At 39.1% G+C, this 1136332-nt stretch overlaps 115 protein-coding genes and 10 long non-coding RNA genes across 216 annotated transcripts; 60 read left to right on the forward strand and 65 right to left on the reverse strand.

Moving 5' to 3' along the window:
- Positions 1 to 16619: 16619 nt before the first annotated feature.
- LOC6575757 (Down syndrome cell adhesion molecule-like protein Dscam2) lies at positions 16620 to 79934 on the forward strand (the record flags this gene model as incomplete). Its single annotated transcript, XM_002001725.4, has 7 exons — positions 16620 to 16834; positions 22933 to 23193; positions 24010 to 24206; positions 53320 to 55518; positions 56752 to 57258; positions 68778 to 69146; positions 78794 to 79934. Coding segments are annotated over 7 exons (3933 nt in total), but the record flags the coding sequence as incomplete, so codon positions are not given.
- Positions 79935 to 87565: 7631 nt separating this feature from the next.
- LOC6575760 (MAM and LDL-receptor class A domain-containing protein 1) lies at positions 87566 to 90431 on the forward strand. 2 transcript variants are annotated; one of them, XM_044008809.1, is made up of 4 exons: positions 87566 to 87845; positions 87933 to 88473; positions 88554 to 89272; positions 89904 to 90431. In XM_044008809.1, the coding sequence occupies exons 1-4, from the start codon at positions 87593 to 87595 to the stop codon at positions 90254 to 90256; spliced, it is 1866 nt and encodes a 621-aa protein (XP_043864744.1). In that variant the 5' UTR covers positions 87566 to 87592; the 3' UTR covers positions 90257 to 90431. The 2 variants fall into 2 exon arrangements, with proteins under 2 accessions (XP_043864744.1, XP_043864745.1); XM_044008810.1 differs by having other exon boundaries at positions 89907 to 90431.
- Positions 90432 to 149534: 59103 nt separating this feature from the next.
- LOC6575762 (odorant receptor 24a) lies at positions 149535 to 151358 on the reverse strand. Its single transcript, XM_044008793.1, has 4 exons — positions 150723 to 151358; positions 150259 to 150631; positions 150089 to 150187; positions 149535 to 149877 (listed from the first exon to the last, which is right to left on the reverse strand). The coding sequence occupies exons 1-4, from the start codon at positions 151241 to 151243 to the stop codon at positions 149713 to 149715; spliced, it is 1158 nt and encodes a 385-aa protein (XP_043864728.1). The 5' UTR covers positions 151244 to 151358; the 3' UTR covers positions 149535 to 149712.
- Positions 151359 to 177715: 26357 nt separating this feature from the next.
- Positions 177716 to 179535, reverse strand: LOC6575763 (tubulin-specific chaperone C). 4 transcript variants are annotated; one of them, XM_015164800.3, is made up of 3 exons: positions 179376 to 179535; positions 179148 to 179256; positions 177716 to 179006 (listed from the first exon to the last, which is right to left on the reverse strand). In XM_015164800.3, the coding sequence occupies exon 3, from the start codon at positions 178993 to 178995 to the stop codon at positions 177904 to 177906; it is 1092 nt and encodes a 363-aa protein (XP_015020286.1). In that variant the 5' UTR covers positions 178996 to 179006; positions 179148 to 179256; positions 179376 to 179535; the 3' UTR covers positions 177716 to 177903. The 4 variants fall into 4 exon arrangements, with proteins under 4 accessions (XP_015020286.1, XP_032584925.1, XP_032584926.1 ...); XM_032729034.2 differs by lacking the exon at positions 179376 to 179535 and having other exon boundaries at positions 179148 to 179369; XM_032729035.2 differs by lacking the exon at positions 179376 to 179535 and having other exon boundaries at positions 179141 to 179369.
- A 457-nt stretch (positions 179536 to 179992) lies between these two features.
- On the reverse strand, positions 179993 to 182709 carry LOC6575764 (zinc finger protein Xfin). Its single transcript, XM_002001732.4, has 3 exons — positions 182322 to 182709; positions 181219 to 182256; positions 179993 to 180951 (listed from the first exon to the last, which is right to left on the reverse strand). Exons 1-3 carry the CDS (start codon positions 182594 to 182596, stop codon positions 180357 to 180359), a joined length of 1908 nt encoding a protein of 635 aa, XP_002001768.2. The 5' UTR covers positions 182597 to 182709; the 3' UTR covers positions 179993 to 180356.
- A 321-nt stretch (positions 182710 to 183030) lies between these two features.
- LOC6575765 (nicotinate phosphoribosyltransferase) lies at positions 183031 to 193852 on the reverse strand. Of its 6 annotated transcripts, none has more exons than XM_032728786.2 (12): positions 193717 to 193852; positions 192171 to 192396; positions 190489 to 190659; positions 190302 to 190428; positions 189525 to 189608; positions 189315 to 189442; positions 187911 to 188051; positions 187678 to 187849; positions 186959 to 187303; positions 184404 to 184669; positions 183910 to 184319; positions 183031 to 183844 (listed from the first exon to the last, which is right to left on the reverse strand). In XM_032728786.2, the coding sequence occupies exons 2-12, from the start codon at positions 192262 to 192264 to the stop codon at positions 183767 to 183769; spliced, it is 2016 nt and encodes a 671-aa protein (XP_032584677.1). In that variant the 5' UTR covers positions 192265 to 192396; positions 193717 to 193852; the 3' UTR covers positions 183031 to 183766. The 6 variants fall into 6 exon arrangements, with proteins under 6 accessions (XP_032584677.1, XP_015020290.1, XP_032584676.1 ...); XM_015164804.3 differs by having other exon boundaries at positions 192171 to 192410; XM_032728785.2 differs by lacking the exon at positions 193717 to 193852 and adding an exon at positions 193475 to 193609 and having other exon boundaries at positions 192171 to 192410.
- Positions 193853 to 194476: 624 nt separating this feature from the next.
- Positions 194477 to 196148, reverse strand: LOC6575766 (putative tRNA pseudouridine synthase Pus10). Its single transcript, XM_002001734.4, has 2 exons — positions 195933 to 196148; positions 194477 to 195870 (listed from the first exon to the last, which is right to left on the reverse strand). Exons 1-2 carry the CDS (start codon positions 196050 to 196052, stop codon positions 194497 to 194499), a joined length of 1494 nt encoding a protein of 497 aa, XP_002001770.1. The 5' UTR covers positions 196053 to 196148; the 3' UTR covers positions 194477 to 194496.
- A 72-nt stretch (positions 196149 to 196220) lies between these two features.
- On the forward strand, positions 196221 to 196955 carry LOC6575767 (NADH dehydrogenase [ubiquinone] iron-sulfur protein 5). The gene is made up of 3 exons (XM_002001735.4): positions 196221 to 196326; positions 196515 to 196738; positions 196804 to 196955. The coding sequence occupies exons 2-3, from the start codon at positions 196526 to 196528 to the stop codon at positions 196894 to 196896; spliced, it is 306 nt and encodes a 101-aa protein (XP_002001771.1). The 5' UTR covers positions 196221 to 196326; positions 196515 to 196525; the 3' UTR covers positions 196897 to 196955.
- A 94-nt stretch (positions 196956 to 197049) lies between these two features.
- LOC6575768 (U5 small nuclear ribonucleoprotein 40 kDa protein) lies at positions 197050 to 199045 on the forward strand. The gene is made up of 3 exons (XM_002001736.4): positions 197050 to 197244; positions 197565 to 197694; positions 197757 to 199045. The coding sequence occupies exons 1-3, from the start codon at positions 197137 to 197139 to the stop codon at positions 198560 to 198562; spliced, it is 1044 nt and encodes a 347-aa protein (XP_002001772.1). The 5' UTR covers positions 197050 to 197136; the 3' UTR covers positions 198563 to 199045.
- LOC6575769 (protein transport protein SFT2) lies at positions 199021 to 199843 on the reverse strand. Its single transcript, XM_002001737.4, has 2 exons — positions 199569 to 199843; positions 199021 to 199508 (listed from the first exon to the last, which is right to left on the reverse strand). Exons 1-2 carry the CDS (start codon positions 199752 to 199754, stop codon positions 199080 to 199082), a joined length of 615 nt encoding a protein of 204 aa, XP_002001773.1. The 5' UTR covers positions 199755 to 199843; the 3' UTR covers positions 199021 to 199079.
- Positions 199844 to 200998: 1155 nt separating this feature from the next.
- LOC6575770 (protein split ends) lies at positions 200999 to 284469 on the forward strand. Its single transcript, XM_044008750.1, has 14 exons — positions 200999 to 201295; positions 201403 to 201417; positions 205519 to 206040; positions 263895 to 265336; positions 265408 to 266415; positions 266478 to 267089; positions 267147 to 267256; positions 267323 to 280412; positions 280477 to 280583; positions 280732 to 280812; positions 280947 to 281133; positions 281205 to 281543; positions 281613 to 281935; positions 282001 to 284469. The coding sequence occupies exons 3-14, from the start codon at positions 205865 to 205867 to the stop codon at positions 282286 to 282288; spliced, it is 17763 nt and encodes a 5920-aa protein (XP_043864685.1). The 5' UTR covers positions 200999 to 201295; positions 201403 to 201417; positions 205519 to 205864; the 3' UTR covers positions 282289 to 284469.
- Positions 284470 to 285078: 609 nt separating this feature from the next.
- LOC6575771 (39S ribosomal protein L10, mitochondrial) lies at positions 285079 to 286112 on the forward strand. Its single transcript, XM_002001739.4, has 2 exons — positions 285079 to 285231; positions 285322 to 286112. The coding sequence occupies exons 1-2, from the start codon at positions 285210 to 285212 to the stop codon at positions 286068 to 286070; spliced, it is 771 nt and encodes a 256-aa protein (XP_002001775.1). The 5' UTR covers positions 285079 to 285209; the 3' UTR covers positions 286071 to 286112.
- On the reverse strand, positions 286098 to 288281 carry LOC6575772 (putative iroquois-class homeodomain protein irx-1). The gene is made up of 4 exons (XM_002001740.4): positions 288152 to 288281; positions 287256 to 287308; positions 286451 to 287185; positions 286098 to 286389 (listed from the first exon to the last, which is right to left on the reverse strand). The coding sequence occupies exons 2-4, from the start codon at positions 287297 to 287299 to the stop codon at positions 286194 to 286196; spliced, it is 975 nt and encodes a 324-aa protein (XP_002001776.1). The 5' UTR covers positions 287300 to 287308; positions 288152 to 288281; the 3' UTR covers positions 286098 to 286193.
- A 927-nt stretch (positions 288282 to 289208) lies between these two features.
- Positions 289209 to 292080, forward strand: LOC6575773 (TBC1 domain family member 15). The gene is made up of 3 exons (XM_002001741.4): positions 289209 to 289446; positions 289542 to 290436; positions 290497 to 292080. Exons 1-3 carry the CDS (start codon positions 289333 to 289335, stop codon positions 291609 to 291611), a joined length of 2124 nt encoding a protein of 707 aa, XP_002001777.1. The 5' UTR covers positions 289209 to 289332; the 3' UTR covers positions 291612 to 292080.
- Positions 292081 to 294030: 1950 nt separating this feature from the next.
- On the reverse strand, positions 294031 to 329370 carry LOC6575774. Of its 13 annotated transcripts, none has more exons than XM_044008747.1 (18): positions 328939 to 329118; positions 319552 to 328067; positions 319312 to 319489; positions 317117 to 317204; positions 316736 to 316889; positions 315331 to 315646; positions 315077 to 315166; positions 313996 to 314034; positions 313030 to 313236; positions 312161 to 312306; positions 311283 to 311458; positions 309588 to 310103; positions 299112 to 301530; positions 298796 to 299042; positions 298501 to 298702; positions 298200 to 298434; positions 297377 to 298088; positions 294031 to 297300 (listed from the first exon to the last, which is right to left on the reverse strand). In XM_044008747.1, the coding sequence occupies exons 1-18, from the start codon at positions 328980 to 328982 to the stop codon at positions 294516 to 294518; spliced, it is 17070 nt and encodes a 5689-aa protein (XP_043864682.1). In that variant the 5' UTR covers positions 328983 to 329118; the 3' UTR covers positions 294031 to 294515. The 13 variants fall into 13 exon arrangements, with proteins under 13 accessions (XP_043864682.1, XP_043864676.1, XP_043864681.1 ...); XM_044008741.1 differs by having other exon boundaries at positions 298501 to 298705; XM_044008746.1 differs by lacking the exon at positions 313996 to 314034 and having other exon boundaries at positions 316751 to 316889; positions 328939 to 329369.
- On the forward strand, positions 317382 to 319316 carry LOC6575775. Its single transcript, XM_002001743.4, has 2 exons — positions 317382 to 318163; positions 318540 to 319316. Exons 1-2 carry the CDS (start codon positions 317596 to 317598, stop codon positions 319286 to 319288), a joined length of 1317 nt encoding a protein of 438 aa, XP_002001779.1. The 5' UTR covers positions 317382 to 317595; the 3' UTR covers positions 319289 to 319316.
- Positions 329371 to 329395: 25 nt separating the features above from the next.
- LOC6575777 (ribonuclease P protein subunit p30) lies at positions 329396 to 340782 on the reverse strand. Its single transcript, XM_002001745.4, has 5 exons — positions 340447 to 340782; positions 340318 to 340386; positions 339590 to 339864; positions 338726 to 339435; positions 329396 to 329515 (listed from the first exon to the last, which is right to left on the reverse strand). The coding sequence occupies exons 1-4, from the start codon at positions 340723 to 340725 to the stop codon at positions 339165 to 339167; spliced, it is 894 nt and encodes a 297-aa protein (XP_002001781.1). The 5' UTR covers positions 340726 to 340782; the 3' UTR covers positions 329396 to 329515; positions 338726 to 339164.
- Positions 340783 to 341259: 477 nt separating this feature from the next.
- On the reverse strand, positions 341260 to 372994 carry LOC6575779 (tRNA-dihydrouridine(16/17) synthase [NAD(P)(+)]-like). The gene is made up of 8 exons (XM_015164805.3): positions 372840 to 372994; positions 344347 to 344764; positions 343841 to 344285; positions 343605 to 343782; positions 342123 to 343537; positions 341890 to 342063; positions 341523 to 341644; positions 341260 to 341458 (listed from the first exon to the last, which is right to left on the reverse strand). The coding sequence occupies exons 2-5, from the start codon at positions 344753 to 344755 to the stop codon at positions 343037 to 343039; spliced, it is 1533 nt and encodes a 510-aa protein (XP_015020291.2). The 5' UTR covers positions 344756 to 344764; positions 372840 to 372994; the 3' UTR covers positions 341260 to 341458; positions 341523 to 341644; positions 341890 to 342063; positions 342123 to 343036.
- Positions 364157 to 368067, reverse strand: LOC6575780. The gene has a single exon (XM_032728535.2). The coding sequence runs from the start codon at positions 367399 to 367401 to the stop codon at positions 364474 to 364476; it is 2928 nt and encodes a 975-aa protein (XP_032584426.2). The 5' UTR covers positions 367402 to 368067; the 3' UTR covers positions 364157 to 364473.
- On the forward strand, positions 370268 to 372852 carry LOC6575781. Its single transcript, XM_002001749.4, has 3 exons — positions 370268 to 370726; positions 370800 to 371969; positions 372045 to 372852. The coding sequence occupies exons 1-3, from the start codon at positions 370532 to 370534 to the stop codon at positions 372708 to 372710; spliced, it is 2031 nt and encodes a 676-aa protein (XP_002001785.1). The 5' UTR covers positions 370268 to 370531; the 3' UTR covers positions 372711 to 372852.
- Positions 372995 to 373252: 258 nt separating the features above from the next.
- On the reverse strand, positions 373253 to 375049 carry LOC6575782 (protein mushroom body miniature). The gene is made up of 2 exons (XM_002001750.4): positions 374037 to 375049; positions 373253 to 373982 (listed from the first exon to the last, which is right to left on the reverse strand). Exons 1-2 carry the CDS (start codon positions 374826 to 374828, stop codon positions 373404 to 373406), a joined length of 1371 nt encoding a protein of 456 aa, XP_002001786.2. The 5' UTR covers positions 374829 to 375049; the 3' UTR covers positions 373253 to 373403.
- A 767-nt stretch (positions 375050 to 375816) lies between these two features.
- LOC6575783 lies at positions 375817 to 376532 on the forward strand. The gene has a single exon (XM_002001751.4). The coding sequence runs from the start codon at positions 375849 to 375851 to the stop codon at positions 376371 to 376373; it is 525 nt and encodes a 174-aa protein (XP_002001787.1). The 5' UTR covers positions 375817 to 375848; the 3' UTR covers positions 376374 to 376532.
- LOC6575784 lies at positions 376381 to 378721 on the reverse strand. Its single transcript, XM_002001752.4, has 4 exons — positions 378430 to 378721; positions 378180 to 378338; positions 376932 to 378116; positions 376381 to 376868 (listed from the first exon to the last, which is right to left on the reverse strand). The coding sequence occupies exons 1-4, from the start codon at positions 378581 to 378583 to the stop codon at positions 376567 to 376569; spliced, it is 1800 nt and encodes a 599-aa protein (XP_002001788.1). The 5' UTR covers positions 378584 to 378721; the 3' UTR covers positions 376381 to 376566.
- A 60-nt stretch (positions 378722 to 378781) lies between these two features.
- Positions 378782 to 382963, forward strand: LOC6575785 (protein smoothened). The gene is made up of 6 exons (XM_002001753.4): positions 378782 to 379107; positions 379219 to 379612; positions 379668 to 380149; positions 380206 to 380826; positions 380883 to 381053; positions 381118 to 382963. Exons 1-6 carry the CDS (start codon positions 379100 to 379102, stop codon positions 382598 to 382600), a joined length of 3159 nt encoding a protein of 1052 aa, XP_002001789.1. The 5' UTR covers positions 378782 to 379099; the 3' UTR covers positions 382601 to 382963.
- A 643-nt stretch (positions 382964 to 383606) lies between these two features.
- Positions 383607 to 384253, reverse strand: LOC122757261. Its single transcript, XR_006357227.1, has 2 exons — positions 383810 to 384253; positions 383607 to 383750 (listed from the first exon to the last, which is right to left on the reverse strand). It is a non-coding gene; the product is annotated as an uncharacterized LOC122757261 (long non-coding RNA).
- Positions 384254 to 384354: 101 nt separating this feature from the next.
- On the reverse strand, positions 384355 to 393406 carry LOC6575786 (androgen-induced gene 1 protein). Of its 3 annotated transcripts, XM_015164806.3 has the most exons (4): positions 393206 to 393406; positions 392220 to 392428; positions 385028 to 385248; positions 384355 to 384954 (listed from the first exon to the last, which is right to left on the reverse strand). In XM_015164806.3, the coding sequence occupies exons 2-4, from the start codon at positions 392415 to 392417 to the stop codon at positions 384630 to 384632; spliced, it is 744 nt and encodes a 247-aa protein (XP_015020292.1). In that variant the 5' UTR covers positions 392418 to 392428; positions 393206 to 393406; the 3' UTR covers positions 384355 to 384629. The 3 variants fall into 3 exon arrangements, with proteins under 3 accessions (XP_015020292.1, XP_015020293.1, XP_002001790.1); XM_015164807.3 differs by lacking the exons at positions 392220 to 392428; positions 393206 to 393406 and adding an exon at positions 386855 to 387064; XM_002001754.4 differs by lacking the exons at positions 392220 to 392428; positions 393206 to 393406 and adding an exon at positions 385460 to 385765.
- On the reverse strand, positions 387767 to 389829 carry LOC6575787 (protein amnionless). The gene has a single exon (XM_002001755.4). It carries the CDS (start codon positions 389375 to 389377, stop codon positions 387812 to 387814), a length of 1566 nt encoding a protein of 521 aa, XP_002001791.1. The 5' UTR covers positions 389378 to 389829; the 3' UTR covers positions 387767 to 387811.
- Positions 393407 to 393846: 440 nt separating the features above from the next.
- On the forward strand, positions 393847 to 394558 carry LOC6575788 (protein PET117 homolog, mitochondrial). Its single transcript, XM_002001756.4, has 2 exons — positions 393847 to 394233; positions 394292 to 394558. Exons 1-2 carry the CDS (start codon positions 394142 to 394144, stop codon positions 394449 to 394451), a joined length of 252 nt encoding a protein of 83 aa, XP_002001792.1. The 5' UTR covers positions 393847 to 394141; the 3' UTR covers positions 394452 to 394558.
- A 26-nt stretch (positions 394559 to 394584) lies between these two features.
- LOC6575789 (splicing factor U2af 38 kDa subunit) lies at positions 394585 to 395976 on the reverse strand. Its single transcript, XM_002001757.4, has 2 exons — positions 395754 to 395976; positions 394585 to 395642 (listed from the first exon to the last, which is right to left on the reverse strand). Exons 1-2 carry the CDS (start codon positions 395795 to 395797, stop codon positions 394862 to 394864), a joined length of 825 nt encoding a protein of 274 aa, XP_002001793.1. The 5' UTR covers positions 395798 to 395976; the 3' UTR covers positions 394585 to 394861.
- Positions 395977 to 396251: 275 nt separating this feature from the next.
- On the forward strand, positions 396252 to 398791 carry LOC6575790 (stress-induced-phosphoprotein 1). The gene is made up of 5 exons (XM_002001758.4): positions 396252 to 396456; positions 396531 to 396813; positions 396896 to 397770; positions 397840 to 398072; positions 398141 to 398791. Exons 1-5 carry the CDS (start codon positions 396448 to 396450, stop codon positions 398211 to 398213), a joined length of 1473 nt encoding a protein of 490 aa, XP_002001794.2. The 5' UTR covers positions 396252 to 396447; the 3' UTR covers positions 398214 to 398791.
- Positions 398792 to 399071: 280 nt separating this feature from the next.
- On the forward strand, positions 399072 to 407414 carry LOC6575791 (phosphatidylinositol 3-kinase regulatory subunit gamma). The gene is made up of 4 exons (XM_002001759.4): positions 399072 to 399532; positions 399805 to 399992; positions 400068 to 400756; positions 405784 to 407414. Coding segments are annotated over exons 1-4 (1545 nt in total). The 5' UTR covers positions 399072 to 399531; the 3' UTR covers positions 406451 to 407414.
- A 3170-nt stretch (positions 407415 to 410584) lies between these two features.
- Positions 410585 to 411608, reverse strand: LOC6575792 (eukaryotic translation initiation factor 4E-binding protein). Its single transcript, XM_002001760.4, has 2 exons — positions 411290 to 411608; positions 410585 to 411090 (listed from the first exon to the last, which is right to left on the reverse strand). Exons 1-2 carry the CDS (start codon positions 411441 to 411443, stop codon positions 410882 to 410884), a joined length of 363 nt encoding a protein of 120 aa, XP_002001796.1. The 5' UTR covers positions 411444 to 411608; the 3' UTR covers positions 410585 to 410881.
- Positions 411609 to 413440: 1832 nt separating this feature from the next.
- On the reverse strand, positions 413441 to 414435 carry LOC6575793 (eukaryotic translation initiation factor 4E-binding protein). Its single transcript, XM_002001761.4, has 2 exons — positions 414099 to 414435; positions 413441 to 413898 (listed from the first exon to the last, which is right to left on the reverse strand). Exons 1-2 carry the CDS (start codon positions 414250 to 414252, stop codon positions 413690 to 413692), a joined length of 363 nt encoding a protein of 120 aa, XP_002001797.1. The 5' UTR covers positions 414253 to 414435; the 3' UTR covers positions 413441 to 413689.
- A 4391-nt stretch (positions 414436 to 418826) lies between these two features.
- LOC6575794 (ATP-dependent DNA helicase PIF1) lies at positions 418827 to 421728 on the forward strand. Its single transcript, XM_002001762.4, has 2 exons — positions 418827 to 419887; positions 420026 to 421728. Exons 1-2 carry the CDS (start codon positions 418934 to 418936, stop codon positions 421049 to 421051), a joined length of 1980 nt encoding a protein of 659 aa, XP_002001798.1. The 5' UTR covers positions 418827 to 418933; the 3' UTR covers positions 421052 to 421728.
- An 870-nt stretch (positions 421729 to 422598) lies between these two features.
- On the reverse strand, positions 422599 to 423722 carry LOC6575795 (NADH dehydrogenase [ubiquinone] 1 beta subcomplex subunit 10). Its single transcript, XM_002001763.4, has 4 exons — positions 423617 to 423722; positions 423428 to 423526; positions 422978 to 423253; positions 422599 to 422900 (listed from the first exon to the last, which is right to left on the reverse strand). The coding sequence occupies exons 2-4, from the start codon at positions 423507 to 423509 to the stop codon at positions 422770 to 422772; spliced, it is 489 nt and encodes a 162-aa protein (XP_002001799.1). The 5' UTR covers positions 423510 to 423526; positions 423617 to 423722; the 3' UTR covers positions 422599 to 422769.
- Positions 423723 to 424382: 660 nt separating this feature from the next.
- LOC6575797 (putative uncharacterized protein DDB_G0271606) lies at positions 424383 to 536698 on the forward strand. Its single transcript, XM_032729242.2, has 2 exons — positions 424383 to 426581; positions 533128 to 536698. Exons 1-2 carry the CDS (start codon positions 425649 to 425651, stop codon positions 535720 to 535722), a joined length of 3528 nt encoding a protein of 1175 aa, XP_032585133.1. The 5' UTR covers positions 424383 to 425648; the 3' UTR covers positions 535723 to 536698.
- LOC116803952 lies at positions 453570 to 540295 on the reverse strand. Its single transcript, XR_006357265.1, has 4 exons — positions 539868 to 540295; positions 521490 to 521699; positions 481433 to 481543; positions 453570 to 455799 (listed from the first exon to the last, which is right to left on the reverse strand). It is a non-coding gene; the product is annotated as an uncharacterized LOC116803952 (long non-coding RNA).
- A 12-nt stretch (positions 540296 to 540307) lies between these two features.
- On the forward strand, positions 540308 to 544100 carry LOC6575798. Its single transcript, XM_002001766.4, has 6 exons — positions 540308 to 540639; positions 540993 to 541161; positions 541225 to 541387; positions 542799 to 542932; positions 542989 to 543656; positions 543724 to 544100. The coding sequence occupies exons 1-6, from the start codon at positions 540476 to 540478 to the stop codon at positions 544010 to 544012; spliced, it is 1587 nt and encodes a 528-aa protein (XP_002001802.3). The 5' UTR covers positions 540308 to 540475; the 3' UTR covers positions 544013 to 544100.
- On the reverse strand, positions 541631 to 542162 carry LOC6575799 (mitochondrial import inner membrane translocase subunit Tim13). Its single transcript, XM_002001767.4, has 2 exons — positions 541920 to 542162; positions 541631 to 541844 (listed from the first exon to the last, which is right to left on the reverse strand). The coding sequence occupies exons 1-2, from the start codon at positions 542073 to 542075 to the stop codon at positions 541746 to 541748; spliced, it is 255 nt and encodes an 84-aa protein (XP_002001803.1). The 5' UTR covers positions 542076 to 542162; the 3' UTR covers positions 541631 to 541745.
- Positions 542209 to 542717, forward strand: LOC26528683 (probable small nuclear ribonucleoprotein E). Its single transcript, XM_015164810.3, has one exon. The coding sequence runs from the start codon at positions 542328 to 542330 to the stop codon at positions 542610 to 542612; it is 285 nt and encodes a 94-aa protein (XP_015020296.1). The 5' UTR covers positions 542209 to 542327; the 3' UTR covers positions 542613 to 542717.
- A 4628-nt stretch (positions 544101 to 548728) lies between the features above and the next one.
- LOC6575800 (protein spaetzle 3) lies at positions 548729 to 555913 on the forward strand. The gene is made up of 5 exons (XM_002001768.4): positions 548729 to 550140; positions 552721 to 552854; positions 554223 to 554347; positions 554913 to 555386; positions 555467 to 555913. Exons 1-5 carry the CDS (start codon positions 549180 to 549182, stop codon positions 555621 to 555623), a joined length of 1851 nt encoding a protein of 616 aa, XP_002001804.1. The 5' UTR covers positions 548729 to 549179; the 3' UTR covers positions 555624 to 555913.
- A 3067-nt stretch (positions 555914 to 558980) lies between these two features.
- Positions 558981 to 568095, forward strand: LOC6575801. Its single transcript, XM_044008773.1, has 3 exons — positions 558981 to 559158; positions 559835 to 560146; positions 566318 to 568095. The coding sequence occupies exons 2-3, from the start codon at positions 559892 to 559894 to the stop codon at positions 566513 to 566515; spliced, it is 453 nt and encodes a 150-aa protein (XP_043864708.1). The 5' UTR covers positions 558981 to 559158; positions 559835 to 559891; the 3' UTR covers positions 566516 to 568095.
- A 5615-nt stretch (positions 568096 to 573710) lies between these two features.
- Positions 573711 to 577521, forward strand: LOC116803887 (proline-rich extensin-like protein EPR1). The gene is made up of 3 exons (XM_032729008.2): positions 573711 to 573869; positions 574392 to 574612; positions 576661 to 577521. Exons 1-3 carry the CDS (start codon positions 573852 to 573854, stop codon positions 577010 to 577012), a joined length of 591 nt encoding a protein of 196 aa, XP_032584899.1. The 5' UTR covers positions 573711 to 573851; the 3' UTR covers positions 577013 to 577521.
- Positions 577522 to 578742: 1221 nt separating this feature from the next.
- LOC6575803 (kinesin-like protein GA13060) lies at positions 578743 to 587376 on the forward strand. The gene is made up of 7 exons (XM_032729007.2): positions 578743 to 578975; positions 580911 to 581338; positions 582453 to 582747; positions 583118 to 583345; positions 583575 to 584180; positions 585041 to 586148; positions 586272 to 587376. The coding sequence occupies exons 2-7, from the start codon at positions 580964 to 580966 to the stop codon at positions 587056 to 587058; spliced, it is 3399 nt and encodes a 1132-aa protein (XP_032584898.1). The 5' UTR covers positions 578743 to 578975; positions 580911 to 580963; the 3' UTR covers positions 587059 to 587376.
- Positions 587377 to 592176: 4800 nt separating this feature from the next.
- Positions 592177 to 593168, forward strand: LOC6575804. Its single transcript, XM_002001772.3, has one exon. It carries the CDS (start codon positions 592256 to 592258, stop codon positions 592898 to 592900), a length of 645 nt encoding a protein of 214 aa, XP_002001808.1. The 5' UTR covers positions 592177 to 592255; the 3' UTR covers positions 592901 to 593168.
- A 9677-nt stretch (positions 593169 to 602845) lies between these two features.
- Positions 602846 to 606550, reverse strand: LOC6575805 (serine/threonine-protein phosphatase PP2A). The gene is made up of 4 exons (XM_002001773.4): positions 606191 to 606550; positions 604039 to 604602; positions 603776 to 603966; positions 602846 to 603701 (listed from the first exon to the last, which is right to left on the reverse strand). The coding sequence occupies exons 1-4, from the start codon at positions 606290 to 606292 to the stop codon at positions 603629 to 603631; spliced, it is 930 nt and encodes a 309-aa protein (XP_002001809.1). The 5' UTR covers positions 606293 to 606550; the 3' UTR covers positions 602846 to 603628.
- A 386-nt stretch (positions 606551 to 606936) lies between these two features.
- LOC6575806 (probable proteasome subunit beta type-2) lies at positions 606937 to 607877 on the forward strand. The gene is made up of 3 exons (XM_002001774.4): positions 606937 to 607126; positions 607204 to 607429; positions 607492 to 607877. The coding sequence occupies exons 1-3, from the start codon at positions 607036 to 607038 to the stop codon at positions 607793 to 607795; spliced, it is 621 nt and encodes a 206-aa protein (XP_002001810.1). The 5' UTR covers positions 606937 to 607035; the 3' UTR covers positions 607796 to 607877.
- Positions 607878 to 608168: 291 nt separating this feature from the next.
- Positions 608169 to 609232, forward strand: LOC6575807 (cytosolic Fe-S cluster assembly factor NUBP1 homolog). The gene has a single exon (XM_002001775.4). It carries the CDS (start codon positions 608252 to 608254, stop codon positions 609182 to 609184), a length of 933 nt encoding a protein of 310 aa, XP_002001811.1. The 5' UTR covers positions 608169 to 608251; the 3' UTR covers positions 609185 to 609232.
- LOC6575808 (structural maintenance of chromosomes protein 4) lies at positions 609188 to 613820 on the reverse strand. The gene is made up of 5 exons (XM_002001776.4): positions 612610 to 613820; positions 611915 to 612539; positions 611536 to 611846; positions 609797 to 611477; positions 609188 to 609724 (listed from the first exon to the last, which is right to left on the reverse strand). Exons 1-5 carry the CDS (start codon positions 613722 to 613724, stop codon positions 609266 to 609268), a joined length of 4191 nt encoding a protein of 1396 aa, XP_002001812.1. The 5' UTR covers positions 613725 to 613820; the 3' UTR covers positions 609188 to 609265.
- A 581-nt stretch (positions 613821 to 614401) lies between these two features.
- On the forward strand, positions 614402 to 617887 carry LOC6575809 (chitin deacetylase 1). Its single transcript, XM_002001777.4, has 4 exons — positions 614402 to 614725; positions 616222 to 616969; positions 617022 to 617550; positions 617609 to 617887. The coding sequence occupies exons 1-4, from the start codon at positions 614524 to 614526 to the stop codon at positions 617885 to 617887; spliced, it is 1758 nt and encodes a 585-aa protein (XP_002001813.4). The 5' UTR covers positions 614402 to 614523.
- Positions 617888 to 617894: 7 nt separating this feature from the next.
- On the reverse strand, positions 617895 to 618507 carry LOC6575810 (U6 snRNA-associated Sm-like protein LSm7). Its single transcript, XM_002001778.4, has 2 exons — positions 618393 to 618507; positions 617895 to 618340 (listed from the first exon to the last, which is right to left on the reverse strand). Exons 1-2 carry the CDS (start codon positions 618405 to 618407, stop codon positions 618023 to 618025), a joined length of 333 nt encoding a protein of 110 aa, XP_002001814.1. The 5' UTR covers positions 618408 to 618507; the 3' UTR covers positions 617895 to 618022.
- A 370-nt stretch (positions 618508 to 618877) lies between these two features.
- On the forward strand, positions 618878 to 629913 carry LOC6575811 (BUB3-interacting and GLEBS motif-containing protein ZNF207). 3 transcript variants are annotated; one of them, XM_002001779.4, is made up of 7 exons: positions 618878 to 619069; positions 619331 to 619638; positions 619775 to 620075; positions 620135 to 620600; positions 621411 to 621800; positions 625689 to 625815; positions 625879 to 629913. In XM_002001779.4, exons 1-7 carry the CDS (start codon positions 619029 to 619031, stop codon positions 626004 to 626006), a joined length of 1761 nt encoding a protein of 586 aa, XP_002001815.3. In that variant the 5' UTR covers positions 618878 to 619028; the 3' UTR covers positions 626007 to 629913. The 3 variants fall into 3 exon arrangements, with proteins under 3 accessions (XP_002001815.3, XP_032584411.1, XP_032584410.1); XM_032728520.2 differs by lacking the exons at positions 625689 to 625815; positions 625879 to 629913 and adding an exon at positions 622645 to 624313 and having other exon boundaries at positions 618879 to 619069; XM_032728519.2 differs by lacking the exons at positions 625689 to 625815; positions 625879 to 629913 and having other exon boundaries at positions 618879 to 619069; positions 621411 to 622284.
- Positions 629914 to 631406: 1493 nt separating this feature from the next.
- LOC6575812 (protein yellow) lies at positions 631407 to 637668 on the forward strand. The gene is made up of 3 exons (XM_002001780.4): positions 631407 to 631510; positions 633715 to 633990; positions 636461 to 637668. The coding sequence occupies exons 2-3, from the start codon at positions 633723 to 633725 to the stop codon at positions 637555 to 637557; spliced, it is 1365 nt and encodes a 454-aa protein (XP_002001816.1). The 5' UTR covers positions 631407 to 631510; positions 633715 to 633722; the 3' UTR covers positions 637558 to 637668.
- LOC6575813 (acid-sensing ion channel 4-A) lies at positions 637581 to 648686 on the reverse strand. Of its 2 annotated transcripts, none has more exons than XM_044008839.1 (8): positions 648274 to 648686; positions 639227 to 639380; positions 638964 to 639167; positions 638757 to 638905; positions 638563 to 638693; positions 638350 to 638500; positions 637898 to 638011; positions 637581 to 637841 (listed from the first exon to the last, which is right to left on the reverse strand). In XM_044008839.1, exons 1-8 carry the CDS (start codon positions 648340 to 648342, stop codon positions 637677 to 637679), a joined length of 1137 nt encoding a protein of 378 aa, XP_043864774.1. In that variant the 5' UTR covers positions 648343 to 648686; the 3' UTR covers positions 637581 to 637676. The 2 variants fall into 2 exon arrangements, with proteins under 2 accessions (XP_043864774.1, XP_002001817.1); XM_002001781.4 differs by lacking the exon at positions 648274 to 648686 and adding an exon at positions 640165 to 640550.
- A 2162-nt stretch (positions 648687 to 650848) lies between these two features.
- LOC6575814 (myosin heavy chain, muscle) lies at positions 650849 to 672246 on the forward strand. 31 transcript variants are annotated; one of them, XM_015164819.3, is made up of 18 exons: positions 650849 to 651151; positions 651695 to 651838; positions 652692 to 653072; positions 653136 to 653199; positions 653267 to 653365; positions 653638 to 653741; positions 657073 to 657480; positions 658510 to 658680; positions 659708 to 660297; positions 662138 to 662255; positions 663734 to 663997; positions 665555 to 665764; positions 666092 to 666978; positions 667604 to 667682; positions 668016 to 669191; positions 669264 to 670169; positions 671049 to 671115; positions 672050 to 672186. In XM_015164819.3, the coding sequence occupies exons 1-17, from the start codon at positions 650948 to 650950 to the stop codon at positions 671073 to 671075; spliced, it is 5832 nt and encodes a 1943-aa protein (XP_015020305.1). In that variant the 5' UTR covers positions 650849 to 650947; the 3' UTR covers positions 671076 to 671115; positions 672050 to 672186. The 31 variants fall into 31 exon arrangements, with proteins under 31 accessions (XP_015020305.1, XP_015020318.1, XP_032584552.1 ...); XM_015164832.3 differs by lacking the exon at positions 662138 to 662255 and adding an exon at positions 662822 to 662939; XM_032728661.2 differs by lacking the exons at positions 653638 to 653741; positions 662138 to 662255; positions 667604 to 667682 and adding exons at positions 655818 to 655921; positions 661331 to 661448; positions 667166 to 667244.
- An 853-nt stretch (positions 672247 to 673099) lies between these two features.
- On the reverse strand, positions 673100 to 674715 carry LOC6575815 (cytochrome b5-related protein). The gene is made up of 3 exons (XM_002001783.4): positions 674234 to 674715; positions 673784 to 674166; positions 673100 to 673718 (listed from the first exon to the last, which is right to left on the reverse strand). Exons 1-3 carry the CDS (start codon positions 674645 to 674647, stop codon positions 673205 to 673207), a joined length of 1311 nt encoding a protein of 436 aa, XP_002001819.1. The 5' UTR covers positions 674648 to 674715; the 3' UTR covers positions 673100 to 673204.
- An 8154-nt stretch (positions 674716 to 682869) lies between these two features.
- LOC6575816 (cytochrome b5-related protein) lies at positions 682870 to 685748 on the forward strand. The gene is made up of 4 exons (XM_002001784.4): positions 682870 to 683151; positions 683211 to 683541; positions 684180 to 684562; positions 684623 to 685748. The coding sequence occupies exons 1-4, from the start codon at positions 683048 to 683050 to the stop codon at positions 685134 to 685136; spliced, it is 1332 nt and encodes a 443-aa protein (XP_002001820.1). The 5' UTR covers positions 682870 to 683047; the 3' UTR covers positions 685137 to 685748.
- Positions 685749 to 686345: 597 nt separating this feature from the next.
- Positions 686346 to 688114, forward strand: LOC116803942 (UDP-glycosyltransferase UGT5). Its single transcript, XM_032729194.2, has one exon. It carries the CDS (start codon positions 686409 to 686411, stop codon positions 687984 to 687986), a length of 1578 nt encoding a protein of 525 aa, XP_032585085.1. The 5' UTR covers positions 686346 to 686408; the 3' UTR covers positions 687987 to 688114.
- Positions 688115 to 689866: 1752 nt separating this feature from the next.
- On the forward strand, positions 689867 to 691688 carry LOC6575818 (UDP-glucosyltransferase 2). Its single transcript, XM_032729199.2, has 2 exons — positions 689867 to 690616; positions 690684 to 691688. Exons 1-2 carry the CDS (start codon positions 689916 to 689918, stop codon positions 691591 to 691593), a joined length of 1611 nt encoding a protein of 536 aa, XP_032585090.1. The 5' UTR covers positions 689867 to 689915; the 3' UTR covers positions 691594 to 691688.
- Positions 691689 to 692766: 1078 nt separating this feature from the next.
- LOC6575819 (UDP-glycosyltransferase UGT4) lies at positions 692767 to 695890 on the forward strand. Its single transcript, XM_002001787.4, has 3 exons — positions 692767 to 692864; positions 693948 to 694801; positions 694861 to 695890. The coding sequence occupies exons 2-3, from the start codon at positions 694101 to 694103 to the stop codon at positions 695786 to 695788; spliced, it is 1629 nt and encodes a 542-aa protein (XP_002001823.1). The 5' UTR covers positions 692767 to 692864; positions 693948 to 694100; the 3' UTR covers positions 695789 to 695890.
- Positions 695891 to 696065: 175 nt separating this feature from the next.
- Positions 696066 to 698053, reverse strand: LOC6575820 (endoplasmic reticulum lectin 1). Its single transcript, XM_002001788.4, has 4 exons — positions 697799 to 698053; positions 697620 to 697734; positions 696737 to 697554; positions 696066 to 696680 (listed from the first exon to the last, which is right to left on the reverse strand). The coding sequence occupies exons 1-4, from the start codon at positions 697922 to 697924 to the stop codon at positions 696195 to 696197; spliced, it is 1545 nt and encodes a 514-aa protein (XP_002001824.1). The 5' UTR covers positions 697925 to 698053; the 3' UTR covers positions 696066 to 696194.
- A 343-nt stretch (positions 698054 to 698396) lies between these two features.
- Positions 698397 to 700905, reverse strand: LOC6575821. Its single transcript, XM_002001789.4, has 4 exons — positions 700382 to 700905; positions 699591 to 700307; positions 698836 to 699520; positions 698397 to 698779 (listed from the first exon to the last, which is right to left on the reverse strand). The coding sequence occupies exons 2-4, from the start codon at positions 700166 to 700168 to the stop codon at positions 698450 to 698452; spliced, it is 1593 nt and encodes a 530-aa protein (XP_002001825.3). The 5' UTR covers positions 700169 to 700307; positions 700382 to 700905; the 3' UTR covers positions 698397 to 698449.
- Positions 700906 to 702201: 1296 nt separating this feature from the next.
- On the reverse strand, positions 702202 to 702730 carry LOC6575822 (nuclear protein 1). The gene has a single exon (XM_002001790.4). It carries the CDS (start codon positions 702618 to 702620, stop codon positions 702414 to 702416), a length of 207 nt encoding a protein of 68 aa, XP_002001826.1. The 5' UTR covers positions 702621 to 702730; the 3' UTR covers positions 702202 to 702413.
- Positions 702731 to 702885: 155 nt separating this feature from the next.
- Positions 702886 to 704852, reverse strand: LOC6575823 (zinc finger protein Xfin). Its single transcript, XM_002001791.4, has 2 exons — positions 704260 to 704852; positions 702886 to 704198 (listed from the first exon to the last, which is right to left on the reverse strand). The coding sequence occupies exons 1-2, from the start codon at positions 704776 to 704778 to the stop codon at positions 703266 to 703268; spliced, it is 1452 nt and encodes a 483-aa protein (XP_002001827.1). The 5' UTR covers positions 704779 to 704852; the 3' UTR covers positions 702886 to 703265.
- A 453-nt stretch (positions 704853 to 705305) lies between these two features.
- On the forward strand, positions 705306 to 708066 carry LOC6575824. The gene is made up of 4 exons (XM_002001792.4): positions 705306 to 705440; positions 705496 to 705587; positions 705999 to 706287; positions 706345 to 708066. Exons 1-4 carry the CDS (start codon positions 705433 to 705435, stop codon positions 708026 to 708028), a joined length of 2073 nt encoding a protein of 690 aa, XP_002001828.2. The 5' UTR covers positions 705306 to 705432; the 3' UTR covers positions 708029 to 708066.
- A 193-nt stretch (positions 708067 to 708259) lies between these two features.
- On the forward strand, positions 708260 to 711022 carry LOC6575825 (PI-PLC X domain-containing protein 1). 4 transcript variants are annotated; one of them, XM_044008969.1, is made up of 4 exons: positions 708260 to 708501; positions 709016 to 710283; positions 710351 to 710624; positions 710685 to 711022. In XM_044008969.1, exons 2-4 carry the CDS (start codon positions 709320 to 709322, stop codon positions 710920 to 710922), a joined length of 1476 nt encoding a protein of 491 aa, XP_043864904.1. In that variant the 5' UTR covers positions 708260 to 708501; positions 709016 to 709319; the 3' UTR covers positions 710923 to 711022. The 4 variants fall into 4 exon arrangements, with proteins under 4 accessions (XP_043864904.1, XP_043864903.1, XP_043864906.1 ...); XM_044008968.1 differs by having other exon boundaries at positions 709106 to 710283; XM_044008971.1 differs by having other exon boundaries at positions 709208 to 710283.
- LOC6575826 (large neutral amino acids transporter small subunit 1) lies at positions 710975 to 716089 on the reverse strand. 2 transcript variants are annotated; one of them, XM_002001794.4, is made up of 8 exons: positions 715985 to 716089; positions 714685 to 715019; positions 713813 to 714008; positions 713131 to 713233; positions 712786 to 713053; positions 711970 to 712294; positions 711779 to 711903; positions 710975 to 711715 (listed from the first exon to the last, which is right to left on the reverse strand). In XM_002001794.4, exons 2-8 carry the CDS (start codon positions 714900 to 714902, stop codon positions 711442 to 711444), a joined length of 1509 nt encoding a protein of 502 aa, XP_002001830.1. In that variant the 5' UTR covers positions 714903 to 715019; positions 715985 to 716089; the 3' UTR covers positions 710975 to 711441. The 2 variants fall into 2 exon arrangements, with proteins under 2 accessions (XP_002001830.1, XP_015020332.1); XM_015164846.3 differs by having other exon boundaries at positions 714685 to 715039; positions 715985 to 716073.
- A 481-nt stretch (positions 716090 to 716570) lies between these two features.
- LOC6575827 (60S ribosomal protein L7-2) lies at positions 716571 to 717676 on the forward strand. Its single transcript, XM_002001795.4, has 3 exons — positions 716571 to 716679; positions 716745 to 717393; positions 717455 to 717676. The coding sequence occupies exons 1-3, from the start codon at positions 716669 to 716671 to the stop codon at positions 717566 to 717568; spliced, it is 774 nt and encodes a 257-aa protein (XP_002001831.1). The 5' UTR covers positions 716571 to 716668; the 3' UTR covers positions 717569 to 717676.
- Positions 717677 to 717707: 31 nt separating this feature from the next.
- Positions 717708 to 722370, forward strand: LOC6575829 (WD repeat-containing protein on Y chromosome). The gene is made up of 5 exons (XM_002001797.4): positions 717708 to 718317; positions 718392 to 719631; positions 719700 to 720329; positions 720955 to 721155; positions 721212 to 722370. The coding sequence occupies exons 1-5, from the start codon at positions 717708 to 717710 to the stop codon at positions 722338 to 722340; spliced, it is 3810 nt and encodes a 1269-aa protein (XP_002001833.2). The 3' UTR covers positions 722341 to 722370.
- LOC6575830 (rab3 GTPase-activating protein regulatory subunit) lies at positions 722343 to 726853 on the reverse strand. The gene is made up of 7 exons (XM_032729270.2): positions 726731 to 726853; positions 726371 to 726668; positions 724558 to 726306; positions 724147 to 724488; positions 722955 to 724077; positions 722697 to 722894; positions 722343 to 722620 (listed from the first exon to the last, which is right to left on the reverse strand). The coding sequence occupies exons 1-7, from the start codon at positions 726804 to 726806 to the stop codon at positions 722444 to 722446; spliced, it is 3963 nt and encodes a 1320-aa protein (XP_032585161.1). The 5' UTR covers positions 726807 to 726853; the 3' UTR covers positions 722343 to 722443.
- A 136-nt stretch (positions 726854 to 726989) lies between these two features.
- LOC6575831 (short-chain dehydrogenase/reductase family 16C member 6) lies at positions 726990 to 728249 on the reverse strand. 2 transcript variants are annotated; one of them, XM_032729272.2, is made up of 4 exons: positions 727999 to 728249; positions 727787 to 727941; positions 727370 to 727730; positions 726990 to 727310 (listed from the first exon to the last, which is right to left on the reverse strand). In XM_032729272.2, exons 1-4 carry the CDS (start codon positions 728164 to 728166, stop codon positions 727047 to 727049), a joined length of 948 nt encoding a protein of 315 aa, XP_032585163.1. In that variant the 5' UTR covers positions 728167 to 728249; the 3' UTR covers positions 726990 to 727046. The 2 variants fall into 2 exon arrangements, with proteins under 2 accessions (XP_032585163.1, XP_032585162.1); XM_032729271.2 differs by having other exon boundaries at positions 727787 to 728248.
- Positions 728250 to 728766: 517 nt separating this feature from the next.
- Positions 728767 to 731465, reverse strand: LOC6575832 (epidermal retinol dehydrogenase 2). The gene is made up of 6 exons (XM_002001800.4): positions 731349 to 731465; positions 730761 to 730812; positions 729787 to 729940; positions 729565 to 729719; positions 729148 to 729508; positions 728767 to 729089 (listed from the first exon to the last, which is right to left on the reverse strand). The coding sequence occupies exons 2-6, from the start codon at positions 730781 to 730783 to the stop codon at positions 728826 to 728828; spliced, it is 957 nt and encodes a 318-aa protein (XP_002001836.2). The 5' UTR covers positions 730784 to 730812; positions 731349 to 731465; the 3' UTR covers positions 728767 to 728825.
- A 2781-nt stretch (positions 731466 to 734246) lies between these two features.
- Positions 734247 to 736162, forward strand: LOC6575833. The gene is made up of 2 exons (XM_002001801.4): positions 734247 to 734314; positions 735004 to 736162. The coding sequence occupies exon 2, from the start codon at positions 735037 to 735039 to the stop codon at positions 736024 to 736026; it is 990 nt and encodes a 329-aa protein (XP_002001837.1). The 5' UTR covers positions 734247 to 734314; positions 735004 to 735036; the 3' UTR covers positions 736027 to 736162.
- Positions 736163 to 737503: 1341 nt separating this feature from the next.
- On the reverse strand, positions 737504 to 738075 carry LOC122757268. The gene is made up of 2 exons (XR_006357239.1): positions 737831 to 738075; positions 737504 to 737690 (listed from the first exon to the last, which is right to left on the reverse strand). It is a non-coding gene; the product is annotated as an uncharacterized LOC122757268 (long non-coding RNA).
- A 7024-nt stretch (positions 738076 to 745099) lies between these two features.
- Positions 745100 to 747781, reverse strand: LOC6575834 (segmentation protein paired). The gene is made up of 2 exons (XM_002001802.4): positions 747421 to 747781; positions 745100 to 747193 (listed from the first exon to the last, which is right to left on the reverse strand). Exons 1-2 carry the CDS (start codon positions 747485 to 747487, stop codon positions 745407 to 745409), a joined length of 1854 nt encoding a protein of 617 aa, XP_002001838.1. The 5' UTR covers positions 747488 to 747781; the 3' UTR covers positions 745100 to 745406.
- An 8051-nt stretch (positions 747782 to 755832) lies between these two features.
- Positions 755833 to 757885, forward strand: LOC6575836 (peroxisomal biogenesis factor 19). 2 transcript variants are annotated; one of them, XM_002001804.4, is made up of 6 exons: positions 755833 to 756038; positions 756112 to 756232; positions 756293 to 756509; positions 756574 to 756657; positions 756715 to 756878; positions 757411 to 757885. In XM_002001804.4, exons 1-6 carry the CDS (start codon positions 755984 to 755986, stop codon positions 757646 to 757648), a joined length of 879 nt encoding a protein of 292 aa, XP_002001840.1. In that variant the 5' UTR covers positions 755833 to 755983; the 3' UTR covers positions 757649 to 757885. The 2 variants fall into 2 exon arrangements, with proteins under 2 accessions (XP_002001840.1, XP_015020333.1); XM_015164847.3 differs by having other exon boundaries at positions 756034 to 756052.
- On the reverse strand, positions 757781 to 759223 carry LOC6575837 (probable ribosome production factor 1). Its single transcript, XM_002001805.3, has one exon. It carries the CDS (start codon positions 759129 to 759131, stop codon positions 757908 to 757910), a length of 1224 nt encoding a protein of 407 aa, XP_002001841.1. The 5' UTR covers positions 759132 to 759223; the 3' UTR covers positions 757781 to 757907.
- An 80-nt stretch (positions 759224 to 759303) lies between these two features.
- LOC6575838 (tRNA (cytosine(38)-C(5))-methyltransferase) lies at positions 759304 to 760845 on the forward strand. 3 transcript variants are annotated; one of them, XM_032728428.2, is made up of 2 exons: positions 759304 to 759401; positions 759571 to 760845. In XM_032728428.2, the coding sequence occupies exon 2, from the start codon at positions 759618 to 759620 to the stop codon at positions 760560 to 760562; it is 945 nt and encodes a 314-aa protein (XP_032584319.1). In that variant the 5' UTR covers positions 759304 to 759401; positions 759571 to 759617; the 3' UTR covers positions 760563 to 760845. The 3 variants fall into 3 exon arrangements, with proteins under 3 accessions (XP_032584319.1, XP_002001842.2, XP_032584320.1); XM_002001806.4 differs by lacking the exon at positions 759304 to 759401 and adding an exon at positions 759420 to 759529 and having other exon boundaries at positions 759586 to 760845; XM_032728429.2 differs by lacking the exon at positions 759304 to 759401 and adding an exon at positions 759440 to 759529.
- On the forward strand, positions 760808 to 763961 carry LOC6575839 (engulfment and cell motility protein 1). The gene is made up of 4 exons (XM_002001807.4): positions 760808 to 760923; positions 761412 to 762440; positions 762511 to 763062; positions 763123 to 763961. The coding sequence occupies exons 1-4, from the start codon at positions 760812 to 760814 to the stop codon at positions 763620 to 763622; spliced, it is 2193 nt and encodes a 730-aa protein (XP_002001843.1). The 5' UTR covers positions 760808 to 760811; the 3' UTR covers positions 763623 to 763961.
- Positions 763962 to 764196: 235 nt separating this feature from the next.
- Positions 764197 to 766355, reverse strand: LOC6575840 (probable protein S-acyltransferase 23; the record flags this gene model as incomplete). The annotated part of the gene is made up of 2 exons (XM_002001808.4): positions 764197 to 764609; positions 764670 to 766355. Coding segments are annotated over 2 exons (1878 nt in total), but the record flags the coding sequence as incomplete, so codon positions are not given.
- A 254-nt stretch (positions 766356 to 766609) lies between these two features.
- Positions 766610 to 768116, reverse strand: LOC26527220. Its single transcript, XM_015164848.3, has 3 exons — positions 767907 to 768116; positions 766807 to 767808; positions 766610 to 766749 (listed from the first exon to the last, which is right to left on the reverse strand). The coding sequence occupies exons 2-3, from the start codon at positions 767803 to 767805 to the stop codon at positions 766651 to 766653; spliced, it is 1098 nt and encodes a 365-aa protein (XP_015020334.1). The 5' UTR covers positions 767806 to 767808; positions 767907 to 768116; the 3' UTR covers positions 766610 to 766650.
- Positions 768117 to 768506: 390 nt separating this feature from the next.
- LOC6575841 lies at positions 768507 to 770147 on the reverse strand. Its single transcript, XM_002001809.4, has 2 exons — positions 768876 to 770147; positions 768507 to 768810 (listed from the first exon to the last, which is right to left on the reverse strand). The coding sequence occupies exons 1-2, from the start codon at positions 769959 to 769961 to the stop codon at positions 768706 to 768708; spliced, it is 1191 nt and encodes a 396-aa protein (XP_002001845.3). The 5' UTR covers positions 769962 to 770147; the 3' UTR covers positions 768507 to 768705.
- Positions 770148 to 770255: 108 nt separating this feature from the next.
- Positions 770256 to 774105, forward strand: LOC6575842 (GATOR complex protein Wdr59). The gene is made up of 6 exons (XM_002001810.4): positions 770256 to 770707; positions 770788 to 770998; positions 771069 to 771352; positions 771413 to 771586; positions 771645 to 773525; positions 773619 to 774105. The coding sequence occupies exons 1-6, from the start codon at positions 770402 to 770404 to the stop codon at positions 773694 to 773696; spliced, it is 2934 nt and encodes a 977-aa protein (XP_002001846.1). The 5' UTR covers positions 770256 to 770401; the 3' UTR covers positions 773697 to 774105.
- A 409-nt stretch (positions 774106 to 774514) lies between these two features.
- Positions 774515 to 780605, reverse strand: LOC6575843 (enhancer of mRNA-decapping protein 4 homolog). 2 transcript variants are annotated; one of them, XM_015164849.3, is made up of 12 exons: positions 780380 to 780605; positions 779975 to 780292; positions 779707 to 779915; positions 779224 to 779648; positions 778905 to 779158; positions 777517 to 778842; positions 777131 to 777441; positions 776825 to 777068; positions 776093 to 776333; positions 775865 to 776030; positions 775291 to 775801; positions 774515 to 775222 (listed from the first exon to the last, which is right to left on the reverse strand). In XM_015164849.3, exons 2-12 carry the CDS (start codon positions 780274 to 780276, stop codon positions 775030 to 775032), a joined length of 4182 nt encoding a protein of 1393 aa, XP_015020335.3. In that variant the 5' UTR covers positions 780277 to 780292; positions 780380 to 780605; the 3' UTR covers positions 774515 to 775029. The 2 variants fall into 2 exon arrangements, with proteins under 2 accessions (XP_015020335.3, XP_043864442.1); XM_044008507.1 differs by having other exon boundaries at positions 779975 to 780114; positions 780380 to 780604.
- Positions 780606 to 781366: 761 nt separating this feature from the next.
- LOC6575844 (ralBP1-associated Eps domain-containing protein 1) lies at positions 781367 to 786746 on the reverse strand. 2 transcript variants are annotated; one of them, XM_002001812.4, is made up of 7 exons: positions 786158 to 786746; positions 785673 to 786098; positions 785301 to 785602; positions 784465 to 785231; positions 783911 to 784395; positions 782835 to 782915; positions 781367 to 782656 (listed from the first exon to the last, which is right to left on the reverse strand). In XM_002001812.4, the coding sequence occupies exons 1-7, from the start codon at positions 786305 to 786307 to the stop codon at positions 782030 to 782032; spliced, it is 2838 nt and encodes a 945-aa protein (XP_002001848.1). In that variant the 5' UTR covers positions 786308 to 786746; the 3' UTR covers positions 781367 to 782029. The 2 variants fall into 2 exon arrangements, with proteins under 2 accessions (XP_002001848.1, XP_015020336.1); XM_015164850.3 differs by lacking the exon at positions 782835 to 782915.
- A 147-nt stretch (positions 786747 to 786893) lies between these two features.
- Positions 786894 to 791128, forward strand: LOC6575845 (coiled-coil and C2 domain-containing protein 1-like). 3 transcript variants are annotated; one of them, XM_044008910.1, is made up of 7 exons: positions 786894 to 787242; positions 787330 to 788355; positions 788392 to 788988; positions 789052 to 789483; positions 789548 to 789699; positions 790698 to 790842; positions 790900 to 791128. In XM_044008910.1, exons 1-7 carry the CDS (start codon positions 787186 to 787188, stop codon positions 791023 to 791025), a joined length of 2535 nt encoding a protein of 844 aa, XP_043864845.1. In that variant the 5' UTR covers positions 786894 to 787185; the 3' UTR covers positions 791026 to 791128. The 3 variants fall into 3 exon arrangements, with proteins under 3 accessions (XP_043864845.1, XP_015020337.1, XP_002001849.1); XM_015164851.3 differs by having other exon boundaries at positions 787330 to 788988; XM_002001813.4 differs by having other exon boundaries at positions 786897 to 787242; positions 787330 to 788988; positions 790752 to 790842.
- Positions 791129 to 791450: 322 nt separating this feature from the next.
- LOC6575846 (alpha-L-iduronidase) lies at positions 791451 to 794557 on the reverse strand. Its single transcript, XM_002001814.4, has 5 exons — positions 794079 to 794557; positions 793606 to 794011; positions 793355 to 793546; positions 791862 to 792607; positions 791451 to 791802 (listed from the first exon to the last, which is right to left on the reverse strand). Exons 1-5 carry the CDS (start codon positions 794536 to 794538, stop codon positions 791723 to 791725), a joined length of 1884 nt encoding a protein of 627 aa, XP_002001850.1. The 5' UTR covers positions 794539 to 794557; the 3' UTR covers positions 791451 to 791722.
- Positions 794558 to 794576: 19 nt separating this feature from the next.
- Positions 794577 to 799382, forward strand: LOC6575847 (gustatory and pheromone receptor 32a). 3 transcript variants are annotated; one of them, XM_044008911.1, is made up of 6 exons: positions 794577 to 795252; positions 795652 to 795810; positions 795899 to 796833; positions 799007 to 799069; positions 799136 to 799225; positions 799293 to 799382. In XM_044008911.1, the coding sequence occupies exons 2-6, from the start codon at positions 795732 to 795734 to the stop codon at positions 799380 to 799382; spliced, it is 1257 nt and encodes a 418-aa protein (XP_043864846.1). In that variant the 5' UTR covers positions 794577 to 795252; positions 795652 to 795731. The 3 variants fall into 3 exon arrangements, with proteins under 3 accessions (XP_043864846.1, XP_043864847.1, XP_002001851.2); XM_044008912.1 differs by having other exon boundaries at positions 794577 to 795174; XM_002001815.4 differs by lacking the exons at positions 794577 to 795252; positions 795652 to 795810; positions 795899 to 796833 and adding exons at positions 797555 to 797996; positions 798072 to 798739.
- On the reverse strand, positions 799378 to 804127 carry LOC6575848 (endoplasmic reticulum transmembrane helix translocase). Its single transcript, XM_002001816.4, has 7 exons — positions 801938 to 804127; positions 800962 to 801868; positions 800697 to 800893; positions 800490 to 800632; positions 800277 to 800409; positions 799960 to 800103; positions 799378 to 799897 (listed from the first exon to the last, which is right to left on the reverse strand). The coding sequence occupies exons 1-7, from the start codon at positions 803936 to 803938 to the stop codon at positions 799778 to 799780; spliced, it is 3645 nt and encodes a 1214-aa protein (XP_002001852.1). The 5' UTR covers positions 803939 to 804127; the 3' UTR covers positions 799378 to 799777.
- A 73-nt stretch (positions 804128 to 804200) lies between these two features.
- On the forward strand, positions 804201 to 807250 carry LOC6575849 (A-kinase anchor protein 10, mitochondrial). The gene is made up of 3 exons (XM_002001817.4): positions 804201 to 804362; positions 804481 to 804693; positions 804973 to 807250. Exons 1-3 carry the CDS (start codon positions 804335 to 804337, stop codon positions 806523 to 806525), a joined length of 1794 nt encoding a protein of 597 aa, XP_002001853.1. The 5' UTR covers positions 804201 to 804334; the 3' UTR covers positions 806526 to 807250.
- A 118-nt stretch (positions 807251 to 807368) lies between these two features.
- On the reverse strand, positions 807369 to 809279 carry LOC6575850. Its single transcript, XM_002001818.4, has 2 exons — positions 808583 to 809279; positions 807369 to 808150 (listed from the first exon to the last, which is right to left on the reverse strand). The coding sequence occupies exons 1-2, from the start codon at positions 808591 to 808593 to the stop codon at positions 807547 to 807549; spliced, it is 615 nt and encodes a 204-aa protein (XP_002001854.1). The 5' UTR covers positions 808594 to 809279; the 3' UTR covers positions 807369 to 807546.
- Positions 809280 to 809662: 383 nt separating this feature from the next.
- On the forward strand, positions 809663 to 812075 carry LOC6575851 (probable cytochrome P450 303a1). 2 transcript variants are annotated; one of them, XM_002001819.4, is made up of 2 exons: positions 809663 to 810073; positions 810428 to 812075. In XM_002001819.4, exons 1-2 carry the CDS (start codon positions 809989 to 809991, stop codon positions 811840 to 811842), a joined length of 1500 nt encoding a protein of 499 aa, XP_002001855.1. In that variant the 5' UTR covers positions 809663 to 809988; the 3' UTR covers positions 811843 to 812075. The 2 variants fall into 2 exon arrangements, with proteins under 2 accessions (XP_002001855.1, XP_043864808.1); XM_044008873.1 differs by lacking the exon at positions 809663 to 810073 and adding an exon at positions 810100 to 810254.
- A 577-nt stretch (positions 812076 to 812652) lies between these two features.
- On the reverse strand, positions 812653 to 815186 carry LOC6575852 (ubiA prenyltransferase domain-containing protein 1 homolog). The gene is made up of 2 exons (XM_002001820.4): positions 814248 to 815186; positions 812653 to 814163 (listed from the first exon to the last, which is right to left on the reverse strand). The coding sequence occupies exons 1-2, from the start codon at positions 814665 to 814667 to the stop codon at positions 813525 to 813527; spliced, it is 1059 nt and encodes a 352-aa protein (XP_002001856.1). The 5' UTR covers positions 814668 to 815186; the 3' UTR covers positions 812653 to 813524.
- Positions 815187 to 815244: 58 nt separating this feature from the next.
- On the forward strand, positions 815245 to 817366 carry LOC6575853 (zinc finger protein 32). Its single transcript, XM_002001821.4, has 2 exons — positions 815245 to 815680; positions 815740 to 817366. Exons 1-2 carry the CDS (start codon positions 815549 to 815551, stop codon positions 816925 to 816927), a joined length of 1320 nt encoding a protein of 439 aa, XP_002001857.1. The 5' UTR covers positions 815245 to 815548; the 3' UTR covers positions 816928 to 817366.
- LOC6575854 (glia maturation factor beta) lies at positions 817187 to 818498 on the reverse strand. Its single transcript, XM_002001822.4, has 3 exons — positions 818346 to 818498; positions 818084 to 818177; positions 817187 to 817960 (listed from the first exon to the last, which is right to left on the reverse strand). Exons 1-3 carry the CDS (start codon positions 818346 to 818348, stop codon positions 817641 to 817643), a joined length of 417 nt encoding a protein of 138 aa, XP_002001858.2. The 5' UTR covers positions 818349 to 818498; the 3' UTR covers positions 817187 to 817640.
- A 211-nt stretch (positions 818499 to 818709) lies between these two features.
- On the forward strand, positions 818710 to 821094 carry LOC6575855. 2 transcript variants are annotated; one of them, XM_002001823.4, is made up of 8 exons: positions 818710 to 818976; positions 819052 to 819212; positions 819279 to 819538; positions 819606 to 819777; positions 819829 to 820198; positions 820255 to 820556; positions 820626 to 820760; positions 820816 to 821094. In XM_002001823.4, the coding sequence occupies exons 1-8, from the start codon at positions 818825 to 818827 to the stop codon at positions 820950 to 820952; spliced, it is 1689 nt and encodes a 562-aa protein (XP_002001859.1). In that variant the 5' UTR covers positions 818710 to 818824; the 3' UTR covers positions 820953 to 821094. The 2 variants fall into 2 exon arrangements, with proteins under 2 accessions (XP_002001859.1, XP_015020339.1); XM_015164853.3 differs by lacking the exons at positions 818710 to 818976; positions 819052 to 819212; positions 819279 to 819538 and having other exon boundaries at positions 819689 to 819777; positions 819834 to 820198.
- LOC6575856 (transmembrane protein 147) lies at positions 820963 to 822219 on the reverse strand. Its single transcript, XM_002001824.4, has 4 exons — positions 822024 to 822219; positions 821796 to 821934; positions 821625 to 821733; positions 820963 to 821562 (listed from the first exon to the last, which is right to left on the reverse strand). The coding sequence occupies exons 1-4, from the start codon at positions 822095 to 822097 to the stop codon at positions 821201 to 821203; spliced, it is 684 nt and encodes a 227-aa protein (XP_002001860.1). The 5' UTR covers positions 822098 to 822219; the 3' UTR covers positions 820963 to 821200.
- A 268-nt stretch (positions 822220 to 822487) lies between these two features.
- LOC6575857 (syntaxin-5) lies at positions 822488 to 824472 on the forward strand. Its single transcript, XM_002001825.4, has 2 exons — positions 822488 to 823491; positions 823559 to 824472. Exons 1-2 carry the CDS (start codon positions 822837 to 822839, stop codon positions 824308 to 824310), a joined length of 1407 nt encoding a protein of 468 aa, XP_002001861.1. The 5' UTR covers positions 822488 to 822836; the 3' UTR covers positions 824311 to 824472.
- A 570-nt stretch (positions 824473 to 825042) lies between these two features.
- Positions 825043 to 826259, reverse strand: LOC6575858 (protein cornichon). Of its 3 annotated transcripts, none has more exons than XM_015164855.3 (5): positions 826151 to 826259; positions 825897 to 826094; positions 825693 to 825805; positions 825486 to 825629; positions 825043 to 825412 (listed from the first exon to the last, which is right to left on the reverse strand). In XM_015164855.3, exons 2-5 carry the CDS (start codon positions 826044 to 826046, stop codon positions 825385 to 825387), a joined length of 435 nt encoding a protein of 144 aa, XP_015020341.1. In that variant the 5' UTR covers positions 826047 to 826094; positions 826151 to 826259; the 3' UTR covers positions 825043 to 825384. The 3 variants fall into 3 exon arrangements, with proteins under 3 accessions (XP_015020341.1, XP_002001862.1, XP_032585006.1); XM_002001826.4 differs by having other exon boundaries at positions 825897 to 826065; positions 826151 to 826244; XM_032729115.2 differs by having other exon boundaries at positions 826147 to 826237.
- Positions 826260 to 826612: 353 nt separating this feature from the next.
- Positions 826613 to 828993, forward strand: LOC6575859 (cell division cycle protein 20 homolog). The gene is made up of 3 exons (XM_002001827.4): positions 826613 to 827154; positions 827219 to 827540; positions 827596 to 828993. The coding sequence occupies exons 1-3, from the start codon at positions 826843 to 826845 to the stop codon at positions 828543 to 828545; spliced, it is 1584 nt and encodes a 527-aa protein (XP_002001863.1). The 5' UTR covers positions 826613 to 826842; the 3' UTR covers positions 828546 to 828993.
- LOC6575860 (NF-kappa-B inhibitor cactus) lies at positions 828957 to 845135 on the reverse strand. Of its 3 annotated transcripts, none has more exons than XM_015164857.3 (7): positions 844983 to 845135; positions 843365 to 844334; positions 842265 to 842442; positions 841960 to 842170; positions 831199 to 831287; positions 830750 to 831007; positions 828957 to 829379 (listed from the first exon to the last, which is right to left on the reverse strand). In XM_015164857.3, exons 2-7 carry the CDS (start codon positions 844195 to 844197, stop codon positions 829317 to 829319), a joined length of 1632 nt encoding a protein of 543 aa, XP_015020343.1. In that variant the 5' UTR covers positions 844198 to 844334; positions 844983 to 845135; the 3' UTR covers positions 828957 to 829316. The 3 variants fall into 3 exon arrangements, with proteins under 3 accessions (XP_015020343.1, XP_032585005.1, XP_002001864.1); XM_032729114.2 differs by having other exon boundaries at positions 845094 to 845111; XM_002001828.4 differs by lacking the exon at positions 844983 to 845135 and adding an exon at positions 844823 to 844867.
- A 1445-nt stretch (positions 845136 to 846580) lies between these two features.
- Positions 846581 to 847668, forward strand: LOC6575861 (NIF3-like protein 1). Its single transcript, XM_002001829.4, has 2 exons — positions 846581 to 846808; positions 846870 to 847668. The coding sequence occupies exons 1-2, from the start codon at positions 846656 to 846658 to the stop codon at positions 847593 to 847595; spliced, it is 879 nt and encodes a 292-aa protein (XP_002001865.2). The 5' UTR covers positions 846581 to 846655; the 3' UTR covers positions 847596 to 847668.
- Positions 847593 to 848687, reverse strand: LOC6575862 (39S ribosomal protein L4, mitochondrial). Its single transcript, XM_015164858.3, has 2 exons — positions 847943 to 848687; positions 847593 to 847883 (listed from the first exon to the last, which is right to left on the reverse strand). Exons 1-2 carry the CDS (start codon positions 848617 to 848619, stop codon positions 847664 to 847666), a joined length of 897 nt encoding a protein of 298 aa, XP_015020344.1. The 5' UTR covers positions 848620 to 848687; the 3' UTR covers positions 847593 to 847663.
- An 84-nt stretch (positions 848688 to 848771) lies between these two features.
- LOC6575863 lies at positions 848772 to 856193 on the reverse strand. Of its 2 annotated transcripts, XM_002001831.4 has the most exons (5): positions 855808 to 856193; positions 855662 to 855748; positions 855373 to 855447; positions 854321 to 855316; positions 848772 to 854259 (listed from the first exon to the last, which is right to left on the reverse strand). In XM_002001831.4, the coding sequence occupies exons 1-4, from the start codon at positions 856191 to 856193 to the stop codon at positions 854764 to 854766; spliced, it is 1101 nt and encodes a 366-aa protein (XP_002001867.2). In that variant the 3' UTR covers positions 848772 to 854259; positions 854321 to 854763. The 2 variants fall into 2 exon arrangements, with proteins under 2 accessions (XP_002001867.2, XP_032585004.1); XM_032729113.2 differs by lacking the exons at positions 855373 to 855447; positions 855662 to 855748; positions 855808 to 856193 and having other exon boundaries at positions 854321 to 854761.
- A 94-nt stretch (positions 856194 to 856287) lies between these two features.
- On the reverse strand, positions 856288 to 859180 carry LOC6575864. The gene is made up of 2 exons (XM_002001832.4): positions 857708 to 859180; positions 856288 to 857635 (listed from the first exon to the last, which is right to left on the reverse strand). Exons 1-2 carry the CDS (start codon positions 858660 to 858662, stop codon positions 856296 to 856298), a joined length of 2295 nt encoding a protein of 764 aa, XP_002001868.1. The 5' UTR covers positions 858663 to 859180; the 3' UTR covers positions 856288 to 856295.
- A 91-nt stretch (positions 859181 to 859271) lies between these two features.
- On the reverse strand, positions 859272 to 867210 carry LOC6575865 (glycogen phosphorylase). Its single transcript, XM_002001833.4, has 4 exons — positions 866746 to 867210; positions 861343 to 861871; positions 859669 to 861275; positions 859272 to 859604 (listed from the first exon to the last, which is right to left on the reverse strand). The coding sequence occupies exons 1-4, from the start codon at positions 866986 to 866988 to the stop codon at positions 859455 to 859457; spliced, it is 2529 nt and encodes an 842-aa protein (XP_002001869.1). The 5' UTR covers positions 866989 to 867210; the 3' UTR covers positions 859272 to 859454.
- A 2480-nt stretch (positions 867211 to 869690) lies between these two features.
- LOC6575866 (reticulon-1-A) lies at positions 869691 to 891095 on the reverse strand. 9 transcript variants are annotated; one of them, XM_032729117.2, is made up of 7 exons: positions 886146 to 886520; positions 884373 to 884528; positions 883968 to 884003; positions 870889 to 871096; positions 870608 to 870816; positions 870438 to 870543; positions 869949 to 870369 (listed from the first exon to the last, which is right to left on the reverse strand). In XM_032729117.2, the coding sequence occupies exons 2-7, from the start codon at positions 884446 to 884448 to the stop codon at positions 870300 to 870302; spliced, it is 705 nt and encodes a 234-aa protein (XP_032585008.1). In that variant the 5' UTR covers positions 884449 to 884528; positions 886146 to 886520; the 3' UTR covers positions 869949 to 870299. The 9 variants fall into 9 exon arrangements, with proteins under 9 accessions (XP_015020348.1, XP_015020346.1, XP_032585008.1 ...); XM_032729116.2 differs by having other exon boundaries at positions 884373 to 884623; positions 886347 to 886490; XM_002001834.4 differs by having other exon boundaries at positions 884373 to 884724; positions 886347 to 886373.
- Positions 875206 to 876080, forward strand: LOC122757202. The gene is made up of 2 exons (XR_006357139.1): positions 875206 to 875689; positions 875767 to 876080. It is a non-coding gene; the product is annotated as an uncharacterized LOC122757202 (long non-coding RNA).
- On the forward strand, positions 887207 to 889176 carry LOC122757203. The gene is made up of 2 exons (XR_006357140.1): positions 887207 to 887491; positions 887646 to 889176. It is a non-coding gene; the product is annotated as an uncharacterized LOC122757203 (long non-coding RNA).
- Positions 891096 to 891407: 312 nt separating the features above from the next.
- On the reverse strand, positions 891408 to 891941 carry LOC6575868 (zinc finger HIT domain-containing protein 1). Its single transcript, XM_002001836.3, has one exon. The coding sequence runs from the start codon at positions 891939 to 891941 to the stop codon at positions 891489 to 891491; it is 453 nt and encodes a 150-aa protein (XP_002001872.1). The 3' UTR covers positions 891408 to 891488.
- Positions 891942 to 891974: 33 nt separating this feature from the next.
- Positions 891975 to 892333, reverse strand: LOC6575869 (general transcription factor IIH subunit 5). Its single transcript, XM_002001837.4, has 2 exons — positions 892216 to 892333; positions 891975 to 892162 (listed from the first exon to the last, which is right to left on the reverse strand). Exons 1-2 carry the CDS (start codon positions 892248 to 892250, stop codon positions 891976 to 891978), a joined length of 222 nt encoding a protein of 73 aa, XP_002001873.1. The 5' UTR covers positions 892251 to 892333; the 3' UTR covers position 891975.
- A 92-nt stretch (positions 892334 to 892425) lies between these two features.
- LOC6575870 (transmembrane protein 87A) lies at positions 892426 to 896502 on the forward strand. The gene is made up of 9 exons (XM_002001838.4): positions 892426 to 892818; positions 892886 to 892946; positions 893083 to 893165; positions 893238 to 893420; positions 894233 to 894394; positions 894457 to 894740; positions 894810 to 895146; positions 895202 to 895355; positions 895420 to 896502. The coding sequence occupies exons 1-9, from the start codon at positions 892714 to 892716 to the stop codon at positions 895650 to 895652; spliced, it is 1602 nt and encodes a 533-aa protein (XP_002001874.2). The 5' UTR covers positions 892426 to 892713; the 3' UTR covers positions 895653 to 896502.
- An 812-nt stretch (positions 896503 to 897314) lies between these two features.
- Positions 897315 to 899298, reverse strand: LOC6575871 (F-actin-capping protein subunit beta). Of its 2 annotated transcripts, none has more exons than XM_002001839.4 (3): positions 899193 to 899298; positions 899005 to 899115; positions 897315 to 898688 (listed from the first exon to the last, which is right to left on the reverse strand). In XM_002001839.4, exons 2-3 carry the CDS (start codon positions 899005 to 899007, stop codon positions 897867 to 897869), a joined length of 825 nt encoding a protein of 274 aa, XP_002001875.1. In that variant the 5' UTR covers positions 899008 to 899115; positions 899193 to 899298; the 3' UTR covers positions 897315 to 897866. The 2 variants fall into 2 exon arrangements, with proteins under 2 accessions (XP_002001875.1, XP_032584875.1); XM_032728984.2 differs by having other exon boundaries at positions 899005 to 899138; positions 899193 to 899257.
- Positions 899299 to 906466: 7168 nt separating this feature from the next.
- LOC6575873 (zinc finger protein chinmo) lies at positions 906467 to 966767 on the reverse strand. The gene is given in 6 exon segments (XM_032728947.2): positions 906467 to 908453; positions 908550 to 908697; positions 909188 to 910059; positions 910119 to 910336; positions 916783 to 917384; positions 966628 to 966767. Coding segments are annotated over 5 exon segments (2610 nt in total). The 5' UTR covers positions 916901 to 917384; positions 966628 to 966767; the 3' UTR covers positions 906467 to 907199.
- LOC122757141 lies at positions 945583 to 947077 on the forward strand. Its single transcript, XR_006357060.1, has 3 exons — positions 945583 to 945801; positions 945889 to 946981; positions 947040 to 947077. It is a non-coding gene; the product is annotated as an uncharacterized LOC122757141 (long non-coding RNA).
- Positions 966768 to 967312: 545 nt separating the features above from the next.
- LOC122757248 lies at positions 967313 to 970138 on the reverse strand. The gene is made up of 2 exons (XR_006357208.1): positions 969805 to 970138; positions 967313 to 967613 (listed from the first exon to the last, which is right to left on the reverse strand). It is a non-coding gene; the product is annotated as an uncharacterized LOC122757248 (long non-coding RNA).
- A 33140-nt stretch (positions 970139 to 1003278) lies between these two features.
- On the forward strand, positions 1003279 to 1004823 carry LOC122757218. The gene is made up of 3 exons (XR_006357164.1): positions 1003279 to 1003535; positions 1003626 to 1003868; positions 1004449 to 1004823. It is a non-coding gene; the product is annotated as an uncharacterized LOC122757218 (long non-coding RNA).
- Positions 1004824 to 1032589: 27766 nt separating this feature from the next.
- Positions 1032590 to 1034331, forward strand: LOC6575874 (protein disulfide-isomerase A6 homolog). The gene is made up of 2 exons (XM_002001842.4): positions 1032590 to 1032698; positions 1032767 to 1034331. Exon 2 carries the CDS (start codon positions 1032786 to 1032788, stop codon positions 1034118 to 1034120), a length of 1335 nt encoding a protein of 444 aa, XP_002001878.1. The 5' UTR covers positions 1032590 to 1032698; positions 1032767 to 1032785; the 3' UTR covers positions 1034121 to 1034331.
- A 4527-nt stretch (positions 1034332 to 1038858) lies between these two features.
- Positions 1038859 to 1040247, forward strand: LOC6575875 (cytochrome b-c1 complex subunit Rieske, mitochondrial). The gene is made up of 3 exons (XM_002001843.4): positions 1038859 to 1039061; positions 1039354 to 1039733; positions 1039798 to 1040247. The coding sequence occupies exons 1-3, from the start codon at positions 1038977 to 1038979 to the stop codon at positions 1040014 to 1040016; spliced, it is 684 nt and encodes a 227-aa protein (XP_002001879.1). The 5' UTR covers positions 1038859 to 1038976; the 3' UTR covers positions 1040017 to 1040247.
- A 677-nt stretch (positions 1040248 to 1040924) lies between these two features.
- On the reverse strand, positions 1040925 to 1041983 carry LOC6575876. The gene is made up of 4 exons (XM_002001844.4): positions 1041873 to 1041983; positions 1041598 to 1041802; positions 1041415 to 1041539; positions 1040925 to 1041350 (listed from the first exon to the last, which is right to left on the reverse strand). The coding sequence occupies exons 1-4, from the start codon at positions 1041967 to 1041969 to the stop codon at positions 1041007 to 1041009; spliced, it is 771 nt and encodes a 256-aa protein (XP_002001880.3). The 5' UTR covers positions 1041970 to 1041983; the 3' UTR covers positions 1040925 to 1041006.
- Positions 1041984 to 1042189: 206 nt separating this feature from the next.
- Positions 1042190 to 1066188, forward strand: LOC6575877 (rab3 GTPase-activating protein catalytic subunit). Of its 2 annotated transcripts, XM_002001845.4 has the most exons (5): positions 1042195 to 1043601; positions 1043657 to 1043829; positions 1064394 to 1064947; positions 1065012 to 1065241; positions 1065309 to 1066188. In XM_002001845.4, the coding sequence occupies exons 1-5, from the start codon at positions 1042219 to 1042221 to the stop codon at positions 1065822 to 1065824; spliced, it is 2856 nt and encodes a 951-aa protein (XP_002001881.2). In that variant the 5' UTR covers positions 1042195 to 1042218; the 3' UTR covers positions 1065825 to 1066188. The 2 variants fall into 2 exon arrangements, with proteins under 2 accessions (XP_043864989.1, XP_002001881.2); XM_044009054.1 differs by lacking the exons at positions 1064394 to 1064947; positions 1065012 to 1065241; positions 1065309 to 1066188 and adding an exon at positions 1044150 to 1044304 and having other exon boundaries at positions 1042190 to 1043601.
- LOC6575878 (leucine-rich repeat and fibronectin type-III domain-containing protein 3) lies at positions 1047684 to 1119772 on the reverse strand. Of its 4 annotated transcripts, none has more exons than XM_015164867.3 (9): positions 1119431 to 1119772; positions 1055992 to 1056204; positions 1054240 to 1055190; positions 1053826 to 1054161; positions 1052019 to 1052668; positions 1051702 to 1051840; positions 1050183 to 1050307; positions 1049554 to 1049928; positions 1047684 to 1047964 (listed from the first exon to the last, which is right to left on the reverse strand). In XM_015164867.3, exons 2-9 carry the CDS (start codon positions 1056184 to 1056186, stop codon positions 1047835 to 1047837), a joined length of 2901 nt encoding a protein of 966 aa, XP_015020353.1. In that variant the 5' UTR covers positions 1056187 to 1056204; positions 1119431 to 1119772; the 3' UTR covers positions 1047684 to 1047834. The 4 variants fall into 4 exon arrangements, with proteins under 4 accessions (XP_015020353.1, XP_002001882.2, XP_032585330.1 ...); XM_002001846.4 differs by having other exon boundaries at positions 1049554 to 1049931; XM_032729439.2 differs by lacking the exon at positions 1119431 to 1119772 and adding an exon at positions 1102927 to 1102966 and having other exon boundaries at positions 1049554 to 1049931.
- On the reverse strand, positions 1060052 to 1061549 carry LOC6575879 (peritrophin-48). The gene is made up of 2 exons (XM_002001847.4): positions 1061471 to 1061549; positions 1060052 to 1061412 (listed from the first exon to the last, which is right to left on the reverse strand). The coding sequence occupies exons 1-2, from the start codon at positions 1061475 to 1061477 to the stop codon at positions 1060427 to 1060429; spliced, it is 993 nt and encodes a 330-aa protein (XP_002001883.2). The 5' UTR covers positions 1061478 to 1061549; the 3' UTR covers positions 1060052 to 1060426.
- Positions 1070588 to 1071776, forward strand: LOC122757288. Its single transcript, XR_006357268.1, has 3 exons — positions 1070588 to 1070719; positions 1070794 to 1070918; positions 1071158 to 1071776. It is a non-coding gene; the product is annotated as an uncharacterized LOC122757288 (long non-coding RNA).
- An 89-nt stretch (positions 1119773 to 1119861) lies between the features above and the next one.
- LOC122757287 lies at positions 1119862 to 1122094 on the reverse strand. Of its 2 annotated transcripts, none has more exons than XR_006357266.1 (2): positions 1121956 to 1122094; positions 1119862 to 1120004 (listed from the first exon to the last, which is right to left on the reverse strand). It is a non-coding gene; the product is annotated as an uncharacterized LOC122757287 (long non-coding RNA). The 2 variants fall into 2 exon arrangements; XR_006357267.1 differs by having other exon boundaries at positions 1121896 to 1122094.
- Between the last annotated feature and the right edge of the window lie 14238 nt (positions 1122095 to 1136332).

Raw genomic sequence — 1136332 nt, forward strand, 5'->3', positions numbered from 1 at the left:
GTGAGCTTCAAGCTTGCGCTGCTTCATGCTGTGGCGAACAGCAGTCGAGCAGGCATTCGAAATGCCTTTTGCCGTGCTCTAAGCTCTTGAGGTGGGCGTGGTGTGGTGTGTGCAGGAGGCCCAACGCAGTCAGCCTGATGGTCGACTTAAGCCGTTAGCATTGTCCATTTGTTCGTGCTGACTGCCCGGGGGCAGATTTACGCATGAAATGCGCTCGGCTGCTGCTGCTGCTGCTTCTTCCTCTTCTAGTTGTTGCTGTTGCAAACATCCATCCAGTCCATCAGAGGAGTAGCAACAACAGAATGGGGATTTCGACTTGCTAAAACTGCAGCTGGGGAATTAGTTTGGGACGAGGCGGCAGGCCAGGCAGGCGAGTGGGCCATTTCTTGGCAGCGGCTGCCTGCAATCTGAGCACAAGTTGATTATTTTTCTTAAAGCATATTTCCGCAACAACTGTGCCACGCCCCCGACAGCCTCCCACCTAGTTGGCGTGCTGCTGCACGCCGTGTCATTTCTCTTGCAGTTGCTTTGCGTTTGTAAGTCTCAGCGCTAAGTTGGCGCTAAATTAAAAACTTTTGCTTTGCATATATTGCGCGAGGGAGCGGAAGCGTGTGAGAGTGAGAGTGAGAGAGGCGAAGGGAGTTCTAGTCCCAGCTGAGCGTTGTAATGCAACAGCGAAAGATTGGGCGGATGGGGCGTGGCATACTGTTGCATTTTTTACATGAGGGAAAAAAAAAGCAGGAGCAGCGAATGAGCGGAGAAAAGTTTTTTTTTTTGCTTGTTTTGGCTCGAAAGTTTTTTAACTTGGCTTTTGCTGCTTGTAAAACCAATTCCAAGGAAAATGAAAGTAATTTTCCTCCTTCCCCATCTAACATTAAAATATTGTACAATATAATAAAAGTCAAGAGAGTGTGAGAAAGAGGGAGACAGAGAGAGCGAGAGAGTGGAGCCTGGGGGCTCTAGTTGAGCAGTTTTACAGTACTTCGCTGACAGCTGCACAATGTTTGCCATTTGAAAACAGCTATGCAATAATATTACTAGAAAATTATCATAAAAGTAGTGGATGGAGTGAGAGTTGGGGCTAGCTTACCCAGTGCACTGCAGTGGCTAGTTTGATGACGCAACGTTGCGTATACGCAATGTGAGTCAATCGAAATTTTCGTTTTCATTAAGTCTGGCTAAAAGCAGTCTGTACCTTCTTTATTTCCTCTGAGCTCTAAAGCCATGAACTAAGCCGAATTTAACTAGTTCAATTGAACTGAGTGCAATGTGAATTCGCTTTGATTTGCCTTTAGAAATACAAAACTCTTCAGTTATTTAAATGAAAGGTTTAGCGGCTTGTTGCTTTTAATGCTGCTCTGAAATTGAACTAGTTCGTGAGCTAAACTTTTGTTCAACTTCTGTGGTGGACTAAACTGAACTAGTTTTTCAGCTGAATGAAAAGTAATCATTAGCTATGCTATTTGCTGTATGCGCTCTTTGTTATATTTCTTGTTGCTCCGCAAATAGAAACAAATGAACTAGTTCCCTGAACAAATTCGAACTAATTCGTGGAATAAACTATTTTCGACTCCATTTTTGATGCAACATTCATTGATAAATTCCGCAAAAATTTGATTAGTTTCTATTTGGAACTAGTTCTTGAGCTGAACTAATTTTACGTCATTTCCCTGTGTAAAGTTGCTTTAAAAATCTCTTTAGGCATTAATTCCAAGTGACTTCAACCTGGCAAGTCTGGCGCGCTATGAGCCCAGCCAAACTGCACCACACTGTGCCACGCCCACTCGGCCAAACTCAGCAGCCGCTGCGGCGACTCACTTGAAAAGTTTTTCAACTGGCAACTGGCGAATTGTTATGCAATTTGCAAATCGAAAGGCTGCAAACGAATGCAACTGCAACTGCAATTTTCCCTTTCGCTTCGCTTCCTGCCTCGCGTCCAAATGCTGCGTTCTTTGTCAGCCGCATTTTGAGACTTTGTAATTGTTTAGCCAGAATCGCGAGCTGGAGCACCGTGTTAAGCTGCACCGCGTTGCATGAGTAACAAGCGTGTAATTCCAAACCAGCTGCAGTTGAGTGGCAGTCAAAACGTTGTGCAGATAGTGAGAAAGAGAGAGAGAGAGGGAGAGCGAGACAGTTGGATAAACAGAGAGGGAGATAGAGGTCCAACTCATGACACATGAGAGCTAGTCCACATGTCGAGCTTTTTGCCATGTCCAGTGTCAGAGTCAGAGCTTAGGTGAGCGAATGAATGAATGCTGTGAAAAATGTTAACAAAACTTCATGGGGGCGCATATAGAAATTAAAAAAGAGCTGGCAAAACCGCAAAACAAATGAATGAAATGTTCAGCGACACGACTCAAAGTGAACAACGGCGGACACTCAGTTTATAAAAGCTGTTGCAAAGCATATTTCATTGGCGGGGGGAAAAAAGAGAAGAGCGGGCGAAAGGGACAGTGAGAGCTGTAAGACAAGCAGATGGACAGTTGCTGAGAGTTTGAGTTGCTTTTCTCATCTTGCCCCTTTTTTTTTTATACTTTTTGTTGGTATTTCTTGCTTTTGCTGACATATTTTTAGTGTCATTTCTTGCCAAGATGCCGCCGCAGCAGCAGGAGCAGCTGAACAACAATTGCTGCAGCCATACTGTAAACTAAGCTGCTAAGTCCTCGCCACGACCCAAATCAAGAGCAGCATATCGCAATGAGCTAACTTGTTGTTTTTGTTGCTGCTCCTTTTTGTGGCCGACTTCTTTGCTGCTTCTTTTTCTCCAATCTCGATGCTCGACTTTATTTTAGCTATACGTTTATTTCCATGAATTATATTTACGCCGCCGCTGCCGGAGAGCAGCAGCTGCTGCTGCTTCGTCTGCTTCGTCTGCTGCTGCTTGTAATGCTCTTTTCAGCAACTGTGACTCCCGGTTCGGTTCCTACAGTATTTGTTTGTGGGCGAACGCTTGTTTTTTACAAAATACCCTGTACTTGAGCCATGAAAGTGTAGATATAATGGGATACAATTATATATAGGAAATTAAAACTGAATTTTTAAAATTTATACAGTAATGCTTGGCTTAGTTTACGATCTTAAGTTGTAGACATAAAGTTATTATTATAGATCTCACTGAAATTCTAAAATGAGAAAACACGAATTTATTGATATTAAAAAATTTAACAAATAATAAACCTACAAAAATAACATTTAAACAAATTTATGCAAATAAAAATTTTGTTGAGAAACGTATAAACTTTTTAAATTTAAAATATGTATACTAAAAAAATATATTTAAAAACCATATTAAAAAAAAAATATATAAAAAAATATTTTTAAAAAATTATTTTAAAAAATATTTAAAAAAAATATATAAAAAAAAAAATATTTTAAACAAATATTGAAAATATATATTAATTATAAAATCGTAACAAATGTATTATAACCGAAAATAACATATAGGCTTAATAATGTTTTACAAGACACATTAGAAATCAATAAAAATAAAATAAAAATTCTAAAATTGAAATATGATTGGTATAAAAATTAAATGATAAAGATCTAAATTTATTATTTGTGGAGTAGCTCAACACTCAAAAGACGAGTTTCTTATTATAACTAAACTTTTAAATATATAGCAAGTTCTAAGTGCACTTGTAAGTCAACATATCAAGCTATAACTACTAAAAGATATCGCGACTAAATATGTATACACACACGCACGCTCACACACACTTGAGCGCAGTACTGAGTATCTCTTGGGGTAACACTTCAACAAAAGTTAAGCAGCTCAAGCATTGCTTGCTTCTTTTTATTGCATACTTTGCGGCATTTCGTTTGTGTAACTCATTTTTTTGCGGCTTGGTCGCATTCGGCAAAGGCATATACACATACACATACACATATATATGTATATGTATATGTATATATTCGTTGGTTGGGTCACAAATTTGAATGCAAACATTTGGCGTGTGTGCGAGTGGAAGCCACATGAAATATGATAATTCATTACACGAGCGTACAAAGGCAAAATAATGTGCACGAAAATATATGTACATGTACATATATCTAGAAACGAAAAAGAAAAACAAGCAAAAGAAAATGAAAAGAAAAACGCCGACGACACTCACTCAATTGTATCTTATGCAAATTGCCAGTGATTTTTCCTTTTTCCGGTTTCCTGTGATGCTGCTTAGCACACGATGCGAGTCGTGTCCTTTGTGGCCGACAAAGCATAAAGAGAAAAGCTTGTGAAAAAGACCCAAACACAAAGCAGCTAAATCAAAAACAAAAAAGAAATGAGGAGGTATGCAAGAGTGCGGTGGATGGAAGTGCTCGACTAAGAGATACCCTGAACTATAAGCAGAGCACAGAATTACAGGCGTAATTTGTAAATCTATGGAAGATTTTCATTGGGATCTGTGAATCTAGAGTCCTAGAAAAAAAACTTGATGCCTCAAAATCTCGTTTATTTAGCCGACTCTCAGGGTATACAATGAATATGCTCCAGTTACATGCGCAAATTTTGTTGTTGATTTTGCAATATGCGAAAGAAAAGGGCGATAAAAAATTTGAAAATTATTATAATATTAACAGCTGCAAATTTTCGAGCACATTTTAATTGGCAATGGAAAAAAATCTGTTACCAAGCGTAAATAATCAAAATGTACATACATATTATTATTTGCATGCAAATAATTTATTTGCAAAACATTTTTCAAATTTATGCGTGGCAAAGAAGAAGAAGAATAACAGATGTACCAAATGCCCAGCGAACCAGATAAATGCATTTATTATTATTATTACACGAGATGAACTCCAAAAGGCAAAATAATAATTATGGCTGAAAAACGTAGAGATATGCATACATATATATTTCATATATCACTTAACTAGTTTGATTGCAGCGCTTTGAATATCGAGGAAAAAAAAAATCAAAATAAATATATTGAGTGTCTGATTAAAATAGAAGAGTTTCGGCTTATGGTTTTTAAATAAAAAAAAGTAAATAATGTTGTCAAATTTAGTATATTTTATTAAGGTAGTAAAACTCAATGTAAGCCAATCGTTGCTTAATTAATGAACAAATAAACATATAAGTGCATTTATTATAGTATTTTTTTTTTCAATCAATGAGTTTTTGAAAATGTAAACAATACCGACAAATATTTGTTGAAGCAAATAAATAAAATGCATAAAATTTGATAGTTGCGGGCGTGTAAAAAGCTAGAGATAAAATCGTTAATTGGGATAAAGCTGTGGTATCAAGTGATTGATAGCGTTGTATGGGGCGTTGAGTAAGGGCATTCTCATTGGGATAAATCTTATAGGCTTTAATATTTTTATTTATTTAATGATTTTACAGTTTTAGTTTAATTAATAAATTATTTTAATTACATCCGTTTCATAATTTTAATAATCAACTTTACGTTCTTAATAAACCTTAATTTGTATAATATAGTATTTATATTATATACATATATATGTGTCGAATGAATCAATGAGAGAAAATACAGCTATTTTACAGGGATTACGTTAATCAATTTTGGGCTAGAATATAAAGTGGAATCTACGTATCTTTGAAATTTATGTGACACAGATGCAGACGGCTGTAGACTCAACTATTAGCTCACATCCAGCATACATACATACATACATACATACATACATACATACATACATACATACATACATACATACATACATACATACATACATACATACATACATATATTTAGATTTACATATCCCGCTTTGACACTTTACGTCCTCCTTCTGCCTCAACACTCCGCCGCCCTGCCCTGGCGCTCTTCCAATTCACTTACCTTCCCACATTGATGACTTGCGCCGTGGCTCAGCTTCGTCGAGCATTCGAAGTTCTTAAACTATTTAGTTGCTTTTAACTCTTAACTCTTAGTATTATAAATGTCATTTGCTTTCTCGTTCATTAAGTTTCGCTAGTTGCTGCTGCTGCTGCTTCCGAAGAGGAAGAAGAAGCAGAAGAAGATTCTGCTGCTTTTCGCTTAGCTCGCTGACAGCTAAGCTGAGCTGCAGCTGAGCTCATCTTCTCGCATTTGGCTTTGGCTGCCAATTAACAGCATGCCCCATTGAGCATATGAAAAATGAAGTTGCAAGCGCGTGTGGCAAGCGCTTTTACAGCTCAGCTGCAGCAAATTGCTTGTGAAGCACGCAAAATATTCAATTTTCATCAGTTTTTTATATAGTTTTAAATTTTAATATTTATATTTTATAAATTTATTAATTAAGTTAGTGAAATTCGCAATATTTTTATTACGTTAATTTTTTATTATTTGTTTTGTTGTTGTAATTTTACGTTTTTTCTATAATATATTAATGCAAAATTATTAAATTTAACATGTGAATATTTTTATTATTTAATTATTTACTTAATTTTTTTTTAACTTAATACTTTTAACATGTAATTGAATTTCTGACATAACCTGGCTCAGATGAATATTTATTTTTATTAAGCAATTTATATATAATGTTTTTATTTCTTTTAATGCCCATGTATATATATATATATTTTAATCATTCGAATGCCTGTCTTGTTCGCTGCTAATGGGAAAATTGTCTGCCACGCCCATTGAGGCCGCCCGCATCAATTGGCTTGCTATCAGTCGCCCATTGCGCCTCACACACTCACACACACACACATACATACACACGCGTGCCGTCAATGCTGTCAACAAATGTGTGGCCAAATGGTGGAAGCTGGTCGTAAACTTGGGCCTGGTCAGCCCAACGAGTTTAGCAGCCCACTTCGGCTGGGCTCTGTCTCTCAGCTGTTCAGTGGCTCAGCTAGGTTTCGTGCTGTGGCTTTTTATCGCTTTGCCCGCTGCACTTGGGCAAACAAAAGTTTTTAGCCACGACGCCGACGACAGCAGCGGGGAGGGGGCGGCTGGTTCGGCCAGCTCTGTGGTTTATTTGTTTGGGCAGCAAACTTTGCTACCTTTTGCGCACTCGTTTCTATCTGGCAGATACTTTACGGGCTGCTGCTGCTGCTTTTTCACCGTCTTTCTCTCTGTGTCTTAACCGGGCGCAACTTGGTCCGCAATCGATGAAGCGTAAATGTTCAAATGCTCGGATATTTCCTCTCAAGTGGCCAACGGGCGTAAAAAACAACAGCAGCAGTAGCAGCAGCAGCAGCAGCAGGAGTAGGAGTAGGAGTAGGCGTAGGAGCAGGAGCAACAACAGCAACTAACTTGTTTTATTTTTTTGTGTAGCTCGTGCTTTGGTCATTACTTTTGCCCAGTTCGAGGCAGCAATGCGTCGCCGCAGCTGGCAAAAGATACTTTTGTATCTTACAGATTGCCTTTGGGTGTTTTCACTGAGTAAATTTGTCTCCACTTCTTTCACTGCTTGCTGCTCCTGCTGCTGCTGCTGCTGCATGCACCAGGGGACTTGCAACGCCAGCAGCAGCACATTGTAATAAACTGTGAAGGCCTTCAACCTCTTGCCCCACTGCCATTGCCACTGCCACTCCCACCACTCCCAGTCGCCTCAATTTTAACCCGCCTTTCCTTTTTGCTGGTTAATTTTGCGCTTTGTGCAGCTTCTGCAATGCAATTTTTTAAATGAAATTTCGACGCGCGGTTCTCGGTCTTAAAGACCAAAAGTTTATTGAGGCAAAAAGTTTCGCACCACCTGCTTAGCGGGCCAACAGCCCCGTTTGTGTGCGGGTGGCCCGGGTGGTCCGGGTGGCTCGGGCAATTCGAATATGATAAGCGATGTGCCCCACCGAAAAGTCAAAAGTTTTTTGCGTGCCAAAAGTGAAATTGAATTTTGCACTGTTGATCAAGTGATACAGCTGTGGAGCTGAGGAGGTGCACAGGGGGCGTGGCACATGAGTTTGTGTAAGCGTTTGCAAGAGCAAAGAACGCTAGAAAAAAGTTCTTTCAGCTGCGTTTTTTATAGTTTTCCTTTGGCGGCCACGTCGAGTGCAAAACTTTGGACTGCTGGGAGGGACGATCTCTGGGGTGTGGACTGTGTGGTTGATGCAGGCTGACGGGTGGTGCAGTGTGGTGGGTTGCAAGCCGCAAGCATGTGTTTGGTGGAAGAAATCGATTGAGATGCCAGACTGTCAAATACGCTAGAAATGGTTAATAAAAATAAGGGGTATAGAGGAGTGAAGCTGGAAAATGACAAATAGAAGATGGAGGATGGAAAATGGAAGATTGAAGATGGAAGAAGATAGAATATGGATAGGATGAAGGACAGCAGATAGAAGATAGAAAACGGCCGATGGAAGATTAATAATAAGAGATGGATGAAAGAAGAAGACAGAAAGTAGGTGTACTATGAAACATAGATGATCCTTTAACATAAATAAGGCTAGGAATAAGTCAAATATCATCAACTTTCAATATATGCCTTAAAGTACTCTATGAAATATGATATGTCATTACTGAGCTTTCGTTATTATGTCAAATACTCAAGCACATGGAACTTCCGTTGTCTCGAAAAGAAAAACAATATCAAGGAGAACAAACTTCAAGTAAACTCAGAACTCCCACGATATCATATCTCAGCGCTGCAGTCAGCTGTTAATTCATAAAGATTTCGGTGTTAGTTTTTTTCTTCTCACTCAACAAGTGTTGCATACACAAACTTTTCGGCACAAAAATGAAGAAGAAGTAGCTGAGAAAAAAGTGCATTTGCCTTGCCGTTGTTGTTGCAACGTAAAAGAGGGCATCCTGTAAACATGACACAAAAAAAAAAAAAAAAAAGAAGAAAAGGAAAATAAAGAATGAAGCGAAATGTAAACGCAAAAAACAACAATTCGAAAATGTAAAGAAAACAGAAAACATTTTTGGAGGCAAGTTTTGAAAGTTGCAACTTATCTGTTGTTGCAATTCGGGCGGCCAACAGCAAAAACAACAACAATAGGCGAAGCGAAAAAAAAAAATTGTAAAACTTTGCCGCAAAAGTTTCTTAAGCCATGTTAACCGCATACATTCGCACTATCAACATGTGGGAGAGAGGGTAGGAGAGGGCGTGGCTCATATGTGTATGTGTGTATCTTAGCTTGCAACTTGAACCGGTTTTTCCACTTTTGCCAAAGCATTTTTGGCCCGTTTCGCCGTTGCATGAAAAGAAAAAAACATGCGCTGCAGCAATGTTGCAAAGTTTTCAACTCGACTCGACTCGACTCTTGACTCGAGGGTCGCACTCTCTCTGTCTTTCCCTCTCTCTCGCTCCATCTCGCTCTCACCTTGCCTTGTCTCTTTTTGTGCATTGTCATGCTAAACTGATAATGAAATAACGGTACCTTAGCTAGCACACTTACCCTCAGCATTCGGAGGCAAAAAAAAAAATATAATAATAGTAATAAAGAAGAAGAAGAACCGACTCGCATCCCAAAGATCTGTGATTTCTCCAACTTCAACTCGCTTAACCCATTGAGTGCGCGTGTGCGAAATTTTCGCCCAGTTGCGGAAAACTTCTGTTTGTTTACACTTGCAAAATAGTTTTGATAATGCAAGAGTCGCACACACTCACACATAGACGCACCCATGCACGCACAGTAAAATTCCTCAGTTGCTTTTGTCAGCTAAAAATCAAACTAAAAGTTCTGCTCTCAAATACAGCAGCTGCTGTTGTTGTTGCAGTTGTTGTTGTTGTCTTAACCGAATTAATTAAAGTTTTAAAGTTGTTGCCTCCGCAAACAAACTATGATATGAGTCTCTTCCTCTGCCTCTAGCTCTGCTTCACTAAATTTTTGTAATATTTGAGTTGTGAATTTCCAAATTAAACTTGAGCTTTGGCTTTGCATTTGCAATCGCTCAAGTTCAATGTTTTGTGATTGATTGTTGAGTGGAATTTGCCGAATTTTAGCAAATTTATAACATAATAAAATGTTCGTATATAAGTAAATAGTTGGCAAATGCCAGTTAGTCAGCTTTATTTTATCTATTTTGTTGTTGGGAAATTTATTTGCTTAAATGCCTGATTCATTTATATAATTTTATGAAGTATTTTCTAGATTTCTATCTCTGAATTTCTTAATATTTATTTCTCTTTCTAGTTGTTATTTAGTAAGGTTTTGGGCAACTCAGATCTCTGCTTCTCATTTGTTCTGTGCTATCTCTATCTCTGTCTTTGTCAGTTCTCGTTGTTTTATGCATTTCAGTATTTTTTTCTCTTCTCTCCCGGTTCGTCGCTCATTCTACTTAGTTTCTAGTTTACATCTATTTCACTTGCACTCTGTCTCTCTCTATTACTCCCAGTATGGTTCCCACTTTAGCTCTGTCTTTTCCATTCATCTATAATCCTTTTCATTATATTATATATCATTTACTCAATTTTTCCACACTATCAAGTCTTATTCCTTTAGTCATTTCACATCATAAGTGCTTAACTCAAATCATTTATATATTTTTTTCTTCTTGCAATAAATAGTTCTAATATGACATTTCATATATTTTTATATGATACATAATGATATTATATTTCACATTGATAACCTTAAATTTGTCTCTCGAGCAGACGACTTTATATACCTGTATATTCCCCTTCGAGCTTGTTGGCTAATGGGTTAAGCTGCCGTTCGCTGGCATCTCACGTTCTTCTGCTTTCTCAACTGCATTCCCTCCACTACCCCCTCGCTCCCCTCCTCCTCACTCAGCTTAACTCTTTTTAAGTTGGTTTCAGTCGCACCTTTAGCCTTCTTGACTTTTACTGTGCACAAAGCGAACTTACAACAGGGCCATCAATATTTTTGCTGCTGTCTTTACAGATGCTGCTGCTGCTGCTGCTGCACACAGAGAAAATGGGCGAAAAAAAAAAAACACGTTTACTGCACCCTCAAAAAAAAAAGAAGATACTTCTCTGCTTCTTCTCTCTTGCTGCGCTGGCCCCTTAAATTGCAATCTTCTTCCGTTTCGTTGACTTTTGCTGCCTCGGCAGACAGCAGCTCCCAGTGTCTGCGACTGCTGCTAGGATAAACGAGGCGCAGCTTAAGCAGATAACATTCATTGTTACACCCACACACACACACACACACACACCTGTATCTGCGTGTGTGTGTTTGTGAGTCATAAGAAAATTATGTTGCATTTTATGTGCGCGCCATTGCAGTGCGAGTTTTTCTTTTTTTGTGCAGCTCTTTTGGCCTGTTTGCCATGCATATATAAAGACATTAAAGACACACCAAGCACACACATAAGATAGAAAGAGAGGGTGGGGGAGGGAGAGTGAGCTGGTGAGATTTTGAATTGGCAAAGTTTTTGGTGCATTGCCAGCCGAAGAGATTTGTTGCCGCTGGCTAAATAATAACACATAATCTTATTTGCCTTTTGTTGGAGTCTATCTCTCGCTCTCTGTTTTTATCTATCTGTCTCTCTCTCTCTCTGGTCTATATTATGTTAGCATTACTTTGCATACGCTTAGACAGACAGGCGTCCAACAACTTTAGCCTGGCCATTGATTGGGCTTAGATCAAAAGACAAAGACTACGTCTCTCTCTGTGTATGTGTGTGTGTGTGTGGCCATTAAAAAGGCACAAAATCCATACGAAATTACATTGTAATAGAGCGAAGCTGTAACAGATACCACACACACACGCACACACACATACAGACAACGGTTTGGTGTGTTCTTACAGCCAAATTCAATGCTGGTAATTAACTTTGAAAATCCAATTATGGCAAAACTTTTACCAGACTTTGTCTGTGTGTGTGTATAAACTTGCAAGTGTGTTGCCACAGCGCGTGTGTGACTGTGTGTGTGTGTGTGCGAGTGCATTTATAAGTGATATGCAGAACATGCAATTAACAAGAGCAAATTCAGTCGACTCCTGCACTGCTGCCTCGCTCTCTCTCACACGCCCTCTCTCTCTCTCTCTCTCTCTCACACTCTCTATCGCTCTGTGTGTGTGTTTTACAAGCTTCTGCCTGACTGCCCTTGCTTCAGCTCGTGTCGTGTTGCCTTCTACACTTTTTCCCTGCAGGCAGTTACACACACACACACACACACAAGCGGCTGCTGCTACTGCTGCTGGCAATCTTCTTGGCAGCTGCAATTTGGTTAGCCTGGCCACACCCCTCGCCACCGGCCCCACGCGCCATTGTTACCAATTTTGATATAATTCTCACGTAATAATTGCGTTGGAGCTGTGTCAAACTATGCCAACAAAAAGCGGACGTGTGAAAGGAAGACTTAACCCGAGTCGACCCGCCGCAAACAATTGTCTGCTGCAGCGCCGACTTGAGCTGACCGACTTAGCCAAATGCCAACGAGCATGGAAATGCATTCAGAGAAATCAAAAGACTTGTTTAATTTTGAATATTGAATTGTTTGCCTTGGATATTGGCTGACTTTATGAGCTGCATATTGATTAAGCATTTGATGTTAAGCAAAACGAAAAATAAATACAAGCAGAAAGCTGAAATTAAGTAGAAAATGCTTTTTTGCACTCCCTCGAGTCTCTACCTAAATATAAAGCAGGTTGTTCCTATGGGGCTCATTTGATATGCTTTGCTGGAAAATGGCCAGAGTAGAAAATATAACGTAAACTCAATTTTCTGCAAGCTCAAATGTTTGCTGATCTAATTTGGGCGAAACCTCAGCTTACGAACACCTAAAAGTATGCAATCGATGATTTTCTTGAAGAACATAAAGGTCCTTAAAGCAGTTTGTATACGTAATAATAGAAAACTGGAAATGTTAATATGGGACGCAATTTTGTTAATAAAGCCAACAGAAGAATGAAATAAAAAAATGCACATATATAAAAAGATATTTATATATCAAATTTATAATAAAAAAAAAAAAATAAATAAAAATAAATAAATAAAAAAAAAAAATAAAAATAAATAAATAACAAAAAATAAAAATAAATAAATAAAAAAAAATAAAAATAAATTCAAATAAGAAAAGATTTGTTTCAATATTAAAAAAATACATATATAATATTTAAGAAGTTGGTCATCTAATATTTAAACTTTTTTTTTTTAATATATGTTTATTATAATTTTTTATATTCCTTCCGGTTTTTTTTTTTTTTTTTTTTTTTTTTTTTTTTTTTTTTTTTTTTGGCTTCTTTACATTTATATTCCTAGAAATCTTTTGTAAAATCGCCCCTTTTTCATTTTCCACACGGTTTCTTTGTTTGCTTAGCAGGAGCATCTTACTGTTCTAGCTTTTTCTGTAGAAATCTTGCTTTATTATTTATTTTTATTTTTATTTTTTTTTTAAATATGTGTATCTATTATTATTAGATTTGATTTTCTGTTCGATATATTAGAATATTTTGCATAGCATTGCTTCGATACGTGGAATCAATGTTTGTGTAATTCGATTCGCTTCCTACATTTGTTTGCTTCACTTCAGCTTGTTTTTCCTGCCTCGCGTTTCTGTGTAATTTCTTTACATAGAAGCCAAAGTAAACCCATAAGAGGAGCAATGTCTGCCTTGAGTTTTACGTGCAAAAGGGGAATATTTTTTTTTGCGTTTCTATTTTTTATTTCCATTAGCGTTTCCAGTTTATGAGAATTTAGCAAATTTGCAACGGAAATTGAATTTTTCATTGGCTCAAACAAAATTTTTGTTCGTCTAGCTTCTTTGGCTGGCGCCTGTTGGCTGTATTTTTTATGATTTTAATTTCCCGTTCAGCAATTATAAGAAAATTTTCTTTGACTTCATTCAGTCGCTTCGCCCGCTTTCAGTATTTTTTTTTATTTTTTTTTTATTTTTTATGTGTAATGATAATTTAATTAGCTGCAAGTGCCCTTTTGCACCGTTTGCCAGCTCATTAACTGCAGTTAACTGCCGCCCGTTGACGACTTTTCCTGCATTTTTAATGTCAAGCAGGTCTCGCCTCGCCTTGCCGTCATTCATTCATTCATTCAAGCATCCGTGCTGCCAGCCAGCATTCAGCCATCATTCATTCACCTCAGGTCCTTTTCGCTGCGGCATCTTTCCCTGTTCCCGCCCTCACTCTCTCTCTCTCTCTCTCTCTGTCTGTGACATGTCTCAATAGCTGGGCCGACATTTTGTATCGTTTTATATGTACATGTCAATTAATGTGATATTGATAGCATTCGGGGAATTTGCTTTTATTTTTGCATATGTCAATATTTGCATACCAAACTGCAGTGAGCCGCAAAATTTATGCGCAAACAGTTATCTCTCCCGGCGAGTGTGTGTGTGTGTCTTAGTTGTGCCTTTTTTTTTGTTGTGAAACAAATTAGTTATATGTGCGTACACGTGGCGTATGCGCAATCAATCAAGTGTGCACTCAAAGCCATCGATTGTGAATGTATATAATTAAGAAGCGAGTAAAATAAGTAGTGTATGTTAGGTTAAAGAGCAGGAGGAGAGTGAGAAAGAGAAGAAGAGAGAGTAAGACTAGAAGAAAGAAGGGAGAATCGAGTGAGTAGCCAGTGTGAAGAGTGTTGATCTCTCTTTCTCTCTTTAATCGTTACTTACACTCGCCTAGAAGTCACGAGTAATGAAAGCCAAGTTGCGGCTGCTAAGCAGAGAAATAATACTCAAGTAGCGAGTATCGCAAAACCTAACTAACCTCATCTGAAAACAAAAGAGAAAGGTAATATGAACTCGCAGGACAAAGAACTAGAGCGAGAGAGAGGGAGAGGGAGAGGGAGACAGAGATAGTGGTAGAGAGAGAATTCGTTGACGTTTGCAATTCTGGCAATTTGCCTAAGTGCTAGCGAATGGACGAACGCCTGGCTGGCCGCTGTCGACTTGAAAGTTTTAATTAGAAACGCAACTGCAAAAATGGAAAGACTAAAAAGGACTAAAGCGCGTGCAGCAAGAGCAGCAGCAGCAGTAGCAGAGGCAGCGGCAGCAGCAGCAGCAGCAGCAGCAGCAGTTGAGGCAGTCAAGCGAAATGAGCAGACAAAATGCGTTGACAGACGACGATGTGAAATGGCAAAAGGAAGCGAATGCTGCGAGGCCAGCGCCAAAAAGTAACTTTAATGGCAATGGCTAAGAAATAAATGAATGAGAGCAACAACAACAACAACCAAGAGAAGAGAGAGAGAAAGAGAGAGATGGAGAGCGTGTGAGAGTGGGAAAACTTTTGACATAAATTCGGCAAGAAAATGAGAACTGATGCGTCCAGCTAGATAGCACTCTCCCGAAAAGAAGAGAGTGTGTGTGTGAACGAGAAATCCATTTGCCACCTTCCTTCGTGTCGTCGTAGTCTGGTATTACTTAAATACAATTCGGTAAGACTGCCTGCCAGACGACTGTCAAATTAATTTTAATGCGATTTTCATGGCTGCTTCACGCATAACTTTTCGTTTCTTTCGTTTTTTTTTTTTTTGTTTTTTTTTCTGTTTTTTGCGCTTTGGATTTTAACGATTATTGGGCCCTAATGTGAATAGCTGAAAACTCAACTCGAGTCGCTCCCGCACCGATAGGCTAGGTCTGAAATTGTGAAACAATCTTTAAATTTAGCACATGGCAGCGACAGTCGGCAGCCAAATGCACAAATTTATTGCCGCATGCTTTCGGGCAGCTCGGGAAATTGGAACTTGGAAACTGGCTTAAACGCTGGCTCATGCATATTTGATGCCAAATATAAAGCGGCCATAAATTCTACTCGAAATTTACGCAGCAAAGTAAAAGTAATGCCTCGACCGAGTTGGGGCCCGGTGATGGGGCTGGGGCTGGGGTTGGGGTTGGGGCTGGGACTGGGTCTGGGACTGGCACTGCAAGCGACAGCCTGAGAGAGCTACGCACGCACCTATGCCAAGTTCTTGAGGACTTGAGAACTTTGTCGTTTGATTTCACATTTTTTTTTCTTCTTCTGCTTCTTAATGTGAGGGACAACGGCTCAGGCAACTTGCACCGAAAATGGCTGTTGTTGTTGTTGTTTTCTTCTTGTCTGAATTTTTATTTTTCTTTTCACTTATTTTTATTGTATTTTTACCTTGACAGCATTGATAAGTTGAAGCGACTGCGTTTGAGGCTTACCTATAATGGTTTATTAAAAATTAAATAAATACTGCGGTTCGCCAAGAGGCAACAGCCCGGAACGAAAGCTTCTTATGTTTCATCAAAATTGAAAAGTTGTCAATCTCCCAGCTTGCTGTGGCGCACATCAAAAAAAAACAAAATGATATAAAAAATCGCATATAAAAGTTTCAAATATGCATAAGAAATGTGCTCATGAACAGGTGAAATAATTTATGAAATCAAGTTACGAAATAATATTGTATATAAAGTGCGAAATTGTTGATGAAGAAAATGAGGCTGTCAATAGTAATATATTCATGAAAAATTAAATATAATTTCAAAGAATATTTTTTATTGGTTAAAAATTATATATAATAATATAATATATATTTACATGTAATTAATTTTTATTATTTAAAATATGATAAATATATTATATTTCATTTATATATACATTTAAAAAAGAGTGTGTTGCTAAAAAACTGTATTTGTATAAATTTAAAATATTTTAAATGACATTCATTGAATAAAATATTATAAAATTAAACTGTAAAATAATATATATTTGAAGATGTCAAATATTTCTGCATACAATTTTTTGTTCAGCAAAAATATTAATATTATTTTTTATGTTCATGTGCATTGTTAAACAACGTTATTAATTTTATATTTCCCTTTTCCATTTTTCTTCTTTTGCAGTTCTTTTAACAACATTGAGCAGCTGCTGCTTGGTGCTGGGCGACGAATCGATTGACACACGCGAGAATGCGGATCTCGTGCTGAAGTGTCGCTTCACCGAGAAATATGAGGCAAACGATTTTTCATTCTTCTGGACGCGCTCGATATCAAATCCGGCGCAGTTTGACAACGTGGCCATTGGCGAAGTGCAATTGAGTTCGGGCTACAGGTGAGTTAAATGTGTCACAGGTGCAATTAAATCATGATGATGATGAAAATGCGTGTGTGGGGCTGGATGGAAGTTGTTATGACAGTAGCTGTTCCTCTGATGCTATTTGCAGTTATATTGTTATGTCAGTCCTTGCTGGCCATTTGTTAAGTTAATTAAATGTTGCACACATCTGAGATTTATGCGTTTATGCTTGTATGTGTGGGTTGGTTGTGCAACTTAATTAAAATCAAGTTCTTGGCGATTGAAACGAGTCCGGCCAACTGTGCTCCTGCTCCTGCTCCTGCTCCCAGCTCCTGCTGTTGCTGCTGGTCATATATATGCTTAATCCTTAATGTCAATGCCGGCGCGTGTTAAACATTCACACAATTATGAGCAACGCAGCCACACACATGCACACACACAGATGCACGAATGTCTCTTGCTGTTTATGTTTCATTTTCATTGCCTTTACTCACTCGCGCCATTTTGCAATTGTGTTTTTTTATTATTTGCTTCGTGCCTTGTGACTTCCGTTTCCGGCGCTCGTTGTGTGCTCACTCGGCCTGTTTTTAATGTTTCGCCTGGCTTGACTCGTTTGCCGTTTCTTTCCTCTTTTTTTTCCTGCTTTCTTTATGTGTGGCAACGCATAAATTTTAAGTGCCCAGTCGAGGCCACAAAATGCATTCGCGTTTGTGCCAGCCAAATGAAATGCCCAGCAGGAATGGGAGCGGGAGCAGGAGCAGCTATCCCAGGCTGTCCAACATGTGTGTGTGTGCGCGAGTGTGTAAAAGCAAATCAACAAAACAGCAAATAGAAATTCCAAAAGAATAAAAAAAAAAAAAACGAAGCAAAAGTAAGAGCTTTTCAATTGGTAGTTGACGACTTGTATGATACTCGCTCAGCAGTCATGAAGATAAACACGATCGATGATGGAAGAAGCTTGAGAATGTCGGGCACTGTTTTAGCGGGAAAATGCTGAATTTTGGTATCAAAACTGAGTAGGAAATGAAAATTCCTTTCGATCGATCTTCTATAGAGTTTTAGTCCACGTATTTAAGACTGAGGAATAAATAATGTTGCTCGATTTGCAATGAGAGCAGATATATTTACTGTATATTTTTCGACTTGCTCTCTATAAATGCCAAATCTGAAGACTTTGGTCAAGATAGCGCCATCATAATCGACCTTTTACTAGCAAAAACAAAGTCATTGCATTCCTACATACAAACGAATTTGACAATAGAACTAATATACCCTTTTAACCAGTCGTTGGCTCGAGCCGAGGCCCAGTTCCCAGCGAAATTGTAAAAAACATTTTTACTGCAATTTGTGCCGAAAGCTAACAAGCAGCGAACAACGAACGGCAACAATATTGTAGTAGCCTAGGCATAGACGCTCTGTATACCTACTATATTCATATACATGCACACATACATATGTATATCTAAATGTATCTGTATCTGTATCTGTTTGGCATATCTGTATCTTTGTGGCTGCGGTCATAGCTGTCGCTGCAAAAGTGAAATTACGGCGTATTTTGGACGCTGCGATTTTTTTTTTTTTTTTTTTTTGGTTCATCGAAATCCACAAAATGAAGACCCAGAGGCGCGCAGAGAATCACAACTGAGGAGCACAGCAGAGCAAAGTAGATTGCAGGGGAGAAGGGGCAGCGCCTGCAGCTAATATATCGTTAAACATTTCATTTAACGAGCCAGACACAGACTGAACATTCGAGGAATGCAAGCGGAATGCGAGGCAATAGGCGATTCTTAGTTTGGGCATTGAGCGAAAATCTTTGAGAAATCTAGTTGAAAACGAAGAGAATTTGTTGATAATTGAATAGATTTCAAAAAATAAAATTTATAAATAAATATTATTAAGTAAATTCACTGATAAAAGTTTGAAAATTAGAGAGAACAGTAAAGATTGGAATGAGATTTACTTTTGATTAGATATTGTCTGGAGTTGGATCAAAAGGAATTCACGTTCAAGTTTCTTAACTTTCATATACCTCTTTATATGATGTATCTATTCATTTCTCTACTTACATTCTAAACGATTTTCAAATGCTGGAACAGCCTTTGCAATGCAGTGCCAAAAAGTAGACTACACACAAGCATAGACAGACACACACACACTTACACACATACACAGGCAGACAGACACATTGAAAATGGAGTTGAAAACTGAAACCAAAACATGTACCGGAATGTCCCCATAACCAAATAATTGGCTGCGGCAATGGCCGTTTAACGTTTAGCGCCAGATTGAAGGCGACAAAGGCAGACAGATATTAAATACATATAAAGATATACACATGTATAGGTGTACACATATATATATATATATATTATATATACTTAGAATGTGCATTGGCATCTGCTAAACGAATCGAATTCCAAGCACAACGAACCGAAACGTCGACACGCGCCTTCGGCTCCGGCATGCGAGCAAATTGCAGTTGGCAGCAGCAGCAGCCTGAGACGTGTAGCTTAAAAATAGATAGGCTAGTCTAATTGGACAAAGTAGAATGTTTAAATATAGGTTCAGGATAGAAAGTATTTCAATTGCGAGAATTTGCTACCAAGAATGGGGAATTTCTACTTGTAGACTTGCTCGACTCTGAATCAACTGCTAAGCGTGATTATGGCAGCTCTCAAAATATATAAAAATAAGTTTTGGATGGATTAGGAAATCGAGATGGAATTTCAAATCTGATTGAGACAAATCTGCAGAGGAAATCGAGAAAGATCTGTAGAGGAGATCGACAGAGATCTGTAAAGGAAATGGAGAGGGATCCTTAGAGGAAAGTGAGGGAGAGAAGGTCAGAATGAATCTGCAGAGCATATTGAAAGAGATCTGTAGAAGATCTATAGAGATCCACAGAACAAATTGAGGAACAGAGTGGGAGAGAGGGATCTTCAGAAGAGTTCGAGAAAGTGAGAGATCTGTATCTGTATTGAGGAGGCAGGTCTATAGTAAAACAGACTATACTTGTGCCAAACTGCAACTTCCTCTCCCTCTCTCGCTCTCCTTTGCTTTCTTTTTCGATTTCACTAATAAATCTCGTATACTCATGCTCTTAGAATATATAAGAACACAATGACTATAGCCGAAATCTGAACGAATGGGATTTGCGATATACACTCTAGGGCAGACAATATACTCCCAGTCTCCCTCTCAGCCAATAGACTCGCCTTTCACTCGGCTTGAGCGAGTATTAAGCAACACAGTGGCTATAGGACAAGTCCCGCAGGAACTTTTGTCGCTCAAGGGCTTGCGACACGCGCGTCCTCTGTCCGCTGTCCGCTGTCCGCTCACACCCAGCTGCTGTTTGAATGCTTTAAGCGAACGCTTGCTGCATTCCAGAGAAAAGGACAAACAACAGGAAAAAAGATTCGCGTTTTCCCCAAGCGCCAGGCGATGAGTGGAGCCCAGTGCGCTTTGCCAGCAATTTTTATAATTTGCACCGCGCGCGCTCCCGTTTTATTTTGTGCCGTGTATTTTGGGCTGGTCCCCGAGCGCCGTCTGCAAATGAGCAGCTACGTTCGGCCGCCGGAGACAACGCGGCCAAATAGAAAAATAATAATAGAGAAGGAAAATACTGCAAATAGCAAAGAGAATGAAAAAGTTGAAATAAAAACTAGAAATTTTCAACTAGACGAAGGACACAGAGCCTGCAGAGAATTGACTCAATTTGCCTGGCTACAATAATTTTTTTGCCTCCATCTTTTTTCTCATTTTTGTGGGTCAACTACGTTGTCTGGGCGTAGAGATTGACCAAGTTCGTTTGCGGTTTTACTGTACATTTAACGTGCTCGTCGGACAAATTAAATTCAGTCTGTTTTTTGCACTGTGGCAATTAGCAAAGGGATAAGGAATGAGCTCAGAGGAAGGAGTGAACGAAAGAGAGAGAGAGAGACGGATTAAAGCTGTTGACTGAACGCTGTCAATGAGCATAATAAAATGCGTCTAGACGCCAAATGTAGTTTTTCTGATGTGTGTGTGTGTGAGTTTCGCTCGCGTTCTTATCGAGTACCTACTCCATGTCCTGTCACGCCTTGGCATTTTGGCTCTGGACTTGACAAATGAACTTGAGCCATGTGTGTGGAAATGTGGGTATGTGTGGGTGTGTGGGTGTGTGGGTGTCAACTTGCTTGACAATTTAATAAACCGATGTTGCTGCTGCTGGCTGTTATGTTCTATTCCTATCGATCCACTGACCAGCCAAGTGGACAAGCCAGCAAAAGCTCGGCATCAATTTTCACTAGTTGTCCAGGACAACCGACGAGCAATAATAATCACTGAATGACGAAGGAAATTGTAAAAAATTGCCAAAAATCTATTTTTATTTGAGATAAAAAACTGTGAAGAGAAAAAAAAAAACAGTGGAGGAGCAGAAATCATAGACGAAGTATAAATATGCTTTCAGTTGTTGGAGCCTAATGGGAGCTGAAGGAAATAGTTGAGAAAGCAAAAGAAGACATTGAGAATGGGAATCAAGGCTACATTTATTCGTCTTAATGTCTTATTAAGTTAAAAGTAGTTGAGAATAGAGAGAAACTTTTAGCTTCTCAGAGCGAACCTCAATCATGGAATCCTTTGATAACAGAAACCACATGGACTACAGACTATGAATAACATAAAGTACATAATACTGCTTACAGATTATATATCTCACATACATACATTACAATATGTATATCAACTCACAACCATAAATGTTCCCATTAAAATCAAGGTGTTCAAAAATACAAATAAACTAACAAATAGCAACTGTGATGCACAGCTTGCTGCTGCTGCTGCTGCTGCTGGTATATGGTGGTGGTGCTGCTGGTGGTGCAGCTTAAAATTGAGATCCAATTTTTGTATTGATTATCTGGCGAATGGGGAATTCGTTACTGGCCTGAGCCTTGCGCAAATATAGAAAATTCAATTAAGAAAAGTTTTTGCAAAATTTTCTACAATTAAAACTGGGGAATTACACACAATTTCTGGTATTTCCATTGTTGTTGTTGCTGTTGTAATTGTTGTATTTCATCGGCTCACATCCAATTAAATTTGCACAGCAATAAGGAAACTCTTGGAACTGAATAACTGTAAGGTAGTAATGCGAATACCTGACTACGTCATGCTCGCCTAAACAAATGAAAAATAATTGTGTATAAGTGAAAGTAGGCTTGGATTTAGATCAATTAGCATTTATGGGTTTATTTGAAGAGGAGTTCAGTTAGAAATATTGAGAGAAACTATAGAGGAGATGAGGAAAAAAGATCGTATTTTGCAGCTGAGAGTAGAAAGGGAAGCGAGCTGAAAGAGAAATGAGGACTAAAGGTAAAGAGTAGAGAGATGAAAGTAGTAAATAAAGAGAGTAAAGAAGAAGAGAGAGAAGAGTAAAGAAAGAAGATAGCTTAGGGAGAAGAGATTAGACAGTAGAGAGTAGAGACTAAAGACTAGACTGAAAAAAAAGAAAAACGATTTTTATTATATAGATAGCTAGCTAGAAACCGAGTATACTCTCTGTGCACTCACGCTAACGGGAATCGAAAAATGTTGACATTTTGTTTGCCAATCGGTTGCTAGCGTCTGGCCGAACGCCGCTCGCCCGCCTCGGCGTTGTCATCGTTATCGTCAATCGAAGTTCACGTCTAGCAAAAATATGCAAACATTTATTGAACGTTGATTTTATTTATGTTGCTGTCACACAACAGCGCAGACCCGTCGCCCTCACCTTTATACATATATGTACGTGTATATACCCTCTTTTTTTTGCACCTGCTCAAATATTAACATTTGCTATTTATTTATATTGCGAATCGTTTAAAGTTGAACCACCTGCGGGTGTCGTACCAACGGCAACAGCAAAGGCAACGGCAACGGCAGCAGCAGCAGCGCTGCCAGCAGCCAGAACCCGCAGCAGGACATCGCCGTAAAACTTCAATATTAGCACAATTAGTGTTTGGGTCGCACTGCGTTGGGGGGGGCGTCGAATGGAGTCGCATATTAAATAAAATAAATTGGAATTCTTTGTTAAACTTAATTAGCATAAATATGTTGATAACAATTGATGTATACATTTTAATTAATACTCCCCCAATTTGCTTGGCTCTTTGCAGACTCGACTTTCAGCCGGAGCGCGGCATTTATGATCTGCAGATTAAGAATGTCTCCTACAATCGGGACAATGGGCGCTTCGAGTGCCGCATTAAGGCCAAAGGCACCGGCGCCGATGTTCATCAGGAATTCCATAATCTAACTGTGCTCACACCCCCACATCCACCTGTCATCTCGCCTGGCAACATTGCCGTGGCAACCGAGGATAAGCCCATGGAGCTGACATGCAGCAGCATTGGCGGCTCACCGGATCCAACCATTACGTAAGTCGCGCACTTCATGTCTCTAATAAACTTGGCTCACTATGAAAGAAGAGCAATGCCATTTAGCAGCAACAACAACTCTCTCATAATCTAATTTAGCTGGATACTTGATGTAGCCAGACTTTCTATAAACCAGTCTCGATTTGAAAGATAATCTGTATAAAATTCTATGCCTGCTGTGGAGTCTCTATAAATTGTTCAGAGTGTTCATAGGCTTCTCCTTTTATAAACTTCGTTTCCTTTGTGTTTTTTTCATTTTAAGTTATTGTTTCATAATTTCAATTATATTTTGCCTCTCTCTCTCTCTCTCTCTCTCTCTCTGAAGGCTTTTTTTCTCTTATGAGCTTATCAAGTTCTTAAAACTCTAATCTGAGCTGTTATTTGTTAAATTGCTCTCTATCGCTTCGTCTTATCTCTAGAAGCTGTGCCGTATATTTTCTATAATATATATTTCTTTAACTTTTATTTCAATTAGAAAGTCTTACTATAAGTTTTCTTCTCTCTATATGCAACTGTCTTTCTGTAAGCTGGTTGATATTTATGAACTATTCACTTCCTACTCTAATCATTCTCTCTGTTAATCAGTCTCTACATTCTATTCATTATGTTGCATATTTTCTCTATATGAGATGCTCTCTCATAACTATCTTTTCTCTTTAATTATTACTTTATTTGCTAGTCTCTCTCTCCGTCTCTCTTCGTCTCTCTCTCTTTCTCTATCTTTAAGATACTGCCTTTATAAGTTCATCTCTCTTCAAGTGCTACAATATGCAATATATTTTGACACTCTCTCTTTCTCGCTTTCTCCCTCTTCAGCTGGTATCGCGAAGGCTCAAATACCCAACTGCCTGCCACAATATTGCGTGGCGGCACCAAGGATCAACCCACCAATGCGACGCTCACGATTACACCTCGCCGCGAGGACGATGGCGCCAAGTACAGGTGTGTCGTGCGCAATCGCGCGATGAACGAGGGCAAACGGCTGGAGGCAGTGACCACATTGAATGTCAACTGTGAGTACCAAATCAATATTATAAAAGATCTATAAACAAGAAGTACTATATGATCTATACACAAGTCTGGCTTAGGATTAGGCTTGCAATTGCTAAAGATTGAAGAAAACACATGGTTTAATTGAATGATTCTCGCTCAGATGATTAATTTCCCTACGCCCTTGGGTGTTCATTAATTATTTCCACTTTTTCCCACAACTGATGCTGACAAATGTGTTTGACATTATTTGTTAGCCACTTGAACTCCGCTTTTGCAATTGTCGTCGACTCGTAGCAATTGTGGGCGTGGCACATTAGTTGACCTCGATGGCCAATGTCTAATTAGCATAGCTCGGCAATTACACTGGGCAACAAACTAAATAAATAGCTGCATAATGAAGTGACCAGACATGACCGCAGCTCTGTCACGCCCCCCACACACCCCTTTACCGCTTGCTCATTCATTATGGCTGCAACCGAGAGCTGCTTAACAAATGTGCTGACACATTCCTTAAAACGCTGCTCAAATTGCCCAGCGCAAGTGCAAGGGCAGGCAAAACAGCATCCATTCAAAAACAGAGACCCTACAACAACGACAGGCGACAAGCGAGACCGAGGTCCAATATTTGCATAGAGTATGGAGTAGAGTATGCATATATGTATATGCACTGAAAAAAGAGCTGAATAATTAGTAGTTTACACTGGAGTTTCATTTGTGAACTCTATAAACGATTTTAGTGACATTTTCTAACTAGAAGTAAATTATAATATTATAATATTTTTATAATTTTTTAAATTTTTAAATCCAGTTTTAATTCCATCATTTTCAATTCACATTATAATCTGTATTTTGAAAACTCGACCTTTGTGTTAAATATATATTGAGCTGGTATTTAGATATTTGATTTTACGAAATTAAAAAAAAATATATATAAAAAATTATTTGTTATATAAATATTAATCAAATTAAATTTTAAAAATTAATTTTAAAAAATTAATTTAAAATAAATATAAATAATTCCAATTAATACTCCAATTTGATTTAAAATTTTCCAAATTTAATTTCTGCTACTTTTTTCGCTCAGTGTCGTATATTTTTGTATAGCTAAAATATTTAAATAACAGACTCAACGCAAATAATTAGTATAGAAATTGGTGTGTGGCCAAGCAGCGTAGTCAATGTCATTGATGATGATGTTGTTTTTATTGTTGTTGTTGCAGTTGCAACAAGTTGCAGTTAAATGTTGGGCTAAGCGTTGCATTACACGCCCATGGCACATTAGCGCATGTGGCTATTAGAGCTAATCAAAAGTCAAACAAATGCTAAAACCCAAAATATGGCTAACGGCAATTGCTCAGTCAGCTACAGCAGTCAACGACAATGCCAGCAACAGCAGCAACAACAACAACAGTTGAGGTCAACCATCAAATGCGTAATTAATTCAAATAGAAAACCACAAGAACATCGCACATGGTAATTAGCAGTTAGCCAGGTCGAAAAGCTGTCCAAATGCAACTGCTGCTGTTGCCTGACACACACACACACACATTCTCTCTCTCTCTACCTCTCTCACTCTCTGTTTCTCTCTCTTATTGTCTCTCTGTCTGGGCACCCACACTAATTGCATTTGCATCCATTTTGAGGCATGAGCCAGAGCCGACAGAGTCGCAACCGTTGATTAATTCAGTGAGTGCGAACCAATCATTGACTGGCTAAAAGCTTCAATGACTCTGAAAAAAGGGAAAAGAAAAAACTTGGCTTTTGACCATATTTGAATAGTTGCGAGGGTAGAAAGAAAAGATGAGAGTGAGAAGAAAATATATATGAAATAAATACATTACATTCACTTAATCTAAATAGTAAATAATAAATGCCTAGCCAGCTTTAAGTTCCAACATTGTTTTCTCTCTTTCAACTGACAAGCTATATTCCATCTATCTACACACACAACCAAAGCTCGTCAGACATACTCAAACCTACCTACATCATTCAATTAGCATAATCATAAAAGACAAAGCATTTTTGCATTGGCAATGAAATTATATAATTTATTATACAATACAAAATGCAGCAATAAATTAGCTGCATATTTGCTTGTTGATGTCATAGACAGACGGTTCGCTCATAGAATAAGCGAACATTTGGTAACAACAAGCGAAACACACAATAAAATACCGAATATAATATAGGCGAAATACGCTAAAAATACTGTAAAGTATATTTGAGCTGGGCCGAAGACTTGAATTGGAAATATAGAATAATGTCCAAGCGAACTATTTAATATTTGACAAGAGCGAATTTACTCGAGAGACTAGAGATAAGATAAATCAGATAATCTAAAATCTATATAATGCTGCTATTTGATATACATATGGATAGTAAACTATGGTTTACTGTAAATAAAAATAAAACTTTTAGTATAGAAGCCACACAAGAATATAAGCTTAATATTTCATGCCTTTAGCTTTGATCGGCAAAGATCGTAGTAAAGACACTAACAAATCAGCTTAGTGCTCTTATTAAGAATAGATAGATACATCATAGGCTCTGAGTATACCCCTCCATTAATGGTTATAACAGACAGCAGAAATTGTCAGTTCAGTTTCACACCTGGAGCTTAAGCAATTTTTTTAATGTCTCATAATTGCCAAAGAGAATTCATTTGCTATGCACGCCCTTTTTAGATCTCGCTTAAGATTTTGAATAGAGTTTTTAGCTGTTGTCAATATGCTTTCCACATGCTTTGTCAACACGCAATGCTCACATATTGTGGCCAACTCCCACGTGGCGTATGCGCAATGTCATATAAAACAAATGTCGAACTGTCTGAACTGTAGCTAATTAGACGCCCCAACATGCACAGCTCTTTTATATGAGATTTCGAAAAAAAGGAGAAAAAAAACTGAATAAACACACGGTCACACAGTGTGAGCCACGCCCACACATTGATTGAGCTAATTGAAGCATATGAGTTGATATAAAAATGAATAAATATGTAAAATGAATTCGAATTGTGCGCTCCGATTAAATGATTCGACTGCGGTTTAATTAAAATACAAACAGGGCCCATTTATTCACATACCACGCCCACCAGCCGCCAGGCAGCCAGAATCTAATTTGCATTTATAAGCGGCATTAAAATTAATATTTGTTGTTTGTTTAATTGCAAATAGTTTGCACTAAACGCGACAAACCGCAAAATAAACGCAACGATTTCTAATTGTCATGTTTATTAATTGTCATTCAAGAATGGCGTAGCTCAAAGTTAAGCTGGAGCTGGAAAAAAAAAAATGTGAAGGAAGTGTGAGTGTGAAAGGCGTGGCATGACTGACAGCAAAATACTCTACCTTGAGCAAAAGGTCAAATTGAGATTTTTAAATTTAATAAGGAGATAAAAGTTTGTAAGGTTAAAAATTAAACTAGAGCTGGAAAAAGAGAAAGAAGTAGGAGTGTGACTGACTACAGAATACTCGTACATTGAGGAAAAGTTGTTAAAATTAAGACAAGACCTAATATTTTTGATTGAATATAAAAAAAAAATGTTTCCTAGTGTTGAGACGAGACTTTATAGAATAGATTTAATACGTATATATAATTGTTTTGAAATCAGTAAAAATAGTTAATGTAAAGAATATTAGTTTTCATTCATGACCCAGCTAGAGTTCTGTAGTTCAAACAGTAAAAGAACAAATGGCAGCAAAAACCAATATGCCCCTTTTGTAGCTCTCGAGCAAGTATGAAAACAGGCCACGTATCAAGTAAAATAAAGTAAAAGCTTAGCCAAACGCTGACAGAGACAAACCGCAGAGACGCTCTACAAGTAATTGCAGCTGAGACGTGGTCAGCAGCAGCAGCACATGGCATGGGCAGCAGGGGCAGTGGGGGTCGTTGCGATATGTGTGCAAGCATTTGCCAGCTGCGGTTAAATGTGACTCCAGAAGGTCTGGCACGGACTGAACTCAGCTGAACTGAACTGAACTGGCCAGGCTAAATGCGTTTTTAAGCAACGCTCGAGCCTGTTGATCGAAGGCAAAAGAGTTGAGTGGAAGTGGCACTGACCAAAGCAGAAGGGGCCAGCAGTTGTGGTTGCTCACTTGCTGCGGGCCAAAAGGCAACACACACACACAGACATTCAACCTGGCAGGGGTTTGTTTTGCTCTGTGCTGCTGACAGAGGCAAGAGTAGCAGCAGCTGCCTTCGTTTGCCTGGCAAATGAAATCAAAAACAAATTTAATTGTCTCTGTTTGAGGCGGAAATGTTTAGACGATTTTCCGATTTTCCAATTTGCCAATTCAACAATTTTCCCACATTTAATTCATTTTTGCCTCACACACACACGCACACAAATTTAACAGTTGGCAATTCTCTGATTTACGGCCAACAATAAAAATTCACTTAGGCTTTCGCTCGCTCCCATTGACACCTACAAATTAATCAGCTGCCCCAAACAGCCGTACCTACATCAAATCAGCCTTTCTCTCTCTCTTTCGCTCTCACTCCCTTCTGCCGTTGGCATAATCTGGCAACGCCAGCGGCTTTCAGCTCCTTTGTCTAATCGTCTTCAATAAGTCATTGCCAAATTGCGGGCAATAAATTGCAGGCCCTTCGTCCAGGACAAATCATCTAGGCAACGCGCTGCTAATAACCACAAAATGACAAAATGTCACAAAAATTACCAAAATTTTAAAGACTTTTAAATGGGGTGGATGCACTATTGTCAATGGGGTTGTCGAGAGGGGGATTTTAATTAGAGTTTGTGAGTTTATCAAGTCTATAGGGCAATGGTAACAATATTATTAGGATATGCCTATGACTGAGGAGGGGTTCATGCAAGTATATTTTGTACTATTTAAAGGAACTCCTTGTACTCCACTCTAAAGTCGAGGCAGTCCTCTATATAGAAATTGTAAGATGAGATGAGAGAAGATGGTTGAAAATTTATTTTGGGATATTTGGGATTTGGATAGTAAAATATTCTGTAAGATATATCAACATTGTTGTCTCTCTCGCATTGCTCTTTCTCTGTATTACCCTCACTCTTTGCTCTATTTTCTCTTGATCGCCCTTTTGTTAGTGAATTGAACTCTTGTTCTCTCTGTATGCTTCTCTCTCTCTCTCTCTCTCTCTCTCTCTCTCTCTCTCTCTCTCTCCTTTTCTTTGTCTGTCCCCTTTTTCTGCCTTTCTTTCTCTCACCCTTTTCCGCGCTCTCTTTCTCTTTCCTGTCTCAATATTTTTTTTTTTTTTTTTCATATTTTCTTCTTCTCCCTCCCTTTTCGTTCTACCTTCGTTTTTTTAATACATTAAGTATTATTTAAACAAGTCCCGTTAAGACTCACCTTTTACACCGCTGCTTCTCGTTCTCTCACTCCTCTTATCCACTTATGAGTCACTTACAAATTCTGAGTCCTACACCCCTTTTGCTCCGCACATTCGTAAACATTACTCCAGGCGCTGCCAGCATTCCCCTAATGCCCATTTGCCGCACAAATTGAACTTGATTTGTTGCGCTTAGCCAAGGCTTGCCTCGAATCGGCTCGACTCGACTTGGCACGGCTACAGCTCAGGCCAAACAATATATGATTCCAAATATATATATGTATATAACTTGAATTCGGGCTAAATCTGCAATTGGCAACAGGGTCACCGCGCCAGGCCCGAGATGGCAACTCAATTGGGTGCGAGCTGAGAGTCAGACGTGTTTGCCCGCTGGCTTTGCGAGTGCTTGGCCCCAAATGCATTTGATCAAGTTTTAAGCTGGAACCCTAATTTATTGGGCTGCCCTCGCGTGTGCTGCTGCTCCTGCTGCTCCTGCTGTTGCTGATGAGCCTAATCGGATCTCACCTGGGCGCCCCACTCAGGCAGGCAGGCAGCCAGACAGACAGCTGCTGGCGAGGATTGCGGCTGGAATTGGAATTAGAATTGGTGGCGGGCTCTGACTGCTGCCTGACTTTAGATTTGATTCTAAGCCGACAACCCTGACACTGCTTTACGCTGCTGCTGCTGCTGCTGCTGCCGTTGCTGTCAAATGTTTTTGGTTTTTATTTTGCAAAGGGGATTTCGAGGTGCTTAAGTCGCGCGCAGCTTAGCACGGGGCAAAAATTTTTACAGTCGAGACACACTCTCATACTCACACAGTCACACACGGAGGCAAAATATTGATAATGCGTGCGTGTGCGTGTGCGTGTGCACTCCCGCAGGACATGTTCTCTATATGTCCTGTGTGTCCTGTGTGCGTCCTGGCGCCTATCATTTTCATAGTTTAATGTCAGGCAATTAACTTTTGTCTGGCCTTTCAAAAGACCAGAGAGCGAGAGAGAGACAGAGTGAGATAGAGAGAGACGGAGAGAGAGGGAGAACGAGCGAGAGGGAACTCAAAAGCAGTTACAGCCGGATAAGGCCTAAAGCAAAAGAGATATGTCGAACGTTCTGTAGCATGCTGCCACGCCTCCTGCCCGCTCACTCCTCTTTGGCTGCCAGTCAGCGATGAGATCATGCATAAAAAGGCAACAGCAACAGCAGCAGCAGCAGGAGGTGGAGCAGGAGCAGCATCAGCCCGAGCACGTTCCGGATGGAGATGGAAATGGAACTCTGTAGAGCGGGCAATGGAAATGTAAATGTAAATGTTGCCCGCTTCGGTTGGCTGAAACGACCTTGCGCCATGTTTGAACCTTAACACCAGCCTCAGCAGCAATGAATGAAAGAGAACAGAGAGGAGAGGAGAGCGGGCAGAGGACAGGCTAGGGATGGCCAACTAGGCAAATAGGCACAGCATGTTGTGGAAAATCAACGAAGCAAATGCCAATACACATGTGCCAATAGACAGGGTGACAGTCAGATGAGAGAGTGATGGCAACGGGGGTGAGTGGGGGGTTAGCGATGTCCTCTGGCATTAGGGATTCCAGGGCTTAACATGGCGTAAACACAAAAGCCTCTAAAGGCATCAACTGCGGCATATAAAGTGGCATTACATAGAGTACAAAAAAAAAAAAAACAGAGAAGAGAAGTGAAGAGAAGTGAAGCGAAGCTGAAGAAGTAGCAGAAGCAGAATAGTAGTAGAAGTCGTAGCAGGAGCAGGCAAATGGCAGGAAGTGACTGCCAGGACCAAAGCCACAAAAACAAAGCGATGCAGCAAAGGCAAAAGCAAAAGCAAAAGAGAAGAAAAAATTGTCGAGTGCTCGCCGTCCGTCTGGCACGCATTAAATTGAAGATAATGATGATAATGCGAGCAGATAAGAGCCGGCGACCAGGCGGCAGCAGCAGCAAAAGCACCAACGACTCCATTGTTGTAGCCGGGTTCATAGGTAACAGGCAACTTAACGCCAATAATATGGCAAAATAGTCAGCAACAAGCCATGAAATGACTCCCAGCGAAAAGACAAAGGCAGTTGGAAGGAGACAGAGTGCACAGAGAGAGAGAGAGAGAGGGGAAGAGAGTGCGACGTGTGTGTAGCCAACAAACTTAACCGCAAGCAACTGGCCTCCAGCCTCATTTGTGGTATGAGCTAAACAACAACAACAAGAACCAGAAAAAAAGGAAACAATGGAACGCAATGCCCCAAACCCTCTTAATGTCAATGCCCATCTAAGCATGACTCTCTTATGTTCATATCTCTGTTACTCTCTGTATTTCTCTGAGTGTGTGTGTGTGTTTACTATTTACTTGCCATTAAGCAACCTTCAAATAAAAAAAAAGGATAACGAGACACGCAAGCCACCACACTTGACTGGTTATAGGAAAAACAGATGTTTGATCAGACCAAAATAAAGAAGAAAACTTTAGAAGAAGCGCTCATCGTTTTCTATAAATAACCCAAAAAAAATTTAGAAATAGAAATCATAAATATTTAACACTTGATAAAGAAAGAAGAGAACATCAAATGTGTTTAAATTGAATGAAATATTGAGTAGTTCAATGCATTAAAAATAGATTACGAATTTAGAGAAGTGTTTAGACAAAAACTCAATCAAAATAGTCTGGCAACGCTGTTGCATATGTTATCGATAATGGTTAAAAATTCTATGAAGCATGATTTTACTTTGCCTAGCTACATATTCATTAGGCTGAAATCGAAAAGATCCCTTTTGTCAAGTAAAAGGTCTGAATGAAAACTCAAGAGTTTCTTTGAAAAGAATATCGAATAATTTATATATCGGCTATTTTCGTGACACGATAATAAAAGACTCAAGTTAAAATAAACAGATGGAAGAAATTTTAAAAATTTTTTTTAAACATATTTACATAAATGATATATGTTTAATATATTATTATTATTTATTTATTAGATAATATAAAAAATATAAATCCAAAAATTATTAAACGTGCTAGCTACGAGGGCCATCGACGTGAATGTTGGAAGTTAAATTGGGTTTAATATATTATATCATAGAAGATAAGCATAAGGAATAGTATTATTGCCTCATTGTTCCGCCTTAACTCTCTAATATACTGCAGTTCCAGGAATTTCTTATTAATTCCCTAAACATTTGCCATGAAGTTGGTCTTTCCACTGCAGTTTCAGCAGACTTTGTCTATATCACGATTCAGTCTGCATCTATATCTGTCTGTATCTGTGTCCGTATGCACAAACTCCCATAACAAAGCTCTCCAAGTCAACATGCTCACTGATTAACAGCCGTATCTCAAAAGAGTACTTGGAAAAAAAAGAGGAAAAACCAAGTAAACAGCCAGATACGAAATGAACATCAAGAAGCAACAAAGACAACAACAGCAACAGCAACGATAACAATAGCAACAACAATAACAGCATCTTCTATACCAGAAGCAGGAAACAGTAAGGCACATTTTGGCAAAGGGTTCGGGGCTTGAACTTGCCAGGGTTTTGCTGTGAAATGCGTCCCACTGCCTGAAAGCCGAAGGCGGTTGGCTGTAAGCTCGAGTCTGAAGGCACGACAATTGCACACAATTTTCATTTATTGTTTGGCTACACACATTTGGTCACATTATGTGAGCAGCTGAAACCGAGCAGCAGCCGCAGCCGGCAGAGGCAGCCGCAGAGGCAGCCACGGCTGAAACAAAAGGATGCCAGAAAACCCTTAGCATAGCCATAATCGTGCATTGGCCCCGAAGCCTTTTGGGGCATATTAGTGGGGCGTGTTGGCATGGCAGCGCCATTCAGAGCCGTCCAACCGTCTCTGCCTCTGTCTCTACCTCTGCCTCTGCCTGCCTGTCACATTCTAAAGATTCGAGCATTGGCATTCGCATGCGAGCCTCGAGTGAAACAAAATGCGACAAGCAGCAGGAATCGAGAAGATACGCCCTACGCCGTACGCCTGACGCCTTGGCGCAAGACATTTTGCGTGCTGAGGTCAGTTTGGGTCGTATTGCGGTTCGCATGTCGGATATTCGTCATTAGCTAGTCAAAGGCGAGTGCGAGCGTGGGAGGGGGAGAGAGGGTTGCGTGATCTAAATGGACATGTCGATAACAGCTACGCAGCATTCGGGGCTTCAGTGCCTTAGCCAAGGCAAATTAATTGAAATACAATAATTATGCGCATTAGCCGAACTGTGGCACCTGAGGCGGGCCCTAATTTCGATATTACCTTGGGTTACCTGAGTGTGGCGTGGGAGGTGCGATAACAGGAATTTGCTTGATTGACGCCGCAAGCAAGCGATTTACGAACGGGTCAAGGCTATTGAGCGAAGAAATTAGTATTAACAAAAAGCAAGTCATTGTCTTGCTAACGAGTCTTCACTGTAGTGCTTAACAAAGGATTTATATTTAGTTAGCTGTAAAAATAGCTAGAAGAGATTTTATTACATATAAATGAGCGAGCAATAGCCAAGCATAGGCTGTTGCTTTCATGACATCGACACACACACACGCACACACACACGCACACACTGATAAATATATGCAGTCAAGCCATGAACAAACTTTGCATTGTTGAACATGGCCAGCGTTTTAAGCTCTATTGTTATTGACTGATATGATGAGGATTGAGCTGTATGATGATGTGCCCCGATGATGATGATGATGTTGCTATTGTTGTTGTTGTTGTTGCTGCTGGTGCTGATGATGCTGTCAATAGTGTAAATAACAGCAACAATGCATCGCCTGCTGCTGGTGCTGGTGCTGCGACGACCCTAACAATAACTCGGCATTGTTTCAATTGACTAAACAAACTTGTCAGCTGCCACGCCCACTCAAAGCACACACAGTGAGAGAGAGAGGGAGGGAGAGCAAACCTTGTCCCATATTGCTTGTGCATATATATTTAGACATTCCGCTGCTTCATATCAGCTGCTAATTAAAGTAAATTTCGAGATTCAATGATATTTGCGAATTGTTTGTCCGAACACAAGAATATATTAGTTGGAATTTGATAAAGGGGAAAATTTGTGGAGATTGTGAAAGTTCCTTAACAGTAAATGCTGCTCTATGCAACATTGCATTGGATCTACTGCTCATTAGATACCCTACAGTTGCTATGGATGACTGCAGCCCTGGATGCTCTATACTTTGCAATAAAGCTAGACTTTATACTAGCTATAATGCCCTATTAAACTCTACTGCATGAGTGCAAATTATTTCTTATAGAACAAGTCATTTCTTCTCACCTTTCTTATAGCCTACGGTCCATATCTCTTTATCTCTCTATACCCCACATTCCATATAGATTCCCTTACAGAGATACTTAATGCATAGAATTACTATAAGCTCTTCCAAAACACTCTATGTCCCATAGAGTCACTCTACGCTTCAACTCTATATACCCTACACTCATACGACTCCCTCCTATGCATTACATTCATCAGGCAGGCCTCCACTCAATTCGCACCGCATAAACATGTCAATAATATGTCAAATTTGTAATGTCAAAATGCTAATTTTGCACATTTGTTTGATTTAAGCAGCGCCGGCTGTAGAACGGGCGCATCTGAGGGGGCTTCACTGTGTTTGCGTCCCGCGTTGAGCGCAATGCAATTTGGCGCAATCTGCACAAATTTGCACAAGCCGCACAAAAATTTCCTTATTTACAAAAATTTTCAGCCACATTTGACTTCGCACACGGACACACACACATACACACACAGAGCCAGAAATGGTTCTCTTTTTGAATTTAGAGTTGGTTTTCTACTCTTTTTTCTGTCATTTGTGAATTTGTGCCTAATGAAACGCAGCAGCGCATCAACATGAACCGCCGCGAAAGCGTGCTGCAACTTGAGAGGCAACCAAAAAAAAAACTGAAAACAAATTTGATATGACCGCATATGTGCGTGGCCCTTGTGCTGCCACGCCCCTGGCTGACATTTTGCTTTTGGCCTCGTTTGCAGTTGAAATTATGTGCGAGTGGCAAATTCGAGTGTGCATGGAGCCTGATTTCTGTTTGGGCAAAAGTTCCCAATTGGGGGTTGAATTATAGCTCCTAAAATTTAAAGCTTCAAATGTGACCTGGGGAAACTTTACTGAGCTCTATAGCAAATCGTTGTCTATTTTATTGCAAGTGTGAAACTGTATGTCACAGGCAGAAGAAGGCGTGGCTGTGTCTTTAAAGTATAGATATTGTTGATGGAGAAGCTGAGCTGAGCGGATCTTAGTATGTTCCTCTATATATTTATTTATTTATTTATTTATTTATTTATTTATTTTCTTAAAGCTATTGACAAAAATGAGAGTCAATTTTAATTTAAAAAAGCCTATACAAAGTACACGATATAATTTCAATAGTAACACCAACCCGATGGGGGTATTTTATTTGCCAGTCCGGCCGGCTATGCCCACGTCTCACAGCCAAATATGGTCAGTGATACTATTGAAGCTATGAAAAGAAAGTGTTAGTAAGAAAACTTAAAAAAATAAAATATTAAAATGTAGGTTATTAAACAATATTTAGCATACTTAAAATAATTCTTAAAATAATAATAAAAAATAAAAAAATAATAATAATATTAAAAAAAAAATAAAATAAAATAAATAAATAAATAAAAGGAGTTAAAAAAAAAAACAATAATAAAAAAAGAATAAAATAAGAAGAGGTAAAGTATAGAAAAAGAAAAAGGCCGGTAATAAGAGAAGTTGCAAGAAAAGTTAATAAAAAGAATAAGAAATAATAATAAAAAGAAAAGAGTAATGGAAGAGCCAAAAATAGAGTATAAGAATAGAATTGAGAAATCACTAACACAACATTAGCACAAAGCGTATGCCAATGCTTATGCCTGGGCATTGTGAGTGATTTCCCTAAGATAAGCTGATAGTACACTTTTTATTTTAGGAGGAGAGAGCTCTAAGGAAAAAACGTGATAATATTTATTAAAATTAACACAAAGAACATGAAACGCACTGTGCAAAGAATAATCCCTAGTGCACACAGGTAAATGAAGCGGACGATAGTGTCTAGTTGCTCGGGACGGAACCAAAAAATTTAGACGACCCAACAAAGAGGACGAATCAATATCACCACTAATCAATTTATGCAGAAAAACAATTCCTAAAATTGTTCTGCGATTGGTTAGCGATGGAAGATCAATTAGCTGGAGCCTACTATGATAAGACGGTAATCGTAAATTACTGTCCCATCTAAGGTCTCTTAAGGCAAAGAGAAGAAACTGTTTTTGGACCGATTCGATACGATCCTGATACAGTTTATGTTGCGGAGACCATACGACAGAACAATACTCTAGGATAGGACGCACAAGCGAAGTAAATAAGCGCTTGGTAATAAAAGGATCTTTAAATTCCTTAGACCAACGTTTAATAAAGCCAAGCGCACTTTTGGCTTCATTAATTATGGTAGAAATATGAAGATTAAAGTTAAGTTTACAGTCAAAGAATACACCAAGATCTTTGACTGTAAAGATGCGTCGTAAGGAATTATTGCTAATTTTATAATCAACAATTAGAGGAACGGTACGAGTGAAGGTCATTGTCATACACTTTGAGCAATTTAGGTCAAGCTGGTTTGCCACACACCAAAGTTGAAATGCATTTAGGTCATCTTGAAGGTGAAGATGTCCATTTGCCCTGGAGTATGGAAGGCAAAGTTTTACATCATCAGCATACATAAATATAGTGGAATACGAGATACAACTAGGAAGGTCATTTATAAAAAGGGAAAAGAGCAATGGGCCCAAATGGCTACCCTGAGGTACACCAGACGAAACAAAGATAAGTTTAGACATAGCTGTTCTCAGCAAGACTCTTTGGGTTCTACCCGTTAAATAGGATGAAATCCAAGAGACAAGACTGGGTGAAAATCCTAAGCGTTCAAGCTTAAGAATTAGTATGTAATGATGTACTGAGTCAAATGCTTTACTGAAGTCCGTATAAATAACATCGGTTTGCATTTTTTGGAAAAGCTGTCATTAACAAGCGACGTGAACTCAAGTAAATTAGAGGACGTAGATCGATTTTGAACAAAACCATGTTGAGATGGTTGAATAATCGATTTGCAAAAATGCTGCAAGGCCGATGTTATGATTTTCTCAAATAACTTCGGAATAGCAGATAATTTCGCGATGCCTCTATAATTGGAAATATCAGATCTTCCACCTTTTTATATAAGGGAATGATGAAAGATTCTTTCCAAATTGAAGGGAACACAGAAGTATCCAAGGACAAGTTAAACAATTTTAGTAATTGTGACTGAAGAGAAACACTGCACTCTTTAATCACACAACTAGGAATATTATCAGCACCAGGAGAGAAAGATGATTTCAATGTCTTAATGGCTGCAGCCAGAGAGGATGCAGTAACTTTGGGAGTATTTATAGATCCATATTCAGGAAGAGAATAAGGATATGAGTTGCTGTAGAGATCAGCAGAAGAATAAGTGGATTGAAAAAAATCAGCAAATAGATCAGAGGAATCCTGATCATTGCATGTTTTTTCACCTCCAAGGACAAATGAGGACGGCAAACCAGAGGATTTACGCTTCGAGTTTACAAATGAGAAAAATTGTTTGGGATCACGAGTAAACTGACGTTTGCAACGTGTAAGATAATTCTCATAACAGCTAGAATTTAAAAGATTGAAGTTTGACTTGGCAATGGAATATTTGGACCAGTCAATACTTGAACCAGACTTTTTTGTAATTTTTAAAACATTTAGTTTTAATGTTTCTTAAGTTCGAAAGAGTATTGGTGAACCAAGGTGGCTTATTTGAAACTGGCGAAATACGGCGGAGAGGGACACAAACATCCAGAATAGAGTTTAAGGTAGAATAAAAAAACGATGATGCTAAATTAATATCAACCGACTCATATAAAATAGACCAGTCTGTTGAATTAATAAGTTCGTTGAGCAAAACAAAATTGCATTTACGATAACAGCGACGAAGTTTAGAAGGCATTGGAGTAGTAGAGGGAGGATTATCGATAGTTAATAAAACCTCTAAAGTGGGGTGATATATATCCTCAGGTAAGGAGAAAGGAGTTGATCTCGCGACATTAATGAGCGAATCATGATTAACAAACACAAGATCAAGAGTGCGATTAAGATGGTTTGAAATAGAGTTCATCTGAAACATAGACATCTGAATAAAGTAATTTGCATTACAAGTTGAAGACCAAGAAGTGTTCGGAATATTAAAATCACCCAACACATGAAGACAATCTCTATCATTTACATGTTCATTAACTTGTTTAATACAATTTATGTGGTGAGCATAAACTTGTACATCAGAAGAGGGAGGGATATAAGAACATGTGATGTATAATGAGCACGATGGGAGAGTTAATTTAACCGCTATAATCTCCACATCATGAAGGGACGAAAAGGTAAACAATTCAGAGTGGATAATGGACTTAACCGCAATTAACACCCCACCACCTCTGCGCGACGAACGGTCGAGTCTATAAATAGTGAAATTACTTGAAAGAATTTCACTATTATGAATATTACTACTTAGCCATGTTTCAGTGAAAGCGATAATATCATATTGTACACTGAAACTATGCAAGAAAAGACTTTTAAGTTTTGAGTTTAAGCCACGTACATTTTGATAAATCAGGGACAGCTGAGAAGAGGTTTGTAAGTAATTTAGTTTTTTGGTACAACGTTTGATGAAGATTGCACCGAAGGTAAATTTACTGAAATAGGCATCGATCTGTTACGATTTTTGGGTTTAAATTCATGAACAACTACATGAGGTGGCCAGAAATTAGGGTCACAAAGGGTTTTAAAGTGTTCTACAGGCACATTGATTTTGAACGAAGCAATTTCACGCGGTGTCGCGAAACTAAACTTCGATATAAAAACATTAACCGGAATCTTATTTGAGATAAAAGCCGATACTGCCTCAATGGTAGTGTCAGATGAAAGCCTAGATAAGAAAACTTGCTTTCTAGGAGAGACAACAGATAAGGTAATGCTATGAGAGGCTGACTTATTGTCACTCTTTGTTTGAGCAACAATAGAAGTAGCATCCAAATTTGGGACAGGGGCTTGAGTTTCAATAGAAGCGTCAATAGGAGAAACAGATATGGGACAAGGTGAAGGAGGATCTAGAGAATTGGGAGCCGACGACAAAACAGAAGCGCAAGGTGAGGGAGGAGCAAGCGAATTAGGTGACGGTACTATTACAGAAGGAGTTACCGACAACAAAGGAGTATCCAATTGAGAGAGAGGACTTTCAAAGCCGTACTGATTTAAGATTTCCTCAGCAGCAGCCATGTCACTGGTCAACTGCATAGAAATCTTCTTCAGTTTTAAAAACTGAGACCTCACAGCACTATACATTTTAGAAAAGTTTATTTGTTTTTCCAAACAAATCGGACAAGACCAGCGTATGCCTCCACTACCAGTTTTAGTAGTAGACATAATCTTGTCATATTCACGCCCAGTAAGACCTGCACACTTAGTATGCATCATGTTATCACACAGCCAGCAACTTATAAATTGCGCTTGTGCAGAATCAACTGTTTGCCTGAAAGTGCAAGCTTTTTTGCAGCAACTCATATTGGCAATCGGGATAGATCACAAAATTACTGAATGTAAACAGAAATGTCACAACAAAGAGAGGTATAAATGTGTTGAGAGCGAGTCCAACAACAAACAGCCGTTACAGAGCGCAACGAAAATATATGTTGAGAGAGCGAGTCAACAACAAAAACAGCCGTTACGGAGCAGATCAAAAGTCCTCAGCGAGAGAGTATACTTGCACACCACAAAAATCAAAGATTCAAGAGAGGCAAATACAACAACCGTAGATAGTGAGAGCAACTTATGCACACACTCACACAAACTTAGAAAGAGTGAACTGGGGAGAGCGCCAACAAATAGAAACACTAAAGCAAAAATGCAAATAATGAAACTAATGAACACTGCACACAAAGCTTCACAAATTAAAAAAGCAAATTATTAAAAACGCAGTGAACAACGGATCAAACCTTGCACAGGATAATATAGATATTTGCTATATACAACCGAACCGCAATTATGTGAAATTTAATAAAAATAATTAACTAAGAAAACAAGAATAATTGAAGAGCACAATAGTAAACACGTCTGTTAACTCTCACTGAGAACTCTCTCCTGATCTACAATAAACTGAGATTTGTGATTTTGCACATATATTCCTATATGTATATATTATAAACAGATCATTTTTATATTTTTATTATATATCACAATTTCGAATTATCGATAATAATCGATTGTAAATTTTAAGTGGAATATGAATCGGATAAGTCTATGATATAGATATAGATTTTGAACATATATTCCTATATGTATATATTATAAACAGATCATATTTATATCATCACAATTTCGAATTATCGATAATAATCGATTGTACATTTTAAGCGGAATATGAATCGGATAAGTCTCGGATATAGATATAGATATCTATAGACTTCACTTTGGTTTTTGTATACATTCCTTATATTTTCCTCATTATTAAAGACTTCCTTCTTTATCTGCCTGTTATTCCCATACTTCATGCGCTCAGCTTGATTTACCTTTATTATGATTGAATTACAATCACATTTTATTGCTCACAATAGAAATTTAAGCAATATGTAGGCTTTTCCTCATGCTATAATTTAATTTAAATTGCCAGCAAATCTTTTGCTAAATTTCCAACAATTGCAAACTTTTCCTCAACTTTTTGGCACTCGTATGAAAATTGTATTTCCATCAGCATTTGTTAACATAATTTCAATCTATGCTGCGATCAATGAATGCGCTTTACAAATGTTCATTGACTTCTTTGCCTTGGCCATAATGTTTCGGAAAAACTTTTCAAGAGAACTGAAAAATGTTTTTGTAAACAACTCGAAACGAGTCGATAAGTGATCTAAAATAAATTGCTCCATATATAAACTGCAGCTGTTTAGATTTATATTTACTCGATAATTCTGTTCGTTTAAGTCAAATTCCTGTTGCTTTAATTTGGCGCCTTTGTTTGTTTGCTTTCCACACATTTTACTGTTTGCATTTGAATGCGCTTTTCCCACTTTTCCCCAACTTTCTGGCTCTCTTAAATTTTAAATGAATTTTCGTAAATTCCTTTTTGATTTTTTTTTTTTTTTTTTTTTTGTGTTTGATTCGCATTTGCAATTCTGTTAATTGCATAATTATAATTGCATTTGAACTGGTTGGTCGACTAATTTCAACTTTTGTGCATATTCAAACTTATTTGCAACTGTTTCATTTCATTTTCATTTGCGCAAATATCAAAAATATTTGCCCAGCCGAAACTTTGAAAAGTGAAACTCATACCAAATGTGATATAGAGCAATGTGAATATATATATATATGTATATATATATCTATATCTATATTCTAGCTTTGTTGTTGGCAAAGTGGAAATATATTTACAGCACAGCAGCGTCTGTATATGAATTTATTGTGCTGCTTGGCCAGGAACATGAGCACATGAAACACTACGCCCCTTGCCTCAATTTTCCATTTTTTCTTTGTTTTATTTAATTTTTCTCTTTTTGTGCTGTAAAGTTTTTACGGCACACATGTTGCTTGCCTTGCACGGTTATATGAACTCGCAGCATCCATTTCCTCTCCGTCTGTATGCCTTACGCTAGGCTCCAGCAGCTGCCGAGTGCATAGATAGCAGAGCGAAACCAATAAAATGATATAGATTGCTCTGTATGAGATGCTATACGAATTGAGAATGCTCTCTCACTTTACAGATTTGTGGGTGCTACTATAGGAATTGAAAATGGTTTCCCACTATATTAATTTTTGTGTGCTATATATGAAACCATACTCCCTCCTGTCTACATTATATGATGCTATCTGTCTCTATATAGCTCTCTCTGACTCGCCCCTTGTCTATATGATTCTATACGAACTGGCAATACTCTCTCTACCTCTATATAGATTTATATGTAAGCAGATGGGTCATAATCTCCCTACTTCTCCATCTCTCTATATATGATTATATACGCTGCTGTACGTATTGGCAATGCTCTATCCATCTCACTTTCTCTATTGATTTTATTGACTCTAATATACCGATTGGCAATGCTCTGTCTTTGCCTCTCAGTAAGGAATCAGCCCATTACAGGATTCATACTATCACGCATATTTCATTATTATTATGCCTCTCAAAATAGTTAATCTGATATGAGCTGACATGCAACCTTGATTGAAATGATGCTTGACAACACAGTTTGCTTATCCTAGAATCTAATCATTCTCCAAGGAATCTTTGTGTGAGTAATGTATACCAAATGAAGCTTTAGGCAAAGAAAACCAAGTTTCTTATGCAAGTATTTCTATACAAACTCTCTCGGGGGATTCTCAGACACAAGTTTATATTCTTATATTCGGTTACGATCCATGCACTTCTTCTCATATTATACTCTGCCCACACTTAACACACTCCACTCGCCCTTTAAGTAGCTGTTTAGGTCAAATGCAATCAGTTAGCCACAGTATCTGTGCTCAGCGACTGACAACAGACCAAAGTCGCACGCATTTGGCCATTTGGCATTCCGCTTACATTGGACCTAAGTACTGGCCATATAACGACTATAGAGCCACTAAAGTCCTCCTCAACTCATGCGGGCAAAGAAAGGAACATAAAAGCGAAGCAAGCGGCAAATGTGGCAGAACGAAACTCGCAACAAAACTATTGACGAGGATGCAACATCAGCGGCAGCAGCAGAAGCAGAAGCAGCAGCAGCTGTAGTTGTAGTTGTAGTTGAGTTTTCCCATTCGGAAAAGCCAAAAAGAAAATGTGAATGCGAAAACTACGGCAAGAGTGCAGAACAAATGGAACAAGTTACAAAAGCTAAAATGGCAAACAAACAGAAGCAACAACGGCAGCAGCAGCAATTGCAACAGCAGCAGCATCAGCATCAGAACCAGCAGCAGCAACTCGGCCCTGGCAGCAATATGAACAACAATCTTGAATATTGTACGCTACATATGTAGATACATTTCCTGCAGTTCACCGAAAAAAGCTGAGAGGTGGAGGGCGGGGGCGTGGCCACTGGGCATGTGTGTTGGTGCCACGTGGCTGGCAGTTAATTTAAAAAAAATTTTATTTACATTTCGCCTGCTGGCGAGCGGCTGTTGCTGTTGTTGTTGTTGTTGTTGTTGTTGCTGCTGCTGTTGCTGCCGTTTGCATTGTTTACATTTGCAGCAGCTTCTACTTGACTTACAGCAACAGCAACGGCAGCAGCTACAACTATGACTACAACAATAACATTGAGCAGCAGCTGACGCCGCCTGTGGGGCCATGCGTGTGGGGCTGGGCGGTGGCTTTTGCTCGACTGCCGCTGGGGGCAGTCGCTGCTGCTGCTGTTGTTGCTGTTGCTGTTGCTGTTGCTGTTGCTGCCATAACAACGAGCCAACCTGCGATGTGTTTTTTATTGTTTAGCCCTCCGGCTTGCCACACATGTCGCTCGATGATGATAACAGTTTGATCATCATCATCTTGTTGTTGTTCACGATGATGATTGCCAGTGCCTAGAGTGATGCAGCAACAACAACAACAACAACAACAGCTACAGGCAGCCAGTCAGTCAGTCGCTTTAACCCATGATAAAGCCAAAGAGAGAATTCAAATTCAAAATGAAAATATTTGCTGAATTTGTTCATTTGCATAAAAAAGTGTATTTGCGAATAGTTCTGTTTGAATAGCTCAAATGCATTTGATAAAGGATCGAGGTTAGATGTTTTTTGCGCTAAATATTGGTAAAAGTTGTTGAAGGCTAAAAAAGAGAAATAGAAAAAGTAGAAAGTGAAGAAGAATGAAAAAGAAATAAAATTTTTTGGCATTCAGTTTATTTTCTGAAAATTGAATGGAGTATAATCTATAAAATTATATGTAAACTTAATATATAATGATAGAATTTATAATCAAAATTTTATATTACACATACAATTTAATTTATATATAAAAATATTTCTTGAATATTTTCTATTAGGCCCATTAGGCTTTGAATGATTTGGCCAAGAAACTGTTTAAGCTGTCTGACGTATTAAGCTCCGCAGCGCCTGAGCAAACTTTGTTAAACACTGAATGATAAATAGCTTGCCAATCAGTTTATATTCTTAGGACTTGGTTGCGTAACTGCTTAGCAATGGCCATGCCCTGAACTGACTATTAGCTGTCTTGCTGTCTGCTGTCTGCCGTCTGCTGTCGCTGCTGTACAAAGCTGAAAATTGAAGACAGCTAGCTAAAAATCTCTTCAAATTAACTAAATATTTACAAAGGCAATGAAATCTGCATAAAGTGCTTCGGTTGTTGCAGTTGCTGCAACTCGCTCGCTCTCGCCCCTTCGCCCTGCCTCGACGAGCTGCTGCAATGGAGCAAATTAATTTAACATCAAATTAAATGAAATGCACTGCTGCAAAAAGGAGCAGCAGCAGCTGGAGCAGCTGGAGCTCTGATGGCATAGATCTGGTTGCCAGGCACAGGCCGGCAGTCAGGCAGCAGCTGCTGCACAAGTTTAGCTCTCTCAAGGACTCCAAGGACAGCGCAAGTTGCTGCTAAAAAGCAAAGTTTTCTTTTGCTGTTTCTCTTTTTGCTTCTGTTGTCTTCCTCTAGCTCTACTGAATTTAATTATTTAGGTCAAAGGACGCGCTGTCGCGCCAGTTGCCAAGACAATGCCACTTAGTGTTTGCCCAGACCGCGCCTACGCACTCTAACTTGGCCAGAAGCAGAAGCAGCAGCAGCAGCAGCAGGAGGCAGGCAACGCAGGCCCAACAAAATAAAAATGAAAACGAAAATGAAAATGAAAAGCGAATCGAGTTTATTATAGAAGTATATAGGCATAGGCTGGTATAAGCTAGTATAGGTCACACGCTCGCTCTCTTTCTCTCTCACTCTAGCCCGCCTCCTCCTCCTTCTCTTCTCCTCCCTCTCATCAAACTCTCTGGAGGCACGTTGAAAAAGTTTTACTTGTTTTATTTGTTTTATTTTCTGCAAGTAATTCCGTATTGCGCCTAATGCTGTGCTACGTCTTTTTATATCCCATCTCTGTCTATCTCTGTCTCTTTCGCTCTTTCGGTCTTTCGCTTTGCCTGTAGCCCACATGCGAAAGTTAAACAAAGCATCCAAAATAAAATTGGTGCTGTTGCAATTGCTCAACTGTTTCAACCGTTTCAGCTATTTGCAGCATCTGTGTGGCTTCCCAGCTGCCATGCCCTCCCCATCACCCTACCCGCCCCGCCATGCTACACGTCTCGTTTCGCTAGCAAATTACACCATTCAAAAATTTGCTTTACGTGTTGCCCGAGTTTTTGTATTTTTATTTTATTTATTTATTTTTTATTATTTTCTAGTTCAGGCTCTGCTAGATTCGTTTGGCCCATTTTTATTTATTTATTTTTTTTTATTCGACTTTGGGGTCATGTTAAATATTTGTTGTTTTTTTTTATTTTTTATTTTTTGCTTTTGTCATTCAGTTTACGATTTGCTTGATGCGCAACGTTTTTCATTCTATTAACATTGATTTTGCTTGCCATTTTCAACTAGTTTTTGTCTATAACTCAAAAAGAGTTGAAATAAAATTTAAAAAAAAAGAAAAAAAAAATGAAATAAACAAATAAATAAAATAAAAAAAATAAAAACAACTGAAACAAATATAAGAAATATAGAACAACTTAAAAATTGAAATTAAAAAATAAATAAATAAGTAAAAATAAATATACAAGTAAATACCAATAAAAGTATAAGTATATGTACATATACAATATAAAATATTTTTCTATAATTTATATTTTTTGCATTTATTTTTTAATTTTATACAAATTTAAAAATATATATATTGGGTAGAAAATGCGTTTGTTTTTATCGCTGAGTATTTTTGTAATTGTTTTTATACATTGTGGCTATATTGGAGATTTGCTTCAATATTCGCGGCTTTCTTAAAGAAGTAGCTTGCAGCAATGAAAATAGTTACGACAACGATACCAAGAACAATTATGAATAATAGATGGCTAAGATCTGGGTCTTTGAGGAAGCTATATTTCATGTCCAGTGGTCAAATGTGATTTCGTGAGGTCTACAATAAAAGATTTTTTGACGTCAAATGAAATAGAAGTTGTGGGCGCAGCGGATTCTCCTATTTTTCCTGGGCTTTTTTTTTTCTTCCTATTAAAATTCCGGCCGGACAATATAAAATTTTGTTGTTTTTTAAAAAGCGTGGGGCAGCAACAGCTTTTTTCTTTCTTTCTTCAGCTGCTATTCTAAAATTAATTTGGGGCAGCTTTGATTGCAATGACTGCTGCAGCGGCTGCTGTTGCTGTTGTTGCTGCTATTTTGTTTTCCATTCTCTCGTTAACTGAAATTTGTAAAATTGTTTATGCTTTTAACATGACCGAAAAAGCGAAGCACATAAAATTAGTTTTTGTCAAAAAGTTGTTGCTTTTTTTCTACTTCTATCCCCCTCTCTCGCCCTCTGTCTCCCTCTCATTTCTTTTTTCATTGATTTGCCACAAATTGTGGCATAAAAATAAACTGGCCAACGCAATTTGTGCCGCTCGTATATTTATTTATTTGTCGAGAGGCCAGTTGCTGCGAGTTGTTTAATGTTCATATGTTTCTTGTTGTTTTTTTCCTTCTTTATGGATTTTTGTTTTGTGACCTGAACCAACGAGCGAAAAAAAAAGTAAATAAATTCATGTCCATATGCAAAACATTTCATAAATCATTTTGTGTTGGCAAAATATTTGGCTAAAATCTTTTGATTTCCATTTTATGACTGCCCATTCGACCATTGTCGCCTATATCTAACCATATCAATGGCGCTCGATCTGCATCTGTGGCTAATAAAAATACAAATTTCGTTCGCATTTTGCTGCGTTTATCTAAATTTTTGTTGGCTTCTCTCGGGCAATTTTTAAGAGCTTTGTGCGTATTTCGATTAAAATGAAATTTTCTTTATTCTAATATGAGTTTTTTGTTTTATTTGGATTTGGATTTTTATATTTATATATTTGTGCACTTTAAGCGATTCGTCTGCGGTGCTTAAAGATAGAAATCTCTATTAGCTTGAGGGTTTTTATTTATTTTTTTTTTATTTTTGGTAAAATGTTTTTTGCTTTGCTTTGTAGTTTTTGGGGCTCTTCAGTTGAGCAGCGGCAGCAGCTGTTTGTTTTTCTCAAGAATCTTAATTTGCTCTATACTGGCGTAGATATTGTCTCAAAAAGGCCAAAAGCTGTTCAACAATTAATTAAGTGTCTCTATTTGTTTTCATTTTTATGGTAGATGTGAAACGAGATTAAGTAAGTTGCTTATGCTTTGACTAACTATGGAAATGAAAGGCTCTAAACCATAGAAATTGGCAAATCAAGCAAGTTGGATGAGTTGTATAAAAGCTTGAAGATTTTCCTAACTTAATCCAGATACCCTCAAATACTTCTCTTAAGACAAACTCAGATATTTAAGATATTTATTTTAAAGCCAGCTTACCTTAATCAGCTCAGTGAAACCATAAAGCCATGCACTTAAAACTTAACTGCGTCAGCACTGGCGCACACAGTTCAAGCTCTTATAGCAATCAGCTTTTAGCAGCTGCTTCTCAACTATAATTCCCAAGCAGTTTTAGTGCTCAGCTACGCTTAATATCGTCCAAGGTCTGCTCTGTTCTATTTTGACTTTTTGCCGCTTATCTGTCATCAAGTTGTCTTTTGCCGTTGTTTTCGTGTTTTATGTGCTTGGTAAACACTATTGAAATGGCCACACACACACACACACACACACATACACAGTCAGCAGCTCAGTCGCTTGTTTATTTGTCCCGCTGCTGTAACATGTTTTGCTGCTGTAATTTATGAGCTGCAAAATCAACTAGTTTCCTTTATATATTTTATTTTTTTCGTTCTTTATTTCTTTCTACTACTGCTGCTGCTCTTGATTTTTGGTTTTAGTTTATGCGCTCAATTTAGTAACTAGTTAGCCTGAAATGGTGGGGTGGACATGAGACTGACCCATGGCCGCCGCCTAGTCGTAGAGCAGCTGCAGGCCTAGCGGGGCAAGTTCCAAAACCACTTGCGACATGTCCAGAGCAGGGAAGGAAGGAAAACCAACAAGAAACTAATAAAAAGCCAAAGCAGAAACCACAAGAGCTCATAGCTCAAATGCGCTGACAGCAGGCACGAGTTATGCGTACGTACATATCTTTGGAATGACAGAGGGATAGAGCGATGGAGGTGGTGTGGGGGTGTGGACAAGGGCATCGTTACGGTAGCAGGGGTAAAAAATATGTTGAGCTTTTCCAACTAAATGCTATAAAAATTCTTGACTTAATAGGAAAACAAGACAAGAACATGAGGAGAGCTGAAACTTGTGGATGGGCACTAAAGAAAACTAACAAGTTACAAAAGCCAAAGAGCTGTGCATAGGTAGGCGAGTGGCTGTTGAGGCGCTGAAGGATGAAGAGGGCGAGAAAGAGGAGGAGGAGGAAGAGCAGAGGCAAGCAGAAACCAGCAAAATGGCAAAACAAGCTGGCGAACACACAATCACACACACACACACACACACAACGAGACACACACTCACAGTCGAGAAGAACTTGAAAGCCAAGAAAAACATTTAGTAGATGATGAAAATCATGGCGCAACACATATCAACTAAAAGCAGTAGCATGAAAAGCACGAAAGCGACGGATATAGAGTGAGTGAGTTAGAGGGAGAGGGAAACGTAACATTGCGATGCGTTGACGACCGATTTGGCCATGATAGTAAGGAATCGCAGCCAACAGCTATGCGGCCAAGGAATGGAATGGAATCAAGGCAGCCAGGCAACCAGCCAACTGTCAGCCTCTAGCCAGCAGGTCAATAACATTTTAGTGAGGCAAACGCACGCAGCTGCCAAGCGCAAAACGTATTAAAGCATTAATTGTGTATTGTTGTTGTTGTTGTTGTTGTTGTTGTTGTTGCTATGGCTCTTGTTGTCTTGAAAGTTCTTCGAGTGCTTTTTGAATGCCCTGTAAATGCATCGAAGTGGGCAATAGACGAAGAGCAGAACATAATGTGCATATAGTATATATATAGGATAGGAAAAGTAGTATAGAAATTCGATTGAATATTTATATAGTATATATACCATTAAAAGTATAGAAATTCGATTTAACGTACAATCAATTAAGATTGATATCCTGTTTTCTGATTCATTAATAATATATATATCGATACGTCCTTTTGAAAGATAGTTCTATTTCATTATCTTTGGTTTTAGTCAATCTTCATAACTCAACAAATATCGAAATATATTACACTTTAGATTTTATTTTACCCTCAAATACAGGCTTCATTCAATTTAATGCCCATTCGTTAAATGTCGATATGATTTTTTTTTTTTTTTTTTTTTTTTATAGATAACTAATGTTCTCACTTTAGGCCCCTTAAAACTATAAATAAATATTTATCTATATAAAACTCTGTTGCCAGTTAACTCCTTCATCGTTGCCAATTTTGAAAGTTTGGCTGGCTACAGGATACGTGCCAGTCGAATTAGCCAAGTTGTAATTTGTTTAGGTTTTTGTGTGTTTTGGTTTGGTTAATGCTGAAATTGGATTGTGTGGTTCTATAATTTATTGTATTTCCGCTACGTTTCCGGCTTAGTTCAGTACTTTTTAATTTCGCATTCATTAGTTACAAGTGAGCGCCGAGCCGAGCTGAGCTCACACACTCACACACTCACACACATACACACGCACATTAGCTCTCATTTGCCTTATCATTTATCTTAAGTTGGCCAAGTTTGGCTTTGGTCTGGATTTGGTTTCTTGCCACTTGGCCATATCAATTCATTCGCTTTCAAGTTCGCAGCGACTTTCGCATTTCTGTGGCCTGTGGCGCTCATTAAAAAAAGATATTTTGGCATTTGGGATTCGGTTGGCGTTGGCTGGCGCAGCTGTAAGCCAAGTTAATGCATTTTATAGCCGAAGCGCGCCGTTCTAATTAAAATTAAAATTAATATTAAAAAAAATTAATATTGGTGCTAATTTTGATTGCACTTTTCATTGTTTTAAACTTGACTCTCCTTTCATTATTACGTTCAACCTGCTTTGTATTAAATTAATTGCCCGAAATCAACTGAAGCTGCCTTCAAAGCTGGCTTAAAACGTGGCCCTTTTTGGCCCCTTTTTTCGGAGTGTTTGTGTGTGTGTGTGTGTGTTAAAACGTTGCGCGTGGCCATAACGAAATTAGAGAAGATGAAAAAAAGGAGGAGGAGCCAACAGCTACTGCGCTCAATAACTAATTGTTGCTTAGCAGCAGCAGCAGCAGCAGCAGCAGCAGCAGCAGCAGCAGCAGCGGCGGCAGCGGCAGTCGACGGGCTATAAATTGCGTTAGTATTAAGTGGCCAGAACTGAGTTGAAAATTGAGTTAGTGTTAGTATATAGCGAGTGAAAATTGAAAATTTCATTTACCAGTTTGCCATTGAACGAACGTGCGGATTAGCCATAAACTGTTTTATAATGCACAGCGACGGCAATGGCGGCTCAAATTGTTAATTTCGCTGGCGATTGGCGATTGGCGAACGTAAAGCGCCATCTATGGCACATTAGCGGCATTAGGCGCTGGATATTTATTGTTGCCGACTTTTAGGCGAGCTACTTAAAGCCATCGTGAGAGGAAGCTGAACCTAACAATTGATTGGGAAAGAAGAAGAAAAAATATTTGTAACACGATTTGGCACATTCCAGAATGAATGTAAAACTAATTCAATTATTTGCGCGCATAATTTGGGGGGCTCGAAAGCAGCGAAAGCATGAAATTTATATGCAAAACACGCATAAAATTGTTTTCCCTGACCATCAGCTATTTCTATTTGTGTGTTGTGTATTTTTTTTTCTGCTTCTGCTTCTACTTTTTGCTTTTGCTTTTCTGCGTTCATTATTTATGAACACGAAAAGTGGCTATACGGAAAAATAATTGAAGCCCGCTCGCCGCCCATTTTAAAGTAATCAACGGGCGCGCTGCGATTCGGTATGCGACTCAGACGACTTTGGTCTTTTTTTTAGGTCATTTGGCTGGGGTAATGTTGGCAGAACATGAGGCTTGGAATGCAATTGAGCCTGAAAGTTATTTGAGACGGCGGGTAGAGCAGGAGGAGGTGGGGGGCTTGAGTCAATGTGTAAAACATGGTTCACAAAGTGACAATTAAGCCAATTTGAAGCCATTTACCGCAGGCCACGCAGAACGCGTCAATTTCCAGCAAGAACAATTTCTAGGCTACTCCAATTCTCAAGAGAGAGTGTGAAGTGTGGAGAGGGAGGCCAGAAAAGGTAGACAATCAAATGTAATTACACGCACATAAACACGCAAAGCGAGCGAGGCAAGCGGCAAAGAAACGGCTGAGCCTGAGCCAAGGCAAAGTCTAACCCTTAAACCTCCTAGACGGCAAAGCAAAAGGTAGCCGAGAATCACGCAATTTACTATAATTTTTGCACAAGCTGGGCCAGAGGCGGGCGTCTGCGGGTACATTTGCTCCACTTTCTTGAGATTGCGGCTTGTCAATGCGACAAGCGAGTCGGCGACTCGGCAACTCGGCGACTTTATGGATAGTCATTAGGCAGACGGCAGTCGACACTTAGCCGGCTCAGTTAATTACAAAGTGTAGAGCTAAGTGAGGTTAACTCCAAAGGCAACTGTTGGCCAGCAGGCAGACAGAGAGACAGAGACAGAGAGAGTGAGAGAGAGAGAGAGAGAGAGAGAGAAAGGCTGACAGAGAACACCTCAAACCACAAAATTTAATAGCATTTGCGGTGCATAAGAGCCGCTAATGCAAAAGGGACGTTGACTTGCACTGGAGTCGTAATGACACTCAAGTGCATGGCAGAGATTAGATGGCAGATGAAGCAGCAGCTTAGAAAATGTCAGGAAATTACAATGAATAGTGTTGTAAAGTGCGTAATTTACTTGACTCGAGTGTGGCAAAACTCGTTTAAATTATGACAAGTCAAGGATTTATGAGCTTGGCATAACTGCTACAGACAGCCAATAGAAGTCTCTATATATATTAATTTACATTTTCCTTTTGGGTGCACACAATATACCTGCAGTGTTGGTTAACGGAGGCATATGTGAAATGCACGATAAGGATTAGCTATAAGCTTATGCAAAACAAATTGAAAAAGATTTGCAATATATGAAATCTAGTGTTGCAAAGTGTAGAGTTTACTGCAATTCAGTGCTGTAAATGATCTAGATAACTGTGGTCTATTCTTGTCAAAATCCCTAATAAGCCCAATCTCAACATGCAGACCTCAATTTGAGCGCTGATTAACGCCTACGCCAAGGAGCGTATCCATTCCGCTCTACTTTACGTAATTAATGCCAGAGCTCAGATACTGTGGAGCTGCTAATGCGCTGATACACAGCGAAACACTTGATTAGCTTTAATTAATAATTGACAAATTTCTTATGTCTAATCAGAGCCTAAGAATTGCCTAATGTCTATGGCCTAACCCGCTGCCATTGCCTCCTCCCTTGGACTAATTCAATTACAAGTTTCTGGCTGGCGCTGATTAAGCCCCCGCTGTGTACGCAAAATGCTTTGTGTTTATTAATTTTCATCATTTGCAACGCCGCCGTCTCCACGGCCTTAGCCGTGATTTATGCCAGCAACAAACCCAAAAAAAAAAAAAAGAAAACCCCAGAAAAAAGAAAAGCCCTTACCAACCCAATACAGAGGGAAAAGAAAAACAGAATATTCTTGCTAATTTCAACATCCTGTTTTTGTTCACAGACTATGCCCGCGTCGAGGTTGGACCAGAGAATCCGCTGCGGGTCGAACGTGACCGCACTGCCAAATTGGAATGTAATGTGGATGCGAAGCCGAAAGCGCCAAATGTTCGCTGGACACGCAACGGCAGCTTCATTAGCTCCTCGCAGGTGCACACCATCCATCGGGTGAGCGTGCAGGATGCGGGCAAGTATACGTGCAGTGCCGATAATGGTCTAGGCAAGCCCGGCGAACAGGAGCTAATACTGGACATACTCTATCCACCCACCGTGGTCATTGAGTCGAAGACGCGCGAGGCCGAGGAGGGTGAGACCGTCAAGATACGCTGCAACGTCACCTCGAATCCGGCTCCTATCACAATCGAGTGGCTGAAGGAGGGCGCCGCCGACTTTCGCTACAACGGCGACGTGCTGACCCTCAACTCGGTGCGCGCCGAGCATGCGGGCAATTATATATGCCGCGCTGTCAACATTATGCAAAGTCAGGGTCAGGAGCGCAGCGAGCGTGTGGGTAACTCCACAGTCGCGCTGCTCGTTCGTCATCGTCCCGGCCAGGCTTACATAACACCCAACAAACCTGTGGTGCATGTGGGCAACGGCGTTACCCTGACCTGCTCGGCCAATCCACCGGGCTGGCCGGTGCCACAGTATCGCTGGTTCCGCGACATGGAGGGCGAGTTCTCGAGCCGTCAGAAGATACTGGCCCAGGGACCACAATATTCCATACCCAAGGCACATCTGGGCAACGAGGGCAAATACCACTGTCATGCGGTCAACGAGCTGGGCATTGGAAAGATGGCAACGATTGTGCTGGAGATTCATCAGCCGCCCCAGTTCTTGGCCAAGCTGCAGCAGCATATGACACGGCGGGTGGCCGACAACGATTATGCGGTTACGTGCAGTGCCAAGGGTAAGCCGGCGCCGAGCATTACCTGGCTGAAGGATGGCGTTGAAATCCTGCCCGAGCTCAACTTGTATGAGGTGAAGACGAATCCGGACCAGGGACCCAACGGCATGGTCACCGTGCAGAGCATGCTGAAGTTCCGCGGCACAGCCAGGCCAGGCGGCAATCAGCTTGTGCCCGGCGATCGTGGCCTCTACACCTGCCTCTACCAGAACGAGGTCAACTCGGCCAACTCATCCATGCAGCTGCGCATCGAACACGAGCCGATTGTCCTGCATCAGTACAACAAGGTCGCATTTGATATACGTGAAACCGCAGAGGTTGTTTGCAAGGTCCAGGCATATCCCAAGCCCGAATTCCAATGGCAATTCGGCAACAATCCCTCCCCACTGACCATGTCCTCGGACGGACACTATGAGATCAGCACCACGACGGACAACAATGATATTTACACTTCGGTCTTGCGCATCAACTCGCTCACCCACTCGGATTACGGAGAGTATACGTGCCGTGTGGTGAACGCCCTCAACACCATTCGTGCCCCGATTCGCCTGCAGCAGAAGGGTCCGCCAGAGAAGCCGACGAACTTGCGTGCTGTCGATGTGGGTCACAACTATGTGACGCTCAGCTGGGATCCGGGCTTCGATGGTGGCTTGAGCAAGACCAAATTCTTTGTGAACTACCGACGCGTTGCCATGCCCAGGGAGGAGCAACTGATACCCGATTGTGCAACACTGGCGAATGCCAATTCCGACTGGGTCGAGGTGGACTGTCAGCGTGATATACCCTGCAAGGTCAACTCGCTGGATCAGCATCAGAGCTATGCATTCAAGGTGAAGGCGCTGAATCCCAAGAACCATTCACCCTACTCCAACGAGATTACGGTAACAACGAAAGTCAGCCGCATACCGCCGCCCCTCCAGGTCACCTACGAGCCGAGCACCAGGACCCTGGGCATCGATGTAGGTGCCACGTGCCTCAATCTAGTGGCCGTTGTGGAGACAATGCTGCACGGTGATACGCCCATGGCCTCCTGGGATCTAGTTGACATTGTGGATAATCTGCAACTGTCTGGCAATGGACCCACGCACAAGGAGAAGGTCATCGATCGTCTGTTGACGCCACGTCGCAGCGGCGGAGGACGTGCTCTAGGCCACACCATTAACGAGGACGATGATGATCATGAGACTGCTTTGAATAATCTGGCCATGGAACAGGATGACAATAGTCCCGTGGTGCGCGTCAAGTTGTGCCTGCGCAACAATCGCGAACATTGTGGCGACTACACGGATGCTGAGAGTGAGTATTGAAGAGGGTTTATGGGGTGGATAAAGATGATGGGGGTAAAGATGGTACGAGTGATTGATATAAAGCTTGGCATAAGGATTAAGTGAGGGTGAAGAAGAGAAGTAGAGCAGTAGAAGAGGAGAACAGTAGAGGAGTAGAGTAGCTGTGAAGTAGAGGAGTAGAGGTGTAGACCTGTACAGGTGTAGAGGAGTAGAAGAGTAGGGAAGTAGAGGAGTAGAAATATAGAGGTGTAGATGGGTAGAGGACTAGAGGGCTAATGGGCTATAAAAGTAGAGGGGTAGAAGAGTAGAACATTAGAAAAGCAGAACAGCTGAGGAGTAGAGCAGTAAAGGAGTAGAGGGGTGGAAGAGTAGAGTGGAGTAGGAGAGTAGAAGAGTAGAATGCTAAAGGAGTAGAGTAGTAGAGCTATACAGAAGTGGAGGTGTAGAACAATAGAGGAATAGAGGAGGAGCAGAGTAGAGGAGTCGAGGTGTACAGGAGTCGATGGGTAGAAGAGTAGAGACTTAGAGGACTAGTGGACTAGTGCACTCATAGGAGTAGAGGGCTAGAAGAGTAGAGAGCAGAGTAGATGTTAGGTTTGTGGCGAGATATGAGGGGTAGAACAAGAGTCGCAAGCCAAGCAATATAGACTCCACTCCAATTTCTTAGAATTTCTATTATAAGTTTAAACCCCTAAAGCTTCTCTGATTTACAATCATACAACACTAAGGTCCAGTGTTGTGTAGTGGCACGAATATGTCAAGGTTTGAGCGCAGTTAATTGAGGCAGATGAAATACGAGGCAAATCATTTATCTTAGCTAATGTAGCAATGGTCAAGCGAACTGTCCATTGTGTGCGCCTGAGCCATTCACAATTGTGTGCACAGTTCACAGTGGTTCCGTGGTTCCGTGTAGAGGCTACTCAAGATCGTGAGGCATAATGATGCGCGAGCTGAAACGCACTGATTTCCATTATATGCAAAGCCATTACGAGCAATTGCGCCACTTGAATAGCTGGACAATCAATCACTCGTCCATCAAGCCCAGGAAAACCTGGCTGGCCATCTGTCCAGCCGTCCATCCGTCCAATCCGACCATCCATCCAGCCATCCATCCATCTAGCCGAAGCATTCAAGCAACCATCCATTCTCTTGAGTGGCGTTGCGTTTTTCATAGCTTCATTTCATTCAACTCAACTCGTTCCCTTTCGCTCACTCCATCTCTCTCTCCCTCTCTCTGTTTCAGTTGGACGTCCGTATATCGCGGAGGCAAGCGCACTGGCCACGCCCACATTGATTGCGATAATCGTATCGTGCATTGTATTCACACTATTCGCTGGCCTGCTGCTCATGTTCTGCCGCTGCAAGCGCAATCAGTCGAAGAAGAGCGCCGCCGCCAAGGACTACGAAATGGACTCAGTGCGTCCTTCGATTGTTGCCGCCCAGCAGAACCAGGCGCCGCCGCCCTACTATCCGGCCAGCGGTCTCGACAACAAGGCTCTCGAGCACTCCATGGATCTGGCCCTCAATATGGAGGACCAAAAGACAGCCCTCTATGCGACACAGAATGGCTATAGTTATCATCCGGGCAGCGGTGTCGTTGGCATCGTCGGCGGTGTGGGCGGCGGTGTCGGCGGTGGTGTTGGCAGTCTCGTTGGCGGCAACGCTGGTGGTAATGGCGGCAACGGCGGCGGCGTTGTTGGTGTGACCGGCATACCCGGTTTGACAGGACACACGTTGCCAGGAAATGAATGTAAGTACACACACACATACAGAGACATAGTCTCATATATACGTAGCCAGTAAGCTGTGGAGTGGTGAGTGGGGCTAAAGCGGGTCGGGGCAGCTGTGCTGCTGCACATATTGATGGATAGCCCAGAGTGCACTTCTCTTACAAAGCGCTTGGACTCTATTCTTATGGAAATTTTCCGATTTTCACATTTTCACATTTTTTATGGCCACATTTCTTTCAATATAAATATTCAGTGTAAAAACTCTCAACTGCTTAAAAAAAATTATGTTAAAAATCTATTGAGCGTTAATAAATATTGAAAATATTTAAATAAAATAAAATAAATAAGTATATGAAATATATGAAAGAAAACATTAACTAAAATTAATAATTACATAAAAAAATAAAATAAAAAAATTACATCAATAAATATATTAAATGAAATAAAATAAATATTAAAAATATAAATAAATAATAAATATTTAAATATCCCCATTCTCTTATTAATATTTAAATTTCACAAATAATATCCACCAGTTTCAATTAATCGACACTGAATAATTCTCACTTCACATATAATTTATAATAATGAATACAATTTTTTTAAATTTTCGATTCCAAAATTCTTTGAATTGATGAAAAAATTCTTCATACCCTTTGAACACTCAGTAAAGAGAGAGTATTGCCTGGATGTTGGGTTAGCTAGACCTAAGCACAACGAAAAGTGCGAAATACTTCCGGGCCATGTCGGTCACTCGCTTCCCACTCTTGCCCTTTACTCCCCCTCTCTCTCACACTCTCTCTTAGCCTCTCTCTCTCTCTGTCTTTGGCATTCTCAGGCAATCCCTGAATGCTGATGGCAAAATGTTTTGGGTGATTTTTCATTGTCCACCACAAAACACATCAGAAAACAAAATGAAATCCGTGCTGACGCGCACAGCTCCGTTCGACTGATGGAAGCATGTTGTGTAGTGTGCTGGGTGGGTGCACGATGGTGCCGTGTGGTGCCTTGCGGTGTGTGCACCACACAAATTATGTAGCCCATGAAATGTGAAAGTGCAAAATGGAGTTGAGTGCAAATCGATGGCCATGCGCATTCATCACGCGCCGCCCTCACGGACTTCCAATTGTCAGGGTGGGGCAGAGGTGTGCAAGCCACAAACACACACAGTCACACACACACACCTGCGGCGCACACACACACACACACAACGGCAAAACACTTCAACTTCCGTTGTAAATTTGTTGAAACAGCAATTTTTTCCCTAAACGTTTACGTCCTCGCCAAAGCATTTTGTAATATACTTGCCATTTATTGTTGTTGTTGTTTTTGTTGTTGCTGCTTGACGCTCACGTCCATTCATGCTAGCGGCGCGTCCTTGTCGTCCTTTCGAGTGACGTCCGCCTCAACCATATCCACGCTTCACAAAATGAAAATTGCGCACAAAATGAATGCGTAAGCTGGACCCACAACAGTTTGTCCGCCCCCCTCCGAACCCTGCCCCGCCCTCTCCACACCCCAGCTCCAAACTTCCTCCGCTGGCACGCCCCTCTGCGGTTTCACACAGTACGCAATACAATTCATTATTAATTGTTGTTCTGGTTTACTTCTATTTTTATTTTTTATTCTTTTGCTTTTTACACACACACACACACACATCCGCTCCTGTGACTCGTCTGCTCTTATTATTTTTTTTTTTTTTTTGGCAATGGGGACTTTGGTCAGCATAAGAGGTATTAACCTTTAACATGGTGGGCGCACAAATTGGAGATATTCTCTGACATTTTATAGCCTTACGTGTGGGTATATTGCATATGTGATGGGAGAGAACTGTATGGAGAAGAGTGCAGTGTAGAAGGGATCAGATTAAGGCATATAGGATCTGAGCATTGAAAGGCATATAGACATGTTGGGAAAAGCTGTCAGTTAAATATTCCAATGAATGAATGTAATATTTGAATATTAATATTTATATAAATATTAATAATTTAATATAAATTTATCAGATTATTCTCCATCAATTTCTGATAATTATTTTTATAATATTATTTATTTTCATGTTCCTTCTTTATCTCGGTATCTTACTTCCATGATACATCTCTCAGAGCTTCGCTCGCCACTTTTTCTCTGATCCCCATCGTCTATGCCTGCTGTTCTAATTCTCTCCCGTTCCATATCTCTACTATTCTATCTATAGATGCCTGTCACTTTATACGCACTGACCACCTCTCTCTCTGTCTCACGCTTTCTATCTGTCTCTCTTTCACTTCAGTCATAGATCATCTGCTGTTCCACTCCTCTCCCTCTCTCTCTGTATATCTGTCAGCCTCTCGCCCCTTCTCACTTTCCCTAATAAGATCTGTGATATATCATCCTTCATCATCATCCTTCGCTTTTTAAGCCACCTTCAAAGAGAATATTCTGCCCATTTCAATTTTCAGCGTATGCGCGACTCGTCTATGCCCAGATATTCAATTTCTTTTGTTGTGCCATTTCTTTTTTGTTGTTGTTGTTTTTTTTTTTGTAATGACGTGCAAATTAAAAATGTTTTTTTTTTTGTGTGTGTTTTTTGTTTCTTTTATTACTGTTGTTGTTGCTGCTGTTGCTGTTGCTCTCTGCTAAATGGCAATAGAATTTTAAGCTGCTGGACAAAAATTTAATTGCAATATTTTCTGGTTTGCTATGGGACGTACAACAAGTGCGCCTGCTGCGAATAGTTGGCAATTGCTAAACAGAGATGGCGGCGAGAGTGAGTGTGGGGGAAGGGGAGGGGGAGGGGGATAGGATGGCAGCTTTGGGGTTGCTGCAAATGGCAGCTATTGTGTGGGCTCATTCCGACAAAAAAAAAAAATAAATAAATAAAAGTTGCCGAGTTTCAAGTGTTTGCCGAATGCCAATTAAAATTTTCAAGTGAATATAGCCCAAAAGCAGGGGAGTGTGTGAGTGTGGGTGTTTGTACTTGTGTCTGAGTGTGCCTGTGTGTGTGTGTGTGTGTGTGTGTGCCTGCTGGCGAACATTGGCACTTAATTGCATTTTAAAAGAAAAGCGCGAACGGCTAATTTGGCTAGTGAAAGTGGAAGCCAGCGAAATGGCATGAATATTAAAATGAGAGAGCGTGCAGACAGGTAACAGCTGTGCCACACACACACACACACACACACACACCCACCAACACACACTGAGATTTGCTTGCAGCTGAATGTATGCGCTAATTGTTGCATAAAAATCCAAGCCTTTGGCTCATGCTCTTGCTTTCCCTCCTCTCCCCCCCCCTCTCTCCCTCGCACTGTGTTCTCTCTACCTGCAAATGCCATTTAAATGTGTGTTTCCAGTTGTTCTTGCTGTCGTTAAAAGCTTCAGCAAAAAAAGATTGCATAGGCCAAATACCTAATGAACTTTGCATGTTCACAATAAAAAACAATGGCTGCAGCTGCATTGAGTCTGAGTCTGAGTGGAGTTGAGTTGAGTCGAGTGCATAGCTAATTGCAAATTGCACGAGTCACGCGCAGGCAATTGGCTTCGCTTTGATAACAATTGTTTTTGCCTGCGATTGCAGTTATTTGATTATATTTTTATTAAGTTAACATTCTGTCAAATTACAACATTTTTACAATAATTTATTGTGCGAGGTATGAAAGGGGAATTATATTTTCTTGTTGCAAAGGGGTTATAAATATGAAACAGTATGTGTATTAGTATTGGAAGAAAATAATTTTATATTGTTCAAGAACTACTTAATTTTTCCTAAAACAGCTTTGTTTCCTTCCATATTTTCTATTTACTCCATTAATATTCCTTTACTCCTAGTGCCAGTCCTATATATAAGCTCTAGATCACTCTCTGTCTCTTTCACACAGTATCTCGCTCACAAAAATCCTCTCTCTCTCTCTCTCTTTCTGTCACATACACATACTCTTTCTAAATTTCCCTCTCATTCTTATATTCTATTGCGTCTCATGCGCTATGCCTCTCTTGCTCTCTCTGCTCTCTCTGCTCTCTCTTTCATAGATCATATGTGGCTCTTTCATTCATATTGCATATATCATATATAGTTGACCCGCTCTTTGACTCAATAAATATTGCAACTTATTTCCAATTAGTTTTGCTTGCGCTAGTCATAGATTTTAGTGCCAGTTGGAATTGTTTTTATTATGCTAGCCTAGTTTTAGTTTTAGTTTTAGCCGTTGTTGTTGTTGTTTTCTGCCACTATTCTAGCACGCCAGCAATATTTGCACACCATTTCTATACTTGCATATATATGTGGGTTAAGGCTCTCATATATTGTTGTGCATTAGATGCAGTCCGGCCGGGTCGTTCAATGAACCTGTGCTGCAATCTGTGCCATGTCAGCAGCAGTGTGTTTAGATTTTAAAGCCAATTAGTTGGTCAGCGCCGGCACAGAGCACACAGCACACAGCACACACAGGGCAACACGAGAGAGGCGAAAACAAATAGGCGAAATGGCACAGTTCATAGATATTTGTCATTGAACTCAGTCAGCTGGCCAAGGCTCGACAGCAATGCTCTCTATGTGGAATGCTCGCTCGCTTTTAACAAAAGCCAAAATAGCTAAACTATATTATCTTGCAAAAATATTTTCTTTTCCATTACAAAAACTGGGAAATTTGTTGGCCTTAGGGCAAGAGAATAACAACAACAAAAAATGGGAGGAAAAAAAAATAATTTAAACCTTGTTGCACAGTGTTGCGGCCAGCCAGAAACATTGGCTGGGAACGCGCCTAAAACGCTGCAGCATAAATGTTGTTCGAATCGGGTTTGTGGTTGCGTTTTTTAGCGAGAGGGAGAGAGAGAAAGAGAGAGCGGGCGAGCGAGAGCGCGAGGGAGAAACTGTGTAAAACTATTTTGCGGCTGTTTGCTTTGCGGGGCTCGAGCTGCAAACACAAAGGGCGAGCGAGCCAGCAGACAACATTTGTAGCATCGAGTTCATGGCTTTATTTATTTAGCGCATAAATTTTCAGCGCGCAAAAGATTTTTTTTTCCACTCTCTTGGCTTTTTTTCAGCTTGTTTCGCTGCCTTTTTGGGCTTTGGTTTCGGCGAGTCGACGACAGCGACATTTGTTTGCATTTATTTGGCTTTGGTTTCTTTTTTTTTTTTTTTTGGTCGCCTTTTGGAGTACATGTCCTCTGGACATGTTAGTTGTTGTTCATGTTGTCTAGCCGTAGGCGTTAGCTGAAAATAAAAACAACTAAAAATGGAGATAAAAAATTGCGAGCATTTCGTTTCTCTGCTCTGCAGCAGCTGACCAGCTCAGCAAAGCATTCTTTTTTTTTTCTTCTTCTTCTTCTGAATTTAACTCTTAGCAAATATGAAAAATAAACTTTCACTTGACTGACTCTCTCTCTCTCTCTCTCTCTCTGTCTTACTCTCAGCTTTTCTCTACTCCCTTCGTCTTTGCCTCGGCTCACTTCAAAGCTGCCAATTTGTATTAGAGTCCAACAGATTTGGGGATTTGAGCTCAAGCTCAGTTCAGTCTATTAAAAATGTATTTATTCTTGATTTACAAATTTTAAATTTCTAATTCACAATTTTCTGTTTGACCTTTTGTTAAAGCAAAGTCTTTTATAAATTTTCCCAAAACTATGAGACTTTTCCTCTGTTGAGGAAATGTTCTGTTGGAAAGCTTTCGGCTTTTGGCAAATGATTATTAAGTTTTACATTTGAAATGCTTGTGAGCGAGGGATTATCAGCTTATGTGAGGGAGCAACATAATCGCCTTGCAGTCGAAATTCCTAGAAATTTGTTAGATTAATTCTCTTGACTTATGAACTTAATTGAAGGACCATCAAAAATAAATACCATATATGTATTATATACCCTGTAATTAGTGAGAAAAATAATGTAGGGTATATTGGAGCAATAGAAGGAGGCGTGACAGAGCAGAAAAAGCTAGGGACTTGAAACATTTAATCTTAAATAAGTAGGAGTTTATTATGATAATTATGGATAATAATAATTCGTGATAGCTTTTTAAATGTAGCTTAAAAATCTGCCCTTGGTAGTGCCAGGTATCTACTAGTCGTGCAAACCCCTCTTTAAATTGTTTTTGTTTTGTTGTTTTGTTTGTCGCACTTGAAAGTAAACAAAATTTAAGTAAAACAAAAAATAAATACATAAAATATAAATTATTAGAGCTCGTGGCTGCTGAGAGTTCATATTATTTGCTAAATAATATATAAATATAAAATATATTCCCATCTGCATTGATAAGCCGCGTAAATACGCGTGTGATGCGCGCTCTCCCCCTCTCTCTCTCTCTCCCTCTCTCTCTCTCTCTCTCCCTCTTATCAGTCTATAGACTTATAAAAACGAGAAGACCTAGACCTTCATTTGGATTGAATTCGCAATCTGAAGATTCAGTTCAATTTGAGTGCTCAGCAGGAAAGTTTGAATCGTTTGTCACTCCACAATGAATAAGTTCCTGGCTCTGCTCCTGGTTTGCTGCTCGGTTGGCTGTGTCCTGGCGGGCAACCACCGCAAGAGCAGCGAGAGCAATGAGAGCAATGATAGCAACGATAGCAGCGATAGCAGTGAACACAAGCAGAAGCATAAATATAATAATCCTGTCTATCCGACTTATCCGCCTTATCCATATCAACCGTATCCGAATGCGCCCTATGCATATAATCCGCCCGCATATCCGCTCAACTATGGAGCGGGCGCACCTGTACCACCAGCTGGCTACCCAGTCTATCCACCTCCACAACAGCAGCCTCCACCACCGGGCTATGCGCCACTGCCACAGCAGGCGTCGTCTGTTATCAACCACTCGCTCAAGGTGAACAAGGAGTATGAAGAGGATGTTAGAAACAATGCCGATAATAGAATATAAAAAATGTCGAGAAAAAAAATGCAATTAATAAAATAAATTTCGATGAAAAATTTTTCGAAAATTGAAAGCGATGCACGTGGAGGGGGATGAGAGAGAGAGAGAGAGAGAGAGAGAGGGAGAGAGAAATTAAAAACGATAAAGGAAATAGAAGAGAACAACTTAAATAGAGAGTGAAAGCAATAGAGATTAAAATAATTGAGACGAACTGTATAAAGAGAGAGAGAGAGAAAGAGAGAAAACTAGAAGTTGAGCGAATTAATTACTTTTAAAGCACGAGCTTGAGAAAAGTGAAATTTATAAATATACTTTTAAATACGTCGAAAAGCTAGCTCTTATCGCTTTGCGGTATAAGTATATATATATTTTTTTTTATTGGACATAATAAATTTCTATAATCTAATGCACTTCATAAACAATTCTCAGAATATTTATTTCGTAATTATTAGAATTATGAGAACGTTTTATAACAAAGCAAACAAACAGTTTTCTATGAAGGCCACGTATATATGTACACGCATGATTCAACAATTAATAAATATAAATAAATAGTTAGTTGGCATAAAAATGTTCTCAGGAAAAAGAAACTCTATAAAGAGCCTTTACCCCATAATTTAATACTAAATATTTTTGCATTCGAATTAAATATTTTTAATGTATGTTTTGCAAAGTTTAGCCAAACATTTTTAAAATAATTAATTTTATTTTATTTATTTTTTTTTAAATATATTTATTATTATCTATTTATATATATTTATATATAAATATTCAGACAAATCAAAATTTGTTGATTGATTTTTTGTTGCTTCTTTCAAAGTTCTTTAATAAAATACCCGTTAGAGAAATTCATGTTTTATGCAAGTTCCAAGCATTCTTCTGCTCCTTCTTCTTCTACATTTGTTGCTGTATCCAAAGTGTATTAAAAGTGCATTTGATAATCTTTGTTGTGAATAACGGCGCAAAGTTGAAGATGCAAGTGAAAACTTTTCGCCGCTCAACTTGACCTCGTTTGTTGTGCGAATGAGCAGCGCTGGCCGTATTATTATTCTTATTATTATTATTATTTCTTACTATTTTTTATATTTTTTTCTTTCGTGAATCTGCTGCGAAAAGTTGTGAAGCTCAGCGCAGCAACACACACAAAAATGCAGCTACCCCCAAAAAAAACTTTCGCTTTTCTTTTTTGTGTTGTCGACCAAAGTTGAGGCCGGGTGCAACAAGAGCAGCAAAAAGGCCGCCAGCAAGAGAAAATTGCGATACAGCGCAAGTGGAGGAAGTTTGAGGTGGGGCCAGCTGAGTGGGAGAGGGGGAGAGTGGGAGCAGGCATTGCTAGCGGTAGGTGTAGAGGCAGGCCATACTACAACAAGTGCTCTAAACTAGTACACAGGCTCTCTGCCTTCTGCCTGCATCCTGCTGCCCTCTACCTGCATCCTGCTGCCTGCCCGCTGCCTACTTCCAACTCCAACAGTCGCTTTTTCAATCTCTACAGACTGCGCCCAGTTCTTAACATTTAAGCGCATTTGGGCCAAATGTCGAGCAGCAGCCGTTGACTGCGTCGCGACGCTAATTAAAAGTGCAACAAGGCGCAGCCAAAAGGTCGTTCCGGAGTTGAGGACAGAGCGAGCAGCCTGGCTGGCTGGCTGGCTGCTTCTTGTGGAGTGGAGAGAGTGTGGAGTGTGGAGTGTGGAGCATGGAGTGCGGCATCATTTAACACCGCATGTTGCAGGTGCAAAGCGACTGCACTTGCTCTAACTGTTGCTACTTGGCTGCGTTGCTAGCTACTGCTGCTGCTGCTGCTGCTGCTGCTGCCGTCTACTGCCTGCTGCCGTTTAGTTAACCGTTAATGGCATTTGAAACTGTTTTTATTGTGCGGCTGCTGCACAAAAATGTTGCATAATTATAAGCGCGCTGCTGCTAGTAAACTTTGTCTAGAGAGCGAATGGGCGAGTGGGGGTGGGAATGAATGGAAGCTGGGCAGCTGCAACTTTGCCAAGAGTCGTTAACATGCCAAAGCGCAAATTGTGAACGCGTTTAATAAGCCCCGCCAAAGGCAGCCGCAACTAAGCCTCAAATCAATGTGGCAAACTTTTTGCATTGAGCACAAAACTTTAATTGCGCGCCAAAGTAGGCAATATACAAACTGCCACGCCCACACAGCCCTGCACCCGTCCATTAGCATGGCGGGGGCATGCATTAAAATTCTTGTATAGACGACGAATATTTTTTGGCCAAAGATTTGCTATTTTGTATTTGGGCGGCTCGGCCGAAAAACTTGCGCAATCAAAAGTTGAGCCAACAGATTTGATGCTTATCAAATTGAAAAGTTTCCCCCGATATATATACACACACATATAAAATATATATATAAATATATTCTTGCATAAAATTACAATTGGAAATATGCAAAGAATGTTACGACTAGCTCTCTATATAATGGAAATGGAAATGAAAATGGCAATGGGTATGAAGTTAATATTATTACTGTTTTTAGTTTTATGGCTAATCATAAAAATTATCACGCCCACCATGTCCCATAAAAGCAAGTCACGAGACACGAGGCACGCAACCAAAGAAACGGCGGACACGAAACGCGGAACAGCTGGCAAATGGAACAACAGTTGAGCCTGCCATACGCGGGCGATATCCAAAATTGTTTGTTTGCCTCTTGTCGTTAAATTTGTGGAGCATGAGGAGCATGAGTGAGGGAATTTCGTTAACTTTAAGCTAAGGGTGGGAGGAGTGGTAGGAAAAGCGAGGAGTGAGTCGACTTGGAATGTGGAAGAGGAAGAGTAAATGAGTTATGGAGCATATGATAGATGAGCACTCATATGAGAGCTATTCGTGGAGGTGCCAGCAATAGGCCTCAGATATTGCAGAGAAATTGCTGGAAAATGTTGCATATTTCTGGATCCTGAAGTAGTAATAAACATTTTAAGTCTATAAATAATTATTTTTATAATAAAAACTAAACTTCCACTATTTAATTTAATAAAAAAAAAAAGTGATAATAATATAAAAATATTAATTAAAATATTTATTATACTTTGAATAAAAAAAATGTTTCTATTTCATATTCATATGCTGTTGACTATATACTTTGATATTGGTAATATATAGACATATTTGGTAAACATTTTATAAGCTCAAAATTTATTATTAGAAAGGGTATTAGAAAGATATTAAACATTTTATATTTGTAAAAATTATGATTTATTTTTACCTACTTTAAGCAAATGAATATTTTACAAAAATTGAGCTCTAATTTAAACTTTTAAAAATCCATTTGCCTTGTTCCACTTTTTATTTGATAAAAAAAAAAAAACAAGAGGCGAAAGCGCTTTGCAGCACAACCCGCAATTATTCGGTTTGAAAATTCCAAAAACTTTGTTGTTTATTTTGTTGAATTTTTGTATTTTGTTGTTGTTGCTGTTGTTGTTTTTTGTTTTGCTGTGTGTTCAAGCAAGCGTGCGTTTAATATTTATGAGTGATTTATCACGATATAAAAATAATAATAAATGCGAGGCAACAAAGGCTCCACTCGCACGCACCCAAAGTCCGTCCAGAAGCTCCCAAGTCCCGAAAGCGAAAGGCAAATGGCAAAAGGCATAAGGCAGGCACGATTCGGGCACTGTTTTGGCCGTAATAAGGCGCGGGCTCATTGCTGTCGCCGCTGCTCCTGCTGCTTCTGGTGCTTGTCAACGCCTTTGTTCTGTCGCGTAACAAGCACCGCAAGGACATAATGCGACCACGCCCCCAACCAACAATTGAGCTGCTTCAGCTGCTGCTGCCTTTTGCCTCTGTTTCGCGTAGCTCGTAAAAAGAATTTGTCAGTCAACTTTGTGAAGAACTACAAAAAGCAACGCAGTTAAGAAGTTGAAGTGAGCGGTGGGCGGAGGGAGGGGCGTCTGAAAGTGCGCGACATAGATTTGTATATTTATGATGGGCTTACGGCGTAGTTTTTAAGTGGCGTATACACAATATGCCTGCCATTAATTACGCCCTGTTGATTTGAGCACAGTTCGTAAATTGATTTTATTTGATTTGACTTTTGCTTGTGCGTTTGCCTTTCCCTTACTCTCACTTTTGCTGTAATTTTTATGCGTTAATCAATATCAAGTTGGAGATATAGATGTGGATAAACTTTCCACTTTTAAAGAGGGTTGAGCAGGAGCAGGAGGAGGACGAGACGTTGCCTGCTCCATTTGAAATGTGAAGCGATTAAGTGTAATTGATAACTGGTTTTAATTCTTATATAAAAAATAATTCTAATACACATAGATCGTCTCAGCTTGTCCTTCAGATCAAGATATACTCTATATACATACTCTTTATCGGTTATGATGAGATGAGACTTATGTGTGGGATTCAAGTCAGCATAAAAATTTTTTATAATGAATACAAAAATTTGGATTATGTCCGATTTCGTATATCTTTACCTTGATCCTACAGCTGCTCTGCATAGCCAATGCAAGGTATCTCCTAGTCGAGCACTGCCAACAGCGAACACGTGCTGAATTGGGTTTTCTGTTTTTTTTTTTTTTTTTTTTTTTTTTTATAAAGGCGCCAAAAATCTATCTGTCGATAGAATTATGGATTTGCCGAGCTGATTTATGCGACACTTGTTCGATTTCAGTTGGGTTCGCTGTCGACAATTCAATAACTTTGTTCGCTTCTTTCTTTTGTGCTTGCAGGGGTCAACATGGGCTACATGGAGAATAATTATTCGAATTCGAACAATGGCGGCAGCGTCAACTCGCAGGACTCGCTGTGGCAGGTGAAAATGTCGGCGGCCGCCGTTAGCAATCAGCAGACTTTGGTGCAGGCGCCACTCAATCAGTATGTGGAACAGCAGCCCACCTACGGCTATGATCCGTTGACGCATGGCGGCTATGGGGCTGTCGACGATTATGCACCATATCCACATTTGACGGCCACGCCCAGCCAGGTGGGCGATGAATATCACAATTTGCGCAATAGTCAAAATCCGTCCCGGCAGGATTACTGCAGTGATCCCTATGCATCTGTACAGAAGCCCAAGAAGCGTGTCGATCAGCATTTAGGTAAGTCGAAATGATCAATTGATTTATGTGTTATCGATAAGTTATCGAAGTGTATATGTATGATATGTGAGACTGGAAAGTGTTGGAAAGAGCTGTGAATAGATCGGATTGAATGCTCGAGGGATGAAAGCGAAACTTAACAGGACTGAAAGATTTAAAGAGATAGCGGATATATCGTCCATAAGAATTTAAATAATGGAACAAATGGAATTTTGGAACAGACTTATAAAGACAGTTTTTTCTAAGCTAGAAAGTGAAGGGGGAGAGGATGAGAGAAATAATGGATGAACAACTGAAGGACGATATTATATTATGATCCCCCCTAAAACCATTAAAAGCAATTGCTTGAAAAGCAAGGCCGACGTTACGCTTGAGAAAAATCATGCTGGAAACTATGAATGGAATGGCGAATAAAGCAGTAAATGAATGAGTAAAGAAACAGCATATGAATGAAGGAATACAGAACTTCTTGAATAAGGGAAATCATGATGTCAAGTCAATAAATGAAGGGAACTGTTGAATGAGTACGTAAAGAAATAAGTAGAAAAGAGTATAAAAGAAGAGGGGTGGGAAATTGGCAGAAGGCGGAGTATTTCGTGAGAAAGAATGAATCATTGAATGAATGTTATGGTTAATTGAGAAGCAGACGACAGAAAACAAATTTTAGTTAGACGGCAATTGAATGGAATGAAATGGACATTAAGAGTGAACAGAGAAGATATTTCAACCTGTTTGTCATGTAGAATTATTTGCAAAAAAGTTAGGGCCAAAGAAGGTCTTAACCATATTTATTTCAGATAAATATTGAAATATTCCAAGTTTAATAAAGGACTCACTGAGCACATATTTATCGAACTACTTACATACCAAATCCAGTTGCCTAAAATAGAAAACACATGTGTATTATATAATAAGCGAGGGATATTTGCAACTTAAATGCCAAAGAGCTGGAGTTGGAGTGAGAGGGAGAGGTATAGAGGGAGCGAGAGGTAGGATTGGGAAAATGAAAAGGGAAAGCGCAAATAAATCTGACAACTTTCATCGCTCGCAGTTCTTTTCTACTTATGACACATTAAGCACGAGGGTCGGACGCTCGAGTCGTCGTCTTCCAGCTCCCTGGCAAAGCGTATTGCAAAGTTACCAGAAAAACTGGCAAAGTTTTTACCAGACGTTGTCGGTGAAAGGGGTTCAGCTAAAGGGTCGCCTACACATCTTGGCCTGCGCCTGTCAGAGCTGGCCAACTGTTGTGTGTATGTGTTGGTGCGTGTGTGTGTGTGTGTGTGTGTGTATTTTCGCTCGGACTTTCGGTTATGACAAGTTAAGCACTTTGGATATCAACGATGTCGACCCGACTCGCCCGACAGCCAAGCTCATGCTAATTATGTATGTGTAGAGCAAGCTATCTCTATCTCTCTCTCCTACTTTCTCCCTCTGTCTGCCCTCTGCCCCCCTCGGTCTGCAGCCTTGAAGCATGACACAATGTTAGGCTTTGGCTCTGGGTTCCAACTTGGCTTTTTTTTTTCCCTCTTGTTTTTCAGTCTGCTGCACAACTGACGCTCTTGGCTTAAAGTCTTTGAGCCAACTTTTTGCTTAAAGTTCAGCAAGCAAAACAACAATAAATATTTATATTTTTTGACGAGCCATTGGTTGGGCTGGGCCTTTGTCCTGTGCAAGTGTTTTAAAATATTTGGTAATACTAAAAGAGAAATAGGGCATCGAAAATCAAAAACAAAATGTGCCCAGCACAGAGATATGCTGTAAAATTAATTGATATTGAAATTGTCTTGCTGAAGTTCTGTTGGAGCACTGTCTCAGCCAACATGTTTTGAAGAAGATAAGAAAAGAAAGATTAATTATCTAGCAAATACAAATTCAAATTTCAAATGATTTTCTAGATATTTAATGTTAATGTTTAGTAATAAATTGAATTGTGCTCGATCGCACTACTATTTTCATGAACACAGAGATTTGTTTGATTGACATTAAATGTTAGCATATAACATTATTAAGAGGAACTGTTAAGTAGCATTATGTTATGAGAGACAACAGAATATCAATTTTAACGATTAGACTCTATATGAAATAAATGCAGAAGAAGAGAAATTTATTCAAAAATTTTCCTCTCTACTATTTTCAGCTAGATCAGAGATTTCTATGATTAGCAGTAAATGTTAATATAACTTAAGTTTGAGAGACTGTTAAACAACATTATGTTATGACAATGTGCTAATGACAAGGGCATTTAGTAATTTTATAGAATTGTGAGTCATGGAAGTAGCAATGTTTGAGTTCGAGAGAGTCGCGAAGATGATCCATGGGTAGAGAAGCTGTGAGAGAGGGAGAGGTGGCAATTGCCTGCCCAAAGAAAAGGAGAGCCACAATATAAAATTGAAAATGAGAGTGCTCTAAGCATAATTAAGCAAATTCAAGCTGAAATAGATCCCGCGGCTTCAACTGAGCCTGTATCACAATCGGCGCAAGCTCTGACATGCACTTAATACTCGGAGTGCTGATGATGGATCGTTGTCGAGTGCTGTGCGCTTTCGGTCTACCCCTTTTTGTGGGGCACTTAAGTGCAGGGCATCGCAAAACAAGGGCCAACGGGCCGTATGCGTGATGATATTGCTCTGGCTATGCGTGTGTGTGTGTGTGCGTGTGTGGGTGTGTGTAAGCCGCATGTGTGCTGTATTTGTGTTATCTTTACGGTTTATGAGCGAGCACAGCCGAAAGAATATATATGTATAAACAAAAACAAAAAAAAATGGCATTTTTTCGACATGTTGCGGGTTTTTATTGCCCGACTGCGGCAGGACGAAAAACAGGACTCACAAACAGGATGTGGCAGACGCGCTATGCTTATTGCTATTGTTGCTATTGTTGTTGTTGTTGTTGTTGTTGCCTTGGTGTCCATGCTTAAAATTTTGTTATTTGTAATGCGTGTCTGGCCCGCTCCATGTCTGTCTGTGTGCGTGTGTGTGTGTGCGTTCGTGCGTATGTATAAAATGCAAAAGCAAAACACAAATACAACAATTTTGTGGCTGCTGTTGCATAACAAAACACTGACCACGCCCACTCGCTACACTCTCAGCGGCTAAACGCAAAAAAAAATTCAAAATTTTTATTTTGTTTTTGTTGTGCGCCGAAACTAAGAAATGCGCAACAACAATAACAATAACAACAGTTGGCAAATGTCAAACTGCCATATAAGCAGCGTCCCAGTTGTTCACACACACACACACAGGCACACTCACACACACACATATTTGGAGAGAGGGAGAACCACATGCATGTCAATAAAATGCAGCAGGAAACGCCCCACGAGTGCCGTCAAAAGCAACTAAAAGCTGTATGTGTGTGTGTGTGTGTGTGTGTGTATGTATGTGCATGTGCGTGTGTGTGCAGTAAGTCAGGAAGTTAGTAAAAGTAGGTGGTATCGAAGAGAGGCGTTGGGGCGTGGAGCGTGGAGCACATTGACAGTGCTACAATATGCAAATACATCTTCATTACATTGATGTGTCAGCTTATGCACAGCTGCGTATATGTGTGTGCATGTGCGTGTGTGTGTGCGTATGTGTGTGTATGGCAACATGTTTAAAAGCTTTTACACTTGCCAAGTGAAGCTGCAAAGCTGCAGCACAGCTGAACTGACTTTTGTGCCAGAGCAAAAGCAGCTGCTGCATTAAGAGCTGCAGCGAGCACAGGGTGCGGGGTAAATGGATGGAGGGGCACAGAGGCGGGGCACAGAACGAGGCGAGAGCAAATCTGCGGCAGCAAAAGACGACGTAAAAAAAAAAAAAAAAAAAATTGAAATGTTTTTTTCTTCTATTTTGTGGGTAAGATAAACTGAAGAGTCCAGCGGGGGACGGGAAAAGGCGGCAGTGCGGCTGTGGGGGTGGAGGTGGTTAACTGATTGATTATGCAGACTTTTGTGTCAGTTGCTGGCGAATTTTCGCACATGAAGCTTAATTCATCATTAAATCAGTGAGAGCGAAAAAAAATGAGGGAAACGGGGAGGCAAGCGAAAGGGAGACGAAATAAATTGACGAATGTGGGACGATGAAAGATGATGGCAGCACATACATATATACATATATATATTCTTTTTGGTATGAAAATGATGGGAGGAAACTTGAGCTTAACAGTTTTTGTGCAATATTTATGGGAGATTATTAAAGTTGACTACCAAAAAAAAAAAAAATTATTGAAACAACCATTAGCTTGAAAATTAAAAAAAAGACAAAAAAAAAAAAAGAATAGATGGGATAGTTCAACTTTCATAGTAAAATTCTTGATCAGAACAATTTCCATATGCTCCAAAAGTGTGGGCTTTAAGCAATCACTTAAACAATTTATCAACTGCAACAGGAAAGAGATTTGAAAATTGAGACGCATAAAGGCAGCACACTTGCTCTTGTCTCTCTTTCAGTTTATAAAAGCACATGCAGAGTTTATATTACAGAGCATACAGAGAGAGTAACAGTAGTAGTAGAAGAAGAAGTTAAAACATTCTCTAAAAGCTGGTAAAACAAAAGAATTTCAGTCTGTGAGTGTGTGTAAACAGTGTGTGTGCATAGATTGAGCAACAACATTTTTTTTTTTTCATCAAGTAGATATGCATTTAAGCTGTGAAATAACATTTTTGCTTGAGATCGAACGTTGGCATGATTTTTATGAAAAATCTGAGTAGTGAGAGGCTGAGAGCGAGAAAAATTTGGAATATCTTAAGTCGAAGTTAACGGAGAACTAAAAGATGTGACACAGTAGAGTTAAAGAGAACTATGAGCTGGGAAGCTACTTTGCTTTATTTAGAAATCAATTTTGATATGTGATATACCTATAGAATAGATTTGACCTATACAGAGAGTAATATTGCTACACGTGTAGTCAATCATAAATGTCAATCGATCAACTAAGACTCCCATTTCTACTCTATAAAAAGTAGTTTCAAATCTCCTCAACTCCTCAACTGTACAGTAGCTTGTCGATAAAGAGTCTCTTACCTACTCAAGCTTCCATGCCACATTTCAAGAGTCACGATATATTGCCCACTCTAAGCATAAACGAGTCATTGAAATTGTTTTCGAGTCAAGTTAAGGCCCTCTAATCATGCTAATCGTATGGCCAATAACTCTTGACTTTATGTGCCCAAAGACGGTGCAGGAGGCCCTTGGATAGTGGCCGTAAAATAGTGCATTTGGCTTTTAGGCCAGAGCCAATAAATGTTGCCAACGACGAGTGACGCACAACTTATTCAAAGCGCCATAAAATCACGTTGCTGCGGGGAGAGAGTCTAGAGTGGGGAGTGAGGAGTGGGGAGTGGGGGGAGCCCTTGGTTAAGCTCGCATAAATCATGAGTTGGCGAAAGACCCGGAGCCGAGACTGTGAGCCAAGGGTACTAAACACACACTAAGTGGATTTGAGAGTGAAAAAAAAAAGATATGAAATGAAAAGGAGTCGAAGAGGCAACAATGATAAGCGACTCGCCTAGACTCTGCTTTGCTCTGTGTATGTGTGTGTGTGTGTGTGTGTGCTTGTGTTTGTGTTTGTGTTTGTCTTGTGGCTAAACTCTGCTGCAATTTGTTTACTTTCGACATTTTTTGAAAAATCTACTCATACGAATGGCAGGAAAAAACGGGTTATTACGAGCTTAGAGTCCAGTAACAGAGAGACGGACGCACGGACAGACAGACAGACAGACAGACGGACACCAGGGCCCAGGGCCCAGGGCGGGCAGCAAAATTTGCATGAAGAAGTCAAATATAAGCGAATGCAGAATAAAACAGTTGCTAACTGAGTGCCAATTGGAGTTTTACAGCCGTGCTAAGAGATACCCTATAAACTATTTTCATATAAGTACTATATAACCAGGAAACTCTTTTAGTGAAATGTATATAAATATATTTAATACTAAATGAAGAGGTAGATTTACTTGCAGTCAATCAAAGTATTGATGCGAAGATATAGTAATAGTAAATACTAAAAAAATACTATACCATAAATAGATTGTTGATGAAAGGGCTGAGTATTAAATACAAAATAAACACTTGAAAAAAATAATTTAAAAATTTTATAATAAATATATATATTCGACAGGAAATTTTACTATAAGCCAACCAAAATGTTACAAACTGATTGATAAGCATACCCCATATACCCCATTGCAAGTGCTGTGCAGGGCATAACAAGATAGACAAACTGTCCAGCAGTGCGTATACTTAACGCAAAAACGATTAAGTTGTTTCAACTCGATTCGATTTCAGAATTCCAAATTGAAAAACAGCAAAAAAGGGAGAAAATGTAGTCGGAAAAGCCCAGCATCACTATATCTGGTATGCGTGTGTGAGTAGGCGTGGCATGCATAAAGTTATGCGCATAATACGCACAGCTCACGTATTGGCCATAAAATACGATGGCAGAAAGCGCCGGCAACAAAAAAAAAAAAAAAAAAAAAAAACTGAGGGGAAATCCTAAAGAGTTGAAAAATCTAAAGAAAATTCTTAGAGAAAAAAGCAAAAGCAAATGGGAAATGTAAAATGAAATGAAAAACATCGAAACGAAAAGCGGATTCACTTTTTCCTCTCTTTCTTTGGGCTGACTTTTTGGCCTGCTTTCGCTTGCAGCCTTTTAGCTTCTCTTCTGGCCATTTGAGCTGCTGCTTCTGCTGCTGCTGCTGCTGGTTTTTTGGGTCAAGTTTATGCAGATGCCGACAAGCGCGCTTAGAAATTTTCGCACGCCCCGCGCAGGGGGCGGGGTAGCGGCTGGCACTGTTTGGGCATGTTAAAGAGCAGTTGTTAAAAAGGATTTACCGTTTTATATTTGTATGGGCGGCATGAGAGTCTCTGTGTATATGTGTGTGTCAGTTTGGCAAGCCGAAAAACGCCAACACACATTGGTATGTGGCCAAAAGAGAGGGATAGAGAGAGAGAGAGAGAGAGAGAGAGAGAGAGAGAGAGGAAGAGAGGGTGGCGACACATTTCAATGCGGCGATTTCGTTTTTGAAATTCAAATTCCAATAAATTTTCCAGCGATTTGCCAAAGAGAAAGAGATAGGCATAGAGAGAGGGTGATCGGGTGAGGGCGGGGGGGGGGGGGGGATAGAAAACCTTTTTGGCTCGCATTTACAATCTGATTTAAACATTTGAAACAGCGCCACTGCGTCCTGCTTAAATATGCAACAATTTGTAGACAAAGATGTCGTTGTCTCTGTGACTCTTGTGATTCGAAATTAATGCGCTGTTTACACACGCACACACACACACACACTTGTGCAATCCCCGAGGAGCGAGAGCTGAACCGTGTTCCGGTTTACGGTCAATAGCCTGCGGCATATGTATATTTGCAGCTGCACTTTAGGCCTCTGCCGCTGCTCTGACCCTGAGGATTGAAAATGTAATTTTGAGCTGTGGTTGAGCCACGCTGCGCCAACGCCCCCGCCCCGCCCCTATGTTGACATTCAATTCCAATTTGCAGCTCAAAGAACAACAACAACAACGGCATTGGATTGTAATTAATTTTATAACAAGCGCTGCTCGCTAACAGCCACCAGACGGACGGACGGACAGACGGACAGGCTCATCTGGCAAATAAAAAGAATTGTCCCAGGCTAGTCAGCGCCGCAGGCAAGAAGCCACAGGCAACATGCTACATGCAACATGCAACATGCAACGCAGCAACTGCCAAAGGCAATCAGCTGACAATTTTAAGCTGCTTTTAAAAAAGTGCCACAAAAATAAAATCGAACGCCAAAGGGAGGCGCAAACAAAAGGCAGCTTATGCAAAGCCTCGCGGTAGCCACACGAAAATATCTTGTTGTCAGTTCAGCAGCGGCAGCAGCAGCAGCAGCAGCAGGATGAGCCGGTTAGCCGCAGCGCCATTTTCGAGAACATTTTATTCAATTAAAGTTCAGAGTAAATATCTGTATGGAACATAAAATATAAAACATAAAATATAAAATATAAAATAACAAAATAACAAAATATAAAATATAAAATATAAAATATAAAATAAAAATATATAAAATAAAAAAATATAAAATATAAAATATAAAATAAAAAAATATAAAATAAAAAAAATATAAAATATGAAATATGAAATATGAACTGTGAAATATAAAATGTAAAACATAAAATATAAACTATAAAATATAGAATCGATTGTTTCCGCAAATAGCTCAGTCTGCCTCCCTCTTCAGCTCTTGCAACATTTGATCTATTCACATAAAGCTTTTCATTCCGACTGACTTCAGCAAATGAATAAGAAGTGAATGAATGACTGAATGGCTAAATGACTAACAGCATTCAATTACTCTTTGATTGATTAATGAATGGAACTCCTAATGACAGTTCACTTGAAATAATTCCCTTCAGATAATTCCATGAAATGGTATTTGGATTCCATTCCATTCGATTGTCTTTAAATTGTAATTCATGATTGATTAAGGCACGAGTCGCTTACTACTCACACAATCCATACAGGCCCAGCAGTGCTCAAGTATGGCTATTGTTTTTAGCCAAGTGCCAAGTATTGCTGCCCTTTGACATCTTTGGCCAGTTGGCGTAATTTTCATTGAAATATTAAGTATACGCCACGTGTTGCCGTTCCTCTAATTGTAATGCGAGCTATTTTTGTCGCTAAACAGCTCCAGAAGGAAACAAACTTTGAAGTATTCCTGTTAAGTGCAGGTCTCAGCTTCTGTGAATCTCTTTGAATATTAAGTATACGCATTGTTCTAATCAATTAAAATGTGGATATTAAGTATACGGCATGTGCATTCATACCACCAATCGGAATTCGAGCTAATTTCGAACGAACTCGGAGTTCTGCGTAATTCTAAAGCTGACTTTTTGGAAGTGCCTTCTTGATATTAAGCATACGCCCCGTTTTTAATTAACTGCAAATAAAGTCTGTTTGAATTGAGTGAGTGAGTGCGTGTGAGTGTGTGTGTGTGCTTGAGCTCATTCTAGGCTAACAACTCACACTTGTAGTCAATAAGTGAACACATGAAAAGACCCTCTCACTCACACATCAGAGACATTCTCACACACACACACACACATACACACGCACCCACAGCCAACTGCCTATTTAGACATAAGTTAAGCTATGCTAATGAAACGAATTTCGCTAACCATTTTCGGCTTTCTCTCTTCTCACACACATGTCTTTGCCTCTCTCATATTATAAACGAAATATTAAACATTAAAAAACGCACAGCGGACATCATTCAGGATGTTACGCTCTAACGGAGCGCGCAGGCTGAAGTAAGTTTTAATGCCAAGGACACGAGCGAGCTGGCAGCGAATCCTTGCTCAATGATGCCCATGATGATGTTCCGTTTTATTTTCTCTGCTTTCTACTTTCTCCTTTCGTTTTCATTTTCATTTTCTTCTCTTTCTTTTTTTGCCTGCTAACACGCCCACACAGCCGCCCACAGTTCCACACAGTTCATCGTGTGTTTGTTTACAGTTTTTGATTAGCATTTGCTGCTTTCTCTGCCCTTTACGCTCCTCCTCCCTCCCTCGTTTTTTTCTTATAATTTTGTATTTGATTTTGGTTTCCAGTTGGTTTTTAATTGTTTGCGCATGAGTCTTAAGTTTGCGTCGAGTTTGAAGTTTGTGAAACTAATTTAAAACCAATTTTGATTACAGATTCACCATATCACGACGTAAGCGGCCTGCCCAACCCCTACAACATGGAGCACATGGTGGAACAGGACGAGGTGCTGCCACCGCAACAGCATATGTCCCTCAGCTACGATGACAGCTTCGAGGGTGAATATTCGACAACGCCAAATGCCCGAAATCGCCGTGTCATACGCGAAATTATTGTCTAAGCTTAACTCGAAATACACAAGGCAGCAACAACAACAGCAACAGCTACAATAACAACAACAACAAGGCACTCTTATCTAACTCTATTAACACATGAACTGCACACACTCACACACACACACACACTCATACACACACATACACACCATCTCCCCATCAGCATTGCAACGAAATCTCAATATTTAATTTACTCAATTTTTGAGCAGTGGCCATTTTTTACTTGGATTATTATTTGTTATGGATATATCGATAAATGCTAGTTAACGTGTGTTGAGTTTTATTGGCAACGAATTGATATATATATATAGATATATATGTATGCTACGATAATTAAGGCATCGAGTTCTCATTCACTAGTTAAGGCAACATACACACACACACAGTCTCCCACAACCACACACACACACACACACACACATCTGCACTAAATGTTAAATACGAACTACTTATATAGATAGAGAGAGACAGAGTGAGGCAGTGGGAGTGGGAGAGCGGCAGAGCGAATGGGGAGCGCAGTTAAGTACAGTAATACCTATGCTATGAGGTCCCAGTCGCATACGCAAGATATCGTACGAAATTTAATTGTAAGCCATCAAATGTTGAAATGAGCAAATTTCAAAATAAGAAAAACGAAAAGAAATTTACAAAAAAAAATATAGAAAATAATAATAATAAAAATAAAAGAAGGAATTATATATCTCACGCATGTTTTCACGTAAGGCAGCTGCAACAACCGTTCACCATAGTCGTGTAAGCATTAAACGTATAAGAGTATATTTGTGGCCGCGTATAAGAGTTGCTCGCTTCGAGTCTCGCGGCGCATAAGAAATGGGAAATTTTTATGGCCAGCTGCGACTCACGGCAGGACTCGCGCGCATTTCCAACACATGTTTTTTAGTTAAAAATAATATAAAATAAATAAATATTACGTATTAAAAGTAAAAAGTGAAAAGGGAAAAAAAACAGAAAATAACAGTACGACCTGCCACAAAACAACTTAAACCTAAATTAATTTACTTTACAAATTAATTTTAACATATTAAACTGATAAAAAAAAAAGAAGGTATAAAAGAGTAAAATAAAATATTGCTTTAAGTAAATTATGAAACATAAAATAAAAACGAAAATAAAACTTTACAAAAATTATTAAAAATAATTCAAAAATTAAAAATTACAAAAACAACAACTCTGTGCAGCTTGACAACTTTAAATTAATTTTAAAAATTAACAAAAACAAAAAAGAAAAACTTTAATTGATTTAATTTCTATGAGCTTTCCGTTAAAATTCAAAATTTTTAAAAAGTTGTATTTATCAGTTACAAAATGTTATTAACATATTTTTTAATTATAGAAAATATATTTTTATATGTATATTAAATTAAGTATATTTACATTCTTTTATGTAACTCTTTTTTTTTTTTTTTTCGAACTTTGTTTCGTTGTTTGTTTGTTTTTTCTTGCAACTATTTGACGCTAGCACACGAAATGCAAAAAAGAATGAAAATGAAAGTGAAGAAGAAAACGATAAAGTTAAAGAGAGGCGCGATTGACAGAGAGTTTTTTGTAGCTAAGAATTAATTGTAAATACATGTGTAATTTGTATATATTTACTTGATATACAAAGTAAATAAGCAGCGTGCAGCAACAACAACTTAAATATATAAATTGTAGTTAATTTTAAACAATTTCAAAAACATGAATTTAACTAGTAAGCTAATTAAGTAAGCGAAACATGTTTAAAGCAAATGCCACAACAAAAACTACAAATAAATAAAAATCTACAAAAAAAAAAAAAAAAACACGCATCACAAGTGAAAACCCATCTCTCGACAAGAATCTTGAATTATATATATATGACATATATATATATATAAATATACAATTAAATCTACTTATTATTTGTAAATAAGTGAAACATAAATATATATATTTTAATTTCAAAAACAAGAAACAAAAATCGATTAAAAATATATTTCCAAAAAAAAAAAAAAAGTTTAAATTCTTTTTATTTTTACAAACAAATTCAACTTAAAATATATTTATTTATATATTTTGTAGACGAATCAACTCATGCAATTCATTTCAAATCACTGATCTTATGAATATAAGATAAGGTAAGTTCGGGTAATGTATTATAATCTTTCCTATTTGTAGTATATCAAAATATTTGAGAACAAGATCAAATTCGTTATAAAACTTACAGAAAGGTAAAATAGATTAGCTTTTGACTATCTATTTGAATTTATAAAAGAAAAAAATTGGAATGGAGTTTGAATAGTTTTGTCGGCTTCCAAAATTAGTTCTAGCTCTAGTTTTACGTTTAACTAAAGAATTACCAAGAGCTTGCTTGATTTCTTTGGGACCATAACGGCTTTAATAAACCCGGGTGACAGCAGCAGCAGTATCAGCCGCAGGAGTAGCAGGAGTAGCACCGACAGCAACAGCAGCAGCATTTGCTTTTGCTGCATAATGTGCCAAGGCTCATTTGATTGGCATAAAATTTATAGCATGCAATTTGACTTGAAAGCTGGCAGCACCCAGTGGCGGCAAGTATGGCAACGCTGGCTGGCGCCCGGAAGTAACACGACACTTGACATTTTAATTTAATGCCCAGCGCAGACGTCGCTGACAACGCAACAGCAACAGCAACAGCAGCAGCAACAACAACAACAGCGACAGCAACAACAACAAGCTGACAGGCCAAACTGGGAGCAGTATCTTTGTCTTCGGCTCACGTGTACGCAAAATCGATAACTATTATGGGCATACCAGGTGTATTGCGACATATCCGAGCATATTAATTACAGATGCACAGCAATTTGCTCATGAGCAATGCAAAATGTACGAAATTCATTAAAGCATTTGCGACTACTTGAGCATTTGCCTTGTCGCAGCAATGCCAGCAAATATTATCCCAACTGGAATCTCATAAGCAAATAACGCCACAATTCAGTAAGGCAAACACTGGAGGATACCAAGGAGAATATGTCAATCAGGCAGCGTTCAACTTATTCATCTGACAGTAAACTAACAATTTATTTATTTATTTACTGTCACTCAGTCAGCAGCAATTGATATTTTGGGCTGACAAAGCTAAACATGAAATTCCATTTATTAACAAAATCACAACTAATGATTTATTTTTTTGTTATTTGATATCAGAAAATTTCAACAATTGCCCTTGTAAGAGTTTATCCATCAAATTTTAGTGAGCCAACTGCTATTGACCCAATTCTAGGCATGTCTAATGGATCGACAGCAGCTTCTGTTGCTTTTGCTTTTGAGTGCTTAAAGAGGTTTTTTGCAATAAAATCTAAAAAAAAAAAAAAAAAGACTTATAGTGTTGTTAAATTATATCGACCAAAAAATAAAATAAGATTTGTTGAACAAGTAAAGTTCAACAATCGGTTGCTTGAAGTAAAATAATAATGTCATGTATAAAAAATTTAATTGTGAATCTAATTTTTGCACAACTAACAAAGTTTGAATGCCAAACTAACTAAACTAATTAAAGTTGACGTAAAAACTCTTTCAAGGTATTTGCATAAAGTTGGCCGATAACTTTGGCAAGTTAACGGCCTGCAATTCCTCATAACTGTGGCAAATATTTCAAATATTAATTCTGTTTCATATTTATTGGAATTATGTTCAAATATATATTTTTTCATATATGAAAAAAAAAAAGTTTTAAATAAATATATTTCTATAGAAACAAATAATGCATGCAAAAATAAATTTTACATTTAATTTCACGCCCACATAATAAATATTTGCATAGAATTACAAAAGTAAATCAGCAAAATATATAATAATCATATAAAATATGTGTATTTTCAACTTAGTTTCGTTAATTTTAGCTTTAAATATATTATTGAAAATTACTCAACTGCAGCCGTAAAATTCGAAATTTTTAATCAACGCAGCCGCAAAAATTTAAGCCACGAAAAAAGAGACTAAAAATGAGTTGCCAAATATTTTGGTAAATAAAATACGTGCTGGTCCGAGCATATGTCAGGGATCTAGGCCACTGGCTGCATTATACACACACGCACACCCATATGTCTTTGCATGTGTATGGATCTAGCTGTGCGTTGTTGTAAAGCAGGTGAACTGCTGACCCAACGACCTGGCAACCCATTCATTCAAATGCCAGCTAGAGACAGAGAGAGAGAGAGAGAGAGAGAGTGAAAACAAAAGCCTACATATGCAATTCATTTACTGCCATTCAGAAGACGAACTGGCACGCCCACACACCAACACACACGCACACACACAGCTGTGCAGACAGGTGTATGTCAATTAAAGCGCTGCCTGTGCCGCCTAATTGGATTTATGCCACATTTATGTGTAGGTGCAAATTCGTGGAATTGCGAGGCATCGCTTGGTTTATGCTACAAAAATCACAAGCATAATGAGCGTGGCGGAGGCGTGGCAAGCGAGGCCATTAGTCGTGCCACAAAACTCGACTCGAAACGTGGACGAAAAACAATTGCAACTTGTTGTTGTTGCTGCTGCTGCTGCTGCTGCTTCTACTGCTGCTACGAGTACTAACAACTTTGGAGGACTTAAAATGAAATTACGCGAAAACTTTCGGACGCAGCGGCAATGGCAACTTTTTGAAGAGATCAGCCAGCAGAGAGGCTGGCAGGCAGGCAGGCAGGCAGGGAGGAGCTGTGGCTCTTGGCCACTTCTATTGCGGCTTTTGTGGCTCGTGGCACGCACAACTTGCGCAACTTGTGGCCACGGGTGGCCACATAATGAGTTTCATAAATTAACACAAATTAAAGATGCGAACAAGTAATTTACCTATACGAACTCTAACTGGATGCCCAACAAATAGCCAACCATTGTGTGTCTCTTTCTTTCACAAACGCACACACACACACACAAACACAGAGAGAGATACTGACTCGCATGGCCAGTGCAAGTTTTGCGGCCATTGGTTTGTAATTAATGCGACCGGCAGCTGACCGAACGAGGCTGCCCTGCCTTGCCTGCGGTTCCCTAATGTTGGTCAACCAATTGCCCTCGATGCTCCGATTCGCAGTCACAGTCACAGTCACAGTCACAGTGACTGTCGCTGTCACTGTGACCCTCACTGCTGGCAGCGTTGAGTGCTTTTTCTGTTTAATTTTATTAATTATCTGTGTAATCTTTGAAGTTGTCTGCCAGCATCTGAGTGTGAGTATGTGTGTGTGTGTGTGTGTGTGTGTGTGTGTGTGATGGTGCGTGCTTCCACATATGCGTAAGAGTTTGCAGCACGGTTTTTGCGTTTGCTCCTAATCGCATCAGGCAACACTGCCTGTCTGTCTGTCCGTCTGTCCGTCTGTCTGTCTGCACATTGACTGGCAGTCGAAAAGTTTGTAGCAAGTTTGAGGAAACAGCCGCGGGGCATTTAGTCAAAAGACTTGGAGCAAACGAATTAGACAGTGAATGGAGAGCATCAAACAGCAATAGAAAATAAATAACACGATTAGATAGTCAAGGAAAACTGTCTAAACTTTATTGAAGTTACTTATGGATGTGCAAAAGAAATGCTGAGCATAATGCCAAATAACAACAATTATATTAAAGGCAAATATAAGAATTTTCAAGAAAGTAATGAATTAACGAAAAGTTTTGATAAAAATTAAAGAAAAATTTCAATTTATCATTGAGAGAACAATTACCAATGAATCCGCAGACTGTCAGTATCCGAAGCATATATTCATTATAAATGGCATACATTCATATATAAATACATACATATGTATATGCCTTCTAATTGGATGACTCAAGACATCATTACTAGTCGCGTTCTCTTCAGCCATCTGCCATCAACGCGAGCCTGTGTCTATATAGCCATCTCGCTTTCACTCAACGGCAGCATGATCTACATACGTTCAGGAACAGCTGTATTTGTCTTTCCTTATCTCTCTCTCTCTCTCTCTAATGCTTCATCTCTCGGATAACATTTTTACAGCAACACCTTCCAGACTCTCAGTCACTCACTAATACTAGTACAACAGCAGCAGCCAATCGCGGTTAAATTGAACAGAATTAAGAATATGTAAACAGATTCTGCAAAAATACAATTTTTTTAAACATCATTTTTACCAAAGAATATATAAATCTAAATAAATACACATGTAAATATAATTATATAGAGAGTTAGTAAGTATTTTAATACCATAAGCCCATTGATTGGATATGTTCTATGTTCAATATGTTCTAGATATTATATGAAATTCAGATACATTTCTTATCTGGCTAAATTTTTTTTTTTTTTTTTTTTATTTTAATAATTAATTTTAAGCAATATTATGTAATAAATAGAATTTTTATTTTATATATACTTTTTTATCTTTATTTTGATATAACTTAAGTATTTTTGTATGGACTGTGCATTTATTAACTTATATGTACAAAGTAATTGATCTATTATTATCAATTTGTCATCTTTTTAACAAGCCAAATAATAAATGTATATATTATTAATATTTTGTTGCCATTTAACAACATACTTGTAAATAAAATGTAAACAGTTGTAATTTCTGCGAACCTGCGAGGTGTTAAGCGGGATTTGCTCTTTTCAGACTATGTAACTTAGCAATGCGGCCAATTAGGCGAACTTTTGACCCAGAGAGCTGGGCTCAAGGGCCGAGAGATAGCAACAGTAGCAGCAGCTGCTGCTCAACAAGGAGCAGAGTCTAATCCTAGCCGCTGATTGGGCTTATGGAGTTGGTCGTCTGGCAACCACGGCTGAGTGCAGCCGCACTTTGGGAAGGGCTACGAAAATGAGCCTGGGCAATGGAAATGGAAATGGGAATGGGAATGGGAATGGAGGTAGCAATGGGGAAATGCTAAAATGGGGTGTTATATCTAGCCAGCACGCGCTGCGAGGTGTTTTATGGGCCTTATCAGAGCCGCGGACGCCGTGGAGGCCATTGCCAAAGATCTTTTCCCAGCGGCGTAATTTGACGCGCAAATATTGAAGTTTAAAACCAGCAGCGCTAATAAATGTTATAATCATAATGAGCAAATGTTTAAAGAGGGAGTGAAGAGCCGGGGGAAAACACACACACACACTCGTGAACTCCCGTTGCATAAGTTGAGCCCGTGCCGGAAAGCGAGAACGTTGATAAGCTCAAAGCCCTCACAGTGGCAACCCTCGTAATCGCGATTGCAATTATGAATGAAATTTGAATTGCAAGCGAGGCAAGGGCAAGCACAGCAACTGCTACCCACGCCACGTGCCGGGGCCGGGCTGCAGCTGGGCCAGCCGGGAGGAGGCTGGGCGCTGAGCGCTGGGGCGACACGACGGGCAGCGCCTGGTCACGTGTCGCCATTGGCAACGGCGGCTGTCGCGGCCGAGAGGCAGCTGCGGGGCCTGCAACGGAAGTGCCAATAAGTAGTTGTCAATATTGACTGATTATCTCAACACGGCGAAAAGTGAGCGCCGGGGCGGTTCAGACAGTCGTGATTGCGAATCGAACGGAAGTCAACATAAATCACCGTCGAACCGGGGTAGAGCAATAACCAAGCACGAAGGCACCGCTGGGCAATGCAATTATGCAGCTTCAGTTGGCAGCATAATTCAAGCCAGCCGACAGGAAGAAGCTGCTGCCATTTAGCTGCACTAGCACAGGAGACGCGCATAATTGCATCTGATATCAATACAAAAACCCAAACACAATCAAAGTCCTAGAAACCATGTCTATCCCCATAAATAAAGTTGTCCTTTAGCGGACGAGCGCTCGAGTGCTGCTCGCTGACAGCCGAGCGGAAGTTTCGGAAGTGCACTGTAAGTAGTACGTAAATCGATATATCTGTATATCGATTCTAGAGGGGAGAGTAATCGGGGTTAAAACTAGGAAAAATATATTGAAAAATTATAATAGAATTTCTGTTATTATTTTACGTGCTTAGCAAGATTATTTTATATTTTTAGTTCAATATCAATAAATAATAAATAATTTGTAGATGCTGTAATTATTAAATATTTAAATAAAACTAATCGATATATATATATAAAATAAAGATTAAGTCTAATGCAAAAGTATTACCATTACCTTTGCTAGAGAAATGTCTAAGATAATTTATTGAAGAATAGTAATCGCTACTACTATTGGTATGTCTTCTTTTCTCCACTCTTTCGCTCTGCCTCTCATCTCATCTCATCTCTCTCTATATAGAAATAAATTATGTAATAATTATTCTGATGAAGCGAGGGTTATTTAAATATAATATATATAAATAAAAAATATTACGTAAGCCTTTACATCTTACAGTTATATATAAATATTGATAAACTCTTAAATGTATTTAAATATATATATTTTTAAACTTTTGAATTATTTGTATCGCATTATCTGGTTTTTATTAAATTAAAATATAGTTCATAAATAACATAATGAGTGTATATACACATAAATTATAATAAATATATTCCATTGTAAATAAACAATGAGTAAATTCCATAAGTGACTGAGAGTCGAAGAAGTGGAATTCTGGAACCTCTGGATAAAGGTCTTATCGCTGACGACTTATCATCCCAGCGAGAGAGGCAAGCGAATAACAATGAGCAGGCAGGCTTAGAGCCAGAGAGCTCGACTTCAGTCATAGTTCAGATCTAGAATGTTGCGCAGCTCTCGGACAAATATCGGTTGGGCCTTGTGGCTGCTGCTGCTGCTGCTGGCGCTGGCGCTGCAGCAGGAGTCGGTGAATGGTGCACGCTGCATAAAGCCCGATAATCTGGAAAATGGAAGCGTTTGGCAACGACGGAACTTTATTCGCTTTCGCTGTTTGCCCACCTTTATGCTGATGGGCAACGCGATGCTCACTTGCGGCCTCAGCGGGCGTCTGAGCGGCGAGCGACCCTTCTGTGCCAGTGAGTACCAAGCGCGATGTCTGGAGACAGACAAGGCGCTCTATACATGTGCATGTATGCACTGCTCTGATATCTGTTCTCGCGCAGAGTCTGGCTGCCGACAGCCGCCCGATCCGGATAATGGCCGCATCGAGACGCAGCGCGGCCTGATCGCAGCTGTCATGTGCCACGACGACTATGTTGTGGCAGGAAATGGTGTGGCCTATTGCAACGGCCGCGTCTGGGATCGCACGCTGGGTAGCTGTCGGCATCGCAATCATACGCAGAGTCACGCCTGCGACTTCGAGACCGAGGATCTGTGCGGCTGGCAGCCGAGCTACTCCCTGGTGCAGCCCTGGCGACGAGTCGCCACCGTGAGTCACTTCCACTCGTATCGCACGGGTCCGCGCCACGATCACACCCTGCAGAATGCCTACGGCGGCCACTACATGCTGATGGAGACGTCTGTCTTCTCCACCGGCGTTCACCACTTGGTGTCGCCCATCTATCCGCGCGAGCTGAGCCTGAAGACCGCCTGCTGCTTCCGCTTTCATTACTTCATGTACGGCTCGGACGTTGGCGATCTGGTGGTCTCGGTCAAGCCGCAAGACTTGCGTGTGGAGCAGATGTGGACGCAGTACCGCAAGCAGTATGTGCTCGCAAAGCGGATGTTGTGATAAGGCATTTAAAACTACCCGCTCTCTCTCTCTCTCTCTCCCTCTTATTTAGATATACAAAGTTCACAGTGTCGGGCAATCAGGGCAACCAGTGGCTGGAGCATACGATCTCCATTAATGAAATGCCGAGCGACTTTCAAGTGATCTTCACGGCAACCGATTCGTCGGCTCACTTCGGCGACATCGCCATCGACGATGTGCGTCTGATGACGGGCAGCCAGCTGTGCGGCGGCTGGTCCTACACCACGACGTCGGAGCAGCCAGTGGCCCAGACCTTCGAGCCGGTGATCTATGACACAATGAACTGCACCAACCGCTGCAACACGCCAGCCCCGTTGGACGACGAAGTGCGCGACGATGGCAAGTTGATAAAAGCTTGCGGCTGTGATGCCGGCTGCGTGGATCAGGAGAACTGTTGCCCCGACTATGTCCAGACGTGTGTTGAAACTGACAAGGACTCCACAACAGAGACTGCAATTTCAGAAACACCCGAATGGGGTACAACACCAACAACAACAACACGCAAAACAACGTCAACAACGCCAACAACAACAACAACACGCAAAACAACAACAACACGTAAAGCAACAACCACACGTAAAACAACAACAACAACAACGCGTAAAACAACAACAACAACGCGAAAAACAACAACACCAACAACTACAACTACGAGCACCACCACACCGCGAACAACAACAAAGCCCACAACAACAACTCCAACAACGACACCGACGACATCGAGCACTGCTGGGAAAACTGAAACATCTGGTATGTTCTTTCTCTTAATAAATAAATCAAATAAATAGTTATATTGCAGGAGAGTTAGGTAGACAAAACATTCAATATTACATATTTTTTATTTTATTGAAAATTAAGTTTGCTGATAAAAATTTGTTTTATCTGAGATATATTCGAAATAGTTTAATTTGACTGAAACTTTTATTTTTTATTGTTTCAATTGTTAAAAATCTTGTGATCGACTATAGAGTTTTTAAGCATTTTGTTATACAATAACTGTATATTAACTATACAAGGTCTAGTTCGAAGTCAAGTCCATTATTTGTTTTCGATCTCTTAATTTTGAGCTCCTTTAGCTCCTCTAGCTTCAAGGTTTCATTATTGTTTATTATGATTATTATATTATTATTATTATTATTAATATTATTTTATTATCGTTTATTATAATTTATTTTATTTTAATAAGCAAACTCCACGTTGAATACAAAAGTTAGAGCTTGTATGTAAAGAACTTTCCTAAACTTGCTTACTCACTTAACAAAATAAATAATAATAATTAAATAATAATAATAATATTTTATAGAAATTTAAGTATAATTCGTCTATTCTTCGCTTAATTCGAAATTAAACTTTTATATAATTCTCATTATATTCCATTTAGCAGCACATCCCACAAAATCTCATCGTGGCGTCATTTCCTGGACCGTGCTGCCGGATGAGATCAAGAGCGAGAATGACAGACGGAGTGCCTCGAATCCGGCACGTTTCATATGGTTCCTAATGCTGGCCGTTATGCTGATCGTGATCGTTGCCAGCGTCACGTACCGCTGGCGGAGGCCCAACGGCGCCAGCAACGAGAAGGCCGTCAGCTTCCAGAAGACCTTCGCCAGGCTGAAGAACGCCTCCATTTTAGGAGGACGCCGCCACGAGGATACAGCCGCCCTTGTCAGCGACGGCGATGATGTTCAGTTCGAGGAAATGGGCGTGGACATACGCAATGTGTCAGAGCTCTAGCTCGAATTGAAATTGTGTACAGACACCTAACTATAGATAACTGTAGCACCTCCTCCACAACTCTACTCTACTTATCTTAAGCCAAACTAATTGTTTATCTATGGGTTGATGAAAATTTATTTTATTGTTATTACTATATGTAAAATACAATTTAAATCATAATCTAAACAAGTAAGAAGGCTCCAGTCGAGACTGCTCGACTAGGAGATACCCTGAACCCTCCAAGCTGATATTCTAATCAGTCTGGACTTCTTTTATGCACACATACATACACATGCACGCGCTCTGCTGACTGCGCAGTTAGCAGCGACTGCGCTTGGGCTGCGCTGCAATGTGGGCAATATTATGAGAATTTATTTGTTGAATAATTTCTTTTGTAGACATACGATCTTAATGAAACTTTTAGAGCGTAATCATATGGTTAAAATATGTGTACATTCCAAAGCACAAGTCTCTAGTACTTGAAATGCGTTTTTTACAAATTGGGGGCGAAATGGGCGTGGTATCCAAAATCTGTAAATTACAAAATCTTTGTGTCTATTAACTCTATATACAACCCAAATTTGAAGTCTCCAGGTCTAAAAGTGTTCAAACTAGGCTGAAAAAACCAAGTCGATTTTTCGATTATTCTCGATAAAAAAGTTATCGGACGAGTTATCGAAAAAATAAAGCAAACTTGTACTGCCTATGGTATACACGAGTATGCATGCCAAATTTCAGCTCTCTAGCTCTTATATCTTCTGAGATTCTTTTGCTCATACGGACGGACGGACGGACGGACGGACAGACGGACAGGGCTATATCGACTCAGCTCGTCGTCCTGATCAAGAATATATATACTTTATGGGGTCTGCGATGATTCCTTCTGCCTGTTACATACTTTTCACAAAACCATTATACCCTGATTTCCCATTTTCAATGGGTTCAGGGTATAAAAAATATACAATAAAATAGGTTTACCATACAAAATAAATTTTTGATTAAAGTAAAATTTCCTTACCTTGTCAAATAATATATATAAATAAAAGAAAATGGTTTAAAAAAAAAAATTTTAAATTGAAAAATTTCATTCTAACATTTTTTATTAAACAGTTGGAAAATGAAAAAAATGAATTTAATTTGCCTGCAGTCAAAATTAAAAACAAAAACAAAAAATTAATGTCTTTTCTTTTTTTTTTTTTTTTAATAAAATGTTCAAGTTATCTTGACATATAAATTGCTTAAAAATCGTTAATAATATTGGCAATATTTTTGAGTTATGAGAAAACTAACGCCATTATTATGAAAATCTTCCTTGAAATTATATGAAAATCTCCCTTAAAATCACATCAATCGAATTTTCCGGCTATTTGTGCATGTTTATTGTATCAGCTGCGCATATCGATTGAGTTTCATAGATTCAGATTAAGATTAAATAATGAATGAGCATCGGCCCCGGTTAACGAGCACTCTGAGCTACTTGCTGCGATCCCCTAATGAAATCTCTCTCTCTCTCTATCCGTATCAGTTGCCATAGCTCTGGGCTATGTGTGCTGCACGTGTCCTGCTGCTGCGGCTGCAACCAGCAGCCCTTTGGCAACCACCAAGCCAATCCGACTCCTGCTGCTGCTGCTGCTGCTGCTGCTTCGGCTTCTGCTGGTGCTGTGCTGGCTTTAGTGCCATCGTTTCTCAACCACCCATTACGGGGCTGGCTCATGTTTTAACAGCGGCTTTTGGTTGTGATTTAGTGGCTGGCCAAAGCGACAGCAGCAACAGCGATGCCCCGGCTTAGCGTCTGGCCAGACCAGATTCCAGTCCTTATTTATCCCCCACACTCCAGCTTGGAAAACCGTTTTGTGCGGCACTCAGCACAAATTTTGGGCATTTCGTGCAATTATTGCCGGGCAGCAGACACCCATAGTGAAGGCCGGAGTGGAGGGTGAGCTGCCGAAACCCAAACCAAAAACCAACCACCAGCAGTTTGCACGCTCAACAAATTTTCACAAGATTTTCACAGTGCTTGGAAAAGCGTTTGCACGATTGCGCGGATTTTTGCATTTCCTTTCACGTTTTTTTTTTTTTTTTTTTTTTTTTTTTTAATTCAAACACCCCCCTAACCCTTGTCATGCCTGCTGCTGTTTATCCTGTTTGGCTTTGTGATTTAGCGCCCGCTGCTCTATCGACTTCTCACACATCATTTGACGAACTTTTCTTCATTTTTTCCGTTTTAATTAAAATGGCATTTTGATGTGGATGCACAGCCTGGTGGGGGCCGGGGGGGTGCGCAACAGACTGAAGGGCCGTGCCTCGGGGCACTTTTGGGGCATTTTCTTAATGCGCATTGAGCCCTAATTAAATGTGAAGTACGATGAGTGCTGCTTAGCAGCTTAGCATGTGGGGCAGGGGTCTGGCAGGTCTGGCAGGTCTGGCAAGGGGCGTGGCGTCGTTAATTTCAAGTCACTTGATGGAAGGCACGCACAACATTTTTGCATGCCACCCAAGCGACTCTTATCTGTGGGCAAGCCCACACATGAAGACACAACTGCCGACCACCCTCTCGAAACCCACCCCGCCCAGCGGCCTCCCCTGAGGCCATATCCGTTTACAGTTTCATTCGGCGCTTATCGCCGCAATAAATCGCATTAATTTATTGTCCTTGCCGCATATTTTGCCCACTGAGCCGCGGCTCCAGCGCCAACCAGTTACAATTTAATGGGCTTGTCCATAGGGTGCCCATCCCTCTCTACCCCACCCACCGACCATTTCTCATAGTGTTATTATTGTTTTCCATTTAACACTTTTTGGCTTTGGCTACCTGAAAGAATGCCCAATGCAGAATGACCAGCAGGAGAGGAGAATTGTCAGGGAATACAAAATACAAAAGTTTCTGAAAATATTGTAGATGAGAACAGCAGCTTAACCCCAGGCTTTTTATAGAGATGATGTAGGTAATATCATAGTCGTTGTCATTGTCATTGTCATTGTCATTGTCATTGTCATTGTCATTGTCATTGTCATTGTCATTGTCATTGTCATTGTCATTGTCATTGTCATTGTCATTGTCATTGTCATTGTCATTGTCATTGTCATTGTCATTGTCATTGTCATTGTCCTTGTCATTGTCATTGTCATTGTCATTGTCATTGTCATTGTCATTGTCATTGTCATTGTCATTGTCATTGTCATTGTCATTGTCATTGTCATTGTCATTGTCATTGTCATTGTCATTGTCATTGTCATTGTCATTGTCATTGTCATTGTCATTGTCATTGTCATTGTCATTGTCATTGTCATTGTCATTGTCATTGTCATTGTCATTGTCATTGTCATTGTCATTGTCATTGTCATTGTCATTGTCATTGTCATTGTCATTGTCATTGTCATTGTCATTGTCATTGTCATTGTCATTGTCATTGTCATTGTCATTGTCATTGTCATTGTCATTGTCATTGTCATTGTCATTGTCATTGTCATTGTCATTTTCATTTTCATTTTCATTTTCATTGTCATTTTCATTGTCATTGTCATTGTCATTGTCATTGTCATTGTCATTGTCATTGTCATTGTCATTGTCATTGTCATTGTCATTGTCATTGTCATTGTCATTGTCATTGTCATTGTCATTGTCATTGTCATTGTCATTGTCATTGTCATTGTCATTGTCATTGTCATTGTCATTGTCATCGTCATTGTCATTGTCATTGTCATTGTCATTGTCATTGTCATTGTCATTGTCATTGTCATTGTCATTGTCATTGTCATTGTCATTGTCATTGTCATCATTAGAATAGAATTCGAATTACTGCGTAATTTATCACAGAGTGTGTCACTATTTGACTTCTTCAGGGCAGTTCAACTGCGACTACTTAATTCAAATTCTCAGACACATTTCATTTTTTATTTTCAGCTCGGCGCTAGTCCGTTTTTTATCTGTGTCAGCATTTCAGTTAGCAGTTGTAATCTTCATGCATTGGTCATGTGCGAAATTGTTGCCCAGATGCTTATCAACAGACGCCAGCGCGCTGCGTTACTCACTGACCAAGGGTCGACCAAATAGGGGCTGGGGCGGGTCGTGGCTGGGCGAGCAGCTGCGTGTGGGCAGCTGGAATATTTATAACGCCATGGCTGCAATTTATTATGCAGTGCTGCAGGCTAGCTGTCTGGTATCTGGACGTGGTTTTGCTTCAGTCGCCAGTCGCCAGTCGCCAGTTGAACGTCACCAAAGATGTCACCTAGGGCTGCAGTCGCCTAACCGAAAAAGCCCCATTCAAGATTTATGCAACCGAGTTATGGCGCAGCAGACGACAGACGGCAAAGGCAACTTTATCGTTCGACAAGGTTTTTGTGTCGCACCCCAGGTTTTGCGGCATTGAAGAGGCCTTACCCCAGGCCTGATTCACTGCACTTCTCTCCTTTGTCGTTGCTGCTGCAGTTGCTGTTGCTGTTGCTGTTCGTCTTCCTCTTTCACACTGGAGACTGAGCCGGACATTTCCTGCTGCCGTTGCACGTTATCAGCACAAAAGTTCTTGTCGTTGCCGGGCTTCTAGTTTTTTGTGTGTTCATTTATAACTGGATATGTATGTATGTATGTGTGAAAGTATTTTTGCAAGGGATTTGCATGAGCTAAGCTGTGACTAAAGTTATTCGTAATTCGAATATAAACCATAAACAAGATAACACAGCTTTGAGCTTAGCTTAACAGACATAGGAATGCCCTAAGCGAGAAGGCGGGGAGAAGGCTGATAAGTTGGCTGATGCATTGATGTACTGCGCATCATCAGAATAGCGCACACTCAATGGGCTAGAGTTTTAAAACTTTATTCTAATGGATTGTGTTGACGTCGATTCAAGTTCTAAAATTATTTTATCATTCAACAACTTTTTTATTTAAGACCGTTTTGTACACAAATTAAAATTATGCATAAAGAAAATTTTTGTGATAAACTTGATTTCTTTATTTTTCAACATTATTTTTGTTTTCATTTTGGTATTTTTTAAATTCATTTCATTCAAGTCGAAACTACATTTGTTTCTCATTTCGTTATCTAAATCGAAATGCGATTTATTTGAGTGAGGCTAAGCCAAGCTAAATTTCTATAGAGTAGAGATTATTTTGCTAAAAACAGTTTATCTAAAATTCATACACCCACACAAACACACACACAACTCATTTTTATCATGTTAGATATGGCGCCAGCTGTTAATATGAGAAAAAAGAAACAAGCAGCAGCAACAATATTGAAATGGCATAAATTTGAGTGATAAGAGCCCGCTTAAAGCGCCAGCTAAGAATTTATGAATGTCTGTCTCTGTCTTTTTCTCTCGTTCTCTCTTTCTCGCTCTCTCTTTCGCCCTAATGCTGGTCAGGACGTGAGCTAAGCAAAAGTCATCGTCCGTTGTCTGCGTCATCATTATAATCATTGGGATTGGAAGCGAGCAGCAGCAAAACTAATTAAGCATCGCATTTCATTTCATTTCCAATTCGGTTGCTCTGGGGAACCCAAAGGAAAACACACAAAATTGAGCAAAGAAAACTCGCAAGCGGAAAAAAACAAAAGCAACTGAAAATACGGAAACCAAAATCGAAATCGAAACATAAGCCAAATAAATTTCCGTTAGCAATGCGCTTTCATAATTAATGTGAACCAATTACAGCAGAGCGAGCGAAGCAAACAAGACAAACCTGGTCAAAAATTCGGCTAGCGCTACAGCTACAGCTGCCGCCTTCAGATTGATGTATGAGAGTGTATGTGTGTGTGTGTGTATGTGTGTGTGTGCATTACATAAGCACTAATCCGCATTCGTATTCGCATTCACATTCGCATTGGCTTCCGCAACTGCCTGCCCCTTTTAGCAAATTCCAAATGTAAGACAAACAGCAAAATGCGAAATGAATGAAAAGTGCAGCGACAGCAAAAAATGGTTCGAACCCAATCCGAACGCAACCCAACATCATCATCTGCTTCATCATCATAATGGCAGCAGTGCAGTGCAACGAAAACATATCGAAAATCAAACAATTGTCTTTAGCACAATGGAACACTGAATGCATTGTGCCTGGAACACCCAGCAATTGATGTATTCCTCCCGTCCGACTGACGGCCAGTGAGGCAGCATCCCAGACCAGCTTTTACCGTCTCATCCAGTTGCTGCAGCTTTGCTTGGTTTAATCAGCAGCTTACAAGAGTCAACAATGAGGGAAAAGGAGGTGAACCAGCAGCCAGGCGACATGGCATTGCCGTGTAGTCCACAGTGCCACGCCCACCCTCGCTAAAGTCAGAAACCAAAAGGCAGTATGAGGAGTTTACGGGAATGACCTTGCACGAATATTATTGTATTTATCCTGAAAAACGATTTAAAGAATTTATTACCTATATTTCTAAAAAAAAAAAAAATAAAGAAAGTGAAATATTTAAATTGGATATCTTATGTTGAGATTTCTGATATTAATTTGAATACTGTATAAATATTTTTCAAATATTGACAAATATTCCCAAGTTTCAAGTGAAAACATAATTCAAAAATATTTTATAAAATTTGTATATATTTACTATGGTTTTATGAGTAAAACACGAATAGAAATATAAGTATATTAAGTTAAATATTTCAGTATATGTTTAATAGGGTATCTCCGAGAATATCATATAGTAGATATGTTTTTATGGCAATGCAAAGTGCGATCTATCAAAATGAAATTGAAATCTTTTGCTCATTTTTGAGTTGGCAGAAAAGATTGCAATTGGTATTGGCATTGGTATTGGTATTAGTATTGGTATTGGTATTGGTATTGGCATTCGTATTGGCATTGGTATTGTGTGTATAAGGATTGGTATTAAGGATTGCCATTGCTATTGGCATTGGCATTGCTGTTTGTCTTTTGGCTTGGCTTGACTTGTCGATGCTGCTGCTCCTGCTGCTCCTGCTGCTGCTGCAGCTGCTGTTGCTGCTGTCCCAAATACAACGCCTTGCCTCACTGTCGTGTCAATCAATGTCAATAAAACAATTACTGTCACTTGCAACTGGCGGACGCTGCTGCGACACTGTGGGCGTAGATCGAGGGTTGACGGCCACAGCAGGGAGCTAGCTGGTGGACGGTGTCATGTTCGCTCGCTCAGCTGCAGTTCGAGTTGGAGTTGAAGCTGAAGCTGGAGCTGGAGTTGAAGTTGAAGTTGAACATGAAAGGCTGACTCAATACACACGCCCACTTACACTTACACAGAGAGGACTCTCTACTTTCTTGCTTGGCTTTGTTGTCTCTCTCACACCCTCGGAGTGCCTCACTTGTGCTCGTTCGCCCGCATTTTGGGCAAATGTTTGCGGTTCGAGGCAAATACCCTTCGCTGGCAATAAAACTCAACTTGTTGTTGCTGTTGTTCTTGTTGCTGTGACAAATCGTTTGTTTTAGACGTCGCTGCCATTGGCATAATCGCACAGTCATTGCAGCTTGTGTGCCCCACCCGCCACTCCACTCCGCACCACCCACACCACTTCACTCGACTCGACTCAACTCACTCAGTCAGCCGTTGCACACGCCGCAATGTTGCACAACTCGAGGCCATTTGTTGCAGTTGCAGTTGTCGCTGTTGTTGTTGCTACTGTTGTTGTTGCTGCTGCCCCTGGTAAAGTTACAATGTATCTACTTTTGAGTTACATTGTCTCGGCATCGAAGTTGCGCTGACAGCCAGCGTTGCCTCGGCGCCGCGCTGCAGCGCTCCTGCTCCTCCATCAGTGTCCTTTGCAATCGTCACTGCATTTGCGGATTTTGGCCACATTTCGAGCACATGCATTATACATGGCCAAAAGACTTCCAGCAACCCCATCCGCCCACCATGATTGTAGGCAGCCTTTGGCAAATTGCAACACATGACAAACTTTGTGTTTAGCCAACAGTGGAAATTACAACTGGAGCAAAGCGCTCAATGGGTGCCAATTGGTTTGTTGGGATTGGGAGTTGAAAGTGCTTGTCGGAGAGACGACCTGTACATATATATATATATATATATATATATATACATAGACAGAGTGGAAGAGACAGAGAGCAGTTGGAGAGTTGGGCTAAAGTAGTGCAAAAAGTTGTCTACGGTTATCGGAGCAATTCAGTTAAAATGCTTGTGTGACAGCGATTGCCACAATCTCGCTCTGTCGAACTTTCTTTCAGCTCTCAAGTTGACAGTTGCACAGCAAATGGAAATTGTAGTGCATTCATAATTCGCTGAGTGAGTTAGGCGGAAGTAAGAGCAGTTGTTGGAGAGGAGTTAGAGAAAGTAAATATATTGTCTATACTATTATTTAGATCAATTTACTTATGCTCATATGAGTGGGAAGTTTTCATATTATAAAATATCATAAAAGGGTGTAGTAAATGCTATTCGAGGCTTGCAAAAAATGAAGCATGAAAAAAGATAAATTCTGGAACAAATAAAACAAGACAAAATTTAAAAATAATAATAATAATAAAAAAAAATCTAACAAAATTCCTAACTGATTTCGATTAGAACTTGTTCAATTGAATTACTTTATTTTTACACCATACAATTATTTCTTATAATAATATTCCACAAACTTCCCTTGATCGATTTCATACAATTCAATATGCATGAACAAGTTGTAAAATAAATAAAATTAAAATAAAATAAAATAATTGTGAAATGAGTCGCACTTTGTTCAGCTATCTCTAAAGAGCGTAGATATATAGTCACTTCCTCTCAGTCTCCTGGAGCTGAACAACTGCAAATAAAATATGCGAACTGTTAGTTGTAACTGAATTGTCATTTATGCCACCAAAAAGTTGCTGCATAATTCATCGCTGCATTTAGTAGTGTGAAACGAGCTGCACAATTTGCGACCAGCTCATGAAATATGCAGGATATTGATATCGAAATTCGCTGAAGCAATTCCAAATGAATTATAAATTGGTGCAATGTTAGCGAAAGCCAAAGCAAACAACTGAAGATGACGAAAAGGAGGAAATTGAGAAGAAGCATTTGAAGGTGAGATGATATTGGAACATTGTTATAGCTAAAGTGAAAATAAATTTTAAATGGAATTTCATCAAAAATAAAAAGTTACCAATTTCCCCATCCTCTTAAATTTAATTATGATTGGCTGATGCCGTTGCAGTGGTGTTAGTGAGGTGCGGGCTTCACACTCCTGTAGCAAGAGCGGGACAAAGATAGCTGCTGCTCAGCTGAACATAGTAGCGCGTGTTGCTGAGTAAGAGCGAGACGGCTGCTTAACGTCCACTTACACTTCACACATGAATGCAGAGAGCGCCATTAAAAATATGGAGTCTAAGCTAGCAACAACAGTAGCCACATGATCTGTCCAGCTTATGTTAACAGCAGCCACATGATCTGTCCAGCTTATGTTAAAGGAATGAACGGCATTATCTATGCAGGAAATCAACTAAGCCAGAATCAAACTGAGCTCGGCTCACAAAAATATCTAAACAAAATCTAAACAAGTTTTCTTTTTATTATAAAATGGAATAAATCACATTTTCTTTATAGAGTCCGCATCAAGTTGATGTATTTTTGGCAGCAAACAAACTAATTTTAGTGCAGTGCCACCTGCTGACTACAAATATGCAGCTCGTTGACTAGAAAGAGGAAGAGAGAGTGGCAGAGAGGGACGGAGGGAAGGAGAGACGGTAAACCAAAATCTAATGCCAAGAGAATTTCTGCTGCAGCTGTCGACTCTTGAGTGAAAGTCATATTTATTTAGCAACAAAGTTGAAAATCGAAAATTTTGTGATGACAAAGTCGATGCGAATGCAGAGGCAACAAAGTCGGCTACCTTTGAGTGGGGCAAGGGATGGGTGACGAGTGGGTGGCTGTGCTTTGGCTTTGCCGTTGGCATGCTAAGCAAAAACTTGCCATCGAAATGTGGACAATACGAATAGCATCCGCGCAGCTGCCAACTGATATGAAGTCTGGCTTGGAGTCGCGTGGCGCCTGACACGTAAACCATTTGGCACGCAGTGCATCCACTTGCTGCCTCCCTGTGTTGATGTTGACGCACATAAAATGCGAATTGCTGCAGCAGCAGCGGCAGCAGTAGGAGCAGCGGGGGCATGCAACAGCAGACGCCAAGCAATTTGCCAGCTTGCTGAAGTCTGTCTTTGGCAGCGTAATGCGATTTGGGAATTGATTCCGCCGCAGGCCAATAGACCGCAGCAGCTGCAAATCAAACATAGACAGAGACAGTGACAGATGGAGAGAGGGAGAGAGTGAGAGGCACACACACACGAATACAGTCATTTTACGCAAATTACAATTTTAACTCAAAATAAATATGAGGCAACATTTTGCTTAGACCTTTTTAATATACGCTCATTCATCAAACGCTGCAGTCGACTGACTGCGGCTGAGCAGGTCTGTCATTTATTGTAATACCCCATTGCGAGCGTAAAAGCAGGGTATATTGGGCCTTCTGCTTAAGGAATGAGGAACAAGCAGATTTGCATCAGCTCAGCTCTCCAAGAGTAAATTATTGTAATATATAATACACGTTTATTATATCTTTCGATAAGCTATCGATAAAAATCGATAGATTAAGTTGGTTCTTGGAGCACTCTTATAGGCTTTTGCATAATTCATAGTGGAAAGAGGGTATCTCCTAGTCAGTCACTGCCGGCTCACGCACTTCTGCAGCTTTTGACTTTATTGACATGGCAGCCAGAGTTGCGCATCGAATCAGTCGGCGTTTTGCTTCTTCCCCGTCTGGTCACGTGCTTCGCACAATTCAATTTGAAACATGCCACGTTTAAGGGGCGCTCACACACACACACACGCACACACACACACTTACATGGACACACTCGTACGCATATTTACATGCCTTACAGAAAGCCCACTTCTGTCGACCACTAACAACAACAACAACTGTCGCTGATTGCGTTGACAACATTCTGCCATTGTGCGTCATTCGCGTGGCAGCAAATCCCTTGCTCGCCCACCTCCACCTCCACCTCCACCTCCAGCTCCAGCAACCTCGCGACAGCTCGTAAATCTCGTAAATGTATGCACCCCACTGGCCGCTTGCCACGCCTACCACCGCCACGCACTCTTGACAACGCTCGCTTTTCAGCCGCTGCCTTTGACAGGCCAAAATTTTAGTTTGGCAACCCTTCGCAGTTGCCGCCGTCTGCCTTCCTGCTCAATTCCAATTTCGGGCACATCATTTGGCATTGTGCTTATGGAATGCGCCGTATCCAGGCAGGCACTCGCTCTCATTGTCCTCTGCCTAGTGCTGTGTAATTGCAACAATATTGGAGTCGCTCGCTCGAACGGTCGCTCGGTTACAGCTGATTTAGTTGTTTGGGCCTTGATTTCGAATCCTTTGACAGGGGCTGTGTGGACTCTCGAGCGAACGACTTAATAAATGTACGCCAGACGAATCAAATGCACAATTAAATAAAGTCTATATGTACATATCTATATATTTACATATGTATTCTCTACATAGGGTTTCTTTAAAATATTTCAATTTTCACAACAATAGACGAGACATGAAGCCAGCTTAATTATGCACTGCCTGGCAGCCTGGCAACGCAAGCAGGCGTGCTGACACGCCCACTGTCTGATAGATTTCTGTTTTCGGTTTTCATTTTTCTTTTCGCACAAAAACGCATTTACAAGTGTTCAACAATCAAGAAGGAAAACTGAGAATAAAACTGAAAGCAAAGCAAAAACCAGTTGGAACAATGGCAGACATAATTGAGTGAAGAGCCAAAGGTTCATAGAATGACTCGGAGATGCCCTCTAGATATGCATGTACATATATGTATATATAAAATATACATAATTGGTTGATAGCATTAAGAGTTCAAACTGTAAATATTTCGATTGCAAGTCAAATTGTTTTAGCTAAGAAAAAAATGGATAAATATTTAGTTCGAAAAGAAAATGTAAAGGGAACTAAATTAGATTAAAGCACAAAATATAATAAATAAAATAAAATTGTTAAAGGTGATGCAAAATAATGATTAGAAATATTGAAGTGTAAGAAAAAACGATCGTTGAGCGACTAAGCGATACTCCTTACTTTTGACTTTTTAGTTTGAATGACTGCTCGAGAATATTGAGTGAAAATTATTTGAAGATTTTATTACAGTTTCATTTTAGCGATAAATGTAAAAAATTTACTAACTTAAAAAAAAAAAAAAAAAAAAAAAAAAAAAGAAACTATCAAGGAAAAATCTGATTTTTTAAATAATATTCATATTTATAATATAATTAATATTTATAAATATAATCTGTAAAAGTGATAAACATTTGTCCATTTGATTTCTAGCCATTAATAACGATTAAAAAATATATAGATTAGATAAAGATCTTTTGATCTGCTATAGACTATTTTATAAATATTTCATCATTGAATATCAAATTAAAAAAACAAAAAAAAATAAGTAGTTACGTATTCTATTTGCCTGAGACTCAGATATCACTCCACGCAGCTCATTCGCAATGTGAACCGCAATTACAGCTTCAATTTGTGCCAGGCAACGAGAAGTCATTAGTGATGAGTACCTGCTCATATGGCTGCCATCGTTAAATGGAAACACATTTCCCAATAAGAACTCTGCAAAGTTCCCTTTGACACACTCGCAGCGCACACGAATATGCTCCCAGAAATATTCCAATATTCGATAACCGGGCACCTCCAGCGTTGCTCTAGCTATAACCAGATGTAATTACGTTTCCAGAGTCCATATACCCCACAGATGCCAGCTCCAGTGCTGCTCTGCGAGTGTGGCGCAACAATTTCTGAGGGGTTGCTGGCAACAGCAAGCGCCTTGCTCCTTCAGCCCCATTCTAGTTCCCAGCCCCGTCTCGATGCTGAATGCAAAATGAAGCAGCCGTGAGTGAGTGAGTGAGGGTGTGAGTCGGTGCTCGTAGATTTCTCTCACATTCTCCAAGTTGGCATCGCTGGCGTTTTCCATAAGGACTTTATTACTTTTTCATTTCGTTTCATTTCGTTTTAATTTTATTATGAGCCAAAAGTGGCAAAGCGTCTGCCACAGCCACAGCCACTACCAATGGGCCAGGATCACAGCATAAGGACTGGCTGAGGGCGGGTTATACACAAAAGAGATACAACAGTCCAAGCAACGACAAGGATAACAATAGTAAGGCCAAGGGTTCCCCAGCTGCTCGGATTGAGTGTCTGCTCTGTATTCAGCGCTGGGGCGAAACAATTTTTAATTAAATTCTCTGTGTATTTTATACAAATATGAATAATTATTTATGGCAACAGCAACAGCAGCAACAACAACAACAAAAACATGCGTAGGCAGTTAATGCCAAGCTCTTCGAGTAATATGATATTATCTCTCCAACCTATTATGAAATAGAAAATGAGCAGCATTTGGCATATTTTCAGTCTCGATGTCGACGCCGACGTCGATTAATTGTCGAGGGGCTTTCGGGCTTGCCGAAAGTGTTGTGCTCTGCATTTAAATTGCAGATGATTATTTAAATTTCGCCTGCAATTTACATAATGAAGGTCGGCACTCAACTCTGCCCATAGCCCTCCCCTTCCCTCCCCCCATCCACCCATTCCCCGAGCTGAACTCCAGCGACTCGAGCCTCTCAAATTAATCAAACAAATTGCTTTGAGGCTCAACAGCATATGAAAGTCCATTTCGACTTCGCATTTCAAACACTCAGCTGCAGGCATTCTCATCTTTCTATTAGAGTCTCCCAAAACATATTTACTTTCAATAGAGCGCAGTGGAATCTCTTCTTCTTTTTTCACTTCTATAAAGATTATGTTTGGGCGCTGGATAGTTTGTGCCGGCTAAGCAGTTCAATTGGAGCAAATAGAGTGGATGGATGTACCCAAATACAAAGGCGTGTTCCAAAATACAAAGTCACCTGAACATCACAAAAAATAAAAAAGTAAATAAAATAAAAAAATTTCAATTATATAAATCTTATATCATAATCTTTTGTATATTTAAAAGAAGTCCAACTTCCGGGAGTATAAGAAAAATTTATTATTAAAAGAAATATCTTTTAAATTGAATTTTATAATGTTGTTTTCTGATTAAAAATTTAAGTTAAATATTTTAATATTTCTGTTCTAAACTTTTTTTTTTGCTTCAACTCCCACTATATTTCTATATCTCTGCAATTTTTAAATCAAAAATAAAATGTTAAATATATTTTGTTTTTGTATTTGAACGTATTGGAAGATTTATATCTTTTTTCACACATTTTTATTCATTTTAAATTTTATTATTTTTTGTTGTTTATCAAAATAAAATGTAAAATAATATTTTTCGGGTAAAGGAAATATTTTTTAAATTTTAGCTTTATTTTCTGAGAAAATCATAAAAACTGCATATATTTAAAACACTTGTTTACATTTTATAGAAAAAGAATTCCACATAGAAATGAAATCGAAATATTTTTGTGGAACGTCAATTCAGCTGTGTTTTCCCTGGCCTAGCCGACCATATGTATGTATATGTATGTGTATGAATTATTAGCATATTCATTTTGAATCAATTTTCAATCAGTTTTTGCTCGAATTTTCATTTCGGCATTGGCCGTGGAATGATTTGGCGGACATTGAGGCGCGCTTTTCATAGGGCAATTAGTTTAATTCGATTAAAATGCGCTGCGGCTGCCCTCAGCAGAAGAGCAGAAAGCATGAGCGCAATTTGTCAATGTTTATATACATATATAGAAAGAGAGTGAGAGAGATGCTGAGCGAGAGAGAGAGAGAGATGTAGATAGACATATTTAATTCATGGGGCTTTGTGCGGTTGCGGCTATTGTATTACATTATTATGTAATATGGCGAATAATGTGAATTCAATGAATGCAAATATCAATTTACTTTTAGTATAATAATTGAATTTTTGTATTTGTGCTTGTGTCTATTTTTGGCCACACACATACACATACAGAGACACAGTAATTGAAATATTTATTTTTCATCTCAATTGCAATAATAAAACCGCACAGGACATTTGCTGAACTCGCGATAACCGCCAGGCAAACACCGAAAACAACACACGCAATGATTACCCAATGTAAAATGCCAGTGGCATCTGTACACACACCCACACGCACACAAACAAACAAACACACACACACAAATATACAAAGGTAATTGTCTGCTTTGTCATTTTGTCATTTTGTCCCGCTGTCTGTTTGCCAATTTGCCGAAACTTTTGCGTTAATTATGAGCCAAAATCAACGCGTTGCAAAACTCCTTTTGTTAACATAGAGTGTCCGTGTGTGTGTGTGTGTGTGTCTGTGTGTGTGCGATGCTTTTTGTACATTTGTTTTCGATTAGCTGCAAGCGCTAAAGTCAACAAATCAATGCAGCTCAAAATAATGAAAATGTTTATGAAGAGAGAGAGAGAGAGAGAGCGAGAGGCAGTGTGAGTGGCAGAGGGAGAGCACAAAAGAGATAGCTGGAAAGCGCGAATAATGTGTTTCTAGTTTTGTGCCCACGAGCGATGGCAAATTGCAATGAGCGTGCGAAACGAAAATTTGCAATTAATTATAAAGCGTTCAAGAAATGTTTTTCCAATTCAGAATGCTAAATACACAAATATCACAATATCACACAGAGAGAGAGAGCGAGAGAGATAGCTGACAGATTGTTGCCCATCAAAGCAGAACATGAATTATTTCTGTGACACAGCCCCGAGCTGAACTCTCACATTTGAAGCTCATTTAGCAAAAACTCTTCGCAATTCGAATCAAGTTTAAGCACCGGCTGTAGGCATCAATTTTTTATGGCCCAGCGATTGCAGAGACAATAAGCCAACAGTGTTCGTCGCTAAGAGTCTAGACAGTTTCAAAGAACATGAAATTATTGCCAAGTTGCTTAATCTAAGTAATCTATAATTGTAGTTGCAAATTTTTGTTTTCTTCATACTTATTTTCGTATCAGCTGCAATGATAGCTGCGGGGGAGTACCTAAGATGTGCTATCAATTTTTAATGTCCTCAAGGTTCATTGATAATAAGTTTTTCGGTTGAGTGCTGTTAAGACTAAGACTAAAGACGAATGGAATCGACGGAGGTAAAGGGGTAGGGATACATAGAGATAATGAGGGAAAGAAAGAGGCTGAAGTAGCATGAAGAAAGGAAGTGGAGAGGTAGACAAACAGTGAGATAAAATGGAAGAGATAAGGAGAGAGAGAGAGAGATAATATATTAGTTATAGGGAGAGAGGAAATTGAGATACAGACAGGCAGAGAGATATAGAGAGAACGAAAGACAGTTAGAGAGACAGACAGATCATGTGAGAAATAGTCGAAATTACAATAAAAGTCAGGTTGATAAAAAGACAAAGCGGCAGAGACAGACAGAGAGAAAGCCGAAAGAATAGAGAGAGAGGAAGAGGGAGAGAGAGGGAGATGTGTAGAGAGTTTATTCTGTAATAAAACAAAACTGGAGCGAATGAGAAACGAGCATAGTCGAAACATTTCTACGCCTATATTACCAACTGTAGTTCTCAATTCAATTCCGCCATGGAAGGACTTTAATATATAAGGCTTGAGATTTATTATAATAAATGGTAAATTAAGAGCCGTATATTTAAGAAAAACAAACTTAACACTAATTGTTGCAACTCAACTCCCCATAAATATAAAGTACTGTTAAATGTTCAACTGTTTTCAAATTCACAAATCCTTTGCCCAACAGCTCCGTAGATTTCCCCAGATGCTGTTTAAGTTTAAGCAGGCAGACAGCAGTTAGGCCGCGCATGAATAAATTGTGGAAACAAATATGCAGACGAGCATAAAAATGTCATCAAAAGCGTTTAGAAATTGCAAACACAAAACTCTACCTACCCTCATCCTGCTGCTCCTCCTCTTCCTCTTCGTCTAAGCAGCTAAAGTCTCTGGAGAAATGCAGCCGAGATAAAGTCTGACGGCTAGGCCGAGATTTGCGTTTAAGAGCGATTATAACGATTAGATTATTACGCATTCTTGGCAATTTATGCGATTACCAGAAAGAATATGAAAACCAAGCTAAATGCAATTGAGGGGTTCGCCAAAAAAGGGGAGTTCTCTGGCATGCTAGAAATTTTGTTATTGTTGCTGCTGGTGGAAAACAGCAGCAGCAGGAGCAGCAGGAGCAGGAGCAACATCAAAGCCATGAGCGATGAGCTCAGCTGCTACAGTTCCACTTTTACGGCTTATATAACCCAAAAAGAAATGGTCTAGCAAGAACAACAACAACAACAACAACAAATGTCCAAGTCATACGATATTAAAAAATGCCATCCGAAACGCCGAGGCAACCGGCAAATCATCTACGGAATTGTCATCAAATTGAATGCTTCGTCTTTTTAGCTCTTGCCTCTTTCCTCCCTCCTTTCCACAGCCTGTAAGCTGCAACGCGTGGCTGACTCTCATTTTCTTTCTCTCTTTTTATTATCCGCCTTTATGGCATCTCAAATGCTTTGAAACTGTTCAAATGAAGCGAGAGGGGCGTCTGGCTAAAGGCTTGTGGAAGGGTTATCTTCTGCTGCCCATCAGTCGAAAATCCTTCACTCAAAGGGAAAAGAAAATCAATCGCAGTTAGGTCAGCAGCTACAAACAGGCCAAAACGGGGTCAACTTTCTGCTGAGCTCATGTAATTAGCCTCAACATTCAATTTTCAATTCAAAATGCATCTTTGGCTGCTCAAGGCAAAGACAATTTTCGTATTTAAATAAAATTTGAAATTTCTTTTGGCTAAATAGACTAGAACAAAACTTAGAGAAAAACATCTTGATGTGATTTCGATTGAAACATACAAAAATATATGAATATCGAATAGTTATTATACTCAATCACAAAAGTGAAATGAGTGTATTGGCTTTGTGCAATGTCCTCTATCGATGAACTAAAAATAAATTATACGCCTCATTGGGGCGTCGCATATCGAAAAATCCCCTGTAATTTTCACATTTTTGGAGCTAAATCAAAATTAAATTAAATATCTTTAATAATATCAGCACAAATGTGTGAAGTGCCTAAAGTCATTTCCCAATCATTTTTATACTTTCTTAATTACTTGGGGTGCGTAACAATTACCCAGACAACCTCCAGACGATTTCGTATTAATGTAAAAATGTTTTTAAGTACTTAATTGTTAATGCTCCATAATTGCCCAAAATGGATTGCCAATGCGTTCATTGCACCCAAATATATGAAAATAACAGATTCGCTTTCAAATTTGAGCAAGACTTAAGAAAATCGACTTTGTTTGGCTTCTGCTTCGGTCAGAAATCGGTCAACGACTATTTGACTTTTGCCAAAGCCAATGACTTTTCGATTTTCGCTTTTTAACCAACTCTCTCCACCAAATTCGCTCAGGCTGCTAATTTTCATGTGCTCGGCTTTGGCTCGACTCAACTTTGTCTGCTTTGCATTTAAATTATTGCCGTTTTTGTGTTGCTGTGGGCGTGTGAATATATCGAGTGGCTCTCATATGGCAATAATTACGCCATTGATTGCTTAATTACAATGCATATGGATCGCGATTGCTCTGCCATCCGTCGCCTCCTGTGCGACCTTAAAGCACTCAACATTGCGCTGCCTGGCACTTTGCATGCATTTCATGTTAATTTAATTTCAGCTGCCTTTTTTGTTTTTTGCTTTGCTTTCATGTCGCAGGCCTGCAGAGTACACTTAGCTGGCCGACTCGCTGGCGTTCACTCGAGTGTCATTTGCGGCATGTGCAACAACTTGAATTATGTACATGAGCTCAACGGGACACGAGTCGAAGCGGCGACACGACACAGCTGAAGCACTCAGTGGGGGCTGAGCAGCTGCGCAGCCGAGTCGAGCCACAGCCTGATGTCTCTCATGTGTCGAGGCCTTACCAAAAAGTGCCCGAGAAGTGTGCGCGACCTTCAACAATTGCATCAATTATAGTAAAAAGTGATGGAAAAAAGGCTAAATTGAATTAAGCAAAACAGGCGAGGCAATGAAAGGAGAAAATTAATAATTATTGGAAGAAAAACTCGATTAGTTAGTTATATATTATAGATAGCTAAGATCTAATAATCATTTCAAGTATGTGTATTCAGAGAGCAGATGGCACATCTAATTGATCAAATTTAATTCATCTGCTTTTCTTATGCATATTTAACTAGTCGAAATCTAAAAGATCTAAATAATTTTTGTAGATTTTTTGTTCTCTTTTTTTATAAAGTTAATATAGAAGGAAAAAAAACGCAAATCAATCAGAATAACTTACGAGTAATACAGTCAGATTTATATACATACATATACATACATTCATTTGTATGCCATTTCGTTCTGTCATTATGACTTAACGAATAGCAAAGTCTGCTTACAGTTTCTTAACCCTGATCCACGTTGTCCTGATTGGCTGCGGCTGAGAAATATTCTGCGAGTGCGTTCGCGGTTTCTTGGCAAAAGCTTTCACTCATCAAGCGAGAAAGGGACAAAGATAGCTGTCGCTGATCGTAGCTGCGGTTATTGCCAAGTGAGAACGAGATGGCTACTTAGACGCTTCGCCTCTTTATGATTTCAACAGAACGCGACTAGCACGCGATTGGGCAGCTGGAGAAAACGCTTGCTAAGAATAATAAATATGTATTTAAAATAATAATATCTTTAGATAAATAATTTAGACCCACACGTTAATTATTGTTAATTTAGTAAATTTGTTTTCACTATATTTGTGCTTAAGCCTCGAATAAATATATTTGAAGTCAAAGATATTTGAGCACAGACAACAACTACATATACAGTTGAAAATCCCATGTTGAAACAGGTATAACAATAATTTATGCAATTCTCGTAATGGCAACATAACCCAAAGCACAAATTCGAGACCAAGCAGACACATATTAAACATACATATATACATTAATCATCTGACCCCATTAGCTGTACGCTATAGTTGGGGCTGCAACTTAATTTGTGCGGAAGCTGCTCGTTTATGAATTTGTGCCAGTGCCAAATGGAATATTGCATCGATGCACCAGCATAGTAGCCCTTGTATCGGTATGCTCGTTTGGATCGACAACAACGCCATTCGTATCATTCATATCACTCATGAATGATATTCACATTTGCCGTTGCACGCTTGACGCCATTTGGCCAACAACTAAACATTTACAGAATTTAATTAAGCAAACAAACGCGTCGCTCACCAACCGATAGCAGTACCCCAGCAGCGTTACATACACGTACACTTACACACACACGCGTTCGCCATTTTGAGCACATTTGTCGGGCAAATGCTTTATCATTTAGTTTCATTCGATGGCTGTTCAATAATTTCCACCTGCTCATTGGCAGCTCATTCATTCATTTCATTCGTTGACTTTTTGACACACACACACACACACACCACATACACACACTAGCGCATGCTCAGCATATTTGGTTTATTAAATAATTACGCTCTAATTGCAAAAGTGTCTGCGGTTGCCACTCAGCAATAGAATCACAAACCCACACACAGCCACACGCAGCCTCCCACACACGCACGGCCTCTCACTCACGCCCACTCCAAATGAATGTCAACCGTTGAGAAATGAGGCCCGCCGAGCGGTTACGTTAAGTGGCAGTCGAATTTCTGGTCGAGCAGCGGGACGAAGTAGAATTTCACGTGGACCTCATCTGATTTGGCTGCAACCAATCAACTTGATTGAGTGTGCCCCACTAAAAGAGAAGGAAAAAAAATCAAGTGAAATGAAAACAACAAAAATAGCAAACGCTGCTGATCAACTGTGAATGCAATGAAACAGTAAAGCTGCCCAGGAAGGAACCGACCAAGTTAAAGCTGAGCACAGTTTCAGACTTAAGAATTTTTCGATAGAAGTTGAGGGAGACAGAGAGAGTGAGAAAGTGAGATAGAGAGAGAGAGAGAAAGAGAGAATAAAATTAAAGTCTTATACTATATAATATAAATAAAATGAGAATGAAAATTTAATTCCTAAAAACTAAAAAACTACCCAACAGCACAATATTAGCAGCCTTCTAACTATGAAAAGAGCTTTCCATTATCAAGTTAAAGCTCCATCAGACGAGTACATGTTCTCGCAATAAAAAATTCCACACTAGAGTTCTCTCAACTTTTTGCCACTTATAAAAGAAAACTCCTCGAATAACTTTTGACTAAGTTGAGCGATTATTGAGTTGAAAATGAAAAACTAAAGCTTTAAGCAACAAAATAATTTAGATATGAATTATATATATCTATAAATATATATAAATATGTCTATAAAAATATATATATATATATATGTATATATATATATATATGTAAAAATATTTAATCTTTAATTTTAATTTAAGCTGATCAACCAACTAAATTCTACTCAAATCATTCACTCGCACATATCAAATCAAATAAAATGCAGCAAAATAATAAACCGTTCGTTTCAGTCAGACAAAGCACAAAACTTTTGTGAATTTTACGATAAAATTGTACAATCAAATTTGAGTGCAGTTCAATGGAATCGAACATTTATTCATCTGCTGCATTTTGTCTATTTTTTTCTTTTATATAAATATATATACATTCCTATATGGGTAAGCACACTGCATTCACTGCATGGAATTTGCAATAGAATTTCAAAATTAACAAATATTTCTAATTGCAATTCATAGCAGAACAACAACAAATGCGAATTTCAAATAAAACTGGAGTACGTAAATTCAAGTAGAATAAAATCAGTCAAGTCGCTTCTAGACAATCTTTACTGTACTTTGCTGCGCACAGCATTTGCGTTCCTCGTTTCGCTTGGCCTTGTCAGCTGCTACCCTGGAGGCTGCCAGTGCCCCGCCCCCATCATCAGTCGCTCGGGCACTTGGCGGACAGTTACGTGGCCATAATTAAATGTCGACATGCAACGAGCGCTGCAAGGTTCACAGCATCACAGCAGCAGCGGCAGCTGCAGCAGCTGCAGCAGCAGTAACTGTGATTTTCTGCGCAGCGAAATTGCCAACTGGACAGCTGAGTGGAGTGAAGGTCGATGAGTGGGGGTGTGTGTGTGTGCTTGATTTTTTTGTTGTTTTCTTTTTTTTTTTGCGCCTCTGCACGTAATGATGTAATAAAATCATTTCACACCTCATGAAATGTCGGCAATTTCCGTTGAAATTCGATTGAACTTCCGGCCAGCAGAGCGGACTAGTCACGAGAGGGCACTGGGATGATGCATGTACGTGGCGTGTATATCATTATATATTGCTGCATGGCAACTCACACTCTCACACACACACACACACATAGATACTAGCTCACACACACATTAGCAAACTGGCGCACATGCTGACGTTTTAATTTTATTCCAATGTCTGTTGCCTCAGAGAGTGCGAGCGAAATGCTTGACTTGAAATTGATTGAAATGATATTGCAAAGGCGTGCTGGCAATGGGCAGCGCGTGCGTGGGCGATACATGCGCCAGCTCCAGCTACAGGTCCAACTGTGTGGAGCTCTGACTCCTCTGGCTTTCACTCTGGCTTTGGCTTCAGCTTTGGCTGCCGCATTCTGGCTTTTCCGTTGGCACCGCCAAGCCTCGTCGCATCTCGTAAAAACACAGGAAATCATTTCGTCATTCCATAAATTGTTATGTCGTAAATCTTTGCAATCAAATGGGCATACACACATCACACACATACTCACACACACACACATACATGAGTGTGTGTGCAGACTGCAAAAGCAGTCGCTCGCTTTGTCTACTGCTTTCTCTACTTTTCTGGAGCTGTGTCCTTGAGGCCTTTTCACTTTTCTCTCTCTCTGTGTGTGTGTGTGTGTGTGTGTGTGTAACAAATTGTTGCCATGACGGCGCAGCTCAACTCGACTCGACTCAAGTTCATTGTATCTCACTGTGAGCAGTGATTTGGCCAACTAGCCAACCCTCTTGACGGTCTGACTGACTGCCTGACAGAAAGCGTCTATTAACCCCATCGACAGCAACTGGGCTACATTGTGACCCAGCTGCCAATCAATCGTTGAGGTGAATGCGTTGCTGGGCAACTGAACAGGCTCGAAGAGTTATCGCTGACTGGTAATACTTCATCATTTTGCTAAAGACCTATCTGATTGTGATTGAAAGCAGTTAGACTACTTCACACACTCGCGAAAGGTTTCTTCTGTCTAGTCTCAATAATTATTAAATGGTTTATTGTTTATTGTTTTAATGAACAATGAAAAATCGATGAGGTTTTACTAATATTGCATATCCCCTCTCTCTCTCTCTCTCTCTCTCTCTCTTGCGTTCTATCTCTAACTAACTTTCAATCTCTTCTCTCTTTTTCTCTGTCTCTCTCTCTCTCTCTCTTTCTTAATTATCATCTCTAGTCTCTTAATTATCATTCTATCGATCTTTTTCTCTGTCACTTGGGCCTCTTCATCAATTACTCTCAATTTTGCTCCCCTCTCAGTCAATCTTTTCATCTATCTCTCCTAGTCTTTACGCTTCTCACTCTCTGAATCCTCTCATTCATTTAAGTTCTTAATGTTATTATTTTGTTTTCTCTACCACACTCTCCCTCTGTCTCTCTTTCTTTCTGTTAAGTATTTTCCTTCCATACAATGAACTCACATAAATATGATTATCCCCAAAAAGTAGGCAACACTTTTTCAGCTATTATCTTCAATATACTCTGCCCCCACCTAAATTATTCTTATATATTAAAAGCTTACCCTTAGAGCAATCTATGGCAAATTTAGAGACATTCATTTCGAGTCACCATATTTTGTGCTCACTAAATGTTGTTTGTGCCAAGGGTTAAGGCAGCGTCGGGATACGAACAATAAACTAAACGCTAGTGTAGTCAACCTTTGCAGGGCAGGTGTCAACAGGCGCCGCATTTCGATTTTGGCATTTGGAGCACGTGCTGGGCAACCTCAAATTGTGGCCATGACGACGACGACGACGACGCCGACGACGCCGACAACGTCAATGGCGCTGAGGCCGGAAGCTGCAGCCCAAGTAAACAGCAAGGCGGCGAAAACGGATGTGTAGTTCATAAATTTCGTCAACTGCCATAATAACAAACTTGAAGCAGACACGCAGAGCAACGGCACAACGAAAATAAAAAACAACAGCAACGACAACAACAACGAAAATTGACTTGTCGCCCGCCCATAGATCACACAACATATCATTTTGAATAAGGGCAAAAGCAGAAACAAAAAATAAATCTAAGGATCGTTTGCTTTGAAGCGTTGAGCAAGCTGAGAGCTGCGATTGAGAGACTTGAAGATGTCTCTATTCGGGCAGAAGTAGTTGATGCAGTCATTCTAGGTCTTTTGCATAGATGTATCCCAGAATCTAGAAGCATATGCTCTGACAAGCATAAGGACTCTAGCTACCTAGTGAAATTCGAAGAGTGAGCTGTGATAATATTCAAATATTTATATCTTGTAGAGCAAGAGATGAATGTATCATTATATTCAAGTGCTTTATATGTGCAACACCTATGACTCCTGCCAGGCTTCACATCCCACAGCTATCCTCTGAAAGACCTATCTTAGCCCCCCACAATTCTAGCGATCGTATAAACACCTACACCCACACACAATCACAAGGTTGTCTGTGCATGTCTGTGAGTACGCACATGCCTCTCATCCCATATCAGTGTTATGCCAAGGCACTGACAGGTTCTGAGAATCGCAGAAATTAATAGAACAGAGCTCAATGAAATAGAAAAAGTAAGCCGATAGCTGTAACTCTTTGATGAATTCACAGAAATTGTAAGACGCAAAATGTTTAGACTGAAATCATTTGAATAAAATGGCCGTGTTAATGATTTTAGGATGAAATACAAGCAGAGATTTATGTAAATACCTAAAAAAATATCAAATTAAATGAGATACCATCTATGCCATTTTCGAAGAGCAACAGATTTTTAGTTTAGTTTTTGCCCATGAGCAACATTGAACCGTTTTTTTCTTACAACTAGCTTAGTTAAGTATATATCGAGCTCTGGCTGATCAAGAACACGTATACTTAAAGAGCTTCGCCATGCCCACATTTACCTATACTCCGCACAGTTATAAGGAAATCTCATTCTCAATGAGCTCAGCGGTTATCGATGGGCAGTAAAAGTTTTGCTGGCAGACCAAGTCAACATCCTCCTGCGCTCGAGGTCTAATCATAAATATTGACAAGACGCTGGTACGTTTGACAGGTGAATTTGTCACGTCCAAAGCGAGACAGAAAGGGAGGGGGAGAGTGACAGAGAGGGAGAGATGGTTGGCCATTAGTCAAAACTGAGACGAACGAGGCGCCGCAGCCAAAGGCAAACACAAACAACAGCATCCAGACAGCTGTGGACTGGGCTTTGGCTTTGGTTTGGGCTTGGGTTTGGGCTTGGGCTTGGGCTTGGGCTGCGGCCATTAGTTGGGCTCAGGATTTATTGACCTTTTTGTACAATTTTCAATCGAACGGAACTATTAAGCAGTTAAATGATAAATTATGCGCCACACAATGAGCGAGCAGCCGTGAAAGCTTTTATGATGACGCACTTCCGCACTTTGCTAGCCATCGCCCCGTTTTAACCAGCTCTGTCTCTGCTTCTTCCTCCCTCTCTCTCTCTCTCTCATCATCCCTCTCTGTTGCGCCGATGTGTGTGTCTGGACTGGTCTGGTCACTGCGGGCGTGCGCTTCAATTGCGACTTTTATGGCACATCAATCGTGAGCTGCCGGCTGCCGGCTGCCGGCGGAGTATATCCCAGGCACAGGCCGTTAACTTTTATTGATTTCAATGGCCAGGATTTGTTCAGTGATTGCCTTGCTGCTGACCAAACGAGCAGCCAACCAGTCAGACAGTCACCCAGGAAGCCAGCCAGCTCATAAAGTGCCCTCAACGCCTTTGACTCAACAATTCGCTTTGTCTCTTTTGGCCTTGTGGGTGGCCAGAAACTGTAACTGTAACTGTAACTGTAACTCAAACTGAAACTGAAACTGAAACTCAAACTGGCCGCGCAGCACTGTAAGTGTGAGCCTCTTTATGGAGCGGGGATCATTAAGTCAAGCTCTGCCCATAAATAAAATGGAAAGTTTTTTCCTCTGCAGCACTTTAAGAACTCAGCGAATCAGGTGAAAACAGTTGGCCTTGCAGCGGGCAGGCAAAAGTGAAAAAAAAGTGAGAATATTTTATGTAGTTTGGTCAAGTTCGTTGGCTATGACGTAATTATTATGCCGGCTTTTCATGCGGCTATTAATAATGGCGAAATGGTTAAGCGTAAGGCGGAACATAGCTTATAAAGTGTTATTATTATTACGAGGCAGATCGTATATACTATAAAAACCCATAATAAGCCCAATTAAGCCAATTCAAACTGAGATTAATTTAATTAAGGCGTAGGTAATAGATTTTTTTACACAGATATACGAGCATTATTATATATCTGTGTAAATATCCAAAAATATACATTTCAATTATTGGTTTGATTCATAGTATTTATTAGTATTATTATTTTATTTATTTTTTTTTTTTTTTAATATAAAAAAGTTTCTTTTAAATATATATAAAAAAAATAAAAATAAAATAAAATATATATTTTTTGTATAAAATCTTTTGCCCTATCTTCTTAGCAATCTTACATTAAAATTCTATCACATAATATATTTTACTTATAAAAATTAGTATAGCTCGGGCTTCATATGCTTACATGTTACTTAGGGTTTCCTAAAACGTCTAGCAAATAAGACTTTTTATTTATTTATTTTATTTTTTATTTATTTATTTTTTATTTATTTATTTATTTTTTTTTCATTGAAAACTTTTTCCTTAAATTCACATCAATCTCACATAAAAATTCCTTCACCTACATTTTTTCTCATAATTTCTCAAATTTTAAAAATTCTACCAAACAGTTGCAAGTAGAGACAAATATTCAGAAATTAAAAACAAATTAGATTGATGTTTACTTTTATTCATTGTTCATATTTGAGCTCCGAGCTCATATTTGATTCACATTTGAATATTGAAATGCGTTTCATTCCTGTCTTATCAACTGTCTCTTGCAGCTGTCTCTTTCCATGGAAATCAAAGTTGACATGAGACCTCAAAAGATTTATTTATATTAAGAGTTTCAGCTCGACTTGACAGAATGCTCTTGAGTGACTAACAAAAGTGCATATTGTGTAAATGTATGTATGTGTGTGTGTGTGTGCATATAAATTTTTATGGTTATGGAACTAGCATTGCCCAACAACAACTGGCAATTGTCTAGGAATTAAGTCCACACACAGAGCGGGGGGGAAAGAGTGAGAGAGGGAGAGCTTTAGAGACTAAGCAGTCTTTTAATAACTGTTGATTTCTAGAGCAGCTCGTCGTACTAGAACAGCCTTGCATTCAGTGTAAAACCTATAAACATTATGGAGAGTATGGCAGTGCCTTCCCCTGCTGAATGCGCAAATCCCACTGCAGCTGCAGCTGCCTAGTGCAACAGCTTATTGCAGCTGCTGCTGCTGCTGCTGCTGCTCTGCCTCTGCTGCATGAAAGCAAAGGAGCTGCCACCCATCTCTGGTCGGCTCTGCCTGTAATTAACATGGCATTCAAAGGCAAATCTCTGCCTGACTTGCCACATATGGCTGCAAATGCCGCAACAATTGTGCCCCGAGTGCCGAGCTCTACCGAGTCTTGAACAACAATTTTAAACAGTATTTTTTGTGTGTGTGTTTCTTTTTGTAATTCTTCAACTCTGATGAAATTGATTTAGTTTTTGGGCATATATGCAACACATGCAGCACATGTCAATTAGAAAGCTAGAAAAAATGGAAGCTTGGCTGCCAAATTTAATTTTCACATGTATGCCAACAGTCAACCTGCTGCTCCTGCTCCTGCCCCTGCTCCTGCTGCTGCTGCGTCTCTTGAGCTGTTCGTCTCGTTGAATGGATTCAAAGCATTTTCATGTCACAAAAACGAAGCGAAAACTTTTCAACATGTGTTGGCAGCTTTCGGAGCTGGTCGAAAGTAAAAAGGAAAAAAGGAAAAAATGAAAAAAAGAAATGTGAAGTGACTGAAAATCGTGAAAAACTCGTGCAAAGTTCTGGGAAACGAAAAAAAAAGAAAAGTAGAAAAAACCAGGTGCCAAGTGGCAAGTGGCAGGTAATAATCTATGCATGTATGTCTACCTACACATGTGCATATGTATGTATATGTGTGTGTGTGTCTATAGCCAACACTTGGCAGCACTTTACATTTATTGTGGCAGTCGTATGAGTGAACGAGGCGCGCCAGCCGGAGGCGGGGCGGGAGGAGGCTGCTTGCATTCGAAAGTGCCTGTCATGGCAGAGCAAAACGCAAAGCTAGCTGTGCAAACAGTTGGGCGACTTGGCCACAAGTTCTAAGCTGTCTTAGTTGCTTATTATACAGGCAACAGCCCCACACCCACACCCATGCTCACGCCCACGTTCACGCCCACGCCCACGCTCAGCCTCAGTCCTTAGGAGCCCACCCACAAGCAAGTTCCTGTCATGTCATTGCCAGCCAGGGGCCGTGCGGAAATGAGCAGCTGTCTTGAGCTGTGACTTCTCCATCTGTGCAGAGTAACTCACACGAATGGACACACACACATACGCAGCGTGCACAACATGAGCAGCATTCAAGTTAAAGCCACGCCCACTCTGTGCGCCTTGCTGTTGCCTTTGGGGGCCACTTGTGCTAAGTAGTCGCTGCAGCTGAGTGCAATGAAATTTTAGCTCGCCTCTAGCGCCCAGCTACTAAGTCAAACTGAAAGCACATACACGCACACACACGCACACACATGTCAGCAGCTGCAGCTGTGGCAGCCATTTTTTATCATCATTTCCGTAACTCGTTGACAAACGGAAGCGTCGAGCCGTTCAGGCAATGCCAACTGAAAAAAATGAAGAAGAAGAAGAAAACGAAAGAAAGCACAACACATCAAGACAAGTTGCACACACACACACACTCACACTTATCTCTAGAGATACACTAGGCATTGCCTGCCACTAGGAAATGACCGTAATGGCAGCCCTTGCCATTGCCATTGCTTATGATAGAAGAAGCCTTCCTAAAAATAAAAAATAAAAAACTACACTTTTTCATATTTATTTTCGCCTCCTTCTTCCTCTACTCCGCAGAGTTTTCCCCGAAGTTTTGCGTGTTAGCAACATCTGAAGCACACTTTGCGGCAGCTGTTGAAATGATCGGAATGTGCCTACAGGTAAATGGCTCCTGTTGTTGTTGTTGTTGTTGCTGCCACACAAAAACCATAACGTAAAGTGTCTGACTATGAAGCGTTCGCCATGCCATAAGTAAGAGACCTATTTATTTGATGTGTCTAAAAATAACTTTAGTCAACTTCAAGCAATTGCCCCTTAGCAGCATCAAGTTTTGCGGAGTTAAAGCAGAAACAGGCCTCAATATTTTTACAGAATTTAAGACAATTTTCTGGGGGAATTTATTTTTAGCTATATATGTATTATAGCTAAATGTATACCATAAATAGACATATCCATCATTTCTATGCATACCTATTTCAGTATGTAATATTGACGTATCACATTACATCTGTGTCTCTAACTCCAATTTTATTGCTCCTTGTTTACACATTATCCATTATATATGATATATACTAATGTATTCCACCTTCCATGACCTATAGCACTTTACCCAATTATTAAACTCAATATATATCTTTCTTAATATAAATTTTGCCCTTTCGCTCTGATCCTCATTTTGTCTATATCTGCCTATCCATAGCTCTCATTCCAAATATCTCTCTCTCCCCCTCTCTCTCTCACTCTATCTGCTTTTCTGACTCTCTCGCTCTGTCTCCCTCAGTCTCTCTTTTCTTTTCCTTTTCCTTTCTGTCTCTCTCTCTCTCTCTCTTTCCCTTTCTAACTCTATCACTCTTTCTGCCACACAAAAACCATAACGTAAAGTGTCTGACTATGAAGCGTTCGCCATGCCATAAGTAAGAGACCTATTTATTTGATGTGTCTAAAAATAACTTTAGTCAACTTCAAGCAATTGCCCCTTAGCAGCATCAAGTTTTGCGGAGTTAAAGCAGAAACAGGCCTCAATATTTTTACAGAATTTAAGACAATTTTCTGGGGGAATTTATTTTTAGCTATATATGTATTATAGCTAAATGTATACCATAAATAGACATATCCATCATTTCTATGCATACCTATTTCAGTATGTAATATTGACGTATCACATTACATCTGTGTCTCTAACTCCAATTTTATTGCTCCTTGTTTACACATTATCCATTATATATGATATATACTAATGTATTCCACCTTCCATGACCTATAGCACTTTACCCAATTATTAAACTCAATATATATCTTTCTTAATATAAATTTTGCCCTTTCGCTCTGATCCTCATTTTGTCTATATCTGCCTATCCATAGCTCTCATTCCAAATATCTCTCTCTCCCCCTCTCTCTCTCACTCTATCTGCTTTTCTGACTCTCTCGCTCTGTCTCCCTCAGTCTCTCTTTTCTTTTCCTTTTCCTTTCTGTCTCTCTCTCTCTCTCTCTTTCCCTTTCTAACTCTATCACTCTTTCTGCCTCTCAATTTTTCTTCCTCTTTCTCTTTCCCTTCTCTCGCCCTTCTTCAACCTCTCGCTCTGTCTCTTTCTCTCTATATCTGCTCCGTCACTTATTAACTTTTGTTTTCATATCTAACATTTCATTTCAGAACCCCTCCCTCTCTCCCTATATATCTTAATCTGTTCCTCTTTTCTTTCTCATTTTCAATAAAAAGGATATTGCTTTCTTTTCTTTCTCAGTCTCTATTTATGCATCGTTCTGTCTCTTTCACTTTCTGCATTTCACATTGTCTTTCAATTCACTATCAATTTGTGTCTCTATGCTACTCCATTTCTCCCCATGTCTCTCTCTTCCTCTTCATATTTTACTAGCCTTTACTTTTCGCCTTAACTCGATTCCCATTTCCATCTGTTAACTTAGTATATTTTTCTCCCTCTCTCCCATTCACTCCATTCTCATTGAAAATCTTACCTTGCACTAAAATTTATGAATATATTTTTTTGGCTCACATTCCATTTTTATTGCCCTTCTATAGCTGAGCACCTCCCGTATCTGTAGTTCTTATTAAATTTCCCCCAGCCACTGCTCTGCTCTCTATTGGCTTTCGCTTCGGTTTCTGCTCCGTCACTGGGTTTTGCTGAGTCCTTAAAGCCATTTCACACATTTATACAGCTACTTTGCTGGCCATCCGTATATTGCTCCCCCACCTCTGCCGCTCTCAAATACTGCCCCTGGCCCTTGCTCGATGCTTGGCATCGGTATTCCCCAATTTTTTTCGCATTGACAGCAAAATTCGAAATATATATATATGAGAGGAGACATACTCTCACTCTCTCTCTCTCTCTCACTCTATATCTGTGTCTCTCTCTCTCTCTCTCTGTCGTTCTCTTTCGGGTCTGTGGCTAAAGTGTTGTCCTGGCTGGCCAGAGCTGTGGTGCTGTTTGCTTTACAGCTTGGCACGTTGTGAGAGGCTCTTGGAATGTTTTTACTGCTGAATGGGTAATTTAGTATTTGGCAATTAGCTTTTGCTTTCGGCTCAGTGTTGGACAACGAGTGTTTTCTCTTTCTTTTTTTTTTTTTCGTTTCCTTTCCGATGTTGTTGTTTGCTTCTCCTTCTCCAGTGAGCTCAGCTCCTGCTCGAATGCAATCGCCAACTCGTTTGTTTGTTTATCTGTTAAATTATGCAGTCGTCTATTAAGTGAATGAGATTTATGGTAGCAGCCGGCAATTGGAATCCTTTTTTGCTTGGCTAGTTCTCTTATGGCTATATGATAGAGCGACGTCGAGAGTCGGGGCCATGTTTTTGTTGCCTCTTGCCACATTTGTAATTAGTTTTCATGTCCTTCATGTCGTGGCAATTGGCCACATTTCTGTTGTTATTTCATTTTGTTTGCGCTTCATTAAATATTATTGAAATGTTGCAATTAATTGCGTAATTGTTATTTTATGTTACAGCATCAGCAACAACAACAGCAACAACGCCACAGCACAACAACAACATCAGCTCGTGGTCCACACTTAAAGCACTTGACACAACAACAACAAGAACAAAAACAACAACGGGCAACAACTGCATTTACAGATAGCCTGCGGTCTGCGGCTCTTTTAGGTCCTGCGGCCATGTGACGTCCTGCAATTTGCCCGCATTCAAATTAAACGCAAATAACTCGCCATCAGCCACGCAGCAACAGCCCACACAAAAGATAACCCGAAAAGCCGAGATTCTCATAATTAGGCAAATATATTCAAATATAACAAATACATACATATACATATATTTTAATTCCAGTTTTAATTACAAAATTATTACAAATATTGTGCCGTTATTTTTAGGCAAACATTTTTGCATACACAAATTGCAAATGTCAATCAAAGAGATATAGAAATAGTTATTTTTGTATAATATTTGAGGCAAGTTCGGGAAACATATTGATGAAAAAGGTAGGTAAATATGTAAGGATATACGTAAAAAAAAGCCATTAGGATAAACATGGGAAAAAACGTAAGGAGAAACGGAAGAAAACACGTAAGGTGAAACGTAAGAAGAAACGTAAAGTAAAACGTAAAGAGTAACGTAAGAAAAAACGTAAGCTTATACGTAAGAAGAAACGTAAATAAAAACGTAAAGAGTAACGTAAGAAAAGACGCAAGGTGAAACGTAAGAAAAAAACGTAAGGAGAAACGGAAGAAAACACGTAAGGTGAAACGTAAAGAAAAACGTAAAGAGTAACGTAAGAAAAAACACAAGGTGAAAGGAAGAAAACACGTAAGGTGAAACGTAAAGAAAAACGTAAAGAGTAACGTAAGAAAAAACGTAGGGTGAAACGTAAGAAAAAGCGTAACGTGAAACGTAAGAAAAAACATAAGGTGAAACGTAAGAAAAAATGTAGGAAAAAACGTAAGGTGAAACGTAAGAAAAAATGTAGGAAAAAACGTAAGGTGAATCGTAAGAAAAAACGTAAGCATAAGGAGTAACGGAAGAAAAAAGTAAGTGTAGATAACAAAGTTAGCAATAATGTAATAACTTAGGATACACGTATATTAAAACGTAAGAAATTTCGTAGGTAGAAGGAATAACGTATGTAATAACGTATGAAGCTACGTATGTAATAACGTATGAAGTTACGTATGTAATAACTTAAAGAATCGCGTAAAACGCAATAAATTGTTTTAGCGATTCTGAGATATATGAACGGACAGGCTTATTAGAAACAATTCGGCAGGTGATTATCATCCAGAACAGAATTAAGTAGTAAATAGATAAAATTAGTCAATAAAAATAAGTAAAGAAAAACCAAACTCAAAACGTGATATAAGTAATTGCAATTACATATGAAGCTTGCAATATTATTTAAAGCATATGCTTTACTTCAACTTAGTAATATATTTCTGGAGAACAATACTAAATCACTCCAAGCTATTGACTTATATCATTTTGCTTCACATACATAGGTCGCATTGAGTCATAGGAATTGTGCACGAATTTACCTCAAAATCTGAAGCACTTCAAGCTCTAAACACAACCCAATCTAAGCCTATTAGAATAAATACGCATACGCCGCGTAAGCCTGGTATATTTTTGCCTTGAGCTGAAGTCCTTTCAATTAGAAGTGAAATAATTTGCCCGGACATTTCGCTTCAGCTCGAAGTTAGTTTTAGTTTTACGTAAACGCTTTGTTGTTTGCTAATTCTTGTTGCGCAACAATAATGCGAGCTAAGTGCTCTATATAAATATATATATATATATATGTGTGTGTGTGTGTCTGTACACAGCAAACGGTAAGTAAGTCAAAGTGTGGTTCATTGTGCACTGGCGGCGCAGTAAATCAAAGCGAAAAGCAGCTGAAGAAGTTGCCCGTTGTGGACCTGGCGCCCATTTGTCAAAAGTCAACAGGCGCGTTGACAACTGAGTTGTTGCTCCTGCTACGGCTCCTGCTCCTGCTCCTGCTACTGCTACTGGCGGTCGGGTGTGGCCCGGGCTATTTAATTTCATTATTAAACAATGGGCGACAAACTGGCAGCAGATTTCATTTATGGTCAAAACGTCACACGCGATGGCCACTCTGAGCCACATATGGAAGCGGCACGCAAATTTATGATGTTGATGCATTGCCCAGGAATTTGGTAATTAAACAAATATGACAGAAATATTGCAGCCACTTGGACTCACTTGATTGATGGCCTCCAGCAGAGCGGGCAGACGGGCAGACGGGCAGTCGGCCAGGTGAAAAGATGGCCAAGTTCAATTTGGCCAATTAGCAAAATCTAATTGCGACTCTGCAATCGCAAAATGAAACATGAAGTCACGCCTCTGATTTATGCGGCAACATTTTAAAATGTCCGGCGGCTTAAGCCGTTTACATAATTTATTGGCAACACCTTTAGGGTGGACCCAAACCCTGCGAGCCGTAAAATAAATAATAATCCAAATAAATGTGGCACGTGGTGCCTGAGCAGGAGCCGACCCCGGGGCCTGAGCCTGCGCCCTTCTGGCTCGCCCAGGCGTTAATTCAAAGTAATTTTATTAGGTAAATGAAGCTGCGCACACGGCGGCCGCTAGATGGCGCCACATTTAACAGCATCGTAAATATTTAACAAATTATACGCTTTTAATGAGCTGGAAAAGTGCAAATCACTGACGGCTTTTCCCAATGCCCAGCTCTGGTTTCGGTTAGCTCTGGTTTGGTTTTGCTCGGGCTCGGCTTTGCCTTTATCAATTTTAAAATCAAAGTGACAAATGCAATAATTAAAGGCGGTTTCACTGCGCATGCAATTGACCCAGTTGCCCAGAGATCTGCGAATGTTTTATGCAAATTTCAATATAAATATATTTATTCTTTAAATATCTCTAGAGCATTTGACTTTAAAATGAAGTGCATTCATTTAAGCGCAAATGTTATTATAATAATATTTAATTGCATTGCTGTTCATATTGTTGCTGTTTATCATTATTTTAATTTCCTTTTTTTTCACTCAGCTGTCCGAGATGACAATGAGCTGACATATGCTGCTTCTATTCGTATAATATAATAATTGATATATGTCCAATTTATGTTCTGGAAACTTTCACAAAATCTGCTTTATGAATTTCTCTCAATGCAGTTGCAAATTTGACGTGGACTTTCTCGTTTGGGCACACAAAAGACCTATTCAGGCAGTCACATAATAATAAATCTCTACAAATTCGGGCAGCTGCCTAATAATTTGTTAGAACAGGGAATAAATAGGTCAAATTAATAATTAGATTTGTAAATAAATTTCATATTCAATACATCGCATACTTACATATTATATATATATTATATCATATATCGCTTACGACCAGCATCGCCTTAATTCAGGTCACTTCGGCTTTGTCTGTTGCTGGTTAAACAACAACATTTTGGCCAACAAGCAACAGCCAAACAACAGTCGAGAAGGGTTTCCATATTGTAACGGGCTTTTGGCCGGTAGCTTGAGGGACTTTGGCTCTGACTAATGAAACCTGTGATTCAGTCCTGCACACCTGGGGAGATATGAAGCTGCTGCGAGCGCTGCTTTAATTTTCAAGAGATATTTCAAGTGTCAAACGCAGTCAAAGGCAAAGTCTTTCTCTCTGTCTCTTTCTGCGCTCTTCTCTCACATCCATCCACACATACACATCTATTCTCTGCCTCACTCGCTCTTTAATGTAATTAATATATTTGTCCGGCTGTCTCTTCATTCTCACACTTTCTCCCTCGCACCCATATTTCACAATGCTGTAACTTTCTTTTTAGGTCTCACTGCACTCTCTGTCTCTCTCTCTCACACGCCCGCACTACCTATATTTCTATTTTGTCCAATACGTATTTGAGAAAAGGAGAGACCTTTTCTCTCTCAGTCTTTAGCATAGAATCTCCTATCTTCCTCTCTCTTCTCCACGCTTTCTTGGTATCTCTCCATATCTCCGTACCTCCTTCAATCTCCATCTCTCTCGTTATTTATTCTTCTCCTCCACTTTCTCTCACTTTTATTTTCTAACTCATACTCTCTCTCTCTCTCTCTCTCTCACTTACACACTCCCTTTCTCTCTCTCTCTCTCTTTCCTTTTCTCTCTTTCATTCTCCTTATCTCTCTCACACACTCCCTTTTCTTCTAGCCCTCTCTCTCGCTGTCTCCCTCTCCCTCTTACTCTTTCTCTCCCCCTTCTCCATACATCTGTTATCTAACAGCACACACCCACTTATCAAGCAGCCCGCTTCCTGCTAGAAGTGAAAACAATTTGAAGCGCTCCTTCAACTATTTCTTCTCCTTCAACTTCTTAACTACCGCTATTATTGTTCATATATGCTTTAGTTGTTTACTGTTCATGCTTGCTTAACTTTATTGCTGCAGCTTTTATTGCCGTCTACTGAGTGCAGTCACTGCTCTTAACTGAGCTTTTATATTAACTGCAACTGCAGCTGCTATTGGGACCGTTTTTAGAGGCATCTTTGCTTTAAAGCGAATGCACTTTTAGCCCAGTTTAGTTCCCATTTCAGATAAGACTCTGCTCTGCGCTCTACACTACTCAATGATTCAAATCAGAATTCCTCTCTCTCTCTCTCTCTCTCTCTCTGTCTAACTCTATCTCTCTCTAACTCTATCTCCCTCTCTGTCTGGCTATGAAAACGTTTGCCAACTGCTTGGGCTGCCATTTGCAATTGTTGTCAGACATTTTCATGCGAGCTCATAACATTTTATGCAGCAAATAAATTTGCATGTTGCACTTTTGAATAATCGTCGCCGTTGACAAACAACTGGCAGCCAAGTCGCTCGCCTGGAAATGTAAACCGATTCTTCAGATACCCCTCTACCCCTGCGCACCCTCCCTTTGCCCACCCCTCACAAGCTAGTAGCAAAAATCGAGATGTGCTACTGGAGCTGGAGCTGGAGCTGGAGCAACGCCAGCTGGCACTCGCGCCAAGCAGCTTAGGGGCGTGGCATGGGCAACGCCTCCCACTTGCATGCAAATTGCTCAGACACGTAAATTTTGGTGGCCGGCGACGAGTCGAGTCGAGTCGAGTCGAGTCGAGCCGAGCCGGATCGAGTCGCGTCGAGTCGCACGATGACGACATCCTTGCATGAATGAAGCGCCCAAATGAAATGCCATTAATTTGGCAAATGAATGCGGTTGCGTCTCCAGTGTAGCCTCGACACGACTCGACTCTCGCCTCGACCCTCAGCAAGCCGCGCCTCAACCGCAGCCATGCAGATTGCTCGAGCGCCCAGACGAGGGACTGGCACAGCCAGCCGGCCTTGGTAGCCAGCTGCCATTTAACAGTTACCCAGGCACAGGCAGAGGCACAGAGCCACCCGGCTAACAGTCAAGCACTTGGCGATTGCCACTTGGCAGCAATTACCCAACAAGTGTAAGCAAAAATTCACTCTCGTTTCTGCAACACTTTTGTCTCTCCCTCTGTCTCTCTTTCTCTCTCCTTCTCGCTCTGCCTCTCAATTTATACGTTGATTCGTGAAAAGAACAAAAAGATTCACAAAACCTTAAAACGTTAATCCTTTTAGCATTCAGCTCTGTGTCGGTAATGCGGTTCGCGGTTAGCAGAAGAGACCAAAAGCGAATATAGCTATAGAAGATAACAGTGAATAAATGCTAACCATCCCAACAGTTGCTAAGGAGTAGCATATATCCCTATAATATTATCGCTTTTAGCATATTCAGAGGTACATTATAAATAATCTTTAAAATTCCAGTTAATATTACGATATATTAAGTTCTTATAAATAATCGTTATCGATAATCGATAAATCTCTTGATGTGTAAAAGTAATAGAACTGTAAATGATGTTTAATATATAAATTAATCTCTCTGATATAGGAAAAAGGTAGAGAGAGGACTATATAAACTTGGTATCGGTAAGCATGACAACGATATCAAAAGCATCGATTTCGATTTAAAAATATTTTATAATTTTTGTTTAATATAAATTGTCTCTTATTAATTTATTTATACACAATATCAATAACAGCTATAATGTTCTGTGGAACTATTTTAAAATAATCGATAATCGATATTAAATGGGTTGTATCTTATACCTGTTTGAATATGATTTCACTCTATAATATCAAATAACTTTCATGACATACAAGTCTCTCCAAAATAAATATGCATTTCCAAATAAATTTCAGATTCAGTCTTACTTAAATCGATAGTTACATATTTTAGGCCATTAACATGTTAAAATAAATCAGATATGTATTGTTTTTAGCAATCGTTATCGATATTACCTTAGTCGATAAACTCTTTCTTAAACCTATGCACTTATAATATTAATATAAAAACCTCACCCCACTTCTATTATATGTACAGCAGAGGGAATCCATAAAAAATTCTCTTAGTTCTCATGCCCTACGGCTTCACCCCCATCTAATCGAAACTTAATAGTATAACCGCATTTGGATCAGCTTTAATGCACGAATTTCATTAAGCAGCAGCGAAAACATCAAATTAATTTGTTTCGTTTTCTCTCTTTCTCTCTCTCTCTCACACACACTGTTTTCTTTTTTTAGTTTCCTTAATCGAATTGGTTGATTCGAACTCAAAAAAAATATCTGCAGCGTTGTCAAATGGAAGAAAAAATCGTTCAAGACGCGCCCATAAAATTTTAACAAAAAAAATACATAAAGCTGACGGATTTACGAACTAAAAGACAGAGAGTGCGAGAGAGAGAGAGGGAGACGGAGAGAGAGAGGCACTCACTACAGCTGGTAGCTGAGTGGTTCTGGGAGGCTGTGGGTGGTTGTGGGGCTGGGCTGAGTGCTGAATTGGTGGGTGCCAAATAATAATAGTTTTTCACTTGTGCCGCTGACCGCCAGCAGTCGAGCGTTGAGTTTATGTGACAAACGTGACTCAGGCGACAATTGCTCGGCTTTTCGGTGTCAAAGCACAGTCAGTCCTCACTATAACTAACACTCGGCCTCTCTCCGTCTCTCCCTCCCTCTCTCTCCCTCTCTCTCGCTCTCTGAGCTTGGCCAGGCTTTGGCTTTTTTATGGCCGCACAATAAAGCGAGCAATTGAGCGTCTTAAAGTGTCGCCCAAGTGCATTTAAATCACACACTTTGCGACCATTTGCCGTAATTTGACTTTAAATGTTATGACCCCCGAGATGTCTCAAAGACGTTCTCTAGCCCCAGCGAGAGAGAGGGAGAGAGAGAGAGAAAGAGAGAGGCACCCCACTTACTGTTAGTTTCCTTTAGTTGGTAAACCATTTTATGGTCATGTCTGGCGCTTACAACTGCTGCCACATAAATTTGATGGACATGTCGATTATGTGCTAGAAACGACCCAGTCAGCAGCTATTCCGCCTCCTGCCAAGCTGACCTTGATTTGATATACCGAAATGTCAAATGGAAGCAAAAGGAAAATATTTAAAACATTTCACATTTCGCATTTCTGTTTTATTTTTTATGTTTTTAAATTGCTGCGAAATTGATTTTTGCATTTCAGCCAAAAAAGTAAAAAGCAATGCGAATGGCCATAAAAATATAAAATATGGAACAAATGCGCATGTATTACACTTCAACGATTTATTTAAACATACATATATATTACGTAAATATATGTTAAAATACCTCCTAGGCAAGTGTGTCAAAAGGTATTTGCTGCGACACAGATCCAGTTGTGAAGAGCTGAAGCTAATGCTTGGAGAAAACTCAACATAATCGATAAACGTTCTCAGCAGCCATAGTCGATATTTATCGACTACAAGCGGAATGAATGAGAAATGATCGACGTTGCTTAGGTTGTTTTACACAATTTTAATTTTTGATAATATATTCTAGTCTACTTATAATTAATGTCAATATAGGGAAGTAATCGATAACATGATTCAACAACATGAAAGACGTATATTTTTCCTCTAAGTAGCTGTAGTTTGATCAGCAAATCTATAAATATTTAAGCACATTTTAAGAGTATCCTACCTAGCTAAAACAGATTATCGATATATCGTTATCGATAACACCAATATCATTGCAACCACACATAAGTCCAAATCATGATTTCCTTCAAATGTTTCCATATAAATCTTAAATAAGGATTTCTGTTAAGCATCAACCCATATTTCGTTAATGGTTATCGATAAAGTTAGTATTGCGCTAACAAACTTAGGTCCTTTCGGAAGTAGTTAAGAGTACTTCATATATGCCAGAAAAATATCTATTCAGAAGAAAGTAATCAAGTAATACTATTTGGTAGCAAATCCTCTGTTCGATAAGTTCATCTTGAGTTTCATACTTTCAAGACCCACAATTGTTTGCTAGCAATATATATCTGGTAGTTACGCAGTTGCAAAGCTTTAGTTTTATTGTTTTTATTTTATATATGATTTTATATTCATTTTATAGAGCATCTCTCTGTCCTTCATGGCCCAGCTGACTGGTTTTTATTGCTGCATGTGCTGCAGCATATTCAGCAGCATTACACGGCGAAATCGTTGGCTTAATATGCTAGTTATAAAATAGCACGCACACACTCACACACACACACACACAGAGAGCGACGAACACGCACGAGGAATATGCCAGGGACACACAAAAAGCAGTTGCAGATACGCAAGGCAAATAAAACCGGGGAGGGCCAAGCATCGCAAACGATGAACATGGAAGAGAGAGAGAAAAAATATTAATAATTACCAGCGAATATAATAAAGCACGATAGAAGACTTATTTTCAGCGTGTCGAAGCTTAAATGCTCTGGGAAAAACGCAAAAAGAAATTGCTAAATGAAATAAGACTTAAGCCGTAGTAAGCTGAAAGTAAACATTTAATATTCATTTATAAATAATTAAAATATATATATAGAGAGAAATATAACAAAAATTACATGGAAATTAGATAATCGTATCTAAGCTTTGCCCATTATAAACTCCAAAAATTTATTTCTCATTTTTAATTAGAGAATTTTTCTCGCTGCTTTCTTTCGTATATATTTTAATAGGCATACAAAAATATGCCCAACGAAGAGTGTATAAAAATAAAACCGAAAATAATTTCAAAATATACAAATAAAAGAAAATCGTATATATTAAATAGCTGCTGGACATGAAAACCATTGACCATGGCTATAAGAAATATGGCCCACACAATGCAGAATGCCTGCAGCATTAAGGCCAGCCCATGTGAAGGCCGCCCCCATTGCGAATAACAATTGCAAGTCGAAAATTAGCAACTGGGCAGAGAATGAGGACAGCCATAAGCCAAATTTCTTAATCAGTCGAAGGCAGAGGACGATTTATCTACTTTTTAAAGACGTTTGTTTTCAGTTTCGAGCAGCTGCAGCTAATTTGGCAGCCCTTGAAATGAGCTGCGCATTAAGCTGAACGTCAAAGCGAAGAGCTGAGCAAGCCAAAAAAAAAGAGAGAAAAAATAGAGTAGGAAATAAAAAATAAATCCAAAACCAAAAGCTGAAGCGCCGGCTGCCTCTGTCACAGCGGATGTGAATGCGGATGCGGCCGCTTAAGTGCTTGCCATGGCTATAACAATATACAACAACATTAACAACAGCAGCAACAATAACAACAACAACAGCAGCAAGTAGCTGTAGCTGTAGCAAGCGCAGCAACAAAAGCCGCTGCTGATATGCCGCTTATTATTTATGTATTTTAATAACAAGCAGACGAACGCCATTGCCCATTGCCCATTGCCACAGACAATGGCGGACAGGCAACAAAATGGCCGACGGTTAATGCGACAGCTGCTGTGGCCAGCCAGCCAGAGCGAGCGAGCGAGCGAGAGAGAGCGAGAGAGAGCAACCGAGAGAGCAGCCGCCCAACGGATAGCCACAGCCGCCCAGGCAAGTAAAAAAAGAATCCAGCTGCAACAGACAGCCGCCGCCTTTAAAATAATAAACAAAAAGTGCGGAACGTGATCCAAGTGAGAAGTGCTGCCAGACTTGAAGATGCTCTGTTAATCGATGGGAATGAATTTAAATTGATGTTTATGTTCAGAGAGAAAGAGGGAGAAATAACGTAAAAGTTGGTAAAAAGTCAGAGAGCACCAGAGAATTAGACAGAAAGAGAGAACAATAAAAAGAAGGAGAAACTGAGGGAGAGAGAGGCAGAGAGAGAGGAAAGAATGTGGAAGACAGGGAGAAGGATAATAAAAGTTAGTAAAAAGTCAGAGAACATCACAGCAGAGAAAGAGAAAATTCACAAGATACATGGAGAGAGAGAAAGAGAGATAGCTAGAAAGACAGAGAGAGAGAAGAAAAATCAAGAAAGAGAAGAATAAATGCAGACAACTATAGAAAAAGAGAATAAGGGAAAAAGAAAGAGAAAAACAGAAAATGAAACTTATCGAGGTAATGAAAGAAGCAGAAAGAAATAGCAAGACAAATCAAAGACAAGCACGCAGAGAAGAAATACGCGTAAAGGAATGAGATAGAAAACGATTTGATACGAAAATAGGTTACAGAAAGAAATAAAGAAATGGTCTACATAATCTTTTTCTTTCTCTCTGAAACCTCTTATCACTCTTTTCTCTCTAAGTGAAAAAAAACGAGGAAAGAGTAAGATAAAGGCTACGAATAAGGGGAATAAAAACAAATAAAATATTTAGAGTTACAGAGAAACCAAGGAATCCCTGAACTGCAGTATGCCAAATATTCGAATGTACTCCAATGCACAGAAATATTTTAAGTTATTCTAATACAGAGTAGGAGTCCTTTATTTCTTCACTTTATTTGTAGATCTCTTGTTTTCTTAAAATCAAACTTAACTCTCTCAGTTTCTAATTAGCACTGCCGATCTTTCTCTTCTTCTGCTATTGCTCATAATGGCACGCCAAGCATCCACCTCCTCAGCCATCGATATGGCTAACTATCGATAGATGTGTGACTATCGATGGTTAACCATAGTGCCAGTCCCTCAAATATTAAACTGGCCTGCTACAAACGCTACTTCAGGTTATAATATAATAATACAAGATAAACAAATTATAAGGCAAAGCTCACACACAAACACGTATATACGAGTTTCCCTCTCAGCTCTCGGCTCTCGGATCTCTCAATGTCAATTCATTTGAGGCTTAAGCTAAGCTTTAGAGCAACTTCAATCAGTCAGAGTACAGGGTACACTAGATGGCGAAGTTAAATTGACGGCAATGATTACGTCAACCGCTCGCCGTACAACAAGTCGTATGCTTAATGCGAGTCGCCTGGCTTCAGCAGGCATTTACAGTTTAAGCTCTGCTGCGGTCGCTACTTGAAAATCTGGCTAGCTCGCTCTTACGCCGGCTTTCCGCGCGGCTCAACGGCACTCTTATCCAGTTAAGACCCCATTATAATCATGACCATACAGAGGCATTTAAAAGTATTTAATATACATAAATGTTGAGATACTTGTGCGCAAATACACAGCCATACATGCATACAGATATGTGTGTGTGTGTGTGTGCGTGTGTGTGTATGAAAGAGCTGTAGCTGAGCCACTCGTTGCATAATTAATGCGTCGAGTTTTACATTTACATTTACAATGCGAACATTGTACGCAACCAACGAGGCTGATGATGCGCATTAAGTGGGCGTGCCCGAAAGGCCAATGCGACCGACGCGACGTGCAGTCAAGTAAAGCAGGTAAAATTGATGCACCATATCAGTTGGCAAGAAATACGTACACAATATGCATATATATATTGGAAATGCATACATGTATAATCGTATATACATATGCACACACATACATATACATATATGAAGTGAGCTGCGCACGTGAGTCACTGATGCTGCCTTCTGGCTTAATGAAATTATCATTTTAATTTCGGTTTCGTTGTCTTGCGGCCAAATGAAATTTTCAACAAAAATTAACAAGCAGCAGGCAAATTCTTGAACGGCAGCAAATGATTCGAAGCCAACGACGTTGGAATACGCTCAGTGATGGAGCACAGCTGGAGATAAATCAAATTACTGTGAGTCTATGCCTTCATTTAGATACATATAGGAATTCCTGAAGCAAGCGTACAAGTTACAGTAACTAAGAATAATACATATAATAAGAGAGGATTGCATATAGGTTAGATATCTCTTTCTATCCCATAGAGTATAATTATATTATATATTAAGTAAAATTAGCTTAAATCAAATATATATACATATATATATTCCTGAAGCATGCGTACTAGTTAAAGTAACTAAGAATAATATATGTATATAATAAGAGAGGATAGCCTGTAGGTTATCTATCTCTTTCTATCCCATAGAGTATACTAAAAATTAACTAATGTGATTTTCCACAAATGAAATTTTAATATAAAATATTGACAATATAATATCAATACAAAAATAATAATAATAAAACTATATTTAAAAAAAAATAAATAAATAAATAAAAATAAAAATAAAGACTAAAATATTGAGAATAATCTAAATGAATTTTGTTTTATAAGCTGAATTAGGGCATTTATTAAGAAATATATTTTATAAAATTAATACAAAATTATAAAATATTCTATTCTAAAATATAATAAAATTTTTTCCAATTTTCTCAAGAATTCTCATTTTCATTCTTAAATATATGTATACGTATATGTATATCTATATATATATATATATATATGTATATATCTCTTAGTATTCCCTATCGACGGCAACCACGATGCATCATAAATTTAACTCGTAAAATAAAAATATGGAAGCCAAAATCTCTGGCGCTAGAAATTTGTGCACTTGCAGCTCATTAAAAGACGCGCTCGAAAGTAGGCAACGATTTTGCTCGATGTTTTATTTCGACTGCTGCGTACGCAGCTCTTTAACCAAATAAATGAGCAGCAGCCGAGTGAGCGCTGCTCCGGCTGCTGCTGCTGGCGTTGACGTTGACGTTGACGTTGAGGCACGCACGTGGCTGGCAATGAGTTTATAAGTAACCAAGCTCCACCCCTTGCTGGCGCCACCTTAAAAAAAAACGCATGCAAATTAAGCATACGCAGCGTGTGGCGGATTTGTTGCTGCTCTACAGTTGCAGTTGCAGGCTGCAGTAGGAGGCGGAGTGGAGGAGTAGTTGCTGCTGTTGCTGTTGTTGGTTTTAGTGTAGTTGCAGCTGCTATTGCAATTTCAGCAGATGCCTTGGCGTTTTTAATGAGCGGCATAGCTATGTAACTACACAGAATGCTCATAAAAAATGTTGAACGACATAAACGACTGTCACATGCTCTATAAAAAATAAGATTGTTCGTTGCTTAATTCTGGTATTTACGCTATTATTTGCCAGCAGTAAGGCCGGGTTGGATTGAATGTTTTATTGCATGCCTGTCCATGAACTATTATACATGCTCACCTATTATTCTTCTATTTAAACTGCATCCATTTCAACAATTTTAATTAATACTCTATAATTATTGTCAAATATAAATATGCATATATACTATTTAATTTAAAATATAATAAATATTAATTTTTTTGTCAAATATATAAATACATATATACTTTTTAATTTTGAATATAATGAATATTCATATTAATCTATTTTTTATTTTTGTAGAGCATGTCTAACAAGATATATGAAATTATTTACTCTAATACTATAATTTTTATATCATAATATAGGTTCAGAACCATTTTATGAGATATCTAGAAAAAAAACTATTTTTTCATAAGCTACAAGCTTAAAGCCTGTTTTCTTCTTTAAATCGTAAGATTCCATAATTCCATAATTGTTTAAAATCAAGCAAACAGGTAAGTAGAAATAAAAATCTTTTTATTATTCGTCAATAAATATAAAATATTTAAGTGTTGTTTGTTTATTATTATTTTTTTTTTTTTTTTTTTTTTTTTTTTACTGTTTCACTTTTATGTGAAATTATTTTATTTTTTACAAAATATTTCGGACAATATTATTTTTTACCGTTTGCTTGAGGAAATTGTTTTTACTATTATATACCTGAAAACATTTATTTAAAATTATTTATTGTTTTATTTATTATTTATTGTTTGGAATAAATTTGATCACTAGGTAAAATTATTTAAAATTATTTATTGTTTGATAAAAATCTGATCAAAATTAAGTATAATATTATCCATCGGCTTAAAACAATTTGTCATTGTATTTATAAACCTTGTTTTTTTTTTAATATTATTATTAATGATGCTGCAGTTTTTGCTATAGACCCGTTATAATTTAATGTGCAGAGTATCAACTGCTTACAGCATGCAACAACAAATCTCATGCATAAACATCGGCGATGCTGTTGTTGTTGTTGTAGGCGTGGCATGTATTTTTAGTTACTAGAAGCTGCAGCTGCCTCCTGATTGCATGTGCTCTATAGTATGTAAGTGTGTGTGTGTGTGTGATTGGGAGTGCGAGCGTGTTTGGCAGCGTTGCCATATCATTAATTTTGTTAATTAAAAGTGTTGCACGGCTTTAAAGTTTACTGCCTGCTAGCAGTACATACATATGTGTGTGTGTCTGTGTTGTTGTTGTTGTTGTTGTTCCAGTTGTCAACTGTTGGCCTTGTAACACTCGCTGGCAGCGCATCTGCATATGTGTCAGTCAGTCAGAGAGTCAGTCAGTGAGTCAGTTTGACATTCAGTCAGTTAGTCAGTTTTGCACCTGGAACAACCTGCTTGCTCTATTCCACCCACTGCAACTGCCACTGCCACTCCCACTTCTACGCCCACTCCCTGGCCTGAGTTCTGCTGCTGGCGAGTTTTTGGTTTTGTTTGACCAAAATGCAAAGCAAAAACAACTTTTGCTTGCCCCCTTTGGCGCCTAACAAAACTTTTGCCAGCGGCACACACTGCTTGTTATTTTGATTGTTGTTGTAGTTGTTAATGCAGTTGGTGTTGCAGTCGTAGCTGTTGTTGTTGCTGTTGCTGTTGTTGCTGCTGTTATACCCACAAATCTGTAAAATGTTTTGTGCACATTTCAAGTGTTTGCACAGCCGCAAGTTTGTGGCTTTATGCAAACGGCAACTGTTGATCATGTGTAGGCGGAGATGCAAATGGCGAAGGCGTTGCCATTGGGACTAAGAAGGGGGCTGGGCTTGGGGCTGGGATTGGGGTTGAGGTTGAGCTTGAGGTTTGGCTCACATGAATTAATTAAAAATGCATTGCATTCATTAAATTTCGTCAATTATAAATGCTGTCTGCTATATTTTCGAGGCGACGTGCTTCTGGTTGCTATAGCAAGTTGCGCTCCAATCCAGTTGAGGCTAAAAACGATTTGCTATATTTATAATAAAATTTATTAGACTCCAATTTTAGTTAATTGCATTGATTTGCATTGCAAACAAATTAAACAGATTCAGATTCATCTGAAATGAAAAGTAAGAATATTTAAGAAATAGTAAAAATAAACTAAACTAAAATAGTAAATAAACTAAACTAGCAAACTACGAATTCAGCATAAATCGTAAAAGATATGCCCCAAACTGGACGACTATGCAGACGCGTCTGGCAGTCAAATTGCTGCAATAGATCAAAAAGTTTGTAGCTAACGGAACTAACAACCCTTGCCTTCATAGAAAACTAAAAGGTTTATATCATGAAATTATAGAAATTCACGTTGTTTTAATATAGTATTTAAAATTAATTACTATTTTGTTTTAGCCTTACATTTTTTTATTTAATATAATTTTGCTACATAATTCAATAGAATTGTATTCCACTTATTTATTTTACAATTTTTTTTTTTTTTTTTTTTTTTTTTTTTGTCATAACTGTTTTATTTTTGAATATTCATTTTATTGTATTCAAATTGTAATTATTAAATGAAATGAATTTTTTTTTAAATTTATTTTACACTTTTTTTAGTCAATAAATTAACCCTCCGAAAAATATACTGCTGAAAAATAATTTTAATTACAAGCTGATAAATTTTCCAGAATTTTAAAAATAATAAATTATGCAAATAATCATAATAATAAAATATTGGCCTTAGCGCAAAATATGTATCAGCTGCATTTCTTCAAGCCATGAGGCTCGATATATTTATTCAGCAAGCGTCATATGCGCTCAAATTCTATTTAGGATAAGAATTTTGCATTAAGATTAAAGAGAACTTTGGCTTATTGCAGACAAATATCATGACATGAGTTTGCATAAACGTTGAAATAATTGTTGTTGTTGTTATTGTTGCTGTTGTCGGTGTAGTTGTTATTGTGAGTGTTTATTGCCTTTGACATCGTTACAAAGCCATTGACAGCTTCCGTTTTGGGTAACTCGCATTTTCATTTTTTCTTTTTTTTTTCAAATTTTGGCTGGCTTGCCACAAAAAAAATAATAATAATATAAAAAAAAAAAATTGCGATGTTTGGCTTTGTTGTTGGTAACTACTTAATATATATACACATATAATACATATATATACTTGTGTATACATGTATATGTGTAGGCTATATGTTATATATTTGCAAGGATATTTTATGAGCTCCTTTTTGGCACTCTGATGGCCCAGTCATTTGCACAAGTCGTGACATACTGGCGCACAGCCTGAAGCCAGAGCGGACGACAGGGCCGAGCGCCCTTGGAGCAGTAGTGGAGCGAAGTGGAGCGAGTGGAGCCAGCCACTTCGTGTGTGTTTTTGATATTGAATGGAGCTGTTTCTGGTGTCGCGCTCCATTTTATACTCAAGCATGTTTATATGCAAAGCGGCCATAAAATTTGCAAAACTTTTAATGGTTCATAAAATATTTAACGTAATGGCGGCGGCGCTGTCGCTGGCCAACCAAAAAAAAAAAAAGCCAGCCCAGTTAAAGACAGGGCCAAAAAAAAAAGGAACGAGAGGCGCGACAAGGACAACGCAAACGTGGGCCACGAACGTGGCCAAGTGTCAGAGGACGAGACCAAGTGAGATTTGTTGGCTGCCAACAAGCCGCAAACGAGCGAGCCAAGCGATAAAGCCACACACACACATACACCCAGACAGAGGCATACTCACACACACACACACAGGCAGACAGTCAACACTAGCAGCAATTGCAGTTGCTCCTCTAGCTTCCTGCCTGTTGCCTGCCCTTTAGCATACTCGTTCAAGTGAGTGCATAGAGAGTATATTGGCTCTCTCGGCTCGTTCGTCCAGCACGCTGTCTGTGGCTGAAGGTTCTTTACCTTCTTCCTCTTCCTCTTCTGTTAAGTTGAGAAAATGGACTGCTCACTAAAGGATACAGCTGGAATGAAAGCAGTAGAGCGATCAAGGATTAACATTATAATATAATATTAATTATTTATATATATATAAATATTAGATTAAAAAAAAAAAAAATAAATATATAAAATTTAAATCAAAAATATATATGTATATAATTTAAATTTAAAATAAAAATCATATATATGTAAATATAAATTGGATCCATATATTAAACAGTATATCGATCGTGTTTTACCTTCCCTATGAATCAGCTTTAAGTCATTTATAGACTCTTCTTTTATCAAAATATAATATAAATATATATATAATGTAAAAATATATAATAACAAAAAAAGAATATATATAATATACATATATAAATATAATAAAAATAAATAATATAAATCTAAATATAAATTGGAATAGTCCATATATTAAAGAGTTTATGGCTCGTGATTTACCTCCCCTATGAATCAGCTTTAACTCATTTATAGACTCTTCTTTTAACAAATTATAATTGCTTAAACATTAAAACAAATGAATTTATTCATTAAGTCATGTGCGCGTATTAAGCAGTTGGTTAAGCTCGACTGCAAAGCTTTTACTTGTGCCATATACATATAGAAAAGGCCTCACATTTTAGTTACTGCTGTAGGGACTCCTGCTGCTGCTCCTGCTCCTGCCGCTCCTGCTGCTCCTGCTGCTGGTGTTAGTCGTTGTTGCTGCTGCTTCGGCTTTTGCCCCACCTAATTGCAAATTATCGCCTGAGCCATTGCTGTTAACTGACCTGTGAACCGCAGCGATTCGCCGCTGACCGAACAACGTCCTGTTGCTCCAGTGTTGCTGCTGCTGCTGCTGCTGCTGCTGGGATTTATGCATTTTTGGCCAAAAGGTGTCGCTTAATTATGCCACGTGCATGTTTTAATTGCATCGCTGATTCTCCATATTTAGCTGGCCAATAAATTTCGAAATTTCCATCACTGGGAAAACTTCAATTCGATAATCACATAATGCATTAGGGAGCTTGAGTAGAGAATTCGCAGCAAATTGAAAGAGAAAGAGGAAGAGAGAGGGAGACAGAAATATAAAGTCTTGTCTATGCTGCTGCCATCAATTTATGAGCTATTTCTGTTATGCAGCCGCGAAAGCAAGCGGTTCAATGCGAGCAATCCACAGCGAGAGGAGCTTAAACAGTTCCGAAATATATATATTTAAAATATGATTTTGGCGGAGTAACGGAATCACAGATAGAACGTTTAAGCAGAGCAAGTAAGTTCTTTGTAAATTAATATATGTATAATACAAACAAAAAGTAATATAATAGTATAATAGAAAATTAGATATGGACTATTATCGCATGGAATTGGTTAAAAACTAAAACCAAAATATTTTTCCGGCTCATTATCATCACTCAGCAGATTCCCCAAGGTATATGGGACTCTCTAATCCTCCCAAATCAAATTAAGATGAATCGGGCTCTGCAGAATATAATATTAAGATATTAAACTAGAGCGCAAACTATATCAATTTGTGTTCCTATAAAATGCTTATTAAATTCAATCAACATCCATATTTAATTAAGCACTTGCAGAATATGTTAGCAATATTTTGTAGTAGACATTTATCTTGACAAACTCTCTTAACTACATTTATAGCGACCCTCGCGCCGGCATAAAATTGTAATTACCGCCTCGACTCGTTGCTGTAATTTGCGCGGGGCAACAACAACAACAACAACAAATCGTCGCCAAAAGTAGACAAAGCAGAAGCAAAAGCAACAGCAGCAGCAGCAGCAGCAGAGGCAATGGAGAGCAGCAGCGGCAAATTCATAGCGGAAGTCAGGGACTAGAGGAGGGCAAGCGAGCGGAAGCGGAAATGCGAAAATGTTACGGGGCAGCAAATGAAAATGGCTCCCCGAGCGTCGTTTATCAGAAACAGTGGCGCGAATTTTGAGCGTAAATCGAAGTGACAGCTAAAGGAAAATGTGAATTTTTGCCACCAAATAACATGGCCAAAAGGATTCCGTTAACTTCTATTGTGTAGCACAAAGGACATAGCAGCAGCGAGCGAGTTGTGAATGATGTGTGTGGGGGGCAGATTGGACAGGGCTGAGCTACAGACAGACAGCAGAGACGGCAAAGACAGCACGTGCCACGTGACGCAAACACATCGAAGACATTTTCAATGTCAGCGTCTGTATCATTATAGGCCATATGTGACGAGGCGGGAGGCGGAGAAATAGAGTGGGGGCAATGAGAAGGAGAAATGGGCAGAGTAAAAGTTGGAGCAGAGCTTTAAGAATCAATAAAGTAAAGACGTCAACATAGCATAAGGAAATGCAAGCCTGCAAACATTTTGATGAAACCCAGGGACAAGAGAAATTTCAAGAAAAACCCATTAAATACCCTAGCATTTGATGTAAACATTAATGCTATAAATACTCTACAGCACTGAGTAAAAGGTAAAATAATTAACAGAGTCTGTTGGAGAGAGTGAGACGGTAAGATGTTGCTTAAAGCTCTTTTGCATTTTCTTTGCGCGTTCAGAGAGTGAAGGAGACAACAATAGTTGCAGTTAACGTAGTCCCGGCTGTTGCTGAGTGAGAATGAGATAGCAACAAAGGCTATCGAGACGCTATGATTTCATTAGACGAAAAAAAAGGCGAATAGAAATGAGCTGTCTGAAAGAGCATTAAATTAGAGAAGCTTGAGACGAGTTTTAGTTTTAAATTAAGTTTGATGTCTAGCAAATAAATGAATAAACAAGCGATTTAAGTGTATAAACTTTCTATAGTTTTAAATTGAACGCCAAGACCAAAGACGTTTATTATTAAATTGAAAAATTCTACGGCCTACAGCTAGTCAACAATATACAAAAGTTTGTAACAGTATTTAATAAAAACGTATTTTTTTTTTATTTTAAACATATATTTTTAAACTTAAACAATATTGGAAGGCTTCGGCTTTCTATACTTGATTTATCTGTTTACCTCTATATATGCTATATGATATTCCTATACCCTCGCATACAGGGTATCCGCACTGTACTCGCATGGCAATTTCAATCATCTTCTTCTTCTTCGCTTTCTTCTGCTTTTGCTGCCCTGACACAATAAAAGCTGTTATGAAAATGCCATGGAAAAACATTTTCATGCAAATGCAAAACATTGTTAAACATACGCCCCCTTCACATACCCCGCCTCCCACATCCCGCGAGCCCCTTTCTTCGTACAGCGCTCCATATAGCGCCAATTACCCTGACTCCCAGCGCTCGGCTCCTCCTCACATTCTGTGCAGCACGTACGCTTCGTTCGATGTTGGCAGCGACGCCTTCGCCTTCTGACGTATCGTCTTCTCGTCGTCGTCGTCGTCGTCGTCGTTTGGCAGCTTTTAATTTTAATGCGTGTTGCACGCTCGCTTCCAAAAATTAAACGCCGGCTTATTTTCCGTTTCTCCAACTGGCCCCCCACTCTCTCTTTCTCTTTCTATTTCCCGCTCTCCCTCCCTCTGCCTCTCTGATAATTTCACATCTAAACATGGCGCAAAAGTTTCGCTGGCGCTTTTTAGACCGTACAAATAGGCGTCGATTAGGCAAATCAACGCATTTGTATGCAGATTATGTGCCAGCGGGCAGCAGCAGCAACAGCACGAAAAAAACATGGCCTAGAAGCAGACGAGAGAGAGAGAGAGTGACAGAGAGAGAGAGAGAGAAAGAGAGTGGGACAACAACAGTTGTTTTTGTTTTTCTTGTCTCTAATTGCGCATAGTCCGTCAGCTTGCCAACTAGGCGAATACATAATAAATACAAATAAAATAAAATCCCAGACAAGCACTCAAAGTTGAACTCTTTAAAGCTGCCAGACGGAATGTGCCTATGCTTGAGATAGGGCAGGAATTACGGGCATGATGGAAGTAAATTTACATTATTATTCATATTTATTTTATTAATTATATTACAATTATTATTATTATTATTATATTATTATTATTGCTAAAGATAAAAATTAATTTAACAAATATTTCTATGTTTTATATTTTTAAAACATAGAGCTTTGTGCATATATAAATCATATGATATTATATTATATATGATATCTTAAGTTAACCTATCAGATTTTATATCAGAGAAAATCTCGACAGGTTATGCATGCATTTTTTGTTTTTTAAGTAAAGCAATATCAAATAAAGTAAATTTAAAAATTAAATTTGATATAAATTATGTAAATTAAGATTGCATATTGTCCAGAAAATTCGCATGCGACACTATGAACTTCAATCAATTTTTACTTAAGAAAAATTTTTTGTCGCCATGCTAAAACAAATTAATATTGCAACAGACAAAACTTGATTTAAGCCTAAAATAAAAAGATTTCATTCTCATTTAAAACTAAAATTAAATAGCCAACATGGGAGTATTAAGTTTTTTATTTTAGTTAATCGCAAAAGTCTAATTCCAACTGAAATAGCTCATGAAACTTAAATTTACATATTTAAACTATTTACTGCACTTTATTTAATATAAGCTATGTCAACTTTCCTTAAGCAGGAGCACATCATCAAATCAAATTTTGTGTAGCTTCTGCTTCTATTGCAATAATAATTTAAACAAAATTGCCTATAAAAATAAACACTTTATATACATCACTATCTCTGCCAACCTATTATTATGTAGCTCCCCTATCACTTCGAGTAAGTAATTTATTTGACATTCAGCTCATTCGTGTCCTCACACGGATGCTGATGCGGCATGCGTGTATCGCTTTAAACAGTCAGAGATCTTACGCTAATTTTAAGCGGCTCTTAGCTCTCACACCTAGGCAGGGGGTGGGGTGGTACACGCAGCGACAAACAGACGTGCAGACAGTCGGACAAGCAGACAGTTGGACTGCCAGACACCCTCAAGCTCTGGCAATCTCATGCACGCGAGCAACGGCTCCCACGCTGCGTGTTGAATTTCAATGCATACTTTTAGGCTCAACATCACAGAGCGAACAACAACAATAACAAAGGAAAACGTAGAAAATTGCCGAAAATACATTCGTTTGCCATTTCGCATATCACAAGCTCTAACAAAAGAGAGCGAAGGAGAGAGAGAGAGGGGGGTGGGAGAGGGGGGAGTGGGGACGTTGGTAACTAGGAATCACATGCGATTGGCATTTGATGCCAAAATGCTGACGTTGAAGAGTTTTTTCACATCTTTTTTTTAGAGTTTTTGTTTCCTTTTCGGATTTTTTTTTTCATGTTGTTTTTTTTTTTTTTTGCAGCACTTGCAAGTGGATTTATTTTGCAATGGCCCCAACAGAATTTTAATGGATCGTTTGTTGCTACCAGCCCCTCTCCCGAATACCCCTCTCTCTCTCTCTACCTCCTCCCTCTCTCTCTCTCTCTCTCTCTCATTCGCGGTTGCGGCACGCACGTGTCTTTTGCTTTCAGCACCAACAACAATAACAACAAGCAACAAATTGTGCCAAGTTTTTTTTTTCGCTTCCTTCGTTTGTCTGCTTAAAATTTTACTCATGCTGTCGCGTTTCAATTCCACTCGTTTCATTCCACACGTCGCCTTGCGTTTCACTTTGACTTTGCTGCATTTCATTCGACGTTTTACAGCTGCTCGTGTTTGTTTTCATTAATTTGCTTACCGCTACTTTTTTTGCTGTTATTTACGTTTACATTTCTACACCTCTTATGCTTATTCTCTGGCTCGCTCCCTCTTCCTCTCCCGCTCTTACGCGTGCCCATAAAATGCGCAAATTTAATTAGTCGTATATGTAAAAATTACATTAAAATTTATTTTTGCTTTGCACCCACACGTTGTTTGCATTTTACGTAACGTTACGTCACGTAAGACCTTGCAACGTAGCATGCTTTGATGCTCTGTGATTTTTATTGTCAACAACTTTAGCTATATTTGCATTTTTATTGCTCGCATAAAGTTTTTAATATTATTTATTGTCAAACTCTTTGAGTCGCAAAATAAAAAAATCTTTTTTATAGTTAGCAATGAAAATAGATAAATTTGTTTGATTAATTGCTTAACTAGACTTTTGCTAATTGAAAACTTTTAGTTCTTTGGCGAAATATTTCATTTAATGCGAATATTATGGGAGAAGAGTTGAAAGAGATGGAAACTTGAGTTTGCACTAACTTAAGAAATTGCAGATTTAATTTAATATTTTAAATAATTTAAAAATAAGAATATTTTCAGCTGTCTTTGAGAAATTTGATATTATTTTTTTAAGTATAAAATTGTAATTTATAATTTAAGATTAAGGACATTTTTTTAAGAGATATTCATTTAAGTAAAATTCTAATAAATGTTAATTACATATTTTTTCTCAAATTATTTATAATTTTTCAATCAGCTGATCAAAGTAAAAAATTGAATAACTGAAGCTTACAAGTTAGTTAGTTTGTGAAGTTATCCATTGTAATTATAAAAGAGAGATTACGTAAAATATTTTACAGAGTGTTTACACAGTTCAATAAGCTCTTCTTACCTCTGACTATCTCTCTCTCTCTCTCTCTCTCTCTCTCTCTCTCTCTCTCTCTCTCTCTCTCTCTCTCTCTCTCTGTCTGTCTATCCATCTCAATCACAATCTCTCCCTCTACCTCCTCCCTCTCTCTCGCTCTTCTCTTACCTTGTTGCTATTTTGAGCTGTTTGATTTAATTTTTTATTTTCTCTCGTAGCATTTAATTAAGCACACGTCTGTGGGTGTGTGTGGGTGTGTGTATGTCTCTAGGGGCATTGCCTTACAGTTTATATAGACATTGAATGTGCCTTGGTAACAAATTGTGCTTGGTTTTTCTCTTTAATTTGACAAATTTTCTGGAGGTTTTCAATTGATTTCAAACTGAATGCAAACATGAGGCATGCGATTGGAGTATTTATTTAAGTTATTTAAGCATTCTATTTGACGATTTAATGCGCTCGCACTAAGGGCCAGAGGTTAAGCTAACCCTAACCCATTGAGCAGCACTCACACACGCGCACACACACGCACGCACCCACACATAGCTAAGCGCACCTAAATACACTTTTGCTAGAATAAACAAGCAACCTTGGTATGTTTACCATAAAAAGTAGGTAAACTTGAGTGCAAAAAATTGCGTATGGAGCGAGTAAGTAAGTGTGCGTGGGCCTCACTCTATGTGTGTGTGAGTGTGTGTGTGTGTGCAAGTTCAGCAACCAAACACACATACACACATAAACACATATCAGCACTAGCATACGAAATGGCAAAATAAATGCACATACAAAAATGTAAAGCAGTCCAAGAGGCGAGACGACACGAGTGAGTGAGCGAGACAGCGAGTGAGTGAGTGAGGGAACTGAATAAAACGAAGCAAGAAGTGATCTAGCCGAAAGTGAATGAATAGTAGATACTCAGCATTGATTGAGAGACAGAAAAATCTAGAAAAATCCAAGCAAAAACTAAATAAATAAAAATAAAATTAAAAATTAATTATTGTAACTAAAAATCTAAAAAAAATCTAAAATAAATAAAATATTTATATTCATAAAAAAATAAAATACAGTAATAATTATTAGAATGTAAGGCTAAAGTTATTAATAAAAAAATTATGTAGATAATTTTTTTATGGAAAGAAACTAATTTTATTTTTTTGTTAATTCAAAAATTGTAATTTTTTCCCTTAAGCAATTTTAAGATAAAGGCAAAACTAGTATATATCTATAATCCTAATCGATCCGCATCTACAATCAATGAAGAGATTCTACTCTGTCATAACTCAACTCAACTGTATCATGCCCATCTCCGCAACAGTTACAGGGTATGCATAAAAATAAAAATAACAAGCAACATAAGGAATGAAAATGAACAGAAACAGAAACAGAAACAGAAACCGAACACTAAAGGGCTGCAACAGTGGCAACAGCAGCAGCAAGTGGGCCAAGAGGAATTATGTTGAGCTGGCGGGGGCTTGGGGGCGTGACAAGAGCTGCTTGCGGTCCAATGTCGAACACATTACAAGCAAAAACACTTTTGACAAAAGGAGGCGCCAGCGAAAATAAACAAACAAATGGCAAACGAAACAAAGACAGACAAATGATAAAGACAGCAAAGGCCGGACTAGGGGAAGAGCGGCCGGGCGAGGGGAGTGGAGGAGGAGGAGTAGGGCAGAGAGCACCAGAGATTGCGTGGCAGATAGGCGCGCGCTCTCATGATGCGTGTGGGCTAAAGGCTTTCAAGGACTACAACATTAAGCAAAAGAATTTGTGCATGAACAATGCCCGAAAAAATAAAGAAGAAAACCGAGGGAGAAGAAAGAGAAAAGCTCAGTTAAGAGGAGCTCGACTTTCATAGAAGGTGAACAACAATAATAACAAAAGTTAGGCTATCAACGACCGAGCAATACTCTTGAGGCTTAAATACATTTCGGATTTCTAGGAATTTTCTCACTCGAGTTGATTTGATCAGTCAAGTGGCTCAAAGCCTCAGGAATGGTAGCTCAAGAAGATATATAAACTTTCAGGCGCTTATTACTAAATTGGAATATTCAAAGAAAATGAATGAATGAATTGATATGAAAAATTCATATGAGTGCTCAGATATCGTGGCATTAGAGTACTGTCTCTATTGGCGATTATTTAAGCAATTTTTATCGATCGACTAGCAACTATCGTCTAGCGACAATGAATATCAGCTGTAACTTGATTTATGACAGTTGCTTATCGACAATCGGCTCTTAGCTATTTTAGCTATCGACTGGGCGTATTGACTATGAAATTTGGAAATCAGATTTAGGTTACCAATTATGGGATATAGATTACTAGCTATGGCTTCAGCTATGTAACATATGGGAAATTGACTATCGGCTATCGATTATGGGCTATCGACAATAAATATATCGAATTAGGATTTTAGCTAATGAATATCAGAATGAGTCATCGACTCTCCTCATTCGACTATCGGCTTGCATGTATCTGCTATCGGTCATGGGACATCAACTTGAAGCTACTACTCCTATTATGGATTACAGTCAACTATGGGTTGCCAGCTATGGACTATTTACAAGCTATGTATTACAGGGTTTCAGCTATAACTAATGAGCAATCAGCCATGAGCTATACGTTTCGAATTAACGGTTATCGCATTTAAGATATAATATAAATATTACTATAATATAAATTTTATATATTATTACCAATAGATTAACAATAATAAACAATGGATTATCAACTTCAGACTATGAACTTACCAGCTAGAAACTATCAACTATCCCCTCTATCGCCCATTGATTATGGGGCTATTGAATAACCTCTAAGAACGAACGAGTATATTATAAACTCACAGAGTCAGAAAGCTTCCAAAGTTTGTCTAGACAGATAGTTGGATGAGCTTAACAGTCAGTGCCCATATACTCCTCAAACGGCTTGTGTAGAGAGCATAACAAGTGCACACACACAGACGCACACACGGATATGAAGAGGGACAGCAAGCGCCGCTTTCAAACGGATGTCATTAAGGTGTGCGTGTGAGTGAGGCTGTATGTGTGTGTGTGTGAGTGTGCGAGTGTGCATGAAAATGAACTTCTGCAGGCGGAAGTTGATGCAGATGCAGATGCAGCATGCAGCAGCAGTTGTAGATGCAGCTGAAAAGTATGCAGCACAAATGCACAGTTCGATGCGTATAAAAGTGAAAGGGGGGCAAGTGGGGCAAGTGGGGCAAGTTCGAGCAAAGGAAACGAAGGCACAGATGGATTTTTTGCTGGTTGCAACGTGCCAGACGGCATGCTGATGATGAGTTCCGGGTAAAAGAAACCAATTTGCCAGAGCTGTTAAGCACTGAGAGCACAGACTTTTAGCCAACAACAACAACAGCAACAGCAACAACAATAACAATAACAACTACAAAGGGAACTGCAAACAGGAAGGTCAATGAAAACAGCGCGAAAATAAACAAAGGAAAATGAGAAGCAGCAGCAAATGAAGAGCAAAAAGCACAACACAGATAAACAGAGAAGATTGTGCAAGTGCAATTAACGAAATGTCAGAAATGAACAACGAACAGCTGAACAAAAATATAAACAGCAAACCAGCAAAAGGTTCAATGAAAAGATATCACAAAGACAAACAAAATATGAAATTACAAGAAAGAGTGAAAGTAAGAGAGATATTTGTATGCTAAATGAAACTTTTAATTAAAATTATAAAATATTAAATTGTTGTTAAGATTTTGCTCCCAGCAGCAGAAACCGCCGATCGATATTTTTTTTTTTTTTTTTTTTTTTTGTGTAACACTTTATTTTATTTATTTTAAAATAATATCCATGAAAAGGTTTATCTAATCACCGACGTAGCCAGCGCAATAAGCGATCCCGTAAATCGCAAAATCTGTTCAATAAATAAATATATAGAATTGAGAATCTAATCAATACATAAAATACTCAATTATTGGCCTACCGAAGTCAGCGTCTCTAGCGAAGGCGAAAAGAACGGTACTTTGACAATCAGCACACGTTGAGATCTCGCTATCATTAGCAACGTCATCTTTTGCACACGAACGCTATGATAATACCATTGGCTGGCAAAGGTGCTTCTAGCCAGATCTAAGCACTAGTGAAAAAAAACAGAATATACATATATAAAAAAAAATATAATAGTATGAATTTAGAATATATAAGACATACTGAAATATATTTTTTTGAATTGTAGTTAAATTAAAAATAGATTTACAAAAAATAATAAAATAAAATTTTTTTCTTTCATTATTGTAAGTTGTTTAGTTCAATTAAACTTCACAATATAAATAGTCGGGAATACGCACCGCCTCCGTAATAAAAGTACCGCCCACGCAGTAGAGAAAAACTTCCATTACCACAGCACAGGTGTACACTAAATAGACAATAATACCTGCGCCTGAGAACTGATCAAGAGAGAGAAGTAAGAGATATGGGATATATGAATATACTCTCAACTCCTTTACTCTCAACTCACCAGCAACATGTCAACCACACTGCTACCTATAATCAAGCTGGAGGTTACAAAGTGTCCCAGCGTTATCTCAACCATAACTCCGGACAAGCGTTCCGTCAGTACGGCAATCTCATTATGACGGTCGACTAGGCGCTCCAATTTGCGCACAATGCGCTCATCCTTCCAAGCCGTAGACTTCGTTTTGATGCTCTTTACGGCCAGCAAATCGACAACATCATCACGCAACGAATTAAGCAGCACACTTAGATATAGACAGAAGCCGAGAAAGAAGCCATCGGCGCCCACGAAACATGCGACGGTAATGTAGCCATGCCAATGGACCAGCGCATAGATGAGCGGGTAGAGCGGCAGACGTAGCAACGGCTCAGGAAAGCTTAAGCAACATGAGAAGAATAGGAACCAAAGAAAGTAGATAAATAAAATATTTACAATGGAACCATTAAGGATAATTGGAGTACACTCACATCATTTTGAACGGCGTCTCATAGATCCAATCCAAGCCATGCGCACGCCTTAGCATATTATCCAGCAGATGGCGAACCGAGTACGAGGTGCTGGTGCAGAAGCCGCAGCAAAGGAGAAAAAATGTCAGCCGCGTAGCCAGCGTATAGCACCTCCGCTTGTACTCTAACTTTCGGTCCGATTGCTGCTGTTCGGTTAGTTTTCGCACCCGCTGTATGAGAAACTTGAGCTCATCGCGATAGTACCAAATGGAACTCATTTTGAGCAGCGACAAAATGCTCGATGCAACTGGACAGAGGGCATCCAGGGCTAGTACAATATTATTTGGTATCTGGAGGATGCCATAGGCCGCCTCCGCGTAGCAGCCATAGGCGAGTATGAAGAAGTTGAAGAAACTCCAGGCACGCACCGGCCAGCTCTTCTCCTGCTCCGGATAGAAACCAATCAAGGTCAATGCAAATTTCGGAATCAGAAAGTAATGACGATTCATTGGAAACGAACGGGTCAGAAAGCGAGGCCACATCTTCGCAAGGCGGCCAACTGTCGACTTTCTGGAGGCATCCAGTTCAATCCTTTGCTTTTATAGCCTGTCCAACCGTTGCGCCCATAATTGATGAGTTAGGCGTTGTACTAACAGTTCTAACAGTGAGCTAACAGTTCACCAGTTTTGCCACGGAAGCCAAGGAAAAAATATTATTATAACCCACAATTAGACAATTAGGCGTGCATTGAGTTCGTGATTGTAATTAATAAGCAGTTATTAAATGGGCCATTAGGAGAGTTGGATGTTACTATAATTATTTAGTGGGGCATGTCGAATTATTTTGAAAGTATTTTAAAATCCAATTTCATGCCATAATTTACAATCGAAAATGTGACGTTGATTCCGATCAACAGCTCTTTATATTTGGCTTTCGCACCCTTTCTCTTTTTCTCCAATAATGCCGAAATTTGATTGGCTCAAAGCCATAATTTGAAATCGACCCCATTTTATTTTTAGTTTTTGATCACCTTTTTCGCTCCATCAAAAAGTTAAGTTGCCTCCGCAACCGCCGCCATTTGATTGGCTATTACAATTAGCACGCTCTTCCCCTCACACTCACACATTGCTTGGCGCGCTCTGTCGTGCTAGCCCGTTTGCACACATATTCAAAATGCAGGTTCAAGGAAAGCTTTGTGTGCAAATGCAAATGCAAATGCAAATCAATGAGAGCTTTGTGTTTGTGCATTTTATTTTAATTTACTATAGTGTATGTCTTTGCAAGTATTTCCGAGATGTTTGTATTGTGTGTGAATGTAATATAGCTGACTAGTTTCTAATGCACAATATTGATGTCAATATTAATATTAATTTGCCTGACTTACAACTAAAGGTAGCTCACCAGTGATGAATATAGCTGTACCCTTCTCGCCCCTTTGATGACCTATTCCAACCAGTTCTCTTTGTCATTGCTTATTATGATATATTTGCTAGAGTGAGCAAACAAAATGAACACAGCACAAATATTCGGACAGCTGAGGCTTGGGTAAGTCTCTGGCTGCAGCTCAATTGCAAGTGTTGCTAGCCAACTTGCAGTTTGAATAAATATTTTATAAGCTCTGCATGTCCATGTGTGTGTGTGCGAGTGTGAGCGGGTGCGTGTGTTGCCGTGATTATGCAAGCTGCACTTATTTGGCGTTGTATGTGAGAAGGCCAATAAATTAATTTGGCCAGCTCCCCATGGCTAACTGAATGAGTCGCATAACTGAAGAGAGGCCGGCGAGGCGGTGCTGGGCGTAGCCGGCATTAACGATGGCGTTGACGGCGCCTCCTGCTGTTTGCCAGGTGCCAGAATGCCAGTTGAACCAAAAGCCACAGCCCATAGACCGAGTCCTGCCCAGCTCTGGCCGTAGCTTCATAGCTGCTCTTTGCATAATTGATGGCTGCAGGTGTATTTGCGCTCAAATGAGGCATGCTAAACACATGCCTTTGACACTTATATACACACACAGCACACACAAATATACTACATATACACATACACGTACGCCTACCTACTCATATGGCAATAAAACTAAAGCTTAGCCGTGCCACATTGTTAACCAAATAAAAAGAACTGCAAATTTCGTGCGCCCCTGTGTGTGTGGGCGTGTGTATTGGTGTTGAGATTTCGAGTCTAAGCGATAAATATAAATCAAACGGCATAGACGACACAAACAGAGGCCTTGCTGGCCACGAATACATAATAAATGAGAAAATACTCAACAAATTTGACATAATCTATAAAATAATTATGAATGGAGAGGTTTATATGCTTATAGAAAGAGGAATACTCAAGGAAACCATATAATGCCTCAATTTCCAAAATAAGCTCATATTAGACTTAATATATAAAAGCTGTAGAAAGGAAGGGAAATGCAAAATGCTTCTACTCTTGCAGTTGTATTTGTGACAGGCTGAGATTTTATATGCAACCGAATGAGCCATTCCAGGCTTTTATGCGCTACTACTCCGAGATAGACAGAGACAAATATAGCTTTTGCTGAACGTAGTCCCTACTGATGCAGTGTGGGAGCGAGATGGCTAGTCTTAGGCTTTTTCATTGGACGAAGAGATCGCCATCGAATGAAATAAAGAGTCCAAAAAGCGCAGGCTGAAAGGCAGACTAAAATGATATATTATGTAATTTAGTAACCAAAGAAAAGTTTGAAGGAAAACCAAGAAAATCTTAGTTTATTTCGAAATTAATGGAAATGAAATTGAAGTTTTCAAACTATAGAATATTTTATATGCATAACAATAGATCTCTTAACCATATTTTGGCCAAAACCCCAAACCTAAGCCTAGATCATTAATACACTCAACGGTGGCCCGAGCAGAGCAACCCATAAAGGTCTCCTTTTTTGTGGTGCACGTTTCGACAATGCGCGTTCGCCTATACAAATTGAAAAATTTACGTGGAAAACATGCAAATTTATGCCATAAACACAATGAGTTTAATGTGCCCAAAGGCAGGGACAGCGACAGCAAAAAATAAAGTGGGGGAAATTGGGAAAATTATGTAGAATAAAAAGAGCCAACTTATGGCCTCGCAGCGACAGCCACATTGATGACTCGATTTGTGGCAGCAAAGCTAAAAAAGAACATGAAAAAACAGGCAAGAATTTTGAAGCAGTAACGATTGCCTAATGCTCGCTTATGATCTTGATGATAGTTTTAATTTATTTCTATAAAGAGAGGGATCAACTGTGTAATACAATTCCTCTAGAGACTAACCTTCTGACTCTACGACTTATTCCGAGCTATCATATCCCCTTGTGAAATTTGGAAATCTATCTATAAAGCACATATACTCTTGTTTTCCCACCATCAGCGAGCATATATACAATGGGCGTAACTTTTTGCCTTTTGTGTGAGTGTGTATGTATGTGTGTGCGGCCCATGCAACAAATCGTGACAAAAATTATTGACAAAATTATTGAGAGGGCGTTGACGACAAATCAGGCACAGCGAGTGAAATGTCCATCAAACGGTTGTTGCCCACCTACGCCACACACACACACGCCCATCAACATACCAGCACACACATCAAAGCTCACCTGAAAAGGTAGCACACGAGAAACTAAACTCTTTTGTTCGCCACAAAACGAGCGCACAATGGTGCGTGGGCGTGGCCATGTGTTTAGGGCGGGCCACGGCCTGACATGTAGTTGAAAAGTTTATGAATTTATAATTAAATATTAAACAAAGTTATTTGCTCAATGAATAAGCCGAACCAAAAGGCTCGGGATATGTACAATAATTTATGCGGCTTATGAAGCTAGCTAAATCATAATAAAAACGTATTTTATTATTATTTATTGAAGTGAGTAGTAAGTTGAAGTAATTTAATTGAATTGAATGAACAATATGAATGAACATATGCACTTATACGAATAAAATAAATCTCTTTGAGAACTGGTCAAAAAGTCTTCAAGCATGAACATGCATAAGCTCCGATAATCCATCATCTCACAAACACAGCTCCAAGCTATCGAATTGTTATTCCTTTGGTGAAGCGATAAAATCATCTGAGACGATAAGGCGATATCCTAAAGATGGGCTTATAAAGTAAAACTGGTTAAGCGGGCAAATAAGAATCATCCTATAAGTTTAGGCACTGCGAAGATTCTCATAGAGAATATATATAATTAGAATTCATCTTGGTTTTGGTGAGTTCTGCAGGGTTGTTTCAATACTAAGTTCAAATGAAACATCCCATTGAATATTTCAGTAACTTCATATAATCGATAACTTAAAGAGTTATCGACTATAAGACCTGTCAAAAATGTTCTGAAATTTCCAAATAATATTTGATATAGGAAATGTATGTAAATAAATTTAAGCTTAGCGGAATATACGACGTAAAGCTCAAAATGAATTTCAACTATTTTTGGGTATAAATAATTTGTAAATTTTCAGCTGCAAATTTGAACAATTTGTGCTATGGCAAATGTGCGAGACGACAAATATATATGCATGTATATATATATGCAAATTATTTGCCATCAAATATTTGGGGAAATATTTCAAGAGATATTTCGAATGCAATATTTTTGGACCGAAAACAGGTTTCAAATCGCAATGTAAAATTCATTTTTGATAGCATGCAATTTGTCCAGTGTGTGTAAGTGTGTGTGTCGGTATGTAAGTGTATGTGTGAGCTAATTTGCTTATGCTTTAGTAGGGGTAATATGTCACACACACACACACACACATGTGCATAGAAGTGTGCGTGGCTATCAAATTTATTGTCTGTCCTGGCTTTCGCCTCTCAACCTGCCACGCCCATCAATAAAACAAACAAGGCAAAATGATGCCGAGCGCCAAGCTGAATGCATTTGCGCGCGCCTTTGTTCACGATAAACTTAATTTGAATAATAAATTACGTTGATATTTAATCAGCGCGTCGCACAGCGATAAAATGCAATGGGCGCTACCAGAGAGAGAGAGAGAGAGAGAGAAAGGGGCCGATAGAGATGGGGAACGAGATATCTATATAATATATATGTACATATACATATAATGTGTCATGCAGCCGATAATGTTTAAGCTGCTCGGCTGTCTGAATGGCTACGCCCACCTGATTGAACAGCCTCACTCACCCTTACCCCCGCCCCTCCCCCTCACTCCCTCAGCTCATTGCATGTGTCCGGCACGCCACGCCACGCCACGGCATGGCACGGCATGGCATATCCATAAACTGCATAAAGTCATTAACGTTAAGCGGAATTTGTGTTAATCAGATAACAAAATTATGAACAATTAAGTCATTGCATGCGAATTGAAAATTTAAAGCACCCGCCAAGCAACATTAATGACTGCCATAAACAATGCATACATGTATACATATGTATATGTATGACCGACTTCATGATAGGCTGTGGCATGTGGCAGCTATCGGACGCAACGCCGCATGCAGCAAGACAAATGCAAGCGAATCAACTCAAACAATTGACAATTGAAACCAGCAAAAAAACAAAGACAAACGAAAACGTACTTAACATTATTATTATTATGTTTTTAAATAAATTCAACTATTTATAAATATTGAAAGTGGTAAAAAACAAATGTTAAATATGCGTTTATTTTTACGTATGAGTGCACACAATTAGATTTGTTTACATATTTACTAAATATTTATGTAGTTGTGCTAACAAAAATAAATAAGCTTAGTTAATCTCAATTACTTTTTGGCTTAAAATATATATTAATAAGGAAAGAAGAGTCCTCTAGAGCTCCAGGACTATTCGAGCTGATGAGCCAGATGTGCATTAATTGATATAATAATACATTAACATATATTTTTATATTTGCATTATTTTATAGCAACGTAGAGCTCTGCCTGCTTTCCTCTTTATCAATTTATTTATTTGATTTTTTTGTATTTAACTGTGATAATTCTTTTCTTGTTTTTGGCATCATTTGCAGTGAGCCAATAAATTTCAAGGGACAATCACAGTTAACAGCCAACAATGACACACAACAAATGCGATGCAGCTGCAATACAACAACAGTCACAAATAAAACAACTATTTGTTTAGCTAGGGTCGGAGAGGAAGAGAGGAAGTGCTTGACAAAGGCATTCCCTTTAGATGGGCTTTGAGTCTGCAGAGTATTTGAGACTTTCATATCAAAAATAATATATTAAAATGTTTAATGCTATGTATGAAAAAGTAAAAATAGAAAGCTTTTAAAATAGATAATAATGATATGAGATGTATTGATATATATTATTAGATGTATGTAAACATAAAAATTTAAAAAAAATTAAATTAAAATTAAAACTATAACCTTAAATGATATAAATCTATATACCTAAAAGACTTTGCATAGATATATTTTAGCTCTCTTCTTCTGCCTCTCTGCCTCTCCCTCTCTCACTCTTTCTCTATCTCGCTCTCTGATTCTTCGCTCGTTTTACGTAATGTAACAGAAATTGTCGTAAGACTAAATAAAATTGTTAATAAAAAAATTCAAAGGATTTATTTGAGTGGCACTTGAGCTGAACTTCCTCTCGTATGCATCCTTAATGACTACAGGGTATATAGAACAACAAACAACACATTTTTTGGCCAAAACAAGTGCACAACGAAGTCATTAGAAGTCAAGTGCAAACAGCAGCAACAGCAATGCCAATCAAAGCAACAACAACAACAGCAATATGGCAACAGCTGCAGCTGCTGCTGCTGCTCTGCCAACGTGGCCCAAATAAGTATGCAACACAATTTTTGGCTCGAACATATGTTTAATATGCATTTCATTAAATAAACACAACAGAAATGGCGAAATGGCAAAAGCGAAAACATTTGAAACAGCTTGTTAGACAGGGGCAGGGCAGAGCTGTGTGTGTGTGTGTGTGTGTACGTGTGTGTGCCACACACTTTTTCCGGCGGAAATCGCGCAAAAGTTGTCACTTGCCAACTGCGGCCAGAAACATAAACCAAAACCAAAACCAAAACAACCAAAAAAAGTGAAATAAAATAGAATAAAAATGTCAAATAGAAAGGGAGAAAGAGAGAGCGACAGAGAGAGAAAAACCGAGAAAAAAATAAAAGAAAGTGGGTAAAATTGTAACCAAAAGCATTAAAAACTAATGAGATTTAAATGCAAATGCAAGCTGAAGTGGCAAGCCAACACACACAGACACACGGCCACACGTGTGTGAGTGTGTGTGATTGTTGTGATTGTTGTGGCAAATGACTACATTTGCATGCAATTTACAAACGCAGTTGCAACTCATACAAAACTTTAGACTTGCTCAGGTGCATCTGGTTGTACCCTAGCCTCATGCTATAAAGAGATTCCAAGTCATTATGGGCTTTTTCAATCAGTTTAAGCTGCACATCAATCATTAGAAAAGTCTCATCAATCAACTCCCATTTCAATACGAATCATATGAGTAATATTTCTGTTACAACTAACTACGAAATCGACTAAAACGTGTAAAATATTTTATTTATATGATATAGCAAATATATATGTTCATCAATCTGCATCAATCATCCATAGATAATTAAAATTTAATTGAAAAATAATACTATATTATTGCATTTAAATTTAATGTAACTTTCCCATGATCAGGCAAAGATTATTTTCTTTACTAATTATTTTATTTGATGTAACTAAAAACAGAGGGTATTTTCAATTCGTGATTCCCTATGTTTGTTCGTAAATTCCATTTCACTTTTTTTTAATTTATTCTCATTCTTTTTTCGCTTTCAGTGCACTTGAGAGTATTTGGCCATTTGGCAAATGTTTGTAAACGAGCAAGAGCTCATTGCCATTGTTTGCCATTTGGCCAATGTTCATGTTGCTGTTGCTGTTGTTGTTCTTGTTGTTATTTAAACATTTTTAATTTGAACGGCAATCAAATTTGCATCGCTGTAAATAAGTAATTTAAACGAATAGCCAGCGTCGAGTGGGCTGGAGCATTTGGAGCCAGTTATCAGGCACGCCAACTAATTGCGTCTAATGAGCAGAACGAAAGGCATTCGAGAGGGCAGTTTTAGCAGTTCTTGAGAGCTTCGCTCATGTGTTTGTGACAATGGAAACTGTTTATGAGCAACTGACACACGTTGCCAGCGACACTTTTTATCGTAGCCAAGGTAAACGATGCCGTCGTCTGCTGTTTAAAATTGCTGCGACGTGTAAATGTCGCTAATGTGATGAGCAGTTGGGTGGCTGGAACAGGGACACGACGATGATACTGACAGAATGTGTATGCGTGCGTGTGTGTGTGTGTGTGTGTCGTGTGGGTGTCTGTCAGTGTATGTGTGTGTGTGTGGCCGTTCGTGGACAGGTGTTTTGTAGCCAAAGCCAATGCCAGAGGCGACGCGCTGGCAACACATTATGGCACACATCGTTGGCCATAAGGTTAAGCTGTTTTCATAACATCCACACATTCACACACACAGACACACATGCTGAAAAGTGCTGCAAATTAGATTTTTATGTTAATTAAAAAGGCACGCACAACATGTTGCAAATGCGTCGCTGGGCCTGCAGCCGATTTAAAGCTGCCTCTCCCTTCCCTATCCTTCGCTTCATAGCTCTTCTTTCTCTCTTCTTTTTTCTGTCGCACAGTGCGGTGCTTGGCCCAGTTTTTTAGCACGGTTCTTTGTTGACATTTGTATATTTTTTTTATATTATTATTCTATATTTTACATTGACATTGCTTTGGTAAGTAACACAGCCTCACTGATTTTCTATAATTTAAGCTCATGTAGAGAGCTGGCTCGATAAAAAGCTGTTCAATCAAAGCATTTTTCGTGGTATAGAATCTATAATTAAGCTATTAAGCTCTTTGTACATTCATATGCCAATGAGCATTTACAGTTATTTTGTTAAAAAGAGTTATTAAAATATTATCCGAGTCAGTTTGTGTTTTAGCTCTTGCTTGTATCCGCTGCTAATCGAGCGAGTGGGCGGGAAAGAGGCGACGATAGCTAATAGCTCATGTTAATCGCAGAGCCTGCAATGGCTGTGAGAAAGCGAGATAGCTACTTATGCTCTTCGAATTCGCTGTTTGCTGTCTCTTAGCTTATATCCTCTTATGCTGAGAGACAGCAAACAGCGAAGTCGTTTTTGGATGAGGTTCTAAAATTGTCGAATTGGAGAGCCAATAAAATATGAAATAAACCAGATATATATGCGAATATATTTATTTTATTTTTACCCTTTGCCAAGTTTAACTTTCAAACGTAAAATAACAATTGGCACTAGAGCATATCGAACAAAAAAAATAATAGAAATTCCCTTCGCATATCACGAAAGTGCAAAATGCAGACAATAGCGATAAATGCGACTGGAAATCATTGAAAACTTTCAATGTGCGCTGTCTGCATACTCATTTTGCGACCACCAATCGAAAAGAAAGAAAAAATACAGAAGAACATCTGGGAATGTCATCGCAGAGAAAACTGCACGCATAGTGAATACCCTGTAAAGAGACAGTTATACAATTGGTTTATCGGATTGGAATACATAATACATATGTAAAATAGAGAATTTCAATTATAAAAAATGGAGATTAAATTACTCCAAAAAATTTAAATTTAAAAAATATATATATTTAAAGTATAATATTTTATTGAATAACTAATTAAAATAAACTAAAATTATTTATAATTGTTTTATTTTTTACAATTTTGAATTATATTTTTTATAATTGAGCATTAATGTTTTCCATAGTAAATGCAATATCTTTACAGGGTATTAAGCCCCCATTGCATACCTTTTGGTTGCTTAACCAGACACACACTCAAATGTATATATAGATATATATGCATTTGGACAGCCATGGATAAGATAGATGGTAAGCAATGCGAGTATTTTGCGTAATAAATAAAATGTTTAAGCACACATTTCAACCCATTTTCCGAGCATTCTATAGATTTGACTTTGAACGGTACCCTCTCTCTCTGTCTCTCTCTCTCTCTCTTACTCTCTCTCTCTCTCTCTATTTGTTGTTGTTGCATGTGCGACGTGACGACATCGCAGATGAAGTTGAAGCAGTTGAAGTTGATGTTGCAGTTGCTTCACTTGTTCCAGTTGCAGATTTCCGCCCCAATTGTGCTTATATAGATGCTCATGACCAGAGTTGTTTATAGTATATCCTTTTTGTCAGCGCAATCTTCCAGCAAGTTTTGCCGCATTTGCTGCTTTTGACACGCGCGACTTCAGCCTGTGCATCCAAATAGTTTTAATAGCACTTCATATCAGCTGTGAATGGAATGCAAAGGGTATACTTGATGTTGGAGCAACTAAAACCTCGACATATTTTAAATAATATGAAAAGGTATTTGCATAAATATACGGAAGTATATTCTAGGCTTATAGAAGGCCAAATCACTTTGTATATCTACTCAAAACAATAAGTCTGTAGCTGATGCTTGCATGTACTCGCAACCATGTGACCGATATCAAGTGCGAGTGCGAGTGCGAGTGCAAGCGTGTGCTAATTTAATCAGCCAATTAAACGCCTCTGCTTCCGATGGCAGCATGATGAGAAAATGAGTGAAAGAGTGAGATAGAGACAGTGCTATAAATATAAATCACTTACATCTGCGTGCTGAGCCGGCAAAAGAGCTGTGCTGTGTCAGTGTATGTGTGTGTGCAGTTGGAGTCGACTGCTTGGCAGCGCACGAGTCGGTGATCGTGTAAAGCACACGAGCCGATTATGAATAAGAGCAGCAGTGTGAGAGAATAGAGCAGCAGCAGTGTGAGTATGGGAGCTAGGCTCACTACAGTGCGTACTTATTATAGGTGTGTGTAAGCTTAACTATTTACGAGTGAGAGAGTGAGACAATTTGAAAAGATATGATTGGTGAGTTATATTTTAAGTATGCGTATGAAGAGTTTAGCGATCATGAGATGAGGAATTACTTAGCTTGAACAGGGTAATGTGATTGGTTGGAAAATGATCATTAGTGTATGTTAAATTTAATTTCGATATTCAATATATTCAGTTCATAATGCACACGATTGCGAAATTCCTTTTATATGTATATAGTACGTACATTTTCGGTATATACAAGTCAGTCACATTAACTTGATTTATTTTATGCTTTTTTGAAGGCCAGCTGCTGTAGCCCGTGGCACACTCTTTGTCTCACACACACACATACGCCCACGCACAGCCACACACGCACACGCAGTCCCATATCGCAACGCTAATGAGGAAAATAATTAATGATGCCGGTTCTTCTCATATCTCTCGAAACATTTTCCATGCCATTTGGTAAAACTTTCACTTGACGACTTGAAGTAGTCGCCGCCGCACACAGCTCACACCGCGCACCGCAAACCTACCAAACACCCACCGCCCACCGCTAGCTGCCTTAATAAGCAGTTAATTTCATAGTTGTGCAAACAGTTGCGTCCTTGCTGGCTGCTCCTTGAGCTGCTTTCTGCATGCATAAAAGTTGCAAAATAACATTGCAAACAACATGAGTAACTGTGCTCCTGGTTAGCGGATATAGCGTGGGCACAGTGGCTCGTTGGTTGGCGGCTTGGGTGGTTGGGTGTTTGGCTGATGCAGCCTGCTCTATGACTATGTGGATTGTATTTACAGCATGCTCACTGCTCTGTAACTCTTCATTCGTTCAACTTAATTTACGTTTTATAACTTTTGCAATCATTACATGTAACATTTATTTCACTCACGTTTCATTTCTATATTTTCTTTTTCTCGTTTTTTTTTTTTTTTAATTTTTCATGTGTGCATAAACCATTTAGCAACAGTTTTGCTTTGGCAAAGTTTTTCCCATATAGTGAACTGAACACGGGCACCTACAACAGTTACTAACTGATGAACTGCGTAATACCCTAACAAAACTGTATAGTATGTTAATATATTATTATATAGCATTCAATATGATAAACTATTAGAATAAATAAAATAATAGTTATATATATTAATTTTAAATATTTATATTTACATGTTAGTAAAACTAAAAAAAAAAAAATTAGGATAAATTTAGATCTGATATTTGATTGCCATCAAACTTATAGGAAATATTTTTAAATATTTAATTAATTATTAGTACTATATTTGTTTTAATTAATTTAGTTGAAATAAAATCATTAAAAATATGTAATTTTAATCAACACTCACTAAACAGCTTTTCATCATTTCAATTAAATATCGCACATAAACATACTTCAAGTAAATATAATATATAGTCGAACCGATTCATATTATAAATTTTCCATTTGAGATTTACTGTGCGGCGTTTGATGCAAAAATGTTTTAATTCATCAACAATTGTTAAGCATAAAAACCCATTGGAATAATGGCAAAAATATATCTCGCTGACTGCGTGCGCATAACTTATTACATGGTAGAAATGAAATTAAACGTGTATAGCACAGCAAATGCTCGAAACACAGCTACCCTATAAAAAGGCATTATCGATTAAGCTTTGAAATTTTCAATTGATAATTGTTATATTATCTTCTATCTCCGAATGATTGTCTATAAGCAGAAACCGAACTAAGAATCATCGTTAAAATAATTTTAATTTTATTTTTGTTATATTTTTTATGGGAAAACCTAACTTTAATTTAAATAAAGTTACAAAATACTTCACTTGTAGATACCCTGTACATAGAAATTAATGAACGCTGCTTAAAAGAGTGAATACCAAGAAAAAATGTAAATTGGCATTCATACCAAAGATTAAATTAACTATGAATGATGAAGATGTTCGACTATCAGTTACCCTGTAACAACCATGGCACATAAATATTAGGTCTTCAAATCGCGATTTATCAAAACACTCTCAGTACAAATTTCACATTTGAAATGGGTCTAAAAATGCTTGACTAGGAGTTACCCTCTAGCTGAAAATCGACGAACAAACGATGACAGTTAAATCAAAATAATACAAAGCCGAAATATTTTTTAGGAAGATCGAAGTAGATTAAAAATTGCTCAGCTACCAAGTACTCTGTAGTGAAAATAGATTAAACTTGAATGAATAAAATACACGAGACTAACAGTTACTCAAATGAACAACGAGGCCTAAGATTTGAATCTAAATCGATTCACTAAAGAATAGTGATCTACCATAGAATATTTCCATTAACATTTCCTGCATTTTTCTGCTTTTCTAGTCCTATAGACCCCCTTATATTATTAGTATTAATGCTGGGTATAGAAATGTATAGCTACACATGTGCACATTAGCTCAACTTGAAGCGAGATGTTGGCATGTGGATTAAAAGCTGGAAGAGGAGCATGAGCAGTGGCAACAGCAACAGCAACAGCAACAGGAGGAGCAGGAGCAGGAACAGTAGCGCAGTAGCTCAGTAGCAAGAGCCGCAACTGAAGCAGGAAGTGGAGACGATGAAGGACCTACGAGCTTTTCATATGGCAAGTGTAAGTAAGTCAGTTGGTAAACGCGTCACTTGTTAGCCAAGCTTATCGCACACACGTAAATGTGACAGTCATACATCAGAGAGACGCACAACACCCACACACACATACAGACACACCAACACACGTCCTTGAGGCTAAAGCGTTGTGAAGAGCTTTGCTTAAAGACAGCCAATCTGCAGACTAGACGCCAGCACTTGATAATGAGCGTACAGCCAGCACTTACGTATAACGTAACGTAAGACGGGTAACGTAATCGCAACATGACAACAAGTAATGAGTTGCATCCCCCCTCCTCTGCCATCAGCTCCTGTATCACCGCTCGTGTAAATTCGTTCGCATTTGTCATTTTTTTGACACCTGCTTCGCTTCAATCAGTGTACAAGCTACCTCACTATCTCCCCCTCTCTCTCCCTCCCTTTCTCTGGGGATATTTTCTGATAAGCATCTGCACTTCATTTTTGCACTTTTCTTGCAAAACTCTTGAGTCCTGCGGATGCAATTTTATTACAAGAAACTTAAAACTCATCCGTAGCCAAATCCCTGTGCGAGTTTTTCCCTCATTCCAATCAGGCAACAGCTCGGTCTGCCCTCGCTCTCGCCCTCGCCCTCGCCCACAGCCCCCGCCTTCACAACTTTGTTCTCTTAGTCCTTTGCACGTTGTCGTCCTTGCAGCTTGCCGCTTGCTTCTTATTCTTATTTATTTGCAATTGGAATGACGACAACGACGCCGTCTTCATCATCCGGCTACAACTACAGCTGTAGCTGCTGCTGTTGCTGCCCTTCATCCTGCTGGCATTTATTCAAGTGTAAGCATCAGGCTCTCTCCTGGTCCCGGCTGCGTCCTCGCTGTGTTCCGTGTCCTGTATCCTGGCGAATGCGATTTAAACTACTTACACACACATTTTCAATGGCTAAGTTGCAAAGTGCCAAGTCCATTACGAGCGCTGGCCAGGATAACGCCTGACACTCGGCTCAGTCCCACGCCCCCTCTCACGCCCACCCTCCTGCATTATGCAACCTGTCTGCCAATCGGCATTAAAATCACAAAACATCCCATGCAAGGCGCCAGGTGCCAGGTGCTAGATGCCAGGTGCCAGGAGCCAGGGCCTGCTTTCAGCTGCCAGCCGAGAGAACGGAGCTCCTTCAAGTGCCCAATGCCCATCATTTGCACAATCCTTTCTCCAAGTAAACATTACATGGGCTGTTCAATAAGTTGCGAAGATTCGTTTGCAACTTTAAGAGGCAATCAACACCAAGCTGGTAAGTGAATTATCGAATTAGATAAGTCGAGTTCCTGAACGATATTTATACATGAAGTGAACTTTTGGACTTAAATTTTGAGTTAATTTTATTGAAAATTACATTAAAGTTATCAAAAATCATATATGATATAAATCTCATTCTACCTTTTCTTATCTTTTTTGATATCTCTCCCTTTCTCTTAGTCTCCATGTATCTTTAGGTCTCTCTTGCTCATTATTTGTCTCTCTCACTGCCTCTTGCTATATTTCTCTCTCTTTATCTCTCCCTCTCTATCGCTTGCATTCACTCGCTCACTCTTGAACATACACTTTCTCTCTCTCTCTCTCTCTCTCTCTCTCTCTCTCTTTATTTAACTCCTTTCATACCCTCTATGCTGTTTTCAGCCATTCTTTATCTGCTTCCCTATTTCGATCTCTCTGTGTCTCGTTCACACTCATGCTCTTTCTATCTCTTTCTATCTCTCTTGCTCTTTCCATCTCTCTCTTTTTCTCTCTCTCTCTCCCTTGCTGATTCATTGTCTCTCTCGCTTCCTCTCTTCATCCATTTCTTTACGCTCTGTGTTATTTTCTGTTTCTCTTTATCTGCTTACCGATCTCCATCTCTCTCTCTCTCTCTCTCTCTTTGTATTGCTGCATTCCTTTCATTCTACTTCCATATGTACAAATGGAAGAACAGCGCTCGGCAACTCAGTTATTATTATAGAACCTTAGGCTCAATCATACAGAGAACCTCATGCTATATATATTAACAATTTATTGAAGGACCCTCGCAATAACAGCGAGCAACGAAAAATAAGTTGAAGTGGACAGCGATGCTCAAAGCAAAATTGTAGCAAAATTGCAATAGCTCAACTCACTGAATGATTGACTGCCTCGACTAACTGACTAGGTGTCTAACTGACTCAATGACTGACTGAATGACAGACGAATGGATAGGCGGATAGACGGACGGAGGGACGGACTGACTGCTTGACGAGCTGGCTGCGCGAGCCTTAAATGATAAATAGCAGCTCGGCACAGGTCGTCAGCCACTCACATACTTGAAGATTTATGTGGCGCATCAATTGATGCGAGCGCCTGTCTAAGGCTCCAGCAAAGGGCGGCCGGCGGCTGCCTGACTGCGGGATGCCGCACACTGAATACTTCTATCTGCGCTTTTAATGCCTGCGTAATTTATAAATGAAGTATGGCTGGCCCATTGTACGAGGCGAATTGAGACTCGAGTACTTTTTGGTTTGATGCATTCAGGAGAAAGAAACAAATCTGTTGTGGCTGTTGCAGTCGGGAGTAAACGACTGCATAATACGCGCTCAGGCTCAGTTTATAGATGTGAAAGGTGAAATAAGTTAAAGAAGCTGAGCGGACGTAAAGTGCGGTGAGTTGATATGAGGTGGAATGAGATGAAGTGAGGTGATGTGATGTGAGTTGAGTTTAGTTGAGTTGAGTTGAGTAGAGCTGAGTTGAGGTGAGGTGAGTAGAGGCTTGCTGAGGTAAAGTGGGGTAAATCGAGCTGAGATGAGGTGGGATTAAATGAGGTGCGGTAAGGCGAAGTAAGGTGAGTTGAATTGAGCTCATTGGAGAAAAGTAAGTAGAAGTGAGGTGAGTAAAGATGAGCTGAGGTGAATTGAGTGATTGAGTTAAATATATATACAATTTTTCCCCAATTTATATTCCAAATGCCATGTCCCAAGCCTTAGGGGTAATATTTTATTTCTCTGTAAACCTATTTAAAATATCTTAATATTTATATTGTAAGACTAGACTTTACATACATACATACATATACATATATAAAATTCCATATAATTCGAATTTTCATTTAATCCAGCTACGCTTTCCCAAAACTAATACACTCTTCTCATTTTAACATTTTTCTTCTCATTTGAAAACATAAAAAACAGAAAACTTTTCAGTTTACTCAACTCCGATTTAGCAAATGATTTAACGGTAAGGGTAAGATTCTGCTTGGCTGCTGCTGCTGCTGCTGCTGCTGCCTCTGCTTCGGCTGTATTCAAAAGCAGTTACACTTGACATTTGACAGTACTTGGGATATACGCGGCTTAGACTGTCTATGAGCTGTAAACTCAACAATTTTCAGGGACGTTTTCACTGAAGCAGACGACGGAATTGAAACTCGATTTGTGTTCACAATTTAAAGTTGAATTCATTTGATGAAATTCTAAAAAATATATTTAAAACTTATTTATATATAATTTAAATATTTTAGTATTATTATTTCAGAAAATAAATGTACAACAACAAATTATTTATAGCTTAAGTTAATGCTTGATGTAGTTAAATTTTTAACTAAAACAACTAAAGACTATGTGACCCCTCTCTCTCTTACTCTCTGCCTCTCTCTCTTTCTTTCTCTCTCTAATAGTTATATAGCTCACTCTCTCAATTTAACTTCGTTTAATCTAAAGCATAATGTAACTAAATCAAAATCGAATAAAAGCCAATTAAATTCAATCAAAGCTCAGTCGACTTTAAGCAGCATTTTCGTTATTATGAGCTGGGAAATTGCGAGCAGCAACTAGAAATGAAATTAAATGCAATGAAGCATTAAAAGGCGTGGATAATCGTTGATCTTTTAATCAATTTGCCATTGCCCCCCAATAAAAAAAAAAGAACATGGGAGCCTCAAACAGATTTAACGGTTAGAGCCATAAAACATTAAGCCAACTTTTGCCGTTGGCCCCGTTGCAGATTAGCCCAACTTTTTAAATGCTTTTAATGTGGTTTTTATGGCTGCACACCTGGCAATAAGGGGAGGGCCTGAGGGGCGATAGGGCGACCTGCCTGGCTGGCTTGTAGGGGCTTGGCGTGGCAGCGGCTCCTAACGTTCCATATGAGTAATGAGCGTTTAGTGCGCCGCATTGATTTTTAAGTTTCCTTTTTTTTGGCTGGCCTGCGTTCTTCTCTCTCTCTTTCTCTCTCCCTCTCTCTCTCTCTCTTTCTCTCTGTCTCTCTTGAATAACCTTAATTACAGACTACTTAGGCGCCTGTCAAGATTAGAGCACAAAACTTTGCTAACTTCCTTCGATAGAATTTTCAGCTTCAGTTTTTTTTCTGTTACATTTGAATACTCGCTCACGCAAGGGTAAAGAGAGTATATATGTTTTCAGTGATTAATTGACTGCAGCTAAGGACTTGAGATTTCACTTTGAGCTTATTAAGTTTTTCAATATCATCTACTAAAGACCTGACTATGCCCCAAATCTGAATTGACTTAAGCGTTGCTCTCCAGAGCTGAATCAAAACTGTTATACATATCGAATCGGAAACACTATCGCACAATTTTAAAGCTAGAATCGCTGTTTCATTCTGTTCTACAGACAGTAATATAATCGTTTCTGTCTATCTCTTTCCTCATCCCCGTTAACAAGTATTATGCAGTCAGCTGTGCCTTATTTTTAGCCTCTCCTTTTTAGCATTCTGTGCTCTTGGTGCTTGGCCTCTGACACTGACTCTGACTCGGTTATGACATGAAAGCGCGATAACCGAAATTGTCAGGGCCAGAAGGGTCAGAAGGACAGGCAACAGGAGCCGAGCGCCGTGCGCCTCATTGCACTGGCCGCCATTTGTCATTTCAATTTTTCTTATTCTGCGAAAGGGCACAAACGGAAGAAGAAGAAACCGAAGCAGAAGGCAAATGTCACAAGACAAGAAAATTTTTGATAATAAGGAAGTCGAAATACTCTAGTAAAAACTTTGTGTTGAGAGAGATGAGAAGAGTTTGTTAAGGCACAGACAGTCTAATCAACTATTTAAATAGATGATATAGGAAATGACAAATTTAGTATATGAATATTAAAATGACTTTCTTCTATTTCATATATTCTAAATTCACTTTATTTTAAGACAAAACAGCAAAAACCAACCAAAAAGTCTTGTGGCATTCAATCTACGTTTAATATATACCATTTTCGTTCAGTATCGATAAGTATCGATAACAAGGAAGTCTCTAACTTATATAAAGTTCGGGATACAAAAGACTCGGCCAGATAATTTAAGTCGTCTACATTATAGACACACTTTATCAGCAGCTTCTGCCTCCCCTCCTCCTGCCTGTCACATACAGCTCCACACAGCCCATATACCCGGCGCTGCCATTTGCAATGGTAAAGTAAAACTGCAAAACACATTATGAACATCATTTCTATTTCGCGCCGCGGCCTCTGACATTGGAGCTGTTTCCTTGAAGTCGTTGTCCTGGCATATTTGCATGGGTTTTCGCTAACAACATTTGTGTTTTTCTTTGGCCTTTTCTTTTCTATTTTGGTTTTTATCTGCTTAAGCGTTGCTCAGGCGGCTTTCATGGGTTACGAATCGGTTTCTGTTTCGCCCAAAAAAGGAAGAGGAAAAAAGTTGAAGTGAAAAAGTTAAGCAATTAACAGGCTGATAACTTTTGGGGCCAGTTCGCAGTACTCGATGGGAGCAGCACTAAACAGGCACCCACAGTCTCCAGCCCTCAGTCCTCAGCCCTCAGCCCTCGGCTCTGGCGGGCACAAACCCAACCCCGCAGAGAGGCTGCCTTTAATGCTCGGCTAAGAGTTTTATGGCCAAAGGGTCGTTGTGCTCTACATAAAAGGCGAGCCCTAAACAGCGAAACTCCAACTCTTTACCCACTCCCCCTCTCTCTCTCTCTCTCGCTCCCTCTTTCAGCTGGGCATCCTCTTTTATGTGCTCATATGACATAATTGCGGCACGTAATTGGCCTGACAATTGCTGCAAGAAGTGCTTCAAAAATGCCTCGCTGCCCGCCAAAGTATGCTAGGAGAATGGACGCCGACATTTGCAACGCATTGTTGGACGCCAACCAGCCACACACACACACACACACACACACACACTCACAGTCGTACTCGCACTCGCACTCATTCCCACCTACCACCACCTGAATGACAATGAAAATATAAAACAGCCAACACTCAGCATGGAACACACAACAACAACAACAACATGCTCTCGATTCAACTGAGTTTTTAGCTGCTTTTGCTCCAAAAAGCTTTTACCGCGACTTTTTGTTTTGTTGACCCGCTCATTGCATTTAATTTAGCTAAAAAAAATAAATAAATAAAAATTCAAAATTAGGAACTTAAATTTACATAAGAATTATAATTAAATCTTCAGTATTTTTATTTTTATAATTTTAAAAATTATTTTGCATATAACAAATATTTACATAAATATATATATAAAATATTTTCATACACCCAATCAAGATTAAATAATGTCATTTTGAGATCAAAGTCAAATTAGCAATTATGATTTGTAGAAATAAATTCTAACAAGAATAGAGTATATATAATACATATTATGTATAAGTTTATAGCCTTAGGCTAAAAAAAAAATTTATAAATTTATAAAAATTTTATGTGGATCTTTTAAGACTAAAGTCAAATATATAAACATTTTATTCTACTATATTTATTTATTTTATTTTTCTTAACGCTTTCTGCTCAAGTGCTTCTGGTGCTTCCTAATGAATAAAGAAAAAAAAAACGCTTTCTTTCGATTCTCTCACCAGCTCTCATAGTCCGTCAAACAGTATTAACAGTTTATTAGGTTTGTATCTAAATTCAGTTCATAGCAATGCAGGCAACAGTAAGCCGTATATCCCAGATTAATATTGCATTAAAATTTCGTTTTAAAACAATTTTAACAACTTGTTATTCCCTAAGTGGTTTAAAAAGGGCTAAAAACGGGTACATGGATTATATGCAAATGTATGTAGCAGACAGAAAAAAAAAAATTCACTAAAAATCAATAAAACTTCCCAATGCAAAAAACTTAAAGCATTGCCTCATTTTCTTAATATACATAATTTCAATTGTAATCCATATTAAAATGTATTCGACTATAAGGAGTGCTCATCGACTTGAATAAGCTAAGTACAATATACACTAGGGTATCTCCTAGTCGGTCAGCCCCTTCAAGAGTACTCTGTTAGTTATTCTAGTACATTTGAATAACAAATGCTTAACATTTTGCGTATTCAATATATTGTAAAGGGTATCTCCTAGTCTGCCACTCCCTGCCAGAGCACTCTTACTTGTTTTTTTTAGTATATTCCATAGCTTGTTACTGCACATCCTTTCAATTCATCCAATTGCAATTAATTTTGCAGCTGTTGTAATCCATAGACTCAATTTTTTTGCACAGTTTTATTTCTTTTTTCTTTTTGGTCTGTCATACTGTAGCGCATAACTGTACATACATACATATATTTCTATAGAAACGTGCAAATAAATAAATATATATATAAATATATATCTACTGACCCATAATTGTCCAAAGAGATTATGTACAGCTTATCTGGCTTTTTGCACAGTTTTTTTCCATGCTATTTTCTTTTTTTTTCTTTTTTCTGTGTAAATGTCGCTGCATATCTTCGAGGACGACAGGAATAAAGTGAAGTTGGTCATAAATTTGGCGCGTTACGCCAAGATGACTTCATAAAGCGACAATACGCAAAGCATAATGCCAAATGCAATGGACAGCTGCTTGGGGGCGGAAGGCGAGGCCGGCTGCTGGCTCACGGTTGCTGAATGGGCGTCGCAATGCAGAGAAGCAAAGGCAAAAATTGTTGTGTTTTGTGTCGTCGCCGTCGCCGTCGTCGTCGTCGTCGTCGTCGTCGTCCGCTTGGCATTGTCCTACCAGACGACGCTGATTTATGCATGGCAGAGCACCAAGAGCAAAAGAGAGAGAGGTAGAGGGAAGAGTAGAGAGAGCTGTGCTAGGTGTGTGTGTGTGTGTGCATGTTTGGGTGTATTTTCGATTTTGCATTGCAATATTTTTGGCTGAACGCTTTTTGGGCGAATTTTCGCTTTGAACACAAATATTGAACGTTAACATTACGCTCGCCCACCCTCCATTGCTCAGCTCGGTTCTGCTGTCCAAACGCTGTTGCACGCATGAAGAGCATTGCAAGTCAGCAGAGCGAGCGAAAGCAACGAAGAAAAATTGCCAAAAAGAAAACAAAAACAAACAAAAACAAAAAGAAAGAGGAAAACAGTAAAAGCAAAAGCAAGCAAACGGCACACACATACACACACACACACACACACTAGCGCCAAGGGTAACAACAACAAAGCCGTCATGCAAAAAGATAGCAGCGGATGTGCAAAAAACAAAAAAAAAAGCTCAGACCAAAGAAACGGACGAAGTCGACCTACCACACGCCCCCTCTCCACCTCTCTTTCACTCACTCTCCCACTCTTTCTCACCCGCGAAAAAAGTAGCGTAGCAGAGCGCGTAACTTACAAGCGCATTTCGATTATTGTTGATGTAATCATAATTTTTCATTTCCAAAGTAAACGATATGGCGTCCCACCCGCCTCGCCTCATTCTCTCTCTCCCTCACTCGACAGACACCGCCCGCAACGTAAAGAATCGCCGAGAATTAAACGAACTTTTCATTTATTTACGCGAAACGCACGAGTCGCGGCATAACGGTTCTTTTTTCGCTTTTGCTTTTTAAATGCGTCGCGTCGCGTCGCGTCGATGATTAAAGCAAACAAACAACGCCAAAGAGTAACAAGAACAACAACAATAACGGCAACTCTGTCAAACTGTCCCGCTCTCGCTCTCGCTCTCGCTGCTGCTCTCCCTCCCTCCTTCGCGCTGTGCATGTCATGGCGTAGCAAAGCTTCGCAGCTCAGCCACTGAGATTCCACTGGCGGCTGAGCTCGGCGAATGCGACTGCGGTTGAGAGCCCGGCTCGGCTTGGACCTCTCTGCCTTGCATCATTAATTACAATTTGAGCAGCGCACACGCCGCCGCTGACCTGCCAACAACAAAAGCAATGACAACAATAAATATAAAGCGAGAAAACAAAAACCGAATTCATGGAACGGCCAATCGGCCAATTGGGCGGCTGCGCTGACATTTTAATTGCACTGCATGATTGTGTAATGCGCTTAATTAATCAACACTTGCTCGTCTTGTTATTGTTGCGTCTCTTATTTTTCTTATCAATATGTCGAAAAGGTTTTACAGCAATCATCAATAAAGGCAATAAATAAAACACAATTGAAACGTGATCAAATTAATGTTCCACAGACTTAGCTGAAAGCTGAAAACATATGAAAATATATAAAATATATATTCTATTTTATTATTTATACAACCAGCGTTTATTTAACTTCTATACGAAAGGAAAATAAATTTCAACTGAAGTTCGTCGAAAGGCTGTGAACGCCATTTTATCTCTTTCTCTTTTCGTGCTCAACTGCACAAGCTCTACTCGCATGCACACACACACACACACACAAACATGTGTGTATATGTATGAATGCATTTATTGTCTGTCACCAGTGTTGCCAGATTAGCTAGTTAATAGCATTTTTAGCTATTTTTGAACCCTAAATGCTATGAAAATTTTGAAAATGCTATTAGCTATAAATTAAGCTATTTTACAAACGAATATTTTGAATTTGATTTTAGTATTTAAAGCAAAAAAAAAAAAACATTTTTCGATTAAGTCCCAAATTGTACGTAATGATCTGCGCGATACTACCACCACGACTTTGTCGTAATTATACCATCACTAGTTGTGAATTTATACCATCGCTAATTCTTCTTGCGCAGCAATGGCAAATGCTGCCATGATTATACCGTGCCTTCCAAATATTTAAAAATGATTCCAGTTAATCAAAAATATAATTCTGATGATGATTTGGATGTGGACCAAATTGTAACATTATTAAATAACATTTAAAAATAAAATTTAAAGTAAATGCATAATGCATAAAGGTTTCAGCTATTTTGTAAGCTATTTTAAAATTTGTTTAGCTATTTTCAGCTATTTTTTAGAGACGATTTTGCTATTTTTATGTCTCAAAACCTGGCAACACTGTCTGTCACTGCGCCGAACCATAAAATCTGCACACAGACGCAATTTGACGAACTGGAAAGGGGAGGAGTGAGAGGGACAGAGAGAGGGACAAACGGCGATTGGACAATTTCGTGGGACAGTAATTGAAACCGTTAAAGCTTAGCTTAATGTAATTTGTGCAGAGCAGTATGTGACTGTGTGTGTGTGTGTCTGTGTTTGTGTTTGTGTCAGTGTGTACGCGTGTTAGCAGTAAGATGAATGGCCCACAAACACACACAATGACACACTCACACTCACTCACACATGCAAAAGCTGGCCAGCACTTGGTTGCTTATCTCAAATGTTGCGAATATTATCTGCGATAATGAGAAACCTAATTGTGAGCTATGCAAATGTGCGCACATAACCGCTAAGCGCATGTATGTATACGTGTGTGCGCGTGTGTTGGCTGACTAAGTGTTAAAGCAATTAAATTTGATAGTTTATCGAGACTAATTTAAATAAACGGAAATTAGACACCTGCAAACAAGCTGGCAGCGCTGTGCTCACTTTTTCGCAATGCACTCTCACACACGCACACACACACACACAACAATTAAAGCTAAGCAAACAGAGTTACTGAAAATGCGAATGGCAATGGAAAAATTTCAAATACAGCGTAAAATGCGCGGAGCTCTCTTTATCCCTGTCTCGCTCACTCTATTGTTGAAAATTGGCAGCTTAATTAGACTGTCAGCGTCTGATCTTTGCGCCCCTAATATCCAGCACACACACACACACACACACGTTGCCAACTGCAGGTACAATATGCTGCCTGTGTGTGATAACTGATTATGGCCGTAAGCCACAAGCATAGTTCTGACATGTCTTGCCGACAGCACATAAATGGCTGCATGTTAATTAATTTTGGCTTATATTTTCCTTAATATTCGAAAATGCAAGAAATGCCATAGGCTTGCTAAGCCCACACAGTTTGACAGTCATTGCAGCAAAGAGCTGCAACTGGGCTGCTTAACATTTGCCTTGAGCTGTTAAGTTGTAATAACAGCGGAGCGACGCTGTCGACTGTTATAAAAGTTCAGCCTAAAAGTATGCAGATAAATTTTTAAGCCTCTGCGTGCATAGTACAATTTTTAAATAATCTGTATATTAAATATTTAATTATAATATTTAATTACATAGAGTTTGCTTAGTTATTTATAAAGCATGTGCTTTGAAAAGCTGCTTCATTTGTTTTGCTTTAAAAACTTGCTTTGTAAAAGTTGCGCTGTGACTTAAACTTTCTACAAAGTTGCAGCCGCAGTCACGATTAAGCGTCTCTGTTGGTAATCCCCAGAAATGCTTTAACCACAATTTTGATTAGCTCTGTACACGCAGCAAGAGCAGCAACAGCAGCTACTGCTGCACTGCCAACCGCCTCCATTACTGCCACACCCCCTGCGCTTGCATTTCATTTAATTGCTCGAGTCAGCCAAAGGCAAAGCCGAAACCAAAGCCAAAGCCAAAACGAAAGCCCAAGTCTCTAGCCAAGTTTGCTAGCCCGTATGTGCTGGCTCTTTAATTGACGGTTTTCAAATGTTTTCGGACTTCCAACTGTGCTCCTATCTGGCCTTTTGTCTTGGCTCCACACAGCAGCTGCAACACCTGCCAAACTGTTTGCCTTGTACCTTTTATTGTCCTCTTCTTCTTTAACGTCTTCATCTTGAATTTGCTTCTGGTTTTTTTTAAATTTTTTAGAGTTTAGCTTTATCAATGGCAACGCTTTGGGCAATACAAAGGCCAGCCGTGAACGGTTTTATAATGATTATCTAACAAATACCCTATATGAAGCTTTGTTAGAAGTTAAGGGCTGTGAATAGTTGCAAATCTCTCTGTTCAGAAACGGGCAGAGGAGAGAGAAAGAGAGAGGGAGACAGTGAGAGAGAGAGACAGGAATGTGGATAAACATATAGATATCGTTAGATGGTTCCTAGTCCATCAATATTTGACGAAACAATAAATAATATTTGAAATTATCAGTACTTCTATTATCTTCGACATCTCAAAAAAGTAACGAATCAATTAATCAAACTTCTAACATCTTCCCTCCCTATCATATACAACAATTATGTGTAGGTAAACAGCTATATAAATTAGAATATGTACGCATTAGTGTGTGTGTGTGTGTGTATGTGTGTGTGTGTAAACCTAATGCTGACAACTGTTACCACTGACAGCTTATTACATAACCTCACTTCACACACATTTACAGTCACAGCCACACACCCACACACCCACAACACACCCACGCAGACTTACAAACTCCTCTCTCCCTCTCCCACACAGTTGAGCCTCTTGTGTAATTTGCAGTTCAATTACCCCCGCTAATGCGTTGACTTACAGCGCCTCAGCGGTGGCTCCACTCCCCCACCCAACCGCACAACCACCCACCATCTTCGAGCGGCGCACCTAACTACCCAATTACTTGGCATGTAAGTCGAATTCGTTAATTATTTTGACAGTTGGATACGTTGACAAGAACTATAACAACAACAACAACAACAACAAGTGGAGTGAAATACATATGCTAAAACATATGTCAATTGCAGCATGGGAACGATTTGATACCCTTTCCACTTCAATTGAAACTTGGAGTATGAGAAGTTTGTATGAATTACTTGAGATTGTAATGAAAGTAGTAATTGTTGTGGTTAGGACTAAACAAGCAGATAGATGGGAAAATAAAGAATGAGATAGGATATATAAGTTAATTGATGATAATGGAAATAATATAATTAGTTGATTGGATTAAGAATTTAATAGCTTTCACACTTACATCAATTAGATAAGAGAATGCTTAAACAATGACAATGACAATGACAATGACAATGACAATGACAATGACAATGACAATGACAATGACAATGACAATGACAATGACAATGACAATGACAATGACAATGACAATGACAATGACAATGACAATGACAATGACAATGACAATGACAATGACAATGACAATGACAATGACAATGACAATGACAATGACAATGACAATGACAATAATACTATTAATACTATTAATACTAATAATACTAATACTAATCCTAATAATAATATACATAATATCAATGCGGTCAAGCTCTCTCACATAGTCCACAGCCCCGTCGAAAAGCAGACACATCTCTATTTTGGATAAGCAGACCCATTTGGGATTGGTCCCCGTTTGCCACACGAATTTCGCATGAATCGGCCCGTCAAACTGTCTCCAGCTGCCCCAGCGAGCGCCTGACCACAGCTGCTTGCCGTTGTAACGGTAATTTGTGTGACAGTCGCCGTCACAGAGCCAACAGTTTGGGGCTGGCCGCTGATTAGGCCAGCCAAATGGACATGTCAAATGAGCGGATGATGAGTTGAGTTGAGTTGAGTCGAGTTGATGGAGCCGCCCGCAGAGCAGACACAAATATGAAGACATGCTTGAGTCATATATATATAAGTATGTATGTATGTATGTAAGTATATATCAACATTAACTTGGGATTATTTATTTATGTGGGGCTTACGAGCTAGTCTACACAGTACAGTTTAAATTGCTAGGCAGCGGCAACAGCAGCTCCATGAGCAGCCAGCCCAATGGGAAGGCGTAGGCGAGCAGCGTGACAAGCAAGAGAAAGAGCCGCCTGCGCCGATGCCAGCACTATATAATGCTGCCATCATCCTTGACATCAGCCTCGCTGCTGTTTCGATTGAGAAAGTCGCGGCGGACCGCGCTCCAGTTGGGCGCTGCGTGATCCTTGAGCAGCTGCCAATTGGGTGAGTGGACATCGGGCGACAGCCAATTGAAGTCGGCAATGTCTGTGTAATTATTCTGTGACTTATTCAATCCGGATTGCTCGAAGTCCGACTCCAGCTCGGCATAGTCGTAGTTGTAGACGTCGATTTCGATTTGCCGGCAATCCTCAATGATGGCTCTGCAGGTGACGTGCAAATAGATCCGCGTGGACTGCGACGAATGCAAGCGCAGCTGCTGGCAGGCGATGGCCACGGTGCAGCGTTCCAAATGCTCTGCAAAGAACGAACGAGACACGGGACCACAGAGGATCGTGCATTGACTGGCGTTCGAGATCTGTACAGAGCCGGCGTGTCCTTGCAGCTCCACCAGACACTTGTGCACATTGGATATGGTGATATCCTTTCCGTTCACCTGCTCGGCCCGTAGCACAATGTGGGCATTGTTTCGATTGGCTATGGTCCAGATGAAGGCGCTGTCTGAAGCCGTCTTCTGTGTCTTTTCCTGTCCGTCCACTTTGCTCAGAGCGGGCGGCAACTTCTTAACCAACGTCTTCTTGCCACTAAAGCCGAATTTCTTCTTGGGTAGCAAGCGCTGACGAGCTTCATCACAGGCGCTGGTCAACGAATTCAGGACATTTTGACAAGATTTGATTTTGAAGTCCGACAGAAACATTGTCGAGGCTGTCAAATAATTCTGCAGCTCTTGGATTTGCCGAGTGATGTCGCCGAATACCTTGGTGAGATCGGGCAGCGGTGCGTCTCCGCTGTCCAGCTGCAGTGTGCTAATCCTCTGCTCAATCTCACAAGCGCGCTCCCCAAACGACTGGGCAAAGAAGTCGACGCCCTCGTTCAAGGCGGTCTCCTTGTTGCGCTGCTCCAGCTTAATATCCAAATAGTTTTGGCGATCCTTGTTGCGCTTGTTCAATCGCTCCAGCAGGTAGTCCTTGCGTGGACAAGCGTCCACAGTATCATCCAGTTGTTTTTCCGTTTCCGCCATTTCCGGTTCACCTGCAATCGAAGAAGTGTTAAAAATCAATGCACTCTTCAGATGACCGAAAAGCCGTATTCAATATATATATAGATATATACATGTATATATATATGCATGCACTCATATGGGTGTGCGTGTGTGTTTGTGTCACCTCTCACCAACAATTCCCGTTGTCTGAATCGAAATGTCGTCTGCGCGCAGCTGCAGCAAAATGTGTCCCAATTTTCGCACGTCTATAGCCAATTGTATAACTCCTTGAATCGCTTACTTGAGGTTTATGCAAAATATGGAATTTGTCATAAATTAAATCAATTATTTCAATTTTACAGGCTGCTGATGGCAAAGTGTAGTTAAGTGGAAGTTCAATAAACAATCAGCTTACTCACTTTGGCACGTTACTCTTGCACTGCGGGCATGCCAACTCGCTTGAATCGCGTTGCGATTACAGGAACCAGTTCGCGGCGAATGGCAAATGTACAAAAGGAATAGCAACTAACTTTGGAGTTTTAAAAATGTTGGAAATATGTAGTTTTGTTTTTGTTATATATGTGAAAAACATAACATTGAAACAAAACAATTTGAAATGAAAAAATGTATGATTTGCTTTAAGTACAAAATTTCAAAAAATCAAAATTTATAAAAATAGTAAAACCCAAAAAAAAACTACTGCTTTAAATATTTCATATTATATATAAAAATTATTTTATGCAAATTCAGCATTATTTTTAACTTAATTCATGTTATATGTTTATAATGCTTATTTTCATCCACTAAAGTGAAATGAATATATTGTTTTTATTTATTTATTAGCAAATCAATCATTTTAATTAATTATTTAATTATTAATTAATTAACTAAACTAAGCACATATATATGTTTTATATATATATCATATATGTATATGTCATTTATATTATTTATCTTGTTATAGTTATTTATCTATAACTATTTGACAATTTAAATACTTTATGCTTTATTTAAAGTATTCTCGAAATAAACGATCTGAGTTTTAGGCAGGCCAACTTTATTACTCTTGCTGACAGACAACTATGATTAAGTAGTTTTTAATTATATACATATGTATATGATCGGTCGCTTTATCTACGCGGCTGTTAATCAAATATATTTTATATTATAAAATGCTCTGATGACCCTCAACTGTTAATATCAATCAGAAATATATGCCTAATACACAAGAGAATGAGGAAAAAGAATTTCCCTAAATAGTTCTCCCATAGGAGTATAGCATTTCTTCTCTAAACACTATGCTCATAGAATCTTTCTTCCGACATCAGTAGAGAATATTTCCCATAATACATTAATTTTACATTTTTCATGTCATTTCCTATGCATTTCTGTGGGCATTTTCATGATTTTCCGCCCGTATGAGTGCGCAGATGTAATTTGTAGCTAACGGCTTTAAGGAAGAGCCGCGTGCAATGTGGACACTTGTATGGCATTTCGTTGGCATGTTTTTGTAGATGCTCATGGAAGTGCGAGCTCTGCGCAAAGGTTTGCAGGCAGTGCAGACATAGGTACGGACGATCGCCCCTATGATTGCGCAGATGTTTCTTCAGAACGTGGCTGTGTTTGAAGACCTTCATGCAGTAGGTGCACTGATAAGGACGCTCGTCCGTGTGTCCGCGCAAGTGCGCCAGAAAGTTCGACTTCTGCTGATAGGTCCTTGCACAATGCAGACACTTGTAGGAATAATTGCTCTGGGCCTGATGGATTTGCAAATGGTTTTTCCGATTCAAAGTGCTGTCAAAGGTGCACGCACAGTGCGGACACTTAAATGGCTTCTTGACTGGGCGCACAGGAGGCGGGGATTTATCTGGAAGTGTCGCCACATGACTGAGTTTGTGCTCCGTGAGGCTGGACAACTGGGCGAACTTCCTCAAGCAATGCTCACATTCATAAGGACTTGATTCTTTGCCTGGCCTGCCCGACGAGGCGCAGCATCTGAAAGGTGAATTTGAAAGGAATTAGCGAATATTTTGCGATGTTTAAGTTGAGTTATGGAGAGGTATATATAAAGATAAAAATTCCTTTAAAGCAAAGATCAAATATTATATATATATAGTCCCTAGTTTAAGAGAGCTCTAGTTGAGACTGCCCAACTGGAGGCTCGAGACTATGGAGAAAACTTCAGGTATATATATAATCTTCAGTCTCATCACTCTATCTTATATGTTTAACACTCCTTCGGCAGGATTTATGGTAACTCACTTTTCATGCATTTGCAGTTCCTGGATTGTTGGGTATTCCTTGCTGCATACATTGCATGTATGCGTGCGCAGCCTCTTAATTCTTACAACCGGCTGCTCCATAGGTTTCCTGGCTTTGAGTCTTGAGTTAAAATTTAACGGCTGCTGCTTGGGCGTGCTCTGCTCCTCTTCCTCCTGCGGCTCAGTTTTGAAAGAGGTCGGCTTTGAATCGTTTTTACTGCTCAGGTTCGCAAAGGTACTGTCTTTTTGTATGGATTCCTGCGGCTCCTGCTGCTTCTCTTGCCTCGGTTCTTGTATGCTCCCTGCTGTTGTCAATTCCTTTTCAGGCCTTTTGACTCTTGGACTGCTCCTTCTTTCAACCTGACTCTTAACTGGCTCCTTTTTTAGCAGCGCTTCATGTTGCTCCACTGGCTCCACACCCTCCTTATCAATGCCACTTTTTTTCCTTTTGTTCGTCCTGCTTGGAGTATTCCACCCTTCGCAATTGTGCTTAATCAAATCAGTGCGCTTCATAAATCCTTTCGGACAATTCGGGCATTTATGAGGAAACTGGCCCGTATGCTCGCGAACGTGGGCTATAAAATTCGATTTGTGGGCAAAACTGATCGGACAATGTGGGCACTTGTAGGGCAGCTTGTTGCTGTGGATCTGCAGATGGATTTCCAATTCGAAGCCTTTGGCAAAGACGCGTGGGCATTCCGGGCATTGGAGAAAACTCTTGCCCTTATGTATGCAATTCTTGGGACACAAAGGACACCGGTTCAAATCCTTGATAATGTGCGTGCGTTGGTGCTTCATCAGATCCGCATATTTCATATATCCCTGAGGACAGTCGGGGCACTGATGTGGAAATTTCCCCGTATGTCCATACATGTGGCTTGTATAGATGGATTTGTGCGAAAAGCTGCACGGGCAGTAGGAACACTTGTAGGATAGATTATGTGTGTGTATTAGCAGATGGATGCTCAGCTCATCGCTGCGTTCGAAATGCCGTGGACAATGTGGGCATTGATAGTGTTTCTTGGCATCAGTAGGAGGACTAAAAATGAGAGGGCAAATATACTTTACAAATTTTCAAGCTGTCGTTAAAACCATGTGGCTTACACAGCAACTGCTGCTGCAGCAGCTCTCTTCTTCTTGCGAGTCCTCGGAGACTCATTTCTTTGTTTAATCTGCCCCTTGCCTGCTGGCTCCTCTTTCAATCCATCCGGATCTACTTTAACAGGTCCTATGTCCATCTCTAAGAAAGGCAATTCACTTTTTAGTTGAGCACTGTTGGCGTTCTCCAAGATTCCATAGAATTCCTGCTGCTGCTCCAGCTCCTGGTCTCGCTCAATTTTCACACAGGACAGGTCAATTATACCACTCATGATTCGCATATATTGCAGCCAGTGCAAAAGTATTTGAGCTTTAAAAAACGTTTTTCAGTTAATTTATTTTAATAAAAGTAAACAAACAATTCACACGCAGCAACAGCTGTGAACAGAACTGCTAACTCGCTGCAAAGTCTGTTAACAGAGCGCTTTACATGGAAAGAAAATACGAGAAAGCTGTTAATGTTAAAAATTGCGCGAAATTCAAATGTGTTTAACAGAGACGTTTGAGATGATGAGTTTGAAATATAATTAAAATGTTTATTATTTATTGTATTGATTCAAAATATTTCACATGTCATCAATTTTAATTCAATGTTTTCTAAATTTAAATTTACTTTACCTCGACTTTGTGCAAAGTTTTGCCTAATAAACATTTGCCTTACAGTTCCTATTATATATTATTCAAATTTGTTTTTTAATGAAAACAATTTTTCAAATTTGTTGAAGCGCTCTTTTAATAAACGTGGGTGTGTGTGTTTTTGTGTACATTGTGTATTGCTTTCTGGCTTACATTTATAAAATTGAACATATTTACACTTGATTATTAATTAAACATAAGCATTTAGATAATATGTTAATTATTTAAATATTTTATTTAAGTGTGTTCCATGTGTGTGTGTGCATTTCTTGTGTCCGCCTAAACATGCAAACTAATTAGCAAAACATTTGTACTTTCAACTGATTCTAGTTTTTCATTTTGTTTTTGTTTTTCTTTTTGTTTTGTGTTAGCAACATACAACACTTAATGACTAAAAATATTAAATACATCCAGATTTTGTTGTTCTCTTCGTCGTCGTCGATTCTTTCCTCTTAAGTATTTGGTTACAGTTTACGATGATTTCTCCTCTTTGTAGTTGTGGTGTAAGGCACATGACACATTCCTGATTAATATGTGCGTGTATATTAAAGATATATAGAATATAGTTTATATATACAAACGTATATATATATATTGTTAAGATTCGTTCTAATGATGAGCAGCTCTATTTGTTTATATATATAGTTTGTGCTAACAAAAACACATTTTTGCACATTGAAGTTTTCCTGTTTTCCTGTTAATGCATATGACCAGCAAATGACTAAACAAATTATAAATTTATTGCGGAATTGTTGTTTTCAATTATTATTTGTTTGTTGCTTCGTAGGGCGGCCAAGCTAGGCTCTTTATATAGATCATGAGAGCTCTCCGATGGGCGCATTCTGCAGCCACAGATCGTGTATGAAGTTGTATAAATTATCGCTGACGGCGACCTAGGGAGAGATTGAAGGAATTCTTTATAATATATGTATTTAATAATATCCAAAGCTAGACCCACCTTATAGGGCGTTGGATTGAGCGTGCGTTTGTGATCGTTGCGCAAAGTTTTTAGCGATATTTGCACCTTCTCGCGCACCTGCTCTAGCGTCGGCAGCTGTTGGCATATCTTGCCCGCCTTCCAGTACACCTTGTAGAGGGACTCGACGTGCGAGGGTATGACATAGGCGCGCTTCGATTCCTGGAACGGATGACGACACAACACCTTCTGGCCCACAGCCGGCGGAAGCTCCGAATCCTTTTGCAGCAGATCAATTAGAGCATGGCCATCGGCGCTATAGAGACGGTAGGCATTCTTATTGCCCGGCATGGTCACCTTTTCCACATCCTGGCTCAGCTTAATGCGCGCCTGCCCATTGATCTCCACCAGCTTGTAAACGCAGCCAAGCGCAGGCTGCCGCTGACAGGTGACTGAGAATGAATTTTCAATTAAAAATTAAATTAAATTTATATTTATTTTCTATTTTGTATTTTTGATTAGCTTCAGCTGCTCACCCAAGTGCGTGCCAATGCCAAAGCAATCGATCTTGTGCCCCTGCTCATTCAGGCTCAAGATGGTGTCCTCGTTGATGTCATTGGAGGCGACGATGGTTAGCTTGTTGAACCAGGGCACCTTGAAGCGATCCGCCACCTTCTCGAAAGCCTCGCGCGCCAGGCAGGACAAATAGGCCAAGTCGCCAGAGTCGATGCGTATGCCCAGGGCATGGTAGCCCAAATCATTGAGTGCCAGGGCCACAGCGCTAAAGTTTAGCAGGCCACTTCTGCACAGGGCGCGAAAGAGATAGAGCAGGAGAGAGTGGGAGAGAGAGAGAGAGAGAGAGCAAAGTGAGCGTGCATTAAAACAAGCTGTTAACATTAATCCAAACAAGCTTTAAGTGCAGCTTGAGTTTTCGATTTTCGAATTCAAATCAATTTTAACTAATTTCAAAAAGCGACTTGGGGAGGGCGGTGTTTTTGGTTGTATGGGCGTGGCACAGTTCTAGAAAAAAAATGCAGAGAGTGCAAAGCGTGTTTTTTTTTTTGGGGTGGGGGAGGAGTAAAAGTAGATATTAGAACTTTAATGCAGGTGTTTTAGCTTTGACTTTGCATAGATTTTTTTTTTTTTTTTTTTGTAGACACAACTTTTGAAAGCTTCATTTACTGAAAGCCATGCAGTGTGCTCTCTCGGACGCTTTTCTATCAAATGTAATATATTTTTATATGTATAGAAACGATAAGTATAAAACAGACACACACACACACACATGAAATCAATTAACAATTAACAAATTGAACAAAACTAAAATCTCTTTCAATTTTCCATAATCAATATTAAAGTAAACAAAAAATTTATGAAATTAATTGAACAGACATTAAAAAAATTATATATTTATAATGTATGTAGTATGTAGCATTAGGGTGATTCAATGTTTTCATTTATCGCAGCTGAAAAAGTTTCATTTCTCATTAGAGTTGTGTGAGTGTTAAATGATTTTCATGTAGTTTGTTTCATTCTTTTGTTGTTGTATTTTGAAGACGTGTTTTACATACCTCTGCCAAAATAGTGCCGGGAAGTCATTTTTACTATGTTAGATGGAAGTAATTTCTATTTTTTTATATATATATTTGATCGGTTTCAGGTTTAATTAAGGCGACTTTTCTGGTTATACGTTATTTGGTTTTATCACACGTTTAATGTCACATTTAACGAAGAGCAAAAAAAAATAGTTGTTTAAATTATGTAAATGTGAATGAAATGAAAAAGTTTGTTAGTTTAATTAAATTAAATAAGCAATTCAAATTGTGGCCCAGCATTCACCTCAACTTATTTTCTTATTACATAGACAGTCTTAAACGTTCATTAACATTCTGGTGTTATTTAACATAACCGGCATACTGAGTCGCCGTTAGCTAACATTTTATGCTTACAATGTAACCTGTTATTAACATTATCATATTAGAGAGCTGCAAACAACTGCTTGAAGTAAATACTAGGCGGAAATTCAAGGAATGTACATAGAAGCTATATATTTTAATATAAATAAACATAACTTTACAAAATAAAAAAAAATATATACACATATCACTTGTACAAAACTAATATATTACAAAATTATAAATTAAAGCATGAATGAACTGAAAAATAGTAAATAAAATAACAACAAAAACACTGTGCAAATAAAGAAAAAGCAAGTAAGCTTAAAACAATTATAATTTATATCAATTCATTATTTTTATGATTAAGGCCACTTGCCAATTGATTAATTATAATGCATCAATGCAAAACATATGTATACACAAATAAAAAATTTTGAAACGGGCTTAAACTTTTTACAAAATTAAACTTAAGTTTTTTTTTAAATAGAAGATGAAATAAAATACTAAGAAATATAATACATTTAAGGGGAGAGAAGACATTTATATTTTTAAAGTTAGCAAATGAGCTATAAAATTAAAAATTAAAAATTAAATAAATAAAATATATTTTTTCGTTTAAATAAAATATATTTTTTCGTTTAACAAAAAAATATAGGGCACATCACCTGTTTGACATATTGAGCTGGCCTAATTGAGTTAGCAATACCGTTAGCGCCTGGGCATTCAGACCAATACATATAGCACATATACACATACATACATATATATATTAAAGGATGTTACATGTGTGTATATATATGCATAAATTTGGAATTTAGCAGTAATTTATATTAAATTTTATTTCGCATGATATGACAATGTGTAGTAATTGGGGATATGGCCGATATATAAATATATGCAATTCGATGAATATATATATTTATATTTGAGTGAGTGTATGGTGTAGTAGTATTAGTAATAGTAATAGGGGCACTCATGCTAGCACCAGACAAGAAAAAAATATAATACAAAAAATGTGTAAGTACAGAGAGATTAGTTTCGAAATAAGATATATTAAATATATAGAGAGAAAGAAGAAAAACAAAAAATCGATAACGAAAAAGTAATGATAATGAAAAGGAGTTATTTATCTCTTAATTTGTTTTTATTGTTTAGGTTAAATGCTTTTGGTAGTTCCGTTACGTGACATTTACCTGAATGACTTCTCGACATATTTTGGTAGGTACGCCGTCGCATTGGACGTTGAAGTGTTGATAGTTGGAGTTGTTGTAGTTGTTGATGTTGTTGTTGTTGCATTGACTATATCTGTTTGAGCTGGCTCTGTGCTACTTGATTGACCATTTGTTAGCTCAGTTTGGCTCAGACTGTTCTTGCGTCCATTGAGCTGGCCATTTGCTGCTGCAGCTTGCGGCGTCGCTGGCGGCGTTGGCGGCAAGCCATTCGTTATTGTTGTTGTTGTTGCTGTTGTGGCTGTTGTTGTTCTTGATTTGTTATCAGTTTGTACGTATGAGACTTGTGTGACTTGTTCTGTAACTCGGCTGTTGGGGAATACTTGAATTATTACGACGATCAACAAGGCGCACAAAATGAAAGTTAACGCAAAATATCGAGCGAGGGGCGGCTAGCATATATGAATGTATGCACATATCATGGGCATGGTCACAGTTGAGCACACGAAACGCATTTGTTAGATTCGAATGATTGGGAACTGCATTTGCTGCCTCATACTTTGTTGATATCATTTGGTAGAGTAAACTTGTTTGATAATGAAATAGAAAAACAATCGAGCAACAAACTAAAACTCAAATAACTCAAAACTGAATGAATTACTAAATATATATATATATATAGATATAGATATGGAGACACAACCAAAAACCGTTCCGAGAGAATCTGCCTAAAAGCGAAATACCTCTTAACATCGTACGTGTCGACAAGCGCCATAAAGCCATCCGGAAAGGCAATGGCATACGAGACCATAGCAGCTAGTTCGCCCTCACTCGACTCCTCCGTGGATACATCCAGCACATGGGAAAGCATTTGACGATGCCGTATAGCATGCTCCAGCAAGTCCTCCATAATGCCTGAACAGATATCGATATATATTATTCAATTTATAAATTTATTATTATTTGAAGTACTCACCCGTTTGCTTGTGCTTCAGCAACCGCGTCTTCAGCTCGCCCACACTGCTGAAGCTTGTGATATAGGCATGCGCATGCGTGCCCTTCACGGGTATGTTAAACAGTTTGCCAGCCAGCACATTGGAGGTGCCATCAAAGCCACCTTGAAGAGGAAATGAATGTACATAACATGTTATTTAATTCTAGCAGACCGATAACAGTCAAATAAGGCAGCTTCTCGATTAATAAAATGTGCATTAACATTCATTCTCATGTTAAATCAAGACCGCATACAATTATGTAAGTTAGCATGTCGCAGTCGTTTAAGGAGCTACTCTGTTATGTTAACATAAGTAAATGCATTTACTCTAAATGGTATCCGCTGTTATGTTAAGCTTGATGAACAGGATATCAAGCTGCTACTAGTATAAAAGACGTTTAAATATTTTCATAGCATCACACTCACTGTTAACTAACTAACTTAGTATGTTAAGAGTTTGATTAAATAGTCAGCTCAGCTTCTCATATGGCTTTCAGTTAACTGTCAAATTCTCTTGTCTTATTAAACATTTCAATCAGATTTGACATTGCCCAACATCCACTGTTAATATTTGATTTAGATTTGAAGGCGCTGTTGTTTCATGGCTGAACGGCTGTGAAGACCTTGGACGCGTGAGTCACGCGTCACGCGAATATATCGATTGGGAATCGGGTGAAAACCCAGATTGAACCCATCATAATTAAACGCATTACAAAATTTAAGCCAAACTGCCAGGCAAACGGCAATTTTTATGATGGCCAAAAGAGTTGTAAAACTACAAAAAAAAAAAAAAAAAAAGGTAAAAGGAAGCGAAGTTACGATGTGTGAGCGCCTATTGAAATTTAGGTGCCAGGCGGCGATAGGTACGTATAGGTCCTCTCTTCCCTGCCTCCTTCTGCTCCTCCCCGCACACACACACACACACACACACATGGAACAATGAAAAAGTTTGTGTAGTTGGCCTGCGGCGTTGCGTGTGCCACCCACTTTTGAACACATGGCGAAGTTCTTGAACTTTACAGTGTGAATGGAAGCGAGACAAAAAGGAAAAACTGTTTAGCGTTATAACAAGGCAAAAAGGCCGGAGCCCACATCGAGTGACAGTGACACGTGCTTTGCATGCAAGCACATCATAAAATAAAAAAAAACGACCAAAAAGCCAAATATGAAATTTCAACTCCTGCCACTGCTGCTCCTGCTGCTGCCCCTGCTGCTTCTGCTGCATCGATCAATGGCAATCCAGGCGCTAGTTTCATGGGGTATTTGCTTTTTAATTGATTACGACCCAGCTGCATGCAATTTGGCAATGCCGAACACAAGCCAAATGTGATATATCTTTTCGCACACGTTTGACCTTAGTTGTCACGGCGAATTCGGCATATGTACCTGTATAGGAATACTTGGATGCGGATAGTCCGCCGTCCGGTCCCTGCGCACGGCGCAGTCCAAACTCCAGCAGCTTAACGTGTTTGCCCGCCACCATGCGATAACGCGCTGCATTTGTCGCCATTAAGCTGCGTCAATAAAAGCGAAAGAGAAATAAATGCTCGCTTTATTAATATGCTCCCATTCCACTTATCACACGTTCCCGCTCACCTGGCATAGTTGACGAGCGTGAGCAGCGTTGTCTCCAGCAGCTGCACGATTATCAAGGGTCCTTCTAGCTTTATGATCGGCACGCTGTAAAAACGACAGATCAAATATGAGAATATGTGGGTGAATGTTCTAGACATAGCTAATATTGACGTAGACATCATGTTTATATAACGGTAAATACATGAGTTATATGGTATATTTTTATCATCACTGTTAATTGCTTTAACAATTTTCTTTTTTATTTTCATATATCTTTTTATGACTTGTTTAATAAAAATATTTTTAAATAAAAAATAAAATCGTTTTCTAACTAATTATTTGGTAAGACCCTAGTGCTATATAAACTGTGTGACCACTGTAAACTCATCTAACGTTTGCTTATAAATTTTAAAAATTAAAAATGCTTTAATTACATATATATAAGTCTACCATATCAACAATGATGTATAGTCAAGACAACTGCTGAAATTTTACATGCATGTTAATCATTTAACAACTATGTTAAAACCATTTTAAAATTTCGCCAGACGAGTCAAATTAGTTATATAAATGTACAACATTTAATTATTTATTGAAACCATTTGAATATGAGTTTCTTAAATTTTTAACATGCATATTCAATTTTTTTTACAGTCATCCTTAGTTTTCTATTCTTCAACATGCAACATATATAATCTTTAAACAGTCATGTTAACTCTTCTATCCTATAGTCTTTGAATCCCTACTTAAAGTCCCAGTTGAAGTCTTCTCTTAAGCCTAGCTTATAGCTCAACTCACCGAGGAAAAGCCACCGTGCCCTCATCTATAGCATAGAGCGTAACATCATGAGCTGTCAGGTTGCCCAAGTACTCGAAGAATTCGTTCTCAATGCCCTCGGGCAATGTTTGACGCAGGTATTCAATATCTGTAAGCAAAGAAAATTTATTCAAAACCTATTACATTATAATAAGTTTAGCACACTTACCGCTCTGCGAATAATGAAAGCTATCCAAAAACTTGAGACACTCCTCCAGCCCCGCGAATATGGTAAACTCTCCATGGAATGGATTATTGCGAAAGAATAGATCAAACACGGCTTGATCATCCGTTTTGTCCGATTTCCAGTAGGCATAGGCCATTGTTATTTGATATAAATCTGCGATGAAGTAAAAGTAATAAAGTACATGCAGATAATGCCGATAAGCCGACAAGCGATAGACTCCATTTTAGACTAGTTCAAATGATATGAGACTATTTATTGACTCGGTGGTTAACCAACGGCGTAAATCGTTAAATGAACCCGTGCGATAAGATGCGCTCAAAGTTCAAAATTTGTGCATAATTACACAGACAGAAATGCAAATACAACAAGATACAGAGATCATGACAATCTTCCTATCTCTATATAATATAGACGGAAATAGATAAAGCTAAAAATGTAAATGCCAAACGGGAGTTGATACGACTTTAAATAGCTTATTGAATGAATTGAACTATTACAAATAATCTACAAAAATAAACAATTAAAAACAAAACTAAATAAAAGAGTTGTATAAGAAAACAAAATTACAACACAAAAATTAAACATATATATGTATGTAAATATTTAATCTATCAATCAATATATATATATATATATATATATCTCACCCAATCTCAACATCTACATATATATCAATCTATTTAACTTGAAGTCTATGCACGTATACCTCTTTATATTTGTCTGAGTATTCATATAAAAATATATATGTATATATCGATATCGGTACATGTCAATGTAAGTACAGCTATTAAATATTTGTATACTCTAAAGGCAAGGGTAGCCCTATGGAAGATAGAAATTCAGCTGAATTTTTTATGAAAATATGTATAATAAGCAGAAGGAAGAGATATTCTTGATCGAAACGACAAGAGTGTAAGATCCTTAAGTAAGATCTCAAAGGCTACACAGGCTAGATCCTTGCAATTTTGTATATTAAAAGATATGTTGTTTGTTTTTATGGTTGTTGTTATGTTTTTATGATAAAGAGATAAGAATAAAAAGAGCAAATTATACAATTGACAATGCGAATCAGAGCTAATAAAATTTCACAATAGATAGTGGAATTGCGAAATTCCTAAACATAGAATAAAATTTAATTATAATTTCAATAAGAATGTTTGATCTATTTTAATCAATTTTTAAACTAAAATACATAACAGCTTTTTCTGAAATTATGAAAGAAAGCCTGTTTAAATAGAATGTATTTTGTTATTCATACGTAAAAAAGCAAAAGTAATGGGATTTTATTGCATTTTTTTTTATTTTTATTCTAAACAAAAAGTTGACCTATTTTTTTTTACTACAGCACTTTTACTTTCATGAACATATAAACACTTATAAAAATTCTATCAATATCAGTATCCCAATAGCTGCATACGTATATATCAATGTCTGTATGCCTTCATATAATATGTAGATCTTAAAAATAATTTCGCATTAAATATTAAATATTTTAAAAAATACGAATACATTTTGTTTTTAATTGGGATATGTTTCGTTTATTAAAATGTTTCTATTTCAAAGCAAGTACTTTATAAATATAATCAAATTTGTTCTGTTTACATTATATGTATATTAAAAGGAGATAAACAGTTAAAATTTGAGTAAGTGTTGTTGTAGCTCACCAGTTAATAGGGGCTGGACAACTCCATTCTGGTTCATGCGTCCGCGATCCATAAATTGGCCGCCCGTATTGCAGCTCATTTCACGGTCATTCATGATCAAAAGTTTATATATTTTCTGTCTTTCGTTGTTGCTGTTGTTTATTGTTGTTTGTGGTATTTTGTTTGATATTTACGACGGCACGTTTATAGGTCATTCACATACACAAATCGTGCCCACTGAATGAGACTTAATTAAATATTCTTGAAAATTTAATTTAAAAAATATTGCTGAGATTAAAAGTCTGCAGTAAATATACATATATATACAATAAGCATATACTTATATATATATTTTAAGATATTTTAAAATTTAAAGCTTTGAAAAACTGTTTCGAGCCTCGTTCAATGACGTAAGCACAGCTTGCATTTAAATACTGGGTTAATTAAGTGCGAAAAAAAAAACATTTTAAATATATAGTATAAGAATTACGAATGAAAAAATAGTAAGACAACAACAACGAAATTGCCAGTTATCAATTAGTTTCTTGTTTTAATCTTTTTCTTTTTTTTTTTTTTTTTTTTTTTTGCATACGTCTTTCTTATCAATTGGTTTATCACTGCGAGCGAATGGAAGGAGGAAGGCCTAGGGTGCAATGACTATTAAGAAAACAAACACGTTTGAAATTGAAATCACTTTTTTGCCATTCAGAATTTATCGCGCGAGCTAAACTTTTTCGCTAAGCGTTTCAAGCTCAACTGAAAACACACAAATCGCGACCAAGTTGAAAAATGCGAAGAAAAAAAACATCAACAGAAAAATGTTAGCTGCGCGCAGAGAAGAGCGCGCGTTAAGCGTTTGTTGGGTTGCAGCATACGAAATGTGCTGGAAAATTTGTTTGCTGGGTGAATTTGTTGATTGTTGTTACTTAGCAGCCGGGCCAGTGTGCGAGAGGGAGGCAGCGCATTGAGAGCAGTCAGAGTGAGTGGGATGAATGGGATGAGTAAATGAGCGTTTGGCGGGCTGTTTTTTGCTTTTTTTTTTTTTTTGTATGTGCATTGAGCTTGTTTATTTCGGCTGCTGCTGCTGCTGCTGCGGAAATCTATTGATTACACACGTGAGGTGAAGAGGCGCTACTGTAGTTTGTCTTTGGTTCATAACATGTTGCACACAGGCAGCCGTCGCAGCAGCGCAGGCATTAGCCAGTGAAGGTTGCCTGAAGGTCGGCGGGGCGTACTCTCACACACCCAAAACCGCGCGCGCGGACAAGTCAAGAGACGTGCTCAAAGGAAAAAGGCAATCAAATAATAAAAAAAAAAACACACACCAATTGTGCGTACATTTTTGCAGTCACTGTGCGATAGCAAAGGATCTAATGCAATGACTGCAACAGCTACAACACGCACTTTCACTTTTTGCGCACGTTTCAATTCATAATTTATCAAATTTACGGCGCTGAACTTTTTTTCTTTTTTTTTTTGTTACTAGAGAATGCGCATAGAACGCGGCCAGCTGTACACAATTGTATTTTCTGAACTGTTTTTAACATTAAAGCATTCGCCTAGGTACAGTTATCAGTTGCCTGAGGCACAGACAGCAGCTCGTCGTTCTTGTCTGTGTAGTTTTATTAAACTTTACTGCAAGAGTTAAAATAACTAAACAAATCCGTATGCGACTTGCAAGCGCTCTCAGCTGATAAGAGAGCGGAACTGCCAACTTGTTGAAATGCGCTCTTATAGGTCAGATAAAACAATGCGCTGAGATGTGCTCCACTGTCACAGCTGTTAGCGTTGCATGGGTGCTGCAAGTGAATTAAAAATATTGTAAGATAAAAAAATAATATTTGAAATTCTGACTGTTTAGCTATTAAAAAAATGTAATAAACAAAAATTGTGTATTCATTTACATTTGTTTATAAACTTATGCATCCTCATTCTTGAATCGGGCTAAATATTGTGACGTCACATTACTTGGATATACTCGCCTTTTGCTTGTAAATAACATTCAATGATGAAAAATATTTTATTTATTTCATCATTTTGCGCTATATATAGATTTTGTTTTATTTTATTGTCCTTTTTTTGGCTAAAATAAGTGTGAATTCAGACAATATAAAATTCTATACATCTTTTCGACTTAAATTCTTCTCAAGTTCGTAACATAATTTTAAAGGTTATTTAAACCGAATATAAAATCACTAGTCATGTAACATGCATGGTTACAGATAGAATGCAACAGCTGTGACGTCACATTTTACACATTTTTTCAGATCCGCACCATTTTAAACATTGAGCCCATTGCTATCAGTGTTGTAAAAAGCTAAAAAAGCTACAGTAAATAAACCGCCTTTTATTCAACCTCAATTTCCGCATTATTTACATCTGCTGGCCAATCCAAATCAATGCCAACAACATCTAAAGCTAATATATCAATGGGTTTGCCTATGATGGAGGATATGGAGGGCGTTGTACGTCCGAATTCGCCATGAACCAGCTCCTTGATGTATGTGCCCGCCTGGCTGACCACATCGATGATGAGCAAACGCCGATTCTCCCGGCTCACACACGCCTTGACGCTATATATGGAACGAGGTCGAGTGTGGAGCGGCCTGCGATGTAGGACTCGAATGGGCGTCTTTTGTTGTATGATAAAACTCTCCGAGATTTGTAGCTTCTTCAAAATGTCCACTGTCACCGGCTCGTCAAGCACGCAGAGAGCACGATAATACTTCCGCTTTTGCTCCTCGCCCGTCTTGATGTGCGTCAATTGCTCGCGCGGCACCACTTGCAGATTATGTATGGACACCTTGCCGGACATATCCACAGCCACCTCCATTTGACGGGCTTGCTGCCGACTCAAACTGCTTCGCTTCGCATCCATTATTTCCAAGACAAATGGCCGCCCTTTGCCCAAGCAGCGCACGTCCACATCCTCTCGCCCACTGGACATGAAAGTAACCTTGCACACCGTATCAGTGAAATGTGGCGCCACCTGTTTCGCAATGATCTCCTCAATGCTCTCCTCCATAATCCGTTTGCCCTGCAGCACCCACGGCGTATGCGAAAGCTCCCGACTCAATTTTCGATATCTGCCAGCGACACAGACAATGGGGCCCATTAGGTCGATGGACTGCAGCTGCAGGGGTTCCTCGACAGCAGCCGGTGGTATGGGTAGATATTTCTCGAAGATATCAGCCTTAATGCGTGCCGGTTGGTATTGTTTCTCCAGCAATCCTCGCGAGATCTCGGTGCGTTTCTTGACCGGAAATGCGACTCGATTCAGCTCGGTCAGCTGGTCCACCTCCTCGGATTCAACGCTGTGCCGTACATCAATGTTGATCATCAGCCCGTTTGCATCGTATTCCCTGCCCAGCTTCGAGCACACAATGGGATGCAGAATCAGTTTGACGGCCTCCTTGATGGGCACATCCGGGGCAGAGTTATCATTGAAGGAGCTCTTGCCAAATTTCCGCTGTAGGGCGAACCACATGGACAGCTGGCGCAGCTGTAGTGTCAGCGGCAGCGTTATAGCCAGGACAATTCCCGCGCTATCATATTTGCCGAAATCCGATTTGGAAATGCCCTCAATTAACTGACTTTGAAACTCCTCCGAGAACAAACCCAAACAAGTTGAGCAAATGGTTAAGCGGGGCTTTTTTGGTGGCTGCTCATTCGGCTCATCCTCTGACGGCTTCAAATCACTGTCATCTACTTTAACATCCAGCTAGAATTAAAATCTTCTGTACTTTTTAAGCCGCTTGAATTTCTTGAAATGTTTTTTCTCACGCGCTGAAAGGTCTGCTGCATGTCGCGATATTCGTTGCCGCGTGCTTTCAAATAGCGCAACTGACAGACGCGACAGACGCCACAGCTTGCCAAATAATCAACAAGCTCCTGATTCTTCATTTTCCTTTAATACTTAATTCAATTCAAATTCAATTTAAACAATTATAACTTCAACTTTGCGATGTAAACAAAACGTGCTAGCAAAGCATCGTTTGTGAACACTGTTTAAAATACTAGACTCGATATATTTTGGCGCTATTTGTGTTTAGCTATCATAAAATACTGCAGTGTAGCGGATCGACAGCTGGTTTTTAAGTGTGACCAGTTGTGCTGCCCCAAATTATCGGCTGTCTATTGTCAAATATTTCTATTTTTCTTTTGATTGCGATTTAAGGTGCGTTTTATCTGTTATAATTACTTTATGCGACGTAATAACACCTAAAGCATCGCTCAAGCAACTGCAAGTGAAATAAATTGCTTCTATAAGCAAGTGAAAAGCATTGTTATTGTTACGTCACAGAGTGGCAAAATAATACTCCAATTGGAATGTGCGAATAATATAAATATTCATTATATATTTAGGAGCTGCCGAGATGTCGCTGTCGCCCTTCCTGCGTCTGCCACTCACCGATTTGACCGGTTGCCTGATCAACCATCAGACCTACGACAAATGCGGCAAATTCGAAATGAAAATGATGGAATGCCTGGAAGCCTACGGCATGGAACGCGGCAAAAAGCAATGCGCCGATCTGATTGCCGACTTCCAGGAGTGCGTGGGCATGCAGAAGCAGCTGCTGCGCTTCCATGTAAGCTTGCAATATTCCAAATGGAAAGTTGAATATTTATTTAAGCCTTTTATGTTTTCCTTCAGGCTATGCGCACGGAGCGCTACAAACAGTGGCTGGCCGGTGAGCGCAAGCGGGAGGAACTGTTTGCCGAACCACCACGTGTTGATGCTTATTAAAGGAATCATTGCTTATATGTAGCTGAAATATGTTTTAAATAAAAGAAAATTGAAAACTATGCTAATATGTAAAAAGATAAAATTGGTTTAGTTTTGTTGTTTTGGTATTTTGCCAGTGTTGCTTAAACTATATTTTGCAGCACTGCTAATTGTTACTTTTCAGCGAGTTGGCAGCCCTGGCATTTGTTTTTGCGGCTGAAGAGTCGCTCGCTTACGTTTAAGTAAATTTTCTTAAATAAAATGGCCACAAAACGACCCAATAATAGTGTGATGCTGGCGCAAGAGCCTAAGCGCAGCAAAAATGACATTGTGGCATATACAAATCGGGATAAAGCGCTGCTGGAGTCGGTAAGCTGAATGAAGCTCTTGAAGAAGAAGAGGAAGCAGCGTGTTTTGGTGTGGAAGATTTTTAGAGGCTTGCGGAGATTGTTAGAGAAATGAATAAAATGGAAAGGTGGTAGTGGAAGAACACAACTCTGGAAAAATGAAGAACGCCTTGAATATGAGCTGTGAATGGATACTCCCAGTGAAACCTATATAAAGATGGACGACTGTCGGCTGTCGCCTTTCCTTGGCTCTGCTTCCGCTCTAAACAATCTTCCTGATGTCAATCCCAACTCTTCTTTCGCATTGTTTCTTCGCTTTCTTCTAATCCAACGCAATTTCAGGGCGTGCGACGCACCTCCAATCTGCAGGCGCCCATCATGCAGCTGGAGGGCCATGAAGGCGAAATATTTACGACAGAATTTCATCCGGAAGGCGAAATGCTGCTCTCCTCCGGCTTCGACAGGCAGCTGTGTAAATGAGCATCATCATATATTTATATATTTCAGTTAGACTAAACTATATTCCACTTCTAGATATCTGGCAGGTGTATGGCGACTGTGAGAACATAATGGCCATGTCGGGTCACAGTGGTGCCGTCATGGAGGCGCATTTTACGCCGGATGGCTCGCATATATTCACCTGCTCCACAGACAAAACGCTGGCCATTTGGGACATTGTTACGGGTCAGAGAGTGCGACGTCTGAAGGGCCATACGAACTTTGTGAACAGTGTGCAGGGCTCGAGGCGTGGCCAGCAGCTGTTGTGCTCCGGCAGCGACGATCGCACCATACGCATTTGGGACGCACGCAAGAAGCAGCCGGTGCACGTCCTGGAATCACCTTACCAAGTGACAGCCGTCTGCTTTGGCGACACCAGCGAGCAGGTCATCAGCGGCGGCATCGACAACGAGCTGAAGATCTGGGACATACGCAAGCAGCAGGTGCTGCACCATCTGCGTGGCCACACGGACACAATCACAGCGGTTGCCCTGTCCCCGGAGGGCGACTTTGTCCTGACCAATGCCATGGATAACACGCTGCGCGTGTGGGATGTGCGCGCCTATGCGCCCGGCGAGCGTTGCGTCAAGGTCTTCCAGGGACATCAGCATAACTTTGAGAAGAATCTGCTACGCTGCGCCTGGGCGCCGGGTGGCGATAAGATCAGCGCCGGCTCAGCGGATCGACATGTCTACGTGTGGGACGTGAATACGCGGAGAATACTGTACAAGCTGCCTGGACACAATGGCAGCGTGAACGATGTGGACTTCAGTCCGAAGGAACCTCTCATATTGTCCGGCTCAAGCGATAAGACCTTGTATCTGGGCGAGATTGAGGATTAGCTACGGTAGAGGATTTCATAATCAGTGAGATTGAGAAGGAGATGCTGATGTTTTGTTCTGAGGATTGAGCTGGGATTTGAGACTAGCTGAATGATTCATACTTAAGCGATATTCGATCGTAGAGAAGCTTCAAGATTAACAACTAGATTATAACTCAAGTGAGATTTGATCGGTTAGCTCTTTAAAAAATCTCTTCCTGTATTCCTTGCTTCATTGATCGAGGCAAGCTTCAACTTCTGATCTATTTTTAAGCAGGCAGGATCAAAGGCCCCATCTCTAGTTTTAAGAACTAGTTCTTCATGCACCCATCTAAGACTAGCTACTAGACTCTTGCTATACCTCAGCTAGCTTGAACTACTTCCAGCTAATTCTTAGATCTCATCTGAACAACTTACAGTCTTAAGCAATCCTCGGCTTCTATCACAAATAAGTTTTATTTTTCTGCATTGTCATAACGATTAATAAATAATTTGTATTGTATAATTTGTAAAATTGTTTTTGATTTCTTGGTACGAGCTCAAACGGGCAGTGCACTGGACGAGCTGGAGACGCTGCTCTTGAAGAGCTGACCAAAGAACTTGAGGCCCGTCGCACCGCCCGGCACCATGCCCAGCAGCATGAAGAGCAGCGTGATGATCTGGCCGACGGCGAAGAGAACCGTGAAGGCGGTGCTCTTGGCCACCAGCGCAAAGTAAAGCGTTGAGGTAAGGCACGCGCTGTAGGAGATGGAGGTGACGAGGCGTGGGCGCGAGAACATTTGCTTGAAGAATGCCTGAAAGCCGATGAGGAAGCAGAAGCTCAAGATGAAGAAGAGACTGCCCAGAGTGAAGAGCAGCGCAAACTTCGGCTTGAGCATCAAGACTGGAATATAGAGCGTGGAGAGCGTCATGCAGAGGCAACCCATGCCCAGGCAAGCGACGAAGCCAACAATGCGCTGCAGGCGGGACTGTGAAGCGAAATGGCATTTATGTATGGCCAGTGAATTAGTCAATTCATCGTCATTTACCAGCTTGGGGCAGCAAGAGTCCTGTGTGTCCTTTAGCCAACTGTTTGCCTCGGGCTGTTCGCTTGTGCGCGAAAAGATTTGCGCCAGCCCGGGCACTTTAATCTGTGGCAGCTTGACATTGAAGTTCTTCTTTTGGTCGCTCTGCAGCAGTAAATACTCATCGAGATCCTGCTTTAAATTACTCATTGAATCGAATGCCACCGCATAAATATTTTTAATAATCGTCAATGTTTTTTGTTTACTGCCAACCCGACAATCAAGCAGCTGTAAAATAGATTGGCAGCGCTGACTAGTGTTGGAATACACAAACGTAAATGGCGCGAAATATTCCGAAATTCGAATACACAATAGATTGTTTATATTATTATTGTATTTACTGTCAACGCGACAAATGAATATCTATAAAGCAACTTGGCAGCACTGGCAACGGCTCTTGTTTTGTACCAACATGTACTAAGGCACTGGTTAGTGACTAAGGCCTTAAAACAAACTGCATATAAAATAATATGCTTCAACATTTTCTTGCTTATATTTACATTTGCATTTAGGTACAATACACTTTAACGCCATTGACTACTTCTATTATTTGTGTATTAACATATCAACTTTTTCACCGTCTGACGTCACAAATGCAATAAGCCATAGCCGCACAGCACTCGTGCTGTGCTGCCAGCGCAGCTCCATTCAAAAATACACCATTTCTGCCCCTCTCAAGTCGTTGGCGTTGCCACATGGCAGTAAATGCCAGCCCTCACCATTCAAATCTGGCAACCCGCTAATTCTTTCAGTTTCAGTTGAATTTTTGTCGTGGTCGGTTCGTTGTCGCTGCGCGCGCGGCAAATATGTAATTAAACTGAAATAAATTACAAGCCAGAAATTGATAATATTCAAAACGCCGAACACACGCCGAAATTAAATATTAAATTGAATTAATTCGCATTATAATATTGATCAAAGTAAATCGCACCCTCCGCTGCCCCCGCCCTTGTCGCAAATACAAAACGTCGCGATTCCATGCAAACGGCTCTTTGGCTCTTCTATTTATGCAAATTGTATAAATGCATATATGAGAGTGTGTGCGGTTTCGGAGCGTACGCGCGCTTATGTGTGAGTGTGTGTGCGCGATTGTGTGTGCGTGTGCGTATGTTGATGCATGTGTATGCGTGTAGGCGATTGTGTTTATTTGGGAAAACGCATTAATTACACAAATACAAATGCAAATGCGAATGCGAGTGCAAATACAAATACAACAACAAATGTAAATACAAATAAAAATACAATCAAACACAAACAAAAACAGTACGTAAAAGCAGCACCAGCCGCCGACAAAAGCAAAAAAGTATTTTCAAACGCAATCGAAATACAAAAGATAAATACAAAAATAATTCTAATACGAAAAAGAAGAAAAAAAAGCTGAGCAGCAAATTTTTTATTGTTTTTTGCGCAAATTTGGGAGAAATTAAATACAAAAAAAAAAAATGCATTTGTGTTGGGTTTTTTGTTGTTGAATCGGATTCAACAAATTGCCCAAATTTCAAGTGAAAATCGTCGATAAATGAAAATTCACGTAAATTATTGAAAATATTTTGACTCCCGGCTCGCAGCGAACGTTAAAACGGGATCGTTTGGAGGTCTTTGAAATTTGAAAAGAGAAAAGAAAATGTTAAAATTTCAAATACAGTCCAAAACGATTGGAAAATAAGCGACGATCGCCAACTGGAAATGGTGTAAGTATGGAAGACTGGAAAGCTGTCGTACTGGAGGCAATGCAATGCTGATTGTACTTAAAATTCAAAAATAACACTAATACGGCATATTATCTTATTCTTTGCAGCTCTCAATGCAATTGGTAAGGAAATAAATCAGCAACTGGAATCAAAAATTTATAAAATATGAAAAATAGTGTCAATACAATAAAATGAAAATGTTAAATTGGCAAAGCCAAAAGGAAAGTGTTGCAATGTGTTTAAAAAAGAGCAAATTGTCTGTTTTAAAGTGTAATAAAAAGAGTTGAAACTAAATTTAAAGTCAGCCACACAAAGCTTATGCTAATTTTTCTAATTAAACAAAGAGCACAACTAAAATTATACAGAATGTTATATATATATATGTATAATATACATATAATTGTATATAAGCATGTATGTGTTTGTGTGTGTGTGTAAGAGTGTTTGTGCATACGCCCAGGACTCGATTCGTTGGTTTCTGTGGAGCCGATCTACAAAGCTGCGCAGCACAAAGAAAAATGGCACAACGATTGGGACAGAGGCAGAGGCAGCTCCAGTTTTGGGGCCTGGGGGCGCTGCGGTCGCTGTCGCTGCCGACGTCGTCGTCATCGTTGTTGTAGCAGCAACAACAGCAATTAACTCGAAAGCAAAGAATTTCATCAGAAATTCAAAGCACATAAGGCGAACGGATGACGTGCAACGGGCTGAAAAATAACGAGGCAGCGGCAGAAGCAGCGACAGCGACAGCGGCAGTGACGCCAGCAGCGGCTACAACAGCGACGTTTAAATTGTTGTAGCAAAAATCCAGGCTGACAGCTCCCCCTCAACGAGTTGGCAGCAGCAACAGCAACAACAACAACAACTAACTAACTAAAAGTAACATGGCGCTGCCTCAGCATATGTATTAGTGTATATATATGTGTATATGTATGTGTGTATATATTTGAGCCCCAACAGCGAACAACGCAAATAAAGCAGTGAGAGCGAGTGCGCAGATATGCGCTGTGTGTGTGCAAACGAGATGGCGCTATGGTATGGAGAGAAATTGTCGTGTCGCGTTTTGCTGTAGCGTCGTTGTCGCTCGACGTCGTTTGTCGCTCGTTCAAAAATCGATTCAGCTGCACGAAACGAGAACGCGCGCGTGCGAGCGAGAGATCCAACTATGACTATGAGTGCGAGCGAGCTGCCGGATGCAGTAAAACAACAACCAACAAGAAAAAAAAACTTATTTAACCCGTTTCGTGTGCGTGCGCGTGCGCCTGTATAGATGTGTGTTTATATACGTGTGTATGTGGTGTGTGTGAGCTGCTAGAAACTACGTTGTACGACAAAAACTACAAAAGTTTCTGTATTGTTGGCGTTGGAAGCGTCGCGGCGTGTGGTGGCATCCGCAGCCGCCCCGCATCGTTCTGCCCCCCTCCTCTGGGACAACATTGCAAATGCGGTCGTCGCACGACTATGTATATGTGTGAATGCGTGCGTGTGTGTGTCTGCTTGTATGTGTGGTCACGTAGCAGCGCTACAAAAATGACTGCATAGTTCGCTGACTACAAAGACGAAGAAGAAGAACAAACAGAAAACTGGTTTGGTAGCTTCTTCTTCTGCCGCAGGCAGAGCAGCGGCAGAGGCAGAGGCAGCGACAGCAGCTGCTGGCATATTAATGAAATTCGAATTCTAACTGAAGCTGAAGCCAAAGCCAAAGCCGCCTCTTTTAATGGGATTTTGCAAAATGTTGTCTATAAATGGCCACAGCTTTTAGCCATAAATGTCGTAGTTGCTGTAATATTTAAGCCAAATACGTTTTTCAAACGGCCACAAAAAAACAAAATGGCTGCCAGACAAAGGCGAAGCAACGAAACGGACAGAGAGGGAGAGAGATATACGACAGAGACGCACAAATTGAACAGAATTTGAATTTAGTTTTTTTCGGGTTTGTTTTCGATTTTTTTTCCTTCTGATTATAAATGTATTTTCGAAAATCTTTGGTAGATAGATTTTTGCACACGTCGACAAAGGCGGAAAAAAGCTCTAGCCCAAAGCAAACAACAACAGCAGCAGCTGTAGCAGCAGCAGAATTAGCAACAACAAAAATAATAAAGCGATTTTGAACCGCACCCCACCAGGCATACAAAGCGACTGATGCGCAGCAGAGACGATGCTTTAGTACAGCCAGGCAGGCAGCGCCAGAAACTTTCACGATCGATGCGACGTCGACGTCGCCACAGCAATCAGCAATGGCCGCCGCCATAAGCTCTCCAACTGGGGCCTCTCTCTGCATGGGTGTGAATGCAGCGGCAATAGCGGTGTTGTGTGTGCCAAAGTGAGAAAGGGAGAGCGCTCAACGCCCGCTAGCGTCTGCGCGTTTTGTACAGGCAGCAGCAGCGACGGCAGCGCACGCATGCAAACAAACACACATAATGTAGGTTTAGCACACACGAACGAACACAAACACATACACTTGAACATAAAGTATTTTTATGGGCTTCATTTTGCGTGTAGTTGTGATTTCCTGCTGCGCCCCAAACGTCGTACAAAGGGCCCCCAAAAACGTAGCAAATGACAAAAGCAACAACAACAACAATAGGAGCTACAAAACTACATTTTATGCATGGCCATATCACAACGTCGTCATCGTCGTTGGTTGAAAAAAAAAAAAACGTGAAATAACAACGCGCGTTCCCAAAGCACCCCTCACACACACATACATACAAACTGTATGTACACATGACTACATAACCATTTAAAAATACACAGCAGCAGCAGCAGCGACGGACAACAACAACAATGACGAATGAACGGCAAAAACAAACTTAGAAGATACTCGTTTTTCCATGCCATGCCCAGGCAGAGGCAGAGACAGCAGCAGCAGCACAAAAAGTACCAGCTATAAATTCTTTATGTACATAAAAGTACATAACAGACACTCACATTCATGCTCACTTACAGAAATACGTTTATGTGTATGCGTGTGTGTGCGCACTGAAGCAGCAACAACGGGCCATTAAAACCTGTCGCTCTATCTCGCTCGCACAACAGGCACCCCACTTTGCGCTGTGTGTGTGTGTGTGTGTGTGTGTGTGTATGTCAGCATGTGTGCCTGTGTGAGTAGTAGCTATAACAACCACGTCAGACAGCGCTGGCAGCGACAGCAGCGCAGCAGTTCAGTGCAAACGTCAATTATAAGCAAACACACACAAATGGCAACGTTGCCAAACTTCACACACACATACGCTACGCAGCGTGTACAAGCATAGAGCGAGTGAGAGAGAGGGAGGACGCTTGCGTCTCGCATAGTCAGATAGTGTGAGCGAGAGCTGCTGCTGCTGCGGCGACGGCGACGTTGCCAAACTTCACACCATCAACAAAAGGCAGCATGAATGTTGTTCTTGTATTTCCATGTTGCCTGCTTTTTGGAATTTTAACATGCGCCCCGCTTGGCTTGGCTCGGGCTGGATTTCTTTTTTTTTTTTTTTCGTTTTCCTTATTTATTTTGTTGCTGTTGTTGTTTTTGGCCGGTTTGTGGATTGATGGCGTTGTGGTTCTTGGACCCGGTCCGGCTGCCTGCTTCACTGTAACGTTGACTGGATTATAATAACTCGCTGTCGCTGTCGCAGTCGACGTTGACGTCGCTGCTAGCATTTTCCACCTTATACTGTGCTTGTTGTTGCTGTTTGTACAGAAAGGAAATGCGCGCTGCAGAGCAGTACCCCAGACCCTATTACTTATATAGATGGATATATCCATAAATATACATATACATACATATATATATGCATGACTGTATATAGAGACTACACGCGATAGTCTTTATATGCAGCCCCTGTCCAGCGCCTTGCCTTGCCTTTTAAATTGAGCGCAAAGATCTTGCGTATCTCATAGATACAATTTATATATATATATATACGAACAAATATGTATATTCTTGCTGACCGCCCCTATTGAAATTTCAATAAATTTAAATTGCTCTCTAGTTGAATTAAATTAAAACATTTCTGTATATTTTTAGTGCTAAATTAACATAAATTGGCAAAAGCTTTTGTTGCTGCGCTCACATAAAATGAAAAAAAGAAAGAAAAATTAAGATAAAAAGTGCTTAAATTAATGTTGAAAAAGTGCGAAAAGTGTCTTCAGAAATAATTAAAATAATATATATTTGATAATTTAATATATTTAATAATAATAATACCATATGTTTCCCCCACTCAATCTTGATCTATTTACAGCCCATGCTAAATAAGCAGTTAATTCAATCTAACGATCGATTAATCGATCTGTTGTGTGTGCGAAAAAGCAAGAAAAAAGCAAAGAAAATGCAAGAAATCTAATTGAAAATAAAAAAAATTCAGTATCTAGTAAGAAAATTGAAAAAGAAAAAAAGTATCACGAAAATGTGCTAGTGAACGAGTTGAAGATATCTATTAAAATCCGCCGTTAAGCAAAAGCTATAGAGTTAATGCTCTCTCACAAATCGGGATATTTGTTCAATGGGAGGAGCGCGCCCATTTAAAATTATGCGCCTCCACAACGGCATACGAGAAATGCTATATAGATCGTGATCGTAAACGAAACATGGTACGCGACAGCAGCCGTAACATTTGTTTTGGAAAATTAGCCGAAACTACGCAGCAGCAACAACAACAAATCGCCGTGGATAGTAGCAGCAGCAACAGCAGCACCAACACCAATAACAACAACAATAATAATAATAATAACAATAATCAGAAACTACGCGATACATTAAAAAGGTAAGCAAAAGGATCTAAAGATAAAATACTAATAGAAATGTTAGATAATGGAAGTGAAAATGTTTTACTGACATTCATTAGAAGAGGCTGGAAAGCGTGTTTCATTGGAACATATTGGAATGAACTAGAAAGCGCTCCGGTAGACTATATTATGATTTCTACTGTCCCTATCTACTATCTAGCGAAACCACAGCCAAGGGAACGGGCTTGGAATAATTAGCGGGGAAAGAAGACCCTTTTGAGCTTGACTCTAATCTGGCAGTGTAAAAATAGATAGATCTCCGTTAAAAGTAGAAAGAAACATTCTAGACTAAATTGAGAAACTAAAAGAAATATCTTATAAGGTAAAATAGATTAAGGTAAAATTGTAATAGAAGTTTAAGCAAAATAAAAGAGAATTCAGAAAGAAAGCGAAAATTTAAATATTATTAAATATACGTGAAAGGTTTATATATTTTATTTATTTTTAATCCAGAATTTGTGAACAACTATAAAAATTGTAAGCAACGATTCTCTAGTATTGAAATATACATTTAGTTATTGTAAATATTGTGAGAATATATTTATGGTTATATATATGTCTGTAAAATATGTATATAATATTTTCCCATCGTTTAAATACTTTGTAAGATTTTTACATATATTATAAAGAACATTTAAGATACTCCGATGTATCTCAGATACCTAGGCAGACAGTTAGCTAGAAGTTGTAGTAACTAACAATGGATACTTTTCAATATATATGATACCTTGATAAACTACAGATACTTTTAATAATAACTGCAGATACATTTGTGTATGTTATTATTAAAACATATAAAAAGTTCTTAGGTACATTTAATGTGTACCACCTACTGTCACAAGATGCATTTATATATGCATCTCAAATATGATTATTAGATACTTTCAGCTACTGCCATAAGATACATCTAAATATCTACTCCAGATACTTTAATCCCTAAAAGATACTTTCAGATACAGTTGATATTCTAATATTTGATACAACTATACACTGAAATAATGCAACTGCACTCAGATATATTCATGCATCCCAGCTCAGATACATTCCCCCCATTTACCAGGAATATTCAAGATACTTTGGAATTTTTCCGACTGTGTAAATCTCTCTCGCAGTTAGCTGGAAGTTTTCATACGTGGAAGCAGCAAGAGATGCGTGTCTAAAATGCAACTCAGCCTAGCTGCAGCTGCGTAGGCCCTAAAGCCAACTAACGGTTGACACAAAGCCAAAAAAAAAAAAAAAAACACACACAAATAGAAGAGAGAAGAATATAAGAAAAAAATAAATATAAATGAAATGCAAAGTATCTCGAGTGGCTGCGCGTGGGTCTTGGCGCGACTCGAGACTCGAGATTTGAACCTCGAGCTACTTGCAGCGCCCACTGGCCACAGTGAGTTGTTGTTGTTGTTGTTGTTGTTCTTGGGCTTATCCGTCACGGGGATCTGTGACACGTTGACTGCCTGGCTGCCCAAAAGTATCTCAAGATGCAGCTTAGCTGCACTCGTATCTGTGAGATAAAGCCGTGCGTGTAAGTGGCCCAGCCTAAAGAGCCAAACGCGTAACTTTTTACCTTGACTTGTCGTCGCATCTCGCGCTGCTGCTGCTGCTGCTGCTCTTACCTGCCTGCCTGCCTGTCTCTGTGTGTCTTGGCCAACTGTGTGGCGACGTGTACAGTAAAATCGACACGAGACGGACATGTGGCCACTGTCGTCGTCTATTTTGCGTTATTACGTAATTTCGTACACAATTTTTTGTTGTTTTGCTTCTTATATTTTTCTTTTGGGCAACACTAGAATTGTATGTGCGTGTGTGTGTGTGTGTGGCTCTTAGACGCCTCTGTCTGCCTTTCATTTGTGTTCGTGTTTGTTCTCTTGGCCAAAACAAGTTTTGTGGCCATTTGTTGTTGTTTCTGCCTCTCTATATAGACACGTATATATTTATTTATTTATTTATTTTGTATACCCTGCCTGCACGGCGAGCCCAGAGAGACTCTGCAGGTGTATACCAATTAGATAATAATATTAATATTGAATATTTTCAATTTAATATAAGCTCTTGGATAGATATAGATATAGGGTAACTGGCTAGTCGTGCACACACCACTCTTGTAAAACACAAATTCTGTTTCTTTTATTTAATTTTTCGTTTCTTTTGTTTTTCCCCTTAATTTTTGTTAGGTGCAAAAGTCGCCGTCTAATTGCTTCATTAGCCAACAAAAATAATAAAAATAAGAAATAAAAGAAATAAATAAAAGAAGCGAAATATATGTTTTCGGCTGGCCAAGTCATTAAAGCGGTGCATTAAACCCGCATCAATGTCAGCACAAAACAACAACCGCAAAACAACAAGACCAACAACAACAACAATAACAATTGCTAGTTGTCGGTTAATTACAAGACAATCAACAGCAACAACAGCATAGCAAAGAAAAAGTAACAAAAAAAAACCAGTCGACAGCTTTTTGACATTGACAATGAACTGCAGAGAGTGTCGAGCAACAACAACAACAACAGCAACATACAACAACCAGGCAACAACCACTAGATAACCAGAAAATAGTTATTATTGTTGGCCAAAAAAAAAAAAAGAAAAGAAAAGAAAAGAAAAATTGTGCCTAGGCAGATTACGCAGACAACTTTATAGAGAATTCGTATGTTTGTATCTGCGGGATACAACAAAACACAGGAGTTACAAATTAGCCGGTTGTTCGGGCATGTGCTGACACGCGAGGGAGATACCCTGTAAAGGCATGAAATGTGCAGAATATCTTGAAGATATGAAATAAATGTGAATATGGAAGAGAAGAAAGACTCAACAATCAAGCTCGTATAGCTCTGCCAGGGTATTTAATATTCGAGCTGGGCTTTCATTACACAATTTTAATATATCAAATAATTTACCGGGGCCTATCAAGCTGCTTAAATCAATAAAGGTCTAAATGCTTAAGAGAAAAACTTGTAGGCCAAAGTAAAAATTTTTAAAAAATTTCCTATTTATTTTATATTAAATAAATTTCAAAATTCAGTAGAAAAAAAAATATATATAATAAAACTATAAAAAAATACATTTGTTGATGTATCTCAAGTGCTTTTAATGTTACACGTTACTTTCATAATAATGCAACAAATACACCATAATATGTTTTCATATAATATAAATTCCCTCAGATATTTTGATATCTTCCAGCTATTTACATTAAAGTAATGTTATTTATCTTTCCCAGATATTGCCACAAGATTTTGTCATATAATCTACCTTTTTATAAAAAAATTCTAGCAAATACAAATTCGAAATAAATATTGAATTTAAATTGAAATGAATATTAATCTAAAAATACATGTATGTAGGTAATATATTTATAATTATAATTTATTTATTTATATGTAATTAAAAATTATAATTATAAATTCTTTTTAATGAATTTTCACTGTACTTATATTTAATAGAGTTTATATAAACATATCTAAATCATTTCATTTTTTTTTTTTTTTTGCAGTTTAAACAGGTTATGGTTTATTTTAGTGATAATAAGAGAGTGATCCAACTAGTTTTCATGCTCTACTGTCATAATAAAATAAATACAAATAATACAAAAATGATTATATAATCACAGCAATTTTTTTTTTAAATAATTACAAATGTCATAATATAAGCAACAATTTTTGTACTTGATTCAAATTCACTTTTTGCTAAACAAGTTTTCATTTTACATATCTAATATTTATTTGTTATTTTTTTTTTTTTTTTTTTTCAAAATTTAATTAACTGAAAATCGTGTTTGGCTCTTTAACACACATGAAATAAAAATCTTGAAAATTTGTTACAATACGAAAAAAAAAAAAAAAAAAAAAAACAATAACAAAAGGTATCAGATTTTGCCTGATTGTTGTTGTTGTTGTTGTTTTGCGAGCATTTGACTTGTTTCAATGTCATGTTACATTTTATTTGTTGCACATGTATATATATATATATATATATATTTGTATATATGTATGAATATATATATGTACGATCTATTTGCTTGTGTTTTTGTTTTTGCTTTCAATGTTCTTTTTGGCATTGAGAATGTTTTGTCGGTGGGGCAAAGCCAAAAAAGTAGATTAGATAGAGAAAACGAAATGAAACGACACAAAACGAAACGAAATGAAAATGAAACGTAGCTACTAGCTACAATATTATAGAATATAGAATTTAGACAGCGGTGACGTCGTCGACGCTGGGGAGGGGTCGAATGGGCAGCTGCATTTGTAATTGCGTTCGCACGCAGATACAATTCCATTTTTATTATGCTCTACTTTGTTGCTATTTTTTGAGAACACAAAAAAAAAGAAGAAAACTAAAGTATAAATAAAAAAGAAAAACTCTTATCTTTGGCCAGGCCTTAGTAAAGTTATATAAAAATAGAAACAAAACAGAAAATGGAAAATACAAATTAAAATCATTTTGTGATTTCATATTGATTTTGTAGAATATTTTTGATCAAGTGCATGAAAAAGGTTGGAAGCGTTGCCATAGAAATATATGTTCTTGGTCGAGAGATCGCTAGCAGAGAGCTATCGAACATTGTGTTCTGTTTGAAGGCCGTAAGGAGCCAAAGAGAATCTGTCCAATTTGCTATCGATAATTCATCGATAACTACGAACAAATTTGGGACTTTCAGTTTCATTTTCATTAAATCGATAAATCGCACACTTTGCTTAAGATTACAATCGATAGATATATATATTTCCAAGTCGATTAATATGGATTTGAAAATTCTAATATAAAATAAAGCTATAGACGCTCGAAGTCAATTTGAAACTTTTAGTTATTATATATATAGGATATTATAAGTTATATATATGTATATATCGCATTTTGGGTACCTCATAGCAATAGAATGCCAAAAAGAGAAATCCAATTGGCTTAAACGCTGCTCGTTACATTTTGCAGGGTATCTGCTAGTCTTACATGCTAGATAATGATTGTAATCTAATGTTGAATGGTTCATTTATTTATATATGATGTGGGCTCATTATGCTGAGTCACGGCATTTCTCTTACTCATATTTCATTGAACCCCGAAGAGTTGTTAGAGAATTGCAATGTATTTAATTTTAATAATCTTTTTATGTAATAAACTATTTGCCATGATTTAACTGAAATAAAATAAAAGGCTGATATAGAATATATTATAAATATATTTTGTACAATAATATTATTATGGATATATTTCTATATATTTTTAAAATATTTAGTTGCTTCTAGTTATTAAATGTTGTTTAAATTTGTCATGAAAAAAAATGTATATATGTATTATAAAATTAAAATAAAAGTTAATTATATATAGAATCCAATTAAGGTGCGATGCAGTCATCAAAGGTTTCTATTTTTAGTTAAAGAACTTAAACTTTTTAAATGTTTTATATTATTTAATTATACTGCGAACTGATGCATTATGTACATGCATATATACATATGTGTGTGTACGGATACATATATAGATATACCTATATATCTACTGTGGGAGCAACAGCTAAGCGGCTTAGTCATCGCAACTATTTTTCCAATTTGTGTTGCCGATAAGAAAAAATTAAATAATAAAATCAGTAAAAACGTAAAAAAAAAATGCAAAAATATTTCCGACTTTTGCCTTTGTTATGAACATGTGCAAATGTATCTATGAAGTACGTTCAGGAACGTTTCATAGCGGTTGTTGTTGTTGTTACTATTGCTGTTGCATTTTGAGTACAGCCTTTTGGTTGTTGTTGTTGTATTTTGCAAGTCGTGCAATTATTTGATTATTATTTGCATTGTTATTGTTTCCCATAGTTGTTATTGTGTTTCGTAATTCCATATGTCGACGACGACGACATCGCCAGCAGAAGGGAACGTGACAACGTCGCGTCGCAGTCGACGTCGTCGTCGTCGTCGTTGTCTGGCAGCGATGCGATAACTCAATTTTGTATGGGAAATTAGAAAATTCCCAAATAATTTCACACTCGAGTTGAGAGGGCTCAGCATTCAGAATGTGTGTGTGTGTGTGTGTGTGTGTGTGCGTGTGTGTGAGTGTGAGCGAGAGGTGTTGGGGACATTTGAGCACAACGTTGCCGCACTTCACAAAAGGTGCTAACAGAGACAACAAACTAAGCAACAACAAAGAAGAAGATTAACATGGAAGAGCAAAAGCAGAGACTGAGGCAGCAGCAGCAGCAGCAAATCGATTAATATACCAAAAGAGCTGGATATATGTTATTACCTGTTACCAATGAAACCAGTTGCTGGCCATAATATTGTTGTCGCTGTGACGTTTGCCGTGCTAAGAAGAAGAACCGGTTTGTAGCATTGTTGTTTGTTGGCTATCATTAAACAGCGATCAGGTGCATACACACACCTGCACTCACAACAACAAAAATGTATTTTAAAGGCAAGCATACATAAATTAGCCATGCGGAGGACTTTTTAACGCACAAACTATGGCTTCAAAGATACATCGCACACACATACGCCCAAAAGCTATTCAAGTAGACAGACAAAGCAACACACACACGGATACGTATTCAGTTAGCTCTCTGCTCGCTGCTGTAGCTGCTGCTAAGGCGGCTGCTGCAAAGCGACAGCGACAAATGTGTGCTGCTGAAATTTGACAACGCCGCATATAAGCGCAGCGGCAGCGCCAGCTGTAGACGCGCGATGTAGCTTGTTTTTTTCGCACAGACACACACACACACACTCATACGCTTAGGTCGTGTCTTTGCTTGTTTTCAATTAGAGTTGACTACAGCAAAAGAAGAGAAGAGCAACAAAAAAAGCAGCAAAAAAAATATAAAATACAAGCACACCATAGCTGTACACATTGTTGTTGTTGTTGTTGCTGCTGCTGTTTTGCGCGCAACTTGCGAATACGCCGCGCCGCACGTTGTGTAAACATCAGTCGCTGTCGACGCTGGCGTTGGCGTTGGCGTTAGCGCTAGCGTCAACGCTCGCCTGAGCCAATTTGAATTTGCAGCCACGCATACACACACAGGCATACACATTCACACATACAATTATTTGCTTGCGTGCGCGCTCTCTCTCTTTGTCCCTCTCTCGCTCTCGCTCACTACCTTCGCTGTTTTGGTTTTGTGGTCGCTGCTGCTGCTGCTGCTGCTTTTGTAGGTTTTCTTCTTTTGGCGCAGCGTTTACTTTATTTTTATGCTGGCATTTTTGCGGCACTTGAATTCTGCTCATGTTTGCGTGTTTGTATATATGTATCTGTGTATGTATGCATGTGTGTGTGTGTGTGCGTGCGTGAGTGAGTTTCGCTGTTTGCTGCTGCCTTTTGTCGCTTAATTGCAAATGAGTCATGCACACGTACACACATACACACACACACTCACAGACACAGGCACGCATACGCACTCACATATACATGCGCATAATACAAAGTCCGCCTGGCTCAGGCTCAGGCTCAGGCGCTTCTCACTCACTCTTTTTTAACTGTGTGCTTCTGTTTGTTACTTTAATCAATTGGACTTTTGCTTTATGAGCCGCGGCAACCCCTCCCTTCTATGCCGCACTCTCTCTCCCTCTGCCTGTCCCTCTCTTTGTCACTCCATCCATTCATAGCTCTGATGTTTGGCGACCCCTGCAGGAAACAGACGCTTAATGGCGGCTCCTCGCGATAATAAATAAATAAATAGCCGAGCAAAGTAAATCGCGTCAATGGCGTCTGCTGCTTTTAGCCAGATTAGCTAGACCCCATAGATACATACATATACAGATGTATAAATATATATGCTACTTCTTTTCCTCTCCTTTTGTTTTCTTCTTTTCACCATCATTATTTTGTTGCTTTTTATTTTCCTGTTTTTGTTTTTCTGACCCATGCAAAACAAAATCTGAAGTGGAGAGATCAAAAGCCCAGGCACAGAATTTGTTTCGGGGCCAAGCATTCGCCAAATGTCAAGTTGTTTGGCATAGTTTAAAACCTAAGAAGGCAACAAAGACAAAAACCTGAGTGGGAAAAAAATAAAATAAATAAACAAGAATGAAAAGAAAATATAGTGAAATTTGAATATAAATTAATTTTGTTATTGTTTGCAAAAGGTAAATAGATATAAAAAGTTGCAACTGAACAAATAATAGGAAACTAAAAAATGTTTCTATAATATTGCATAGAAAAATATAATGGATATTCGCAGTTACCGATAAATAAATTAATCCATAATTTTGCTGTTGAAGATAAATATTTTATAATGTGGAACATGCATAAATCGTGTAATACTTTTTTATAGGAAAAAATAATTAACTTTAAAAATATATATTTAGTTTCGTAGAGTAGAACTTTTTGTCGTGTCTATGAGTTATTACCAGATATAGATACTTTGTACTACAAATAATATACTACAAATAATAATATAATATATATATCTAGTTTTATATTCATTACATAGAATGATTTTTATTACGGATTTTTTTTAGGGGATTTTAAATTCAGCTCTCGTATTTAATATTTGACTCATTTATCTGCGGATTTTTTTTCCCAATAATCAAGCACATGTGCTTACTCACTCAGTCTGTTCTCCCTTTCTCTCTCTCTTTCTCTCTCTCTGTTCTCTGCCTCTCTCTCATTTGTCATTTATTTGATACTTTTGATTGGATTTGTCGATGCGTGCAACCAATTTTACATGTTTCATTGCATTCGACGGCTTTTCTTATATCTATCAGCGTTGTTTCGCTTCTTTTGCCAGCAATTAAAATGCTTAATTAAAAATGAATATTTTTGCCTTAAAATGAATAAATAATAATAACAATAATACAGCTGACAAGTGCATATAAACTGAGAACAATTAAATGAAAAAGAAAAAGAAAAACAAAATATTTAAAAAAATTATTACGTAAAGCGCATAATAAAAATATTCACGTTTCGTTCATATTGTTTATTACATTTTTTTAAAATATAAAATATTGTGAAATAACAGCAAAAACATTGCATTGAATGCGATGATTGACTGGCAAATACTCTGTAAACAGTTCTCGTTCTAAATCCATTCAAAAGCAGCTAAGAGGCAATTTGATACTTTTATTTAGCTACTTAACTATTCTACTTAATTTTTATAGCCATATTCCATGTATGTTATAGCTGTATCGTAGCTAAAATTCCATATATAAGATCATTTCTTCAGGTTAAAAATAATGAAATTCTACCTTGGCTTAAGCCCATTTCATAAGCCATTAAAAACTATTTCACCAATGGTTATAAACGGGAATTAATTTTAATGGCTTTTTTCCATTATTTATTGTGTTCCAATTTGATCAAAATACGTATATATATACCCAAAGCCCCCTTTTGTCTATATACTCTCTGGGCTGAAATAAGCTTCAGCTGCGATAAAACGTTGACGATTCGTGTGACGCCCCCGCAACTGCAATTGCAATAATTGACAATAATTTAAGTAATTACTGTGTGAAATTACTTTGATTTTTTTCTTTCGATTTTTATTTTTCGATTTTATTTTTTATAGCCCTCCCCCCTTTGGAGTCGCCCTCACAGGCTTTGAACTTCCGCTGCAATAGGTTTTCGATAGGCAATCACAGCGTATAATTAATAATGGGCATCGGTGTGTGTAATGATATAAGCACATGTACAGTAAGCTCTCGACAGAGAGAACCAATATAAAAGATGTAGTGTATAGACAGACTCGCTCGATAGAATTATTCATATAATAAATTAAGATATGTTTGATCCAGCTGAAATTTGATACTAAGCAACAGAACTTGAGCATTATGAGAGATAATCTGATTATAGAACTGGAGATTTGACTCGAATTCTACTAAAAAACCTTTTGATTATATATGCCCAAAAATATTTCTACCAATAATAATAAAATGGAAAATTTCGCAATTATAAATATGAATATATTTTTATGTATTTCCCCCATAGACACCAGCCATACGTAATGCTTCTCGGTCTATGCCAATTTCTCCGGGCAATTGAAAGGCCCATCACGTGCATCGTGGCAACATTGTACGTGAACAATTCGGTGCGACATCATGACATCGCAACATCCATATACTCGCGCTCTCTCTCTCTCTATAATGTATATGTCTATATATTCACATTCATATGTCTATCGTTTGAGGGCTCTTCGCGTCCTATTGCTAATTGGTTTTGATTAGTTGAGGGCGTGCTATGAGCGACCCGCATTTGTCTCTTCTCTCTTACCTAGGCCACTTTTCATGTACTCAAATCGAGTTCAATGCACTCGCAAGCAGCTACTGTTATTTTTGGGAGCACACACACACACCTATACACTCCCACAAACACACTCACACTCGAGTATTGCTGCAAGCGCCATAAAATGCCTAAAATGGCAGCAACTCGTGCCTGAGCCTCACCTCTGGCTTGGTCAATCGTTGCAGCCCACTGGGCAGAGTTCCTCAATATCCGCATCTTTCTAAACTTTTGTGTGGAGTATCTATATATATAAATATGTGTATGTATATTAGTAGATGGCATATGCATCATAAATAGTCATGAAATACATCGTTTATATATTATAGATACATATCTTAGCTGCAGTTGCATCTTATATTGATTTTATTCTATATAAGCACAGAAATCCATCAGATACATTCAATATTGACTTCAAATATATCTAATATAGCCGTCAGATGCAACGAAGTTGTATTAAAGAGACATCTCTAGGTTAAAGATACATCATACATGAGATACAATGAGTATAGAATAGAGATGCATCTCGTGCAGCTTACAGATATATGTTTAATAGGGTTCTAGATACATGTAGACATGACATACATCTACTATATCCATGATATCTATTGCCAGCAGTTACCCATTTATATATACACATTCATTTTCTCAAACTTTTATTCTCTCACATCTCTAAAATCAGGTGATTGTCGCTGACTCAGCGATTTTCGAGATACAATTGTGTGTACGTGCGCTGTCCATTTCCTGCATTGTACCCCTCGACGAGGTGGCCGGCTCTGGTCTGGCATTTAGTGCATGTGTAGGTCTAGGGTCCAGTTCATAATGCATCGGCCGAGCGTAAATAGAGAGAGAGGGAGAGAGTGAGAGGGTTTAGTGAGGCCTTTCGCTTTCATATAGAACAAAGCTTTAAATGATGATTAAACACAAAATATAATGAACAGCAGCAGAATAAAACTCGGAAAACCTCTGTCTAGCCAAAAGATACAATATCTATAGAATGCATGAATCATAAAATTGCAAGCGACGCTATGCTGATAAGGGCAATAATGATAGGAAGATGTGGATAATGATGATAACGACAAGGATGATAATGAGAAGGAGGATAAGACTACATAGATATGCAGAAAAAAGATATGATAATAATAATGACTATGATGAGGTTAAGTATGTCAAAAATGAGATAGATAATAGGGATTTCATTAGATAGATAATGAGGATTGGGATAAGTATGTAGAGGATAAAGTAAAAGATACGAATATCCTCGACATTCTTAGTTTGAATGTCACATCCTTGTGGCATGATGATTCTCTTGTGACAATTATAATAGGAGAATGTGGATAATGACGATGTGACTTATGGGCAATGATGTGGATGACTTGAAGGATGATAGGGATGGTGAGGATTAGGCTAAGACTGCGTATATAAGGAGGACAATGAAGTTAGCAATGATGATGATGGGATAAAAAAAGATCTCTTACTCTCTTTCTAACTCGTTTTCTTTCCTGCCCTACTCTTTCTATCTCTTTTGATCTCCCTCTCTTTGTCTCTGTCTGTTAAGCTCACGTTTTCTATCCTTCACACTCTCCATTTCTTTTTCTCACACGCTCTTTATCGCTCCCTCTATTCATCTTCCTCTCGTTATCTCTGTATCTCGATTACCCCTCTCTCCCTAGTTCTTAGTGTGCGCATCCTTAAAGCCGCCTTTTGTTATTTGCATCTTTAACTTGACATTCAAATATGGTTGCCTTTATTCTATTCACTTTTTTATTCCTACCATTATTTTGTTGTTGTCTGCCGCAACATTTTTGACATGCCAAACGGAAATTCGCTGCGTTCAGCAGCAGGAAGAAAAATTCAGAAAGAAGAAACTTAGATAAGCGGGCAAAGCCAAGGGTGTTGGCCCGACTCTTGCGCAGGCAGCTGCTGTACAGCACACACGTACAGTTGTGTATGTGTGTGTGTTTGTGTAAGGGTATTCTACATGAAATTTGCATATGTATGTGTATTTTGCTCGCATCTGCATTTGCATTCAATGAATGAAACGTTTTACTTTTTGCGTTTTCCCGACATAAATTCTCAAGGCGTCGCTTTTTTATTTAACCCCTCGACTTTTTTTTTCCCCTTTCTTGGTTTTGTTTGTGTCGCTTCCTTGATTTATGCGCGTTTCTACGTTTCACAAATACTCGGGTTAAGTTATGCAAATGCAGTGCAAACCTTTTCTTTTTGTTCTGCACAATTTCTGTCATTTGACTTGCGCTATAATTGCCGTCAAATGAGCTGAAATGATTCATTCACATATATCATGGCCATTGACTGTGTCCACTTGCAAATATTGAAAATGACTAGACAGGTTGTAGAGGGAGAGTGATTGATAGAGAGAGAGAGAGAGAGAGAGAGAGCGAGGTGAGAGATACAAGGAACCATTTACGAGTTCATAAAGTAGATATGTATATGTTTTATAAGGAGGGCGTGAATAATTTTAAGGAGAAACTGTACGAGACGACTCTTAATTATCCCATATTATTTCGCTTTGGATGAATCTGCAATACTATACTAGATGACAGTTAATCCTATATCCTATATCGTTCCTTTTCGTATAAATCTCGAAAACTCTAGGAACTAGACATCTGAAATTTGTTATTTAGACGCTCAAATATTTCAGCCTTCTTAAAACTTATTGGATATTTATCTGTTCTTACATATAAAGAGTTCAGGATATCGAATTTGTTATATAAATTGTACTTTCTAATGAGTAATAAACATAAAAAGACAATAATATTTATTAAATTTTATTTATATTTATTAAATTTTAGCTAAATCATATTTGTCGTATATATCTTTCTTCTATATCCCGCTTTTTGAAGCACAGTTGAGATAAAAACTTAAAAATGTCTTACATTTAGTATACAGATGCAATTCAAAGTACATCTCTGGAATAGATATAGATATAGATATCATATCATGCCTATTTTGCTTCTTAACAGTGTATCTGTTAGCTGTGCATGCCCGTTTTGCCTTGCGCATTTTCCGACTGTGGGCGGGGTTAATAACTGCCAGCTCTTAGCGTTAGTTTGAACTGTTCGCAACGACCGATTTAGACACCCGGAAATTGGCTACACGACAACTCGTCAATACGTTTCAATATACATATATATAGCTGTCTATGTACGCATAGTCAAAGCCGATCAGCAGAGACGGAGCGAACAACCTTCACGGATTCGTAATAGCAAGATTTTATTTAGCTTTTTGCATATTTGAGAAACTAATTCGATGTAATTGCCGGTTGTCTGGGCCGGCTTTTTTTTATAGGCACAGTCTATAAACTAGAAAATTAAATTATATGTGTGTACACATTATATTGACGTCTTTATAATTGTTAAATATGAAATGTCTGAAATGGGTATATAATAAATAAATACAACATTTTTAGAGTAATTCAAAAATGTTTTAGTACAATATTTATAATAAAGAATATTTTAGCTAACTTACAGTTGCGAAAAATAAAATAGCACCACTTGCAAACGCAAAGTTTAAGAAGTTCTCCTAGGTGCATTTATCAATGTATTGATCTAATTTTTTCTTGTATATAAGCAGAAAACAATTAATAATCGCAACAAGCAAGAATTATCCCAAAAATATTTATCGTTTTTATATAATTCAAAAAATTCTCAAAAAAGTCGTAAAAATGCCGAAAAAAATAATAGCACCACTAACCCTTTTCGAGTGAAAATCTATATTTTTCGCAGATTTGAATATCTTCAAAAGCACTAATTGATGAGATTTGTTGTTTATATATCTATTTTGATTAAAAAATTTTCAGAATTTGTGAAAATTTTCAAAAAAATGGGTCGTGAAGAGCATTACACCACCGAACAACCCAATCTCATCAAAAAGTTGATTTCGGCTCAAAATTTTCACAGGAAAGTTGGTCATTTGATGGGTTGTTCAAATAAAATGATCCACAATGCATTATTCCATAAAAAAATTAATGAAAAGCGCGGATTTCGTTGAGTTCTGACCCAAAATCATGTCACTCGTCTCATTTACGAGAGTAAAAGGATCCTTTTAAGCCGGCTACTCAACTGAAAAAGGACCTAAACATATCAGCAATGGACCAAACAGTACGGAAATATTTAAGACATCTCGATTTGAACACTTTCCGTTCAAGAAAAGTACCATATTTGAATATAAAACACATTTCCAAACGGATGGCGTTTGCAAAAAAAGCAGTCTCATACTAATACACTTGATCCGCTATGTTTAAGGGTTTTTTTTGTATATCTAGGACCGAATTCTAAGTTCTGTGGATGTCTCACGTAGGACCGCGATCCTTTTCCACTAAAAATTAGCATCTTACTTTCATTATTCAAAAGTATGTTTCTCCATTCCTGCGTAGACCAATTTTTGTGTTTCCCTTGCAAACGCCATCCGTTTGGAAATGTGTTTTATATTCAAATATGGTACTTTTCTTGAACGGAAAGTGTTCAAATCGAGATGTCTTAAATATTTCCGTACTGTTTGGTCCATTGCTGATATGTTTAGGTCCTTTTTCAGTTGAGTAGCCGGCTTAAAAGGATCCTTTTACTCTCGTAAATGAGACGAGTGACATGATTTTGGGTCAGAACTCAACGAAATCCGCGCTTTTCATTAATTTTTTTTATGGAATAATGCATTGTGGATCATTTTATTTGAACAACCCATCAAATGACCAACTTTCCTGTGAAAATTTTGAGCCGAAATCAACTTTTTGATGAGATTGGGTTGTTCGGTGGTGTAATGCTCTTCACGACCCATTTTTTTGAAAATTTTCACAAATTCTGAAAATTTTTTAATCAAAATAGATATATAAACAACAAATCTCATCAATTAGTGCTTTTGAAGATATTCAAATCTGCGAAAAATATAGATTTTCACTCGAAAAGGGTTAGTGGTGCTATTATTTTTTTCGGCATTTTTACGACTTTTTTGAGAATTTTTTGAATTATATAAAAACGATAAATATTTTTGGGATAATTCTTGCTTGTTGCGATTATTAATTTTTTTCTGCTTATATACAAGAAAAAATTAGATCAATACATTGATAAATGCACCTAGGAGAACTTCTTAAACTTTGCGTTTGCAAGTGGTGCTATTTTATTTTTCGCAGCTGTAAATCTATACATGTTCCTATTTATTAATTAAAAATGCAAAAGCTAGTAAATATAAAAAAGACGTAATTACTAAAATTATTAACATATAAAATAAAATAAATACATAAGAATATATAGAGATAAATATCTATATAAAACATTAAAAAAAAAAAACTAACATATAGTTAGGTAAAAAATTATTTAACAATTTTAAAAAATCTATAAATTAATAACAAATAAATAAAAACAAATTTAAAAAAAAGTAATGTAACCCAAAGAGAATGTTTGTTATACTTCATTAATTATTAATTTAAAAAATAAATAAAATTGAGAAAAATTGTTTGATATTTTGTTATATGCAAATTCATTAAAAACTGAAAATATTAATCAAAAATAAAAAAATAAATAAATTTCGATGTTTAATGGGCCCAAGATCTAAGACATTATAATTAAAAATAAAAAATATATATTTTAATTTATAATAATATTAGTGAACACTTATTAGAAAGTCTATAAAATACTGTAACTAATTAAAACTAAACAATAAATACTTCATAATGATATGTATGTATCACTGGGACCAACTTTATAATCAACACATCTTATTATTAGCTAGCAAATAATATGTTTGCTCTAGAGTCTAGACAAATATATGTTTTTGCAACTAGAAATCAATGTAGATTTTCATGTGAAAAAATTTGAATTTTAATGAAATATGGCTTAGCATTATTTACAAGGAAAAACTTAAGTTGAGGTTCTTTTGAAATTGAACTATCACATAATGCGATCGTATTTCAGCTGGAAATGGCTTTAAATGGATTTCTGTGTAAATATCATTATGTATGTATCTCTATGTGTGTGTGTGTGTGTGTGTGTGTGTGTATCGAAAATCGGAGCAGCAGTCAATCAATTTAATGAGCTTAGTTAGGCAGGCGGCTTATGCGGGCAGGCGATCAAGAAAAGAAATACGTATCTAAGAGATACTTTTGTCTGCCATGCTGGCAGCTGGCAGCAGCAGCAACAACAGCAACATCAGCAACATCAGCAACATCAGCAACATCGGCAGCAGCAGCAGCAGCTTAAAGGCTGACTCTGTCTCTTATGTGGCATTCTTTCTCACAGCAGTTGCAGTTAGAGTCTCACTGCACTCACCCACACACTCGAGTGCAACAATTTTGTTGCATGCTACGGGCAACGCCTTCCCAGGCAGCAAACGAGTTTTTGTTGTTGTTGTAGTTGATATTATTGCTGTTGCAGTTGCACTAGTTGCAACTAGTTTTCTCATTGTTGCTGCTGCTGCTGCTGCTGCTGCAGCTGGCCAAACGTATCGCGTATCTTAGCGGCTGTATCTGTATCTCAAGAATGAGCTCAGCGCGAATGCCGAGTTCGTGAACTGTCAACGTCGCTCGCCTCCATCTTCATTGCAATACAGCTCGCATACACTCACTCCCAGTGTCTGTGCATTGTGTTATCAAACTTGCAACGCTTTGATAGCTAAACGTAACTGACAGAGTTGATATATGATACACGTTAGTTAGTGTGGCTGAAGAGTGGATTGAATGAAATTCCTCGCTCAGTAATGAATTTTCTCACTCTTTAGGGTTTTCAAATCGGATCAATTATATTTCACTCATATATACCCCATATTCCTGAGGGCTTCATATTTTTGAGGGCTTTTCAGTATATCCAGTAGACGAGTCAGGGCTTGCCCTGTATTTCTTCAAGCTTTTGCTGATACCACTCAAATTAGGTATATAAATCTGTGATCTTCAGATCATATAAAAAATACAATAAATCTATCTTATATTTAATTAAAATAAAAGTCTTAAAATATATATATATATAAAATCATGTATAGTAACATATGCATAAGATAAGGAAAATATAAATATTTTGCTGATTTACAAAATTAAATATGATAGTAAAACTTAGACATTATTTGAAGTGAAATTTTATTACAAAATATATTTAATAGGAATATACATTTACTATATATTATACATTTTCGAAAGTTGTTTACTAAAGATTGCTAATGGTCGGTGTCTATGTGATTGAAGTCTATGTTTCTGTAGCTATTAAAAAAAAAAAAAAAAAAAAAAAAAAAAAAAAATTAACAATTTTTGACCATATTCTAAACTAAAGTTAATAAACAATGAAGCTAAAGTCTTTTCAAGTGTGTCACAAATCATGTAAATATGTTTACACATATCTATAGCAATATTATATTGTGCATCTGTCATATGTCTGTCTGTCTATCTGTCTGCCAGCTAGGGTATTTTATGTTCGTTAGCTTAAAGATAACTGTTCTTGCTGTTTGTTTAGTTATTTTTTCTCTATCTCTCTTGGTTTTTTGCTATACTTTTTTGCTCTTTAAGTGCAGCTGTCACTCAAAAGCGTCTAAATGTCTCCCAAGTTGCTGTTGTTGTTGTTGTGGTTGCATGTGGTTTTGTGTTCGCTGTGTGTGCAAATGAGGTCGCTTAATTGTTAGCGCTGTGCGAGGTGCGACGTGGCGTATGCGCAATGTACACATAATATAACCCCTATGATTTGTGCTGACTCGCTCTTAATATATATATATATAGTAGTTGCGTATATAAACACGTTATATATATATATATCCATATATCCCTTTTATTATTAGTTCATCCTGCTGCTGCTGCTGCTTGGCTGGCCCTGGCTGGCGTAATTTGATATTTTTGCAACCTTGTCCCTCGCGGTTTTTGTCTTTGCCTTTCGCCTTTTGCCATCTACAGCGACCGCAACGCTTGAAAGGCTTGCCCCTAGCTTCTGCCTACACAATGAGCCTACTATATATAATGTAATATGCACGTATAGATACATATATATATATATATACAAGTATATACTATATATATTTTTAGTTGAAAGACAATGCGCTGCCATTCAGTGGCTGCGTTTACGCTGTAGGGTTGGGGTTGCCGCTGCTGCCTCTGCCTCGGTCTCTGCCTCTGCTTCTGCTTTTGTCAAATGTTGCGTGAAGATAAAAAAAAAAAACATTTCAGCTCTATTCTGCTTTGTGAAACGACAAAAAACAAGCTAAACTCATTGTTGTTGTACTCCATAATGGCGTTCTCCCTAATGAGCTTCAGATTTAAATGCATAAAGGCGAAATATTCTATGAAACATTAACACCTCAGCACAATGATTAATAGCTATTTTTAGAAAGACTCTAGAGGGCAGCAGGTAAAAAGCTAACATACTAGAAAACAAAACATTTTAAAATAATTAAAAAAATTGTTTTTCTTGTCTTGTTTGTATATATATTTATTTCCTTAATTATGAATAATATACATAATTTATTTAAGAATGTATTTCTATAGGAGTAAAATTCGCTAACTATAAAATATTTTTCTTCAATCATTTATATGATTTTTAATTATTAGAAATCCGTGATTTTTATTTATTATTATAATTAATTAATTATTTTTAATATATATCTAATAATTTTCAGTATCTCTAAATGTATTAAACTTTAATATATAAATAAAAAGAACAAACTGTATTTGAATATTTTTTATAAATAAACTTTCGAAACATACATATTTATTTGAAAATACTATTTATTTTTTAACATTCAATTTTTCATTTTTCTATTTTTTCCTTTTTTTTTTTTTTTTTTTTTTAATCTAAATGACAAGTATTAATATATTAATTATTTAATTTTTAGGAATTATATTTAGAATTTTGAAAATATATTGTTGTAAATTTAAAAAATAGTGAAATATTTTAGTTTAAAATAAAGTATATAAATAAAATATATTTTAAAAGATATGTAAATCTTAAAAGATATCTAAAATAAATAATCTAAAAATTAATATAATTATTATAAAATATATGATATTTCGAAATCTAAAGCACAGTTTTCTCAATATCTCCCTTTTACCTATTTGTTCATATCATAAGCAACTAATTAACTGTATACCACATACTAATTAACGCTTTCGTTCTCTTTTTGTGTCTTGCAGGTATGTTTCGTAACTCGAGCAAAGCAATAAAAATTCCATTTTATATTGGGCTGGTAAATAAGTGTACGATATGTATATACATTTCAGATTTGATTTTCATGTGTGTTTTCTAAATGTTTTCGTTTTTCCTTTACATCTCTTCTGAAATTGAAAGCTGGCCATGTGCGCCATAATTCATGGCTTTTGCAATGGGCCGAACGAATTTTACAATTATTTTCAATATTGCAGTTGCCAAAAAAAAAAAAAAAAAGAAACAAAGAAAATTTTTGTAGACCCTTCCCCCTCTCACTGCCCTGATTCTTGGCAACATCCGTTGCATTCATATTTGATTTTCATATTTGACGCACGCAAAATAAGCAAACGTAAAAGATTTTAAGCTGATTCGTATTCGCATCTATGAATGCAGGGTTATTCGTAGTGCTAAAGAATCATTTTTTAGAATATAAACAGAAGTGAAATAGAAATATAAAATCTTCAAGCGATTCGTTTTCTAATGGAAAGCGATTTTGTTCTTAGATTAAAGACAAGTTGAGGTGATAATTAAAGTAATTATATAAGCATTTCATAGGAAATGTAACTGAAGGAAGCCTGTAAAACGTTTACGAAAGCCATAGAAAATATAAAAAATAGATATAATCGATTTAGCTGTAATTGGTTATATTTATTCTTACGATTTCTTAATTTTCGCACTGGCAAAGAAGCCAGTAAAACGTTTACGAAAGCCATAGAAAATATAAAAAATAGATATAATCGATTTAGCTGTAATTGGTTATATTTATTCTTACGATTAAAGACAAGTTGAGGTGATAATTAAAGTAATTATATAAGCATTTCATAGGAAATGTAACTGAAGGAAGCCTGTAAAACGTTTACGAAAGCCATAGAAAATATAAAAAATAGATATAATCGATTTAGCTGTAATTGGTTATATTTATTCTTACGATTTCTTAATTTTCGCACTGGCAAAGAAGCCAGTAAAACGTTTACGAATGCAGAATTAAGTAAAAAGATATTATAGAGGCTGCCTACATGATATCTTTACATCAAGCAACGTTCTAGCATGCCAGATAAGGGAATTTAAGATATCAACTGTATTCAGGATCTCAGTTTCATGGTCTCAGATTCTCATTCATAGAGCAAAACGATTCTCCAACGTCACACAGCAGAAATATGAGTTCATTCGAAATTCACAATCCCCAATTAATTTTGTTGCTTTCCCTTCCATGCTTAACGAAAATTGATCGCAATTCGTATAGGTCAGGGTTCCTGAGTTCTACGTTCATTTGTGCTTATGCAAGCAATTAATAAGTTGAAATTATTCGATTGTGTTGGACATTCAAATGTGCGCCGACAGCGTTCATATTCTAGATTATGATGTGAATATGGATATAGATATAAATATATGTACATTAGTCTTGCTGATCTATGACTAATTTATATTTCAAAGAACTAGCAGAACTAATTGCCTAAATAATAGATTTGATTGATAAATCAATAATGTCAGCGAGTTGAATAACTCAACATGTTCCGTTATTTAAGTATTAATACTCAATTAAAGCAAGAGCAGAAGTTAAGGAAATAACTCAACGATTTGTTGCGTGCGATTATAAATGATTTTGTTAATCGTTTTATATAATTATCGATTAATTGATATCAATTTTGAATATTTTTGATTGATGATCTTCGTTTTTTTTTAAATATTATTTCGGACATACTCTCAATATTTGTTGCCTGCAATTATTAATTGCTTTGAAAACTCTACTATAAAATGTGAGTAAGACGGAGAGCTTGTTTAGTAATTGTCTAAAGTTCATTAATCAAATGTTGCAGATATTTGAACTGATATAGCTTGAAGTGTTTTGTTAGCACCTCTGCCACGATAAGATTTAAGTTAGTGCATGTCATTTGGCTAGGTTTAAAGTTTGAATGGTGTGGTCGGGAGTGCTCGACTGGCAAATACCCTGCACAGTTGATTCTTCTGTTATACTGGGCATAATTATAAATTTTCTAGACTTATTCTTCCTGTTATATTTGAATATTTGTTTGCAATTTAGATTTTTATCGATTATTAAGTGGATGAGTTATTGAAGAGAGGCATACAGGAATCTATATATAAATTTGCGGAGCTCTAGTTCTTGTAACTCTCGAGATCAACGCTTTCAGATATGGGATAGTTCCTCTTGTTCTTTATATATATACTTCTACCTTCAAGCATTTGCACAAAAACTATATTTCATTTTCTATTTCCATTTCTATTTCTATAATGTCAATAAATTCAGGCTAGAAAAATTGATGCAATATTTCCTCAAAGGCTCATTAACCCAAATCGTATATGATATGTATGCATATATAACTATATATTATGCATACACACAGATTATCTCTGCACATTTATCTGCATAATATCTGTAGCTAAGCTTTTCATATTTTAGTTTGCTTCATTCCATTTTGTACCGTACGCTCCTCTTGCTAGTCATTCTTATTGATTTCTCGTGGTATACGACGCGCCCTCACTCACAGAGAGGTTTTCGATTTATTACATATATGTGTGTGTATATATGTGTAAAATTTTTGCCGTATATGCGTTAATTTTCATTTGCCATATTGAGTTTTTTTTTTTTTTGTGCTTTGCTCTGTTTCTTGACGTCAATGGGAAATAATTTTGTGTGTTTGTGTGTGTGCAGTTTATTTTAGCCAAATGTTGCGCATATGGTCAAAAGCAGATCTGTTGAGGATGGCTCACAGATATCAGTCATGCCATATGCACACATACAGTCATAAACACACACACACACACACACACACACACACACATGTTGTATATACATCAACGTGGTGTATTTTTCTCCACGTGGCCTGCGCTATCAGCTTTTTCTTCTTCCTTTATTCGACTTCTGCATTCGTTATCTCTGATTCGTTTTGTTATTGTTGTATTTGATATTGTTGTCTAATTACGTACGCCGCTTGTTACGTGGTTTTATGTGCACATGAAGCAGAAATATGTGTGCCAATTTGATAAAAAGAAACATATATATAAATATGTAGCACATATATATGTATATATATAAATATTTATAGCATGTGTTCGAATTAGAGGTATGCTCGATAGAGCTGGAAAGTTAATTGATGATTGTGATTTTGTTTATGGAAAATTTGCGTGTGCTTCTAAACTTTCCTTTAAGCTTATAAGATAATACAAATTATATAGCTAAATGGCCAGCTAAAGGATACCCTGTAGATTATACCAGAAGGTGATAGAGAAGGGTGTAGGTACTCTATGTGGTTGTAACTGACTATCGATAAATATACATTTTCTAACACGCTGTGTTATCGATATATATCGATTATATAAATCGTAGCTATTCACTTTCTTCTGTATTCATTTAGTATAACTTTCGCATATTTTAAAATAAATTACAATGAAGTACAGGGTATATGTATTAATTTCTAATAGTTAACTACAATAATACAGGGTATATTTGCTTTAATCTGATAGGGTATGATTAGCTTTCCTCCGTAATAACTGATAAGCACCTGACTAGGTGGTTAAATAGGGTATATAACTTATGACTAACAGCTGAACCAATTGAGAACCTGCCTATGTCTCATTTCTAGGCTGATAAGATCTTTCCAGCTTTTTTCGTTTCTATTCTTTGTATGCAGAAATAACGCTTTAGACTTGCCCAATTTCTAATTTCTGCAACAAATTGCGACGGCCTTAAAATGAAATCGATTGTCCTACGGGTATATAGGTTTTTTCTATACAGATACATATTTCTATTTCTTATCTTATCGGGCCAACCAAGTTCTAACTGCAATACAATTCGAGCATTTTGAGCATTCGCCCTCGCATTTGATAACACATTGCCATAGTTTATACCTTATACACAAACATATATATGTATATGTGTATGTATATATTCATATATATATATTTGATTATCAAATGCGTTTTGGTGTGATAAGATAAGCTAAAGAGCCTCTCTAGCTTGGCTTCAATGCGGCATATGTTTGCATATCAGCAAAATTCCTTTGTGAGTCTATACAAAAAACCCATGTATATACATATATATATATATACTATATATATATACTCCACTTGGACAGTTACGATAAAGCAAAAAGGGCAAAGAGCTTTATTTTCAAATGTGGAACACATTTTCGTCTTTCGTCTTCTCAGCTTGACTCATCACGTAAAAAGGTTCACAAATTTCGAGCAGTTCGTAATCTTTGAATCTCTGCTCTCATTTAGACTTTAGTCGTTGCATTGTTGTTGGTTCAAGTAGGGTATTTATAGGGGCTGCTAAGCCCGTATTATGCTAGCGTTATGTGGGCTTACTGTGCCTGTCAGCTACGTAATTGTAGAAGTAGTTTTCAGATTGCTAATAATAGAGCATTGTTGAAGGCTTAAGAACTGATGGACTTGAGTTCGATAAAGCCTTGAATGGAATCAGATGAAACGTGATATCTAATGGAATAGAAGGAATTAGGTATTGTATGAAAAAAAAAAAAAAGAAATGGAATGAGATTTACTTGCTTAAGGTTAAATTTAATGAAATTAAGAATGATAGAAAGAGAACTAAAGATAAATAAATTTAAATGAAATATATTCAATGGAAAATGGAACATGAAATGAAACTGAAAGATATGAAATTTTACATTAATTAATGTACAACATAAAATCGAATGATATATCAATTATTAAATTGAAAAGGAATTATTAATTGAATAAAATGAATGAATTGTGTAATGATAAGATAGAAATTATGAAATGACATCAGACATGGAAAGATGTGAGGAAAATTATGAAATGGATTGAAATGAAATGAAAAGACGCCGAAATGCAACAAAAAATCAAAATATGAATAAAGAATATAAAAAATAAATATACAAATCAAATTCCAAATTCTAAAATAAAACGAATCGGAATGTAGCGCACTTTCATAACCTAAACAAGTTCAATTTTAATAAATATTTTTCAAAGACTTATTTCACTTCAGTTCATAAATATATTCAAGACGGAAATTTATAAACATTTTATAGAATCAAACGAATGGTGTTTACCCTGCTCTCTTTCTCACACACACTCTCTCTCTCACTCTCTCTGTCATTCTCTGCCGTTGCCTATGTGGCGTCTATTTAACTAGTTATTAACTGAATCTCGATCTTACGATTCGTTCCAAGTGAAAGCAATGTCATGCCCACTGCCCGCCTGCCGCCTCCCGCCCCTCTAATAGGAGGTCGTGCTCATTTATATGTTTCAGCTGGAGAGGTTCCTCAATTGATCTGCTTATTTCTAGTTGTTTCATTTTTGTACGCTAGTTCGCTTCCATTCCATTCTATTTACGCTCGCTATTTGTCTTGACTCGGGTTTTCCCCTTAGTTTTAGAATTCGCTTTGGCATAACAAAAAAAAAAAAAAAAAAAAAAAAAAAAAAAAATACTAATAAATAAATAAAATAAAAAATAAAAGTAAAGGCAAACTATAAGAACTGGTAACTGTTGGTGCCTAGCACGAACTCTTCAATTCTATTTATATATCTCGTACTGAAGTCAGCTTTGCGCGTATATCTCTTCGATCTTTTATCTCCTTTAGAATCGAAAAGAACGTAATTAATCAAAATATTGCTCATAATTAGCCAAGGGCAATCCACTGTTTTAGAAAAAAAATTGATAAAAAGTAATTAATAATCAATAATTGAAATATAATATATAATATGTTCTTTAGCTAAAATGAAGCTGTAATGCTTTAGTTATAAATATTTCCATTTATCATTAATTTAAATTTACTGCAATTTCACTTTAACGTTTTATATATATTTAGTTTATATTTACAAAATTATTCTTAAAAATTCAACTTCAAGTGTAAGCAGGAAATCTGGCTTTTGTTTTAATTTAAGTCGAACTAATTATATTTGACATTTATATATTTCGCAATAAACAAACATAATTTTAAAAGAGTTAACGATCTCCAGAGTTCAAAAACTTTTCAGTCAATAAATAAAAATATATTGGCAATAAATCAATAAATAACAAAATTAAATAATTAAAGATCGAATTCTACTGAATGAGGAGTTTATATATGGAAATAAATATTTTTTTTTACATATTTTAATTTAATTTATTTGATAGTATTTTGAAAAGCTATTGGGTTTTAAGTTATGGATCTATTAGAAATTTCGCATTATATTATATTATATTATATTATATTTCATAATATTTCAAAATATATATTTAGTATAATGGTATCTATCATATATCTATTTCTATTTTATACCAGTAATGTCAAGTTGTAAGGAGCAACAAATGGATTAAGAAGAATTAAGAGAATTCAATGAATCAGGAATTTGACAATTAATATAAATTGGACAAATTTATTTACCATTGCTAGCTCAGAATTTTCTCTTTTCAATTTCATTGTGAGTTGAAGCCGACATTTTAAACTTAGGTAGAAATACATGAAACATCTGGAAATATTTTGGACTCTTGAAGTATTCTTCTATTTCATGCGTTACTTTCTCGCATATTCTAAATGTATGTTGCAGATGCATCTGTATCTCCATGTGAAAGTTGTGTTTCCTATCATGAATTTTCTAGATACATGGGCTTCAAAATATAGCCAACAGTAGATGATTTAACTTGTAGATACATTTATATCTGTGAGCTAAAAGTCAGTTATGATGCATCTATATCTTTATAATTATTTAGCTGTTCTGTGTATTGTATCTTCATATCAAGAACTAGTTATTATAATAGAGATACAATTGTATTTTCGGGAAATTGTTTTGTTTTGCAGTTACTATAAATCCTATAGATTTCTTTTGTATCTATGTGTTAACAGTTATTTATTATTTCTCAGATACATTTGCATTTGTAGGCTCATTCTTGCTTTCGATGTAGATACATATGTATCTTTAGTCCTAAGGAACAATGTATCTGGTAGATACATTCATATCTTTAAGCGAGCATTTAAAACCTGCTTTATGGATATCGAGCAATGTTTCTATATGTAAATTTGCAACATGATCTTTTCCTTTATTACAAGTGGTCGAGTCTTATTACATATACATGAGTATATCTTCAACAGGTCTTTAGAATATATTGTATTCTCGACTTAGTGTCAACTTCTAAGAAGAAAAAATACGATTATAAATTATGTATACGACATTTTAAATACATGCTATAATAGACCTTGTTATTGTTGAGAATATTAGCATAAGCTCTGTAAGATTAACCCCCTCGCTCAGTGTATAGGGTGTGCTTCAGGGAGGGGAAGAGAGGGGAGAGAAAAGGAGAGAGAGCATATTGCCGGGCATACAAAGAAAGCTTTGTGTAGAGAACTTTGTGTACAAGTGTGCGTGTGTGTGTGTGTGTGTGTGCGTGTGTGTGCTCTGTTCATAAAAGGCACAAATCAGCATAACAAACAAGCGCATCTTAAGAGCCTTATATACAACACACACACATATGTACATACATATGTAAATGTATATATGAAAGGGTATAATATATGGTATATCATATGTATATTGTATTTATGAGCACAAACAGTCGCAAAGACACATGACAAAGCAAATTCTCAAATGCTGTTTGCTTGAGTTATTCTTTTTGGCTTTCTACCAATACAAATGTAGCGGCGATTGTTGTTGCTGCTGTTGTTGTTGTCGCTGCAAAGAAGAGCCGAGAAACGACCAAGGCAGACAGAACAGACAAACGCAGGCAGAGGCAGCACAAAAGACACAGAGGAGAAGCAGCAGCAGCAGCAGCAGCAGCAGCAGCCGCTGCAGACCCCCACATATACATCATGTATATGCATATCACACACACACACACACACACACATGCAAGCAACAACAAATGTACCTGTTGTGCGCATGAAAATGTTATTCAAGTTGTGTAGACTTTGCTGTCGAGTTTTGTAGAGTTTGCCTGCTGAGCAGCAAATCAAAGCGGAAACCGGTTTCGGCCAACGCGCTCGACACGTAGGAGCTGCCAACTCTTTTCTGTCTGGCAGTTGTTGTGCTATTGTTGTTGTTGTACCATTGTTGTTGTTGTTGTTGCTGTATATGCGAACCGGTTTGCAGCTTAAGCGACATTTATGCCTTTAGTTTTCTTGTATTATCAAGAGTTGCTGCTGCTGCTGCTGCTGCTGCTGCTGCTGCTGCTGTTGGTCTCACCAGGTCTCATTAAATTTGTAGCAAGCGATCCGCTTACTCACAGCATCGAGGAAGCGGCTCATCAAGGTTTTTCTATGCCCTGTACTCTAGAGTGCGGGGCATTTTTTTTGTGAATGGACAGAATGCAACGCATTCTAAGGCTCTCGAATGCTTTTCTTAGGAGGTATATTTCATATATAATGCTGAAGCTCTTATCATATATTGTGTGATATATCCATTGGAACATTGATTGTATAGGAAATTCTTATATGAATACCTCTCCTACTAATGGAAAATAACAATTGATCTGATTTTGAAGCAGTTTTCTAACTGTATTCATTCTAGCAAAAATATACTATGTATAAATTTGATTTAAGATCTATCTGAATTACCGAGTTTCTTAGGTCCATGAATATTATAAAAGAAAATGTTATTTATTTAAACAATTATTTAATATTTTATTAACATTTTTTATTTATTTTATTAACATTTATTAATAAAGAAAATTGATAAAAAAAAAACAAAATTAATATATATTTACTCATAGCTTAAAAATTAAATTTCCGAAATAAAAAAAAAAAATAAATAAATAAATAAATACAAAATAAAAAAAAAATAGTGTAATACATTAAAAATTTGTGTATTTAAAAATTAATTATATCATATTTATATATAGTAAATATTGTGGTTAATACTAGCCTCTCCTTGGCATAATATATACACATAGTTATATATATATATATATAATATATAGCTATAGCTAAAGTCTATCTCTACGAAAGGCATTAAAATTTCAACTCCATGCACTTAACTCTCTTCCCCCCTTTTTTTAAGGCTATATATTCACAGATTCTCTATCAAATTCGGGGACCTTGAAAACATTTTTGTTTCCCGTTTCCCATTCTATGGTCTCTGTGGCATGCCACTTGAGTCCCCCAAAAAGAATTAAGGAAGACGCAGAGTAAACAACAATAACAACAACAACAATAATCATCTTTTATTTGAGTGTTCCCAAGGTTTCTGTTGTCTACCTACTTGCTGAGAGTGTTCTCCCTCTCTGTCGCTCAAGTGCCGCATGTTGCATGCCACAGCCAGCATAATTTATGCATCAAGCATTTTGATCTCAGTGAGTCCCAAAATAAATACAACAACAACAGCAGCAACAAAAATACTTTAATTTCTGTATAGTTTTTTTTTCCTTTTTCTGCGCGTTCGTTAATCAAATTTAATTGTTGTTGATTGTTGTTGGCCCCCGAGTTGCCGCCTTTTTGACCCGCCCCACCCCACGACAAGCCGTTCAGCATTTCCGCTTGCCAAAAAAAAGAAACTACAACAATTTGCAACACTTACCCCTTCCACACCCCTCTTGCGTCCTGTTCCCCGATCTTCTCTTTTGCCTCTGATTGTGTTTAATATGCATGATATGCAACAATGTTGTTGACGGTTGTTCGTTGTTCGTTGTTCATTGTTCATTGTGATGGTTGCTGTTGTTGTTGTTGTTGTTGGTTCTGCCACCAATTTTACATAACCGGTTGGCAATGCATCAACAACTCTTTTGTAGAGCTCTTCCTACTCCTCTGCTTCAGCTGTGTGCTTTGTCCTCTTTCGCCTTTTCTTCGCGTCTTTCTCCTCCTCCTACACCACACTTCGTCATTTGCTAGTCCTCTTTCTATCTTCTTTTGACTCTACTTCTAAGAATCATGCTCTTCTAACCTCTTCTTCCTTATCGCATCCTTTTCACCTAGCTCCTCTCTTTCTCCCCTTATTCCTGCTTCTCCCATTGCTACTACTCTTCATTCTCTTCTTATTCCTTCTTCTCCTAGTTATCGTTCTTGTTTTCCTCTACCTTGTCACCTTAGTCTAACTCCTCTTCCTCTTCCACTTCCACCCTCTCTTCAGCCCCTTTAGTCTCCTTCTTTTTGTGCTCTTCCCCATTCGACTTCTAATCATTCTCTCATTTTTCACCTTTTCCTGCTACACCTCACTTCTTCACCTGATTCTCCCTCCCCTCATCCTACTCCTACTAATTGTCCTCCTGCTGCTTCATCTCTTACTCCTGCTACTTCCCATTCGCTGTTTGTGTTGTTGCCACTTTGCCACTTTGCCACCTGCTGCACTGATTGCTGCCACAAACGAACCGGTTCCGCTGCGAATAGGACCACAACAACAGCAGCTACTACAACAACAACAGCAACAACAACAACAACAACTGCATAACTTATGACTTATTCAATTGATTTGTGCTTGTTTTTTTGTTTTCGTTTCGGCCAAAAAGGGTGGCCAACGCAATCAATGGCGCAGCTTCTTCTCATGCCCCATTGCCAATTCCCATTCCCACATAAATCTTGGCCAACAGCAACAACAACAGCAACAGCATTTAACATTATTGCTGCCTTGTCAAGTGGCCACAACTCAATTGAGTTTTTTTTTTCTCTTTACTTAAATTTATTGTTCAATTTGCTGGCATTTTTTTTGCTGAAATTATTTAGAAATGAATTTATTGAATATTTTGAGAATGGTTCAATCTTGATATATGTTATTCAATTTGGAAATCCAATGTACATAATCATATATATGGTTCAATAAGACTTGCAATGCAAATAAAAAAAACAAATTTCATTTTACAGTTAAATGTAATAAATTGATTTATGGATAGACTTACATATAAATTATATAGTTATATTATATATCATAAATTATAAATTATATGAGCTGTTGATGGCGGCATATCGAGTCTGAAAATATATGATTTTGGTATACATTTAATGGGTTTGGGATGTGTAACCCAGTGTTAGGTCAATTGCTTAGCTCACTTTAAGCCCAATTGCTGGTTTGAGCTGTTTGAGCCAGTACAGTGACCCATTCACCTCGTCTCCAAGCAATTTGACCCATTATAATTGCAGCTTCCCTCTAGCCAAACTCTTCATTGATCATGTTGTTTAATAAATGCAATTGGCAGCGCTATAATTGCAATGCGAGTGTGTGTGTTACTGTGTGTGTGTGTGTGTTGACTATGTGTGTGTTTTATGGTTGTTCGCTTTCACCCGTTCGAGTAGCAGCTCCCTCGCCCGTTATCCCTCGCTAGATAAGCGTGCCACACACACGCATGCACACACACACTCTTGCACACACGCATGCACACACACACACTTTGGAGTGCATTGCACCCGCTTGCAAAAATATGATTTTTAGCCAGTGAAACAACAATTATGAAAAACATGACTCGCACAACGTAAAAGTAGCATAAAAAAAAAAAAAAAAAAAAAAAAAAAAAAAAAAAAAAAAAAAAAAAAAAAAAGAAGAAACAGAAAAAAAAAGAGATAATAATAGCTACAATAAAAATATATGTGCGTGGAGATTTTTGAAGCAAATTGTTATGACGGCTGCCAGCGTTGAGCATTGAACTAATTGTGCGCTCAACAGAGAAGCGAAACGGATTTCAATAACAGCAACAAAGCGAATAATAACAACAAAAATGATCAGCAACGATAAAAACACAAATATATTATGGGCGGGTGTGTGTGTGTGTGTGTGAGTGTAGCAAATGCACATATGCAGAAGCTGGGAATACCCTATAGAGAAAAAAAGAGAGATATGTACAAATCTGTTGAGCTGGGAACTGCAAAAAATTCGAGAATAATTGATGAGGAATTGAGACTAGGTTTGAATAAAAAAAAAATACATTGAAAATAACTAAAAAACATTCATAAAAAAATTCTTATTTTTTAATAAAATATTTATTTTTTTAATAAAATAATACAAAATAAAAAGATCTAAAAAAAATAATAATAATAAAAAAAATAAACAGTAAATTAATTAAAAAAAAAAAAAAAAAAAAAAAAAAAAAAAAAAAACGGAAAAACATTTATAAAAAAAAATATATATGAAAATAAAAATTGAAAATATATATTAAAATAATAATATATATAAATAATAAAAATAAAATGTGTCAATAATAAAAATCTCTATAAATAATTATATTATTATATATGTACATATAAAAAATAACAATATTTATTAGTAATAATGATTAAATATAATATGCATAACAATAATTTATGGTTAAATAAACAAAAATGCTAAAATGCATTTATAATAGGGAAAATAAAAAAATAATTTGTTTTTAAAAGGTTCGAAATTGCATTCTTTTATTTAAATCAGCAATGATGTCAAAAAATCAAATAAAATTGATTTTATTGATATTATATAAAGCTTTTGCTTAGATTAAATAAATTCAAATGAATCTAAAGCAAAGGAACCTATGTTAGGCACTGAATAGAACATTGTCTTTCCTAAGCATTATAAGCACAACCCAAACGGTTTCTTTTAGTAAATATTATTTGTTGAAATTTCGTTTGTATTCTAAAAAAAAAAAGACTTTTTATGGAAAAATATATAAAAAATATTTTTTTAATTTAAATTGTGATTTCCAACTAACAAATCGAATACGATGTATTTATATAAATTGTGTATATTCTTTACTTTAAAACTTATCATCCAGCTGCAATAAAGAAGAAAAATGGTTTCTTCTTTAAATTACCCCAGTGGAAAATTCCATGTGAAATGATAAAAAAGTTGCGTTTCTTTTGTTTCATGAGGCTGCACGACAAAACAAAGTTTAGTCGAGCGACGATCATAATAATAATAATAAAGACTAATAATAAAAGCAACAGACGCAACAATAATAATATGCAAATAAAAGAGGCGTTGACCTGACCCCAGAGTCAAACCGAACCAAACCAAACCAAACCGAATGGCGCTCAAGTGTCGGCTGCAGCCCACGGAAACTTTTATATGCAGATGCATATATTTGTATATATATATATGTGTGTATATGTGTGTATCAGCCCAACCCACCTGGCCTCACATGTCTGGCAAAGCCTATTATATATGTATGCATATATCTATAAAAAAGCAATCTGTGCAACATATTTATGTTAATTTCGAAGAGACGTGGGCAACCCGTCAAAAAAATGCTTCAATGATATCTGAAGTGGGCTGCATGACGGAAATGAAGTCAAATGCCGTTGCACTATGGAACGGAAAACCAAGTTATTAAAATGAAAAATGTACTACTTGCTAAAATTAAAGAGTAAGTAATAAGTAATCAAAAAATTTGTGAAGCAGCACAATTTTGTGGATTTTCAAGAAAATATAAAAATTAAGTAAATAAAAAATAAATAAAAATTAAATAAATTAAAAAAATAAACTAAAATAAAATAATAAATGAAAAAAACATACCAAATAAAATTAAAATAAATAAATAAAGAACAAAAAATAAATAGAAAACAAGATAAAAAAAAAATAATAAAACAATAATAAATAAATAAAAAATATATGATTAAAGAAATAAAAAAAAAATAATAAAAATAATAATAATAAAAAATAAAATAAAACAAAAAAATAATAAAAAATAAAAAACAATAAAAAAAATAAAAATAAAAAATTAAAAAATAAAAATAAAAATAAAATAAAATAATAAATAATAAAAATATTAATAAAATCCCCTATAAAAACAGTAAGCCCTGTGCTTTGAACGCCCTGTATATGCCATTTAAGCAATAATTAACTTGAATCACCCCGTGTGCATTCAATTTTCTTAAATCAAAGACTCAAAATCTTCCACTGTGCAGTCATTGTCAAAGTGATTATTGTTGTTGTTGTTGTTTTCGGCTCTTGTTTGTTGTCATTTGACTGCAGTCGATTCGTTTTTATGCCCGAAATTGGTTTATCAATCAATTAATGAGAAACAGAAATAATAGAGAAAAGCATAAAAGAAAACGTTTTCATTGTTGTTGTTGCTGCTGCTGTTTTTAAGGGGGCGTTGCTCGCCATTGTTGTTGTTGTTGTTGCTGTTTGCTGTTCATATGGTCCAATATAACGGTTGAGCGTGTATATAGAAGCTGAGCAGAACGAATTCAATGTGGAATGCATAATTAAACATGATTGCAATTGCTTAACAGCAGCGGCAGCAGCTGTTGCTGCTGCTGTAGCTGCGACAGCAATTGTTGCAACAACAACAACAACAACAACATCTATAACAGCAATTGCAACTGCTTTGAGTTGGAGGCCAACAAACTGTAACTAGAACGTGGGTGGGTGTTCAAATTGAGCACTAAACCCAATTTCACCAAAAACAAAAACACGTTGCAGTTATTGTTGTTGTTGTTGTTGTTGCAGTTGTTGCTGCCGCCGCACGCGACATGGCCGCTGCATGCCGCATGCCGCATGCACACAAATTGCATAAGCCACCCAAATACAACGAATATTTATTTTACGCGCGACATGAAAGTTGAACTCGAATTCGATGTACCCTACCTTTATTTCTACTGCCTACTTTGTTCATTTTGTAGTATTTCAATTTGATAATATTTATGCTTTTTAGAAATTCATATATGTATTTTTTTTTTAAATATTTTTAATATAATACAAAATTTTTTAAATTATTTTTAAAATATTTACAAAAATATTTTTTTATTTATTTTTTAAATATTAAAAAAAATATTTTTGATATATTTTTTAAATATTTAAAAAAATGCTTTTTTTTTATTTATTTTAGATATTTTTATATAATTTAAATATTCTTATATATTTTTGATTGTTTTCACACTCTAGGTTTTGTATTCTCCTTGCTCGTTTCTTACGCCACCCATATTCTGCCTTTCTCTCTCTGCCATTGCTCTCCCCATGTGTGTCTTTGTTTTACATTTCTCACTCTTTCTCGTTTAATTGTTATCTTTTTTTCTCTCTCTCTCTCCTTTCATATATATTATATATATTATATATTTCTTTCTCTCCTGTCTAAGGCTCACTTTTTCAGAGCCATGCTCTTGTCTCGTCTCTCTCTCTCTCTCACTCTCTTCCCCCACTTTGCTCGTCTGCTCTTCTCTTTCTCTGTCTCACTCTGTTATTATTCCTCTCTCACGCTCTCTATTTCCTTCAGAATCTCCACCCTCCCTTTTTCTCTTTCTCACAAACAACCTCTCTTCCTCCTTAACCATCTCTATGTTGTATTCTCTCCCTCTCTCCCCCTTCGTGATTTACCTGCACTACAAAAAGCTTTCTTCTATCAGAGCACTCTGATTATACCCTAGCTCAGTCTGTGCGAAATTATAAAGCCCGCTTTTCTCAGTGATTATTATACCCTGAACCCATTTTCAATGGGAAATCAGGGTATAATGGTTTTGTTGAAATGTATGTAACAGGGAGAAGGAGGCGTGGCAGACCCCACAAAGTATATATATTCTTGATCAGGGTGACGAGCTGAGTTGATTTGGCCCTGTCCGTCTGTCTGTCCGTCTGTCCGTCTGTCCGTCTGTCCGTATGTATGAACGCGTCGATTTCAGAAGATATAAGAGCTAGAGACTTCAATTTTTTTTAAAATGTCCGTAATTACAGCGCGCATATCAAGTTTATCATTAAAAATCGATAACTCATCTCGATCTTTTTTTATCGATAAAAAACCTTATCGAAACCCAGTTATAAAATTATATCTTCTACACCTTTATTGCTAAAGTCTCCAAATTTTTAATGTATGCTTATATGCAATTTATACAATTTCGGTTTTTGTTAAAATTTACCCCCCACCTCTAAATTCACCCCCTCACCCTCACTTTTGTAAAAAGCGTATTTCAAATACTAGAGACTTGTGCTTTGGCAATTACATGCATATTCATGTTATAATCATAATCTAAAAGTTTCATGAAGATCGTACGTCCATAAAAAAAGTTATTAAACAATTAAGTTCTCATAGTAAGCGCACACTGCAGCCCATGCGTGTTTATGCGTGGTTGCTTGTGTGTGTTTGTGTTTGTGTATGTGTGTGTGTATGCGTTTGTGTATGTATGCGTGTGTGTGTGTATGTGTGTCTGTATGCGTGTGTTTGTATGTATGCCTGTGTGTGTATGTATGCCTGTGTGTGCGTACGTGCGTGTGTGTGTGTGTGTGCGTGTTTCTTGTGTAAGCTGAAAGACGCGAAAAATTATTGAAATATCTATTGCTCCAAGGGTTCAGGGGATCTCGTAGTCGAGCAGTCTCGACTAGAGCTTTCTTACTTGTTGTTTTTACTGTTGCTGCTTTCTTCGTGACGCCAGAGACCGAAAGGCGTCAACAGCGAACTGCAAATGCCAATGCATGCGACAACAGCTGCAGCAACTCAATTGAATGCGCTTTGCAGTGTGGCGGGCTGATCGAAGGGGGCTGGCTGGCTAGGCATTTAGTGGGCGTGGGCGTGGCTCAGTTGGCTGGCCAAAAAGTTTTAATAATGCGAAAACAAAGTTTTCAATTGTTATTGCCGTTGTTGTTGTTGTTGTTGTTGTTGTTGTTGTGCACTTTGCGTATAGCAGAAAAACTTTTCAAATTGTCACGAACTTCGCTGGCACTGCTGGCCGACAGGTGGCGCTTTGTCTAATTGCATATGTGCGCGCGCTTCTATGCGGAAGTTGCTTATAGCACAGACAGAGAAAGAGAGAGAGAGAGGGAGAGGTAGGGAGGGAGGGAGAGAGCATGAAAATTATTTGCATCTCTTGAAGTTTTTGTATCATTCTTCAGTTTCTTCTTCTTCACTTAAGTTTTGCCTTTTGTATTTGTTGTGTTTTTTTGGTGTCAATGACTTGGTTTGGTCTCTTGCAAGTTTCTTTTTTTGGGGCGGCCGTCGCGACGCTCTCTTTTCCATTTCTTGCTGACTAATGCAGCCGGCAGCGACGTCAGCGGCAGCAGCAGCAGCGACGTCAGCTTCGTCGGCTGACCGAGACGCGTGTGCATTTAAATTTTTAATGTTTTGGTGTTTTAATACCCATCAAATGTGTTGCTATAAAAGACGGGCATATATCAGAGTTGATGATGTTGATTGATGTCGAGTTGCCATGTGGAAACTATATAGAACGATATTTGTGGAAACTATGTGCAAACTGTGTAGAACGATATTTGTGTGCCTGAGCATGATTGATTAAAGTTGTTCGCTGAAAAAGTAAACACTGGTATACACTATATGTTCTAAATTTTAAGTCTGTAGCTTCAATAAGGTCGAAAGAAACTGCATTCAGATGGACGGAGAGCAGGACAGACATTGCATAAAACCAATATACTCATTTCAGTTTCGTGAATGAGTTTAAAAATTATCGCAGCATATCATGAATGTTAGCTCTAGCTCAGTTCTAGCCCTGAAACGTGCGAAACGTGGCTAAAAAGGTGTATGATTCACTTGTTAGCCGCAAGGAGCAAAATATTAACTGCAATTTTGGTAAAGTAATGGTCGAACAGAAATGAGAAGTAGGGAGGTCTTAAGAAACTAAATTAAATGTTAGTTAACAGTGTGTTGTATGTTAAACAACAGTGAATCTACAGTGCTACAGTTCTTAAGCGCCTATCATAATTCTGTGTATCTGACATGAATTTAAGCAGTATCTGTTAGTCGTAGACTTCCTAATTGTGTGCAGCTATGCTTGTTTAGTCTTTTGTCTTGCTGTTTCTCTTGATGATTTCTCTGTGAAACCAAACTTCATTTGCATATTTGTTGCACTCGCTGTTGTTATTGTTATTGTTGTAAATGTTGTTTTTAATACTCGTTCGTTAAATTGTAATGAAAGAGCATATGGAAATGGAATATGCATGTGGAAATCGAGATCATTAGTATTCAAGAGAATACTCTATGTCCAAGTTAAATATAAGAATTGGTCTTTAGGTACTCGACTTCGGGGCTTTTTAAAATGTTTCAGATTCAGAATCCAAATAACATAAAAATAGAAAATGATTTTATAGTTGTTTCAGTTTCATGTTGAATTCAAGCGTATCATTGATATGCACTTAAAGCTCTTGGCGCTGATTCATTGTTAATCAGCTGTACAGTTCGACCCGTGAACTATATGTGCGAGCCCTTGACAAATAAGAGAGCGAGAGAGAGGAAGATAGAAGATGAAAGTTGTTTCTGGAACCACAGTGTGTATTCTGCAGTCGGTGCTTGCTTGTTTCATTTTGTTAATTTGTTTGTTTGTTCTTTTCTTTTCCTCGTTTGTTTTTTGTTTTTTTTTTCGGTTGCAGCAACTGATTAGTGGGTCATATTATGCTAGAACTTTCAGTCGGAGAACGACTAACTGATTGCTGTTGTCTTTTCCACTTGCCTAAAAACATTTTCCAATTTGTTTTTGAATTTTTAAACATTTTTTGTTGTATTGATATTTCGTCTTAATGGACAACAACAGCTGTTGGCTCAGCGGCTTTTTTTTTTTTTTTTTTTTTTTTGTTTACACTGTCATAAATTTGGTGGGACTCGTGCTTAAATTGTCTATTTATGATTTGCTGCTCGCTGCCATATGCAATCTTTCACTGGCAGCTGCCGCGCCCTCCCTGCCCCCAGCACCGCCCACCTCCATCGCTTTCCGGCTTGCGTAAAGTTTTTTTTATTTATAATTTGTTTTTATTTATTTATTTATATGTTTTTTGTGCTTGCGGCATATTTTTGGCATTGCCCTTGGAATATTTGACATGAATTTTTTCGTGATTATTGTTGTTGTATTTGTTGTATTGCTCGTAAATTGAACAAAGAAAATGCGAAAGTTGTTTTGCCGCATGGGAAAAATACAGCACAGACAATTCTATATGTATGCCCCTCTCGCTCGCACCGCCGCACTGAATGTCGCTGAGCAGAGATCAATAAACTTTTGGCAAACAACAAGAAAATGGAAGCGCAAAGAAAACAAATTAAAGCGCATAACAAAAAAAAAAAAAATAATAATAATAATAATAAAAAGTAAAGAAAAGAAAAGATTACAGCTGAGCAACAAAGTGGAGAAACTGCGAGAGAAACAGAGATAGGAGAAATAAAATATAGTTTGCAAAAGCAGAACAGCAAAAGGAAGAGCGAGTGCGCGAGAGGGAGAGAGAGAGAGAGAGAGAGTGATAGGTGAGGTGTGGGGAGGGGAAAGACTGCATAGCGAAAGCCAGAGCGGAACAGAAGGGGAGTGAATATATGTGTGTGTGCGTGTGTGTGTCATTGGCAGTGAACGCCGGGCGCTTGTCATGGAAGTTGTTGAAGTCGAAGTCGAATTCGAATTCGAATTCGCAGTCAGCGTCTCGTCTGGCCTGGCCAAGGCAAATATGCATTCTATCCCCCTCGCCCCTGTCAGGTTTATTTATATAATCGCAGACAATAAGCCTGCACACACGCACTTGTTGTGGCAGTCTATGTGTGTGTGTGTACTTCTTTTTTTTTTTGGCACAGCAATAGCTGCGTCATCATCATTAAAGTTGCCGGCTTGAGTTCGTCTGAGACACTGAGACTTTCAGTTTTTTTGTATCTCTTTCTCTTTTGCTCTTTCTCTTTGAACTCAGTGACGCACCGCGCAGCGGATCGTTAGACAGGGTTGTTTACTTCCTAGGAGCAACTGAATCAACCTACACATGTCACATAAAATATATATTTGATCATTTTGTTATGCTTAAAATGTAGTCTATAAAAAAAATAAATAAAAAAAACTATGCAAGATGTAATATAATTAGAAATATATATATATATATAAATATAAAAAAATATATAAATATATATATAAAAAATATTAATATATATAAAAAAATACATAAATATAAAAAATAAATAAATATAAATATATAAAAAATACATAGATATAAAAAATTAATAAATATAAATATAAAAAAAAATATAAAATAAAAAAATTAAATTTAATGTAAAACAAACAAAAAATTGAGAAATAATAATTATTTTAAAAAATTATTAAATCTAGTAAATAATAAAAAAAAATATTTATAACCGCTAAAAATGTTTGTAGCTATCCATTCATTGACATATAATACAAAAATATATAAGAAATTCCAAAAGAAGTTAAATTTCCTAGAGGGTATCTATGCGTTGTGCATTTTGCTGTAGACACGCATCCATCCTCAGTTTTCTTTTTCTTCTGTGTTTGGCAAACGTAATAAACAAGCGAATATCATTTATTTTTATCAGCTTTTTCTGCTGTTTTGCGTGCGTTTTTTTTCCGCGTTTCTATTTGATTTCCTTTTTTTATTTCTTATTTTTTGCTTCTTGTTGGTTTTTTCATTTCTGCCATTTGGTGGTTGGCAACGTTTTTAACATTATGAACTTTTTGCACTTTGCAAATAGACAAAAGCTGCTCCGAGCAGGTGTGCCAGGGGGTGTGGCATAGGTGTTTCTATTTGGTCTTTCATATGCAAATGCCAGCACACGCAACTTATTCCATTTAGACACAAACTACAAATGTCAAATGTGAAAGCCGAATTTCTATATACAGTATATATGTATGTGTTATTAATTTCCTCTCTCTTTCTCTCTCTCTCTCTTGCAGGTGCGTATCCCGATGTTCGATGTCTGCCTCAAGTCCTGGATTATTGAGGCAGCCATACGAGTTACATAAAGTATACTATATATTGAGATAAATATGTATATAAGCTGTAAATATGTAAGTTAATGTGTCACAGTGAGTGACATTAGTCAAGCTACAAACACGCATACACACACACACACACACCCACACCGACACACATTCTGGCGCTAATCAAGTTGACCTTTTGCATTAGGTTTTCTCTCTTTTGTTATTATTTGCCGCTCGAATTAGACAAATCAAATAAATAGCGTACAAACACACACTAGATATATTATATATATATACTATATATAGCATATATCAGCGGCACACAGTTCTCACAGTTATCTCAACAGGGAAGATATTTTCTCTCTTATGAAAGCAAAGCTGATTGTGCAAACCCTTAATGCAGCTAAATCTAATCTTACGATTAATTGGGGAAAAGCAAGCAAACACCCTTGACAGAGGGTAAAAACAGCTGACGGCAAAAGATTTGAGATTCGTTTGTGTTTTTGTCGCCGTGCAACGCGTCGTATGCGCGATATTGCATTGAATTTACCGACTCTCTTGCTCTCGCTTCTTTCCATGCCCGTTCCGCACTCTCTCTCTCGCACTCACTAACCAACTCAATTGCTTTCAATTGAGCGCAATTCATTGACTTTTATTGCACTTGAGGCCTGCTCTGCGATCAGCTGTTTGTCAATTAAAGCCAAGCATTTTGGGCACAGTGCGCGCTAACAGTTGACGGCCAGCCAAAGCTGTTAATCTCCCAAGTGTCAAACAGTGTGACCCAGTTAAGATCGATCGATTGATCGCTCGTTCGATGCGCCATAACTGGTTATAATGAGGAAATCAAATACAAATTAAAAAGTCAACATTAACAGCAAACGACGACGACGACGACGACGATGACAACGCCCCTGTCGTAAAACTTGGGTAAACAGATTTTGGTATACCCTAGATCTATTAAAAGTGTTTATGGTGGCTAGAGTGAATCAATGGGAATGTGTTTTATAGACCTGAACCATTGTATAGAATATATTTGAGAGCAATAATCGAATCATGCATGTCTATACCAGTTGGAGATTAGGAATCTTTTATGAAGATCCATCCTGCTAATCGATAAGTATTATCGTTTTCAGAAAACCAATGGGAAGAGCTTTAGTTTTTCATTGGAAATTCAACATTAAAATGTTTCAAGGCACGATCAGAATTTTGTATAAAATAATCGATAACTTGTACATGAAATCGATTAACAGCTTCAGCTTTTCATTTGAAATCTTTGGGAGATGAATCGAATGGAAGGAATCAAGAATATTTAAATTGATTTATTGAATCTAATTGATTAATTGAATCTATATTTCATTACGCTCATTTCAAAAAATACTGAATTTAGTTTTATTTCGATTGTTAAAATTTTAATTAAATTATATTAAATTAAATTATAAATTAAATATTTTGAATTCCTGTTAAAAATTTGATAAAAATCAATTGAATCAAAGTTCAGTTGAGTTTATCGAAAATTCGTTGTCAATATTTCAACTTTTTGTTTTATGCCACATATTCCATAGAACATATCGATTATCTGCTAAAACTTCCATTTCAATTCGTTAAGTAAAACAAGAGTTACCAAACAAAAACAAGCATCGCCTTTGAGTAAACTTTAAGCATAATTATGAAGCAGCTATTTGCCACTCTAAAGTTTTGCATTTCCTAGAGTATTCCACTTCTTTAATACACACCTAATCTACCCTTTAGTGGACTTTTATTTCGATCTGTTGTTTGTTTTTCAATTTGTGGCTTCTCTTTGTTTGCTCTGAATTAGCATAAGTCAATAAATTAGTCAACGTGTTAGGGACGCAGTTTCAAAAGCTAGCTTCATTTTTTTTTTTTCAAGGTACATTTGGACGTGATGCTGCGGTTGCTGTGGCTGCTGCTGCTGTTGCTACTTCTTCTTCTTCTTCCTATATATGATATATGTTTTTGATTGCTTTGCCTTCGGGGCTAAAGTCATAAAAAACTAAATTTTTTGTCGTCTGGGTCAATAGACTTTTGGGATTGATTGTAAATGTTGTGGTTGTGGTTTTGTTGTCTCTTATGTTTTATGATTTGGCTTTTGTTATAATTTCTAACGGAAGATTTTGTTGTTGTTGTTGTTTTGTTTTGTTTTGTTTTGTTTTGTTTGCTGTTTGTGACCCGCAGCAGCCATAAAAAGGTCATCAAGTTAAACACAAAGTTCGTTGTTTCACTCACAAATTATATACATATATTTTGTGTGTATCTTTTGCAGGTGCTAACAGAAAATTGTATAAAAATGGAGCAACAGCAGCAACAATTGCCGCCAGCAGCAGCAGCAGCAGCAGCAACACAAATTACTAATGAAAATGCAACAAGTTCCATGGCCATGCACTAAAACAAAAATCTGTTATCTTTCTATCTCTGTCTCTCTCCCTCTCTCGTTCTTCCTAAAAAAAATATATATATATATATATATTCAAATGAGAAAACCAAAGTAAGCAAAATATTTGAATACGTGACAAGTGCAAAGCAAACATTGAATAATCGAAAAACAAAAAATTCCAATAATAGACATTAACTTTAAAAAAAAACTTGCATAAGAAGAGGAAAAAGAAGAAGAAGTTGAGATAACAGCAAGAGGAAACGAAACTGCGGCAAGAATTGAAATTTGATTTGAGCAATTGTGATGTAAGTTGAGAAAAACAAAAAAAAACAAAAAACACAAATACAATTACTTAATTGTAGTCTATAAGAAAATAACTGAAAAAGTAACTGGAAACCAGAGACTGTAGATTGGAGACTGCAAACTATAGCATTATATCATTCAATAGTGAATGCCACTTGGGTGAGAGCCAGAGCTCTATTGAACAAAAACTATTATACATTTTCAAGATCTGCCAAAAAATAATAAAAACACGTGAAAGGGGCCAAAGCTGTGTCAAGAAAAATATCTTAAAAATTTTTTTTCATATCTAAAAAATATAATTATTTGAGATATTTCATTATGTGTTTATTTTGACAAAAATTTTTTTTTTTTTTTTGTAATGTAAGAATATATTTGATAAAAAAAAACAATTATTTGAATGCAATTAAAGTTGAGTAAAAAATTTTAAGAAGCTTTTAATGTGTTTCTGAAAGATCATTCGAAAGCTTTAGAACAGGAATTTAGTACTGACATACTTATATAACTTTATTATATGAGCTTTAATCTGCTTTTCATAAAAGTACAACTTTTTAAGCAGTCAAAAGTTAAATGAGCTTCTTAAATAACAGATTTGTATCCTTAAAGCTCTATAATGAAAGCTTCACTTTTAGTGAAAGCTTTTGAAACTTGTAAACCTAATTTCACATGGCTTTCATATAGTTTTAAGGTTTAAACAAAAGTATTATACACAGATTTTCCATTATTAATGGGCTCAAAGCATTTGTTAGCTTTTTAATAGCAGCTAAAATAATATTTTTCTAATTAATCAAACTTGCAAATCAAGCTTCAGCCTACTAAAACTAATTAGAGCTCTAATATGCAGCCACAGCGCTTAGTATGAACTTTCAAATAAATTTTTATTTTTCATAAAAAGTTTGCGATTCATGATTAGATTCGGGACTACAATATAAGTATTAAGGAGCCTAAACTTTGTCAATAAATAGTAGAATTAGTCTTTCTATATATTATTTAAAGCACGCCCAGGTAAAGCTCGCATCAGCTTCAGATTCTTCTGGCAGTTACCGCATTAATTATACGCCTCATTGGTCAGCACAGCGCAGCTGATTGGCCCCGTCTGACGGTTTGTCCGTCTGTCTGTCTGTCTGTCAGCCTCAACACCTGCACAATTTGAGCTACTGCATTCCCTGCGGCATTGAGTTAGGCCAATCAGTGCACACACATTGCTTCATCCTATTGATGATGATGATGTCTTCTCTCTCTCTCTCTCTCTTTCTGCTCCTGCCGTTGCCTTTCTAAGCCAATTTGCGTGCCATTCGGGCTTTTTTTTTTCCCCTTCCTTGCACAAGCTAACGAAGCTGTCTTCGATGTCCCCTGGGTTGCTAAAGCTCCACTGCCACGCCCAGCTTATTAGCGTAGGCGTTAATGCTGATGCTGCTGCTGCTGCTGCTGCTGCTGCTGCTGTTGATTACGTGCTGCATTGCTCAATCGATGGCGTGGCATAACCCTAGGGTCGATCGGAGGGGGACAGAGCAGACTCAGCTCATCATCAGCCATTTGTTTGCATTATGAAATTCACAGACACTTGTCGAGCTGACATTTCGCCAGTTACCAACTCGGTAGCAGCTGCGGCCACCCAATGCAGCTATATAGCTATATCAGATATGCTAGATGGATGTATCTATATTGTGTTCTCTTAGCTTTTCAATGCGTGTCGCCCGCGTGATTAATAGCAGCAGTTCGCATTAATTATAGCGACTCAACTCAACTGTAGTTCGCTCATTTTCCACTGCCTGCCACAACTGCTGCGGCTGCTGCTGCTGCTGCTGCACATTCGCTCATTAGTCTTTTATATATAGAGGTTTCTTGCTCAACTTGCAGTAAAAGTTTGTGTTAGCTGCCGCTGCAACTGCTACGAAATATCATCCAAAACCCAGCTCTGATGAATTGTTATTTGGGGTTAATTAAATTGCAGGCAGTCAAACGAAGGAACGTGTAATTATAGCTGGGTATATCAAATAGGGTGACAGATGAAGAAGGAGAAGGGGTAGGGGTAGGGAATGCGGAAGAAGCTTAAAAGACGCTTTATTTTCAACCTAATCGAGCTAATAAATAAATAATAATAATAAGGATAATCACAAATGACAAATGGGATTCATTAATATAAAGACAAGATTATGAATAATGGAAAGGATAATAACCAAATAAATTATAAGAATTGTAAAGATTATGACAATACCAATGTTAATGACAGTCATAATGACAATGAAGATGGAAAGACTAATGCAAATAAAAGTTGCTTATAAGAATCATATCTATAATGACGAGGATAATGATAAAAGAAAGAATAATGAGAATCAAAACTATAATAGTAATGATAATAACAATGATATTGATAATGAGAATGGTAATGAATATAATAATCATGAATGAATGAATAAGAATTATAAATAAGAATAATGCTAAGCTTGATGTCAATGATAATAATCTACATTTTCATTGTAATATAATATAATATAATATAATATAATATAATATAATGTTAGTAATAATGATAATGAGAATCACATTGATAATGGCAATGGGGAATAACAGCTACTGATGAAAAACCTTTGAAAAAGCTTTTAATGATATTAGTGAAACTAGCAATGATTATGATAATGATAATGTCAATGACAATGATAAAGGCAATAATGAAATGAATGTTCGAAATAATGAAATTGCCAATGTTGATGATATCATAAAAATAAAAATATCAATAATAATAACAATAAAATATATTAATAATAATAATTATAGGTCAGTTTAGTATATAGTGTTCACACTTAACACATATATTAATTAAGCAAAGAAATCCTTGAGTCAATAGCAATTGGTCAACAAAATGCGCCCACAACACCAATTGGAGATGTTAACGGGAAAATATTGTTTATAAATTGTTAAATATTATTTTTGTTGCCTTGATAATCGAGCTGAAAGTGAGCGCAGCTTACTTGAATACTTTTGTTTGGTGTGTGGGTGGGTCTCTTTGTGGCTGAAATGCAATTGAAACAACACTCGATTCTCTTTAAGCAGCGGCTACAAAGCGCAGCTGCTGCAGTTTGTTGAGTTGTTGCACAGGTGAGGAGCAGGTGATGTTGCCGCGCCTCTCTACTTGTCCCTGTGTTTGAGCAGCTAGCAAATGGACTAAAACAAACGAATCAATAAGTGAATGAATGCGACTCAGCGAATGAATGAATGAGTCGTTCACTGTGAATGTGAATAATTGACAAGTGCGAGCGCCAATAGTTGCAAATATATATATATATAGAAATTGCAACAACAAATTGTGTTGGCGATCAGACAGATGCGGGGGCTGTCTGTCTGCAGCTGAAAGCAAAAGCAAAAGCAACAACAGCAACATAGACAACAACAACAACAGCAACAACTGTTAGCCACATTGCAGCTTTGCTGAGCAAACATTTCGCAAAGAGAAACTTGGAGAAGAAGGTGGGCTTATTGGGCAGGTGTAGGCGCTGCAGGCAGACATAACTTATGTAATGCTTGTGCCTAATTAAAATGCTCAACAACAACAACAACAGCAGCAACAGCAACGGCAGCAATATTGTCTAGCGCAGAGTTACAGCTGCAACTGCATTAACAAACGCGAGTGCATTCGAAAATTGCATTAACCCAAAAATGTCAAGAGTATACACTGAGCGAAAAAAGAAATGATGCCGATAACATTGTTGTACAGTGAGAAAATATGTCAAAAATAAACCTGTAATATAACTAACCAAAATATGTTGCAGAGAACTAAAATAATTAAGGGAATTCGATTAGTAAAAACAACAGAATTATGGGAAAATAAATTTGTAAACAGTTAATATATGTAGCAAAATGAAGTACTCGACTAAAAATCGGTATATTTTATTTATTTTTTTTTTTATTAATATAAACCAAATTTTAATTAATTAATGTTAAGAATGTTTTCTGAAATTGACTTAAAATTTGTTTCAATCTAATATCATCTAATATCATTTTTTTTTGTTATTCTTATCCCCGCCACAACAATTTCTCTCAGTGCATTGCAAATTTGCCCAAATTGCAAACTGTGTGAATTTATAGATTGAAATTTTCGGCTGACGCGCAAAAAATGTCAATTGCAAATTGCAATGATGCGTTGCTAATGGACGGCCAACTAGACAGCTGGCAATATCGCTAGCAGTATGCAACTATATATAATGGAGGCAGAAACTGATTTTATACAGAGCCCATGGGGCGTATGCGTTATGTTTATGGTTGCAGATTGCGCATACGCCGCATAAACAGCATGCATATGCTCTCTCTCTCTCTCTCTCTCTCTCTCTCTCTCTCTCTCTCTCTCTCAAGCAAATTGCAATTTGAATAAGGAAAACAATGCAACAGAATAACAAACACAAACTGGCGAGCTTGATCGACTACCTAATACTCGCTCGCTGTGAACTTGAGTGGTAACTCTATAGTTATGCCACGCCCCAGGTAGGCGAGTGTTTAAGTTGTTATGGCCCATTCCTATTCGCTCACACCCAATATACTCTCTTTTTATTGTTCCCGAGCGAGCAGACAAAAATGTCACATTCAATTAACTGCGCGCAACAACAAAATGTTTGGCAGCCATGTCACGCCCCATATACCCATTTTACATGCATGTTCCCGCATATAGGTACACAGATGCAATATCTAGCAGAATCTGCAGCCGAGGGGGAAAACAATTTTCATTTTAGCTAGCGGCAACTGCTGCTCGGGCTGCCTGTGTGAGGCATTTGCCATATATTTCTGGCTGCTGCTCTGCTCGTAAAAAATGCATTTTCAATTTTTATGTTTGCTCGGGCATTGAGTAATGGCCATAAATATATGCGCATCTCTGTGTGTGTGTGTGTGTGTGTGTGTGTGGCCCCACAACTCAAACAACAACCAAAAAAAATTGTATTGTTTCATGTTGCATGTTTTCTCTTCTCATGCTGCCCCATCTCTCTTCTCTCAGTTGACAAGTTTCCTCTCTGCATAGCTCTGAGTGCTTTCCTTACCGCAACACATTCAGTGTGTGGTTAGCATTTGGCTTGCTTCTCGTGTGGTCAGGTCAAGCCGCGAGTTTGGTATTTTTAGCCAGCTTAAATGAGAGCCAGAGCATCTATATTGTCTATATAGATTGGCCGATACTTGGACTTTATGAAAAACTGAAATTGAATCGATCTAGGTATGATATAGATATATTTAACGTTAATTCAGTAATGAATGATAAAGACATTCTTATTATGGCTCTCACAATACAGAGAGAATATTTCAAGTTTAAAATAGGTAAAAAAATAATGGACAAAAACTGCTTATTTAATGAGTTTTTTGTAGTGCAATAAACCCGTTATTTTAGACTATAAGACTTCGCTTGATGATTCCTTAATGAATCATACTCAATGGCAAAAAAGTCTGTGAAAAGTAAACAGTCTGGCTTAACTTGACAAAAAAGAAACACAAAGCATAAATAGCGATTGTAAAATATTGTTTTTAATTATTATCTTGAAGTAACATAAAGATATATGCACACAGATAAGATATACAATATAACATAATAGATTGTTGTGCTGTCATTGTTGACATTGAATTTAAGAGGCAATAAAAGATAAAGATGTATTTATATAATATATGTGGAGATATATGGATAGATACATGTTAAATTTTGTTCCTATGAATTTTAAGGAAGTAGATAAAAATAATTGAAAAGTTTTACAAAATTCTGAAATATAAACCAAGTTTTCGAACCCCCACAAATTTAATTGAATATAATAATAATTCAATAATAATAATATAATTTAATTATCAAGAATTGCGCTCAGAATAATTTCAAATATTCTTGTCATCACGTTAAGACTTATTTAGATACATTTTGGATATCAACAGAGTATCTAGAGTAGCCTAGCTAAAAAATCTACTTATAGATAAATGATAAATAGATAGATAAATGATATAGATACTATAAATAAATAAGAACATAAATTACATTCGCCATAAACCGCTCCCAATTGAAATTCCATGACAGCCATAAGGATATCAATAATTATTACTACAATCGATTCAATTGCATATCCTTGGCATAAGCTCCTGCTGCTGCTGCTGCTGCTCTGCTGCTCTGCTGCTGCGCTGCCCACAACTGTGTAATCAAAATGTGTGTGCTCACTGTGGCATGTCGATGCTCTCCAACTGTATTTATCTCTATGTTCAACAACTGCAAGCATATATCACAAGGCTATCTCGCTCGCACTGCCACAGGCAGCGACAGCGGCAGCAGCGGCAGTTGCTCTTGCCATCCCTTTTGCGCTGCCTGGGATGCATTGATATAAATGGCAAAACGCATTAAAAACTTGAGCCATAATCAATCTTCATATGGCAATGCTTCATTGCCTGCCGATAGAGATAGAGGTAGAGAGAGAGTGAGAGAGAGGGAGGGAGGGAGGGAGAGAGTAGGAGTGTGACAGACAGGCTATGGGTTAGCCAGAGTTATTGCTCATTAAATTTGAGGTTGACGTTTTTGGGGGTTGCAAATTGTGAAATATTTATCGCCAGGCAATTAAATGATGCACAACAAATCAAATATAGCAACTGCTTATATAACAGTTGTATAACAGTGGCACAGCTGCCTCTCTCTCTCTCTCTCTCTCTCACACACACACACACACTCATATAGCAATCGCTGTGCATTTGCCTGGCAAATATCGAACGGAAAATCAATTCTAATTAAATTGTCAACGTTTTGCTGCTGCTGCTGCGAAAGCTGATTATGCACCTGTGTGCGAATGCGAGTGTACATCTGTGTGTGTGTGTGTGTGTGTGTGTGTGTGTGCGTATCTGTGTGTAATTGCATTGGCCGTCAATCGTGTTTTCACTTGATTCGCCGTGCAGTAAACCAAGTTACCAGAGAACGCACTTCCATCCGCTGGTTTGCCCCCCGAACCAAATTGAATTCCACGTTTTAAATGCGTTGCAGCGAATTGAAGCAAAAACAAGATGTTGATTAAATCAATGAATGGGCGCATAAATGGCTAAATGAATGATGCATAAATTGCAAATGGCAAATGGCTAAGTGGAAAGTATGTGAAACCTAACTAGCCCAATTTTCAATTGACCATTTCGCATTGGGCACTTAGCAATTTGCATATTCAAGTTGATTTCGTATGGGAAATAATCAGTGCATGTTAAGTGGTTTGTCCTTCGTCCTGGCCAAATGGAACCCAATATACGTGTGTGTGCTGAATGCAATTAGCTGGCAAAATAATATCAGCTTTATATAGATGGAATATAATTTTTAATGCATAGAGACAATTATTGGCCTATAAATTTATTATATATGTACAAGGTCTCTCTGCTGCAAAGTAATTCCCATTAAGTGTATGCATAGTGTTGTCCTTTAAGGGGTCTTAAAAATTTTGGTAGACATCGTGGACAGTATTCGAGAATATAACCTCCTTAAGGTGCTGCCCTATTCCGAAAATGTATGACTCAATTTTTTAGAATACTCAAAAATCGAATATGCTCTAAAACTTAACTGAACATTTAAAATTGAATATAATTGAGGCATATGATGACCAATATAATGCCAACTAATGAATCTTTTATATTCCCAAAGAATTCTGATATGCTCAATCAGAATCTGACGTTAAAATATCATCATTTTTTATACTTGAGTTAGGAGCTATCTGCACTGACTTATGATTTCATTAAAAATGATTTAAAAAATATTATAATAAATTATATCTTTTCCAGAATTCCCTTTTAGCCATTTTTGCTGTAACAAAATTTCTATCATCAGATATATGAAATTTCTTTCAGACCAAGAACATCATTTATGAGAGTAAAATATGTTTTAACTCTAATCAAATTGATAAAAGAAATTTATATAGATTTTTGTCATCACATGAGAATTTAACTAACATCTAAATAAAATTCATAAAAAATAGTAAAATTAGAATTTAGTAAAATTCCATTGCAAAATGTATAGCTGCTGTTAAAATCCTTTAAATAAAATCGTTCGTATAACGATTTTTCAATTAAATTTGACGTCGACGCGCAGCTGCTTTAACTAAATATTTAACTATACACAAAACTCACATAATAACTAAACTGGAATGTATGTACACATGCATATATAAATATTCACTTGTGTGTGTGTGTTTTATTTATGTATGCGAGCTTTGGGAGTGGCCATCATAGTTGGTCCTGCAGTTAATATTTGGCCAGCGCTGGAATGTAGGCAATGAAAATATTTTGCCATTGTACTCGAAAAAATGATGTCGTTGCTGTTGTTGTCGTTTGTTGTTCCTCCTCCTGCAAGCTCAATCTCTGCTCGCTCTTCAGTCTGCTCATGTATGCATGTGTGTGTGTGTGCGTGTCTGTGTATTTTAAAGCCACTCCCCAGCTGCACATGATACACATGAAAAATGTACTGCAGCAGCAGTAGCAAAGTCAGTTTGTTATTGTTATTGTTGCTGCTACTGCTGCTGCTGCTGCTGCTGCTGCTGCGTCCGGCTGCTTCATTACATTTTGCACATGCTCAAAAAAGACAGCAACATGAAATTTATTTTTTTTTTTTGCCGGCATTACCTCGAAAGTTCTACAAACGCTGAGCTGAGCGTAAGACAAGAGCAAAAGAGGACGAGAAATTTGGGGTTGCTGTCGCTGTTCGCTGTCCGCTGCCTCTGTCATTGCCTTTGCCTGTTTCTGCCTGGGACTTTGGCTGGTACCGTTACTATTGACTTTGCCTGCCATGTCGCTGCTCCTATTTCCATTTCCTTTATCTCTGCTTCTACTTCGGCCTCAGTTGCAACTGTTTTTGTTGCTGTTGATATTTCCCTTTGCCTCTGCTAGTTCGCTCTCACTCTCTCTGTCTCTCTGCTGATTCTAAGGCTTTGCTATTGTCTTTCTCTGAAGCTTTGCCTAGGACTCTGCTCGAGCTCCGTTAGCGTCTCTGCTGCTGCCATTGATATTTCCTTTGCCTTTAGCTCTTCCCATTCCGCTGCTAATGCTGTCGCTGCCTTTACCTCTGCCTCAGTCGCTGCTGCTGGCTGACTCTCCTGCTGCTGCTGCTTCGTACACTGACTCTGCTAGGGTCTCTGCTGCTGCAGCCGCTGCCATTAGCTCTGCTTTTAATACTGCTATCTCCGCTGTTTCTGCTGCCATTGCATATATCTATGCTACTGCTGCTGCCTCTGCCGCTGCCTCTGCTGCTGCTCTGTCGACATCTCTAGAACTGCTTTCATTTTCCATTTCCACGACCTCATTTTAGCCGCAGCAGCAGCGATTCCTGCTGCAGCCACGCCTGTTGTTGTTGCTTTTCTCGTTCGTGTTGTTGTTGTTTTTTATGGCTGTTGTTTAGTCGGCTGCATAACATTTTTTAGTAATTTTCGGTTAGGTCTATTTTGGTGTGATTTTGCCTCCGCTGCAATTTATGCGCTACTGCTGCCGCTGCTGCTGCTGCTGCTTTTCCCTGCGGCTGTGGGTGGCTAAACAGACACAAACACACACACACACACACTATATACTTGTCTTGTATATAATGCCACAGTTAGCAGAGCGCATGCGCTTTATTTAACAGCCGTCGATTTTCACAACACGAATTATTTCTGTTTCCTTCTACAACAATGGGCTTTTGGGCCCCGGCGCAAGTTTCATTCAATAGACTAAAGCCGGGACCTGGCTTAGGCAAAAAACACACACACATACACGCAGACCCATCAGCATGCACACTCATACACGCATATATAAATAGCGCCTCATCTGCTTCCGGTTGCGTCACTTGGCACTGCGTCATATTTCTGTTGTTGTTTGTATGTTTGATGTCCTGGCTTCAACTTTTATTCAACTTTGCCCTCTGAATTGGTCGAGCCACCCCACCACCCACTCTGCTAGCTGCACAGCGCACGCAGCTCCACGTTTATTTTGCAGCAGCCGCAAAAGCTTTAATTGAGGTCGTCCATTTAAGCTGCGAGGGCACGAGGGGTGGCTGGAGGATAGCAGGAATTGTTGGAGGAGGCTGCGACTGCATTCTTTAGCGCCCAGGGCTCGTTGAGCCACGCCCACTCGACTCGAGCTTTATGTAATTTTAAAGCCAGTTGCAGCAGTAGTTGCCGTTAGCTATGCGCATTAAATGCGCATTACTTTATATAAAATTGAATTCAGTTTAATGCAATTTATATTTCTTTGAATGAAACAATGTTAATTATTATTCATACATATCATTTGAAACATGTTAATATATCAATTGATGAAAATTTCTATACAAATATAGAAATTTCGATTCCTATTCAAACAAATAAATCTCTTAAGCCATAAAAGCTAAAAACACAAACTTCATAAATCTGGAGTGTTAACTTATCTATTATTCTATATATCATATATATCTATATATATCATATATATGTATATACACATATGTATCTATATATGTCATTGTTTGGTTAACAAATTAATCTTTAATTTCGATAACTTTCTCATTTCACCCGAAGAGCGATCAACTTCGATCTTATCTTATGCTTAACTTTGAGTAAAGAAAGCGATTATAAACTATATGAAAAGTGAGAGCGTTTAAGAGTTGTTTGTTTTTGAGAATGTCAACGAATATTATAGGTTTTTCTAGAAGAGTTTAGTTCGATTTAATGTAAATTAACGTAATTATTCTAGTTATTTTAACCTAAATCATGGACTAATCATATTCGCGATAAATATCTGAAGTTAAGCTAAGCTAGTTTGAGATGAACTAGATCCATGGCCACCTAATTTGAATAATAATAGTAGCCCTTAATAATTATATAAAGGTTGTTCTTGTATTATATTTAGTTGTTCTATCAATATATCATTTTAATTGTGTAGAAAAAAGCTTCATATAATTTGATTAATTTTTTTTTTATTTAAATACTACATTTATTTAGAAATCTATGTGTACAATATTTTACCTTGTAATCTTTGGTATTTATATAGGTTAGTTTTTTTTTGTATTTTTTTTTTTTAAATTCCCAGGGCACATAAAACTTTAGCTGCGAAGTTTCGTTTACATATTTTTTATACAGAACCTTATCTTGGAGCTGTCATGTTTTATGGATCTCAATTTGGGCTCAACTATATTTAGAAATGTATATATATAGTGTGTATATTTATGTATGTATATGTGTATGTATGAAACATGCTATTCCCACGTAAATTGCTTGTTTACATGTGATGTATGCTTATATGAGTGTGTACTGTAAGTATGTATGTGAGTGTGTGTTGGCATGCATGTGTGTGTGTATAGGATTGGAATGCCTATGAACGTATGAGTATGTACATATGTAAATACATAAATAGTCACGTATTTATATCCTCATGTTAGTATGTGCGTGTGTGTGTGTGTGTATGCATACATGCATACATGCATACAAAAATATGCATATAGCCCGTGCCTCTGTATGCATCTGTGAGCTGTCATTCCCGTGTCCTTCAACTTGCCAGCAACAGCAACTGCAACTGCTGCTGCTGCTGCTGCATCTACCTCGTATGTTGATCAATTTGCGCTGTGGCAGAATCCCTTAAAATTACTTTTGACTGCAGTGCGAAAATTCACGTATTTGATGCTCAGAGGGTTGAGCTGGGCTGGGCAGGGCTGGGTCGCAATGTCTGCCCCGGCAATGATTGAATGAAAGGCTAAAAGGGGATTTCAGGAATTTCAACTTGCACAAAAAAAGTTGCACACTCAAACCCACACACACACAGACACACATGCACACACAGCCAGCACATACTATATACAGAAATAACCTCAAACAAGGACGTTTGCTGTGTGCGAGCAACATTTCGCCCAGGCTCAATTTGTGGGCGGCATCCATTTACCGTATATACATATACATATATTACATAAGCGCAGCATACATAGTCAAACACGCACACACACATACACATGTAGAGTGAACGTCACAGTAATGCAATTTACAGCTTTGCCCAAACGCCCGAAAATGTGCTCGCCCAGCTCTCGTTGTCTCTCGCAATTACTTTACTCTGCTGACTGCGACTGCGGCTGCGACTGAGACAGCGGCAGCGGCTGCTGCTGCTTCTACTGCTACTGCTGTTGTTTACTATTACTTCTCGTTCTCTCTCACTGCTGTCGCTCGCTCTCTTCGCCGTTTGGCGCAACAAATGTTGCCATTGCTCTTCTCGCTGTTGTTGTTGGTTTTGCTTTCCTGCTTGGCTCTCTGCACTTCCCTAACCGGGGCGCAGTTTTAGCTGGATTGATTTTTCGGGCCCGCCTCACTGCGCATGCCGGGCATCTGGCGAGCCGCTCTTGGCAAATGCAATTGCTGCTCACCATGTATATACATATATACAGTCCCTACACACACACAGATGGACATACATAGATACTATATGCTCTGTGTTGTTTTTTGTGCCTGAGTCATGCGCCCACCCACAGCCAGCAACATAATTTCCAGCCATAGCTGGAAACTGCAGCATTACCTTATATACATGTACATGTATATATAACTGTTATATACCTATTCATATATACTTAGTGTATGTTCTACATGGCCATATTTTAAGTGCTTTGGGCTCGTTGCGTTGTTCTCTGGGCGCTTAAAGCGCTTAATGCGGCTTTAAAAAAAAAAAAAAAATGAATATCTTTTGGCAAACGGATGACAGAGCATTGGGGCTTCAATTCATCAAAGCTGACTGGGATAGACGCGCACAAACACACACATACACATGTGAATGTAAAGCTTTTTTTGAAATCCAATTAAAGCCAAATTCTGATAACATTATTATTAGTATTACTATTGTTATTATTGTTAACTGGAATTGGCAATGTGAACCAAATTCTTAGATTTCCACTAAAAAAAAAACGAAACTAGTCTAGACTAAAAATATGTATGTATATCAGGTATACTTTATCGAAATTATAGTTTGATAGATCGATTGTCTGGATTCTTGCTTAAGTAAATTATATAGGAACTTGTTGGAACATGTTTTTTCGCATGTGCGTTAGTTGCCATGAATAAAATATATTCCTTAAAAAGTATAAAATTATAGTATATGAGTGTTACTTGTCTGAATGTGTATTGTTGTATATACATATATCGAAATTGTGGCTGAGGTCCGTCTTTTTCTAAATCGTTGATCCATATATCTATAATGCATAAGGTTCTTGTCTCATAAGAGGACACGTAGAACATATTTCATATATTACATTCAAAAACAGAAAATGTTTAAATATTAAGAGGACAACTCGAGAAAATACATTTACATACCACCACCTATATATTACATACACAGTATTTGTGGATTCCTGTCATTTCCAATAACTAATAACGTGCCCTTAGCATATTCGTGGCATATTTCGAAAGCGGTTTCTCTTCCTCTTCTTCGCACAAAAGGAATGTCGTGAACAGTTTTAACTAAAGGTCGTCGCGCCTGTATTTTCCCCTGTTGGATAGAAAATAGGCCTGTCATTTGTTTCACCTTCTTCTGGGCCTTTTTGCGTCGCATGTTAATTTATGGCTGGGGTTGATTTTTCATGCCAGGTAGCGCGAAACACCAAGTTTTTACCTGAGTATTGCGTCGTTACATTTTCTTTTGTTGGTGTCCACCCTAATGATAACAGCGAGCAATAACATAAACAAACATTTGCTGACACTGTTAGTAACAGTTTGCTGTTATTAGCTGCTTGAAGAGTAACGCTACTATTAGTTATCTGTAGCTGCATCAATTATTGTTATTGTACTTATATATTTTAAATTGAATATTTATATATTTTAGTATAATATTGATTAATTGCAATGTGCTTGCACTCATTTGGCGCTGTTAATAAAAATAATACAACTTGGCAGCCCGCACATGCTTGGTGATCTGGCAACATTGTGCTGCGATCGCCGCTCGTGTTTGGTTACGCGAATATCGGCATGAAAACGGATTGAGCAATTAGTAGAAGCGACAACGCGATCAGCGAAACTGTATAAAATAAAATCCGCAAAATAAAGAGCAATATTAAAAAAATAGATGTAATAAAAAATTTTCTGTATCAAACAAATAACAACAAATACTGTGTGTGTGCATGTGTGTAAATATTAAGAAGAAACCGGTTTTGATATATTTTTTTTTTGCTTTGCGCTCTCTACTGTCCAGGCACCGGCTACAGCTACAACTACAGCTTCAGCGCCAGCTCTTGTTTATGTGTGTGCGTGCGTTTGTGTGTTCGCAAATAAAATACAAAAAAAAAAATTAAATACAAGAAAAAAGTTCTGCCGCGTAAACAGACGACGACGTCGGCAGACGTTGAAAAATTTGGCGCCGTTTCTTTCTTTTATATATATATAATTTTTTTCGCCGGTGAAATTTTTGCTCGCGTGTGTGTTTGTTTCATATACATATTTTGTTGTTGAAGAAATTAAATATTGCATATAAATATTTCTTTAAAATACAATTGGCCCGATTTCATTTGCGCCCATGTTAGAAAACAAAAGGCGCCCATTTGGCGCTGCTGAGAAAAAGCCGATCCTTCCACGGATACCCTTTCCATACAGCACCTGTAGCAGCAGCCGCCGAAAATTGACAAGGTTTTTTGTATAAAAACTATTATGCGGAGGTGTGTGTGTGTGTCTGTGCTTGTGGGTGGTGGTGGTTTCATTATATAAATATTAATTATGTCAAAAGCAATTCCAGAATACGCTGCATTTGGTTTACAGTGTTAAAAAACAGCGCGAAGAAAACGTTTGCTTGCTGATCTTGTGACTGCTAGACTGTAAATGCTCAAAACAATGAATGTCAAACGGTGACCGAAACGATTGGAAACTGTTTTGCAGTGGGTTAGAGTAGGTCAACACAATAGGCTATCGCTATAAAAAACGGTTCTTATATAAAATTATGATTTTAATTTTTGTGCCAATATAAACGCAATGTTTGCCAAACGGTGAACAGCCCATGGATGAGCTGCAAAATTGTTTTGGCTTTATCTTTAGAGTAGGTCAATAGCTGGCCATCTCGCTCACACGCGCTGTTAATGTCAAACAGTGACTGTCAAACGGTGTTTGTGTGTGTGTTAAAGCAAAAGACTAGCTGAAAACTTAGAGATGTTAATCAAGGACTCTGAAACTGTGTTGATAACAATTTTGTGCTCTATTTAAAATGTACTTTTAATTTTACCGGTGTTCAAGTGATATATGATACACATATACATTGTAAAGACATGCATATATATAGCTTAAATAACAGACATTCTACCCATATACAACAACTTCATTCGCATTATGAATAGAATAACAAACATTATACACAAGTTGTCAACTGTTTTGCTTATCCGCTTTCAACGATTTCTTCTGTTATTGCAGGTCTACAGAAGAACCACCGACAAACAGCTTCGAAAGGAACTATTACGATCGCAGCCGCTTAGTCTATCAAGCCAGCAACGCAGCAGCAGCAGTAGCGACAACTGCCAACAGCAACACAAACAGCAACAGCAACAGCAGCAGCGATAGATCGCGCGCCCGAGATCGTCTTTACAGGAATGGTTCAGCAGCAGCCGCAGCAGCAGCAACAGCAGCAGTTGGTGCGTCAGCTACAAGTAGCAACAGCAACACGACGACAACGACAGCAGCAACAGCAGCAGCTGCAGCGGGAGTGGGCGCGGTTGCAATTGCAGCTGGAGCAGCGACAGCAGCAGGAGCAGGACAAGCAACTGGTGGTGCCGGATTCGGAGTGGGTGGATTTGGTGGTGGTGGTGGGCCACCATTGGGCGATCGGAGCAACAACAACAACATCATTAACCAAAACACACGCGTACCGCAGTCATGGTACGAAGCTGCGGCTACTGCGACAGCGCATCTGAAAAGTCCTGGTGGCAGTGGCAATGCCGGCGTCTCAGCAGCTGGCAGCATAATGAGCTCACCGATCAATCATCATTCACATCCACATCCACATCAGCATCAGCATCATCACTACAACAACACATCCGCCTCGTATTCATCACCCGCCCACTCGCATACGATAGCAGCAGCGGCGGCGGCAGCCGCAGCAGCAGCGGCGTCCATTACGACGGCCATGCACCGGAGTGTGGCGTATGCGGGCAGTGCTGCGGATGAAGCAACAACCACTTTAAATTCTGCCCGCAAAATTCACCTGCACCACAACAACAACAGCAGCAGTGGCAGCAGCAGCAGCAGTAGAAGTCCCGCTGCTGGTGGTGTCAGCAAACTAAATAAGCTGCTCAAAACGACGGCAGCAGCGCGCTGCGGCTCCGAGTCGCCTTTGAGTGGTGCAGCGGCAGTGGCAGCGGCAGCGGCAGCGGCAGCAGCGACGACAAGTACAATCACAAACAATAGTTTTAGTAGTAATAGTTTAAATAATACAATAAACACGGCCACTCCAACGATGCCAATTGCAACAACAGCAACATCTACAAGTGGCAACAGTAATAGCAACAGCAACAGCAACAGCAACAGTGGCGACATTTTAAATGTTGCCGCTGCCGCGTTGGCCGCCGTCGTGGACAATGGCAATGCGACAACACAGAATGTGAACGATGGTCGAGCACCGCGACATCATTTGCATGGACGTAGCACCACCTCGTCCAGTCGCTCCCATTCACGATCGCCGAGCAGTTATAGTAGCTCGCACAGCTCATCGTCGGCCTCATCGCACACATCGTCGCATTCGCACGCGTCCAGCCCGATATCGGGCAATTGTGCCGATGCACTCGTTGGTGGCGTTGGTGGCATTGCAGGAACAGCGCACCGCAGCTCACGCAGTTTGCAGTCCTGTGTGACAGTTGGCAGTAAGTAGACGACAGAGCTGATTGATACCGACTCTATATTAGATTGACTCAAATTCTTTAATTTATCGCAGGCAACTCTTCAAATCCCAGTGGCAATGTGGGCGGCGGGTGTGGCTCCAGTAGCAGCAGCAGCAGCAGTTCTAGCAGCAGCAGCAGCTCCTGTTTGGCCGCCAATCCGGTGGTTCATTCCGAAGATAATCGTCCGTTGGCGATACGAGTCCGTAACCTGCCCGCCCGTTCCTCGGACACATCCCTCAAGGATGGTCTCTTTCACGAGTACAAAAAGCATGGCAAAGTCACGTGGGTCAAGGTTGTGGGCCAGAATTCGGAACGCTATGCGCTCGTCTGCTTTAAGAAACCGGACGATGTGGAGAAGGCACTGGAAGTGTCCCATGATAAACATTTCTTTGGCTGTAAAATCGAAGTGGAGCCCTATCAGGGCTACGATGTGGAGGACAATGAGTTTCGACCCTATGAGGCCGAACTGGACGAATACCATCCCAAGTCCACACGAACGCTATTCATTGGCAATCTGGAGAAGGATATTACGGCGAGTGAGCTGCGTGTCCACTTCGAAAGCTTTGGCGAAATCATCGAGATCGACATCAAGAAGCAAGGACTCAATGCCTACGCCTTTTGTCAGTATTCGGACATTGTGTCTGTGGTGAAAGCGATGCGGAAAATGGATGGCGAGCATTTGGGCAGCAATCGCATCAAGCTCGGCTTTGGCAAGTCCATGCCAACGAATTGCGTATGGATTGATGGCGTGGGCGAGAAGGTGTCCGAGTCGTTTTTGCAATCGCAATTCACGCGCTTTGGCACTGTGACCAAGGTGAGCATCGATCGCATGCGGCAATTAGCTTTGGTGTTGTACGATCAGGTGCAGAACGCTCAGGCGGCTGTCAAGGAAATGCGCGGCACGATAATGCGTGGACGCAAGCTCCAAGTGGACTTTGCGTCGCACGAGTGCCAGGACGCCTTCTATGACAAGCTGGAGAAGCAGCAGCAACAGCAGCAACAACAGCAGCAGCTGCAACCTCAACCGCAGCCACAACAGCCAGCACAACAGCCCAATGCGGGTAAGTAACTGCAGCTGGAGTTAAATAGAGATGATTCCAATTGATATCTTTTACGCCTTTAGCATCTGCCTCCTCGCGCTTTAATCGCTACGAGTCATCACAGTCACGTTCGCGAGCCTCGTCCTTCAGTCGGCATCAGAACTCGAACGATGGTTGTTCGCCGGGCGGCAATACGCCGGGCAGCAGCACCGCCTCCACCGCCACCGCCAGCAGCAGCAGCAGCAGCGGGAGCATCTCGGCTAGCAATGCGATGCCAGCGCCGAGTCTTGCTTCGGCAGTTGTGAGCGGAAACAGTGGAGGAGCAACCGCAGCGTTGTCCTCGACTGCGGGTTGCCCACAGAATGCCATGCCCATGTCGCCGGCGGCGATGGTGCAGGCGCGTATGCGTATGGCGCGCAATGCGAGGCACACCATCGACTTTGACTTCAACGATACGGGTCGACGGTTTCGCAACTTTGACGAGCACGCGAGCAACAACAACGGCAGCAGTGGCAACAATCAAATGCAGGACGAGGAGGCGAACGCGGCGGTGCGCTCAGATTCGCCCGTCATTGCACGCCTCGGACCCGCTGTCAATAGCAGCAGCGCCAGTGGGAGCGGGAGTGGCACTCCGATCAGCGACACGCTCGAGGGGACGCTGAACAGCAGCGGAAGCAACAGTCGTCGGCGTTGTGGTAAGACATCTGTAGATTTGCGCCATCAAGTGCACAATCCACGTTTCCAATTGCCAGAACAACAACAACTTGACGAGTGCCCGTCCAGTGGTGATGAGGGCGTGGTCAGTCCGCGCAAGCGCATCAAAATGGATTACCATCATCATCATCATTCCAATGCCAGTGCGGTGAGTCTAAGCGATAATTCCATACCATCAAATATACAAATAATTCAATGATGTTTCCTGTCTTAGCAACTGCATATGCTGGATCAGAACAGCGACTCGTTGGCCTCTGGTCATGGCAGCAGCAGCAACAGCAACAACAACAACAAGCCCAGTCCGCTGTCCAACTGTGATGTAATACATGATCCTCTCAATCGCAAAAGCGAAATTCGTCGCGTCTCGGAGGCGAATAAATTTTCAGCGATTGCACCACCGCCCACACAACACCACAATATGATGCTCAGCAGCCGGCGGCCATCGATTGATGTTGGCGCCTTGACAGCGCTGTCCAATTCGTCGGCCTTTCGCCACGGCCTGGTCGGCGCGAGCAGCATGGATCAGCAGCATCTGATGAATGCATCGCTGGCAGCGAAACGACGTCGAGTTACAGCTAGCACGCTGCAGCTCTCGCAGCCGCAGCCGCTGCAACAGCAGCAGTCAACGTCGTCGTCGTCGTCGTCATCGATGTTGTTGTCCTCCTCATCCGCCGCAGCCGCCGCCAACAGCAATAGCAGCAGCAACAGCTGTGGATTACCACCTACGCTGGCAGCGCCCATGCCCAATGATGACTATCATCATCATGCGTCGCGTGGCCGGGGCCATCAGCTACATTCCCATCACTCACACGAGGCCAGCGGGGGCGAGAGCGCCGACGGCTCACGGCCGGGCACGCCGCTGTGCGATGAACGGCCAGAGGTGTTGCCCACCGAGCCGCGTCGTCTGCCGCCGGCAAGGGAACGGACACGGGAGCGCGTGCGCGAGGTAATGTGGCTGCCGTTGCCCAAATTCGGCGTGCTCTTCTTTCAACAGCAGCGGAGTGCTGGCAGCAGTGGCAGTGGCGCGGGTAGCGGCGTGTCCAGCTACCTGCAGCAGCTGACGACGACAGCATCGTTGCTCAACAATAACTCTAGTCTAAGTGCAGGAGCTGCGACGACAACCTCAGCATCATCATCGTCAGCAACTGCGTCCAGTTTATCGTTTCTGCCCTCACCCACGTTACGCTATTGGCGCTCCTCCAATCACCACCATCACCAGCACCACCATCACCATCAGCAGCAGCAGCAGCAGCAGCAGCAACAACAGCAGCAGCAACAACAACAGCTGCAGCAATCCTCGTCGTCCTCCTCATCGATTGGCCTAATGGCCAGTCCGGCGCGTCCTCGCTCGCTGAGCTCCAACTCAAGCGACTCGGATGTGCCCAGTGGCCAGACGGGTGGCAGCCCCTCGTTGGATGAGCGACTGCGCAACTTTGAGGAGAACTACGAGCGCTGGTCCGGTGGCAGCAGCAGCACCAATCCCAACCATGGCCATGGCAGTCATGGGCATAGCAGCAGCAGCAGCCAGTCGAATGCGCTGCCCTCGTGGCAGCTGTCGATGCACTCGACGAACCTCAGTGGTCTCAGCTCGTCGCATCAGGCTGGTTCCGGCAACAGCAACAGCTCCAGCGGCACTGTCTCCAGTTCGACGAGCAATTCGCGTCACAAATTTCTTGACATTGACGAGCTGCAGCCGTCGGACATTGTCAAGTCGCTGTTGGCCAAGAAGTCCGTCTTCGACGATGACTTTCAGCGCCTCAAGAAGAACCAATGGTACGAGCCGGCAAGCACTGATTTCGGCACGGGCTCCACAAGCTCGGCGAATGCGCGGCATGGTGGCCTATGCAGTGGTAACACCTCGCCAGCTTTGCCCAATTTAGCGGCAACGAAGACAACGCCCATCATAGCCAACTGCAGCAGCAGCAACAGCAGCAATCTGGGCGGCAACAGCACCGGCAGCAGCAGCAGCTGCAAGACAGGCGGTCTGCTGCAGCGTTTGAGCAGCTTGTCGCCCATGAATTCGCCGCAAGCGTCCATGTCGCCTTACAACAGCCCGTCGCCGTCGCCCTCGGTCGTTGGTGTTCAGTTGGCCAAGCCCAGCTTGAGCAGCAGCTGCAACAGCAGCAGCAGTACAACAACAGCAGCAGCAACGACAGCGGCTGCAACAGCAACGGCGGCAGCAGCAGCAGCTGCCACCAAGGGATTGCAGTATCCATTTCCCAGTCACCCGCCATTGCCAAACACGGCTGCTCCGCCGCCGGCGATACAACCAGCGCCGCCACCGCCACCGGAGGTGCCCAAGACGAAGCCAACCACGTCCTCCTCTGCGGCCAGTCAATCGCTCAGCAAGAGTCTCAGTGTGCCAGGGGCAACGACAGAGGCGCGATCTGTGCTGCAGAAGTCCGTCTCAGTGCCGGGAAGCACGAATGTGGGCACCACTGGAAGCAGCAGTGCATCCTCTAACGGTAACAGTTCCTCAACAGCAACAGCAACAGCCACACACGTACAAAAGCAAACGCCAAACCATTCAATGGATGAAGTGGAGTCCAAAGGCAATGCCAAAAGCTCAAGCTCAAGTGCAGCAACCGCGACGAGCTCCTCGACGTCCAAGAAGAACAGCAGCAGCAGCGATAAGTCGCACAGCAGCAAACACAATAATCGCTCCGATTCGGAAAAGAAGTCCAAGAAGTCTTCCTCCTCCTCCTCATCGTCCGCAAATGCGACTAGTTCGGAGAAGCGCAAGAATTCGGCCACATCGCAATCCTCCAAGTCGGCAACGCCCAAAGTGGACGATGAGTCCAGCGATTCGGATGAGCCACTGGAGAAGCCTGACAAGGAGCAATCACAGCAACGTCTGGAGCGCGAGAAGGAGAAGGAGAAGGCGCAGCATAAGGAGAGACAGGAGCGTGAGAAACGTGAGAAGGAGCTGCGCAAGCAACAGGAGCGTGAGGAAAAAGAGCGCAAAGCCCAAGAGGAACGTGAGCGTGAAGAGCGCAAAGCCAAAGAAGAAAAGGAAAAGGAGCGAGAGCGTGAACGAGAACGTGAACGTGAAAGGGAACGTGAACGTGAACGGGAACGTGAAAGAAAAGCTCAAGAGGAGCGTGAGCAAAAGGAGCGCGAGGAGCTACGCGAGAAGGAGCAGCGCGAAAAGGAGCTACGCGAAAAGGAACAGCGCGAGAAGGAGCAGCGTGAGCAGGAGGCACGGCATGCACGCATGCGTGACATGTGCGCCTATCACAAAAACAAATCCGATGCGAGTTCCGAGGCGAGCAGCTTCTACGCCCACAATGCAGCCACGCCCAGTGAGAACAATAAAGAAAATGCTGCAGCTACTGATATGGCAACACAGCCAACAACAACAACAACAGCAGCAGCTGGAGCTGGTGCAGGAGCAGCAACTGTTGCTAGCTCAGCCCCAACTGAGAGCAACAGCAACAAGGATCGTTCACGCAAATCCTCGCGGAATTCACCAACGCCCAGCAGTGGACGACAGCACAAGCGACGCCTCAGCTCGCAGGACAGCAACCACAGCGGTGGCGGCGGTGCTGGTGGTGGACAGAATCATGAGGATTATGTGAAACGCATACGCATGGAAAACCCGAACAGCACTACGAGCAATCCTCATCAGCGGCTCAGCGATCGTCGTGACTCCAAGGAGCACAAGAACAGCAGCAGCAGCGGCGGCTGCAAGGAGGAGAAGACCAGCTCCTCGTCCAAGTCGCATGGCAACAGCAGCAGCAACAGCAGTTCCAAGCACCATCGGCGCGACAAGCATCACAGCAAAAGCACCAGCAGCACTGAGATCAATCATACCGAATTGGATAACAAGCAGCAACAGCAACAGCAACAACAGCTGCAACAGCAGCAGCAGCAGCAGCAGCAGCAACAACAGCAGCAGTTGCACACGCTCAACACCAGCGAGGAGGAGCAACAGCAGCCCTCCCAGTCGCAGCAGCAACAGCAGCAGCAATCGCAGTTGCTGCATAAGCAACGGGAGCATCATCATCATGGCAGCTCCTCGTCGTCGTCGCGGCACAAAAGCAAACGAGATCACCATCATCATCGCGAGAAGAAGCGGCATTCGGTGGCCGAGTCCACCAATACGGATGAGGAGCCCAGCCACAATCCACACAGACGCATCTCAGCAGCGGGTAGCTCGGCAGGCGAGCTTAGCTCGAACACAAATACCTCCAGCAGCAAGTTGCAGCAGCACCATCAGCAGCAGCAGCAGCAGCAACAGCATCAACAACAACAGGCGCAGCAGCAGCAGCAGCAGCAATCGCATCATCATCATCATCATCGGCGCAGCGTGGACCGCAAATCGTCACGCGGCTCTGATGAGGGCGGCGCCTCCTCGAAGAGCGCTTCGCAGCCGCGCAAGATGATGCTCAGCTCCGCGGATTCAGATGACACAGACGATGCATCCAAGAAGCATTCCATATTTGATATACCCGACGATTGTCCCAACGTATCAATGTACGATAAAGTGAAGGCGCGCAGCTGCAAGAATATGCAGCGCCAAGCCGAGGAGAAGAAGATCAAAGCCAAGTTCTCACAGCTGAAGCAGTCGCGTGCGAAAAAGAAACGATCCACCAGCTACGACGGAGACAGCGATACGGAGTTCGAGGATCGCATGCATCATCGGCTCAGCGGCAGCAGCAGCTTCCATGGGCGCAATCATGGGGGCCTGAGCAGCAGCGACGATGACATGGATGATGCCGATGGCTTTCGCAAGATGTCGCACAGTCGCATATTCTCCGACTCGGATGCAGATGGCGAGGTGGATGCGGAGACTGACGATCTCAATGCTAGTCGCATGCGCCAGCAAATGCAACAGAATCTACGACGTCTGTGCGATGGCGACGATAGCTCCGAGGATGAGATTCGTCGCAATGTGATCAGCCACGCGGGCAAACGGAATTGCCTTTCGACGCGTATTGCCTCCGATTCGGAGTCGCAGTCGCAGCCGGCACCGGAACTGATCAACACTAGCATCAAACAGGAGCCGGACATCAAGCAGGAACAGATCTCCGATAACGAAATAAAGTATTCCAAATCACGTCACAATTCGCACTCCTCCAACGAGGAGCGCAAGCTGAAGACGGACTTTAAGAAGGAGTATAACGAGTTCTTCAACACCGGCTACACGAACTATGTGGGCGACAGCAGCTCGGCCAAGATCAAGGATTACTCTCCGGAGACGCGCAAGAAGCACAAGAAGAGCAAGAAGCGTCTCAAGTCCTCAGCCGAGAGCAGCTCCACCATTACCGTTGCTCCTGCCCCTGCTGCAACGAGCAGCATCTTCGATGTGACCGAATGCAAGCCCAACAAATTCGACAGCTTCGATGAGCTGAAAACGGAGCCGGTGACAATCGCAGCTGCTCTGGAGGTGAACGCAAGCTCGGTGGCGGCCAGCGAGCGACGGAAGCACAAGGAGCGCAAAGAGAAGAAACGCGAGAAGCTGCGCAACATGAGCGAAACCAATGCTGCCGGCGGCTCTGTGGAGCAACTGAGCGAGAAGCTGTCCAAGGAGGAGCGTCATCGGCTGAAAAAGTCGAAGAAGTCCAAGAGCTTGGATACATCTGCCCGATTGTACAATGTGAATGCGTCCAATGCCTCCCCACCGACGCCCACCACGTTGAGCACACCGGCTCGAGACTCTGCCAAGCGCAGTGAGGACAAAATGGAGGACATCTTCGGTATTATCTCCGATGAGGAAGAGGACGAGGAGGAATCGCAGTTGACCGACGATCAGCCCGACACGACTAAGGCACAGCTCTCCACCACTGGACCCATGGTGTCCGCTGCACTGCAAACGTACAAGCAGGAGCCGCCTCTGCTCAGCCACAACAGCAGCAACAAGGAGCCGGCGATACAGCAACAGCAGCAGCAGCAGCAGCAACTGCAACAGCTGCAGCATGAGGAGCTCGAAGTGGAGCGGAGTGAACGCGAGCGACATCGCAAAGAGAAGCGCGAAAAGAAGCGACGCGAGAAGTCAGCACGCGAGCCAAAGCAGCAGCAGCAACAGCAACTACAACAGCAGCAGCAGCAGCAGCAACAACAAAATGCCAGCAAACTGGACGACGACAATAGCGTCGATATGGATGAGGCGGGCCGTGCGTTGGAGGCGCAGCTTATGGACGACTTTGATAGCAACAAGATGCCCGAGGATGCCACGCCCTCCACAGCAACCACCTACCGCAGCGATATGACGGACGTTTTCCGTTTCTCGGATAACGAGGACAACAACTCCGTCGAGCAGCAGCAACAACAGTTGCAGCTGCACTCGCACTCGAGCGAGAAGCAGTTGGAGTCCAAGGAATCGGTGCACAAGAGCAAGGACAAGAAGAAGAAGAAGAAGCGCTCCAAAGAGGAGAAACAAGAGAAACTCGACAAGCAGCAACAACAACAATTGCAGCTGCGTCGTGAATCAGCTTGTTTGCCACCAGCAACAGCTGCTGCACCAACAGCAGCTGCCGGTTCCTCGACTAGCTCGCTGACTATCAATGTGCAGGCCGCCTCGAAGCATGCCGAGGAGCAGCTGGAGAAGGAATCGAAGCACAGTTCTCCACTCTGCAAGCCGTCGCCCAGTTTGCCCTGTCTCATTGGCGACGATGATGATGAGGAGCCGCCAATAACGACGATGCCCGTCATCAAGCCCTCGTCAGCTAGCAGCAGCAGCAGCAACACGAACAGCAAGAGCAATCGGTTGAACTCCTCCGATGCCCTCTCGCCGGCTCGTGAGAAGCCACGCCTGATCAGCCCCATACCAAAGACGCCCACCATTAGCCAGAGCAACAGCTCCATGCTGTCCACACAGTCAGCGGAAACGCCTGTCAGCAGTGGTGCTGCGCCACTGGTCACCACGCCCACATCCTCAACAGCGGCTGCTGCTGTCGAGTCGAAGAACGCCATAGAGAGCAGCTCACCCACCAGTGCAGCCCTGAATAAGAAGAAGGAGGTCTTCATACCCGGCTTCGATGGTCAGCTGGACTATAAAATAAGCGAGTCGGCGGTGCAATCCATATCGGCAGAGTTGAATAGTGGACTGCTCGACGTATTGGCCAATGAGCCCAAGATACCAGTTGCCTCGCCACCTGGAGCTATCAAGACGCTGGACAAGCTGGAGGACAGCAAATCCCGAGTTACCATCTCACAGGAGGAGACTGAGAGCGCTGTGTCCGCACTGCTCGGTGAAAGCTTTGGCACATCCTCAACGGCAGACTACTCGCTGGATGGCATGGATGATATGACCCCAACGGTTTCGGAGGTGGCTGTCGCCGAGCCCGATGAGGAGGCAGCACTCGCTGCCAAGGCGATCGAGGCAGCTGTCGAAGAGGCTGCCACAGAACCAGAACCTGAACCAGAGCCTGAACCCGAACCCGAAGCTGAACCTGAACCTGAACCGGAGCCAGTTGTCGTCTCCGTGGGCGTAGTGCTCGATGCCGAGGAAGTGAACAAGGCGGTGCAGAGTTTGCGCAACGAGGACATGGACATCAAGGCGGACACGCCACAATCCGAGCGCGATCTGCAAATCGACACAGACACCGAGGAGAATGCCGACGAGGCGGACAGCAGCGGACCCAGTCTGAAGATCGACGAGACCGCACCACAGAACAGTGGCTCCGACAAGTCAACGTCGAGTGGTGCTGACAAGTCCCCTGAGCCGAGCAGCGAGTCCAGTACACGGTCCAGGCAGACAGTCGAGACTGCGCAGCCCACCGTCATAACCAAGCTGCCGACTGCAGTGCCAGTGCCGACAACAGTTGCAGCCGCATTGCTGCCCAATGCCAGCAACAGCAGCAGCAGCAGCAGCAGCACTCCAACCAAGTCGACTGCGCAGCAGCTGCTGAAGATTGAGCCGCCAACCATTAGCAAGTTGCAACAGCCACTCGTGCAGCCAGTGCAAACGGTGCTCCCAGCACCGACAGTATCACCATCGGCAGCACCAGCACCAGCACCAGCAGTGGCATCAGCAGCAACAACAACTACAGCAGTAGCAGCAGCAGCAACAACAACAACATCAACTACTGCTGCAGCAACAGCTGTGCGACCGGCAACGCCCGTCATCAACTTGGATCTGTCCAATGTGATGGCCAACTGCTCCAATGCAACAAGCAGCAACAGCTCGGCCTCGCTGTCCTTTGGCAGTCCAACAACGACGCAGAAAGCAATGCCACTGGCCTCCACGCCCAAGCAAACGCCAGCAACAACCCAGCAACAGCAACAGCATCAGGCAATGCCGCAGCGCACGCAATCGCTCATCATGCAGCCGCCGACAATATCTATACCGGATCAAACGCCTCATTTTGTGGTGCCGCATTTGATATTGTCGCCGCAGCAGCAGCACCACCAACAACAACAACAGCAACAGCAGCAACAACACCAACAGCAAGCGCCTCCTGGCACCTATCTAATGGGCATACGAGCGCCGTCGCCGCATAGTCCGCTGTTGTCTCCGGGACGCGGCACGCCCAATCGCCAGCATAGTCCAGCCGCCCGCCAAATAGCGCCAGCACAGCAGCAACATCCGCTGGCTTCGCCTACAGGCAACAGCAACATGAACATGAGTCCGTTGCCCAGTCCCACAGCGCGTGGAGTTGCCACAACCACGACGACATCGCCCACAACCAGCGGCAAGATGCCAACACCTAACAGTTACCTTCCACGCCCACCGATGCATCAGCAACAACAACAGCAGCTGCAGCAGCAGCAACAACACCAGCAACAATCTTCACCGGGCAGCATGCCCAAGTCTGTCATTGAGCTGCAATCAGGCGCAGGAGTTGCTGCTGGCCAGGGGCCACAATTGCTGCCGATGCCGTTGCAGAAAATGCCGCCATTGCCCGTGCCGCATCACCCGACAATCATTAGCAAGGTTGTCACCGTGCAGCCACAGCAGGCGATACAGACACAAGTGGCCAGCTCGCCGCCCATGGGTAGCCTGCCGCCGCATAAGAATTTGCATGTGAATGCCCAACAACATCAGCAGCAGCAGCAACAACAACAACAACAGCAGCAGCAGCAGCAGCAACAACTGTCTCCACAAATGTTGTCTAAGATGAACGTGCATCAGCAACAGCAACAGCAGCAGCAGCAGCATCAACAACAGCAACAACAACATCAGCAACAGATGCAGAAGTTCATCCATGCACATCAACAACAACAAATGCTAGACCGCAAGCAACAGCGACAACAGCATATGCAGCCACAGCACCAACAGTTGCACCAGCAACAGCAGCCGCAACAACAACACCAGCAGCAGCAAGGACATCCACAACAACAACACTTGCAGCAGCAAATGCAACATCCGCCATTGTCACCGGGTCATCATCATGCACATCCTACGCAACAGCAACAGCAGCAGCAACATCAAGCACGCCAGCAATATCAGGCGCAACAGCAGCAACATCAACAGCAGATGCAACACCAACATCAGCAGCACCAGATGCATCAACAACAACAACAACAACAGCAGCAGCAACAGCAGCAATTGCACATACAAAAGCTGCAACAGCAATTGCATACAGCGCATCAGCAACAGCATCAGTCGTTGACGCATTTGACACCGCAGCCGCCTGTGTTTACACAACAACAACAACAGCAGCAACTGCCACGCAACGTGCAACAACAACTGAGCCCAACGGGCATCAATCCCAGTGCACACAGCTCGCACAGTCCACAGGCGCAGCAACAGCAGCAACAGCAGCAGCTGCATACCGCTGCCATTCTGGTACGTGCGCCCACTCAACAACAGCAACAACAACAACAGCAGCAACAGCCGCAGCAGCAACACCAACAACCACAGCAGCAACAACAACAGTCGCTCAATGTTATACAGAGCGCGCCAGCAGCACAAAAAATAATTGTGCAGCAGCAAATTGTGCCTGCACCAACATCGATGCACTATCCGCCGCCACCGAAGGAGACGGCGCCTGCTGTAGAGTCGCCCGTGCTGCCGGTGAAGACTTCGGAGAGCGTTTCCGTAATACGTACGCCCACGCCCACCATCAGCCTGGCCAACTCGCCGCAGGCAACAAAGGTTGCAGCAGCAGCAGCGGCGGCAGCAGCAGCAGCTGCTTCTCTGCTGACCGAGGAGAATGTCATCAAGATCTCCCAGCCCAAGCAGGATGAGCTAATCGAGCAGGACTCGAAGGAGGTGGACAGCGACTACTGGTCCGCCAAGGAGGTGAACATTGACAGCGTCATCAAGAAGCTTGATCCGGCAACAGCTGCTGCAGCAGCAGCGGCCGCAGCTGTCAAGGACGACAACCAGAACAAACGAGCAGCAACACAAATGCAGCAGCAGCAACAGCAGCAGCAGCAGCAACAACAGCAACAGCAACCACCTGTAACTGAATTGGCCTCAGCTGAAGCAACACCTTCGTTGCCCAGTGAGCCGCCAGCAACTGCAACAGCTGTAACTGCAGCAACAACAGCACCAACAGTTGCTGCCAATGTCAGCTCCAATGATCATGATACCGAGGATGAAACCGAGACGCGTCAACTCACGGTGAAAGCTCTCAAGCAACTAGGTCGACCGCCAAGCGCGCGTGGCACGGCAGCCAAACGTGGACGTCAGCCACGTGGCGCCAAGGCCAAGCAAGCTGCCGGACTGCCAGCAACAGTTACGGAGCCCAGTCCGTTGCTGACGCCGGGCGACAACGGCGTGCACACACGCCTGCGGAAGCCTGTGGCGGCGCCAGTGACGCGCGGACGCAAGGGTAGACCGCCGCGGAACTTGTTGCTGCAGCAACAGCAGCTGCAACAGCAACAGCTGGCCCAACAGCAGCAGCTTGCACAGCAGCAACAGCAGCAGAAGGAGCCTGTGCCGCCTGCACTTTTGACAATGCCTGTGCCCACAGCCGCTGAGAAGAAGGCCAGGAATCAGGCATTGACACAAGCCAGCGGATCCAGTCAGGATATATACGAGTTCCATGACGATGTTGGCGATGCTGAGCCAAAGATAAAGGCAACTCCAGTTGTTGCCACAGCGGCAGCACCTGCTGCCGATGACCCGCGACCGCGACTCATACTGACCATCAACAAGCTGAAGAATAGCAGCGAACTGGAGAGTCAAGCGGAAGCGACGCAGCCACAACAACAACAGCAGCCGCAGCAGCAGCAACCACAGCTGGAGCACAACACGGACAGCTCGGAGTCGTGCAATACGCGTAAGTCGCGCCGTCTGCAAGAGAAGGAGGATCGCAGCACTGTGGACGATATCATCGAGGATGTAGTGCGCAACACTAATACACAACAGCAGCAACAACTTCAGCAGCAATTGCAACAACAGCAGCAGCAACAGCCGCAACAACAACAGCAGGCGCAGCAACAACAGCAACAGCCGCAGCAACAATTGCCCAAAGGAGCGCAAACGCCACCGCGACGCTCCGGTCGCCATGCGCAGGCTAAGAAACCGGATGCTGTACAAACGCCGAATGCGGTGGGCAGACCTCGACGCTCCAAGGAACGGAAGACCATATGTGAGCCACCAGCTGGCTTGCAGGAGGAGGCGCAGCCACTGTTGCTGCCGCCACCTGTGGCCCCAGCACCAGCAGCAGCGCCAGCCCCAGCACCAGCAACTGCACCACCAGCAGCAGCAGCAGCTGTTGTTGAACCACCAGCAGCCACACCTATGCAGCTGCAACAGCAACAGCAGCCACCACAGTCAGTCGCTCCGCCGCACATTACCCATGTGCCCGAGGTTAAGGAAACACCGCCAGCTCCTCCTGTCCAGGCAATTGCACCACCACCCGCAGAGCCGCTGCCACTGCCTCCTGTTGTGGTGTCGAAGCCAACGCCGCAGCATCCCAAGAAGAAGGCGATTGCAGCAGCCGAAATCGAGTCCTATCAGGCCATCAATTCGTCCATGCCGCCCATGCATCAAACGGCCGCTCCGGCGGCCACACAGAAGATCACAGGCGGCGCCGCAGATGCGGTGAGCAAGGCGCTGATTGATCCGGTTACGGGCGTCATTACGGCGGGCATGCCGCAGGGCAAGGAGGGCAATTTGCCGGCTGCCAATGCAGCGGCGCCAGCTAACAGCAGCAATGAGGTGACGCCACTGCAGCAACAGCAGCAGCAACATCAACAGCAGCAGCTGCAACAGCAACAACAGCAGCAACAGCTGCAGATCAGCGCCACAGTCATAGCGCCAGCCACGCCCATAACAACGCTGAGCAAGCCTGTGCAGTTGCAAGTGCAGGAGGCAGCGGCAACATTGCTCAACAAGCCGGTCAGTGTGCTGGTCAAGAGTAATGCACCGCCCACCCAGCCTACGCAAATCATACTGCAGCAACAGCAGCAGCAGCAGCAACAACAACAACAACAGCAGCTGCAGCAGTTACCTCCGCAGCCACAACAACAACATGTTGCGCCCAACAAGCAGCCGCTGGTGATGACAACTGTGCTGCAACACGCACAGCACACAACAGTGCGTCCACCGCAACCACTGAAAGCGCACGTGCTCAATCGCGAAAAGAATCTGCAACAGCAACAACAGCAGCAGCAGCAGCAACAACAACAGCAGCAGCAGCAGCAATTGACACCCAGCAAACAGCATCAGCAACCGCCTCATCCCGGTCACATGTTGCTCACAGATGCAGCCGGCAATCAACAATTGTTGCAGCCAAATCTCATAGCGCGCCACATGCTTGGCCAACAGCAGCAGGCGCAGCAGCAGCAGCAGGGACAACAGCAACAACAACACTTGCTGGTCAATATACCACCACCCACAGCGCATTCGCCCCACTCGCCACGCATTACAGCAGCACAACACGTGCAGCAGTCGCAGCAGCAGCCACCCAATGGACCACAGCAGCAACAGCAACAGACGCTGGTCATCAAGCAGGCCACAGCAACAGCATCAACTGTGCATCCACAAATACTGCATGTGGTAAGCTCGAAGGCTTCAGTGTTGCCCGCACAACAGCAGCAGCAGCAGCAGCAACAACAACAACAACAGCCGCCGCAGCTACTGGCGAAACAGAACTTTGGCTATGCGCAGCAGGCGCCAGCACAGCAGCAGCAACCACAGCAACTGTACAAGCAGAAGGCGCCGCAGCCGGTGGTGCAGATGCCACCGCACAATCTACTGCTACCCGCACATGCTAATCTGCTGTTGCAGCCAAAGCCAGCCGCGCATTTGCAGCCACAGCAACATCAGCTGACTCCATCGCCACCGCCGAACAAGCCCATTTCAGTGGTGCACAGTCTGCAGGCGGTGAGCCAGATGCTGCCCGGCAGCGTGGGCAGTCCGCCGCCAATGAAACCAGGCCAACAACAGCCCAATGCGGCAGCAGGTAAGCTAAGCTATGCCATTCACTGGACTCTCGACTCTTTACTCATCAAATCCTTTGCTTGCAGTTTTGCGCACGGCCATTCCGAACATCAGTCCGCAGGGACAGCCGCGCGTTCCGCCGCTGGTATTGCCATCAGGCATGCCAGGCGTGCCACCCTTCGACGCCAGCATGGTAAGCATGGCTTTTAATATGCTAGATATAATGATATGATACACTGTATATATATTTGTACTTAACCTATAAACTAAACATTGATGGTGCTAGCTTAACGATTTACTAACATTTTGCTAATCCTTAATCCTGCCATAAATGGACGCAGCATGACTTGGGCGCCTATGTCAGCGGTCGGCGCACACAGAGTCCTCCGCCAGCGCATCAGCAGGCATCGCCCATAACACCGGTAATGCACAAGTTTTACTTGCGGAGCTTTGAAGTAGCGTAACCCAAAACGGCGACTCAATACATTATACAAAATAATCATGCCCTGTAGCATATACTAATCCCTCATATTTCCCTTACCACTTGCATTTGCAGAACGACACGGCCTATCGTGGTATGACTGCCATGCTATACCAGCATCACATGATGCGCAGCGGGGACTATGATGACAAGATGATCAGCAGCAGCCCGCCATTGGAGCTGCGTCGTCCAGGCAGTGGCCCGCCACGCACCATTGCCGTGCCGCACAGTCTACAAAGTCCACAGGATCGCACCGCAGCGGGTACGTCTATATATACACATACACATTTCAATACAGATATAGTTATTAACATCATATTTACATCTATGCAGACTCCCCGCAAATGGCCCAAGTCTATGTGCACAATACTCGGATACCCCACGCCCACTTCAGCGAGATGGCTACACGTGGCGGGTACTACGAGAGTAGCGGTATACAGTTGGAGCCACCGCCGGCGCATCGTGCTGCCGCTTCGATAAGTGTGGTGGTGCCACCACCGCCGAACGTCGCGAGCGCCAGTCCGTACATCAGTGGCGGTGCCTCTGTCTCCGTGTCCGTGCAGCCAGGTCCACATAGTCTACATCCCAGCCAGGCCAAGCTATTGGAGCGTGAGCGCGAGCAGCGTGAACGCGAAAGGGAGAACGAACGCCTGTCCATGGTGGCAGCAGTTGGTACGTATACAAAAGCCAAACTACTTGATAGACCCATGACTCACTTCGTCTCTCTACGGTATATTGCAGCCAAACAACAGCAGGAACACTTGTCAGCCTCGGTTATGCACGGCGGCATGGAGCTGCCTGCTCAGCCACCGCCGGCAGCAATGGCACCACCGCCGGGTGACTCACTGGTCACGCTGTTGCAGCGGTATCCGGTCATGTGGCAAGGCCTGTTGGCTCTGAAGACAGATCAGGCGGCTGTCCAGATGCACTTTGTGCACGGCAATCCAAACGTGGCGCGCGCTTCGCTGCCCAGCATGGCGGAGAGCACCACGCCCCAATTGCGCATTGCGCAGCGTATGCGACTCGAACAGACTCAGCTGGAGGGCGTGGCCAAGAAGATGCAGGTGCGTACACTAAACACATTAAACCACGTAGAGCAGTTCATAACTAATCATTGCTTTATGCACAGGTGGACAAAGAGCATTGCATGCTATTGGCGTTGCCTTGTGGGCGCGATCATGCGGATGTGCTGCAGCACTCGCGGAATCTGCAGACCGGCTTCATTACATATCTGCAGCAAAAGATGGCCGCTGGAATTGTGAATATACCCATGCCGGGAAGCGATCAGGCAGCATATGTGGTGCACATATTCCCCGCCTGCGATTTTGCCAATGAGAATCTGGAGCGTGCTGCGCCCGATCTCAAAAATCGTGTTGCCGAACTGGCTCATCTATTGATTGTCATTGCCACCGTATAAAAATGCGAAGGCATACACCCTCTGATCTACAAAAATCAACACGAATGTGACTATTAGAAAAACTATCTGCCATGTCTCTGTAAAAATAACTGCTAGAACAACAACAACAACTGAAAAGAGAAAAACACATGTAAAGTAAACAACCAACCAATACAACAACAAATAACTACCAACTACAACAAAGCAAAAACAAGTTACGCTCTTCTAGTATATTAAGTAATTTTAAATAGCGTTTAAACAAAACAAAAGTTTAAAAAAAAAGCAAAACTAAAATCTAAAAAAAAGTAAAAAGAAGATGAACACAAAATGCAAACTTTATTGAATTCAAATGCAAGAGAGAGAGTAAAGGGCGCAATCAATCAATCAAGTTTGGTTGATTGGCCACTAACAAAAACCAATGTAAATCCGTTATACAAAAAATACCCAGAAAAACTCCTCATATACCCTCACATATAATATATAAAAACAAAGAGAAAAAACGCACTTAAATTGCATAAAACTATGTTTGTCAAAATTCTCGTTTCTTTTCTTTTCATTAACATAATACATATAAATAATTTTAACAACATTTTTGAAAGCTTGCAAAGTATCGTTAAGTTTGATCTCAAGAAAGTGTTTATATATTTTTTTTTTGCATATAATTTAAAATGAATATGAAAACAAAACGAAAAGTAAATGTGAAAAGAAAAGAAAGCTTAAGCAAAATACCTAACTGTTTACTGTACTACATACTACTTACTATCCATACATACCCACATAAAAGCATATATACCTACTATCCCTATTCGAAAGGATGATATAAAACAAGACACGTTTAAGTTTTCGATTGGTGAACAACATTTCACACACACACAGAGACAGATAAAGACAAACACACATGTATACACTCACCGCTCGCAATTTACAAAGTTTCAATGCTCTTAATTAAGTTTCGTTTCTATTTTTATGTCTTAATCAATTTCAATTTAAATTTCAATTTTGTTCCTCGGCTCCATGTGTTGCGCGCCTTAGCCGCCCGTGTCGCATTGACCCGAAGAACGCCGCAAGCGCCACCTGTCGCCAACTGCTGTTAAGCACAATTAGGTTTAAAGATGCGCCCAGAGGCTTTTTCCTAAAATTACAAACATAATAAAAAGTAGATTAACCCACATACATACACACACACACATGCAAACACACATTTATATACGAGCACATTTATACACATACAACTACATATATATAAATTACACTTATGAAATATCTATTTAATTATAAACAAATATGTGTTAAGCCAAATATTTTAATGTCTAGAGACAAGATTTGTTGCTTCAATTTTTAGCTTTTGCACGGGGCACGAGGCGACGTTGTCCTTTGTGCCGCCTGTTTCCCTATTTACACTCTCTCTCAACAGATTTGCTTGAAAAATTACAGTCAAACAGAAACAGCGACAACTATTACAACAACAACACCATCACTGCCACAACACTGTACAAGAAACTAGTTCAAGCAAAGTTGGGTGTTCTTTTTATATTTCTTCAATGTTTAGTTCTCTAGCATGAAACTTTGTAAATTGCCAGACAGGTAGAGCGTATATATACATCTATAGAAACAACACACATATATACTTGTATATATATATTCATATAGATATATATAAACATATATATATATATCAATATATATAAATGAAAATGTCCCCTCTGTACACTCCTTAAACTTAAACGTTTTCACACCCAATTGTAAATTATGTGACGATGAAAAAAGAAAACAAGAGAAATAAGAAAAGAAAATGAAAGAATTATACAAGTAAAAGCAAAAAGAAATTTGTAAAATATTTAAATTATTTAGCGTCTAATCAATAATTCATGTACATGTAAATACAGTTTAATTAGTGTTTAGCGCGTATTTAGTTGTATGTTTTAAAACTAAACTCTGTACATTATATAACACGATAAACAAACAAAAATATATATATATATAAATATTACGATTATGAGAAAGAGATCAGAGAAGTAAAAAAAATCGCAAGAATAAGAGAAAAAAGTAAAACCATTTTTGTCAGTAAACACAAGAACAGAAGAAACGCTATTGTTTTAAGACATTTTTAGTTATTTTTAAGTTAATTAATGAAAAAACGATAAAATTACACTTATTTCTAAGTGAATTAATAAACCAATTCAATAAACTTTTTCTGTTAAATGATTTGTTTTATTTATTTTTTCAACTAATTCAACGTTAACCCAACGTCCAAATCGAGTTCGTTCACAATAGTTGTTGGTTGATCGATGATAGACCGTTATCAGCCCACAAGATCCACTAACGAAATGCAACTTATAGTATATATACATATATAAAACAAGACACAAATATATATATATAGATACATATATATATATATAGATGTTAATGTTATACCTGTAATTAAATAAATTCTATACCTATGCATTATATGTGAAAGTTTTGTTGATATTTGGTTGGCGGCTAATGGAAAGGCGACTTCTTGGCATATCAAAAAGTAAGTGGAATTCAAAAACTAACTCATATTCGAACAGTTTGATTATTTTGGGTATTATATTTTCGATTTAAGCAGAAATAACATCAAAACGAGGAAGTGAGTTCAATATATTAATAATACATTACATTCGTTAAAGTACATATATTATTTGAAATCAAACTACTGTTCTCTTTTTAGGAACACATTTAACTTTTAATTTTTGGGAACAGTTTGATGCACTGTTTGAGTCTTTTAACAGTTGGCTGTTACTGCTATTGAAAATTAACAGCAACAGCTGTCCTGCACACATTTCATGTTATCGATATACAATCGAAATAATCAAAGCAAAAAACTTTGGGCTCACTGATTATTAAGATTATTATTGTTAATAATTAGATAATAGTAAATAAACCTAGTTGTATCTTCAAGCAAGTTGCATTCAAGAATGTCCAGTCTACTTCAGCAAGGTAAATGCTCGTGTTTCCCGCACGATTGATGGCAGCAGCAACAGCTGTATGATTATACAATTCACTCATTTATGCGCCACCCATTTGCAGGCCTGCCTCTCACATCGGCTCGTGGGCCGCTATTGCAGTTTATGCGTTTTCGCGGAAAAATAAATATACAACGTCCAAAGCAGCCGCATTATGAGCGTGCCCGCGTCATGGCCGTCACACAACCCAAATATCCAGAGGCGCCAAAGGCTCTTACCTGTTTTCAGTCACGAGCAGACCGGACGGGCGCTCAGGTGGAGAATCCCTACAATGCGATCATAGCACGTGAGGTGCGCAACTGGCTAGATCACTCCAAGCTGGTGGCGATCTTCCACTTGAACTCCATAACGGCAGACGAGATCTTTCGGGTTCGCGTGCAGCTGTACAAGCAGAACTTGCACCTCAAAGCCTACGGTCGGAAGATCATTGCACAAGCTGTAGCCGACAGCCAATACGAGGCTATTTTGCCACTGTTCCACTCCAACCATTGTATTGTGTTCTCGCCCGATCAACAGCGAGTGGGTGCACTGCTTCGAATCACACGGAAAGTGCCACAAATGGTGTTGCTGGGCGGCATTGTGGAGCAGAAACTGCTCAGTCGCAACGAGCTGGTGCACTTTGCACAGATGCCTGGACTGCAGGCGGCACAGGCGCAGCTGGTGCAGACTCTGAACATGGCGGCGACCAACGTGGTGCAGCAGCTCCAAGCACATCAATGCAATCTAATCAAAGTGCTGGACGTGCACGCCAAGGGCGATACAACAGAAAAGCAGGAGCCGGAGCAGGCAAAGGAAGAGGAAAAGCAGACATAAGTTACACGTTTAATTAACAATAACAGCGAAAAGAAAATAATATTCCTCATTTGTCTTTCATACTACATATAAATTAAAGCTTATCAACTAGATTGCACTTTTCCAACGGCCTGGAATGTCGTCCTAGGAGCTTATTGTGGCTGCCATATGATGTTGCCAACGCTGTCTGCAGTTAAAGGCCAAGTTAGCTAACGCTTCGGCGGCATCCAGTTCGTCCTTGTGATGCAGCAGCCAACGTTCGCCACGTGCCGCAGCAGTGGCCTCGCTAGTGAACAGCATCTGGCTCTGCACGGGCCGCTCCTGCCCAGCGCATTTGTGCCTAAAGATAGATAATATGTTGAGTATAGATCAGCAATCAATGTACTATCTCGATGGTTTACCTGCTCGTATTCCACTCGAAATGATAATTGTGCCTGTCCGGCGTGAATCTGGCCGCACTCTCCAGCCACTTGTTTAGCTGGTTGCCAGTGCTGTCACTGGGAGCCGTCGACCCACTCGAGTCCAGGGCGTTGCTGTCCCGCAGATATTTCTCCATCATCTGCTGCTTGTACTTTGCCTTGCCAGCCGGAACAGTGGGCAACATGGGCACGCGCTCACTTTGCTGCTGATGGACCTGCTGGTGCTGCATCTCGGATTCCACATAGAAGTTGGGCTTGTATGGCGGCGAGGAGTAGCTGGAGGTGGCATTATTGCCATTGCCGTCGCTGCCTGTGCTGCGGCTGGACAACTCGTCGTCCTCGTCATCGCCCTCGTCATCTTCGGCTGCACACACACGCATGTCCTCCTCCCAAATGCTATCCTCGGACGAGATGCTGAACTGCTCCACATTGCCCCGTGCATTGTGATTGTAGTTCTTGATCAAATGTCCCCAGGATTTTTTCGCCTTTTCACGCTCCGAGTTTTTTAGTTTGCGCCGCCAGTTGGCAAACCAATTGCAGATCTGTGTGTACGTCAAGCCCGTCTCTCCGGCCAGCTGCTTCTTCTCCTCCCGACTTGGATACGGATTCTCGCGTCGTCGTATCAGCCAATCCTTCAGCATGCGCTTGATGTCGGGCGTGAAGAGGCGTTTCGCAGTTCGCGGCAAATGCAAATCATCCTCTGGTGGCCAGGCACGTCTGAAATTTCAATTGTTCGACATAAGCTGCGATAGAATTCTTTTTTACTCATCTCTTCTCCCCCACTCACCTGCTGTGCCGACGATTACGCTTGGGGCGACACGATTTCTCCATGGCTACGGGCTGTAATTAGAAGATGTATATTTAAAATAAATGATCATGCTCATCGTAAACAATTCCCCTGCCCCAGGCTATTGCTCATCCATAATTAAGCCAATCGACCCGAAATACGCTGTAAGGCGAATTTCAGTTTCAAAACTTTTTCTGTTTTTGGGTGGGTGGCGCTATTTCTGTCCACGAATGCCGAACAGAATTTTCATGTTTTTTGCCGTTGTTTTCACTCGATAAAAAAAAAAAAATAAAATAAGAAACGATTTGACAGTGTCAGAGTAAAATTTTGAGAGCCAATGTGTGTGTGGGAGAGCTGAGAGATGGCGTTGGATATCACACGATCGAATGAGCATGATCTCTATAAAGGGCGTAATGTCGTGTAAATAGTTGGCATGCGAATCAAGAACCGATTCGTATTCAATTTGCATGCTCTGAGCACAATAGCTCGTATCACTTTTTGTTGTTTTTCATTGATAAAACTCGGTGGCCATGTTTTTCCGTAGATAGATCAGCATATATATATACATCTGTTATGTACTATTTCTAAAGATGAAAAAAACTATATAAAATGTTGCTGCACAGCCAATGCTGAAGTGCAGAGATCATTTTCGAGTTCCATCATCGCTGGCATTTGGTGTAAGTTTTGTTGACATTATTGGGTATTATATAATCCCAGCATAACACAGAGGAACAATAGATTTGTTTCCTCTCTTTTTATAGTTTATTGTCTGTTTGCACTAATTTGATCTTTGGCTGCTTTCAATGGCATTTCGTATTTGAGATTTGCCAAATTTAATTTAAGACCTTGAGGCATTAGGTCAGCAGCCAGCGGGCGACATGGATAAATTCACCCACCTGTGAATATTCAATTTCAATTGTCCTAAAATGCTTTTTCTTCCCTCTTTTCCTGAACAGCGCGAAAAGTTTTGAAAACGTTTTGAACGTCGAACTCGCAGATTGCACACTGAACGCTCGTCCAAAATTTGTTCAAAAACTGCCAGAAGATTGTTTTCGAATGTTCGTACGAATTTCGATTCGGGCGCCATTCGGGAAAAACGAAACGGAAAAACTTGCACTTATCACACACACACACATGAACGCACAGCGCAAACGAATGGGGCACTTTTAATCTATTTACAAAACTCGAGAAAAATATGTGTGGTACATACATACATACATACATACATAATACCGCCGATTTTCGAAGAATCATCGAACGTGCCTATTCCGGCATACACTACCAGGCTATCAACCAAAAGTTGTTGACGCGATCATTAGCGATTGAGTGTCATATGGCCCAATTGTGTAGAGTGTAGAGTGCACAAATTTACTTTCGCTCTCGATCAATTGGTAGCGAGCAGTTGGCCATGATGTGACTTAAATTAAATTGTGTTGCAAGTTATTTCAAAACATTTATAAATATGCACAATAAAAATGTGAGGCATATTATGTCAATGAAAGATTTCTGTTCAGAATGCAAATAACAAGCTGTGATAATGGACAATAACAAAACCAAATTAATAGAATATGTAAATGTAAAAGATTTACGTTCAGAATGCAATAAGCTGTGACAATAATAATAGAAAATTATCTACAAAAATATATATGCCCCAAGAATAGAATTTAATAATAAATACAATTTCAATTTAGAGTGTCAATTGCAATAAAACGAATTTTCGTTTTGAATTTTAGTGCGATAAAATATAAATATTAAAACAAAATTAATGCCTTAAGATCTTTTAGGTTCATGTAAAACAATGCATACCGTCAAAATTTGAAAAAAAAAAAAAAAAAAAAAAAAAAAACGGAACAGGAAACTAGAGCTGCCACTGCACTTCAATAAATACCAAATAATTGCTTACATTAATCTGGCGACTATCGCTAAAAACTTTTCATGAAGTTGGCAGCTCCGCAATTATGCAGTGTGTACACACAATATTTCGACTAAAATTCAATTGTTTATATCTAGAACGTAATAATTCGCTGAAAAATTTTTATTGCGACTCTTTGCAACTAAATCGAAACGGCTGGCCGCTATGAACGAATCGGTGCGCTATGAGCGCTGCCAGCAAATACAGCTGGGCGTGCTAACCGAGTCCCAAGAGGGTATCAGAGCCTCCGAATCGGATGTACCACAGGGCATTGGTAACGTAAGTTAAACGTCTCTGCCCCTGAAAGTCTTTGTTCATTAACACTGACTCATTTAATCGTATTAACTGCTCTCGTATTTGTCAATTGTGTGCAGGTGCTGTGCACCCACGATGGTGTGCTGCTGAAGAAAGCCAATGCCGAGCACATTGCCGAGCTGAACACCAGCGGCTCCTTGTCCTTGGTGGAGTACAGCCAGCCAAGGCGTCGTCTATATCTGGAGTGGCAGCCGAACGATAGCATAATGATAGCCGACGATAGCCAGGATCAGGGCGATTGGGCGCTAGTTGACAGAATCTCGGGTCGCACACGCACCACATCCGAGTGCAGCGCCTTCAACACAAAGCCTGCAGAGATTGGCAGCAATGGGAATGCGGGAACTGCGCGCGCCCGGATAATGCGCGCACTATTAGATGATTTGGCTGCCGTTGAGGTGCGGCATCGGGGTCAGACAATACGATTTATGCGTAAATCCGATCACGGCGTACACTGCGAGTTCTTCTTTCAGCATGGAAACGCAGATCTATTTGTACGATCCATGCGGCAGCAGCATTTCATCGAGAGCTCCGAGACGAGTCGCAGTGGCAGCGAGGAGTATGCCATACTCAACACGGAAAATCAGAAGCTCAAAAAGACCTTCGCCGAATTGGACATTGGCGAAATCAAGGCTAGCCAGCTGCCCCGGGAGAGCTGGCTGCCCAATAAGCTGGCCGGCTTTCTGGGCACCATACCGGACTATGTGCAGCCATCGTTTCAGCGATCCCCGAAATCGCGTCCTGGTGCGTTAGTGCACAACGATCGGCAGACCTCGCCCTCGGACAACTATCAGTTCATCAAGCTCAGTGGCAGCACGAATAGCGCCTGCTCCTCGAACAGCCAGAGTCGTGGTGAGAGCGCCGACAAATCGCCAGCGGACAGTGAACTGGAGAACCTAAATGCACAGGATGAGAAAATAGTTAACAACCTGCCAGCACGCCAGAGCGTGCATCGCGGTACGCAGTCGCTAGTTAATGTCGAGATCCAACTGAATTGACAATGATTTTCCATTTTAGGTCAACCGCTCAATGAAGCTCAGTGGCGGGAATTTCAAACCCGTGATGGCTGCATCTCGGATAGCCAACGCATCAAGGAGATCATCTTCCGAGGTGGCATTGTGCCCAGCCTGCGTGCCGAGGTCTGGAAATACTTACTCAACTATTATCAATGGTCTGACACGGAAGTGGAACGCATTGAACGGCGCAAACTAAAATCGTTGGAATACTACAAAATGAAGGCTCAATGGCTTTCGATGTCCACGGCTCAAGAAGCCAACTTTAGCGGCTATCGCGATCGCAAGTGCCAAATCGAGAAGGACGTAAAGCGCACGGACCGAACCCAATCGTTCTTTGCCGGCGAAGATAATCCAAATTTGTTGCTACTGCAGGGCATACTAATGACCTATGTTATGTACAACTTCGATTTGGGCTATGTCCAGGGTATGTCTGACCTGTTGGCGCCCATACTCGAGATTCAAGTGAATGAGGTGGATGCCTTTTGGTGTTTCGTCGGCTTCATGAACATGGTGTTCACTAACTTTGACATTGATCAGGCCGGCATGAAGACACAATTCGCGCAACTGCGCCGATTGCTCGAGGTGGCCAATGCGCCGCTCTTCAACTACATGTGCAGTCACGAATCGGACAACATGTACTTCTGTTTCCGCTGGCTGCTCGTCTGGTACAAGCGGGAGCTGGACAACGAGGACGTACTCAAACTGTGGGAGTGCCTGTGGACACGTCTGCCTTGTCCCAACTTCCATTTGCTATTCTCGGTGGCCATACTCGATCAGGAGACGAACGTGATTATCGATAGGAAATACGAATTCACCGAAATCCTTAAGCATGTCAACGAACTAACCGGCACCATCGACTTGAAACGCACTCTGGAAACAGCGGAGGCCATCTATTTGCAACTAAAAGGATCTGAGGCGTTGCCCAACGATATACGCCACATCATTGGCGAACCATTGCTGCCGCCAGTGGATGGCGAGGTGCGGCCGGAGGAGGAGCCTGCCTACTCGGACGATGGCTTCGATGAGCTGGGCGAGCTAACGCCTGAGGAGAAGCGTCGCAATGATGAGCTGCTCGAGGAGGCGTTAGAGCGATCCTTATATTTAAATTATATGTAGGAACGAAGCCAAAACTAAGCCGAGGGCTACCATATGCGCAAATTTGATATATATGTATATTCATATATATAGCCTTTAAGACTCAAAGTTTACTATCGTGTCGAGGTGATGTACCCCTCTTTGTGTCGAGGCGGGGGACGCCACTGTTAAAGTGCTTTAACTGCTAATGCACCGATTTATATATTGTATATTATACATGCATATATTTGTACGTTTTTTGTATTTATTGTAAGTTCTTATCCCCTCATCCCCACATCCCCATTGGCTTAAGCGATCGGCATAATTGAAACGATATTTGAACAGCGAAATTAGAATTAGACCCATGTCTGTATGTCAATTTCTAAATTGAAATTTTGATTTAACGCAATGCTAAAAGCAGCTTTTGTTGCCTCTAATTAAGTTTAACTCAATTACTGTGAATATACAAACAAGCATATATAAATCTATCAATTGCGTAGTAAACAACCAACTGATGTCTCATTCTTTCGAGGGTTACTTAAATGGGGCGGCAATCAATTTGTTCTGGCAGCGATACGGGGGATATAGAGTTTACAAATATTTGAACTCTTCTCGATTGTTACTCAATTTCGAATTTGAAATTGATGCTACTGTAATTGAAAATCCAAAATAGCCAATACTTTCCAAAATATGATTTAATACTTTAAAAACTCGAGTTTGCATAACTCCGAACTTGGCTCAAAAAATTCAAGTAAAATGTCTTCAAATCAAATTTGAAAACAGACTTCGGTTCTCAATGAAAAAGTCAAAATATTTTTGTAATTTTGGAAATTTATTTTTCATATATTTATCTTGTTGTTGCTGTAGTTGTGTTTGTTTAATTATCATACTTTAATTAAGATTTATACTTAGCATCTCTAATTTAAATTGTTATTTGCTCTTGTCTGTTGGTGCAACTGCTTTTTTTTTTTTGTTTTTTTTGTTTCGTTTATTAAATATTTTTGTTTTGTTTAGTTTAATGGATCGAAGTGCAAACAAAAAAATGTACTTCCATTTAATTTATATATATAAATACATATATATATCATGAAAATGCAATACATGTACGCATAAATATTGTATTTCAAATTGTTAAACATCCTTTTTTTTTTTCTTTTATATATCAATTTTGTTTGCTGATTTGTTGTTGTTGCTTTGTTTCAATTCATTTTTAAAAACATACAAAATACAAATTAAAAACTTACACAATATAAAATTGTTTTACTAATTACATAAAATTAAAATTAATAAAAATTAAAAGCGATTTGACGACAATGTCAATATATATATGTATGTATATATATGTGTATAAATATTCATATATATAAATGTGAATATGCATGTGTATATACATACATAAATATATATATAGAACATGCAGAGTACATAGAATAGTTTAACATAGGCATAGGACGATATCAAGTTAAAAAAAAAACATAGTTTGGATTTAGGTCACATACACACACACATATTCATTGCAAAATATATATATAAATTGGAAACAAATTGGTTGAGAAATACATGAATTGGGACACTGATACAATCCGACTTGATACGATTAAAGATCCATTAAAGATACTAAAATATGTACAGGTTGTTTTTTTTTTTTCTTTTTTGTTGTTTTTGTTTTTGTGATTAAGTTTAACTCTTGTGAAGGACGACAGCATTGAACCCAATTAAACTATATCTATATATATATATATAAATATGTATATATGCGTGTGTATACATCAGAATAGGTGTGTATGTATGTGTGTGTCTCTTGTTAATCAATCAATCTGCTTTTAAGTTAGTTTTCTTGTTTAAACATGTTTTTTTTTTTTTTTTCATTTGCTTAACCTTTTATCAATAATAATTTGCAATAATTTAAACCGGTATTTATCTGCTTGTGTTGTGTGGGCCGTGGCTTGGGGGCGTGGCAGCCGGTGTGGCAGCAGCAAGCCTCTCCTGGACACGCACCACCCACCTGAGCCCACCGCCACGTTGTTACAATTAAATTATAAGCGCTTTTTTTAATATACTCGCACAGCAAAGGTCGCGCCATCCAGCCACGCCTATCGTCCCCTGGCCACGCCAATGTTGCAGCAGGGCGTGGTCGATGGGGAGTGTTAGGCGTGGCTGGGCATAACAACAATTGCCAGGCTACTTCTTCGTGATCTTAGCCAAGTTGGGGAGGATGCATAAACAGGTGTCTGTCCGGCGTGTGATTGCCCCAATTGTCCCGCCACAAGCAGCAATTGTGGCAGGCAGAAGCACTCAGCACTCCAGTCCCGTTGCAGCAGCTGCATCCAAACACTCCACCTATGCTCGCTAGCTCTACTCTATCATACATATATATATATATATATAAATATATATATATACATGTATATATATCATATTTATATATATATATATATATTTATTTATTTTTATGTGTGTGTGTGTTGGGGATTTACTTATATTTTACACAACTTTAAGCTTAAGTGTTCTACTACTTCTATTCGCACTAATGCGCGCTCTTGTTCTGGTTCTCGCTGTGGAACTAGTTCGCGTGCATCTGCTTGTTACATTTAGCCTTGAGTTCAATTTGCGTGCGCTTCTTGTCTCAGCTTTAGCCGCTGCTCGTCCGTTTCCGTTTCCGTTACCGTTACTGCTACCGTTACCGTTGCTGTTGCCATTCGCATTTCTCGTTCGGCTCAGTCTAGTGGCCTTTTTGAGCTGTTGCTGTTGTTGTTGTTGTTGTTGTTGTGGCTTTTGCTTTTGCTTCTGATTGTTTTTGTTTTTAACGTTTTTAGCTTTAGGTTTGTTACTTATATTCTTCTTGTTGTTGTTGATGCTCTTGTTGCTTTTACTGTTCCTGTTGCCCTGTCTGGTTCGGACGCCCACTCTTGGGGCGCTGTCGTGTTGCTACGCGCTTCGCTCTACTCATTCATTCCGGTCTTCAGACTCGCTGCCCGCCGATAGATTTAGAGTGGCAGCATCCGCCGATTGACGCGTGTGGCGCGTGGAACGCAGCTCGCGTCGCTTCTCTGGGGGCTGCTGTTCGGTTTCGTTGCCGGAACGCGGACGCTTCAGACGATTGGAAGAGCGGCGATTCTCTTCGGCTGCAGCCGCTGCTGCCGCGGCGGCGGCCACGGAGGAGCTACTGCTGCTGGAACCACTCAAATTGGCCGCTGAATTGTTGGCTGCTCCACTGGCATCCAGATCCTCAACGCTGCCGCCGTGACTGCTGCCCGGCGCCGCTGGCTTCTTCAGTATGGGCTGTATGATCAGCTCGTCGGCCTCCTCGTAGGGCGGCGGCAGCTTGGCGGCATCCGCAGCATTCGTGATGGTCAACGAGATGCGCGACTCACTGCGCTCCGACCGCTCGCTGCTGGTGCTGGCGCCGCTGCTGATGGGCGGCGCAATTGTGATCGTTGTCTGGGATGGCAGATTGGCCGCAATCGCCGCATTGGCTGCACTCGAGGCGCTCGCGTTCAACGGCGTCAGGGTCACTTTGTCCTGCTCGGGCGTGGGCGTGGGCGGCGCTGGCGTCGAGGAGCTGCTGGAGCCACCACGCAAACTCTTCTCGATGCTGGCGCCCAGATTCAGCGGCAGACCAGCAGCTAGAGCAGCAGCTGCCAGCTCATCCTTCGTGGGATGCAGCTCGCTGCGTGCGCGTTTCGATTTGTGTTGCTGCTGCTGTTGCTGCTGCTGCTGCTGCTGCTGCAGGTGCTCTGCATCCAGAGCGGCTGCATAGGCGGCGGCAGCATTCAGGCTGCTACTGCTGCCCGACGACGAGGTGGGTATCAGCGAGATGCCCGAGCCCAGGCCCAACGACTTTGTGTAGAAGTCCATTTGCTGTTTGAATGCATCCTGTTCCCGCTGTCGCTTGGCAGCCGAGCTGCTGCTGCTGCTTCCGCCGCCGCCACCTCCACCTCCAGCTGAGGAGGACGAGCCGCCTGTCAGGCCAGCTAAGCTGGCCAGCGAACCGGGCCCACTCAGTGGCAGCGAGCCGCCGGCGGCAGCCATTGCCTGGGCGGCCATCTCGGCGAGAAGTGCCTGAGAGAAGTCACTGGACATGCCTGGGATCTGAGGCATTTGGGCAGCTGCGGCTGCGGCTGCTGCGGCGGCAGCTGCTGCAGACTTGGAGCTCTTGCTGGCCGAGCTGGAGCCGCCGCCGCTGTTCGAACTGACGGAGGAGGTGCTCGGCATCTTGCCCTGCGAGAAGGCCTGCAGCGCGGCCAGATCCGTGGGCAACGCACCACGCGCAATGCTCTCGAACCACTTCTGTTGCTCCTTGGCGGATGCCTCATTGGCAGCGGCTGCTGCTGCGGCACGTTTGCTGGCGGCACTGGAGCTGCTGGTGCTGTTGCTGTTCGAGCTGCTGGGCGTGGGCAGCGGCGGCATGCCCAAGGAGCTCATGAGACGGGTGGCTTGGGCCAGATCCATGCTGCTCATGCGACTGAGCGACTCGAGCAGATGTGGATCAGCACCAGGCATCAGTAGACTGGAGAGCTGCGCCATGTCCGCAGCACTGGGCGTGGCCGAGGCAGCGGAGTTGCGCTGGCTGCTGCTCTGGCGGCTGCGACTGGAGCTCGAGCTGGATGGAGTGGTCACCGTGTTGGCGCTCATGCTGGCCATGGCATTCATTAGATTCGCTGCCGAATTCGCCGCCGAGTTGGAGGCGCTGCGTGAATTGCTCGACTTGCTCGACTGCGACTGATGCGACTTGCCCGACTGCGTGGATCCGGTGACAGCGGCCGATGAGGTGGCCACGCCATTCAGCAGATTATATTGCTGTGCCAGCTGATCGTATGCGGAGCCCAGGCCACTGCTGCCCAGCGAGTAGGGGTTGAGTCCGCCCAGGCCCATGGGCGGATACAGCAGCGAGGGATTCGGGAAGAGGAACGGAAAGCCGGCTGCCAACTGCGATGCCGAGGCGTTCGAGTTCTTGCCGCCTCCCGAGGAGCTGCCGGCTCCGCTGTTGTTGACTGCAGCGGCGGCAGCCACGGCTGCCAGTTGGGCGGCTTCGTTCTGCTGCTGTTGCTTCTTCTTGCTGGCCGCCGACGAGGAGGAGGTGCTGGAGGAGTTGCCGCCACCACTGGACTGCGACTGGCTCTTGCCGGTGCCCGCGTTTGTGCTGCCTGTGAGGCCGCCAAGCGTTGGTCCAGCAGCAGCCATGAGCGCAGCCAGTGACTGGGCATCCATGCCGGCCAGATTACCCAAGCCGCCCATGCCGGCCAGACTGGCGAACAGATTCATATTGTTGAGATTGCCCAACCCGGGCAGATTGCTCATGCCAGGCATGCCGCCAAATGGCATTGAGAGCAGCGGATTCTTCGGATCGAAGGCGGCGAGCGGATTCTTCGGATCGAAGGCGCCCAAGCCGGGCAGATTGGCCAGCAAACTGGGATTGAGGCCAGCCAGCGAACCGAACTGCAGCGCCGCCTGATCCAAGGCCGCTGCCGATTGGCTCTGCCTCGACGACTTCTTCGACGAGCCGCTCGAATTGCCAGCCGGCGACTGGGCAGCACTCGGCTGTTGGGTGTGGCTGCTGGAAGAGGCGTTGCTCGAATTGGACGAGGGTCGTCCACCGTGCGATTTGGAGACGCCGTAGCTGCTGTTGTCCATGGTGTTGACACTGGGTTTGGGTGAGGGCGCCGACATGGGATTCTGCATCTGTTCGAGCCATTTGGGATCCACCTCATAGTTGGGATTCTCGGTGAGCCTGTTAAGCACAAAGAATGGAAACATGTTATTAAGAGTATGCTACTTGTATTCCATCCCAGTCGATTTCCACTTACCACTGCATCAGACGCTTCAGTTGTGGCGCCTTATTGCCACCCAGTCGTTTGCCCGTCTGCTTGTTGATCACCGGCACGGGCTCCTCTCCGGTCAGACCTTGCGGGCCAGCCATCGATTGTTGCTGCTGTTGCTGTTGCTGCTGTTGTTGCTGTTGCTGCTGTTGTTGTTGCTGTTGTTGTTGCTGCTGTTGTTGCTGTTGCTGTTGTTGCTGCTGCTGCTGTTGCTTTTGCAACTGCGCCGCATTGGCCGCCTGCTGCGCACTCGAGCTGCTCTGTTGACCTCGATTGCCGCGACGGCTGTTGCTGCTGCCAGCTCCGCTTCCGCCGCCTCCCGCTCCAACGTAGTCAATGCTCAGCTGATCGCCCAGCGGGCTGGTCATATCCGAGAGCCACTTGTTGACCTTGACATCGTGTGAGGAGTTGTACTTGCAGCTCAGCTTCATTGCCTGCTCCATTTCGGCGAGCATGTTCTCGTAGGCCTTGCGCTGCGACGGCGGCAGGAACTGCATCATCTTCTGCTGTTGCTTGAGGAACGATTGCGGATCGGTTGCCATTGTCTGGGCGAGCAGCGCGTTCAGACTGTCCTTGCTGGACAGGCCGCCCATGGCCATGTTTTGCAGGGCGCTCAGGCCGCTGCCCGAGGAGCTGCTGGCGCCGGCTCCAGCGCCGCTGCCGCTGCCGCTGCCGCTGCTCTGGCCGCCGCTCTTGGACTCTACAATGGACAAAGAGAAGAGAGAGTTGCACAAGTTAGTTTTTGTTGGTTTGGTGAGACGCCTCCGGCTTGGGCTATTTAGAGTATGAAAGCGCAGAGACTCCAACTCACTTCCGGGCACTGTCGTCACAGTGATGGTAAATGGTTTCTGATTGGACTGCTGCTGGCTGGGCGCCTGGAGATTAGCCGGCGTCACCGACACACTGGGCGGTATCTGTGGCTTCTTCGACGAGGGCAACGAGGGATCGGGGAAGGTCTTCTGCTCCTTGGCAGCCGACAGACCCAAGACAATTTCATCCAGCTTCTTGCGTTTCTTCTCCTTGCCAATGACGGGCTCCTCAATGGTCTGCAAAAGGTTTTATATAATTATAATTTACCGTTTCTTCACATTTCATATCAATTTCAAACTTACGCAATTGTTTTTCTTCATTAGCTTGTTGAGCGTATCATCCAGCTTGCTTTTGCTGCCGCCCATCGAGGGGAAAGCGGAACTGAGCGCTGCATGCACGCTCGACTTCTTGGAGGGCATCGAAAAGTCCTGCACCTCACTCAGATCAATGGCGCCCGAGCTGGAGGCTGACTTTAGCATTTCTGTCATATTCATCTTGGGCAGGCTGCTGTGTAGAGTTGATAATGGGCGGGTTAATATGTGAAGTGGATTGGATTGGATGGAATGGAATATCTCCTGGTAGTCAAGTCTTACGCACCTTGAGGACAAATCCATTGGCGCGCCCATTGATGGCGGCGGCGTCTTCATGGCCGGCACAGCAGGCTTATTGAACTGACCGGAGGACTGACGCGACAGCGAGGCATGCTGATGCGCTGGCGGTGGTTGCATGCCACTCAATGCGGCCGCAGAGGCCGCAGCCGAGCTTGAGCTGCCTCCACGACGAGCTGCAGCTCCAGTTAGAGCCTCCATATTGGCTATTTCGCTTTCCCAATCTTTGGGAGCCACTGGAAATGAGGAATGCAGAATACATGAGTTGTGGTTCAATGATTGATTATCCATTATCATCCACTTACTTGACGAACTATTGAGCAGCGCATGCAGCTTGGCACGCTCCGTCTCCACATCGATGGCAATGTGACGCTTGCGCTTCTTGCCCGCATTCGAGCCCAGGGTTCCAGCACTGGGCACATTCAGACCAGCTGCGCCGACAGCTGCAGCCGCTGCTGCACTTGCGCCCGCAGTGGCCGCACTCAGCGACATGCCCGGCAGCAGAGCTGACAGAGATGTGGCATTGCCGCCACTGGCTGCCGCTGCGACAGCAGCTGCCACAGCCGCATTGATGCTGTTCGCATCCAAACCAGGCAGCGTTGTTGGCGCTGTTATCTGGGGCTTGGGCAACGCCGGTACGTTGCTGGCGGCAGGGACGACGCCGGCACTGCTGGCCACCTGTTGCATCTGCGAGGCCTGCAAATGCTTCGTCACACCCTGGTCTGTGGTAATGGTTATCACGTCGGGCGTCGTCGAGCGGCGCTCGCTGCTATTCAGATGGGGTATGGACTCATGCAGGGCGATGTTCAGATCCGTGTTGCCCTTCAGGCCGGCAAAGGCACTGTAGTTCTTGTCCACTGGCCACTTGTTGGTCTCCACGCACACCACAATGTGAGCGATGCGTCGCTCTAGGGCAAAATCCTTGAACCAACGGATCATGCACATCTCCAGCTTCGGTTTCTCCAGCTTTTGCTGTTTCACAGCCGCCGGCTGAATGACCTCGAGGTCGGGAAAGCGCGCCTTGAGTTCAGCTGCTTGCTTCTTGCATTCCTCCTCGACTGCCTTCTCCTTCTCCTTCATGACCTCATCGTCATCCGGATCACTGGGTCCAGCCACCAGATCGAGTATCTCCTGCTCCGCTGCGGGCTTGTCTCCACTGCTCGAAATCTTGGACTCATCTGCCTTGCTGACTTCTGCCTCGGCTTCAACTTTCTTCGTTTCAGTTTCAGTTTCAGTTGTTTCAGCTGCAGTTGCTTCCTTCTCATTCTCGTCCTCCTTCTGCTTCTCCTTCTCCTTCTCCGGGGTCTCTTTGACAGCCTCTGCGACAGCTTCGTCGCCTTTTTCGCTTTCTGCTTTGGCAGCTGCATCGTCATCTTTTTCTGTAGCTGACGTTTCAGTGGATTCCTTTTCCTCGGCAGCAGTCGACTTTATGGATTCTGTTTCCATCTTCGAGTCGTCTTCCTCTTGCTTATCACTTGACTTCTTCTCATCGTCTTTTTCTGCTGCTTCGTCCTTGAGGCTCTCAGCTGGTTTCTCAGCTTCGGCAGTGGCAACGTCTTCCGTTTTAGCTTCCTTTTCATTGCCATTCTCTGCAATTGGCTCGGCATCCACATCCATTTTCTCCTCGGTCTGCTCCTTGGATTTGGACTCCGCCTCGGCTTCAGCTGGAGTCTCAGCCTCAGCTTCACTTGCCTTGGCCGCGGGCAGCTCTTCAGCGTCTTCAGCGGTTTCTGTGCTTGGCTTGGCTTCATCCTGCGGCGTTTGCTTGTCTGCCGGCTTCTCTTCAACGTTCTCCTCGTCCACTTTATCAGCTGTTGCTTTCTCTTCGCTCGCCTCCTCGACTTCAGCTTTGTCTGCACTCTGTTCTGGCTTCACTTCCGCTTTCACAGGTGACTCCTTCTTGATGACGCTCTCCTTGGTCAACAGCTCATCGTCCAGATCGATGATCTCATGCTTAACTGCCGCTGCAGCTGCGGCGGCGGCTGCTGTTGCTGCTGCAGCTTTTTCGGCTGCTGCAGCTTTCTCAGCTGCGGCCGCCTTCTCCGCATTGAAAGCCTCCAGTTTGATGGTGCGCTGTATCTGGGCCTCCAGTTCCCTAATGAAGCGTTTTTCCGACTCGCAGAAACTGAAGTTGGGATCATTGAAGATGAAGGTCTCGGAGCGATAGAGACCGTGCTTCAACACGGCTGCAATCAGCTCCTTATCATGCCGACCCGGCTCCCACCAATCGGGCGTATCCGCATTCATCATGCACAGTTTCAGTCTCTCCTCCAGCTGGGGATGGCGCGCTACTTCGCGCAGCTTGGACAGCAGCTCAAGCCGATCGAGAATGAGCTTCGCGTGCTCCTTCTCCACCTCCTCGACAATGCCTTCGAGTCCACGCTCATTCTCGCTGAGCTTCAGTCCAGCCTGTCTTCGGCACATGGCCACAAAGACTTTGTAGTAATCACTCAATGTTTCATCGCTCTTCCGCTCCAGATGTGCCATCTGCTTGAACTTGGTCCAGTCGGGCGTCTGGCTACCGCCACTGCTGTTCGTGATGCTGATGCTGCTGTTGCTGTTGCCGCCCATGGGCGTGTTCAGCTGCATATCCACACCATAGCCTGTGAGCACGCGCAGGAATTCGTATTCCTCGCGACGATTCCATTTCTTGGGTATTAGCTGTAGACGCTGCGACTCCCGCTCCTTGGCCGCCAGCTCCATCTTACCCTGACGCTCCATTTTCTGTATGAAACAAATATGGGTATCAGTTAGCAAAGAAATATGTAATAATAAATATAAATGTAATGCATATAAATTAAATGTATATATTATAGATTAAGGTGGATGCTCTAGGCTCTGTACTTATTATTTTTTTAGCATTGTTAGTAATTTACATTTGGATAATTATTAGTATAATTAAATATCAGTTGCTTTTTATATATATTAAAACGTCGTAATAATCTAATACTTCTTCTAATACATCTCTGGAACTTATCAGCTTCTTCCTCTAATATTTTATATATGCTCTTTATTCTCTTCAATTGCATACAATTTCGATTTAATAGTTTAATTCTTTTATCACTTCCCGATTAAAATATGTAAAATATGCATTTTTGTTTCATATATTATCTATTACCATTCTTTCTAAAAATTCTCCATAAATATTTGTCATTTAGTGTTAATTAATTAAATTTTTGTTAGCTGTCTCTTTCTCTCTATGAATTTATAATCTTAATTGTATGCATGTGTATTCAATCAAATGCTGACTCAACATGGAGACTCGTTAATAGATTAAAGAGGAAGACCTCATAATCTCAGCTACTTTTACAAGCGTTACCCATTCATGGCTACACTAAAAGTCAGGCAGGCCCAGTAAAGCCAAAGATAAGATAAGACGAAAAGACATGCGAATACAGAGAGAGACAGGCAGAGAGGAAGAGAGAGAGTCATCCAATGTGATTACCGATTTCCAGTTCATATTAAGAAAGGCGCAAAAAATATATCAAAATGAAAGATATATTTGTCTGATTAAATAACTTTGCGAAATTTTTTGCTACACAAAAACTCTTTAAGTTTAATGATTTCATTGATATGTGATATGGAGTAGTACTATCTGACATATTTGTATTCAATAATACACAGAGAAGGAAACGATTTTTACTGTCAAATTTAAATGCCTTAGCTAGGTTAGGGTATCCCACGGCAAATGCAGTTCAAATTCATTACGAATATTTACACAATTTGAAAAAGAATTAAAAGCACAACCCCTCCTGCTCACCCTCACTCTCACCCTCCACCACCTACAGCTCCCCTCATCATCATCCACAGAAACAACATGATGGGGTGCATAAGGGGTGGGTGCTGCCTCTCTACTATATATACCATACATCTGTATATATGTATGCTTGGGTAGGGGGTTGGTAGACGGGGCGAGCCTTTCAAAAATTACAAAAATGTTTGCGAAAAGTACAAAATGCGAATGGCAAGCCCAAAGCAAAGGGGCAAAATGAGAGACAATAGCTACGACGACGACGTCGACTATGTCGACTATATACGAACGAACAGAAACTGAAACTGGAAATACAATAAAATCATAATAATAAAAGTAAAAAAAAAAAAATCCATTTTACACCCCTATTAGAGCGGTCGACACAGAGCGCGGGCCGAGGGCACAGGACACAGCACATAGGGCAAAGGCTACGGCGAATGTTGAGAAAAGAGGACGTAGCGTAGGCAGAGTCGGAGACAAAAACAAATGAATCCTGCGAGACCAATTGCACGGGCTAGCAGCGAAAAGAAGCTCTCTTCACACTCGTGCGTGTAGTTAGTTATGATAATAATAATAATAATGTTGAAGAGGCCCCCCTAAAATGTGGCTGTCAGTCGGCAACTGCTTAGACAGCGTTGCCAGGTGGTTGCAAATAAAAACACACAGTCGCACACACCCACACAATACAAAACATACACATATATGTATTTAAATGTGTGTGTGTGTGTTTCTGAATGCAAATCAAAACAACAACAAAACTGCAAACGACGCTTGCAGTCAAACTCCTGAAAAACGGAAGGGGGCTGCTCTCGCAGTCATGTTGGCAAGTCTGGCCTCAAGGATGCCAATTGGCGCAGGTTGGCAGCACTCTAAGTATGTGTGTGTGTTTATATATATTATATATACATATATATATATTTATATATACGTGTGGAGGCTAACGGCTTTTCGCTATACAAATTTCATGCACAAAAAAAATAATGAAAGAGAGCGGGGGAAGGAGACAAACAAAAACAAACGACAAAGCAACCGAAGCTAAGGAGATTCAACGAACGACCTCTTCTACTACTACGACGCCCCCTACTACTATCCGACTCTATCCTATTTGTATCTTATACCATCTTGTATCTCGCTTGCGCAAACGACAAGCCACGCCACGCCGCGCGACGCGAGGCAACGCGACGCCTTCGCATTCGCCCCTGTTCTGCTCTTCGTGCATTTCCACGATACAAGTGCGAGCGATTGATTATGATTATTAGTAAGTAGCAAAGCAATGGCAATGGCAACGACAACGGCAACGGCTTGACTTGCGGCGAAATGGGGTAGAAGAGACAGAGGCGGCAAAAACGAATTTAAATGAGCGCACAGACACAAACACACTCATATAATACTCGCACACACATACACTGAGCCATCCCAACTGGTTAACGTGTGTTTGTTTATTTGCTTGTCCCTGTGTGCGTGTATGTGAGAGAGTTTTGAGAGAGTAACTTACACGGGCCGTGTAAGTGGGCAACGATTGTACATGTGAAATCTATAGGCATAAATTTATTGTTTTGTATTTCGTTTTAACTTTGCGGCTCGACTGACTACTTGGTGCTGCTGCTGCGTGTCTACCTCTGTCTCTGACTCTGCCACTGCCACAGCCGGAGCCGCCACAGCCACGGCTGCCGTTGGTTGTTACTTTTATTTCGCTTCTGCTTGTTCTTCGCTTGCTTTTGCGCTTTTTTTTTCTGCACGCATTCTTTGCATTCACATTTATTTCGTTTGCCAATTTGCCTTCATTTTAATTAAATTTTTATTTCTTTTTCTGCATATTTAATGCAGTAAATTGTCATCGCATTGTTGTTGTAGTTTTACCTCCAAATAAATGCCATTGCTTAACGTTGTTGTTGTTGTTGTCGCTGTTGTTACTGCTGCTGTTGATTTATTGAGGTGCTCGCAGAAGGCGGAGAAGCTGCTAAAATCCATGGGTTTAATAACCTCCATTTTGTATTAGACAATAGGCACATATATAGAAACACATGTACACACACACACATGCACACACTCACGAGCACTCAATTTCGATATGCAATTGCATTACAATTACAATTACAATTATAATACATATATGTATTTATATACATATATAAGTATGCATATATGCTATATCACAAATATTGAAATGGTTTTCGATTTCGACATTATTGATTTTAATTAAGCACTAATTATCATTCATTGCGGCGACATATTTGCCATTTGCACGTTGCTTGGTGTTGTTGTTGCGGCGACGTCTGCACTCGCCACTCTTCACTCTTAGCTCTTCACTCGCGCTCGCACTCGTCTCGTCGTCTACTTTTGCTTCAGCAATTACATTTTTCCATTCGTTTGATTATTATTTCTTCTATACTCTGACTATATACACACACACACACAAAATCACACAGAGGCACATGCATTAAGCGGGAGAGACGAAGAGAGGGAGAGATACGAAAAGCCCCGACACGATGTTGTTTTGGATATGGATGCGTTTGCTGCTCAAGCACTTGGACTTTTTACAACTTTACACCGCGGCGCTCAAACAAATAATGAGCGAGCGCATTGCGGACTAAATACAAGAAACACTCCTCACACACAAGCAAACACACACACACACATATAGATATATACACAGAGACCACAACGGGGACGCATACGCGCACGGAAGCAGCGACAGCGGCAGCGGCTGCGGCACTAGCAGCTAAAATCGAATGCGAATCAGCCAGCAACAGCGACGGCAACGGCAACGGCAATGTCGACGTAGAGAACGGGGGAGAGGGCTAGTCAAACCAACAACAACAGCAACAGCCAAGCAACTACTATTGAGCGAGGGAGCAGAGCAGAGCAAAACAACAAAACTGAGCTGAGCTGAGCTGAGCAGAGCTGAACCAGTGCCAGAGCCAGAACCAGAGCAGAAAAACCAAACGAAACCAAACAATCGTGAGATTAAGCCAAACGCCGTTTTGGGTGAATGTGAATATGAATGAGATGGGCAGGCAGAAAGGCAGTCACAGCCTGTCGTCCATCCACTGAGGTGAATGAGCGCGGCGAAGGCGAAGGAACAGGCACAAGGCACAGGCAAAACGTCACTTGCAGTGCCAAGAGAGACAGACAGCGTGAGAGAGAGAGAGAAAGAGAGCGCATTGGACGCGAGAGCGCCGCTAGCGAGAGCGCGTATGTATTTATTCTGTGTCTGTGTGCACTAGATGGACGAGTTGAAGAAGAATGAGAAGGCAGCGCACATTGTGTCAACTGTGTGTAATGTAAGCAAAAGGCAATGGCAAAGCCAGAGCCTGTCACACACATATTCACATTCACACACTAGCGCACACATGTGTACATCTAGATATGGAGTAAGGGGGGTGGGGGGCAAAAAAGCCAAGCAATGAAACAAATGTACCACAAAAACTGTTGACGACAGAGCAGAAGGTAGAAGCAGAGGAGTCAGCAGAGGTAGCGGCAGCGACTGAGCAAAGGACACACAGCGTAAAAGGGATAAAATAAAATAATGGATTAAAATTTCAGGTACAAAATGAGCGCACACACACATCAATACACGTAACAGAAAATACTTCTAGAATGTCTATAGACAATTCTTGACCCTTGTTATAGTTTAATTAATACGACCTTTGGGCATGAACAACAAATCTACATATATGAATACATATACATATTTACTTGTATATTTAAATGAATCTACATGTACTGTACAAATATATTGCGAAAGATAGAAACTGCACTAAAGTGCGATAAGCACGTAGCCAGCCACTGCCAAAGCAACGAGCGAAAGAGCGCTCTGTCGTGTATAAAAACGAGATTATTAATCAATCTGTAAGATACAGATACACATCCAACAATCCCACCACCAACACCAATACCAGTACCATCGGCACTAACAGCAGCCGAAGCCGTAGCAGCAGCACAAAGCGAGCTGCCAATCGACGGCGACAGCGACACATCTTCAGAAAATGCATATGACTAAACACACACATACACACATGCATGTAAAAACATGATCGGCCGGTAAGAGAACAAGAGAGGAAGAGTGAGAGAAGCAAATGCACAACTGCACGTGAGAGTTAACGACTACAGATGTATAGGTGTGTCTGCGTGTGTGTATAAGCGTGTGACGTTTTGTATGCATGTGTGGTCGTAAATTTGACTAAAGCGTAACGCAAAACTAAATCAAAAAGCAGGTAGATAACAACAGCGACTCATTCGTACACGTATCCCAACATATGTATGTATGCGTATGTGTGCAACTTTTATTGATGAACTGACCATTGCACACTGGTCAGGTTTTCTTAAAATGAGAAAGAAAAAAAAAACATTTTTCTTAATAATTTATGGCCGACAGGTGTGAAGCGAATGCGCAGCTGCAACAGCTACACGTGAGACGCACGCGTATAGTGGTCAAACTGGCTCCAAACATATTTATTAATATGTATGTTTATAAAAACAATTGCACCACTGTGCAACAAATGCTAATAAAATAATAAATCGAATAGCGGTCAGCAAGGTGAGCATCCGAGCAAATCGTACACTAGAAAGATAGCATAAAAAGAATGGCAAACATCCATACACACACATGCCCTTACCCACACATCAGCTTCTACACATATACATATGTACATCTCGTTCCCATTTCTATACACATATGCAAGCTTTATTGTGTGCTTGTGTTCTAGAAGGAAACAAGAAAAATCTCTTAAGCTGCTGCTGGTGCAAGTGGCAAAAACAGAACAACGAACGAACAGTGGAGCTAAAGGAGCAGACAACAACAACTATGAGCTCAAATGAGCACAATTAGGCTTTGGCTTTATTGACGCGCCGCGGGCCTGTAAGCAAAAGCAGGAGCGGAACAGGTCACCATACCAAGTCACATATTCGCCATCTCGTCTCGCTCAATAATTCGCCCCGTGAGAGCGACGACACGGATACGCGGCCTGGCCTGCCTGAGAGCAACATAGCGACGACAACAGTATTTGGGTGGGCAGGCAATGAAGGCAAAAAATTAAACATTGGATAAATCCAGAAAATGTAAAATTACACACACACACACACAAGCCTCGTCATGAAAAACTAATACAAACAACGGCGCACAAGTACAGCCAACGTAGCAGCAGCAGCAACCACCCGATACCGATACCGATACCAATACCAATACCCAACAGTCGGAGACCAGCGACGTCCGCTGCCGTTGCCGCTGCCGCTTCCACCGCAGCAACAATCATCGTCACCAAAGAAGAACTTCGTCAATACAACAACAACAATGTGGCTTTGCCTTTGCCTGTGAGACGGTTATGCTTGCTCTTCTCACTACTGCTAGGCTCTGCTTGCGTCGACGCTGCCTTCGGTATTGCTGATGTTGTTGTTGTTGTTGCTTCAGCTTTGATTGATGGCGCTGGCGTTCGCTTCGCCTTTTGATAATGGCGTCGTCGTAGTCGCGCTGCTCTGTCGTCGTCGTTGTTGTTGCTACAGTAAAATGCGCGTCAGGTTGTACAATTGACTCCCATCTCCAAGTCGCATCTCATAATTTGACCCAAGAGCCGTGTTGGCCAACATGTCTGTGGTTTTACTGTTTGCCTCCACATTTTGGGGCGGCTGGTTGGTTTGACATTTTCCTCGTTTGCTCGTTTGGCTGCTCATTCGCGCCTGAGCATCTCGTGTGCACCACATTTCGGGCCTGGCTTCGCCCTCTCTCGGTGTATATTTTTCCTCTTCTTTCTTTATTTTGCATAAATTAAGCATAAGTGTATTTTGTATTTTGCATTTGTATTTGTATTTGTATTTTCGCCGCCTCCGCCGTTGCTGCTGCTGCTGCTGCTGTTCTGCTTCACTCGGCATGTCTTGCGTCTCGTTTTGTCACCGTTGTCGCCGTTGCTTTTGTTTGAACATTCGGAAGTACACACATACAAACACACGCACTCATACAGTTGTACGAGACAGTTATACAGTCGCATGTAGTTGACAGAAATCAGCGACGGCCACCACCTCGCACGGTGGGTGTAACTTATTTTATTTTATTATGCCTCTTTCGCTGTCGTTGCTGCTGCTGCTTGCCAGATTTCCTCTTTTGACTTTTCACACACTTCATTTATTCTCACTCCACATTGAAATTCGCTTTTTGAATGCACGCGAGCAAAAGGGGTTTATCGATATGTACAGATAGCAATCGAAACGTGAGAAGACAACGGTAATTTAGCAATAAATAAAAATGGCTGACTTAAATAGCGCAAAACTTATGGAATGCAAAGTAGTGAATAGCTCTAAACCGGTTTCTGATTAGAGATGGTCTTTTGACTCGTTAATGGCCAGCGTTGCTGTCATTACAGTTCAGATAATCTATCTTAATTTTTGAATAGAGAATTGCGGTTTTAAAATATTTCAAAATGCTGAAAACGTCGATTTTTGGAATCGCAATATAAATTGATATCAATTAGAAAAATGTCTTAAAAACTAATTAAAATTTGTAAATATATCAAGTATTTCAATTATGTACAGAAAAATTTTCTATGTATATCTATAATTATTGATCATGCTAATTAGTATGCACTCAAATACAACTGTATCAAAGGGTTAGTTAGATCAACATGGTTAACATGACTGTTAGTAATTTTATGTATGTATGTTTGCAGGTTTGTATGTGTGTTTGTGTGGTAAGTTATTGTCAGTGTATGTGGTGGGTTGTTGAGGAGGAGATGGGGCACTGAGTATTTTCGAGTGGTGATTGGGTGGATGGGTCATGGTCTATTTAACGCCCCATGTGGGCCGATTTAACAGAGAGCGAGAGAGTGAGAGAGAGAGTAAGGGTGTGTTAAGTTCTGCATGATGTTGACGATTTGCGGGTTAAATTTGTGGGTGAGTAAGTGGTGGTAAGTTCTGCCGGGTATATGGGGTTCATTTTTGTTTTGTTTTTGAGTATTTGAGTTTTTCATTGTGTAATATTGTAATATTAAGTAAGAGTGAGAGAGAGAGAGAATGGTACTCATCAGGTTGTTTCACGTACATTGTTCATACTAACCAAATACATGGCCAGTTTGCTGATATCCAAATTGGCCAATTGGCTGACATCGGTGGTGTTGAGGATGCTCAGCATAAGGCTGATATCTGCGGCGGTGGGCATGGCCGGCACCTGTGTTCCGCCCACCTGCTGTTGCTGCTGCTGCTGTTGTTGTTGCTGCTGTTGCTGCTGTTGCTGTTGTTGCTGCTGCTGCTGCTGTTGTTGATGCTGACCCACCAATCCGTGCGATGAACCAGGGCCACCGGCGGCGGCGGCAGCGGCAGCCGCTGCAGCAGCCGAGGTGCTGGCACCTTGTGACTGCATCAACGCCTGCAGGCTGCGATTGCTCGAGTCGAGCTGCTGCTGCAGCTGGCTAACGGACCCGCCGCCGACGCCGACGCCAACGTTGGCGACCGCATTGCCGCCAACGCCAGTGCCGCCCTGCATCTGCATTTGCATCGACTGCAGGGTGGGGGTGGTTGGCACCGATAGCGGTGGCGTTGATGAGACCAAAGCCTGTAGCTGTTGAGGCAGAGGAGGAGTTGTAGTTGTAAACAACAGTAACAAGCGAACGTTTCATGAGAGAAAGATAGATAGAGAGAGAGAAAGAGAGCATGTGTGTGTTTGTGAGAGAGCGAGTGAGTGTAAACAGGGAATAGATTAGGGCATCGTTCAATTCGTTCACTAGCGACTCGATCATTTTATACACTAGTTCACTTCAGTCCAGCACTTTGTTCACGAACGAAGATTCACTGGCTCCGTTTTATGAACAGTAAGTACAACACAACTCTAATGGAGTAGATTGAGCAACAGAGACGGCTCACATCTGCAGGGTTGTCGCCTCTCGCTTTGCTTTAGCAGATAGTTTTATTGATCAGCTGTTGGTCGTTGTCGCCAGATAGGTGTTTGTGGTCCTTTTACAGTCCGTCCGCGGTTTTAGTTATCGGTTCTCAAATCTACTTTAACTACAATTTACAAATCGACAATTTTTGTGTTCGCTAATCTAAAGCAACGTCTACGGCCAACAGCTAAGCAACAAAACTACTACATACTTCAATATCTTCTTTTCAATCTACGAATTTTGATTGATTTTTAGTGTTATTTGCAAATTACAAAACGATAAACACAAATTCCATAGGTAATACAACGAGACATGGCAAGACTGATGGAAACATATATACAAATTATTAATTAACACATTTATTGAAATAATTTATCGATAGCTCTGACAATAATAATTTTCTTTTTACTTTTTATCGAATGGATAATCAATAAAAACATCGATAACTCCAGTGGTATCTACCGCTACCGACACGTTATCGATTACTTTATAGACTATTAAACTTTACATATAACGAAAATATTAAAATATGTTAGAATTCGTTTCTATTTTTTAGTCACGCCACATAGTATCGATCATTTATTATCGATCAATGTTTCTTATAATCAAAAATTCAATCATAATTCGATAAATCCGTTAAGTAATTGAATATTCAAAATGTTTCCATAATTCTTGCTAGGAATATTTCGGATTATTTTTTGTGTGAATAGTTTGAGACTTGGAAGTGCTGGGAAATTGTATATAACAACTTCGATAGTTTCACTCGATATGTAATCGATATGTTTGCTTAACAGGAGTGGGAACGTAATGAGGCACTGATGGAATGATTGTAATGTGGGCATTTCAAAAGAAGGACTTACCTTGGCCTTTTGCTGTTGCTTGAGCTCCTCCTTTTTGTAGTTGCGCTGGTAGGCGGTGATGACGCGGCGCAAGCGCGTATTCAGATCCTGCATCGATGGCCACATGGTGGCATCCTCGGCGGCAGCCAGGGTCGATGGTGGATAGCTGCCAGCGACACTTTCCTCCTCGTCCAAGCCTAAATTTGAGTTGGAGTTAGCATTTTCGCAGTTTTGACCCGCTGGCTCAGAGGCAGACGCAGTCGTAGTCGTTGTTGATGGATTGGTAATGGTGGTTATAGTGGTGGTGGTGGTGGTGGTGATATTTGTGGTTGTGGTAGTGGTGGTGGTGGTTGTGTTGGCGTTAGTGCATGATTGAGAACCAGACTCGGCTGTTGCAATGTCAGCGGCATCAACGGCTTCGCCAGCGGCTGATGCTGTCGCTGCAGCGGCTCCATTGGCCAGGGCTTCGCTCTTAGCCACATCCTGATCAGTGTCCAATGCGCTGGCCGCAGCGGCTGTCTCAGCGTCGACGTCAACAGCAGCTGCTGCCGAGCTTGTTGAATCGGCATCAGCAACTGCCTCAGCGTCAGCGACTGCCACAGCCTCTGCTTTGCCTTCTGCTTTTTCATTACTTTTCTCAATTTCTTTATCAATTTCGTTTTCTTTTTCGTTTGCTTTATCGTTTTGATTCGGATTTTGAGTTTCTTTTTCTTTTTCTTTTTCTTTTTGTTTATCAATTTCTTTTTCTTTTTCTTTTTCTTTTGGTGCCAATTCATTTGGTGCCGCTGGTTCCGCCTCGACGGCGCTGCCATTGCCCACAACCGAGCCAAGTTCGGCGTTGGCCGCTTTTTGTACAATCGATCCATTGTTATCGCTGTTATCGCACTTATCGCTCTTACCCGACGAACTGGGACGCTCTGGATCTAGTGAGTCCTTGTTGTCGCCAGCTGTTAGCTTCGTGGAGTCTGAGTCTTTGGTTGTGGTGGTGCCATCATCGTCCACCTCATCGCCGTCATCGTGCTTCGAATTTGCATCGTCCTCATTTCTGTGAAATTAATAAATTAATTATCGACTTAGTTATCGGCAACTATTTATCGATATGCACAATTTACATTTATAGACATTCTTATCTATAAAAGTATTTGCGTGTTCAGTGTGACCGTATTACGGCTGGCCAATCATAAGGTATTCTAGTATTAAAAGCTCTGTTGTTTCTTTTCCTATAGTTTCAAAAAACATCCATATGAGCAATCCACATATTTTCTGGGCTTTCTAAATATTCTTCATTTTTATTTATATGGTCACATCTTTTAGTTTATCTAGGTTTCAATTAAAAACCCTCTAATTTTCGCTAGAAAATCTATATTTACTCTCATTTAAGCAACAAAAATTTCTAAATACGGTCACACTGATTTACTTCATACAGCACATCCTATTTAACTCTTAAGCTAAATGTGTTTTCATGAGCTAGTTTAGGCATAATAACTCTTAGTTACATAGAGTCTCAGTTCTCTATACTTCTTATAATCCACTATATCTTATATATCTTAAGTCTCTACCAGTTGCTTCCACATATAGGGCTAGAGTCTGGTCTGAAGGCTTTTGTGATTAATATTAGTACTTGTGGCTTATGTGATATTACGAGAAATGGTCACCTATTTATGCGTAGCTCAATATGGAGGGAGGGGATATAGTGTGTATGTGTGTGTGTGTGTTTTGTTAATATTGATAAATATGGTATGGCAGATATTGAGATGTTTGTACTTACATTGGCAAACTCGCGACGGCCAAATCGTCACCGGCACCGGCGCCCACATGGGTAACAAAGCAAAGATTTGGATCGGCTCTCATTTGGCGATACATTTCACAGCCGTGCTTATACGTTCCGACCAATAGACTCTTATCACAACAAATGGGGTTCCACCATGACGATGGCACTTGATCGGGCGTTGGTGGCGGCCGAATAGGTAGCTCGCTGCATGATTCGATAGATATGCACACACATACGATATGTATATATTTATATACATATATTTATATATATAATATATATATATATATATATATATAGATATACATATATTTGGAGATGAGGGGAAATAGAAATGAGTTGTTTAGTATAAATTTTAAATTAAAATGTCGTTTTATTTTTAATATGTCAATTTTTTTTTGTTATGATTAAATAAAATTTGGAAAAAAGTTATACAAAATTAAAATAATTTCAAAAATTTTAGAAATAAGTAAAAAAAAAAAACAAATAGAAAATAAAATTGTGATTATAAGTTTTTTGTTAATTTGCCAATTTGTGCTACGGATTAAAAACAGTTGAAAACAAATTACATTGGAGAGATTTTCAAGTACAAAAACTACAAAATGCAACTTAAGTAAATTTCGAGTTAGCTTTTGGAAGACTGAAAAATGATAGACGAGAGTGAGCTGAAATATTTCAAAGCTAAATACATATATTTTTTAATGAAATCAATTTTTTTTTCAAAGATTTTCATAAAAATTTCGGGAAGTTCTTAAATTTTTCAAGCCACCCTCGTATGGAAATTTTTTCTTTGCTTGATGTCATGTTTATTGGAACAATTCGTTGATCGATACGATATGACGCATAAAATGAGTTTTTCCTCAGTATTTTTTGCGTAGCGAGAGAGTACGATCGGGCGAGCGAACGGGCGAGAGAGAGCGAGATGTGTGTGTTTGTGTGTGTGTGTGTGTGCATAGATATTACCTTTCCAGATTGGGTGCTAGTAGTTGCTTTGCTTTCGAACTGCAGCAGTTGTTGTTGTAGTGGTAGAAGTTGTTGTTGTTGTAGTTCCAAAAGTAGTCAGTATATATAGAGTATATACATACATAATACACACACACATATACATATATATATATATATATATATAGATATTCGTATTCAAATTAGCAAATTAGAAAATTCGTCAAAAGAAATTTTTCAAGTGCAACAAACAAAACACAGCGAGAGAGAGAGAGAGACAGAGAGATTGAGAAAAGTTTTTGGAGCTTACGATGCGAGTACCATTTTTTTTTTATATTATTATTATTTTTTTGATTAAAGATTGGATTTATACAAAATGTATTTTAATAAATAGTTGCATAGAACAAATATTTGGGAAATGAACGAACTTCTAAACATGGAGCGAGAGTTTTTAGTAACGAGCGAGAGAGAGAGAGAGGAGAGTTTAGTAACGAGTGAAGGAGTGTGTGTGTGTGAGAGAGAGCGAGCGAGCGAGCGAGCGAGAGAGAAAGAGCAGTTAGAGAGCGAGCGCAACACTCACACAAAAGCGATCAAACACCCAAATTTGGATAGAGTTGCGATCCTTAGTTCAATTTCAATTCAATCAGTTCAATTTCAATGAATTTTCAGTTCAATTTCAATTTGAAACTAAAGAGCACAGTTCCATCCCATTAAATTTTCCATAGAGCAGAAATATTAATCGCGAGCTTAAGTAACAGAATCGAATGTTTAGTTAAAGAGTTTAAGGCTAATTAACATTAAAAACAAATTGGCATTTTTGTTTAAATTTGTAAAATACAATTAACAAGTTAAATAATAAAATAAAAATAAATAAAAAATATATGAATGAATATAGATGTATATATATAGAGAGAAAGATATAATTGTCAGAAGATATTTATAGAAAAGAAAAACGAACGAATGCCTTGGCACGCTTGATTAGAGCGCAACAACAACAATCAGTCAATCAATCAATCAATCAACGACAACAATCATGATGTGATGTGTGTTCAATGATCTACTACTATGTTTATAGATATATGTCTATCATTTGATTGCCTACCTGATGGGCGTGTTATCCTTAATCTGCTGCACGAATTCGCCAATGACCTCGTGCTGTATATAATAGAGCATGCGCACGCGCAGCAATACCCTGTAAAAATGTGATCACGAAATTAACACAAACGAAACAAAACAAAAACGTAAAGAGAGTGGGAGAGGGAGAGAGAGAGAGAGTTTTTGTTGTTGTTAGCAAATGTTAGTTTGGCCCACGAGTTGGTTGATTAGTTTAAACAAATTCGATTCCACACGACTCACTTATTGGCGTGTCTGCCCAGGTGCTTCTTATAGGCGCCCTCCAGATACGCATCCGCATCGTATTTCTCCTTCTTGCTCCAGTGATTCGGATCGTGGATGCTGGTGGGCGGTGCGGGCGCTGGCGTTGGCACAACAACAGCCGCAGCCGCTGCCACAGCACTGGCACTGACGCCGCCCACCTGATCCTTGTCCGATTCCAACGAGCTTGACTTGTGGGCGGGCGTCGTGTTGCCACTATTGCTGCCCGAAGCAGTACCCGGCGCAGGAGTGGAGCTGCCACAGGCCATCTCTTTGTTGGATTTGCCACCATTGCGTCCTGTCGATGAAAAAATATAGACAAATTTAGTTGCAAATTCTTCCCATCGGTTGAGCTATCCTGTCCAACAGGAGCTCAACTTCTTGCTTGATATGTGAGTGATGCATGAGTTGAACTACTTTCAAATACTTCATTTCTAATTATGTACAAAGGCGATTATGATACAATATGATAGATGATATATGATATTATAAATGTGAATTAAAGAAAATCATATATGTGAAATACAAAATAGATAAAATTTGGAATGGAGCTTCGACTCGCCAAAGGCAAGTTCAACTTGCAATGTGATATTGGATCTTCAGTTAAATATTTTAAAAAGTTTTGACTCTTTTTCTTTACGCTATAAAATCGTTTGTCACTTTGCAAGTAAATAAGGTTTTCAGAACATGAAGATGTTTTACATATAAAGAAAATAAATAAATATAAAATATAATGTAATATATAAACCGTTAATTATGATTATGTACAAATAGTGTTATATATATGGTTATATAAATATATGTATATGTATATATAAATGCTTATGTAGCTATTATATAAATCATAAAAAGGTTATAGTAAAAGGCATACAATTGCATGGCAACAAAACATACACACACTTTTCTTTATCTTTTTTTTCCAATTCAGTTCTTGACGTACGTCTGGTCGCGGTCAAAGTCGAGTCAGTTACTAAATTCTACATAGAGTAGTTGGTGTACATATATATATATATTTGTATATGTAAAACTGTTATTTGAACTTTTTTTTTAGTGAAGTTGACAAAAGTTGAAGTTGGGCAACAGTTAAGACATGGTGGAAAACACAGGAACCCAGTTAGAAATATAGATCCATTGAATAATTTTATGTATATATGGTACATATATAGGTCAAGTAGCGTAAATTAGCTGCCAGCTGAAGATTTAGAATAATTAGCTAGTTAGAGTTAAGGTAGTCCAGCCCACAGGTATATAGTGTGTAAAATTCATTTTGGTTTGTACAATACGAGTAAAAATTTCTAGTTCGAGGCAGCTCGTTTTTTTTTTTTTTTTTTATAACTCTCTACGTCCGTGCAGCAGTTGGAGTGCGTGAATGTATCTTTTACCATACCTTTGGCATTCCTACCTCGTGGCACCAAATTGTGTAGGCCACTATGATCCCTGCTGATCTTCTGCACCTCGCCATCCTCGGTCGGTGTAATCAGATCCCAGATGAACGTCTTGATCTTCTCGTCACCCTTGTACACCTGCAGGCAGTACAGCAGCTAAAAGAGAGCAAGAAACCAGATTAGCTTCAGATTCAATCAATATTATAGTAGATGGGGAAAAACTCATTTGTTTTGTTTGTTCAGCATGTTGAGAAGTTGTGTTTTTACTCAGCGAAAACCTAAAGTTTTCTCAATATTAGCATGATAGTCATCATTAAACAAGTCTCATATGTGGTATACATATATATACTTTATCTCTTTGCGATTCATCAGTGGTCACTTACTATAATGCGCGCACAGTCCTCGATGTCCACTTCGCGCCAGCCGCGCTTAAATTGACCCAGTTCCAAGAGTTCCGTCCAACGACCCCAACTGCGAAAGGTAAAGGAAAAAAGTGAGTAAATATAGATAAGGAATACGTAATGTTCTTCTATATGTATTCAAACTAGAAATTATGATAATGACTCAAAATGTATTTCTGATATCTCGTGTCTGGATTAAGGGAAATGATCATAGTAGATAGATTTAGTAGACAGCATAGAAGGCTTAGTAGGAGTATTCTCTGTATTGTAAACAGTTCTGCCATACACAATCAACTTCATGCACATCTACGTTCAAACCACAAGGCATTATTCCTTTCGGCTATCAAATTTCTATATTGAGCGAGAGATAGAAGGCGGCAATAAACGTTGCATTTTGTCCTTGTGAATCTCAGCATATTTACATATATATTTTGTTGTTTATTGTTGTACAAGTAGCCATCATGTTTAGCATATCAGAGAAGAGCATCGGCACCATCGAATCCAAATTCAATGTCAATCGATCCCAATCGCAAGCGCCCGCCACTATCGAGCCGGAGACTTATGAATTGGATATTGCGGCCATATCGCATAAATATCATTTAGATGATTATTTGCAAATGACGGAGGAGGAGCGTCGAATCCTATTAGTGCAAATGGATTCATTGGACATGCTTAGAACAGTTGAGGAAATTCAAAAGGAATTGGCCATATATAAGCTGGAGAACTACATAATGGTTGACTTTCTGGAGAAGAACGATCCGAAGCTTTTAGTTGGCCTGCGTCAGCGTCGCACTTCGATGGTGAAGCGCATGCAGTCAAAGATCCGGCCACAGGACAACCTGGCACAATCCAGTCGTCACTCTAGCTCCAAACGCTCCATGAGCCTATCCATACACATGGGCGCAATGAGCCAGATGGGCGAACGACGCAAACAGATTGAGCACAAATTGAATTTCAAGGCCAAAGCCGAACTGGCCGAAAAGGCGGCAGCGGAGGTGGAGAAGCGAGTGGTCGATATTGAAAGGAATGGTATGTTGATTAGTCAGATTAGGTGACACTTATACGTTGTATGGTATCTATAGTACTATCAATACATAGACCAATCTTAGGGCATATTGTGTTGTATAGGTATTCATAGAGCTTTAGAATATTACATTGAATAGTATATGTATTTGTATTCATATAGTATATATATAATAGAATCTATCGTACTATGCATACATATACCAACTTAAGGAATATTATGTTATATAGGTGTTCAGAGCTTCAGTATATAGTATAGAGAAGCTAGCAAAGAAGACTGTATAGATTTCATATAGAGTATACATAGCCGATACAGATAGCAGTATAGATAGGACTCATATATCTAATATCTTATACAGTATCCAATTCAATTCTCCTGCAGCTATGGTCGAGGTCAAGCAGTTGCGCGCTAAAATCGAGGAGCTGCATTATCGCAGCGAGGAGACCATTGAAACGGAAAAGAATTTCCTGCTCCACTTTTTGCGCGACAATAATGATATAGCATTTCTGGAGAGCGCTACGGAACGGCAGGTGGAACGCAAACTGCGTAAATTTACGGCCAACTGGTTTAAGAACGCGCGCGCTCTGCTGGGCACGATGCGGTTGACAATCGTATCGTTGCAGGAGACGTGTCAACAGCATCGCGCTGATCTGATAACCAAAGCCGATTTGAGTGGCATTTTGACAGCTGTCGATTTCGAGAAGCTGATTATCAAACGCACCGAGTTGACCAACGAGCTGGAGGAGAAGAACACCCACATGGCGGGACTGAAGGGTGTTACGGGCAAAACATCGCTGGCCATGACTGAGGAGAAGCAGGCCATGATGAACTTGGAGACAGAAATGCGCAATGTCCTCAATCGTACCGAGGAGATATCGCGCACGATAATCAAACTGGAGAAGGAGGTGGCCATGGTGCGTATCAACAATGAAAAGGATAATGTTGTCTTGAATGAGCTGCGTGCCCAGCTGGAGGAATACGATGCTCCAAGTATTACCGAATATATTGAAAAGAAGGAAGAGGCTCTACTTTTGGAAAAGGAGGAGAAGATGCTGCAGCGTAAGATCTATATACTTAATATGAAACTGAACAATGTGATGAGACGTTGCAGATATCGTGACGATATATAGAAAGAAAGAAATGATTGCCTTACCCAAATGAAAGTAGTCCTTTCTCCACTTTGAAGCATTCCGACTTGGCCCAGTTGCCATACTGAATCTCCTCTAGACCCAAGGCAGCCAGGGCATCACGCTCCCTGGGTATATATTCATCGTGTCCCTTCTTTTCGCGGTTGCGATCGCGCTTCTCCTTGCGCCGTCTCGAGCGTAGACCTAGATTAAATCAGTTAAAATATGTATAGCTGTTTCTATGATAAGGTATTTCTGACACCCACCTATGCCGCCCTCTTCATCGCTGTTCTCATTCGACGAATCCTCCGAGTTGATTTCCATGACATCCTCGTGTCCATAACGTTTGATCTGTGTTCGTCTTCTGGGCTCTGATAGCACCAGATCTTCGGTCTCATCACGTTCACAGGCATCTGGATCGATATCCACTCGTTTGGCCCACTTGGTCCAAAAGTCGGGATCGTCAATTGTAATATCTGAGCGATTGCCAGAGGCGGCAAATGAAGCCTTTGAGAAGGTGGAACCCTTCTCCGACTCCATAGTTATGACTTGTGTACGTCGCTTCAAAATCGAGTCGATGTCCTCTTCGCAGAACTTATCGCCCGCATTATCGTCATCCATGACAGCGCCATAGGCGCCCTTTTTGAGCAAATCCTCGATCTCCTTCTTGGACAACTGCTTGTTGTTGCCATCCTTGGAGCCATGCGTGTTCATGGACTGCAGCACAGCCTTGTCCAGGCCCAGTTTCATTGAGGCCTTGTCGAACATCTCTCGCTCGTAGGTATTCCTACACAATAAACGATAGATCTTAACCATTTTGCGTTGGCCAATGCGATGGCAACGGGCTTGGGCCTGCAAATCGTTCTGGGGATTCCAATCGGAATCATAGATGATCACCGTATCGGCGGCTGTCAGATTAATGCCCAATCCTCCAGCCTTGGTGCAGAGCAGAAAGACAAAACGATCCGATCCGGGCTTCGAATAACGATCAATCGCCTCTTGACGCAAATTGCCACGAATGCGTCCATCAATCCGTTCGAACGGATATTTGCGGTACACCAAATAATCCTCGAGTATGTCCAGGCACCGTACCATCTGACTGAAGATCAACACGCGATGCCCATTCGCCTTCAGTTTGGGCAACAGCTTATCAATCAGCACCATTTTACCCGCCGAGAGTATAAGATTCTTGTAGTAGGACTCGGGATCGTCGCCGTGCTGTGCTTTAAAGTCATATTGGATCTGCTCCTCGGCGCCATTGAGCAAATATGGATGTATGCAGCACTTACGCAACTCCATCATTGTGTTCATTAGATTGGGTATGTTCGCCGAGGTCGTGCCCTTTTTGAGGAAGCTAAAGTTTTGCTCCAATATGCCGCGATAGTATTTCTTCTGTATATTCGTCAACTCCACCTCAATGATGGTCTCCTCTTTCGGTGCTAGGGATTTCTCGACATCGTCTTTGAGACGTCGCAGCATCATCGGCTTGAGTAGCACTTGCAGCTTATTGACTTCCTCCTCGGTGCGCAGACTGCCGAATTCCGACATAAACTCCTCCTGCGACGAGAATTGACTTGGCTCCAAGAAGTTGAGCAAGGAGAAGAGTTCGCTTATGTTGTTCTGCAAGGGTGTGCCCGATAGCAGAACACGATGTTCGAGATTGAGCTGTCGTAATCCCTCAAGCAGCTTGCAGTTGCGATTCTTCAGGCGATGCGCCTCGTCGATCACACACAGCCGCCAGTTGAAGGCTTTCAGATCCATATAGTCAGTGACAATCATTTCGAATGTGGTGATAAGGACATTAAATTTAATCGGCTCCTTAAGCACTTTGCCGCTATCTGTCTTGTAGTAGAACTCGTAGTCCTGGATCATTTGTTTGCTGGTCACCGAGCCGTGGTAGACAACCACATTCATGTCGGTCCAGCCCTCGAATTCACGCTGCCAATTGGGTATGGTCGACAGAGGAGCTATGACCAAAAATGGTCCTCTTATGCCGTATTCGTAGACCGAGTGAACAAAGGTCAGACTCTGTATGGTCTTGCCCAGACCCATTTCATCGGCCAAAATGCAATTGTGTGAATTATACCAGGAGAATTTTAACCAATTCAAACCCTCCAGCTGATAGGGTCGCAAGCTATTCCCACCCTTATAGATGGGCGTCTTCTCCAGCTTCTTCCATTGCTCCGGATGTGGACGCTTACGACTCTTCCACTCACATCTCAATGGTATTTTGTTGAAGCGCAAGTATTGCTCAATTTTATCATTATCTACATCCTCTTCCAGCTCCCAGGTGCAATCCTCATATGGCAATGATTTCCATTTAACCAAATAATGCTTGGTCGTCTCTCCGGTATTCTCATCCGTATGGACAGACATATCCAGCACTCGATCCACCTCCACAAAATCGGGATTGAAGGGCTCCTCTTCGATGTTCTCGAATATGTTGATTTGCTGTGCCTGCTTCTGCTGGAAGCGACGTATCTTTGCAGCCACACGGCGATCTCCTTTGAGGAGTTCCTCTTCCGTGCGCCATTCGCAGTGCAGATAACTGAAATTTCGGTACTTCACAAAGTATTCCTCGACATCGATGAAGACTGGTTCCGGCTTATCATCCTTTGTGGTCGTGGACGATTTGTCGTCTCCTTCCTCTGCATCGTCTTCAGTCTGTTTTGTTGTCTCCTTGTCTTCGCCATCTTTCTCTTTGTCTGCTTCTGTCTTTGCTTCAGTTGTTTCATCTTCTGTTTTCACGTTCTTCTCATCTTTCTTAGCTTCAGCCGCTGTGTCGTCGTCTACTTCCATTTTCTCTGTCGCTTCGTCTTCAGCATCTTTTTCTTTTTCCGTTTCTTTCTCTTTGTCACTTTCTGTATCTGCTTCGGTTTCTTTTTCTTTAAGTTCCTCCTCTTTCACTTCTTCTTTCTTTGGCTCAGCTGGCTTTTCTGTTGCTTCATCAGTCTTGGCCTCTGCTTCTTGCTCATCTTCTGCTTTCTCTTCATTTTCTTTTTGATCTGCGTCTTCAGCTGCTTTTTCCGGTTCTACAGCCTCGTCAGTTTCCATTTTCTCCGCCTCCTTCTCGGGCGTCTCTTCATCACTCTTTTCTGTTTTGACTGTGTCCAGCTGTTCATTGACTTCCATTTTGCTCTCGGCTTCAGCTTTCGTCTCCTCCGTTGATTTATCCACTTCTTCTTTGTTATCTTCATCCATTTTCTTGACTTCTTCGTCCGCCTTTTCGGTTTTGTCTTCGGCTTTCTCAGCAGTTTCTTTATCCTCTGCCTTTTCTGTTTCAGCCTCTGCTGCTGCGGCTTCCGCTTTGATCTCTGTCTCCGTCTTAGGCTCTGGTGTCTTCACTTTGGGTGGCTCGGGTATCAGCTCCCGCTTGCCCATGCGCAGGGCTAAGACAAACTGCACCACCATGCTGTCCTCGTCGCCCGTATTGATGTACACATAGTTGGGTTTCGAGGACATGGCTGATGCAGCCGACTCGTTAGCACTTTGCCTTTCGGCCTTCTCAGCGGCTGAGGTGCTGGAGCTGGCCTCCAGCTGGCTGTTGGTGTCATCTGCTGCCACCGAGGGTTTCTCTTCGCCCGCAGAGCTACCAGCCTCGCCTTCGGCACCCGATTGTGGCTCTGCCTTCTCCACATCGCTGCCAGCATTCGAGTTGGCCGCATTGGCCGACGAAGACTTCTTTTCCTTCTTCACGGGGGAAGCTATCAGCAGGGAGTTCTCATCATCCGAGAAACGCAGCATTACGTCGTCTATATACTTCTTGCGCTGTGTGTTTCTCGACGAGCGTCGCTTATTCGAGTCGAGTTCTGAATCCGGCGGCGGCGATGGCGGCGGCGTACGATCCATCGTATCATCCTCGCCATCCGATTCGGGCACAATGCGTCCACGATTGCGTCGCTTCTTCAGGGCTTTGGCACTCAACGAGCCTCGATTCCGTCGTGCACTGCCGCCCTCTTCGGACGTGGCATTGCGACGACTGCGCGCCGTCGAGCGCTTGCGATCTCGACGACTCGGCGTGCTGGCTGCATCGCCGGCTGAGTCGGGCACCGAGTCCACTGTCTCATCGCCCACTTCGGCGTCTTTGTTGTCGTCGTCGTTCGCACCTCTCGGTATCTTCGAGACGGGTATGTCATCATAGTCAGGTGACTCACCATCGACGCCTCCAGCTCCGCCGCTGGTCTCTGCCTCGCCTTCGCTGGACTTGGGCAACAGTGGCTTGTTATCCTCCTGCTCACTGCCCTCGCCCGTTTGCTCGGCTCCATCTTCTCCAAACTGTTTGCGTCGCTTGCTAACACTCGCTCGCTTGCGTCCGCCTCCAGGAGATTCTGTAGAGTTCGGATCATTGGGATCCCGCGGCTTTTTCACCTTCGGCGTGCGATCACGTGGTGGCTTATTCGGATCTTTAGGTGCGCGTGGCTTGCGCGGCTTCTTCTTCTTGCCACTGCCATCGGTGGAGGTGTCCAGCTCATTGGCCGAATGCACATCCTGCGATAGATCACCCATGCTCTCGCTATATTCGAGTAGACCCACAACGCTCGTATCGCCCGCTCCCTGGGTAACACAGTCCTCGGAGACAGGCAACTGAGTGGTGGGTATGGGAATGATGCTGCCACTGCTGCTGCTCGCACTGGCTGCAGCCACAACCACATTGCCACTAATGTCCATTAGTTCCTGCTGCTGTTGTTGCTGCAATGCAGCAGCTGCTGCCGCCGCCTTGTCACCCTTTTTGGCACGTGGCTTGCGCGGTTTGTTGGCCCCCTTGCCACGACCACGCCCCGTTGTGCTGGAGACCTGTGGGCTCTCGACCATCTGATTGTGCAACGCACTGCTGCCATAGAGCGGTGGCATGTTCTGATACAGCAAACACTGCGGTCCGCCCGCACACTGCTCGGTCAGTTCGTGTTGCTGCAGTAGCTGGAGGCGCTCCTGCATGCGGATGAGCTTGTCCTGATGCTGATGCTCGTGTCCGGGCGGCATGCAATAGAGCTCTTGTATTTGCTGTTGCAGCGCGGCAATTTCCTGCTGATGCAGCATCGGATATGGTGGATACATGGCACCTGTTGCGCCTGGATACGGCGGCAACATGGGCTGCATGTGCGTCGGCGGCGGGGGTGGCGGCACTGCCGCAGCTGTCTGCGCTGTCAGCCCCGGCTGCTGCTGCGGCTGCTGCGGCTGCTGAGGCTGCTGTCCCTCGTAGCCGGTTAGCGGGTGCATGCCACTCACACCCAAAGGTGTTTGTCCCAGTGGCTGTTGCTGCTGTTGTTGCTGCTGCTGCTGCTGCTGCTGCGGTTGGCTGAGCGTGGTGTTGTCCATTTGCGTTTGGCTCTTGTCTTCGCTGATCTCTTCAGCGGATTTCGTTTCGTCAGCCAACTCGCTTAAGCTCTGCTCCGCCAGCAGCTCCTCTGTCTGCTGCTGTTGCTTGTTGCCGCTGTCCAGCTCCTCCGGCAACGTTGTCTCACTTAGAGTTTCGGGCTGCGTCTTCGAGACACTATTCTCGTCCTGTGCCAGCTGGGCGCACAAGTCATCAGCACCTGTTGCCGGCTGCTGCTGCTGCTGTTGTTGCTGGTGTTGTGGTTGCTGTTGCTCTGGCTGCTCGCTCTTCGAGCTCTCGAATTCCGCATTCGATGATTGGGAATTGCTGTCGAGCAGTGCTGCCGCTGCATTGGCCGCATTTGAGGCAGCTGCAACGGCAGCAGCGCTTGTCGAGCTCATTGAATTGTTGTCGAAGAGACCAACATCCACGCCACTCACATGGTGGTGCGTGGTGTGCGTCGAGTCCGAGTTGCTGTTCAGCATGCCTCCGCTGCCAACAGTGTCCATGTTCGAGAGCAACGGCTGCTGGTTGTTGCTGTTGATGCTGCTCTGCGAGTTGCTGTCGTGCACCGAGGTGGGCTGGTTGTTGACAATGCTGTTGGTGCTGCTGTTGCTGCTGCTGTTGTTGCTGTCGTTGGCCGCGACAGCCAGCGTTGACGAATCATTCGAATTGGCTGTTTCGTTCAGTATGCTGCTCAGATGATGCGAGGGTGTTGGCGGTGTGGGCGTGGCTGGTTGCTGTTGCAACTGCGCCTGCTGTTGAGCCTGCTGCTGCTGCTGCTGTTGTTGTTGCTGATGTTGCTGCTGCTGTTGCAGCTGTGGTATGGGCGAACTAACATGCGCTGGCGACATTGTTTGCTGTGTTGCAGCTGCAGTTGCTGCTACTGCAGCAGCTGTTGGTGCTTGCTGTGTATCTCCCAGTATATTGGCAAATGCATCAAATTGCTGCTGATGCTGCTGCTGTTGTTGCTGCTGCTGTTGTTGTTGCTGCTGCTGCTGTTGCTGCTGCTGATTGCTGCTCTGTTGCTGCGCATAGTTGGGCAAATGTTGCTGCTGCAGCGGCGACTGTTGCTGATGTATGGGTGATTGATGCTGCAGCTGCTGTGGCTGCTGTGCCTGCAACTGTTGCTGCTGTGGCTGCTGAGCTGTGCTGGCCTCCAGCGAAGGCTGCTGCTGCTGCTGCTGCTGGTGATGCGCCGCAGAGCTCAGATGATGCATGCTGGGCAGACTCTGCTGATGCAGCGGGGAGGACGCCATCTGTGCGCTCAGTTGCGCCTGCTGCTGATTGCCACCGACAATATCGTTGATGGAATGCTGCAGTTGCTCATTCAGTTGCTGCTGCTGCTGCTGTTGTTGTTGCTGCTGCTGCTGTTGTTGCTGTTGCAGCACTGGTGCTGGCGGTTGTGGGGGCGGTGCAGTGGGCGCTGTTTGCTGTGGTTGCTGAGTGGGCACAGAGACCGGCACGGGCACGGAGACAGGCACCGGCACGGGCACGGGCACCTGTTGCCCCATACTCTGTCCGTACATGCTCAGCTGGTGCTGATGCTGCTGGGCTGCAGCCGCCGCTGCTGCTGCTGCAGCTGCCGCCTGTTGTTGCTGCTGTTGTTGTTGTTGCTGTTGCTGTTGCTGCTGCAGCAGCGCGTTCGCTTGTGCCTGTTGTTGCGCCTGCTGCTGCGCCGCCTGCTGTTGCGCTTGAGCTTGCTGCTGCGCTGCCTGTTGCTGAGCCGCCGCCTGCTGCTGCTGTTGTTGCTGCTGCTGCTGCTGCTGCTGTTGTTGCTGCTGCTGCTGTGGCGGTGGCTGTTGTGGCGCCTGCTGTTGCATTGCCGCCATGTGCGGCGCGCCCCATTGCTGATGGTGCTGTGGAGAGGGTGAGGCGGGCATGCGTGGTCCTCCCATGACCGCAGCGCTGCGATACGATGAGGGATAGTCCATGGGCGGCAGCCCATGCGCCTGTGTGGGCATAACCATTTGTTCGAGTGCTTGCAGCGTGTTGACCACAGGCGGAACAACGCCGCCGGCTGCCACACTGCTGACTGGGACCTTGGCATTGCCGACTGTGGCTGAGCTCGGTGGCTGCGCTCTGGGCGAGGGCAGACCCACCATGCCTTGGATGCTATGCTGGCTAGGCGAATTGACCTGCTGCTGCTGCTGTTGCACCTGCTGCTGCTGCTGCTGCTGGGCTGTTTGTGGTGGCTTGGCGGGCGATACGCCGGGCCGCGGCGACATTTGCGGATGCGGCGACATTGTCGGCGGGCGCGGCGACATTTGTGGCGAAAGCTGTGGAAATGGTGCACGATATTGGGGCGAGGAGTTGAGCTGAGCGCTGCCCTGATGCTTGCTGCTGGACATGTAGGGCGGCGCACTCTGCTGCTGTTGCTGCTGTGCCTGTTGCTGCTGCTGTTGTTGTTGTGCCTGCTGTTGCTGCTGTGCCTGCTGCTGCTGCTGATGATGGCTGCCATAGCTGGGCGGCATGCCCATGTGCGGCGGCGGCAACACAGCGCCTGGCAGCTGCTGCTGCTGCATTAGGCTCACGTGGTTCGGTTGCTGCTGCTGTTGCTGCGCCTGCTGCTGCTGCTGGGTCTGCAACTGTTGCTGCTGTGCACTGGCTATATGTGAGCTGGGATGCGCACCCAACTGCGCAGCCTGCTGCTGCTGCGCGGTTAGATGATGCGACGGCGGCGCTGCTCCGGGCACGTGTTGTCCATAGGCGCTCGCCTGATCCAGTGCCGCATGGCCGTAGCCCACATGCTGCGGAGCGCCGCGACCCGGCTGATGTTGCATCGGACTGCCGTAGGGACTGTGCGCGTATGCCTGAGGTGCCGCCGGCTGTGCTGCTTGAGCCGGCGCACCTGGATACAGCGGATGCTGCCCGGGCGCTTGTGGATAGTGCTGCGGCAGTCGAGCCTGCTGCTGGCTCTGCTGCTGCTGCTGTTGTTGCTGCTGCTGTTGCTGTGGCGTGGATGGCTGCTGTTGTTGCTGCTGCTGCTGTTGCTGTTGTGGTGCCAGGCTGCCGTAACCACTGGCGCCCAGGGCACCCATCATGTTCTGCTGTGCCCCGTACGGCACCAGCTTCTGCTGCTCCTGTTGTCCATAGGCGGGCATATGTTGGCGATAGGCGCTGGCATTGCTCTGACGCTGCTGCTGCGTCGGCGGCGCTGCCTGCGGATGTCCGTAGGCGCCTAGACCGGCACCGGGATATGCGGCCGCTTGACCCGGCACAGATGGCGCTGCACCCCAGCCGCTTAGATCAGCCATGCCGACGCCCATGGCCGCGTGCTGATCGGTGGGCCCCAGCCCGTAGAGATTCTCCGCCGTTGGCTGGTACGATGGATATTGTGGCTGCTGCTGTAGCGGATGCGGCGCCCGATGACGCGGCGGATAGCCACCGGGCGGGCCCATGGCTCGAGGATTTGCCGCTGCGGCAACGGCTGCTGCGGCGGCCGCATCATAACGGTAATAGGGATCTCTGTAAGCGGATAATGAAATTATTTGAATTTAGCATTAGTTGAAAATGAACAAATGTGGCGCAAGAATTTAAAGAAATTAATTATTAATAATATTATTTACATCTAAGCTAATTCTTTATCTCTAATCTAATTCTTAATCTCTAATCAATTATCTTTAAAACTACATTTGAGGAATAATTCATTAATTCAAATATTGTGATAAATCATTATAAGCAGTTACTGCATTCGTATTCATTATTACATTCATAATAATTATCGTTTTAAATATACATATGAATTCTAATATTGCATTATTCTAATTATTATAATTGCCTATAGTCTATCATCTACAACATTGTCGCTAGTATTAAAATAATTATTTGCATAATGAAATAATTCTGAAATTGATCTCATTATCAATATTATTATCATCATTTTGTAGCCTTTTTTTTATCATTATTAATAACACAATTTTATTTTGTATAATAATTTGTTAGATGTTGGGTGGTAATGCATCATTATTATTACGATGATTATTAAAATAATTATTAATACTATAACAAAATTGATTTAAATAATATATTATTAAATATGTATTATAATAGTTAAATATTTAACAACCAAAATACTAATGATAATACAAAATTCTTATTCAAGAAAATAAAATATAAATCTAATAGCACTAACAAAAAAGAATTTGTTTATAGATAGATAAATAGATATAATAGATACATATTATTGTAATTAATTATTTGCGTACTTTTCCGATTTATTCTATTTAGTGTATTTGACCCTCACCCACAACTAACATACCCCATTTTCATAGAAACAAACATTTTCTAGCTCCCACATATACATACATGTGGAGAAAAAACTCGATGAAAAACTCACCCTTGATGATTGCCGTGAAACATATTTTGTGCATTTCCATCCATCAGATTTTTGAAACGCAGCGCACACAGAAATGTCCCGTTACGTGCGTCAAAGGACGCAACGCTGCGTTTTAGGTTTGGTCGTCGATTGGCTTAATTTTGATGCCGATCTCTGCGCGTGGCAAGGCTATACCTGATGGGAGGGGTTGTGCTGGTGTTGTTGGGGGTATGTCTACGGTCTCGCAGGTTGTGGTGCGTCCTGCTGCGATGACGTTGACTCATTTAACCACAATGCACTGTGAGAAAAACCTCTGTCTAAATGTCAACTTGAAATTATTGGTCGGGTTTTTCTTCGTTCTCTTCTTTTGATTTGTTGTTAAGTTTGTTTTCTAACTACTAAACTTAATTACAGCTTTTAGATTTTTGTTGTTGTGGAACGTCTTCCGTTATATTTATAAATATCTATATATATTAATATATGTTATTATCTTTTGTTTTCTTTTATAGTGTATACACATTTGTGTTTGTCCTTTTTGTTGTTTCGCACACTTCATGGCCGACCTTTGACATATTCGCAGTGAAACGTTCGCTCACAGCTGTAGAGATAACAAAATGTTCGATTAAATATAAAAAAGGCTTGGTAACATAACCTAAAAATGCCTAATGCCTAAACTTTTGCGTAAAACGGTAAATTAACGGGCTATATGTATATGTATTGAGCGTATTTCTATAAATGCAGAATCTGTAATGAAAAGAGACAAGGATAAGCGGTAATTAGTAAATAGTTTTTTTTAATGAAGATTTTACATTTTATATATACTATATATAGTAGCTATGCTTAAATTGCTGTTGATTCCACTTCAACTTTTAAGGGGAAAAGCTATACGCTTATGGATTTCATTGTTTACACATACAACGTACAGTTTGACCCCCTAAACATTTGAGTGTTTTGTTCACATTTGTTAAAATATCTTGTGAATCTTAAAAGCTAGGCTGTACCCAAATACCATCCCCCAAAAGACGTAAGACATAAGCCGTGAAACGTAAGACGTAACAAAAGAAGCTGCTAACGAAACTGAGCTGTGAAAAGTGTTGACGAAAAAGGGACACAAAAAGGGAGAATGAAGAGAGTGTTGGCAATTAATGAGGCGTGGATTAAGACTAGTTGTTCGCCTCAAAGTCCCCACCCCCACCCACCTCAAATCTTTTTTGGATGCTGTTACGAATTTTATATGATTTCGTTGTTGTTGCTGTTGTCCTTGTGTTGGTGGTGGCGACATCTTTGCTGTGAGAAAAAACAATGCCAACTCTATCGATTTTTCGCATTGTCTGCAAAGGTTTAGCCCCAAAAAAAAAAAATCCAAGCAACCTAAAGTACCAGCGCAGCAGCAGCAGCAGCAAAGAGCATGACGAAAAAAAGTAAAACAACATAAAATAAAGCACACCAAAAAAAGGTAATGCGGGTGTTGCCCGTTGAGCAGCGCGTTTTTTTGAGGGGTTGAGCAGCAATGCCCAAAAGATATGCAAATGTTGCAAACAGCAGCCAGCTAAAAGGAGCGGGGCATCTGTACAACTGTATGTGTAATATATATATATATATATGTGTGTGTGAGTGTAAATGGAAAGTGTATGCCAAGTGGAGAGATACAGCGAGACAAAACTACAGTTAACGGAATAGTACATACGAGAGATATGCAAGCAAGTCAAACGCATGCTAAGCTACAGTGGTTGCTAGTTAATGAAACTAGAGTGAAACTAGACTTGAAATATTACTATATTTGAGATGAGCACACCAAATATTGCATTTAACTGAAAAAAATACATCAATAGACAAGGCTTCCGTTGTTTTTGAATTTATTAATTATTATTACTGCAAATTCGCATTCACTAAGCAAATAAATTAATAAATTTGATTGAATGTGAATTTTATTATTATTATTATCATTACAAATGAAACGTTTAACTCTACAAATAAAATGTTGCATTTAAATTAGCAAGCAACCACTGTGCAAAATATGCAGTTAGCAAGTCAAGCACACACACATGCACACATATAGAGGTACCAAATTGCGCTCTATGTGTACTGTTATAAATACGTGCGCACATATTTCGCTTGCCAGACAGTCAGTCAGCCAACCACAGTGGCAGCACTAACTCACTCACACTCACACACACGCATGCACATATACAAATATCAACAGCCATCACACAACACACACATGCATCTGAAAACTTATGTAGAGTGCATGACATGAGCGCTAAGCGCGCTTAGCCCATGCCTTCAGCTCACTCTCCCACTACCAAATGCCTGCGCCTCCTTCGCCACCTCCTCTTTCCTGCTCGAACAACACCAGCTCGCGCCCTCTCTCTTTTACCCTCTCTTGGCTTCTTCGCACTCGCACTCGCGCTCATTGGGCAATCATTTAGTCAGTCGTCGTCGTCGTTGTTGTTTGTTGTTGTTGTTTGTAATCAATTACATTTTGCTTTTGCAATTTCAGCTATTTATTTATTTAGTTTCAGCTTTTTTTTTCTCCATTATTATTAGTCGAGCTACTTGTGTATGTGTGTACAAAGTTTGTATCTAGCAGATAGCTATGTCTATACGTACGTGTGTATATGTCTCTGTATACATGTATATGTCATTGAATTTACGTTTCAAACTGTTTTTTTTTTTTTTTTTGCCTCTTCTTTTGCTACGTTTTCGGCGTCGCCAAGTAAATGCAAAAACAATAAACTAAAAGCAATAGTAATATGTAAAGCAACAACAACAACGACAAAGCATCTGAAAACATTTTTTTTTGTTTTCTGTGAAATTATGTGTGTGTATTGGCGGCTATGCGCGCACAACTGTACTTTTGTTTTAAATAAGCGAAAAATCGATTAAAGGTGATAATAGACAAGCAAATTTCTGTGTGTGTCCAACTCTTGGTGACGACAAACGTCGCCGCTGACCCGACGCAGCCGCGACGCGACGCGCGCTGCTGCTTCTACTTTGCCCTACTGTTGTTGTTGTTAGAGACTGAGACGTAAGCAGCAGCATTAGCTTTGGCTATGTTTTATTTTTATTGCGGGGCATTTCATTTGCGGCGAGTGTTCCAAGTGTTGATATTGTCAACCATCGATAGTCAAATTATGCTTGCTATCGATAACGGAATGCAAATCGTATCAAATCTTGATCTCAATTAGAGAAGAGCAGCTCAAAACATAAGCAGCAATTGAAGAATCTTCAACACTCTTCAATCAACAACAAAAACTAGCTATCAAATTATATGATTAAACATTTTGCAACAACAATGCGAGCGCACAGGCAACCAAAGTTCATTCACCTTTACCAAAAAATAATAAAAATAAAAGAAACAACAAAACAAAAACCAAAAAACTTTGTGTAGTTAAAGCTTTGCTTTTGCCTTTGCTTTGGCTTTGGCTTAAAGCTTGCGGCATTCGTGTTTTGAAATGTAACCAACATTTGACCCATAATAAATAATAATGGCATGAGAATGGAATGTGCAGAGTGTTTGTTTGTTGTGTCATTCCGGCAGAATGGAAAGAAATGCGCCTCATACATATGTATGTATATGCCTGTGTGTGAATGTTTGTGTGTGTGTGCACATATTGCTCTCTAATGGCAATCAAGTCAAGTAGTCAAGTGGCTTTTGGCTTGTACGCCGCGCACTAACAGTAACTAAAAAGTACAGTTGGTTTTTGTAAGAAAAGCAACAACAAGCAGCAACAGCAACAGCAGCCAGTCAGCCAAAGAGGCAGATGATGGGTGCTGCGCGCATATACACGCACACATGCATACATAAAAATGGTAATAAAATAGGTAAAGTTACAGCCACACACAGTTGTTTCTTCTTTGCTTCGTCTCTTATTTTGGTTGAGCTAAAGAGCAGCAAATACAGTAACGTATATTACAGCACGTCGCAGCTTTTTGAATATGTAACGGTGCATTTATGACGTGCCTGAGCCTGTGCCTGGGCAATAATTGGGTGGCAACACCGATTGTGCTGGCGTTGCGATTCGTCATGAATAGAGCAAGAAATATCAAAACCTCAAGTTTTGACGCCATGTTTCCCGCTAGAATTTGCCGAAAAAGACAAAAAAAAAAAACGTGTAGAACAAATGACCATAGCCTGACCCGATTATCGAGTTAAACTGTTGTATAAAATTTGCACCTGGACCTAAACCGGATAGTGCCATTGTGTATGCAATAACAACAACAACAACACTAAACACATCCGAACTGAAACAAACTTGCAAACCCACAAGAGAGCGCTACGCTACAAAACGAGAGACCGAGCGAGCGAGAGAGCGCGCGAACGAGAGGCAATGGACGAGAGCATGTTAGCTGAGCGCCGGCTGAATGAGAGCGAAGACGAGAGAGAGGGAGAGCAGAAACAGAAAGCAATAGCGGCGAGTAAAAAGAAGAAAACAAAGAAGGAAAAGAAAAAACAGCCCAACAAGTGAAAAAAACGTAACAACAAAAACATGTGGCAAAAGCATAGCGTGCGCTAAAGAGCCAGCCAAAAGCGAAATTACAAAAGCAAAGCGAGTATATCACGTGCTGCCGCTACCGCTGCCGCTGCCGCTGCCACAGCCGATGGCACAGGCCGAACAGAATGGGCAGAGACAGCAGCAGACGTGGGTTGGGGTGGGTTTTTGGAGCAACAGCAACGGCAACGGCAACGTGTGCCGGCCTTTGGCGGCAGAGACTGAGCGAGCGAGCAGCGACGCAAACTGAGGCGCCAGCCTCATGTTAGACAGATGGCCGGCAATGTTGGAGGCGACTGAACGACAGACTGCGCCGTCGGCGTCAGTAGAGTCGGCGGCGGCTTTCGTATAGAATGAGCGTTGAAAAGAGACGACCAGTTGACAAGAGCAGTCAAAACAAAAATGCGAATGAACTGAACGAAAAGCAGGGCACAATAGACGAGACGATTACTTTTTGGAGTTGGTAGAAGAAATTGTTGCTGTTGTTGTTGTTGTTGTAGTTGCTATTACTGTGAATGCTTGTTAGTTTGATAAGTTGGGTGGTGCTGCAGATGGTGACATGGAAAAGGAGGCGGGTGGGTTGAAAAGCGAAATCTGGCAAAACGCCTGCGACCGTCTGTGAAATGTAACGAACGCGCGTCGCGTAGATACAACAAAAAGAGTGTATAGAGCAGCAGCAGCAGCAGCAGCCATGATGGCGAGAATGGCCAGCGACAGCGATGATGACGAAGACGGCGACAAGTACAAAACACGTATTAAGTATGCATGTGCATGTGTATGGGTGTATGGGTGTATAAGACTGGCTGTGTTTCTCGCTGTGTGTGTGTATTGGAGATTCGCATGATTCGTGCAAATTCGCCGCATAGTTGCCCTGCTGCGGCGGCGGCTGCCGTTGGTATGTTGTTTGCTCTTGTTGTTGCTGTTGCTATTTTATTCGCATATCGTTTAAGTACGCGCGCGTATGAGTGTGTGTGTGAGTATCGTATCTCTGTGCTCTGTCATGGGCATGGGCTGCGCGTGTATTTGCCTGCGAATGGGTATGCGTACACGTATATGTGTGTGTTTGTGTGTTGGTGCGTTGGGGTCGTCGTCGTTCATATGTTTTTGCTTGTTGTTTGGTCGGTTTTGATTCGGTTTTGGATGGATGATATGCTTTGGCTTTGGATCGCCGCCTGCTTGCCTTCTGCTGTTGCTGCCTTTCATCCATCTATTCGCGCTCTCCATTTGCCGTTTTGGCTCTCGCGAACGACGACCGGTCATGCATGAGTGTGGACTGTAAGTGCATGTGTGTGTGTGTCGCTGCGCTCTTGCCGTGTTTCGATGAATTGTTTGCTTCAGTTTATGCCGTTGTCGCCATAGTCCAAGTGATGCGACGTCATCATCGCCCCGTCGCTCTCATTTGCACGTTAAGCTAAGCGAGTTGTAGTCTTTTTTTTTATTATTACTTTAATTTTTCGCCGCAGCAGTGATACCCAAAAACTCAAATGCCAGGCCGGCCTTTGCTCACTCGCTCTCTGTCTTCCTTCACTATTTCTTTCTCGCTCGTTCAGATGCAGTCGCTGTTGCTGTTGTTGTATCACGTTGTTTTGGGGGCGCGTGTGACGTTTATTTTATTATTCTTTTTTTTTTTACAACTTTTTTTTGGTCGGCCGTCCAAGCAAAGAGTTGATTGAAATTGTTTCAGCTTGCCTGTATGTGTGAGTGTTCGTTTTCGCTCAATTCGTTTACTTGTGTGTGTGCGTCTGTGTGGGTTTGCTCGTTCATTTTTATTTGCTGGCTGAGTGACTGACTGCTGGCAACGGCCGGCTTGTGTGTGTGTATATGTGTGTGCTTGTGCTTGTGTGTATCTGCTTTTGGTTAAAGATACATAATTATTTCTAAAAAGCATTTTCTGCCTTGCCATTGTTGTAAATTTCTCGAAATTTCACGTTTCGCCTGTGCATATCATTCGCATTCGTATTTGAAATTTCATTACCGCACCCAACTTAATTAGTTATAATTATAATATAAAAAGTACCCGTGCCTAGGTATAGGCTGTTTGTATGTATGTAAATATTTATATATATGTGTACGTATCTATGTATGTGTACGTATAGATTTGTATATTTGCTGTTTCACTCACCTCTTTGTATCTGCTTCTGGGGGCTGCTAATCCGTTGGACTTTTTGCGTGTTTATTGCTTTGTAGTACACATTGAATACTTTTTTGATTATGCATTCGTTTCTGGTTGTTTTTTTTTTTTTGTTTGCGTTTGAGTGTTTGCCCGATTGACAGACCGCGGCGTCGAACCTATCGATAGTTATGCATGCAGCGCCATTTGCCTTTTACGCGACATCGACAACTTTGAAATGTGAATGATGACGAACAATGACGGATGGCGAATGCGAATGCGAGCAACAACAAGAACAACAATGCTAATTCGAGTGTAGATACACACATATATATATATAAGAAGCAACACATGCGAAATAATAATTGTAGCACAATTGCACCAACAACAACTATGACTGCTACTACTACTACAACAATAACAAAGTGAGCAGAAGAGAAAGAAAAAACCGACGGCAATAGCAGAAGTAGTAACTGAAACGGACGCGGCGAAAACTACAAAAGCGCAACGACTGAGCTGAAGCTGCTGCCCATTGCTGTTACTTCTTCTTCTTTGTGCTGCTGCTGCTGTGACTTGAGCAAATAGCACACACACACACACACATACATACATACATACATACCAATGCAATCACTCGCACACGTACTCACACTCACGCTCGATAATTACAATTAAACATGATATACGCACAGCACTCGGCTATTGGGGCCGGCCTTCTGTCACCGCCGCTGCCAGAGCTAAACACAAAGAAATCGATAGATATTGCTGAAAAGAAATAATAGGCGTATGAGCGGCAGACGTGAAAACGTTTGTGTAATTGGAAAAGGAAAAGCAGCCGTGGCAACGGATTGGGGCACAGAAAGAAGTCATGAAGAGCACATTTTTTTACAGCCGCCACAGACGAGGCGACTGCTGCTGTCATCAGTGTTGCCACCTTGTGAGAGAAGACAAAACAAACAACAAAAAGAAGCTAATTTTTAGTGAAAAAAATAAATGATTTTGATTTAGATGTACGTAAACAAATGCTTGATTTTTTCTGCTATCACTTTGCAATATATTTAATATATATTTGCATATTTTTAAAGTAAATTTATTTATTTATTTTTTTTGGGTGGTCAATTGGCTAATCCTTAACTATTAATAACATCCCAATGTGTGTAAACAAATGCTTTAGCTCTTGCTGCTGCTTTCATTTTGCAATATATGCAATATATTTTGGCATATTTATATTTTATAATATAACAATGCAAGGTTTGAAAATTGACCGTAATAGTCGCAGCCTTCTTACTGTTACAGTTTTATCGCTCATCAGTCAGATTTTGGCGTTAAATAAGCGCAATCGGCAGCACCGCTGCTTGTCGCTGCTGATGGCGCCCGTGAGCGCAATGAAAATTTTCGCTCTCATCAATTGCGCGTAGTGCGAGAGATAGAGAGCGCGCGGATATAAACAGCGAGTGCCCCGGCTAGAAAAACGTGTGGCTGCCGCTACTGCTAGCCTATGCGTGTGTGTGTGCAAAGGAGGTAGACAAATGACAAACGGCCACAGAGCTGAGACAAATCAAATGTAGAAAATACAAATACAATGCTAAGCCCATATTAAGGGCCGGCAACAAATTCTGCTTTGTCATTGCCCACTCATACAAACACACATACACACATGGATACCGTTGCATGCAGATGTTCTCTGTTTGTCCTGCAACTGTTCAAACGCGTAAATCAGTGAAAATATATATACACGTACACATCTACACAAGCACATGAGGCACGCACTTACACACAAAGCACGAAATATGAATAGAGCCCAAAGGAACAGCAACAACAACACGGAAAATGTACGCAGCGGGGGCGCGCAGCAGCCGAACGACATGCGACACGAAAACGACGACTCGAACAAGCCAGCAGCGCACATTTGCACAGGTGTGTGCATCTGCATGCGATTGTGTGGCAACGCTGCAGCGGCGAGAGACCAATACATACACATTTCAAATGTATGCTGGCTGCGAAAATCAGTTTTTTTTTCTCTTTTCTGGGTGCTTGCAAAATCAACGCGGGACACACGCCACTCACACTAAATACAACTACAACAACAGAGTTCAGATACAAAACAAATGTAGCAAGAAGCAGCGGGCACAAAGAAATGAAAATGTAAATGGCGAACTCGCTACGGCAAATAATTACAAGCACAAATATAAGACATTTTATTGCAGTCGCACTTACACAAACACACACACGCATATAAATGCCATAAGCCCACTAAATATCTGTGAAAATGGGCGCAAATCATTAACAAGACGCCGCAAGCTGCTCTGCTCTGTCGCGGTAGAGATGCAGCGACAGCAATTACAATTTTTTGAAAATAGAAACAATAAAAATAAATTAAATAAAATTAAATAGCACCACCCTCACAAGTTAATTGTTAGCCGAAGCACACACACACACACACTCACACTCATATGCAATTGCACAAGAAAGACAAAAAGACAGGGAGGCAATAATCATTATTATAATCAAACATCATCATCAAGCGAAAATCGAGCATCGCCATCACACTCACACACACACATGCATACACGTATATACATACAACTGCACAAAACTCACACAGCGACAGATAGCGAGGTCCATTTTTAATTATACAAAAAGGTAACGAAAAAGAAGCCACTTCATTGCGAACGCATTTTAATTCACGCTTTTAACTGTATATATATTCATATATATATTCTTTTTACTTTGATTTCAATTTTTTTTTTGTCTAGCTATGCCAATTAATTAACACATACACGACACACACATATATATATATATACATATACATATATATACACATGCACTTGGCCATAATTCGGAAAAAACAATTGAACGTTGACTGCGACTGCGGCTGCTGCTGCTGCGGTCGTCGTCTCGCGAAATACATATTTCTTTTGCCGTTTTTCTCGTCGTTTGGGTTGTCGTTGTCGCCGTCGTCTTGTACTCTCGCTCTCTACTTCTTTCACATTTTTTTCTTCGTTCGAGTGTCTGGTTTTCGTTTCGTCGATTTTGAAAATCATATAACATTTGAAATACGCTCAATACTCGTTTCGTTTTTAGCGCAAATTGTTGCCGGCAACTTTATTTGCATTTTGTTATTACATTTAATTAATTAATCAACTTATTTTTGCCGTTTTACGCAAATTTTTCAGCAGCACTTTGTCAGACATGTACGCACCACATCAAAGACCTCCATTTTGTTTAGCAGCGATTAGAGATGACCGATATACGGTAGGCAGCTAAAAAGTCAAGTATTTTTTAAGTAACGATTAATCGCATTAACATGTACTTGGAAATACGTGCTACTTCTGTGCAAATTTCTGCGTGGATAGAGAAAATTGGTTGCAATTAAAGCCTATTTTATTATAGATTTAATATTCTTGTTTGGCATCTAAGGTCTAAACAGTTAAATATAAAAAATGTGCGGAAAAACGCTTCCGATAACATACTATCGATATGATAGCTGGAATTTCAAGTGCGCGCACTATGTATGACCGTATAAATTTTGAAATTCGAGAATAAACTTTGCAGCTTCGAGAATTGTATGGAAGTGTTTTTCATGTTTTAAAGATTTCATCCATTTCAATTGTTTATACGAAATAAATATACACTTTTGTTTATGCTACTTTCAGTCTTTTATTGGCTTGACTACTTTCTCTTTCTTCTGATTCTTCTTCGCTTGCTGTTTCCTTCACTAAAGTATCCATTTCATCAGCCAATTCCTCGTCACTCTCATCAGAACTGTCGGAAAATACAATTGGTCCTTTATTCTTAACAAACATGATTGTTTTGCCCAAACGGCGTGATTCGGCGCGTAAGAAAAGTTGCCGACAAAACCGATCGATTGCATTTTTGCCCTGATTTTCAGAGAGTCCAAATATGTAGGACCTGTTGAGATATAGGATATAATAGTTATGACAACTAAATAATATTATAGAGTACAGCGAAGACTTGCTTGAGAGGACTGCGTATAAGTGGGAGGACTGGTTGAGGGTAATTCATATAGTCTTCACTGTACGCTATACATATATTATATTCTTACAAATTCGCCACATCGTATGGCCCGCGTAGTTGAAATTCATGCAATGCACCGCTACTGAAGATAATATTTCTCGATTTGCCTTTGGTGCAATAGTTCTGTGCCACCTTAATCATATCCTTGCGATTATTTGAGTCTGCTATAGCCGGTGCATACTTTATCTCGAAGTACATGCCTCTTCGCACCGCAATGAGATAAGGTTTACGCTGGATAAGCAAACGAGAGCCGGCAGTTGGATCAAAGGTAATGATATCGCCATTAAAGGACGTGCAGCAGTGCTGTTAGAAGAAAACACAGACTAAATATATATAATAATAAACATTGATTTCAAACTAGATTTTCATTCAAGACTGTGTGAATTTTAAACCTGATTTGTGCTACGGCGTCTAAGCCGCCGTGTATATTCATCAGCTGTTTCAATAAATAGGGATGACAGTAGATTTGAAGTCTTATCGAAAATTGTTATTTTTCATTTATCTCAATTTAAAGTTATTTAACAAATAATAACAATAACTTCAGCTTCTGCTTGTGTTTCGAAATTTTAGCTGTAGTTTAAAATAATTATTTGAATACATTTACTATCGAGTAAGCAACATGTAAACAAAGCTTATCGATACAAAATTGCAATTTCTAAAGTGCATGGAAACCGCGACATGTGAAAAACAAGTTGCAAAGAAAGAGAAGGTAAATCAAATAAAAACACAATTCCGAGATGTAGTTGATCCACTTACCGTTAGCGCTGCTTCCGTTTTGGGTTGTCCAGCGATTAGGTTAAACTTGCGAAGATTCAACGAAACGCTCTAAAAATTGGATCATTTAAAATTATAGAATACACACAAAAAGTTAATCTCATAGCTTACCATTGCGTGCGCCACGTTTGCATCTACATATAATATAGTTATTCGCTGCAATATCTTTAACTTGTTGGCAAACTCCTTGCGTATACTGTCTATGTTGTGTGGCTCGGGAAACATTTCGGAACCACGTTTACCAGGCTCCTTTTTGCTGTGATCGAAGCTCTGGTCAATTGCTATCGTCTTGTAACCCAGTTCGACCAATTCATTGAGTATGCCACGCAATATCTTGTCATCTTTGTTGTAGGGAATGCAGAAATCGTAAAATCCATTTGTTTGCTCCATTTTCTGTTTAAGCAACAGCTGCAACCGCAAAACGTGCCCACAGCTAGAGTGGCTAACCAAAATTATCGATATTTTTCTATATCGTAAAACGAAACTTATCTTAGTCTTGCCGCTAAATTCAAAATTACGCAGTTTTATATATGGGAATGAAGCCGCTTTAAGTTAGTTTGTTGAATAACTATAAAAACAAATTTGCCCGGAAAGAAAATAGGATGATATTATTTTTAAAATAAAGCATATTATCTTTTTTATTTCACACTATTTATTATGAACATTTTCTTTTTTGTATATTGGTAGCCTTTTTTTTATTAGTAATCAGTATAATCAATTATAAATCGAAATTTACTGAGCGATGAAGCTTCACTCATTCGTTAGATTCAATTACTACCTCCACTTACTCTAGATGAAAAATGTAAATTCTTAAATAAAATAATTTATAATTTTATCCACGACTTCCACCAACTGTTGACAAATGCGAAGATATATCAAAAATCCAATCATCCGCTCGCTTTTCATGGATTGAATAACAATTACTTACAATTTAAATATGATTTATAAAGTTGAACTTAACGATAAGAACATGCATTTTTACAATGGTTAAGAAATTTTTATATATTATCTCTTTTATTTCTTTTTTTATTGAGCATATTTACCCAAAGCTTCAATTTTATGGTAAGAAATTTGTATTTCAAATGCTGTTTAGCCTTCTTAATTTCTAACGCCTTTTGCCAACCTGAAAATATGTTTTCAGATTTAAGTTATGAAATTGTAGAGAATTTCAGATGTTTTATGCTCACTTGCTTCTTTTTACTCTCAGACCGAAGAGCCCACAGATCTGTGCTTGGCGAGAACAGAGTTTAATCTAGTTTGGTTTTGCTTCGATGTACTTTCGGCTGCTTGGGCCTTCCGTGTATGAATGCTATAGAAAAGGGAGGAAATGATTAAGGATAACATGAAAAGGATGACAACTTTGACAATGTCACACTATAAAAACACTATAGTTGAAAAGCCCCGACTGACAAAATATGGCGAATATACATATACGCCCATGGGGGGCGTGGTAAACCGCAAAAGCTTATATCTCCCACAGTTTAATTGACAGCACTCTTTAACCAAATCAAAGCTCCTGATGTGAATGCCATTTACAGTTGTTTCTACACTCACACTTTGTGCCTTGTCAGTGCGTCCTTGCGGGCAAAGGACTTTCCGCAGGTGTCGCAACAATGCTTATTGTCTTCATGCGAGGCCGTATGACGCGTCAAATTATCCTTGCGCTGAAACATCTGGTTGCAGCCTTCATATTGACAGGGATAGACATTGACAGAGCCATGGGCAGTTCTGGAAGGGGAATATCGATTAGCGCCTCCACACTTTATTTCAGTGATTCATTTACTTACTTGAAATGCCGTCGGAGCGATTCGACTGTTGTGAACATTTTCGTGCAATTGTTGCAGCCCCACGAAACAATGGGTGCATCGGGATCGTTCTCCTTGTGCGTGTTTAAATGTCGTTTCAATGCCGCCTTATACCAGAAAGCCTTACCACAGCCGGGCTCGTTGCATTTGAAGCTCTTATTTGCATCCATTTGAAAATTCTTTGCATTTATTTTGCGTTTCTCAGCAGCAAATGCCAAGTCCAGTTCCACGTAAAGAAAAGTAAAACTAGCTTATGCTGCACGTTATTTGGAATCACTCAATAGCAGGATTTGTCGCTAGCTCTATTGCCGTTTTTGATTATTATTTAAAATTGGTTACAATTTAATGAATAAATTCATTTGTTATTTTTTTTTGTCTTGACACAGATGTGTTGATTGATTGAATACAAAATTGTTCAGTCGGAATTGGTTCACGAGCCTGAACCACTGATTATTTAACAGAGGTGATTTGTATTACGTTATCGGTAAATTATCGAAAAATACTAAAAATACTATGTACTAAAATATTTCATGAAATAACGAAGATAATAAATAAAAATACTAATTAATGTATACTGAGCAGAATTCAAATTTAACGAAAGTACCGGCGATACGATTAGTTCAAGTTAAAATAAACACAATATGAGAATTGCAATAAAACATTATAATGAAGAATGACTAAATGAATGAAACAATTTAATTATAAATGAATGCCAGTTTAACTAAGTACTTGTTTAAGTACTTTTTGAATGAATGAGAAACTTTTAATATTTTGTTTTTGGTTTTGTTTTTTGTTATGTTTTTGTATTTTTATGTGCACAGCAAGGCATAGGAACAAGAGCACGCATAATTTCCTACATTAGACAGTACAAATTCACTACGATCCCTATTCCGATATCAAGAAACACTATCAGCTAATGGTGGGTCGTCACTTTCCATTATTGTTGGACTCGCAGCTGAAACAATGGAGACGGAATCATTGTTATTTTCTTGCTTGCAATGGGCTTCGAACTGCTTAGCCTTGGCGCGTCGTGATTTGATGAGTATGCCATGTCCGGGACAATCACAATCATCCGCATAGCATTTGTCTCGGCAGCAAATTCGGCACAGACGAAATTCACACTTGGAGCCCAGTGGATTGGCGCACTGCTCGCAATATTCGAGGTGTCGTTCGTGGCGCAGCTGGCACTGTGCATCCGTTTTGATAGGGCGTCGCTGGCGACGTCTCAGCTTCTTCATGCGCTTCCTGGATATTTCATTGCCAGCATTGTCAAAATATTGTCGCTTGATGCGATTCGGATCGACGGCTTCGCGTTGTTTTTCAGCGATTTTCTGGCGATGTGATTCAGGTGAGGCGCGGATATAGGGCTGGCACAACCATGGCTGCAGCATGGGCAACTGTAAGCCCAGAGAAGGGATCAGTAATTCGATAGCTCGTAAGTGATACTAATAATTGATATCTTACCTCTTCTATTCCCCCCGCACTCATATTCAGTTCCATTTCTTCCGGTTCATATTTTGCCATTCCCGTATGATATGGCTCATATTTCTCCTGCACCTTGGCCACAACGGCATGGAATTGAGTGAGCTGATTGCCTGTTGCCAGCTGTTCCCTCAATTGGGAATTGGAACGTATATTCATGCTGCAAGGGATAACGATTAGAATAAAATCTATTTACAGTCGACATTATTTATGCTTACATATGATGAAACAGCTTGAAGAGATGTCCGCGTATATAAGACGTGGGACAGGGATATTGATCAACGAATTCTAAGTACTCCTTGGCCATTTGCCAGACAGGTGGTGCAATGCCCTGAAAGATTGCTGGATTATGCAGATTGCCCTCAGCGCTCATTACCCCATCAACGCCCGTCTCGTCCAGACAGCGATGCACATCATCCAAGCCCAAAATATTGCCATTGGCAAACATGGGTATCTTAATATGCTCTCGCACATCCTTGATGTAGCTCCAATCAGCAATGCCTGTCAGAGGTCCTTTCTGCTCACGAGTCCGTCCGTGGATGGTCAGCAACTGACAGCCGGCAGCCTCCAGCATTTTGGCATATTGAATTGTCTTCTCGCGATCCTCGAATCGGCGTATTTTACAAGTCACCGGCACAGAGAGTTTCTCATGCAGCGTTCGCACTGCAATTGAATTGAATTTAAATATAATGGTTTCTAATACATGTATTCATAATATACTTACCAATGTCTGTGAGCAGCTCCCATTCGTCCTGCAGAAAGGAGCCGTAGTGTCCACGCTTGGCAATCGCCTGTGGACAGCCTAGATTGATGTCCACAGCATCGCAATGATCTTGTGCAGCTAAAGCAGCCTCCAATATTTGCTGTGGATCGTTACCGCAGAATTGTATAATCAATGGTCGATCCTCGGGACAGGTTTGCAGGGCATCCTTGCGATACTTCAGATCGGTGGCAAACAGATTCGCATGATACATGGGTGAATAGCAGAGCTGTGCCCCGTAACGCCGGCAGAGCATACGCCAGGCCAATTCACTTTGATCCACCATTGGAGCAACCACATAGCGTGGTGAGCCCAACACCCGGTGATAGAAATCATAGCCAGCCAGCTTGGGCTCATGGATTTCATTTACCATTTCCGGTTGCTGCAATTTCAATGCAATGAGAAAAACATTCTGATTTGAAAATCAAAGACACATTTTAAAGCTATTTAAGATATTCTTAATACAATTTTGCCACATATCTGGGAGAGCTTGTATATTGAAGTCAATTATGTTTCTAAAAATTAAGTTTCCCTATTTAAATGAATTTGTTTAAGTACATCGATAAACGATAGCACTTACTTGCACATCTCTCACATTCTCATTTGGAGCGAACTTTCATATCGATCCTTTGAGCAATTATCACACATGCTGCTCACATACTTGTTATTGCCCGCGGCGAATTCATTTTTTACTGTTCTTTGACATATGAAGCGGCGTAATTGACAAGCTTTTGCACTGCTGCGCGCAATTGTGAACAAGCCGCTGGGAGTAATTTTTTTCCAACTGCTACACACAAGCTAATTAGCGGCACATTAGCTTTTTGCTAAAATATATAAAAATGGAAGAGAAAAACCTAGGTGCGGCCGTGCGGCAGCAGTTATACAAAGCGTCAAGCCAAATAAATTTACAAGGGCCACCAACTGTGGGCGGTTTTGACGAATTACTTTAAGTTCGCTCCAATTACGAGTGCATGTATGTATGTGTAAGAATGTATGTACATACATACATATGTACGTTTCTCTGTGTGTGCGCGTGTGTAACAGTGCCCCGAACAGAGGCCGGCTTGTATTTTCACTTTCCACACGATGAATTCGCTTTCGAGCGAACCGCGTGCAGAGCAGCGTTAACAAAATGCGCTTAAATTCAGTTACGAGGCAAATGCAACAATAACTAACAATGAAGCACTAATTGAGTTATGCTACGAGTTGCATGCACTTGCAAGTTGCAACGCGCTACGCAGCTTAACGAATTTTCGATTCAGCCATCGAAACCCATCAGCAGACACCGCGGCAAAGTTCGTTTAAGCCGCTTAAAGTAGTTACACAAATATGCACTGTAGCAAATTTTAAGATTATTAATTTTTTTATTGCAAATAAACATGAAAAATAAAAATTTTACATTATCACAAATCTAGGTTTTTATTTGTATATATTAAATTTTGAACAAAATCCCAATTTATGACAGCGTACAGAGAACTTGCATAACTGTAAATCTGTTACGCCGTGCTACATGCACACACAACAAGAAAAACTTTTTATATTGAAAGTTTACTGACCGGAATTGGCATTGCAATATTATCAATGGCAGCAGCAAGTTCTGCTCATCCTTTGCCGCCACTCTGCGCGTTAGAGCGGAGACTTTTCGTTCAATAAGCCCAAATGAACAGAAGCTCCAGTTCCTGAACAACTACTAATATGCTGCGTTCAGCTTGAAATGAACCTGTTGTGAACGCAGCGACTCAACTCTAATGCGTGCCAAAGCTTGTTCGTCTTTTGCAACTTCTAGAAATTTTCGCAAGTTGAAAAGTTTTTCTTTTTTCTATTTTTATTTATTTTTCGCTGACAATGCAAGGCATTTGCGTGTAATTAAAGTTCTTAAATGTAGCAAAAAGTTTTCGCTTTCGGCCGGAAATGTAAATTGCATAAATATTGCGAATAGGCGGCGCTGGGCGTGCCGTGGCAGCCATGACAGATGTTGGCTGTGTCATAATTATGCCCAAATTACGAGAAACTTGCCCAGAGGCAACGACAACATTTAGCCTAAGGGGGCGGCGGCATTGTTGTCTGTCTGTGCTGCACAAATGGGCATTTCGCAATTAAAAACTTTTCCGAAAAGCCAGACGCTACAGAGGGAAAGAAGAAGAAGCGAAAGAGAGAGAGGGAGTACAACTGCAACAAGAGGAAACTTGTAAAACATTGTTTTCAAAGGAGCAATCGCAGGCTGAAATCATTCAAAACTTTTTCTTGAATGCTCTCTCGCTGGGTTGGAAGAGCAGACTATGTGAATATAATCAATATACATATAATAAATTTAATCGATAAAAGTTGAAAGTGTAGAGAAGAGAGACAAGCTTATAGATTGAAGCCTAGAGTATAAAAAATATATATATTCAAAGTTTCATATATTATTTTAATGTAAAACCCCTAACCAAGATTTTCCATAGTCTGGATAAGAAAAGATTTAGTTTATTTCATAGATCTTTTACCTTTGTTTCAACTCTTTTTAACCAAAAACAAAAGAAATCCTCCTCAACTTCCCACAAAGCACTTCTGAAGCACAACATAACCTCACTCCTCTATAGAGTATCTGCAGCAATGTAATTGCTTGAACCGCAAAAAGTAACCAAAACAAAAACCCGTAATGCACTTTACTTGAGTAATTAGAAGACCGCAGATGAAGCCAGCCAAGAGCCAAGTTTATTTATTATAGCCAAAGTTTTTTAAGTCGATTCCTTTCGATTTCCGACGCATCAAACATGAAAACTCAAATCGAGAGCAGACAGCAGCATCGAGATAATTAATAATTTCCGCACTAATTAAGACGAAAATCAATATCAAATATATAACTAGAGAGAATATATATACTTGTATTTGTAGCTACATTCAGAGAGCGTGCCTGGCTTTCACTCGATAACAAATGGACAAGCCACATACATACACACACACACACACAGCCACACTGTGTTTGGGCAGTCAACCATGGACATTGGATGCTTTATCATGACCATATAGCCACGCCCACTTTAGCTCCCCTAAACAATTCGTTGCAACTGCTGTTGCTTTTGTACAGCTATTCCCAGACTGCACAAAAAAAAAAAACTCCCCTTTACACCCGCTGCAAATCATATTTATACTTCACTTACACAGTGCAGAAGAGTATATTTGATTACGATTTTGAATTATATTTTTGGGACAGTGTATAAACTGGACTTGAGCTCAAATTATTATTATTACAAAAATCTTTGATATTATATCTGGGAAAGAAATTACAAGGAAATTACAATAATAATATACTCAAAGAGTGATTCGTCTTCAGTCAGCACTCTCAATTTATAAACAAACATATTTTTAATTTATTATGGCACGCGTTCGTTCTGCAATTTTAAAAATGGTCTCAACTCGCTAATCGCAGCGGGCCACAGCATTGTTAATTCAATGCTCACCTTTCGCTCACCTTTCGCTCACCTTTCCATAAAATATGTAAAGGAAAAACCAAAGGCGAATTGGAAAAGCAAACAGCGTTGGCCAAGTGCTGAATCAATTTTTTTCAATCATCATAAAATGTAGGAAAAAATACAGTGTTGGCTGTCGTAAAAAACAGTGTTGCTCAAGGCTTTTGAGCGCTGCTTAAACAAAGCTTCAATAATTCTCTAATTTACAGCTGCAGTGGGACATAAGCAACAAAGTATGGACAAACCTAAAAGTAAAACGAAATGAGATAGAAAAAAAAAACTTTAAGGCACGACCAACATATATCCTGTAGGCTTACAATCTCATTAAAGATATTTGATGCCAAAAATAAATAAAACTTATTAAGTTTAATGTACAATAGAGTACTTTTACTACTTTGAGAGAGGCTTGCTGTACTATAAGATACCCTAGAAATATATTAAAATATTAAGCTGACTTTATGCCCATACAAAAGATAAATATTGAATTATAGAACTACTGCTTAGAGACTATTCTGAAACAGAGTATGCTCGACGGCATGACACCCTGGAAGAACATAAAGAATATACTTAAGCAAAGTAACTCAATTACAAAATACCTCGAGGTACTTTGAGGTACATTGAGGTATTTACTAAATAGTTCAAGTCTTTTAGGGTATGTTGGGATACATTGAACTTGCATGAAAGTCTATATTTTTGCTTCACATAGATTGCTCAATTACAAGTATATTGTTTATACATAGAGCCATTCATCATGCGTTGATTGCACTGCTAAATACCCTCGAAATATATGTATAGAAAATGCTCAAAAATAAATCCCTTCTGCCAACACTTTCAACTATCGATAACTATCGTTGCAATCAGTATACTCTCGTTTGAGGAATATGAATTACGGGATATTCGCATTACTGTGGCTTTCAACCAAAGGCTTGACCGTCTCAATCGCTGCTGCCACGCCCAGTACGCCTTAAACGTAGCCCACTCGAAAGCCAAATAAAAATTATAGCAAATGCGCAGCAAAAATGGTGAATTAACTGAATTGCAATCAACGAGGCGTTAAATCCTTTGAAGGCGCTGTGTATATATGTATGTGTACGTTTATATATATGTGTGTACATTTTCTTTATGTATACATGCAAACATACAGTTGACATTTCAACTGCTGTCGAGGGGAGTCCCCCAGCATTAAGCACTGAGCAAAGGACCCCTAAAATTGCTTCAAAGATTGCCCGCAATTTGGCTGCTGTTTTATTGGCGCTCGTTCGCTGGCGTCTGTTTATCTTGCTAGCAGACTGAGCCAAAAGATGACGCCAAAATATGACCTCATTTCGGGCAGTAAACACACACATACACACACACAATGGCTCTTGGTCGCGCCCATTGAGAGCTCAGGCAAACATTACGCATACGCCATGTGGCACGGGTTGAGAAAATTGTTCTTACACCACAGAAGCTCGAAAGCAATAACAAAATGCAACGAGCGTGTGGTAAATGAAAAACTTTAACTAGTTTGTGTTTTTGTTTTCCATTTTGTTGTTTTTGTATTTTCTCGGGTTTTTTTTTTCAGCCAATGACATTTCAAGTGTTCTTTGAAGTGGGCGTGTGAGCGGCCCTCTTTGCGTGCTACCACAAAGCCAAAAGCAATGGCCAAGCATGGCCGAGCACCGAGTCAGGCCATATAGAAGCAGAAAATGTCCATTATTTCATTCCATTGTGCTGCAGGTGGAAATTGCGATTAACCTATTAAAAAAAGGGGCAACAGCTCACAAAGTGAATTAACTTGTCGTCGGTCTAGCGATACCTGCTGGAATTTCCAATTTCCCATTTCCATTTCCATTGCCATTACCTACAGTTGATTTTCATTGCCTGATATTGTTTGGGAATAAGTTGAGTCGTGTCTAGGCTCTATGCGCATTCATTTATTATTAATATTAATTGAAATTCGGGTTCAAGAACTTAAACAAGCGCTTTTATTTGTATATGTGGATTGGTTTGTTTCATATTTTAATTGACGAAGGGGGATTAAACCCAAGTTAATTTTTTTACTTTAGCAGCATCACAATGTCGGCTGTCATATAGGACATGTGCTGAACATGTGACCTATCGATATTTATCGATTTTGTACAAACTGTAACCCAACCCAGCGTAGCATAGGAAGACTTGTTTATATCTTATCTCTCATAAGTTTGTCAAAGTGAATATTACTAGGGTAGATATTTATGGCAGTTCCTAAAGCATGTTTCTCCAACTGAATGTTATCGACATCTTAAGCAACAGCTACACAAGGAACTATCGGAAGTAGCATCACTCTCGTTTGGTCAACAATTGAGTTAGAGTTAGTTACAAAAGGCCATCTCAATTGCCTCTCACACTCTTAGGCACTTAATAATCTGGCCACAATTGAAATAAAAGACAGTTTCGAAATGTGTTCAAGATGCTGTCTAATGGGGTTAACTGTGGAGGCTGTGTCAGCAGCAGCAGCAGCAGTTGCCGCAGTAGTTTCTCTCAATGCGGTTGCAACTGTCAGCAGTTGACTTCGCTTGGCTTTCTGCAATTGGCGTTTGTCTTTGGTTATGCAACGAGGTCAAAGTCAGGGCGCTCTGCCAGCTGGCAGGCAGGCGAGGGGGTGAGGGGGGCATACGGGCCGGCAAACAGTTTCTGCTCCTGCAAGCCGCGCTGACGCAATAAACCATAATAAAAGACCGCATTGTGCACAGGGCTCAAGGACAATGCCGGGTCAGAGCCCAAAAGCTGTAAGACAACAACAAGAGGAGGTAGAAGAAGAAGACGATGAACAAAGGTTGCGCCCAATTTGGCGATGCTTTGCAAAGGGGCGTTACTCTAGTATTCTCAGCTAAATTGATGCATTACGAGAGCAGATGGAGAGCAGAGGGGAAGCCGAGGGGGAGCCATGGGGCATCTCATATAACCGCCCATTGAATGGAGTTAAGTAATCACAGCTGCAGCATCCACTCAAGCCTCCAGGCAATTGAAATTTTGCTGTTTATTAATTATTTTCGCAAACCCCCAAAAATGTTGTTTTTGCACAATTTTTGATGGAATTTTTCGTTGTTGTTATTGTGTTTGTTTTTATCACACAGCTCATTAGAACTAATGATGCTTGTTCAGGCTGTCAGGGCTCACACAACCTGACTGCCAGCCTGTCAGACCAGCGGCAGAGTTGGAACCAAAGCCTAGCAACAAACGCCGGCAGACAAATTAAAAGCGCAAATCAGGTGAAGGCTGAGAGAGTTTTGGACTAGTAGATAGCCTGTAAAAGGCGAATGGAGTAATAGATAGATGGATAAATCGTAGAATTCCAGAGAAGGAATGAAGGAGAGTGATACATAAGGAAAATGAAAGACAGAGGGATATATAGAAAAATAAACATTGAGGGAGAGAGAGAGAGAGAGAGAGAGAGAGAGAGAGAGAGAGAGAGAGAGAGAGAGAGAGAGAGAAAGCAGAGAGAAAGCAGAGAAAAAGATATGACGAAGAGAATGAAAGGGGGAAAAATATGAAGATGAACATGAAGAACAGACAGAGGAGAGGGAAATTGAAAGTGGGAAATAGAAGCAGAGATAAAGTAAATCCTGGTAGAGGCCGAACTCTAGAGAGAGACAGATAACGAGAGCAAGAGAAATAGAGACACACAGAGTGAGAAAGAGAGAGGGAGAGTGAGAAAGAGATAGAGAGTGATAGTCAGAGTGAGAGATATATAGTCAGAGAGAGAAGAGAGAGAGAGAGAGAGAGAGAGACATACAAAGAGAGAGAGAGACATACAGAGAGAGAGAGAGACATAGAGAGAGAGAGAGAGATACAGAGAGAGAGAGAGACATACAGAGAGAGAGAGACATACAGAGAGAGAGAGAGACATACAGAGAGAGAGAGAGAGACATACAGAGAGAGAGAGAGAGAGAGAGACATACAGAGAGAGAGAGAGAGAGAGACATCCAGAGAGAGAGAGAGAGAGGGAGACAGAGATGATCAGCGAGAGAGAGAGAGAGAGAGAGAGAGATTATTCTGAGCTCACGATAGTTGAACAATATTAATTCTAATTATTATTACTATTTGAAAGAGTTTCACAACTTAATTGTTTTAAGGGTTCCCTATTCTATAGGGATTCTTTGTTACACACATCCACTCAAACTTAATCTACCCCTATGGCACACATTTCTAATGGGTGTTTTGGTATAAAAAAGTCAAGCGCTGCGCAAACTTGAGACTTGGACTGACGCGGCGGCCAGAGAGGTAAACGAGGCGTTAATGAAGCAACTGCCAGGACCAGCGTCTGGCTCAGCTACTCATATATATATGTGTGTATGTATATGTGTGCCTATGTATCTATGTGTGTCTGAGCATGAGCTAGCGTGTTATCCTGGCACTTAATTATATTTGTACTCGCATGGCCCAGACAACGACGCCTGATGAGTCCAACAAGCAAATTGAACGTGAAATCCACTGATTGACTACAAGCCGACTAAGAAACAGACACACACAGGCAGTTGGAGCATGTGTGCGTGTGAGAGGGAGAGAGAGTGCAGGAAAGTTGAGGTGTGAACTAAGTGCGCTGAGGTGTTCAAGTTCTGAGCACTTGAAAATGGGCAGTTCAAAGCTGCATTCCTTGAGGTGAAAAGCAAAAGAAAACTGAAAAAACTAGGAGAGAAAGATCCAACAAATGGAAATACAAATTGTTATACCAAGGCGAGCATTAGGTGCGCTGCCAGCCGATTAAGCTAATATATGTATGTATATAAATAAATAAGAGATAAATCCAAATTTCCACATGAGTTGCAAACAATTTTAGAGCTAATAAATTCTAAACTAACAAATATTTGATTAGGTGACTAGGTAGCTGCTTTACAAACCCCATTCATTAGCTAATATGCCTTAGATACTAGCGCATTTATCTATGAACAGAAATCGCTTTGGCTGCCACGAAAAGGCGATTCACAGTTGAAGTGAGCGTTAAATGAATGCGAGAAGTTTGCTTGTTAAATTTGTTTATTTGTTATTTGCCTGCCAGCTGCCTATGTGTGTGTGTGGGTATATGCTTATATGTGTGTGCATGCGTCGCACAAGGAACAAACGGGCCAAATGACACGTTCCCATAAATCCTCGACGTTTTATTGCCGAGTACGCGGCTTAAGTCGAAGCAAATGTGAAAATGTGTGGAATATAGGCATGTATACATACATACATATGTGCTATATATACAGACATGTATATACATAGGCATGTATGTATATATGTGCCCTGTCACATTTGTGTGATTTGTTTGGCCGGCACAAACATATGACGTCTCCAAGCCCCAAATGCCAAACGGCTAAAGGCAGACAGCAAATCATACACACACACGCACACTGAGCCACAAACATATCTATACACACACCTATAAAAGCTGCAAAACAAAAACAATTTACTTTGTTAATTTACGCAAGTATTTGCATAAATAATGCATCAAGCCGAGGCCCTATCAACACTGCGCCATGCGGCGTATACGCAATATTTATTTATTAAATACTTCAAACAAAAATTGCAGAGCCAATTAACGTCAGAATTTATCATATCAATAATCTATACAATATATATGCAGAGCTGTATGTATACCTATTCATTCCAATTGATTGCATACTTGGAATATAATTGTTAGTTGTTAGGGAAATTGGGAGAAACAAATGCGAAGCTAAAGCAAAAGTCAATTCAATTAAATGGAAATTAAGTGCGATTAAGATTAATATTGTAGAAAATCGAATAATATTAACAGCGAATATATGTATAATAGTTGAAGAGTTTGCAGCTTTTTTGTGGTAATTTATTCATAGTTATTTATATAGCTCAATCGAATTTTGTTTGTCTGGCAGCAGCAGGAGGCAAGGCGAGCCACATAAAGTCTATATAATCTAGATCAAGAAGATGAGCTGAGTTGATAGTAGACAAGTTTATTTGCCTGTCTATCCCATAAGATTTGTAAAAACTAGATAAAGATACGTCTGACTTTTCACACAGATCTATCTGTTCATCCGTCTGTCCCGCGTGTAGACAGTCTATATCAGTCTATATATCAGCGTTCTAGATTTTATATAATTTTATATATATGTAACATATATCATATCATGACTCCTGCTGTCTCTGTCTTTCTATCTGCATACGTGTCTCTCCGACAGTATGCCTATCTATATATATGTCTCTCTCTGTCTTTATCCCTTTTTCTCTCTCTCTCTCTGTCTTTCTGTTCCTCTCTCTATCTCTATCTCTAGAATTTTCAATCAGAGAAAAATATATATGTATATATATTTTTGTGATATAAAATGATATATACTTTAGTTTAGGCAGTTCAGTATTCTTTCGTGCTCGATAGTTTATTTCAATACTTTCTTACCGATAAGAATCGATAATTTAATGCAAATTTCCTAAGGTGTTATCGGACAACTGAAAAGCCTTGAGACTTTAAACTTACAACGACTGCTATCAATATACAAATGAATATATAATTGTTAATATAACCGACTTTGAATACCTCAAACCGTTCGACTTTCAAATTACTATACTATTATATATGAATGTAAATATTTTCCACTTTGAATACCTCGACTCGCCCGCCACTATATTGAAAGTAAACTAAACCCATTTCAACTAAAAGTTGGTGTTTGCTTGCATTAGGAAGCATTAAAAATTGCATTCAAAATGTAGAACTAAAGCGGAAGTTATTCAATAATTAATTTCCCATAGTGTGCGGGTTGTTCAAACTAAAACTGTGGGTGCAAGCATGTGGATATGTATATATGTGTGTGTGTGTATATATAGGAGTAGATGTACACTAAGTATAGAGGTAAATAAGGTATGTAGGTATTCCGGGTATAGAGGTAGGTATACAAGACAGTTTCAACGAATCAGGTAAGGATATCTCTTAGACAGGCATTGCTAAAATTTTCTTTAAATTTTGGCATGCACTAAAAGGAGCTATAATGAATATCAGAAATTATGTAAAAAATATATATCTCAATATATGATCTCACAATTTAGACACAATTTAAACAGAAAATAAATCCAATTTACAACTTTTTATAGCACATAAAATCGTAGCTCATAATTTCGTGCAAGCAATTGTAAATCGCCAAGCCCAAAAACAGAGTCAAGAACTATAAGCTAAATGTGATACGTTTGCAAATATGTGGCTAAGTAGCCACGCCTGCTGCTAGCCAAAGGACCGAAAGACAAACTTTTATGGCCAACTTTGATGGCTATAAAGTGCAGAAACTGTGCGCCTCATCTAACAGCTCAAGTCAAATGTTTGAGTTTGGCAGTTAATCGAGGCCACAATCCTTTTGGCAAACACCAGGACGAGCTGGCTCTGCTCCTGCTCCTGCTCCGGCTCCTTCACCATGGCACCGCTCTGGTGCCATAATGTTAGCCATGATGACCACAGAGTCGCCTTGTGCCCTGCTGCTGACCACATCAATGGAATTGTCAACAACTGTGCGCCAACTGGGCTGGTAAATATTTAAAAGGCCATCAAGGCATTGAAGCTGGCAGCGAGCAAATCGTGTGCAGCGCCATCTAGCGGGCAATCGATGTGCTAAAGTGTTGAAATTGAATTTGCTTAGGCAGTTGCCTATTTCCTTTTTGCACATAAATAAACTATTTTTGTTTAAATTATTTTAGAGTTTTATTACATTTTAAATATCAGCAAATACACAAAATAAAATGAAAATGCATTAGCACATTGATAAAGCATAAAAAATATATGCATATTTAAATTATACAAATTGCATAAAAAGCTTTATAATAAATATGTATCTTTAATTTTGTATTCATATTTATATGTTTTTGAATTAATCTATTTTTTTCGTTTTATTTTTAATTTTTTTACATTTATTAATTTAATTTTCGCTTGCCTAGTTTCAACATTTTTTTATTTTAATTTAAGCATTGTTTTATGTATATTGCTATCACAATATAATTTATTATAATTTTCTTTATTTATGTATTTTCGTTTTTTTTTTTTTCTTTTTGCATGCCCAAATAATTTTTATATAAATTATTTTGCATTTTTTTGCTTTTAATTAATGTAAATATTTGCTTCTCTCTCTTTCTCTGCTTCGCATTTTTAAACGCTTTTCCGCTGCAATTTTCCAGTCTCATACACTTGGTGTTTGTTTTTACTCTTTTTTCCTATAGCTTATTATAGACAACAACAAGAAAAACTCTTTTATAAACACGTAAAGCCCATCTCTAGTTACATTGCTTTGAATGGAGCCTAAACTGAAAAGTCATTAACTTAATTGAAAACCATATTAAAAGTTGTTAAATATGTTTAGCGAGTGAGGGGCAGTGGGGGTAACGCATGTGTGTGTCAGCTAGCTGCCTATGCAGTGCTTAGAAACAAAACCCCAAAAGGTTCATTGAACCAACAAAAACAAAAAACAAACAAAAATTAAAAAAGGCAAAGTAAAGGAGTCAAGGGAGAAGCGTGGCAAGCAAAGCAAAAATTGTCGTGGCACGCTTCCGGGCCATGCAGACAGGTGAGTGCCTACCAAGCAGGTGGGTTAAATAGTAGAAAAAATCAACAATGAAAAAGAGCGTCAAACAATGGCACTGGGCAACCAAATTGGGGAGCAGCAGGAGGAGAGGCAGAAGGAGGCAGCAGGAGGAGAAAATGGCAAGGGAGAGGCATCATGAGGAGAGACAGCAGAGGGAGTAGAACGATAAACTGACAACTAGAAGGGAACAACAAGTAGAAGAAGCAGCAGTAATAGAGGCAGGAGAGGAGTTGCAGAAGAGGCAGCAGAAGGAGTCAGAGCAGAGGCAGGAATCAGCAAACGGCGAAGCAGGAGAAAATGCAGCCTGAGCAGCAGCAGTAGTAAGTGCAGGAGGAGAAACTGCAAAAAGAGACGCAGCAGGAGGAAGTCGAGGCGGAACACCAGCAGCCGGCAGTTCCAAGTCGAGTTCAGGCTCTGGGTTAAAAACCTTCATATCCCGTTACCATTTTGATGGGCCAGCCCAATGACAGAAGCAGCAGAAGGCGAAGGAGGACTCGCAAAGGATTTAACTCCAAGTCGAGTTCACGCTCTTGGTTACAGACCCTCGTATACCTCATATCCCGTTGCAGTGGAGACAGCCAAGCCTAATGGTAACGCCCCCAACGGCTATTGCTAATGACAACCAGTTATTTTAAGTGGGCGTACTAGCTGTTGTGGGCGTGCCAGCTATAGGCAGCAGTTCACTGCCTCAGTCTGTCCCTTTGTCTGCCTGACTGCGACTGTTGACTGCCAACAGCGGCACCCATTTCCCAGTAAATCAATCATAACCCAAGCACAACTAGCTAGTATCCTATATATCAGGTGAAGGGACACTGTGTAGACGGACGCTCCTTGAAATGTTGTCGGCATAGATACGGTGAGGACTCTGCTAAGAGCAGCAGGGAATTTCAAACAAATCAGCAAGCTAGGATTTCATATAAACTAAGATCATTTTTCCTTTTGATATATGTAGTAATCATATATGTACATATAACATTTATCCATATATGTTAATCAAATCAAGTGAATTTTTAAGAAAACTAAATAATTTTATAAAATATAATTAATGAACTAATAACTCTAATTGAGTTGTAATTCGCAAGCTATATTCAGCACTCAAGAAGGAGATCTAGATTTCGTTTCTAACTTCTTTTTATACCCTGAACCCATTGAAAATGGGAAATCAGGGTATAATGGTTTTGTGAAAAGTATGTAACAGGCAGAAGGAATCATCGCAGACCCCATAAAGTATATATATTCTTGATCAGAACGACGAGCTGAGTCGATATAGCCCTGTCCGTCTGTCCGTCCGTCCGTCCCTCCGTCCGTCCGTCCGTCCGTCCGTCCGTCCGTATGAGCAAAAGGATCTCAGAAGATATAAGAGCTAGAGAGCTGAAATTTGGCATGCATACTCGTGTATACCATAGGCAGTACGAGTTTGCTTTATTTTTTCGATAACTCATCCGATAATTTTTTTATCGAGAATAATCGAAAAATCGACTTGGTTTCTTCAGCCTAGTTTGAACACTTTTAAGCCTGGAAACTTCAAATTCGCGTTGTATGTAAAGTTATCCGATACAAAAATTTTGTAATTTACAGATTTTGGATACCACGCCCCCTACTCCCCCAATTTGTAAAAAACGCATTTCAAATACTAGAGACTTGTGCTTTGTAATGTACACACATATTTACCATATGATTACGCTCTGAAAGTTTCATTAAGATCGAAGGTCTACAAAAGAAATTATTCAACAAATAAATTCTCATAATATTGCCCACACTGCAGCGCAACCCAAGCGCAGTCGCTGCTTACTGCGCAGTTAGCAGTGGGCAGGCTTATGCGTGCGTGTGGATGCATGTGTATGTATGTGTGCATAAAAGAAGTGCAGAATGATTAATATCAGCTTGGAGGGTTCAGGGTATCTCCTAGTCGAGCAGTCTCGACTGGAGCCTTCTTACTTGTTATAAATGATCAAGAATTAATTCATTTCTACATATTTCCAGGACTCTCTTCTTATTTCACAAGAAACTTCCATTGCTATCATCAGCAATCATCCCTCTCTCTCTTCCTCTATCTCTCTCTCTTTCTCTATCTCTCTCTCTCTCTCTCCCTCTCTCTCTCTCTTTCTCTATCTCTCTCTCTTTCTCATCTATATCTATCTATCTCTCTCTCTTTCTCATCTTTCTCTATCTCTCTCTCTCTCTCTCTAAATATATATATATTCCCTTACTCCAAGCACATGCTAGCTTTACTTACTACCTCTTTTTAAAGGGCTTCAATCATGAAATTCTCAAATGTTTACAGCTTAGCAAGAGTGTGGCAAAACTAAGGCGATACATAGAGCTAAGAAGCTCTTGATATAGCTGCCTCTGGTAATCCTAAGAGTAAAAAGCCTACAGAATGTATTTATAAATTTTAAATTTATATCTATAAATTGTATTTCTTTGGATCCTTGAAGATGGTGCAACTGCAATTGATATTAAGTTTTCGCTCTAGGCGGCTTTCACTGTGGACAAGAAACACTCAGACTGATGGCTATACATCATAAATACAATATATATGTATATACACATACATCATAAGCATATATACAGATATATATGTATATATTTTCGGGGCTAGTTCATTCAATTGTTTGCACTGACACGCCCACAACAGCGCCCCCGCCCCGCCCCGCTCCACACCTCGGCGAGCGATTTATGCAAATTGTGTCTGCGCTTGTTGCGTGTCCGTGGCAAATGAAGGCGCAACGTTGAGTTTATAATTGATGCGGCTGCAACAACAACAACAACAACAATAATAGCAACAACAACTGGAACATCAAGTGGTCATGACAATAACAACAATGACTAGAAGTTACTATGGAGTCAGGCTTTGATGCGTGGGTGTCCATTGAGCACTCTACGAACAACATAAACAAACTTTAACGAGAAGGCAGAGGCAGGGGCAGGGGCAGGGGCAGGGGCAGGCGCAGAGGCAAACGAGGGCGTTGCCAGGCAAAGACTCCAAAAGTCTTGCAAAACATGCACACGGCATGAGCATTGCATTCAACTCCGAAATGTTTATCAACATAATAAAAAATAAATAAATAAACACTGAAATTATATGCATTTTTGTTGCCTGTCAACTGGCGCAGGCTCGAAACCCAAAAGGGAAAATCCTTGGCATTTTGAAAGGTTTTTTTCGCTTTACTTTTGGTCACTGCACGCAGCGTGGCTGGACAGAATGAAATGCAGGGCGCAAATGGTCAGAGCATTGCTATTTTGTACACGTGCGACCAGTCAGGTGAACCGAGGGAGGGAGGGGTAAGGCAGAAGTAACCGCGATGGCAATCGTATATTGCATTGCAAATGCTGACAGCTGAAAAATGTTGGGGACAAATATGCAACAAGGCATGAATATTTCTTGAATTTCATGAAATTTAAAGAGATACACAATTTATATCTATTTAAGTTAAGTAAGGAAAACTGATAATTTTCAGTCAAAATTAAATTGATTTGGAGAGATTTAATTTTTTATTTAGCATAACAATAGAGATAGGATCATAGAAATACTAGCTTTATAGTTTTAAAAAAGTATAAACAAAATCTGCTAATATTTCCTATATATTCTAAATATTATTTTAGTTTTCATATATAATTTATATGTAGTCTTTTCAGATTTTCATGCCAAGCGCCGTCTATATATCTATTATGAAATTCAATTTTCTCTTCTATATAAAGGGTATTACGTGGCAAGCGATGAAAATAATGCCCGATAAAATGAGGTTCTCATGAAACTCTCATAACTTTTGGATTGACGCATAACCAAAAAGGAATTCATGTATTTCGCTTTAAGCACGAAAAAATAGCAAAAATGCTGCCAGAGATCAGCTGCATAACAAATTAGCCCTAAAAAAAAGCTATAAAAACCGCTAAAAAATGAGAAACGCTCGCTCATACGAAAACTAAAATATTTAACACCTCATGCCAGCAGCTAGAGAGTAACGTAAAGGAGAATGTCTATGTGGGTGTGTGAATGTGTGAGTATGTGGGAGTGTGAATGCATGTGTGAGTGTGAGTGTGAATGGCAGGCAGCAGGTGCAGTGGTAAATTGTTAATGTCAAGTGTCATCAAATTAAACATTTTACAACGCAAATAAACACACACATACACAGACACACACACATGCACACACACGTCTGCATTTAAAAGCGCATACACCCACACATTCGCAGTTGATTGCGCCTCGAAGTATGCAGCAATTTCTTTCCATTTGCTTCGGCTTAATCGAACGGAAATGCTTCTGACTTTAGCCCAGTGCAAAACAAAAGCTAATTCAGCTAAGAATATTTGTTATTTGATTTTATTGTTGAACACGTTTTTCACACGAAATGCTCAATTCGTGGAATTCATGTCAGAGCGAAGAGCGGAAGAGCGAAGAGCGGTAAAGGAGCCAAACCAAGTTACCTCAAGAACCACAGCAACAATCCAAGTATATATAGCAGCCATATAGTCACCTGTGTGGGTGTGTGTGTGTGTGTGCAGGTGTGAGCTAGAAACTTTAATGAACTTTCCAGCACTGTGGCACAATTGTCAATTGTTAGCGTTATCAGACATTTTGAGAGCATAAATACAGGACTAAGTGGAGGTACAGTAAACAGGCAATACAAAGACTGGATGTAGAAATGTTAGTTGCACAGAAAATTAAAGTAGATTGAAGTTGAGAAAAATGTAGTTTTAATATGTTTATGAGATGATATATAAACGAGAAGACAGTCGTATCTTTAGAGAACTGTACTTAATCTGACTTTAGCTGAGGCTCTAATTCAGCTTGTCTTAAAATCTAAATTATTCTTGAACATACAAAAAAAAATTTGTCAATATGAAATTATAAATAAGTCATATCAAATCGTGTTAAATAAAGCTAAACTTCCATTTGAAACTTAATTTTTAGAATTAGTCATCTATTTCTTCTCTATATACTCGCTTGAATGTTCAATGTTCAATTTCGCGAGTGCACACTGTAGTACATAGAGTGCATTCAACTATGGCAAATAATCTGCTATCAAATGGACTTTGCTCTTTCTCTCCCTCTCGCTCTCTCTACTTATCTGATTCTCTCTCTCTCTCTCCCCCTTTCTCTTTCTTCTGTCGAACTTTTGCCATTGCCTTTTTGCCCAACTGTCTGTCAGACTCAATAACACGAACTGCAGTTTCCCTCCTTCCTTCATTCAAGTGAAATCTGTCTGTCTGTCTGTCGCTTCTATATCTAGCTATCCATTTGGTCGCAGTCAGGTTGCTCGTCTGTTTCTCTGCTCACCCTGTCAGGGCCGGCTCAATCACACAGTTTTTTTGACGCGTTTCCATTTGTAGCTGTCGCATTAGTAAACACACACACACACACACACACACACATAGACCCATACACACTTGGCAGTGTATTAATTATTCAGTTTTTAATATTTAATGGGAATTTTTGGGCTATATTGCTGCATTTTTTCCTTCCAATTTCCATTTGCCTTTTGACAATGACAGTGCGAAATGAGTTGGCCAAGAGGGTATATTGGTTTTCTTTAAAGTATGCCTATCTCTACTGAGGTGAGCCGTCAGATCCGGATATATTAGTTTTTGAATGAATATAACTGTAAATGTAGACGTGTATTAATTAGTCAGACACACCCGTCTTGCAATCTTAGTTCTACCTATTAATTGTCAAGTGACAAAAGGGGGTCTGCCTACCTTTATCTCTCTTTTTTTCATAAATTTTTCTCTATCTTTCTTTCTAAATTTTCCTCTATCTATCTTTCTAAATTTTCCTCTATCTTTCTCTCTCTTTTTTTCACTAAATTTTTCTCTATCTTTCTCTCTCTTTTTATATTGCATTTAAATACACTCAGAGAATAAACTTCCTAAGTTTTATTGCCATTCTGTATTTCATCAACATTTACTTTTAATGAAATTTGAAGCGAATAAAACGTTTTATTTCGAGTTTTTTTCCAAGTTCCAAGTAAAGAGCTCTCTAACTGCCTCAAATAGTTTGTGATGAAAAACTATGAAATAAGTAGCAACCAATTTTAAAGTAGAGAGCTCTACACTGTGATCTTAAAGCAAGCTCGTTTAAATAACAACTTTTCAAATAAATATAAAATAAAGTAAATAAATGATAGAAATACTTTGCTTTACTTTACTTTACTTTCTCTAAAATTATAATTAGAAAAGCAAATGGAACAAAAATAGAACGTACAAACTAAATATTTTCTCTCTGTGTATCACGTGCGTATTACGCAATTTTCTTTACTCTCAAACCGACTGCAAATGTTGTTCGAGTTGGCAAAGCCTTGTCAGAGCCAATTGAATTGAGTTGGAATCAAAACATTTGCGTAACAATTTTGGCAGCTGCAGCATGGACCAACCCAGCCTTAGCCATTATTCAGCTTCCTCTTTCCCTCCGCCTTCCTCTTCCGGCTTGCACACATGTGGCTGTTGTTGTTAGCGCAAATGTTGCAAAAGTCGGAACAAGCTGCAAGCTCAACTGCAGATACGCAACTACAGATACAGATACAGACACAGCGACAGATATATGCATATAGTAGATACAGATACATTTGCAGATACGTAAGCACCTCCTTCCAACGAAAGTTTTCAAAACGAAAATCAATATCGAAAAGGGGCTAAGCGTTAGAACCTCCATACTTACATACATACAGTAAGTAAATATTTACATACATATATACACTTGCAACTGCAGCAGTTAGTACCAAACCCCCGCCCCCCTCCCACAGCACCACCCCTTCGCCGTGTCGATTGTAAATGTCATGCTGTTGCATATTTAACGCGTTTACGAAGCCATCCAACAACAAGATACAACTACAATCCGTTAGCGGGCGGTGGGGGGCGTGTCAACGTGTTTAATGTGCAAATCACGCTTTGAATGGCAATACCTGAACAAGCGAAAGACATGCGAAATTCTATGAAACCGAATTGAAAGGATATGCAACGAGCATTCGCAAGGAGCATTGGAGGAAACAAAAACTGTGCAACACTTAGCGAGCAGACATGGCTTGAACAAAGGCATAAACCAGGGGGTCAAGAGGGAGGGGAGGCGCAAACTTTAGTAGAGAAATAACAGCATTTGACACTAAATAAATGGGATTTGAACCAGCAATTCTATTGCAAGAGACATTGGATTCGATTTTATTGTACAACCTGAAGCATTCGCAAGAGGAATCTAAGGGTTAATGGATCATATACAGGCAGAAAGTGGGGCGTGGCTAATCTCATTTATATTACTTGTCGAGTCGATCTAGCCCTTCCAGTCTGCCTGTCCATATCCTTATATAGCTCAAACTGAGCTGAATTCAAATAATGAAAATTAAAATAAATAGAAATGAAATTTTTTATAAATTAATTAAAATTTATTTTCGTTGATAGTCGAACTCACGAACCTTTGTATCTCTCAATTAACCCAACCAAATAATTAACTTTGAAGTAACTCAATAGCAAAATCTTTAACCGAATAAAGATATTCCATTAGCTCTTCAGATATATAAGAAATATCAGATCTGTATACAAGATCTATAATTATAGATTATACAAGATCTTAAACTAAAGATTATAGAATCAGTAATTGGATAATATGAAATATATAATATTCTATGAGATCTAACAATACTGAAGCTCATATTAAATATAGAAATTAAAATATTCCACAAGATCTCCGAATACTACATTATACCATACCATTATATCATAAATAAGACATTAAAAATTCAATCAGATAATGAACATCCCTTGAGATCTGCATAGAAAACAAACAAATTGGCGTATTATCATTTCAGCATATTTAATTTCTCATCAAGCGCATCCATTTCAATGGGGTTTACAAGTTACATGTGGTAATATTCATATAAATCCTCCATTCGAAACAAAATCCTAAAACAAGTTTAACTAAATTAAAACTAAAATTGGGCTTTAACTTTATCTCTTGGAATTGGATGGATAACGGCGTCTATGACTAACCTAAGGACTAGGCAGAAACCAATTCAAGGAACTCTTCCACAATCTCCTGCTCACTCTCACTCTCTCACTCTCTCTCCCTCTCTATCTCTCTATTGACTGCCTCTCTCGGTCTTCCTTTTGTATTAGGTGCTGCTTGAGTTGGAGCTGATGCTCTGCAACGAGCTATTGGATGCAGATTTCCTTAGAGCTTCGCCGGCTAGACCACACAGATTCTGGACGAGTGTCGCGGAGGAGCGTGTCACATCCGGAGAGCACTTGGCATTGGCATTGGAGCTGGAGTTGGAGTTGGAGTTGGCCAAGCTATGGCGCAACGGTTGCGGCGATGTTGGATTGGATAGCCCGGATTCGTGTATGGGCGACAAAGTGGGCGATCGAGTGCGCAGGAAATGTTTTCTACGCTGTCGCCTGTACACATTGCCCAGACTCGGCAGCTGGCGACTGTTGGAGCCGGCAGCTCCATGAGTTCCGCTCGAGACGAAGCCCAGGGTCTCGGCCAGCTCAGCCAACTCGCTGGGATTGGGCATCTTGCGACGCGTGGGCGGCGGCAAAGCAGGCGGCAGGGTCAGTGTGTAGCTAGTGGTGACACTATCGTCCCGGATGACGCTGGTGGGCAGCAGCATCACCTCCTTGTTGCCAGTGCCGTTGCTGATGCTGCTCAGATCGCTGCTGCTGCTGGCGCTGTGGCTGGGCGAGCTCATGGGCGGCGGTGGCGTCGCTTGCGTCATGCTCGTGCCACTGTCATAGCCTCGATCCGGCTGCAGTTGCAGTGGACGTATTTGATTCTGCTTAATGGTGGCCACCTGCTGCTCGGCCACGCCCACGCCGTGGCCATGGCCACGCTGGCAGCGTGCGCGTCGATAGCGTCCGAGCAGACGCAGCATGTGGCGCAACCTGGAGCTGCGCGTCGTCTTCAGTGTGGGCAGTTCAGTGGGTGTGGCAGTTGGCAGCATTCCCCCGCCCGGGCCCTGTGGCATCTCCAGGCCACCATTCAGACTTCTGATGAACTGCACCGGCAGCTCGCTGGCATTCATTTTGCTGGCCGAGAGTGCGGCCAGCAAATCATTGGGCACATCCGGACTGTCTGGCACGCTGGCACAGCAGTTCCATTTTCGTCGCCAGCGCTGATGCTTCGATATATTCCCTGCTGCCGACGCCGTCGATGTGGGCGTGGCCGTTTGGCTAGCCAAGGTGCGAGTGCTGCTGCTGCTGCGCCCGGCGCTATTTCTGTTGCTGTTGCTCTGGCCGCCGCGCAGCGGACTGCGCAGCTGAAAGGTGCAGAGGGTGCACTGCTCTGTGTATTGCAGATACGATGCAGCTGCTCCTGCACTCGATCTCAGTGGACGCTGGCGTGGCTCCAGCGCCGCCTTGGCACTCGCTGCGGCGCTCACCCTGCGCTGCATCGAGGCAGCCGCATAGCTGGAACAGCAGTGAAAGGAACGTAGCGGAGCTGCCTCGGTGTCCAGATCCAATTGCAGTCGATCGCTGCGACGCTCCTGCAGCAAGGAGCACAAATAGATGGATTGGCTGGCCTGATGGAACTCCCGCGAGCTGGCACAGCAATGCAACGCAGCGCCAGGAGTTATCTGCTCGTGCTGCTGATTCGGATGCGGCACATTGGAGCAGCAATAGAGCTTGGACGGATGCTGGTGTTGTTGCTGCTGATGATGGTGCAGTGTGGGTAGATTGGGATTGAAATGGACACCGTTCTTGCCCTGCTCGAGCAACTGCTTAGCCTTTGCCTCCTGCGCCTGCCGATGATTCCGGATGTACTCGTACGTCGTCAGGCCCAGAAACGAGATGTAAATGTGAAAAAAGCAGAGATGCAGGAGGAGACCAGCACTGATTGCTGCCAGCAGTCCGAGCACGCCCAGCAGCAGCAAGTACATCGTCTCATGGACACCGATGCCGGCGACCAGAGGTGTTACTGTATGATTCAGAAGCTGTGGCTTCTGCTCCGGCTGCAACGTGCTCTGATCCAGCAGAGCCGTAAAGTTTTGCAGCAGCGTGGGCATGGTGGAGATTGTGAGATTATTGAGATCCTGCTCCTGCGACTGATCCTGTTCCATCTGTTGATCCTGTTCCATCAGCATCATGGTGCCGTTGCTCAAGCTCAGCGTTAAATTGATATAATCAGTTGACTCCAGGGGCAATTCCATTTGATTGCTGCACCAATAGAAGCTCAGCCAATCCGGCTGCACGTAGTAGAGCACGATCTGCCCCACAACGGCAGCCACAATGACCAGCGTGGCCACCACAGCACTGACGACGCACATTAGAAAGGCGACATAGTTCCGGGAGCCGATGCAATGATTCAGCCACTTGCAGTGATGATCGAATTTACCCACGCACTTGTTGCACACCGAACAGTGTTTGGTCCTGGGCGACGATGTCTTTATGTTGCACAGATGACAGCGTCCGTTCTCGATGACATGGCCGTGTTTACTGCGATCAAACTCGGGCACAATGCGATCGTTGCGATGCACGCGTCGCAGCTCCTTGTCAGCGGGATCGGTCAACAATGCAGTCAAATGGGCCACAATATGCACCACATACAGGCCGGAGATCAGGCCATAGAGTGGCCCTTGGATGGGCGCATGAAAGGCGGGTATCAGTATCCAATAGCTGGCCAAACCGAACAGGAGTAACACGAGCCAACCGAATAGCTGCAGTGGATGCAACGGCAGCTGGAGTCCATGTAAGCGTCGGCCACGTCTATGTTGGACATCAGCTATGTTATTCTGGTAGCTAATCAGTTGACAGAGGACGGAGTTGTTAGTTGGTGCAGGATTCGCAGCAACTCCTGATGCTGCAGCTGTTCCAGCGGCTGCACTTGCTCCACTTGCAGTGGTTGCTGTTGCTGCTGCTGCTGGTGCTGTTGCAGGTGTTGCTGTAGTTGCTGTTGCTTGTTGTGCGTAGTGCTTGACGGGCGGCTCCTGTTGTTCTGTAAGGCTGGCAGTGCTGATGGTTATTATGTGATCCTGTTGCTGCTCCTGCCGCTCCTTCTGCTGCTGCTGCTCTGCTAATGGCGTCGCTTTGGCAGCGTTTCGCATGTTGTTAAAGATGATGAAAATGTGTTGGATGATTGAGTGATGTGAAATGCTAACAACAACTGGCACATTACAAATGTTGTTGCTGTTATTGTTGCTGTTGTTGCTGCTGCTGCCACGCCCACACTGGCGCCTATTTATATAAGCCACATGCAATTATCCTGCGCGTTATGCACTTCATTCAATGTTATTAACTTTTGGTTATGTTCACTATTGTTTACCGTTGCCTTTTTGTTCAATGTCTGTGTGCTTATGTGTGTGTATGTGTGTGTGTGAAGCAATGGCGCAGTTAATAATCACGCATAAAAACACGTTTACAAGGGGGTGGTGCTTCTAGGGTTGTCTGTTGTCAGGCTGCCACCCCCATACACCAAGGACTCTTGCTGAATGATTATCCTTTTGTTGTTTATTTTATTTTTTCTTTTTATTGGACTACTACTACTTTTTAACGTATTTGTTTTGGGCTAGCCACACAACACACAGACACAGGCACACTAGCAATATGGGCGCACACACGTTCTCACGCACACGCACGCAGAGTAATCAGAACGAAGAGAGCGGAGTGAAAGATAGAGTGAGAGCTGTAAAGTAGCTGGTAGTAAAACCAAAAACACAACGCAACGCAACGCAGACGCACCAACTCGCTAGACGGACGCGAAGCAACTGAGCTGTGTTATGTGCGCAAAGCTTTGCCAAAGGCTGCAATTGAAAGCACACGATGCGGCGAGGCGAAACCGAAGCCGAAAATCAGTTTGAAGTTGAAAGCGAATTGAAAGTGTGCGCTCCAAGCTTTGAGCAATTGAAAGCAGCCATCGTATATATGTTTGTTTGGATGGGTGGTTGGGAGATGTCAATGGTAATAGAGTCAGAGAGCGAGAGAGAAAGAGAGCGACATGTCACAGCTGTCTGGTTGCCGGCAAAGCGTTTTTTCGACTTAAAGACAGGCCAGGGACGACTGCACACACACACATAAACGAACTATCTCGATATTTGTTTGTAGGTGTGGGTGTGTGTGTGTGTGTGTGTGTTTATGATTGTGTTGGGCATTTCTTTGAGGGTAGATTTTACAGTGTGTGTGAAAGTTAGTGTGGGTGGCTGCTCATATTTTGGAGATGACCGTGTGAGTGCTAAACAATTTGGAGTAAGTGTGAGTGAAATGGTGAGTCCTTTAGTTAAACTAATATAGAATGATTGTAAATAAGACCTAGTTTTTCAATAAATTGTGTTCTGATAAGTTCAACTCTGACTTAGCTTTGAAGTTTCATTTATAAGCTATTATTCTCTATTACCATTAACTTACATCTTTTGTAATTAATATAATTTTGTAATTAATATATACTTTTTCGTTTACTTTTGGCCTATATACAAAATATACGCCAAAAAAGTTACGAATAGATGACTTAAAAAATTACATACGATATATATTGAAAACCACTCACGACTCACGCGCACAGTTCTGATTCACCTGCCAACAGGAAGTAACTATTATATAACGGTAAATGGGTCAGGCTAGGCAAGAACTTATCACCACAGATTGGCACGCACCTATGTTATTTTACTTTTTTTATATGTTCTCCTTTTTTAGGATGCTAGGCATCATTTTTTATTTATATCAACGGCCGCCCAGGTGCGGACTGGAAAGAGGCGACGCCGTTTTCGACTGTTTGTTGAAATGGAAAGGCACAGACGAGAGCGTATTTGGAGCACGTACACTTAGTACTTGATGTGATTTTATTTTTTATGACAGCCGTGAGTAGAATTTCTCTCACACACACACACACACACATATAGAGATAAACTTATCGACGACCCACTCACTCAAAGACCGTCAGACAGTCGAAGCTATTTGGCAAATATTTATGCTGATGCTGAAACTCTCTGTAAAACAGGCACTTATATAAGATATAAATATATATTTGTCTGTATGTATACAAAAATGCCCATTGTTTGGCGTCTTAGGACAATTCCAAATCAAGCGAGACTAATAGCTGACAGGACCAAATCGTGAAATTCTAATGCAAATTACCAATACCAGCGCACATACTGACGCACACATACGCAAGCTCAACAATATGTATCAATAAATAAAAGAAACATAAACAACTTTGTTTATATCATAAAAAGGAATTTGTGGTATTTCAGAGAGAATCTTATACAGTTGTTGCTGTTATACAGTGGCATACAATTATTGAATAATTTCCTATTCAATACTAATTTCATATTATCTTATCTGAACAAATAGACACATCAAATAAATGGAAACCGTTTAAAAAAATATTAGTGCTCAGGTTAAAAACAAAAAACAAAAAACAAATTGAAATCGTAGAGAACAAATTATTAAAATTATAAAATATTATAAATAAAAAAAGTCGATCAGCTTTTGATTTCTTATATCATTTGTATTGGCTGATATTTAAGCTCAATGAAGCAACAATATTATTAAATCATAAACAACAAAGAAAGGAGCAATATACAAAAGCTTTTATTTAGCAAAATTTGATTGAATTATAGTTGAATGAAATTGCATTCTTTGTAGCTTTTTTTTTTTTTTCAATGTGCGACCCTAGGCAACGATAATAACAAGAACAATGACAAGCACGATTGAGAGAGAGGGGGAGAGCGGTAGCGCACTCAAGTGAAGTGACAACAACGAAAGCTTTGATAAGCAAAAAGAAGAAGAAGCGCCACAAGCCAAACAACAGAAAACAACAATAAACAAACAAAACGGTAAAAGTAACAAGTAAAAAGGACTAACGGAAGCTGTTAGTTTGCTGAGAGCAGAGAGAGCGAGTCACTGAGAGAGTGAGAGCAAATGAAAGCTCGCACAGTAGGCTTTGCCCAGAGATTCAAGCAATAAAATAGGTAGTCAGACTAAATTTATAATTTAGTTCAGTTCAATTTTGTTCTTTGTTTATTAAGAATGTTATTCCATCGCAAAAAATAAATAAAATCAAACTAAATATTTCTACTTATATCTACACAACAACACGATTCTTTCGAATGAATTTCTGCACGAATCGATATACTACAAAATTCCATTGGTCCTAAAATTTGGCCACTTGTATTAGCGTTTGTCTGACATAGTGCAATATATACATACATACAGATATATGTATGTACACTGTAAGCAATCATGATTGATATATTATCATTGCCTCGGCGGAACAATGTGACCAGCCAAATGATGACCAAGCAGCCCAGCTATAAGACTGGGCTGCCCATTAACAGTTTACCCGGTTGGGAGCTAATACCGTTAAACTGTAAATTGCCTATGCTCAAGTGTCCTGGTAATCAGGTGATATTCTCAAAGGATAAAATCGGAAACTCGGTAAGATTTTAATTGAGATATGAAGAAGTACTGCCCAATGAAACTTCATATATGGCTTTCCTTTTGATTCCAGTTCAAATGTAGCATGCAGGAATTCGATTCATCGGTAACGGTTCATATACCCGAATATAACCCGTTGCACGATTCAAATCTGAAGACCTTCTACTCGAACGAGCGTAATTTGAAACGATTACGCGAGAATGGCGAGATAACCGATAACAATGAAGTGATATGCAATCTAAAGGACTTCAATCAATATCGTGAGGAACTTCATAAGTCGCAGCTCTACTATGTGCTGCAAGCGTATAGGCAAAGGGAGGCAGAAAGACACGATCGCATGTTGATTGCCAATGCGGAGGGCATCTCGCGGAGGGATAACTTACAAACGGGTGTACGTCATCAGAGTCAGGAAGAAGTGATGGCTAGGAAACAACAAATTGAAGAGGAGAAGCATGAAAGAAAAGTGAGAATCTATAATATAACAGAGGAGAAATTCAAGAGAATGGAGAGCATGTTAGCTATGCAGCAGATGCTTCTCGAACATCGCAAAATGTTGACCAATATGCGAGTCCAGGCCCACATCAGTTTGCATCAGGATTTGCAGCGTAAGCACCTGATTAAGCTGAAGAAACTGTTCCAGTTCAAGAAGGATCGATATAACAAGAATATGCGTAATTTGCACAAGCAGCGTTTGACCAAACACACTGAGGGCCAAATACAATCGTGGCATAAACGCCTGCACGAACGTATTGCCAATCAGCGAAGAATCGATCAGCTGCTTAAAGAAGTTAAAGAGGAACGCGAATTATTCATTGAGTCGCACAAGGAGAAATATCGCGAGAAATGGAGACGGATTCAGGAGCAAATCAAGCAGCGTTCCCACAACATCAAGGAAGAGAAGAAGTCTAAAGGACGCAAGAAGAAAAGGAAGAGCAAGAAGAAGAGTAAGGCCGTTGACGTCTCGAAGAAGGCGACACCTTCATTCTGTGATGAATATCAAGCAAGCTTTGAAGGTCTCCTCGATAGCGAGCTTTGTTATGCATTGAATGCAGCTATTGCAATGGGTGGAAATGCTCCATTGACCTTCGACACCGATGATCCCATCTACAAGGCAGCACAGTACATCCTCAATCACATACTGCTCGGCTTTGATTTGGATTTGAGTGAGGATCCGTGTGCGATGCACGTTCTATCCGATCGCATTGCGAACTTCTTATGCGATGCTAAGAAATATGTAAACTATGTAAGTTGTGTGATAATGCGGGCAATATCCTCTTATATCTATATCTTCCACCAATTTTTCCTCTCCCACCCTCAGAAAGCCATTCAGATCATTGGCTTTGCCCATGATAACAAGGCCATGGAGCTGCCATCAACACCAACACACAAATCTGGTATGTCTGGCAAGAATCATGCACGTACCTCACATGTCTCGTTCAATGGTATTGCTTGCACCATTGGCGTGGGTAGCTATGAGATACATCCATTTGTGGACGTGCGTCCTTGCGGGGATCGTCGGCCCACGCCGGCGGGCTCGTTGACCTCGTTGGTAGTCAGCCAAATTGGGGACCAGGTCATACAGGAGAAGGTGCGCCTGCCGCACCTGAATCGCAAGGAGGTCATCTTCATCGAGCACTATTTGGTCAAGTTCAAGCGGGAGCTGCTCGTTGGCCTCGATAAGCAAGTATTTGCTGCCATTCAGTGCCACTATGAGAATCGCATTATGGAGGTGCGCGAGGAGCTGCTCGAGCTGGACAAGGACTTCTTGAACAATCAAATATCTGTGGGCATACTCAGTTACGCTGTGAATCCACTTAACTATGAGACGGCTTTAATGCTGGCAGTCAATGTGATTGCGAATCAAGTGATTTGGGGCCTTCAGCAGACGCTGCTTAAGCCAGGCGCCGAGCCTTCGGTCATGCCTCATCCGGTCAGCTGCGGCACCGAACGCGAACGAGAACAGCGCGCCCTCTGTACTAACTAGTTAACCACTCTGCCTTTCTCCCTCTCATTATCCCATAATCACTACGAACAGAATCCACAGGTCTATGGACACTCTAGTTCTGTGTGCACATAAATTTTATGTAGAAAATAAATATATGTTGTGACTTACCGTGTTGAGCGTATCTCTTATGCGTTTTTCTGTATTGATATTTAACGCGTAACTGCACTTTGCTTCACAAATTGCGAGAAACTCGGGTTTCTTGTAAACATTAAACAAATTGCAGCATGGCACGCAACAGCTGTGAGTTTGCCAGGGCTGCAATACAATCGGTAATTTGACAGTCACCGGAAACGCAGACAACCGCCTGGTGCGACGATTTTTAAATGAATCCTGACAGTAATATAATATTACAATGAGTAAACTAATATACACATGCATATTAAACACGTCATAGTAATTATACTTTTCTTGGCATATTCAATATTTATGTATACAAGAAATCATATTAAAAATTTGTTGCTTAATCACAGATCGAAGCCATCAGCTATGCTGTGCTCCAGGAGTAAATGGTAGCCAAAATCTGACAAAGGAAAACGTTGATTTAATTTCATAATCAATGATTTGATATGATCAAAATTAACTTAAGTTTACACATGCTTTTTCTATTTAATAATAATTTTATGCTTATATCTAAACATATATACAAAGAAAACTTGTATACAAAATTAAAAATTATTTAGGAAAACTAAACTGAGCTCCATATGGATACATTATCGGATTATATGGTGCACCAGGAGCCAGCAACGGAAAAGGATATGCTGCGGGACCAGTTGGCAAGTTCTTAGAAGATTGCTTGGAGGTGCGTTTCCTTTTGATTTTAGTTGCTGGCTTAGCCTCAGCGCTGGAATCACTTGATTCTGTGTCAGTGGGATCTGCTTCTTCTAACTCATCCTCATCATCCTCGTCATCGTCGTCGTCATCCTCGTCGTCGCTTTGCTTTGCCTCTATTTTGATTTTCTTCTTAGGCATTTTCTTTGCCTTTTTATTCAGAGTTCGTTTATCCTTTTTAGTCTTGTTCACTGTTGGAGTTTGTAGCTGGGCAGCTGGTAACTGTTGAGGTGGCGCTGGGACTACGTTACCAGGAAATGTGAAACGTTTATCCATATTAAAGACGGCCAATTGTTGCATGCTAAACTCCATGAAAGCCTGCAGCGCAATATTCAAATTAGGAGGCTGCGGACAGTTCTTCAAACTGTGATAGGGCGCCGAGCAATTCCTGCAGATCATCTGGCACTCAAATGAAGTGTGCCCCTATGTAAGTAACCATCTTTAGTATAGTACAGATGCGATATATGATTGACCTACCTTCTTATCGCAAATGCCGCATATGTGAGACGTCTTGTCTTTGCCTTTTTCTTCCGTCTCCACAACTTTGTCCTCCTCATCGGTGCTGGCCTTGGCTTCATCTTCATCCTCATCCTCATCATCATCCTCATCTGGAATTGTGTATTTGCGACTTTCGTTTCCCATACAAACAACATCATCTTCGGATGCACTTTTGTTGGCACTTTTTGGCGATTTCTGTGGAGTATCTTTGACTGATGTTTTTCCCTTAACCGCTGGGTTTTCATCACTTGAATCATCCTCGGACGATGAGGAAGAAGAGGATGATGGCGGTGCTTTAGAAACTGGCTCGGCTTTAACCTTTACTTTGGCGGCATCAGCTTTATCCTTAACTTTAGCCGCTTCAACTTTAACCTTCACTTTAGCCGCTTCAGTCTTAACAACTGTTGTCTTTTTGACTACCTCACCGGCTTCGACACTTTCATCGGAGCTGCTGGAGGAGCTGTCTTCGCTGCTTTCCGCTGGTTTGGCCGGCGGCTTGACTGACGCCTCTTTCTTTTCCTTCTTGATGTTAGCTGGACTAATTAGAGGCGTTTGATTTATAGCTGCAATTGGTGGGGTTGCAGCAATGGCTGGGGTTGCTGCAATTGCTGGGGTCGCTGCAATTGCTGGGGTTGCTGCAACCACAGGCGTTGCTTCTTTCGTCGGCTCGGCTGTAGGCGTTGCAACTGCTGGTGCTTCTGTAGGAGTCGGAATTTTAGTATTTTCATTTTTGTGTTTTCCATTAGAAAAGTAGAATACATCATTGGGCATTTTGTCCTGGTACCAGGGACTAGACTGATTGCCTCCATGGTTTTGTTTGTTTCGTAAGCCGCTTCTGCCTCCATCACCTCCGCCGGCTCCACCTCCGCCTCCATCATGTCCATATCGCGTTCTTCTTCCGTCTCTGCCACATCGATCTCCTCTGTGATTGTCCCTTCTTCTGTCTGGACGTCCTCTGCCACCACCTCCACCACCACCACCACCACCTCCCTCCCTCCTCCTCCTCCATTACCACGTCCTCCTCCTCCACCATGTCTACCTCCTCCACTACGTCCACCTCCTCCTCCTCCACCGCCGCCGCCGCCGCCACCGCCACCGCCTCCACCTCTGCCACCTCCACCTCCACCACCTCCACCACCACCACCGCCAGCGCGACCATTCATTACAGACTGACGAGTCTGAAATTGCTTTTGCGGTTGGTTTTGATCACGAAACTTTTTAAATGAATCGTCGTTGTGTCCTCGACCATGAGCCTCGCGGTTTAAGTTATTCTGCTCGTATCTTTTGTCGCTCCATTGACCAGATTGTTGGTCGCCACTATTATTCATATAATGATAATCGTTATGACCTGAATTATCATGCCAATTGCCACCAGAATTAGGCTCCATGTCGTCGATTTCGGATCCGCCGCTTAAAAAACCATTCAGATCACCGCACGTGTTAGATAAGTATCGATGTTCTGCAGGTTAATAGCTAGCATCGATAACGTATAGCTGTTGTCGATATTTAAAAATTATTCGATTAAGATTAACGAATAAACATTGTAATTAAACTTTTCATTCAGTTATGCGGTAGGCGAGTCTTAATCAATAATTTAAAAACTTAAATAAATAAATGTTTAATTTATCTAAACATTCAAGCTTGTTTCCAAAACAAAATATGCCAATTCTATATCACTGCTCAACCATCGCATATTAAATATCGTAAGAATCGATAGAAATGATTTAACCAATTGTTTATATTGATAACTTTTTATTAGCGTGCTGTTTACATCGTACAAACTTTGTCAAAATGTTTAGATCCGATTTGAAAAAGCTTGAGCGTAATTCCTATAAATTTAAAAGAGAAGTGACTGAGCGCTCTAAGAATTGGGGCAAACAAAAGTTTAAGCCAAAACCATTTGGACACGCAGCACCAGCGCCCATTGAACAGGAGGCCAAACCATGGCATCATGTGAAAAACGAAATTCTAGATGATGAACGAACTACCGGTCGCTTTGATATGCATAGCCAGAACGCTAAAGAAATGGTAAAGCAACGGGAGCAAAATTACCGTCGCAATATAATCGAAACAGGTCGTAGCGAAAAGCCCAAATGGGAATCGTTCGACGACAACGAAACGACGACCAAGACGCTTAATACTGCCGACAGAATAATGCAAGATCCCAAAAATTTGTCCTTTAAAGAACGCAATTTCTTGCGTAGGAAATTAACAAAAGCCGTGATGAACGAGAAAACGTCCAGTCTAAAAAACGCCATAGAGGACCTACAACATAATTCAAGACTTGTAAGGTCGACAAATAAATTTAGAAAGTAATCGAAAATTGTATGAAAAAGTTTTGTTTGAAATGAGAAAAATTGTACAATACACAACATAAGTACACTACACACTTTATATAAATCATCTTAAAAATTAGAAAGGAGTATAATGTGAAATGGGGTCTGCAAAATAAATATATATATGTATGTAAACTAATTAGTATGCGATGTCCTCTCCTCGGTCTTCCAGCTCAACCATTTGCATTTGCCAATTTCGAAATTAGCTGATTGTATTTACTATTCGAAGTAATGCTCTTTTTGGAGTTGCGCACCTGTTCCGGCGTATGTTGTAAAAAGTAGATGACAATAAATTCGAGTGTTTGATTGGCTTCCTTGGGGTACATCATGTTAAAGGTATAATAGTAGCAGATCAATTGGGCAATTATATCTGGTATATCAGCATCTGAAGCTGGAAACGTGCTCATTATTTGTCCCTCAATGTAGACCATTGCATCAGTATGGGCACCCTCATCGCCAACAGATATGGGCGTATCTAATAAAGTGAATACATATTAATACAAAACAAAAGCGTTGATCGGGCATCGAAAAAACTTACTGACTAGTGCCACCCAAGGCGCATTGGTTGGATTGATGTGCTGTAGCACATCATCGGGCAAAGGTCCATGATCGTATTGCTTGAATATATAGTCAGGATCCTCATTGAAATAGTATGCCAGTCCACGCACCATATTCGCGTTGTTCTCCTCCAGGGCGTTCACTTTCTTATTTTTGGACATTTTAAAGAATTTGAACAATCGTTCCTTTTCACTGGTAAAACGCTTCTCTAATACACGCGGATCAATAGACATGAGCAATTCGAAATGCTGATAGAGCAGTGGCTTGTTGAAGATATACGGCCAATTATCCTTGATGGCCGTAATGTCTGGTATCTTTTCGCTATTGTTGAAGAAGGCGCGCTGCAACGGAAAGCATTCCTTCATATAATCGTCTATGGTACTTTGCTCCACTTTGGCAGCACCACGATAGCTGGATATCAGCAAATCTTTCTTCTCTTCAAGATCACGATTCAATGCTAAAGATTTGGCATTTCCATTAGATGCCACGGCTCCACCATTTCCCGATTTACGTTTCTTACTGCTGCTACTGCTGGTAATGTGTAGATCAGCTGTGCTCGAGCTGGCTCGTTTTTGTGGACGATTTAGCGCATTGTTACGATTGATCATTTTGGAGATGAGAGACTGTGGCGTCGTGGCAATTTGTTGGCCCTCCCGATCCTTTTCCAGCAATGAATCGGGATACTTTTCAGCCGCCTGCTGTGCGACCTCTCGAAATACAAGTATAGGTATGTGTGAGGAGCGTTCGCGTAGTGCATCGACCAAGAGATTGGCCAACGCATTGAGACGCTTGCCCAGGCTCGTTTTGCCACGCAACAACTTCATAATATCATTTGGTACCTTACTCCAAGGTATCGAAAACTCCTTAAACGGCGCTGTAGATAACTTTGAATTGCTTGGCGTGACACTAGCCAGCGATAGAGTCTCGTCATTCGATACTGTTGAGTCATTGGCATTCGATACAAAACTGGGATCCAATGAGCTGCCCGCACGCTCTGAACGATTCAAAGGCGAGGGCGGAGGTAGTATAACATATTCATCGCTTTCCGCAAGCAGCATTAACAAAATCTTCTCCTTGGCTGCGAAGAGCAACACCTCATCTTCACATATCTCGCAGCCATTGCTTTCCAGTACTATGGTACTTCCAGCCAAGCCGTATTTGTGTGCTATGAAAAAGTATACAAAAATAATTATAAATAAAATATTAGTAACGATTCATGCACACTTACCTTTTTCAATAACATCCTTTCTGCTGGGCAATGACATGAATGTCTTTTTAATTTTACGATCGGCACTGCATATTGTTATTAAAACCATTTCACTGTTCATTTCCGATTTCGTTTTTTGCGCCTCGAGCACTTTTCCAGTGTCAACGTTGGAATGCATTTCTGTGTGTGAGAGAAACAACAATAATAAACAAATTGAAGTTGTGTGTATGTTAGTGCCGAATGTGTACACACACTCATATATACTACGTACCGGAGCCTGTGGCTGTGCCCGTCGCTGTTTCAGATTTTTTTGCTGCTGTTTGTACACCATTTTCGTTTGGCGCAGCGGCCGCCGGGGCCGGGGGTTGTGGCTGTGGCTTTGCCTCATTTGCAGCATGCGGCGCTACAGCTGGAGCGGCATCCATGGCTAACAATTATTATTAAAACCCAAAATGCACACACAGCTTTCAATTTCAAATCGAGGCTTCTTCTTTTCTTTTTTTGTATAATGCCCGTGTATAAATTTGCACAAGCCAAACTGTGGCCAGGGATGTAATAAAACGCCACACGTCGATAACTTTAGCGCGACTTTGGTCGCTGGCTATCGATAGCCGATAGCAGCACAGCGTAGTGGGTGGTCTGCGGCAACAGCAATCAAACGCTCATTTGTTGCTTTCGTCTGTTCGCGGCGCGTTTACTTTTTATTTTCACTTCTGGCATTTATTTTTGAATTAAATAGTTTGTAAATTTAAATAAAACCAACGCGTTACTTAACGAGCATTGGCAACGCACACACAAAAACGACGGCAAAATGCACTGATTGCAAGATTTCGTTTGGTAGGCCAAACAAGGCGCGACCGTCTAGACATTAATATTCACAAAAGGCTGCGCTTAATATATATATTATTAGAAAAAAATAAATCGCTTGCGACAAATACAAAATGCAGACGTAAGTATGCAAAAGGTGTCACAGCCAATTATTATCTTTTGGAATATATATACTCGTATGTATATACATATCTATCTATATTGAAATCTTCGTCTGTTTTCTTTTTACTAGGAGCTGTCTCACTCTTTGTTGCCTGCTGCTGTCCAGCTGGCTGCCTGGCAGTTTGGGTAGCTTTAGTGCCACTAAATTGAATGCGGGTTCAGCTACAGTTAGCTCCATAGATTTGGAGCCTATCAATGGAACCATGAATTATCGATTGTATGGCAAGAAGGGCAAGGACGATAAGCCCTGGTTCGATGGCCTCGACAATCGCCATATACAGTGTGTGCGTCGTGGACGTTGCCTGGAAGTGAATGGAACGCATAACACATGCTTCGGCTCCAAGCTTCCCTATGCACTGACCAGTCTCAGCTTGACTGACTATCGTAAGGAAAAGGAGTTGAACGAGGCTTTGGGTAGTTATTATGCTCTGCGACATGTACCCAAATGCTGGGCTGTTATTCAGGTAAGATAATCTGCGAGTTACCTGTATATGAGAAACTAATGCTTCGCTTTTGCAGCCATTTTTATGCGCAGTCTTCAAACCGAAATGTGAGGAAATTAATGGCCAGGATATGGTCTACCTGCCTTCATATGAAATGTGCCGGATTACCCTTGAGCCATGTCGTGTGCTATATAATACAACATTTTTCCCAAAATTTATGCGCTGCAACGAAACGCTCTTTCCTATGAAATGCAGCAACGATGCGCGAGAGATGAAATTCAATGTAACAGGCAAATGCTTGACGCCTCTTGTGCCGGCTGATAATTCAGCGAGCTATTATCCTGACATTGAGGGCTGTGGCGTGCAATGCAAAGATCCGTTGTATACGGATGATGAACATCGTCAGATACATAAGCTTATAGGGTATGGAGGTACGCTCTGTCTACTCTCGAATCTGTTTGTGGTTGCTACATTTCTCATCGACTGGCAGAATGCCAACAAATATCCTGCTGTGATTGTGTTCTATATTAATCTATGCTTTCTTATCTCCTGCTTCGGGTGAGTGGACTCAAATTAAATTTCTATTATATGAACTAACATATATTTCCCTCCAGTTGGCTGGTGCAATTCACATCTGGATCTCGCGAGGATATTGTCTGCCGAAAAGATGGAACATTGCGTCACTCGGAGCCTGCAGCTGGCGAGAATCTCTCTTGCGTTGTCATCTTTGTGCTGGTCTATTACTTCCTAACCGCCTGCATGGTTTGGTTTGTCTTTCTTACCTACGCTTGGCATTGGCGTGCCATGGGCCATGTACAAGATCGCATCGACAAGAAAGGCTCGTACTTCCATTTGGTTGCCTGGTCACTGCCTCTGGTGCTCACCATTACCACAATGGCGCTCAGTGAGGTCGATGCCAATGGCATTGTGGGCATTTGTTTTGTTGGCTATATCAATCATCCGATGAGAGCTGGCCTGCTTCTGGGTCCACTGTGTGGCGTCATCCTAATCGGTGGCTATTTCATTACCCGCGGCATGATTATGTTGTTCGGTCTAAAGCATTTTGCCAACGACATCAAGTCAACTTCAGCGAGCAACAAAATCCATTTGATTATTATGCGCATGGGCGTTTGTGCTTTATTAACATTGATTTTTATACTAGTTGCAATCGCGTGCCATGTCACCGAATTTCGACATTCGAATGAATGGACAGAGAGCTTTAGGGAGTATATAATGTGAGTATTTTAACAAAATATCCTATATTCAAACTTAATAACATTAATTCTTGCAGTTGCCGCATCAGCTCTGTTTTTGATGAGAACAGCGTCTGTAAGATCGAGAATCGTCCAAGTGTGGGCATTTTGCAGCTGCATTTGCTTTGTCTATTCAGCTCTGGGATACTTATGTCCACCTGGTGCTGGACGCCATCCTCCATAGAGACCTGGAAGCGCTATATTAAAAAGTGAGTAGCCTCTCAAGCAAGTAGTTCTATAATATAGTAATACATCTTCATTTTCCTTTACTAGAAAGTGCGGCCAGGAGGTTGTCGAGGAAGTCAAAATGCCGAAACACAAGGTCATTGCCCAAACATGGGCCAAGCGCAAGGATTTTGAGGACAAGGGTAGACTCTCTATAACGCTCTACAACACGCATACCGATCCAGTTGGCCTGAATTTCGATGTAAATGACTTGAACTCGTCGGAAACGAATGAGATTAGCTCAACTTGGGTGCACTATTTGCCACAGTGTGTTAAACGTCGCATGGCTTTGACTGGAGTCACGGCTGGCAACACGAACTCCTCCAGTCAGGGTCATCAGGCTGGTCGCAAGAACTCACTAGACTCGGAGATTAGCGTTAGCGTGCGACATGTGTCTGTTGAATCGCGACGCAATTCTGTGGACTCTCAAGTTTCTGTTAAGATAGCTGAGATGAAGACAAAGGTGGCATCGCGCAGTCGTCAACATGGCAAGCACGGCTACGCGAGCAGCAGCAATAAGCGTACGCAACGACGTAGAGATTTCATTGCGGCCAGCAATGGACGTGGACGTGGACGCCGCGAGAGCAGCACCTCGGTGGAGTCACAGGTGATTGCTCTGAAGAAGACCACCTATCCGAATGCTAGTCACAAGGTGGGCATGTTTGCCCACAGCACCAAAAAGCACAACAGTAGCAGGCGCCGCAATGCAGGACTAGATCCGAGCATCATCAACGATTTCATACAGAAGAATGGGCAATTCATATTGCCATTCTTACAGAATCAAGGCATGACGACCTCATCAGATGAGGAGGAGAATTCGCGTGCCTCGTTCAAGATACAAGATCTCAATGTGGTTGTCAAGCAGGAGGAAGAGGAGGATGACGACAATGATGATGGACCTAAAATACAAGAGTTGCCCAACAATGGCAACAACTCCAAAGCCTTGGAGCACTTTTTGAAACACATGCAAAAGTCCAACGAATCCAATTGCAATGGCAATAGGCAGTCGCGCAATTCTCAACGCAGTCGCAAATCACGCAAGGAGAGCAGCAAATCACATCGCGAACCGGAATTGGATGTCGACTCAAATAGCGATTTTAAGCAGAATTATGCTAGGCAGCTGGCCGCAGCTCTGGATGTCAATGGGGACTCGCTGAGCTGTTCCTCTGTGGAGCTGGACTTACCGGGTCTGGGATTGGGTGGCATGCTGCATAGTTCCTACTCGGGCAAGTCGAATTCACGCAATAGCAAAACTAGCTGTGACGTGGGCATACAAGCGAATCCCTTTGAGATAGCCAATCATACGCTGCCCACCTATGGCAACGAGGAGCTGCAGCAAGCGATGCGATTGCTCAATGCAGCAAGTCGGCAGCGCAACGAGATTAACTGCGACGATGCGACCGAAATGCAAACGCTGCTCAATCCGCGACACCATCATGGCCATCATCATCATCATCATCACCATCAGAAGGAAGCTACGTTGTTGAGTGAATCGGATAAACTTAAAATGTTGCTGCTGCCATCCAAGTAGGGCAATTAATCGAAATGCATTTACTTAAATTTATAAACAACAACGAAATGAAAACAGAATCTTCCATAAGTTTACGAATACTCATAGCAACTAAGTTTACAAACTGCAAATTTTACAAAAACTCAGAGCACAATGCATTATGTGCCTTGTATCAATGTATAATGACTGTTTCCTTAAACTAGTTTATAGTTTTATATAGTTTTTATATATATCTATATTTAAATGTATGTTGTTTTAAATGTACAAACTGTCGCCCCTTTTGGGACAACGCACAAATCGAAAGCGAACGAAATTGTATTACAAAGTGCCTAAAAACGTTTATATTTAAGCATTTGTAACTAATAAAACGATTTTAAATCCAAATACATTCTTTATTTTCGTTTGACTTATATTATAGCTGCAGAGGCAAGGCGTACTTCGACTTGGGACAGTGACTGCAATTAGAATTTCTATGCATCTATTTTCTTGTATCTAGAAATAAATTCAATATGAATTAAATTGCGAACTTTTATGCTTGGAAAAGTGAATAGGGCAAAACAAGAATTCAAATTAATCTACTTTGTCTTTGAGCTAAATCAACTAAGCTAACTAAAATATTTCATTGGTGAAACTTTGAATATTGTTAAATAAATATTGATTGTTGAATTTTAAAAATTAAAAAAAAAAATTTTTTTTTTGTGTCAAATATTTCGTTCACTTTCAATTTAAATACATATATATTAACAATTCAATAAATTGAATTATTATTAATATTTTGTAATGCAAAGCTTATAAAATTAATCACGTGAAAAGTGCAAACTACTATGAACTAAAATGAAACCTAAATCTATGTATGTATGTGTAGAGTATTACATTTTCGACTAGCCCGAGACTCTCAATTAATTCAGCCTAGCTCACGTAACCATCGATATTATATGGATAGCGAAAACTGTGCTCAGAATAATAATAACAATAATAATTCAAAACATATATTTATGAAAAAATAAACAAAAACCAAATGGAACTCTATTTTGGTTGACTCTGTAAAGTTTCGATATTTATTATTTGTATACATATGTATATGTATTTACATACGTATGTATATAGATAGAATACATCCCGCAGGGCTATATAAATAGAATACGAAACTGTAAACAGTCGTAATGCGTGACTATAAAAAAATGAGCAGACTTAGAAAACTTAGCGTACATAGAAATTGTTAGTTAGTACCTCAGGTTGAATGAGCTGAAACTCGCTCAGCAGGTAGCTTAAACCAGCCAAGGGTCAGTTTTGTTACAGGTGAGAAATTACCTGTGAACAAGACTAGAACGATTTTAGAGAGAAGTCACACTTGGTTGGCAATTAAAGGCACATCCGCTGCGGAAGAAGATATTGCAAAGAGTTTTTTGGAAACTGTAAATTTCAACTGGAAGGCTAACAGCAGGTTATTTGCATTCCAGTAAACACACGCATACAGACACACCTGCATATGTAATTCATGTAATTGCTGAGTAGCGATCATAACAGAGGTGGAGTTAGCGAACAGCTGCTCATCACGTACCAGGGCTACATTATAAGCTTTTTTTGTTGGGTGTGGCGGAGCACCCTCGCAGCATCCAACAATTGCGTTGTACTTTCGTAATTGATTTACTCTAATTTCAACTGACATTTAAGGCGCCAATATTTGAATGTATGCAAAAAGATATTTACAAAATTAAGTTCAATTGTTTTTATTTAGAGAGATACTAGAATTAAAATTTACAATTTAACGCAGGTAAGTTTTAAGTTATTTATTTTGCAGTGCTTCATTTGCATTTGATATGAATTATTAGGCAATTGATAAATTAATGATGCTCATCTAATATAAACAACGCATACTCGAACTTGAAATTTGCAAATGTGCAATCTAATACTTCAAACGCTATTTAGTCAATTTACTAAAGAGTTTACGTGTAGCATTAGATATCAGCAATTTAATTAAGTTTTCAATTGGTGTAAAATTCATTATTTTTATTGACTACTTGAGGGGATTCTGTAAGACATACACAGCCTACTTGGATTTGCGCAGCGATAGTTTGACTTCCTTGGCCCAAACAACATTGTTGATGAACTCTCCGAGCAGATAGAGAGCAAAGGTGAAGCCCAACACAGCGGCGAAGAATAGAATACGCTGTGGCAGCTGCAGGACCTCCAAGACAGGATATACCCAGACATTGGAGTAGTGTTTGATAATATGTATCCAGACCAGATAGCTGCCCATAAAGATGGTGAGACCAGTTAATCCCTTGCTGCGTGTTGGATAAGCACGGTATGATGTAAACATCTCCAAGACAATGAAGACAACAATATTTGTATGCAATACATGATTGAGCCAGCTGCGAAAGTACATGACATAAAATAAATTAATAATTCATATAAATAGACAAAATGCAATTCTTTTTCACTCACCTGGGGAAGACAGGATCCAGCACCTTAGGAAAGACTAATTCACGATCGATGGCGTAGAGGGTCCAGAACGTTATGCCCACATTCAGAGCGACCGGAAAGGCCAGTGTAGATAGCAACCAATCCTTGAATTTCCGTATAGCGGGCGCTCGCCGTGGAACCAGCTCATTTGTGCCCACAAAATCATTCACGAGGGAGACAACGTAATACAGGGCTTGTATTATCTGTAAGTGCAAAGAGATAGGCATGTTATTCTGATAGCTCAAAAGGGGGTTGATTAGCTGACAATTGAAGTGGAATGAATTGCAAACCGCTAAATCACTGAAGCTTGACAACAACAACAAAAAATAACTCAAACCGGTTGTCATTACATGTTTAAATTCAAATTGGCCTAATGAGCTATAATAGCTGCCATTTAGACTCTCGGTACCTTACCGCATTCAGAAACGTAAGATATTTGAACTTTCCACCAAAGGGATGATAGATTAATTTTGAATTGGGATCTGTTTGGGCTGGAAATTCAACGAATTTATAATCATAATATATGCCATAGGTGAATTGTACGGCAGCTGTCAAATGCAGCAATGTACGCAGTGCGCCAAAAACACTTTTGAACAGCGAGTTCGTTGCAGGAGAGCTTGTGGCCATTTTTATCAATTATATGTTTCTTTATTGCAATTAATTGATTTTTCACAACCGCAACAACAGCATCAACAGCAACCGGCGAGCAAAAAATTTATACTGAAGACGGTTGTACTGATGTGTGACCGTGGCACCCGAAATGATAAATTATCGATACTTTACAAGGATTTTTGTATCGTTTTTTGCCGCATTTTGTGTGGCTGGTCACATTTGTAGTCTTTGGCGCTTCTTATTGAAACAAACTCACTTAAAGTAAATTGATGATTAAGAAACATGCTAATACTTGAGTGATAACTTAAAATATTAATTTATTATCAAATAAATAATAACAAATTACCTATTGCTTTTATGTGTTATCTATGCTGAGACCACAAATCAGTATTAAATTGTTATCAAGTTGCAATAGGTGAAAGCTTTTATGTCATGGTGACTAAGCGATTGTGATTAGAGATATGCTTTTAACATGAATTTTTAAAATGTTTACTGAATAATTTCTCTATAAATAAGATTTTTTACAGACTGCAATTTTATAGCAAAATTACCTGTCTTTTGAACTAGCACTTGCACTTACCGCACAGAGAAATGTTAAGAATTTAAATTGCCCACCGAATGGAATAGAATTTGGTAATTCTAGGGTATGCAAATAGTAAATAGCATAATTTAATTGAATGGCAGCTGTTAAATGTAAAAGAAATTGCAATAGACGATAAAAAACTAGAAACGTGGAACGCTCATTCTTGGACTTGGATCTGGCCATGCTTAACACACAAAAGTTCACAATCTACTGATTTGTTGGTAGGTGAAAAACCAGCGACAATCAATATATATATGTATCTGTATACATATATGTATATACATGTTTATTTTTTATTTAATTATTTTTATTTTTTTTAATAAACATTAAATATTAATTCGTGCTATGTGGGTGACTCATAAAGTTCCTTATCAGCAAGGCAATAGTAATAAGTTAGCATAAAACTGTAATTCAATCTTATTGGATGTAGATGCAGCTAATCAGCTATATATGTATACTTTCATATCAGTTACGTCTAAATATTTGTTAGTAGGTGACTTAAAGCACATAAAAGCCGTTGAGATAAGCCGCTTTTGTAATTTAACAGACTGCACTCTAACAGCAAAGCTGTTATGTTAGCAACAAACGCAAACCAGGGCTGCAATTTCACTCACCGCACAGATAAAGGTTAAGAATTTGAATTTGCCAGCGTATGGATGAAAAACTGATCTTGGCATTTCCAAATTATAGAAATAGTAGACGCCATAGTTGAATTGTATGACAGCCGTAGTGTGTAGAAGTAATTGTACAGCACGATTGAAACCTGGGGACGTGGAGCCCTTATTTTTGGGCTTGGATCTTGCCATGTTTCACACTCAAAAGTCAATTTTATACTGATTAGCCGCAAATGCAAGCAACAATCTAAGAATATATTTTATATATATGTACATACAGTTCAACATGTGCATATGAGCGAACCGCTGATAACGTTGCTTATCAGTGGGGCAATAAAAACAAAATAGTGTTCAGAGAGCAAATTTTAATTGAAGCAGAATTTGAGTGAAAATTAAATTTACTTTCGCCTCTTTAGCATTAAGGCGACCACTTTAACTGTCATTCATGTTTACAAGTGGGTGGGGATATGCTATATATAGATATGTCTAGTTGAACAAAAGCTATTGAATATGCGGTTGTCGCAACTAATGCGAACTATCGATTGAATTTCGAGCTCGTTGGAAAGCGTGAAGGTCAAGGGACAGACCCAAGCGATGTGACGCACCACTAACATGTATATTTAATCGCTATCCATTATTTAGATAAGCAATATATTTAAATTTATGTGAGCATCGTGAGCATAATTAAGCTTAACGGAAATTTCAATAAATACTTTTTTTTTTTTTTTTTTTTTTTTATTTATTTGTTAAAGCCATACGAGGTTTTCCAAAAACCCTTTTGTGAGCTTCATAAATACTGTTGAAGGAAGAATTGAACTAAATTTAATACTCATTCACGAAAGTGAATGCTAGATTTGATTGATTCAAATATATAAACATATTTATTATTCAATATAATTTCTACAAACCTACTGGTGTTTCATTCATTTATTAGGAGTAGACATATTATATATATATTTATTCCTTGGTTTCCGCCTCGTTCTCACTCTCGCCGTCAGAGGACTCCAAATTGATTTCAGTGAGCTCCTGCTCCTCCACGCTGCAGCTGTCCAGTTCTCCAGTTTCAACCTTGGCTGCCATTGCAGTTGTCTCCGCCTGCTCTTCAATGACTGCCACCTGCTCGGCTTGCTCGAACATGGGATTATCAAAGGCACGTTCACGCACCTCTTCATTCTCCGCATCATAGCCAATGACAGCCAGGCGTTCCACTGCACTACCACCTGCTCCACCCGTTCCCATTCCAGCTGTCACATTATCAAATCGATTGAAGAGCAAATGCTGCGGCAAACGCAAATCCATGTGATGCCAACGCCAGCGCCTCGGATTGTGTATCCATTGCGGTATGCGATTGAGATACGGATTCTGTGGCATGAAGTGAGCGAGCCCAATCAACGAGACAACGCCCACAAGCACAATACAGAACAATATGAGCAGCACCGAGGCAAAGCTCACATTGGGATTATATGGATGGCCGGCATAGAAGATTTTCAGATTTTTCTGCTGAGCCAGAAATTTGCTTTGATTCCGTTGCGCAGCGAAACGTCTCATAAACTCCACACTCCGTTCGCTATAGCCATTTCGATCCACAACAATCGCCTGCAAGGCATTGCCAAATGCTCTGGAGCCCACATAGTTCACATGCAACTGCAGCTCGTCCTGCAGCTGCTCCTTGACCATAAAACTATTGATGAGGCCAGTCAAGGTCTTGCGATCCTCCTCTACGCAGTGCTCGCTTTTCACATGCATCATGGCGCCACAGACCAAGCAGCAGCCGTCATTCGTGCGCAACGGGGAGACGCAATGCGGCACCTCACACAGCGGCTCCACATGGGAGCAGACCAGCTCCAGCAAGTTTTCATAGTCTATGTGGCAGCCACAGAGCTCACCTCTGTAGTACTCCACAAACACATTCTGGGCATTATGGAAGAGCAATTGGCCCAGATCTCTGCTTAGCAGCTCCTGCAGATAGTTGCGCGATATGGAGGAGCCCGCTAGGATGAGCTGACCCAAGCGAAGATACTCCACATTCTCCAGGTCAAAGGAGAGCGGACCGCTATTGCCACTGATCACCACATGCTCATCATCGCAGGGCACGCGATCCAGGTCGAAGTAGCTATCGATGGCTGAGCTGGAGGAGGAGGCGCTGTTGGGCTGGCCACTCCAGCTACTGGGATCAAACCATTTGCTCGTCTTGGCTGGTTTTAAGTAGGCGCGTTTCTCATCACTCTCACAATCTCTATTCAATCCCGAGCCCACGCCGAGTTGTATGGTGGCATCCTCTGCCAGCAGCAAGCCACCCAGACGGGGCAGTAGGAATCCTCCCACTGCCAACTCCTTGGGCAATGGCAGCACAGCCGGATAATAGCTGGGAAAGACAACCTTATCCTGGGCACAGGGCAAGTAACCATCCAGCCAGGCATCGGCATTATCGAATGCTGCTCCAGCACTATGCCACTTGATGTTGGTCGTCTCCGCCTCCAGAGCGAGCAAAGCGAACAGCACTACAGAGATCCATTCCATCATTTTGACTGCTGGGCAAATTGTAGACTGAAGACCGACAATATGGACTGATGCTATGACAGAGCTGTCATTAGTTTTGGGGGCGTTACTTCAGCTTCAACACAATCCGCAACAGACATTTACACTAGCCAACAAAATTTGATAAGAATTTTATAGCTCTAATACATAATATAGATATTCCAGAAACTTTTCATATCCTAAATTCTAATATTTAATTACGAAATCTTGAATTTTATATATTTTTGTAATGTAGGTATTTATCCTGCCCTCCGTTAGCCAGTGTTATCAATTAAGCAGTTTGTCATTCAAGCAGTCAGTCAGTCAATTTATCAGTCTTGCTACACATTAATTTAGACACACAGCTATGAAAACCTAAACAAAATTTCAATTTCACATTTTTCAATTCCAGACGAAAATGAACTACAAAATTTTGGACATTAAAGAAATTTTAAACATTTTGAATATTTGATTTCCAACTGAGAATATGTATAAATCGATAAAAATATAGATAAATAAAATTGGAAATTGGGTATTCGGATTTCGATAACTACCTGAAGACTAATTAACATTTTATAAGCATTTTAATGGATAATAAAAATGTTTTCAAATAAAACAAGTAAAATCAAGAGTTTCTTAAAGCTTATATAGATAAATGCAAAGACAGTTATATAATAGAAATTATTCTATATGCTGTAATAATAAATTTCATATGGAATTTAAATACATTTAATATCCTAATTATGGTAGTTCAAAAAATCGTCGACTAAATTTCATTTCTATTTTTAAATCCATAGATGAATTTTAATAAATTTGTTCAAGTAATAAATTGTTCAAAGCTAGCGAATGAGACGAACGTGTGCCCATTGCAATATCTATACACACATATACACTGAATTATAGTATAGCTGCTTTGCTACACATTCATTCCGTATTAGAAGAATAGCGTTTATTTTCATTTTGATATAAACAATTGAAGTAAAGGAGAGGAAGGTATGCCAAAACAATAGAAGAATAGCAAAAATTAAAGCCGGATGGTAATCGTGCGTGTGCATGGCCCGGCAATGCGATGTGCCACGGGTTCCACATGAAAGCCATTTGCTAAAAAAAAAAAAAAAACAAAAAACACAACGAAACAAATAGCAAACAAACAAAATCCGAGTCCAAATCCGCATCCGAATCCACGTGCAGAGATATCTGCGAGTAGATGGAAAGCACTCTTTCTCGTTTGTTTTTTGTGTTGAAGATCAAAGAATTTATTGAGATTATAAATCAAGGGCGGCCAAGGTCGAACAAAATTAAAGATAAGCCTTAAAAAACTTAAGAAAAGTTTCTTTGTTTGGAAAATCCTTGAACTTAAGTAGTGTAAAAGATGTTTGCGAGGAAGAACTAAGTCTTATGGAGAAGTTGAGAAAGAAAATTTTGAACAAAGAGATGGGCAGGTTCATGTTCGTTATCGGCTAATGATTAAGTAACGATTCACGATTTCAGTATCGATTGGCCAATGGACTGAATCAGTAGCAATTTCAGTCAATCAGTTAAGTAACTATCAATCACGGATCAATCCATCAGTGAAGTAGCTAGTCAATCAAGGATCGCAAAAAACGCTGCTGTATATTTAGATTGACTTGCTCATACAATTCAAATACTCTACTCGATAGTAAATGTTATAGTCAATCAGAAGCAAGCCATCAATCACAGACGTAAACAAACACCATAATGAAAAATGTCTAATAGATATTATCAAACATTGCCGATTTATTTGCTTTCGTTTGCCATATCATCTGCGAAAACTCAAATCGATGATCGAATCGTATGCCCAAACTATTTCACGACATGTAAATGAGTTACTCCCGGGCAACACGCCCCAGAACGCCTCCCACAGCGCAGTGGGGCTGCCAGATAATCTGGCATCTATCAACGCCAATAAAATCGGCCACGAAGATGCTGGAGGCCTTTTGTTTTTGGACCAATTTGATTTGTGGCCAACTTTACAATTCAATAAAAATGAAAATTAAAAAAAAAAATCTTTTTCTCTTTGTGCTTTTACGGAAATTTCGCGCAATGAAAATAAATATTGCGAATTCTTTGCGAGTGTGTGCGTGTGTGAGGGTAACACTTTGCAGCGACAACAACTGAATGGCCGGATAATGGAATGAATGGCATTTAAAATGTATCTGTAAGACATGGGCATGGAAAATGTATCTGCAAAATACGCCAACTGCCCGCTTACAAATTGCAGCCAGTTGTTGACCCCTCAGCGCGAGAGGTGATTAAAAGAAACACAGGAAAAAAAGTAAAACGAAAATCGACACAGCAGGCAAATAAACAAACATATGGCAGACATAAATGGGAGACAATAATAAAAATCTGATTATACCCTATAAACATTTGTGAAAGCGGAACAAGGGCAATCGGAATATTGGCTATCATAAATTGTCGTTGTTTCTTTGTTTTTAAAGGAGACAACCGACTTTAAATTTGAGAACTATGGGAATTAAGATAATATAATTGCATATTATATGCATATTTTGCATTATATTTGCTAATATCGATAAATATCGACTTTGAAAAGATGTCACAAGCGATTCGATTTTAATAGGACACCATTGACATAAAGATATATAGATGGAATAGTGGCTAAAGTACGAATTTAATCATAGTAACTAGATATAGGTCATATTCTCGTCGTATATTCTCTGTTCCTGCAGCTCTACTTGTTTCTGTATAAATGAGCTGGAACACACTTGAAACGAATTGTGGCTGCGGTCGTCGTATTTCCGTCATTTCATAATGACCACGATTTATATATACATTTTTGATCATAATCTTGTGTTCTTTAACTTACCAGCGACCAATAGCTGAGAAATCGTAATTTTTGTGGAAAAGTTTCGGGCACCAGGCGACGACTGAAGCTCGTCTTTAATTTGTAGCTGCGTTGCACCTCAAAGCTACTGTAATACAGTCCATAAGCGAATTGGCCCAGCGCACACAGGTGAATGATTGTCACAAAGACACGCGATTTATAAAGCTCCACTTTGGTCATCTTGTATAGCTCTGAATATATATAGTATATACAGAATTTTACTTAACTTTACTTCAACAAAGGTTTGGTTATTTTTGGCCAAATATCCAGCAAACACTTCAATTTTTGTGGCTTGAATGAAAACTGAAGATAAAAATTGTAAGCAAACTTTAGTCGGGACTGTCAGACTACGAGCTACCCTGTGCCCATAGGATGTATAATTAAGCATATATTTATGAGCTGAATCTGCATAGAGATTTGTGTGATTCTTAGTCCTCAAGGAAGAAAAAATGATTGAAACGTGGTCAACTGAATGAAATTTCATATGATTTGAATAACAGTTCCAAGGTTAAATCTTCCCAGAAACATTTTTACATACTTTAGCAAACAGCCTCAAGTACAAACATATCTTGCTCTAGAATATATGAGCTTCATGATTCCTATTAAACTTTCCTATGTCTATCGCATGCATTTTATTTGAAGCATACCCTGTGTAAGCATTTCCCATGGGTACAACTGTTTGCGAACCACAAAAAAACTGAGCAAATAAAGCAAAGGTGGTCAAAGGTGTCGTAAAAGCTAAATGTCTAAGCGTTAGGCTTCTTAAAGCTTGGCTGCATAAAAATTTGAAATCAATATTTGACATAAATATTTAAAAACGAACAATAAGAATAACATATAAAAAAAAGTTTAATTGGTCTAATGGAAAAAAAAAGACCTGAAAAGTGGAATTTCAAAATGCATAAACAAATGCTTAGCAAGCCACATAAATTGATGAGAATTTGCTGGGCGATGTTTATAATTTTTACATATGTTAATAAGTTAATGGATTCTAGGGCTAGTTGTTGATTGTTTCAATCGTTTGAATTTCGAAACAAATCTTTTTTTGCGCACACGACAGACAACACGCACGTAAATTTGGATTTTCTATATAGTTCACTTTTTATTCTTTTTTTTTTTTTTTTTTAATTTTTTATTTTGGCTGGTTTTCTAGTTTATTTGTTACGCGCAAAGAACTGCGCGTATGGAAAACTGGAGTCGTACTGGCAGATTGTATGAAAATGTTGCTCATTCGCCGCATTGGCTCGATGTTGCTTTTACTTGCGTCCACACACACGCTCACACACAACCCACACACATGTGTACTTGTGCTGTTGCTTCGCATTGCGTGCAACTGATGCGCATGTCCAAAAATTGTATATATTTCAGTTGTGTTACCCGTGGCAGTCGCCCAGCATTTGTTTGACCAAACATAACAGTTATGTGGTATCCATGTATAGACTAAACAATCAAAACCATACGCAATACTGCGTCAAAAATCACATTTTGTCCCGCAGATAACGGCTTGTGCAAACAAACATATTTAAATCGATAAGCAAATGCGCGCCCTTCGCAATATCGTTATCGCAGACTGTTATCAAAGCAGCTGTTTTATGCTGCAGCCCTGGTCGTTTGTTATGTCTATCGACAATTTTGAGCAGAATTTGTATCATTTACTGAATTAACTCATATTTCTTAATGGAAACAAAACCATAGTATTTATATAAATAAGCCGCAAAGTACTCATATAAGTAGAGTGTTTCAAGAACCTCACAATATATAAATCTGTCGGGTTTTCTTCATTTCTCTATTTCTCGAGAAGTTACAATACATCAGAAAGTCATGTCGTAACAACTACTTAGACGTATTGAATAAAATTTGTATCAAAATTAAATAGCCAACAATTAGATAATCAATCAACAAAAATGTCGTTAGCATCTAAAGTGACATTAGGTTTAGCTGTTTGCGTTTCCACCGCCATTATAGGTTATGTTCACTATAAACAATCGGACGACCGGCAAGTATAAAGAATTCTTCAATGAAATTAAGAATTAATCGTAATAATTGGTTTACAGTAACAAACTACATGAGGGTGTTTTACGTGACGTAGAGCAGCAACAACGACGCAAGCACGAAAACCGTTATGCACTGCAGCAACAAATCGACATGACCAAACAGTTAAAAGCAGCGCGAGAAACGGAGACGAAGAAAAATCCGGACGTATTAGATACATAAACAACGGAAATGCCGGAGGCATCGAATCCAGGCTCAAAGCTGGCGTCACTTGTGTTACAGCAATGAATATGTGAAGCGCGGCAAATACAGCATTTTTATACACACAATATCTGTTTGTTATTCTTTGTCTATATAATCTTTATAATTAGTACTCAATTTTATTATTACGAATGTGTGTATAAGTAATTACAATTCTAATGGGCGCTCGATAAAATAATTCACATTGTGTCACGGTTGGTTTGTACATATGTGGTGGACACCCCTTACTAAATCATAAAAAAAAACAAAAAAGGAGACTTTGCAGAGCTTTGAAATACACGTTAGTTGGCGTTCTGTGTCCGTCCTCTCTCACTTTGCCACCAATAATGTAGTTGATAGAACCGTCCGAAGTCCAAACAGAGTTTGGACCATTAATATCGACCTCCTCCTTTACGTCTATCGCGATCGTTCCCATCACGATCGTTATTACGATCGCCTCGATCCGTGCCACCTCCGATGCCACGCTCGCCACCACGATCCGTGCCACCAACAATGCCGCGCTCGCCGCCACGATCAGTGCCGCCGCCGATGCCACGATCTTCGCGTCGACGGCGCGGCGACCGGCTTCGTGATCGTCGTCGCGGTCCACCGGAACGGGATCGAGAACGCGAACGATTGCGTCGCCGGCGCGAATAAAGGTACCTCCGCAACTCTCTAGATATGGGCTTCAGGTGCATAAAATTGCAAAAGCCGGAACGTGTGCATTCACCCATTTCGTATTGTCTGCAGCAGGCCTCACGGAAATCGGTAACCGGCGACAATTCCGAATAAACAGGTCGTCCGCCAAACCAGCGATTGTTCAAATCATTTGCCGCCTTTTCGGCGTCGGCCTCATTGCGGAATTTGATGTACACATTGCCAACTAAATGGTCACCCAAATTATCGCAAACGTTCATCTCCTCAATTTCTCCATATTTGTCCTCGCACTCAACGAAAACATCCTCAAAGAAATTGTCATAATGCTCCTGCATTTCCTCATCGGACACATTCGCTACCAAATGTGAACCGTCCGCCGATTTCGCTGAATTTTGAGGATTTACGTAGAGATTTTGCAGCAACACCGTTTGCGAAAATGTCGGCTTATTGTGTATGCGTGAGCAGCGGTCGCCATGCCGGCACGCTCCGATTTTAAAGTAAAACGAGCAGTTGACTCTGCAATATGTAAATCGTTTGTTATTAATGTGCCGGAAAATGTACAGAAGGTACAACTGCAAAACATGCGGACCACTGTTTTTTTTTTTTTTTTTTTTTTTTATTACTTACTTGTCCTTTTCTGTGCCAAAAATAGATGCCAAATATTCGGCCATCACGTTGATACGGTATTGAGCTGCTGTTTAAAACGATTAGCCTTCCTTGCGTGCCGTTTGCAGCGAAATTTGTTTAATGCCGTATTTTGTATATATTTTGACAAATTTGTAATATAAATTTTTCCAGGCGCACGCAAAAAGCAGCGTCTGTCGTATTCTGCTACAGCGTTGCCAGCTTCAAAATTAATTCAAGCAAGTCGTTCGGCGCTGCCAACTGAGTTTTCAAGGGAAATTTAATAACAAATTATTGACAGGAAATTCAATTTTAAATAATTCACATATATATTTAGTTTTGATTTCTTAAATAACTATAAGCATTGAACAATTCCGACTGTATTCCCTTAATTAATATATATTGTATTTTCTTACCAAAATAATATCCGGCAGCGCGCGACCTGTTACAGAGAGTGTTGGCAACGTTGCGCGTCTGACATTTGTGTGTGAGAGAGCAAGTGCGAGAGTGCGAGAGCACGAGAACTGAGCGAATATTCACGACTCATGCATTTCTAGAAAAGTCCGACAGCGGCATTTTTGCATTTTCATAAGCTCACAACTTTGTGCGGTAAACGGCGTGTTTTTAACGACATTAAATACTTAACACAGTTAAAAAGCTCTTAATTAAAAATAAAAAGAAGATAATTGAAGAAAAAATGGATAAGGTGCGTATTAAAATAGTTAACAAACAAGCAAAACGATTCTCATATATGAACGTTTCCTCGGTGGTCAACTGCAGGTGAACGAACTGAAGGAAAAGGGCAACACAGCGCTAAATGCTGAGAAATTTGATGACGCTATTGCAGCCTATACAGAAGCAATCGCGCTGGACGCCAACAATCATGTGCTCTACAGTAATCGTTCTGCGGCCTTCGCCAAGGCCGGAAAATTTAAAGAAGCTCTCGAGGATGCTGAGAAGACGATCTCTTTGAATCCGACTTGGCCCAAGGGCTATTCACGCAAGGGTGTTGCGGCCGCTGGTCTGCGCGACTATATGAAGGCTCTAGAAGCCTACAACGAGGGTAAGTTGTGTTACATATGGTGATTTACTTTGACCTCTCCCCAACATAACCTCACTTGTTTCTTTGTGTGTTCCTCAACAAGGTCTGAAGTATGATCCGCAAAATGCGATTCTTTTGCAAGGTTGCCAGGAGATCACGGCAGCTGTGCTGAATATGATGCAGTCTCGCGGTGATATTCCCATGGACGTTGATCCTCAATCGGGCAGCTCGCCTTTTGAGAGGAAATCGCAACCGTCCAAGCCGGCAGAGCCACCCAAGCCGGCTGAGCCGCGTGTGGAGGACATGACCGAGGAAGAGCGTAAAAAGTACTTTGCCAAGAAGGAAAAGGAGCTAGGCAATGCTGCTTATAAGAAGAAAGATTTTGAAACTGCCCTCAAACACTATCATGCAGCCATTGAGCACGATCCGACTGACATCACGTTCCATAACAATATTGCGGCTGTTTACTTTGAACGAAAGCAGTATGAAGAGTGCATCAAGCAGTGCGAGAAGGGTATCGAGGTGGGACGTGAAAATCGTGCTGACTTTAAGCTAATTGCTAAATCCTTGGCTCGTATCGGCAACACCTATCGCAAAATGGAAAACTATAAGCAAGCCAAATTCTATTATGAAAAGGCCATGTCTGAGCATCGTACCCCGGAGATAAAGACATCGCTCAGCGAAGTTGAAGCCAAAATTAAGGAAGAAGAGCGACGTGCATACATTGATCCAGTTAAGGCAGAAGAAGAGAAGGAAAAAGGCAACGAGTACTTCAAGAAGGGTGACTACAGCACTGCTGTTAAGCATTATTCGGAAGCCATCAAACGTAATCCGGATGATCCCAAGTTGTATAGCAATCGTGCAGCATGCTATACAAAATTGGCTGCATTTGATTTGGGCTTGAAGGATTGTGATACTTGCATTAAGCTCGATGAGAAATTCATCAAGGGTTATATACGAAAGGGCAAGATTCTGCAAGTAAGTGTACCTCAAATACATAGCTTGGGCACCATTCATGATTATATTACTCGATGTTTGTTGTAACAGGGCATGCAACAGACCTCTAAGGCTTCAGCCGCGTATCAAAAGGCCCTAGAATTGGATCCAAATAATGCTGAGGCAATCGATGGCTATCGTCAATGCTCAATGAATTTCCAACGTAATCCACAAGAGGTGCTTAAGAATGCCATGTCCGATCCGGAAATACAACAAATTCTCAAGGATCCGGCCATGCGCATGATACTCGAACAGATGCAGAACGATCCAAATGCTGTTAAGGAGTAAGTTTTCAATTTGAAAAAAAAAAAAATGAAATGTTATTAAACCCTATTTCTCCTCTCACTTGCAGACATTTACAAAATCCGGCTATAGCAGACAAGATAATGAAGCTACTGGAATCAGGCATCATACAAATACATTAGATTACAGAAATGAGAAGAAAAGAAAGTAACACAGAAAAGCGTTCAGGATATACATAAAACTAAACAATATGCATAACGAAGTAAAACTAATGCCCTGCCACAAAAAAATCTAAACATGTTGAACCTTAAAATATAATGTAAGAAATTACCTTAAATATCACCGCTAACGCTGACATGACTATAAACTAAACTAAAGCAGACAAAAGAAAACTATTTGAAAAAAAAAAAAAAACCGTTTAAATGCAAAAGAAAATTCACTTTTGTTTTAGAATATATATATTTAACACATATGTATGTACATCTGTTTAGTTGATTTACGCAGGTTCTGCTCTGGTTCTTTTTTTCATACTACATAAAAATGCTGTAGCTTAGACATCTAAATAAATAAGTTTCTGAATGTAAAATAAAATACAAGTCAAGGAATGGAAATTGTATGTTAGAATATCTCGCATGCTCAGAAGCTTCCTAACTCGCAATTTTTCTGCATCTCCACGTGCAGCACCTCCTTTAAGATTATATACATATAGTCGGGAAACAGACGGTACGTTCCAAAGTAAATAAGAATTTTTCAAACTAAACACAATTAAGTTTTTCATTTGTATAAATTTGTATATGGATATAATTTCATATCTATAGAGAATTTACTTAAATAAAGTTGCAGTCGTACAACCAAATGCAACAATTTTTAACGGACTAAAAATATAATTTTTATTTTAAGTACAAGTAGCGATGACCGTTACAAACTCAAAATATACCCACAAAATATACTAAATTGGAAATGCGGTCAGCAATCCGCATAGCTCGCGGTATTATTTAGTGCGTTTCTCAAAAAGGTGTTGAAAAGCGTATAATGCCCGCAACATGCTATTCAGTGCCAGTGCCAAGCAGTGTTGAGGACGATTTCTTCCACAAAAAAAAGAAATGGTGTGCTTGCTGATTGTGATTTCAATATAATAAATAATAAGAAAATACAAGTAATACAACAATACAAATTAAAACGATTTGATTACAACGAATAAGAAGAAAAGTGAAGGCCTTTTTTAACTACCGATTCCTGCACGCTGTTAATTGTTTTAACTATAGTTTATATGTATATATTGTGTGCATGTGTGAATTCGATTGTGAGCGTGTGTGTGTAGAAGTGTGTGTTTGCCTGCGAGTTTCTCAGTTGATTCGCGAAATTGAGAATAGAAAGATGGTGCTCGCTAAATTGTAAGCGTGAAATAAGTAATATATATAAATATATAAAAAAAAAAAATACACTGTTTTGGGCAACAAAAAATCTTCAATTAATTGTGGGCAACAACGCAAATTCAAAAGTGAGTATAGAAGAAAAACAACAACATAATAAAAAGGGCTGATGCCTAACGTATTCGCTTTTCAAATGCGTTTCGGGGGCGCTTGGCAACAAGCAAAAGCCGCTACACGCACACATACATCCATACGCAAGCATGTAATACTTGTCCGTGTGTGTGTAAAAGTGTAAAAATATGCATGTGTGCGTGTGTGTTGGTTTTAAGCAAACTAAAATATGATTTCGCCCTACCCCAATTTTGAATGTGTTTTCGCTTTTATTTTATAATTTTTTTAGTGCATCCCTCGCCGCTGCATTATTCAACGATGAGGCCACAGGCGCCGGCGTCTATGGCAAGAGATTCAAAAAAGGATGAACTGCGCTCGGCTCCCTGGTATTGGGGCAGCATATCGCGCGAGCAGGCAAAAAACAAATTATTTGGCCAACCGGATGGAAGTTTTCTAGTGCGCGATGCGCAAGCAAAGGTAGCTTATAAATACAAATGTGCACGTTACTATATTAAAAAAATATTAATAAAAATATAATTAATGAAATTGCAGAAGGGCGAATATACGCTGACTTTGATGAAGGATGGCAACGAGAAGCTTATTAAAATTTGCCAAATCAATGACAATTATGGTTTTGTTGAGAAATTTCAATTCAGCTCTGTAGTTGAAATGATCAATCATTATATGACCAATTCACTGAAAATGTACAACAAAACGTTGGATATAACGCTCAGTAATCCAATCGTTTGTCCCTTCTATGAAGATTCACAGCCTCAAGGCGATTTACGCTTATTATGCGATGCATTTGTACGCTGCTCTCAATTGCTGTTGCAACAGGAGCAGGCGCTCGATCAAAAGAAGAAATCATTTAATGCCATACGCGAAGAGTTAGCCGAGAAGAAGCTGCATCAGAGCGTTTTTGGCAATGCGGAAAATATGTTTCGCAGTCAAATCGCATCGATAGAATCGTTTATGAATAAACCACCTGTAAATGCAACGGGCATTGGAACAGGCGCCGGTGGAGCAGGCGGCGCGCAATGTTCGCGGCAAGAGGTGGAACAGCATATGCGTGAAAATTTGCTAAGGATGAACACACACCTGAAGGTGATGCATGCAAAAATGGAACGTCTCAATCAGGAAATTAAGATGCGCAAAGAGGAGGAACAGTTGCTCGAACGTCAAATAAATGCCAGCAAGCCGGAGCTACAGGAATTGCAATTATGCAAGGACAAACACATTGAGTAAGTGCACATAGCTGACGTCATATACGTACAGATATATACATATAATATAATAATACCAACATCAGACAAATATTCATATACATATGTATATCTATATCATACTACTGCGTCAGCGAAATAGACAAAATAAAAAAGAAATAACTGCAGCTGAACGAGCCAAGAGGTTTAGTCAGTCGCTCAACCACTCGTTCATTACATGCTCAACAGCTATATATATATATACATATATATATATATATGCATATATACTGTATAAATATATATATTTCCATATTATATTTGTCCAATGCATTTTATGCCAGACAAGGAATTTTAATGCCTCTGGGTTCTGGCTCATTTTTCACGCGGCTCGCTTGTTGGCCATTTTACTGTCTTCTTCTTCTTCAGCTGTTCTGTTTGGAGCTGCATTTGACTTTGAGTTTTGCCGTTTCCTTTGCCTTTGCCTTTGCCTTGCCTTGCCCTGCCCTGCCCTGCCCTGCCGTTTTTGACCGATAATAATAGAAAATTTAACTCGGCGCTCGTCTGGTTTCGGCTTGCAAATTCGCCACGCTGACTGGGCTACGTGCAACCCGTATGCAATATATAATACGCTATATAGTATACATCGAGCATTTGTTATCGCCCCCAACCACTCCGTCCTGTTGCCCTGCCCCCTTTGGCTGGCAACTGCAAGATATGTTCGTCCATAAAGCCAATGACAATGCTCGATAAGCTGCTTGCCCAAGCAATTGAGGCAGGTAACAAGACAATGAATGCATTGTCTAAATACGATATATATGATAAACGATAGATATGCGATATTCAAAATAGAAGTGTACAATGGTAGAACTCTGATTTATATTTATCCTAAGCTAGGGCAGGATTTACTTTTTGAAACAAGGAATTCTTTTATCGTTAACACTCTTGAATATATCAGAAAAAAACTATTCTCTAAATTCGTTATGTGACAAATTGGATTCTATAGACGAATTCGATATACGAGTATGAATATGTGAAAGTGAAAGCTTCATTGAATAGCTTTTAGGCAGACTTCTCTGCTTTAGCTATGTACTCATCTTGAGAGGATTACCATTGGAATCAATTTTTGAATATTCCATAGAATATCTATCCACAAAGTGTTGGGAATGCTGCTTAAGTTATATATCTATCTATATATACATATCATACTATCATATATTACCATTTTTGCACATATTTTATACCATTTTATCAGAACATTTATTATATGGAATCATAGAAAATAGTGTTGGAATATGTTTGCTGTACTTCAATATCCCGAAACAAATATTAAAATAGAAAACATTTTCTATTTTTATCGTAAACATTCTTGATAGCAAGATTTAAGCATTTAACGCATAGTTTGTATATCTATATGAACAGGTAAATATTGGGACAATTATATAAATGTATATATAGTGCTCGTATTTGACAGACTTTCTGGAGCTAAGCGTATTTCTATCCACGGATGTATCTAAATATATATAATAAATACATGTATATGTTTTCTATATATATTCAATTCATATCAAATAATTCAAAGCTTTCCGTTGAAAGTATTACAAAATTTCTAAGAAAAAATGTTTATATTGTACGCCAAGTGAATTAATCAGAGACAAAAATATTTTATATCGTTCATGCAGTAATCTATAATAAGGCTATCTATATATATCAAGCACATCTGAATGTCTGCCTTAAAGCTCAGCTCTAGCTTAATCATAAGCTTTACGTTAAACTTATGTCAGTCGTTGTGCTAATCAAACTTCAGATTCGTCATCGATGGTAGTAATGATAATGCTTATTATGACGTTGATGATAATGATGATAACGGTAATTAGTGAAACCTTGAACCATATTAGAACTTTGACTCAACTCCACATATATATATATATTTTAGCAACAGTTTGTCTACGCTTTTATCAACGCGTAGATTAAATCTTTTTTTTTTTTTTTCTATTATTATTTTATTTCTTTTGTGTAGAACCAAAAATACCCACTAAGCTTACGTTTTATCAGTCTTACGACACATCTGTTCCTTATCTGCTTCGGAATTATATATTTACTGCTAAATGAAAAGAAAATCTTGCCGGGGGGTTTATAGATATATACAAGCATATATACAAATACAACCAGAAGAGTCAGCTTAGTCAACTGATCCCTAGATATTAATAGAATTCCTATATTTTTATGTGAAAGCCGTATTTAGGTACATATTCCCAATCAGAAAAGAGAAACGACGTTAGCTAGTATTTAGACTATTCGATTGGCAAATTCCATCTAGGTATAGCTTATAGAAACATTAAATTAGGAATTAGTTACGTTCATGCTTTAAATGAAATCCATTAAATCGTATTATATTCTACAAGAACTTTTGAAATACTGCACAATAGTAACGCCATGTATGTGTCTATATATGCATATCGAATAGACCTTATGAGATGGGATTGTTCTATCAATAATAATATGATCAGTTGACCTTTATAACTTACACAAACTTCTAGAGGTTGGCAATACGAAATATCTCTTCACATATCAGAGAAAAAAAAGTTAAAATTTCGACAAAAGCTAGATATATTATAACTTTTATGCCTCGTTATAAAAGATTGTAAATCTTTTATTTTTTTTTTATGGTCTCCCCATAAATACTTATATATAGATTTATCTTTATATATAGATGTCTATCGTAAAGCCTCAAATAAACTTTACTTATTACCAAAGATAATAGATTTCTTTTTTTCTCTGTTCATACATTATCTCTTATATGTGAAACTGAGCATTATTTCCAGTACTACCTAAACATCTGTCTCTTATCTTATATAGACGAGTCTTACAAGCTTTTCTTGAATGTATTTTTGTAGTCTAGTAACTAGGGCTCATATATCGCACTACTTATCTGAAGGAACAAAGCGCTTAGCAACTAAATATATGATTTCTCACCCTCTCTCTCTCTCTCTCTCCCTGAAGGCTTTTGTCATTGCTAATTGTTGCGGAAAGGCGGCTATAGTTCGTCTATAATTCGACTCTATATACATATATATGCCCCTCTAGTTGTCTGTCTCTATTGGCTTGTTGCGCATTGTAGCAGATAAGGCACTATAACGTTATCTTCGGCTGACCAGCATTTTTTGTTTGCCAAATACTTAAAATGTTGTTGTTCTTTTTCGCTTTTTCCCCTAGCTTATATATGTACACACATATATATGTATGTACATATATAATATATATTCGCAAACCTTTACTTTGTTGAATGTCTCTATTTTGGTTTAGATTAGAAAGAAGCGAAATCTCTGAACTGGCATACATGCGAGTAAGCATGTAGTTTGCCTTGTTCTCTATACACTATGGTATACCGAAAGTATTGTTCTACGAGGGGTATGTGTCCCACTCTCTCTCTCTCTCTCTTTGTGTCTCTGTCTCTCTGGAATTCGAAATTCTTCATTTCATTCGCGTCACAATTCCCTGTATAGAGGCGTAGGTCATACGTTGAGATGACAAACAGCAATTCGCTATCATCACATCACGCACTAAGACCAGATAAGAGACATTTGGGAAGGTCGTCGAACAGTTTGGGTGATCCTTTTAAAATAAAATTGTTCTGACATGTTTGTTCACTTTTAAAAATTCATTTAAATTTTATTTATAAAGTATTCTAAATTTGTGAACAAGCTTTTATTTTTAGTTTTTTGTTCTTTAAGCAATAAAGCAACAAAATATGAAAACGCATATTCACTACAATTTTATTCGTCAAGTTCACTAGCACCGAAATATGAAAACCACATGCAAAGACATAATGGCTGTTGCTATAGAAGAATTATCAGAAATTAGCCATATTTCCGCTAGAAAAGTTAATAATCTTACCTATACTATGTATATATATTTATTTGTAGGAAATGTGATGAGAGTACGAATGTTTCATAATCAAAAATCGTATAGAAATTATTGCAAACCCGGATATGAAATTTAAGATAACAGCTGAAATAGGAATAGATATATGTATATATATAATTCTATCATATGCTTATACTATCTGTATGTAGTATATAGTATGCTGAAGTTGAATTTTCACATTAATATTGAAAAAAGAAATAAAAATAAAAATCTATTAGCTATCAATTAGCTAAATATTTCCATTTCGCACCCCTTCCTTAAGTGAATACTTAAACTAACAGTCCTTCGCAGTACTTAAATTTTCCTGTATAAACTATCATTAATTAAGGAAAGCTGCTTATTTATTTTAATTGTGGGAATGAGCAATTTTATAAGGAGTATTGTTGCATAACACTGCAATGGTGACGGTTTCGCAATCGATTAGCTGATTGATCAGGTGATTTACTTTCCACACTAAGAAAGTTGAATATGTGAACATTTTAATTTCAGCTTGTCTTTTTTTTTTTGCAATTCCATGAGAAGTCGTTTTAATATATATTTTCTTAGTTAACTAAGAAGTGCGTAGTATAAGATTTACATTATAATTAAGAATCTCGGAAATTTTAGGATATTTACATGAAATTAGAAGAAATACCTTTCCGTATGCTTAATTAAAATATTTGTAACTAGTTTAGAGGTAATACCTATTACTTATTTATATTGATTGTATGTATATGGTCTGCATATGCACAAGGTATTTCATAATAAGACTAAATCTAAACGACGCACTTAATTTGTATTACTAATCATTAAGTCAATCGCGCACAACTTTCGCCAGTTATAGGTGTATATATATATATATATATACATCATATATAAATATATATATCATGTATATGAACATGTAGACGATAAGACCAATGTCCATTAGGCAATTTGAGCTGGCTTTGTCTTATGTTTAATACAATTTAATTGTATGTATTATGGGTAGAGACCGATGACATCATACGAGCAGTTTCTGATAAGAATCAATATAAATATCTATTATATTTGTATGTACAAAACTCAAATATAATATTCTTTGATTTATATCGAAGTAGACTGTTGGTCTCGTTGGTTAATTCGTTGCTAAAGATGATGTCGTTGTTTCAATATTACAGGCGCCTGAAAGGTTTTGGTCTAACCGACGACGATTTGAATGTTATATTGGAGAAGGGCTTCGACGAGCTGCAGCAGAACTATGAGAAGGCCTCGAATCAGCCGCATCGCAACGAGGCACTGTGGCTGATCAAGGAAGCCAAGCGACAGGATGCCGAGGAGATGCTCAGTGGAGCGCCCACGGGCACATTCCTGATACGAGCTCGAGACGCGGGCCACTATGCGCTATCCATAGTCTGCAAATCGGTTATACATCACTGTATTATCTATGAGACGGAGAGCGGGCTGGGCTTTGCGGCGCCGTACAACATCTATCCCACGCTAAAGAAGCTGGTCGACCACTATGCCACCAACTCGCTGGAGGAGCACAATGACAAGCTGACCACTGTGTTGCGCATACCCGTGCGATATTGGTTGCAGAACAAGCAGCAGCTAATGGAGCAGCTGCAGGAGGAGCTGGAGTTGGAGCAGGAGCAGGAGCGCTTGGCCCAAGAGGCGGCTCTGATGCCACCGCCGCTGCCACCACAAGCGACGGCAAGCAGCGCACCAATACCCACAACCAGATCCAGGGAACATCGTGGCCATGATTCAATTGATGCAGCATTTAGTATTGAGACGGAAACACCGCCAGCTTCCATATCGCCATCAAATTTTAGTACATCGCAATAGGCAAACACGCACACAATCTCTCTCACACACATACCCTCACATACATGTCCGCACACACACACACATACGAGTACCCAATCTCCTACTCACAGACATACACAATGGCCAATGGCTAGGTAACTCTCATAGATATCCAGACCTGCAGCAACGCCCCTTCCCCCCAAATATGTATATCTCTCTTAACTATTATAATATTTAAAGAAAAAGTGTCGTTCACACTGTAAAGCGAAAAAACAAGTAATTTGGTGATTCATGTTGATGTTCAAATATCTCTGTATATATATATACATATATACTATATGCTATATATACGTATGTATATGTATATGTAACTATGTACGTATTTCTGTCATTGTTTTTGCATTTTGCTTGATTACAAGTGATAAAAGAAAAAGAAGTTAAAAAGGTCAAGCCAATTGCTATGTGAGTTTTGTTGGTACGTAAGCCACAATCTATATACATATATATAAAACTTAAATTAAGAAGCTATAATTATATACATATGCATATTTATCAATATATATATATATATATTGGTTTTTAGCTCGCACGCTGCGCGTTATCGAGTCATAAAAGCCAATTTGAACAGTTAAAAAATCATCTTAAAATACAAGTTCTTTGTAAATAAAAACACATATATACGATATGTATGTATATATATAGCTTCACTTTGAAAATTGTTTGAATTGTTTTGTGCTGCATTTTGATAATACAGCTGGCAAAACGAAAACAATTCGACCACCAAATTATTTGTTGTTAAAAAGAGTCTTAAATGATTTTGAATTAGTTATTAAGTACAATTTACGAAATATGTACGTTTATGCGCGATCAGTGATCAGCGGTCAAGCTGTAGTTCTATAACAATTTTTGTTTGTTTCTATTTTTTTACAATATTAAGCTTAGTGTTTCTAAATACCTTAAAAGCAACAACAATTACACACACACACACACACACACACACACAGCAACAGCAACAAAAGTGCAATTGGCAAAACGAAACAAAACAAGAAAGAAAAAAAAAGAAAAAGCAAAAATGAAACTTTTTACATTTGTTAAAAATTTATGCTCTATAAAAAAAGACAAAAAAAAAAGCAAAAAAAAATTATATATATATATACATACTTATATATATATACATATATGGAATCTGCTGCAATATGCAATAAACAAAAGAAGCTTCAGTTCAGTTAAGTTGATAAATTAAACCAATAATATATGCCCACCTGCTAAGAGGTTTTTTATATGTTCTTCTACGAAAAGGCCTAACAAAAAACTAACATTTAATATTTGATAAGTTTTGTGCAATTTGTGTTTATTGAAAGAGCAACAAGAAAATAATAATATTAACAATTATGGAACAATGTATAAAGAGTATGCAAAGGGCAAACAGAATTCGCTAAAAAAATTTCCCTTTTTATGCACCAACACACAAACAACAACAGCAACACTCAATGTTTTTTTTTTTTTATAATTTCTGTAATGTTAATGTAAATCTTAATTTAATATATATATATAAATATTTAACTTGTAATATCTATAATTTCACGTGTTTATACTTTATATATATCAACTAATTAGTTATATATATAAACATATTTTTTATTTTCTATTTGCTATGAGATTTCGTTGGATCTCGTACGTTTTGTAGTATTTTATAAGTTTTAAACATTTAGTGTGTAAAAAAGAAAAAAAAATATGCGAAGAAACAACTAAAGTTGCAGATTTTTTGAGTTTTGTTAATGAATTTTTTTCAGCCATACTTCAATGAATGAGAAACAAAACAAAATTAAATATATGTATGACGATCGATATATGATAACAAATTACAAATTTGTTATATTTTTTATATGAAATATATATATATAATATATATATATAGTTAGATATGTGTGTATATGCTATATGTTGTAGTTCTTAAGCGCTAACCTGCCACAAATTGGTTCAAAAAACAAAGTGTTTTTTTGTAGTAGATTTTAAAGAATTGAAAGAAAAACTGAGAAAAATTAAAAATATTTGTATCTATTTGTATTTTGTGTCTAAAAAGCAAACAGCAAGAAAAACAATGTTCGTAAATAACAAAAAGTGAAAATAAAATGAAACAAGTAAAAGAAAAACAATATATATATAGATGTATATGCATATACATATATATATATTGACGATGATGTTGAAGAAAACAAAAAGAAGAGTTGATTTTACTTTTGGTTGGGTTTCTGCTTTCAATGGAAGCGTTCGCCCCGAAAGCTTTTCTGCTGAGCTGGTTGAAACGCGACCCGAACTCAGGGAATACAGTGGAAATCACGCGGCTCACTCCACACAGCGAATGGCAAACGGTTTGGTTTGGCAGCAAACGGGCGCACGAGATCAGCTCATGATACGACGTGGTCCAACATCAAAAATATAATAATTTTTATAAATCCAAAGGAATGTCCGTGATAAAACAATTCGGACGGCGTCAATTTCTCTGCCTGCTGGAACCGTGGACTTGCGTAAGTTTATTTTTATACAGAAAAGTGAAAAGGAATATGAGCTATTGTGCAATAAAGTTGTAATTTATCGTATGATTTGATTACAATTTATATGGTTGCACATTTCATTAGCTGAAAGCCGTAAATTTTGGTGAATGTACGCAAATTTGTAATCAATTTAAGCGGTGTTTAGTTTTTAGTACATTTACGTACTAAATTTCCCTGGTATGAGTGGACATTAAATATACAAGTATCATATTTGCTTTTGAGGATATTTGCACAAAAATTGCCTAGCTCGATTCTTCATTCGCGTAGCTAATTAACATTCAATTTATTTTAAGAAGCAATTTAGCTCAAGAACTTAACGACTTTTAGTCTTTAATGAAATAACATTAAGAGTCCTTGACAAGCTATAAATCCCTAGTCTACAGTAAATTTAGTTCGTACCTTTTATTGCCAATTGATCATGCTTCTAGTGCCTATTTGTATCAACCAATTAACCACAAAATTCCTTAACTACAATTGTCATAAATTCCACTAATCCCACTAAATTCGCGCTGATGAAAAGTCAACAGTAATTAAATTTCCCCAATAAAACTCTGATATGAAAATGTAGAACATAAAATTTTAATTCGAATAGCTTTATGATTTATGCATGTATACTAGTACACTAGCACTCGTATATACACTTAATTTATTTTTACGCAACATGTACATACATATATTTATTTATGTATACATGTATGTATGTATATGATATGAACATGTGCATATCTATAATTTTATACGCGGTAGTTGAGCTTTGAAAGTCTGATTGGCACGAAAACTAGTACTTTCAAATAGGAAAAAGTAATGTAAGCGCGTGTTAAATAAACTATTTTTATAAATATCTTATGACTAACAAACAAGAATTACAATGTCCAACATGTAAAATAAAAATATCGCGCTTAAAAGTATGCCACGAGTTAAATCCCGCCAATAGCCAGGGCTGCACAGTCAAAGCAAGCAAGCAGCAAAAACAAATACAGCATGCCAAACGTTTGCAGCAAACATAGAGTACACACATGCACGCATGTATGTGTGTACATATGCTTGTGGTTATTTATGAGCTTATACATGTGCATGTGCTCATTGTTAAGCAAATAGTTGATATCACTCTGTTTGAATAAAATTGTATGCGCAATACACGAGGCGTTGGTTTGTTGTTGTTTAAATCCCAAGCGCCTCGCCGCCAACAACAAAATGCGTGCTGCGGCGAATGCTGAGGGGGCGAATTGCGCTAACTGCGCAGTTGTTTAAAAATCTATTTTTTGCCGGGCTGCTGGTAGCTTAAGCGTGTGTGTGTGTGTGTTTATATATTTAAGTATGTATGTGTATATGTATGCTTATGTGTGCCTAAGTCTGTTGGCATAGACACAATGTGGGTTATGAGCCTCTGACACGCGCATAGTTTGAGAGGGGCAGCTAAACTTGTTGTTCGTGTTTCTTGTTATTGTTTTTGTTTACAGTTTAAATAATAGGCGGCGCCTCCGCCAACATGTGCCGGCCGGCATTTGGTATTTCCAGCAGTTCAACAAACCCCAAATAATAGATTCACAAAAAATACCTCAAGGTGAATCGCAAGAATTCGCAACAAACATTTCTTATCATTGACGGAGTCGATTAATTGAAAATCCTTTCAAGGTTCAACAACTGATAAAATAATCAAAATCAATCGTTACTATATTATTTAATGTTTATTGCATTTGATTCTTAACAACTAGAACTATAAATATTTAGTCAATGTGACTTAAAAAATAACAACAAACAACTATGTATGTATGTATATCTAGACAAACAGCTGAGTGGAAACTAAATATCAGTATTAATTAGTTGGTAAAGGTAGGGACTAAAGGTTGTTAACTAATAATGAGTTTTGGCAGTTGTTACTTGGAATAGGGTTAGTAGGGTTAGTAGACTCCATTTACAAGTCCAGTTGGAACTGTTCTTGTTCCTCAATTTTCAGCGATTGAGTTTTCTTGACCAGGTCGGTGGGCACGGGCACACACTTGCGGAAGGGAGTTCGAGGAGTGCCGCGCATCAGGCAGCTGGGGATGTTGCTGGGCGGAGTTTGACTCAGAGGAGAGCTACGCAGATTCTTCATGAAAGTACGTTCATAGATCAGCTTAGTGCCTGCAAGAAAAAAAGACCAGAGTGAACTATTAGGCGACATTAAAATGAGACTTGCATCAGACTCGTCCAGTACAGGTGATAAGGCTCATAGAAATTCTCATGAGTCACGGACGTGTGCGAGTGATCAGACTGAGGGTGATACTCTCTTATCACAATTCTTCAGCTGATTCAAAAAAACTGAAATATTTCATCAACTTACCGCCAGGTGTAGTGGAGTAGAGGGTGCCACCGGGCGTAGATGAATAGACCTCTGGCATCTGGATGGGGTCTGATATGACGATCTTCTTGGTCTTTGTCATCGCCATGGGCTCCGCATGAGATATGGCTTGACGAGCAGTAGGTGATGCAGACATTTTTATCTTATTGTTTTTTAAACTTTTAGTTTGTAGTAATAACGGTTGTAAATCGTAATCGAACGATTTTTGTTTGTTTACAAGAAATTGCGTTGCAGCTTTCTAGCTGTTGCTATCCCTTTCTCCTACGTTCCTAGTTCGCTTTGCGAGTCCAATTGACAGCAGACTTTGATGTGGGGTGCTATTTATACTGTGCGCTCTTCGCCTTTCAATCGTATCGCACGTAAACAAAGCAGAGAAACAGCGGCAAACACACGTTCCATTGAACGTCATTGCGCGAGCGCTCACCGCTCTCTCTTGCTACTCTTTCTACTCTCGCACGCTTACGCTCTCTCATTCTGGCTGTCCCGCTCTGCTTGCTCTTTCTGTTATGCTGTGTTCTACTTGCTCAAGCGTGCTAGCGCGTGTTGAATGAATTTAGTTGGAAATATTTTGTTGTTGTTGCTTGTTTTGTACAACGAAAGTGCTTAGTTTTGTGGTCTGTTTTTCAAAGGACGTTTGAAAACATATCTTGGTTAGGTGCTTAGGCTTCTCGCGAACAATCTTTATCTATGCGATACTTTGTTTACACATTCTTTGCTGTTTACTGTTATGTTAGCCATTAGCCGGTGTTGTTGGTCTTTTGTTTACAATTTCTTGCATAATAATTTAAATGCTGTTCTTTTATTGGGATTTAATTAGGCTGTTTAGCAAAGTGAATGAGGTTTGCTTAATTGTTTTACAGACAAACAAATTGCGAAAGCTGAAGTTATTAATTATTTTTATGCGATTATTAGAGTAGGATGAGAAATTTCAGAATATCCAAAATGCATATGCAGTATATCTTTTTGCAAACGAAATTTTTGATTGAATTCGTTAAAAAAAAGTTTTTAAAATATTTTTTGCTGTCTACAAAGATATACAATTATGTAAAGTTATATCCTGTAATTATTTTTATACACCTGTATGTATTTATTATATATCATAGACCTCTTAAGCATATTTTATAGTACAGATACTTCCTCGAAAGTTCGCGAAGACAGATATGTTATGTATGTATATAGTATGTACGCATATCTAATTAGGTGCAAAATATTTTATAGATCCTATAATTGAATTAACAAAATGTTTAAGCAACTTTATACACATCAAAGATAATATACATGTATGTATACATATACATACATACATAGGTGCACTATAAACTATATACACATGTATGTATGTATGTACACTGATTGCCATGATATATCTTCTACATATATGTATAGCATCTTCAAATTGAGCTTTTGATCTATATATCATATATTGATGTAATTGCAGGTCTGTATTTCTAGCCTCGCCACGTTTTATCACATTTCAGATATTCGGAAGAAATTACATTAAAAACATATCTTATCTAGCATATAAATTTAGATTCTTAATACATATCAGATAAATTTAAGTTTCTAATAGATAGCAGATAAGAGATGTGGCGTGTGGCATATGGCGAGCACTACACGCCTGTCTACATGAATGTGCGACTGATCTATGATGCTGATTTTGAATTCTCATATCTTTCAGAGTTTTATATTATTTTCACTACAAAATAGTACTAAATAAACTGAATTGATTTCAGTCAGATATACATATTTCTACTCTGGAAGATATAAAGATTATATATAGATCGTCATTTGACATTTCCTCTAAACATGTTGTCATCGTCTGTTTTTATGCATTTTGGTCACATGTGACTGGATCCGAGAAACTGGCTATAAACTGCGCAGTAGTTTCTCTACATCTTATGCCGGCCGGTAATATCGAAAGAAAGTTCAACAAACCCCCAATAAAATGTGATATATATATTCAATAATATATATATGAATATATGTACATATGTGCACAAAGCGCTGGTATATTAGCATCAAGGTGAAATAAGAAGTACTCAAGTGGCTTATAGATAACTTGATTAGTCAGCTTATGAGCCAAGTGCCTCAAGGTTTCACCAACTGATAAAAGAAATATAAATCATTCTTTGATTTCAATAATTTAAAATGTTTATTTTTATATTGCTTAGTGACTACAGTTATTAAATATATTACGTAAACAAATTCAATCAATATGACTGAGAATTAAACGAAGAACTTAGATATACGTGATGAGAGCTAACACTATAGCAGATCATTGATCTAGTGAGGTAATACGAGCTAGGTGAATGTGGCTAACTGATAGAAACATGAATTTTGGCAGTTGCTGCTTGGAATCAGGTGGCTCCATATGGAGACGGTTTACAGCTCCAGTTGGAACTGTTCTTGTTCCTCAATTTTCAGCGATTGAGTTTTCTTGACCAGGTCGGTGGGCACGGGCACACACTTGCGGAAGGGAGTGCGAGGAGTGCCGCGCATCAGGCAGCTGGGGATGTTGCTGGGCGGAGTTTGACTCAGAGGAGAGCCACGCAGATTCTTCATGAAAGCACGTTCATAGATCAGCTTAGTGCCTGCAATAAACAAAGTACAAAGTGAGCCATTATGCGACATTCAAACGAGACTTGCATCAGACAGGCGATAAGACAGCAGCACGAGCTCACAGAAGTTCCCATGAGTCACGGACATGTGCGAGTGATCGGACAGAGGGTGATACTCTCTTATCACAATTCTTCAGCTGATTCAAAAAAACCGAAATATTTCATCAACTTACCGCCAGGTGTAGTGGAGTAGAGGGTGCCACCGGGCGTAGATGAGTAGACCTCTGGCATCTGGATGGGATCTGATATGATGACCTTCTTGGTCTTTGTCATGGCCATGGGCAGCGCATGAGAAATGGCTTGACGAGCAGTAGGTGATGCAGACATGTTTTTATTGTTTAAAAACTTTCCGTTATTTTATTACAGTTGCACTTGTAAATCGTAATCGAACGACTTTTGTTTGTTTACACGAAATTGCGTTGTAGCTTTACAGCTGTTGCTAGCTTCGTCTTTCACTCTATGTTCTCCGTACTACGTCTTTGGTTCGCTTCGCGAGTCCAATTGACACCAAACAGCAATGGGCGCTGTATTTATACTGCTTGCGCTTCCTCTTTCCACACAGCTAGCGCGCAAACAAAACAAACTCACACACTCGCACACGATTACACATATACACAGTGCACGTTGTGCGCTCTCTCTCTGCTTCTGCTCTCTTCTCGCACTCTCACTACGGGAACGGGATAGCCGTCTGCTGATATTTGCTTCTGCTTCTGTTTCTGCTTTTGTTGTTTTTTGCCCGTTTTGTTTTCTACAAAATTTCTGCGTAGTACAGGTCGCATGTGGTTGTTGTTATTCTTTTGCATATACCGTTCAGTTGTTATTGTTTTTTTTTGTTTAATTCTATATCTTGCCAATTCAGACCAGACTGTTCGATTCGGTTAAGCAGCCTTGATCGAACGGAGGTGTGCTGACCGGTTCTAATCTGTTTATCATTGCTGTTTGTTTATGAGTATTTATTGGTCAAGAGTTATGTATGACTGTAGAAATGTGGAGATACATAAGAAAAAACTCGTCTTTGAAATAGCCAATATCGATATCGTCGCCATGACTCACGTTAAAAAAGAGCATGAAAATGCATACGTAACTACTTTGCATAAAGACACGTTGCCGGTATAATTGGCTGACGTATTAAAGGTAATATAACAATTAAATTCGGAGGCACGAGCCGGCGAAAAACAACATAACAACAACAACAACAGTTTGCGGGGGCGCCATTGACGACATTTTTAGACAGAAGCATGTAAATATTGTGCCAATGAATTCGACGTAGTTTGCCATTTTGGCCATTAGCCATAGGTAGGGAGAGATCATGTAATGGCGCCACGTGTAGGACCTCGGCTATAATGTGGGCCACATTCGCCTCCCACGATCATGCACAAGGTTAATGCTTAATCCACGTGCTCTTATTTATGTTCTCATCGGACATATCTGTGGCAAAGCACGCACTCACTTTCCCAGCTGACCTCGTTCTAAACATAGCTGAGGAAAATTTTGAATATTTTTTTTCCCCCGCCCCACAGTTTTCTGCACCTGTGCAATTAACCTCATTCGTTGCTCTTTACGGGGCAGTTCTATCCAACCATATCTATGCCTGAAAGTTGACCCCCAAAAAATTCAGGCGATAAACGCATTACATAGAATGAGAACGACAAAACTTGCCGTGTCATCCCGCACGTAGACCCCAGCATAACTGACAAAAAACCGCCTTACGTGCGGGTGTGGGCCTACAACAGATTATAGTGGCCTCTCTTTCTCTCCAATGTCAGAATATCGCATACTCTCCCTTTTACTTATTGCGAGCATAAGTCGTTCTCTCTTGCGCCTTATCAACCCTTGTGGCTCAACGAGTTTTTCGAGTTTCTCAGTTTGTTTGTACCTGCGCAGTAGCTAAGGAAAATTGCGTCGTGCGTCGCGCCCACAGGTAGGATGTGTTTAGGCTAATCCCTCGTAGCCACGCCATAGACATACGAAATGTGTTTATTTTGTTGTCGCCAAAATTCGGTATGGCTGATGAAATTGCGCGATGTCATTTCAGCAGCTCTCTTAAGTACAATCTAGACAAACACACGAATATATACATATATATTAGTATATATTCGTACATATATATTTATACATGTGTATGTGTACAGAATTAGCATCTTAATTTAGCTATTTCTATTCAATGATAGTTTCTCATGAATGAAGCGCGAGCGAGCTCTCGCCTTAGCCTAGGGTCGAGTGCGTTTGAGAGGCATCTGAGCAGCAACAAGTGTCGGGTATGATAGAATTTTGTGTACCCTATATTAAGTAGCTTTTGGCGTTATTAATGATTTACTCAATAATACCCAACATTACCCAATAATAACAATTATTATTTATGATATGGGCTTTTCTTTAACGTTATTTTTGTAGACATTTTCTTTTTGCCTTAATTTCTTATTTATTTTCTGATTCCAGTTACTCTATCATTCAGACTGCACTTCAACTTATCAATTTAGATGAAATTTAACATTTATGTTTGTGTGTCTGGTCTATTCATTCCAGTCACATTTGTCATAATGGTATTTTTTCAGCCGAAACTCTGATAAGAATTGTAAACAACAAATATGAATATGAATCTATATTAGACTATTGTCAGATAATATTTATAAAGTAAATGACTTTTTCATATTTTTCGCTAACAATTTTAAAATACTTTGGGATTGATAATCATAATAAATTATTATTATTTTTTGTTTTTGCATATTTCAAAATATTTTATGTTACGAAAAAATTATTTAGAAAAATAAGAATAAGCGAACAAGTAAATTGAAAATATGGATTAGCTCATATAAATGGCTTTAACTATGCTTCAAATATAGGGTATACGAAAATGCTGTTTCTCTGCTCTCTACCAACGTCGATGACCCAGAAAAATAAATGTGCTTAAATACATACATATTTATATATACAGACATATATGCATATTCATGCGATATAAATATACAAACGTCTAGAAACCAGAAAAAACATCTGCATTTGCTTATATTTTGAATGTGTATTTAATTTTGAAAACAACAAACCGAATCAGTTGACTTTGTTTATGCGAAGTAAGAAAAACAAAGGTAGAAATAAAACCAAATAGGAAAAATATCGTAAACAAGAGTCCCGAAAAATATACACAATGCAATAGGCCTATAAATCAGTTCTGGTTATCAGCGGAGCTTTCGAATTTCGGCGCCAAGTGAAACGATCTAATCGAGGCTTAACGCCGCATTCAGACTGCATGGCACGTATTTTTTTTTTTCTCTCCTTTTCAAATTGCGCCAATTTAATTGAAAATAATCTGCGCAATGACGAGCTCATAATTTCAGATGCAGTTCAATAGCCCAAAGTTGAGATAACTCAAAACTGATGTACATATTTTTCTAAAGAATTGTTATAAAATAATTTGAAGTGCATCGAAATAACAAGTTCAAACTTTGCATATATGTATGTATAATCTTTATATTTCAATCTGAGGGGAGGAAGAGGAGGAGAAATAATTCTTGATTAACCACGCCCCAAGTGAGTGTAGTTTTAATATTTTCATTAATCTTAAATATTAATCTTTATGTATATTCATCTCAAATTCAATTCACATCCAGCTTGACGTAAGACAGACAAACCTTGCACAGCTGCCCAGTAAACCCGTTGGTATCGTATATAAACGAATATAAAAAATTAAATAAAACTATATTCTTTATTTTTCTATCTCGCTTTCATCTTTGCATAGATCAATAATGCATTCGAAAATTTGTAAAAACAAAAGCAAAAGTAAAATGCTAAAGAAACTATGGAAATTTTCGCATCTCGATGTTGAAACCTTCGAAACGATCAATGAACTTTTTCTCTTTTTCTCTTTTCTTGTTTTTTCTTTTTCTCTTATACTTTTAAAAAATTTTTTTTTTTTTTTTTCTTTTCAGGCGAGTTTCATGAACTTATTGGATGAACTGTTTTATTGCCTTCCTAGAATCGATGACGATGTCTGACAAAAAAAGTAAATAAATAATAGTAATTCTTTTTCTTTATTGTTTAAGCTTCCTTTACGTTCTTTTCAATATTCACTTAGAGCTAAACTTAATGAAAGTTTAATGAAAAGAATTATAATTGTTGCTCCATTTCCTGTTTAAACTAAAGTGATTAAAGTACGGATGCATGAAATGTTGAAAATTTTTGGTTTTGTTGGACTGTATGTATTCAAACATATGGTAAAAAATGTATTTTCCTACATCTGATGCGATGCTGTTATTCACACAAGCAATACGCCCTATTGACTCATTTGCATTCTACTTACTTGTATTGCATATTTGTGACACTAGACCTATACCTTAATTAATCAGCTAGCAGATCTTACATTAATCACATTACCATTTGTATTTCAATTGTGCAAAAAGTAATCGCCGCTCAGACCCCTTATCGCATATTGTTTGCGCGAGTCTAAGCCAGGCAGCAGTACTTCAACGCTTTACATAAGATGCTTAACTGAATGTTAACTGTTCCTAAATGATAAATGCATTATTTTTAATTACGTCGTAGTATTAAGAAATATTTGTGTTTGACATGAATTCGATTTTCTCTTTCGATCGGCTCATTTGTAAGAAGATAAGATATAGAGATGAAATATGTACATATGTGTAACAAAATATTCTTTGTTACGAATGAAGAGGAAAGAGAAACAAGTTCAAAAAATTGTGGTGAATAACGTGCTTCATTACCAACTGATATATAATGCATTAAATACATAAGTTGCATTTAAAATTCTGAAATACTTTTTATGCCTAATAAAATTAATTTAAAATAAGCAAAGCGGGCTGCTGCTAGCGCCATCTAGTGCTATAAACGAACAATGTAGCGATTCTATCGATAACACAGCGTGGCATAGCATACACATCGATCGCATAATCGGTAGTTAATTTTTTTTGGCGGGAGGTGTGCACACTCTTTTGCTTTGCGCTGGGATTTGTAAAAATTTCGTTTAAATAAAATATTTTAAAAGAAATAAGTAATGGATCTGAACGATGCCGTGTTAACATGCGCGGTGAACATACACTGGACGAATGCGGTGGGCATAACGGGCCGTAAGCTGGCCTACCGCACAGCGACGTTGCGTCTGGTGCGCAACGATTTGCGCGAAATGTTTGTTGAAGTGACGCCCGAGAAGCTGAAGCCGCTCAAGTTTAAGCTAAAGGACATAATGGTGCACAAGAAATTCATGGCCGAGGGCAAGGCGACGTTCAACTTCAAGGCGGAGAAGTGTGCTATTTATCTGTCGAATGCGCCTCCCGGCACCTTGATGCTCTTCCTGCGCACGATTTTCATCAAAATGAACGGCGAGACGACGCCACAGGACGACGCAGCCATGCAAAAGAAGCTGCGCGAGCATATGCTGAGCTCACGGCCCAGCACCTTTGAGGAGATCTCCCCAGTGACCACCGCCGAAATGGTTTTGGCGCGCAAAAAGGCGGGGCTTATAACGCGTGGCAGCACGACGACGCCCTCGCCCCAGGCCACCAAGAAGCGACGCTACGACGAGCTGAAGGAGGACAAGAGTGGTGTGCCAGCTGCCAAAAAACTGTATCAGCCCTCACCTCTGGCCAACAACACGGAGTCGGAGGATTCGCTACGTCTCAGCGCCGAGCAAATGGAAGTGCTGCGCGCTTGCACCTCGGGCAAGAACGTTTTCTTCACCGGCTCAGCGGGCACGGGAAAAAGTTTTCTGCTACGCAAGATCATCTCGGCGCTGCCGCCAGATGGCACCGTGGCCACTGCATCAACAGGCGTGGCCGCTTGCCTCATAGGTGGTACCACGCTGCACGCCTTTGCTGGCATAGCTGGCGGCGATGGCACCTTGCAACGCTGCATTGAGTTGGCGTCTCGTCCTGCAGCAGCGCAAACCTGGCGCAAATGCAAGCGACTGATCATAGACGAGATCTCCATGGTGGATGGACAGTATTTCGAGGTGAGTTATGCTAAATATATGTAACTAATTATACTTTATGCATGCAGAACACATTCTTTGCAATTCCATTTTCCATTGATTTCTGACAAACATAATTTTGCATTAGATTTGATATATTTGAATCCTTAATTCTTGCAGAAAATCGAGGCTGTTGCTCGTCATGTGCGCCGCAACGAGCGACCCTTTGGTGGCATTCAGCTCATACTTTGTGGAGATTTCTTGCAGCTGCCACCTGTAATCAAAGGGGAGACAGGTGTGCAACGCTTCTGCTTCCAGTCGAGCGCCTGGGAGAGTTGCATTCAATGCGTCTACGAGCTGAAGCAAGTGCATCGCCAATCGGATCCGGAGTTTGTGCAAATACTCAATCATCTGCGCATTGGACATGTGAATGAGAGCATCTCGGCGAGATTGGTGTCCACGTCCAAGCAGAAGATCGAAGGCAATGGGATTTTGGCCACACAGCTCTGCTCACACACGAACGATGCGAACTCCATAAATGAATCGAAGCTGGAGAACTTGAGCGGGGAAAAAGTGCTCTTCCGTGCAGAGGATTCGGATGCATATATGAGCAAGCAACTGGATCAGCAGGTGCAGGCGCCGGCTCAGCTCTATCTGAAAGTCAACGCTCAGGTCATGCTGCTCAAGAATATCAACATAGCCAATGGTTTGGTCAACGGTGCACGCGGCGTCGTTGTGCGCATTGAGAAGGGTTTGCCCGTGGTGCGCTTTAAGAACAATCAGGAGTACATATGCCGGCAGGAGAAGTGGATCATTAAGACAGCGACAGGTGGACTGGTGACACGTCGCCAAATACCGCTGAAGCTCGCTTGGGCCTTCTCCATACACAAAAGTCAAGGATTGACGCTTGATTGTGTGGAGATGTCACTGTCCAAGGTCTTCGAAGCTGGCCAGGCTTATGTAGCACTATCCAGAGCTAAATCGTTGCAGTCTGTGCGAATTCTGGACTTTGATGCCAAGCAGGTGTGGGCCAATCCGCAGGTGTTGCAATTCTACAAGAACTTCCGCAGGCGCCTGATCGACACCAATATGATACCGCTTGGACCCAGGAACAAGGATAAAAAACCTGGCGAAAGGGAAGCAAACAGCGCTTTGGCCAAGCTCAAAAAGAGCTTAATGAACAAGCCACTCGTCTCAATTAGCTAATTTAAGTTAGGAATTAATCTAGTTAAAACTATTTCATTGAGCGCAAGGGTTTCGATTTTGAGGGAGCTAAAGGCTAAGGGCTTCCTTAAGATCCGAATCCTTGCTATATGTTTAACTTATTTATGAGGTTGGTCTGAAAATGATGCGACCTTAACATAAATAGCAAGATTGATAGTTAATTAATCATTTCTTATGGAAAGAGCCAGCATTGTTTCAGCCTACTCTCGTATGATACTGCCACAGCTCTTAAGACTTAAACAAACCTTGACTATATTTTGTTTTAAGACAACCCAATCCTTACTTTAGCTATATTCCTTTCATAACGCTGTACTTAATCTTAACATATCCAAGAACGTTTATTGAACATTTTGGAATGTTTAAGATTGAATAATATTGAGACTGTAATCAAGAAGCAGTAAATTTGCTATCTAGAATTAATGCTAACCAGATAACGAAAGTTCTAGATGTCTAAAAAATTGTGCATGTTTAATTTAAGTTGTCCTGACTAGCAAATATCTTTTACTATATCTATACAACAATATATATCTATATAGAACAATACGAATATATTTCGAATCTAAGCTCTATAAACGGCGATCGCATAACTTAACTATATAAACGAAGATTTCAAGAACAAAGCAAGAAGTGTATGGAAATATATTATTAATTTCGTTCTATGCCACGATGAATTTTCTAAATTCCGTCCTTAAATTTCCACCCGTTCGTGTGAGGGACCAAAATGTCCTTTTATGAAGGTCAACAGAAATTGATATATATTCTATACATATTCTTGTAAAATAGTTGTAAAATTGTAATTTATTTAAAATATAAATTATATAAAACAGAAACAAATAAACTTTGATGGCAATAAACAACAAATTTTTATAAAACTTAAAAATTGGTTTAATTTCTTCAGGAGAAAAAACCTCTCATATGGTATGCAAATGTGTCATAATAACTGCTGTTAAAGTTACAAGAAAAAAATATTTTTCTCAAATTTTGCTTCGGCCGCTGCAAGATTTTTATAAAAATTTCAGCTGAAGTACCAGGCGAACAGAAATCGCAGAAGGCAACTGCAAAATTTGCTATGGCAATTTTTTGTTGCATACTTTTAGTTGCCGGCGAAATTGCGAGCGCGTAAAATTCCATTGCGTGCAACTAGGCATAAATAAATTCGAATGTGGAAAATTTCCATTGCATACTTTTAGCTGCTTCGATATTAGACAGTAGTGAATATTGTGTGCAAATTTAAAAGATTACTGCTTTTTACTCTCTGGGTATATATCTGAACTATCTGCATATATTTTTTTATTAAATTATTTCTCATGAGTGATCAAAGAGGCTGTTCTGAGCAGTTTCGACTAATTACAAAAATATTCGCGAACTAGAACTAATGCAACTATTTTGGCAGATTTTTGTTTGAAAGACTTATGTATGGCTCGATAAAAGCTTTGTGGACTACATAGTTTGTATTATAGACGTGTTAGCTAGATATCCATGCCTCTGCGAGCATATTTAAGGGTTGGCTTTGTAAAATACATTCCAGCTTGCTTTTATATACACCAATTCTATTTTCATGTGGCATTCCAGAAGTGCACCATTTACGACATATATATATTAGCCTCAATTTTTCTACATTTTTCAGGTGTGTATATTTGATGTAAATCCACGAACATTTGCTTGGTGTGTTGGAAAATTGTTGCACGAAATATTTCTATTTAGTGGGCAGGTATTTGCTCGTCATCCTTCATGCCGCTGCCAACGGGTCCGTGGCGACGCTCCCAGATCAAACGATGCTTCTGCTTCATTAAAGCGGTCTTGGCATTGGCATAGCCGCCCAAATCGCCATCTGCAAGGATATAGACAAAATGTGAGCAAAGATTAAAGATTCACTCTTTAGCTCTCTCAATGTGATATGATTCCTACACTTGATAAACCAATTCTCGGCAGCTTGCTGGTACTGATCCATCAGCGGCTTGCACTTGACCATGTGATCGGGTGCCTCGTACAAGGTGCAATCCTCGAAGCGTTGCCGCAGGATATTCAAAATCTCATTGTCCACCATGCGATCGCGCCGGAATTGCTGATCCGCCTCGAAGCGACAGACGGCATCGTCTGTGTAGCACTCATCGATGGTAGGCACGCGGCGAAAGCGCTGATGATACCAGTTCGATTTCTGTTGGTTCGGCTCCACAATTGTCTCTTCGCATGTAAACAAAAACAAAGCCGACATTAAATTTGAGGTTATGTCATTATGTAATTTCATAAATTGCATATTAAAAAGTATTCAATTGTCAATTGCTTGTATTTTCTATTGCCTGCTTTCTGCACTCACTGCAAATGCAATTTGCATAATAATTTTGTATTTTTATTTACCGCGAAACCAGGTAATTGGTCCATCGATAGCATTTTGCACGGATTGTACAAAGCTGGCCATTGGGCTGCGTGGCTCCGGCATTTTGTTGCGTCTTCTAACTGCAAGTGTCGGAAAACACAATTAGTACTGCTTTTGTATTTTATTTCTCAGTAATTTATGCTTTTTCATGCATTTTCTTCGAGATTTACCCAAATTTCAATCAGCAGCTAAAAACAAGAAACAGCTGTTCGCAGCGCAGAGAGTTGAGCACTAGTGTGCGAAGAGTGTAACACTATATGTTTTTCACTAGCTGGCAGCACCAATTTTGCGCGCAACCAACTTTAAGTGGCTCAATTTTGCGTCCGATAGTCATGTTCGATTTCTGTCGATTTGTAGTTGTCGATGAATCGCAAGTTGCCCTGTTGCTATTTGTATAGACACATGTTGCTGCGAGATGACAGCATGTGCAGCATGGTGCAACATTCTAGATTGCATAGCAACATTACTCTTAACGAGGGCTAAAATGAAAGTTGTAAGAACCTTTTTTGCAATTTATTTATAAATATTTTATTTTCTGCAAATTAAAGCTAGTTTGATTGATTTTTTTTATATCAATCAAATAATATTCAGTGTCGCTGTCATACATTAAACTTGACCAATATTCAATAATTAATGCAACGATCATTTTAAAAGCTTCTATACAGAACCAAGAATGTGTCTGTGTTATTGTTTTTTGGCTTTGCAAATTCGCCTCTGAGATGGAAGAGAGTGGCCGCCAAATGCTGCAGAGCAAATGGTGGTTGGCTGTGCTTTGCCAGAGAGACCAGCCGTCTGTCTTTTGTATCTGCAAGTTTAAAGAGCGAACGAGTGGGAGAGCAATGCGAGAGAGTGCGCGCGAAAAAAGATACGTCTGCGGTGCGCTCTTTGCAATTGCCGCTACGCAGCGAATACATTTCAACAGTTTTGTGGCGGTCGTCAGAAAGCTCGCACGTGCGAACGCGTAACGGCAAGTTCGGTATTAGCACAACTATAACGACACAGCAGCAGCAGCAACAACAACAATAAAAGCGTTGAGCGCAGCAGCAACAACAACAAATCAAAGAAACAAAACGAAAACGTAAACGCCGTGTATTTTGAGTGCGCGGCTGCAGAGTGCAGGCTTTATATACATATATTTGCGTGTGCGTGTGCGTGCGCGCGTTTTAGTGTGCGTGAGTGTGATAGTTCGTGTTGTTTTTATGGTGGCAGAGGAGCCAGCCCAAAGAGCAAAAATTCCTAAATAAATATTCCAATAGAAGCATGCAAAAATAAGAATTAATTAAGATACGACAACAGCAAGAAGAAATAAAGAAAAGAAAAAATTAAATAAATTCAAATAGTTTATAAATAGTGCACAAACAAGGCGGCTCGCAATTCACAATTGTCAGGCGGCGGCGTCGGCGTCGCAGTCGAAGTCAACGCACGCCTGTGTGAGTGCCGCTCAGCCAATCTATCTCAGTGTGCGTGTGTGTGTCTGTGTGCGCGCGTCAGTGTGTGTGCGGCCGGTGTGCGTCCGTGTCTGCCGGCCTGCGTTTTCGTCTGTGCCAGCGTCTGCTCTGCTCTGCTCTGTATCTCCGTATCCGTCTCGGCAGCGTCGCCATGCGTCGTGCGGTTAAATATTAAGCATACGAAGTGGAAATTAATTTATGGCAAAATTTAATAATAAGTGAGTGCCACAACAACAACAACAGCAACAACAAGAGCAACCAAAGTCATAGCAGCAGCAGCAACGACAGCAGCAGAAAATATATTAAGACAACAATTTCGAAAATATTGTGCACGTCGCCTACAGCGACGTCAGCGTCGACGTTGACAGAGCGCAACACGCGCGCCTTCAAAACATACTCACACACACATAGGCAAATATACATATGCAAATGCATGTAAAAGCTAGCGGCGCATAAAGCGCCAAGCAGCGCAGCGCCGTCGGCAAATGCAGCAGCGCCTAATTTGAAAGAAAGAGAAAGATAGTGAAAATAAAAACCGGAAAAATGCGCGAAATAAAATGAAGTTCAACAAATTGTGCCAAATTGTTAAAGTTCTAAACAAATAAAACGAAAAAAAAAAAAATATTGGTAAAAATTTAATTGTAATATTGAACGAAAATGTAAAAGCTCGCCCGACAGTTTATTGTAGCAGCAGAAGAAACAACGTCAATAAAACATAGAGTGAACTATCGAGCGTGTTATCGATAACTGTGCGATGACCGAATACGTAACGCCGATGATCAGCAGCGTGCTGAAAAAGTACCAAACGAGCGCTACGAAAAGTTTGCAGGGCCCCGCCGTGGCGCTAATCAAAAAGGAAATAAGCAGCTCACCGGAACCACATGACCTGCACACGCATGAGCCGGCAAACGCCACAGCTAGTTCCGCAGCTCACAGCGAACGGAACCAACAGATATACGCAGCGCCGCTGCCGCTGCCGCCAGAACTGTCACAGCCCATCCTAACGCAGCCGGACACCGACTGCGGCGAATTGTATGAGACGCGCTTGGAGGGCAAGGCGATTGGCTGCTTCTCGATGGGCGGCGAAATGCGTTTGTGCTTGCCGCAATTTCTGAACAATGTGCTCAGCGATTTCACTTTAGATCAGATCAATGGCATTTTCGAGGATCTGGGCATCTCCTGTTCGCAGTGCACGCCCGAACAACTGGTCGAGTTCAAGGCCGCCAAGATTTTGCCATCGGATGTGAAGGGCAGCGGCCTGATCACACGCACCGATGCGGAACGCCTCTGCGCCGCTCTCCTGCATCGCTCCGATCGGAACAGCTATGTGCCCGTCGAGAGCCTGGGCAAGGGCGCCCTCAGCTTTCAGGTGTATCACAAGTGCTTTGGCAAGTGCGAGGGCATCTGTACGCCGGATATGTATTCGTATCAAAAACCGACGTGCATTCAGTGTCTGGAATGCAATTGCTGGTTTTCGCCGCAGAAATTCGTGGGTCATGTGCATCGCAAGGTGGAGAATCGCACCTGCCATTGGGGCTTCGACTCAAGGAATTGGCATGATTACCTTCATGTGGCGCTCGATGTCGAGAATCGAGAGAAATATCAACGTATTTTGGATCAGCTCAAGGAGGTGGAACTCAAGGAAATGCACAAGGCGCAATGTGAACTGGATCACAAGAAACGAAAGGTAAGAGCAAAAGCGAGTCAATTAGATAATAATACAATAGATAAGTGAACTTGTTCACTATCTTCTTATACAAGCAGTTGAATTTGAGAAGAGCTTCAATTCTAATCAGTTCGAATTCAAGCAAATTTCTAATATGAATACAAGCTTTATAGCTGCCAAATTGGGAAAGTCTTATTGGCAAAAAAAAAAAAAAGATTGCAAATTTTACACAACACGCGCATTCGCTCTAAATACAAATGTTTCACGCATTTTCGCATTTCACGCATTTTAATACCGTTAAAGCTTTGACAAGAAAAAATAAATAAAATTAGGTTGGCCGCTGTTCCTCTAATTATGTTTCAGGTTGGGCTCTCAATTCGCTCGCCTCCAATCAGAAATGAAAAGCGCCGTCGCTTGCTTCACACCTTCGGCTACTGCAGCGCCCACTGGCGGCGTTTGAGGCGGCGCCATATTTGGTTGTCATTGCTGCTGTTCTTCTTCTTCTTCTTCTTCTGCTTCTCGTTGTTGTTGTTCTTTTATTCTCATTCACATTTCGCATTCAATTCGATCTTCTTTAACGACATTTCGTCGCTTGCGCGCCCGTTAAAAACTCATAAAAATACAAAAGGCGAAGTCAAATGCTGTGTGAGAGTGATAGCAATATCGTATTTGCGGCAGCGTGACTGAGTAGCACACACATATAAATGCGCAGCATTTAAAATTATGCAAATATTATAATATAGTATGAGTGTGTGAATGCGAGTGAGTGTTTTTTTTTCTTAAATGTATTCTTATATATGTATATATTTAAATGCCAGTGCAATGTGCTATCTCTTTCTCTACTTCACTGCAAAAAAAAAATTGCTGTTGATCCGGCCACGTTCGTTTTTTTTTTTTTGTTGTGTTTATTTATTTAAACTACTTAATTTTATGCTTAAACAGCGCACTCGATTTTTTTGTTGGATTACAATAAATACCAGAGTTTTTTTAGCTGTTGGTTTGGCCCAAAGTTATTTTTTTTTGTCTTACTGCTGCTTGCAGCCAGCGCGTCTGCTGTGGCCGTGGCGGTGACGGCAACGACGTCGACGTCGGCGCTCTGCAGCGACGACAAGTTGTCTCTGCTGCTGACGTCTGTTTGCTGGCAAACAGCAAAGAACAATGACGAACGTTGATTATTTTTAGTATGTGCGGCGACAATTGAGTTGTCAATTTAGTTGAATCGATCAAAATAGCGTAGAGCAGAAATTAAGAGCAAACGAGAGAGCGGAAGAGAGCGAAGGCGCATGCAGCTTCTGAGGTCCTCTCTCCCTCTCTCTCTCTCTCTCTCTCTCTGTTGCTCTCTTTGTATTTAGCCAATTAACTCCTTAGGAACAGCATATTCTTATGAATTTAAACTCGATAGCAAATTGATCGATACTCAATTTTGGTTTGCACTGATTGTGCTTTTGAGTAGCTGTTTTTTATGTTTTGCTTTATTTATTTATTTATTTTTTTTTGCTTGTCATTGTTGACTGTGCTTTTTTCGATTCGCACCAGACTCAATGTTAAATATTCAGCAAATATGTAATAATAACTAGCAAAAGGGTTAACTGAAAGAGCCGGCGGCATAGCGCAGTGCAGGGATAGCAAGGGCAAAAATAAATCGCAAACCGGTTGACGATTGTCTGCTGCTGTTCGCTCTCTTTGCCGGTCTCCCGCTCTCCCGCTCTCCCTCTCTCTATTCGACTTTGTTGGGCTGCCTCTGCTGCTGCTGCTGCTCTTGTCTGGGCCGCCGCGCAGTCGCAGCAATGCCAATAGCCAGCGGCGTTTCGTTGCGCAAAAAAGGAATACGCAAACATTTTGTTTGTATGTATGCAACAATAACAAGCAAAAGCAAAGGCAGAAGACGCGGCGGCAGACAGCGCTGGCTGTAGTTACCGCAGAGCGCCCCCAAACGGGCGCAGCATGCAAACAAAGTTGCTTTCAAATGCCAATGAACGTGATAGACGACGATGACAGCAGCAGCAGCAGCAGCAGCAGCAACAACAACTACAAAGACAATAACGACGCCTCTGACGTTGTCACGAGGCGCAGACATTGACTGAGCAGTCGGCAGACCTTTTTATACATGTGTATGTAATTGTGTTTTGTTTTTCTTTTTCGCCCTTCGCAGAGTTGCGGCTGAGCTTTTGATTTTTTTTTGGTTTTTGGTTTGTATTGGCGCCTATGTGTGACTAATCAAGTTGGCAGCCCTCGCAGTCGCAGTCGCAGTTGCGTCGCCTGTTGACTTTCGCTGCCTGCCTCTGTCTCTCTCACTGTATTTCTTTCGCTCCGCTACTGCTTCTGCTGCTGCTGCTGCTGCTTACATAACCGCCAAAGTGTTTTTGCACTCAAGAATCTTGAAATGCGCAAAAAAATATTATTTTTGGGAGCAAATTTCATGTTTTTAAATTCAGTTCCAACTGGTTTTGCTGTTGTTGATGCTTGTCATAAAAATAATCAAAATTTACATACAATTTAATCTTTAAATATATGTATATATGTAAATGTGTGAGTTCTCGTGCTGTTTATTTTGTATACAAATTTAGTTTTAGTTAATGTTTTGCTTGCTTTTTGTTTGTTTGTCGCTCTTTCAGCGTGTTTTTCTGGTCATATTCATGGCACGTTCGTTGTTCTTGTTGTTCTTGTTGTTGTAATCCATATATTGGACATACATACATTTATCTTATCTCGCTCACACCCAGCCTGATAACTCAGCGAAAAGTTTAGCTGACCACGTTTCGAGTTGCCAAAAAAAAAAAAAAAAAAATATTAATATTAAGACAAAGGGCGAATAAATACGAAAAAAAAACAAACTGTATGTAGTCAGGGTTAAGCGCAGTTGATAAGATCGACCAATCGCTCACAGCGCAAAGCTCTCCTTGTGACCAGCAAGCTGACACGTGTTCCCTTTCTCTCTCTCTCTCTCTTATCCTCTCACTTCTCCTCCCCCTCTCTCTATCTGCTTCTTTCTTTGCTTCGTCTTGTGCTTAGCTAATTGGCGTATCATGCTGAATTCGTTTGCAATTAAATTCGCCTTGGATTTCCCCAAAAAATATTTCAAATATTTTAGTGTCGCCGTTTTGAAATAGTTCATGTGCACAGATCATGTTAACTATTAGCTCGCCAGTTCACAGCTTGAACCAGTTATTAAGCAGGTGTTTTCAATAAGCCTTATCTGCCACCCACAAAATCCGAGTCTTTGGACTTTATATATGTATATATAAAAGTGCTTATACTGTATGCATATGATTATTAACCCCAGGGATTTGCTTCGCTGAGCTTGTTGTTGGCCGAGCTGACAGTTGGCGATGTGATAAGCGCGATAAGCTCGAGAGATTGAGGTTTTGTTCTTGTGTTGCTGAATGTTTTTTTCTCTCTCTCTCTGTTTTTGCAAAGCTTCGCCCTCACCCTCACTGGTTGATCTAGTAAAAACCCGCTGGCTAGTCTCGAGACCTCCTTGCATCATCATCATCATCATCATTATCATGATCATCATCAGCATGTCATGTGATGTTCGCTAGCTTTGCTTGTTTTTGATACCCTATGCCCATTCAAACAGAGACAGGCATAATGGGTAGTTGTGCAGTATTATGTGAAGATCATTTGGAATTACTGTGAGAGTTTGGTGATAGACATTCTATTGGTAATCTTAATACTATTAATATTAACATGCAATATTGAATATTCATGAAAAATCGATGTTTATATTTATCGATAACAAATTATATTCATTTATATAAATATTTAATGAATATATAAACTGTGCTCGGACCTTAATGATTAGTTAAGAACATTTGATAGATCGTTCGAACATTTTGTACTTCTCAATAATGCTAGTCAGTATAATTACTCTCAAATCGATAAATATCGACTTTCAAGGCCGTGCTAATTTTCAGTATTTGCCTACAGGTCATCTCATAGTCGTTCATTCTTTGCTCCAACAATCTCACTGCTGCTTTTCTAATATGGTTTATAAGACTAAAACTCAGACAGGCAGACAGATCGCGGCACAAAGGCAAAGTCTGTGGAGGTGCGGCCGGTTCTAGGCTTGAGCTTGTGCTTGTGCTTGGGCTTGGGCTTGGGCTCAAGTACAACTATGAGTACTGAGTACTTGCTTGTTGCTTGTTGTTGTTCTTGTTGTTGTTGTGACTGTTGCTGGGACAGGTGTGTGCCTGGTTGGTGCCTCGAGTCTGCCGGACAGCGTTTAATGCGTCGTTTATCGTTGATCTTAAATCTAAATAGTTTTCGAGTTGCTTTTGTTGTTGTTATGGTTGTTTTTGTTGCACTATCATTGGCGGCCTCCAGGCAGACTAGACCCAGAACCAGACGCAAAAAAAAAAAAAAAAAAAAATACCGTCTTAAAGCGTCTGCTCACATCTGCTCCTCTCTCTTTTTCTCTTTCTCTCTCTCTCCACTTAGCAAATATTTGAAAAGAAAAAAATTCATTCTCATGTTGATTTTAATTAAGCCCAATGATTAAATTTGAACGTTCGACCGTTTTTATTTGCTTATTTTTTTTTTTCATTTTATTTTTGTTGTTGCTAATGATATGTGATGTGTTGTTGTTGTTCTTTTAGTTGTTGTGTATCGGTTTTCAATTGATTTGAGAAATTCGTGTTTATTTTTTTTTCGCATTCACACAAATTAGTGAAAATATTTAAATAACCGAAACGTGTTTCCAAATATTTTTGCCTACACATATAGATACAGATGCGAGGTATATACATATATATACATATATATATATATAAAGAAATATATGTATATATTTTTATATATATCTTCTTTTTTTATGGAGGTGCAAAACTGTTATGTAAATATATTGTCAACGATTCGTTTGTTATTGCACCTATTATTGGCATCGTTAGAGCGGTATCGGTCGGAGATCGTTGTTGGTGTTGCCTCTTCTAAATTACAGCAGAAATTTGTATTGAAAATATTTCTTGTTGATAAGAAGTTTTTTTTTTTTTTTTTTTTTTTTCTAATGGCATGCTTTAAATATGAAAGACTCGTAATTAGGTTTCGGAATGAATCTACTTGATTGATTCTACTTGATTGCCGTTAGAGTTGAAGCTATATATTTCATTTCATATTTATACATCCATAAGGAAAATTACATACTGCATTTATTGTTTTTGGTGTTAATCTTATATAAACCACGCTGTACTTACTTGATTAATTAGTCATGATAATGGAATTCAGTGTTGTTGCTAGAGTTTTATCTACATTTACAACCCAAAGTGATAAAGATTGAGTAGCCGACTAGTTGTACAAGCAAATGAATTCCAACTGCTCAAAGTTGCTCAAAGTTGTCGCACTTCTTCAATATGTTATTGCTTTCCAAACACTATGCGCATTAAGCTATATTCACTATTCAAGCTTTTGGCCAATAGGTACAGTTTCCAGTCGCATACATAAAAAGCATACAAAATATCAAGTAGCCGACGCGTAGTTTACAACCAGAACTCAGAGTGCTAAAGCGTAGTTTTCTGTTTTTACATAACCTAACTAAAGCTCTTTTAGTGTTGTTGATTTCCCAATAACAATTAGCGCTTCGATTGGCATTGATGTTAGCCAATATCAAGTAGCCGACGCGTAGTACAAAACAAAACTTTATCTATAAAATATAAAAAGCGGTGTTCAGAAATTGAATTTATTTGTCTTGTGCTTGAAAGGGCATTGCGTATTCGTCTTGCTGGACTTTGGAATTTTTTCTTTTTACATTTAATATTATTCACATCCATTTATTTTCACTTATATTGCTAATAGGCAATGACCTCGTTTTGGCTATTTGTTTTTATTATTGTTGCTCTTGCTGTTGTTGTTACATTAGTTGCGACTTAAAATGTGTTACAAATGTAGCAACTTAAATCGTATATAGACTAGGCACAGATTGTGTGTGCCTGTGTGTGTGTGTGTCTGTGTTTGAGAAACAGAGAGAGAGAGAGAGGGAGAGAGATCGAGTATGTGAGGGGTTTTCTAATTCGTAATTGAATTGAAGCTGCGCAGCTGATAACATTTTATAAATATATTTATATATATATAAATATTTAGTATAACACATTTACATATACATATGTATATATTTATATTTTAATATATTTCTAATGCATTATATAGAGTCTCATACTATATTATCATAATGCTAAAGACTTTAGTTTGTATTTGCCTTGCCCTATGATTTCTTATCTGCTCAATTGCTACACATAATAAAAAAGCAAATAACTAAACAAATTTTACAAGACTGCTTTGATTTAGTATTTTATAGTAATCTAATTTTTTTAGAATTTTTGTCAAACTATTGTATCTTGCGATTTTCTGGTGGGCGTGTATTTTAAGTATTTACATTTGATAACTCGAGTTTAGCATGTTGTATATTAGTGGATATATATATATTCAAAATTTTTAAGTCTCTAGCACATAAGTTTTCTGAAATATGTAAAAGAAACTCTCAGAATGCTAGCAAATGATTTGAAATCTTAGTCGACTACAATAGATAAACATAATTTACAAGAATTTCGTATTTAAACTAGTTCTCAGCTCTACCAACTTTTAGCAATAAATGTATATTGTCACTTGTTCGCGCTGAAATTCTTTTCATATATTTGCCTGATAGCTGATAGCGGGCTTATCAGGCGCGCCAATGGTTATCGCTGGCAGTTGCCTATAATACACATATGAATATAAACTGAATATGTATCCCCCCATTTCGTATTGCCCATTTCGTATCTGAAGAACCACGTCTAAGCGTCGTCTTCCGCGCCAGACGTGACAGAATTTGCATATGAAATGCAAATCGCACATCTTTGCAGCAATGCTGATAGCGTAATGAAATGAGGCTGATGTTGATGACGATGATGATGATGATGTTCATGATGATGACGATGGTGATGTTGATGATGATGACGATCATATAGAGTCACCGAGCGAGTTGTTTACAAGCGATTTCCTAGTGTCATTTCCCATGTTCGCGCTCGGCCCAAACGTTTCCGTCAGACGTGCCACACGGTCCCCGTTGCACCGCGCCCCTCACAGCCCCCCCCGCGCCCCTTTTTGGTGGCAACAATCTGACAGCTTACACCTGGCATACAGGTGACGGCCTGTTGCGACTTGCTTCACTGGTTCTGTTACCATTTCTAGTTCTCTAGTTTTCTGGTTCAGGTTCTTGTGCGCCGTTTTCTTCTGTTTTTTTGGATCACACAGTTGATTTCCTTCCTATTTGCTTAACGGCTCTTGGGTCTGTCGTCTAGGCGGAAATTTGCAATAAGTGTGTCTGTGCCAGACACCACCTCATCCCCCTTTTGCTCAACTTGCCTTGCCTTGCCCTAGCTTACCTGAGCTCTCTTTCATTGCTATATTTTGCACAATTCTTGAGCTCTGCTTTGCAATCAGCGCTAATTGTCAGCCAATTGTAGTTCAATTGAGCTAAGCATGGCAAACGCTTTAATAATGTATTTGTAGGAGCACCCAATTGTTGTTAATTGATCATTAAATTACGGGTAAATACCTATCTATATCGATATAAAAATTTGTAAGATTTCGCCGAAATTTGTTTTGACAAAAAAATTCAGTGCAAATTTTTTGCTATAGAAATTTCTTTTGTAAAAGTGATAAGCATACCAAAAACAACAACAACAACAAAAGCAAATGTGAAGCGAAATGAAATACAACAAGACAAAAGTCGTTTTTAACAACCTTTTTATCTCAAGTAATTTTTGTTCCTGTGTTTTCTTCTCTTTTCCTCCCCTTCTCTGGTGTTTTGCAGAACGCAGCACCTCTTTCATAATTGTGCTACATCAACGACCTTGAGCACAAGAGATCTCAAGTAAATTCCTTAGAATTGCTATTTATAATATTTGTCATTACTTTAGAGTTTATCTGGGGCTTTCGCTTAGGATTCCGAGTTGCCATATATTATTTTGTTTCAAAGAGGAGTTAGAGCTTTGGTAAAATTTATAAGAGCAGAAAGATACAGAAAGCTGAGAAAGGGTAAACAGATGAAAATAAACATAAGAAAGGAAGGAAGAAGAAATGAGAATAAGAAATGTAAAGAAGAATAAGCGAGTGAAAGCGAAGAGGTGATTAAATTAATGGAAAAGATGTGTGAGCAATTGAGATGAAAGAAAAATCAAAAGCAAGCAAGAAGTGTCGAGGAGGTGTGAGGGAACGAGAAGAGAGATGAGAATCGGAAAATATAAAGCTAAAGTAAATGAAAGAGACAAAAAAAAAAAAAATCAAACGGATTGGGGAGGAAACTAAAGGAGAAATTTGTGAGATAGATGAAAATCATATAAATAGAGGAGTTAAAAGCAAAGATGAGAGAAGAGGAGATAAAGGATTAAATAGGAAAACGAGACAAGAGCAAATAAGATAAAAGTACACTAAAATGAAGGAAGAGAGAGGAAGCAGCATGCTTAGATTTATTAACACTTGCGACAATTTATCAATGCAATGGAATTCTAATAAAATTAACCTTAATTTGATTTATTGCAATGAAAAGTACAGTTAATAAAATTTGCAATCGCTTGCGGTCAGCTGGTTGTCAAAATGTGTGCAACATTTGACAGGCAGTGTTGGAAAGTGTTACCATGTGCCGGTGTTTCGAATTGACATAACCTTGTCAATAGTCAAAACGAGTGGCATGTGGTCTCGGTCTCTCTCGGTCTCTCTCACTCTCTCTCTCTCTCTGTCCCTCTCTCAGTCTCGCCGCCTCTCTCTCAGTCTCTGTCTCTGTCTCTGTCTGGGTCTCGATTTGCATGGCGAAACTTTTAGTTGTTGTGCACTTGTCAAGCTGTAATTGATTGACAGCTGGGCGTAATTCGAGACTTGACAAACGCTTTTATCGAGGGTTCATTTTGATAATGATGACGATGTGGATTTGTGGAAGGAGGAGGAGGGACTGGGGGAGGTAGTGAGCTGTCTAGCCCACGCCTACACTTCTCAGCTGCCCGTCTGAGTGGATAAATCTCCAGCCAGTTTATCTCGATTTGGTGCTGCTGTTGCAGCTGTTGGGCTGCACTTTCGTACGCGACAACAACATTGTGTTACATTTGCGTGTTGTTGCTTTTTGGTTGGCTGTTTTAAATTTCAACGGCTACTCGTGTTGAGCATCGAGAGCCAAAAAGCCGTCAAGCGAAATTCTAGACGTTTTGCACGTCAAATGTGGCAGTTGTTGCTATTGTTATTGTTGGCGTTGCTCTTGCCGTTGCTGTTGTTGTTGCTGTTGTTGTTGCTGTTGCAGCTGCCTGTGTTCACTGCGCATGAGTGAACATTGTTGAGCCGGGAGAGTCTAGCTATGCGAGAGCATTTGAAACACCAGCAGCAGCAGCAACAACAACATCTAGAAACCCAAACAACAACGTCGCCAACGACGTCAATTGTAAATTTCGCGCGACATGGCGGCAAATGCAACAGCAGCAGCAGCGGTAGCGGCAGACCCTCCCACCTACCCTAGCTGCTCTGCCCTGCCTCTCAATTCCACCCACCAGCCGGCATTTGCTTGTTGTAAATGATATTGTAGTCACACGAGCACACACACACACACACATAGTCTATCAGCTTGTTGTTGGTGACGCCGTTGCATGCCACAGCATGTAATTCAACACCCGCCCCACCTGCCCCTACCCAAATTGAGCCCGTAACCTCTATGACGTTATACATACGCGAAGCAATATTGGCATTCCCTAGTTAGATGATCTATTAGAACTCAAATCCATTAGGTGGGTGTATTCACACTCTGATACAAAATAATATTCCTCTTATCTATTTTTATAGTCATTTACTCATATTCATATTCATTTTAATGTATGTATTCATGTTCAGATTCATATTTCATATTCATTTCATATTCAAATTCAGATGATTCATATACATTTTTATACTCATACTCATACTTGTATTTATACTACTGATATTCATACTGATACTCTGATACTTACACTAACTACTTATTCAAACTAATCCTTATACTCATGATCTCATTTATGATTAGAATCATAGGCACAATCATATTCATATTCATATTCATATTGAAATTCATATTCATATTCGTATTCGTATTCATATTCATATTCATATTCATATTCATATTCATATTCATATTCATATTCATATTCATATTCATATTCATATTCATATTCATATTCATATTCATATTCATATTCATATTCATATTCATATTCATATTCATATTCATATTCATATTCATATTCATATTCATATTCATATTCATATTCATATTCATATTCATATTCATATTCATATTCATATTCATATTCATATTCATATTCATACCTATGCTTATATTTACATTCAGATCATTATCACTAATATTCATACCTACATCCACATTATCCGCAATTTTCCTATTCTCGTTCGCGTTCAATAACAAAATCTCTCGTACAACATTAACATAAACATCTAGCAGCATGTTAAAGCGCATGTTAAACGTATTATTAGCGCAGTCTGCCTGCTTCTGCAAGCCTTCCATTGCATTCCTTATAGGGTATCGGTTTTACATCAGTCCCTTGTATCGCTCCCCTCTCACCGAGCTATGAAAACACATTGTTGTCAGACCCGAAAACCCTCCCACTCAGACGCCGTTTGCTTGGGTCTCTTTTTTCGTAATTGGCGCACGCAAATTGCGCACATAACCTCAAATTGTGTAAAGACCTAGCTCCAACTACCCTGCCTCGCTCTCGGATGGCCCCTCTTGAATGTCTCGTAGTCTTGGAGTCGGGAATGGGGCACGCGACTCGCAGCTCAGCTAATGAAATATTAGAAGCTGACAAGGCGTTGAAGACGACACTGAGCTGGTAGTTAGGGCAACGGCGGGGAGCAGGGTGGGGTGGGGTTGGGACTTGTTGAGGAGGGCCTTCAGAGAGAGAGAGAGAGAGAGAGAGAGAGAGAGATAGATGAAGAGAGCGGGAGGGTGGTTCAGGCGCTTGTCTACTTGGATTCGTGTAATTATAACTTAACGTGCTTTCAACATTTTTTCGCAGCTGTTGTTTTAATGAAATGTTTGCCTTGCCTCTCAGCTGTCAGAGACAAGACTCGCTCTCCTCTCGCTCTCTCTCTCTGGCTTACACTCTCTTTCTATCTTTTCTTTGCGGCTCTATTGTTTACGGAAATATTTGACGCAGCGCAGCAAATGCGAGCGACCTCTTTATTGCCAGCCAACACCGCCCGTTGCCCTACTCGCTCTCTCGCTCTCTCACTCTCTCAATGCACTTGCCGCTGTCTTTGTGCAATCTATTGACTTTTTACACGTGACAGGCAACACTCAAGTTGTCGTTGTTGTTGATGTGTTGGCCATGTGTCTGGGCCGGGTTTTGCATTTGTCGTTGCCTTCTAATTGCCTAACTAGAGAGCCCTTAGAGCTTATGTCAACGTCTGGCGTTTCAAGCAACAGCAACTGTTGCTGGTTGCCAGCATTATCATCATCATCATCATCATCATTATCATTATCGTTCGTCGCATTGCATTAATCAAATTGCAGTTTTGAACTTGATTTGCAACAAACTCTAGTCGCTCACTCAACAGACGGCTATTCAAATTTTCTGTTTGTTTGCTGTTTGCTTCTTTTATTTTTGTTTATCGGCCGCATAAAACCGGTTAGGAATTGCCATTTGCAGCGCTGCAACAACTGTTGCCTGCCAAATGTTGGCCAAACACAACAATTTTGTGGGCCAGCAACATTTGGAAGACATTCAGTTGAAACTGAGCTAATAATCATTGCTCAGGGTATTTCTATGTTAGATTTTATAGAGCTGAAGAGGCTGAAGGAGCAGATAGCCTTAAGAAGATAAAAAAGCGATAGAAAATTCAAAACATATTCGGGGATAGAAATCGATAACAGAGCGACAGCAGTGATAGAACATAAGAAAACGATAACAAGAATCGATAAGAAATCGATAAAAATACGAAAAAAGATCTACACAGTTATTAACATAAAAAAAAATAATGAAGAAGAAGAGCAATGGTTCTCAAGTAAACAAGACAGTTTAAGCAAGATTCCAAAACGATTGAAAATGTCCCCTTTTCTTCCGCTTTGCTACATCCATTAGCCGAAGGATCTGAAATCTAAGCACAGAATATTCCATCGTCTGTTATTGAAGATCACGGACATATATAGTAAAAAACTTAAGTGTTGCCAGTTTAATTTTTTCAGCTGAAAAACATGTTGCATGCAACATTTTGGAGTTGTTAAACTTTCGCTCAGCGAGCTAAATCCAATTGCCATTGCAATTGCAACCGATGTGGCAGCAGCAACTTGTTGCCAATTGCCATTGCAGCTGGCACGCCCATGCCGCCGCCAACATCGTCGTCGTCGTCGTCGTTGCCGTCGCCGTTGCGCCTCAATTATGCCAATTGCTGCGCCATGACCTTAAAAAAGCAGGCAACATGGAAATGTCTGCGCCGCCAAGCAGCTTGCCCCACTTGCCACCGTGCGCTGTCGCAGCTGGCAAATGCGAGTTATGCAATTTGCTTCTCTTTTTGTTGTGTGTGATACACGCTCGTGTTGGTGGAAAGGCGGGTATATTGGTTTACTAGAAATGCTGTGGATGTAGTAAGGTTACATTCCATTGAGGCGTGGCAGGTTGGGTCTGATTATATCCCTGATAATAGAAACGATATTCAAGCAAAATATATGGAATCCTCGCTTGTACCAACTACAGATGTATAATTAACCAAGAGAATAAAGACTAATGAAGATCTATAAGTTAATCTTCATTAAAATGCAAATATTCTTCAATAATTCTTCCTTCTCTTCCATTACTGTGAACGAGTATCAAGCAGTCGTTGACGCTCGACTGCCGCAATCTAAGTTTTTCGTTTTTTCGGCTCGGCAATTTTTTCGCTAAATATTTTAAGTGGTTTTGGCCAACGAGCTAAGGTTGCAGCCAAAACGCATTTGACCCACTAAGCAGCAGCAGCAACAGCAGCGCCAGCAACAGCAGCGCCAGCAACAGCAGCAACAGCAGCGGCAACAGTTGCTGTTGGCAGAAGCAATTTTCAATTTTCCATTTTCCGCTCGCGCGCATTTTCCAAACTTAATTATTGGCGCACACATTGTTGTCATTTTCATTGAGCAGCTTGCTATGACTCATAGCGACAACCTTGTCAAAAATCTCTTGCCGGGTTGTTTGCCACAATGGCCAACAGCCAACGGCCAATAGCCAAAAGCCAGCAGCAGCACCAGCAGCAGCAACAACAACAAGCAGGAGCAGCAGCCGTCGAAAACTCATGCAAAATTCTCAAAAAATTCGTTTGAAAAATGAATTTTTTTTTTATTTTGTGGCAAAAAAGGAAAAGCAAAATTGCACTGAAAAAAAAACTCAGACACTAAAAAGTATATATGTGATATATACATATGTATGTATATATCTTGAGAGAGAGAGAGAGAGAGAGAGAGAGAGAGAGAGAGAGAGATGTGGGCGTGGCCAACAACGTCGACAACAAGCGACAAACAATTTTTTGACTGCCAGCAAATTATTTTCCTTTTCATTTCATTTTTTTTCCTGAAATATGCCGAAAGTGCAAACAGGCAACATTTTTGTAATTTATGGGAATTTCGTCTGGTCTAGTTCGCAAATGGGGCATATGAGCTAAGGTATCACAAAAGGACAGGGAAATTTTGAAACAAATAGAATAAACAACTGAAATACATTTTATTAGTAATAAAATATTTTTATGAGCATTTATTTTGAAGACAAATTACCAAAAATCAAATTAAAAAAAAAAAAAAAAAAATTAAATAAAAGTTTATTGTGAGATTCAAAATGTTTTAAATATATTTAAAAATTAGCAAATGTAGCAAGTAGAATCCTCCTAGCTAGTTTCGACAATATTAAGTTACGTATACGTAACATCCTGAATAAAAATTTAATCGCAAATTAAAATATAATATGGCATGATCCATTTGTTTGATGAATAATAATTTGTTAATGTAAATAGAGCATCTTAAAGTCAATAACATATCTCCTATCTTTTAAGATATGCATATAATGTATAGCATATATACGTATTGGTATAGTACAGGCTTTTTGCACAAATATTAAGATTTTCAATAATGTTGTTGTTTTTCCTTGTTTCGCTTTTGGTTTTTCATTTTTCGGTTTTCTTGCCTTGTCAGCAACAATTAGCTGTCGCCTTTGGCTTTGCTTAAAAATAGTCGGCAAATAAATCAAATTTATGTGCGAAAAACAAGATGAAAAACTTAAAACAAGCAGCGCAGCTGCTCAATAGACAGAGAGAATAATTATAACATATAGATATAGAGATAGAGATAGATATAGAAAACCCCTCGCATTGCCATATATACATGCTTATATACGTTTCGAATATTACGTATACGCAACAATGTCTGTTTTAATTACAAATTTGCCTCAGCTTTTGTGCTGCATTTATACTTTATCTCTTTTATCCTTATCGCGTTGCATTAATCGTTCGCAAAAAAGGCAATTAAAACGAGACAAACCCCCAACGACGCACCGCCCACCCCTGTCACATTTGCAACCCTTTGGGTACACTTGATGCTTGTTCTTATTTTATCTTGTGCTGCAGATGGTTTTAATTTTTAATTGCAACGCATTGCAAATATTGACGAAAGTGCGTGACACCCTCGACCTAAGACAAAACCAGGCAAGGCGAGCCTTGTACAGCCATACGTGCACAGCCTGGTTTAACCCCCTAGGCAAACATTTTTTCTCTTCTCGCAGGACCACAAAAAGCCAACCCCAAAAGCGAAAGACAAAAGTAAATTGCGTTGCTTCTGTGCTGCCGTTCGGCTAAAAATGCGTAGAGCTATAGACAAAGCAACACCTTGGAATTGAGGGGTTGCTTTCATCTACATATATAAATATTTATCTATATATATATATATATTCATATATATGCAGAAAGGTGTGGACATATGTGACATGAATATACATATACATATATATATATATATATATATATATATATATATATTTATATATAGTTATATATTACTTCTTACATAGTTGTACAGTTGTGCGCTTGGAGGGTCGCACTTTGAGTAATATTAGAAGAGCTATAGATAGAGCTATGATAAAATAAGAAGGTAATGTAATAATTAGGTAATATCAATAATTATGATTATTATAAATGATTATCAAATTACACAATTTATGTTAAAGTGAAACCGAGCCTTAATCTTAAGTATCTAGATCTTAAGATAGCAAATGTAATTCGTCCTTATTATTCCTTGTTCTATCTCTATATCTCTTTTTGTAACACTCTATCACAATTTCTGATTTGGTTGATGGTATCTCTGTTTCTTTATCTCCTTATCTCTCTCTATCTCATTTCGCTTGTCACACTCCAACAAATTCTTAATATTATTATTATATTTCTTTTATATCTACTCGTTTCAAAAACTCTTCTAACGCACCTCGCTATAAAATTTTTTCATTTCAATCCTTGTCTTATGGCCTTTGCTGAGCTTAGGGCAGTTGCTTTGTTATATGTACATATATATAGAGATATATTTATTATTCTTTTTGCTTCTTAGGGGAAGAGCCTCTTTCAGGTAGCTTAGCGCAGTGCGTAACGCAACTTGTCTGCCCTCTCACTCTCACGCGGGCTTCTCTCTGGCTGGCCTGAGGTGACCCTCTGCTGCTTAGCTTAAAGTTCATCAACTCTTGCTCGACCCTCTCTAGTTTACATTTTATTAGATTTTTGCACTCGTTTTAGTATTTTATCCTTCTATGAGATCTGCACACACAAGCGGATGTAAAGGACGATCTCCCTTTCCACACACACAAACACTATCGCTCTTTCTCTCTATCTCTATCTCGCTCTATGGCTCCCTCTCTATCTCTCTTTGCTTTGCGTGTTAAGTTGCTTCATTGCCAGTTGTTAGCTCAATGTTCAATAAATGCGACTTGGTGAATGTCTAGAAAATCCTTGAAAGGTTAAAGACTTTTTCAGCTCCCTTTCTCAGTCTCCCTCTCTCTATCTTGCTCACTGTAGATGATGACGTCGTTGTTCCCATTGTCGCTGAACTCGTTTGCCAAACCTGCGTTGCGGTCGCTGCCCCTGGCCTCGCCTTCGCCTTCCCTCCCGCCAGCCTCTCTGGCGACTCCTTCGGCTGTCGCATTGTTGTTTTCTTGCTTCCTAGTGCCACGCTCAAGTTCCTTTCAATGACAATGCGTTTCGCCTCCACCCGTACAGCAGCAGCAAAGAGCAGAGGGGTTCAACATGTCGTCATCGTCCTCAGTGCGTTGTACTCAACTAGCTCCAGCTCCAGCTCCAACTCCAGCGCCAACTAAAGCTACAGCTTCAACTGTTTTTCCAACTCCAGTTACAGCTTGTGCCGTCCTTTTCATTAGGGACGCTCAAATCCTTTTCCTAAATGCGGCAGTTGGGGGTGTTTTAAGTGAGGTTATGCTGGGGACGCACATTCCACTACGATTTCTGCATTTGTGCAATTTCTTGTGGCAAACTCATCCATGCAAGCAGCAAATGCATTCGAGTCGGGCACGTGACTAAAGTCACGCTTCAGTTTCCACAAATTTGAAGCTTTTCAATTCTTTTTGCTTTTTTTTTTGTTCCCAGACAATTTATCGGGAATCGCAGTCACAATTAAGCTTTAAGCTGCGACATTATTTATGCGGAGATTGACTTAAGAGATGGAACCTGCATTGATTCAAGTTCATTTAAATAAAGATTTATATATCACATAATTTAGCTCGAGCAGAAAGAAAGAAATTCTCGAATAAACTGGAAAAGCGCAAGAGGTTTTAAAATTTGTTTTTATGCTAAAATAAAATTAATTTGTTCGGGATGTTGCTTATGCGATTTTCTTATCTCTTAAGTCAATTTTCCCAATTAAATTTATGACGTGAAATATTTAAATTGTGAATCATGTCTTTGATTTCGTAGACCTATTTAAAGTGGGACTATTTAGTGATTCATTTGACATATCTTGAATTTTTTTAATGCTATTATTTATAATCGATTGGTAGTGGGAGAGAGTGAATAAGCAAGAAGTTAAGAATTTGTATGCAAATAGATAGAGTGATGCACAATAGATAGGTCAATAAAGAAATAATATATTGAAAATTTGGTTAAGTATTACATTGACAGATATATGTATGTATGTACAGACATCTAGATAAAAAGAGATAAAAGATAAATAGATATAATATAACATTCAAGTAGGTTGACAGGACTATGGTATTAGTTGGACATGTCTAGGAAGCAGATGAATGTATATTCAGATTGAAGAACAAATGGATGGAAAATTAACATGAAGAAATCTAATCTAATCTTCACGATTGATATAAACTTCTTGTTAAATATATATAAATTGATTAAAGTGTTATGTGTTAGATATATAATAAGTTGCTTAGAGATAGTAACACATAAATTCTTCTCAATTCATAGATACTCATAAAATTTCCTATAGTGAATTGTGCCAAGTTTTCTATTGAATATTCATAAAAATTAAGAAATGTTTTCCTTTGTTGTTGTGCAGACGTCGCGCCTAAAGTACGAATGCTGCGTAAATGCTTTGCGACTACTAGACATTGTTGTTTATTTGTTGTGCGTGCGTATGTGTGTGTGTGTGTGTGTGTATCTGTTAGATACTTGGACCAGCTGTGAATTAGTGCCGCGCATCATTCGACGGCGACGACGACGACGTCGTTGCCTGCGAATTAATGCCGCCAACATAAATTATAAATTAAGACAATTTTAATTAAAACATTTCGTTGGGTTTTTCATATTTGCCCCCCAGTCAAAATACAGACAGATTGAGAGAGAGAGAGTGAGAGAGGAAGAGAGGTGGAGGCAGAGCATTGCTGCTCTTGCATGTGATTTGCTCTAGTTGAAAAAATTGTGCCTTGTCTTCAGGGCACTTGCTGCTTTTATGATAGATATACATATATATAAATATATGTTTATACATATATAAGAATATATGTCTTCTCCTCCTTCTTACACTTTGCTGTCGCCAGTCGATGTTGTTGTTGTCGCTGACAATTGGCCAAGCGCCAATGATTTTTATACATATTTTTCCCAACTGTCATTGCCTTTTGCTATTTCTCTCCCAGCGTGCGCGATTTTTGTATTTTATTGTATTTTCCCCCATCTTTTATTAATATTTTCTATATTTTTCTAAATATTTATATACATATTTATAAGTATAGATAAATAAAATATATATTCTCTATACCTTGTAGTTAGAGACTTACTACGTATTTTACTTGGAATGTAGGAATGCTGCGGTCAGGTCTTTCCAACTGCATCATACTCATTAGTAAAATGTTTAACAAAATCAAATCAAAAAATCAATTAGATGAATATTTATATGCATATATATTTTAAATAATTTCAAAAAACCGGATAGATTAACTCTTTAGTATAGATATAACTAAATACATTCACAATTACATTATATAATTATACACAACTCATTTTATACACAGATCATTTTTACAGGGTATCATTTCATTATCTATATTTCTCCTCCCACTCTAGCCCCTGGTTCTATTTATTGTTTTTACAATTTTCGTTTTCACTTTTGTTTTCGGTTTTTGTTATTTTTTTTTGTTTCGTTTGATTTGCTTTTCGCTTATCGCTGAGTTTTATTTTTGTCTAGTTCGTGGACAATTTTTTTGTTTTTCTATTTATATTCTTTTTTTGTTTTTTGTTTTTGCTCTCATTTTATTATTATTTTGTTGTTATTGCGTGATAAGAATATTAAGCGCCATATCATGGAGCTTGTATTTCTGCTTCTTGCTCGAGCAGCTGATAAGATTCGCCTGACGAAAAGACGCCAGCGTCAACAGCGGCGTCTAAAGACTGCGCTATATATAATATATAAAGAAATATATTTATGTATACATAATCCATCCATATTTCATTGAAAAAGCAGTGCTACCCCTCGCGAGTGAAGGTCAGTGCTAGATGTCAGCGGTTGTCACCAAATGGGCCGCATCATCATCATCATCACCATAATCATTATGATTATCATCATTATTGTGATCTGGCAGCTTTGTCATGGCACTGTGGCAACCCCCGGGTTAATTGTGCGTGTCAAGGAGCGTGTCAAACGCTTTGAACTTCATATTAGATCAAATTGAACGTTTCGTATTATCTTTCGACTTGGGTTTTATTGCTGGATGATACTTAGGATTGAGATTAGGCTGTTTTTGAACTTCAGTAGCTTTATTTTGTTATTTGTTTACTTCCAATTGTGAATTGCGTTGCTTATCGGACGCACTTTGAAATTCGCTTCGATTGAGATTAATTTTTGTTGTTATTCTCTTCTATTTCGGGGTAAATGTATACTTAAAATATCAGGGTTATTTCATTAGACTTTGTTTGTGTTACATATTAGTTCTTAATGGGTCACACGTGGCGCTCTCCAAGGGAGAAATATCTGTGTCAAGAAACTGGAACGTATTTCAGTTCTGACTCCAACTCATTGAAAATAGAAACTCTGAGTAAAATTGATCTACATGATATAATATGCACATATTTTGAAGTTCATACAGAAATTATATATACATAGATATGTACATATATAGACTCTACATATCATATCGTTTTGACTTCGCTTTATTATGCATTTCAGTTAATTTTTAACTTACAAAAAACTTTCCAGTTTTAGTTGCTTCCTGGTTCCCAGATGGTACTAGCTCTATCAACTTCAAGTACCCATAAAATGTTATTGTTTCTGGTTGTCTAGACACATTTGTATTTACTTTTAGTAGATAATATTAACTAATTTTTATAATTTATGTGCAGCTTTTTTATGGATTTTAGAAGAAAAATGAGAGCTAAAATAAATAGAATACTTATGATAGATGATGAATATGTTTATATTTATCGTTGTATATATTAAAGTATATAACATATTGTATACACATAGAATAAATAAATAAATACAAATATATAATATATTCATAATATCCATCTGGTATTCATAATTTAGAGCTACAAAAAAACTTTACTTAAAATTATTTTCGATAGTTGATTTATAAATTACAAAGCTCTCAATTAATTCTATGTGATGTTTTGTCTCATTCTATTTCCAGGTATGCTCAGCACTTCAATTACAGGCTGCATGGGGAAGATGAAGAAAAAGAATAGGAGAAGAACTGCCCCTCCCACTTGCCCCATGCTGTTGCACTGTGGCAACTATGTAGCTTGCTGCGAGCCATTCATCTATGCCAATGTTTTGGGCTTTGCAGCTCCATTTCAGCGCTGCCTGTGCAGCATGTGGCATGCCACTGCGCGCTGTCGTCTTTTGTGTCATTTGCACACAAATGACAGTTGCCTCGTACATTTCCGGTTCTAAATGCGTAAGTCTAGTCAAATTAAGGCAAACTTCGTTGCCAACGTTTGCTTCTCGGACAAGTGAAAGATAAAAGTCGCGAGTGCCACTGTCGTCTTAAGCCACAGCGTGCAACATGTTGCAGCCACATCTGCATGTGTCCCTGTCTCAGTGACATGCCTGGCACTTACTGCAAAACACCTGCTCATCTGCCTGTTGCATGCAAAATGTTGCAATTAGATAAGCAGAAATTGTTATGTTGACATCAAAAAAAAAAAAAAAAAAAACAACAACAAATTAGACGCAATACAGTTGCCTTGCTCTATGCGGCAGCCTCAGCTTGACAAAAAAAAAAAAAAAAATTAGTTAGAGTGCGCGACTAACAGATACCTGAACTTTTCCGAAAGATGCTTCTGTTTCGTGAAGTATTACTTGGGTTCTATGAGTGCGTTTGAGATTATAATTATGATATCTGATTTCATGATGTATTCTGTATGCATACCTCTAGCTTTTATAGTTTTTAAGCTATACTTTAAAAACTTGTTTAAACTTTGATCGGTAATGAAGAAATAAGGAAGGCAAAAAACTGATGTTAGCAAAGATATATAATTTATAAAAATATATATTTATAGAAAATTATTAAGTAGAATTTATCTATCGCCCTGGTAGGTGCCTTTATGTGGATAAAGAAACAAATAAAAAGACGTACCAATCTATGGATAGTTCTTTTTATCTGCTTGTTCACCTGTAGCACCTGCCTTAACTAGAGAGACCTTGCATAAATCAATGAAGTTTATTATTTTTATGGATCATGTTCAAATATTCCTACATCCATATATTTTATATATGTTACATATATCGTTATACTTGCAATATACCCTGTTTGCTCAATTCGAATGGGATCAGCGCATATTAAAAATAAAAATCCAGGCAAAGATCTGGACATGTCGTGTGCCATTATTTGCGCTCAAGTGCAACTCAGCTGTCAGCTCAAAGCTCGTCTCACTGTGCACAGTCTCTAACTGTACCCCGCTCTTACTCTACCTATCCCTCTCGCACTCAGCCTATCTCACACATTAAGCGCAACGCGTTTGCAATTAGTTTGCAATTGGGCCGTGAGACTAGCGCCTACAGCTCATTAAGCCACTCAACAACAACAACAACAACAACATTAACAGCGACACCTAGCGCTAAAATATCAAAACGTGAAATACACGAAATTAAATTACAAGTTCCGCTTTTTGGCTTCGGGTTTCGGTTTCGGTTACAGTTTCGGCTCTTACGAATGTTTCTTCGCTTGCTGTTTTAGTAACCCAAATGTTATTATTTTTTTTTTTATATATTATTTTTCGCCCGCTTCTTCTTCTTCTCCACTCGACTGTTGTGATTTTTTGTTTGTTAACTGAGCTTTGGCCTGCGGCTAGTCGCATGTGTCTTAAAGTACCAAACGCGCTAGATAGTTTATGCTAATGATCATTATGACATCGCACAGTGGGTAGAGGTAGCATGTGTACAATTCTATTTATTTTAATTATTCTTATTATATTTTCGAGTTTCAATATATGTAAATTTTAGATATATATCTTATCAGTTATAACTAGTTCAAATGCATTGAACTTGAACTTGAATTTGAACATTGTGTTGATTGGAGTGTTAGCATAACTTAACAGCTAAATCGAAGCCATTAGCCATGAGCGTTTGTGAGCTTGGCACCACTGTGCGCACTGCGGAGCTTGGTCAATTGGCGACGGCATTTGGCGGTCGCTGCGTGTGGCTGCTCTCTCAAAGCAACGTTTAAATGTTAATAATTTTTATTGTCAGCGTTGATGTTGCTGTTGTTGTTGTTGTTGTTGTTGTTGCTGGTGCTGTTGTTGTCGACAGGGCCGATGATAATGCTAATGGCTCGTTCGTTTGTTGGGTCATTGTCTGGTCATTGGCCGCGCGACAAAAGTTTTGCACACATCAAGAAGAAGCAGAAAAAGAAGTGGAAGTCGACGAAGAAGTGGAGGACGAGAAGAAGAAGGTGACACATACAGCAATGCTGACGACAAATGCCGGGAGCTAAAAGTTTGAAGTTGCAGTTGGACGCCAAAAACAAATGTTAAGCAATTGATTTATGGTCAGCATAAAAATTATTATTATTACTGCTAGTAATATGCAGCTAGTCGACTCGCCATAAAAGCTATAGTATCTATGGCTATATCTATTATAGCTGCGGCCAAATCCAAAGGTTTTTCCATTTGACATTGATTTGAGTTTCCGCAACAAATGCAAATGGCAAAATGGCAAATGGTTAATTAAAATATTTAAAACAACAAGTCAATTCTGCGAGTCAATCAAAACTTGCACTTGAAGTGCACACAGTAAATATATATTCATATATGTATATATATATATATGTAGAGTATCTATATCGCATACATATTTCAGTGTAGAGCAAAACAAGTCTCGTAGAATGCAATTAACAAATCAAAAGCAACAAGACATCACAATCAGGCGCACAAGCAGTCCACGGCAGGCACGAATATCGAGCTTGAGATGCAGATATAGATACAAAAGATACAGATCCAAAGATACAGATACATAGATGCAGATACATAGATACAGATCCAAAGATACAGATACATAGATGCAGATACATAGATACAGATACATAGATACAGATACATAGATACAGATACATAGATACAGATACATAGATACAGATACATAGATACAGATACATAGATACAGATACATAGATTCAGATACATAGATACAGATACATAGATACAAATACATAGATACAGATACATAGATACAGATACATAGATACAGATACATAGATACAGATACAGATACATAGATACAGATACATAGATACAGATACATAGATACAGATACATAGATACAGATACATAGATACAGATACATAGATACAGATACATAGATACAGATACATAGATACAGATACATAGATACAGATACATAGATACAGATACATAGATACAGATACATAGATACAGATACATAGATACAGATACATAGATACAGATACAGATACAGATACAGATACAGATACAGATACAGATACAGATACAGATACAGATACAGATACAGATACAGATACAGATACAGATACAGATACAGATACAGATACAGATACAGATACAGATACAGATACAGATACAGATACAGATACAGATACAGATACAGATACAGATACAGATACAGATACAGATACAGATACAGATACAGATACAGATACAGATACAGATACAGATACAGATACAGATACAGATACAGATACAGATACAGATACAGATACAGATACACATATCTATACAGCTTCAGCATCATTCAAGTTTGAGATACTTTGGAAATTAGCGTTACAATTATCAGTGATACGCCTGACAGCTGCCAGCTGAGTCAAATGCTTAAGTCATTCACTACGTCAGTCGCTCAATCAGTCAGTAAGTCCGTCAGTCAGTCAATCAATCATTCGCCTTTACTTTGCAGGCAGCTCTTGATAAATGGCCTTCGCATTGTGGCAAACCGACGCGTGCGACTGTCTCACAGCACATTTATCTAACGTGTAGACGGTTCTATATCTATGTATACAAATATTTGTATATACATACATATAAATACATTCGCAAACTGATCTTAAGACTCAAATGGAACTCAACATCGGCTGCGACTCGACTCGACTTGACATAACTCAATCTGACTTGACTCGACTCGATTCGTTCGCTTGCGTCGCAGTTGCGAAAATCAAAGCAATTTATTGATTTTTTTTTGCAACAAACGGAAAAAACAGTTTCAAGTTCAGTTGATCATCAATCAGCAGTGCGACAAGTGGTAGCGCGAAAATAAAAAGAACGACGACTACCTAGATGCACTATGAAAAATATAAAATGAAAAGAAAGTTTTGAAATCTGTAGAAGATCATTAATTACAGAGAACGATAACAGTTTCGATAGCTGATGACTGATTTGGCTCTGTGCCTATGAAGTAAATGATCTATGTTAGAGAGTATAGTGTTGATTATAGATAATAGACATCCAATACTTGAATGTTATATGAAAATGATGATATATTGCATGGCGCATAGATCAAAGCTCCGAAAAAACCATAGGCCAAATAGCAAATAGCAAAAGTATAAGCTAATCATGGCGTCTAGTACACCCATATAACCATAAAGTTATTAGAGCATTATCTATTTTTTGTCGTATTTATGATTCAGTTTAAGACCTCCATGAATAATGCGCCATAAAAATATGCATAATTCGAGGATCTAATTAAGAGACAACATTTCAGCAATATTAGAGCAATAACAAAAGCATAAAAGACCAGACAGACACGGGGAATATATAAATATGGCTATACATGAGCGGTACAAATGGGTAATGCGCAAATAGCAGTAGCTGCATGTTAAATGTTTACAAGCAGACTGTAAATGAAGAGTAAATTGGTTATATTGGGGTTATATACATATATGTATTTAGATATACTAAAATAAAAGCAGGGAAGATTTTATATTATTTATATATTTGTAAAATGTTTTATATATGTATGTAAGGCAAAATATAAGCCCGTCAATTTCATGTCAAGGAATTACAATGAGCTTCCAAGCGCATTGTAAATGAATGTCTTCTATGAATATGCATATCAAATGCATATGATATTAATTATTATTTTAGACAAGTTGTTTTCAAATGTGCATCTAACCCGTTTATCTCAGCGTACATATCAATAGGGCATAGACATAGACGGTGCGCGTGTGCAAATATGTTTAAGAGGTACAGTCGGTTAGTCAGTCAGTCAGTCAGTCAGTCAACTAATTTAGCAGTTTGTCTGGCCCAGACGCCAACATAAAAATAAAAATAAAATAAAATTTGTCTGCTGAAAACTAACAAAAAGTTTTAAAGTATTTTAATTATAAATATATATAGATTCAGCATAGAGGTTTAGATATATGTATGTATATGTACGGCTACTTGTACCACAGACAGTTGGACAAACAGCCGTCGCTGTATGTAAACATCAAAGCAAATTGTCTGGACGGCTGCCTTGTTGTCTGATCGACAGCTCAACTCGAAATTCATTTATTTTATTATTTTCTTTCGCTACTCGATTTGATTTGTAGCTGCTTCTACGCAATTTTCCAGCAAAGTGCAAAAATAAACAAAGACCAATAGAGAGGGACGAGAGTCGGACTGAGAGAGAGAGAGATAGATGGAGAGAGAGAGGGAGAGATAGGTTGCTTGTTTGCTTTGCTAATTTATTTTCGAATATGATGTAGAGCTTTTAAAATAAACAACAAACCAAAAGGCAAAAACTTTGACAGCTAAAGACTGAATGAATGAGACAACGAAAGATACAGAGAGAGTGAGAGAGAGAAAGAGAGGGAAAGGGGGAGAGTTTGATATAGGGAGAGCCAGCTCTATGCGCGATTAGATTTAGTCAAAAAATAATGCTCATACGACGCGTTGACCGATAACCCGCTACTGTTAGCCAAGGTCACATAGTTTCTAATTCTTATTCCTTTACTCTAATACTTTTCTTGTATTGGTTTTTTGATTTTGTCGGTCTTTTGTCTGAAGTTTATTTCGCGGGTACTTTTCCGCCATTAACACCGAAAGAAAAAAAACCTATTCATAATGCGACCCGAGGTCCCAGGTGCTAACAATGGCGCTAATGAATGACACGTTTCCAACAGACACTGCAGACATGCAGTAAACGCGTGGACAAAACCCAAGCTAAGAAGTTGAAGTGGTAGCAGAAGGGTAGAGGAGGAGTAGAGGAGTGCAGAAGGTAGAATTATGAAAATTTCGCAAATATTGGCAAATTTTGAAATTAATGATAAAAAAAAAAAGTAGAGCAGCGGATTGGAAAGGAAAAAGGAATCTTTAACTGGAGTGAAAAAAATTCAGCTTGAATATATATATATATATAATGATGGAGTTTTATAAATAGCGTTTAATGAGAGAATTTTTAAACTCAATATCATCTTTAGTCTAACGAATCAATATATCTTCTAAAGAAAGAAGTTAAAGAACCTCAGTATGACATATAATGAAAGAGTTTTCAACTAATGGTATATTTTATCAAAGAATGTATGAATTTGATAAGAATGATTTAATAATATAAAAAATGCTTAATTTTAATATAAGATATAATGTAGGAATTTTTTACATGTAAAGACAGAAACTTTGGCTTCAATTTAATTTTCACTAAATGAATCTTTAATAACGAAAAACTAGATTCAATATATTACCTAGTTCACAGCTCAAAGTCCAGCAATAAAATTTCACATCATTATCCATGGCGCTTGCCACACGGTGCCACACGTTGCGTTTGTGTTTTTGTTATCTTGATGCGATGTGCGATAATCAATCAACAGGCGACAATGGCATACAAGTGACGATGACGTCATGGCTGGCACTGCAGTGTTGCAGTCAATGAGAGAGAACGACAACAAGAAGGAGAAGGAGAAGGAGAAGGAGAGGTAGCAGTTGCTGGGGTCAAGCGTGCGCGCAAAGTGCACGCTAGGTGGCGCTGGCGCTCATGTCTAGACTTTGTTTTGACTTTTTAGCTTGATATGCTAATTGATATGGCAGCAACTTTTACAGTTGTTGTGTAGTTTTTTCATTTTTTGTTTTTTGTTTTTTTTTTTTTTTTTTTTTGCAACTAAGTATTTGTCTAATTTGAAAATTGCAATGGCCTCCGTCTTGATACTGTTGTTGTTGCTGTTGCAATTTTGCTAACCCTCCCCATTTTGCACGCACATTCAATTTGCCGTGGTTCTAACTGTAAACACGACTCGTCAGCGACAGCGTCGTCATGTCTGGCCTAGCTGTGAGAACACACACAGAGTGAACGAGAAGAAGAGCGCGAGAGAGTGACAGAGAGGGAGAGGCGTGACGTGCGGGGGGCGGGCAACGAACTCAGTTGTTGTTGTTGTTGTTGCTGCTGCTGCTGCGGCTCCTCGACATGAATATGAAACGTATGCAAAATGAAGGGAAACGCGAGCAACTTTTGCAATTTACAGATTGTGGCGCTGTGGCGGCGGAAGACAGCGAGAGAGAGAGAAAGAGAGTGAGAGGGGGGGGCGAAGAGATAGAGAAAGGGGCAGTGGTATCGCTTAGTTGCTGCTTTTAGTAGAGAGTTTTTTTTTGTTATTTTTGTTTTTGTCATGGCATTGGCTTGTCAGAAACTGCTCCCCCATTGCAATGCATTGTTGTTGCGATTGCTGCTGCTGCTGCTGCTGCTGCCTGTCGCTTTATTTATTTGTTCAACATTTCATGTATTTTGTTATGCGCTGCCTGCAGCCTGCAGCAGCAGCACCAAAAACAACAACAGCATTCACATCAACTGAGCTGCGTTAACTGATGGCAGTAACTGTGATGCTGCTGCAGCAGTCGCTGTTGCTGCTGCTGCTATCGCTCCCTTACTTCAATTAATTGGCAAATGTGCTGGCAACATGACAGCTTTACTGTCATTAGGCATAAAAGGGGCGTGGCTGGCCACAAAAAATCCATTATGCTTGCATACTCTATACCCTGTATATAGTGTGTATAGTTCTAATAGGATATATGCAATATAAGTTTCATTTACCATATCAGAAAGGGTGATCTATTTTATACCCTTCACTGATTAGCTGTGAGGTATATAGGAGTTCCATAAGGAATTACAGGGTCATGACTGTCTATCCTGTAGGGAGTGTAGTAGTTCTAATGCAGTATAATACTACTGTAGCAGAGGATTATAGGCCATACAAATTAATGTGGATTAACCATTAGAATTATTGGAAATGTTACTTCAATTTCGATATTCATCGATTTTAAATGGAGTAGTCGGATACATTTGTGAAGCATTGACATTGCAGCTATTCTGATTTAAGACTTTACAGTTGAATATTGATATCTAGTTTAAATAAAGAATTAAAAAGGAAATAAATCTTAAGACATGGTTGACTTTGGAGGGTATCTATGAGTCAGGCACATTTTCTCAACACTCTCGCGCTGCTCAGCAGCATGTTGCCAGCACTGCTGCTACGGCAGCTGCAACATTGATGCATCTGCCGCTGCTGCCTTTGCTCTATCGCTCGTTCACACTCTCGCTGTTTGTCACTGTGTCTGTGTGTGTGTGTGTGTGTGTGTAGCTGTGCCCTGGGGCACTTTTCTTATTTATTTGCGTTATTTATTTCTTGGCGCTGCTTTCGCTTTTGGCAGCGCCAGACGCCAGCGTCGCTCTTGTTGCTGTTGTTTGCATTTGTGACAAAAATAAATGCGCTGGCATTAATTTGCCGTCTGCAATTTTTGCCAGTGGCCAGCGGGCACCAAACTCTTCCTGTCCCACTCACACCTCATGCCCTCCCTCATTCTCTCTCTCTTACACTCTCTCCCTCTCCCTCTCCTTCTCTGTCACTGTCTTTCCTTTGCTCTTTCACTCTTGCTGCAATCAGAAATTCAAGCGAAATGCAAATGTTTGACAACGAACTTTTCCCTAGTTGCTGTCGTTGTTGTTGTTGTTGTTGTTGTTGTTGCTGCTGCTGTTGCTGTTGCTGTCGTTGTTGTTGCTGCTGGCTGAGTCAGCGAACAGTTTAGCAATATGTTAAGAACTTTAGACTTAAGTCTATGCGATTATTTGTATGGCGCTATGCAGCAGTTGCTATTGCATTTAGCATAACTGGCAAACAAAACTAAACGCAAGACAAAAAACAAAAGCATGGAAAAAAGATAAACTAAGCAATAAATTGAGTGAGTGAGATAATATGGCTTAAATTGCCAGATTGTGGCCAATGAAAATCTATTATTAAAGAGAGCGAAAAAATAAACAAACGGAATTAAAATTTTAGCTTACAGAGTCGAAGTATATACGCCCACTTAGTCGATTGGTCCTCAGGATACAGGGTATCTGTGAAGCCTAAAATAAATTGAAAACAATTTTGAACAAGTTATTTAAAAGATTTCAAGTTTTTAAAAATCTTATATTCTTGATTTATTTATAACATAAAATTGGACACAATTCTCCGTTGGGTAATGAAGATATATTTTTAATTGAGGTTTTACCACTGAACATTTTTAGTAAAAATATGCAAGATATTTTAAAACTTGTGTAAATATTTTAAATATCAATTCATATATCAACAAAAATAAAGAAATTCCCTGTAAATATAATAAACATTTTAAAGGTAAAAGTTTACACAATAAATTTTCTAAAGAAATTCAGAAATTCAATGAAAATTTTCGTTTAGGTTGGAAAAACTTTTTGGTTGCTAGCACAGCTCCAGAGGATTGGTTCTCTGGCCTCCCTAGACACATGCTTGCCACAGAATAATAAATTATAATCAGAGGGGGAGCAGGAAAAAAAAAGAATGAATGGGGGGACGAGCTGTGCGAATCGCAAGAACAAATACGTTAAAGCCAACAGGCAGGCCATACTTGCTTTGAGCCTTTTGGCCAGCCAAAGTTTTGTGGTTGCAAAAGGCTTAACGACTTTCAAAGGTGTCAGCCAAGCAAACAAATTTGGCCCGCAAAGCGGCGGAGGCAACAGCAGCGGCGGCGGCGGCGGCGGCAGCGGCAGCAGGTGGCATGCAACAAAACGGCAGTCAGCATTAAGCAATTGCGGCAACTGCGGCCATTGGCTGTGCAAACACGTGTAAAGTCAAAGCAACAGGCCAACAAACGGGGCCAACAAACGTGGCCAACAAACAACCAATCACAATAAACCAAAGCCAACCAAAGCAATGCAAAGCAAAGCAAAGCAAATCAAACAATGTCAAAGACAAAGAGACTAAAGTACAAAGAGTTGTGCGTAGTGCTTGCTCCGTCAGTCAGTCAATCAGTCACTCAGTCAGTCAGTCAGTCAATCAATCAGCTAGTCAGCTGGAGGAAAGACCGAACAAAGCGAATATTATATGTAGAGAGAACTCTTTGCATATGCTTTGTCAGTCACAAAGTCAGTCAATCCGTCAGTCAACCTAATAGTTGGTCAAAGAGCGTCAAAGGGCATGTTTTAGGTATGGAGAATAAAACAGTGATTGCACTAAGCTCAGTTGGTTAAACATTTAGTTAAACAGTTAGTTGGATAAAATGACTGTGCGCGCTAGTGAGACAGAGATAGTTATAACAATAGAGATTGAAAGAGTGAAAAAGCGAGCAAGACAGAGATTGAAAGGTATTTTACAAATATGATTCAATTTGACGTATCAATCATTGAATAAGTATATCAATCACACAGCCTTTGATATTAAAGGGCGTACAAAGACAGAATATCAAAAGAAAGAGAGAGAGAGAGACGGAAGGCAATTGACTGTCAATACTTTGACTTTACTCAATCTGCGTCAATCAGTCAGTCAATCACTTAATTATGCTCACAATATGCTCAAGAAATTATTGGTTACTAAAATAAAGTACGCTACAGCTTATCTTCCATATTTTCAACCTATCAATCCATCAATCATTCTGTCAATTTATCACCTGTGCATAATTGCTGACATTATGCTCAATTGCGGCTCGTGCCTATATCACAAAAAAAAAAAAAAAAAAAAAAAAAAAAAAAAACAACAACACAATAATAATGTCGTTAAAATGTAATCACTGAGCTTATCTTAAGCACACATCAGGCATAGATACATAGGTAGATGTAATACATTGTATATATGTATATCTGTCTGTCTGTATATCCACTTATGCATTCATGTTTATCATATCAACATGACTCTACAAATCTAATCTCTAATGAGCTTTGTACTTAGCGTTTGATTCCTTTTGCTCTTTGCTGTGATCAAATCTATACGTAGTTTTTGTTAGTGTTTGGATAGGTATGTGCTACATATATATAGGGGGAATGCTCATAAATATATATATACGATATATCCTATAATTTCAGGTTTTTTTTATTATTTCCAAATTAATTTTCCAAGTTCTGCTAAAAATTGAATAATCAAGCATCGGTTTTTATTTTGCTGCAACGTTTTTCAAATTGATAAACCTTGAAACATAAATCTATTTATATTCAACTATTCATATTCGTGCAAATATTACGTATACGCCAGGCATGTCCATCAACAGTTGATGCAAATTTATGATCACGATTTATGCAATGTGCAAAAAATTAAAAAATAAAAAATAAGTACATACTATAAATAAAAACCATAAATAAAATAAATAAATAAATACAAAAAAATACTGTATCGCATTTTGTATGAGTGAAAGAGATGGCACTAATAGAGCGACTCGTTTGCTCTAATAGTCATAGAGATAGTCGAAACTTTGTCAAGCATTCACGCAGGACTAGGCTAGGCATTTAGAGACTGTGTGTGTGTGTGTGCTTGACAAAATTTATGAATATAACAGGAACAACAGCAACAACAACAACAACAACTAGAACTCGATGTGTCAGCAACTGCAGCGCTTCTTTCGACCAGGTGGCGGTCCAATGCATGCGTTGGCAATTAAAACTGAAGTTTTGCACGCTACATTTAAAGCAACTGCAACAGCAGCAGCAGCAGCAGCAGCAACAGACACTGCCACAGCAGCAGCAACAATGTACAAATGCAAACGGCGGTCATAAAAATTTGTGGCAAGCGGCACGCCGCTGCATGCAACATGGACAACGCGGCCTCAACTCATGTGGAATTGATGTGCCATGCCTCGCCTGTCATTCACTCGCTCACTCACTCACTCACTCGCTCACTCATTCACTCACTCAGTCAGTCAATCGTTCGCTTTTTGTTTGAACTTTGTTATCCATCTCCCTCTCTCCATCACTGCCTCTCGCTCTTTGGCACTTGCACATTAGCTGATTTGCAATTAAAAACCAAACACGTTTGTCGGCCCACCCACCAAGGCTCTGCTGCAGGCGTCGTGCTGTTGCTGCCACATCATATGCAGCCAAGGCCAACCACACGTGCTGCAACTGTGAGCCACACATGCATACGGCCAAAAAGATGCCATAAGCCAGACGTCTGTACCAGGCTGTCTTGATGCGGCTAGCGATGAGCGCCTGTGAACTATGAGAAAGCTAAATACATATGTGTGCAGATTCGTTGAAGAAGGTGAGAAAGACTTAAAAGGGGACTAAGATTGAAATTAAAGAGAATTGAGATAATAAGGAAACAACTGATACGACGATTCGATCCGATGAAATAGTAGTCACAGACTCGAATCACTTGAACAAATTTAGAGAATTGAGATGATAACGAAATATCTGCGGAAATTCGATAAAATCGTATTAACAACCTCTAAAAACTTTAAAGATGCTTAAAATAGGACTGCGATAGAAATAAATAGAATTGAGTAATATGTTAAGAAATATCTGTAGAGATTCATTGAAATAGAAGTCACAGACTGGAATCTCTTGAAACAATTTAGATACGACTGCGATATAAATGAAATAGAATTGAGATGATAAGGACAATATATTTTATAAAAAATATTTGTAGAGATTCCCTGAAATAACAGTCACAGACTACTAAGATAGAAACCAAATAGAATTGAGGTTAAAATAATAATTTGTTAGGAAATAGCTATAGAGCTTCATTAAAATAATTAGTCACAAACACGAATCTCTTTAAAAAGTTGATATAGGCTTGCAATAAGGCTTTGATAAGAATGAAGTAAAATTGACAGAATAAAGAAATATATATAATATTCACAGGCTGCAATATCTTTTAAAGATCTAGCAGAGTAGTTTACTATATAATAACTCAGTCACTAACTTCACTCAATGTAACTGATATCTCTGCAACATCTCTAAAAATATCTTTAGTTTTGTTCAGCAACTCCTGCTCACGACTTGCTCACGTGCTCACGTGTGCATCTCTAAGATGCCAGCTCATAGTTTAGTATGCACATAACTCGCTCATGTGTGTGTTGTGTGTGTGTGTGTCGCATTGGCATTTGCATTGGCATTACATTTGGAGTTGGGCCGACTTAGTTGATTATCGGACTCAATGCCATTGTTGCAATTGTTGCTATTGCTGTTGCTGTAGTTGTTGCTATGGTAGTAGTTGTTGTTGTTGTCTTCAGAGCCAGATCGATTTGTCTGCACAATGGCAAGCGCAAATGTCAATGCGACAGACAGGCTGAGCAGAGCAAATCAAGCCAAAAGCCGCAGCCCAAGCCAAAACGTGAGCTGGCAATTAAGTAAAACTTGGCTAGCTCACTGAAGACAAAGACGAGCATTGAAAGATTGATTGAAAGACTGAAGACCCGAAGGCCTAAGCGGCTAGAAGCCTGCAAGTCTTTGCCTTTGCCACATGTCACAATATGCCACATTGCAAATATTTGAATGACCCTCCCTCTGGCATGGTCCCCCCTCTCTCGCTCACTCTCTCGCTCTCTCTCTCTGCTTGCCTCTTTAAGTAGCTTTCCATATATGCAAGAGAATTGACTTTGATTAGTCTTATTTTTTTTACATACCCTGAACATATTCAAAAAGGTTAAGAGGGCATATTAGTTTTGCGAAAAGTGAATGTGAGAGGGAGAAGAAAAGGGCGTGGTAAAGGTGGTAAAGTGAGATATAAGCTTGAAGTGAATATGCTGTGCCGATACAGAGTTGGTTATTATTTTACTTATATAGGCGAAGGCGAAGTTCATGCAATGAATGGATATTTCTAGATGCTTCTCTTTATATGCCACATAAAATATTATTATATGTAGTAGAATTTAAAGTATATCCATGCATTATTATACATTTAGAGTCGTAGCTATTCTATAGTGGGTGAAAAATCAACTCCAATTAGAGTGCGGGGTATCTGCTAGTCGAGCACTGCCGACTGGAGCACTCTTGCTCGATGCTTTGCTAGTTTTGTTTTTGCACGCTGAGAATGTTGAAGAATTGTGTGACGAATGAGCATCAATATAGCCAAATGCCACAAGTTGCGGCAAATGCGACTGCAACTGCAACTGCCACAGCAACTGCAACTGCCACAGCAACAATCTGCAAACTGTGGCCAATTTGTGTAAAGTTTTTTCCATTTCCGGAGCAAATTGAAAAGAAAAGCGCGCGAAAATTCTGTGAGAAAAGTTTTCCAAGAAGCAAGTGATTGAAAGACTGACGAACGGACAAATGGACTGATTGACTGAGCGACTGACTGAATGATCAAAGATTTTAATCATTTAATTAAAGTTTGCATCTTAAATGGTTTCAACGGAAAAATTGTTAATCCTAAAAAGAAGACGCAGAGAGTGAGAGAGAGAGAGAGAGAGAGAGAGGGAGGGAGCGAAAGAGAGGGCGGCAAATGTCTGCGCACGCAATTTGTAAATTTGCTTTAATTACAGTGAAGCTCAAGTATAAGGCATTTGGAATTGCACTTGCACTTGGCATTGCGCACGCAATGAAAATATTTATGCACTATATACAGACTTACACACACAGACACACACACACACATACATGCAGACATTCATGTATCGCAGATACAAATAAGAGATAGAAATGTATCTGCCAGATACCGCAATTACAACTTGTTTTATTGTGCGAATTGTGCGGCCATTTACATCAATCAAATTGTTGTCTGGCTGGTTAATAGTTGTTTGCTGGATTGTTGTTGTTGTTGTTGTTGCTGCTGCTGTTGGCCAGCGATGCGCATTGGCTTAGCCACGCCCAGCTGGCCAAGCCCCCTCCAGCTGTATGTCTAATTGCCGTTGGCTATGATATGTCTGCTCTAGCTCAACTTTCCAGGTGGTCAAAAGTAATTCAAGGTCTTTGCCAAGAGCTTGAGATAGTTTTTTTTTGTTTGTGTGATAAAATGTGATTTTTTGAGAGCGTGAGATACTTTTCAGCTGCTTGAGATACTTTGATATATATATGAATATTCTTTATTATATTTGAGATACTTTTTGTATAAGTTTATGATGAATCCTTTTACAAACTTGAGATGCTTTTATGATGATTTCGAGAGCTTCAGATACATTTATACCGTTACATTTACACTGTTTAAGCTATTGGTTCAGAAACCGATTTGAGATATTTTTTGGAAAGAGAGAGATCTTTGCGATTATTTTTATGCAAGTAAATTGAAGAAGAAGAGTCTTAGATACTTTTAAGATATTTTCGCGGGCTTGACATAATTTTGTATATTTTTTATTAAGCGATTGAGATACTTTGGTATATTTTTGGTGTTTCAAAGATTGAGATTCATCTGTGGTTGATATTTACTAATTTTGTGAGAGTCCAAGAGAGTTTTCTATACAAATTCGCTAGATGAATTGTTCTCTACTTTGCTAGTTCTATTTTCCTATGTAGCTCCTAATTGAAACATTGCCTTAAAGTAGCTCGAATGTCTATTACCTAATTGAAGTTGAGTGATTTAACAAGGCGAATGGAATTTGGTTTCATAGTGAGGCACAAATTTCGATTTTTGAGGGCGATTGGGGCGGCTAGGTCGGGCAGGACATGGTGAACATGCCACAGTTGTGGCATGTCCTGTGGCCAGCTGACAGCAGAAACAGCAACAACAACAACAACAACAACAGCATTGGCATTGGCAAACAAAACACATAACTCAGCTGCTGCTGTTGTTGTTGTTGTTGTTGTTGCTGTTGTTTGCCTCGCCTCGCCAGGATAATTTCTATGGCAGCCTCTGTGTCTGCACTCATCAGCAGTTGTCACTCGCCCCAATCTGCCTCTCGCTCTCCCCGTCTCTCGCTAGCTCGCTCTGCGTGTCCCTGTGCCATTTGCATGATAACGTGTTTATAATTTTGACCCAGTTTGTGGGCAGTCGACGGCAGTCGGCTGGCACTCCTTTGGGCCCAAGTTGTTGTCCACTTTGCTGCTGTTGGGAAAAGTGTGGCACCGATTTTCACAGAATTTCCCACAGTTATGTGGTCGAGCTGCGGGGCGCTCGGTGTGTGGGGCGTGGCACGGCATGGCATGTCTGTGCATTCCCGTTTGCCGTTGTCCTTAATTGCTGCGGGCCGATGTCCTTGCTGCAGCGGCTGCTGTTGAGATTAACATGTCGACTTTTTGGGCGACTGCCTGAGCAGCTCAGTCTGATTGCATTTCCTTCCCGTCCCGTTTTTCTCGCCCTCCCACAGACCACCATGACCCACTCAGAGTTCCTTTTTTCTGCAACATTTTGTGCGCCTATTTTTAGTGCGCCACGTTTTTATTTGACTTGGGCGCTAATTAATATTTCACTGCAGTCGCTGAACAAACAAAAACAATCAACGGGGCAGAAATCTGAATCTGTGGAGGCAGTGGGCGCGGCGGGGTGTGAGCATGCGGTAAAGATAGCAGCAGCTCGTGACACGAATAGAAGGAAAAGGTAAAAAATGTGATTCAAAGAGTTATGTATTTACGCATTATTAATTTATCGATAGTTTATGTTATCGATGACATTTTAAAATATCTGAGTTGCATATTTTCAATTTATATACATATAGAATACGAGCTGTAAGTGCAAATATGCTTTAAAACCCATTAAAAACACAGTACAAATATATCGATATTGTTATCGATAATTCACTTCACTCTCATACAAGCACGCAAAATTTTGCAATTCTTGTCCAATTGAAAACATTTCTTCGATTCTCGACTTCTTTTCTAGTGTCAAATCGCTATCGTGCTCCCACCCATCTCTAACTCTAGCTCACTCACGCGCTGTGGCTTTTGCCACATTTGATGTTTGTTTTGAGTGGCATTAAGAATTTTTCCTTGCGAGCTTTTCAATTGCATTCGCGGCGCGTAATAATTGAAATTGTTTTCTGCATTTGCAGAAAATGCAAAACGAAATTCATATTCTTGTTTATTTTTCTATGATTTCCATACCCGCCCATAAATTGGCAAAGAGTGTGTATATATATATGTACGTATTACGGACTTGAGCTATGACATTTTTATATCTATTACTTTATATATATAATCATAAAAATACTTAAATGCTCTACTATAAGTCACATGGGGCGTTGAATAGCAATAGCCAGCGCTACTTGAATACAGTTAGCTAAGAACGAGTATTAGGCAGTCGGATACGTACGATTGCTTGGTTGTTGTTGTTGTTCTTAGCAGTTTCCATTTGACGTTTTGTTTGTTGGTTTTTCTTGTTTTGTTGCTGGGGTTTTCACAATTTTCTGCCACTTAATGAAATATTTTCTTTTTGCAACGTTTGTTTTTGCTTCACGAATTTTATTTTCCTTTTTTTTTTTTGTTTTTAATTTTTTTTAAAACATTTTTTTGTCACATTGAAAGGGTTTTCATGCATTTTATTTATTTTGGCGTCAAGTCGAGACGCATTAATTTAAATTAATCACGTCGCTTCGTTTTAACGGCACTTTGTGGCAAGCAAGACATTAAAAAGGGGCGCAATCATAAATTCCAATCATGCTAGAGACGAGGGTAGCAGAGGGCAAGGAAGGAAACAAATGAAAAACAAGTAAGAACGTTGCAGTCGGGCGTTACCGACTGCGGAATACTCATTCACATCCCATCAACAATTTAGTAGTTAAGTTTCGCTCTAATACTGTAGAATATACTGGTTTTTCCGATTTGCCACGCCCCAACTGGGCGTAGACACCTCATTTTTGGTCAGTTTTTAGAAAGAGATAACGGTACCCTAACTGCAAAGTTTGAAAGCTTACCCTCAAAAAATGTGAAAATTACAGGGTATTTTTCGATATGCCACGCCCCTAAAGAGGCGTAAAAATTATTTTTGGGGAATCGATAGAGGAGGCTACCAGTAACTCAACTATCCAAATTTGAAGCTTCTAGCTATTATACTTTAGGAGATATAAACTTTTGCGGTTTGCCACGCCCCCTGTGGGCGGACATATATCCGACAAAACTTTTTGGTCTTGGGTGATCAGTCGGAGTATATATACAAAATTTGAGGTCTTTGCCATCAATAGTGTCCAAAATATAGCAGAATTTAAAAAATCACTATATCTTCAGGTCCGATTTGTCACGCCCCCAATGGGCGTAGACGTATAATTTATCTTCAGACTTTATAGAATCATACCATTAGCTGACGTGCAAAATTTCAGCATTCTAGGTTTACAACTTTAGGAGATACAGTTTTATCCGATTTGCCACGCCCCCAATGGGCGTAGATATATCCGCCATAGCTCGTGATCTTGGGTGGTCAACGCGGACCTACATACCAAATTTCAGCTTTCTAGCTCTTTAACTAACATGATTTCTGGTATATCGGAAAATGCATTTTTCGATTTGCCACGCCCCTAGTGGGCGGATCGGGAAAATTTTAACACTTTATAAATCGGAGATATACACGAGTATGTGTTCCAAATTTCAAGTCTCTAGCTTCAATAGCGCCGAAATAGATTGCGTTCATACGGACAGACGGACAGACGGACAGACGGACGGACGGACAGACGGACAGACGGACGGACAGCAAGACGGACATTGCACAAAACCAATATACTGATTCACTTTCGTGAATGAGTATAATAAAGAAAAAGCAGACAAACTGTGAGGAAGAAGTGTGAGAAGGTTAAAATGACGTCGGAAAAGCTCAAGAAAATGCAAATTTATAATTGCGAACGGCGCACAATGGACATGTTTCGAGTGTGAAGGAGGCAGAATATTTTATTAAAATTTTTTTTTGTAGTAGATATATAAATCTTTTCCCGAGCAACTTAGCGATTCTGTTCCTTACATTTATATAATAAATATTTCTAAGTTTAACAAATAAATTGTAATTATAAATATTGTGATCGATAATGGATTGTCCTTAGTTTCTTTTTATAGTATTCATATGTATCGATAGACTTATCGTACGATAATTTATCGATTGCTCAGAAATTCATTTTTGTCCTGATATTCTTTCACATTATTCTTGCGTTCTATAAATTTGGGCTTTCATTTTTTTCCTTGTTAACTTTTCTTATTAATACTTGTCAAAGTTAAACAAATCGATAACTAATTGATAACGGCAGCTTACGCTATTGTTATCGCTTGATTGTAGTATAAAATGGTATGCGCTCTATGTTTATTGAAGTTTAACTTTGTGCTACAGCATAACACTGTGCCCCCATTCGTAGACAGCGAATTGTTGGTCCATATCTTTGGCGAATTCTCTCACTCTTTCTCTCTCTCTCTCTCTCTCGCGCTCTATCTTTTTGCCTATCTCTCTTTATCTCCTCCTGCCTCTTGGCCAGCTGCGCGAACTCATTTTAATAAATTATGCAAAAACAAGGCGAGCAAGTTGACAGCCACGAAAACTGTGTAATTAGAGGCCATTTTCTAGCCAGAGTTGCCTTTGATGTGCTTGGCAACTCTGTTGACCTATCTATCTATCTGGCTATCTAGCTATCTGGCTATCTATGCAGCTTGTGGCACGTGGTTTGTGGCTCGTTTTGTCACTGCATAACGCTAATAATTAGCTTAAAGATAGTGTGAGACGGAGAAGAGAGAGCGGGGAAAGGTAGAGGGTGAGAGAGAGGGAGGGAGTGAGTGAGTGAATGAGGTAGGCAGAGTAGAACAGTGGAAACTTTTGCACCTGCATCCGTAGTTGTTGCATAATTTTTACCGCAGCTTGTGATTTATGGCGCCCGCCTCTTAAAATGCCTGGGCCTGCAGTTGTTTCTCTCTCTCGCACTCTCTCACTCTCACTCTCTTGATCTTTCTTAGCCAAAAGTTTTAAAGTCGCGCACATTATTTATAAAGCTGCACGTTGTTAAATAATGTTCACACTTCAGCATTTGCTTCCATTGTAAATCAAAAGTTTATTTCGACTCATTTTTTTAGTGAGGAATTCGGATATCCTGGCTGCTGGCCCAAACGGGGCTGGCTGACTGCCTGTCTGGCTGGTAGCGAAAAGAGTTTTTTATTATATATGTATGTATGTAGATAAGAATCTATCTTGACTTATCGTAACTCTGCTTACGGCTAAGATTTATGTTCTTGTTCTAGAGCTTATCTGTAGCGTAATCAGTTAAATGTGTCTATCAGCTTATATAGCTACCATAGAAGTCGATTTCAGTCATTATTGATCTTAGATTTTATATTCTGGTATCTAAAGAACTGATTAATCTTTAATCTTCTTTCAAGGATCGTCCCATTTACTATATATTTACATAACATAATGCTTGGTATTTCAACATTCGTAATACTTTTTGAGCACACCTCGCATCCAGATAAAATATCTAACTTAGGATCAGATTCTTAGTCATATATACACTCATATGTATATTTATAGTTATGCAGCCGCTGAGGATATTTATTGCTGCAAGGGTATTTCGAGTTGCTGCTGCTGCCACATGCCACACAGAACTGTCCTTTGCGCAAATGCCTTCGTCTTTGCGTTTTTTTCAGGCGTGGCAATTAGCTGGCCAAGCAAGCAAGTGACTAATGCCTGTGTGTGTGTGTGTGTGCATGCGTGTGTGTGGCTGCCACGACTGGCGGCACAGGCGACACGCAATAAATTAGCGTAAATTTACAACATTTGCTAAATTAAAAATGGCAAAAAAAAGGAGAAAAGAAGAAGCAGAAGCGAGGCAGCAACAACGGCAACAGCAACATCGTGTTGCACGCACACACACATACGCAGAGAGAGACAACATTTGAGCAGCATTAGAGACGCATTAGTGTACGCCAAAAGGCTGTTTGGGGGCAGCAGAAAAAAAAAAATGCATGTGGCATGCCCAACATGCCCCAGCCAACTGTTTGCTCGTTTATCGTTTGCTGTCAGTCAGACTCAAAGGGGGCAATTAACGCGCCCAGTCGACGAGCAGCAGCGGCAACCACAGCAACAGCAGCAACAGCAACAACAACAGCAACTTGCCACAACGTGTGGCACATTGGTTTTTTGTTGTTGTTGTTGTTGTGCGTTGTGTTTGGCATAGACGCTGTCGCCAATGCCGCGGCGACAAATTGGCGACGCCATTTTGACGCTGTCGCCGTCGCACGCAAAGGACAACACAACAGCAGCAACAACAATTGCAACAACAACACAAGCAACATCAATAGCCAAAACAAATTCTTTTCGTCTCGCCGGCGACACAAACAAAGGCTGACGCCAATTTTTAGCTCAGTTTCAGCTAAACTCCAGCTATACCCTATAAACCAACCGCTCTCTCGCTCTCTCTTTCTCTCTCTCTCCGCCCACATCCTCCACTAACGCCCTTCTATTCGATTTTCATTTTCATTTGTTTGCCGTTTTCTAGAATTTATTGCATTAATTTATTGTGTTTTGGCGCATTTTGCATTTGCATTTGATCGCAATAAATTTCCATAATTTATTTCTAGCTCCGATTCACTAATACCCCCATAAAAAACCTAAAAGCAAGGGTTAGGGTATTACTTAGTTAAAATACCCTCAATTTCAGGACTATCACATTGAAAAATTCAGGCAAATCTCTGAAGAAGAAGATTATATAAAAGTTCATGATATCTGGAAAAAATCCTTTTTAATTTTCGAAAATCATCATTATTTTTAAACGAGAATTTTGAGTTTTAACTACACCCCTTATCCCTCCCCCTACTCTATCACTCACTTAGAACAGCAAAACAAATTGGAAAAAAATCTAAATTAAAATGAAAATGAAAAATGATTTGCCAGGCCACGAGTCAACCAATTTAAGAGCAGGGGGCCACATGCCTAGGAGGGGAGCGAATTGGCAGTGTAATGGAAAAGGAGCTGGGTGGGGGCGTGGTCCACAGTTTTGGCAAGCGGCACAGCATAAATCTTGGCACACACAAGTCAAGCGAACGGCGGGCCCAACAAAAATGCATTTGCAATAATGCAGAATCCCTTAGCACACGCTAAAGCGCCCCCCCTCTGCGATTCTCCACATTCCTCCTGCTCTGCCCCTGCCGCTGCCCCACAACTGTCTAATGCAATTTTTATGTGCATTTCGGTTGCTCTTTCACTAAAAGCCAAATGAATTTTATTGACAAATTAATTGCAGGCAATGTGGCAATTAAAATTGCCAGCTGAAAAGCAAACAACGAGAATAAAAACAATAACAAAATCAACAAAAAAAATTAATATTAAAGAGCAAGCAAAACGCACTAAAAAGCTCCTCAAATAATTTCATTTCGCTCTCTCATTTCTTACGCTCTTTTTCTGCTCTTTCGTTTTAGGTAAGTTTGAAGCGCTGCGATTGGCTGCCGATCTCTATATCAATAGCAACAACAATGAACAGTTTGAACAGTTCACGCAGCGTAAGTTAAACAAGAATGATGAACTATAAGTTGACCTGTAATGTTTGCGTATTGAAAGTTGATATACCCAAAATGTACGTATTTATAGAGGTGAAAAAGTATAGTTAAATATTTTAGGTATTTTGGGGCTTTTGCTAACAGGGCTTAATTTTTAGTCTCTTAATTTTTTATATGATCAGCTTAATATATACATATATTATGTATATATATAACAACTTCAACTTAAGATTAATGCAGCGTTAAGACGAGTATTTTGTCCGACACTTAGTTACGTAATGAATTTATTATACGCCCGCAAATTGTAAGATGAATAATTAAATTAAAAAGTAATATAACAAGCCGGAATGCCAATCAATGGGCATTAATTTTATGTCTTTTTTTTATCGATCTCTTTTGGCTGTCATATTACAAACAATTAGAGCACCTTATGAGTTTTTTCGGGTACTTCAGGTTTCATTTGAAATGACTTTTTTCTGTCACTCTCTCCATCTCCCTCTCTGACTCTGTCTGTCATGTACAAACTAGTTTGGCTTTGGTGTTGTTGCTTTTGCTTTGGCACCTGTTTACACGCTTATTTGCGCTTGCGTGCCTGTGTGTGTCTGTAACCGTAAATCATTAAGTAGCCAAAATAAAAAAAAAACTGAATTGACAGCAACACGTGTCGTTGTCTGCTGGAGACAGCAACACCAACAACATCAATTGTAATTGCAACAGTTACAACAAGAACAACAATTTTAAAGCCCACGTGGGCTTATATATATTTATAAAAAACTTGCTCTTTCAAGTCTTACAATTCATTGTATTGAAATTGAAAAGCTAGCAAAAAAAAATTGACACCATTTTCAGCTGAGCGACACTTGAGACGGCAGCAAAAGTTACCAGCGCAGAGAAAGAGCAAGCAAATGGCCGTCGGCAGGTCAGCAGTCAAATATATATGCAAAGCCCCGACCCAATCCTCTTACTCGCCCTCTCGCTCTTCAGTGCCCCTGAGCTACAATAAATTTAATATTGAGACGCGCAGGAAGCATAGAAAGCAGCAAAACTACCAAAGAAGAAATGTAAGAAGAAGCAGATGCAGCCTAGTTTCAGCTGGCGGCACTAAAGCAAAGAAATTACAGAGAAGAGAAAGAGGCAAGAGGAAGCAGAATATTGGCAGAGGCATAAAAAAAAATAAAAATATATATACATATATAGCAGGCAGCAGCAGCAGTGTCTACAAAAGTAAAACACCCTTGAGACAAAAATACATACACACACATACATACCATACAATTCATGCATATAGACATAGCGCGGATGCTGATAAACAAAATATGACAACAGAAATGTCGTAAGAACAAAAATAATAACAACAATGAACATAGGAAACAGCAAAAACTTAGCAGCAGCAGCAGCGCAAAAGCAGGCAAAAACTTTCAAACACAACATACACACACACACATGTACTCACTTACACTCTCGCTCGTGAGAGCGAGCGGCGCAAATACACAGAACTTTCAACGGTTTTTCCTTTTATTTTGTCTGCCCAGGCGTCTGACTGTTATGGGCGCTGTGCAAAAGGGCGAGCTTTTGCTTGCCGACCATCGTTGGTGCAACGGAGATAGCAATAGTCGAAGGCGTCGCGCCCTCAGACTTATTTTGTTGCTGTAGGTTGTGGTGGGCAACTGTATGTCGCCTGCTTTTGGAGTTTGCTTCGTTACACAGACAGGCAGGCAGAGGTGGCAGAGACGACGGCGACGGTGACGCTGACGACGACGGCGACGGTGGTGGTGGTGGGTCAACTCATGGCTTAATTGGGTGGCTGGGCAGCGTCTGCCGAGACGCAGTCGATGGGAAATTGCTTGTGGTGTTTTTTTTTCACTTTTTTTCGGCAAAGCTGTAAGTCGAACGCTCGGCTGCACTTCGTATGTCGGTCGCTTGGTCGGTCGCACGCTTTTACATAGGCGGCGCCCGTTGCTGTGTGCGGCTATGTATGTATGAGTATGTGTGTGCGTGTCTGACGCTGTCTGCCTTTGCCAGCTTTACTTGCATGCGCGCTCTCGCTCTAACTCTTGCTCCTTGTTGCCTTTGAGATTGGTTCAACGTCTGCGCTGCGACACAGTTTTATGTGCTGATTTGTATGTGTATGTGCGCCCCTGTGCGTGTGCGTGTGTCTGTGTGTGCGTGTTCATCTAAAACTTTGTTGTGTACTTTTCTGTGCCAAATGTCGGTCGCTGCGTGCTCGTACTTGTATGTATGAGTGTGTGTGTGTGTGTGTCTGTGTCTGAAACTTTGGCGCGTGTTTGGCATTAGTGACAGTCATGTCAGCAAAAGTTTGAGGCACATTCAAACATTCCAAGTTTATGTCGTTGTTGTTGCTGCTGTTGCCGTTGTGTTCGGGCGTGGCGCTGTGGGCGTTGGCAGACATGCTTTACGTTCCAAAAGCTCGTCCTGCTTGTCGCCTTCTCATTCATTTGCCTTATTCCTCGGCCGCTCTTCCTCTTTTATTTCCTACACACATTAAAGCTACGCTTAAAGCACCCAAATTTCACGAGTTTAAGTGCATCATTTAGATAAGAGACATTTTTGTGGGGGAGGAGGTGGATTGCCTAATTTTCAGCATCTTTGTAGTTTGTGGCTTTATTGAGTGCGTACATTAGATTCCCTCGAGTGCGGTGGGGTCGGGTTAATATTTGTCACTTATCCCAAATCAAAAGTTGAAATTTTGCTCATTTGCAATCAGCTTGAGAGCTAAAGCTATTAAAATCTAAATGAAAATCCCTTTTTCATGGAACTAGTTCCGTGCTGAAAATCTTAATAGTGTTTTTGAGTTGGATTTCATCATTCAAAGTTGAATTTGTTTTGCAGTTTTAAGTTTTGCCATTGCGACAGGAACAAGAACTAGTTCCTGAATACTTTATTTCTGCTTTACTGCTTGACTTGTGGAGATCTCTCTCTCTCTATCTCTTTCCTTAGGTTCCTTAGGAATTATCATTGGGCTTATAGGGGGATGCTTTTAATGCAATAAGAACTTGTTTATTAATTTTTGATGTGCTTGCTTCTATACAAATTTTGGATAAGTTAAGCCCAGTTTTGCATCTAGTATTGATAAGGAACTGGTTCTTTGTATGCTTCTCTAGATCACGAACATATCGCTGCGTTTCGTTAGCGATTTCCTGGCGTTTCGCTAGCGTTTTCAGCTCTTCATTTTTCGAAGCACGTTCAGCAATTACTTTCTGGTAGCCGAAGCGCAGTCCCAAGCGGGCATCAAGCTGCTGCGATGCCTATCAATTTGTTGAAATCATTTCCGCAATTTTATTGGCTCAACAGCTCGTGCCATTGGAACCAGGAACGTGGACGGCGTGGACGTGGATGTGTAACGTGGAGGCGTCTCCCGTCAGCGCCCTAAGTGGAAAATGCTCTGTGGAGGCGTCTCTAAGCGTTCATAACTCCTTCATTTTGCCAGCTCAGGCCAGCTGCAATGTCTAAATTCCGGCGGCTAGGTCAAGTTTGGCTCATTCGAACTGGGTTGAACACGAGCCTCGTTGTAAAACGCCAAAAAAAAAGAAGCAGAAAAACAGAAAAAAACATTTGCTTGGTAATAACTTGTTTTGTGGTTTTTTTTGCGCTGCTGTTGAGCTGCCAAATGGATTTTTGCATTACAATGTCAGATTAATCAAAACGAAGCAGCGGCAAAAGCTACCAAAAAAAACGTTGAATAACGTTGACTGATAGACACCCTGTACACAAGACTTAAGAAGATGAGTGCCTTAGCTCTAGAGGTAGCTGAAATTCGCAGCTTATCTGGCCTTAGTTTATGAACAATTTGTTGATGCACTTAAGGGATATGTATTTGTTTTTATAGTCGTAAATAGCGATTATATAGCATTCTATAGTATGCTTAAGCTTCGATCTGTCTAATCTAATCTATTAATAGATAAATAATACTGAGATATACATATTAAACAAAAAGTTTTCATTAAATTGATGAATTAATGATGTGACTAAATCGATAGTTATCGAGTTCTCATATAGGGATAAATAATTGATGAAATTGGAAAACCTTTTGTATGAAAAAGTAATTGCTAAATATTTCTCAACAGAAAAAGCTGAAGAATAACATGAGTATATATATCGGCTATTTGTATATATATATATATACATATGTTATATAGATAACCGATATACCCGCCTGTGAAGCAGTTGCTACGGCTGTAAGGTATACAAAACGTTAGAGAAAACCGACAATTGTTTGGCCAAGAGGCAGGCAGCCAAGGTAGCCAGAAGAGGGGGCTGGACAGGCGAGGCGCGGGCGGGCAGGCGGTTGGCTGGAGGGGGCCTATGGAGCGCATAGTGTTTGCTGCGCTTCACAAGAAATACGAATGCATAAAATTTTATGTTTTTCTGCTACTTGACGTTGGCAACAAGTGGGCCAGCAGCAAGAGCCATGGCCACAACCGCAGCAGCAGATGATTATCGTACAGACCGACAACAAATGCAACAACAACCGCAACAACAACAACAACAACAACAACTGCCACTGCATTAGTTTTTATTGAGGCAGTTGGCTGAAGCTGAGGCTCGCAGCGGCAGACAACGCGGCATTGCAACAAACTGCCACAGCAACATTTTCATTACCATTCATCACCTGGCAACGTCAACAGCGCCCAACAGCTCAACGCCGTTGCTGAGCTGCCCAACTGCCACTGCCACTGCCCCTACCCACTGCCACTGCCACAGCTGCCTCCATCAGCAGCAGACAGTGCTAAACCTTGTGCCACAACAGACGCAAGATATGGAGACCTCGACTTCCTTTGGGTCGCTGCACAGCAGACCTTGTTAAGACTCCAAGACTCCAAGACTAAAAGACTTGAAGACTCGTAGATCGAGCTGTTGCTGCTGTTGCAGTGCAGTTGCAGTTGCACCTATTGAGGCGCAGCCCGCAGGCGCATCCAACTAGCCATGACTAGCTAATTTCTTATTTGAATTATGCGCAGTTTCTTATTGGAATCAATGTCATATGAGCGCACTAAACACTTGATACTCTTTCAAATGGGCTCAGCTTTTGAATATTTACTGCTATACTAATTGTAATAGAAGAACTTTAATATATAGTCTATATCTTAGTCATTTATTCATATCGAAACTCCGAGAAAGTTGTAAAATTATGTATATTAGTTTAGTTTTTACATCAGTTCTTTTTTGGAACAATCTAGGATCAAACCAGTTCAGAAAGTTTTTGAAATATATGTGAATTCTATAAAACTAGTTCAGTTCCATTTTGAATACGAATCAGTTGGATTCATTAAGGTATAAATTTTACGAATCGATAGATAGTTCAATTTTTTATATATCAGATCCGAACTAGTTCACTTCTCTTTTAGTTCCTGTCCTAAATATTCGTTTATTTCTATGGTCAGCAATAAATTGAAATTCCGGTTCAAATCACATTCAGTTCGTTTCATAAATTGATATGTTAAATGCGAACCAGTTCACACCAGTTTGCAGCTCAGTTTGAGGTCCATTTATTAACGGATTTCATCAAAAAATTTCAGCTTATGAGCCGAAGTGTAAATAGATCGTCATAAAAATAATCATCTAAGATTAACTCTTATTCATTTAGATCCATTTTTCTCTCTCTTGTCCCCATTCACGTGAGCTGTACTTTTCCTATCTCCTCTCATTAGCAGCTCGATTCGAATCGCTTTTGATTAGTTAGGATTGGCTGAGATTTGTTTTGACGTCGCTCATAAATGATTGATTCGATTATTTAGCGATTCGCTGTTAATTTCAAGCGAAGTATTTGCCCACAATTCATTTAGATATTTGTTTTGTTTTATTTTATTTATCTTCTTTTTGGGTTAATTGACGTCCAGACGTTAAAAGTTTGATAAGGATTTCATTTGAGTGTGACGCAATGTCCTCTTGAATTGTTAATGAGTTCTGCAGAGCCACGCACAGAGGGCGTCTCTCCTCTGGCTAGACATTTGCCTAAAAATAATCGACACTGTAATGCGACAAAGGGCAAAAGTTTCATTTCATGTTGTGTCCTTATGTCCTCGCGTATCCGTAGTTGTCCTGCTGTTCTGCTCCGTTCCGTTCCGTTCCGTTCTGCTGTCCTTAGCTGTAACATTTTATAGATTACGTCGCCTGGACAGCGACAGTGACAGCTGGACAGCGCCTTCCTTTCTAGAACGTTATTCACAACAGAAGAGGAACAGCAACAAGAAAATTGTCACCACGGGGGGTCTTAACGACATTCCGGCTCAGACCCCAGCCCGAGCCCAGACCCAGACCCAGACCCAGTCCCAGTCCCAGTCCCAGACATCGACCCAGACCCAGACCCCAACTCAAACTCAAGCTCAGCAAGGGAGCTCGCTCCGAACTAAACAATTTACACACGCAGCCATTTCTGCTGGTCATTATAATAACATAGTGTACAGCATTTGCGGTATCTCAGCTGGAAGATCAAAGTGGTAACAGATCGAGCTCGGATAAACACCGATGTTTACAAGACTCTAGCTCAATTTAGGAACACAAAGTACATTTTGGAAAGGATTTTCTGAAATTTTCGAATGGGGTTAAGTATTTCATTCTTCCTCTGTCACTCTAATTCTCTTTTTTTTTACCTCATGAACTCTAAGAATTATTCGATCTTAGTCTCAATCGTTTCTTATAATTTCTAGCTAATATGCTTTCTCTTCCAACCTCACTGTGATTCCATCTTTTATTTATTCTTTGCATCTTTCTATCTTTGCTAGATATTTATTGCCTCTCCCACTCTCTCTCTCTTATCCTCTGTGTGTTTAACATTTATTCTCACTCTCTCTCCTCTTCCTCTCTCGATTCTGGAATTCAACCCATTTCTCTCTATCCTTTTGGCATTTATTGTTGTACTCCCTTTATCTTATGACATTCCTGCCATTTTTTCTCTCTCTCACTTTCCATCTTCCTGCCTCTTTGCTCTCCTTACACCTTTTATTTTTCGAATCCCTTTCTCTACATTTACCAATTCAATTTCCCTATCTACCGAATTTTAAAACGTTTTATTGGCTTGCACTTATTAAATTTACTTTCTACTTCTCTCCTCCTCCTGAATATGGTACTCATGTTTGCTTCCTCTTTCTCTTTTAGCTTTTCAATTTTTCACTCAACTTTTTACTCTGTTGTTTGTAAAGCTTTTTTCCAAATTCGGCTTTAGTCTTTATTTTTTTGAAAATGTTTTACAACAGGCAGCTCTTATTTATTGGTTCCCCTCATCGATTCGATTTCCATATAAACTTAAGTTATTTTCTCTCTCCGCATCTATAAATTTTACATTTATTACAAAAGGTTTTTTTCATGAGGTTTTCGAAAAACATACTTAAAGTTCTGATAAAGCGTATTAAAGTTTCGTGAGGTCAGACAAGGATCATTTGTTTTACTTTCTGTTGTTGCTGTTGCTGTTGTTATTGTTGCTGCTGCTGTCGCTTTTATGACATGTCGTGAAGGACACAGCAGCAGCAGCAGCAGCAGCAGCAGCAGCAGCATTTGCTTTTAATGGCACAAAAGGAAAGTAAAGCAAACAAACGGACGAACGAGCGAACGGCGAGTCGAAAAAAGGACAAAAAAGGATGAGTTGTGGACTAGGCCGTAGGTTCATAACTGTGACTGCGACTGTGGACTGGATTGAGGTCGGGGTTGGTGTTGGGCTTGGGCTTGGGCTTGGGCTTGGACAGGGGCGGAGAATAACATCGATAAGGAACGAAACAGCCACAATGGACAATGGGCTGACCCAGCAACAGGACGTAAAGGACACGGACACGGACATGGACACAGGCACGGACACACAGCCATAGCTATACAGAGTCTATAGAGTCGGCGACGACATCCTTTTTCCTGTTCGTGTGTCTGTGTGGCATGTCTGTGTGGCAGTGTGTGCGCGTGTGTATTGGTGCGCGTGTCTGCCACGTCCTGGCCAACACCGTCGCCCGGCAGCGCCTGTCGAAAATGTTTTCCATTTCAGTTAGCAAATTATGTCGGCCAAAAGCGAAGCACGAAGAGACGAGCACAAAAAAAGCAAAACGAAGAAAAAGAGACGGCAAAATAAATGAAAACCCAGACGCGACGCAGTTACCAAATGTGTGCGTATGTGTGTGTGTGTGTGTGTGTATGTGGGTGGGCGCTATACGGACATGTTTTTATGACATGGCGGGACGAAAAAGGACACAAATAACAAAAACGGAACGGCAGAAAACAAGTCAGAAACGTGTGTGGAAATATGATGGACGCAGAGATATCTTGTAGCTGACAGACGGACGCAAGCTAATATCTTGTAAAAAGTGGATAGAAGAGGATTAAAGACTAAGAAGACGACTGTAGATAATATAGGTGAAATTACAGACTGGAGACTAGAAACATAACCGAAGGACTATTAACTAAGGTCTAACATGGTCTAACGGGGAATTTTCAGATCCTAGAGTCTAGAGTTTAGAGAAAGATGTAGGAATCTGGGGCAACTATAGGGAGTAATGGTTACAAACAGAAGACTGAGACTAAGAAGTAAGGCCAAAGGCTTTATGACATGTAGAGTCTGGAGTAAAAAGTAGAAACTGGGGACATTTAAGAGACCAAAAAATATAAATATAACTTCGTATAGAAAATTAGAAGTAATATATCAAACACAAGCAAGAGCGGACTTAGGATTAAACATTGAATATATCTGGCAATGTCTGTAGCCGAGTGTTAGGAATAAGTTACTCTAATCGAGTCACTAGGCGCCATGGATCATGGTCTAGAAACTACGGTCATCACTACGGGCATCGTTATGCAGGATCATAGACCATAATCCATGGATTATGGAGTACAGTTATTGAAATGCCCGCCATGGTTCACAGATAGGATTCCCTCTCTCTCCCTCTCTCAGGTCTAAGCACAATACCTCTTCGCATCTCTACAGGGTATAGCAGTAACTGGCGGATGATCATTTGCGCTCTTGTTATGTTGTCCCTGCTCGTGCGCCATTTGAGACCATTTTTACTTTTCGTCCTGCCTCACATCCTTCTTGCTTTCCTTTTCCATTTCCATTTCCACTTTTTTTTTTTCGGCTGCCTAGAATTTTTTTTCAGCCCATTGGGGTTTTCTGTTTTGTTTCTGTTTTGCTGGCGCTCTGCACTTGGCTTTTATGGTTGCTGGCGACGCGTTCCGCTCGAATTACGTGTCCATCGAGCCATGAGCAGCGGCTGCGGCGCAAATAAAGTTTCAAAAAAAGGAAAACGGAAAAAATTTGATGAATCGAGTGCCTTGCAGCCATTTTGAAAAGTCAACACTGACAGGCGGCGTGGAGAGGGGGAGGAGATTGGGTCAATCATATTGTGTCATAGATGATAGAGATTAAAGAGCGGCCAGCTCGTCCCTAACAGCAACAAATAGCGAAATAGCAGCTGCAGCTGCCATTGTAAATAGTCAGAGCACTCGACATGTAAGCGCACACACACACACAAATATACACAAACACACACAAATATACACACACATATATATATATTTATATGTATATGTATAGCAGTTTGCTGCATTTGCTTGTTTCTCCATTATGTGGTGCTTGTCAAAAAAGTGTGTGTGTGTGTCTGTGTGTTTCCCTCGCTTCCATGTGTGTGTGTGCGTGTGTACAATGCTGAATGTGGTTGTGCAAAGTGGTACAAAGTGCTAGGCTAGTGGACTCTTTTAGGCTCTGCCAGCGGGTTTTACAGCCTGCGAGCTGCTGGTTTGCTTTTTGCTTTCAGCTGTACTATTTCTGCAGTTTCATTTTTTCATTACAAGCAAACGACCTTCAGTTAGGGTTCCCAACACGCCCACGCCCACGCCCATGCCCATGCCCATGCCCATGCCCATGTCCACGCCCCCAGCCAGCGGGCAAAAGAAGTGCAGAATCAGGTCATGCGGGCATTGCCAGCTGCGGGGCGTGGCAGAGCAGCAGCAAAAGCAGAGCGCAACAGAAAAAAAAAAAAAAAACACTGAATTGTAACCAACAACTTTGTATGGTCGAGGCAAGTGAGTTCTGTGTGTGTGTGTCGCATTTGGCATTAGAAGCAGAGCAAATACATTTAGCACACACACACACATACATATATACACCCACACACCCACACACCCACACACCCACACATGCACAATAGCTAGCCAAGCAACCACATGCAAGTGGTTGCATTGAGAGCTGTTTCTCGTACTTCTCAACATCGAGCAGCTGTCGAATTTTCCTAACTGCAACATAGCAATGACAACACAAAATAAAATCTATTTTTTCCCTTTTTTTTGTGTGTGTGTGTGTGGTGTGGTAAAATGTTGTCCATAGATAAGAGTGGAGTGAAGCACTCAATTCAATTGTCTAAATGTTCTTAATTTCAACTGTTTTGCTGTAGACGAATGCGATAGGAGAACGGCAGGGCGTATACGTAATATCGATATTAAAGGGTAATAAAATAGGAATGTAGAGAGATGGGTAGAGAAGGTGGAGAATAATAAAGAGATAGACATAGAGAGTGACACACAGCGAGTGAGGGAGATGGATACAGAGGGCGGAGACAAAAAGACTGAGAGACAGAGACAGGCAGAGACAGTTGCAGGCATGTCTAGCCCATTAGCAACTGACACGTTAATTGACATATATATGTATATAGATAGAGTTAGATTGCCGAAAACATGGATGTAGATTTATATATAGCTATATGTATAGATTTCTAATACAAGTGACATTTAGTTAACCTTAAAATGTGGGTTATTACATCAATACGTAATTCCTAGCAGCTGTAGCTTAGACAGCAGTAATTTAATCATTGATTAAAAGTGGGAATTGGATTTTCATTTAATGAAGAGACAGATTGAGAGAAGTAGTGGAAGTAAAGAGAAAAGAAGATAAATCGAGGGAAAGAGAAAAAAAGCAAATGAAAAAAAAATAGAGCAGAAGAGAGAGAGAGAGAGAGACAGAGGATATCGAGAAAGGAAGATTAATGGAGAGAATGTTAAAGAGAAAAGAGAAAGGTAAAGAAAGATGAAGAGACAAAGAAATCGCTAGAGTGAGAGGTAAAGAAGAAAAGGGAGAAATTGAAGCGGATATACTGAGAGTACGAGACGAGAGAGAGAGAGAAAAAATTAATAGATCGAAGAGAAAGACCGACAGAGAGATGGAACGAGAGGAAATAAAGATAGATAGACTGAATCTTCAAGAAGCAAATTGTTTCATGAAGTCAGCTTAAGATTTTTTAAATCGACCATAAAATGAATATCTCCATTATCTTAAATTTTAGACAGAGCTACATGGGCATTCGATGCCCCTATCTCATTTGCATGTAAATTCTTCAATTTCAAATTTAAATAATAATTTTGCATCTGAAATGTTTTCGTTCAGCGGAGCAGTTCAGTGGGCAAAACTGCCCTCGAGCAGAGGTGGCATGCCTCACACGTAGCGAAAAAGAAATCCCCTCCACACAGCGACAATTTTCCATGCACCCGGTTTTTGCAGTCAGCCACGAATAACAATGAGAAGCAGAACGACATCGACGGCAGCAGCAGCAGCAGCAGCAGCAGCAGCGACAGAACAGCCCACCTGACCCACTGACACTGCCCGCAACGGGCAGTCAGGCAACAGACCTACCCCACATAGCCGCACACACACACGCACACAGTACACATACACACACAAACAGTACACAGCTCACAGCATGTTGCATGTTGTTGTTGCACATGCTCCGTCAAATCATATTTCCGTTTTTGTCGCCCTCGCCATTACCCACTTGACGCTCGTCAGCTGCCAGCTAGGTAGAGATAGTTCGGCATCAACATCATCATTATCATCATCATCATCACCAACAATAACTCGATCATCAGCTAGCTCATCAGCTGGCTTCATCATGTTAATCGTCATCTGTCAGACGCATTTGCGGTTGCCAGCAAATTGAATGTAGGTCGGGCCCCTCCACACACACACACACACAAACACACACACAGGCATGGAGACAGAGAGCAGTTGATGTCGTTGCGGTTGGCATTCGCGTGACCACAGCGCCATCGATCAGACAGAGCTGGAGGGGACAAAGAGCCAAGAGCGCGAGAGAGAGAGGGGCCGGCTGATTGGGCAGCTGAGTGTGTGGCGAGGGTGGGGGGCATGGTCGATTGGCTGCCGCCGCCGCCAGCTTGTCTGCTCTCAGTTTGCATCCACGCCCAATTAACAGGGCAGCGCCCTATTCCAGCGACTGTTCCACTTATCGAGCGAGACTTGCATATATAAGCTAATATATAAATATATATATATTTCTATGATATTTGGGCAGCTGTTGGCAGCAGCTTAAAAGTATGCTATATTTTTCAAGCAAAGTGCAAAGGCTTTTAGATTTAAGTTGTTAAATGGGTGGGGCATAGATAGACATATAGAGTGAAGTCTTGAAAATATATAGCAATATTTCTTAAATACCTGATCATTAGCATGAGCATCTGCATAATGTCTATAGCCATGTTGCTGACATCAGCTAACTAGTCTCTCCCAGCATCAATGTTGGCCAAGTTTCCCTTTAGGCACTCCTATCTGAAATTTGAAATATTGTGTATAAGTTTTAGTTTATATTTGTATTTATATTATTTCTAGAAGGTATTTCCATCATAGATCAAAGACTAAAGCAGAGCTAACTGCAGCACATTCCTGGATGATAAAAATCCAAACAAAAATATATAAATTTTAAAGTCAAAATCCAAATAAAGCTTCAACCAAATCAATTAGTATACAAAAATCTTAGACTTAAGCAAATAAATATAGAAAAAATTATTAAAAATTGTATGGATCATTGAAGTCTTGCACATGCATTTCCTCCTCTTTCTCTCTCCCACTGCTTTCCGCTTCCCCTATTCACGTCCTGTGCAGTTTGTTCGTTATCAAGTCAAGCTCTGTGGGCGTGGCAATAGCTAGCATCAGCTATTGTTTAACCCAAGCTCAGTGTATTTGGAGCACTTACAAAATTCGCATTTCCCTTAGTTCGACTTGGACTGTCGCCGCTGTTGTTTGTGTTAAACTTGGCTGCTGTCTGTCTGGCTACACATATATAATAGCAGCACACACATATATATATATATATATATATATGTATATATGTGAGCCCTTGTTTAGCATCGCTAAAACTGCGTATATGTGCTTGCCCCAAAATGTATGCTATACTTTCTTCTTCTTTTTGGGTTGAGCGCAGCTGCTGCTGCCTCTGTTTGCCTCTGCTGCGGCTGCTGTTGTTGTTATTATTATTATTGTTGTCTCGTCTCTAGAGCAGACACTGCTATTACACACACAGCCACACGCTCACCCACACCCACACTCACACTCACACACACACAGACACACAAACACACAAACACATTTAGGCGAGGACTAACTGATTTTTAGGTCGCTGGCGCAAACGACAGAGCGACGATGCGACGTTTATAGCTTGCCTGACTGCGGCTCAACGTTAGCTCACACATACACGCAGACACACACACATATATATAAACTAACTGGCAGACAGGCAGACAGAGCAACAACAACAACAACAACAACAACAACATCGGCGCTCGTTAGAAAACAGCAGCCACAGCCACAGCCGAAGCATTAAAAGCCCCGTTACCAACAGACATCCAGCCCAATTCAAACATCCACACACACACAGACCCAGAGATACACACACACACTCAGCCGCACCCCAGCTACACAATTTGGTTAGACATGAACCAGTTTTTATGCCATTTTTATTTTATTTTACTTTTATTTTTGCCAGCATTTTCGCGCCTTCCTTTAGCCCATTTCTGCTCTCTAACCCTCACACACTCTCTCTCTCTCTCTCTTTCTGTCTCTCCCTTGCGCACTCTCTTCATGCTTGGCTAGTGCCGCCTGCTGCCGGCAGATGGCTCGCTGGTTCTTCTTATATATTTAGCTGCATTTCAACGAAAAATGTTCTTGCTTCTTTATATACGACCCAATGTTTGTATATAAGCTATATATATACACATACATATATATGTATATATATATTTACTGTGTGTGTGTGTGTGCTATGTGTATATAGAACTTTCAGCCATTCATTTCGTTTTATTGTCGTTACTGTCGAGCGCAGCAGCAGCGGCAGCAGCAGCAGCAGCAGCAGCAGACAGCCGTCTGCGTGGCCCGTGTGGATTTTCGGTTCGTGAATTGTTTGCTAAAATTTTTTCCTTTTTGCTGTCATACCCTGTACGCAAGCAGAATGTAAAGTAGGATAGCATGAATTGGACTAGAATAAGATATTATCTTACATTCTTTTTAAAATCTAACTTGGATTTTTCTGTTCTGGTAAGCTAAATTAAATCGATAAATATCGATAGCTGGTATTGGCTATATATACAAAAATATTAATATGTGCTATAAAGGAAAATGGCCAGGATTTTAAAAATTACGTGATGATAGATGAAATACAAATTTTTGATGTATATTTGAACTTTTTTCAGAACTATGTCGATACATATCGAGCTATGTTGCTTTTAGCCCATGTATTAGAATTAAATTTTCGAAAATTTCTTAATAGAGCGGATGAGCTTTTATTAAATATCGATAAATACGATATTTTGTTTTAATTTTTCTTAAAGATTTTTCCTCAGCATAGTTCTATGCACAGACAGAATATGCACACAGAATATAGCTAAAGGCAATATATGCAGAAAATCGATAAATATCGAAGGAGTTTCTAAAGGTATTTGAGGCATTTGTGCACTAGCAGCATCTAATGAAATACCTAGATATAAGACATGCACTTGCCTGGCATGCTCGCTTGGCGCACTTTCGTTGTAGTATTGTTGTTGCTATATTTTTTGAGCTGGCGCTTAAAGTTGGCAGTCGGGCAGTCAGCCAGGAGGCAGTCAGGCAGTCAGTGGCTGGTCGCATAACGCTGCCCGCATTGTGCCTCGCCTTGGCGCAACCAGCCTGTCGCATGTTCCGCATGCCACATCTCCACACCGAGCCATACAGCCCCGCACGATTTTGCTCACTTTCGTTTCAGCTGTTGGTGTTTTGGTTCGAGCGCTTCTCGCTCTGCACAGAGAAGTTTTTAGGTTTTTTTCTGTTGAACTTTTTTGGATTTTTTTTTTTTTTCTGAGCTTTTGTCTGCTTTTGGTTTTTATTCCTGCCACATACACTCCATGCTACACCGCCCTACGTGTCCTGTGCGCGCCCACTTTCCAGTGGTCGGTTTTTGTGTGCTGCAGCTTTTCGCTTGCTTTTTGGCGTCGAGTTGGGGCGACGTCGTCTAAGCTCCAAATTTATGTGCCATGTGCGTTTCATATTTTTACTGCTGCTATGTGGACCAGAGCTCCTGCTGCTGCTGCTCCCTTGGGCTGAACACACACACACACATATATATACACACACATATGCATACATATTTTTGCTTTAGAACATTCTTTTTGTTTCGATTTCGTTTTAGAATTTAAGAAATATTGAAAAATGTGAAAAGTTTCGTGCATTTTAAGGGTATATTTAGTTAATTTACCGTTAGCTAACAGAGTTTGTCGTAGGCAAGTGTTGTCTGTGAATTAGCAAGTATTTTTTGGTGTATTCTTATGTCAAAGGGCCGTATAAGCTATGCTCATGTGCCTTATGGGGCGTATGCGTAATATTTGTATGAAAGTTTTACAAACTGCACGCAACTTAACTTAAATTTGCTTTATGAATTTGTTTAAGAGCAATTTGTATGTGTTTATTAGAGAAGCAAACTTTTAATTTAGAAATTTGTGAATAAGAGTTTCTGTGGAAATTTATGAAACAGATAGAAGGAGGACAGGATGGAGGATTACTTCATATAGAGATGGAGTTGTACTGGGGTTGGTCGGTTTATAAGAAACTCTGATCTACAGAGGCAGCATAGCCTTAATCATTAGTTCATGTATGGAAATATTTATACATGTTCAGTCGAGCTTCGATAATTTGTATCCCGCTAAATCAAAAATCCCGATAAATCGAAAAAAATGTTATCCTCTAGAAAAAAAATTCGTTCTCGAAAAGTCTCGATAATTTGAATTTTTGTGTAAATTGAAAAAAAATTTTTTTTTAATTATCGGGACTCGATTCTCCAATCCTCTGACTTACTGAATATGTCTCATAACAATGTCTAACTAAGTAACACACTAACACCTGCATTTATCTACTTGATACACCATTCAGGTCTTTTATCGCCCAACTATAAGTACTACACTTTATCTCTATCTAAGACTAATATCTATGGTAATTTGAGTTGTCCAGCTAATGGCATATCCTCATAAGATATATCAAGTATCTAGAGCTAAGCTCGCCTGTAGCCTACTTATGGGCGTTGTCTGCACATCTCGCTTTTTTTTTTTTTTTGGTGACCCGCTTAGCCATTAGCTATGGAGTAGCTTTTGCCCCGTCCATTGGGTGTTGCTGTTATTGTTACCGCGCCTGTTACGTCAGCAACCGCCGAAAGCACAGCCTGTGGCGCAGCTAAACCCAAAAAGAAACAAAATAAAATGGAAAGAAAAGAAAACCAAACAAAAAGTGTCAAAAGTTTGACTCAACTTTCACACGCGCGCTCAAGTGTGTGTGTGAGTGTGTGTGTGCGTGTGCGTGTGGCCAGCCATGCCACAGTCAACTTGTGAACTAACCACAATCACACACACACACACACACTCAACTTGTGTAGGCAATTGCTTTGTTGATTATGCCTTCCCCGCCTTCACATTAATGCGCATCCCTTTCGCTTTTTGGGGTTCGTTTCCTTGCCACACCCACTTGGTGAGTCGCCATCTCTCTCCTCCCCTCACCTCTCCTCCTCACTGTTTCGGCTTTTGCGTCATTCGCCAGTGTGTCGTCGTCGTCGTCGTCGTCGTCGTCGTCTGTCTCCTGTCTCCGCCTGATGTCTGTGTGTATGTGTGTGTGTCGCTGTCTTGTGAATTTCCTCTTGACTTGACAGCCGTCGCTTCCGCTGTGCTTCCCAAGCAGAAGCTGGCTCAGGCCCGGACCCAAGCCAAACCCAACCCAAGCACTAATCATCAACGACGCCGTCGTTTCGCCTTGACTCTCTGACATTTGTCTCACTGTCTGTCTGCCTGTCTGGCTTTCTGCTTAGCTGTCTATCAGCCAGTTTCCTTGTTAAGACATTGCACAGTGGTGCCAAGTGTGGCAAATAAGAGAAGAAATCATCAAAGCTATTACATATAATGAATATATTGATTTCAAATTTCAAGAGTAAGAGAGATAGAGAAAGAGGTGCAAAATATTGAACGACAAACTCCAGCATTCATTTATTTGAAGCGAATCGCATAGAAGAGCATTCTAACCATAATCCAAGTTTACATTATAAGAAATTCTATAGATGCACATTTAAGAAATCAGAATGAAACAGAAGAGTATTTTGGAAAATAAATTTAAGAATTCATTTTAGAAATCAGAATGAAATAAGAGTCTTTTTTGGACAAGAAAACTAAACTCAGCTATACAAAATAAGAATTTGACAATACATACGACAAAGACAGATAAATTCGTTAACATTTCGACAAAGATCGTCTGACTTCCTGGGAATTGCATAGAAGATAGTTTATTATAATAATAATTATTAATATTAGCAATATAAAGAAATGTAGATATATACAATTTTCTCAAGTATTCTCAGCCTGTGGACCACTGTGCCATCTGACTGACTTTGATGCAGACACACACATTTGTCTCCATCTCACTCTACCTCCGCCCCTGCTCCTACGTGCAGCTGAGTTAAGTTTAGCAAGTGGCGCCCCCTGGTGGATTATTTCGGCACAATTTGCATATTCAATGAGGCTTCGACGTGGGGCTGGCTGTCGCCTTTGGGCGGAGAAGGTGTATGGCCAGACATAGCCACACGCACGTGTTACATAAGTTTTGCCATTGCTTGCTCTCTCTCTCTCTCTCTCTATCTCATGACTCTCTCTTTCTGTGTTTCTCTCTGTCTCGCTATCTCTCTCGTCTAGCGCTTTGCACGTGGCCAAAATTTGTTTCGTTGTCAGTAAATGAAATTTGTTTGCCTAGGCGCAGCGCAGGACACATCCAGCTCAGCCTCTCCGCTGGCTCGTCTACCAAAAATGCCAACACGTGGCTGCCATTTGCCAGCTGTCTCTCTCTCTCTCTCCCTTTGGGGGGTGTGTATGTGTGTGTTTGCGTGTGCTTGTGTTTATTTTATTGATTACTGCGTGTCATGCGTGCCTTTTGGCTAGCTCTGTTTATGCTTTCCATTTTATTTATAATTATCAATGCTGTTCGAGGGCTTTAAAGCTTTAAAGCTTTGAGTGATTGACTGACTAACTGACTGACTGACTGACTGACTGGCTGGCTGGGCTGCCTCGCTCTGTCTGTTTGCTTGCCTGATGGCTGTATTTCATGCGCATTACGTATACGTCGCGTGCGCGTCAAGGTCATTTATTAACTACGTGTGTGTGTGTCTGTGTGGGTGTGTTCGTCTTTGTTTGTTTTGGTATGGCTGACAGGGCGCTTAAATGCTTTCCAAATGCTTTTGCAGACAGCGCAGACAAATGTTTATGGCCCGGGCCACACGGCGTATGCGTAATATATTTTCTTCGCCAGCTACTTTAAGGCGTCGATGCCTTATGCCTCCCTCATATACACCCACACAAATTTTCACACACACACCTATGCATATGTATACATATATTTATTTATGAAGTTAACAACATGCGTATCAGCTTTGGCGGTAATCCAGTGCCACGTCAACAGCAGCAACTCCCTTGACACACTCAAACCACTTCAAATGCTGCCTACAAACTGTCAACTTACTTTTGACAGCCACTGCAAATTGAGCATCCACTCGACTAACAGACACCACGCAGTATATAAAAAAGAATCAGAGTTCTTCTTCTTCTGTCACTCAGATTCCATGCAATGTTAGATAGTTGGATTAAAAATGAAGCAAAGTTAAGCTTGGTATTTGAGAAGTTTACCAACTTTTTCTACTGAGAAGCCTCTGGTATACCTGAAAAGTAGACTGCATAGAGACTGATGTTATACAGAAAGAAACATTCAAGAAGTTCACTAACAAGACTGCATAGAGTGTTATTGGAATTCTGAAATATTTCGTGCATGCAGCTACTTGAATAAAGCAGAGGAAGCCTTTAAAAACTAAATTTATGTTGCAAATGAAAAATCCACCAAAAATCAATCAAATATGATTTGTTGTCTATTCAGCACATTTTAAATTTCGCGTATGACAATGTAAGTCTCCGATAATTCAATTTGCGTCGAGTTTTATAGCCTAGAAAAGCGATTTAAAAACCCTAATCGAAATGTATCAAATGCTCAATCATATTCCATTTGCTTATCCTGCCTGGCTAAGTATTTCATAAACACTTCCTTTGCTGTGGCTTAAAGGGGCATCAACAACTTTGATTGAAGTAAAGCTGAGAGTGGAATGAGCAAATGCCAGAGCCAAAGGTCTGGGCACGTTTTTCACATTTCACAACAGAGCAGAAAAGGAAAAAAATGGGCGAGAGAGAGAGAGAGAGAGAGAGAAGAAAAAGGAAAACCGAAAGCAGGCATAGACACTGACCCGCAGGAGCAACAACAACAACAACAACAGCAAGAAGATTCAGGATAATAATGAATGCCACTGTAACCTCTGCTCATCAACGGCAAAATCTGATTTTGAGTGGCAACTGCTTTAGAGTCCCTCCTGCTGCTGCTGCTGCTGCTGCTGTAGCTGCTGTTGTCCTTTATGACAATGACATGGAAATGAAAATGCAAAACAGAGACAGTGAGATAGGGAGGGAGAGTGAGAGCGAGTGTGTCTCTGCAGCTGACTCGGCCTCAAAGTTAGCCTGATGCTTAGGCTTTACCCCAGCTTCAGCACGCCAGGACTTCCACTTCAATTGTTGCACAGGATATGCGCTCGTTCGCTTGCTTCGTCTTTCGTCCTGCGACGACATTAATCAACTACGTTCAGCGGCGCTGCGCTGCTCAGCCTCTGCTCAATCCGCTTCTATTTGCAGCTCCTGGACAGCGCTCATTAGAGCGTTTACAACTGCAAAACTTTCGAATTCTGGCTGCACTACCACACAGAGTCTTTGACTTATTGTAAGCAGTTTGTAAAGCAGTGAAATGGAAGTAAAGGAAACACCCTTTAACTAAGTCTCATATAGCAGACAATCGAAAGCTTAGCTCTTCAGCTGCTATGTATATGAAGTCAAAATATTTCCGTTAGGGTCTTCATGTAGTAGGAGGCTGTAAATTTCTATTAATTCATTTTACTTTGTATATAAACTCAGCTCATATATCAGCACTTTGTCCATTATCCTTATAACTCCTAAATAATTTAATTTTTGCTCGCATTCTATAACCTTAAATCATAAATTTCAGTTAGTGTATTCATATATTCGACTTCACCCAGTTCACTTTTTAACACCATTTTTTTCTAGTATTTTTTACTCCCGCTCATTTCATTGTGGGTGGCGCTCGGAGCTGGGGCTGCAGCATACGTGGCTATTTTTTGCTGCGTCTTGCTTTTTGCGCTTTTGTTTATAGTTAAAACGGGCTTTGGGCGAGCGAGATGGCAGGTGAGATTCAGAGCGAGAGAAGGGAAGGAATACAGCGTGTGGGTGAATGAGATAGTGCTACGCTTGACAGGCGCAAACATGCACCGCATTTGCTTTACTTCACTTTTCATATTCGCTGGCAAGGCGCAAGTAGAGCATATTAACAAATTTATTAAGGGAGCTGCGTCCATGGAGAATTTATTAATCTATAATCTATAATAATAATCTTTAATAATCTAGGCATCTGTTGGGGACGGAATAGGAAAGTCTTTCAGTTACTATGATAATGCTATAGCTATTTGAATAACTTTTGCAGACTTTTCAACTACGATAGGGTATCAGGCAGTCGATGCTCTGCTCTATTTTCTCTTTTAGTGCAGCCCCTCGACTGGTTACCTTTGTTTTTTTATTTTTTTGCGTAATTTACTTTGCCTGCACACCAACGCACACACACACAGACACACGTGTGCCACGTCCACACACACAGATACAAACATCATCATCGCTTGGTAAAAACAAATAGCGTCCGCGCGTCTATACACAAAATCAGACGCTCAAGGACTCTTTGGTTTTGCCAGCCATAGTGCAGCTACTGCTTTTATCCTTACACACACATACATACAAACGCACACCCTCTTGAAAATGCCGTGCAATGAAAGTAATTTTCGCCAAATAGACTGCGCCCTGCTTGTGCTGCTCTTCTCCTCCTGCTCCTGCTACTCCTCCTGCTGTTTCTTCTGCCATCCACTCGCATTGCTTTACGTTTTGCACAGCTCGTTGAGCTCTCGGTTTACTGCGACTGCAACTGCAAAATGGGCTGCTGCTGCTGCTGCTTCTGCAGTAATGCCACAGGACAACAATTCGCTACGCAAAAGTTGGTCTGCCAACTTAACAAGTGAGTTGAGGGATTGGAAAACGTGGGATTGGGTTGAAAGGAGACTTATATCCTTTACATCCTTCATGAAGTCAAATTTAACGTTGGCTGACATTCAGTTTAAAGACTATTCTCAGACCATTTTATTACTTCATTTATGAAGGCTATGTAAGACGAGGGGAGCTCAGCATTCCGAATTGTTCTTAAATAGCTTTTTCGCATAGATATAAAAGCGAGCTGTAGCTAAATACCGTTATGAGCAATATAGTTTAGATAGTACTTCATTACTTGTATGTAAAAACAGTTTCATTAGACATTGTTACATACATTTATATATAGATAATTATCGATTTTAAGAGAATATGTGATTAGATAAAAAAAAAAATGATTAAATCAGTTGAGAAGTGGTTGAGGTTGTTTTCATCAATCTTGCGCTTATCTAAGTAACTAACGATAATTATCGATTATTGTCGGGACAAACACTATCAGTTTTTGAATTAAAAAGATTTTGTACGATTTCCTATAATTATTTATATATTAATATCAATACACCAACATAATCGTAAAATCTATCGAGATTGTAGCTATGTTATCCATACATTATGAATATTATCCGATAGTTGCTAAGGCTTTAAGGCCTTGTATAATTCTACATTAAATCGTTTTTCCCTATAGAACAGGCTTTATTTGTTAGATCAACTTAATCGTCTTATATTAACATTCGATAGTTTCGATAGGCAAACATAATTTAAACTTTCTCTCCAGCAACAAGCTCCTGCAAACTTTAATCTACAGCGGAAATTATATTAATTAGAAAACTTTTGGCTCTACCAACTGCAACGAGGACTATACAGAGTTCTGATGAGATTCTATCTATATGTGTATATATGTATATATAGATACATATATGTGAAAGGAAAACTCTCGACAATCAGCAGTTCTAATTGCTTTTCATGCCAATGTCACAACAGCAACAACAACAGCTTGAATTTCTTCAACAATGGAGCAGGAGAATCTCTTTGGGGGCCACAATTTCCTTAATTTTTTTTTTGTTCGCTATTTGCTTTTTGCTCCATTTAAGTTTTTGGCGTCTTCCCTATCCCCACGACAAATAAAAAAAAGTTGGTCTGAAGCAACCGACACCCCCTTCCCTCCCCTATCCACACTTCAATAAAGTATTTTCTATGCAAGTTGAAACCGAAAAGCGCAAAAAACTTTTTCATGCGGCTTCGGCTCTTTTCAAATTTTCATGCCTTACCGCCGCTGTCGTTCTATCTCTCTCGCTCTCTCTCTTTCTCTTTCTCTTTCGCCCACCACACACCATTCATTGGCATTTTCTATGGTTTTATAAGCGACGCTCGGGGAAAATTCTTGCAAAAGAAGCTGACTTGCAATGCCAAATGCTCGCTATCTCACTCACTCTGTCGCTTGCTGTCTCTCTCTCACTTTACTGTCTGTCTGTCAGTCAGCCAGTCTCTGGCAATATATCCATGTCTGCGTCAATGTCTGCCGCCGTCTTCCTCTTCTTCTTGCCAACTTGCCTATTTCCTTAGCCGCTGCGTCTCTTTTCCTCTCTCTCTCACTCTCTCTCTCTCCGCCTCTCGCACTTCCTCTCTATGCCGTTTCTAACTGTTGGCTGTCGGTTCGTCTGTTGCCTGTCTGTTTGTCTGTCTATTTGGCCGCTTTATTTGCCTCTGCTACTTTTGCAGTTTGCTCTGCTCTCCTCCTTCAAACTTCTTGCTCTTCTTCTTCCTTATATTTCTTGTCTCTGTTGACGCTTTTCTGGCTCCGTCTCCACTACTCTCCCTCCTCTCTCTCTCTCTCTCTGTCTCTGCCTCCCTCTCTCTCTGTGCGCTCGCATTATTTCGCCTGGCAACTTTACATTTTCATGCTCGTGTTCCCATTTCACAGCTTTCGTTTCCTTCTCTCGCCATCTCTCGGCCCCTCCTTCCACCCCTCCAAGCCCCTCTTTATTACCCTCCTTTTCCTCTTTGGCCACCCAGTTGAATTGCCGCCCCATGTGCCACCCACTTCCGTTCTATTTTCATCTACTTGAGTGGAATTTTTATTTGTCTGCTGCCATTTCTCGACGTCGTCGTCGTCGTCATCGTCGCTCCTTTGGTCGCATACCCTGTTCCCAAATACTATATGGAATTTACGAAGAGAGTGAAACAGGTAAATGAAGCAGAAAGTAACATGCATTAAAGTGTGTCCCGTTAAATGATGAAATTTAGTTGAGGAATGAAATTCACTTATCGATGAATATACTATCGAGTGGTCTAGGACATGCTTAGTATCACGATTATCTATCGATATATTTGCCATCGTTAGAAATGGAGCAGTTGTTATTAAAGTTGTACAATATCAATAGCTTAATCAATACTTGATACTTAATATACTTGATGTGAATATACTATAAATAGGAATTGAATTATAAATTCTTAGGATTGGTATATAAACCCTTATTGGCTAAAGTGCTGTCATTGTTAATGTGCCATCGATACTTGCATAATTTTAACTGAGAAAGTATTGCTATTTGCCTAAGCTTGCCGAATGATGTGTCATGTAGTGCTATTAGAAACCGTCTCTAACTGAAACGAATGGTAGAGGTATTCAAGAGTCGAGTCACTTCCAAAAGAATTGCAGCATCATGCTGATTGTTGGCTTTGCCAGAAGCCGCTTTAGCCACAAATTACCTTTGGGTTATCAGCATTGCCTTTACTGCAGCGCCGACTCCTGGGACTCTGGCTTGTCCTTTGTCCTCTGTCTTGACATAGTGAATATATATATATATTTGTGTGTATATGTGTATGTATGTGGGTGCGTTTGTGTGTGAATCCTTTTCTGCTTTTAATTTCTAACTGCGGCTTGGTGGGAATACCCCAAACGCAAATTCATTATGGGCCACTCAGCGAGGATTTCGTGAAAGCCAAGGGGAATGACCTGGGGATAGCGTAAAGGCAACATTAGAAGGGGAAGACAGGTGGGAGAAGCTTCTAGCCAAGTGCCTGCCATTCTCTCACACTCTCTCTATCGTTTGTGTGTACTCTCTCTCTCTCTCACTCTCTCTCTCTGCATTTGTCCTTTATTTTCATTCTGTGTTTCTCGTGTTCCTTTGCCTCTCTCAATTTCTATAAGTTCCTGTCTTTCTGCTTGTTTCTCACTATTTTATTCCTTCCCTCTCTCTCTCTTTTCTTTCATGATCCCTCTCTCTTTCGCATTCTCTATCTGAATACCTCTTTTTCCCACATACTCTACCTCTCTCTCACACTCTATCTTTCTCCCTCTCTCTTTCTCTATCTCTCTCTCACATTTCTTGCCCCTCTCACTCTCCTTGATCACTCTCTCTCCTCTTCTATAAACAGTTCACCCAGCGGCTACTTCAGTAGCCGCTCTGCCTTGCCCAGTTTTGAGCCGCGATGCCAGTGGCCACGCCCACAGCGTACCGCAACGTCGCCGTCAACGATTTATCTTAAGTGGCTGCCGTGAATTACGACAAATTTCTATAATAAAGCAGACAAAAATCTAACCAAATGGTCGGCTAGGCCACAGAGCCGGAGGCGCGTTCCACTACAGAAAAAACAAAAACAACCGCTACTTGAAAGACTTGGCCAAGAACATGGCCGAGACCGAGACCGAGATAACAATATGCCTTAATGTTGTTGCTGCTGTTGTGGATGTTGTTGTTGCTGGCTCCACTTGATTTCACCATGGCAAATCAACTGTTGCTGCAGATGATGAGGAAGCAAAGCACATTTGACTAATCAATAAATTTTGAGTCTCGTTTTATTTTTATTTTTTTGGTGTTTGATAAGGAGGCAAAGGTGGCCAGAGAGGATGAGTGAGAGAGTGGGAGAGTAAAGAGGAGGCGGGCAGGTCTTCTGTTACCGTGCCGCCTTATCAGACGAAAGCTAAGCACATTGCGTGGTCCGCTTGTAAACAAAAACAATCAAACCAATGCCAACTGCGCGACTCCCGCAGCGCATAGATAAGCCCCACACAGGGCGACCTTTGATACTGAAAGAGATAGCAAAAGAGACAGCGCGAGAGAGAGAGGGAGGGAGGTAGGATGAGATGGAGGAGGGGGAGCAACAGAATACTGCGACATGTTGTCAGTGCGTGTCGCAGTTGTTGTCTATCAAAAAATTTGCAACGTGCCATTGCCAAGGCAATAAATACGTATCACAAGAAGAGAGGGAGAACGATGAAGGCGAGGAGAGAGCAGAAGAGGGAGAAGGGAGGAGTAATAGCAGCAGCAGCAGGGGCATAAATATAACCCAAGACAACCAAAGTAGAATAGCGCAAAAGGCGAAAGGGAAGCAGGGAAAAGCAAAAGCCAAGAGGCAGCGGGATAAAGAGAGACAAAGAATGAGAGGGAGAGGGCTGCCTTGGCCATGGCACCTGTTTTTCATTGTGGCCCGCTAAACCGGCTGCAACTTATCAGCATCTCTAACCAAGTGGCTACTGCTGCGGCTGCTGCTGCTGCTGCTGCCCCGCCCACTCCACTTGCCGCTCGCCCTGCCTCCCCAACTCTACAACGTGTCGTTCACATTGCAAACGAGCAACAGCAGCAGGCGCGCTGCCCAGTTGCCATCGATATCGTCTATTGGCTTCAGCCCGCACAGTGGGCAAGTTGCATTAATCTGCGATTAGATTGGACAACAAACTAGAACAAAAACTAAAAAATAAAATAAATAAAACCAAATCATAATGAAAATCGATTTGCGGCCAGAGTCTGAGTAGGTTGGAAAATGGGAAAATTAATAAATGTTATCAATCTAATGGCTGAAACACACAAAAAGTATATTAAAACATGAACTGGGATTGGGCTGGCCCATAGAAAGATGCATTAAGAACCGAAATGGGAATTTTTCGACCGGCTCAAATGGGACTAAGGCAGGCAGGAAGCTGTTTAAATGGAATGAACTTAATCTTTCAGTTAGATGAAGTAATATCTAATGGTTAGGCAACACAGAGAAAGATGTACAAGATATGAGATGATATCTGTGATAACGTTTACCTCACGAATAATTTAATAATGTTATCATAATTTGAACTTAATCTAACAGAGAGCTCATTTAATATGCAAAGGTTAGCTTTCCTCTAAAAGCTTTCAAGAGATCTTTCTGTAGATCTTTAGTTGTCACTTATGCTTTCATTTACAGTTTTTGCTTCAATGCTTTACCGGAAGCTTACATTCTTCTTTTACTTCTGCTGAAGCTTTAGCTTCATTATTTGCCATAAAGTTTGTGCTTATAGAATTTCTATTGAGCTCTCGCAGAAAGCTCTATGAGATTTTCAAAAGTTTCTTGATAAGTTCAATCAAAATTCAAAGCTCATTTTAAGTTTGCCTTGGAAGTTTGTTAATTATGTATATTAATCAGTTTGGAGCCACTGTGCAGCAGCAGTTAGAGCAGCGGCGGCAGCAACAGTAATGGACACCGCCACAACCCACAGAGCTCGTGCGTGGCATGAACCTGAGCCGATTGGCTGCCACCCCTCTGGCCTGGCATGCGGCACTCCACGCTTGTTCATAATCAAAATTAATGATTGAAATTATCTAGGAGCTAAAGTAGGTAGCAACAAAAGCAGCAGCAGCAGCAGAAGCAGCAGAAGCAGCAGCAACGGCAACGGCAGCAGCGGCAACAGTTGCAGTTGCAGTTGCAACGTCAACAACATCATCGACAGCTGAGCCAGCCTTTGCCTGGTCTGGCCTAGCCTGGCCTGGCCCACTGATGCCAGCACTTAGACAAGGCTATCAGCTAGCAACCACTAGCAACAGCAACAGTTGCTGCAGTGCCAGCAAAAGTTGGCCAACAATTTCATATTAAATTGCCAAGTATTAAATGGGCTGCAGGAGCAAAGCGAATTGGACTGTCCATTTTACTTCCTTGTTCTGCAAGGTGCTTTGGCGCGGATTAGCAACAGCAACAGCAACAGCAACAACAGCAGCAGCAGCAGCAGCAGCAGCAGCAACAGCAGCAACTAGAACTAACTGTGGCAAAGTTGTTGTTGCAACATCAACTCCTCCTTGTTGCCTGCAAGGGCTAATTTGTGCAACGCGCGCGCCTTAGAAAAGTATAAAAATACACTAGCCCAGAGTTGCATGGACTGCAACTTGATTGACTTATTGACAGTCTGATTGACTCACTGCAATACAGCAATACATAATGTAAACAGAGCTAGCTAAGTTACTTTTTTTAATGCATTTGGATGGTTAATAGAAGAAATTATATATAAGATTGATTGATAGATTGAATGATTGCTTGATGCAGACATAGATTGATGCAGATTGACATGTCCTAGGTTGTTAGAACTAGGCAACCAATTTGTTTTTACCTGTTGGCTAGTTTTCTGCTTTATATCTATGCATCGATTTATAATAATATATATGAGGTTGCTTGATTGATTGACTGATTGAGGACAAAAATATACTCTACAAATATCTGAATAAACTGAAATGAATTGAATAGTTTTTTTTCTGTGATATTATGTTTCGATATGTAAATGTATCGCATCAATATAATAATAATAGTTTGATTGAGTAATTGACTGACTGATATGAGTATCAATCAGTACAGCCCGAAAGAAGCTACCTAAGTACATCACATTAAATCTAGATAAATATCAGATTGATTGATAGAACAAAATATTCAACATATCATTATATTCAAATCCGATTAAGTAAACTTTTTCCCACATCTCCGCATGGTTAGGGCATTCGCGGTTTGTCTTTTAGTATTCCTGAACCGATCTAGTTCTATTTTGTGGACGTATTTGCTGGAGCTGGCAATAAAAACTAATTATGCCAAGGCACCAAAGTGGAGAGTTTAGTTGCGAGTCGAGAGGCTCTCAACTCTTGAGCTCGTCTCTGATAATAATCTGGCATAATGATAACAAGGTCCAGCTGAAAGTGTAGCCAGGCAGCGAGGCATTTAGCAACGCTTAGCTGCCACTTGTGGCAGCAACCAAAATGAATGAGCGCGGCATCTTCAGCAGCGAATGCTGCTATGGCTCCTGCTGCTGCTGTTGCTGCTCCTGCTGCTGCTGCTGCCTGATTGGCAGCCTCCAAGCGCAAACCGAAAACTCAATTATTTTAATTAGTTCGACTTTAGCAATTGGATTTTTTCACACGGCAAGTGTGGCAGCCAATTAAAATGTAAGTAGCTGCAGACAGAGAGAGAGAGAGAGAGAGATAGAGGCAGCGAGTGCGAGTGAGAGAGGGCGAGCGCACAGCTGCTTCCTGTTTTGTGCTCAAGCGACAATTCCTTTGACTTGGCCCATTGACAGCCGATTTCCGCTTTGAGCTTTGGCGTAACTCTTTCTAGGCGGCTCCTAACCACCGCCACCGTCACCACCGTCAGCACCACCGTCGCATCGCCTCTAGCCCGCTCAGTTGTGGCGCCACTCAGACAGGCGCCACACACACAAATTTGTGGCCTAGAGCTGCCTGGCTGGCTGGCAGCAGGAGTCGCAGTTGGAGTTCACGTTGAGCGCTCATTAAATCGTTGCAACGTTTTTTGGCCGCAGGGCCAGCGGCCACGCCCACTTTTGGCATTGAGGCTGGCTAATGATGAGTCTATGCGGCAGTGCGGCAGGTGAGCTGTGCCACGCCTATTGTCTAGCAGACAGTCGCCGCTTGTGGCATGCCACAAGTAGTTGCAAGTTGCAAGCTGCAAGCTGCAAGCTGCAAGCTGCTCGATGTTAGCTGCTTGACTATTTTACTTTAATTAGCATTTCCGCACGGCCTGCGGCATGTGGCAAAGTGGCCGAGTGGCCGTGTGGCAGCATGGCAATGTATTCCACATCGATAAATCGCATTAATTAACTTGTTCAATTGTGCCATTGTGACCGCCACGCCCACATCAACGCCCATCAACTGCGACTGCAACTGCAACTGCAACTGCATTCTAATTAGCTATTTATGACTGCATCGCTCGACTTTGCTCTAAGCCAACTGTTATTGTTGGGCCCGGCCTTAAGCTGCTTAACTGCGAGGGGAGGGGGGACTCTCTGGCCACCCCACAGCCCACAGCCCACACCTTATCAAATGGAAGTGCTGACATGAATGTGCCCTGGGCGTGGCTCAATCGTAATACCCTTTCCATGTCCTAAGCCGTTTACGGTAAATGTCTTTGAATGTCTGTCTGCGGTGGCATTTCATTGAGATCCCTGGCGAATGAATGGACTTGAGGAGCAGTGTTGTAAAGCGACTTGGCAGCGGAGTTTCAATAGATGAATGAATAAATTAAAGTACGCTTGTGTGCGGAAACATATAAATATAGCTAAATTAATGTAGAAATTATGGAGAATTCTCATCTATTCAATATACTTATAGAAAACTCACAAAATCGGAATGAAAGGAAAAATATTTCTATTCTAACAAAATTCTAATATTTGGATTAAAGGAGAAATATTTCTATTTTAAAAACTCTAATATCGCAAAAGATTTATGTAGTATAATAATTTGAAGAATAATCATTTTTGAATATTAGAGCACACGTATTTTACGAAGATTAGTGATAGGTATCCTTTTATCTACATAAATCCTAACACAATATAAATATTATTTATTATGAAGTCAAAATTTTTATGTTTCTTAAAATACATTATTTTGAATATATGGAAGTAAATTTCGCCTATATATAAAGAATTAAATAACTAAAAATTCTTGGAAAATTTTTTTAAATGAATAAATTGAAAATATCAAGAAACGGCGCTCAAAATAATTATATCCCCAACTCTCTCTATCTTCCCTAAAATCTAAAAATATTTAAGCAAAAATATTAGGGACATAAACATGAACCCCTCATTATATTTCTGATTAATTGAAAAGTTTGCACCTTTTCCACTTTTGCACACACTCGCTGCAAATCATCAGTATTCATTATAATCCATCTGCAGATAAAAAGATTTTATCCAATTCAATTTTCATTAAGTTGTTATTGTGTTGCTTATCGCTGAGTCGACTAGTTCCACTAGCCAAAGTGTTTCATGTTAATTTCTGCGAATCTTTAATCAGTTAACCAAATGCCAGCACTTTTGACAGCTGCTCAGCTAGCGGGGGGCTGCGCTGGTGGTGTGGCTACTGCTGCCGCTGGTGGTGCCGGTGGGTCAAGAAGTGGCTCAGCGCTTGGCTGCGCATTGAGCGGCTGTTCGCGCTGATCGTTATGGTTGAGCGACTCCAGCTCAAACGTTAGATCTGCACAAAGAAAAAATATATAAAACAGATCTCTAAAGATCGATAACAAAAGCGGGGGCGACTAGTGAGCGAGCGAGGCGGTGGTGGTGGTGCTGCCGCTGCAGTGGTGCAGTGGTGCGCAGTGGTTGGGTGCGGGCCAGCGAAATGATCGTAAATAAGCGCTGAAAACTTTATAAATGCGCCATCGCATAAACTTGGCCGCAACTTGGTCTCAAAAACTTGGCGTGTTTACGAGCCGCCAACCACAATGGTGGTCACGATCAAAAGCGGTCAAGACAACAACAACAACAACAACAACAACAACAACAAGAACCAACAACAACAACAACAACTGCAAGCAACTCAGCAGCTGTTGTCGTGTGACACAACGTGAACGACTTGGACACCACAGCCCCAACAGCGCACCACTGTAAGTTCACTCTGCAGCACTGCCCAACTGAACCACAGTGCACCACTGTCATCATCCAGCCTGATCGTGGGCAGCACTCAACAGTCAGTCGAACACGTCGCCAACGTGGCTGCTGCTTTGGCATTCCTCGGCATAAGGCAGCAAATATTTATATATCTATATATACATATAACTAGCTAACTAACTAGCTGGCAGACAGCCAATTGATAGTTTGATGGAGCGGCTGATACCCTGTGAAAAATGGCTAAGCTGAGGTTAGAGGTAGATGGAAAATGGTTTCAAAAGACTAATTGGCTGGCTAGAGGGAAGAGTGAGAACGAGAGAGAGAGAGAGAGTGAAGAGCGAGAGAGATAGAGAGAGAATGAGAGCGAGAGAGAGAATGAGAGGGAGAGAGAGAGATAGAACGATAATAGAAAGACGGTGAGAATCGTAAATAAATGCTGCATGATAGAATAGCGGATACCCTATCAAAAGTTAGCAACAAAACTAGACTTTTGACATATCTACTCCATCTAAAACTGAGTAACTGGATAGCTTGAGCGAATTAGAGGGCAAAAATGTTGAAAATCAATTGAAAATGTATTGACAGAGTAACACATACCCTATAAAAGCTTAGCAGATAAACAAAACTTCAGTCATATGTAAAGCAGTTAGAAAAGTTAAGCTGGAATGCTCAAGGGAAAGACTTAAAAGGCCATTGGATTTTAGTTTCATTAAGCTTGATATAAGGAAAATACCCTATAAGCAAATTGTCTATAGATGTGCTTAAAGTCATATACAGAAGCATGCAATTAATATTTAAAGTGTAATATTATCTACAAAGGAATGATGTTGCATTAAATATACCCTATTATCCCTAGACTTTTTCCTATATTGGTCGATAGATGTATTTTTTAAACGGCAATGACTAAAAGCTGCCTAGCCCAGAGCATTACAAAGGAGAGTATGGAGACCTTACTTATAATAGTATTTAAAAGCCAAGTCGAAATATCAATATTTATCAATTATTGTGTTACTTTTCAAACATATAGTAACAATAGTGTGCATGATCCCCAACATAACTCACTCTGCATAATTTACAGGGTATTCTCACTGCATTGTCATAATTATTAATGCGACTTTGAGCACTGCATTTGAATGTGGTCAGAGAGACAGCAGCGGGAGCGGGCAATTCGTCTTTTGATGTTGACCGACATTTGTCATTAGAGCACAGTACACAGCAGGTGGGCGCTACTCAGGTGGGTGTGGCAGGTGGCAGTTGAGCAGTCACTAAAGAGGTTAAATAGCAACTCCAAGTTGCAATTGCAGTTGCAGTTGCAGTTGCAATTGAAGTTGTCTAATTGCCAACAGACATTGCCAAAGCAAAGCAAAACTTCTTCAAACTTTCTCAGCTGCTTCTTTCTCTCTCTCTCTCTCTCTCTCTCTCACTCTCTCTGGTTCTTCTTCTTCTTCTACTACATTCAGCTTGTTCCTCATTTAAATCACACATTTGTACGCGTCATCTACATCCACATTTCACATTTCACATTCACATTCACATTCAATTCTCCATCTGCTGATCTGCATCTGCATCTGGTGCTTGGGGCTGGGGCTGGGGCAGGGGCAGGGGTAGGGGCTGGGGCTGGGGCCATAGCTGGCAGCTAATTTCGAGCAAAAATTAACTCCCCAGCGTAATTTTTCATTTCTTGGAATGGGTTTTGCACTTGCAACACGACTTGCTGCCCCCTGCCCCCCTGTCTGCCCCTACTCCACTTTTGATAGCTGCCCCTGCCGCCAGCCCGTCCTTTGCTGCGTCTGTGTAGCACAGACATTAGAACATTTCGTCGTTATTCAACTTTCTATATGCACCTACACTTAGAGAAATTCGTGGCAATATGCTTCATATTTATGCTATAAGCTAGACAAGTTTTTGTCGTAGAAAAAACGTATTGCCTATTTAATTATTATGAAATAATAAATATTATAATGATAAATTTAGAATTTTAAACTAAAGAATATTCCTTTGAGAGTTTTAAACTTTGAAATCATCAAAATAAAAAATATTTAATCCAAGCTGTTATCGAAAATCTTAAGAACCATTTTCACTCTTATTGAATTGTATACATTTACCTTATTACAAATATTTTCGAGTTCAAATTTCAGTTTTGATTCTTGAAACTTAGCTCAGATATTTTCAACTCAAAATATTATTTAGCTAAGATTATAGCTCTGGCATATTAATTTTCAGCTCAAATTCAGTTGAAGATGTTCTCACTTTAAGAGTTGCAACTAGAACTTTTCTCGCAGTGTATGTGCATGTGTGTGCGTGCTTTGCATACATATGTAAATATTGGCTTGAATTATATCATTTGCAAAAATCTTGTGGCCAGCCAAGCAGGCAACATAAATGGCAACGGCTTTGACTGCTTCTTCTCCTTCTACAGCAGCTAAGTCTGCCTCTTCCACCTCAACTTTGTCTTCCTCTTCTTCTTCTGCTGCTGCTGCTGCTGCACCCCAAAATGCGGAAGTTTAAACAAAAAAATCTAATGCACAGAGAAAGTTACAGAGGCATTGTGTGTGCGTGTGTGTGTGTGTGTGCATGTGTGTGTGTGTGTGTGTGCTTAGGCTTACTTCTTCTTTTGAATTGTGTGTGCCACATTTAAAATCTCTTGCAACATTTGCAACTGTCAACGCGACAGCGACAAACTAAATTTTTGCTCTGACAGTTGCCAATTTGGACGAGGGCCAATAATAATGATAATGATAATGATAATGATGATGACAACGATGATGACGGACTGCAATGCTCTGTATTGCTATTATTGAATTTTTGCTGGCATTTGCCTGAAGTCAACTAATTATGTGCAATTGTGCATTTGCCCACTTGGCTCCAGCATTTATACAAGAGAGTCTAGAATTCATGAAAATGTAGGCGAAATAGGGTATATTAGTTTTGTGTCAGTGTATATAATCAGATAAGAAAGGGCGAACTTAAACCCAGAAAATATGTATAGTTAATGGGGACCAACAGCTGGGTCTATCTAACTATATCTCTCTGTTTTTCCACTTACATCTTCTAACTATCGATAGTAATCGATTGAGCTTTTCTTTTACATTATATACCATAAGATCTAGAATCGAAATTTGCTCTTCAGTTTCTTCGGTCACTTCCTTCGAGTTCTCTTTACTTGTGCCTTTAAATGTTCTCTAAAACTTGATCATGTTTTTTGCAATATCTTTCCATTATCTTTAAGCTTATTTATTTTATTTCAAGCACATCTCCATAAAAACTTGCCTTTCTTTTTGATATATATATATACACACATATATAGTAAGTATATATATCCTTTCGCCCACGTTGCTCAAATTGCTGATGTTGTTGTTGTTGTTGTCGCAAACCTTGAAGCAATGTGGAAAAGGCAACAAATGGCTAAACACTCAGTTCCGACGGCAACTTAGGCGGCTTGGCGCAGTTTCAGCTGTCAATGACATGAATTGCAAGCAGCAGGCAACAACAACTTGCAGCAACAACTGCAACAGCTTGCAACCACAAACCGAGTCCAAATCCAAATCCAAATCCGAATCGAAAGCCAAAGCCAAAGCCAAAGCTAAGCTAAGCAATGCGACTGCGGCACATGTGCGCGCCGCCAAATCAAAACGTCAAATTATAATTGTCTACGAGTGGTTGAAGCGTTTTTTGTTTTTTTCCAAAATACCCTGTACTAAATGGCAATTGCTTTAAATGGGGTATATTGGCGATTCTGTCAGTGAAAGCAAACGTAGAGCAAGGAATTGTAGACTGTAAAAGGCAGAGTATAAGAGAGTTATAGCTTCGATTATTGATAAACATGAATCGATTATACTAGAGAGAGAGAGAGAAAGAGAGAGAGAGAGAGCGAAAGAGCGAAAGAGAGAGAGAGAGAGAGAGAGAGAGAGAGAGAGAGAGCAGTACGAGTATGAGAGAAAAATGAAGCTTTCAATCTACCCTGATTTAGCTTGTATCGATAAATGCTTTTAATCGATTGGTCTGTGTTTTTAAATCGATAATTTAAATGCCTCCAGCTCTGCATCCATATTCCATCGGTCTTCTATGCGCTTGAAGTAGTCAATATCTGATATATCGATACATATGTAAAGAATATATCGATATCTTGATATACACTGAAACTATTCATCTAACTTGTGTGTTATATAAGCTCTCTCAAGCCACCTTAGGTATATGCATATATGTACATATACTATTTTCCTTCAGCCTACAGGGCATCTTTCAGTCATCTCCCTTTGCCATGTCTCTCTTTGGCTTTTTGCTTTTGGCACGAGCAAGAGAAACAGTTAGAGTGCACGACAGCAACTGCAACCAAGCCCCAAAAAAACACAACAGCAACAACAACAAAAGCAGGCAAGACAAACGCCCACGCGACTGCAGGGAACCCAAACTCAAAGTCAAGTCGAAAGAACAGCGAACGGAGAGTCGAGTCTAGAGACTGTAGACTGTAGACTGTAGACTGAAGACTGTAGATTAGTCTTTGCTATTGGCATTGGACTCGCATATGAGGCGCGCCTCCTACTTCTGCTCCTCTCTAAGTTCGCTCCCTCTCCCTCTCTCTGTCTGTCTCTGTCTCTCTTTGGCCCAGCTGCTGCCTTTAACTGGGTTATGTCGAGGTCAGCGCCGGGCTCTGGCTCTCTGCATAGGCAATGAGTCGGTCGTCAAACTGTCTGCAAACTGTTTTGCTCGATTGGCAATTAGCTTCGTATCGAGCCATAGCCAGCCAGCCAGCCAGCCAGCTAGCCTAGCTAGCCAGTCTTCCAGCCAGCCAACTAGCCAACTAGACAGCCACACACAAAGTTCGCGGCCCAAAAGACAAATGCAATGTTGTTGTTTTTTGCATTTGTTTTTCCTCTTTTTTCTTTCAATCAACTCAATTGTTCAATTTTTTGCAGTTAATTGGTTCTGATTGTTTTCGAGGCGTGTGCTTGGAGAAGGGGTGGGGTAGAGTGCGGGGCAAAGTAGGGAGAAACGCGGATTTGTCTCTATCCAAGCCCTTTCTATGCATACATATTTTACTTTAATTGATACCGAAAATCAAAACTGAAAATTTTAAAGTAAGCAATTAATTCCTATATAGAAACATACTAATAAAACAAAAGAACAAAAAATAGTTGGACTAAAGGAATATTTTCAGCTGTTGGCCCAATACCAACTTTTTATATATATATATTATAAGTAGAAAATGTATTTTATATTATTATTATTCATTATTATTATTATTATTGGTATTGGGCCAACAGCTGAAAATATTCTTTTAGTCCAACTATTGTTAATAATAATAATAATGAATAATAATAACATAAAATATATTTTCTGCTTATAAAATATATATTCAAAAAGCTCTACAATCTTTATAAAAAGTTTTATTTAGAGTACCAAAATCGCAAGCGTTTCTTAAGCGCGTTTTCGCCGCGATTTTAACAGCTTCAAGCTTAAAGTTCTTAACAAGATTTTACCATATGAATATTATGCACATGCATACAAATTTAATATTAAAGAGTTTAAAATGTATACAACTTAATGATTGAACTCTTGAAAGCAAGCAAACAAACGCGATTTTGTCGCGTTTTGTGCGCGTTTTTGTGCGATTTACAGTTAATTAATTGAAGCTGTTGGCATTTTTAAGGAGTATTTGTGCATATATCAACATACATATGAACACATACATAGACATACATACACGTATTTAAACCGCTTTAACAATAATGTTGCATATTAAAATTTTCTCTACTTTTCCTTCTCTTTGCAGGTAAGCCGAATGTTGCCCTTTCTATGTGTTGCTGATGCATTGGCGAACTATAATTCTGTAAGTAGGAATTGGATAAAGGGGAGAGGGAGTGTGCTGTGTGCATGTAAAACAACAGCTAATTATCGCTTAATCCGTAGACGTTTTGTCAGACGTGGGTGTGACCCACGCGTCCATGTTGTTGTTGCTGCTGTTGCTGTTGTTGCTATTGCTGTGTGGGCTGCTGCCACTTTGCATGCAACAAGATAAACAACAAGCAGCAACAATTGCAACTAACAACTTGATGCATTTTCATCAACATCGTGCCGCTGGCAATTATATTTCAGCCAAACAATAAATTAATTAAATGGAAAATCGTGCACTGTCTCTTTGTCAGCGTTGTTGTTGTTGCGGTTGCTCTCGTTGTTGTTGCTATTGTTGTTGAGGTTCTTAAGAGGCCGACAAAAGATGCCGTGGTTTAAGTGTATGTAATTTTAATTGCCCAGCTGCCAAATATGGGTGAACAGTAACAACAGCAACAACAACAACAATAATCAAAAGACAAGTGCGCACACAGCAGACAACAACTGTTGCTGCGGCTAAATGTTGCTGCAATATGTTGATGTCTTTGTTGTTTTCAGTGTGCTTCTTGCTCTTGCGCTTTCCCTCTCTTTTAAGTGAGCTCTACATACTTTTGCTCGTTGGCAACATTTATGTAGCAACATTTTTATTAAATTTGTTGCTGATTTATTGATGCGCAACATTTTGAAACAATCTGTTGCTGGTTTGTTGGTTGTCAATAATTTGAATGAAGTTAATGGTTCATTCAATAATTGTTTATTTGAAATTGGTTGACAGGTTTAGCTTGTAATGGTGGCAAATAAATTGCTTAAACAATAGTGAACTTTTGCTGCTGGTTGAAGCTTTTGTCCTTAGCAACATTTGCTGCTGGCAACAAGTTGACTTGGATAAGTATATAAACAATATGTGTATACATACATATTACCTTACTCATATAATAATATCAGCTTAAAACTGATTAACACGCTTTTAAATTGGCATTAAAATATTTAAATTTGCTTATAAATTATTTAAAAATAAATCTTGAATTCAGCCAGCGCCCAGCCGCAAAGGCTTTCATATTTAATTACCAGGCTCAGCTCAAGAGCACAATGAACACTCACACACACACACACACGCACACACACATCTGCGCTTTTGTTTGTGCTCTGCGCTTTGTGCATGCCAAAATACTCGTGAAAAAGGCTAATCAAAGGATAGCCAGAGTGGGAGAGAGAGAGAGAGAGGAGGCAGCGGGAGTCGGCAGCGGGTGGCAAGGGAGTTAGGTAGAGGCGGGCGTGGCTGAAGTTGAGTGACTGACTGACGGACTGCCTGATTGCCGGACAGCTGTGCTGACCGCTCGCCATGCCCATTTTGGCAAAAGCCTTTGTGGCGCTCGCTTCGCTTATGCACACAGCACACATGCCCCGCCCCCTTTTGCTCTTTCATTTCGGCTCTTTTATTTTGTTCTTTTCTTTTGCAATTTGTTTATATTACATGTGGCAAGGGGTGGGGAGCTGGCGAGCTGGGGCAGCATGGCATGGCTGACAACTTCAATTGGCTTCAAAGGCAACGCGCCGACTGACATGCCACGCCCCTTATGGGGCTGGCATGGACTTTTTGGAATAATTGGAGCAGCGGCGCAATTTGTGGGTGTTGACAAAAGTGTTTGCCACACATCAAAGCGGACAACGGGCCGAGGGGGGCGAGTTCAACTAATTGTTGCCAGCAGCGAGCAGACGGCATATTTAAGCAGCATGTTTCAAGCATGACTTCATCTTGACCTCGCAACGACAGCAGACGCCAGCAGCGGGCAGCGAGCAGCGGTTGCCCACGCAATAAATGCCAATGGCTACACACACACATGTGGCTGAGTGTGCGTGCAGACAGCTTGTCTGCTGCGATTTTGGCGTCGGCGCTTTAAAAGCTCTTTTTATTGATGAAGCGAAGTCGGAGCGGCGCAACATTGCTGCCAGCACTCATAAACATATCTTTCTTTGTATGTATGTATGCATGTTGCTATGCAGCTATGAATGCATGCATGTATGTGTGCCATGCAATGACAATGACAAACGGCCCTGCAATTGATTCGCCGCGCGCAGCTTTAACTGTTCTCGTTGTTGTTGTTCTTCTTCCTCTTCTTGGTGAACTTTGTGTGTGGTCTGCATTGATACCCTGTGAATATAGTGGATCAACGAGAGGGCATATTAGCTATGCCGAAAGCAGGCGTTGACGCTGCGGGCGTCGCAGGCAATCGAGTGGAAAAATCCCCAACAGAGCATGGCACAGTCGAGTTGGCGCCTATGCGTTTTATAGCCGCGCTCGCCATTTAAGCTTGAGTGCCTTTTCTAATTCACACTTTTTTTGTCGTTATCGTTGCTGCTGCTGCTGCTGCTGCTGGCCCCGCCGGGGCATGTGACGACGTTTGCGTTTTTATGCGTCCGCGCAAGAGCTGGTAGACGAAGAAGAAGAAGAGCTTGGACCACACACATAGCCGAGTCTAGGCGTACATAAAGATCAGACCCAAGTTGCAGACATGCTCGGACGTGATGAATGAGCAACGGACAGACAGGCAGCTAACGTCATCATCATAATCATCGTCGTCGTCGTCATCATTATGTGCATTATGATCATTATCATATGGTCTGCTCGTCCGTTGTCAGCTTTGTGTGTGACTTTGTCGCCGCCGCTTGTCATCGTTAACATCGCCGTCGTCGTCGTCGTCTTCGTTTTTGCCTTTGTCAACGAATTCGCCGTCGCCGTCGCCATCGGCTCCGCTTTTCACGGCGTTTCGTTTAATTTGCAAATGAGCTTTGCTTGAAAAGCTCAGCCATGCGTCTGACAGTAGGCGGCATTTGCAGTCGCCGTCGACGCATCACTCTGCGCTTTGGAATGCGACGTGCAGCGTGCAGCAAATGCAAAAAAAGGCTAAAAAAAACAGCCGCCACACGTGACTGGTCAAATGGCCGCGAAGCGACAAGATTTTGCGCTGCGTTAGCAGCTCCATCTGCCTTTACCTGTACGCTAACCTGACTCAGCTTCAGGTAAGCATACAAATACAAAATGCACGTATTCCTTTGAACCATATTTGAGGTTGAACTTAACACATTTGCCAAAATTTGCTAAACGATTTAGTTATTCAAACAATGCGAATCTATTTGTTTACGTTATGTGCGGAATACAAATGTGAGAAGTTAACGAGACGATGTTTCGATGCTCTTTCAAAATGTTTGTAACAGATAAGCACCGTGAGGAGCTTTCATGTGCTTTGAAGACATGTGAGAGGAAAATATCTAGCTATGAGCTTTACTGAGTTTTAAAAGCTTACAGAAGGTAGAAAGGTCAACAAGGCCTTAAGTAAAAAAAAACTTTAAAGAGCTTTTTTGAATTGAAATTCTTATTATTTTCTAAACTGTCAATATTAATAACAAAGCTTAAGGCAGAGCAAACATGTTGCGAATTCCACAATTGCCAACTAAGCGTAGGGCAATGCGCTTCGCATTCCAAGCTGAAGCAAAGGCGAGAGGGCGCGGCGATTATAGACGAGCGATGGCAACGCCCGCGTCTAATGACAGAGCCCCTTTAAAGTCTGGCGTCTAGCTTTTTGGTTTAATCTTTTTTCTCCTAATTTTTAGGAATTCAAATTTTGCTTAGATGTTGGATTTGATGAGACAAGGAGAGCGGTTGGCCAAGGGCAAGGGGCGGCTGATGAGGTATCGGGGCACATACGAAGCTATTTCCGCGGAATTGTTTGTCTTTTGTTGTCGTCGCGTCTGGAGCGGCGGTTTGAGGCTTTGTTTTTCTTCTCAGCTTCTTATTTTGTTTTTTTTTTTGAATTGAATTTCGAAAAACAAGACAAACAAGAGATGAGAAAGAAAGAGGGAGGGAGAGACAGAACGAGAGAGATGATAATAATAATAATAAAGATCATCAACAATAGCAAAATAGGAAGGAATTCTAAGAATTCGTAGGAAAGACAAATTCATTCATAGGCTCAGCTCTCGATTGAATTACGAAAGGCAGGTCGATGTAGATCAAATCTAAACGGCTTACAGGTAAGCTAGGTAGAGGACTACATACACACATACAGTTGTAGATCCGAGCCTGCTTTGGGGCTGTTTTCTCATTGTAGGCGGGATCTGTCGATTCGCAGAAGGATTTGCGACAACAATTCCCGGAAGTTGGCCAAAGAAAAAACAATATAAAAACCTGAGCAATTACATCAACTGTTTCGACTAATTTGAACTGGTTGTTGACCTAAATTTGGGCTACGAACAGCCACGCCCACTCGTGCATTTAGTTCCATAAATCACGGCGAACCGATGTCAACTGGCTGCGGCTCATCAACGTGTGGGTCACTGGCAAAGCGTAAAAACTTTTGTCGTATAAATTTAGAAATTGAAAAACCGAAAGAAATCAAATTTGGTAGACAGAGATCTCATATGATATATGTAGGTATGCGTTCATAGGAATAAAAACTAAAATATGTACATATGTATGTATGTACATAAAATCTAAATATGAGCACTTTTATGCTCGCTTACATTATCGATGGGCAAGAGAGAGTATATTAGTTTCTATGAAATTTATGACTTGCCTATTATATCGACTATAAGCGATAGGGGGTTTCCCACATTTAATCGGCTATACCAAATGCATTATAATAATATTATATACATACACGTATATATGTACATATAAAGTAACTTTCATATCTAAGTAGATTTCATTAGGGTATCTCAATTGCAGTCCAACCCTAGTCAAATTCACTTTCCATCTCATCTATTAATCCATAAAGCAGAATCTAAAATATGCAAGCCGCAAGTTCAGTTTCTACGTCAGACAACACCTCTGCAAGGTTTTATTTCACTTTTGGTGGCTGAGAAAAATATTATTTTTGTTTTTATGTCTTTCCCAATTTATGCTAATCAACCTCCCACATGGACGAGACGAGTGTATCAAAATATATATGTATGCATGTATGCAGAAGTATATGTATCTATAGACGAAACTCGTCTAGCCAAAAATAAATATGTTTTCTGCTGGTGTCTTTGGATTGCCTCTTGATTTGGATTTATTATTTATTAATAGAGTCGCGTAATTTGTATTGACAAGTTGGCATCTCATTAAAACTAAATTAACAGTCTGCTTAATGTCCATATATTACTCTAGAGTGACTGTAGACCAATATTCTTCCTTAAGCCAAAAGAGGTCTATTAAAAGTCAACTGTCCATAAATTTGTTAGCTTGAGAACTTTAAGATCAATAAATGTTTTTGTTCTTCTCTTTATTCTTTTACTATTTCTCACTACCAAATCGAAACGTCTTTAGCGTTTAATGGATGTAACTTTTGCCATCTGTATATTGGCATATTGATAACTATTGACTTTTTATAGTACCATAAAATCCCTAATGAACTTGAGCTCTTAAGTACTTGGGTAGTTTATAGTTTTATATTCGGTCATTAGCTAAAAATTCTAATAAAAAAATTACGGGAAGTAAATAGTATAGTATAGTATAGTAGTATAGTATATAATATAGTAATATAGTATAAGCAATAATAAACATTATAATCAGTTTTTTTAATATAGTTAAAGTATTTTCAAATATGGAGACACACTGTAAATCTTATAAATCTGAGCAATATTTAAGCTTTAGCAGAACTTTTGAATATATCAATTCGCATTCTTATTGAATACTTAGTTAGGATCACTAATATTACTATCTCCTGAAATTAAAAATGTTTGACCGTTACATATATAGATGGCCTAGATCGTTGGGAATATACCGTCCTACAAAGTAGTAGTAACCCTAAATAGATCAATTGATTTACATCGAACTATAGTTTTCTAGAGATCTCTAGATGTCTAAAAGAATTAACTCCTCAAGTTAAAGAATGCTGTAATAATCGTCATAATCAAGATCCCATGACATTGTCTAGATCGGATCAGATCACAGTTGCCTTTTAGGTGTTAATATTGGATATGCGAGCGTGGCGATGGAGGCGATAGAGGCGATGCCTCGCTGCGTCTTTTGAAGTTGTCGCAATGCGCGCGCGTTCGCTGCATCAGGTGCCCGCTAGATGATTAACGGGAAACGTAAGCAGCTGGAGCACTGGGCGCGTGGGGGGCATGGCTATAGAGACAACAGCGAAAGGGCGGGGCAATGCGGAGCGAGGCGCTAAAAGGGCAGCGACGAGACGCCAACGCAGACAACGTAGCGCAGCAGCTGCGGCCAGAGAGAGAGAGAGAGAGAGCAAAATAAATGCAATGCAACATAAATAAGCATAAGGCAATGGGAAAGAGACAGTGAGATAGAGAGCAAGAGAGAGAGAAAAGAAAATAAAACAAAAAAATTGTCTTTTATGATGTTGTTCGCTGCACATTTTTTTTGCTTGCTTTTCTTTTTCTTTATTTTTTCCTTTTTTTTTTCTTTTTTTTCTTTTTTTTCTTTTTTTGCTGTTTTGCAGTTGAAGTTGAAGTTGAAGTCGGTTTCCTGCAATGGGCGAAAAGGGCTGGTGGGAAGAAGGGAAACAGGCGGCCAGAGCAGGGCAGGGCACTTAAAGGTGCAGCGCGTGTGCCGACGCACAAGCGAAAGGGCAGCAGAGTGAGAGAGTGTGTGAGTAAGAGAGAGGGAGGCAGCAGCAGCAGCAGCAGCAGAGGCAAAATAAGCGGAAAGCACAAAACACAATGTTGTGCAAAGAACGTTGAACTCGTTGAATTCGCCGCTGGAGTAGAGTTAGAGTAGGGCGGAGGGCAAAGAGTGTGTGAGAGAGAGAGAGAGAGGGAGTGATGCAGGAGATGAGGGAGTAAGAGTGAGCAGAGAGAGTAAACGTGTGCGAGTGTGTGTGTGAGTGAAAGAGTGTGTTTCTGTGCTGTGCACCTAGAAAAAAGAAACGAAACAACAATTCATAGATTTGCAAATATGATGATTTAGATATGTATTTGCTTATATATCTTCTTCAAATATATACAGTTGTATATATAAAATACATTTCATGATTCTAGAAATTGTAATTATTTATCCAAAAAACTAGCTCAACTGACTTCATACAAACTCTGCACTGATTTCGCTCAGTGTATTCATGAATTTTCCATAATTTTTCATTTTCACGCACTGCTGGGACATTTGAGAAATAGAAAAATAAAAAGCAAAATGCAATGCACTTGCTGCCATTTGTTGCGGTTGTTGGTGTTGTTGTTGTCGTTGTTGTTGTTGTTTTTGTTGTAGACCCCTAAAGCATTTTGCACTTAGCGTAATTAGCGGGCAGCAGAATGCAAAAGCGAAACGAACTGGAAATCAAACAACGCCCCAGCAACAGTTTTGACAAATCGTTCTTGGCTCAAACCACGGAAAACGTAGCCAAATCAATTCACGCACAACAAACTGCAACACACACACACACACACAGCGCTTGCTGTGGCTGTAGCTGTCATAACTTGAGGATAATGCGGCCTGAAACCATTTTGTTGTAATTGGCATAAGAGTCTCTAATACCAAATGCATTTATTATTTCGACATGGCCAACATGGACAGACAGACAGACAGACAGACATGGCCAACAACAGATGAGCAGCAGCTGAAACTGAAGCTGAAGCTGAAGCTGCAACAGTTAGCCGTGGCAGTTGCACGTTGCAAGCTGAATCGGATGCTGCAGTCGCTTCTAGATGAAGTCGCAGTTAGCTAACGTGCCTCGAGAAGAACTTCTGCTGACACGCAAAGCAGCTTCGCACTCCCTGACTGCCTGCCTGACTGCCGCCTGACTGCTTGAAGCCAAGAGGCCAAGAAGAGAACTCGTTTCGGTTTGGCTGTTGTTGTTGCTGTTGCTGTTGCTGTAGCATTTCTCATACCCTCAATTACAAAATGGAAAGTGTAGCTTGAAATTGAGCGGCGATTGGCAATTCGGTTGCAGCTAAAACTTGGCGGAAAATTGAGCAGGAAACTCGCTAGCAGATAACAATCGTTGTAGATATCGATCAATAGTGCTATCGATATGAGCACATACAGTTTGTATATCATAGATACAATAATTAGAGAATCTTGTGGTTTTCATGCTAGGTGATTACGTCTGGATGATAAATATCCTCAGTGTGGGAGAGTGAGTATTTCCGAGTCGTGCATCACTATCGTACTTCTTGCGATTCTCTTGATTTTTTTTGCATTCATTTTGGACTGCGCCTTTACGACTTTGTCTTGACCATTTTACATTAGTTCGGTTTTATTTATTTTGCGATTTTGTTTTCGTTTCTTTTTTTCTCTTTTTTTTTTTTTTTTTTTCGCTTTGATTTTCTCGAGGACGTAGCCTTAAAACCAGCTCCAGCTGCTGCTGAAGCTGGTTTGCCTTGGAGCAGACGCGGCTTGGTTAGCAACTCTTCGTTCGGACCCGTTCGATTCGCCATTTCAAGGTCTGACTCAGATCCAAACAAGGAAGGAAACGCGTTGCGCCCTTCTTCCACAGATTGTCTCGCATCGAGTCTGGTTGGCTCTGTGAGCCACATTCCAGTTATGGCATGGCCTTTGCCTTTGCCTTTTGCCTTTCGCAGACACACCTAGTTTCTTTCTTTATATGCCCCATCACAAAATTTAAAGGGGTATATTGGCGTATTTGACTGTCTCAAATGCAAAGCAGTTCATTGCATTAAAGCCTAAAGATTTGAAAGTTCATAAAGCTCTTTTGTACATCGAGATTCTTGAAAGTCAGCTTAAGTCATCGATAAGTTTTTTCGATTAGTCTCGATTGGATTTTGTGCGATAATCTAAGACGGCCTTTAAGTCTGGAACCACAGAATTTTATATAGAATTTCAATCAAAAGCTGAATGGATATGAAGGGTATGTGTAAATCATGTACACCCGGCAAGAGCAAGACAAGAATTTTGAGTTTTACTTCACTTGATTACTTGCACTTACGAACTACTTCACATTTTGAGGAACTATAAACCTATGCTCTCTGCGATTCGTCAGAATCACTCTTACTCATTGTTTATCCTTATGTTGCTTGGTTTTTTTTTTTTTTTTTTTTTTGACTCCAACTGCTTTGCCAAAGTTATTGAACTTTTTGGCATCGCTCGCTTGACCCTTCTTTCAGTTGTTAATCACACATGACTTGGCCACATGTATCAAATATCAGCTTCAAGTGAAGACCAACCCCTTCCACCAGCCCTGGTTTACTTCACTGCCTACGCCACTGCTGCCTCACCCCTTTTGCCTTTTGGTCACTTCAAAGGCGGCCGCGCCGTTTGACATTACAAGCAGCAAGAAAAGAGCGAACAAGTACGAGCATTGTAGTTAGGCAGGGTCTGATCGACTGCACAATACTCGTTCACTAGTTTTTTATTCCAGTATCGATATGCCTCCCTACAAGGGCGTACTGTAGAATGTATATGGTCAGCTATAGAACATTTCCGTGCAAGTCTATTGTGAATCAAGTTCACTTTCAGTTCGGAATTTAGGTTGTTTTATTTTTTTTTAAATTGGTCCATCATGCCTCTTGATAAATTTTCTGTCTATACTAATCTAAGTACATCATATATCATATAATAAATATTTAGCTTCACTTTAAGTTAGCAGCGAAAATGATTCCGCAAGGAGACGACTCCGATATATGCATTATTATTTGCTAACATAAAATTTCAATTAATAATTAATTATATAAAAATCTAGCATATTCCATGGCCCCGCATAGCCATAAGCCCGAATATACTCTCCTTTTCACTTACTTAACGAGTAAGTCAAACAATTTAGTTTGATTTAACACTGCAAGCACACAAGCCACAACCACTGCACCACTGTGCCACTTGCACCACTCTTTTTCTGCTGCTTCTTATATGTTTTTTTTTTTTTTTTTTTTTTTTAATTTTTCACAAGTAAAGTATTTAAATTATAAAACGGGGCACATCAAAGCGCTGGCGCTGTCAATGAACCTCATAGCGCTCGACTCCCTCGCGCAGCTCCTGCCTCAGCTCATTTCGAGGCTTGAATTACGCGCTAGGCTAAAACAAAAACAAAAACAACAACAACAACAGCTAAAAGAAGCAGCCGCCGCAGCAGCAGCAGCAGTAGCACAAAAAGCCACTTGAGTAGCAATTGCCAGGGCGAGGGCAGATGGCAGGGGGCGTGGTCGCTAAAAATCCTTTGTAGTGGGTTACGCCAAAAGGTTTCAATTACATGGAAAAACAGAAAAAAAATTAAAACAAAAAAGTTAACAATGAAAGGGAAACATACAACAAGCAATGCCGACAGCTGCCAACGCACCGATGGGCGGCCAGAAGCATCAGAAGTGGGCGTGGCAGGGCGCACTTTTCATATGCACTCAACGCATGGCGAAAGTTCTATTGACCATTTCAGTATTTGGCGCCACTCGAAATGCCAATAAACATTAAAAATAATTGCAATTATGTCGGCGCCCCAACAGCCCCTATCCCTGCCGGCTCCCCGACGCGTCTGGCTGCCCCTCCAGCGCTGAAGGTGCGCACACAAAGCATGCCACGCCCCCCAAATGGTGCCAAAGTCCAAATAGCAAAAATTGGCATTCGATGCAGCGCGCGCGAATCTTAAATGCATTTTGGAATCAAATGCGTTGCAAGCAGGCAAACATTTTCTATGCCATGCCCCATTTGACGCATAACTCATACGCAGTGTGTGACGGAACGAATGAACCGAACGTGCAACTAGTACGGCTGGCTGACTAACAGATACCCACACACACACAGCCCCATCATGATGTGCTGATTTAAAGGGAAAGGTGATTATATATATGTATATATCTATATTTATATCTACGTATCTACGTAGATTACAGATTACATGGAAACTAAATCTTAAGGCACCAGCGCAGTATTGTTTTGTTTTTACTATACATCGATTTCAAATATAAAAAGTTATCGATTATTTAAAACTGAGTTGATCAACATGCGCTTTATATAAGATATAGATGTATAAGATTCAGATAGATAGATAAACAGAGCTTGATTGGGCTATTAATCCAAACATAAGCTAATATACCCGATATATGTATGCCACAAATGGGAATCAAATGCAATTGCCAAGTGTTAAGCATTTGTTGAGTGCAGAGAATGCTGAGATTGTGGATTGCGAGAGATGAAAAACTGTGAAAAGATATTTTTGGTAGCTATGGAAATTATGTAAAAGAAATTAAACTAAACTATTTTAATGGGATTACAAAAATATTGGAGGTGTTCAAGTAAAATGAATTAAACTTTTGCTAAAGTATAAGAGAGAGAGAGAGAGAGTGAGAGAGAGAGAGAGAGAGAGAGAGAGACCGAGAGAGAGAGAGAGAGAGAGGGAGAAAGAGAGCAAGAGAGAGAGAAATGTCTTTTCTTCTTCTAAATATTCAGTCAAATACAGCGAGAGTTCAGATCATGCATTCGCAAAAATATTTACCGACTTCTTCTGAAGATTTGGCAGCAGTTATATGTATATACGATAAATCTCTACTAAGCCTATATATAAGTCTGAAAGTAATGAAACATCCACCTCAACAGTTAAGCCAAAATAGCTAAATATTATATTTAACCCAGAGTTTATCTCACAGTTTCACCAATAAATTATCGATTCCCCAAATCGATATATTTCACTTCGTTGAGAAATGTTGTCAATTTTTCGTTCATGACATCGTATATACTTTTCTATTATTCATATTCTAAATATACATTTTGCAACTCTTCAACTAATTTGCCTATGGCTTGAAACGCTTTAAACGACGCTTGAAAACGTTTTCGTTTCGATTAATGCGCTGCATTTAATCAAAAGGCCGCCAAATGGATTACGAACTGTCCGTTTAGTTCGCTGTTAGTCACGACATTTGTCACGTGCCAATCGCTCAATCAAAATGCTGAGCACTTAAGTTGTTGTTCTCCCTGTTACTCCCACTCTGTCTCTCTCCCTCTCCCTCTCGCTCTCGCTCTCTCTCACTCTATCTATCTCTCAATTGCCCACTCTAATATTTTGGGCCATATTTCAAGCTGAACTGAATTTGGCTTTGGGCCATGCAACTACCGTTCGCTGACTGCATGACTAAGGAGTCAATTGTCTATCTCTATCTCTCTCACTCACTCACTCACGCTGACTATGTCTGTCTCGCTCTGTCTTTGTGCACAGCCTCCCACAGTCAATCAGCAGCGCTGTCTGTGGCGCATCTCTGCCGCAAGCTACATTCGGCTACTGTTGCTGCTGCTGCTGCTATTGTTGTTGTTGCTGCTGTTGCTATAGTTGCTGCTGCTGCAGTTGTCAGTTGTAGCTGCATTCGCGGCAACGTGGCAATTAACTCTTTGATGGATTTACTGCTGCCCGCTGCGCTGCTGACTATTAAAAATGGCCACGAAATGCGTTTTTGAATGCGTTGGCCAAACTGCAACAGCAGCAGCAGCAACAACAACAACAACAACAGCAGCAGCAGCAGCAGCAACAACTGCTTTTCGCGACTCCACAATTATAAAATAACCATCATTTATAATGGTCCACGGCGTCGTCTGCCGCAAAATTCCCAATGTGAGCGGAAATGCAGCAGCAGCAACAACAACAACAACAACTGGCAACTTGCAACCTGCAGCGTGCAACTGCGTGCGGATTTGAAACATTCTGCAGACATTTAGCGACCGCTGAACCAGCGGCTACATATGCAAGGCGCCTCCACCTCCACCTCCTCCTCAGTCTCCGCCGCAGTCCCAGGCTCAGCCTAGTCAGCGCTAGTCAAAGCCAAAGCCAAATGTTGTTTTTCCGAATCAGAGAAGCGTTTCAAATTACAGACACCAAATAAGCCGACGCCGACGCCGAGCCCCTTCCCCTGGCCCTCTTTTGTTTAGCAGCAAGTGCAACATTTTGGTTTGCCGACAATAAAATGCGTGGCAAAATGCAATTGAGAAATTAATTTCATCCATTCCGACATTCGCATTTGCGCTATAATTAAAACTAATTTCTGTGTGTGTTAGCTGGCAGCAACAGCAGAAGCAGTAGAAGTTGTAGCAGGAGTAGCAGCACCACCAGCACCAGCACCAGCAGCACCAGCAGCAGCAGCAGAAGCAGCTGAAGCAGCGGCAAAAACACCCGCAGCAACGCCTTAACCAGACACTTGGCTTTGTGCTGCTACGTTGCACACACACACAGTAGCACACACATACAAACATCTATATATGTATGTATGTGTTTGTTTATATACATATATAAAATTAAATAATTGTAAAAGTTACAAAAGAAAATATATTGTTTTTTAGCCTAAAAAAAAAATATTTTAAATAAAAAAACAAAACTAAAGACAAATTGAAAAAAAAAAAAAAATGATTTGTTGTGAAAATATTAAAAAATTATAATATTAAAAAATAAATAAAATAAATATTATTAAAAAAGAAAATAATAAATCTAAAATATATTTTCATTGAAACAATAGTATACGCAAATATAATAATATACACGTATGTAGAATATGAAAATATTATAAAAAAAAAAAAAAAAAAAATGTGAGATACACATTTTATAAATAATAAACAAATATATTTACAAAAATGAATTAAAATAGCTATATATAATATAGGAAAAAAAAATGAATAAAATAAAACAACATGGTAAACGAAAGATAAAAAATTTAATTATAATAAAATATAAAAGTCTGGCACAGTTGGGCTTGAAGTTAGAATAAAAAGCATATTGCATTAAGAAGATTTTAGTGTCTGTTAAATGGAGCTGCAAGGCAAAGCAAAGCAAAGCAAACACAAATACTAATTGAGCACGAATTAAAGAACTGTTTAAAAGAAATGGGCTTACGGGCCTCAAGATAACTGCATAACAGCAATCGAAACAGCAAACCTAATAAAAACCAAATTCAGAAAAAAAAAAACTCATTCATAGTTTTATAAAGAAAAGAATGATTAAAATTGAGCAAGCGTTTAATTAATAATTTACTGAAATTTATTTAAGTACCTAGTTAATCCATAATATAATCGATAGTTGTGTGATTATTATCGACTTTGAAATACTGGACAGCTTGATATTTTATAAATTTTTTTTATTAAGAAATTACCTAAAAGCGGACAGAAATTAACCGCAAACGAAGTCATCTATTTGTACAGTAAATTTTATTGAAGGAGAATCTAAAATTGTTAATGAAATAAATATGGATAGAAATGCTCTATTCGATATACATATAGGCATAATACGATATTGAATGGAAACTGAATTCAATGAAACCAATTCAGGCAAATGCAAACTTTGTTACATTGAATAGGATATATATGTATGTAGTGTATATACATAAATTGGTATATAAATCTACAGATTTGAACAACTGCAACTGCAACTCGAATTGATATGCTTCAGAGGCTGTAGAGTAGCACACTCGAAGCGCAGTAAAGCCCAATTAAAAAGCATTAAAAAACAGAAAAAGTATATGCATATATATATATGTATGCATGTATATATATTTAAATTTCCATGCCTCAAATTGCGTCAAGTGAAACCGTACTTCGGTACAAGTGGGCGGTATGGGCGTGACTGCTGCTCTAATGAGCGCCAGGATAGCAGCTGGCATAGGCTCCCAATGGAGCCGAGAGCGAAGCCCGGCCGAGCAAAGGCAACTGCAGCTGCAAAGGCAGCAAATGAAGTGCCAGAAATGTGAAGCGAAATTGCATAAACCACTTACACACACACACACACACACACACACACACACACAGACACACTGCAGAAGGCAGAAAAATCAACTCGAGGGCGTGGCCGAAGGGCCTAGAAGGGTTGCGAGTTGTGGGTGCTCGGAGTGCTCGGGGCGGTCGGCAATTGCAGAGGGACTCAAGTACTATAGAAAATAAGTAAAACATGGAAATTTCCCAGTTCTTGCTTTCTTTTTTCCCTTTTTTTTTCTGTATTTTTGCAATGCGGCTCGAGTTCATTAACATCAGCTAAAAAATGAAATGAAAAAATCAGGTGCCAGTGGCTGCAAAACTGTGGCAGCAATTGCAGCACGGGCATGAGGCCTGGTCAGGGGTTGCTGCCATATCTACCCCAAGCAGTGGTAAATCTAAATGACTTTATTACTCTTTTTCATTTTTTTTGCATATTTGTTTTATTACTTTTTTTTAATTTATTTTTTTGCTGCATCTTTTGCTGCTGCTTCTTCTTCAGCTTGGCGCTCTAGCTCTTCAGCTCAAACTTTCAGCTCAAAAATCCCGAGAGACTGAAATGCTGCTATACAAATGGAGCGGGGGATCAAGGGAGACAGAGCCAGAGGGAAATGCATTATTATTATTACTATTAGGCGCCTGTATACCCTATAAAAGTGTACATAATTAGACATATGTAAAGCTTTGGCATGGGTCAGTGATAAATATTGGGCATATATCATATGATATCGCATCATATATCAGCAATAATTGAGGTTTATATATAACTAGATCTGTAGAGGGTTTTACTTAGGCTTTAAAAATCGTATAACAGAAAGAAACATTCTGCAAAATCTATGCCCTTGAAAACAATAACTAATACCCTGTAATTTATGAACAAACTTACATATGTAAGGTTTTATAAACTGAGATAGAAGTAAGTTTAATTTGCTGCAATGATGAACCAATTACAGGGTATCAAATGAGAGGCATTCCATTCCATGGGAACATACTCTTACATACACCTCCATAATTAAATAACAAACTTACCACAAAACGCACACGACTCGCTCACATTATTGAGCAATTTACAGGGTATACGAAATGAAAAGAATTGCAGCACAGTTGGTTTCACTCGGATATTCTTTAGTTTGGTTTATTTTCCTAGTCACAATGCACGCGCTGTCAAGTGCTGGGTGGTAAACGTAGGTATAGGCGGGTGGGCAGGTGGTCGGGGGCGTGGCAGAGCATAGGATTTGCCTTTAAACAAAACAAAAAAATAATAAAAGATTTAATTAGACGGCGGCAAAAAATCATGAGGGAAATAACAGCAAAAGTTGCGGCTACAGGATTTTCGATGCAGCATGCGGCATGCGGCATGTGGCATGTTGTGGCATGTGGCACACAACGATAAGGAGCAGCGGGAAAAGCCGAAGGATATTGTGAAGTGTGCATTGTGCATGTCGTTTCAAGGGTAAGCCGGAACCGAAAGAGAATGACAGAGACAGAGAGAGGGATAGAGGGGGGAGAGTTGAAGCTGAGGCAATATATGGGAGCTAAGAGTTTCTTTTTGTTTTGCTTTGTTTTTCTTTTTTCTGCTATTGTTCGCCTCGTCGAGGCTCGAGAGGCGCCCAGGCGGTGGGGCCAGCCAAGGCAAACAAGGGACATATTAATTGCATTGCATATTTTTGACCCCCTCTTCGTAGACTCCCCACCCTCACGCCGCACGTCTGCAGCGCAGGCCCCTCTGCATTGTGCTGCCCTATTATTAATGAATTAAACTTGACTTTCGGTTCGTTGCTCGCCGCAGCAGCAACAGCAACAATCGACAACAACAAAAACAACAATGAATTGTGTAGCCTAGACGAAGTTAATAATACCCTAGAGATTGATTATAATGTCTGTGTTTATGTAAATATATTTTAATATATATCTTAGCTGCGCTTATGCATATGTCTCCTAGATCTGAGCGATTATTCCTATAAGAGTTATATAGGATGAGGAGGAGATAAACAGGGAGACAGAAGGTTTGAGAGGGATAATAGTTGTATATTGAGGGAAGTCGAACCAGAGAATAAAGTACAAACAAAGAGTGTGGATGAAAATGTTTGGGTGTGTAGGGAGTGATAGACAGAGACTAAGAGAGGGAGAAAGAGAAAGAATAAAAGAGTAAAAAGTGGGGGAAAGAGAGAGGGAGAAAATAATAGAGAGAGAGAGAGTAATATTGTAAAAATTTAGAGACAGAGTGTGAGCGTGAAAATTGAGAGAGAAAGAAAGAGAGAGAAGGAAAGATTTTAAATATTAAGTGATCGAGACGGAGAGAGAGATAGTGAGAGAGAGAAAGAGAGGGATTGTGAAAATTAAAAGAAAGCACGAGTGAGAAGCAGACAGCAGGGAGACGGCTTAAAAGCTGCTGATACAAAGAGTGAAAAGACTAAAAAATAATAGAGAAAGTGCGAGAGAGGCAGAAAAGCATTAACTTTAATGTAATAGAAAAGGAGATAAGGACAGAGAAAGAGAGAGAGAGAGAGAGAGCGAGAGACAGAAAGAGAGTCAAGTTCTTATCGGAAACAATTAATGAAGAAGATCTATATTATATATATATATATATATATATATATATATATATATATATATATATATATATATATATATATATATATATATATATATATATATCATCTGTTAATACAGAGATTGAATAAAATCATATATATATAAATATACTGAATATCTTATTTTAGTATATATATTCTATCAGAATTTATCTAATTCTACTACAAATGCATTCTTATGTAACTAAATCTAAACTAAAACTAATCTCATGGACTTCTCTGACTTTATCGAGTGTTGGTTTACATCAACTTCGCCTGCTAAATTGCAGTCCTGTTAAGCACCATGCGAAACTTGAGCTTAAAGTTTTGCAACTGTTTAACATTTAGGTTTACATCAGATATTTTAATTTCATTTGGGCAGAGCATCAAGTCCGCCCACAGAATCAGGGCGAAGTAGGCGCATGCCCCCGGCTATGCACTGGCTGTGGAAAGGGCGCCGGCTGGGGGGTGGCATTAAGGGCGTTGACAGGGAGGGAGGGTGGAAGAGGGGGAGTTGTTGCTGTTGCTGGCACATGCAGAAATTTTGCTTTAATGTTTTTTTTTTTTTGGTTTTTTTTTTTTGGCAGTGCCTGCTGCTGAAGAGGGAAAGAATGGGAGTAAGAGAGAAAGAGAGAAAGGCAGGGAGTTGCTGCTGCTCTTCTTATTTGATTTGGGTTTACTGCGCTGTGTTTGCCTCCCGCTTCTGCTGCTGCTGCTATTGTACTATGTGTGTATGTGCGACATCGTTTGCAGCAGGTTCAATGTCCGCTGCCCGTTGCCCGTTGCAGATGCCACACAATGGGGCAACAGCATTAACTTGGCTCAGTCACGCCCCAAAGCGGCCAACCCGCAGCTTCTCAGTTAATGTAATGATCTAAGCTGCAGATTCTTGGCGAACTAGAGATTCCCTCTCTCTCTCTCTCTCTCTATCGGTATTTGCCTCCTCCTCACTTAATTAAGCCAAACTCAGAATTAGGATGCCTGTTGGCCCACATGATTTTGGCCAACGAGGCGATTGTGGCACCACTGGCAATGCCCCAGCCTCAACCGAGACGAGCTGGCTCATAAAATAAACTTTGCCTCTGCCGTTGCCCATCTTTGGCGCTTTTGGCGTCTCGCAAATAAATCCCACAATCTAAAGAAGGACACACGGCTCGAACATTTTCATAAATTTGCCAGCTACAAAACCGTTCGCTATTCGCCATTCGCTATTCGCTTTATCGCATTTTTGTGCAAAGTTTTTCAATTCTAACTGTGTATCCCACTGCCGCTCAATGGGATTCGAATCGATGAGGATCGGCTCAGCTGGCCCAAACGGTGCGTTAACTCCAAGAATGCACAGCTAAACAGCGCATAGCAAAAAGTACAAGACTATCAAGAGAGGGAATGATCGAAGCTATGGGGGGAGGTGAAGTGCTAGTAGATACCCTATGAATACCTGCTGGATACTCTGTAAATATGGGGTGACCTAAAGCCAACTACCCTGGAAAGTAACATTTCCTGTAAATATGCCTAGCTCAAATACAAGATGTATCTCTACATAAGAAGAATATGGGCTGTAAAGATGCATATCTATGTATATGTACGTATATTCATACAGTTCCTATACATATACCCTGTAAACAAGCCTAGTAAGCTGCGACGCTTTGCACCTAGTAAGAAATGTATACCCTGTAAAAACATTGAAAAGATTTCTTCTTCTTACATGTGCTATATATAATCTAATAAAAGTCAAAAGTCGATCCCCCTCTCTATATTTTTCTCTCTGTATCTATCTCTCTTCCAGCTTACAAACACATTTACCTAAAACTAATACACCCCTCATTAATCATTTTTCACAAGGTATTCGGCATTAGAAGCAACTTTAAGAGGAACTTTGCCGACTTTTTGGCCTTCAGTGCGTGTCAAACTGACAGTTTGATAAACATTGCCAGAAAACCTGAGCAGCAGTGCTCTCTCACTCTGTGCCTCCCATTCCCTCTCTCTCTCTCTCGCTCTCTGCCTCTATCTTTCTCTCTGCTTCTGCTGCTCTTGCTGGCTGTCAGTCAAGTGTTTCTCACATATTCTGACAACTTTGACTTAGTCGAAAGTCAAGAATCTATAGCATATATATGCATATGGACTGCAGTTCAACTGACGTTTCGACCTCTCTAACATTTGTTGTTTATTTATTTATTTATTTTTTTTTTCATATCATTTTTGCTGCTGGAGGCTGTAGGCGTGGCATGCAGAAACTGTTTTCCTGCTTAGTTCTTATTTCTGATTTTTGCCTTTTGCCTCTTGCCTCTTGCTTTTGCTGTGTTTCAACTTTTTAATTTAAATGACATGAGCTTGGCCGCAGCAATGGTCAACGCCCATGATACATTTGATGGGCAGGAGGCGTGGCATTTGGCTGCTGCCTGCCAGCAGCCAGCCAGCCAACCTACTTGATCTCTATGGCCTCGGTAGAGCAAAGGAAATCTCACAACAACTATATCGAAGCTATCAAATGTCTGGGCAGAGCGGCAATTTACCGTTCAACTCTCAGTGTTCCTCTCTCTGTCTCCCTCTCTCCTTCTCTCCCAGTAGCTGTCGCTCCCTCAGTGTCTCTCACTGTTGCACAAATCATAAATTTTGCTGGCCCAATTGCCCGGGCCAATTATGCAGCAAACAAATGGCCCATAATGAAGGCAGCCCAAGCTGGCCAACTGACAAAGTCAACATTTATCTTGCCCATATACGAACGGGACAGTGACAGCAGCAACAGCAACAGCAACAACTCCAGAAAAAATGGGGTAAACGAAGAAGAGGGAGAAAAACTATTAATGACCTGAAAAGTGTAGAGCATTCAGAGCTGTCTTCCATATAAAATCAGAATACTCTAGCACACGGATGCATAAATTGGGGAAAAATTAAAAACAGTCTCTGAAATCATTTTAATTGTGTTTTAAATGCAAAAAAAAAAAAAGAGATTTACAGATAATTAAGATATGAATATAATACTTCAGCAATTCATTAAGACAGATTTTCACCCCATTTCCACTTATCAAAGGAAATGAACATGAAGTGAGAAATGCAGCTCCAGTCATGAGCGAGTCGATTACCAGCGATAGATATAGATATAGATACAGTAATATATATAAGTACATTGATATGGTTCTAATTAGCTCAACAATGAAATGCAATCAGTGTCTATTCATAAGAATGAGTGCTAATTCTTAATGGCAGTCCACGAATGCAATTCATAGCAGCGGCTCACTTTGATGGCATTAGGCCAAGCAAATCGAATGACAGACTGTAATAAAGCCATAATGTTAGGGTATATTAAGTACAATGTAGCTGGAGTAACAAATAAATCTAACTTAGCTAGAAGGAATAGAGCCAGGATTGAAGTGGCCGAAGCTGTGCTGCTGGTTGGGGGAAACAAATGTGGCCAGCCTTAATTGCCATGTTGCGGCAACATGTTGCCGATCGATAAAAGCAGCAGCAACAATCGAAGCAGCAACATCAAAGCCATGGCCAATGATAATGACAATGCAGTTGCGATTGCGATACAGTTCGCCATCCATGATTAATGACAATAAATTTGATAGAGAGGCAGAGACAGACAGAGAGAGAGAGAGAGAGAGAGAAATTGCAGTTGCTTGATTAGAGCAACAAAAGAGGGGGAGGGGATATAACTTTGCAGTAGCTGCAGCTATATACGAATAGTCGTAAATTTGAAAAATATTGCGCGGCAGCTGTCATAAAAATGCAATGCGTCCAATGCAATTTGTTGCTGCTTTTTGTTATACGCTTAGCAACAGATTAACATAGCACAAAGACAGAGAGGGAGAGATCAGAGAATGGGATTATGTAGTAGGGTAACCCTTGCTTTAAGCAGCGACTGCAACTGCAACAGCAGCGGCGACTGCGACTGCGCTGCGACTGCGCATTGTCTGACTGACGGTCATCATTCAAAACGTCGCACGCTAATTGGACAGTGAAATTGTAGACGACGAGCGGCAGAGCAGCGGCAGCGCGGCATTTGCGGAGCGGCAGACTGCACGAGTGTGTGTGCACTGAGAGAAAAGAAGGTAGCCATTGGAGGAATTTTCAATTCGAGTGCATTCAAATTGAAGAGATTATTTGTATTTTTTAAGAACTTTTCAAGCATTTTCGAGTGTGCAAAATATTAATTTAATATTAGTTAATTAATTTTTGTTATACAAATTTTATTCCTTACAAAGTTTTTATGTAAGTACATATGTATGTCAAACTAATTTTTTCTAAGTATCACAAATATAACTTGCAAAATTTTCAAAGCAAAAGAGAATTAGCATATTTTCCTAGGATCTCCTTTTATACAATAAAAACAATAATTTAGGAAAATATACCCATATCTATTCATACAGAACATGTGTATTCCTCATAGAACAACATCTTCTTTTCTCACAGTGCACATTAGCTTGCGGGCCTACATCCAATGATTTAGTGCACAATGCATTAGCCTTTTATTTATTTTACGCGCGGTTTCAGTTTCATTTAGTCGCTACAGCTACTAAGATCCCCTCTCTCGTTCTCCCCTGCCCTCTTCCACCCTGCGCCCTCTCGCTCGCACGCTCATTAAATCCAAAGAAATATGCAGCCAGCGAGGCAGAGCAACTACTGCAATGGAATTTGTTTTCGACTTCATTAAAGTTGATTTAAATATGTTCTTTTTTTATATATATTTTTTATTCCTATTCCCCCTCACTGCCCTCTCTCCGCTCCCCACTTCTCTTTCGTTTGGCTGCCTACTTTTTACATTTTTAGTTTAATTGTGTTTTGTTTTTTTTTTTTTTTATAGTTGTATTACTTTTCTATTTTACCGTGCTCCCTAATTAAATCCACCATTAATGCAGATATATGTATATATATGCATTTACGTTTGTATATGTCATTATGATCTTTGAAATAGTTAGACACTCGAGATAGGAGCTACCAAGACATCAGGAACTAAATCTCAAAGCACCACCAGGTGCTATAATGAATTGGGTAACAACAAAAATGTGAGTCATATGAGGAAAATATATGAAAGATATACATAGATAAGAACTGAGAACTCATCAACATGTTCAGTACAAAGCTGAGAAAATGAGCTGATAATTAGGTTATTCTAAGATATTTCACTAGCTCTAGCTCTGCCAGAAAGGTATAAGACAATATATAATAATACTACAATAATAAATAATAATACTACAATAAATTTGCCAATGATTTCTTAAAAAATTACTTACAATAATTTCGAGGGTATTAGAATAGTCATGCCTCTCAATTGTTTTGCATGCGCAGCTTATTGTAGTTGCACCTTCTTCTTCGGCGCTTGCTTTGCTCTTAGTTGAGCCTCCTCTCTCTTCATTCCCTCGCTCTCACTCGTTTACACACGCTGACCGCACTGACAAGATCAGCAACAACAACAACGCAAACAACAAAAACACGAATTAAAATTGTAAATGTCGCGACTTTGGGGGATGGCAATGTCGACTCTCGACTCGCGACTCTCGGACGTCGATTCGATTCGATCCGATTCGATGCGAATCGCGCTTGGCAAACAAGTTTAAAGCCCGCGCCAGACGCAGACAGCGACAGCAGCTGAGGCAATGGGGAGGGGGATAGCGAGAAGGTGCGCTGACAATGGGGGAGGAAGGGAGCTGGCGTAACGGACGCCAAGAAATGCAGATGTAGCTGACAGCGCAGCCGCGACGCCAACGTCGACGCCGCCTGTGCTGAATCTTTTGCAAACTTTGAACTGAACAAATTTAATGGATATTCTTTTGAGTATTCCAATAGAAGCTTATTATTTATTTATATTCATATAAATGAATTATTAATTATAACAAATATTGATTTGATATTTAATATTGTTATTCATTGTGGAGTTGTGTGAGTTTTGTTTGCCTGTCGCCGTTCCATTTCCAATGTTATCCCCAGCCTCATCCACTGTCAAGCAAAAACTAGCAAAGCTCGCTCTGCATAATTGTCAAACTAAATCAATGGCTTACACATGTACACACACATGCACAAACTTCCTCTCTCTCACACACACAGACACATTCGAACGTGTGCTCGCTTCTATGCTCTCTTCATCATGATCTTATCGTCAAGCAAAGTCATGTCGCCTGCCAAGGCTCTGCTTGTCGTGTCGGTTCCTCTCTCCTCTGCTCGTGCTCTTCTTCTTCATTTTCATCTTCGTGTTCTTCTTTTTTGGTGAATCTTCGACTGCCGCCACTTGGGCGCAATTATTTTATTTTACACTTGCAATTGGGGACAACATAACTTTGCTCATAAACTCCGCTAAGGTGTGTCTCATCTACTCTGTACAAAGAGCAGCGCATAGAGTGGCTTAGCTCGCCTCTCTAGTTAGGTGGATGTCAAAATGAATCTACACTAAAATGATCCGAATTTACTCGCATTCTGAAGACATTTCCCTTCACTTTATATTGATAAATTTTGATAATTATTATATATTGATAATTATATATTGAATTATAATTCAAAATCCTTAACCGTCTAAAAAGAGAAAAATTTAATTTAAATTTTGAAAATGAAAAGAAACAAATTTTTCAGATTTTAATGTTGTAGAACGAAAGGAATTATTTACTCCAACTATGCAGCAATTTTTAAAGATTAATAAAGAATTACAAAATTTAATTTTCATATTTCCTTAATCTCTATTATTTACAATATTAGTTACTCTCGTTCTCTCTGTATTCCCCTTTAAAAACTTCATTCTAGCTAAAATAGTTTTTTTGTGTAGAGTACTTAAAGTCTCGCTCTGCTTTGCTTTTTCAATTTTTTCTCCGAGTGTTGAGTTATTGCAAAAGACCTTGGACTTAAGCAGCAGAGCAGCAGCTGCAGCAGCTGCCGCATTGCACTGACTGTACCGATCGGCACCCGCACCCAGCTCTACACGCCAGCTTCGGCTACCTAACATACTTCGGCTGCTCCTTTTGCTGCCTCTCTTTCTCTTCGGTTCACTTTGACTGTCTCTTGGTGCAATTTGTCATTGCGACGTCAGCGAGACGACGAGAAGCGTGCGCCAAAAGCTAACTGCGGCCAGCTAACCAGTAGCACCCGCTACAATTCCTACTCTCTCCTCTCTTCACTCTGCTTCCAGCTCTACTGCTGCTGCTGTCTTCTTCATCTATCGCTGGCTGCCATCTGCGTACAGTTAAAAACAAAAGACGGACAGCCGGCTTTGACTCTCCCGCTCGCACTCCCACTCTGCTTGTGATTCAGCTGTGAGTAGCCATCGTATGTGCATGCATGGGTGTGTGTGTGTGTGTGTGTGAGTGAGTTTGTGAACTGCTGGCGAACTGCTGTTTGGCTGTACTCTGTTTGTTACTGGCGCTCCTTCGACGACTTCTTTATGGCTCTTGATTTTTATGATTTTGCTGTTTAATGGTTCATTTGTGTCTTGCAGCGCCCCTCACTCTCTCTCTCTGTCTCTCCCTCGCTGCTCTCTTACTCTTATTTTTTGTGTTCTGGCTTTCAGTTTGCTTATCGCTGCGTCTATATCTTTAGTTTTTGCTTTCCTCCTCCCCAGCCCCACTCGCCCGCTGTTTACATGACTCAGTCTTAGCTTGCCTTCCGCTCTTTTCGCTCTCTATCTCTTTCACTCCTGTTGTTTGTGTTTGGCTTCCAGTTTGCTTATCGCCGCTTCTATATCTTTAACTTCTCCCTCCCTTCTTTCTTTCTCTCTCTAACTCTCTCCCTCTCTCTCTCTCTGCTGCCTTTGCTCCTGGCTTAATCTCTGTTTAACATTTTTGAGCAGAACGCAGTCGCCGTCGCGTCGCCACTTTTTGGCCAACTTGTGTTTAGCCATCGTTTTGGCCAAGTTACGGCTGCAGCGCTTCAGTTAACTGCGTTGTTTGTTTGCTTGTTGTTTGCATAGTTAGTGAGGGGTTTGCACTCTTCTCTACCTCTATTAGTGTCTTCCTCCTGCCACACCCCTTCTTCTGCTCCTCTTGCTCTATTTTTTTTTTTTTTTTTTGTCATTTAAGCTTTTGTGTTCGCCAATTTATGTTGCATACTTTGTAGACATGCGATTTGTTTGTATGATCATAGCTTAACGAAGAGATCAATTATATATATATATATATATATATATATATATATATATATATAATTGATCTCTCTATATATATATATATAGATATGTAGGTATTTTACTGCGACATGAATTTGAATCGTTAACTAAAATCAGCTTTGCCTATAATTATAGTAGTCTTGTCCTGCTTCGAAGTATTCTCAAAAAGTATTTCATATTCGATTTTAAATAAATCGATTAATTGAAAATGAATTTAGTTAATAAAAGCGATTGTTGATAAAACCATTTCTATATACTAATCGATTTCAATTAATCGATTATTTCGCACATGGGCTTATTAACTATTTTTGAGCAGGTTACCATTATAATCGATAATTTATCCATCATTGGTATACCAATATACTATATATACTGCTATACAAAGCAAATAAATCGACTAAAATTGACTTTCAGCATTAACCTATAGATGCGAAATTACATAATCAATAGACAATTATCGAAGCCAAGTCTTCAGTAATTGTCTCGACACCTTTAGGCACTTGAATGCAACTTTCCACACCTAACCTCCATGGTCAGATCGATTATCTGCATTGATGCTGGCATTTGCACAGCTATCGAATGGGTTTAATCGTAATCGTAATCGTTTTCACGTTTTGGCATTGTCAATAGCTCTGCTAATGACTCCACAGCTAATGACAGCTCATCATTATCGGCTAAGCCAGCGATTAGTTGGCTTGTAAACTTCCAATGGCCAAGTGCTTGGTTAGCCAACTGCCGAATGGCCAACATCTTGGCCGTTTGCTCAACTGCCGCAATGACACCTCTGGCAAAAGCAGCCGAAGTGGAAGAAGAAGAAGACTTTGCAGCGAGCAACTGACAACTGGCAACTGCAACTGGCAACTGGCAACTGGCGCCGCCTCCATTCAAAATCACTTTATGGCTGAGTCGACGGGGCCATAATTGGCCGCGGTGCCAATCATTTTAACAGCTAGGCAAACACGCGAACCCAAAGCAAATCGAAAGATAGAAGAGCCCAGAACCCGAATCGAGAACCAGTCAACCATCCGCCTAGCCAGCCATCCGGCCATCCTCCAAGTGCCGCATGTCTGCGGGAATGTCGCTGAATGATAATGCAAAATATGCCACTCAAAGAAGCCAAACAACTCCTTTTGACACATCTACACTGAGCGAAAAGCGAGACAGAGCGAAGCGTTGCAGGAGAAATGTTATGGATGGAAATATTGAAAGACGGACGGAAGCATTGAAGAGCGGAAGGATAGACAGACTGAAAGACGGACGGAAGGATAGAGAAGTAGAATGACAGGCAGATAAACGGAAACACGGGCGGAAGGGAGGGCACAGAAGACAAAGGCAGATAAACTGAAGAACGGATGAACGATGGAACAGATAGATGGACAGATTCTCCTGTCTGAGAATTTACCGATAGACTCATGCACATGTCACGTTTCCTCCTGTTTGGTACATACACGCATGCAAATCTTATAATCCCGAATTTTTAACATTTTTTATTAGGGTTAGGTTAGGAAAATGACAAATCTTAATCTTATTATTATATTAGAATTATTTTTTATTTTTTGAAAAAGCTTACTAAAAGTAGGTTTGGAAGCTATCAAGAAAGCTTCGGCTTAATTAAACAGATAGAGAATGGCCACAACAATGCGAACTCTTTCGTAATTTTGTGCAGTGTACTTTGTTTGGGCATTCGCTCTGGCTGGCTGTCTCAATGACAATTGGCGCCATAGCCGCGGGGCGTTTAGCAGTTGGGGCCGTTCGAAGATCGTCGCCGCGCTGGGATCCGCTCGCTGCTGGCGGTGATCCTGTCTGGGCCAGTTGTTTGTTTATAATTAGCCGCGTCGAAAACGATGCTGGCGACGGCGCGCTGGCAATTCAAATTAATGGCCAACGGCTACTGGTTTCGCCAGCATCTATTTTTATGGCCGATCAATTTTCTAATAACAGTCAGCTAACTCACTCACTCACTCACCCTCTCTCTCTCTCTCTCTGTCTTTTTCTTCTGCTGCAGGTGGAAATGCTGATGGAGGACTCGCTGCTGTTGCCGATGGGTTTGGTGGCGCCAGCGCCGCCGCCGCCACTGCCGCCATCGCAGCCGGCGGGAGCGCATCAAACGCTGCCCGCCAGCCTGAAGCATCATCCGCACACCCTGCCGCACCATGGAGCGCGCGTCGAGCTGTTGGACATTCCGAGCAAGAAGCTAAAGGCAGCCGCCTTGGATAACTACTATCCGCTGGACCTACAGCACTACCAGATGATGTATGCCCATTGCATGCAGCAGAGGGAGCGGGAGCGGGAACGGGAGCGCGAGAGGGAGCGTGAGAGGGAGCGGGAACGGGAGCGAGTGGTGTCACAGCATCCGCTCTCGAGCAGCGCCTTCCAGCCGTGGCACGCCGTAAAGCCCACGGCTAGCGCCTATCTGCATGCGTACACAGCGCTCTCCTCGCTGCCCTACGCCTGCCAGGAGCCGCCGGAGCTGCAGAATCCGGAGCGTGTGGTGAGGAGCACAGATCGCGAGCGCTTCGAGCGCACCTATCAGCCCAATGTGGCGCTCGCTCCGCGCAAGAGCATCCTGAGCAAGGAGCGCGAACGCCAGCGCGAGCTGGAGCAACGCGAACTGCAGCTGCACATCAAGCAGGAGCGGGCAGCAACGCCGCCGGCCGCGATCAGCGAGCGCGAGCCGCCAAACGGTAGCCAGAGCAGTCACAGCAATCACAGCCACAGCAGCAGCAACAGCAACCACAGCAACCACAGCAACAGCAGCAACAGCAGTTCGCCCATGCCGAAGGCGGCGCCTGTTGTTGTTGCGCGTCAGGTGCCGGCCGAGGAGTTCTCGGCGGGCAGCAATGAGATTACCTCCTCCACATCGCCGGTGCCGGCCGTGGCAGCAGCAGCGCCAGTTGCTGCCAACCAAGCAGCAGCAGCAGCAGCAGTTGCCGTCGCTGCAACGCCGCTGAGCAACCACATCATAGCCACCGTCAATCAGCATGCCAAGCTGTTGCCCAGCAGCAGCAATCACAATGAGCCGAGTCGCATTAGGATCAACAAGAATCTAATGAGCCAACCGCCAGTAGCAGCAGCAGCAGCAGGAGCAGCAGGAGCAACAGTGGCACCAGCAGCACCAGCAACAACAATTGTGGCAGCACCTGCGGCGGCGGCAGGAGCAACCGTTGCTGCTGTGCAGCCCATCTACTACAAGGCTGGCTACTCGCCCACGCAGTCTTCCAGCGCAGGCCTCAATCTCAGCACGCACTCCTCCAATGTGGTTAGCTCGCCACATGCCAAGCAGCAGCAGCAGCAACAGCAACTCCTGCAGCTGCAACAGCAGCAACAACAACAACAGCAGCAGCAGCAGAAGCAACAGCAACAGTTGCCGCTGAATGGCAAATCACATTTGGGCAGCGAGTTTGAGCTGTCAACGGATACGGATGATGACAGCCTCCACGGTGAGCCGGACAGCAGTGCGATGCACTTGCCGCCGTGGGAGCTGGCGGTGGATGCGTTGCGGGACACCAGATCGAAGGATCGGGAGCGTGTGCTGCATCTGTTGCAGCGACTGTTGCACGAGAATCAAAAGTATCGCGAGTCGAATGTGCAGCTGAGCGAGCTGCTGCACAAGCGGGAGGAGGAGATTGGAGAGCTGCGCGAGCAGCTGCAGCGTTGTCGCCGCCAATTGGAGGCGATGGATAAGCTGCGTGTGGTGCCATTGAAGCAGCAGCAAACGTTGCTCGAGGAGGAGGAGGAGGACGACGAGGAGATGGACGAACTGGACGACGAGGAGGAGGAGCAGGAGCTGCTGTTGGGCGCCAATGAAGCCGATAGCAAAGAGACGCTCAATCAGGATCAGGCCAACAACAACAATAAAGTAATTAGCTCGCTCAACTGTTGCACAACCGTTGCGCAGCAAAAGCAGACGCAGCGAACAGAGGAGGAAGAGGCGCCAGCAGGCAAGCGACTCAAGCTGCAGTCGAATGGACATGCCCAGAGTCCAAGCGCAAGTCGCAGCAGTGGGGAAGAGGACGAGGAGGAGGAGGAGGATGAGGAGCTGGAGGAGCATGAGCACGAAATGGCGCTGGCTGAGCGCACGGCGCAGGCACCGCACAGCAGCGCCCTGGCTGCGCCGCCCACCGCGACCACGCCTCAATCGCCCGATTCGGCGGCAACGGCTGGTCAGCTGTTCGATGGTAGCAACAGTAGCGTAGAGACGGCCATGAAGAAGGCGCAGATATGCAGCGAGGAGGAGGAGGAGGAGGACGACGACGACGACGACGACGACCAGCAGCAGGAGGCAGAGCAGTTGACGCGAACAGAGCAGCGACAGCAGCAGCAGAAGCAGTCAGAGGATTCGGATGATGATGAGATGCCGCTGCAGCAGCGACAGCAGCAGCAGCAACTGCAAACACAGCAACTGCAGCAGCAGCAGCAACAGCAGCGACGTCAGCGTCGCGAGGCCGCTGCGCTGCCAGCGGCAGCAGAGGCGACGCCAGCGCCAGCAGCGCGACCCATTTTAATGGCCACCAAAGCGAGCAAAAAGCAAACGCCGCCAATTACAGCAACAACAACAACAACGAACTGCGAATTACAAATCAAAAAGGAAATTGTCTAAGCCGCAGAACCTCAGCCCCGCGCCCCCTCCAAAGCCCTGCCCTACCCGCCAGCAGCAAACGCATTGCAATTAACACTTAGAACTTAGCTCATATAGTCGTCTCTTTCACACACACACACACACACTAAGCACAGTTTAAGAGTTTACAAAAAGCAAATGAAAACAGAGAGAAGAAAACAAATACAGAATTATGCTCAACGCTGCTTAACGCACATACAAAATTGCTAGAAAAGGACAAAAACTAAAAGAAAACAAAAACGAAAATGAAAACGAAACGTTTTCCAACACTTTCTCTAAAACCATTTTTTATTTGTAGCTTGTTTTGATCTCACGTATAACACAACAAATTTGTTAGGCTTCCAAAAACAAAATAAAAAGCTCGCTGTTCTTTATGAAAAACAAATTCATAAAATAAAACAAAAAATTTAAATTTAAATACTAACAACTATTTCTATAATTTCTCTAAAAAAAATTTCTTCAACTCTGCTGCAGAAATTATGAACATTGAAACCAAAGCTTTAAATGAATAATAAAATTAATAAAATATAAAACAAGAATGAAAAGGAGAAAAAAAAAACAAATTATTAATTTATGCGTGTGTGTCTAATTACAAATTTTAATTTTTAAAATTAGTTTTTAACAACTTTGAAGACATTACACAAAATGAAGATGAAAAAAAAGATAAACTCAAAGCGAGGCTTGCAAAACATTTTTTAGCAAATTATTCAACACTGGATATCTTTTTTTAACACTAACTACAGGCATCCACAGTAAAAAATACCTTCTAATCTTTATTAGATTTTTTTGATTAAGCTTTTTATTTTTTATTTTAGTTTAATTGAATTAATTAATTTTAAGTTACAAGTTTTAAAACGAATAAGAGACAACGTTAACGTAAGAGCAAACGCGCGTTGCGAGAGCGAGACAAAAATACACACACAAAATGAACCCACCACAGAATAAAAAATAAATAATATATATTAAATACTTAAAATACAAAATAGAAAACAAATTAACAAATGTTAAAAAACAGAAAAAACGAATCGCTTAACGGTACGTTTCGTTATGTAACGTTACGTAAAAATAATGTAATGAAACATGAAGTTTTGCAATGCAACATAGCATTACAAAATACAATAACGTAACTTGACGTTACGTTAACGTAACGTAATGTTACGCGATGCTGTGAATGGTTATGTTGAGTGCAATGCGACGTATCGATATGCAATGACAATTATTATAACATCACGTAGTGCTACGTGGCATAGTTACGTAAAGCAGTGTTACGTAACGATATGTAATTTGACGTAAACTACTTCAACGTAGCGTAATGCGATGTAAAGTAATGGAATATAACGTAACTAATGCACGGTAACGTCACATAACGTAACGTACTTTAAGTTAAGATAAATGAATTGCTAAACCAATCTTAACGTAACGTAATATTTAACATATTTTACTGAACAAGTTGCCGCGTTTAGTTATATATATATATATTTATATATATATACAAATGTATATTATATATATAACTTACATACACACACAATTATATACATATATATGTGTGTGTACATATATATGAACATAAATATTTATTATACAAATTTAAATTAATTGTAAAACTTTTCTGTTTCTTTTTGTAAGCAGCGCTTTGTAGGCATTTAGTTAATTAGTTTATAAATAAATAAACAAAAAATATATAAACAAAAAATTAAATAAATAAAAACAGAAAAAAAACAAGCAACAGAAGAAACGCTAAAAAAATAGTTCTTAAGCAATTTCTATTGTGAATGGCAAATACTCGTAATTGTTATTGTAAATATCATTTCTAGCGATAGTTATCGCTATCTGATGATCTATCGGTATGTGACAGACCATTTCTTTATTTCGTTGCCAACACTGTTTGGAGAAGAAAAAGAAGAAGCAGTTGATACAAAAAGAAGAAGACGAAAAACGTAGCCAAGCCAAGAGCCAAGATTTCAAAAATCTATAAACTTTTGTTAAACATATATGTATATATATACATATAATAATATGACTATATATATGCATATATATATATATCTTAAATTTTAATTACGCCTGTGTATTTTGTACTTTCTAAAAGAACACTCACAAAAAAGCGCCCTGAGTTTGTGTTTTTAAGTAAATTTCGATAAACAAATAAAAACTTTAAACCAAAATTTCTAAAATTGTGTAAAATTGTAAATTTAATATACAAAAAAGAGGAAAAAAAAACAAAAAAATTAAAATTAAAAGTAAAATTAATATTAAAACTTAAATTTAAATATATATAAACATACATTTAAAGTTTAATAACTTAAACAAAATAAAACAAAAAGAACAATTGTTATGCAAATTTAAAAGTTATTTAAATTATATGCAAAAAAAAAACAAAATAAATAAATAAAGAAACGAAAAAAATTAATTACAGATTGCTATGCAAAAGTAAATAAAAACAACAAAAAACAAAAAATCCATTTATTGTACATTCATTATTTTTTATTTTTCATTTAGAAAAAGAAGAAGAAAAAGGAACACGCAAACAAACAACAAACTTCCCACAGAACCAGCAATCAAATTTACACAGGTCAGCGTAAATTTGAGGAAAATTATTAAACAAATATTGGATGGAAATTTCTAATTTGTTTCAAATTTTTTTACTTCAATTATGAAAGACTAAAACAAAAAAAAAACATTAACTTTTAGTAAAAAAAAACAACCTAAGTTCAATTTTTGTTTACCAAATTATGTTGGCCTGTGTAAACAAAAAAGAATATATATATATATATATAAATTCAAAAAAAACTTAAACAAAAAATAATGGTTAATCAAAAACGGTTTTCAGCAGATTTTTTTTACATATAAAAGGCCAAATTTTACAAATTACAAACTAACCAAATTATAAAAAAAAAAAATAATAAAAAACACTTTTTTGTATAATTTTTATTTTGCTAATAATCCAAAGAAGTTTTTTTTTTATAAAAATAACAAAAGTAAAAAAAAAAAACACTCAAATTAAAAAAAAAAAAAGAAAACTTAAAAAACAATCATTTTATTAAAAAACAAATTTTTACACAAAAAAATAATAACAGCTGCTTAAAAAACTAAACAAAAATATTGTTTAAATAAAAAAGTTTAAGATAAAAAAAATAGCAACAGTTAAAGGCATTAGTTATAAATAAAAACGCAAAAATATATACAGAAATCCGCGTCTTGTCAATATTTACATATAAACATTATTATTATTAATATAATTTAAATATTTATTGTGACATTCAGAATGCAAATAAAATGTACAAATTGTGGAGCAAAATAAAACAAAACTGCAGCCGCAACGCGATTTAAAAAAACAAAATAAAAACAAAAAACCAAAATAAGAAAAAAAAGTTAAAGTTTAATCAAATTAAACAGTTAAAGGACAACAAGAAACAGCAACAACAAAATTTGACTTCAACGTTTCATATTTAAGTAGTACAGCAACAAATAAAATAAAAACCAACAAAAAATTATATAAGATTAAATAAAACCTAAAAAAAAATTTATTACATATGTAAAGTCAAGACAAAACACAAAACACAAAAAAAAAAAAAAACAAATGGTAAATATTATGCATAAATAAATATTTGAAAACATAAAATATTGAAAGAGTTCTCATTTTTATTTTGATATGCATTACAAAAGAAAGTGTTGCGTGCATTCAGGCAGCTACTTTAAAATGTTTTCTATTTTAATGAAGCATACTCTTAGGCTGCATACGATAATTTAGCAAGAACACAGACCTACTTGACAATGAAATTATCTGGCTACTTGCCGTCAGAGGGCGACTGAAATATAAGGCAAGTCGTAGGTTCACGTACTAGTTAGTGTGTTCACAAACCTCAGCGCACTTCTTTAATATCTGGGAATTTCTATGAGCTTACATATAAAATAACAAGATGGCGCTACGAGAATTGCCTTTTTAAAAACGGCGTGATTAACGTATTTTGCATATATGAATAATTTAATCCACAAATGTCTTCAGTGTTGTATATATAGAATATAGATAACTTTTCAATTTTGAATATTCCTCTTTTTATATATAAGGATGCATTCATATCAATAGCTATCAATAATTAAAATTTCCCTTAGGATTCGCTTACCTGTTGCACCGATTATAAACTTCTTCACTGTCTCTCCTTACTCTCTTACTCTTCGACTGACCTAAGAGAAAGCAAGAAAACAACGCTCCAGAATCCGCTAAGAAGAAGAGGGCCAAGGGCCCGACTTAACGGTGTGCCGTGATCGAATCGTCTCGGCCAGCCTCTTCTTCAGTCTGAACGAGCTAACGGAACGAAACGCGGCGCGTGCGCATGAATGAAAATTTATTGTTAGCTGCAATCAAGTGAAATGAATTTAAATTAAATAACAGGAAATTAACTAGAAATGTTGCGAAATATAAATTAAAGCTATTCAGTCAAGTAAAGGCCAGTACAAAAACAATTTGAAGTACCGTCTAATTGTTTTTCTCGACTCAATTTTAGTTCGTGGCGTGGGATATTTTACTTTGTTTTTTGTTGTTTCGTTTTGCCTTTAAGCATTTTCAGGTGAAACCGGTTTCGCTCTCTTCTGAGCGCAGGCGCGTAGGCAAAGCGGAACGTGGAAGTGAAAACATAAACAAAACAGAGCAAAATATTTGCACAGCAAAAACAAGAACAATAACACAGAAACAGTAACCCAATTGAAGCCGAGAGGAGACACATTGTAAGAGATGAGCGCACGTTCGCCACACAACGATCCAGCATTGGCTGGACTGCCACAGTTAATTGAGGATTTGCAGCGCCTGAGCGAGGATCAGGACAGCGCGGATGTGGTCTTCATTTGCGGCCGAGATGATGAGAAGATTTACGCACACAGAAGCATCCTCATGGCACGGTTCGTAAATTGCAGCGTGAAGCTGGAGATAGCACGTGACAAAAATATCATGTGTGGAGCTAAAATATTTATAATATTTAAAATGAACAATATAGATTAATATATTGTTTGATATATTTGTCTTACTATAAATTTTTGAATGGTATATTTAGTTTATATGTATATCCATTCTTAAGTTATTCGCATTATCAAAACAGTCACGCGCTCATCTCTAATGCCCAGAAGACCAGAAGACCAATTGGTCTGACTGTCCTTTTATGGTGGATGCTACACTGCGTGTTGGTATTTTGTGGCCACCGCACGTGCCACTCATTGTAGTGATTAAATAATTAAAAGTTTATGTTTCTTACTAGCTGCAAGAGCTTTAAGACAGCAAAGCGTGGTGAGGTCTGTCGCATTCCCATACCAGGCTGCACAGTTTCGCCCGCTGCTCCGGGCACTGGGACGCCGACTGCAATACGTTTGCCGCATATTAATGCCGAATTGTTCCGACAGTTTATATTGTATGTTTACACTGCAAAGGTAGGCTAGATGCATAGTGCACCTGTTTATATCATGCTTACCTAATTATTTTATTTCTTATAGCTAATGCTGCAGGATTATCGTGTCTTTGAAATGTTAACACTGGCCCAGGATATGGGCGTATTTGAATTGCGTGCTGCTTGCGAGGATCACGTTATTTCCACATTATCTGTAGATAATGCGTGCACTTTTTTAACTGCCGTTATGGATATTCACGAGAAAGCAGGTGCGTCACTCCTATATTTCACATTTATAATTTTGCTTTACCGCGCTTATTCGATAAGAAAAAACATTTCTGTCACTCAGCTGCGCGCGTTTCGATTAAAACAGCTGTTGCTTGATTTTGGTCGTAAAACTATCGATGGCAAGTTACCAAAAATACCAAAATGTTGCATATCGCAAGTTAGTGCTATCGATATCCCGTAGCACGTTTTATTTACCCAGAAAAATACAAAACATGTATGAAACATTTAGTTTTTTTGGTTTTTATTGTTTATACAACGAGTAGAACTAAGTAGAACTAACTATTAACAACGAATAGCGCCCCAAGTGCAGTCGTACGTCACATCAGCAGCGTATCTAGCTCACATATTTGATTGCTCACGTTGTAGCCTTTGGCCATAGGTTCGAGAAATTAGATTCCATGAATCCATGAAGCGGTCCATACACAAGGATACGCATTTCTAGCAAATAATAAATATTGTTTAATAATAACAATAATAAAGTTACGATATTGCAGTATTGGGTCATCTGCTCACCTGCTCCGATGCGTCGAGCGAGGTTCCAGGCTTGTTAACGCACTTCTTAAAGCATTTTGTGGTCATCTGCGTGAGCAACTCCTGGGCATTGGCAACGGCAATCTGTTGCTTCACCTGGTCCATAATTTCCCCTTTATCAACGGTAGTGTGAGCCATGTTTATGTTTATTTTTGGACAAAAACTTCTCAAAACTTCTCCAACTGAGACCTTCTGACGCAACCGGTTTGTAATCAACTATCGATATACTCGGCTACTATGTTATCGTGTTTTCCAGTGACTAAGGTTGTATTGTCGATAGTATCGCTTCAGCGAAAAGACGCCGGCAACAAAAGCAGGAGAAAAAAATAGCAAACGTTTCTGCGAAAATTTTGTAAAAACGAAAGCCAAATTCAATAAGAAATCACCAAAATGTCATTCAAAGGCAATCCCAAGGTGCAAAAGGTGATGGTGCAGCCCATCAACCTGATCTTTCGTTATCTGCAAAGCCGTTCGCGCGTCCAAGTATGGCTATACGAGAACATTTCGCTGCGTATCGAGGGCCACATCGTGGGCTTCGACGAGTACATGAATCTGGTACTGGATGATGCCGAGGAAGTTTATGTTAAAACGCGTCAACGCAAAAATCTTGGACGCATCATGCTCAAGGGGGACAATATAACGCTTATACAGAATGTTAGCCCATCTAAGGATTAAGCTAAAATTCTTAAACTAATTTCTCTAAAGAAGATTAAGATTAAGTGAATTAACTGTAAATGGAAAAGTTAACCAACAATAAAATAAACGAAATTTTATATGAAATCTGCGAATTTTGAATGGGAAACCAGGTGAATTTGATTTTTAATAAGCTCAAATGATAAATGTCTTTATTTTCATTTACAGGTGCCAAATGCGCGGCTTCGTTTATGGAACGCTGCATCATTTACATAGGAGAGAATGCCAGCGAATGTGTTAAAACTAATTCCTTCCTTACACTCACCAAGGAGGCGCTTATCAAAATCATATCATCCGACTATGTAGGTGCTTCAAGTCATCAACTTTTGCATAGTGTATAAATTGTATTTTCTTCCAGTTCTGCTTGGAGGAGGCGGAAGTATGGAGATGTGTTTTAGCCTGGGCCAAGTATCAGGCCGGCGTCACCCAGCCCACAGCCCATTGGACCGAAGAGGAGCGCGCTCGAGTGTGCCAGCACTTAAGTGGCGTCATGGGGCATGTGCGTCTGCTGCTCATTGACAGTCAGGTGTTTGCCGAAGAAGTTGAGCCCACTGGTGCGGTGCCCATGCAATTATCATTGGAGCGCTATCGTTATGCTGCCCTTCATCCCAATACGCACTGCATCGACAATGACAAGCGCTTGCAGCCACGGCTTGCTGTAAATATGTTTCCAGGTTCCCAAATCTTGCGCAACGATAAGCTAGCACTGCAGGGTGTGCTCAATGGCTGGTTTGGAGTTCCTAAGCAAACTTGGCGCTTGGTGTTTCGCGCCTCCACTCATGGCTTCAGCTCCAGCGCATTTCATCGCTATTGCGATGGCGTTGCAAACTGCATTGTGATTGGACTGGGTGCGCATGGTGAGATTAGTGGTGGCTATACGGACGTGGCCTGGGCTAAGACAACCCGCAAGGGTGGCTACATCCACTCGGAGCGCGCTTTTCTGTTTATGCTCAATCCGCCAAATGGTGAGCAGCCGGTCAAATTTGATATCGTCAAGAAACCATATGCCATCTGCTATCATCCAGAGTAAGTGGGGGCGAGTGTCATGCAGTTGATCAAGATATTCGTTTAATCTCTTTAATAATCCACACAGTTGCGGTCCCACATTTGGCGCTGGTGCCGATCTACTCATATCGAGCAACTGCAATGTGAACAGCGATTCTTACTCCAATCTGCCGCACTCCTACGATGGACCCAGCGCCGCCCATGTGACACTTTTTGGTGACTACAACTTTACGATCAGCGATTATGAGGTGTACACGCTGGCCTCCACCCACGGCCACAATCAGAGTCACAGCCAGAGCCAAAGCCAAAGCCCAAGCTTGGCGAGCAATGGCCAAGCGCCGGGTGTGCCCAGCAAAGCGAAATATGATCGCTACTAAGTTAAGCAATTAGACACAAGACATATTTTGTAGCTGTCCAGCGAGCAGCACTCGCAGTTGGCAATAAAGATTCTGATACAGTTCGTAATCCCATTCAGCGTCTCGGATGTGTATGACAAGGCAGCAGCAAAAAGCTAGCCAGAAATGGAATGCTAATTAATGATTGGAAAATTTTTGACGGACTTCTGGGTTGTCAAGTACCAAAATAATGAACTTGTTTCCAGGTGTAAAGCTGAACAGGCGAGGGTAGTTTAAGAAGTTTTTAGATAAAGATTATGATTTATATATATTGAAGTTTAGGTAGGTCCTACGAGAGTAGTAAATGGAGTTTTCAGAGGGGTTTATAAGTTTATTAGCCTATGCTAGCTTGTACTTTATAAATGGACTTTCCAGTAGGAAACTAATGTCAACCATATTTCTGACTATCGATCTTCCACTATGGCATGCGTGGGTAGCTGTAGTTATTTAGTAAGTCATTTTTTTATAGTAATGCAATAGAAACTGCGAGGGCAGTTCTATAAGATTTTACGAATCCTTATAATATGTAATTATTGCTGGCATACAATACAATACAATTTCTATAGCTCTGTTATATTGGAGTAAGGGGAACTTTAGAAGTTTATGCCAACTTCATTAAACTTGGGGGAAATCTATGAACACAAACATTGCATATTTTCTATCTGCCAACTGAGGAAACAAAACCTTGATTCGAGGCCTTGTCCAAGCTCCACCTTCAGCTTGTATTCAAGTTCACTTTGAATTCCATTTGGGACAGCTGCTGCTGACATTCAATCTCCGACTTCGAATCAAACAAATTGCCCTGGAGGGCTCGTGCCCCCTGCGCCCTTTCAATTTCTAGTTATTCTTCTAGCTCAGCTCGCAGCAGCTGCAAATAACTCAAGTTGATATACTTATATACATATACACAGCGACAACAATGTGGTGTGTGCACTTGAACCCGGTGTTTGGGGTCCACACCTAGCCGTACAATAAACCATATCAGAGCGCAGACAATTGACAAAGGAAAACGAATGCGTAAAAGATAAATTTCAATTCAGTTTAGCTGGAATAATAAGTCACTTATAATGGCAAATGTTTGAGTTATAGTTCGATCTATAGAGTCCGGACTCCGGACTGCCAAGCAAGTAAACAACAACCAGCCACGCCTCCTTCGCCCGCGCGCCCCCTGTGGCCGCACTCCCTTCAGCGAGGTGTGCACATGGCGCTGAAGTTGATCTCAACTGGTTTTCAACTACTTTTCAAAATGCTTCTGATAAATTGGTCCACGCTTTAAATTGGTTCTAATTAAAGCGATTTTTTCTATTTTTCTATTTTTTTTCATTCTTTCAGTTTTATGCTGATCGAATCGATCAACGATCTAAGAGCATTGGCGAACTGTACCCCGCCTCAGGCCTCAGGCCTCCCGCCTCGTGTGCCCCACGGCAATCGTCTCAAATATTTTGGTGTCATTCGTCTCGGGAATTGGTATTAGGAATTGAAATCGAAATTGAAATTGAAATTCGAACAACAAACACTTGATGTTTGGCGTTTCATATGTTTTATTGTGACTGCACAAAAGATTGGCAGTTAAAATTTGTTAAGGCCAAAGCTCGAGAGCCCATTTCGATAAGGCAGCTCTATAAACAAATACACACATATATATGTATATACAAATGATCTTGTATGATCTTATGTTGTATTTTATATTGACTTTTGACAGTTTCCTTTTGGCAGAATGTCATTTATAGATCTTTTCGCTTGATTGTTGAGTGGATTAGATAAGTTCAGACAATTACCAAGAAGTGTTGCCTCACATCTACACATAGAATTCTATATAAAAAAAAAAAAAAAAAAAAGGGAAAGGCAAGGCACATTAAAACTGGCGCTAGCTTTTGTCACTCATTGTTGTTGGTGGGGTAAACTATGCGCGGATACTCATAGGAAACTAGTTCTAGCTTTTGACTCTATGCAAACAATTGCCAATGCATACGTATGTGGGCACATGTGTGTACATAGAGAGCATTATCTCTATGCAATGCCACTCGATTTGTAGGGCTGGCAAAATGCTGAACATCTTGATTCTAATCGAGTGACAATGTTAACTGAATTGAATTGATATGAATTGAAATCGTTGTACTATGGCGCAAACTCCTGGCTAAGTCAAGGAACCCAAGTATAAAAAATACAAATAATTCCAAAATTTATAATTCAATAGATCACGAAACCATATTTATCGGTAGAGTATTAGAATCCTATCAAACAGATAGTATACAAAAAAAAAAAAAAAAAAAAAAAGGAATGCATAACTAAAACTGTTAATCTGAAACTGAAAATCTTATGGGACTATAAGAATAGTTTTTCAATTTCCAAGAAGCTAAGAAGATTTCAACTAGAAACTATCCCTTTCAACTAAATAACAACCATATCTAGTCTATCTTAACTAAGGTTATATGATGCTCTAAGACAAGATTCCTAAAAGGTTGTTGAAGCTGCAAATCTAATTATTCTGAGTCATCTAAGCTTTGTACCATGAAACTCAAATCAATAGTTGAAAATTAAGTTGAGTGGTTTGTAAACGATGTAAAAGAATGAATAGGACTTAATTATATGTTTATGTGCTTCATATATAAGTATATTAAAACATAAATTTAAACTGTTCACTGAACCACGGAAAATATCTAGGTAGAACTGATGGCATGGCCCATGACCGAACCCAAAGTTTGCTAGAAAATATGAGCTCCAATGAACCAAAAAGCTCCACATTCAATCTAGCACAAACTTCAGCTTACATCAATTACAATGGTTTATGCCATTAAGAGTCAGAGGCGAGCCAGCCCTGGTCGCAGCGAATGTGCGATATTTGTTGGGCTTGGTCAGCGTTGTCCGTCATAAAAAAAGATATACATATAACAAAATAAATAAATAGAAACAATATGCCTGCTATTAGCCATGGCCATGGCGTGGTCAACACTCTCGGTCAACTGGAGCAGCTGGCCAACCCAAGCAGCAGTAGTGCTATAGTTTAGGTATAGCTCATTTACATACAAGTGCAGAGGTAGGATGTGAAACTGAAGAATGGACGTGAGCCTTTCTAAAAAAAAAAAGAAATAAAGAAACACACACACACACACACACGCACGCATACAGAGTTACTGCCTCCAACATTCCAGAGTCAAGTGCAAGCGACTTATTTATAGGTTTTCCGAGTGGAATAAATTTCACAATCAATTGCATTGAGTGTGAATCACTTTTTGGTATTCGTGCCGATGCGATCGACCAGGAGCTAGGGGCTGCTCATTAGGGCGGGTTTTCCTGACACATTCATGCGATCGATAAGATCATATGGCATGTCAGCTGTTGCATCCGTTTCCGTAAACGGAACAGCTTCAGACTCGATGCTCAACGCTTGCTGAGAGAGTGCGAGAGGGAGAGCGTGAGAGAGAGAGAGAGATAGAGAAGGAGAGTGAGGGAGAGACAGAGCTAGCCGATCCAGTTAAGAGGTGTTAATATGCAAATCGAATGTCTTTGCTTGGCTGTGACGTAGATATGTCTACGCCCTCATACAGCTGTCTTAGCCACACTCATCAGCAGCATCATTATCATCATCGTCATCGAAATCGCAATCATCATTAGCTTTAGCTCATCGCCAATTCCACTCGACATTACAGCGACATAGCTGATAGATACCTCTCCAAAATGCTGTAATGGCTAGACCCTAGTTCTAGCCAAAATTATCTCAAGAGAGGCGAGAGCGCCAAATTGAGAGAGAGCGAGAGAGCAAGTGGGAGAGCGTTTCACCTTTGTTTATGCTCTTAGGCAAGTGTAACTCTTTGATCGCTCTTCACAACCTGTTTTTTTTAAAGCCCACTTTAAAAATACTTTTGCTTTTCATTGCCTTCAAGACGACAACGACGATTTTGTTTGGTGATTAATATGCGCTTTTCGAAAATGAAACAAACGAGTCGCCAAATTGAAGCAAAACCAATATTCCAGCCGCGAGTCGAGCCAGCCACATTAGCGCAGATAAAAGACTTTTTAGAAAACTAAATTCGATAGCTGAAAATAAGTTTTGATTGGTTAGGCTAACGGCTAGAACTAAATTCTTGAATACATTTTATAATATTGAAAACTTATGTAGTAGAGTTTTAAATATTATATTTTTAACAGAGTCCAAGGAGTCACTTCTTTCTCTAGCCGTCATTTATTATACGTAAATTATACTTTTCTTTATTTTTAACAAATTGCATAATATTTTTCTATTCTAAGTATTTTTTTATGAATTAAGTAATATATTAATTAATTTAAATTTAATTTTGAATAATAAACATATTTTTTGTTGTTGAATAAATTTCAAATTTGTATCATTATTAATTAATTTCAAATTTATTTTTATTTATTATTAATATTTCTCACAGATCAATAAAAGTTTTAGAGTATTTGTTGATCGCATTTATCGATTCGCATATTTTGTCCGGTTTTGTTTTATTTTTCGTTTTGCCATTCAAAAAAACTTACGTCGCTGTCGCTGAGTGGAGCGGAGTGGCGCTGCCTTAGCCGCTCACTCTTTATATTTTGAGCAACTGTTTTTAAAAGTCGGTATTTAGTTGTTGTTGTTTTTTTTTCGCTGTTGCTGCTGCTTTTCTGTTTCTGTTTTTGAGTGTTGAGGCTGGTTGGAAATATATATTTTTCCCATTAAGGTTTTTTTTGTAAGGCGCACGCCGAGAACGGCTCAGTCTCGATTGTCAGCTTGTCGTGAATGGTTTTTTAGCACAAGAGTCGCGGCTGCTCGACGGCAACCCAAACAGATCGCGCGCAACTTAGATTAACACAACACCTCAGCAGCAATAATAACAACAACAACAACATATGTATATATATATATATATATAAATATAATATACTATATAACTCGCGACGCTTGTTGTGCGTGTGTATAAGTGTGTGTGCCACTGTATTTAACATTTTGCATAAATCATTTTGAAAGCGTGCGCTTCTGGTTCTAAAGCTGATGCTGATGCTGATCGATTCGATTATGCTATATGTAGGTTAGCCAGCAAGTTTGTTGCCTAAGTCTTTCGTATAACATGCACTGACGCAAAAAGTTCAAAACAATTTACGTAATACGGAACGTGATTTGCTAGACGACATAGACGACAGTCGGTGCGAGATGTCTTTGGCCAACTTCTCGCTGCCTTTCGGCGGGCTTGCGCAGCCCTGGGGCGTTACGCTCGCCCCGCTACATCCCATCCATCAGCTGGCCAGCAATACAAACAATTTGCTTTACTCGCCGGCTGATCATCAACAGCAGCACCATCAGCAGCCGCAACAGCACACACAGCAGCAGCAGCATCCAGAATATTACAAAAATCAGCCATACGGACCGCCAGCGCTGCATCAGCAACAGCAGCAGCAGGAGAATCCTAGTTATCCATATGGCAGCAGACGCAAGCAAGGCACCGCCTACTTGCCGCCCACTGGCGCCTCGCGCAACTCTGTCTACCACATACAACAGCAGCAGCAACAGCATTCGGCGCAGTCGTCGAGCCAAGCTCAGCTGGAGACCAATGATAACAGCGTCTCATTCCAGAGCAGCAGCAGCGCCGCGCAAAGCCATAGCCAGAGCCAGAGCCAGCTGACGCAGTCGGCAGGCCGTGGCCCAGCTGAGGGCTCCTATTCGCGCTATCCAGGCCAGGCGCCCGCTGTCAAGCAGAAGCAGTACTACAACGTGCATGGCACCGCCAGTGCCAGCGCCACCTTCAGCAAGAACAGCGGCAGCTTTAGTATTACAGGCTTTGGCAATAGGCAGCAGCAGCAGCAGCCGTCCAACGCGCAGCCACAGTCTCAGCAGCCGCCGAACTCGAATCCTCAGCAACCACCGCCTCAGCCGGTGCAGCGTGGCAGGCAGCCTGACAAAACGGAAACACCTGCTGCCACATATGGCGTGGCGCCGCCTCCACCTGACAACTATCCGGAACGTGCGCCTGGCTTTACGCGAGTTCAAGCCGGTCAGGGTTCCAGGACGCAGGTGCATGCGGTGCTTGACTACGACGTGGAGGAGGGCGAGGAGGAGGAGGAGGATGAGGACGGCGATGAGAGCGAGTACTATGATGGCGAAACGCAGGATAAAGGTGTGTAAACAAATATTACGGATAGGCAAATTTCTACTACACTGAGGGAAAAAATGTATAGGGAAACAAATTTTACTCTATGAGAACTTAGGCTATTACAAAAAGAAATTGTAAGAGTAAGAATATGAAGAATTAAGAATATGAAGAATTCGCAGTTTTGCAGCTCTGGAAAAGGATTTGAAATTTATGAATAATATAGTATAAATGTGTGCATAAATAATATATATGTCATTTAATTTAAATATATATAAATATATCTTATATATCTAATATATATATAATTTTTTTTTCCGGCTGTCCGTTTGTGTTTATAAACGTAAACCATTTCATGTATTAGATATTCTAAAATTGGAAAATATATTCATTCGTGCATACGCTTAGTTTATCAAGTGTTAGCATTTCTCCCATACGTCCACTGGAGGTGTGGCAAATCAGGAAATACTAGATTTTCTGTAAATATTAATGCCCAGATTTAAGACTACTTGAAAGAGAGATGAATTAAAATCTCCAACTTTTGTAGTGGATCACTTTTGACCTCATCCCCAGATATACCTACAAGTTCTACAGGTTGCCTATTTAATAATATACGTTTTATGTTTGTTATAGTATCTAAAACATATATCATATATCATGCAGTGCGCTGCAGCTAATTCTTGAAAAATAAATTAACTTGGAATTATATTTTTTAATTGTGGTTTAGATTTATTTCTTATCTTAACAAAGAAATAAATTAAGTTGGGAATTTATAGAATTCTAAACATTATTTTTATTTAAAATTTAGCAATGTGAATTAACTAGGAAATAGATGGGATGCAATGCGGAAATGGCATATATATGAAGATATATGTATATGTATAGCAAATTATAATGCAATGCAAAAAGTAAATGTGTAGCTATTTAGTGAATCATGTGGATTACTCCTTCTATTTCTCTCTCTATCTCTATCTACCAATTGCTCTTTCCCTCTGTCTGTCCTTTTCTTTGTCTATCTCTCTCTCTCTCTCTCTCTCTCTCTCTCTCTCTCTGTCCAAATCTTCCTCTCTTCTCTGTATCACCCCCATCAACAATTCTCCTGTCTCTTTCTTTCTCTCCATAAACCTTCTCTCTCTCTGTTGTTATCTCTGTCTCATATAACCTTTTCCCTCTCTTTTTCTTTGTATCCATTTGGCTCTCCTTCACCTGCTCACCTTCTATCACGTTTGCACCTGATTCCCCAAAATTTATGCTAATTGTTGATGTTTCTGTTTCTATTTTACTGTTGTTGTTGCTTTTGTGTACTTTTTATCGTACTTTTCGGCTTGTTTGTTAGTTCGCATAGTTGTTTTGGTTGTGTGTATTTGATTTTTGTGTATCTTTCCAATTGAGAGCAACTTCTGCACTGTTGGACAACAACAGTAACCAGAACAACAACAACAACAGCAACAGTAACAAATGAGAAATAAATACAACTACTAAACAAGTAGACGTAGCAAGGTCAAAGGTCTACAAACCGCTCAAACAAGGTCGCCTTTGGGACAGTAAATGGTCAGTGTTTGACTTTTATAGCTGTCGCTGACTAACACACGATTTATATAGCAGCCAAAGCTCTTCTTTTTTTTATGGTATTTTTTCTTTCCCAAAACGTAGATGATTACGCACACTTATGCGTGTGAGTGTGTGTGTGTGTATGCGGCTCTTCAACTAGACATTTAGTTGCCCTCTCAATGAAGCAGAAAATAAAAACTGTCAGCGCATTTGATAATTCACTTTTAGTTTTGTTTCATGTCTTTTGTGTTTTCGCGTGGCGCCTCTTTGTTTGAGCTACATTTTGTGGCAACAGTCTGAACAGGCTCAAGTGACTGACTGAGCTTATACTTATGTATATACTCATATGTGCGTGTGTGTGTGTGTGTGTGTGTGAGTACGTGTATGTGGGTATTATTATTATGCAAGAAGTCGGGCCCCATTCAACAGCTCTCGACTTGTCTTAAATGACGACGAAGACGTGCACACGCGAGATCACATACAGACGCACACGCACATATATAAGTATATACACATGTGTATCATGCATAAGATCAAGTACATATACATATATATGCATATATGTGTATATAGTTGCATTGTTTAAGATGAGTTTTTTGGGGGGTTTTCACCTTTGTAAAAAAACGAGTTCAACTCGTAATTGTAACGGCAACAGTTGCGAAGTAGTTGCAACAACAAAAACAATAACAGCAACGACAACACAAACAACAACTGCAGTCAAATTCTATGCGCACTTCGCATAAATCCTTTCCCTGCATTACATACGCATGAAAAAGGGAAAGGGAAAGTTCATGCCCAGTTCACGCATTATGCGCAGATCCGTTTTATCCATTACAAATGCTGTGCAGCATGTTCACTTTTCTTTTTCTGCTCCTTCTTCTTCTCTGTTTTGCACTTTTGTGCACTTTTATATACATATTTATATAGTATATGTGTCAACTGCAGCTCGATTTGTATGCAGCACTGCAGTTATTTGCACTATTTCGCATTTCAACTTCAGCTTGGGGTTTTTTCTTGCATTTACATTTTAAAATATTTCCTTTTGTTTTGTTGCAGATAAATCGCATAAAAGCCCAATGCCAACCGTGACACCCATACAGGGTCCGATCTTTTTGAAGAATGGCAGCGTGCCGGTTGTGCCATTATTTTCCTATCCCAAGTCGAACAATGGCAGCTTCTTGCAGATTCCGGTAAGTAAATAAAGCAAACAAAATAACAAAAATAACTTACAAATGAATAATAAAATCATGTTATGCATACTTAATGTGGTATTAAATATAGTAAAAGAAAATATTTTCTTAAAAAAGAGTCAAAAATTATATTATCTTTAAATAATATCATTCTTATAAATTTCTCTTGAGGCATTCGAGAAAAGAAATCTTACTATATGTAAGAAAATTTAAAAATTTCTAAACATATTTTCTCATAGGAACTGAGGGAGAATAATTATTCAATATCGTATTATATCATATGACAGTTATAGATATTATCTTGAATTAGCTGAAATTTGTAGTTCACATTTAAAATAATTAAGACTCAATCAATAATCATAAAATATGCATATCCAACAACAAACAATGTTATGAAATATTAATAAAAAGTTGGCAAGATGATACATTGATTAACATAATAGTTTCTTAATTTATTTTAGCAAATTCCATCATTTTCATATTTTCTTGATATATGCATTATTTGAAACAAAAGTTGTAATTTGATTTTTGAAAATGGTAAAAGCTCTGCCGATATAGATCACATTTTATTGATCACATTTTAAATGCAAAAGTAAACTAGTTGATTTAGAATACAACTAAATAAATTTAAAATCCATCATAAAATATGACTACCCATCACATTATACAAATCCTGTCAAGATATCGCATCATTTGGCAACATTCTCTTAAATCCCAATAAGTACTCCCCAACCACCGTTTGAATGCCAATACAAAACAAAAAATACTTTACTCATGCTATAACGGAAAAGAGAATTTCGCAAAACTGATCGTATCATATCAGTTATATCATTATTTGCTTCAATTCCGGCAAGTACACCCCCTCCATTAATGAAAAAAAAAATAAAAAATAAAATAAAATAAATAAAAGAACGAAAAAAGTCTTAAGTCAAATTTTAAAACGGACACGCGCGCGTGTTTTCCGAAACTTTGCTTTGCGATTACGGCTTTAGGAATAAGTAACAAAGTATATCGATCGAGTTTGCTCATTTGCGGAAATAACTTTGACGATCTTTGGCGAGTTTGTGCGAGAGTTTGTGTTGTTGTTGCTGTTGCTCTTTATGTTGTTTTTGGCGCACGAAGGTCGCGCGAGTTCGTTTCGTTAAGAGGTGTGATGATAATCATGAACCGTCCAGCTGCTAAGAGACTCTCTGATACTCTAAGATTTCGGATCGTTCGACAATTAAATGAAATTTTTGGTTTTTTTAATGTCTTTGAGTCATTTCATTTTCACACCCTGCCATAAATTTTGTTATAGGCCGTCGATGTCAATGTCACTCCATCACTCACTCTCCCTCTCTCTCTCTCTCTTTCTATGTCTCTCTTTAGATCTGGTGGACGGCGCTCTCCGTTGCGCTCGGCCTGGATGTTCGAGGCGATGTCATCAAGGGCGTGCCCTGCATCAAGCGTTATCATCAGCTGTTTTGCCCCACAGCAGGCAACAGCTATCCCATGTGAGTATCTGAACAATCAGCATATAGCCATAAATTATCATAAAACTTAACCTTCCAGAGTGGAAAAGAAAAATGTTGTGGTTTTTCTTAGCTTTGATTATGTATGATTCATATTTTCTTTTGTCTTTTTGTGAAATACATTTTGACGTCTCAGCTTGAGTTGCTAAAATAGTTTGAAATGCGCATAGAATTATATTTAATTATTTTTATTAACAATTTTTAGCAAGTTTTTACGTTCATCTCAAGGAAATATTTATGACAATTACTCATAGCTTGGCTAAAGACCGACTAGAACCTATTCAAAGTTCGTTCAACTGAGCGGCGACTGGAAAATTTTTTACTCTAACGAACTTTAAATACACTTGAGGCTATAGAAGTTATATTAGTTGGATTTAATTCCTTGACCGATTCTTCATATGGAGAACATTATATAATATAGGTGCATTTTATATGTAGCAAACCGATGTGAGAAAGAAGGAAAATGAAGCTGTCAAGATAGTCTTCATTAGTAACAAGCAGAATAGTAAACTAAACTTATCTAAATGCTTCTCTCTCACTCCTCTAGCGATAAAATTGAACGATTCATAGACGACAACAAGGCGCTGATGCGTCGCATGTACGGCGACTTCGAGATGAATATGGAAGGTGGTGGTGGCGGTGGTTCAGGTGGGCAAGCCAAGGTGCGCAAGCGACGCTTCATAGACGAGCCGGATATATTCATACCACCTGGCGCGTATGCGGCTACAGCAGGTGAAGCCGGCGACAGTTACTTTGGCGAGCTGCGGAAGAAGCGGCAGGCAGCAGCTGGTGGCAATCGGAATCGAGGAGGCGCTGGAGGTGGGCCAGGTGGGGGTGGCACCAGTAGAGCCAATAATCTGCCCGGCAATGCGAATGGCAATTCGGGCACAGGGCGACTCGATGCATGCGAATCGAAAATTGAAATTGTGACGCCCTATTGGGCCTCGAATTCGGCCGGGAAAATCAGAGCCATTGTGAATACGCAGCACTTCGAGCAGGCCATACACCAGGAGGTGTGCAGGTGCGACAAATAAATAGAGTTCTATATAAATCTGATATATATGTATGTATGTATATGTATATATGTTTCGTCCTTTGTAGCAACACCCAAACGTCACGCTGTGAGGGCGAATGCGGCTGTGAGCAGAAATATAAATGGCACCGTCTGTTGGCCTACGATCCCGATAACGATTGCAAAGGCATTTTTATGGATTGGTTCCTGTTTCCTTCATGCTGTGTCTGCCGCTGCAATCCCTAAATCATATATAGTAAAAGCTGATGATGAGATGAAGAAGAAGAAGAAGAAGAGATAGTGTTTCTTTTGTAGAATGCCACTGAATGTATTTTAGTTGTTCTTAAGTAGATCCTAAAACAATTAAGTTACTCGTAGCGCTTAGTTTAATGTTTAAATTCTTTTTGTACGAGCCATATCCCATCTATATATCATATCGTAATATCCACCTACAGTCTCCATTTTATGTTGTTGTATTTTAAATTGTAATTGTCATTGACGAACGATAAATGAATAAAATTTAAATTCGAAATCAATGCGGAGTAAGGTTATTTCTTTTAATTGATATTTTATTAGTTTTTATTTTCGGTTTTAACTTTTTGAGTTAATGCGATTTTAAAGCTTAAAGCTGACGACTTTATTAAGAAATTTACATATTTGTCATTAAGTCGAAGAAACAATCGATTTCGTTTAATATTTACATTTATTTATATTATTTCATGTTTATGTTCGAGGAGCCTGGATGGATTTCCTTGATATTATATAATATTCCGGAAATAAATCTTTCCGTTTTTAGCAGATTCTCATTTTATATAAATGTACAGATGTACCAGTGAACGATTGTACCAATGTACCAATGCATCATCAATAATAATAGTCCTATGTAGAAGAAGTGTTATTCCTGTGGATTTCATTTATATCAATTGATATTTTTTTAAATCAAAATCAATAGTTTCCTTGAAAGTGGGGAAGAGAGAGATTTGTAATGAATTTATTTCAGTTAATCTGTATAAACTTAAAATTTCCAAAACAATTCTAAATGAATATCGTGGCATATTTACTTTGTATGTATTTAATCATGTCACATGTAAACTGTCTTAATAAAGCCCATATCATATATTTCATATGCTATATTATCTATCATCCAATAATTTATATACATATATTTACATTTTTAAAAATCAACTTTTCCAGGTAATGAACCATTTAGCCAAGCCCAGCCCAAAGCTACTTTACCGTTACCGTAAGCTTTGCTCCCATTTCATAGCAGCGAGCTTTCAGCCGCGCTGCATACAGCTTCCATTTGATATGAAGCTCAATGGCAACAACAAAAAGCTTTTTCATGAATCACTTTAGCAATTTTGTGGGTCAGAAGCATTTTATTCACTTAAATGCGATGCGAATACCCTTTGCATGTTGTCCTTCTGCATTCCTTCTTAACTGTTTCATAAAACGTTTATGCGACTGCGATTCATAAATACCAGAAAAACCAGAAGAGAAGAAGCCGAGGCAGAAGAAGGCGATGATGAAAATAAAACATATTCATTCCTTGTCTTTCAGCTTCAGGTCGTAAAAATAATCCCTTGGAATTGCAGTTCGCATGCCAGACACGTATTCAATCACAGCAATGGCCACACAAAACAGCGCTATATCAAAAATTTTCGGCTTGGGGAACTTGTAGTCGTGCATGGTATACAAATGGTAACATTTTTATCAGTTTATTTTTTATTTTATTTTTTGTAACCAGCAGCAACAACAACACTTTGAGGAAGTATTGCAAAACATTTGTGTCTGGGCAGTTAGTTAGTGAAGTGGAGATTCACATTATGGACGCCCGCTCGGCAATGTCAACAACTTGCAGCCATGACGACGACGCCGTTGGCAACGACAACAATGAGAACGAGAGTGATACCAACAACACCATCAACGACAACAGCAACCAGGAACATTGCAATGGAGCCCTACCGACTGATTAATACTCGATCGTGGTACACAGTTTGGGCGTGCCATATCATTGAACTATCTATAGAGTAGAGAAGTAGACCAACTCCAATATTGGTAATCTTCTATTGAAAGATATAATATCTCCACGATGTCCCCAGTAGATAAAATCATAAAATGTATGCTATAAAACTGTCGTAGATATTGGGTTGTTCGACGCGTCGCTGCGGATGTAGGTAGCATATATGAGCATAAATTATATAAATAGACAATGGAACAGGTAAACAGTGAAACAAAGTCAAAACTTGTTGATCCATTCTCTTAATATGTGGAATATCTGGTCAATCCATTTTGTGCCTACCAATAAATCAGATGAAAGTAAATCTTTTACAGATTTGATTATAAGATAAGTATGAAATTTCATGTGTTTAGCTTCAATAGTAACTGAGTACATTGCATTACAACCCGAAACGCCTTCTGTATTATAATGTGAACGGGCATCATAATACCTTCAACAACAGCAGCGATTGTGGACTAACCATGAGATTTACTAAGCGAACCCATTTCGCCAGTTTCTCTTCTGTTGGGGCGTGCCAGGCGATATGACGCCCACAGCACATAGACAACGCAGATATGTAAGGGGACGCGAACACACACAATAACAGACTTTCCATGGAATACGCAAATACCATGTCAATGATATGGATGCTGATGTTGCTGCCATTGTTATACCCAGTACTAGAAACTCAATAGCTAGCTGGTATGTCAGCCGGTGAGACAATAATGCCAGGATTTACATAAATCAATAAGTCATCATTAATCAATTCAGCCAATTCATAATCATTCGACTGTTATCAATCCTCAGTCATAATCTATCATTATTTGTCATCAGTCTTGGTCATTGTTTGTCTGTCAACAGTTATTAGTCATTATTCATTACTCATTAATTATTATTCATTACTTCTTAATCATTAGCCATTATTCATTAGTTATTAGTCATGAGCATAATAGTTTACTAATCATCAGTCATCACTTTTCACACATCAGTCATCAGTCATCACTTATCACTCATCCCTCATCACGCATCAGTCATCAATCATGAGTCATTATCTCATCAATTATCATTAATCATTAATCACTCATCACTCATTACTTATCGCTTATTCCTCATCACACATCAGTCATCACTCATCAGTCATCATTCATCACTCATCAGTCATCAGTTATCAGCCATAACTCATCAGTTATTACTCAGCATGCATTCACATTTTGGTATTCTTTCCTTTTATAGGGTATCTGACAATCAAGTAACTTCTTGACAACTTGTTGTTGCCTCTGCGCGCGCACACATTTGTCCTTTAAGCTTAATGCGAAATGCGAAATGTGCAAAAGAATTCGGCATTGGAGACGTGGTCAGAGAAAACGCTAGTCGCATACCCAAACAACAAATGTTAAGTAAGTCGCACGCTTTATGTGTGTGTGAGCATGTTTGTGTGTGTGCCTATATGTGTGTGAGTGTGTGTGTGTGTGGCGCATGTGTAGGACGTCATATCCTGGCAGAAGAAGCACCAACAGCAGAGCTCTGTCATCATGGCCAAATGTGGCACTAAAATCTCAGCCGCTGTCGCCGTTTGCCTATAAATACAAATGTCTGCACGCAGTTTGGCTTAAAGCAACATTGTTATCCTAGTTCGGCGCATCGTGAGGACGAAAGTGGCAAGAAAAAATCCAAATATATATATAACTGAGTAAATATTAGATAATAAACGCACAGGCTCGTGACGCACAGCTAATCCCAGCGGAGTCAGCAACAACAACAACAACAATTATTCGGTGCATTGTGAGTCAGAGTTCAGCCTAATTGGAAATTATAAAACTGCATTCAATCCATTCTGATTAGTTGTTAATAATATTTAAGCTGGTTAAAAGCTGTGCAGCATTTTTAATTTTTTGGTGGAAAGTTTTGTGGGTATATTAGCTTAGTGAAGTGACTAATTTTCTATTTAATAATAAATAAATAAATAAATTATATACAAATAACGAAATTATATTTAAGCAAAGTTTTTATTAATGTAGAAATGAAAATGTAGATATAAGGACCTGTGATGCCTAAATGTGCTCATATTTTTAATAAATTTATAAAATGCTGATATATCTGTTACATATTTATGACAGGGTATAAATGGAGAAATTGTATTCATATCTAAAGCATTACAAATATTTGGATTTAACATTTTGATTTTGATATACAATATATATACATATGTATATGTACATATAACAGACGTCACACAGAAAGAGAAAGAGTTAGATAGAAAGAGAGAGATTGAGAGGATACGAGAAACTCGATCAGTTTTTAGTAGAAACTTAACCGTTTCATTAACCTTGTCGAATATAGAGTATTAGGCAGTCTGGTAAAGTATGATTCTAGCTTGTTTTTCAGCTGCCAGCAAATCCTTTGAGCCTCTGGCAAAATATAATTTACACAGCTTTTTCTCCATTCTCTGTACATGCAGCAACAAAGCCAACTCACCTGCAACCGCACCTGTAACCACAACAACAACGCCCACATAATGACCCTAACTGCAACCAGGAATCAGGCTCCATCTGCTTCTCTATCTTCATCTCCATCTCCATCTGCAACTGCGATGCCTTCTCCGAGGCTGCAATCGTCGCCGTCTCTGTCGCTGTCGCTGCCGATGCCTCTGCTGCTGTCGCTGATGCTGCTGCTGCTCCTGTTGGTGCCGCCGCAGCCTTGCGAGAGCCGATACCTGCCGACAAGGTCGCATGGCGACGAACTGGATAAGTTGCGTGAGCTGATGCTTCAGGTAGGTAACCACCAGCAACCGAGCACTCTGCACCCTTTTGCAAGTGAATAGCCTGTTGAAAGACCATTGTTAATGCGCATTAGTGTGAGGGAGATTGGGAGAGAGTGTGCGCTGTGTGTGTGTGTGTGTGTATGTGTGTGAATTAAACTCATATAGCATACTCTATATTTTGGAAATGGTGATTATACGATATTATTATGACTCTGAGCAAGCAAAGCCTGTTTATCTCATTATGCTGTAGATATAAGTTGTACAAATTAGTTACGATTCGAGGATGAAGTATATATGACGTAGTTGTGGATAAAAAATAAAAAATGTTTATTTTACAATTTTTTAACTTTCTTAATGCCAACGAAGATTAAATTAATGGCGAACATGATATCCCATGGCATAGCCGTCAGTGGAGTAATACGTATCTGGCTTACAAATATATTTCGTATTTTAGAGAGAACTTTGGTTTATTTTATTTTATTTATTTATTATTATTTTTTTTTTTTTTTTTTTGCCTTTTAATATATAATAATAAAAATTATGATATCTCAATCTAGATGCACTGAAAATGCAAATATTTGCTTGTGTCACAGATATTAAGTTTATATTAAATTTATATATATGAGATATATTATATATAAGAATTAAATTAATAAAAAAATATTTGACATGTATAATATTATTTTAGAATTATTTTCAAATTTATTTATATAAAATATTTTTATATTTTTCTTATTTTTTATGTAGATTATTACAATTCGATTTATATGCATATGCATATATATAGTATATTAGTTAGGGCATTTCAACTTCGACTTATTAAACTGTTCTTTCTGCATTTTTTTTGTTTTTCATTTACTTTTCTTGCTCTTCTTTTTGGTATGTTATTTGTATGTTGTTGTTGTTATTGTCGGTTGGATATTTTTGTCGATATAATTAACTAAATGAAAAGAGTCAAAAGCGTGGTATTAAGTTGCAATTATGTCGCCAATTATTGGGGTTTTATTTTTCAATGTGTTTTTGTTTTTGTTGTTGTTGTTATTGCTTTTGTTTTGGTTTCGACGGATCGGTCAGAGCTGTTGCGGGTTACCCATTTTTCGGTTGCGTCATGCGCCCAATCAATGACTCCAGATAGGGTTACCCGAAAGAAAGAAAAACAACAAAAAATGCAGAGCTCCTGAGCAGCTCAGGTATTTTTGACTGTTGTTGTTATTGTTGTTGTTGGACTCGTTATTGTTGTTATTGTTTTAGCTGCGTCTGCAAAAGCGTTTCACAAATATTTTACATCTTTCGCAAGCAGTTGTTGTTGTTGGTCATCTTTACGTTGCAAGCTCAGCACAGCAGCTACAACAACAACAACAACAACAAGTGCTGCTGCTGCTAACTGACTGAGCCTGCCCGGCTACAATCGCCAACCTGCTGAGCTACAAGCTCTCATCTTTGCCAACCTGACCAAACATTTATATTTAAAAAAAAAAAAACCTAAATTCCTCTGTTTCGGCTTCTTCTTCTTCTTCTGTGTTATTATTATTATTATTATTATTTTTTTTTTTTTGTTGCTTGCCAAGTTTCCTGTTCTTTTTCGCAACAGCCGCAGCACAAAAATGCTGCTCAACCAGGAGGGGGGCCAATTTTTAATGGATGCTTCACATCATTTCTGCCACTCGATTTTCAGACGCAGCTGCAACTGTGCCCCAGCAACTGCGACTGCGACTGCAACTGCAACTGCAACAGAAACTGCAACTGTGCAACGGCAACTATTTAGTTGACTTCTCAGTGTTTATGTGTAGCATCTTGGCAACTTCAGCTGAAAGCCTTGAAGCCGCACTGTCTATGCTTTTGATGAGCTCCGTCTATGTGCTTGTCCTTGAGTCTAGCTCTGAATTGGTCTTTAGGTCTGAGTTGGCTTGTTGGCTCTGTTTTTAGCAACTGTCTGCAGGTCATCAGTGCTCTAAATGGAGCTGCTTAAAGTGATGTTATTTTAATTTGCCTCCAGGTCATGTAGAGTGCCTTCTGATGAATGTACATATATAGTCATATAGGTCAACAAATGGGTCTGTATTGTGGGTTGCTTTTTGAAATGTTCTTAGGTTGTCTGGTCTGCCTTGGCATGACTGTAGGCTCAAAAGTTTATTGAATTTTTTGACACTACGATTAACATTTAATTTCAGCTGTAGTCTGCTCTGCAAGATGTCTGTAAATAGCAGGGCATCGTGATGGGCCTGGCTTTAGAATGTTTATATAGTCAGTCAGTTCGTATGTCCATAACTCAATTTAGTTCTTTATATATCACTAAAGTTTCTTTGAATTGTCTGTTGATTTAGTTGAAAGTCTACGCATAGGGTAATAGAGGAACGTAGAATTAATTTCAAAGCTCTGTGTTACTCTTAGGCCCTCTCTCAAATTTATCCATGGAATTATCTGTAACTGTCTAAGCAAGCTTAAGGTCTACTAAGAGCCCAGTGTACGTTGTGTATAAGGTCATTAAGATGCCGCTTAGTCTCGTCAGGAGACTAGTCTGCCGTCTACTATTGTCTGAAGCTAGTCTGGAGTCGCTAAGTCTACGCCGGAGTCTAGTCTGGAGTCGCTTAGCCTAGTCTACAGTATTACCTCTCACGAACCTCGTCAGGCTTTTTAAAAACTGTCTGTCTCACACTTTTGCTGATGGTTCTTTTGAAGCATCATCTTACATCTACATCTAGATAGCTATATATAGAACATATAGTGTATATATACATGTTCCATATATACATTATTATATGTATATTCTTTATTTAGCCTTTATAGTAGTTTATCATATCATTTTCTATGATTCTGTAAAGCTGTCTCTCACCACGCTTTCTATACAGCTAGCTGTCATCTCTTTCATAAGCTGGCCCCACTCCCAATGGTTTCTCTGTTGGCATTACACTCTATCTAATTACATCTCTCAATATAATTGCCTCAATTTCATTTGTATCCGTACTTGTTGCCACATGTGAATCGAACTGCTGGAACAGCTTCATTCATTCATGCAACTGTGTGGGACTCAAGGTCAATTCCAATATTTTTATGACTTTATTTATGGCTGGAATACATTGCTTTTATGTTCCTTTAGTTCAGCTCACAGTCTGTCTCTGTCCAATCCTCTCTCTCTCTTTCTTGCTGTTGCTCTGGGGTGTGAGCCCGTCTCATGCTCTGCCTCTATCTCTGGCTGTTGTCTGTGCTTTGCAATTTGAGTTGGCGTCTCTGCATTTGAGTCTCTGACTCATGGCAGGGCCCTTGCGAATCGATAAGCCGCTGACGTGAGACGCGCACAAAGTGATTTTGGCCAAGCGGCACAAAGAGCCAACAAGACAACAGGCTAAAAGAAAAAAAACTACAAAAAAAGCCGAAGAAGAAGGAGAAGAATGGTAAAAATAACATAAACGGCGAAATGAAATAAAATGTAGCAAAACGTGAAGGGAAAATCAAATGTCAAATAGCAAAAAAAAGAAAGACAAAATGTTGAGAAGATGACGTCGCTGAGCTGAGGCTGTCTGTGTGTCTGGGGTCGGTCGCTTGATGAAGGTTGACTTTGACTTTGTCGACGTCACGCAGAAAATAATATATAAAGGAAATTCCACTTGTCTGCCGAAGCGTAATGCATTGAACCTGCAGATCGTGAGTTGGCAAAGAGCTCAGCTTATGTTTAATTAGCCTTCGCCTGTCACTCGCGACACGAGACTTCACTTGCACCGGGAACTGTAAATACAACAAACAATTCCCTGTCGCACTTACTATATGAAATGTTAACTACCAAACCCCAATGTCAAAATGTTATTGGGGGTACTTAAATACTGCTAAGAGGCATGAAAGTAATTTGAAATGGATTAGTGCTTGAAATAGGGGTGGCTCGTAAAGCCAAAGGATGCCTGGGCTCTCAGCTTTTCTCAAAATCTGTTTCAGAGACATATAAAAAAATAATCGTACATCTATCTCCAGCAAAAAAAAAAGTATTTAAGGCATTTTTAAGCTCACTCAGCCTCCGCCAAAAATCACAAAGAGCAGCAACTGATTAGGCCCATGTCTAAAAATAAAATTGACCACGAAACGTAATAATACACACAAACAAATAATTATAAATACACATAATAATATAAATTATTAATTTTAAAAATAAATTAAGCCACATCTAAGGTCAGGCGTGCGAAATAATAATAGTAACAAAAAATGCGCTTGATTTTTTAGGGGGGAGAAAAAAAGAAAAATATTTGTGCCGCGATGATTCGATGGAATTTCACATGTTAAATAACAAAATAAAAAAAACTTCATGGTAAATTTAATGATAAATTTTGAAGTAAACAATTTGTTTATAGTCGGCCTTAAAGGCACTCCGTATTCATTTGTGTTGGCATTCAACGGCGTAATATTATCGTTAGTCTTTAAATTAATTTAATCTTTGGTATTTTAATTATTAGTCTTAGAGTTCATATAATATATAATAAATTATATAATATTGGGCTGAAACAACTGAAGTCAAATGCAAGGCAAAGTTATCTGATATTGGCCGTTCGAGTCCCTTAGAGAATCTCTAGGTTTTAGCTTAAGGGAAAGCAATTGTATAATATGTCTAAATATTAAATACCTCAGCTTATCATTTAAGGATCTGTTATAATTACTAATATTTCTTTTACTTTTACTAGTATTACTATTACCAATACTTATTACTATTACTTTTATCACAAGATTAATGATTGCTATCATTAATTTGATGGCTAGCCTATTGATTGTTAATCGTTTAGCTCAATATTTAACAACATTTATTTGGCAAACGTGTGGCTGAGCCATTAAGACTGTGACTGTGGCAGCTACAGAAATTGGGGTTGCAACATCTACAGCTGCCCCTTTCCTCCTCATCGACGATACCTTAGCGAAAACCAACAATGACGACAATCGCTGAGACCCTTATCCAATCACATAACTTTGCACTTAACGGCAACTCTCAAATTAAACTGTCCAAATGTGAGGATGCTGAATGAAGAGGCATGGGAGGAGGAGGAGTGGAGAGGGCATATGACAGACCCTGCTAACTGCGATGCTATGCGATAATAACGATGGTCGCTTCCTTATACGATATATATCTCTCGACTTTGAAGCACACAGCTGCAATGGCTGCAGTTCGCAGTTATTAAAAACAAAGGGGCGTCCATTAGCGCAACAGAGATGCCATCAGTATGAGGGAGAGAAAGAGAGAGGGGGGGCTGAGATGGGGAGAGAGGCGCAGAGGCAGAGGGAGAGGGAGAAAGACACACACTATGTTTTAAATTAGCAATAACATAATTACCTGGCGCAAAATTGTTTTAAGGTATTTCTCGTCGCTTATTTATTTTTCTTCTGATGTTCACACATCGTTCGCCAAAAAGTGAGGCGATGAAGAAAAAACAAAAGAGTTGGGAGGCGACAGAAAAAGAGGTTACCGTCTGATAATTACACGACAATACCCCCCATTAACACATTTTCAGTCAGCGCTCGGCGCACAGCTTCGCGCCTCACTCTGAACCTCACACTGAGCACCGGGTGTAGAGCCTCAGCTGCAGCAACAGCAGCAGCAGCAGCAGCGACAGCGACAGCGTTACAGATGATATGAATAAAGTTCATTTGATTTAATGAACCGCCAAAAAAAAAAAACATAAACAAAAAAAAGCATCTTGTGACCGTGCTTCCCACACACATAGCCTACCTCTACGATCATAATACAGGCTACACTGAGAGAAATGCTTAAGAATCAAGAGAAATGATTAAGAATCTGCAAATTTTCTTTAAGCAAAATATGAAAATTTATGAAATCAATTTTTTAATCTTAAGCAAAATAAAATTTTTTAAAATTATTAAGAATATTTTTAAAGTTTAAAAATATGTCAACTCAACCATTTTTTGTCTCTGTCTCTGAACTTTTCTCTATATGCCTTTTTGCTAATCTCAAAATCTAGCGAATTCTTCATATCAAATTGCTGATAAAAACGTGTCCAAATTTCGCACTGTGTAAGATTTCAACAGATTTTTTGAAATAGCTAACAAACTAACAAACTCCGCTCACAAATTTCATGTAGGCTACAACAGCAACAATTACAACAACAATAATAATGATAATAATAACAACCATAACAACAATAACAAACTAGCAACAACAATTGTAAGTCTAACTCTTTTTGTTTGCAGATTTTGGAGTTGAGCAATGAGGATCCACAACAACAACAACAACAACAGCCACACCAAATGCGTCTGCACAATGAGGCCAACAATCCGCTGACCGCTCAGCGTGGCAGCAACAGCGGCAGCAGCGCCAATGCCGCCTGGCTCCAGAAATTGGGTGCTATGGGCGCACTCGATACGGACGCCGGCTATGGGCGCTACTAAAGATGAAACACCAAAATCCCAACCAACCATGACGACCCCCCATAAAATTATAGAAAAACGAAACTAGGAATGTAAACGAAAAACATATTTGAAATGCCTAAAGCCTATTTTAATTACACAAATCTGAGATAACTAGTTCCAAAATTACACAGATTACAAATTGAGCTTTACATCTTAACTACTTGAAGTCAAAATTTATATGAGTCGAAAACCCTTATTTGAAACTTTTTTTTATAAATAAGCAAATCAGAGAACAAGTTCTTGAATTGAAAGAATCGAATTCAAATTGTTATAGAAACTGCTCATTTGAAATGCGAAAATTGTTGTATATTAGAAAAAAGTCAGAGAAAACTAGTTCCGAAATAGAACATATTTTAAAAGTGAAGAACCTCGAAAAAGAGCATAAGAGAGGACTAGTTCTGTAACTGAACAAAATTAAAAAGTACCATCGAAACTCAATTGAAATGCTAAGTACTTGGAACTGTTAACTAACTTAGAGTTAACTTTTTAAACAAATTAAAACTTTTCATAATTAGGAAGCAAAAATCATCATTTAAAAAAAATTATTATTTGCAATCAATACATTAAAATATTTAGCTTACTACAAAACTAAGCTACATATAAAGAAACTAATTCCAAAAGTTCATTTAAACTGACAAAATCTTTTTTTTTTGTAGCAAATGGAATTAATAGTTCCATATTAATTTATTACCAGTTCTCATTAGAATCGTTCTTAAGGAACTCTTAAAAGCTCTAAACTGGTTCGACAATATATCAAGAATGGACTTTACTCAAGTTCAATGTAAAGCAAAAAATTTTACAAGTCAATTCTAACTAACAAAACTAACAAACTAATCAAATTTGAGATGGATTTAATGAGTTAGGGCATTTCAAATATTTTTTGCTTTGCTTTTTGCATTCCGTAAGCAAACACTCAATGGTTTTAAATACTAAACTCAAAAGAACTTTAACAGTTCCTATATAAGAACAATAATTTTTAAACTTTTACGACTAGACAAAAAGCAACAAAAAAAAAAAAAAAAAAAAATATATGTACTATAAATATATATATATACATACAATGAGTTAACTTGTAATCAAAAATTATACCATATATATATGTATATTATACTTTATATACACATAGATATTTCTGTATACATATGTAGTTCCTAAAACTTTGTTTTGTGGCTGCCAGATTCTGTTGCATTGTTAGTTAAAAGAAGAAGAGTCAATTGTAAATATGTAATACCCGTCCCTGAAAGCATAAACCTGCGTGTTTTTCTTCTTATTCATACATTTTACATTGTTTTAATGGGCCTCAAGGCTGGGCAAATAAATATAAATTATGAGCATATTACAAGCGAGTGCCACAAGTTTAAATCTCTGCTGCTTACATTTTTGTGCTCGACTCTGGCCTCCAAGTTGAATTTTATGGCGCCATATACCCTATATTATATATATATGAATTTATATATATATATGTGTGTGGGCAATGCAGCTCGGTTTATATAATTGTTACCTTTAAACGTATATTACCTTATGATCAAAAACAATAAAAGAAATCATTTTCAATGCAAGGCCTCTGCACATTTATTTTTCATTTTCAGTTATTGTTAATTAGATCTACTGATAGAGCGTTGCATCAGACAGAAGCTGGAAAAACGCTCGCTTATGCAATACAAAACACGCACTCCCGATTTGTATCTAATAGTTACAGATACAAATAGTTTTACTGCCGGACAAATTGAAAAACGCGCGAGAGTGTGGGGAGTGCTCGACTAGCAGATACTGTGAACGTATCCATAACGAGACATGACACACGCGCATGCATTCCCTCTTACATGGACCTCACACAAACAAACACTGATCTCAGAAGTCCATACACAAAATTAGGCATTATTTTTTGTTGTCTTCATTTTTTGAAGTCTTCAAGAGATGCTTTAAAAATCGATATTTATCGGTAACTATAACACGAGTTATACAGAAACAAATATAAATATTACATTGGCCACTGCATCTGGGAATATATATTTAAAAGCTGAAGTCTCTAGCTTCTTTACTTTACGAGATACGACGGACAGGTCAATTTTGAAATAGATGAAATTTCATGGACATAGCTCCATTGAGATATTCTTGATCAGTGTACTGCCTTTACATAGCTTTCAGCCACACCTCCTTCCACCTACTTGCATTTCTTCACAAGTCGAATACACCCCATTTACTCATCTCTAAATTGCTTTAGGGTATTGGAGAAAAAAAATGTAGAAAGAAAAAAAAACGGAATTTACTTTCTTTGTGCCCCGTTCAAGTGCAACACTTGACAAATTAAAAACTAACAAGTGGCGATTGCCAGACCCAGTTAACCCAGAGCCGAGCCCATCAGATACAGATACAGCTGAAGATACAGCTAAAAGATACAGATACTTTGCCTTTCTGTGTCAGCGTTGCGTCTGCACAAGTGCCCACGCCAAGTGAGCCAAAGTTCCGTTGCCTGTCGTCGACATTTCTGTTTTGTAAACGCATTTTAATTGCTTTTCGCTGCTTTTTATGTAAATACAATATTATTTAAATGGTCTTTGACTTCATTCATTTCGAGCTATATATAAATACATGCACGTATATCTCTATATATACATATTTGCCTGTTACATAAAGTCACAAAAAGATACTTAATAATAATTAGTATGTGTGCATGGCTGAGGTGTTGATGGAGATGATGCCATGCCGCCGCATGGCTCTGCAATGGTGAAAGCAGAAAGATTTCAGATGAAATATGATTTTGCCAGCTGCTCTCACAGCTCAGAATCATGGGGCTTGACATGCTATCACGGTCTGCTATTGAAGAGAGCTATTATGAAAGTGGTTGGAAAATTATGTAAAAGAACTAATTAAAGTCAGGTATAATTGAGTTGAGAAAGAGATATGCATAGATGAAGATGTAGAATTGTTAGCATTGATTTTGATATAATCATAAATATGATAATAAAGGCATAGATTATACAGTATTACCTTGTGTCTCTTAGCCTCATTTTCTCGTTCTCTAAGCATTACTGTCTCTTCCTTTCGGTTTCTTACTTTTTTTCCTTGTTGTGTTACATCTAATTCTCTGGCTATTCCTCACGTTCTATCCCTCTCTTTTCTGTATCAATCATTATCTCTGTTTCATTCACCATTTATCCTAGCAGACAACACATTTTGTATTCCTAGTCATTTGTCCCCTTCACTCACTATTCATCTCACTTATCTTCCCATCTTATCCACTCGTGTTTATTTATTGTAAACATTCAATTAACATTTGCTCTTATCTTATGTATTTACAACATCGTTTACACCGAATCATATATCTATATAGACAGAATTTCCATTTAAAAATTCGACAATCCATTAATTTGAGTATCAACGTTGTTGCTTAATCGATGTTGATTTTTATTTTTCCTTTTTCTTTTGAAGCCTGCACCTGTTTTGGACACCCAGCAGCAATCGTTGCAATGAAGATGAAAATGATAATGATGATGATGATGAGAGATGGGAGACGGGACACGGGAGCAGGGAGCTGGCAGATGAGAGATGAGCTGAGCTGAGCTGGAAATTGAGGAAATGCGATGCGCTGCGATGCGATGTGCTGCGAGGCTCAAAATGAACAGCAAAATCAACAGGCGAAAAATAACAACAACAACAAAAGTAGAAGCAGATGGAAAGGCGAAGCACTTGCCATTTGGCTAACGGCATTATAAATGATGCCGCCGTGAAAAAGTGACAGTTAGCGCACAGTTACAGTTGCAGCTACATGGCCCATGCTCCATGCCACATGCCACATGCCACATGCCCCAAGCCTCGTTACTAACCAAGCTCTGCAGGCAGCGAGCGATTCTCCAAAAATCGAATTCCGGCAGTAGCAAAATGAAAAAACTTGGCCCAAAGTTTCCACAAAAACAAAAACCCAAAACAAACTCTCATACAGGAGTGTTTGGTATTCGAACTACACTGTCATTTATTGATTATGCGCATCTCAATTTGAGGCAACACCTCGAGCGGGAACGGGAGCGGTAACTGGAGTCGGCGTCCCCCGATCGAGATTGCATGATGATCGTGACAGGGGCAAAATAAAAGAAAAGTCGCCAATAACGAAACATGGCTAATCATATTTTTCGTTCATTTTAATAGGTAGTACGACTGCAAATAATGTCATTGCCGAAATTATTGAAAGAGCCAAAGGAAAGGAGACGAGCAAAAATAAAATAAAATATATATATTATGTATATAAATAACTGAAAGAAAATCATAGTCAACTGCTATTGCATTATGGCCGAAAAATGGAAATGAAGATGGAGCTGGGCGATGGTAGAGCTAAAGCCAAAGCTAACTGATCGTAACCCAACAAGACCGTGAAGCTCATAATGAACATTGCACAAGACAGAGAGAGAGAGAGAGTGAGAGAGGGAGGGAATGGGAGTAAGCGAGAGAGAGAGAGAGAGAGATTGAGTGTGTTTCTCTGTGAGACATGAAGAAATGTGAAATAAGACCAAGCCACAGTCCAGTTCCAGTTCCAGTTCCAGTTGACTCCAGATCGAAGACAAAGCTTCTGCTCCTCCTCCCTTACTCCTCTTACCCACATTTCGCAGCGTATGCATTGAAATTGAAAGTGAATCGTGCCACACGATCCGAACAACCAGATGATGATGCGATCCTCCAGACCGAACAAAATCATCAAAACAACAATAATGTAACAAACACAAACAAGCGAAAACAAACACAAAACTAAAACAAAGAAACCACTAAAACAATATTAAACCAAGAAGTAACGCGTAAAATTGCTGTAACCAGCGTGCAGAATTTTTAATACACTATCAATTGAGTGGTTTCTTTTTGGGGAGCTTGGAGAAAGAGATGCGCTTTGAATTGTATATAATTTGGCGATTGAATTTCCTAAGCTCTTGTATTTACCATAAAGTCAACGATTTAAACTCTATCTCTGTCTCTGTCTCGAGCCGGCAAATTTTTGTTATACTAAATATTTTTAGAAATTACACATATTTTTAATAAAGAATTTTAGTGGTTAACTATATCCATATATGATTCATATACTCTAACGCCTCGACATATGACACTATTTCAATATGACCTAGTAAACGTTCATATAGTGATATTAATATTTTGTAAAGTATTTGTCATACTCTATGCGCCCTTCTCAATATATTCCAAAGATATCCTTACTTTCTCAATGAACCCCATTTTTTATAAGGTACTACATATCCTGCTCAATATATACTACATTATGTCTCTCTCTCTCTCTATATATATATATATATACAAGCTACTCCGCATATCCTTCTTTATATATCCCATTCTATATACGCTAATTTATACATAATTCTGAATATATCCTTTTCCCTATACCCTTCTCAATATATTTCATTTGATAAGCGCTTCTTCACAAGTCTTACTTTATATATCTCTATTTGTAAGCCCAATTTTCTTGGTCAATATATCCTCTTGGTTAGATATTTTTCTCTATATACGCTCCTTTATATAAACGACACAATATAGATTCGAATTTACATATATCCTACTAATACTCAAAATCAAAACTATCAAAATTTGTTTTTCTATAAAAACTTATTTCATTCATACGATATATATCAGCTTTACACAAATTCTTTACGTAAGTCCAAAATAATCTTGATGAAAATTTGACTTCAAATTCAGTACACATATCAAATTCCCTGAACTTCTTTTCTTTTATTTCAGTGCAACGAAAATGCAGTTTAAAGTTCGATTTATGTTGTAAAAAGAAAATAAATTGAAATTGCTTTTAGGTAAAAATAAAATTGGAGTTCCGGGATCGAATCGGTTGCGCTTAAACTCGATTTGACTTGCTTAACAGCAGCTGGGAATTTTTATTTATTAAGTGAATTTCGTATATGTTTCTTACTTTATATTAATCTATTGTTTTATAAGTGTTATATATGAAATGATTTTTATATATTATAGTAACCGGTTGTGGTATTGTTTATAATTTAAAAAAAAAAAAAAACTAACTTGTATAATGTATACTGTTTCTTACTATATATTAATCTATTGTTTTATAAGTGTTATATATGAAATGATTTTTATATATTATATTCGCCGGTTGTGGTATTGTTTATGATTAAAAAAAAAAAAAAAAGTATTATACATTTGTGTTTTCAAATTTATTATTTTCATTTAAACATTTAACTTGTATAATGTATAATGTTTCTTACTATATATTAATCTATTGTTTTATAAGTGTTATATATGAAATGATTTTTATATATTATATTAACCGGTTGTGGTATTTTTTATAATTAAAAAAAAAAAAGTATTATACATTTGTGTTTTCAAATTTATTATTTTCATTTCAATATAATGTTTATAAATATATAAAAAATCATTAAAATATATAAACCAAAACATTAAATTAATTGTATATATGTAAGTAGTATAATGCATCTGCTCAGATAGATATCAAATTCCCTCTTATAATCTTACCAATCAACAAGAATTTGCGTACCTGCTGACCCAGTTACCCGTACCTATTCTCGAACCCATCAAATCACTTGAGCATATCCAAGCAGCTTAAACACATGCTGAGGATTGAAGAGCTAGTTTTAGCTACTTGAGCATGTGTTAAGTTTTAGGAGGGTATTAAATCAGTTAAAATTAAAAAGGAAAACCGCAAAAGACTAAGAAACGGTCATCGAAGTGCTGCTGCTGCTGCCAGCATCGCTGCTGTCGCCAACGTCAACGTCAGCGCCAGCGCCGCAGTCGCAGTCGCAGCTAGGAGCGGCTGCAGAGGCAGCTTTGGCTTTGGCCTAAGCTACGGTCTACCCCTAGGCCCAGATGACTTGCCAGCTGCTGCGCTGCTTTAAGCCGTGTTTTGTTGTTGTTGTTGTTTTTGTCTTTTTGCTTTTGTTTGTTTTTTGTTGTTTTGTTGTTTTGGCTGCGGCTGCTGTTGCTGCTGCTGCTGCTGTTGCTCTTGTGGTACTTGTTGTTGTTATTGCCGCCGTTTTATACATTTCAATTTCTTCATGGTTATGCGCTCTTTACCAACTGGTGCGACTGCTGCCGCAGCTGGCGTCGCTGCTCGCGTCGCCGTCGACTTCTGCTGAATTTTTACTTAATTTTTATTTCTCGCCAATGAGCGGCACTATAAAAGCAACTGCAACAATCGTTGTGGCATGCAGTCAGTGTAAGAGGTTCCGCGTCGCACAAGCTCCAGTGAATCAAACCAAGTTTCTCTCTCTCAAAAAATAAATTCATAATTGTTACGGATTTTAACCGAAACTTGAATCGTTCAGTTTTTACAAGCATTATGCAGTCCAGTTTTGTGGTATGTTCAAGTGGATGCCGCAATTTGTGTGTGTGTGTGATATACCCTATTGAAATTGAGTTTAGAAGGGTAAAAGATGGCCAAGCCCATAAAGTATAGAGACACTCGTTCAGGACGAAGAGCTAATACGATTCATCCATATTCGGTTCTCCGTCTATTTGTCTGATCTTGGTAACCACGAAAATTAGAGATTTCTTCGAATATATATTTTCGTATATCAAACGTAGGACGTTTTATTCGGTTTTCTTCAATATTTGCGCTCAGTTTTATAATAATAATAATATTTTTAATCCGCCTTTTCAAGCATAACTTGGATAGAAAGAGCTATCGCATTTGGTATATATCATTGCATATAACTAGCAAAATATTTTTGGATTTCTGGATAACTCCTCACCATGAAAGTTTAAAATTAGTCAAAGCTATCCTCAATCAAGGTCATACCAGTTGGGGTATATCTTAGTCGGCTAATGTCGACTAGAGTACATACATACCCGTTGCTTATGGTATTTTTCTGCTTTTTAGTTAGCGATTGTCTTGGCCGGCGTAGCGCTGGTTGCTGCTCGTCCAGAGCCACCGCGTGATACGTACAGCGCCCCACCATCAAGCAGCTATCAGCCGAGCGGACCCAGCGGCGGCTACGGTGCACCTGCACCACAATATGGACCACCACAGCAGCCGCCAGTTGTGCACAAGCATGTCTACGTCCATGTGCCACCACCAGAGCCAGAGTACCAGGCCCCCAGGTGAGTCAAAGGGCTTGAACCATATGTTTCTCAAGCTTAAATTAAACTAATAAATAGACAATAATTGGAATTCAAATAGATCAGTTTCTGATTTGTATCAGAGTAACAAAAAATATATAAACGAAACTAGGTATGATCCTTAGAAGGTTATTATGTTCGATTATTAATCTGTACATATCATTATTTAAAAGAACTAGTCCTATTCCATAAATACCATACTGGTTCGCAATTGATTATATCTATGAAATAGAACTTTCACTAAAAATAGCTGAGTAGAGCTCAAATTAAAGCAGAGGAACAAATGTTCCGGAAATGCCGTAGGTAATATCATCATCAGTTGTTACATTTTTCATTCTCTAAGCAGAGCACGTTAAATAGTTTTAAAAGTATTTAAATGTTATTTTCAATATTCAACATTTTTCCATTTTAATTAAATTCTCTGATATTTATTTGTATAAACATAAAATGCCGCAAAATTCATACCAAATTATCTATTCGTCAAGTTACTTAAGTTGAATTTTAATTAAAGTATTTGGCTATAAAAAGACTTTGGACTCTATATTTTGGAAAACGTTCAAATACGTTTCCCCTACTTTAAACCCTCTAAATATTTCCAGTTATTCAACATTCATTTATTTCAGTATCTTGATAATGTACTCCTAGAGATCTCTGGTTTAACTCCACTTTGAACCATGTTTAGGCATATCTTCAATCAAATTATGTTTACAACAGTTTCTTTCTTGGCCCAAATTGCGCAAACATAATTTGCCATCTGATTGCAGCGAGAGATATATATTCCCACATTAAGGGAGCTTACGAACCATCTGGTTTGTTTGCCTGATGTCCCATTACAACTAATTGCAAAATGAATTGTCGTGTGTAGCTCCAGATATGACTATCCATGTACAATATGAGGTATCTGGGTAATGCCCCACAATTATGAAAATTCTCCCACAATTCATGGACTCTATGAGTGCTTGAGTACTTTGTTTAATATCTGACGCGGCAGCTGCGAGACAACTGTTGCGAAAACCTATGAGCGTTAATCATCTAATCCAGCTCAGGGCTACATAACTGTTCAGTTTTTGTTTTCGTCTTTTTTTTTTTGCATTATCATTTTTGTGAAGGGAGTAACAAGACTTTTTTGCTTCTATGCTGAAAGCTTATTTAATCGAGGAACTCCTCAAATGGGCAACAATTTAAGCTAAGCTTATCTATCTACCTCTCACTCTCTCTATCTCGCTCTCTTTCACTTTTTGTCACTGTAGTCAGAAAGCAATGTTAATTGCCAACTGGAAAAAGATATGGTGCTGAGGACAACTAAAGCGTGACTAAGATGTTACCTAAGCTACATATATATTTTTAACTTTACGTAGCTAATTATTCCATACGGAAAGGGAACTGGAAAGATAGAGAGGGACAGAGTGAGAGGGGGAGAGAACGAGTGCAATTACCATAGCGTTAATATAGAAGACTGCATATAATAGTTTATATAAGAGTTGAATTTCTAGTGGGCTGCAAATTGTGACAGTTTTCTTCTTCTTTTTTTTTTTTTTTTTGGCAACTAATTATTGCATACGAAAAGGAGAGTGAGTGCAATTACCATAGAGTGTGTATAAGAGTGGGCGTATAAGTGTTTATATAAGTCTTCAGGTGAACTGATAATGAGACAGTTTCGAAGTAACTGAGCTAGCTTGTTATTACTGCATACACATAGGCAGTCAGAGAGAGGAAGAGACAGAGAGAGTGTCTGTGTTTAAAATTACTATGCAGTGCTTAAAGAGTGTGAATATCAGACTTTATATAAGAGTCTAATTGCTAGTGGGCGGCGCATTGTCACAGTTCCTAAGCTCGTTTATTACTATTGCATATGCAAAGGGAGTCTGAAGAAGAGAACATGCAATTATTATAATATGTGCATGTGATTTTATATAAGAGTAATATATATATGAACTAGTGGTGATAATTTCGTTTCATCTAAATGATCAACAAACTATGCGAGGACTTCTCTGAAACCTTTCCTTGACTTCATCCGCTTTTTCCCATAGGAAACCTGTGTATGTGCCACCACCACAGAAGCACTACAAGATTGTGTTCATCAAGGCGCCATCACCACCAGCACCAACTGCTCCAATCATTCCACAATTCCCACAGAACGAGGAGAAGACTTTGGTCTATGTGCTAGTCAAGAAGCCAGAAGAGCAGCCAGATATTGTTATTCCAACACCGGCGCCAACGCAGCCCAGCAAACCCGAAGTCTACTTCATTCGCTACAAGACCCAAAAGGAGGAGACCGGACCCTACCCGAATGCCATTGCACCACCTTCGGAATATGGTGCACCCGCTGGCCCACCAGCACCATCGGCGCCCAGCAGCTCCTATGGAGCACCTTCCCATTAAACGAACCAACTCTGCCATCTCTGGCAACCCACCCTCCCCCTCCCCACTTCGAGCTAAACTTTACTGATTTTTTACTAATTTTTTTATTCATAACGAAAAAAAGAACAAAAAAAAATCATTTTGACGTGTGACAAAATTTACGAATTATCATTTTATATATGTATAGAATATGCCCCGATCCCTATCATTATTATTGTTGTTTCTTATGTAATTTTTTACCTCTAAACATTCTCCGCATAGGCTGTTTGTTTCAAATTGTTTTTGCCTAATCTTAAGTACCTAGTTCTTTAAGCACATGCGTTATATATACGATTATCATTTATACATATATATATATTGACCATATATATATCAATATACTTGATATGCATTTCAACTAGGCAAATATTAACTACGAATATTTCAGTAAATTGTTGTTGTTGAACGCGAACGAAGAAGACAATGAAAAAGCTACAAAAAAAAAATAATAAAATGAATGATACTCAAAACATTATTATTGTATATGTATAAAAACAATGGATCAAGAAAAATAAAAGTTATCTGAACTTACTATCTGATACACAATGCAGTTTTTCACATAAATATTCTTTTATTCAAAAAATAATGATAAACACCGTACAAAATATTAGAGTCGCTCTAACCAGGATCTAAAAGCATTTTTCATAAATACTTTTAAGCTACAGTATTACAATAATTTGAATTTTAAACTGTGGCCTAATATTAGCGCATGAGAGCGTTGCCATACTATGCAAATAATAACAGAAATTTTGAAGCATAGCACTGCCAACAGCTAACAGCGAAAGCAAAAAATATAACTTTCCAAATAAGCGCCTCAAGCTATACCCAAAATCAAAGGATAATTATATTCGTATTCGCCTTAGTTAGGCATTAAATTTAAATGGAATTTATTTCATTCTCAGTTATTTTACTGCCACTCTAACGGTAAACATTTGCCTCACATAGTTGAGAGCTCACTTCAGCTTTGCAATTTTAATTGAGACATTGTCAGGACACTTTCAACTGCTTTCAAACTGTTCTCCCCCTTCTATGTGCATATGCACATGTATCCTGTTCAAAGTCCATCCAAATCCCCGCCATAGATGCTTTTAAATACACAGACACACACACACACACACACATACATACACTCACTCAACGGCTTCTACTCGGCCTGTCAAATGTAAGCGAACTTAAAACACATCGTTTGCATTTTGGGCTGCCTGCCTCGGCCCCTCCTCCTCCTCACCGCCCCCTCACCTAAGCCCTCGCCTGCTGCAAACACTTAAGTGACGCTTCAGCTCCTCAACTATCAGCGTGAGTGTCTGTGTGCGTGCTTTTTGCTCCTCTTTTGTTGTTTTTCCTTAAATGTGTTTGAGTGTGTGTGTAACTTTTTTTTACAATATAAACATCATTTGCGTTGTTCCTTTTGTTTGAAGCCTCGCTGATTTTGTTTACCTGTGACTGCCGCCTGCCTAGCAGGCTGCCTTGTTGGCTGGCTGGCTGGCTGCCTGCCTTCCTGCTAACGGCACTTGCTGAAGAGAGCACGCCAGCCACTCTCTTAGTACAAAAGCGAAAGTCGTACAACCCCCACACAAAGGTGTACAGCATTGCCAGCTGCAAGCAGTTAGACAACGCTCTCTTCTACTGTCGCGCAAGCGTCGCGTGAGGCGGCTAGCATAAAGAGCGGCCAGAGTAGAGCTGAGCACTTGCCAAGCATTTGGTAGCGCCGTCCTGTGTTAGTTGCGATTGTAATGCCAACGCAAACGGAACGCGGCGGGCGTTCGCGTCGCGAGTTGTGTGCGTGTGTATGTGTTCGTAAAATGAAAATGTGTTTTTTTCGTTAGAGCCGGAGCAGCTAAAGAATCGTAGCTAAAATAAATCATGTATATCAAAATCGAAGAAGCCAAAGCGTTGCAGCCAAAGATGAAATCAACAACCAGAAATTGCCAGTCATAAAAAAAGGGTTTGTGCACGCTCCATGTGTATGTGTGTATGAGCACTAGATGTGTGTGGCTGTCGCTGTGTGTGAGTGTGTGTGCGTGTGCTTGGTGTGTTGTGCTAATATTGTTGTCCATACAATGCCATGGCATTCTATATAGCCCCTCTCCTCTCCCTCTCGCACTACTCCACTGGTTTGTTGTTGTTGTTGTTGTTGCGTACAATTAGAAGGCATTGCCAATCGATTTGTGTGAAAAGCCAAAAGCTCAAAAGGTGGAACGCCTCAAAGAAGTTCGCTGTCGCAGGTGCGCGACATCTGAAAAATGAAGTTGAGCCAAACGTCGGCGTCAACGTCAACGTCAACGTTGACGTTCGAGTTGCCAGTCATTCACAATAGAAACGTGCCATCAAAACAAGAAAGAAAGCAGCAAAAAAGCAACAGAAAAAGGAAGAAAAGAAACAATATTAATGAAAAGATGTTGCAAAAAATGTCACGTTCCTTATTTGAATTCGCATCATCATGTTAATGAAGGTGCTCCCCTAGAACCCTAAAGGCAAGCGTCTGCAATGCTTAAAGTTGAGCTCTTCAATTTATAACAAAGAATGTATATACATTAAGATATCAATGGGGAAACTTGATCGAAAACTGAATTGCAAACTTTTCAACGAAATTGGGAATGGTTCAAGAAATTCTTATTTGAATAAATTTGATAAAACATAGTCCTGAAACTTTATTTATTTTCCCTTAGCCAACATTTAGCATGGAATGCCTAGAGTTCTACGTTTCTACGTTCTAAAATCTATAGTCGCATATCAAATATAAATAATATGTAGTGATAGCTTTATATATTATTAATTTCAAAAATAAGTTCAACTAAAATAAACTCAAAGCTAAAAAATTCTAATAAAAAACATTCATTTTAAAAAATTAAGAAATTTAAATACCATATTCATAGCAAAAAGGATAAAAATCTTCAAAATTAAACAATTCTAAACTAAAAAACAATCAAATAAAACAAAAATGTTAAAAAATTAATACAAATATATTTCAATAACAGTTAATAGCCCTTATTAAAGATATAATGTAGTAAAAAAAATGTATTATAAACAATAAAAGTGTTCCCAAAAATACTTCCTAATAGTAAAATAAACTGCCTACCAAAAAGTTACTTAAAAAGTGGTGAACATAAACCCTTATATACGGACCTTAAGTGAATTTTATAAACTAAGCCTCAAATGAATAAAAAATGCAAAAATAATAACATAACAAAAAATATTACTTATAATAAAAAAAGGCAACAATCTTAGGTCTAAGCACCCGAAAGCCTACAACAAAATAGAAGCTCTTCACTTTTTGGTAAAATTACGAGCGCCCAGAACATAAACTTAGGAGTCAAATATAAGACGAGCACTTGCTGCACGAATAACTGATATAATTGTAAATAAACATAAAATAAACAAAAGAGTCCTTACTGAAAACTGCTTTCTGCAAGAGAAATTTCAGTGAAATAAAAACCAAAGTACCGCAAATAGATAAAATATATATATATATACATCTATGCTTGGACGATGCTACAAGTGAATAAAAACACCCAAACCCTTAAAAAAAAACTCAGTGAATCATAAGAGTGGGCGAGAGACAGAGAGATTGAGTCGAGTCGAGTTGAGTTGTCTGTGAAGCATATGCCCAATAAACAGATGCCCCATAACCATAAAGCGAAAGTGTTATGGCCATTACCATAGGACGGCAGGACCTCGTCCTAAGTCACAGTTGTCCCTTCTTGGCAGAAATCACAATTTATGACATTACACATAAAATCTGCACACAATGTAGCGAAAGGAGAAATTCTTGGCAAAACTTTTACAGCACACTGTTGGATCCTTATTAACTAGTGGTTGCTACATGTACCTCTTCTTCTTCTTCTTGCATTCTTTCCTGCCCCATGTCTGGCAAATACAGAAGTGCTTCCAAAAAGTAAGACACAGACACACAATCACACGGACATTAAGAGTATGGAAACGGAGTTTTGTGGCCGTGGAGCAATGAGCGCCAGCCAAACGCCGCGTAATGGTGGCTTCTGTGGTGCACTCCAGCGTGCACCGCCAGCGATGCCGCCGGCTCTGCAACGCCGTCTCTCCAGTCGGGAATGCTATGGCGTTGGCAAAGTCAAAGTCATGTTACGCGTCGCCGACAAAGCGGACAGCGGCGCCGACAGCAGCAGCTGCCTTGAGTCTGGCTGCTTTATGGCGCTCGACAAGAAGAAGCGACAGGTGACACTAACGGATCCGAAGACCGTCTCGGCACCGCAGGCCCAGGAGCGAGCACCCATGGTTGCGGCACCTAAAATGTTTGCCTTCGATAATCTATTCACAGCAGAGGATAAACAGGTGAGTGGACGTTAGAGGATAGATGGAATAGATAGATAGATAGGTGGATAGAAAATAGATGGAATAGATACATAGATAGGTGGATAGATAGATAGATAGATAGACAAATAGATGGATAGAATAGTTATTGTTAAAGGGAGAAAGTAAAATCTATGAGAAACCTAAGAAAGTTCTAGGGCTTAGAGAGCTATAGAGTTCTAGTTCGAGATTTTTTTGAATTTCGAAATGAAGAAACGATTTTTAGTTTCTAGATAATAGACGAGGGACAAATGTACAAAAGTAGAAAATGATAAAACACTTAAAAATTAGAAAAAACATTTGGAATCGGTGCATAAAATATGCAAAAAGTAAAAGAAAAACAAAGTCCACAAAAATTTCAGCTATGATACGCAAATAACAGCGCGATTAGTATATTAGAGTAAAGATAAAGCAAAACTTGAATCTAGGAGAGTTCTAAAAGAAGAGAATATACGATGGATAAGCCAGAAAAGTAGGCATCGGATATAGATAGAGAAATTGTAAAGGAACGTAAAAAATGGATTAGGCAAAATAATATCAGAGATACATTTTGGAATTCTAAAGTAAAGGATTACAAATGCTACAGAAATTCCAAATTTTACAAATTGATGTGGACGAAGATGGTTGAATATAAAGATATAACTGATCAAAATCATTTATTATAAATAGAAAGGATCTAGCAAAATATCGTTTTTAACTTAATCCGCCAATATCCCTATAAGTACGCTTTTGGGAATCAATTATCAATTTGTAAACAAATGAGTACATTCTATCTTGTCGTTGTATATATTTTTACCTAACCCATATTATTTCTCTTAATCACGCACTACATGTGCTACATGTGATAACTTTTTAACATATATATATAATTTACATCAAGTATAATAAATGTTTTTCATTCGAAAGGCTTAGTTTACCTTTCTTTTTCATTCCCATGCCAAATAATCTACCATACCTTGGCTTCCGTTCGTTATTACAATTTCTTTGGTTAGGTCTTCTGAAGTTTTACCGGATATCACATAAAGCATACCCAACTGAATATTCTTTCATCATATTCACAATCCCCCCATTCCCTCTCTCTTTCTATACTTTGCAGTCGGATGTTTGTGCGGCGGCCTTAAGCGAGGTAATACCCGCCGTGCTGGAGGGTTCGGATGGTTGTCTGCTGGCCATGGGCTATCCGGGCACGGGGCAAACGCAAACGGTGCTCGGCGACCTGGGAGCTGGTGCTTTGGGCGCAGCGCCCTGTGCCATTGCCTGGCTGTATAAGGGAATTCAGGAGCGTCGACAGAAGAGCGGAGCCCGGTTCTCTGTGCGGGTCAGTGCGGTGGGCATCAATGCGACCAAGCCGGACGCTCTCTCCACGGATTTGCTCATCTCACATGCAGCTGGTAAGCAGAGCAAAGCGAAGAGAGAAAGTACAAAGGGCCGCCACCTGTTAGCAGAAGTTGGGCTATAAAGAGGAGGGCGTGCTTGTGGGCGTGGGCGCTCATAATGTTGCCCCTGGGCCAGCTGATGATAATGTTGTAGCGGGGACGCTGAGGGTTAGCGGGTTGCGGGGGTTAGGTCCCCAATTTGAATAAAGTTAACCTGTGAGGCTGTAACGAGCAACCCCACAGTCCCCACAGCCCCCACAGCCCCCACAGCCCCCACAGCTCGCTTCGACTCCAATGAATGCTAACTACAGTCGAGTGGCATTTATATGAACATAAAAGCTAATGCTCTTTTCATTCACTCCACACGAACACGAATCCCACACAGAATCTGACGACTCCCCGGGGATTTATTTGCGTGACGACTTCCTTGGCGGCCCGACGGAACTACGTGCACCCACCGCGGAGCGTGCAGCGCTATTTCTTGACTCCGCATTGGCCGGACGTTTAAAAAGTTCCGGAACAGGCAATTCCAGCAGTTCAACAGCGACGTTGGAGTCCGCACTCATCTTTACGCTGCACGTCTACCAGTACAGCCTGTCCCGCAAGGGCGGTGGTAAGTCCTATTACTACTCAGCCACTTCAGCCACCAACCCACCCAGCTTACCCCACTCCATATGATGTGCCTTCCCCTAGTTGTAGACATTGTTGTTGCCACACTCAAGTGGCCCGCTAAATGTTTCACTAGACAGCCAGACCATTAAAGTGTCGCATTTCTCACCCACCCCAACCACTACATCTCTCTCTCTCTCTCTCTCTCTCTCGTACTCTCTCTTTTGTTACAGTTGCTGGTGGCCGGAGCCGTTTACATATCATCGACTTGGGCGGCTGTGCCAATCGCAGCGGTGGTCTTCCACTTTCGGGCATTGGCAATATTTTGTTGGCCATATTGAGCGGTCAGAGGCATCCGCCCCACAAGGACCACCCGTTGACGCCGCTGCTAAAGGACTGCCTGGCCCCCATTACCTGCCATGTGGCAATTGTCGCACATGTCCTGCAGTCAGCGCATTCGTATCAGGATGCTTTGGCCACCATACAGATTGCCTCGCGTATTCATCGCTTGCGTCGTCGCAAACACCGTGTGCCCATGCCCCTGGCTGTGGGTCTGGCCCAGGGCCTGAACTCGGGCGGTGCGGGCTCCTCGGCTGGGTCTGGCGCCGATCCCTCCAGCTCGGAGATCTCAGCGGACACTGTCATCTATATGGGACCCCATGATGATGCCACCGACGGCGAGCATCCGCCTGTCTATCTGCCCTCGCTCAATGGCTCCACGGATAATCGCGCCCTGCTCGGCAAGGCCTTGAAGGGCAGCGGTGCAGAGAAGCCAACGGCGCCACAGCTCAAATCAAACTGCGCCAGTCCACTGATGAAGAAGGCCGCCGTGGAGAAGGGTAAGTGTTAATGTTGTCAGCCAAACTGCTGTCAACCCCTCGTTCATTAGTTCCAGATCCAGGCATTGACAGGCTTTGCTTATGAGATTTTAATTGAAATTCCTCGAGTCATTAGATTTATGCCCCAGAGATAGTCAACAATATTACTCCGACAGATTTAGCTCGGATCTAATGTCACTTATCAGCACTGACACAGCTCCAGTACTGGCTAAAAGAGCGACAGCTGGCAGTTAGTCTTTGATGGGCTGACACTATGTGGGGGTTGTTAGCTGGATGAACACCTTGAGCTTACAAATACATGTTGACACTTGAGAGATTTACATTAGGAGTAAATGTGGCATGATATGCAATCAAAATAGCGGCAAATATTTCGAATTAATTGAAGCTTAAACGGGGTCTCGTGGAGGTGAAACCTTTGAGACCGACTCTCCTCAAAGAATTTATTGAATTATCTCATTCGTCTAGAGATGGTCTTAGAGAGGTTTTTATACTGCTCTATGATCTTAAGTAAAGATGGGAAAGTGGTCTTAGGAACTTCTTGTCTAATGATTAACTTATAAGGAAGCGTGGATTTTTGTTCACAGCTAATGTGGTCCCTTATCCCTAGCTAGTGTGCATTCTTCTCTACCTCTAAAAATGGCTTATAACTCGTATGAACATATTTCGTATTATACAATGTAAGTAGGGTCTTAGAATAGATTCCGGAACTAGTATAACTGTTAGACCTAAGTTCATGTAAGATATTGAGCTAATAGAGTTAATCCTACGTTAAACATCAAGTCCCAGCTCGCCTCTTAGCAAATATGTTTTTTATTCAACCACTTCCTTTCCTTCTCGCCCTCCTTCTCCTTACTTCACAGCCAAGAAGCTGCAGTCCTCTGTGAGTTCCACAGGCAGCTTGAAGCGCCACAATGCCGCCACTGTTGCCTCTAGCTGTGCTGCCTCCGCGATGCTGCCACAGCACAGCGCGCTGGCTCAGGAGCTGCTGCCCTCAGCACCCGGCTCACCCATTCCTAGACACATGTGCTCCAAGGCCTCGAATATGCCAACGCCCAAGGGCTCGCCGCTGCGTCGTCCGCATGGCTCGACGCCAGGCGCAGCGCTGGAGCAGCTGGAGGCGGGCATGCGACAGATCACCGAGGAGCAGTGGATCGACGGACCACGCGTCTCGCGGGCCAAGGTGGCCGAGGCACGGCATCTGATGCGCGAGGTGAACCACGTGAAGCAGTGCGAAACGTGGGTCGATGGACCCAAGTCCCAATCGAGCCGCTCCCTGACAGCGGGCAATCTGCCAACGGCTGCCCCGACGCAGGGCTACGGCTTTATGGATGCGCATAAAAAGACAATGATCAGACAGTGGGTGGAGAATCAGACCTCGCAAGTCTTCCAGGGTGCGGCCAGCGTCTCGGCGAGCAGTTCACCCACAGCGCTGCATCTGAAACTCTCCCAGCTCAAGCAGAAGTCACTTGACCTGCCGGAGCGACCTCTGTTCCAGCCAGAAGCCCTGCCGGAGCTGCCTCAGTGCCTGGATAGTCTTCCGCTGCTGGGCAGCTGTCCAGATGCCCAGCCCGATGGCGATGATCAGGACAGCGGTCCGTCGGAGGTGCCGCCTGCGCTGCCGCTCCTAGACGATCCTCTGGGCTCCCGGGACATCTCCCACGACAGTCTGCATCGCATGCTCTCCAGGCACGAATCGGAGCTGGCTGTCAGTCGTGCCTCCTCGCAGCATCCGTCGCAGCGCAGCATCGACTGTGGGCTACAGGTGACGGAGGAGGAAATCGCTCGCACCATGGCGCGCAGTGAAAGGGAGAGGGAACGCGATAGGGAGAGGGAGAGGGACAGGGATAGGGAGCGAGAGCGTGAGCAGACGCATCCCTTGGCCGCGCTTAGTCACTCCGACAATTTATCCTTCGTGTCCAGCTTCAACATGGCCTGCGAGTCCTTCAGTGAGTGCGGAGAACGCGCCAGGTGAGCAAACTTATTGATAAGAAGTTATTCCCTTATTTCGATTATCCTGTGAATCGGTTTGCAATCGATATATTAATGTTGTACTTCAACCGATCCTTCCCTGCTCGGATTCCTCCCTTGCAGACATCAATTCGATCAGCTGGCCCGCCTGCATGAGATCTTCACCTCGCAGCTGGCCATGGCCGAGGTGACGCCCTCGTCGGCGCTCTACCGCACGGAGGTGGGCAGCGTGTTCAGTGAGCCCGCGTTCCGCTTCAATGTTGGCCAGAGCAGCGTTTGCAGCGAGCCCGCCTACCGTCTGACGCCAAGTCCACCCAAGCAGCCGTCGCACAGCCCGAGCCAGGGCTCGCTGCCCAGCTTGAACGGCATCATGGAGATAGCGGGCATGGACGACTATGCGCTGCTGCGCCAGCCGGACGGCGCCTCCGATCCCAGCCTGCCGAAGAGCGAGAAGCGCTTCGCGCCGCAGCACGACGACATCAGCGAGCTGGAGGAGAAGGAACGACGCAGCTCGCTGGAGGATGCGCAGCACAAGCTGAATGAGATTACGAATATACTGCCGCTGGCGGCGCAGTCCCGGCTGCCGCTGCTGCCACTCAATACCAGCTCGGAGGCATACGACAGTGGCCACGATTCCTCCACGCCGCGCACCTCCAAGCACTCGGGCATCTCGCGGAGGGCGGAGAGCGGCTATCACAGCGTGGCGACCGTGCGGGACTCGGACGAGAGTAGCTTTGCGTCGGGCATGTCGAAGAGTCAGCGGCATCGCATCACCATTCCGGGTGGCCATTATCAGCGACACGGCAAGAAACGCCAGCGGCAGGAGGGCAACAAGGGTCTGTGCAATTGGTTGCTCCATCCGTTCTCCTGCACCTATCCAGAGACTGAGGGCGAGATCAGCGACTTCTAACTCCGAACGGAGACCCCCCACCAAAACGAAATTCAACCAGTGAAAACATATGAGAGATACAAGGCCAAAGAATTTGTAAGCACACACACACATACACATCAACCAGACATATATTGAAGCAAAGGAAAACCAGCGACTGATTAACTTTTACTTGGCGCCGGCTGCCACAAACCAATTTTAAACGAAAAGGAAGAAGACGAAGCACACGACGAAGAGGAGGAAGCGAAACCTAATCTAATCTAACCCAACTACCTAATTATACCTATGCTATAAAGAAAGGCGCCATTAACACTCACACACACACATACAAACACTCACTAATACACGCATAAGTTCAAACGGGGCTTTAAATATTTTAAGTTGCCAGCTAGCATAATGAGAATATTACGCATTAGGTAGGGGTAGTCACGATAATGGAAGAAAATGAAAAAAGTGAAGGTTGAAAAATACTTTAATCAAAGTCCATGACGTGAGTTGACTAAATGTCAAAAAAGAAAAAAGAAAGCACACATTTTTGATAGAGTGACATGAGTACATCTGCTATTTTATTTCAGGAACTGATTTCAGTGTTTTAACCAGGTAAAAAACAAAGTAATAATATTTTTAAATTGGTTATTTTATTTATTTTGCTAGTGGATATATGAATATATGAATATATTATATATATTTTATATATATATAATTATTTATTATATATTTTACGTATTTGCTTAGCTTTTATTTATCATTATTTAGTTTTATTTTCCTTATTTATGTACATGATTTTCAGTTAATTTTCTTTAAATAAAAAAAAGCGCATATTATAATAATATACAAACAAATACAAATATTATTTAAGTTTAAGCGCGTTTGCTAAGTTAAATGATATTTTTAAAATTCTATGATTAAAAACAAAAATTAATTAAAAAAAAAAAATCGCAAGACTTACCCCCAATAATCTGTAGCAAATAATTTAAATACAATGAAAAATTGGTTTTATGTTTTTTTATTCAAATTGTTCAGAACTGCTTTTATTATTTTTGTTATTATTTATTCGATTTATTTGTTTTATTTTATTTTTTTAAGCAACATGAGTTTCCTTTATTGTTTGCTTGTTTATCCACAATACATCGAATTAATATCTCTAATATGTTACCAATAGTAATATCAGCCTCATTGGTCGGAAAATTCATTTTTGCCAGAAATTTCACTTACAATTCTAATACAGTTTTTCACATGTCTTGACTACCCCTGCCGCTGCTATATAAATAATATAAACATATGTACTTAATCAGGCCACAATCACTACAACTTTACAAGTAAAAAACAAGCAGAGATACATTTATATACATATATCATATATATATATATATATATATTATACATACATTATATCATAGCTATTTATTGTTTATTTATTTATGATTTTGGTTTGTCGATGAAGAAGAAGAAGATTGATAAATTGTATGCTAAATGTTAAATGTTTGCTTATTCAAACAATTTATTGCCAATTATAAGTTACAAAAAAAAAAAATGAAAAACGAAATGAAAAAACAAAAATGTTTAAATTAATTGTTAGTTAGCTAAAGTTATACATCTACTAAAAACAAATTGTGTAAGACAAGGACAACAACAACCACGAAGAAGAAGACGAAGAGGAAGAACAACCAAGTAGACAAATGTTAAACATACAATTTTGTTGCCATTTTTGCCTAAATCAACTATGTTACAAAAACAAAAACAAACAAGAAAAAATAAAAATAAAAAAATTATATATATACATATATATATATATCGTATATATATATATTTATCAGAGATATTATATATGAGATGCAAATTTTATGAAGCTATTTAAATATAAAATAAATATGAATAAACGCAAACAAATATATATATACATATTATATATATATAAATCGCATAAGGCATGCATTAAGAAACGCACGCCTCAAAGCATGCAACACACAATTTTTCACATGAATAGCTAAATTTTTCGCATCGCACATAATTTATTTCCATTAAAAACAAAATATGAAAAAAAAGCGAATCACATTCCTTCATTGCCTTTTTAGTCGCATTCATCCATAAAAAAAAAATTTAAAAAAAATACAAAAAAAAACATAAATGAAAATCATAAACTTATTGAATTAATTAACAAAAGCGAGAATCAACTAATTATATTGCATTATTATATATTTCGTATTATTCCAATTATCCAAGCGTAGTAATCACCAAAAACAAAAACCAAAGGCTATACTTTAATCAACCCACACACATACCACAACCCCCTCACACCCCCTCCACCCTTGTTAATGAAACAAGATGAATATTACATATATACTATATATACAATATCATATATGATGATTCGTCGACTTCGACGCTGAATACAGACTAATTATTTTTTATAATATAAAGCAAATCGACATCTGGTTTTATTGCATTTTTATCGGGGCGGGGTGCGGGTAACTCGAATCGAGTCACAGTTGGCCGAAAAAAAATGTTGACATTTTATAGATAGATATATATATATATCAAAGCTCCACTGACACCCCCTTTAAGTAAATAGAGGTTGGGGCCTGAGCAATAAAACAAGCTAGAAAAGTAACGATTCCTTATTCGTGTTTTTGCGTAGAGTCGAACTGCCAAATACTCTTGAGGTAAGTTTTAAACGAATTACGAATTTTATGACTTGCAAACTAGTTGTGAAGAGGAACGGCATTCTATGGGGTGGAAATATCCTAAAAATGAGATTTAGAGAGTGCGCTATAAATATATATACATACATATAACAAATATCGTTTATAGTCGATTACAGGATTATTATTTTTTTTTAGATATTTTTCCCAATTCATATGAGCGCTAGTACTCTTCGACCTCAACAAATTAATATTATAGATGAAACGATAAAAGGGTACGAAATGGTTTGATACGGGTTTCTTTTTAAAGTAAGTATCTATAGATATCTATATTATTTTTACGACATTTCTTAAACGAAGCGCTAAAATGATTTATATAATATATTTAAACATTGAGTTAAGCTGACTCAAGTTTAGATAAGATATATGCGATTTATTTAATCTTCGCCAGCTTGCTCTTTACTGCTCTAAATGTCTCCAGATATGAACATTGAACTGCATTGTGGATTCTTTACTGAAACTGAAATACTTAATATATATATTAGAATTTTCCACAGCCCAAACGCTTCACATAGTTTTCCAAGCCATTTCGCTGGTTAGAGTATTTGGCGCAATAAAATTGTGTTGGCACCTTCTGGCAAATGCCACGCAACAATGCGACTACACTAAGTAGAGCTTCCACTTCACACACACACTTGCACACACACACACCCATGCACGCTGTCAACCCGCTACCCCCAGCCAACTCCCTTGACTTGCACCCCGCAGCGATTTTTCTTCGACTTCGCCTTTGCCTTCGCCTTTTGTCTGCCGCCTTTTTCGTGTCGCGCTGGCAAACGTCGCAATTTCTTTTGTACAACCCTCTTATCACGGCAAAACTTTAAAAACGAAAGAAGAAAAAAATTTATTCGCAATTCGCAGTCACAAATGCAAATGCTGCCACGCCCACACCCACACATCAACAGAGAGAGAGAAAGAGTGTGTGTGGGTGTGTGGGCAGGAGCAGAAGCAAGAGGCTGCCCGCCCCGACCGCGCGCTCCCTCGAAGTCTGCTCGCCATATGTTGCCAATTGAGGCGAAAATCGAAAAACGCGTCTATGCTGGATTGTTTATGACCCTAGAGGCAGCACGAGTCCAGGGATGCCGGGGCGGGGGCGGGGGCGGGGGCGGTGACGAGTGCCAGGGGCGTGGCAAGTGGCAGGTCCTTTGGCAGAACTTTCTTTTGCAGCAACAACAACAACAACCACTACTGGACCTGTCGCCTTTTAATTATGGCTCGCAAATTATTTTCGAATTTTTCATCAGGCTGCGGAAATAAATGTTGACTGCAATTTCCCTTCAAACAGGATGCCAAAAGGATTCGAACCATATTTTTCCCCTTTTTACCTGTTTTCCCATATTTATGTGTATTTGTATATATATATATATATATATATATATATATATATATATATATATATATAAATGTATGTGTGTATGTATTTAGCTGTTGGACGTTGCTTTGACGTGACCTAAAAAAATTATATTCACACTCACTTCACATCGTCAAGTTGAATAAAGCGACGCGGGCGGGATTTCTCCTGGAGTGAGAGAGAGGGAGAGAGAGAGAGGACTCAAATATGCATATATACTATACACATACATATATATGTACGTATGTATTTCTATATATACTCATTAAAATATATGTTCCACTTGCAATTAGAGTTTGTCATTTGGCAGCGTGCGAGTTAATCCAGACATTCGGATATTGTTAACAAGCCCGCATCCAGAATATAACACAGATGTCATACAGTTACATATATATATATTCATATATGAACATACATATGTATATGCATATACATATATAGAGTTTTTTCAAGTCTCACTGTGTCTGCCCCATTAGCTCTTTGCATATTAGAAATTTTCCAATTAGATTTTCATAAACTTAATACAAACAGAGAGTTAGCTATGAATAGGTAGAAAATCTAAGAGTAATAACGAGTAGAAGACAAGAGGAGAGAGGAGCAGACTAGAGAAGATAGGGAAAGAGAAAATAGAAGAGGGCAAACTTGAAAATAAAATGAGAGTAAAGAAGATAGTAGGGAAGAGATATAGAAGAAAAGAGCAGAAAAGAGAAGAAACGATGAGAAAATTGTAATTCATCTTGATCCGATGATAATCTAGCATTACCTATACCCTACCATATATAAATTGTCAGATGTAGGAAATAGCAGAAATGCGGATAGGAGTAAGGAAAAGGGAACAGAAGAGGAGAAAAGAAGAGACAGAAGAAAAATAGAAGAAATTAAGAAAAGGAAAAGAGGAATAAAGAAAGCTAAAGAAAGTGATTTGATTCATCTGCTTCTTTTTCCTCTTATTCTGCCTTAAGATGTAATCCAATGCTACTCTACGAATACCTCCTAATAACTCCTAATAAGAAGAGAGAAGAGAATTCATTTTTCTTTAAGATATAATTTTATGATACTTTAGTATTGCCTATGTGTATTTTTGTTATTTTTAATCTAATTGCCTTTCAGCCATTGATCAGACTGAAATTCAGTTAACCAAAATTATTTATGTAGCTCACTCGCTATGAGCGAACCCGTCTCGAGCCGTGGGCGTCGGTTCATCTTCAATGCCGTCCTATTGACAACATCCGGTCTGGCGGCCCGTAAGCTGAGTCTGGAGCAGCAGCCCTTCGCGATGGTCGCCTGTGTGATTGGCGGGGTCGCTGCTGCCCTGGGTCTGCTGCGCGTCGCATTTGGCAGTGCGGGCGAGGGGCCGTACCGGAGGTATCGGGGAAACGAGCGGGAATTCCGCATGCTGCGCAATGTTAGCCAGGGCGTTTTGGAGCTGATACCCCTGCCTTTGGTGAACATGGAGCTGTACGCGCACTCGCTCGGCCTGGGTCCCCTAGCCCTGGCCCATGGCATTTTTGTGGTGCCGCTGCTGCTCGATTTATACTGTTCGATGGTGAAGCAGCGCAAGGACTGTGACTTAACTGAATCGCTACGCGATCTCTCCATGTTGGGCAATATCATATCCATCGGCTTTCTGTCCGTGAAGGAGTCAAACTTCATTTATATGCGCATGACCTTAATCATGCTGGTGATCAGATTCTATCCGGTGATAATGGACACCGCCCATGAGGAAGCGGGTGAAGACTTGGTCGTCTGTGGCACCGCGCTGTTCTTCCATATGCTCGGCAAGGTGGCTCAACAATGGACGGAAGCATAAAGTTGACATTCAATCATCATCAATTCCCATTTGCCAAAGTGTGCCTGAATTGATAGGATCCTAAAGTTTATTCTCAGGATATATGGCAATGGGGCTCAACTCCTGGTGAGTGAAAACAACTTGTCAATCTTCAATCAACCAACATCAGTCTGTGACCATCTTTATCTAGTTTACATTCCATACCGATCAATCTTTACACTATCTTTTATCTTGGACATGGTGACTTTACAATAGCCAACAAAATAAATGTGTATTCAATCATTATCAATCGTTGTAGATTTTTTCTTGTCTATTCCTTTTCTTTCCATTTAACTTTAATAATCAACACTCAATCATCATCAATCCCCCATCGACTGTCGCCTGCACTCTAAGGCTTCGATTCAATTTCGAGTTCACCAGAATTAGCTTGACTTGTATTGAGTTACATTGAAATCACCTCTTCAATTGTTGGTCATGTTTTTCTAATTGCCAAACACGCTTTAAAAATGACCCTCAAGCCAGCTCCTAAGCCCACTTGTAGGGCTTCAACTGGTGTGTCATATGAATTCGATATACCCCTATGAGTTTCGATGCGAATGGCTGAATGATTGATTGACTGAAAATGTGTGGGAAGTGGAACTGAAGTATTGAGGTAGTAAATGAAGGTTGAGCTGTGAGTGTATGAGACTGTCTGAAAATGAAACTAAATATTATATAAATATACTAAATATTATATAATATTTTCATAAAATTCATAGTAAATACCATAAAAGATGAATCTTTCAATCGGCGTTGTTTGATTGATCTAAACGAAAGACTGTCTGACCAACTTGGTATTCAACTAAGACTTAATATCCTTTACTGACTGGCTGATTGCCTCATAATTTGAGCCTACGGCTGAATGTCTGATTGAGTGATTGCATAACTCGAATCATTTCCGTACCGAATTGCACAATTTTATACTATCAATTTAAATAATACCTATAATACCTATATCTTAAATCAATATTTGACTTTAAGCGAACGCAAATACCTTCAACGCCAAACCCAAAAGAGCAAAGTCATCAATTTATTATACCCTGAACCCATTGAAAATGGGAAATCAGGGTATAATGGTTTTGTTAAAAGTATGTAACAGGCAGAAGGAGGCGTGGCAGACCCCACAAAGTATATATATTCTTGATCAGGGCGACGAGCTAAGTCGATTTGGCCCTGTCCGTCTGTCTGTCCGTCCGTCCGTCCGTCCGTCCGTCCGTCCGTCCGTCCGTCCGTCCGTCCGTCCGTCCGTCCGTATGTATGAACGCGTCGATTTCAGAAGATATAAGAGCTAGAGACTTGAAATTTTTTTTCCTAGGTCCGTGTATATCACGCGCATATCAAGTTTTTCTTTAAATATCGATAACTACTCCCGATATTTTATTATCGATCAAAAACCTTATCGAATGCTAGTTATTTAATTATATCTCCTACACCTTTAGAGCTAGAGCTTCCAAATTTTAAATGTAGACTTATATATATTTTATATAATTTCGATTTTTATTGTAATTTTCCCCCCACCCTTATATCTACCCCCTCACCCTCACCTTTGTAAAAGACGTATTTCAAGTACTAGAGACTTGTGCTTTGGAATGTACATACATTTAAACATTATGATTATGTTCTGAAAGTTCCATTAAGATTGTACGTCTAGAAATTAAATTATTCAACAAAGAAATTCTTATAATGTTGCCCACACTACAGCGCAGCCCAAGCGCAGTCGCTGCTTACTGCGCAGTTGTATGTGTGCCGAAAAGAAGTGCAGAGTGAATATCAGATTAGAGGGTTTAGGGTATCTCCTAGTCGAGCAGTCTCGACTAGAGTCCTCTTACTTTTTTTTTTTTTTTTATACCCTGAACCCATTTTCAATGGGAAATCAGGGTATAATGGTTTTGTTGAAATGTATGTAACAGGGAGAAGGAGGCGTGGCAGACCCCACAAAGTATATATATTCTTGATCAGGGTGACGAGCTGAGTTGATTTGGCCCTGTCCGTCTGTCTGTCCGTCTGTCCGTCTGTCCGTCTGTCCGTCTGTCCGTCTGTCCGTATGTATGAACGCGTCGATTTCAGAAGATATAAAAGCTAGAGACTTCAAATTTTTTTTAAAATGTCCGTAATTACAGCGCGCATATCAAGTTTATCATTAAAAATCGATAACTCATCTCGATCTTTTTTTATCGATAAAAAACCTTATCGAAACCCAGTTATAAAATTATATCTTCTACACCTTTATTGCTAGAGTCTCCAAATTTTTAATGTATGCTTATATGCAATTTATACAATTTCGGTTTTTGTTAAAATTTACCCCCCCACCTCTAAATTCACCCCCTCACCCTCACTTTTGTAAAAAGCGTATTTCAAATACTAGAGACTTGTGCTTTGGCAATTACATGCATATTCATGTTATAATCATAATCTAAAAGTTTCATAAAGATCGTACGTCCATAAAAAAAGTTATTAAACAATTAAGTTCTCATAGTAAGCGCACACTGCAGCCCATGCGTGTTTATGCGTGGTTGCTTGTATGTGTATGTGTGTGTGTGTATGCGTTTGTGTCTGTATGCGTGTGTGTGTGTATGTGTGTCTGTATGCGTGTGTGTGTATGTATACCTGTGTGTGCGTACGTGCGTGTGTGTGTGTGTGTGTGCGTGTTTTTTGTGTAAGCTGAAAGTCGCGAAAAAGTATTGAAATATCTATTGCTCCAAGGGTTCAGGGGATCTCGTAGTCGAGCAGTCTCGACTAGAGCTTTCTTACTTGTTTTTTCTGTAAACATTTAGGAATTTGAGATAAAAAAATATTTGAGCACCTTTTCATTCCGTTCTTGTTTTTTAACCGAATTGTATTGGCATTTGGTAAAAGGTCCGTTTAATCTAAAACCCAGATTCCTAAAGAGCTTTGCGTGTCATTCCAGTGGCTGTTCCAGAGGCTGAGCGCGGCTCTGCTTCCATTGGGCTAACGATGCGGATATGCAATGGCAATGGCAATGGCAACACTTGAGCATGCCGAGCACGTGCCACGCCCCCAGCCCAAGCATAAAGAAAAATAATAATTCAACTTTATTTGTGCCACATACCTAGGCATGTGTGGGAGGGTGGGGGGACAGGCGAAAACGAAGGCGAAGGCGAAGCCGAAGGAGCCTTCCCTCTGCACACATCCCCACTCTCACTCTCCGTCTCTCCCTCCTTCCCTCTCTCACTTTCTGTAACTTCCCACATAGTTGTAGCTGGCAGCTCGGGCAGCTGTTCCTTGTCAACACCCAAACAACAACAGCAACAACAGCAACAACAAAGAGCCATGGCAAATTTAATCGAAAGCGTGTAATTGACCTCAGCAAATGGCACGAAGGCGGCCGTGGGTGTGGGTGGGGGCGTGGCTTTGTCGAAAGCTTAGCCAGCTGCCATCAAATCATTATCAGTTAAATAAACGACAGCGCCAAGTTAAAAAGATAACGAAGTCGTTGCTGTTGCTGCCGTGTGGCGACACCAACATAAGCAGCGCCAGCAGCAGCAGCAGCAGCAGCAGCAGCCGCAGCAGCAGCAACAGATGATATCTGCTCCAGCAATGCGCCAATGTGCCACATCCTCTACCCTCCAATTGCCCCCGCCCTCCCACAAGCAGGCACACACACACACAAACGCACACACCCCCAACTCTCTCACTTACAATAGACAGACGTAAGCCGCCGTCGTTTTATGCTAATTCAAATGGAAATGGAGCCAGTCAGCAGCTGCTCCTGCTAGCAATGGGGCTGGAGATGAGCAAGTGTCACGACCCAAGGCGATATATTACGGAAGTAGATTGGTGCTCGGCACAACTGTGTGCCAGCTAGTGGAGCATATAGATGCATTGCTTACAATTTTGTTATAATTTATAAATTATTTAAATTTTATAAATGAAAGAATTAAAAATTCTTAACTAGGTACTTAATAAAAAAAAAAAAATATGTAAATACATAAAATAAAAATATATTTATTTATTTATTTATGTATTTAATGGTTATTATACAAAAATTTAAAAAATTTTTGACAGAAATTACTAAAAAATTATACTCAAAATAGTAATGTTATAAAAATTAAAATATAAAAAAAAAATATTAATATTTTTAATTTTAAGAAACTACAAATAAAAATGTATTAAATATTTCTTGTTTTACAAAATAATAAAAGAAAAATTATTCTCTTTAATATTAAAAAAATATAATATAAATATATATAATATATAAATTTAAAAAATAATATAAAAATAATTAGAGCAATACAGAAATAATTTATTTTAAAATATGTAAAAATTTTTACAAAATATATGCTTACAATAAATATATATATAATACATTAAATAATAATATATATGCTACACTAAATAACAAATTTCGGTGAATAAAGTTATACAAATATTTTATATATAAATTAAACCTATTATTTATTTCTGCTGTTCTCAATGTTCATATTGATATATTTTATTAATATTATTTTATATATAACCATATACATATATATTTTTATTTTGATCGCATTCGATAGCTGCTAATCGTGCTCGTGTTTGGTTTTGACTAACTGTAATCGCGGCCATCTCTACTTCCGTGGCTTAGCCAGTGTTGTCAACGACCGTTTGCTGTTTCATTATATGCGACTGGGCGTGGCTGCTGGCGCCTTGATCGGCCCGCACTGATAGCCAAACCAGAACCGGGCGGCACTGAGGCAGGGCAGGCAGCTGGAGGTAGTACATACGCGTACGTAGTATGCAGATGCGTATATGTATTAAAGGAGACTCGACTCGACTCGACTCGACTCGACATTCCTTGCAAGGCAAATTCGCCATGATTTTCATATAATTTCCGCATCATAAAGCTGCGAAAGTAATTTTCCACTCGAAAGCACAGAAGGCATAGCCAACAAACAGAGCCACAACCAGGGCCAGCACCAGAGCCAGCACCAGAGCCAGAGCCGTAGCCGTAGCCGTAGCCTCAGCCAAAAAAGTGTGAAAGACTCAACTTTAACACAGGCCTGCCTATGTGTGTGTGTGGCGTATTTTGGGTCTTGTTTTTGTTGCCACATTTGGAACATTTTGTGTTGTCACCTTTTTGAATCAGCAGCGGGAGACGGGGCCGTGTGGTGGGGCAGGAGGCGGCATGCAAATAAGAGCAAAAATCAAGAGCTGAGATTTCTCAGCACATTAAATCGACAGGCGAAGCTCTTTAAGGCGCACATAAGATTAGGCTAAGCAGCTGGGCACACACACACACACATTGTCGCGCGCACACACACACACAGACAGTCAGGGAGTGGCACAACAAATTTCATTATGCCGCTCACGTGCGAGACAACCAAATTCACTGCGAAATAAAGAAAAACCAAAAAAGAAAGAAAAAAAAAAACAAAACAAAAAGAAAAGTTAAGCTAAAATGAAAAGCAAAAGAGGAGCACCCAAACAATGAGCGAAAGAGTGAGCGAGACAGCGAGCATTCAGAGAGAGCGAATAAAGCATATCGGAAGGAAGCGGCAGTTGGCAAAGCAAAACACGCACAAACGCTGCCAGAGGGAAGCGGCGAAGGTGCAGGCGCAGGGCGGAGGTCAAAAGAGGAGACACCAATAGAGGAGTCGCAGCAGCTAACGGAACTCAGTCAATGCCCGCAGCAATGAAAAAAAAAAAAAACAGCAACAACAACAGCAACAAAACAAATCAACAAGAAAAACAACAACAACAACAACTACGAACGACAAAGTAAACACACACAAAAACAAAACAAGCCAAAAACTCTAACAAAAGCCTCCTTTCCAGCCCATGCCACGCCTCCCGCCCCAGGGCATGGGCTGCTATAAAAATGCCCAGCACCAATTTGGAGATAATTGAACAGGTGTAACAACAACAAGAACAACAACTGCTGGCAACTGACAATCCCAGGTACCCCCAAAGTGAGCATCCTTTGGCCAGCCTCACAGCCTGTATAACTGTACTAAATGCGTCCACGCCCACCTTTCGTAACGCCAAAATTGGCCTATTTATAGTTCCCATATGATTTCGTACCATGGCCATAAAATGTTTAAATAGTTTTTAAGGGTTCGTCTTAATGCCGGAGTTTATCTCTCTCTCTATCTCTCTATCTATCTATCTATCTCTGGGAATGGTTTATTGTGGCTAGAGTTTGCTTTAGTAGTCGCAATTAGGATGTCTTCTATGATATATAGTATGGATGCATGTGTGAGATGATTCGTCATAGAGTCAATAGCAACTCGGGGAATAGCTAAGCACACGTTAAAGGGATTTTAAATGATTTAAGGCTTGCTGACAGCTCATAAGTCTATTAAGCTTCTATATATACATACACATATGGAAGCATGATATATTGACAGCATTATTATGAACTTTTCCCCAGCAACGAAAAGGGCTGCTCCTAAGCGGTGACAAATTTTATAAAATGGTTTTCTTTACGAACTCCCAGAGTTAAATGGAATGCTTTTAAGTATATAAATTATAACAATATCAAATTTAGCTGTGCTCTGAAATTTTCTTCTATAAGCTGTAGACTATTTATTTCGTATAGTCGCTCATGAAGTGGGGGAGAATATTGGTCAGGTTAGTTTTGATATCCGTACGTTTGAATTTTGAATAATAATAATTTTAATAAGAATAATGATAATTGTAATACAATGATAACAAATAAAGCTGAAAGATCATTTAGATCTTAATTCTTGAATATAATAATCGTCTACATAATGGTGTTGTGATAACTCAATGAATTCGTTACGAGTCTCCCATAGCACACATTGCTTCACGTTGCTTATATCCACTGTGAATCAATGAAAAAGTATATTCATAAAAGAAAAAATTTAAATATTTTAAAGTTAAAAGAAAAAGTGCCTTGAGACGCTGCGCGAAACGTTGGGGATTTGCAAGCATGCCAAAAAAAAAGAAGATAAAGATGCATACAAAATAAAATAAAATAGGGAAGAGCTCTTTAGTCGCAGCTGTTCGACTAACAGATACCCTAAACATACCCTAACAGTGATGAGCTGACGTCTGGATTAACTCCAATAGAATATAATAATTCGGGGTAAAGTTTATGCAATTATAATAGCATTTATCAATAATGATAAATAATAATATATAACAGATATATTATAATAACTTTTATCAATTAAAATATATAAATCAATTACTGTTTAGAAATAATATGTGTCAAAAACATATTTCGGAATAAAACATAAATGGGAAATATGATAAATATAAGTATATGATAAAACCGGATTATATCACTGAATCTTACCTGGTACATAATCTACTCCTAATTACTTGCTTAATATTTTACTCCGAAACACATAATATCTCTGGGGATAGCCACGATATACATATATACATATACATATAACTCTTAGATAGACCCAAATCAACTCGACTATTAAGTTAGCATACGATTACTTTATGATGTCAACCATGACTCCTTCCTGCTACATAAACTTGAGTGTAAGCGTTATACCCTGAATTCGCAATTTTCAGTGGATTCAGTGGGTATCACATAAAATAAAACGAAAGGCCGTACAGAAAACTTTGTTGAGTTAACAACTCCCGAAAGAACTTTTTGGGGTATTTAGCAGCAATCGATTTTCGTTGATTTTGGCCCCAAGCTCAACTCCAGCTCCGGCTCCAGCTCCAACTTCGTGCTCCAGCTCCAACTAGGATTCAGCTGCAGCTACTCGTCCAGGGCTGACCTTTCAACCTTTTGCGGCACGTGGCGTTGCCTTTCAGTCATCAGTGACAGCAGCAGAAGCATCAGCATCAGCAGCAGAGGCATCTCATCATCATCATCATCTTGGATGTCTGTAAAGTTTATTTAGGCAACGCTTCGGCTACACTCTTCAATTTTATAGCAACAAATTTGCATCGTAAAAGATACCCAACCTGCCGCCCCCCTCGGCCCCACCCACAAACCAGACGATAAAAATACAAAACGTTTGTTTAGGCATGCCCCAATGACTGCCGCACACACACACACACACCCACGCACACACCTATTTAGACCCAAGCCCCAACATTTCTGGCATCCATAAACTAAGGACAAAATCGTAAAAACTGAGCAGTTCATTTAAATTTTTAATATTTTTCCCCATTCGGATCTGTGTCTCTCTCTTTCTCGCACTCTCTCTCTCTCTCCCTTCCACTTACTCCCATAGTCTCTCGCTTCTGTTTTATATGCCCCTCTTATCTGGAATCGTTTCGTTTTAAATTTATGCCTTTTAATTAAATAAAATTTACCTAGATATTTCTACTTATATTTCATCTTCTTCTTCTACAACTTCAACTTAGACTTCGACTGCGCCCAGATATATGAACTTCATAATATCCCCATCAAATGTAGATGTTTTCCTTCTTTTTAAGCAATGATTTCTTTTTCATTTTTTCATGTAGCCTTTCGCCTCAATAACAAAGCTCTTTCGGAATCTTCTTCTATCTATACCCTGTAAAAATTGAAATTTTTTTACGGGGGAATTTTGCAGATCTACAGTATATCTATATACAAGTAGACATCTTCTCATCTATATATCAAAGTCCATAATATACCATAACATTTTTACCTCATAGTTCCCAATATCAATGAATACGAATTTACAAGTAAGCTCTTCATATTTCTGAGAATATGAACCAAAAAGTATCAGAAAACCCGACTCTACGCAACTTATACAAAGTCAAAAATTGAACTAAATATATACAAACATTCAAAATTGCTATTCTCCCTTTACAGGGTATGTGCTCGCTGAGCCCTTTCGATCGTGCTCCAACTTGTTATTGTTGTTTATTCAGCATCCTTTGCCGAGCATCTGTACACGCACTCAGGATTTATTTTCACATTTATATGTATGCGGGCGGGGTATTGGGGGCTGGGTTGTTGGGGACAGGCGGGAGGGAGGAGGCGGGACGCTCGCGGCTATGTAAATTTTTCAGTAAAAATTCACTTCGTGATAATGGATTTTCCATGTCGCATACATCGCAGTAGCTGTCGCAGTCGCAGCCGCAGTTGACGTCGAGCCCCCCGCCACAACCCCCAGCTCCAAAAAAATAAATAACAGCAGTCGCCCCCATCCCCCTGCGACTGCCAGTGACAATTACCCTGGCCCCCAACCCCGCCCACACTCAAGCCACATGCTGCACCATGATAGATGGCAACTCTCTCTCTCTCCTTCTGTCTCTCTCTGTCTGTAGGTGTTTGCTGGCAAGTTCTGAAGCTACTTGAGAATCTGATATATCAGAATTCATATTTGCAAGGCCATGTAAGTGTGTATGTGACAAATAGGTAGCACTCAGATTTCAAATTTATTTTCCATTGCCGTTGTTGTTGCTGCTGTTTATTGAGCAGAAATTTTGAGATTCGGCGAGGTCTCAATTAAGTGGCAAGCCGCAGCGAGCACGCCTTGTGTAGACGGCGTGTTTACGCTCTCACGCTAGCGCACATACTGCCAAAAAGTGCCGTTAGCTGGCACAGCATTGCCAGCCACAAAGAGTGCAAGAGCGCGCGCTCTTAACTAAGGCACTCTCTTAAGCAAATAACTCTTCGTCTGCTTCCTTGCCGTTGCTTTTGTTGATTAACAGCTTCCTGCTTACACACATTCGTTTGTTTGTTTTGTTTTTTGTTTTTATTATTATTAAAGTTACATATGAACTTAATTAATAATCAGGCCTGTGCCCGTGTTCACTTTCACTGCAAAAAATTTAAAAAAATGTGACGAGTTGTTTTTATGAACTTTTGATGATTTGTGTATGTGTTTGTGTGGGTGTTTTGTTTATGCAGTAAAAGTGAAACCCGGGCACAAATATGCTGAATGAATCTGGTTTTGTTCTCATTTCTTGTTTTGTATAATTTGTTTTTAAATAATTTTATTTTACTTTTATTTTTTAATGTAATCAGTAATATTAATTTTTTATCTTTTTATATATATATTTTTTTTTTTTTTTTTATTTACTTTGAATCGCCCTCCGCTCAATCGCTCAGACTGCCCCGCCCAAAATGATTTCGCTGCTGCTCCTACTTCTTGTTGTTGTCGTCCTGCTAATGTGTGTGCCGTGTCCTGTCCAAATTGTACGTCTAATGTCAAAAAAAATAATAATAATAATAATAAAGGATAGGAAGGAAAGAAAACCCCAACCAAGTCGGTGTCAGGCCAAGTTCGTGTGTTATACAATATCCATCCATCCATCCATCATCTTTAGGCTTACTTAGGTTTTTCATAAATTAACAAATTTCGCTAAGTAGTTGTAGTGTGTGTGGTTTTTGTTGTTATTTGCTGTTGTTGGTTGATTGGATTGTTTATCCGCTTCGGCTTCTACTGGTGCTGCTGCTCCTCGCAGCATGATATCGACTCGTCCGGCGCTTGCCCTCATTCGTCTCCCCCACCCGCCAATTGTTTACTTTAACAATATTCGTATGCATTAACAATTGTTAGTATTACAATACATAAAATGCATCGATATTGTTTTTTGTTGTTTTTTCTTTTCTGGTTTGAAACAATTATTGGTAGTTTGTTTTGTTGATGTTGTTTCTGTTTAGAGTTTCTTATTGTTAATTCTCAAAACGGCTTGCCATACAACTTTTACTTCTTTTTTTTGTTTTTCTGTTTAAGTTTTTTTTTTTTTTTTTCTTTGCTTTTTTTATGTTATAATGCGGTGTAATAAGATGTGTAAATGTTGGTAAGCTGCAATTTTGGTGCCGCGCACAAAAACAGCTTAAAGGAAATAATCTGGTGTTCTTCGCGTTACGTGTGGCTCACCGCGTCTCGGTGCGGGATCAAATTGTAGGCTGTGCGGGTGAAGATAAGAGTAAACAGAAATGTTATTGATTATATTGAATAGCTAAAGATAATATAAACATACAATGAAAATTTAAGTGAATCATCCAGTTCCATGAGTGCCGCCTGATTACCGCATCTATAGCAATAATTGGGCGCCGAGAATATTGTGACAACGTTGCGATCGTGACACCAGTTATAGCCCTCCATCACCAGCTGATGAGCACGCGAGACCAAGGTGAGGCCGTTTGTGTTGTTGAACGTTTCCGATATATCCTGTATGAATATAGGTAATATTTGCATATATTAGAAATACTGAAATGTAGTCCAAGTAATTCAAGCACTTACCTGTCCAAAGGTATAGCCCGCTCCACGTGGCGAAATGCCCCAGCCGCCCCTATCATCGGGATCGGACCAGAGTAAATCGCACATTGGTCCCTCGTGGGGCACCTCCTGCAGGCGATCCAAGGCCCGTATATGATCCAAGCTATCAATCGACGGACTGAGGCCGCCATGCAGGCAAAAGATTTGGCCATCGACCAATGCCGTTAGGGGCAAGTAGTCAAACAAATCGGTAAAATACTTCCACACATTCGCATTTCCATACTTTCGCAGGCATTCATCGTAGAAGCCATACACCTGTGTTATCTGCCTTGATTCGTGGTTGCCGCGCAATATGGTAATGCGCTCACGATAACGAACCTTAAGCGATACGAGCAGTGTGACCGTTTCTACAGAATAATATCCACGATCCACATAGTCGCCCATAAATAAATAATTTGTATCGGGAGATTTTCCGCCTATCCGGAACAGTTCCATAAGATCGTGAAACTGGCCGTGCACATCTCCACAGACTGTGACGGGGCATTTGACCTCCTGCACATTGGATTCCTTTGAAAGGATTTCCTTAGCCTAAACAGAAATGGATAGAAATTGATTAATATTTTGTTTTCATTATTCTATTTTGTATTCTACTTAATTGAAATAGGTGCAATCAAGATTGGGTATGATAAGCGCTGATAGGGCTGATTGTATGTATAGTATTTATGATATACGAGAGTAACATGACGCAGTGAAAGCTTGGCTAATAGCAATTTGTCAACATGACTAGCAATGTTTTCTATACTATTCTAATATTCCGAAACTACACTTTCCTAAAAATAAACAAATGCCTAACGATTATGAATACCCTAAACAAAGCGAAAATAAACATGATATCAATAGTCTTTGTTTTCTTTAACAAGCTTCGCCCCACAAATAAATATGCGGTCCAATATGTATGATATATAAGTTTACATATATGCATATGTATATATATGAGATATCATATAAGCTTCATTGGCTGAAATCATACACATATGAATTTATTCAACGGTTTGTTTGTACTTTGACTTGTTTGTCATCATTTTTTACTAGACTCGGAATTGCACACTTTAGCGAGCTATCACTGTTCCTATTTCTTGTTTAGAATACGCATTTGGTGTAAAACATAATTTTGTTTGCTACGTTGAATGAGGAATGACATGTGAAAGATATGTTTCCGGGTGCGAGACGCAACAGATTTATGTGAGCCAATTTAATTTCATTTTTTTTCTTATTTTGCTCTTAGCCATATTGCCTTGTCGGGTGTGGTGTGTCTGGCGTCCGCTTCCGCTAGAATAGTCTATGAACGTCTTTTTGGCATTACGATGCGTAAAGAAGCAGAGTTTAGAACAATTGGGCACAACAAAATATTTGGGTGACGCAAACATAACCCCACTTCTAGAGGCCCTCGATATCGATGTTGAGCCTGCGGCTACAGTGAAATCAGCTAATTTAAAATAATTGATACTGACGCGCGTTTTGGTGTGAATATCTATACGCGTGAGCTTTTCATTAATTTGTTTAATTGAATTCAATATTGTTGAAAAAAAAAAAACAATACACACACACAGTCACACACCGCTCGTGATAGATAGAACAAGTGTGTGTGCGTGCGTATGTGTATATGTGTGTGAGCGGTTGTATATTGAATACATAGATACATATTCTAAGAGCACACACCAACGCACACAAAACATTAAGTAATATTTACTTAAGACGTATGACGCAGATGCGGTCAGTCGAACAATCGCAGGGTCGTTGCAATTTATGTTTTTGTACAACTCAAAAACAATTACGCACGTTTGCCATTATCATTAACTAAACAAATGCTATATAATGAAATTTACAAAAGAGGGGAAAAAAACCGAAAATATTCTCGCCTAGGCGGTACACATCGATTTGTCGCAGTCGCACATGCACGCAATGCTTATTGGCATCCTGCTCACACGCACGGCGTGCTTAGCAGAGCTTGGCTGTTGGAATTTACCAATATGGCGACGCATCATGATTCATGAGCGAGAGAAAAATACGCACACCATTTGCAAAAATTGGACTGCCGAGACGCACACAAGCGATGATGAAAATTATTTTTAAATCATTTTCTACGTGGTATAGGGGCGAACTGGCAACTCCTTACCTTATCGCAGAGAGTGCGAACTTGTGTTTCTGTCAATTGATTGCATTCATTTAACTGCTCAATCCATTGATCTAGATCTTTTGTTGTTGCTTTATCCTCCATAGCAGTTGATGGAGGAAAAGTCTCGTCAATCTTTGTCGACTCAATTTTGACGGCTTTTGTTAACGAAGGGGGATTGAAAAATATGTATGCAGTGAGTTGCTAGCTATGTGCTGCACTTGTTTGTTGAAATTTTGCTCAAAATGCTGAAGCAAAATTTCGTTGCTTTTAACTTTTTCTCGTATTTTTTTGTTCACAAAAGCGACGACGACACGAAGTAAAATACGAAGGAGAGACTAAATGTAAAGATGAATGATTAATTGTGACCAGTGTTATCGATATCAACCCTGTGTTGCTAATGCAAAAGCATCGCTGAATATGATTCTAGTATTTAATAATATATTGGCCAGCCTCCACAATCGAAAGCTAAATACCAATATAACTATTATTTGAAGTTTAATCAACCTGTGGTGTATGTAGTGTACATATATTTATTTGAAAAAAAAAAAGAATAAATGGGCATATTAATACAGGATAGTAGGATCTGAAAACAGTGAGACGGCTTCTTAATGCAGGAGGAGCCATTTATAATTGTCGTTAGCGCAAAATAGAGACGTGCGCATAAAGGAGCAATGTTAACCCAACCAATATCGATACTCATATTGACTCCACACATCGATTGCTTGATCAGCCATCAATAATTATTAATCGGTTTGCCGCCACTTCGATGAGAAGCAGCTACGGCAAAAATTTAATCAAGTCATCCTAACAACGTCGAAGAGTCAAATAAATATTATTATTTCAAAATGGAAACTCTTCTGGGCATCAAGGGACCGGATTTTGTCATGCTCGCTGCGGACACAACTCACGCTAATTCCGTGATAGTGATGAAAGAAGGTAAGAGTCGCCACAGGCGGCTTTTAGTGTATTTTAGCCCCGCCGGTTCTCAAATAGTTTTTGCATCATTTTTGTAGATGAGAACAAAATCCACAAGGTTGCGGATAACTTGTTGATCTCGACGGTTGGCGCGTCTGGCGACACTGAACAATTTACAGAGTTCATTGCGAAGAACATTGTCTTGTACAAGATGCGCAATGGCTACGACCTAAGCCCCAAATCGGCGGCACATTTCACACGCAAAAATCTGGCTGAAAGTCTGCGTAGCCGCACGCCCTATCAGGTGTTTATGTTTATTGCAGGGTGAGTAGCAGAGGTATATGCTACTATAATGATATAAGTTACTGAAAATAATCCCATATTAGCTACGATACCACTGAGGGCCCTGAGCTGACTTTCATTGACAACCTGGCCTCTGCCCAATCTTTGAATTATGCCGGTCATGGATACGGTAGCATGTTCTGCGCCAGCATTTTTGACCGGTACTGGCACCCGAAAATCACACAGGAGGAGGCCTACGATGTTTTGAAGAAGTGTGTGCTGGAAATCCAGAAGCGTCTCATTGTTAACTTGAAGAACTTTAATGTTTCGGTTGTGGACAAATCCGGAGTTCGTCAATTGGAACAAATTAGTTCCAAGAGCCTTCTTGATTACAATGCTGCCGCTTAATTAAGTAGCCATTAATCTTATTATAAGCATTTTAAATGCACATGGTGAAGCATAATAAATGATTTGGATTTTTGGTATAACAGATTGTTGAATGGATTCTTATTTTATTTGGATATTTACCATGTTCCGCTCAAAAGAACTAGTGTTTTTTCTTATGTTGTAAAGGCTTGCTTGGCTGCCATTTTACCCTTTATCGTAACGTTAAGTTAAGCAATAGGGAATTTTTTTCATAAACTAAAAAAAATTTGTTTTAATATAACCATGCGAATATAGAAATACAGGTATTTCAATATTTATAATTACATGCCCATTGATTTTGTATCACTTTATCGATAAGTCTCGATCGAACAGCTTGGCTTGGCATTCACCAAATACGTACACATTAATTGTCTTATCAGCTGCTCTTGATTTACATTCCGTTTACCAATTTCACAACAAATTTTTTATTCAAAGAAAATGCAAGCACCGCCGCCAGAGCACTGCCCCGGCGTTGAGAGCGAACAGGCCGGTTTGGTCAGCGCTTGTGCTGGCTGCCCCAACCAAAGAATATGCAGTGATCCCAACAAAAAGCTGGAAGATCCTGGCAAAGCGCTTGTTGCTGCTGCCATGAAAGATGTCAAGCACAAGCTTTTGATACTCTCGGGCAAAGGAGGTGTGGGCAAAAGCACGGTGACCACGCTGCTGACACGTTACCTCGCGCGCAGCTACCCCGACAGTAATTTCGGCGTACTTGATATAGACATCTGTGGACCGTCGCAGCCGCGTCTTCTGGGCGCTGTTGGCGAGAATGTACATCAATCTGGCTCTGGCTGGTCGCCGGTGGGCATCGACGACAACGTGTGTCTCATGTCCATAGGCTTTCTACTCGGCTCTGTAGATGACGCCATCATATGGCGCGGGCCAAAGAAGAATGGCATGATCCGACAGTTCTTAAGTGAAGTGGATTGGGGAACTTTGGATTTGCTGTTACTGGACACGCCCCCAGGCACATCCGATGAGCATCTGTCCGTGGTCTCGTACCTCAGGGATGACTCGGCGCCCGACTCACTGAAGGCAATCATTGTCACCACTCCACAGGAGGTGGCGCTGCTCGACGTGCGCAAGGAGATCAACTTCTGCAAGAAACAGCGCATCCCCATTGTGGGCGTCGTCGAAAACATGAGCAGCTTCCGTTGCGGCAATTGTGGCAACAGCTCAGAGATCTTTCCCGCCAAGACGGGCGGCGCAGCGGCCATGTGCCAGGAGATGGATGTGCCCCTGCTAGGTTCGCTGCCGCTCGATCCGCAAGTGACGCGCGCGTGTGATTCTGGCGAAGACATCACAGCTATCAACAATTCCACAACCGAAGCTCTGGCCACCATCTGCAGCAAGATTATGGCTAGCCTTTAGAAATGAATTCATGATTTGTACTGTTTATTAAAGTTATGTGTAAAGATATTTAAGTTTATTTTGTATATTTGTAGATGGCTCCTAGGCATTGATGGTGGTCAGCGTACTCTGACTCTTCATGGACAGCTCACTGGTATTGGTATTGGGAGCCACTTCATTCACTTCCTCCTGCACTGGTTGCGTTATCACCGTGCTCTCCAACGTGGGCGCAAAGGTTGTATCTCTGCCACAAGCTCTCGAAAGGTCTGGCTGCGTGGGCGGCAACTGCTCCGACGGCTCTGACTGCGATTGCTGCTCTGGCTGCTCAGACTCATTCGCCAACTCTCCATTCTGGCTAGTCTCCAGGCTTACATCTATTTGTTGCTGGCTCGCTGTAAGACGCGATTGTGTGGGCGGCGGCAGCGGGTCAGGTGGATGATTAACCAACGTCACCGAATCCGTGCAGTCATCCACCTTGAAGATGCCAACCAAATAGTTGGACAACTCAAACATGTTAACGCGCAGCGAGACGATGATGAACTGGGCATTCTTGGTGCGTTCCTAGAGAATAGAATGAGATAAAGAGTTGAGATTAATACTCTGGCATAATCACAGAGTGGCAGCTCGTCCTACCTTTATATAATGTCCCACAATGGACACATTCTTAAAGTCGAGAGCGGCGTCGATCTCGTCCATGAAATAGAGAGGCGAGGGCTTATAGTAATGCAGCGCAAAGACCAGGGCGAGGGAAGAGAGCGTCTTCTCCCCGCCCGACAAATTCGAAATATACTTCCAGCTCTTCTTGGGCGGACGCACAGTGAACTGCACGCCCTCTGTGAATGGATCCATTGAGTCAACCAACTCCAGATCCGCGTCGCCACCCAAGGTTATCATGCGATACATTTCCTTGAGCTTGCGCGTGATTATGTTGAATCCTTCCATGAACTCGGTGTAGCGACGCTTGCGAACCTCTTCGTACTTGTCGCGCATCTCGTTACGTTTCGAAGTGATGTCCTCCAGGACGCGAACACGATCCAGGTAGATGTTGCGCTTCTCTGTGAACTCCTTGATGAAGCCTAGATTGGGTTTCGTTTTCAGCTGCTCCTCGAGCAGCGTTTGCTTATACTGCATGTCCTCCAGGTTCTCGGTCTCTAGCTCCTCCTCGGTGAGTGTTTTGAGCGGAGCCAGTGGCTTGGTTTCTCCTGGTATCTCATTGAGCTTGAGCGGCTTCAGCTGCTGCTGCCAACGCGGTATATCCGACTTGACCTCGTTCATCTTGGCCGCCGCCGCCTGCAGCTTCGTCTCAATCTCCACGCGGGCGAGATTTCGCTGATTCTCCTGCTTGCTGAGCTCATCGATTTGCTTTTTTATATCCGAAGATTGGGATTTGGCATTGCCAATGGCCTCCTCGGCTTTTTTAGCCTCCTCCTCCAGCTCTTCTTTGCGCTCCTGGCACTGCTGACGCTCCTCGTTAAGGGACCGCAGCTTGTCCTCTGCTGTTTTAATATTCTCTCGTAAATTGTTGTTGTTATTCTTTAAGCGCTCAATGCTGCGTTCCGCCGTGGTTAGGGCCACATTCAAGGAGCGCACATTTCCCGCCAGCTTCTCGATCTGTCCGGTGGTCTTTTTCAGTTTCGCCTCCACAGGCTTCACGGTATTTGCACGCAGAGAATCGTATTCGGCCTGTACTTCAGTTATCTGACTTGACATCGCTTTCTCATTATCGATGCACTTCTCCAACTGTTCGTTGGCCTTCTGGATGTGCGCCTCCAGCTTCTTGACGGCAGCCTCGTCCGTTGTGTGAGCTTGCATCTTCTTACGCTGCGCTTCGCATTGCTTCAGGCTGCTGGCCATTTGCTGCTCCTGCGATTTGATGCTCATCGCTAGACGCTTCTGTTCCGTTTCGCTGCGCTGCAAATTCGTCTGCAGCATTTGGATCTCACGCTCCAGCCGGCCTTGCTGCTCCTGGCAGTAGTTGATGCGCGTCTGCAGCTCCTCGGCCTGCACTTGCATGTCCTCCAGGGCCTTCTGCGACACCTGCGAGTTTTCCATGGACTCGGCTGTCTTCGTGCGCACCTGTGTGCCCATTTTGCCGCGCACAGGTCTGTTGCCTCCACCGGACATGGTGCCCGCTTGCTCGATAATTTCGCCACGCAGCGTGACCACACGGAAGCGTTCACGGCCATAGGCAATGCGCGAGCCCTGCTCCAGATCCGTGGCCACCAGCGTGTTATGCAATGCCATATAAAAGGCGGTCCTAACGCGCTCGTCCTCCACCTGAACCAGGTCGTAAAGGCGCGGCACGTTCTCTGGGCTAGATAAGGATGACAATTGAGGATTACATAATCACTTGTACTCCGTCCTCCACTTACGTATTGATGCGATGGGATTTGCTGCGCCAGTGCTCCATGCGATTCAGGGGTATAAAGTTCGCTCGACCCACATTATATTGCTTGAGTGCTTTAATCGCAGCCGTGGCCGTATCATACGTATCCGTCACAATGTTGTCCAGTCGGCCACAGGCTGTCGATATGGCTATATCATATTTGGCATCGATGCCGCCCAGATCTCCTAGGCGTCCCAGTATGCCAGGTATTTTGCCCTCCGCCTTCATGCGCATCAGGAAATCCAGGACTTTATCATTCGAGCGCTGAGCTTGCATATTCGATGAGCGCTCATTGATCTAAGAAAAAAAAAATGTATAAAATATTGTTAATTATATATAGTAATAGAAATCAAGTGGGGGTTCACCTCCTCGCGCAGCTTGCTGCACTGCACCGCCAAATTGCGCTCCTCATGGCTTAGCTTCTGCACCTCCGCTGACTTGGTGCGAATCTCCTGCTCCAGCTGTGGCATGTTTGTATTTAGCTCCTCCAGCTTGCTGGTCATGCTCTCCAAGCTCTGCTGTGCCGACTCGTAGGAGCTCTTTAAGGATTCATACTTGCGCGCCTCTGTGGTCTCCACTTGCTTCAGTATTTTTAGCTTCGATTCGTGCACCTGCACCTCCTCTCGCGCCGTATTGACAGCTTCCTGCAGTCCAATCAGCTCGTCACTGAACTTGAGACGCTTCTCGGTTAGCGGCTCCGATTGCTCTTTGAGTAACTTCAGCTGCTTCTCTAGCTCTTCGTTGAGCGCCAGCTTCTCCTTTTCCAGGCGTTCGAGTTTGTGCTGGCATTCCTCGATCTCGCGTTCGTTCTTCTCTGGCAGCTTGTGCAGCTCCTCGAGCTCCTTTTCATTCTTTTCTATTTGTGCTTTGTCCTTCTTGCGCTGCTTATTCGTGTTCTCCATGGCGCTCTGGACTTCCGTGTAGCTGCGCTCGGCGCCAACCAGCTTCTTCTTGATGTCCTCGCGTTGCTTGACCAACGCCTCATAGGCTCTTCAAATATATGGGAATAAGGAGAATGGTATATTAATAAAGGAATGCCAAAGCTAATCCTCCCACTTACTCCATTTCCTTGCGGATAATTAGCTCCTTTTCAGCGCGCTCCTTCTTGAGTGCCTCGGTGCCTTCGTCGTGGCTCTTTATTTCCTGGCTGCACTCGTCATGCTCCTTGATGTACTCCTCCAGCTTCTGCTTCTTGATGCTTACGTACTTCTGGATGACCCAGTTCTTGGTGCGCACCAATTCGTTCTCCTTGCGCAAATACTCGACGGCCTCATTGTAGGGCTGTTCCAGATCCTTCATTTCACGCTCAGACAGCTTGCAGCGATTATGCTTCTCCGTGCGATCATCCGTTAGCTGATCCACGCGCTGATTGATCTGCTGCAACGGCCGGATATAGCGTTGCGTCCCTATGATATCCTCCAGATACTCCAGCATGCCTGTTTCGTTCTCTGTCTGTCCTTTGGTCTTCATCATGGCTATGGACTCCACCTCGCCCTGCAGTATGAGAAAACGATTGTGCTCGAGATCTACGTGATGCTTCTTCAGCAGCTTAGCCACATCCTTCAGCTGAGCCCGCTGATTGTCGATTTGGTAGTAGGACGAGTTATCCGACATAGCTGTGCGTCGCACGAAGAACTGTGAGCCGGGAACGGTTTCGCACTTGCCGTCCGGCTTGTCCACCACTTGCTCGAAATGCACAGCCACCGAGCAGCTGGTCAGATTTGGAAAATTCTTGGAGTTGTGAATTAATGTGGATAGTTTCTTGCAGCGAATGCGATTCGCCCGACAGCCGAACACAAACATCATGGAGTCAATCACGTTGCTCTTGCCACTGCCGTTCGGCCCTATGATCGCTGTAAAGGAATGATGAAATGGACCCAGCTCCACCTCGCCTGCATAGCTCTTGAAATTGTTGTTGACAATACGTTTGATGATCAGGCGCGGGCCGACGCTCTCCATGGAACAATGCGGTGGCACTGGCGGCGGTATATATATGTCTCCAATGCGTGTGCCCCCCTCCTCGTCGTCGAAGATGAGCGCATCATCCAAGGCGTCCATAGCAGCAGCATCATCTGCCTCTTGTTGGGCCTTCAGCATTTGCTGTTGGGTTAGCCGTGCGCCGACACTGGTGCGACAGCCGCCGCGCCCTTGTGGCGTACCCAGGCTGGGTCGCATATTAGCAACAAAAATTCTTTACAATTTAACGAGGAACTTATTTAAAATCCTTAACACAGTCCGCAACTCCTGGCGCTAAAATAAAATATGACGCTACGGCAGAGTTGCATGCGCTGCGTAACGCCTCTAACGGCACTTATGACAACTAAAACGTAGCGACTTTCTAACGAGTTGGCAGCGCCGTCTACAAAAGACCGTTTTTGCGTTGCCAATTCAAATGCACAATTTAAATTATTTTGCAACTTTTTTTCAATTAGTGTGGAAATTTAATTGCTTGTCAGATTAAATGTAATTGAATTTAACCAATTATGAATTTAACTAATTTTCACAGCAAACCTAGTACAGTTCAAGTATTCAAATCTTAAATTAAATACAGGGCGTTGCAAAAACATTAAGTTTGCATTTACAATAAACTATTAGAAAATGTGATTAATTAATTTATGAACATAAAATTAAATGTTGATTTTATCCGACCGACAAATCAATATTTTTAAACCAAACAAAGTTCTAAGCTAAGCTTTCACATGCAAAACTGTCAAACTCAATATTTATTTTGAAAATGATAACATGCCGCAATTTGAAGAAAAAACATTCAAGTGCCAGCCAAAGAGAGCTTTCTCCCGCGGCTCGATATATATGGCCCGGTCTGCAGCGCCCAAGTCTTCAGTTTGTTTTAGTATTCAGCTGCTGCGGAACGCTGCGCTACAGCTCGGAAATTATTTAAAGCGCCGGTCGCATATTCGTAATAAGGAAAACAAAAGAGAAAGAAAAAATAAAGTAGACTAAAAGTTGGCAGAAAATGCTGCTCCGCCGGAGGGAAAATTTAATGAAGCAAACGAGTTTCACAGTCAAGGTCGACGCGCACACACAAAACCGTTATAAGCGCTGCACATTTACAACTATGCAAAAATCGTGGGCATTCGTTGTTGTTGTTGCCATCGCGGCCATCTTCGTGATTATGTCGTCGTCGACGGCGACTGCGGCGACTGTTACAAGCATCGGTAATTTCTCCCTCCCTCTCTCACTCTCGCTCTCTTTTGCCTAACATCCACAAATTTACTACCTGACTTTTGATTGGGTGCGTCTTGTTGCTGCTGCTGTAGTTGTTGTTGTTGTTGCCTCCTTTTTGTCTTTGGCATGCGCAAGCCGCGCATTGGGTGTGAAAGTTGTTGATCTGTTTTTTGTTATATAATATCAACTGGAGGCCTGTCCATTGAACCCCAAATGACAGTTGCTGAAAATTTTCCTGACCCCACTATTTTAGGCAAAGCTTTGGCAACATACATATGTATGTACATATGAACATACATAAAAAGAGTGCTTTAACTGTTACTTTCTAAATGCTGCAGCTGCCACTCTACCCACACACACACACACACGCACATCGAGATTCCTATACACGCAATCCACACATCTCTGTACATGCATACATATCGTATCAAGAGATCGCATATTGCATATTACACACATACACACACACACACACATCTATATCGAATCTAGAGATCGCATCTTGCATTTTACACACATGCGTCGCTTGCCCAATCGTTTGAGTTACGATCTGCTCCAGCTATGCCGCCAGGCCAACTGCATGAGTGTGTGTGTGTGTGTTGCAAACGCAATTGACTTGCTGCCACCAAAATTGTTGCGCCGCACAGGGGCGTAGCTTAATTTGCACTAAGAGACCCCCAATTGTCATAGGGCAGCTTCAGAAATTCAAAATGTTGCATAGGATTTATTTTTTCTAGAAGAATCTATGATAAAATAAACTAAATAGAATAGGAAATCAATGCAAAGATGATCATCATAGTCCATAGTCTAGTCTAGTCCGCATTCGACATTAATCTGAAAAGGAAATTAAATCAAGAGATTTTCTTTTTAGAAACTTTATGCACTTATACATATGTAGCAAACCAATACAAACATATTGCATATGTACAATTACAGTGAAAGCTCGCTTGAATGAATATTTATAAGTACTTTCAGTTCCGCTTGCAAGATGTACCGTAATTTATTTCTGTTAGATCTATATCATAAGTAAGTCAAATTTCCGTATAATTTCACATTTTGTTTTAAGCGCTAGGAAATCTTTCGATTTCAGAGTCAGACTACTCAACTGTCAGACATAGAGTATAAAGAATATAACTTTTTCTGCATATGATCTTTAGGGATCCATAACATGATATGAATCTTCAGTTGGGAAGCCTACAATCGTCACGAATGCAGTTTATATCACATATAAGCACATATTTCCCCTTAAACAAAGGAGCTGGCAATTAAAGACTCTATTGTAAACCCTCGTGCAGCTGCGTGATCTGCAAGCTAGCCAAAATTATTGCAGCAATGTGGCCAAAAGCTCCGTTCCGTACCGCCCCGCCCCACCCCACAGCCACGACGAAATGTGTGGACGTGCGCTTGGTTTTTGGGTCAGCGTATTAATTAGTTTTTTGGTGGTAATTAGATAATGCGCCTATCTCACACACGAACTGCTTTGCAGACAATGCCAACATCGAGGCGCGGACCGACACAGGCGGCAATCACACTCGACATAGACGATCCAGCTCAACGGCTGCCTGCATGCAAGATGCACGCTTCTATCGCAACCCCAATCGACCGGTGCACAAGATATGGACGAACAGCGAGTGTGCAAAGTATTTCCTGTGCCTCGATGGCGAGGTTTTCGAATTCAAGTGCTCCGAGGGACTGCTCTTCGATGTGGTGCGACAAATCTGTGATTTTAAAGCGAATGTGGACAATTGTGATATAAGCGCGGAGACGCCAGTGCCCAAGCCGTTGCTTGAGATGGCTGACTGCGCGGACGAGTCGCAGTTGGGCTGTGCCGATGGCACTTGTCTGCCGCAGGATTACTTCTGTGATGGTTCTGTCGATTGCCCGGACGGCTCCGACGAGGGCTGGTGCGATGTTGATCATGATCCCAATGCAGCGGGCGCCTGTGATCAGCGCAAATGTCAGCTGCCCCATTGCTTCTGCTCGAAGGATGGCACACAGATACCTGGACACCTTCAGGCACAGACTGTGCCACAGATGATATTGCTGACTTTCGACGATGCCGTCAACCACGATAACTGGGAGCTGTTCTCCAAGGTGCTCTTCACGCCCAATCGTCGTAATCCAAATGGTTGCCCCATTCGTGGCACCTTCTTTGTCTCCCATCCGTATACGAATTATCAGTATGTGCAGAAGCTATGGAATGATGGACATGAGATTGCGGTGCATTCGGTGACGTAGGTTGGATAGCCTTCTCCTAAAGATTCCATTCAAATAGATTATTTGCAGGCATCGCGGGCCGGAGCTGTGGTGGTCAAAGAATGCCACCATTGAGGACTGGTTCGATGAGATGGTCGGTCAGGCGAACATCATCAACAAATTTGCGGGCGTTCGCATGGAGGAATTGCGAGGCATGCGTGTGCCCTTCCTGCGCGTTGGCTGGAATCGTCAGTTTCTTATGATGAAGGAGTTTGGTTTTGTCTACGATGCTTCCATGGTGGCACCGCACTCGAATCCACCCCTATGGCCATACACGCTGGACTTTAAGATGCCGCACAGCTGCCTGGGAGCCAATCAGAATTGTCCGACTCGAAGTTATCCCGGCATCTGGGAGCTGGTCATGAATCAGCTGGAGGCAGGTGCAGGCGAGTACACTTGCGGCATGGTCGACAGCTGCCCTCCACACCTGACTGGGGATGATGTGTACCGCATGTTGACTTATAATTTTAAGCGGCACTATTTGAGCAATCGAGCGCCATATGGGCTGTACTTCCACTCCACCTGGTTCAAGAAGATTGACTATTTAAATGCGTTTCTGGTGAGATTCCTAGACAACTCATTAGCTTCAATGTTTTTGCTAACGACATATCTTCTAGAAATTTTTGGATGACATGCACAAGCTGCCGGATGTGTACTTCGTTACCAATCAGCAGGCTATTCAATGGATGCGACAGCCCACGCCCAACAATCATCTGCATCAGTTCGAGCCCTGGCGCTGTCAGCCAAAACAGCTGGAGCCGCACGAGTTGGTCTGCCAAACGCCTAATGTGTGCAAAGTTCGGAGTCGGGTGCTACAGGAGGATCGCTACTTTTATACGTGCATGGAATGCCCGGCACAGTATCCTTGGATTCGCAACGAATTTGGTCTAGAATAGCCAATTGTTTAGTTTTTATGTTTGTATTTATAGTATGTTACACAAATTTCATTATTTTAAATATGTATGCAAAACGTTTTTATCAACCAAAATGTGTACTTAGCCTAGACCAGACAGCATATTCTTTCTATCCATTTACTGCGTAATAAAGGGATTGGCTATGCTCTCGACTCCATCTTGTGGACAGATGAGCACCAGCGCCGTGCCTCGGCATACGACCAGGCCGAGACTTCGTGTGGAATCCTCTGTGAGTTTGTAGGGTTCGTCTGAATCTCTTAGGTACTCCACGGTATTGTCTAGCACCAGATTTAAAAGCGCATCGTAACCTTTCAGTATCCCAGACGCCTCGCGGCCTCCCGCGAATTTCACACGTATTTGTTTCTCCAGGTATTTGGACAGATCCAAAATAGACTCCTTTCGGCGCTTTTCCTTTCCATCATTGTTGCCTCCTGTCTAAAAAGCACTTAGTTTTAATACACGCTCGGCATGTTTATTTCGAGTTTACCTTTTTATCAGCCATTTCACCTAAGTCGTTTGCCGGTTTCGTGAAATTCTACACAATGTTTTTTCCTTATCGATATCGATAGGCGGTAATGTGAAAAAATCTTATTGATAGTTTTATATGTTTTGAACCGATAGATTTCAGCTAGTATTTATTTTAAACATTTAAAGAAAAACCATATACGTAATTAATATTATATTATTTATGAGCTCAGAAAAGTTAATATTTATTGCAATGATCTTACAAACTATAAGAACAAATATTTTTATTTTAAACAGAAAATAAAAGATTTGAAGGATATTTGACTAAACTGTCGCTTAAATAATTTTTGTATTTGTGCTGTATTTTCAAAAGCTGAAAAAATGATTTCAGAATATATAAATTATTCACTAACGCTGTAACAATATTCAATATTTAATACTAAAAATCGGTTGTGATTGTCAACTATCGATGAAGAATAATAACAATGATGACATTGTTAGTTTTCCATCACTACGACACACTCCATTTTGTTTTCTTACGATACCGATACCGACACGACGCTTGAAATAGTGTTTCTTTTGTACAAAAACTTCGTAATTTATTAGTATTAAACCAAACGTCTTGTTATATTCAAGTGTTTAAAACAAAGTTGAAATAATGGGTCGTAAGAAGAAGAAGGCCTCCAAACCCTGGTGCTGGTATCCTTTTCAAACAAACCAAATGAAAATTTTTGCAGTTCTCGACTTGCCTTTACGTGTGCGTTGGGAGCCTCGCTACAAAATTTGTATCTACTCACGTACACACACATGCATACAAACATATTCATACATACTCATACATACCCACACTTATGCATTTATATAATGGCAAATGCTGTTGTTGATTTGCGGAAGTCGGCAAAGCAAACACAAATTCTTGAAAATTTTGTTCTTTCCTTAACCCATAACTAACTAATTTAGGTATTGTAATCGCGAATTTGATGATGAGAAAATTCTGGTGCAGCATCAAAAGGCGAAACACTTCAAGTGTCATATATGCCACAAGAAGCTGTACACGGGGCCGGGCCTATCCATACATTGCATGCAGGTGCACAAGGAAACTGTGGATAAGGTGCCCAACTCGTTGCCAAACCGCTCCAACATCGAAATTGAAATCTTTGGCATGGATGGTATTCCTGCAGAGGATTTACGGGATCATGAGCGCCAGAAAAACGGCGGTAAATCCGATTCCGATGATGATGAGCCGGCTGCCAAGAAAAAAGTTGAATGTAAGCATAGTAAATTTAAAACTACACTTGGAAATCAGAGTGAGAAGCCACATACTGAACCCATGAATTCAATATGTTCTCTTTGTTGGCTTAGGTCATGTAATTTCTATTCAACTTATATTGGCTTTACTTGTAGATCCCATGTCTGTGCCGCCGCCTATGATGATGCCACCCAATATGATGCCACCGCATATGTTGGGCCAGTATGGGATGGGCATGATGCAGCACATGCCACCATTGCCTCCATATCCGATGCCAATGATGCCACACATGATGCCGCCGCGTCCCATATTTCCGGCGGCGATGGCAACAACCTCGGCGGCAGCTGCTGCAGCAGCCGTTCATCATCATCATCAGCAGCAACACCATCAACAGCAACAGCAGCAGCAACACGCCGCTGCCATGGCTCAGCAGAAACCCACGTTTCCAGCCTATAGGTTAGCTGAATACTAACAGGAATTATTTGTATATATCTAAATGAATTGATTGCTTGCAGTAATGCCACCATAAGTGCTCCACCTACTACCAATAATGCTGGTTTAGGTGGCGGTGCGGCGTCAAACGCTGCACCCTCACTTGCACCGGATCCACACAATCAGGGACGACCACCAAGTGCGGCTAATGCAGTTGGCGGCGGCAGTCACGTTGTGGCCGCAGTTAGCACAAAGATAATGCATCCAGCGGAGGATGCCAGTCTAGAAGAGTTGCGCGCCCGTCAACCCAAGTATCAGGCGCGTGTGGCTGCCGCCTTAGCAGCAGTCGCTGCAGCGCCGAAAAATCACAGTCCCAGCCTCAATAACGGTGGCGGTGGCAGCGGAGGTGGAAATGGAAGCGTTGGCAGCGCTGCCTCATCAATGCCTTCGACACCGCCGCCGCCCTCGCTGTCCGGCATCTCGCCAACGGGCAGCGCGGCCGCTGCGAACGCAATCGCTGTGAGCACGGCCATCTCCAAGGCACAGGAAGTGAGTTCTTATCATAGTTATAGAAACCATAGTCAATATAAATGAGAGTAGACGAAGACGAAGACGCAGACGCACAGACACTGACATGGACTTGTACAAAAGACAAACACACAGACATGCACACACGTACGCCACTACATACAGAAACAGTTGCAACATAATTCTATATATATATATATTATATATAGTTCAGATAAAGATCTGCTAAGTTTTACTGAGACTGTGTCGTGTGAAACGCGTTGCGCATTTTTAAACAATTCCATTTTGATATCCATGCAATTATGCGTTGGGCAATATAGTTTGATTTTACTTAAAATATCAATTGTTTTTGTCAATTTTTTTTGTAATAACTTTTGGTTCAATAATTATTTTTGCAATTTCGAAGAATGCGTGCACGACCACAGAAAACGGCCGACAAATGGAACACGGAAAGAGTTGAAACAAAAAGAAAATATATTACAAAGAAAAAGAAAAATTATTAAAGTACGAAAACCAATTCAGATTAACAATTTAGCATATAGTATGATATATGTCTGTACAATTTTTTAATTAAACATACAAATTAATGGCAACAAAAACTGAACGGCGGCTTTCAATTTTACATTATTCACACAAAGTTAAATAGCGAAAAAAAAAGAAGAGAGAATCGAAATAAATACTCAAAGAAAAGAAAAGCAGCGGCGAGCGCGCATTTCGAATTTGCAAAGATATTTACAACCGAACTGTGCGAATTTCTTGTTGTTTGTTATTTTTTCGCTTGGTTTTTAAAAAAGAACAAAGAAAAACGTTCCTTATCAAATTTATTTACAGACCGCTGCGCTGGTGGCCGTGGCGCAGGCGCATGCACAGGCTGCCCAGGTGGCGCAGGTACAAGCTGCACAGGTGCAAGCTGCGCAGCAGCATATGCAGGCTCAGGTGCAGGCGGCACAAGTGGCGCATGCCGTTGCCGCACAACAACACCAACAAGCACAGCAGCAGCAGCAACAACAACAGGCCCAACAGCAGCATCAGGCACAGCAGCAGCATCAGGCACAGCAGCAGCAGCAACAGCAGCAGCAACAACAGCAGCAGCAGCAGGTGAAACAATTGGAGGAACTAAATCGTGCTGTAATGCTGCAACGTCTGCAGGCGGTACGGCAACCGGCCAACCATGGTGCAGCTGCAGCGGCGGCTGCGGCCGCTGCCGCTGGCCTGGGCATGGTAAGTGTTAAACTTGATGCAAGTGCTGCACACAGCGTTCGCTGCCAACAACGACATCTGTTTCAATCTGACTAAAATCCATGAATATATATATATGCTGTACCTGAACAACTACTCTACTATATATATATTTGGTTAACTCGTTTTCCTTAGCTACTAAACCCAAACATTCAGAATGTATGGGAATATATATACATTCTTCAGTCAGGCTAGCATAGCTATATTCCTTTACAAATATATATATCAAATAAATCCCAGTGTAGAGCTCATCTTCATCAAAGCTCATTTGCAATTCATTAAACTTGAAGCGCAGGTTCTGGTTAGAAGTCATTATAATCTGAGGATTGTTTACAAGCGGAAACTGATCTATAGTTGGTTAGAGAAATAAAAATAATCTTAACAAATTTAGTGCATAAATTTGCCGTGAATCAAATTTGTATATTATTATCATATAGATAAGTCATGTCAGATTATTATATTTTATATATAATATCATATCATAATCTTCAGCTTAGCTAAATTCTATTTTTTAAATCGTTGAAAAAGTTAAAACTAATTATACAAATTATTATAATTATAGATTAGTTTCCCAGCGTATACAATAAATTTGTAGGCTATTTGAGGGCTGTAAAAACCGTTCCTAACATCAACCCAAACGATATATTTTTATATATATATATAAATAACAGTTAGTTAGTTTTCTTTCTTCTACCCACACCCACACACTTCATAAACTTAGTCCAAGTTCAACTCTAGCACAGTGACCATCTATATATAAATTTTATATCAAAAGATTCTAATGTTGCAGTAACAAAATTAAAAGTTAACATTACAATTATTGCAGTGCAGTACAGTTGAGTGTTGATAAACATAATGCCAATTGCAGGGCCGACAAACAGTTCTATACTACAGTATGTATTTTTGTACACTTCACTTTTCATATAAAAAAAAAAAAAAAAAAAAAAAAAAAAAAAAAAAAAAAAATTAGCCCAAATGCGAATTACGAAAGATAAGTAAATGCCAAAATTTCCATTATAATATGATATGTATACAATACTCGTAATCGTACTCGTACATTACCGTACTTACTATGCAAGTATTACTCGTAGTAGTCTAAGCAAGTTCCTCAAAACAAATTACTATCCATCTTTTCCACCTCCAACAACAACATATGCATACTTACATACATTAACATCTACCCATCCATCCAATAAGAAAAACCCCAACTGTTTCCCATCGACCATGATATATTTATATATAGTGATAATGGTAATGCAAATGCAAAGTTCCATAGTACATATTGCCTTGCAAGCACATATTACGCCACGTTACGTTGCGTTAGCGTTGCGTTGACGTTACGTTAGCGTTACATACGTTACGTAAAATTTTAATATCTGCTATGTACATATATACATAAGTGTAATAACGGAAAGAGTTTAAACAATACGTAATGTAAACCTAACGTGAACGTCACGTTGTCTAGTATAGCCTTGTAAGCTTATATAACGTTACGTGAGCGTTAACGTGTACGTCACGTTGTCTCTTACTGCAGTGCAAGCTTATCTCACCGTTACGTAAGCGTTAACGTCAGCATTATATCACGTACTGCCTTGCAAGCTTATGTTACCGTCACGTAAGCGCTAACGTAGACGTCACATGTTAACGTAATGCAACTTTCAGAGCTTTGAACTATATATATACATAAATATTTATCTGTATATATAGTGAAAATGGCACGTACGTATACGTTAACGTAACTGCAACCTTACGTTACGTAACGTAATGTTGAGAGTTATGAACTATGCAAGCCATGTAAGTACATTTTGTATAATTAATTCTATTAAAATTACTTTGAACTTGTCGTAATGGTTGCTGCGTTGGTTGGTTAATTGATTGATTGATTGATTGGTTGGTTGATTAATTCATATCCACACAAAAAATAAAAAAATAAATACACAGCATTGAATATATTATATATTTAAATGTATATGACTATTGATATATCTCGTACACACAACACAGTCACACATACACTCACACATACATATATATCCATAGCAAATCTATCTTATCTAAATGTCTTTTTATCTGTAAATTGTACTATCGTATTCCTATCGATATACTCATCCTTCATTTACTGTTAACATACCCAAAAACGCAACAGATTTCACTCTGCTGCTCGTGCATCCAAAAATGTCTGTCTATCTCTCTACTTGCTATACATACCATACATACTTTATGTGTATCATCCAAAAACTAACACATTTAGTTGGATTATCCGAAATACTTGGATACTCTAACTATATTAAACACATACATAGACACAAAACACATCGAGCTGGTACCATCTGCGCTTTATTTTCAATTGTTTTAATAAATTGTAATGTTCCTCTTGGTTTGGTGGCGCGTTTTTTTAAGACCAGCCCTTGTTTGCTCGCCTCTTCTAATTGTCCTGTAATAGAGCTGAAAAACAATAGACATTTTCTAATCTTCAATTGTATATCTGTTTATCAAAAAAAAAAAAAAAAAAACGTTAAGGGTACCCTATATTTCTAAGAAGAAAATAAAAACTACTTAGATATATTATTATATTACATGAAGTAAAAATTTAGATTATTTTAAATTTATTTTGTTCTGATTTATTTATTTTATTTTTTTTTTTGCAAAATTAAAGTACCAGTAAATTTTTATTTTGTTAACAATTTTATAAATATTTGTTTTCTACAATATTTATATTTTATAATAAATATTAAATTATATTTATTTAAATATAAATTTTATGTGTATATAGTGATATATATTCCAATTTATCGATTTGTCAACTGTCAAACTCTATTTTATTTATTTATGTTTTAATTAGGGGCATTTCCCAGCATTTCCTGCTATGAAATTTGTATGACCTATCGTTAGTTTTTCAGCTCTGCTCTCTATATACGCACTACTAACAGTATCACGTAGTTATATAAACACATGTCACGCCTCAATAGGCGACCACGCCCACCATATCATAGCTAAGTATAAATCCATGAAAAAACTATACTTAATTATAATAAAAGAAAACAAAAATCACTAAAGTATTGGAACTTGAACTCGACTTGCGTTGCCTGCCTGGTTAGTAAAAATTTACTATTTTTTTTGTAATTCAAAATAAGACATATGTAAGAATATTATTTTACTTCGTTTAAGTTGCTTTTTACCTATATATTAACATAAATCGTCGCGCCCATAGTTTTTTAAGAATTGTTATAAAAGTGTTCTTAAAGGTTGAGATCTTTAAGATCGGCCTGCCCCCCTACATATACCACCTACTCATCCGTCGTCAGTTCAGTTTACGAATTGTAAGTACGTTTCTTTTTTAAACAATTTAATTTTCTATCATAAACAATTATCTTAATTTTTAATCATTTTTTTTTTATTAAAAAAAAAAAAGATTGAAAAGAGGAAACTTGGTCTCTCTTTATTTGTCTTTCTCTCTCTCTCTCTCTATATATATAAAGAAATAAATATTTATATATATTTCATTGTAACATTGTAATACGATGTAAAAGTTTCGACAACAACAAACAAACACATACACACACAACAGTACATACAACTATTTTATTCATTTAAATATTAAGTTAAAAAAAAAAAAAAACAACTTAATATATTCTTACTACCAACAAGAAAACCAAACAATGAAAACATAATTAATAACAATTTAGCTAATTTTGTGTACAATGGCTTCGATATATATATACACACAAACCAATACATACACACACACACACAGACACAGAGACAAGCGAAATCCGCACCCATTGGAATGCAATTAAAACTATTTCAATTCTACCTCTCTTCCATGCTCTTCTATATATCTTTTCCATCTGGTCGACTCGATTCGCATAGATGCCTCTGCCTGGCGGCCTGCAGCTGATGCAGCCCATGCTGCGCCCTGGCACAGTGGCCATTGGACCCCATGGCCAATTGATAGGTGGCAATATGCTGCGTCCTGGTCCGATGCCTGGCATGCCAGGTGAGTACAACTTTATCGTTATCTGAGATAGATCCGTAGCTAATGTTGCATCAACTTTTGCAGGTCTGCTGCCAATGCAGGCAATCGGTTTGCCTGGCTTGCCCGCGGGTGCTATGCCGATGCCGGGCATGAGCGTAATGCTGCCTGGCCATCCGAATATGCTGCAGATGATGCAGCCACGCTTCAGATGATGCCTGCCCGCTGCGCCAGGACTCCTGCAGGCGCCAACACAGACGCATCCGCACAGTGTGCGAGCGTTTCCACGAGCAGCGGCATTGCCAGCGCTGCATCCAGCGCAGGCGCAGTCATCCCAGTTGGTGGGTTTGCCGTTACCCTTGTTATTTCACGATTGAAATGGGATGTGGCCAATCAACCTACTAACAACAACAGCAACGGCAACGGCAACGACAAAAGACTGCGACAACAACATCAACAACAACTAGTGCAAAAAGCAATCACAACAACTGCAAGCAAGTTTTCATACTCAAGCTACGCAATTCCACAAAGCTCTTTTTCTTAAATGTATAACAGTTTTGAGACACTCGATTCATACACACATACACACACACACACACATGCATTCACTGGCCGCACACATACTAACAGCAATATGCGTAGCTTTATACTGTCTATACATATATATTCAGAGTATTTTCTAGTTGATGCATCTAACTTTGCTTTTCGTTCGATTTCCAAATTCTTTTAACATTTCTCCCACTAAATTCGAGTGTACTTGCAAAACACACACACATATATATGTATACAACACCATATTAATTTTACTAACAATACTCTGTATATGTGTGCTAAATGAATCGCAGCTCGCTTCTCATCTGGCGTTCTCAATCTATCTCTATCCCTTGCTCTTTGTGCTGGCACGCGGTTCTCTTTGCTATATTGTTTCTGTAGCGTCTAGTTTACTCTCTCTCACTATCTCTCTACATATAATTATATATATGATATAACACTCTCCCTAGCTTTATAATTGTTACTGTATTTGTACAATACGAGCTAATTTCATAATACTTAACATACTTATATAATATTTAAAATAATATTTTTTGTTTACATTCTTGTTTCATATATTTATATAAATATTTTTTATTTTATTTTATTTTTTTTTTCATTACATTTTAGTGTTTAGGGGCAAAAAAAAAGAAACAAGTTAAAATACGCCCCATTGTTAAACTCACTCACTCACACAAACTATCTCTCTCTCTCTCTCTCTTTCGTTTTTGTAATGTTTATTCTCAGATAGAAACGAAACAGTACGCTCCCCTCTCCCCCGGGTAAGAATCGGGCGATTTGTTTAAAATACATACATATACATATGTGCATATATTGTAATAGTGTGCGAATTTGTATTATCTGTGCGTAGCTTTTTAGTTAATTGTCCAAATGTGCGATGCTCCACAAACTGTTATACATACTGTTATACAATATGAATATGTGTAGCCTCTTTTAACTGCATTTATGTACTTCTTATCCCCCATGTTCCCCCGCCTTTCAACACAAAAACAAAAGCAAAAATGATATCAGTCGTCTTTCATCCACTCGTTATTCGTTACCCGTTACCCGTTACTCGTTACTCGTTACTTACAGCTGACAAACAAGTGTACTCGTAAGTTATGTACAAAATTTACTTTTGATTTCGATTTCCGCTTCAATTTCGGTCGGCAACACTGCGATCCCACAATTCAGGTATCTACATTAATTTTTTCTTTCTCAATTACATCATTTATATGTAACAATATTTCTTGGTTATGGTATCGTACTAATATGCAAACAATGCAAACAATCCTCTATCAAATCTGTAGTTATAAAGTAATTCTCTCCAAAGCGTTTCCGCACATTGTTAGTAAGTACATTCATTTCTAGTTCGTTTCAATATATATCTAGCAATCCATAGTTAGTTTCTTTGTTAACGTAGCGCTCTTCCATTGGTTCACGGACTTCAAAAACTCTAGCTTCCTAGCAAACTAAAAACAAGTTTTTAACAATAATCAAGCTGAGGCTTTATCGATGGATCTTAATGATGTCCATGTACAACTATTACTAAATCAAGCGTTTTATACCTCCTAAGTTGGTCACAGAAACTCTTTTCTTTTTGTATCTGTAGCTTGTAATTGCAGGGTATATCTATATGTATTTAATAATAGAGTTCTGGCATGATTTTCAGAATCGGTCTCAATCGGAATACTCGCCCAGTGTAGGCTAGTCAAACTTTGTTACCAAACATCCCTCAACCTACCCTCTAACAGATAGACCGTATGTACACTAACATGTATTTGTAAAACATATATCTATACACATACACACAAACATATATATGTTATGTGTAACGGTAACTACTTATATATACTATGTATGTAGTATCAAACGTAAGACAAGTGAAAAATCCTCCAGAGTTCTGATGGTAATTTGTGCCGCGTAGTCTCTGGTTGGGTTTAGCGCAAAATTGATGTTGGACTCTCGGGTCTGGCATATTCGCCGCATTGCCTTTTTCAATGCCACGCCCACCGCCCAACACTCTATCTCTGTTATCTCTAGGTGGGGCCGTTGGCATTTATGCGATGTTAGAACGGCGTGCTTCAGACGAGTGTACCTCAATGCGGGACAGACAGACATAAATCGATTTGGTGGCTCTCTAAATACACACAAACACACACTCACACGCACATACTACTTAACTGCTAGTTAAATATTTGACAACAACTATCGTATATCTCAATTGTAAATATATTTCCTGAGCGCGTTTTATAATTGTTATTTATTTTCTTTTTCATCATTGTCATTTTTTTATTAGTAAATGTAGTTTGTTGATTTTTCATTAAGCGTCCAAGTATTCCTTTCCCATTTTGAGCTATTGGTGACGGTCATATTGTGTTCGTACAGCTGAACTGATAGTCTTGCAGTATGTGAAGGAAATTTATTGATATATCGTGTTCCGTGCTAGTAATCAGAGATTTTCTTGTTATATTAATGAAACTGAAACAACAATTTCTTATGATGAAGTATTTTCCTAAAATTCGAGAATTAGCAATAACTTAACTTGCATAATCTAAGCTGCCATAGGGACAATCCAGTGTAAAGGTTTACATATAAGGTATACATATGTATATATAATTAGTGTAAAGCGAATTAACTCAATCTCTGCTTTAACATCTGCAATTCTATATAAAACTTCGGCTAGCCGTTGTTCTCTCTTCATTTACTTTCTCTTTGATCTATAACTGTTAACTCTTGCGATATACATATATAACTCTGTATCATATATCAAATATACAATAATTGTAAATGTAAGCTGCACGCGTTGTTTGAAGTACAAAACAAAATATAAAAAAAATCGAACTCGTTTTCTCATAGGTGTTTTTATATATACTATATAAATCTATATGTCAAGCCACCAAAATTGTCTGTCCTTAGCGCTGGGCGACACGCGAGTAGCTGAAAAAAGGCGCAGATATACACACCGTCTACTCTATATACCCTACTAAGTTTTTTGCTTAACATCTGTCTGCGCTGCTCAGTCGAAAACGTGTCACATCAATTTTGCTGAGCGAAAAGTTCCCTGCGTCCAAAACTTAAAGATGTCGTAAGATATCTCGAGTGTGTGTGTTTTTTGTAGCATGCCCCTTTATCCTTACACACATACATAGATCCCCATGACGCAGGTGATGTGCTGTCCCGCCCTCTTTGTTGACTCTGCCCTCAGCCCAGTTTTTATCGGCACATCACAGTTGTCTAAAACTCAACTGTTGGACTTTTCGGTCCTTGTCTTGCTCTAGGCTCTAATACTTTTGAATAACTATATATAAACCCACACTCCACACACAAATACACCTACATCAACATATAACTCACTCTATCATAGAAGCACGCATTACGGGAGGCGTTCACGATGACTACCACGCCCACTTTCATGCGAGGGCACAGAACAGACAGTTTTGTGTTTCGTTTTTATAGTGTTAATTGTGATTATTGAATAATGCTATTTTTTTGGATGCCCTCTCTCCTTCTCAAATTAAGTTTTAGTCGATAGCAAATTTCGATAACAATCGATTAATAATAAAAAATATATATAATTGCTTTAATAGTCAATCGGTGCGGCGTTCAACAATCAAAGTCTAGTTAAAACCTTTGCCAAAGATGATTTTTGTTCGCCAATCTCAAGGTATCCTATACAAATATATATATATATACCTTCTATATAATAATTCTTGAATAATATGTTTCACAAGCTTTGAGCCGTTAATTTTATTTTTCTTTTGCATTGCATTTAACTAAAGTCTAAAAAATATGTTTGCATTGTTTTTGGCTCTTATTCTTTCTTCTTTGCCAATTACAATCGATAAACAATTAATTACACAAAATACTTAGCTAATGCAAATTAATACTTAGTGCAAATGCATAAAATCAAAACTATAAAAAATGCGTATGTTAAAAGTTTTTAATGTTGTAAATGAGTTAAAGAAAAAAAAAAAACAATTTTAGTGTTTGTACAAGAAATGTTTCTATCAAAAAAAAAAAAAAAAAAAAAAACAAAAAGAAAAGTAAATTAAAATGAACATACACAACATACTCTAAGCATAACAACAAACAAACAACGTTATATAAGCAATAGTTTAAAACACTTTTAAACAAAAAGAAAAAAAGAAAAACAAAAAAATATATATATATTGCATACTGATATATTTCTAGTTTAATGTTTTGATTGTTCTCTTCTTTTTAAATTTAAATTAATTTATTGAATTTTAATAAATAAAATATACTATAATATATATTAATATTTAAATGTGTGTTTTTATATGGACTTATTTGTTTGGACTTATATTTTTGTGGATCCTGATTTCTTTACTACATTAAAGCATAAATAACTAGGTATATGAATTTGGGTATAATATGTCACAAAAGGAAATAAAACATAGTAAAGAAGTTGGCAGCAATCCAAATCGATGTACGTTTCAGTTTATCGATAAACCTCTAATTTATGATAAAAATCGATAATTTGACACGATTTTTAATGAAATCTTTAATATTAATGGTAAGTGCGCTGATGATAATGAAAATTATGGCAATTAGAAATTGGTATGTATAATAATGATGCAAATGCTGAAATGCAAAGTGCATTTAGACAGACACTAAGAGCTTTTGACGTTATAATCATCATCATTATAATTTTCAATGCAACCGAGAAGAATTGTTTCTAGAATTGCTCAGCTAACCGCAATAACTCTCAGTATGACAAGTCAAAGAACCAGAAATCCCCAAAAACCGACTTGACTCATGGGCAATACCCGATGGAATGGAAAGTTGCGTTGATAATTATATGATTGAGATATATCAGTCATTTATATAGGCCTATGTGTGGGATTTATTTCAGGGGCTTGTCTGCCAAAAAAAACGTAATCAGCTGAGCTATGTGGGCTGGCTAATTGAAATTGTTTGAGCTGTTAATTTGCTTGAGGTATTCAGGGAAGGCCTAGGTCTGCATTGGGCTGTACGTAATATTTTTGATGGTCTGTCTGACTAATTCAAGTTCACTGGAATTCCAAAGACGAAGCGCACAGGCAGCTTCAATCACAGCTCCAGCATTAGTCGGCTTCAATCGTGGATGTTGTCTCGTTTGGCTTTCAGTTTCGTTGCGAGCTTCGTGGCTGTCGGTTGTGTTTCTGGTTGTGCGATAAACTTAAAGGTGTGTGTTTGTGTGTGTGCGTGCATACATTACTGCATTAGTCCAAACAGCTAAACTAGTTAAATAACACTTGGCTTACTTTCGGCATCGGCAACAAAAAATCGAAAAATAGCCAACTAAACAAAAGACTTAAGACACAAACTTGGCTGGCGAATGTGCGACAAAAGGGGCTTGCATAACTATGACACGCCCCCCTGCTTAAGCCTTTACTTTCAATTGTCGCTGGTGCATGAACTAACAGCTAAAATTAGATAATGAACTAAATAATTAATTACCAACTAAACCAGGCCAAAAATGCAGCTAAAACTTAATTATTTCTATAAACTAAGAAATATTACTTAAGTCTTTAAAAGACTTCGCTTGAGTGCAGAAATTTGCTCAAAAACTTGAAATTTTCTAAGACTCTAAACGAGTATCTCAAGTGTTCCGCAGCCAAAAGTCCCAAAAAGCGAACAGGCCATAAAACAAATCTCGCGAAAAAAAAAAAACAATGAAAAAATTCTTGTAATAAATTATAGAAAAAAAAAACAAGACAGCTCAACCGAACGCGCAGCTCATGAGAAACAGAAATAAATATTTCATTGCCCACAAGTACAGTCATATAGCTATATAGCGACCATGACTCGAGCGCTGGGCAGACAGACGACGCGGCGCTCATCACATCAACTATTGAGTGATTTTTTTTGTATTTGTTTACGTCTATATTGGCCCTGAGGTCCGATTGACCCAAATTATGACACGAATTTAAGTTATCTAAGCTATATATCATTTGAGCGCATGAGAAGAGCTATAATACATTAGTTTTACCTGTGCGATCTATGTAGAACGATCACTTAAGCCTTTTAAACTGTCTAAACGCGGAGTCGCCTCAATATTTCTTTCTTGAGGATATTAAAAATCATCAAATTCTAATTAAAATGTCATTTCTCGACTCTAAATGCTGCAGAGAGGACTAAAAAAACTATAACTAAGCATGGAGTAGGTTCAAAATATAAGTACTTTGGCACTTGAGCTCTGATCTGCCGAAATTATTTCACATACACGAGTTTGTTAAGTTTTTACTTAACTCATGTGAGGCAACAAGTGTTCCGTAAATAATTGTTGAGTTCAGATCTGGTTGGATCAGATTTTTAAGAGATTTGAACTTGAAACTCAACAGCAGAACTAATTATTTAGAAAGTAGCTTGTTTCCATCAGACAATTTGATAATCTAAGACATGACATTTTAAAAAATCTGTTAAATCAGATGATTTTGAATATACTAAAAATATAAAGATCTATCTTTATTGTATACGTGGCAAATATAAAACTAATAATAAATACCAAACTTGAATGCTATATTGATTTGATGTGTTTATATATGTATATGTTGATTTAAGTGTTTGATTGCTATATACGTACAGATGCATAGAAATAAGATTTCAATTAAAATCTTCGACAGTCTGTAATATGTATTGGGTTCCAGTCAAAGACCGGGCCATTAACACAGCTTGATTTTACTCGCTTGCTAAGAGCAGTTGATTTTATAATGATTCATAAACTAGTTACATGCATAAATATACAAATGCGAGGGGTGTTCAAAAAGTTAACGATCTCAACTTAAATATTCATATGTTGGAACAAACAATGTTGCAAAAATAGCGAATAATTAAATCAAAAGGATTTGTCAAATTTGAGAACAAAAATTCTTCTTTGTTAATACCTTTAAAATAATAAGTGAATAAATGAAATGAATAAAATAAAATAATAAAAGTAATAAAAAATTTTTATTTTAATTTTTTTTCATATTCATTTTTTTCTAATTTATTAATTAAAACTTAATTATGTCTTTCAATTACTTCACTTTCACGCTTATATCTACCATACAGGGTATGTCCAGAGACAACCTATCAAACATGTTCCAATATGCCAAACTTAACTTGTGTCTAAGAGTCTCTGAAAATTGTTGGCCAAGCCAGAAAGACAACTTTCAAATTAACTTTTCGCATAGTGGAGGCGCGGCTTTAGCAACGAATTCGAGTTCGAATTTGAACTCGACATCGAGCTCAATTTCAGTCTTTTTCGTTCTCTGTGGGGCTCCACTTAACTCGAGTCTTTGTCAAGAGCAATTCATCTCGAGCTCGTTGGCTTTATTTATGGCTATGCGAAGGTCGGAAGTCTTTACATTGATTTGAATTAAAACATTTTAAAAATATTTTTTGCAGCTTTCAATATGAACGCCGCCTGCATTGCAGTGGGCGTACTCTTGTGCGCGGGCGTGGCTGTGGCTAAAGATAATCTACGTGTGGCCTACGAGTGGCGGGAAATGGATTTCCAATACGATTCCCCCGATCAGAGGTGGTCGGCTATAGAGCGCGGGGCCTTCAAGCCGGCTAATGTAATTCCCTTCGGATTGGAGGTCTATCGCCAGCGATTGTTCGTAACACTGCCCAGATGGCGAAACGGTGTGCCCGCCTCATTGGCCTACCTTGATCTTAATGGTAAGTACTGCCAGAGGAAAGACTTTGCTCCCCTCCACTACACCGACTTCTACTTACATCAAATTGCGGTTTTCCTTATGCGAGAGAATTGTTCTGCACTGAAATCCCAGCTAAAGCATTGTCTTTACGCGTGGGAGCTGGTCGACTAGTTGGCTAAATTTGCATAGTTGATTTGTTAGAGATGGGAATTGGTGATAGTAGAACTATCTAAATAATGTAAATGTTGTTGTTGCTTGCTATGAGAGCTAGAGATACGATTTAGAAGTAAACTTAATAAATCGTGATTGTATGTTTTATACTTCAAAGCAAAGAAAACTATAACAACAGATATTATTAGTTATACAGATGATGATAATCGTGACTTGAATATTATTATGTATATATTCGTACTTCAATTCTCCCTATGCAAGTCTCAAACCCTCTCTATAGCTAGACACACTAAATTTGGAGTAAATTCGAGCTAGAGAAACAAACTAATATATCTAATCTCATTGAGCTTATAGCAAATCGTAACAATTCCATATCTTTTAAAGTCTCAGTGATAGCAAATTCTAGTTTTACTGCTCAATTATTGCTTACCTCCCTTATAGATGGTCTGCTCTGACTTCGTTTTATATGAAAATTTCATTAATGAACACACGCTGGAGAGTTTTTAGCCATGAACTTGGCCTAGTTCAGTTTATTGTATCATTTCCATATCAAAATGGTATTCGTGTCACGATATCGTATCTATGCAATACTCGTTCTAGACAATTTAGTTTTCTTGCACTCGCATTTGTTGCCATTAATTGCCTGTTGAGAGTTCTGGGATATTCGCGCCGCTTACGTAATTAAAATGCTGTAAAACCACAACAAACAACAGCAGAAGCGATAGCAACAGAAAAAACACAAATAAGAAAAGCAGAAACAAAAACAAATAAACAACAACAGTATAATAAATTGAGTAAATAAACAAATACGAACGAATATAGAAGACTACATAGATCGAAGCTGTATATATGAAATATACATATATATGAATATATGTATGTGTGCATGACACATACATTGATAGGAAACATTTATTCTCTTGGAGCAACGTAAATTTGAAGAGTATGTGTATCTATCTACATATATCTATATCTACGTATATATATATATTTATATTCTATAGATCAGACCGAATTGAAAAGGTAAATTCACATACCTCGATTCCGAATGTGAGAAAATATTTATTTGAATTTCAGAAATTTATAATGCGTAGCATTCGGCATCTTAGAGCAGATAAAGCATATATACTCTCAATCAGTCTATGGCTAATTATATATTAGACAACTGTGAAAAATGGAGCTCTAATATGGAGACCCTTAGCTAATCTCTACTCAGCTATATATGCATATGCAAATGTACATACATCTATCTCTACCTAATTAGATATATTCGTGTATCTCTCTATATATACCCACCTATCTTCATACATACTTTTTTTTCGAAATATTTCTCTATATTTGAAAATTTATAGTCCTCTTCGCCTTAAAATCTGTAAGGTCTATTCTAGAGTTTCTATGGAAATGGTGGACCGGAAGCAAAGTTTGTTTATTGTAAATAAAATTTGTTGAGCAGGAAATTCTATGTTCTCTTCACTGCTTGAAAACTACATTTCTTATTTAATGAAAAATAAACGCATAATTCCTAATAACAAAATATCATATGAATTAGTTTTTTATAACCCATTCCTCAATCAATCTCGAGGTTTCTTCTCTTTGCATTTGACAAAAACTAAACGAACTCTTAGAGACCTCTCGAATCGAGCTTCGCTCTTCAATTTTGGCTTCCAGAATACCTCATTTAGTCTATCTTTAATTAAATTGAAGTTTCTGTTTGGCCTAAGCTGAAGTGCATATACACCTTATATAAACCGTTATTTGCATATAGGGTATTTCAAGTTGTACAACAAATACGTTCCATATATAGAACTTGTATATAAACGCAGCGCAGCTGACAAACTTGTCCTATGAATCAGCATCTCAGACATTGAACCACACGGATCGCAATTAGCATTAATGCAAAATTAGTCAAAGCGATTTGTAGCGCATTCAACTTGGCTGTAACGACTTATAAGTCCCAATTTGAAGAGCCAATGAATTTGAGAGCGGCTGCATACCTTTTCCATTTATAATAATTGAAATTAATATATATACATACATACATAATATTGTATTATTAGGTGAATACACCAATCTCTCCTTCCTTGGATAATCTCAAATCTACATACTTACTAAATATTATACCCTTTATTTCTCTGGATATCACATGCAGTTTAATATACCATTTCTTTCCCCACGCATATCTTTACTTCCTTATCTCCTAATGAGCAAACCAGTTTTTCCCCCATTGAATGTATAACTGATGTACCCTATTTTTTTAAATATATTATAAAATTAATACCTAAAATTCCAATTCACCTTCCCTTTTTGTCCTTTCCTTTCAGATACCTCTAGTAAAATGCCTGCTCTGCGACCTTTTCCCAGTTGGGTGTCTAATAGCTTGAGCGATGCGGATCCGGAGCTCGTCTCCCCTTTTAGAATCAAGGCGGATCGTTGTGGGCGCCTTTGGGTGTTGGACTCTCGCATCGCGGGCGTGCTGGAGCAGACGAAGCTGTATGGTCCGGCGCAACTGTTGATCTACGATCTGCACAACGATGATCTGCTGCGTCGTCACATCCTGCCCATGAGTCAGACGAAGCAGAACTCCTTCTTTGCCAATTTGGCTATTGAGGATGCGGACTGTGATAATACCTATGCGTATGCTGCGGACCTGGGCAGTCCTGGTCTGGTGGTTTATTCGTGGCGGGACCAGGAGTCGTGGCGAGTGCAGCACCATTTCTTCCATCCCGATCCGCTGGCGGGCAACTTTAGCATCAATGACATCGAGTTTCAATGGGACGATGGGCTTTATGGACTAGCTCTGTCCAAGCCACAGAGTGATGGCTACTCCACTCTGTACTTCCATCCACTTAGCTCCACCATGGAGTTCTCGGTGAAGACCTCTGTGCTAAGGAACAAAACGTTGGCCACCTCTGGTGCTATTTACAGGGACTTCAAGATCCTGGGCAATCGTGGCGTAGACGCGCAGGCAGGAGCTCAGTTCCTGGATGCAGAGACCGGTGTTCTGTTCTACACGCTGCCCAATCAGAACTCTCTGGGCTGCTGGCAAACTTCGAAGGGCTACAACGTACAGGACCGTGTCTATAGCAACAACAATAGTTTTGTCTTTCCCAGTGATGTCAAGGTCGATGATGAGCGACGCCTCTGGGTGCTGGTCAATCAAATGCAGAACTTCATCTACGATGAGCTCTATCCAGGCAGCATCAATTTCCGCATTTACATGGCGAATGTAAACGATGCCCTGGAGCATACAGCCTGCGAGGCGACCAAATCCCTACCAGATCTAGTTGGCAAGCTGGGCGAGGTGCTGAGGACGAATATCAAGCTAAAGACAGCAACGGATGAGGGCTCCAAATCCGCTGCAGCTGCTCTGACACTGAGTCTAGGCGCCTTGCTGTTAACCCTCTCCTCGCTGCTCTAATGTGGATAGGATTTTGTATATACACCACAGAAAATAATCCCATTTAAATGTAGCCCCCTAGTTTGTAGTTTTTGTGCATAAATATAAGAGATTTATTTAGACAAAACTTGACCAACGGCTCAGTATTTGCCCAGTTGCGCTTTTTCTACAGTGTACACATCATTGATATCCAGTGTCTCGACACTCGTTTGGGACTCCCCATCCTCTGGGCTCTTGGAGATATTTTTCTCCTCATTTTTCAGTTGTAGTCGCCGTATGCAATCGCCACAGAAGAACAAAGTTAACTGGAACGAAAATAAGGTTTGGATTGGAATATTTAAATATTCTTACTCATACTTACATGCTCCAATATGCCAATGATGCCTAGAACTGAGAGGCCGAGCAGAAAGCCCAAAGAGCCGCCGACATCCGCTATAAACTGGGTTGTATCATAGCTGGGACGCTCCTCTATCATCTGCTGAAACATAGCGAAGAGTCGGAAAAGTATTTAAAAACTATAGTGAATTAATACTATGTATAAACTATATATGAATCTGCAATATATGCCGAACTCTAAGTTCGTAAAGCTCCCAGCTTATATCAAACAAGCCGACAGACAAAATCGAAATTTCTATCGATAATATGAAAAGGTCATTGCAACAATAAATCATATTTGAGTTCGGTGTACGAACTATTGTTTATCATGCAGTGGGTCTAATTAGAAATTTATATGCATATTCTAATTGATATTTGAATTAGATAACCGAAGTAACTGCATTTCTTATTGATTATAAACAATACTAAAACAATTACCGATATAAGCTTGGTTGTGTAGTAAATGTAGAGAAGGGTCCGTGGCTCGGGCTGGTAAAAGGGTTTCCTACTCTGTATATAGGTTGTAAAGATGCGCGACTCGCAGGGTGACATGCAGTTACACTCGTAGTCATCGTCGCTTTCGTATACCCTGATTAGAATATGGACAGAATAACAGTATGAAATGGAATCGATGGATAGAATGGGCCTTACTCTTTGTAGTTCTTGATCAGATTACGCATGGAGTCGGAATCGTTGCAGGGCTCAAGGTTCATATCATGCATCCATGGTCCCGAACAGTCCGACTCGTCCGATAAGTCCTGCCAGATGCATATCTCGCCACACTGAAATGATCGTCGTGGGTATATACTTCACCTGTATTTAGAGGGTATCTCACTATATCATACCTTTATATCACTGTAGCCCTCTTTTCTTGAACAGGTCTCCTTGTGTGTTTCCACGTTCGAAAAATATTGACTTTGCAGCTTGATCTCGATCTGCTCATTGATGCCCGCAAAGACATATTCGACGCGCCCCGAGCCCTTCATGTTGATCTCTATAGCGAGTGACAACTGTATTAACTTATATGTAGTTAATTCAAATACAATTCCTACCCGTAAAATTTTCACGCTTATCATGCAGAAAGATATGCCAGCCCGCACCAGATGCCAAGTCCACATCGCTCACCGATGTAAATATATTGTGCTCTAGCATTAGGGAATAGCCGACCGACTTGGATACCCGCTTCATGTCCATGAGTGGACGCACCGTATAACAGCGACCCATATAGAAGTGTACGCTGCTATCGATGGCGACATCTGTAGAGGTAACAGTTTGGTATGTCTATGTATGGATGATATTTGTCTATCATACTTACTGGACCTCTCCCCGTTGAGCCCATACGAATAGAATGTCTCCTCCTGGCTGAATGTGGCATTGTTAAAGAAATCCTCAAACGATAGTTCGCCAAAGGGATAATCCATCCAACAGGTGGCGAATTTTGGATGTGGACAGTAGCCGCGCGATAGATCCTGAGTGTGAGCAAACGTATATTAAGCTCAATTAGGCAGTGATTTACTTTCTTTATGCCTTGAACTCATGCAACGGAAAATCTGGGTATTATATTTTTTTACTACTACTTTTCAGTTTATTTTCATTTAAGACTCATTATATATATATACACATGTATTTAATTATAGTTGTAGTTGAATCTAGTTTTGTCAATATATATAAATAATAAATAGTATAAAAGGATATGATATGTCAGCTTTACGACCTTTAAAACATCCATTAAAAATGAAAATAGTTTCAGCTGCCTGCCCGTATGTAAAAAGTAGATACCTAGAATTTACGATGTAAGTGAAAGTGACGCATAAACAGATACAGACAATATCAGATTTCCAAGAATATATTTGTGATAAAAACACAAATTTTTATGTTAGACGTAGGCTCGTAATAATCGTAAATAATATTAGTAACGTGCATAGTATGTCTCGAACCGAAATGGTCATTATTATTATTCTGTTATTATAATATTATTATTATATATAGGATATAAATAAAATTAGAGAATTTTCAAATTAATTTTGTGTGAGGTATATACTAGTGTACTTATCCTTATATATAGAGAAACTGCATATATACAGTAATAGGTTGAAAGTATTTCGAACTGTTACACTAAATGATAATTTTAATTTTTTTATTTTTGAAATTATTGAAATTAACCAAGAATAGCACTATTCATTGCACTGATAATGTCGCACTAATGTTTTCGAAAAATCCTTCGTTTTATTAAATGTCCTTCACAAAACTCACTGACAAGACTTCCTCTCTGTAGGGCGGTTCACGACATATCGTTAAGGCAGGCATTTCAATCGTCTGATTCACATTGTAATACGAATGCGTGGATATAGGCGGATCGGATAGTTTTGAGAAGCATTCGTATAGCTGCACTGTCACAATGATGCTGCAGATGAAGAGAACGAGATAGCGTATAAGCTTCGCAGGATCGCGCAGGAGCCAGGCGCGCAGCTCTAGCCAGTAGCCCATGATCGAACGCACGCAAAAGTGAAAAACAATTGAATGGCAATGTCTCGTCTAGAATGGTTGTAGACCCTGATATATCCGCAATATCTTTGTTAGGCCTGCTGCATAAGTTCTCACAGTTGGTCATGATAAGCTAATATTGATTTATACCATGTAGTAAAGTATATTACACTGAGGGAAAAGAGAGTCAAATAGGCATAAACATTATCCGTTTTTCTATTACTATAAAATATTTTTAGATCGTTGAAAAAATTTAATGAGAATTTTTTTTATATTATTTATTTTAATGAATTGTAAAAACTTCTCATTATCTCTATGAATAATTATATTGAAAGGGTCTGTTTTGAATTATTAATATTTTTTTTAAACACAATTTTAATTGCTTAATAATTATTTATTGGCATGTACTTAATTTTGTCATTTTACATTTTATGTTATTTTTCTTATTTATTATATCATATTTATATTATTAATTGCCCGTTTTCTCCAAGTGTATCGATAAGGTCGCCCGCCAGGTGCTGGGCTGGTTCTCTAGCCAAATATTCGTAGGCAAATGCAACTGTAACTATATAAATCGGCGTATCAAAAAAACATTTGTACAGCTCATTCGGATTATGGCCTTGTTTGCCAGATATGTTAGATAGATTTGTATTGTATTTAACCGAAGCGGTTATTGGGGCGTTAAATTGCCAAAACATATTCTTTATAATTGTTTATGATGGGTATACACGAGTATAACAAATTATATATATATATATATATATATATAGACTTGTATATATACATATATTTACTATGGAAAATATACAGTTAATGTGCTTGGAGTTTGAAATAAAGAATTAAGGTAGAACAGTTTAAATATTGTATATAAAATCATCTAAAATAATTCTTAAACATTTTTAAATAATTCTATTATGATTCTGTCTTTGATCCTAGACTATTTGCGAAGCTGATATCTATGTAGTGTGTATCAGAAACATCTATCATACATGTTTATCTCTTTATGAATATATGACAGATTGTAGAACATTTCTATATTTATGCTCGCTCATGAAATGAAAAGGGCATATTGGTTTTCTGCAATGTGAATCTTTCAGTCCGTCCGTCTAAAAATGAGGTATATATGCTCTATGGCACCTTTGGTAGTTAGAGCTCCAAAATTTATCACTCAAGTTACTGAAGACTCCATGTGAAGATTTACCAAAAATAAATTAACGAGTATTATGCAGTCAGCAACGCCCGACTGCAGCATTCTGTCTTGTTTGTTTTTTAAATATTTCGCTTAAATTCAATAATTTTGGCTGATCTAATTGATCTGATCTGTACGGATCCAGCTTACGTAAAGTAGCTGGTGTATATACTCATATGTATGGGTGTATCTATACATATATGCATTATATACAAATATGTGTATGTATATATTATGACACCTTTGCCTCAAAATGTTTTGACCTTAGCGCTCTGTGCGCTCTGATCGAATGCTTGAGATATCTGCATATGTATAAGGCATACATACATAAGTATATGTTTATACATATATAGGTATGTGGCACGTAGAGAGTATGTATTCAGATATACCTTGAGCTTTACAGCAATAACAATTGGGGGTGCAAATCACAAATGAAAGACAAGCTAAAACAATGTGTGCGTATCCAGTGGAAGAGCCAGAGCCAAAGCATTCCACAGTTGTGACGTTCAATCGGAGCAGGGGCGGGGCGAGGAGCCGTGAGGGGCGAAACATCAGTCGAATCGAGTGCGACCCACTGCTACACAAATACATATAGACACATACATATATACGTGTATGTATATCGACTATATACTACACTAATACATAGACGTCGGCCAAAAGGCACAAAAACTAATAAACAAAAAGAAACTTGCGACTAAAAATAGATAAATTGAAACATTTTGCGAGATAGATGAAAAAATAAAACAAGTGAAGAAGAGTCCAACACAGCGCTGCAGAAACGGGACGCGAGTGTGGACATGTGAGTGTGGATGTGACTGTGAGGCTCTGGCTGACTGCCGCAAGAGTTTTGCTTTACTAGCGACAGATACAGATACAGATACAGATGCAGATACAGATAAAGCTAAATGTATCTGTGAGATACTTTTCTTTAGACGTACCACACGGCGTATGCTTTGCTCAGGACACAGCCACAGATTCGCTTGGCCCAGCTATCTCGCTCTCCTCAACTATCTCTGTCTCTGTCCCTCACTATCTCTCTATCTCTGTCTAGCTAGTAAATTTTAGATATTCGTCTAGATATATGTGTATATATTTTGAAATAGCCACGAGATACGGCTGCACAGTCGAAATGAAAAAAAAAAAAATAAAAAAAAATGTTCATTTGTGTTGAAGTTCTACGCTTCTTCGCAACTGAATAGCTTTTGTTTTAAATTTAGACCAAAGCAGCGGCTATATTAAACGCATATGAATGTTTTTTAGATTTAGTAGATACACACACACACACACACACACATAGAGAGACGGAAAGAGAGAGAGAGAGAGAGACAGAGGTATACACATAGGGCTAGTTAGTATATAGTCAGAGTATATAAACTGTTGTTTATATTCAGTTTGCTTTTTGGGACAGCTCAGCACATGGCCTGACTATGGCAGGCATTAAGGATATGATTTGACCTGAATGTATATATACACTTGTATATACCTATCTAGTACATATATCTATCTATCTTTTACCTGCACATTAATTTTGGAGTGTGATATATGCTTTAAAAATACTTTTCGCTTGTCGTTAATAAATTTGAAAAATATCTACATATAGATATATGTATATATATAGATATATATGTATATGCATGTACCTCTGTACTGTACTGAGTCACTTGAGTTGGCTGTCTATAGCATTTCGCATATGATTAATCAATTGCGCACAGTGGCGTCGCCAATGGGGCGCTGCTTAGCCAGCGGAGGGTCGCAGCGGCTGCCACTGAATTAAAATATTTTCATTTATAATTTTCACTCATCATTAATAAAAAGTCTGGGCGGACTCTACAGATGCATATATGTGCATCTATGTCTATCTAAATTCTGCACTCGCATTGCTTGAACTGCAGTCAATTTAATTGGGTGACAAATGCTTACCAAAATAATTTTAATGCTCCACACATCAGTGACTAAGTCGAAATGATTCGATTTTATTGGCTAATTAAGAAACGATATTTGCACATATATGTATATGTATATACATATGTTTTGGTCAGATGTAAATATGCATATATATATATATATATATATATATATAAGTCTATATATTTTAATATGCGTGTGCGATTCTCAATTGAGCCAGGGCAATTAATCAATATATTACCACACACACAGTAGTAATATATTACAAAATGTCAATGGCAAAGCTTAAATGGTTTGTTATAAGAGGCATTTTGGCCTAACTCAAGCTAAAAATATTATAAATAATTTTTTTTTTTGTAAGGGTAATTTGAGGTTAGAGTTAACGTTAAAGTCAAGTCAAGGATAGGTAAAGTGAAGTTATGTTGGGTACAGTACAATTTTGTTAAAAAAATCAATCAAACCTATCTCTAGTTAATAAAAAATATTTTTGTAAATGTAAAATGAAAAAAAAAAAATAAATAAATAAAATAAAATTATAGGAAACTACTTAAAAAACGTCGTGGTCTGATTATTATCAAAAATCAAATAAATAAATAAAATGCAATTATTATTAATATATCTTAAATGTAAACCTAAAATAAGGAGATCAATTCAGATAACATTTACTATCAGAATAATAAAAGAATATTTTGAAGGGCAATTTTTTGTTAGATAATAAAAATAATGACAACTTTTATTTAAACATTTATCTCACACATATATCGATTTTGAATGCTAAAAAACATCCAGAACTAAAAAAAAAAAAAAAAAAAACAAATTACTTTTAATTTTACCTTAAATAAATATTAAGGTTAATTATTATAAGATTGTTACTAATTTTATCCGTTTGTATTTTATTGTTCTGTTGCTTAAAAAGATGTCAAGATGATGATGGAGTAGTTTTGTTTTTTTTCTATACATATTTTGAACATAATTGATGTAGTCATAAATCATATAGAGCTGGTTCAATGCCAAACTAGTGCAAAACGGGAAAACAGCTGATGGAAGCATTAGTGATTGACAGTTGCAAGTGGACTTTACTTTATTTAACGGCGAATGAACTTAACATAATTGTGAAGGAATCGTCTGTCGACTCACAGATATCTTATATCTGTCATATCTTGCAGATCTTACATAATGCTGTGTGCCGTAATTCAGGAAGTATTCATTCATTTGCAATTATTTACGAGCGTTTCAAATGGATTCGGCTACCTGGTAACGATCTGATCATGATGGGGCACCTAAGCAGGCAAACAAGGGAGAGAGTGGGCACGAGAGAGGTAGCGAGAGTGGGATACAAAGAGATTAGAGACAGTCACTGCACGACGACCGGCTACATCGGACCTGACGATAGATATTTTTATACCGACAATTTGGATATGTTCCAATGCATTTAGAGAAAGACAAGAGTTATCTATAGAATATATGTATGTATTTTGGTCACGGTTGCCGTTTTACAAAAATATTTTCTGCACCAATTGCTCAAGCAACAAAATTTTCTGCAGTTTTTGCCAGAAGGAAAGCAAATAGCCGGCGTTACTTATGGAACTCTATAACGTGGGCTCACAAATGAACCGGATCAAGTTTTTTTTGAAGATGAACTTAACTTAAGCTAGATTGGAAACTATTTTAAGACATTGGGTTCGTTAGAGGAGTTAGGAACTGGGATTCAAGTTGTTTAAGGAATTTATTATATATATTTTGTGAATTATATTTAAAAGGAATTTGGACTTGATTTTGGTTCCGTTTCAGTAAGTTTGCGATTTGGTATATAAAGTTTTAAGCATATTTAAATGTAAAATTAATTTAAAAAAAAAAAAAATATCCAAATACTTTATGAGTTTTTGTTCCTTAAGATTAAAAGTTCAACCATAACAAGTTCCTGAGAGAATTCCAAAATTCATATCCCTCATATCTTTTGACTGCAAAATCATAATTTTTACCCCATCAATTTGTATCGCCTTTAATTTCCAATCTATTTACGATCAAATATGATAGCCCATATATCATGAGCCCATTTTTAATTATTCTCAATTCCTCACAATATATCCTCTATTATTTGGTGAGCTTGTGGGATGTTTAGTTTTTTTTTGGCAGCCGTTGCAGTGGCGGGCATTTGATGGACATCGTTTGACGTTGCCTCTGAAATAGCCCATTGCTTGCAATAATTGTTGCTGCCTCGCATTTTGCCAGCCACGCCCTCTACTCGGCGCCCCTTTCATCTTGAAACATTTTGTGTTGCGCATGCCAAACATCTTGACACTAAAATGCAAAAATTTCTTTGCGTCAATGACTCAAAACCGAAAATTTTCTCTCATTTACACAATGAGAGCAACAAAAACAACAACAACAACAAAGAGCAACAATAAATAGCAACAACAACAGTGACAATTGGGGACAACCATTTATTCTGGGGGATCTGCTTTCCTATATGCAGCAGTAAACAACATCATCAATGCGAATACTGGGCGATCGCTCTGAATTATCTGAAGTAGCTAACAAAAGACGGTCTCATAATGCATGTCAACCAAATTATTAGTTATTAATATACTCTATATATAATATAAGTTAATAAATATATAACTTTAGAATGTGAAAAGGGATGATGCAAGCACATATATCAATAGGCTCACATAATATTAGAAAAAGCAATAGTATTAGTATTAATTGTTACATATACATATCTGATATTATAATTATATTCATATAGAAAATACTAAATATATTTAATTTTTATTTGTATTTATTGCGAGGGAGTTTAAAACACTTTATTCAATTTTACATATTGACATTCTAAATAGGGGATTGACTTTCACTTGGTGAAGAACGGAACTAGGTACTCAATCTCTACAGGAACACGCTCCTCCCTGCTTGGAGGTAGAACAGTATTATTGGCATTATTAGTATTATTAAAAGAATAAAAATAAAGAAACATTTATATTTTCAGGTCAATAAAGAGTATACAAAAATTGTTTGATTTTATAGCGAAACAACTAAAAATGCCATTGCTGATTTCTGGAACATTCGAATGGCACGAATCAAACATTCGCGACAAATCAGCGCATACCCTATAAAATCGTATCTATTATAGATATTTGGGTCTCAAGTAAAACGTGTATGTCAAAACACATAAAATTATCTTTCTGATTTCAAATCTGTGCAAAAAAAAATTTGTTATTTCAAATTGTGTTGATGTTGGCAATATGCGACGCAATTGTTGTTGGATCTCTCTATCTGCTACTCTTCCTCTTCTGCTTGGTTTTGTTTTTTGGTTAAATTGCGTAAAATTATTTCTGACAATGTCGCAGATTGTGTTTCAACAAAATACACAAAAACATTTTCTCAAAAAAAATATAAAATGAAATTCGAAAAGAGACTAACAAAATTATGATCATTTTATCTTATGTGCGAAAAGAAGCGAAGCACATTATATGTGAGGATATTGCTCATCTGGCTGAAAGCAAGCATAGAAAATGTTGAATATGAATATTTTGGTTTTTTCAGTTTATAAAGTTTCATGAAGATTCCATTCAACAAGCGTTGGCGGCGCAAAGATCCTATCCAACCTACCGCTCCACCCCGCCCACGTCTATGCTACGCATATGAAAGACTTTCAGGCACGTTGTGGCGAAAGCGAATCAAAATTTATAACTATAAATAAGCTAAAAAAAAATTTTTTTTAATTTTATTTTTCAGAAATTTTCACAAAATTTGTTTGTCTTGGCATTTGATTTTATATATGTATGTGTATATATTTTTCGTTTCTTTGTTAGTTTTAATATTCAAATCATTTATGAAAGGTATTTCTGAGTTTGTATTTTCTATATTATATTATTATTTTTGTGTTTGGTGGGTAATTTAGGAATCTGGGAATCGCGCAGAATGTGCGCTGCGTTGAAAGGATTCACATTCTTATGAAAAACGCCGAACAGGGCGGATGGGTTAGGATTGTACCTATGTTTAGCACAGCAGCGCAGTGTGAACTGCACGCTGAGCGTTTCGTTTAGCATTGAAAAAAATGCATTGCATTGCGCTGAAGGACGCCGACAACAATTTATTTGATTTGGCACTTCTCATCAGTATCTATGTATCTATTAGCATCTGTATCTCTAGCTGATGTATCTGTAACGCTGGCGTCTGCGGCCTTTCTCTATGCATGTGTGTATGTGTGCGTGCTTTTTGAAGTTCACAAGAATTTTCGCGATTGGTAGCAATGCGTTATTTGTAACAAATACTTTGTAGAATATCGAAGTAAAACTCGAACTTGTTCTTTGTTATCGAGCAGCTCCATTCTATAATTTTTCAAGACAGCTGATTTGCCTTTACTCTAATCAAATTAACTGCTGCTGGTTAACAATGAACGGTTCGGTAACGTCCCCCACTCCCTTCTGAGCCGGTGGCAGATCAAATTGGCATTGAGGTGGCCAGAAAAGAATCGCATCAAACAAATAGCGAAAAATGATCACCGAGCAACAAGAAAAACAAGTAAAACAAAAAACAACAAACAAAGCAACAAAAAATGATGTGTGAAATAAGTAAAAGCTTTACAAGACACAGAAAGCGAGAGACGGAGAGAGACCGTGCTCTCTTGAGCGACCATACTGAAGAGCGCAATGCAAACAAAAACAATTTACAAGGATTTTTACACATGCAAAATTTGTCATTGAAATATAGTCAATACACTCATACACGCACACAACGGCTTGCTCAATTACTATGTACGTGTGAGAGAGTGTGCTCACGCAATCGTTGCGAAGCTTTCGCTCACTCTCGCATGGATCCTGCTGCTGCTGTTGTTGCGATTGCATCATAGTTTGCTCACTCTCACACACACAGCCTCAGCGAGACAGCGATGAACACATACACATCGGCAGTGCCCACTTGCTTCGGTGGGCGCCGTGAAGAAGAAGAGCAACAACAACGAAAGCAACGGGACAGTCGCAAGACGCTGATAGACCGAAAAAGGGAGCAAGAAAATGCCGAGACGTAGCACAAACAGCAATAGCCAGCCACCTCACGCACACACACGCAAACACACACTTACCAATACAGAGACAGCCTGAGAGCTTTTTTCACGATTGTGCGGCACAGATTATGGGGTATCAAATTGCCACGTATAAAAGGCAAGTTTACCGGTTGCACGGTTCAGAACGGCTTTCGAGCGCGTAAGTGCAACACCTTTGATGTGCGATCTAATTTTTTGGATATTCTCAAGCGGCAGCAGACACAGCATAGCACAGCAAATCGCATCACAGTATAGTAAACTTCTGCGATTTCAGCTGAAAGTGTAAAAGAAACGGCAATAATTTGACCTTTTTGCCGAAAAAACTAAAAAAAGAAAAAAAGCTAAATTTCATATATAAATCGTGTGTGTGTGTGCGTTGACCTTTGTGGCTTATCCTGTTCAAAGGATCTTTGCCGAGAACAATAAACTCTTAACGGTAAAAAAGCAACATAAAAATAAATACCAATTGAAAAGTGACTCGGAATACGCTTTATCTCAACTCTGGATTTATTTTACAACCTATTCGAAACGCCCTTAACTGGATTATAACTAACTCACATTTTCGATAACGAAAAAAAAAGAACAGTAAACTACGTAACTCTGCTTCATATTACTTTAATTAAACCTTGAAGCCAAAAGACAACGTGTTCGAATTCGATTTCGAGTTCTGTTCACGCATAATCAGCGTCTTGTGTAATACCCAGTTTATACGAGAAAACTTCTCTTTCATATAACATAATCATGTCAATATCAATTGAAGGATAGTTGTTATTTCCATACAGTTAAAAAAAGTTTTCAAAGCCTTGAAAAAAAACAAAAATTATATATATTAAATTAATAATACCTACACATGCATAGTTTCCATTTCAAATTACTTTAAAAATAATTTGAAAATACTTTTAAAAATTTACAAAAGAATTCAAAAAGTATTTTGTCCAAATTTCATATACATATTTAATTGTTGATAATTGCAATCAATGCCTTATATAGAAAGAGATAGCACATCTGCGTTTCAATTACTTGCTCGAATTCGAAAATGCTGTAATAGTATTTCGAATTACTAGATTAGAACAAATCATATAGTATACCTGAATACCTGTGCGTACACAAAAAGAGCGCACAGTCGATATCATATATATATATAGATTTATGTATATATATACATGAGCGAAATATTTCGAAAATGTTTTAAAAATAACCATAGACATTAGAAAGAGAACGATATAGCGAACATATGTATTAGAAAACGGCATGCGGTGATTCGAATGGGAAAAGCAAAAGCTTCGCAACAATACATATAGACTAACGATACATACATATACGTATGTATGTATGCTTCTCTCTATATATAAGTGTGTGTTTTAATTTCGAAATAATTTCGAGAATTTTAAAAATAACGCATTCGTTGAAAGTTCGTGTAGTGTCCGTTGTTTTGCCTTTTTTATTCGGCCGATTTTCGAATTATATATACATACAGATATATCGCTTAAATCGCAACGCTCTAGAAGCGTGTCAAATGCGATCATTGCATTATAGCAACTTGTGTGTTTTAGAACACACGCCGAGTCAATATTTGAGGAATAAAACAATATATCACGTGGGAAGTTCGAAAATCCACGTCAAATCTAGCGAAGTGAGTGATAAATCGAAGTTATCAAATAAGCGGTAAATCAGTGAAACCAGCATTCTGAAACGTTATATAATACATATTTATTTCAACGGGAAATTGAGTGAAAAACTCGGCATTACGTAATAATAGCAACGCCCCACATAGAGCATACATATAGACGCGACGCGGACACGCAAGATCTATATATGTTGCGGGTATATGGCACTGATCTATATTTAGGCGACAACCCACACAAGTCAATTTATGCTGTTGTTGTTCCTTTTCGAACACTATTTATAAGCAACAACAACAAGAACAATAACGGGGCCTAATTAATTAACTGAATCGAGGGAGGTGATCGAACAAACGAATATCCGGTTACGAAATTTACAAAAAAAAAAAAAGAAAAATAATAATTGAAAAGTTTTCGTGGAAATATTGAAACATGTACATATACGGAAAACTCAAAAATATATCCAGAAATATATCAAAAATAAATAGACACAGGCACATACAAAGCGAGATCTGTGCTTCGTCTGCTGCCAAAATGGGTCAAAGACATAAAATAAACAAAAAATGATTTGAAAATTTGAAAACAGAATCTTGAGAAATATCCAAAAAAAAAAAAAAAAAAAAAAAAAAAACAATTATAATAATAATAAAAAACAATTATAATATTTATTTATTCTTCTTTATATTACAGGGAAGTTTTGGGCTCACGACGCGATTGAAACAAGAATTTTTGAATAGTCCCAATTATAATTTCTCGAGTTTTTAAGTTTAAAAGCGAAATTTAACCAAGATGCCGAAGCCACTAGCCAGCCAGGAGGATGAGGATCCCACCCCATACCTGTTCGTGTCTTTGGAACAAAGACGTATCGATCAATCGAAACCCTATGACTCGAAGAAGAGTTGTTGGGTGCCCGATGAGAAGGAGGGCTATCTCCTTGGTGAGATCAAGGCCACCAAGGGCGATATCGTCTCTGTCGGTCTGCCTGGTGGAGAGGTAAATAATGCCGGACCAATTGAACCTAGACTCTATATAGTAAAATGAGTTTTATGGTTGGACTGGGTGCAACATGAACTGACATCGGCTAAAACAAACATTTTTGGTACTACAAAAATACTTGCTTTAGCCAATATCATCTAATGCGGCACCCTTTTGGTTAGATTGTCTCATTGCCAAAAACCATAATCTACATTAATGTACTATATATGACTAGGTAAAAGATTTCAAATCCGAGAAGGTGGAAAAAGTCAATCCACCGAAATTCGAAAAAATTGAAGATATGGCTGACATGACCGTGCTGAACACACCTTGCGTGCTGCACAATCTGCGCCAGCGCTATTATCATAAGCTTATCTACGTAAGTGTGCCAAGTCAGAAACTCACTAATATATGGGTTTCTCTTTTTTTCGGTCTCTTTTCTCAAAAAAATCAAAATATAAACGAACTGCTAACCACGCCTAACCAACAACTATAATAAAATGTAAAAAACAAAAATTTGGGTTATGAAATGGGTCGACTGTTTGACATAAAAAAAACTAGACGAAAGACTTCAAGAAAGATCAGCTCCAGCAGGTGAACCCACCGAAATACGAAAAAGCTGAGGATATGTCTAACTTGACATACCTTAACGATGCCTCTGTGCTCCATAACTTGAGGCAGAGATACTACCACAAGCTCATCTATGTAAGTAATTGCCGTACCGGTATGGCAATATCAAAGAAAAAAAAAATCAACGTGTTCTATGTTACTAAAATGCTTTTGAAACCAAAATCATCATTGAAATAACAAATAAATATTTTTCCAAATTCAATGCCCAGAAATATGCCATCAAATACGACTAAAGTATATTTCTGTTAAAGTAGTTTATTTATTAAAAATTCACAAAACCTTAAAAAAAATCATCTTTTCATTCAGCTCTATAAATCTTATACCTAAACCTCGCTAAAAACCCCATTTACAACTTGTATTTTGTACGCCCTAACAAAGCTTCTACTAAATACGAACAAATTCAGCCGTCCAGTCCGATGAAGGCTACACTGGAAATGAAAAACGGTTTCACACAAACACATACACATCAAACACTCACCACAGCAAAACATATACAATGGATGCTGAGCTGACACCTTGTAAGGATCAATACAGATCTTCATAAATTTCTCTCACAAAACCAAAAACCCACAAAAAACTTTAAATAAATATCGAACGCCAAAAACTGGTTGACTATGAAAACAAAAAAACAAAAAACAAAAAAACCATACAGACAACAACAAAAAGTAAATTAGAAAGAATAATAATAAAAAACCCTTTACTAAACTTTTTTTAAGGAGGGCTTCTCTAAAGCATGACATGAAAACACCAAAACAAAAACATTTATGTCAAAGGTCTACCAATGTTATTAGAGAACCCAAAAATACTAACTAAAAACCACAAAAAAAAAAAAAAAAAAATTGTGAATCTAACAAAAATCGTTAAATTTTCAAATTTCGTCTTATTAATTTCTATAAATTTTCTCTCCGCTTCGTTATGGCGTATATAGACCTACTCCGGTCTTTTCTGCGTTGCCATCAATCCTTACAAGCGCTACCCCGTCTATACTAACCGTTGCGCTAAGATGTACCGTGGTAAGCGCCGTAATGAGGTGCCACCCCATATTTTCGCCATTTCTGACGGTGCTTACGTCGACATGTTGACCAACCACGTGAATCAATCTATGTTGATTACCGGTGAGTCTGGTGCTGGTAAGACTGAGAACACGAAGAAGGTCATTGCGTACTTCGCCACTGTGGGCGCTTCGACCAAGAAGGATGAGTCGCAGAAGAACAAGGGCTCCCTGGAAGATCAGGTTGTCCAGACCAATCCTGTGCTTGAGGCTTTCGGTAACGCCAAGACCGTGCGTAACGATAACTCCTCTCGTTTCGTAAGTATACAAATCTCAGCAACTTAGATACATCTTAACTAAATTGTACTCCGAATTGAACAGGGTAAATTCATCCGTATCCATTTCGGTCCCACTGGTAAACTGGCTGGTGCTGATATTGAGACCTGTAAGTCTTCACATCTTGTAGTATACTCAACTGCTACTATATATACATATTTCATCTACTTTAACAGATCTGTTGGAGAAGGCTCGTGTCATCTCCCAGCAGTCGCTGGAGCGCTCTTACCACATCTTCTACCAGATCATGTCTGGTGCCGTTCCCGGTGTTAAAGGTATACACAGAAGTTCACAATGTCGCTCATCAACCATCATCCATATCTCTCTCTCTCACACACTTTATATATACAAATAGTATATGTATACATCTTAGGTAGAGCAAGAGTTGTCTCTTGTCTCTATTTATTATAAAAGTATTGATTTTTAGCCGTGGTTTAGGTGGTTCAACAACTGAACACAAAAACACATACACACACATACACTCACACACACTCCCACACACATATACAGGCAATATTAATTAATATCTACTCAAATATTTGTTTAGATATCTGTCTTTTGACCGATAACATCTACGATTACCACATTGTCTCCCAGGGCAAGGTCACTGTGCCCAGTATCGATGATTCTGAGGAATTCATCCTCACCGATGTAATTGTGCAAAAAGTTTTTACTTTATTTGTTCTTTTTTATTGTATTTTTACTTACTACTAGACTTTACGTATTATCGTAATTGAAGTAATTTATATAATTTTTTTTTTCAATTTAACTCTTTGCCATAGCTATCGTTATCGTTATCGTTTATCGTATATCGTAGCGTTTACGTAGGCCAAAGACAGATACGTCTACACGCTTTAGCTGTAGCTGACATTTATTCCAAATTGCCAAACGAAACCATCCAAAGATACGGATTATTGGAATATGTTGAAGGCTTTAATAGTATCGCGAGCGAGCTCTATCCATTCAATATACCCAAATATACCCTCACCTATTTTCCTCTAACTCATTTGATATCCCATTAATACAATACATATTATAGACATTTCATATTAAATGCTGAAATTTCTTACCTTTTACATATATGTACACCCCCAACATACCCTCCAAAAACAAATACACACATTTAAATCATATACGAATCGTTAAATATTGTTTGTCTATGCGGTATATTCTATATATCTATCGCAATATATAGACTATTGTCTGCTATCGAACAACATTTACGACTATCGTATCGTATCACAAGGCAAAACGACAATACCAAGTGTTAACGATGCCGAAGAATGGATCGCTGTGGATGTAAGGCCATACAGAACATGGTTACTTATACCGATCTAAATCCATAACTATTCCAACAACAAACAACATTTGTGTTCTAATCCAAAATCAACTTAATATTCTCTTCGTACATTCTGTATATATAAATATATGTTGTCTCTTCAATGTTGTCTTCTCTATACGAACATATCTCAAAATTCGAAACTCTATCTATCGATATATAGCTCTTTCAATGTGTGTTAACCTTTGTCATTTTCGTCTCCCAAAAACAAAAAAAAATCATACCGCTTTATCAAATGCAAAAGCTAAGCAATAAATATTTATGTAAACCTAATCCTAATCCTAACCCTAATATTAACTCTAACCCTAAACATAAACTAAAAAAAAAGAAAATCGAAAACCTAGTTAGTATTTGCTTTAGGTAGGGCCGAACTCATTATATAGAAACAAAACTCTTTTTTACACATTTACAATTTCGTGGAGTATTTGAAATAATTGAATCAATCAATCCAATCAATAAATAGAGATGGTATTTCTTACCCAACATATTGGTGATTATCCTGGCATTTGCCAAGGTAAAACACGGATACCCGGTGTCAACGATGGTGAAGAATTTGAGTTAACTGACGTAAGTTGACGTAGAATCAATCAATCCAATCAATCAAAATAAGTAATACCCTACTCCCAAACAGAACTATTGTAAAATATTTAAAAATATATATATCTCTCTATAACTTGTATTCTCTATCTCTCTATCGCTCTCTTTTATCCACAATTTGAAGTTTTGTAACGTACACCGATTTTTTTTAAAAGTATATGGTAGTAGCTATGATAAACTTGTATATATATTTTACAGTGTGTTAATTTTCAAATGTTGTTCCGGAATTATCTTACGCTTTTACTATCACACACTTTTCTCTTCTCTCTCTCTTTCTTTCTCTTCCTTTCTGTCACTCTTCAACTTTCTTTGTCAGTATATATCTATCGCGTTTTGCACTTTTTACCTAGTTTTATATGCAACCGTAATACCTATCCCAAAACGCTGGGAGCAGGAGGTCTCTGTAGGCCTAAGCTATCCAAAATTTTGTTGTACAATTCTCGCTTTTTGACACCGGGTAGAACGTTAAACAAATATGTTTTGTGTATTAGAAATGCCATTAGGTACTTGAGAGAAGCCCGCTCCTGGCTTAAATATAATAATATCTATACACGTCAATTGCACCAGGGTTAGACGTCGACCCTGAACACACAAACACAGCACTGCGCAGCACACGCACACACACGCCCACACACAGACACACGTACACTGAGAGACCACATTGATCCCGATTTTATCAAAACCATATCTGACTTAGACCATAAGCTCTGTTCTATACTTCTATTTTTTTTCACGTTGTTGTTGCTGTTTAAACCAAACAAAAAATACCTTCTCTCCGACGATATATGTAGAGATGTGCTACCTCTCTGATAACATTTACGACTACTATAACGTATCCCAGGGCAAGGTCACTGTGCCCAGTATCGACGACTCTGAGGAATTCCAGCTGGCAGATGTAAGTGACGACAGTTGTAGGCCCACACATACATATATAGTAGATCGATCGAACCTATCTAGATATATATGTATTGGGACTATCTATGTTTCCGGTACTGTCTGAACGACATTCGTACCACACACACCTACACGCCCACAGAATCAATATTTTATATGTTTTTTATATGTCATTTGATTACCCGATTTCCAGTTTCCAGACCTAGTACTACATATTTTCTCTCTATATATGTATCCACAGATACATATATAGCCAGTACTTAGTCTTTTCTCTGTGTGTTTTTGATTGGAATGCCCATAGCGTAAGATTTGTATGACGAATGACGAATCCCTTGCCCGATTCTTTTCTTTTTTTTTTTTTTTTTTTGAGCATCCCTTTAAATCTACTTGCAGATTTACCTGTCTGTAACTGTACTTAATACGACTTCAATGGACTGATCTAATTTGTGTTTTTGGAATGTGTATGCAATTAGTCTATATATATGCTATATATATATAAATCTACGATATCTGTGTGTATACTATATCTCCCGGTTAGTGTGCGATTTGTACCAAATGAAAACCAATTTACACGAGCGTTGCGTACAAATCGTTCGAATGTTTAAGTCCTTTGTATGTAGTTCTACTCTCTAACGGGCTCCTCAACTTGACTTGAGCGCCGTACACAGGTTAAGAGTTATCCAATAAATATATGTATATATCCACACAAGAATACATCTACATACACACGGCACGCACGATTATATCCCCAGAACCCTCCACACCAATATCTAGTCTATAAGCCAAAGCAAGCTGTCTATCGATTCCGGAATATTTAAGCTAAACATCCTGGTAAAACAGAAGAAGAAAACTACATTGTCATGTTGAAACCAAACTTAGCACATTATATAGGTCTACTAATCGAGCGCTATTTTTTAATATATACATATATATATCTTTGCATGCCGCTAGTAATTTTGGATCTTAATTTGGTTGACTTAAGCATGCCGCATGAACTAGTCCGTAAGCTACACTCAACAAACGTAAAAAGAAAATATAAAATAAGCACGCTGTAATAAACCCAGAAATAATGCTGACAAAACCTTCCACTAAACACGCTAGAGAAATGTTGAATGGAAAACTAACTTGTTGTCATCCATTTGGTATATATAGCAAGCCTTCGACATCTTGGGCTTCACCAAGCAGGAGAAGGAGGATGTCTACAAGATCACCGCCGCTGTCATGCACATGGGTGGCATGAAGTTCAAGCAACGTGGTCGCGAGGAGCAGGCTGAACAGGATGGTGAAGAGGAGGGTGGCCGTGTGTCCAAGCTGTTCGGCTGCGACACCGCTGAGCTGTACAAGAACTTGCTCAAGCCCCGCATCAAGGTCGGTAACGAGTTCGTCACCCAGGGCCGTAACGTCCAACAGGTCACCAACTCCATCGGTGCTCTGTGCAAGGGTGTCTTCGATCGTCTCTTCAAATGGCTGGTCAAGAAGTGTAACGAGACTCTGGATACCAAGCAGAAGCGTCAGCATTTCATTGGTGTACTGGATATTGCTGGTTTTGAAATCTTCGACGTGAGTATTCGAGGACAGGACAACAACTTGCGCTTGTCAGCTGTGTCTATGGTGGGAGGTCTACTTCGCCAGGACGACCAAGAAGTCTTGTGACGGAAATACTGCCAGAGAATCACTTAGATTCTTATGGAAGGACTTCTGTTCATAGGATTGCAGAATTCCTGACCTAGGCTGCCTGCCATAGCCGCAGCTGATGAGCTGCTGTGACAGTCAATGAGCTCAACTCGAATCAAATTCGGCTTGAATCATTGACGTCCACACAGCTAACACGTCTCTTCACAAGCTAGGTATATGGGTTTACTTGGGTAAAATGTTTGGACACGTTCCAATTAGATGCACACTCCATGCACTCACTCACATACACACACAGAGTTACTTCAATTACAAAGAAATATAAACTTTAGTACTGCTCAGTATAATATGTAAATATTCCCCCTATCCAACGTAGTACAATGGCTTCGAACAGTTGTGTATTAACTTCACCAATGAGAAATTGCAACAATTCTTTAACCATGTCATGTTCGTATTGGAACAAGAAGAATACACCAAAGAGGGTATTCACTGGGACTTCATTGATTTCGGTATGGACTTGCTCGCCTGTATCGAACTGATTGAAAAGGTGCTTAAGCTAACCTCTCTCTATGTATAAATATATTTGTGTGTACTTTTGTCCACTTCCAAATGTTATGCGTCCCACTCGCACAAGCCGCCAAAAGGCAACAAAAAAAAAAATCTTGTTTGTTGTATGTTTTAGCACCGATTTATTCGAATATATATGTTTTCCAAAAGGCAAAGCAACCGCAATTCTCAGCTCCTAGGCAACTAGAAAGACCAGGTAACAAACTGTCATGTCGTGTGTGAATGGATTGATTTCACTATACCTTATGTGTGCAGGGGCACTCACACAAGCACTCTCTATCTCTCTCTCTCTCTCTGTATGTCAAGCACCTCAGTACTTTTTGTAATCCCAAAGCACTTGTTTAAAATGTTTACCTTACCTTTTGAAATCCTTACCCATGCACAAATTAGTACAACGGTTTCGAGCAACTGTGTATTAACTTCACCAACGAGAAGTTGCAACAATTCTTCAACCATCACATGTTCGTTTTGGAGCAAGAAGAATACAAGAAGGAAGGTATTGATTGGGCCTTCATCGATTTCGGTATGGACTTGTTGGCCTGTATTGATTTGATTGAAAAGGTTCGTCGAACTCGATCCGCACTCGAAATACATATATCTTGCACTTTCCTTAAGCACTTAAGTGTTATTGTTGTTTTCCCCAATTACTTTAAGGATTATATTATATGAAGCTCGTATCTGGTAATTCATCTAAAACTGATGAACCCAGGTAGAAAGTGTACTTATTGCAGCACTTTGTCTATATATGGACGAGTCTTACAAGCTCTTCTATATCCACCTTCCCAAGCCCATACACACACACACACACCCAAGTTTCGCTAGCGACCTTAGGAACCGTGAATACACACGTCCAAGGGGCAGAAGTCAGAAACCCAAGTAACTAACAGAAATAAATCAAAATCCACACACACTCTGATCATATATGACTAACCCGGCTATCTATGTTCAAATATTGTTCCGTTTCCGATCAAAATATATATACAGTACAACGGTTTCGAACAATTGTGCATCAATTTCACTAACGAAAAACTGCAACAATTCTTCAACCATCACATGTTTGTTTTGGAACAAGAAGAATACCAGCGCGAGGGCATCGAATGGACCTTCATTGATTTCGGCATGGATCTGCAATTGTGTATTGATTTGATTGAAAAGGTATAGGGTCCACAACTATCTTCGAGACAGATAGCCAAGCAACTGACCATCTAAATACACAATTGCCAAAGAAATTAAAAAAAAAAAAAAAAAAAAGATCTAATCTAACAATAATTTGCACTGCAAGCATTTTGATAACCATAGCCATAAGAATGCCTAGACTAAAAAAGCCAGCAACTTAATAGATCTAATCTGCATATGTATAGATATATATATATATGCTATATATATATACAATTAACGAGCGGGTAAGTTAAATGTACTAATTGATTAATTGTCTTCATTTGTATATCTAGTGATGTTCAGCGTTATGTTGCTTCCAAAGAAAATGACTCAACTACTTCCAGTCTAATGCGTGCTTCTTACTAAAATCGATCTGTGCTCCAAATTGCAGCTATACTAAACTTGAGAAATTGCTTGTGTTCTCCTACAGCCTATGGGTATCCTGTCCATCCTGGAGGAAGAGTCTATGTTCCCCAAGGCCACCGATCAGACCTTCTCGGAGAAGCTGACCAACACCCATTTGGGCAAGTCGGCTCCATTCCAGAAGCCCAAGCCACCAAAGCCCGGCCAGCAGGCAGCTCACTTTGCTATTGGCCATTATGCTGGTGTTGTCGCCTATAACATCACCGGCTGGTTGGAGAAGAACAAGGATCCCTTGAACGACACCGTTGTCGATCAGTTCAAGAAGTCGCAGAACAAACTGCTGATCGAAATCTTCGCTGATCATCCTGGTCAGTCCGGTGGCGGTGAACAGGCCAAGGGCGGTCGTGGCAAGAAGGGCGGTGGCTTCGCCACAGTGTCGTCTGCCTACAAGGAGCAGTTGAACAGCTTGATGACAACTCTGCGCTCGACACAGCCTCACTTCGTCCGTTGCATCATTCCCAATGAAATGAAACAGCCTGGCATGGTTGATGCCCACTTGGTCATGCATCAGCTCACTTGTAACGGTGTGCTTGAAGGTATCCGTATTTGCCGTAAGGGTTTCCCCAACAGAATGGTCTACCCCGATTTCAAGATGCGGTAAGTTATCGCCTGGACACTTAAATAGACATTAAGACATTAGACATTTAGACATTAGACATTATACTATATATACTCTATACGTTAGTTACTCTTAGCCCTTAGCTGAGCACAAGTCTTGTATATACACTGGAGCTTCCATTCCTTGTATCTCTCTATCTCTCTCTCTCTCTCTTAAATAAGTATCTAAAATAATTAACTTCTATTGAAATTAACTTTAGTTATATGATTCTGGCACCTGCTGTCATGGCAGCTGAAAAGTTGCCTAAGAACGCAGCCACCAAGTGTTTGGAAGCGGTTGGACTGGACCCCGACTTGTATCGCATTGGTAACACCAAGGCACGCATACTTTAATGTATATTCACTTGTTGTTTAGATAAACCCAAGGTCCAATCCACATGTAAATCAACTATCGTATCCTCACTCTTCTGTTCTGCACCAAAATCCAATGTATCAAGTGCTGTCTTCCTATTTATATATATATTCATTTATATATAATTTGTTGTTCTGTGTAGAGGTGGAATTTTTCTTTAGTTTCGCATGATCTGTACCTCATTATGTTTTATATGTCTCAAATGAATATCAACAGGTACCAGATTTTGAATCCCCGTGGAATTAAGGACCTTACTGATCCTAAGAAAGCTTCCAAGGTTTTGATTGAGTCGACCGAGCTGAATGAAGATCTCTATCGTCTGGGTCATACCAAGGCATGACTAAGTTTCTCTCTCGCTCTCTATAAGCTATATATTCATGCATTTTATAAAGCTCTTCTTCTGAGTGGATGGCTCAACTTTCTATATATATATTCTCTGTCTATATATATATTACATATATTTATATGTAGTAAATAATCTATATACAAATGGATGCCTCTAAAACGCCAACGCGCCCAAGCATCCAACAGATCTTACACACACCCCATATATACAACAAAACAAACACAACAACAAAAGTGGTTCCAAGTGTACACGATCCGAGAACAAGTTGAACGGAAAAAACCTTCATGGATTATGATTGAAATTTCATTTTGCAGCTATCAAATTCTGAATCCGGGTGGTATTGTTGGCATCGAAGATCCCAAGAAGTGCGGCCAACTTATATTAGAGTCGACAACTTTGGATCCCGATATGTATCGTATTGGACATACTAAGGCATAAACTCTTCTTCTTCATATACCCAATTATCAATTATGATTTTGATATTTTGCATTTTGCGTAAACCTCCTAAATTATACTCCTCCAAGTAGTTTTGTCGTCACTCTCTCTCTCTCTCTCTCTCTCTTTCTCTCTTTCTATCTTCTTCTCTATATATATTTCAATTGCTCTAGTATTTATTTCCCGTACACTTGACGGATATCACATAACTAGATTCCGTATACATATATATATATTATCTATATATATATATATATTATTCTACTTCTTCCTTTAAATAGAGGCGAAGTTCCAACACTTCTGGGCGCCCTTTCAGAAAACAGTATTAAAACCTTGATAGGGGCGCTATTCAGCACTATGATTGTTATATACCCCAACCCCACCCCCTTTTTCGATTTTACGAATCCCAACCACCACACCACTATACACACACCAATACAGAAACACACACTTGCACAACTCCCTAGTTGAGAATATCAAACCCTGTTCTACTGCATGGGTTGCAGTTCGTAGTCGTTGTTATTTGATTTGGCTCGAAGACTTGAAGATCAACTGTAAATAACAATAGCCATAAGCTAGTTATACTAACAAACCATATCTAGCGTATCTACATATGTATCGTAGTTATGTTTCTATTTATTATTTATGACACTCATGTTTATATGTTATACGTGAACGGCATATAGTTACCAAATCTTGAACCCAAAGGGTATCAAGGGTATTGAGGATCCCAAGAAATGCACGAAAATCCTTATCGAATCGACGGAGTTGAACGATGATCAATACCGTTTGGGTAACACAAAGGCACGAAACATTTTTCTATTTCAATCACACAACAACAAAAGCTGAATAACTCAACTTCAACAAAAACACTTCGTATATGGCTTCCAAAACAGATGTCCAGAATTCTACACATATACACACACACACACTTATACTACACACACACACGCAACACACAGCATCTTCAACCAGAAAAACTAAGCAAAAAGCTTTTGGTTTATTTGCTGTGTTTGCTGTGCGCATGTTTCTCTTTCTCTCTGTGTCTTTCTCTTTCTCTCTCTTGCAATGTACACGAGATCCATATACAAACAAGGACATACGTACAACAAAGAAAAACTAAACCTTTAAAGAAAAGGTCCAAACCACAAACCCCACTTCCCCCATAGATACCCACCCCCACCCCCCTAAAAAAAAAGAAAAACTAAATATTGGTACAATTTTCTTTTTTTTTGGTAGCATTAACTTAGTTAGTAGTAAACACTAATCTAATAGTTATGTTAGTAGAGTACATGAACTAACACAAACGTTTGAAAACTATACAACAAAAACCAAACAATTAAACCATTCAATAATACCAACCCATACAGCTACAAGATCATGTGCCCAAAGCAATTGCAGGGCGTTGAGAAAGACAAAAAGGCCACTGAAATTATCATTAAGTTTATCGATTTACCCGAAGATCAATACCGTTTGGGTAACACAAAGGTATATCAGCGACAATATACTGCACAGCTTGCATGCATCAGCTCACATCACATCATATATGGGCTCGGGCTCGAGTCCCAAATGGAAGTTACATGGCCTACAGCTATTAGTACATGGCTTAGGTTGTGATTTCCTGAGGGACTCCTACACCTGACGCTCGGACATGGCAGATCATCTTAGCTGCGGGGATTTGAGCCCCGATAGAAGTCGCATGGCCTCATGAGCCTCTATGGCTTGGGTTGTGATTTCTTGAAAGGGTTTTTGTTTCTGTAGCATGATGTGTAATCAGAAATAAGTATAGCTGCAGGGGTTTGAGCCCCAATGGAAGCCACTTGGCCTTTAGCTATTAGTACATGGCTTAGGCTGTGGTTTCCGGCGGGATTCCCCCACTGCTGCAGCGCTACTTCACACTCACTGCTCTAGTCTTAAGCTGTATGTCTCATCACATTAATCGAATCACAAAATCAACCTCATCGACTCTTCATCTAGATATAATCTATGTGTCGTTCTCTTGTCTTGTTTGTCTTGTTAAATGTTTTGTGTTTCTTGTTTTCGTTTGTACCAAAAATCCATCCTATGTTCTATCCCAGTTCAAACTGTCGAAAAGTGTTTTTGAAGAATTGCTTCCTGCTTAAGCGTTAAAAGAAATGAATTTTTCGAACTGGGCCAATTCGGTCCAGTTTGTGGCTTAGAGCACGCGCAATTTTTTCCACAGCGTAGCCTGTCGACTGTAAATTAATCTATATCTTTCTGACACCCACACACACACACACATACATACATACAATATCTAGGTGTTCTTCCGTGCCGGTGTCCTGGGTCAGATGGAGGAGTTCCGTGATGAGCGTCTCGGCAAGATCATGTCCTGGATGCAGGCCTGGGCCCGTGGTTACCTGGCCCGCAAGGGCTTCAAGAAGCTGCAAGAGCAGCGCGTCGCCCTCAAGGTCGTCCAGCGCAATCTGCGCAAGTACCTGCAGCTGCGTACCTGGCCCTGGTACAAACTGTGGCAGAAGATCAAGCCTCTGCTCAACGTCAGCCGCATTGAAGACGAAATTGCCGTGAGTATACCAAATACACAAATATAATGCAATTCAATTTATATAATCATTTAGATAAATTGAATATTGAATTTGCTGCTTGTGGTTGATTTGAACTTGGACAGCAGTTGGGGCTGGCAATCAAGCATAGCCCTGGCATGTCCGACCCTTCAGGTTGGGCTCTCCGTTTTACATTGTTGTCGCGCATAATTGGATGCGCGGCAGCAGCTGCAGGTCCGACGGTCTTTAAATAGCCGCACATTAGACTGCATGCACTTGGTGGTGCTTTAATTAAGCCACGCCCACATATACGCATTCCTCGATCATGCTGATCATGTTAATCATGCTGCCGCTGATCGAGCTACCAAAAATAGATGCTGTCATAATCGTTTCTCACATCTCACATCTCGGCATCTCGTTGCTGTGAAATGTTGTTGCTTCACGCTCTAAAACCGAAGCCTTATAGAATGGAAAACTGTTATAGATTGCTGGAATCGGCACACTCATCTATGTATGTATATGTATATGCGTATACGTATATATGCTGGCATGTAAATCCCTTGTGTATATTTCGAGCTATATATCTATAGCTCCATCTCAATTGCTATTCTCGTACAATCTGCCAGCTCTCAATGTTTTTTTCGTGTTTTTTTTTTTTTTTTAAGTGGCGAGCAGTTGCCAATTAGCTTGCTAATTAAATAATAAAAAGGCAGCGGCGCCAGGCAAGAGTAGAGAGCGAAAAGAAAAGAAATATATAAAATGGGCGCTGTACAGAGGGGCGTATGATTAATACGCATACGCCGCATTGGCCCAACTCAATTCAAAAACCAATGATGAGTAATTATAAGCAGCCAAACTATTTAACGTGTATACGTTGTGCGAGCAAGATGGCCATATATATAAATATCGTGTTTTATATATATATATATAAATGTGTATATATATACATACTTATATAGAGTACACCTGCTGTTGGCGGCGCAAGTGCGAAATGATAGCAAGCGTATGCGAATGCGAATTGCTGTTGGTGAATTATGAATTTATGATGGCAATTACAGATGCCAGAGGCTGGCAAGCAACAGCTGGGTCGCTGGCTCGCTAATTTTATATAGCCAAAAATTGTTAGCATCTGCACAGTGCAATCGCAGCAGCCATTCCAGTTAGATTTGGACCAGTACGCGGCGCGTTGCAAACGAACAAAAAAACAAAAATAAATAGAAATATATTGCAAATAATAAATAATAATACCAAGCGAACGAATAGAGCCATCAATTCAAATCATATATAATATCCAGTTAGTTTTGTGATTATTAATTGCAAATCGAATACGAATCGAGTGAATTTTCAATAATGGCTGACGAGAAGAAAGCCAAAAAAACGAAAAAGGCTGCTGAGGCAGCACCTGCCGAGGCAACGGCTGCTCCCGAGGAGGCGCCTGCCGAGCCTCCAGCTGCCAGCGCCGAGCCTGCGCCCAGTGCAGAGCCAAGTGTCGAACCACCACAAGCACCACAAGAAATCGCCGCGCCCGCTGAGAGCAGCTCGTTTAGTAATCCGATCAATGCTTCTAATGACTTACAGCGTCTGGAGGAGAAGGCCAAGAAGGCTGAGGAACTGCATGCCGCTGAAGTGAAAGTGCGCAAGGAATTGGAGGCACTGAACGCCAAACTGTTGGCCGAGAAGACCGCCCTGTTGGACTCCCTGTCCGGCGAGAAGGGTCAGCTGCAGGACTTCCAGGAGCGCAACGCCAAGTTGACCGCCCAGAAGAACGACCTCGAGAACCAGCTGCGCGTAAGTACTCAACACCTAAAAATAACCCAATTACCTATGCCATCAAAACATCCAAATCCATATCCGAATCCATTTAATCCGCTGGCAAATTTATCAAGTGCAATCGACCATGTCAATTGCTCGGCTATTTCGAGAGAGTTCCGAGCGAACTGTTGATGTGCGCACTTTGTCTAAATTTAGCCCATGATCGATGGAACATATTGGTGTTCCGCCCACTCACCTTTTACATGTACATACATGTACGTGTTGTACGATATACATATGTGTATGTGTGTACATTGAAATGTTTAGCTATACAAATTGTGTGCTTTTCTCTGATCTCGATAGGACATCCAAGAGCGCCTGACTCAGGAGGAAGATGCCCGCAACCAGCTGTTCCAGCAGAAGAAGAAGGCCGATCAGGAGATCTCCGGCTTGAAGAAGGACATCGAGGATCTGGAATTGAGCGTCCAGAAGGCCGAGCAGGATAAGGCCACCAAGGATCACCAGATCCGCAACTTGAACGACGAGATCGCCCACCAGGATGAGCTCATCAACAAGTTGAACAAGGAGAAGAAGATGCAGGGCGAGAGCAACCAGAAGACTGGTGAGGAACTGCAGGCCGCCGAGGACAAGATTAACCACTTGAACAAGGTTAAGGCCAAGCTCGAGCAGACCCTCGATGAGCTCGAGGATTCGCTGGAGCGCGAGAAGAAGGTGCGCGGCGATGTTGAGAAGTCCAAGCGCAAGGTTGAGGGTGACCTCAAGCTGACCCAGGAGGCTGTCGCCGATCTGGAGCGCAACAAGAAGGAGCTGGAGCAGACCATCCAGCGCAAGGACAAGGAACTGTCCTCCATCACCGCCAAGCTGGAAGATGAGCAGGTCGTTGTCGGCAAGCACCAGCGCCAGATCAAGGAACTGCAGGCCCGCATCGAAGAGCTCGAGGAGGAGGTCGAGGCCGAGCGTCAAGCCCGCGCCAAGGCTGAGAAGCAGCGCGCCGATTTGGCCCGCGAGCTCGAGGAATTGGGCGAGCGTCTGGAGGAGGCTGGCGGTGCCACCTCTGCCCAGATTGAGCTCAACAAGAAGCGTGAGGCTGAGCTCAGCAAACTGCGTCGCGATCTTGAGGAAGCCAACATCCAGCACGAATCCACCCTGGCCAACCTGCGCAAGAAGCACAACGATGCCGTCGCCGAGATGGCCGAACAGGTTGATCAGCTCAACAAGCTGAAGGCCAAGTAAGTAGAATACCTCAACGAACTATCTAGATCTCGCTAGCTATTTCAGGTGCCAGCCAGCCAGCCAGCCACTCAGTGAGTCATATGAGAGTGCCACCGATCGTTGATCAGCTCGATCTTGTCTATATAGACATTTGTATATATCTTTGTATATAATGCAACTGTTGTTCTACTTTTTGCCATCTAGGGCCGAGCACGATCGTCAGACTTGCCACAATGAGTTGAATCAAACTCGTACCGCCTGCGATCAGTTGGCCCGCGATAAGGTAATATGTTGTGGCATATGGGCCACACATATACACCGAACACACAACGCATGTACCACAAACACAAACACACACACACGCACACACTCTATGTACGACAACAACTGTGTGTGTGTTCGTGCGTCACTATCTCTCACTGTCTGTGTGTCTCTCTCTATCCCTTTAAAATAAAACGTTCTTTTAGACTTTGTGTGTGTAAAATAGGACGCAACTATGGACTATGGATCGATCACTCGTGCGCTCGCTTCTCGCCTTTGCTCTGCTTTGATATTCCAAATACAAATACGAAATCTGTAATCCCTTAACTAACCCACACACTCTCTATACTCTCTCTACTCTCTATATGTTGTCTAATCCAGGGCTGAGAAGGAGAAGAACGAGTACTACGGCCAGCTGAACGATCTGCGCGCCGGTGTTGATCACATTACCAACGAGAAGGTATATGAATCTATGAATTACCATATTTGGATTGCGAACGCTGCTGTAAATTATATGCTGAACGTTATATGCTCCGAAAACTCTTGTATAGAAGTCACGAAACTGAAGTCCCCTAGTGTAAAAAGTGTCCAATCCGTGAATCCAAAAACTAAAACGACCCCACGTAAAGAACTATTTAGCCTGCTTTTAATGTACCCTTATACTAACACTGTACAGCTTACACAAAACAAAATGTCACACAAAAAAAAGAATGCCAGAAAGAATAGATATGAAAAGAGAAATTGCAGAGTATGCCTTGGCTAATACAACTCCGTATTTGATAACGCTCCACAGGCTGCCCAGGAGAAGATCGCCAAGCAGCTGCAGCACACCCTCAATGAGGTGCAGTCGAAACTGGATGAGACCAACAGGACTCTGAACGACTTCGATGCCAGCAAGAAGAAGCTGTCCATTGAGAACTCCGATCTGCTGCGTCAATTGGAGGAGGCCGAGTCCCAGGTGTCTCAGCTGTCCAAGATCAAGATCTCGTTGACCACCCAGCTGGAGGATACCAAGCGTCTGGCCGACGAGGAGTCGCGCGAGCGTGCCACCCTTTTGGGCAAGTTCCGCAACTTGGAGCACGACCTCGACAACTTGCGCGAGCAGGTTGAGGAGGAGGCTGAGGGCAAGGCTGATCTGCAGCGTCAGCTCAGCAAGGCCAACGCCGAGGCCCAGGTCTGGCGCAGCAAGTACGAGTCCGATGGTGTTGCCCGCTCTGAGGAGCTGGAGGAGGCCAAGAGGAAGTTGCAGGCCCGCCTTGCCGAGGCTGAGGAGACCATTGAGTCGCTCAACCAGAAGTGCATCGGCCTGGAGAAGACCAAGCAGCGCCTGTCCACCGAAGTGGAGGACTTGCAGCTGGAGGTCGACCGTGCCAACGCCATTGCCAACGCCGCCGAGAAGAAGCAGAAGGCCTTCGACAAGATCATTGGCGAGTGGAAGCTCAAGGTTGATGACTTGGCCGCTGAGCTCGATGCCTCCCAGAAGGAGTGCCGCAACTACTCCACCGAGTTGTTCCGTCTTAAGGGCGCCTACGAAGAGGGCCAGGAGCAGCTGGAGGCTGTGCGTCGCGAGAACAAGAACTTGGCCGATGAAGTCAAGGATCTGCTCGACCAGATCGGTGAGGGTGGCCGCAACATCCATGAGATCGAGAAGGCCCGCAAGCGCCTGGAAGCCGAAAAGGACGAACTCCAGGCTGCTCTTGAGGAAGCCGAGGCTGCTCTTGAACAGGAGGAGAACAAGGTGCTGCGCGCTCAGCTTGAGCTGTCGCAGGTGCGCCAGGAAATCGATCGCCGCATCCAGGAGAAGGAAGAGGAATTCGAGAATACCCGCAAGAACCACCAGCGCGCTCTCGACTCCATGCAAGCCTCCCTCGAAGCCGAAGCCAAGGGCAAGGCTGAGGCGCTCCGCATGAAGAAGAAGTTGGAAGCCGACATCAACGAGTTGGAGATTGCTCTGGATCATGCCAACAAGGTGAGTGTTAAGCACAGCTGCTGCGACTCGCGAGTCAATTACTAAACTGGGATTTCCGTTTGCTCCACTTAGGCTAACGCCGAGGCCCAGAAGAACATCAAGCGCTACCAACAGCAGCTCAAGGACATCCAGACCGCCCTTGAGGAAGAGCAGAGAGCTCGTGACGATGCCCGCGAACAGTTGGGCATCTCTGAGCGTCGTGCCAACGCCTTGCAGAACGAGCTCGAGGAGTCTCGCACTCTGCTGGAGCAGGCCGATCGCGGTCGTCGCCAGGCCGAGCAGGAATTGGCCGATGCCCACGAACAGCTGAACGAGGTTTCCGCCCAGAATGCTTCCATCTCCGCTGCCAAGAGGAAATTGGAATCGGAGCTGCAGACTCTGCACTCTGACCTGGATGAGCTCCTCAACGAAGCCAAGAACTCCGAGGAGAAGGCCAAGAAGGCTATGGTTGATGCCGCCCGCCTGGCCGATGAGCTCCGCGCTGAGCAGGATCATGCCCAGACCCAGGAGAAATTGAGGAAGGCTCTCGAGCAGCAGATCAAGGAATTGCAGGTGCGCCTGGATGAGGCCGAGGCCAATGCCCTCAAGGGTGGCAAGAAGGCTATCCAGAAGTTGGAGCAGCGCGTCCGCGAGCTCGAGAACGAGCTGGATGGTGAGCAGAGGAGACACGCCGATGCCCAGAAGAACTTGCGCAAATCTGAGCGCCGCATCAAGGAGTTGAGCTTCCAGTCTGAGGAGGATCGCAAGAACCACGAGCGCATGCAGGATCTGGTCGACAAGCTGCAACAGAAGATCAAGACATACAAGAGGCAGATCGAGGAGGCTGAGGAAATCGCCGCCCTCAACTTGGCCAAATTCCGCAAGGCCCAGCAGGAGCTCGAGGAAGCCGAGGAGCGTGCCGATCTGGCTGAACAGGCCATTAGCAAATTCCGCGCCAAGGGACGTGCCGGTTCTGTCGGTCGTGGTGCCAGCCCAGCGGTAAGTACACCCCCACCGAATACCTCCCAATCACCCAGCACTCTCCATATTTGACTCTTTGGCTTACCATTCGAGAACAATTCCATCTTCAGTATATCGAATTACGATTGCTTCTATATTTGCTTTTATATATATTCTTCCCTTTCATATTTGCGGTACGTGCTCTGCTTCTTCTTCACACCTTCGCACCTCTACGATAACAGATTTAAATGCAAAATGTTGAGGCCCATCCACAAAAATGCAAAAAATAAACAAAAAAATAAATAAAAGCTAAAAAAAAAAGAAACAAATCTATAATGGTTCAATTATGTGTAAAAAAAAAGAAGAATGAAAGGAAAACATGCAAAGAGAATTATAGCTTATAAGAATTAAAATATATATACACTAATAATAATAATATAGATGCATCATACATCGACATTCGGTAGAACAGAGAATTGTAATTAGAGGCAAAATCCCAAGCACCTGGGTGAAACGAAAACGCAAAGAACCAGAAAAATCTAAAAAAAAAAAAAAAAAAACCAAATAGAACATCAAGAAAGTTCATGAAAGAGCATCGATAACAATTATCGATCCGTCGAGCCACCGATTAGCTCTAGTACCAACCAATAATGCGTTCATTTTGACAATTTTTCTAACTATGAAGATCAACAGCAAGCAAAACAGCATCAATCAATCGACTTTGCTTTCTCTACAGCCATACTGCATACAATATATATAAATTATATATTTATATATATAATAAAAAAAAAAACAAACTATTCTTCCACTATATTATTAAAAACACAACACAATCACATATATACATATCTATGTATATGTATATACAAATACATATGTACATATGTATGTATATATGTATGTATTTGTGTACTGCAGCCTACAGCGTCAAAGGGTGGCCGCTAGAGGGCGCGCTGGAGCAGTAGAAACTTTCTTGACAACATTTGTAAGTGGCAACGCCTGTAAAGTGGAAACGTGCTCGTTCTCGTTCTCGTTCTTGTTGTTGTTCTTGTTGTGTCAGAATGTTGGAAAATTCATTATTTCCCATACACAACAACACACACACATACACCACACGCATAAACAAGCACATTTGCACATGCACAAGATGATCTTTCAAGAAATCCTTCAAGCATATTCACTTGGTGCTGTCTCTTTCGTACTCGCTCTGTGTCTCATGAGCTGCTTTCAATTAGGCTCTCCCTTGAGCTGCATTCATTTACTCAGCTTTCACTCTGTTAACATTTGTTGCTTGTTCATTCTCTCCCAGGAGTAACGGTATTTCGTTACCTTCACGCTCTCAATCAAAGGAGTTGCGTTCATTTGTCTACATAATCTCTCAGGAGTAGCGTTCATTCTGTCGCATTCATTCATTTCAGGCATTCGTCATCATCATTCACTCGACTCATTCATGAATTACATCGAGTTGTTTACTTCACTCATTTGATTCACTTAAGTATCTCATTCATTCGTTTTAATCATTCGCTTCATTCAGTCGATCATTTGATGTTGGTTTCTCTTTCGTACATTTCCTGAACCTACAGAACGTCTCGAGCATTTACTTACCTGTCGCGTTGCTCACGCCACCTTCGTACTCCTCGTTTATCCAATTATCTATAGATATGCTCGTATTTCCCTCTCGTCACTGTGTGCACCATATAACGTGCCGCTAGGCGTTCACCCCACGATTCGTTGTTTTCGTTTTGAATTAGTCCATGAAAAGAAAAATGTCTCAACGGACTTTTAGTGACTCGTCTACTCCCCACCCCAAAAGCATGTACCGGCTATTGATAGTATATCATACCTTTAATATATAACATGTATGGAAAACATTTAATATATATATTCTCTTTCTCTTTCTCTCTCTTTGTCTACTGCAGCCCCGTGCGACATCCGTTAGGCCACAATTCGACGGATTGGCTTTCCCACCAAGATTCGACCTTGCTCCTGAAAACGAATTCTAAATGCCATTTCATTTTTTAATTTATTTTAAATGATATTTCATAATGATTATGTTTATGATTTAAAGCTTAATTTCTTAATTTAAACAAAAATAATAAAACTATAACAAAATATATATCGAAACGACGGGAGGCACAATGCACTTAGGCAAAAAACAACAACAACAAGCAAAACTTTTAACCGGGCCCCAGGAAAAAATACGGAAAATCTTAAGAACCCGGAGAAAAAACAATATAACATCTGTTTAACAACAACAACAACAACGATCGACGATCTATGATCGACAGGCATAAGTTCTATGTGAGGGGAGTTGGTAGCACAGCCTTGTAAACGCGACATTTGCTCTCGGACATCTCTCGAGTCCTGTTTATTGTATTTATATTTTTATACAACTTTCAAAACGCATTCAACATTAAATGAACTAATTCAACATCAAATGAGCCCCGTCAAATGTGAGTTAAACATAGAGAAAAAAAAATAGGTGGGGATGTCCGTCAGGAAGTGTCGCAGTTGCACTAATCTAACAAATATCGAAGTGTGTCTATATGTTAATGTCTATTAAATGTATACCCAGTTCAGCAGATCCATACAGACAGAGCATACTCTCTCGCCTCTCACGGCGCTTATGTTTATGTTACATTTTTTAATTTTATCAAAACATTATAAGATTAAAAGATCAAAAACTACAACTAAAAAAAAACCAAAACAAAAAAAGTATACAAAAAAGGAACAAAATAAATGTAAATCAATTAAAAAAAAAACGCATTTGTCTTTATTGGAGAAATAAAGTGGAGAATATGGGGCTTTACCGGCTGCATATTGCTTGTTCACGACCCAAAAAAGGTTTCAAGAGGTGGATTTAACATTTTAGCTTTAATTGGGGTTATTATATATTTTAAATTTCAAAACTTTAAGAAGTAATATTCTTGAGCTGTCTTACAAAAATATTCAAAATAAAACCACATTTATATATTCAAGCAAAATATATTTGTAAAGCTAGTTCTATTATAGGATAATAATATCCATTGCCTTATGCTACAAGCCCAGTTTTCAGGGCTTTCCGAGAAGATGTTCTATTTGCCAGATCCAGGAGCCCTAGGATTGGGTTCGGTGCGCAGCAGCTGCTTGTGCTGTCCGATTATGTGCTCGATGTGATTGCATTCGCGCAGTTTGCTCTTGAACTGATCGAGAGTCTCATAGAGTACGGGATAGAGAGCGGGCAGCAGTCCATGATCGAGGGTGGGGAACAGATGATGCAGAATATGATCACCGAAGTGCGTGAGCACCAAGAACTGTGACCACTTCAGATCGCCGCGATCGATGATGGTGTCCACCTGGAACAGGCCCCAGTCGCGATCCTCCCGAGTCGCATCACCTTCATGGTAGATTTCCGGATCGTGGTGCGCCGCATTCAGGCCGATTACGCAAAAGGCGAAGCTCGCAATGGACGTCATCGCTAGCCACTGGCGTACGCAGAACAACAGAGTGGCCGACCCAAACGATCCGTAGTACATGACCAGGGGAATGGTGAGGGGCAGCAGATCGTGCCAGTACATAATATTCGCGTGACGCAGCGAGTAGAAGATGCTGTGCATACAGAGAGGTAATACGATTATTGATCTATCAGTTTTTACGATCGATCAGCCACCTACCGCGTGCCCAGTTGTAGGAAGAAGGCAATGGCATAGGCGAAGGGTTCTGTTACCCAGGAAACGTAGCGCAGCGCCTTGGACTTGATATGAGGATTGGGCACCCAGCAGAGCAATGGCTCAAACATGCTCAGCTCCAGATCCATGTAGGAGTTGGGATAGATGTGGTGCGATATCGCATGCGAGATGCGCCACGAGCAAACGTTCATCATGCCCAAATTGAAGGCGTACATCTGCCAGTTGTCGCGGCGATGGAAATAGTTATGCGACACGATAACCGTCCAGCACAGAGCCACGCCGGCGAGGATCAGTGCCAGAAGGCTGTCATATTTAGCACTAGCCACGGCAAACAGGTAGGTGGACAGCAGGATGCCCAGATGAATCAACTAAAGTCGAAGACCAATCTTGATCAGTCAGCTCATCTATGAGGATCAGCAATAGTTCTCTACTCACATCGCTCTTTCGCTTTGGAGTCTTATCGATTGTCTTCAGCTGCTCGCGTACCCTCTCCTTGAGGGTCTTATAGAAGCCATCCTCGTGCAGAGTCAGAGTATAGATGCGCGGCTTGGCCGCATCTCTCACCTTGTACTTGGCGATCATTTTCTCGGGCGCCGTGGTCAAATGATGAGCCTCGAAGGCTTCCGTAATGTCCATACCCTTAGTCTCCCGTATCCAGAAGGGCCCGCCCGGATGTTTGTCAATGAACGATGTAAAATCGTAAATGCTATCTTTGATGCGCCAAAGTCCTTCGGCCTCATCGTCCTGTTGCTTGCCCGTCTGCCAGCTGTGCACCGTGACCAGCGAGGAATTGCGATAAGTTGGAAACTTGGTGGCAATGCCGCTGTTCTTCCATGTCTCAATCACCATGGTTAGCCTTGATCCTTTTTATTGATTCCGAATAGAACCGAAACCGAGCTGTCTCTACCGCTTACTGAGCAGCATCTAATGCGCGTTTTAGATTTTAAACGACGACACTTGCCTGTCGTAAATGAACAAATAACAAGCTGCCATGGCTGGGGAGAGGGTGCCAGACTAGTGTATACCCTGCAATAAGAATCAGTAGAAATTCAAAACATCAGTATGTGTTGACATTTTATCATGTTGTCGATAATGCATTAGAAATTAGATAAATGGTTAAATGGTATGGAGTCGTTGAGAGTACACGATTGGAAATACACTGTTGGTTATATTTCTCTAATTCTTTTAAAGTTTCATGCCACACCCCCTACCAGTAGCACACACACGCATAATATGCCCGTTCAGACTCTATGTACAGGGTATCAAAAATATTTCCATTATGATAACCATGACGCGTCGTATTATCAGCCGCGGCGATGTCGAGCCTGCGCTCATATTACAGTAACAGCATTACGAAGAGCCCTAAGCTGATGACATCGTCGAATCGACACGTGAAAACCCGCTGGCTGCAGAGCACAGCGCCGGGCGGTTTAACAGATAGCCAGATCGGCTTACAATCAGTGCTGATGCGGATCAGACGCTGTTTGCTTACAGCGCCTGTGCTGGGGTCAGGCCTAGGCTAATACCCACTTGATAGACAGCTCGCACTTTATAGATGTTCGGCATTTTGCAAAGCTAACCAAGACTCAGCAGATTTTTGTATAGGGTATTCATTGTGAAATTAGCTATGTTAAATTAAAACTAGTTTCTGTTATTGGAAATTGACTTACATTTAAACGCACTAAAGCACGTTTTCATTATGAGAATTATTATGGGAAAATTATTATGATTGTTGTTAGGGATAAACTTCAAACAAAGTTGTATAACCCTTTGAGAAAGTGTTTTGATATAAATGCAAATGTGTATATGCATATTCTAGCTATGTTTTAAAATGAATATACAAACTCTAGTCATTTTAATATTAAATAAATATTTTAAAACAATTTTTTTTTTAAATCTGCGATTCATTATTACTGTCAGGACATTTAATCTTCGTTTTTCCATCGCCTACTTGTCACTTATTTTTTAAGTGACTGATAAGAGTATCTGTCTACAACTATAAAAACGGTGTCTTATCACACATATGTATTTCACACTCTGAGCGATTATAATACACTCAAAACTAAATATATAAATTTGGAAAGTGAACCATAAACAAGTAACAGTGCTGTGGTTAGGAGTAGCCGACTAGGAGATACCCTGAACTCAGCGCACAGCTGCTATTTATGCGAGACTGTTCCGTGCAAGCAGACAAATGACCCAACGAACACAGATATATCGAATCAGTTCTTTGTTCTGCTCTAGAATATATATACCTCAAGGGCTTTGCTACGATTACTTCTACCTGTTACATAAATGTTCCTAAAACCGATTTACCTTGACTTTCTATATTTAATGAGTTCAATGTATACTAATACATATGCATATATATGTAAAATAGAAGGCGTGGCCTTAGCTTTATGTGAACTTGTCTCAAGGAAATGTGGAACTAGTGGAAGTATTTATTCTAGCTACCTTTTCCTATTTCAGTGACATATGAATATATTTTTATAGATTTCTTATCAAATTGCAAAACATTTATTTGTTTCGTTTTTTAAATATTTATAGAATATTAAATTAAACAAAAATTTCAATTTAAAAATATAAATATATTAAAGTATACCTATGGAAACATAAGATTTCAATTGAATTTGAAAGCAGTCTTTAATGTCATCCCAAGTTTTTATGCGTGCTCATTTCAGTGAATATGTAATTATTTTGCTTTTATAATATTGTGTGTTTATATAATACATATTATAGTATATTTAATACACATAATATTTTAATATATGCATGGCTCTCATACCCTGAAATGGGAAATCAGGGAGGGTATAGTGGCTTTGTGAAACTGCAAGTAACAGACAGAAGAAGGCGTGGCAGACCTCATAAAGTATATATATTCTTGATAAGGACGACTACCTGAGCTAATTTTGCACAGTCTGTCTGTCTGTCTGAAGTGAAATAGCAGGCCAGCAGAAATGATTATAAGCGTGAACAATTTTAGTCCCCTATCAACAGTACTAACAGTACGTTAACAGTATTATGTCAAATCTCTGTTGACGAACATTTTGCTCCTGTTACCCATTTCTGTTCAACTGGTAATTCGGAAACTTTAATGAGCATTTTGATGATAAGAATGTTAGCTAACAGTAAAGTAACAGTGCACTATTAACGCACATTTAATTTATAGTGTGTTAGCACTCTGCTAAAGTTCTTTTTATTTTAATTTTAAACGAGTCGCTAATCTGCTTTCGTCGCGGTCGGTTGTGTCACGCATACACAAAATACGCGAATTTTCTACTTAAGCTAAAAATAGCCCTAACTGTAAAAGACCTAACGGTAAACATCGGACGCTGTCCCGTGCAGTGTCGGCTGCCCGAAACAACGAACAACAAGGGGTCTGCGACAAACCAAATATACTCGTTGCCCACCAGGGCCACACTTATTACCCCTCTACGTGCGCGCCACTGCACACGAGGGGAAATAAACGCCGTGCTCAGCTGATATTCTGCTTCGAAAATATAACAAAGTTAACAAATACGAATTAAAATGGACAAAAACCTTTCTGCTAACTCTCAGCTTAGAAATAAGCCGATTGATTATGCAAGAATGTGCCAAATAGCTGGGAAAACACCTTTTGAGCTGAGGGCTGAATTCAATAACCAACGCCCATCATGCACTGATTCTCAGAATCTCAGCACCATGACAACAACAATCACATTTACTAGTGCTACTTGTAGCACAGTATATACCACCGCAACTGCTGCAATTAACAGCGCGATCCCTAGCGGAAGAATGGATAGTCAGGCAGCCGGCTTCCCACCTGACTCTGTAAAACTCACTGGAGCTGCTACAAAACTGGCAGCAGCCCAGAAAATGCTTAAAACTAAAAGGAAGATACCTCTATCTCCCAATAACAATAACAAAAGAGCAAACAGAGTTGAGGTCTCACACTCCGCTTCAACTAATATGGCAAAATCCAGTAACAGCTTTGCTTTACTGGACATGGATATGGACGCAACCAGTGAAGGCGAGGATGATGTGAATCCCACTGCTTCTATTGTTGATCATAGCAACACTGCTGATGCAATTGATACAGTCAACAGCCATCAGAATAAAGAACCCAGCAACAACCAACAGACGCTCGGGTCATCTAAGCCACCGCAAATCGTTGTGAGTATCACTGATCTTAATGATCTATTTGAAATCATTAGTGAAGTCACCAGTATTGATAACGTATCAGTCAAGATCAACCAAGGAGTGACGGCTAGAATATTTCCCAAAGATAGCGACACTTACAGAGCTATCGTAAGCCATTTTGATGCGATAGGTATTGAGTTCCATACGTATCAGATGAAGGAAGAAAAACCTTACAGAATTGTAGTAAGAGGGCTACACCATAGTACCTTGAACAATGAAATAATTGCCAATTTTAAAAAATATGGCTTCGATGCTCTGCAAATTCACAACCCAAGGTCACGGTCAAACAGGGATGCAAAATTAAATATATTTTTTGTAAACATAAAACCTTGTAAAAACATTAACGAAGTTTACAATATAAAAACACTTTGCCGCCAAATGGTGAGAGTTGAAAGGATGCGTAAAACTTCTGAAATCGTCATATGTACCCGATGCCAAGAATATGGCCATACAGCCAAATACTGCCGTCGCCATCCTAACTGTGCACGCTGTGGCGAGGACCATCCCACCAATCTTTGCGCACGTTCACAAGATGCACCGCCTACCTGCCTTCACTGTGGAGGTAACCACATGGCAAGCTACAAAGGCTGCCCGTGGTACCAGGAGTTCTATCGACGTTCACTGGGCTCCTCTACGATCAAAAAGAATCAAGCAAGACCACAACAGCCACAACGGAAGCACCAGCATCAACCAACGCGTCCACAACCACAACCACAGCAGCTATCAAATACTTCTGGAGTTGGAGCAGGTGGAATATCCTATGCCGCGGTAGCAAGAAATGGAAGCGCATCTGCTCAAAGCCGCATACATAATATTCAAGCGCAAGCCCAGTTAGCTAAACCTATAGGACATATCTCACAGCAGCAGCATCAAGTTGATGTCCAATCTTTACTGGAACAACAACAACAACAATTTTTGAAATGGCAAAAAGACTTGCAAGTGCAGCAACAGCAGCAATTTCTTTCATGGCTTCAAGCACAACAACGCGAACAGCAACAACAAAACAAGAGAAACAGTGAACGACTAGAACGTCTAGAAAAAATGGTCCACGAAATGGCCAGCATGCTCAAGCAATGGACTGGGGATTCATCGACTCACCAGCTTCTTAACAACGCCTCAGCCTCACAATGAACCCACTCAAGATTCTCATCTGGAATGTCAATGGCATTGCAGGAAAAGCCAGAGATGTGGAGCTATTCGCGCACAACAACAACATCGACATTCTACTATTAAATGAAATCAGACTGAATCGAGGAGATACAGTCAAAATATATGGCTACACCTTCTATCCAGCTTACAAGCCATCAAGCCACAACCATGGTATGGGAGGAGCGGCTATATTCGTTAGAAGTTCACTGCGCCACTTCCCACAAAGGGTTATTGAAACTCAAAATATACAAATGTCTGCAATCAAAGTTGCCACTGGATTGGGAGACATCGAATTTTGCGCCATATACTGCCCACCAAGGAACAGAATAGAAGAAAGACAATTCAGCGACATACTCGCTTCTTGCGGCCAAAGGTATCTTATTGGTGGTGACTGGAATGCACGACACTGGCTGTGGGGAGATTCATACAATTCACCCAGGGGAAGAGAACTAGCAGAAGCCATCACGGCCAGAGGAGCTAATATTCTTGCAACAGGTTCTCCTACTAGGTACCCATATATATCCAGTCATACTCCCTCTTGCATTGATTTTGCATTATACCATGGGATACAGCATTATCAAGCAAATATTTACCAAAGCTGGGACTTAGACTCTGACCATTTAGCCCTTATTGCCGAGTTACACATCGATGGTCATTATATCAGGCCAAGCCCAAGGCTAATAACCAGCCGTACTGACATCGAGGTTTTCAGACAACAGCTAGATGACTCCATTCAATTGAATTTGTGTCTGAACTCCGGCGAAGACATCGAGAATGCGGTTGATAATCTCTCGGAGAACATATATAGAGCTGCTGCTGCTACAACGCCGCTTAATCCTGCGCCTCGTCCCAATAATTATGGCATTGTTCTAACGAGAGAAGCCAAAGAACTCATCAGAACAAAAAGGCGCCTTCGTAGAAGAGCAATTCGATCCCAAGATCCTTGGGACCGCCTTTTGTGGAACCGGGTAGCAAGACAGCTACGTAACCTTTTAAGGGAACTCAGAAGCGATTTCTTCGAGCAAAAACTGGCTTCCATGGACTACACTATCGATGCAAACTATTCGTTATGGAAATGCACAAAATCACTCAAACGACAACCTTTTAGACAGGTACCTGTCCGATGCCCTAACGGCGAAGTTGCTAAATGCGAATTGGAACAGGCTAACGCATTCGGATGCCATCTAGAAGAACGTTTTACTCCATTTAGTTATGCTACGACGGAGCAGACCATGGAGATACAGCTATATTTGCAGACCCCCTTGCAGATGTCTCTGCCTATTGAGCCTATAAGGATTGAAGAAATTACCGAAGCGATCCAAATATTGCCGAAAAATAAAGCTCCCGGAATAGACAAGATTTGCAACGCAACGCTGAAGGCCTTACCTACAAGAGCGCTACTTTACATTGTACTAATCTTCAATGCCATCATCAGGCTCCAAGTGTTCCCAAGGCAATGGAAATTAGCTGCTATCTTGATGATCCACAAGCCTGGCAAGCCGGAAGAGGATCCAGAGTCATATCGGCCTATAAGTCTACTGCCCTCCTTGTCTAAACTATGGGAGAGGACCATTGCCAACCGCATTAACGCAATATTTAGACAATCCAATATCCTACCGGATCACCAATTTGGATTCCGGGAGGGACACAGCACAGTGGAACAGGTCCATAGACTGGTGAAACACATCTTGCAGGCTTTTGATGACTCTGAATACTCCAACGCTGTCTTTATCGACATGCAGCAAGCGTTTGATAAGGTGTGGCACGATGGATTACTGTACAAAATAAAAAACCTTCTACCTGCTCCGTACTATGGCCTCTTAAGATCTTATCTAGAAGACCGTGTGTTCCAAGTCAAGGTAAAAGATACACTCTCGTCCACATACCCTATGAGAGCAGGAGTGCCGCAGGGCAGTGTTCTTGGTCCGCTGCTGTTCTCCTTGTACACCTCTGATATACCTAGCCCGTCCTCTCAACATATGGATGCTCCCTCGAAAGCTGTCATATGCTGATGATATTGCCATCATCTATAACTCAAAAAACGTGGTTGAAGCAAGTACAGGACTACAGAGATATCTGGATACTCTCGCTGATTGGTGCAAGCGGTGGAATCTCAAAGTTAACCCGCTAAAAACATTGAACCCTTGCTTCACTCTAAAAAGGCTGGCAATGCATACCCCCCAATCCAGATGTCGGGAGTAACCCTACAGCAACCTGCTCAGGTGAAATATCTTGGCATCACACTGGACAAGCGCCTCACCTTCGGTCCACACCTCAAAGCTACGGTGAAAAAATGTCGTCACAGACTGCAACAATTAAGATGGCTCACCAATAGAAAGAGCACCGTACCGCTGAGATGCAAAAGAGCTGTCTATGTGCACTGCATCCTACCAATATGGCTCTATGGAGTGCAAATCTGGGGGATCGCTGCAAAATCGAATTATAAAAGAGTGCAGGTTTTGCAGAACAGAGTGTTAAGGCAGATAACAAACTGTCCCTGGTACATACGCGGCTCAACACTGCATAGAGACCTCAAGCTGTCTACTGTCGAAGAACAAATAAATAAACACACAAGCAGATACTCAGACAGACTTGTACGATATCAAAGCCTACTCGCAAGAGGTCTAACACCTGCCAGACCCCTAAGACGACTTAAACGGCAGGGCTTTGCCAAAACAATGGGTATTCAATAAATATTATTATTATTATTTTTCTTTTTTTCTCAGTCCTCACAAATTGAGTGAGGTTTGGCTCTAATTTTATGTATATATATGTGTTGTTAAAGTACTATATGTGATTGTACAGTTTCTACACTTAATAAACCAAAATTCAAAAAAAAAAAAATTTTAAACAGCTCCTTAAGTTAGGCAACTATATTTTGTATAGTTCATATTTTTGACTGTTGATTTCTGAATGCTTCTGGAAATTAGAAAAAATCCCGTTTTAAATAAGAAGCAGTTTGATCATTTATTGCTCTTCAAATTTATACAATTTTTGGTTAATTAATTCTATATACACATATATACATATTTATATTTGTTAAATTTTAGCATGTACGGCCACTTAATAATGTGGCTATATAATAATGATGTTGATGATGATGATGATGTTATTGGACACCCTTAGATGACGATGCGGTTTGATCTGAAAATATAAAAATATAAAAAGGTAGTAGCATTTTCCTCTGATGAGTCATGATTAATATTGATGCTTGTTTATCTCTGCGCGATGAACGGAAGATTTCTCTCTCTGAAGAATGAATTGGCATGACATGGCTGCAGCTCTATATGTATATATATTTCTAGCAAAAAATTTTAGATTTAATATCAATCATAGATTAATGAAGTGCTACAGCAAATACAAGTATTTAAATAATGTGAATATTATTAATAATGTTTAAGAGTATTAAAATAAAATTTTAATAATTAAAATGTTTACATTATTATTTAACCCATATAAAGAGGGTTAAATAATAATGTAAAAATTTTATTTTAATATTCTTAAACATTATTAATAATATTCACATTATTTAAATACTTGTATTTAAAGTTTTGTACACCACAAAACTTCTCTCCAAGCTGCGGCATGATCTAATTCCATATGATCTCGCAGTATTTGTATGCCTGGTCTGTTGAAGACACTGATAAGAGGCGCTACAAAAGCTCAAAGCTCTCTTGACTTTGATATGTTTGGAGAGCTTTTTATAGGCGAAACCAGGGCAAAGCGACTTTCCACGAAGCGCTTCATAAACAAAGCAGACGCCGAGTCGAATAGGTTCTGCGGGGAAACAGACCGGTTTTATCATTGCATTAATTAACCGCTTGGACTTCGATTAACTTAATATATATATATATATATAAATCAAATATATAAAACACTTGGGGTGGGTGGGCTGTAATTTAACAGCCAAATCTGTGAAAAATGGCTCCCAATCAGAAGCTGGCTGAGCTGGAGGCTTGGCGTGTATCTGGCATAACCCGTACATATCCCAGCTATCGCAGAGAGTGGCCCATCAGTGAAGAGAGGTGCGTCTAAACTCTACATACCCCAATCATAGTTGTAATCCATTCACATGCTCTTGCAGCTGGCTGGAGGGAAAACACAGCGACGATGCAGCCGAAGGTCTATGGCGTATCAAAGATAAGCTCTACGATCTGACGGATTTTGCTCGACGACATCCGGGCGGCGCTTTCTGGATAGAACGGACAAAGGGCACCGATATAACCGAACCCTTCGAGTCACATCACATCGAGGAACACGCTCAACGAATGCTCAGCAAGTTCGAGGTGCGATCAGCTGCTCAGCCGAGAAATTATAGATTTACGCTGGAAGAGAAAGGTTTCTACTTGACCTTAAAGCGACGAGTGCAAGAGAAGCTGCGCCAACTGAACTATCGACCCAGCCATAAAACAGATGTAAGTAGCTCGTTAAAGTATTTCTGTTTGTGAGCTTTAGCCAGATGATTGATGATGATTATTTTGTATACATATATTAGATAATGGCTTAGAGCTATGACTGAAAGAGTTTCTTGTGTGTATAATCTCTCTTCAAGAATTAGTAAGTGAAGAGATAAGATTATAGTATTATACAGTTTATAGATAGATCTATATTAGTGTTAGCGAGAGATTGGACTCTATTTACCTTGACCAGCTCTATAAATAAATATAATGAAACGTTATGGATTCACGCCCCATGAAAGCGTATTAACATCAAAGTGTAAACGGAAAATACCGGTTCCAGATCTTGGCTTTAATATTAAAAGATATGTTATATATATCTGGTCTTTACATATTAAAGCTTCGTAGAAAAACGTCTAAATTTATGGTCAAGTTGATAGATAGATAAAAAGTATAAATAGATAATAGATAATAGATAGATAATAGATAATATAAATAGATAATAATAGATAGATAAAAAGTATATATACGAAAAATATGAAATCTTTTAAATCTTTTAATTAGAGCTCTCAACCTCGATTGCTTAGGCGAAGTATAAAAATTATCCATTCGCTTAGCTTAGCTATAAGAGTTTGCCTTATTATTTCCACCCGCAGCTCCTACACACCGGCATCCTGATCTCTCTGCTGTTCTTCAGCTGGGCTGGCACTGCCTTCAACTCCCTGCCACTGCGTGCCCTTGCGGGTCTGTCGCTCTGCTGGCTCTCGACATCGGCTCACAACTACTTCCATCAGCGGGACAATTGGCGCATGTATAGCTTCAATCTGCTGCTGCTCAACTGCAACAGCTGGCGCATCTCGCACGCCTTGTCCCATCACGTCTATCCCAATTCGTTGCACGATCTGGAGATGTCGCTCTTCGAGCCCTTCCTCTGCTGGGTGCCCAGTCGGCACTATGCGAGCAGAGTGCAGCGCGTGATCTCTGTGCTGATATCGCCTTTTATATATACAGTTATGAGTCTGGTGCAGTTTACCGAGCGGTTAGTCAAAGAGCTTTTCCATTGATTATGATATTTCTAATACATTCATTTCCATTTTAGACTGGTCTACTCGCTGCTCAAACGGAACGTCATGTACTGGCACGATCTGCTGGGCTTCACGCTGCCCGTCTTTCTCTATGCATCCACAAATGCTGATCTCAGCTCTGTGATCTTTAGTTGGTTGATTATCCTCGGCATGGGCAGCTTTCTATTTGGCTTCATTGGCTTGACAGCGGCTCATCATGATCCTCGCATCTACCACGACGGCGATGCGCCACGACCCGATCGCGATTGGGGTCTCTTTCAGCTCGACACGATCATCGATCGTGGCGACATCAAGTGGTCCGATTTGCTGGTGCTCACGCACTTTGGCGAACACGCACTGCATCACATGTTCCCCACCTTGGATCACGGCGTGCTGCGACAGCTCTACCCGGAGCTACAGCAAACCCTGAGGGAATTCAAGTCGGAGCTACGTGAAATGAGCCATTGGGGCCACATTAAGGGGCAAACACAGCAGCTGCTGCGCATGGAAACGAATCCCATTCCGCCGGGCAGCAAGAAAGGTGAATAGTTTATGAGCCAAGTTAAAGTGTTGTACAGGTATTTGGGTGTACTATGGCCTATTAAATATATGTATATAGTTTTTTTTTATATGCAGAGTGTAAACGAGTTTTATGTGCCGCAATTAAAAACTATCTCGGTTTTATATACTATTAATCAGCGGTGCCAAGGAAGTTGATAAAAGAAAGCTTTGCTCTCTGTATTCCCCTGAATCTCTCTCTCTCTCTCTCTCTCTCTCTCTCTTATTTTTATATATTACAAGTTATTAGCTTTACTTGCATACAAATAGTGAAGAGAGTAAATTAGCGTAACTTAAAAGCTTGACGGCTCTTCTAATTGTGTCACGGCGCAGTCGAAATTACATAATTTCAATAAGTGCTTAACATTTGTCTAATCGTTAAAATTTAGTTATATGGCGATAATGCCAAGAAAGAGAATGGCGAGTGTGGGCGACTGGAATATACCCTGCAATTAATGAACATATAATGAACATATGACATCTTATATTACTCGATAACTTAAAATTTGTGGATGGGGTCTATAAGATATATACCATAGTTGCATTTATTGAATAAATTTTGGGAAAATAAATGAATATATTATTTATTTATTTAGCTTTTTATAGCTTTCCTGACGGTACCTTTTAATTTATTTATTTTTTTTTTTTTTTTTTTTTTTTTTTTGAGATTAGAATAAATCGAAATTTAAGAATTAGGCCCTGACAACTGGGACCTTTGGCTTAACTTAACAATATAAACTGTAGTATGCCAGTTGTTTAGGCATCTATTTGGTCGAGTACGACTATATAAAAGGCAGTCCATCGAGATCAAACAATATTCAACTTGATCAGACTTATTTATACATATGCATACTAATTATAATGTATACTAAAAATCAAATAAACTTGACTGATGATTTAACAATATATAGCGGAATATAAAACTAAATGCATTTAAATAAAATATATGGAGTCCATTGATATACAGATATGAAATAATTAAGGGTAATGCCGACGCCCAAATGCTCTACAATGTAAATAAATCATGCAATACATAAAATTTGATTGTAATTCATACAATTTTCATCATTTAACTTAATTGTGGCACAAGCCCATGCCGTTTGGGTGGCTCGTAATCTGAATGTTAGCGATAGGCAGCCAAAAAAAAAAAAAAATAGTTCGATAACCGAGTTTCGTTTGGCTTTCAATTATAAATAGACCTGTTTGGGGCCTACAGTCGACTGGTCGAGAATAAGGCATACCGGAGAACAGTCGTCAAGCAACATGGCCACGTTACGGTTGAGTGTAGTCGGGCTCTGCCTCCTGCTGATCGCGTTGCCTGCGCGAGGAGCGAATATTTTGGGGCTGTTCAGCAGTCACAGTCAATCGCATTTGATACTGCACATGTCGATGATCAAGGCGCTGGCCGAGAGCGGCCACAATGTGACCGTGGTGACCATGATGAAGCCGACGATCATGCACGAGGACATTCATTTGATCGTGGTCCCATTGACGGACGAACAGGAGCACATACTCGAGGGCCAGATGAAAGAGATGGCTGGGCAGAAGAATTCGCTCCTCTCCACAATGATTCGCCTGATGAGCGGCATGAGTGTGATGATTGAGTCGCAGTTTCAGTTGCTGTCGGATCCTCGATTCCAGCGCATCTACGAAACGAAGTTCGATTTGATGTTCATGGGCTACTTCATCAATGATTTCCAATTGGGCGTGGCCGCCAAACTAAAGGTGCCTGTAATCATCTCCTGGATGCAGGCGCCGGCGTCTATAATCAACACGTATGTTGGCAATCCCACAGAGATCTCCTATGTGCCTAATATACAGACGGCTTTGGGCCAGGGTGAACAGATGGGCTTTGCCAAGCGTCTAGAAAACCTCAGTAAGGAATTACTTGTGAGGGCCATGATGTTGATACTTGACAGACGTTTGGATCGGTTCTATGAAACACAGTTCGGTGAGGAGCCGAACTTCCCCACGCTGGCCGAGATGAAGCGCAATGTGTCGATGCTATTCACGAATAGTCACTTGATAAGCGAGGGTGCCATTCGTCCACTTGTGCCAGCCATTGTGGAAATCGGAGGCATTCAGCTCAAGGAGCAACCCGATCCGTTGCCGGAGGACATAGCCAAGTTTCTGGAGGCATCTCAGCACGGAGCGATCTTGCTCTGCCTGGGCTCCAATATAAAGAGCACCGCTGTGAAACCTGAGCTAATACAGGCCATGTTCAAGGTGCTGTCGAGCCTGAGGCAGAATGTCATCTGGAAGTGGGAGGATCTCGATAATACGCCCGGCAAATCAGCAAATATACTCTATAAGAAATGGCTCCCCCAGCCCGACATATTGGCCCATCCCAAGATCAAGCTCTTCATCACGCACGCCGGGAAGGGCGGCATTACGGAGGCGCGCTACCACGGAGTGCCAATGGTGGCTCTACCGATCTTCGGTGATCAGCCCGCCAATGCAGACAGCATGGAAAAGTCTGGCTACGGGCTATCCCAAGATCTCTTGATGCTCAACGAGGAGAACTTTAGGGCAAAGATTGAGGAGGTAATTGGCAATGAGAAATACGCCAGGGCCATCAAGAGCTTCTCAAAACTGTACCGGGACAGACCGCTCACGGCCAAACAGTCCGTAGTCTACTGGACGGACTACGTGCTAAGGTACAACGGAGCCGTGCATCTGCAAAGTCCGGCTGTCCACATGTCCACCCTGGCCTACTTTAATATAGATGTTTATGCTGCAGTTTTAGCCGCTTTAACTTTAGTTGTGCTCTTAACTTGGCTTGCATTGAGATTTACTTACCGCAAATTGTGTAGAAAGTCACAGAAAGTTAAGAGGCACTGATTATAGATAGAGATATACATATGTGTGTGGAAACTGAATAAGTTTTGCTAAGAAAATTTGTATAAATTAATAACTTAACTTCTAAATAGCAGTATTTATATAACCGAAAAATACGCGAAAATACGACGCGTTCATACATACGGACAGACGGACGGACAGACAGACGGACAGGGCCAAATCAACTCAGCTCGTCGCCCTGATCAAGAATATGTATACTTTATGGGGTCTGCCACGCCTCCTTCTGCCTGTAATATACATTTCAACAAAACCATTATACCCTGATTTCCCATTGAAAATGGGTTTAGGGTATAAAAACAACATATATATTTGGAAATCATTTGATTAATTTAGATGTCGTTCGTTGTTACAAATATGAGAAAGAAATTAAATTAAATACTCCATGACTAGTAAAAATACTGTTTAAAGGGGGCTATCCACTGACGAATTTGTTACACGAACATGTTCGCCGAGTCTGCCTACTAACTATGCGAACATTTTCACGAACATGTTCGCGAACGTCATTTTGAAACAAATTTTGGACTGTGAACATGCCAGCGGAAGAAAACAAAATCGAGCTTAGTGGCAATGAATGTTTATTTAAAACAAAAGAAAGCACCTGACTTTGAGCTTCTTTTTATTTTTTCCAGTTCCCGCCTGTATGAAGCGTGAAGACAATTTACTTTTGCTCTGACGACATTAATTGTGGCGTTTTCTTCGAAAGCTTTATATTTTAATCATAATTTGTCCCATGATTTGTCGCGCAACTTTTTATTTGGATAGTTTTTGCTTTTATTTTGCCACAAAGCCTGCTCATTTTGAAAACAATCAAGAAATTATCGGTTCATTTTGGCCTATGTTGACTGTCCGAAATATTTCTAGAAATCATGTTCGTGCGAATACTCGAATCCATTGTCGAACATACTCGCACGAACACCCGTAAGATAGAAACATTTCTATTTTTATGCGAACACAAACGGCGAACAAAATGTTCGTACGAACACTCCTATCTACATTCGAATATTTGACGAACACAACATGTTCGTGTAACAAATTCGTCTGTGGATAGCCTCCTTAACAGTGCCAAACTTCATCATTACATGTATATTTTATAAATAAAAAAATATATGTATGTACATACATACATATATTAAATATTTTATGGAGTAATACTTAGGTACTCTTAGGTATTTAGGTACTGCTTAAGAGTTCCTACAAGGAGAGAACTGGAGCTTGTGTAGAACTAATATTTCTTTCTCTCTCTCTGTCTCTCTCATGGGCCTCGTTATGCGAACTTATTTATTTACCAAGTGTAATTTTCATATACCATTGCAATAAAGGAACAGTCAGAGTAAGTTTGAAGCCATTTCCTGATTTTTAAATTAAGCTTAGAAACTAAATAAAATTATTAATAAGTATGTAAATGGAATGACTTGTTGAAATAAGTTAGTTGAGTTTATCAACTTGTTCGTACTATATGTATATATTTTGTACGATTCATTTGGCTTACATATATATTAAATATATATTATATTAAATACATATTTTATATCAAGAAAAACAAATAATCGAAAGAGTTTAAGAAACTGGAAATAATAAAAAATTCAGCTCCTTGTATAGCTTATAGCATATCAGCTTAGCGCTGAGCACAGATAACGCTTATCAACGTATAAATATATATATTACTTAGATCGTTACTACGAAAACGTCTATCATACCAGACTGACTCTTTGGAGTACCAGTTACAAAGATAATATGACGCGGCCTTGTCATCTTGACGGTGCAAATGAGTGTTTGAGCAAAGAGAAAGAGACAAGAACCTTAGCTATCTTTCTCTCTCCTCCTTTGTCTGGTGTCTGCCGATACTACTTCCATAAAAAGCCATTGAACAGCGCACTGTTCATTCAGTTGAGATCAAGTCCTCAGGCAAACATGAGCCGAACTAAACTTCAGTTGGCTGCTTACGCAATTATACTCCTCGTGTTGTCCTGCCGGCCAACAGATGGCGCCAACATCTTGGGCCTCTTCAGCACGTTCAGTCCATCCCATTTGGTGGTGCACATGGCGATGATGCGAACCTTGGCCGATCGCGGACACAACGTGACCATTGTCTCGGCCATGAAGCCAAAGCTAGCGCCACATGAGAACATTACACTGATCATGGCACCCTTCAGTGAAGAGACCTTGGCGGAAGTTAATCAGTTCATGGAGAGCTCGACCAAGGACAAGGTATCGATGATTGCCACCATCTACAGAATGCTGATGAAAACGGCCGTAATGCTGGACTCTCAATATAAATTCCTATTGCATCCCAATGTGCGGGCCATTTACGAGCGGCCGCAAACGAAATTTGATCTGTTGTTTCTCGGCTTCATCTTCAATGATTACCAGCTGGGCGTGGCAGCCAAACTGGGCATACCCGCTGTCATCAGCTGGGTGGGCGTGCCATTCATGCATATCGACGACGAGGTGGGCAACATCTACGATCCGGCCTATGTTCCCAATTTTAATGTGTGCGTGGATAGCAGTCAACGTGCCATGAACTTTGGCCAGCGCCTGAAGAACTACTTCACCTGGGTAATCCTGAAGAGCAGCGCCATCATCTTGGATAGGCGCATGGTAAACTATTACAAGTGAGTAACCTTCCACTGATCCCATAGAGCAACAAAACTGAACTGAACTGACTCGTCTCTCCTTCAGCCGTGCCTTTGGAGCGGATCTGCAGATGCCCAGCTACTGGGAGGTTAGGCGGAATATCTCGTTGCTCTTCTACAATTATCACTCGCACAGCGAGGGTCCAATCCGACCCACTGTGCCTCAGTCCATAGAAGTTGGTGGCGTGCAGAATAAGGAGCAGCCAGATCCATTGCCCAGCGAGCTGGCTGAGTTCTTGGATAATGCCAAAGACGGCGCCATCTTCTTCAGCCTGGGCACCAATGTCAAGAGCGGCTACTTTCCGCCCCATGTGATGGAGACCTTCTTCAAGGTACTCTCCAGCCTGCCGCTGCGCGTCATCTGGAAGTGGGATGATCTGCAGCATACGCCAGGCAATGCCTCGAACATCTACTATCACAACTGGCTGCCACAGGACGACATCCTGGCCCATCCCAACACCAAGCTGTTCATTACACACGCCGGCAAGGGCGGCATTGCCGAGGCTCAGTACCATGGTGTGCCCATGGTGGCTATGCCGATCTTCGGCGATCAGCCCAGCAATGCGGACAACATGGTCTCCGCCGGCTTCGGACTGAGTGTGGACTGGACCACGCTCACGGAGGCTTCGCTGGCGCAGACCCTCAACGAGGTGCTGCAGAATTCCTCATATCGTGAGAAGGTGCGTAGCTTTTCGGCTCTCTATCGCGATCGACCGCTCACCGCACGCCAATCGGTTGTCTATTGGACGGAGTATGTGTTGAGGCACAAGGGCGCCCACCACCTGCAGAATCCTGCATTGCATCTCGACTTTGTCGCCCGCCACAATCTTGACCTCTATGCCTGTCTACTAATCCTACTCGCAGTCTCTGTGACTATTTTAAAACTGCTGCTGCGGTGTATTTGGCAAACACTGCGACCACTCGCACCCTCTAAAGACAAGGTCAAGACACAATAGACGCAGCTACATCTTGTTAATTCAACCGAATTAATCGACAGCACTCATTACGCATAACCATCAAATTGGCCATTTAAATACGCACAAATATATATACATATATATATATATATATATATATATATGTATATATAGTTATATTCGTGTGTATATAAGCAGCGCCATATAAGTATCAACAAGTTGCGAATACTTGTATTGACTATTAATAGGCGCTGATTGTCCATTCAACGGCCTCTCTGCCGCTCTTAGTTTACAGTTACACTGTTCGAAATGTCTTAGTAAGAAAGTATTCGTTTCATAGAAACATTATGAACTATTTTTTCCACGGGACTTTCACATATATTATGTTATATATATTTATATATTCTGTTTTAGGAAATGAAATTGTATTGAAGTGCATTTATTAGTCTAAATATAAAAGTTAATAAAAAAAAATAAAATAAATACAAAAAATTACTTCTATACAGATTTTTTTTTTAATTTTTCTCAGATTTCATAGACTTTAATAAAAGAAATAAATATTTAACGAAAAACTAAGTGAGATAATAACTAAATAGATGAATAAATAATTAAAATTTCTTTTATGATTATTAAATCTAAAAATCAATAAGTAAAGAAATATGCAACAAATAAGTAATTAATTACAAATATATACACAAAATTAAATTATATTGCTATAATAAATGAATTAGTACAAAAATCAATCAAAAATAAATATATAAACTGTTTATTGGAAAAGTAATCGATAAAGAAATAATTTAATAATAGCTATAAGATGTGTATAGCTATAATATAAATAAATATATTTATAGTCTTATAGCCTTATAGTCACGTATATCGAGAAATAAATTATCCCATAATTCAATTCTCTCTATCAAATATCAAAAAAAAAAAAAAAAAAAAAAAAAAAATATATATATATATATATATATATATATATACATATAAATTAATATTTAAAGCTAAACTCCGTAGCAATTTCTTTCTGTGTATCCTTTCCGTTGACTTATATATATATATTTTTACTCAAAGATTTACTTCTATCCTTCAGATAAGAATTATACGTGTTTACGTTAGGTGAACACATAGAGACAATATCAATTATTGTTTACAATTCATGTAAATAAGGTATTTTATTTTTGTACAGTGCAAGTTTTCCCCCATTAACTGCGTGACTCGCATCTGTTCAACTGATTCTCGCCCAGCTCTCAGTGTCGCCGTTGCCATCGGAACGAGCAAAACGAACGCGAATTCACGCGATTTTCATTCTGGTTTGTTTTTTCTTTAGTTTTTAAATACGAATTCCCTAATTGCCAATTTGTAGTTGTTGTTTTTCTCTCAATTTATATATAAAACTATGTTTGTGCCGGACAAGTTATGCATATAAATGATATATGTATGTACATATATACAATCGACTTAGAACATTAACCTATCGTGCTCTCTAATCAAAGATCAATTGCGGAATGCAGTCCGTTAACATTGCATTCTCTGAGTCAGATAAAATAATTGCCATTAAGAGAGCCGACAATTTCATAATTTTCCACTTGTATTTCTCTTAATATGACGTGTGCATTTTATGTTTATGTGATAACGTTAAGCAATGGGTTACATATCACAATTCAGGACAGGTAGCTAGCAACCGATTGTCGTTAATACCCTGGCGTGCACTCAAATGAAGAATGTCTACAAAATAGGGTATTATGATGCAGTGCTCATTTATGTAACAGCAAATGTATGAATTCCAAAAATTATCGTATATCATTCGTTTGATATTGAAACTGACCAAGCATATGTATTGAAATTCATATGTATTTACAGATAAGCTCTCAGGAATTAGTTTTTGATGAAAAATATGTTATAGAAAGATGGTAAACAAATTCATGTACTAATAAAATTCCTCAAACATGACAACTATAGTAAAATATACTGTTTATATTATCGATAACGTTTTAAAGTTTGAAAAGTAATGATACAGGTCACATCCGTTGTAATGTAGCTAAATTACATTTCTATTTAAATAGAATCGATAACCTATATAGGTTATTTAAAATCGATAAAAATCGATAACCCACGCAAGTTTCTAAAACCCACCACAAAATTACAAATTGATCAATATGTATTCTAGTGAGCGCAAGTAACAATAATTGTATCAAACGATGACTCCTCAAAATGGTCAAAACCCAAAGATCTATTTCATTAATATGTAGGACAATATTTACCGATATATATCAATGCATAAGTGGAGGGTATTTAAAATTATATTTATTTAACTTAAAAGTAGGGTATTTGATAGTCTGGTTAAATCTCCACCTCCCTTATCAATTGTTCCGACTTATGTATAACATTTACAGTGCGGACAATAACAATAACGTGGCCGGCGATTCAAGAGCGCTTATCAGCAGGCATCGAGGCTTATCAGACGGCCGTCGGTCTTTATATAAAGGAATGCAGTCAAGGCACACTATTTAGTTTGTTAAAGAACGCATTGTCCGCAAGACTTCAACATGGGTCGATCACTGCTGTCCGGCACATTTGTGTGCCTCCTGCTTGGATTCTTTGTGCTGCAGTCGGCCAGAGTCGAGGGCGCCAACATATTGGGCGTCTTCACCAGCCACAGTCCATCACATTTCATAATCAACATGTCGATTATGAAGGCCCTGGCGGAGGATGGACACAATGTGACCGTGGTATCGGGCACTCCTCCAAAAGTGACCCACAAGAGCATCAAGCACATCGTTATCCCGCTGAGTGCAGCCGAGGAGAAGGAGTTGAACGACGGCATGAGCTCCTTGGCCAAAGAGAAGCCGTCGGTATTTACAACGTTCAGGAATATATTCGGTTCGCTGTCTATGCTCATCTATAAGCAAGTAGATGTCCTGGAGGACACACGATTCACCGATCTCTACAAGAACAAAGACAATAAATTCGATGCAGTTATTGTTGGTTTCTTCTTCAACAACTATCAGGTGGGACTGGGTAGCCTCTTCAATTGTCCCATTATTCTGACTTGGACTGGGCCGCCGATGATGCAAATCGACAGAAATATCGGTAATCCCGAATTGATTTCGTCAGTGCCCTCCATGCATGTAGCCGTGGCTCCAGGCCGAGCGATGAACTTTAAGGAGCGTCTGGCCAATTTCGGTGGCACCATGTTCTTCCGTCTTTTTGCCTTCTACTTGGAGATACTGAATGACAAGTTTTATGAGTAAGTATTTAAAAATTATTTTCTTATGTACATTATATCTATAATTGATCAATTTCTAGTCGTCTATGGGGTAACATTCCGTCCATGATGACCTATGAGCAGGCCAAGCAGAACATTTCACTGGCTTTTTGCAGCAGTCACGGCATAAGCGAGGGACCCATTAGACCCAATGTGCCGGCGCTTGTGGAGATTGGTGGCATACAGATTAAGGATAAGCGAGATCCGCTGCCCGAGGATATTCAGCAGTTTTTAGATGGGGCCAAGCATGGCGCGATTCTCTTCAGTCTGGGCAGTAATCTGAAAGGCGATCACATTGATCCACAGATAATCAAAAAGATATTCAAAGTGCTCGCTGGGCTGAAGCAGCGTGTGATCTGGAAGTGGGATGATCTGGACAAGTTGCCTGGCAAATCGGCAAATATACTCTTCAAGAAGTGGATGCCACAGGACGACATTCTTGCCCACCCCAACATTAAGCTTTTCATCACGCATGCAGGCAAAGGAGGCGTCACCGAGTCCCAGTACCATGGCAAGCCCATGCTAGCTCTTCCAGTGTTCGCCGATCAGCCAGGAAATGCTGATAAACTGGTGGAATCGGGTTATGGCTTGAAGCTCGATTTGCTGACCCTAGAGGTGGACGAATTCAAGGATGCAATCAAGGAGCTGCTGAGCAATCCCACCTACACCAATAAGATTCAACATTTCTCAAAGATCTACCGCGATCGTCCAATGTCGGCTCGCGATTCGGTTATCTACTGGGTTAACTATGTCCTTCGTCATCACGGAGCCGCCCATATGCAGAGTCCCCTAGTCAAAATGGGCTACATTGCTACCCACAATATTGACTTGTACCTACTACTGGCAGCGATACTCTTGGTTATCGTTCTGATAAGCAAAGCTGTGCTGAGGTTCGTATGGAGCAAGTGTTGTGGCGGCAGAGCCACGAAGCAAAAGTCTTCACAAAAAACAAAGGTCAAGAAGCACTAGCATATTATTAGTATTGTAAATAAGACGAATTATGAACTACGATTTTATATAAATTGCTATATGTAGATAAACGACAATAAAAATCGATGTAAATATGACGAACTGGAAAGGTTTTTATATGGTTGATAAGATATTTGAAAAATACACAAGTGGTTCCTGAACACGCTAATCTCAACATGTGTGGTTCGTGTCTTTGTTAAACAATTGTCAATCGTAAAAAACTTATTAAACTTTCATTTAATTTAAAAATGAGTGGTCTAAAATGAAGCTCTATGAATCTGTATATGGAAATTCATTTTTATAGTCTTACATGAAACTTAAACTTATGAATTTAGTCCAGATAGTAGTGGGGAGTACCCCTTAGCATTAAATATATATTTTCATATGTTTGTATTTACAATAAACTTTAGGATCGTATTTGCTCTTCAGCTTCAGCTTTTCGTTCAGTAGATGGAACTGTTGGGGCTGGCTTATCAGTTGCCAGAAACTTTTGCAAGCTTTCTGCCGTCACAAGTCCACTGTCGTCCGCATAATGCATGAGATCACAAATGATGGGCGATTCTACGACTAGAATATACTGGCATGTCTTCGGCTCCAACAAGTACATGGAGACCGCTGTGCCACTGGAGGTGACTGGAGTGCAAGTTAGCTTAACGTCCACCTCGCGTGGCAGACCGCTGCGATCGCAGTGTGTGCCCTTCTCATAGTGATGCCATATGGATGAAGTGAAGCCTGGACGACGTGCACCTTTATCGGGATTCGAGCTGGCCCACAAGCGATGCGATTCCTCAGAGAAATAGCCCAAAAACAATTCGACTTCGCTATTTTTATCCTTATGGAATTGACGCACATGCCGGCCATAACAGAATTCGTACTTCCACCAGCCGGTGCCCTGCAGGGAAGAGGGATAAGTACATGAAGATACTGTGGATGTTTTGAGTTACTTACTCCAGTTAGACAATTCTTGCCGGAAATGAATTCCTTGATGGGTGTCAGATCATTCAAAGGCGGTGGAGTTGTGCCTTGTGCGGATCGCGAAATCAAGTGTTGATATTCATTTTCCACATCAATATCACTATTTGCCATTAGCTCCAATATGATTTTATCCACATCTCCGCTGTACTTGAATGTAACCATATCGCCATCTGTCTTGGACCACAGCTTGGCTGGTGCTTTGCTCTCCTTCGACACAAGCAAATCGTTTTCGCTCTCCTCCCATTCGCTCAGCTCTTGGCGGAGCATACTAATTGGTTTATGTGGCTCCGTTTGTGAATTGAAGCACTTGATGGATATCTCTTTGGTCTCCTCAGCATGAAAAGCAGGTATAGCACAAAGCGATGAGGTCAAAATAATAGCTTCATAGTTGCACGATGAGGTCTCCTTGAGTGAATAGATATCATCCTTTCCATGTGGATAGCAGACGTAGCGCACCATTGTCGTCCTCGGCGCATCAATAATATCACACATTGTTCCATCGGTGAACTCCATTTCAAAATATGGATATCTTGTATTATCGATCTTCAACGTCTTATACTTTGGCTTGCCATCGGCTTTACGTTCCAGCTCCCAGGTCTTTTTAGCCAGCTCAGTTTTCTCTTCGCTCCATTTGCCCAAATAGTATTCCTGGAACTTCACATTTTTGCCTTCGCGCTCTTCGTGATACTGACGCACATGATGGCCATGGCAGATCTCATAAGACCAATAGGCTTCAATTCGGAATGAGCAAGTGGCTGCCGAGAAAATTGGCTGCAGAAGCGCAATAGGAGCTATATGAGAAGGTATTTTAATTTAACTATGAGTCTGCTAATGAAAAAATGGGTGTCATACTTACACAGCTCTGGCTGGTCAGCTCTCTCCTCCTCCTTGGGCGTCTCCAGCTCTGGTATTAGACACTCGTATTTTTCCTTCTCTTGTGTATAAAAAGTACGCAACTGACTGCCCAACTCCTTTAATGCATGTAAAACCCCATTATTATTTATATTACTGCAATAACACTTTATTTTCACCTACCGGATCACTTAATAAATTAGGCACTTCGAAATCTATTTTGTAGAGCACGGAATCATCAAAGTCTTTGGCATCGTGCGCTGCTGTTACAGCGACCAGCAGTAAGAGCAGCAGCATTTTACGGTTCATTGTCTTGTCTTTTTTTGTGCTACAATTTATTTTCTTTTCAAATTTATTTTGTTTTGGATTTTTACAATTTTATTGTCATTGCAGGCGCAAATTACACGTCGTCTAGAAAAAACAAAACATATGACTTTGTCAGCTGATGTGAGAATGTTATTTGTTCACGCTTTGCAGTGAATGGCAAAAAGTGTGTACATGTTACATTTTTTCCAATATGAAATAGTTTTGAATTTGGCGGCTCAGATAAGCGGAATGTTCGTTCTTAAATACGATTCAAAAGTGGGGGAAGAATTATTCTTTTATGTAGGTGAATTATTAACATTAATTTAATTATTGTTGTATAAATTGATTTAATTATATGGCATAGTGGTAATTGAAATCGCCAACTCAATTTTTTCCCGGGATTTGTAAAATATTAAGGCTTACAGCGAACTCAAACGATATTCGATTGTGCAAATAGATGAATATTCTAATATTTCTATATTTGGTTTTAAATTGTTTTTATTTCATTAATATTTTAAAATAGTTGTCCTAAGTGCTTGTTGCATCATCTGTTGTATCGCTGTTCCCCGTTGACCAGCCCGTTTCCTCTTTATGACCATGATCCACTGGCATTTTATCGATGGCATCCAGTATGAATTTCAGTGAATGAGCTGTACGTGGTAGCCAATCCATAATACGCGAAGTGGACTTAGTTTGAGTACTTGGTTCGCTGTCGTCCACAAAATCATCATCGCCGCCCGTCATCGAGCGTCCGGCACCCAGATAATCCTGATAATCGTAATCGCTGGTCAATGGATTTACTTTCGAGTAGTAAATGGCAGCGAATGTGGAATAGATGATAAGAAGTGCCGTGCCCACCTGCGAATTGAGAGAGTAATATTATTGAGGTTCTCCATATCAATTCTCAATCTTACCTGAAAGGCGGCCCAGAATTTGTAGGAACCTTCGGTGATGACGAAATCATAGTAGCCCTTCAGTGGATCACCCTTGATGTAACGCCCCTCACCCACATCCGTGCTGGCTGCCTCCGGCTCCCGCTTGTGTCGCATGCCGCGCTCCGAGCTCTCTTGAGCAGCATCCGCAGTGGCATTGGCCTTGACAGCATTTACGATTGCAACTGAAGTAGTTGTTGCCTCCTCCGCCTCATCGGAGTTGCTGCTGCTGCTACTGGTGCTCGTCGATGTTGTCGTTGTCGTTGTCTTAGCCTTTTTGTTCTGATTTGGCTTTGCAGCCTTATTGCCATTTCCACGCTGTGGTTTCTTGGAATTGATTCTGGATTTATTCGCTTGCTGCTGTTGCTGTTGCTGTTGCTGGCGCAGACGTTGCTTCTCCTGCCGCTCCTTCTTCAGCTTTTCGCTGCTCTGCTGATGCCGCTCAGCAACCGAGCTCCAGGCGCTTATCACTGCCTGATAGAGATCCCACATTTGTTTCAGTGTCTTCAAGAACGTGACCAGCGATGATTCCGTGGATACTGGCGCATAGGCGACGGCGTGGGCAGGCGGAGCGCTCACGGCCTGCTTGGAGACTGGCTGCTCCTGGGGGCGCGGCTGAAAGCCCATCGGATAGTCATACACTTCATCGTAGGCGGCATAGGGCGGGCTGCATTTGCAATGAATCAAGATTAAGCTTGGACTTAGCCAATAGAAACGCAGTTTCTTCTTTTTCTTACCGATTGCCTGCTGGCTGCAACTTGCGATTGTTGCTGCCAGGTGGCGCCGTTGTCTGGGTGGCATATTGCCAATGCGCGTAGTAGGAATCGTTGGGTCTGCCCTGGGCCGCTCTGCCCTCGCCTGTCTCCTCCGCCGAGTCAAATTGCTCTCCGCCATATTCGTCCGCCGCATCGTAGCTGGAGTCCATCTCGTATGATCTGCCCTGCGGTGGTCCAAACGAGTCTATGCGCTCGGCCATAGCCGGCGGTGCATCCTCCTCTTTCACAACCACCGCCTGCTGCTCCTCATAGTAGTTGTTACTCCTGCCAGTTGCAGTAGTCCGACTGGCATTCATGGCATCCCTCGCTATGCGCCCCACAGTGGCTGCAACTGCACCGTCCGATGCGTTTGTGGCTGCTCCAAACTTCGACCACAGACGTCGCACAAGGAAAACGTCACCCGACTGGGCTCGATTCGCTTCCAGCAGAGCAACGCCCATTAGGGTCACCGCAAAGAGCAGCGCGGCTACGATCAGAGTCCATATACCCGGCACGCACTTTCGTTGCTTCTTCATTGACATATCGGTGTATTCCAGCATTCTATATATGTGTATATTTTATAGAACTGTTGCTTATTCCTAATCCGCGCCAGCTGCCGTTCGGCTGGGTGTCCACACGTTAACTAAATGCAGAACTTGAAGCGAGTTGCCACAAAAACTCAAATCCAATTCCAATAATCTAGTAAGATTTTCAATATATATGAATGTGTGTGTGTAAGATTGGTGCTAATGCAAGAGAAATGTGGGTACTACCGCTGGTATCAGTATCTAGAACATCTACGTCTCGACGCAGCCTCGTTGAAAGGTGTTAATCCGTGCGCCGCGCGTATTGCCTAGTATTGGGGCACTGCTCCAATTTCAATTTAACGGTTCATTCGGCAACGAGTGCTACATCAATTATCATCTCATACATGCACACACATATGAGTGTGTGTGTGTATATCTATACATGTGTATGTATATATCGATACGTTCATTTATGCATAATCTTCACTTGTTTACCTCGAAATTCATTTTCGCGGTGAAAGTGCGCAACATGATTTCCGCCCTAGACTCTCGCCCTTTGCTGTCTCCTCGAAGTGTGGCCCTAAAGAAGATCTCAATTCTGAAGATTGAATCGAGTATTGTCTGGCAATATTATTGACCAGATGCCAGCCCTCAGTTGTGGCCCGCTTCTGGCGTGTGGCACGCGTATTATCACATTCTATATCAGATTTTACACGGATAAACATATAAACATGAATATATATGAGTATGAGTAGGGGCATACTTCATAGAGAGCGTGGCTCCTTCATTAATGCCAAAGAAAGAAATCTGTCAAAGCTGACAATGAAGATGTTACGGTCAAATTTACTCCTATGGCATCTATTAATAGAGCTGATACAGCTTAATACGTATAATCAAATTGAATGGAAACTGAAATACTTAAATATGAAACCACAATCATTTCTTATATATTTTTCTAAAGCGACATTTGCGCTTAGAGTGAAAAGTAATACGTAATAATAGAAAAACTTCAAATGTATAAATGTACTTATATTCATTACATTCAGAACTTTACAACATTACATAAAGAACTTTACATTTTGTAGATTAGATTGTTTCAAGAGCAAGTTAGTTTCCTTTAGCTGGAAGCACTCGATATCAGACACCCTAAGCCCTATGTCAAGCGATTGCTGCCAAGACTCAATATTATCTTACGACAAATAAAAGTATTCGTATAAACTATAAAGTAAAAAGAGTTCAAACTTGTTGAGTATCTTAAAAAGAAGGAAGATAAAACAATTTCATTTAAAATAAAACCACAATTTATTTTGCACATTAAAGCACTCAAAATGTCAATTGCCAATAGTTCCACCGATTAGGTGTAAACCAGTTTTTATGACCTTTTCAATTATTTACAATCTACGCATAAAACTTTCCTAAAAATCAACCAAAACAAACGCGTTCAAGGTGGAATCTTTAGAAACGATTCGTAACTTTGTAACAGCGTAGTAAAAAAAATTTTTTTTCTGAACAATTGCAAACACACCTGATAATGATGTTCACAATGATGATGACTAACTAGAAGAAACACCTGATAACCAGCGAGGTCTTGTTTGTTGTTTTTTTTTTTTTTTCTTTTTGTTTACCAAATATCAACAACTGCGCAGTAAGAAACCGGCAAATCGAGAGAAAAAGCCGGCAAAGAAATTCGAGTAGCATTAGAGTGGACCAGTTTTTCATACATTTTTATATGAAATAGTTTGTTGTTGAATCGCGTAAAACACTTAAAATAGCTAAATAATGATTTATTGAATAGTTACAATGAATTAAATATGTTCTTTACTTCAACTTTACATTAAGTATTAAATTGTCAATTTAAAAGACTTGGGGGTGTCAGCTTCTGCTATGCAATGAATTACTATTATAATTCTATTAAATCGACAAATTCAAACAATAGTTTTCAAATAAAATAACTATCATATTTTTAGAAATGATAAATGTTTATTAAAGCGTATGAAATTCATTGATCTGAAAATATGTATAGCCATATACTCTCTAAGTGGCTCTGCATTTAGAAGTCATATACATAAATATTAAATTTTATTATAATTATTCTAAATCAACTAAATTTAAAGCAATATTAAAAACATTTATTATCGATGACAAGCTATTATTTTTAGCCAAAGGCCCGCTTCTCACTTTCTCCCCCAGAGCCTTTCACTTTTTCGTCAACATTTTTAGTATAATTAAAATTCGATTTGATTAAATTTACTTATATAAATATACATATATATAACATTTAGTTTTTGCACGCCGCCTTCTTGTTGTTGTTGTTCGTGTTGACAAGTTTAGTTAGAATCTTTCTGGAGTGGCCGGAGGGATCGAAGTGATTGGTGTGCTCGCTGGCTTCCTTCTTGGTGCGCTGCTTGCCGCTGTGCCCCGAGAACATGTGTTTGTCGTGATCATAATTGTAGTGTTCATATTGATCGCAGCTTGCCTCAGACATGTTGATTTAATTTCAATATAAATCTGGAATTCGATTAAAGAGTTTTTGCTTTTACGCTAGGTATGTGTCTTTGCGGTTTGAGCTCTGTAATCACAATGATTGTGACTACGTAATGCAGTGTATCAAGAAAGCTTTGAACAACAGCTCGAGTGCTCTACCATGCCTCCATTTGGTTCTCTTTCCATTGCTCTCCCAAAGCTTTTTAGCAGTGCGCAATATTTTCGTTGACTCTTCGAGTATATATAGAGTAGCTTATGCGTTGGCGTATATGTAATCTGATTGACTAAATGTTTTAATACCAAATATACTGGTTTTAGCTTTTATGGTCATTTAGGAGGAATAGGATTAGGGACAGTGATCAAGACGTTAATGAGAAATATCAACTAATTTGGAGTTTCATATATATGCACATGTAGATAATGGAAAACAGTACACTAGTCTTCCATTGGAACATCCATATAGGACTCATTTTAGCTGATACTGTAAGAGCAGCCCGTGTATTCTGTTAGAGCTATTAATTAATGAAATATTTAAGCTACTTAAGTAAAGCATAACCTATTGATAAATAAAACAATTTACATATATGACTTAATTATACTCATATTAATCCCTCATAGAAGTTGCCCCGTTAGTTTCACGTTTCTCCTAGCTAATAGTTTCCTTAGGCAGCAAAGTCTTCAAGCGCTTCACGGTTGGCGTTGTCACATTTGACTCTATTTTGCGACGTAGTGAGCCCGTCGCCTTGGACTCCTTTACACTGCCCCTAAGCATAGCATCGAGGGGCGGTAATGCAAAATCATCTGGCATCTTGTTTTCGAACGAGCTATCCACTGTTTCCGACAGTTCCAGCTGCACCGCCCGCTCCGTATGGACACGCTGCACGTGCTCCTTCATTTTGTCCGATCGATGGCTGCTAAAGCCGCAGAGCTGACACTTGTAGCGGTTGAGGCCGCCCTCTGTGTGCTTGAGGGCGTGTCGCTTTAGGTTCTTGCTTTGGCTAAACTTGCAGCCACAAACCTCGCAAATGAAATCTCGTCCCTGTTTGTGTGTCTCGATGTGCAGCTTCATGTTCTCCTTGCGATTCGCTCGATGCTTGCAGCCAGGCACCGTGCAGGCAAAGAACTCGCCAGTATGCAGAAGCTTGTGACTCTTTAAGGCCTTCATGTGCGTCGTGCTGTAGCCGCAGACATCGCAGAGCATTTGCTTTTCGGGATTGTGCACCAACATGTGGTTGCTCAGACCCTGCTTCCACTTGAAGGCCTTGCCGCAATGCGAGCAAACATGCGGCGTTTCCGTTGTATGTTTCGGTTGATGGATAAGCAGAGCGGCCCGCGTGCTGAAGCGATTATCGCACTGCAGGCAGAAGAAGGGCTTTCGAAGATCGGAGCCATGGCGACGCAGGTGTGAGTCATATTCTCGCCAATCCAGAAAGCCAACTTCGCAGAGCGAACAGGTGAGGTGGGACGGTTCGCAGCTGGTCATGTGATCAATCATCTTTTGCACCTGATAACATTTAAAGTCGCAACCAATGCAATAGTTGATTTTGCTGCTTGACTTAACGGCACGTGGATTCTTAAGCTACAATTGAGAAGAAAGTGTGATGGAATTGCTTAAAGAAGAAAAATCAGCGCTTTTTTACCTTGAAATAGCTTTGTTGATTTTCAAAGACCACATCTGCTTTGTTAGCTGGCTGCACAGCATCCTCCACATCGCCCGGTTTTGCGGCAGTTGGCTCCACTCCCACATTATCATCGGTGCTTTGCTCTATTTGATACAAATTCAACAACTCGGTTACAGAAAGTATTTTCGCCAACTCGCGAAAGTGCGCTTCATGCTCCTTGGAAACGGAGACAATGTCCTCATAGAAAAAGTCCACGATGGTGTGCAGGCACACGGTGCAGTTAAAGTTGCGTATTGTGACTTTTAGTGGATTTTGAATAGAGAACTGCTGTTGCTTCTGCTGATTGAGGCCAATGAGCTGACTTTGAGCAGCAACCACGCAAAAATGCACGCTGCATGTGCAGGACACATCATCCGAATCCAGCTCTAGCTGCAAATCACAAAACTGTCCTGTCCTACGTTGATTATTTAGGTAATTGGACACCTTGGAATGCAGTGGCTGATGTAAAGTTGGCTGAATGATAGGCGTTTGCAACATTGCATTTAACTTTGCTCAAATCCAAAATGTAAACAATTATAACGTTGGTAAACAAGTCGGCAAACAGCTGTTTGACATTCACATGCAAACGTTTGAATGCGAACCATTCACAGGAAATGCGCGCGTTAAAAGAACTCATAACGGGACCGGCTTGATAAAGCTGTACGTTAAGTTTAAAACGAATTTTTATATTTTTCGTAAGATCTTATGCAGCTGTAGTAAAATTGTATTGTATTTTATGTTTACATAATAGCAATACATTACGAGCTATTAATATTAAAACCTTAATATTAAAATCTCATTATAGTCAAATTGAATTAGCTGACTAGATTATTTACAATTCTCAGAATGCTCCTAATGAAATTGCTGAGTAATATAAAATATTTCTATATTACATTAATTAATTGAATATTATACAGCAGCTGATATACTGCTTGGCCGGCAGGAACAACCTTATCATTTGTTTACCGCATTGATAAGAGACTTGAAGCGTTGGTGGAAGCTTCGACAGAGCTGCGATCTGTCTGACCAGTCGTGCCTTGCACAGCAAAACGAACGAACGTTTAAAGTGATAGACAAAGCTAAAGCAGCAGCAATATAAACATATATATAATAGAGAGGTCTTTTATACTATAATAGCTGCAGAAATACAAAATGGAAAGGTATCATATAGTAACTAGTTTCTGCATTCACTTTAACAGTGCATCGTTTTTATAGTATTTGGCAGGAGTGCCAGTCATTCCTAAAGACTCTACTCTGTTTCATTGTGGCCCTTATGTTGCTGCCACTGCTGCTGCTTTCGTTTGTGTGTAAGTATTCCATTTAGCATGAAGCCTTTCCGATCAGATACAGATCAAACAGGCCGGCTATAAATAAACGAGGCATGGGTTGATTAACCGCTCCATTCACCCAAAGGATGAGATGGTTCTGCTCTATTCGCTTAATGGGATACGCTTCAGTAGCTAGCCTGCCAGTGATAAGGTTTACTACTCTGACGGTCGATGAGGGGGCTCGCTAGAGGGGCGGGGGCGGGTACATCAGCATACGCCACTGATAAGCTTTGTTTATAAATAATACCTGTTGCACCTTTTGTAGTACCCAGACGAGCGACCACGCTGAACCTTGACCAAATGAATTACTCATTAAAAATTTTACCAAGACGATAAGACGAAACGTAGCTGAAATATTATAGCAATATGATTTATATCTCTCTTTGACAGGTGCGCATTTCACCAATGAGCTTGTGAATTACCTGCTTAGCATCAAGTATCCCAATTTGACCATCTGCAAGTCCAAGAAGATACGCACCTTGATTGATACGCCCAAGAATGCGGGCATCTTTCACTTCCTGCTCCAGGTGGAGGGAGTCTGTGACTATGAGAGAATTAAGCGCGCCTACGCCTTGCAGCTGACTGAGCTCAAGGATAAGATGGGCATGATCAAGTTTCCGAAACTGAGGCAGAAGCTGGTCACCTGCTGGGGTCACTATGCCTGGGTCAACGACAGCAGGTGGGTGCAGTGTGTGGCTGAGACAGCTCAGAGAGTCTAACTATGCCTTGCTTGCAGTGGCTTCAACATCAACAATCACGTGCTGCTCAGCACGCACAGATACCGCGGACGTCCGGTCAACGAGTCAAACATTCAGGATTATGTCAGCGAGCTGGCCGCGAAGTATATACCCTCGGACTTGCCCCAGTGGCAGGTGACCGTCATACCCAATGCGGATCAGGAGCAGCCCTATTATATACTGATTAAAGTGCATCACTTGATCATTGCCGAGGAGGACGACCTGCACGTGAGCGAAATGCTGCTGCTGCAGGACAACGAACGTAAATCGTTTGTTGGCCTCCAGGACGGTCTGACCCGGACGACGAATACCAAGCAGCTCTCGCACTTTGTGCGTCAGCCGGAGCACATCAGCAAGCTGCTGAATCATGTGCAGCATCTGATTAGCTGCCGCTGGCAACAGTTCATCTATGAGTTCGAGTCGCTGGACACGCCTGATGGCGTTAAGGCCCATCCGGATGCACGTAATCTCAGTCAGCTGATCTCACTGCTGCTCATCGTGCTGGTCAATGTGGCCTTGGGCTATTGGCGCACCCGGGCAATGCGTCGCAAATGGCAGCGACGCGCGACGGGTTTTCGAGCTGACTTGGGTGTAGTGCAGACGCTTTATGTGCTACTCCAGCATGAGCTGGAGCAGCGCAATCTTAGCTGGGCCGTGGCTCGCTCGGCTCTGCTTTACAGTTTGCAGCCGGTTCACATAGTGAAGACCTGGACACGTTTTCTCTGGCAGCAGTTGCTGCATCATTTCATCCTACTGCCCTATCACATGTACTGTGAGTTGTTGGCACTGCGCGACGTGCTGCTCCGTGGCCAGACACCGTATACCAGTACCTATTGCGCTCGCCTGTATTTGTATGTGCCACTGTTGCTGTATGCCCAGCTGGAGCTCTGCAAGATCTGTTATGAGCTGTTCAAGGCTCCCAGGAATATCTATGATGTTCTTTTCGTGCAGCCCACCAAGGAGTTGAACATCCTACATAAGAAATCTTATGCAGGCCGCAAAATTGTTTCCTTCAGCCGATCGATAGATGGCGCTTTACTACGCGAACGTCATCAGCATTTGTTTGGCCAGGAGCTGCGTGAGTCTGACTTTAGCTTAGCCTGCTTAGCAGGCGCTGTTTACGACTACTTCAACACCTTCTCAGACAGAGTGGCTGTGCCTAAGCTTCTGAACACAACATGTCGCACTATATCCAAGGGTTATTTCACCGATCGCTGTGCGGATAAATCGGAACACATTGGAGGCGTGGTCTTCCTGCAACTGCCATTGGGTCCACCGGATGCCGTCAAAGCTCATCAGCTGCACGAAATTGTGGAGCGCATTCGCAAGCAGCAGATAATGTTATACTTGGCTTCCATTGGGCAGACCAAGTACAGTCTGCTTACGGCGTTGCTGCCCCATGTCCTAACCAAGATCTTCATTAACTTCTTCTCGTATAACTTTCCTGTTACCATCACGGAGATCTATGGCACAGCAGACACCCAGTTCCAGGCAGCATGGGGGCAGCGTGTGCAGGATGTATTACTGTTTCGACCACCCCAATCGAAGACTTGTCTATCCTTGAATCTGCATCGATTCGGCGACAAGTATAGGTTGGCAATTATGGCTGACACGCATTTGGCTCCGGATCACACGCTACTCACACGATCCTTTGAACGTTACATGGAAACGGTGACATTATAATAGTCTATTATTATGCCAATAAAATATATTTAAATATATCTACCTACATCAAATAAATTTATACATGAAAAGTCTACCGTCGTTTAAAACTTTGAAAAAGCGCGCACTCAATACTATTCACACAAAACTGTCGTTGTTGTCGCTCTTGTTCAGACAGTCACACAAAATGAGCACATACTATTGTGAATATCATTTTAGTTTGACATCGAAAGTTGTCGTTTTTTTTTTTTTTTTTTAAATTTGTTGTGTATTGCTCTAAATGGAATCTCTTTTATTTTTATTTTATGTAAACAGACGAGTGTAAATTGAAACAAAGAACACCATCTAGTGAAGCCCATCGTTAAATGGAAGTTAACACCTCGCCAATGCAAACAGAAAGTTAACTCAGAGTAAAATATGGAATCCGTTGCTCAATGAGCTTCAGTCGCTCATTGAAGCCGGGTCTGGAAGGTTGCGAATGCGGTAAATCAACGGTATTTGTTTCTTTTTGTTTTCAAGACTGAGCGAGATAACCAACGGGGTCAAAAACAAATTGCTTTGATTTTTTACACGCGACTCTTAATTAGCTCAACTCAGCAAGCTTCAATTAGCATTGAAATAATTGGCAATTCCAATTATTAATCAATTCAAATACAAAACATAAACAACAAGCAGCTCGCCAATTATAGATCTAGTTAGAAGTTCCGTACGTTAGTTTCAACAACCACAACAACAACAACGATTCACGCAATGTATTGTTCTTTGTTCCCGGTGCTTCGTTCCGCTTGCCATATCAAGAAATATCATCTAATCAAAGCTAGTTACAATTTCTCTGAGCTTGCAATAGACAAAGTGAGACAATAGGTAGAGTTCACAGCAAAAAATAATATGCGAGTAGCTGTTTAAATTCACAAAACATCCGGCTTATGCAAAATAATAATAATAATAATAATAAATAACAAAACAATACAGTTAAATTAAAATTCGATTTCGTTCATTTGTTTATAGCTGATTCTCTCGCTACAATTTGTTTACAGAGCTATTAGTTCTTATATGGTAATATAGTCATATTATAGTAATATATATGTACACACGTAGACACCTCGGAGGTTTCCAGCGAGCGCCGCGTTCGCCTTCCAATAAGAACGCTACGCAAGCTCGACGCAAACGGTTGATCTTCGTAATCTGATTGCTCGGCAGGCAAGACGAATCGACTCGCACTCGGACTCGGACTCGTACTTGATTTTAAGTGTCGCTGATTAAGCTTAAACGCAATCAACTTGAATCATTTATAATTCGAGGAGCGAGCGAGATGAGACAATTGCAATTGGTGTTCATTTTGGCGCTCTGCATCTGTCCGGCAATATGGGCGCAGCAGCTGGATACATTGGCTCCAGACTCTGGCCCGGATGGACGGCAGCTGAAATTGTGGCTTACGATCAGCGCCCGGAAGCGTTTCGTGGAGATCAGCTGGAAGAATGCGCCGGCCCGGGATGGCGATCAAGTCTTGTTAACAATACAGGATCCGCACACATTTGAGCTGCAATCTGTGCCCACGGGCACGCCGCTGGCAGGATTTGCGAAGAGTAGAAACAGTGACAGCGAGAGCGAGAGTGAGGAGAGCAGCGGTTCAGGCACAGACCAGGTGGCCTTTGTGCCAATTCATGGCTACACAACGCCTGGAACGGTGGCCAAGGCAGACGTTATTCCAATGCGACAGCAATGGGGGTCTAATGGTGGCAACAATCAAATTGTGGCCGCCATCAAGCCCAGCCAATCGGCCCAGTGGTTCACAACGGGCGTACCCTTTGATTATGCTCTGTCCCGGAATGTGACCACGCATAGCGACTGCTATGGCTATTGGGCTAGCTACATCGATGACCATGGACGTATTCTCGCCAAGACCTGTATTCGTGCTCATCCACGCTGGATGACAAACTGGCACAGTGGGCTGGGTGATCTGCGTCTGCGCGATCTCTTCATACCAGGCACACACGACTCCGGCTCTTACAGACCCAATTTCGATCCACTGTTGCGCGAGAGTCTGGTCACCAAGTATGCTCTAACCCAGGACGATGATATACGGGGCCAGCTGCTGCATGGAGCACGCTATCTGGACATACGTGTCGGCTTCTATCGTCCCAGCGAGGAGAAGTTCTTCATCTATCATGGCATCACTAAGCAACGACCACTCAAAGAGGTCATTCAGCAGGTCAAGGACTTTGTCCAAGAAACTAATGAGATCGTTATCTTTGGCCTCAAAGAGTTTCCCGTGGGTAAGGCTTACGCTCCATAGATCTAAGTGAAATTGGAATTCGATATGCTTTCATACGTCTCGGATAGGTTTTGGCAAGAATCTGGCCGTCCATCATCTGCTAGTTGCCTATTTGCGAGAGCAGTTTGGAGATTTCATCGTCCACCCATCGCTCACCTGGCATGCCACACTGCGCGACATCTGGAAGCGGCAGCAGAATGTAATATTGGCCTACGACAAAAGTGAGGTCGTGCAGCAGTATCCGGATCTGCTCTTTAGTGGCGTGGATCAGCGATGGGGCAATGTGCAGTCGTGGCCGCGTCTCGAACGGCATTTGCGCTACATCAACGACTTCGATGTGTCGTAAGTGTAGAGAAAGCTGCTCCAAGAGGAGTAATAACTATTTTCTCTTTTCTTATATAGCCGCTTCTCGAGTCGTCCTGTGGTGGACATGGCGGAGCTAACTCCAGAAACCTGGGACGTTATACTAGATAAGCATGGTGGCTTACGCAAAATGGCAGACAATGTGAATTGGCGCATCTCGCAGCTATACCGAGACGAGCTTGGGGAACATGCGAACATTGTAGCTGCAGACTTTATACGTGGCACTACGCTCGTCGAGACGGCCTTGGAAATGAACCGGAAAAAGATGGGTCATTAGCAAATGTGCCGCTAAAGCGCACTCTAAATATTTATAAAAAAATCCATTTCAGTTTAAAGTTCAGTTTACATTCACAATAATAACACATTTATAAATTTCATTCGAATAAGCCAATTATTTGAAGCTTGACAAAGATTTGTATACATTTAGTGCAGGTGTAGTAATACTTATAGCTAAATTCATTTTCATTTTCAGTTTCCCTAAACGTGTCACAACTGAGGCAATAATATATATGTCTATACATATGTATCTATATATGATTTATGTATAAATAGCTGTTTATATATGTAAGCTGTGTGAGAAACTTTCTTGCGACTGCCATCACTTGAATAAATATAAAAATAATACAAAAATTTAACTATAGCTAGCGACGGATTTGCAATTTAAATTTTGAGGAATGATAATAATGTCTATGCGAAAATATCATACAAAAAGTTTTGGCATACAATTAAAAAGCCCTTGGCTGGAGCTCAATATCTTTGCTTTGTGTGGTTAAATAAATGCGTAGAGCATATCGGCCTACTTTAGCGATTCGTTTGACTCTATTATGGTTGTATTGAAGATGGCACGGCACAGCTCGACCACGGCATTCGATAGACGGCCGTAGCAGCGCGGCTTTTGCTTCCAGGCAATGCAAACATAGTAGAAGGGAATGCCGGCCAAGGTGATGGCAATGCCAATGAGTAGGTTGGCGGGCTCCTTAAAGTTGGGTAACAGCACCAAAGTCACGCAAATGGTCATAAAAATGATTGGCAATGCCAAATGCACCTTGATGGGACGAGGCAGATCCGGCCTGAAGAGAGAAATACGTTTGTTTACTTACATACGTTTTAATAGATTTGTGTATTGAACTTACTTCTTGTGCCGCAGCCACAGCATGCCTGCTATGCTGGCTACAACAGAGAGCCACAACACAGAGCTAAAGTAGTTAATCAGCTCGTAGACGTTCTCGGTAAGCAGCATGAGCAACGACATCAAGCACTATATAGAAGGTTACAGAAGGTTACTCAATAGTCTCTCAACTGTTCAAGTTAACGCTTGACTCACTGTAAATATCAACGATGGTATTGGCGTCTGCTGCTTGACATGGAATAGCTGAAAGAACTTGGGCAGATGACCCTCCTGGGCGCCAGTGGCGAACAGACGGGCCGAGGTGAAGAGCACACCATTCACACCGCCAAATGTGCTCAATGCCACAAAAATTGGCACCATAAAGGCCAATGGGCCAAACACCTTGTTGCCAAAGGTCACAGCCACCGCTAGAGAGCTCAACATCTCCGGCTTGGAGACAACGGCAAAATATGCTAGATTAACCAGCACATAAATTCCCGTAACCAGCGGCATCGCTATCCAAATGGCGCGTGGCAAATTTCTATAAATATACAAAATACATTTGAGATTTGAGAAACCTTCAACGTGCCTCAGAAAACACTTGGCTTCTAGACTCAAGCAGTTTTCGTTGAGCACTTAAATTGATTGCTCTGCTGTGCTGCTCTATTTTGTCCCGCTCTGTTCAAATTGAATTCATTAGGGGTAAAAAGCAAAACTTGGGCGCAACAGATAGCCAGCCAGCCCAGCAACCAACCACACCATCACACACATTCACACACCACCACCCACTCACTCACACATGCGTATACACACAGCCTCAAGGACGCTCAACAAGTGGGCGCAGGCAACTTGTTGCTGACGCAGATGGCAAATAGGACAAAGTCATTTGTCTTGCTGACAGGCCCTATTTCATGTCAGTCAGGCACCCTGCCATCCCCCTTTGATTCATTCGCTTATTTAATCACTCCCGCACCCACATACTCATTTAGACGCCCATTCAAAACTTGCTTTTGTTATCTAGAGGATTCTCACTTGTACGGATCCTGCAGCTCTTCAGTGACAAAGTTCAAATAGTTCCAGCCGCCAAAGGCAAACAAACCGGAGTAGAAAGCATAGCCAATATTTCGAGCACTGTAAGTGCCCTCCCAAGGATTCGAGAAGTTACGCAACTCTCCAGTGGCCATAACATAGAGACCAGCGAGTATTATCATAATGAGTGCCAAGAGCTTGCCAACCGTAAAGATATCCTGCACTTTCATCGACACTTTGACGGACAGACAGTTGATAGCAGTGAGGAGGCCTGCAATATACATTTAAATAGATAACATCTTATATTGCTGAATTAAATAGATATAAAGCTTCAATTGATTTACGTACATAGACAAACGGCAGCCAGTAGCTTCACGGCATTCTGAGGCGGATCACAGTCCTCAAAGAATGGCTTGGCAGCGTAATGGGCAAAAGTGAGAGCAACTATTGTCTAAAAAAGGAAGATAATTAATATATTATATTTGTATTATAAATGTATAGTACAATCCAATTCATATTTCATACCTTTCTTTTTTCTTTTATTATCATTAATCTATTAATTTAATGATTTTTTAAAATTACTTATCATTTTCAGAGATTGAAGTGATTGTAATGAGAGCAAAATACTTCTGGAGTACTTAAATTCATATTTCTGGTCTATGCTGTTATTATTCAAGGTACAGTACTTACTATTCAGCAAGAAATGATTTCTTTACTTATTTCTCTATTACCATATTACATAGAGATTTCTCAATATTGCAACTGCGCTTGCATCACGCTGGTTATTCAAGTTATTTGGTGGAAAAACTTGCATTGTTTCTCGTTTCACAAACGATTCAGTGAAAACATTTCTCACATTTCCTCGAATCAACTACTAATTGCGAGCAATTGTGGTCGAAGGTTGGGCTTTAAATCAATTTGTTTATACAATGCAATCAATAAAATATCATAAACTAATAACAATCAAATAATTTAGATTTTATTGGTTGGCAATCAAGCATTGAAATCAAATCAACTCAAATCAACTCACCTGGGTGGTAGGCCTGATAATGAGCAGAGCGATCCATAGACGTAGAAAGCCGACAAGTGGGCCAAATGCGACCAATAGATAGGCATAATCTCCCCCGGATCTGGTAATGCTAGTGCCCAGCTCTGCATAGCAAAGAGCGCCGATCGTTGAAAGAATGCCGCAGGCGGACCATATCAAAAGTGAACTTCCGACGGATCTGAATGCAATGAGAAGCGCAGAGAAGAGTGGTTAGGGGAAACTGCGTGAATATAATGTCCAAACAATAGGCGCCAAGTGGTTAAAGTGGCTCTACAAATAAAGCAAAACTTTGCTGTCTCTCATTCTCTCTCTTTCTTTCCGTTGTCTGCCTCTCCTCTGTGTGTGAATCGATGTGAGTGAGTGTTTATTTTGGGGCAATCTTGTAATTGTAGCACAGACTTCTCGAATACTTTTGTGGCTGATGCAACAATTGACAGCGATTTCGCGATGCCGACAAAATACCACAAAGCTAAACTAAATGTTCTCAAGGGTGTGCGCAGGCAACAACAAGGCTTAATTACCTATAGTTGAGCCTCACCCACTCTTCAAGAGGGAGACAGTGTGAGCGAGATGGAGAGAGCGAGTGATTGGCTTGCAATTCAGCCCAATTGAGCCGGCAGAAAGAAATGTTCCAATTTACAAAATAAATTATACGCCATTGACCTATGGCTCGTTCACTCGTGAACTTGTCTAATGAACTTGCAAAAGTTCGAGATGCAATAATTAATATCTCTTCTACGAGCATCGACCTTGATGCAAATCAAAATGATATGCTATATATGCAATACATCTCATCTTTAATCTTAACTATTTCAGTGTATTTTAAGTTCAAATTATAAGCAAGCTCTACTTACTCCGTATAGTAGAACACTCCGGTGGGTGCTATAAATATGCCCGACCCAATAATAGTGCCCACTATAATAGCCACTCCATTGATTAGAGTTAGTTTGCGTTTCAGCACTATCTTCTCGCCTTCGCCCTCTTCAACGACTTTCTTTGGCTCTGCTGAATGCCCATTGGCAGCGGGCTCCACTAAACTGGTGGATACCCCATTCGCATATCGCTCGGGCATTATAATAGAGTGTTTGCCTTTGTACGATTGCGGCCTATAAAATCAGTTCAAATATTCCTGTATACCCTTTGAGGTTTTTTCCAATGAATTATTCTCCCGCGGGCGCTGGCATTGCCACTTGAAAATAAAATTTATTTCTAATATATTTTTAATATATGTATGTAGATGAATATATTTTTAGAGCATTTTGCTCATATTTATTATAAAAAAAAGTTTATATATATAAATATATTTTTTCAAGATATAGGTATATGATATTTAAATATATCAAGAAATGTGTATTTGAAGATTTATATAAATTTGAAATACCTATTAAAATCAGAAATATAAGAATATCAATATAGATGGGCTTGAAATTAAATTATATTCCTTCTTAATGTTTTTTTTATCTATTTTAAAATATATTTTTATATTCACAATAAGCTCGTTATAAGATAAGATAGGTCTACAAAAATGATTGCATTCAAAGCACCCGCAATATCAACTGTTTTTATGTGAATCCCAATTTAAAATTAGCTTTTATGAAAGAAAGAAGTAATTTGGAGATATCAGACAACCAAAATCGTCATTTTTATCTACAGTTCTAATTATCATATTGTTTGGCTCCAAATTAACGTTTCGATTGATAAGTGAGAGTGTTATAAATCGTGACGTTGTCTATTTTCAATTCAGATATCGTAAACCTGTTAAGCAGCCGTTAGCCTTGTCAGCATGTTGCAATTGAAAAGCTGAGAAAACCGCAAGCGTTTTCCAAAAAAGTTTGACGCCACACACACTAAACATTACTAGCTACTAGCTAGTAGAGTGTATTCAACTATTATTTGCAATAATTCGAAGTCCGAACGTTGAAAAAACTTGTTCACAAATTAATAGAGGGCAATGCACGAACGCTCGCGTGCCAAATTCTTAACGATTTCGTCATATAGTCGCGTGGCAGTCGTTCTTTTTTTTTTTTTTTTGTGCTTCATTTGCAGTTTTTATGAATATAGGGTAAATATTGTTTATCTGCCGTTAGTGAAAACAATCGCACTCTTTTTTTTACTGCACATTTGTTGACACTTGATAATAATTTTTCGCATTACCATAAATTGTAGGATTAAAGCGCAACAGATCAACAAAGCAACTCGAGCAACGCGTTGAAACTGTTTTGCTGACCAAAAAGCGTTTGCCATGGCGACCCGAGACCGGCATTTTAGCAATTTAAGGTGAGAGCAGCAGCGGAGATGGACGCGTGACACGCACGAGTATATAACAAAATATTGATTATTATATCTGCTGTTTGTATTGTTAGTCGAACAAGAACAATTTAATGAAAATAATGTATTACTAAAAAATTATATTTTTTAAAACTTTTGAAAAAATCTTCTTTACAATCATTTATGTTATTTGATTTATCAATAATTTTGAGATGCCTGCACGTGACACGCCAACTATCTCATCACTCACCCCTAGGTGGTTGAGAGAGCGGAGAGCACCTCATTAAAATGAGTAATGCGCAAAACCGGAAATGACAAAATGTTCCGCGGCCAATGCTATTTTTGATTTACATATTACAATTGCTATTTTAAGCACATATTACGTACATCTTTTTCGGTCGCATCGATTTGAAAAACAATCGATATATATTGTGGTACTATCCCTAATTTTTGCCATTCACATTGCTACCGTGAGCGTTTGGAAAAGGTTGGCATTCCTTTAGTTTTTGTTTTGATTGTGTTCGCACGTGTTTTGCTAAGTCTGCGTAAGAAAAACTTAAATTTAGTACAATGTCCGACAAGTAAGTGCTTGATAATTGTTGAATTTATTGCAATACGATAACGTAATTCAATTATTACTTTACAGATATGCTGTGCCCAACAAATTGCCTGGCAAAACCGTCTCCGTGCTGAAGCACCGCAAGCGGCGCATTCAACAGGATAAATCGGTCCTTGAACAGAAACGCACAGAACGCATTAAGCGCCTAAAAAAAGCAAAGACTCATCATAAATTCCGACGCGCCGAGTCCTTTGTTATGGGCTATTTAAAAGCTGAACGGACATCCAAACGAATCAGACAAACAATTCTGCGCACAAACGTCACAGAGCAAAGCGCCAAAGCAGCTGCCGACACGAATCATAAATTACTTTTGGTGATGCGGCATGCAGGCAAAAAGATCTTCGACAAGACGACGTCAGAAATATTTAAGACTCTGCGCATGGGACAACGGCACAATGCTGTATTTCTGGAAAATAACAAGGAGAATCAATTGCTATTGCGTGTGATTGAGCCCTACGTGGTCTACGGGTTTCCAACACTTTCCACCATACGTGAGCTGCTCTTCAAGAAAGGCTTTGCAAGTATCGATGGAAAAAAGACGGCCATACAGTCAAACACAATGGTGGAGGAGCAGTTGGGCGATAAGGGTGTCATCTGCTTAGAGGATATAATACACGAAATCTATACAGTTGGTCCAAATTTTGCAGCTGTAAATGAATTCCTGTGTGCTTTTATGGTAAATTATATTAAACATCATTCGATGTAATGATCTAAATGAATCTTTTATTTGTTTGCAGCTTTCAAGTCCACGTGATGGCTGGAAGAAGAAGGTCTCCGTGTCGTTCAAGCGGGGCGGCGAATATGGCGATCGTGGCACTGGCATAAACGAGCTGATTGCCCGCTGTCTCTAAAAAAGATTAATCTAGTACCCTTTTAAGTAAATTCTTTAAAGCGAACACAGCAGAAATATAGTTATATATGTATATAAGTTTATAATACACATTTGCAAGTGCCGAAGACCCATTGTTGTTTATTTTGTAATCAATCGAGATGTCGCTTATCTACTTTGCCAGCGGCGATAGCCATGCTAACATTGAGTACCAAACGATTTCCTCGACAGCCACAGAGGCGAACCAAGAGCAGTCGGAGCGATTGCACGATCGCATCTCCAAAGCACAACTCCAGAGGCTGTATGAGCGTTTTAAGAGTGCGCCAGATCAAGTTGTCGGCTGTGCGGACTTCCGTCGCATGCTGGAGGAAGTGGATATCGTGTTTAGCGACTTCACTTATACCCGTCTCTTTTTGAAGATAAATCAAAATCATGATTTTTTGGTGGACTGGAATGAGTTTGTCTCCTATCTGATATTTGGCTTTCAGGAGGAGGATCCCAGCAGCCAAAAGGAGTCTCTGATTATGCCCATCTCAGCGGCGCCAGTTGTGCGCAAGACCGAACATCGTTCTGCTGTCTGTTGCATCACCTTGCTCAAGGTCAAATCCGATCAGACTCCATTGGAGGATATGACAGAGTCGGCCAATTACTCATTTGGCGGCGAAGATTCACCCGAAAACTCGGGCATGTGGGTCACAGCTAGCCACGAGGGTCAGCTGCGTTTCTGGAGCGCTCATATGGAGCCACTACGGAGCGCCGTCTCCGAGAGCAGTAAGCAAATAAAGAGAACTCATAATTTTACATTACTCATTATTCATGACATATTCATGACATATTCATTGCAGTTCATTTGAAGGTACCCACCTGGATACTCGCTCTGCAGGCACTCTCAGATGTGAGTATCGTTTGCACCGCCTCCACAGAGCGAGAGTTGCGCTTCCATGAGACGATTGCCTCGACATTTACCCTGCGCATGGTCATTCGGAGCTTGCCCTATGCCGTCTACTGCATGAGCTATGCCTTCTACAACAATGGAAAGACCCACTCGAAGCTGGTGCTCGGCGATTATGCTGGAAACGTGCGCATCCTCTCATATTCGCCATACCTGCGGGGTCCCTTCCAGGCGAAGCCAGGCGCGGCATTGGTTGAGCTCACCTGGGCGGATGTGCTGCGTGGTCGTATTCCTCTGCTAATACCAAAGGAATACATAAATCTCCACAATGAGCTTATCTCTTGCGTATACTATTCTCTGCACATGAATGCACTATTCGCCTCGGCCGAGTATCGGAACACCAAAAAGTATCGTGGTCGCTGTCCTGGTCTCATCATGGTCAGCAATGATGATCGCAACAATTTTCGTATACCGTTGGGCGTAAGCGTTTTTTACGTGTCTGAGGTGAAGAACATATTGGTCACTGGTGGACCCGATACCTTTGTGCGCATCTGGGATGTCTATATCTCGTCGGAACCATCTGCAATCCTTACCGGTCACAATGGCGGCATTGTGGCCGTCTTTGTGCAGCCGGAGGAGAACAAGGTGTATAGCGTTGACTATCACAAGATCATCAAGGTGTGGGATCTGCAGGAGCACACTCTGCTCCAGACCTATGGCGAACTGGTGCGCATCATTCATCACAGCGAAATGGACATTAAATACTATTACCATTCGCATCTGCGCGAGCTCATGGTCGCCGGTCGTAAGCTTATCCAGGTCAAGTGCTGTCCGCGAGTTCGTGTCGACCTCACCGATGGCAACACCCACGCCGCGCCCGTATCTGTTGTACTCTACAATCGGCTCTTTCGCAACATTGTCACTTGTGGACTCGATAGCTATATTATTGTTTGGGATCCATGGACGGGTCGCCGCAAGATCATCATGAAGAACTGCCATACGAAAATGATCTATGGGGAGACCATTGATATTGAGATAACGGCCGCTTGCTTCGATCCCCTCGAACAGTTTCTCCTGACTGGGGCACGGGATGGCTCACTGAAGATTTGGAACTACAACAATTCGGTTGTGGTACGCAATATGAGCATTCAGATGGATCAGGAGGTAACCGCTGTTATCTGGGTGGTGGATCGGTATGTGGTATTCAATTATGTAAATCATCAATTCTTAGTTAGTCTCTATTTTTATGTCCGTTTCACAGAATCCTGGCCATGGGCTGGGATCGACAGGTGACAGAGTTCAATGATGTCGAAGGTCGCGAATATGGCGATCCAAAGAAATGGGCCAAATTTCATACGGATGATATTACATGTGCCGATGTCAAGCTGGGCGAGGGCGTCGTCACGGCCACTTACTCGGGCGAGATCATTTTCTGGAAACTGGAGACGGGACAACCGTATCGCCGCTACAATGTAATGGATCCCAGCCAGTTCATTGAGCTCAAGCTGACCGCCGAGGAGGAGAAGTTGTCGCGTCGAAGCAAGCGAATTTCCTCGCTGCTGGGCGCGAACAGGCGAAGTGCGTCCATGCTCGCTATCAAACCGGATGAGATCAAGGATTATGGTGCCAATATTCCCGTTTCGGTGCAGGCTGTGCTCTTTCTACAGAAACGTCCCATGACCAAGGATCATGGCAGCGTGTTTATCTCTTTGGATACGGGCATAATTCAGGTGTATTCCCACCATCAGCATGGCGGACATATCAAGGAATTTATAGCCGTTCACAAAGTGGGCGACTGTGTGCTGACCATGGCCACGGATCGTAAGAATCGTTTCCTCTATACGGGCACAGCCTTTGGTTACATCAAGATTTGGCACATTGTCAACTATTGGTGAGTTGCAACCGTTGCTTAACAGTATAACGGTACGTTTTAAAGGAATATTTGAAGCAGACATTCTTAACAGTGGCTATGTTTCATGATTGCTGAGCGAAAATAATGTTAAAGGGGTACTTAACAGCGCTGTAAAGTAACTTTAAAATGTTAGTGGCAGCCACTGTTAACTCATTTGTGCAGAGCTAACGATCGTAAGCTAGATAATCATTCACAGAGTTAGTGCGGACTTTTTTCTTTCAAATAATATATGTATAAAGTGATGGTCCATACTTGCCTTTCCTTCACTGCCACAGTTTACTGTATTGTTGTAGTAGCTCGTAAAGAAACATAAAGCAACCACACAAATTGACTCTAACGACACGACTCATTATCCTACATATGTATCAACTTGTAGACCTAGTCATCCCACCCACAAACAAAATTCCTTAGCAAAACCTTTGCGTGTCTTGGCGTATTGCAAACAAAGTCAACTTCCATTCCATTTTCTCATTTTTTTGGCAAGAAAATATAATAAATAACTCATAACTAGAGTTGATGGTGGGGGCGAGATAGGACTTAATAGAGACAGACATTCCTATTTCATTTTCTTGAGGAAAACTGACTGGAGTTTTCCTACCTCTAGCATACCTGAGGCAGAGAAGACACATGTGTGTATGCCCAAGCTACGACTGGACTTCATATTCCTGCGAAAGGAACTATTTTTGACGAGAGCCAAGCGCATGGTACGCAATCAGCCGGAGCCCATGCTGGTTAGCTCCTACAAGGGACATCTAAAGGCAATTAATTCGATAGGCTTCATTAATTTACCCAAGATTTTATTCAGGTAATATATCCAACATCCTATGCACGTGACTTTAATCCATCCTCTTCCTGATCCAGTGGCAGCCACGACTATTCTTGTCGTCTTTGGACACAGAGTGGACGCTACTTGGGTACTCTGGGCACTGTTTTACCCTGGTCGAAGCTGTCACCATTTGAGCGCGCTGGTGAAGAAAATCGGCCCTATCGCCTGCCACCGGATATCAAAAAGGTGGCCAGCTCTACAACACTAAAAGTGATCTCGGGAGTACAACATTCGTTCCAAGTGAAGCGACCGAAGCCTACCGAGGAGCGGGAGGATGAAGGTGAAGTGGAAGACACAGGCACCGAAATGAAGAACATCTTCGACCGCCCGCTCCGGGAGCCCATTCTTGGCAAGCACTTCGAGTTGCCCGGCCGCAGCGCAATCGAGCAGCGCATTGAGCTCGATACGACACAACTCTATGTCCCCATCTACTCACATTTGAGGGTACACCCGTCAGATGTGATGGAGAATCTTCCAACGCCGCCAATTATTGGCCAAGTGAAAAGTGAAAACTACTTGGATCATTACATGCCAGTCGTGGGCAAAGTGGATCCCAATACTTCGGCCATCAACATCAGGGAACCGAACAAAGTAATCCGCTCCAAGGCGGGCGGTCAAGTGGGTCAGGCTCGGGCGAGTTCAACTTGGGGCAAACCAAAGACTAACTCTATACTGGGCATGCCCAGAGCTGAATCCAGCCAAGGCAAAGCCAGGGCTAGCTCTGCCAAGGCCGGCGTCAGTTCTGGTTATGGCAGAACGAACTTTGGTCCGAATCCGAGTCGTGTCAGGTCTAACAGTCCCAAGGTTAGCTTCATGCCAAGCCAACTAAAGACCTGCCGGAAACCAGAATCCAGTCCACGCAAAGCTAAGACCAGCCCCGCTAGGGCCAAGTCGGTATCCTTTCCTGCTAAGGCTAACCCGGTATCCACATCAGCTAAAGCCAACCCGACATGCACTTCAGTTAAAACAAACCCAGTACCCACTTCAGCTAAAGCCAGCCGGGTATCTACTTCAGCTAAATCCAACCCCGTATCGACTTCAGCTAATGCCAAGCCGGACATCATGCCGGTCAAGATAAAGCCTGTCGTTAAAAAACCCAGCCGCAATACAGCTCCAGTCCAGATCACAACGAGCATAGCCAAAACAAAGAAAGATAAGCCTTAATCTTCGTTGGTAAAACTTAATCGAAATGTATATTTGGTTTTTTTTTTTTTTTTTTTTTTTTTTTGGATACCGTTGCTCTGGGACTTAAATTAAAGTGATTCCTTCAAGTCTGTAGCAGACGCACAGCATTGTACATCTGGGCAACGGTGATTAGTTGTTTCGAGCCGCGCTTGCTTAGACATTTGTAAACATGGGTAATCAGTTTATCCAGCTGTACAATATTTATCTCCTCCGGCTTGGTGGCACTTATGGAAAGGCTGTTCTCGGTACTGGACTCCTTCTACAGAGAGAGAGAGAGAGAGAGTAGAGAGTAGAGAGTTTCAACTCTGTGGATAGTACACTCCGATCACACTTACCAAGTTGTCCAGATAGGCCAGCAGTTGGTGACCCACTGATGCAATCTTTAGAAAGGCCGCCTGCGATCCGTCTGCATAGAGATTCAAGCGTCGCCCCGCGATTTCCAGCAGCAATCGGCCCAGTTCCTCATCCTCGCTGATGTCGTGCAGCAACTGCTGCGCCTCTGCATCGTAGCCAAAGGCATACAGCTCCACCACCTGCAAGGTTAATGCTTGATTCGCATCTGCAATTGTTGGCATAGACAGCAGCTGACTCACCTGTCTGCGCAGTATGGGCAGCTTGTCCAGCTGCCAGCTGTCGGCCAGCGCACATATTCTTGCCATGTAGTAGACATGGTCGAGTATGTACAGCTGCTCCAGGTCCTCACGTATCAGATCCATAGTAGCACCAACTACATTGCAAAGGAATTGTGTACGCTGATCCTGCAGCACAAGATCTGGAGCTGGTAGTGCATAGGCCAGCTCCTTGTTGATGTCGGCCAGCAGCGCCTTGTTACTCAGGGAGTCGAAGAGCGTGGTCAGTGGACGCTGCAGACGCAGCTGAAACTGCGCTATGAAGTGCAGCACGGTGCATAGCTGTGTGTGCAGCTGGAGCAGCTCCGGCAGCGCATGGTGCTGCTGCAGAGCCAGGAATTGAAGCGGCTGCTGTCCCTCACTCAGTGACTGCTCGAACTGGAGCTCTCGCTTGTCATGCTCCAGCGAGCTTGTAAAGTGCTCCAGGAACTCTAAGCAGAGCTCGAGAAATTCGGGCACTAGCGCCGCCGACATATCCAGATCCTGCTGGCACATCTTATCCACCGGCAGGCGACCCACTTTCTGCATTAGCTTGGCCGTCGCCTGCAAAGGATACTTCAATGTCGCATTCCATATCAGACAGCAGGTACCGTGCTTGAGTGCCAGGTCTGGAGTCCGATATTGCTGTAGGCATCGGATTGCAGCGCGCATGTGTTCCAGGTTGGCCAACTGCTTGCTCCAGTGCACCATGTGCTGCCAGGCCATCAGGCTGAGCAGCACGCCCGACTCCAGGCTAAAGGGAAAGTGCGCGCGAAGCAAAGCTAAGCGCTCCAGCACCGGCTCCAGCGGTGGACTGGGCTCCACTGCACTTTCTTCCTGCTTGTCATCCTCCTCTGTCTCCGCCTCCAGTTTAGGGTCTGGAACCTTTTTCTTCTGTTTCTTCTTCTGCTCGGGCTCATCATCCGTTTCATTGCCAGGCGGCGTTATCTCCACAATTAGCGAGGGATGCAATCGCGAGTTAATCAACCACTTGGCTGTCAGCTCCGAGACAATTCCCTTGCCGCTGCTTAGAATATTCTTCAAGCTGCAGTCGGGCTGCTCGTAAGGCAGCTCTGGTCCAACGGGCTCTCGGCAAGTCTTCGACTGACTGCAGGCGAGCAAGGAAAATTTCTAACTATTTTTGCTTATTGGCTTATTAACAGTTGGTTGAGCTCACCCGAGTATCGCACCCAGCACAGCCACATCCTCCAGCTTGCCAGTGAGCAGTCCCCATTGTGCCTCATCGTGTGATATCGTCTCCCAGCGTTCGTCATCCTCCGTGGCACTGTCATCGCATGAGCCATCGCGTCGGTCGCGCCACAGGCGTGTGGCCACCATTCGACATACAATGGCCACCAGCAGGCCAGAGAATTGCTTGCTCTCGAGTAGAAGCTCGCGCACCTGTTGCCACCAAGGCGAAATGGCTTTATAGGCATAGTCGTTGATCTCATCGCCAGCCAGCTCACAGATGGCACGCACAATGCAGGCGATGCGGGACATTTCCTCGACGACTTCATCACTGTGTGGGGAAGGAAAAGGATAACGCGTTGGGTAAACATAACCTCAATTCAGTATTGTTCATGCTTACCAATTGCTATACTTGAATGGCTTGTCGAGCCAGTAGAATATGACCAGGGTAAGCAAATCCTTGGTGGGTATGCACGCCTGGGTAACCCACTGCTTGAACTGCTCAAAACACTGAATCTGTGTAAAGAAATTGCCAAATAGATCGTTGCTAACGCTGCCATATTTATCCGACTTTGAGGGCACCAGCGTCACGCAGTTGGGCGTGTCGATGTTAAAGATGCTCAAAAATTCCACGAACTCCTCCACCTTGTGTGAGTCCTGCAGCTGGAAGCTCACCTCGCGTACGGCTGGCTGATCGTTCTTATTTTCCAATAGAATCACTAGCTGATTAATGGTAACCAAATCGGCATCGGAGAGCTCTAAAAGTTCTACGGGTGGGGCAACTGTTTCGCGATAATGCTCTTGGGCTTGGCTCAAGGTCAAATAAAGATCAGTCAAGCGTTTGTAGTTGGCGATTTGCTGAAGAAACTCTCGACTGGCCTCATCCTCCGCACTGGCCTGGTGAAAGGCGTTGACAATACTTTGGAATATTTCAGGATGCAGTCGCTTACTTTTGAGCAGCATTTCCAGACATTGCTGACGCACTTCCAACGTTTCCAGCTCCCCAGCCAGCTTGGCTATGCCAGCGATCTGCTCCTGCCTGTCCTCACCCGAATGGCTCAGCGCTCGCAGCTGATTGCGCAAACGGCGCAACGAGTGAATGTCTCGAGACGTCTTCGAATTGGTTTCACTGAGTGCATAGTGGAATGGTATGTGCACCTCCTTGAGGCTGCCATCGCTCGGGTCAAGAAACAGGCAATAGTTCAAATTGGGCGATCGACGCATCTGCACGCCCGCCGCGCCCAACGGACTGTGATTGTTGTAAACCAATTGGCCGCTCTTGCAGACATTGAACGCAGCCACTTTGGGTCCATTCTGCAGAGCCCAAATGTCCAAGCAGCCGAGGCGGGGCACGTAGATGACCAGAAAGAGTGCATTCCTCCTATGTGTCTTTATCCCACGCACCGAACGCTCTTTGATCGGCACAAATGCACACTGCGCATCTCGATAGCCCTTCCACACTCGCAATATAATCGTTTGCTGTGTATCCACGAGCATCACACGATCCAGATTATCTGTAACAGCAGCCAGCTTTCCGCCAGGTGCCAGAATCAATGTTAGCCCATCGCGTTTTCCATCGTAGAGCCGACAGCGCGTGCGCATGGGCGCCTCCTTGCTGGGCAGCGGCAATTGCTCCGGCGTTTCCGGCGTTGTGGCCGGCGTACGTCGAAAAAGTCCACCTAGAATATTTTTATACGCCATGCCAATGACATCCTTAGCCACTTCACCGAGTGTCACCGTCTTGTAGCCCTCCTCTGCTTCAAAGAAGCCTAAGTAGGGTTCTGCTCCAGCCGCTAAGACCTGGGCGCTGCGCACGGGAGTCGCCTGCACCCGGGCAAAGTAGCCGTTCGAAATACTTTGCTGTACAATATAATCGTATGTGGGCGAGCGCTGATTCGTGCAGATAACGGCATCGTTGAGGATGCTTTCTCTCTGCAGCTTGAATTTGAATTTTTGAAAGGGCACCACATCGGAGCTGGAGTAAACGCTACGTTCCATGTTACGCCGGCAATTGGAAAGCATGGGCAGTATGTCTTCGCCATTGATGAAGCACATGCAGCTACTGTAAACAATGTACAGCAACGCATCAGCTTCTGTATGACGCGGAGGCGATAATAGCTTAATGCCCAAAACAGATTCCTCCTGACAGCTGATAAATGCAAATTTTACACAATTTGAATTTGTGAAAATGTATATAATTCTCTATAACTTACCATTGAGAAAAGAGCTTCACACCCGTATCTGTATAGAATGTAACCAAGCCAGAGGCCAAGCCGACTGCCACGCAAGTCCACTCGATATCTGTGCCACGCAGCATTGGCATACACAATAGACTGGTGACAATTTGATTGCCATCCTCCAGCTCGCCACACCAACTAAGCGTATAGTTATTCTCATTGCTACGACTATTCCAGCAGGTGGTCAGGAATGCCAATTTTTCGCCCAGCGCTAGGGCAATCGCCTCTCCAGTGGGTGACATGGCATAGTTGATGCCGTTAAGCCAATTGTCGTCTATTTGGGAATCGGCAAACAATTATCTAGTTTATATAAAAGCTTAGGTGCTGCATTTTTACCATGTCCAAGTCCAAAGTATTCTTGTATCTTTCGAAAATCTAAAATATTTCCAAATGTTTTTACTTCGCAAGCCATTTTTCTTTGTTGTCATACCACAGCTGACAGCAGAGTGCTGCCAGACATACGCACTAACAGCTGTTATTGTAGAAAATGTAAACAAGAGGAGCTCTCTCAACTTTAGCATACGATATAATTATCGATATTAAAAGGTTGCTTACACAGCACCGCGCCAATTTAAATTTCATATAAACACTTGGATAGATGGCCCATAAAACCTTTAATACTCCACGCATATTCAATGACAATGATATAATATTACTTCAAATCCGACTCCACACCACTGCCAATACTGTCGTTTATAGCAAAGCGCCAACTGTTGGGCAACAGTCGAGTCCAATTGTGAAAATGCAGGAAGAAGCTAGGTATAGCTAATTCGAGGCGATTGGAACGATGCGCCTCCACAATGCGCATAGCCACTTGTTTGGGATCCAACAAACCCAAAATACTGGGAAACCGAATTTTCGGATTTTTGCAAAGGCCCGTATTGGTCATGTATGGATAAATAGTGGTAAGATTTATCTAAGAGATGGAAAATATATTAAACAAGATAGACAATTATTTATATCGCATGCACTCACTTGATTTTTATAGGGTCCCTTGCGTATCTCTTCGTACAGTGCTTCCATCAAGCCGCGCACAGCGAACTTCGTTGCACAATAGGGAACTAGGTTGGGCAGACCAGACAGCCCGGCAACGGACGACATTGCGATTATGTGACCTTTGCGCTGTTTCTTCATTTGATCGAGGAATGCTTGTATGGTCCAGAATTGGGAAAAAACATTAATATCGAAGACGCGAAGTATCTCTTCAGGCGTTTGCTGGGTCAAAGGATGCGTCGGCATGATGCCCGCATTATTGATCAAGACAGAGACAGGCCCCACATTCTTGTGAACACGCGTGGCCAGCTCCACTACCTGATCACGTTTCGATACATCACAGCTGCAATAAAATTCAACTTAATTTTGCATGTATACTAAGTCCGCTTTCGGAATCACCCAAAGCTGTAGACTACGCCACGATTTAAGTGCTTCACTTCCTGTACAGTTTTTACGTTGTTCTTCTCGTTGATATCTACACAGATCACTGTGCTGCCATAACCGGCATAGAGTAAGGCTAGCTCTTTGCCAATGCCGTGCCCTGTGCCAGTTATCTGGTCATGTACAAGTTCATATATTTTTATATATGCTTTAGAGGATAGCTTAGTTACCAACACAGTATCTTTGCTTATATCCTTCAGTTTTTTAGGCACTAACGATCGTAGCATTGTACGTATTATTTCCATACCATTCGTACAAAGAGCACTAGAAACTGCAGAAAGTCCAACAAGAATGCCAATATTATTTTCAATGTGGTGTGGTGCAAAAATTAGGTGCATTTATCGTTATTATCGTTAGAATGGATTTTCTTTACTTATAATAAATATTAATTTTGATTATATATATATATTTTTTTTTTTTTTTTTTATTGTTTTTTTTTTTTTTTTTTTTTTTTTGTTATTGTTTTGTTTTCTTCCAATAGTTTGTAACTGTCATTTTTAATTAGAAATGCCTACCGATATTCTCTTCAAGTTGTTTTTGTCAAAAAATTTCAATTGAACTCGATTTCAAATTAATAAGGTTCAATATGTGCGTTTAATCTGTTTAAAAATTTAACAGCCACAAATTAGTTTGTTAAATGGCTGTTAACATATCTAACAGTATAAACTCGCCGGCAAGTTATTAGCGCAAACCTATATTAGACAAGCGTATGACCAGGCTTCTGAATTATCGATAAGTACAATATTTCACTGCCTAAACTTAAATTGGCGCTTATTTCAATCTCTGTCACTCTTATATAGTTTGGGACGAGCAATAGAGTACACAATAGCTAAAAATGTGGTTAATGTTTAAGTCGATATTAGTATCGATATATAATATTGCAATTATTTGGCACCATTTGGAATGCATGCCACTTTGCTTGCATTTAGACACTTGGATCGATGGCCAATAAAACCTTTAATATTCCATACATATTCTATGACTAACGAGTACAATATTACTTCAAATCCGACTCCACACCACTATCAATATAGTCTTTCAGCAGAATGCCACAGCTGCTGGGCAACAGTCGAGTCCAATTGTTAATGTACATCAAACAACTGGGTATCGTTACTTCCAGGCAATTGGAACGATGCGCCTCCACGATGCGCATAGCCACATGTTTGGGATCCAGCAAACCCAAAATACTGGGAAACTTAACTTTCGGATACTTGCAAAGACCCGTATTGGTCATGTATGGAAAAATAGTCGTAACTTTTATCTAAAGAACGGAAAACATATTTATTTATGTTAAGGGTCTTTATGTTATGTGTGCTTACCAAATCTTTGTACGGTCCCTCGCGCAACTCTTCATGTAGTGCTTCCATCAAGCCGCGTACGGCAAACTTGGTTGCACAATAGGGAACCAAGTTGGAAAGACCCACCAGCCCGGCAATGGACGACAATGAGATGATGTGACCTTTGCCTTGTTCCTTCATTTGATCCAGGAATGCTTGTATAGTCCAGAACTGGGAAAATACGTTAACGTCGAAGACGCGAAGTATCTCCTCAGCCGATTGCTGGGGCAGAGGATGCGTCGGCATGATGCCCACATTATTGACCAAAACAGAAACAGGCCCCACTTCCGACTGCACACGCTTGGCCAGCTCCACCACCTGATCACGTTTCGAAACATCACAGCTGCAATAAAATGCAAATTGATTTCTCCTAAATTCGATGTCTGCTTTTCCACTCACCTAAAGCTGTGGACAGCGCCACGATTTAAGCGCTTCACATCCTGCACAGTTTTCATATTGTTCTTCTCGTCGATATCCACACAGATCACTGTGCTGCCATGAGCGGCATAGTGTAAGGCGAGCTCTCTGCCAATTCCATGTCCTGTTCCAGTTATCTGGGTATATATGAGTGCACATACATTACTATATATGTTCATGTGTAACATAACTTATCTTAGTTACCAGCACAATCTCGTTGCTTATGTCCTTAAGGTTTTTGGGTAATAACAATCGCAGCAGCACAGCTAATATATCCATTAACAAGCGGGCAAACAGCACTAAAAACTGTAGAACATCCTGCAAAAATTCAAACATTCTTTTCGATGCGGTTGTTGTGCTAAAATTAAAAAAAAAAAAAAAAAAGAGGAGTAAACAATGAATTAAAGTGAAATAAAGTATTAAAATTTAATGTGTCTGTCCTTCACATATAACAAATATAATTTTTAAAATATTTTAAATCTCTAACTGTAAACAACAAATTATCATACTTGATGCGTATATCTTAAATATTTTGCTAACAGCGATGGCAAAAACAATTTGAATATTTCCTCTGCCAGGGCAATAATTAGCGAATACTTAAACCAAAAGTGCCAAAAAAAAAACGTCCCTTAAAGGTGGCAAATTTTCTTCAGTTTACCCAATTAACAGTCACCCATGAATTTAACAAATATTCGCAAAAAAAAAAATAAAAACAAACAAAAAAAGAAAAACTTAATAAATGAATATAGAGATATGCAAACGAATCTAGCGACATTTGCACTTGCAAAAAATGATTTAATATAACTATTTGCATGCGGCCTTAGGTACATTTCGACTAAACGTTCAAACGGTCAACGGACTTTTGCGTTATGCTAATGATGATAAACCGAACTCTGGCTAGCTATGAGCATATACAAACATTATAAATATACAAATGTATATATGTATCTGTATAGTGGCTATCTATCATTGAATTGCTGCCAGTATTGACGATAAAACTTGGCCTAGTTGTTGGGCTTAGAACTTTGACAAATATCCATTAGGTCGATGACAATGCAGGTTCATTCAATGCACGCAGTTACTATACGATTTGTGTTTGTTGTTGCTGTTGCTGCGGCTAATGCACAATTTATATTAATTATTACAATCCATTAGTATTGTTAGTATTTAGCACTTACTGTATAATTTCTCGCTCAATCATGTTGTTGAGTAACTTTGTTTGGCTTCTTTCTGAAAATATTTAATGCAAAGTTTTCAATTTGTTTTGTTTTCATTACATTTTAATTTCATTGTTTTACGCCTCAAGTGCGGTAACAAATGTTGTCTTCCGTATTCGCAACCTTTTGGGAACGAGCTGATGCGACGAGCTTGTTGAAGAAGGTCGTGGAAGGGGAAGCGGGGCTTAGAGGAGCGGAAGAGTCGGCGTAGGTGAACCAGCTGCAAGCGTTTTTTTCTTTCTTTCTTCTTTTTTTTTGCTGTTTATATGCAACGTTTTCACTTTCTTTTTTAACCAAAATGAAAATTACGTGAAAAACTATGTGGCACACACACACGCACACAGACAGTGGCTTTTCCGCTTAGCTCAATGCTCAGACAGACCGAACGACCGACTGAGGCGATTCTCTTTTTGTGGCAACAACATGTTGCAATGTCTTAGACAGACAGGCAGACAGAGTGAGAGGGAGAGGTAAATAGATGGCAATGTCTTTTTGCAATTCAATGGGGAGCGAGGTGCGCCTTAACAATTTGAACTACTTGCAACTTGCCACAAAAATTAGTTGATTTCCGTTATGCAACTCGAGTCGTATTTTGTTTTTCTTTTCTTTTCTTTAAAGCTACTTTCAGCTGTGCAACCGCAATGCTTCGCTGCCTGCCACCAACTGATTTGAGCTGCGCGCGCCAAGTCAACGAAAACTTGACTGAGCTTCGAAATGGAAAGAGCACAAAAGTGCAAAAGTGTGTAGGAGAATGACTGAGAGCAACCGAGTGAGAGAGAGGAAGAGAAAGAGATTGTGTGGGGAATCCTTGGTAAACAAAATTTAGCACCAAGTCAAGGATAAAAGTGCTTCGAAATAAAAATATGTTTATGGTGACCCAAGACAACGCAAAGGCGAGCTGTGACCTTCGGTTGACAACTTTAAAACAAAAGGTGATACGCAGCTTCATTATGAAACTTCATTATGTTTGGTCTCACATGCTCATTGCAAATGCACAGTGTGGGGTAGTGTGAGCTGGTGCAAAAGTATGTAACGTACAGATTCAGATAATTTTAAGATTCAATTTGATCGTTAGATATACGATACATCGATCATTATCGATTTTCATTATTTTGTATATATTTTTATCTTAAATGTTAAAGCACACTCAGCTGATACCGTGTGATAGGCTTGTTTACAGGGTATATTGCGGTCAAGCACTTTCATTATCAAACGTCTTACTCATCTCGTTTCTGTTGCTATTGCATGATTTACCGTTTTCAGACCAACAAAAAACAAAAGCAAAAGCAAAACGCTTTCCGCGGTTTGTTTGTATTACTCGTTCATTACGACTGATGACAAAGCAACAGTTCGGCGCCCAAGTTCAAGTTCAGTAAGTCCGAGCTTGTTAATATGCATATAAAGGTATCTACATAAGTATGTATATATGAATATATTGAATAAAGTATAACGCAAAACAAAACATGAACTTTATCATGCGATTGTTGGGGCAGGGCTTTGGGTTGTGCAGTTGCTCTGATCTTTTGCGCCTCGTATCGCATGTGCATGACTGCAGTTTTTAATTATCCCACTCGCTCTTCTTTTATCTCTTTCCTTCTTCTCTCTCGCTCTCTCCCTCTCTCTTTCTGATACAACCAGTTTGATTGTTCTGCAAGTAGATATCAAGCCTCTCGTTCTGACTACAAATTGGAGAAGGTCAGTTAAGGGTCTCTGCATCAACTCAGATCGCTAATTGAACAGCTCCGAGCGCCGAGCGCTGCGAATAATTGAAGTCAATTTGTTTGATCAGCTTTTGGACTATATTCTATATAGGATTGATTCGCGGCAAGGAAAATATTCACTTGTGAGAGCAATTAAGTCAAAAATGCTTAGATTTGTTGAAAGCCTATTAATAATTATATTAATATTAAATGCATACTCTTCATGTATGGGATTATCAAATAAGTTTATTAGCTCAATAAATACTAATCATAATTAAGAATATCTAATACAAATTTTGAAATTGAAGAAGTACCTGAACGTGAATGGATGTTTATAGTAGTAGTATGACCATTGTTCTGCTTGGAAGCAAAAGCTAAGCCAATGACGGCGCGAAGGCTACTCATTCAGAATTTTATATCCAAAATTGTGTTTTCCCAAAGCGCCACTATACCTAAAAATAACCCATAGCTCATCATTAAAGTATGAAATTGTATCTATACATAAATCAAATATTGAGCTTTTCGTGACTTTTTCGAAAATCGTCAAATCAGTTGCGTTGCTTTGTTTGCCACAAATCAAAGTAAACATTGACTGGTTCCATATTGAATACTCGTTCGGGAACTGCAAAGGGGCGTATTCGGCTTATATAAAAATCAAAACATATCACAGTTTCTGAATTGATATTTCAAATATATTAAGAGTTTAGTTTGTCCACAACTAAGTATAAATATTATATGATTAAATAATTTGGGCATTTTGAATCATAAATATTAAATATTAAAGCTCTATTGCTTTTATATTGTGAGCGAGTATCATGAAGTCGATTGTCGGTCGTCTAACATTATTATTCGTTTTCCCTTTTTTTTCCTGTTCAGTTCCACCTGATTCAATCAGAAGCACAGCGAAACTACAACCCTCCGACTATTCTGTATTCCTATTATCCAAATGGACATTAATGTTCGGGTTTTATGGCCCGCCCCTTCGCCTATTATCGCCCACATGCATATATTGAGTCCTGTGTCTGCACTGCCATATTATTATTTGCGTGCATTAAGAATCAATAATAATGACAAAAAACAAACTCAATTATGAAGTCGAGTTTGGGTGCCAATGGAGTTCGGAGTAAGGGATAGTTTGATTCATTGATGTGCATTAAAGTTGAATAAAAATTTCGATTATATAATGAATCAATATAAAATTAATCATATAGATTTGATAATGTGTACATAATTAATTTTTGTTAGACCCAAACCTCGAAACATAGTCTCTTTTTACCGCAACCCTTACATTCTGAAAGTTAAAAAATGGCTTGGGAAGAATATTAATGAAATACGTAAATTCATATATGGCATATACGTCACATATGGGCAACATTTGATGACCTTGACGTTATGTACATATGCATATATGTATTTGTTAACACATTAACTATGCCAACTCCACTAAATGCATTCAAAATGTTCCTTTAATGGGCGCACACATCTACAGACAAACACACACGCACACACACACAAACACATGCACAAATAGTCACGCCGGGTATTCGATTGTTTGTCTTTTTAATTGTCAATTCTGTTATTTCAGCAACAAACGCAGGCTAAATGCAAATGCGCTAGCAACAGTCAGCAGCCGTTGCGCTTGCGTTACGTTACGCGGCATTACGTGACACTAGGCGCTTACGTCGTGCAAGCTGACAACGCGAGCAGCGCAGCGCAGCCTAAAAGTCGGCTTCAGTTGTCTTTGGCATGCGAAGCGGCGAGCAACGAGACGAACAAAACTAACGGCATATACGAAACAGACAGAAACAGCAAAATGTAAGCGCAGACCGTGAATGTGTATTAGTATGAGTGTATGTGTGTGTTTGACTGAGTAAGAGCTTGCGGCTTTTGCGTTTGTGTTTGTGTTGAGCCCGTGATTTGTTTACCTGTCAAAATAATAAATAAAACTTTCGTGTTGCCAGTGCCGCATCAAATACATTTTTTATTGTTGTTATTATTGTAACTATTGCCGTTGCTGCTGCCGCGGCTGTTGTTGTTGTCGGCGTTGGCATTGGGTGACGCGGAAGCAACTCATATCGCCTTTTGCCTTGGCTTTCATTTCTTGGCGCCTGCAGTCTGCAGTCTGACCCTCAACTGAAATTGCCGAGTCAAAAGTCGAAAGGATAAACGTTCGCTAGCTAAATATATTATGGTGGCGCGGCAAAGGGTAAAGAGTGAAAAGTACTTTATTCTCTGTGACAGGAAAAACGATTTCACTCTAGGATATTCAATTATATTGCGAGCGCAATCGCTAAATAATGCATTTTCACGCGTGTGCAACAGTTAAATGGAATTCGTGTTCGTAACCTCTATTTTCACAACTAAAGTCGTATAGCAAATAGTGCTAAATATTGCTCATGATTCATTTCCAATATTTTTACATTTTAATGTCTTTTTGAACATCTAACTAAAAACTACGTTTTAAACTTCATTAATCCGAACTGATTTGAACTATCTCGCTCTAGGAATTCATTCAAACTATTTTTGGATGTATCAGAATGTCGTTGTCCACGGCGCTGATGCCGCAGCAGCGACCGCAATGCAACCGAAAGAGCGCCCAGATCTTTGCCAGAATCTTCGAGCAGCGCTATAGTAACTGGAGTTGTATGAGGAGCAGAGGTATTTGCCGTAGCACACAGGCCGTTGTCGAGCAGCAGGTGCAACAGGTGAGATGTGTCGACCAGCAGCTGGGCACCTTCATTCAAACACAGCAACGTGGCAACTTCGTGGCACTGCAGCGAAATCAGCTCCTGGCTCTGCATCGCGAAGACTATAGAATCTATCCGCAGAGCGTTGACTTGGATTCGTTCTTCAGCGAGCAGGAGAAGTGTGATAAGGTGTCGGATGTCTGCCTGCTCAACGATCATTTCATACTGGTCAAGATGCCGCAGCAGGAGCCGGAGCAGGGACAGAAGCAGGCGCAACTGCACCACGTGCCGGAGCTGAACGTCCCTCAGCCCGAACAGCAACGGAAGCTGAGCTCCCGTTTGCCTCGCTGCTTCAAGTGCAATCGCAGCAATCGCGTTTCGCCAATTCTCGAGGAGCTGGAGGAGACCGAGCCAGTGGCCTATAAGCCCTGGATAGTCCACGGTGATGACGATGTCGAGGTCTTCAGCTCCACCACACGGATCATACCCGTCTACAGTAAACAGGAAATGCAGGCCATTTCGTTGCCAACACATACAGCTGGAGAGGATTCGGTTGTGGTGGAGCAACCGGTGCCAAAGCTGCAGCTGGAGACGCTACAAACTTCCCCTCCAGCTGCTGTCACTGTCTCCTCACATTCCATCAGTCGTGGCCCCTTCCACTGGTTCCTCTGGCCCTTTCGAAGGCGTCTGCAAAGACGAAAAGCCCCGCTTGCTGCCGTCCACAAGACCTACTTCATCACCTGGAAAAAACCGCCAGAAACGCTGTGGCGTGGCTATGGCGTAGACCGCGCCGTGGCGGACAAAGTCGCGCTACGTCGTTGTCGCTCCGCCATATTTTGAATTGATTTCTAGAGAAACTACTCTCTGTATATTTTGTATATATTAATTTGAGAAAAACTCAAAAGACCAAATGAGCTTATGATAGGATTCAATAAAATGAGAATTCAATAAAAAATACCATGGATATTGTGTTAAATGTGTATATGCTTAATGCAGGCATGACCTGACATCGGTATAAACATAGGTACTGATATTAATATGTAGATATGGCTAGTAAATTAATACAAATCATGCTGGTATAGATAATAAGTATTGCTATATTTTGGATATCGGCTAGACAGAAATTGTGGCAGAGATGAAATACTATAGAATTGTGATTTGTGATAAGAAAAAAAAAAAAATAGCAGCATCATTTCCATGTTGGGACACATATTCTTGATCACAACATATCATGAGTGTAGTTCTGGTTTACCTACAATAAAACCCCTGAAACGGGCGAAAATCTCATACACATGGCTAAAAATGTGCATGATTTGTTTATCAGCCGACGTTTCATTTAATCTCAGTAACGGTCGGCTGTTGCTCCCGCGGTGAACAAAATTTAACGGAAATTTTTGTAAAATTACAGGCGAACAGGAGGTCTAAAAAAGTTAAGTTAACAGTATACTGTTATTTAACAGTGTAAACTATGTTATCAGCAGTGCATCAACAGTGTAAGAATAATACACTGTTAACTGACATTTTTGACCCTACTGCTATTTCTGTTCGCCTGGTACTTCTAAAAGTTTCTCAGCCATTTTGGTGAAATACCAGGCGCACAGAAACGACAAGTAGGGTGAAAAATGTTCATTAACAGTACATTAACAGTTTACTGTTACCATACTGTTATTTAACAGAGTAATTAAAGTGCGGTAACAGTACTCTGTTAATATACTGCTAGCTTACATTTTTGCCCCTACTACTCATTTCTGTCAGCCTGGTACTTCTAAAAGTTTCTCAGCCATTTTGGTGAAATACCAGGCACACAGAAACGATAAGTAGGGTGAAAAATGTCCATTAAAAGTACATTAACTGCTTACTGTTACCATACTGTTATTTAACAGAGTATTTAAAGTGCGGTAACAGTACTGTGTTAATATACTGCTAGCTTACATTTTTTCCCCTACTACGCATTTCTGTTGGCCTGGTACTTCTAAAAGTTTCTCAGCCATTTTGGTGAATTACCAGGCGCACAGAAACGATAAGTAGGGTGCAACCTATTCATTAACAGTATATTAACAGTGTACTGTTACCATACTGTTATTTAACAGACTAAAAACGTTATTATGTTAAATACCATTTAACCTTTGTCACTCTGCTACTTATTTCTGTTCGCCTGTTATTTCTGAACGTTGCCTTTCAAATTTCGGCCCCAACGGCCACAACAGCCTCCCTAAGTTATGCAACTGTATTTTGAGTGGAGCATAGTTTTAATCGTTGACTTTGAATATTAATTCCCAGTAAAGAAACCCTGTTAAATAAGAACACAGTTTGTATATTTAATGACCAAATTGATTTATTGCTTTTCAAATTTACATAGTTTTTGCTGATTTAAATCTACATTTATTTGTACACATATACATAGCACTTAAATTATATGAATAATATACTTAATACTATCCTGCGTTATTTACTTTAGCGTGGATGATTCCCTCCTGCCCTCTTAGCTGAAGAATCGCCTTAATCTGAAAATATTAAAGTTATTTTAGAATACAATGAACAATCTGAAAATATTAAAGTTATTTTAGAATACAATGAACAGCAGGAGAGTTGAATAGACGGTTTTGTGGTAATGTGGTACGGCTTGGTGTATATTCACACTTACCTCTGAAGACCATCATGAGTCTTGATGCATGATTTATTTCTGCGTCCAATAAATTTGCATTTTTGCTCTCAGCAACAGAATTCTGTGCTAGAAAAATCGAAAAGAAAAAATATTTTGTTAATAACAATTCTATATTATTTAAATAAATCCTCTATATTTAGATTACTGCCTCATGAAAATCCATCTCTCTCCCTCTCCCTCTTTCTGTACCTGTCTCTCTATTTTCTCCATTCTATACTCTACCCTCTATTTCTCATCTACTTCTTCTCTATTTTTCTTTCCCTCCCACTGCTTATATTTCTATTTCTCTCCCACTCTCTATTTCTCTTTCTCTGTCTCTCTCTTTGTGTCTCTTCCTCTCTCTCCCCCTTTCTACCACTCTATCTCTCTCCTTCTCTCTCTCTCCCTTTCTCTCCCTCCCTCTCTCTCTCCCTCTCATTTTCTTCTCTTAAAGCCCATACTTTAATATAGTTTAATATGCCATGTTAAAAAGTATTCAATCAGTGCCAGAGAAACAAACTTCCACAAGTCAAACTTAATTTCCGCGAACATAAGCTATACAAATAAACATATATACTTATTTATAAGGATACTATATATGTATGTATGTATTAAACGCTAAACGCTAAACGTGCCACATGCCGCATTTAGTTTGCTGTAAAATAAACAAAATAAACGCAAAGTACGTAAATTGCGAGCAAACTGCAGATAAAGCAAAAACATAAAAACACACAAACAAACTTTCAACTCCTTTCTTTTATTTTCAAAGGAATTTGTACGCGTCCATGAAGTCGACTCGAAGCCTTCCTCTGCTGCCTGCTGCGGCTGAGGCCAGGTCTACATTGTCGCATTGTTGTTGTTGTAGTTGTTGGTGCCGGCGCATACCGTGAAGGGGGCTTCATTAGCTGTTAGTTTGGGCCCTGCCTTCGCGGAATGTCGGGCAATGCCGTTCGTTACTCTCCGCCAGCCGCTAGGTGGCGCTGCTCACGAAGCGTGCGACTAATTACGTTGGCTACCATAAAAATGGAGAAAAGAGTGAGCCACTCGCAAGTTAACGACTGCACAATACCCTGTAACTGACAGGCAAAGACTCTTAAACTGCAATTTATGCACAATTTAATAGATACAAATTTTAATTTAGCTAATCAAATATATTATTTATTTATATATATAATTTTCTCATAAATATACACATTATATAGACTCTATTTACATACTTACATAAAAATAAATAAATACAAATTATAATAAATTCAACAAGAAGTGAAATGAAAAATAATAGAAATAAATTATGTAAAATGACATCAACTATATATTTATAGACATATATATTTATAGTAAATTCCTAGTCCATTAATGTCTACAGCTCTATACACTCCTAATTGCATATATCAAATAGTGTATATAAAATAACAATACGCCCTCAGCGAGAAAAACAAAGTCGCATTGCCAAATACTACGGAATACCCTCGCTTTGGCTCTCACTTGCCCCCTCTCCCTGTCTACCTATTTTTCTCCGTCTCTCTCTCTCTCTCTCTCTCTCTCTGTCGCTGTTTTATGGCAGGTCGACTGCAAGCTCCCCGTGCCGCAATCTACATAATAATAATAAAAAAAATTAAAATCGTCACGCCAGGCGTCAGTGCAGTGAAGCAATCGCGGCGTGAACAAAGCCCACGGCAAACCCAAAAGGAGTTCGAGACTTGAGACTCGAGACTGGACTGGAGGTCTAGCTGTAGCAGTACTGAGGCACCAGGTCATATAATAACAAACCATTAATATTAATATGCAGCCAGAGCAGCCAGAGCAGCAACAGCAGCTAGGTAGCGCCCAGGCGATAAGATGTCTAAGTTTTCTTTTTCATATATCGAAAATCGAAAATAATATGGCCATTGTTCTCTGTTGATTGCCCTTCAGGCGTCAGCCGTCGGCTTGGACTATTTGTCATTAATTATAATGTCAGTTGGGCACAGGTGAGCGCATTAGCATTGTCCATTTATTGTATTAGATGGCATAAGCCCCGCTCGCAGCGTTGCGAGCAAACCAATTCAAACGGGGGGGTTGGGCGCCACCTGTCGGCATGTAGAGGCAACTCAGCTAGTTAATTAGCTAGAGTTAGTTGGAATTGCTGTTGTTGATGTGCAATTTGGATTAGGATACTAAAAACTGAGCATTTAGCACTCCATTAGCTGTACATGATACTAACCATCTACCTATATGTACATGTCTATGGCTAAAGATATCCATTTAATTTTGTGCTCTAAAGTAGCGTAACGGTTCCAGAGTCTCGGCGTAAATTTGCGCAGTTCGGTTTTGTGGTCCAAACAGAAGACACTTGCTGAGTGCAGCTTGCCAAAAGGAAGCTGACAAGTTGCTAACCAAGAGGTCGACTATAAATACAACCAGGAGAAGGTCCCGCCAAGCATTCCAAATCGATTACGACTATTTTGCAAGATCAAAAGCATCTCCCTCTCTCTCTCTCTCTCTCTCTCTCTCTCTCTCTCTCTCTGTCTCTCCCTCTGTGTAGCTCTAACTTCTTCTATGTGTTTATTAATAAAACTCCAACTGGCAGGAGGATCGCGAAACAGAAACAGTTGGTGGTAGCATCTCTACAAAGTGTTGACAATGCTCAGTTTTTCTAGTTTGCAGTTTGCAGTTTGCCGTATTCAATTTTCAGTTTTGAGTTTTCAGTTTGGCCCTAGTCCAACTGCGCAATGGCCTTCGACCTGCGCTCGTCGTGTCCTGCAATCATCGTTAATGATCGCAATGTCCTTGTGCGCCTCAATTTGACAAATCAATTTGTGTGAGCTAACAGCATGTGCTGACTCGACTGCCGGTGGGACAGCAACACGAAACGGGACGAGCAGGACGAACGAGGACACCAACCGAAGCGCTGAGCAACTGAGCAGCCAGACAGTAGTTCGTCGTGACAGACCAAACCAAAATGTTTGCCAATAGACATAGACTAAACGATGCCTCTAGAAGTGTCCTAGAGTGAGCCATTCAAATGAATTATCTATAGAAAACACAGGCCTATATAGACTCAGAAAGTTATGAGAGTTTTATATGGAGATAATATAATACAAGTTTAAATAGTATTGTAATACAACTATGTGAGAAATTTAAGAAAAAATAAATATATATGTATGTAGAAAATAAAATTAATCAAAACTTAAGATATGAAATGTGTATGTATATGCTTTAAATATAAATTTAAAAATTGTCGTATTCAATAATTATTTAATGAAGTCTTAAGTCAAATCTGAGCTAATATTCTTTATTAATTGTTAAAATATTCTTTATACCACCCAATATAGATTATTCTGTCCAAACTCAGCCCTTACTAAAACAGACTCTGCATCAATCTTTGAGATTTACCACGGATCAGGCTTATATGCTGAGACCAATTGAAAAACTATTTTTATACGGTACATACATATATAATAATTGTTTATATTTTATATATTTATGTACTATAACATTTACACCATATGCACAAAGAGATATTAAAATTGTCTGCATCTCAGTTGCAGCTAAATTATATCAGCAATTATAATAACTTCTCTTAACTACACTTTAGACTAATTATCAGAAATCTAGAGTAGTTAAGATATAGATTCATTCAGCTTAGACTTTTGGCTATTATACTCGATTATCCTTGACTTACGGACTTTGCAGGCAGCCTTCAATGCAGCACCGTTTCAGCAGTTGCAGCAAACACCTCATTAGCAAGGATTATCGGCCCTTGCGAAAGGATCGTCCTCTGGCTGCCTGCCAGGACATTGGTGCCGGTGCTCTACCTGACTTTGACTTCGTTTTGAGAGTTCGCGCTGAAAGCTAAGCCTTTCTACGCTTAACTCTTGCCTGTTGACCCACAAAAGGGGTTCATGTCCGAACTGCGCATGCGCTTCGTCCTCAGACAGGACGAAAAGAATGGAAGGCAAATAAAAGTTTATGATGGCATCGTAAAGTGAGTCGAAGTCGCGCTGCTGCCTGCGCTTCTTGCTTCTTGCTTCCTGGCAGCAAAGGATTATTTCCGAACTGCCTTAATCCTCGGCCAGTGTTTATGCTGCTTGTCTGTCCCTGGCAAATCCTTTCACCAGCCTGAATCCAGAATTTTCAATCCCGCATCCCGACTCCTGCCTCCAGGAACTCACAATTTATTCGCACACAGTTTGCACAAATATTTGGGATAGTCCCGCTTGACTCTCGCCTCGACCCTGTAAATATTTTGAGGTTTTGCGCTTCTTATGGCCCAGGCAACGCCTGATGAAGCCAACTGAACGCCGAATCGAGGTTATTATTGGACCATCAGCGCTTTCATTGCAACAGGTATACGTCTGATCTCTGGCTAACCATTTATAATTATGTCTAAATAATAACAAACTTTTAGATTTACCATAGATATAGATGTTGAATACAGAATACCCTAAGTAATTCAGATTAATTTGATAATATTCTATACTCTCCATCATTCTATATTCTATATTCTATATTCTATATTCTATATTCTATATTCTATATTCTATATTCTATATTCTATATTCTATATTCTATATTCTATATTCTATATTCTATATTCTATATTCTATATTCTATATTCTATATTCTATATTCTATATTCTATATTCTATATTATATATTCTATATTCTATATTATATATTTTATATTCTATATTTTATATTCTAAATGATAATTATAAAATATCCTTAAACGGCAACATATTTCTCATTAAATTCGTAATACCCTCTGTTAGGGCATAATAAATTAAATTTATAGCTCATCTCTGGCTTCGTCGCTGTGGATATATTGTAAATTACTATTTTCCTACCTTTGATGTTCAACACTTTGTTGGTCCATTAATCAAGTCAAGTGAAGTGAGCAGCAGCCAGCCTCCGCCCCTGATCCTCGCAGAGCTCAAATCGAGCGTCCGCTCCAAAAGTTCATTAGTCGAAAGACTCGACTGTGGCTCCGCCGTTGGGTTCAAGTCCAATACTGAGCTTACGAACTTCGACTCGGGGAATTGGTTGTAATGCCTTTTCGCTACCGAAAATTAATGCGTAGTATTTAAGATTTGTAACATTTACACAAAATACATTTGTCGAGTCTGGCAAAGCTTTCCCAGCTACCGTACTTATATCTCTATATATTCATGTGTGTGTGTGCTTGTGTAAGAGGGGAATTGGGGGTCTGTTGATCAAATTTTAATTAAAGCTAAAATTTATTGAGCTTGTTGCATTATTAGCCTAGCTGGAGATGATGAGAGGGAGAAATCCGAGGTGCTATTAAATTGGCATTAGACAAGCTTCGTAATTTAGGCAATAGCCTATAAAAATCAAAGAAAATAAAATACATTTTCCTCTAAGCATTACAAAATAGAATGTAAATTATAAATAAAATATATATAAAGGAAATGAAGCAAGATTTTCAATCAAACCTATCCATATAATCGGACTACAAAAATCGATTTGATATTTATTATGATGTTATTCGATAATACACAAGATAGTCGAATATTTTGCTAGCTATATAGTAGTAGTAGGTATAGTAGTAGCCGATTCAACTGTAATGTAGATATAGTTATAATAGTATAATAGTAGCAGATTTAGTAGTTTATTAACTATGTACTTTAGTACTAGTAGTGGATATGATTGTTATATTATAATATTATTAGAATAGTAGTAGATTCAGTAGTAGATAACAGTAGCTCCATCATGCCATGACACATTCATTTTCATAGAGTTGAAAAAATCCCTGATTATGGATCTAGAACAAGAATACTATCATAATTATCTATAGAAAACAATTGCCTCAATACACTATAACCGAATATCTCACTCTAAGACTCTATAAAAAACACAAGCTCACCGAAAAATGTTAGCCAAAAGAAAAACAAAGTCAAAACCCCGAAATAAATCTCAAGTTCTAAATAGATCTTGTGCAATTTGTGCAAAAATGTGTAGGAACTGCTTGAAAGTACCTGGAACAAGTGAATCCTAAATCGATTGTAAAGTCAATATTTACTTTAGCTGTACACAGACAGAAAGAGACAGAACGAAAAAGAAAACACGATTAGGATAAACATTTTTCAAGTTGAAAAACTAGATTAAAATAATATACAACAGAGATATTCGAGAAACAGCCTCGGGGCTTGTCTGAGCTGTCTACGACTCGACAACGAGACTGACTTCATTAATTGCTCACGTAGTTAGGTGTTGAGCTGGATGGGTTGTAGATGCTACGACAGGATAATGCTGGAAATCGAGGTGTGAATTTGAGGTAAATTGTTGGCTCTCGACAGAGGGCAATTAGGCAGTTCGATAGAATTGATGGGCCATTAACACCTTGGTTGGAGTTATTGGTCCAATTTTGAGGGCTATTGTAAAAGGCAAAAGGATACTTCCGTAAGACGAACAATTGTGGAGTTGTAGGGAATTCATAAAAAGAAACGGCAAAAAAGATGCAAGTAAACCAAAGACATATCTATTTCTATATTCAAACTTGAAGATTGTAAGATCTGAATGATTTTTCGAAAAGCAAAAAAAAAAAGTTATCAGTTAATAAATTATCGATAGCTGCTTCTATACTTGTTAAATCTACAAAGATTTCAGTTTCTTTGAAGTTTATAAAAAAACAACAACAATTTTTCGAAGTTCTTTTCTTTTTAGTTTAATAAAATTTTCGGGATCCATTTTTCATTTTGAATGAAACACATTAATTTATTAATATATTATTAATTTAATAATGAAATAATCATTAAAACGATAAATATCGATGTGAGTTTCAAATGGTCTAACAGATATGTAATAAATAATGATAGGACTTAGGGAAACCATTTTGGAATATGTCTTCATTGTAAATATCCATTCAAAAAAGACTATAACTAATCGATAACTATCGATTTGTAACTGCTTAGAATTTTAAGATGCTAAACATAAAAAAAATCATCTAAATTTTCCCATTTCTACAGCCACGCCTTGAACTATGTGAAAACACATAGCTCTCTGCAGAGTATCGATGAGTCGTGCGCGTTTCGACCTGGTCTTAAGCGAAACTGGGATCACAGCAGGCTGGCCATCGCGAGTGTCCCCGTTGAGTTTGTTGAAATCTTGACGAGAGACGCTACTTAAAGGCCCTAATGTGCGCAGATTTTGCCGAGATTTTCCCAAAAGACTCCCGCTGGCAACAGAAGCGTGTCAAGGTCTGAGCGCTACTGAATGGCCACGGCCAGTTCCAGGGATTTGCCCGAAGCCAATTAAAACCCGCTCGACTATTTTACATAAATTAAAATATATTTACGAAACTTACAAACTGAAGACTTAGGATTACAGAGAAAAAATATGTTGGTAAATGCTTAGAGATTGAATTGTGGAAGCGAGTCCATTTTAGTGTACATGAATCTTTGGCGATGTCAACGGTCAAGGAGGTGACTCAACACCTGCTCCAGGATCTAGCAGTTGCTACTCCTGCTGCTTCTATAGCTTCTGTGGCCTTCTCCTCCCTCAGCTGCAGATGCCCCTCCCCAATTTAAGCTGCTCCTCTTGCTCCTACTCCCGCTCCCTCCGGCTCGCTCCCTCCTCAGTACCAGGAGTAGAACGGCTGTGGCGGCATCGTTGAATAGTTCATCTTGCTGGGCGAGGAGAAGGCAGCAGCAGCTGCGGCGGCCGCATTGAAGTTCTGTGGCATAAAGTGCGCCGACGAATTGGGCGGATAGTGTGGCGTTCCATATTGGGGATGCGGCGCATGGGGATGGGGATGCGCGCCATGTGGATGCCCGTGATGCGGATGATGCGGCGTGTGCGTGTGGGTGTGTGTGTGCGAGTGTGTGCTGTTGGTTGGATACGGAGCATATTGTGCGGCAGCTGTGTGCTGATACGGATGGAACATCTGGTGGGCAGCGGCAGCAGCAGCCGAGACAGATACGTCCAGGATATTGCTCGTCGAGCTGGTGGAGTTGAGTGAATCCTCCGGCGAAAGCGGCGCATTGGGCCGCATGCTCTGCATGTTGCCAGTGTTTGTCCAGCTGCTATAGAGCTGTGGCTGAATGCCATTGGCCGCACTGGCCACACTGGCCGCACTGGCCGCCAGCTCCGCAGCCTCCACTTTGAGGGCTGACGATAGCTCCTCGCTGCCTCCACTCACATTGGTCAGAGATGTGGGGGTGAGCTCATTGGGCATAACGGCGGCGGCCGAGAGGCTGTTGGGTGTGGGCGGCAGCTGGCCAAAGGTAGAGGAGATGGACTCATTGGGACTCGGATTACGTGGCATTGTCTGATGGGGCTCAGATTCAGTGCTGTAAACGGAACCCAGTTGGGATTCATAGTGCGTCTGCTCGACATTGTTGGTCGTCGAGCTGGGCATAATGTAGCTGGCCGTGTTATAGAATTGGTGATGGTGCGGCGGCGTATTGGCCGTGTTCAGCGGAGACAAGGTGCTGCAGAGGGGCGAGAGGCTGGTGCTGTGGCTGCTGCTCGGGTTGGTGGGATTGCTGTAGAAATCGTATGAGTGCTGGTAGATGGAGGCGGCTGCCTCCATTGCCGGCGGCATGCTCATCATGGTCAATGGGGATAGATGGGAGCTGTTGCTGCTGCTTGGCATAGATGCTGTGGGCGTGGCAGTGCTGCTACTCGATCCGGTTACGGAGTTGTGCTGCTTGCGCAGGCGAGCGCGACGATTGCTGAACCACACCTGGATGCGAGCCTCGGTCAGATTGGTGCGCTGAGCCAGCTCCTCGCGCGTGAAGATGTCCGGGTATTGCGTGCGCTCAAAGGCGCGCTCCAGCTCCTCCAGCTGGGCAGCCGAGAAGGTGGTACGGCAGCGACGTTGTTTGCGTTTCAATGCAATGCCCGGTTCGCTTTCACAGTCGGAGACCTCGTCGTCGGTGGCTTTGTTGTGCGTGGAATTTGAGCCGCACTGATCAGAGTTGTTCGAGTTGGACGAGGGCTTGGCGGAGTCCGCCTCAGCAGCCGCATCGCGACCGCGCACCAAACGAGATATAGCTGAAACGGACGGCACCATGCTACGATCGCAGAAGCCCTCTCGAATAAGCTTTTCGCGAATCTCCCAGGAGAACATGCCGGGATTGGTGCGTTTGTACTCTTCGATGCGACTCTCAATTTCGGGCGTGGCAATGCGTGGCTTGGAGCCTCCAATAACGCCCGGTCGAATGGAACCCGTTTCCTGGTAGCGATTCAAAATCTTGGACACACAGCCATGGGAGACGCGTAACTGTCGAGAGATCACACACGGACGTATTCCCTCGCCGGCCATGTTGACGATCTTCAAGCGGATATTATTAGGCAACGGGCGGCCGTTGATGAACATTCCTCCCAGCTGATTGACACGTCCTTGGCCGCTGTTCATTTCTGTAGGCCCAAAAAAAGACCGAAAATAGAAAGTTACTTAAGTGTTACGTTTCCTATTTGCCAGGTAGAAAGAGAGCGAGACAGAGAGGAACAGACTGAGAGAGAGAGAGAGAGAGAGAAAGATCGTGTGCCGATGGCACTTGATTTACGACACCTTCGTACAATTGACTTCCCCGGAAGAGGAAAAGCAATCAAACGAAGGTCGCGCGACTCGTTTAATGACTTACCTTGCATGGCTGAATATCCATTGAAGAAGGGTCTGTGCATGGCGGCGGCAAAAGCGGTAACAGTCATAGTTCACAGCCACAGAAAAAGTCGCGAAAAAGCTCTACCAGCTCGACTTTTAACGGCCACGACGGATTCACAACTCAGTTTTATTCAATTTCAATTTCACGCACTATTTGCGATAGTTTTCACTTATATCGATAGCCACCAAATTATCTACTTGCTTACAAGTTTGAAGCAATGCGAATGCATTTACCAGAGACAACGGTAAATTTGTGTGTTTATCTTTTCTGATTTTTTGAAGTCACGACGTTTGGCGTTGATGCGTCTGGCTCGTTGCGCAGTCGATGCCGTACTGACTTGAGCACACCAGCGTCGTGCAAGATCGTTGGCTTTCTGTGAAGACGTCGAAAGGCAGCGCGATAGCAGCGGCAGCCGCAGCTAAAGATGTCAGCCATCGAGGCAGGTAGTAACACGCGGACCAATCACATCGCACTAACCTATTGCCGACTCGCTTGCACTCGCGCCGATCATCGGCAATAATGTTATACAGCGCCGCCGTCTCGTCGCCAGAGGGCGTCATTAGCAGCGCCAAACAATGAACCAATGGCAGCGTTCCACTCCACAACAACCTTGACTTGAGAGCTGGGAAAAAACTGTGAAGGTGCCACAATTCGAGTCCTTGTTACCATTGACCCAGTTTGCGGACGCCAATTCGTAATCGAATTAGGTATTAAATGCATTGACAACGCATAATGCAATCGAGTATGCATTACACTCATTTATAAGCGTAATATATCCTTTATAAAAAGATCATTGGTGCACAATTAATTGTGTATATGTATAAATCGGAAAATAATTTTACATTTCACTTGTAGTTCTTTGCAGTTTCCTGAGTCAACTGCACTTCAGTGAAACGTGTTAATTAAAGAACAATAGAATAAATGGGAACTGTGAAGTGCTAAAAGTGATTAGATTTTGATTAGAATATTGTATAAATGACGTAAAATATTTTCGTTTTTAAGATTGGAATAAACCTATGCGCGATGAGCTATGCTTCACTCGTTTTATCCGACAAGATACTTTATTTCTTTAATCTTCATTCTATTAAAGAACTTTAAACACTGGATTTCGATATTGATAATATGTTTTATTCTTAAAATTGATATTTATAAAATAAAATGTTATATTTTATAGAGTTTATACTTTAAAATATTCATATTTATCTATGTCGAATTTTTCTAAATATGGCTCTCTCGTTTATACAACGGTCAAACTAACAGAGAAGTTCAAGCTTAAATTTTCTTGACTTCAATATAATCTATAATATCTGTATAATAGGTTATTCGATCCACCTGAAAGGCATATAAAGGCAGTCATAATATAATGGATATGGAAATGAATTGCATTTAGTACATATTATAGATATGCGATACCCTTTTCACACGTAAATTATATAAACTTTAATGCAGATGTTGATTTAAAATATATGTATATGTATACATATGAAAACAATATATGTAAAATATTGTAGTCAAAAAATGGATATTAAACAACTCTCTAGAGAGTGTTATTAAAAATTCAACAAATTACAAATCATATGTATTTTATGGAACGTATAATAAGTAAATTAATTATATATGTATATGTATGTTTCTTAACTATATGCCTAAACGCACTTAAGATGCAGTCCTTTCATACCGTTCCGTATCCTTGTCACGCTCTATCGTAACGCTGTCTGCTGCCTCTCGTTGGCTCGGAAACACGTTTTGGGTAACCCCAAAGCGCGTGAGTTTGATTAATTATGAAATTTCATGCAAGGGCCAAAGAAAAACCCAACATAGAAATGAAAACAATGAAAGCCAATGGCAAGCGCTGAGCCACGAAAGAAAGAGTGAGAGAGGGGCATATAGTGAGAGAGGCAGCGAGAGATGTGAGCGCCAAGAGCTGAAATTAATGAAGGCAAACGCCAGCGGTTAAATTGCTATAATACTGCCATATCTATGATAGAAGATCGTGTGACGAATCCTGGCACATCCTGCGCCGAAGGACAAACGGAGGCCGCAAAGGCAACAATGCCGGGGTTTCTACTGCTCGGTACGGCTGCCCGTTGGCATTTTGGTTAAGCAAACCCAACGGGAGTACCAACTGAAACATTTTCGCCTGGCTGGATAGCACCAGATCAGCCTTGACAGTCAATTGACCTTGGCCAGGACTCCTGGTCCAGGAGTGCAGCAGAGGAGGTGGGAGACGTGCGAGATAAGCTCAGAGCGTTAATCGCAAAGCCCAATTGGGCAAGTGTTGAGGACGTGTTGTACCTCGTTGATTTCTCTATTTGGGCCAACAATGAGCGCTGAAAAGGCAACTCATATAACGCTAATTTCGCGCTATCAACGCATCAAATGACAAACATCACAGTTCCCATTCCCTATGGCACAACAACAAGAGCAACAACGACAGCAACAACAACAACGGATAGGGAACGAAAGGGAACAGTAGGAGGCAGCATCATGCCATAAACATCGCAGCATTTCCACGTAAAGCCTGGCTTCAAAATGCCAATCGCTGTCCGTATGAATAAAGAGTGCTAAAAGACTTTTTATGATGCCCACCTACGGCGCTATGAATGAATATCATCTTCAAGTTTCGCCAGCCGTACCAGCTACGCCTACCTGCTGTCCCGCCCGTAGCATCGAACGGAACTCGAAGCGATACGGCGCGCGCGTCCTTTCAAGGAATGAGCGAATGGTACTTTAATCGAAGGCATCGGAGTTACTTCAGAGGAGAATGGGGATATATTGGGGTAATGTAAGGCCACAAAATTATATATGAAAGGAATTTTTCGAGGACATTTCATGGGAGTGGATAATAATGTGAAAGAAACGAAGGAAAGATTAACAAATGATACTAAATTGTTCGCAAATTGCTTGAGAAGAACGAAGTGAAATGTTGTGTAATCGAAAATGCGGAAATTTATTATACAAAATCATTTCGATTCACATAAAGGAGTGCTTATGGAAATGACGTAAGAAATTATTGCCCAAGACATCTAATTAAAATAAGAAAATGCAACGAAAATTCTTTTTACAATTCGCTTAACTACCGTTATAGCGACCCATATCGCCTAACAGCAGACACACCCCCTCTTTGCTGGTTTTCAACGCCCATGCACACCTGGTTGTGGTCCAGTTATAATTAAGTTAGTTGTGCCCGCTCCACGCTTGGTTAACACAAAAAATTCACAAACAACATACAACAATCACTGTAAAATATTTTGCGCTCTCTATCTCTATCTTTTCCTCCCTCTCTCTCTTTCTCACTTGATCTCTCTTTCTCGTTCTATCTCTCTCTTTGTTGGCCAATCGATTCGCTTTGGCCAAACGTAATGCGGCCTCTTGTCACAGACGCTGTTTAACGGCCTTGATTGTTTGTCCAGCTTCCATGACTCGGCCTATTTACCAGCTCCTAATGTCTTTATCAGTAGTGTCTCGTCTTCCTCTTCATCAAATTTCCATATAACGCACACCAAACTGAGTTGTTGGAAAGAAAAGACACATGGGGGTCGGCGAGGGCGAGTGAAATAGATAGACAGATAGTTCGGGTAGGATATGTGTGAAATTAAAGAATAGATAGAGAATCTTATACAACCAGTATTTAAATTTGATGTAGAATATTCTTTCAAAATATCAGGATTGTTACAAGTGATTAAAAATACTTTAAATATTCAAAAATTAGAAATGTCATTGATATATTTTTCAAATATTGAAAACTATTATAAACTTGACGAATTGTTATTAAAATATAAAAAATGACTTTGATGGAAAACATAAAAAGTGTCTAATTTAAAATATATCAAAATTATGCAAAAAAAAAAAAAAAAAGTACAATTAATTTGAATTAAAAACCATCATTTTTATTTTGTTAATATTTATTTGTTGATTTATAATTTAAAATTTAAACATGGGTTGAAATAAAATATTATAAAATAAAATGTTTCCCGCTCACAAAGGGTAATGCACATGAAACTCTATAGAGTTCCAAATCCTAGATCTTGGTGTGAGCAGTGCAACCTTCTGCGCTCGACAAGGCGTAGATTGACTTCAGCTCTAATCCGCATTTATTTTTGGTAAATACGAGTGCGAAATGTGCAAAAGCAGTTGCTGCCCCCCTCGGACTAAGCCCACCCAATGAAGTTTCCAGGACAGACAGGCATAGAGAGATAGGTGAAGAGAGAGGGAGAGCGGAGCTGTGATCATAAAACAAAAATCCGCGCTAAAGCATGCAAACAAATAGAAAAGATTAAAGATAAGTCGGACAGCTTAAGAGTTTTTGACTTTTTCAAATATTTGTGAAAAGTTTGCAACAAATTTTGTTGAACGCGATTAAAGCGGCTAATCGTACAGAAGTCTGTCGTTTTATTGATCAACATTTGTAAACGATTTGCCATGGGCTAGCCGAAGTCTGGTCCGGCCTGAGCTGGTCCATCCTTCTGCTGGATGGCGTCTCAGGTAGCTGCGGATGCGGCTTAACGCAAATAACGCCCATCGGGCAAGGGGCTTTTCCGATCAGCAGCCAAGGCGAATGCGATTAACCCTTTGCGTTGATCTTGGCTAATTGTAGGCATTAGTTGTTTATGGGTCACGAGCTACGCTTCCACAGAACTTCATTGTCTCCGAAATTAGCATAGTTTGCGATTTCAATTGAAAGGGCAGCGCGGCCCGGTGTGGTAGCTGCCCACCCAAAAAGAGAAATACAATGCGAAATGCATAATCCAATGGTTGGCCGCAGAAACGCAAGTGAACCGCAAGGGAATCACTCTAACCACATTTCGACACGGCCAAGCCAGACACTTAAGCATAGCAGAGAAGAGTCGACCTGCTGTCTGCTGTGTTGGCAAAAAAAAAAAAAAACAAAAGTTGCCAAAGTATGTGTGAAGTGGGGCTGCGCATTGTCCAAGTACACCCACTTTTACGAAAGTCATTAGGCTGAGCCAAGCGCAACGAGTGGCAACTGCTAAACGCTGTCGGCACGATCAGAGGCCAACAAATTGATCATTAAACAGAAGGCGCAAGGTAGGCGCAAGAAACAACAACAGCAACAACAATGGCGAGAAGACAAGACTCACATTGGACTGAAATCAAACATCTGGAGGCAACGCTCCCGTCGGGCAGGGAGCATCATCAAACATGCTGCAGGGCCAAATGGAAAAACTCGAGGCTCACGAAGAAAGTGCGACAAACGAAACAAAACGAAACCAAAACACAAAAAAAAAAAAAAAAAAAAAAAAAAAAAAACAAGATTAATTTGTTTTCCTGAGTGGCTACAACCTGTTGCCCAGCTCATCAGATCGTCAGATCGGCTGATCGAACAGAGCAATTCATCATCAGCTATTGAAATTATGTTTGAGCTCTGGCGAAGGGAGCTCACAAAAGTAGGTGGCGTTTTTCTCACATCCACAATCTATGCCGGCGTTTTGCCATTAGCCACGCTTTGTATAGGATATATGCGAATTTAAATAAAATTATTCAATATCTTCATTAATCAAAGCAATGCCTGCTTTCTGAAGATGCACCGCAACCGAAAAATCAAATGAAATTGATACTCAATTAGCGATGTGCTTTTTAAGCGCACCTTAACGATGGATTAGATTAAAAGTCCTGCATATCGATAATCTATTTGCGTTGAAGTGCTTTGCCAACTATGCTCAACTATGTTAACTTACAGTGCACAGTTAAGCGAAGCTGCAAGTTCGCCAATATTAGCACTGTTAACACTGCACTGAAACAAGTTTGACATGCTACGTTATGTTGAGTTACGTTAGAGACGCTTTAAAACGTAAAGCTCCACAATTGCGGCAGTAAAATTTGGTTTAATGTTATGCAAATATGAAATAAAACCCCTTAACCATATCGATATTCAAATAACTCTTTACTGTAACATGCAACATGCTATGTTAAAATTTGTTTTTCATTATTCACAACAATTGTTAAAAGAAAAAACAAATTTATCGACTGACAAGAATGAAGCCCACGCCAGCCCAGCCCAGCTCGATGCGTATGTAAAAAAGTAACCATGGCGAATCGAGAGGCTGCAGCGTGCACACAAGCACACTTAATTTCCGCTTAATCACTCAGAACATTTTGACGACGACCCACATTAAATGTGGTATATGGCAGATGCTGGCTGGAATCGGCCAACCCTCTGGCATCCAAAGATCAACAGACAGACGCAAGGGCTCATTTGCATTGGGCTTTAAATGCTTTGATGGGCAACGACAGAGACGGAGACGGAGACGGAGACAACTATGAGTACGGCTGTTGGGGCGTAAAAACTCACAGGGCGTTGCATCATTGCCAAAAGACGGGGGAAGGTCTTTTGGGGAGCTAGACAGTTGCTGTATATCAAAAGAAAACTGTGTCAAAATTTTCCAGGAATTATTGCCAAGTGCTGTAATCGCAATTGCCACGGAGAAGCAAGTGCTGTAGATACAGATGGAAAGAAAAAAAAAGGCAGAGGGTAGATCCTGCACACGCGACATATTCGACTGAATAGGTGGGCTTATAAAACCACAATCAGTGAACGATCACCGATCTATTATGGCGTGATCTATAGTGCTAAAAGCCATAAAAGTTCACTGAACGCTTCCCTGGAAAGATGTGCAAAGGACGAAATGTCGAAAAGTTGCCAACAGAACACAAAAATCGTTGAGGCAATCAGTGACCGTGAAATCGCAGCCCAATGATATATGGGCAGGCTACGAGAAAAACTTTCCCAAAAAAAAAGGAACTACAACTACAACGAGCAGGAAACGAAGTGAAACGCCGGCATATTTTATGGCGGGTAGAGATGATCTTCCTTTAGGTGATGCACATGGTTCCGTCTTCTCTGCCCTCGAGTTCCTCAGAAAAATTTGCGTGTGCTATGGCTCAGGTAACTGAACATTTCGCCTCTATAGCCACTACTCTGGCACGATAATAACTAAATAAACAGTTTTTGTCCTTAAAAATTGTGTCAAAAAAGAGCGAGCTCTACTTTTTGGACGGTTTATTGTTATAGCAAAAAGGGTTTTTACGCTGGTCGACTTTTGTTTTGACTTCTTGACTTGAAACTTTGAAGTTCCATGAAAAAATATTGGTTTGATCTCTTTTAATTGTTGTAGTAGAACAGACAAAGTTGGGAAAGAGTTTTCTTAAGCTGTCTTTGTCTCTCTCTCTCTCTCTCTCTCTCTCTCTCTTCTCTATCTCTGTCTTTCTCTGGTATAGTTCGCTCCCACTCAAAAGTAAATCATATTCGAGAGTGAGCTACTAATTTATGCATTATGTTCAGGTAGACTCCGCCCCTACCTTTGTCTCTTCAATGGAATAACGCACCCTTAAAGACAACGCCCCAAACAAAAATTTACCACAAAAACTCGGCGTAGCGAATGAGAAATCGAAATTCGTTTTGCTCTTTGGTAAATGGTATGCGGTTAAAACAGAAATACGGCCAACCATATGAGAATGGCTATGAACAAACATGGCAGGGTTCCTCATCTCTTTGACCTTGGACACTGCGTTGAGACTCCCTACCGAAAGGCCCATATGTAGGAGTAGTACGAGCCATATCGTTCTGGTTTCCAAATTTGTTTCGCATCTCCGTGCTGCCCCTCACAGTTATGCCGAGCCGTATGTGCGGTTTAAGTTCTGGTCGCAGTTTTGGTCGCCGATCTTCATGTTCGCACAGCAAGGTGCATGACCTTAGTTACGCTGTGCTTGTTTGTTGTCTTTCGCAGAACGACTGCAAATATTTTGGGTGATTATTTTAGATAATCTTTGTCTAATGTCCTTGGTGTATTTCAATTGCAGCACAACAGTCTATAGTTTATAAACTTTGTAGATGATTGATTTGAATGAAAGCAATGAATGCAGTGAATGAACTCAACCTTTAGTACGTTACTCAGCAGAAAACGCTTTTTATAAATATTTCAAAATTAGCGATATCTATTTACAAATAAATATATGACGCAATTTAGATATATTTTATGTTTTGCCATAGTGTGCCATGTTTATTTAAACAAAAACGTTCTAGCTCCGAGTTTTTAAATAAATTATATTGACTTGGTGTACAATTTCTGCAAATAAGTCTGTTCAAAAGCCTAACATAAATTTAAATTTCGATTATAGGTCGAAACGATACGGCGATATTAAGCCGCCGATTGTTCAAATTGATTAACATAAATATCGATACTCAGTCTAGAAACGATTCCTCTTTTTAGTAGTTATTTCCTTATCCGTTCGTCAATTTGAGTTTTGATAAATTAAAGTAAAAGTACATTTTTTAAACCAATATTAATTGCCTCAAAGCTATTTTTAATTTAGAAGTATATGGGATTGGAAAGAGAACATTAAATCAAATATATCGATATTTTATGCATGGTTGACGCGATTTGCGGCCCACACACGTTACTCTTCATGCGCCTCACGCAACTCACACGTACACACATACTCACACCTTGTGTCAAGCCAAAACAAGTGTTACATCGTTTTTCTCGTAATTAAATCATATATATCAAACAAATTAAATAGAATGTCCGATCAAAAACCAAACAATGACGGTGATGAGCTAAATGATTTGCTAGACAGTAAGTAGACATGGGTAGGTACCCAGAGTGCATCTGGTTAACTTATATAACGAGATTCTATTACACATTACAGATGCACTGCAAGACTTTGACAAAAGCAATAGTGGAGCCAAGCCGGAAAAGACGGCGGGCACGACAGATGGGACAGGGAATGCTACTAGCGAAGTCAACGAAGATCCCGATGCGTTTTTCATGTGAGTTGTTCGAATTGGTTTGTCTTTGTTATCGAATCCATTTGGACTTTGGAGTTGCAGCGAACAGGCGAAAGTCTTGGCGGATCGAATGAATACACTTTTCGGAGGCCCGGACACGCCCAGTGGCGACATTCCACCAATGCCACAGGATCCAGAGCAAATAATGGCCGGCTTCAAGAAAATGGCAGAAGCTGCCGCCCTCACACTGAGTGGAGAGAACACTGCCAACGACGACGAGGTGTCCAAGTATTCCGATAGCATTTCCCAAGCTCTCAAAGTACGTAGCCTAACAAGAATGATCTCGAATCATTCAATAATCAATCCATTGTATCTTTTGAAAGGGTCTTCAAGAGGGCACAGAAAATCTTGCTGCACCCGCGTCCGAGAATGACATTGCCAGCATGTTTGGATCCTTGAATCTAGAGGTAAAGTGATGTGAAACTACTTCTATTATCTAATAACTTATATTCAATATATCTTAGGGCGGCGAAAGTGATAGTAATAGTTTCCTGCCTTTTATGGAGGGCATGATGCAGAGCTTGCTATCTGCTGAGATCCTACTGCCTAGCATTAAGGAGCTGCTGGAGAAGTATCCCAAGTATTTGGAGGAAAATGACGCCAAGCTCTCAGCGGAGGATAAAGAAAGGTGATTCATCATTTAGACTTCGCCCAACTGTTGCCAACTACGTGACTCGCATGCATATTAGCTTAATTATTTATACAGTAAGAGCTCTGTAAAGCAAACCTAGACGTGAGGGAAGGCTGTCTATAAGTTGAGAATTTCAGATATGTATATGAGAAGTTAGCAAAATTATGGAACTATGACTTTGCCATTAGTATATGTAAAGATAGAAGTAAATCTGAGGCAGGTGAATATGATGTCAGAAAGCCCGTTTAGGAGATTAACTTGGAATTAAGAAATTAATGTAGAGCTGTCATGTGAAGCTATACATGTTTTGTACAAGAATGAATGGATGTTGTGTAAAGAAAATGTAGAAGTGGGGCAAACGCTATTTACATGTTTTATAGCAGGAACTAATATTAAGAAAGGAACTTGGAATCTTTATTGTATTGCTTACTTAATGTGCCTAATCCCGTTTTCAGTTTGTTTTGTAGCGCTTGCACTGGGTGTCTCGTTACATTTTCATTCTTATATTAAACGCTGTCTTCCTCCACAGGTACCAAAAGCAGATGGAGCTGTACAAAGTGATTGAGGGCCATTTGCAGAGCGAAAAGCCCGATGATACACCCTCCGTCAAACGCGAGAAATTCCGGGTGGTGCTGGATGATATGCGCAAGTTGCAGGATTATGGGCAACCGCCAGCAGAGATATTGGCCGAGACTGGTGGAGATTTGCCGTTGATTGATCCGACAGTAGCTGGCGGTATACCAAACCCCCAATGCCCGACAATGTAAATGTTTGTCTGTATCACCTCGGGCTTTTCTATTTTTTGGTGTTGTGTCGTTCCTCGTGGAGTGCCAAGTTGTTGAATGTTGCACATTTAGCATTAGGACAGCAGTTATTTTATACATTTAAACGACATCACGTGATGGTTATTATATCTTTTGTTTATGGTTTTACACATATTGTTTTGCCTTAAATTGTATTTATGTTCTCTACGAAATACATAATATTCAAATATTTAAAAGAAATGAAAAGAAATTTATTTCTAAATTAAAGGAAGAAGCGACGTCTGGACTCCATGGCATGACGCTTGTTGCTGATGATCCAGGTGTAGTCGCCCGTTTTGCTGTCGAATGTACCTTCCTGCAGGGAGCGCAGCTTGAGTGTAAAGCGTGGCCCCAATTCCCGCAGCTTCACCCTCTTGCCCTCCTTGGAGAACTCGTAGCGATGATGACGAAAGAATATATAATCGCGCTGATTGTGAAATGTGACAGCACGTCTGCCCCGAAACTCGGGATCGTGGTGAAAGAGCGCGCCCAGCATACGACCCACCGTTAGACCCAAGCGAGTCGTAAAGTTGTTCAATATTACCTCTGGTCGATGCTTTGTGATTTCCTTGTGATTCCGCTTGATATCGGAAGTCAACTTCACGTTCGATAGCTTGAAATGCGCAGTCGGCCCGTTGGGCAGGTGAATGACCAGCAATCCATTAGGTTTGCGTCTATCTTCGTTGACGATAACAACATCCGTGAACTGTTCTCGCTCGGCGCTCTTGCAGATCTTCTTCACCGAAGCCTTGTTGCGTATCTTCACCAGAGCATTCGGAAATATACGCGACAATTCGAGGCCGAATTTACGCGTCTTTGTTACCGGATTGTCGGCAAATGTGATTAACACCTTGGGCTCATAGATGCGCTCGAAATACGTACTAAAATCGTCTAGCTCCAGCTCTTTACGCAGCTCCTCATGGTCCGAATCGTTTAGATTGCTCACCTCAGTTTGATCCTTCTCACGCAGACTTTCAATGGTGTGACCCGGATTGGCTGGCACTCCTGCCTTACGACGAGCTCGTCGCTCCTGCATCTTTTTCTTATGTTTTTCCTTCTTCATCTTACGAAAGAGCGCCATGCGCTGCTCTTTGTTTTTCATTAAGCTAAGAGGATTCAGCACTGGGAGGCGTGCTTTCTTTTTATCATCACCGTCGCCGTCCTCATCATCATCATCATCATCATCGTCATCGTCGTCATCATCCTCATTATTATCATCATCACCGTCATCATCGCCAGAGCCTGCCTCGTCCTCGTTCTTCTCATTTTCCTTCTGTTCCTTCTTTTTCGCTGACTTTTGGTCCATTTCTATGTCGCTGTCATCGCTGCTATCAGTGACTGGCCCTTGAGATTGGTCTTCCTCGAGTTCCTCTTCTTCAAAGCTGGAGTCACTATCTGAATCCTGTTCCACGGGCTTTGGTTGTGGTTTTCTTTTGATTTTACCCATGATCTTTCAATTAATATGAAGTTATTTTTTTAGAACTACAGACAAGCGGCACGTGTTGACTTTCTGCTTCTTAGCAGTAATGCCATTCACACAAGCAAGCTAGTGGTGAATGACAAAACAGCTGCAAACTTATGAAATATAAATAATTGAAAAAAATTAATAAATTTTGAGTGCTGAGACCATTCTGCGGGTTGAATAATGAAGGAATATGCGTTCAATAATAAATGTTTTCGTTAATGTAATCAACTTATGCGAAACAATAACCAACAGGTGATTATTGTGAATGACAAACAGATGTTTGAAAGCATGCAGTTAAAACGTAAACAAATGAGTGAAGATGGAATTTCGTGTATTGGAACTCTTTAGTGGCATTGGTGGCATGCATTATGCTTTTAAATGTATGTAAATGTTTGTAATAACAACAATAACATATTGTCAGCCCTTTAATTTGCAGATGCACAACTATCCGGCGAAGTTGTTGCCGCTATGGATGTGAACACAGTCGCCAATGCGGTTTATGCGCATAACTATGGAGCGACAAGTGTAAAGACGAGGAATATTCAGAGTTTAGCTGAGAAGGAGATCAAAAAACTGAATGCCAACATGCTGTTGATGTCGCCGCCCTGTCAACCGCACACGCGCCAAGGCTTACAGCGTGACGTGGAGGACAAGCGATCTTGTGCACTCGCCCACCTTTGTTTGTTGATTCCACAGTGCGACACACTTGAATATGTGCTAATGGAGAACGTGAAGGGATTTGAGGTATCTCAAGCTCGACAGCAATTTATTGAAGCTCTAGATAAGGCTGGCTTCCACTGGCGCGAGCTTATTCTAACGCCCACGCAGTTCAAAGTGCCTAATACTCGACATCGATATTATTGCATAGCACGGAAAGGCAAAGATTTCGATTTCGACAATGAGAAAATATGGGAACATATGCCAGGTACTAAACCTGATCCAGATCAGCAGCCAATGTGCAAAATATCAACAATTCTTGAGCCAGATGTTCCTGATGACTTCCTTGTGCCAGATGACGTGCTGTCCAAAAGAGTACTGGTCATGGACATCATTCACCCATCTCAGAGTCGATCTATGTGCTTTACCAAGGGCTACACTCACTACACAGAAGGTACTGGCTCGGTGTTTACACCTCTTTCGGAAGCACAATCCCACAGTATATTCGAAGCAGTTAAACAAATAGACATGGATCCCAACAGCAAAGATTCCGAAGAAGCGCAACAACGAAGACTTGAACTTTTACGTCGAGTAAAACTTCGGTACTTTACACCCCGGGAAGTGGCGCGGCTTATGAGTTTTCCCGAAGAATTTGAATTCCCTCCTGAGACAAAGAATCGACAAAAGTATCGATTGCTGGGAAATAGCATAAATGTTTGTGTTGTAGGTGAATTGCTGAAGTTGCTGACTACATAACAAAATACAAATTGTATATGAATTAAGTTAATAAAAAATTGGTTTAATATTTTTCAATTTAAAACAGAAACCGACAAACTGCATCGATAATAAAATTTAATTCTAGGCATCTAAGTAGCCCTGGTTGAAAACTATCGAGCCTATCGATTCCGTTTATCCATAATAGCCCATTAATCACTAAACCACAGACTGGCGCAAATAAAACCATAATTTTAGTAAATACAACAATATAAGGCAAAATCACTCAAAATGATACCGAAAAAGATGCCGGTAAAAGATGCGCACATAGTAAAAATAGCTGTGGAGCGCGAGAATCATATAGCGCAGCTTATAAATCTCGACCAAAGGCATCCCCTTGCAAGTATGTATACAATGATTGCTGCAAATATAAAAAACCATAAATAAAGTTTCTTATTGACGAGTCATGACATACGGGCGTAAGCGTGTAAGCAATTGAAATGTATTGTACTTTAGCTTTGCGTTTGCCAGGCTAAAGAAAAAACCCAGTGCCAACGCCCTTTTGTGTTGCAGTTTGTGATGTCAGCGTGAGGTCTCATTAAAATGCACGGAAGCGGACAGGAAGTGCAGATGGGAGTTTGATGATAGTGATGAGTGTGTGTGGGGGTGTTTAAATCCAGCTTATGTTTGATCAGTCATATAGTCAATGCGATAGACATACATTTAGACTAGATATCGATACGTTATAGAAAAGACATAGGAACACTTTAAGCTTAAATCCCCACTAATTAGAATCAAGTAGACTGTGCAAATCTATAAAATAATTACAAGTGGATTGTAATATATAATTACACACGCTTAACTTCATTATTTAACATCAACATATTACAGGTAAAATCCAGGAAATATGCAGCAGCTGGGGCATAAGCGATCATCAGAACTATGCGCTGCAGTTCTGCGAAACAAACAATATGAAATATGTAACGGAAAAGAATCGTAATGAGATTAAAAACGGCTCAGTGCTGCGACTGCAGTACTCACCCTCTAAAACGGCCAGCGATACCTTGGAAACTTTAATAAATGGCGTACCATTGGACAAAGCACAACGTCTTAAGGAGCTCTCATCGCTCAGTATGGATCACACGTTCGCGCTGGAGTTTATCAAGGAAAAGGGTTTGGATATACTCATTAAAATGATCGAAGATGTGAATCAAAAGGATGAGGATATACTAAAGTATAGTTTGGCCAGCTTTGTGGAGCTAATGGAGCATGGCACCGTATCCTGGGAGGTGCCCGAGAGCAGTTTTGTGGCACGAAACATTGAAATTGTACGCAACTTTCAAAAATATCCCCCTAAATGCGGCGAGAGTGCTCTCTCTAATCTGGAGAATATTGTCCAAAGCAGCAGTAAATATGTGCTAGTTGCCGAAGAAATCAAGCTCCAGGATATACTGCACCTGCTGCAAGATGGTAACTCCCCGGTGATGCGACAAAATGCCATTGCACTACTCAATGCGCTGTTCATGAAGGCCGATGAGTCACGTAAGCGTACCATCGCCCACACGATAAGTGCGAAACCCTATAGACTAGCCCTGATTGGCAATGGGTTGAGCACAGAGATGACCCACCAGCTGTATGTGCTGCAAACCCTGACGCTGGGCCTCTTGGAGAAACGTATGAGAATGAAAATGAATGCCCAAGATCAGGATGCACACGAGAAGATCAAGGAGCTCCGTCGCATTGCGTTCGATGACTATGCGGGCTCGCTTAGTCTGAATGATGAGCACATTCGGCGCGGTGGCAGCGGCGGCACTGGCTCAGGATCGGGTGCTGGCAATGTCAACTTTTCGCAGTACTATAAGAAACTTGGCTTCAAGTGCGACATCAACCCGGCACAGGATTTTATCGAAACGCCACCGGGTAGCTATATTAATATATATTAAATCTCTAATTAAAGAAATGTGAATAATATATAGATTTTTGTTTATAGGTATACTCGCTCTGGATTGCATGGTGTACTTTGCTCGGAACTATACGCAGCAGTACACGAAGATTGTGCATGAGAATTCCTGTCGTGCGGATGAGCATGAGTGTCCGTTCGGTCGCACCTCCATCGAACTGGTGAAGGTGTTGTGCCACATTTTGCGAATTGGCGAGCCACCCGCCGAGCAGTCGGGCGACTTTCAGCCCATGTTCTTCACTCACGATCAGCCGTTCGAGGAGTTCTTTTGCATTTGTGTCATCACATTGAATCGCACGTGGAAGGATATGCGTGCCACCGCCGAAGACTTTCAAAAGGTATTCAGTGTGGTACGCGAACAAATTCAGCGCACTCTAAAGCAGCGCCCCGAGAATCTAGAGGACTTTCGCAGCAAGATTGCCTTGCTAACGTATCAGCAGATCACGACATTGCGTCAACAGGAGCGCACCTCGAAGGAGGAATGCGATTCGACAGCATCGGCCATTGTGAAGCTAAAGGAGAAAATCTCACCACAAATTGTAGAGCTCATCAAGCAGCAGCGTCTCTCATTTCTAGTAGAAGGTTTGTGCTTAGATTTGCTATTACTTAGGTTTGTTGCACTGATATATAATTTTTAACCAGGCACACGTTTCTCCAAGTATGTGCGCGGCACACGTAGCAAGGATAAGTTCTGGTACGCTCGCCTTTCGCCCAATCACAAGGTCATTCATTATGGCGACTGCGATGAGAAGAACATACCGACCTTGGAAGAACTGCCCAAAAAGTTGCCCATCATTGATATTAAGCAGCTGCTGGAGGGCAAAGAGTGCCCGCACATGAAGGAGGCGCGCACACGCAAATCGCCCGTAAATTTTGCATTTTCCATAACATTTGAGAGCATGGATCATTCCACTTTGGATTTTGTGGCGCCCGACGAGACCATATTCAATTATTGGACTGATGGCATAAACGCTCTGCTCGGCCAGGAGATGACAAGCAAGCAGAAGAAAGAAGATTTTGACACGCTCCTATCCATGGAGATTAAATTGCGTCTGCTCGATACCGAAGGTGTGGACATTAGCAAGGACCCGCCGCCCATACCCGAAGATCCCGAGAACTATGACTTTTGTTTCGAAAGCTAAATTAACTCAATATTTCGTTTATTTTGATTTAAATTTATTGCAATAATCGATCGTTCCAAATTCCTCAACATACATGCCAAAGTGTACCCATTATATAGAGTAGATCCATACTCTCCGATCTGAATTAGTATTAACAGTGCAATTTCCAAAAAGAAAAAAAACAAATGAACAAACAAAAACAAATGGAACGCTTAGCCATTTAGTAAACACCATTTACAATACATATTTTATGTAATTATATTAAGTATATTAATATTAATATTAATAGAGATTCATATAAATACAACGTTTTATACATTAACCATTTTGTACAAAATGAAGAAGCAAATTGTAACAAGAGAAGCGTATTCTTATTTGTGATAACATATCTAACTGGATCTAGAAGATCCTTGCAGAATAATTGATTATTGATAATTGGATAATTGTCATGAATTTCATCTTGTTATCCTTCTGCAAGGACGCAGAACATGTTTTATAGATCTATCCCTTATCTATAATGGTATCTTATCAACTTGTCAAGAGTTTCTAACTAAATCGACGTAGAACATGTTCTGTAGAGATATCCTTAGAGATATACATTGGAATATTCTTATATTGAAATTATTAATTTGATAAAATACTTGGATTGTTGCTAAAAGTCAAGTAAGCCGTAAAGCCAAAACCGAAGCCGAAGCCGAGCCGAAGCTTGTGGAGCAAAACCAAAGCACAGTCGTCGCCTAGGAGCGGCGACTGTCGCTATTATCCACGCACGGGCACCTTGCGCCGGCGAGCATGAGCGCGCTCCTAGCTTCTTAATCAAATATTATCCTCCAACAGCAGATCGGTGTCATCGCCTCTATCCGGCAGGCAGACAAAGAACTCCAACAGATTAAGGACGGGACCACGCGAGAATGGATTCTGGTAGCGACCACGCTTATCCCTCAAATATGGATAGCGCTTGTAGTTGAACATCTCGTTCGTGGTGAGATTCATGCACGCGTGAAGGATCTATCAAGAGAAAGAAACTATATTACCCAGGATTGCAGGTAGTAAATAACGTTGCCTTACAGATGTACAGGTGAGTATCCAGCCAAGACCGCAGAAGACGATGGCTTCGATTAGACCCAGCACATACAGCATTGTGAATCCCTCGATCATTACGCAGTAACAGGCAAAGTAAATGGTAAATGAGCAATTGACGGCGACGGAGAGCACGAACAGAAAGAACCACATACGATTGCGCAGTCCCACACAGTTGTAGATGAAGGGACAATGATGATCGAAGTAGGATACACAGCGATTGCAGACCCGACAGTGCTTGGCACGCAGTGGACGTAGGCACCGACAGCTGTGACACAGCCGGGTGAGCATCACGTTGCGCTTCTTTAGCTTATCAAAGTAGGGTATCTGCTTGATAGCCCGATAGTAGGCATCAGAACTGAGCGGTATATATCCCGGATCCCTGCGATTCGCAATCGCCCAGCTGACCCACATGACTACGTTCCAGTAGATGAAGCAATAATGCGAACGTCTCAATATATTCCATGTAATAGGTATGGCCCTTATCATATACATTGGATAGCCCCAGAGCAACACCGAAAAGAGAAAGAGAAAGAGAGGTCCTTTGGAATCACCGGCCCCACCAAAGAGCCAGCCCCAACTCTCCGACACAGAGGGAATCCAGCGTGACTTCTTTTTTACTTCGCCGTAGAGCAGACGCACCACATCCTGATGCTGATGAGCTTGAGCTAGCATAATGGGTGTCTTACCGTTCTTATCCCTCGGCTCCAGCTCTAGTTGCGACTTCTCGCACAGCAGACGCACGCAATTGATATTCCCGGAGAGGCAGGCTAAGTGCAGCGGTGTTGAGCCAAAGTTATCCGTCTTCTGCAGCTCCACACCGGAATACATAAGCAAGCGCATCAGATCACCATGACCCTTATATGCAGCCCAATGCAATGCCGTATCTCCATTGATATCCGTTAAATTGTTTAGAGCACCCATTCCCAACAGATAGGCCGCTGTTGCAGTGCGTCCGTACATGCAAGCTAGATGAAGAGGTGTCAATCCTTTGAAATCCGCCGCATTTACTGCAACGCCCGCCTGCAGTAGCACTTGCACCACCGAGGCGTGACCCTTGCGGCAGGCCCAATGTATGGGCCGGGGTCCCTGGGTACCCAAACAGGGCAAATCGATTGGAGCCGTTCGTTCAATCAGATACCTCATCAGTTGGACATTTCCGTTGAGCGCAATCCAATGAGCAGGCGTATAGCCATGTCGATCCCGGGCGGAGAGGCATTCCATGCCAAACTTCTCCACCAGATTCTCCACTTCACTCACTTCCCCATTCTTGATGATATCGAAAATATCATCCAGATTTACCGTAGCACCATCCAAGCCCTCAAAGAGCATCATATTGCTGTCGTGCTCGCTACCATCCGTGTTGTTGGCTGCTCCATTAGCGCCTGGTGGTGAGTGGGCTCGATGATCAATGTCGATGTCAATGTCAGCATGAGCATGACCGTCTTCCTCCATGTTGCATGACGAAGAGGCCGTCAGGGGCAGCGCCCATACACTGCGCGCTGCCCCTGGGCTGGGGTGTACCTTGCTGGAAGCCACGTTGTAGAAATCGAATTCTACGCCAAGACGTTCCGCTGTGCCACCTGATAGCGGTGGTTGGTGGTGCAACGGGTTTTCCAGTAGATGTGCAATTTTGTTGGCTTTGTAAGCGACTGCCGCACGGATAAAATTCTTTCAAGCAAAAATAAACACCAAGTCAGAAATTATGTCAGCAGTTTAAAAATCAATATTAACTGCGAATGTAGGACATTCGAATTCGAATTGGCGCCAATTATAAAACAGCTGTGAATTTCGATAACACAACAGTGGTTCGATGACAAAGTTAGGCTACCCTCTCTACTTGAAATTAAACCGTTCTGGGATTTAAATTAAAATTTGGCTATATGCGACTTGCGAATAAACAATAGTTCAATAAAAATACAAACTAATAATATTCGCTACTTTATTAAACTCACTGATTTTACATTCCTCAACAAAATTCAATTTTTGTTAAATACCTACAAATAATAATATCTCTATGTTGCTTAAAGCAATATGTTAAATTCGAATGATTAAAATATTTAAAGGCCTGCAAGAGAATAGGCATATTATTACAATACCAATAGGAAACACTTTGAACTCTCACCAGAGCATGAAGTATCGAGGGTACATCCACATCGTCGTCAGTTTGATAGAAGTTCAATATCAAAGGCTGTAAATGATTACTCAAAACATACTCCATTTGCAGACGGCTGCTGTCGAAGAAGTCCTCATCAATCACTTCGATTGATAGCCCCAATATCTTAAGCGATCTACAGTTGGCAACTGTTCGCCAGAGATCGCTCTCGAGTTGCCAGTACGCGCAGTCGACCAAATTCAATTCTTCTAGTGCTGGCATATTACTAACCAGAGATTCAAATTCATCCCTCTCGTAGTAGGCACTGCACAATGTCAATAGCCGTAGGTTTTTCAGACATTGACCTTTGTTAACTAAAAACCGGATGTCGAGAGCGCTTGCAAGAAATTTACGTATATCCTGACCTCGTCGCTCAAAAATCTCGTTCATAATGCTTTCAGTTTCATGTGGCTCCGTATAAAAGCTAAACGACTGAAGTTTAGGCAAATTTAATATGCCGTTAATGGAATCGAATTCTATAAAATATAAAAAGCTTTCACTCAAGTCCAGTATTTGCAAGTCTGTCAATTTTTCAATGATTCTGCCATTTATGTACGACGGCGATTTTAATGATTTCAATTTTGGGAAGAGTTCGACTATAAGCTTCAGTGCCTCTTTATGTTCCCAGTGTGTTATAAAATCCACTGCGTAATACAGCGATTCCATACACGGAAAACATTGGCCTCTCCAACGCGTTAAATTGCTAATGCTAAAGCGATATAATTCTAAATGCTTAACTGTTGGACTGATGGCACGAATAAAATCAACCTCAACAAGTGTGTCATACTTTTCAAATTCCTTAAACAAACGATATTGCAACTTATGACTTGTTTTGCCTTGCCAAGCATAGCTCACATTGTCATATGTTCGGGGGGCGACGTCCTTAGATGCCACCCACAACCAAAATTGTGATAAAAACTCCAAATAGTTAATAATACGCAGTTGAACATCATCGTTCAGGTTTTCCATCGTCTTTTAGTCCGTATTTCATAGCCATAGAAGAAAATTTTAAGTTTTATTATTCGCTTAATCACCCTCAATTCTCAAAACTAACGGACTGGATGACTCACCCAATAGCGTTAGGTTTAAAAGTGTTTGTGCATGCAGTCTACGCCCGTAAAAACATTGCAAGTCTTATAGCAACTTGTCTTATGCCAGCATCTGTATCCGCCGTCGGAAATCCGACAATTAGAATCGATAATTAAAATAATATATTTGTACGACAGACTAAATATGTATGTATGCTTTAGTGAAATACTCAGAATGAAATGCTTTGAAATAAAAATGAAAGGCAGTATTAGCATTTCAACAAAAGCTAATTTCCAGCGCCTATATTCTCCAATACTCTGATCCTTCACCCTCTTAGTTTTAAATCCCTCGCTGCTCAACTGATGACAATGGCCTTCACACATGCTGACTACTGGGACTAGACTTAAATCCACTTCCCGCAAGCTTATTAATTAGGCCCATTAATTATTAATTGACCCTTACGATCTTAAATATGTCAGTCCTGCTGTACTAAGACATCAAGAGTTTCATCGTCTTCACTGCCATCCCCATACTAAAACCTATTAATAACCATATAGATTACTTCCAATATCGAGTGCAATTTTTTAATTTAATTAATTGGCAAAAATTTGATAACAGAAATCTGCCTCAAAACGAAAAAATTACAAAAATATATTTAATATTCAGTATTTGCATTCATATAGTTAGAAAATTCATTATTTTTAAATGCCGCTACAGTGTTACAGTCTTGGCTGATTAACGATCATAAAGAAAATACGAAAGCTTAGATTTCGTGGTCCAGTTCATCTGTTATCTTATCTTAAAAGCATTTATATTTTCTAAAGAGGTTTCATAAGCCAATTAAGTTTGTGCAAACTCTATTTTTGTATATTGGAAAGGAATTTCCTCCACTGGTAGTTTCTCAAACGAGACTATCAAATTTGGATGATTGAAATGTTTACTGATCTAAAACATTAATAAGTTCCTATTAATAAAAGTAAATATATGAAGCAGACGCCAGAGCTACTCACCAGATACTGATATTCGGCAGGATCACGTAAGTCCTGGCCAGTATTATAACAATGCATCAGAAGGGGCTGTGAGCGATTGTTCAATGCTTGGTACATGAAGTGTCTGTTCGAATCATAAAAGTCATCCTCAATCAGCGTGTTAGAAAAATTTAAAACTTTGAGAGAGCTGCAGCTGGCGACAGCTTCCCAGAGGTCCATTTCGTAGTGCCAAAATTGGCCTCCAATCATGTTCACTTGTTCCAATACTGGCAAGTTACTAACCAACCTTTGAAAGTGTCCTCTCTTAAAAAAATCTTCTATTAACGTCAACTGGCGCAAGTTTTTCAGCAGTAGCAGAGATTCCAGCGACCAAGTCCAGTCGATAAATCTGAAGGTCAATTTACATATGTCCTCTGGTCGCTGTTTAAGAATCTTAGGTAAGAGGGCTCTATTTTGTGGACTTTCAGTCGAGAAACTAAACGTACGAAGCTTTGGCAAGTTTAAGACGCTAACAATGGAGGCGGTCCTTAAGAAGTGCATATTAACTGTTAGGTGCTCCAACTGCTGAAATGTATGCAGTGATACTCCCTTATCCAAGACGCTGCGCTTATTTGACTCCAGCTCCTCCAAGAATTTCCACTTTTCCATTATTCCACAGTTTACTGGCCCAAACGGCTTAAACGATGTGATTCCAGGAAAGCGATCCACTAGCAGCTTTAGAGCTCGACTGTATTCACATCCATCTACTTTATCCAGTTTGTATTCTAGCGATCGAATGCATGGAAAGCTGTGCAGCATCAAGTGTTGCAAGTGTTTCATAGTAACTGATTTCAGTTCCATATGTTGTACCGTTGAGCAAATGGTACTTAGAAAGGCATCCTCCAGCTTATTTGAATTGTGCCCACTGTTCTTGAGAAACATGTACTTATAGTCTAAAACATGGCTTGATTTGCGTTGAAGAACATCACTGACATTTCTATGTAATCGGGGAGCGAAGAACTTTGAGGACGCCCATAGAAAATATTGTGATTGATAGTCCAAGTAGTTGATAATGATGAGTTGGCAATCGTCGTTTATGTTCTCTATCATCTTAGGGCTTATGTCCATATATATATATCTTAAATTTTTTTTTTAATTTCGTTTGTAAGTTTCCTTCAATTTCGCCCGCTGCCAAAATTGACTTAAGTCAATCGATAACGATAACGGTTATTTTAAATATCAGGTCATTTAACATTTTTTAGGTATGTAGAAATCAGTTGACAAAACGACAGGTTGACGCATACATATATATTATTTATATATAGTATTCATAAATATATTATATATATTATTTAGAAATAAATTATTTTTGCAATTTGGGTGGAATTTTAGGTGCCGCAGCCCTGGTAGATTATCGATAGCGATAGCATGTTTTTTGTTATTGGTCGTGTTCGTCTTCTCTTATCAGTTTGTTTTGTTTTGTGCTTTAGTTAATAAAAGTTATTTAAATCTAGCACATTTTATGTTGTGTTTATACACGGCACTATTTCATTCGCATTATAATTATCATGCCGCCAACAGAGACCCTACGTGCGGGCAGCGGAAGCAATGAACGAAATGTCACTGGCTCTGAACAAACACATATAATCAGACAAAGCAACAAATGCTACGAACATCGCGATTCCCAGGCAACGGCCATGTCGGTGGACTACTCAGGTCAATGGGTGTTGCTGGCTGGACGCGGCCATTTGGCGCTGCAGCGCCTTGGCCAAGATGACGGCACGTTGCGTCGTCATGAACGCCAATCCAAATATGAAATCTCCGTGGCAGAGTTTGCCATATGTCCCACACGAAGTGAATACTGTGCCATCGCGGTAAGCGTGGTGTTCATATTCCACAAATTTAATAAGCGAATCTAAATTCCGTTTGTCTCATTTATGTGGCTGCTTTGCAGACCAGTCAAAATATTGACATCGTTCGATGGGGTCCCGCCGAACCGCACTACGAGAATTCACTCCGTGGACACACGCGCACAGTTACGGATATAGATTGGCACAGCAAGGATCCCAATTTACTAGTTAGCTGTTCAATAGACACGTTCTCACACATATGGGATTTCCGTGATCCACGCAAGCCAGTCCAATCCTTGAATGCTGTCTGCATGTGTAGGGTCCCATTGAGATATATATGCTTGAATTATAGATTGTATTAAATCTTCGGTCTGTTCGCTTACAGCGGGTGCTACCCAAGTGGGCTTCAATCGTGTCTCTGGCAATTTGCTGGCTGCTGCCCATGACGGTGATCTTCGCATTTGGGATATACGCAAAGGCAGCTGTCCAACGCATTATATAACAGCTCATTTGAATCGCGTGCATGGCATTAATTGGAGTCACAGACGAGAGACGTGCTTAGCCACAGCTAGCCAGGATGGCACCGTTAAATACTTTGATGTCTGCAATCCCAGACGAGCGGAAAAAATTATAACAACGTTATCGCCCGTTTGGCGTGCCAGATATACGGTAGGATTAGCTATTACTTATGCAAAAAGCTTCTATTCAGATCCACTCATATTTCGGTAGCCCATCGGCAACGGCTTAGTTAGCATTGTGGTGCCGCATATGGGTCGTGGAGAAAATAGTCTCCTGCTCTGGAGCAACAGCAAGCAAACGGATCCAATTTGCTCATTTGTAGGCCACACAGATGTCATACTCGACTTTGCCTGGCGACCCAATCGGGAGAACTTTACAGAAATTGTAAGACTTGCTATATATGAATCCTTTGAGGCTATCAAATAATCATTGCATATACTAGGAATTGGTGACATGGTCGCGAGATCGTACACTGCGCGTTTGGAAGATCGATGATAATATGCTAAAGCTGTGCGAGCCATCGCCTGATGAGGATGAGGAGGTGGAGCGTGCCTCGCCACGCTACGAAAATGAACTAAGTGATTTGTCAACAGAATTTATGATGCGCCCAATGACAGCGGCTGGCTCGTTGCCCATAACCACCGCCACCCTTCAGGTGGGCACAAATACATTGCCCATGGCACGTTCACCCAGCTTTGGCGGTGTCTACGCGAGAAGGGAGGAGACGCATATTGCACGCTCGCTAACAGATCAGCCAACGTGCTCGCTGCAGCACGAATTCTCACTGTTGAATACGAATATGCCGCATGTAGATGTGGACATGCTGTGCGCGATAAAGCGTTATGCTTGTTTTAAGATCTGTGCCGCTGATCATACGATCATCTTGCAGGTGACCTTTCCCACTGCCTATCCGAGTCCAAATGTACCGCCCGAGTTCCAATTTTGTCAGGGCACAACGCTCTCCAGCGAGCTAAGCAACATCCTACTCAAAGTGCTGCGCAACAATGCGCTGCAGCGTGTGAAGAAATCGCGCAGCTGCTTGGAGCAATGTCTGCGTGCTCTCGTAGCCGCCATGAAAAAACGTGTCCCAGATGTCGCTGGCATTGGGACAGACCGGAGTCAACTGTTGCTGCAGTCGCCTAGATTGGAGGGCGCCTTGTCGAGCGCCTTGCATGATGCCTGCATCCCTTTCCCACGCACCTCGGGCGTTCATTTCAATGCCATTGGCATGCTGACCACCTTTGCCCAGGTGTTGAGTACCAAGCGTCTGACTTTGCGCCAGCAGACGCAATCCCTTACGCCGCGCACCTTGAGCGTCATCAATGGTAGCGGATTGCTGGGCAATGTGATGGCCACCACGACCAATCAGCGCGATCCGAATGCCGCGTTCTATCTGCAGGAGCGCATGATCGCCTGCAAACGATTGCAGGGCAAGCAACGCGTGATGCGTCAAATCAATGGCACCTCACCCGTCGTCCATGTCTACGATGCCAGCCAGCTGCTGCACATAAATCGCGAAATGGCACGCGACTTTGTGCTGGACAAGCAAAACATAGCGGCAACGTGTCGTCGCAACGGTGAAATCTGTCGAGCAAATGGACGATCAGATCTGCTGCCCATTTGGCTGCTGGCGGAGTTGATAGCAACGCCTCACTCGCCGCACGAATCGATGAGTTGTGAACTGCTCTTCTATAAGGATCCGTTTAAGAAATCTCTGCTGGAGTCGCTGATCATGCACTATGCCACCGCTGGTGATGTACAAATCGCAGTGCTGCTCGCCTGCCTCTTCGACAAGTGTCCCGCTGCTCTGATGGGCGTCATGGATGTGGCTGGCTGTCGGTTGCCCACACAGCTCCATGCGCAACGATCGCCTTATCATACGGTGCTGCCCCGTTCATCCAGCAGCAATTGGCAGCAGTTAAAGCAGTTGCGTAGCAACTCTTGGTCCGATTCGTTGGATTGGGTGGACTTTAAGCTGGGCCAGACAGATGCCTATGCATGCTCCCTGATCCGACGCTCTAAGATGCCGCTCTTCGATCAGTTCAAGCGCGCCTACGCGGATGTGCTCTTTGGCTGGCAATTGCTGTCCAAGCGTGCGCTAATCCTCAAGCACACGCTGCATACACCAGCTCCCACGCAGGGCGTTGAGTTTGTCACCGAATGCAGCGGCTGTGCGAAGCCCAAGCGGACGCCCAAATGCGAGCCGTGCAAGCGACCCGTTCTGTTTTGCATTCTCTGCTCCTTACCGGTGCGAGGAGCAGCCAATGCTTGTCTCTCCTGCGGCCATGGCGGGCACATGCAGCACATGATGCAGTGGTTCGAGGTGAGTTTCATATGTAAATATATATATATATATATATATATATATATATATATATTGTTTTTTTGAAGTGCTAATGATTACATCAACTTGCAGCGCCACATCGTTTGTGCCACGGGCTGCGGCTGCAACTGCTTACAGCGCACCTCCGAGCTGCTTGCCCTAATTAGCTGATCATCGAAGATCATCTCGCGGCTCCGATCGGAGTAGCTATACATTTACTCCCAATCAACGTAACTTTCTAGCTTATCTACGACTTGACGCATCGCAAATCAAAATATACATCAATTATTGTTGTTTTTGTTATAGTTATAATGGTTTTTTGTTTAGTCTCCAAGACATTTTGCAGCATTTGCATTGAAATATAATTAGTCTACATATTCTAACGAAATTGCATAGGAGCACCCCAGATTTAATATCGTAAAAATCTTCATATTGTAATATTGTAAACTATTAACAAGCTCAAAAAGATTTTTTTATCTAAAAATATGAGATCTATATTATACAAAGTATTGAAGCTCTTATAGAGAATTGAAAAACTATTAAAAAATATATATATAAATATAATTTTTTAAATTATTAATTTCAATTTTTTCTTGTCTTTTATAAAATTAAAAAAAAAAATTGATTTTGACACATGCTAAAAAAAATATAAATACTTTTAGACACAAAATTCATAGTTTCCAATTATTCCATAAAAATAATGGTTCAAAAGCATTTGCATTTAGCTTGTTTAAACAACTGCGAAAACTTTCAACGTCCGGATGCAATAATTATTTATTAGTTTTTTTTTTTTTTCAATACATATATATTAAATTTTTATTCTTATATAACTTTTATTTTTTTTACTTTTAGCTTAATATTTACGCATTTATTTGTAGTTTTGTATATATGTTTGTTTAGAAATCATCGTAATTGTTCGTCCCTCTCTTCAGAAAGTCTGTTTTTTTGTTTTGCAAAATATGCAGAATAAAAAATTTAAATTCTATAGCTCTGCTTTTTAACATTTATTTGCCTCTTCGATAAGCGTCATTATAATGGAAAATGAAATTGCGCAACGAAAAAATACTCAATGTTTGTAAAAAATTATATGTCAAAATAGATAAACTTATTGCAATTTGTTGATCACGCACGTTCCTCAAATTTTTGCTTTTATCAATTTTAATATATATACTATACTTTTTTTTCGAAAACATAAAGAACAAGAGCTAAGATCTAGATATAAGTATAAAAATTTAAAATGTAAACAAAGACACGCACACAAACAAATAGTAACGAAATATGAAAAAATTGAGGCTAAAACTTTCATCTTACGACAATAAGGATATAGTAGATATATATTGAGGAAAAGCTTCAAATTGAAGCTAGAGCTAAAGACGATGCTAACGCTGCTTAACTACAAACGCGTGTGCTGTGTGTGGGTGTGTGTGTGAGTTGGTGTATGTGTCGGGCTTGGACTGAGTTGTTGTCAGTGCCAACTAATGGGATGGGTAGTCATCTCGCTATATCATTTAAATTGATCACGATATGTTGCACTGCACATGGCAATAAGCAATCGTACATTGCTGCATTGCGGACTCTTGGGACAATTCTTGATGAACAGCTGACAATTGCGATAGAGCTCGGATAGCACTTTCGGTGCATGCTCACGTGTGATGGGATCCGACATATTAATGGCTAGCAGTGCTTCATTGAGGTAGCTGCAAATAGCAAGAAAGAAACATTAAAACCACACAAATTTGGGTAAATAAACCTATCAAATCTTCACCTCTGCTTCAGCTCATTGTGGTTGCTCATGTCTGCAGATATTTGTTGTATTAACGACAGCAAAACCTTTTGCTCGAGTCGACAGCCATCGGGCGTGAAGACCTGCATTCGATCTGTATTTCGCAATGTGAATTCCACCAGATTCAAATCATTGGCCAGCAATGCTTGATGGAAGGCCTTATTAATATGATTGGCGAGCAACAATTGTTTTATGCTCTCTCGCAAATCGTATGTGGGCGCGGGCGTTGCTGCCTGGGACCGTAATGCCATACTCTGATTATCCATATGCTTGCGCAGCTCAGTGCGTATGGTCTCCTGCACCTGGCGAGCGAGCAAGATCTCCAAGCTTTTTACTTCGCGCTGTGTCTCCAGCATCGCATCGGTTAACTCAGTGCGATGCTTTAGTAGATTTGTCTCCACCAGTTGCTTTAAGAGGCCGAGCTTGTTACTCAATTCTTCACCATTATGCGGCTGCGGTATGTGCTGTAGATACGCGTTGAATTCCACCATGACTATTCAAGAAAGTAAATACATTTATATATATATTCAATCCTCATTTGATTTTTCAATCTTACAATCTTTTATGCCCACGCTGAATGCCTCGTGTAACTGTTTGAACATATTCTGCGATGACTTCTCGTAGGCTGGGATTAAAGTGCTGCTCATTGATTCGATGAACGCCGTCTGCAGACTTGTCTGCACGCCAATCAGCACGGATTTGCCAAAGGCATCCAGGAATTGCTGAACACAAATTAGAAAATTGTTATTGCAATAGAAGAGACTCCGTTTATATTGCGGCTCACCTTGCTTTTGCACACCTGTGCTATATTTTCCTTTACCGTCTTGTCAAACACATTTAATTTCTGCACTATTTCCAGCTGCATTTGATTCTGCAATTGATCCATTTTCGCGTTGACACGCGGCAGCAACTGCCGCTGCAGCTCCATATTTAAAACGTTACCAATAATGTCCGTAAAGTGATTCATGACATATTGATTTAGCACTTGCAGCACCGAATCACGCAGCTCACGATTTTGAGTCTCACTTTTGTGTATTGGGACACGAGGAAAAATATATGATAATAAATTATTTAGATTATACAAATACATCGTCACACACACATCATGCACATATACAACTAGTCAATTTTTAAATATAACTTCTACAGGATACCCTGTATAATTTACAAATATAATTCATTGCCTATTAATCATCAATTCTGTTGAAAATCTTTCACGCTTTCTCGCCCTCTTAAACATTTCTACCACCCACACTCATTCGCTCTTCTCTTACCGTGCGTGCAGAAACTCGGTTAGTTTCTTTTTGTGTTCGTTCTCGTAACGCTTCAGATATTGAAATATGAAAAAATTGAGGCTAAAACTTTCATCTTACGACAATAAGGATATAGTAGATATATATTGAGGAAAAGCTTCAAATTGAAGCTAGAGCTAAAGACGATGCTAACGCTGCTTAACTACAAACGCGTGTGCTGTGTGTGGGTGTGTGTGTGAGTTGGTGTATGTTTCTTCTCTTACCGTGCGTGCAGAAACTCGGTTAGTTTCTTTTTGTGTTCGTTCTCGTAACGCTTCAGATATTGCTCCATTAGTTTGGATAATTGCATTTCGATTTTGTATGCCAGTTCGTTGACGCTCTTTGGCTGCAAGGCAGCAGCTGTACTGCCGCTCGATTGTTGCAACAACTGTTGCTGCTGTTGCTGTTGCACCTTGTTGATCTCGTGCTCGAGTTTATTAAGCTGCTCTGATTGCGCTTTTACCATTTCTAAATATCACAACAATTAACAATTAATATTGAATCATTTAACAATGTTATACTTTAGCTACCCAAAAGTTGTTCCAGTTTCGCATTTACTTCTGTGGCGCTCTCAACTATTGGATGACTGCAGTTGCTGCTGTTGTTGTTGTTGCTGCTGTTCAATGTTGTTGTCGTGTTGTTGTTACTATTGCTGCTGTTGCTGCCCAAGGTTGGCGGTACATTGCCATTGTTTTTATGCTGCACCGCTTGGGACATAATTTGGGCCGCATTTTGCAATTCAGCCGATTTTTTAGTGGGCAGCTTTGCATCCTGGGGCAACCAATTTGATGTTGTAGCAGCTTCCTCGACAGTTGACGAATTGGTTATCTCATTGTCCGTTCTGAAAAAGTTAAGAAATACATCTGCTATAACAAATATTCAAATTCGAATTCTTCTATAAGCGTATCTCACTCACTTATTTTCTGTTTTGCAAATCATAAAATATGGATTATCCTCATCATATTCGATATCTACCAGCTCCGGTTCGTAGTCATCTGTATCCTCTTGCGTTGCCATTATCTCTTGCACTTCACGACTTGGACTGGAACCACCACTTGCTAAATTCTCCGCTGCGTTGCGTTCCGGATTTCGATCAATGGCTATAAACTTCTTACGGGCATCCGTTTGCTCCTTCAGCTTTTGTTGCTCGCGATCCTCAATGTGCGTGTTGTTGATCAGATTCAAAAGATTGGTGTTGGCTGTCTCTGTACCCTTGGCTGTGACCGTGGCCAACATCCGCAATGTCTGCAGCACCTGAGAATTGATGGGCGATTGATCTGTCGTGGTTGTTGTGTTCGTCTCAGCTCCATCTCGATTGACAAGCACAATACTCGCCGCACTAGCGCTAAATGCATCCGGAGTCATGAGATTCAGCTGCGAATAGTTACTGCCATACTGTGGCGAAGCTGAACGTGATTTGTTAGTTGTTGCAGGCTCCTGCAGTATGGCCGATGGTGCAGCCGCAGCAGCAATAGCAACCGACACTACCGAGCCAACTGAATTGCGTTTTGATTTACCAAAAAGGGCATCGAGTGGCACAGCGCTCGAGCCGCTGCCTGTGCTGCTGTTATGCGAATTCGGCGAGTTACTCAATTGCTCCTGCTTAATCTCAGTAACATGGAGCAGGTTATCTGGGGACAGAGAACGTTTCTTTGCGCTGCTTTTGCTGCTATTCAAACTTCTTGTTGGCTTGCAGGGCTGGTAAATAATCTGGCATTCCTGCAAGCTTTTGGCTTGTACCACGAACATATGAACCACCAAAGCATCAGTAGTTGCGTTGCTCTCGTCATCATAATCATCGGGCTCTTCGAATGGATAATAGCTCTCATTGGTGCTCTTCAGACGACGCATGCTCGCGTTCACTATGGAAAAGGAGAGTATGCCCGAGCTTAACTTGAACTCGGCTATATTTTGTATGCGTATGGATGGATCGTTGGAGCCCGCGATGCTGCTGCTCGAGCCATGAACATCACAGCCATTCTCCGAATCTCCACTATCGCTGCCTTGTTCATTGCCGCCACAGCTGCTGATTTGCATGACATAGACAGCCAACGCATCCAAACTGGATATAACCAAATAGTTGGCACTGCGATCAATACCAGCTATAAACATGCTCGGCTGAACACTCGAGGGTACCGAGGCCATAACATTAATCGTTTGCAGGCACTCCCATAGAGAGCAATTCCACAACTTGATCTCTGTATTATGATCGCTGGTGGTGATAACATACTGCCAATAGGCACTGTATAAAGAAAAGAGCAATATTACTAACCATACATTATTTTTAAAGTACTGAGAGCTTACTCCTCCACTGGCTTGTTGATATTATCTAGAAAGAACAACGAGGCCACCGGCTTGCCATCGTGCGGTTTCCATTCGTGCAGACAACGATGATTGCGCACATCATACAAATAAATTTGATAGAAACGAACTAAACCATCCAGACAAGCAGCCGCAACGGTCGTGCCATCAGGCGATAAAGCAGCGCAGGTTATTAACGTATCCTCTTCTATCTTTAAATAGCCCGTTTCTAGAGACGAGGGTTTTATCTGCCCACGCTGCAAAGGGATAGTAGAAAGCAAATGAGCAAAAGAATTATATGTGACAGGCAGACTTTACTTACACCATACTCTGATATGATCATTCTAACATTGAAGCATTGGAACTGTTTACTGCGCGACCAAATTAATAGTTGATTCTCATCATCCTCTTCATGGCCAGTAGCAGTGTTTGCACTAGTGTTGTTATTGCTGCTGTTGCCGTTGGTTACATAGGGACACCAGGAGACCATATCATATTCGGGCACATAGTTCGCAATGGGGTCATCCACTTTCAGCACAAGTTTGCATATTAAATTACTATCGATTAGATCGATCTTATACACAAACAGCGAACACATGTCAATGACCGCAAGGATACGCTCCCTTTCGCTGTGTGCGAATTGTAGATCCAAGACCTCGCCATTCATGCCCTTAATGAGTGCCCGCTGGCTGGTGCTCGTGTTGCACACACGCACCATGCCTTCCATACCGGTGGCTTTGTTGTTAACTGGAAAAAGCCATTTGGTATTAATATCGAGTCTCGTTTGGTTAAATCTCCCACTCACCATTGATAGCATATGCAAGATGCTTGCCATCACGATGCACTGCCACCAAATGACCCGGATAATAGTATTTATGCTCCCATTTATAGTCAACGACATTCTTGAGCTTCACCTTGGAGGAACCGCGCGTATGAGAACCGCCGCAGCCATAAACTCGCGTGTGATTCGTTTTGATGCTATAGCAGCATTGTTTATCAAAAGGTTTAAAGTTGCTGAAAAACAAAATATTGTAATTAATGAAAGCAAATAGGACTAAATGCGATCAACATACATTATTTCGATTTTCTTCGGATCCGTCTGATTGCCATTGGCAGCTACGATCGCGCCGACAGCTTCTGCTGCTCCTTTATCCTGTTCGTTACTGTTGCTCATATTGAGGCGGGTTCCAATTAGAATTATATCTCCAGTTGTCTGCGAATTACAGTTACTTGTTAATGCCGCTAAGTGAGCGTTGCTTGTTGTTGTTGTTGTTGCTATTGTTGTATTGCTTTTGCCTTTGCCACACCTTGATAATGATTGCAATGGCTTACGAAAGATTGGCAAATGTGCAAGCGCAAAGAGCGCGATTAACATTGACGATTGCACTTTACTAAATAAGAATAGATCATATCAAATATTTTAACATTTTTTACAGCACTATTTTCCCCATTGTGTATCGATGTAAACGTAAACTAACCTGCACTTGAGCAGCACTTTTTCAATCTAGTGCTCGCTGCTTTTGCTACTTTCGCAGGACGTGCAAAAGTTGTTCACATATATGAAGCACGCACGGAGCAAATTGTTTAATGCTATTTACACCATTTAAACAATCGATTTGTTAACAAACTCACACGTACAAATTGTATCGCAAATTTTGCGAAAATTTGCTCCAATGCCGCAAAGCGCTAGAGATGTGTAGCGGCCTATAAAATACAATCGATAACAGTCATGCGTCTGTTATCGCAAAACTCAAACAGGGCTGCATATAATGCGGCGCCAACTATAAATGAATTTCAAATTTTAAGATGTTGCCTTTACAGCATATTATTTATTGCCATTTTGTTTAGCTTTTGTAACATCAACTTAGTACATTTATTTAATATATATGTAGATGTATATCCCTCAAAACAATACGCATTCATTACGTTGCAACGTAACAATATGATTACATAGTGCTTAATATCACTTTATGTTTTTGTTTGTCTTACATTTTTCTTTGTTGTTTTTAACACTGCATTCAGTTTTTGTAGTTTGTAAATATTTGAAAATTATTAACAAGTTGAAGATTTATTTTGTTTGATGACAAGGGAAATAATATACATTTCTTGATATATATTTATATATAAATTTATATATTAAATAGTTGAAGTATGCAAAAGAAAATCCGCTCACGCAGATTCAAACGATGATAGACTAGTATTTATCATCTTATAAATTCGAAGTTCGCATACTTGAGTGGTCCGTGTAAATTAAATAATTCTTGATTTCGTTTCATTTGCTGAACTGTTTATACAAATGCCTACAGAAATTGTGATCAAAATGTACATAATATCAATTTGTGTGTACGTAGAAAATAGTTTTTGCAAAAAACGAACATAACCTAAGCTAAGCTTTCAAGGAAATTAAATTGTTTGCATATTTTTACTTTGTGTGTGTGTGTTTTTTTTTTTTTTTTTTTTTTTTGTTTATAACTTTTCATTTTTAAAATACTTAAACATTTAAGCCTGGCTTACGAAAAGTTACTTTTTGCACATTAAGATTAAATATTTTGTTTTTCATTGCCGGAATGAATGAGAAGGTCGAGAATAGGTTTTACATTTCGTTTTTCGAGCTGTGCAGAACTGAATTTGTTAATAAATAATGATATATTGCCTGCGGGCAAACTAAATATAAGATTGAAATTGTATTTATAATCAGCCAAAAAGAAATGTTCAAAGAGTTTTGCAGTTTTCAAATGCATTTGGCGCCACTTTGTGATCACCTTTCAACTAGGGTGCAGAGTTTTTTCTACAGGTTCTTCGATTTCCTTTTCATTTACAGTTACACATTTAGTTTTTAACAATTAGTTCAATTAGCTTTGTGTGTGCTAAAGAGAAGTATACATAAATTGGATCTGCATAAATATGTATATGTATGTATTCTATAAGAGGCGTTATTATTGTTATTGTTGCTTGACAAAGATGTTTGCATGATTTTTGAGATTTAACTAGCCTACAATTAAATAGCAAAACAATAAAAACTTAAGCAGCGGAATTCACAATATGTTTGCCTTCTCTTCTTCTTCCTCTACTATTTGCAACAAATAGAAACAACAATAAAAGTGGCTGCTTGTTTTTCCGTTTTTTAATTAAACATTCGTATAGGCACCCGTGGAGCCGGACGAGCCGCCCGTCACATTCGCCGTCATTGGCGTTGATATTGAGGAGCCGGCACGTGTGCCGACATCCATATCCGATACAGTTGCTCCAGCTACAGCCACTGCTGCTCCTCCTGCTCCTGTCAGGCTCTCCAGCTTTAGACGCATCTCCTCCTTGCGGGTCTGCACGCTGAGCAGTTCGTCACTTAAATCGTTGCACAGATGCAGCAGCGAAGTGTTCTGCTCACGTAGACGCTGCAGCAGCTCCGTGGTGCTCATTTGATTCTGCTTGAAGGACACATGACGCAATGAATCGGTGATTGCTGTAACACGCTTCTCAAAGCTGTCCGCGCTTGGTAGCTGTCCAGCAACTGTTGTTGCTGTTGGTGCAGCGGCAGCTACCGGCGCCGGCGTCTGTGGCTTGCGATAAACTTCAAAAGCTGAAACGCGCTGCTGCGTCTGCAACGTAATGCGTGCCGATATGGGCGGCACAAATGCGGGCGGTGGCGGTGCAGGTGGCAGCGAATGCAACTGCTGCTCAGCAGCACCAGCAACTGTTGCTGTTGTACTGTTGTTGTTGCTGCTGCTACTGCTGTTGTTGTTGTTGCTGGTATCCAGCTGCAAGTGTATATTGTATTAGTATTGTTTGCAAAGCAAAAAGTGCAGAAGCTACTTGAATTTCGGGATGCATAAATACAGTAGTAAAAAGCTACGGCCAATTGTGAATGCATTTGTGGATTTCATTCAAGTTATATATCAAGATAGATAGATATGTATCTTTGTTTGGAACACTTACAACATTCGCATCGTCGGCAAAGTGCGTGAAATCGGCAAAACCCGTTGAGGTTTGCATATCGAAGCTGGCTTGCGCGGTTATCTTAATTGAAGTTGGGGTTTATATATAGTATATCATAATATATATATTTATATATATATATTACAGATTGTTTACATAAATAAATGAATAAAGAAATTAATATATACATGTACAATGGGCAGGCGTGTCTCACAAACAAATTGGAGCTTTAAGTTATAAATATGATTCGGTGTGCCGAAACTGTTTTATATTATGACAGAGTCAAGTAATTCGCAATACAGTGTGTACTCTATAAACGGAATATTAAATATATAAGAATACAAATTTAAAAAAAGAAACCTCTCTTGATTATTAATACTTTTACTTTTTATAATTCGCATTTCTATAGAAGGCATCATTTTAGATTTTTCTCTTTTTTCTTAGAGTGCACACTGTATTAAAAATTGTTAAGGAACACGAAACTTTTGAGAAACTTGTTTAAAAATTATCTCTTAATTATCGTTAACCAAAAGAGAGAGAGAAGGAGCGAATTTTTTTTTCTATAACTACAAAAAACCCGTAAAATCTGCCTTTAAAAGTCAACCGTCTCTGTTTTAACATTCTCTGTAATATTTGTTGTATTAATTAATGGCACTGCTAAGAAAATGTTAATGCGAGGCAGACCATTAACATTTGAATGTAAAGCTAGCGGTGGTGTATAAAGCCTGTAGCTGCGATTGATATTATTTGTGTTTACAGTATGTATTTTAAACAATTAAATCGCGGCTTAAGCGCTGACCCAATGCCTTTAAATAAGCTCGGATATACTGCATTTCAATGGAATCTTAAACGACAGACACCGGCGTTTCAATATCAGGATTAGCAACAGACAGCTCGGATTAACCGCCTTGTGAAATGTTAGCTAAGGTACCTATGACCTTCAGTTGCTGTTAACTGTTAGTAAATGGAGCACAACATTTAAACAGATTATTGGACATGGTCTCGTACTAGACAACAGACGAACAACATACACACATTTATCTATATATATAGTTCGATTCAATGTTTTAACTCACCTCTGGCTGTTGGGCACCAGCTGCACCAATTTTGAACTTATTCAAGTCTAAGCTGCTACTGCGTGCATGTCGATGAGGACGCGGCGGCGGCAAAGGCGGTGGCTCCTTCTTGGCAGATGTTGTGACGCTCGTTGCATAGCTTGACGGCGGCAATGGCGTCGCCTGATCCGGTGGCTCACTGAGACCAATGGAGCCAATACTTGGCTCCCTTTGCGGCGGCGGTGGCAATGCCCCAATATTATTCTTTGCTGGCAGCTTCTTTGCTTGCGGTCTTTGAATGGCCCGCAGATCGTTGCTTTCCCTCTGAATGTTGTGTATGCTGTTTGTAGCTGATGTTGTTGATGATGACATTGCTGCTGTTGCTGTTGGTATTGCTGTTGTGGTGGCTATGACTTTGGGGCTGTCCTCGCGCAGCACAACAACGCCTTCCACATCGGCAATTCCCTGTTGACTTGATGGATCGCCTGAAGACGCAATAGCCGTGCCTGGAAAGAAAATTTGTTTGATAAGCAGATGCATTATAGATAGATCTATATATGTAGTAGAATAACTACCTATGGGCGTCACACGCAGTGGCACGGGATGCAAGATTTGCGGATTGGAGCCCACATCCTGGGCAGTGCGTTTCATATCAAACAAAGCTGGTTTCAAACCGGGACTAGAAACGGCAGGAGCAGGCACACCAGCAGCAGAAGCTGAAGCTACAGACGTTGCACTTGCTCCGCTTGCCATGGCTGTAGCTGTCGTCGTGGGAGATTCACTAAACTTCGTCCATTGGCTGGCATCGTTAGTTGAGCTGGCAGCAGCGCCCGCTCCAGTTGTTATTGCTGCTGCAGCTGTTATCGACTTTTCCGCATTTGGTGAATTGGAAATGCTGCGGTGCTTAAGCACTGGCGTCGTCACCTCTCGCCTGGAGCTGCTGTTGCTAGCTTGAGAGGAAGTAGAAATGCTGCTCAGATTCATAATGTTCTTGTCGTTGAGGCGTGGCTTGGGTTGCTGCTGTTGTGTGCTGCTAATGATAGTATTGTCTGTGTGCTCATCGTCATCGTCATCATTCAAATGCAGGAGATCAGCCTCGGGCGGCTCTTGAGGTATAGTGGATGATGCCGAAGTGTTTGCCGTTGTTGATTTGGCCAGCACATTCGGATGCAAGCAATGGGGCAAACTGCTGGGCAAAGGTATATTGTTGCGACGCAAGACAACGAGATGCATGGCAGCCGTAAATTCGGATAGACTGAGAGCTCCGTCACGTGTTACATCGCACAGCTGCCAAATGTGACGCAGCTCCTCAACAGGTATGCGACTCTTTTCAAAGAAATTGCTGCAAAATAAGGAACAGCATATATAAATATTTATATCTATCAATGATTTCAGAGATATCGAAGCTTACCGCGCTGCCTGTCCGGAAAGCAGACCATGCGGATCCCGTTGCACTGCTCGAAATTGTTTATTGTAATATTCGCGTTGTTCCGGAGTAATCTGATAGAGAGTAATCAATTCACTTTCGTTGTCCTCATCATCGCTGCTGTGGCGATCGGAAGACTCCTCCTCGGTGCCCAGCAGCTGGCGGTGCTCATCTCCTAGCAGCCCTTGCCACAGCGTATCCTGTGCCCAAGGACGCTCGGCGACGCTATTTGTCGGCGTCGGACTATCGCTATTTGTGCTCCACGCTTCCGGTGAGCCACGTCGACGCTGTGAGTAGATATATTTGGTATTTGTATTTAAGATATATCTGATAAGATAACAGATAAGCTATACGCACTGTTTCGCGGCTGCTGCTGCTGACGACACCAACAGCCTCTGCATTAGCCAGCTCATCAAAGTCGCCACCGCAGCTAGATTCGTTTTGCTCTACTTCAGAATCGGTACTTGGCACATCTGAGGTATCCTGTAGCTGCTCCAACTGCTGTTGATGTTGTTGCTGCTGGGAATTGCGACGCAGCGAATTACGACGATCGTTTGTTGGAGGCGGCGGCAAGGCACCTAAGCCATTCTCACAGGCAATCGTTGAAGTAGTAGCCGCTTCCTTCCAGCTAAAATGCGGCAAGGGCAACGGCACAGTGGCTGCTATGAGCTCCTGACGCAATGGCACAGACGCTTGATGGGCGGCAATTAGCTTAAGGCATGAATAGAACTGAGCACGAGAGATGTGCAAAGCTGTGGAAGGAATGCCAGCTAAAGCGGTGATCTATTATGAAATATACAAATATTAATTACGGCATCTGTCAATTTATTTATTGAACCTACCTCAATGACTGTCTCGTTGGCAATGTCTGCAGAGCGAAAGAGTTCGGTTGCCTTTAGCATGGGCACCTTACTGCTGCTCTCCACGTCGCAGCACTGAAATAGCTCACTATAGAAACGTGTCTCTGGCTCTGTGAGCGTTACCTCCTCCATCGTCAAACAACTTGTTGAGGGTCTTATTACTATTTGGTATCAAGCTAGCCACGCCCCAGGCCAGGCAACAGTTTTATTTGTTTATATATTGGCTTTACTGCTAACTCAGCTGTGCTGTGCCTCCCCCCACTTTGCGCTTCGGCTTCGTTTAACGTCGCGTCAGCGTAGGTGGAAAAACGGGGCTCCAAATTGAAAGACGATTCGAACAGCAAATTCCAACAGCAGCAGCAGCAGCAACGTTTTGCTTTAGCTTCAGCCAGAGAATTTTATTCACACATTTAATGCATGCCGCACGGCATAGGCAACGTAATTTCCTCAATTTCCCAATTGGTCTTAATTTCAACAGCACAAATTTGTCAAATCAATAGTAAATTTTTACACGAAATTTTCGCAAACTGTTGTGCACTGTGGTGGCACTATCATCGATATTAGTACCTAGAGATTGCGATGGTCGATTAGTGCGTACCCGTGACTAATCAAGAGTAACGAATACTTAGAGATTTCACGATATGTGCTCTGCAATCTAATAAATGAGATACTCGATTAGTCTGCTTGAGAATAAAGTATATTTTAGAATGCATATGTGTGGATAGCTAATCTTATTTAAACATCGCTAGATTATACATTTTGAAATATATAAGAGATTTCCATTCAATTGACTGAACTTGCAATGAGCCGTGAGATCGAATTGGTATTAAAACTATTTTCCGGTATGTCGTCCATCGTCCATCGCTATCGACTACATCGATAACAGCAAAGTTTGTTATTGTCCGTCTAGGCGATTGCAACGCAATTTAGTGTTTAAATTTTTTAACAAAGACTTTTAGTGCCTAAACAGAGCCATAGATTTAGAGTTTTATATATTAAATTAGTTGAACATGTTCTCACGCAAAAGGCCAGAGCCACCGAAGCGCCGACAGCATGATTTGTCACAGGTATGAAACAAAAACAAGCATCTATATTTTGTCTATTTAGAAATATGAGTCATTGACTTCCCTCTCCTCTTGCTTGGCCACAAATAGTTTGGCCTGACGGAAATACCAGATGACTTTGATCCCAGCGCTGGCTATGGTGATGACAGCGGCGATAGCGACTTGGAGGCTGAACTTGCGGCTATTGCCGGCGGCGGTGGTCCAAAGCCCAAAGAGAAGGTCAAGCCAAAATTGTTGCCTAGCAGCGAATTAGATAAAATGATTGCAGACAGCCTGCGTGATGTCAGCGATGATGATGATGATGAGGCATTGGAGAACGACAGCGATTTACTTGGCGAGCTGCATGGAATAACAGGCGTAGAAGAGGAGGAGGAGGAGAAAACACAGCCAGCTCCCGCTGCTGCGCCCGTTGAGGAAGCAGAACTCATGCAGACCTTTCTGCCCACTACAACAGTTGATACATTGTCTATAATCAAGCAGCGCATAGAGATGTATAAACAAGCAGAGGCGAATGCGAAAGCTGCCGGTGAATCTGGCAAGGCTCGACGCTTTGCCAGGGGCTTGAAAACACTGCAGGATTTGCTGAAGCAGTCGTCGGCAGGCAAAAGCATTAATGTTGATGACATTCCGCCAGAGGTGAGCGTCAAGGCGGCTGGTGGAGGGGGAGGAGGAGCGTCTGTAGTATCTGTAGCCCAGCCTGAGGAGCCAGAGCAACCAAAGCTGCCCATTCGTTCCGCACCAGCGCCACCCACGCCGAGCACACCGCCGGCACCACGCACGCCGAGCACACCTCCAGCACCGCCCACCCCAAGCACACCTCCAGCCACAACAGCAGCTGCATCTGAGACGCCCGTCAACCCTCTGATATCTCAAATGCGCAGTCGTCAAAGCGAGTATAAAGCAGCCGCAGTGCAGGCCAAACGCAGTGGCGATACTGCTTCGGCTCTGCAATTTTTACGCGTGGTCAAGCAATTCGATGTGGTAGTGAAGATGTGCGAGGATGGCCAGGAGGTAGATCTAAGCGATATGCCGCCACCTCCGGCGGAGTTTCTAGCATTCATGGCGAAGATGCAGGAGGGAGCAGCAGCAGCAACAGAATCCGAACCAGCGTCTGCACCAGCTTCAGCTCCAGCTCCAGCTCCTGCTGCTCCTCCAGTACCAGCAGCTGCAACAGAAGCCACAACCATGTTGGAAGCATTGCAGCAGCGTTTGGCCAAATACAAGTCTGTGGAGGAGTCAGCCAAAGCGGAGAACAATACAAGCAAAGCGCGTCGCTTTGGACGCATTGTCAAACAGTACGAGGATGCAATAAAGCAATACAAGGCTGGCCGACCTGTGGCTTACGATGAGTTGCCAGTGCCACCGGGCTTTGGTCCATTGCCCATAAGTGAGCCAGCTCCAGCAGCAGCTGCAGCTGCACCGGATCCAACACCTCCCACATCGCCAACCACAGCGAGCACTACACCCGGCAGTTCTGCCTCAGCGACGCCCACAACGGCAAGAAAAGCGCCAACGCCACCACAACCGAAGGAGTTAACGACACGCACCTCCGGAAATCATCAGAAAAGCAATCTAGCTGAGCAACAAATGAAATTATTGCTCGAGCGCCAAAGGGAGTTTAAACTGGCGGCCCTAGCCGCAAAGAAAGCGGGCGAGATCGATCAAGCCAAGGAATATCTAAAGATCTTCAAAGGCTTCGATTCGTTGCTGAATGCGGCAAGCAGCGGCCTGCCCGTGGATCTCAGCACCGTAAGTCGACCAGGCGTTAAATTTAATTTTTATTATATTATTTATATGTTTTCCTATTTATAGCTACCTGTTCCACCCTCTCAACGCGACAATTTGGAGGCATCCTTCGCCATTGTTTCAACTGAGGAATGTGATCCAAACGATGACATATGCGAGATTGGTGTGCGCATCGAGGAGCAGCTGGCCAAGCAGTTGATGATGTGCAAGAACACACGGGATCATCACAAAGCCATGGGCGATATAGCCGGCATGAATCGCTTTGAGAATCTCGCATTGACTGTTCAGAAGGATTTGGATCTGGTGCGCTATTCGAAGCGCAAGAATCTAACACTGCCGAAATTCCATTATGAGAAGCGTTCCTTTAACATTGTCCATTGCAACACGGATCTGACGGACAACGAACTCGAAATAGTTGTTGTAAGAGGCATCAATTACAATGTAGCCAATCCCAAGGATGTGGACACCTATGTTCGAGTAGAATTTCCGCTGTTGAATGTAAATTTTAAACTATTAATGTCCACATGTTCACATTTCTTAATAATATTATTTGCTACTACAGGATGAAGCTTTCAGAGCGAAAACGAATGTGATCAAGGACACAGACAGTCCGGACTACGATGAACGCTTTAAGGTGGAAATTCAGCGCGGAAATCGTCAATTTCAACGTATCTTTAGAAGACATGGCGTTAAGTTCGAGATCTATTCAAGGGGGTGAGTTGAAAAGCTTTCTGTTATTTATATCGAACATAATATTGAGCACTATATAATAACTATTAAATCATACTAAAGCCTAATGCATTTGCTTATCAATTAACCAAGGTGAAGCGAGAAAAAACCAAGTTGAAATTCATTCAGCTTCAGCAAAAATAAGTTGCACTCGAGATTTACCACTAATATACATATGCTCCACATCTAGGCTTAAAGCTGTAGCGTTGATTTTTCCTATAATCCCTAGACTTCTAAAAATTCTATTCTCCACTAACTAAATTTCAGTCAGTAGTAGTTGCATACAAAACATTTTTGTAAACTTGATTTCTAGACTTTGTACAAATAAGATTAGAATTATGAATGCATTTGTAGACTTTCAGTAGATATTAAAATACATTGAGATTAGCCTATATTTTAAAATTTTGTTCCAATATAGTTCTTTCAATTAAATACCATTTGCCCACCAAAGTAGTAAAGCAATACTAAACTTTATGTTTTTCAATGCTTTCAATTATATTTACTTGCGTTTTAGAAGTACACTGTATTTGCATTTGTGTATTCACGTAAAAGTATAATTTGTATTAGATTTTGTTCTTCATTTGATTGGGAAGTTCTGATTAGAATGCCTATCTTGCATTTATTATTTTTTGGTATTTTTGTGTGCATTTCTGTAAACAGTATCCTGTCGGTTTTCTTATAAACCAATGTTTAACAGTGTCTGTTATTAACATAACGTGGACGCAACAGGTGATAAGGTTTAAAAAGATTACTTAATTTTTACCGAAAAAAAGTTTCTGTAAACATTTATTATTTTCGTAGAGCTTTGCCAAGATTTGAGTTCGCCTTCCACATTTTCATTGATTCAAAACATTGAATTCCCATAAGTCAAATGATTTTAATAAAAAAAATAATGTTTTACGAACTCTTACGCCACAAATTCCATTCCAATCGCGCAATGCTACGCTCAATGCTAAAAAATAAACAAATAAATAAATAAATAGCTGCAGTATTGATTGTTGTGGACTAAGTCGTAAACTGCCCATATGTTGTTTCAGAGGATTTCTACGATCCGATGTATTGATTGGCACAGTAAATGTGAAGTTGCAGCAGTTGGAAACCAAGTGCGATATACACGATACCTTCGATGTGAGTTAACTTTATTATATATATTTTTCAACTAAAGTTGACCTACTTTATATTCAGCTAATGGATGGGCGCAAACATGTGGGCGGTAAGCTGGAGGTCAAGGTTCGTGTACGAAATCCCATATTGACTAAACAAATGGAGCACATCGACGAGAAATGGCTAGTCCTGGATGCCGAAGCCTGAAAAGGGATTTATCTCATGAGACATACGATCATCACACACAAGCCTGGTCATTATTCTCTATATATATAATATCTGGTACTTTAATACAACAACAAAAGTTTGATGTGTTTATTGCTTTCACACACACCCACATACACATTACGTACTATATATGTGTATACATATATATATTTGTATAAATCTTTTATGTATATGAGATATTTGTATATGAAGCAAGGCGCTGTCGTTGCTATGAAGAAAATTGTTGTGCCCCAATTATGTACGAGGGTTCTCTAAAAAATTGCCGTCTTTCAAATGAAATATTTGAAAATTTTTTAAATAAAATTTATAAATTGTCATTAAATAAAAGATACAAGTTAATTCCTTTCAATTGCTATATATATATTTTTACCCGTCAAACAAGAAATATTTAAACAATTTAAAAATACATTTGCTGTGAAAACATTATAAAATCTATATATGTAAATTATCGTTTTTAAAAATAACATAAGACAAAACAAGATCGGCAATTTTCCTGAGTTCCTTGTAAAGAGTTCTAAGCCAAAATAATTGAAGGGAAATTTTAGTATGATTGAACAGCGCGCGCCTTGTGGCCAAGGAAAGCCTGATTATGTTTCAACTAATATATGCACGATATGTTATTACTATATATGTATAGATATATATGTATATGTTTTTGTTAAAGTTGTTTGCTAAATTATAACTCCAGATATTCGACTATTTGGGAAAAGGCGCTGTGCTCATTGAAAACATCCACGCCGCGCACCTTGTAGAAACCTGCAAAGGGAAATAGTAAATGCAATTACCTATAGATCGTATATGTGTATAAATCTTACCATTCACGCTGTTATTCTCGCCCGGCGCATATTGAAAAGATGGATACGGCAGATGCCAGCCCTGCGAGATGTGCAGCCAGTCGGAGCCAGCACGCTCTCTGAACCAAACCTCGTAGCTCTTCAGGCATTGGGTGGATCGCGCTTGTTCGCTCCACCTGATGAACACCTCACTCTTGGTCACCTCCACGATTTCCAGTTGTTGGGGTCGCTTCAGCTTCGGCCAGGCTGCCGAGCAGACGCGCAGCAGCATCAACCAAGGCAGCGGCAGGTGGGCGGAGTTGACAACCAGTTCGCTATTGTACTGCCAAATCGGACCCGTTTCGTAGAGCCTCGGCGTTTGCGCCCTTCTCATAGCCTCCCTTAATGTGGCGTTCGGATATGCTGGACTGCCTGCCTGCTGCCACACATGGGCGGGATCTGTGCTGTGCGGCACCAGCAGCTCGGTAATGAACGCCGATTCGTTGGCAATGGACATATTCAGAGTGTATTTGTGATGGTAGGCCGTTAGCTGTGGGCCCGCCTGCTCCGGACTGAGGAATATGGTGGCCATGTACTGGGCCGCACCGTTGCCTGAGATGCTGCGCAACACCTGCACGCTGTGCTTGCTATCCATGTTGACCACCTCCAGGTCGGCGGCCCGTGTGCCCAACTTGGCCAGCATGCCAAGCGCGGCATAGACGGGCTTCTGCACAAACTGCGAATGCGGTGGGTTCGTCTCATTCATGCGAAAGTGCGCCAAAAGGGTGCTGAAAGGATTAGTACAGGATTTTTTAAATTTATATGGGAAAGTGTTTGCAGTTCCTCTAAGGCTAAATAATAAAACTCTTTCAATATTAATATGATTTAAATAATTATCATATTGGTAAAGAATTATTATCCTAACAATGATTGGGATGACGATAGTTTAATATGTTTTTTATTCATTTAAATACTATGTTAATTATCATTCTCATATCGTTATCATAACTGCTATCATACCTTCATTATAATTATTTTATTGTTAATATTCAGAATAACATGATCATCATAATAAATACAATAAAAAATAAAATAATTTTAAAAAAATATATAATTAACCCTATTACTTAATATTAAAATATCTAGCTACAGAAGACACTGAACACAATCGAACCGCTGGAAGACTGCGCCTATCTGACTAAAAGCTGCACCAAGAGACTCTTTTATATCCTCAAATTCCACTCAATAAGCTAGTACCTGAGCGCGATTAGTGAGTAACGGAGTGCAATTGAGATGTGAGTTGAGAAGTTAACATATAGAGATGACAATCCAGATGAGATAGGCAAACGGAGAGCGGGTACTAGCTGACTTGAGTCAACTAATTTTAGTGATCAATATACACACATACATATGTAGATAAGTGGGTGTTAATATTTAGAGCTACTTGTGGCACCCACTCTTCTCTTATACGTTCAGGATTAGGCAATATACATATATTTTTAGTCATTTCAATAACTGAACCTAGTTCTACTCACCGCTGGCTAAATTCGTATGGATGATAGCTTAGAAATGCATTGTCATGGCTAAGGGATTCCAGTTGGGCCAAAACGCCGCCCTCGAGCTTCGCCTGCCAGTGTTGCATAACAGTGGCGATTAGGGTTGCCGCATAACGCACATCCGACTGGAAGTCGCGGGGTGTGTCCCAGCCTGCAATGGGATCTGCCTCGCTGAAAACGGAAGAAGGTAGAGTCCACGATGTCATAGATTGAAATTTGGTTACACTTACTCATTGGCCACCGGCAGCTGCTGCAGCTGTGGATAATCGTGATAGATCTTCGTGAGCAGCGCTAGGGAACCATTTAGAATCTCTTGGGCGCTGCCATCAAGACCCTTGCGATGATAGCTGAGTATATCGATGGGACACTTGGCCAGCTGCTGATTGCACACCTCCAAGAGCTCCCAACACAGAGGATGACGCTGCTCCGATTTAAAGAGGCCAGCGGGTCCACGCAAGGCACGATAGAGCTGCTTGGATTTGCGCCTGCCGCCCGCTTTGCTCAGTCCACGCCTTACGGCTTGAACGTACTCCAAATAGGAAGCGGAAGTGAAGTTGATGCGATTATAATTGAGCAGATCCGGTTCGTTCCAGGTTTCATAGCGCCAGCTGGAAAGACGAGTTGCGCCATGGCGAGCTGAAGGTGGGAACGAGATGAGGAGAAATCGGGAAGAATTCGATGTATAGTTAAACCACTTGCTCACCCAGTTGATGATTGATAATGCTCTTGACAAAGTTCTCCCAAAGGAACCAGTTCCGTTCGGGATTCGCCGTGAACACATCACCGGGATTGGCCATGAATTCCAGCACGGGCGACATATGCAGCTCCTGCAACAAGTCCACAAATCTATCGAACTTCTCATAGTCATATTGTGGCACACCCTCCGTGCTGTACTCCAGGAACTGCACCAGCTCAAGCAGCCAATGGATGCGTATGTGTGTAATAGCTCCAATTGGCAAAGCTCCAATCAGACGCAGGTGCAACTGCATTGAGGGCGACTCGAGAGCTGCGCTAATGCCGTTATAATTGATATCGCCAGCTGGACAGAAGCCAACGCCGGTCCAGAAGTGGGGCAATGGATGATAGACGACATCACTGCTGGTATAGTGGGCGTGGCTGGGCAGCTCAGTCAGCGGCAACAGCAGCAGCAACAGCCGCCACATTGCGTTGCCTACTCAAATGAAAATTACAAAATTAGTTATTAATTATTTTTCGATTAATTTTGTTTTGTTGATTATATTGTGCGTTGATTTGCTGATGATGTGTTGATAAGAGCTGCGCCCCTTGCACAGTGTTTCTGTATCTGTTGCCTTTGGCCGTTGACCACGGCCTTGTCGTGACGTCACAAGCAGAGGCAGAGGCAGCGGCAGAAGCAGCGCGGCGACAGAGCGGCAACGTAAACGGCAAACGTAGAGACAGCAACAACAACAAACAGCAGCAGCAGAGACAGAGGCAGAGCAGCGGCACAACAGAGCGACAGCAAAGCAACAGCGTGCCAGTTTCACAGTTAATCCCCTTTTCGTATGAAAGAGCAGAAAAGGAAGACGGCAAAAAAATGGGGGGAAAAAAACATTTTGCCGGCGCGCCGCATTGATTGAGCATTGCAATGGCTCTCATTAGGGGTGGAAAAAATGTGCCGAACCGTCACTTGGCACTGGCAGGCACGAGGCGTTTGTATCTACATCGCATCTCTTCTGCTCGCCCTCATTTTGGGGGAGTGCAAGGTGTGACAAATAATACGTGTTTTATGATTGTGTGCGGGTGATAATACGCGCAGCAATTACATGCCATATTCGAGGGTAAGTTATTGCAGTTATGTATAGAGATATTAAATGCTCACAAGGATTTACACGTAGTTAAGAGCAGCGTAGCAAAAGGTGAAAGTGGATAACGAGAATTTATGAGTTTTAAATTAATTCGACTGAGGGGAGCTGAGTCTAATTAATTTCAATTGTCCTTAAGCTTCATCTAAGACTATCAGATTATAGAGCTGTTTTATGTTTACTTAATTTAGCTTGGATCAAAAATATTGGTGCTTAACTTAGATAAATTTTGGTAGCTTTTCAGACTAATTCATATTTATTAAAATGATTTTCGAATGATTTCCTATATAGAAATAAAAAATCAAATTTAAATCTGAATGAAAATGTTCTAAAATTAAAACTAAATTTTTTTTTAATAATTCGTATACATATTATTTTACAAAAAAAAAGAAAAACGTTCAAGCATTTTAAAAATTTTTTTCCCATTTCTTACATTTTGATATATGTACATAGATTCAATTTATAGAATGCCGGAATATGAAGAGAGCTCAATCGATAAATATCGATTTCTATGATACATACCATATCGTAAAATGATAGCCACGTTTGCGTTTATGGAGAAGTTATTTGTATATAATGAGGGACGATTTGCTGTAATGGAACCATTAGATGGTAATGCGAGCTGAGCTCAAGCACCAAATATGCCTCCGGGCATATACAGCAGCTCGACTCCATTTCAATTCACAGTTGAATTTTTAAGCTTTAGCCATGAAGATCCTGAAGGATTTGGAAGGCGTGGCCAGACCCACGCAACTGTGTGCCCTGTTGCCCTTCTTCAATGGCAATCAGTCGGACAATTTCAGCATTAATTCGGCGGGCAAAATTTATGGACGCGTTATGGCCCTGATCCTGCTGGTCAGCTCGGTCTTTTTCTGCCATGATGTACTGTTCGCATCAGAGAATTACAAGCTAATGGTCCATTCACAGGGTGAGACGGAAGACATCAATAGAACCATTGAGACGCTATTCTGCATAGTTAGCTATACGATAATTGTGGTATCCAGTGTTTTGAATACCTCTAAACATTTTCGCACCTTACGTGATCTATCCCTGCTGGATGGGTATCTCGAGGCACATGGCTATACGAGCAGCTATAGCTGTCGATATCTGGGCAGCCTGTTGATCTTCGTCTCGGCGAGCGTTGTGGTCGTCGCCTTCTACTACATACATTTTCTGAGCAACATCGACGTAAAGAGGCAGTGCATCCTAATGTGCATCTATGGCCTGCAGATGCTTTACTCCTGCGTGTTTGCCATCTATCTGCGCACCGTACTCATGTGTCTGGCATTGAGAATTGAGTTCCTGAACGCACGACTCGAACAGTTCACACAGAAGGATCGAGAGCAATATCTGAAGGATGATTGGTGTGAATTATCAAATCTTATCGAGATTCTCTGCAAATTCCGTTACATTACGGAGAACATGAATTCGGTAACGGGCGTTGCATTGCTCTTCTTCTTCGGCTTCTCCTTCTACACGGTAACCAATCAGAGCTATTTGGCCTTCTCTACGTTGACAACGCCCGACCAGCTGCGCAAGGAGCACGACACAATAGGCTTGTCCTGCGCCTGGGTCATCGCAGAAACAGCCATAATGGCAGTCATTTGCAGTTCCTTCGATTGCCTGGCCTCCGAGGTGAGTATATAGTCATGAATGTTTAATTTAGAGTACTTGAATATACACATGTATATAGATTGTACTTAGATATAGACTTCGATTTAGAATAGATTTAGAGTTCGCTTAAAATAAATACGATTGGTTAGTTCGAATATGTACCAGATATAAATATTCATGTTCAGAGTCTTTATATTTTTGCTTAGTTCATATTTTACATTGGTATGAATACTTTTTATTTACTCATGAGTATATTCGTGAATGTATTCTATTCAGGATTTTATTTACATATATTAATGAGTGCATTCATACAGTTATATATTTTTTTCTCTTCAAACAAGCCATTCAAAATTATTTATAAATATATATATAAAATTTTCCATGAGTTTACTCATAACTAATAAGTGATTTTACAAAAGATTTAAGAGTGTATTCACAAATATTAAAACGAACACCACATTCGCTTCGATTGGATTCCAAAATTTCACGAGTGCACTCATAATGAATTAAGAATTCATTCACTGTCATTCATATGTATACATAATGCATATTGCTGTACATATATTGAATTTCCTATCCCAATTGGCGTTGACATGCAAAATAATTACCTTAATGGACTCCTGTTTGTCCGTTGCCTGAGTTACCCGTTTGATAAGCCTTTGAAATTCGAATCAAGATACGGCAGAGTGCGTTTCAATCGCTGTTCCACTTGGCCATTGCGCAGCTAGTTAGCCATATTACACATTTTATTGACAGTTGGCCGTTGGCAATGTGTCCCAACAGTTGGGTAATTGAAATGGCATCGCACAAGGAGCTAATGCATCCACAGTTGAATCCGCGCCGGATCAGACCGGTGAATCAGGCATTCGTGAGACCAACGCGGGGTACTACTACTCTGCCAACGAATCCCGTTTTCGCGGATCTTCAGACCATATTATCCGTATTGAAGGCGACTGGTCTGCTGCCCATCTATGAGCAGGTGTCCAGTTTTGAACTGGGCCCGCCCACCAAGCCGAATGAGTTCTATTCGTTCTTTGTGCGCGGTGTGGTGCACGCCTTGACCATCTTCAACATCTACAGCTTAATGACGCCCAATTCGGCCAAGCTGTTCATTTCGCTGAGGGAGACGGATAATGTGAACCAATGGATCGAACTGTTGCTCTGCATATTTACCTATACCCTAAGTGAGTTGAGAGCTGAGTAGAGCACAGAAGTGGTCCTCTCTAAACACACTCTTCTTCTTCTACATTCGTCCTTAGCCGTTTTCGTGTGTGCACGCAACACAAAGTCCATAATACAAGTCATGAACGAGATCCTCAAGCTGGACCAGGAGGTGCTGCGACAATTTGGTATCGCCTTAAGCAACCATTGCAATTTCTCTATCAAGTTTTTGGTCCTGATCGCTGCCTGTCAGGCGTACATCATCTTTCTACGTATTAAAGCCCTGAGTGGTGTTGTGTCGCCCACCACGTACATCCTGATTGGCTTCTACGCCATACAGAATGGACTGACAGCCACCTACATAGTCTTTGCCTCGGCTCTGCTGCGCATTGTTTGCATTCGATTTCAGTTTGTGAATCAACTGTTAAATGGATACGCCTACAATCAGCTGCTGGGCAAGAATCCTCGCCAGCTGCAGCTGCATATGGATAAGTTTCCCGAGGATTCGCTCTACATTTACCGCACCCACAATCGCCTATTGCGCATCTACAAGAGCATCAACGAGTGCTGCAGTTTGATTATCGTTTGCTTTCTCGGCTACTCCTTCTACACGGTGACCACCAATTGGTACAATCTCTTCGTGCAGATCACCAGCAACAAAGGCATCATCTCCACACACATCATGCAATGGTGCTTGGCCTGGCTATGCCTGCACACCTCGCTCCTAACTCTCCTGTCGCGCAGCTGCGGTGCAACGACCCACGAGGTGTGTTTACTCTTCTCCCAGCCAGGTTTACTCCATACTTCCTGCAAAGTAGCTCCAATTGTGATGTTAGTGCTTGAAAATAATCTACTCCGTTTATGCAGTAATCCAGTGAGCGCGATATTTTTTAGTTCATAATTTTTATTGAGCTTATCAATTAGTGCTGATCAATTTGGTTCAATTGTTCACAAGCTCAACCTTATTGAGCCGTTCATGCACAATTTTGAATGGAATAGCTGATCAAATCATGGCTATCCTTATTTATTGCAGGCTAATACTACCTCCCAGATACTAGCGCGCGTCTATGGCAAGAGCAAGGAGTTTCAAAATATCGTAAGTACCCACACTACCTCTCACTCCTATATCCATACTTAACAGTCTAACTACGTATCGAAACAGATTGACAAATTTCTAACCAAGAGCATTAAACAAGAGGTACAATTTACGGCATATGGTTTCTTTGCAATAGACAACTCCACACTCTTCAAGGTTAGCTATTCACTAATTTCTTATCGGTAATTTGAACCAAAATAACATTTCTCGCACTTTTATTCAGATATTTTCAGCGGTCACAACATATTTGGTTATTTTGATTCAATTCAAACAGTTGGAAGACTCGAAGTTGGAGGAACAAGAAGTAGTTTAAATTTCAATTTCTAGACTGTTTAATTTTATTAGCTATGTATTTATTATTATTACAAAATCTTACGTCAATTGAACTAACTGCATATATTGACTTATATATGTATATACTTATTAGTTCGACAAATCAAGCACACAAATACATGAACAGAAATGCATTATTAAAAGATTTTTTTTTTTTTTTTTTGTTGAAAGTAATTAAGAAACCGACGCTAGAGAACCCCACTTAAAGTTTTTAATACACTTATGCAGCACTAGCAAAGATCTAAAGTACTTACATACAAATTTAGGATAATCAAATTTGGGGGAAATGTTGACTCAAAATATACTTTTCCTGCTGCCTGGTATGTCTTGGCTCAAGTTAAGTGTGAGCAAGTGACTTAATATTTTGCTATTCAACTAACAGTTCAGGACTTTGGACTTTCGACGAGTTTCCCCAAACAGGAATGAACAGATGCGATCCAATGCAAAGGCGCCAACAATATCCACAATGAGTGCCATAAGCAACGTTTGACGGAACTGCAATTAAGCAATCGTAAATGTTAAAGCAAAAAATTTCCATATTGAAATTGTTAACATACATTGGCTGGAAAGTCGACGATTTCAAAGAATTGTGTCAAGCCGGGCACAACGCCTGTGGTGAGGAACAGCACCAAGGCAGCGGAGGCGCCAATGGCGCACATTAGCATTCGATTCGCACGCAGACTCTCCATAAACGGATGTCCCTGAAATTCAAAAATTGTATTAGTACCAAATGCGATAATCGATATTCGTTCAATCGTTATCAATGTTATTGAATGCATTATTTCGGCAGCCCATTATCGGTACAATTATTAGTAATGAGTAAATTTATCCATCGTTAAACGAAAGTATCAACAGATGTAGATTATCGACTCACCTTATAGTTCACTGCAATTGTTGCCACCTGTAGCGAGACACAAATGATATAAACCGTGCTACTGACTATATTTGGATCATATTTCGTTTTCTCCTCATTATCCATGTCAATATATAGCTTCACTTTGCCCACTCTGTAAAGGGAAATAAATATGTACAGAGATTATTAGCTTGTGCTTTAGCAATGTTTAAAATGGGGATTCCCCTCATTTACCGTGGAGGCGCCAGCGCCGTTGCTTCACTGGTCAGATAATAGAGTGTGCCAAAGTGCACAGCGAACTGTGTTAGTATAGTCGATATGGTGTACAAATTGAATATGTTGGGCAGTGGTGCTACCTTCGAGAGGGTTTTCAATGGCTGGAAATGACAAATGACAAAGTTAGTATGATTAGCTGAATAGGGATTACCGAGCGCAGCTCACCTTGGAGCGTGTTATAAAAAGAAAGCAAGCCGCTATGAATATGCCCTGCATGGTGGCTTGTGTGTCGCTGAACTTAACACCATCGATATAGAGTACCGATTGGCAATAGGCTTGAATAAGAGCATTCAAGGCCAAGATCTTGAACATTTGCAAAGTGGTGACCAGCGTGCAGCGACCCTGCTTGATGATATGATTCACTAAGGGGTAGAAAAGCAAATTTTAGACAGTTTTAAATATATACTGTATGACTAATTAGTACACGTACCACACATAATCGAAGATAGTTTACTAGTGAATGGCGCTGCTATGGATGCATCGCCGAGCTTAACCATAGTCTGTTCATCCATGTCCCGCAGAGCACTCTGTAGACGCGCTTGCGTCCGGTCGATGTGCTCCTGTCGCCTTCTCAAAGCTCGTTCTCGTGGCGACAACTGTTGATTGGCAGCCACAGCAGCTGCAGCGGCAGCTGTTGCAGCAGCATTAATCTGACGCAGTTCCTCATCCGTGCGTTTACGTTTGACTGGAGCACTGGTCAGCAAGGAGACACCAACATGGGCATGCTTCAGAGCGCCCACATCGTTGGTGCCATCGCCACACATTAAAGTATAGTAGCCCAGTTGCTTCAGTGTCGTAATGATATACTCCTTCTGCTTGGGTGCAAAGCGCGCACAGACCGTAACTTGGGGCAGCACTTTGAGCATATACGAATGATGAGCCTGCTGCAAATACAGTAACCCCTCGCCCGTAATGCACAAATCATTGGCGGCCAATAGCATTGAAATGTTCTTATCGCCCTTGACTTCATCCAATGGATAGGTGCGATCCCCGTCGATAGATACCCAGCTCCAAGTGTGAGACGATTCATTTTGAGGAGGTGTCAGAATGAGCAGCTTCTTGTTTGTAAACCGCAGCTCGCGAGCCACATGGCAAGCAGTCAACGGACTGTCACCTGTTATCATCAACACCTTGTGAGAGGACTGAACAAGCTCCTTGATAACCGCCTTCGAGTCCGGTTTCATTGGGCAGGAGATGATCACAAACCCAGCAAAAGTTAGATCGCATTCCACATCCTCACGTTTTAGCTCACGTACGCGCTGTCCTCCCAAGCTGCCGAATTCTTTGATGCCCAAAGCCATGACACGTGCACCCCGACGAGCGTATTCCAAATAGATCTAGAAATAATATAAGCAATATATAGGAATATAGGTATACTCAAATACTCTTTTACTTTATAGACGTACCTTTTCATAGTCTGCGGGAACTTCCTTCAGCATGCCCATAATAACCTCTGGAGCACCTTTGACCGCTCCAATGTAGTTGATCTCATTTGAGAAGGGTATCAAGTAGCCGGCCAGCACGGACATACGCTTCAAGGCGGAAGAGAAATAATAACGTTGAACTATGCGCAATGGCTTCAACTTTCCGCGCTTCGGAATGACGCTGTCCGACTTGGTTAGATTCCAGTCCACGGCAGCCAATGCGGCTTTCTCTAGCGGATCACCCACCAAGCCATCGTCAAGCAATGCTAGCGAATGACAACAGGCGAGCACCTGCACCGTACTATCCTCAGCCTCATCAATGGGCACACATTTCCCGTTGGACGCCAATCCAGCGATGCCCTCTACCATTAGGTTATCCGTAGTCAAAGTGCCTGTCTTATCGAAGCAACAAATCTGAACTTTTCCAGCAAAGGGAATGCGAAAAGGTTCCGTGCAGAAGACGAATAATTTTGTTAACTGAATGAGCGACGTGTTCACAGCGAGCGTTAACTCGATTGGCAAATCGGGCGGAATAATCGACGTCAATATTAAGGCGCATTCCAAAAATAGTTTGTAACGATTACGCTCTGGATCCTCGCTGCCCTTGACCCAAACATAGGAAGCAGCTGCCACAGCGAATACCATTAGGAAGGCGATAAACGCAAATGTTTCTGCATTATTCTCCGTCGCACGATTCGCACCAAAGAGAATGGTGCGCAACAGTTTGCCCTGAGAAGTGTTGAAGCCAGTGCGTATAACATAGCCAATGCAGCCGCCATCGGGTGCGCGCATCGATTCCTTGCTGGGTGCTGTATGCTGCACCACCTTGGTGCCGCCAAACAGCACTGTGAGCTTACCCTCTCCCTCAGCATCAAGTTCAGTATTTAGTTCCTGCAGCGATTCGAGCGATTCCTTCATCTGTGGCACCGACTCTCCAGTCAGCATGCTCTCATCCACAATGCAACTGCCACGCAAGACAACCACATCGCAAGGCACAATATTGTCATTCTGTGAGCGTGTTATGGATACTAAATCTCCTGGCAGAAGCTCATCGCTGCCGATTTGCCGCCATTTGTTCTGTCTCAGCGCGTATATCAGATATGGCTTATTGCCCATTTTACGTATTTCGGACATGTTGCGCAACTGTTGCTTAACAATCGTGCACTCGAAGGCAATCAGCATGAAGAGCGTGAAGAGTGAATAGTACCAAAAGTCATCCATGCACCACAGACCCACAGAGAACACCTGGAAAACGAAAAACGGTGCGGTAGCCCGTTCAATAAATAGTTCATGGAATTCCGGTACAACCATGTCCATTTCATTGTTGCCGTAGGTCTGCATTGCTGTTTTGATAGCCTGCTCCGTCTCCAATCCTCGGGAGCTCGCATAGCTGCTCAACAGCTTATTTACTGGGAATTGCACTGCACGAAAGATCGCCTTATCCTCATCCCAAACGTATTTTGTCTTCTGAAATACCAAATAGTATTGCAGGTCTCCATTTTCCAGCTTTAAGTGTCGTATAGGCACAATTTTCGAGTTGCCATTGTTCGCTGTGGGCACCACTTTCGCTAGAACACCAGCTGCCGGCTTCTTGACGCGACGGCAGGTGAGAAAGGCTAACACGTGTACGCTCCAATAGCAAAAGAGCATCGTTAGTATATGCAGAAAGGCAATGGCCACCACCGCAATGAAACCAATATCGTTCCAGGCTGCATCTTCACTCCCACTCTCGTTCTTTGAATTGTGCACGTCATCTCCATGCCCTTTGTACACGTAGATCCATAGATAAAAGGCAGTCAAATACAGCGGTACAAATGGCAAAACGACACCACTCATGAGCGTCGGTTTGCGCACATGTAATGTCACATATTGTACTAGATCGTCCAGTGCGGCTGTTGGCAGTTGTTTTAAGTTATTTCTATTGGTTTTTTTGTTATTGTTGTCGCCGGCAGCGCCGCCCGTTGTGGCCGCTACAGCGCTCATCAGTGACGTTTGCTTGCTGCACTTTGATTCCTTCCCTAGTTCGCAGCTTGTGTGAGCGACGTGTTTTCACCCACTTGAACTATTTAATTCACTTCGATGTGCGTAAAAAAAAGAAAAGTAAAGTGTGTAAAAAACGCAACGTTGCCCGCACAGCTGCTTGCGTCGCAGTGTGTGCAATTCAGAAAAAAAACTATGTGTAATATTTACTTGTTTGTACACACTGTCAACATTACAATCTATATCGATATATCGATATAAAAACTTTATACATCATCCCTAGCTAACAACTCTGTGCAGACAATTTACAAACTTCTGCGTTTCTATTATTATTGTAAAATTAATTGACGATTTATTAAACTTTAAATTTTGATTAAAAGAACAGTGTAAAATGTAAAAATGCTCAAGTACATTAAAAGGCAGACGAGTAAGTGATACGAGCATGCAGCTAATGCTAAGAAAATACCTGGAGTGTTTGTGTTTATGTTTTTGCTGATGGGTCGAATTTCTATTTTAATTTGTAATTTGTTTTCTTTTTCCAACAGGTCGCCGACGCAGCTCTCACGATGCAACTGATGATGATGATGTGGTCGATTGTGCAGCAGTGGCAGCGGCGCAAAAGCGTAATTCGCTGCGCTCCACAACAAGTTTCTGCGATGAGGTGTTCATGGAGGAGGAGGAGACGGAGGCAAACCCAACTTCGGATGCAATTAGCTTAAGCAACAAAAGTTTGAATGTGGGCGCAGTTGCTGATGAAGGTAATGAGGCAAACGACAACAGTCCGTGTGTGTGTGTGATGTATCTGCGTGTGTATGTAAATACGTTAACATATGTATGCGTGGTGTGTGCGAATGAGAAGAACAAGGAGCAGAGAGTAAATAGATGGGGAATAATTTGTGCTATGTGTGTGTATGAATATGTGTATTTGTTGTTGCTGCTTTGTTTACGTTTCCGGCGTGTCATAATTTGCGCTCTTTAATTGATTACTCTTTTTCATTGAAATTTTATGGATCATTCTCTTTTTTATCACTGTGCAGCTATATTCGAATACAGCTCGCGCCTCTCCATGTCTCTAAAGGCAATTATCGATGAGCCGGATTGTCTTAGCTACTTTATACAATATTTGGAGTCTCAAAATGAGCTGCCACTAATCAAATTCTATTTGGACATTGAGAACTTTAAGCGGGCGGCCCTAACACAAATGCCTAACCTGGAAGAGGAGAATGCAACTGCTGATGAAATCGAACCAGCAGTAGATAGCTTCACACTGGAAGCTGAGCAGCACAATGTACCTGAAATAAAAACCCTTTGCGATTTGTCCATGCGCAAGCCGCTCACCGATGACGAGAAGAGTCGAATCTACGCAGAAACAAACAAGCAAATGAACAATAAACCCAAATCGAGTGCAGAGCTGCAGCCCATAAGTGCAGCGAGTATCAACGATGCCATAGCCATTTATCAAAAGTATTTAATTGTAAATGCGCCACTACCCGTGGAATTACCCATTGTCAACCTGGCACACATCTCGCTGTACCTGTGTAGCAAGGATAGCGAAAAAGAATTGCAGCAGGCAATCCCCGCCAGCTGCTTCGATGAAGCGCGCGACTATGTGCTGCAGCAGCTGGAACGGGATCATCTGCAAAATTTCCTGCAGAGCAGCTACTACTGCAAATACTGTGTAGAGCTCATCGAGGGAGAGGCTACCCTTAATATATACGACGTGCTCTACGACGAGCTAGCTCTATTCTATCTCACGGAATATCTCGAGCAACAGCAGGAGCGCGAATGTCTTGAGTTCTGGATCACCGCAATCAACTTTCGCAAGAGCTGCGATGATCAGAGTGTTGCAAAATCAGATGCTATGATCATATACGACCGCTATTTCTCTTTGCAATCAGATTGTCGCCTGTGGATGTCACAAAAGATGCGACTACGAGTAGAGCAGGCAATTTGTGCACCTGGTCAGCTGGCACATGCCTTCGATTTAGCCTTACTCGTTACAGCAAAATATCTGGAACAAAAGCACTTTGCCAATTTTCTGAAATCAAACATATTTGATAATTATGTTAACGAACTGAAAGCCAAGACGGGCATGCAGAGTGCAACGGCCGTAAAAGATGGATCGGGCTTGCAGCACAAGCTAAGCCTGAGACGTTCAAAGAATGTCAACAATCAGCAACGGCATCGTAAGACCTTATCTATGTCTGATTGCCAGCATCTGTCGCAGCATAACACACTTCTAGCAGGACTTGATACGGGCCACAAACCACTGAAATCTTCTAATTCGGGCACAGCAAATATGAACATCGATTCCAGGCAGTTGACTAATCCTCAATTGCTTTGGCAACGTCCTGTTAACTCACTCAAATTTGGCTATGTAAACTCGCTGGGCCGATACGAGCGAGATTTCGATTCTGTGGATGCTGTTGCCTCACAAAACAAAGCGCCAGCCTGGTCGCTGAGCGTTAAGAATGCTATGCGCAAGCTGGTCAATCTACCGGAGGATAATGTGCAAGAGGAGATCGCCTGGCAGGTGGCCGAGATGATTGTTAAGGATGTGACTAGCGTGACGCTGCAAAACAAGAATTGATTCAATATTGATTTATTTGCTGCTAAGCAAAATATTGATTCAATATTTATTTAGTTAGTAAGCAAAGAAAACAAAATCAAAATGATTTATGATTTGGGCTCAAATACTTGATATGAATCTCGTGCACAAATCGAATGTGAAAGCTTTCGCTTCTTTACTCCACAAAACCCTAAACGAAACTTAGAACAGCTCTCTCTCTCTCTCTCTCTCTCGTTCAGTCTACACTGCTGAACAAAACTATGGAACAAACACAATTAACACAAATTAATTTAATGTAAACATATTTAGATTTTTCTTTTTTACACAAAAGCTCTCTTAAATGCTCTTATGAGGGTAGTCTGAAATTATTTCCGACTTTACAATGAATATAGATGAACATTAGAATAGAAGAAAATTAAATTATTAATCTATATATTTATATATATTGAGACGTACCCTCATTTATGATTTATGAATTTCAAACGATCGCTCTCTAAGATTTTACTCTCTTATACATTCGACACTTGTCTAAAGTATGAACACTTTTAATCTTGTATTAAACACAGACGCTAATTTATATAATTTGCAATTTGAAAAGAAAGCTTTTTGAAAGCTCTTTACAAATGGAACTTTATCTAGTTCACTCACTCATTTGTTATGTAAAGCACACAGACACAAATACACTCATGAACTTAACGAAAGTTTCCTTCAGTTGGTACCTACAAAAAGTATATATTTAACTAAAATTTCAGTTGTCTTTTATTTAAATAATATTTGCAGGATAACTGAGAAACAAATTAAATATTATATCTTTCATTCCAGAATTTTAATTTTTACATAGTATATAAAATAACGCGTATACATAACATATTTTTGCATACCGAAACTATATAACAAAATAAATTGTTACAAAATAAACTTTTCTATATGACAAGAGATTGTTAACTGTTTTCAAAATATATGTATATAAGTATGTTAAAGCATAAATTATATAACCTCTATTCCGAGGTATTCACAACTCTTAAATCTGAGGAATAGAGCCTCAATTATCCTCCTCTGGCTCCTCCATGGGCACATTTCCCGTTTGGCTAAACCAGCGCAGGATGCGTAACATCGTCTTGGCGGAGTATAAACAGAATGGATATTCATTGTAGCAGCGATCACTGCGTCCACGTAACGCCAGTCCTCGACTAAAAGCGCGTCCAATTTTTGCTGGCGCCATTTCTAAGGAGGATTCCATAAAGTTCATCAGCAGCTCCGCCTCCTCGGAGTGGGCCTCTGCACCAGACATCAGCTGGCAGATGAGCGATTGCAAACACTCGAAGGGATCGCGGGCAAGTATGCGTTTCCAATCTATTGAAGCTGTGGCACTGTGATGCACTGCATCATTGCTGCCACCTCCTGTATCTTGTCTCCCATGGACCCAGCCCAAAGCGCCACTCTTGGTATCTCGCTTGCTACGTTGCAAGCTAAAAGCCGAGCTCGCTTGACCAATAAAATTTGGCAACTGTTGCAGATTCAACGTCGTGCCCACCTGACCAGCTAAATTTGAAATCTGCTGTATGGGTCGAATGCGATTCCAATCCTGTGCCAACAGATGCATCATATACATAGCACCTAAGCCCATGGCGGCCAATATAAATACACTGTAATAAAGACATACAGAAAATAGTACAAATATGATCAAATAAAAAAAAAAAAAGTTTCAGTTAACTAATAATTTTTTGCGTATACGTACACATGTATGCATACATTTAAATTTGGTACTCATTGCTAATCGTTTTCTTAAGTCTTATCGATATTTTTGTATGGGGGAATCAGATTCTATTATTGAGTCAACACTTCAAAGAACATATCGATTAAGCAAACAAAATCGATATTGATATGAATAGCAAACACATAAAACAATTGATAACAGCAGTGCGCGCACTTCTTTTAAAGGAGGCTGCTCGATTTAGTTTATATAATATCCACTTAAAATTTGAAATTGATATTTTATAATAAATTATTTTGTAAGCATTCCCAAGTTTTCACTTGAATATCCAGTTGTAGGTGACAAGGATTGAGTATCCACTTACCGTATTCCCATAGCAGTTGCTGTTTGCCGTTTTCTTTTCGCTGTTTGCTGGTATTTAAAAAACGCGTCCGTTTGATTGCGTGGTCAGCGCTTCAATGCGGCACCTTGTTGCGCGTTTTCATGGTTAAAGCCGCCTCGACCAATTCGGCTAACGAACTAACAATCTTTTTTTGGCCACAATTAAACCAGCCCAAAGGCTCACAACTTTCCGCCATCGAGAGTCAGGCAGGCAGTCATGACATAATCGCCAAAGAGATCCACGTCCAATCAAGATGCAGGCCTCAATTTTGTTTGGGCTCCCCGCCACAAACTGGTTCGTTTGCTTTTCAATTGCAATTTTCGTACACTTTTCTTACATTTGCCGTGGATGTGGATGTGGTCAGGCAACTAGTTTTTCCGCCTCCCACTTGGCTTGGCATTTCATTGTTTTTAACCATTTCTTCGTTTGTTATTGTTTGTTGTTGTTGCTTTTGTTTGAGCCAGTTTCAATGTTGCGGTCAACAACGGAAAAAATGTTTGAACTTTATGCATGTCTATGACCATGGCAGTGGGTCACATAGCAAGTCCTCGTCGAATGCCAGCGGCAATAGTAAAAATTTCACAAATTTGTAATCCCATCATCTTAATTCATTGGAACCCAATCGAGTGCTCAATGTCAAACTACGGAAATGGAAATCCATATCAAAGAAGAGGAAAGGAGAAGAATGAGATTGGACTGCATGACTGTGGGATTCTCTGTAAATAATTAAAGTACAGGTATAACTAGTGAACAATTCTAATTCATGCTAATTTTGGATATTTGATAAGAAGAATAATACATATTAAAAGATATTTAAAAAACTTTGTAATAATGTAAAGAAATCAAATAAGTGTTGATAGATATATATCACTAAAGGAACCATCTGAAAATCCTAAATTGTCCAAATAAAACGAAATGAAATCACAATCTTACAAATTTAAGAGCTCTTGCTTCTACTAGCAATATAACAAAGATATGAGGAAATGTGGAAACTATGTCAGACAGAGATAAAAGCCAAAACATTTTTAAGCCAACAAATCGAGGCAAGATAAATATTACTACTCCTTAAGAGCAAAAGCTGCAATCTGTGTGCAGAAAGCTTTTCGTTGCTCGGCGACTATAAAAGAAAGTTGCACCCAAGGCTGCGCTTTAGTCGTCTGGCTGATTTGCCAAGCCGCAATTGGCAAACGCAAAAGTACAACACTGTCTTCAATTTTAAGCGGGTAACATTTATCGGTTATCGGTTAACATTTAACGGCCAATGCAACAGAACCGGCTAAGCCGGTGGCAAATCGTGAATTACGTAAGAGTTGCAACGAAAGTGAAAGCAAACAGTAACAGCATCGCATGTTGCATCATTTGGTTGCAACAACAAGCCAATAAACAAAATGTTTTACGCTGTCATCTTCTTTTCAACAATTGTGCTGCTCTTCCTAATCAGCGGCACAAGGAAACCAGATAAATTTCCACCAGGTAATTTTTCGAAAATTTGAAATTTATGAAATCGGGCAAGTATATAAAATGAATTTTTTTTTTTTCATATTTCCAAAAACATTAAGTTTTCTTGAAAGTTTTAAGCATTTATGCAAAAATCTAAAGTTGCAACTTTAATAAAACCAGAGTAAAATATAAGACAATTGATCGAACATGTTATGTAAGTTTGAATTTAAGTTCAGGATTTCTCGATCAGTATGTTCATTTAAACAAACAACTTTTTGAAAAAGAAATGCCAGTTGAGCTGGACTGAACGGGTTAGCATCTAGCCTGATATCTGTAGGATAAAGTTAAATATGTATTATATATCTAATCATCCTTTCCTATTGTCAGGTCCACGTTGGTATCCCATTGTGGGTAGTGCACTGCAAATCTCTCACCTGCGCATGCAATTGGGCATGTTCTGCAAGGTGATCGATGAGCTGGCCAGGCGCTATGTGAATCCCTACGGATACTATGGACTGAAGATTGGCAAGGACAAGGTGGTGATAGCGTATACCAATGAAGCAATCAGTGAGATGATGACAAATGAGGACATTGATGGACGCCCCGATGGCATCTTCTATCGGCTGCGCACATTTAATTCCCGTCTGGGTGTTCTCCTCACCGATGGAGATATGTGGGTGGAGCAGCGACGTTTCATCCTGAGGCACTTGAAGAACTTTGGCTTTGCACGCAGCGGCATGGTGGACATTGTGCACAATGAAGCCAGCTGTCTTCTACAGGACTTGAAGGCCAAGGTCATGGCAGCAGGTGGGGAGGAGGCCAGGATCGAGATGCATGATCTGACTAGTGTCTATGTGTTGAACACCTTGTGGCGCATGCTGAGTGGAAGACGGTATGAGCCCGGCTCAGCGGAGATAACGGAGCTGTTGGAAACTTTCTTTGAGCTGTTTAAGAACATCGACATGGTGGGGGCGCTCTTCAGTCACTTCCCTCTGCTCCGCTTTATTGCGCCTGATTTTTCTGGTTACAATGGGTTTGTGGAGAGTCACAGGGCTTTATACTCGTTTATGAGCAAGGAGATTGAGTTGCATAGAAAGACATATCGCAATTATGATGAGCCGCGCGACCTGATGGACAGCTATTTGCGCGCCCAGGAGAAGGATAAGAAGAATCCCATGTTCAGCGATGAGAGTTTATTGGCCATATGCTTGGACATGTTTTTAGCCGGTTCGGAGACGACCAACAAAAGCTTAGGCTTTTGCTTTATGCATCTGATTAGACAGCCAGAGATACAGGAACGAGCTTTTGCTGAGATTAAGGATGTGGTGGGGTTGGAGCGCATACCGGAATGGTCGGATCGGAGCAAGATGCCTTACTGTGAGGCCATTACATTGGAGGCGGTGCGCATGTTTATGCTGCACACCTTCGGTATTCCTCATCGTGCTTTGTGCGATACGCGCCTATCCGGCTATGAGATACCCAAGGATACGATGGTAATTGCCTGTTTCCGTGGCATGCTTATCAATAGTTTTGATTTTCCTGAACCGGAAGTATTCGATCCGGAAAGATATCTCGTTGGTGGACAAGTCAAACTGCCAGAGGCATTTAATCCATTCGGCTTTGGACGACATCGTTGCATGGGCGACTTACTGGGTCGACAGAATTTGTTTATGTTCACCACAACGCTGTTGCAGCACTTTAAATTGGTTGCCATTCCTGGCCAGATGCCCGAAGAGGTGCCGCTCGAGGGTGCCACGGCAGCAGTAAAGCCATACGATGCCATGCTGGTGGCCAGATCATGAGCAGCTTTTAAGGAAATGCAATTTTTGTTTAAAATAACAATAGCAATAACGGCTATGGTTTTGCAATGAGCAACGGTCGATATATATCATAGTCTACCATTTTATACGCTTTATACACCACACTTGATCAAATGTTATCGAATTGCGGGCAACATTATCGATATTGAATTAATTAGATTATTCTTGGTACGCACACGCTTACATATATTATATATGCATTGAGCTGAAGTAAATATTCATGCGCCTGCACACCTACCTTGAGTAACTAACTAATCAATCAATGGATTATCCACAACGCCCTCTTTTGGTTTTTAATCATTCATTATTGAACACAATATTTTGCTACATTCTCTAATTATGTTTTTATGTTTTAATTCTCACATATAACTATTATTGTTCATATTTGTTAGTATTTTTCTTTTGTTACATATATAGTCTACAAAGTTGTCATTTAGGTTATTTTCTTTCGTCATTCGATTCACATCATTTTATCAATTTCAGTTTTGATCAATTTAATTTGATTTTTAAATTGGCCTTTTGATATTTCGCACGTTCTTCAGCAAACAACAAAAGCATTTCGCATTGTGCATACATAAAAATTAGATTTAAGCACTAAAAGTACGATACAAATACAAATACATATATATATATTTATATAAATATATATATGGCATATATGTATGAAAAACAATTTATCAGCTTAGCAAATATTATACAAATGTTATTTCCACAAATTGCATTGAATTTAATTTTCTATATGTATTAAGAATGCGCATTCCAACAATATTTCATTTGCCTTTTCTTCTTCTACACGAATTGCATAAATTTTTGTTTTGTTTGTTATTGTTATTTAAAGCTATTTGTTTAGGTTTTTGTGATTTATGCTTGGAAAACAATTGTTGCTCGAAATCTTTCGATCGGCATTTTGTTATATATATGTACATATATTTATTTTGTATTTTTTTTTTTTTTTATTTTAAAATTTGAAATTTGTGTGTTGATATATTCTCACTCTTGAGCCTGCTGCTAGACACTGGGCTTACATGATCTAATTAGATATATATATATATATATATATATGGTGTATATATGTATGTTTTTATGTACGTATGTGTGTAAAAAACGCTAACAATTGTCACATAAAAGCAAAGCCAGCGTTAACTTATTTGCATATTTTAAGCATTTCTATAAAGTAACATTAACTTCATCTTATACATTTATGTATATATGTATGCATGTATATATATATATCTAAGATGATTTCATTAATTGTTGCACACATGATCTTGGTCCATGATTTCAACGCGCGAGAAGAAGAGTACACAGTATATATATGTATAAACTATAAATTTACGATTCAGTTGAAGTGAAATAAATAAAGTGATTCGCAGCTGCAGCACAGGCTGCTGAGCTATTTCGTGTGGGGGGATATGTTCAGTTCTAGAAATAGAATTAGGATTAGGATTAGGATTAGAGACTAGAAGACTAGCAAAAAGCATTCAACATTTGTGCAACATAGAAATTTGAGACAATATACAAATACAATTTATATGCATACACACATTCGCTAAAATCAAATTAAACAACTAATGAAATTCCCTAAAAATGTTGCAGCAGTTATTTCTGTTTGAGTTCTTTTTTTTTTATATATATATAGATATCGTTGCTTTCATCTCCTAGTCTCAGTTTTTGCGCCACACAAAAGTTGGGAGCTGCTGGGCACAGCAGCAGGCGACTATATAGAGTATGCCAAAGAAGAAGTTGAGTTTTGCCGTCTGCCGTGGCACCGCAGCCATCGTTTGCTCGTTGCGAAAACGTTTCTCGATTTGAAATGCTTGTGGGAGCGTTATTAACGGTAACAGGAACCACAGAGAGTACTTCAGTCCAAAAATGAAGAAAAGCGAATAGGGTGTGAAGAGCAGCATGGCATAGAGAACATGGGAGGCAGTCCGTCCAATGAGTATGGCCAGCGTCACAATGCCGGCTTTGCCATCACTTTCCGCATCTCGTGTATTATTGCTATGCAATATGGCCTCTGTATTGAGAGCTAGCGGTATGGCATAGCCCATTGTTGTCCAGTCCACGTGACCCGTTTGCGCCATGAACGCAAATAGCACCGATGTTGGCCCGAACAGTATTAAGATGACAAGATCCCCGAGTGCAATGTATTTGAAACCAATGCCGCCCGTATAGAGGAAACTCGACGATAGGCCGCCAAAGTAGATAAGTGCCAAGTGTTCCATTTTAGCTGGACTCAGCACGGCGAGCAGCACAAAGCCTCCACATCCCGCCAAATACAAAATAGCACCCAATGAAACTACCTAAAAATAAACAAACAGAATCAATTAAAATTGAGTGACTAATATTTTAGACGATACTGTATAAGCATTGATGTCTTCGCTTACCTCATCCTTGGTGAGTATATGATCGACCAGAGTGCGATCGTCAGCCTTTTGTTTATCGATACCTTTGATGTAATCAAAGTAAGTATTGACCACATTGCCGGCGCAGTGCACCGTGACGACAGTGAAGGCGGTTAAGAAAAATGTGAGCATGGAAAAGTCATCCGACCATTGCGACCGATATGCCAAGGCGGACCCGAGCAGCGTGGGCACTAAACTGGCTGACAGTGACCAAGGACGCAAGGCGAGCAAATAGGTTTTTAATTTCATAAACGTGCCAGAGCTATGATAGTTGGTGCTAATTGATGAGGCTGCTTTTCCATTTGACTTAGCCTCGTGACTGCCGTTCAATAAACGCTCCCGGAGCAGCTGCTGAGAGGCTGCGACATCCTGCTGTTCGTCTTCGCTTCGACTTGTTGCCATTGCTCGTGCTGCTATTCAACTGCCAACTGGAAACTTTGCATTCACCAGCTGTGAATAATTTTCGGCGCCGATATTGTATAAATTTTGTTGGCACTTATTCTTTTGTTTACAATAGTTTAAATATATTCCTGCCGTCTGTTCAATTCACTGCTAAAATCGTATACACAGCATTTTGTATGTGTGTAAGTCGGTTTGTGTCTGTATATATATAAATATGTGTATGTGTGCGTTGCTAGCTGTGTGTAGGGGCAGGGGCTGCAGCTCCAACAACAACAACAAATTTCACCAAACAGCCTGCGTGCTCCAAATCCAAATTGCGAGTCGTCACACTCTAGCCGCACCACCTGCGCCGCACCGTAGAACTTGCATGCAGGCAACACTCACACGCTTTATTGTTATAAAATATATGTATATATAATTAAATTTCACTTAGTTCTTATTTATTTTGCAAGCAATAATAGAAGATTGCCTAGCGAGAGAAGAGAGAGCCTAATCAAACAAACCAACTGTCACGTCAGCGCTTGCAGAGTTCGGTCACACTGGCTAATTTAGTGTGTTTAAAGAAAGAGATTTTGCAGCACTTAAACTGGACAGTATGCAGCTCGTGATTTGTGCTAGAAAACTACAAAATCTATTACTGCTCATTAGTTGATTGCATTACATTGAACAGAATTTAAATTTAAAATTCAATTCAGTTAATATTGTTACCTAAATCTATTCTTGCTTGTATCACGACTGCACTCTCTGTTGGATTTAAATTTTGCTCACATTACACCCAGCCCTGACTATTGGACAACGACTGCTATCGGCGCAGCCCTAGTTCTTAACCAACAGCTGTTGGCATTTGTTTACATCCAAATATTAATCAAAACATTAAAACCATGGATTTTAATGTGCATAAAATATGTAGAGTGTGTCTGGAGGAAGGGGCGCCAAGCCCACTAACATCCATTTATAGCACAGACTTTGCGATGATGCCCTCACAAATGTTGATGATGTGCTCTAAGATTCGCGTAAGTTGTATGCAAAAAACTAATTGAAAATATTAAAAAATAAAAACAACTCTTTGCAGGTTTATAAAACAGACGGCCTTCCCGCGGGCATTTGTAATAACTGTTTGTACCGGCTAGGAGTAGCTTATCATTTTCAGCAGGAGTGTGAGAACAGCGACTTACGCCTGCGTCAATATTTGGGAATACATGAATCATTTCGCCACGATGCAGCGACGAACACCGAAAATGAGATTAAACCAATGCCTGCGAATGTGCAACTGAATTCCAGTGATGAGGAGGATGGCCAAGCGGATATGAAGCGCAGCAAACGACGCTCACGATATCAACGGAAACCGCCCGAGAGCCACAAAAAGCGTGGACCTAAGCCAGTGGCCAAACTGCCACACACCTGCTACGTGGCTACCTGCCAAAAGAGCTTCAAGTGTGCTGCACAGCTTACTCAACATATTCGCACACATACCGGCGAGAAACCATATGCCTGCAGCTATTGTGCCCAGCGCTTTGCTCAGAAATACAATCTCAAAGTTCACGAGCGAACGCACACGGGGAACAAACCATTTCAGTGTGAGATCTGTTCAAAACAATTCTCAGCGCTGGGCAACTTTCAGGCGCATCAGAAGATCCACAGCGGCGTGCGGGATCAAATCTGCTCGCTGTGCCAGAAAGCCTTCTACACTGCCGGCGATCTGTCGAAGCACATGATCACCCACACGGGCATTAAAAATCATCATTGCGACGTATGCGGCAAGTCCTTCAGCAGACGTCGCGACATGCGCGCTCACAAGGTCAAGTTGCATCCGCTCGAATCGAGCACGGAACATGATATTGTAGACGACGATGATGATGAGCCCATCGATACGGATCCCGTGGGCTTGGATACCTTGGAGCATTCGCATTTCAAGTGTCCCGATTGTGATAAAGCTTACGATTCGGCTGATAGCTTAAGTCTGCATTTCCGCACGCATGCGGTGAATAATAATTTATTGAATTTACCTTTGCCCGCACCGCCGCCCATGTCACATCACTACCATCACCATCATCCCGCTGGCGCACCCCCATCCACTGCTGCAATGCATCATCACGATGCACTACAACTGCATCATTTGGCGCCACCGAATGCAGCCACCCAAATGGGCATGGCGGCCATGGCGCATATGTTGGCACCACCACCACCGCCTCCACCCACACCCAGCGATGGGCGTTACACAATGTTGCACCATACGGCGGCACAGCGACTGCACTACTAAAAATTCCTAATAAAACAAGACTTAACTAAAAATTAATATAGTTTTCAATTATTGCATAGACTCGCATGTATCCCAGATTTTGATTCTGGTTAAGAATATACATTTATGATAGGCTTGAACTCGTTGAACTCGTTTGGCTGTTGATATATTTTACTCTCTTTACACATCATCTATAAATGCACGGTTAACATCACTTGATATACCCTTGATGATCCACAATAATTACAGGGTATAGATATACACCCATATTCTACTTAAGTACAGTTTGATATTTTGTAATATATTGAACACTTTTCTTTAAGCATTACATATGCAATTATGTATATAAAAATGGAATTCTTTGTCATGTTTTTTGTTGTTTGTACAATAAATATATAAAATTTGGCAAGCACAGCTTCTATAAGATCATTTGTATTGCTTCTTAAACTCTCAACTAAAATCACTTTAAAAATTCATTACAAATACATTTAAATGTAAAACTATATACTGTTTGCTGCTTGCTTTTTGTTGGCATTGTATAAATAATTTAAAATGTATTATTTTGTTTATATAAAAAAAGGAATTGTCATATTTGTTATATTGCTTTGCTTTGCTGTTTGGTATGTATCGTTATCGTTGGTATTTCGCTTCGGCTCCATTTAAAATATATATGAGAAACTATTTGTAAAATATTGCTTTCTATATATGAATGACGCGCAGAGTGTGATCTGCATCTACTTAAGCTTAGCCCTCAGCCAATCCTCGGTTAATTCATCCAACTCACGTATTTCGTACACTCGAGTCAGATCCACTTCTCGCTGCAGCGCGCTTTTTGTGCAGGCATACATCATTTGCAGTTCTATTTGACTGTCTCGCGGTGTGTAGAAGATGAAGCACATAGGATACGAAATACGCTGATCGTCGTGCACCATTTTATATGTGTAAATCACGTAGCGGGGCTGATGGCCAGGCAGTAAATCCTGCAGCTCCTCCACAGAAATATCATCAATGAACTCATCGAGCACCACCGATTGCTTCTCCCTATCAACTTTTACTGTTAGGCGGATAGAGAAGGAAAGAAGGAAGGAAAGAGAAAGGGAGAAGATATATCAATCAACGGCCCGTTTGCTTTAGATACTTTGTTGTCATGGCAACATTCTATAAATTTTCCGCTTACATATCAGCGCTGAATTGGTTTTGCTTTTACGAAAGCGAAACTTTTTCAATTCCTCGAGCACCTCATTGCTAATGTCGCATATTTTGTTATCACCCTGCAATTGCAACGGTTTTAATTAGTTAATGCATTTGAAGAATAACAAATCTTATCGCCTCAACAGAACGCACAAAGCACGAAAAATTGGCCCGCCCACAGAGCAAAACAATTAGTCATTCTTTTTCATATGCTATCCGTTGCATTGAGAGAAAATAAAAACTCTCACCATTTAGATTTATCTGCACTTGTATTTAAGAGTTAATTCAAAGTTATTTTTCTTTTAGCTAAAAACGAAAACAGCGGCAGATAACACAAATAACAAAAATCTTTTGCCGTGTCCACCTCCTTTGTTTTGACTCAACACGAACACTAGATATATGTACATACACCTGTGGGCACCCTCATAACTTAACATTCACTCAAATGTTATTTCTAGCTGTTGCTCGTACTATCGATTAATGACAACAAACTGTAATACCAATAAACAATAAAAGATATGCAATACATAAATTAAAAAAATTACTTAAAGAAATACGTTTTTTTGAGTTTAATTATAAAATTATTATCTCAACGAAACAAGATCTCTGTTAACGATCATTTCCACTATTAAAATTAAGTGCTGCAAAACGTGACATTTTCCCGCCCAAAACATCAAATATGCTTAAATTTACCGTTCATTTATGAAACTGGCAACTAAATAGCGCCATGGCGCTAAAACAAGTTGACTTCAAAGGAAATAAGGAAATAAATCTCTTAAAACCCTGCTGGATAGCAGGCAATAAAAAATATTCAACAACGCAATTTGTAAAACAGTTTGCGCGACATGAAATTAACGAAATCGACGTGGTTGCAAGTTGGTAGGTCCGATGTTGCAAGCATAACTGCAAACTTTGTAACTGTAAATTGATGTACTGAATATATTTGATAAAAAGCGAAAAAATATCCGACATTATTGAGACGAATCAGGTGAGGAGAGGAACCCTAAATAATGTAGTGGACACTCTGAGCTGTCGAGCTGTTACCTTCAAAGACATTGCGCGCCTCACTTTTGGAATTAATTACATACTAAATCAACAGGTTACCTCGCTACTGGGTAAATATAGTTATGTAATTGCATTCCAATTGCTATCCTATAATTATAACTATTGTGGTCACCTAGATGATACCAAGCATTTGCTGGAGCAAATTATGAGGAACAAATTCGATTTAAATCAACCGACGCAGCAAACAAATCCGAATTTTAATTGCCGCAAAAGAAAGCAAATTATCACGAAGCACACAACGACTGTTTCTGTGGCAAAGAGAGCTAGAGTCAGAGAGCCGCAACTATTAGATGAGGAAAATGTAGATTATTATAGACATTTATTAACCGAATCTCAACAATGGAATATAGAGAAGGAAAATGTGGCAATCGAACAGGTAATAGTTTATATATATATAAATACAAAGTATGGTCTGACATTTTTGGTCTGCCTTGACATTTCAGTCACAAACTATAGAAGTGGCTCGCACTTGCTTACCCGAGCACATGATAAGCGTAACGCACGAGCTAACTTTTACAGAAATGGAGCAGGAGACAATGTGGAACAATGGCTTTGGTGACTCCAATCAAGTTGATGTGACCGCGCTTGAAGAATTTCTGCCAGCCAGAAATGCTGGTAATATAGTCAGCTATTCTTATCTATATATAAGTATTTATATATTTTTAGTGAAGCGCAAGTCGCTTGACCACTGTCCTACAGGTGTTTTGAGCTATAAAATGCCCAGATTGGAAACAGATGCAATTATGGAGCAGACAAACAATAATCCACAAACCTTGAATCCTTGTCAGCCGCTGGAGCAGGAGATGGAGCAGCTGGAATTGCCTCCACCAATTGTTATTACTCCACAAAAACCTAAAACTAAATCAAAACGCAAAAACAGAGTTATTAAAGATCAAATCATAAAATTATCAAGAGATGCTCTGCTCCGAGACAGGGAAATCTTTTTTAGAAGATTAACAAAAGGAAAATGGCGGAAACCTAAAATTATTAAGCACAACAATACCTGTGAGGTATTGCTAAATAGTTTCAGGCAAAGGTTAGATTTTATTATTATTATTAGTAAATATTATTATAATCACATTGTTTTTGTAGTCAACTTTTTCCAGATCGTTTGAAGAGAGATGTGCAGCTGAACAGCGAACAAGCTGAAGCGGCGTGTGAATCAACACTACGAGCTATATTAGGAGCTGAGTATAGTGATGAGCTGTCCAGAGAGATACTGTCTATGAGACCTCTTAGTCCACAACTGTTAAATACATTAGAGATTTCTGCTTTGCCACCACTAGAGGCAGAGCAACCTATTCAGCTCTCTCCACCTGCAATTGAGGATCCACGATGCAATAACAACAATAATAATTCCTATACCACTTACAATGACGATATTAAAAATATAGGTAGGCGGACGATGAGTTTAGTTGCGGCTTCTAGCTAACTAACTAATACTTAATCTTTCTTCAACAAAGATTCTTTGCGCATTATGATGCATTTGCTCAGCATATGGCGCTATAATCCCGATTTAAAGTGTATAGATGCCAACAAGTTTATCAAATCATTTCCGGATCGCTTTAAAGCGGCCCTGGCATTCAATCATTTGTTATGTTAGTAACATAGATGAAAGTAAAATACGATATCTAATCTTTTCTTATCTCTTAGATCTTGCAAAGGAAGGCTTTATAGAACTCTCCACGAAGCCGGACTCTGTGGAGATAAACGAAATTACTTTAGGCGCAGAGTCCAACTGGCTTATTGAAGAAAACTTAACAACTTGTGAGCAGTTTATAAATAATTGATTTCTAAATGTTAGTTAATTAACACTCGAGTGTTTATATTTGGTTTTGAAGTTTCTTTTTTTTTTCTCTATTTTTTTGTAAACTTGTTTCTTGTTACTGTTTAAATAACTATAATTCATTAACATTTGTTTAATTCTCTAAATCGTTCTTTGTTTTGTTATCTTTCGTCTTAAACTCTTGTACCTCGCTAAATACCATTAAAACCAAAGTATATGAAAAACAAAATTCAATGAAAAACTAAAATTGAATTAAATGCCAATTTGCTGGGCCAGGCATGCATAAATATTCAGTGAGCAGAAGCCAATGATGGCAGCAACCAGAGCTTTGACTGCAATCGATGTCCAAGGTCCAATGCTTAGGATGTGCAACAAGCCTTCCAGCCAAACGCCCTTAAATATGGTCACGACTAACAATATGGAGACTAGCGGCTTTAGTGCCTTGTTGAGATCGTGACGTGTGAACAACCAGATCAACGTGGCAGTTGATAAATGCTGGACGAGCATCACGTTGGACTCCAAGCACTTCTGTATATAGATCCAACTGAACTCGGTGCCACGTGCGCCTACCCACAACATAATACCACGAGACAGTATGACCTCCGCAGTAGCCCCTGAAATGAATGAATAAATAATTAAGTTAACTTAATTGAAATCCTGGGCATTGTAACCTTACAGCCCAATCCAGCGGTGATTAATTTCGAGTGGCCCTTGCCGGGTATGCGACTCAGTATAAGTGCAAAGCCAAGTAGATCGGCAATATCTACGCTGCAGCGCAGTATTTCCTACAAGAACATGCCACATTTTTAAATCGAACAATAAATATTTCCTAATCTGAATTGCATACCGCGAAAAAGTTAAATTCTCCGTTACTCGATGATGAGTCCGAATAGAAGAATGTAGCTAATACGAGCATTTTACAAAGCTGTGTGAATATATAAATGCAGCCTGCCTGCACACATTTCCAGAACGCACCATATTCCGACCTGAAAAATGTTTATCAATTTTAACAAATGTTTATTGATTAATGGCTTGATTTATTGGTTGCCCTAATTCAAAAGTATATATTACTTACAGGCCCGAGTATTTGTAGGTGAAATAATATGGCAGTAGTAGTGCAACACAATTTCCAAAGTGATACAGCGTCATTTTCTTTTATAAACCTTGACTTTTTCGGTTAATTATGTTAAAACATTAATTTATAGTACAAATTGGCACACGAGACGAAATGAATGAAAAAACACTGGGTAAGAGGAAGAACGGCGAGAGAATCCAGCAGCTGTCAATTGTTGCCGGTGGCGCTGCCAACTCATGATATTTGGTGTATTTAAATACCAATTTTATTTATGTAAATAAGAAAAACAATAATAATCCTTCAAAATATGGTCAACTTGTTTAACTCAATATATGCCAAATGACTTTTTTGTATTGTAAACTCATATTTGGCGCTTACTTCACACAGCTATATCTACTTAATAATTTAGTTTGGTATTTTATATTTATATGGTATTTAATTGAGTTGGCAGCTCTCTTCGCCAGCAACACGTCATCTGTCATCTGGGATGGCTTGACTGTGCATGTGTGGGTACAACTGTTTTTTTTTTATTAGTGCAAAATATCTAGGAAACTCATAATTCAATCGCAAAATTCCACAGAATAATTTGTGAGAAATTTATAAATATATATTTAGCGTGGATACAAAATTGAGTTAAGAACTGCAGCACATGCAAGTAAATCGCCAAAAGAGTAAATTAATCCAAGTCGTAAAACAAGAAAGCGAAGAGCTGTGCATGACGAATGCAAAAGGCAACGTCAACAACAAATACATTAACAAAAGCAATACGAAGGACAAGGATCTAAGCAACTAAGAACCTTGACTTGAAATGAAATGCAAACTCGACGCCGTCATCAACAAACGGACCAGCAGGAATTCAGCAGCAATTACAGTGTCCAGCAATTGCCACAGCAGGAGCAACTGCAGCAGCAGCAGTCGCTAATCCATCCTGGCCAACAGCAATTGTTGTACGTAGCTCCACCATCGGAAGCTGCCATTAATATTGGCGAACCTTCTTCGAGTGTCGACGCAGACGACAAATACGACAAGGCCGCCCGTCAGTGGAACTTGTTTAGTGGCATTTCGTCACGCTCTGGCCAGGCGCTGCGCACTTTCATACAACAGCCATTGAGCGCCGCTGCTGCTGTTGTAACAGGCAATCATCCCAATCAGTCGCAAAGTTTGGATAATAACAATAGCAGCAACAGCTACGAGAAGAGCGTCTATAATTTCGGAGGTCACCCGGCACAGGTTGAAACTGAAGAAATCGAGGAGCCAGAAATATTCATAATGGCTGCAAGAGATCGTACGGGCGAGTTTGCCAATGCGATTCGTTCGCTACAATCACGAAACATCACACGAGCGGTCAACATACGAGATCCGAGGAAGGCCAAACAGGTGCAGAGCTATTCGGAATTTATGATGGTTGCCCGCTTCATAGGCAAGAATATTGCCAGCACATATGCGAAACTGGAGAAACTTACCATGTGTAAATTAATCAATTATACATATCTATTCTCTATTTATCGATTTAACCATTATTCACTTGCTTGCAGTGGCCAAAAAGAAGAGTCTATTCGACGACAGACCGCAGGAGATTCAGGAGCTGACTTACATCATCAAAGGTGACTTGAATGCATTAAACCAGCAAATAGCCAAGCTGCAGGACATCTCCAAGGATCAGCGCCGCACCACAAATGGCAAGCACCTCGTCTCACATTCCTCCAATATGGTGCTTGCCCTGCAATCTAAATTGGCCAGTATGAGCACAGACTTTAAGCAAATCCTTGAAGTGCGTACCGAAAATCTCAAACATCAGAAGACAAGACGTGATCAATTCAGCCAAGGTCCTGGACCTTTGGCAGCGCACACCGTTTCACCATCGACCGCCAAGCAGGGTTCACTGCTGCTCAGCGAGGAGAATCAAGCGGTTAGCATAGATATGGGCGGAACAGAAGCGACGCCCCTGCTAGGAGCTACTTCACATCTCCAGCAACAACAGCAGCTGGCCATCTACGATGAATCCGATTCGTATGTACAACAGCGTGCTGAGACAATGCAGAATATTGAGTCCACAATTGTGGAGCTTGGAGGCATCTTTCAGCAGCTGGCGCACATGGTTAAAGAGCAGGAGGAGATTGTTGAGCGCATCGATACCAATGTGGCGGATGCGGAGCTAAATATTGAGGCAGCGCACGGCGAAATACTCAAATATTTTCAATCCGTTTCCAAAAATCGTTGGCTTATGATTAAGATCTTCGGTGTTTTGATATTCTTCTTCCTGTTCTTTGTTGTTTTTATGTCATAATTAATGCTAAATACTAACCCAATTCTAAATTATTGTGAATACATATGGCATACACCTATATTCATATATATGTAATATATTTTTATCGAAATGGAGATATGTACAAAGGTAAATTCTTGATTCAAATTCAAGCCGTTTGTAAAATAAAGTTAAATCAAGATACGTACGCCAAATTTCATGTTGGGCAATTACATTTATGCAGATAGGGCTAGTTGGCAGGCAGCCAAGGTTTGATAAGAACTTGTTTGTAATCTTTATGATGTTTAAAGTGCTGTGGCCCGTGTACAATTGGTTTTGATATCTTAACTGTCCTCTGTTTCAATGGATAGGTAGCTTAGTCGAATATGCCGCTATCTCGCAAGCTATTTAGAATATATAGAAATCAAATGTTATAAATATTTGGCGTATAGTTCTTAAATAACATTAACATCTTGTGTATATTCATATTTGTAACTGACTTAGTAATGTTTGCTGCCGATGACTTAGGCAATTGATTAGATGGAAGATAGTGTTAGAGATATAACTTTAAGTATAGCCTACGTCTAAGATAACATTACTAGATACTAGCCTACTACTAGAATTCGACAAGGTCGAGTCGAAGTCCTCAGTAGGCCGCATTCACTGTAGCATATGAGTTTTACTTTGTAAAAGTAGTAAAAAAATTAAAATTGATAAGTTTTACCTTCAATGTAGTTCTTAATAATTCCATAAAATAAAGTAAATGTTACAAAATTTCTGTTAGTTTACTGTATTTATTTTTTCTGAGGCTTCAACTACCAAATGCAAAACTAAGTAAATTATATTTAAAAAATAATAAAAAAAAACCATTAGAAATCTACACAGACGTTTCCTTGTTATGGTTGACATTATGAATAAACTAGCAAATTTTTACATTTAAAAACATTCTTCGCTCCCAAATGGAGTTGTGTAGGACTGGTTAGGCGTGTGTGTGTGTGTGCCTGTCTGTGTATGCGCGTGTGTATGTGTGTAGATATATATGCGGATGTAGATGTAGAAGATGCTCTAGTGCCAACAACAATGAGATCCCCAGGCAGCTGCCCTTTTTATACCCTCTTATGTTGAGATGAGCGAATAAACCATGCTAAAATTAGCAGAAAAACGAAAACAGAACGTTAGACAAATGCAAAATGATATTTATAAGCATAAGTAATTACCCGTATATATAGTAGAAGAAGCTGATCAAGTAGACGGCTAATTTAATCCAACCCTCGCGCAAATTCCGCGATAATGTGTCCGTCTTTAAAACCGTAGTGGGATCATATAAACCAGGACCCGACATCAATGGACGATTCTTGTAGCTGCAAGCCAATTATTTATTCAATTTATGTAATCATGATTAATCCTATGGTGATAAAACTTACCGCCATATATGGTAGGCTATTAATGGTATATTGAGGCAAAGTGAATACCATTCTCCGCAGAATAAGAAAAGTAAATTTAAGAAAAAGTGCAGCAAATATTCCGGCAAAACCAGCTGTAAAAATTCAAAATGATTAGTCATTGCTTAAGTCACACTCCAAACTAATATATACATATATATGTGTATATATTATATATTCTCTTACCGGGTTGAGACTATTGCACTGATCGATTGGATTTTTATAATCTGTTTTGAGCTCATCAAATGCAATCACATGAAATATCGCGAAAAATATTAGAAATGCATCGCCAATGAGCGCCACAATATACGTGAAAGCGGTGAAGTTGAAGGCCATTGTTTGTAGCGGCTTGATACTAAAATACTTCTGGGTGTTAGTTGAAAGCTAATAAAATATATATTACAGATGTTTATTTAAATTGTTTTGTTATAATTACGCACTGGTCCTGCTACATGAGTGTGTGAGTCGTGTAGAATGATGACAGCTGTGACTGTCGCTTAATTTTTCGCCCTAATGCTATTAACAGTGCGTGCCAGTGTCGCCCTACTTTGGTTTTATGAAAATGTTTTGAATAAAATTTATTTGCAATTTCTGTATAAACTATTTCATGAAAAATCTACTTAAACCATATTTAGACAACTTTGAAGAAAATTAAGGCTCTATAATATATTGAAATCTGTTGATAGTCATATAACAAACACAACAGAGCATAACGACTCTGTTAAGGGTGTGTCGCTGTAAACAGCTGGAAGCCAGGGTTATTATAATAAATGTTTCTCAGAGCTTTGATAATAATATGAAAAAAATTAATTATTGAAATCTAATATCTTAATTTAGCTTAAAAGATAATATTAAATTTGCTTCACTTTGTTCTGTTTTTAGAAATCGTTCAGAAGAGTGAAATAAGCTCACAAGCGCGCAATTATTATTCCGTTGCGTGCATTATGCAGCCCTGGTATCGTTTGCCGCGGAATTTTCATATCCAATGCATTTCCAAACCGCCATTGCAATTTTTGACAGCCGTGCGAACACAGACTATATTTAACAACGCCTGTGCAATCAATTTTGTGATAAATAAATACAAATAACAACTGAACTAGACAAACTGAGACGATAATATTTTATGTGAAAAATGTCTCAATTCAATTTTGTGAGTGATCTGCAGAATGCTTTGATCATGGATGGAGAGACGCGTGGTCCTGCGCCCCGCTGGAAGAAGAAGCTGGAAGCCTCGCTCAATGGAAGCGTGAATACAACACGCTCCGTGCTATCCGTTTCATATAATACGAGCTTTTCCGGAGTACAAGCACCAACCAAAACGCCAGGCAAAAGCTCTGACGCAAAGACTAAAAAGAGTGCAACGACGCCAACGAAGACACCAGGAGGAGGAGATCGTTTTATACCCAATCGTGCAGCCACAAACTTTGAATTGGCACATTTCTTGGTAATTAGCATTAATATAATACAAATTTATAGATAGGTTACCATATAGAACGTCCTATTTGTAGGTCAACAAAGACACGGGCGATAAGTCCGATGAGGACCAAGAGCAGCAGCCAACGAGCAGCAACGAGAATAATGTCCAGGCATCTGCTCATAAAGGTGAACGGCAGAAACTGATTGCCGAGGTGGCTCAGGTGGGCGAGAGCAGCAAAAGTGGACGCATATTGTGCTATCAAAACAAAGCACCCGCTGCTCCCGAGTCCCATACAAATCCTCTTAAGGTGGTGTACTCATTGAAGACGCCCATATCGACGAAGAGCGGATCGCGCTATATACCGACCACATCGGAGCGTATACTTGATGCGCCAGACTTTATCAATGATTACTGTAAGTATTTCTATATCACCTATGGTATGTATACTACATTTTCTGCTCTACTTAGATCTCAATCTCATGGACTGGAGTGGCGATAACATAGTAGCCGTTGCATTGGGCAATTGCGTTTACTTGTGGAATGCAGCGAGTGGAAATATTGAACAACTAACCGAGTATGAGGAAGGAGATTATGCCTGCGCGCTCTCTTGGATCCAAGAGGGTCAGATCTTGGCTATAGGCAATAGCAGTGGAGCTGTAGAGCTCTGGGACTGCTCGAAGGTGAAACGCTTGCGTGTGATGGATGGACATAGCGCTCGTGTTGGCTCTCTGGCATGGAACTCATTTTTGGTTTCATCAGGCAGTCGGGATGGCACGATTATACATCACGATGTGCGCTCGAGGGAACACAAAGTAGGCTCATTAAATGGGCATGCACAAGAGGTGTGCGGTCTGAAGTGGTCCACGGATTTCAAGTACTTAGCTAGTGGAGGCAATGATAATCTAGTGAATGTCTGGTCCCTAGCTGGGAGTGGAGTAGGCACCGCCACTGACCCACTGCACAAATTCAATGAACATCAGGCAGCTGTGCGAGCCCTTGCATGGTGTCCCTGGCAGCCCAACACCCTGGCATCTGGTGGCGGTACGGCGGATCGCTGCATCAAATTCTGGAATGTATGCAACGGGTCACTTATCAAGTCTGTAGATTCCAAATCGCAGGTGTGCTCTCTGCTCTTCTCGCGGCACTACAAGGAGCTGATTTCTGCACACGGCTTTGCCAACAATCAATTGACCATCTGGAAGTATCCATCGATGGTTAAGCAAGCCGATCTAACTGGACATACATCGCGTGTCTTGCAGATGGCCATGTCACCCGATGGCAGCACAGTGATAAGCGCTGGAGCTGATGAGACATTGCGGCTATGGAACTGCTTTGCACCCGATCCAATGGCAGCCAAAAAGGTGTCCACTGCCAGTAGCAATGTAAAGAAGAGTGTCTTTCGACAGAGCATACGTTAGGGATGCAAAGAAGACGAACTTCTAGGAGACGGTTAATGATGGATCCGAAGAGGAATTTCTTAGCAGAGCAAATGCTAGAGGCAGATTCTCTTCCAACAAAGAGCTGGCAGACTTGAAGACCTACTCACCCAACGATTCGAGACTAGATAAAACTATTTGTATTTCGATTAAGCTAGCAAACAAACAATATTAATTCAATTGTTATTTTTTAAGACTTTCATGCTAAGCCAATTCATATTTCATAATTATGTGACTTAGATATTTGATATGTGTGTATTTTGATGTATATTTAAGTTTTGTGCATTTTATTTTATGTTTGTAAATTGAAGATTGTACAGATGACATCAATGATTTGATTGCTGTTCATTCAATTATGTGACGACTATTTGATATATTTATTTAAATTGCATGTTCATGATTTATAAATAAAATGCTTGCCATACTGCAACCTTTTTTGTTTTATTCACTTATTTTGACAGGCTTACATGGTAAACAATATTTTTTTTCCTTTTTATTATATAATTAATCTTTTTGTATTGTGGGTACAGTTAGTTGCAGGTGTTTTTTATTTTTTAACTCCATTGATTTATTTTGTATTTTTTTGTTCGTCGCATGTGTGGAACGTGTCAAAAATATCTCGTGTCAGCATAGTTTGTTGCCTTTCTTCAGCAGCTGTTATTGGAATTATAGCGTTGCTAAATATATATATTTATACATATTTATGTACTATGGATCTGTTGTATATATGTATATGTACAATTAAAGTGATATTCAAGCGACTGTCATGGGATTGCCGCCACTGTAGCTGACAAAGTAACGCGGATCACCAAAGATCTGCAAAGAATAGATGACATCAAAAATATATGAAAAACATTTTTAAACATTAAAAATAAAATAAAAAAAAGAATAGTAAATTAAAAAATATGTTATAAATATAAATATAAAAAAATAATAATAATAAAATTACTAAATGAAAATTAGTTTGTTAAATAAGAAAAGTATACAATTTGTTTTATAAAAACTTTCTTTTTAAAATTTAAGCAATAAAAGTTGAAAAGCAAAACCAACAAAATAATTAACAAAACGCTATATAACCATGCATAGAAATTTATATATTTTAAATACTTACATATTCTTTCTTTTAAATTACTACCAATAATTTTATAAATCTTATTTCATTTTGGTTTTAGAATAAAATGTTTATTTGCAACATAATTCATTCAGTCAGAACATTGAAACATCAATTAGATTTTTAACTAACTTATGTTAAATGTAGTATATTGTAGTATATATTCTTTGCTACATTTTCATATAGATTTTGTTGTATATATTATTTGTATTTTTGCTATACTTTCTTTTATTTCTCCATACAAAAGGTTTAGAGCTAGAAAGAAACCGTACATTTGTTTAGATCTAGTTCTATTTGTAGTTCAAGTTCTAGCTCTATTTTGTTTTTTTAAAATATTTGTTAGAGCATACAGACATTCACACACGGACACTTACAAACACACATACACGCACACATAATACAGACAAAGAGAGACAGAGATATGTATAAAGAGTATAAGTGGGAGAGATAAAGCGTAATAAGCATTGAATTACATAGACAGCTTAAATTAGTTAACATTTTGATAGGGAAAGTACAACATAAATATCATAAGAACAGCTGATGGATAGTTCATTTTACATAGAGTATGTATATCATCTATCTATTTATATATGTATATATAAATGTATCTATATATTGTGTGTATTGCATTTTGTTCGTTATTTTGTTGGTTGTTTCTTACAGTGGGCAACTTTGTAGCTTTGACTGCTCTACTAAAACATAGAGCAGCTCTTATTTATGTATAAATATATCTATTTATTGTGTTTTTTTTTTTTTTACTATATGTAAAGTTATGCGGACGGCTATTTCTATTTTTGCTGCTGTTTTCTTTTCCAATTTCCACTTTTTGCAATTTTTTTTGGTCGGTTGGTTTAACAATAGATAAATGTTACAATACAATTCATCTTAATTTTTTCATTCAATTTTTTCTAGTTTCAACATTAGCTGAATACCAGTTCAGCTCTTTTAACAATTTTTTCTTGAACATTTGGAAGCTGTTGGTGGTGACCCTTATTTTTGACGTTTTCTTATGTTCTATGGGTTTCTCAATGATATTCTAGATTTTCTTTTTGTTTGTTTAGGCTGTGACGCTCACCTTCGTATCGTCTAGATCTTCGATATCGCTGCTATCGTAATCACTATCGGGCGGCGTTAATGTCTCTGCACCGCGTTTCTCCAATATGTTCTGCATGCGCGATTTATTCAATATGCTGGCCACCTGATATGCCGTTAGTCCAGCATATGTTGCTGTCTCTAGATTAAGTTTCTCGCATTCGTCCAGCAGAAAATTGGCCAAATCCTCGTTGCAGCACTCGATGGCAATGTGCAGAGGTGTGCGTCCGCCTTTGCCCTCCTAAAAAAACATAATTCAAATGCAGTTTTTTAATAAAAATCGGTTACTTTTATAAGACTTATGTTTATTACATTAAAAGCTAAATTATTCATTAGCGATATGCGCTGTTCAATTAAAGATCAGAGCGGAATAAATCAACCAGTTAACGCTCAAATGAACAATTAAACTTAACTTATCTCAGTTTCACTTACCCTGGCATTAATGTCCGCGCCGTGAGCTACCAAAATGCGTAAGATATCAATGTGTCCAGCGCCTGCAGCCAAATGTACGCAGCGTTCACCTGCAAAGTTAGAAAAGAAATTGAAAGTTAATAAAAATTGCTTGAAGGCAAATGCATTCAGTACCACTGTGCGCTACATTTATGAATGAAATACGATCCCTGCTAAAGCGCTCAGCAAAAAAGCTTCGTTGTGTTGTTGTTGAACAAGTAGCATTTTAAAATACAAAAAAAAAACAGCACGACAGCCAGCAAAAGCTTTGCCCCAAGAGCAGGCGTGCAAAGACTGTGAGGAAGAGAGAGAGAGAGAGAGCGAGAGACATGAGATACGGAGGAAGGGGCGGTGAAGTCAGCTCAACGAACGCGTTTTGCCATATGCACACACACACACATGCATTGACTACGTGTGCGTTTGCATAGGTGTGCGTTGAAAAACCCAAGAAATTCCCACAATAAAACAGCAGCAAAATAACAGCTACAACAAACAAACACAAAAAAACCAGCAGTGGCATAAAAAGCGACGGCGGCAACAAAAACAGCTATAATGCAAAAAAAAAAAAGAAGCAAAAATAAAGTTAACAAACCCAACAAGCAGACTTTTCGTTGTATTGGCAACTAGTTTGCCCAAGTTCAAATTGGTTGAAGTTTAAAAAAGAGCAAAAATGTTTGCACATAATTCACAGACAACAACAACAATACCTAGCAGTTGCAATAATTCAGCTGGCGTTGTACTAAACGATGTTTTTATAATTATAAATAAATGAATATATGTACAAAAAAGACAATTCTCAAATTATATCTCGCTGCTTGATCGCGCATACAGATTAAAGGCCAACAACAATTACAACAGCTACAACAGGCAGCTTTTGCCTTTTGTTGTTTTTATTATGGCTGTTCTGTGGTTTTTGCTGTTACACGTGCTGTTGATTGACTTTCACACACAAACACGCTCCAGCTCCAGCTGCTGGTCACAGAGCTGCCCGCTCATTTGCATTCAATTTCCGTAAGAACTTTGAATAAAACGCATTTAAGTTGCGCATGCGTTGCCAACTACACAAATGTATTTGTATATCTTTGAGCATTGCAAGTGAATTGGCAACAAGTGCAACTGAACTACTTTATCGCCTAGCCCTGCGCATGCGTTGCCAACGGTCTATGAGCTTTCCTTTTTGAGTAAGTATGTAGATTATCTATGTTGACAACAAGTTCAATTGGTGAGCGATAAATGCTTATCGTTTGCACTTGAACTAGATTAACTAATGTTAGGGTGGCTCGCACGTCGTAATAGTTACGGCTAAATGCGCATTAATCGCCGCGAGCGCGACAGTTATTAATCATGTTAATGATTTAAGGTGACTCAACGCTATTTACGCGCATGATTTAATTTTATGACAACAGCAAAAATCATATTCTAAATGTAGATAGTTGCTTAATTTTGTATTTGAAAGATACAATGAAGATGTATACTTGGTAAATTGTATATTTGGTAAAGGTTCCATGTTATAAAGTGGCTCTTTCTAGAAAGAAAGAAAGCAGATATCTGGCACGAAAGTTAAAGCCGGCTGTCTTGTTGCCGTCCCAGTCCAGTTCGGAGGCTTACAAACAATAACAACAATTGTGTCACAAGTTTTAAATATAAACGATGACAACATTTTTTTTTTTTTTTTTTTTTTTTTCGTTTCTCTGTGCTTGAGCCAGTGATCAAGCTCGATCTCCGCTGATCAGAGAGAAGTCGCTGGCTAGATTATGATACGAGCGCATAAACTCGATGAAGCGATAGTAAAAGTCAAGAGAAGCTCAAGCACAATTCCCATTGTTGTTATTGCGGATCGTTAGCATACGATTAAATACATCTTTACATACATACTCATACATGGCTGTAGCAAATCGATAGACATTTTTTGTTTGCTTAAATATGAAATATTAATCACAAAGTTTGCCTCAAACTTTAAACTTGGGGAATTCCCAAGCATTGCTGCGTCACGCGCCTTAGATTTGAAAATTTGAAATCCGTTCCAGCTGCTAAACAGAGAGTTGCTTTTTTTTTTTTTTTTTAAATATTATTATTATATATTATCTAAAGCTCTATCTGGGCGGCTGCCAACAAGTCTGAGCCACAAAACTTGACAGACTCCTCATAAAAAACACCAGAAAAAGATTTTAAAAATACAATAGAAATAAAAATTCAAAAGCAGTTAAACTTGAAATTGGTTTTTGGTTTCAAGCGGCGGCCTGCTTTTTAGATAATAAATATAATAATAATATTAACGCTAATCGAATGTGAGCTTAATCAATTATTAAGAATTACGAAATTGCGCACTCCATTCAAAAATTTAACTTTTAAATAAGTTTGATCTTGATTTAAATATTATTTCACTATTTAATATTAAGTAAAAAAAAAAAAAAAAAGAAAAGAAAACAATCGATGATCATAATAGAATATAAGTTTATTGCCATGATTCTCAGTTCTATTTTAAGAAATCCTGTCTGAGTTCTTTTTGTTTGTAAAAAATACAAAATATTACGTTTTTTTAATTGTTTAAATTACCTGTTCTTTTATTCAATTCAAAAGTATGTATGCTCCATTTTGAGCTGTTTTCAACTTTGTTTAACCTTAAGCAAAAACCCACAACGAGAAGTTCATAAATTTATTGACAGCACAAATATTATATTAAAAACAAGTAAGAAAGCTCTAGTCGAGACTGCTCGACTACGAGATCCCCTGAACCCTTGGAGCAATAGATATTTCAATACTTTTTCGCGACTTTCAGCTTACACAAGAAACACGCACACACACACACACGTACGCAAAAGCAGGCATACATACACACACACGCATACAGACACACATACACACACACGCATACATACACAAACGCATACACACACACACATACACACACACATACACAAACACATACACACACAAGCAACCACGCATAAACACGCATGGGCTGCAGTGTGCGCTTACTATGAGAACTTAATTGTTTAATAACTTTTTTTATGGACGTACGATCTTCATGAAACTTTTAGATTATGATTATAACATGAATATGCATGTAATTGCCAAAGCACAAGTCTCTAGTATTTGAAATACGCTTTTAACAAAAGTGAGGGTGAGGGGGAGAATTTAGAGGTGGGGGGTAAATTTTAACAAAAACCGAAATTGTATAAATTGCATATAAGCATACATTAAAAATTTGGAGACCCTAGCAATAAAGGTGTAGAAGATATAATTTTATAACTGGGTTTCGATAAGGTTTTTTATCGATAAAAAAAGATCGAGATGAGTTATCGATTTTTAATGATAAACTTGATATGCGCGCTGTAATTACGGACATTTTAAAAAAAATTTGAAGTGTCTAGCTCTTATATCTTCTGAAATCGACGCGTTCATACATACGGACAGACGGACAGACGGACAGACAGACGGACAGGGCCAAATCAACTCAGCTCGTCACCCTGATCAAGAATATATATACTTTGTGGGGTCTGCCACGCCTCCTTCTCCCTGTTACATACATTTCAACAAAACCATTATACCCTGATTTCCCATTGAAAATGGGTTCAGGGTATAAAAATTGTGGTGGGGCTTTTGTTATTGTCTTTGGTTAATTTTAATTAACTGTGCTTATTGTTAGCAGCGTACTGTGTGAAGTTAATATTTAATAATTTTTTTTTGGGAATTTTGACAACTTGTTATTGATTTTTTTTGTCTTGGATCAGAGGCAGTTCGTTGCTTGTTTGTCCTTCAGAGAGAAGTGGCAAATTCTGCAGTTCATTGATTCATAATTAAATCATAAAATTGTTTTGTTTATGAAATAAGATAAGAATTTGTATATTAAGAGATTGGATAACTCAATCGTTGAATGGAACCAGATGGCAGAGTCAAAAAGCTCAATTGTGCCAGCAAGCGTTATCGATAAATTGCTAGGACTGCTGCTTATCGGTAAATAATGAAATTCTAATTAGATAGACTTATTGTTATCAATAAATTTTACCGCTTTACCGCTTAATCATATTTATTAGAAAATTTTCTGTTTTAGGCTAATTTCTTTAATGCTTAATGCTTTTATTAGGAAAGAGATTTTAAGCTTTTGTCCTAGTATTACTAACATTATTTTTTATTGCTTTCCACAGCACAAAGAACCAGGCCACTAGGCAAATGGGGAATTACCTGATTCACTCCACAGAAAACGTTGCGAAAGACAACTGTTTCAACAAAAGAACAATATACGCTTAATGGTTGTTTGCTTTAATGCCTCTGGCGCCACAATTCGCCAATTTGTGGTTTGAAAGTTTTTGTTAAGTGGAAATGAAGTGAAAACCCCAATGTAAAACAGAAACCCCAAGAAGCAGACGTTTGCCAAAAGTCAGCAAAAAGTAACAAAATCAATTTAGCACAAATAATGCTGGATTTTCCAAAAATACATTTAAAGCTATTTGGTTTTTCTCTTCATTTCATTATTTGTTAACGTGGGCAAAACTTCCAATTGGTAGCCGGCTAAGAGACATCGTAGTTATGTCACGAAACCATTTGTTGACTTTCTTTTGAACGAAATGCAAATGTAAGTGTTATACAGATATATGTATATATGTAGATATGTGTGAGATCATGGGTGTATGGTATGGAAGGTGTGGATGATCGTGCCACGTGTTGTTAAACGGCGTAGCGTAAATACTGCATACACGCTGTTACATATAAATACATATATACGTACGATATTTATATATCGGCATGTGGGCAAAACCCCGCAGAGGTCAGAGACTGGCCTAAAAGGCAGTCAAGTGCTCGACAGCTGATAAAGAGCGGTAAAAGTTGCTGTTGACAATTGTGAGACAATGATTGCATTTTTCTGTTGTTATTGTTAGGGTTAAACCCATCCAATAATTTTGTAGGAGTACGAGTACAAACTGTGTCAACATTGCCTGATCACCATATAGAGAGGCACGTTTCATTCAAGTGTCTACAACTTCCGTTATACATGAGCTTGTGATAAATAATTAAGCTTGTAGATATACACATAATGATATTATTATAATCGGTCGGGCAGACGCTTGACCTTGTCTCTACGGAGAGAATGAGTAGAGAAAAGCTGATTTGCAATGAGTAAGAAAGTTGTTGTTGTTGTTGTTGATGCGATGTAAATTTCATTGGCAGTCAACAAAAGCAATCTATAGACTTCCAGAATATGTTAGTAAATAATCATTTCATTTTTTATTGACGTTAGCAACAATTGTGGGTTAAACCTGTTTGTTTACGTATCAGCCAGCAGCGGGCAATCCAAAAGTACAACAAAATTAAATTTATTGAATTGGCGACATTCGAGTCAAAGAAATGTGCTTGAGATTAAAGCATACGTCTTGCTTCCCTATACGAACAGCTGGAAGTGGAAACAATAGAAGCCGATCGAGAGAACATAACTGAGCATAATATATGCTTAAGTGCAAAACAGCCTTAAGCAAGCTGTCGAATGAGGAAATTCGATAGCTAGTTATAATTTCAATATATATTGAACTGTTTTTTTTTTTTATTTATTTTATTTTATTTTTTTAAGGAACTTTGAGATTATTAACCTACTGGCTTGATTATTTAACTAATAATTAAAACACTTGTTTGTACAAATATTACTCAATCATCACAACTTCGATAACTATCGAAAAAAAATATTACTGGAATGCCAGCAATGTTGTTGAATAAGCTTATAGGCATTTGAAATTATAATTTAGGTAAACAATTCGTCGAACTAGCCAATAAGCATGACATCGATAATTATCGATAACAATCTAAGACACTTCCCATATATGTATATCAAAAATTCCATAGACTGTCAAGTAAATACTGCAAATAACGATGATTATCGTCATAGAAAAAGGCAATATCTATAATTGATAATTAAGAAATAAACAAATACAGGGAAAAACTGCTATTGGCAATGATAACAATCCCTATTAAGCAGCGTTGTGGAAAATTTTATTACAACACCATTTGACAACAAGCCGATAATTATCGATCAAATAAAATTGAGCTCAGGGTTCAACGGTTGCACATCTCATCATCAGCTAACGATCAATTACAAATTGTGTTAATTTATTAACTCGATCATTTAACTAACATCATGCATTTATTTGACAGTTAGGAAAGGGTGCTCAATTGTTCAGATCAAAGGCCTTAATCGACAGGTTTGAATATATATACATACATATGTATATTCTATCTATACGGGAATAGTTAAATATTATGCAATTCCATAAACAACTAGTTTGTAACATACGTCATTTTGTTTATTGCTTAGCTTGATCAATTAGCTTTCTTACGTTTCAACGATCAATCCAACGTACAATGGCATTCCCCACTCAATTACGTACTATCTGAGTGGAGGTAGTATATATAATATGTACCTGTCGTACCAATGTGTGCAAAGCCCCATATCGTTTTGAAGGTTGAGATAGAACATGCGATATCGTTTTGCTGATATCGTAGGAATGAAAGGAATTTTGCACGTGTTGCCATACGATAAATTAAGATCTTTCAGATATGTTGTATTTGTTCTTGATATATCGATTGCACACAAACAAGGAATTGAATATTGAAGGAAGTTTTATATTATGATTATTAATGAATATATATTAGCTTTCTGTATTTCTTGTGTTTATACGATTTTTGAAGAGCTATCGATATCATGTTGGATATAAGATCTAAGTCACATATACAAAACAATTTACATTTATCGGTAAGAGAGAAATTAAGAAACTCTCATTGACTTTATATATCTAATCGCTTTCACTTTATATGTCACATAGACCTGCCAGTCCTTGGCCCAGGGGGTACCTCAAAACACTTTATGGGAAAAACGTAGATAACAGTTATCACAGTGATAACACAGTTTTACCGATATATGTATATACACTTATGATAATCACCGTCATAGCAATAATAAACGACCACCAATGGGGTTTTTCTAGAATTGATAACAGATTGTTGGCTTAGCGACTAAAACACAGCCGATATTCCTCCTCGTATTCGTATTAACATTTCTAGGTAACATTATCTTTTGGGATACAGAATTTTGCTTATCACAATTAATAAATGGGGAAATACGGAATAAGGCCCAAAGCTGTTGCTGTTAAGGTTTTTTTTTTTTTGCATTTGGAAACTTCTTTAGATTTTTTTCCCGACAACAGATGCCATTGCCATATGTTCCACAAATGAGCCTCAATCAACATATTGTGCGGTTTATCGTTCTGAAATTCCCTACAAATGTGTCTCGAGTGTCGATGATGTCAAAGACGTTTTTAACTTGTGACTAAATGGCGTTTCAAGACTGTAGAACGAGATCATGGTTACTTGAAAAATCAGATAAGATTTGGAGGAACGCTCCCAAAAATTCGCCTTTGATTAGAATTTTCAAGTGAAGTAGACTTTTTTCTAAAAAAAAAAAAAAACATCATGTAAACTATGAAGTGTTTAAATGGGTCATTTCAATTCATATAAATTAGATTAGCTTGCTACATAATTACTTCTTGTAATTTCCCATTAAAATTCAGCAAGTATTTTAATTTCTAAATATAAACGAAAACTTCGGTGTGAGTACTCCAAGGAAAATAAAATCATTTCAACTCCTGCCAAAAAGGAATTCGGAAATTCTATTTATAATTAAGTCTTGCGTGTCTTTATTTATATTCATTGAGTTTCGAGCAAATGCCATTGCGTGAGTGAAAGGAGCTACAAATACAAATATATAACATAAATACGTGGATATATATGTGTATTATAATGACCTCGCAATTAAATAGGACGATATTACAGAAATAGCTGGGAATTTCCAGGCAGCCCCAAAGAAAATATATATTTCCTTAAATATATATGTAAACAACTGTAACGCTCTGCTACATATTTACATATGCAAATAGAAATATGTTTACTGATAAGTTGACTTTTGCGATAACCTTTTGAACTGTCTACAAAAGGTTATTGAATTTATGTATTACGCCTGAAGGAATTTATAGTATACATGTTCCTTTTTCCGACAAGTTTACTTTATCGCTTTTAGAAATCTTGGCTAAATGCCAGCAGTGCAAAGCATTCGATTATTTTCGTAACATTTTCCACATTTCTTGCATTAAAAGGCAAAGCAAAAATAATGGAAATTCTTGAGACAAAAATTGTAGAGCTAAATTTAACAGCCAAGCTAGATGAGCTCATATGTTAGATAATACATAGAATGAATACTCCCTTAACCTATGTTAACTAACATATGCGTACTGCTGCTAATTAACGTATGTTAACTTATTCAGCTTTATTCCTTATCTGCTAGCTATTTCATTTTGATTACGTTCAGGTTTTTCTTGAAAAAAACAATATGACGAATTATTGTTTTTCCCTTTTACTCTGTCAAAATGCTATGGAATCATTCCAATTTCTCTGTTCAGCCCATTTCGGTTGTTTTCCTTTCTTTTTCTGATTTCTATATACAGGATTCAATACAATTCATGCGTAACCATGACGTCAATTGAACAAGAAAGTCTTGTGACTTTTTGTACGAACCCAATTGAATATGATTTTATAACATCTGGCACCGAGTAGACGACGTTCGGTATTGCTTTTTAACATTATATATACAGAGAGTGAGAGAGATATGTATAGAGCTTAATGTGTCTGCTTTGTGCATGGGAAAACCCAAAAAATTTGAAAGAAAAAGCCGTCGTCGTAGTCGTCGTCTTGTTCGTGTCATCGTTTCGCTTTGCTCTTTGATACCCTATCAAATAGCTGTGAGTAGCTTAATTTTGACAGACATTTCGTCTGGGAAATACTAGATAATATGCTCTCTATCCTATTTCTTCCCAATCGTTTAACAAAAATACCGCAAAAGTATTTCATGCTTGATTGAAAAGTGCAATATAAATACAATGCGGAAAACACCTTTAAGAGAAGATCCCAAAGGGTTTCTCTATGATTCATTTGGAATTTACGAAAGATTTTGATGACATTAGGAAACTCAAGAGTTTTATAGATTCTTAGGATATGAGTCAATATAGCATAGGGAACTTCTCAATACTTTTATTCAATATTATATCGCTATATCTGTTTGTAGACTTGAATGTTAAGAAAGGGCAACTATGGGTCGTTCGACAGCCATTGCTTCCACCTCTAATTTTAGCCATTTTGTTGTTGTTTGTCTGCATAGAGCTAGCCATAGCTATTTGTTTGAATATTATGTGCAATGTCTGCTCTGCTAAGCATATATATGTGTATTACTAATACACACACACTCTCTTAGTTGAGTGTTCAGCAGCTGTTTCTCATTTATGCGCGAAGGCATGTTTAGACCGGTTTGGTCTGGTCAAAAGTAGCTGCCAAATGTTTGTTCACCACATGTTTGAAACCGATCAATTTTCGTATTTTTAGCAAGGTTACAAAAATCGATTAAACAAACGAAAGGTTAAAGCAAATACAGCTAAAAGTGTGGGTGAGTGTGCGCGTGTATGTGTGTGCTTCTGTGTAGGGGGAGGTTATAAAAATGTAGCCTCTCAACATCTCAGTCAAGTTTATTAACCTTTTACGTGTCGACAGTTGCGCAAGCTTCAACTCTTGTGACTGAACAATAAGTGTTTATATATACATACGTATGTCTTTATATGTGGCTATACTTATACTTATGATGACTTTTACTTTCTTCCGGCTTAGATCTGTTTTATAATATTTTGCAGTTATTTTTTTAAGTGGGAAACTTTTCGCACATAAATACATATAATCAAAGGCGAATTTTAATTGACGTATTTTGCGCACACCTTTTTTGCTTTGAACCCCACCCACCTGTTGAAAATCAGTATGTTTATATATAAACTAATTTGTATACAAATAAATCAATAATAACAATCAAGGAAATAAGGCCGTCAGCTATATATACACATATGTATGTACGTATATATAGAATCGTAAAAGCATCTGTGTGAGCTGCAAATGAAATGAGCTGGAAAGCGAATTAATATCTATTTTGTTTTGTTTCCTTGAAGCTTGGAAGATTTTGTAGACATAAGCAAATTATAAACAATACCAAACCCTGCTGACGTCAAGCAGAAAATCACATTAATATACAAGCATATACATATAGAAAGAAAGATATACATATATTGCTGTGAGCCAATCAATAACTAAGTGAAAAACGTAAATGAGAAATTTATTTGCAGGCGCAAAAATGCGCAGAGGCCACAATGTATTTTTGGCACGCCTATACATATATTTATATAGTATATATACACAAATATCTGACACATATGTATATAGATGTCTATAGTCTAGCTGTATCTGTAGACTTGGTGTCTTATATAAATAGTCTTAGACAATGTCTCGCCGTTGGCGGGACAGCTAAAATTTTAAAGCTATATGATAAATTCAAATTTGTTGGCATCGAGTCAAATTCTTTTATTATTTGTCGGCCACGCTTGCCAAAAATATTAAACTATAAAGTATATATGGATGCATCTAAATATATTTTTCAATAATTTTTACTGCATTTATTGCAATTTGGCTCAAAAAATATATTTTTCTACTTATTTTTCAGTGAGAATTTAGAATAAGTTTGTTTGAGCGGTTCACTCAAATGAACTAGTTCATTTTTCAAGAGATTCCTTAATATGAATATACTTAAAATAGTTATAGTTATATACCAAATTTCGACCCCCTTCGTTTACATATCTATATGAAATAACGATATATATTTTCGTAACTTACCATCATAGTTGCGTATCTCCAGGTCGGCAGGTAGATGGGCATAGCTCAAAGAGCTGACAGCCTTGTCATTGGATCGGTGTCCGTATTGGCGATGTGCCTCGTGTATCTCGGAGGCGCCAAACTTCTCTGTCAGAGCGCGCACGCATTGTTTCTCACCTGCAATGCAGGACAAATGCAACGCCGTATTGCCATGACGATCACGTACTGTGGGCTATTGATTGACAGATTGCAAAGATAAATAGATGGATAGATAGTTGGATTAGAATGATTTAGCCTTCGTAATTTATTGAGTAGGTGCGGCTCACCTCGGCACCGGCTAATAGAAGCATGCGCAGAATCGTTGGCTGCGCTGTAAGTGCGGCCAGATGCAGTGGCGTCTGTGCCACATCGTTCTGGATGTTTAGGAGGCATGGATGTGGAGCCATGCGTATCAGAGCGGCAACCACATCCACATAGCCCGATATGCAGGCCAAATGAAGTGGTCTGTAACGACAGAGAGAGAAAATAGATGAGTATTGGGCAATGATCTGAAGGTGTTTGGGGAATGAACTGAACTTAAAACAAATAATAAGGTGGAAACTACAAGTGTTGGAAAATGTATAAAAACTGTATAATAAGAACTTCTTACATTTTCAAGATAAACTAACATAATTTATTCTAGAACTCCCATAAAAACCTCGATCACGCACGGACTAACCAGTGTTGACTAATGTGGGCAGACTTATATGTTTTACCTGCACATTTTCCACACTTGTTTCATGATCGTTTCGCCTGTAAAAACCCACGAATTTGCGCGACCCAAAAACCTGTTCAGGTAGTTGACATACCAGGAAAACCCCTGACTGCCTGACTAACATGTGTCTGTAGACGACTCGATTTGATTCGATCCGACTCGTCGTCTCATTGTCTTGTGTTTTCTGTTTTCTCTGTGTGTATTTGTTGTGATTCATGAAAGTATCCCCAGACACTCACACAGTAGGTGGTCGGGTCAAGTCATTTTTATGCGAAAAGAATCTCTAAATACCCTACAGATATTATAAATTTATTTATTTATTTATTTTATTTATACCATGACCATAAACTTCTTGGTAGGTTAAGATGGTGTTCCTTATATGATAAATTGATAAGTAGATGGAATAGAATGAACTATTTTTATAGGTTTTCTTGAATCAATTTATTAGATGGGTTTTATGTTCCAGACCCCTCTTAGCCCTAGCACAGCAACCAAAGACCAGATATAAACAAAACGTTATACACGTTATACACTAAGTCTAGGGTAACGTTGAGTCACCCACAACAGTCTCTCAATAACTTTCTTTTAATTTGGTATTTTGTTCCATTTTTTTTTTTTTTTTTTTTGGTATTTTGCAAACGGAAATACTTTTGTTTTTGATATATTACTCACGTGTCGCCATCGTCGTTCTGTTGATAGAATTGCTCCCAGGCGTTCATGATGTTAATGTTGCTGGTGTTGCTTAATGGCGCCGTTACATTTGCAGTATTTCCAGCTGCATTTGTTACTGTTGTTGTTGTGGTCTGAGGTGCGCTTCTTCGTCCAGCGGAGCTGTTGGCATTTGTTGCTGCTGATATATTGAGATTATTCATACCGAGGCTTGACTGTACAGTCCATTGGGGTATTCCCGAATCGACATTGTGTTTGAAGCGCATTTGCTCGCTGGCCGGCTGTTCGACGCCAGCTTCCGTTTGATTTGTTGCTGTTGTTGCTCCTGCTGTTGTCTTTTCCTTCTCTTCCTCGTGGTCCTCCTCTTCGAGCTCGTCGATGATGCCCGAATCGAGCACAGTTTGCAATTTGTCTGATTTCTGATCTTGGCTTTGATCCTGTCGCTTGTCCTGCTCCGACTCCTTCTTCTTCTCCTTCACCTGTTGATGTCCTGTTTCGTCGTCACTTATTTCACCGCTAAATATTTGCGATGATTGGGGACCGGAGATGAAACCAGAATCGCTTGTTTCACTTTGTGCTGCAAATTCTTTGTTCTTGTTAATGGCGGCTTCGCTGCTTTGTTGTTGCTCGCTGCTTTTGCCGCCAAATGATGATGTTGTTGTTGTTGCTGCTGATTGTTTACTGTTAGCTTCAAGTGCAGCTCTTTGCTGCTGTTGCTCAACACTGACAGCTGTGGCAGCGCTGGCAACGCCACCAACAGCACAGCTACAATCCTCCACCGTTTCCTTAGCCTTGTTATTCTCACTTGTTGCTGCTGTTGTCGTTTGGTTCCACATTTTGAACTATGTTGCCTGCCTGTTGGCCTTTGCTTTTATTATTGATTTGAATAAAGTTACTTTGCTGATTTTGTTTCTTTTGCAATTGATTTGCCAACGTCTCGTATTCTTTGTTAAACTATAGTTTGTCGTTGTTTCTGTAAAATTTTTTTTAACAATTTAATGGAAATTCACACGCTGAACTTTGCTTTAAAGCTTTAACAAGCACTCACTCACACTCAGACACTCTCTCTCACACACACCTAGATATGATTGCATATACATGTACATATACGAAGAGCTCGCGTAACTGCGCTTTAAGCGTCTCTCTGGCACTCGCCTCGACTGCCGTGTGCGCGAGTGAAACGAATATATAGTGCCCAACACAAGTGAAAACGGAATAGCAGATTAGCGCATGTCCAAAGTTATGATTAGCAACAACAAAAAAAGTCGTTTCTGCTGCTCATTGGATAATTAGAAGAATTCCATTTGCATAGGCATTTCGTGTACATATTTATTTCAATTTGCCTGCTTTATTTTCAGCTTGTGCAGCACCTGTCTTCGTTTCCCACACACACATCCAGGCACAGTAACGCGAGCAGCTACAGTACACGTACACGCAGACACCACAATAACACACACGTACAAACGAGCAGACACGCTGCTGAATCGCTTATGCTTTTATTTTTGTGTGCAATTGCACACAAATTATAAGTTTTGCTCTTTTGTTTGTTTAATTTATATTTATGTATATTGGAATTTATATTATCATTGTAAATTCATTGTGCTTCAACACACTCACACACCTCTTTAATTTGTCTATTATTATAATTTGTTTCGCATGCTGTTCCACATTTATTCGCGTTTCGTTTTTAACTTGTAGTTAATATGACTGCGTTCCGCTTTGAAATACATACGTCTCGACTCTTTCACGTTGAAAATAGCACTACATTAATTGCGTTAAAGCTGCTTTAATTTAGCTTTGCAGCGATATTTACGGTAAAGCTTTGATGGTTGGGGGAAACCAAGTGGCGCTGCCAGATCGGCGTATCAAAAGCTTTCGGTATAAGGCGCGCAACGTTAACAACCAAAGCTTCGATTTAAATGCGGACACACTCAAAACCAACAGCAGTAACAACAACAACAATTCCCACATAGGCAACAAGAACAGCAATTATTTGAGAGACAACCATACCATATGTTAGAATATCTTTTGCTTTGTCGAAACGGATGTGACCCGCTCCGCGTCCCAAACTGAAATGAACACAGCAGTTCGATGTCGTTGACGTCGACGCCTGGACGAAGATGCAGATAGAAAAGAACAACAAAAAATGGCTGCAACGCTGCAGCAAGAAATAAAAGGAAAAGATGTTGCCAGATGCAACAGTCAGATGAGAATAGTTGAAACGAATGAGTGCGCAAAGGAATGCAAAAGGACTTATGCATGAGATACAACTGAATATGTTAAACTGTTATTTAATTTATTTACATTACAAATTAATTGTATTTGGGAAAGTATTAATGTATGACTTAAGTAATAAAGGACATTGATCTTTTGTGTCCGTGTGATTTACATTTTTGGTTTAAAAAAAACCGGGTTTTTTTGTTGTTACTCTTATGTGTTTTGTTGCTAGCGTCTTTTCTTATCTGCTTTCAGATTCGTCACTTGGGATTTTCTTGACTTAGTGGCGCATTCACAAAAATAATAAAAAAAAACTTAAAATGACTCTTTAAAAATTTCAAATATGTTTTGCTAAATTGAAATGCGGGATCGGAAGAACGAAGACTTCACAAAACCCAAGTTGCGGGAACTGAACATAGAGCTACAGTTGGGAGTGTTCGACTAATATATGTTCTTTACTTCGTTACATTATAAATTTAAAAAAAGATTTCTGATGCTTTATGCTTACAGATCCCATCAAAATCAGTTTCAGATCGTATATTAGATGAATGTATGTGTATAGATACATCTGACTCGTAATTAAATATATATTACTTCTATTTGAATCAATCATAGGGTATAACAACATCAATATACATACGTCTATGTACATATAGCGTACGCATTTAATGATGTAACAATTCTTGGAATAATTTTATTTAATTGCTAGACTTATTATGAGCCGCAAAATAGCGGTTTAACCCAGATAAAAGTAATGTTGAATTGAAGTCAAGTGACTTCAATTGGATTTCACACAGGCACACATGAAGAGGTGTTAGAAAACTATTTTTTCTAGTTTTTAGAAAATTTTCAAATGATTTTAATAATGTACATTGTATTTATTTACATTTTGAGACAGTACTTAAATATATTCTTCCATAAATATTAAAACGTAATTTCAAACAACCGCCAAAGTAGTAGTTGGTGCTGCGAGTTCCAACTGAGACTTTTATAAACGTTTTCCAGCACTCATTGTTAAAATTATACAAACTTTGGTTGAGTTACCTTTTGAAGTAGTTGTAGAAGATTGTCTGTTGAATGTTACGCAGCGCGTTAAGACTGAGAAGAAGCATGGCAACATTCTCTGGTCTGAAACTAAATGAAGTGGTCAATGTGCTGGAAAAGTTTGCACCGGCATCCCTGGCCGAAAAGTGGGACAACGTGGGCCTGTTGATCGAGCCAAGCACAGATGTAAGTGATTTAAGAATATAAAATACATAAGAAAACAAAATAGTATTGAATGTAATTGCAGAAACATGTGGAGCGCATATTGCTAACCAATGATCTCACTGAGCCCGTGTTGGGTGAAGCTCTGGAGAAGAATGTCGATCTGATTATCAGCTATCATCCGCCAATCTTCCGGCCATTGACACGCATTACTATGTGCAACTGGAAGGAGCGTATAGTAGTCGGATGCTTAGCTAACTCCAAGGCATTGTATTCTCCACACACGGCCTGGGATAAAGTGGTGGGCGGTGTCAATGATTGGCTGGCCAAGGCAGTAGATATAAAGGGCATTAAGCCCTTGGTTCCAGAGCCGGGCGCAGTTGATGGCACCGGCTCCGGACGTCTTGTAGAGACCAGTATGCCCATTTCCCAGTTGGTGCATGCACTCCAAGACCACATAGACAACAGCGTGCATGTGGCATATGCTGTGGACCATCATCCAAAGACTTTTGTGCATACCGTTGGGATATGCGCGGGATCCGGCGGATCAGTCCTAAAGGGCATTAAAGCGGATCTGGTCATAACTGGCGAGATGTCGCATCACGAGTTGCTGGACTTCAACCACAATGGGACGACAGTTCTGCTTTGCAATCACAGCAATTCGGAGCGCGGTTTCCTGCGTGAATTTCAGTGCATACTGAAGGAGAGACTTCAAGAAAAGTGTGAGGTCATTGTTTCAGAAAAGGATAAAGATCCCTTGCAAACTGCATTTAGAAGCAATTCCCAGGCTGTGCAACAAGTGAAGCAGTAGGCATAACAAACTTCATTTGTATTAAATCATGTACAAGTAAATACAATTAAATTATATAAAGGCTTAATCTAAACTTGATCGAGCTTAAATTTGGTTTGCTTGCTGGCTGCATCATTTCGATGGAGCTGATAAAGCAAACGCTCCTCTAAATGCTTAACGGCCTCCACAGTCAACACCAATGTATCATGCTTTAGCATGGAATAGACGTTCAGGCCATAGGCGGGCATCAGATTCACATAGCCTATCGAGTCTGTAGCATAGCAAATATTCTCTGGAAATACATCGTGCCTAAAATAGAAATTAAGACTTGAATAGAGGAATTTAAAGCACATGTGTAGTTTAGTTACTTGTCCACAATCAGTACAGAAGGTCCCCAATTACGCTCCTGAATCAAATCCCTAATAAACTGCGCATCCTTCGTGGGAATCTCAACATCTTCAATGATGTGCAAGTCATCCTGCGCCAATTTGACGCTCAACGTCGATGTGAGTCCCATCACTCGCTTGTAGAAGGGCAGCATATAGAAATGGGTGGTCGGTGAACGCGGACCGTGGATGACGCCGCCGCCTTTGAAGAGTGGCGAACGTATCGAGCCATGCCGTGCACGACCCATGCCCTTCTGTGGCCAGGGTTTGCGTCCGCCTCCCCGCACCTCGGCGCGTGTTTTGGTATGTGCCATGCTTACATAACGATACTTGCGCTGCCACTCAATATTCTCCTGGATGACATCGACGCGCGGCTGTGCAGCAAACACATCCGGATGCAGTTCCATAAGCCCTACTTTTCTTTCAGTCACTGCATCCACATTTTCTATCCACGCCTGACGTGCAGTGCTTCGGCTCACGGGCGCATGTTCCGCATAATTCTGGGGCAGTATTAGAGCCGGCTTGGAAACAAGTGTTTCCTTACCGGTCGTCGTTGTGGATTCAGTTGCTGCATTGCTCTGGCAAACTGTGACGGTATGCGACAAGTTACGCACATTTGGATACAGCAACTGTCGCGTTTTATTTAAAAATTTTAACATTTTTCAACAATTACGACGAGGTCCAATTGTTGATGTTATGCAGAGTTGTCGATAATATTTAATCGACCGACCGCCACATGTATCGAAACAGCTGATATGTAATCGACTGGCGATAGTCATATCAAAGCAGTGTTAATAAACAGTCGCAGACGTGTTTTGTTGCAATTTTAATTTAATTTACTATCGAAGCGAATTTTTGAAAATTTTGGAGTTGACTTAATAAATTTGTCTTGGTTGATTATCAGGAATATCGCTTGGAGTCCGTAAGCTTGTCTCGAGTTAATAACATGGAAAAGAAATTATTTTGACTTGTTCTAGGCTTGGTATCTGGTTCGCAATCGGTGTTTGTGTCTCCATCTCCACAGCTGTGCCTCGAAAATTTAGAGCTTGAATCGTATAGCACTTTAATATCATCGCCATCGGATTGATTTTGTTGCAAACTTCGAACTGCTCGATGTTGTTTGTGGTTAGAAGCAGAGACGGCATCACTTGGTCTAGAGGCTCCTTTTTTGACTGGTTTAGGTGGAGGAATGGGGGCGCATTTCTTAAGAACTTTCTCTTGGCGAAGAGGAGCTGAAAAACGTGACTTGTGTATAGATTCTAATCGATCTTTAACTGCTTTTATTTCAGGTAGCTCACACTTATCACGTTTTGTTTTACTTATCACTGAGTTTGGCTGAAAAGACATGGCTTTCAAATCTAAACTTTCATCTTTGGCTTTCTTTTCACTTTTGTGGCTGAAGGATGTAACAGATTTATTTGAATTTAAGTTACCTATTACTGATTTATATGTTTTAACTTTAATTTGTCCTTCGTTAGCAAAAAGTCGGCGCTTTGCTTCAAAACTTTTATACTCCGAATGATCTGACTTCCTTTCCTCTATTTTGTTTCTGAATGGATTGAGTCTGTTTCTTGATTCCATTTTTCTTAATACCGAAGCATCTGATCTTTCACTTTCTCCTTTAATGCTATTTCTTTCTTTTATTGATTCCAGCAATTTATTCGGAAATACTCTGCTTCTTGATTCCACATAAGTTGGTCTTTCATTTACTCTCATTTCTTCTGTCATTCTTCTGATAGGAAGATGTTGATTTTTCGATTTCGAATTCTTAGATTCTGCGTGATCCAATTGCGAATAATCCGAATAATCAAAATATGTGTTTTCTTTTTTTTCAACTTTTGATCTCATTGTGAAATTTTTTTTGGATTCATTTAATTCTTTTGCTAGTGGAACGACTTTATTTATAATTCTTTGGCTGTTCCTAAATGGAAAACTGCTTCGTGAGTTGGACTTCTTTGGACTTTCTCCAATCGCATTAGCCTTCATTTTATTCCTTGATAGAAGCATTTTAGATCTTGTTTCGCTCCTCATGTAGAGATTTGAGGTTTCGTTCTTATCTTTTTCTCGTCTACGCAAAAGATACCTGTATTTTGAACGCCTTGCAGCAAGATTTTGGAATCTTGAATAACTTTTTTGCCTGTATCGCAGAGAATCAGCTTTCCTTGGAAGTCGACGTCTATAATGCGAATCAATATATGATGTTTCCGATTGTATTTCCTTGTCATTGTAGAGTGCTTCGCGTTCCATTAATTTCATTTCTGAGCTTGTTGAAACTCGTCTACAAGAGTCGAAGCCGTACGACTTGGGTGAACTTTCACTTAGTTTCATTTGATCAAATCCAGACCTTTTCCTCTCTCTAATGTCTCGTTCTCTTAAATCGTATATTCTAATTTCTGGCGTATAACTAGCTGCTCTAAAGTAATCCGAATCAGATGTGTTTTGCTCTAGCTCAAATTGTTTTCGTAGTAATTTTTTTCTTAGAGCTTTTTCTTGACTTTGATGAAGAGCTTCTGCCTTACGCCGAGGGTGGCCTGGGTGTTCTATATCCGAAAACCTTTTCCGTTGACATGATCTATTGCCTCTATCATCGATTTTATAGAAATTGCATTCAAATTTATCAACATTTTTTCTATTCTCATATTCTGGTTTACCCTTAAATTTCTCTATTGACGGATTATTAAATACTTCATTTAGATAAAATGGAGGTTGAGTTGGATTAATGTCTTTATAAACCCTATCCGATTGTTCACCATTGGTATTCGTATGAACTGTGTAGTCGCTCACTTTAAGAGTCCTTTCCTCTTCGTTAGATATTTGCATATTCTGCATAGGTTGAAAAACTTTGTCCTTCTGAAGGGCCCCTTTCTCTTTTACGGCCATTGTCAGATCAAGAAGTTCTAAGAAGGATTTTGAGTTCAAATTCTTCTGTAGAACTGCTTGTTTTCCGACTGGGCTGGTCTGGGCACTGTCACCTGTACAGTTAGGAAAAGTAGAGCCACTGCACCTACGTATATAATTATTTAATGTTGGATAGCAGGTGCATTCACCTCTATACGAAGCGTTAGGCTGGTATGCTCCAGCAGCTGGATCGGGATAATCGTATTCGGTTTGTGTGAGAATTCTCACGGAGTTTGGGAAAGTACCAGCGTTTGGAGCTTCGTATGTCTGCGATAATCGCGGATCGTATTGTGGATATGCATTAGGGGGTGGAGAATTATAATTCACATTGAGATTATCCTGTCTCCGATTAGACTGCGTATTATGATTCCCCATCATCTGATGCTTATCGATATTATTCGGATTGCTTGAAGTCCAATTGTTATTTGCAATGTTACCATCGAAATTGAATACAGGTTCTGCTGTAGCCGTTTTCCCAACGGATTGGTTCACCAAATTCTGCTGTTCCTCCAGCTTTGCACTGGTCTCATTCAGTATCTCAATTAACTGCTGTATATTGCATTTGTCACTCACGACGAGATTTACCAATGGCTCGCCCTTTTTGCCCTCAGCTGGTAATATCTTGCACCGTTTGCACTCCCTCGTGCAGGTGGCACAATTGCAATGAGGCTTGGTACTGCTTTCCTTTTTCCTGTCATTATTTTCGTATGATTTCCCATTCCCTTGCTGTTTGGATAGATTCATTTGCAATGGCGACTGATAAATGTTTTTATCCTCTTCAACAGTGATTGGGGGATATCCTTTGTTTTTGTTTTTAGAATTCCGTATAAACTCATTAATATTAATGCCGCAATTGGGACAGATCGAATGGCATTCCTCTGCTGATCTGGCCAGTTTTTTATCCACTAGTTTTGCGGCGCTCTTATCCGGAAATCTAGAAGAGGTTTTCCCTGGGACTTGGTATGTTTTCGAGTCCGAGACCAATCCAGAGCCCTGTGGCGAATACAGTTTTGAGTCCGTTTTCGAATCGAGGCTCCTAACCGTGTTCGCTGCAGACCTTAAGCTTGATCCAGGACTCGATCCCAACGGTCCTTTGAGCTGCTCTCCCTCTGCACCTTCTTCCACCCAAGTCGCTGCCGAATTAGGGTGTATAGAATTCTGATTATTGAGAGCCCTTAAGCAACATTGGCAATAGCAATTGCATATCCTGTGTCCATTGCAACTCCTCCATGTCTGTTCCCTGTTTGAGCAACCATGATATTGACAATTGTTTGACCACTGTGGATTACCAAACATGCACCACGGCTGATTCGAGGGGTCACACACTTCATATTGGTGGCTCGTAAACTGGACAGAATTCGGTGTGGCGTTGGAAATGGCCACAGATTTATTTGAAGTCTGCGTGGTACTTTGATCTGTACGCGCTGCATTTCGCTTTGGCACTGAAATAGATTCTTGCTTAGGACTGTCAGCACCTAGTTGTCTTGAGATAGACATTGCTCCTGGCCTCGATCGCTTAGGCGATGATCGAGCAGATGCCAGTTGTCCAGATTGTTTTGATGTACTTTTCGATGTCGATGCTGCAAAGGCTGATGACTTAGGATTCTGAGTTCCATCTCTAAGGCGCTGGGCTGATTTTTGGCTACCATCTAGAGGCCTAGATTGGCTTGAGCTCATAGCTGTTAAATGTCTTGAACTAGACATTGCTTCTGGGTCAGAACTTGGAGCTGTTGCTACCCCGCTGCGATTGGTTCTTGAGCGTTCGTCTTCGATCATTCTTTCATTTACGTTCGCATTTTGTTCTCCGTCCGGTTCGTCGCTATCGAAATTGGCGCAATGACATCCTTCGCTCGGTTCTTGAGTTCCACTTTTGATTGCTTTGCAATAACAGTAATGCATCTCATTAGTTTTGAAACTCCCTTGGTCCGCCTTTCTACCATCCTTTGGGCAGGGCACCTTCATGCATCTGTTGACATCAACTTGCGCTGAACTATTCAAGTCTCCTCCTATGCTCTTCTTTTTTCGATTACCTACTTCAGTGTTCTTATTTTTGTTTCTAGACGTCGAGTCTCGCACTTCTCTCAAGGTCCCAGTCGCTGCATGAGAGCTTGAGCTTCTTGCAGATTTTGTTTGGGTTTGAAATCTTGATTGTCGTGAGCTTGACATGGTTCCTAACTGAGCTTTACGATTTTGAGTTTCGCCTTCTCTTGAGCTGTGCTCCGAATCTTGACCTATTAATTGTCTTGAACTGGACATTGATTCTGGGACAAAACTTTGAGGTCTCGCTATCCCTATTATTTTTTCTTTGCTCGCATTTTGCTTTCCACTCGGCTCGTCGGTCTCGAAATACTCACACTGGCATACTTCATCCGGTTGTGGGTTGCCCTGCATATCCATATTCTCTTCTGCATTGCAGTAACAGAAATGATCCGATTTTCCGATAGCTTTCGGACAGAGGAACCTAGCGCAGCCTTTCTGCATTCTACGATCTTTTATTTTAATGCCATTTCCCTTGCCGTTTTGTTGGTTTCTACGACTCTCTGTTCCCCTTCCTTGATTTCTTCGCCTGACTATTTCATTGCACTCATCTTCGCTCATACCAATCTGTTTGTTCCCGATTACTTGGCCCCTGGCACTTGAGTTCCCCCGTTTGCTCTCTACTTGGTTTTTAGAAAGCCCCCTTCGATTGCCGTTTTCTTGGCTTTTGGGACTTGAGTTCCTTCGTTTGCCTTCCTCATGGCTGCTGTGACCGATATCTACATATTTTTCATTACCCTTCTGTTGCCTTGTACGACTCGAGACTCTTGTGTTGCTCTCATCTACATCACGATGCGAATCAGGCGACGATCGACTTAGAGCCTGAATTTGGTTATCGTTTTCATGGGCAATGTATACATTCGATTGCTTTGGGTAAATGACTTTATCGCAATCCCATTCACAACTGCAATCCGATGAGGTGTAACCGCCATTGAAGGGCCTAGTTCTGTTTTCATTTCCATTATTTTGCAACAAGCTATTTGTACTCAGTCTCGCCTCTCCACTAGGCACTCGCTGTGGCGCATCTTGAAACTGTTTGTCGTATCTTCCAGCGATTGGTTCAACCAGTCCGATTTGAGTTATGCTAAGCGAGGATAATTTCGATCTGGCCTTGAAACGTGTCTGCCTGGACAGATGAGGTATCCTACATTGTACACCCGTACTGCATTTCTTCTTCCGCTGTGCCAGACTTCGACCGACTTTGGGTTTGCAGTTGAGAAACTTGTTTAGACTGATCCGATCAGTGAACGAGTCGTCCAGTTCGTCGCATCGCGACACATCCAAATTCCAACTAGAGGGATAGCCAGAGGAGCTAGCTCTCGACCACTTGGAAGATCTCGAGGGCTCGCGGTCAAGTCCAATGTCTTTTATAATAGAAATAGAAGTTTAGTTCTGTAGTTGTTGCATTTCATGTGTCACTCTTACCATTGACAAAGTTTCGTTTGGGTATTGATTTAGCGGATCTTAAGTTCGACCCGCCGTACAAGTGCTCCCTGGGCTCCCAGCCGGAAGCTGAGTTGTTCGACAGGCAGTGCTGCATGATCTGCTTGAGCTGGGCATCCCTGTTGATTGAGCTCACGACTGTGATGGTCTTTGCTTGTGGGCTGGTTCGAGATTTGGGCAAGTCGTACATTGGCGACCTAACGGCCACATCGCTTGTCCTCTTGATAGCCTTTCGGAGCAGAGTTTGCTTGGAAGAGCGTCGCTTTTTACGTAAACCCATCATGCTTTACCAAATGCCAAAGAGTAAAGCTCTAGGTCGAGTCACAACACAATTTATACAACAATTAAATTCCACACTTTGACAAAGATTTCTCGGTTTTGGTTTTTCGATTTATTTTGGTTTCCCTATCTCTGATTCACTTCTCCTAGTACTGATAACAGCAGCGACAGCTGTTGCAACTGTTGCACGTGTTGCACGTGTTGCAGCATACCGGACCTCGGATGAAGTAGCAACGAGGCTTTGGCTCGATCACAAAAGGTGGCGTTGAGAATCGATTGTAGAATGTGCCTTTCATGTCTGCTGCTTTCCTGCTTGCTGACTTCTGATTTGTTGTTTTATGGGCTCTTCTTTTCTGGCTTGTAGCTTTCCTATTTGTTGTAGTTTTGGTTTTTGCTTTCTGTTCTGCCGCAGCTCTGTGCTGCTCCAGCAGGTTTAAAAGTGCGTAACCCATCTCAGTTGTCACCGGGCCCAACCCATTTGTCACCTGGCCCAACTCATTTATCACCTGGCCCATTTGATTTGTCACCTGACCACCTCCTGAATCGCAGTTACAGTCGCAATCACACATTGGCTCACATTGGCAGTCCATCGCATTTGAATTCTCACCATAGCACTCCTCATTGCCATCCTGACACGAGCACAGATCCTGATCTTGCGGCTGATTTTGGAAAGAGTTCTGGGGCGCATGATCCCTTTGACTGAACCAATAGATCAATAAGAAACTGGGTTTGCCTTACGGTTTAGTTGATCTTACCCATTGATTGGCCGTTGTCCACAGCAAGGTCTGAGGTCTTGATGGTTCGCTCGAGCTGCTCGAGCATCGTTTTGTCTGTAAAAGTATCGAATTGAAAGAGAATGATGATATGAAACGAGATGACAGTACTTCTACTGTCTGGGCATTAAAGAAGAGGACACATCGAATCAGTAGACACCTAGGTATCTAGGTGTTGAGAGATATCTAATATCGTATTGTAACAGACGCTCAGAATAGTAGTCGTAATTTAGAAGTCTTTCTTTACGTATATATGTATATAAAGCAATACCTTTCTGGGATATATTGTTCCGTTTGATGGCCAAAATTTGAGGGAGCTGGAGACGGATTATTGTCATTTGGATAAATGGCTGCGGAACTATAGAAAAGTATAGGGAATTACATTAATTTCTTGTAAAAGCTTAAAGCTGTACCTACTTGACAACTAAGACTAGAACAGTGGACTTCTTTTTGATTTCCGGGTGGTTATCTTCTGGGTCGTAAATATCATTTGCTTCGAAATAGTTCTTATTCATTTCGGGCTGGTTATCCTGAAGGTCGTAATCTTCATACTTCTGATCTGATCTGATGGACTGATCGATTTCCCAAGTGTTGTTCTTCATTGTATTGTCAGCCATTTCTACGTCCCACTGGTTGGTGAAGTACTGTGGCACAGACTGGGATCTATCCTCTAGCTCATGTACGATAAAATTCTCGTAATTAGGATCTAATTGCAGTTCAACCCTTGGTGAAAAAATTTTACGTCCTCTAGTGCACGAAGCTTCACAACTTGCCGTACAATCGGACGGGTAATCACTATTCATAGTTGCTCTCTCTCCGTCTTTTGTGTCGATCTTTATCTTCCTCTCTTTTGCATTGTATCCATCTCCCCCCAAATGTTGAAATTTATGATAGGAACTGAAACTCTATTCGAGCAGAGCATGCTGCGTGACTGAATTTCCTAACTGTGGCCAGTTGGTGGGATAAGTAGTGGAGCCAGTTGCTCGCTTTCGAAGGAACGGTATGCTTCTGTTCATGGGATTACCTTTGAGCTCCCTGTAGATCCTTGCGTACGTCTCCTCAGTGCTCTCTACCAACGCCAACAGCTTCTGATATCTGGCGAGCTGCTTGCACGTGTAAACGCGTCTCTTCTTATGTTTCTGAGCAGCAACTGGAAGAGCCTCGCTCATGGACTTGAGTACTCGATATTTGGGCAGCGATTGATCCATCTCCAGCGGAAAGGTTTTGCTTTGAGTCTGTATTTTGGTTTGTGTCTTTGGAAGACTGACAGACTTCACCTGACTCTGTGGCTTAGCTAGGGGCTTACGCCTTCTACACTTCAGACTCGATTTCCTGCACCTCGGCACAATCTTGCTCGGATTTACCGCTGCCTTCAGGTCGCTGGTGCAACTGCACTGATCTGTGTTTTGGTGCGTGCTTAGGCAGTCGGTCTGCTGCCCCTTGTCGCAGGTGCATTGAGGAGTATTCATATTGGAAAAATAACTCTGCTCCTCTTCCAGCTCGGCTAGACTATGGCATACCTTATGGTACCACTCGTCCCCGCAGCTTTGCTCGGCGTCTGAGTCTGAGCCTGCTCTGAGTTGCTCCTCTTCCTCCTCTTCCGTGTAGGAGTAGCTGAGCTTTCCAGCACGCGACCGTTCCTTTTCAGGGGCTTGACTGTTGTAAGTATACTCATAGTCCATGTCGTGACTTGTTGGATGTTGATCTGACATCTCTGTTGCGACTGGCATCTGCTGGTAGTGGGCTCCATACCCATGAGCGGAAGGCGGCTCATAGTAGCTTCCGTGATTTTTCAACATGCTCTTTGGTGGCGGCAATTCGTAGCTACCAGGAGCTATAAAAATCGTCTGCGGGGATCCACCGGTATATTTACCAGAAGCGCCCACGCTATAATTGCCATCCCTTAATAGAGTAGAGAGTGGGAGCTCGTTAGAGTAACTGTTTTGTCCGTTAAGTCTCCCAGGATCCATAGGACTGCTCTGTTGGTATCCCTCGGTGTGACTGCCAGCGTGCAATAAACTTAGCTGGGGCGATACTCCCAGAAAACTGCTCTGTGGCATTGTCAACTGTATAGGGCTGGAGAGTGGAGTCATTGGCGTATCCTTAGCTTCCGATTGTTGTGTCTTGAGAGTCGACTCGGACATGCTAGTCGCGCTATCGGTTACAATGCCACAGCAATGTTTGCAGCATGATCTGGGACACCACATGGTGGTGCCAGAGTCTTTCACATGGGAAGCAGACTCAGCTGGGGGTAGAGACAATAAGGGGTAGATATCAGTGATATCATTAACGCAATCAGGTATTCAATTAGCCCTACCTATTTGTGAGCTACTCATCAAGTTAGCCGAATTGTCGGCTGAAGTATTGGTGCCAGCGGCCTTGAAGCGCTTTTTGCGCAGGCGTGTGCGATATTTGGTGTACGGTACCTTGGCAGGTGCAACAGGAGTTACAGGCGCAGTTGGTGCTACAGTCGGTGTAGCTGTAGCTTGATTAGCTACGGCTGCCGGCATAATGACCAAGGGCTGTACGGGCATGACCTTTACCAAGCGCTTGGCTCGGGTTGACTTAGGGACCTTACTTAGCAGACCTAAAGGCGATCCGTTGTCCAATAGCTTGCCTAACTGTGGCATATAGCTCATATCAAGCTGAGGTGGTACTTGCGCTTGCTTTTCAGTTTGCAGACTCACGAGGCTGTCCAGCTTGGCCATGGTCTGCTGCAACATATCGGTGAGGGTATTCAGCTCCGCCTTACGAATATCCGCCTCGCAGTTCATATTGCGTTCGCTGAACTGCTGGGAGTAATTCGGTAAGCTGCCCATCGAATATGTGGGCTGTGCTTGGTCGGCTGTGCGGCATGACTGACTAACCAGGTTCTCCCTTGGCTGGTAAAACGAATTGCCTTGCTGTCCATTCTGTAGCTCATTCAAATTGTCCAGCAATAGTCTTAGCTCATTCATGTCCCCTGGCTCGCTCGCTCCAGCTGACGGACGCTCTAGTCCACAGTCATTCCAATGAGAGTCGGTGCCGGTACATAGACTATTTAAGGCGTAAGCATACACAGCCGAATTCATTTCCATTTGCTGGCACTTTGCCACAGCCCACGGATCGTAGGAGGGCTTGACCAAAACCCTCGGCCTAGTCGTTGAGCAACTAAACTTCGGACAGCCATTCGCCTCAATATTAACGAAGAGACGACGGATGCGTCGTATTTTAGTTGGTACTGCAGCTCTTGGCTTCGGTTTGGTCAGCAATCGATCCAGATGTGGCTTCATAGGGTCAGCTTCCTCCTGCACGACAATTTTATAGTTTATTGATATTAAAGCTGTCACTGGGCTTGACGAGTCCAATAACCAAGCGAAATTCCTTTGTTGCCTTTGCCACCGAAAATTTTGAAACTTTTACCATGGCTATTGAGACCAGTTAAAAAGAGAGCTGTATCTTGAATTCTGTACAACTCCTTTAGCTCTTTTCGAAATACAATAAAATCTTTTTTCTGTATCTTTGCGATTTCATTAATTCTGATTAAAGGCCTTCTTTTTTGGCTACTAGCATTTCCTAGCTTATTTGGTTTCCGATATGTAACCTCCCCTAACCCAATTGGATTCCAAAATTCTTTATTAACATTTCCTAACCCTTAGATCAATTAATTTGTTCTTTACACATTTAACAGTTGAACTTTTATTTCATTTGGTATTTAACACGCATATTTATATCCATATCTAAAACAAAGCTTTGCACTAAGTTGCAAACGAAGTTTTCCAATTTTCTTTTTGGTTTTCGTTTTGTTTTATTGATTACTTTGAAAGTTGTTCCTGAGATTTGAATGGTGATTGGGTAGAATGATTCGCTAATTGGTTTCCATCAAATTGAAGATTAGCAAATGGATTTGTTTAAAATTTATTAAATAAGATATTTAATATTTATAACAATGAGCCCGATCGATGTTCACTCCTTAGCGCTAGCTTTGGCTCCTAAAAATTGTGGGGTTTGGGGACTTTAACATAAGTAAAGCACACGAATAATAAAATATATAGATAATATCAAAAAAAGTTAATTGAATTGATTTATTGCTGATCCTCCGGTGCCGGCAGCTTCTCCCAGGTGGGTTCGACGCCCCAGATTTCGCGGGCATATTCGGCAATGGTACGATCCGATGAGAATTTGCCACTGGAGGCAATGTTGTTGATGGACATCTCCAGCCACTTGGCTTGATTCTGCAGCAGAAAAGATAGAAAATTGGTTTGAGCACCATATTTATATATTTTTTTCAGAGCGTACCTGATAGGTCTTTGAGACCAGATCCTGCGCCTTAATGTACGCATCGTAATCGGCCAGCAAGTAGTAGTGATCGTACTTCAGCAATATGTCCGCAATATTCTTGAATTCGTTGGGATTGCCGGGACTGAAGAAACCGCCCTGAATCTGGTCGATGACCTGCTTGACCTCCGGGTTGGTATTATAATAGTCGTAGGCATTGTAGCCCTTCTTCTTCAAGGCCTCAACCTCATCGACGGTCATGCCAAAGATGAAAATGTTATCCATGCCCATCTCCTCGGCCATCTCCACATTCGCACCATCCAGAGTTCCAATGGTTAGGGCACCGTTAAGCTGGAACTTCATGTTGCCAGTGCCGGATGCCTCAGTACCAGCCGTTGAGATCTGTTCCGATAGATCGGCGGCGGGCATGATCTTCTCGGCCAGCGTTACACGATAGTTCTCCAGGAAGATGACCTTAAGCTTATCACCAACAATGGGATCGTTGTTGACGACATTGCCAACGGCACAGATCAGCTTGATGATCTGCTTGGCCACATAGTAGCCAGGAGCGGCCTTGCCACCGATCATGATGGTACGGGGTGTGAAGTTGGCTGTGGGATCCTTCTTGATGCGATTGTAGAGGGTGATGATGTGCAGGCAGTTGAGCAGCTGGCGCTTGTACTCGTGGATGCGCTTCACCTGAATGTCAAACATGGAGGCAGGATTCACCTTAACACCGTAATCCTTCTCCAAGATAGCAGCCAACTTCAGTTTGTTCTCCTGCTTGACGCGTGCGACGTTGCGCTGGAAGTTGGGATCCTTGGCCCACTTCTTGAGGGCAACCAGCTGATCCAAATGCACGGGCCACTCGTCACCGATCTTCTCGGCAATGAGATCGGACAGGCCCGGGTTGCAGAGCAACAACCAACGACGGGGTGTAATGCCGTTCGTCTTGTTCTGGAACTTCTTGGGATCCATTTCATAAAAGTCACGGAATAGCGTATCCTTCAGAATCTGCGAGTGGATGGCAGCGACACCATTGACAGCATGGGAGCCAACAATTGAGAGATGAGCCATGTTGATGCGCTTCTCGCCATCCTCCTCAACGCAGGACATACGACGCATGCGGTCCAAGTCCTCGGGGAACTTCTTCTTCACATTCTCCATGTGCAGGAAATTGATGTGATAGATGATCTGCAAGTGACGAGGCAAAATCGACTCCAACATGGACACGGGCCAGCGTTCCAGAGCCTCAGGCAGCACGGTATGATTGGTGTAGGCGCAAGAGCGTACAGTGATATCCCAAGCTTTCTCCCATTCCAGATGCTCGTCATCAACCAAGATGCGCATCAGCTCGGGTATGGCCAACGATGGATGCGTATCGTTCAGCTGAATGGCCACCTTATCGGGGAAGTGATCGAAGGAGTTGCGCACCGCCTCACGACTACCGAACTTGGAAGCCTTGTATCTGCGGATGATGTCCTGCAGGGTGGCAGCGCACATGAAGTACTCCTGCTTCAGACGCAGCTCCTTGCCCTCAAAGAAGTTATCGTTGGGATACAGCACACGAGAGATGTTCTCGGCAAGGTTACGATCCAGCACGGCCTGAATGTAGTCACCATCGTTGACTGTTTGAGGAATGCGAAAAGTATTAGTAAAAGGTCTTTATTGAACTATATATGCAGATCTACTTACAGAACTTCAGGTTGAAGTCCACGGGCGACTTGGCGGACCACAGACGCAGCGTGTTCACATGGTTGTTGTTGTAGCCGGGTATGGGATTGTCGTAGGGCATGGCATAGACCTTCTGCGTGTCCACCCACTTCTTGCCCTCGGGTGTATCGATCACACGGCCATAAAAGTTAATGGGCAACATGAACTCGGGGCGCGCCTTCTCCCAGGGATTGCCGAAACGCAACCAATCATCGGGCTCCTCCACCTGCTCGCCGTTGCGAATCTTCTGGGCAAAGATGCCGTACTCATAGCGGATGCCATAACCATAGGCAGCCAGACCCAGCGTAGCCATCGAGTCGAGGAAACAGGCCGCTAAACGACCCAGACCACCATTGCCCAAGCCAGCATCTTCCTCCATCTCCTCGAGGTTCTCAATGTCCAGACCCAGTTGATACATGGCCTCCTCGCACTCACTCTGAATGCCCAAGTTGATCATCGTGTTGGTCAGAGAGCGGCCCATGTAGTACTCCAGCGAGAGGTAGTAGACGCGCTGTAATCAAATATTCATATTTTCGATTAGTTGGCAACTCGGGTGAAAAAATATATAGTTCTAAAAATAGATTTCGATGTAGTTGTAATATAATCAAATGGAATCTTGAAAGTTGTCTAACTATTAGATTTTGTTTTCTGATTAGTAAAGTCATATAGAGGGTATTCCCAATCAATATTAATGCTGATTGCAGCAATGTAAACATAGGAAGCAAAACAAATAACCTACAATAAAGTATCCTAGGATTATATCGCTTATTATTTATTTTATTATATATATTATATTATTTTTATACTTTTTATATTATATTATTTTTAGATTTAGGAATGGGTATTCTTATCAAGATTTTTAGTTCCATATGATATTTTGTATGTGCAGTGTTGTAATGGATTTGTGTTGTATATTTTACTTATTTATTAAGTATAGCATTCTCTTAAATAATTTGTACATAGTTAGTTAATTATTAATTGAGAGACTTTAGCTTAGATATCAAATTGATATATCGTCTATATCTGTATTGCTGGAGCTTATTATCGTTTACCGAATGCAGGGTATTCCCTTTAACCAGATGTGATCATGACATTAGGTAATCGATTAGCCAGCAAGCGCCACTGTACATTAGTGTGAGGCGTGTTAACAACAGCATCAGCTGCCCCAATTACCTAGTTATGTACGCCCGGCCATATGGTAGGCTCCAATTTGTTGAGAAGGTCACCCACTGGTGCCTTATCAACGCGTTGCTAATTTCAAAGATCTTTACATGGGATGCTATAAATAGAGCTTTCGTTCGAACTGATTGATCAGCCGGCTACAGAGTTAATCACATAATGCTAAGCGCTGCAAAGGGCATATTTTAAACCTAGTATTATATATACATATATATAGTAGATTACGGATGCAAATCGGCGCATGTTATGGAAACATGTTTCTATGCAACCCTACATGGAATGCACTTGAGTGTAACGTCTATCTATCATCCGTTGCATCTCTGGTCAATGATGTTTTGACGACGGCATCGATCGACGATTTCCATTTGTCGCCAGCTAATGTCTCGACAATAGTGCTATGTGCCAATTATCGGTTATCAGCTAGCTCTGGCCCATATCAGCAAAAAGACAAGCCTCGCGGGTGCAAGGGGTAAAGCGGTCTAGTTAATGCTAAAATCTAATTTCCTAGATTAAATCTACATACATGGCTCAAGCATTATGTAGCTATTTTATTTGGGGGCATAGATTTTTATCAGGAAGCATTATATTTAGCTATAAAAGCGTTTGATATATATAAATATATTCCCATATACAGTTGGGATCATGAAAATAATAGTGCTGTATAGAAAGAGTCTGATATAACTTTACAGATCAAGCCTTTAACATTCTTATATTCATTATATCCTAGCTACTATCCGTCAGTCCATCAATCCATATTTGTGTCCGTCCGTCCACCCGTCAATGCATCTGTTTTTACAACCGAAGAATATTTCGCTCCTATTGAAGCTTAAATTTAGGATATTTTCATGATATTCTTGTCTTTTAAAGTGCTTAAATATAATAATTTAATAATAAATATAATATATCTTTTCCCATAGTACCTCTCTGTTCACATTTCACATTTAACACACATAACATTCATCATATCTAGCTATATAACAATTAAATATAAGTATTTCTCTTTATAATTGATAATATAACAGAGTATTTCTCAGTTAATCAGCAATAACAAATATACATATATCAAATAAGGTTGCCATAGAGCCAGCTAATAATTCTCATATAGAGACAGATGTGTCATTACCAACTGCATGTGACAAAAGGCTGCCAACTTCTGGCCAGTAAAAACAGCTTTGATGAGCTATAGCTCTATAGGTTAGGGAGGTCTGATAACGCATTCCATTATATTTCATATTTACGACTGGAGATAAGTCTGTTAATTAATTTCAATATTTTAGTTAGGGCCAAATAGTTTGGGCCACAAAGAGCCGGAACATATGTTATTGCGGCTTTTCTGTGGTCGAGACAATATTCTGATAAGGGATATCGTGTGTTTGCATTTGAAATCGAATCTCAAAACTATACGGCATATATTATACATGTATATGTATATATACATCTATACCATATAGATGTTTACATATATGGTAATATTTATGGCCGCGTGCTGTAAACAAATGACCTAACTGTTTTCCTAACAGCTGTTCAAGCTAATGATGCCCTATACAATACCCTTTTCAGTATTATAAAATGTAAATTAATATTTTTCCAATCAGTTCGTATATTTGGCAACATTTTAAAAGGTACTAAAGGTGAGGAACCTAAATTGAATATTAAAAAGAATTATATTTCAGTACTTGTTCAACAAAAGTTAATTTCACTTGCATGCATTATAGCTCTTAACTCTTAACTCGTAACACTTTGAAACATTTGCTTCCTTTGAAATCTTTTGGGAGAAATTATATCAAATCTAAATTTGTATATAAATGCATATAAAGTCTATATGCAGACTTATGAAATGATCATATATATTATCTATGCATATGTAAATTACTTCTAACCAATTCAATTAGTCAAATCAAAGCTACTATATAGTATAGTATAACTTTCTATCGATTTAACACTGATACCGCATGTTTTCAATTTATGAAATAATAATAATAGTATATATATTTTTTCAAATAGAGTTCATTTACCCCTTTGACCTTTTTTTTATCAATTGCCCAATTGGCACATCTTAAAGAATAGAGAAAAATGGAAGCATAAAAGAAGTGGGCACTCAATTAAGTTTAAGTGTAGCTAGTTTAAGCTTGTTTGCAATGTATCTATATGACCGTAAATCTAGATATATGTCGGGTACATATATATCTTTGTAGATACAGATATATATGTATATAGATATATAATTCTATTGGCATGTAACTACGCAATGAAATTGTAACAAAACATAAATTAACCCCACGAAAATTTTCTTTTATGGTCCCAATTTCATGGAACCAAAATAAATATAAATACAACTACACATAGATACACACACAAACACACACACACAACTACTCGCACGAAAACTAGAACGCAGCGAAGACAAAAAAATAATATAAATGAAAATAAATGAAAATTTTTCCGACGACTCTCGTTTTTGTTAATAACCTTTGATTGACCTTGAAAATATGTACCTCCCTCTATGTGAGTGTATGTTGGTTGGGTGTCTGCTATGCCTATATTAGCATATATATATCTAGCTATGTTTCCCCATGCTCTAATTGTTATAATACCGCACTTTATATAAATTAGTTAAATTGATGAAAAAAATACTTTTTTTGTTGTTTTCTTAATGAATTCTGAATATAGCTACAAATTGTTCAACAGCTGTTCTGCAGCATATGTAAATGTATCTTCTAGATACATCTTATGGAATTTTGAGGGCTCTCTGCCACTGACATTCAGGCAAGGACAAAAGTTTATGCCAAATAAATTCGCACGACTTTCGCACGTGTTTGCGAATGCGTGTGTAAGTGTGTGTGTGTGCCACAGTGTGTGTGTGTGGCTCTGTGTGTATCTGATGGATATGCCTTGATTCAGCATTGACTGGAGCATATGAAAAGTTGTTTTCAACATTTAATTACCCCATTTATGACTTACTCAGCTGATCAATAACCAAGATAACTAACTATAAATGTTAAGAGTGCTTACGAATACCCTATATATTGTTAAAGTCGGATGAAAAGCAATAGCTGAGCAAGATTGGAGAAATATTAATTTAAATAATAAATAATATACAGCGAATTCGTAATTAATTAGTGAATTATAAAGTATTGTTTTATATGAAAATAGTAAAGAATAAACCCCATTAGAGTTTTATATGAGATTCAGATAAGATTAACATTTCAAGGAAAATCAAATCGATAATTCGATAATACAATCCTCCCTGTATATTTAGGTTGCCCCCTGGATCTCAAGAAAATTAAGTCAATTATATATATAATAAGTTTCCCCAAAAATCTTGTTCATGTAGTTTTCATACATTTCCATATTTTGTTATACCCCACATACCAACTAAGTAAAAGCAGGGTATATGAATTACTTATTTTAAATTCATATTTTACAAGCTCTTATTTGAGCTGACCCGTTCTCTCGCTCTCTCTCTCTCTCCCACTCTCTTTAAAATTATCTAAGCTAGTGTGCGACAGCGACAGCTGCTGATGGCAACAATAAGCTATTTATAATTTTCTTTTTGTGATTCTTTGTCAGCTGCTCATGGAGTAGGACACCGGCTTTTTGAGACTAAGACACTACTTGCACACACACATGCACACACGCTAGCAGAAATTTGCAATGTGCATGAATTCGCCACCCCATGCCAAATTCGCCGCAGTGAAAGTAGCTCAAGCGCTCTGGCCTGGCATTCACACGTTTTTGGCATTGATCCCACTGCACTTCAGCGACCAAAAATTTACAGCAATTAGGCGAAATGAAATAAAAAGTGGGAGGAGAGAACAGGAGGAAAGCACATAGCAATTGAAGGTGCTGCGCTGCAGCGAGGGCAGCGCGAGCGACGGATGAAAACAAAAATGAAAATAAAAAGGAAAGAGAAGTTAATAAAAATTAACAGAAAATAAAAGCGCTAACAAAAACAAATTTTTGGCTAAATGCAGAGAGTGTGAGATATAATTAAGAATATGGGCCGAAAGCGCAGAGCACAAAATGCATGTCGTAATAGCAAAACGAAAAAAAAATGACCCGAAAAAATTAAGAAACCCAAAGGCTAACATTGGCCTCCTTTTCGAAGTCAAAGTTGGGTTAGGTTTATTTTTCGGTGGCATTTGGAAAATTCGAGTACGCACTAAATAAAATCAATAATCCAGACAGAGAGGGTTGTCAACTAACCTTGGGATCCTTCTCGTAGTAGTGCTGCTGTGTGCGTATCCAGCGGCCGACCATGTTGTCCTTGACGGTGTTGGCCAGAGCAAAGTAGTAATCGCGCAGCGTGGCGACATTACGATCCTTGACCAGGGTGTAATGCAAGTGGCGATTGAAGTTCTTCTTCACCTCGGTTACGTTGCCCACCTCAGCGATGCCGCGCACCGATATTTGCTTCCTGCGATCCGCGTCCGATTGTGGCTTCGACATTTTGCCTTCGACTCTCTGCTGCTAACTGAGGTAGTTGTTATTTTTTTCTTTCTATCAGCCTGTCACTTGCTCTGCCTCTGCCGCTGTCGCTGCTCTTGCCTGCGTGGGTGCGTAGGAAAACTATAATACGAATTTTAATGCGCGAGCCAGCGAAGACGATGAACGTTGCGCGCACAAGTATATACGACCGTTCGCTGCAAAATCCGGAGCACTTCTCAGACAGCGTGCACTTCTCGTATGCGTTATTAGTCACGAGAGCTTTTAATGCCCAACAGTCATTCAGCTGTGAGGTATATTACTTCATTTGTCAGCCAACGTCACACATCTGCTTGCTTGACCAAAATAACCTAAATTAAATAATATAGACATGTATGTACATATATATCAACTCTTTGCAAGCCTTACACTAAAAGATTATATCTTTGCAAACAGCAATTCATTATATTTCCACGCCAACTACTTAATGCAGGGTATATTACTGCCAGCAATACTTACTTTACTCTCTTGTGTTTTCGAACAAAACAGCTTTCTCTCTTCCGTTAAACTGCTCTCTTGTAAACAACTCTGCTTAAGGCACACTCAGCGTTTTTGGTCTTATCAGCGCGTCAAATACTCAACGGAATTCGCCAATTGGCATTGGCAAAATTTATGTTAATGTTAGAGGCATTGCTTGCAATGCTTTATTGCATTTTCTTTAGCTCTTTCGTTGTAACGCGCTCGCTTTTTCGCGCTCATCTACGCTCTCTAGTTGGTCGCGCGCGCACTGTGTCCCAGTCACCTTGTACGAAGGTCATACATGCGTATTGTTTATTATTATTTTTTTTCGACAGAGCCCGTTCTATGCTTTATGGCAGTCCATGCGGAGTGCCCTCTAGCGTTAAGCTTTGAAACTGTTGAGTTTCTGTGAGCTTCTGAGAGACTGTATTCCTATGCCGGACAAAAGCTGTTTGATTTTACTCGCTTGCTAAGTAAATAAAGGAATTTAATTGTAATTTTATTTAAGTTTTATTTTTATTGAAATTTTTGCGATCATATCTCAACTCAGCTCTGCGACATTCACTTTTTTACCCTTTTATTTTATTTGCTGTCACTGTGCACTGTGCAGCACATTTACGTGATATATAGAAGTTGATTTGCACTTGAAAAAATTTCGCATTCATTTCAGAGTTTCACTTACATATTACATACATACATATATATATATAGAAATATCGTTTAAAGTGTTTATATAATATGCAAAAATATCTATTGTTTACGTAAGTTATATGGGAGAAAAAACGACGCCTAAAAATTGTATCAGTAGTCCTTGATTTATCATTCTATTTTATTTGTTAATCTTTTGTTTTTTTTGTTTTTTTTTTTTAATATTTTTCTCAAAAGCAACGCAAAACATAAATACACTCTTGCTTTCAATTAGTTTTTTCTTCAACTTCAGTTTCTTTTCAACAATGAGCAACAAATGGTCATAATAAAAACATTTAAGCTACAAATAGATGTTTATGATATTATGAATAGATGCGATTGTTTTTGTTTTTTATCATTTGCTGTGCTACAAAAAATTTACATTAAATATTTGATTTATGTAAAAACTTCTTACAAATTAATTGTACATAAGTTAAATGTTTATGAAAAACAAGGCGAAGCAGATCTGTTGCTTAATTTACTTTATTTTATTTATTTAGATTTTTTATTTCATATTCTTGATGCGTGTTCTTTAAGTGGGAGTTTGAAAGGGGATCTACAAACAAATTGGTCCAATTGATAAACAGGCCAGCCCACTACGATGAAAATGTAAACCAATTTTATAATTTAAAAAATTCATCCATATTTTTACTTCATATATTTTAAAACTTTTAGAAATTCGCTAAAAATATATATAAATTCTTTTTATTTCTGCTCGAAACTGTTTAAAACAATTATAATATATTTTTTAATTATTTGTTGGAATTTTATAAAATTGAAAAGTAACTTGCAATTGGTTTCATTTCTACTAAGAAATACAATTATAATTATTTACTTTTTAGCAGAAATAAAAAAAATGTTAATTAGTTTTCAATTTTATAAAATTTTAACAAAAATTAAAATATATACTATAATTATTTTCTTTTCTTCAGACAAGCAATAGACAAATATTGAAAGAATTTATTTACACTTTTAACACATAGAGTAAAAATTAAATAAATTAAAATTATATTTTATATTAATTTAACACTTGCAAAACAGTAAATAGAAATATTAAAATTGCAAATCTATAAACAAATATATTTCATAGTCAAATAAAGTTGAAGTTTTAATATTTCCTTAATTATGTTTTAACTTTTGTTAAAAAATATATAACATACAGAACATATATTTTTTAGCATAAGCTAAACAATATTTAAAGTAACTATTAAAACTTCAACTTTATTAATTTGTTCTTTTTTACATTTTCATTAGATTTACTTATTGTTTATCAAGTGTTAAGTAAAGACAAAATATATTTGTAATTTATTTAATTTTTACTCTAAAATTGTGAAAGTTTTAAAGTAGTTGAAGTAAAAATATTTTATTTCATTATAAAAAAAAAAAAAAAAAAACAGATATTAAAAAAAATAAAATAAATAAAAAAATTGATATAAATAAGAAAAATTCATTTGTTTTATATTTTACTTCACTTGTTTTTTATTTTGATTTTTTGTTTATGTATAAAAAACCAACAAAAATTATAATTAGAACTAAAGCAAAGCGTTTTTAATTAATTAGAAAAGAAGTTGCTAATAAAAATGGGTGTACAATGTTTTTGTTTTTTTCTTTTTATCTTGCATAAATATTTCTATGCATTTAAGTTTTTATCTTTTGACTAAATCAAAGTTTTTCTTCGTTAAAAGTCTCGTTGCAAAAACAAAAAAGTCAAATGTAAATTTGGTTTTTGGAAACGGAGGAAACGCTTAATTGCATTGCTGTGGCTGTGTTCTTGTTTTTCTTTTTATTTTAAAACAATTTTTGATTTTTATTTATGCAAATTGATTTCGTTCGTTTAAAAACTTAAAGACACTTGGACAATGTTTAAACTGCTACGAGTTGATATTTTTTGTTTTTTTTTGTTTTGTTTCTTAAATGTTTTTGCTTTTGTTTTCAAAATTTTTAGTTTTGGGTTTACATAGTTGTTGTTGTTGTTGCTTGTAAATTGTATTTATACAATTTGCATATATATATAATAGAGATGTATTTATTTTGTTATGCCCCAAATGAATATTTCAAACCATTCAAATAATGCTTAATAAATAAATAAACATGTTGTTGTTGTTGTTGTTATTATTATTATTTGCTTTCTATTTGTCCTTTTCCGACTCGGCGGCGGCGACTGGCTTCTTGTTGCCAATGGGCAGAGCTACCCGGATTCTGAAAGCATAAACAGATTAACATCTTCGACTATATATATATATATATGTATAGCTGGTATATCTCACTTGTCGGTAATCTCTGTCAACTTGTTGCGCACCAGATCCAAATAGGTATCGATCGATTGTTTGTTATTCTCATAGACCTTGGGCAAGGTAAACAGCGAGACGAAGGCTAATCAAGTAAACAAGAATATAAGTTAATATAAGTCTAGCTAACCATAGATTTATCGAAATACCTAGTATGACCAGCGTCATGCCGTTGAACCAGGCTCCAATGTAGGTGAATACCCACAGAATAACTCCAAATTTAATCGAATCAACGATATCCTCAACCAAAAACAAGCGCCTCAGCTCGGCCGTGAAGCCATTTATATGGGCCACAGCCACGCCTGCAATGTGCTGCACCTTCTCCTGCGAGAGCGTCAGATCCAGTTCCAGATATTCTCTAAGAAGAAAAGAGGCAAACATAGGTTATCTCTCTTCTCTCCTTCCCCCCTTTCTTATCGTCTCTACTCACTTGAAGGGATGTCCATCGTTTGTCTTTTGCACCGCCTGTGTCACAGACTTGTAGATTCTGAAGGCGACGGTTCCAATCAGAGTGAGCAGCGACAAATAGGCAAAGACGCTGATCACCGAGAAGCAGGAGATGGCCACCAGGGTGATTAGGCCGGCGCCGAATACAATTCCTGACTTTTTCACATCGCGCCAATAGATCAGCGATTCGACTGGAAATGAGCAGAGAGAGTAAAAATTGAAATTAGTTACAGTTTAAGAAGCATTCAAGTATGGTAGAAGCACAAAGCGTTTGATCTACTTCCAGTTACAGTTTGAAAAGCATACGACTCATCCTACTGAGCAGAATTTAAAGATGGATGTAATATAAGAGCAGCAGAGTGCATATAGTTTCGTATAAAAGATGCAACTACTAATCGTATAAGAGTAATGCAAAGTTTAGTAAGCCTTAATAGATTTTCGAGGCAGCTGTAACAGTTTGAGTAACTCCCATGCTCTGTTTTATCAATCGACTTCAAGTTTTGTGGAGAATACATACATAAGAGTACATAATATAAGAGCAGAACTTTGTATGAATGTATGGCTCTGACAGTTTAAGTGGCAAGCAAAATTTGATACGCTCACTTATTAAGAAAGATCGAACATTTTTCTTGCCCTTTACAATTTAAGAAAACACACAGCTACAGTTTATCATTCACATATAAAAGTTATAAGTCTTGTTGCTCTTCACAGTTTAGAGTGTAGAGAGCTTAAGTATTGTAAGTTTCTTGTGCTTTACAACTACAGTTGAAGAAGCATATACAAAAAAATTCATAATCAATTACCTATAGAATTGAGTATAAGAGAAAGTCAACATTCTAAAGCTGCTGCAGTTTGAGTCAGCCAAAGCTTAAAAAGTTAAACAAGCAGATTAACAAGCAGTCAATTATCAGTTTGGAAGTCATCATGAAAAGCACGCACTACACAGTTTTAAAGCCACGCTAAGAGGAAAGTAGTCAGTGAAGAGAGAGCGCGAAGAGGACAGTTGCTTGTACACTTTGACAAGCAGTGGTGTTGCTCCTTCGCATTTGTTGTTTTCTGTTACCCACTGAATTTCTTTCTTTTTTTCAAGTTTGGCAATGCGCACAGTTGACGAGTGACTGAAGAAGACCAAAATACACAAAAAGCACACGCATGCAAAGGCCATGAGACAGCTGTCTGTATATGTATGTGTGTGTATATCTTGCTCTAACAATTATGCAATCTATGCGATACACAAGCACACACACACGCTAATACACAGAGATCAACTATGCTGCAGCCCATGCAAATGTCAGCTAATAATGATTGGTTGCACGATTAGCACATATACTACATATAGTATATATACATAAATATATATGTATGTACATATATATGATATATCTATGGTTATATATATATTTATTTATATATATTTTTATATCGCTCACTCACAGATTCTGCTCGACATTTTATTCGTTGTTGCGATCGTTGCTTGAGGCGTTCGTTGCCAAGTTTTATACTAGACAAATATTATATGCCTCAAACAAAATATTCCGGACCGCAGAGCCGGACAAAAGAACACACACGCACAACAGAGAGAGAGAGAGAGAGAGAAAGCGAAAGAGAGCGGGAGAGGGAGAGCGAGCGAAATTCTAAGAGAGCGAAACAGATGCGAATTGAAACACTGTAAAAGCACTTGAATGATCAATGAATGATATAGATATTCGTATATCAAGCATATATGGACATAAATAATATATGTATATGTTTTACAGTTTGATAACTATCCCCCTCTCTCCTTTCCTCCCATTGAAATTATCCGATTAGCAGTCAATGCACTCAATCGCCTAGCGAATTCAATGAAATTTCGATTTTTCTATTTGGCGGAAGAATCTTTCAATTGATTTTAGCTATAAATAGAGTACTCAAATAGCGGATTCTTCTTGTTTTTTTCTATTAGATTCATTAACCATTATACAATAAACAATGTGCGTTTAATTAAAAACGAATTTTATGTGTTCTTCATTCGTTTTGCACCCTCTTCTATTTTTAAAGCACTTTTCAAAATAGGTGCAAAAACATTATTTTAATTTCTTAATACCCTGTGTATGTGAGCGTGCGTGCGTGGGGTTGCTTAGGTTGATATATTGCTTATACTTTTAATAAATATTACTTTCTTAATCTCTAATCAGAATTCGACATTCATTCGCTCTGTTATTAATACTAAAGTAAACATCTTATTGTCGAGTTAAAGTCAATCCATTCATTCTCTCTCTCATCATTTCCAATAAGAATTCGATGTTTACCCGTTCGCTCACTCACTCTCTCGCACTCCTGGTAGGCTCACAGCTGGAGAAAGCACAAAGGAGAGGGAAAGAGAGCAGTGCATCCACAGGCGCGCATTGGAAAGCTTCCAATAGCGCAGATCATGGACAAAAGCATGCGAGCAGCTACGAAAGAAGCATAAGCAGCAACAGCTAAGCAAATAGGAAAAGCAGAAAAAAAAAACTAGTTTTGGGGGGTGGGTTAAGCTAGAAAACAACAAAAAACAAAGAAGTCTATCAGCAGCTAGTTGCCAAGCAGACACGTCTGGAGGTTATGCAAATCGACAGCAAATTAGAAAGGAAACAAGAGATGGGCAACAAATTGAAACTGGGTTAAAAGACAATCCAATGTGTGAGCATAAATAAATACCTACAGACATATGAATATGTATATATTTGTACATATGTATGTGTATACATATTTTCTCATACGAAAGAAAGCGCTGCGAGAGAAAGTTTCCTTTGTGGTTGTCTCTTTATCAATTGAATAAGATACGTCGCCACAATTAAACATATTGAAAGCGTGTAGACTGATAAAGCAACAACGAAGAAGAAGAGGAGGAAGAAGTGCATTGGCCACTGGAATTGGAAGTTCGATCTGGAACTGGGGGCATGTGAGCTGGGAATGTTATGGGCGATCACCAACTGGTTTCAATCACAAACAAGTTTGCGCAGAAAGTGAAGTGGACTCTACAAAATAAAAACGAAGAAGAGTAAGAAGACGAGCACCAAAAGTGCCTAGATAAGGAACATGTAAGCTTGTATGCTAGTGTGTGTGAGTGTCTGTCTCTGTAGGTATTCTAGAGATGTGCGCCGGTGTCACCGTGAGTATTGTTAGAAGTATGCCTATGATGGAAAGGTGTCTTTCGGATCGCAGCTAAATATGAGTATCAGTATATGCTATAAAGGATGTGTGAATGAAAATATACATCCATCTCTTACAGCTTTCTGTCAATCTCTTTTCTGCTGACTGCTTTCAACCCATTTTGATTTAAATTATGTGACAGAAAATATTTAAATTTGAAGTTCCTAGACTTCTCAAACAAAAACAACTTCCGCTCAAAGGAACAAAATTTTATACAAAGCAGATGTCTCAAAATGACTTCAATTTGCATGTCGTGCGTGATTGTGACGTCACGTGTACATCTCAAGCGCGTATTTAGCGAGCACGCGGCGAAGATAACCTTGAATTAGACTAAACACACACAGACGCACAACTGAGTGTGCGATTGCAAGTGCAGGCATAAAATTATGGAATATGCTTATTATACGCTCTTGATTTCGTTAAGTTTTGTTATTGCTCTTGTTGTAGGCAAGTTCGTTGACTGCGCCGTTAGCCGAAAGAAACTTTTCGACGTGGCAATCAAAATTCAAGAGCTGATCGTACAACAACAAAAATGGCAGCCCGAAGCAAATTATGCAAAAGGTAAATGTAGTTGTTGTTGCTGTGCAGCAATTTAATGGCCACGCTGGCTGCGCTGCTGACGTTGGCAATCGAACAGTAGCAGTGACAGGCCAGAGCATAGATAAGGCTTAATGATAAATCAAAATAGACAGATGATAAGCACTCGTTTACAGTTATTTGATTCTCTGCTCGTTCTTGTTGTTGTAGCATTTACCTGGGCCACGTTCGGGTAGGGACTGGAAGTTGCCATTGGAGCTATTGCGTGAGTAACGTTTGCTGCCACCGGCCATAGTTAGAATTTATTTCTTTTTTCTTCTTTATAACAGGAACTTGGCGCCAAAAAATTGTGCAAAGTTGAATTGGCGTGTCTAGCTTTAATTAAACTTGGCCAATGCACATACACAAACACACACGCACGCACACACACGCAAACTGTTAAAAACAACTGTTAAGTTACAAGCGATACTGCGGACCGCCGTCTGCTTCGAGCGCAGCAAAAGAACTGGAAGAAGTTCAAGCACAAAACAAACCAATAAGCCGCTGCCGCGCTACTGCCGTCGCAGAGGAGCTGTGTGCGAAAGAGAGAGAGAGATAAACTGAGAGACGAAGCAGCACGCACGCAGTCCAAACAAGTTTTCTGGAATGGAGCAAGTTTGCACAGCAGAGAGCGCACACGAGAGAGAGAGAGTGCGCGATCCCAGCTCATGAAAGTAAAAAGATAACGCGCAATTGCAACAACAAAAGCTACAAACTTGACTACGTATGTAGGCGCGCACGAGCGCAAGCGTTTGTCAGAATGTGTTTAGCAACGTGTCAGAGCATACGACGATTCGACTTCGTATTAGTTCGGCCAGCTGCCACGAAGGTAACGTTACGTTCAATTTAACGTAGTGGGTGCGGTTGTGGTTGGCGTTGCGACGAAACGCATTGACGTGATTCATAGACAAAATGTCATACACACATACATTCATACATATGCATATATGAACGGCGCGTCAAATTGGAAGTGTTGAAGCGCGACTGTGTCTGAGGGCTGAGGCAAAGAAACTACGTCGAACTGCACTGGAGTTAGGGTGAGGGCTAACCGCACTGCTTGCCACAAACTTCCCTTTCTTCAAGCAGTATATTGTGTTCATTGAACTCTTTCCAGCTGCAACGCAAAATCAAAACAAATTGCGTTTTAGACCAATTTACAGTGCCTGCAAAACTGCTCTGACATCATGGGATGTCCGCACCAACCCCATTTTACTTGGATTTATGTATTTCCATTTATTCTTTTCTTTTTGGCGTGAATGAGTAATAAGCTCTGCTTCAAATGATATCATGACCCAAAAGCGAACATTGTGCGATAGGGAGAGAGAATAAAGAGGGAGATGGCAATAGACGCTGACATAATATGTGAATCGAGTTTGCTTTCGGGCAATACACAATAAATAAATAAAATGATATTAATAACAATACAAATTGCACCTGTCTGCTTACATATTGCATAAGCGAGCGAGTCGAGAAATGTTATAAAATAATAATGATAATGAAATAATTAAAAAGATACATTCAGTGGCAGACACAGCAGCGGGCAGCAATCAAAACGAGAGCAGATGAAAGACAGCCAAATTAAAGGCATAAATACTCAAACAACAATGTAGCATAGGCAAGACAAATGTGGGCACAACTAGCAAATACTCTATCTCGACTGATATAAAGAAAGCTTTTTCTAGTCTCCTCTTAGTCTATTACTTTAGACCCCCCCGCCTCTGACCTTGTCACGTTGGCTCTCACTCTCTCATTTTATTTAATATAACTCTCCCATTATCTCTGTGGCTTTCTCTGTCTCACTTATGTCTTATGTCCATCTTTTTCCAACACTAAGCTTCTCTCCTCTACCTTTCTTTCAAACAATTTTATTGTGTTGCTCACTCCCTCTCTCTCTCTCTCTCTCTCCTTTATCTCTCTCACTATCTTTCCATCTTTCATTCATACCCACACTATGTATCTGTTTTGCTACATTTATCAGTAGTTCTGCTTCTTATATTGGCTTATTAATCTTTGCCAAACAGCCTACTCCGACTATACCTATCGATAACACCTATTAATAGGCCTATCTTTGTTCTAGTGCGAGCAAATATAATGCGAGAGTCTTAATGCTTAGTCATTTATCGCACGATCTTAAGTTGATTTCATAGCTGAAACGGAAACTCATAAATGTTTGCCTAGAATGTCAGTCGGTACAGTGGACACTTTAGCAAAAGAACTATCGAGAAAACACACACAGTTTCTAATTTTCAAAAATCTGGCAAACACATTTTGGCATAAAATAAATCACAAGTTATTGTTAAGAAGAGAAAACAGGTAATTTGACAATATTAATAGCTAAATAAATAAGCAACCTCGAACTCTACTGCTAATTGATTTACAAATTAGTTGTATGTATTTTTTAAGAGCCAAATAGAGTTCAAAAATAACAAATTTAATAAAGAATATGCTTGAAAAACTGTAGTACTGAATATAACTTAAAATAGTGGCATTTAAAATCCTTTGACATTTAAATTATATAATAATTTCTGTATTAATCACTATGAAATGATATGAAAAATAAATATTTTTTCCGATGGATATGGGATTTTTATGATGTCTATAAGGCCAGACCAAATAAACGGTCTACCCTACGAAATATTATGTGGAAATATTGTAGCTCTATAGGTGCTTGATAGAGAAGACACCAAAATATTTTGTGCCTTTTTGCACATACGAAAATGTTTATAAATAAATGCCAGCTGCAATAGGAAACAGCGCAGGGAGAAAGAGAGAGAGCGAGAGAAAGTCAGAGATATCTATTCTATCTGCGTAGATCGCTTATAACACTATATAAAGAGGGAGGAGGGAGTGGGGCTAAATACTTACGAGATTCCCGATTTAAGGGCAATTCCTGAATTTCAGCGAGCGTTGCGAACAGCGCCTGAAGCGTTTCTAAAGCAGCAGCCATTACTTATAGATTAGTTGTTTATATATATATTCGACTCTATATATATTATGTATATATATCTGATTATCTGCAGCTATGCAACTGCAACGATACGAAACGGAATTAGGAAGTACTACAAAAAATGCACGCGACGCGACGGCATTTGCATTAACCGTTAACAGCAACGAGGCGCTCGGCCGAGCGGCGTACGGCGATCAGCGAGCCCAAAAACTACAAAACTAAGAACCTAGAGTAGTCCAACCAACTGACTAATAGCGGCCCCCAGACTACAACAGCAACAACAACAACAACTACGGGCAAGAGACAGTGGGCGATTGCAGCGAATGACTTGCCAAAAATTAACTGAAACAAGAACAAAATTGGCAATCGAAACGAGCCGTCTCATCAGTGCACTGATAAAATGTCATAGTATAGGGTACACTTGGAGAAATTGGGCAGTCAATTGTGCAGCATAATACAAATAATTCTTGTATATTATAGAATATTTTATGTAAACAAAGATCTATCAACAGCTGCCAATATATAATTGCTATATTAGCAGCCTACACTGAAAGAAATTTAAGCTGCGGTTCTATATTGAATTTATCTACATATCATTTATACAGCATATATCTTTCTACCTTCAAGATCAAAGGTGCTTATCTATCTGTACCCATAGTACTACATATGTATATAGCTATATGACATTGTATATTTTTGTTTCTCTTTATGTTATTTTCTCAGTTTTAACATATGAAACAATGCATACCCTAATTATTCATAATAATTACACAAAAAATTACTTTATCTAATTTGATCTCTCTATAAGCATATAGCAGTGACAATTTGTATCTCCTCAAAGCTCTTTAAAGAGAATACAATTTATTATTCGATCAAGTCAATTTCACTGAGAGTAACAGTTGCTATATCGGAATAAGTCCGTTGAAAATTGATTTGAAATAAAATGAAATTATTATTCATACATATATATTATATGTTATATAATTTATAGAGTACACTTTGGGTCGGAGTGACAAAAAACGTGTGAAACGAGCAACGCCAAAGAATCGAAAGTATTTATGTAGCTGTCAGTCAGTTGTTGTTGCTGCTGCTGTTCTTGTTGCTGAGGTCAACAGCTGATGGTGCTTTACATATTTGTAAGTTTTTGTATCTTTGTATCTTACAGATGCGCACAGAAAACACTGACACAGACAGGAACACACACACGCACGAACTAACGAGAGCGAGCGGGACGAGTACACGAAAACGAACCGTAGAGAAGCAGCAATTGAAACGTTGCGTGCAGCGTTGACAAAGTCCGTACATCAACTAAACCACAATTAAATTTTCGATGCGCTCAGCTGCAGGGCCTGAGCATTCGAGGTACTCAAATATACAAACATACATGCATAGGTAAAAGACAGGCACACACACACACACTGATACAATTACAGCTGACATATACTCGGACGGCACTGTGTGTGTGTGTGTGTGTGTGTGTGCTTACATACATAGGGGCTATTGCAAATATGTAGAACAGTGAACAGTGCAGAGAGCCAGAGAGCGGCACAGTGATGAGAGAGCGGTCAAGCTGTAAATTTTATTCGCCTTGCTGTATGTATGTAGGTATAAAAGTAGGTAACGATCCCTAACAGTCGAACATGTCGTTGCAGGCAAAGGACAGGTACGAACGTAAGCGAATGCCCGTCAACAGGTAGACATGAGACATGAGAAAAAAAAGGGCGAACCAGGGCTGCAGCAATCCTCAACTAAAAAACAGTAGACATGTGTATAACACGAAATGCATATGAATACACGCTGTATAATTATAACAAATAACTGTTATACGTATCAGCTGTGCCTGCATTTAAATTAACGATCGCTTCGTTGCAGCCCTTAAGCTAGCTGAGCAAACTGTGGCCTCACTCTTACTCTTACACTCTCACTCTCTCCGTCTGCTGCTCTCTTGGCGACAACAGCCCTCTTTGTAATCCGAAAATCGAACTGCTTAGACAATAAGTGCAACAACAAAATGGCCGAAACAGCTAAATATCTAAAATTAGCAGACAAATGCGAGCGTCGACGCCAACGTCGTCGTCGCAGATGCCGGCCGGGCAGACAGCGACTATAGAACTAGCCTAAAGCAACTGCAACAATAACAACAATTGAGAGAGTGAAGAAGAGGAAGAGCGCGTGAGAGAGAAGCATAAACAATAATTGAGAGAGTAATTCAAGGTTAAGCAATCGGCAGTACTGCTTGCCGAGCAAGGTGTATAAGCTTTGAACTGCTTGCCGAATAACGCGCCAAAACACAATTCGTTTCGAATCAATTTAATTGCTCTTGCGTGTGGGTGTGGGAAAAGTTTTTATTCGCGTGACGTCAGAGGCTACTGACGTGCAGCCTTTTCTGTTCTTTCTTACTCAGCGTAATTGTACTGGAATAGCGCATGACTTGAAATTTCTTATCAAAGAATTTGTTTAGTTATCTCCGTTAAGTTCACTTTCTTTTGGCTTGTAGAAATGGCTGAGGAATGGAAGAAGGAATGTTTGGAGAGAGGAGAATAAGTTAGCAATTTTATAGAACAACAAGATAAAGTTGAGCTCTAGACACCAAAATTTAGTATGTGAGTTACTGTTGAGATTCTCTTCCGGAATAAAAATTAACCCGGAAAATTTTTTTTTAGTACGAATATAATATTATTATTTAATTATTGTATATATTATTATTTCTTTTTATTTTCATATATATTTAATTTTAATCTAGGGTATCCTTTAGTCGTGCGTTCTTTTTTTTTTTTTAGCAATATTTGTTTAACCTATCAATTTGCAAAAAATAAAAATAAAAAAAGCTTCTGTTCACACTCAAATGCAAATTTCATTCTACATTTCTATAATGCAAATTTTTGTGATGATCTAATGTGCCAATCGCTTGGCCTGGAAGCGAGTAGCATTTTTTATAGATAAACAAATATATACATATTTACTTATGATACTATGTATCTATAAATCAATGTGAGTATGCAGTAGCCGGCACGTAAGCACTTCACCTCTAGCAAAAATAAATCTATTTGGCAAAGCACAAAAGCCGGCCGGCTAAAAAATCAGGTGAAAGGCAGATTATGAACTTCAATTTCTGCTATATATATATATATGTATATACATGTACATATATGTGAAGTCATGTACAACAAATGTCTAATTATGAATCACAAAATAGCGTTGTTTGAATGTTTCAAACGGTTTGCAATAGGCGTTGAAACTATTTCCAGATTTATGAATCAACTTCAGAGAAAACAGGTTTGCGGTAGAGCAGTAAACAACTCAGCTATTTGCACTACTGAAACCATATTTGGTATAATTATAATATTGTATGTATACTTTCCTACATTTCACATTTTTTTATTGCTCGAGAACTATTTGAGAGTTCGGACAATAAACTTTGATCTTTTATTTCAAGTATTTAGTTATAATATATTATATTTAATTTACGTATTAGTCATAAATCCTAATCTCATCCTAAATCCTTTTACAATCCTATCTTGAATTATTAAATTCATAGCTCGATTCTGGCTCGAATTAAAATAAGAGTATTTCCTCTTCCACGTTATACTTAATACAAGTCTTTGCCATAAGAATGTCTCACTTGACTCTCTTTATGGCCAAGACAAGTCGAAATCACTGAATTGTGACTCAGCGACTGCCTGCTAAGGCCCACAGAGCGTTGCGAGAATTCTCAGTGGGCAGTCCGGATTCGGATTCGAGTGCAAATGGGCATACTCCATGGGCATTAAGTATCTCTAGACTTTGCACCAAAACGGGGCATAAGTAGACTCGAGTCCATCAATTGCTTTTACGTGCCAAGCGGGTGGCGCATCAAAAGCAGCCGCTAATTTTATGGCCAAGACTAAATAGGGGGCGGCATAGATGGTGGGGAATGAAGAGAAAGATTTTAGCCATTAGCTTGTTATATTCTCTATATTAAAGCAGAAAACGTGGCTTATTTATAGAGCTTTAAATTGAGCTAAGACATTGTGAACATTAAGTAAAAATATATTTCCACTTTAAGGAAACTTTTTAAACATATATTAATATAAAGATTTTATTTAAACATTTTCTTATATTAGTCATTGGATTTACCTTAAAGACAGATTTAAAAAATGTATTTACTAATTTGTATGTTGAGTCAAGTTTTGTGTTTAATCTTTTAAGCATTCTCCCAAAGGTTTTCTTTACGCTTTGAGCTCAACAACTGTTTAACATGGGCTCAGTCTATGTTAAGCTTAGCAGCTTAATGTAAAGTGTGCTCAGCTAACAGAGTTGAGTACTGTTATGTTAACTATTTACGCACAATAAATTATATTTTTGTATACAATTTCCCCACGACAAATTCTATTGCAGGTTTGATATGAATCTGAGTCCGAGTTGTAGCTCAGGCCTAGAAAATTCTCACAGAGATTTAGTCTATATACATATATAGATAGAGTCAATTACTATATATATATATGTAGTTAATGTGCTTGGGGGCAAAGCTCAAGCGTTAGTCAGTCGAGAGCTGTCGAGAAACGTAAATACGTTGACTTTCATAAGCTGATGAAACTAGATTTAGTATATCTACTATATATTGTATATGCGTGTGTGTGTGTGTGGACCTATATATACCTATCTATATGCCCATTATTGTTGTGCATGTTTCGCTGGCGTCGATTGCATGCGAGCCTCGTGTGAATGAAAGCGAGGGGGCGCCGCCTCCTCTCTATCTCCCCGCCCTCTCCTACGCCTTCAGCTGGCACCTTTGGCGCACGGCAGGCAGACGGCGTATCAGCTTGCATTTTAGTTGGTAGACGAGTAAAAAGGTTTTCCATTTTTCATTTTGCCAACTGAGGTTTATATACTCCATATAAAGCTAAGTCATGAAAGCGTTTAGCATGCGATCCGATTACCAATTTTTTGCTTTCTGTTTTTAGTCATTTTTTTTTTTTTTTTTTTTTTGCTTTTGCCGCTTCAGTTCCAGCCACGGGGCGTGGCAGGGGCAGGGCGTTAAGGTAACTGAACTGCATTTATGCCTGGCCACTAATTATGTGGGCGTGGCACACATACAGAAACACTTTGTTTTGGCCACAATTAATGCAGTTGGCCGTTTTTAGCTTTTGCGATTTTGTGTTGCGCGCTTTTAGGCGCTGGACGCAAAATTTTGTATGCTTTATGCAGGCTGTTTATAGGCGTTGCCCCGAGGGCGAAAAAGCAAAGCAATGCACAATAATAAAGTGCTATAAAAGTAAACGAAATAAGAGAGAGAGAGAGAGAGGGAGAGAGAGAAAATGAAATAGAGGAATTGCAGTAAATTCAGGACAGAAAAGCCTTTCAATTAAAAAATTTTAAGCTCTTTCTTTAAATATAATAGATTTTGAGAAAAAACAATAAAAGAATAAACAAAATTCTTAAAAATTGGATAGATCATAGAAAACATCTTAAGTGAAGCTAAAGCTAGTCTCGTCCCGCTTAATTGATAAATTTAATATATACGGATATTAACTAAAATTTAGTTCAAATTAAAATTGTAAATAAAAAAATTGTTTAGTTTATTTGAAAGGGAATCCTAATAGAATGGTTTTGACTGTACCTTGAAGTAAAAAGTTGAAAGAGATTTATCATAGAAATAGTATTTTTCTATTCTAGCTTATACTTCATTAGACTTTTTCCAATAGAACGCCTCTCTAGTTCTCTCTTTAATGACTAGTTAAAGTCAAGGAATAAAGACTCAGAGACTGCCAAAGGCCCCAAAGCGTTGTGAGAACTCCCAGTGGACAGACCGGATTGAATTCGAGCATAAAGTAAGTCTAGAGTATCTCACTGAGACGTAGATTCGATTTACAAGAGTATTTTCGTTTAGTTACACTGAGCCCATTACGATCTAGTCAATTTCCAATAAAGTGAATTATCAAAACTTAAACGAAACATGATTCGGCCTATGCCTCCATTTACTACAGGGTATATAGAAGAAACGAGTGCTTCAACTTAGTAGTGCAGTACTTAGAGCTTTAGTAATATAGTCAAGCATAAATTCAGGGTTGTTCATAGCAGCTACAATAGACGCAGAGACAAGTGCACAACAATAAAATGCGTATAACAAAAAGCGGGGCATACTTTGAGGCATTATAGAGGCTGCTCAAGGGACAGGCTAAGTACAGATGGGGCAGAGGCGTGGCATAGCTACGCTTTGTGCGGGCGAAACAATGACATCATTATACAAATATTTCTATCTATATATATAACCCCTATATTGTGGCCAAGAATCCATTTTCTTGCTGCTGTATTATGTACAGTTTGTTTGTTGCGATTGACAGTTATTTGTACAGTTTGACAATCACTGGGCCGCTCAGTACACTTACCTAGCGGGTGCAAACGTTCGGGCTTGAACCAGGCATCTGCAAATAGGCGATGGACAATATTGATTTTCGTTAGTTTAGCATTTTGGGTTTATATGTGTGTTGTTGTGCAAGGCAATTAGAGTGAGCAGAGAAAGAGATAGAAAATAAAAGTAGAGAGGGAGAGATATAGAGGGAGTATAAGCGTGCATTAGGCGATGTTTCAAAGAAGCAATAAAAAACAACTAAAACATGCAAAACAAATTAGTAGACGTAAGTATAAGAGTTAGTATAAGAGCTAGAGCACCAGAGCAGACCCACGTAGCACTTGATTATACAACAAAATGCATTGCCATTCACCCATTGACAGTTAGTTATGTTTCTGATTGGTTATATATGGGTGTCCATGTAAGTGTGTGCAAAACTTACTGGGATCCAAAATGGAGCAAATCAATGGCCGCTGCTTGCAGACGCCATTTTGTCCGGCCTCGCCAATCGTACACATTTTTCGTTAATACTTTTTCTTATTGAAATAAATTTGATTCACCAAGCAGTTGCAATTATAATTACAACGTCACTTTCGATCTGCGTATTTATAAATTTCTGTATATTTCTTTTTCTTTTACGCAGGCACTAAACAATGCACACAACGAGAGCGAGCAGGAGAGCAAGCTAGCGAACTACGACGTTACGTTAAACGTTAGGCAATTGCGTAAAAGAATTCACTGCCGTCCGTTAGGCACACGACGCGTATAGAGACTGAACGTAGGCTGAAAAAAAGCTTCAAAAGGACTAGTTCCAGAGCCAACGCAACGAGGGCGCGAGAGCGCGATTCAAAGAGAGCGAGAGCGTGAGAGAGCGAGTGAGCATTTAAGTGGAAGCGAATGCAAAATCGATAAGCGACCTGTGCGCTAGGTTGAGCAACCGAGCTTAGCCCTGAACTCGCATTACTCGCATCAAACAAAAAGCTCTCGCTAAAGCTGGGAAATGTATCGATTAACAATTGCAGCTGACAGCAGCGCGTGTAGAGTCGGCAGAGCCGTGGCGTTACAACGCATGCGCTGTCTTTGTAGACTTCGAGTGGGCGTTGGGCCTAAGGGTTACACGGAAATTAACAGACAGCGGCGGCTTTTTGCTTATATTTTCTTTTTTTGCTCTCCGTTTTGTTATTTTTTTTTCTTATGGGTGCGGACCTGCACTGCTTGCAGCTGAGCTGCAGAGGTTGGGCTTGGGTTTGGCTCAGTCTAAGATTTTTATATGAATCCAATAAACCGCCTGGACAGAGGGCGTCAAACATCTGTGTCTAGTTTTTGTTGTTTGTGTTTTTAGCTTCTTAGCTGCAATGCCTTACGATTTATGTCATATACTGTGTAAACAGTTATGCGAAATCTTAGTCACTTGCCAAGAGCAAATGGATTGGCAAGCATCTGAGAGACAGAGACGGAAGCTAATGTCAGCTGGTTGTGCAATTCGAACTGTACTTCAATGTTATTTTCATCAAAGTGCAATTAACCTAGAAATGCTTTATAAGTTCTTTTCCTTCTCCCTTCGTCGCTCTCCTTTTCACATTATTTAAAACAGTTATTTGAGCCGTCATTAGAGAGCTTTATGGGTTGCTAGACTTTGATTTAAGTAAAGGTCTGATCCCATAAAGTCCATATGTTTAACAAAATGTAAAATATGAATAACAAAAATCTTCCTTTAAAGAAAATTGTCTCATAGAAGTTAGCTAAAAACCTTCCTGCTTATATAGTATAAATCTAGCAAAAGTTTCCAAAACATTCTTGATTATGATAAGATCATCGGAATAAAAATCAAAATAATCAGTATATCTGGTAGACAATTCCTAAATTAAAAAAAAAAAAAAAAAACTTTTTTTAACTCCATTCTTGAAATAGGGTTTTACAACAACTAATATTTTTGATATAGCCACCTTTACAAGTATATGCGCATTAATTAATATCAAACACCTTTTCATTAAATATATATATACATACATATAGTATATGAATATAAAAGATTATTTTCCACACTCGATTGGATCTATTTATGTCAAACTAATTTGTGTATACATATATGTATGTATTGATGCAATGCACATTGTGAGCTGTTAAGCAAACAAAAAAAAAACCCCTTCAATTTTATATTTAAAGTAAACAAAGAGTAGAACTGTGAGCTATTTATAAAAGAAAAGTGCCAGACTTGCTCCAAAATAAGAACTTTTTAAGTTATTCATGTTTCTTTAAAGGAAACACTCATTAGCCTCTTTTTAGCCCACAACTCAGTTGTGGGAGTTGGGAATCCAATTGGAACACGAATTGCACTTGGAACACAGTTGAGCAAACACTAAAAGATTATTCACACTTTGTTTAGAGTGTTTACAGTATTTACGGCGTGTCTCACTTCTTCTGGGGCTTTCACAAATTTCGTTACACTCTATTTAAATAATTTTCTTTTATCTTAAGCACAATCTGGAATAACATGATAAGTACATAGCCATTTATGTACGACGATATTCACAGTCTATTTATAAGAACCTCTAATTGCCTTTCGATTGCGGCATGGCTGCGATGACGGCGTGCCGAACTACAGTTACAAAGCAGGCGATAAGTGTAAAGAAAAGGCGCTGATAAGTGCGGGCTTAGCCCATGTGCCAAGCCTCGAATCAGCGTGGAGAGCAAAGAAGGAACAGTAAGAGAAAGAGAGAAAGAGAGAGGCAAAGCCAATGCAAGGGCCTCCAGCTGCAAGCAGTGCTGCGAATTGCGATTTCTTAGAGCTAAATTTGACTTTTTTATGACAAGCTTTTGTAGCACATATTATAGTTTATTATTTTATTTATATGTATATCGAATGTTAGAATTTATATTTTTATATTATTAATTTTTTGTTACATATACAAATATAAATATATAACGATTTCTTTTCAGAATTTTTCTGTTATTAATCAAATATTAATTTGAGTAATTATCTTGGCCATTTTATATATGTAATTTTCAAAATTTGTTTAAAATGCGAATATACCAATTTCTCAAAAACCCAAATCTTGAAGAAATTTATTTAGTTTATAAATATTCGGCCCAGTTAAGGCATTTTTAAGCTTTAAGTGCCTATCTCACACAACATTTACCTTTATTGTAGCTTTACTACACAATTTTTACTGCCAGCACTAATACGTGCACACACACACTTGCAATTTGCATGTGAGGAAGAAAGCGAGGAGAATAGAGCAACTGGTAAAGAAAATGCATTATCGTTATCGATACTGTGTCTACAGCTGGGTCGATGACGAGCCGCAAAGTCAATGCCAATTGGAAGCAAAAAAGAAGAGGCACACATAATGTAAGACCGGGAGACAGGCGGACGGGCAGTCAGCCAGTCAGACATTTAGCGTATAGTCGCCATAAAAATAGCAAATAAAGACAAAGGCGAAGGCAAAGGCAAAGGCATTGCCGCGGATGCAACCAAACAAGAAAGAAATTACTAATTGGAAAATTTTGCCGGCATGCGGCGAAAATAAAGACGCAGATTGAAAAAAAAGAGCACATCAAGTAGGTTGATTGACTGACTCCCAAATACTCTTTACACTGTGAAATTACTAATTAAAATTTAGACTTTTCAAATTACACTGTGGAATTACTAATTAAACTTAAGACTTTTTAACTGAATTTAAATGGATATATGCATGAAACTATCTATTTCTAGTCCAGCATTGTAAAAGCCAATATACTCTATTGCTCTTAACGAACGGGGTATATAAATCTGATACTGAAATGAATTTGCGCAGTGAAGCGGGCCCCTAACTAGACAATTGAATTATGCAGGCAAGGCTTAAATTAAAGAGTACTCGAAACGGCAGCAGCAGCAACAGTAACAGTAACAGCAGCTGCTAGCGCTCTGTCTCCCTGCCTGCCGCTTTTCTCTTTTGCTATAATTGCTTTAATGGACATACGCTAAAATGTATGTAGCTCGAAAACTAGAAAGAACAAAATTAAATGTGAAATATGAATTATGAATGCTGTGCCACACGTCAATGGACGGCAGGGCAGCATGAGCAGCGGCAGCAGAAGTTGAGCAACAAAGTTGCTGATTCATCAGAGTCTAATACGAATACAATAAATTGTATATGTATAAATATATAAGAAAATCACATTAAAACTATGCCATATAAAATATATACGCCAGTTCTATTGACTAATTTAAGCGTGACTCACGATGAATCTAACGATGACGACGATAGTATTTCTAGGCCATTCGATCAGGGCTGCCCAATGTTAGCTACTCTTGTGCGTGCAATTCTAGCTATTTTTAAGGCACAATTGTTTTATTAGCTTTTACTCATCAAATTTAGCCAATTGTAATTTTAAAGCTAGTCACTGCAGCTAAATGGCTAAATTTCTATCGATAGTTGGCTGCACTCTGAATGGCGATCCGATGCGCTGGAAAGCTCCGGAAGAGAGAGCGAGAGCATCGTAGCGAGCGAATGGTAGCGAGGGTCGGTGAGAGATTGCATGCAAATTTTCAGCCGTAACGAAAAGCGTTTGCCAAACTGAAATTCAATTCGCGTCAAATACATACATATAAAAATATTTAAGCATTGTTGTATTTATTGTGTACATTAAAAACAGCGCAAAACTTGATGCCGATGACATCAGCGAGCGCAAAAAATAAGAACTAAATGCCAAAGCCGTAAAGCAAAAGGCACGCAGGCTACAAAGAGAGGAGACAGAGAATGAGAGTGTGTGTGGAGAAGAGAGCGTGCAAGCGGCTTGTTTACTGTTTAACAAAAAAAGAGTGACTAAGTAACAAATATAAAACCAAGAACAGTAACAACAACAGCAACAACATCCGCTCTGTAACAGAGTGACCAGAGCGGCGAGGTGACGTTTACGCCCAAAGGTGCGGTCGAGGATACGCAGGAGGGAATGAGACAAAAATAACAACAAAACACAAATGAACAAAAAAACATTATGACTAGTTGTCAGGCACAAAAACTAATTAGATACAGAATGATAACGAAAAACAATAATATATATTTATGTATATGTCAGATACATATATTTTATACACTTGCTGCAGATATATTGTACTTATCAGAATGATCACCTAATAAAGAGCGAATTGCTAAACGGGCTTTATCAAAACTTGGCAATTTCGCCAATTTGAGGATTGTAAATATGATATCAATGCTCAGAGATTCAAATCTATACCAATAAACGGAAAGAAATATAGGAAACCATTTTTTGTTAATTTCTTTTCTTGATACATTATATAAATTTTTCTGTTTTAAATGCTTGAATTTATTAAGTTTAAAACTTTGTCTTTTAAAAATCTTTAGTAATATTTAAAATATTTTAGAGTTTTTGGAGTATGATATTGAAAAAACATATTGTGCTCTAAAAATTGAAAATTTCTTTTGATTCGCACCTGCTTATATATCGTAGAATAGGTTGAATTGACTTTGTCTCATTAAATTTCCATTTTTAATTATTTTTGAGCTTTTCAAACATATCATTCCTATGATTAGTTATATATAGGTAGATTAGGTATATATACATATATACATAGTTATCAGACAAACTGCACCTATATTCGATTAATCATATTTGACAATATCTGAAGCAAGTCTATTAAATATTCGGCTAGCCGAAGCTCTTTTGGGTCTCATGTGAAATATTTATTTTGTATCTTCACTTACCAAGTCCGTACTTGTAAAAGATTTCCTCCACAGATACGATTTTTGGTTGTTGTTGCTGTTGCTTTTGCGGTGGCTGCTGCTTGGCTGGCTCCGGTTTGGCTGGCTCCACCTTGGGCGGCACCACCTTGGGCGGCTCTACCTTTGGTGGCACCACTTTCGGAGGCTCGACCTTGGCCGCCGGCTTAGCAACAAAATCGTCGTCATCCAAATCGGTAATCAAAGCAGGAGTAGAAGACGGAATCGGAACTGCGGCAGGAGCCGGAACTGCTGCGGTAGCTGCTACATCCTTGAAATCACTGAGCAGATCCTCGGAAGAGATGAATTTCTCATTGTCCTGCTCCTTGAGAGCATCGGCAATGGGCTTCTTAGCCGGCGAAGGAGTATACGAGACAGAGGGTGAATCTGTATCCGAATCCTTGTTGGCCACAGCAGGAGTTGGAGCTGGCGCTGGAGCTACAGGAGCAACTGGAGCAGCAGCTGGAGTTGGTTTGATTAGGAAGTCATCGTCGTCATCATCATAAAACTGGTCGTGAGCTGAGGGCGCAGTTGGCTCAAATGGCTGCAAGGGAGCACTGGTTACTGGCTTGAAACCCAGCAAATCCTCCTCCTGATCGTGGACAGGCTTGACAGGTGCTGCAGCAGCTGCAACTGGCGCAGATGCTGCAGCGGGAGCTGAAGGAGGAGCCACTTTGTTAGCATCTCCGAACATTCCGCGCTCAACATTCATAAAGTCGCTAGTCAACTCGCCCACATTCTGCTTGACATCCTTCACACCCTGCTTTAGGAAGTCTCCAAAATCATCCGCTTTTTGTGCAAACTTTGCATCCAGCTGCTCCTGCGCCTCCTTCGCCCCGGCGGACATGCGCTGCACGAATGCCTGTGGATCACCGAAATCCAGATTCTTTTGCTCATTGGCAAAATACTTTTCGGTATGGGCATTATCGTCCTGCACACCTTCGCCGCTGACGTTGGCGCTGCCACTGCCGACGTTAACGTCGCCGAGCAAATCATCGTAGGTATTGCTGACCTGCTTGCTGGCTGCATTGAAAATGTCCTCAGCCGTATTGGCCGCCTCCTTCTTCAGATCCGCAAAATTGAAGTCCATTTTACAATGCAATTAATCTCCTCCTGCTTAAGATTGTTTTTGTTGTTGCTGTTAGCAATTGCAGCTTTGGTATCCTTTGTGCTGATTGGATTATGGCTTACACACACATATATGAATGGGTTCGCATACACACACGCACACGGACGCTTACGCACGCAGTCGACCGGCCTAATAGTCGCTCTTTCGCCTTTAAGTTTCGTTGAATTTATTTATTTCTAGTATTTAAATGTCTGTTAGAGATTTTGAGTTTAGTTTCGTTTGCAACGTTTCGACCGTTCTACTTAAAATTTAATTTGTTTTACAATGCGTTAAACGTGCGCAGCAACTTCTCCGTTTGAAAAATGAAATGAGACTGCGCGATGGTGTGACCACACAATGAAAAGCCTCAAATGTTGACACATATACGAACTTCATGACAACCCTGGCTTAGAGATGGACTACTCACAAATATTTCCATCAACACATTACGATATCTTAATACGAACTAAATTTAATCGTATTTTAAAACAAATAGTTGATCTAAACAATGGAATATTTATACTACTATTTTAGTCAGTAAGTTAAGTCAGAAAGTTATTACAGATGATATCGTGATCCATGAGCTGACCTATCGATATGCACTCAACTAAGCTTTAGCGTCATCGATGTATTTCAAAGACAGCAGTTAATATTTCATGTTTATTGCAAGAATGCTAAAACTAATTTACATTTTGTATTGGGGATTTTAATAGCTATACAACCAAACTTACGCGGTCCACTTTAGACAGCGGGTATCCTGATGAGTACGCAGGCAGCGAACGCGACAATAACGCGTCCCGCACGCCGTGCACGAATATTGAGAAAAGTTGCCACAGACGGCACAAAAATGACGGACTGGCTTTTGAGGCGGCGGCGCAGCTGCGCTCTCATAGTTGGGCCTCTGTTTGTCCTCCTCGAGCAGTTGTTGAAAATTTTTGCGATATTTGGCACGAAAGTATTCGGCTCCTTTTCGCTTACCCTTCTTCTCCTTGGCGTTCTTTATGCTCTCCTGGAATTTGGGTAGTTTTTTGGACATTACCAAGTCTGCGTGCGGATCATCTTGAAAGTTATCTCGCTCGAGAGCTTCCAGAGCTTTTCGTGCACGTCGCAGCCGTGCGGCTTCATCTAACACCCGTTTCTTCTCCGCGTCCTTAATGCGATGCGATTCGCGGCCCGTCATAATTTTGGTTGTAGCTAGTGATTATATATAAAGTTTATGGATCCTTCTCGTGGAGTGGAAAACTAATGCGATCCATTAACTCATCAACACGCGCCTGAAGCACCTCAACAATATCCGTGGAAATAAACAAATGATTCTCGTCCAAGTCTTGTATGATAAATTTTCGACCCAACGCCAGTTTCTCATCCAAATGTAGTAAAAATTGTTTCATAGCCGGATCACTACAACGAATTTCTTTGAAGCGATTATTAAAACGACTTAATTGTCTACTTACCATTCAACGAGTACTCCTTTCATAACATTTACCATGTTTTATGGCAATAAAATCATTTGAGCAAGCTGCAAATTCTAGAACAAAATGCTAACTACTGATTTTTCGATATGCCGATAACAACAACATTGACATTCACAGAAAAAGGGAACAAGTATTGTTAATCTGTGTTGGCAGTTGCGGTATTCTATGCGATTAAATTGAACAGCTGTTCAATACTATTTGCAACATTAATTGAAATACAATATGATTTAGATTAGGAGTTCGTTTTCTATACAGACACTTCATAAAATTTAAAGCTTTGAAAGTGACAATATTTAATAAGTATATAGCTCTATTATTATGCGGACACCGGCAATAGTAAATTCGACTGCGCAGCCGAACCGCAATCGATAATTTTGTCCACCGATAAATTGTTTTAGTATTGTTCTAACGCGCAGCCAGCCAAACAGGGAAAATAAATAAATAATATTTATTTAGGTGGTTTCGTGTGGCGTTTACATGATGTGGAAGCATTTTACAATCACATTTACGCTACTTGCCAGTTTTGCCACCCTGGCATCTGGCAAATCCGATCCCGGCATCATTGACGTTGTTATAGATCAGGTAAAAACGGAAAAACCAAAACAAAAACTATGTATAATGAATGTACAAATAATTCCTATTTGCTTAGGATCTGCAACCGATTGTGGAGCAGCGTCCGCTATTAGCAAATACGAAGATTTACATAAAACGTAAGTGCACTGAATTTTGCAACGTGAGCAATTTGCAATAACTGAAAACTTTTTACTGCCGCCCTTTACCCCCTCGCTTTAACCTCCTACGCTCTTTCTGCTCTCTCTCTCTTAACGTCTTACTCCTTTCATATAGTTGAATGCTCTTCCGAAGGGGAAGTTCCATTAACTATAAATTTTAAGCTGACGCAACATCCATGTCTATACGAAGCTCGATTTGTAAGTAACCTATATATATGTACATATATTTATTTTTGTTAATACTTAATACTAATAAAAACGTTTATTCAGCTGCAGGCACTCAACGACAAACCGAATCTGCAAAAAAATGTTAGCTTAAGCCATCTTGTGAAATCCACAAGTAAATATGCCAACTGCACGCATCTTATTGTACTCAGCGATGACACCGACGACGCCAACAAGCAGGCGCAGGAGGAAGTGCATGAGCTGAAGAAGAGCCAAAATCCACTTGCGGTAATTTCGATGGCAACATTTTCTTTCTATAACTGGTGTGTGTGCATGTGTGTGTGTGTGACTCAGTAGCGAATACCTAAGGCGCTCTATATATGTGTTATCTGAAACTTCTACTTATCACACTGCGTACTAATGGTTAGGCTGTTCCATGCGGAAGTACGAGAATGCTGGATAAAAATATTTTTCTTAGGAAACATGCTTGTGTAAAAAGTAGTTAGTAGTAGTTAATGTTAGGTATATGTATATATAAAAATCTTAGGTATATATAGTCTAGATACTATACTATGCCTAAATATGCACTGAAATAGAAGCTTTATCATAAGTGGTAATATGTTAACCCCTCTAGTTAAGACTTTTTATTGATATAGAAAGCTGTTGTGAGTCCGTAAATAAGCAGTTTTTACAATAGCCTGATTGCTTGACATTTGATGCGAAAATATTAATTTGGATATGATATATATTAGATATGGATAGTTGAAATACTACTTTACTTTGTAAAGCTTCATCAGATTTGTTAGATATATAAAACAGATTTAACAATTTTGCTGATAAGAATCCGTAAGCAATGCCTAAGAAACATGGATATGTTTTGCGTCATCAAAATTATAGCTAAAAACTGTTAAAAACAAGTTTTTGAATCGATATATTAATATATGTAAATGGGTAACTATATGCAACTGATTATGAGCCTTAAACATTGTAAACCAGATAGAACAGCGTTAGTACATAAAAATATCTATATTTATAGTTTATAATTAAATTAGGCAGACGTATTTTAGTGTATAAAAAATCTTATAAATTCACTTTTGTAGGCAAAGCCCAAGGCAATTGCGAGCATTGCTGAAGATGGGATCTACGAGCTGGAGCTAACCATATTAACAAATCCACCTGGTCAACCTTTTCGTGCAACGGTGCATATTGAATTCCTCGGTCCACATGGCTACATATCAGCCATCGATTGGCCCTTTTTGCCGGTATAAATTTGAGCAAGTTATTTCTGCTATATGTTACTATATCTTTTAACTAACTTTTACAGTTCTATCTGGTCATGTGTGTGGTTTATGTTATATTCGGCATAATTTGGCTATTTGTTTCATTTGCACAATGGCGCGATTTGCTGCGCATACAATTCTGGATAGGAGGTGTCATATTGCTTGGAATGTTGGAGAAGGCCTTCTTCTATGCAGAGTATCAGACAGTGTCCAATACAGGGCATCCGGTGCAGCATGCCGAACTAGTTGCTGAGTTTGTCTCCTGCGCCAAGCGCACACTAGCCCGCATGTTGGTCATCATAATGAGCCTGGGCTTCGGCATAGTCAAGTAATGGAATATGAAGGGCTAAATCTGAAGCCTATCTTAATTATAACTTTAATTTGTATATTTTGACAGACCTCGCTTGGGTCCCATGCTGCATCGCGTTGTGGGCGTGGGCACTTTATACTTTGTACTGGCCTGCGTGGAAAGTTATTTACGTATTACCCGGGTCAAAAGCGATCGAAGCGAGCTGCTCCTATCTACCATACCGCTCGCTGTACTGGATACTGTAATTTGCTGGTGGATATTTACATCACTCGTACAGACAACGCGCACGTTGCGACTGCGCAGAAACATGGTTAAGCTCTCACTGTATAGACACTTTACAAATACGCTAATATTCGCTGTTATTGCCTCGTTGGTCTTTATGTTGTTTGCTTTGCGTTTGCGTAAGACCGAGAGCTGCACACCTGTGAGTCCAACTGCAAATTTTCCATTGGCTATGTCTATATATTTGAATTTCCCAGGGTTGGCATGATATCTGGCTGGATACAGGCTTTTGGCATATACTGTTCTCTGTTCTATTGCTGGTCATTATGATTCTTTGGCGACCCACAAATAATAATCAGCGATATGCATTTACGCCGCTACTGGATAATCCAGAGGATGAGGACGATGAGGGTTAGCTAGATCAACAATTCACAATTATTAATGCATAAGTTACCTCTCTATCTTACGCTTACAGATGAAGAGGATCAGTTTGTGGCAGATGCGTATGGCATTAAGATGCGTGGCTCCCATCAAAATGGCAACGCACAAACCACTAAAAATGCACGCGCGGCCACAACCACCGAAGATGATGATTTGCGCTGGGTGGAGGAGAATATACCCTCATCAATGGGTGATCCAGCATTGCCTGTACTCGATTCCGATGAGGAAATCATAAATACTAAGTTTGAAGTTTCCAAAATGCAATAAGCTGTGTACCTAAGAGACTTTTACATATATATATATATCTATATATATATATATATATATATTTCTATATATAAATATATATACTGCACATGTATTTATAACTATTTAATGTACGCACTAAGTGAGAGCCGAGGCGTTTTAATTGCTGGTCTACTATAGCACCTCGACTACTCAGCCTGTTGCCCCTCTGCTCCAATGTTAAACACCCAAATCCTTTTCCTTGTTTCCATCACACAAGCACATTTCGAATTTGTCAGCCCGTGTAAAATATTGTATATGAAATCGACACAAACAGCAGCATAAATAGCAAAGGTAACCTTTCATTTTCCTCCTAATTAAATCTAAATCTTAACTTATTCGTAATCACTTAGCGTTAAGTTTGTAGATATTTAGTGCTACAAAATATTTTTAAGTATTGAACGAACCCCGAAATCGATTCTCTACACGTATAGAACTTATCAAACACACATACACGCATAAATGTTGTCGCGATTTTGTACATAGTCGATAATGAAAAACAAAAAAAAAGAAAACTAAGAGTATTTATATAAACATATATAATGTAATAATAATCTTGATAAAAAGAAAAACAAACAAAAATGAAAAAACGATACGCATAATAGGAAAAAGTTTCAATTTAATTTACTGATAACTAAAAAAATGTATTTGTATTCATGTATTCGATATAAGGCCACACATCTTATCTTATTTAAAATGATAAAAAAAAGTACTAAAATTGATAAACAAAATAATTATAAAACTTGTAACTTGTAGCGCAGTTTGCGATTTTTTTCATGAAAAATAAACTAAAGCATAGCCATACCAAAACCAAAAAATATGAACATTTTAATTGAACTTGAAAAACGTGTTCTGGGAAGGGGAATAAGGAGGGGAAAATATTATATCTAGGAAGTTTAGATATATTAATCCGCTGATCGAAGTATTGATTATATCAGATATTCAACTAACAAAAATAAATATTGGTTTAATTGTAACTTTTACTTTTAAAAACATTTCAATATATGCTATTTTGTTTCAGGTTATAGTAAACTGTAGCAAAACTTTAATCTTATCTTATCTTATAAAACGTGTTTTTGAAACTGGAAAAATTAATAAAAAATGGAGTCAAATATGAACTTGTATATGCAAAATAAAAAAAATAATAATATAATTAAGATATTTATAAAATAAAGAATTGCTTGAATTTTTTTTTGGCTATAAAAAGTATTGAAAATGTTATATTTTATATATTAGAAAGTGACAAAAAAAATTAATCAAAAATATTTAAAAAATTGGTTTCTAAAGATGATAGAAATGAATTCATCATATGAAGTGTCATTACTTATCTGAGATGAGCTAGCATCGATTAATCCTCAAAAGCTGCCAGACTAGAATATATAGAATATTTAAATGATTCATTATAATCTAGTCAAAAATCTACTCTCTGAAGATGGATAGTGATACCGACCTTTGGCTATGTATATCTGTCCTACAAAGGCATTCCATGAAAATCCAATATAAATATATATCAATAATTTGATATATGTTTCGCTGATCGGTACATAATGTATTTGTCACATAATACAGAGCGTTTCGGTAAAAGTACATAATGTAAAATTTATGCTTCGAGCTTCTTATTGTTACAATACACATACATACATATATTATTTATTTATATAATTTATTTTATTTAATTTTTTTTGTTATATATATAAACACAATTATTTTAAATGTTGAATAGCAGCAGACGTTGCCAAAACTAAAATGCAAACTAATCGAAAATTGAATTTGAAATGAAATGTGAAAATAATTGCGTCGACTTTTGAATACAAAAAATATGATTACAAATTATGATATATATATGCATTATACAGATACAAAAAAATACTCAAATATAGATACTTAATAGATACTGTCTAAAGAGCTGGACTTGAAGTTTGATATTAAAAATGCAACAAGGCGGAGCGTGAGGATTAGGAAGATGTTCAGAAAACTGGGCAATTTACATTAATACATTTGTTTGTTCTTTTTTTTTTTTGTGGTTTCCTTCATTTAACAAGTTTTCTATTATAATGTTTCGTTAACAAATTTAATGTCTAGAAATGCGCATTGTTTTTGTGTCTGTTTTTCCTTTCTTTACTAATTGCTCAATGCTGTAATTTGAAGTCGATTACTGTCTATATATAAGGCTTCACACTCAACTCAGCTTCAGTTCTATTCGGGTTTAACATTACGTCTCAATATTGCTGCAGCCAGGTCCTGTTTCATGGCTGCCTGATCCCGCTGATCGGCCAGCGATTGCGTGCTACGCAACCCATTCACAATATCCTTGGTCTTGCCAAAGTAGATTTCATTAAGGGTGTTGCGTATTTTATTCTCCATCTCTTCGACCATTTTGCCGATATTTGCGATATGTGGCGATGATTCACTCACATTGGCATCCTGTTCCGTTTGCCGAGTCAGTGAACCACCCAGATTCATGGTGCCTGAACCCTGCTTATTGGTCTGCAGCCACAGCATCGCCGTCGAGGTGAGTTTGTAGTGTGCCGTGCGGCCGGTGGTTTTCTCTTGGACCTCCACTACATGTATTGAGTCCCAGCAGCCGCGTATCATTTTGCTGCCATCACCAGCTTTTTTGATTAAAATGACCGCGGCAAATCCATGATCTAGATCCCACAAATAAACAGAGGAGACGCCTCCTTCGTAATACATTTCGCGATACTGATCGAATGCATAGTTTGCTTCGATTTCCAACTTGCGTAGGCGCTCCGATGGCATTTGTCCATCTTCAAGCGCTGGGTAGTAGGTGTTCGACCAGGGCGAACGATACGAATCACCATCCCGATTGTAATCGCATAGCAAATAATCTTTGCCATGCTCCTTATCTTTGGCTATCTTCAGGGGCTGGTCCACAGATGATAACAGATCCTCGCACAAATCGGGCGCCAGATCAATCAAGTCAATCAGATTCTTCTCAATCTGCTGAGGCGGCAATCTTCGCATCAAATCCAGCGCACAATCCATTTGCATTTCCGACTGCAAGAAACGAAAGTATGGTAGTAGAAAAAATCTATTTGTCATTTTTTTTTGCCAATCACAGCTGATAAGTGTTTCACTTCTTCTCTACCTCGCCCCCGCCTCTTCTTCTTTAATACCCGGCAAGCCACGAACACTTCCATATATGGGCATTTGTTTTAGGTCACAGGCCAACAACACAGATATACGTATCTACATATTGACCACATGTATATTCAAGTATCGTAGTAGTGATTAATGCATTAGGGCGGCAACCATCTTAACTTGTATTCTTTCGTTTTGTTTAATTTGTTTTCATATCATCCGCATTACTCACCATTTTGTTAACTGTGACTGTTTTTCTTCCTTGTTTGTTGTCTTTCTTCTTATGTTGTTACAAATTTTGTAAGCGTCTTCAAGTAGTTATCGAATCGTTATTTAATTAGCTCTATAAATTGTAATTCGTCAGTACTATATACAAATTAAAACAACAGCCAACACTATTTACAACAAATTTCTACTTACTCGATTCGTCAGCACGTAACACAATGGCGTCCATTCACCATTCACAGATAACGACAACAAGCGAACAGCTGTTCAGTAAACTGTGTGACCAACTTGTGAGCCATAGCAATCAAAATGCAATAACCAAGAACAATCGATTACAGCGATAGCAAATTACTTCGCCAAGATTTAAATTCAAGTTAGGTAAATAAAACTATTGTTTCCTTTTTTTTATTATTATATTTTTGCAACAAGTTTATTGAATTTAGATTTTTCGTTCATATACTTTATGTTCAATATCTGTTTCCCCATTTCCATGCTGTGTGAGTTTTTGTTACAATGCGTTTTTTCTTCTGTACGTTTTTTTTGTTTTTTTGTATAGCTTAGATTTAATATTTTACACAAAAGTTTATGCCATAATCGTAAATTTTTTTAATCCGAATTTTCATTAAAAATATATTTAAGCTGTTTACTTAAATTTCACGCTTGCACATATTCCAGACATATGTATGTATAGAAATCAGAGTGAAAATCCAGTTTAGTTAATTTTTAATTTTTTTTTTTTTTAATTTTTCTTTACACTTTTTGCTTTCTATATATATGTTTATATATATTTTTGTTTAGTATATAGCCAAATATAAATGTGTGTGTTTATTTTTGGTTTGTGTGTGTTTACTGTTTAAATAATTCATAAACTTAGTCAATTTTGTATTTTTTTTTTTTTTTGCTTTTTTTTTAGTTTTTTATATATTATTAATTAGGTGTATACGTTGACCATATAAATGTAAAATCTCAGACTTTAATTTTTAACTAAAGTGCACTACATACAGAAAGTGTTTAGTGGAATGTGAACTAAACGTTGAATTTTGAGTTTTCCAATCGTAAATTTTGAAGTTTTTAAAAGAAAAAGTCTGGTAAATTATATAACTTGATAGACATTATTTACTAATACTCAAATAATTTTATAATATTTAGTATTTTTTTACGCTTAGTAATTCTTTTGAAGTTTAATATTTCGGCTAATTAAATATTTATTTAGTTATGCATCAAAGAAATCATACGCTGTTTTCCTTTACTTTTTTTTTTTTATTTTTTATAAGTTTGCCAATCTTGCATTTACATTTTTTTTTTTTTATTCTTTTATGCAACATTTTTGTTATCAATCAGCATCGACAAAAAATGTAATCACAGTTTTATGTTTTCCTTCTTTTATATAAACTCATTTTCATTTAGCTATTTATTTGACTATTTTTGTTTGTATCTTTTGTGTTGTGTGTGTGTTTGTTTGTTTGTATGTTTGTTGTGGATGTTAGTGGTTGTAGTTGTCGTGTTGTTGTTTTTTGTGGCTTGGTATGAATAAAAACAAAATAAAATAAATATAAAATTATAAGGCTAAATCGTCATTTGCTTCAAAAACTCACGTTCCTTCACTTTTACTCTTGCTCTAAACTCTATTTCTATCTCTTTTCATGCCTAACCTCCATTTATGAACACTCGAACCTCTTTAATTTTATTTGCTTTGTTTTAAGTTTTATTTAATACTATTACGTATTTAGAAAACTTTTATGAATATTGCACAACTTTTTTGAAAAAATGTGTTTTTTTTTTAAATATTCCTTTCGTTTTTTCAATATTTATGTTTAATACCTGAGTTGTTCATAATCGTTTTTTGCATGCTTACAAATGTTTTGCTTTTACTTTTTTTTTTTTTAATTTTTATTTGTAATACACATCGAAAAGTTTTTTTTTTTTTTTTTTTGGTATCAAATGCATGTATACATCGTCGTGAGTCTTGATAATGCCCTGAGTTTGCTCCAAAATGGATTTTACTTATATATTTTTTAAAACTATCGTGTTTTTTTTTTGTATTTTTTAATAAATGTATATGTACATAGACTTTAGCATACATTTACATAATGCATATTTATGAAGTGGACTTTCAAAAAAAAAAAAAAAAGTTCAAAACTAAAAGATTATTTTTTGTTTTGCTCACTTTGCAGTTCAGCGCAGTTTTAGTTTGTATTTTTTTATTTTTTAATATTTTTTGCATGTGTAACTCAAGTTTGTCTATTTTGTAAAGTTATAAACTGAAAATTTATAAATTAAAAATTAAATATATATATATCTATTTTTTCATATATTCCATTGCAAATATTTATTTATTTAACTAAAAGCGTTGCTAAAAAGTCACACCAATTGCCAAACATTTTCATGGCAGTTCCTTACTTAATTTTAATTTTGAGTTTTTTTTTTTTTTTTAATTTTACGTTTTTTATGCCGAAAAATTTGTACGTATTTGCATAATATATTTGTTAATGTAAATTTTTACTGCTACTTTTTCGTATTACCTGAAATTTTGTACTTGTCTTTGTTCCAAAAGTTTTTTGTATGCCTCATTTACTTTGTCTCTAAATTTGTGTGACTTACATTAGAAATGAAAAATTCAAACAAACATGATAATTTCAATAGAAAATATGAAATAAATAATATATTTTACGCACATATATATTAAATTTAATTTGTACTCGCTTCGATTTGCATTATAGACAAATTTACAACAACTTGATTTACACATTCATTAAGAGAGGAGGGGATACCAAAATCGACTTTAATGCTGAACTGAACTGTAAAGTTTGCTTAGGCCTAAACAGTTATATTTTAAAAATCTCTTTTTAGTATACGTATTTGCCTTAACAAAAAAATATATTTATGTTTTTTTCCTGTTTTCTTTCCTCGTTTGCTGTAAAATAAAAAATTTTGTTGGGAATTTTGTTTAAAAAAAAATCAAATTTGCCAATTATTCCAATTTTTTTAAACATTTATTTAGTTTTGCATTAATTTAGCATTTAATTAAATATATATATTTTGTATATATATATATATTTTATATTTAGTTAAACATTAAAAATTAAAATTAAATTGTAAACAAGCCAATTCGCGTGCTGCTTGAACAAATTAAAAACAACATAAACGTTATTAAAATAAAATTTAAAAAATAGCATACATTTTTTACATTTTACGCTTAAAAATTATTTTTATATCGGTTTTTACTGCTGTTTTATAGTTATTTCAAATAACTTACGGATAGAAGTTCGTTTCTTTCAGTGTAGCAGAACGTAAAGGATGTTTATGTAAGTTTGTAATTATTTCTTCGCTCAGTGTAGTTGTAATTGTTTATAAGTACAATTGGCTTGTTTTTTTTTTTTTTTTCTTTTTGAATATACATTCAACTAAATATTAATTAGAAAACAAGTATTAACAAAAAATATATAACAAAAATTACATACAGCGCGTGTTTAATTAATTTATTTTTCTTTTTGTATACATATATATTTATATATACATGTACATATACATATATATAAATTTAGCTTTTTGTACCTGTGCACAATTACACAATAATTCACGTTTTTTAAATTTTACTTAAAAATTAATTTATACAATGCAAAAAATTAGACAAAAAAAAAACAAAATTAAAATTGAGTAAACAAAAAAACAAAATTACAAATACATAATTGTAGCATTTCTTGTTTTTAAATTTTAAATTTGTTTTTTTTTTATATATATACATTAAAAGTTTTGTAAATTTTTCATTTTTCTGTTTTTCAACTTTTAACGCTCTTCTAAATGCAAAATGGCGACATCCGTGATTATTTTTCTTATATTCCTTTGTTTCTGTTAAATTTAGTTATTAATGTATGCGCTTTTTCTTCTTCTTTCTGGTTTTCTCACTTACATTTTTACAAAGAAATTATTTTTGGGCCAAAAGTTGCGCCTAAAAATTGTTTTTTTTTTTACTTGAAATAAATATTTATGCAAATAACGGTTATTTATTTTTTTTTTTTTTTTTAGCAAGTGCCTAATGTTTTTTGCGTGTGTTAAAAATATGTTTTTTTTTTTTTTTTTTTTTTTTTTGTTTTTTAGTTTACATTTCGTTTTGTTTTTGTTAATATTTTAGCCGAAAGTTTAAGCCTAAAGTAATTTTTGCTTCGATTTTTTTTTTTTTGCAAAAATTTTCTTGAAGAAAGGATTTTTTAGTTTTTATTTTTACATATTTTGTTTTTATAACCATTTCGGGTTTACGCATTGAATTGAATTTAAATTTCATTTGCTGTCAACAAAATTTCTCACGTTTTCTTTTTGGACAGTTAAAGTTGAAATTCTTTATGTTTATCGTAATTTTTGATAGCCTTAAAATAATTTCTTTGTATCTTTTTTTTATTTTGCATTCGTATGTTTTATACATAGTTTAAATGTATTTTTTTCTTTTTGTTTTTTGCCTCATTTAGTTGCTTTGCCAAAAATTTTTAATGTATACAACATATGACTTTCTTAGCATAGAGTAAAATTTGTGTAATTATTTTTTATGTTTAAATTTTTAAATAGCCAAAAGATTTTAACTTTACATTAAATGTGCTCCACTTTCACTTCGTGTTTAGATTTAGCGCATATTTACAAAAACCGAAAAAACCAAATGAATTTTTTCCTGTTTTACAACCGAACTTTTGGGATTTCCATTTTTTTTTTTTTTCGTTTAAGCCAAAAAATTGAGTTGCAAATTAAATTTGTTTTTGTAAATATCTCAAAATGAAAACAAAAGCCAAAAGGTGTGTGTGTGTGGGTGTATGCAGTTGTATGTGTGTGTCAGTGTGTGTGTGTTTCAACAAGACTTAAAAGAAAGTTTTGCATTTTATGTTTTATTTGTTATATATTTAAAAATATTTTTGTTTTTTGCTATATGCGCAGTCTATTGGGGCCCATTGAGGTAGTTTAGTTAACTATTGCAGTTCGATATATTTTGTTGTTGTTGTTGTAATTATTCTATTGTTGTGTGAGTGTGTGTCTGTGTGCGTGTGTCTTTTGCTTTAATATTTAAGCTTAGTTTAGGTAGAAATAAAAAACTAAAACATAAAAATACATAACTAAGAACTAAAGCTGTTTTCTTTTTTTTAGCATCTTCGAATGAACTTTGAACTTTATATAGTATGTATATAAAGTAATTTGAAACAAAGTTATAGTTTCTGATTTCTGAGGTATATGAGTTCCTGAGTTTGATTTACATATATGCACACGTTTATATGCATAAAGTCTAAAAATAAAAACTTAAAATTATATGTATTTTTATTTAGTATTAACTCTCTAATTTTTCTTTGTGTATGTGCCACGCCCAGAGCGGTTTGCGTACGCCGTACGCCCGCCAGGACAGCAAAACGTACTTAAAAAATAATATGTAATTCAGACTCCAGAGAACGTTTTGCAGCCAGGCTAGCGCAGAGGCGGCAAAGCAATGGGCGTGGTCCGCGGGGGCTGGCTGAGCGAGTGTGTGTGCGTGTATGGGTGTTTGTAGGGTTAAATTACAGGGTATATATAGGTGTATTTTAAAATTAAATTATTGCAATTATTTCTCAATATTTTTTCTCTTTTCTTGCTGTTCGAGTTTTTAAAAGTTGGGATCGAAGAACTATATAAAGATATACATATATATAAATACATACATATATATATATATGTTTATAAGAGAACTATATCGAAAGAAACAAAACTAAAAAAAAAATAAAATAAAAGCAAAACAAAAATAACTTTGCAACGCGTCAAACGCTGCAGATCACAGAACAAACTGGTTTTCAAGTGGGGGGGAGGAGAACGTTTAAGGACTACACAAGAAAAATATATGCCGCTGAGCTGCTCTATGCGATTCTCAAAGCGAACAGGTTGTATGTAAGTGTGCGTATATATGCTCTATTGTATATTGTAACTAGATTTCTCTTTTGATTATTGTGAATACTATATTTTGTCAGCTATTGTAGTTGTGTGGTGTGTGTTTGTGTGTGTGTGTGTATATGTTTATCACCCTGTATTTATCAGTAAAATGAAAAATCTAGCAAATAACCGGAAAATTAGTGTGAAACAAAATTTTTAAAAATTAGGAAAAGTTAATGGGAAATGAAAAACTACTTGCAAGCAATTTTTGGCGAGCTTAAGTGTTTCCTACATATGCGCTTTACATATACATATGCATATATATATGCATACATGTACATGCATGGATATATATACATATATAATTCATTTCACGTACTACACCCCACAGCAGTAGTAGGGGCATTCCATTCCTTATATTCAACTTTTACAACTGAATCTTACACTCTAAAACTCTGCATTTTCTTTTGCGTTTGTGTTTTCTTCTTGTTTCCTTTATGCTATATACAGGTGCCACGCCCACAGTGGGAGGCGTTGGCTATTTTATGTTTCACTATGCTTTGCTTACAACAAATATGTTTTCAAATCATTTTCTTTTTACAGCATTTTTTGTTTGTTTTGTTTTGTTACAAAAATCATATTGAGAGCCGAAAAACTGAATTTTGAATTTAAATAAATTTGGATATTTAATAAAAATAAAAAATTTTGTTTTGTTTGAAAAATGTTTTCGAAAGGTGTGCCAAAATTTTTAGATTTTGAATTTTTGTTGTCAATTTATGTTTGCTGTTTGTTGTTGTTGTTGTTTTTGTTTGAGAACGTTTTTGAGAGGTTTGACATTCGTTTCATTATTTCCATTTAACAAGTTTCATTATTTTTGTTTTCCTTTTGCTATAATTATTATTTATCTTTACTTTAGTTCATTATTTAAATATATAAAAGCATTTCTTTTTATAAAATTTTACTAATAGTTTCGTTTAATTTTATATACTTTTTATAGGCACCCAATTTACCAATTGTTTTATTTATTTTATTTTGCGTTGGTTGTAAAAAAAAAAAAAAGACTTTGATAAAAAAAAAAACTGGAATTGAACAAATTTGATTTTTAAGCGCATGTGCAAAATTTGTGAACATAAAATTTAAGAAAATTTGTCAATAAAAACTTGTAACGCACAGCGCATGTGGCTAGTGGGCGTGGCAGCTAGCATTTCTGTTTTTTGCTCTTGCCTTGGCGCATGAGAAATTTAATAAAATTATTTACAAAAAACTTAGGCAAGGCAATTTTATTTTATTTTTTTAGCCCAGCTGCCAGCGCAGTTTTTAAATTTATTTCATTTTTTTATTATAAAAAATTAAATGCTTTGTGAATTTTTTATAGTTCGTTTTTTTTTTTTTTTTTTTTGTATTTGTTTTTATATTTTTTGTTTTTGTTTTATACTATTTAAATTGTTGCAGGTACTTTTGGTTGCGGTTTTTGTTGCTATTGTTGCTTTGTAGTTTGTTTGTTTGTTTTGTAGTATTGCAGCTATTTTTTTTTATTTTTAAATTAAATATGTTGCTTTTGTTTCTTTGTGTTTTTAAATAATAATTGTGAATTATATTTTGAAAATACATAAACAATTATTTTGTGTATTTTTGTTTCAGCTACGGCACCAATCAAAAACGTTCAAACTTTATTTTTATTTTATTTTCGTTTTAAGCTTCACTATTTTGTTTATATATATAATATTTTATTTTTTATATTTATTTTCTTTCATTTAATTAGCACCCTGAAAACGATTTTTCAGCCGGTTTGCGTTTGCTTTAAATCTTGTTGTAGTTATTGTTGTTGTTGTTTTGTTTTCAAAATAAATTAAAAATATTTAATTTAAATTGTTGTTTGGTCTCTTGTTTTTACGTTTTTCTTTTGTGATTGTTGTTTGTAAATAAATTTTTTTTTAAATTGTATCAAATACTGCAGCTGTGTGTGTAGGTGTGTGTTTCTTTAAATTTAGTTTTAGTTGTTAGTTGTTAGTTTTAGTTTTTAGTTTAATTTATATAGTAAACATTTTGCCCAGTTTTGGGTCTTTTTTTCTCTCTTTGTTTTGTTGGTCTCCGAGGGCAACGACAGTTGCAACAGTAGTCATATCTCCGTCTTCTTCTTCATCGGGCGATCATCTGGTTGTTCATGATCCTTTGGCGCGTAAACGTTTATCATCATCTTCTTCATTATCATCACTCATTATCAATCACTCATTGTTAGGCTTTAAATTCAAGTTGTGGGGGGCGGGTCTAATTTATATTTAATTCATTTTTTTGCTTTGTTGTTTCTTCTTCTTCTCTTGCTCCGCTTTACTGCTCGCTTGCATTGGGCGTGGAGCTCATGGGCGGCGGGCTAGTGGGCGTGGGCGTGCGTAGCTGCTCGTGGCTGGGTGGCGTGGCATTGTAGAGTCTCAGCTGCTGCTGCTGCTGCTGCTCAGACTCCTGCTCTTGCTCATGCCCCTCCAGCTCCTCCTCTTCAGCCTCGCTGTCGCTCAGCGGCTCAATCTTGGGCTCGACAACAACCAATTCGGACTCGGGTTCGATTTCCGTTTCCGTCTGCTCATCGATGTCCATGGCTGAGACCTTGCTTAGCTCGCTGGCCTCGGCATCGCTGGCATCGGTGCCCGTTGTTGTTGTCGTATTTGCTGTGGTATCCATAGCCTCAGCTGCTGCCGCCGCTGCCTCAGCCTCAGCTCGCTGTTGCTGCTCCTGCTGCTGTTGCTGCTGCTGTTGCTGCTGCTGTTGCTGCTGCTGCTGTTGCTGTTGCTCCTGCTCAGCAGCCATGGCTGCCTTGATTTGCATGGCCAGCTCCTGATGCACCTGATGCTGCCGCTGCACAAAGCTGAGCAGTCCGCTAGCTGCTGCCGCTTCGCTCTCATCGACGCCCCCGCCCATGCTGCTACCGCCGCCTCCACTGCCTCCTCCGCCACCGCCACTTGTTTCGCCCGCGGTTGCCATCGCATCCCGCCTCTGCATGCACTTCTCCAATGCCATTTTGAGTGATTTACGTTTACGCTGCTTCGCCGCCTCCTTGCTCGCATTTATGACTACTGCTGCCGCTGCCGTTGCGGCTGCTTCCTATGGTGAATGATTGGCCGCCGCTGCTGCCGCCGCCGCTGCCGCCACATGGGCCGGCGCAATTGTGGCGCCCGCTGCCAGCCCAATCTCCTGCTTGTGCTCCCGCGCTATATGCCGCCGCACCGTGTTGTTGCGCGTGAAGGTACGCTCGCAGAACGGGCAGGGCACCCGGATGCCCTGATGCCGCTGCCGGATGTGCGCGCGCAAGTTCGTCTCGTAGCCGTAGAGACGGTCGCAGTACAGACACTTCAGCTTCTTGCCGTCGGCCGTATTGACGCTGTTCTTGTTATTCATTTTCGTTGCATTCCACACGTTCAACATGTCGGCGGGCGCTATCGAAGCGGCCAAATTCCCAGACAGCGATCCGTCCGCATTCTTCAGGTTCTCCAGCAGCGTGTTCGGTGTCGTCGACGAGGTGTTCGAGTTCGGTGGCGGCGGCGAAAAGTTCGAGTTCTCCAGCTTCACACGCAAATCCTCGGCGCCATTCTAAGATTAATATGAAAAAAAAAGTTTGAGATATACATGAGAATCTGTTCTATGGATAGAGAAGCAGAGAGAGAAAGAGGGGTTTTCTATTCATACATCTGTTGACTCGTCCATCAGCTCGCGTTCATCGTCGTTGGCCTCGTTGGCGCTGCCATTGTTCCGCTCCGATTTGACAATGCGATCCAAGCTGCTCGGCGCATTTCCATTGCCTGCTGTGGTGCTCGGACTGTGGTTCTCATAGCGGCTGCAAGAACGTTTAGAAAATTGATGGATTTTAATGAAATACTGCATATTCTATTGAAATTTAAAAGCGGTAAAAATGTAATCAAAATTGTATAAAATACAGATGAGACTAGCTACAAAATATGGAGACTCTAGCTATCAAGATGTACGAGATATAATCTTCAAATTGAATTTTGACAAGAATATTATTCGATAACATAAAAACGGTTATAGTTATCGATTATAAGAAATAAACATGATGCATGTGTGCTATACAGGAACCTCCAAACAAAATTTCAAGTCTCTAGCTCTTACGGTTTTCGAGATCGAAGCGTGCAAACATACGGACAGCTGAACGGTCGGCCGAACCGAGGACTAAATGGAATCAGCTTGTCATATTGCTGCAAAACTTATAAATTGTATGGTCTCTTCCACGCCCACTTCCGCCTATTATACTCATTCAAATATTTCCCTCATTCAAGTTGGATTATATCTATATCTATCGCACTAACCTGGACTGTGGCGATGCACGTTCGGAGTGCATTGTGTCCGCCTCGGTGGGCGCTGTTGAGGAGGCGCTGGATGAGGGTCGATGGTAGGGCGGCTTGTTGATGGGACTGGGGCACTCCGAGGAGTTCTTGGAGCCATCTCGCAGCACGCTGCCGCGCAGCTCCTGCTCGGCGTAGGGGCTACGCAAGGCGCGCTTGCGCAGCGGCTCGTTGAAGGACATGGGACGGTTGTACATGGGCGGCACATAGCCGGACATGCCGCCCAGGCCGCTGCCGTGGCTCGGATGCATCAGTGACTCGCATTCCTGCTTCAAGTTGCCCGTCGAGCCGCCCAAATGCATGGGGGTGCCAGCGCCGCTGCCCATGCTGATGGAGCCTCCCGAGACGCCCGCTACGCCGCCGGAGCCAACGCCGCCGGGACCGCCATTGCTGCCTGATCCGGGTCCGGCGCCTGCGCTCAGAGGTCCGCTAATGATGTTGCCGCCGGCACTGCCGCAGCGATCGGCCAAAGCGCCCGCACTGGCCGCCAAGGCGCTCAGCCCGCTGGCCGCGGCGCTCGCCGCAGCAGCCATGCCACCAGCGGCTGCCATGCCGCTCAAAGCGCCCGCCAGGCTGAGGCCGTTGCCATTGGAACCACCTCCACCACCGATGACACCTGGGCCTACACCACCGCCTCCTCCATTGCCACCTCCACCATTGCCGCCGCCGCCGCCAGCGCCGGCTCCTGCTCCGCCTCCTCCGCTGCTGCCGCTCAAACTGTTTCGCATGCTGCGCCGTCCAGTGGGCGAGTCCAGGGGCGAGCTTTCGCCCATGTGTTGCTGCTGCTGCGCCTGCTGCGCGGCCAAACGGCCCGTCTCTGTGGACAGACCCTTGACCTGGAATGGCATCGAGATTACATTTATATTGAAGACTCGTTCTGGCTAATGCGACTCACCTGTAGACTCTCGGCGGATTTGAGAAAACTGTTGAGCGCCTCCTGCGAGACGTGCACCTCGCCTTTGTACATAAACTCCAGCAGCGCGGCCATGTTATCCGGCGTGGTCGCCTCCAATATGATGACGCATTGGCCATTTGTGGGCGTGTTCTCGAACAGATCGGCGAACTTTTTCGAGCAGGCGGCCAAGATTAATTTGTGTGCTCTAAATACAGCGCCTGGAAGAGAGAGAGAGAGAGAGGGAGAAAAGGTTATTATTATGGAAATGCGATATAGGATAAGATATAATCTAAGCATAATATAAAGAAATTAAGCATAGGCTATTCTGCCTAGATAAACAGAGAGAGCGGGAGAGAGAGAGAGAGAGCAAGAGAGAGAGAGAGCGAGAGAGAGAAAAAATAAACAAAATTATTAAGGAAGTGAACTTGGAAAAGAAACACAGAGAAACGGGGGAGCGAGGAAAAAACGAGAGAAATATTGCAGAAAAAGCGAGTGTAGGAGAGAGAGCGAGAGCAGTATAACAGAAAGGATAATCAAAGGTATAGCGAGAGAGAGACAATGTAAATTTCAAACTAAGGGTCCTGTTTTACCCAAGGCATTTTGGCGCTTAACGCTCAGCTATGAAATTAAAGCATACTTTGCTGCTTTGAGCCTGTCGCCATAAAATGCGGGCAACAGCCAACAGGTGGCGCCCGCAAAGCGTTAAATGCGCCAAAGACCTTGAACTCGTAAAAATCATGTCACACACATATACACAAGCAAATAAATATATATGTGTATATATATATACAAATATATAAATATATATATAGATATCAGAGCACACAGAAAAGCCATAATAAATGTCGAGCAAGGAAATCATTTCGCTCGCTCTTAGACTAAAAACACACACAAATATATATATATATATATATATATATATATTGTATGTGTGTGTGTGAGAGTTATTATTCAACATCAAATTCAACGTCTTGGCTTGTCGTCTTGGCTGTGTGTATGTGTGTGTACCTGTGACACACAAAAAGCAGCTGCTGCTGCTCCTGCTGCTACTCCTGCTACGGTGGCGTATACGCAATATCCCTTTTGCACAGCCAGAAGGAAGCGCGCCCGCCTCCTTTGACAGTATAAGTATATTTTTATGTGTTTTCTTGACTCAGTCGGCTGCCTTTTGTTACATACATATACATATATATGTATGTATATTTGAGGGCAGCGCCATTCACTGTGCTGAATTTTTCACGCTTTCACTTTTTGGCAAAGCTGTCTGGCAATTACAAAGCGACGTCAGGGGGCAGGACTCGACTTTATGGGGCACTTGTTACACTTCACTTAAGACAAATCGAAATGAGAGTTCATTTCACATACATACATACATACATACATATGTAGCTGCAAATACATGGAAATATGTTCGGTTGGGCTAGTCAGCTAATCTAATCGAACTGCAGCTAGAGGAAATATTTTGGCTGAAATGTGTGTCAACACGCGCTTGATAAGCATTCTCTATCAGCTACGCGACACTATGTATGTGCATAAATATGTACATACATACACATGTATGTGCGTATATACATCAATAAATATTAAATAAAATCAAAACAAGAGCAAATCAAAACTGAGCAGAGTAAAATAAAAATACGACAATCTCTGCGAACTTTGTTTAATCTGAAAATCTAGCTGGATTGGCTACATTTTTGCTTCTAGTATACGATCTTTACGGCTCTATAAACATAGAAATGTATTATCGATAAATATATTAGTTCTGTAAACGAAAAATGTATTACGATTTTTGTTAATTGTCAGAACTGAACATCTTTAAAGTGACATAAAGATTAGAATTTTAAAATAAGGAGCGTTTGTATAATCAAGTTAGGTGGGCTATCGATAATATATCGATAGTAAGAATATTATATTGTTTTTAAAGATTTTCATTCCACATATTTACAATATAACAATAATATGTTATCGATTTATATACTAATATATCGATTCTCACATATGTATCGATAGGACTGTATCTGTAATTTGTGTTCCCACACGAGTAAAGGAGCTCAAAGGTTTCAGATAGGTTTAATATTGAATAGTATAAAATTTGAATAGTATAAAACTTAGTGTAGAAGAGTTCCACCATATAAGCATTCATTAGTACAATAAACTCATTATATAAGAGCTCAATAGCAGTAGACTTGCTTAGTATAAGAGTTGAATGATATGCTATGAGATTTCAGTAGTATCAAAACTAAGATGTATAAGAGTTGGATGGCATAAGCCTCGAATAATGTAATGACACATAGCAGCAGTAATAGCAATCGCATAACAGTTGCATCATTCTGATTATTATACACAATCTTGCACATATTTATTTATACCCTGTGAAGGAAATTATGCAATAGGCAAATGATGCAAGTCTTATACACTTGAACTTTTATAATCAGAAGCGAAGTGAAATGCATGCGTAGCATTAATTCAGCCAAATAGTAAACAACAATTGTTGTTATTGTTATTGTTGTCGTTGTTTTTATTTCGCTGATTATAATTTTTATTTCGTTTTATTTTCGAATTCCTCTTTTTTTTTTTTTTTTTTGCTTTTCTTTTAACACTTGATACAACAGAAATTGGGTCACAAGCAACAAAAAAAAACTTGAGAACGCACAATTTCATTCTACATATACATAAATATGTATATATGTAAATAAATAGTTAAATACATATATACGCTGATAAACACAAGGGAAAAGAGGAATAACAAATGGCAAACTAATTGCCAAAGCTTGTTTACGTTCTGCCTCGCATATTCTGCATAAATGTATGTATGTACATATATAGATCTATGTATATATGTATGTATACATAAATTAAACGTATATAATACCAAATTAAAAAATCCGTTCGAAACGCATTTAATGCACTCGAAAATTAATTATTGTGCTGACAACATTTGAAAGCTGTCCATATACATACTTATATATGTATGTATGTGTATGTGTATCTATACATCTATAAACTAATCTCGAGCAAGTTTCTTCGATGATTCATTTATTTATGTTTTTATGCATGCTTCGAAATTTGTAAAAATATTATTCAATTCCAATTAGCTTTCCAGCAGTCAAGGTTCTTTTCATCAGATAGCACCAATTGGGGCTTATTTAAGTACTACAAATGCTGATAAGACAACGATTCAACTTTTATGCAGTGCAGTGTTTGTTACGCAGTAGAAACTAACTTTTTCAACTATTATTAAATATTAGCTTAAGCTTTACTCAACTCCTTTATTATGTATATAAGACGAGATGAAGCTTGCAAATCTGAATCAGATACTGGAGGGGTAAAATATAGCTAAATTTAATCATAAAACTTAAAAAATTTTAATAAGCTTTTAGGGAAAGCTTTAACTAATTCTTTGATTATGTTTAGCTGTCTTTTTGGCTACTTAAAATATAAATTATTTGTGCGTTGAAAGCTTTCTGTTAATACATACATATATCAAATTTTTCTTTGCTTTATATTTCTTGTTTTTATTAAAAATATTGCGCTTTCTTTAATTTACCAAGTATAAAGTTTGTTTTATATCTCAAACTCAACCATAAAGTTATCATATTCTTTCCAAGCTGCAAAAGCTTTCAACTACAACTTGCAAAAGATAATACACATATGGATTTATTATTCCTTAATATTTAGATTTAGATCTTGCAAAAGATAATATACATATGGATTTATTATTCCTTAATATTTAGATTAATTCTGAACAACTTTAATGCAGCTTCTATATAAATGAAGTATTTCTTTCTGGCCAAAGGCTTTTAAGAACTTGAATCACTGCTAAAGCCGCCATCCATTAGTGAACTTCATACCTTGCAACGGCTAACGGTAAAACAACCCCCAGCAACAAAAAAAAAAAAAAAAAAAAAGACAGCCAAACTCGACTGCATGCGAAATGGCCCAAGGCCAAGCAAATGTTCATTTCGCAAAAATTTTCATTTCTCAAGTGCTAAAAAAGCAACCCCAACCAATGAGTAAAAAAATGTCCAAAAAACACACATGAATATTAAAAAACAATAATAAAAAAATATAGAAAAAAAAAAACATAAGCTATAATATTTGCTTTGTTCCGAAGGGCTGGCAAATATTAAAGGCTTCATTTCGAAAAGTAAAATATTGCAAATGTAAAATCAAACATATGAATCAGAAATCATATATATATATATATATACATATATTTGTATATATGTATGTATATATATATATATATATATATTAAAACCCACAATTAAAAGCAGCCAAAAAAGACAGCTTAAAAAAGCAGAGTTTTTCTTTTTCTATATATTTTTTTTACTTGGGTCTTCATTTCAAAATTTTAATCAAAAGTAGTAGCACTTCGATTGATATGGATGACAAGGGATTTTATTTGGTTTTATATTTTTATTTTTATTTTTATTTTTTGTGTTTATTTTTTGGCTAGCCAGGATATGTTTCGAGCAGACAGCAGAGCTGCCTTCTCATAGAGAGCTAAATACACATATACACATATACGTACATACACATGTATGTATGCTATTTATATAGCCATAATCCATACATCCACACAGTTGGCAAAAATATGCACGGACTACGTCAACAAAACAGACATGTGAAGCGTACAACTGGCCGTTTGCTATTTCAATAACGGTAAATACGCGACGGAACATGTTTTGGGAGAGAGAAAAACACGGCAAACGTGGCGTATGCGTATTTTTTTTTTAAATTCTGTTTTCTTCTTAAATATTAAAACAAGCAGCTTTAAGCAAAAATTCTTAGTTAAATCTAAATCTAAATATATAAAGCATAGAATATAAAATATACAAAATATAAAATTTAAAAAATATATATAAAATAAAACAATATAAAATTTAAATATATATATAAATTTAAATTTAAGAACTCTGTCAAAACTATGATGAAATATATATATATATATATATATATATATATATATGCATACATTTACACACACCTATGCCTTGTCACACATACACATTCAATCAAAAGGGTCAACACATGTCTCGCCTAACGGTTAAAAATGAGCTGTCACAGCTGACAACCCGTAGGCCGTAAGCAAATCTCATGTCAGACCCGAACCAATTACTGACCTCACACAATGCGACCGCTATAAAATCTATATACACACAAGTACATATATCACTTATATATAACCTACATACATATATAATGTCGAGAAGAAGCAGCTAAGCTAAATATGCCGGCTGTGCGCGCGCCTTACGCATTTATATTCATTTAATAAGACGCCATAAAACTGTAGTAAAATATGCTGTAAATGAAATAGTAACACACACACACACAAACACATACATAGCGGCATACATACACACATTGACAGTCAGTCAGACACACACACACACAGCTTAACAGACAACGAGACGGCCCATAAAAAGGTGGCGCGCGTCTTCTGGTCTGCCTATGGCCGCTTTTCCGGCTTTTCCGCATTTTCCACTTTGCCGCCTTGTCGAAAGAAAAAAAATCAATGCCTGCTTTTGGGCGTTTGCAAAACTGGCTTTTCTGCCACACAATTTTGGCGGCTTATTAGGCAAACGAAAGAAAAAGAAAAAGGCAGCCAAAGCAAAAAGGTAAAGAAAATTTCATTGTCTCTCTCTCTCTCTCTCTCTCTCTCTCTCTCTATCGCTTTCTCTCTCTGACTCCGTTTAGCTGTCTGTTGACTTATTGATTGTCAGCCAAATTAAGTGCGACCCATTTAAGGTCAAGTTTTGGTTTCCTTTTGCATGGAAGCTCAGCATTTGCTTAAATCTTCAATTTGTATGAGCGCTCTGAATTTGTTTAAAATGTTAATGCGAGGGTGGGCTGAAAGGTTACTATATATTTATGAAAGTAGAAATGTTCATATACATAGATATCTACATATGCAGACATAGATGTAGATGAACTGATAATGCTAAACTTTTCTTTTCTCCTCGCCCTGATCAAGAATATATATACTCAATGGGCTCTGCCACGCCTCCTTCTCTGTGCGACATGCATTTTAGCATAATCGACTTTTATTGGAATTAGGATTTAATTCAAATTTAAACTAAATTAAAATTTTTTTTTTTTTTTTTTTTAATTTTGAAATATTTTAATTTCTTATTCCCGATAACCATTTATTAATTTATCTAATTTAGTAAACAATTTTTAATCGACACTAAAACTCGACTTACTTTTTTTTTTTTTTAGCTAATTTGTGTAATGCTTTAATTTTGTAATTTAATATCTATATTTAAATTTAGATTTCTGTTTACATTTTCAATTTGTAATCCAATTTTCAAATTTTATTTAATCATTCTCATGCTTAAACGTATGTAGCTCAGTTTTTTTTTTTTTTTTTTTTTTTTTCAATTTGAAAAGTTCAGTTACTGAAGTTTGTTTAATGAGTTTTATGATTTGAAAAATATTTCTATATCAATAGATTTTCTATAAGAAAAACACCCCACACCAATTTAAGCATACGTCTAAGACTTATTCGTAATTGCAGTTCCCATTGCATTTACTGTCAAAATGAAAATCCAGAAAATTCCATCAAAATGAAAATTATACAAATGCAATTAATCTACATCTCTTCTAACTTAATTCTTAAAGATTTAGAATATATGAAAGCTATATAGGGAATATCACTTACCATCGCAGGATAACGTGACATCCGCCAATAGATCCGATTTGAATAGATTGGAGAATGTGATTGCCAAGTTGGACGAGTAACTGTTCCATTTAAGGCAAAATTGTTGTTGTGGATCCATGTTGTTGTTGTACTTGTTCCAGTTGCTCCAGTTCTAGTCGTAGATTCGCTGGATGGATCAGGCCAAGGCCAATGGAAGCTTTCGCCGCTGTCCACAAGTTGCGGACGTTTCTTTGTTTAATATACTCCAAATTATTAATTGTTTTTCTTGTTGTTATTGTTTTAAATGGTGTCGTTTTGTTTTCAATGTTGCCAAAATGGAATTTCGTCGAATTGTTGCTCAGCCGTTTGTGCATAAAGCAATTTTGGCCGCAACCAATTCTTAGCCAAAGGGAATTTTGCAATTGTTTGTTGCGTTTGTAAAGCGTGAACGACGTCCGCTGCCTGCGCATGTAATTTGTTTTATATATTTATTTCATTAATTGTGATTTACTATTGATGTATTTTATTTTATATAACTGTATATCCGTATTTCTTTTATTTATGATTTGTTTATTTTGGTTGCCAGTTGAAATTCAGGACGCGCACTCCGAACACGACAAATGCTGCAACGAGAATGACGAGAAAAATTGTTTTGGATTTTTGATTAGTGAAAGATGAATGCGTTAGTTGACATAACACACATACAACAAAAAAGGGAAAGGAAAAGCAACAGCAATAATACATACACACACAGAGAGACAGACTCAAGAAGACAAATTCAGTGCCTGCTTTGCTTTTGCCTTTGCACTTTCTCAGTAAAATGCAACAACAGTAATCAGTAGTCAGTATGTAGTCAGCAGGCCGCACCAGGCATGCAAAGCTCACTAACATAAAGCTCTCTCACTCTCTCGCTCTGACTCTCACTAGCTCTCGCGCTGCCTTCGTTCAGTTTTAGAAGCTTCAAATTTCAAAGCAAGGCGAAATCGAACGTAATGCATTTGTATTTGTAATTCTATATTGAGGACGACTGCGAAGACTGCGAGGACTGCGACGACGGTGACGGCGAAGGCAACTGCGACTGCGACTGCGGCTGCAGCATACATATTTCCGTTGTTAGCGGCAAGCAGCCAATTTATTAGAAATTAATCGAGCATTTAGTATGCTGGTGTGTGTGTGTGTGTGTATAGCACCCAAAAGATATACGATTTAATTCCTGGAATTAGGCGCCGTCAAGATGCAACCTCAACTTTTTATTTCAGTTTTCATGCTTGTTCGAGCAGTGAGCATGGAGTATATTGATTGTGTGCAATATTAAATACTTTGATGTGAATTTAAATTGAAATTAGAAAATTATTGTCAGGGTTTTCTATGCCTATAGTATACATCATAGCATCATCATATGGATATTAATTAAATTTAATCGAACATTTTAATATTTGGCGTATTTCAAGTAACATTTATAGCTACAAATTTTAAGCGCACTCAAAATCCCCCGCTCTTCCCTTTTCGCATGCGCCTTCGTAGTGGTCAGCGTCTACAGTTACTCTACGTTCGCGCTCTACCTCTCTCCTTTTCTATGCTTTTGCGTGCTTAGCCTTGGAAGCGCTGCCCAATTCACAATTCCTGGAAACTGCAGATGATGGACAGCAGCGACTGCGGCTGCGGCTGCGCGTTGCATGGGATGCGCTTTTTTTCCTCGAATTTGTTTAATCGTTAGAAAAATGCGACCGCGTTGCTTTTGACTTTTATTCTCATTTTTTCTTTTTCTCCTTTTTTGGTTTGCTTGCCTGCACCCAGTAAAAGCAACAGCAGCAGCTACTGCGACATCGCCCCGCCCCGCAGCAGCGGCTTCGGCTGTGAATTCGCCTTTAGCTCTAACAAAATCAACGGTTTCGTTTTGCCACGTTCAATCGTTGGCCCCCAGAAAGATATCGGTAAAAAGCTATTAACAAATTCCTGCGAAGTTTGCAGTTGTGGCTGGCCTTTTTTGAAAGGTTCCAGCGAGCAGCGAGCAGCGGCAGCCGCAGCAGCAGCAAGAGACAGCGGGAATTTATAATCGAAGGCTTGCGGATATTTTGTGCATGTGTCTGCGCCTGTGTGTGTGCATGTATGTGTGTGTGCAGAACTTGGGTTATAACAGTAATTGGCTAATGCTTGAAAATAGTGAGTTAAATAAAAGAACCGTTTTGGGAATTACTTCAATTGAGCTAGTTACAACAAGATTGCTCTAGAGTAGTCTAAAAAGTTGTAGAGTGAAAAAAAAAATATGTTTATGTGTATTAATATTTAAATCTTTTTTTAATCCCAATTTCTAATTTTAACTTTTAATTGTGTTGGTAATTTTTTAAAATCATTAAAGTAACTAAAATCATATAGACTTCTTAGATATTCCTCTTCAAATAAATTCCATCTAAAACCTAAACAAAACTCATTTCCCGCATACAGACCAAAACTTCCGTTACAGCTACCTCACTATCAATAGTCTCATCCTTGAAAGTTTCTTGGTCTATGTAAAGCTTTGCATGTGACTGTACTTTACTTTGGAACAACAACAAAACAACATAAAATGTGCGCAGCTGCATTTCAAATGCTTTTTACCCAAAACTTTTGAATTACACAAACAATACAACAACAACAGCAACAACGACAGCGACAACAGCAATAAAATAGAGCAAATTCCTTGAGATCAGCTCGCCTTGATTCAGTTTTTGGGCAGCCAAAAGACGACACCTGAAGGCAGCTTTTTATTGCTGTTGTTGTCGAGTTGAGTTGAAGGCAAAATAGCTCAGGTATCTCTTAGGCTGAGCGTTGAGGCAAAAAAGCAACGCGTAAATCCTTTACACACACACACGCATGAGGGGAGTTCGTTCCTGGAAGACGCACACACAAAGACGCCGAACTGCTTGTATGGATACCCATTGAAAGTGAAGGAAATAGGGTATATAAGCTGTCAAGTGGTAATATTTGGAGTGCAGTTATCTATGTATACATATATAGAACAGACATAGCCTTACTAATGCAGTTCTGCAACTGTTACTGCGCATTGACCAGTCGTGCATACCCTACTACAGCCCTCTTTGTTTCTAATATACTATTATTGTTATGCTTGTTGCGTTGTCTTCCAACTGGAACAGGAAGATCTTCCCATACGCAATTCGGGGTTGTTTCGCTCCCTCTCTCTCTCGCTCTCTCTCTGACAACGCACTTTGCAATCAACAAAAGAATCATAAGAAAAGAAAAGAGGAAGCAGAGCAAAAAGAACAAAAAAAAATCAAATTACGCAATAGCCAACAGTCATAGCAGTCGAAGCTGCATTTGCAATCTCTAAAAATAAGCCAAAATTGATCGAAGCAAAACACGAAAAAAATAAATAAATAAAATATTATATTTAATTGTTATATTTTTCTGGTATTTCAACTAATTGACCTTGTACACTATTTCGATATGACAAAAAAAAAAAAATGTATATAACAATATTATAAACACGAGTCATTTCTCAAGCGTTGCAGTTCATGAATCGAGTTCTCTTGCCGTCTCGCTTGCACTCGTCTCTGCGCCCTGTCTCCCCATCTCTTTTGCTCGCACTTCAATTTGATTTGAATGTCAATTGATTCAAGCAAATGACGCATTTCATTATAAGCTGCCAGATTTGTGTTGCTGTTCTCATTTTCTTCTTCGGCTTCTTTAACTATTTCTAAAATTTTACAAATATGAAAATTTTTTGTTCTACTTATTTCTAGCCTCTTCCAATCGTCGCTCGCTTTGCTGCATAAGATAAAATAGATTTGAAATTTAATATTTTCTCACATCATTCGATTTGTTTATCTACCGCCTCATTTCGGCCCTTGTAAAACCGTCTACATAATAGGAACAGTAACACGGATAACATCACTGCGAACACAAATACAAATAGCAATGTCTCCAATAGCTTTTGCATATCATGATAAGTGAGATCCGCCTCCTCATCGAAATATCGATAAAACAGCATTTGTTTTGATTTAGAAATTAGTGTTTAATAATTTGTGTACTAAAATATTTTAAAATTTTCAATATTTTGATATAGAAATCAGAGTAAAAAGATGATTGAATATCGAATCGTAGAGTAAAATAAATGGAGCACAGAGTTGAGTTGGTGTATAGACAAAGATTGAGAATCGAGTAGAAGGGTATGTCATATCCAAACACTTCTACTACTATTTTCCATATGGCTTACATTTCTACTACTATTTTGCATATTACTTTGAAGTGCTTAAGAATCGTCGATTAGAGTAGACGTCAAAGAGATATTTTAAGAATCGAGTAGAAGAGCACAACTAATCCACATTTCTATGAAAACCGCTTCGATTTGGAGCTCTTTAAAAGTCAGCTAAGATTATACTTGGGCATAAAATTTAAATTCATCATAATCTAAAAGTTAAAATAATTAATAAGTCGAACTCGTCTACCCTAACCGAAAACGGCTTTACGTAAATCAGAAACTAATTTCAATAAAATATTCCCTTATAATTCCCAACGACTTTTTGCTGCTCAAAGCTTTGAGCTTTTTGCTTTCGTTAATCTGGACCAGAAATCTGAACTCATTCAACAATTTGGAGCATTCATAAAATGTGGGCGTGACTACATGCCGAGTCTCTGCTCGATTTTATGCTCGATTACGCTGGGGGCTCGATTGCAGCACAGTTTTCAACAAACTGTCAACCAGGATTGCTGTAGTTGACAGTCTGTGCAGACAGACAAACAAGTTTCTAATACATACGTATACATATAGTATATAAGTATTACACATGTTGCATATGCGATTTCTGGAAATAAGGTGAATAATCTCCACATAATTTGGCTAAGAATAGCGGCGAACACAAAGTCATAACCAAAGGCGCGAGTGCAGCTCGAGAGTTGCCTTTGCGGCCCACCCACTGCGCTTGGCATTGCATAAAATGGGGGGCGTGTCAGCCATAGGGGGCCAATTGGCGGATAAATCATTTGAAATTATGTCTGCTCTTATAGCATGCCGCCAAAACATGTCAACAGTGCAATGGATTGCATATTGAGTAACTCGAGCCCTCCAGCATAACCTGTTGATAATCGCACACATGCTCATATATAATAGTATGATATAGCAGCTATTATGTGAATTGAATAATTGCAGCTGACGTTGCAGTTGAAGGGCCTGGCACCGGCTGCTTTGACATAATATCTTGGTTAATATTTGGGATATGCAATATGCGATAAGGTAAACAAAATGCAAAAGCGTCATAGAGACGCAAAAGAAGGAAAATATCTCAAGTCGAGTTGGATTTCTCCCAAGTTAAAATCTGGTTTCTCTTAAAGTGAAGCAACATTTTCATATACTATGTATATAGGCTTATTTATTTTGTAACTCTTGAAAATAATGTTGTTGTTGGAAATGCAAGTGCAGGGTAATAAATGATGCTATACTCAGACAATGTAAATGAACAACATTTCGGGGTGTTTTCCGCTACGGTGAGCAGAAGCCGCACTTGCGCTCAAACATTGTGTGTTAATGTAGATAATGATATATATCTTTGAGATACGCTTGCCATGACGCAATTACGAGCTGTAATTACGACTGCCAGACTTGGAGTTTGTTATTGTTTTGGTATTACGCAAACAAGAATCTAAGCACATACCAATCAAGAGCCGAGTTAGAAAAGAGTCGAAAAAAAAAAAAAACAGAGATCTATTATAATAATAATTAGCATGGGAAATTGGTTCAGCCCTTTGATGCACTTACAAAATGTGGATCTGAATCTGAATTTGAATTCGAGTCGGTTTTGTAGCAGTTGCTTCTTTCACTGTGGGAAACTGCTCGAGTCGGATAGTGCATAGTTACCTGCAAATAGAAGAGAAGAGAGTAAGTATTAGTTGTGTAATTTGTGTACAGTAATGATAAATTAAGATTAGTTTAATATAAGAACTAGTTCTGTGCTCTTTTCTATTTAGTTATACATTTTAAAATAGTTTTGTAATGCTTTTCATTAATATTCTGAATTTATTCTTATGCTGAATAAGCTTAGAAAGTGAGTCATTCTTTTAAACAGTTCTTGTTTCAAAACTAAAGTTAAGTCTTAAAGTTTTTAACATTGGAAACACTAAGTACGCACTTCATATGAGTGAACTTTTGTGAATGAGCTGTTAAACAGATTTAAAAGTAAATTTGTATAAAATTAGCAAAAAGTGAACTAGCTCATGTGAGCGAGCTTTTAGGTAATAATAAGTAAGTAATTATCGTTCTTTCTTAAGCTGCAAAATTTATAGCTTTAAAGCAATGGTTTTATAATTAAAGATAGAGAAGCTCGAAAAGAAACATAGTTCATATGAGCGAGTTTTTATGAATCAGTTTATAGACAATGTGATTCATATTTAGGTCAGAATGTACAATTTTTGGTCTTAAATAACGAAAAATTTATTTCTTTTAGATGTAAACAAGCTCGATAAATGAACTAGCTCATTCGAGCAATGTTTTATGAACTAGTTTGTTGCTCTAAGCTCCATATGTAGAGTTTTTTAGTTCTTATGCCTAGACTTACGCAGGTTCAGCAAGTAAACTAGTTCATATGAACGAATCTTAATGGACTACAGGGACTACAGTAAGACTCTAGCGGTGCATATATCTGATATACTTCCTGCTAAACGTAAACATATCTTCAACTCATCTGAAACTTTAATAGAGGGTTCCATTACCTTCACCCTTGACCCTTGTGGCGAAACCTGTCAGTTGTAGCGACACCACGTGTTGTGCCTCGTCTCTCTCTCTCTCTCTCTCTCTCTTTGGGTGTGTGCATTGCTCAAACCCAATTAAAAATGTCAGAGAAAATGGAAATACCTGTGAGGTAGTTAGCAGTTAGCGCACGCAGTAAATATTCATCACGCCAAACCCGAAAGGCTGAATGTATGTGATGCTGCGTCGCTGCCCGCACTTCAAATCGAAAGCTGAATTCGAACCCCGAGACCCGAATCCTTTTCACAGCGCGTCACACAGTTTAACTTTTCATTTCGCGGCTGAGCTGGACAGCAAAACGCAGAACTCGGAGCTGAGGGGGTTAAAAGGGTGATCGGTTGGGGGGGTGGAGCGGAGGTCGCTCTGGGTTGGAGCTCTGTCTGTTGCTTATCAGCTGGAGACAGCGTGGAATGCATTGTGAACGTGGAACAATTGCGTTTGTATGTTTTCTCTCTCTCTCTCTCACTCTCTCTTTCTCTTTGGCTGACGAGTCAGCAAAATTAAAAAATAGACAGAGTGGGTGGCTTGGTATTCACAAAAAAAAAAAAGAAACAAACAGGCTCAGGCACACACAGCTCCCGCTCCCTCTCTCTCTCCCTTTCGCTCTCCCACTCTCATTTCTGCTTTTCATTCTGCGAATTCAAATGTCACACAAGGATCGAAAGGTACGCATGGCCAGTTTGGCAGGCAACCGCCGTCGCCCACTCCCCTCCCATCCCTCGAGCATGCCCTACTCCTGCTACGTCTCTCACTCTCTGTTATCCTTGCTTTATTGCAAAAACACACACAGAGCACAGCAAACGCGCCTGGACATGGCAAACAGCAGCTGCTTGCCCGCTGCTGAACGGCAAAATCTAAAAGAAGTAACAGGCGGGCAGGCAGACAGTGAGCCGAGTCCTATTCGAGTCCTGTTCGAGTCCTGGCCGTATTGAACAAATGCCTAAAAATGTCACTGCGAGCCGCACGATAACTACTCTGAATTGTGGGCGGTGTGTGTGTGTGTGTGTATTTTAAGGGGGCGTGGCCGGGGCAGAAACAGCAGCAGCAGCAGCAGTTGGCGCTGTAGTTGGGGTAGCAGGATACGTTCAGCTGCACAGTTACCTTAGCATCCTGCTGCTGCCGCTGCCGCCTCCCCAATTTTTTTTTTCTCTCTCTTGTTTCAATGCGTCTGGCGAGCAGCTCAACTGCGTGAGTTGGTGTGTGTATTTTTATTGTATATATCATTGATGAATATGCCGATAACAAATCTCAATCAAATGTCAAAAAGGTAACAGGCAGGCAGGCTGGCTGGCTGACTGGCTGGCTGGCAGGCCTAGACAGACGCGAGCGCTGTCCTGATTGTCCTCCCTGTCCGCGCTGTCCTTACATGCGGTAATGTTGCAATTTTCACGCAGCACACGTGGCGTATGCGCAATTGTTTTGCCAGCTGTGTGACACGCAACTGCCTTACAAGCAATCTAGCCTACACTCTTCTCCCTCCCCCCCCCTCTCTCTCTCTCTCAGTGTTTGTGACAGCTAAAATTGTCTTTTCGATTTGCAGGCTGTCAAAAAGTTTAAGCAGCCATTGCGAGAATACCCCTGTTAATATGCATTTCATGGCTTTCGCTCAAGTTTTATGCGGGCTGAAACTGTCAAAGCGTCTAAGTTGATTAACGAGAGCTAATTGAAATGGCTGCCAGATGTTAGGCATTCCAAATGTGCGAAAATGTACAGTTATGTAATGATATAGGAATATATAGGCTTGTATAGCTTAGTTTGATAAGAGTCAACAAGAGAAGACAGAGAAGAGAATAATTACAGAGAAGAAGAAAATAAAGACAAAGAGAAGAGTACAGATAAGAGATAGGAGACTGAAGTCAGGGAAGAGTAAACTAAAGTTGAAGAAAGAAGAGAAGATAATAATTGAAATTGAAGGAACAGAAAAGAATATCAAAAAAGAGGAAGCTCGTTATTGAAGAGAAAACAAAAGATGAAGAGAAACTGAAAAGAGAAGACGAGAGAAAAGACAACAGAAAGTAGATAAAAGAAAAGAAATAGCAAACTAAGAAGATAAAATAAGGCAATAGAAGAGAGCATAAATGATGAGAAGGAAAGAGAGGATAAGATAAGAATATAAATTATAAAAGACTCCCTCTCTCACTCTCCCTCTCTCTCCCCGACCCTCAGTCTATCTCTCTCTTTTTCCGTCTCTCCCTCTCTCACTCTTACCATCTTTCTCTCACGCATTTCCAATTTCTGGTAAATTTATCCAGATTTTACTTCACTTTCAATATATTTTCCATATTGTTGTCCATTTCCCAGATATTCCAGCCCTCAGCTTTAATACGCATCTGAAGTACGACTCTTGTCAGGGGCTTTCAGGCACTCAGCCGCTGCTCTTCAAGTGCTTCATATAGAGAGGCTTAGCGTACTAATTGACAAGCAAGCAACAATATTTACGTACTCCAAGTCCAAACATTCTAATCAAATGCACAAAGGCTAAGAGAACAACAGCAGCAGCAGCAGCAACAACAAAATACAATAAAAAATACTAACAAAACCCAAAAAATACTAAAAAGCAATGTGCAGCGAGGAAAAAAGAAGGCGGGGCTTGAGGCTGGCAAACAAAACACGAGGCCTATCTGCAGGCTCACAGGACATGCAGCTGTACAAGAAGCCATTCGAACAAAACAAAACGGCAAATTCATCAAAGTGAGCCCCACTTCCTTGACTCCCCCTTCCGCCCCCCCTTGACCAACGCCCCTGTCTGTCTAACTGTCAAAATGCGTCGAAGCGAACATCATTGGATTTGTGATTGAACGAAAAAATTTCCATACATTCGACTCTTTTACTCTTGTGTGATGGGGCTGGGGTGGGGGGTTTTCGGATGAAAGGGGCAGCTTTGTGGCGCTTGGTTTCATTTGCAAAATGCATGCTGGAGTGATAATATTAACCACCCACTCCGATCAGCCTAAGCTAAAACCTTCATTAGTACGCGCATTGCCTAACGTCGAGTATTTGAACGACGTACCCCCAAAGCCTGCCCTAGTCCCTGCCACACCTCCTGCCACCTCCTGCGCCATTTACTGAATTTATATTTAGGGTATTGTAAGTTATGCAGTCGACTGATTCGCACAAAACGTCAACAAAAAACCAAATCGTGGACAGCGGCCACTGCGAGTGGTTTTCCCTGTACGATTAAGAGCCCCTCCAACCCCTTTTGGAGCCACTGCCCACCGCCTAGCCGTGTACAATTTGATTTGGCTACAGCGTTCAATAATTGTGTAAAGCGTTTTCAGTTTTACATTTCAATCTTAATTTAGTTTTTGGCACAACGTTTGCCTAGCATTGTAAACGAACTGGCCAAAAGGATAAGGCTTATGGGGGCGGGGGGCATGGCACGGGATTGCATGGATGTATTTATGGGGGAGCTTCGCTAAAAGCCAAATTCGTTATTTTTGTCCAGTTGACTTTTTGGCGTTTTTGTTTGGCTAATGAAGTTTGTCATTGAGCTTTATTTAATTTGCAGCTCTTTGATAAGGGATCGAAATTTGTTTTGGATTGACGTTTTCGATGACCGTTCGACCATAACTCTGTCCTGTTATGTTCCGTTTGAACTCTGATATTGAGCCACTCTTGAAAATGTCAAGCTTTATGTTGGCAAATCAGTCGATGCAAAGCGGGAGGTTGTCCTATGGACAACGCTGCGATTAACTGCAGATCAAATACAATATTACATATCTCTTCAAAACGATGCACTTTTAAATATTGAAAAACTCTATATATAAAGCAATACAATACATAAAAAAAAAATATTTAATTAGAAAATTTATATTCTTCCATTCAAATACGTATGTATTCCTTTATTTGCTTATGTGTATGTTTTTATTTCTGTTTTAATTTTTACTTTATTTTAATTTTTTTATTTTTATTTTTACTTTTACTTTTATTATTTTAAATTTTTTAATTTTTAATTTTTTTTAAGTTAAACATTTTTAATGTCTTATTTAATTGTTAATTCTATTTAATTATACAATTATATTTCTGTTTATATTTTATTTATTTTTATTATTATTTAAATTTTCTTAATGTTTTTTTTTTTTTAATAATTTTTGAAAAAATTAATTTGCATTTTTTTTACATTTACATTTATAATTATTTATTTTATTTTATAAGTTGAAGGTTTTTATTTTCATTTAATTTAATTTAAATTTAATTTCTTATGTTTACTTCTGTTTTATTATTTATTAATTCTAATTAATTATACGATTTGATTTTAATTTTATTTGTATTATAATTTAGTTTTTAAGAGATCTCACTTATATAGTGGGCAAGTACAGTGGACTATATCCTTCTCCTACTCCCTCTCTCTCTCTCTCTCTCTCTCTCTTAATCTTCAATAAAGTGTTTTATGGCCAAACTAACCAATAATTCCCTCACTCTCTCTTTCTCCTCTGTCTCCTTCTCCCTCTCTCTCTCTACACACACATTCGCAGATGCGTTCGACTCACACCTCAGAGACAACACACACTCAGGCCAGCACAAGCTGTTTGAAAGGCCATTACTTTAATCGAATTTTGTGAATTTCAGTTAATGAGCTCAACAACAACAATTGAGTACGTGAAGGAGTGGGAGGGGCAGCAGTGGCAGCAGGAGCATAAGGATATTGCAACACGCCTCCTGTGCGGGAATTTAATAAACTTCAAAACACGAACATTGAAGGGGTGTGTGAGTGTGTGGGTGTGTATGAATGTATTGGTGTGTGCGAAAATGTCTAGCAAACATGCAATTAAGTCGTTAATACTTCATCGATTTAATACGCGCGGACAGCAGAAGCACGAGGTCCTGACTGAAGGATTAAAGCATTAGCGCGTGCCAAAAAGCGAGAGAAAGAGTTAGATAGAGACAGCAATAGAGATGGAGGAGTAGATAGAGCGGAAGCGGAAGTGGAAGTGGAAGTGGAAATGGAAGCAACGATTGCAGACGTTTGATTAGTTTGTTTTGCAAAGCAGCAAACACAGAGAAAGTTGGAGAGAGAGAGAGAGGAAGTGGAAGTGAGAGAGAGTTGGAGAAATTGTGATATGCAATTACGATATAAAAGTTAAACAAGCTAGCGATACGCAGGACTAAACGAACTCCGGCAAGGATATGGCCAGGATTTTGAACATTTGATTAAAAACGCAAACAGCCGAATTCTCCATTTCTACATATATACATATAGACCCGGTATTATTCGTGGGCATAAAAAATTAACAGCGACGAATGTCCAAAAGCAAATACAAATACAATTCAACAGCAGAGGTCCACCTGTCTCACCTGTAATAAAGCACAACAGACGAGTACAAACACACACACACACACACACACACATATATATATTGAGCTAACGAGCACCACACATACACACACACACATAGACACGCACACCCGCATCTCTCCAACTGCCTCACGCTGCTCACGTCGCTCTGCGTAAAAGGTAAAAACCAATCAAGAGCATCAATAAAAGGCACGTCAATCAGCATGTGGGCGTTGTTAGGTGGGGCGTGGCATAGGCTCATCCTGTGCCATACAAAGCCCAATACCCTCCCCCCACCAGCTCGCCAGCCCAACCCACCTGCTGTGCCCAGCCAGCACGTAAAAATCATATTTCCGTGCTGGGCTTTTGTCTAGGCATTGGCCCCTAGCCCCAGCCTCACTTTCTCTTTCTCTCTCTCTCTCTCCCCCCCCCTCTCTCACCCCTCTCGCTCTCACTCTGTCATTTGCAACGCGGTTTTTAGTTCAGTCAAGCTGTCATATCGACGCTTTTGCATGCCAAAGATTTCGCTGCTGGAACATTATAGAGCAGGAGCCAGAGCAGGAGCCGGAGCAGGAGCCGGAGCTAGAGCCGGAGCAGAGGAGAGTGCTTCTGTCTGTCAGTGCGTCTGCTCCTGTGCGTCTGTCTGTTGGCCACATATCATGATTTTTCAATAAATTCAACGGCCAAAAGCGGCGGCCACTTTGCTCATTGAATTTTGACGAGTGACAAAGCGAGTGAGTGTGTGTATGTGCGTGAGTGTGTGTGGGTGTGCATGTACCAAAGGATGATCTGTTGCCATAGACGTAAAGCTCAACCAGAGGTAACTATTTTTTTTTTAAGAGCTCGCAAGTTGAGCATTGAGATTTGTTTTAGAGAAGTTGAAAGTGTTATAAGACCTAAAGGGGAACCAGCTTCGATTCTAAGTAATACATACAGTTTAATAATCTCAGCTATCTCAATTTTACGATAATAAAAGAGAAAAATGCATTATGATGCCAATATATTTTCTACTAACTCTCTTCCTATACGTACTTTCAAAAATAAATACAATAATTTATATCGATATTTTCTAAAAGTATATGATCTATTGCATTTCAGTCGAATTCAGTCAAATACCATTGGAATGACCATCTGTTATAAAAGAAGAACATTGTACAAGGTGATTTTTTAGCTCATGCAGTCTGGTCACACTGAAGAGCTCATTCGCTCTTCTCTTCTTCTTTATACCTCATCTAGCACTGCTGCTTCTTGTGTTGCGAAATATAAAATATACATCCTGATAACTAATACTAATTTAGCTAAAAATAATATATCTTAAATTCCCAACAAAATTAATTTATTTAATTTATGTCTAAATACAATTTAATATAATTATAATTATTCTTTATATATTCAATATTATTAAAAATAAAAACACACATTTTTGCATACATACATATTCAAGAAAGTTATCAGAAAACATATATTTTTTTAATCCATGTAATTATTATAGCAATCATAATCAACTGCAATTTCTTTCTATTCACAATCAGCTCACATGATATTTAAGCTTAATTTTGTAATACAAAAACATGCCACGCCCACTCAATAGCAGCCCCTCCGCTTTAATGCTCAACAAAAACAAAAGACGGTCGTTAATCAGTCGCCGGCTGTTGAAGTAATATTTCAGCGAAGCGTATCAAGGACTGCATAGCGAGAGTGAAAGAGAGGGGGAGAGGGAGCTAGACAGGCGAGTCACATGTCCAGGCGGCTAGCAGTATACAGCCACGCCTCCTCAGCCAACGCCCACTCCGCGAAAGCGCACGCATTGCTGCATTAATGCGTATGGAAAACAATTTTTTTATATTTTGATGGGGAATAGAAAAAGTTATGAATTTTTGTCGAGGGTTGCAATGTGCGTGTGTGTGTGTGTATTGACAAGAAGAAGAAGTAGCAGCGCAAATGCGCGTATTCGTGTTTCCAATGCAGATCCTTTACGGTAAGCCACATTTTGCGTGTCTCAGTTGACGCGGAAAAAAAGCAAAAAATAAATAGAAATATGAAAATTTGAAAAAAAATTCAACAACAAAGAAAATACTTTGGGTAAAAGGGTTAAACGCATGGGTGTAGGCTAACGCCACACGCATGCAAAAAGAGGGAATAGAGTTGGGTTACCGGAGGGTTTCCTCTACAGCAATATTCCACTCGAACTCCTCCTCGTCTGGCCAACAAATTTTTGTTTTGCATTTAATCAGAAAAAAGAAATGTGGGAACAAAATCCAGCGAAACTCCAATTTTATTAATGAAAAGTCAAGTGATTTGCTTTAAAGTGGGCGTGGCACACACGCACAACTCGTTCGGGGTTGTCACATAATAGAGAATCCGGGAATGAGGGACTGAGCTTGGGGAGAGACGATGACGACCTAGACAAAGGCTTTAAATATTGCGTGAAATTTATGAATTTGAAAAATGAAATTCGCAAAAAAATAACTAAAAATGTTATGTGGGTGAAGAATGCAGAAGCTTAAGGGAGAGAGAGGGTGAGAGTGAAAGAGAGAGAAAGAAAGAGAGAGAGAGAGAGAGTGACGAAGAAAGAAAGAGGAGGGAAAAAACTAAAGATATAGACATAAATATAATAAATATAGCAAAAGCATATAGAGAAAGAATGAAGAAACGATAAATATAGTAACAAAGAACGATATACAGATACAGTTGGCAAAAGCGTCAGAAACAGGGAAGGTAAAAGAGACAAGTAGATATATACAAATGAAGATATAGAACGAGACTTAAAGATAGAGTGAAAGGAAAATCAAGAGCTAGAGAGAAAGGACAAATAGAAATAGATAGACGCTAAAATGGACAGAGACAAAAAGCTCATTAAAGAGAGGAAGAGGGAGAGGGAGAGAAAGAGAAATATACAAAATATAGGACTCTCTCTCTTCCTTCTATACATTATAAATGTTGTCTATGAGCTGTTCTTTGACCAATCTATATATTTCAGCTCAAGCTGACCAATCTATATATGTATATAGCTCAATCTTAGATCAGATTTTTGGTTGGCTGCCATTTCAGGCTCATTTGCTGCGTGGCCAAATAAACTAACAATTGCCTGACACATTTTCAATTAGGGGGAGCCACATAGCATCCCCACTAACCCTTATCAAACTGCACACGCACACATAGACACACACGCATTCACACGCTCACACACGCACACATACATACATGCACACGCATACTCAGTCGCATTCAGGAGTCACGTATTCACAATTTTTGGGTGCCCAAAAACAGTTTCTGCGGCGCTGCATCCCCACAAAAAAAATGTTTTGGCAGCAGTTGCCGCCGCCTGTGCTCAATTGCCCAGCAGCAACAGCAACAGCAACAGCAATGGCACCAACAACAGCAACAGCAACAAGGACATTAAGGACAATGCGAAATTTTGGCTTGCCTTAGCTCGCAAGCTTTTAATAACAACAATTTTTATAGCCGCTGACGTCATTGCAAAAGGTCCTGGAAGGCGCACATATATACAGACTTGGGTGTATATGTACATGCAGTACAGTAATGCCTGCCATTGTGCACTCTTATGAGATTCGAAAACTAACTAGCCGAACAGTTAGTACATACCGTATAGACAATCATATTCAAAGTTAAAAACGAGTGTTACTATTGGAAAAAAAAAAAAAATTAAATACAAAATATAATAATGGAAAATCTCATTATAATTGAAAAAACAGAGTTCTTAGAGTCTCTAACAAAAAAATTATTAAAAGGGTAAAATAAAGAATCAAATGAATTATTAAATAAATGTTTTTAAGTATGTCAGATTAAATATTTATTAATAAAAAAATTTAAAAATTAAAAAAAAAATAAAATTTAAAACATGCAACAAACAAATTTGATTAAATTTTTTAAAATCAAATACATTTCCTTAAAAAGATATAAACAAAAAATTTATACTGAAAAGTAAAATTTACATTAAACTTTCAGATATTGCATATTTTTTTGAATTTGAATTGATATTTTTATATGAAATAAAATGCACAAGAAATGTCAAAAGAATTTTTTTTAAATTTAAATTCATATAGTTTTAAATGAGTCTAAAAATAGTCAATAAAAATACAAATTATATATTTTTTTTTATTTTTACAAAGTTAGCTATAATACATAGAATATTAAAGCTAAGTATATAATAAGAGCGCTAGCGACCAGGCCTTCGGCTCAACAAATTATATACATTTTTGTTACTTTCATAATATTAACGATATCTTTCGATTGCCTGAAGCTCAGAGCAGAAGTGCACTTGTTAGGCTTTACTGTACATTTATATATATTTTGCTATTGCTTTTGTTGTTTAATGTCAAATTCTGCCTTGTGCGTAGCATTATTTTAGGCGCTTGCATTTGCGCTCCCTGCGCCAATTCGCTCACTCGCTCGCACTGCCGCACTCGGCGCCCACACACCACGCGCTGTTGCTGCTTCTGTCTCTTTCTCCCTTTACATTCAGTGCACGTTTCTTCAGCCTAGCTGTAAATTATTGTGTATACGCCTGAGTGCGCCAAGAAAAAAATTGCGTGCGGCATGAGTAATTAGCACGCATACACACACACACACACACACACAATAATACTCGTTCACTCACTTACACTCTCTGTGTCTGCCTCACCCTCTCTCTCTCTCTCACTCTTAAACTCCGTTTGTTGTACTAAATAATTGCCTAATTGCATTAGCTCTCAAAATTATGCTGCACTTGTGCACTTCAAAGCCTATGTAACTCTACACTTTCACTCTCCACAAACTGAGAGAGACAGAGAGTGAAAGAGAGAGAGAGAGAGAGAGAGAAGGTGGAAGACTGTGGCTGAGTGGGAGCGGAGAAGGCAGTGGAGAGTGTGCATGTGTGTGTGTGTGTGTGTGTGTGTGCGGCTCTGTCAATATTTGGCAAAAACTGGGTGACAATTCGCTGCACAAAGTGCGTGCGTCTGCAACCCCCAAATGCCAAATAAAAGAAGTTTATGTTGCTGCCGCTGCTGCCCCGCCCCCGCCACTGCCCCTCGGCGCTTGCTTAGCCACCCTTAAGCACAAAAGAAAATTGATTTTTCCGCATTTATGTGCGACTGCCTTTGGCTCAGCCTCTGTCTCTGCCTCTGCCCCAGTCTCTGCTGCTGCGGCTGCTGCTGCTGCTGCAGTCTGCGTTTTATGTGCGCTGTGAGGCCTTTTTCCCAAACTTCTTTGTACATGGGCATAAATTATGTGGCTCCTCTTTCTATATATACATACATATATACATATATTTAAAGGCATATATATACATTGCTTGTAGGTACATATATATGGAACATGTCTTGGCAGCTGATTTGCAGCACACACATACACACACACACAGAGGCTGCCACTGGGATTACTTGGACAGGTCCAAAGAGCTTGAAACTGTCCTGTGAATTGGAAATGTGAGAGTGAATTATAAACTAAGCCCAATGTGAAAATGTGCGAATATGGAAGGGGAAACCGATTTGGAAACTAGAAATAGTTTTCGATATTTTTTGTAAAAAATACAATAGATAATAAAAAATTTGCATTTAAAATATCAAATAGTTAAAGAAATCTAGTAGAAATAGTCCATAGTCCATATTATGCAATCCTGTTCACTTCAAATATTTAATATTTAATATCTAATATTTTATATACCATACATCAAACTCCATATGCCATTTACCGTATTACATATTACATATTCCCAGTTCAATATTTAAAATTGCAATTTAATCATTCGATATTCCAAATTTCGTATTCCTAGTTCTATATTTTATTATCTACTCTTATTTACATTAATTTTTAAACCTATAAAATATTTAATGTTGATGGTATAGTCAGAAATGCATATCATATGTATGCAAAAGACAGCCATGGGCTTATATATTCCCTAACAAAAAACATTCGATAAACTGAGGTAAACAACACTATTCTAATAATACATTGCCATTGAAACCCGCTTTGGGTGAAGGCGAAACCCAAAACCATCCTTCAAAACAAATAATAACAACTCCAATTGCTGGCCAAGCCGTGTAGAGCAGTGTAAAACACCTCTTTGGACAGCAGTCAGGCATAGCGCTTCATGCAGCTTCGGCTTCAGCATTGAAGAAACCGGTTGAAGGATTTTGTGAAAGCAAAAAAAAAAAAAGGATGTGGAAAGTGCAATTAGTTCGCAATGTTAGAGGCAAAGGGTCTGGCAATGGGAGAGGCACACGCCTGTCGCATCAGCAGATTTTGACAGCTTAACATGACAGAAGAAGAAGAAGAAGGAAATGGGAAAAGCAACCCTTGCCACATGCACATTGCAACAAAGATGCGCGCTTAATTAACTGAAAGAGCGCAAAAAAAAAAAAAAAAAAAACGAGGAAAAACGATGTTGCAAGCGCAGCATTGTTGCACTTGAGGGGTTGTTGTTGCCGTTGCTGCTGCTGCAGCTGCAACATGAACAAGGATTAGACATATATATATATGCATGTATGCATGTATTTGTGCACACACAGCACGCACCCCTAGCCAAGGCACTCGACCCTTGCCCTGCCTTGTGCCCGAGGAGCAGGAGAGGGTTGCAACTGGCTTCATTATCAGCAACGTGCAACGCATTTGCAGCACGTGCCCAAAGCGAGAGCCTGGTGGGTGGGGCAGGAAAAGCTGGATAAACTCGTCGAGCAGAGCGACAGGCGCCCGACTCCGTCCGAGATTTTTCACCAAAAGGTGGTTGCCAACATTTTACACACGAATTTTCTTCAAACGAAATTGCATTCTGTTTTTCCTGTTGTTGTTGCTGCTGTTGTTATTGTGGTTGCATGTCCAAGTGCGCACCACTGTGTGCATTCAGCTTGTTGAACAATTGGTGGTTGGGTGGTTGCCATGGCTGACTAACATTTTGTCCAGCCAGGGGGAGAACTTAACAAACTCAAAGTAACTTTTGCCAGAGTTGGGAGTTGACATATGCTTACGCTTGCACAATGATGCTGCACAGTGTGGAGGGATGTGAATCGCACAAAATCGATAGAGAGCTGAAGAAAACACTTACAGGGTAGTCGTTATCCTAATTGGTAAGCAAATTAATAGTTACCTGCAATGAAAGAAAAGAGAAACGATTAGTAATGCATTCACAGAAACACAGTGAAAAGCTTAAATTTTAGCTAATAAGTTTATATTCATTGAAATTTCGAACAAAGAAATAAAATTTTTTAAAATACACACATTATTTTGCCCACTGTAGCTACCAAGATCTGCTCCCCCAGCGCCATCCAATAAGAATTAACTGCAGACCCGAAGCGCATTTTACATGCCAATTAAAGCTTAAATCAAAATTGACAACAATTTACTGAATAGTGCTCGTGTCACGATCTATTTACATATATGCAAACACTTGCCAAAGCCATCCAATAATAATGCACTACAGACCCGAAGCACATTGCAGCCGACCAATGGGCATGTAATGCCAATTAGAGTCAACGGCAAAAATAACAACAACTATTTAACGAGCAGCCTTCGTGCATTGAATAAATGCAAAAGCAAAAACACAGCGACGCAACAACGAAGCCGACAAATTAAAATGCACAGCGCTGCACGAACTTGAAACGACGAAGCGAAAAGCGCATGCGAATAAATTGCACCGAGTGAAGCAACAACAACAACCAGCACAGTTAGCCGAAGTGCCGCCAGCCGAACCAGCTATACTAAGCGATCGTGCAAATATTGCTCTCGCTCTTTCTTTCTCTCACTCTCCCGCGCTCGAGCGCTGCAGATTGCAAAACAAAAAGCTGCACACACACATAGGCATGCAGCTGGTGTGCACTTCTGATTGGACGCATTGAAATGCGCAAAAATGGCGTTTAGCTAATTGGCATGCGAGACAGATAATTCACTTCTGATAAAGTTGTGCTTTAGACACGAACCAGACGGGGCAGCAACAATGCACGAAACAATTGTGATTTAAATTGTAAATGAATTCATTTTAGATGGGAAACAAACGAGTTGAGATAAAAAATGTCGCAAATTTCTTTATGAATAGCTAATTCATATCTCTCCGTACACGCGAATAAAATTTAGCACCTGTTTGTCAGTCAGTCAGTCAGATATTATGATTGAGTGAATGACTATCGGTCAATATACATATATGTATTCATATGTATTTGCGTACGATTATTGCATAACGGAATAACAGAAGACAAACGTCAGAATGAATAGCAACAACAACAAAGTAATAACAAATTAATACAACATTATTATATATTTGCGTGTGTGAGTGTGCTATCTGCGCACGTATCTGTTTTTATAGCCTTTATATATATTTATATACTTCTGGGTTTTTTTTTTGCGTCTCTTTTTTATGAGCACTCGCGTGATTTCCGCAAAATTTAACCTACATTTTGAATTTTGGCAAAAGCGAAGCATAGAGAACAACAAAATGAGCAAAAAAAAAGTGCAGGCTGTGATCGTTGTTTCTCTTCCTCTCCCTCTCTCTAATGGAAGTTTTTTTTTCTACGTAGGTTCCATTATTAAGATTTATACATACATAGTTTATTTTTTTGGGCGAACTTTCTAAGGCAAATGCAGGCGTCGGCGTGGCGCTGACTCAGTTGCTGTATATGTGTATGTGCGTGTGTGAGAGAGTTGCTTTGTGTGTGCCATGCGCAGCTGAATTAATACATACACTTGTACCCGACTGACACACACACACACGCTCAGAGCCGAACAAAGCAAGTTCGCGGCTCTCCGCGAATATCAAAAGCAAAGCAAACAGGCGTCCAAAATACAACATACATACATATCCACGTAGATATGTACATATACTCGCATACATATCGACTTCTGCATGTATACATACATACATATACACACATACATATCTGCAGTCACACACGAACACAATCGGCATATCTTGTTTGTTCTAAGCACCAATACCAGCGCACAGCGAAACAAGGTCAAATGCAGTTATTTGCGCGATGACGGCGACGGCGACGCGACGACAGCAATTCGGCAATAGCGAGGAGAGAAGCATAACAAAGCTTCGTAGAGAGGCTTGCTCGACTCACGAATGCCCTGGGGATCGATAGTTGTTATGCAATTAATTATTGAGATAAGCAATTGCAAAAATTATTGTTGATATTTCTGTCAAAATTTACCGCTATATATTTCTATTTCTATTTTTAGTCAATGTTTGCCATTAACGGGAATTACGATTGATAAGCTGCCAGCTAACGCAGCGCTCATAATGACCTATATACTGACTACTCCTAGGGTATAGCTAAAATTGATGAAAACGGTTTGTCGGCTGGTCGCTGCATATTTGCGTGTGTGTATGTTGTATGTATGTATGTGTGTGTGTGTGGTTAGTTACTGTTTGATTTATCTTTTCCGTTGTTGTTGTTGTTCCTGCTTTACTGCCGCTGCTGCTGCTGCTGCTGTTGTGCAGTCTCTGCGCTTGCGTTGCCAGTTTTTGCTGCGTTTATTTTTGTTGTTTTTTTCTATCGTCTTTTGCCTTTTTCAAGGATATTCGGCGCCGCGATGCTGTTGTTGTTTTTCTTCTCTTTTGCTTTTTGCAATTTGTATGCTGTGCGTGTGAGAACAGCAACAGCAGCAGCAACAACAACAATAACAATAACAACAGCAGGAGCAGCAAAAGAGATGCGCGTGTTAGTTAGTCAAAGGAATTCCAGGAATTGATCGCGCAAGCGAGAGGTGAGAACAGAAACTTCAAGATCTTTCCATGAGTGGATCTCTACACATGTAGGTGTGTGTGTGTGTGTGTGTGTGTAAATGTGTGTTTTGAAGTGTTTGTTGTGAATGCGAAATTGAATGAATTGAATAAATGCGCGTTTTGCACATTGGCATCAATTAAGCAATTAATGCATGTGAAATATGCAAAATATATATATATTTTTTTGTTGCTTGTTTTGGAATTTTGGACTTAGCGGATTGACCTTCACTTAAGTGAGTTACAGCTATTAATATCGGTTTATCATATAACAATATTCTTTACACTTTAGTTTAAAAGACGTTTTTTCGAGGAGATGAGTTCTATCTTGAACTGTAAAAAAATATCGAAAAATATTTAAAATTGTTTACTTGGTTAAGTCAAGCCCCTTTTTCGTATTGCCATAAAAATCATATGGATTTTCAAATAAAATTGTTTGAGGAATACGTCTTAATAGTTTAGGAATTTAGCGGGACATAGTATATGTACATATGTATAAACACATATACATATATGCATACATAAGCACATTAGCATAAATCAGAAAGCATTATGACATCTTGCATAACTGCAAAACTTTGCATGATATTAAAATAGTTTTTAGTTTTATAATAATCTAAAGAATTTTGAAATCTTATACAAGTATCTTTAAATATATGTATGTACATACATGTATAGGAATATACAAAGATATTATTGGTACACTGTATGGTATAAGTACGTTTCTAATGCAGTTTCTTACAAATAAGCTCTTCTGTTTATGAATTCCCAGAAGTAGAACCATATAGGGGAGCCATATACAAGTGGATGATATAATGCAATGCTTAGTAATGAAGGTTAAGAGTACCTGCATTATTTATTATTTATAAACAGCAAGTATGACGTTGGTTTTCACTTAATCACATTTTGCACACTAGACTTTTCCGCAATTTTTTTTTTATTATTTGATATTGATTGAATTGCATATTTAAAGATCGATGGATTTATGCTCGTAGTCCTATTAACTAAATACACTTAAACTATATACCACACTAATTATGTACTATATATGCATATTTAGTGCATATGTAGGGGGAACCTCTATATACGCGCACAGAACCCGGACTCGAACTGAATTGCGCTGACAAATAAAAATTATTTACTTTTTGCTTGGCGCATTTGTTGCGCGTGCTATCCCGCTTCCTCTTCCACACCCTGCTGCTGACGCCGCTGTCTCGCTCGCTCACTCACTTGCTCTACGTTGCACAACAGCTAGCCCTCACTCATTTGCACTTACTCTTTGACTACGCGCATGTATGTGTGTGTGTGTGTGTGTGTGTGTGTGTGTTGCTTTTTGCTGAGATCTGCGACTGGTACAGAGCACAACAGCAACAACAACAACAACTGACAGCAGCGCATTTTGCTGTTATTCGTCATTGCTGACCTTGGTTGCAATCTTGTGTATTCTCTATATACACACATATACAGACGTACGCACGCACACACGCAAATGTATATGTGTTTTATTTCAAGTTCTTTTTTGGTTAATTTTTTAAAATTTATTATTTGCATTTTAGATATGCGCAGCGTCAAAAAAGCAGCGGAAGCGTCTCAATTGCAGTTAAAATACAGTGCGAGAAAGAGAGAGAGAGCGAGAGAGAGAGAAAGTTAAGCATACGCCGCATTAGCCTGTCCACTAAAATTTATAAAATAAAAAAATCTTATAAGCAAAAGTTAAATCATCGAAACTAAACAATAAATATAAATATAGAAAAAAGAATACAGAAAAATCCAATTAAACTAAATAAAAAAATATTCCTTCAAAAAAAAAAAAAAAAAAAAAAATATTTATATAATATTTATTAAATAAATACAACATTGAATATTAAAAACAAAAAGAAAAAAAAATACATAAAATAAATAAATAATGTAAAAATTATTTTTTAAAAATAAATATAAATTATACAATAAAAGAATATTCATAAAATAAATAAACTTTATATAAAAAAAATGTTAACATATAATATTTATAAGATAAAAAAATTAAATAAAATAATAATTAATTCTTATTTAACTACTTCTTAACATTTACAAAAAGTAAAAACAAAATAATTAAATTAAAAAAATATTGCTAAAACTTTAGCCAAAGAATTTTATTTAGCAGATTGAAAATTGTAATTTATTTGTAATAATTTTAGTCCATTGCCAAAATATGAAACATATAAATATATTTATACACATATATTTAGTTGAAATTGTTGCTGACAACATTTGTCAGCCACGCGCAGCAAAATTTGTTTTTCAAAAAAACTTATTTTGTTGTTGCTGTTGTTGCTGTTGTTGTTTGATATTTAGCTGTCTCTTCGCTTAGTTAGCAGAGAGCAACAAGCAGCCCACCCAGTCGTAGTCGCCGTTGTGTGGGGCGGGCAGTGCAAAAGTATCTCACAGATACGCGCCGTTAGCCAGCGACGCGTAGCAGAAAATGGAAAGAGACGAGAATATGAGGAGAGCAAGATAAAAAACCGTAAAGCGCAGACACACTGCACACAAGTGTCCCAATTCCACAAATCTTTCATTCTACGCTGCTTCCACGGCAAACAGCCAAAACGAAACCAAACGAAACGAAAGATACGCGCAAAAGCGAGTAAATAATAACGCTAATACATAACAACAGCAACAACAACAACAACTTTTAGCGACGGCATCTACACAATTATAGATACAAAGGCAACTGATAGACAGCTGCAGATACATTTTGCACATAGACAGTATTTAGCTTACGCCACGCGGGCGTGCTCGACTGCCAGATACACTGCACTAAGCTGTGGCCGTCTGCGTTTAGACATAACATAAATAATTCATATCTTCAGCTTAATTTTATGAAAAAAAGAAGCTATCTTCATTATTTATTTTTATTATTTTTTTTTCTTGGTTTTTAAGGCCCTTTTTTGCCAAACTGTTCTATAACTCGAGCTTTCGTTGTTCAATTTTATTAATAACCATAATAACCATAACCTAAAATATAAGACCCTAGTTCTTATAAAACACGAAAAACTATCCACAAAAAATAACCAACATACACTAAATATACCTTATACAAAACTAAATACTAAATTTAATGTTTCTAGTTTTTAAAGTTTGCGAGATTTGTTAATTTTGTATAAAAGTTTTTAGAGTTAAACAAAAAAATACAAGTGAAAGGTGTTTACAGTATAGAAGAGCAGATATATCAATTTTAACGTGCGTAGCGCTTAAATACTTAGAGTTATGCTAAAAAGACAACTGAAGCTACAAAATCGATTTTTAATGTTATTAAGGAAGTGGAAGAACACATTAATCAACATATAAGCTGGTTCTGTATGTCGTATTGAAGTATTGAAGTATGTATGTATTTTTAACAGGAATCTAAAGATTTGATAGTTTTATGAATGATTATTGCATATAGTGAGAGAGAGAGGGAGAAAGAAAGAGAGAGAGACAGAGTTAGTGAAATCGAAGCAATAATACTGAATTGTGGAGTTCTAACATATTTTTACATTTTTGACTATTCTTATATATTTATATACTTTCTTCTATCATAAGTCTACCCTTAACAGAGCCAGTATACCACATTCAATCAGCTTTCACTACATACAGGGTATTAAATATTACTTATTTCGCGCTTCATTTATTTTTGCTTATTTTTGCACTTTGCAATTTTGTATATTATATGCAATAATATCCAAATATATATGTATATGTATATGTATATATATACACTTCGCGTCATCAGGTTAGCGCCCCCCCTTACACTCATTTTCTTTTACGTTTTTCTCTTTGCCTATTGCACACAACTTCTTGGTTTTTTTTTTATTTCATTATCATTATATGAGATGTCTCTCATACCAAAAAAAACCGCGAGTGAAAACCCGTTATGTTTTATTTTCTATCCTTCTCTATTTTCGCAAAAAATGTGTGCACTTATTTTGCGTCATCAGATTAGCGCCCCCAAATGCAATTGTAATTATCTTGCTTATTTTGGCAATTACACTCACCAAATTTTTTGTGAAGCTCAAAGTATTCAATATATTTATAGTATGGGTAAAGAAACAGTTTTATCTTTGGTTGAAAATCAAAGATTTAGGCATACTTTGAATCTAGACTATGCAACCATAAAATTGCTGAAAAATCAGGAAAAAACAGAAAACAAAGTGGCAATTTTCTTACAAATAGGGAAAACTATGGAAAAAACTATATAAGCGGCAATAATCAAGTGATTTCAGAAGGAAATAGAAGAGCATTAGTTCGAGAAGCTTCGAATTCCCACGAATCGACCACCAAGATTAGGGTTAAAATCAGTGTTAAGACGAGCTTATCAACGGTCTAAAGAGCAATTAAGAAAGTTAATTACTTAAAGAAACAGAATGTAAAAAAAAAGACACCAGTCGATATGCTGAGAAAAGAAATACGCATTAATTTTGGCCGGGCGAACATGACGTGGCCTATCCAATGGCAGCATGTTGGCTTTTCTGATGATAAAAACTGAATTTGGAAGGAACTGATGGCTATAATTATTATATCCATGACCTACTCATAGAAGAACATTATTTGGAACGGTTTTCAAGCCGCTGCGGCGAGGGGGTGGTGTGGCATTTGTGTAGGTATCAATATCGTACTACAGCACTTGCAAGCTTCAATTTTTGACATCGCGCATGAACGCATAGGACCATAATATCGTGTTTAAAACTGCTGTTCCGCATTTCTATAACCTGTCTGAAAACCGGCATTAGATTTTCCAGCATGATAATGCTCCAATTCAGACCGCCCGATCCCTGAAGTCCTGGATTCAGGGCCAAAAAATTGATCTCATGGAGTGGCCACCATACTCACTCGACCTTAATATCATTGGAAACGTCTGGGGATGGTTGGTCAGGAAAGTATATGAGTCCGGAAAGCATTATAGTACAAAGACAGAGTTAATCGAAGGTACTGAACACGCTTAATCAACCATATCCTTGAATAATATTGAACAACTTTATAATTCCATTCCTAATCGAATTTTTTAAGTAATTTCAAACAAAAAACGGCACTACGCACTACTAATATTACTTAAAAATAACAATAGCTTAAAATACAGGTGTTATTTTTGGTAATTAACTTAAATAAATTGAATTTAGCGCAGGGGGCGCTAATCTGATGACCAAATTTTTGTTACATGTTTTTTGTACATTTTACAAAAAAAATTATTAAACAAGTAAGAAAGCTCTAGTCGAGACTGCTCGACTACGAGATCCCCTGAACCCTTGGAGCAATAGATATTTCAATACTTTTTCGCGACTTTCAGCTTACACAAGAAACACGCACACACACACACACACACGCACGTACGAACACACAGGTAAACATACACACACACGCATATAGACACACATACACACACACACGCATACAGACACAAACGCATACACACACACACACATACACATACAAGCAACCACGCATAAACACGCATGGGCTGCAGTGTGCGCTTACTATGAGAACTTAATTGTTTAATAACTTTTTTTATGGACGTACGATCTTCATGAAACTTTTAGATTATGATTATAACATGAATATGCATGTACTTGCCAAAGCACAAGTCTCTAGTATTTGAAATACGCTTTTTACAAAAGTGAGGGTGAGGGGGTGAATTTAGAGGTGGGGGGTAAATTTTAACAAAAACCGAAATTGTATAAATTGCATATAAGCATACATTAAAAATTTGGAGACTCTAGCAATAAAGGTGTAGAAGATATAATTTTATGACTGGGTTTCGATAAGGTTTTTTATCGATAAAAAAAGATCGGGATGAGTTATCGATTTTTAATGATAAACTTGATATGCGCGCTGTAATTACGGACATTTTAAAAAAAATTTGAAGTCTCTAGCTCTTATATCTTCTGAAATCGACGCGTTCATACATACGGACAGACGGACAGACGGACAGACAGACGGACAGGGCCAAATCAACTCAGCTCGTCACCCTGATCAAGAATATATATACTTTGTGGGGTCTGCCACGCCTCCTTCTCCCTGTTACATACATTTCAACAAAACCATTATACCCTGATTTCCCATTGAAAATGGGTTCAGGGTATAAAAATAATCCTTATTGTTACAGTAGCCATTCTTTTTGTATTTTAAAGAGAAATAAATGGAGTATAATGTAAAAAAATTTCAAAGATGGAGCTCTGCTGGTTTAGATTTTATTTAGCTTTGAGGTTGAGTGTAAAGGGGGGCGCTAACCTGATGACGCGCAGTGTATATATGTATATTTACTCAAATATGTATATTCATTTTATTTTATTTACTTTTTGTTTCATTTAATTTATGAACTTTTGCATTTCGCACTCGCTTGTTGTTTATTTTGTTCAATTTATTTGCACTGTTATGTCATTATACCCTGAACCCATTGAAAATGGGAAATCAGGGTATAATGGTTTTGTGAAAAGTATGTAACAGGCAGAAGGAATCATCGCAGACCCCATAAAGTATATATATTCTTGATCAGCACGACGAGCTGAGTCGATATAGCCCTGTCCGTCTGTCCGTCCGTTCGTCCGTCCGTCCGTCCGTCCGTCCGTCCGTCCGTCCGTATGAGCAAAAGAATCTCAGAAGATATAAGAGCTAGAGAGCTGAAATTTGGCATGCATACTCGTGTATACCATAGGCAGTACAAGTTTGCTTTATTTTTTCGATAACTCGTCCGATAACTTTTTTATCGAGAATAATCGAAAAATCGACTTGGTTTTTTCTGCCTAATTTTAACACTTTTAGACCTGGAGACTTCAAATTTAGGTTGTATATAAAGTTAATGGATACAAAGATTTTGTAATTTACAGATTTTGGATACCACGCCCCCTTCTCCCCCAATTTGTAAAAAACGCATTTCAAGTACTAGAGACTTGTGCTTTGGAATGTACACATATTTTAGCCATATGATTACGCTCTGAAAGTTTCATTAAGATCGTATGTCTACAAAAGAAATTATTCAACAAATAAATTCTCATAATATTGCCCACATTGCACTATAGGAAAAAAACCCGAAATTTTGGCATAAATACAATTTTTTTTTTATCAATTTTTAACCTTTTTTTTTATTTTCCAATAATAAATATCTTAACTAATATAAAATGAATTTTTTAAAAATTTTATGGACTGCCCCTACTATATAACGCGGGGCTGCAAGTCAGCTGACCCAGAGTTGCTTTGTATGCAAAAAAAGCGCGGGAAAAATTGTGCAACTTTGAAGTTTAGTACTGCGGTAAATAAAAATAAAATTTATAACTTTAAAAATGGAAAACATTACTGATGGTATGTACTATAAATTGTCAATTCAAATTTTTGAGTTCATTTGCTTACTTGTCTAATTGTTCAATGTTTTGTTGTTGTGTATTTTAGCTAAAAAATAACAAAATAGTTCGTGTTTCGTGGAACATAACTTACAAATAGAGGAGACTAGTGATGAAGTTTAATTGCAAACGTGTTGTCTGAAACTTCTATTATTAGAGGCTTTTAACCGTTTTTGCTCCTTTTTGCTCCATTTCGAAAAAATAACGTTTTTATAGCTAAGTATGAGTTTACGCGCTCAGAGCTTCTAGACGTATGGGCAAGCAACAATCGCCAAGCAGACGCGGTGAAATTGTTTATGATTGAAAAAATTAATAATAATGTGGATGAAAATGTAGAAAACAGTATTTCTACCCAAGTAGCCCAGTTTATTGCTTTTGTTAAAAGATATTTGCCCAGATGTAACCGTAATCTGCATAGATTCAAAGCAACACCTTCACGGTGGGTCGAGGGCAAAATATTTATCAACTTAAAAGAAGTTAAGTCCTCGCAAGATAAAGCTGGCCGTAAAGAACTTACTTATGAAGAAGCAGGCAGTCGGCTGAAGAGAAAATTAGCTTCTGATCTTGCAAGTCAAGAAGAACACACAACCCAACTGTTTATACATGCTGCATCGGTTTCAGCAAAAAAATGCAAAGAAAATGATATGGCATTCGAAGTGAAATATTGAAATATATATGAATAACTATTTTTGGTATCCCATGTCCCCAACTGTGCACAAAGTTTTGATCCATGGATACCAAATAATGGATAGCTGCATAGTTCCTGTTGGTGTTCTCGGAGAAAACGCATCAGAAGCTCGAAACAAAATTTATAAAAATGACAGAAGGTCGCATGCCAGAAAGAGCAGTAGGCTAAACAACATCACTGATGTTTTTCACAGGGCATTAGATTCATCTGATCCGCTTTTGTCAAGTCTCTGTCTTAAAAAAAGACAGAAGCTTCACAAAAAATTAAAATTTCCAAGCGAAGTGATTGATCTGTTTGCTCTGATTGAGCCTCCGCAAATCGCGCATCAATTTACAAATGAAACTGAAAGTTTAGAAGCTGAAGATGAGGATGAGGATGATGCAAACAATTTCGACCCGAATATCGAATTGGATGAAGAAAATTATGATTATTGATGTTAATTTTTGGAGATGTGGTAATTATTGTAAAATAAAAATACAACATTTTTTTTCATATTTTCCTTAATTTTACAGGGTATCAACGGAATGAATATACACATTTTAATTTTTTTATTATATAATAAGCTGTACACATTTATTTTTATATGAAGATATGTAATGTAAGATATATATAATATATTTAAAAAATTTATGTCTGAAGTACACATGATTTCATAATTGGGTAACAAGGAGGCGGGGAGAAGGCGTGGTCAAATCGTAAAAAAAAAAAATTCGAAATTCTAACTTAGTCTATCTTAGGTGTATGTAAAATTTCAACCTCCTAGCTCTATTTTTAGAATTGATGCCAAAATTTCGGGCTTTTTTCCTATAGTGCATTGCAGCGCAGCCCAAGCGCAGTCGCTGCTAACTGCGCAGTCAGCAGAGCGCGTGCTTATAAGTGCATGTGTATGTATGTGTGCATAAAAGAAGTCCAGACTGATTAGAATATCAGCTTGGAGGGTTCAGGGTATCTCCTAGTCGAGCAGTCTCGACTGGAGCCTTCTTACTTGTTATTTTTTAATGTGATGTGTCATCTACTTGTAAAAATTTTCATCGAATTTTTACTCTTCTTTTGTTTTTTTTTTCTACAAGACTGAAATTTTAAGAGCTCTTCAAACTGACAGCCAAATAAAATGAAATGTAAATATTTAAAAACAAAATATATAAATATACATGTCAATATTTTGTGTAATCAAAATACTAAATATAATAATAGTTTTTTAGTTCAATCCATTATTTTTAATTAAGTATATTTAATTTATCTTAATATAGATAATAAACGTTTTATATTATTTTAATTTAAATTTACTTAACTTATAGCATTTTTGCTGTACTTAATTCGTATAATTTTAATATATAATGAATATTGATTAGTTTGTTAATTTTAAAATTCATATATTCTCGTTTTTCTCTACCGTTCTTCTTTAATATTTTTAGCATTTATCGAAACTATTTAAAAAAAATTAATTTATATATTATTTTTAATCATTTTATATATATAACAAATTCGAAATATTTATTTTTGAAACATATAAATTGTTATATTATATTGCCAGCGCTCTATAGCTTAATTAAGAGCTTATTATTTATGTTATTTATCTTCTTTCTCTTAAATGGAATACAAAATATTTAAAGCTTTTAATTTTTTGCGTACTTTTGAGCATATTTATTTATATTGTTTTCTTAATATTAATATTTGTTTTTTCCCCCTTTTTTTTTTTTAGCGATTATCTCATTAAAAAGCATTTTGTATGCATTTGAATGTTTTGTGCGCAGCAGAAGCAACAACTAAAAATATTGTGAATGCCCGAGCTGCGCGAAACTTTTAGCCGGAGCCCAGCCCGCTTTTGTGTGGATGGACAGACTGACAGACTGACGGGCTGACAGACTGACGGGCTGACAGACTGTTACACTAAATGAAAACAAAAAGTAAAGAAAGCAAAAGAACAAAAAGTGAAAGAAACAAAACAACAGACAATTTCATGTTTCATTTTATACCCTGCGAAAGTTGGGTAGAGCGGGTATACTGGTGATGTATACATACATGTATATGTATCTATAGATTATAGAATCGATATTGATGCATATATCGTCATTATCTATATTCAAGCGAAATTCCACTTCATGTTTCTTTCTTTCAATTAGACAGCATGGGGTATCTTCTAGCTGTGCATTCTCTACCGCCTGCAGCGAAAACAAACTGAATACAAGTTGTTGTTGTTGTTGTTGTTGCTGCAGTATTTTTGTTGTATGTCTGGCGCAATTTCAAAGTCACAATTGCGTTGACATTCAGCACAAAGCTGCACGCTGAGTGAGACGGAGAGAGAGCGAGCGAGAGGGGAGAGACAGAGAGTAGAGAGACGTAGAGGCAGCAGTAGAGTTCCCGTAGTCTGTTATACACATGCAAAAAAAAAAAAAAGAAATCAAATTAATTGCAAATTTGCTGCAGCAAAATGCGGGCTTTCTACCATTTTTTCCGTTTGCTGTTTTTTTTTAATGGGTAAAACTTGTGCCTATTGAAATTGTGTAGATAGGGTATATATATCCGATAAGAACTGATGCTAAACAATATATAAACTATAAGCTAGGGAACTATGGAAGGGTCTTCAGCTAGCCATTTGCTTGCTTTCGCCTTATACTTGCATCCTATCTATATTAATATTTATTCAATTATTTGTATAAATGTTTATATATTTACATACAATTTAACTGAAAACCCCTTCGTTAATGCGCATCAACGCCAACCATAGCAGCCATAGCAGATAAATGCCTTACCAACAACAGCAACAACAACAACAACTGTGAAAGCAGACAAAACGACGTCAACGTCAACGTCGCGACGTCGACGTCGCTGCTCTGGTAAACGACTTCGATGTCTTCATTTCAAGTTCAAGTTCAAGATAAATTTGTATTTTATTTTATTTTAGCTGCCTTTTTTTTGCTTTTCTTTTTACGCTGCTTTTTACATGCCCCCCCACACATACACACACACACACACAGATACAAAAGTCACTGTGTATGTATGTGTGAGTGCCTCACTTTATATGCATAAATATTTTCATTCAAAGTCAACGTCGAGCGCTGAACAAAGTGAAGTGAAGTTTGTTTCGTTTCTTAATTGTTGGCTTTTTAAATGATTTTCTTTTTTTTAGGCCACGCTTTTCCACATGATGTAAATGAAGCAGAGAATAAAAATATATGCAAACATATATACATATATATAATGATAATAACGTGATATAAGGCGCTTTGTTGTGTGTGAAGTTGAAGTTTATTAAACGTGAAAAGCTGCGGATAAATTTACTGTATTAGTGTTGAAAATTCTATTTTTCTTTTTAGTAGAATTAATTTTGATTGCTATGTATTCAATATGAATATATATGTACATATATTGAAGAGGCTTTTATTGCGTGCTGCGTATATTTAGGTATTTTTAAAATCTATATTTTATTTATTAATTAATTATTTTGTAATTTATAATATATTTATTTTATTTCTAAAAAATATTTTAAAAGTACATATGTACATATTTTTCTATATAAAAAAAAATATATATATATAATATAAAAAATATGTATAATATTTGTATATATGTATAACTAATTTAAAAATTTAATCATTTTGCAGAATATTTTCAGCAGCTGCTTGCGCACTAATTTATGACAAATGCAATTTGTCGCTGCCTAGCTAACACCCACAACATACACACACGTACACTCTTCCTCACACACACACATACATACATATATATATCTACACTTTCATTTGGCTGCCAAAATGTCATAACTTTCGCTTTCTTCGAGCGTCGCCAGCCAAAATTTGGGACTCGAAAAAGAGTTTGCGTCGCATTGCCAAGTTGTTGCACGCAATCAGCAGCAGCGCAGCAACAGCAACAGCAACAGCGACAACAGCAGCAGTAACAACAACAACAACAGCTGCTATAATAAATATGTTTCAAGCACAAAAGACGCGAGCTCAGAGCTAAAAGTAAAAGCAAAATTTGTGACGCATTTGCTTAGGTTTTTTTTTTTTTTTTTTTTTTTTTTTTTGCATTGCATTAAAGTCATATGTGTACATATATGTGTGTATATAAATTTATATATGATGCATATATACACATATATGTATAATATACACATATAAAGCCATGCAACTCCATAAAACTAACAAGAAATAATTTGAAGTATTTCCTTTTATTTTGTTCATTTTGCTTCTTTTTTTTTTTTTTTTTTTTTGCATGCGTCACACACTCGTTTTGTTATTGCTTCCTCTTCATCTTCCTCTTCTTTCTTCTGAAATATTTGTCAAAGAAATATGTGCTTTATATGCCATATATTGTTTATAATAAATTTAATTTCAATTGTTTTTATAAACATTTGACATTTGGCGTCATTCGTGGGCGACTTTTTGCGTGACAATAGAAACTGCCTTTGTTTGCATTAAACGTTACTTTTTCAAGTGTTGAAAAACGCTATCAAGTGCTATGCAATTATGGTGTTGCAAGTTGTATTAATATGATGAGTTTTAATTTTTAATTTAATAATTGTTAACCTTCATTAACATTGGTTTTCTAATTTGGCTTTTGTTTAAGTGTTGTAAAATACTAGTAAATGTAATTATAGTGTTGTAAGTTAACGAAATACTAAAAGATTCATGGTTAGCTTTCTGCTGCCGAAAAATTTATGTTTCATTTATAAGGGGGCTTTTGTAAATTTGTGTTCTAGCGTCTTTGGGCTGCTTATAGTGTTGAAAAATGCATTTATAGAGTTGTGCTTTATCACTTTATTTTCAAAATGCAGTTTAATCTACTTACTTTTATCATAAATATATTTTCTTGCATGCTTAAACTATGATATTGATTCTCTATAGATATATATATATTTATGTATATATGTGTATGTACATATATTGCCAATATCCAGTTTACACATCCATTAAAAATCTTTACTCCAAATGAAACTCAATTTCGCATTCTTGTGAGTCACAGCGAATTTGAACAAATCCCTTAAACAACCAAACCTTTTAACCTAAGCCACTCTATTGATGGGTCGCCCACACACACACACACACACACGCACACTTACTCACACTCGCACACATATGGAAAACTAAAACCTTTTATCAAAGATAAATAAAATGACTGCAGCAGCAAAAAGCAAACAATTGAAACGAGCCAAGGCGAGGCGCGGCGCGGCGAGGGGAGACGAGGCGCAACCAGACCAGACAGACGCTTCGTTAGGGAATTTGTTTTAGCTGAGCTGGGCGTTGCATGCGACAGATGCAGTTGCCCCATGGGCAATGCTCGACTAGCAGATACCCTGGTCCTTCATATAAAGGCTAATGAGTGCATATAAGTGCTCGAAATGAATAAGATTTAAGATATTCAAGAGCTTAGTTCTATAAGATGATATTGCTCGACTACTAGATACCCTGTAGACAAGAACAGCAACTACTCATACAAGAAATTGTATTTGCAGACTATAATTGAAATTCAAGTTATTTTTGAAAATGTTTCCGACTTGTAGATACCCTGTAAAATACTACATAACGTTGTGTGAGTCCTCCAGCTACATATTGAACTAATGTCAGACTGGATATACTGTAAAGTATCTCATTCAAGCAAGAATTAAAACTGATTGACATTAATATACCCTGCATATACAGTGGTCTAACGCTAAGCATAGAAGAGTCCCTTTAGCTAGTTTCCTCAACTATAACACCTATAAGAAAACGCACTATCAATCACACTAATCTGCATAGCCTACCCCAGCTCACTTCGACTACAGCCTACAGGGTATACTGCTATGGCAAAACATATTCACATAGCACAGGCGCCATATGCAGAATGCAGAGCCAAAAGCACGAAAATATGTAGCCGAGGCTGCAGAGAGCCGGGGGCAGAAGTGTGTCTGCCAGGCTGCCACTGCAGTTGAAAGTAAAATAAATTAAAATATTTTTATCTACACTCGTGCACGTCGTGGCATGCAACAACCCCCAAAGCCAGCAGCGCCAGCAGTTGCCACAGCTGTGAGCTGTGAGCCGTGCGCTGTGCTGTGGCAAAAGTTTTTCCAAGCGTTCGCATTTTCCTCCACTGCCTCGTTGCTAAAAGTTTTCCAGCAACCCTCAAAAAAAAAAAAAAAACAAACCAAACCAGGAAGTACACAGCGCAAATCCTACCGCCCCCCTCCCTCAAGCCCAACCAACTCCCCGAACGCTGAAAAGTATGCTATAGTTTCTGCTTGCTGCTGCACTTGGCTGCAAATTGTAAAATTGTATTATGAAATAATTGCAGCACATGCACATGCAGGGTTGCATTTGGCTAACTGTCTCGCTCTCACGCCCTCCCTCTCCCTCTCTCTCACTCTCTTACTCTGTCTCTCTAAGTTTTTCTCGTTGCTTTTTGGCGCATTGCACTGTACGAAAATGCCGCATGCAAAAAAAAGTGAAAGTTTCTGCTGCTCCTTTTTTACACGAATTCAGCGAGTGTGTGTGTGTGTGTGTGTGTGTGTGTGTGTGTGTGTGTGTGTGTGTCTATGTGTGTGTGTGTGTGTGTGTAAGGGCTGTTGCTGCCGCTCTGTTTTGGTGGTTGTGCAGTCAGCTGTCGCCCGCTGCAGTGCTTGAGGGTTGCTGCTGTGCTCTGCTGTGTTGCCTGCCATCATAATGACATGCCACAAAACTTTGCCTCGTCATCATCATCATCATCATCATCATCATGAGTAGCATCATCATCGTCATCATCAGCCGCATCAGCATGTTGCAGCTTCAACCCTGCTGAGTCGCATTTTCATTGATTTTTTTGCGGCACAGAAAAGAAAAGAAGAAACAAAAACAACAAAAATACAGGAACAAACTTACAACTGCAGTTTCTGGCTGTGTTGGTGTGCGTTGGTGTATTGGTGTAAGTGTGCGCCGCCTGCAGACAATGCGACAGACGTGGAGCTGGAAAACAACAACAACAACTTATAACTGCATTTCAAGTTGGCTTGTTGGTGTACGTTGGTGTGTATTGGTGTGTGTTGGTGTGTGTTGGTGTGTGCGCCGCCTGCAGACAATGCGACAAACGTGTAGCTAGGCAAAGGGGGCGTGGCAGTGTGAGTGCAAGGGCGTGGGGAGGGCGACAGCTAGATAGCCGACTGCCTGCATAGAAAATTCATTTAAAATTGTCAGCATGTTGGGAAGCTTTCTCTCTCTCTCTCTCTCTCTCACTCTATCTCTGTCTCCCTCTCTGTGTGTGCTGGCGTCTGGCAAGGAAATCACAGACGATAAGGAAATGAGTGAAAATTCATTTGGACAGGCAGCGACACACACACACACATAGACGTAGTACTACGTTTCTACTACTTTTTTACAACTTTCGTATGGAAAAAGTGATTTTTCGCTTTGTTTTCCGTTTGCCTGCATTCTCAATGGAGGCGCGTGCGGTTGGCTGCGGGGGCGTGCCACAGTGTTGTGCACTTGAGCAATTTATCGCATTTATTGCACAGAGAGAGGCAGAAGAAGTGGGAGAGCAATTCGACTCCCCTTTCGATTTTTTGCGCTTGACGGATTTTTCATTAGAATTTCTCTTATACTATATTCTGTTTCGTCTATTTCTTGTTTTTTCATTTTCTGGCCTGCGGCAATTTTTGTCTAGTTAATTTGTGTGATTTGCTGCATTGGCTGACAGAGACTGGAGCAGGAGCAAGCGACACTCTGGGTGGGCGTGGCTCAAGCCTGGGCCATGAATATTGTGTAGCAGATGTAGTTTATGGTCATTGGTCAATCGCATATTGCATTTGCCTTCTCTGAGAGATGGCGATAGATTGATGGATGAGCTTCCGATGGAACTCTGGCAAACACCTGCAATTGAGCACCGCCTTCGGCTATCAATCTCCGAGGGGCTAAGCGCTTTACCTCCTATGTGGATATTATCTAATATTCATATGCTTCAATGGATTTAGCTTTCTTTTTTTGCTTCTTTTCTTATTTTTTCATTTCTTTCTCAGTCCATTCCTCTGTGTGCTTGTTTCTTACTCCTCTGCTTCTCTCTATTCGAATGAATATGGTATTAGTTCTATGTATGTACATCCGTTCTATATGTCTTTCGCTTTCTCTCCCGCATATTACTCATTGCCTTTCTCTCATCTAGTTTTCAGCTCTCTCTCTCTCTCTCTCTCACGCATTCTCTCTCTGTCTAACTCCCTCAGTCTTTATTTCTCTCTCTCCTAACTCCTTTTCTTCTTCTTTTTTCTTCCTTTTCCCTCTGTATCACACTTGCACTCTCTCTCTCTCTCTCTCTCTGATCTTCCGTCTCTCTCTACATATCCGGTTGCTTCTATGCTAGTTGCCTTCTGTCGTCTTTCATTTCTATTCTTTTCTTTTCATTTCTTTTCTTTTCTTTCCTCTCTTTTCTGCACTATTTACGTTTTCTATCGATCTCTGTTTCCCTATCCCCTTTATTACATATTCTATCACGCTCAATCTATCTCAATCTTTCATTTCATTCTATATTTTTTCTCGCTTTCAGAACTATTTAATTAAATTCTTCATTTTCATATCCTCAAATGTTTTGCTGCACTGCAAAAAGCATTCTCTGTCTTTGCTTAAAGTTTTTCCCAATGCATTTCCCAACATTTGCCGTTTGCATTTACAATTAAGCTAGGCTAAAAATGATTTTACCTCGCACCATAGAGAAAAGCCCTGACACATGCATTCTCCATTTTCCATTTCCGGCTGATAACGGAATATTCATTTATGCTCAGCAAAAACTGCAATGGAGCTTAGCAGAGAGAAAGAGACAGGGCGAAGGAGCGGGAGCAAAAGTAGAGGCTTTCTAGAGGACTCTAAAATAAATTGAAATGGCAAATAAATCCCCCAATGCATTGATGATTTATTTATGCTGCAAAAAGCTGCAGTAAAAACAACAAACAACAACAAAAAACTGTTAGCGAGCACAAATTTCTGCATTTCCACTTTATCGCAAAATTTATTTATCAAAAAAAGTTTTTTGTTCGCCGCCTTTGCCAAAATAAACAATAAAAGCAACAACAACAACTAGTCCAAAGTATTAATGGAATATTGCCGAAAATTCTGCAGAAAAGCGCATGCAAACAAAAAAAACACACACACTCACACATACACACTCACACACGGAGAGACGTACACAAATTACAAAAGCAAACAAAAAAGGAGAAAAAAACAGGCGACGGCGCTTAAAATCCAGACACAAATTTCAGAGGAAAATCGTATGCGAAAGTTGACGTATGGCAGGCGGGCATGCCCGACTAGCAGTCACCTTGTATAGCAACAAGATTTGAAATTTTTAATATTTCTCCTGATTTTTGGATATACATACATTTCGAATATATTCAACTTAACAGATCTAACTGAAACTTCCAGAGCTTAAATCATTTTCGTTTAGGTCCTATTGATCTATTAATTTTATTAATGACAGAAGTTTATTTTTAAAAAATTTTTATTATTGTAATATGTATCTTGAAACATGTTAATAAATTTTAAATGATTAATGTTTAAAAATTATTAATCTTATTATTAACAATAAATGATCATTATAATATTAAGAAAATATAAATAAATTACATTATTTATTACATTCCAATTTCAATACTTTTATTTATCAAACTTTATCTAAATATATGGCAGTCCTAGTCATAAGCTAATATACCCCCATCAAGCCATTTGCATTGATTGCAGGGTAGAAAATGTTATTTTATGCTGTTGCTGCAGTTTGCGGATTGTGTTTGGACTGCAGCAGGGCTGGCGAGAGTGCGGCAGGGGGCGGTAGGTAGAGCCGGCTGGCTGGGAGGCGTGACACTGCAGCACTTTCCAGCCACGCCCACTTTTTCAGTTTGTGCAACTTTTTTTGGGCGGCATGCGAAGCGCAGAAGAAGGCAAATATCGAAATTATATTAGCGGCAGAGCAGAGCGGAAATGGATGAGAAACAGGAAGCAAAAGAGCAAGAAAAAAATGTGTGTGTGTGTGTGTGTGTGTGTGGAGAGCGGTAAAGGAATTAGTGGAATAGTAGAGAGAAGAGTGGCCAAAGTGTGAAAGGTGGAAGAATAGTGGAGGAGCAAATGTGAAGCGGGAATATAGAGATAGATAAAATAGGTGGAATAGTGGAAATTGAGTGAAATGGTAGAAAAAGAGCGGAGAATGGAAGAAGAATGTGAAACAGTGAAATGGAACAGTGCAGTGGAATATGGATGAAATAGTAGTAGAAGAGAAGAGTAATTACAACTGGACTGGAAACTGGAACTGGAATAGTGCAAACGAGAGAAATGGTAGGAACAGAGTGGAAATGTGAATTAATAATGGAATTGTACGAATTAAATGGCTAAAAGTGGGAAGTGGAGAAATACATATGTGGAATAGTGGAAGAGAAGAGGAAAAGGAATGGAAATGGCAGCTAGAGACTGGAACAACTGGACGGGAAACTGAGGGAATAGTAGAAATGTGGAGTGAAATAGAGATGAAGCTCGTGGAAGTGATTAAAGTTACGGTGAAACCTTGAAGAGGAGTGAACAATGCAGAAAACTTTTAAAATCGCAGAGGAGTAATATAATATACGAATGAAATAATGGAAACTGGAAAGCAACTGAGGACTAAGGATAAAACTAATGCTAGTTCTAAGGGAATACTAAGCGTAATACAACGTTAAATCCATATCCCAATTCAAAACATTAATCGAGATGATATCAAAGGTTCCTAAATGGGTAGTATCCATATACCAAAAAGAAGCAAGCCTCAAGTTTTGTATTTTAGTACATATATCGATCATGATATATCGATAGTCTACTATATATTCGACTACATATTGTCTAGTAGTTAGGGTATACAAACAGTTTGTGCTCTATTCGACGATTATGCGATATGCAAAAGGCTGTTTGTTGTTGTTGTTCTTCCTGGTGCTTGCATAGTGAAGTGGGCGCACATTCGAGTGGGCGGGGCATGTAGATTGGCATGGACATGCAATAAAGCGCCAGCTGAATGGGTTAGCTGCGTCTGACTAGCAGAGCAATGCGGGCGACGCGTCGGCAACGGCAGAAACTGAAGCAGAGGCTGAAGCACAGATGGATGCAGAGGCGCAGACTGAGAGGGCGGGCAGAGGCTGTATCCAAATTAAACTTCATCATCGGCAACACAACGAAAAACGGAGGCAAACAAACAAAGCGAACCGCAAAGGCAGTGCCTGGCTAGGGGTAGGGAGGGGGCGTGGCTAGGGCGTTTGCTAGCTGGTTGTTGGGTGTTGTGTTTTCTCTCCCATTTTTGTAGGTAAAAATTGCATAGAACAGAAATTTCATGTTGTTGTTGTTTGTGCTTTTTTAGCCAGCTGCAGAAATTGGCAGGAGTCGGGGCAAAAAAAGCACAGCAAAAGAAATCAGAAATTATTGTAGATTGCAGGCAAAAGGGACACACACACACACACACACACACATAGAAAATGTCTGACCAGCATGCAACCGAGGCCAGGACACAGAGTCCTGGCTAGGCAAAAAATAAAAAAACACAGGACAGCAGACGGACATAGGAAAACGAGAGAGAGAGAGGAAACGGCGTAAAAGAAGAAGAAGAAGCAAGTGAAGTGCATAAATGGATTTTATAACGTCCAATGCTAAAGTAAATTTATGCTTTTTAATGCAATTGCAGGACGAACCAGACCGTAAGTGGGCGGCTGTGGAGCGGGCGTGGCAGACACGCTTCGCTTGGCCCAGAAGGGTTCACAGAAAGGCACAGGAGGAGGGCAGGGACGGTGGGCGGAGGGCGGGCGGCGCTCAATGCAATCCGCAGTCGGCGCCTCGAGCGTTCAGACAAAGTGACATTTGTCGTTAATTGCAAAATTTATGGCCGGAAATCGGGGGTAACGGTAATGGTAAATACCATTAGGCCATGCTAGAAAAATGTTTTAAGAAGGCAACAGAAAAAAAAAATAGATTTTCTTTTATATGAATAACAACTTACGTGCTAGCTAGACGGCCTAATTAGCTGGGCCTATACAAAGCGTTTGCTTACCTGAAATAAATTGTTGAGAAGAGAAAAAAAGAGAAGCAATTTAGTATAATTAATTTGGCAAGAAATATTAATGAGAGTTCAGATGTATATGTAAATAAATAATAATATGATAGAAATTCGGAATATTAAGAAAAGTTGATGGATTTATATGTATTTAGACTTAAGAGTAGATCATTTTAGATGTGTTAAGAATATATGTAGTCCATAAAAATTTCGAGTTGCGTTTTAAGCCTCTTACTTGATGATTATTAATACTAAAAGTCTCTAGGAAGTTTTTTGTAATGACTGAAATAGAGCGCTACCCTGTAGAGCTCTTAAATAGTTGCTTAAAGTTTCCCAGCCTTATCTATTTATTTAACATCTACCTATAATGTTTATTTATTATTATTATAGCTTTAAGGTATATCATTTACTAGCTCCAGGAAAAAATGATTCAACTAAATTTTATTGTTTATAAATTTCGCTAAAAAATTAATTTACATTTATCTCAAATATGTCTTATGGATATGAATCGATATACATAAATATACATTTATTTTAATAATACCTAAATAACGTATAGTATATTACAAGCCCTACAGACCTAACAATCCTCCCCTTGCCTATGCTGCTTCTATTACTTCCTCATTTAATTAGAATTAAGTAATATTTTTTAATTCAAAATTCAACTTTGCATTTTCATATGCAGCGACTGGAAGAAAAGACGTCAAGGCACAGCTTGACGTGGCGGAAAAGGGCAGCCAGCCACAACAGGGTTCAACTCTTGGCAGTCAAGTAAAGAGTGCAGTTAACGCATCTCTGGCTCCAGGCCCCAGCTCACCGGCCCCCTGCTCAGATTGCCCCATTCCAGTCATTTTTTGGGTCACTTTGCGCTCGGCTGGCCGAAAAGTCAAAGGCAAAAGTTGGCTGCTTCATACGCTTCGTTGCCTAATTTCGCTTGTAAGTCACACTTGCACACAAAGGTGAGCGATGTGAGGGGACGGACAGGTAGGCAAGTCTACCTTTACCTCCAACTATAGCAATGCATTTTCTATTGTTGTTGCTGCTTCTTCTTCTTGGTCTTCCAGCATAAACAACTGCTTGGCTAAGCCGCCTAATTTATGCATTTTTCTCAGGCTTTGCGTTCTGCGTGGTTGGCTTTCGGCTGCCACGCCCCCACGCCATCATCAGTTGAGGTGTTTGCATTTACAGCACAACGTGAAACCAAATGCAATACGAAATAGTCGAAATTCGTGTTCAAGTTGGATTTTCCAACTGGCATCCAATTCGAATTAATTCAAACTGCAATTCTGATTGGACTCACAGTGTGAATGCGGCCATAAAAAACTGGACACTAGACTGCACTCACGTGCATTTTATGACTGTGATTTACACAGCCGACAAGAGCAAGAGAGGGAGGGGAGAAAGACCTTATGTAGAGTTAGTTAAACAGAGCAGTGCGGCATGTGAGTGAGAGACAGAGATGGCATCTTGGTAACCATGAAATTGAATTGCTACTTTGAAGTGCACTCAACGTCGAACCTCGCGTCGCACTCGATGGAGACAGAGCGCGAAACAGCGACAGTGGAGCGCATGGGGAGGGGGGCAGCTAACGGGTTGGGGGTTAAATGCACACATGGCTGCACGGCTGATAGACAGGCCGAAAAACACAGGGGCTACTGCTGTTGGCCACCCAGTTACCCACCTCTAATTACCAAATGCAAGTGCACAGCGTTGTTAGGAGCAGTTGAAGGGCAGAGCAAGCGGAGAGGCGAGGTGGGATCAGGGGTATGCAAGCTGAAGTGTTCATTAGAGAGCTAAGAAAAATCAACACAAAAAACCATCGTATGTGTAGAGTAGCGTAAATCGAGTTTTAAATGGGAAAACAAGTGCAAAGGGGACGGAGAGAAGGCTTAAAAAACCATACCAAAGGAAAAGCATTGGCTATGAGATCATTAATACTTACATATGTATGTACATATGTATATGAATAGCATATATAGAACAATAAAGCAATAGAATATGTAAGGATAAGAAAAGACCTACAAAACACAACTTTACTTTAGATATACAGATATTCTCTCTATATTTCATTTATGCCTACATTACACCAAACATAAATTCACCTTACTTAGATTTCAGCTCTCATATTTTCCCAAACAATTGCTCAGCTGTTAAAATTACTTATTTCCCATCGAATAAAAGTATTTGCTGCATAGCCTGAAGAAGTACACGAAGTAGAAGAAGAAGAAGCAGAAACACACGCGTAACCAAGCCCGCAATTAAGCGCAGCTACCCAAACTCTCAGTCTCAGTCTCTCACTCTCTATGCCTCTTTCCTGCCGTGCTAACGGTAAATGCTGCATATGTGCGCGGCTTGCGTGTTGTTTTTTTTTTTTTTTTTTTTCGGGAACCCCTTTTCGCTTGCACAGCGCACCCTCTTCCCCTCTCACTCACTCACTCTCTCTCTTACTCACTCGCTCACTTGCTTGCCTTTGTTTTAACGGAAGCTGTTGCTGTTGTTTTTATGCTTTCTTAATTTCCTTAACAATTCTTCTTTGTGCTTTTTGTGCTGCTTCCACTTCTGTTCGCATAACTGCGACGAGTGCACTTCAAACGTCTTTGCTTCACTTACGCCGCCCAAAAAGGGTAATGCGAGTGAGCGAGAAAGCAGACTCAAAAGCAAAGGCATAATATAAAAATCAAACGGCATATGAAAATAAGTATGTATGTATAGAAGCATCGCCCATGTGACACACACACACACAATGCCTATGTTGATGTTGACGTCGCGACGCTGGCGCTAGAAGATTGCCGCAATTTAACAGAAAAAGAAGAGGAGGCAGAGGCAGAATTGAGTGTGTTTAACATGAGTATATGTATGGAATTATACTTGACTTAATTAGCTGTTATTAAAAACAAATTGAGAGGAACAACAAAACAAAGCAAAGGGTTCCACCAAACAATTAAATAAACATTTCTCTTCACTTCGAACAGATTTTCATTGACAAGAAGTTGCAGCGTGTAAAATGTGAGATAATATAATGAGATAGGTATAAATAGCTGCATGCATATACATACATACATATATACATACATGCATGTTTGTATGTATATTTATATTTTAAGTTGCGCTGCACAAAGTCAGGAAGTTGGCTCAAGCTACATATAAATGAAATAAAATGAACATTCGGCTACTACACTTGATTGGCTGCGGCGATCCGCATGGTGATCTCTACACAGACTGCAAAAGCTTTCGCATAGTGTGTGCGTGCTCAAAAGCTCCATCAAATAGTGCGTGTGCGCGAGCGTAAGCGTTGAAGCTTTTGCATTTGACGAGGCAACAGCGACTGAGAGATAGAGTGAGAGCGAAATATGTAGGCCTATGCTTACTGAATTTCGTTTCTTTTTCGCTCTCTTTGTATTTGGCACTAGCTGGCGACGAAGCCATTTTTAGATTTCCTTAGTGCTAGTTGCGTATGTTGTTGTTGCTGTAGGGCACTGCTAGTTGTTGTTGCTGTTGTGTTTGCAGTTCGAGCTTTTTTTTAGTGCTGTTGCTGCTGCTGCTGTTGTTGTTATTGTTATTTTCGTTGACGTGTATATGTATTTAGTGCGCGTGAATGTCATTTATACAGCAACAAAAGCTTTTCGGCTGCAAAATGTTGCGCGTGTATGCGTCTGTGTGTATTTCTGTGTGCTTAAACGTCTGAGTGTGTTTGTGTGCGTCTACGCACATTTTTAATTATGTTGTGCGAGCTCAAGGTTTTTTTTTTTTTTGAAATTTTTTTTTGTTGCTGTGCAGGCGTTGGCGATAGAGCGTAGCGGTCGCCGCTTGCCCCCGACCCTAAAGTTCCCTCTCCCTTCCTCTCTCTCTCACTTGAGCGCTATATATTCACTTGCGGCCAATTTTAATTGTAGGCCGCAATAATTTAGATGCGACTCCGACACAATCTACAAATAACTCAATAGCAAAAACAGGAAAAATGCGTAACACATAAAAAATTTTTTTTGCGCTGCGTTTGCACATATACACTCACATGCATATGTACATATATTTAAATGTATATGTATATATTTATTGTATTTATATAATTTATTTTGCTATATAATAGCATTATATACAAGCTTCGCCCTCCATATTCATGCGTATGTGGGAGAGAGAGAGATATATAGAGTTCTAGTTATGCTATATAGCATATGCACACACATACATATATATACATGTATGTTTGTGTATTATCTGCGCTTTTTGGTGTTGTAATTGACATGAAATTGACAAATTGTTGTTGCTTGTTGCTTCTACGAATTTATTGAACAATAACAAAAAGCACCCATTGAAGGTTATTTTCTGATTTTACAGAATATATTTTTGGTTACATTTTATGAGATTACTTTTTGGATTAGCATAAATTAGCATATTTTAATGCTAAAGTCATATGTATCTCTCTTAAAGATGTTAAGTTTACAGCATTGGAGATTAATTTTTTATTCAAAGCAGTTTTAATAATAATGCATTTTAGAATTAATCCACTTATTATTTTTGAGCCTAATTAACAAATTGTATAAACATAAATACATATTTCTAATGCCATATTTTTCGATATTTCTTTTTCATTAAGTTTTTGAAGTTAGTTGAGAAGAAATATGCATATAAGTTTCAAAAAAAGTAGGTTTACTTTTATTACTTTCACTCCCCCTCTCTCTATGCTGCCCTTTTCTCTGACTCACTGCATGTTTGCATGTTTTAAAGGTTTTCTCAAACTAACACGCTGTAAAAATAATTTCATCTACTAATTTATGCGCAATATTACGGCCATGTTTTATGGCCTATAAAAACAAAAAAACGAAAAGAATGTGCGACACGCATCAAGTCAGGATTTGCACTGCAAAACTATATGGATATAGACACACATTCGCATACATTTATAAAATGTAACTTGTCATAAAATAATGCGAAATCACCGAGTTTTTTATGTGCTGCTAATTAAGCTTATCAAAAACGCAAGACAAATTCATTATAAAAGCAAAAAGGGAAGAAAAAAAAGCAAACAAGAAACAGAAAACAAATATTTTTAGTTCATATTATTTAAGTACAGTGAAAACCTGTCAGTGTCGTTCGTTTTGAATTTGTTTTTCTCCATTGTTTGGTCTATAGGCCTAAAGCACATATGCATGTATACAGACAAATGCTATCTGTATACTGTGTGTAGGTGTGAATGTAGAGTTGTCTATGTGTGTCTGTGCATGTGATATGTACACACCGTCAGATATGGCGGAGCCTATGTGCAATGCTTTGGCAAAACTATTCGTTCGCAGTTATTCCCCAGCTGCTGCTAATTGCCAGTTGCCTTTTGCTCCACTTCGCAATAGCGCACACACTCGCACTCACACTCGCCGTCAGTCAGTCGCTCTCACTCGCTCGCATATATTGGCAAATGTGCGCTGGCAAAAAGTTTTGCATGCATTCAATACATAGCGTAGAGTTGCGTTGTGTAGAGTAAGCAAAGCGCCCTCTCCAAGTGGGCGTGTGTGTGTTTGTGCCTGTGCGCTGTCCACGTATGGGTGTGTGTATGAGCAAAATAGAAAACGCATTTCATGGGCGTTGTTAGTCAGTTGCGTTGCTGGGCTCGCACAGATGAGGCCCAAGCATGGCACGCCACTGTGCTGTCTGTCATTTCGCAAGAGCGGAGAGCGGCAAAATCTACAAATGTGCAGTTACGCATACACGTACATATGTATGCTCTCTCGCATGCTGGGCTTATGTAGAGCGTCGATTATTAATTACTCAGCATTTGTTTACAGTGCTAAGCAAATTTATGAGCCACTTGAAGGAATTGCGGCGTAAAGAAAAAACTTCAACTCTAAACAACAACAAGCTCTCATTACAATGGCTTTGCGTATTTTTGGAAAGTGCATACGCAGCGGCCAATTGCAGTGAGAGCGGCTAGAGCGTGAGCGAGACAGAGACAGATTGATTGCCTGTCACTCTAGTGCTATGTCAACAGTTGAAACAACTGTAATAACAACTGCGCTTCGGTTAAAGCTATTGACGGGTTTTGTTGTTATTGCTGTTATGTTGAATCGCTTTTCTTGGTAGGCGACACATTAAAATTCAAGCAACTGCAGTGGCAGGTCATAAAATGCCACAATTATTAAAGCAGCCGCTGCAGACGCAACACGAGACGCAGAACAAGAAGAAGAAGACGAAGCACACGAAACAGCTCTAATGAGTGCACGCAGCATAATGGAAGGGGGAGAAAAAGAACAATACGCACACAACTGCATAGGCGCAGCAACTGCGACGCACTTTGCGTAACTGCGAACGACGACAACAACAACAACAACAACAACAGCAGCAGCAGCATTGCATTGCGTTAGCTCAGAAAGCCGCGCAGTCTGCGACGCACATTGCGTGAGCGTGCGAGAGAGCGAGATAGACAGCAGACAGACAGGGTGGTTGGGGTAGGGAGCTTTGTGTATTCTAGGAAGCCGAACGATTGCGCAATGCGTGTGAGCGAGTCAGCAACACTGAAAGGTTGAGAGGCCAGACTAAACTAAAACGCACTTCCGACAAGTGAAAATGCAACAAGAAAAAAAAACACAATAGCAAATGGTAGAGTAAAGAAAGAAAACAGTAAAAACGAAGCACACGTAAAACAAAGGTTGAAAATAACCAAATTGTTGTTGCATTTAATTAAATGCGGAAGGCCCACTACAGCAACAGCAACGGCAACGGCAACTACATTTAAGCGCACGCAGCAAGCAACAATAGAGCGAGAGCGAGAGAGAGAGAGAGAGAGGGGAAGGAGAACAGCAGCAGTACGTACAACGCACAAAAATTTGGAACGCGCTGCGCTTAAAGTAGGTCAAAGCGGCAGCGACGCTGGCGTCAATGCCGCGAGGGGGTTGCGTGTTAGCAGCGACGACAACGACAGCGGCGACTGCGACGCAGCAGCAGCAGCAGCAGCAATATAAGAAAAGTTTAATTTATGCAAAGAAAAAAATTGAATGTGTTGCGTATGTTTGCATGTGTGTGTGTGCTTGTATTGATATGTATGTACGTGTATGTGTGTGTGTGTGTGTGTGTGTGTGTGTGACTTTTGCTTTTCTTCAGTTGTCGCCTAATTGTTATTAATATGCAACGCTGACGCTCATAAATCATATACAAAACAAAAAGTGCGTAGAAAATAATAAGCAAACACAATTTTTAAGCCTTTTCCCTCTCATACATTTCTTTGCATAAATTATAATTGTGCGTAATTATTATAATAATTAAATGCGTTGTGCGTCTGCAAAATGTTTGCAAATGTTTGTAGCATAAAAAGATACAAATAAGAAGAGGAAAAAAAAAAAAACTTTCGAAAAAATGTTTACTTGGTTTTAACTAAGTGTGACAATATTTTGTTGTACTAATGGTGAGGGAGGGGGCGGTGGGTCGTTGTCAAGGGGAGTGCCCAGTGTTGGTTTAGTGTTGTGTAAGTGAAAATGCGCTGCGCAATTAACATAAATATTGAATGACATTGCTTGGAGGTTAGGCCCAAGACAGAAAGTGCTTCCAGCGCCATGTGGAGAGTTAAAAAGTGGAGAGTTGTGCGAACCGCCAAATGGGAAGTGTATTCTTATAGCCAACTGAAGTTTTGAGTTTAGCTAAAATGCAGCAGAGGAGAGTAAAGTGGAGAGTTAGAGTGGAGAGTAGCAGAAAGCAACAAGTTGCAGAGCGTTTGTAGAGTGAAGTAGAGAAGAAGAATGTAGAGTAGATGAGTCGAGTTCGGAATAAATGAAGAGTGGAGATATACATATGTATGTAGCTAGTCGGAGAGTCGATTCTTTACAAGATTTGTTGTGTAGAGTTGTAGTGTAGAGTAAATATAATATAGATCTTTAATTAGATCAAAGAGAACAGTTATAATTCACTGTTGGCGAATTCGATTTCAAATTAAATTTTTATTCTCCTGGATTACATTCCATAGAGAAGTAAGTGTTGGATAGCTGGCTAGTATTTTAGTGTTGCACAGTATTAGAGTTGGTATTAGCCAACATTATATCAGCATTAGCTGATATATAACACATTCTTCTCATGACATAGAAAAAAACAAATCAATAATTCAAATATTTAAATAAAATTAAAGCTCACCTTATAATCCAATTGCAAATGTTGCGTGTTAATCCAAAATTAATGTTGCCTTAGTTTTCAATCGTAAAAAATGTTTACAAATTTTGTATGAATTTTCATTCAATTACAATTTGTAATTAATTTTGTTTGTTTGCACTTCACTGCACTTAGATTAAATGTTATTTAATTTTTTTTTTACAGTTCAGTTATTATCAAAAATGTTTACCAAATATTTATATTTTTTCAATATATATATATACATATATATTTATACATAAATATGTTTTAAGCATAGATTTTTTTTCTTCTGTTTTTTTTTTTTTTGTTCTCTAAATTTTTTGTTTTGTTTTTATCGAAACGAAATTTTTATGCAAACTAACACACGCGATTTTTTTTATTTTTATTATTTTATTTATTATTTATTTACGGCTGCTTGTTGTTGTTGTTGTAGTAAATATTGCTGTTGTTGTAGTTGTTGTTGCTGTGTTTAGTATTGCGTTTTGTCCGAACCAATAATTTTGAAGAGGTTTTCCAATTTAGTTGTTGGCTTTAAATTTGTTAGCGGTTTTTGCTTGATTTCGAAATTTAGCTGATTTTTGCTTTTGTTGTTGTTTCTCGGTTTAGTTTAAAGTTACATTTAATTGATTTTGTTGTTGTGTTTCCTTTTGCTTGCTTTTTATTTAATTTTTAGCCAAATATATTTAGATTTTTTTTCAAAAAAGTTTTTTTTTGTTTTTAATTTTTTTTTCTTCTTTTTAGCCCAAATCTATAATTTGCCAATTTTGCATTTGCTTAAAGTTTGTTTAGGTTTTAAATTTTACTTTTCAGTTCATTTTTGAAATATTTTGTTGTTGTTTATTTTTGAATTGGATTTTCGCAACTTTGTTTTAGTTAGTTAAATGTTCAAAAATTGCATTTTGTTGCATGTGGCAATGTTGCATTCGCCTTTTTTCGATTTTGTGAACGTTTTTGCTGTGTGGAGACATTTTCACAGTGACATTGGAGACCTGCAACAAAAGTGGAGAATTGGATAAATATATATTAAAGAGTATAGGTATCTATATAGATTCGTAATTTTTTGTTTGTTTATTTTATATATTTTTTTAGATATATGTTGAATATATTTTTTTTACGTCTACAAAGAATATCTCTTTCTAATTCATTTTCCTAAGATTTTGATTCCTGAAATCTCAGGATCTTTTAATGCTATTGCAATAAAATTGAAGCTATATAAATAGATTGATAGTAACATAGCGAACTGAACTTAACTAGATATCAAACTATTCTATGCTCATATTTCTATAATATTTTCATTATAATCTTATATGAAATTCAACATATTTCTACACCTTCATATTTCACAGCTCTTTCTAACGACAGGAACATATATTATATATTTCACATTGCCCTTTTTTCAAAATTCTGATTAGATTTTTCAAAAATGTCAAATAAATATAATGCTTATCTGTACCCGAATGCTGTTTCCATTAATTCTTTAATCTGAAACCCGCAGATTGCAACGCATTTCGTGGCTCTGGGTTTCGTCTTTAATGTAGCTTTTAATTGAGATTGTTTCTTTTTTTTGTTAGTTGTGAAATATTTCATCGACTTCCATCAGGAAATTGTCAACGCTTATCGCTCTAAGTGCCAAATCTGTTAATAATGGGAATACTAAACAGATGCAATAGATTCAATACGCTCACTGGTTCATAGTCTGTGAGCTTTGTTTACTACATTTAAAGAATAATAATAAATTTGCCTCAATTCTACATTTTTTTTTTAACTTAAGCCATTTAAGGGCGTGATTTATACTATAATTATAGTAATATATATAATATAATAATATAAAAAAATAATAATTTCTGTAAAATGTATATCAATTTGATTAGGATATATTTTATGTTGAAATTTTGTCAAATTTCTTTATATATAATATATATATATATATATATATATTTTTTTTTTTCAATTTTTTCTAGTATTTAAAATCAGCTTAAATGCATTTAAATTTTTTATTTTCAGTCATGTATATATATTTATATTTTGAATATTTGTTTATTATTTTTGTTTGTTGGTTCTCTTTTTGTAAAGTTCTTGCAAATCTCCTTCGCGCTCTTTCTCTGTCTGTCTCTCTCTCTCTCTTTCTCTTTTATATCAAACAAGTGTATTAGCAAAGTTTTCTGTATATATCTTTTATGTAAAACTGTTATAATCCCTGCATATTGCCTTATGCACTTTAACACACACGCACACATACACATACACATACACGCACACACGTGTCTCTTGGAAGGGTTTGAAATTCAGTTCACTTTTTGGCTGTTTTGCTTTTCATGCTTCGCATCTTTTGCATAGGCTTTGTATGAAGGGCGGGCAGGGTGGTTTATTGTTTGTTATTGTTGTAGTAATTATTATTGCTGTAGTTGCTGCTGCCGTTGTTGTTGTTGTTGTTGCTTGATTAAAAATGCACAAGTTTCTTTTTGCTTTCCGCTTTTCCCATTTCCAGTTTCCAATTGCAGTTGTTGCCAAGCAACCCCATTCGGTATGCTAAAGATCACAATATGCACACACACGCACACACACGCACACACTCATAGAGTTACGCACAATTGTAATTGGTATACGCATTTATTGCATTTATAGGGGTTTTCTCCCGGAACGAGTTAAGAAACTTGTAGAGCTGCTGTCCTTGCTTCATTATTTTTGGGAAAGTATCTTAAAGATACATAAAGTGCACTTGGAGAAAACATAGGCACATATATAAAGATAATATATATTTAGAGATAAAGAGAGAGAGCTTTATATAACTGTATTCCTGCGGCGTTTTTGGCGCTCAAAAATTGCGAGTTTTTCAAAAAGTTAGTTTTTACTCAGGTTTATATATATTATTAATAATTAAATCATTAATTTTTAAACTTTATTTTATTATTTAATATAATCATGATATTTATTGATATATTTTGATTCCTTTTTCTATTTTATTTTATTTTTAAGTTTATGTTTTTTATACACATTTAATTTATAATTTGTGCTTTAAATATATTACTAAATTTTATAATTTTCACTGATTTTAATGCATTTAGAAAAATTGCAAAAATTGTTGCTTGTTTATTTAATTTATCTAAAATTTAATTGTTTTTCTTTTGTATATTTATATTTGAATTTGTTTGGTTTAATAACAATAAACAATGAATTTACCTTCAATCACTTGTCAAATACACACACACATACGTTCGCACACACACACACACACTCATGTAGGCACACACTTTGTGCACTGTAATAATTTTTGTTTTTATTTCGACTTTTTGTGTATTTTGTTTGCCGGCCTTGGGCGATATTTATCTTGTTTATGTATTTTTGTTTTAATGTGAACTAAACTTAAATAATAAATTAAAAAACAGTTAAGTTGAGGAAACTTTTGTTGTTAGGCAGCAAATATTTGGTGCACAATTTTCAAAACAATTTTCTGCCGCATTTCCGTTCGTAATAAATAAATTAATATGAATATTTTTTTGTTTTTTTCTTAAATTTTGCTTTGTAATTTTGAAATGTAATTTAGTTTTGGTTTTTGTGTATTTATTATTCTTGCTTTTTTTGTTTTTGCAGTCAGCTTCTGTTTTGCTGTTGCCGTTAGACGAGACGAGAAATGCACACAACAAACGCTGCGACTGCGAGCTGCGCACCACCGAAACCTAGCGCCGAATAACGCGAGCGTAATTCCACTTTTGCGTTTATGGCCGGCCTATCGAGGCAGAGGCAGAGGCGACGCGACGACAACGGCGACTCACACAAGCATACAACAAACTGCACGCACACACAAGCAGTGGCAGAGCCACCACCAATAGCAGCAGTAGCAGCACCAGCAGCAGTAACAGCGCAGCAGCGCAGCAACGCAACAGCTCCAAGACCGTAAGAGTAAATGGCGAACGAACGCAGCAAACCGCAGCGACAAAAAAAAACACACACACACATGCACATACACGCGCAAGCACAGGCCCGGCGTCGCGAGAGTGCGCCTATTTTGCATTGAGTGCTTTTGCTCTATGTTGCAAATGCAGAATCTGCTCACTCGCTTATGCTCTCTCTCTCTCTCTCAGCGCTGAGCGCTCTCGCAGCACAGCACGCGCTCACTCACACAAGCAGAGGCACTTGCGCAGCGGCTGTGCAATGTTTTTGCACGTTTAATCCATTTTGAATGCACGACATGCAGTGTTCAAATTGGATTTTGTTTTTTGCTGAATAACGGTAAAGACTTTAATCATTGAAATATTAAAAATATTATAATTCAGTAAAAAGCTTTTTAGCTGTAGTTGAGCTACTATTAGAGCGTTCCATGCAAGGCGCTTTATGATGTCATTGCTGCAACTTTGTGTTTTTTTCTTCCTCCTGCTTTTTCCTATTTTGTGTATGCAATGTCGCCCCTTCTCACAGGACTTCTCTCTCAGCTAGAGTTTGGGGGTGAGTTTCACTACTCTCTCTCGACTCACACTCTCACTGCGTGCAGGCAAATTGCATAAGTCGCATGAGCTAATCGCGAGTCCTTTCACAACTCCTTCGAGCGGAAAACACTACCAAAATTAGAAACTTGCTTTTTGTGGCACAGCAGGCGGCAAAGGACGAAGGGGTTGAAGGGGGAGGTTAGCTGAACTCTGATTGCATCAGCTGGCCAGGTGCAAGCAGACAAAAGTCCTCAAGTTCAAATAAAGAAATCAAACTTGATTTGCAGCAAAAGCAAAAAAAAAAAAAAAAAAAAATACAATAGAGCTCAAATTGCGTTTTGATCAACCGCTAAAAGTTGCTGACAAAAGCAAACAAACAATAAACAATAGCAAATTCTGTCTATATCTTATTGCATTTCCCACAAGTGTCCTGTAACCAACGAAACTTTAATCAACGGCTCAATTGTTTCTCATTTGAACAATCGAAAAAAGCATCAAATTGGCTGCTTTTCTTCTATTTATTTAATGTTGTTGCTCTCCAAAGTGCTCAAAGAGCGAAACATTTTGAGCGTAAGCCCAAGCAAAAAAAAAAAAACAAAAAAACTCGTTTCTCCTGCTTCCAGTGGCAAAACAAAAGCAAAAGAAACAACAACAACAAGAAGAACTTAGCATAACAATACTCAGAGCATGCGAGAGCTTGTGCTTGAGCTTTTTCGTGTTTGCGGCACTTCCCCAGCTGAGAACGCGCATGTCACTCAGAGAGCGCGCGCAAAAAAAAAAAAACAAGCTAATGCTGCCTGCCTGCACACAAAAACAATCCAAAGAACGACGAACGGAGAATGGAACAGCAAGTTTACGCAATTCAAACAAACACGTGTAGCAGCAACACGCAGTCAAGCGCAGCGTCAGCGGGCCCCCGCTCGCACACGCTCTCTTTTTTCGCTCTCACTCTCTTGCTAGCTGTGTCTGTGCGTATGTATGTGTGTGTATGTGCGTGCTTGTGCGTGCTTATGTGGCTGCTGTCGCTGCCATGTGGCCTATGAGAAATCCAATAAGAAAAGCTTCGTACGTTGGCTGCGCACACACCAATGCAGGCCATTATGCGTGTATGCATGCCTGTGCGTGCGTTCGTGTGCTGTCTGTGTGTGTATTGCGTCTTTTGGCATGGCCGCCAACATAGATGCCGACTGCGACGCTTCTGTCGTTTGCTATAGCGTTTGCAGTGAGCTGCACACACTTTACGGCAGCCCTCACACATTTTTGCTTAGCTACAGCACTTTTTGTTGCTGCTATTCTGCTGCTTCTGCTGCTGCTTCTTCTTCTTCCTCTCATGCTCTTGCTGTTGTGTTGGCTATGTACAGTTTTTGGGGCGGTTTATATACATACATATTATGTATATATATTTATACATATATACATACATATGTATGCTCCATATTTTGGCGCCAGCCATACACACACACACCCACTCGCTCGCTCGCACTGCCCATTAACGGAACGCACTTTTGCAGCTTGCGTTTGTGCCTGTGAATGTATGTGTGTGTGTGCACGCGCGTGTCTATGCGTGTGTGCGTGTGCTTTTTTTTTGTGAAATTTTAGCATTTATTTGTTATGTACTCGCACTTTGACTGCTGCTGCGCCGCTGTCGCTGCGCTGCGTAGGCCCGTTATATACACTATTTGGCAATTATGTAGCGCTATGCGTGTGTGTGTGTGACTGCCGCCGCCTAAGCAACTTTTTTGATTATGTGTGTATACTGCATTTTTTTCGCTTGTCTCTTTTTTGATCGGCGTTCGCTCGCCCCCAAAACTTCCTTGCGCAAAGCTTTTCAATTGCACAAAAACAAATGTTTCGCTTTCAGCTAGTGTGTGTGTATGTATGTGTGGGTGCGTGTGCGCGCACATACAAACGCACGCATTTATTTATTTTTTATGAAGCGCTTCGACGAATTTCTGTTGCGCTTTCAGATGAGATGATATCATTTGTTTTTGTAGCATTTGGCGCACATTAAATTTGTATATTGTACAGACATATATATTTAAATACATTTACATAGAGATACATGCATACATATATAAATGTATGTCTGTATTGTATGCATACATATATAGATGTATGTCTGTATTGGTGCCTGCAATGAGTGCGCTTTATATGCTCATTTTTATTGTTTTTTGTTTCTTCTGTCCAATATGTTTTTTGTTGCTGATTGTTGTTGATTTTACTGTCAATTGGTTTGAACCAGTTAAGCCAGCAGACAACAAACACACTTGACAATGAAATTGTTTCATATGTTGGGCTAGGAATTACATACGCATGCATGTACATATATAGATATACATACATATGTATGTATGCATGCGTGTGTGTCTGCCCATTGTGTGTAAAATTGTGTCTAGGACAGCAATTGTGCTAATTAGATGAAATAATAGAGCAGCTGAGAGGTTTATAGAACAAGTCAAACGAGAGTGAGAGAGAGAGAATTCAACCATTCGGTTGAGGTAGAACAGACTGTGAGACAGTAACGCAAAGAGAGAGAGAGAGAGAGAGAGAGAGAGAGAGAGAGAGAGGGAGTGGGTGGGCTGGTGGTAGTGTGTGCGGCACTGGGTTTGAGTCTTTGGGCTTAGATTATAGGAGCTTGAAGTATTTACAGTTAAACCTTAACAGTAGGCCTATATCAAACAGCAATAATTAATTTGAGATTTTTGCCGTAAATCAGTTGATGAAAAAAAATGATCAGCATGAAGAGACTTCAGACAGTTAGAACAGACATGCATAAGTTCGCATATAAATGATTGTATTATTTACTATATCATATATGTATATAAGTACATACATATGTATATAAATTTTGTTATTAGCATTTACTATTTCATATACAATCTAATCTATAATCTATAGCAAATAATTCCGGCATAATTCTCACTATTTGGGCTCATTATATTCCAAACAATTTCTTCTTCACATTCTCTGGCTTCCTCCACATACTGCTTACTAATCTCTTGCCCTACCCCTAACGGCCTCTCCCGTCCATACGCCAGTGAATACCTTAAAAAAGTCATCCTTAAATCAACAAGTTGCTTTTGCGCAACCCGCTGCCAACTCGCTTTAACAATTGTTTAGCATATCGCCCGCTTCTGTAATTCCTAGAAAAAGGAAGGAAAAATAAGAACCGCAAGAATCAAAAAAGCAAAGGAAAAAAAAAACACAAATTGTTTTGACTGACATCAAAGCGAAAGCAAGCCAAAAAAAAAAAGAAAAAACATGTTAAAAATAAGGACGACAATTTAAAGAAAACCGCCAAAAACCCGCTGTGAGCTGGCTAAAGAAGTAAGAGGGAAGGAGAGAGAGAGTGAGGGAGGGAGAAAGAGAGTGGGCTGTGGGGCTGTGGGGGGTGGTCTGGGCTGGCTTGACATATTACAAGCTGTGACGTTGACAAAAACAAAGAAATGAAGCCAAGCAAAAAAAAAAAAAAAAAAAGAAGAAGCAGAAAATAAAAAAAACAACAAAGGCAAAGACTAAAAGAAAAATGCTGCCATAATTTCAAAACAATGACGCCGTCTAAATAATCCTTTCTGCTTTTCCTTTAAAGATACTGTGCAAGGAGCTCAGAACCGAGCCGAGAGAGTCGAGCATAAAAAAAAAAAAAAAAATACACACAACAAAAAAAAAGGGGTTCAAGGACATTTTACACATAATTTTTACTACCTTAGGAAGCAGGACGACAGGCGGCGATGCTAATATAATAATTTTTGCGCCAGGACGTCCTTGCGCTGATTTCCTTGAGTAGAGCAGCGCACAAGTTGAAGCTGCAGAAGAGTCGGGAAAAAAAAGGCTGCTGCTTGAAGAGTTTAACGCTCTATTACGCACAATCAGGACGCGGGCGTTTAGGCAAATCAAATAAAATATAAAAAAGGAAGCGGCGGGCATAAGCAAATGCTAGCAGGACGACAGAGCGACGACGACGACGACGACGGCGACATTGATTGCCTTTTTACCTTGGCTAGAAGCCCATAACCCACCCAACCCCGCACCGCGACCACAGCTTGACTGTTGCGAGTCTTTGTTTACCTTTTGTGCCTCCTTTTTTTTTTATTATTATTATTTCTTACGAGCGGCAAATCGATTATTAGGCTTTTGGGTGAATGAACTTTGCTAAAGTTAACAGTGAATTGTCAAAGATTTCTGTGCATTTGCTTAAGCCCAAACCTGTATCAATCACATGATTGATTGATCAGCTGCAGTCGGAGCAATGAAGAAACTTGCACTTTAAAGATGTTTTAATCCTTTAACTTAAATACGTTTAAATTACAAGAGGTTATGCTTCAATCATTTTGATTGAACTACAAAACTTAAAACTTTTTTGTAATTTAATTTAATTCATTTGATAAATTATATTAATTTGGGCTTTCATACTTTTATTTAAAGCTAACCTTAGTCATACATCAATCAAATTGATTTATGTTAATCAAACAATTAGGTTGTTAGCCTTATTTAGGGAACAAAATACACACATATATATGTATATATTTCTTACTTTCCATAAATTCTCATATATTTCATTTCATTTACATACATTTACATTTAACATAAGTCTATCATTTTGATTGAACAGTTGCATTTATTTTACATTATTATGATGTAATAATCCAGGCTATTGCTACTTTAATTATTAAAGAATAACTCTTAAAAAGATTTATTTTTTTTATATTTATATTATTTATTTTATCTTTTTATTTAATATTTATATTAAATTATTTTAATAATTGTTTGATTGAACAATTGCACCTAAATCAAAATCGCATGATATACATATATAAACATATACATATATGCATATATTATATCCCTTACCTGACTCTGTGTCCGACTCACTCTAGTAATTTACATTCTCTTTTCCGGCATATATAAAACACATCAATCATGATTGATTGAATAGTTGCATTCAAAGCCAAATAGAGACTCGATTTTTTTTTTTTATTTCGTTTTTGGCTGCGTCGCAGTTCAAAGGCCAATTTGTGAACTAGAGCAAAGCGCTGCTCTATTAGCGAACTGAGGCGGGAATGAGGTTGGCGGCAGAGTGGGGGCGTGGCAGGGGAAGCTACGAACGAAAATTGGGTCACGCACGCATGTGTTGACTGCCGTCTGTCGCTCGTTGCAGTTGCTGCGCAGTAGTCAAAGCAACAAGATACGAGAGATACGAGATAACAACAACAACAATAATGACAACAACAACAAACAGAGACACATTTTGTGGCAGACAATGCGACGCATCGTGTTGTAAGCGTCGGGGACAGGCAGCTCAATGGGACCTAGGTGAAGCTAGAGCAGCCCGTGATAATCATTACGCATGCAAATTACAAGCGCACAGAAACGAACAGTAAAAGTACAGTAGAAACTCGAATTGAGGAACAAAAACTATATAGACTATATAGATTGAAATTGTATAAGTATAAGTATAGTCATAGGCAAAAATATAAATAATAATTACTTATATTATATAATTATATTAGATTTTATTTCTCTTCTTACAGATTTATGCTTAATCTTTCAGCAGACATTTGGGAAGTAAAGTTCCGCTTAACCTAAAGACTCACCTGTTTCCTAAATAATCTTTTAATTTAGCCCTAACATTTAATGCTATAGCATTTTATCTTTATTAAAAAATATACAATATTGTTATCAATTATTATATATTTTAAAGACTTAATTTTTGAATTGCTTATGTTTTAGATTTTTTTTTTAAATAATCTCTTTTGATTTGTTTTGTATATTTAATTATTAAATAAAAATAATATTCGAATTTTTAGAAATTAAATAAGCTCGACGACATATATATATATAAATATATTTTTTTTTTCTGTAATATATATTTCTGTTTTTATTAATCGTAAATTAAGTTTTTTAATTTAATTTAATTTTTTTTTGTATTTATTTTGCTAAATTGCTAAATTGATTTCTTTTTCATCTCTTAAATATATTTTAAATATTATTATATTACAATATTATTATAATACAATATTAAAAATATATTTTAGCATTATTTTCTATACTACATAACTGAAAAAAAATATTCAAATTTTTAGAAATATTCTAAATTAGACTATATATAAAATGTTTTAATTTACAGTATACATTTGTTTTTATGAATACTTTTTATACCCTGAGCTTATTCTTTTTAATTTAAATTTATTTTTATTTTAAAATTATGTATTGATAATTTAATAAAAAAAATGTTAGAAGTCTCATAAAGTTTGCTTTATTGTTGAATAAAAATATATTCATATAATATACCTTATTATTATACATTAAATATTTTATTTACAATTTATATAAATATATTTGACCATATATTAAATAACACAATGTATACATATTTTAATTTTAAGTTAACTTTTTTTTTTAATTTACAATTAAATTTTTTTTTTATATTTAAATATTAATTTGTATTAATTTATCGTATTTAATATTTACAGTTCTGTATTCCTCTTAGTATAATAATAAACCAATTCGGTTTCATGCTTATTGCACTCACTGTACGTCATTAGTTGACAGTTTACATGTAGCAACAGCTACTCAAAAAAATAAAAAGAAAAATACCATAAAAAATAAAAAAATGTTGCGGTGGGTGGCGCTGCGCTGCGTTTCACATCTAATTGACGCACGTTGATCTCTTGCCACACGCTCTGCCGCTCTGCCTATCTAGGTCCATCTATCTCTCTCTCACCTTCTCTTAGAGCTCTATACTAACTTGCCATGCAATTCTAGTCCAAAAAAATTGTACATTTTTTGGTGTACATAAATAGGTCAATGCATATAATTTAGAGTGAGTCCGACTCTCTCTCTCTCTCTCTCTCTCTTGCTCTCTCTGTTTGCGTTGTATGTTGCAATGTTGCTGCTTCTGCTGAGGCCGCAATTTCAGTAAATTGTTTTTTCTTTGATCTTCGCTCTTTGCCTCAGTTGGAGAATTGCCCTCGCTCCCCCCTCAAGTCGCCCGCCCAACGCCACTGCGCTGCCTGCTGTGGCAACACTCAGAATGCAATCCATCAATCGCAGTTGGCGTCGCTGCCGCTGCCACTGCCGCCGTCGCTGCCTCAGTCTGTGTGCAACCACCGGGCAATTATGTAATCTATGGAACCCGCTGGGCTGGGCGCAAAATAAAAGAGAAGCGGCCGAGATGGACGTAGAATCTCTGCGAATCGGGGGTGGGTGGCAGGAGTAGAAGCAGGAGCAGGAAATGGAAATTGGAGTTGGGGTTGGCTATGGAGTTAGAGCCGGGGGTAGCACCGCCAGGCAACATCTGGCAGCTTGCTCGAAACCTTAAGAGCGCAAGAATTCCTTGGGGCATTTATCAAAAAAGTTTAAATTAAGCGAAAGACATAAAAAAATTTTAATGTTTGATATGGAAAACGAAAAGATACAGCATTGACCTTGATAATGCGTTTAGGAGAAAGCAAAACAGAAGAGATCAAAATATAGTAAAATATATGAAATATTTACGAAAAAAAAAATAATAAAAAAATTTAAGATTTGAAATAAAAAAAATATTTTTATAATTTGTATAATTTCCTGATTCTCGATCTTAAGCTCTGGTAAAATACTTAAAACAAATAAGTAAATATCTATTTGATTAAAAATTTGCATATAAAAAAATGTGTAAAAATTATTTAAATGAAACATTTTGCATATAAGGCGAAATTTTTATTTGATAAATGCAAAGTTTTCCTCTATATCATATTCATTCAATCAACCGCATTCACAATAATTTCATTTATCAATAATTTAAAATTAAAAAAAATAAATAAATAAAATAAACAAACTATTTATTGCTTCCTCCTACAACTGTCAATAACTAAATATGACATGAAGTTATTTCCCTTGCTAAGCAAACACACATCATTTAATCCCCGCAAGGCAAATACATATGAGGCAGCATTATGTTCTGCTTCTACCTCCCCCTCACTCCATCTGTGTGTCTCTTTGCCCCCCGTAATCGCTGCTTCCTACTCATAAGGAGCATAATCACATCATAACATTAAGTACTTTATTCCATTAGAAGACCTTCAAAAAGGTTAAGCATAAATTAAATTACGCAAAAACCAGCAGAAAACTAACCACCAAATATTTCCACAAATGTCCAATGTCTTCTTCTTTTTCTTTTTCTGCATCATCGTTTACAGTTGTGTTATGTTTTATTTATATTTATTTTATGCAAAAAGCGAAAAGGGTAAGGAAAAAAAAGAAAAGAAGTAAAAGAAAACAGTAAATGGAAAATGTTGAAAAACTTGCACAAATTTTCACTGTGCTAAGCAACCCCCGAGCAAAACTCGCTGCGTTGTTGCTTTAAGACTTAATTCAATGTTTTTCTAATACCCAGTAATTGGTAGCTCAGTAAAATGGAGTTGAATAGGCGTGTGAGAGAATATGAAACATAGATATGTGAGATTTATTTTATGTTAAATTTTCCAAAATTTTTAATTCTTTTTTTCAAGTCTTCAAACTTTACACAAATTTTGTCTAGGGTATCTGCAAGTTGTGCTTATTTTGAAATTCTAAATTTTTTACAGCTCTGTTATGCATAAACTGGAGCAAAAATTGTGCAGCCGGAAGCATTCAATTGAGCGTAAGCAAAGGCAACAGCAACAGCTACAACAACAACAATAAAACAGAAACAGAAACAGGAGGCAATTGTGAATATTTGAAAGAAAGTGTTACCGAAGGAGGGTTCAGCTCAGACTCCCTCTGTAATTAAAAAGCTGCTGTTGTTGCCAGCGAACCTTTTGCCTCAAAAAAGTTTCACAGCCAAGGCAAATCGCAGCCAATTTCGAATTCAATTCCAACTTGAATTCCCACGCGTGCCGCTGCCTCAAAACTAATTGCAAATTAATGACTTGGTTTAAGTTGCCGCAATGAGCGAAAGCAACAGCAACAGCAAACACAAGCAACAACAACAACAACTAGAACTAGGCAAACGTTTTTGCGCATCTTTTAGCCGAGCCACTTTAACCTGAGCATAAGCGATAGTTCGGCCTGCAGAGCCCTTGGCGCGGGTTAATCAATCATTTTTGCCATTACATGATGTGCAAAAGGCAACAACAAGAACGACAACAAATGCTGCAAGAGCAAAAAAGGAAAGAGAAAAGAAAAACACATTTCTATCATGTCTGCCAATTTGCGGCTAATTAGTTTTCTTTGTGCAAATGCCGCAATATCAACACACAGCACTGATTGCTGCAGTGCGAGCGAGACGGCTAGCATATAAATTGCAATAGTCGCTTAGCTTTCACCACAACTGCAGCAACGCGCGCACGTCTGTGCGAGCGAGCGAGCGAGCGAGATAGCCACACAGAACATTCGCAAACTGGTTCCCCATTGGATGCGCAAAAATGGCGATTGCTGTGGGGATCGCCATCTGTTGCATTTGTGTGTGCACTCTGAGCGCTGATAACTGTAAAATGGCCCTGCCTCAAGCCAATCAGCAAGTGCGCGTATTTATGCGAGCTTGACAAAAACAAACAAAATGGAAATTTAGCTAAAATGGAGTTAAGCTTGAATGATTAAATGAAAATCAAATATATTAAAGTTGTTTTCAATGAAAATTAGATTTCTTATGCCTTGCATGCACTTTGGTAGTGTATTTAAACTAGTGTATTTACTGTTTAATCATATTGTTATAATAACTGATCATCGAACAATGAAACTGACAAGCAACAAAATAGTACGCTTTATGAAAATATAAAATATGTGTTTAGTGAGGCGCGTCCATGTAGCCGCAACAATAAAAACATGTATGTATTTACACAGAATTTTGTGAATGCAAAAAAAAAAAAAAAAAAAAAGCGAGCACATTGCGCATTGTTCAGATTTATAGCCTAAGTATGTATATATGTATATGCCTATATGTAAAAGTATAATTATATACATGCGTACATGTATGTATGTGTATGCATATGTATGTATATGGATGTATATAATTCTAAAAAGCTCTAATGCCAAACGAGTTTCAACACATGTAGTTACATATTGCTATTGTTGTATACGCTAAGGTGGGGTATATTGACGTACATAGGAATTTTGTAACAGTTGGAGATAGAATTATAGGAGAGAGAGGGTGAGTGCGAGAGAGAGAGATAGACAAAGGGAGAGAGAGAGAGAGAGAGGTAGATAATATACTGCATGTATAGCTACAGTTTTGAGCAGCTGCACTGATTTTGCAATTAAGCAGGGTAGGGTATATGGCCTTGCATAGGAATGTTGCAACATATGGCGATAAGGGCAATGCGAGATAGAACTTAAGAAAGAAACTAAGACTCAGAGAGAGAGAGAGGGAGAGAGAGGGAGAGAGGTAGTTAATATAGCTAACAGCACATTTATTGCATTACTTTTGCTTTTATATATTCCCTTCATCTAGTTTTCAGGGTAACTAAATTGTCGGTTCTTACATTATTGCAGAGCTTTTTTTTTCTGTAGCTTGTTTTGCGTTAATCTTCCAACAATGTGGAGCTGCGCTGCGTGGACATGAAATTTATGGGATGTCAAAGGGCCATAATCTGTGCGACGACGTTGAAGGCAACGACGAAGTCGACGCCAACGTCGACTAAGTAGACCGCCAGAGCGGACGGACAGCCGTAGAACCTAGTCAACTAGAAGAGGGCAGCAGGCAGCAGGCAGCGCGTGCAATGTGAGCGACAAAGCTTTGCGCGCTCACGCACTCAGCTCCACAGACACACATACACATACATACGCACATGCATGGGCCTAGGCATAGACATAGGCCTAGGCACACGCATGTGGCCGATTACCTCATCGCAACGAATGTCAGCGCCAAAAGGCAGGCGAAACAAATACAAAAAGCGCAGAGCAAAAGCGAAGCATGAAATGCGTGCGAACAGAGAGAGAGAGAGAGAATCGGAGAGGGAGAGCATGATAGAGGGGCAGACAGACGAAGAGAGAGGGAGAGCAGCAAGGGGGGGGGGCAGCGGGTTTGGGCTAACGCACTTTGTATGCTAGAGGCCAAACGCACAGCAAGGCAAGACGTATGCATGTGTGTGTAAGTATGCGTGCGTGCGTGTGTGTATGTGTGCGTGTGTATTCTAGTGCTGATTAAAAAAGCGTGCGATCTTTTATTAATGCTGCTGCTGCTGTTGCTGTTGCTGCTGCTGCTGCTGCTGCGGCCGCAGCTTTTGCGCTCGCTGTAACTTTTGCCTGCTGATGCTGTTGCTGCTGTCGACGTCGACGTCGACGTCACTGCCCGTAGCGTGCGCACAAGAACTGGTCCAGCAACATTTTAATTAATGATCTCTGGCAATGCTGTTGCTGCTTCTACAATTTATGCCCTGTAATTTGATGAAGAAATGCGGATATAATATGTTACGAACTGAAGTGGGAATCTGAAACAATTACCAATTTATCCATTTATATGGTATTACATATATTGCTTTGCAACTCAGATGCAGCTACCATATCTATAAACAAAATAAAATTTGCATTCTGAAATAAATAACTACAGGGTATTTGGCTAGTCTTGCAAACTCAATTCCTTATGCTTCACAGAGATTGTTTGTGCTTTTTCTGCTGCAGGGTATATGTTTAGTCTGATACACTCGCTGCATTGGCCAATTCCATGTTCTTCAGCTTCTTCGACTCTTCTTCTTCTTCATCTTCGTCTGCTTCTTCTTCGTGCTTGCCCAACTGCGCCAACAGCTTCTATCGAATTTAGCTGAATGTAAAATCTTGTATGGTAGGTCATTTGCTCTCCATGCGTCTCTCCATCGCTCGCTCTACCTCCCTCTCTCTCTCTCTCACTCATCTGTGGTCCGTTCTGTAGCTTGTAACAGCCGGAAATGTGTCTTGTTCTTGTTTTCCATCTTGTTACAGACCAAGCAAAAAGATTGAGCCACTAAGATTATTACAAAAGCAGAAAAAAATGAGAAAAAATCAACAAATTTTTCGCCTCATATAAAATTTCGACTTTTGGCAATTAATCAAAATGCGAATCAAGGCAAATCAAGGTGGGTGTGTGCTGCACCTGCAGGACCTCTTTCAAACATGCCTGCACGCAATCCGAAAACGAAGGTGAAAATGAAAATGAAAACGAACAGGGAAATGGAATCCAAAACGAGGTAGAACGAGGCATACCACACATAATTATTGTAATTTACATTTTCACCAAGTTGTGTAAAAAACGGCGAGAAAAAATTGTGCCCAGAAACTGAAACGTTAATAAATCAAAGCTCATGGGTTTTGAGTAGACGACGACATCATACTCTATGCGGGCGAGAAACTCCACTAATTTGAATAACTTATTTTTTAAATTTAATAAAGCAATATTATGAAGAATATTTAATTTAAAAAATAAAAGAATTATTTTTATAAAAAAAAAAAAAAAAAATAAAATAAAAAAAATAAATACAATACTAAATTAATAAAAAAATATATATTTTTTTGAATTGAATAAAAATACAACATATTTTGATATTCAATACGATATTTATTTATTACTATTTTATTTTAATATTTATTTGTTCCTTTAAATTTATATTATTTTGTTAATTTAATATACTTATTTATTGCATAATATTATAATGAATATATTTATTGCTATTTTTTTTTCATTTTAATATATTTTTTCAACTTATTTTACTTAATTATTTTCTTATTTTTATTTATTATTTTTTTATTTTATTCATTTATATAAAATTTTTTTATTTATCACTATCAACAGCCCTCTCGAGTGCTTCTACGCCTACTCCGTAGTGTTTCATCAACTATTGTATAGCTTTATATTACATTTAAAACTTATTATTAAAAACAAAAAATCATTATTAATGCAATATTTATTATACTATTTACCACATATTTTTACATTTGATATTAGGTTATTTCTACATACTTTAATTTAGTTAATATTCCTAAGATATGCCTAGCCTCTCTAAAGTTCAAACACTGTATTAATATATAATTGCAAAATTTCTAAAAATTTCTCCCATTTGCCACATTCTAACGTACACTACTTAACCTAACTAATTGACCCACTGCAAGCATATCAGAGTCGAGTCATAAAAATCATAAGAATAACAGAAGCATATATCACAAGAACAAAGAGTAATGTAATAAAAAATAAGAGTAAAATGAAATAAAGGCTACAAAGGTTTCATTTTTGTTGTTGTTCTATGCCATGCACAAAGCTGCGCCTAAGCGGCGTATGCGTAATAATATTATGTATACGCAATGGGTTACGCTGGGGTCAAGCACTCACACACACTCACCAAGTGGAGTGATTGTGCTAATGACCATAAAGTCCACAGTATGCGCATATTAAAAAAAAATTATATATATGGAACACATACGCAGCGTAAGCCCAGCCCTGTACAACCCCGCCCAGTTCACTCTTTCCGCTCTTAATTTTATTATTTTCCCATAAATTTTCTTTCGCCTCATTTTCCTGTGTGTCCTTTATTGCATTTTAATGGAAATTTCTGCTCGCAGTGCTCGCCCACCTTCTGTGCCACTAATATGCCAAATATCATAAGAGAGAGCGAGAGAGAGAGCGCATCAAGTGAAATAGAATAGATGACAGCAAAAAAAAAAAAAAAAAAAAAAAACAATTAAGTTATTTCGTAATTTCGAAAGTTTTTATACATGTATTTTTGTTTGTAATTATTTAAAGGCTTGGTTTAATGTTTGGCCCGCGCGCATTATTTGTCGCAATGGATTTTTATTGCAAAATTGCGTTTTCATTTCTAATTCCTGTTTCGCCCGCTTCGCTTTCCTGCGCTCCCGCCGCACTCTGAAAGTGACCTCAATTGCCGTTCGTTTAGGGTTGATTCATGATTCATATTGTTTGTCCGCTAGGCCACCCCCTCCCCCCTGACCGAGCTCTCGTTCGCTTGCATGGCCTATCCCCAAAAATATATGCAAATTTTGCAATTTGATATATGTTCATGAGTATTTTTGTGGTTATTGTTGTTGTTTTTGTTGTAATAATATCGTGTAATGTGTTTAATGAGAGAGGGCGTACAGCTGTAGTGACATATTCCATTGACAGCTGCTGGACATTGATGAGAGTGCAGACGACGGCGTTAGGTAGAGCAGGCACAGAGTTGGAGCATGTGAGGGGGGAATATATGAAACCATTAGACACATATTAAAGCAAATGGAAATAGGTGTTAGCAAAACATGGATTCCTATGCTTAGAATATAGAGTAGAATCCGGTTATTAAGACGCTCAAGAGAAAGTCGTTATACCAGATACTATAACCGTATAAGTTTGTCTAACGACTAGAATTTTCTTCGCAATAGACGTACGTAGGCTACAAGCGGAGTCGTTATAGCCGGATTCAACTGTACTTTATAAGTAGGCTGTATATCAAGTCAAGACAGGAAAAGCAGAATACACCCACTGAGGGTATTCCTATTGTGACTGCCAAAACTTAGGGGTTATTACGCACTCTACACAGAAAACTGTTCCATGCATTCTATCCACAACACAAACAGAAAAGCTCAAATGCATAGATGAGGTGGAGATATCGAAAATTCGATATGTTTAAGATCCGTGTAGTCATCAGAGAAACCTTCCAGGCATCTTGGAAATCTCCAGCTCTGGGTTATTCAAGGGGCTATTTAAGCCGAAACTCGAATTATTCCCTAGATTGACAATATGGTAAAACAATGGCTACTAATTAGCTTGCTTCTTTGATCAAGAATATATAGTGAGTAACATTAATATTAGGTTTTTATTTTTCAATGTCGAACTTAAATAAAACATGTGATATTCATATACAGTAGAATCCAGATAGTTCCAAATGGCAAGGGAATAAGAAAATTTCGATTTACACAGAAATTCAAATTATCGAGTATTATTGAGAACGAATTTCTTTCAAGGGGATCGAATGCTTAGTCGATTTATCGCGATTTTCGATTGAACAGAGTACGAATAATCGAGACTCGACTGTAAGTACCTCCGTCTGCAAGATGATACATGCATTTTAGTGAGACATTTTGCCATGGATTTTCATTCCTAATGAGCTATAGGGAAGTTATAAGGCATAAGAAAAAAACATTGTAGTTGCCCCTACGGCGAATGAACAGGAATGAACAAAGCAAAAAGGCCAACTAGATTGAGTTACTACTGTATTTTCTACAAAAAGGATATTTAGTCAACTAATCTGGAGCTCTATTGCGACAGCTGACTGCAGTGTGAGCTCCCCCTGCAGGCCATGCGACGATATCGATATCGAAGACAACGATAATAATCGTCAGCTCCATCACCTTCCATTACATTCTCATATATCTTACACATCTACTACAATTTGACCGTAAACAATTCGAAGAAATTTCACATAATTTTATAGCACATTTAACACATGCAAAGTATTTTTCTCCATGATAGAATTTTCATTAATTTCCCAAAGATGCGAATTTTTTTCTTTTGTTTTTTTTATTTTTATTTTTTTTTGCATAAAATTTGTTTGCAGATAAGAAATTTATGATTATTGCGATTTCAGCCAAGAGCAATGGCAACAGCAGCACAAATATGATAATAAAAACTAGAAATTTATACAAGTCAGTCGCAAGAGCGAAAGGACAACCAGAGAGGAGTTCATTCAAGCGAGACACTAAAAATCATTCAAATTAGTTCACGCAAAATTGCGAAAAACAAAAATCAGCAGGCGTCAAAGGGAAGGCAGAAAAGCCAAAAAGCAATTCAATCACTACAACAACAACAACAACAACAACAATGAGCTGATAATGTTGCATGTGAAAGCGAGAGTCAAAGCAACAAAAAGAAGAGAACAAAAACAAAAACAAAAAAAAAAAAAAAACTGCTGCCACAGCAAAGCCTACGAACTATGACAGAGGAAGAGGATGCAGGATGCCTGGCGCCTCGAGACGAGCATCATAAAAATGCTCTAAACAAACAAAAATAAGCAGCGAGCAGGAGAAAAGCCAATTGCAGGCTGAGCGAATTTCAAATGCTCTTTAAATAGAGATTTACTGGAAAGAAATTGAAGTATAAAATGTGCTGGGTCAAAAGACAATCGATATAAGCTTAATATTATAGAATATACTATTAACTATATTCAAGAAGTTAGAACCATATCTATAACAGAAAATTTTAGATTAGTTGTGAATGCATGTTTCTCGAATAGTTTAATATACATATTACAAATTCAATATGATCAGCCTAAAATCTGGGCAACATAATCTATAGATCTTTCTCTGATGCAGACGATTCTTCTGAAGTTTACCGAATCGAGCTGCAAAACTGATAAATAAATATTTAAACGACAATATATATGTATATATAAACATAATTTTTTATAAATGTGTCTTTAGTAATTATTACTCTATTTTCTAGCTCCAAATTTCTGGAAGATATATTTATTAAAAATAAATTAAAAATTTTTTCAATTTCCAACGCTAAACAAAATTATTTTAAGTACGGGAGGAGTTTGACAACCTAGATATAATCTTTAAAAATACGATATTAATACAAAAACACATTCTTGTTCCATTTATTTATAATTAATATGAATTATTTTATTTTTATTTTATAATATTATTTATAAGCAGTTTATAAATGATCAAAGTTTTCACGTATTTTTTTTTTTTTTTTTTTTTTTTTTTTTTGGGATCTTTTCTAACTCATTAAACGATGAATTCTTTATCTGCCTAATCTTAATCTAGCAACATCATCTAATGGACCTCCGCAGTTTCAGGCAGAAGCGAATTCCATAGGCTCCGATTTTCAGGTCTTAGGAGAACGTAAATCAAAATGCGAGCAAAACGTAATCTACGAAAATCTTTTACTTTTGATATGCTTCGATTCTAAAAGAGAAAAATTCTAGATAAAAATCAAATTTCATGCTTATATTTTATGTATATTAAATATAGCTAAAAATGTAAAACATCTGATATATCTGAAAACTAAAGCTTATAGATTTAGTATTTCTTATATCTATATCTATATGAAGTCTAAAAGCTTTCATATGTAGTTTATAACTCATATAGATCACATATGACTTAAGCATAAATATTGAACTTCAACAGGAACTATTCTCTATATCAAATCTAAAGCTTAAACATTTCATATTCCTTATATGATCTATTAGTAATCTATCATATAGATCACATATTTTACAATCTCAACTTCACTTCCTTGCCTTTTTTGATTGACATATTCCGTTACATATGCGATATGCCCACACAGTTAGTGCAGCATTAACCAAACTTAACTCAATTCAAGGAAGAACAAATTCTGCGCCTGCCTAACCTCGATATATGCCTATATACATACATATTACATACATAATATATATACATATACAATCTATAGCAACTTACACGCAAAACTCATCTCGTTTTGTTTTTAATCTTTTGGCCTTGTTTTTGTGCTACAGACAGTCAGACGGACAGACAGACAGACGGACAGACAGACAGTTATTGCAGTCTGGAGCCGGAACTGGAGCCAGTTCATTTGACATTTAATGTTTCACTTATATAACAGATATAAACACTCACACACACACACACACACACACACACACACACACAGTAGTCCATATAGTTGTTATGTGGTGCAGTGTGTCCTTTGTCCTCTGCTGCTGTTTGTGACATTTGTAAAATATTTTCTTCTTGGGCTTTTCTCTTCTCTTCTCTTCTCTTCACTGCTCTTCGGGTTTTCTTTGCGTTTTCGCGCAGCCTGACGCCAGTTTCCCCATTAAATTGATAAGGCAAAAATGTTTTTTGCTTCGTCCCTGTCTGGAGAACTGCATGAATGGCCTACAAAAGATGATGCCAGGCGCTTGATACAGTTATTGAATGGTGCAGGAGTCGGGCAATGGAGCAGTCGGGGGAAAGGGGATGGGTAGCGTACGGCGTGTAAAAGCAAATCTTGTGGGTGTTTTTATTTTCCTCTTTTAAGGAGGAAATTTAGCAGCGAGTAATTTTCACAATTCTTAATTTTCGTAATTGCTCTTTAATCTCGCAACATCTCTATCGAGGTAGATAGGCAAAGGGATCGTTAAATGTGTTCTCTTTCTTCTTTCTTTCTCTCTCTCTGTATGTATTGTTAAGTATGCTCTTACTTTCTCTTTACCACTCTCTCTCTCTCCTTCTCTGTTGCCTGTTTCTTTCTCTATCTATCTTATAATTTTTTTATCTATCTTATAATTTTCTTTGCATAGCTAACTATATCCATCCATCGATATGGCTCCACATCCTGTTCTCTACCTTTCTCTTTGCTTTAACGAATATTTCGATTCTAATTGGGTCTTCTCATATTTCTTTCTTTCTTTTTACTAAGCTTTACTATTCATTAATATTTGTGTATATCCTTTTAATAATTTCCTAATTTTGGTTTTATGTAAGTTCTTTTTTGCATAAATTTTGTTTTCGTTTCAACTGGACTCTACCATTATGTATCAATAAATATCTTAGTGTAGATCAATATATATGAAGATTTATATATTCATGTTGTCCATTTATTTATTTGTTCATCCATCTATGCCTCACGAGCTATACATATCATTATATACATACTCTCTATAGTCATATATTGACAAATTTATTTTTAACTTATGTCTATCTCTCTCTCTCTCTAATTCATTATAATTTTGTCTCACTCCCACTCTGTTTTCCTCTCTTTTTCCTTCCAACCAACTAAAATCTTGCCCAAACTTCATAACTTTCTCAATTTCTAGTCCAAATCTCTGTTTTATCTCTTGCAGAGATATTTGACTTTCAAAATCAATTCGCTTGATTTGACCCACCAGGCAAAGGATAATCCCATTGATGAGAGAATCGAGTCTATAAAGCGAATGAGGACAGCTTCGATTGACAGTCGAGGCCAACTGAGAGATGAAAGTTTTGTGCCTGGGCATAAAAATCAAAAAAATATTGAAACATATTTTTATGGAGTGTAGCGAAAGTTGTTGTTGTTGTTGTTGTCAAGTGATTGTTGTTATTATTGTTGTTGTTGTTATTGCCGTTGGTTGTTATTGGCATTATTAACGCAGCAATTTGTTTGCGTGGGCATTGCCGGGCAGCAATAACAAGTGGCAGGAGTCGTGCGGCAGGAGTCGTGAGGCCGGGAGCTGAAAAGTCATGGAAAGTACTTTTAACGTATTGCCATCCAATTGCCCCAGTTCGAAATGCAGGACACCCGAAAGGGACCTTCCGATTTATGTTGTTTGTTGTTTGTGCTGTTTGCGTTGTTTGTCTTCCTCTTCCTCTTCCTCTTCCTCTTCATCTTCATCTTCATCTCTGTGTCTGCCCCACTTTCTCTCCCTCTCTCTGTCTCTGTTTCTACTGCTTTTGTTTTTGCTCGGTCTCCTTTGCCACATGTTAATGTCCTTTGTATTGGCAGCTCTGTCCAGCTCCGACCGGCTCCTTCCTCAACTGTCATTCGAAGTTTTCTTCTTCTTCTTCATTCTCTTGTGCGCATTTGACAGTGTCGTTTTATTGGCTGTCCAATGTCCCTTTTTTTATATTTTGACATTTATTGCCAAGTTTTTATTTTTTACTTCAAGTGTCCTGCCTTCTTCAGCTTCGAGAGTTGTTTGTTTTCCACGCTTTAAGCGACTTGATTTCACCTTACAATTGTTCTAAATTGTTGAAAATGCCTTTCGACTTCGAAAATATTTCGTAGAATGACTGTGGATGTTTAACTATGCCATATATAAACCTTTTCGAACTCTATGGAACCGGGTTTAATAGAGTATTCATTCAGGATTCATGATTGTAACTTCTTCTAATGAAGTTCGATGTGTGAAATGTTTATATTTTCGAAATGTGAATAATTCGTTATACTCATTGAATTGTTGCAATATTTTTGAAATTTATTTTTGAAATTTTTCGAACTCAATTATTACCATATAACCACAATGTTTGATCGAGCTTGAATTTACCCTATTTCGTACTTCAAATGCCTGTACCTTTATTCATTAATATTTTCAGATTTTCGAGCAATCATTTTAATAGTTAATATTCGAGCAATTAAAATATTCCCATATCGAATTTATCAACTTTCAAGCTCTAAATAACTGCAACTCTGTCAAATTAAACCAAAGAAATCATCATCAATTCAAATTTCAAACGAAACTCGACTATCAATTATCAATTTTTATCAGCTTAGCTCTTAGTCGAGCATGCCCTGCCGCCGCCCTTTGCAGAGTGTGTCAAGGCAATCTCAGCAAACACGATAATTATTATCAGAGAGCGCACACTTCTACGTAATTATGGCAATATGTGCCTATCAGTCTGATAAACGATCAGACAAGGTGTAAAACGACAAAAAAACAACCACAACAACAAAATTAACAATAATAAAAAATATATTACATTTCGCACGTGAGCTGTGAACGAAAAGTAAACGAACGCAAATATGTTCGAAATGTGTTAAAGTGACAAAAGAGGCAACAAACATTAGGAAAAAAGCAAGAAAAAGAAGAAGAAGAAGACAACACACATAAATTATGCATGAATTAAAACGTTTTATGCATATTTAATTGAAACAACTTAACGAAAAGCAAAGCTCAAGAGCATTCAGCCAATCCCATGCTCAGCTGTTGCTAAGAGAAACGCAGCGAAGAGCAAAGCAAAGCAAATCGATGAGAGTGCATTTGCGTTAGCTGCAGACTCTCTTCCTTCGTTGAGTTGAACGAAAGCAAAAGTGAAGCGCGCGCAGCTTATTGAAATTGAATATAAGAGTGCAATTGACTTGGTGTTTGTGAAGGGGAAATGTAGACAATTTTAATTGTTCGTGGAGTTGCAAAATCACAACGAAAAGTACTTAAGAGTGCAAGTGTGCATTGGGCTGTGTGGAAGGGGAATTTATAGATAATTTTGATTGTCAGTTAAGTTGCAAAAGTACTTAAGAGTGAAATTTAATGCTCGGGTTGTTTTTAAAGGGAAATTTTAGACAATTTTAGTTGTTCGTTAAGAAGGAAAACCAAAGCAAATCGTACTTAAGAGTGCCCAAGAGGACATTTTTGACAGTTTTAGTTCTTTCGATAAGTTGCCAAAGTAAGGCGAAAAGTACTTTCGGTTGAAAATGTATTGTTGGGCTGTCTTTATGTGACACTTTAGACAGTTTTGGTTGTTCGTTAAATGGCCAAAGCCAATCAAAAATGACTTGAGTGCAATTTTTTATTTGGGATAAGTTAAAGCAAAAGTATTTTAGGTATTCGTTAGAATGATAAAAAGTGAAATTGCCATTGTATACGTGCTAAAAGGGAAATTGAAACAGTGCTGAATAAAAGTAACCTGATCAGTGGGATATTTATTGGTCGTTACGTTGATAAAGAGTGCAATTGTCTTTGAAGCCATCTGGGGAAGGGGTATTTTTGAGGTATTTAGACAACTTGGTCAAATAAGAATGAAGCAATAGAGGAGAAATTGATAATTTGCATTGTTCTCTAACTTAAGAGAAAGCAAGTAAGTCTTTGATTCTTATCACAAAAGAGAATTGATTCTTGAATCTTATTGAAAAGAAACTTGAATATTAGAAAAGGCAAAGATAATCTGACGAACTATTAAACATAATTGACGGCAGCAAGGAAGGGGAAATTAACGATTGCTAGATTAAGAGTGCAATGTACTGACAAAGAGAACAATTGAACGTAAGCAAAGCGGCGCAGCTAAAAAGAAGAGTGCAATTGTCTTCGTTAAGATTCATCTCAGTTTCGTGCAAAACTCAACGCAAGTGAAGCGCGCACATTTCAAAAACTTTCGTCAAGTGATTTGCACATAAAACTTCAAATTACAAAATTACTGTAGCCAAATAAAATTTATATAGAAACAAATCTGTTTAATTGGCAGCCGCCAATTGAAATGCGGAAGTTGCCAAAGATTTATGATATCTTATTTAAAAAAAACAGAAAAAAGGTTTCTCAGGCCCCGTTTAGAGACGTTGCCAGCACACAAGAGTTTGCAGCGTCATTTGTATGGGGCCGCATAATTACCGGTTATTGTACGCTTGGTAAATGCGTCGCTGAGGCTGCGACCTTACGCACAAAATGCGTGTGAGACACGCACACACACACACACACACACACACCGATACACACACTCACACACATAGATACAAAATAGTTATATGGCAGACAGTTGGCAACACGCTGCGCATTGCTGATCTCACAAAATTTCTGGTTTTGTGCCTAGAAAAACTTTGTTTGCCCCTCTCTCGGCCCTGTTTGAATTCAAGCTAAGCTCAAACAAACAACAACAAGCCGAAACATGCGGTACGCAGAATTTTATGCGTTTGCAAAGTTTTCGGTTTCGTTGTTCGGTCCTCCTCTTCGTCGTCGTCATTCACTGTTGCTTTTTGTGCTTCATTTTCATTGTGCGTTGCCTTTGGCTTTGCTTCTGCTACTTCAACATAAAATTTGAAGAGCTTTCGGTTCACTCGAGTGCCCTACAAATTCTAAAACTATGACAGATTGGCCAACTAATTCAGTGAAAAGCAAATAAATATATACAAAAATAAATTCAATAAATTAAATAATAATAAAGTACTCTATACAAGAAATTCCTGACTTCACAATTGTTTGTTAGTTATTTACTGAATATTACATATTATAAATAAATATTTTCGAACTCAAGAGTTTCTTATAAATGCCAAAAATTAAAAATATTTAATTTTGTTTTCCTAAATATTTTATGAAAAAAATTGTTAATTTAAAATTATTTTTAATAAATTATTATTATTTTATTTTTCATTTATTAGATGTTTATAGTTTTTTTTTGTTTATTTTATTTTATTTTTTTTTTATATAAATACAACTCTTTAACTTAATTAAAACTGTTTTCGAATTCAAAATTAATTGATTACAATTATTATTGTTTTAACATTTAATTAAGTAAATGTTTTTTTGTTAGATGTTAGAAATATGTGTGTGTCATTTATAAATATTATTTTGTATTATATATATCAATAAATCTTATAAATCATATTATTACAATAAATATATAGCATTAAATGTCAATGGCAAAATTTTTGTTAAAGAATCATCATAATAAAATTGATATTGTATTAATTAAATGATATTAATTAATAATAGATACATTTTAGACATTTGGATTATATATACACAAATGTGTGAGATTGGCTTAAGATGTATCACTAAATTGATGATGGAACTATATATTTAAATATATATACATACATACTTATGTCCTCCCTCACCAGTTAATTATATACAAATATTTCCAAAAGATATATCTATGCACTCTTCGCCCATCCGTCAAACATACAAAGCATACAAAAGCAACACCCACTGCGTATGATTAATGCAGTCACATTTTCATGTATATTTTTTTTTTTTTTTTTTTTTTTTTTTACTTTTGCTATTGTTATGCAAATTGAAAGAAGAAAAAATTTTTACAACGACGCACTTGTTGCGCCTCTCTACGCAATTCTCAAAGCATCAAGTGTGTGCGCTTGAAGCGCATGCGAACAACCTACGCAGCCCGAACAAAAGCTCGAACGCATAATTCAAGTGTCATGCGCTTGTGACTAGATACCAGCATGTAGCCTCTCTCGCTCTCGCTCTCTCTCTATCTCTCTCGGGTTGTGCGTGTATTGGGCTCTGCGCATATGCGTAACGCATTTGTTTCGCTCAGCTCTTCGCGCGCTGCGCCTCGCTCTAACGCATTTATTATTTAACAACAACAAAAAAAACCAACAAAAATTAACGAATCTTTAAATAAAAAATGAAAAAAAAAAAGAAAAAAACGCGTTGAACGCGACTCTATTCAAGGTTATGTTCAGGGCCATACGCATCGCAACGCATCGAACAACGAATTTCTGTTTCAGTTTTGACTTTTTTCTAGCTTTTTGGCTATTTTTCTTTCGAATTTTTCGTTAGTGCGTTTGTCACTTTGTTGTTGTTGTTGTAGTTTATTTGTATTTGTATATGTTATTGTTGTTGTTGTTGATTTTTAGGTTGTTTTTTTTTTTTTCGCAGCTGCTAATCAAAATGCTTTAATGCTCTTTGGGCCTGTCGCCCGCTGTAATTTATAAATGCCTAACAAGCTGTTTTTTTTCCGAAAAATTTGTAGTTTTTCCATGCCTTATCAGGCAGTCAGAAAAGGAGTAGATTGGCTTTGAGTGCAATTACTGTACTTAGATATAGTGTAGCTAGTGCTGCTGAGTATAGATTATAGAAATTTGATATATTTTGCTGAAGCTGTAATATATCATAAAGTTTTTAAGGTTTATAAGTTACCCTATTTATAAAAGATCCTGAAAGACTGATCTTCAAGTTTCCTAACAATATGAATAATAAAATTGAAAACAAATGAATTTAAGCTATAGTAGCAGTTTGAACGAGCATTTGGCAGTCAGTTAAGCTCAACTGCAATGTTCCTTCTTCTGACTCTTTTTTCCCCCGCGTTTATTTTTATTGTAGATTAGCGATACGCATTATTTACGCAACTGATTTGTATTTGCAATGCAGACAGACATATGTACAAACATATATACAAACATAAATAACATATGTATGTGTATAATAATTTTAGTAATAAATTTTTTTAGAAATTAGGCAAAATTTAGACGACGAATGTGCTGCCAAAGTCATTAAAAAAATGCGTTTAACAATTGCGGCAATTGCCTTTGTTACAAAAGCTGACAAGGTCAGATGAAAGTCAAATGCTAAATTGCAAAGGAAAAATTAATATTAAAAAAAAAAATAAAATGATTAATAGAAAAATTATTGAAATTATTATAATATATAGACTTAAAAATATTTATAAATAAAAATTAATTTTTTAATCGAATGTATTATAATTTGTTTTTTTCAGTATACGCATTAAAAATTAATTTTAAATTTCAAGTTCGCAATGTTTTGTGCCAAAAAAGTTTATGGCTTTATCTATTAATAAATTCTAATAATATTTTATTTGGCTTTCAGCAATCTTTTTGGTGTGATTCCCCTTTTCGTTTAACCAAACATTTTAATAGCTTGAACATAGGATTTTTTGTTAGTTTATCGTTATGGTGATTAAAGCTTGTTAAATATGTCTTTAGTATTTTTTGAAAAAAATATATAAATAAAAATAATATGATAATATATAATAAAAAACATAATTTTAAATAATTTTGTATGTCTAATAACAAAATTGAAAAGATAATAAAATTAATATCATAATTTTTTTCATGTCTTTTAAATAAGAGTATAATCAATAATTTATGCGAAACAATATATTTTGTACAAGACAGATTGCAAATAAAAAAAAATATATATATAAAAAAAAAAATAAATAAAAAAAATTAATGAAATAGTTTTTTGGTTTTCAAAATTTCATAGCTTCGCTTTGGTTACGCTCGGGTTTACGACAAATGCATAAATTATGCTTAAATCGCTGGCCCTGAAAGCCTCCTATGAAAAGCTCTGCTGTTCTAAGTCTTAAGCAACTATAAAGATTTTGAACTTAGCTGAAATTAGATTTGCCGCCTAGCGAAACTATTGAAAACTATTGTCGATGTGGATGTCGATGTAGTCGCCTTTTGTTGGGCGCTGTTGACCTTGGGCACTTTATAAAGTAGCGCCCGAGTAGTTCGTTAAGGGCTTCCAGCAAGCGCACTCACGCACACAAGCACACAGAGGCACACACACTCGCACACACACATAGAGCTAGCCAAGGCGAGCGTTGCGTTTGCCCTTCTAGACAAGCAAAGCTAAAAAACATTTTGGTGCTGCGCTATCAATGCGTATATCAATTAACTGTTGTTGTTGTGGCCCTTCAATCATAAAGTTTACATTTATAGAGCTTTTTGTTGCTTTTGGTGCGTTCATTTCCGCACAAAAAAAAAAAAAAAAAACACTAAAAGAATGATTAGAAACGTACGTCATATAAATTTGATTAAACAGCTATGTAAAGGCACATATACATACATACATATGTATGTTATATATATACATACACTTAGTTGCTGCAGCTCTATCGGAAGCATTGAACTGACCCAAGGTCTTCACTAAGTAAATATATAGATTGATTCTTTCAGTCATTTACATGAGACTCGCAACAACTGACAATGGAACTAAATGTCTCTGAATCGCGTGCAGCTAATGAACATTCGAGTTGAGAATAAGAAATTTCGTGAAGCAGAACACTAAAATACACTTACACTAATCTCTTAGAAATTAGTTGTGTATATTACATTTTATTATTTCATATTGCCTAAGAGTTAGGAATCTAATTCATAGGGAAAATCATAGTAAGAATGCTGAGATTGAGCACTAATTTTCTTGGTTGCCTTTATAGATTACTTAGAGAAAAATCTATGATTAGAATCTATATTAAAAATTATCTCTTTAATCTTTATGTATGTCAATTGACTTTGACTTAAAGAAATTTACCTTTCCTTTACTGAGCTCATATTTCGTTTTTGGTTTATTTTGGCAACATTTTTATTTTATATAAATAAATTTCAATTTTATTTTTTACTTTACAAACACTCATTGCACTCTGCATTTATACTCAGCCGATGATAATTATATTTACATACATATTTTGTAGATTGCAAATTCTTTAGCAGGTTTTATCCCGAGCTCATAAATATTTTTATGTAAAATAATTAGGCTAACAAGAAAAATTTTGTTAAAACTATTGCGATGCAATAAAAAATTTATTAACAATCTGTGCCTATATAACTTATATCTATATGCTACTGTTAACTGCTCACAAAAATATTTTTCTATATAATTTCTATAACATCTAGCAAGATCCATGCCTTGCTTCAGCAAAATATCTGCAGTGTGAGTTGACTACTCCGGGAACAAGTCTAGTGAAAAGAAAAAGTTCCAGTTACTAACTAAAAATATGACTATAAAATTTAATTCGTAGTTTTCATAAATAATTTCAATTATTTTATATTTTTACAAAAACTTCTTTCATTCAATGCACTACAGATGTAACCCTATGTTAGGGTATCTGAGCTTAGTATACACATCATTTGTCACACCCCTCGCTGCGCTATTCAATATTTAAATTGAGCTGTAAATTGTAAGTCGACTGCTGTCAAGGTCAATATTCGATTTGATGTCTTGTGGTCAACTTGACCTCTGGGCCTGGCCAACTGGTTGGCTGGCCAGTTTGACTGCATTGGAGGAGCCCATGAAAAACGGTTTTAATATGATCTATAAATATGCACGTGAATTCGAAATGAACTCGATTTCAATTTGTATTCACATTTTGTGCATGTGACACAGGAAGTCAAGTCTCTGTTGTTTCTCAGAGCTTCTGAATCGATCTTCAAATTGGCATTATATTTTACATTTGGCTACATGTTCACCAGCACGTTTCTTCGCTTCTAGTTAGCATTGACAAGAGGAGGTATTATACTAAGTTGATGCAGCCTTATATCTAATCTGCATTGATTTGATTCGGGTTTTATATCAAAACTCTAAATTGACCATAAAAAAAAGTTATTTTTAATGGTAAATTAGCTAATGTGAATAAATGTAGGCTTAATTACAATGTTATGCTTGTTGGAATAATAAAAAACATATATATATATTTATATATATATATATATATTTTTTTTTTTCTGTGATTTATTTAATATATAAATTGTATAATATTAATATTTTTAAAAATTCATAAAAATGTTATTTAAATATAATATATATTTAATAAAAATAAAAAATTAAAAACAAAATTATATTAGTTATTCATTAAAGCGATTGGCTAGTTATTATATCTATGTACACCAAAATCTCATATTTTAAATATAATTAGTTTTTCCTAAATATCTTACAATATACACTATTTATTATTTTAGCTTAACAGTAATTTATCAAAGGATTCGAATCGATAGCCAAATAAGCTAATCATGTTTTAAATATTTCTTGGTAAATATTTGGACGTAAACTACCGAAATTTTGAGGAAAAATTTGGTCATTTTTATAGATGTAGAACGAATGCAAACATTCAACTTCTACATTAATCCTCAGGGAATTTACTTGATTCATAAGTTGAAAAAGATGCCCTTATATACTATAATGAAGCTCATGATCATATTACAAAACTTTTAATTTATTGTTAACATATAGAGACAAGTACCCATATAGATCGTATAGACAAATACACCAATCTTAATTAACAATATTAACCTTCGAAGGATATAACATAATTCATTGCAAATAAATAAAACTTAATAAAAACTCTAACAAACTAAAATACATAATCTACCAATTTTGCATGTTTCATTAACTCTTGGAAGAAAATGTTTATAGGTCACAGTTGGCTGCATTCTGCATTGGCCAGATATAAGTTCATATTTTACAGGCTAGACTACAGTCGACTTATCAGTCAAAGCAGACACTCTCTCTAACACACACACACACACACACACACACACACTTTTGAACATATTTACATATGCAACACGCTTATACACATAAATCACGAAACTGAGGCATTCTTAAATATTGCGCATACGCCACGTGGCCAGCAATTCAGTTGGGCAGCTAGCTAAGAGGTGTGCCTATAAAATATGCGTATGTGATATAGTATCTGGTCTAATGTGTGTGCACACACATATTTATGAGATTAATTCATAAAATTTAATTACATATTCACACTTGAGGCTTTGCTGTGCCGTATGCAAAGGTGCGACACACACGCGACTCTTTCGACTATTTTCTAATTCATTTCATTTCATTTCATCTCTCTGGCCTTAGTGCGCATTCAGTATTTCAGTGTTCAGCTCTTGCGTGGGCTGTCCTTTCTTTCGGCTCAGCTCTGCTTTCATTTCTATTTCTTATACAATTTAATTACAGCTCTCTAATTACCACCATGTCGAGTGTCTTGTTGAGTTATTCGCTTTTGATATTAAGTTGACAGTTATGACGAAATGCCGTGTGCAACAGTGGCTTGTAAGCGCCACCTGGCGCTAGCGCATGGCAACTTAATAGATTGTAGTCAAGTATTAGATTTTTTAAAGATAACTCTTGAACTGGTTTGACTTGGGCTTTGATATTGTGTGAAGCCTTTGAGAGGAATGTTTGCTTTGTAAATGCAAATCTCTTTAGATATATCAAATCTTTTTAGGATTGTTAATTTTAACTATATATAAATTTTAAATATATACATATGTATAGTTTTCTGAGTGGCTATGAATTCCATGGGCGTATATCTTTTATATTTTTATACGAAAATTGTCTACACGAGTATAAATATATTCCAAGGAAAATGTTTAAGACATAGTAAAATTTTTACAAAATACTTTATTATTCGGGAGTTGCATTGCCTCTAGTGGGCGTGAGCATTTAATTTAACGTGATCGATATGTAGGGTATCTTAGGAATAATTTACTTGGCCATTCTGGAGTTCAAGTTTGAAAGCCGGAGGATTTTCGTTTTTTTTTAGTACGCCCAAATGGTAGATATATTAGCCATATCTTCTTACTCCTAAATACAAATTTCAAGCACAATTCTTTACTACATCTACTAAGAAATATATATTTTGAATATCAATGCTCTAAATTCAATAACGCCTACATGACTTGCAATCATATGAACAGAAGAACAGACTGATCTATAGCATAATGGACGGAGGGCCAGCTAGACGAACATTAGATCAAAATCCATCACACATCGTGCAAAAGTGCAAGAATGATAAAATATTCCAATAATAATGATATTTATTAATAATAATCATAATCATCATAATGATATTAGCTCTATTCTATAGCTAATAATGAAATGGAACAGAAAATAAATGTAAAAATAAATCACACGTATTTCAACATCTTCGCAGGCCAGACAGATTTCTAGACCACCCATGAAAAAGTGTCACCCAATATTTTCCCAACTGACACCAAAGTGCGTGAGCGCATGCATGTGTGTGTGCGTGTGTGGCTGTATGTGTTTGTGCTTAAAATGCAAAATTAGCAAGCAGCAGGGCATTAATCAAAGTGGAACTCACCGCAGCCTTTGACAGCTGTCATTCGAGACACGCAGCGACAATTTCTCTCTCTCTCTCTCTCTCTGTTCTTATTGTTGTTGTTTGTGTCTCCTGCAGCTTACGCACTTTACGCTAAAATAGAAACCATAAACATTTCAGAAAAAAAGAACACAAAATAACACAAATCTGAGAAAAATCGCAAACGCAGCACTAAGGTGTATTTTGTCATTAGCAGGCGGAAATACTTATAGATAGTATCAAAATAACTAAAAAAAATACATTAAACACCAGAGAACAAAATAATATAATAGTCTTAACGAGTCATAGGCATAAAAATTAAAAATAAATATTCATCATACGCACTTGCAGCAGAGCTGAAAGTGAGACTATAGAAAGACGCTGTGTATACCCTAGAAAATAGGTGTGAAGAAGCAGAGTTTGATGGAAGTAATATTATTTAAATAGCAAATAAATTTATGAAATGCAATAGATGAAGAAATTCAAATTATAATTAGTTGAATAATACAAAATAAATACGAAAAATATATAGATAAATAAAAATGTGTTCTCATCATTTATTATCTATATAAATAAATTGAGTATAAGCATGGGAATTTATGAAGTAGAGACCAAATAGTATAGGAAAACTTGATATGAATAAGATTGAAGGAAGGTTTAAGCAATAAGCAAAGTTTTGCTCAATGAAAAGCTCAATGAAAAGCTCAGATAAATAAATTTTGAAAGTTCCAATTTGCTTTCGAAAATATGATGATCTCACATATTCCAAGTAGTGTTGCATGGAATATGTTACTTTAACGGCCCAAGGACTGTAGCTCTTTTTGTCAATCCCATTCAGATGAGATCTAACATCAATCAGGAGGTGTGAGGTTGGTCGATGTCAAATATCTCTTATAAATCTCTTTTTTATACTAAATGTAGGTATCTTTGGTTTCGCAATTTCTTCAGCCGAAACTCCTTTTACTTTTGCATGAAAGCCTAGTCCTTAGAAATATTAAAGGTAAAAGCTGAAAATTTAAGATTCAATCAAATTGAAGAGACGCTCTCAAAGTCTATACACTCCATCAGGCACAGGTTAAAGTATAATACAAGATTAATTATGAGCACTTGCAACTTTAAAGTCGGTTTTTGGTTTTAGTGTTTGTGTGTGTAGCTCTAACATAGAACATATGTCTGTCTATGGGCGACACGCTGTGTTCCATAATGGAAAATAAAATAAACATCAACAAAATAAAAAAAAATACCAACAGCAGCGAAAATAACGCACGCATTGAAAGAGAGCGGGATATATAGGGGGTATGGGGTAGGGGCTAGGGGCATGGCATAGAAGCATAGGAGCCAACATTCAAGGTTAGAGGGTTACTGACTTTGAAAAATGCGATAGAGGCAATTCCCCGCTGCCACTCAAGAGAGCAAAGACAGAGAGAAAGAGAGAAGGAGCGAGAGAGAGAGAGAGAGAGAGAGAGAGTGAGATTGAGAGAAACAACAACAATAAATTAATTGAGCAGTATATTTTTTATTCCCGCAGTGCGTATAAAAAATGTCATAGAAAACAGAAAAAGAGCAAGAGGAAAAAAAGCGAATGCGAACTATAAAAAGGCACCAATAATAATGACAGGTAGTTTTCTATGCTGTGCTATTATCTATATACATACACAGGTATGAATCTGTGTCTCTGTGTGTGAGTGTGTGTGTGGGTTGCTGCAGGTAGAACGCAGAGAGTTATAACAATGGACAAAGCTCACTTTGCTGTTCTTGCTATTGGCGAATGAATAATTCTTCTTGCCCGCTTTACACGCACTTTCGTAAACAACTTAGGCAATTGTTGTCGTCGTTGTTGTTGTTATTGTTGTTGCTCTTTTGTACAGTGCAAATGCTGAGAACTATTCTAAAATGGGTAAATGTATTGAGTTCCAACAGCAGCAACAACGGCCGCAGCAGCCGCAGCAGCAGCATTCAACATCTTCTCTCTCACTCGCTCTCTATATCTGTGTGTGCATGGCATTAGATGGAATTCTGGCATCATGTGATGTATGCGTGCTCTATGAGCTAAACCGCAGCTTCCACAAAAAAAAAAGAGTTTTTCTTGGAGACTTGAGGAAAGAGTAAAAGATTACATATAAAAAAAATATAAAAAGTTTCAAAATAATATTAATTATTTCGTTCTTAGGAAATAAAATGTATTTTGAATAAATTCATAAAGGTTTCATAAAATGAATCAAACGAACAGGTTTTCAAATTTTTCATTATAAATTTCTTTGACGTCAATTATGAGTTCACATTAAAGTCTAGTTTTATTTTTGATAAATTTCAGCACGCTTCAAATTGTTAAAATACGTCAATCCCCCATAACATACAATATACAAATATAGTTTCATATTAGTTTTTGAGTTACCTGACTTTAATCATATGTAATTTTATCAAGATTTCGATTAGGACTCTGGTATCGTATGAGCTACACGTCTAAGAAACGGTTTAATAGTCGATCTTCAAGCAATACATATATTACTCTCTCTGCCTTTGTAAGAATTATAAAGGAAAGAACGCATACGACAGGTGAGCCAACCAATTTAAAGCTCAATTGAATTTGATTGTTCATTTTGAAAACATTTTAAAAAATATTTCTAAAATATTTTTGATAAACAGCCGCAGAAAAGATATATTCTACATATATAACATATATATCAGCAAAGGATTATTTGGACTTTTACTTTACGCATATGTCGATTAAGCTGCACGCGCAACCAAAAAATTTTCTGATTTTATTTTCGGCGTTGCCTATGGAACTAAAGTGCTTTATATTTTTTTGCGAGGTTATTGCACTTTCAACCAGCGACAACAACAACAACAACAATGGCTGAGCAATCAGCGATAGAAGCAAAAATGGCAGTAAGAGTCGCGACGCAGCAGCGTTGCGTGTGAGTGTGCGTATATTTCGATGATCAGCATAAATGCGAAACATACACACACACACACACACATGCACGAACACGCGCACCAACACATGCAAGCAAACACCATTGCGAAAACAACAACAAAGGGCAAACAGCAGTAGCAGCAGCAGCCGCTACGTCAGCGTCAGCAGCAGCAGCAACGCTGCGCTTCGGTCGCAACGCGCAGCCGACGAGCGACCAAACGAACGAAGCAGTTGACACGAAGCAGCCTTTGGGCGTTCGTAAAGCTGTTCGGCCATTGCTGTCGTCGCCGATGTTGTTGTTGCTGTTCTTGCTCTTGGGTCTGTGCGTTAAAATTGTTTTTTCTTTTTTTCTACATTTGATGATGCAATACACGCATTTTTGGCCTGCGACGTGGATGGGAACGCCAACACTAGCGCAGCAGCAGCAGCAAACTCTTTTTTTTTCTGGCTATGGGGCGTTGTTTGTATGTGATTTTCGCTCTTGGTTTTTGCTTCTCCACACGCACTCTGCACTTTGCTTTGCTTTTGGTTTCTAATTTGAATTCGCCGCAGCAAGAGCAGCAGCAGCACATGTGAGCAGCGGACTGAGGGGTTTGTCAGACATAGCATGAATAATAGGCAAGACATCAGAGAACAGCAACAACAGCAACAACAACAGCAATAATCATAAGCGAGACTGAGAACGAGAACGAGAACCACGCACTGAAAATGGCGATTCATCAAAGTCCACTTAACAAGTTTTTTGCATTTGAAAGACAACAACAAATTGGCCTAGACCAAACGCGTAAGAAGAAGATTAAGAAATAGCCAACCAGCCGTAGACTGGCTGACTGAAAACGTAATAGAGCGCAGAGCCGGCAAATGCTTAATGCCACAAATTAGAATGTATATTATGAAATTTGTGTATGTATGTATGTATGAATGCTATTCATATAGCTGATATTATCATGTCAAAATTAATATATTCTGCGATCTTTCAATTTGAATGCATTTTGCATACTTCTAGGGATTGTTTTTAAATTTCAATATAGAAAGATATATTTATATTATCCATGAAAAATACTCGACTTTGGTAATTCAAATCACTTTATTTAGAGCTATCAGATTCGCCTCATTGAGGCCACCTGTCCAGTTCTGAGCTGAAGGAGAATATTTTCAGCAGATTTGAGCCAAAGGTAATGTTATGAGTAGTACAACAAATAAATGATTTCCGATCTAGAACACTGGAAACATATCGAAGTAATAATTTCAGATATCAGAGTTGAATTTAGTTATATTTTTGCTGTGAAAATGTTGTAGAGCATGCAGAGCACATGATAGATATGGTGATATCATTATGATAATTAACATCAATAAGATATTCACTATCATTGTTAATATAATTAGTAACATTAATAATCATAATTATTATTAGCTATCTATCACTAACTTTATCGTTATCTAGAGCAATATCATCACTATCAAAGATCTTTCAGCAGCTTAATCGGATAATGATCATAATCACCATTATCAAAACTCTCACAATTTTCATTGCTATAATTAGTATAGTTTATTTTTATACTTCCCATGCTATAAAATCATTGATGAGTTTACAATAAAAAAAAAAAAACTATGCTAAACTATAATAAGTTTATTTCATTTATTAGTAATACATTTTTCAACACTCTCTAGATTAATGATCTGATTTATTTATTTCCTGTTTTGCTTGATGTTGTCATGCAGAGCCGGTTGCCCAATTGCCCAAACACCCAATAATCACATTTATGTAAATTTATGAGCGTTCTCCTTGAATTTCACTAGGTAAAAGTTTTCCGTGACCTTGACGAAGGCTCTTTGGGCGTTTTATTTTGGACTTTTCATGTTTATCTATCTAAAGTAAAGGTGTTTCTTCGGTTTCCCTTTTTCTTGTCTTTTCTATTTTCTATTCTATGCTTTATACTTTTGCGGCGTTTTGTTATGATAAGCCATTCGCGCCGTACGCACAAAAATTCTAATTTTACTTTTCGCACGCACAAATATACACGCACACCAACACACACACACATATATATATATATATATATATATATTTTGCTGTGTCTAGCAACTATTTTGTTGAGTGCTGAACGTTTATTTCTAAATGTTTTTGTTTTTGGGATTTTTGTGCTATATTTTTTTTTTTGTTTGTGTGTAAATTTTTTTCTATGATACATTTTTTTTCTTTTGCTTTATGGCACGTTCCTGAAGAAAATAAAAGCATAGACATTATAAACAAAAAAAGAAGGAAAAAAAAGCCAAACATAAAAAGGTAACGAAAGTTGCGTTTGCTCAGCAAAAGAAAGAGCTGAAATACATAACAACAACAATAGCAACAATAACAACATCTAAACACTATCACTTTTATCAACCTGGCATCGTTTTGACACAGTTTTGTTAGTATTTCATTTAGATTTATTCAATTCATAATTGCTTTAAGGCTATCAAATAAAATATTGCGCATACGCAGCGTTGTTTTTGATTTCTTTCTTGCCTTTGACAACTGTGTGAGGCGTCCACATGAGACAGCGTCAAAAAGATTATTATTAATAGCTGTTGTTGCTGTTGTTGTAGCAGTCATTGCACCCAGCAACATTTGTAGCCTGAGCTATTGTTGTTACTTTTTGTTTTTACTTATTTATTTTCTTTGATAATAGTCAAAGCGAACTTTTTTCGCAAGCCAGAAAAAAAAAACAAAAAATTACCGCATCGCGCGCATAAAAAAGTTCATTGACTTCATTAGAAATGTATTTTTTTTTTTATATTCATTTTGGCAGAACTTGTTGCTGTTTCTGCTGCCGTGCACCAATCAGCGTTGGCGTTTGACATGCGAGCAGCATTTCCTCTGGCTGCCTGGCTTGACTTGCTTACTGCTGCTCTCTTTCTCTTCCCTCTACTCACTCACTCTCTCTGTGTTTATATATATATATATATATATATATATATATATATATATATTTATTTATATATATATATATATATATATATATATATATATATATATTTATTTATTTATTTTCTGTTCCCATTTGCTGTTTCACGATCTGCAGAGGCGTCCGCTCTTGCACAGGCATCGACTTCAGCTTCGAGTGCTATTTCAATTAATACGCGCTGCTCATTATGCAGATGGATACGTTTCGACTATTAGCAAAGAAACATAAATTTCAATTTATGTGCCGCCTACTAACAAGCAATAACAACAATTACATTCATACCAAATGGCAGCAACAACAACAAGTAGCTGCAAAAAATATATGTATATATAAGGCTAGCTACTGCTTCACGCACATTTTATGCAAATCAGCAGCGCATTAAATTGAATACCAAATTGTTGAAAGAAATCAAAAGAACGGGCATAGAGTTGGAGTGTCTATTTATACATAGACTATGCGAATACCCTGTTCACAAATATATGGAATACAAATTTCGATGCATTAGATGCTTCTTGATATGTTATTTACAGTCTGTTATTCATTTTATGTTGTACACAGTATGTTATATCAGAAAATCCCCCAGTTGACTGCTTTTCCGCTCATAAATTAAATAAAACAAAAGTTTAATCACAGCACATAGATAAAATTAAATGATATATTTGATCTTGGATCTTCATAGTCAAAATAAAAATTAACTTAAATTTTGGCACATCAATTTTATAATAATATAGTATAGTATATACATAGATTAAATTATTCGTTGCCTTCATATAATTAAAATCAAATTTGCAAATCGAATAGAACGCAAGAAGCTTGAGGCTGAATTCTTATAGCAGAGATAATAAAATCATAAACTATACTTGTAAAAGAATATAAACACAGTAGAATATAATAGTAATAGTAGTTGTATAGTAATATATATGCATTCACTTCGAAAATCTATAAAATAACCATAAGAACCAAGAACCAAGCACCAAGACCTTTAAGATCTTCAAGATCATTCATTAATCAATAGCTTCTTTAGAGTGTCTTACCTCATCTTACGTCTGACGTATTAGACTAGCATATTTCTGCATTAGTTGTCATTTGTTTATTAGGCTTTCGATAACTGATAGACCATCAAAATGTTCTCTATAAGATATCTGTATAATTTTCTTATGCATAATTGAATAGCTACAAAAAATTGAGAGTTGGCCAACTGGCTGGGCATAAATTGATGTGTGCCTATGCGAGCACGCATGACATAGCCCAAGCCGAACCCATGCCCATGCCAAAGCCCAAGACATTGCTAACCTTGAAAAGTTGTCGATGCGATCATTCCACTCTCTGCATACAGATATCCACGCATACACACATGCGCACACATACACGCATACGCATAGGCATAGATAAAGCTACGCATAGTTTGAATAAATTGATGGTGCGTTCTATGCGCTCCAAGCAATTAATTAACAAACTGCTTTTTTTTTTGTATTCTGTATGGTTTTTGTTGCCTTTTTGTTGGCGCTGTAAATTGATTGGATACTTTTCGACTGGCCGACCGAGACGTCACTTACATTGCGGGAATTAAAAGCGTGGGCCTCGCAGCACTCGAGTCGTGCCGCGTCTGGTACTTCAAGTGCTGCCCGCTGCGCCCATACGGTAGGAAGACAATCTAATATTTTGGCATATTGTCGGGCACGTTGGGGATTGAGGTGCACAGGAGTTGGACGAGAGTTAGGTAGAATTATCATAAACACTTTCAATTGAATGGCATGCGGTGAAATGGCGACAATGGAACAATGGAATGCGGAACAGTGAAGTGTGTGAGCGAGGAATGTTACAAGAGTTGAATTTGAAACACTGAACTGGGAAGCAGTACAGGTAGAAAAGGAGAAATGTGGAACAACGGAGTGTAGAGCAACGAAAAATGGAACAGTGGAGTTTGAAACATTAAAAGTAGGAAGTATTGAGTTACAAAGTAGGGTAATATTTTTAATAGATACATCGAATTATATAAGAAACTCTCTAGTGGAACATATGGAAGGGAAACAGTAGAAAAACAAGGATAGAAATGAAACGGGGATTGACATACAAGCCAACATAGTTTTTGAATGTTGTAGGTTCTAGAAAAGCTTTGAATAAATAATTGACTAAGCTTTCCGATATGGAACAAGACAATATAAACAAGTGGAACAATAACGACACTTAAAATGGAGAGTTTGTTGCGGAAGAATGATATATCTAATTTGGAAATATCCATAAAAGAAAGCAAACAATGAAAATGGAGCAATGTGAAAAGCATTTGTTATTCGTTCCTAGAAAGGAAACAGTGGAAATGGAACAATATGAAAACCATAAGTTATTCTTTCATTAGCCTACCTACTGCCGCAGGTGAATGATTTGTAAATTACAGACAAACAAACGCGCCACGAAATGGCAGTCAATATTGTAAAGACATAAGTCGAACACTAAATACCCTCTAAAAAGAATTGTTCTATATAAAATTTATGTTAACTGTCATATGGGAGTTATGTGTTATATGTGAATTTATATACATATAGAAGTATATCTTATCTGCAAATATAAGTATATATGTCACACTTTTCAGATCGTAAGAGATAAATTCTCCGTTCATCTCTGAGAGATGAATTAGAACAGTCTTCGATATTGAAAGTCTTAATAGCTACTCATAGATAGAGATTTATAGACTTTTATATACCATAATGTGACTAAGTACATGTCTTAAAGACTTCTGCTTCTATACAACTCTATAATACTTTCTATTAAAGTACCATCAGTTGACCAAACTGGGGGCCAGTGCAGACCATTAACAACCAGCCTATGTCTGTGGGCAGGGTTTTCAGTGAAGAGTCGCAACGCCAGCACAAACAACAACAACAAGAATAACAAAGAGACAGCAGCAGAAAAAAAATTACTTTCCAGCCAAGAATAACAACAGAAATAGCAAAAAGAAACAGAATCTGCCTCAGTCTCAGTCTCAGCTTCAGCTCGAGCCTTAACCAACAGAAGAACCAAGTCAAACTCTTCTATGGACTCATTCAAATTTTTGTCTAGCAATTTGGTTTCGTTCCCTATTCCACTCTGTCTCCCTCTCGTTCTCTCACCTTTAGTATATTTCGCATTTGTTTTTGCGTGGTCTCCAACGATGGCGACTTGCAAGCGCTGACTTTGACTCTTTCTATGAAGCAAAAGAAAAAAAAAAAAAAAAATAGAAAAAGAAAAAACCAGTCCCAACCGGGCAGCAAATGCGTGTGCGAATTGTTGCCGCTGTTGTTGTTGTTGTAGTTATTCTGCTTCTTCTGCACGTTGTAGCAGCAACAGCAAGAGCAACAGCAGCGCCAATCATACGCTTCCCGGCACACACAAGAGTTGTTCCTGTTCTCATATTATTTGTATGCCTATAAAAATAGCTAGATAGGCTATCCCGAAATTTTAAGCAGGAAAGTAAAATATATGTATTTAAATATACTTATTTTACTTAAATGTATAACAGTTTTTATATGTATAGATAATAATTATTTGTATATATTATTATGCTGTATAATATTTAATATATAAATTATTTAAATTAATATTATAATTTATTTAAATGATTAGCTTCTCAAAAATTTAACAGTTTCTATAATGATAAGAAAATATTTTAAAGATTATACTTTGATATTATTTAAGTGTGTATTTATAAATAAAAATCTTTAAGCTTTTTTTTCATATGTATAAATGCACATACATATTTTTAAGTATGAATATCATATATATAAATAATAGTTAAATGATATATAAGATTTTTAGTTCTAATATGTATAACAGCATATAACATAAGATCTAATTCCTAGGGTAACTGCTGAGTGAGGCTGTTCCCTACTAGCTTTGTGCTGCGGCAGTCGCAACCAGCTGCGCAGCTAGCGTCTACGCTAACGTCGACGTCTATTCTAGCTAGTTTCACCTTGAAAAGTTCATTCACGCCAAACCCGAAAAAGCTAAAACGCAGCGCCAAAGTCCTCAACAAAATGTAGCAAAAAACTTGCACAAAAATAACATAATTTATTTTTTTTGTTCACTTTTTTTTGCTGCGTGCACGCAAAAGAGCGGGACAGAGTGAGAGAGTTAGGGAGATAGAGAGGGCGAGGCAGAGGTAGCTAGCTGAGCAACTGCCCGGTCACTGGAAATCGTTTATAATGCAAATATATACGCACTTTTTGAAGTCTCCGCCTTATTTATGGTCTGTTTTCCTTCAAATCTCTCTCTCTCTCTCTCTCTCTCTGTTTCTCGTTTATTTCTTCTAACTAGCCACGTTTACAGTTCCCGGAATTTGTTTTTTAACTGGGGTTAGATTTAGTGGAGTTGAATGGATCGAAATAGAAGTAATTTGGCTTGACAAAGCGCGATCCAAGTTAGATGTATGTAATCTTATCATACGATTATGTGCAGCGATATGATATGATATGCATATATGCGTATACTACAAAGCTATACTATATTTACTATCATATCTCAAGCACTTACAACGATAACATATGGGCCTTTGGCAACAAATGAAAAAAAGGAATCAAAGGTTTAAGTATAAAAATAGACTTATAGATATATAGCTATAGTTAAAGAAAACTTTATATAACTTAGCTATACGAACTTTAAAGAGATTTTTATATATACTTCTGTATATACATTTCTTCTTATAATATACATAAATAATACTCTAAGAATTCCTTGGGGATTGACTGTATAATATACAATTATAATTCATATAGTGGATTATTATTTATTATTTTAATTAATTTACCTTAGATAATGCTCTAGTTATATTTGTCCATTCCCTGATCTGAGATAGCAAAGTTCCAAAATTCGCATATCTAAATTTGACGCACTTTCTACTCTGAAATACCTCCACATTGTGATTCATTCAAATAGTAATAAAAGCAAACTAAATCAGCTGTTGGCTTCCACAAAAGGCAACCCCAAACAAAACTAGAAAAAATAGTTCTGATTACGCGGTTGAAGGCCAATCAAAATATAGTTTTGCACGCCCCTTCGCCGCCCTTACAAAGCCCCCAAAGCGCAAAAAAAGCTATAAAAATTGGCAAATGCGAAATCAAAAACAACATCTCTTCTTCTTCCTCACATATTTTTTGCACATATCAAAACAAATGGCGAAAATTCGGTGAAGTTCAAGGTGTGAGCCACTGTGGCGAAGAAAGCAGAAGGGCAGGAGAAGGGGATAAAACAGAACAAGCGAGAGAATGAGAGAGAGAGAGAGAACAGTTCTAATATAGTAAAAACTAAAACGCAGCGATAGAGAAAACTATCATGGACTGCTAGCTGTTTGCTAGAGAGAGAAAGAGAAAGAGAGAGAGTCAAAGCAAGGCAGAGAGAGAGAGCCCCACTGCGAGAGAACATACGATCTAACTGCTAGACAGAACGAATATGCAAAAAGCAAAATATAAAAAAAAAAAAAAAAAAAAAAAAAAAAAACTATGCTTTATTTATCTAACGTCACATATATGTATGTATACAGAAAAACACATGTATAAATAAATACACATAGACAAATACATACATGCGTATATAGTTCTTCTTTTCGGCTATGTCTAAAATGCGTGCGGCTGGAGAGCTTTCAAATAAATGTTTGTATGCCCCTTGCTACAGACGAAACGAGTATATTACTTGTAGACGAGACTCAGGCATTCAAGCTTAAATCGATTCGAAGCTCAGGCAATCAATACAAGTGTTTAAAAAAGTTTTAACATATTAGCATCTATATATTCAGCGAATAGGAGCTAGAAATGGTTAAGATCAAAACGATAGATATAATAATAAATATTATCCAAGTCTTCACATCTTTGTCTATAGACTCAATTTGGACAAAGGTCTTAGAAGTAGAAATGATTAAGATCAAAAATTATGTTCGATCATATCTAACGACTTAATTAAGAAAAGTCGCTCCTAAAATCGATTATATATGCAAAATATATTGTCTTGAAGAGATCTGCGGTTTAAAGATCTACTCGAAAGCTTTTTTAAAGCTCAGCTAATAGTATATACTGGATATACTGTGAATATATATATATATATATATTTTTTTTACTAAATATTACTGAACGAGTATTAACTCGTCGCTTATATTGTATCTACAAATAATTTTTTTATTTATTTTGTCGTCTAGTTTTTTCTGTGCATTTGCCAAAAAAAAAAAAAAAAAAATAAATAAATAAATAAATAAAAAAAGAAAGAAATAATCTAAAGCTGTTGACAACGCCAACGTGTCTCTGTGATCTTATCTTATCTGCCAAATCGTGACTTCGCTGAACTAAACTAACTAGCAATAACAACTACAACAGCAACATCAACGCACTTTTTAATGAGTCTCGATTAAGTTTATTGGATTTTTTGTTTCGCGGGTGCCATCGAGTGACGAATAGTCGGGTAGGTTTTTGCTCTGTTTATGTCTCCGGCATCTGAGTTTCACATAATCTATGTTTTTTATGTGGGAATATGCCGCCAGACATGTGTGGCCATATAGTGTGCAGATATACAAATATATATTTATATGTACCTATTTGCACGAGTCTATGCCTAGCAGCTGTCATCTGCGATTTATTTTTATCTCTCATATTTTTTATGTGCTTTTCGACATTTATTAACAAATAATTGATGACGCCAGAAGAGGTCCAAGTAGTGCAGATTATAATAAATTGGTAGTTAGTAACTGACAAGCAGATATAAATAAATATGGTAGGGCTAAAATATATAGAAAGTGGTAGGAGTGCACTCAATGGGGCTAAGCTAGAGGCAGTTAAACTGAAGTTATACAGAATATACATATATACGAGTATATATACGACCTATATTTGAAGGTTTTCAAATCAAAGTTCTAAGAGTTTATTTTCAGCATTAATGAACGATAAATTCAGTAAATAAAATTGTATCTGAATGATATATATAATAATAATATTTTCACAGACCTAAATCAACTTTGATCATAATTAAATTTTTAATTAAAATATATTTCTATATGACGGATCATATATAGTTTTTAAAAAGACCCAACTGATTTTGGCTTTAAATTATATTAAGATTAAAAAACCTAATTTCTTAATTGTTTCTCATTTCTTTTGACTTTGAGAATATATATACTCTATGTTTGTGCCATTCTTTCTTGCTTATATTATTATACCCAGTTTACCCATTTGCAAGGCATTCATTATATATTTATCGTCATTTAACTTAATCATCAACAACTGCTCCACAATTAATATTAAACCATCCCAAAAGCATGCTACAATTTCCGCAATTTCGCATTAAGCATATGCGGAAAAGCAAAGCGCCCTTGGCCCACTGAACCACTTAGCATGTAACCTAATACAACTTTTAATCTACAGAGATTGCAAAAATAAAATACAAAAAACAGGGGGAAGGAGGGAAAGGTAGTCTAGCCTTTGCTGCTCCTGCAGCAAGTAATTATCCTTATAGTCCTTTTTCTTTTGCCCGAGTTGCGAAATATGTAAATAAAATGAAGCTAGGCAAAAATTTTCCGTTTATTCTTTCTGCATGTAAAACAGACCTTTTGCATTATTTTCACATACTTTGATTGCCTAAGCGCGCCGCCTGGGTCAGCGTTAAATCTGAGGCATTTCAAGCAAACAACTGACTGACTCGAAGATGCGCTGTAAATTGGTCTACCTGTGTGTGGGGCTATTTTACTTGTATCAATTTTGTAATGAAAAGTAAGTAGATAAAGTTTGGAGTATATATGACAAATTTCGGCAGTAATACTCTTATAGAATCTGAGTTCAATGGGACAGTATGGACAAGAAAATTATATATTTATTGAATTATATATAGGGAAAACAATAATTTATTTCAGTTGTAAAAATTTTATAAATATTTTGTAGTAAACTTATCATCATGAAGCTTAGAGTGATTTTAGTGCTGATATATACTTTATATATCTATTATATGTAGATTTTTATTGAAGTGTGTATATATAATGAATTTTGCAGCAATCTAGAGTTCACATATAAAATGTTTACATTCGGACTCTAATTGATCCCGAGTTCAATGGGGTAGTATGTAGAATATGATTGTATCTCGACGTATGTTTATGAATACAAAAATCGCATTGGTTTTTACTTTGATAACTTTATATATAAGCATTAAAAATTTTTTTTAGGTGCTAATATGTACGTATATAGACCTGATATTTGACGTTATATATAGAATTTTGTATATAAAAGTAATGTTGATGCAGTTTAAAGCTCACATATTATATCTTGTTACTCGACCTCTTTAGCAGAGTTCAATGGGTTAGTATTGAAATAATATAAATATAAACATTTCCTGCATTGGTTACAGCTTTTGTCTGGTCAATGTAGTATATTATAGCCCATTTCCCCTGTTTACAGGTCATTCCAAAAAGGTGCTCTCTAAAAATTTGTTTTTGACCCCGAATTTGCTTATCTCACACGCATCGCAACTGACTTAAATATCTCATTTAACGCCAGGGCGAGTACGTTGAGCTGACTTACTTTCGGGTGGGCTTTGCTGCACTTGCTAACACACATATGTGTAGACACATATCCATATATGTGTATAGGGGTCTACATATATATATACGTATATATCCGACTAAATACGCGCACAATAAATTTTCACATGTTTATCCCTTTTGCCACACGCACGCATACACATACAGAGAGCTGGGCTCTGTTGTCCAACTGTTTCTTATGTCCTGCGTGTCCTTTGTCCTGCTCCAAATATACTACACTCTTTGTGCGTATTTGTATGTGTATGCGTGTGTGTTTGTGTGTGCGCAAAGTGTGTCAAAAAGTTTTTGGCTATTACTTTCACTACTTAGAGTTAGAGCCAGCCAGAGGCCAGAGCTAAAGGAGAAAACTGTGGGTAGGGAATTACAGCACAGCTCTGAGCTGTGAGGGTTGCTGTGAGGTTGTTGTTGTTGTTCGTGTGTGTAATGCGACAAATTAACAATGTACTTAATTAATATGTCAAATTGGATTACAATTTGCTAAAAATTTGTCATAAATGTTGGCTACTGTGCTTCCACATCGCTAAACACTGCCCGAGCCCGAGTGAGCGGCATAATAAAGTCTCTTGATTGCCTGCGAGAGAGTGTTTGGGTGAAAGTGATTAGAGAGAAAGTGAGATAAGGGTATTTAAAGAGTTGCCTTAGACATGTGGAACAGTGGGACAAAGCCAAATAAAATTTAGTTAAGTTATGATATGATTCGAATTCCCAACAGGTTTTTTGGGGTAGATTTGATGAGTGTTTCGAAAGGACTTACAGTAAATTATATTGACATTGTTAGTTTTGTTTGTTTTTGATAATCTAGTAGTATAAGCTAGTATAGAGTGCTTAGAGACCATAGTCTAATCTGTGAGATAATTTTATAGTGTTTATTCAATGCAAATAAAAGTCTGTAGCAAAGCTGAGATTTTACTCTTTTATAGACTATAAAGTCTTATTGTCGTTGAGATTCGCATTTACACAAGATTCTGTGAAAGTTTATTTTATGTTATATGGATTAACAATATAAAATATTTAGAAGCTTAAACACATAAAACAAGAAACGTAAAGCTAATATAAAATTGCTTTTATAATACATGTTTTATGCACACAACCATATTTATAGTGAGCATAAGCATATATATTTCTTTTACTAATTTTGTTTCATAAGACTTTTTAATAATAATTTTGGATTTCATCTCAATAATTTATCATCTTATATGATTATTAATAGATGTGAGCTAGATGAAAGAAAGGATAGCAAATAATGGTCTATAAATTATGGATGATGGCGAGGATTCCGCAATATAAATATTTTCTTTAAATCAATTTTTTAATATTATTTTTTTTTTTTATTTAAAAATATTCTTAAACTAAAAAAATTTTATCCGAATAATTATTATAAATAATTAAATATAATTAAACACTCCACAATCAAAGCATCTTTAAACAAACATCAAATGTTATCGTAATTATCAAGTGAATACAAATATTAATTATTAAAATTATATATATATTTTTTAAATATATTCTTATATGAATTAATTATGTTAAACATGAAAATGGAATTCATCTATTTGCAAGTCAAGAGACAGCTGCTCCAGCTGCTCATCAACAAGTAAAGCCACTAAAAACTTATTAACTGCGCATATATAAATTTTAATTAGACTTCACACACACACACAGACAATACTCACACACATAGAGAGTAGGCGGCATAGAAACCAAAAATTTTGTAGCAGGGATTCATCTTAGCCTTAATTAATTTTTGGCCGAGTGACATTCCCCATGGCACACAAATTTATATATATATATATATATATATATATATATAAACATAAATATATATACATATATATGTATACACGTGAAAATCAAGCTCCGCTTGTGATAAATTGATTTTCGCTGAGCGAAAGTTTTGCTGCAAAAGCGCAGCGCGCGAAAAAGTATCTCACGGATACACAAAACTGTTTTTGAGTGGGCCAAAGGGAAGAGGTAGGCAAGTGGGCGTGGGCGGGGGGTGTGTGGGTATAGGTGGGCTGTTTGCCAGCCAGCTTGCCTGCCTGCCAGCTTGCTGCGTTGTCAAAGTAACGAGTGCGCTGTCAAGACTGTCAGCCACACCCACACCCACACACCCGCCCACCCATACACACACACACACACACACAAGCAACTGTCAGGCGTAAGTAAACTAAAAAGACAAAAGCAAATGCCTAAAAGTGTGCTACACATAAGACGCAAGTATATAAAGGCCTGGTCGTAGCTGCTGCTGCTGTCATTGCTGTTGCTGTTGTTGTTGTTGTTGCTGTTGTTGTTGCTGTTGCTGCTGCGTCTTTCAGCTTTGCAAGTTGCCAAGGCGACGTTAACATTTGGCCACGAGCTTCAGCTACATCTTCATCTCCAGCCACGTCTTCAGCTTCAGCCAAGTGCAACAACAACAGCAGCAACAGCAGTAGCAGCAGCAACAACAACAACAACAACAGCAGCAACAGCAGCAGCAGCAGCAGTCGCATTGACAAAAGACTTTTTGGGTTTTGGTTTTTGCGTTACGCCCCCCATTTCGGTAAGGCCTACACAGCCGCCTTTCACTTTCTGCTTGTCCAACCTACACACTGCCTTTTTCCCTTTACTCCTCGCACGCTCTCTCCCCCTTTCTCTCACTATCCCTGACATCCTTCTCGTTCTCTCGCATTTCGCATTTTGTTGGAAAACTCGAATGTCAGTTGTAATAGCTTCGGCATATAAATCAATAAAATGATTGTACGCACCTTTGCGCTTTTCCTCCATGCCTCGCACTGCTCGGCTCCCCGCCCCCTCCACTCCTCTCCTCTCCTCTACAGCTGCTACCTTTTATTTCGTTTTTTTCTGTGTCATTTTCCTTCTTGCAGCTTTTGGTTCTGGCCACGGGCACTTGTAACAACGGCTGGCGGCCTTTACTACAGTTTTGTTGCTGTTGCTGCAACGTTGTTGCCGGAATACAGCAAAAGGGCTGGTGAAACGAGGGGCGACTCAATAGTTGCTCTATAAGCAGCTATCATATTTATTAAAAGCATATCCAGTATACAGTTGAAGTACAGATTCTCATACTGATAAAAAAATATATTAAAATAATATTATATTCGATGTAGAGTATAAAAATAATAGAGATTTATTTTTGTATTTTATATAGAATAATATATTATTTTATTTTTTTTTTTTATCAGTATGAGTATGAAATGATAAATTTATCAGGTATTTTATAAGGGTCTCTAGAGACTCGAAACTGGAATTAGATAATTCAAATCTTATAGTGCTATATATATCTTGCTCTGTACATTCTTTTGTCGTTCCATAGCTCAATAGTAAAAACATGCTCTATATACATATTTCTGATCGCTCTCTATATTATTTATTTCTATATTTATTGCCTTCATTCGCCAACTTCTCGATGCACCCCATTGGCAAATATCCACATGGCCGTTCACTAACCAACCGCCTGCCACACTCCTACTCCGCCCCTGCTCCGCTTCGTTTTTTGTTGTTTCTCCATCTTCCGTCCCGAATTTGCTTCTCTATTCCCGCTCTAACATTAAAATGTATTTGCTACCAGCTTTTCAGGTACGGATGCTTGTTGCTGCTGTTGCTCTTCTTCTTCTACTTTGCCTTGTTGCTCTTGTAATTGTTGTTGTTGTTGTTGTTGTTGCTGTTGGCATTCCACATTGAAGTTGGGGCCATTTTGCTGACTGTTGATGATGATAATGGGCCTGGGGTTTGCCTAAGGGAGCGGCCACAGCAGTTAGCAAAAGGAAGAAGCAAATGCCAGTCGGCCTGACTGGCATACGCCAGCGCCCATGCCCCACTCCTCCACTCCCCCACGCCATCGTCTTCGACTGTTGTACATTTTTACGCATTTTTGATTTATGTGGCAAACCAAAAATAAAGGAAGCCAGCGAGCGGCGCAAATAAATTGGCGACATTTTACGCTGTATATTGAAAATGCATTTTGTGCGACGTGAAATAAAAAATCAGCGAAAATAAATTTCGTAAGCACATTTAGCAGCTGCACAGCCACGCGGGCAATAATGTTAATGATAATGGCAGAGCTGGCGGCCCAGGTAGGCGCACACCTGCGGTCCACATATGCGCTTGCAGGAGTAGAGGAAAAACTCGGGCGTTGAGAGCCTCGGGCTACAAGCCATTAAAAAAGTTTTACAATGCAGACACACGCACTTTTTTCCTACTTCTGCCACGCCAACGCTGGAGCGAGGAGCGGGGGGTTGTGCTGCCTGCTGCGTCACAGCTAAATTTTTAGGCACATTTTAGTGAGGCAGCTATTTTTTCTAATTTTTTTTTCTTGCCGCTCTCCTTCCAAAAAAATCGTCTTTCTATGGGCAACAGTGCGCATACTTGATGCTCGCATTTATCCAGCGCCTTGATGGAAGACCACAACACATGCGAACGAAAAGTTGCTCCAACGGCAAACTTGTTTTTCCTTCTACACATTTTTCCAGCTTTGCTGCTTCCCTTTTTTTTCCGGCGTAGAATTTACAACAAGTAGGGCAAGTCAAGAAGCACTTGAAATATATTTCCCTTTCCTGTTTTCCACTTCTCTTCGCTTTTTTCTTTCTTCTCGTTTTTCTTCTTTTTTTTGGGCATCGCAATTTATGTTACCGAGTTTAAAGTGCCATAGATGCTAAGCATAAGCTGCTTTGTCATATGCCAGTTTTGCTTCTTCTTCATTTTTTTTCTTATATCGGAAGATATGAGCACCTAAATACCTTGATAATTGTCTATTTCTTTTGAATTTTTCATGTGAAGTGTTGACCATTTCGCCGTGAGGGGGAGTGAGAAAGGGAGACTGAGATGACTTTTAGCTGCTTTATTGCCATAGAAATTGCCGTGAATCAATCAAATATGCGCTGTCAATCATTTGCCTTGACGTCTATTGATAAGATAAGTGGACCAATATACACATCAATCAGCTATCAATCTTCCATATGACAGAAAGCTTCCTCTCATATTTCCACATGAGTCGGAACTATTTTAGACATCCTCAATAGGAAAATATGAAACTTTTCTTAAATAATATATCAGTTTGATTTTGATCAATCGCTAATGTGGGAACTGTATGTCAATCTGAGTTGCTTCTAATAAATATGAAACGAAACAATGGGTGCAGGGTAAAAGAACGTAGTATTAACTGAGTTCAGCATGAATCAGTGATCAATCAAGGCCCATAACATCTATATAACTAAGTACTAATAAAATCCAAAGTTCATCAAGATTTACAGCATTCACTGATATTTTCCATTCTTTGAGCAAAACTTCGATACATCATTTAAACTTTACCTCAATCAGAACTAAATCACAGATTTTCATATGTATATAGCCCTTATATGTGCATCAATCAGACAAAACTATGCTGCCATTGTAAAAATAAAATATACATCAATCAGAGATCAATCGATGCTTAAATAACTCCCAAGTTTTTAACTAGGTAAAATGAATATGAAACATTGCTATTAGATTTGCAATCATAATCTTGCTCCAACAAAAATTTCCGCCAGTCATCCATCCCGATTCCACTTTCTAAGATCTTTTTTAAATTTTCTATATTTCCAAATTCAAGTGAATCATTTTTGGTACACTAAAAAATAAATACTCATTTTTTTACAGAAAATATAATTTTGTTTTTCTGGGAATTTTTGTCAATAATCGGCAATTCGTATATTGAGAGACATTAAGAAGCTTTAGCTTTACATTCATATATGGAATTCATGGGAGATGTGAAGTTTATTTTCAGGGTGAGCTCTACGCAGTTGTTTTTGTAACGTTGGCTGTCATTCAATTGCTGTGGGGCAACAGCTCATTAAAGTTACATACGAAGCTGCCTTGGCTAACAAGCCACCCACAGCCTGCATAAAGCTGCACGCATACACAACCATACACCCACCCACACGTACACACACATATGTACAACCACTCACACACAGTCGCCACAAAGCGCTCAGACGAGCCCACATGACATTGTCCATGGAGCTAAATACACGAACGTTGCTGTGACAGCAAAGATAACGCAGCAACAACTCCAATTTGAGTGCGAGAAATGTCAATGCATGTGGCAAGCAAATGACCAGCAGGAGTCACACACACACACACACACACACACGCAGATAGAGAGTGTGGTGTGATCTATGCCTATCTGATGTATTTTAATGGTGCTCACATATATTTTTCATTATTGCTACTGCTATAGCAAAGGCAGCAAAAAAGACAAGAGAAACAGCGTAGAAAAATAAAGCAATAGCTAGGCAAACAAGTTGGGATATATTGTAAGGGATCCTAATGAACGAATATGTTGTACTCTATGTATATGAATATATGATATATTGATTTGTGATATATGGATATATGATATGTAGATGTATGATATGTGATATATAATATACATATTTATATGTGATATATGAGATATGTAGCTAGTTAAACAAGTTATGGGATATGCTGTAAGTGAGCCTAATGAACATTTATGTAATAATCTATGCATATAAACACATGATATATGGCTATATGATATATGATATATGGATATATGATATAAGTATAGGCTTATAGATAAGACTTATCATATGAATTATGAGGGAAATTTACGACAGTGAAAGTTATTAACGATCTGGAACAGTTTCTGAATCAAAAGTACAGCGAGACATGTACGGAATAAAATATTTTATAAAATGCTCTCTGATTAAGGTTAAACTAAAATTTTTTTCAATTTATTTAAAAATTCATTTGCAGCTTTTTGTCTATAGTATTTAGTTCTTGAACTTAAATATTGAGCGGGTCTGTCTAGACTTATATATTACAACTCTATGCAATTCTTTAGTATAATATCTGATCGAAAGAAGCTTTAACAACTCGAGCTTTATTTACTATGAACATATAATGGAGGCTGCAGTGCCGACTTTTTCTACTACTAAAAGTCGACAAAAGAAAAGCCTACAAATAAGCTCCAACAATTTCCTGTACCTAACCCAATCAGTCCCTTCAGCTAATATACCCCATTATCCGTTACACTCACTCAAAGAGTTGCCTCATGCCCAGATAACTGACTCAAACCTACGCATTATGTATACGCAACGCATGCCAGACTCGCGCACACACACACACACACACACGCACGCAGTCTGTGCGGCGCAAAATTTATTTCGTATACACCAGAGGACGCGAATTTGGTGGCTGCATCCACAGCCACAGGCAATGCCCCACCCTAGCTCCTGTTTTTCTCCCCATCGTTGGGGGCTCGTGCTGCGGCATTTTTTGGGTATGCGCGCAATATTTTTTATGGCGTCCAAACGTTGAGATTGCAATTTAAAAATCGATAAATTGCAATTAATTTAATGGTCACAGCGACATCCAGCAACAAATTTGCTAAATAAATCATGAGCCACTGCAGTCAAACGATGCGGTTCAATGGGCGTGCGATGGGCGGGCAAAAGATGCCACAAAATAACGCAGAAAATTCAAGTGTTTGACAGGAAATCGAATTTGTATATTGAAATATAAAAGAACAAAACAACGTTCCATTCCTTTTCGTTCCAGATAAGAGAGATGAGAGCCACTCAGTAAGCTTCTATTCCATTTTATTTTAATTTCAGCATACACAAAATTGTTTAATTTTATAATCGATAATTATCGATAACAAATTTAATATTTTATTATTTATTTATTATTAATATTATTATAAAATTTCTCTATTTCTTCTAATCTCCATTCATATCTCGCTGGCAACAAGTGAAATTTAGTTTTCTTTGATGCATGCAACAAAAGATAAAGGATATTCCATATTAAATGAAGTTGGGACTGGTTTTATGGCGCATCTCTTGTCGTTGAAAAAATGTTGAGAAATTGTTATTTATTAAGGCTAAACGGGCACTTAATTAGCCACAGCAACTCGGGCTAATGGATGACAGCAAATGGAAAAGATTAAGGTTGCCAAGGCGATGCTCGAAAGTCAAAAAACACGCAAATTGAATGCTGGATGGAGGACGGCAGGCGGCAGGCGGCAGGCGTCTGAGCCAAGGGACAATATAAAACAATGAAACAAATGTGAATAATAAAACTAAAAAGCAGGCACATTACGAAGAGATTACGATGGGTTCTATAAATAGACATACATGTAGGAAGATGAGCAGAGATGGGCCTGAAATGACTGGTGGAAATATTTAAGAGAGATTTCCGGATAAGCAAAATATGAAATAATTTATGTATATATGAGTACTTGGATATATTCGAGACAATTGCAGCAGAAGTAAACTTGATTTAGATGAAAAAGGCATAAAAATATAGTAAATATTTATTTGTTACTTGTTGTTGGGAAAATTTAGAAGAAATCATAAAGCCTTATATATATTTTTGGTAATTTCAATAGATGAAGGAAAAAATAATATTATTAGACTTAACAAATGAAACAGGATTTATATCTTCTTGCTCTTCGTGAATAAGTGTTAGTATATATGTATATATACACATATATATTTCCATTATTATTGGATATAAATTGTCTATAGAAATATATATGTATATTATATCTTCATGAATAAGAATTAAATATATTTAGATATATATTTATATAGACAATGAATATGATCGTGCTTTCTTATAAAACAGCTGAGCTATCCTAATGCTCAACGTTTGAAAATGTACTCTAGGCTCAATAGCATTGCCTTATATCTAATATGCTTGGCCTATAAAGATAATAACGTGCTTTCGAATCACAGCTAAGCCATGCTCAATGAATGAAATAATAATAATAATTGCAAATAATGCATAAGTATTCAAAGCTAATATCTAATAATAAAAAGAATCTATTCTCATTCTACATACTTGATGATATCCTGTATACAGGCAAATTGCAGTTGGTCATAAATCACATACCCACTCAGAGTGAGAGGGAAAAGTAGAGAGAGCGAGAGAGTGAAATTTTAATTAAACTGCTGCTCGAGTCATTTGTAGCCATGGCAAATGCGAACTGGAGCATATTTTAAATGCAGCAATGAAAAACAATTTGCTAGCCGAAAATGTTTTGGTTCGGCTGCCAGCTCAGGCTGCTGCGGCTGCTGCTGCTGCTGCTGCTGCTTCAGTTGCTGCGTGTCCGATGTCCTTGTTCGCTGGCAACGGGCATTTGCATAATTTCCACCCTGGGATGGGTTGAAGTGGCAGCGACTCAGATTCGCGCTGGGATTGCTGATTAGGTGGCTGTGCCACTGCCATGGACTACGTGCTGTGTCCTGCGTCCTTCGTCCAGCGTCCTTGCTGCTGTGGTCCAGCAACGCAGCATTTAATTACCAGCCCAACCACGGCAGCAGCAACAGAAATGAGAAGAGCGGGCAAAATAGACAGAAGAAGAAGCAGAAGCAGGGCAGAAAAAACAGGTTAGGCTAGCAGAAGACGGCATCAGAACGTGCCAGGACATCGCCTTGGCTTGCCAGCGACAGCGACAGCTACAACAAAACCTAATTTTCTCAAATTTCCAAACGACCAACCTACAGGCCAAGCAGAAAACAACAACAACAACAACAGCAACAAAGCTTGGCAAAATATGGCGCAGTTTAAGTGCGGCTCAGAAGGCAGAAGGGAATGGGCGAAGATGCACTGCACAAAATGTTGGCGATTTAGATAAGCAAAGCCAATGACATTAAGCTAATGTTAAAGGCGGGTCTAAAGAGGGGGAGTGATTAAAGAATTGATTGTGCCTGCAATTCGCATAACAGAGATATCTGTTTAGTATAAATATTTTGATACAAGATTGATTGAATCAATAATATAATACTATAACATTGTATAATAAATAATATAAAAATAAATGACATATACACAATAGATGGATAGATGAAAGAAATTATTGGTGAATTCAAAGTAGACCCCATAATACGAATGTGCTTAGACAAAGATGCATTGAGAAGAGTCTGTGTCTTCAGGTATTGCAATAGAATAGGAGTGGTAGAGGGACACAACAGAATACAGAGTTAAGGCATACAGAAGAGCTCCACTTGAAGGTTAATTTGAAACAATTTCAAGCTGTTAGATGGAAGGTAGCGCAAGAAAGATAAATTTTTGAAATCGTTAAGCACTGATCGGAGGGAGTCAGGTCAGCTGATATGAGCATAAAAAATGTTCACCTATTCCAGACACAAAAAAAAAAAATAATAAAAATAATAATAATAATTAAAAAAAAAAATGTTGTCTGCATTATTATTTTTACTTCTACTTAAATCTGCCGAAAAACTTGTAGCTGTTAAAAAAAAAATTTTAAAAAAAAGCGAAAACAAATTAATTTCTGGAAATTATATCTTTGAAAAAATTAAACAATTTTGAGAAAAACCATTCATAAAATATATTACTCATATTATTATTATTAGTATATTAATATTATTACAGTATAACCATATTTATAATTAGCATTTCGTATTGAAATAAATACATTTATCTTCTGTTTTTCAATCATTCTGTTACAATTATGTTTCAAGCATTTGTCCATTGGATAATGAATTAGATAAGACACATTAACTTTATGGCCTGTCAGTATTTTATCTAGTAACAGTCTTCGAAACCAGCAAAACATATACTAGCCACATATAACCTGTAAATAAGATATATTCATCTAAAAACTTTTCCTCGACATTATATATGAATTAAGTTTACAGCACTAATAATAAATGTGCACAAAAATCAAAAGGAAAAGCTAATAAGATTTGTTTGCAGTGTAGTGTTATGGATAAGCTAGATATATGTATATGAGTGTGCAACGCATCTGATGCCCAGCTAATATTTTATTACCTTAATGGACTAAGAGCATTTAAATCTCCACATTTTGTTGCTATCTCGGATATATAATACTTTGTTATAATAGATGTTGAATATATTTTATTATAAATTATTGATATTTACGTAATTAGCTAGGCATTCATTGCAGTGTAATTACCATTTAAGTATAACTGCAAGAATATTTTCATTTGAGATGCGTGAGCTGCTCTTCTACTTGAGCTTCAGCTCAAACAGGTCTCTGCAATGCGACTCATACACACACACACACACACTCGCAGAGACACCTACTCACACGCGCAGTGACAACAACAACAACAAGAATAGGAATATAGCACAAGCAAAGCAGCAAACAATGATTTTCATGGTACGTAAAATTAATTAGGGCACTGAGACAAAAATCCTCAAATTTCAATGAGCTGCGCAGCGCCGTCGACGGCGACTGCGACGTTAGCGTCAACTAGCCGCACAGCAAAAGGATGGGCGGGCGGTCTGGCCAAGTGGGTGTGGCTGATGGGGTGGCATGCAATGAAAACAAGGCACACAGGCACAACTAAAAATACCAATGAGCTTTGAAATTTCTTCTATGGGGGTTGGGCAGCTACATAGAAGCCGAGCAACATAATTACTCTGCAGCTCAGTGTGCGCGTGTGTGTGTGTGTGTGTTTGTCTGTGTGCGTGTGCGGCTTGTGCGTAGGCTGCGTCTTACACAGTGCAACACATTTTTGTCTGCCTGACTGCCTCCTGGCAGCGCAGCTGACGCTGACGTTGACGTCGCTTTATATATACACACACAAGCAAAAGCTTTTTACATAGCAGCAGCTAGTGTGCGTGTGTCTGTGTGTGTGTGTTATCAGCATGACAGCAATGACAACTACAACAACAACAACAACAAGAGCAACTGCCACAGCAGCTCAAAGCTCAAAGGCACAAACAATTTTTTTTTTTTTTTTCTCTCTCTTGGCTAATACATAATTACAAATACATTTAATCCACAAAAGTTTTTTTTTTTAATTGTTTTTTTGTTGTGTTGGCGCAAAGGACGAAAGCTGAAAAGCCTGGAAAATGCGAAACGATTGCGCTCAAAATGAGTAAAGCGTAGGGAAACGGAGAGTGGAAAGTGCTGATGGTGGAGAGGGTGAGGGGAGGGGAGGGGAGGTTATTGTGGCAGCTTGCAGGCTGACATTTTGCTTTGATTGACATTTGGCAAGATTGCGGAAAATGTTTCAAATGTGAAAGGGAAAAGGTGAAAGAGAAAGTGAAAGAGACAAAGAGAAAGAGAGAGAGAGAGAGAGAGTCATACTGGCATTTATAGCTTGTGATGGGCAGGTGCTGTCAGTGGCGCGAATTCCTGAATGAACATTTTTAGCGCCGAGCTGAGGCTGCATCCAAATGATGAATGCGCAGCGGGACTTGAAATAAATGTAGAACAATTGTGTAGCGAATGCTGGATAGATACATATATAGAAATTATTGGAGAGGCGAGTAGGTGGCTGACACGAGTGGCAGTCAGCCTGGCTGTCCTAATGAGCAACATTCTCAGATTGAATGTGACTGCTTCAAGCTTCAAGAGATATCGAGTAGGCAGCTGGGAGACAAGAGACAACGAGCAGGCAGCTGGGAGACACATAAATATCTTTGACCTTTGGATCAAGAGAAACTAAACTCAGGAGACACTATATATGTAAATAGTCTTACAGAGGTTTCATGGGACATTGGCTCTAATAATGTTAAGAATAATGATGGTAAAATCGACGATCTTAATGTAAGTAATAAAATTAAAATTTAATAATAAATAATATAAGAATATTCATAATAAATGATTAATAATAGTGATATAATTGATGGTAAAAATGACAGTGAATATGAATTTGAAAATGATAATGAAATTGATAATGTACAATGGATAGAAATTCTTAACGATGCTTAAAGACATCAATGCACTATGGGAAATTTTTACGTTTATCGGGTATTTAGTCGTTTTTTCGTATTAAAAGTATTAAAATGTATTTTTTTTTAATGCATTGCAATGCAACAATTTTTAATCATGGGCAAGTATTTAATATTCTACTATTTTATAAAAAAAAATAAATTAATATTGATAGTGATTTAAATGATGAGAAATATTGAAAATGAAAAAAAAAAAAAAAAAAGATTTAATCAATTACAATAAATACGATACCCAATGATAACAAGAAAAATTAATAATAAATTATAAATAATGATAATAATAAATGAAAATAGGGCAACAATAATGAACACGACAAAAACAATGAGACTGACAATAATAATGATATTATTAATGCAACTAATAGTGAAGATCACTTTATAAAGCATAATGATATACAAAATAAACCGAATCTATAACCATAGAATGGTCATTTAACTAAAATATATTGAGTTTCTTATAAAAAGAAAAACACAAGCATATTCCTTAATTAATTTCAGACTCAGTTCCAAATAAACTTGAATCAATTTAGTGTAGAGCCTTCCCATGTCATATCTAAGACTCTCGCCGCTATCAGCTCATGGCCCTTGGTCTATGATAAGAAACCCTATAGCTACGCATGTTGGCTCGAGTTAATTTCTTTAGACTCTCGCAATTACATTGAACTTTCTTGCTGTCACTTCCAAGGCACATTAACGACCAAATTAATTTCGTTTCCTGCTCGGCTATCTACATAGGCATATATATATATATTTATATAAGTGTGTATATATTTGAAAGCTTTAAGTTGGCAATTAACTATAAAAGGAAAACCAACTCGAACCGCAAGCGACATTTGGCACGCACTTTATGCGCAGAGTGAAGGGTGGAAGGGCGCGGGGCGCAGCGGGGCAAACGCAAAAAGCCTCAAAAGCAAAAACTTTACTTTAAACTAACCGAGGCGGAGGCAGCCTCATTGCTATGCAGCGTGCCCGCTGCGACCCACATAAGTAACCAAAGGGCAAAGCCGAAAAGGAAAAGCAATGAAAATGTTCGCCTGTTGTGCAGTTGCCAAAAAAGAAAAACCTGTTATATACCAAAAGCCAGCTAAATATATATATTTATATATTATATATATACATAGTGTATATACAACAGCAACAACAGCATTTAACGTCACTCACAATGCCGCGCCTACAACCACCTTCCCCCCCTTGCCCCACAGTCGCCCCACAGTCGACGTCGCTGCTGCACACGCACAAAAAAAGAGAAAATTACAAACGCAGCGGGTCGTTCGGTTCTGCCTGACTCCACCAGAGGTGGGTGGCTCTTGGCTCAATAAAGGACTGCAGCAGCAGCAGAGCTCCCCCTTCCCCCCCACACACACACACACACACACACACACACACACACACACACACACACACACACACACACACACAGATGGCATACAGCACACGCATTATATAGGCGCACACGCACTTCTGTTATGTACAGGCCCAAAGAGGCAGCTGCAGCCATCCAAGCGACCACGCCTCCGCCCCTCTGCCCACCACACTCCAACCCATGTCAAAGTCAAGCCACCACCAAAACAAAAAACAAAAAGGAAAAGCAAAGAAAAACATGGAAGAAGCAGCAGCAACAGCAGCAGCAGCAGCAGTCAAAGTAAATGAAAATTGTACGCCCTGCATTTTTTTTATGCCGAGGCCCGAAGCCCATTTCGGTTTTCTTGAACGTCCTTGATCCTTGCAACGCACAGAGGCAACAACAATAAAAAGGGCGCCTGCTGGTCGTCTTCCCAAAACACAAAAACACACACCAACACACGCACACACACACGCACTCACACAGAGAGCGAAGCAGCGCATGTAGAAAGCATAGCATACTTTTTTGGGCAGTCGCCTGGCTGACGCCTTATCAGTAGTAAAAACAAAACCGGAAGCTCACACACACAGACAGGAAGTCGCACGCTGGAGCGAGATGGCGTGCAGTGTGCGAGCGAGAGAGAGAGAGGCAGCGAGTGTGAGAGCGGGAGGGCGAGAGCGAGCGCGCGTACGACGAACTTTCACAGGGTTTATAGGAAAAGCGAAAGTGAAAAGCTGTGAAGGCAAAGGACAAGGCAAAGAAAGTGAAAGTTGGCCAATACGCAAACGCAAAAACAAGAGCGGGAGAGAGCCAGAGCGACACAGAGAGAGAGAGAGTGAGAGAGCGCGCGCAGAGAGCGAATGCGCCCCAACAGAGCAGAATGGGAGAGCAAGAGAGAGTGAGCGAGTGAGTGAGAGCGCGCGATTGAGTTCTTTTTTGTTGCAGTCGCGCGTCTCAAGAAAACCGAAAAAAGCTTGAATGCCTCCAATTTTAATGGCCGCAATGTCCTTGGCCAAGCAACGTGCCGAAGGATATTTGTTAAACGCACGCACGCCAGCGTCAGCAGCGCCGTCGACCGCGTCGCCACAGCCACAGCGAGCAGCGACGCGCGCGCTTCGTTTTTTGAGGCTCGCTTGCATTTACTTTCACTTTCGGCTTCGGCCGCGAACTTGGCAAACAACCCCAAGGACTCAGACCCCAGCGCATACGCACGCACACAAGAGTCATCTATGTATATCTACATATATATAGTAAATATATATATATATTTGACAACTGGCATTCCCTCGCCTTCCCCCCTTTGCATGCTTGCATATAATGTACTTTTTGCTGTTGTTGTTATTGTTGTTGTTGTTGTTGTTGATGCTGTTGTTGTTGTTGTTGCTCTTGGCTGGCAAACTTTTACCCCAAGAGCTTTCTGCACTTTTTTCCTTTTTGTGCTCAAGTTTATTTTTGACAGTGTTTTATGCCCGCCGGCCAGGACACTGCAGCAGCAGTGCCGCTGTAGATGGGGCGGCTGCGCTGGGCTGGGTGGGGTTCCGTTGGGTTCTGTGGGGGCGAAATGACAAAATAATGTAATTTGGCATTAGATTTATGCGTGCTGCGCCTTCCTTTTGGTGCGTGTCCTGCAACAAGGACTGGCGTTGGCATAAAAACGCAGCGTCGACGTTTCCTTTCGCCTTTCGTCTTTCACACGTTTTTGTTTTTTTTTTTTTTCAACTGCCTCGGCCCCTTACCACCATCCGCAAGCAGACAGCCCACGCACCCTGTGGACCGCCCACTGCGTGCGCCTTATGCTTCTTGCTTTTCTTCTCTTATTTGGCAATGCTTTGTATCCTGTTTTTATTTCATATTTCGCTTCCTTTTTCTCGCGGTTGTTTTTGTTGTTATTCCTCTTCTTCTTGTTGCTGTTGTTGTTTTAAGCCGCTTGTGCGAATTTAGGGCAGGTTTCATTCACGCTTTTTTAGCCATCTTGTTTTTCTTTCTATTCATTTTATATAGTCTATATATATTTGCCCTTTTTTTTCTTTCTTGCTTTCTTTTTGGTTGTTAAAAAGAAAAACTTTCAAGTTTCTAGCTTGAAATTGATAAAAAATGTCAACAAAGTTTAAAGTGCTAGCTTGAGAGACGAGAGGTAGAAACGAGCTATAGAACTTAGTCTTGGAATTTTCTGTTCTCAAGTTCAGAAATATCATTGGTGTCACTTTCAACATTATATATTAAATATATATATAAAGAATGGTTCCCTAAAGAGTTTTATAAGTTTTTCTAATATTGATGTTTTATTTTTTTTATTTTTATTTATTTATTTATTTTATTTTATTTATTTAAGTCTCCTGTCTTTCTTAATGAAATGCAAAGCTTTTATGGAATAGAAAAAAATATATACTACTAAGTATATATGTACTAACATAGTATAGATTTTATTGGCCCAGATGTAAATGATGCTCAATTTGGATTAAATATTTATATTTATCAAGATATTTATTTGAAATATAACAATAAACTAAGAAACCGTTTTTTTATCCTTCTGATTCAAAATATATATACTAAATAGGTATAGAAAGTTGTACATATATGCAATAGGTATAGAGTTCATCTATATACACATATGCATACCAATACACTACACGTTATTGAGAACGATTGATTAACTATATAAGGGGAAACATATGATCGGAAGCTAGAGGAAAAATTGGAAATGCTGGCGTTTATAGAGAAACTAGCCATAGATCACAAATCGAGCACGAAGGAACGTGTCAGTCTAATATTCCTCTAATACATACTTTAATAAATAAATTATGAAAGATTAAAATATTCTGTCCTTGAACGCATGTTAGAGATTCATGAATTTATATCAAATTCAAAATCTTTTTTTTTTCGCTTATTTAGATTCCATTTAATCATTATTTTATTTATTCATTAAAAACACCCAGAGATCGTGCTTAGGAGAGTAAGCATATGGAGAGCTCCAACTCCACTTGCTGCTCTTTAAAGTGATATTTGCTTAAAAGAGAATATACGATTCGGTTTCACGCGGCTCTAATGATCGTATACAAAGCCTTAACAAGAATTTTACGAAGGCAACAAATATTTTTGATCGTCTTATTCCATTTCCCAACAATACTGCAAATGGAAAAGTCGTAGTAGGCTTTAAACCACAAATCGAGCAGATGCGAGACTCAAGCAAAAAGTAGACTCATTGCTATAGCAACAATTCAAGAGTTATTAGTTCAACATATTCGTAAGAATTTTATTATTTATAAAAAAAAATATATATATAAATTTTTAAATATATATTTATATTTACAGTAATAGAGACGAAGTGAAAATGAATCAGTTAAATAAATCGTGGAGCATTCGGATCCTCGTGATTCTCGCTCTATGCAGCGTCTTGATGCTCTTCATGATGGTCGCTGGCCAGTCGAGCGGCCTCTACTCGCCAACAGATGGCGTTGCGGAGCTGAGCGGTGAAAACTTCGATAGCACCGTGCTACAGGACGATGCCATTTGGGTGGTACAGTTCTATGCACCGTGGTGCAGCTACTGCCACGCCCTAGTGCCCGAATACAAGCAGCTGGCCAAGGCCCTGAAAGGCGTTGTCAAACTGGGCGTGATCAATGGAGAGCGCAACTCGGAGCTGAGTGCAGCGTATGAAGTGCAAGGCTTTCCAATGATCAAAATTTTCGGTGTCGATAAGAAGAATCCCGTCAATTTCTTTGGGCCACGCACAGCGATCGCCATTGCCGAATCAGCCATGGCTGAGATCAAGAAGCAGATCAAAGGCGTCATCGGCGGCGAAGATCCTGAAACTCCTCCCGCAAAGGATAGCATTTGCATGGACAGCGATGTGATCGAACTGCAGCCGAACGACTTCAAGGAGCAGGTGCTCAAGTCGCAGGACATTTGGTTGGTGGAGTTCTATACGCCCTGGTGTCCGCACTGCAAGAGCCTGGCCCCCGAATGGATCAAGGTGGCCAAGGAGCTGAAGGGCAAATTCAAAGTGGGCGCGGTCGATGCCAGCGCCCACAGCGAACTGGCTGCCGAGTACAAGGTGCAGGGCTATCCCACAATTTTCTACATTCCCGCTCAAACGGAACATGCGGCCGACGCCATCGAGTACAAGGGAAGCAAGCGCACAGCGGACGGAATCATAGACTGGGTCAACACTCAGGATTTGGCTCTGGTGCCGGCCTTCAAGATTGTGGAGATCACCAGTGAGGATGCCCTGTTCAATGCGTGCGTCAACGAGGACTGGTGCTTGCTCGCCTTCCTGCCCACGCTGAAGGATTGCAATGCCAAGTGCAGGAATCATATGCTGAACGTGCTCCGCGGCGTCGGCCACAACTACAAGAAGCAGCGCTGGGGCTGGGTCTGGAGCGAGGCCACCGTTCAGATGCCCCTCGAGAAGGGGCTGGGCATCAGCTACAAGTATCCCAGTCTGGCCGTTGTCAACTGCATGAAAATGAAGATGGCCCTGTTCAGGGGCCCAATGACCACGGCCGCCGTCGACGAGTTTCTGGCCGACATTGCCAAGGGGCGTGGCAAGCTAACCTACGTCAACTGTGACGATCTGCCGCGCATCGCGAACATCGCGCCCTGGGACGGCAAGGATGCCAAGAAGGATTCGCCCGCCGGCGCCCATCCCATTCCGGATGAACTATAGAGAGCTCCAGAGCTCCATTCACACTTATCCTAATCACTCTCGACCCACATCATATTCCCGACCGACCGATCCTTTACATTCTTGACATTATCTATTTGTACCAATTTCCCAACATTCTAACATACTTTTAATTGGAATTCACTTCAAAATCAGAATTTGAATTGTGTAATTACTATATTTATACTTAAATTATTCTAAATTATGAAGTAAATTCAGAAAAAAAAAAAAAAAAAAAAAAGGGTTTTTAATTTCTTTTTTAATTTAGAGTTCAATTTCGATTAAAATATAAATTGATTACAATAAAATTAATATTGGGGAAATACAGTAGAGTCCGGATATTACGACTCCGTTTATAGCAACTGAACGGCTATAGCGACGAAAATTCTGGTCCCCAGACAAACTTTTATAAGCAAACCTATACAGTTATAGAGCCGGGTAACCGGAATAGCTCAACTATTTGTATACCCTGAACCCATTGAAAATGGGAAATCAGGGTAAAATGTTTTTTTTTTTTTTTTTAATTATGTAACAGGCAGAAGTAGGCGTGGCAGGCGTTGTCATACAAAGCGTTTATGTATCATCAAAGCCACGAGCTGAGTCGATTTAGCCCTGTCCGTCCGTCCGTTCGTCTATTCGCATGTCGTCGTACCCGTCGATTTCAGAAGATATAAAAGACTTCAATTTTTTTTTTAATCCGTATCGATAACTGCTTCCGTCATTTTGCTATCGATAAAAATCTTATGGAAAATCAGTTTTAAAATTATATCTCCCACATCTTTAGGGCTACACTTTAAACATAGATTCTTGTTAATTTTTATAGAACATCGATGTTTGCTATAATCAACCCCACAGCCCCCAAATGCACCCACTTTCCACAAAATTAGCAAGAGGCGTATTTCATATACTAGAAACTTGTGCATTATGAAAATATCAGTTGCTCAAGGGGTTCAGGGGATCTCCTGGTACTAAGACTATTACTGATTTTTCTTTGATTTTCTTTTTACTATCCATTTGAACTTTAGTTTATGGACTTTCAGTTCAGGCTCATTAAAGCCAAGCTTATCAAAAATGTGGGCAGCTGTTGCTTGGAAGCCAATGAGCAGATCCCAATGCCCATTGACCAATTGACCAATTGACAATTGAGCAATTGTCATGGTCACCTAATCTTGGCTGGACAAAATATGGCCAACAGCAGCTGCTTAGCCTTAGCCGAAGCATGTGCCAGCATACACACACACGTATATATATTATATATATATATATATATATATTATATTATATTATATTATATTATATAGAGCCTAGCCTGTGGCATAATAACTTTAAATGCAAACCGTCAGTGAGGCGCACAAAAATGACTGCCAGCTGTGCTACATTTGGCAGCGGCTTCTGGGATTGGGATTGAGATTGGGACTGGGACTGGGTCTGGGTCTGGAAGTGGGACAGCGCACAACTTAAAGGCTGCACATGCCACAAGCCACGAGCCAGCCTCACCAGCGATGGCACGCCCCTGCCCGGCCACAGCTTAACCCCCTTTAGCCCAGGCCACGGCACAGAGCGTTGCACAGAACGAGCTGCTTATTCATTTAATTTTCAGAGAAGCCGAAGCCCAAGGAGTAAATGGGTTTTGCATGGCGCAAGGTAGTGCCGAGGGGTTGCAGTGGGGCTTAAGGTGGCTCGGCCCGACTGTCAGTGGCTCAGTTAGTCCGTCCGTCCGTCTGTCAGTCAGTCAATCAGGCAGTTGGCTCAGCTACGAAACTTTTGGCTGCCACGCACAATTTTCCACTTTCAACTTTCGTCACAGGGGGGGCGACGGCGGCGGATGGGCGGGGACGACTGTTTGTTGTTGTTGCTGCTGCTGCTGCTGCTGCTGCAGGGTGGTTGTGCGTATTGAGCTTTATGCTTGGCTGATGTTGCGATAAGCGGCTCGAGCAGGCAATGTTGCTGTCGTCGTTGTTGTTGCTGCTGCTGTTGTTGTTGTTGCCACAGCCGCAGCCGCAATGCTGCACACACACCACTCACACTCACACACAGATACTCACACACACACACACATAGCAAAAGCAGCCCCTGGCGCTTAGTTTGTGTGTGGGCGAGCAGTTGAAAAATAGGAGGCAAAAGCAGTTGCTCATGCTTGTTGTTGTTGCTATTGTTGTTGTTGTTGTAGTTGGCGCCCAATGTAAAAGTTGCTGAAAAGTGTAACGCAGTTAATGCCAGCAGCAGGGGGGCGGTGGGCGGTGTTTGGTGGGCGCTGTGTAGAGGGGGCGCTAGTGTCGGGTAAAGTAAAGTTGGGGAAGTTGGTTTTTGCTTCTGCTGCTGGTTCTGGTTGCTATTGCCGCCGACGCTGCTGCTGCTGTTGCTGCTGCTGCTGCTGCTGCGTCGCCTACGCGGCATAGTTTTAACTGTGTTGCTGCTATACACTAACCAAAAGTGATTTACTAGACTACCAAAGGAAAGTGAAGTGTAGGGACTGGTCCAGCTGCTCTGAGCTGAGCTAATAATTCAAGGCAGGCGTTAATATAAAAATAATATTATAATAATAATAATAATATATATGTATAAAAATATATACATATCACACTTCGATCGTCCTGACTGCAATGCGTTTTTCCATACAAAATTATATACGCGATTTCATATCTAGGAAAATAGAAGTTAAAATTGTACATTCGGTTTATGCTGCTTAGGTGGGATATTAATCGTAGTAGATAAACCAAGTTTTATATAAATTTGCAGTATTTAAAAAAAAACTGTGTTTTAACGAGAACAGTAAAGCGCTTTTTTTAAATAATTATTTTATAAATAACTAATAATAATTTGTTAGTTTCAGCTGCAAAAAATCTTATATTTAAAAGTTGTAAATTAATTATATTAATTTGATTAATTAAAAATTTAATAATTAAAAATTAGTTTGTTTTAGCGAAAAGATACATATAAATAATTTTCACATTAATTTTTTAAATGTAAATGTAATAAAAAATTTGTTTTTTAATATTGCATTAAATAAAATTTTTTGTATTGCTGGATGAACCAAACTTTAAATTAAATTTTAATGTTGCTTAATTTATTTAAAATTTAAAATGCATGCCCAAAATTAAATTAAGGTTTTTATTGTATTTTATTTTATATTTTTAAAATTTTTTTTTAGTCTTTTAATAAACAAAAAGTAGCGTATTTCAGCTTCGCTGTAGTTGCAACAAAATTTTCCTTTTGCATTTGTTGTTTTGCCCAAAAATTCACGCACTTTTTGTGCGGCTCTCTATGTGAATGTGATAGAGTCTATATAAGAGTGGCTGTATGTGTGTGTGTGTAAGTGTTGTGGCAAGTACATAGAGGCGCCTTTATGTGCGCAGATTGCCCTGCTGGCCAAAATGCTGGCTCTATGGAGGAAGCGGGCGCATTTCGGCATTCGCTTTTCACTTTCGCCAGCGCCACCTAGCGACGGCTGGACGCGGAGCGGGTGGGGAGGGGACATTCAATGGGAGGAGTTGGAAAACTTTCGACATCAAAAAGAACTACTTTCGATAATCACAGGGCTGGCGCCAAAGGAATTACATTTGCCGGTTGTGCGTAGCTGTTTTTTTTTTTTTACAGCTTTATTTTTGTTTTTTAGGCTTCTGGCTTTAAAGTTTTTGGCGAATAATTCAGCCGTTGCCTATTTTTATGCGAATTTTATATATATACATTTTTTCCGCTCATTTTTATGCATTTTTTATGGACTTTATGTTTTATTGTTTTGCGGCGATGAGCTCAGCGCAATTTGCAAATATTTTCTTTTATAGTTTTTCATTCTTTATATTTCTCAGCAGCTATTATTAATTAAGTTGAAGGGAATTTTCTCCGTCAGTTTCGCTGCTTAAACTTTTCATTTTTTGCAGCCTGAAGAATTTTCAGCAAATGACATCATGAGGCTGTGAACGGCGAAAATGCAACGGAAAAACTTTGGTGGTGGATTTTTTGGGGGTGCACAAACCGGTTTTTCCCAAAGAAAACCCTTTTCCCATTTTATGAAAGCTAAATTGTTGCAGTTAAGTAATTTCAGTGTGAATAAGTTCTTAATAAAAGGGTTGCTCACCTTGATGAGCAGCCACTCAGCGGGTGGGGAGCAGGGAAGCTGACTATTATTAGCTCGGAAAATCGACATGCATTTTCATTAGAGAAAATATTGCGAGAACACGGGGTTCTGATAGCCCAATTTCTTAGAAAAATAGTATTTATATAAATAATATCTAATATTAGCTATAAATATAATGCAATAAATATATTTATTGATTAGAAATTATAATTTATATAAAATTACAATAAATATAGCCTTCGGCAATATTTAAATATCAGTAACAACTCATCAAATACAATTTTGCAAAATCTCAAAATTTGTTCTTTACCAATTTCGAATTTCGCGCCCATTTCAATTCTTCCCCTCAAATTGCTCAAGCAACCAACATCAACTGAGTCAAATTTTGCGCGCAGCCAACATTGCTTGCCCACGTAACAACTATCACGTAACGCAACAGACGTAACGCAACTCATAATTGCGTTAACGTTGGCAGTTAAAATTAAGCTATTTTCAGTATATACAATATATAAAAATACATATTTCACACAGAATAATTATAAATGTTTTAAAATATATATTGCATATTCGTTTTGTCAAGCTAAAATAGAAAAATTTAGGTATTTTATTTTATGAAATCCGAATGGGTCATAAAATTATTGACATTCTTATATTTAGAGGCTACGGTCACACTGGTTTTTCACAGCAACAGCAAAGCAAGCGGACGACGTTGGTCTCGTCAACGAGATTTTCGATACAAAAACAAATAGAGAATAACAAATTTTAAAAACCCATTCACAAGATGATGAAAGCCGTGTCCTGTGCCTATGTGCGCGCCACCGCACAGGCGCTGTCTAACAGCCTGCGGACCACCGGAGCTGCCGTTGGTAAGCAACATCGAGTGAAGTGGGAAATCGAGTGGCAGAGCCAGTTATATAATGTGAATTTGGCTAAAAATGCGAAAGTGTGTGCAGTTCATAATAATAATAGCTGAGCAATAAATGATTTTCGCAATGTTTGTTATGCCTAAATGGCCCAGCCTGCCAATTTCCTTACGTAATTTCAACATAACCTTCTCAGCGAACAGCTGATTGGGCGTACAAGAGTGTAAAGGGAATAGAAAATAAGCCCGCTATGCTACTTATGCTGATTACCGCTCTAATCGAATTTCCCTTGCAGCCACACGCCAGGCTCACACCGACCTGCAGGTGCCCGACTTTACGGCCTATCGTCGTGACTCTGTGAAGGATTCGCGTCGCCGCAACGAGAGCGCCGAGGAGCGCAAAGCCTTCTCCTATCTGCTGGTGGGCGCCGGCGCCGTTGGCGGTGTCTATGCGGCCAAGGGCATGGTGAATGCTTTCGTTGGCTCGATGAGCGCCTCGGCTGATGTCTTGGCCATGGCCAAGATCGAGATCAAGTTGTCTGACATAGCAGAGGGCAAGTCGGTGACGTTCAAGTGGCGCGGCAAGCCGCTATTCATCCGCCATCGTACCCCAGCCGAGATCGAGACAGAGCGGAGCGTGCCCACCTCCCAGCTGCGTGATCCCGAGACAGACGATGTAACTATATAATATTATATTTTATCGTAACTTTATATCTATATATATTTGCATTTGTTTGCAGCAACGCGTGGTTAAGCCCGAGTGGCTAGTCGTCATTGGCGTCTGCACACATCTGGGCTGTGTGCCAATTGCGAATGCCGGAGATTTCGGTGGCTATTATTGCCCCTGCCACGGCTCCCATTATGATGCATCGGGTCGCATCCGCAAGGGCCCGGCGCCATTGAACCTGGAGGTGCCCACCCACGAGTTCCCCGATGAGTCTACCCTGGTCGTTGGTTAAAGATCCTTCGAAACGAAAGTTGTTAACGTTTAAGCAAAAGCCCCCGCGACAGCAAAAGTAGAGGAATGGATGGAATGTAAATTAATAAAAAAAAACACCACAAAAATACCAGAACGGTTATAAACTAAAAAATACCAAAAAAGAACAGTTATATTTGGGTTGGCAAATGTAACAAAGATTTGAAGACGCAATCTTTCAATTGAGAATTAATTATAGCAAACTTTAACTTAATTTGGATATGATGATTGCTATAACTATAGGATGGGCAAGACTTTGTTGTAGTTCATGTTGCGTATTAAAGTCAAATGTTCTATAAAAACTTACAAACTATAACTGCATTTGGGAAGAAGTAGACAAATTATCAAAACTAGCTATCTGTTTATTGGACAATGTATATTAATGTGTGCACTTGATAGGAAATCCCTCGCGAAGAGTAAGCAAAGAGCAAGGGAAAAAAGTGATTAACTGTAAAACTGACCTGCACGACACCCGATTTCCAATGCATTTACATATAACACTAATGCACTTCAGCACATAACTTACCAAAAAAAATTCGCACAATACAGACGATTTTTAGAGCGCATTCCACAATTCACAAAGTGCCACCGCGTTTAGCTTATTTTTGCTTTTTTAACAGTAAACATAAGCTGAACTGTAATTAAAACAACAATACACAACGGACACTATTGACAGCTATTATTTCACAAAATATAACACAAAACTAGTTAAACTTTATATATTAGCGACAAAAAAAAAGCTTGCAGCAAGTGCAGTCGTTATTTGAAGCGCGTGCCACAATTTGCCGAGCGTTGCCACTCTGCCAAACTTACTTCAACCATCTATCGCTTAAACTATCGTTGCATCGTGTTTACTCTGAAGCGTTGCCAGTGATTTACTTTGATTTGATATGGTGTTTCGCAATTGTATTCATAACAAGTTTATTTATTAGTCTCTATACATAATTTGATACGCCGTTAGCTATATACAAAATTAGATGGAGATGATAGATCCCTTTAGTTTGTAAGCTTTGAGAAAACCTCTATGTATAGCTGATAAATCATCTGCCATATCCTTCAAAGCCTTCAGCTTTTCGCGCTGAACTGCTAGCTGGGCTTCCTCTATTTCCAGACTTCTGGACGATCTGCTCAATTTATAATTCACAAGTGATGGTTGAGAGTTTCTTCCAGAATAGGATAAATCACATTCGCTGGAGGCTGTTGACTCAGGACTGTTTGAGGGCCCTCTTTCGTTGGGCTCTATAGCAGGTGGACTGAAGAGGTTCTCGTGTGGATCGAATGAATCCATGCTATCCGAATCTTCCCAAGGCGAAAAGTCTGCAAATATTTTTGTATTAGAAATATCTAACTAATATATCCAGATATATAGAAATTACTATACCAAAATTGTCAGCCATGCACAGTCTTAAGTTAACCAGTTTGGACTCCTTTAAGATTTCCTTCAAATGACTAAAATATTTCCATTTAGAAGGCTCACCCGTTTTCCGGCATTTTAGCATTTCTATTCTGTAAGAAAGTTAAATATAGTTAATTGTGTTCTTAATAGCCTTCACAGCTACACTACCTGTATTTCCTGGTCATATTATCTATTTTAGCTTTGATTTCGATATGACTTAGTCCATATTTCCTCATTTTATCCGCCATTTCTCTATGAATTTCCGTTTTGACTCGCTGACCACGCAAATCGTCTATATTTTCCTGCCACAGCTTCAAGAACTGGCTCGTGGACGCCGCATCCCATGCAAATCGTGATCCATTTGTGCGATTTGCTATAAATTAGTTAAAATATGTTAGGAATATGATCAAATTTCAAATTTTTTGCGTTTTCTGTTTATTCACGTTTTCTGTTTTCCATCCTCCGCATGATGTGCCGAAAATGCGATAGAAAAAAAAAATCGATAAGATGCTTTTTGTTTTTAAAGCTGTTTGGTCTCATCGATGACTCTGGCAGCGCTGGCTAAGGAAACGATGAATTTGCTATAAATAAATGCGCAATAGTGGGGAAAATAGAATAGAGGAAGTATTTAAACTATAAAATGGCATAAAAAAGCTCTCAATGTGCGAGTTTATTATATATTTGTATGGATTTGCTAGCAAAGACCCAAAATTACATGGGCTAATTTTGGTATTTTTCTAGTTCCATCTCTGACCAGCACTTTAGTAATTACAGCCAGGTGGCAGCTCTATGCGCACAGCTGGCAATTTACAGTTTGTTTATTTTTCTTTGTTCCTTCGCAAAAAATTTGTGAAAATAATGGCCGAGGAAATAGACGATAATGATTTCTATCGCGAAAACTTCAGCGCCGACTCGGATTGGGAGGTGTTTAATGTGCAGCTAGGCGAGCTTCTACAGAAATGGGATGTGGCCGTGGATATGGGCGCTCCACTGCAGCCGGAGGAGCTATTCCGTTGCAAATGGCACGTGGAGACAGAGCGGCTGGACATGTTGCGAAATAGCATTGCCGTAGATTATTACGAAGCGCAAACAACTGAGAAAGGATCGCCAACTGCAGAGAGCGAGCCAGGCAGCGTCTGCTTGCAGCGCACGAATTGCCATCACGACTTGATGAGCAATTTGAACACCTTCGGCCCGCCCATACGCAGCTCCAGCGAGCTGCATACGTTGGCTAGGATCTATGGACTGCGTCGCTTTGTGCTGCTACATCCGGTGCAGGCGTCTGGCAATTATATGAAGTCTACCTCGGAGTTCAATTTCTTTTTGAGCGCCGCTGCTGTGGTGGCCGCCGAGGTGTCCAGCGTGGTGCCAATCTTTGTGCAGATCCATGATCCCAAATGGAATTTCTATACAGGTGTCGCCATGGCGCCCGCTCTACGCACTCACTTTCGACTCATTGGACTTGAGCAGGCGCCGTCAGAGTGCCGTTATTTGTCGGGTCTACTCACCATCTTCCACGACAAGCTGCCCTCGGCGTATACTCAGGAGGCGAGGGTCTCGGTGCGTACGACCTACACTCTGGACGCAGTTCGCATACGCATGCCATTGTATGTGCCGTTTAATCATGGCCTCGGCTCGGAGGACATTGCCATCGATGGCGATGTGGAGCGTCTGGATGTGCAGCATTTCTATGCATTGCCGCATGGCTATGCCCCAGAGTCGTCGACCGAGAGTTATCTGGTCTACACCTGGCCAGAACTCTCGGAGAGCGTAACCTTTGACAGCGAACAGCGCACGGATTTTGTGCCCTCGAAAGCGCCATTGGGAAAGATCTATTTATCTGTGGAGGCTTTCTCCTATCTGAGTTTGTGCTTGGCCGATTATCAAACTGTGGGCAGGGTCACACGCTCGCTGGAGTCCTATGTGGGTCGCAATTTCTCCGGCATGAGCAGCGGCGCCGAGCGCACAAATCCATTGGATAAGCTGACCGAGCACAAGCTGAGCGGCAGACGGGAGCGCAACTATGAGCTGCCCTCGCAAGAGTCTCTAACCAAACGTCTGCCTGGTCCCATGACCGAGAAGGAGTTGATCGAATTGTTGGCCTATCTCTTTCCCGATATGTATCCAGAAATGGCGCTCTTTCCCTATGCTAAGCAGAGCTTCAAAGATAAGGTAAGAACTTTCTCCCACTCTCTGTGCATTCTTTTATAAAGTTTTTCTTCTTCAGTTCGACCCGATGCGCATTAAGAGCGCCGTTCCTGATTCCTTGGTTTGTCGTCTGAGCTGTTTGCTGGCCACCTGCCACGCCCATTTGGGCAGCTTGGAGGGCATGGCGCAACTATGGGCGGCCTTTACACGTCAGCTTCGTCTATTATGGGATAATTCCTTAACAGTGCCCGGGTAAGTAAACCCATTTTATATTTTTTTTGAAGAAAAGCCCAACTCTTAACAAAAATATGCTTTATTTCGAACTCGTTGCGTATGAACGAAAAAACATGTTTTTCTTTATTAACAAACAAAACTGGTTTCTAAAGAACTTTTAGTTAATATTTTTTTATTATATCTTGGTGGAAGCCGCAAATGTAACTTTTGTTTAGTCAAAACACATCAACAATTTAACGCTCATTTATGCTTAGAGAGTAACTTCGATCCGTTCTAAAGTCTAAGAGTGGATGGTGTTTTCGTTAACGATCTAAGGTTGTTTGCTTTTGGTGTTTCAGAGATGAGCGCGCTCTAATATTGGAATGGTATACATACATATATCATATTTTGTATGTGGGCTTGGCTTTTAATGTGAAATACAATATAATATCGAGGGCAGTTTGACGAATTGATAGGGTTTTTTTTTGTTCGTTATTTTTTTAATGGATAATCTTTACAAAATTAATTAAAATAATATATATATGTTCAAAATGTATTCTATTATTGATTGATATAATCAATATATCAATAATGAAAAGATATCTTAACATAAATTAGTATATTGTAAAAAAAAATTAAAAATATGTCAATTCTTACAACAAAAGTCCTTTGAAATAATAATATAAATACATTTTAAAAAAAAAAAAAAAAAAAAAAAAAAATTATAACAATAAAAATTTATTTATTAGATAATATATTTTTAGCCTACCCTCGTATAATCATATATTTTATAAATTTTATCGCGTGGGATTTCATCGCGACACTTTACACAAATTAAACACCAAATTTTGTTTAATATTAGCAAATTTAATAATCTATAAAATATTTGGCAGTTTATTTTGCTCTTCCATTAAATCTTGCTCATCTCGTTTCTCTAAAGTGCTGCTATAACTAAAAAACAAAACGAAGCCTGTGCCGGTTGTCTTTTCTTTGCGTACTTATAATTCTTTTTTTTCGCGTTGGTGCTAAGGCAGTTTATTAATTTTAATTCATTGTTTGTTATATTTAAATACTAAATTTGATTTTGAATTGCTTACAGACTATGCTATTGATCGATAACTTAAATGTTGCGGAGTTATCGATTAATATAATTACTTTTTGCTTACTTTACAAGTGAAACATTTGCATTTGCTCTATAATTAAATGTTAGTCTACGAATTGTGGGATGTTATCTTCTCTTCCTCGTGCTCTTCTACTTTGTCCTCTTTTAAATTTATTGACTACAATTCGGTTTTTTTACTTGTATATATATATATATATTATTTTTTCATATATTATAGTTAATATATTTGTAATTTTTATTGTTGTTGCTCTAAATAATTGCTCCCGTTTTCCATCTAAATTGTGTTTACCTGTCTAATGCTCAAAGCGTTGTCTTAACTGTTTGCTTAAATCGAAATCTAATCAGATATAGTCTATATATATATTTGCTTATTTGACTAAGTATTTAGTGCGCGTCATGAACGTTGAGAATGATTGCCATGTTTTGGCCCCCATCCTATCCATCGGCACTAAATATTGTTAACTGTCAACTGTGTTTGCTCGGATTAGCTTTTTATGCAAAATCCACTTCAAAAAAATGCTTCGAAACTCAACGAGAAAGCTTAGAACTAACAATTTATGTACACGCATTTACAGATATATCAAATATGAAGCAAAATGAAACTGAAAAAAAAAAAAAATAAATAAAAAAAAAAATTAAAATATATAGAAAAAAAAAATTGGGAAAAAAAAAATAATTGAAATAACATAAATTTCGAATAAAAAATATATGAATCAGTACCTTTTTTCCAATTTAAAAACAAATTGAAATTAATTTTTCTTTAAATTCTTCTCCCTTTTATAAAAAATAAAAGAAAAGTAAAATATAATTTTTTTTTATTTATTTGTTTAATTTCATTAAATTCTCACTATAAAATTATAATTAAACATAAAAATTAAACAATTAATTGTTATAAGTACAAACTTAGCACACAAAACGTTTCAATTGAAGCTTTTATACAAAAACATGTAAACTCTAAAGCTTGAAATTAAACAAAATGAAAAGCTGCAAATAAAAAGTTGCTGGACAAATATTCGAGAAATTATATTTAATCTCTCATAATTTACTAATTATATGCAAGGCAGTATATTGGAATACATATATACTTCTATGTGTATTTTTTTTTTTTTTTTTTTTTAGTTGTGTTTGGACAAGCATAGCAAGTAACATTTTTGAAAAGTTCTCTCTTACAGATGAAATCTTTTCAGACTGTTCAGAATAGAGTAGAAATATTAAATAGTAATTATTTTTATAACCGATAACGTGAACAAAATTTTAAATAATTTTTTATTATTGATGTAATATTTGTTAACTATTTTCGTTAAGATTTTTCAAGCATTAATAAAGCAATTAAAAACTGATAATTTGAATAATTACTTTTAAGCTAAAAGTTTTTACTTGCTAAACTTGTCCAATCGCTTCTTTAGAATTGATTTTTGTAGATGTTTCTGTTTCATATTTGTTTCTATGCTACATTAAATAGTTTAGTTTAGTTTTTGTTTTTAATAGCTATTCAGTGAGTGTCTGTGGGTACGTGTTATGTGTGTGTGTGTGTGTGCATTTGTATTAGTACCATTTTTAAGATATATGACTTATATGTTAGTTCTTTGATTGCTTAACAATTGCTGCTAGACCAAAAACTACGCGCACAACAACAAAGAACCAAAGGAAAGCGCTGCTACAGCTGCAGATACAAGTTGCAGATGCAGTTATTTAGTATATATGTATATACACAAATCAAATATAATCTGTGTGTGTGTGTGTGTGTGTGTATTGATTGCACATTCTAAACAGCATACAAAAATAGTTTAGCTAAGTTGGACACGTTGTCAATTTATATTCTTTAGTTTCCTTTAAATGTTATGCAAATTGTGTGTGACAGCAACAGCCGCAACAGCAGCAACTGTAGCAGCAGCAATAGCTGCAGCAGCAGCAACATCTTCAACAGCAACAACTACAGCTGGCTATTGCACTCAAAGCGTTTCCAAGTTGTTGTCCACGTCTTCTCTTTCAATGTCAGCCAATGTCAAGGCCTCAGCATCGTCTGCTGCTGCTGCTGGTGTTGTTGTTGCTGCTGCTGTCTCTTGTTGCACTTGCTGCATACTTGACACTGAGCATGTTTCTGTTTGTGTGTCAACGCGATTGCTGTCAGTTATTGTTGCTGCTGTCTGCAACTGCTGCTGCAGTTGCTGTTGCTGCTGCTGCTGCTGTGGCTGCTGCTGCTGCTGTGGCTGCTGCTGCTCGCTTAGCCTACAATTACAAGTACAGTTACAGTTATCACTAAATGTATGCGCATTAGTTGCATTTATTAAATAATTGTTGCGTCTATTACTATATAAAATATTGTTACTCGTATTTAACTGTAAACGAAAGGCATTGCTGCCGCGACTGCTGTTGCTGCTGTTACTTCTCTTGCTGTTGCTGCTGCTGCTGTTGTTGTTGCTTGTAGGATGATAAATGATTTCCTGACGTTCATATTCGTTGAAATAGTTCTCAACAATAATGCCGTCTGCTGCTGCTGCTGCTGCTGCTGCAGCTGCTGTTGCTGGCAACAGCGACGGTTGCTGATTGTTGTTGATGTTGCTCGCATGGCTGATGCTGCTGCTGCTGTTGTTGTTGTTGTTATTATTATTAAAATTTGCTGCACGTGGCACCACATCAGGCGGCGAGCTGCAGCGCTGTGAATTGTAGTATTGTAAGCGTTGGTGTTGTTGTTGCTGTTGTTGCTGCTGCTGTAGCTGTTGTTGTTGATGCTGTTGATATGGCTGTTCCAATTGCTGATTGTTTCTATGTTGCTGCTGTTGCTGTTGTTGTTGTTGTTGTTGTTGTTGTTGCTGTTGCTGTTGTTGCTGACACCGACCATTGGCCGGCGTCAGATATTGTCAGAAAATGCCATCCAAATTTAATACAACATTGAAATATCAGGATAACATGAGTCGCCCTCATAATGGCACCAGGCCGTTGCGCGTCGTTGGGTTGCGGGCCATATAGATGTCCATATCATGATCGGTCCAATTATCCGATGTATCGCAATAATTGTTTAATGTGTGCGTTGAGCCCGCTTGCGAATATCTATTGAATGGAGAGAGAGAGAGAGAGAGAGAGAGAGAGAGAGAGGGAGGGTGAGTGAGTTAGATGGTTTACAAAACACAATTTACTCATAATATACATAGATACATATATATCTATATCTGTATATATATATGTATATGTTTGTGGAAAGTTGTGGGAAATGCGGTTAATGACTTGTTAAAGCCCAAACGAAAAGATTCGCCACGAAACGTATTGAATCGCATCGAAATGAAATACAATGGACGTAACAAACATTTACAGCAAAAGCAAAGCAAAGATTGCAACAATAATTATGAACTGAATTAACAGTTAGTTGTGTTCGATTATTAATTTATTGTTGCTTGCCTGTGTAGGTGGGCGTTTCACGGGTCGTTAATTGAATGGGCATTCAATTCGAGCTGCTTGGGCTCGCTGAATAATGTCTTTGTTGTTAGCTTTCATTGAAGACTTTTAATTTTCAATTATGTTTGAATTCATTTAGACTTAATTTGTATAAATTATGGTATGGTATGGTATATATGTATTATTACTTTTTTTCTATATCTATTACATTTTATATACATATTAAAGCATGATATCCCTAAACAAAGCAAAGCGAATTGTGCAAGGCTTTTTGTTGGGGCTTTCACAGTGGAATTAATTTGATTACTCAGGTCAAGCATTTCAAGCAGTTTGTTAAAGTGAAGACCCTTAATTTTACTAGTTACTGCTAATTTAATTTTCAGACTAGCTGTTGCTAATTGAATTAATTAGAAAATCTATCTTTAACTCAGGGAAAACCCCAAATTAGCCCGAATACCCGAAATATGCTCGAGTTCTATATTTATATCATGGCGTACCCTTAATTTAAATAGCTATAATTTAAAGCTTTTGTGTTTCGAATGGACTACATACACTCTGATGAATACCTCAACATAAACATCCACTTATGAAGACGAATCTTCTATATTTGTCTGTTCTTCAATCTGCTTCTTCTGCTTCTTCAATCAGCTCAATTCAGATTGTCTAAATTTCTTTTCTAAGCTATAAAACTATTGTCTTTCGTTGAATTTATCAAAAATATGTCAACTCATATGATCTCAGATAAATCTCATCAAGATGATAAATGTAATATACTCCTATGCAATAAATTTCTCTCTCTGGTGCGATTTATGTACATCGGATTATATTAGTTTTATTTCTAGTTCACTTTCGCTGAGAGCTTAGTCATCAATAGATTTCCAATGTTTTCTATTGTTTCTCAAAAGACAATCAAACATGCTTGAACTATAAAAAGAATGCCAAGAATTGCTTAAAAAAAAAAAAAGAATGGAGACTTAGATTTTCTAGTGTGAGGGCGAAGCGTGTTTTTCATTAATAAAAAATTAATTTGATAGCACACATAAAAATAATCGGAGATAATAATAAAAACTTGAAACTTTCAAAAAGACAAAAAAAAAACAAAATTGAAAGTGTGACGTTTGTAATTAGCGAAAATGTTGTTGACAGTTATCAGACATTGATATTTTGAGTGTGTGAGTGTGTTTGTTGCACCTGAATTAGCGTCTATATGTGTGTGTGTCTGTGTGTGGGCTTTTCGTTCTACTTACCGACTTCCCGGTCGATGGTTATGTATGTGCGTGTTGCTCAGTTGATCGCGTGATCTGGAACGCGGACGCGAACGTCTTGCATTGCTGGATGCAATGCTCGCGGGGCCGCCGGGCCCAACCAAACCGCTCATGCCCATCAGGCTGCCGCCAGCAACACCAACACCACCGCCACCTGGCCCACCACCGCCGCCGCCGCCATGTATGGAGCCGGCGTAGGAGGCGCGTGACATGCGCTCCGAGGCAGCGGCCAAGGATTGACGGGATTGACGCAGCTCCGGGCGTGAATTGACCAGGTTGGTGGGAAAAGCGGTGCCCAAATAGCCGCGATGCGAATTGTTCGAGAAACTGTGCTGCGATTGCCCATCGGCTATGGATCTGCTGTTGTCGTTGTTGAGTGTGTGTGTGTGTGTGTGCATATGGCATGTATGTATATGTGTGTGGGCGTGTGTGTGTGTGGCATGGCAAGCAAACACATGAAATATGAAATAAAAAATAAAAAATAAACATTTATAAATACAATGAAATCATAAACAAATAAAAGTGCGACATTTGCAACGATTCAAGCTGAGCTTTATATGAATATAACATCAATATTTATTGCATATATATTTATAAATATTTATACATACCTTGACTTGGCCACCTTGCCCGGCATGCCAGAGAAATGGCTGCGCATATCGTCAGGCTGTTCAACGGGATAGATGCGTGGTCGCGGTATCGAGCGTCCACTGTACGCTGATACTTGATCCCATTCCTGATGTGAAAATTGGGATTTTTTAATATAACTTAAATTTATTAGTATTTTTTTTTTTTTTTTTTTTTTTTTTACATTTTTATAGATTTAATAAGTATTAAATTAAATAACAAAAATGTTTTAGCATTCAACAAAATTCGCAAATTTCACAAATATTTTACTGCTCGATTATAAAACGAAAAATTGTAAAAAATTGTTAGATAATATTTATTTGACTATCATTTTTTTAGTTCGCACTTGAATCTACACTTCAGCTAAATTTTGTGTGCAAGCTTTATAACAGCCATAAAATAGCTATAAAAAGAGCTGCTTAATAAATGATTTGTCGCTCTCTCGAAGCAGCGGCATCGCTATATAAATTTAAATCCATTTTAAAGTCAACTAAATATTTTTCTGCCAGCTAACGCCAAAAAATAGTCCGAAATAGATGGCCAGCCTGACCTGTTTTTATTTTTTATTTATTTTCTTTTTTATTTTCTGCACAGCCTCCGTTTAATTTGTTGAACCATAAATAAAATGGGGAAAAAATTGTTGGCTTCAATTGCGCCCATTTCCGAGTCAGAGGCCAATTTAACAACAGCCCAAGGCTCAACTGTCCATACTCTTGGTGCTTGTCCAATAGAAGAGAGTATATTGGTTTTGCTAGGCAAAGTGCAAGGCTTTCCATGAGATGTTGTATGAGTGTGGGAGTAGGCCTTTTTAATATGTAGCTGTATAGACTTCAGGCAGCCGAATATTTTATGTTTAAGGGGAGGTGATTTATGGGGCCTATATTGAATTACTGCAAATCACTGTAAATTTGTGCTCAGATCAAGTATGATTCGATTTTTTTTTTATTTTGAAGGCTAGTCTGAAATTTTCTAGTTGGTAAAGGCCATTTATTTTATTTTGTTCTTAAATACAAATATTTTATACACACAAATATTCATCGATGACAATTGAAATAATGTTACTGGATATAGTACTATGCTTGAAAGAAGAGGTAAATTGTGAAAGGAAAAATCTTGTTGTTCGTTATTTGATGATCTTTGGAACAAATCGATTTTTCAACATTTGCATCATATTTGTAGATTTAAATGTAGTTTAATATTTGTCTATAAAGGGTTTCGATTTTTATCGATAAACAAATATGCACTAACTTTCTTAGCCTATAGCTAAATTTTTCCAAATATAAAGAAGTTTTCCAATATATTGGAATTTTTATATATATTTTTTTCAATCATCTCTTCTCTTTTCTTTCTCAAACTAAACATCTTTCTAATTGGAATATTTAACACTTTTGCTCGTTCCTTGACTCTTTGCATACTTTGGGCGAGCATTGCTTAGTCGTTGCTCACCGAACAGCTTTTTGATTTTGTGTTTTGTTTTTATGGGCAATTGGCAACTAAACTCACCTTGTGATTGTTAAATGCCGATAGCGTGGCAATGGAGCCAAGTGGTCCTGGCGAGCCGGTTGGACCGCAACAATTAACGGGCAGGCCTCCAATTGGCAACGGACTCTTTTGCTGGTTGTTTTGCAACTTGCGCGAGCGCCTAAGAGAAAGAGAAAGAGAGAGAGAGAGAGAGAGAGAGTGGAAGAGAGTGGGGAATATGTAGTGACCCAGTTGTTATTATGAGGCGTAGATAGCATAAAGTGCAGAGAGTTGCCAATAGGAATAGGAAAATGGGCTTCATGTGCGACAACTCAATTTAAAGCGCCGCCCTCACTCACCTGCTGGCTGCAATGAAGACAATCACAGCGACAATGATGGTGCCACAAATGGCGGCACTTGCTGCAATCGTTATCTTATCCATGTTCGAGGTCTGGGAGGCGACAGTGCGCACCTCGCGGCACTGCTGATAGGGCACCGTTTCGGGCGTAACATGCAGCTCCTCGAGCGATATGACGCACACGATGATGCATTCCTGGGCGGGCACGTTCTTGATCTTGAACTCACGCTCGCTGGCCTCCAGCGGCGGGCCCTGCTTGAATGCCTTCTCGCCAAACAGGCGATAGACGACCCGAAAGCCGAGTATGTTGGCCGTCTCCGAGTCCCATTGGATGATAACGGAGCTGTCCTGGCGGAAGGCATGCTTCACCTGCACCTCGTTGACATCGTCGATCCGTGTGCCACGCTGCGGCGGATAGCCAAGCACCAGTGGCGGTCGCTGCGGCTTATGCTGGCTGCCATTCGCATTCGCATTCACGCCTCCGCCGCCCTGACGCCAGCCCGGTGCCTGTTTACCTGGACTCGAGTGCGATGTGGAGGAGCTGCTGCTCGTCGAGGAAATAGCCGTCGCTTGGACGCTGCCGGTGCCATTGACGCCCACGGTGGGCAACACCTTGTTGGCCTTTGTGGCAGCTGTGCTCGGTGGCTGAGTCTGTGTGTGGGGCGGAAGAAGCGTTTGAAATGTAGTTGCATAAATCAACATGGGAACAAACATTAATATGGTGGTTACATCTACATTCCCTTGTTCAAATGGTCGATTTAGAAAGGATATGTGGATCAATTACAATCAATCTTACCCGCATTAGCAGACCACGTTTATTATTCATTTCATTATTCATGGTTTATATGCATTCAACTCAACACTATTCTGAATACTAATTTTAAATCACATTACCTATCGTCTGTATCATCCATTCATAAATCTTAATTAACCATTAAATTTGACGTATCATGTAGTTGACCAATTAATTAATAATTAATTTTAATTAAACGTTAATTTGAATAAATTATTATTTTAATTATTCGTTTTAAGTATTTATAATTCGAATTTATTTATAATTAAAGCGAATAATTAAAATAATAATTTATTAAAATCAATAATTAATTACAATTAATTAAGATTATTATAAATTATATAATTATATTATATTATAATTAAAGCGAATAATTAAATTAATTGCTGAAAATCAATAATTAATTACAATTAATTACGATCATTATAAATTATAGTTATATAATATTTCATCAACCAATTTAATTTATTTTCATTCTTCGTTAATTGTAATTATTCATTAATTTGAATTTATTTTTAATTTTAATTAATCATTTATTTTAATCAATAATTAGTTTTAATGATTCATTGTTTTTTATTTCTAATCATCTATTACTAATTATCTATTAATTTATCTTATTATCTATTAATTTGAGCCCATCTACTTAGGTAAACTACTTAACTTTCCGCTTTCTATTCTAATTTATCATTAAAATGATCGCATTTAAGTTCTAAACGAACTATTCTGACTATACTATGCAGTTGAATAAGTCGATAATATAGAAAAAAAGCAAATGCATAAATTATAAGTTATATTCAGAGATCGAACCTAAAGATATTTCAATCATAAGAGTGAGAGATATGACCTCTTTAAAGTGTTTGAGCTCCTTCCACAATTCTCAATTTATTCTGCTTCAACTTAGATTTCAGACCAAACTTATTCCAAGCTTATCTAACCGGTTCCCAGCTACCTCTCCATATGAACTAAACACAGATTTAAGCCAATTGAGATTACATTGAAAACTTCGCTGACTTACCGTGCTGGCTGCTGTGCTGGAGGCTGTTGTAGGAGCTGCTGTTGTTGTTGTCGTTGTTGTGGACAGTGTGGTTGTGGTGGTTGGCTGTGTGGTGCTGGCAACAGGTGCGACAGCCGCAATGCCAGTGCCTGTGCTTGAGCCCGTCTCAAACTCCACCGAGTCGGGCGAGGAGGGGAACGTGGGCTTTAGATTGTCGGCCAGGCCAACGGGGCCACGGAGCGCCGCATCGGCTATTTCGGGGCAGCTCAGCTCCTCCGGCTGTATGGAGTAGAAGCCGCGATCGCGAAAACGCGGCGGTGTGCCACAGAATTGGGGATTGCGCTCGCGCGAGGTGACCTAATTGAGGATTGAGAAGAAGCATTGATATGACGTCAATTCAGGGATTCAAGGGTCTTTGGCTTTCGGCCAACTCACCTGTAAATCACCGTTGCGTATCCATTCGGCCACCCAGCGCAGCTTGCAATCGCAGTGGAGGAAACGTCCGCCCAAGGACAGGCCACGCAACGTTGCATTCAAATGGGCGAATGCCCCCTCCGGCACCGTGCTGAGTGGATTGCCGTCGAGGGCCAGCAGTGTAATGCTCGGATTGCCACGAAAAGCCGCCTCCGGCAGTGTGGTGAGCAAATTGAAACCGATGTCCAGCACGCGCAGCTCCTTCAGCGAGTGCACAGCGCCAATTGGAAACTCCGACAGCAAATTGTTGAGTAAACTAAGTGAGCTGAGAGTTTTGCGTACGCCCGCGAAGGCCGTTTCGCCAATGCTCTGGATCAGATTACGTTCCATATTTAGGGCCGTTAGGGAATCCAGGCCATCGAAGACGCGTATGCCACCGGCACCGGGCAGCTCCTTAATGCCATTCTGCGACAGATCCAGAAAAGCCAAGCTCTTTAGTCCCCTGATGCACTCGGGCACGCGACGTTGACGGGTGCCCTTCAAATTCAAATTCTTTAAACTCTGCTCGAGGCCACGGAAAGCATTCGCTGCCAGAGTCACATTGTTGTCGTTCAGCTTGAGCGTGGAGAGCTTATTCAAGCCAGCAAAGGCATCGTCTGGTATTGTGGAGAGCTGATTGCGCGATAGATCGAGTAGGTTGAGCTTGGTCAGCACTTGGAGTGCCTTCACGGGCACCTCGCTCAGCAGATTGTCCTGCAGATTGAGGTTCTTCAGCACCGACTCCTGGCCCTTGAAGGCGCCATTCGAGATGCGCTTGATGCCGCAGCTAGACAGCTGCACATTGTGCAGGCTCAGGTTGCTGAAGATCTCGTCTGGCAGCTCCTCAATGGTCGCGTTGTTCACGTACAGCAAATCGACGGGCTTCAGTCTCGCATACTTGTTCATTGCCTCCAGCAATTGCGAGAACTCGACCTGAAGTTAAGCGAAATTGTTTGGTAATGGTTTAATATATTGTCATAGAATTGAGACTTTAATTTTCTATAATCTTAAAGTTTGTTTTAATAGCATTTCGTTTAAAATTGTTAGCATTATTTTTAGCAATATTTATCTTGAATACAACTTTTACAAAAACATAAATTTTTAATTGAAATGTTTCTTACAAAAGTTTAACAGTAGCATTTACCATGAACATTGCTGATCATCATTTTATTAATTTCTTTATCTCATCTCATTATAACTATATTCATGGAAATAATAAAAGCAGGGAAAAATACAGGGCAAAGGAAATTCAGATATATTTTGTATTATCTATATACTATTTTACCAGGAGCATTTACCATGAACATTCTAATAAGTATATTTTTCCTTTTGTTGTTTTTCAAGTAAATTATTTAGTTTTTTAGTTTTATATTCATTATTATGATTGGGCCTGAATTTACCATGAGCGTTGTCGTGAAAACGTTATAAATAAATATTTCAAAATTTGATTTTTTAATCTGAAGATAAATCCAATGGCTAAATGTTCATGTCCTTGGATGATTCTTATTTTATGCTAAGGTCTTTCTTTCTATTCAAATTTAGTGAGATACGCTTTTTATATTATACCAAGTATAAACTCGTACTATCCCAATTATATACAATTAAATACTTTAATCTCCCGCTCCCACTCTCACTCTCTTTCTCTCTCGCTCTCGCTCTCTCTCTCTCTCTCTCTCTTTCTCGCTCTCTATCTATCTGTCTCTCATTCTCATAAGTTAAGTACTCTCATCTCACCTGATCGCATTGTACGCTCAGCTCTCGTCCCAGATTATAGGCACAGATGCAGCTCGTCTGTAGATCGGGCAGATCTCGCTGCCAGGGACATTGAGCGCGGCTCTGACTGCTGCCAGCTAAAAGTAAAATGAGCGACGATAGCCAAAGTTGTCGATTTGTGGGCGTGGTCGCTGTTTGAGTGCTGCTGCGTTTCATCTTGTCGCCGGCATAGAGCTAGAAAATAAAGAGAGAGAAGTTGAGAGCTTAATTAAGCAGAAATCTTAGGCGAAGCTTAGATAAAAGTCTTTGAATAGTTTCAGTTTTTATATAATTTTAATTATTTCTAAATAGAGCTGGAGCCAACTGGTTATTTTGATGGAATAGCTGGCCTTATCAATCACTTGTCCAGCTGCTTTCAATTTAAATTTTTTCTTCGAGCTCGTTGAACAACAAACTGTGCGTGAAGTGAGAGTGTCACCTACGCAAAGCTACACTGCCCCAGCCCCTCTTAGGTTGCCTGCTTGCCCAGATTGCCCATCATGCTCATCATTCTGTCTTGTTGATCCTTTGGCAGTTCGGTTTGATTAATTTGCCTGTCTGCTCGGGTCTCGGGGTCCGTCAAGCCGTGCTGGCCATAAAAAAAGGGAAGAGAGGCATAAAAATATCAGCATAGGGCGAGGCAACAATAAGCCTGCATCCCTTTTTAGCAGCAACAAAATCGGACATTTAATTTAATTTGCCAAACGCGACAGGCAAGTAAAAAAAAAAAAAATGGAGAATGAAGAGCAGGGAGGGAGAATAGACGCACCCAGAAACAGTGAAGTGAGCTGAGACCCACTGCCACACTGTCCCTTGACGGCAGTCAAAGCTGTTGACCTTTTTGCATAATCATGAATTATGGCCACGCTCAATCGTCAGCCCCTTCGCAGCCTTTGGTTTACGTTTCTAAGGTGTCTCTATTTGTGGCCACATGGGAGTTTGTGCCATTGTTTGGCGGCAGCTACTTGGGCTAAGACGAATTGAATGCGCTTTAGTTAAGCGTTGCGTATACGCACCGTTGAGCATTTGCATGACATAATGATAGCTTGTTAATGTACTTTGTTTTATGAACAGGTGGGTTACCTGTGCCTAAAGTATACCTACGTTTAGCCCTAAATTTAATTGCATGCTTATACATAAATATGTTTTCTTATTGTTCTATTGAATTTAGAGCATGGGAATCTGGCCAGATTCTCAGCAAAATTTCGTGAGCTACATTTAATCAGGTCACGCTTGCAGCTTATATAACGATTATTATTTATATACGTCTATATATTTTGCTTTATATAAGCATACAATGAAGTCCTGAGTGCAGCTAATATTCATATTGATTGATGGTTGTATCTGATTCAGATTTTGACTAAAATTAAGTCTCAATTTAAATCTAAATCAATCTCAGTTTCAGTTACAGTCTCATTCTTAGCTTTAGCTTCACCTTCAGTAAGTCTCAGTCTCAAGCTCAGTCTCAATCTTAATCTTTATCTAGGCCTCACTCACTCTCAATATAAATCTCAGTTTCAATCTTACTCTCAATTGGCTTTAATTTAAAGCTATGTCAGTCTCAGTCTCAATCTCAGTTTCACTCTTACTCTCAATTAGTTTCAATCTAAATCTGTTTCAGTCTCAGTCTCAGTCTTAATCTTTATCTCAGCTTTACTCACTCTCAATATCCACCTCAGTTTCACTCTTACTCTTAATTAGTTTCAACCTAAATCTGTCTCAATCTCAGTCGCAATCTAAGTCTGATTCTCAGTCTCAATCTCAGCTTCACTCTCACTCAGACAATCTGTCTCAGTCTCAGTATCAGTCTCACTCTCAATTATATTCAATCTCAGTCTCCAATCTCAATCGTAATCTCAGTCCCAATCTCAGCTTCTGCTTACTCAAAGTTCATTGCATTTTCAGTTGAATTTCGTTCATCAGCCGAAACTTTCAATTTCAATTGCATTATTTAAAGGCAAAAGTAAAAGTAAAATCAAACCAGCAATCAGGCTACCTCTACAAATGAAGCTATTCCCGCTGCATAGTTCCCTCTTTGCTCTCCGTTGTTAATCAAATGTAACGCTTCATTGATTTGTTTTAGAGCCACGAAGCCGCAAAGTAAATAATAATAATAATAAAACTAAATAAATTAAGTCGCACGCTTCGCTCGCTCGCTCACTCACTCTCCGATAATAATCAACATTTTGTCTTTTGATTGATAGTTTTTACAGCAGCTGATTTTTTCTGCTTCTGCCTCTTCTTCTTCTTCTTCTTCTTCTCCGTCTTTTCACTTCGTTTGCCCTGCGGCTCAAAATGTCGTTTCGCTTGACTTGATTTTTCATGCAATTTGCCTCGTTTTTCTTTCCTTCTCAGCTTTTCACTGTAGTCGTCTTCCTTATGTTTTGTCATATTCAAGTCTAAATTGCATTACGTGGCCAACAAATACGTTGCGCTTGAGCGTACATTCCATTTGCCACGCCCCTGCAGCCCCACAGCAGTGGCTTCATTCAGCGCTCATTTCTCACTCAACTGTCCGGCCGCAAAATTTAATTAAAAAATTCTTGCACCCATTTATTTTTTTTTCAGGCTGCTTTTCTCCCCGCTGCTCGCATTAATTGCATCACAAAAATGTTTAATGCGCGAAAGTGCGAAAATTGCAAGACACCAAAAGCTCAGAATGAAAAACGAATCAAGTACAGTTGTGCTGCAAAGTTTGAGCTCACTCAATAACGCAAAGTAGATAAAGGAAAAGAACTTTTCTAAGGGCTAATATCGACTGCACAATGCTCGCTCAGGCTTTAGAGCAGAGCAAGTTAGATATATAAATAGAAATTCTACTAACTAATTTGTCGTTCCTTTAATGTAAATAAAACTTGAGCTTAAGGGAATTTGATTAGTTTTTAGAAATCAGGGTAATACAAATATATATCGTATATTTAAAGTTAAATACTTGATAATAATAATTAATGAATAAATGAATAATTATTCTAAGCTTCAAAGTTCCTCCATGCCACAACCCCATATACTCTTTTTCACTTCCAAAAAACTAATTTTTTTTCTCTCACCCCAATTGGAGGTGTAAATTTTCCTTTTGTTGTTGTTTACTTTTTTTGCCGCATAATTATTCACTTTTTGTCTTTTTTGTTGGTCTAATTTGCATTTTAGACAAAGGCCGGCCCAGAGTCCACAATTTTTTGTTGTATTTTTTCGTCTCTTTCTTCATCTATTTCGGGGACAGCTTACAAACAATTTTTCCCTTAGCGCGCTGAGCCACACTTAAAGCGAGATTTAATTGAAGTTGTTCAACAATGTGAGTGGGCGTGGCTGTGCGACCGCATGATAATGCTGTTAAGCATTTAAGTGGATTAGAATTTTGCAGGTGCAAAAAAAAGTTGTGTTAGTGTGCGAGATGAAAAGTTGTCAATTGAAAAGTTTCCAAAAAATGAGAAGTGGTGAGAAAAAGTGAGAGAGCACACATCATGTATGTATGTATGCTTTTGGGTGGCAGTGTGAAAGTGTTTGCTGCGCTTATCTTGTAGGTCATTGCTCGCATTAAAATCGAAAAAAGGTAAATGAAAATCAAATTTTGTTCCACTCGCCTACCTAAAAGTTGAGCCTGCCCAGCTTAAAGTTTGTGAAAAATTAATTGAGAAGCTGGAAGGACAATTGCCATTGCCAGACTCTCGATAACTTTTTGTGCAGTTTTAATCTGTGTTAACTGAACTGTTAACACAATTACTTATCAGGCCAAAGCGAAAACAACTTGTACTCCTGATAAAGAGTATAGATCAAAGTAGCAGCTCTTTGAGCTCTTACAAATTGTCTAAGGCTGTGATTAGAAAACTGTAAGATTTGTGCTCAAACTACTTAAAAATCACTACGATAATCTGCTGCTAATTAATTGTTCTATAAATAATAAATAACAAGCCGTTGCTCATATCTGTCAATGGGCCTCATAAACAGTTTAGATTATTGATTTCCTAAATAAACAAAAGTGTTGAGCCAGCTAATGATTTATGACGTTTTATTGCCAGATAAGATAATCCGAAATTGTGGCTGATTAAATAAAATAAAAATCGGTCAGGTTTATTAAAGCGTAGAATGATTAGCTAAGAGCTTGATTGATAAAGGTAGAAGATTTACAAAATTCTTTTCTTTAATCAAATTTTGAAATCGTTTGAAGAAGTTCAAACTGTTCTTAGCGCTAAAACTGCTTGGGAATTATAAGAAATTTGTTAAAGCAATGTTGTTAAGCAAATAAAATCCAGCAAAAATTATTCAAGTTTCACAAAGATAATCATAAGAGAATTAAGTACAAATTTGTTTGAATTCTCAACTTAACATATCTATATTTATTTGGCTTAATAATTATGAATCAATAAAATGCTCTTGAAAATAAGATCTATTTCATGATCCGATATATGTGGATGTACGACTAGCATATGTCATAGGTTAATATCTGATTGACACACACGGCATTTGCCTCGTCGAAGAAGAAATTGCCGCAGCTCCTCTCGTCCAGAGTTCGACCGTTGGAGCAGCGTAGATAGTGACGACAGCCCTTGGTGGGGCTGAGCACAAAGGGTAGGGTGCGACCCTGGCAACGATCCTCGGAGCAGGCTACCTTATTGGGTTCAATGCAGCTCTGACTATTTTTATCAAAGAACAAATCATCGTTGCACCTGGCCCACGTGGGATTCTCATCGGGCGTATTCGGTCCCTTGTCGGCACAGATGAAATAGCCGTGACAGGTGGCGCCATCGGGCACCAAGGTATTCGGCTTCGGACTCTTCGTTGTGCCGCACACATTCGCCGGCAGGGGATGGGCATCGCAGTTGACCAGAGTCTTGGCCACACACTCACCGGTGCTTCTCTGATAGTAGCCCGATTTACAGGTCTTGTCCTCCAGCTTGCCCTTGGTGCACACATAGTAGCGATTGCAGCCGAGCGTATTGTCAAAGTTCACGCCGTTCTTGATGATGCTGCAGTAGTCGAATTTGCTTGAGTGGCACTCGGAGGCAGTGCTCCAGATGCACTCCTGAATGGCCTCATTGAAGTGCGTGGCGTCCGGGCAGGTGCCATAGACAGGTGTTTGCTCATCCAGGCAGTAATAGTAGCCGAAGCACGACTTTGGATCTCTCACAAAGCGAGTCGCCGCATTCTCACACGAAATATTACAATTTTCCGTATCCGGCAATGTCTTGACACACTTCAGCGTGTCCTTGTCGAAGAACGGAGTTGGACTCTGGCAGGTGCTGTAGGTGCTCTTGCCGTCCACGCATGTGATCGAGCGACTGCACGATTCCGGATCACGTATGACCGTATTATCCGAGAACAACGTGCATATATCCTCGATGCGTTGGCCCAGAGTGAAGCCACAAAGACTCAAGGCGCTAATGGAGAGCACAAGGCAACTGCCGGCTGCAAGTTCCAGAAAGTTCATAAACCCATCTAGAGGTAGAATTCTTATACCACCAACCTTTCATTGCTAATTAACTTCTGTTCTGTTCGCTCCGCCAACTGGCTTCAAACTGATTGGCAAACTATGTCCAACCAGGATCTATATAGCATAGGCGTGCGATAAGCCAATTGAAAGTTTTCAATTCATTATTAGAAATACCCACAGATTAGATTAACCATATCACAGTTATAAGGCGTGAACGAACTAACTCTGATTATATTTCCCTTCAGCTACACAGATGTTTTCACTTTTTACGTCGAGCGACTAATCTCATTGATAAATCAATCTGTATTCGCTTTTTTTTTAAGTATATATATCTATCTATATAATATATATGTTTAACTGACATTCAACCCTTATCGTTTTCTGGTAGCTGTGTAAATTCTACAAAGCTTTCCGTTTTATAGTTGGCGCTTCACTGAAGCAGTATTTAATAAATTTAGACAGTTAAATTCATATTTTTCTTTACTTTGAACATTCAACTTTAATTAGTTATACATTGATTTATTTTTAGTTTTTTGAATAGGCTATAAATAATATGTTGATTAATTAATTTTTCTAACTTTAGAGCTCAACTTAAGCTAGCGATAAATCAAATTTATGAATAAGATTTATTTGTTAATTTTGATTAAATGACTTGCTTAATCCGCTTCATTGCTAAACAACATATTTAAGACATTTAGTAACACAATTTCAAAGTGAATTGCGGACGTATTGGTAAAAATTTAAGATATTATAAGATATATGTTTCATGTCTTCAATAATGGCAAAATCGAGGGACAGTAATCAATATACTCTCGTGACTTTCTGAATGAGTATAACAAATATTTAACAATTCAGGCGAATAATAATAAAAGTCGAAGCTAAACAAATTGAAAACTAAATGTTTATGGACTAGATACAAGATATATTCAAGATATATTCGAGTTGTTTATATATTCTCTTAAAAAACAACTCTGAGTCAGACTCTTTCGACTAGAACAAACTTGTTATATATGAAATTCACTTGCTTTGCTACAATTGTTATCAGATTCTTTTTCGGTCTATTCTTAAAGCTGTTTAAGTTGAACTTAATATAAAAACTAGGCTATATTTAGCTAACATGGCCATTAGTTCAACTAGTTGTTATCTATTTAATTGAAAGCCTCTTAAATGCCAAATAGCAAAACTAGAAGAAGACCAAATATATATTTTATTCGGTAGACATTTTTGTCACAGTCTCTTAAGTCTCAGAGGAGTCTTAAAGGCAATGGCCATTGGCTGTGGCTCTGTGCGTTATATATTTATATGGGTCAGAAATAAATAGAACTATAAAGTGACTTGTCCGAAAAAAAAAAAAAAAAAAAAAAAAAACAAAACATGTGAAAACAAATTATTTGGCCAACTTGTGTGTGTGTGTGTTTTGGCCACAAAAACTAAAATGTTACGTTTGGCCATTAATTTGGTCAGTTTATGGCTGGGCGTTTCGAGCCTCTTGCCAATTAATGATGTGCTGCGCTTTAACTTGGCCCAGACCAGAAGCAGAGCCAGCTAGCCATTGTGTGGTCGAAACGTTTGTCAATTGCTTTTTAGCTGCTTTAGAAAGCTTTTAAGCAGCTGCTGCCTGCTGCATATCCAGGCCAAAACTCATAAGCAAACTTTATGCAAATGCACAAAGAACTGCAGAGGGGCAGAAGGGGCACGAGGGGGTGAAGAGTGGCAATGTGGCTGGCTGGTACAAGCCCCATTTGCTGGACACATCCGCTACTGGCCAAATAAGTCAGTTCCGCCCGCTGTCCACGCTGTGCAGCAACACACATAACGGTTCAGACACTGTTTTGTTGTGATACACACACACACACACACATACACACACACAGACACCCCGAGCGCGAGGTTCAATAAACTCTTTGGTGACATGACTCATGGGAACAGCAATGGCAACAGCAGAGACGCCTGCTTCTTCTTCTTCCTCAACTGCTTCTCGCTCTTCTACTATCTACATCAACTCCTTCTCATTTGCTATGCACCGCACAAAAGCGCTCGAAACAGCGTGAATACCAAATGCGCGCTCTTTGGGACAGTGCGTGTCATGGATCGCAGATATAGTTGGGCTCATATATATATGTATGTATGTATATATATGTGCGTGTATATCATATGTAGGTTGGCTTAGACACCGACAGCTGTCGCTGTTAGCCTTTATTGTCGCTTTGTTCTTGATGGCACGCAAACGAGCTTCAATGGCTATGACAAGAAAAAAACACTTCAGGGGATATATTTATGTGATGTCTTTTGTTTAAAAAATTGCAAATTTGTATTTTTTTTTTTTTATTTTTTTATTTTATGTATATATGTAGATGCATACCAACACGTCGCTTTCAAATTATGAGCAAACAAATCTAAGTCAAGAAATCATTTACAGCTAAACAAATTACTAGAAATTTATTTTGATTTTTTTTTCGGAGTTTTTAAACACCAAATCAAATTAACCAATCTGTATTTCAAAAATAAATAAAATTAAAAAATATTTAAAAACTTTAAGCCAAACTTTTAAGAAATTAAGACATTTTTTTAATAAAATAATATTGTATTAAAAAATATTAAAATATAAAAAATAAAAAAAACTTTTAAGGAATTTAAAAACCTTTCCCAAACGAAAAGCGTAAATAAATTATCTCTATGTTTATATCCGCGTTTCTTCTTCTTCTTCTTTCGTCTTATTAAAAATTCCCAAGACCCTAACTACACGTATTATCACTTTGTTTAGTTGCCGCCTAAGCAATCTCGTTGTAATAAGATATGCAACTTTTTAGAAGACTAAAAATTCGCAAAGTTTCATGGCAAACAATTTCAGTTAAATTTTATTGCATTTCAGCTGGCAAACTTTACAAAATATTTCGCTATGCTCTGTTTTATTTTAAACCAAAACAAACCAAAAATATAAATTCTCTTTGCACAGAATTGCACCTGGTTTCCCGGATACGCGCACCTGTCTGCTGCACCAGAAGCTGCAGATGCTCAACGTTTGCGTGGAGCGACGCTTGCAGCGCGAGGCGTTTGGCAAGCGCAAACAACAGCAGACGAAGGTCACGGCCCAGCAGCAACAGAGCGAGGCGGACGAGCAGGAGGAGGAGGAGGATGAGGATGAGGATGATGGCGAGTTTTATGATTGTGATGAGGCAATACCGAGCAGTGGCTCACCAACCAAAGCTGTGTTAAGCCTCAAGCCCGAGGGCCGTTTGAAGCGTTTGGGGCAGGAGCGTTTGCTAGATGAGCCGGAAGAATATCTATATGTGCCCGAAACACAGGAGCCGGTGCCCAAGACCGAGGATCAGCTGCAGGACGATGCGGAGGTAATGCTAAAGCTAGGCCCCGGCTCCGGTTTGAGCACACAAATGATGTGCACTTCCCTGCTCTCCGATATGGAGGCATTCAAGGCGGCCAATCCACGTGGCAGAATGGAGGACTTTATACGCTGGTACAGTCCCAAGGACTGGGAGCAGGTGGTGGATGGTGAGCAGTGGAAGAGAGGGGAATTACAATTGAGAGAGATAATAATTCATATAAATTTTGTTAGATAATGGTGAGAGCAGGCATCAGCTAAGCGTTCGCATGACCACCGAGGGGAATACCTGGCAAAAGGTTTGGGAACAGGCACAGCCGGTGCCGGTGGCCAGACAGCGCCGGCTCTTCGATGATACGAACGAGGCGCTGAAGGTGCTGCACTATCTGGAAACGCGCAATATGAGCGAGATCTATGGACTGACCATAATACCAACGCTGCACACGGGTATACTTAAGCTGATTGTAAGTAGAGATGGATATAACTAGATATACATATAAATGATTATCTCTCTCTCCCTTCCACTTATAGGACATCTATAGCAATGCCCAAGTGCAGGATATATTTGCCAGCCACATTGAGCAGCTTCTAAATGATTTGTGCCGCCTCTCACGTTCCCATTCCAATGAACTACCTCAATTGGAGAACCTGCTGCAGGAGCTCTCCGAGCTGGAGCGTCGTTTCTATCAGTTCAAGTGCTTCGAGAGACTCGCTGGCTATCCGAAGCGCAGTAATCTGTCCGAGATTAAGCGCCAGTTCGAGGAGATACTGAAGAATGACAACTGCTGCACAATTGTGGATAAGAAGCGCGGAGCTGCAGGCGATGTGGTCTGCAGTGGCGGCAGCTTGTATGAACTGCTGAGTCCCAAACTGGAGCAGGATATCTCGAGTCGATTGATCAGCAAGGATTATGTTATACGCTCGGATGGCGATACCAAGTCTGGAGAGAAGGGTCTCTATCTGGGGCCACAATTCATGCGCGCAATTGTCACGGGCGAGAAGCTCAGACTCTGTGGAGCATTCACTGAGAGCACAGTATTTGTCTAGGTGGGAGGACGACTCAGCTGACTGAATGATATGCAATATATATATATTATAATTACGCTATACTACTATATGAACTGTCTAACACATACTCTCTTATAGTAACTGAAGTAATTAAAAGTTAAACTCATTCAATCAATAATATATTTATCCATCACAACAGGCAAGCTAATCTTCTCTTCAATTGTTTCAATATCTTAATTATATTTTATAAATACCTAATAGACATTCGCTTAATATAATTAATGCTGTTTGATTGTTAAGTAAGCAAGATTTATATATTAATTGCTTTTATATATATTTCTAATTATGTTTGGTGCTGCGTTAAATTTAAGTCCTGAATTTCTAATAAATACCAGAAATATAATTTTGTATGAAATGCTCTTTTCGTGTGCAACCGCAATGTTTTCCCCCTATCAATATCAATTATAACAAGACAACATTTACACTTGAGTCTGAAATAAACACGTACACACCCACACACACACTCACATCATATAACCACTTCTAATCACATAATCATGCTCGCTGCTTCTCTCTCTCTCTCTCTGTTCCCTTCTCTCCGCTTAACTCTCGAGTGTAGCACTTAAAGCCATTTGCAAAAACTTAACTCGAATTCAAATGTAGACAGGCAAATTGCCTAGCCAGAGAGCCACAGAGCCGCAGAGCCACAGAGCCACAGAGAGCGAGCGTTAAATACAAGACTATGCCCAGCGGGGTAGACTCCTTGCCAGACCCAGCCCATTTGGTTTTGTGGGCCATGTTTAACTCGAAATTATTTTAAGACCGCTCCGTTGAGGCTGAGGCTGAGGCAACGTTTCTACCTCATGGCCAACACATAAAGCATTTCTCTTACGTTTCTTTCCTCTTTCCTCTTATTTCTTATTATTTTTATTTTTGTTTTCTTTCGCCTCGTAAATGCTGCGCCACTAAATTACCTACTGGCTATAATTGTTTTGTGTACATGTCGAGAGTCGGCAGTCGGGCGTTGGGAGTTGCGAGTTGCAACTTGTAGTCGAGACTCTTCAACAACAACTTGTGCAGCCTTGCAACAATGTTCGAGGAGTTCCTTTCCCTCCTACAGAATATGCACAAGTGTGGAACTAGCATTTTGCTTAAGCATTTGCATTTATTGCAGTCGCAGGCAGCACTCCAGCCAAGATGCAATGCTCATTAGGCTTTATCAAGGACATAGCTTTAATATATTACCCAGAGCGTGATTTATGAGAATTTCTTGCTTCGTATTTATGGACTTTTTCATAATAATAATTGTTTAGTAGAACATAACTAATATCTTAGACATATAGTGGGAAATATTAAATATTTATTTCACAGAAATTCAGCTTTTTTTGTAATATTAATGATGTTTAAGATTAGGTAATTAAATTTTATTTGCATAAAAGTGATTTTAATTTATTAGAAAACTTCAATATCTATGGATTTATCAAAAGCTTTTACAAGAACGAAAGCTATAAATTTTATAAATTCATATTCTCATTTAAGAACTTAATATTTTCATATGTTCATATATTTTCACCTTTAAATCTATGTTACTGCTTAAGCTACAGAGCTATAAAAAAGCTTTTTAAATCATTTAATTGATTGTAAGTGTTTTTAATGAAGCTAAATATTATGCGACAGCTTCTTATACAAGCTAATTAAATCTCTAATTATGAGTAGCTGTTGAAAGCCACAAAACACTTGAAAAGGCTTAAAGCCTAAAGTTCTTATGAAGCAATAAACAGTAATATTTTAATCCACAAGTCAATTGAATCCTGCAACTGCTTTCAGCCAGTGTCATTGCCTCAAAGTGAAGCTGTTCACAACAATCATGCGAGCAATACGAGATTTATGGGTGCTCGTAAATAAGCTTTTCATAAATGCAATCCACTTGGTAAATCAAATTGCATTATATGGTAGAATATCTGTTATATATAGATACACGTATTTATGTTGATATACACGTGAAGCATGTCGTGTAATTGTGGTTGATATATACATATATATATATATATATATATATCAATAATATGGTAAAAAATTAATTAAATTCTCGCAATCAATTTGGCATAAAATGGTCGCTGAATGGAAGAAGTTCATTTCCAATTGATTTGCTGCTGGTTTTTGTGGTACACACTCTCTATGACTGTGTGCGTGTATGTATGTATATGTATATGTGTATGGCCAGTGCTACATTTTTGCTGATGCAGTTGAATTTTAATGAAAGCGACTTTGCTTCTTTTTTTCTCCCACAGAAAATTGAATTATAGCAGACAGTGAAAGAAAGAAGGAGAGAAGGAGACAGAGAGAGAAAAGGAGAGAGAGTGTGTGTTTGTGAGTGAGCAGCAAAAGTTGTTGAGATTTTCAATTTCTATTGAACTCCGGCGGGCGCATTGAAAAGTAGCTGTGAATAAAAATGAATGGAATATTTTCTGCCACAGCATCTCAGATGGACTTACAGAACTTTTCTTCCCTTTCTCTCTCTCTCTTTGGCTCTCTCTTTTCCTTTCTTTCTCACTTGCAATATGACATTGAGTTTCAAGCGATTATTGCTTTTATGCACATGAATTATTCAGCGATAGTTGACTATCGCAATCATAACTCATATCGAATATATATATTCACTGATCTAATTGCGTGAAATGAATCGCGCTGCGAATCTCAAAGTCGTAAAAAGAAAAATCTCGCTTCTCTCTCTTTTTTGTTATTTTTTGTCGATTTCTTTTGGGTTCTCTTGACAATGGCGCCGTAAAAAATCAACTGTGGGAAACGCGCTGCACAAATTTGCATACTCATCATCATAAAGCGGAACATAAGAGGGACAAAAATGACTAGACTCAAGTGAACTGAACCCAGATTATAAGTTTCATAACTCAATAATTAAAAGTAAACCCAACAAAAGAGCTATTAAAACAAGTAGCAGTTCAGTCGTGACGGATATATACGACTAACAGATGCGCTGAAAAAAATTAAAAGTAAGTTTTTGTTAGGGATGAGCAGAGGCTGAACTTTGAATGAGTCTGGCTTAAACAAATGATGTTAGAAGACAATATGAAGATAATACGCATTTTAAAAGATCGTGTGAATACCTATTATACAAAGAACATAATTTTTACAACAGTCAGAGACAAATTTGTAATTCCTACATCTCAAGAACTTACAAATTGTAAGAGCTTTAATAAGGTATACAATTAAATTTTTTATTTTTCAAAGGAATTCTGATAGATTTGTCGAATAGTATTCGCCGTTCTGAGAGTAGAAAATAATTTTCATAAAAATTCCAGCTTCTGATCATTTAATAAATTACTCCACAACAATATACCCGTTTGTCACACTTTCAATAGGTCAAGGGTATCATTATTAGCAGCAGCTCAAAATGAAGATTAAATTAGAGACAACGAAAAAAAAAAAAGAAAATACCAACAAATTGTGCACTTTTTAATGGCTCTTAGAGTTAAGGTTAGCACCGTTAAATTGAGTGTTGTAAAGTTTGGCTTGGGTTCGTATTTTCTACGGTATTTTTATTTTTATTATCTTCGTGTTACACGTTCGCTGATTAGAGTTGTCAGCGGCAGCTGTCTTGAAACCAATCTTAAGCGGCTTATTATAAATTTGCTGTATGCATAAATAAACACGGTGTCTTCGCTCTGTCTCACTCTTTTTCTCACTCTGGCTCTGTCGCTTTGCGTATGTAATTTACGAGCTTTGGGGTGTGCCATCATGTTCAAGTATCCCAAAAAAAAAAAAAACAACGAAGTACACATAAAATATTTCAACAAGGTTGAATAATAACTTGTCTTGCAGTTAACACTCGAGTGCCAGGGCGAAGTGATTGCAAATACTTGTAATTGAAGATACCAATTGTTTGCCAGCAATTAGCGCTGTCATCTCGCTCTCACTCACTTCCCTCTCTCACTCTGTCTCGCTCTGTGTGTGCGTATGCTTACGTATACTTAATTTTTGTGTGGGCTTTCGACTGCGCCCGCATCTCAATCGTCTCATTTGGCCCATTCAAATTTAAATTTAAATTCAACTTGTGACTACATCCGCTTAGGCAAGCAACCAACCTGCTGTCATTTTCATATTTGGCATTTGGCTTTGAGCCAATTAAAGCGTTTGCTGACTCATATTTATTCTTTTCGAAGACCGTTTAGTTTCACGAATTATATCAACATTTATCTACAGCTTCTTCGTCTGGGTACGCTTCATCTCATTCATTTATCATTGGCCCCATTGAGCAGCAATCAATAATAATAATAAGAATTGCGGCTGCTTTCAATGCCAAAAATTCTAGGAAATGAATTTGCCAGCTTTGGTGTGGTTTTAAGCTTTCATTGTGCAACTAAATTGTTTTCGTCAGCGACCAAAATTTATGGGGAGCAAAAGCGACAGAGTGTTTAATATAAGAGGTTTATCATTGAAAAGGTGATCTAAATGCTGGCTATAATTTTAATCAACAATTTCTTTCACACTAAAAAGAATATTTTTATATGAAAAGAATATTCAGTGTGATTTTGCAAAGCTTAAGTTTTCAGCTAGATAAGAACTTGATTACGTTTTAAAATAAGTTCAAGAGCATACAGCAAACGCTTTAATATACTTTCCATATTATATACTATTATTTTTTAGGCAAGCTTTGAAGTTTTTCAAAAGAGCTTCAATGCGTCGTAAAGAAGAAGAAAAAGTTCAAGAGTATGCAAAAAAATAAACAAAAGAAGGCTTTGAAGTTTTTCGCCAGATCTTTAATGTGTTTGCTTAATCTTAAGGAAAGACTGAATTATTTTCTATACTTTAATATTATTTTGTAAGTTAAGTTCGATGATTTCAAGAACGCTTTAATGAAAGCTCTTTAGTCCAAGACAAGACAAAGTTTCCCACAACAACAAATCAGCTGAAAGGTAACAAGAATTTTTCTGATTATTCGAAATATTAAAAAAGTAGTAATATTCCTGATACTCGATCAAATTTCCAGCTGTCAAAGTCTTAGGTTTATGGAACTTGAACCCACCGCAGCTCCTTAACGAAACGCAGCTAAAATCCAAAGTTACGCTTCTATTGAAAGCAACCGACAAAAATTGGATTATTGATATCAGAATTGTAAGCTGGGTATTTTTGCTGGTATTTTTGAAGCAAACAAGCCGAAGAAAATATTCAGCTGGCATGCTTAAATTCTTATAAACAGCTTAAAATAAAAATAAAAAAACAAACTTTTTAATACCAAGCTCGAAAAAACAAAAGCAAAAACAACGCCAAACTTTAAGTCCTTTGCATGGTTTTTCTTTTTATTTTCTCTTCCCTCAGTTCTTTTTGTTTTTATTGTTTTTGGTTTTTCGCAGATCAACTCGATGCGTGAAGGTTGAGTGAAGAGCGGAGTGAAGGGCAGAGGGAGAGATATGATACGCGCAGCATTTATTAACATTGCTCGCTGGGGCGTGGCAGCTGCTGCTGCTGCCAAAAGGTGTTAAGTGGCAGCCACGATGCGAGTGCAAATGATGATGAGCCACGGCGAGCCGTAGCCGTAGCCGCCGAATATGAGCGTTGGAAAATCTGCGTAAATTTCGAAGCGAGCGGCCATAAATAACAACAAACACCGCTGCAGGCGGCAGCAACAAACATTGAACATAATATATGTTAGGAAATGAGAGCGGCGCAATGATAGACTAACTAGATATCCTGTAATCAAACGAAAATGAAATTAAAAGTGATGTAATTATTGCGAAAGCAACAAAATTAATATGATATATATACAAAAATATGTGTAGTGAAATGACAGACTAGCTAGATATCCTGTAAGTCAATAAATAATATTTAAACTACATGATAAATGTTTGCGCTGATGTGGGAGCGATAAATGTTAACTAACATGAATGGAAGAATATATCTGTTACTCAGATAAAGCTCATACGGAAACGTAGATATATATTTTTTCGCAAATAATTTCAGCTTTAATTTAAGGACTTAAAGTAGCTTGTGAATGTAAACTTTGCAGAATTCCTTAAAATTGTATCTGCAAAAAAAAAAAAAAAAATGTTTAAACTACATTTGCTTATCTATCAAATGGTTTCACTAAATTTTCTTCTATTTGCACATTAAACATTCTCACAAAATAAACCTTGACTACTTCGCAATTATAGGGTATATCATCATAAACTACATTGTAGACTTAGTGCATTTTTTGTTTGTTTATTTTTTGTGCATATTTTATCAGCACATAAAAATTAACTTTCTTAAGCATGAGCACACACATGCACACATTAGTCACTTCTCCTCTCAGCTACAGGGTACAGCGAATTTCTGTGTAAAACAATATTTATGAAATTCTCTGCTGATTCTCCAAGGAGGCATTTTCAGTGTTCATCTTCTTCTTCTTCTTCATGTTTTACATATACATTTAATGGTTAATTAAATTGGGAAGCGAGAAACGTGCGAATACGCGCTTCCAGCTGAAATCTCCAATTGAAAAAGTTGCAATGGCCAAACCAAATTGGAAATTCAATTGGAAAACAACTGCCAACAACGCACACATACACAGAAAACACACAAGTACACAAACACACACGCACACACACTGCTACAAACAGATCTGAACACTTGCCGCACAAACATTTGCCCAAAGTTGCGGACAACGCGCGTTGACTGTGGTCAGAAATTCCAAGTACAAAATATTTAGAGCGGAGGGAGCTCAATACGATAAATTATAGGAACTTGGATACATTTATGAGGTTGAATATAATGATTATATATACATATATATATATAAATTTAATCAAATATTAATATATAGGTATATATATATAAACTTGAAATAAAAATTCTTTGCAAAATTTGAGTTTATTTATATGTACCAAAAATTATAATTAATGTAAATGAATGACAAAAATAAATAAATAAATAAAATTGAAAAAAAATTAAAATAAAAGAAGAGGTAAATCTTATGGAGATCATAGTTTATATATGGACATTTTTCAAAGCTTAGTCTAATTTTAACATTTAAGCATTTTTGGTATATTTATTAGGAATTATCATTAATCTAGAATTAAGACCGACTTAAGAAGGTAAACACTTGCAACTGGGGCTTTCGGCCTGAGTTACGATCAATTTAGTTCGAATTCTAGGTAAACAACTCAGCATTTAATAGTTGGGTATTCTGGAAATGTATTTTAATTGAGCTTTCTTAAATATATTTCAATTTAATTTTGTCTACCTTAAGGAATGGTAAATAGGATTATTTTCTTTCATTTTTTGATTCATTTAATTTATATATTTAAAGAATTTACTGTATACACATCATATATAGTAATATCTGTATTTCAATATTTTCATTGAATTTCTAGATCTGCACGCGCTCATCTCTAGCTAAAAATGCATTTGCGGAAGCTCAAGAAAATTACGTCAGTGGCCTGCTAAAAGTACACACAGGCACACACACATGCGTACGCACATAAAAACACACAAGAACATAGAAACACACACATACAGGCACACACATATACTCATAGATAAGTGACTGCTTGGGCGCTTAAGAGATAGACCAATACATGCCTGACAGGGCAAAGAGTGCGTATGTGCATGCATATGTGTGTGTGTGTGTGTGTACATGTATGTGTGCCAAATACAGCCAAGCGGCAGCGGCAGCGGCAGCAGCACAGTCAAAGTTGGCAATGTTGCCATAGTAAGCAGTAGCTGCTCCTCTTCCGCCTCCGTGGGCTCCTCTGCCTACTCCTCTGCATTCCGCTTCATCGTCAACTCTTCACCAATGACGCAGACGATTGAATCGCTTGAGCCAAAGAGTTTGGTAGCGCGAACGAGAGAATTGGGTCAAATGCCGCATATTTGGCCAAGCAGCCGGCTTTAGCCGTACAGCGCGACAACGCTGCCTTCTTTAACGGTTAATGTTATTGCGCTTTTGCTCGTTTATCGCCGGCCATTGTTCTAGCTGAGATTTAGTTGAGCAGACGCACGCTGTGGCACAAAGTCCGCAAGCAAAGTCAAAGAGGCATACGCACACTCACACACATACATACGCACACACACACATAGATAAAAGTCAAACGGCAGCCGCTTAAATTTACTTTACGACTCATTGTAAACGGCATTACGATGGAGTCAAAGGCACAGAAGGCAAATTGTTAAGGAACGACGAAAGGCAGCACCTGAAGAGGCCAAGCTTGTGTGAGTGTGTATGTATGTGCGTTTGTGTGTGCGGTTCAATTTGTGTTGGCAAATTGTGTGTGCGTTATGATTAGCAAATTTTCATGCAATTGTTTACACATTCCAATTACAAATTTATTGTTTCTGCCATCAATTGCTTATAGCTAAATAGCTGCAAATACATATGGATGTGGCACAAGCTTAGTCAAATAATAAAAAATATGTTTATACATATGCATATATATATGTATATGCACTTTAAAAGGCTTAAAAAGCCGCTTTGATATATTTATTTAATATTTAATTTGCTTGTCAACTTTATGCTCTCATGTGGAAATTTGAGCACTCACAAAGCAATCAACTCAATGTTTCAGCAATAAAATTAATTTTAAACCTATTATTATTTATACGCTTTATAAACCTATTTTATGACTTGGCAAAAACTAATTGTTGTAAATTAATAACTTTATCTTTGGCTTTGACAGCAAATCAAGTCCTGCTTGAATAAATAAACTGAGATTTACAATCCGTTATTGAAATAATGTAAGTTCATTATTCATTTTGTTTTTAATTTAACAAAATGTTGCATTTGTATGGTTGATATGTTAAACAAATTTATTTTATATATTTAGAGTGTTTTTTTTTTATATATTTAATATTTTTTTATAATTTATATTTTTTTACAGACTTTGCATAGATTATTTATTTAAAATAATAATTGCATTTCTTTTTTATATAAACTTTATATTTTTATGAATAATACGTTATTAGTTATTATATATGAAATAAAAAACATATTTTATTTTATTTGGTATATTATTTATTGCCTCATTTTTATTTATTTTTAAAATATTAATATACTAGTATTATTTATTTATTTATTTTTTAACTTCAGTAATTGATACTTTTTTTTTTGCATAATAAATAAAATTAAATGAATTGAAAAGGATCAAATAAATTTTCTTTTATCTTTTTTTCCTTTTTTTATTTGAATGTAATTTGATATTATTAAATGTTTATTTACATCTCTTTAAACTTCTCTCAAATTTCACTCATTGTTATCGCTGCTCAAGCTTTTAATCTGAACAGCTTGCAGCATTTAGACTAATTTCCAAAAAATAAATTTATTGCTGAAAACCACATAAAAGTTGTCATAAAAACATTTGCCATTTCCTAAAGTGAAATAAAATGAATCATAAAATTTAAGCTTTTAGCTACGCCCTATCGCCCCTTTTGATTGTATTATAAAATTAAGCTGCTTGCAAACAAAACATTGATTACATTTATGCTTAAAACATAAACATATTTGTGTACATATAAATGTGTGTGTGTGAGTATTTATGTATGTATATATGTAGGCATATGTATATATCCCTTTCTCTACATCAGCCCATTAAAGCTTAATTAATTTTTACAACAATTTAGTGTAGCAAGTCTTTAATAATGATTACTTTCGTTTAATAAACGTCATGATTATTAAAATTAATTTGATGGCGCAAAGCTGCGGCCACATTGTTGTTGCAAGTTGTTGTTATTGTTGTTGCTGTTGCTGTTACTGTTGCCAACATTTTGTGTAAGCCATTTGCCAACGGCTGGCGTTGCAAGTAGATTGGAGCACAGTTTGCCAGTTCTTTTAGTTTTTTATGCTTGCTCACGAGCTGAAAAGAGAGTATATTGGCTCGATGCTGTTCGTCTCTCCATCCGAACATGAAGATAGATTTGTCTAATTATTTTTGCTATTAGGGCGTGGCAAATCAACAAACACTATAGCTCATGTTGTGCTATAGAGGATAGAAGAAGCTATGTCTATATAGATGATGGTGCACTCAGCTCTTCAACATTTGTCAAACGGTTTGACAACAACAATTTATACATATGTAGATGACTTTCAGCAGAATATCTTCTCACACGATTCGTTCTTTAATCTTCCTTCCACATTAGCCCCTAAATTCGTATAATATCGATAGCTTAATTAATTCAGGCAACGAGCATTATGCAGTCTGCTTGACTCCATTGCAAAATTCTTGCTTTCGCTGCAATTAATGACGTTGCAGCGACGACTGTGGCAAGCCGCAGGCAACTGGCCAAGACAATGTTACAGACTTTCAATATACATACATACATATATATATATATATATATATGTACGTATATACATTCATTTTTTGTTGCCAATCCACTCTTCAGCTTCTGCCCGCCGTCAATTGAGACATTTTGCAAATTTAATGTTTTAATTAGAGGTAGATGAAGAGACGACGCCTAAGCCCAGGCCAAACTGGGCTTAATGGCTAATGCAGTGTTGCCACAAAATTGATGTGGCACAGTTCACATTTAAGCTTAACAACCGCAGCGCAGCTCCTGACGAGAGAGCGAGACAGAAATAGAGACTCCAGTGTCTACGTGTGCTAGCAAAATTTCGTTACCTTCGGTTGAGTTACGTAGCAGTAGCTCCCCATGGAGCGTGGTTGGCATATAGAATATGTTGCAACATGCAATACATACACACACACACACAGAGAGAAAGAAACAGGCATACACTCGCACACACACATATACACACACACACACACACACACACACATGTAGTTCAAGCAAATCCCATTTGTCACGCCTGCAACGCTCGACCCGTTCGGTTTGTCAGTCTCCATTGACCCGGCAACCAGCAGGGAGACGGTTGGCAAAACGGGGCGTGGCAGAGGTGCTTTCAAATTTTACCTTGTAAAATCTAATATAAATGCAAACGCAAATGTCAAAAATTGTAAAATTAAAAATCACATCTGTCTGGCTGGCCCCGTGCCGCACTTGCAACTATTTTTGCGCACACACGTCGTATACGCAATATTATTTAACTTTTTTCTCTCGCTCACTCTCATTCTCTCGTTCGCATCGCATCTGTCACATTACGTATACGCAATCAGTCGTCATCGTCGTCTGTGGATATACGCCACATATTGACGACAGAAATTTACACAGCGTTCACTGCCAAAAATTAACTGTTTTACGATGAGTTGGAAATGATGAAAGCGGCAGATATCCTGTAATTTTAAATTGAAGGTGCTATTGGAGTGAGAAAGAGAGTGAGAGAGAGAGAGAGAGGGATTTGTTAGAGATTTGTTGAGGGAGTGAGGAAAATGAGAATTAACTTTCGATTTTGATATTGTATGATTATAAAGTTAAAAGAAATTTATAAAAATATAAGTGAAGAATAATTTCGAAATGAAACACGTGAAATCTATGAATTTTGAGTAGTAATTGGGGCATCAAAATTTATTTTCAGTTTGATTCAAAGAATGTAGGAAATATTAATCTTAGCCCTTGACTGCCTTAGAATTTTGGATTTTCGAATCGAAATTTTATTTCGAGTTTTTTTCAATTCGAAATAAACTGATTACACACATCAAAAATATTCAATTTACTTAATTTTAATATTTTTATTTATTATTATTATTTTTTATTTTTGGGGAAAGGCTCTTTAGGGATCTGTAAAGCTGGAGAAAGATTCAATTTATTTATTTACATTACTTTAAATATTCTGTCCAACTTCTCTAGCTACCAACTGTATATACCTTTTAGATCGCCTTCAATATAAGGTATCCAATGAAAATACATCAAATATTTGCAGCGAGAGTTGTTTGAAGGGTTTTTGGCACAATAAATGTCAGCAATGTTTGATGCTGATTGAACATCGCGTCGCGTTTACATATCATGCGGGACAAGTGCATGTGTCGATGCAAAAAAATATAAAATATATACATGTATATACATGTGTATATACATATATTTCAATATTTATATACGAGTGTACATGTGTACAGCAAAGTTTGCAATACAATTTAACAAATGTGCTTGACAAATTGTCAAGAGAAAAACCGAACCAAATGTGAAATGAAAAGTTTCAATAAAAAAAAAAATAAAAAAATAAAAAAATTGTGAATATTGAAGGAATATGCAGATCTATATATGTATATACATATATAATTCTATATATATATAAATAGAGTGAGATTAAAAGGAACTTTTGCAAGTTTTAAGTTAGTGCACGCAATTTGGCATTAAAAATTGCATTGCATAAAAGTTTTCATTTATGTTGCATTTACTTTTTAATTTAGTCTACATGCGTACGTGCGTGTGTGTGTGTGTGCGTGTGTGTCTCTTTATGTGTCTGCCTGATAAAATGAATTTTATTTTAATTTATGCACAGACTTCAACAGACGCAGCCAGACAAACTAAGGCACAGGTCGTCGTCGTGCCCTTCCCCCTGCTGCACAAAGTTCACACGCAGACTCATTGACACACACACACGCACACTCACACGCAACTGCTTGAAAACGGAAACGGAAATATGCGCAATTTTTCAACAAGACAATGTCTGTCAGTCGGGCAAAAGGCGACAACAACAACAACAACAACAACAGCAACAAAATAGATGGGGGCAAATGCAAAATGATAAGCCGAAAAGTTTTTCTGGCGTTTTCGCTCAACTTTTCTTGCACTTGCACAAAATTATTTAAGTTTTTGGCCGTTTGTTTGAGTTTGCTGTTTGCAGTTTTTTGTTTTTGTTTCTTTGTTTTACAGTTTATTCAGTTTTCGGCTTTGTTTCAAGTGCGTTTCGCATTTAAAAAGTGAACTCTTCAAATAAAAAAATGTGAAAAACAAAATGTAGAAATAATTAAAGAAGTGCGTGCCAAATGGAGAGATTAAGCGCTCAAACACTGGCCAACAACGAAAAAGTTTTTCCCAACCGAAATTGGGTCAATTAAAAAGTTGTCTTGCGGCCCGGTTGAATGGCCAGAGAAAAGTCTCTAAGCAAGCTGCTCGTTAAGTAGTTGCTGAACTAATTAAAGTATTTGTTTTTTCACTTTTATGTCGAAAACAAAATATTAAATTGAATAGAGTTTTGGTTAAAGAGTAAAATTTAAAGGTATATAATTTTTTTTATATATTAATTAAATTTATATAAATATTTATATTGATTTTAAGTTCATTTCAGTGCTTCTTGGATATTACTTAATATCTTATCATGTAAATTTTTAAGCCTAAAATAATAAAGAAACGAAAAACAATTCACAGCTGAAGTAGCTTATGGTGCATAGCAAAGCCATTTAAAAACGTTTTTATATTTTGAGCCAAATAATTCATTGAGATTCATTTTGGTCAACAGCTGGCTTTATTTTCATGAAACTCATTTGTTTTATATTTAAGTTTATAATCGCAATTTAAAAAAAAAGAAGAAATTATGCAGCTGATTTTTTTATAAAACAATAAAACTTGTATAAAAGTTTTTTTAAAGGCATTTCGACTGCATAATATACTCTACACTGAAACATTAATACTCTTCAATTCACATTAAAAACAAAAAATGTCAAGGCTGCAAAAAAAGAGTAAAAAAAAATTATTTAATAAACAAAATAATTAAGAAAACCAGCTTTATATAACACTCAGAAAAACAGGTTCAAATTGCGTTGACAATTCCCTTGAGCTCACACCCATATATATACCAAAAATATCATGCGAAATGCACCTTTAGCATTTTACAGTAATTTGAGTGCCACAAATACAATCAATTTGTATTTTTCTGGCAGCTGCAGATATCTGAATTGAATTTCAGTATTTTTTTGGTTCGCAGAATTCTACACGAATTGAATTCGCACTCCAATAAGAGCAATTCAATTCGTAGCATTAATTTGAGGCACATATTGTATCATTTTTTTTCCGTTTGGTCTTTTTTATTTTAAACAATAAAAAGTTGTTTATCACGGACTGCCACAAGCACGCGGCCGAACGCATTTAAATGAGCCGCAAACAACAATTATTGTAAATGCTTCTGCACATATACATATACATATATATATATACATCTACAATTTATATATATACATATATATATTTTGCAGCCATATTTATTTGTGATTTTTATGCAGAATGCATAAATTGTTTGCAATTGACGGAAGAGTCAGCAGAACAAACGTCGCTCAGCCAGCAATAAATATAAAAACAATATGTATTCGATTATTCAATATTGATACGCAGAGCTATTATTTGAAATGAGCTTTAAGTCATAAATTAATCCCTTTGATCCTGTAATAAACAGAGCTAATGGCTGCAAAAATTGCAGAGCTTTCAGCTGCAACATAGGTGTAAAGCAAGAGTTTAAAGCTTACAACTATTTGATTAAGCTTTAATATAAAATAAAAGATGTAGAAATTCAAAATTTTCCTGGAATCTTTAGAGGATTTGAGCTTTTGGATTAAGCTGCTTACATTCTAAAGCTTTAAGCTTCAGAATATCAATTTATTATTTTAGGTAACAAGTTCAAGATTCTTACATTGTAGAGCTTTCATATCAGGAAGCATTACTTCTTATATACATATTTACTCGTAGCTCAAATCGTTTCAATTTTTAAACATTATCATAGATCTTTAGACTTAAGTTCTAGCTTAAGCTGCACAAAGCTAAAAGCTCATTAGCAAAAGCTTTCCATCTGTATTGCTGCATTCTTGAACTAAGTTTTCAATCCACTTTTGCAGCAATTGTTTTTGAAAGTTGAGTAAATGGCAAAAGTTTTCAATCAATGCAAGATTACTCGAAATGTTTATTATTTATCGTTGATTACTGGGCGAAAACTTTCTAATGAAGTAATCAGAAATTGTTTGTTATGCAAACAATGGGAAAATGTAGTTAAGTCAGTGCATGCTGTGACTCAACGCAACACAGCTCAACTCGGCTCTGCTGCTAAAATCAACTATGAAATTAATTAAAGGTAACAATCGGAGTTTAGCTGGACGCCAAGCGAATGGAAACAGGTCAGTGCATAAATTGCAAGAAAACGGCAAAGCCGGAAGACAAACGACAAAAACAGTAGAAAATTAAATGTAAAGAGACAAAGAGTGTGTGGTGGAGAGGGGGTGAGAGAGAGGCAGCGGGACAGACAGACAAAGGCAGCGGCGACAACTTCATGAATTGTGCAACGAGCATACAGAAGCTCCCGAAAACGAAGAGTTAACAAAGAAGCATTTGAGTGGGTTTCAATATAACAAAGTTCGAATACCCTAGAAGAGAAATAAACTATTCACAATAGTAGGTATAGAGGTCTGCAATCCCATAGATAGACAGATAGAGATAGATATTTGTCTAGCAGCGATTGTCCCAGAGACAGTGATTATAGCTTCTCAATAAATCAGAAGCTAATCCATTTCTACCCTCATCAACTTTTCATTTCACATTACACATGCCGGCATATACTCTCCATACCCTGTGGAAAGCGTATGCTGAGCATAAGTATGTATAAAACAATAAATTAAAATGCAAACACTTGCAGCGCTGCGCTGACTGCAATCAACTTGCTCTCAGATATGTCTTATATAGACTGCCAGCTAGCTAGCAGTCAGCTCAAGGCGACTGCAATTGCAACTGCAACAAATTGTGGCGACAATGAGACTACACTAAAAAAAACAGGAGCGGAATAATCTATTCTACTCAAATGGGCCAAAGGGCTGAAGAGTTCAGCTTATGGAAACAATAGGAAAACTAAAGGAATTGCTAATAAATTTAATTTATAATAATTTAATTTTTTTTATCACTCAGTTATGTTATTTATAAGTAACAAAATATTTTATAATTTGTATATCCTGAACCCATTGAAATCAGGGTATAATGGTTTTGTTATTTATAAATATATAAATATTTTAGCTATGTGAAATAAATAAAAAGTTTGTAAAATATATAAATTTTTATAAAGTTGGTTTTCGATTCGTTTAAGTGCTTCTATGATTTTAGGGTCTCCCTAACCTTGCTGATCCGCCCCTGTGCCTAAACAGTCTGCTGACTGATGAGGCGGAAGTGTCATGGAAAGCAAAAAAAACTGACACAACTATAGCGACTCGACGGCGACCAACTGACCCGAAAAAATACCAAAAACGAGACACTCGAATAGCCCAGAATTCGATGCGAATCTTTAGATAGATTGCCAGGCGATAGAAGTGGCCCATTGTTCCGCTAGCCGGCCTGAAGGTCAGCCATTGTATGGTAGTGTGTGTGTGTGTATGTGTGGCAAGTGCTTTGGACCAGAGCCAAAACAAACGTAAAACGAAGTTGCGCCAGTTACCACGTGTCACTTACCTAGGGGGGCGTGCCACAATAAACGCCCAATGAATACCAAAAAAACGCAGTTTCCAAAAATCTGTCTGGTCTTACCTAAAAGTAAAATAGAAAACGAGATAAATATGGTAAATTCAATATGGAGACATTTAGTTTTATTTGCTAAAAATAAAAAATGGAAAAACTTTAGTTTAATTTACAAAATATTTTATAACAGATATGGGGGCGGTTCCTTTGTGTGTGGATGCCACAGTTTGTGGCAAGTTGCAACTGTGCTTTGTGGCCAGCCGGGCAGCTACACCCGCAGAACGATAAAAAACTTTCTTGTTTTATTTATCTCACAAATTTGCATTATTTTATTTTTGTTTTTGTTCTCAAATAATTGCAACAGAAAGAACAAGAAATTTGCAAATGGCTCTGACCGCCAAACCAGAAAGCAGAGCAAAATAATAAAAGTGACTAAAAATGGTTTTGGGCTACAATTTTGTATGGGGGAACCTGTGGGAGTAAGTTACTTGCGAATACCCTGTTTTCGGTAGACTTTGATATTAATTGTAAAAATTTGCAACAAATCTTGCTTTATTATATATTATATTGCTATACAAAAATATTTCGTATTTTAATTTTTTGTTCTTTATTTTATTTTATTTTTCTTCTTTACTGTTCTCTCAATTTATGAAATGTACTTAAATTGAAAATTAATTTTCTTAAAAATTTTAATTTGATTTAACGACTCTAACTTCTTTACTGCCCTCTGTATTTATTTGACAACATATTTATTTATTTATTTTACATTTTGAATTTACTTCAATTTAAAGAGTTTTTTTTTTACACAGTTTTAGTAATGAATAATATGATATATACCTAATCCACCTTATATTTAAATTTAATTATTTATTATTTTTTTTTTTTTTTTCAATATATTTAATATTTCAAATTAACTTTAATTTATTATATTTCAATTAAAAGTTTTTTTATATATGTATTCTGTCTATCTATATTCTTCTATCTATTGCTTCTGCATTAAAATTTACATCAAAAATATATAATTATTTTTTACCAGTCAAGCATCATAAAATTTTTTAAATTTTGTTTTAGCATTTATTTATTTGAAAAATAAGAATCTAAATTTTATTCTAATTATTACTTGGAATTTTCCTCTTGAATGTGTTCTTATACGCTTCTTTCGCATTAATATTTTATATAATTTATTCATCAAACTTTTATGTAAATTTAAATTCTGACTTGTTTCAAATATCGCAAAAAAAAAAAAAAAAAAAAAAAAAAAACCAAAAGTGCTGCTGGCTTTCCACCAAGCGTATTAAAATCGATGTAAATAAAATTTAAACACAGCAATGAAAGGACCACAAATGAGAATAGAGCTCGAGCTGCCTGCTGGCTGTTTGTTCGTTTCTGGCTGCACTTGCCACTGGCTATGACCGAAAACAACTCTCGAATGGATTTCGTTGTTGCTGCTGTTGGCGTGTTTAATGATTATTTGCATATTTTTGCACCCAAACAGCTGACAAAAGTCAAACGAAAGCAGTCAAGAATCGAATTAAAAAAGCGATTTACTGCTATTTATGAGTCGCCCGAGGTGAATGAATATTTATTGGATGCACGGCATCAAAACCAAATGGGGAATAATTAAAAGTAATAAATGCGAGACTAGTGCAAAAATACTAAGGAAAAACAAACATAGTTTTAAGTGAGCTTTAGCAATTGAACGAACTCGGATTTGATAAGGATATTTGCAACAGAACAGCTCTAGAAGTAGGTAAAAAAATATGCTGAGAAACTTATTTAAAATGTTTTGTTTATATGGAATAAAATCAATTTAATTGACGTTGAAATTCATCTTGAAAAACTCAATTTATTTTTAGTTATATAAATGATTATTCAATATACCTATTGACATCGAAAATCATTTTTAAACAAGTTTTCTGTGCGTAAATAAATTCACATTTAAATTGAATTGTATTACGATTCTATTTCTATCTTACACATTTTATAATACTTCAAACATTTGCATTCAATTCATCTAAATCATCGGAGTGTGTGTGTGTGTCTGTGTGTGTTTTCTTATCATTTCATATCATATCAAATAAGAGCTGCAAAATTTGAACAAGACGTTAAATAAACAATAAATATTTGAAGATTTACAGATTGATGTAAAGAATCTGCTTCAATGGAATGAACTAATGAATAAAAATTCAAATATGTAGCAAAAACATAAAAAATCGAATGCAATCAATACATGGCATCCAACAGAAGCTTAAATAAACAACGCACACACATACATGTTTATGCACACAGACACGCCCACACATAGTCACACCCGCACTCTCTGCACTAACATTTCCATTCGAAATGTTAACCAAATGTTGAGCGAGGCGTTCAATTCAATTGAAAAGATTTTTCATCAAATTCAAACACGTCGATGTGGAAGCTGGCAAATGAATTATTGCTCCTGGGCGTCTATTTTTGTTGGACTGAAATCCAGGACTAACACCAGAATACAAACACAGACTCCAACACACACGCACACACACACCAATACTAGTCGAAAATGAATCATTTGTAATATTATTTTATTTTTATTTTATTTTTTTTTAAACTGCGCCAAAAACTTGACACCTCTTAAATAAATACCCAGTCAAAAGGCAGCAGCAGCAGTAGCAGCAGCGTCAGCCATACCAATAAAAACAACAACAATTGGCATTATCTTGATGGCATTTGTGCTCCAGCACCCGCACGTTTTAGCCAAGCTGCGACCCTCGAACACAATCCCAATTCCCACCAGGCAGTCCAGACCGTAGCCAAAGCCAAGCTCGACCTTCAGCTGCACAGTTTGACAGCTGAGCAGCAAACACATAGATAGATTGAAAAAGAGAAATGTATGTATATATGCATGTAGAGATATGTATATACAAATCTGTACGGATCTATGCAGGTTAAATAAATGCAAAGAATTCACTTCTCTTTTTAATTTCATTTCAAATTGGGTAAAAATGAAGGGAGAATATGTTCATGGCGAAATGAATAGTTGCAGAGAGAAAAGGAGCTAGGAGAGAGAAAGATAGTGAGAAAGAAGGAGAAGGAGAGTGAGAGTGAGAGTGAGAGCTAGAGGTAGAGATAGAGATAGAGATAGAGATAGAGATAGAGATAGAGATAGAGATAGAGATAGATATAGAGATAGAGATAGAGATAGAGATAGAGATAGAGATAGAGATAGAGATAGAGATAGAGATAGAGATAGAGATAGAGATAGAGATAGAGATAGAGATAGAGATAGAGATAGAGATAGAGATAGAGATAGAGATAGAGATAGAGATAGAGATAGAGATAGAGATAGAGATAGAGATAGAGATAGAGATAGAGATAGAGATAGAGATAGAGATAGAGATAGAGATAGAGATAGAGATAGAGATAGAGATAGAGATAGAGATAGAGATAGAGATAGAGATAGAGCTGGAGCTAGAGCTAGAGCCAGAGCTAGAGCTAGAGGCAGAGCTTGAGCGAGAGAGAAAAGGAAACAGAGAAAAAAAAAACTGGAATGGCAAGGAAATACCAAGGGAGCTTTTCAGTATAGACTCAATGGTAAAAGCGAAAATTGAAAATTTCCAGCAATGCCCAGTACTAAACGCTTTGTTTACTATATGAAATTTGTATGAAAATTGGTAAAGGTCATAGGAAAGTAGTATTCAATAGAGTGCTATGGTTTACTTACATATATGTATACCATCTCTTTTACAGGGTAGTCAACTGCCTTTATATGATATTATATTTATTATATATTGTTGTACGTATTAAATGTTGTACAATATTTCCATAATTAACATTCTACAGGGCATTCAATAGTCGTATACTTTCAACTTTAGTGCACCGACTTAACTGTTTGTCTTGCATTTTATTTTTGCGCCCGCAGCCAACGAATTAACATTAAAGTTTTATTTATTTTTATATAAAGCAAACACTATGAACAGATATATACAATATATGGATATGCAAACATGCATAAGTTGATATCAGTAAATATATATATATATATATGTGAAAAATATATACATATATGTGTTGATATTTATCCCCAAATTGCTGTCGTTGTTGTTGCTGTTGGGCAGCTATTTGCATAAACCACAAAATCCGCTTGTTTGTATTAGCATTTCGGTTTTCGGGCATTCAATAAGTTTTGTAACTCTTCGCAGGTCGTTTAAATTTTTCCTTTTAAGAGAGCCAGACAGCAACTTGTTTTTGTTTATAAACAACAATAAAGATATACATATGTATGTAAATTGTTGTTTATATAGCCAAGGGGAGAGAAAATGGAGGGGTGGGGAGAGTGGGAGCGGCAGAGCCTGCATTCATATCTTGCTGGTGTATTCATCTTTATTAGGCATTCATTCATGTGTGCAGAGCAGAGAGACGATAAACAGTCCGAGAGACAAAAGACAAAAGTTTTGCCAAGCTGGCCAAAAATGATGCTGATGATGAAACAACAGTGGATGGCCACGCCCACACGGCCACCCAAAACTTCGCCCTCGGGGATTATTTTCAGCCAGAGAGACATGGAAGCGAGCCAACTAATAAGTTATCAATCAAATATTTTGGCATATGGCTGGACCTGCTGCATCCAATCAATTTGTATGATAAAGTCAAATGACGGACGAAGGGCGTTGAGAAGGGGGCGTGACAGCCAGAGTAGAGCAGCTGAAGCTGGGGTTGAGTCTATCGTTCTCTTCTTTCTCTCATTCTTATTTTTGCTGTTTAACATTGTTCGCCTTGACAGTTGTAAAGTGATTTGCTACGTGTATGCTGTATGATAATCATTCACAATTTCGGATTCGCTATTTCCATATGCCAATTTCCATCCCAAATATGATTTGTATTGTGTCCGTGGGTGGGAAAAAGTAGATCATTTGTAATGCTAATGGTATAAAGGAAGATTAATGCGGGCGACATTGTCAGAGATTGTACGATTAGCACACATAATATACATATAAGAAATAAATCAGTGAAAAATAAGAAATATATAAAGTATATAATACATATAAAGTACAGTTGGTAACTTTCCAAAATTATTTTCTTGGATCTTAATCTATTATTATTCTGTCATAAAAAGTTGCATAAGTCTATAACCACATTAAACTTAAAGTATTTCTTGTTTCAAGTAACTTTCAATACAATCCTCATATACTGTACCCATAATATACTACCTTATTACTCACTTTTACTACTAATAATACTACTTTGTTATGTTTTCTCCTCCGTTCTGACAATAATCTAAATACTTTTTACTGTATTTTCCTTGTTATATAAAATTTACAGTTACGTATTTTAAGCATATCTGCTACTACTCAAATTTATTCCCTAATTCTTAGTAAGCTTTACTTCATCTACTACTTTGATTGAATCGTACTCTTTGATCTAAGATAAGGGTCAAACAGAACTAAATAAAGAAATATGGAAACCGTTTATATACGTGTATCTGTTATTGCTGCTCCATTTCATATATATTAAGCTCCCAATACTATATTTACTACTACTACTACTACTAACTACTTTTTTAAATAAATTATCTAATACTAATGTCTTAATCTCAAACTCATTAAACATCTTTAACATCCGTAACATCTTTATTTCAGCTTCAATTTCAAGTTTCTAAATTTGTTTGATAAATAAATTTTATTTTTATTTTAAAAACTTAATATCATAAGCAACCTCTCTATGCCACTTGCCATTTTTCAGCTTATGACATTCTATATGAATCATTTAAATATTTTTTCGTTATCAAATAGTAGCGTGTGTTAATCTTCTTAGCAGCATACATAACCAGTTTTTTTCTTTTAGTCAACGTCTATCATAAAATCATAATCGAGTTGCTAAATAAGAAACCGGCTGCTAATAATTAAAATGAATTCACAAAGAATGAAATAAATAATGAAAAAATGGCAATATTACAAATGTATTTGTCAAGCTTCACAAGTTGACAAAAAACTATTTGTGTTTCTGTTTACCAATATCGAAACGACATTTCGTCTGTGATTTCCTGTTTATTGAGCGGCAGCAAAAAGTTTTCTTGGCTCCGGGCAAAGGCGAAGAGAAAGAAAAACAGAAACGGAACTAATACAACTCCAATGAAACGAACAGATAAATGTGACAAAGTTTCGGCTAATGGCCTAGAGAGCACAGTGCTTCAAAAAATATGCTAATTTAGACACCATAAAAAAGCCAGAAAAAAACAGCTAAAATCATTTAAGCACAATGAAGCGTAAAATGTAGAAAAAATGTTAAAATATTTCGAAGCTAACCAAAATGTCAGATGGTCAAAATACCAAAAAATACTCGTCATCATAATGGTGATGATGATGATGCTGCTGCTGTGTATGATAATGATTTCAATGATGAGCAAATTTCTAGCTCATGTGGGCAGTTTATTAATTCGCATTGAGGAAGTGGCGTGCGGTGCGAGCTTTGTAATTTAAAATTCCATTTGAATGGATGAAACACTTGCCAAGGTCAAGTCGCATCAATAGCAACTAATCAATAAAAAAATAAATAAATAAAAATGCCAACAACAAATTGGGCTGTCCGACAATTTACTTTTTGCTCCCAACAATTTTTTACGGCTGTGAAGTTTTCATCTTGAGATGTTCACTTGAAAGGTATTGAAAGCAAGGTGTATTGGCGTGCTGGAAAGGAATGCTGGGATACATTGACTATGTGTATATATTAAGTATAAAAAATATATAAATTAAATTTTTGCAATAGCTGAAGAGCGACATAAGAAAATTAATAGTAGAAAAAAAAAAATATAATAAAGTAAATAAATAAATAATACAGAAATATTTTACATATAATCGATTTAAGATTCCGCATTCTTCAAGCTGCATGACTAGTTGTGCATGCCCAACAACTGTGCTGCTCTTGATGTTTACTTTCAATCGACTCCGCTGTGAAGTGCGTCTTATGTGGCATTTGATCGAGTTGCGTAACGAGTGGAGAGTAGAAGCTGTTGGGTCAAGTGTGACCGAGTGAGTTGTAAATACGAAAGCAACCAATATGGAGCTTATGATAGATAGATTGGCATAGTTTGCTCTCGACTCTCGACTCTCGGCTCCCCAAGCAAATAAAGTGAAGTGACTCAAAGTGTTTGCTAATGTAAAATGTGTGTTGCATGATGGTTTCTCTTTCTCTTCATCTTCCGTCCTTCTTCATCTTCTTCTGCTCTTTTGGTGTGTGACTAAGAACTCGATTTAGAGATTGATTGCCGCCGAGCAGTTGACAAATTATAGCCAAAGGTTTGAAGTTGTCGCATTTTAGCTAGCAGCTTAAGCCAAGCGCTGAGGCGGCTAAGGTTTATGAGTGCATATTCAATATATCAAACTGCTTTCTATATTTCTGGCTTACAAAATGTGAGATGGTTACGGAATATTTTAGACGTATATCTAATATACTTTTTGAGATGTTAAGGAAGAAAAGGTGTTAAAGTATTGCACTATTATATTTTAGTTTTCTCGATGAAAACGATATACAACTTAGATATTTAATGAATTTATATATTTTCTAATTTCTATGAGTCGATTGCTATAAGAACTCCTTTTTTTATTTTACATATTAAAAATATATTTCATCAAAATATAATTAAAATCATTATTTTGATTAAAAAATTGATCAAAAATAAAATTAATGAAAAAATAATTAAAATTTTTACATGTTTAAAAACTATTTTATTAATGAATATAATTAAATAATTAGTAAATATTTATTTTATATTTAAATCTGATTAAACATGAATAAATATAATTAATAATAATAATATTTAAAAAAATTTATTAATTTTATGTATTTATTCATCTTAAAATAACATAGTAATATTAATAAATATAACTAAATACTTATAAAATATTCATATTAATATGATTATAAAATATTTCTTATTATTAATTAAATACGATTCTGATTAAATATTAATATTAATAAATTTGACTAAAGCATTATAAAATATTCATTTTATATTCTACCTAAATTAAAATTTCGAAAATATTCGTGAATCTATCATTAGACTATTATTGCTTCATATCTCCAGCTCAACTGACTACAGTTAACTTTTGCACCTCTGTTGACCCCCAAGTTGAGCTGAACCTTTGACACTGTTTGGCTCAGGTTGCATAATAAATAGTAGTAAGGCTTCCAACGCACCGACACAGACCTTTACAATATGCCAACGCAATATTAATCAACAACTAGGCCCTGGCCCCCAGCCTAAAACAGTTTGGAATTAATCAACGGAACAGCATAGAGGCAACGTACAACATTAAGGTGCTCTTCGCTCTTCGAGTGAAATGAACTCATTTGCTTTATATATGGCAGATAATATAATATAATTTATATGCGTGCCATTGACATTGAAAGTCGTGGCAGATGTTAATTAAAGTTCAACAAAAATTTACCTGAACCACAGATCTTCGCACAATGAAGACATCAACAGCAAAAATGATGTCGGCAACAATAAAAGTGAAGGCATTAAAGCTAGTTGCATGAATTGCTTGCAGCTCGCTGCTTGGATAGTTGTTGCCAATGTGTTGGTTGGGCAGCCAACACTTTGCTTCGGTTTTCGCTACGTGCTAAAGATGAAAGCGATTTTCACTGCGCGAAGCATCCAACAAGAAAACCAAAAACCAAACTGAACTCGGCTTTTGTTGAGCTGACTCAACGGCGAGCCGATCCGAGCCGGTGTTATGAAAAACGCTTTTCATATTTATTGTTGGCTCGTTTATGTTTTGTTTTCGCATTTTTGCTACACTTTATTTGCGTTGGCCGTAATGAGGGGCAATTTATGTTAATTTCAGGTAAGGTCTGCACATAAATCTACGTTAGCAGTGAAATTTAAAGCCAGTGCCGTGGCACGAACAGTTCAAAAAGTCAAGAAGAAGATGATGGCGTGGCTATATGATAAATAAACCCAATCAGTGCAAAGCCAATGCGAGCTTGCTCGACTGTCAGATGCTCTGCTAAAAGAGAACATTGCAATTTTTCTGTTTCTGTTCATAATTTTGTACACTCAATTCTACTACTATGGCATAACTATGGAAAAGAGAGTTTCAGTTAGAGTATGTTCGACTGTCAGATGCTCTGCTAAAAGAGAAAATTGCAATGTTTGTGATTTCCTGATTCATTTTGTACTAACAATTGTATTACTATTGCATAACTATGGCTAAAGAAAGATCCCGTTAGAGTATGCTCGACTGGCAGATACTCTGTTATTATAGATTTCAGAATTTTGTTTAATAATATCAATATTATTACTTTAGGTATATCCAGTTCGATATTCTCCGATTTCCAGATACTCTATTAAGATTCTCTCTATAAACAACTAAACTTGTGGCAAGTTGCGCATACCCGACTGGGATATACTCTGCTAAATAACAAAGTATCATTTATGCTTCAGTTTGTAATATAATCAATAGCGATACAACATTTGCCCAAAAGGAAGTAAAGCCAGTCTGCTAAGTAAGTTTAGCATGATCGACTAAAAGATACTCTGTTTAGTAAATATCATCACACAGCTTTCGTTCTCGATAGTTTAGATGTTAAATGTTCTCTTTTATTATTTTTATCCTATTATCCACATTTTATCCACATAAATAACAAACATAAATATATATTTCATAAGTTTTTCTTCTCAAACTTGTCGCTTTACAGGGTATTCCATATCAACTCTGCATATCTTATTGTACAAACGTTTGTAAACACGAACAATTTATAAACAAATTTTCGTGTTGTCAATTTATATTGAAACTAATAAATTTGACAGGGCGTAACCAGCGCAACACACACACACACACACACACAAACAGGACATCGGGTCAAAGTGAGTGGAACGGGTCGGGTCAGGACAACTCGGGGTGGGGCGTGGCCGAACAGCGCCTGGGAGGGGGCGTGGCGTGGCTATAAAAAATAGACTTGTCAACTCTAGGAGCAGGTTTAACCTAACTGTTGTTGTTTTTGTTGTTGCTTGTATTTGTTTGCTGAAACAAGTGAAAGTGTCAACGGCATGAAAAATGATGAATGGCATAGAGAATGGGATGGAAAAAAAAGCGAAAAAAAAAAAACAACAAGAAAATACAGGGAGATATATATACGTGTATTGAGAGTGGCAGGCCGGTCAATGCGGCGTATGCGTAATTTATGTACTCGGCATGTCTGCTGCTGCTGCTCTTGTTGTTGTTGTTGTTGTTTTCTGTGTGTGTGTATATATATATTGTGTGTGTACTTTGTCTGCAAGTGAAAAGTTTTGCCTACAAAGCGAGCAATCATTAGCCGCTCGCATAGATAGCACCAAAATTTAGACATTGAGTGACGACCTAACAATCGGACTGTATATTTGATGTTACTAAATGGCGCTATCTATGTAAATGATAGATATTTATTTAGATAGTTGCTAAAAATATTTAAAAAATTTGCAAATAGATAAGTCTAAGCGAGAAACAATATAAGGCATATGTTTTGAATAAGGTAAGAAAAAACATTGCAGTATTTCAAAATGAACAAATTCAGTTTGGTGTTATAAAATCTGTAATTATATATAAATTGACATACTAAAACTATGTAAGTAAGGCTTCAGTTAGTACAGCGATATAAATGTTATATTATTTTAAATAGAAGTTAACAACATAAACGTACATCAGCAAAATATTTACAAACAATTTTATTTTTAAAATATTCAAAAAATATATTTGATAAAATGTTTTGGACTTTATACAAATAAATTCAACTATAGATAATAAATAAATATAATAAATTTACAAAAAAAATTGTATACTAAATAAAAACCCATTTTAAATTTTTATATATTTTATATATATATGGGACACTTTATTTTTAATCAATTTACTGCATACAAAAATTTTATGTTTAATATTTATTTAATTAATTTTAAGTATATATGTTATATATTACTTTAACATATTGATTAATGTTAAAAAGTATTCATATATATATTTTTTTTATGGTGAAAACATATATTTTATAACATACAATTTATGCATGTGAACAGGCAATAATGTTCCATTATTATTTTAACAACTAAACGTTTTATATATATTTATGTGCTTCTAACTTCATGTTGTGCTGGAAGATGTTTTAGATTATTTAATATTTAAAGCACTTTCATCCTTGAAAAACAGTTTAAGACACAGACCTTAAAATTTAAATTATAATGAAAGCTACATTGAATAAAATAGCCAACGCGCATTCTCTTCTATTACACCTGGCTAACTCCAACTGCAACCCTTAATATAACAAATTAAATGTTACACTTTGGGGCACATTACTTTAAAGCCCCAGATTGGGTGTTGTTTGTGGAGCTGTAAGCAAACACAATGCCCGGTTATTATTCAACGCTCAAGCCGCGCACCTACTCCATAAACAACTCTCGCAGACTGGATTCTAAAAATACGAGCGCCAGCAGCGGAGGCGGCAGAGCTGGAATAGGGGTCAGGTGCTAATGTGGCTGCTTATCTGGCAGTCAGCGCTTCTAGGACTTCATAGATAACTGGCAGGACTCATGGAGCGAACGCGTGAGCTGCATAATGAAAATGCTGCGGGTGAAAGTGGTAAAGGCAGATGGTGGGCAGAAGTCACAGAGGGAGATAGAGTGCGGAGAGAGAGAGAGAGAGAGAGAGTGGGAGGGAGGGAGAAGGCAACATTTGAATAGCAGTCTCTAGAGTAGCTGTAAAATGTTATGAGCGCGCTAAGGCGTATTATTTAGTGCCACGAATAAAACTGAATAAACTGAGCAGCAAAAGGAGAAAAGGAAGTTAGAAAGAAAGAGAGAGAGAGAGAGAGAGACAAAGAGAGAGAGAGAGAGATAGAAACAGTTGTCAAAGCAACGTAAGTTGCAGTGAGGTGAGTTTAGTAAGTTAGCCACGGAGGTTGGGAAGCAGCTGGTTTTGTGATTCGGTTAGATGCTAATTTCTTTGCCATGTGCCATTGCCGTTCATGCGTAGTTGGCAAAGTGCTAATTTTGTAGCCAAAAGTGTGAGTGAATGGAGACCGAGCTGAGAAGGGTTTCCAGCAACTGAGGAATGTCGCGAAAGTACAAGATTTTGCCACAAACTCAAGCTCAAAGAGAATGGATTCAATTCAGTTTGTTGAGTGAAGGTGCCAAAAGTTTGTCAAATATTGAAGAATGAAAAAGAATGGAATATGAGGAAAGTCAAAGCGGCTCGTTCAATGATATCGCACTTTGCACATCACAGAAAAGGTCCGACTAAGTGCTTACCTATTTATATGCACGCCAATTATATTGAGTAAAACGTTTAACATTCGTTTAACATTCCGGGAATATATTGTAGCAGAGATAAGTGCCCAGATAAATGGTGTGTAGTTTCTTGGAAATCCAATGATAACGTCTTGTTCATTTGACTATGTTCTCTGCTAGACTTGTCTAGCATATAAATGTCGCCAGTCTACCTCTAGCAGAGGAGCAGTTATAATAATAGACAATAACCATAGCAATAGACTCATCCAGCTTACGTAAGTAGAATAGTTTGAGATGTTCGATAAAGTTGAGATCTCTGATGTAGTTGAGGAATCTTAAAAACGAGAGAGACTCGTATATAAGAATAGAGCCTAGAGGAGTTTTTGTGGGGGCGTTCTCTTAACAGACTCCCTTAACATATTGCTTTGCTGGACTCTTCTATAAGATTTTTCAAGGTCTCATATGTGAAGGATTCTTTTAGACTCGTACATTGAAATTCTATTCATTATATAATATCACTAATAACATCCATCACCCTATCGAATCCATCTACAGCTTATCATGACTCTAACATATTCCCTCTCCATATGAGTCTGTAGAACTCTTCTCCTCAAAAACTCATCTTACAGATTTCTTTAACAAACGAAACTCCCAAGCTTTTCTATTAGTTTCTATATCTCCTCTAGAGATAGAGTGTTTTGATATGCTTTCTCCTTCATCTATCATCTATTCTATCAGATTTTTCTATCAGAATTCTCGCTCAGCTCAATTCTCAGACATATGTATATAAATTTAATTATATATAAGAACAGCTTCCGAGCAACGCTTCCATTAATTCAATCCTCCTCTCAGCTTAAATTCAGCACCATCAACCCGCAGCTTATCTATAAGTCTAACAGCCATCAAAGCAGCTTAGTTTCAATAATTGTCAGCTATAGCTGGAAGTAAGGGTCTATTACAGCTCCATAGAGCTCACTGGGGGCAACCTTTGGCCGCCCATTCGAAAATTCATTCAAGCAATGCAAACGAGCAGCTGTAACAGTAAATCTAAAACACGCACTCAAAAAAAGTAGAAATCACACACACACACACGCACACAGCACAACAATAAAAGTTTCTCATGAAAAAAATATACGAAACGAAAAACAAATATGAGAAAAATGCTGTTGTTGCTGCTGTTGTTGTTGTTGTTGTGCGTGTGTCGAGCCTAACTGGGCCTAAGTAACGAACCCAGTGAAGTCTATGACCTGGCCACCTATAACACCCCACATATAGACGCCTCCACTCAGCCTCCACGCCCCACGCCCCCGTTGGCAATCAAAAGCGGCGGCGGCGGCGTTTTTCTTTTGGGCTGCGGCTCTTAGCCTAAGCGCGGTACAATGAACTTTGCACAGGCATTGGGGCCATACCCCGGCAAACAGCAGCCAGGCAGTGTAAGGGCGCCAGCTTGGAGCTCACTCGGCCTGTGCCGCAATGCAATGCAAGCAGAAAGCATCAACAGCAGCAGCAGCAGCAGCAGCAGCAGCAGTGGCAGTGGCAGCATTTGAGAGCAGCTTGCATGCTGCGTTGACTGCGGCTGTTTGCATTTAAATTTTTCACATTCAATTCATTTGAGGCCTGCCAACAAAAAAGCAAACAAAGTTACAAAGACGAGGCGCAACTCAAGGCGAGTGAGAGGCATAGAGGGGTGGCAAAGGAGCAGGTGGAGGGTAGGGGAGGACCTGGAGGCACATGCTATTCTCTGGCTTGAAGAGCATTCATTCATGCTGAGGCTCGCCCCTTGGCTGGGCTAAACGCTGCGCAAAATGAAGCTAATACTCGAGTGTTGCAACTAGTTCTGTGCCACGCCCCCTTAGGCAAAATGTACGCGCCCCCATTTCAACTTCGGCTACGCCGCCTACCGCACCGCCCCCGCTGCACTGCGTCCACTTGCAGCTGCAAATGACTAACGGCCTTTGCTAAATTTTGATGTGGCCTCTGTTGTTGTTTCTCATTTTTGTGTTCTTTATATTATTTTCATGAACTTTTCTTCATTTATTTCCCTCCGTTTTCATTACCTTGTCGCCCATTTGGGTTGCATTGTGTGGGCGTGGCAAGCACCTGTTCTGTGCCCATTTCATTTGCACAGTCGCTCTTTAAGAGACATTTTTCAACAATTTCAGTTGAGATAGAAAGAGTGAGGGAGAGGGAGGGAGAGAGAGCGAGAGTGAGTGTGACTGAGTCTAGTCCAGGCATTCAAACAATTTCAAACAGTGTTTTGCACCTGTAGAAACTTTGCTAGGCAAATGTTCATTATAATTTTAACAAACTATATCTATTTGAATATCACAGCATGAGTTCTACATGAATTCTGAATAATTTTATATATAGATATAGAACAAATAAGAGTGCTCTGGTCTGCAGTGCCCGACTATAGGAGATACCCAGACAACATTTTTGCGCATTCCATTCTTCCTTTGTAGCACATGCACACGTACACACACACACACACACACACACACACACACATATAAATTAGCTCTGTTACTCCTCAGCTTACGCAGCGAATGCGCTTGGGCTGCTCCTGTGGCATTTGCTATGAGAACTGAATTGTTGAATAATTTTACTTCTAAATTCACATGCTATATCAACTTTTGATAGTCTCAGAAAGACTTCCAAATCTATGAATTAAGCACATCTCTGGTATTTCAAATAGTCTCATATATAATGCAAATTTAAGAGAAAGGTGCAGGTGTGGGAGAATTTATGTCATTTTAGCTTTTTGCCTCTCAGATTTTGGTTTAATTTTAATAAAAATAGCGAGAGGCCGGAATTCCGGAAAACATATTTTTAAACTTTTCTCATTTTTTTCAATTAAAAAAATTTTGTTTTTTCAAATTCAAATGGCAAAATGAAATACAAATTCTGAAATTTGATAAATTTAATTGCCATGAGCCTACATAATGAATTAGCGCTGTTAAAAAGAGTCGATTATTAGATCACATTATCTGAATTTCGTGTGAAACAGCAAATCGAAATGCCAATATTCCTCATAAACCAACTATAAATCGATTAAAAAACATTTGATATATGATGATTCGATCCCATTTGATGATGCGGCTCAAGTCAGCAAATTACTTAAATCGAAATTTAATTGGCGCTTGAGTAAAGAAGAGTTTGTCTTAGGGCAGTCTAGGTCTCTGGAAGTCCACTTCAAACTTCTAGATCTCTTAAAAATACATTTATTTTAAACAAGCTTAAATTTAATGTGGCAAATAAGAAGAGAATATATGTATATTCAAATATTTATGACAATTCTTATTTTTTAAGGTTTTAAGTTTTTTATATTGCACCAAATATCTGCTTCAATTTATACCACGTCTATAAACGACCTATCCTAATTTGATTTAAGCCATTTGCCATTAATTTGACACTCAACTGCTGAAGATAAAATGGATCGATTACATTTTAAATTTCGCTCATAGTTTAGATTAAGCATCAACAACTTGAACGTTTTACTCTAGATGTTTACGCTTGTGTGTGTGTATATATTTTTTCAACCTCCTTTACACCTGAATATTGCGTGTGTGTCTGTGTGTGTGTTAGTTTGTGCTGGCAAAAGTACCGTACATTTGCTAACAAGCCAACTACGTGCAGCCAACGTTCAAATAGGAACAACAACTAGAACAACAACTAAAATAACAACAACAACAACATAACAACAACACTTTGAGCAACAAGAACTCGCTCGGCAGCCACAACTCGACTGTTGCTTGACTAGGATACGACTGCAGACGAATGCAATAGTGTGTGTATGTATGTATGTGTGAGGCCACAACGGTAAATCATCAGATCCACATACAGCTTATAAACACGCACACACACACAGATACACCTGCACACACACCTGCGATTTTGATGACGACAAAAAAAACATTCCCGTTCACCTACTCCACAGCCAAGTTACCTTGCTGCCATCCTCCACTTTTCGCCCCCACCTTGACTACCACGCCTCCGCTGCCCAGCTGGAGCAACATTTGGGTCTCATTCAGTTTCTCAGCTTTTATTTACACCCGTCAGCGGCATTGAGCGCACACAGTTTGTCTAACGAACTGTTTATGCTCTTTTGCTATTTGGAAACATGTTTTCAAAAACTTTAATTTATATATCTAATGTCTACATAAAATACTGATAAAATGCAGCAGTTTTGGAACAGCAATATTTGGCTGATACTGCTAAATATCTATTATAATGTTTTATTTTGTAATTATTTTATAACATTATTAGATTATAAACATTTTTTTTTCACTTATTTTTTATATATTTTATTTTAATTTTATTGTTAATATTATTTTTTGATGTTATTGTTACTTTATAATTTTAGTTTATTTTCTTTAATTTTTTTTTTTTTTACTTTATTAATTAAACACATATATTTATATAATTAATATTTATTGTTAATATCCGTTTATCAAATTTCTAAATTGAAATATTTCATTCAAAGATGTATTTTACAATTTTATTCATTGTTTCTTGCACTATGCTATGTTTTATGTTAATATCTAAAAATTATTAATATTCTATTTTAAATAATATAAATAAATATTATTTATATTTAGATTTTGTATTTTATTTTAAATTCAATTTGAAATTATGGAAATGGGATTTATTTTTATATAAACCAATTTTGCAGGATATCATGACGAATTATATTTTGCAAATTAAAAATTGTAGTACCTCAAATATATTTAAGACTTATTTTTTTGTTTTACATTATTATATTTTTTTTTTTTTTTTTTTTTTGTTACTCAAGTATATGCGCTGGAATATCCTTAAGTTTATTGCGCTTAACTTTAAAGAGCCCTTAAGTTCAGCTATAAAGTTGAATGAGGCATAGTTGGGAGAGATATATAACATTTCCTTATTGCACGCCTGCCCGAAGACCAAGCTCAGCAGTGCTCTCTCTCTCTCTCTCTCTCTCTTTCTCTCTCTCTCTGTTGCAAGGCCATAAAATATGATACAAAATACAGTTCAGGTCAATTGAATGTCTTTGTATTTGGGTCAGCAATGCTGTCGCGCCTGGCCACTTGCCTGGCTGCCCGCCTCTGCCACTGCCTCTGCCACTGCCTCTGCCACTGCCTCTGCCTCTGCCTGGCTGGCTGCTTTTGCAGTTGCTGCCACAGCCAGTTGCAACAAGAGCCAGCCACTCGCGTATTTGGGCCACTGAGACTGGGCGGTCGGCCTGGTGGGCCGGGAGGATGCCCGGCACGCGGCTTGGGGCAAACTTGTTTTTAATCGTTGTCAATGGCCAAAACGTTAAAGTGTCCCGTTTGTCGCTCGTGGACGCTGCACTTGCGGCATTCGCTGTTTACACAGAGGCCTGGCTTTTATTTGCGGGCCAATTTGCTGGCTGCATTTGAAATAAAAAACAACAAAAACAAAATCAAAGAGCAGCAAAACACAAAACTTGTTTCAAGTGCTCGCAGCGCTGTCATCGTTGCATCGCTGCAAACAGGTTGCACTGTTAGTTGCGCTGATTGTTGTAAATCAGCTCAGCTAACCGCCGTCCGAGAGACGCGACGCATCCCCCCGCCCCACCGCCCCTTTCGCTGCATGGCAAATAAATTATGAGCAAGTGGAGCACTGTCGAAGACAGTTATGCGAGACATATGAGACGATTTTCAAGCATAGCTAACTATCAATATTTACGCACAATATCATCTCCTTACACTCCACTCTCTCCCCACCCCTCTCTCTATATTTCTCTATGTGTTTATTTCCAAATGATTGCCTACAATTTGGTCGTGCGCAACGATTTTAGCTTTTTTTTCCCCATTTTTTTTTTTTTTTTTTTTTTTTTTTTGGTATTTAATACGCATGACTTCAGTTTGGCTCTGTTGTTTATTTATGTTGTAACTGTTTTTTGACTCGTCAACGTATTCGTAGACCCGTTTTTTTTTTTTTTTTTTTGCTGGCTGCCTTCTTTTCTATTTGGTGCTTTTTCTTTTTTTTTCCTAACGAGTTAGCTCAGAGATTTGCGTGGGGATCAGCCTATGTAATGCATAAAAGACACACAGAACAACAAGAAGCAGCCATAGTTGTCAGCTAAATCTGAAGTTCAAGTCTGCGTGTGTGTGTGCGTGTGTGGGCTGCACTTAGTATGCTCCATATAACATGTAAACTATAGCATAGACCGAGAGTTGAGTAGATAGCTTAATAATAAGGAAGTAAAATTTTAATGAATTCTGAAATAATATTCAATTAGTGCAGCCCATTTATGGCATAGAAAAGCAAGTTTAGCATAGTACTAAAATATATATATATATATAAATATAATAAATTACACATACATATATAAATCGTATTGATTAAGCTAATTAATTTGGAAAAAAAAAATATTATTTATATATAAGAGGTAAAAAAAAATTATATATAAAATTGCATCAAACGCCAATTCATTAATTTTAAATAAAATAAATTAAAATTTTTACTTATACAGATTTTGTTTTTTTAGCAAATTCCTCCAGAATAAATGAGTTTAGATTTTATTTGCAAAGGTTTAGAAGGTATTCAATTAATATAAATGATAATAATAATTTTTAATCAACGAACGTTTATTACCTCTTCAGCATTTATTTTAATTATAATTAGCAAATTTTTTGATTTTTCTCAAACTGTAATTTTGGACTCTCCCCACTCTCGTTAAGTGCACTTAACCAATCAACTAGAGTACAAATCGATCTACGCACATTATGCCAATTAAAATATTTTAATATATCAAACAACGAAATCAATCGGCATTTCGAGAGAAAGACAGAGAGAAACAGACAGACAAGATAAATGGAATTTGTCCGACATTCGTTTAGGCACCGTAACATGCGATGATCAGATGCCGCAACTATGCTGATCAGTGTATTCGGAGATTGGTATGCTTCGACTGTGCAACTGTGCAACTGTACAGCTCAATTGGAAATTGGAAGCCAACTTCAACTCGAAAAACAACTTCAAATGACCAGATAAACATTGCCAATTGACTGTGCGTTGGCCAATGGAGCGAGTGGCGAGTAAAATACGATTCAGTTACCGCATCGACAGCATCATCATCATTATCATTATCATAGTGGTAATGATGATGATGATGGTGATGCTGATGCTGATGCTGAACGAGTCAATCGAGTTGCGTCGCATACCAAAACGGCCCAAAAGAAAAGCATGGAAAAATGCGTAACAACAACAACGAAACGAAACGAAACAAAATGAAATGCCCGAAAATCAAAAAGCGTGGCAACAATTTGAAGCTATTAACGGTTAATCTGGGCCCAAATGCTTGCAGAGCCCTCCACTCCTCCCTCTCCAACAGACATCACTCTTAAGCTATGCGTCGACCCAGTTTGTGAGTGCCTGCATATGTGTCAACTAAGCTTTAGTATCTGCCGATGTAACAGCGACAGTATCTGCGGCTCTGGCTGTAACTGTGAATGTATCTCAATCTACATATACGCATATAACTAACTGTAGCTTTAGTATTTTAGTACAGATACAGATATATTTGCAGTTACAAACTTATGTAAAATGTATATGGATCTACATATATCATCGATTCTATCTGTATCTGTATCTGTATCTGTAACTGTATCTGTATCTGTATCTGTATCTGTATCTGTATCTGTATTTGTATTTGTATCTGTATCCGTAATTCTATCTGCATCTATATCTGCCATTCTATCTGTATCTGTATCTGCTATTCTATCTTTATATGAGCTTAGCTCAATAATGACGTCATTATATTCGTATCGACGACCGTAACTGCATCTACATATATAGAAACCCGTATATATGTAACAATAACTGTAACTGCGAATGTCACCTGCCCATGTCCATGGCCGTTTCTGTGGCAATTTGACAGCCTGTAAGCTGAACCTCTGGTCTACCATTTTGGTTGGCAATTAGCCGCGATTATGTGCGTTCCATGTTGTGACCTGTACTTTGTAGTTTGCAGTTGAATGTTGTATGCGACATTTGCCACATCTGACACGCGCCACATGTGGCATACGTGTTCATATCCCAATGGATGCCCTTAGTCCTGGCCTGCCCCACCCCGCTCCCGTTTAGCCATTGGCTCTGCTCATTATGACTAATTAATGGAATTCGCACTACATTTCGCACAAATTTATGGCGCTTAGAGCGCCTGGCCACGCCCACCGCCCTGAGCAAAGCACGGCCGCCCCATCGGCTATTGCCGTTAATTGCTTATTTATTTTGTTTTATGCTCATTTCGGCAAATATGTATTTTATTTTTTCTTCCCCACACAATTTTAATTTAGCTTCTGTTTTAGCTTTAGCTATTGCTTTTGCTTCTGATGTCTTTCCAACTTTTTTCGCTCTTAGCTCTTAGCTGGCAGTTAAGAGGGTCATTGGCTAAAAATTAATGGCTCATTTTAATGGGTCATTCGAGAGCACTTTGTGAATAGTGATCAACATACAAACACACACACACACACACAGAAACATGCGCACAACGGTCTCTAAGTTGCTACAAATATAATTAGCTGAGCTTTGCCGAAAATATTGGGAGACTGGGTCAGAGAACATGAGAAACATTTTTGGTTTTACCTTGATGAACTTTCAACTTGATAAAAACTAGCTCACAAACCTGAAAAGAAACAACAGAATGAAGAGAATTTTGAGTTATTTGTATTTTATTTATAGATTATAATAATGAAGTAAATAAAACTAAACTGTAAGCTCGAGAATTAAGATATGTGCAAGCAAATGATGAATGATGCAAGCTCATTTAAAGCTTAAATCCCATTACAGCTAACTATTGTACTTTAAACTAAGCAGAGCTTAAATCTTCACAAATTGAAAATAAATAAAATAAAAAGATGTCAAAGGTCATTCTAGACTTAAAGCTTCATTAAATAAAACTCATAAAAAAGTTTTTTTACTCAATTCTTTTCCCCTAAGTCAGCTCAAAGAAATCTCATTGTTTTAGTTGAGCTAATAAAACTGTAAAACTATTTTATTAGAATTATTATCGATCTGATTTAAACTGGTATGAATCCAAAATTCAAGTAAAGATATTGAATATATATATATACATTTTTATGAAAATATTTTATTCATTTCATGATATCAAAACTTCTCAGCAAAGAAGGCAAATTTACGCCTTGGTGCTGCAAATGTAATGACAAAGGGATGCGAGAGACAGGATACAAAAATAAGAAAGAGAAAAAAAAGAATGACGGAAAATGCAGAAATTTTATTGCAATATGCATATTAAATTCAATAAATTTTGCATGGCGTGAAACAGTAAGCGGAGATAGCTAGACTGACAGACAGCCAGACGCCACTGGAGCTGTATGTATATATATATTTATATGTATATTCTTATCTATATATACATAGCTCAAGAATGGATGCGCGGTTGCAGTTGGGTTACAGGTCGCCATTGATAGACACATAAAATATGTTCGCAGGGCGAGCGAGATGGAAGAAGGTAAATGGAAAACGGATATAGCAGAAAGTGTACGACTTGCAGATGCCCTTTATTAAGAGAGTATTTAGATAGTAACACTTAGTTGAATGACTTGATCTAAAAGGAAACTCTAAGTATAACTGAACGATGAGATTTTAAGGGTTTATTTAGTGCCAGACAAAGAGTATTTAGATCATATCGAAACTTTACAGGTTGATCTAAATCGCCCTTAGCTCTAAGAATAGTTGAGTAATTTAATCTAAATTCTTTCATGGCTGTATTTATATGGTATATGGCAAACTGGGAGTACTTAGTATGATCTAAATACTCTCTGCCGCCAGCACTGTCATATGACAGCTTAAGAGTTTGATCTAAAAGCTCTCTTAGCTCTAAGTATTCGAGCTAAATATCAACTAAAAATTCTTTGCGATCTAAGAAAATTTGAACAAATTGATCTAAGCTCTCACATAGCTATAAATACGGGGTATTCAGTCTTCCAGTCTTCAGTCTTCCACGCTCAATTCAATAATGACACTATTCGACTACCCCATACCCTCTACCTAGAGCTGATGTTCAAGAGTGTATATATTTGCAGTTTTTAATTGATATAAAACTCAATAAATGGAGTTTAAGTTCCATCTCAATATAAATCTTTAAAAAACGCCAATCAACTTTGTTTCTCAGTTCACTACTGTCAATCAGTTGATCACATTCCTTCAAACTACCAATTACAGGGTATGCCAGGTAGTGAATCGAAAGAATTTGCTGCCAAAAAGTGTTGGAAAGCTTTTTCTCTTATTCATTTTCTTCTATTTTTCTGCTCTTTTCTCTGCCAGAGTTCGCGACAAAGTTTATTTAGCCCTCGACTTGGAATTTGAATTGAATGTCCTCGTTGCTAAAGTGCAGGATTAAAAGCAGTCAGAGGTGAGTGGCAAACAAAAGTAAAAAAAGAAAAGAGAGAGACAGAGAGAGAGAGAGTGAGCAAACTGCATAAATCGAATCAGCTGACAATGGAGAGGCGTCTGGGCGTTGAGCTCTGGGCAACGTGATGAGCATGCCAATTGTCTGTGGCAATAAAAATAGCTCGAGATTTATATTTAGCCAGGCCAATAGTTTGATACCTTTGAGCCAATCATTATCAATGCCAGGACTTAATGACGGGTAGCCCACAAAATACAACAAAATAAATAACTGAGCTCCTGTGGAGCGCTAAAACTCATCGTTCCGATTGTAGTCCAACTCTTGGCGCTGCAGTCAAAGCAACATTTAATTAAATAGTTGTTGTCGATTCTCTGCTGTGGAGTGACCACGCTCCACACCCCACACCCCACACCCCACACCACACAGCACACGCCCCTAACCCAATGCATATGTATCCCTTAACCAGACCAGAGGCCTCTCGTGTGTTCTGTGATTGCTTTTTGCCAGAGCGCGAGCACAAAAATAGTTTGAACTCGAAAATTGCGAAAATTCAAAATAACAAATTGCATCGATGTTGCTGCTGTGCGTTGCTGTTGCTGTTGGGTTGTTGCTGCTGTTGTTGTTGTTGTTTTTTAGTCACTGCGGTCGTCAACTTTTGCCGATTGGCAGGCGGCAACCGCGATTGCAGCTACAATGCTTTTGCTCTTGCTGTTGCTGTTGCCATTGCTGTTGCTGTTGCTGTTGCTGTTGCTGTCTATAAAACTGTGACTGGACCAACCCTTCCCTCCCACCCTTCGGAAGCCCCATAGCGCCAGAGGCGTCGTTAGCACAAATTGACAAAGGGGGCGTGTGCAGCACGAGCTCCAACTCTCGCATCGCAGTGACTTTGCACTTTTGCAAAATACGCTTTAAGCGTAGCAGCTACTGAACAAAAAACTTGCTGAATTCCTTCCTTTTTTTTTCATTGTTAAGATCGAAATTATAATGTCAAAAGGAAATCTCAAAAGCTGTCGATTAGGACATGCAATAAAAAGTGTAGCTTGTGGCAGTTTATAGATGATTTTTTTCTTCCTTAAATAGAGCTGGAAAACGTCATTCAAGACGGAGATTTTAAGGCTTAAGAATTTGAACTAAATTAAAATGAGAGTTTGGAGTATAACGGGTTTGATAGAATGTGAGTGTGTATTCATAATTTGTACCGAGATGATTTGTCGGATCAAATCTCTCTAGCAGATCGCCTTTCTGTCTATTTATCTAGCTGTCCGTTTCTCTCTTTCTCTCTCTCTCTCTCTCTCTCACTCTCTCTCTCTCTGTCTTTCTCTCTCTCTCTCTCTTTCTCTCTCATTTATCTGTCTATTTATCTAGCTGTGCGTTTCTTTCTTTCTTTCTCTCTCTCTCTTTTTCTCTCAATGTTCTTTACGGCATCTCCTAATTGGGCATCGCTGGATATCTCTCGTTTATTTTTTCTTGTATTTGTTTAACAGTTATATAACTCTGCTTTTAACATATCAAAAATTAATATATTTTGAATTATACAAGAATAATACAACAAGAATTTCATATCATTCCAAGTGATCTATTTTCCTGTTCAGCTTTTGAACAGTATTGTTTGTTGTTGAATATTGTAGATAAAAGCTACTCAAGAGCTGAACAGGAAAATAGAATAATATGAAATTATCGTTAGAAAAACAACACTAAATTGTTAAATAGAAACAATTTAACAAATTGTTAAAAATCAAAACACATCTAAAATCATTTATGGCAGAATACATCAAACACAACTAAAAGACAAAAGTTGCGGCAGAAACTGCTAAAAAGATTAGAAGACTACATCAACAACAGATGCGCACAAGCAAATCATACACAGAGATCTCAACATACGGAAGAATCAAATAACAAAACCCTGAGCTCACAGCAATAGATAGTAAAACAGACTAGAAAGACATCAGCAAAAAAGTTTATTCTATATATATATTAAAAAATCTATAAATATGAAAGAAAATATCTATATAATATAAATTTATATTGATTTTATCCAAAATCATCTAAAGCATAAATCTTCCTAGTAGTAGGTAAACATTTCAAAATTTTTTATTTTAAGATTTTCTCTTTAACTTTTAATTTTCATTCTCATGTTCTTAATCGCATTCTTTCAAATTTCCAGCTCAACATCAACATCAAAAAATGTATAATGAAATTTATTTGGGAAATAGTTTCTACTCCCAGGTCGTAAATCAACGCATTACACAGACCTAAAGCCATTACACATTTTAATCTTCTTTCACTCTGCGCTGTAGAGTTACAGATTAAAATTGTGCCCGAAATTCCCCTATTGTGCTGTCTCTGCCCTGGGCCAGCCAGGGGCTGAGGTGTGTTCGGGCGGGGGAACAGGCTTAGTCTGTGTCCTTGCACTGCTAAGGCTTTGTGCTGGCCACGGCCAAGCGAACGCAATTAAAGAGAATATATCGCCGGCCAGAGCCAAAAAGCAAATCTAATTCCACAAGCAGAGGCAGAGCTAGAGCCACAGCCACAGCCCGGGCCAGATCTCTGGATGAGCCAGAACTTGCTTATTCTGCCGAAAAACTCGAGGCTCAGTCGGCTGGCAATAATTCAGCGGAGTTGTTCTGCTTGATTGTTGTTGTTGTTGTTGTTGTTGTTGTTTGACCAAAAGAGAAGAAGAAAAAACACTGTGCTGCAGTTGCCGCATGTCCATTGCAGTCGCGGCCGCCTTGTTAAGTAATTTTGTTAATAGGCTCCGGCTTCAATAAATCTTTGTTGCTTGCCACAATTCGTTGCACATTTCATGCTCTCTTTGCTGTCGGCTATTCAAATGGAAACTAGTTCAAGCTCTCGAGAAGCTCAATGAAGTTGTTGCCACCCACACAAACACACACACACACACACACAGAGAGAGACACTGAAACACAGCTTGCCACAAATTGTTGCACGCACCTGAGCCTCTATCAACGCCTCTACCAAGCCCACAAAAAGCCGCTGCCTCAAATACTTTTGCAAACTTTCACCAATTTGTGGACGCTTCGATTGCAACAATAGCAAAAAAAAATAAAAAATAAAAAAAATAGTAATAGTAATAGTAATAATAATAAATTTTTAAGCTCACAATTATTATTTTGTGGCATTTCTACAAAGAATTTTCAACACGTGTTTCGAAATGTTTTCTTTTGTTGAAGCTTTGGGATAACTTTCTTATAGAGTGTTTATGCTTGACAAGACTTTAATTGAGACTTTGACTTTACTGTTCTATCATTTATTTTGTTTTGTTTGATAATTTGGATAATTATATTGCAGTTATAATATAATGCGATTTAGCTATAATTTGCTGATACCTATTTATGATAAATTTATAGAGACATCTGGGAGATGTGTTCAAAGAGTATCGCATATTAGATTTTTTGTTTCATTAAATGAGTTTGGCAGTTTGACCATTTAGGCTGCATGAATAACTCTTTTGTCTGAGCGTCTGTTAACGCGTTTTCGATTTGTGCCTGCTCCACAAAATGAAACAAAGAATCTATACTGTATTTTGAACAAAAGCCGCATACTGATGATGCCACATTTGTGAATATAGAGATTTCATTATATATTTGTTAAAAACCCATTGATAGTTTTTTCACAAAATCAAGCATAAATATTTATAGGAAATCAAGCTCTCTCTGAAGAAAGTGTTTATAGGCTCTCTCTTTTTGGCAACGGCTGCCACAAATCCTGAATTTAATGGGTATCTCATGTACGTTGCATATGTCAATAAATGCTAGCCATTTATCTTGCTTAATATTTGCGCTTAGCTAATTTTCGGTTGCAAGAGAATTTCTGCTCATTGAGTTGATTACGGCGATTATGGCTGCAACACTTGTCCCATTACTCTATATATATGTATATATCCCTCTAACCACACATACACTCTCTCCCTCTCTCCCCTCGCTGTGGCACCTGGTCTTTGCGCCTTTCGCGTTGCGCTGTTATTTACACCTGTTGCGCTTTTTTGGCGCTGGCGCAAACTCATGAAAAATGCACAAAAGTTTACACAAAATTTACAACAACAAGTACGTGTGAGTGTGTATGTGAGTGTGTATGTGTGGACGTTGTTAAATGGAATTTAATTATAAAATAATTATGCGCTCATTTGTTGCTTTTGTTTTAATTGTTTCGGCTCTTGCTTAATTTGCCTCATTAGAAACATTTATTTTTTTCTTCGCCTTATTTTAGCTTTGCTTTGACGCTTGGTATTTGGGTCAGGCACTTTTGCTGCTACTGTTCGCTTGACTTTCTGTCAGTCTGTCCAATTCATCAGTTTACCAGTTCGTCATGCCATCATTAAGGCACATCAGTCAACCAGTCGGTTCTGCTTTAAATACTCTCTATAAGTAGAGTTTTAGTAGAAAATCTGGTCAACAAAGTTTGCTCTTACCAAAATATAATTTGGAATGATTTTTCTTAGACACTATATCTTTACTTATGTATATATATATACAATATATAATAGAGTTATATTTTTACAGGGTATTCAATACTATTTTTGATATAAAAATCATTCACATTCAAAGTTTTAAAATATTTTTCTTTTTTTTTTATAATCCCAGGGTATCTGCAAGCACATTACTTCCACCTGAGCCCTACTCCAACTCAACAATCCCAACTTTGCAGTCAACTGTTTTTCTTTTTTCTCTTTTTTTTTTTACCCCAAACTTAATATTTTAAACTCATTTAAATTGGTTTTAATCAGTTTCACATTTAGTTCTCATTTTTTGCTCATTTTGAAATAATTTTAATTCAAATATTTTTTGCTGAATTTTTCATTCAGTTTTTACTCTGCTTTTTTTTTGGCTATTTGTGCAATGAAAATTAGAATTTTAGTGTGGCTACAAGGTGAGCCGCTGGCAGGAAATAAATTACAAAACTGGAATTCGCAATGGTTAATTGTGTGCGAGCGCGCTCATTGCATAGATTGCGCATACGCAGCGTTGCAAAAAAAAAAAATACAAAATAGTAAATTGTAACTGGGAGCTGTTAATGCATTTATACGCTTTGTCAGTTTCCAATTATACGACTTTTAATTGGCAATCGTTTGATTAATGGATTTATTGAGCTGCATTCAGTTATTGACATGTGCAAGTCAAAACACAAACGACGCGATTCAAGTATGAAATGCTTGAGCTACATTCGCAAGTATATGATAAATGCTTTAATATATACATATAATAAATAAATAAAAAAAAAGGTTTTTTATTCTCTTTGTGCTTTTAATTATGCCGCAATAATATTTTGTATATGTATTTTATTAAAAATATTTGATTATTATTTTTAGTTTACATATTTGCTAAAAAAATAATTTTTTAATAGATATCTAAGCTTAAGAAGAAAATTACAAAACTTATTTTTGATGAATTTGTTTCCGTATTTTTAAAATACACTTTTGTCGTGTGTATAGTTTCTTTAAAACAAATAAATCATTAAAATTGTATTTTCTGCTTTTTAAGTTTTAGTATTGTTATAATATTTGGATTTTTAATTTAAAATTTTCAAATTGATTTTAAAATTTTCCAGCTTATGGCTTTAATGCTACAAACAAATTTAAGCTGATCAATTATGATTTCGTTATGTGCTTAATTCAATTAAAACGTCTACTGATTTATCAAATTAAATTCTGTATTTATTGCAGTTTTTTTTTTATATCTGTTTTTTGCAGCCTTCTTTTACGTGGCAAAGCCTATGAAATATTTTCACCGACTTTAATTAACTAATTGGCAGAAAAGAGATAAAAATAAATAAGTAAATATATCGAATTGGCGATTTGCGTCTGTATGTGTGTGTGTGTGTGTGTGTGTGGCTAATTGTGTGCTCTGCCATAGTGAGACATGAAAATAATAAAAATGAGTGTATCAGGCCAATACGCTGATTGATGCTAATAATCAATGCACATACAGAATATGTACATATATCAATACATATGTAGAGATAGAGAGAGAGAGTGAGAGAGAGAGAGAGAGTGAGAGGGAGAGAGGGGGAGAGACATACGATAGTAGGCTTGCAGCATAACTCAATTACAAGTAGGAAAATCGAGAGAAACGTGAGGGGAATGCCACACGAGACGGCGGGGACAGCATTTAGGCGGGACGGGGAGCGGAAGCAGCAGAAATCTAATCCGTGTTATGTAATAAAACGGATTCACTACTGAAATATTCAGAATGTTGAGGACAGGAGTCGAACAGTCGGTGCATTCCTCTCGCCGCTCATGTGGCTCCACAATGGACATGAGAAATGAAATATGAGTTGGACACAAAAAGCTTTGGCCTGGCCTTGGCTCTGGCATCTTTCGCTCGAATTGTCAGCGAAAAATGTATTTTTGGCCCATGGGCGACAAATGAAATGGTCCGCAAATAGAAAGCCCGCAAAAATGAAAATGCGATAAGCATGAAAGCGAATGAATGCATCCACATTCCGGCCACATACTGCCAGCTGAGGCCATATTTTAATAATCTAATTGCTAGCCAGAACATTTCGCTCTCAGATTTTATCAAATATTTAATCTCTTCATTAATTTCTTCCAAGAAATAAATCTGTTTAGTGCGCCATGGATGCATTAATATTTAATATTCAATCTGTGTGACCATGCAAGCGCCATGAAGAACGTTTACGAAAGCAAGCACAAAACAGAATGAAAGGGAATCCTGCTCACTGAGAGTGTAAATAAATGGGAAGCCAAATGGAACGTTGAGGAAGTATGCCCAGAGCGAAATGGGAAGGAATGTTAGTAAAAGAGAATAGTATGAAGATTATCTAAGTGATGCTAGGCAGTTAAGCAGCCAGTGGAAACGTTTACGAAGGCAAGTAGAATGACAACGAATGCTGTTAAAAGTGTTAATATGAATAAGTGTTGGGTAAATTGGAAAAATCAAAGATGCCAGAGAAAACGTTTATGAAATGAAGAACAAAAGGGATGTTTAAAAGAAAATCATAAAGTTTAAGATATACTTTATCTATATGTAGTAAATGAAGGCTTGACATTAGTTGGCATAAGGTAAGTCAGAGCAGCCAGTGGAAACGTTTATGAAATTCTCGCTCAAGAATATAGGTTAAAGTTTGAGGGATAACAGAAGAATATAATTGTCTATAATTATCTAGTAAGTATTCAAAGTTAATAGAGTACAAATATTAACAATTAATAAAGGAAGACGAAAATGGACTGCAAATGAGAAAGAGGGCTAGAAAGATAAATTGTAAGAAAATATCCTCGAGAAAAAACGAACTAGAGTATACATTAGGATTACAATTGTGTCTAGCCTCATAAATTCGCTTGGCGCCTTCTCATTAGCTTTCAGCACACGTTGATTACATTTACAGAATATTATTTATCAGAAAGTGAATTACAGCAAGAGCGTGATAAAAAGACAGACAGAGGGAGAGACGAGAGAGGCAGGGTATGGCTCTTGCATTTCTAATATGCCTAATTGAAATTGCAATTAGCCAAGGGCGGCAAATGTTGCTCGCTCGACGTTCCTTCAATTAACACACATTTGAATTATTAATTGCAGCACTTAATTTATAGGCAACACGCCGACTAAAAGAAGCCCAATCTTCCTGCCACGCCCTTCACTCTTCAACTGGCATAAATTGCAATTTGTCTCAAGTGTCCCGCTAGACTCTTTACAGGACCAAGTTTTGCTGTCGTCTCTGTCGTTCACTATATACATATATCATATCTCTATCTCCCTCTAGCCACTTTCTATTATGAAAACAGCAAAAAGTTGTTAATTTGAAACAATATCAATTGCAAAGTTTTCCATATGCTTTCATTGTAATTTTCTTAAATTATTTCGGAGTTTTTCCCTTTCAACTGCAGTTGGCCAAACAAATTAATGAATTGCAGCATTTTTACTTTAGCATTCATTCCATTTTATTTATGGCTTAAAGAAACTCTCTCGGCCGATTACCGCAGCGAAATGAATTAAAATAATGCAAATGAGCCACACAAAATAAACTGCAAGAGTTCCGCCGAAGGAACTCTTTCCACCCCTTTCCACGCCCCCTCACCGTTTGCACCGTTTGCATCAATGGACGAACGGAGCCAGGGGGCCGGCTAGCTCGACCGTTCGGTTCAAGCAGCTGCTGTTGAGGGCAGCTTGACTCTCGAGTGCTAAAGAATTGCCAACAATGAGCAAAGTGACAACAGAGAAAAGGAGAGCGAGAGAGAGAGAGAGAGAGAGTGCGAGAGAGGGGCAACTGTAATGAGATGAATGTGCTGCAGATATACACTGCAATAAAAGCGACCTTCCCCCTTCGGTTGCCTTATAAATCAACTGTGAATCGAGCTGTTGGCAGCTTACTTAGTTAAGGCCAAAGATGAAAGATAAACGAGCTGCACTTCAAATTGTCACAGATTCTGTGGTTAAACAATCTAATTATAATAAAATATATATATATATAGGTGATATTTTATAATAATAACAAATTAGAAATGAAATATATGCAAATATATAAATTGTTTAAACATTAATTATAATTATAATAAAAATTAAAAAAAAAATATATATATATTTTTATTTATAAATATATTCGATCAGAAAAAAATAAATATTTTGCTAAACATATTTCATTTTTACTTATCTAATTAATTTTTATTTGATTATAATTTAAATGAAATATAAAAGCCATTTTGAATTTAAACACATTTACACAAGATAATTTTTATTTATAAAATGTTTGTATATTATAAATATATATACATGTAAATAGTAAAAGCATATATAAATAACATTAATAATAGAATATGCTTAGCTCTAAAAGCCCCGAAATGCAAACGATTGTCAAGCAGCGGTCTTTGTGTATACAAATTCCATGGAATTCCATGTCGCATTTCCGCTGAATAACATATACATACACATACATACATATAACTATGTATGTGTGCGTCAGTGCAGCTGCACAAAACACGTGCCAACTGTCTAATGTTGGCCATTTCCTGTTAGCCGAAACCTCAGAAAAACAGCCAACACGAAGCATTCTAAAATGCATAAAGGGCAACAACTTGTGCGTCAGCAGCAGCAGCAGGCAGCAAAGGGGGCGGGGCAGACATAGTTGAAGTATGTATATATACATATATTATATAAATCATATATAGTAAATATACTTATATATCTGCGTGCATAACTATGGCCTATGGCTGTGTCGCTTTCCTTGTAAAACGTGCCACGGAAATGGGGACTAACGAAAAAATACCAACAGCAGTTGAGTTAGAGAGAAACGAGATATAAACTAGATGATGAACTAGCAGTTGCTCTATTCACTATAAACTAAATAGAACTCTGAACTAAACTGTAACTAATTGATGAACTAGCTGTTACTATATTAATAATATTTTGTAATTATTATAGCTAGAAATGCTCTGTAAACTCACATAATTGGCTTGGTCAAATCTCGGTAGGCTTTAGACTAGTCTTGTCTGCATATTAGAAAACATAATTTTGCTCTTCTTCTTATCTCTTGCTTGAAAATTTGTTTCAATTATATTTCCATCTGAAACTCTCTTTTATAGCCCAAGCATTTTTTATTTCTTGGAATGACTTTTTACATAAATGCTATATAAGCTTTGAAAGGCTGTTTCCATCAATAAATTTATTAATTTGTTATCTTCTTTTGTTTGTTTTTTTTTTTTTTTTTCTATTTTCAACGTGTATCTTAAATATTTATTAGGCAACACTGTCTGCCATGGTATAATATTTTCTTCGACACTTTTTAGAATGGTGTAAGATCTTTCTCATAGAATAGTTCTCTCTTCTATTTACATACACACATCTGAAATGAATTTAAAATATTTTCTGTAAATAATTTTCTCTCAAGACCAGAAATTCAAATATTCTTATCTTATCCATATACAAAGTAAGAAGTAAATAAAAGATTCAGGCTGGGTTTTGTCTAATATCCAGCGAGAACTTCTTTATACTCTAGAAAAATAAAATTTTTAATACGATATTGCTTTCACATGAGATGCTATATTTTCTTGCGGTTCTTTGCTGCTTTCGCTCTTTTCTCAATTTTTTTTCAAGTTTCGCTATCAAAAATTTTGTAGATCACCCCAACGTAATGTGTTATAGAACAATTTGATATGCATACTTTTGATATTTACATACTTATAATATGCTAGTTATATTTTCCATTAATATTAATTAATTTACCTTTTCTGTCAGATTTACGTTTTACCGTTTAGCCATTTAACTCACATATCATTGAAATAAATACAACTAAATTAGAAGGCAGGCATACTAAAGTAATTCACTGCACGTTCCGCTTGTTAGGCACGTTTCTAGCCAACATTTTTCGAGGGTATTAAAATATGTTAATAATGCGCCCAAGCCAAGAGCTAAGCCAGCGTGATAAACGTGATAAACGTTCTGCTGGATGAATGACCTCTAGCCTTTATCGCTCTTGCTCTCTCTCTCTCTCTCTCTCTCTCTTCCTCTCTCTTTCTTTGTATGCTACACTCTCTCTTTCTGCTTAACCAAAAAATTAGTTACAGCTGCAAAGCTGCGAGAAATGCCCGAGTAAATATTTAATAGTGCGTTCATCCTCGCTCATAGGCTTCACGATTTGCCTCTCTCACTTGGCTGGCTGCATCATGTGTGTGCTGCATCTTCAGTTGCTTCTATTTGCTGCCTATGTTTGTCTCGCCTGCTTCTTCTTCTCCTTCTTCTTCTTTGACTATGACTTCTAGTTCTGCTTCTTTTTGTTGTTTGTCTGGCATTTCTTTTGAGTTCATTGCCGCAGCCCAGAGCCGAGTCGAGTCGAGTTCGGTTTCTGTTCTGGTCAGCCACTTGCACTGTTTTGTTCTTTTATTTCTCTCGCTTTGCATCTGGCAACTGGCAACACCATCATCATCATCATTAACTTCACTAACATCATCATTGTCTTCACTTGACTACCCTTCTGGCTTGGCGTGTTCGTTAGTTCGCCTGGCATAGTCGGCGATCATAATTCAATTATGCGATCCACAGTGGGAAACATTTCCATTCTCTGTTATTTTTTGTTGTTGTTTCTACTTCTCTTCTACATCTTTAACTTTTTTTTTTCTAGTTCGTTTGTTTCATTTTCATTTTGGGGGAAGTCAAGAGTTATCTGGCGGCACCTACAAATTAGTTGGGTTAATGCCTGAAGCAGGAAATGCCCATTCAGAGCTGTACTTAGAGCTGTAAGTTGAACTATTTAGCCAAAGCGCAATGGGCAAATGGTTATTTGAAGTGTGGGAAAAACTGGGAGACAAAAACAGACAAACTAGTTGGAAAATTAGAAAACAAGTGATTTGGCATAATTTCTGAATTTGTTCTTAAAAGCCGCATTTGTTGAACTGGAAATTATGAAAAGCTTTTTGTACTTGAAATTACTTAAAAGCAAAAATTGTAGAAAGATATTAAAAAATTTAGCTTTTTAGATAAATTGGGAATTCTAATCGAACTTTGAGATTGCAAAAGTAATTTTTAATATACATATATAAAATTTAAAAAATATTCAAATGTGTATATATTTGCAAGCAATTTTGCAATAGATACAATTAAATAATATTAAACGAAATTTTAAAGCTTTATATCAATCGGAATTAATAAAAAGCAATTTTCTTTTCTTTTAAATCCCTTGTTATGTATAATTGTTTTACGTTTTTAAGTTTAAAATATTATCAAAAATTTAATATATATCTGATTGAAGATAGGATAAATTGAATGAAGGTTTTTTTTAGGCTCATAATATTCTTGAATAATTTAAATTTATATTAATATGATTTTGGAAAGAATAATGAAATGCACATGCATAATATTATTTAATTATAATATTTTTAAATTAAAATGAACCACTGTGCCTACTGCTTGCGGTTTCTAAGCGTTACACACACACTCGCATACACACACGCACACACACAGAGACTGTGGAGCTGGTTGCAGACGAGATTTGCACGCTTTCTTCTCGACTTAGGCCGCGAGACTTTCGTCTTTCAAAACATAATTCTACAACGGCGGCACCTTGGCACATTTTTCACATATTTTTCGAGTTCACGCGAAAGATCAGACAGACAGCAAGTAAGAGAGATGGAGAGAGAGAGAGAGAGAGAGAGAGAGAGAGAAAATGGTGTCGCAGCAAACGAGTTGGCCAAAAATGGAAATGGAAAAAAAATAATCCCAATTGCTGCTAATGATGGCCAGAGAGGCTGTGCTAACTGAGCCACAGTCATCACCAAAGGGTCGAGCTTAGGGTATGAGCGAGGTAGTAAACTCTGTTGCTGGCCCAACACACATTTTGACTTTCATTTCTTTATACAGTTAGACACTTTTATTGTGCTTTACATTCTTCTGTGTGTGCTTTGCCCTTGCCTTTGACTCACTGTTTACTTCTGCTTTTGCTTCTTCTTCTTCTTCTGCTGCTGCTGTTGCTGTTGCTGCTGCTGTTTAACTTGAACTTTTCTTCAATTTCTATTTTTACGAACGATAACAACTTTTGCTTTATATGTGCCATGTGCAATATTTTCGACAACAACAACAACAACAACTACTACTACTCTAACTCTCAACTGCTGCCTTTGTGACCCTTTGTGCTCTTTGATTTTTATACTCATTTCCGAAAGTGAAATGAGCATATTCGTCTTGAGCAATATTCGGTATGCAGTCTGTTCGTATGGGGTAAAGCCGAATTTTCTACAGCTATAGAGCTTGAATGACTTCACATTCTCAATTGTGGGCGTGTCAGCATTCTGGTCAGCGAATGAGTATTCTGCAGTCGTTAATGCCCGACTGCAACGTTCTAACTAGTTGTTTTTGTTTTCGCTTTTTACGCATTGCCAGCACACGAGCTGCCATTTTATCTTTATTTTCCCAATTTTCATTTTCTCTTTTCTTGACCCGAACAACTTTTGCCAGACTCTGCTGATTATAGCAATAGAATATGTCTTCTACATAGCAAATATGTGCATGCATAAATATTTATTTGTTTATTTACAAGCAAAGCTGCATAGGAATTGGCCTTTGTGGGCAAAAGTTGAGCAAAATGCGAAATTGAGATTACGCAAACTAGCAAATGATTTGTATTATATTTATACAAATCACATTTAAATGAATATAAATTACTAATTCTTATAAACACAAAATGAGAATTAAGTTAATTGAGGCAGTGCTTAATATTTTCAATCTACTCATCTATATATGTAGGCATAAAATAATTCTGTATATATCTAAGCAAAATTATTTAAATTGCTTCTCACATTTAAAGCTCATTCAAAATCTGTCCCTAAGCTCGGCATTTAAAATAAAATACCAAAATTAAAATAAAACCAAAAACAAAATTAAGATAGGGGTCTTCCATTGAAGCTATCCTCCAAAAAAAATGATGCCGAAAAAAATGCGCTGAATACAATTTTTTTTTTTTTTTGGCACAAACCAAAACAATGTGCCACGTTTTCCTCACTCACACACACACACACACACGCAGAGCAATACAAAAGGAAGGAAAAAACCACTTAGGATTTTCAGGGCTATGGCTGCGATTTTGGTTGCAGGCCGCCCGCTGGAAGTCGCCTCCTGCCAGCCTCCTCCCCCCAACCCCCCATCCCCTGCCTAGCGCAACAAATGAAAAACTCGGCACGCTTATCGAAACGCACGAAATTCAGTTGGCAGCCCGCGCAGACACTTGTGCATATTAATTGCTTATTGAGCAGGCCCGAGGGGAGGCTCCAAAAAGGGGTTGTCGCCGGGGTGTATAGGGGTCTGTGGAGGGCACTGAATGGTTCGGGCGAAGAGGGCTTTAGGTTACTCAGCGCTGCGCTGCGCTGAAAAGAAAGCAAGCGCCCATGGGCGCTTTTGTTGATACACTTGACAGAGAGTTGCATTACTTTGTCACGTAGCGTGGAGCAGCTCTCGACTTGGAGGAGTTGGAGCTGCGCCAAAAGGGCTGCATATACTCGTGCTAGCTAGAGGAGCAGCGAGAGCCAGAGGTTTACTATCGCTTAATGCTAATTAATCTTTAATTTTCAGAAAAATCAGCTATTAGAGATCAACTCTGATTAGTTAAATGTGACTTTCATTATATCTAAGATACCATTATATGACCAATATATCATATGTGTTCGATATGTTTGAGCATATATCAAGTGAAATTGTATATCTTATATAAAAATGAATAAAAATATTTGATATGGGTTAGAATCATTTCAGAAAAATTAATTAAACTTCATGCTTTCTGAGAATACAGCCAAAGGAAATAGCTTATATTAAATATAAATAAGGAATATTGGGAGCTTGTATTATAAATACCAACTAAATCATATGACATTATGCTAAGCAAATATCATATTAATTTTTTTCTGTTCCATTCTAATCTTGTCTTGCCAATCTATCATATCAAATGCCAAATATTTTGACCACCCTAATATTTTATACTACTAGAATTATCAGGGTATATTAGCTACAACTAATGGATTTTCATAGTAGTACATCCTGCTCTACATACACCCTCGCTCTCTCTCCCACCGTCTCCCTCTCTCACTCTCCCTCTCTCTCTCTCTTCCACTTCTTTGTTGCTCAACTGCTGTGCTCTATGCGTATTCTTCAGCATCGCCTTTTTTATTATTCTTTTATCAGTTTTTCAATCAGTCAATGCTGGCGTTGCCTCTCACCCCTTATGATTCATTCATTCATTTATTCACTTCATTCATGCACTGCTCACCTGTGTTGTTGTTGTTTGGTGTTGCTGTTCGTTGTTGTTTTTGTCACTGCCTAGTGGAAACAAGCGTTTTCCTGCCTCTGGGCTCAAAAGGGATTCTTTTTTGGTTCGGGTTTTCGGGCCTTCAGTTCTTTCTGTGTATATACATATATATATGTTTATCGGCTATATATATATAACAATTTTTTTTTTATTTTTCACAGGGTAGCTTTCGTTGTTGTTGTTGCAGCCACTTGTGCGCTTTTATTGCCGCTTGGCCCTTTTCTGGTTGACAAAACGCCCGCGCTTTAAATTCTTTTTTTTTTTTTCTTTTTTTTTTTTGTGTATTTTGTTTTGGTTTTTATATTTTTTACGTTTTATTTTTTAATTTTTTCTACCAGAATTTCTCGTGTTTTGGCTTTTTAATCTTTTATTTCTTTTTTAATTTTTTTTTCGCGTCGTTTGGTTTTTTGGCTTTGTAATTTTCACGTTTTCCGTTGCCGCGTTTGTCGCTGTTGATTTTGCTCGCTAACCCTGCAGGTGTTTTCTTGTTGTTGTTGTTGTTGCTGTTGTTGTTGCTGTTGTTGCTTATGGCAACCTGTTTGGCCAAACAATTAAAAATATTTATTAAATGTTTGATTAAAGGCAACAACAACAATTGCGTGATCCAACATGCGAAATTATTGGCTAATGAGCTTACTCAATTACGGCTAAAATAATGATAATTTAGTTTAAAAAAAAAATTGTTTAATAAAAAAAAAAAAAAACAAAAATTTATTAAATTTTCTAATAATTGACAATCATTAAGTGAGATTAAATATGAATTAAAATATATATATATATATATATATATATATATATATATATATATATATATATATATATATATATATATATATATATATATTTTTTTTTTTTTTTTTGTTAATTATGCAAATTTAAAAAGAAAGAAACAAAACATAGAAATATGTATTTAAATTTTGGAAACAAACTTTAAAAAAAAATCATCTTTTTTAATGAACTTTTCATAATGAAATATGTCTATATATCTATAGCCAAACTAAATATATTTTGTATAGTCAGTATTCTATTAGAACAAAAAATTAAGATTTAAAAAATTATTTTTTTTGTTTTGTATTTCATAAAAAAATACAAAATAAATGAAATATACAATCATTTTAAACAATTCTTATCATCATTTTTTATATATTTAATATGTACCAATAATAAATTATGAAAACTTTTAAATTGATTTTATGATTTTATTTTTGCATAATAATTTCTTAATAAAATATGTAATGTGTATTTAAATAATTGTAATAAATTTTATAATTTTAAGAATTTTATGAAAAAAACAAATTGCCATTAAACAATAGCATGTAAATTCATTTTAAAACTATGAATTCCAATTTATATTATTAAATAAATATTTAATAGGAAATAAATAATTTAGGATTCAAGAATATTTGGGACTAAAAGTTGCTTTGTTTCCGTGTGTTTGCCGCGTTGGGGTCATAGCAACAACAACAGAAAAAATTTGCATTAATCAGGTTCTAATCAAGTAATTTTTGATCAACTCAGTTCTTTGTTTATAAATTTGTATGCTTGTTATAAATATTTCATCCCATAACTTGTTTAAGACAACAACAAATGCCGTTCACAATCAACAATCGAATTAATTAACGGTTATTCGGTTTCGGTACAAGAAGTCGGTCAATTTATGTCTGCAGAGGCCCAAGTTTAGCTTTAAATTTAATTAAGAGACGAGACTCGAGAGCAAGAGAGCGAGCGCCGAAGACACCCGTTTGTTAATGATAATCATGATAATCATGATGAAGAAGGAGAACCAGCTGAAGCAACAGCAACTTGGCGTCTGGAGTGGCTTTCTAAACAGCTAGAGCCGCCGTCGCCGCACGCTTCGTTGGCCAGCGGGCAGCGGATGAGCAGGAGAAAGAGGAAGACAAAGAACGAACAGCAGCGGCAGCAGCGGCAGCGCAGTAACTGGCCAACACTCGAGAACAACAAGAAACAAGAAGAACTAGCGCCCCGGCAAGAGCAAGACCGTAATGGGGAGAGACGATATACTGCTGGATGAAAACTATCTAACCGCTAACGGTAAACAAAAACGAAAAGCTTCTATCGATAGCCAAAGCAGCGGCTGCGGCTGCGACTGCAGCTGCATGGACTGTAGTGCTTGTGGGAGGAGGAGGGGGAAGCGCCGTAACCGGGCGACGTCACGCGGCGCGCGCTTAAAATTCTTGCATGCAAGCCAATTATCAAAGCGGTTTGGTTCGGGTATCGACTATTGGTATCGAGTTCAAATCAAAACGGTTCGGAACAAAAAAAAAAATTGAATGTCAAAGAATAGAGAACAAAACTGGTTTTTAGCGTTTGAACAGGATTTGTGTTGAATTTTATGGCATATGTGTAAAAAATGTAAATAAAAACAAAACACACGCACAAAGATGACGTGCTTAGCACACACATACACACACACACAAGCACACATAGACGTAGACACTGATAAATGACACGAGAGGTTAACACACCGTTAGAAACCGTAGCAAAGTAGTAGCCGCTGCGTTGCGACGCGCTCAACACTTGGCAGGTGACTGAGACAAGCGCCAGCAGGCCACAAGCCAAGAACTGAAATAATAAAACGGAAATACGAGCTGCGCTGCCAGCGGACCAGCAGCAACAGCAGCAGCAGAAGCAGCGGCCAAGAGCAGCAGGCCAAACATGCTGCAACAGCCTTAACAGCAGAGCCGAAGTTGTACTGTTATGGTCGGAATACGAAGCTAAAGCAGCGACGCGACGCAGCGCTGACTGCGCAGCTCAGACAACAGAGCGTCAAGCCACTGTTAGGCGGCGCGCTGCTGTTTATTAACATAGCGGCGTATTCAAATTGCGAAACAAATATTTGTATGCATTTATTTTTGGATTTAAAGACCATATCGGAGACTTAATTACTTTTCACTCTTTTTTTTTTTGGATCGGTCGAAATATTGATGCTAATTAACATGCAACCGTAATCAAAAGCATTTAGTGTGGCTGCAATTATCTCGAGGAAATGCAGAGGAGCATTTAAACCAAAAAACAAAATAAATAAATAAAAAGTTATTCGCATTCAAAAATGATTAAAAGCTTGCGGCAAATTATGCAAAAATTATAAACAATAGGAAATGAAGGTAAAATGAAGGTGAGCGATATGTTAGAGCTTGTGGTAAAAGTATTGCTAAATTGCTTGTCAAATATTTTGTAATAATTAATTGTATACAAAAATATTTTTAAATTTAATTTATATAAATGTTAAATTTATAAATTTAATTTTTATATTTTTAGCATGGACGTATATAAATTATATATATAAATTTATGATATTCATTTTTTATTATTTAAAAATTCCAAACATTATTTAATTATAATTTTAAAATCGCTTTTATATAAATGCACAAAAAATATATATAGATGTATATTTTACAGCTTCTATTTTATTCAAATGTAAAATATAAATAAATATATTTACTAAGCATATAAATATTTTTCTCTATTTTATTTAATTTTTTTTTTTATAAAATTTTTGATAAAATAAAATTATTTATTATTTTTTAATTGTAGAAAATCTTTAATTTATATCTCAAATATATTTTATTTTATTTATTTTTTTTTATAACTAAGAACAGTATTAAATGAAAATACCTTCAAGCAATATGGTATATGTATATACATACATAATATCCACAATTCTATCAAATATCTACCATCTATTTCTCTTGCTCTCGGGAAACTTCAAAAATTTAATTAACATAAATTTCGCCAATTGCAAACCAAATTCAGCTCCCAAAACTTTGAAGCCACGTGTTAATATAAGGCGTTTGTCGCCAGTCAGCGAGCTGTTACCGCAGAGCTGTTAAAGTGCGCTTAACATGCGCTGTAAGCCGCATAGTTTTGGGCAAATTAACAGCTGCAACAACTGCTAAGTAGCTCAACTCTCTACATAATTAGCTGGCATTTATATATGTTGGCCAAATAGTTTTGGCCCTCAAGACAAGCAACAACAAAAAAGCTAGACTTGTGCACCTGCTTGTAAATAGCTGAGATACCTTGTTCTGACTAGTAAAAAATTTTGGTTTCTTGTTAAGATTTTCCGACTGAAGTTCGAGTTATGCGCACAATTTTTCATATACCTTAGAATGAGAGAAAGGTAAGAAGAAGAGGTGGGGTTGTGTGTGGGTTGTGGTTAGCCTGCGGCAAAAGTTTTCAAATATGCCAAACACACACACACACACACACCCACATAGACGCACACGCACACCAATATTTATATATAGAGCCAACAGTCAATGCTCAGATGATGGAAATTCGTGAACACTTAAAAGTGAATTGTTAAGTTCTCCTTTTTCTTGAGAACTGTGACTCTTACTTGGATGCCATATTAGCATCGATAAGAATAACAGAGAACGCAACGAGATGTACAAGTCGCAGACGTTAACAACAAAAGGATATCCTGCCAGGTGGCAGACGGCAACAAGGAAGCAGCGACGATAAAGACCTAGCCAAAAAAAATAAATAAAATAAAATAAAAAATCATATACATACATACATATATATAGATACATATATACATGTATATAAATATGTATATCTGCCGTCAACGACAGTTTTCATCATCTACATTGCCACGCCCACCGCTCACCGCCTACGCCGGAAGGACGAGCGTCGCACGCCTCGCTAGATTACGCAAAGCAAAAAAAGTATATATATATATTGTCGGAAAATTAACGCATTAAATTTGCTTGGATGGCAACGCATGTGAATCTGCGATTCTTGACTACGAACATCTCACACCTAGTACTTTGTATCTTCAGCTATATACTTTTTTTTTTCTTTTCTCGTTTACAAATTAAGCTATTAGATACGCATATTAATGCTCTGTAGTTGGTAAGTGGCCTGAGATGGGTCGTCTCGTTCTGCAGCTGAAGATGGTTTTCAGTATCGAGGATTATCAGATTCCAGTTTATATAAAGAGAAAAAGTAATGTCATTTGGTTGGTCACTAATTATAGAGATTTCTTATTGTGAATATACAGTATATATATTTTATTTTAAAGAATAGCTCTGCCTAGCTAAGTCTTTACATTTGAGAATCTATATATCGTTCACATAAGTCTGTATCTGTTAGTCATAGCTTGTCTCTCTGTCTCTGTTTGGTAGTACAATAGCTTGAATATACATATACATAGGTGATCAGATAAAATCGATATATGATTCATTATAAATCGATTAATATCAAACTAATACACAATTATTTAATTTCAATTTGAAGCTGTCATTCTGAAACCAAAACCTAATATAAAGTTAGTTACTTATTCTTACTTTCAATTTCGAATCTCTCATCTCTCATCATATACAGGGTATTTCTTCGCCCGTCATTTCCCCATTTTTGTGCTCACCTATTTACATTTTTTATAAATTGCTTGCGCTTAAAGTTTCTAATGAGCCCATTTTTGGCAGCTTTCTATAAATATATTGCCCCTGCTCCACTAGGTCTGCGTTAGCTTCTTCTTCTTCTTCCTCTTGCTAGCTGAAATTGGAGCCCTCGGCTCGTACCTCGTATCTGTGCCGCATAAATTGTCGTCAATTAATTTGTTTATAAATTTACTTCACCGCTAATTACCGGAAAGCGTTTATTTTAATAAATGTTTATGCAATTATTTACAATGTTTCCATCCAAATATTTCATAATTGCCAAATCTCAATTGCTAATTGCCAAAATTTGTGTAAATTGCATTAGAGCTTTTACAAATTTAATGCACGCGACGCGTTACGATGTCACATAATTACAATTTAGAAACCGAATGAGTTTTCTAAAATAAAGTATACGTATAAAAATGAGCAAATATTATAATATTAAAAAAAAAGTGTTGTAAAATACATATAGATTTTTATTATTATTTTTATTTATCTAGATACCTATCTTATATGTAGATATGATCATTTTTTATTTTTATAATTCATATACGTATGTATAAATAAATACTATAGGCGTCCTTCTGCCTTCTACATACATTTAACATATCCTGATTTCGCATTTTAGTAGGTTCTGGGCATACAAAATAAATTCAAAGGCATTAAAGATTTTATATTAACAACTTTACATTCACAATTTATTAAAAACAAATTAAATAAAAAAAATATTTTTTTCTTTTTATAAAAAGTTTGAGTAAGAATATAATAATTTAATTTAATAAGTGATTTTTGCTCTGCTCTCTGCGCTCCTATTTATATACGAGTCTAAAATATTTTATAGCCAATATCAACAAGAGTACTTTACCATAGTATTCTCCACACTATACTATAATAATCATAGATAAAAAATTTAAAATAAATTCCTTCTGCTTTTCATAAAATTCCTATAAAATTCTAATAGGTACTAAGTGCATTTTTTGTGTTTGTTTAAATTTTCTGCTTTGTGGCTTGCCATTCAAATGCATAAATCCACTTATAAACTTGAATTTATCTGCAACAAATGTCAAAGCAATGCGAGAAAGTAAAAAAAAAAAAAAAAAAAAAAAATGGAAATGAATGCAAATTAATTAACGATTTATTTGATAGGCCACTTTATAAAATGCAATTGCAAAATCAAACTGAAAAAATGGAAATTAAAAAATTAAATGTCCACTTGATGGCGACTCTTGTATAATTCATTTCTAATTTGTTTGTTGCTGTATTTCATTTCAATTCATATGCATTGATAGAAAAACTGATGAAAAAAAGAAACAAACAGCAGCGCAACAATAAATAAATAAATATAAACGGTGAGCGCTCAATTATGTATACGCTATGAGGTGCACTGCCTGCACTGCATTTAAATTTTTAAATACGCGTGGCAAATGACATATGGACGCGCCACGCCTCATTATTAATGCATAATTTCATAATAAACTTGCTAGAGCGAAACAAGTGAGAGTGCTCTCTCGCCCTGTAGGTGGGGCGTGCTGGATGAGGAGATATCCAATCGTTGGGCGAAAATAAATACAGCCAAAATTATTCTGGAATTTCATTGCTTTCGACTGATTCATGTCGATTTCAAAGACAGATTTAATATATATTCATAATCCTTAATCTGAAGTCGAAGTTTAAGTAAATTTTATAGGCATCTTTTACTTATAATAATAATTTATCAAATCATTCTTATTCATATTCTCATATTCTATCTTATTACATGTTATATATATGACATAAGCTTGTATTATTTTTTTATCGATTTCATATTTTTAGATTACTTATATTATATCGATTTGGAGATATCTGAAAACTTTGTTATCGATGCACTTAGATTTCATAATCAAATTGATGTTAAATATTTCCATTTATTATCGATAACATGGGAATAGAAAACTTTTGTATCGATTCGTTTCCGTGGCAGTACACCAAATTCCCACATAAACAATAATCAAATACCCCACACTCAGGCACATTGAACAGGGTATGCAAATAAGCGCATTTAGTGAGATTTTCACTTTCATTTTAATTGACAGCGCAAAGAAAATGTTTTAATGACAACGCTTATATCAATTTAGTTAGCCAAGCAGAAATAACGTTAACATTGACAACAATTACGTGTAAATTGAAAAGAAATCAAAAGTAAACAGGCATTAGGCATATTTTTCAATATTATTTACAATGCAATCGAATCAATATTTGTGCACTTAATTCAAATGATTTGTGCACGCTTTACGCTGCTCTAAATACTATTTATATCCAAAGTGAATGTGAAATGCAAAAACATATTTTAATTAGGCAAATATGGAAAAGTCTGTTTACTCTCGTTTATTTATTTATTTATCATTTTGCCTATTTATTTTACAGCTAATAAATGGACAAAACGAATTGTCTATACAAATTGTGAAGCTCAACAAATTGACGCGGGACTAATTAAAAGTTGCAAAAATTACGCGACAAATCAATTAGCATAATGAGAGAGAGAGAGAGAGAGAGAGAGAGAGAAATGTCAGTAAATGAAAGGCTTAGATACATTAATAAAAAAAATCGTGTACTTAATTAATCAGCTATCAATTAAGATATTGCGTGGGAATGGCGTTCAGGTAGGCAATGTCCAGCAGAGGTTCAATGCCCCCACATTAATCTTCTACTGGACTTTCCCTCATAGTCATGTTCATTCGCTTCTTAAAGTAATACAGAATTTGCATTCAGAGAAGTGTAGCTCAAGGCTTTAGAGAACATCAGCCTATGCCAGAAATGTCGAGGTAACACCACAATCTCATAATCTATATTATTAGAATAAAATCATCGTAGCTCACACATCTTCATAATCAGAAATCTATCATCAAATCTATTATCATTTAAAATTATTTAATATTCCTTTCCGAAATCTAAGTCTATTAATATGATCTGATCCTGCCGAAACTCTTTGTTATGGATCATAGCCAAGGGTCATCATTATTTATATAATTTTATTTTTAATATACATATGTACAAATTTTGTTCTTCAAATTTCTTAAACTTTATTAGAAACTTAGGCGAGAATTATTTAAATTATTATTTTAGTTTTTCATCATTTCTTTCAAATATTTCGTGCTCAGCAAAAATCTTAGAATTTGTTATACTTCTGCCGTAACTCTTTCATCTTGGTTCAGAACCAAAACGAGAATCATAAATTTCTAAAAATTCATTTTCCGCTCAAAAATTGCTTTCTATTGATTTTCGCGCCACCTGAGTCAGAGCCCAGGCAAAGATTATCATAATTATTATCACTATTTTATGTTTAATGAATTTCTAAAAATTCATTTTCCTTTCCGAAATAGCAGTTGAAGTCTTTCGTGCTAAACGCTTTAAAAAAATATATATATATATATATTTTTCGCTCAGCTAATATCCGCTAAATTCTGCTTCACTTATCTGGCAGTCTGTGAAATGGCGGCTGAACACATTTTGCCCATGTTTATAAAATTGTCGTGTGCATACGCTGCGTATGCGTAATATGCGCGTATACTTAATATGATGTTGTACTGTGGCTCCAAGCTGAACGAAGCGCTGGCTGTTCGCCTAGTAGCACAAAATGTGGCCGTTGTGGCAATTAGACGGCATCCCAGCCTAGCGCAAATTGACAAATGATGCATGTTAATGCCACTGGCATCACGTTATGAAGGCCATGGACCAGCAGCTAGCGATATTGATGCATGAGCAGCCGCTGCTGCTGCTTCTGCTGTTTTTGCTGCTCCTGCTGGTGCTGCTGCTCCTGCTGATGCTGCAGCAGTTGCAGTTGCGTTTGCATTGACGTTGATACGTTCAATGAAGTGATGTTGATGTATGTGCATAGGAGCCCAATTATTGCTATCCCACTCTTTGGCAGTCGCCCTCCCTTTCGCACTCCTTCTGCCTGCCCGCACAAAAGGCAGCAAATCTGAAGTTGAGGCCTGGCTGCTGAATCATTTAACGTTTGGCTTAAGCCGCTTTCATGACCTACAACAATGCAAATACGGCTGCTGCCCGCAGGCGCCTGTCAAATCAGCTAAACTGCGGGGCCGGCTATTCGAGGCGAGGGGGCGTGGCAGGACTCCACTAAGCCAAAAGCCTTGCCAATCGTTTGCTAATGCCAATAAGCCAAAGCTATGTGCCGGCTGGTTGCGCGACAAGGGAGCAACTGCCGACCATGCCCCCACACGTCCACACGCCTTCATCAAAGTCTCCTGTCACCACACACACACACACGCATAGCTAACGAAATTGACCGCAACATTATTCGTCTGAATGTTGCATGCGAAACCATATCCAGGGAGCGGTTAAAGCAGAGAGCGGGGAATAGGGAGCAGAGACTGGAGAGTGCTGGGAATGCGAATGTGTATGGGTATGGGAAGCCTTGACATTTCAGTAGGTAGCTTAATGCCTTGGTCCATGTGCGTGCCATGACGCTTGACAGAGTTAACATTTTAATTGCCATGAAATATTCAGTGATGCGATGTGCGCTACATGAAAATAGTTTTTGCATGTTCCCTCAAAAAAAAAAAAAAAAAAAAAAGAAATAAAGAAAGCATATCAACATATGCTCACAGCTATGCACACCAAAGCTAGGCGACATGGGTGGTTTGAGAAGTATTGAAAATAAGAGCTCATTCTAAAAGGCGCAGAGCGAGGGATAGATGGCCATGAAAGAGAGCAGAAAGCAAGTTTTCCAAAAAAAAAAAAGTATCTGGTATTTTTCCATTGAAATTCGGAAACATAGCTTGACGAGTTATAAATTAATGTTAGCAACTAAAGCTGTATAGCTATATATATATATATATATATGTATATATATAAATATATATATATATATAAATATTTATTTATTTATTTACTTTATTATTATTATTATTTTTTTTATTTTTTATTTTTTTATTTTATATACTTGACATGCCAGCAAAATACTGTAAAAACAGATTTATAAATTAACAATATTGCAAATATTATCAATTGGTAAATTGAATCTAAAACCGGTTACTATCTGTGAAAATATATTACTTGATCTTTACCGTTTATTTAAACAAAACTTTTATATTATCTTTTGACCTTTGCATGCCCCTTACAACTTTTGTAAGTGCCCTCGCTAGTATATTTTGTTAAATTTTCATTATTATTTAATCTTTATGGCATATTTTCCTCTTCTCCTTTTTTTCTCCTCTTCCATTTTTTTCTCAACAATTTCAATTACCTTCTCATGCCAGCACAACGTTTTTGACTGCCCTCGCTAGTATCGTTTTATTATATTAGGTAACCGCCCATTAACTATTAACCAGGGGACAATGGTCCATAAACATGTCGAGAGTAGCAACTGGAATGGCAGCTCTTTAAACTGTTTAAACTGTTCTAGGCACGCCTCTTGCCGCCCTTAGTGCCGAGATAGCAGGATACCAGGAATAGATATTTCCGTGAATTTTCTTGGGCTGCGTGTTAATGTTTATGGCTGTGTCTGCTTTGTTTGTCAAGCGATTAAGTTGTAATTATGCGTTGAACTCTTGGCGAAAGAGTTTCTATTTTTCTCTTTTTCTTCTTTGTCTCTTTTTGCGGTTCCCTAAGGATCTGATTGCCGATTATGGTTAGCATTGCCTAATGAGTTGACATTAAAACGTGGGCGTGGCCTTCCAGCTGGAGTGGAGTGCGATGGGATAAATATAGATAGACAGACACATGCTACAATCGTAATTAAAGCAGATAAAAATTCCTTACATTCAAGAAAAAGAGAGAGAGAGAGCGATAGGGAGTGAAAAAAGGTTGAAATTGAGAAACTCAGCAAAGCAAGGAAGTACAGAAATTGACATTATAAAGTCATGGATATGGCAAAACCCCAATAGACCTCTACGCACAGGCATGAAATTAAGAACTGAGCAGGAAAACAGAACAACACAGGAAAAATGGGTAGGCGAACTGAAATGAAAGACGCGCAAAGTGTAAAAGGATGTGCAAATAGGCTGAGTGTAAAAAGGGCGACGATAATTAAAGTGAATGGCTAGGCGGATGTTGTTCGAAATATGTATGTTATTGAGTGGAAAAGTTGATAGATGCTCATTAAAGCTAGAATTAGTAGACGCCGATAGGAATTTTATTTTCTTAAGGTCAAGATGAGATAGGAAAAGTTGCTTAAATTTAAGAATTATGTAAGCAAGATAAGAAGGCAGAGAAATTAAGGACAAGAAGTGAATGAAGTAAAAATAAGAGAATAAGGAACGATTTAAGATATAAGATATAAGATATGAGATATAAGATATAAGATATAAGATATAAGATATAAGATATGAGATATAAGATATAAGATATAAGAAATAAGAAATAAGATATAAGATATAAGATATAAGATATAAGATATAAGATATAAGACATAAGATATAAAATATAAGATATAAGATATAAGATATAAGATATAAAATATAAGATATAAGATATAAGATATAAGATATAAGATATAAGATATAAGATATAAGATATAAGATATAAGATATAAGATATAAGATATAAGATATAAGATATAAGATATAAGATATAAGATATAAGATATAAGATATAAGATATAAGATATAAGATAAGATATAAGATATAAGATATAAGATATAAGATATAAGATATAAGATATAAGATATAAGATATAAGATATAAGATATAAGATATAAGATATAAGACATAAGATATAAAATATAAGATATAAGATATAAGATATAAGATATAAAATATAAGATATAAGATATAAGATATAAGATATAAGATATAAGATATAAGATATAAGATATAAGATATAAGATATAAGATAGAAGATATAAGATATAAGATATAAGATATAAGATATAAGATATAAGATATAAGATATAAGATATAAGATATAAGATATAAGATATAAGATATAAGATATAAGATATAAGATATAAGATATAAGATATAAGATATAAGATATAAGATATAAGATATAAGATATAAGATATAAGATATAAGATATAAGATATAAGATATAAGATATAAGATATAAGATATAAGATATAAGATATAAGATATAAGATATAAGATATAAGATATAAGATATAAGATATAAGATATAAGATATAAGATATAAGATATAAAATATAAGATATAAGATATAAGATATAAGATATAAAATATAAGATATAAGATATAAGATATAAGATATAAGATATAAGATATAAGATATAAGATATAAGATATAAGATATAAGATATAAGATATAAGATATAAGATATAAGATATAAGATATAAGATATAAGATATAAGACATAAGATATAAAATATAAAATATAAGATATATTTCATGACTGTTAAGCAACTCTCTTAAAAAGCTTCTTTTAGCTAACTTCCAACTGTTTGCTACCCCATTTGGCAGAAATATTTCGATTCAGCCCCTTTGCCTGCCATTCTCCCCTCTCAAGGCATTGCCAATAAATAACCAAAGGTAACTGCAATTAAAGTGCTCCACCTTAAAAGTCGAATATGGATACAGCGCAGCCCAGGAGTCATGTAAATAGAACTCGTACTGGAATGCAAAAGAATAGGTGGAGGTGGAGATGGCAAAGTGTCTGCATTTATGGCAACGACTTAGAACAATGCCCCAAGTGCTGGTCCGAAGATCTATGGCATGTTGGCAGGGTCCGAAAACAATGGCCAAATATGTTGCCAACTTATCAATGTAGTAGCAAATGAAAGTAACGCAAAACAGCAAGAAATGTGAAGAGCTTAACATATGCATACCCTCTAGACTTCTTATGCAAATCAATCGAATAGAAGCAGAAGCTATAGAAAATATACTGTATTATTTACAAAGAAGGAAAAAATATATATATAAAAAAAAAAAAAACAAAACAAAAATAAAAAATAACAAAAATAAATGGGTTTCCATCATTTTTATATTTACCCTATTTTTAAAATATACTAATATTTAAAAAATATGTAGTAAAATATTTTATATTTATTAAAGATTTTCAGAGTTTTTAAGGTGTCTTATCTATTGAAAATAATTATTATAAATTAATTTTTATATTTATTATATTTGTATTTATTTGAAGAAATAATTTAGCGTTAGAATTTACTAAAATTTGAGATAATTTAATTGATTATTGTTTACTAATGCAATAAATAAAACGTAAACATTTCACATTTAGATATTTAACTATCTCAAAATCTCTAAATTTAAAAAAGTAAAATACTATAGATAATATAAAAAATAAAAAAAAAAGTATTTAAAAATAAAAATTGATTAACATTGCGTTAGCCAAACTTTACAGAGTATTATCAACATATGTGAGGTCTACTAACCCAAAAATAAGTGTGTATGTGTGAGTGTTTGCGTGACCCCAAGGATGCCTTTGTCAAAGCTCCTGCTGTGAACCACATTTTGAAACAACAAAAAAAAAAGGGCAACAGAATTCCAAAAAAAAGCAAGAAAAGAAAACCAAGAATATTTTGGGTCCATTGTTCAACAGAACAGTTGATGTGTGCAAGCAGATATATATATACATATATACGTGTATAAATACATATATACTATTTCTATATGTGTTGAAAACATGTGCATGTCAATGCGGGTTAGCTACAGATTTCGTCTGGCTTTTGTGCCCGAATTAGTTGTCTTTAGCTATAAAATTGTAACTCATCATCATAAATATCTATAATTGTCTGCCAGACAATGGAAGACATGGTACAATATAATATACATATATTATACATTATATACTTATGTGTGTGTGTGTGCGCGCTTTACACATGTTCATTTGCATAACAGTTTGCGTCGAGTCATTGCATTTTCAGTCGGTCATGAAATGCCGCAGGAAATTTTGCTTTGGCCCCGGAAAATCGATTATGCAAAATAAAAGAAAATCAAACCTAATGCACATAGACACAGTTTCTCTTCTTCTCTTCCCCCATCCCCCACCCTCTACCGCTCATCATCTAAGCTGAGGGATTGGGCCAAAGTTTGACAGCTTCAATAATTGCAAGTCTCATGTACTCAGTGTCAATCGCTATTCGATACAGTTTTCTATTTTTTTCTCTATCTATAGCTACTCATCTGTGTGGAAAGATGGCAAGAAGAAGCAGCAGCTAAATGCAATGTAAAGCCAATTAGAGGATTTCCAAAACTTGAGCGTCACATTACACAAAATAAGTGGGTGTGCATGAGTGTGTGTGTGTGTGTGTGTGTATGTGTAAGACTATGTGCTAATGCCTGCATTAGGGAATTGTGGCTTAGGGCTGTTGGGCACATGGCTTAGCACAGATAAACCACAAAAAAGCTGCAAACTAAAATAAAAGTCTGAAAAGGAGAATATGAAGAACGAGAGTAGAGAAAAATTAAAACTTGATAGATCGGCAGCCATGGTTGCTCTATACAAAAAAAAAAAAAAAGAAAACTTGTAAAATTAGAAATAAAAATAAATCCTATAGCTTGGAGAAAAACTATGTCAATTTTAATATACTTATAGCTAAAAGCAAAAATTAGGACGGTTTATAAAATTTTTGCTTTTAGTTTTAAATATATTAAAATTGATAGTTTTTCACTAAGCTCTTTAAAATTTTGTAGTGCCTTAAGATAAATAAATATAAGACAGTTCATTAATTATTATTAAAAAAAAAAAAATAATAATTAATAAATTTTCAACGACAAACTTTACGTTTTTAGAAATTTTCACTAATTCCAAAAATTAGCAAATTATTTATATGTATCTCTTAATGACAGATCCCATTAACAAGAATTGCTCCTCCTGCACCATACCATGTTATGCTATTAACAGAATTCTGTTAATAATATAACCCCGACAGTTCTCCTACTGGTTCGAACTTGTAGCAAACTTTTCGATATAGAAAATATTTATTTTTTTAATGAGAATTTTAATAAATTTTAAGCAATATTTTACAATTCTTACTTTTTGCTTAACTAATACAGCTCAAATAAAAACACATTGTCAGGTGAGTTTCATATAATAAACGGTCCATATTTGTGAATATCTACAGCTGATGGCATAACAAGACCTTTCGCACACTATCTTAACAAAAAATGCCTTTCTAGATGTGAATATTCCATGTCCAAGCAAGATAAACTCCATAAAAAAGTGTGCCACACACACACACACACCGACACTTTGTGGCCGTAAGTCAGGAAAGTAAAGTGCAAGTTTTTATAGCAAACGAAAGGACACGAGAGACAACAGAAGCAGCTGTAGCAGGAGAAGCAGCAGCAGCAGGAGTTGCAGTTGTACCCGAAGAACAACGAAAACGGGTTGACAAACAATAACAACAACAACAACAACAACAAGCACTGGCGCCAACAATGTACAAAGGCTAGTAAAATATTTGAGAGGCGCAACTGTGGCCAGAGGAGGCGTGACACACATATAAAGCCTGCCCAGCCCAACGTCTCTAAATGACTGAGTGTCCAAGTGCAGTTAACTTGAATGCTTGACTAAATGATTGGCTTTGCATAGGTGTTGAGTGTTGCGAGTGTGTGTGTGTGTGTGTGCATGTGTGTGTGTGTGTGTGTGTGTGTGTGTGTGTGTGTGCGTGTGTGAGTGAGTGACAACAAATTCCCAGTTGCTTTTCAAGTTGTCAATTGATTTGCTGTCGCTTTGCAGCTCAACAGTTAAGTGAAAAAAAAAAGATTCCAATTGCCATTTTCCAACACTAGAAAAACACAAACACACAGAAGTGGACAAAGGCGTGTATGTGGGTGTGGATGTGTGGGTGTGCATGTGTACATGTACATGTTTTGTACACACTTGACCGTTATTTGATTGATGTGATATAAGTATATATGTTATATATATATATATATATATATATATATATATATATATATATATATATATATATATATATATATATATGTATATGTATATATAAATATATATTCTAACGATGCGTGAAGGCTGTTGATAAGCTTTAATTGGCCACGTTTGTAAGCTTTGTTTACAGCTCGACGCGTTGTCCCCAGTCCTTGCCCTCGCCCTCGTCCTCGTTCCATTGCCACGCCCACTTGTTTGTATGACTTCCAATAACAAGAGCCAACGCAATAACAATAACAACTAGACAAACAACAAGAACTTAGCAGATGACTGACACTTGGGCATCTGACATGCTTCCCCACAAGTTTCTCTCTCGCATAGCAAAAGCCGAACCGAGAAAACTCCCCCTGAAAACTGTTGTCAATTAGAGGAAGAGCTTCATTTAATAAATGATGTGAATGGAACAGCAAAGTTCAAGATTTTCCACTCGATGATAGATAGTTCCACAATTGGAAGGACATTTTATGTAATGAAATGTTTGGACTACGATATTTATCAGTTGGCGTGTTGAGGGAAAGTTTTGCAAGCACTTGAGTAATTGAAAATATTTCGTTCTGGTTGAGTTTTATTTTACTTGTTCTCCTTTTTTTTTA

The sequence above is a fragment of the Drosophila mojavensis genome, unplaced genomic scaffold (genome assembly GCF_018153725.1).
Source record: "Drosophila mojavensis isolate 15081-1352.22 unplaced genomic scaffold, ASM1815372v1 contig_36, whole genome shotgun sequence".
In the NCBI taxonomy this organism is placed as follows: Eukaryota; Metazoa; Arthropoda; class Insecta; order Diptera; family Drosophilidae; genus Drosophila; species Drosophila mojavensis.

Excerpts from the sequence above, each read along its gene's own strand:
- LOC6575760 (XM_044008809.1), top strand. The coding sequence starts at position 87,593 with ATGTTGCGCAGCTCTCGGACAAATATCGGTTGGGCCTTGTGGCTGCTG. Across the intron at positions 87,846-87,932 it reads CGAGCGACCCTTCTGTGCCA|AGTCTGGCTGCCGACAGCCG; the intron begins GTGAGTACCAAG and ends GTTCTCGCGCAG. Across the intron at positions 89,273-89,903 it reads TGGGAAAACTGAAACATCTG|CAGCACATCCCACAAAATCT; the intron begins GTATGTTCTTTC and ends TATTCCATTTAG.
- LOC6575762 (XM_044008793.1), bottom strand. The coding sequence starts at position 151,243 with ATGTGGCCTCGCTTTCTGACCCGTTCGTTTCCAATGAATCGTCATTAC. Across the intron at positions 150,632-150,722 it reads GAGACGCCGTTCAAAATGAT|CTTTCCTGAGCCGTTGCTAC; the intron begins GTGAGTGTACTC and ends ATGTTGCTTAAG. Across the intron at positions 150,188-150,258 it reads GTGTGGTTGACATGTTGCTG|TTCTCAGGCGCAGGTATTAT; the intron begins GTGAGTTGAGAG and ends TCTCTTGATCAG.
- LOC6575763 (XM_015164800.3), bottom strand. The coding sequence starts at position 178,995 with ATGGCGGAAACGGAAAAACAACTGGATGATACTGTGGACGCTTGTCCA.
- LOC6575764 (XM_002001732.4), bottom strand. The coding sequence starts at position 182,596 with ATGCGAATCATGAGTGGTATAATTGACCTGTCCTGTGTGAAAATTGAG. Across the intron at positions 182,257-182,321 it reads GCTGCAGCAGCAGTTGCTGT|TCCTCCTACTGATGCCAAGA; the intron begins GTAAGCCACATG and ends TCTCATTTTTAG. Across the intron at positions 180,952-181,218 it reads GAACTGCAAATGCATGAAAA|ATGCTGCGCCTCGTCGGGCA; the intron begins GTGAGTTACCAT and ends TTCACCTTTCAG.
- LOC6575765 (XM_032728786.2), bottom strand. The coding sequence starts at position 192,264 with ATGAATGACCGTGAAATGAGCTGCAATACGGGCGGCCAATTTATGGAT. Across the intron at positions 190,660-192,170 it reads TGTCCAGCCCCTATTAACTG|ATTTATATCAAATAACAATG; the intron begins GTGAGCTACAAC and ends ACTTCATCGCAG. Across the intron at positions 184,670-186,958 it reads TATGTCGAGAAGTCATTCAG|AAGTGGCCTGCTAAACTTTA; the intron begins GTAAATGTCACG and ends CGCCCTGTGCAG.
- LOC6575766 (XM_002001734.4), bottom strand. The coding sequence starts at position 196,052 with ATGAAGAATCAGGAGCTTGTTGATTATTTGGCAAGCTGTGGCGTCTGT. Across the intron at positions 195,871-195,932 it reads TGCAGCAGACCTTTCAGCGC|CTGGATGTTAAAGTAGATGA; the intron begins GTGAGAAAAAAC and ends TTTTAATTCTAG.
- LOC6575767 (XM_002001735.4), top strand. The coding sequence starts at position 196,526 with ATGTCGCTGTCGCCCTTCCTGCGTCTGCCACTCACCGATTTGACCGGT. Across the intron at positions 196,739-196,803 it reads AGCAGCTGCTGCGCTTCCAT|GCTATGCGCACGGAGCGCTA; the intron begins GTAAGCTTGCAA and ends GTTTTCCTTCAG.
- LOC6575768 (XM_002001736.4), top strand. The coding sequence starts at position 197,137 with ATGGCCACAAAACGACCCAATAATAGTGTGATGCTGGCGCAAGAGCCT. Across the intron at positions 197,245-197,564 it reads ATAAAGCGCTGCTGGAGTCG|GGCGTGCGACGCACCTCCAA; the intron begins GTAAGCTGAATG and ends ACGCAATTTCAG. Across the intron at positions 197,695-197,756 it reads CGGCTTCGACAGGCAGCTGT|ATATCTGGCAGGTGTATGGC; the intron begins GTAAATGAGCAT and ends TTCCACTTCTAG.
- LOC6575769 (XM_002001737.4), bottom strand. The coding sequence starts at position 199,754 with ATGAGTAATTTAAAGCAGGATCTCGATGAGTATTTACTGCTGCAGAGC. Across the intron at positions 199,509-199,568 it reads ACTCTTGCTGCCCCAAGCTG|TCCCGCCTGCAGCGCATTGT; the intron begins GTAAATGACGAT and ends TTCGCTTCACAG.
- LOC6575770 (XM_044008750.1), top strand. The coding sequence starts at position 205,865 with ATGGTACGCGACAGCAGCCGTAACATTTGTTTTGGAAAATTAGCCGAA. Across the intron at positions 267,090-267,146 it reads CAACAGTCGTCGGCGTTGTG|AACAACAACAACTTGACGAG; the intron begins GTAAGACATCTG and ends TCCAATTGCCAG. Across the intron at positions 267,257-267,322 it reads ATCATTCCAATGCCAGTGCG|CAACTGCATATGCTGGATCA; the intron begins GTGAGTCTAAGC and ends TTCCTGTCTTAG.
- LOC6575771 (XM_002001739.4), top strand. The coding sequence starts at position 285,210 with ATGTCCAGTCTACTTCAGCAAG. Across the intron at positions 285,232-285,321 it reads GTCCAGTCTACTTCAGCAAG|GCCTGCCTCTCACATCGGCT; the intron begins GTAAATGCTCGT and ends ACCCATTTGCAG.
- LOC6575772 (XM_002001740.4), bottom strand. The coding sequence starts at position 287,299 with ATGGAGAAATCGTGTCGCCCCAAGCGTAATCGTCGGCACAGCAG. Across the intron at positions 287,186-287,255 it reads CGTAATCGTCGGCACAGCAG|ACGTGCCTGGCCACCAGAGG; the intron begins GTGAGTGGGGGA and ends TTGAAATTTCAG. Across the intron at positions 286,390-286,450 it reads TTCGAGTGGAATACGAGCAG|GCACAAATGCGCTGGGCAGG; the intron begins GTAAACCATCGA and ends ATCTATCTTTAG.
- LOC6575773 (XM_002001741.4), top strand. The coding sequence starts at position 289,333 with ATGAACGAATCGGTGCGCTATGAGCGCTGCCAGCAAATACAGCTGGGC. Across the intron at positions 289,447-289,541 it reads TACCACAGGGCATTGGTAAC|GTGCTGTGCACCCACGATGG; the intron begins GTAAGTTAAACG and ends AATTGTGTGCAG. Across the intron at positions 290,437-290,496 it reads ACGCCAGAGCGTGCATCGCG|GTCAACCGCTCAATGAAGCT; the intron begins GTACGCAGTCGC and ends TTTCCATTTTAG.
- LOC6575775 (XM_002001743.4), top strand. The coding sequence starts at position 317,596 with ATGTTTAGCATATCAGAGAAGAGCATCGGCACCATCGAATCCAAATTC. Across the intron at positions 318,164-318,539 it reads GGTCGATATTGAAAGGAATG|CTATGGTCGAGGTCAAGCAG; the intron begins GTATGTTGATTA and ends ATTCTCCTGCAG.
- LOC6575774 (XM_044008735.1), bottom strand. The coding sequence starts at position 328,982 with ATGGATGGAAATGCACAAAATATGTTTCACGGCAATCATCAAGG. Across the intron at positions 316,890-317,116 it reads AGGACTGTGCGCGCATTATA|CTGCTGTACTGCCTGCAGGT; the intron begins GTAAGTGACCAC and ends GCTCTCTTTTAG. Across the intron at positions 301,531-309,587 it reads ATTTGGTTAGTATGAACAAT|AAAATGGAGCGTCAGGGTAA; the intron begins GTACGTGAAACA and ends TGTTTCATACAG.
- LOC6575777 (XM_002001745.4), bottom strand. The coding sequence starts at position 340,725 with ATGGAGCAAACAAATGGATTTTACGATTTCTGCATTCCCTACAACAAA. Across the intron at positions 340,387-340,446 it reads CAAACGTGGCGCACGCAATG|AGCGTTTCGTTGAATCTTCG; the intron begins GTAAGCTATGAG and ends TCCAATTTTTAG. Across the intron at positions 339,865-340,317 it reads AAACGGAAGCAGCGCTAACG|CACTGCTGCACGTCCTTTAA; the intron begins GTAAGTGGATCA and ends TTCTTCTAACAG.
- LOC6575779 (XM_015164805.3), bottom strand. The coding sequence starts at position 344,755 with ATGGTAAATGAAATCCATGAGCCCAAGCTGGCTGGCTATGATTTCTAT. Across the intron at positions 343,783-343,840 it reads TTCAAGCTGTTTCATCATAT|CATGAATATACGTTCCAATT; the intron begins GTAAGCATAAAT and ends TATCCCTTGCAG. Across the intron at positions 343,538-343,604 it reads GTGCGGGGGGAATAGAAGAG|TTGCCCATGCTGCAGCCATG; the intron begins GTAAGATATCAA and ends CTGGGCTTACAG.
- LOC6575780 (XM_032728535.2), bottom strand. The coding sequence starts at position 367,401 with ATGCGAAACGCTGCCAAAGCGACGCCATTAGCAGAGCAGCAGCAGCAG.
- LOC6575781 (XM_002001749.4), top strand. The coding sequence starts at position 370,532 with ATGATTGATATATTATCATTGCCTCGGCGGAACAATGTGACCAGCCAA. Across the intron at positions 370,727-370,799 it reads AGGATAAAATCGGAAACTCG|TTCAAATGTAGCATGCAGGA; the intron begins GTAAGATTTTAA and ends TTTTGATTCCAG. Across the intron at positions 371,970-372,044 it reads CTAAGAAATATGTAAACTAT|AAAGCCATTCAGATCATTGG; the intron begins GTAAGTTGTGTG and ends TCCCACCCTCAG.
- LOC6575782 (XM_002001750.4), bottom strand. The coding sequence starts at position 374,828 with ATGCCCAATGATGTATTCTACTTTTCTAATGGAAAACACAAAAATGAA. Across the intron at positions 373,983-374,036 it reads GCGGCATTTGCGATAAGAAG|GGGCACACTTCATTTGAGTG; the intron begins GTAGGTCAATCA and ends TTACTTACATAG.
- LOC6575783 (XM_002001751.4), top strand. The coding sequence starts at position 375,849 with ATGTTTAGATCCGATTTGAAAAAGCTTGAGCGTAATTCCTATAAATTT.
- LOC6575784 (XM_002001752.4), bottom strand. The coding sequence starts at position 378,583 with ATGGATGCCGCTCCAGCTGTAGCGCCGCATGCTGCAAATGAGGCAAAG. Across the intron at positions 378,339-378,429 it reads GGGCACAGCCACAGGCTCCG|AAATGCATTCCAACGTTGAC; the intron begins GTACGTAGTATA and ends TCTCACACACAG. Across the intron at positions 376,869-376,931 it reads GCCTTGGGTGGCACTAGTCA|ATACGCCCATATCTGTTGGC; the intron begins GTAAGTTTTTTC and ends TCACTTTATTAG.
- LOC6575785 (XM_002001753.4), top strand. Across the intron at positions 380,150-380,205 it reads TTTCTTATCTCCTGCTTCGG|TTGGCTGGTGCAATTCACAT; the intron begins GTGAGTGGACTC and ends ATTTCCCTCCAG. Across the intron at positions 381,054-381,117 it reads TGGAAGCGCTATATTAAAAA|AAAGTGCGGCCAGGAGGTTG; the intron begins GTGAGTAGCCTC and ends TTCCTTTACTAG.
- LOC6575786 (XM_002001754.4), bottom strand. The coding sequence starts at position 385,672 with ATGGCCACAAGCTCTCCTGCAACGAACTCGCTGTTCAAAAGTGTTTTT. Across the intron at positions 385,249-385,459 it reads ATCTTACGTTTCTGAATGCG|ATAATACAAGCCCTGTATTA; the intron begins GTAAGGTACCGA and ends TTGCACTTACAG. Across the intron at positions 384,955-385,027 it reads CTGGATCCTGTCTTCCCCAG|CTGGCTCAATCATGTATTGC; the intron begins GTGAGTGAAAAA and ends GTACTTTCGCAG.
- LOC6575787 (XM_002001755.4), bottom strand. The coding sequence starts at position 389,377 with ATGATGGAATGGATCTCTGTAGTGCTGTTCGCTTTGCTCGCTCTGGAG.
- LOC6575788 (XM_002001756.4), top strand. The coding sequence starts at position 394,142 with ATGTCGTTAGCATCTAAAGTGACATTAGGTTTAGCTGTTTGCGTTTCC. Across the intron at positions 394,234-394,291 it reads TATAAACAATCGGACGACCG|TAACAAACTACATGAGGGTG; the intron begins GCAAGTATAAAG and ends ATTGGTTTACAG.
- LOC6575789 (XM_002001757.4), bottom strand. The coding sequence starts at position 395,797 with ATGGCCGAATATTTGGCATCTATTTTTGGCACAGAAAAGGACAA. Across the intron at positions 395,643-395,753 it reads TTTGGCACAGAAAAGGACAA|AGTCAACTGCTCGTTTTACT; the intron begins GTAAGTAATAAA and ends TACATATTGCAG.
- LOC6575790 (XM_002001758.4), top strand. Across the intron at positions 396,814-396,895 it reads TCTAGAAGCCTACAACGAGG|GTCTGAAGTATGATCCGCAA; the intron begins GTAAGTTGTGTT and ends TTCCTCAACAAG. Across the intron at positions 397,771-397,839 it reads GAAAGGGCAAGATTCTGCAA|GGCATGCAACAGACCTCTAA; the intron begins GTAAGTGTACCT and ends TTGTTGTAACAG.
- LOC6575791 (XM_002001759.4), top strand. Across the intron at positions 399,993-400,067 it reads TGCGCGATGCGCAAGCAAAG|AAGGGCGAATATACGCTGAC; the intron begins GTAGCTTATAAA and ends ATGAAATTGCAG. Across the intron at positions 400,757-405,783 it reads TGCAAGGACAAACACATTGA|GCGCCTGAAAGGTTTTGGTC; the intron begins GTAAGTGCACAT and ends TCAATATTACAG.
- LOC6575792 (XM_002001760.4), bottom strand. The coding sequence starts at position 411,443 with ATGTCTGCATCACCTACTGCTCGTCAAGCCATATCTCATGCGGAGCCC. Across the intron at positions 411,091-411,289 it reads CTACTCCACTACACCTGGCG|GCACTAAGCTGATCTATGAA; the intron begins GTAAGTTGATGA and ends TTTTTCTTGCAG.
- LOC6575793 (XM_002001761.4), bottom strand. The coding sequence starts at position 414,252 with ATGTCTGCATCACCTACTGCTCGTCAAGCCATTTCTCATGCGCTGCCC. Across the intron at positions 413,899-414,098 it reads CTACTCCACTACACCTGGCG|GCACTAAGCTGATCTATGAA; the intron begins GTAAGTTGATGA and ends TGTTTATTGCAG.
- LOC6575794 (XM_002001762.4), top strand. The coding sequence starts at position 418,934 with ATGGATCTGAACGATGCCGTGTTAACATGCGCGGTGAACATACACTGG. Across the intron at positions 419,888-420,025 it reads TGGATGGACAGTATTTCGAG|AAAATCGAGGCTGTTGCTCG; the intron begins GTGAGTTATGCT and ends TAATTCTTGCAG.
- LOC6575795 (XM_002001763.4), bottom strand. The coding sequence starts at position 423,509 with ATGCCGGAGCCACGCAGCCCAATGGCCAGCTTTGTACAATCCGTGCAA. Across the intron at positions 423,254-423,427 it reads ACCAATTACCTGGTTTCGCG|AGACAATTGTGGAGCCGAAC; the intron begins GTAAATAAAAAT and ends TTACATGCGAAG. Across the intron at positions 422,901-422,977 it reads CGAGAATTGGTTTATCAAGT|ATGGCGATTTGGGCGGCTAT; the intron begins GTAGGAATCATA and ends ATATCCTTGCAG.
- LOC6575797 (XM_032729242.2), top strand. The coding sequence starts at position 425,649 with ATGACCGAATACGTAACGCCGATGATCAGCAGCGTGCTGAAAAAGTAC. Across the intron at positions 426,582-533,127 it reads TGGATCACAAGAAACGAAAG|GTGGAAATGCTGATGGAGGA; the intron begins GTAAGAGCAAAA and ends CTTCTGCTGCAG.
- LOC6575798 (XM_002001766.4), top strand. The coding sequence starts at position 540,476 with ATGAGCGCACGTTCGCCACACAACGATCCAGCATTGGCTGGACTGCCA. Across the intron at positions 542,933-542,988 it reads AAATCATATCATCCGACTAT|TTCTGCTTGGAGGAGGCGGA; the intron begins GTAGGTGCTTCA and ends ATTTTCTTCCAG. Across the intron at positions 543,657-543,723 it reads GCCATCTGCTATCATCCAGA|TTGCGGTCCCACATTTGGCG; the intron begins GTAAGTGGGGGC and ends TAATCCACACAG.
- LOC6575799 (XM_002001767.4), bottom strand. The coding sequence starts at position 542,075 with ATGGCTCACACTACCGTTGATAAAGGGGAAATTATGGACCAGGTGAAG. Across the intron at positions 541,845-541,919 it reads CGCTCGACGCATCGGAGCAG|AAATGCGTATCCTTGTGTAT; the intron begins GTGAGCAGATGA and ends ATTATTTGCTAG.
- LOC26528683 (XM_015164810.3), top strand. The coding sequence starts at position 542,328 with ATGTCATTCAAAGGCAATCCCAAGGTGCAAAAGGTGATGGTGCAGCCC.
- LOC6575800 (XM_002001768.4), top strand. The coding sequence starts at position 549,180 with ATGTCTTTGGCCAACTTCTCGCTGCCTTTCGGCGGGCTTGCGCAGCCC. Across the intron at positions 552,855-554,222 it reads GCAGCTTCTTGCAGATTCCG|ATCTGGTGGACGGCGCTCTC; the intron begins GTAAGTAAATAA and ends GTCTCTCTTTAG. Across the intron at positions 554,348-554,912 it reads GCAGGCAACAGCTATCCCAT|CGATAAAATTGAACGATTCA; the intron begins GTGAGTATCTGA and ends TCACTCCTCTAG.
- LOC6575801 (XM_044008773.1), top strand. The coding sequence starts at position 559,892 with ATGACCCTAACTGCAACCAGGAATCAGGCTCCATCTGCTTCTCTATCT. Across the intron at positions 560,147-566,317 it reads TGCGTGAGCTGATGCTTCAG|ATTTTGGAGTTGAGCAATGA; the intron begins GTAGGTAACCAC and ends TTTTGTTTGCAG.
- LOC116803887 (XM_032729008.2), top strand. Across the intron at positions 574,613-576,660 it reads CCAGAGTACCAGGCCCCCAG|GAAACCTGTGTATGTGCCAC; the intron begins GTGAGTCAAAGG and ends TTTTTCCCATAG.
- LOC6575803 (XM_032729007.2), top strand. The coding sequence starts at position 580,964 with ATGGAAACGGAGTTTTGTGGCCGTGGAGCAATGAGCGCCAGCCAAACG. Across the intron at positions 581,339-582,452 it reads TCACAGCAGAGGATAAACAG|TCGGATGTTTGTGCGGCGGC; the intron begins GTGAGTGGACGT and ends TATACTTTGCAG. Across the intron at positions 582,748-583,117 it reads GCTCATCTCACATGCAGCTG|AATCTGACGACTCCCCGGGG; the intron begins GTAAGCAGAGCA and ends AATCCCACACAG.
- LOC6575804 (XM_002001772.3), top strand. The coding sequence starts at position 592,256 with ATGAGCGAACCCGTCTCGAGCCGTGGGCGTCGGTTCATCTTCAATGCC.
- LOC6575805 (XM_002001773.4), bottom strand. The coding sequence starts at position 606,292 with ATGGAGGATAAAGCAACAACAAAAGATCTAGATCAATGGATTGAGCAG. Across the intron at positions 604,603-606,190 it reads TTCGCACTCTCTGCGATAAG|GCTAAGGAAATCCTTTCAAA; the intron begins GTAAGGAGTTGC and ends ATTTCTGTTTAG. Across the intron at positions 603,967-604,038 it reads CGGGCTATACCTTTGGACAG|GATATATCGGAAACGTTCAA; the intron begins GTAAGTGCTTGA and ends ATATTCATACAG.
- LOC6575806 (XM_002001774.4), top strand. The coding sequence starts at position 607,036 with ATGGAAACTCTTCTGGGCATCAAGGGACCGGATTTTGTCATGCTCGCT. Across the intron at positions 607,127-607,203 it reads CGTGATAGTGATGAAAGAAG|ATGAGAACAAAATCCACAAG; the intron begins GTAAGAGTCGCC and ends TCATTTTTGTAG. Across the intron at positions 607,430-607,491 it reads GTGTTTATGTTTATTGCAGG|CTACGATACCACTGAGGGCC; the intron begins GTGAGTAGCAGA and ends ATCCCATATTAG.
- LOC6575807 (XM_002001775.4), top strand. The coding sequence starts at position 608,252 with ATGCAAGCACCGCCGCCAGAGCACTGCCCCGGCGTTGAGAGCGAACAG.
- LOC6575808 (XM_002001776.4), bottom strand. The coding sequence starts at position 613,724 with ATGCGACCCAGCCTGGGTACGCCACAAGGGCGCGGCGGCTGTCGCACC. Across the intron at positions 612,540-612,609 it reads ATTATCCGCAAGGAAATGGA|AGCCTATGAGGCGTTGGTCA; the intron begins GTAAGTGGGAGG and ends ATATATTTGAAG. Across the intron at positions 611,478-611,535 it reads AAATCCCATCGCATCAATAC|CCCAGAGAACGTGCCGCGCC; the intron begins GTAAGTGGAGGA and ends ATCCTTATCTAG.
- LOC6575809 (XM_002001777.4), top strand. The coding sequence starts at position 614,524 with ATGCTGCTCCGCCGGAGGGAAAATTTAATGAAGCAAACGAGTTTCACA. Across the intron at positions 614,726-616,221 it reads GGCGACTGTTACAAGCATCG|ACAATGCCAACATCGAGGCG; the intron begins GTAATTTCTCCC and ends ACTGCTTTGCAG. Across the intron at positions 617,551-617,608 it reads ACTATTTAAATGCGTTTCTG|AAATTTTTGGATGACATGCA; the intron begins GTGAGATTCCTA and ends CATATCTTCTAG.
- LOC6575811 (XM_002001779.4), top strand. The coding sequence starts at position 619,029 with ATGGGTCGTAAGAAGAAGAAGGCCTCCAAACCCTGGTGCTG. Across the intron at positions 619,639-619,774 it reads TGCCAAGAAAAAAGTTGAAT|ATCCCATGTCTGTGCCGCCG; the intron begins GTAAGCATAGTA and ends CTTTACTTGTAG. Across the intron at positions 620,076-620,134 it reads CCCACGTTTCCAGCCTATAG|TAATGCCACCATAAGTGCTC; the intron begins GTTAGCTGAATA and ends GATTGCTTGCAG.
- LOC6575812 (XM_002001780.4), top strand. The coding sequence starts at position 633,723 with ATGAACGCCGCCTGCATTGCAGTGGGCGTACTCTTGTGCGCGGGCGTG. Across the intron at positions 633,991-636,460 it reads GGCCTACCTTGATCTTAATG|ATACCTCTAGTAAAATGCCT; the intron begins GTAAGTACTGCC and ends CTTTCCTTTCAG.
- LOC6575813 (XM_002001781.4), bottom strand. The coding sequence starts at position 640,398 with ATGGGCTACTGGCTAGAGCTGCGCGCCTGGCTCCTGCGCGATCCTGCG. Across the intron at positions 639,168-639,226 it reads GCTCAACGGGGAGAGGTCCA|ATGTCGCCATCGATAGCAGC; the intron begins GTAAGTATGATA and ends TTACCTCTACAG. Across the intron at positions 637,842-637,897 it reads TCATTGGCATATTGGAGCAT|TTAACTTTGTTCTTCTGTGG; the intron begins GTAAGTATGAGT and ends TTTTCGTTCCAG.
- LOC6575814 (XM_032728655.2), top strand. The coding sequence starts at position 650,948 with ATGCCGAAGCCACTAGCCAGCCAGGAGGATGAGGATCCCACCCCATAC. Across the intron at positions 651,152-651,368 it reads TCGGTCTGCCTGGTGGAGAG|GTAAAAGATTTCAAATCCGA; the intron begins GTAAATAATGCC and ends ATATATGACTAG. Across the intron at positions 660,298-660,886 it reads TACCCCGATTTCAAGATGCG|GTACCAGATTTTGAATCCCC; the intron begins GTAAGTTATCGC and ends GAATATCAACAG.
- LOC6575815 (XM_002001783.4), bottom strand. The coding sequence starts at position 674,647 with ATGGTGATTGAGACATGGAAGAACAGCGGCATTGCCACCAAGTTTCCA. Across the intron at positions 674,167-674,233 it reads CTCCAAAGCGAAAGAGCGAT|TTGATTCATCTGGGCATCCT; the intron begins GTGAGTAGAGAA and ends CTTCGACTTTAG. Across the intron at positions 673,719-673,783 it reads TTCCTACAACTGGGCACGCG|CATCTTCTACTCGCTGCGTC; the intron begins GTAGGTGGCTGA and ends CTGTATGCACAG.
- LOC6575816 (XM_002001784.4), top strand. The coding sequence starts at position 683,048 with ATGGCTCCCAATCAGAAGCTGGCTGAGCTGGAGGCTTGGCGTGTATCT. Across the intron at positions 683,152-683,210 it reads TGGCCCATCAGTGAAGAGAG|CTGGCTGGAGGGAAAACACA; the intron begins GTGCGTCTAAAC and ends ATGCTCTTGCAG. Across the intron at positions 683,542-684,179 it reads GACCCAGCCATAAAACAGAT|CTCCTACACACCGGCATCCT; the intron begins GTAAGTAGCTCG and ends TTCCACCCGCAG.
- LOC116803942 (XM_032729194.2), top strand. The coding sequence starts at position 686,409 with ATGGCCACGTTACGGTTGAGTGTAGTCGGGCTCTGCCTCCTGCTGATC.
- LOC6575818 (XM_032729199.2), top strand. The coding sequence starts at position 689,916 with ATGAGCCGAACTAAACTTCAGTTGGCTGCTTACGCAATTATACTCCTC. Across the intron at positions 690,617-690,683 it reads CGCATGGTAAACTATTACAA|CCGTGCCTTTGGAGCGGATC; the intron begins GTGAGTAACCTT and ends TCTCTCCTTCAG.
- LOC6575819 (XM_002001787.4), top strand. The coding sequence starts at position 694,101 with ATGGGTCGATCACTGCTGTCCGGCACATTTGTGTGCCTCCTGCTTGGA. Across the intron at positions 694,802-694,860 it reads CTGAATGACAAGTTTTATGA|TCGTCTATGGGGTAACATTC; the intron begins GTAAGTATTTAA and ends ATCAATTTCTAG.
- LOC6575820 (XM_002001788.4), bottom strand. The coding sequence starts at position 697,924 with ATGAACCGTAAAATGCTGCTGCTCTTACTGCTGGTCGCTGTAACAGCA. Across the intron at positions 697,735-697,798 it reads CTAATTTATTAAGTGATCCG|GAGTTGGGCAGTCAGTTGCG; the intron begins GTAGGTGAAAAT and ends CATGCATTAAAG. Across the intron at positions 697,555-697,619 it reads AGCTGACCAGCCAGAGCTGT|CTCCTATTGCGCTTCTGCAG; the intron begins GTAAGTATGACA and ends CTTCTCATATAG.
- LOC6575821 (XM_002001789.4), bottom strand. The coding sequence starts at position 700,168 with ATGCTGGAATACACCGATATGTCAATGAAGAAGCAACGAAAGTGCGTG. Across the intron at positions 699,521-699,590 it reads TTGCAGCCAGCAGGCAATCG|CCCGCCCTATGCCGCCTACG; the intron begins GTAAGAAAAAGA and ends TTGCAAATGCAG. Across the intron at positions 698,780-698,835 it reads AATTCTGGGCCGCCTTTCAG|GTGGGCACGGCACTTCTTAT; the intron begins GTAAGATTGAGA and ends CTCAATTCGCAG.
- LOC6575822 (XM_002001790.4), bottom strand. The coding sequence starts at position 702,620 with ATGTCTGAGGCAAGCTGCGATCAATATGAACACTACAATTATGATCAC.
- LOC6575823 (XM_002001791.4), bottom strand. The coding sequence starts at position 704,778 with ATGTTGCAAACGCCTATCATTCAGCCAACTTTACATCAGCCACTGCAT. Across the intron at positions 704,199-704,259 it reads ATCAACAAAGCTATTTCAAG|CTTAAGAATCCACGTGCCGT; the intron begins GTAAAAAAGCGC and ends TCTCAATTGTAG.
- LOC6575824 (XM_002001792.4), top strand. Across the intron at positions 705,588-705,998 it reads GCTGCTGCTTTCGTTTGTGT|GTGCGCATTTCACCAATGAG; the intron begins GTAAGTATTCCA and ends TCTCTTTGACAG. Across the intron at positions 706,288-706,344 it reads GCCTGGGTCAACGACAGCAG|TGGCTTCAACATCAACAATC; the intron begins GTGGGTGCAGTG and ends CCTTGCTTGCAG.
- LOC6575825 (XM_044008969.1), top strand. The coding sequence starts at position 709,320 with ATGAGACAATTGCAATTGGTGTTCATTTTGGCGCTCTGCATCTGTCCG. Across the intron at positions 710,284-710,350 it reads CCTCAAAGAGTTTCCCGTGG|GTTTTGGCAAGAATCTGGCC; the intron begins GTAAGGCTTACG and ends CGTCTCGGATAG. Across the intron at positions 710,625-710,684 it reads ATCAACGACTTCGATGTGTC|CCGCTTCTCGAGTCGTCCTG; the intron begins GTAAGTGTAGAG and ends TTTCTTATATAG.
- LOC6575826 (XM_002001794.4), bottom strand. The coding sequence starts at position 714,902 with ATGCCCGAGCGATATGCGAATGGGGTATCCACCAGTTTAGTGGAGCCC. Across the intron at positions 712,295-712,785 it reads GAGCTGCAGGATCCGTACAA|AAATTTGCCACGCGCCATTT; the intron begins GTGAGAATCCTC and ends GTATATTTATAG. Across the intron at positions 711,904-711,969 it reads TACCATCGTTGATATTTACA|TGCTTGATGTCGTTGCTCAT; the intron begins GTGAGTCAAGCG and ends CCTTCTATATAG.
- LOC6575827 (XM_002001795.4), top strand. Across the intron at positions 717,394-717,454 it reads AATTCCTGTGTGCTTTTATG|CTTTCAAGTCCACGTGATGG; the intron begins GTAAATTATATT and ends ATTTGTTTGCAG.
- LOC6575829 (XM_002001797.4), top strand. The coding sequence starts at position 717,708 with ATGTCGCTTATCTACTTTGCCAGCGGCGATAGCCATGCTAACATTGAG. Across the intron at positions 718,318-718,391 it reads GAGCGCCGTCTCCGAGAGCA|TTCATTTGAAGGTACCCACC; the intron begins GTAAGCAAATAA and ends TATTCATTGCAG. Across the intron at positions 719,632-719,699 it reads GTTATCTGGGTGGTGGATCG|AATCCTGGCCATGGGCTGGG; the intron begins GTATGTGGTATT and ends TCCGTTTCACAG.
- LOC6575830 (XM_032729270.2), bottom strand. The coding sequence starts at position 726,806 with ATGGCTTGCGAAGTAAAAACATTTGGAAATATTTTAGATTTTCGAAAG. Across the intron at positions 724,489-724,557 it reads CCATTCAAGTATAGCAATTG|TGATGAAGTCGTCGAGGAAA; the intron begins GTAAGCATGAAC and ends TTCCCCACACAG. Across the intron at positions 722,621-722,696 it reads TGGCCTATCTGGACAACTTG|AAGGAGTCCAGTACCGAGAA; the intron begins GTAAGTGTGATC and ends CTCTCTCTGTAG.
- LOC6575831 (XM_032729271.2), bottom strand. The coding sequence starts at position 728,166 with ATGCACCTAATTTTTGCACCACACCACATTGAAAATAATATTGGCATT. Across the intron at positions 727,731-727,786 it reads GGCGTAGTCTACAGCTTTGG|CTGTGATGTATCGAAACGTG; the intron begins GTGATTCCGAAA and ends ATTTTATTGCAG. Across the intron at positions 727,311-727,369 it reads AGGGACCCTATAAAAATCAA|ATAAATCTTACCACTATTTA; the intron begins GTGAGTGCATGC and ends TCCATCTCTTAG.
- LOC6575832 (XM_002001800.4), bottom strand. The coding sequence starts at position 730,783 with ATGATTGAGCGAGAAATTATACA. Across the intron at positions 729,509-729,564 it reads GGCGCTGTCCACAGCTTTAG|CTGTGATGTTTCGAAACGTG; the intron begins GTGAGTGGAAAA and ends ATTTTATTGCAG. Across the intron at positions 729,090-729,147 it reads AGGGACCGTACAAAGATTTG|ATAAAAGTTACGACTATTTT; the intron begins GTAAGCACACAT and ends TCCGTTCTTTAG.
- LOC6575833 (XM_002001801.4), top strand. The coding sequence starts at position 735,037 with ATGTCGTTGTCCACGGCGCTGATGCCGCAGCAGCGACCGCAATGCAAC.
- LOC6575834 (XM_002001802.4), bottom strand. The coding sequence starts at position 747,487 with ATGACTGTTACCGCTTTTGCCGCCGCCATGCACAGACCCTTCTTCAAT. Across the intron at positions 747,194-747,420 it reads TGGATATTCAGCCATGCAAG|AAATGAACAGCGGCCAAGGA; the intron begins GTAAGTCATTAA and ends TTGGGCCTACAG.
- LOC6575836 (XM_002001804.4), top strand. The coding sequence starts at position 755,984 with ATGTCCGATCAAAAACCAAACAATGACGGTGATGAGCTAAATGATTTG. Across the intron at positions 756,039-756,111 it reads GCTAAATGATTTGCTAGACA|ATGCACTGCAAGACTTTGAC; the intron begins GTAAGTAGACAT and ends TACACATTACAG. Across the intron at positions 756,510-756,573 it reads GCATTTCCCAAGCTCTCAAA|GGTCTTCAAGAGGGCACAGA; the intron begins GTACGTAGCCTA and ends ATCTTTTGAAAG.
- LOC6575837 (XM_002001805.3), bottom strand. The coding sequence starts at position 759,131 with ATGGGTAAAATCAAAAGAAAACCACAACCAAAGCCCGTGGAACAGGAT.
- LOC6575838 (XM_002001806.4), top strand. The coding sequence starts at position 759,469 with ATGGAATTTCGTGTATTGGAACTCTTTAGTGGCATTGGTGGCATGCAT. Across the intron at positions 759,530-759,585 it reads CATGCATTATGCTTTTAAAT|ATGCACAACTATCCGGCGAA; the intron begins GTATGTAAATGT and ends TTTAATTTGCAG.
- LOC6575839 (XM_002001807.4), top strand. The coding sequence starts at position 760,812 with ATGATACCGAAAAAGATGCCGGTAAAAGATGCGCACATAGTAAAAATA. Across the intron at positions 762,441-762,510 it reads TTTTATCGAAACGCCACCGG|GTATACTCGCTCTGGATTGC; the intron begins GTAGCTATATTA and ends TTTTGTTTATAG. Across the intron at positions 763,063-763,122 it reads TCTCTCATTTCTAGTAGAAG|GCACACGTTTCTCCAAGTAT; the intron begins GTTTGTGCTTAG and ends ATTTTTAACCAG.
- LOC26527220 (XM_015164848.3), bottom strand. The coding sequence starts at position 767,805 with ATGGAAAACCTGAACGATGATGTTCAACTGCGTATTATTAACTATTTG. Across the intron at positions 766,750-766,806 it reads CCTCGATACTTCATGCTCTG|GCCTTTAAATATTTTAATCA; the intron begins GTGAGAGTTCAA and ends ATTCTCTTGCAG.
- LOC6575841 (XM_002001809.4), bottom strand. The coding sequence starts at position 769,961 with ATGGACATAAGCCCTAAGATGATAGAGAACATAAACGACGATTGCCAA. Across the intron at positions 768,811-768,875 it reads CTGCCGAATATCAGTATCTG|ATCAGTAAACATTTCAATCA; the intron begins GTGAGTAGCTCT and ends TTAATGTTTTAG.
- LOC6575842 (XM_002001810.4), top strand. The coding sequence starts at position 770,402 with ATGCCGCCAACAGAGACCCTACGTGCGGGCAGCGGAAGCAATGAACGA. Across the intron at positions 770,708-770,787 it reads GTGAATACTGTGCCATCGCG|ACCAGTCAAAATATTGACAT; the intron begins GTAAGCGTGGTG and ends GCTGCTTTGCAG. Across the intron at positions 771,587-771,644 it reads GGGAGAACTTTACAGAAATT|GAATTGGTGACATGGTCGCG; the intron begins GTAAGACTTGCT and ends TGCATATACTAG.
- LOC6575843 (XM_015164849.3), bottom strand. The coding sequence starts at position 780,276 with ATGTTAATCGCGCTCTTTGCGCTTGCACATTTGCCAATCTTTCGTAAG. Across the intron at positions 777,069-777,130 it reads GAAACTGGAACAACTTTTGG|AAATGGTAAAAGCGCAATCA; the intron begins GTAGCTAAAGTA and ends TGTGATATTTAG. Across the intron at positions 775,802-775,864 it reads CAGCGTGGGCATAAAAGATT|TCATGGTGGAATTCAACGCG; the intron begins GTAAGATTGAAA and ends TTTCTTGAATAG.
- LOC6575844 (XM_002001812.4), bottom strand. The coding sequence starts at position 786,307 with ATGGAGGAGGTAACGCTCACAGAGCCAGAGACACGTTTCTATAGTGAG. Across the intron at positions 785,232-785,300 it reads CTTTCCGGACAGGCAGCGCG|CAATTTCTTTGAAAAGAGTC; the intron begins GTAAGCTTCGAT and ends CTTATTTTGCAG. Across the intron at positions 784,396-784,464 it reads ACTGCGTGTGACGCCCATAG|GCACGGCTATTGCGTCTTCA; the intron begins GTAGTTATTCTA and ends TTTTCTTTCCAG.
- LOC6575845 (XM_015164851.3), top strand. The coding sequence starts at position 787,186 with ATGTTCTCACGCAAAAGGCCAGAGCCACCGAAGCGCCGACAGCATGAT. Across the intron at positions 789,484-789,547 it reads TAGAATTTCCGCTGTTGAAT|GATGAAGCTTTCAGAGCGAA; the intron begins GTAAATTTTAAA and ends TTGCTACTACAG. Across the intron at positions 790,843-790,899 it reads ATATACACGATACCTTCGAT|CTAATGGATGGGCGCAAACA; the intron begins GTGAGTTAACTT and ends CTTTATATTCAG.
- LOC6575846 (XM_002001814.4), bottom strand. The coding sequence starts at position 794,538 with ATGTGGCGGCTGTTGCTGCTGCTGTTGCCGCTGACTGAGCTGCCCAGC. Across the intron at positions 793,547-793,605 it reads CAGCTGCCGGTGGCCAATGA|CGAGGCAGATCCCATTGCAG; the intron begins GTAAGTGTAACC and ends TTCCGTTTTCAG. Across the intron at positions 792,608-793,354 it reads CCATACGAATTTAGCCAGCG|CACCCTTTTGGCGCACTTTC; the intron begins GTGAGTAGAACT and ends TAATCCTTTCAG.
- LOC6575847 (XM_002001815.4), top strand. The coding sequence starts at position 797,582 with ATGTGTCCCAACAGTTGGGTAATTGAAATGGCATCGCACAAGGAGCTA. Across the intron at positions 797,997-798,071 it reads CATATTTACCTATACCCTAA|CCGTTTTCGTGTGTGCACGC; the intron begins GTGAGTTGAGAG and ends ATTCGTCCTTAG. Across the intron at positions 798,740-799,006 it reads GCGGTGCAACGACCCACGAG|GCTAATACTACCTCCCAGAT; the intron begins GTGTGTTTACTC and ends TATTTATTGCAG.
- LOC6575848 (XM_002001816.4), bottom strand. The coding sequence starts at position 803,938 with ATGAGCGCTGTAGCGGCCACAACGGGCGGCGCTGCCGGCGACAACAAT. Across the intron at positions 800,104-800,276 it reads CAATTGCAGTGAACTATAAG|GGACATCCGTTTATGGAGAG; the intron begins GTGAGTCGATAA and ends TTTGAATTTCAG. Across the intron at positions 799,898-799,959 it reads TCGTCGACTTTCCAGCCAAT|TTCCGTCAAACGTTGCTTAT; the intron begins GTATGTTAACAA and ends GCTTAATTGCAG.
- LOC6575849 (XM_002001817.4), top strand. The coding sequence starts at position 804,335 with ATGCTCAAGTACATTAAAAGGCAGACGA. Across the intron at positions 804,363-804,480 it reads GTACATTAAAAGGCAGACGA|GTCGCCGACGCAGCTCTCAC; the intron begins GTAAGTGATACG and ends TTTTTCCAACAG. Across the intron at positions 804,694-804,972 it reads GGGCGCAGTTGCTGATGAAG|CTATATTCGAATACAGCTCG; the intron begins GTAATGAGGCAA and ends ATCACTGTGCAG.
- LOC6575851 (XM_002001819.4), top strand. The coding sequence starts at position 809,989 with ATGTTTTACGCTGTCATCTTCTTTTCAACAATTGTGCTGCTCTTCCTA. Across the intron at positions 810,074-810,427 it reads ACCAGATAAATTTCCACCAG|GTCCACGTTGGTATCCCATT; the intron begins GTAATTTTTCGA and ends TCCTATTGTCAG.
- LOC6575852 (XM_002001820.4), bottom strand. The coding sequence starts at position 814,667 with ATGGCAACAAGTCGAAGCGAAGACGAACAGCAGGATGTCGCAGCCTCT. Across the intron at positions 814,164-814,247 it reads ATATACTCACCAAGGATGAG|GTAGTTTCATTGGGTGCTAT; the intron begins GTAAGCGAAGAC and ends GTTTATTTTTAG.
- LOC6575853 (XM_002001821.4), top strand. The coding sequence starts at position 815,549 with ATGGATTTTAATGTGCATAAAATATGTAGAGTGTGTCTGGAGGAAGGG. Across the intron at positions 815,681-815,739 it reads TGATGTGCTCTAAGATTCGC|GTTTATAAAACAGACGGCCT; the intron begins GTAAGTTGTATG and ends AACTCTTTGCAG.
- LOC6575854 (XM_002001822.4), bottom strand. Across the intron at positions 817,961-818,083 it reads AACCAATTCAGCGCTGATAT|TAAAAGTTGATAGGGAGAAG; the intron begins GTAAGCGGAAAA and ends TCCGCCTAACAG.
- LOC6575855 (XM_002001823.4), top strand. The coding sequence starts at position 818,825 with ATGGCGCTAAAACAAGTTGACTTCAAAGGAAATAAGGAAATAAATCTC. Across the intron at positions 818,977-819,051 it reads ATCGACGTGGTTGCAAGTTG|CGAAAAAATATCCGACATTA; the intron begins GTAGGTCCGATG and ends TTTGATAAAAAG. Across the intron at positions 820,199-820,254 it reads CTAAATAGTTTCAGGCAAAG|TCAACTTTTTCCAGATCGTT; the intron begins GTTAGATTTTAT and ends TTGTTTTTGTAG.
- LOC6575856 (XM_002001824.4), bottom strand. The coding sequence starts at position 822,097 with ATGACGCTGTATCACTTTGGAAATTGTGTTGCACTACTACTGCCATAT. Across the intron at positions 821,935-822,023 it reads ACCTACAAATACTCGGGCCT|GTCGGAATATGGTGCGTTCT; the intron begins GTAAGTAATATA and ends AACATTTTTCAG. Across the intron at positions 821,734-821,795 it reads GAGAATTTAACTTTTTCGCG|GAAATACTGCGCTGCAGCGT; the intron begins GTATGCAATTCA and ends ATGTTCTTGTAG.
- LOC6575857 (XM_002001825.4), top strand. The coding sequence starts at position 822,837 with ATGCAAACTCGACGCCGTCATCAACAAACGGACCAGCAGGAATTCAGC. Across the intron at positions 823,492-823,558 it reads ACTGGAGAAACTTACCATGT|TGGCCAAAAAGAAGAGTCTA; the intron begins GTAAATTAATCA and ends ACTTGCTTGCAG.
- LOC6575858 (XM_015164855.3), bottom strand. The coding sequence starts at position 826,046 with ATGGCCTTCAACTTCACCGCTTTCACGTATATTGTGGCGCTCATTGGC. Across the intron at positions 825,630-825,692 it reads ATAGCCTACCATATATGGCG|CTACAAGAATCGTCCATTGA; the intron begins GTAAGTTTTATC and ends ATTGGCTTGCAG. Across the intron at positions 825,413-825,485 it reads TTCTTCTACTATATATACGG|CATGGTTTATTCGCTCATCT; the intron begins GTAATTACTTAT and ends TGCTAATTTTAG.
- LOC6575859 (XM_002001827.4), top strand. The coding sequence starts at position 826,843 with ATGTCTCAATTCAATTTTGTGAGTGATCTGCAGAATGCTTTGATCATG. Across the intron at positions 827,155-827,218 it reads TTGAATTGGCACATTTCTTG|GTCAACAAAGACACGGGCGA; the intron begins GTAATTAGCATT and ends TCCTATTTGTAG. Across the intron at positions 827,541-827,595 it reads AGACTTTATCAATGATTACT|ATCTCAATCTCATGGACTGG; the intron begins GTAAGTATTTCT and ends TGCTCTACTTAG.
- LOC6575860 (XM_015164857.3), bottom strand. The coding sequence starts at position 844,197 with ATGTGGAACCAAACGACAACAGCAGCAACAAGTGAGAATAACAAGGCT. Across the intron at positions 842,443-843,364 it reads CAGAACGACGATGGCGACAC|ACCACTTCATTTGGCCTGCA; the intron begins GTGAGTAATATA and ends CTGTCGTTACAG. Across the intron at positions 831,008-831,198 it reads GCGCGGACATTAATGCCAGG|GAGGGCAAAGGCGGACGCAC; the intron begins GTAAGTGAAACT and ends ATGTTTTTTTAG.
- LOC6575861 (XM_002001829.4), top strand. The coding sequence starts at position 846,656 with ATGTTACGCAGCGCGTTAAGACTGAGAAGAAGCATGGCAACATTCTCT. Across the intron at positions 846,809-846,869 it reads TGATCGAGCCAAGCACAGAT|AAACATGTGGAGCGCATATT; the intron begins GTAAGTGATTTA and ends ATGTAATTGCAG.
- LOC6575862 (XM_015164858.3), bottom strand. The coding sequence starts at position 848,619 with ATGTTAAAATTTTTAAATAAAACGCGACAGTTGCTGTATCCAAATGTG. Across the intron at positions 847,884-847,942 it reads TCTGTACTGATTGTGGACAA|GCACGATGTATTTCCAGAGA; the intron begins GTAACTAAACTA and ends TTTCTATTTTAG.
- LOC6575863 (XM_032729113.2), bottom strand. The coding sequence starts at position 854,621 with ATGATGGGTTTACGTAAAAAGCGACGCTCTTCCAAGCAAACTCTGCTC. Across the intron at positions 854,260-854,320 it reads CAAACGAAACTTTGTCAATG|ACATTGGACTTGACCGCGAG; the intron begins GTAAGAGTGACA and ends CTATTATAAAAG.
- LOC6575864 (XM_002001832.4), bottom strand. The coding sequence starts at position 858,662 with ATGAAGCCACATCTGGATCGATTGCTGACCAAACCGAAGCCAAGAGCT. Across the intron at positions 857,636-857,707 it reads GATGAGTAGCTCACAAATAG|CTGAGTCTGCTTCCCATGTG; the intron begins GTAGGGCTAATT and ends CTCTACCCCCAG.
- LOC6575865 (XM_002001833.4), bottom strand. The coding sequence starts at position 866,988 with ATGTCGAAGCCACAATCGGACGCGGATCGCAGGAAGCAAATATCGGTG. Across the intron at positions 861,872-866,745 it reads ACTACGAGAAGGATCCCAAG|CGCGTCTACTACCTCTCGCT; the intron begins GTTAGTTGACAA and ends ATTTGATTACAG. Across the intron at positions 861,276-861,342 it reads GGACTTCAACCTGAAGTTCT|TCAACGATGGTGACTACATT; the intron begins GTAAGTAGATCT and ends TTCCTCAAACAG.
- LOC6575866 (XM_015164862.3), bottom strand. The coding sequence starts at position 890,743 with ATGGACTTCAATTTTGCGGATCTGAAGAAGGAGGCGGCCAATACGGCT. Across the intron at positions 884,004-889,638 it reads CTTTTACAAGTACGGACTTG|ATGCCTGGTTCAAGCCCGAA; the intron begins GTAAGTGAAGAT and ends GCCTATTTGCAG. Across the intron at positions 870,544-870,607 it reads CATGACGCTGGTCATACTAG|CCTTCGTCTCGCTGTTTACC; the intron begins GTATTTCGATAA and ends TTACTTGATTAG.
- LOC6575868 (XM_002001836.3), bottom strand. The coding sequence starts at position 891,941 with ATGACGGGCCGCGAATCGCATCGCATTAAGGACGCGGAGAAGAAACGG.
- LOC6575869 (XM_002001837.4), bottom strand. The coding sequence starts at position 892,250 with ATGGTAAATGTTATGAAAGGAGTACTCGTTGAATG. Across the intron at positions 892,163-892,215 it reads AAAGGAGTACTCGTTGAATG|TGATCCGGCTATGAAACAAT; the intron begins GTAAGTAGACAA and ends AATTCGTTGTAG.
- LOC6575870 (XM_002001838.4), top strand. The coding sequence starts at position 892,714 with ATGATGTGGAAGCATTTTACAATCACATTTACGCTACTTGCCAGTTTT. Across the intron at positions 894,395-894,456 it reads TCGATTGGCCCTTTTTGCCG|TTCTATCTGGTCATGTGTGT; the intron begins GTATAAATTTGA and ends TAACTTTTACAG. Across the intron at positions 895,356-895,419 it reads AGAGGATGAGGACGATGAGG|ATGAAGAGGATCAGTTTGTG; the intron begins GTTAGCTAGATC and ends TTACGCTTACAG.
- LOC6575874 (XM_002001842.4), top strand. The coding sequence starts at position 1,032,786 with ATGAATCAGTTAAATAAATCGTGGAGCATTCGGATCCTCGTGATTCTC.
- LOC6575875 (XM_002001843.4), top strand. The coding sequence starts at position 1,038,977 with ATGATGAAAGCCGTGTCCTGTGCCTATGTGCGCGCCACCGCACAGGCG. Across the intron at positions 1,039,062-1,039,353 it reads GACCACCGGAGCTGCCGTTG|CCACACGCCAGGCTCACACC; the intron begins GTAAGCAACATC and ends TTTCCCTTGCAG. Across the intron at positions 1,039,734-1,039,797 it reads GTGATCCCGAGACAGACGAT|CAACGCGTGGTTAAGCCCGA; the intron begins GTAACTATATAA and ends ATTTGTTTGCAG.
- LOC6575876 (XM_002001844.4), bottom strand. The coding sequence starts at position 1,041,969 with ATGAGACCAAACAGCTTTAAAAACAAAAAGCATCTTATCGATTTTTTT. Across the intron at positions 1,041,803-1,041,872 it reads GAGGATGGAAAACAGAAAAC|CAAATCGCACAAATGGATCA; the intron begins GTGAATAAACAG and ends ACTAATTTATAG. Across the intron at positions 1,041,351-1,041,414 it reads GTGCATGGCTGACAATTTTG|ACTTTTCGCCTTGGGAAGAT; the intron begins GTATAGTAATTT and ends AAATATTTGCAG.
- LOC6575877 (XM_002001845.4), top strand. The coding sequence starts at position 1,042,219 with ATGCGCACAGCTGGCAATTTACAGTTTGTTTATTTTTCTTTGTTCCTT. Across the intron at positions 1,043,602-1,043,656 it reads AGCAGAGCTTCAAAGATAAG|TTCGACCCGATGCGCATTAA; the intron begins GTAAGAACTTTC and ends TTTCTTCTTCAG. Across the intron at positions 1,065,242-1,065,308 it reads CGGGTATACTTAAGCTGATT|GACATCTATAGCAATGCCCA; the intron begins GTAAGTAGAGAT and ends TTCCACTTATAG.
- LOC6575878 (XM_002001846.4), bottom strand. The coding sequence starts at position 1,056,186 with ATGAAACGCAGCAGCACTCAAACAGCGACCACGCCCACAAATCGACAA. Across the intron at positions 1,049,932-1,050,182 it reads GGCAAGGTGGCCAAGTCAAG|CAGATCCATAGCCGATGGGC; the intron begins GTATGTATAAAT and ends CAACGACAACAG. Across the intron at positions 1,047,965-1,049,553 it reads AACCATCGACCGGGAAGTCG|ATATTCGCAAGCGGGCTCAA; the intron begins GTAAGTAGAACG and ends TCCATTCAATAG.